Source organism: Gopherus evgoodei, chromosome 4 (assembly GCF_007399415.2).
Source record: "Gopherus evgoodei ecotype Sinaloan lineage chromosome 4, rGopEvg1_v1.p, whole genome shotgun sequence".
Classification (NCBI taxonomy): Eukaryota; Metazoa; Chordata; order Testudines; family Testudinidae; genus Gopherus; species Gopherus evgoodei.
This window is the reverse complement of record NC_044325.1, coordinates 86,053,843-87,079,844: the sequence shown is the minus strand read 5'-3', so window position 1 is coordinate 87,079,844 and position 1,026,002 is coordinate 86,053,843. Positions and strand designations below refer to the sequence as shown.

Here is a 1,026,002-nt window from a genome sequence, read left to right as displayed (position 1 = left end):
TTGTTACATGCACTACTCTTTACACCAATGGTAGGCAACCCGCGGGCTGCATGCGGGCCGTCAGGGTAATCTGCTGGCGGGTCGCAAGACAGTTTGTTTATATTGACCATCTGCAGGCACGGCCAACTGCAGCTCCGAGTGGCTGCGGTTCACTGTTCTCAACCAGTCGGAGCTGCGGGAAGTGGTGCGAGCCTCAGGGATGCACTGGCCACTGCTTCTCGCAGCTCCCATTGGCCGAGAAAGGCCACTCTGGGAGCTGTTTGCAGCCATGCTTGCAGATGGTCAATGTAAACAAACAGTCTTGCGGCCCGTCAGCGGCCTGACAAGCTGCCCACCACTGCTTTACACTGTGCTTCGTCGGTGTGGACATTAGTGACAAGAGCTGATAAATCGTTCTGCCATTATACATGAACCAATCTGTTTATAGATACTATTGTAAGCAGAGCTGATGCTTAGGGCCCTGAGCAGTTGTTGGGGGGGGAGGCTCTATTAATTATTAATGTGTTGAGGGAGCAAAATATTCCTGCTGAGGGCCCCCAATGGACTAGCACCAGCACTGATTGTAAGTCCCTTGTGTGAGATGCTGATTGCCCTTATCTCCCATTGACTTCAGTCAGAGCTGAGGCTGCTCAGCACCTAAGAGACTTCATTAGCATAATTTTAATTGGACTCCTGGCAATGATATGTGTTTGAATAGCAGGTAAAAATGTTATTGTTTCAAAGGGTAAAACTAAAGCAGTAACACTGGATCATTATCTCAAATCTCTTTGCTTAACCCATCTCAGATTGTGGAAGAGTGGAGACCTGTTCAACTAACATGGCTGGATTTAGCAATTTAATTTTCATGTTCTCCAGCCTTTGGATTAGAGTTTCCAGTAGAGCAAAAAAGAAAAAGTTCTTTAATACCAGTCTTCTCTTTCAGCCCCCAAAATCTGCAATTCAGCTAACTTTGATCAGTGCACTTAGAATTTAACTAGAAAGTAGCGGGTAATGTTCTGAGATATTGGATATTGAAAAGTATTTCTAGACTACACAGAGACACTTTAAATAGTTTATTTTTAGGAGTTTAGTATAGCATACAAGGCCCCAAATCAGAAAAGCATTAAAACACACACTGAACTTGAAACATTAATCAGGCTACTGAAACCAGTGTGCAGTGTTTTATATTATTCTGCTTGGGCTGGTGTGTTATCTGTACAAAGGTAAGGCCTTAGTTTTGTACTAAAGATGTCTTATCAAGTAGACTAAGAACCAACTTTAACAATAACCCACGTCAAACAGAGTCACAGTTCATGTTATTCAGGTAATAGATTTGGACCAGAGTGAGCAAATCTTGTAAAAAGATGATAAGGCATTGATTAACTGGCAGTTTGCTTGACTCTGTCACTTCTGAAAGGCTGATGACAAAGTAGGAGGTAGGTGTGCCATAGAGATGAGAATTCACTTAGTTATCTGATGCTAATGAAAGTTCTGTTTATATTCTTGTTGCAAGTGGAGGCAAGTTTGTTGTTTTACCTTTCAGATAACAATTTGAGGAATGATTATGTTCATAAAAGATTAAACAGAAACACCAGTGAGCATTAATTCACAACCAGAGTGCTGGGAGTGAGGAAGAAATAATAGTACTAGTTGCAAAGACTTGAATGTGATTCTCAGCTACAGTGTGGGCAAGAGTCCAGTGTGTGAAGATGGGTAGCACTTACATCTCCCTCAGCTGAGTACTGCATTAACAGGAAGGTGACTGCTCTCTGACATCCTATCAATTAGCACTCTAAGGTTGCTTCCTACAGAGAATGTCAAATGCTAGTAATCCCACAAATGCAAAACCAATTTTATCCAAGGGACAAAAAAATAATTTGAATGCAAAGATGTAACTACTGAATGTGTGAAATAGACTAGTCATTGTCCACTGTGCACTTAGCAAGTGGAGGCTGAAGGGCAGGAAAGATTAGAGTTGGAAGTGTTTAGCTAGAACATTTTTAAAATATTACTTATCTTTCACTAACAAAAGTAGGAAAGACAATTTCTGTTTGTATGTTTGAAGCTGAAATTACTCACACCCTATTCTGTTGACATTACAAGACGAAACGTTCTGGATTTCCTTGTCATTGTGTTTCTAAGATACTGCACTACAAATACTTTGCAGACTTAAATTGCTTGAGGGTAAATAAGACTCAAGTCAAGGCACAGATATGCTTTTATTTTTAACCCTTCAGTGATGTATGGTACTGTAGCTGCTAATGATCTTTCTGGTTGTTGCATGATATTTAATAATAATAATAATAATAATTATTAATAATAATAAAAATGGGCTTTTCATCTTCTTACTTGAGAGGTTGGGGCAGCTTTTAGATAATTTGAAAGTATTTTAATTTTCCAATGACATTTTCAGAAGTAAAGAACTATCCTTGTTTTTATCCTTATGTGTCTTAAAATTCACTATTATTCTACTTATCTTGTGCAATTATTTTCACATGTAAGCTGCTGTTTTTCATGATTTAAGCACGTCATTTTTAATATAGTAATAAATTAGAGTAGTATTTTTTTATTTTAGCCAAACAGACATGTACTTAGGGAAAGTAAGCAATTATTTAAAGGGGCATCATTTTTTAAAAAGACCTAAAGGACACCGTCAAAGTATCTCTTAAATTTTGACATCCTCTTTTAGGGCCTAATCCAAAGCCTACTGAAATCAAAGGAAGTCTTTCTTTGGCTCCCTTTGACTTCTATGTAAATCAAATTACTAAGAAAGGGAAAGTTGACAGTAATGAATACAAATCAGAAGCTAGGAATTACAGAAAATTGATAAGGGAAGCAAAAGGACACCAGGAGAAATCAATGGTCAGAGAAATTAAAGACTATAAATAGAGGTTTTTAAGTGTACTGGGAATAAAAAGAATCCTAATAATGTTTAGTAGATGGAAATTGTAGTCAATAATAATGCACAAAAGGAAAAGGTGTACAATAAATATTTCTGTTCTGTATTTGGGACACGGTTTCATGTAGTCATATCATATAATAGGGATGAAACAGTTTCCAATCGGAACACAGAATGTTTAACTGCTACAGTAACTCCTTCCTTAACATTGTAGTCATGTTCCTGAAAAATGGAACTTTAAGCAAAACGATGTTAAGCTAATCCAATTTCCCCATAAGAATTAAAGTAAATAGTGGGGGTTAGGTTCCCAAGAATTTTTTTTCACCAGATAAAAAACTATATATTATATAGATATACACACAATATATGTTTTAAACAACAATTTAATACTGTTCACAGCTATGATGATTGTGAAGCTTGGTTGAGGTGGTGAAGTTAGAGGGTGGAAGAGAGAGGGATATTTCCCAGGGAATTCCTTGCTGCTAAATGATGAAATAGCACTCAGCTGAGCCCTCAAGGGTTAACACACTGTTGTTAATGTAGCCTCTCACACAAGGCAGCACAAACACGGGGGAGGGGAGAGAGCATATCAGACAGAGACAGACACACACCTTGTGTGTGGGAGAGAGAGATGCACACTGCCCCTTTAAGTAAGCTGACCCACTCTTAAGTGCATTGTCTTTATAAATGGATCAGGAAGTTGAGACAGCAGCTGCTGCCCTAAGCTCTCTATGTCTCTCTCTGTCCGTGTCCCCTCCCTGCTCTATATGGAAAAGGGGTAAGTGGGGTGCAGGAGCTGGGGGGAGCCCTGACATTAGCCTCCTCTTCCTCCACTGCACAGCAAGCAGGAGTCACTGGGAGAAGCCCCAAGGCAGAGGGCAGGAGTAGCACATGGCAGCAGGGGGAGGAACAGCTGAACTGCCAGCAATTGATAGCCTGCAATTAATAGCCTGCTGGGCGGCTTCAGCACAGGGAATTTAGGGGAGCAGGGAGCTGATGGGGGAACTGATAGGGGGGCTGCCGGTCCACCCTAGTTACAAGGCCCCACCAGCTAGCTGCAATGGGCTGCTCTTCCTGCAAGCAATGTACAAAGCAGGCAGCTGCCAAACGACATTAGAAGGGAGCATTGCACAACTTAAATGAGTATGTTCCCTAACTGATCAGCAACATAACAACGAAACAACATTAACCAGGATGACTTTAAGTGAGGAGTTACTATACTAACATTAGACATTTTTAAATCAGCAAGTCCAGATAACTTGCCTCTGAGAGTTTTAAAAGAACTGGCCAGGGCACTCACTAGATCATTGATTTTCAATAACTCATGGAACACTGGTAAAGTTACAGTGAATTGGAAGAAAGCTAATGTGCCAATATTTTACAAGGGCAAACTGGACAACACAGTTAATTATGGGCCTATCAGCCTGATATTGATCCCAGGCGAAATAATAGAATCAGCTGATATGGAACTCAATAAAGAATTAAAGGAGGTAATAAAAGTAATGTCAATCAAGATAGGTTTATGGAACTAGATCCTTTCAAACTAAAAATATATTTTATTGATTAAATTAGAAATTTAAATAATGGTAATAGTTTTGATGTAATAGACTTCTGTAAGGCATTTGACTTGGTACTACACATTTTGATAAAAAACTTCAGCAACACAAAGTTAACATGGCACACATTATATGGCTTAAACACTGGCTAACTGATAGATCTCAAAATGTAATGGTAAATAGGGAATTATTTTTAAGCCATTCTTGGCTCTATGCTATTTTAAAATTTTTATCAATGACCTGGAAGAAAACATCTGACAAAGTTTGCAGATGATCCAAAGACTTGGGCAGTGGTAAGTAATGATAAGCTGGGCTCAAGCAAACAATGTGCATTATTAATATGGCACAAAGTTATACATCTACGAACAAAGCATTTAGGCAATACTTAAAGGATGGGGAACTCTAAACTGGAAAGCATGACTCTGAAAAGACGTGGGGATCATGGTGGATAATCAGCGGAACATGCGCTCCCAGTTCAATGCTATGGCCAAAAGAGACAATGTGATCCTGAGATGTTTAAACAGAACTATTGAGTAGAAGTAGGGAAGATATTTTACCTGCGTATTTGGCACTGGTGTGACCACTACTTAAATACTGTATTCATTGCTGGTATCCACAATTCAAAAAAGATGTTGGTAAATTGGAGAGATTTCAGAGAAGAGCTACAAGAACAATTAAAAGGTTAGAAAATGTGCCTTATAATGATGGACTCAAGAAGCTCTATCTATTTAGCTTAAAAAAAGAAGGTTAAGGGGTGATTTGATCAGGGCCGGCTCTAGGCACCAGCAAAACAAGCAGGTGCTTGGGGCGGCACATTTGCAGGGGGCAGCATTCAGGCTATCCTTTTTTTTTTCCCTACTCACTTCCTCCCCTCTCACAACCCTGCAGAAGCAGAGCCATGGAGCAGCTGGGGATCCAGCATGGGAGCTTAGAACTCATGGGACCCTGGGAGCTGTAGTTCCTTGCCTACCTCCCTGCCTATAGAGCAAGCCCTGGAGCAGAGAAAGAACTACATTTCCCAGCAATCCCTTGACAGCTATCAACAGGAAAGGGAGGAGTAGGGAGTGAGGAAGCTAAGCCAGGCTGCAGCTTGCTGTGAGTCAAAAAGGGTGGCACTGTGAATGGGGAACAAGCGTGCCCAAGGAATAGAAGGCTTTGCCCCAGACATCCCCTTCAGAAGACTTCCCCAGACTAGATTAGGGATACTGGAGTGACCTCACCTTGCAGCCCCCAAAGAAGGAATTGAGTGGACTAAATGGGCAGTGCCCCTCTCTATCTGAAGCCTAGCAAGGAAGGTACGTGGATCCCACTAAAATTTAAAATGAAAAGTAAGGGAGAGGAGGCTCTGGACCTAGGCAGCTTTAGATACAGTACCAGGCACTTAGAAGGATTTCCACTTCTGAGCCATGAAAGCAGAAATGGACTTTTCCTTTCCAGCTATAGCTAATATTCAGAAAGGGAATCTAGCACCTACCTTCCAGATTTGAACACCCTCAAAATTCAGGAGTGCCCAAGATCAATTCGGGCAACTGTTACTTCATTTCTCCCAAATCAAATATACTGATCCACTGTAACTTGCTGTAGAAAAAGTAGGATAAAATTGAGCAATAAATGCTTCCCAGTGGTTTAAGGACTGGAATTGCTATTTTCAACAGCCATGGTTTTTTTTAGTATTATTATTTGTTTAAAAGGAAGACAATGATATTGCATTGGCAAATTCCCCATAGAAATAAATTGTGGAACAAAAGAATAATAAAGGCACCTCAACTTTTCATCATTTATGTAGGACAGTCTCATAATATGCATCCAGATATCCTCCAGTCACACAGGCTGAAAATTGTTCCACTTTACTGCAGTTCTGTAACCATATGGGAACCAGTCCTGTCTGTGTTCTGTGCATATCCAAAATTCCTGCTGAATGACCCGCCCTGGGAGTGAGTTACCAGTGACCCAGGGCTGGGACAGCAGGAGGGTGCAGGTTGTGGGGAGAGCCCAGGGCTGGGGCGGCAAGGGAGGGGGATGGCACTGGTGGGGGCTGGAAGGGGGAAGCCCAGGGCTGGGGTGGCAGGAGGTGTGCGTGGAGGGGAGAACCCAGGGCTGGGGCAGCAGAGGAGTGGGAGGGGAGCCCAGGGCTGGGGTCGGGGGCAGCCAAAATTTTTTTTTTGCTTGGGGCAGGAAAAAACCTAGAGCCGGCCCTGGATTTGATCACAGCCTGTAAGTGCCTACATGGGGAACAAAAAGTCGATAAGTTCTTCAGTCTAGCACACAAAGGAGTAATATGACTCAATGGCTGGAAGTTGAAGTTAGACAAAATCAGATTGAAATGAGGGGCAAATTTTTAACAGTGAGGGTAATTAACCAAGTATCAGAGGGGTAGCCGTGTTAGTCTGGATCTGTAAAAGCAGCAAAGAGTCCTGTGGCACCTTATAGACTAACAGACATTTTGGAGCATTAGCTTTCGTGTGTGAATACCCACTTCATCGGATGCATGTAGTGGAAATTTCCAGGGGCAGGTATATATATGCAAGCAAGAAGCAGGCTAGAGATAACGAGGTTAGTTCAATCAGGGAGGATGAGGCCCTCTTCTAGCAGCTGAGGTGTAAAAACCAAGGGAGGAGAAACTGGTTTTGTAGTTGGCAAGCCATTCACAGTCTTTGTTTAATCCTGAGCTGATGGTGTCAAATTTGCAGATGAACTGAAGCTCAGCAGTTTCTTATTGAAGTCTGGTCCTGAAGTTTTTTTTGCTGCAGGATGGCCACCTTAAGATCTGCTATAGTGTGGCCAGGGAGGTTGAAGTGTTCTCCTACAGGTTTTTGTATATTGCCATTCCTAATATCTGATTTGTGTCCATTTATCCTTTTCCGTAGAGACTGTCCAGTTTGGCCGATGTACATAGCAGAGGCACATTGCTGGCATATGATGGTGTATATTACATTGGTGGACGTGCAGGTGAATGAACCGGTGATGGTGTGGCTGATCTGGTTAGGTCCTGTGATGGTGTCGCTGGTGTAGAAATGTGGGCAGAGTTAGCATTGAGGTTTGTTTCATAGATTGGTTCCTGAGTTAGAGTTGCTATGGTGCAGTGTGCAGTTACTGGTGAGAATATGCTTCAGGTTGGCAGATTGTCTGTAGGCAAGGACTGGCCTGCCACCCAAGGCCTGTGAAAGTGTGGGATCGTTGTCCAGGATGGGTTGTAGATCCCTGATGATGCATTGGAGGGGTTTTAGCTGGGGACTGTATGTGATGGTCTGTTGGTTTCTTTCTTGTGTTTGTCTTGCAGTAGGAGGCTTTTGGGTACACGTCTGGCTCTGTTGATCTGTTTCCTTATTTCCTCGTGCGGGTATTGTAGTTTTGAGAATGCTTGGTGGAGATTTTGTAGGTATTGGTCTCTGTCTGAGGGGTTAGAGCAGATGTGATTGTACCTCAGTGCTTGGCTGTAGACAATGGATCGTGTGGTGTGCTCGGGATGGAAGCTGGAGGCATGAAGGTAGGCATAGCGGTCAGTAGGTTTTCGGTATAGGGTGGTGTTAATGTAACCATCACTTATCTGCACCATGATGTCTAGTAAGTGGACCTTCCGTGTAGATTGGTCCAGGCTGAGGTTGATGGTGGTGTGGAAGCTGTTGAAATCGTGGTGGAATTTTTCCAGAGTCTCCTTTCCATGGGTCCAGATGATGAAGATGTCATCAATGCAGCGTAGGTAGAGAAGGGGCATCAGTGGACAAGAGGTGTGGAAGCGTTGTTCCAGGTCAGCCATAAAAATGTTGGCATATTGTGGGGCCATGTGGGTGCCCATAACGGTGCCACTGATCTGGAGATATATATTGTCATCAAATTTGAAATAGTTGTGTGTGAGGATAAAGGCACAGAGCTCAGCAACCAGTTGTGCTGTAGTATCATCAGGGATACTGTTCCTGACAGCTTGTATTCCATCCGTGTGTGGGATGTTTGTGTAGAGAGCCTCTACATCCATGGTGGCTAGGATGGTGTTTTCTGGAAGCTCACCAATGCATTGTAGTTTCCTCAGGAAATCAGTGGTGTCACAGAGATAGCTGGGAGAGCTGGTGGCATAGGGTCTGAGCAGAGAGTCCACATATCCAGACAGACATATCTACATGCATCCGACGAAGTGGGTATTCACCCATGAATGCTCATGCTCCAAAACGTCTGTTAGTCTATAAGGTGCCACAGGACTCTTTGCTGCTTTTACAGTAATTAACCAGAACAACATACCCAGGGTTGTGATGGTGGATTCTCCATCACTGGCAATTTTAAAATCAAGACAGGATGGTTTTCTAAAAGATATGCGCTAGTTCAAATGGCAATTAATTCAGGGAAGTTCTGTGTCCTCTTGTACAATAATATAAGAGGTCTGTCTAGATGATCACAGTGATCCCTTCAGACTTATTATCTATGAATTTAGATATCTTTGCATCAGGTCCTTAGTGCACTGTTTATTAACTGGCTGGTTCAGGTTGCAGCTAAAATCCATTTCCTCTATGTAATAATAATTCTCAAGATGTACTGCATGTTGCTTTTATGGCCTAGCAGTTGTTCTCAAACAGTGGGTCATGATCCTGGAGTGGGTAGTGAGTTCCTTTTAATGGGGACACCAGCATTAGTGTTAGATTTTTGGGACTCAGGGCAGAAAGCTGAGCCCTGCCACCCGGCTCTGAAGCCAAAGCCCAAGGGCTTCAGTCCTGGGTGGTGGGGCTCAGACTTTGGCTTTGGCCCCAGGTGGCAGGGTTGTAGAGTAACACAGGGCACTGCGGTCATGTATTAATTTTTGTTGTCAGAAGGGGATCGCAGTTGCAGTGCAATGGAATTGGAAACCCTCTAGCTGCTAGCATATCAGCTACAGCCAAAAGGGACTCATTGCAGCGGAGATGGGGAAGCAGTAAAGGAGGAGTTTTTGACAGTCTGATCCCAGAGCTCATTCTGTATTAGCTCAGTCCACAGCATCCGTTAGAAGTGCCTCAGGAAATCCTCAGCTAAGCTGTCTTTCTGCTGCTTTGCATGAAAAAAGCAGGGTCTGAGTATCTGGCCCTTCAGCTTCAAAGCACCATTCGAACAAATAAACTCCTATCTATCTCTGGTATTGTAGACCATATGAGTATCTGAACAGCTCATACTCTTTATTGTACCATATGAGGTAAAGTAGTAGTAGTAGTCCCCGTTTACAGATGAAAAACAGAAGTACAGAGAGAAGAGGTGATTTGCCCAAGGTTTCATAGGGAGTCTGTGTAGGAACAGAATAGAATCCGGGCTCATGCCCTATCCCCAGGCTCATACCATAATAAAAAAAGCAATTATTCCCATGAAAATATTACTATTCTCATTTTACAGGTAAGGAAACTGAGTCACTGAGACATGACTTATCCAAAGCCACAGAGGGGTTAGAACTCAGAACCTCCTGCAAGTCCAACAGGTCTCTAAACCACAAATGCTCATGTGATTTATTGTACAGTTGCATACGAGTCCTGAGATGGTGCCTCTAATGTGTCCAATTCAGAAAAATAATCACTGAAACTTCTCTTGTTGTTGCAGAGGAAAGAGAGGGTAGTAAATATAATGAATTCAAAGATTTTGCAGACATGAAGGGAGAAAAAGATAAGTGACATTTTGGATTAATCCCTCTAGAGTTGCCCTTTAAATAAAAAAAAAAAATTTAAGTGGGGAGGGCTAAAGTCTGGACAAGGAGCTAAAAATGGCATCTCTTTTTAATTGCTTGCACATAACATTTTAGTAGCTTTAAGGGAACTGCTCTGTGGTATTTCTCCCTTTGTGGATTCAGTGCTACAGAGTCAGTGTGAAACAATACTGAATTCAAAGACATTTCCTACCCACATATAGGACAGGATATAGTACTGATCATGCTTTCTGTATCCTCTTGTGAAAAGCTAAAAGTGGATATAGGAACTATAAGTAATACAAGTAGTTCAGGTAAAATATGTTGCCAGACAGCCTAGTTGTCCTGTATAAGTACTGAGTATGTTTGGCTCCAACATACCTGTATATATGTAAACACTAGTAAAGGTATTGACTGTAAAGCTCTGTGGAGCTTTCCAAACTGTTAAAATCTTGGATTATGAAAAGTGAAAGGCTGTATTTGCCATGATTTGTTGCTATGGCAAAATGTTGCATCTGCTGGCAAAACCGGCTCCTTTTTACCGTGAATCAACATTAAAGCAATGCAAAGCCTAAGCCCAAAGAAATCACCAGAGGAAAATAAATCCCAGGCAAGAGAGAGATCTCACTACCACTGTGAGATTCCTGCTTTGGCCAGTCAGTAAACTACTTCCCCATGCAGCCATAGCATTCAATAGGGATGCTATTAGCCTCAACTTTCAAACAAAGGCTAACGGCAATGCTAGTGGCTATTGCAAGATGTGGTTCAACCCTTTCTCACGCAGACTACTCGCTGAAAGGATGCTGTGGTACATGCCAGCTCACTAATAACTCATGATAAAGGTGGATTCCAAGAACCCATGCTGGGGCTCACTGGAGGGGAAGGACTCCAAAGAGCTCCCTGGAGAAGGTTTTTCTTTTTTTCAGGCTTGAAGAAGGGACAGAGCAATTCCTCTCAGCCTCAGGTATGCATTACCTCAATTACTGCATTCTCACTGGAAATTGTGCTCCTGCCAAAGATTCAGACTTCTATTTATAGTAAAATCAAAGCAAGGAACTACTCTACCATTTAAAAATACTATAGATGTCCAGTTGCAATCATCAAGCTGGCCTAAATGCCCAATGATGATATTGTTCCCAAAGGAAGTCTACAAATTTAAATGCATAAAATAGTAAGCTAGAAGAAAAAGTAGGAAATGGGAAGGAATCCAAAGTCCTTCTTTGCTACTGAGCACTTAGCAGCCAAGAGTGAATAAAAATTTAAAAGTGGGGGGGATATAAATTATAGGAAACTAGGTGCTTGAGCAGGACAAATTAGCATGCACTACCTTATACTGGTGATCAGGAAAGGAGAAATAGGAGTTCTAGCAGTGGATATGAAAGAAAAGTGAAGCAACTACATGTCAGTGATGGTACCCTGTCACCTCCATGAGATCAAAGAGGAGAAGTAAAGATAGTCCCAAACTGAACTTCTCCTAAGTCCCAGTATGATCAGATGGGATTTGCTTTGGACCCTTATAGGGAAGAGCCACAAGTTTCAGATCTGGAGTCAAATTTCTCCCAAGTCCATTGGTGTTTGGCTCTGAGCTTTTGGTTCAGGTGCAACTCTAAATAGAGGGATCTAGCTCTAAAGTCAACAAAAGGACCTCTCTGCCACTGTTTGGTTTATCCAGGAGTAAGAAATATTAATCATTCACTAGCAGATGACTGAGCAGAGATGGAAGGAAAGGTCCCTCTGCTCTAAAGGTCCTCCCTCAAAGTTATACAAAAATGGCAAAATAGAGTGAGAATGTGACTGGGTGGATGTAGGTGTGTACAAGTGCTCTCAGATTGCAAGACACATAGTTGTAAGTGTATGCACTTTGTATTTTAGAAAGATGCTGTATAATTATCACAAAAAAGTGTGAAGTGTTGAACTATGTTGAGGTGCAGTTAGGCATACTGAAGGTGTCTTTTAATTGTTATAATTTTAATAAACTAAAAAATATATATAGTGTTGTCATAAACAGATAGCTACGGGTTAATGTCTCTTTCACCTGGAGCACCTGACCAGAGGACCAATCAGGAAACCGGATTTTTTCAACTTTGGGTGGAGGGAATTGTGTGTCTGGGGTCTTTGTTTTCTGGCTGCCTGCTTTCTCTGAGCTTTGGAGAAGTAGTTCTGTTTTCTAATCTTCTGTTTCTAAGTGTAAGGACAAAGAGATCAGATAGTAAGTTATATGGTTTCTTTTCTTTGGTATTTGCATGAATATAAGTGCTGGAGTGCTTTGATTTGTATTCTTTTTGAATAAGGCTGTTTATTCAATATTCTTTTAAGCAATCGACCCTGTGTTGTGTCACCTTAATACAGAGAGAACATTTGTATGTATTTTTTCTTTCTTTTTATATAAAGCTTTCTTTTTAAGACCTGTTGGAGTTTTTCTTTACTTCAGGGAAATTGAGTCTGTACTCACCAGGGAATTGGTGGGAGGAAGAAATCAGGGGAAATCTGTGTGCGTTGGATTTGCTAGCCTGATTTTGCATTCCCTCTGGGGGAATAGGAAAGTTCTTTTTGTTTCCAGGATTGGGAACAGAGAGGGGGAGTCACTCTGTGTAGTTTCACAGAGCTTGTGTCTGTGTATCTCTCCAGGAGCACCTGGAGGGGGGAAGGGAAAAAGGATTATTTCCCTTTGTTGTGAGACTCAAGGGATTTGGGTCTTGGGGTCCCCAAGAAAGGTTTTTCAGGGGGACCAGAGTGCCCCAAAACACTCTAATTTTTTGGGTGGTGGCAGCAAGTACCAGGTCCAAGCTGGTAGCTAAGCTTGGAGGTTTTCATGCTAACCCCCATATTTTGGACGCTAAGGTCCAAATCTGGGACTAAGGTTATGATAAGTGTATATATAAAAATTGTACAGATTTGATTGGATCCAATTCCCACAGCTTCCATGTGTCACTTGTCTTCCTAGATTATAAGCTTTTGAGTGCAAGGAACTTATACTTAATTTGTGTTTGTATGTTGTGACAAAGCTCTGACCTTGTCTCAGTGGGTCCCACACTTCCAGGTGGGGTTTGCTAGCCTCAGAGGCTCACTGTGAGCCTCCACGTAGCCCTTCTCTCTCTAGAGGCAAGGGTCACAGTTTACTGAGACATTTTCATCATTAAGATGGTAAGGGAGGTGGGAAGAAGCAACCCTCCGTTGCACAGTCTCGGTTGTCTCACAGTCTCTGTGATTACTCAGGGAGAGGAGCCCAGGCCCACCCTCTATTCCAGGCACCAGTCCAGGAACCCTAATATTAGCAGCTATTGGTAGCTGACTTTTGAAACAGAATGAGTACAATTCCCTGGGCCACTTCCCCACAGCAGCCCCCACTTCCTCTATGTCTATTTCACCCTTACTTCAGGGCTTCCTGTTATGCTTATAAGAAGCACATAGGATCTTTGTCAGGGGAAAAGGCAATATGCCACATTTATTGAAGATACAACAATTAGCATGTGCATTCAATCACACCACACACACACCCACACACAGAGTCCCACCAGTCAATGTTATAGTTACCAGTCCAGAGTCCAGCTCAATCTAGTGGCCAACTAGATTGATCACGGGTAGGGAGGAGCCGGGTTCTGACACGATGCTCTGGGGAAGCCTTGGCAGGATGAACCAAAGTTTCATGGCAAGGCACCCTGTTTATATAGTGATTTTCATTCATTGGGACCAATGAGTTTTGCATCTTCATGCTGTAATCAATTGTTGTTTGATGAGTGCTTGTTTTCTTAAATTGTCCTTCTCATCCTTTATCTTGTTCTTTCATCAAGTTCCTCAGGGAGTTATCCCATGCTGGTTTTGTCACAGCTATCTTGATAGGTGCCTGTCTCATCTTTAGAGTTGTCAGTCTGCCTTCCTCTGATATTTCAATAGGGGTGTGTTGCAGCCTCCTGGCACCCTTGCATCTGTCTCCGGTTCCTCCCTAGACCACCTAGTTCAGCAATGGCCTTCACACTTATCTCTTAACACACACATTATTCATTCACACACAAAACAAAATTAATTTACACAGAACATTTTGAACAGGAGCATCAAATTGCAGTACAAAAGAAAAAACATCATTGCATTCTTTTATTTATTTTAAAATGCTAAACCTACAACAAATTGGTCTGTCACTGCCTTGAAATCAGCACAGAAGCAGATTCTGGCTGATGTATCTCTACTGATGGCCCATTAGGCCATTCTTTTGGGTGACTGGCAGGATATGATCATATCATACACCAATACATTTAATACGTTACATTATTATTCTTTATCCTTCATTCTAAATTATATAAAATACAAATATAAAATCCTACTACATGTCCCTCTTTTGACCCCTCAAGAACAATTCTTGAGTGAGTCATATTTTATACAACTATTTCATAGCAATATACTGAGAGACAATTTGAGCTTGTGGCTGTAATTTAACAAACATTCTTTTTGTCCAACAGCACATACAACATATTCCTAGCAAGCAAACAAACACAAGTAGTAATAGGTGAAACATAATAGACAATATGCCCTTAGAGGTCGGGGCCCAGCTTGTAAAAACATCGTACCAATGATAGGCGGTCAGTTCTTTTTTCAGACTTAGCAATTTTTAGCATGTCTCCATTTGCATGTAATATTTGAATGACACACTTCCCTATCTCCCTCTGTGTCAGTTGTAAAAACTGAGTCACCTTTTCTAATTCGTCCCATGCACATGATCCCAATGATGTGTACTTGCTGCACGGTTCTGTGGTGACAGGTAGGGACAAGCACACCCATTTCTGAGGGCTCCATTTCATATACTCTCTGGGTATCCAATAATTTCTCCTCTTTCCCAACTCCCTGACCCATAACTCGAGGTAGCCAAAAGGATCCCATGGTCAAGTTTGGGACCAGGCTCATCTTCCATATTTCTGTCTCCATAGATTGTTGGTGAGCAATTATAACCATAATTTCACCTAATAACAAATCAGGCTTAACCATGCTGGAAACATATTGCATCCATTCATATTGGTAGGTGTCAAACAAAGGCCTCTTCCATTGTTTTAAAAGATGCGTTAATACCTGAACATTTCCAGATATTACCCAAAACATTTCATGTTCCAGTGATGCTAAACTAAGAATTTGCATCTCATTATATCCTATGGGCAAGGCAATTTTATTACTTAATTTTATTTGTTGTGTATACAGCAGCCAAGAGGTGGTGTTTAGCCACCGCCACATATTCCATGTTGTTTTTAGGTTTCCCAGACCTATTTGTACCAAATCCACAGTATTATCTGCCTGCTTGTGAATGACACTATCTTATAGTTGTGAAAGAAACTTAACTTATTCTTAATTACCTCCAGGTCTACAGTATTCATAATTCCTGCTCCAAATCCAACTTCTCCTAATATAATGTCTACTACATCTGATTTTGCTCGGCCATTGGCCTGTTGATGTGTTTTTATCCAGGCCATTATAACAGGAAGGGAGCAGGGGTGAAAGTAACTTACAGGACTAACCGGTACTGCTGGAGTCCTGAGGGGGGTGTGGCCTCATCCAGAAGAGGCGTGGCTTCAACCAGAAGAGGTGGTGCCTCTCAAAATTTAAAGGCCCTGGGGCACCGACTGTGGCTGGGAGCCCCAGGGCCTTTAAATCAACCCAGGGCTTCCAGCTGAAGAGGTGGCTTGGAGCCCCCGGGGCTCAGGGGCAAATTAAAGGGCCTGGGGCTCGGGCCACCGCAGGAGCTCTGAGCCCTTTAAATCCTGGCCCCAGCCCGACCGCCAGAGCCACGGGCAGGATTTAAAGGACTCTGGGCTGCCGCAGCTGCGGGAAGCCGAGAGTCCTTTAAATCCCCGCCGCGGAAGCCGGTGCGGTCCGGCACAGTGTACTGGCTCTTGCCAGTACGCCGGACTGTACTGGCTTACTTTCACCTCTGGAAGCGAGTAGGGTGAATATTTGGATTTCAATTTAGACATGTTTTAACTTCAATCCATACCAATTTTTATTTTTACTAATAGTGGATTTATCAGGACTTTTACTGGCTCACTTTTAATCACAAACAATTTGGGGTACCTCTTTTGAATGCATATTCTCTGGTCCAGGTTCTGGTGCATGTGTCCGGGAACCATAGGTTCAATTCACTACAGGGTATTGGCTAGTATTTTACAATAACTGTTCGTATTGTTCCTGTCTTAACAGGCTCATCCCACTGATATGGTAATCGTGGATAGCTTGAACTCCAAGTGGTATCCCAATAGGGACCTTTTATTTTAATCCCTATTTTTCAGTGGTTTGGTATTCCTGTGGTGTTTATAAGTCCCACTTCCCCTTCCCAGGCATACATATCGGTTTTTCCTAAGGATTTTAAGAGTTGGATAGTATTTTTATCATACCATTCTATAACGATCACTGGATCACAGGTAAGAATTCAGTATTGGCTTATGAGGAGGGCTGCATCTTCTCCCATGATTGCTCTAATTATCTGGGCACTAAAAGTTCTCAGAAGCAAGTAAATCCAGACCTTACACTGGAGTCTCATTTTCTGTGGATTAAAATTGTGGAGCGCCTCGTGCTCAGGTTCCGGGATGTCCTTTTCTGCAAAGAATTCAAACATTCTTATTTATGTAAATAGTTTACTTTGTGAACCATGTACCCATTTTAGTTTTCCATATTTTTCAATGTGGTATGCCGCTATGGACTATTGGCTCCAGGTGTCTTAATTGACCTGGAGCAACTGCCATTTGGTTACCATGGGAACAGGATTTGTTTAGCCTGGGGCCAATATACCTGTTCCTCACTACTTTCCTATAGCCATCTGGCCTTTTCCCGTCTCAATGTGTATTTGAATTCAACACTGCACTATGAAACCATCATGTATTGAAGGGTTTGTTTAAATAATAAAAAAATATACTATATTTCAGAGGTAATCTTTACTTTGAATGCCAAGGGTGGGGTTCTGTGACAGTGGATTTGTTTTCTTACTCATTATTTCTGAATTCCTATGAGTAACTAGCCTAGTCATATCCTGTGTCACTTATTGGCAGCACTGAATTATCCGGCATGTAAAAGGAAATGACTACTTGAAGAACACTGTTTGAGCAGGCAGGGCACCTCCCTTTCTAATCAGAGTCCAAAAAGTGTGCACCTTCCAACTGACTCATACAGAAAGGGAAAGGACTGTTTTACTATGATCTTTAATGGGAAAAGTAAAATGTACTTAGTCGCACCTCTAATCAGTGATTATATTTAGACTAAACAATCCCAGGTGTCTGCATTGGCACTTGTTTAAAAAAATAAATGCACCTTAGTTTGGTATTAAATTATGAGTCATTGTCTGTGCTCAATACTGTGACCACAATAGGCCTGATTCTACTCTCAGGTACATCACTATCAATCAAGAGTAACTCTTCTGAAGTCAGGAGAGAAAACACCACTGATGTAAAACTAGTGTGAGGTCCCATTGAGAATTATTTCCCATTTTCTTAGTGTGAAGCCAGCTTCATTCATTCTCTTTGTTAAATGGAAGTTTTAGTAACTGATGGTGTGGAGGGGACCAGATTTTATTTTCTAGTCTACGAGTGTGTTGGGAAGCCAGTGCAGAAACAGAATATTTGAGTGCTGGCAGGAAAAAGCATATGTTACTCAACAGCACCCCCTTCAGCCAAATAAGGGATATAACACTGAAGACTCCAAAGAAACTACATTCAGTTGGAAGAGCTCACAGCTGCAATATTCAAACGGGAAAAATCTTGTCCTTACTTTTGCAGCCACAGAGGCTTCTTTAGCAGAAGATCTGCTGCTTTTCTGCTGAGTAAGGTTGGAGCAGGATTCCAGAGGCTGAAATCAATGGGACTAGTCACATGCTTGCATTTGCAAAATGTGTTCCCAAGAGAGGGGCCTGAGTTGGTATAAAAATTGACCCACTCTCTGTAAAATAATTCATGGCGATGCACTTTAAACCTCTTTTTTTATAACTGTCTAGACATTTGTATTTCCAACATAAGAAGAGAGAACATACACACACACACTCTCTCTCTCTCTCCTCTCTCTCTCTCTCTTTTTTCAGCTCTGTTAAGTATTTCCCTTCCCCTGTTTTTATTGGGTTGGGAACTATAAGGAAGATGGCAGGTAAGTAAGAGAATAAATGTATACAATATTTAGACACTAAGTGATAGCAAGTTAGCTTTGGGATTGGTAGTCACGACTCCTAGAGTATATTGCCAACTCTGCCACTAATTTACTATGTGATTCTAGACAAGTCATTTAGTGTTTCTGTTCCTCAGTTTCCCCATGTGTAAACATTTATATGTGGCATAATTAAAAAGTGTGGTTTTAGTGGGCTGCAATGTAATGTTAAGCTAACGTGTGGATGTATCATAATAGTTACATGTATAATGCTTGTATAATGTCTGTTAATTACATTGTATGATAAACATTGATATTAAATATTTAAGGAAAAATCAAAGATAAGAGGTTTTAAGCTAGGGAAAAATAAACAAAAGTTTAAAATTTACCTTTCCCCTAAAGGTAATTTAATTTAATTTAACTTATGCTAGCCAATAGCAACACAACATAAATGTATCAACAGTTGGTTGGATTAAGGCTCCCCCTGTTTCAATAGTAAATTCAGCCATTGGTAACAATTGATTTTTTTGTTGCTGTTGTTACTTGGCCAAATGTTTTAACTGTTTGCAAAATATTTATGCCAAAATTCAGTTCCTTGGCTGTACTTGTGTATTTTTCCCCACAAAGAGCTTTTTCAAAAATCCATCTCTAATTTTCTCTCTTTTGAACCATAATAATTTTACCTTTGCAATAGTCCCTTTCATCCTGGACAATTCCCTTTTAGGATTCTGAAACACTTACAAACAGTATAGAAACAGCTTCCTCATCAAAATGCAGCCACCTGTGCAGTAGAAGGCAGCCACAACACTGCACACAGCACACTTGTAAAGAAGGGTAAGTTTTGGCCAAAGATCCAAGGGCAAACCACTTCATTAATGAAAAGGACCAGGGGAACTTTAATATCCATGCAGAGCATTCATGATCTCACATACAAAAGACCCTCAAGATGGGAGTAGTGTAAGAGCCTGGATATATAACAAATTTCATGGAACTCAGCTTATCTATCTTAGAAGTACAAAGAAATGAGATATTATCCAGCTAAATTACTTTTCTTGTCCTTTACTTCCCTCTGGATTTTTACTTAGTTTCTCCTTAACTACAATATTCTTCAGTATTTCTGTCAGAGACGCCCATAAGTTCCTTAAAAGAGAATGATACTCGATACTTATTTAGTTGAAAGTCAGATAGGTAACTTATCTCCATCATTCAAATCTATTTAAGTCTATTTAAATTGAAGACATCACCTCTAAGTTCCACCTACCAATTGACTCCCATGTTCAGCCATTGACAATTGCCAGTTTCAATTATGTTTTCCTCTTTTTTTCTGGCCAGAAAAGTAAGACTACTTTCTTTCACAGCCCCATTCTGGCTGGGATGTGTTTTAGGAGATCCCTTCCATTTCAAAGGAAGAGGATGCCAGCAAAATGATTTATCACACCTAGCTGGAATGCAATGAATTTCAATATCACACCATTTTGGATGCCCCCCTTCTTCTTTCTAGTTGCCAAGATAATAACCACATGGCCCTTGCCAATTTTCCCACTCTTATGATAGTCAGCCCAGCCAATCTTACAAAACCACTTATCCACCTGTAAAGCAACAGCAGGAGGGAGGCAAGCTTTCTCAAGTCCCATCCGGTTTGAATCCAGCTTCTACCTCTGAAGCAACCTGTTGGCTTTCTCCTCACCCTGCAGCTGGGGCACCAATTTTGATCTGGATAGTCAGGTCATATATGTGGTAGCAGCTCTTTTAAATACATGTTCCTGAGCTCTCCTCTAATCTGTACAGTCAGTCATGAGCTACTACCGATCCAGTGAGCCCTCTTACCTCAGCTACTCTGGTATATGAAGGAGCAGGGCACCATGCTAAAGTATCAAATTGATTTAGACTTTCATCATATGAAAGGCAAGCAAAATAAATATGAACTGACAGATTTGTAGCTCAGAAACAAGGCAAGAGATGAAATATATAAAGTGATACTGCAATATATATTATATCCTTCATACCCAGGGTTCCCAGTCATGGGAAGGGAAAGTAATCTATTTTAAATGAGAGAGAGTGGTCTGATAAAGAAATCAGATCCCTTATTTTCCAAGCTTACCACAGGCATGTCATTGAGGAGAGGAGTGGAAGACATTGTTTATATGAGGCTATTTGGCAAGTTTGTATAGATGCACTGACCTCAGACCCAGAGGACACTGCTTGAGAGTAATAGAGAAAGCACAGTAAATGCAGCAGCTCCAATGTGATGGCAATCAGCACTAACACCTACATTAGAATAGAGTAGGTAAACCATTGGTCCCACAGGAATCATTGTGTGGTCCCAGCCATTAGAATACAGAAAGAAGTATGCAGGGGACCAGACTGTAGAATGAGGCAAACCCAGCCAGATGGGCTAAAGCTGGCCTACGCAAAGCACCTTCCAAAAGTGTAACACAAACCCACTTAGCAAAACCATTGCTATATATGATTCTTAAATATCGTTAATATACAATACACACAACTTGGTATGTTGTTTTAAAAGCAACAACAGGTTAACAAATGATGTGGGTCTCAATAGACATCTAAGCTGTACCATCTACACCACATTTACATGCAAAAAGTAACTGAAGCCAACTCATAGGGCAGAGAGCAAAATCTTTTACAGAATACATTTTGCACTCTTTAGTGGATGCCTAGATATCTTGGAGACTGGCACCTTATAGAAATCTAGAGAGTTGGAGTTCTTACTAATGATGTTCTCGGAACTCTGAAGCACAGATCTGTTGAATGTTCTATAAAGCTTTGAGCTCCCTCTGTCTGATTTTGTAAGATATTGCCCATGAAATCTAGCTATCATTTGATTATGTGACAGGATCACTCTGAGAGTGAAATATCTGGAAAACTGTCACTGAAATCTGAGCTGGTCAAATACCTATGGTAGTTTTTGTTAAACTTTATTCTGCACTTTGAAAAGATTACAATTTGTTGCCCACCGGCAGACATCTTCACTCAACCCTGTGAATTGGCTTTAGCGGCAATAGGCTAAAGGAAAGCAAGCTGCTTGGGTTTTTCAAGTGTGCATGTATCAGACTAGCCTTAACAGACCAAATTCAAGCTTGGTAAAAATGGGTGCAATTCCATTGTGCCAAATTTCAGAGGTGAGACTAAGGGAATTAAACAGAGTTGATTTATATCTTTAAGCCCCTCAGTGGGTCAATGATACCAATTTAGATTCCCCTACACTCATATTTACATACCAAACTGCAATTACATCACTTCACATATCAGCTCTGAATCTGGCCCTTATGGGTGTCTAAAATAATCTGAGTTTAAAATGGTTTCATCTACATGCTGAGGGAGCTACCAAAAGTGTAAATTATTGTAATTTAGAGTTCCTTTGCATAGACTCAGCCTGAACTGAGTTCCACGTATTTTCTTGTTTCACTGGTGCACTGTTTGATAGATTCATATTTTATTGCAGAATAAAAATGTACACTAGATTGACTCATTCTGTACAATCAGACTTCATATTGTTTGTTACTAGGCCTTATGCCCGATAACTCCTTACATTCTGAACCTGAGTATTTCAAATTGTCGTGATATGAATGGATCTTTCCTGCTTGACCTCATTACACCAGCCCACAGTAATTCTGGTGTCTCATGCCTTTGTTTAAAGGCGTCATCAGGACACAAGAAAGAAAATACCTAGCCCTACTCGAGGGAATGCAAGTACCTGTAGTGAGTTCTATCATGTCCCACATTATCAGTGTTAATAATTCTCTCCAGTATTATCATTTCCTCTCCATATGACACTGCTGCTGGTAATTCTCCCCTTCCTGCAGCATTTGGGGCTCCCACAGAACCAGCCCTTTAAGCAGATCTGATATTCCATCCAGTGGAGGGCAGTGGTCTTGCATATACATTAGCCAGCTAAAAACACCTGCCTGATAGGAAATCCACCCACTTCTCCTGGATCAAAGAAGAAGAGAGGAGGCTGGTAAAGACACCAGTATTAATCCTGATTTTTGTGATTAGTTGGAGGTAGGGTCAGAGAAGGTTTCACATGTACCATAGGGATGATAAAATTTAAAGGGAATATTTGTTTGGGGTGGTTGGTTCTTTTGGGATTTTTTACTATTTTTGCCAGAAATTTAAGTTGTAGAAAATGGCTTTTGGCTTCCTTAAAACTGGAGTGTGAGGATGGAGATGTGGGAAATGCAGACAATAACCTTTGAGTTTATGTAGGTGAGATTGAAAACTCTTTGGGGCAGGGACTGTACCTTCTGTGTATATACAGTGCCTAGTAAACTGAAGGCTGTGCTGGAAATAATTAATACTGTGTGTGGTCTGGGGAAGAGAGTGAGAGAGCTCCCCCTCCAACACACACACCAGAGTACAGGGGAGAAGTTCAGGTTGGGTTACAAAGTTATGAGAAAAGTCCAGGGGTTGGTCCCTGAAAAGCCCATAATTGCAAGTTCCCCAGAGCTTAACAATATCAGGGCTAAACTTATGCTGGGAGTTTTTCTTAACACTAAAAGCTTTCTCTGTATAAAAATAGGCTTGAAAATATTAATTGATTGCTGGGTTTGAAAATTGTCTGATTTTTCTTAATAATAATATGAGGTATTCATAATTCTAGGCTTTACCTTTGAGGTCAGTGAAATTCATTATAATAGGTCCCTCAGCTTTTAGAAGAACCTGATATCAATTTGTTGCTGTGGATGGCAGTATAACTCAGGCAGCTGCTGCTACTCCTGCAGCTGAGTTGACTCCTCCATTGAGCAGCCATTGACTTTTGGCCACTAGGGGAAGCATCTTAATAGCATAAGGACAAGGAATAAAGGACTCCTATGGTCTGACTCTGGCTGTGACACTGTGTCCCTTTGTGGCCTTTATTAACTCACTTTACCACTTAACTGCTGTGATTCATTCCCCTCTTGTAAAGAGAAAATAATGAGTAGGCATTTCAGATTTATGTGCTGATAGATTGTAAAGCACTATGTAAATGCTAAACTTGACCAGAAGCCATAAAATCCTTCAGCAAATGGGGGCTTAGAATCCCTGGCTTATTTAAACTCTTACCATTCGCAAATGTTTTCAAACTGCAGGAAACTATGCACAGATAACCAGTCAAGCAGTTAGACCTGCTTTTTCCTGCAGCAAGAGATGAACTGAATGTTTGCACTAAACACATACATTTTGTATAATAGAACATAAAATTACTCTGTTAACTTTATGCATTCCTCACTATGGAGATAGTTTTCAAATAAGGTTTAACCTGCCCTCATATCCTGAACTTGGTCACCTACTTTTCTGTGCTGTTAATATCCTAAACACTAATCTCTGCAGAAAACTATATGGAAGTATATGGAATAGGCACAATGTACTTAGCAGTAAGCACCCTGACTTACTCTATAATTGCCCCATCCTATTTTATCTACCTCTACACTGAAAAATCCAAGTACATTTCCAGAGGGCTGGTTTAAACATGATGTCATAGTTAAAGCTCAATTTAGGTACGGAGAACTGAGCAAGGTGTGAAAATAGGCTTGTGATTCTTTTATGATTAGGGCTTAGTATTGGATTAGTTAAAAAAAAATGCTAACAATTCTTAGTGTAAATCCACTGACTTAAAGAGAATTACACCAGGCATAAATTTGTCCCACTTTTTTAGTATGAAATAAACCTTTATGCAGCTACCATAATAATTCAGAGTAAAACTTCCAAATATTTTCACATTCTTTTCTATTTTTTGTATTTTTGAACATCAGTTTGTACTCTTGATGTTACAATTCTTAAGGGGAAGGATTTGATTTACATATATACACAATCCTTAACAGTGATGTTTTACTTAACATACAGTTGAATTGCTTTACTTTTTCATAATTTAGGACCATTTTGGACAGGTCTTCTGTTGATCTTTAGACTACAGATTTTAATGTATTTATTCAGTAGTATGTGTGACATGGTATGTGTGTGTATATGGTAGGATAGATAGTTGTATGGTATTGCCATCTACTGTTCACTGGAAAATAGAGCACTCCCTGAGGCTGAAGTGTTTGCATCACTCATTCATGTGATTTCCGGTGAGAGGCAGATCTCTGTGTAAAAGGAAAGCTGCCTTCAACACAGTGAAGTTTTTCTTCATCGGAGCTAGGCTTTCAGGACAACATAAATTAAACCAGGAAGTAAGTAGCAACTCCTCTGAAATGAAACATCTTTACATAATGTTCATAATAACAATTCGATTTCCAAGAGAAAGTATATTGAAGTTTGTTCCAAACTTTGAAAAGTGTTAGATTTTAGTTACTGATAACGACAGTGCATTGTGAAAGTGAAAGTAAGAAATGTTTGTAGAGAAATAGCTAATGTTAATTGCCTTCCAGAGAGGAATTCATGCCAAAGAGCTTTATTTTTATTTTTAAGAACGTGTCTATTTAATAAAAGAAAGTTTTATCTTCAAATGAAAGGTGTTTCCTAAGCATGTAGAAAGCAAACAACTTGTGAGACTTCCTGTATGTTTTCTTACACACAAAGCATTTTTCCCGTGATATTCTTTCACAGGTCTTACCAGAATGGACCCATTTTTGTCTCTCCTGCATTCACTTTCCGTGAGCTTATCTGACAACGAGCTCTCTGCCCTTAAATTTCTGTGCCTGAGCAAAATTGGCAAAAGGAAGCTTGAGTCTGTCAAAACTGGCAGTGATCTCTTCACCATCCTCCTTGAACAGCGGGAGATTGAAAGAGAGAAGGTAGATTTTCTCCAACTCATGATCAAAACCATTAAAAGAGAAGATCTGATAATGCAACTACAGGAGTTCATAGAAGGTGGACAAGGCGATGTTGTTAACCACCTAGATGAGAAAGAAAAACGTAAGTGGACTCATCTTATTTTTATTTTGCAAACTAAGACTGTAGCAAATACTGATAAATGTTTTTTTGTTTTTGTTTTTTTAGTAGGCTAGATGTGGAAATCTTTCAACCTAACCCTTAACACAATTGCACAGGAACACTTTGGAGCAGAGGTCTGCCTCACTCTTTTTTTTTAAAAAAAAAATTGTGAATGTTTCAAATAGTCAGAAATAGTTTGGTGGTGAAATTCACCCCTCTGCAAAAGACCAGTACATGGACTGGTCATTTTTTGAATCTCACTCACCCTTAACAAGGACTTCCAAACTAGCACTATTTCTGGTTCTAGACTGCCACATGGAATTCCACACACTAGCTTCTGCACTGGCCACATGCAGGAGAGTGAGGGAGTACATGCTGCAACCAGCTTTTTGGATAGGGGAGCTACGCTACCCTGGCACTCATGGAGAAGTTTTGTCATTGTGTGACACAAGGCCTCTGAAAACTCCATCAGGTCTGAGGTGTTTCTACACTGCCCTCAGCACATCCAGTGGCTTTACTGCGACAATGAGGTCCTTAATATATACATGGACAAACCTATACAGAAAGAATTAATAGAGAAATGCACATTGTAAATCACTCATTTGGCATAAACTGGATTTTGCCATTTTATTTTTCAGGTCAGCAGAATGTAGCTTTTGAAGTTATATGTGACAACGTTGGGAAGAACTGGAAAATGCTAGTTCGAAGATTAGGAATTTCTGATGCAAAAATTGACAGAATTCTAACAGCCAATCCTTATAACTTGCAAGAACAATTGATGCAGTCACTTCGAGAGTGGCAGAAATGGAAGGGAAAGGAAGCTAAGGCTGCTGACTTAATAAAAGCCCTTCGGGATTGCAAAATGAACTTGGTAGCAGACAAAGTCGAACATGAACTTTTACAACGGGAGGACTAAAACTAAATGAAATCAAAACAGTATATATAAAATACAACATTAAAACTGAGAGCTTAAATAATAAAGGAGGGAATGCTGTTTAATTGTTAGAACAAGAGTTAGGATACTCCATCATTGATTTAGGAGCTTAAATTCACATTTAGAGACATAGACCAAGACTTTCAGAAAACACTTATGATTTTGGGTCCTTAATTTTTGGATTCTCAGTCTGAGGCAATTTAAAGGTTTTGATATTTCAGAAAATGCTGATTACCTGCCCTTTGAGAATCCTTATCTTTTATCAAGTTAGGCACCCAAAATCATTAGTATCTTATGAAAATTCTGACCTTAGCCTCTGATTTGTAGATATTTAAATCACAGTCATATTTAATCACTCAAGTGTTAAATTCTTTTTGCCTCTCACATCTGCCAAATAGGAATATTACTATGGACTTGCGGTATCTACCTCGAAGGAGTGTTGTGAAGCTTATTCTTGTAATGCTTATAAGGAAGTTTGTGCTCCCTGAATGAAGTGCTTCTTCCAAAGTGCAAAACATTATTCTTAATTTCACAAAAATCAAGAAATTCAAAGTTGCAATTCCTTCAGAAGCCATAACTCAGCCCATTATCCATATATGGTATTTTGCATGACTGCAGATGCTTTTAAAAATTTACCTTGAAATATGTACTTGAGGTGATTGCTGTGGGAACCTGACTTCTATGCCTTTCCAAATTTTTAAGGTGGCTAAATAATTTTGTTTGTAATTAAAAAAAACCAAAGCAGATACTAGCAAAATGCTGCCCTTCCTGCCAGATCTTGAGAGGTAAGGAATATGTTCTGAATGGTGTTTCAAGTGCTCCTTTTCCATGCAAGGCTGTTAAGCACCATATAGAATTAGGCCTTAAGATTGCCGTGCAAGGGGCCCAGCAGTTCTCGTGGCCTTTCCTCAGCTCAGAAGTGCCTGTTTTCAGAATAAACTGCCTGAGACAAAGGGTTTATATTAAGTGCCTTCCTTGCCATAAAGAAGGGGATGCTATCCTGATACTATAAAATACATAGAAAGACCTTGCCCTGTAGTTGTGTAGGGGGCCTTCCTTGTTCCTCCTGCAAAAGATTTCCCTCGTTGTGACTATACATCTGAAGATGCTGCTCACAGCCACCACCACAGAGACTCTGACAGCCCACCCTGTTAGTAGAAGCCATTTGGATCATCCACCCAGTTTTCAATGGGAAAGTAGAATTCAGTTGTCTGTGCTATTGATAACATCGCATATTAAGACAAAGAGATACAGACTGAATAAACAGAAGTTTTTCTTATGGAGAAATGAAGTTACTGAAGAAAATATAATCCCATCACCTACAGTTTATCCACCCTGCTATGCAGGTGAGGATCAGTTCTCCTTCACCGCATGGTGCTCTAATTGAAGGTGGCTCCAGGTTCAATACTCCTTTCATCAGCTTTCTTCAGTTTTCCTTCACGTCAGCTCCCTAATACCACTCTCTTCAAGGAACCCATAAACAGCCCACAGTCAAAAAAGCATGAATGGGCAAGGCCAGTTTAAGGTTGTGGGGCCTCCTGCAAACTTCAAATTTGACCCTTACACTAACCCAAGATTGTGAAAACTGCACCTACTTTAAGACCTGCTTTCATGCCTTTTGTGTCACCTATGTCTAGGGTGACCAGACAGCAAGTGTGAAAAATCAAGACGGGTGGGGGGGAATAGGTGCTTATGTAAGAAAAAGCTCCAAAAATCGGCACTGTCCCTATAAAATTGGGACATCTGGTCACTGTACCTATGTCTAGTGCCAGCATCTTGCATGAGTTCCTCTGAAATCAAAATTGATGTGACTTTGACTAGGACAGCTGGTAGACTCCAAAACATCCTACCAAGAACATAATGTAAAATTCATACCTAAAGGGAGAGGCTTCACTTTGCTGTTGAACTTGTCTCGTTTTGTTTTGTGTGGCTGATAGCATACTGCTCCTTGTCAGTTTCTCATTGCATGGCAGCATCATTGTACTCTGCACCAGTATGAAATTAACAAGAAGCCTGAAATTCAACAGGAATGACAGCAGGCAGAAACAACACTATCATGAGTGTCTCCATATTTTCAGTTCAGCTGATGTCTGAGCTTCAGAAATTGACAAGTTAACACATGATTATAATTACTAGAAAGGTTGAAGTAATATGTACCCAGTACCTTCATACAACATTGTCATAAGGGCTTTTCTTTAGAAGCTGAACAATGAAAGATTGGCACACAGATATTTATGATCTTAATAAGCCAGAGACCAATGTTTGCAATTGTCTACACAGGAAGGAGTAAAGGGTGATGCTCTAGCTTTCACATCTGCCTTTGTGCATATACAATTTCAAGCAATTAAACTGTAATAGAACAATAGCTTGCTTTGCCTATATCTCATACAGACTTCAGAAGGAGTTTAGTTCTTAAAAACTAATGAATAAATAAATTCTGAATTCAGTGCTGAATAAAATTCTAATCTTGAGCTGAATGAATAATTCAAAAAATTTTATTTTGTTAAAATGTCTATGGATTTTTTTCATTATTCTTCCCACTCTAAAGATAACACTATCTGTTTCAAAATGTTCTGCCTATCATTCTCTATATTCAGGGCGGGGGAGGGGCGGATTGGTAATGTTGGCTGGATGAGCTGTTATGTTTACAGAAAACACAAATGTAATTGAGTAGTGAAATAGCAAGTGAAATAGCAAACCTCCTCTGCAACAACTCAAAGTTCAGTGTCCCAAGCATTTTGTCCTCATTACTTTTTCCTCTTAATTCCCAATATTTAACATAACATATGGTTTTTTGGATCACAGCAGATATACATATATATGATACAAAGATTACAAATATGGTACTTTTTGCATGTAATTAGAATATCTTCTTTTGAGAACTGGAATAGTTTTTTTATTTTTGAAGGGAGCAGCACACTATGGTTAAAATGAAATTTGCTCAGGAATTGGAACATAATATAAAATTTGTTGACCCTGTGAAATAAGGAAGTAATTGGTGGGGGAGGGGAGTGGTAGGATGCACTAAATAGATCATATTTGAATTTCTGCATGTAAGGTTGAAATTGTAATGTAAGATTTTATATGTGCATTTCACAAATGTTATTTCTTAAAACATCTTTCCTTTCATGAAAAAATGAATTTGGTATCTGTGTTGGTAGGGGAGAAAAAGGTAAAAATATGCAGTGGTCAATAATATATTTCCCTGTTTTGACATAACGGAAGAAAAGGAGAAATATGGGAGCCTTCATTCAAAGTTTAATTTTTTCTTGAGTTCCCAATATCAAAAAGTTGTGATTAAAAATCCAAAATTCAGCTTCTTATAGTCACATAAACTGTGTCTTGTGATTAGAACAGGGAACTAGAAGACCTCTGTTCTGTTCCTAATTCTGCCACTAGCCTCCTCTAAGCTTGGAGAGGAAAAAAAATCACTTGGCCTCTATATGCCTCAATTTCCCCAAATATAGAATGGGAGTAAAAGGCATTCACCATAATTATCCGGAGCTCTGAGAACAAAGTATTGTCATTAATGCTCCCTCACCCATTCACAAATTATGAACAGCAAAAGTTTAAATGAAACACATGCAAAGCTAATCTCTCATTTAAATTCTGTGAATCCCTACATTATGTGGCTTACACATGAAGTCATATTACAGCCTTGATAACCTTTAATATATAGTTTAAAGGGAGAGCACAAAGTCATATCCTTAAAATAATAAATAGCATTAAAACTCAAAAATGTTAGAAATATTTCCCCATTCTGTGTTTGCTTTTTGTATTTCACTTTTTTGTACAATAAAAATAAAACTAGATTTTTTTTTAATGTGCATTGCTAGTCAGTTTCGCTTCCTGGTTCTCATGCGCAATGATGCAATGCTTAGATTACAAAAAATGTAGGTGAATGCTTAAAGCCAAACAAAAATCTGTTTTCAATTATACTTGTTAAATGGAATTAAAACATTTCAATTGAATACTAAACCTTGTTTTTAAATAGTGGCAATACTAAAACTTACATTTTGGGCATTGGTTACTAGTGTTCATTTTAATAAAATCAAACACTATAACGTGTAAGATTTACTATCGTGTCTCTTGGAACTTCTTATAGTTACTACTAGGGCACAATTGTCACAGTATGGCGGTGTGAATGTACCACATCATTCTAAAGTTGGCCAGTGTAATCTCAGAAAGGTTCTGCCTCCTCTGGAGAGGCTGAAACCAAATCCCTGCACACAGTGTTGCATGGAGAAGAAATGTGATGTTAAAGAGTGCCCTAAATTTCTCTCTCTTTTTAAATCTGACCATGCAATGTTCAGCAAAGACTCAAGAGGCTTACTGGGCAGGAGAGAAGGCACAGCACTTTAAAAAAAAAACTCATAGAATATCAGGTTTGGAAGGGACCTCAGGAGGTCATCTAGTCCAACCCCCTGCTCAAAGCAGGACCAAGTCCCAACTAAATCATCCCAGCCAGGGCTTTATCAAGCCTGACCTTAAAAACCTCTAAGGAAGGAGATTCCACCACCTCCCTAGGTAACCCATTCCAGTACTTCACCACCCTCCGAGTAAAAAAGTTTTTCCTAATATCCAACCTAAACCTCCCCACTGCAACTTGAGACCATTACTCCTTGTTCTGTCTTCTGGTACCACTGAGAACAGTCTAGATCCATCCTCTTTGTAACCTCCTTTAATTGAAAGCAGCTATCAAATCCCCCCTCATTCTTCTCTTCTGCAGACTAAAAATCTCAGTTCCCTCAGCCTCTCTTCATAAGTCATGTGCTCTAGCCTTCTAATCAATGCATGAACACAGCTCAATCTGAGTCTGTTCAGGCTTCTGGAAACATCTGGGCATGCTCAGAGATTAAACAGACATTAGCATAGTCACTCCAGTACAAATGTTACACTGTACCATTTGAAAATATAGATATATTTATATAGTGCATGTATTACTGTAATGTGAATGCCTGTGATGCCCATTCTAGCAACTTTCATACCTTATCCTTCCACCACCTTGTGAGGGCCAAATACTTCATAAGAATTACTAAAGCCTTATCTACTCAGATCCATCGTCTGCTAATGAGTTGTTTAAAAATATATATCAAAATGAGCTTCCAGTGCTAAGAATGCTGGGCAACTCTCCCACCTCTGATCTCAGGCAGAGTACTTTTGGAGGGCTCTTTCATGAGGTCACTGGAGAGGGGAGATAGTGAGGCTGTCATCTTCCCTGACCCCCTCCCCCCAACTGGCCTTTGTGTTTTGGGATATGAATCATATATAATGTGTTTAAATTTAAAAAAAATGCATCTATAATTATTTTTTCAGAAATTAATTAAAGAACTTAAGTACTTATGCTGTAGGGTCATAATTAAAATTCCTTTTATGCAAAGGGTTTAAGTGCAATGTTTGTTTTGCTTCCACATTGTCTATCCCTGGAGCACATTTTATCACACATTTCACTGCCCTGAAATACCAGCATGCTAACTGCTTTATATAGTCCCCTCATTAACACAAGCTGCACTTTGTCTGTGTACATGCTGAATCTTTCTGAGCTGTACCTTTCACCTCTGTCTTCTTAACTTATACTTTTTGTGTCTTGAATATTTTTAACTTCCATTTTTAAGTCTGGTTCGTATTATTCTAGGTTCTTTACTTTTCCTTGCAGAGATCTTCTTTTACCCCCTGAAATATGTTGATAAATTTCCATCACTAGGAGAGAATTTCTGAACTGCTCTCTTTGGTTTATTACTTATTTCCTGTGCCAGTGTTTTTACTGCAGATTTTAAAAATTCGTTTCTGTGATTTCATCATTGTATTCACTGCCTCTTCTGTGTATCATAGGAAAGTTAGATTTTTTTTTTACTGGGGGTAAGGGACTGCCTCCTTCCATGATGTTGAACTACAACTAATAAAACTACAAGAGTTTTAAAAAGTGTTGCTACTTTCATAATCCCTTCCTTGTTGGAGCAATTACAGCTATATAAGGAGTCTGTATGTTGCAGTGGATGCTGGAAATAGTAGATTTAAGGGAAAGGAAATGCATTATATTCTGCCAAGGTTATAGCCAATGAAGCTCAGATTTCTTTAACTTAATAAAGAAACACAGACATGCATATGACATGAAGAAACCCATACCCACTTGTATATAGGAACCTATACAAACTTGCAGCCACCCTTTAGGCTATGAAGAGAGTATACTGAAGTAGGCATAAGTTTAATCAGCAGAATTATTTCTTTCATATTGATTTACTTTTTGGAGGATTTTACCCATTCATCACTAAAATAGCTACAGCTTTACAAAAAAAAAAATCACAATGCGGTTTCTTTTTGCAATATTCATTGTAATGCACTGTTTTCTTTTAATCTGTATGTCACATTTCCAGTGACATATGATGAATGACAGAGGCTGAAGTTGTTTAATTTTAGTGTATTTTCAAGCATACCACAGCTTTTTTTACTTTAACTACAGAAACTCAATTAGCATTAATATCATGTCTATTTCCCCCATCTTTCTAACATAAGAGCATAAGAACGGCGATACTGGGTCAGACTGAAGGTCTGTCTAGCCTGGTATCCTGTCTTCCAACAGTGACCAATGCCAGGTGCCCCAGAGGGAATTAACAGAAGAGGTAATCATCAAGTGATCCATCTCCTCTCACCCATTCCCAGCTTCTGGCAAACAGAGGCTAGGGACACCATCCCTGCCATCCTGGCTAATAGCCATTGATGGACCTGTCCTCCGTGAATTTATCTAGTTCTTTTTTGAACTCTGTTATAGTCTTGGCCTTCACAACATCCTTTGGCAAGGAGTTCCCAGGTTGACTGTGTATTGTGTGAAAAAATACTTTCTTTTGTTTGTTTTAAAGCTGCTGCCTATTAATTTCATTTGATGGCCCCTAGTTCTTGTGTTATGAGAAGGAGTAAATAACACGTCCTTAGTTACTTTCTCCACACCAGTCACGATTTTATAAACCTAAATCATATCCCCCCTTAAGTTGTCTCTCTTCCAAGCTAAAAAGTCCCAGTCTTATTAATCTCTCCTCATACAGCAGCCATTTCATACCCTTAATCATTTTTGTTGCCCTTTTCTGAACCTTTTCCAATTCCTATATATCTTTTCTGAGATGGGGCGACCAAATCTGCACACACTATTCAAGATGTGGATGTACCATGGATTTATATAGAGGCAATATGATATTTTATGTCTTATTATTTATCCCTTTCTTAATGATTCCCAATATTCTGTTCGCTTTTTTGACTGGTGCTGCACATTGAATGGATGTTTTCAGAGAACTATCCACAATGACTCCAAGATCTCTTTTTTGAGTGGTAACAACTAATTTAGACCTCATCATTTTATATGTATAGTTGAGATTATGTTTTCCAATGTGCATTACTCTGCATTTATCAACATTGAATTTCATCTGCCATTTTGTTACCCAGTCACCCAGTTTTAGGAGATCCTTTTGTAGCTCTTCGCAGTCCGACTGGGACTTAACTATCTTGAGTAGTTTTGTATCATCTGCAAATTTTGTCACTTCACTGTTTACCCCTTTTTCCAGATCATTTATGAATATGTTAAATAGGATTGGGCCCAGTACAGACTCTCTGGGGGACAGGGCCGGTGCAACCCATTAGTCAACCTAGGCCGTCGCCTAGGGCGCTACCATTTGGGGGGCAGCAACCGCGGCGGCTGGATCTTTGGTCAGTGGCAGTATTTCGGGGGCAGGACCTTCTGCCACCTCTGCCGGGGGCACCATTTTGGGGGCAGGACGTTCTGCCACCTAGGGCGCCAAAAAAGCTGGCAGCGTTCCTGCTGGAGGACACCACTATTTCTCTCTCCATTCTGAAAACTGACCATTTATTCCTACCCTTTGTTTCCTATCTTTTAATCTGTTACCAATCCATAAGAGAACCTTCCCTCTTATCCCATCGCTGCTTACTTTGCTTAAGAGCCTTTGGTGAGGGCACTTGTCAAAGGCTTTCTGAAAATCTAAATACACTATATCCACTGGATCCCCTTGGTCCACATGCTTGCTGACCCCCTCAAAGAATTCTAGTAGATTGATGAGGCATGATTTCCCTTTACAAAACCCATGTTTACTATTCCCCAACAAATTATGTTCATCTATGTGTTCATTAAAAATTTGCAAGCAGGCCTGTTTTCATATTACTTTTGTGCTAAGAAATAACCACTGTAAGTGAAAATTTGGTAAAATTGTTTTGCATGCTTTTGTTGGTTTTTTAAACCCCTTTACTACTACTGACGTCAATAGGACTAGTCATATGAGCAAAGTTTGCTGTCTTTGGACTCAGTGCAATAGGTACTTCATATGTTGAGCTAATTTTTCAAGAGCAGTGGATATAGCCCTTTAGAACTATGGGTGTAATTTTGCATGCACATATTTTGACATACAATTATATGCGAAAGTTTTGTCTGTGCAAAAAGTGACTTGTTGTGACAGGGTGCTATCAGCAGCACCCTGATCACTGACATTGCTGCAGCCTGGAGAAGGCTGCAGACCCAGCTGAAGGCTATTATACACTTTCTGGTGGGGGGTGGTGAGCACCTGAGTGACAATCATTGGGCTAACAAGGTAATTGGGAGGAGAATATAAGGGGAGGAAACAAGGGCAGCTCAAGAGGAGCTCAGAAGGTGAGTGTGGGTTGGGGAGGGCTTTAGAAAAACCTTATCTTTGTTGTAAGCCTGTATTGCACAGTATTACTATGTAAGAGGGAAATAAACAAACACTTTGGTATAAATAAATGGCCCAGTGTGTGTTTGTGACTGTGAAACCATCTGAACTGGCCAAGCAGTGAGGTTCATGAGGTAGCAATACAGGTGCCCTGTGACACTTGTGTACAAAAATGACATTTGTAGATACAAATTGGTAGCTGATTTTGTATACAGATCAAGCTGACTTATCTGCAGAAATTCAGTGTGAACATCTAAAGTTGGATCAAAAAAGAGTGCATGCAAGCCTTTGCTCAAAAAATAGTCTCTGTGTAGTTTCTTTAAGTGGCTTAGAAACTTCTCATTTTTTGTTGTATGTGGTTCCAAACCCATCATCATTTCTCTTGTAGAATAATCACTCTCTGCTATTATTCAGGACCGAATAAATTCTATTTGTTTAAGTAGGCCTGTGTCTCTACTCTTAAGAAATGTCTTCTCTTACCCCTTCCATCTATTAAACTAGACACAGAACTAACTATATCAAAACAATAAATTCAACACCCCATCACCCTTTCTATCTTCTTTTCTGAACAGTAGACTCATAGGCAAATGCTTTCTGTGGCATTACAGCATATATTGTTCAATTATAGCACTCTACAGAAACAATGGGAATTCAGAGTGCTCAGTACCTTGTAGGAGTGGATCATACAAACTGGAAGAGAGATACTGGTCCCTTTAACCCTGCTCCCATGGCACAAAGTGAGCAGAACCAGTATGAGGGAATTGCTAGCAGTCATACTTGGCTTAGCTGGCTCCTTAATTACCACCACATGGCAGCCTCCTATGAACGTATACCTTGGTGGGGAGAGGGGGCTGGAGCGTACTGCTTTCTGCCCTTTCCAACTAGCAGAGCATGCTGTGAGAGCTATTACACGTTGGCAGAGTTTATAGCTGCCTTCAGAGTACTCTACACTGGCAAAAAAACAAAAACAGTTCTAGGATCAGGTAACTACAACTGGGTCCTGACAGCCCTTCCTCATTGCTGTATCCAGTAGAGACTGGGCACAGCAGAGGGGTTGGGGCCTAGGAATTAAGAAACTTATTTTCAAGTTTTCTAAAAATATTCCTAAAATATTTGAGGGTGTATCACTTTTTGTGGTCACATTCACTCATGAAAACTGGGAATTGTGTAAAGCTGCATGTTTGTGCATGCAATTACTAATTATTGAAGGCTGGCAAAATAAAACAAATCATGCAACTGAAATGAACCACAGGAGCTGAAAAACCTTTCATTCGTGCTCTCTATAGAACTTTCTTCAAGTATTAACAAGTGGCCCTGGATACAGGCTTTTCTCTAGGATTCTGATCGTAAACTGATATAGGTAAGATATACAGTCTGTCTCCTGGCAGTTCAACTTCTGGGGTGAAGGACCTCTCTGCTATAAGTTGCCAGCAATAATGCTGTAATTATTACATATTCTTGTCTTTCTAGAATATGTGGTAAAGCATCCAAAATGTAATGTGGTGGTTTTATACAGCACAGAAATCTACTTCATTCCACTTGGCATGATAAAGGAAAGCAATTTCAAAGAATAGAGGACAATTATAGACCAATGCAGCAAAATGCCAAAAATTACTGTGAGGTGCTGAATGACCTAAATTCCTGCTGATTTCAGCAGGAAGAACTCTGCATATCTCAGACTCAGATCCACAGTTTCTAGATATTTAAAATAAAACAAAATTAGTGAAGGGCCTGAATCAAACCTCCCAGCCTCATCAACCTCTGACCACCAGAGTAGTGTGGAATCTGAACTTGGACTCAATGCAAATTTCACTGCTACCACCTCTTTATGTATTGGACTGAACCACCACTAGAACTAAGCACTTTATAATTTTGGGAAATCCAAATCCAGATTTGAATTTTGCAGTTCACACCTCCAGAACTTATTAAATTTGACACCTTAAATTCTGGTAGGCCTGAAAATTGACACTTTTGATAATCCAAAATTCCCTCTTATGTCCCACCACATCTATTAGTTACATTGAAAATTCTCTTGATTAGCCAAAAGATTAGCTAGCTGAACTTATTCAAGGTTCCCCTTGGCATATGGTTAGTCAAGCTCGTATCCAACAGCTGATTACTGCTGCAAAAAAGCAATGTTTGTACTTTGCTTGGAAGATGATGTATATTGGAATATCACTTACATTACTTATGCTAAAACAGCACAATTTACTATGAGATTACAATGAAGAGTTTGAGACTAAAATAAAATACCTCCTCCTGCCCAGATATAATCAAAGATTTCTAAATAAAATTATTGTAAAATGATCTGGAAAAGCAAAACTATCCTGTAAGGACTATAGTTTGCCAGTATCTCCATATGGGTCTATTTCCTTGTAGCAACCTCCAGGTGGATCCCTACCTTTTGTTAACACTCTGCACATAAGGTATAGCTCTTTGAAAGATTCTGTCAAGAGGCCCAGTAGAGAGTGTGCAGCCCAAGGAAAAGGGAGTAAAGATGGCTTTATAACTTCTTTACACTCTCCCAAATCTAGAGCATTATAGGGGCCAGCTGGTGTACCATGTATAAATTAGAGCAACCATAGGTTTCTCTGATTTACAGCAGCCCCACAAAAGCTTCCTGGAGCTGTTCCTTAATATGGAGCTGCAAAGAATTTATGAAGTACTGATATGACCTCTTCTGCCCCCTAGCCCCATGCCCCCTGCAGGATGGCAGCAAAGGATCATTTATGATTGCTGTACACACCTGAGAAATTTTCATCACTGACTGCAGGGCTTTTATGACCATTGGATGGCAATGCAGCAGCATGCATGGACCACAATGGAAGGGAGGTCATTCTATGTCCATTTTTAGCTCCTGTGAGTTCAGTGCTCATGAAACATGTTGGACTGAAACCTTTAGAGAATGAAGCCCTTTATTCATAAATAAGTCAGCTCTGACAGCAGCAGTACAAATTTCCCATGCTCTCCTGAATGGCTCTCTCTAGGTTGTAAAGGACAGGTCATTCTCTCTTTCCTTTTGGCCCTTGACTTCATTGAAGAAAGAGCCAACAAAAGTACTATTTGGTACCAATTTCAATGGTGACTTTTGTGAGGATGGCATCTAAGTGCTGGTAATTGGACTGAGACCATCAAATTAATCTCACAGCAGTTATATATTCCAAATCTAATATATACAAAATAGTGGGTTTTGTACATGAAGAAATATGAACCATTAAAATAAAGTGTTACTACTATACACATAATAGAACCTCTTTTTGTCCCTTGAATAATATGCATGTTGATTTGGGATGGGCTTTGAACTATACTTTGAATTAAAACAAACTATCTGCATTGCCTAAAGTAGGCAAAGGGCGAGCATATTGCATTTCTATGCACGAGAATTTAATGTTTTCCCCCCCTCTGTTTTAACTGCTTTACTTATGGCCCAACCTAGGAGTCTATTCATAAGAAAATATTTATGCTGGCTCTTTTATGAGAGAGTCATGATGTTAATAATATGGCACAAGTCAAAATGTCTCACATGAGCAAAGTTTAGAGGAACATGAATTTTAGCCTGGAAATAAACTGAGGGCAAGAAAATGTCTCCCTTGCTTATTACTGCATCAGTAACTATAGACTGATTCCCTTAATGATTCCTGACTGTTCCATCCTGGACTTCTATTCCCTTCATTACACACACGACTGTTACTGTGGATTTGCTAGGCCTTTACTGCCATCATCACATTATCGTCCAGTAAGATATTAGCTAATGATTAACTAGTTAATGTTTGGACAGTGCTAATTAAGTGTTAAGTATAATTATTATATAGCAACAAGCAGTGCTGAGCCAGGATCTTGTCCCACTCCCTCAAGACAATAGATGTTTTGTCAGAAGGTGGGACAGGGGACGTTTCCCATCTTTCTTGTCTCCAGAGAGAGCTTGTCTACTAATCTTACAGTCAGTAGATGGATTTTATGTGGCTTTTGCTACACCTCCACAAAAATTGTGTGATACCATCATAAAAAAGTGACACCTATTTAAAGAGAAAAAGACATGTCCAACAAGCATGAGCCATCCACAATAGCAAAACTTTTTTAACTCTTTCCAAATATGACATCCTACAGTCCTCAGATGGCAAATTTGTCAGTGATGTCAACAGGAGCCATGCCTGCTTAAGCATGGCAAAATTGGGTCCAGAGTCCAATATAACAAAGTATAAAAATGCAGTTTTATGACACCCTAGAGTACACACTTCTAATCTGCAAAGATGAACAAAATACAGACAAAACTATATGACAGTAGAAATGTAGGGTGCTAGTAGTCCAAAATGAGGATGTGCAGTTATTATCCACAAATGTTTTGTTTCATTCTGAATGCTAGCTGTTACTTCATAAGTGGATGTGTCCCTAGCAGGAGTGGGGAAGAAGCTATACTGAAACCAATGACTGAGAAAGGAATTGACTGGAGGCTTCAGTGAGCTTTTACCTTAGGGATTATTTTCTCAGATATATTACTGGCCTAAAATCAATTAAAAATAGAAATCTAATTACTTGACTATCTGCACTGAAATCCAATTGTGTAGTTGAAAGATTAGTGTCAAAAGGCAGGGAGACAAATACATTCTAAACAGTCAGATAATATGTCTGCACAGAAGGTGCATTTACAGAATGTACCCATAATGGCTGAAAGGATATATATTGGTATCTATCTTCTATGGCTTTGCATAGTGAATGAAATCCATTTTTGTGCCAATGGTCTGCACAAGGCTGTCCTCACCGTTTAAATCCTCCATATGCACTATGCTGGTGGAGGACACATCGTTGGGGGAGCCATACAGGAGGTTCCTTTATTCCCTGTGTGCTGGGAGGGTGGCTCTGGTCAGGCCAATACAGAGGACATCACTGTTGGCAGGCCACAGGAGGAGCTACTGGATCTACTATTTATTTTTCTTATTTATTTAGCTAAATAATAAAAAGATGCCCCTGGAAGGCTCTAGGTAGCATAATACATAAAAGGTAATACAGTAATAGTCCAGCAGCATTACAATAATAATTTCAAACAAGAACTCAGCCAGCCAGCCAGCCACCCGCATAAAAAAAAATGTGGATCCAGTGGCACTAACCATCCATGCAAGTAGCAAGGGGAAAGGGGCCAGCCAGTATTCCAGCTCCTAGGCAGCGGGAGGGGGTAACTGTTGTGGAGAGGGCTGTCCTGCAAGTCCTCTGGCTCTGGGTTGGGAAGTGATGGATTTTTACCTATTACAGCACTTGCAGACATCATCCACATTGTCTACTTATTCCGGTTTCATGAATGTGAAGTGAATTTCACTCAGTATGAATAGCCCATTTAAAAATTATAGTATCACAGCAGCAATGTTCAATCAATCATTGTAGTAAAAAAATACATATAAGAGCAAGTTACTGATCTGTAGTTGATATATCCCCCCCATTTATTAGAGAAGTATATTTAAAAATTTAATACAGAGAGCTTTGGGTCATGTTTAATTTGCTGATGGAGGGTTAGGGCAAGTCCATACAACAGCCAGCAGAAAAAGGAATTTTAAAGAAAAGCTATGATAATTGGAAAATAAATGGAAAGCATACAAGCAAACATTCAAAATCCCTTCAACTTTAACAAACAGTACAGGGTATTTACCATATTTCTGCAAAGGAGAGAAGATATGCTTGGTGTGTTTCCTTCACTTCCCCTCCCCCCAGATTTATTTTGCATTGACTAGAGAACCATCGCCAAAGATCTCATTTTGTTTCTCTGATCACAGTAGATCTGCCCTTTTTGAAATTTCACTTGTAAGTTCCTGAAGATTCTATTTTTGGTTCCAATTCTTTTAAACTTGTATGTTGCTGCTTGCAGCTAATATTAGATGTTATAACCTCAGTATTCACTGTTACATGGATGATTCTCAAACATACCTACCTTACCTGTCAGATCCTGGAATAGCAGCCTTCTTCATGTCCAAATGCCCAAGGAAAAATTCAGATTTAAATAGTTTGGCTCTATCTTAATATAGCCAAGATAGAATTACTATGGATTCTTACAAGACAATAGTGTTAGAGGTGAGCTTCCTTTGATAGCAGTTTAATAGCACATAGCTATTGGCAGATAATTTAATTAGGAAACTTGAGATCATCTTGAAGGTAAGCTCATTTTTGTCCAAGTATATCGCTGTCACCACAAGTTGAATTTTTTTCCATGCTTTTTAAAAATTTTATCTATTACAGTGCTTGTTATGATAAAACAGCTGGCATAGCTGTGTTCTCTTTGATGGCTTTGAACTATAGTAGACATTTAATTTAAACAAATCAGCAATGTCCAGCCAAAACGTCTAGGCAAAAATTAGAAATTATGAAAAAAATACATTTGTGTCCATTGCATATGTATATGAATTAATGGATTTTCTAGAAACAATTTTTGTAAAGCAGTATTTTCATGTGAACTGAAAACTTGCACCAAAAGGTTCTGTTGTCTGGGCTATATTATACTGGAATTAGTAAAAGATTCTACAGCTGGATGTTTCAATCCAATTCAGTTCTATAAGATTGATTTAGTAACTGCTGGATATAATTTCACACAAATGATGCTTCTATAATAAAGGGATATTATCAACTTGAAAGCTAGTCTCTTAAAAAAAAAAGTTAAAAGTAGTTTCAACTACAAAACCTGCCACTATAGCAATGCTGTCTGGCGTTTGGGGTTTTTTTTAGAAAAAAGTTTCTCTCTTCCCTGGTGTGGTGGGAAAATGCTATCCAATGCACTTAAATTGACTTTGGATCAGGCTCTAAGTCAATGGGGACCCTTCCGTTGTAAGCACACTGGGGGGAAATAGTGATTATTTCCCCTCATCCTCTTTAATTGATAGAAAACTTAGGTGTTACAACTGGTAAATAAATTTACAATCACAGAAAACATATTTTTAGGTTGCTGGTGTTCTTTGAGGCAAAACCAACATATGTAGCCTGTCTGAAAATTGTTTACCTACCATGGTTACAAGTAATGCCTAAATTCACTATAAAGGAGAATGATTAGAGAAAAGACAAGTTTGTGCATTGTTGCTTGGCACTGTTTAACAGTTACTGTACTGGATACATTTTGGTGGGGGTGTATAAAATTGTATGTCAATTTATGGACTTGATCCTGCAAAATACTCCAAAGGGATCCACATGGGTGGAACCTTATTGCCTCAGAATCCTGCTGAAGTCAACAGAACTCTGCACACAGGCATAACATTTCATCTATGCAGATCCTTTTCACTTCATCATGACTAACCCACATGAAGTTAGTTACATGTATAAGTATTAAAATAATAATAACTTAAATTTATTACTGCAAGGGCCTCATCCTACAGAACTGACATCAATACGAGTTTTGATTGACTTCAGTGCAGGCTGGATCAGGCTCTAAGAGAATATCATTGCATTTCTCTTCATTCTACTGTTTTGGACCCAAATCCTGCAAATACTTACATAGGTGATCAACTTCAGTCCAATTAAAATTAATAAATCAAAAACCAGCAATAATGACTGAATCCAAAGCAATTAGCAGTTGTAGCTTGATAACACAGCTGTTTATTTCTGTCTTCTTTCATACATGTTCATTTGGGTTTACTTCCTCTAACAACACACTTTGCAATGTCTCCCAAACATCTGAGCATTTTGTTAGTTATTCAAGAATCATGGCACATTGAAATTCTTTCTGAAATTCTACCTCTAGCCACTTCTTGCTTCATTATTATTCTCACTTATCAGAGCTGTCACATACTTGTGCACACATCTGGCCCTTCCAAAATGTAAATTTTAATTAAATTAAAACAATGCATGTGACAGAAAGTAAATAAGAAATGGATTCTTCTTGACATCTACTGTACAATCTTAAGTCCCTAATTTGTACTTGTTTGAATGTTTAAATTGGTTATTCAAACTTCATGTTATTTTCAAAAGCTATTTGATTAATATTTATTAAAATTAATTTCCTTGCTGATAGTCTAGTATATATTACTGAATTTTGATGGACGCTTACTTTGAGTTAAATCAAAATGTTGGTTGTTTTAAAAATCTTCCCAGTTTGGAATACTCCTCTCAATTATAAATCACAAAAGTAAGACAAGAGTAAGTACAGTACTAAGATCCCAGTCCTGAACTGAGACTCACATAAGCAAACTCCTAGGCAGAGGACCCTTTTGTGTTCAGTGGGGCTGCGCTTGGGACTGCCCATACAGTTCTCATTGTAGGAATGGGGACTAAATTCTGAAAATATCACAGGATTTTTAGCCATGCATGATTCCCCATAAAATAAAGGCTATAAGCTCATCCAATGCCTTTGAAACTTTAGCCACAAATTTCTTTGTTCAATTTTGGGGAAAAAATTGGAAAAGAACAACATTTTTCATGCATATTAAGAGATCACTATGAATCTGGGATTGATTTTTTTTTTACTCTTGCTAAATCAAATAAAATATATGATATTGATATGTCTTTTTTTGTTTTGTTTTGTTTTCCTTTGGCTTATATAACATGCATCCAGCTCAAAAATGCAATTATTCTTTAGTGGACCTGATTGTGACCTTATTTATACTAGTAGATATCAAGAGTAACTCCAGAAAAATCAGTAGAGTTACATCAGTGAAGAGCTGATGTAAATGAAAGGCGAATAAGACCCTAGTTTTTGGAAATCTTTAATTCTATAGCCAAAGGGCTGACATACATTTGAATGCACTTATCTTTATAAATGGACACTACCATTAATTATTTCTGTCTTCTTGTCTGTAGGTCACCCTCAGGCTTCTTCTCCTCTTATTCCTTCTCCCTAGAGTATGATCTCTTTCTTCTACCTACCTCTAGATACATCTTCTATAGCAAGGGCAGAGTCTAAGTCACATCTATCTATTAACAAAAGAATAATCAGTGCTGATGGCAAAAAACAACCAAACCTATTCTCTCTACCCATTCAATTCAGCATGCAATGACCTTGAAATGTGTACAAAACATATTTTCCTGATAAGTCAAAGTCATCTATACAAGACAAGGGGTAAATAGGGTACTTTAAGCTCACGCAATCTTTGATTTCCCAATGGAGGTTTTATGTAAGAGGGTGGCTTTGAGGAACAAAAAGAAAAATCTCAATACAAATGAACCACAGTGTACTATGGGGGCAGCATTTGAATTTAAGGCATAAATAGCATTATATGCTGCCATAAAAGAACAGCTTTGTCTGTTCAAATTCTGATTGCATGCTCTATATTACAGCTGACTGGTTGGGTTAAAAATCTTATCTATGGACTCATACTGAAACAGGTTTCTGTCCTCATTGTACAGCTGAACCCAATTACCTTATTGTGTAAAACTAGGTAGGACTATAAGAGGAAGAGGGTGGTAGGAGTTGCTCTTTTGCTGAGCTTGATAAACACTGAGATCTAATTTACCATGTGACCAAGAAAAGGTTTTTTTTTCCTCCTTCCATTTCCCAACTTCTTTTGTTTCAACTTGATTATATGATTGTCTTGTGGTGAAACAGCTGAACAAGATATTTAACATGTGGGATTCATTGTGCTGATTACCTTATTTCCACTGACATAGAGAATGGCTCTATGTGGACACAGCTAGAAGTATAACATCATCTTATTATTCATTGAGATACACCCAACTACCAAGACAGCTTGCTGATCTTGTACAAAGAGAGGTGTAAAACTCCTTTGATTATAGGGAAATAAGGTGCCAAGGCTTTCTTCTCCTCATGCAATGCCTATTCTATATGTTCTGGTAAAGTTTTTGGTAAGGAAAAAATATTTTTCTTGATGTAGAATATAGACCCTCAGGAGGTCATCTAGTTGAATCTCCTGCTCAAAGCAGGACCAATCCCCAGGCAGATTTTTGCCCCAGATCCCTAAATGGCCCCCTCCAGGATTGAATTTACAACTCTGAGTTTAGCAAACCCATGCTCAAACCACTGAGCTAAGAGTCAAGTATCAGAGGGGTAGCCCTGTTAGTCTGGATCTGTAAAAGCAGCAAAGAGTCCTGTGGCACCTTATAGACTAACAGACGTATTGGAAGTGGCTGGGTATTCGCCCACAAAAGCTCATGCTCCAATACGTCTGTTAGTCTATAAGGTGCCACAGGACTCTCTGCTGCTTGAGCTAAGAGTGACTATGAACACTAAATAATCTGTAAAATACACTCTATAAAAACATGAAAATAACTAAGACTTGCATTGTTTTTGAATCCAATATACATTATAGTATTGTGCACAGAGTATAATATTATTTGATACAATAAGTTTGCTCCTGATCCTGAAATCTGCTGCCCAGGAGCAGACACTTATGCCTATGTGAAGTCCAACTTAGCTCAATGTGATTCAACATGAGGGGCAGGGCTCCATGTGTATAGGTCTGAGTGGAGGATCAGGGCCTAGTGTATTTCTACAGTGCACCTCTAACTGTTGTATTTAAGAGCTGCTGATACAAAAATCATCATGGCATATATGCTTCCCTCTACTTAATCTGTGAAAGAGAAGCAAATGGAATACACAAGAGCAGATACAATTCAAAAAATATCAGAAGAGGAGAAGGAATGAGTCAATTCTAAATACTCTTCCTTTCCTAGAAGCCTCTGCACCCATACATATCTGTGTACCACTGTGCAGCCAGGGATCTGTGGGACAGGGAGGATGATGGAACTGAGGCTGTCTGGAATTGAGGGGAATCTGATGTAGACAAAATGCTCCCTTCCAACATCAATAGACTGCTAGAGAAAGTTAATGTTGCTAGAAGCAGAAATAATTCTTTTCTGCAGCTCTAGCCTTTTCCAACACGGAAGATAGTATGCAGTCACAGAGGAGGAATCAGAGCAGTGTGGTTTATGAGGTGGAGCGGGGAAATATTCTTGCAACATTTATTAATAAAATTAAAAAATTATATTGGAAATAGAAAAGGGAGGAAGTTAATAGTAATTAATATAAATCAGAAGCTATAAATTGATAAGGAAAGCAAAAGGACATAAGGAGAAATCAATGGCCTGCAGCATTAAGGACAATAAGAAGGAGTTTTTAAAGTATATTAGGAGCAAAAAGAATCCTCACAATCGTATTGGGACATTACTAGAAGGGAATGGTAGAATTAGTAATATTAATGCAGAAAAGGCAGAAGTGTTAAGTAAATAGTTCTATTCCATATCTGGGGAAAAAACAAATCATATAGTAATATCATATGATAATGCTCTTTCCATTCAACTAGCATTTCAATAGAATGTTAAACAGCAGCAACTAAAGATAGACATATTTAAATCAGAAGGTCTGGATAACTTGCACCCAAGAGTTTTAAAAAGCTGCTGAGCTCACTGGACCATTAATGCTGATGTTCAATAAGTCTTTGAACACCATGGAAGTTCCAGTAAACTGGAAGAAAGCCAATGTTGTGCCAATATTTAAAAGGTATGACCTGGATAATTATAGACCTGTCAGTCCGACTTTGATTCTGGGCAAGATAATGGAGTCGCTGATATAGGACTCAGTTAAAAAAGAATTAAAGGAGGGTAATACAACTAATGCCTATCAAGATGGGTTTATTGAAAATAGATCCTGTGAAACTAACTAGATATTTTTTGATGCAATTACAAAGTTGGTTGATAAAAGGGAATAGTGTTGATTATACTTGGATTTCTGTAAAATGCTGGAGTTGGTATTGCAAAACATTTTGATTAAAAAACTAGAATAATATAAAATTAAGATGCCACATATTAAAAGTTGGATAACTGATATGCCTCAAAGTGTAACCATTAATGGGAAATCATCATCAAGCAGGTGTCTCTCAGGGATCGTTTCTTGGCCGTATGGTGTTAAACATTTTTATCAATGATGCGGAATAAATCATCACTGATATTGTTTACAGATGAGACAAAAATTGAAGGAATGGTAAATAATGAAGAGGACATGTTACTGATACTGGATCACTTGGTAAACTGGGCGCAAGCAAACAATATGTTTTTTAATATGTCTAAATGTAAATGTATAGACCTAGGAACAAAGAATGTAGGCCAGACTTATATGATGTGGGACTCTATCCTGGGAAGCAGACACTCTGAAAAAGATTTTGGGGTTGTTGTGGTAGCTGATCAGCTGAACTTGAGCTCCCAGTGCAATGCTGTGGCATGGAGGCTAATGCAATCCTTAGATGTGTAGATAGGGGAATCTCGAGTAGGAATAGCAAGGGGTATTTTACCACTGTATCTCGCACTAGGGTGACCACTGATGGAATGCTGTGTCTGGTTCCAGTCTCCACATTTCAAGAATGATGTTGATAAATTGGAGAGGGTTCAGAGAACAGCCGTGAGAATGATTAAAGAATTAGTGAACATTCGTCATAGTGATAGACTCAAGAAGCAAGAGAAGGTTAAGGATTAAGAGGTGACTTGATGACAGTCTATGGGGAACAAATATTTAATATTGTGCTCTTCAGTTTAGCAGAGAAAGGTGTAACGGGATCAGATAGCTGGAACTCGAAGCTAGACAAATTTAGACAGGAAATAAGGTATACATTCTCTTTAAACAGTGAGGGTAATTAACCACTGAGACAAGGGTTTTGATAGATTCTCCATGACTAACAATTTTTAAATCAAGATTAGATGTTTTTCTAAAAGCTATGCTCTAGGAATTATTTGGGGGAAGTTCTATGGCCTGTGTTATACAGGAGGTCAGACTAGATGATCACATAGATCCCTACTGGCCTTGTAATCTATGGATCACTTCTTGTAGATGCTTGGACTCCAAGGAGGGTAGGAGCAATGAAATAGTTAACAAAATTGATATTTAAATCATCATCACTAAGTCAGAAACTTTGCGTTTGTCTACCCAGCAACTAGACACCTTTGGCTGGTCCTTGATGGGGCTCGGGCTGTGGGGCTGTTTCATTGTTGTGTAAACTTCCAGGCTCAGCCAGGAGCCTGAACTCTTGAGACCTTTCCATCTCACAAGGTCCTAGACTGATACTGAGCCAGGAAGTCTACACAGCAATGTAACAAGCTCACACCCTGAGGCCTGCGAGCCCAAGCCAGCTGGCCTGGTCCAGCCATGGCAGGTGTCTAGTTGCTGTGTAGACATACCCTTTGAACCTCAGTCATGTGAACTGGCCAGTTCATGCCCCTCAGAACTATTGTTCCAGGCAGTCTGCAGAGTCACCTAGAGAGCTCTGTTCATGTTTCTGAGATTTTCTTCACAACTGTAACAGCTAAAGCCTTAGGGGCTTGTCTACTCTAGAGAGTTATCCCACTTTAACTGTTTTGGTATAGACAAAGCAGCACCTCCCTCCCCCCGCCCCACTGTACATGCACTAATGCTGGTATAAAGGTGCTTTATACCAGTATAAAGCGACAAAGACTCCTGTGGCACCTTATAGACTAACAGATGTATTGGAGCATAACTTTCATGGGTGAATACCCACTTCGTCAGATGCATGTGGTAGAAATTTCCAGAGGCAGGTATAAATATGCAGGCAAGAATCAATCTAGAGATAACAAGGTTAGTTCAATCAGGGAGGATGAGGCCCTCTTCTAGCAGTTGAGGTGTGAACACCAAGGGAGGAGAAACTGCTTTTGTAATTGGATGGCCATTCACAGTCTTTGTTTAATCCTGAGCTGATGGTGTCAAATTTTCAAATGAACTGACATTCAGCAGTTTCTCTTTGGCTTCTGGTCCTGAAGTTTTTTTGCTGCAGGACAGCTACCTTTAAATCTGCTATTGTGTGTTCTCTACTCAGACCCTATGGCACCAGCAGTCCCAGCTATCTCCATGATACCACTTATTTCATGAGAAAACATGCATTGGTGATCTTCTAGAAAACACCATCCTAGCCACCATGGATGTGGAGGCTCTCTACATAAACATCCCACACACAGATGGAATACAAGCTGTCAGGAACAGTATCCCTGATGATGCCACAGCACAACTGGTTGCTGAGCTCTGCCTTTATCCTCATGCACAATTATTTTAAATTCTGGAGACAATATACACCTCCAGATCAGTGGCACCGCTATGGACACCCACATGGCCCCATAATATGCCAACATTTTTATGGCTGACCTGGAACAACGCTGCCTCAGCTCTCATCCACTCATGCCCCTTTTCTACCTATGCTACATTGATGACATCTTCATCATCTGGACCCATGGGAAGGAGACTCTGGAAGAATTCCACCACGATTTCAACAGCCTCCACGCCACCATCAACCTCAGCCTGGACCAATTTACACAGGCAGTCCACTTCCTTGGCACCATGGTACAAATAAGTGACAGTCACGTTAACACCACCCTACACTGAAAACCCGCTGACCACTATACCTACTTTCGTGCCTCCAGCTTCCATCCCAGACACATCAAACAATTCATTGTCTACAGCTAGAAGAGGCTCAGGGCAGTGCAAACACTGGCCCGCCACGCAGGGTGGCTGGCGGGAAGACATCAGCGTTTGCCACTGTACTGCAAGAACACGGGACATTTCCACACATCCGTGTTGTTCACCGTCACTGCCCAGTCCCGCCCGCAGTGACTATGCCCGGGCCCGTGAGGTGAGCGGGTGCGGACGAGGAGAGTCTCGAACCGGCCACCTCCCAGCGTGGCGGAGACCCGGAAAGTGGGCAGCGGCTCCGTGAGCCTCTGGCGCCGCGCGGTGCATTCTGGGACCCGCACTGATTTGGGCCCGAGCCGCGGAGGGCGCCGGGAAGAGCAGCGGCGGCGGCTGAGGGGACCGGAGGCAGCGGGAGCGGCGCGCCTAGAAGCAGCGGGTTCGGGGCACGGCCTGGCCCGTAGCGGAGCCGGTCGCTTCCAGGGCCACGGGGACATCGTTGGGCCTAAGCCGCTGCCGGGGCACGGGGCGGCACCTACCCGGCCTCGGCCAGTCCCGCACCGGCCACCGTGGAGGTGGCGGCGGACGGAGCCGGGCCGAGCGAGAAGAGATCTGAGCGCCGGGAACAACCTCTGCCCCGGGACCCAGGAGAGAGAGCAGCCCCCAGCGGCCAGGCCAGCCCCCCCCCTGCAATTCCGGCTCCCTTCTCCGGCACCCAGGAAGCCCCACCCGACTCCTCGCTAGGGCTCCCGGGAGCCGAGACTACTCCAGCCGCTCAGGGGAGCGAGGCCTCGGGAAAGGGGCCCTTCCCCAGGCCGGCGCTCCCCTGGGGCCTCCGCCAGGGGAAGAGCCTCCTACCTCCTAATCCACTCGGGTCTGTAGGGAGAGGAGAACAACCCCAACACTGCAGGGACCTCGGCTCCAAACCATCGATCTGTCCCCCAGTTAGTCAGTCTCTCGGTCCCGGGACTCACCTGCCCCCCGCCTCTAGGATAACCTCTTGTTTAGTTTTAGAAGGAGGGCTGGTTACTGGGCTGGATCAGGGCATCTCAGTGCCGGAGCCTCTTCTGAAGAGTCATTGATATGAGGGTGAGTGTAAGTGGATGGAACAATAACCCAAAGTACAAATACCCCAACAGCCCCTCCCGACTTTCAAAACAGCGTCCAACGGCACCCACCACTGGGATTATAAATGTGTGAGAGAAGACCCAGGAAACTGAGGGAAGGAAAGGATCCTACTGTTACTAACAAAGGGGAAAAAAGAGAGAGTTTTTCTAAATACCCCACAAGAAAAGCCATCCCCTCTTTTCTTTCAATTTTTACTCTCTTGAATAATGCGATTGTGACCTTAGAGGGATTTCTGGACCATGCATTGTTGAAGCTTGTTGCACCAGCAGGATAGAAGTGGTTTTGCCTTTGCACATGCTTCCCCCACTCGGGCTGTTGCAGGAACTGTGGGCTATCGGTAGAGAGAAGGGAAGCTGAGATTGGCTTCTTTGCACCCATTCTGTTTTGCCTTGGGGACTTCATTGGCCGACTGAAACCATTGTTGCTCAGACTGGACCTATTCTTTGCTCAGCAGTTTTATTTATCCATTTGTGTGTGGGATTGTTTAGTAAATGGACATTGTACCCAAGGTAGATGGCTACTCTACAGCCTGAAAGGTGTCTGGGGATCACACAAAGCTGCTAAAAGAACAGGAAAGATCTGGGGTTGCTGGAATTTCGGGGGCTGTTTTCAAGCCATTTTATTTCTTCGAACAAGGTAAATAAATTGGTGGTGTTTAAAATAAAGGACCTCTGAAGGTTTAAAATATTTTTTTTAATAGTGAGACAGTATCTCTGAAATGTGTTGTAAAATCTTTCTTCCCAAGAGTGAGATATCTTTGAAATTATTTCTGAAATGTAAAGTTTATTCAGCAGATTGGGAGAAGAATAAACTTTTACTAATGTAGATGTTCAGAGGAAATATGAAATCTGTTTTCATTATATAAGTAGTTGAAAGCATGGGGGGAGTGTGCGATATACTTTTTGAACCCCTATAAGAAAATTTATTGCTTTTCTGTATGTGTTTACAAGCTTACAAAAATAAAAATCCATTTGCAAAGAAGGTTAAGGCACACTCTGTCCCAAGAATTCCTTAAGGTCTTAGTGGCTTAGTGCTAATGCTGACTAACAATGCTTTCTGGTTTTCATTGCATTTAAATTTGAGGAACAGAAGTTTCTCCAAGTTCTGTTCAGAAATCATGATGGCTCAGCATTTAAAATGGGCTGTAGGGTTCTGCTTAAATTGATAATCTTCCACGTTTGAACTCCTCTTGTAAGGTTTTGTTACTTTTTACCATTTACACGATGGCACAAGAATACTCTCATATTTTTATTAAATTTTTGTGCCTCAGTCTGTTTTTCTTTACAGGCATCTTTTACTATTGATCTCTACAGTGACAGCCTATAATGTACTGCAGGCACTTGCTGAAGCATTGTTGGTTTTGTTTTAGTACTATTACCTGAGAGGTTTAATGTCCTTTCACATCCTTAACTTTAGTTTTAATTTCCCCTGGGCTGATCTATCTGTCTGACTTTCCAATTGCTGTATCCCAATACAGAAATGTGCTACTGCTAATTTTCCTGCAGCAAGCTGCTATAGTAGAGATTGTATGGCCAGTATAACGAGCTCAAGGGTGCTCTGTCATGAATTAAACCAGCTGTCCTGATGTCAGAATAGAGTTTCACAAGGTTGGGGGAATCATCTTTTGCTCTTTCCAAATAGCTTTGCAGTACAGTAGATGATTGATTGATTGTCATTTTTGTTGGCTGTGTGTGGTTTCAATACTTTCTGAAGGTACTAGCAACAATTTTAAAAAGGAAAGAACATAAATCTCTTAGAAAATGAGGTCACAAGTAGTACTGAAACAGGTTTGCAAGAAAATCACAACGTCTTTAATGAGCAGTGGCACCAATATTTGTAAAAACTGAGACTTCAATGAATTGGCTCATTGTACACGGCATCTCTGTAATAATACATGACATAGTGGTTAAAACCTAAGTTATGTCAGCCTCCAGTGTTGGTATCACTGCAGAAGCTAAATTGATGATTTACTGTGGATGCTAATTTTTCCTAGTATAGGCAGGGTCCTTTTACATATTAGTTTACAGACATTTTGTTTGGACTTGTACCCTGCACTTTTTAGTTACTATTTATAACTTTACATTGAATTTTTTATTTCAAGATGATGTGTGAGGTGATGCCAACCATCAGCGAGGCAGAGATTCCCTCAGGAGGAAATGGAGGCCATGGTTCAGGCTCTCCTTTACAGTCGGATGCTGATTCCCATTTTGAGCAGTTAATGGTATCCATGTTGGAGGAAAGGGATCGACTTCTGGACACACTAAGAGAGACTCAAGAAACGCTAGTATTGACCCAGGGCAAGCTACATGAAGTCAGTCATGAAAGAGATTCCTTGCAGAGACAGCTCAATACTGCACTTCCACAGGTATGGATGCTTTGAATGGCATACATCTTGTAATAATCTTAGTATTTGTTTTGTTTATACTTTACAATATGTCTGAATGAAATAAAATATTCCAGAGAGCGCACATAAATTGTTTGTTGTTCGATGGAAAGCAGACTTTTCTGGTGGCTTTTATTTAAGACCTAAGAAATACTGTACGTAGCACACAATCTTTTAAAATTATGTAACAAAAACTTTGAAAGGTTAGGTCTGATACTGTGTTAATGTGCACTGTGTTGCAGTGGCGAAGCAGAAGTCTAAGAACACTGCAGTATTGACTTAGGTCAATAATTGAGTTATGGGGTTGGGTTTGGTTTTTGCCTTCCACTGAAGTATTAGTTGCTGGCCTCTGTAGGAGGCAAAATACCAAAAAATATCATGTGTTGTGATGTATAGGCATTGTAGAGTGTGGTCAGGAATGATGAGCAATGTTTATGCACCTTACTGTTTTTTTTCCAGTTCGAGTTAAAGGGATACAGTCAAAGTTGGTTAGCTCACCCCCCCCCCCCCCCAAAAGAGACTTGCTGTCAGATAACAGTAGCTTGTACTTTGCAGCTTATAAAATCTAAAGAACTAAGACTCTATTTTTGAGGGGCGGGGGTGGCTGAGGGGGGAACACTGCTGCTCTACTTTAGCTGCAACCCTACAATAACCAGCGAATAGCTTTTCTCCATGACTTTGCACTTTTTCCAGCATGCCTGCTTGCTCATTACTTGTGAATATATTGATGATCTCACACTAGTATGTAGCACATTTATTCCAAATAAACTTACCTTCTTGAACAGATTCAATGACTATATAATAGTTTTACATCTTTCCAGTTAAGCTACCCTCCTATCACACATTTAATCACTATGATATGGCAAATTACACTGGAACTCATCCAATACCGTATAGATATATAGTCATATTATATATGCTAATGTAGTAATGTTACAGCAGTATAATGAAATAATAAACTGAGGCCAAAACTTTCTCAAATGACCATATGTTGCGTGTCCAACTTGAGACAATGCTTGAATTTCAGAAGAGCTTAGCATCCACCTTCAAGTCCTGTGTAATTCAGGAAGAACTGCATGGGCTTAGCACTTTTTGAAAATAATGCCCAAGGTGTCTTATCTGGGCACTCAACGTTAGTTGCCACTTTTTAATATGCTAGTCTTTTCCAGTTAAATGTGTGGTGTTTTCCACAGAATAGTGGCGTGAAGGGTGAGGGAGAGAATGAGAGGGAATAGGGAGAAATATTTTTAAAATGGGTAAATCCACACACATTGGTGGGGAAACTGTGGCAGGAATGGTATTTGAAACTGTTAACTCACTTTTATAAAGGGACACTGTTTCAGGTTGAACATTCCTTTAAACTTTCTTCTCTCAATAGGCCCATTGTTTGCCCATTGATTTCAGGTGCGGGTGGAAGCAGACCCATTGTAAACATGTCATTATCATTAAGGTGTTTTTGTGAAAAAAGATCTAAGTTAATACTTTCTTCTCCAAATGTATAAAAGGAATACAGCATTATTTTTTAATGAAGGAAGTATTTGATAAGAATTGACTTAGAAGTCAATTGTTTAGTCATCTGATTACCAAAGTGTTAACTAAACAGTAGGTCGTATCTTTCTCAGTGTTTTCTGAACTTGTCATAGCTTTATTTGTGTTTGTTACTTCGTGTATTTTGCCCTAGTGCAGTGGTTTTCAAACTGTGGGTTGCAACCCGGTACTGGGTTGCAGAATGTAAGGCACTGGGTCACGGTGGCGCTGGTCAGCACTGCCAGCTGGGCTGTTGAAAGTGCTATTGGCAGTGAAGGCAGGCTAGGCTGTAACCGTTCCGACACCACGCTTCGTCTTGGAAGCAGCCAGCAATAGGTCTGGCTCCTAGGCAGGGGGGGCCATGAGGCTCTGCGCCCATCCCAGGAACCTGCTGGCAAGAGCCATGTGAAGCTGCTTGCGCACCTCTGCCTGGGAGCTGGACCTGCTGCTGGCTGCTTCCAGGGCCCAGCGCGGTCTGCAGTGCCAGGACAGGCAGGGCAGATGCTGACTGAGAGTGGCCCTAGTAAGCCTGCACCAAGCCAAATCCTCTGCCCCAGCTCTGATTTTTTCCCCCCCACCCCTCCAAACCCAGAGCCCCTACCTGCACCCCAAACCCCTTATTCCCGGCCCATCCTTCAGCCCTCACACCTACACCCCAACCCTCTGCCCCAGCTCTAAGTCCCTCTCATGCCCCAAACCCCTCATCCCCATTTTCAACATCAACAATTTTCTTCAACTGGGTTGCCAGAAATTTTTTTTTTTTGTTTGAAAACCACTGCCCTAGTGAACCTTTTTTATTTTTTTTCAGTAGTCCATATGCATACTTCCTCTTTCTATATGTTCAGGTATTATTTAGATTTGTTATACAGTAGAATGAACTGGTATTTCAACTATTTATGAAGACTCCAGAGCTGTGTTTTGTGTGAAGGAAGAAATGCAGGATTGCTGGGGTAACTGTATTTGTAGCAGTAATGCATTTTGTTGTTCTCTGGTTTATTAATCAAGGCATTGAATCTGTGATTGGCTCTGCATAGGTTCAGGGAGTCCACTTGTGCAGGTTCAATTGTAGGATCACAGTTTAGTCACTATTTGTCTACTTATAAATGGTACAGTTTATTAAATTCATAAAATTGTCTTGTAGTTTGTGCTCTGAACACAGTATTGTGTTAAAAAAAACAAATAACCCTTCCCCCCTCACTTCTCAGACACATACCAGAGATAGCTAATATTCTTCTTGTACAGTAGTCCCATCAGTTATTGAAAGACCTGTGATAACTAATGGAATGCAGTGACAAATATGTAGGCTACTAAAATAAAGGAAGAAATATAAAAATGGTGGTTCAGTGCTTTTCTTTTTTTAACTAAATTTGGATGTTACCTATAGAACTCACTCTAACTGAAATAGATTGACTGTGTAGTCTTGGGGTACGTTCAGACTACCCGCCAGATCGGCGGGTAGCGATTGATCTACTGGGGATCGATATATCTCATCTCATCTAGACTCGATATATCGATTCCCAAACACGCTCCTGTCGACTCTGGAACTCCACCAGGGCGAGCGGCAGTAGCGGAGTCAACGGCAGAGCCACAGCCGTTGATCTCGTGCCGTGAGGACGGGAGGTAAGTCAAAATAAGATACGTTGACTTCAGCTATGCTATTCCCGTAGCTGAAGTTGCGTATCTTTTACTTACACACACATGTGCGCGCGCGCACACTGTAGACCAGGCCTTGGTCAACTTCACTCTCGGTTGCCCAGAGCAATGCTTCCTTCATAGGAGGCCTGAGCTGCCCTTTCTCTTCACTTGACTGTAGACTATAATCGTCAAATGTATTCTGAACTAGTAGGGTGCACTTAATGTATGAACGGTGTATGGAAGCTTTTATACCTTTGCCAACGCTACTGGAGGCTCAGGTTAGCTCTGTATTAGACTTTAATTTACGTGAACACAAATATCTGCCAAAAATAAAAGGGAAAAAATATAACTGGCATGCATAGCAACTTGTGCAGAGGTGACAATCACAGCATATGTGTTTTACACGTATTCTAGATGTTGTTAAAACAAACTATGCTAAACGATATAGAAACAGATATTTCTGGACATTCAGCTATATTATTAAAAGGCGTGCTAACACAACCTGTCTTTTTTGACTCACCATCTCGCATGGTATAAAAATAATAGTATTATGGCATGGAATCATTTATCTTCTGTATTAATGATAGTCTTGTTCAAAATTTCTTTATTTCAAAATATCAAGTTTATATATGTCAGGAATAAGAACTGCATTGTGTGTATGCGTCTTTGAGCTTCTAGTGGAATGCAGAGTCTGAATGAGGAGAGAAGCTGCTTATGGTTTTGGTTTGGTTTTATTATGGTAACAGTATGTAGTATTTTATTTTAATTAAGACCCTGATCCATTATCTTTGCTGTACCATTTTTGATTTCCACATTTTAGCACTTTTGGAGATATAAATATTGATTGTGAGTGGTTGCAGATGATATTCAAGTGAGAGTTCAGGTGCAATTGTGGTAGTAAAAAATATTCAGGTACCTATCTATATAAACATTTTTCTCAAAACATATAATGAACATAAATAATCCATTTTTGGTTTAATCACATTAATTGAGAGAACATGAACAGATATGTCAGATGAGATTCTTACAAAACCACATTGAACATTTAATCTTAAGACCTTTTTAAGACCTTAATTTACAGTGATTACTTATGTTGCAACTGCCAGGATTCTGTTGTCTCATCTTTATAATTATTGACATTTTCAGCAACAGTTGATTTTCTTTGTGTCGTCAAGGAGCATTCTGAATTTAAATAATAATCTAGAGTTTTATAGATTAAAAACAACATCTTTAATTGCACTCAGATATGATGAACACAAATGTAATGTACTCTCTGTGGAAAGTACTATTAGTTAAGTGACGTATTTTGCAGCAGCTGAAGTTTCCTTAGGATCTTTGGGTATAGTCCTATGTAGAGCTTGTTAAAACAATCCAGTCTTGAGGTGGCCCAGGCTGTACCTATTACTGCAGCTAGGTCTGCATTTGATAGCAGACCTTATGACCATCAAATTTAAAAACAAAAGCTTTTGGTCACAGCTGCGAGTTAGTTATCCAGAAGCAACAGGAATCTCATAAGACTTCCCGATTGTGCAAACGTGTGCCAAAACAGGCAAACTCCTAAATCAAGGTGGTAAAAATAAACTTCTCATTCTTCCAATTGCTTCCCTCCATCAGTTTAACCTCACTTGAAGCCCTAGTCTCTTAAGCACTGGATCTTCCAGATGTTGAGATTGGAGAGGAGAGAGGCCAAGTGATGTCACTGTCCCTATTTTATATTTTCTTCCAGCTGCTAGAAAGATCCTGGATTCCCCTTAATGGGCCCTGATTGGTCCTGATGTAAATCTGTCATAGTAGGTGCTACTTTGTTGCCACTGAAGGGCTAGCTGTGGGCATCTCCCAACCTCACAACATATATCAGTAACACAAAACAGAAAATGCTTTGAAGACTACAAAATTTTCATTTACACTCATTTTTTCTCTTGGTGTTGTGTGCAGCTATAAACATGTCAGACATCAGGCAGGCAAGTGTATCTAGAGATTTTTTTGTTCCCTTAGAGCAGTTTGTGCTATCCTTTAAATTGTATTTTATGGATGAGGTTCACCAATACCACCTGCTGAAACTTGAGCCTTTTTTGTTCTATACTCAATACAGTTAGTTTGTGTTTCCAAAGTAGGAAGTGAAAATTCTAAGACTCGAATCACCATTTAGATGTGCAATATCAATATGTCTCCATGTTCTAAGTAGGCTGTAGGAATTGGGAAAATACTTAGTACTGCTTAGTATAATTTGAGGTCAAATGATTAGACAACTGCACCCACTTTCTTGTCTCATAGTTTAAAAGCTCACAAGGTAGTAATTTGTAGTTAACAATTATAAAGAACATTGTAATTACTAATGGAATTTCTGATCATGGTGATAAAGGTGATTCATTTGCGGAAGAGTGACTGTCACACTTTCAGTATGAGTTCTTTGGAGGAGACTTCTAAACCCAAAGCCCTTATTGTCATTTACACTAATGCTTTGTATATAGAGCTTTTTATTCAGTATAATCCATGGGTTCTCAAACTGGGGATCGAGACTCCTTAAAGGGTTGTGAGATTTACATGGGGAGTTGTGAGCTGTCAGCCTCCACCCCAAATCCTGCTTTTCCTCTAGCATTTATAATTGTGTTAAATATATAAAAAAAGTGTTTTTAATTTGTAAGGGGGGGTTTGCACTCAAAGGCTTGCTATATGAAAAGGGTCACCAGTACAAGAGTTTGAGAACCACTGTTATAATCTAAGATGTGAATTTAAATCAATATAGTTATAACAGTTATAAATCCCAGTGTAGTCAATTGGAAAAGGCTACTTGTGAACAAAATTAGGTTTAGCTGGATGTTGCTTGGGAAGGTGTTTAACTACACAGAAAAAAAGCCACTCTTTGACTGGAATAAGAGTATCTGCACAAGGGAGTGAGGGTTATGCTGGTGAAACTATATTAATATAAATGGTAAAACTATCCTATGTAGACAAGACCTTGGGTCTCATTACATAGTTCTGGCAGTGTAAAAGGGCCTTAAAGTAGACATAAATTACCTTTTAAGGATCCCACTTTATAGCCCCTTTTTGCTGCCAGAACTAGTAAAGAGGCCTCAGCGTAAATAGCACTTTTTGGTAATTAAGCCACTTTTCAGCAAATCAGGCATGGAAGTGGTAACTGAAGTTACAAACATTTCAGCGAAAGTCATAACATAGGAATGACCATACTGTATCAGACTTGTTATCCATTTAGTCTAGTATCTTGTGCCGGATAATGGCCAACATCAGGTATTTTGTCGTATCTTATGCAGATATGGAACAATTCTGCCCTCTCTGAACATATCATCCTGACCCACTTAAATAGCTTATTAATAATGATAGTTGTTTGTTAAACTGAATGTTCTGGCTGCTGGACTGAAAAATTCAGGTGCTGTTTATCTAGTCTGTATCAAATGAGCATGTGAGAATTGACAAACAATTTTTTTGTGTAAAACTAGAGATAGCAGAATAACATTAACCTATGTAGCAGCTAATGGCGCCATGTAATTTTTCATGGAAGTTACATATCTTGTAACCAAGCGTGTGTGGTGTTTTGTAGAAAATGCTGATACCAGTCTTCAATAAAGTGCTACAGTATACTTCAGTAACAACAAAAATGAATGCGCAAAGTCTGAGAAATGTCTTTCCCACCAATTGTAGCAAGAATAAACATCCTGATTGAGAACGTAAATGCTACATTCAGGATATTCAGTAAACTCTTGACAAATCATCCAGTGGGTAACTAATTGGAATATTTTATTTTACTTGCCACTAATGTGTACAAATGTTAGTACAGTAATAGATATTGAGAGTAAAGAAGCAGAAAAAAAAATTGACTCCTTTCCTCCTGCACTGCACAAAAAGTCTATGTTCCCCATTGTGAATTTATCTTCAGGAGGGAAGTATGCACATTGAACTCTTGTACTACTGGCACTGCTTTGGCAGAGCACTCTCAATCCATGATTTTAACTTAAATGTGAGTAGACAAGTGAATTTGTTAAGGATAGCTTTTAGTTTTGAAGAGGAACCTTAACTCTGACCATCCTTTGGTGCCCTGAATCTATATACAGATATTCTGACTACTAGTTACATACAGGTCACATGACCTCTTACCTACCTTTCACACATCCATTGAAGACTCACTGTTGTTTTACAGGACAAGACAGTGATGCAGAGTCAAAATTCATGGTAGTTGGGGTAGAGGAGGGGCACAGTTGAAAATTCCTTTATTTAATCGCAGGAGTGGTAGTGACACTTATATTTAGGAGACCATTAGCCCCTCCACTCTCTTGTGATAATAGCCTTCTCTTCTAGCCACCTAATAGTTAGTCCTGTAGCCCAAGTGGTGGTGTTCTGTTGTGCAGTGCTGAAGGTACAGATTTCAAACCATGATGACATGATTGTGGGAGCTGATAATTATACATAATACAGTTTATTTTAGGCATTTTTTAAAAAAGGGAAACTGCAAACAAACATTAAAAAGTTATTTTGGTTGTGAAGTCAAACAGTTGAAAATTTAAATGTCAGACATATACAATTTTAATTCAGCCCCTTTGTACATATGCACTATGATATAGTCTTTAGTGACAAGATTACATACTACGTATTTTCCACAGGACCGTGCCTTGTGTATTGCACAAATTGTATGCACAAGGGATAGGGTGACCAAACAGCAAACATGAAAAATCGGGACAGGATGGGGAGTAATAGGAGCTTATGTAAGAAAAAGACCCAAAAATTGGGACTGTCCCTATAAAATCAGGACATCTGGTCACTCTAACAAGGGAACAGAATTAAAATTTCACAGGCAACTATAAATGCAGCATTTAACTTCACAATGGTTGACTTTGAAACTAAACATTTTTTTGCTTCTATAATAGAAATTAGCTTTTTTTTTTGGTTTGTATAATAGAAATTAAATTCTTAACTATGTTTTAAAGTAAGTAATAGTAATTTTGGGAGGAGAGCATGCACTGGGGAAATTCTTGACATCATTTTCTTGAATTACTTTATTGGATAACTACCAAAATTTCTTGTAAATATCTGTTGTGAAGATGTTTATCTTCGTGTTTAGAACTGTGGCATACAACAAATGAGAATTTAAAATTACAGGTTTAAGATTAATATAAAAGAATTTTAGCAACCAGGTTGGTTTAAAGCATATTTTTCAAAATTACTTCTAACAAATTCTTGAACTTCCCAGTGTTTGTTACAGTTCCCATAGCTATTAACCCTAAGGTACACCTACACTGTAGATCAATAAAATGAGATATTTTACTTTGCTCGGAGTGAATGCCAAGTTCTTAACTGGCAAATAATCTTGGATAACTAATATTACTCCTTGTATATAATATAGCATAAACATTAAATTAAAAATTTAAGCACCCATAACTTTAGTTCTCTCTCATATGCTGGTAGACTTGTTACAGGTATCTGTCCTTATTGAACACTACCTGCTTGAGCAAGTTTGGAATTATAAAACCACGTTGTTCATCACTTGGCAAAAAAAATTGAGAGCACTAATAGGCCGGGGGGGATCTTGTTGACACTTGTCTAACATGTGTGGCTTGGTTAACCTCCTACAGCTGTTCCCAAAACACTCCCCTTTAACACAGTTTGAAAAATTTAGTATACAACTGTTAACCATAGACAAGGAGTTCTCAAACTGGGGGTTGGGACCCCTCAAGGGGTCACAAGGCTATTACATGGGGGGTCATGAGCTGTCAGCCTCCATCCCAAACCCTGCTTTGCCTCTAGCATTTATAATGGTGTTAAATATATAAAAACGTTTTTTTCATTTATAAGGGGAGTCTTACTGAGAGTTTACTGTATGAAAGGGGTCACCAGTAAAAAAAGTTTGAGAACCACTACCATAGAGCTAAATCTGCCAACCAGAGGCAAAGATGAATGACTGTGTGGGTCAGGGCAGTGCCTCAGTGGCTTCTCACAGCTTTCACAAACAGGAACATCATTCCGTTGAAGCTATTATGCAGAATATGTTATGACCAGCATCTGTTCTTGCAAGAATATCCAGATTTGGTGTCGGTGAAAACTAGATATTAAATATCCATGTAGTGGCTAATTGTCTTATAAATGTTGAATTGCAGACAAATCTTAATGCTATAGAAAGTCTAAAAAGGTGTTTAATGCTAAAATGCCAGTTGATAAGAATTCTACCATTGTTTATTGATTTTTGAATACAAAGAATGCTTGGTACTTTACAAACAGAAAAATACTTGTAAGTTCCTTTGGGCAAACAGCAATTCAGTAATGTCTGATTTCAGAGTATTTGATCTTTCAGAACGCATTGCTTTTGGTCAGTCCTGTAATGTGAGGTCCCAGCAGAAATGCTGAATCCTCATTTAATTTTCACAAATGTAAATATACTGTACCCAGAGCCAGGCTTAGAATTCGCGGGACAGGAGCCATACGTACCACCTACCCTCACCCTTCCACACAGACAGCCTCTCTCTTTCTCTGTTATATCCCAGCATGTGTGGCATCCTAGAAGATCTCAGCCAGTTTTTGTGGAGAGAGGGAAGGAGTGAGGGAACGGTCTTAAGAAAACTTCTCAAAGATGTCATTGAAATTTAGATGGATTTGCCTCATACCTTGTCAAACTGGTGGCACAGGAATTTTCTTTTTTAATTAAACTAAAAGTGTATTCTTTGCCATAATGGTGGTGAGGGATGAGGGAAAAGTAGGTGTGGGAGTTTCTTCACTGACGTGAGCTCCATAGGTAGTTGTAGCTTTAGGCATCTCTGAGAAGTCGTGCAGTATCAGTTGCCAATCAAAACATGATTGAGAGATGGTGAAGAAGATTCTGGTTGGTCTTATTGTGAAATCCTGGAAAGATTCTTTAGTCCCGAACAGTGTTAGACTTCATTAATTTCAGGTGATAATAAGATGCATCTGTGTTCATGAGAAGTTTAGACCCAATGCCACTGAAGAGTCAAATGCAGAGCATTATAACACTCTATTCCTATATTAACTACAAATATATTTTGTTCGTACTTAATCGCCTATAGTTTTGAGGAAAATTCTGTATTGGCTAGGGCACCCACTAATGCTGTTTAACAGGTCACAATAGCTGTGTGTAATTCAATTAGAAATCATACACCGTAAAATTATGGTTTATACTTCTTTTAGCAATTAAATTTAGTATTTTGCTTTTAAAAACATTTTTTTTTTGTTCAGATTCAACAGGATATGTGGTTCATAATAAGTCTTTGTGTATACTGTAGGTATACTTTTAGTGGAAATATGCTGTCCAGCCAAGAGCAGCTAAAGTAAAATACATTGCATAATACAAGAAGTAACAATAGCCGCCGTATGATGGAGGGATGATCTCTACCACCCTGTTTATGAATAAATTTATTCAGGTTTCACTCCAAGTTGAGAAAAGTCCTTTCTTGTTCGAGCTATTCTTCTTGTTTGCTAGCTTTAGCCTATAAGTTGCTGCCAGCATTTGAAAGTATTACTTTAAGAAGGCTGTTCAATGAGGGAAAGCAATCTGAATAAGCCATTTTCAATCGAGCTTCAAATTTTCATTTGTTCACAAAGGATTATTACTGTTGAGAAATATTTGTTATACCCAAATATAGACATATTTTAATCTTTGATGTCTTTTTGCATAAGTGAAGCTTCTACAGTACAGTATTGTCCATTCAGATGAATATGAGGTCTTTGACCCTTGAATCTGTCATTCTAGAAGATTTGAATTTGATTTGTTTTATAGGTGTAAAATAATGTAAGTTGTAGTGACTTTAGTGTGTGTAGCATAGTAACTTAAAAATATTTATAATTTAGTCATGTTTGCTTAAAAACAGAGGTTTGGCTTCTAATAAAAGAGCAGGATGAAAATAAGCTTGTATCCATCATATGAATGGATGTACCAATAAAGAAATTTTAAGTATATTGGTGAGCCAGCATATTTTGTGGGCTTTCATAGTCGCAGGAGGAGGGGACTAATTCTTCTTCTCCATTGATTTTTACTGCGCATTAGAAGCAATAGAGTTGAGTAACGTCTCAAAATTACCCCCATCTCCCTCCTAATTCCACTTTTAAAGTGTGAGGAGGGAGGAGGATTGTAATGAAGTGATTGTATTTGTTCTATAATTTCTAAGACCTATACTCAAAATATTGTAGTTAAATTGTTGTTTTTCTAGACATTCAGGTTTTTCCTTCTTGTATATCTTCATGAAATGCTCAGACTGCATCTTGTGTCTTTATTAAATATCTAAAAATTTCATTAATGCAGAGTTAAGTTTGCCCAGTGATGCCTCTCATGTCTTTCTTGAATGTAGAGAGTGGCTAAACATAACCTCTGAAAACCAGAAAATGAAGCATTACAGTAATGTCAAAACTTAAATCTTTGAAAACCAGGAAATAAAAAGTTACAGAAAATCGTGCTCCCACAGTGCAACTGCAGCGCTGCCCCCCTTGAAACTGGCAATAGCTACTGTGAATTGTTTAGTAGGGCTAGAATGAAGCTAGCAAGGAAAGTGGTGGAGTCTCCATCTCTTCAAGTCATGACTGGATGCCTTTGCGAGACTTTACTAAAACACAAGGTATTAGGCTCAGTACAGTAGTAAATTCATCCATTTATCAGGCCTGTTATATAGGAGGTCAGATTAGATGATCTAATGGTCCCTTATAGTCTCTAAAATCTATGAATCTACAATAAGTAGACATGAGGAAGGACTAGGAGAGTATGCCATTGATTTTGCTGGGACCCACAGATTTGAATTCCAGCGGTTACCTGCATGGACACCAGCTGTCTTCACTTTGTTCGTTGTAGCTGAAAAGTGATGCAGGGATTAACTGGATCAGTTTGGGAAAGCTGTGAGTGATATGAAGAGAGGTGCATGTGTACCTTGAGATTAAGTATGCTTTATTTCAATGATAAATTTTGAAAGTTGTGTCAGCAGAGAAGCAGAAGGGTATCTTCTTGCCATAAAGAATGTCAGCAGCCTGGTGGCAAACATGGCAATGGTCTCCAGGGCTTTGTGAATGGTAAGTGAAGGCAGTATCTCAGAAGGAATGCTCAGGGCACAAGTGAAGGGGAGAAACATTTTGCAAGGCTCTAGATGGGGTTGTATGGTGTAGGCACAATATTTAAGTGTAGATGTGGTGTAAGTAGATCCTGTTTGCCATACCTGGCCTAAAGTTTTGCCTTAACAAAGAGAAGATGTTAAACTTCTTTCTATAGATCTCAAGTGCTCTTTTCCCAAAGTGTTCTGTAGCATCTTTAAGGATAAAGTGCTAAGGCTGTCTCTCCCCTAGAGAGCTTACAGTGGCGCAGCTGTACTGATGCAGCTGCGCTACTGTAAGATCTCTAGTGTAGCCGCTCTATGCCAGTGGGAGAGTGCTCTATATAATTAATCCATCCCCAACATGCAGCGGTAGCGATGTTGGTGGGAGAAGATCTCCTGCTGACATAGCACTGTCCACACCAGCACTTATGTCTGTGTAACTTATGTCGCTCTCGGGTTTCATTTCACACCCTTGAGTGACATAAGTTATACCCACATAAGTGGTAGAGTAGACATAGCCTAATATTCATAGCTCAAATAGAGAAGCATTAAAGATACATTGCGGGGGTGTCATGTACCTTTTTCTTCATATCTTGGTTTTCAGAGGTCTTCAGCCACACACTACATTCTCAAGGCAACACTGGGCAATCTTAACTTCGTGTTAAAGTTTTCGGTAATTGAATTTCCTTGTTTAAAATAAATAAATGAATAAAAATTGTTAGCACCCAATGTACCACAACTCAGCTCTCCCTCTCTTTTGCTTCTGGCTTCTTGGCGGTGATTACCCAGCCACAGACTGCACTGGCCACAATTTAGTCCATTTGCTGTGCCTGCATGATCTCCTTGTGTCCCATCTGTCTGCCTATCCAGCACAGTCTGGTTCTTGCTCTTGATTCAGCTTTCCCCACTTTGGAGAGGTAGGCACCGGCATAGGATCTGCAGGTTGAGAAGCTGGGGAGAGTGTGCAGGGACTAATATAGAGTCAGTGGAAATCTTCTGAAGTGGAGACAGACGTGAGGGGGACATGTATGTTGGGTGCTTGAGGAGACAGGTGAAACTATCCCAATATCCCCTGCTGCATAGCTCTAGTCTCTTTTCCATTCCACTCATTCCTGCACTTTACCGCACCCCACATTTCCCCTTACTGCTCTGACCGTGCTTCACTACTCCAATTCCTACAGCATAATCTCCATCATGTCCATTGCTCTTACCACTGCTACAGTGCTGAGCTTCCCCATTTTCTCACTGCCTCAAGCCCCTCACGTGCATACGTCAACTCCACCCTCCTCTTTGCCATTTTGTGCCCTGGTAAGTCTGGAAGGGCCATAGGGTGGTGAGGTTATGAGAAGTGCATGTACTAGGTGGAGACAGGTGAGTGGTAATGCAGGCCTGCTCTACACTTAAGGGTTAGTTCAAACATAGCTATGTCAGTCAGAAGTGTGAAAAATACACACGCTGTGTGTCCTAGCCAAGCCGACTTAACCCCCAGTGCCAGTGTAGCTATGTCAATGGAAGGCAGCTACTCCCTTCGATGTAGCTGTCATCGCTTGGGGTCAGGAAGGATTTTTCCTCTAGGGAAGATTGGCAGAGGCCCTGGAGGTTTTTCACCTTCCTCTGCAGCGAGGGGCATGGGTTACTTGTTGGAGGATTCTCTGCACGTTGAGGTCTTTAAACCACGATTTGAGGACTTCAGTAACTCAGACATAGGTTAGGGGTTTGTTACAGGAGTGGGTGGGTGAGATTCTATGGCCTGCATTGTGCAGGAGGTCAGACTAGATGACCATAATGGTCCCTTCTGACCTTAAGTCTGCGAGGCAGTGGTTGTACACTAATAGAATAATCCCTTTCATTGGTGTAGGCTGGGGTCTGCTCTACAGGATTATGCTGGCATAGCTATGGCCTCCCAGCCATGCTAATAGAGTGTCTGTAGTGTAGATGTATCTTCAGAATCCCTGTCCTGTATCTGGGCCCGGTGTATGTGTGGTGAAGATGAGTTATACATCCATCAGCCTGGGAGGCTGTGAAGAGAGGTGGATGAGAACATTTTATGTAGATGAACAGGGCTTGAAATAATAGCACCGAGAAGTGTGAACTGCTCCATTCATCTCCATGGATGTTGTCATTCCCTCTCATGTGAGGGTTAGAAAGAGTGGCTCAGATGCCACCAATGGGGCAGGACCTTCCAGATTTTGGCTTGTATGTGGCATGGTCCCCACCCTTCTCAAAGGCTGGAGTTCACAGTTGCCCCATTCCATGCTTGTGTGAGGTGCATTTGCTTCTGTATCCCAGCCATTTTGCTGAGAGATGGTGTGAAGGAGAGGCATGTCCTCTATCCCCCACAGCCCAGCCAGGGAGGGAACAGTGTGAGTCTGAAAGGTCTTCCACGTCTCCCTCTTCCTCACAAAAAACATTGGACTAGGATTCAGAGACTTGGGTTCTATTTCCAGTGTTGTTACTGGCTGGATAACCTCACTTCACAACATTGTACTTCAGTTTCACCATCTGTAAAATGGGGGTAAAGATACTGTTCTCCTTTGTAAAGTGCTTTGTGATCTACCGAAGAAAAGTGCTATATTGAAAACTAGGTAATTATCATTTCCACCCATCTCCACTTCTTCCCTCCCCCCACTGCATTCCCTAATTTCCCTGCCTTTATTCAGTACTGTAACTCTTTTTCTGTAAGTTATATTGAATGTGGAATATAAGTCAACAGAAAGTTAGTTACTGACTGTTACAACCAAATATTTTGTCATATGCCCTTTAATTAGAGGATGTCTATTAATGTCATTCATGTTTAGTAAGGCTAGAATTGTGTTTTAGAATCCATAGAAAACATAGCATGTCCCCTTCTGAGCTGTTGTCATAACTTTCCAAACATAAGGAAAATGACTGGAAATTGGAAAAATTAAGGGACTACAGATTAATTGCATTACAGGTTTTATTATACTAAATCTTTCCATTTGCACATTCTGTTCTTAAAAAACAAATACCTGCTCAAATATGTTTCATAGCATAAAAAACCTCACTAAAGTTAACGATTCAGAAGTAAGAGTTAATGCCACAACCATGGTTTATGTTAGCCTATTATAGTCCCCCTCCAAAAATTTAGGAGTCCTCTTGGAACAAAATATAAAAAGTAGCATTGGGTATCAGTGTGCTGAAGTACTAAGTCTTTGTGCTTTCAGGTAAGACTTGTGTACCTTCAAGATTTGTTTTTATTTCTTTCCCTGAGAATGAAACCTCCAGAATACTTCACTGGTGCTTACCCAAAGATTTTCTTTACTCTTAAGCTTGTTTTTTGCCCCCTCATGACCATTAGAGATGCCAAGGGTGTGGATAGGGCCAAATAGTCAATATTAAAACAAGTTAAATGGACAAAACCAGATTTTTCCCTATTCAACAGGTGTTTACAGTGTTTGTAAACTTTGAGGTTTGCTGATAGTGCTTTTGAATATGTGTGGGTCAGAATAATTAAAACTGCAATATATTAAAAGGCTTGCATTTTTAAAATGTTTGTAACTTTCTTCTCAGTATTTAGATCTGTCCTCCAGAAGATTAAATAAATAAATTTATTTTGAATGTCAGCTGAAAAATCAAAACTGGTTTGCTTTTTAAAAGGTTGACAGTTTTTTAAAAACAAGTAAACTGTTACCTTAATAGTTGCGTAAGCCAGCAGTTTGCTTGATTTTTATTCAAGTGTTCCAAGTTATATTCAACTTTGGGCTGAGAAGTAAAACTTCAAAAGTTTTTGTGAAAGTGATGAAGATAGGTATTGGAATGAAAAATAACTTTTGTAATTGTGTAATAATCCTGTTGGTCCCGAAAGTTAGACAATTTTTTTCAATATCTATTAAAATCCTTTTTGTTGTTAAGAATTCTATTTGAAGCGTTAAGTGGGCTGTGTCAACCTCTTGGCTCATGTTAGTGGGTTTGCCTAGTTTGTGACACGAGTAATTTACTACAACCTACTTGCTGCATTCCTATATGCTTAATTAATGACTAATTTATCTTCAGTATTGAGAGACCTCAAAACAGGCTTTTATTTTAAATGTTTAAGGGAAAAAAACTAGTTTGATATCCTCATTCCATTGTGAACTCTTCTATTCAGCTTTTTCAAAAAAAATTCCTTTTTTCTGTGCACATTTAAAAAAAAACCTTGAGATTAAGAAAAAAATGAATGCAAACATGTTTCACTGTTTTCCACTGTAGGTAGAACTGCTCACAATGTAAAATTTTAATTTCAAAAAGAACACCCAGCCTACTCAGCTAATGGTTGAAGTCATATGTTTCCTTCCTCAAAAATTATCTACTTTGAAATGTATTCTGCCCCTTAAGGTAACAATATGTAAGTTTCTGTAAGTTCTTTTCTGAGAAACACACTTTTTGTTCTAATCACAGTAGAAACTCACAAGATCAAATTGAAAAATAATGGCAAAATTAAGAGATTTTCTGAAGTTCTCCCATCAGCAATAGTGGAGATACTAATTTCTTCTCTCTCATAAAATGAGCAACAACATCATATGGAGGGGGTGTTGTTTTATACTGGCATTGGAAAATTCTGATGGATAATGCTATGTAGAGATGTGGCTGTTTACAGTAAAATGATAGCCTGAACAGCTATTTATGCAAATCTGGCATAAAGTACATTTTTTATTGTTTACCACTTTGTCATGTGTTTTAGAGTTTAGTAGTGGAAATAGGTATGTTTGTTGCATTACCCACGTTTATTCAGACCATAATCCTAGTATTTTCTTTAATGTGCAAGGTGCAAAAATCAGTAAACTAATATACTCAGTTTGCATGTAGCTATACAGGCAGAACCAGACTTGTCAGTCACTGATAACAGAGGGTGTGGCTAGCTACACTGAATAGCCTGCCAGTTTTTCATTCTGCCTCTGACTATAAGGAGGTTTGGCTAACTTGTGGCTACATAACAAAACAACCAACCAACTTTGGCCATACAAAACAAGCAAACAACTTTGGCCATACATTTGCCTTCTGTAGCTTAATTTCTAGTTCTTTCTCAACAACGGGATTTAATGGCCTGTCTGCTGCCGAGATGCTATCGGTACATCCCCTCCTCTCCCACCTTTGTCGAATACAGTATGGGGGGGGGGTTACAGTATGTTCTGTGATTGGGATACCTGCATTTCTCAGCAGTGCTAGACATGGCAGGGTGTGTCATAAACAGATAGCTAAGGGTTAATGTCTCTTTCACCTATAAAAGGGTTAACAAACAGTGACCTGAAATGCCTGACCAGAGGACCAATCAGGAGACAAAATACTTTCAAAACTGGGTGGAGGGAAGTTTGGGTGTGAGTTCTTTGTTCTTTGTCTTGGTTCGGTGACCCTCTCTGCCCTGAGAGTGATCTCTCTATCTCCAGGCTTTCTAATCTTCTGTTTCCAAGTTGTAAGTACAAGGATAGTAAGACAATAGGTTTATATTGTTTTTTTTGTATTTACATTTGTCTAGTTGCTGGAATGTTTTAAATTGTATTCTTTTTGGATAAGGCTGTTTATTCATTTTTTCTTTTAAGCAATTGACTCTGTATATTGTCACCTTGATATAGAGACCATTTTTATGTCTTTCTTTCTTTTTATATAAAGCTTTCTTTTTAAGACCTGTTTGAGTGTTTTTTTACTGATCAAGGCTAAGAAACGAAGGGAGAGGGAAAATCTCTTCGTGTTAGATTTACTAAGCCTGACTTTGCATACCCTCTGGGTGAGGGGAGAGAGAGAGAGAAATTTGAGCTCTCGGTACTTGTGTTTCAAGGACTTGAAGCAGGGAATATCCTAGAGTACCCAGGGCGGGGAAATCTGGGAGGAGGTAAAGAGGGGGAAGGGAAGTGGGTTATTTCCCTTGGTGGTGAGACTCAGGGCATCTGAGTCTTGGGGTCCCCCAGGGAAGGTTTTGGGGAGACCAGAGTGAGCCAGACACTGGAATTTTGTGGCTGGTGGCAGCGGTATCAGATCCAAGCTGGTAATTAAGTTTGGAGGTTTCATGCTAGCTTCTCATGTTCTGAACTCCAAGGTTCAGATCTGAGTAGGAAAGTTATGACAGGGTGTCTTAGTGGAGTCACTCCCCAAAGCTAGAGGCAGCAAATCTGGACTCTGAGCTGTAGGAACCTGGAGCAGCTTTCACACTGCTCTCCCTGTATGATAGAAGCAAAAAAAGATACAAAAGGACTCCTCTGTGGAACAGAACAAATCTTCCTAGATGGCAGTTTGCATTAGAGTTACCATCTTTCAGGTTCCCAAAAAGAGGACTGCTGGAGAGCATGGAGGGAGTTGAAAAAGGGGGTACAGTTTGGCGGAGTGCTGGAGGGGGTATACTTACCTCACTATTGAGGTGTGGTGTGGCTCCCTGTCACGGTTGCAGGGCAGCTGGCCTAGGATGCAACACCAGCTGTCTGTCAGCACCTCCTGTCTCTTCCCCTCCCCAGAAGTCCTGGTAGCCCAGGCTCCCCAAGCTTCCTGGCTCTGGGAAAGGTTGATAGAAAATGTGGTTGACTTTCTAAACAAAATTTTTGGAATTCCTGTTCTTCAGGAAACTTCAAAATTTCATTTATCATTCTGTTCCAGAATTTTTTTTTTTTTTTTTTTGGAAACTTAGAATTTCCTGTGGAATGAGAATTCCAGTTTCCAGCCAACTCTAATAGTTGTAATTTAGCTATTTGAGAGCTGCCCTTTTCTTCCCATGTTGTCATTTTAGTAATGGAATTAGGGAATGGTTTTGTGCTTTCTCTTTGACATTGGTGATGTTTTATTAATGAAGAACTTGTAAGGACACGTTTTGCTTTAGTAAGGTCTTCATATTGGCAGCATTAGAAGGTTTTAATTTATGTAGGCATTCATACTTAGAGTGAACAACACTTGAAGTACATCTTTGTGGTTTTGATTATGTGTATTCAGTATCAGGTTTTCATTAAATGTAAACTGACCTAATGAAGTTTTATCATCATCCTGCTTGAAAATGGCAAAAAGAATTTAATTGTCATGCAACAAGAGTAAAGATGTTTTGCTTTTCCTCTTTTGTTAAAGGAGGACTCCCTTTTTCCTCAATCTGAGCAACCTTTTATGATTGATTTAAAATCCATTTGAACTACACTCTCAGTAGTAATCTGAATTGTTCCAATGAATAGATGTTGTTTTTTTTTAAGAGGTAGGAGAGATGATAGTGTATTGTATGTCATTGATGGCAATGGTACCACTGTTTTTGTAGTGACTTTCGACAGGCTAATATGTCAGGAGTCTCAAGAGCATATGTCACAGAGTTAGGTTACAGAAGTTACTTTTTGTATTTTCTTTCCAATCCGATCTATCTTTTGGATACAGTTTACAGAATGAAGCTTTGTCTACACTGCCAACTGAACAACAACAACTTTTCGTCATTTACAGATGCTTCAAAAAGCCTCCTCTACGCCCCAAGACAAAAGTTTTGCTGCGGCAAGTGGCAGTGTATACGGCTCATTGATGACAGAAGCACTCTCCTGTCCACAACGTGAACACTGCTTGTAGGCGATGGAAGTATTTTGTCAGCAAAAGTACCGACAAACAGCGTTTACACTACCCGATGTGTCGCTAAATGCTGTGTTGTGTAGAGAAAGCCTTGGGCTCTGAAACTTTTGTACATCAGCTTTGAGTCTGTCTGTTTTAGTCGCACATGTTAACATTGCAGTAGTGATGCTTTAGGTACAGTTGAGACGTCCTTTCAAAGAAATTTGTTTTCAGACACGTCTAGCTTAACTCAAAACAGCTTTGTCTTAAAGCTTCAGACACAGGGCTTGGCTAAACTTGCAGATGTAGCGTGCTGGGAGTTAAGCCAGCCCTCAGAGACAGCAGCAAGGAAAGTGCTGATGTGTGTTCACACTGTCAGCCGCGAGCACAGTAGCATAGCCATATTTGCTGCACTTGCAGCAGCTTCAGAGGGGTTCATTATGGGCAGCTATCCCACAGAGTACCTCTTCCCATTCTGGACTGGTGTTGAGGCCTGTGGGAATGGGGAGGGGGGCCCGGGGCACCCTGGGTTCTGTCTCAATGCCCCGTGATGCATCGCTTCACATCCCGGCAATCCCTGTGCATCTATCCACATTTGGTGCTATCTTTCAATAGTTTTTGTACTGCGTGCTCTGTCTTCCCTTTCGGGCTGCGGGAATGGATCCTGAACTGCTGAGGAATATGCTGATGGGTCTTGCCAGCAGGTCACAAATTGCAGTCGAGTTACTCCTTAAGCCACAAAGTGACTATGAGGAGTCCAGCAATGATGTTGACACTCGTAAAACATACAACATGAGATTGTTTGTTGCATCGTGGAACGCCACTTTTGGGCTCGGGAAACAAGCACTGAGTGGTGGGATCACGTTGCCATGCAAGTCTGGGATGATGAGTAGTGGCTGCAGAACTTTCGGATGAGGAAATTCACTTTTATGGGACTCTGTGCTGAGCTTGCGCCAACCCTGCAGCGCAAGACCACAAGATTGAGAGCTGCCCTGCCAGTGGAGAAGTGCGTGGTGATTGCAATCTGGAAGCTGGCTACTCTAGACAGCTACTGATCGGTCGCTAACCAGTTCAGAGTGGGCTAGTCTACCGTTGGAATTGTGTTGATACAAGTGTGCAGGGCCATTAATTGCATCCTGCTCAGAAGAACCATGACTCTGGGGAACGTGCATGACATTATGGATGACTTTGCACAAATGGGTTTCCCTAACTGCGGAGGGGCGATAGATGGCACGTATAATCCAATTCTGACACCTAGCTTCTGAGTACATAAATTGGAAGGGGTATTTCTCTGTGGTTCTCCAGGCACTTGTGGATCATCATGGGCATTTCATGGACATTAACGCAGGCTGGGCTGGAAAGGTGCATGTCGCATGCATCTTTTAGGACACTGGCCTGTTCAGGAAGCTGGAAGCTGGGACTTTCTTCCCGGACCAGAAGATCACCGTCGGGTAAGTCGAAATGCCCATTGTGACCCTTTGAGACCTTTAATGGGATGGCTTATGAAACCGTACATGGGGAGCCTTGACAGCAGCAAGGAGCAGTTCAACAACAGGCAGAGTTGATGCAGAATGACTGTGGAGTGTGCTTTTGGCCATTTTTGGCCGCAGGGGACCCCGTATACTTAACACTCCCCCCACATTTTCCACAGGATGGGTTCGTTCTGGAAGATATCTTGCTGCTGAGGGTGACCTGGGAAGCAAGGGGAGGGTCTTATGCAACAATGTATCTTCCGCCTTGGCCCTTATGTGGCTTGCCTGTGTGCAGTAATGGTTCCCCCGCCCCTCACGGCACAGTGGCGCAGATATGTTAGCCTTACTGGGACAAGGAGCACAGTAGCTCTGCCAAGGAACCTGTGCAAGTGGATTGCCCAGCTTCTGCATGAGACCTTCGATAAGATCACTGAGACCGATTACCATGAAGTGAGAGAGTACATCAACGCCCTACTCCGCATCTATGCATGCACGCAGCCCTAACCTTTTTTTCTGCAACCCTTCTTGCCCCAACAGCCTGCACCCAACAACTCCCTTCTCAAAATAAATGCTGCTTACTGGGCACCTCATCTGCTGTTTGTTCTTCCCCAAGCACCGTTCACTGTGGCTGACTACCTTCCTCCTGGCTTGAAAACAGCTTCTGGCTGCATGCATCTAGGGATGCTGGGCCATCCTCTGGCTCTGGGCTGCCACAGCCTCTGAAGTGTCCGTGGTGCTCTTTGGATTGGAGGTGGGATCACCCCCAAGAATCTTGTCCAGTTCTTTGTAGAACTGGCAGGTCGAGGGGGTAGCACTGAAGTGGTGGTTTGCCTCCCACGCTCTGTGGTAGGCGTTCCACAGCTCCTTTGCTTTAACCTTGCACTGCACTGTGTCCTGGTCATGGCCACTTTCTACCATGGCCCTTGATATCTGCCCGTGGGTATCATAATTCCTACAGCTGGAGCGCAGCTGGGACTGGACAGCTTCCTCCCTACAAACACTGATGAGGTCCAGCACCTCGCCATGCTCCATACTGGAGAACGCCTGGCGCGTGGAGGCCTGGTCACCTGGAAAGATGCAGCGAGCACTCCACGCTTTGCTGAGCAAACAGGAAGGGGACTTTCAAAATTCCTAGAGAATTTAAAGAGTGGGTCTGACTGTTGGTCAGCTGAGGGCAGGCCAGTAGAGTTCAAAGTGATGACCAGAGTGACTAGAATAGGCATTGTGGGACACTTCCTGGAGGCCTATCAGAGCGCATTAATAGACCAGGGCTCTACAGCACTCCAGCCAGGGCGGAGCAAGCACTATGCTTCTCGTGGAGGTGGATTACCAGGGGCGCTCCAGCCACAGAATCCGGGCGCTCTAAGTGCCTTGCCAGTGTGAACACCTCAGGAGCTGGGGCACCCAGCGCTCATTTAATGCACTCCAGCTTATACTATGGCCTTGTCTACACTTGCATGTGTAGTCCTCAGTAAACAGTATATTTTGCTAGGCTTGAAAAGTTTTTAAGAAAAGAGGAGATAAAAACATAGGTAACACTGGTCTACAATTTTTGAGAAGTCGTCTGCTTCAGAGATAAAATGGTGATATTTATTATGTATTTTGATGTGCTGAATTCAAATATGACAATTAAAACAACTGGCTACTGTTTCTAAGATATTTAAGTTTTTACATTTTATGTCTACGTATATGGTGTAGATACTAGAGTTTTAATCATAAATTGTAAACCTAGGTCTTTTCATGTGTTTATGGTTGCTTTACATGATAATATTTCACCTGTCATGCTTATGTAACACTTTAAAAATCAGCAAAAGGGTTATATAAATAAAATTTATTATGAAACAAAAGGCAAAAAACTATTATGTACATAGTGTAGTCCTATTCAGTGTCTACTCGGCGCTTCTTGGCTTGTCTCTTGTATTCATTAAATGGAGCATCTCTTGTCACTTTTCAGCAATAGTCTGCAAGCATTGATGGGCTCCATTTGCCCTGATAGCCTGCCAGGAGATTCCACTGCTGTAGTCTGGAGCCCAACAGCTCTGCCTTACTCTTGGGTAGTTCCAAATCCCTGACAAGGTCATTCAGTTCACCTTGTGTTATGAGGTGTGGTTCAGAGGAGGAGGATGGGAGAAAATGTGGGTCCTGTGATATTGATGGTTCAGGACCAGAAGTTTCATCCTCTTCCTCGTCTGACTCAAGTGAGAATGATTCTGGTGCATCAGGAACCAGCAGTCCTTCTCCGTGGGGTACTGGGCGTATAGCTGGTGGAATGTTTGGATAATGCACAGTCCACTTTTTCTTCTTTGACACACCTTTCCCAACTGGAGGCACCATGCAGAAGTAACAATTGCTGGTATGATCTGTTGGCTCTTTCCAACTCATTGGCACTGCAAAAGGCAGAGACTTCCTTTTCCTGTTCAACCACTGGCGAAGATTTGTTGCACAAGTGTTGCAGCATATGTGTGGGGCCCACCTCTTGTCCTCATCTCCAATTTTGCAGCCAAAAGAAAGGTGATAGGCTTTCTTAACCATAGTGGTTATAAGTAGGGGGTAGCCGTGTTAGTCTGGATCTGTAAAAGCAGCAAAGAATGCATCTGAAGAAGTGGGTATTCACCCACGAAAGCTCATGCTCCAAAACGTCTGTTAGTCTATAAGGTGCCACAGGATTCTTTGCTGCTTTCATAGTGGTTATACTGCGCTTTTGTGATGCAAAAGTCATCAAACATAGCAGAAGTTATCTGCACTGTTCACACAAGTACGAGGCATCTCTGCTCACTTTGGCTAAACAGAAATGTGTCCCTTTGCAAAATCAAACACTGACAAATAAGAGAGCACGACACTGTAAGATTTCTAGAGCTGATATAGGGCAATTTGTTCAGCAGAGTGATGTAAGCTTCATTATGATTGCATCATCCGTGACTTCTAGGAATAACATAATGCAATTCATATCATGTATGACACAATACCAGCTTCAGATTGCATCATTCATTATTTTGCCTAAAAAGCAAGTTCTGTCCAAACCCAGTCATAGATTTATTCATAGATCCAGTCAAAGATGTATTTTAGTCATTTCTGGTTTAAATTGAGATCCCTTCCCTTTATAACTCACTCATCCTCCACCATTCCCAAGTCAAGGGTCGTATATACTGACCCAATAGCATATCTTGAAAACTAGAGCCAATCAACAATTTTAAGCATCGTTTTCATTCTCAGTGACCCAGAATTAGTAAAGTTGGACTACATTTATTTCAGAAGCATTTTGGCTGTAGAGCAGTGTAATTGAAGTGACTTGACTCAGACCACACAAGATTATTCGCATACTGAGGAGAATCCGTGTCTCCTGACTTAGTCATTGAGTCTCGTTTCCTGGAAAACATCACCCCTCTTCTAGCACCACCTCCTCTTCCTGGATAAACTTTTTGCTTAGATGAGTTGAATAAAAATAATTGATTACAACTTTACTGAACTACTTATTGTGGTAATAATTTATATAATTTGGTTGCACACTTTTTACGATACTGATGTATTGTTGTTTGCTTTATTCCAGGAGTTTGCAGCACTTACTAAAGAGCTTAATGTATGCAGGGAACAGCTCCTTGAAAGGGAAGAAGAAATTGCTGAACTGAAAGCAGAAAGAAATAACACAAGGGTTAGTTACTTGTCTGATCTCTATTGATTATTGCCGTCTGTGGTTAGCTTACCATCCAGAGCTGGTCTGTCCTTTTTTCTTGGCAGGCCCTTTAAATTTTTCTGTCTAGCTCCATTTGGAGTGGCTGCAGTATTCTTTGTTTTAAAATGAAATTACCTCAAATGCAAAACAGGTGTGTCTGCTGGGGTGCTGTCTTTTAGCCTTCTAGGTCTCACCTACTCAATACTTGCCCTCCTGGGTTGGGAGGAAAGATCAGCAAGCAAATAGTCCTTCCCGGATAATAACATCTCCTCTCACAGTGAGAACAGGGAGCGTTCTTTGTTGTCCCCTACCTACCTGGGTTTTGTCTTCTTTGGTTGGATGATTGGTTGAGTGATTAGGAGACAGGGAGCTACAAAAATCTACACTACAAAAGTCTTGGCTTCAGGCCTTTAAACAGTCTCTCTAAGACTGTCTTCCTCTGAGACCATTTCCTCTCTCCCCATACCTGCCCCACTTCTCCCCAGGATCTTTGTTCTGTTGAGACTCTTGGAATGGGGAGACACTTGAGTCCATCCCTCCAATTCCTCTTTTATTTAAAGGGCCCATAAACCTCATTAAACTATCATTAAGGAAAATATAATTAATTGGAGAATTGAACTTAATATTGAGATTCCCTTCAGACTGTGTATCATGTTCTTATACACCAAGTTGAAACTCAAAGATAAAAATTTGTAATTTCTTCTTTAAGTATTGTCCATATGGGTTTTTGCTGCTGGTACAATTGTGCCTTATATAAGGAAGTGTCAGTATAGCAGTATCTTTTAGGGCTGTGACTGCACCCTGTGTCTATTCCACCCAACAGCGGATAAAGGACTGTGGCTCTGACTGCCAGAGGGTTCCTTTATGATAAGAGATTCTTTATTAGCGTAAGACTCTTAAATAGTGGAGTAGAAATGCAGGTCATGGAGATCCATACAGACAGCTCACGCAACCATGTTTCAAGCAGTTGCTCCCCAACCACTTCTTCATACATTTCCTGTGTACAACCAGTCCTGGTGATTTAGAAAGCAGTCCCCAGACTTAAGACTTCTCAGATCCTTGTCCATTTCATCTAAGCAAAGATTAAAATGAAGCTCTCTCAAAGCTGGTATCTTACCTAGAGGCTAGGTCTGGGGAAGAATGCTGGGTAAAAGGGTGAACAGTGGTCCGTGTTGCACCTCTTCCATTTTATTAAATTTATACAAAGATATCAGTGAAATGTTACAGGCAAACAAATGAATATATTTAACATTGGGTTCAAAGTTCTAAACTCAAACCTAATAGTTTAGAAAGTAAAGTCATTCTAGTCTGATGTTCAAAACGTGTATAAACATCTAGTTCCTTATTTACTTTTTTGTTTCAGCTGCTATTAGAACATTTGGAATGTCTAGTCTCCAGACATGAGCGGTCCCTTAGAATGACTGTTGTTAAGAGACAGGCTCAGTCTCCAGCAGGAGTGTCTAGTGAAGTTGAAGTTCTCAAAGCACTAAAATCACTATTTGAACATCACAAAGCCCTTGATGAAAAGGTAATGAAATGTGCTCAATTAATGTCTCTTCCCCCCCGCCCCCCAGTGTGGAACTAATAACTATCTGAGCAAAAGTTTTCAGAAGTTAGGTTCTCTGACTCTGCCAAATCTGCTTTAAGAAAATGTACACTAGTGTAACTACACTGATGCAGTTACGTCAGTACAACCTCCTAATGTAGATGTGCTGTACTAAAGCAAAACCAGTGCAACTTAATATAGTAACATACCAATGTAAGCTGCATTAGTGTAAAAAGCCCTGCTTTGTGCTCATGCAACATATCTACATTAGGGGTTTTCACACTTATTTACTTGTATTACAGTAACACATAAAGGGCATCATTGCCTAGATACTGTACAGTAGAAGTAGAAGACAATGGACAACAGGTGGTTACAACAAATAGTGGGAGCGCAGGGTAAAAATGCTGACAGCTGTGGCTGGAGAAATAAGCAGCAGTCACAGCATACCAGCTGTCTAACCATTGTCAAGTGTTTTGTAGTTGTCATGGTATAGGTGAGTTTTAAGGAGAATAGTGTAGTGTGGCTATGTGTCATTTTGCAGGGTGCTGTTCCCATGGAAAAAAAATGGCATGGGAGAAAACAAACATGCATGCTGGAAAATTTGACACAGGCAATCAAGGCTGGCATCACTGATGAGGAGAAAATAGAGATCAGTCTGATCTCAGGCCACAATGAGCATTAAAAATGAAAATAAATAGTTTGTACTTGATGCTGTGGAAAAGGGAAGCCAGTGGAATGATACAAACAAATTGGTTATGTGGTTGAAGCAACAAACCAGGAAGACTTTTTTCAGCAAGAGTTTGAATGAATTTAAGGGGAGACAGGAGAAAGGGAGATCAGATGGTTGTGGATGGCAGTGACATTTTTTTTTAAAATGGGGTTTGGGTATTCCATTTGGACTGGAGAAAAAGATGGTGATGATAGGGAAGGTTGTGGAAGGAGTTAGAGTCAGATAGAGTTGTGGTACATGTTACCAGATGCAAACAGAAGAAGGCAAAAGAGGAAGCAGAGGTATGATTTGTGTGTGTAGGAGTGAGGAGATGGTGGAATGGGACAGGAAGAACAGAAAAGTGAAAAGATGATGGTAGTAACATAGGGAGAGGGTAGAATAGAAGAGGAGATGAAGTAGGGAAAAGGAGAGAAAAAAGGAGGTAAATACGATGCAGAAAATTGGTAAAGTTAGAGATGAGTGGAAAAAGTGTAGAGTGGTGCCAGTAGTCAACAGTGCAGTGTAATTATAAGGAATCTACTGATTCCTACTGTCTCTGTTCCTAATCACTAACACAAAATTATATAAATAATCAAATGCTCAAGAGACAGTTACTTGAGTATGTAAGTAGTGAAATGAGATAAATTAGCAGCAGTGTAGTGAATGGCTCCGTACTAAAGGTGAACAATTACACCAGCCCTAGACAGGTAGATCAAAGAAGCAGTTAAGTGAATTGGTGAGTGAGTCAGTGAGGAGGTGTTACCAGTTCAGTCAGTGCAGTCAACAGGGAAAGCAAAAGCGTGTTGTGACGTTGTTACGCCCGATCTGTTCACTCTACTTGGTTGGAGTTTGAGTGTGCTGCTGCCTCTTGCTTCAAGTGCAAGAGTAAGGAAGATAGGATGGTGACTGCTCTGGGGCTGGAGGAGTCATGCTGCATCTGGGGAAGATTTAAAGAAGAATAAAATCTTTTCGGGGTGCTTATTTGCACTGGTGTTACACTTGTGTAAATTTTCTTAATGTAGAAAATTCATTCATCCTACCCCTTCATCTGCACATACTCTTCATTCTTCATCACCTCCCTTTCATACTTTCACCCCACTCATCCTTTCCCTAGTCCACACATCCTTTCCCTTACACTGACAATATGTGTGTAATAGAAGAAAAGGAAAAAGAGGGGAAAATGGTGAAGTAGGGCTAGAAAGAGAGGGACAGGGGAAAAGATCCTCTCTGCTCCCACCCACCCTGGATTAGTTACACAGGAGGAAGCTGGTTAAAGGAGTCCTGGAGCCGCTCAGTTTACCTGTGCTTTGGCCTGCTACCATAGAGCTCAGCTGTGCAAATGGGTGTAGCGTAAGGTGAACCCCATTCCCAACTAGCAGTTTGATTCCTAAATTTTGTGTCTAATACAATGCTTATTTCTTATAACTTTGCAAATTCTTTAAATTGAAATCACTGACTTCTTAGAGAGTACAAACATTACAGGTGTTTGAATGTTCCTTACAAGGGAGAGGTATAATTTAAATAAACACAGAATTTAGTCTAGTTTTAAAAGTTGGCAGCAAATGGAGTTCACCTGCCCAATGGAGAAGTTCTGTCTCCTACTTAGGTAAAGTGTCAGTCAATGGTTAATCTTAAAACCTAAGTCATTTTTCCAGAAGATCCTTTCTGTGATGCATGTTAAAATTTCAGAATTTGATGGTGTAAGTCATTGACACTGATGGAGCAATTAAGCATACTGAAATCGGAAGCCATACCTCTAGGCACATACAAATTTAGTCTTGTGTTCACAGTTGCTCAGTGCTAAGATAGCTATAAAATTTTCATTGATGACTTTATTTTTCAGGTAAGGGAAAGATTACGAGTAGCACTTGAAAGGTGTAGTTTATTGGAAGAAGAACTAGGTACTACGCATAAAGAGGTAGGTCCCTGTAAAATAAAATTTGGGGGGATGTTTGGGTGGAAGAATTTATACCATAGTATCAAATCAATATTCTTCCAAATATTAGTATATGTAGTTGATTCTTAAAGTTATTTTCTTGACTTGCAGATTTTTGTTTTTAGTTAGATCCCAATTGGATGAGTTTGATTTCACCTTAGTTCTTGTTGATAGAAGTCTGTTTAGGAGCTGATTATTTTGCTGTCTCACCAATAGACTTTTTTCTGGTTTAAGACCAGTGGCAGTAGCATAGCAGGTATGGAATAGGTTTTTGGCTGCCTGTACTACATCTTACTAATGCATATATAATCAGTCTTCTCTTTAAAGCATTAATAATCTTCCAAATATTATATCAGTAAAATTCATTACTACAAGCATGCTCATTTGCTTCAAAGTGAGGTCATTGCATTATGTTAGCTATTGCTCATGTCAGTGGTTCCCAACCTTTTCCAGGTGGCGGGCACCGAACGACAAGCCACCGAGGACCATGGCCAGCAGACAAGCATCGGCCAAAATGCTGCCGAGAAGCAGCAATGTCAAGAGGCATTGCCACCGAAGTAGCATCATCAAGAGGCGTCACTGCCTAAACATCGCCGAAAATCAATGGCATTTCGACGGCGATGCCTCTTGGTGACGCTGCTTTTCGGTGGCATTTCAGCAGATGCTTGTGCACCTGCATACTGGCTGGCGGACATAGATCCCCTGGCGAGCGCCATGGTGCCTGTGGGCACCACACTGGGGACCACTGGCTTATGTGATAAGTGAAATGTGTTACAGTTTTTTGGTTTTTTTTACCTTTGGTTTTAGTTAATGATTCTGAAAGAGCAAAGCAATCAGAAAAGAACACTAACTGATGGGGTGCTGGATATAAATCATGATCAGGAGAATACACCAAGCACAAATGGGAAGGTAAGATTGTTTGTTGATACTGATGTTGTTGGTTTTTTTTTTTTTTTTTCATGTATGGGTTGCAATATTTGTCCAGTCTTAAGTGTATAATTAAAGCACAAAGTAATTATTGCAACTTTATTATTGGATAGACTGCACAAACTAACCTTAATTAGCTTTGTTATATTGAAGTAATATACTATATTTTAAAGCTCTGTATAGTGTGGAAACTTAAGGTGGTGTTTTGTTCTTTTTGGTTTTGTTTTTTAATGTAATAGAGATCTTCTGATGGTTCTTCAAGCCACGATGAAGACCTTGCTAAAGTTATAGAACTCCAAGAAATTATAGACAAGCAGACCAACGAGCAAGGCCAAATGAAAGAACGTCTCACTGCTCTTTCTAGCAGAGTAACAGAGCTGGAAGAAGATCTTGACACAGCTAGAAAAGATTTAATAAAATCAGAAGAAATGAATACAAAGTTGCAAAGAGATGTACGAGAGGTGAGGAATGAACTGTGAAAGTCTGAGCCAGTTGCTAAACTGGTGTACTAAGCCCTTTCCCTCTCATGGTGATAGATGCTTAAGTCTGAGGTTCATGGAGATGCCATCTCCGTTTAGCAATCCATGGAGGGAACCCACCACCTGGATTTAGGTGCCTAAATCTGGGTCTAACTGCTTAGCTCATTCCTGAGTGCTGATTTTCTTTGTTGTATTGCTCAATTGTGTATCCTCAAATTTATGTTTCTCTTAATTGTTTGCTAAAGTGATGGTTACTAATTAGTGATTAGTAGAAGCATTGACAATCTTATAGGTGTCCTACATTCTGCCCTCTGGGCTGGAAGAAATATATCCTGATAACTGTCAACTAGGGTCTAGACTTAGATCAAGGAAAATTTGGGGTTGCCTATATGTAGCTACCCCAGGGGAAAAAAAGATGTGGAATTTATCCATGCGTCTTTCAGAATAGATATGCTACCGAAAGTTCATGAATACACAAACATGATAAACGTTGCTTGATCTGTAATGCTCTAAGGGCAAGGCTACTCTAGGAATAAGAATAAAATTTGGATACCCTAACTTTTGTCAATTATTTTTTTCCTTAAGATAACTATAACAAATTGTTTTAAAAATGCCTAATATCTACAGTATAAAACACTTTGTATTTTCAAAGATTTCAAAGTACAGAACATAATCCTCACAGTTGCTTTGATATGTGGAACTTTATGTAATAAGACCCACTGTTCTGAAGGTGATTTAAAGTGTACTTAAAAGAAGCTGGGAGATAACATTCAACGATATTTTTAAAAGAAATTTTAGTTTGGAAATGTAAGCAGTGCTGCACACTATGCAAAAATGGACAATCTGGAAAAGATGTCAAAGCCTAACCCCAAATATTCAAACTTGAGTGCCTAAAGTTAGGCTCTTAAATCCATATCTAGGTACCTAAATAAAGATCCTGATTTTAAAGATTCTGAGCTTCTGCAGCACACCTGGACTTTAGTTGGATTTATGAGTACACACAACCTTTGAAAAAAGGACACTTTTATATTTAATGCTGAATATGAGTTTAAGAGCTGAACTTAAGGCTCCAGACTTGAAAAACTTAAGTACGTAAGTTCAGTCTAACACACTATAAGGAAAACTACTATTATATTGTAATAATTTTGAGGTAAATAATTAAGCATTCTGTAATTCACTACTTGACTCTGCTTATTCCTTTTTTTAATTTTAAAGTGAGTTTGTAATTTAATAGCACAATTCTTCTAAGTAAATATCTCAACACTTTATACTTACTGATTGTGCTGTAGGAATGAGAAAGTACTTTTGATACTATTTTAGCCTAGATTATTTAAAAAAAAATTCATAGCTTTTAGTGACTAAATGTAATTTCTTTTATTCCAACAAATGTTTCTCATAACATAGGCCATGGCCCAAAAGGAGGACATGGAAGAGAGAATTACAACTCTTGAAAAACGCTACCTCGCTGCACAGCGTGAAGCTACATCTGTGCATGACCTCAATGATAAACTTGAAAATGAAATTGCTAATAAAGACTCCATGCACCGACAGGTAGTAATTTTAATTTAAATAAAATATTAAGAAAATTCTGTTGAATATATTGCTGATGAAGATGGTAATATTAAAACTACAATAGTACCCAATGTGTGCTAAGGCACTTACTTTTTATCTGAAGAAGATTAATATATCTTACGAGCAGTCATACTTTAAAAATAAGTCTAATGTGCTATGGTTACTTATGAAAGTCTGAGGTCAAAGTTAAGGTTGTATTTTAGATTGTGCGTCTTTGAATTAGAATTCAAATTTTATGTTGGAAATGAAAATAATTTGTTGTGGAGGTGAGGAGTCTGTATATCTGGGTTTGATTGTTAGTGAAAAGTGTTAATTAATGTTCACTTGGACGATCTTGTAATTCTAATAGGGAACTTTCTCTAAATGGTTGTGTTGAAAAGAAATGTAGTTAAGAGTACTTAACTAATTTAGTATTTTGAGTGGAAATTGCATGATTTGTTCATTAGCAACAAATAATTAAGCATTTTGACATATAAAGCTTACCGCAGAGAAGGTTATGCTCTTGACAGAGCTTGGGGAGGCACACTGGTGCTGTCCTCCTGCATATCTTTGCATGTGTGTGAATTATAGCTGTGTTGGAATTAGTGGAGTATATTATGTTAAAACTTTGCCTATGATTTCCCCCATTTTGTCTCTCCCCCACCCCAAATGGCCTATAGTTGTTCACCTCCGTCTCTGCTTCTGCTGGTTCTCTGGACCACCCAAGGCTTGATCCGTTTCTATACCTCCTCTTCATGTACTGTGGCTTCCTTCGTGCCCCTGGACTCCATCGCTTTCTGGAATAACTTTGAACTCCATTTTTTATAAAACGTTTGACAGTTTAACAGGACAGGAGAGTGTGGGCTGGAGGTAGAAGGGAAGAGCCCCACTGCCCATCCCTTCTCAGCACCACTGATTTAATCCTAATGCTTGGCTGTTTCCTCCTTTACCTGTCTCCCCATAATGACTAGTCTGCATCCCTTATTTCTGGTGTAGAGCCTCTATGAACCTTTTATCCTTACTGCCTCTAGGCAAGCATGCCTCTAACCCAGTGGTCCCCAAACTTTTCACATCGTGCCCCCACTTAGCCCTGCCCATGCCCTCCTTTGGGCCCCACCCCCACCCCCCAGCTGAGGCGAGGCTGGGGCTGGAGTCACGGTCAGGGACCGATGCTGGGGCTGGGAGCAGAGCAGAGGCTGGGGCCCCAGTCTGGGAGCGGGACTGCGGCCAGGCCAGCAGCCAGAGGCCAAGGCCAGGGCCAGGGCCAGAGCTGGGGGCAGATCGGGGCTGGATGGTGCTCCCTTCCTGCCCCCCATTGGGGCTGGCCTGGGCCCTGTCATGCCCCCCCTGAATGTTTCTTCTTGTCCCCCTAGAGGGGGCTCGCCCCACAGTTTGGGGACCACTGCTCTAACCTGTCCATTGCCTCCCGCAGGTTTGCTCAGTCTATCATACCAGGACTTCCTCTGAACCTTAGCAAAGAGACAGCTCAATAGGATGAGCAGCTGGCTGATGGCTCTAGCTAGGGGTCTAGGAGGGGAAGCAGTTAGGTGAGTGGGGCTATCTGGAAGAGAGGATAGAATGAAGGAAAGCGGACAGCCTGGAGATTGAGAAAGTGGGTAGGGAGCAGGAACTTGAACACAGAACAAGCAGTGAAGTGCCTAAGCTTTGTAATTTTACTTGTCTTTGATAGGAACCATTTCTGGTTTTGAATAAATTTTATCTGTCTCTTTCCTTTGGCTTAGACAGAAACAGTTGCACCAAATAATGCTTATCACTTTCTTATTTCTTTATTTTATTGAAAAAAGAAAACTGGTTTATGCCTGAGATTTTTGTGTACAACTAAATTAATTTAAATTTTGAAGGGTTATATATCAGTCACTTGTTAGCTAGAGGGAACAGAAGGAAACATCGAGTCATTTTTAACCTTAACTTCTAAAATATTTAACACATTTACTTTTAACTTTGCTAGAAAACTAAGTGCTAAATTTAGTGCTCATATAATTTTACTTAAATAGCAAAGGAATTTGATCTCCACTATAACTGCAAACCTTCACTAAAATTGGAGCCATTAGCAATGCCTCCATGATAGTTCAATGCTGTGGCTGTGTTTATGAAGGAATTCAATTTTTAGTTCAGTGAAATAGCACTTCTTTGTGACAAACTTAATTTTAAAAGTTAGTTTGGAAAGCTGCTTTTCTCCTTTTTGTATTTGGAAAGTAAAATCAGTGTTGGAAAATTGTTTTCCATAATTATAAAGGAAGCTGTCTGTTTCTCTACTCCAATATTTGATAAAGAAACAAGTAGCTACCATTTTAGTTGTAAATGGTGACTGTTGCATTCTCAATCTAGAGTGAAGATAAGAACCGCCAGTTGCAAGAACGACTGGAACTGGCTGAGCAGAAGTTGCAGCAGACTTTGAGAAAAGCTGAGACTTTGCCTGAGGTGGAGGCTGAACTGGCACAGAGAGTTGCAGCACTTTCAAAGGTGGGGACAGTAGTTCACTGAATTGTGAGAGTCTTTTCTGTGGTTATTCCAACTATAGCTATTCTGTTCTGTCTTTTTTTTTTTTCCACTGATTTTTCCAAACAGAATCAGTAAAATGTTTTCTATATTCTGTGGTTCCATTTATTCATTCTGCTAATTGTCTAGCATATGTTCAAAATATTTAAATTCTAATGACCTTTTCTGTATTTCGATTATTGGGAGTTTGCTTTACCAGCCTTTGTATCAGCTTTGTGTGTTGCATTGTGAAAAGTGTTTCCTTTCCCTTTGCTGTTTTTGTTACTGTATAAATCTGCTTTAGTCCAGAAAGAATGTGCTGGGATTCATTTAATACAATCAGCAACTTTGTCTTGGCAGGGAAGAAGACAATTTCTTCCTTTTTTTTTTTTTTTAAACTAAGGCCGTGTCTACGCTACAACACTGCTGTATGCCACTGTAGCGCCATCGTGTAGACGCTTCCTACAGCAGCAGAAGGGTTTTTTTCCAATGCTGTAGGTAATCCACTTCTCTGACCAGAGATAGGCAGATTAACGGAAGAATTCTTCTGTTGACCTATATACATCGACACTGAAGGTTTGGTGGACATAGCAATGGTGCTCAAGGGTGCGAACTTGTCACACCCCAGAGTAATGTATCTGTTGACCTAATTTTTTGGTATAGGCCAGCCCTAAGAAGGATTGACCTGAAGCTTTTAAGTAATGTGCAGTCAAATTTCAGCTTACATTATATGTCCTTAAATGGCTGCAAGGAGAATAGCAGCTTATAGTGTGAAGTAATAGTGTGTCTAGTAGCTATAAATGGACTTCTTAAGTGTCTTTAAAGTCTTGTTTTCATTTTTTTTTTTTTTTTTTTTTTTTTTTTTTTTTTTAAATCTTTCCTATCCCTTTACTGGCTTTGTAGTCTGACCCTTTGTCTTCTGGGAACTCTGCTGCTAAAGATGCTAAACTATTGGAACTTGCATCCAAGTTTAGGAAGGTAGAATTTGCACATCGGTCCTTGTTTCTGCTTGCTGCTTTCTGCTTTTCATGATTACTAACATAGGCAAATGGGGATGAAGGTAGAGAGGAAATTCTGTGATGAGATTTATACATTTATTGTGGTGTGGAAGTATGAATGTAAATTTTCTTGGTGAGAAGTCAGTTGTCAGCAATGATTGAACCATGAAATTCTGATGTAGGAGGATTAATTGATCATCATTTAACATAATGAGGGTTCTTAGGTTCTGGTAGTAAGCTGTTTTTTGCACTGCATATGGACATAAATGGCAGTTTGCACACAAAAGCATGTTATGCTTCTTGCTAACACATCAGTTTTCAGTACATTCTTAAAGACTTAAATACTAGTTCTAGTTTGTTTTCAAATTGACAGGCTGAGGAGAGACATGGCAACATTGAAGAACGGTTACGACAGATGGAAGCACAATTGGAGGAAAAGAATCAGGAATTGCAAAGGGTATTACAAAAATATTTTTTGGTATAGAAATCAAACTGAAAACTAAAACTATGATCCTTGCATAGTAGCCGATGGTTGAGCTGGGCCTTCCCTTCTTCTATGTCCCACCTCTAATGCAGTGCTAGAAGTTGAGGCATGGTTTGGGGATTTATGATGTTTGCTAGTCATTGCTCTTAATTAATTGTGAGCTTTGAGTTTCCAGCTGAAATTTGAAATAAAATGTTTAAAAGTACCTGTCTACCATACTTTATTCTAATTAGATCTCCCTTCTCACAAAAAAAGAAATCTTCTGTAGACATACTGAGTCAGCTGGCCTTGGAGTTTGCTCTGCAGGCTTTGAAATCTACTCAGTCACTAGTCTGTAAACTCACACTTGGAAGCCTGCGATCGAAGGTTTTGGGTATCCCTGAGGGCTTTTGGATGATCAAGGTATCTGGATTAATTCTGAACCTTTTGAGGAAAGTGTCTTTCATTGGAGAAAATAAGGAGTTGGGGTGTGGTGAGCCTTACAGTTTTCACAACCTGGAGATCTTTCTAAATGGTACTTTTCAAATGTTTCGTAGGACAGATAATATCAACAGCTTTGAATTAATCATACTTTTAATGCTTCCTAATAACTTAGGCTAGACAAAGAGAGAAGATGAATGAAGAACATAACAAACGTTTATCAGATACTGTTGATAAACTTCTGTCTGAATCCAATGAAAGACTTCAGCTTCATCTCAAGGAAAGGATGGCTGCTCTGGAAGATAAGGTAGAATATAATTTAATATGATGAAAGTAGCATAAAAACTAATGAAATGTATAGCAACGTGCTTGTTACACATTTTACAATACATATATAATTTATTCTTGTAACTTTAGCAGTTAAATAATGTATAAATAATGTTACCATAAATAACTTCCATTTAGAGACACTATCAGCATGACTTTTTGAAAATAGCTGATTCTGAGAAAACTAAGCCAGTTTATCAAGAGAGTGCGTTCTATGTCCTAAACTCAATTCTTGGGGGGTGGGAGGAAATTCCTTTAATTTTTTTTAAAGGATTTTTATGCTTCCCTATTGATGTTTGGTGTTGACCATATAAACGTGTTTGCTTTGGGTCATACAAGAAGTCTGTTGCAGAGTCAGGAACAGAACCCAGATCTTGAGTCCCATTCTTCTTGTATATCTTTTGCCCCACTCCTCCTTTTCTATCTAGTCCAGTGTTTTCTGTATCACGGTGATAATCTTCTCAGCTAGAGAAATGAAATATCTTTTCCCTCACAGGAGAATGTCTACTTGACCATAAAAAAGGTCACTGGACCAAGGAGTTTTTCTGTGATCAATTATTGCACGCTTCAGACCTCAGTCCAAGGTTCTGTTCTTTGCCCTCTTGATTTAGTGCCTCTTCCAGCTTCTGACATCTTGCAGCCTGCATGGATTTTCACTTATTGGCTCACTTTCATCTGTAGTTCTTCAGAGATTCCTCTTTGAGGTGGCACTGCATTTCTTGAGTAGGATGAAAGAATCCTTAAAGGAAAACAAGGAAGTTCCTTCTGTGGTAGCATTTTCTCTTTTTGTTCAATGATCATTTCAGTTTGCATTCCCCCATATTGAAGATGTAGATTCGAGTCTTTTGGAATACAGTACTCACCTGGGAAAACTTTTCAGTAAAAGTTAAATGTCCCTCTTTTTAAAGACTTCAACATGCTGGCATATTTTATGATCCATCTGAATTTTCAGAGGCACTTGTTTTTGCTGTGATAAGCAAGTGGTCTGTCACCAGCACCCCAGCAGAGTTTCTGACAATACTGTTCCAGGGCTCTAGAGGCAGATGGCTTCTTTGCTACAACTCTAAGAGAACTGGGCTTTTGCTTTCTTCTCTGCTTTTGTTCTCAAAGGGAACTGAGGAAAATCAGGCATGACTGAATAAAACTCTGGTGTGGCCCTGTTGTCCCTAATGAATTAAGTGCTTAAAGTTAGGCTCCTTAAGTCTGAAATATTTGACCTCTGACTTTAACATAGTGGGGAAGCAAGATTCAAAGCACTGACCTACCCCCAGCACCAGTGAGTATGTTTTATGCACTCTGTCACAGTGGCAGTCTGTTTGGCCTAACCATGGTACAAAACCTCTTTCTGGAATAAGACTGACTGAATACTCTCTAAGTTTGAGATATTCGTGAAGTAAAAAGACAGTTTTAGATATACTTCACTGTTAGTATTGATGCTCAGAAAGGTACTGTTACTTTTCTGCATAAGTGTATGATTGATAGGAAACCAACAAAAATGAACAGTTGAATATAATCTCATTTGTCTCTATCCAAGTCATTAAGCCTTTCTCTCCAGAATGTCCTCTATTGTAGCTTCCAGTGTTTCAAAACTGAATTAAGATTCAAACAATTAAAAACAAGAACTTTCAAGATTAATGTGTAACAGGTTTGGGCAGGGGAGGAGAAAATGAGTCAAAAGGTTATAAACTTCCTAAAACAAGTTCCCTTTTGCAGTGACAATGCCATTTTCATTATTATTGTTTCCTGCAATCACATACGTTATTGGAAGGAAGCCAGATGCCTTGGTGATGGTGATCTTTGTAGCTGACAGACAACTTTCATAGCCTGAGTATGGGAGTCAGTTTGAGCATGATTGTAGTAACTAGTTATTGTATAAAATGTGTATATTTATAGTACAGATATTGATAAACTGCCATATGATGACTATGCAAATCCCTGCATTCTTGCTAATGAGAACTATGAGAGTACCGGAGTTTACAATACTGTATAGCTGACAATTACTGTATGATGCTTATGCAAATCAGACAAATAAAACGGGTATTAAGGGAATCTAATGACCAGGAAAGAGTATACATCAGTAACTGTACCACATCCTGCTTTGGCTATCTGAGACATCTTTTTAGTTAAAATTATATCTGTCTGCTATGTAGAATAACTTTGTCAAAAGGAAACTAGCAAATAGATAAAACCACTGTTTATTAGTAGAGCCCTGCACAGATACCAAATTTATATCTGTATCTAATCCACAAATGGTCTGTGGATTTGTAGGGCTCTAGTTATTAGTAGTAACTGTTTAATGATAAAAGTTACCAGAACACTAGTAATTTAATCGTATAGAGGATTTCAGACCAGAAGTCTGAATCTATTTTAATTATATTCAGAAAATAACAGTGGTAGGCACAATAATTTTCTTTAGTTGATAAATTTAAGTAGCTATGAGTTAAGAGGTACTGCAGTTACTCCTTATGTAATGGACCTTTTGTAATTAGCTTGTCTTACCTTAATCACTCTTCAAAAATTGAAGGATCTACAGTGATTTAACAGTAACATAACTGTGCAATTTTATTTTAGAACTCTCTTCTTCGAGAAGTTGAAAATGCAAAGAAGCAAGTAGAGGATCTTCAACATGAAAAGGTATTATACTGATAGTTTTTCAAATCAAAATGTAACTGTTCTGTTGGGACATAGCTGAAATATGATAAACTATACTAGATAACTTTCTAGTTATAGCAGGTTATGTAAAAATATTTAAACTTTCTTGATTTCTTGCCTTGGTCTTGATGATTTGTTGTGGCACAATTAATACTGTTACTGTTCATTGTAAAAGGTTGGTTGCCTCCTTTGGTTCAAAGAATTATTGTTGCGGTTTTTGCAGGTGACTTAAGTTTTTCAGCAGAATTACCTATTTAATTTAGTTCAGTTAAATACAAACTAGGTGAAAACAAGAGGGCTGTATTGATAATATACCAGGATTCTGAAGGCCGTGTCTAACTCATATTTTTTGCATAACTTACGCAGTGAGTAGTGAAAACACAAATAAAACGTTCCCGTTGCAAGTGCATCTTAATGTGTATTTTATAACAGAGGCATCCAGTGTACATTTTGAGAAGCTTGCTACTGAACAACAATGTAAAATTTGTACACTACTTTTTAAAAAACTACTTAAAAAATTGTGGAGTGGGACAGGAGAAGCACCTGTCATGCTTGGCTGCTGTGTTGAGCTCTTGTTGGTCGGGGGAGGATTAAGCAGCTCAGAATCATCAGGAACAGAGCTCTTGTCACTAAAAGTGTTGGAAATGTTTTGGAGGAGAGGAGTGTGTTATGCTTAAACCTTCTTTCATTTTCTCGTTATGGGGTCTCAGAATGCACAAAATTCCTTTAACTGTCTGGCTATCCCACTTCTTCTAAATAATGTTGGCACAACCTTTCATTCCCAGAGTTGTGGTGATTAACGTTGTGAGAAGCTATGGGAATGTCTGCTCTGACATCACAATAGTTGTATGGCTTATTCAGCAATAGTATGTACTATGTGTCCTAAAATACTTTGCTGGGAAGTGAGTTTCAAGGTTGGCCAAGTTGCACAGGCTTTACATCAGTTATGCAAATTTAAAGAAACTAAAAGCTACAGGTTGTATTAGAGTGTTCTGCAGGATGGGCTTTGAATATCTGGCATGGGACAGAAGTTCTCAACCTCAGAATTGCCCATTGCCTATCTAGGTCTTAATTTCACTCTTCTCAGTCTTCTGTTGAAGTGACTTATTCAATCATTCAGTTACTACTTACATATAAAATTCTGGGAGCATGAGGAGATCCTAGTTGCGAGTGGCTGGATTTAAGGTCCTGTTTCATATAGAGCTTCAGTCATCCTCAAGCTGTCCTTACTAATTCAGTTTTCTCATTTACTCTAATCAGTGTTAGCCAGTCATTCACATGTGGTTACATCTCTTATTAGTTGTTTCAATTTAAAAAAAAATAATTGGTATTTACTTAGCATAATTGACTGAGGCATCTCAATTACCACAGTACTTCCAGTACTGCTCTCTGGTGTTTAGTAGTGATTTAATGGTTACCACTGTTAATATGGCAGAAGTCTTTGAAGGCCTGCTTCACTGAGGAGTAGTTTTGAAGGCAATCTGTTGTATAGAACACATAATAGTGGAAATGAGTTCTGTGGGCCTGGAAGATATATACATTTTTTTTTAAATGAATGTAATGGCAGAGCTCTTGTACATTTTATTTCCTGATTTGTTTTTCTTGTTCTATTTTTTCCAGGATCAGTTGGTACTAAATATTGAAGCAATGAGGGCTGAAAATGACCAAATGAGGATCAGAGCCACATCTCTTCATCATAGGTACAAGCATTTAATGGGAATACTGTTTTGCTAGAGGTTACAATCAGCTTTGTTATATTTTATAGTTTTTTTTATTATTATAATTTTAAACATTTTTACTGAGCATAGTAATGAATAATATTTCTATGCCGAAGATGCAATACTACTTTCAGTCTAAAAATTAAAACTGGAGGAGCAATAATAGTCTTTTCCATACATCTAAAGATTTAATTGTGTTCATGTTTTAGTCGACCACATTTGGGTAGTGTACCAGATTTCAGGTATCCGATGACACCACTATCTGTGGCTGACAGTCATACAGATCCCTATAGCACCTCATCAGTGTTAAGACGGCCCCAGAAAGGGCGTTTGGCAGCGCTACGAGATGAACCTTCAAAGGTAATGGAACATTATTACTTTAATTTGGTAGCGAGCTATGCTTAGATTCTTTTGATCTAATAGGCAATTGCAAGTTAATAGGATAGAAGTACATAGTATGTGACCTGTTGCATATTGTAGCCTTATTAAATAATGACACTGAAATCTTTTGCACTTAGAATATTTCTTGTTTATCACAGTTTTTTCGAAAAGTGGGGTACTCAGAAGTTTAAAAACTCTTCTTTTTCTTTAAGGGATTGACATTTTTATTTTGTTTACTAAAGTGTAGGTTTTTGCTAGATTCTGCTTTTTTTGTATACACTAGATTTCCTGTTTCACCAAAATACATAATTACAAGTACTTTTAATGTATGTTTTAATTGTTATTTAGTAACTGAAAAAGTAGGGATTTTGATACCGTATTCATTGTTAGAAAGTGTGATAGAAAATATAACTTTGAAACTGAAATATCATCTGAAACAACCTAAATCTATATTTTAATTTGTGTGCACAAAGATGTTGCAATTTCAGTTTAATAATCTAGCATGCTATCCATCATTTGGCAAGCAATCCCTCTATCCCTATAAATACTTGTTTCAACAGGGCTCAGTTCCTAAATATACTGAGTTGTCCCTCAAACGTATGATGGAATTTGGATTAATATTGTTGGCAAACCTTTGCAATATTGCATTAGAGTTGGGTAGGATATGTGTAAGATTTCTGTGACATGAACCATTAGAAAACTGCAGAATTCTAGTAAAGAATTGGTTTTGTTTTTGTTTTCTAAATACTGCTTTCTCGATGGATATCTACAGCATGTGAGTGAGAACTTGTTAACTTTGTTTTTATATTTTTTTAGCTTCTTGAAAGTAATTACATAGTAGAGGGTTTATGTTGTTTTTTCAATTAGATTGGGATTTCTAATCTTTTTTTGTTTGTTTTTTTAATAAACAGGTTCAAACCCTTAATGAACAGGATTGGGAACGTGCACAACAAGCAAGTGTGTTGGCAAATGTAGCACAAGCATTTGAGAGTGATGTTGATGTCTCGGATGGTGATGATGATGGAGAGACTATTTTCAGTTCAGTTGATCTTTTGTCACCTAGTGGTCAAGCTGATGCTCAGACATTAGCCATGATGCTTCAAGAGCAATTGGATGCAATTAACAAAGAGATTAGGTATAGTTTATCGGTTAACTACAATTAAGATAAAATAAACTGCTTTCATAGCAGAAATTAAAGATCTCTCATTGATTTGTGTGTGGTTATGGGTAAGCCAGGCAACATCTGTGTTTTATTTGGAAAAAAATAATTTAAAAGTGGTTATGCTTGTCCAACTTTGTAAAATGCTTCTGACACTATATATATATATATATATATATATATATATATATATATATATATATAGATGGAAACGACTATATAAATGGTGGTGGCGGCAGTAGCTGTTGCTGCTAATAGCAATTGCGTGTAAGTTCTTAATCATCATTTAAACTGCCATGCGATAAGTGGCTGGCTATTCTCTCCTAAATTCATCTGTAGTAACTGCAACTATCGTAATACTCTACCAGCTGGTGTTATAGTGGATGATCTTTTGTACTGTGCAAGAGGTAAAATATCTAGGCACGATGGAGTAGTACTAGTAGAAAGGCTGTAACTTCTTTGGATTTCCTTGTTTCTGTTGCTTTTAAATAGTACCTTCGGTTTTCATTTTAATGGTAGTGTACTTACTGAATAATAGTTACCACATACTTTGGATATATAAAATTTTCATATGAGATTCCTGAAGCACTTTACCAATTAGCTTCACAAAATTCTTATGAAATAGGGAAGAGTTGACTTCTTTTTATAGGTGGGGAAACTGAGGTATAGAGGGCTTGATATCTTGCCCTTGGTCGCAGAGGAAGTCTGGTGCTTTCACCACAAGGCTAGCCTTCCTCTTATACTATCTTTCAGTTTCTAAGTCCAAATTATATTTTTACAATATTACAATATATTAAAACTCGTCCTCCTTCTGCATAACTTCCTGTGTTTGGATCCCTGTCCTTAATCTGTGCCTAAACATTCTTTTCAAGCTCTTACTTAAAATAAATTCTTCCGACAGGCCTCATATTATACTGTATTGTAAAGTGTTACTAATTTGACAGAACATAAAACAGATGAACTGCAATACTAACAAAACATCAATCACACTACCTTTAGTCCCATCCTATTTCCTATTTGTTTTGTATGTTATGTTGTCTGTCTGAATTGTAGCTATCTTGTCTTCCCTGTCTGTGGAGGTCTAGTTTTCTAGAGTCATACAAATAACCACACAACTTAAAACTATTATTCTGCCAGCCCCATCGCTTATCTTAATGTAATTGAGTCTTACAGTGCTTTTGCAAATGTATTTATTTTACAATGAACTGATCAACTTAAAAAAAAAAAAATCACCTAGTCTTTAAACTTTTTTTTAGATTGATACAAGAAGAAAAGGAAAATACAGAGCAGCGAGCAGAGGAAATTGAAAGTCGAGTTGGTAGCGGGAGTCTAGATAACAATGGACGATTTCGTTCAATGAACTCCATTCCCCTTCCTTTTATTGGTGGAACCCTCGCTGGTTCCTCTCCTCCTGGCAGTGGCCGTTCTACACCAAGGCGGATCCTACATAGTCCTGCTCGGGAAGTGGACAGACTAGGTATTATGACACTAGTAAGTATCAGATTTTTTTTCTCTACATTAGAATATATCTGCATCCTAAATAATAACCCTAGTAACCTTTGTCCTTTGTATCATTTTCCCTTATTGAACTTTTTTACTTGTTTCCTTTCACCTTCAACATCAAGTTCAAATTGCTGATCTTAACTTTCAAAAAGTCTCTAAAACTTTGGTCTCTGCTCTGCTCCGCTCACATCTCTTCCCTACATTCTGTCATCTCCTCCTAGTTTTACTCTTTGCTGCCGCCTGTGCCTGGGAGAACTTAGCCCTTTTCCTCCAAATCCTGGTACAACAACCATTTACTCTCTTCTTTCTTAAGTCTATTCAAATCATACATGTTTTGTTGCTGCCTGTTGGTCATAATCCATATGTCTACGGAATGCTCAACAAATAAATAAGTTCATACAAATATGTGAAATCCATAATCTTGCAAATTAATGATTAAGTGCTATTTACATTTTAAATGTACAGCTATGACGTGAACTGAAATGTGTCTGTTTGAACTAGCAATTTATAAAGGAAGTGTTTTAAGCAAGTTCTAATCTAAATATTTTCTTTGCAGAAATTGACTCAAAAATGAGTTTCACAGCGGTTTCTATGAAAAAATAGGTCAGAATGATATTTATTGCCAAGGCTTCCTCTCCCAATGCGGCGTGACTTTTTTTAAATCTAGTTTTAGTGAGTAAAAATAAGCTGCAAGTCCTGGAGCATCTAGAAATCTTCATGAATTTTATTGTTCAATAGTTAATGAAACTGTAATTGATTTCCATTAAAAGTCACAACTCCAAGATTTAAAGAAACTGACCAAATCAGATGTGGTAGTATTGAGTTGAGCTATTGGCTTATTCAATAACTACATTACCATACTTTAAAAAATTATTCAAAGATCCTAAGCTTCCACCAGAACTACAGTAGTGGAGATACTGGATTTTGTTTAATGTATATTATGAATAATGGATTATTTTTTACATTATTTTATAGTTTCCTAATAAAAATCCACTTGGTATTTATGAACATTAGCTAACATTAAGCCTGTTAGCTTGCAGGGGGAAGGGATAGCTCAGTGGTTTGAGCATTAGCCTGCTAAACCCAGGGTTGTGAGTTCAATCATTGAGGGGGCCATTTGGGGATTAGCTCTGCTTTGAGCAGGGGGTTGGACTAGATGATCTCTTGAGGTCCCTTCCAACCCTAATAATCTATGATTCTATGGATTAAGCTCATGTCATTGTATCAGATGCTATCATAGAGATAGTAGTTCTGTTTTGGGATTGGTTTTTTTCTTTCCAGATTTGTGGATACAAGCTAGTTTAACTCTTTTAAAAATTCAGTGCTGGTACTTTTTTTGTTTAACTAAAACTGGTGAATTAAAAGCTTGTAGCTTTCTTTAACAAGTGCTGGCTGACACTCTGTATTTTTTTTCGTTGGTGTTCATTTCTTATGGTGATGTCTTTTACTTTAGCCATCCCAAAATTAATTGGATGTTGAGGTCTGGATTAATTTACGATTTTATTCATTTTTCTCCTCTGTTGACCTGTTCCTATAATAATTGTTAATATTAAGATTTTCTTTACAAGGAATGGATGATGTCCTTGGGTGGTATTTAAATAGCACATATAGATCCTGAATCCATGTATATTTAATATTTGATGCACCTTTCAGGGTTATCTAATTTATTTTCTATTGATGGACATCTCAAGGGTAAACTGAGTCTATACTATGATTTAATTAACTTGTTCGGATATACAATATACAGTAAAAGCTTTATCATCTGGCATTTTGGGGTATGGGGTGTGCTGGTAAGTCAAAAATTCCAGTTATCTAAGAAGGGAATTTGGGTGCGGGAAGAGGTTCAGGGTTGGGGCACAGGAGGTGGTGCAGGGAGCAGGCTCTGGGAGAGAGTTTGGGTGTGGGAGGAGTTTTGGGGTGCTGGATCCAGGCAGCGCTCACCTTGGTCTGCTCCACAGCAGAAATGCGGCCAAACACCTCTGTGTCCTGCCTCTGCCCGCAGCTCCCACCCCCGCAACTCCCATTGGCCGCAGTCCCCGGTCAGTGGGAGCTGTGGAACGAGTGCTTGGGTGGGGCAGAGGCAACGCACGGAGCCCCCAAGGCCGTTCTTCCATCTAGGAGCAGCAGGGACATGTCACCGCTTGCGGGGGGCTGCCTGAGATGAGCACCAGCCAGATCCAGCACCCTGCAGACCCTTCCAGAGCCTGCGCCCCACAGCTCTTCCTGAAATGCCAGTGCCAGATAACACAGCTTTTACTGTAGTAACATTGATAATCAAAACAAATATTTTAATGTAAGATTGAACAAATGTTTACACATTTACCTTGCTTAGCTAACATGGAACCTTTTGCAAAAGGCATATTTTTAATCCAAGTAAACTTGGCAAGCCAGTCAAGTAATGTCAGTCAATGACCTTATAATTGACCACGGTCAGTATTCTCAAATATACCAATAAGAATACCTTGATGTATGTGGCAGCCTACCATTTTCGTTACATCATGGTGCCATTCTGCATTTTTAGTTTTTAATTTCATTGTGTCTTGCATTTTTCTGAATTAAAATAACGGAAGTAATTTTTTTTTTAATTAGGCTGAGGTATCTCCCTTATGCCTATTGGAGATGATAAAGTTGTACTTTTCTTTCTCTTCCTGTTACTATTCTAATATATTAGTATTCTAGAATATTTGACAGTTTTTGAATTACTTGTTAATATTTGACTGGTCAATTGACCAGTTATTTTTGGACCAAATGCCCAAACCTACCTAATCTTTCTAAACATTCTTTGTTTGTAATACGAAGTGCATTGAATTTTTGATACTCAATTTTTTTTTTGCCTACAAGTCTTTTTAAAATACTGAGCCAAGTACAGTGTAAATCTGTTTCCCAAACTATATGAATGTAATTTTTTACCAGTATCAATCTGATATGATTATGCTTTATGTACAACTTCAGTTAATGAACAATCGTTGATCTTTTGCTCTGCATACTGTTAAAGGGTGAGAATGTCTGAGATGAGATTCAACAGATTTTGGTGAGGGTGGGGAAGAACAGCTATTGGTGATAGACAGGACATATTCATTCCTACAACCTAAATGTAAGTTATCTCTCAATAGTGCTGCCAGAGTTCTGGACTTCAGGATTAATATTGTAATGTTTCTGATTATATAAAGTCTAGAAAAGGGAACAAGATTCCAAACTTGTTCAGAATCAAGAGTGTTTAAAATTCATAGGATCTAACTCAGACAACATAGAAACCTCGGTCCCTGCCTTGAGTATCTTTGGTTATGTGATCAAGGGATCTCCATGCATCTGAAGAAGTGGGTTTTTTACCTACGAAAGTTTATGTCCAAATAAATCTGTTAATCTTTAAGATACCACCGGACTCCTTGTTGTTTTTTGTGGATACAGACTAACACTGCTTCCTCTCCGATACTTGTGTTCAAGGGAGAGTCTTTGCCGCAGTATTCTCCTTATTTATATTTTTTTTAAAGCAAAACAAAACTTTAATTTACAGGGTTTCTTGCTGAGAATATTTTTTTCTGTTTTTCTTTTTTAATTTTGCCTTGTAGATATGAGTGAAATATTGTTATCCTCTAAAACTGCTATTTAAGTATCTATGGTATTTCCATTATAAACCTAGATTTTCAAGTATATTTTGTAGTTGGAGAGCATCTCAGCTTTCTTCCACATATATTCTGCTATACTATCTTCTCCCTAAAGTGTTTTTGTCTGTGCTAATACTTTGAGATTGTGCTACAGAGTTTGCAATAAATCTGGTTTCTCTTAATTTCTTTTCTTTGCATGCATCTGTCAGCCTAGTGATTTAAGGAAACACCGTAGAAAGGTAAACTCCTTAGCCACTTAGTTACGTTCTTTTGCTATGTCATTCACCATAAAGGATTAGTATAAATGAGATCCCTTGCAAGAGTTATGTATTTGTGAATAATTGCAAATTATTTCATGTTCAGATTTAATCTCTGCTATTAAAAATATTAAATTAATGCTTTTTTTAATGATGATGAGAATAAAGAAAAGAGGAGGAAGATGATCTGCTTTAGAGGAAGCAATAGTAATTTAGCTTGAGATGCTTTTACCCCAAGTACTATGTTATCCATTTGCAATAGCTATTCCTCTATCTCTGTAAAGGCATACTTGCATTGATTTTTGAAGATTACCAATACACAATTAAATTACTTAGTTTGAATTTCTGATCCTCATCACACTTGAAGGAACTCCATAAGTATTGACATATGGATTCCTGATTTTATAAAGTTGTAATTAAAACATCTAAGCCCATAACATCTAGAACACCTTGTTTAAAACTCTTCTAGTTCCTCATAATTGGAGTTTGAGCAATGCTTTACTTGGCCCTCTGTCTTGGTGGCTTTACTGAAAGAACTAATAAGTGTGTGTGTGTATGTATTGTAATATTAGCTTTCATAGTTTTAGGGAGTTGTTAAAGGCAATGTATACTAGCTCTGAGCCCTATTTGCTGGATAGAGAGGCAATGAATTCTACATAAAATTGCCACGGTCCGATTTCCAGCAGAAATATTAATTCAACAACACTGGTTGTCTACAAAAGTGAGAGGAAGTTCAGAGAGAATGAAAGAGTAGAAATGACGGTCCCAGAATAAAAAAGCTAGGAGAACCATATCACTACCAAGTGAAAAAATAATCAGATACATTGTCTTTTAATTATTTGTACAGTATTAATGTAGGATTCATGCTAGAAACTAAACTCAAGTTTTCATTCTTTTTTTCCCATTAGTCTCCAGTTTCTGGAGAAGAAGTACGAGATGACAAGACCACAATAAAATGTGAGACATCACCACCATCTTCGCCTCGATCTCTGTATTTGGATAGAGTCCATAAAGGAGCTTTGCATACATTGAGCCACGAAGACATCAGGGACATAAGAAAGTAAGTAAGCAAGATGGCAGAAAATATGAGGTTAATATTCTGATAACATAGCTAAGGTTCAGACTTTTAAAAAGCTGATTGACTACAAAGTTGTTGTTCAGATCATGCAAGTTTTAAGAAGTTGATTTTTAAAACTTCTGAAATGACAAAGTAAATGGAGAAGTCAAAATAATATGTCAGTTGATTTGCTAAAGTTAGTCTTTATAAGCAGTCCCTTTAGCACGTTCATTACTGGTTTTCTGTGGGAAAGTTTTCAAGTACCAGCCATTTGCCTTTCTTTTTATCACTGTAAGTAAAAAATGCATATTATAGAGGAGAAAGGTAGATGAAAGGAAGCTGAAATTTTAATTTATTATGCAGCTCATTTCCAGATCTGTGGCTTAAATTCAACCTATGATCATCTGACCTCGGTAGGGAATCTGACATCTAGTGGATTGTAGTATACATAACAACAAAAGATATACAAATAACCTGCAGTTGCTTGACATAGGTCAGTCACCCTAATAAGATATCTCAATAAGAAAAGGGGTAAAATGTTGAGACATTGGATGTTGTCCAGTGTGTTTTTGTTTTTTTAATGCTCCATTTAATCTTTTGCTACCTCTTCTGGTGATGCTTTTCACATCTTTTGTGATGAAAAATGTTTAAAAACTGGAAATTAATTTGCTGAGGTAGCTTGACAGTCTTCCTTAGCTTCCACCAAAACCTCAAATTGCCATAAAAAATGTAGCGTGCTGAAAGTGGGGATTATTTTTTGTGTTTTCTTTTACAGACTAAAAGAAGTTCTTTTTTTCTAAAGTTCTACAGGTTCTCAAGACGGGCAAGTAAGCAACCCTAGTAGCAGTAATAGTAGCCAGGATTCCCTTCACAAAGCCCCTAAAAAGAAGGGAATCAAATCCTCTATAGGTCGCTTATTTGGTAAGAAAGAAAAGGGTCGACCTGGACAAACCAGCAAAGAATCATTGGGACAAGGTTGGTTTGTTATCTTCTAACTAGTGTATTATCAATAGTATAAAAGGAAGGAAAGACTTAGGCCATGTCTACATTTACTGGGGATCGACGCTGCTGCGATCGATGCAACGGGGGTCGATTTAGTGGGTCTACTGAAAACCTGCTAAATTGACCACAGAGCGCTCTCCAGTCGACTCTGGTACTCCACTAGAACGAGAGGAGTAAGATGAAGACAACAGGAGAGCATCTCCCATTGATGCAGTACTGTGTTATTCACATAGGGTACGTCTGCACTACAGGATTATTCTAATTTTACATAAACCAGTTTTGTAAAACAGATTGTATAAAGTCGAGTGCACGCAGCCACACAAAGCACAATAATTCGGCGGTGTGCGTCCATGTACCGAGGCTAGCGTCGATTTCTGGAGCGTTGCACTGTGGGTAGCTATCCCGTAGCTATCCCATAGTTCCGCAGTCTCCCTCACCCATTGGAATTCTGGGTTGAGATCCCAATGCATGATGATGCAAAAACAGTGTCGTGGGTGATTCTGGGTAAATGTCCTCAGTCATTCCTTCCTCCGTGAAAGCAACGGCAGATAATCATTTCACGCCCTTTTTCCCTGGATTGCTCTGGCAGACGCCATAGCATGGCAACTATGGAGCCCGTTTTTTGCCTTTTGTCACTGTCACTGTGTGTGTACTGGAGGCAGCTGACAGAGGCGGTACTGCAGCTCTACACAGCAGCATTCATTTGCCTTTGCAAGGTAGTAGAGACAGGTTACCATCCCTGTTGTACCATCTGCCATGCCATTGTACCGTCTGCTGCTGTCATGGGTGCTCCTGGCTGTCCTTCGCTGAGGTTGGCCGGGGGCGCAAAGACAAAAATAGAAATGACTCCCCGAGTCATTCCCTCCTTTATGTTTTATCTAAAAATAGTCCTGCCTAGAATATGAGTCAAGTGTACTAGAGAACCAGTGTATCAGAGAACCAGAGAGCACAGCCGCTCCGTGTCAGATCCCGCAGAAATGATGAGCTGCATGCCATTCTAGGGGGTGCCCCTGCAACAACCCCACCCGTTGCTTCCCTCCTCTCCCAACCCTCCTGGGCTACTGTTGCAGTGTCCCCCCATTTGTGTGATGAAGTAATAAAGAATGCAGGAATAAGAAACACTGACTTGTTAATGAGATAAAATGAGCGGGAGGCAGCGTCCAGCTGCTATGATAGTCCAGGCAGTACAGAATCTTTTCTTTAGACGTGAAAGGGGGGGTCGATGGAGCTCAGCCCCCAGTTGCTATGATGAAGTCGGTTACCAGCCATTCTGTACCATCTGACGGGAATGACCGGAAATCATTCCTATTTTTACCCAGGCGCCCCTGGCCAACCTCATCTGAGGCCAGCCAGGAGCACTCGCGGGATGATGACGAGGCAGCTATCAGTCATTCTGCACTGTACCGTCTGCTACCAGGGAGGAGAGGGAAGGGGAGGGGAGAGGATGCTGCTGTTCAGTGCCGCAGCACCGTGTCTACCAGCAGCATGCAGTAGACATATGGTGACATTGAAAAAGGTCAAGAAACAATTTTTTTCCCTTTCCTTTCATGGGGGAGAGTGGGGTGTAAATTGACAACACATACCCTGACCCACTCTGGACAATGTGTTTTACCCTACAGGCTTTGGGAGCTCAGCCAAGAGTGCAAATAGTTTTCAGAAACTGCGGGGACTGTGGGATAGCTGGACTCCTCAGTACGCCCTCCCTCCCTCCATGAGCGTCTATTTGATTCTTTGGCTTTCCGTTACGCTTGTCACACAACACTGTGCTGTAGACTCTATCATAGCCTGGAAATTTTTTCAAATGCTTTTGTCATTTCGTCTTCTGTAATGGAGCTCTGATAGAATAAATTTGTCTCCTCATACAGTGATCAGATCCAGTATCTCCCATACAGTCCATGCTGGAGCTCTTTTTGGATTTGGGACTGCATTGCCACCCGTGCTAATCAGAGCTCCACGCTGGGCAAACAGGAAATGAAATTCAAAAGTTCACGGGGCTTTTCCTGTCTATGTGGCCAGTGCATCCGAGTTCAGACCGCTTTCCAGAGCGGCGACAATGGTGCACTGTGGGATACCGCCCGGAGGACAAAACCATCGATTTGCGTCCACACTAACCCTAATCTGACATGGCAATACCGATTTCAGCGCTACTCCTCTCGTCAGGGAGGAGTACAGAAACCAGTTTAAAGAGCCCTTTATATCGATATAAAGGGCCTCGTTGTGTGGACGGGTGCGGGATTAAATCAGTTTAATGCTGCTAAATTCAGTTTAAATGCATAGTGTAGACCAGGCCCCAGTTGGAGTAGCGTAACTTAGGTCGACTTACTGCGGTAGTGTAGACAAGGCCTTAATCTCATGTTTTACATTTTTAATGTATTTTTCTAAGTAATATTTATTTTAGATTCTAGGTGCATGACGTGGAGTGGGGAGAGAATAAAGATATTCTGAAACGCTCATATTCGAGTACAATATGCTTTAGTGTATCTGAAAAAAAGGGCTGTCTTTTTAATTTCTTCTTATCACATTTCATTAATAAAATGAGTTACCGATAGACACATAATTGGACAATTACTGCTGATTAGTAACATTACAGAGTACTAATTACTTTGTTCAAATATATGATAGTTATGCTGGTTTATACAAATACATTCAAGGTAAAAAACAAAAAAATGTCATTAAGTACCTTTTTTTATTCCTTGTAGTTGGCTTGGCAGAAACAGACAATTCATCTCAAGATGCCTTAGGACTCAGCAAACTTGGGGGACAGGCAGAAAAAAACAGAAAATTACAGAAAAAGTAAGTTATCAAATATGTAATTTAGGGGAAATTAATAATTTCTTTCTTTAAAAGAAAAATTCCAAACATTATGCCTGATGTAGTATCAAGCCTCATTAAGTTTTGCAGACTTATTTTTTACACACATCTCCAATATAGTGTGTTGAAAAATGAGTTGTGGTCTTGGCAAACCTGATGTGATAGCGTTCAGCACTAAAATCATTTCTGTAAAAAATGAGAAATGAATTTTGGAAAAGTAAAAATGGACTTAGTGAAAAATGTGTCTTGGAACAGAGATGATCATTTTAGATTTCTGCTCTTGAGGTTTGTTTCTTGTGTAAATTGCTGGCAAGAGTCCAACAAGTGGCTTTGCCAGCTGAAAGCCACATAGTGCAAGCCTCCCTTCTTGGAACATTAGGGTTCCCTAGTGTGTCCAGCAGCTAGTTCTTTTTAACAGTTGACTAAGAAGCAATTCCTTTCTGCATAACAGCTGCTACTCATTTTGTCTGTTCACTAAATTTATTACTTAAGATTTTTCTATTTTTTTCTCTTGTCTGCTCTCATGGCTTTTGACAGTTTAAAACAATTCATTTTTGCTACTGGTGGTGCACTTTGCCTCAGAATTTTTTTGGTGCATTAGTTTGCTGAATGCTTATCTTCCAGTCTTTGGATTTATCTACACTTTGAGCTGGGTGTGTAATTTCCAGGTTAAGGAGACACACTCATGCTAGCTCTGTTCAGGTAGCATGCTAAAAATAGAAATGGGAGGAGTGGCTGCCTTGAGTAGGATCCCATCTGAGATGCTAGGTATGTATTGTGGCAGCTAGCCCATCCCACTGCTCGCGCCTCCCTGGCTAAACTTCTGTTCTTCTTCGAGTGCTTGCTCATATCCAGATATAGCCGGATATATACCCCTGCCGACCCAACCACCCTTCAGTTCCTTCTTACCGCCCGTGTCAGTCATTGGAACAGTGGAGTGCGGTTTTACTGGCCTCTACCTCCCTAGCTACTCGTAGTTTTCTAGTTATTTTGTTGTGTATATAGTTAATTTTTATTGTTCATAGTTAGTGTATAGTAAAGAGGGGTTCGGGGATTAGACCCTTTCCGGCACCCAGTGCCGGGGCCCATACCCGGTTCACCGGGTGTCAAACCATGCTCGACCTGTCATAAGCCGATGCCGACAGGAGATCCACACGACTCCTGCCTTAAGTGCCTTGGGGAATCTCACCTGACAGATAAGTGTCGCGTCCGCAAGGCTTTTAAGCCAAGAACAAAAAAGGAGCGGGACTTTCAGCTAAAGCATCTCCTCATGGAGGCGGCTCTTACCCCACCGCCTTTGGCACTGAGCCCTGGTCAATCGGCGAGCAGAAGTACCTCCTCGGCACCAGACTGCTCCGATACTGCCAAGGCCTCTCAGCACTGGCCGTCGCCGGCACCGAAGTCGACTCGGCATCGCTCCCTCTCCCCGAGGTCGAGAGAGCCTAAGACTCCTGCTCCTTCCATGCCACTTGCACCGCAGCCAGAGAGCTTGTCTAAGTCGGCACCGTCGATTCCAGTCCCACAAGGGCCATCGAGTCCGGTGCCTGTCAGCTCCTGGGCACGAGCCGTGGTTGAGCTTCCTATTCCATCCACATCGGAGACATTCTCAACGGCGAGGGATCTGATTGCTATGACAGAGTCGACGCTGCCTCGACCTCTGGCACTGCCAGTGCGGGTAATACAGTCTATCAGCAAACCTGCCTTGATAAGACCATCCTCTGTTGGCACAGCAGAGTGGCACCGTTCACGATCACGGTCCCTCAGACTTTCCAGGTCCCGTCGGCGCTCCTTCTCCCGACGCTGCTCGCAGTCCCAGTACCATTCTCCTCCTCGGTACCGGTCGTACTTGCGGCGCTGGTCAGTATCCTGTTCGCCGGCCCGCTACTCTTGGCACCGTTCCAGCTCCTGGCACCACTCCAAGCAACATGACTCCCATAGCCGCTCGCGACGTTGAGCCTCGAGACCTCGGTTGACCTCCTGGCACCGCTCCGGTCGCAGATCCCGATCTCGTTCCTGGTACCGGTATGCCTCCCGGTACCAGTCCCTGGTGCCGAGTAGGGCAAGGTCTTCTAGAGCCAGAGACTCTGCCCAGGGCTTTTCAGCACCTCCATGGCCATCCAGATATGCATCAGTGTTGTCCCACGCGGACAGCTCTTATGCTCAGGACCACGATTCTGGTGTGCCCACCAGAGTCTTCCAAGAGGCCCAGGACCAAGGACCTCATCAGTGGTCTTTCTGGACACCTTGGGCGTACCACCAGGCCCAAAGTGTACCAGTAATTCCGTCCCGCTCTGTCTCATCAGAGCACCAAGTGCCAGAGGCGACGGTTAGCCGTCCCCCTCCGACTGCTGTGGAGGAAGCCCCAGTTCACCCACCGGTCTCCCAGGTTCCTCTGGAGCAGGAGCAGGAGATTGCCCAAGAGCAACGGGCCACCCAGGACCCACTCGTTGCTGGCATGTCTTCTTCCTCTTCTCAAGATGAGGCGGTGGCAGAGCCCTCCTCCAATCAACCTGAGAGCCCATCAAGACCTCCTAAGGTAGCACTCAATATGAATCTCTAGATGGAGGAGGTCCCGGAGGTAGAGGACCTGGTAGTGGACATTCTATCGGCGGATGCCCTCACTAGAGTGGCCCTACCATTTATTCGAACCATCCAGGTGAATGCCGATACTATATGGCAGTCCCCAGCCTCTATCCCTCCTGCGGCCAGGGGAGTCGAGCGTAAATATATGGTGCCCTCTAAAGGGTATGAGTACTTGTATGTCCACCCTCCTCCCTGGTCACTAGTCATCCAGTCCGTTAATGAGAGGGAATGCCACGGCGAGCAGGCGCCAGCCCCGAAATCAAAGGAGGCTAGGCAAATGGACCTACTCGGCCGCAAGGTGTACTAGGCAGGGGCCCTACAGCTCCGGGTGGCAAATCAACAAGCCTTGCTTAGCTGCTATAATTATAACACCTGGGTGGCGGTGGGTAAGTTTATGGAGCTTCTCCCTCAAGACTCTTGCCAAGAGTTCACTGCCCTCTTGGAGGAAGGGAAAAAGGTGGCCAGAACTTCCCTCCAGGCCTCGTTGGATGCAGCAGACTCAGCAGCCAGGACTCTGGACTCGGGTGTTGCCATGAGGTGCATCTCATGGCTTCAGGTTTCAAACCTCCCACCGGAGCTGCAGTATACCATTCAGGACTTACCATTTGATAGTAAAGGCCTATTCTCAGAAAAGACTGACCCCAGGCTGCAAAGCCTGAAGGACAACAGGGTCATAATGCGCTCTCTCGGCATGCATATTCTGGTGACCCAACACAGGCCTTTCTGTCCCCAGCATCACCGCCCATACTCTGTGCCTAGACAAAGACAGGACTTTGGCAGGTGGCGCGGCCGAGGTGGTCGCAGACGACCATCAGGACCCCAATGGGGTCAAAATGAAGGTCCCTTGAAACCACCACCAGGACCAAAGACGAACTTTTGAAGGTGCGCCCGAGGGTGGCGTACCAGTTACAGGCCAAGATCCCTCTCCTCCCTTCTCCAACCATCTGTCCTACTTCTTCCCAACATGGTCCCAGTTAACTACAGAACGCTGGGTCCTACGCACGGTGGAGTATGGGTACCACCTCCAATTTATTTCAGCACCGCCCTCCCTCCCTCCAACCCTGTCCCTCTTCAGGGACCTCTCTCACGAGCAATTCATCTTACAAGAAGTGCAGACGCTCCTCGCCATAGGAGCTATAGAGGAGGTACCGATGGATGAAAAGGGCAAGGGGTTTTACTCCCATTATTTCCTAATCCCCAAGTCGAAGGGAGGTCTCAGACCTATCCTAGACCTGCGAGGACTCAACCAGTTTATGATAAAGTTGAAGTTCCTCATGGTATCTCTGGGGACCATTATCCTGTCCTTGGATCCTGGAGACTGGTATGCCGCCCTCGATATGAAGGACGCATACTTTCACATCACTATCTTTCCTCTGCGCAGGAGATACCTCCACTTTGTAGCCAACCGTCAGCATTTCCAGTTTACAGTCCTGCCATTTGGCCTTTCTGCAGCCCCAAGGGCATTTACAAAGTGTAGCCACCTACCTCCGCCAACGTCGGATACACGTTTTTCTGTATCTGGACGATTGGCTTATCCAAGGGGCCTCTGAGACACAAGTCACTCAGCATATGAGCATCGTCAAGGACCTATTCACATCTAGGCCTGATGATCAATATAGAAAAATCCACTCTGGTTCCCACGCAGAGGTTAGACTTCATAGGAGCTATCCTGGACTCCAATCTAGCCAGAGCCTGCTTACCACAGCCGTGGTTTCAGGCGATGGCAACAATCATCCGAGGTCTACAGAATGTCCCGACAACCTCAGCTTGCACTTGTCTCGGTCTCCTGGGTCACATGGCTGCCTGCACGTTTGTAACCAAACATGCCAAGCTCCGCCTCCGTCCTCTCCAAGTTTGGCTCAACTCGGTATACCGCCCAGGCAGGGACCCAATAGACACAATAGTCACCATTCCCCAGAGCACCCTAGGCTCCCTAGAATGGTGGCTAACTCCCTCCCTGGTGTGTGCAGGGATGCCGTTCCATCCACCCCAACCCTCAATGTCCCTGACGACGGACGCATCATCTCTAAGCTGGGGTGCTCACCTCGGTCACCTTCGTACTCAAGGCCTTTGGTCTTCTCAGGAGCTGGCATTACACATAAATGTCCGAGAAGTGAAAGCTGTCCACCTGGCGTGCCAGGCATTCCAGCAACAGTTGCGAGGCCGTTGTGTCTGTGTTTACAGACAACACAACGGCCATGTACTACATAAATAAACAGGGAGGGACACGGTCCTCCCCCCTTTGTCAGGAGACCATCCAACTCTGGGTCTTTTGCATAGCCCACTCGATAGATTTGGTAGCGTCCTTTCTCCCAGGCGTTCGGAACACCCTGGCGGATCGACTCAGCAGGTCTTTCCTGTCTCACGAGTGGTCGATCTGCCCGGATGTTATGCATTCTGTTTTCCAGAAGTGGAGATTTCCCCACATAGACCTGTCCGCTTCCTGTGAGAACAGGAAATGCCAGATATTCTGCTCCTCCCAAGGTCTCTCCCCGGGATCGATCTCGGATGCTTTCCTGATGCCGTGGAAGAGCCAGCTCCATTTTGCCTTCCCACCGTTCCCGCTGGTTCACAAGGTCCTGCTGAAACTCCGCAGGGACAGAGCGTGCATCATCATGATCGCTCCAGCGTGGCCCAGGCAGCACTGGTACGCCACGTTGCTCTACCTGTCGATAGCCAACCCAATTACCCTGCCACTTCACCCAGACCTCATAACTCAGGACCACGGCAGGCTTCGCCACCGGACCTGCAGGCTCTTCACCTCACGGTGTGGCTACTGCATGGCTAAACCAGTCAGTTACGTTGCTTTGAATCAGTACAACAAGTTCTCCTGGGTAGCAGGAAGCCTTCCACCCGGTCAACGTACATGGCCAAGTGGAAGCATTTCTCCTGCTGGTGGGAAACGCTTAATCTTACTCCCACTGAGGTCTCGACCCCCTCTATTTTGGACTAACTCTGGTCTCTCAAACAGCAGGGTCTAGCAGTATCATCACTGAGGGTACACTTGGCAGCCATCTCTACCTTCCACCCAGGCGAAGGTGGTCGTTCCGTGTTCTCACACCCTATGGTTTCGAGGTTCCTCAAGGCTTGGAGTGCTTATACCTTCAAATACGCCACCCAGCTCCACCTGGAACCTCAACCTGGTTTTAACCAGACTTATGTCTCCCCCATTCGAGCCGTTAGCAACCTGCTCGCTACTATATATCTGTCTTGGAAGACAGCTTTCCTCGTAGCCATTACATCGGCCAGATGAGTCTCCAAGCTTACGGCTCTTACGGTGGATCCACCGTACACTGTGTTCCACAAGGACAAGGTGCAGTTGCGACCACACCCGGCTTTCCTCCTTAAAATGGTTTCGGCCTTTCATGTTAACCAGGACATCTTTCTCCCGGTCTTCTTCCTGAAGCCCCACACAACGCAACGGGAGCAACAATTGCACTCTCTGGACGTCCATAGAGCGCTCACATTTTATATTGAGCGGACAAAACCGTTTCGTAAAACGCCCCAACTCTTTGTCGCAGTAGCAGACCTAATGAAAGGCCTACCTGTTTCCTCTCAGAGGATCTCATCTTGGGTGATGGCGTGCATCCGCATTTATTATGATTTGGCTCATATTTCCCCAAGCCATGTCACCGTGCATTCTACCAGGGCTCAGGTTTCATCTGCCGCCTTCCTGGCTCGTGTACCTATCCAGGAGATATGTCGCGCATCTACCTGGTCCTCGGTCCACATCTTTGCTTCGCATTATGCACTGGTTCAATAGTCAAGAGATGATGCAGCCTTTGGCTCAGCAGTTTTGCATTCTGCCACATCTCACTCCGACCCCACCGCCTAGGTAAGGCTTGGGAATCACCTAACTGGAATGGATATGAGCAAGCACTCAAAGAAGAAAAGATGGTTACTCATCTTTGTAACTGTTGTTCTTCGAGATTTGTTGTTCATATCCATTCCAAACCTGCCCTCCTTCCGCACTGTCTTAGTAACTGGCAAGAAGGAACTGAGGGGCGGTTGGGTCGGGAGGGGTATATATATGGCGCCACTCCAGGGGGCGCCCAGCCGACCCACCTTGTGTTGCTAGAGTAAAAATCTTCCGACAAACGTGCACACGGCTTGCACACACCTAACTGGAATGGATATGAGCAACGCATCTCGAAGAACAGTTACAAAAGTGAGTAACCGTCTTTTTTTAGAGCATTGAGCTAACATGGTTATGTCTCCTTGAGCTGGAGATTACACCTCCAGTTCGAAGTGTAGATGTGCTCTTTTAAGTGACATATTTTAAACAGCAGTAATTTTTTTCCTAGTTTTGGAATCTTTCCAATAAGTATTAAAGCAGAAAAATTTGTGTACCTTGTTCTGCTTTTAAAGATGTACTATATCTTGTGGTGTTCCAAAATGAACCAGGCAGCAGAGAAGTAGCAAAGTCCATGAGTGCAGAAGGCAGACGAGATCTTTCATGGTAGTAATCTGTGGCTAGATATTTAACTCGCAGAATAACATACTATTGAAAACTTGAATAGGTTGGCAGAATTATGATTTGTTTGAGTCCTTCCCACTCACCCTCTTAATAAGATACTAGTTGGCTGTCGTCATATTGTTCATTGCAAAAACAAGAACATCTATTCTTTCCATATCAATAGTAGTATTATTTTTAATCCACCCAACTATCATTTTCCTCTGTGTCAGAAACTAAGCTAAATTGATTTGAGGTCAATTATGGATATCTTGCTTCAGCTTCAGGAAGATTAGGTAATGAATGTGCAAGAAGCAAGCACATTAGAGTTTCCTTTTTAAATGAAAATGACTCCTTTAGTGCTGAAAATATGCTCTTAAATCCAGTACCAAATAAAAGAAATGTATGGTTAATTGCCAAGAAAATTGGCAACATTTTTATTTTAAAACCTTGAATACTGGTAATATATTTTGACTGTAACGACACACAGAACTGTTGCTCCTGCAATTGCTGACACATGGAATCCCGCCTTGTGACTAAATTCTGTTCTAATGATTTCAATAGTTTATGGAGTTTTCAGATATTATCTCTACTTTCTTGAAAGGGAAATGTTAACCTAGCTCAGGGGTCAGCAACTGTCTTTCGAAATTTTGCTACCATTGCTGAAAACTATATTCAATTCAGATTATTGGGTGTTATCCACTTACTGATTTATTTTGAAAATATTCACCCACATTTGCAAGTATGTTACAAACATAATCTAACTAATCCTTCAAGCAATCCCATGATGTTTATCAGGTGTTACATATCCAGTTATAATTTACAAATGACAAATCTGAGTTGGAAATTGTGGCTTTCCCAAGATCAAAATGTAGGATTTCAAAATCTCTGATTCCTAGTCCCGTACACTCAGTGGACACATTGATGATATGTGCTTACTGATCAATGTGATGAGTTTTTCATAGTAAATTTCAAAATGTAAAGAGTATTACCAAAAAGGCATAGGCTGCCATAAAAGCCTTGTTATTCTGGTGTAAATATGTAGCAAAAATGTACATTTTCTTTACTTTTACTGCCCCATAGGGCAAAGTGTAGGACTCTTCAGTCTTGTCTGAGTAGGGATCTAACATATGGTTGCCAGTTGTTTGGTTTTGAACTGAAATGCCTGGTCGAAAAGTGATCCTGGTGGCTGCTGTTAAAAATCCGGTCAGCGGGGCTAAAGCAGATCCCTGTCTGCCCTGACTCCACGTGGCTCCTGGAAGTGGCCAGTATTTTCCTCTGACTCCTAGGCAAATGTGTGGCCACAGGGCCTCCGCATGCTGTCCCGGCCCCAAAGCTCCCATTGGCTGCAGTTCCCAGCCAATGGGAGCTGCGGAGCCAGCTCTCAGGGTGGGGGCAGAGTGCAGAGCTGCCCAGCCACACCACCTAGAAGCTGGAGCAGGGAAATGCCAGCCACTTCTGGGGGCCGCCTGAGGTAAGCGCCACTCAAAGCCCGTACCCCAGCCCTGAGCTCCTTCCTGCACCCAAATTCCCTCCCAGAACCTGCATCCCCTGCCGCACCCTCCCCCCCACTCCAGTCCTGACCCCTCCTTCACCCAAACTCCCTCACAGATCCTGCACCCCTGCTGCACTCTGAACCCTTGGCCCTAGCCCCCTCGTCCCTGCCCCGCACCAGAGGCTGCACTCTCAGTTGGAGCCCCCCGCCCTTTATCTCAAGCCTCAGCCTGGAGATTCCTCCCCCTACCCCCTCACCCTGAATCCCTCATTTCTGGACCCACCCTGGAGTGCACACACCCAGCCCAGAGCCCTTACATTCTCCTACAACCCTACCCCAGGCCAGAGCCCCCTCTTGCACACCATACCCCTCATTTCTGGTCCAAACCTGGAGCCCTCACCCATAGCCAGAGTCCTGACCTCCTCCCACACTCCAGCCCCCTGCTGATCCCAGTGAAAATGAACGAGTGAGGAAGGGAGGGGGGGATGGAGTGAGTGGGGGCGGGGCCTCAGGGAAGAAACAGCGGGTGGGGCAAGTGTGTTCAGTTTTCTGCAGTCAGAAAGTTGGTAACCCTAATCTAGCATTTTTCAGATCATAGTACTATACTTTTATCAATCCATTCCAAAAGCTTGCCAAAGTGCACTGAACATAGGAAGCAAAAATGTGTTAGAAATAACTAGAGAAAATCCATCGCCTCCTCAATGGGAATGATCATAAACGTGAAAAGGATCGTGTCAGAGCAAATTCTCAAGGGTAATTGCTCAATTTCAAAAACATGTACACAGTGAAGAGTATCTGAGTGACTCAGTAAGAGTCCATACGCTGTGTAGAAAATCAACAATATTTAGGTAGCTTTTATTAAAAAGATTAAGAATTTCATACTTTCTGAAACCTAATGTTACTGTAGCAGCAGTGACTAAAAAGGTTTCTTTGTGCTTACGTTGTGTATCACTTCATGTCTTTTTTTGTTTGTTTCTGTATACACAATCTCAAACATGTTTGCAACAGGCATTGTTGCCTTTTTATTTGAAGACTCTATTAACAATCCTATGTTTAAAGAACTGAATTACAGTATTACAGTATTTCATTCTGTTTGTTTCTATATTTGTGTTATGAGTTCAGTTTAATTGTAGTTTTACATTTTTCCTTCATTGTTTTATTTCCTTATTATTACCATTTGATGTGGTAGTGCAAAATCAGGGTAAGTTTATATTTAATTTATTAGGATTGTTGTGGATGTGTGAGAAATTTGTTTGGAAACTTGCTTTGATTTTAATGATGTATTAAAAACCTTAATTGTTCAGCAAATTAAATGTATGTTTTTACAAGAGGTGATGTTTCTATATTAGGCAGTGAAATGTTCTGCTGAAGCATTTATAGTGAAAACTTGTTAACAGTATTTAAGGCCAATGACAAAAACAAAGCCATTTATCTTACACTGCATGCTGTGAATGTTCATAATGTGAATTTCAGTACTTCATTTAAATTATAAAACTATACAACCTTACTTAATATGATCTAACAATTTTAACTCTGTTTTGGAAAGCTGTTTATTACTACTAAATTTTTCAGTGTTGCTGTGGTTGTCCATTTGCAAGGTTGACTATTGTGCTTTATCCCACTTCATGTTTTTTCTTGCTTAATGTGCATTATTTTTTATTGTGTTGCATATGTCACCTCTCCACTCTGTGAATGACACCAGTTTTGCTACCCATTTTTAGCATCTTTACCACTGCACTGTTAATGCTTTTTCATACTCTATAAGTAACAAAATAATACAAGAGTATTGGAAATTGATTCCTTGCATAGGCAATGGAATTTTGTAATTTCGTGGAAATTTATTTTGACCTCGCTCCTTAAAATTTGCAAACCCATATGCAAAATTGAGTGCAGACAGGTGATGGGTTGTGAGTTGTGGATTACGTGGCAGTAGGGAAAATAACTTGTCATCTTTAGGTGTTCATTTTCTGGATGAGTACTTGTTTTTTGCCGTCACGGTTATTCTCAACCTTATTACTATTGTTTAGTTGGGACTTCAGTTGAGCATTAAATCTTTCCTGGACCAGTACATTCACCTACAAAAAACTATAGGCGAAACAATAAAATCAATGATCTGTCTGTTGATCACCAACGACTGGCTAATTTCTTTATTTCTCAAAGTGTTGACACTTTGATATATATGAATAAAATATAAGGCTTTTCTGTACCCCGACCATAATTGTTACATTGCAGAGCCGTAGTTGTACTACAGTAATCTTGTGGCTGTTGCATTCTAAGACTTCCTAATTTTGACAATTCCTTAAGACTAGAATCATTCAGTATTATAGGTGTGGACGTTGTTCACTTTTGATGAACACCTATTAACTTAAATGGAAAGAGATCATGAGTATGTAGCCAAGGATTCAGTATCTTGTTGTGCATCTATATTTTTAATGGAATACTGTACCAGAGATGGAGCTGGATTAGTAAAGTAAGTTCTTGGTGACTGTAGTATTTAAAAAAATTGTGGAAATTCATTCGTGAGAATAACTGGTCCAGATATATAAGCTGGATGGAACAATGAGGAAGAAGAAAAAGCAAAACTGAAACACGTTACAAAATTCATCCAATTAGCTAGCTCTAACTTTGGCTGTTTAAAAGTATACTGCCAGTGCACAAAATCATGCTGTCAGTCTAAATTTATTTTTTGTTGAATTTTTCTCTTACCTTTAATTAACTATAACATACAAATACTGTTGCATGGTATAAATGCCACATAATGCAAGTTCTCATTTACCTGTGTACTTGGGTCTAATTGTGACACAAGCAGGTTTTGACCATCTTCTTTGGGACCTCTTCAACTGCTTTTATAATGTGTACAGTAACTACATGCATACTGTAATGCAAATAGTTGGGATTGTACTGCCCATACTTCAGCCTTAGTCTTTGTTCACTGCAAGCGGGCAAATCCTGGTAGCTTAATGGACAAAACTGAACTTCAAAAGGCCTTGTATAAATTCCATCTGGTGCAGAATGCAGTTGCTTAAGATGTCTGAAATGTATTTCTTTGTTGTAGGTTTCAACAATATTTATTATAATTTCTTTAATTTAGAAGCCATTAAAGAGTCCCTGTCCAATAATATTTTAATGCTGTGCATGTATATTAAAATCCAAAAAGCCAAACATGTTAGTCCAAGTTCTGTTTTCAGATATGAGTGAGATTGTATAAGCTTAATTTTCCCTGCGGAGGATGAGGGGGTATAAATAAGTGGGGAAGAGAGGGTTTGGAGAGTATGTCAGATATTCTATAGAAAGCCTAGTGGAACTTTTTTAATTAGTGTTTACAGAGGGTTCCTATGACAAAGCAATATGTTGTAATAGTTGTAAAGCATATTAATTCACTGAATAATAGCAAATTTGCTGCATAAGCAGTAAGTGGTGTCTGTTTTAATCAGCCTCTCACCAGCATAGATTGATGGTTCTCAACCTTTTCTACCAATCCCCCTCCAAATTACATGGGAGTCCCCTCTCATTTAACAACATGGTAAATGGGCAGGGTGAACACAACCATTTGGCGCTGTTTGCAAACCCCTGGCACAGAGCATTTTCTGGTTCCAAAAAAGAAAGACTTAGCATTTCTACCATACTGAAATTTTACACTGAATATGCCATGCCACATTTGCTATGGCCCTGTCCTCTTTTCAGGTATCTTACAGTGTCTGTAAGATTGTTAAAGGAGGAAAGCTGGATAAAGGAAATAAAATACAAGTGTTAAATAAATGAAACATAGAGTTAAATGATTATTTCAATATTACTGTCTCTTCATTTAATGACTGTTTTTATAATTTTAGACATGAGTTGCTTGAGGAAGCTAGAAGGCAAGGTCTGCCTTTTGCACAATGGGATGGACCTACTGTGGTGGTGTGGCTAGAGGTAAGTCATCCTATTTTAAAACACAAGGGTACCTATACACGGGAGACTTGTAGTGTTTTTAGTAACTTGAAGATTTGAAGAAACATATATTTACATATACTACTGACATATATTTTCTATTTGCCAGTTATGGGTAGGGATGCCAGCATGGTATGTGGCCGCTTGCCGAGCAAATGTGAAAAGTGGTGCCATCATGTCTGCCTTGTCTGATACGGAAATACAGCGTGAAATTGGAATCAGTAATCCTCTGCACAGGTTGAAACTGAGGCTTGCCATTCAAGAGATCATGTCACTAACAAGTCCATCTGCCCCTCCTACGTCAAGAACGGTAAGAAAAAAATTAGAAGTAACTTAACTAGTGGGAGGGAAATCACTACTGAAACAACATCAAACATTTTTTCTCTGCTCTGTTAAATACAGAAATTCAGCAGACTCCAGAATTCTAATTGAAGAATATTGTGGGTGGGAAATTTGAGTTTTAAGAGAAATTTTCAGAAATGTACATTAAATTGCAAAGGGCCACATAACAGTTTAAAAAGAGGAGACTTTGTTTCCAAAAAACTCGTGTGGAATAACATCATATTAGCTTATAATAGATCTTACTTCACTGCTAAAAACTTGAATATTGTAAAGCAGACACTATGTTACTGCAGAGTTAAGCGAAGATGTCAATTGATTTTTTGTTTAGGGAAGGATTAGCTATTATTCATTTCAACATGACAGTCTATTTTAAATGATGGAAATATTAAGAATAGGTATAATTTGCCAGGTGTATATTGTATAATTTTTTGATTAAAGACTATAACATACATATATACACCTCTTCCTCGATATAACACTATCCTTGAGAGCCAAAAAAGTCTTTCTGCGTTATAGGTGAAACTGTGTTATATTGAACTTGCTTTGATCCACTGGAGTGCGCTGTCCCCCCGGAGCACTGCTTTACAGCGTTGTATCCAATTTTATGTTATATCGTGTGGCATTATATCGAGATAGCGCTGTATAACTGTTGTAAATTAAAGACTTCATTTTAGAATTGGTAACAGATCGAGTAAGTTGCTGTCAGAGAGAAATTAAGTCAGCTGAATGGGTGATAGGAATTCTGAGCAATGGCAGCATCTTAGTATAATTGATCATTAAGGCTGCGAGTCTGTCATGGAAGTAATGGATTCCAAGACTTCTGCAGCAGCTGGTGCTGGCTTAAGGGCAGTTTGGGTGTGTGGGGGAGGCCTGGGGCAGGATGGGGGAGCACTTACCTCGTGTTCGAGGGGTCCTCGGCTCCCACTGGCATTGCCCTACTGCTCCTAGGCAGTGGAGGCCCTGGGCGCAGGGAGGAGCTCCATGCTGCCTGTGCCCACAGCTCCCATTAGCTGCAGTTCCCAGCCAATGGGAGTGCAGTAGCCGGCGCTTGTGGTGGGAGCAGCATGCAGAGCTGCAGGGACGCAGAGCTGTGTAGGGAGCCCCTGCCAACCTCCCTCCCCCCCCCAGCACCAGCAGGGGTCCCGCTCCCGGGCCGCATGCCGCACCCCAGAACCAGCAGGTGTCCCGGGCCACCTCTTCCAGCACCCACAGTGCCCCGGACCGCTCCCGCCCAAGTTTTAGTCACAGGTATTTTTAGCGAAAGTTATGAACAGTTATGAATGTTTGTTTACTGCCTGTGACCTGTCCATGACTTTTACTAAAAATACCCATGATTAAAAAGTAGCCTTATTGATCATGAATTGTGAGTATTGCCATGAGAAACTGTCTGTGATTTTATGGGTTCCATGTGGACATAGTAGTACACCTGCATTTAGCCAGTGGCAGTATTGGGGCTTGTAATTGGCATGTTGCATATTCGCTCTGAATTTTGCTGGAGAACTGCCATGGTTTAAAAACATTCGAGTTACTTTGCATAATTTAAAGTATTTCTATAGTTGCGTGAGACATTCCAGTAAAAGGAGAGGGTTTAATTGATATAATTGTATTCTGTCATGTACTGTTACTGAGAGGCAATGACTTCTCTTAGAGAATATTGGAAAAAAATCCTAGATAAAGGATAGTCTGATTTGTTCGCATTCCCCTTTTTATGTTGCTAGAGATATTGCGCAAAAACAAACCTTTTTTGTTGTTGTTGCTGATGCCTTGTTTGTTTAATCTCAAGTCAAAGAATTTTGACAGATCATTATGCCATAATGGGATGAGTTCATAAGCATGAGACAAAATATGTTAATGCAAATGTTAGTAACTTAGGAGAAAAATTCTCCAGAAAATAAATCAATATAGTTAGTTTTAAATATTATGGCTTTTAAAGTATTATGTTTTTTCATACCTTTTCCATAATGTAGCAATGTTTTGTAAAGTAGAATGTCTTTTCTATTAGGGAATGGGTTCTTTTGGTGGTACTTCCTTACTTAGTGGGCTTATGCAGATGTGGAAAAATTTCTTTCAATAATAATAAAAATTTGTCTTTGTTTATATAACCAAAATCAAATTCTCAAATTTATAATTATGCTAAAACTTATGTAGGTCTCATCCTATATTCATATCTCACCAAATGGTCTATTTACCCATATGGGAGTGTTATGGATCTTTGTCTGCATGATCATTCTGACTACTGTGTAGGGAAATATTTCTGGAAATATTTTGGGTTTGAACAGAGAGCAAGTGGCTATTGAAGAAACTGCTTTATAGGTATTGTTAATAATTTTAGCAAAATACATATGACATTTAGTAGATTAGTATCACTCCTCGCTGAAAATAGTGACTAAAAAAAAGTTCAAGAATACTTTTAAATGTGCAGAATTACAAAAATGTTTAATAAAATTAAAATTGCAGTTATGTTAGAATGTTGTCCAGAAGTACATCCAACACACCAAAGGATAATTTGTAGTTAAAAACAAATAACTTATAAAAGGGACATTGTTAAAATGAATATTTTAGAATGTTGTTCACCATTCCAGTTCTTGTCATAGTTGATTTGTTAATCACATCAATGTAAACTATTTAACACATGTTGTAATTATTTAATAATCTTTGAAGGGAAATGTCCCATGTCAGTGCACCTTTATTCTACATTATCATTTTAAGTAAATTTGTTCTTCAGACTTTAGAAACCATTGCTTTTGCCCATGCCTGCTCCTTATATTCACCTATTGCTTATATATTCTGCAACCTTTCCTCTTTGTTACTGCTTTCCTTTCATTGGATGTGATTGGTTCACTGTGGGGTCATATTAGACCACGGGAAATGTCTGGGTAACACATGAAGAAATGGAAAATCTTACAGCCACGCCACAAACGGTTAGTTACAGCACTGCCACTTCTGTTCCTTATAGTGCTTTTTCCACTTTTTGATTGCTTGAATCATGTGCCTTTTAGTCTTTCAAAATAATGAAAGTATTAAAAAAGCTCAAGTATTTGGATTATGGCTTCCTTTAGTTACTAACCCTATATGAAACTATAATTCACACTTTACTTTTTTTTTCCCCCCTTGGGGATAAAAAAAATCAACAAGGATTCTTACTGAAGGCAGACTTTGTTGTGTGTACAGTTTACTTGCACGTAAATTTCTTCTTTACAGAAAACCCAGTTGGTACAAACATTTTCCTACTTCTATTAAATTTTATATTGTTTTTAAATGCATGTTGCTAGCATTCTTTAGATTTTTAGCATGCCATAAAGATACTGCATCTGCTCTACATCTTTAACTTTGCTCTTAATACTAAACTTATAAATACTAACATTTGTGTGTTCTTTTGCTTTTCTAACCACATAACATCAGGAAGATGAGGAGGGAAGCTGGGCTCAGGTTGGAGATTTTGTGTAATCTATTATACAGTATATGTAAAGCAACACTGTGCAATTAAAGCATGAATTATAATCTTTGTTTTCCTCTGAGAATGTTTTGATGATCTAAATTTGTCGATATTATTACTAACCTTATAAACTGGCAGTGTGATTCTCTGACTGTATTTTTTAGTTCACTCATTTTAAAATTTTCTGATGCATCATGAACAAATTTTGAAAAAAAACCCAACCACATTTTGTTTAGAAGTTAAGACTGTCATAATACAGTGAGCACCGCACAAAGTCTATAAATAAAAATATATTGTTTTTCTTTCCTCTTAATTTCCAAGGCTATTTAACATAAGAGGAATATTCAAAAGTTCTGCTTATTGTTTGTTACTTAAACTATTTGTCTTCTGTGACGTTATAACAAACTAATGTGAAAACTGTTCTCTCTCAAACTGTGGTCTATGACTTTGTGGATTGAACAGCAGAACAGATCAAATGGTTAGAGGATTGATTTAATACAAAATAACTCCTTATTGCATCTAAAGCCTAGAATGCTATGGAAATGCTGGCTCTGTGTCAGGCCAATGGTTCAAGGAAAATATCTGCCTGTTATGGAAGACCCTAATACAGTCTCACCGTTACCATGATCACTGGCCAACTTCTATTATCATAGAGATGCTATGTCCAGGCACAGTGTGATTTTTGTGTCACCAGTATAGTCCTGCTTGCACAGTTGTTCTGTCTTAGATCTGTAGTAAATCCCATTTGTATCCTCAACTAATGAGAAGGAGTCTGTCCAGGGAGAGAGAGAGAGAGAGAGAGAGAGAGTGTGTGTGTGTGAGAGAGAGAGAGAGAATATAATATAGAAAAACGATAAAAAGTAAAATAACTGAGGAGGGCTTCTTTAACCCAATATCTTTGGGCTGTACAACTTCTTGTTTACTCCCTGGCCTCCAGCACAGTCCTGTTATGGAAAGTATAATTTCTTCTTCGTGTGCTTGCTCATGTCAATTCTATGCTAGGTGTGCACGTGCACCATGTGCATAGTTGCTGGAGATTTTTCCCGTAGTGGTATCCGTAGGGCTGGCCCTAGTGCCCTCTAGAGTCCTACCCACATACACTGGTATAAGGGGCATTGCCAGATCTGCACCCTCTCAGTTCCTTCTTCCTGCCAGTAACGGTTGCCTGGAACAATCTTCTTGCTCTCGCAGGGCTTCCCTAACAGAGATCAAACAGAACATTTTTCTGCCTGTCTTCTTTCTGAAGCCTCACAGCATTGCTCAGGAACAGAGACTACACACATTAGACGTTACGCCGGCCCTGGCCTATATTGAAAGGACTAAGCCCTTCCCCAAGTCTGCGCAGCTTTTTGTAGCTGTGACGGACAAGATGAAAAGACTGAGTGTCATCCCAAAGAATCTCATCCTGGCTAACCACCTGCATCCGGGCTTCCCAAGAGCAGGCGAAGATTCTGCCTCCAGCTGTCATGACAGTTCATTCCACAAGAGCCTAGGCTTCATCAGCAGAATTACTCATGCAGTTACCAGTCTAGGACATCTGCAAGGCTGTGACATGGTCATCGGTTCCTACCTTTTTGTCCGACTATGCCATCACCCAATAGGCCTGTCGCGATTCCAGTTTCAGGAGAGCAGTGTTGCAGTCGGCATGACTGTAAATTCCAAGCCCACCTCTGGGGATACTGTTTGTGAGTCACCTAGCATGGAATTGACATAAGCAAGCACTCAAAGAAGAAAAAAACTATTATTAATCTTCTGTACCTGTTTTTCTTCGAGATGTGGTGTTCATGTCCATTCCATGATCCGCCCTCCTTACCCCTCTATCAGAGTTACTGGTGAGAAGAAACTGAGAGAGTACGGAGCCAGTAGCACCCCTTATGCCGGTGTCTGTGCGCAGGGCTCCAAGAGATGCTAGGGCCGGCCTTATGGCTATCAGAAAGGGAAAAAACTCCAGCAACTGTGCACATGGTATGCGCACCGTTAGCATGGAATTGATATGAGCAACACATCTCGAAGAATGATAGTTAAGCAAAGTTAGTAGTCATTTTATTAAAACCTCTTTAAACTACTTTTCCAGCTAGTTCATTGGCAGAGTAACTGTCATTCAAGCTCAGAGTTTAATGGGAGTCAGAGACCTAACTGCGCTTTGAAAATCTCCCCAAGATCTTGTAATTCAAAGACAAGGAGTCTTCAAAATAGGGAAGAGCAGTTACAGCTATGAGCCCAGAAAAAGATGTTCAGTGTTTTGTTTTGTTTTTTTCACCAGTATCAGTTCCCCAAAACTCCTGTTAATATTCAGAAGTCTGCAGTGAATTTGGCTGTCTGAATAGGGGGAGTGCAGGAAAATAAAATACCCTATACCACTTGAGAAAAAAAAATCAGTTTTTTTTCATGAGACATGGTGGGTTCAATATCTCATCTCTTATGTTGTTATGGTGTCAAACTTGATGTTCTTGAATTTGAGGAACATGCAAAAAGTCATCAAAATTTGATCCAAAAATTAATGGAAATTTTACTTATTCTGAACGTTTTTATATTCCCTTTTTTTAATAAGCATCCTTTTCCAGTAAAAAGATTAAATGTAAAGTGGCAAACTTCAATAATGTATTTTTCCAAACTAAAAAGTACCAGTTAAAAAATGGCAGGCAAGGCAACTTTTAAAAATACTATATACTACTGTGAAGCTTAGGGAAAGACATTTAGTGTTTCTTTGCCTTTGATTTGAGTAAATCACACTTAATTCTTATTTTTTTTTTTAAAACAGACTCTAGCATACGGTGATATGAACCATGAGTGGATTGGCAATGAGTGGCTCCCCAGTTTGGGGCTCCCTCAATACCGCAGCTACTTTATGGAATGTCTTGTTGATGCTAGAATGCTAGATCACTTGACTAAGAAAGATCTCCGAGGACAACTTAAAATGGTTGACAGTTTTCACAGGTAAATAGACTTAAAGCAGTCTTCATTGTACTCTTAATTAAGTGTTCTAGCTTATCCCTAAATACAGTTTTCTTTTCCCAACAGAAACAGTTTCCAGTGTGGTATTATGTGTTTGCGAAAATTAAATTATGACCGAAAAGAACTTGAAAGAAGAAGAGAAGAAAGCCAGAATGAAATAAAAGGTTAACTATTACTGTCTTGGCTTCACTTTAGATTTTAAACTCTTCCCAGTAAGATGCCTCAATATTGCATTACTTTAAAATTAAGTCAGTTACTTTAAAATGGAAGGATTATTTCATGGTGTCATAGAAGTGCCATACGGAAGCAACGTATTAGTAGAGCCCTGTGTAGTCTACAATTCTGTAGCTACAGAATATTTCATAGAACCCACTGTAGAGCAATTGCGCAGTGAAATGAGCTTTCATTTAATTTTGTTTCTAACCCTTATTGTTCTGAAGAAAATTTTCCAAGTGTGAGCTAAAGAAACTGTTTTATTTAAGAAGACGTCTCTGAGTTGACAGTTGTCCCCATTTTTTCAGTAACTCTGAAGCCTACAGTTATCTGATCGTTTGCAAATATTAACCATTTTGTTAGTGTGGTGGTGGTGTTGGTGGTTTAATGAAAAACATCCAGTTAATTTGTGAAGACTGAAGAGGGGATGGAGGTAGTGGGGAAGCAGAAGTAGGAATTCAAGCCAGCACCTTACCTCCTGCAGTCCCAAGGAAGAAGAAGGATCAAATGCAGTAGTAAGCTGCAGGGAAAATCACTCTGTTTTTAAAGAACTGAAATAACTTATCAATATAGAATTGCTCCAGCTCTCCAAGGATAGGAATGTCTAACCATTAAAGGTGTTTGTGGGATGGAAAGAGCTTTTCCACCTACATAGTGCCAGGCTAAAGGTGCAGTCCATGCAGTCTGAGAAGCCCAAGGACTACTCCATCCATACTTCCTCACAGGCAGGGAGGAGGGTAGGCTATATCCCCCCACTTCTCCACACCCACCCATAAAGCAGGACAGCGTAAACGGCAGTAAACGAAGAGGTGTGGCAATGAGCACTGTCTCCCTTTGCACTCTGGAGCACAGGAAGGAATTCTCTGTCAATAAAAACATTTGCTGCATATTGAAGATTTAGAGACCACATAAAATGAATTGACTATCAAATTTAAATAACCCAAATATTTAATACTTATTTCAAGCAGATTTCTCCCTCTGAACTCTCCCGGAGATTGGTTGGCTCCATATCACTCCTTGCTGTGGCCTATGCCTAAATGACGCAACTGAACCCTATGCCAATGTAATATAGAGGAAACAAGTTATTTGTATAGACATTTTGTTATACAGTTTTATATAGCATATTTGTTTTTCTTCTTTAGATGTTCTTGTATGGAGCAATGACAGAATGATTCGCTGGGTACTGTCAATCGGTCTTAAAGAATATGCAAATAACCTTATAGAAAGTGGAGTTCATGGTGCACTTGTGGCCTTAGAGGAAACTTTTGATTTCAGTGCATTAGCTCTGTTATTACAAATACCTACTCAGAACACACAGGTAATAACTGTAATAACTTCAAGTCTGCTGATTTTTTTTTCCATAGCCATTTTAATCATATTGTCATACAATCTAATTTTATGTAAGCAAGTAATCATTTTAGTCAACTGTAGAAATTTTAAAAATTAAATGTTATCTATAGTGTGTCTTCTACCATAGACTTGGAAACATATTGCAATAAAACTTAGAAATTATGGAAAATTTTATCATGTGTTCTAATTAATTTTTGTGTTTAAACAGCTTTGTTTTCTCACAGCACATCTTCTCCTATAAATTGGCCTATCCTTTATTATCACTTATTTGTTTCTTGTAATACCCAGTATGCTAGGTGCTCTGTAAATATGAAGAAAAATGATTTTTTTCACTGTAAAGTCATTAATTTTGCATCTGATATCATGAATTTTCATGACACTGATATAAGATTATGACTGCACTGAAATCCCCGCTTAAATGTGTAATTGCAACTTAGCAAGTACTAAATTAACACTATATTACTGTGATAATAGTGTTACTATATATTCATTTTGTAATGTGTACATAGAAATAGTGTTTTAAATGTACTGTAGATGCTTGTGGTTTATTGGCCTTTCAAGACTCACTTTAATGCCTTTATTTTTAATTTAGGCTCGTGCTGTTTTGGAGAGAGAATTTAATAACCTTCTTGTTATGGGCACTGACAGGAGATTTGATGAAGTGAGTTTTGATTTATTGGTCTCTTTTAATTTGCATTAAGAAGAAGCCTGATCTCTGATCAACCTATTATTAAAATGAAGGCATTTGGATTGGATAGTCTCTTTAAACTATTACTATACAGAGAATGGTTTTTAAGAAGTGGAAGTCTTAACTTGAATTTTCTTTTCTTTTTGAGTTACTGTATGTATTTTGTGTATATTTGGCTCACATTTAGACAGAATTATTCAGAACTTCAAAGTGTGAGGTGCTCAGAAAATTTGTGCTGCCTGTAACTTTAACCATAGTTAGAGCTAGAGAATGCCCTTTTGCCTGAATCCATCTCTCTTCCTAAAATATTAAGTGAGTGGGGGACTACTGACACTCACTTAATAAGACCTAGTATGTATAGGTGTGTGTAAGCATGTAGCTCCGCCAATGTACCTTAATCTGCAGCACTCCTTCTGTTCTAATTCTGGGTCTCTCTTGAGCACACTACTAGTAGGCCGTTGGCTTTATAACTTTTAAAATGTAAAGATGTAAAGATAAAGATAAAATTACCAAAAGCTCATATACTTTGTATCCTTATCCAATTTCTGATCTGAATGCATTTTTAAAGCAAGAACATCTTAGTTCTTAAGCAATGTAGGTGAAAATAGTGTGTTTATCGTTGCTGCTCACTACTCAAATGGGTTAGTAAATCTTACTGTATCATGATGCTGTAGTTTTTTGTATTCACACGTGATGTTTAGTGCAGCACCAGTGTTTTCACGTGCTTATAAAACATGGACATGGAGTAGATGGTCACAGTTGTTAAATGAAAAGTTAGAAGTGATACTGTAATATTAAGGAAGCTGAAGAAAATAAAAACAGTAGTGATAAGATGAAGAATAAAACTTAAATTTGTCTTTCAAGTGGCACCAGTGGTGGATTAAATATTCAAGAGCATGTGTTCATTTGAACTTCTATGCTGCTGATGTAGCCAGATGTGCAGTGCAAAGTGCATCATAGACGTACTGCAGATTTGTTACCTGCTGAGGTGAAGAAAGAACAAACGTGCTTTAATGATGGAACTTACTGTCCCATGACAGAACTTATAAAGTGGTTTTATGAACATTTAAAACATCTCTGAGGAAGTGGATTTCCCCAGCCCATATGTAACAATGTTTATTTAGCACTCTTATCAAGAGAAATAGGATGTTGTTCTGATGACTTTCAATGCAGAGATGCATGATAATCATCAGAATGCCCTTCAGAGGCCATGCATAACCTCAGAGGTAGAAGGAAAAAGTTACTTGCTTCAATGAGAGAGCTAGTCCCAGGAAAGCTACATCTATTATTGCTCACTTTGGTTTTTAGTATTCTTTTCTAGTGCGTGGGACCCATTTGATTTTCATCTAAATAGTTCAGTATCAGTCTGTGTTACATGGGAGGAGGGATAACTCAGTGGTTTGAGCATTGGCCTACTAAACCCAAGGTTGCGAGTTCAGTCCTTGAGGGGGCCACTTAGGGATCTGGGGCAAAATCAATACTTAGTCCTGCTAGTGAAGGCAGGGGGCTGGACTCAATGACCTTTCAGTGTCCCTTCTAGTTCTATGAGATAGGTATATCTCCATATATTATGAGCTGCTTTTTTCCACAGCACAGCATTTTAGGTACCTTAATTGCCATTTTTTTTAACTGGAGTGGATAGTGGGAGTGGGTGAAGTTGGAACTATCTGCTTTTACAAAGAACAATTTAAAGCAGAACTTTCTTCTTCTGAAGGCTGCACCCCATTCCACTCCTTTTCACAAGTCCACCCAATCAGCTGTTGTTTGTTTTTCCCCTTCTTTTAGTGCCCAGTTATCAACATAGATTGGATCTTTTTTTCCCAAGAAATGTGTTTAAGCTGTTCCCTTTTCAGTTAGCAAGTGCATTTAAGCATGGCTTGCAGCCCATGCTATAAGGCAGTGTTTTTGTGAGATCTCTTATGTAGGATAGTATCTGTTCCATACGTTGGATATGAGACTAATGGAAAGCCTCCCAAGTGTTGCAGTAGTGGTAATGACAGTTCAATAAGTGGCACTTACTCTGTTTCAGTACTTAACTGATGCCTCCACATAGTGCTAGGAGGATTGGCGCTTGAAGTGCCCGTTTTCCAGAAGAGAGTTAAAACCTAGAATCTTTCCATTTGCAGTTATTAAAGATTATATGGTACTTTTTGAAAGCAGTGAGATTTAAACCCTAATTTCCCAGCCAAATTCAAACTTGCATAGTAATATATTGTATAGTATTTGTGCAGAATATACTACCAGAGACAGCTGTATGTCACTAATAGCCCAGTGATCTTTTTTTAATCTTTCAAGCAGGCTGGGATCATTCATGGTGAAATCTTCATGTAAATATTTATTTCTTAGAAGACAAATTTAAAGTAAATTCCAAATGACATATTAGGAAATTGAAGAATTCATTTTTTGAGATTTTTTGTGGTGCAACTTTAAAGCTTTGTACATGTAGCTGCATGGCACAGCCAAAACCAGGCTGCGTCCATGCTGTGATGTGTAGCTACATGTCTGTGAAAGGCTGTGGCAGAGGGCAGACAGAAGGGCTTTCCCCCTTGCCTCTCTGCTGCTAGAGCCTTTCCCTGTTGTGGGGAAAGGTTCCAGAAATGGGGAGCTTCTGGAGTCTCTTTTCTGTGGCAAAGAAAGACGGCCATGGGAGGCTGCAGGAAAAAGATAAGCCTTTCCCATCTGCCTCCTCCTGCCAGAGCTGTCTCCTGAATGAGGGAATCTCTTCCTGCAGAGGGCAAAGGCTCGCACAGCAGGACACTACAATATTAAAAATAGCAGTGTAGATGGGAAGGTTTGGCTTGGGTGAGTAGACAGCATGTAGGATATGAACACCCTTCAGGCACGTCTTTACTCTGGTTGCCTAAGCTATGCCACACCAATTACACTACTGTTTATACCTGTGCTGGGGGGGCTATGCAGATATGTACTGTACATACCATCGAAAGACATCTGTAATGTAGATATATTTAAGAAGTGGAAGAGGTATTTACGGTGGTTGTAAGACACCCTTGTGCTCTCTGGAGCAGCACTGGATGTGGGTCCCTACCATAATTTAGACAACACAAGGAGCGAGAGGGTGTCTGTCTCATTTTCCTCCCCAAGCTGCACTACAGGCTGCAGCACTGCCTAGTTGGAATCTCTGCCTTGCTTTGTGTTGCGGCCCCACCTGACATGCCTTCTACCTTCAGCTTACCCTCTAAACTACAGCTTGCAAGAAGGGTCATTGGAAAGCACCTTTACCGCTGTCTTCCATGGTGACTGCACCAGAAAATCTTCCCACAATATAAAAAGGAGCTTTTAGAGCACTTTTATGCCACTCCAGCCTTTTTATGCAGCCCAAGGGCCAGAGCAAATTATGGAGGTCTTGCTTTAGGAATTGATATTTGCATCCATTTAATTCTAAATCCAAAAGAAATTGAGATTTAAAAACTGACATTCAGAATGTTTAACCAGATCAGTTGTAGTGGGTTGTGATAATAAATATAAACAATCCATGGATATATATGCACATAAACTTACAAGATATTTTTTCTACTGGATATTGTATCTCACGGGCAGGGCACCAGCTGTCTTAGTTAGTAGGTCCAGTGTCATTCTTGTGAATTAAAAAACATAATTTTTTAAGCTGTACATGCACTACTAGGGAGTCGGGGGGAGGGGAAGAAATAGTTCAATTTGAGGGTGCGCTCCATTCCACATTGCTCTGTTAAAAGGTTTCAAATCACTTAAAAATGGAACGATGCATAAGTTAGGGAGGTACTGTAGTACTATTGTTGTTTTGTACTGTTTATCGTTCACTAATCAGTCCTTTCGTCAAATTTTTGTGCCCTACTGCTATATTTCAATATAGATATTCCAGCAAAAGTGGAATTTAAGAGGCCAAAGGGGTTATTTTAAAGTAATTTATACCTGGTGGTTAATGTTCCCGAATGTGTTCTCTTGTCTTGTCTTCTCTTATAACCTTTCTGTTTACTTCTCACTACTAGATTGTATGGCATTTGTAAATTATCGTAAATCCTAAATATACATTAATATACAGTTAAATTAAAGATAGGCAGCCAGATCTTTTTTTCCAAGAAATACTAAGCACCTTGACTCGTAGGTGCTTGGAGTTGTGAGGAAAGATATTCATTATGGTAAATAATCCTGTTTTTAGAATTACTAATAATGCTGATCAATCTGACAGGATGATGATAAAAGCTTTAGACGAGCACCTTCATGGAGAAAGAAGTTTAGACCAAAGGACATAAGAGGCTTAGCTGCTGGATCTGCAGAGACTCTTCCTGCAAACTTCAGAGTTACTTCCTCAATGTCTTCACCTTCTATGCAGCCAAAGAAGATGCAAATTGATGGTACAAAAACTACTTTGCTATTTTTAAGCATGAACATTTTTGCTTGAGGTTGTAAGTGAATTAAGTAGCCAGAATCTTTTAATCTGCATAAAAGCATCTGCCTTGTGCATGTTTATATGTGTAAAACTTTTTGTTTCAAATATAGATTTATTTTTGTAGTAGCTTGTGTGAGCTTTCTAGCAGATATATAGTTCCTTTTTTCTCTAGGAAAAACTAGAAGGTCTTTTTATCTAGGATATACTTTTTCCGTATCTCTGAATATGGAAATAAGATGACATTCCACTAACTATTTTACTGATATTTTCTTAACTTGTGAAAAGGGGGCAATAGCTGTACATTTCTAATTAGTATTGATAAGAGCACAAGTAAAGCCTAGATGTGAGGCAGTGCAGTAATGTCCATTGATAAGAATTACTGGAAAACAAAAATAAGAGTAGGAAATTTCATCTTAAAAAAAATAGCAGAAAATCTTTGAGCCTATTTTTATACAGAATAATGTAGTAGTAAAAGGCATCGTTTTCTTTTTGCTTCGTAAATCAGTTAACTATTGAATGTATTTGTAAGATAAATTAAGTTACAGTACAGTTTTCCCACCGGTGTGGACTTTATTAAGAGCCACGTGTATGTACTTGAGAGCAGAATTTGACGAGAGATAAAAAGGTAATCATGTCTACATTACAAATATAATTTTTGGTAGCAGATGAGTAAGCTTTCTCTTTAATTTTTGGTTTTACAAAGCACAGATAAAAATCAGTGCTTGCCAAATGGAAAATTTTTATTGGTGACGGAATGTACCAGGCAATTACAATTTGAGAACTTCTTTTGGTCAAATTTAGACCAAAGGTCCTTGATAGTGTGCCTGTTTTGTTTGAACACTTGAACTAAATACATGAAGTTTAAGAAGAACCCCTGTATATTACACACAAATATTAAGAATGTTAGTGGAATGCTTAACATTTTAAATATTATTCTCACTAGTGTAAAATATCCAGTCCAGAAGTTCTTTGCACCATATAATGTTTAACTTGATTTAAATATAAAATATTAAACATTCGCATTCTAAAAATTCAAGTTTTCTTCTGTGCAGTCAAAAACTGAGAGAAATCTTGTAAAGAAGAATATTAATAGTTGTACTTCTAGACATGATGATTCACTTCTGCCATTTTGCAGTGCCCTAGCTTGCATGGGTATTGTTTTATTAGGATTTTTTTGTCAAGCTAAGCATTGAAACTGAAACTAGTAAATAGACAAACTTAAGGTTATTTTAAATTCTGCTTTTCGAATTTATTGTAACCTTAGTTGAGCATATACAGTAGCTATAATCATATTGCTGTGTGATTTTTTTTTTTTTTTTTTTTTTTTTTGAAGACTAACTGCATGCTGTGTTCTGCATGTCTTCCTTCTATGATTGTTGAAACAGGCAATGTATCAGGAACACAAAGGCTGGATTCCACTACAGTAAGGACGTACTCCTGTTAAAGGCGTCTGTTGGTGAGTGAAAAGGATAGATATAGCAGTAAAATAGGCCCCTTTGTAGAATATAAATTTTAAAGTTTAAACCAGTTCCAAAAACTATTAATATCTAAATATGTGTGTAAAAAAAAAACAACAAAAAACCACCAGTCAGTTTAAAATATAAATACTGTATTGAGAATTTTAAGGTGGTTCCTTATAGCTAAGGCTGTCAATCTTTGCATAATATAATCCTAATTTTAAAGTTAATTTGAAACGGAAAATAATTGGTCTTTTTTCTTTTTTTTTCTTTAATGATATATTTTCAAAAAGGCATGAAAGGATTTTTCTGCAGAAAGTGTTGAATTTTTGGTCATCTTTAAGTTAGGAATTCAGGCCTTATCTACTTTGATTTTCCTCAAGGACTTCACAGAGTCAGCTGGTAGTCTTAGCTGGATTATGACATCGCAAACAACGAGAAAGTGAAATCTAATTTGAGAGGGGGAAGTAAATAGTTTTCATTCACAGTGGGCAGAGTACTGTTGCTCTAGTTTCAGGGAAAATAGAGGTAATGGGAAAATTTAAGTAAGAGTATGTCTACGCTACCCACTGGATCAGCGGGCAGCAATTGATCCAGTGGGGATCGATTTATTGCATCTAATCTAGATGCGATAAATTGACACCCACCCCCTGAGCCCTCTCCCGTCAACTCCTGTACCGTGAGAGGCGCAGGTAGAGTCAACAAGGGAGTGGCAGCAGTCTACTTCAGCTACATTATTCCCCCTCTCCCCCACTGTAGACCAGGGCTAAGTATGTTTGGGGATCCAAACTAGTGGGATGGGGATAATTGGAGGAGCAAGAGAGGGTGGAGAGGGAATAGCTTGGTCTCTCAGTGCACTCCCTCAGGTGTGAAGCCTGTTGCCTTCATCTGTTCTTGGGTGGAATCCCACAAATCTCCCACTCTTAGACCTGGCCCAGGGCTACAGCACTCTTGTACCACCCACAGTTGCTCAGCATGTCTAACTAGGTTTGGCAACCTGTGGTGGTTCTTCAAGGAGTATCCTTTTTGGAACTTTGCGTTAGGTGATTGTGAGCCCCTGTGCTTGTAATCTGAGATTTGTAGTAGCAGTGCCTGGTTGGGTCATACATGTCCTTTCCCTGTCTTGCGCCACCTCAGGCGGTTACCTAGAGCTGTGCAGCCAACCCCTCCTCAGATCCTCCTCTGCTGCTCTCAGCTTGAGATGGAGCACTTAGTAGTGCCTCTCTACTTAAGAATAGTTACTGTAGTTATTTAGTTAAATTTGTTGTTAGCTAGCTTTATAGTTACTTCTCCTTCTCTGTTTGTTTTCTTCTTTTCTAAAAACAAAAACAAAACTTTTTTCTCTTATATAGGAAATTAAGTTTCAGTTATTAGATATCCTTTGGGAATAGCTTAGTTACTCCATATTTTCATATTTTCCCATCCATTCAAAGCAGGGCCAGCTCCAGGCACCAGCTCAGCAAGCAGGTGCTTGGGGTAGCCAAGGGAAGGGGCGGCAAGTCGGGCTCTTCAGCAGCAATTCGGCGGCAGGTCCCTTGGTCCTTCTCAGGGAAAGGACCTGTCGCCGAATTGCCGCTGAAGAAGAAAGCGGCGCGGTGGAGCTGCCGCCAATTGTAGCTCCACCCCCGGCTTGGGGCGGCAAAAGCCCTGGAGTTGGCCCTAATTCAGAGACTGACCCCATTCCACCCAGCCTGGCAGATCATCACGTCAGACAAATGGGAGGGGATTCTACTCACATTATTTTCTAACCCCCAAAAAATCTGGAGGATGGAGGTCTATTCTAGATTTAAGAAGACTCAACAAATTCATGAAGACTCAACACTTCAGGACGCTCACATTAGCAACCATAATTCCAGCATTGGAAAGAGACGTCCAGAACACACATTTTCATATAACGATACATACACAGGAGGTTCCTCAGGTTTTTCTAGGAATAGACCATTTTCAGTAGAAAGTACTGCCCTTTGGACTGTCCACTTCTCCAAGTGTATTTTCAAAAGTTCTCACGGTGGTGGCGGCTCATCTCCACAGACAAGGTGTCATAATAGTCCCCTATTTGGACGATTGCTTACTCCAAAGCAGCGACTTAAGAAAGGGCAGTAGAAGCTATTCAAAACACCGTAGCTATTTTCACGTCTGGGCCAACAAATAAACACACACAAATCAATCTTCACACTTGTGCAGAGACTGGAGTTCATCAGGGCCTACCTCGACTATCCGGAGGCTACAGCTTTGCTGCCCTGACACCGATTTACAGCTTTACTTAGTCTAAGTTCCACAACACTAGACACTCGCCAGACATCCGCCAAGACCTGCCTCCAACTGTTGGGCCACATGCACAACAATGTTTGTGAAATATGCCATACTCCACATTCGAGGCCTGCAAGACTGACTCCAGACAGTGTATGCTACACACAGACACAGCATAAACAAACATCTCATGAGGCCAACCAAAGTTAAAAAACTTTCTACATTTGTGGACCCAACCAAACAACATCTGCGCAGAACCCTCCAACAATAATAATAATTTCAGATGCTTCCCTACTAGCTTGGGGAGCACACTTGCGCAATCATATGGTTCAAGGTTGCTGGTACCATCGGAATCCATTCTACATATAAACCTACTGTACCTGCGGGCAGTTCACAATGTATGTTCCCATTTCCTACTTGTGATCACAGACAGAACTATAAAGATCCTCACAGACAATGTTGCTTGTCTGACGGGTAGGGGGAGAGGCACGGTCACAATCCCTGTGCCCAGAAGCCATGCTGTTATGGAATTGGTGTATCAGTCACAACATCGACATCTCAGCTTCCTACGTCCCGGGATGCCAAAACACCACAGCAGATGAACTAAGCAGAAAATTTCCCCAGGACCATGGGTGGGAAAGGAACCAGGAGCACTATATTCAAATAGGGTGTTCCCAACTATAGACCTTATTGTGACAACCCAAAACGCCAAGTGCCTGCACTTCTGCTCCAGAGCAAGTTTGGGATCCCATTCCCTGAGCAATGCTTTTCTTATCAAATGGGATGCACCCTAATATATGCCTTTCCTCCAACCCCTCTTGTATCCCGGGTCATACACAAGATCAAGACACCAGAGTCCTCTTGAAAGCCCCCACGTGGCTGACAAATGTGGTTTCCTTACCTCCTAAAGATGGCTATGTGCCCACCACACACACTTCCTCATCTCCTCTCTCAGGATGCGGGCACTGCCAGCACCGGAACCCGCCTGTCACCATTCCCCTTCCCCAGTGCCCAAATCGTGGCTGAAGCTGAAGGCCCCTTTGGCACCGCAGGACAAGGGGGCTTCCAGGAAAGGACCTGTGTTAGGCCACATGCCTGCCCTGGAACTACACAGGGTACTGCTGTGGCCAGACCCCTTAGCCCAGCGAGAGATCCAACTCCAGGGAGCAGCAGGGGATCCTGGCCCCTCATAGGGCTACCTGTGCCCGAGGCAGCCCTGGTGGACAATAACCAACAGTAACTCCTCACTTAGTCATCCTGGTTAACATTGTTGTTTTGTTGCTGATCAATTAGAGAACATGATTGTTTAAAGTTGCACAATGCTCCCTTATAATGTTGTTTGGCAGCCTCCTAACTTGTTCACTGCTTGTAGAAAGAGCAGCCCATTGGAGCTAACTGGTGAGGCCTTGGAACCAGGATGAACTAACAGCTCCACACTCCCCTAAGTTCCCTATACAGCAGCTGCCTAGCAGGCTATCAATTGCCGGGCAGTTCAGCTGTCCCTCCCCGCACTGCTATGTGCTGCTCCTGCCCTCTGCCTTGGAGCTGCTCCCAGGAGCCTCCTGCTTGCTGTGCAGAGGTTAATGTCAGTGTCCCCTTTCCCCCGCTCCTGCCCCCCCCCCACTTTACTCATTTCCACAGAGTGGTTGGGTGAGGGGCAGGATAGACAGGGCTCAGAGAGGGAGCTTGCTGACAGCAGCTGCTGTCTCAACTTGCTAGTCTACTTAAAAAGGCAATGTACTTAGGGTGAGGTCAGTATACTTAAAGGGGCAATGCGTCTGTCTCACCGTGTGTCTCTCTGTCTATGTCTGGCATGCTGTCTCCTTCCTCCATTCCTGCTGTCTTGTAGATTGTGAGGCTACATTAAGTTAACCCTGGAGGGCTCAGCTGAGTTCTGGTTCATCATTTAGCAGTAAGGCATTCCCTGGGAAATATCCCACCCTCTGACTTCACCAACTCAACCAAGCTTCACAATCATTGCTGTGTACAGTATTACATTGTTTGTTCAAAACTTGTACTATGTGGGTGAGTGGGTGTGTGTGGGTGTGTATAGTCTTTTGTCTGGCGAAAAAACTTTCCCTGGAACCTAACCCCCTCCCCCATTTACATTTATATTTACATTAATTCTTAGGGAGAAATTGGATTAGTTTGACATCCTTTCGCTTAAAGTAGCATTTTTCAGGAACATAACTACAAATAGTTTTGTTCCAGTTTTCCCACGTTGGGGTTCCCCCCCCCCTTTATAAGTGTGAACATTCCCCACTCTGTGTCATGCCATACTGTTGAATTCATCATGGTCTTTAAAGTGAAAGATGCCTTTCATTGTCCTTAAGTTACAGTAAATGGGGCTGCCTGAAGCTATTGTCTCCTTTCCTGCATACATGCAGGTAACCCCATGTAATCCTATATCAAACACCATAAGAAATATATGGAACATATAATATTCATAAAGTATTACAGGTAGCTCTAAATACTTCACATGGTGTAGGGGAAGATTTAAAGGGGGCACATAGGGTACCAGAGGGATGGGGCTATGACATGGGGAACTTGAAAATGAGCCAAATCATGGTATGGGTGGGTGTAGATGGGGAAGCAGATGGGGAGAATCTATGTAATACACACTTATGTAAATACATTAGTACATATTCATATAATATGCAAAATAGAGTGCATCATTTTTCGTAGTCTCTAGTTTTCCATTCATAGCCTTAATAGATAGATGTGCGGAAGATGCCCTTTAACTGTACCCCAGAAGATCCTACAACGAGGTGGGAAGGAATCCCATATTAGGATACATCATATACATCTCAAATCAATCTTTCAGTTGCCTCTTAAAGAACAGACAGAAATTCAGAAGTTGTCTGATTTAAGTCTATCACTTGCAAGCAAAAATCATGTTTCTGTAGTGGTGCCTAAAATAATTTTATCATCTATATTTCTAGTGAAATTACTTTCAGCTGTCACTCCAGGGGACTTGGTCCTGATAAGCTTTCATAGCAATAGGTCAATTTCCTTGTATAGTTGGGGCTTCAAAGTCTGTAGCCTTTAGTATATAAAAGTACTTTAGTATATAAAAGTGGTATAAAATGCTGAGAAAGGAAGTTCCTGCAGGTGAAGGTCAATGTGAATGAGCTGGATCCATCCCTGTATAAATCAAGTAGATACTTTAAAAACATTTCTTTGTGAATGTTAAAGCTCTTAACTCAAATTGCCTTAACGTTGTTGTTGTTGGTGGTGGTGGTGGTTGTTTTAAATATATATTTTACACAGTAAGATATCAAAAAAAAAAAAAAGTTAATCTCTTATTGAGAATTGAAGGTGTTTGACCTCTGGCCTCAAGCCTCATATTGCAACTGAAACATATATAGGGACCAAGTAGAACTGTATACTTCATGATATGGTAGTAATCTGTTAAGTACATGCCACAACAATGAGCTGTTTAACTGAGAAACTTGGAATGTGATGCATGTTTGCTTTTTTTATCTTGAGACACTGTATAACGGATTTCTTTTTTATTTTGCAGTTTACCCACACTATTTCTACCGGTGATATGCAGCATTTTGAACTCAAAGACCGTATTTTAGAAATCAGTGGAATCTTTAATTTGTTAATACTTGTTAAATGGACACTTTGAGATATTTTATTACAGAGATTTTAATTAGCAAATAAATTCATGAGTACCATAGAGAAAATATTTTAGAATTAAATGTTTCTTATATTTAAGTAAACCTATGTGACTTTTCATTTATATAGTTACTTACCTTTTCCATCTGTATTTGATCTATAAATCAAATCCTTTTATCCTTAATTTGTTAGTCTTTCCAACTGAATGTACTGTAATGCTTGTAAGTATATGTCCCTATGAGCAATATAGGGCTTTTGTAAATTATGCAGTTATTGTAATTATCATTGGGTTTTTTAATAATGAAACTGAAGGTGAAAAGGATTTTACTGTCTTTGTAAAAGTATCATGACACCAAGCAGTATATATTTTGTCTTTTTTGGAAATATTAGCTAGTTCTAAAAATTAAATTAACCAGCCTTTTTCAGATAAGCATTGAGATAAACGTTTTAGTAAGCAGGTCTAAGATTATTTTTATTTCTGTTGATAATTGTACCTCTTTCGCAAAGAAAATTTGTCAGGTAGTGTGAATTTGTCTTCATTTAATGCTTTAGTACATTTTTAAAACGGGGGAACATTATAACACTATGGAACATGTTTTAGAATTGGTTAACTCCTTCATTACTTCCAGTCTGCTGTATTTGTATAGCATGTCTTTACAATGACTGAACATAAGCCATAAACTGAGAAATATTTTCTCTCAGCCAAGGAAGAAGGACCTGGTAGTAATCCACAGGCCACAAAAAGTGCTTTCCTCCCATATCCATTTGATTAAAAACATTTGTGAAAAGACACTGATGCAACTATTCTTAGTGGACCAATCATGAAGCACTGCAGTCTAATGTTTTAAAAAAAAAAAAAGTAAAAGATGAAGGCACAGTATGCTGAAGAATAAAGTAGTGCAACTTCTAATAAAGGCCTTATTTTTCCTATGTAAGTCATCTTTTTGCATTCGTTTGTAAACTTGTTCTAAAAAATTGTCCAGATTTTTTAAAATTTTGTATGGTTGTAGCCATTTCAGGCTTTATGTAGAAAATGTATCATTGAATGGCACGTTAAAAAGCCAGTAAGAAATTTGTTCAGATCATGGTGCATTATTTATTATGCAACAATATATATAGCATGTCTTTTTGTTTGGTTGGTTGGTTTCTTCTCTTTAGTTTACTTGTACAACTGAAATTCATTTTTATTGTTTCATGTTTTTTCTAACAATCTTTTTTGTGTACTTCTGATTATGTAACGAAGTATGTACAGCCTAAGTACTTTGAACTATTTTTACCACAGTATTATTTATTGCTTTCTTTCAATAAAGTTCTGAAGCATTTTTCCACTGCCAGTAAAACGCTATTGAAAAAACTAAGATGTAATCGTATGCAAAAATGAAGCTATTTTTGTGGTGAGTGCTGGAGAGTTGTCAATAAAGCATCTTAACAATTGATTGCTGCTATGTGGATCTCTCTTCAAATGAAGACATGACTGCTTCTTTCAGCAGATAACTGATGTTCAATATGACTTCAATTTAAATTTGTGGTGGAGGTCAAAGTTTGCATTTGTCACCAGCCTCCAAATGATCCATTATATTATTCAATTTGTTTAATGTTGATTTTATTTAGAGCTGTCGATTAATTGCTACTAAGTTACTTGATTAATTCAAATAATCGCAATCAATAGCAGTTTTAATTGCACTGTTAAACAATAGAATACCAATTGAAATTAATTTAAATATTTTTGGATGTTTTTCTATATTTTCAAATATATTGATTTCAGTTACAACACAATACAAGGTGTACAGTGCTCACTTTATATTTTTATTACAAATATTTCCACTGTAAAAAGATAAAATATTTTCCAGTTCACCTCATACGAGTACTGTAATGGAATCTCTTTATTGTGAAAGTGTAATTTAGCTATGTAGATTTTTTTTGTTACATAACTGCACTCAAAAACAAAACAATGTAAAACTTTAGAGCCTACAAATCCACTCAGTCCTACTTCTTATTCAGTCAATCACTAAGACAGGTTTGTTGACATTTATGGGAGATAATGCTGCCTGCTTCTTATTTTCAATGTTCCCTGACAGTGAGAACAGGTGTTCACATGGCACTTTTGTAGCTGGCATTGCAAGGTATTTACGTGTTAGATATGCTAAACATTCGTATACCCCTTCATGCTTTGGCCACTATTCCAGAGGACATGTTTGCATGCTGATGACACTTGTTAAAAAAAAAATGCATTAATTAAATTTGTGACTGAACTCTTTGGGGGCGAATAGTATGTCTCTTGCTCTGTTTTACCTGCATTCTGCCAGGTATTTCATATTATAGGAATCTCAGAGATGACCCAGCACATGTTGTTTATTTTAAGAACACTTTCACTGCAGATTTCACAAAACGCAAAGAAGGTACCAGTGTGAGGTTTCTAAAGATAGCTACAGCACTCGACCCAAGATTTAAGAATCTGAAGTGCCTTCCAAAATCTGAGAGGGGTGAGATGTGGCGCATGCTTTCAAAAGTCTTAAAAGAGCAGCAGTCCGATGCCAAAACTACAGAACCTGAACCACCAAAAAAGAAAGGCAACCTGCTGCTGCTAGCATCTGACTCATGATGATGAAAGTGAACATGTCAGTCTGCATTGGTTTGGATCATTATCGAGCAGAACCTGTCATCAACATGGATGAATGTCCTCTGGAATGGTGGTTGAAGATGAAGGGACATATATGAATCTTCAGCATATCTGGCACATAAATATCTTGTGAGGCCAGTTACAACAGTGCCATGCAAATGTCCGTTCTCACTTTCAATTGACATAAACAAGAAGCAGTCAGCATTATCTCCTGCAAATGTAAACAAACTTGTTTGTGTCAGTGACTGGCTCAAAAAGAAATAGGACTGAGTGGACTTGTAGGCTTTAAAGATGTACATTGTTTTATTTTTGAATGCAGTTTTTTTGTACATAATTCTACATTTGTAAATTCAACTTTCATGATAGAGACTGCACTACAGTACTTGTATGAGATGAAGTGAAAAATACTATTTATATTTTTATTACAAATTTGTTCTGTAAAAAACCGTACTGTACACTTTGATTTCAATTACACCACAGAATGAATGGTATTCTACTTTTAATCGTGTAATCACGATTATTTTTTTAGTCTCTTAACAGCCCTAATTTTATTGTTTCAACTGATGTCTGGAAAGTAATTCAGTAATGTTTACAGTGTATCCTTCCACTTTCCAGTCTGAGTAAATTAAACACTCAATGTCTTATTTTGCATAAAGGAAAATAGAAAAAGGCTAATGTTCTTTTCATTAGTTTGAGTAACTTCAAAGATTTCTGGCCATTAGAAAGCTATAACAACAAACTACTTATATTATTCTCATAGTCTGAATTTTGAATATCTGAATATTTAGAGGAAAATACATATTGCAGTGGTACAAGCATAAGCTAAGCCATTCTAAGAAAACCACACTGGGACTTGCACCCACTTAAAGTGGTTTTCAAATCAGTGCAGTTTGTGTGTAGACGAAGCTTGTGTCTGCCTTTATCTTTCTATAGTTCATTTTTCAGTGATGAGATGTTTCAACTTGTCCTCCAGGACAACAGCTGTACGTTCAGTGTGACATGAGAAATGGAGAAATTGTGTGAGTGATGTTTTAAAATACAATCACATAACACTTCAGTTTGCCTTTTCTTGCATAAATGAGCTTTCATCTTGTATGTCAGCCTGGATACATTTCTGATTGTAGAGAATAATTTTCTCACTAGCAAGAGATTAAACTTAAAAAAACAAACAAAAAAACCCACCCCTCTCCCTTTCTTTGCTTGGCCTCCAGTTGAAAAGTGTGCTGTCCTAAAGCTGTAAAGATTTTTACAGCACTGAAATGAGGGAAGCTGTTCATAGTTAATGTCTGTTAGAGCATCTTGAAAGTGAGGATATATTGGGGAATTAGTCTCCCATAGAATGTTGTGGGAACATTTTCACATGGGGTATTCATAATGACAAATGCTAGTTTATCTAAAATAGGGAATAGTTGTGAATTGGTAGGGAGATTGAGTAGAAGGACAAATAGAAAAGTGATAATGCTACTGATTTATTTTTATTGTATTAACAAATCTTTAATATAATTTTAATTTAAAGTTTGACCTCTCTTTATCACCAAAGAGAAACATAATAGCAACATGCTGTTCTTAACTTTATATAAGAACACTTCTTGGAGTGTCAGAGTAGATAAATCTGAGCCTGAATTTTTAAGTAAAGTAGATTATATATTTAAAAGTTTTGGGTATGTCATTATGCAACGTGCCAAATGTATTCCAGATGCTTGGGCCACAATAGCTGCGGTAAAAGTGAAAAGTTTGTGCATATGACCAAGAAACGAGCACTTCATTAGTTGATTTAAGAAAAACGATAGGCAACTGGGAAAACATTAAAGGAGTAATTTCTTGGAGATTTTAAGAGCAGGAACAATCTCTCATACAGAGAACACAGTTTACCCTGTTCAATCTCATCTCCCTTCTTACCTTCCACTATAGTTTATAAATAAAAGCCCTTTGAAAGAAGGGTAACAAGCATTTTCTGCCACTGCTGGGCCTGTAGTCTTAAAGTTGTATGATCAGAGCTCCCTGTTTAAAACACCTAATGAACAAAATAAACTTGGATTAATATAACAGCTGCTTCCCCTGGGGAAAGTGCAGCCTAGATTAACCTACTACCATGGCTGCTGGAGGCCTGGCAACTGTAGTTTAAAAGACTGCTTAGGGTGTACCTTTGTGGGAATTGAGAGACTGTTTTATAGTAATACAACTTAATTTTTTTTTTAAAGTCCATGGAAAGCACTTCAAGTAAACCCCCCCCTTTTTTTTTTACCATGCACGTAATTGAAATTAATTTTCAAATATTGTATTGTCAGATTCATGTGGCATCCAGATTTACAAGTCTAGTTCATTTGAAAATACTTTTCTCTTTCCTCTGTCTCCTGTTTTTTCTAAGACTGGACAACTAGAGAACTAGCATGACCACATAAACAGATCAAACAAGTAAAATCACCTTATTAATTGAGGCTGAGCAATTTGTACTCAAGACTTTAAACCAGTAACATTTGTTTAATTCAAACACATAATTCATCTGTGTGGAAGGGAGAGGGAAGAGGGGATTTTGATTGAAGTGCTTCCTGAATCTTTATTAAAGAGATGAAAAAACACACCATCTATATCAGGGCTTTCCAACAGCACAGTCCACAAAATCAGGAAGGACGTGACGTTTGAAAGTACTAAGGTACCGACCTTCCCTCCAGGGAAGAAGCAAAAAAAAAAAAAAAAAAAAAAATCCATTATTTTCCAGTCCGGGGCCTCTATAAAGCAAATTTTAAAACTGGAATAAAGTGTTTTTAATGAGACATTTAGATTATCCATATTTAATGTCCCTTATTCAAGTTATAACACTTCTGCCTCAAGGTAACATTTTTATTCCTTGTTGTTTGTACGGTTAAATTCACGCTACCCAGTATTGTTGCAATGAGGTGGGGGCGATACTCTGTACCGCTATTACGTTTTATCGTGTGGCAAGAAAGTCCCCACTTTATGCTTATTTTATAGCCGTTTAAAAGAAGTCTCGATATTAGTGTTTTCTGTGGTCCTGTTGCCACAGTATGTATCTAAGCGATCCCCCGGAATTTGCAATCCTTCGAGACTAGTACTTTCATGTGGCTCATTCAAGTTATCCCAGTTTGACAAGCCGGACTTGAAATAAACTCCGCGGAGCAGCAGAAGGAAGGCACGGCACTAGAGAACTTCTTAGGATGCATGAATAATAGGCTCTGGAAAGCTGCCGGAGGTGCAGAGAGGGAGACGTGAGAAGCGCAATGGTCGGTTTCCCGGAGTGTGGTCTAGGGAGCAGCTCCGATCCCAGAAGCAACGATTCTTGCGTAGACAAAGGGATCTGGGAGGCTGCCGGGGTAAGCAGACAGGGGGGTTCGGGTAGCGCTGCTCGGGTCCCAGCAGCACTGAAGCTTGTGCAGCCATATCCCACCTCCTGACGTGTGATGAAAGAACAGGAAATGGGAGCCTGGGAGAAGCGGAAATTGCAGCAGCAGCAGAGCTAGGAAGCACCAAGCAGCAGCTGCAGAAGCGGTGCAGTCAGGAAGTGAGCTGGGAACAAAGTAAGTGGCATGAGCGCAATTCCCTGGGCAGAAAGCTGGGGATGAGGATGAGACTGGCTCCACTTGCTTTCCCGTGTTCACCCCTTTCCCTCGGGGGACGCTGCGGTTGCCTTCATCTTTGTGCCAGTTGTTTTGCTCTTCAGAGCCGTGGGTGTCAGAAGAAAGTCAGGCCACCCCCATTGGCGCGGGGGGGACAGGACCCGGGATTGGTTCGCCGCATCTCTCCCTGTTAGCTCCAGTGAAACGAGCGGGAGCTGGGTTTGGGCTTGCCCTGGCTTTAACTGCGGCGGTGGGCGACTGTGGCTGCTGAAGGTGGTGGGGTGAGAGGAGACTGTGCCCGAGTTGTCTTTTCCCTTACGGGTTAATTCCTCCCGCCCCACGTTTTGATGACGGAGCTTCGGCTGCATGTTGGGATCGGAGCGGGGGATGGGGATGGGGGAGGCTGAGGGCGGGGGCAGGATACTAGCTGCCCCAGAGAGGTGTTCACAGCAGCTGCCCCTCCCACCTCCCCGTCACGCTCTGAGCAGCTACATGACTAACTTTCTTTGTTTTCTCTTTCCCCTTATCCCGTCCTCCTGAACGGTGGCTGCTTGTCCAGGGCCTTCAGCTATCCCCCCCCCCCCCCCCGAGACATCCGAGAACGAGAGAGAGAGAGAACTAGGCAGTTTGGGCTTTTCCCTGGGTCCCTCTTTTAGAGATGTGGACGTGGACTTCTCTGGGATACTGGGTGGGTGAAGCAGAGAGCTTCCTTCTTTCACTGGGTTTACCTGTTTGAAATTGGGGGCAAGGCTGTTGCTCGTTGTTTCCACTCAGCCTGGGAGGCTTGTGGTAGCCATGTCCATGTTACTGTCTAAAAGCCAGTCAACCCCTACTGAATCTGGGATTAAATGCGGATGGGTGTGACTGACTCCAGGGCGACAGCAGCTGTCTTTGTCCAAGACTACTGGAGGGAATGGGGTGTCTCTGTAATAAGACACATGAGGAACAAAGCATCATTAAGAGCAGCTGACTCCTAAATAGTTTTCCTTTGGAAGGAGTCACTGTCATCTGGGATTAATTTTAAGTCTGGTTTTTAACATGGCCTCTGGTAATGAAAGATTCTTCATGTGTCTGTCTCATGGGTTATTTTTGTGTGTGAAAATCTCATTCATCCAAACTGTCAGAGCTTGATAGTCCTGCAGGCCTGACAATCTTTCAGCATCTATCTGGGGTAGAAAACTGATTGTATCCTGAAGGAGACAATAAATAATTGGCTTTCTTAGTGCTTTCCAGTGGGACTTCCACAATTGGGTACTGTAATGGATTTGGAGCTACTCAGTAATATGCATAGATATTGCATGTTGACTTTGTTATTTGGATGCTTACTGTGTGACTATATTGAGTTACCTCAGTAAAGAGCTGTCTGAGGAAATAGGTAGGTAGAATACTGAATGAAGGTAAGCACTTCTCAGCAAACAGAAGTTGTTAAGGGACAGTGCCAGAATGGCTGGCTTTGATTATTTTTGTCTCCCCCAATCTACGAAACTGGTTTTGACCAGATGGGTTGGGAACACTGATTAGACGAGAGAAGCTCTAGCAGGATTGAAAAGGGATCTTCTCTCGAGAGAGCCAGTAGTTAAACTGTTCAGGGGAACCAGATCGAGACACACAACTGCCCCTGGTTGTGCCTGGAGACTTTATGCCTTTCTAGGATACCATCAGAGGGTGGTAAGCTGGATGTGCATAGCCTGACATTTTAAAATCCTGTTTTTCTTCTAATGCTTTGGTCTGTTTTGAAGAAAGCTGTGTGATCATTGGTCAGACTTCCAAAGGTGCTGCACTCAGTTGGGCCTGCAGGTTAATAATGGTGTATACGCACATGCCTCAGTTTCCCAGATTGGTGTGGAAGAATTGCAAAATTCCTCTTGAGACAGGCAAAGACAAGAGGCCTAACATCTGAATGAGTACACCCTGAAAGATTATAAAGGGAAAAGAGGTGCAGTTAGCCCTTTCATTGTGACAGGTACCCATACATTATTTTGACTTCAACAAGCATCTCTAGATATAGCATTGCTGACAGAGTTAATTGACTGGCACCTCCCTCTTGTTCAGGGAGCCTGTTCTTAGCCCCTTCTGGGAGAAGGGAGTTTGAATTCCTCTACCTCCAAATATGCTCTGTGGAAAACTCTGTGGCTGCTAATTCGTCAGTGTGATAAAGGACAGAAGTGGTCTGATAAATCAAAAGCATATATTTAGCTTCTGAGTGTTTTGAACTGCAGTTCCCTTTTTCCAGAAATTTGACCGTATGAGTCAGTGACTCCTGGATACAGTATGGATCATGTTTCTCTGTAGTCTAGTTTGAAAGAGTTCTGCCAGAGCAGCAACTACTGAGGAAACCTATTATGGTAGGAAATGAGAAAACATACTTGATTTTTTATTATTATTGCTATATCTTTGTGCCCTTTATAGTTACCCTAACAGAACTTTGGTTGGGGGAGAGAATGGACATTTTTTATAATATAGTCTCTGACCAGGATTTTTTTAAATACTGTTTATAAAAAGTCCTTCAGCTTCCAGTCTTTCTTGATTACCACTTCTAACAATGTTGAGGAGGAAACAAATATATTCAGAGTTAGGCTTGGATATTGCTAAACTCAGAATTGCTATTATCTTGTAACTTGTGGGCTGCAGTGCAAACACTGAACAGTCATGTGGAGGATCAGTGCTTCAGTGCAGTGTGTTTGGGTTAAGAGATCAAGAATTGGATTCTTGAAGGGACTTCAGCGTTGTAACAGTGAGCATCACAGCACTTAATGTTAGGTGCCTTGAAAATCCAGGAACAACACTGCGAGCCACAAAGCCAAGTTATGCATCTAAGCTCCCTACACAGTGAAGGGGGAGAAATAGGTGCCTAATAATGTAATTCACAAAAGCCAGTGTGTTTGGTGGGGAGCTGCCTAAGATAGCCAAAGGAAAATGCTGACCGGAGGAGTCAGTGCTAAGCCCCCACACTTCTCACAGAGCTAAGTACCTAAGTCCAGGCTGCTGGGAGGGGCCTGCCTGTGCTTGACAGTCCATGAATGGATACCCCCACCTGGAGTCAGATGGCTTAGGTGCCTAAGGTGTTTCTTGTGAATAATGAGTTAGGCACCTGCCTCGCGTCCAGCTAAATGGCTTGAGGAGGAAGTGGTGTGGTGCCCATCTTCTAATTTTTAGCCTAGTGATTAGACTACTCATCTTGGAGATCCAGGTTCACTCCCTGCCCTCCACCCCGCTTCCAGAGAGGGAGAAGGAGGGAGCCCCCTGTTCAAATTCTGTCTCTCCTGTTGAAGCAGTTCCACTGTGGATAGATAATGAAAAAGTGGTTGGAGCATGGGGATTGAACCGAGGGTCTCTCCTCTCCCAGATGAGCACCCTTACCACTGGACTACAAAGTTACTCATATTCTTTCTCTCTAGCTCAATGAGAACAATCATCATGAGAGACTGAGGGAGCCCTACAACAAAATATCTCATCGTTAGGCAGTAGCTAGCACATGTTCCTGAGAGGTAGGAGACCGCTGTTCAAATACTTTCTCCTGCTCTGATAGCAAAAGGAGAATTGAATCTGGGTCTCCCACATCCCAGCGGAGTGCTCTAACCACTGGACTAAAAGTTATAAGGTCCTACTCAATTTTGAATGGGACCCAAACTGGCAAGCTCCCTCTGGACACACCTGTTGTAGCTGGCCCTTTCACGCAACTTAGGTGGCCTGTCTTCCCTGGTTCATGAATTGGTATAAGGGTTAGGTGAAAGATAGGTGGCCGGATGCCTAGAGGTTGTGCGCTGTTGCCTGAAGCAGAAACATAGGGATCAAGTGAGTTTAGGTGCCTGTACCATTCGGTGGGAGTTTTGTGGATTGCATGGACATCGGTGCCTAAAACAGGTGCCTAAGTCTGGGGTTTAGGCACCAAACTACTTTTGTGGATCCCTCCCTAAGTGACTGACAGAAATGGAAGCATTGTGTAATCACATGTAAAAGCACATACTTGGAACATTTGTGTGTGTGTGTGTGTATAATATATAGCTGGCACTGTCTGCAGAAGCCCTCCTGTCATTATAGCACTGTTTATACTGAGGGTTAGGTCGATGTAACTATGTCGCTCAGGGGTGTGGAAAATCCAATGTAAGACCAACTGTCAGTCTTTCTAGCAGAATAGAAGCAATTATGTTTCCTGTCCTAAGAAGCTTACAATCAAACAACATCAGACAGTGCAGTCCAACACAAACACCCAAGTGGAGGTTCAGTGTTAAAATGGTTGAGACTCAAAAATATGTGTGGCTAAAAGAGTTGTTTTCAATGAAGACTGGCAGATTTTAGAGGGAAGGGAATTTCTGGTTTATGAGTGGCATGGAAGAAGGCACAAAGTTGAGTGGGAGAATATAGTAAAGATAAGAAAATATAAAACATAGTATTTTAATTAAAAAAACTTGAAAATATTGAATTTTAGAGAGTGAGTGGTTTAACTAATGTTTTCTCCTTAATTTTTATAGAAACTGGAAGTGGAGGTATGTTAGATTATCATGCCTTTGTCATCTTCATTCCTATTCTTTTTAAGGCCTCCCTATAGATTACTCCATAGTTTTCTACCTCAGGGCTGGTCTACATTTACAGTGCTGCTGTGCGGCAGCTGCACCACTGTAGTGATTAGTGAAGACACTACCTACACCTAGCCCTGGTCTACATTACAAGTTTAGGTCGAATTGAGCAGCGTTATATCAATTTAACCCTGCACCCGTCCACACGATGAAGCTCTTACTTTGGACTTAAAAGGCTGTTAAAATCGATTTCTGTACTCCTCCCCCGACAAGGGGATTAGCGCTGAAATCGACCTTGCCTGGTCGAATTTGGGGTAGTATGGCTGCAGTTTGACGGTACTGGCCTCCAGGAGCTATCTCAGAGTGCTCCATTGTGACCATTCTGGACAGCGCTCTCAGCTCAGATGCACTGGCCAGTTATACAGGAAAAGGTCCGCGAACTTTTGAATCTCATTTCCTGTTTGGCCAGCGTGGCGATCTGCAGGTGAGTGCAGATCTCATCAGCAGAGGTGACCATGATGGAGTCCCAGAATCTCAAAAGAGCCCTAGCATGGACCGAACGGGAGGTATGGGATCTGATCGCTGTATGGGGAGACGAATCCGTGCTATCAGAACTCCGTTCAAAAAGACGAAATGCCCAAACATTTGAAAAAAATCTCAAAGGGCATGAAGGACAGAGGCTATAACAAGGACCTGCAGCAGTGCCGCATGAAACTTGAGCTAAGGCAAGCCTACCAAAAAAACAGAGAGGCAAACAGCTGCTCTGGGTCAGAGCCCCAGACGTGCCGCTTCCATGATGAGCTGCATGCCATTCTAGGTGGTGCAGCCACCACTATCCCATCCCTGTGCTTTGACTCTGAGTGGAGTAGCATGCAATAGGGATATGGGTTTTGGGGACGAGGAAGATAGTTCACAGCAAGGAAGCGGAGAAACCGTTTTCCCTGACAGCCAGGAACTGTTTCTCACCCTGGACCTGGAGTCAGTACCCCATGAACCCACCCAAGGCTGCCTCCCGGGCCCGCCAGGTGGAGAAAGGACCTCTGGTGAGCGTACCTTTGTAAATATTATACATGGTTGAAAAGCAAGCATGTTTTAATGATTAATTTGCCCTGGAATTCGCGGCCAGTACAGCTACTGGAAAAGTCTCCTAATGTGTCTGGGGATGGAGCGGAAATCCTCCAGGGACATCTCCATAAAGCTGTCTTGCAAAGGCTTTGGGAGTACATCCAAAAGGTTTCTGGGAAGGGCAGCCTTATTCTGTCCTCCTTGATAGGACACTTTACCATGCCAGGCCAGTAGCACATAATCTGGAATCATTGCAAAACAAAGCATGGCAGCGTACGGTCCTGGTATTTGCTGGCTGTCATGGTACAATTCCCCACTCTGAACCTTAGCGTCCAAAAGATGGGGTACCAGCATGAATTCCTCTAAGCTCAATTACCAGCTTAGAACCTGTAGCGCTGCCGCCAACCAGGAATTCCAGTGCCTGGTACACTCTGGTCCCCCCAAAAACCTTGCCCGGGGACCCCCAAGACCCAGAACCTCTGGATCTTAACACAAGGAAAGTAAACCCTTTCCCCCCATTGCCTCTCCCAGGCTTCCCCTCCCTGGGTTACCCTGGAAGATCACTGTGATTCAAACTCCTTGAATCTTAAAACAGAGAGGAAAATGCACTTTCCCCGCTCCTTCTCTCTCCCCCTCCCAGATTCTCCCTGAGAGAGAAAGTGATCCTAACACAGAGAGAAATTAGCCTCTCTCTCCCCGCTCCCTCCTTTCTCCCCACCAATTCCCTGGTGAATCCAGACCCCATCCCCTGGGGTCTCTCACCAGAATAAAGAAACAATCACGTTTTTAAACAAGAAAAGATTTTAATTAAAGAAAGAACAAAGATAATTTTTATCTTTGTAAATTTAAGATGGAATATGTTACAGGGTCTTTCAGCTGTAGACACTGGGAATACCCTCCCAGCCTAAGTATACGAGTACAAATTAAAATCCTTTCAGCAAATACAAATTTGAACTCCTCCCAGCCAAATACACATTTGCAAATAAAGAAAACAACCATAAGCCTAACTCGCTTTATCTACCTAGTACTCGCTATTCTGAACTTATAAGAGCCTGTATCGGAGAGATTGGAGAGAAACCTGGTTCACATCTGGTCCCTCTGAGCCCCCAGATTGAACAACAACCAAAAACTAACAGCACACACACAGACTTCCCTCTCTCAAGATTTGAAAGTATCCTGTCCCCTGATTGGTCCTCTGGTCAGGTGACAGCCAGGCGCACTCTTCTTGTTAACCCTTTCCAGGCAAAAGAGATATGAAGCTCTTTTGTTCTATTAACTTTTACTTATTTGTTTATGATACGCCCCCCAAATCACTGACAGTATGGAGCCATACTTGCAGTGATTTTTCCCTAGAACTCTAGAATATACAGATTAATAAACACTTGCACCCTTACATATGCTACTAATTATGTACAGCTACAAGATTTTTCACATTGTTAGGATGATTTTTAACCAGTTGATTCTGGGAAACTGGCATAGGAGAGTGCATTAACTCCTTGATCTGTTGCCGCTGCAGACGTTGCAGGATGTGGAGAGGTTCACCTCTTCCACACCACCGTCACTTCTCCCTTTATTGTAGACACCGTCAGGCCACTCAGCATCATCTCCTCCCTGGACTGTAAACTGACAAACCTGTAAGTCTCTGGAATAAAAGAGCTTGAGAGAATTAGCGTGGTACGCTCTGGGCTTTAGGGAGGAATTGGGAAATGCTATGAGGTAGTTAACAGCTCCCAGGTGCTCTTGGACCATGAATGGCCCTTCTCATGATACTTCCATTTTATGGGCCTCTTGCGCCTTCAAGATCATAACCTGGTCTCCTACCTTGAAGGAATGTTGTCTGGTATGTTTGTCATACCAGGCCTTTTGCTCTTTTTGAGCATCCTTTAGGGTTTTTTTTAGCAAGGGCTAAAGAGTGTCGGAGGGTGTTTTGTAGGTTGCTTACAAAGTCCAGAATGTTAGTTCCTGGAGAAGGTGTAAACCCCTCCCATTGCTGCTTCACCAACTGTAATGGCCCTTTAACCTCCTGGCTATACACAAGCTCAAACGGTGAGAACCCTAAACTGGGATGTGGTACAGCCCTGTAAGCAAAGAGCAACTGCTGCAACGCTAGGTCCCAGTCATTGGAATGTTTATTCACAAATTTACGTATTATGGCCCCAAAGTTCCATTAAACCTTTCCACCAGGCCATTGGTTTGATGGTGGTAAGGGGTGGCAACCAAGTGATTCACTCCATGAGTTTTCCACAGTTCTTTCATGGTCCCTGCCAGCAGATTTGTCCCTGAATCCGTAAGGATATCGGAGGGCCAACCTACCCTGGCAAAAATGTCTGTTAGGGCCTGGCACACAGTTTTAGCCCTGGTGTTGCCTAGAGCTACTGCTTCCGGCCATCGGGTAGCAAAGTCCACGAAAGTCAGTATGTACTGCTTTCCTCGGGGGGTGTTTTTTGGGAAAGGACCCGGAATATCCGCAGCTTCTCGCTGAAATGGGACTTCTATTATGGGGAGTGGCTGGAGAGGGGCCTTGACCTAGTCTTGGGGCTTTCTTACTCTTTGGCACACCTCACAAGACTGGACATACTTGGCGACATCCTTGCCCATCCCCTCCCAGTGGAAGGACTTCCCCAACCGGTCTTTGGTTCTGTTCACCCCAGCATGGCCACTGGGATGATCATGGGCCAAGCTTAAGAGCTTACCCTGGTACTTAGTTGGAACCACCAACTGTTTTTGTGGATGCCAGTCTTCCCGGTGTCCACCAGAAAGAGTCTCCTTATATAAAAGCTCTTGTTTTATAACAAACCGGGATCAATTAGAAGAGCTGAGAGGCGGTGGGGCACTCCGTGCCGCCGCCCAAGCTTTCTGAAGGCTGTTATCTGCTTCCTGCTCAGTTTGGAACTGTTTCCTGGAGGCTGGAGACACCAGTTCTCCCTTAGACTGTGGACTTCGGCTTGGTCCTTCGGGAAGCGATGTAGGTGATGGGGTGGTTTTCGTGGCTGGTGAACCACTCTCCGCTTGTGCACCAGGTGGTATTTCAGGCTCTGGTTGAGCCTCTTGGGTATGGTTGTCTGCTGTTTCTGCCAGTTCAGGCTCGCTGGCGCCCTCTGGCGTTGGGGTTGAAGATGCGTTTGCAAGTGCTGGCATCAGTGCTGGCAATGGTTCTGGTGCTGGTTACGTTTCCAGGTCCGGGTCTGGGACTGGAGGTTCTGTGGCTGTTGCAGTCGTAGGCAGGGGATCCGGGTCCACTACCTCTGTCTGGGTCTCTGCTAACACAGACGGGGCCCCTGTGGATGGCTCAGGAGCAGGGATGGGTCTGGAAGCTTGGCTGCATGTAACCAGTCCCATCCTCTTGGCCCACTTTACCTGGTTGGCCAAGTCTTCCCCCCAGTAGCATGGGGATGTGATAATTGTCGTAGACTGCAAAAGTCCACATTCCTGACCAGCCTTTGTATTAGACAGGCAGTTTAGCTGTAGGCAAGTCTACAGTTTGTGACATGAAGGGATAAATTGTCACTTGGGCCTTTGGGTTGATGAATTTGAGGTCCACTAAGGATTGGTGGATAGCTGATACTTGTGCCCCCGTGTCTCTCCACGCGATAACCTTTCTGCCCACTCTCAAAATTTCCCTTCACTCCGAGGGTATTTGAGAGGCATCTGGGCCTGGGGATTTTTGGAGTGATGGAGATATAATGAACTGCACTCGGTTGGGGTTCTTGGGGCAGTTGGCCTTTATATGTCCCAGTTCATTACACTTGAAGCATCGCCCAGCTGACTGGTCACTGGGCCGAGTTGGGTTACTGGAGATTGGTGAGGTGAGAGAATAGGGCGTCGGCGGCTTTCCTTGGGTTATAAGTGGGGTCTTGGGTTGCCCTCGGGTATAGGATTTATTGTCTGTGTGACCCCTGTGATATTCGCTCACCTTGAGAGTAGCTTTTTTCTTTTCTGTTACTTCCACCCATCTGGCTCCAATCTCCTCCGCCTCAGTGACAGTTTTGGGCTTCCCATCCAGGATATACCTTTCTATTTCCTCCGGAACATCCTCTAAGAACTGCTCCAATTGTATTAGGAAGTGCATGTCATCCAGAGATTTAACATTGGCTCCTGATATCCAGACATTATAATTCTTCCCAATGTGGTAGGCGTGTCGGATGAATGACACATCTGGTTTCCACCTTACCGAGTGGCATGCTCAGGTGTTAGCCCCATTCTGATTCTGGCCTTGGTTTGAAAAAGTGTATAATTTTTCATGTTCTCCTTAGGCATTTCAGCCGCCACCTCTGCTAGGGGTCCACTGTGCAGTGGCCTCAGCTCTATCATGTATTGGTCTTCAGAGATGCTGTACCCATGGCAGGTCCTTTCAAAATTTTCTAGGAAGGCCTCAGTGTCATCACCTGCCTTGTAGGTGGGAAATTTCCTGGGATGTGGAACAACAACTGGCGAAGGGTTGTTAGGGTTGGCTGTGTTATTCTGCTTAGCCTGCGCTAATTCCAGTTCATGCTTTCCCTCTCTCTTTCCCTCATCTCCAGCTCTCTCTGGTGGCAGCCTCTTTTTCTCTTTCTCTCAGCTCCATCTCCTTTTCTCTCAGTTCTATCTCTTTTTGTTTTATTTCTAGTTCTTGTAGTTTCTTTTCCATGTCTCACTTGTGGTCTGCATCTTTGATTTGTTCCGCTGCATCCAGTTTTGCCTGTTCCTTGGAACTCATATTTCCGGCTTCCTTGTGCTGGGGCGCCCTCTGCTGTTTACTGCTTGAACTGCTGCTTTTCTGTTGCTATCTTCTGGTTGCTTAGCAACAGTCTTTTTTTTTTTAAACTCCTTCTACCTAGCTATTCCTGACAGAGTTAGAAAGAAAAAAAACCATTCATTTGCAAATGTGTTTTGCTGGCATATGGTGACTCACAGCTGGAGTCCCTTTGTTTAACAAAGATCCTTGTTAAACCCTAATGCCTTTGCCTTCACTGTACTCAGAAGGGAGAGACCAAAAAAAACTTGCAGACTTTTGCTTTTAAAAGCAAATCTCCTCTAGCCTGCTTTACACACAGCTAGCAGGGAAAGAGAGAGAAAAAATCCTACTGGCTTTTGCTCCTAAACCCAAACCTCTCAGTCTGCCAGCAGATAGCTAACAGGGAGAGAAATAAAAACCTCACTGGCTTTTTGAATTCTATCCATCTATCCATCCATCCATCCCACACGCTGCACACCACGTCATGGTACAATTCCCCACTCTGAACCTTAGCGTCCAAAAGATGGGGTACCAGAATGAATTCCTCTAAGCTCAATTAACAGCTTAGAACCTGTAGCGCTGCCACCAACCAGGAATTCCAGTGCCTGGTACACTCTGGTCCCCCAAAAACCTTGCCCGGGGACCCCCAAGACCCAGACCCTCTGAGTCTTAACACAAGGAAAGTAAACCCTTTCCCCCTGTTGCCTCTCCCAGGCTTCCCCTCCCTGGGTTACCCTGGAAGATCACTGTGATTCAAACTCCTTGAATCTTAAAACAGAGAGGAAAATGCACCTTCTCCGCTCCTTCTCTCTCCCCCTCCCAGATTCTCCCTGAGAGAGAAAGTGATCCTAACACAGAGAGAAATTAGCCTCTCTCTCCCTGCTCCCTCCTTTCTTCCCCACCAATTCCCTGGTGAATCCAGACCCCGTCCCCTGGGGTCTCTCACCAGAATAAAGAAACAATCCCGTTCTTAAACAAGAAAAGCTTTTAATTAAAGAAAGAACAAAGATAAAAATTATCTTTGTAAATTTAAGATGGAATATGTTACAGGGTCTTTCAGCTATAGACACTGGGAATACCCTCCCAGCCTAAGTATACGAGTACAAATTAAAATCCTTTCAGCAAATACAAATTTGAACTCCTCCCAGCCTAATACACATTTGCAAATAAAGAAAACAACCATAAGTCTAACTCACTTTATCTACCTAGTACTCACTATTCTGAACTTATAAGAGCCTGTATCGGAGAGACTGGAGAGAAACCTGGTTGCACATCTGGTCCCTCTGAGCCCCCAGAGTGAACAACAACCAAAAACTAACAGCACACACAAAGACTTCCATCCCTCAAGATTTGAAAGTATCCTGTCCCCTGATTGGTCCTCTGGTCAGGTGACAGCCAGACTCACTGTTCTTGTTAACCCTTTCCAGGCAAAAGAGATATGAAGCTCTTTTGTTCTATTAACTTTTACTTATTTGTTTATGACACTGGCATTCAAACAACATCTGTTCTGTATCTCTCTGTTATCCTCAGAATAATGATAGCGTTCCTGGTCACCTTGTTGAAATTGGGTGATTTTATTAAGGGGACATTCAGAGGTGCCCATTCCTGCTGGGCTGTTTGCCTGTGGCTGAACAGAAATGTTCCCCGCTGTTAGCCACGTAGTGGGGGGAAGGGTGAAGCAATCATCCCAGAGAATTGAGTAGGGGGGGAATAAAAGGGGGATTGGGGTTTGTGCTGCACGTTAACCCGAAAACCACAGCACCTCCTCCTTTAAAATGGCCATCCCATTTTAAATGGCCAACCCAATGGCTGCTTGATATTGGAAATGAGGGCGCTGCTGTTTGAAATCATTCACACATGTTATGAAGGTTAAAGAAGCCAAAAGACTGTCTTACCATGGCTGCCTGCATGCCAAATTCTGTTGCCCGGCCCTGCGTGAAAGATCTTTCACACCAAACTGGCATACCCTCAATAAGAGGCAAAGTGCGACGTTGTACCGAAAGCACACGTGCTATGTAATGTTAACAGCAGGGTTTACCGTGAAAGAGTCTACCCATTGTTCTCTAAAATGTCTTTTTAACTACCACGCTCCCTTTTTTCCCCTCCACCAGCTGAAAATGTTTCAATGCTCACACTATCTTCCCCTTCCCAGAGACTAGCAAAGATTAGAATAGGAAAAAAACGCACTCGCGATGAAATGTTATCTGAGCTCATGCAGTCTTCCCACACTGAAAGAGCCCAGCAGAATGCGTGGAGGCGGACAGTGTCGGAGTCCGGAAAAGTACAGTGTGAATGCAAGTACAGGTGGCCTGCTGAAGATAAGTGGCGGGCTGAAGATAAGTGGCATCAGCCTGATGACAGAAGGCAAGAGGCAATGCTGAGGCTACTGGAGGAACAAACTGATATGCTCTGGTATATGGTTGAGGTTCAGGAAAGGCAACTTGAGCACAGACCCTTGCTACAGCCCCTGTGTAACCAACTGCCCTCCTCTCCAAGTTCCATAGCCTCCTCACCCACCAAGAATGGGGGGGGGCCCTCCAGGCACCCAACAACTCCACCCCAGAGGACTACCCAAGCAACAGAAAGCTGGCATTCAGTAAGTTTTAAAGTGTAGTGTGGTCTTGTCCTTCCCTCTTCCCCACCCCTCCTGGGCTACCTTGGCAGTTATCCCCCTATTTGTGTGATAAATTAATAAAGAATGCATGAATGTGAAGCAACAATGACTTCACTGCCTCTGCAAGTGGTGATCAAAGGGGGGAGGGGAGAGTAGTTAGCTTACAGGGCAGTAGAGTGAACCGGGAGGGGGGTTCATCAAGGAGAAACAAACAGAACTTTCATACTGTAGCCTGGCCAGAGGAAACCAGTCACAAAACTGGTTTTCAAAGCTTCTCTGATGCGCACCGTGCCTTCTTGTACTCTGCTAACCACTCTGTGCGTAATCAGCAGCTAGGGGATTTGCCTCAACCTCTCATCCCACCATAAACGTCTCCCTCTTACTCTCTCAGATATTGTGGAGCGCACAGCAAGCGGTAATAACAGTGAATCAGTAAACTGTGCCAGTGTGCTTTTAAACATCCAGAAGGCACATTCTACGACCGTTCTGCACTTGTTCAGCCTACAGTTGAACAGCTCCTGACTACTGTCCAGGCTGCCTGTGTATGGCTTCATGAGCCATGGCATTAAGGGGTAGTCTGGGTCCCCAAGGTTAACTAAAGGTATTTCAACATCCCCAAGAGTTATTTTCTGGCCTGGGAAAAAAGTCTCTTGCTGCAGCTTTTGAAACAGACCAGATTTCCTGAAGATGCGAGTGTCATGTACCTTTCCTGGCCATCCCACGTTGATGTTGGTGAAACGTCCCTTGTGATCCACCAGTGCTTGCAGCACCATTAAAAAGTACCCCTTTTGGTTTATGTACTCACTGTTTTGGTGCTCCGGTGTCAAGATAGGGATATGGGTTCCGTTTGTCACCCCACCACAGTTAGGGAATCCCATTGCAGCAAAGCCATCCACTATGACCTGCACATTTGTCAGAGTCACTACCCTTGATATCAGCAGCTCTTTGATTGCCTTGGCTACTTGGATGACAGCAGCCCCCACAGTAGATTTGCCCACTCCAAATTGATGCCCGACTGACCGGTAGCTGTCTAGTATTGCAAGCTTCCACAGGGCTATCGCCACTTGCTTGTGAACTGTGAGAGCTGCTCTCATCTTGGTATTCTTGTGCTTTAGAGCAGGGGAAAGCAGGCCACAAAGTTCCATGAAAGTGCCTGTACATATGCGAAAGTTTTGCAGCCACTGGGAATTGTCCCAGACATGCAACACTATGTGGTCCCACCAGTCTGTGCTTGTTTCCCAGGCCCAGAATTGGCGTTCCATGGTGTGAACCTGCCCCATTAACACCATGATGTCCACATTGCCAGGGCCCATACTTCGAGAGAAGTCTGTGTCCATGTCCTCATCACTCTCGTCACCGCGCTGCTGTCGCCTCCTCGTCTGGTTTTGCTTTTACAGATTCTAGTTCTGCATATACTTCAGGATAATGTGTGTGGTGTTTACAGTGCTCATAATTGCGGCGGTGATCTGAGCGGGCTCCATGCTTGCCGTGCTGTGGCGTCTGCGCTGAAAAAAGGTGCGAAACAATTGTCTGCTGTTGAACTGACAGAAGGAAGGTTGACTGACGACATGGCTTACAGGGTTGGTTTACAGAATGGTCCCCTCAAGGACTGAACTGAAAACCCTGGGTTTAGCAGACTAATGCTCAAACCACTGACCTATTCCTCCCCCCCACTATTCACGGGGGGGGTAACAGGGGAGGGAGGAAGGAAATGAATACAAAACAAATCTGGTCTCTTTATTGTTTTGATCCACTCCATCTCTCTTATATATCTTAGGCTGGCAGCAGACGGTGCAGTACAACTGCTGGCCATCGTGTCTCCTGGCTGCTCGCCAGACGATGGTGCAGTATGACTGCTGGCCATCATCGTCTCCTGGCTGCTCGCCAGACGATGGTGCAGTATGACTGCTGGCCATCGTTGTCTCCCATTTATGTCCAGACACCCCGATCAACCTCACCGAGATCGTCTAAAAGAGCATCCAGGAGATGACGATGACAGTTACCAGTCGTAATGCACCATCTGCTGCCAAAAGGCAATGAGTTGCTGCTGTGTAGCAATGCACTACCACGTCTGCCAGCACCCAGGAGACGTATGGTGACGGTGAGCTGAGCGGGCTCCAAGAAACAATTTATTACCGTTGCTTTCACGGGGGTGTGGCTGACAACATTTACTCAGAACTACCCGCGACAATGTTTTTGCCCCATCAGGCATTGGGAGCTAAATCCAGAATTCCAATGAGCAGCAGAGACTGCGGGAACTATGGGATAGCTACCCACAGTGCAATGCTCTAAAAGTCGCCACTAGCCTCGGTACTGTGGACGCTCTCCACTAACTTAATGGTCTTAAGTAGGGACACACACAATCAACTTTATACAATGAATTTCTAAAAAATCGACTTCTATAAATTCAACCTAATTTCATAGTGTAGACAGACCCCTAGATACTGCACTTCCCCAAGAGGTGGTTGGTAGCTATGTCTTGAGCCCTCTGCGGATACACAAATGTGTATCCACATCCGATCTGCAGACAATTTTTGAGGGATATCTGCATCCATGGATGCAGAGGGCCACAGATATCCGTGGATTTGTAGGGCTCTACAGTGGGGGCTGTGTTGAGGCTCCGAGGCATCCCCCTGCTGAAGCCCAGTCAGGGAGAGTTGTGCTGGCAGCTGTGGGGAGCCTGTATGGAGTCGCAGACAATCCACTGCCCTTGGCTGGGGGGGAGCCGAGGTAGGATGGGGAGGAGGTGTGGACACGGCCGAGGCTGCTCTTGTCATGGGCAGGTGGAGGGTCCGCCACAGCTCCCTGGCTGGGCTCCACGCTGGCCTGGCTGGGGGGGAGGGGACAGACCTGTGGAGTTACCCAGAGCATGTGGAGGGTCCCCCACAGCTGCCTGCCTGGCTCTTACTGTGGCTGAGCTGTGGCCCTGAGCCGTCCCCCATCCCTGGCTGGAGCCGAGTTGGTGCGAGCTGCGCTGGCAGCTATGGGGAGCCGCAGCGCACTCGCCACCTGCTGTGGGTGGGGAGCCCAAGCCGCCTCCTGCCCAGTGTCTCAGGCCCTCCTGCCCCACCCCACCCAGGGCAGGTGGAGGGACCCAGGCTCTGCTGAGGGTGCAGCTCAGATCTGCAGCCTGGCCACAGTAAGTCGTGTGGGGAGCAGTGGTGGACCCTCCACCTGCCCTGGCAGGGGGTCCAAGCAACCCCCTGCACAGTGTCTCTGTCCCCTGACCTCACCATGCTGCTGTCCACAGAAATGGTCCACGAATATAAAGCAGAAACCCATGGATATGCAGGGTTCTAGCTTTGTCGACAGTAGAAGCCTTCCTATGCACATAGCACTGTCTACACCAGGAGTTAGGTCAGTATAACTACATCGCTTGAGTGTGGAAAATCGAATATAAGTTTATAGTGTAGACCAAGCCTTAGTTTTTCTAGCAACTCAAGTTCCATTACCCATTGCTCGGTGTTCTTACTGTTGCTGCTACTCCTGGAATCTCCAAAATATTTCCTCTCCCTCCTTGGACCTTGTACTATGCCGATACTTGCAGATGGTTATGTGTGTTAGTAGCTGTACAGGTAGGCTATAATTAACCTTTCCTATACATTTTCTTAGCTATGACTGATCACTTATTATTTATATGTACTGCAGTGTTGTCTAGAGACCTCATTCAACATTAGGACCCCATCATGCTATACATCATATATAAGGAATAGTCTGTGACCCAAAGAAACTACACTCTGTTCTCCTCCTCATCTGCCTTGTCTCTTTAAAGAAATATTAGTATAGTTAAAACTATGAAATAACGAAGACCTGCAATCAGTTGCATCCTATTATTTGGATCTGATCCTGATCACGTGTGGAACTCCCACTTGACTTCAATAGGAACTCTATATCCAGAGGGTTTACAGGTTCAGGACCTTACTAAAGTTCACATCATAACATATTTGTAATCTCCTAGAAACCCCAGCTCCATTATGGTAGGTACTGTACAAATGTGTAACAAACACAATCCCTGGCCTGAAGCACTACAACTTGATTATTTCTGGATTCGAATGGTCCGTTTTCCTCTGGATTGTACCTGAGGGGGAACTTACCTTTTCTTTTCCAGACTGTATTTGTATGTGAAATATTGCACCACGAGTGACAATCATTTATAAACAATTTCTTAATTAGAAAATAAAAGGTATGTATAGTAAGACAGAATGATAGAATATTAATGAACTTTACCCTTGTGCACTAGTGGAGGAAAAGCAACTTCCTCCAAATCATGTGAAATAAACCATTTCAGAGTTAAAATATATTTCCCAATCATATTTTTTTTGTAGAAATCCTAAAACATAACTCACTGTTAGTAGCAGCATCTACCAGATTTTCAAAAATGACTAATGATTTAGGTGTCCTAACTTCAGAGTTCCCAACTTGATACGCGGCAAAAGGATCTGATTTTTCAGAAAGTGCTGAGCACTTTCTCTCTGAAAATCAGGTTCCCTGACAGTGTCTCAAATTGGACACCCAAAATTAAATCTTCATAAAAAGACAAGAAAGCTTCCACTTCCTGATCCCAATACTTTCTTCCTTCTGCTTTATACTGAAACATTATGCAAACAGAGCATTAATCTATCTGTTTTTAATCAATGAATATCTTTAAAAATGTAGTCTGTGTACTATTATTGCATGCAAGTGGACAAATGCCTTCTAAATCAAAATGGTATTCAAACATTTTAAATTGTTCAGATTGTTTTCATAATACTTGATATATGAATCTCATTAATGTAAAACATGAAAGAAACCTACAGAATATGGCATTTAGCAATTTCTGTGCTCATTATTACTAAAGGCTAGAAAAAATGTTACTTTTAAGACTAAGGACACATTTAGTATCTGACTGTTAAATGTCTTTTTTTTGCGAAGCAAACTTTTAATTAGAAGACCTATTTGAACAGAGCTTATCAATGGTAGTGGTTTATCACATGTTACTAATAAAAGAAGCAAGCACACACATGTTGACTCTTACCAGAAGGAACTTCCTCATTCTCTTTGAAAGAATGCCAGTGATTATTTCTGGCCTTTTTATAATGCCAATAGAAAAAACACAGAGAATTTTCAGTCTGGTTTGCAAATGCAACTGGACAACTGATACTAGTAACCACATCTGCTGTAACTGCCAATATTACAAATGTTGTCTAGTTAAATAATTTACTTCTCTAATATATTCGGAATATTGGACTAGTCCTTAAGCAATCCATACATAATGTGAAATTAATTTAAATGCAACTCCAGCGTGACAGTACTTCATTTGATGGTGTTTCAGATGTGGAAGGCTACTGCAGGTCACGCCATTTCTGTCAACCAGAGTGATGGAGCTGATGACTGGGAGACAGATCCTGATTTTGAGGTATGGGTCCCAAACTTTATTATTTAAGTACTGATGATGCTATATAGGGAAGATAGTTTCTGCTCTGAAGAGCTACATCTAAGCAAAATATGCAGAGTAGATGGGAAATATTTGGCAGCCTGTACGAGAGAATAACTAGGATCCTTTTATGTGTGTGTGATTGATTAAATTGCTTTATTTAGCTGGGCACTGAAGGAAAAAGAACAGTTTAAGTGAAGACCTTGTAATGATTTTGAACTGGGAGTATGTTCTATGCATTGGTAATGACAGAAAAGACAGGGAGGTGATTGTAGTAGAAACAGGTGAATGGAGCAGTGAGGTTGTTAACTTATCTTTCTAGTTTTAGTGGCATGAGAGAACCTTAAGGCCTTCAAAGTGCTGAAACTCTGAAATCTTGGGTTAAAGTCTACTAATTTTTAACTTATTACATGTCTTTGACAGAATGATGTGAGTGAGAAAGAACAGCGCTGGGGTGCTAAAACTGTGCAAGGATCTGGACATCAAGAACACATCAAGTAAACTAGCTCTTCTTGATTCCTTTGTGACTGTTAATGTAGACAATTTTTGATAAGTTCAGATCCTTAGTAACTTACGTCCTGACGGAAAAAATATGAGACTCTCTATAGAGCATTGATTACATAAATCCTTTCTAAAGTAGCTAGTCCTTTATGGCTGCCAGCATCTCTAGTTGTAAAATAAAATAAGAATTGATGTTATAGTGTTTTCTTCATTGGAGACATGATTCTTCTTGCCTCCTTTGCATAAGCAGGCACCTACAAAGTTTTGCTCTCTGGCTACAGGTTTTACAACTGCTCTTTGTAATATTCACAATTATACACTGGTGCTCAGCTGTGTTCAGGTGAAAAGATGTATATCACCATATGATATACATTTTTGTGGCAGGTGGTACGCACAGCTCCATTTCCTTGGGATAAATTTAGGCCCTATATTCCTATAATTAGCTTTAAAAATGGTCAGCCTAATTTCTAAAAGTTCTGGCATGCCAGGATGTATTATAACAATATTTTAGCCTCTATTAGAAAGGAAAATGCATGTGTCACAATGGACTGTCAACTCGCGAGCTTGTTTAAATGGTAAGGTGCCTTTACAACCAAATTCTCAATCTCGTACTTCCTAACAAGGCATGCTTGAAATTTTAGTCTCAAAACTGACTTTTACATTTGAAAGCTAAAGAGTGTTCAAGTTCTTCCTTCTATCTTACTACAATGACTAGTGCCCTATGAATATGTATGTAGGTGCCCATTGTTTGCTGAAGGAATAGAAGGTCACAGATGCTGAAAATAGGGAACTACTGAAGTATATGACATTTTTAATAGTTAAATGGCCTACTTTGAGCAGAAAATATCTGCTCAATGTGCAGCAGTTGTGAAAAAAGCTAACAATGTTAGGAACCATTAGGAAAGGGATAGATAATTAAATAGAAAATATCATAATGTCCCTATCTAAATACATGCTATGCCCACATTTTGAATGCTCCATGCAGTTCTGGTCGCCTCACCTCAAAAAAAATTGGAATTGGAAAAGGTACAGAGAAAGACAACAAAAGTGGGGAACAGAACAGCTTCCCTGTGAGGAGAGAATAAAAAGATTGGGACCATTCGGCTTGGAAAAGAGATGACTAAGGAGGAGGCAGTATGATAGGGGTCTATACAATCATGACTGGTGTGGAGAAAGTAAATAAGGAAGTGTTGTTTACCCCTTCACATAACACAAGAACCAATGGTCACCCAATTAAATTAATAGGCAGCAGATTTAAAACAAACAAAAGGAAATACAACTTCATAAAATGCACAGTCAGCTTGTGGAACTTATTGCTGGGGATATTGTGAATGCCAGAACTATAACTATTAGCTAAGGTAAGGGATGCAACCTCATGGTCTGGGTGTCCTAAGCCTCTAACTGACAAGCTGGAAGTGGACAACAGGGGATGGATAACTTGATAATTGCCCTGTTCTGTTCATTCTCTTTGAAGCATCTGGCGTTGGCCACTGTCAGAATACAGGATACTGGGCTAGATGGACTGGTAGTCACACCCAATATAGCTGTTCTTGTGTACTTTAGGGATCGGTTTTACTCTCTGGAGTACATTGATGATATTTACAGGGTAAATATACAGCAATTATGCTTCAGGCAGCTTTAAACTCACGTGGAAATTATCTTCAAGCATAGATCACTGGTTTTCCCCCTACATCCAGCCTCTTTTCCTACTTCCAGAGACAGAGCTTGTCGGAGGGGAAAGGAAATCAACCTACTGTCAGTTCATCCTTGTTTTATATTAGAGTAATGTCCAAAAGCCCCAACTGGAATTAGGACCCCATTGTAGAAGGTACTGTACAAATGCACTGGAAGAGATGGTCCCTGCCATGAAAATTTTAGTCTGTTTTTCCCCTCTCTCCCACCACAAAAACCCCCCACACTAGGGGAGAACTAACAAAAGAGAAGTGAGTAGGGGGAAGAGAGAATGCTACAGTGATGAGGGGCATATAAATACCTATATAGGGTAAACAAAAAAAATCATATTTGGCAACTAGGTAATCAATTGTTCAGGATTAATATCAAATAGCAAACTACTCTTCCCTGTTATAGCCCAAATGCAGGATGGTAGATCTTAAAATGAAGGGTTTGTTCTGGATTTTTGGATTTTTTGAAAACAGATTTCACAATGAAATGAATGTCAAACTTCTTAAAACCAACTTGAAGTGCTTGGTGTACTGAAGGATTAAAAAAGAATGAAATGTGTATTGTACACTTACCAGGATTTATCTTTTAATTCTAAAGTTAAGATCAGGTTTTTGGGCGCAAAATTAGCACGTCAAGTAGAAAATCTTGTCTCTGAGGAAGTCTTAACGTTAACCATGCCTATAAAATTTATTATATAACTACTGGATTCTCTGTTTTAAAGCATTCATCAGCTGAGAGAGAATGTGTTCCACGAACACCAGATCCTCAAGGAGAAAGAGCTTGAAACAGGACCAAAAGCTTCCCGTGGCTATGGAGGGAAGTTTGGTGTGGAACAAGACCGTATGGATAAAGTAAGTGTAAAATGTATTGTGGATAGGTCTGACGCTGCGAGCCTCACTCACCTATGTAAGTTCCATTGTAGTTGGTGGGATGGGACTATTTTTGTGAATCAGGTGTGTCTAGATAAAAGTTTTGCTGTTTTAATTATATCGGTACAGCAAAAGTGGCAAACTCCCTAGTGTAGATGCAGTTATATCTGTATAAAAGTGTTCATACTGCTATAGATTATTTCGGTTTGGGAATCAAAATAACTTATGGCGGTATAAACCATCTTTATTCTGGTATAAATGTGTTCACTCTAGGGCTTTTGTTGATGTAACTGATGTAACTATCAGCAAAATATCACACCACTAATGCTCGTTATACTTGTAAAACCTTTCTGTAGATCTGGGCTCTGTGTGATCAGGTCCTGTGTCTCATTTTACATAAGGGAGTTAATGGGTCATCTTTGAGTGACAAAGGGAAGCCTTTTTGAGAACTGATGCATTGGTGCTCCACACCTCTTCCTGGTCTTGTGATTTTTAGACCTCGTCTCCTTGTGTCATGTGCTCATTAGTAAGGCTAAGATTTAGTCATGGGTAATTTTAGTAGAAGTCACGGACAGGTCATGGGCAATAAACAGAAATTCATGGCCCTGAGTTCTTTCTCCTGCTGTAAATGTGTAGGTTTCTACTAAAGATACTCTTCTAAATTAAGAAAGCACCTAGCTATGAATAAATCCATTTTCTATTTCATTTGCTGCATCAATTCTTTGTGCAATTGAGACTGCCTAAGAATGAATAAGTAAATAAATGTATTTATCTTTTCTTGAATTTGAAGCTAGCTGTCACTTCAAAAAAGCATAAAAAAATGATCAGCAAGAAATAACCCAGATATCCAGAAAATGGCTTTGTATTTTAGGCAGATAGTAGTTGCAATCTTTAAAATATAAACTATTGAGTCAATGTTTAAAACAGCTGTCAGCATCAATGCACAGTGTAAATACTAATGATCCTTAGGTTTTTAAAATAGCTGCATGCATAGTGATTGTATTAATATTGAAAGATACTGACCAGAAGTTGTTCTAGTTGCTCATCTTCCCCCATTAGTTATCCAACTTATAATATCATAGCAGCACAATACTGTACTATTAGAAAATTAGAGCTAAAATATTGAGGCCTAAATAAGATTACATTTTAGTTTCTTCCTTAACTAACTTCGTGGGTACCTAGGAAGATGGCTTCCAAGTTACTCCATTACCTGTTAAGCATATCCAACGGATTTTGGTTTGTTAATAAGCAGGGCCCCATTGTTTCACAGAAATTTGCTATGTAACCCTCATTGTACCTTTAAAACAAGCTAACAAATCGATGGAGAACTGGGGTAAGAGAATTATTGGATTAAGTTGTAAAGTCTACCTTGTGGGCTCCAAGCTCTCTAATGCTGGCTACTTAAGCCTCCCCTCATCCATTTAGGATCTAACTGAATGCATTAAATAAACAAATACTAAGACTGCCTCTAGGGGGATGTGGTAAACAATTTTTGGGGGGTGGAAGGAGATAATGACAAATATTGCAGATAGTGCTGTATTTTTAACACTTAACATTTTGTAAAAGAGCAAAATTTTAACTGTCTGGAAGTCTGCCCCATCAGTACTCGTGATGCTGCAAACAGATCTTCAGAATGAAACCACAATACCATATAACAGTGTTTCCCAAACTTGGGATGCCACTTGGGTAGGGAAAGCCCCTGGCATGCCAGGCCAGTTTGTTTACCTGCCGTGTCCGCAGGTCTGGGTGATCGCAGCTCCCTGGCCATGGTTCAGAAGTGGCGCGGGCCGAGGGACATACTGGCTGCTGCTTTCAGCAGCTCCCATTGGCCTGGAGCAACAAACTGCAGCCAATGGGAGCCACGATCGGCCGGACCTGCGGGCACGGCATGTAAACAAACCGGCCCGGCCTGCCAGGGACTTTCCCTACACAAGCGGCATCCTGAGTTTGAGAAACGCTGCCATACAATTGTTTATCCTTTAAAAGATCAGTCCTTTCCTTCTCAAGAGCATCTACCTAGTTCTTCGCTGCAGGCGAAATCCTGCTTCCTTTTAACTCAGTGGGAGTTTACCCATTGACTTCAGTGAGCCAGGATTTTGCCTGAAGTCCAAACTTATGACATTTAATGTGGACCTTACTGATCACTTCCATAACCCATGGGTCAGAGCTCCAGGATTAATTAAAATCTACCAGAGTACTGCTTCACCACAGGTTTCCAGTGGAGTGAGATTTTTTTTTAATCAATCTTTTTTAAATATTTAAATATACAGAGATACATCTTTGAGTACTTGACACTTGGTTTGGTTATGAAATAGGAAGAGAAGCTTTCCATTCTGATGTGGTGCCATGGAAGAAGATAAAACGGATAACGTACTAATTTAATTAGTTGAATTTGTTAAAGCAGGAAGAGAAACATCTAGCTAAACATATGGCTTAAGACTTTTAAAACAGTACAAGAGGATTTAGCCACAGATCTTCCACAAAGACGTGGGAATAAATTCTCTGCACTGCTTTGAAAATTTTTTCCCACCCCCTTAGAAAAAAAACATTGTCACTGAAAACTGGCCAGCATGCATTATCGACAAGCTACATGAAAGAGACATAGTTGGGTTGGTCAGAGTGTCTAACATATATATAAATTAGAGGTTACAAAGTGTCTAACCTACATATAAATTAGAGTTGGCATACAGAACTTGGCAACATCTTTATTATACTCGGATTAATAATTTCCACATTTTGTAAGTGGACAATTTCTTCAGCATATTATGTTCAGCAAAGCTTCACTTCACTTCACTTCTCTATGTGTTGAGAATTTAATTCTTTGCAGCTGGAGGTACTTTCAAAACTCACCTTTTGCTTAGCTAGCCAAGGCTTCTGGTGACCTCATGTTCATTTAAAGAGTCCAGTGTTATATTTTATGCCAGTACTGAACTGCTCATTTCACAAGGATTTCAGGTTGACACATGCCTATTAGTGGCTCTCTGAATCAGCGGCAAACTTCCCAAAGCAAGGCTGTCTGCAAAATGCAGTTTGCTGGATTCTGGTGTGGGCTGTGCGTGTCTCATTTTTGTATTGTATTCTCAGTCATCTTGACTCATGGAAGCAGCTTGGGTAAGTGTTAAGAAATGTATATGTGTGTTTCAGTGATAACATGTTCCCATACAGTTTTCAGGCCAGTTGCTTGAACGCCTTTCTGGACTGAGTAGATGGTAGAATTTTGAGCCCAGGTGACTCATTTAGTCAGATATTCAAGAATTTCAGTATGGAACTCTTCCTAACATCTTCCTGTTGAATGTCTTTTATCGGGGATGCTCAGCTGGGTTTAAAATTCAGTGTACTCCATATGTCTGTCAGAGATATTAAAGCAGGTACTGTATACTACAGAGAAAGATGCTGATTTGGGAATCAAGGTTTTTAGTATTTTTTGCATATCCCAGTAGGCTGAGAATGAAAAATAAGCATTCCTCAATGGCCAAATGTTCCGTGCAGATTGTTCTCAAAACCATCAAAAACTAAAGCACAAGTATTATATAGCTGCCAGGGTTCTGCTGATATAAGGATATGTTCACTTGGATCAAAACCAGTTCTCTACCTTCCCCACTCATCTACAGACCTTGGGTACAGGCGGGCCTGATGCAGGGAAACCATTGCCATTCCACTGCATTGGACAACATGCTGTGAGCCAGAGCTAGAGATCTATGCCACAGAACTTGGCTCCTCAATCTTTGGCAGAGCTACGTGCTGCAGACCTTTCATTCGTGGAGAGGAGTTGTGGAAGGTCTGTGGCAGCCGCTCCAGCCATTAGATTGGACTAGTAATCGCAGAGCCCTCTTGCTCAGCACAGGGACACTAGAAATCCTCTTCCTTGTCACATTTCCCAGTGGTTGACCAAATTATTCAGTTTGGGTTTGGGGGTTATACTAGTACTATATTAGTGCAAATTTTAAACTTTATGAGTAAATAGGGTAGGGTGCACTTTCTAGTGTGTAATTTCATACCATCTTGTCTTATTTGAAGATTGCTCCCGGCTCCTTTGTAATTCAGTGTGACATTATTGTACTTTAAGACGTTATGGCTGGCTCATGTTCCAGTGACTGATTGCAACAGAAGGGAGAGGGGAAAAAAAACACATTAAGCCGTGAAATGGTCGTGAAACCAGGCTTTGGAAAAGCTGTTGACTGATGAGAGATGAAATGTGCTTTGTACTGTCACTTGCCATTTTGTACTGTATAACAATGATAACTTGAAAAGCAAATGGGGGGGAAGTGGTAAGAGTCTTTATTCTGATATAGACTTTGGGAAGAAAGAATGTCTAGCAGCTTCCTGTAGCATACTTAACTAAAATATTAATGTAAATGATAGCCCTAGCCAGAAGTTGTTTATAGCTGTCACCATAGCTTTCTGTACCATAAAACAGAAATGTGCCAACAATCATGGGAACCAACTTCAGTTATTTTAGTCTTAATGTTTACTACAGTAATCAAATACCTTTCAACAATTAGCTGCAATGGAAATAATTTTGATTTTACTACCGTGATCACCATTAGTCTTTTAGCAGATATTTCTCTGTCTGAAATTGTATGCTTGCAAAGACAGGAATTTGTGATAACTGTTGTTTGTAAATAGAGTCAGATTACTTTCCTCTCTCCCTGGTTTAAAAAATTCTCTGCCAAAGTGTAACAAAGTGATTGGGCAATGAAGTGAAATAAGAATAGCATTCCTAGAAACATATTTTGTTGTTCAAGTTGCATGGGGCTCAAATAGTAAACTAGTGATCTGAGGCAGCTAATGACATTTGACTAGAATTAACATAATATATGAGGAAGTATATTTTCTATTTGCATAACTTTTGGATGGTGTTAACTTCCAGAACTGTCATTCCTGTTTTCCTAAATTAATGATTATTTCTTTTAGGCTATGAAAATTCGTGTTTTTTTTAATGTAATACCACATCATAACCTATGTTAGAAAAAATTTCTTGCTATCCAGTGTCTGGTGCATGTGAATGCTGCATTCAATCTAGGCAGCCTTTGATGTTAGCGTTTTGCTTTAGACTTGCAGAATTCTACAAAGTTTCTTTTGTCCAAGAAGTATCTTGTATTTAAGTTTGTAGTGATAATTTTTCTACTGTATATGGTCGATAGCTGCATACACAATTATCAGTCCTTGTATTTTATTGGATCATGGCAATAGAATTTGATTCAATATCTTTCCTTTTACCACCTCTGCAGTTTAATTTATAAATCCTGGGTGAAACACACACACACACACACGAAGTATACAGTCAATGCTTCCCGACTCTTTCCTGGGATTTTGATCACCTTCTTTCTTAGGACTATATTAACAACTTGGTGAAACAATCCTACAGATTCTTATTCCTATGAGAAATCTTTACATGGGTATTTTGCAGAATTGAACCCTTAACATGCATGGCTTTCATTATGCAACTGCTACTAATGCTGACAATTTGCATGTCTAAAGAGCTACATAAATTATAAACAGGCTTTTAGATGGTGCCTAATCTGAAACTATTTTGTTTTTAGACTTATTAAGTACACCTCTACCTCGATATAACGCTGTCCTTGGGAGCCAAAAAAAATCTTACCGCGTTACAGGTGAAACCGTGTTATATTGAACTTGCTTTGATCCACCGGAGTATGCAGCCCCACCTCCCTGGAGCACTGCTTTACTGCGTTATATCCAAATTTGTGTTATATCGGGTGGTATTCTATTGAGGTAGCAGTGTATAGTGTGTTATCATTTTTGTTAGATGCAGTAATCCATTTTTGGATTTCTAACTTCTTTCAGTCAGCTGTTGGCCATGAATATCAATCTAAGCTTTCTAAACACTGCTCCCAAGTGGACTCAGTAAGAGGTTTTGGAGGCAAGTTTGGAGTACAAATGGATAGAGTTGACCAGGTAAGTAATTTCCTACAGCACTGCAGTTACGTACAGCAGTTGTGTTCATCAGTTTACATAGGATATTGGTTTTATCATGCTAAAAACTGCTACTGCTAGGTGTAAACATCACTGTCATTCATTTTTAGCACTGCACTTTGTGCATATCAGTAAATTGGCTTTGGTTATGGATTAATACTTTCTTAAGAAACAAAAATCCTTCCCCCACAATTAAGTTGAAGGATGGCCCGATTTGAAAAAAAAAGATTTAAAACATGTCAGTTAGCCAAGCTACATATGTTTATGTGACCAGAAAGATGAACACCAGGTAGGGAGAGAATTTAGCATGGTTTGGGGTGCCTAGCAGACTGAACCACTTGGCTGACTATTGAGGTAGGGAAACTTTCCCAGACTGAACATAAGAACAGCCATGCTGGGTCAGACCAAAGGCCCATCCACCCCAGTATCCTGTCTACCGACAGTGGCCAATGCCAAGTGCTCCAGAAGAAGTGAACCTAATACTGATAAAATAACCTCCTGCTGGAAGTGGTGGAAGCTCCAGTGTACTGAGTCACTAAACCTGACAAGACCCTAATGTACTGCAGGAAACAATCTACTTCGGCAGTAGTTGAGAAAGATAGCTTAATGATCTATTCCTCTCTTAATGTTTTGAGGATATTGGCCCGGAAATCTAAACAGACACTTATGTTCCAGAACCAAGAGGCTTAGAGCATCACTAAGTTCTAATTTCTTTTATGCCACGTCTTTTTCTGCTGAAGTACACTATTTTGTGTTACTAATGTCTGACTTTTTTTTAGGAATGCTTATTACTGTATTATTTCTCCTACAGTCTGCTGTGGGTTTTGAATACCAGGGGAAAACAGAGAAACATGCCTCTCAAAAAGGTAAAGTGTTGAAGTGAATATGTGTATGTAAATAAATAACTGTTATCAATATTAGCTGCTTGTTGTAAGACTCTACTACAATAGCTGTATATAAAACTGTTGAGGAAACACTGTTTGTAAGGTGCCTAACACAATGGGGCCTCAACCTGCATTGTCAGCTATCCAATTATTCTGCATCCAAAATAATTTACTACTCTTTTGTAATAAGTAGACTCAAAAACTACTCACTTAGCCTTAATGAAATGAAATTTGTCTTTAAGGGTCTGACTTGTCCTTTGTTCCCCACCCACAAAATATTTTAGAATGGGCTCTCTAGAGAGTCTGGGGGATGAGTGGGGCTGTCTGGGAGAGGTCACTGCTCCCTAGATTTCAGCCACCTGGCCCTGGTGAAGATAACCCCCGGGGCAGCTCTAACTTATGCCAGTTCCCAGAAGGACTATATGGTAGTGGAGAATGGGCCATAGCAGAGCCTTTTTATTCTGTGCCCCTTTCCTCGCCTTGTAGTGATGATCTTCACCCCAAGCCCTCTCCTGCCTATATGACAGGAAGTGGAGGAGTAAGATCATACTAATGTTTAAAACTTGCTAGAAAGCAAAATAAGAGTATAGCTTTGCATTTAATCTCTTGGGGGGGGGCAGGGGGTGTTAATATGGTTAATATTAATGGTGTAAATGGTTCCTGTGTTTTGGCCAACTATAAATGAAAGGGCAGACTAAATTCAAAACACAAAATTACCTTAGGCAAAAGTTTTAACAGCATCCAGATTTACAAATAGGGAACATTGACACATACTTGTGACATCATGAGCCATAGTACTATGCTAAATTCTGCTTGCTGTGTTTGTAAGATTTATTTTGTGGGCTAGTTAGCTATTTTCAAACAGATATTATTCTGGATTTCTGCATTGCAACATTGACTATGACACATGGTGAGTTCATGTATTTGATTGTGTTTTGTTCTCTGGACTCAGATTACTCAAGTGGTTTTGGTGGTAAATATGGAGTGCAGGCCGACAGAGTAGACAAGAGTGCAGTGGGCTTCGATTACCAGGGTAAAACAGAGAAGCATGAATCTCAGAAAGGTTAGTCGACATGCATGTTTCTTGTTCTATTTCTGATGTGGTGCAGGTGCATTTATCAGGAACAGTCTTGTAAAATATTTCATTTTGGTAAATATTGATAGATATTTTGTATCATTATGTACACTAGATAAGCTGTAAAGGTTACTGAAAACTTTTTCTTCTTGAAGGAGAACTTTAAACCATACACTTTAATGAACCCAAGGATTCCAAGTGGAGGTCAAGTTTCAATTACATTGTAACCAGAGCTGGTCAACAAACTTTTCGCAAAGAAAAACTTCTAGCAACTTTTGAAATTTTTTGACCAATCTAATATTAAAACCTTAAATCCTCAAATACAGCAGTGAGGTATTTCTGACAAAATCACCTGATAGTTAAAATGTAAATTTTACTAATATGGCAGTAATTCTTAGGGATTTCCAGAGTTAATATAGTGTTGTTATAGCCGGTCAAAAAATTGTTTACAAAAAGAAAAAGTTTAAAAAATTTTCAGCAAGCAAAGGGACAATTTTTCTCAAAATCTTCCCATTTTCTGACCAGTGCTAAATAATATATTTGCATCACATTATTACTTGAAGTAACAAAGCTTTTTTTAAAAAAATGGTGACCATACTGCTCTTGATGTAGCCTTAGAATTCCATTGTAATTTCACCGTTTCAATGCCTAGTTATAACTGAACTCTTTGAAAGATTAAAATTGCTCACATCGTTCAGTGCTTTGGCTAGCTTTGACACTGCTGTTTTATTTTCTCCTGCTTAAGGGGAAAACGTTAGGTGATACGTTCTGAAGAATTTAAGACTTAATATCCTGGATTTAGATTAGCCAGGGATGTCAATATTCTTCTAATACATAATTTAAAACAAGTCGCTATGGTTGAAGCAGTCTTGTCTTAATAGTGTCTTATTACTGTACATTTGTAAATAAAACTCTGTTTACTCCTGACTCCAGATTATTCCAGAGGCTTTGGTGGTAAATATGGGGTGGACAAGGACAAAGTGGACAAAAGTGCAGTTGGCTTTGAATATCAAGGCAAAACAGAAAAGCACGAATCACAGAAAGGTTTTTATTAAACTTTATTAAATTAAAATATGCATGGGTTGAGTCTAAGTAAGGGTGAGAACCTCAAGCTGGGAAGTATACTGGTAAAATATCAGCATTCTTGCCAGTGAGACTTTTTTAAAACTAGAAAGTATGTAATTGCAAAATCCATCCCCAGTCTTGCAATCCGATCCATATGGGAGGACTTTGATACCCGTGTGGAGTTTCACAGAAGTCAGTAGGACATGATGGTCTTCAGATGCAGATCAGATTGCATGACTGTGGCCTTTATAACTATAATACAAATAATAAACAGGAATAATAATAATATCTGGATAAAGAACCATATCATAATATGGCTTTTTAGTAGCGTAGAGGAGGTGTGCTGCATGCATCAGAATTGTCCTTCTCTTACCTGCCATGTAGCTATTCTGTGAATGTTGAGACACTTACTACAGTGTAAATCAGAGTATTGTGGGGGTGAGCTGTTCTTCACTTTCTGACTTATATTAGTTTTTCGGATTGCTGTGCTTTCCCCTTCCCCACTGGGGAGGTGACTTGGCAGGGGGAAATGGACCATGAAAATAATTCAGTACCATTAATGAAATACTTGGGGATAAACGGTCCCATCTATAATATCATTATTTTGTTCAAATGTTATCTGTAACAATCGCACTCATGGCTTGTGGAATTTTATATACATAGATTATGTGAAAGGATTTGGAGGCAAGTTTGGTGTACAGACAGACAGACAGGACAAATGTGCACTTGGCTGGGATCATCAAGAGAAAGTGCAACTGCACGAATCCCAGAAAGGTATGTTTGAGTTCAGCTTCTTAACTACACTTTTAACATGCTTCTGGTTCATTTTATAGTTTATTTTCTCTGCAGCTCTGGTAAAACTATTTCATAGTAGCTAACGTTGTAGTTGCTTCTCCATGTTTGAAATGTTACTGTGTTGCAGTTGGTGGAATGTCTTTACAATCCGTTTAACAAATCATGACTGGTATTGAGAGCCACTGAAAATATTGGGCCAGGAGATATGTTGGAATAGCCTTATGAATCTGCACTTAGCTTGGATTCTTGGGTTTTTTTTTCTTTTTTCAGTAAAATTTTGGAAGCCAGCCTGTCAGAAATGACTCCTATCTTATGTAAACTGCCAGTTCATATACCAGGACAAATCCTGCTCACTGTACTCAAACTATTTTCCTCTTCTTTGCCCTGTCTCCCCTCCCCCAGTATACCCACAACTGCAGGAGGTAGAAACTCAGCATCAGCAATACTGACTTCTTCCTTCTCACCCAGATTTTCATGGCCTCCATGAAGATGGGGAGGTCTGCAGCCATAGTCTTTTCCACAGTGGACCAGTCTGTGCTGCCCCCATGCTGAAGGGGGATCTCAGACTTTTCCCTTTGCAGCTTCCTGTGGGAAGGGATGATCTGTGCCCTCCTCTTAGCATCTCATATCAAAATGGTTGTACCAGAACAGCTATCAATGAATGGAATATAGTTCTGAATACAGACTTTTTTTTTTTTCTTCAGAGCAGTAGCAAGAATATTCCTTATTTTTGACACTGCCAAATAGGAGTAACTTTAGGAATTTTTCTTCCTGATCTGTATTTCTTTCAAGGCAGGGCTATAAAGTACAAATGGTGATGGCATCCGTGAAATAAATTTAATTTGCTCCTAAATATTGTCCTACTCACATTATATGTATCTTTTGAGTACATATGAATACAGACATAATCTGATCATGAACATATTTTAATATCTGAGTGCATATATACAGTATAAACAGTTGTGCAGAGAAGAATTGTCTGCAGTATAGGAAGAGCTGCAAAATATAGCTATATATTCCTGTTAATATTAAGTGGAACTGGCCTCTTCCTAATCCCAAGTGAAATTGTTCACATTCTGAATATACATTTAAAAATGAGTGTTCAGATTCTTCTAAAAGTACTCCTGATTCATCAGAATTGTTGCTGACGGTTATGTCTTTTGAATGTTTCTAACTAAACTTATCTGTTCCTTTTCCCCTCCCTTATTACATGTGGCTTTTTCAGATTATAAGAGTGGTTTTGGAGGGAAATTCGGTGTTCAAACAGAGAGGCAGGACCCATCTGCTGTGGGATTTGAATACAAGGAGAAACTAGCCAAGCATGAGTCTCAACAAGGCACAGTCTCCAGTTGTAACTTTCTTAGTGCAGCCACTTCTAACACAGACTTAAATAGTCATGTAAAAAGACTGATGTGTGCCATAAGTAATCTAAAGAAGACATTCTCTTAAATTTCTATCCCATGTTATCTATCAACATCAGGCTATTTCCTTAAAATAAGCTGTTAAACGTGATCTCATAACAAGTCTATATTAAGGATATGGGTTCATAAAATTCCAAATGCTGCATCTAATAAAATAGAAACAGATTTTCAATATTTAGTTCATGGCCCTACACCAGCATTAAATCACACCAGCTTAACAGTCCAAGTGTAAATCTTTGCCTTAGTTGAAATAGTTGTAAATTATAGCATGTTATAAAGTTACCTTTATTCATTGTGAGATAATTCAGGTATGAACTACAAGTTCTAATTTTCGGCTGACATCGTAAAGTGAGGAGAAGTCTGATAGTGTAGAGTTTTTTTGGAAACCCTAAATCAGAATAGTATAATTGCAATGTATAAAGATGATTAATAAAGCCATGCATTTATTCTGATTGACAATACACACTAAAGACACTATTTCTAACAGCAGCCAATATTTTACATACTGTCGTGATCTAGTTCCAAACATTTGAAGTCTAGGATAGCTTTACTAGGAGTTTAAATACACACACAAAGTCCCTCATTAGTGGACTTTATGTTTTGGGAATGGGAGCAAAGGAAGAAGTTGTAAGTCAGTTTTCCAAAGCACAGACCTTCAAGCACTCTTCATTTACATGGTAATTGCTCATTATTAAAATAAGGCAATAAGATAACTATATTATATAGTCCCACTGCAGATACATGGAACGCCTGTCTTAATTTTGCATGAACCTGAGGTCAATGCCAAAATAGGAGAAAAAGTGAATTTGGCAGCTGTGTGTCTTTACTTGATCAATTCCATGAATGCCATGCAAATAAAGAGTATTTAAGTGACACTTGTGCCCTGACAAGCGTTACTGCAAACTTGACTGCACACTATTCTGAATAAAGGAAAATAGCTGGGATAATATGACCTATACTACAGGAAGTAACAATTAGTACTGTGAAAGGCTGTGCTCTAGAAGTGGTGCATTATGAGGGGCCCTCTCTTATTTTTTGCTTGGTATAGCAATCATTATCTTAACTTTCACTGAAAGAATGTCAAAAGCATGCACATCGCTCACGACATCTTTCTTGCCTGCTGGTATATGAAGAGGCTTCTGTAGATAGATATATTTATATATATCCTGATTTGCATAAAAAACAAGTTGCATTTTCTTTGGCTGCTGTCTTTGGAATTCTGCATGTAGCTGCTTTTTGAAATGGCCATTTGCATTTAACAGACCTTAAAGGGAAAAGATTAAACCTGCCTACTGCCTGTGACCTTTTTATCCTGTTTTTTAGATTATTCAAAAGGGTTTGGTGGAAAGTATGGGGTACAGAAGGATCGAATGGATAAAGTAAGTTGTTTTGAAATTATCATGAATTCAGTAGTCTGTCTATTGGTTTAAAATTCCACCATTATTAATGAGGCTGGAGCTGTAGTGCTCTGATCTCTATATTTGTATCCTGCTTAGGGAATTCTCCTCTCCAATTCTTTATAGTATATAGCGCCTTTCATCTGAGAATCTCAAAGCATTTTACTAAGCTGATTATTATCCCCGTTATACACAGGGGGGAAATTAAAACACAGACCTTAAATGATAGCAAAAGTCCCACACAGAGAGGAGCAGAATTAAGAAATATAACCCTGAAATCTAGCTGACCAGTCTTCTCTTCTAACCACCAGACCGTACCTCATCTTACACCTTGTGAATGTCCTCTCAACTAATTAAAAATAGTTGCCTCTGTGTTTGCCTCATTTGTCCATTTATAATTTAAGGGGATGTTGCTATGTTTCATCATCCTGCTGCAGTAAGTAGCACACTGAACTGTTTGAATAGTCACTTACCCACTCCACGAACTAAAAGTAGCTCTGTCTAATACACCCCTGCATGAGAATTTCATCAGAACCCACAATTCTAACTTTAATCTTTTATCAAAGACAAATTGTGATGTAAACTTCAAAAAATACTGCTTTATTTCACAAGTTTAAAGGATGATGGTCTGTATACAGACCCACTTACCACACTAAATAAACCTATCTGTTAACTTACAGAAGTATCAAAGCTTCAAACGCTTCTACTATATCCGTGTATTATTTTATCCATGATTCAAAATATCAGGAAATCTTTAACCGAGGAAACTCTTTCATTTATTTAGTTATTTTTATTGCTTGATTTAAACACCTATCTCAAAACTACCTCTCTGTTTAGGGTTTGCTATAGTTATTTTTTATGTTTTAGGCTGGATGTTTTTGTCTTGATGAAACCCTTCTGTTATACAGACTGAAAGGTTATTTTGTACTGAGAACAACAAGCATTCAGCCAATTTCCTTGTCTCCTACTTTTATGACTCATCAATATATAAATGAGATTAATCAGTAATAAAATTATTGTTAATAGGAATCTAGTGTGACATGTCTCTGAATGAAGGTTAACTCTAAATAGTCTGATGTATTGAAAGAATTCATTCCCTTTTTCATGTGTTAGGCCCAAAAATGTAGTGGGCTTTAAAAAAAACAAAACAAAAAACCCTGTGCCCTCGGAGTCCTGATTTAGAATGTTGCAGCAAAAGATCATGCAGGTGTGTGCTGCCTTATGTACTGAATGAGCATGTTATGAGAGAACTGGTGCTGCTTTGTGTAGTAGTTGATGATACTTTCTCATTACTGGTAGAATGCATCAACTTTTGAAGATATTGAGAAACTGTCATCAACTTATCAGAAGACCAAGCCAGTAGAAGCTGGTAAGATTACGTTCTTGATTACAGAATCTCTTTTTTATGTTTCTCTCATGGGCTGGAAGGTGGAACAGGGAATATTTCTTTTCCTTCACATGTTAGGAGAGGGAGAAGAAGGGGCAGAGGAGTGTGGTTAAGATGTATTTTGAGTATTGGCAATGTAGCTGCTGAGATACCATGTCTGGGCTGTGTCTTCCTCCCTCCCTGTCTGTCAAGACTTTGAAGTATGACAAAAAGCTAGGTGCTGCACCAAGTGTTGCAGAAGAAGGACTTGTAGTAACTGAGCTTAAAGAATCATAAGAAATGATACTTAGATGTAAACATATCTCTTAAAGCTGTAATACTGATGCTACTATACTTCTGTGTCAGATCTCTCTATTGAAATCTGCCCTTTTTTTTTTTTTTAAAGCATTGTCAGCATATGTTTGGGGTGCCCAGGAAATGAATTGCACTTCAGCTCTCAAAAACTCATTGAATTTATACCATGAGGATGTTGCTACAACAGTGAATGTGTATTAATTGGCCAAAAAATAGGAGGCTCTACACTCAACTCAGTGACATATGTCTGTTTGTCTGTAATGCAGTAATTTTTTGGAATGCCACATCCCAGGAATCTTTAGTGCCCCCTGCTACTACCTACATCAGGGGAGGGCAAACTACAGCCCGTGGGCTGGATCTGGCCCATCAGGGCTTTCAATCCGGCCTGCAGGATTGCCAGCCCCATGGCACAGCGTGGCTATGACAAGCTTTCTGCCTGCCCTGGCTCAGCGCCAGTCCTGGAAGTGGCTGGCACCACATCCCTGTGACTCCTGGGTGAGTCAGGGATCAGAGGTCTCCGTGCGCTGCCCTCGCCTGCAGGCACCACCCCCTGCAGCTCCCATTGGCAAGGAACAGGGAACCACGGCCAATGGGAGCTTCGGGGCACCCAGGAGTCACTGCCGGACATGCTAGCTACTTCCAGGAGCGGCATGGGGCCAGGGCAGGCAGGGAACTTGCCTTAGCCATGCTGCGCACCACTGCCACCCTGGAGCTGTTTGAGATAAGTGACCTGGCAGGACACTGAGCCACTGCCATTGTGGGGGAGAGAGGAATGGGATCCAATGGTATGAAGGAGTGAAACCTGGGGGACACAGAACCCCTGCCATGAGGTAAGGGTATGGGAACTTGCAGGGATTCCCATCAATAGGGGAGGATGGCACAAAGGGAGCTTGTGGGGGTGGGGAGCCCCCATGAAATGTGTTTCCCTCCACTATGAAATCTGGCTGTAAGCTGACTCCAGTATGGCACCTTGCAGAGATTCTGTGCAAGTAGAACACTTTTGTCTGGTTTTCATTTTGATCTTGAATTTTTTTTTTAAATATTTGTAATGTTACAGTGAATAGTAAAACAAGCAACATTCGAGCTAACTTTGAAAACCTAGCCAAGGAAAAGGAACAAGAAGACAGAAGGAAAGCAGAAGCTGAGAGAGCACAAAGAATGGCCCAGGAGAAACGAGAACAGGAGGAGGCGAGAAGGAAACTAGAAGTCAGTAAGATTCAGAGCCCTTCTGGGCAAACTCTAGTGTTTCTAAGTGTGGAGTAGGAGAGGAGAAGGGTATATGCTCTAGAAAACATGCTCCTTTCTTTCTCTTGCTAGACTTGGACATTTAAGTATCCTGGTGCTAGCACTTCACCTGGGGGCCAGGGCCCCTTTCTACCAAACTGCACCTCCAGACACTCAGCTGGACTCCCACAAGAGCTATAAAAGTAACCACTGAGTAGCTAATGGAATCCTAGAACTGGAAATGGAGAAAATGTTGCTTAACCTCAGCATGCTTCATAGAATACAGTGATGCTGGAAATGTGAATGGTTTTTAATTTTGAATAACGAAGTTCTACTGAGTAGTCATGACTCTCCCCTGTTAATGGGACTGGATGATTTGAGTGTTAGCAATAAGTGTTTTTTCACATCTAGGTCACTGTCTGAAATCCAGGCAAGGTTGGTAGTTGCCATTCCTGGGAAATAAGTTGGTGATCTCATTCTTCTGTCTTATAGGATAAGGCGCCATGTTACCCAAATAATCATCCTTGTTAGCTATTTCAACAGACATCAAGGATTGACTGGGTCTAGAAAATGAACTACTATCTCTTCTCTGTGGGTATTGTAAGTTAGGCTGAGGGAACCTTGCACGTTTCCCATGTACTGAGGTCATCTGCCTTCAAGGTGGTCAGTCCAGCACTGCATAGATTTAAAACATCTAAAAATTGGTGTGTTACGTTCTCTGTGTGGAAGAGAGATTTAAAAGACCACAAAATAAATTTACTGATTGTTACATAACCCAAGCTGTGTCTAAGCAAAGCAACATACAACTAGTGTACATATAGTCAAATCAGTAATAACAGATGGGCTTGTTAATTTACAACTGAACAACTGATTTTTGCAGTATAGGTTTTGTAGGACATGAATGCGAATTCTCCCACTCCTGTGTCTCCAGTCAGAGGGTGATCTCTCCTTCTAGACTGTTTCAGCTAATTACCTCACTGCTTTTGTTGGTCACATGCAATTTGTTTTGTTTTCCCTCTCATGCTCATTTTACTTCTAGTTAGGATGATTGATGTTCAGGGAGCTTTTCTTTAAATGATCTGTTGAATTAGCCAAAGTCTAACGATTGTTAGTCTCAAATGCTAGAAGTTGCTTTCTAATCCAAGCTTCATGTAGAGCAATTTATCATGGCAGAAACCCAGCTCTGGGCTGCTTGGAAAGACCATATTTTCAGCATCTTATATGTTATATGGAAAAGCAATTACACTGTTGGCATCTAAACTACAGTCTGAGAAGCATGTAGCCATTTTAAAGAACACATGACTCGGACTGTACTTAAACATTTGAGGCTGCTAACTTAGGTTGAAAGTATCTAATGTTATCTTTAAACATTAAATTGCTACAAGTGTAAAATAAGTGAAATTCTCTGTAGTATAATAGTTGGCACTTTTCCAGTGCTTTTCATCCAAAGAACATAAAGCCTTTTTCAAAGGTGGATCAATATCAATATCTCCACTTCATTTCTAGAGGTAAGGAAACTGAGGCACTCAGTTTAAATAGCTTACCCAAAATCACAGTCAATGGCAGATATAGGACTAGGAATCTGTGAAACCTCTCTTTTGGGCTACATTGGAGGAAGTCTATCTAAATCTACAAAATATTACATATAAAATAATAATTACAGAACTTAAAGGTGAATGATAAAACATTATTTTGCTTCTTAGTAATGCATAAAGAACATCTCTAACTTTTCTCAACTTTTTTTCTGCTTGCTTGTTCATCTATACATCATAAATTTCAGGTCTTGAATTCCCTATTGCTATAGAACTCCCTGAGAAAACTCTCCAAGATACGAAAACCTGAGCAATTGCAAAGAAAGAGGAGACTTGTTCACACTGGGGCAGATTTTTCGTAAGAGCGTAGCACAGTGTGTTGAGTTCTTCAAGCTGGGCCAGTGTTCAAGACTCTGGTCCTTGTGTGTTGTTTACACTTGTTTAACTCAGCCTCTTGACAAACAATGAGGAGCAAAGGTTTCTGTGTAAGCCGTACAGCTGTGGGCCGAGATTTCTACAGAAGGTCTTACAGGGAAGTCTGGGCTTGATATTCCTAATTTTTTCTAAAGAATTGAAAAACACAGTATCTCCCTATCCTTACCCTTCCTTTTTTTTATTGTGAAAAATGTCCTGTTTTTATCATAAGGGAGCCATAAAAAGAAAAGATATTGGCTGTGTCCCTGCAAAGAGCACATACTTCTATTCTCAAAGTACTGCATGCTCCTGCAAATGTCTGTTACATTAGTGAGAAGAATTAAATACAAGGCAGACGTGTTAATTTCTATTGCTAAATGGCACAAGCAGTTACTCCTGAATATTGCAGCTAAAGAGGCAAATACTAACTGGCAATGCTTAACTTTTATAACCTTTTAAAATCATGGTAATATTAATCTTCCTGTATTTTAATATCCTCCCTCGATCCAAAATTAACCCCAAAGATTCACGCGTCCTTTTGGCTGAAACATAGCCCCTGATTCAGGTGCAATCAGCATGCAGTGGACAGTGTGAAGCTCCAAATTGTTGCACACTGTATAGCAGAATGTGGTGGTAGTGTTGCTTTTATTTACACCTTGTGGAAGTTCAGGCCACAGCATTGTTGTGAATTTAATTCTGTCCTAGCTATTCAAAGCCTGTTGCCTTGTCAACTGTTTAACATGCCAGGAAAAGCTTAAAAATTTGTTTCTCATCAAAAATGACATTTCAGTTTTGTAACTAGAACATGTGGTATCAAGTTCCCTACGCTTGAATTAAAATACAATTTGAAGCCCGGTTCATGGATTTAAAATACTGAATACAGATAACCTACAGATGCTATGCAAATATTCCAAAGAGCGGAATCAGGTGCTTGCTTTACATTCTACACATAATGTACATAAATTACTCTCTCTTCTAATCCACCCTATTTATTCACACACCTTATGGCCAGTCTAAACAAAACATACAGGTTTAATTATGCAATTAGTTAGATGCTGTGTTTTCAAGTAAAAAAACCCAACCTTTGTCACCAGGCCTTCTAGAGTTAGTTTAAGAGAACGCTGGTCATTGCACCCACACTGCTTCTTGGTCACTATCCTAGAGTCAAACACTGTTCAAAATTATCCTGAATTTAATCACTTTTCTTTTTGATAAAGGAACAAGCTAAAGCCAAAAAACAAACTCCACCTCCATCTCCCACTCCACAGCCAGCTGATGAGAAGCTGCCCTCAAGCCCAGTTTATGAGGTTGGTTAAAATCACAATTAGTAGCTTGAATAGCTTGTCCCACACATTTCAGTAGTGAAGAGGCTTTATATTTGTGGGTAATTTTTTGTGGCTTTGCTGTGAAGTTATGATGTGCAGTTAAGTGGTAAGCTGCCGCCTTCTTGTAGGAAGTTCTATTTAATGGGTCATGGAATTTGGGTTTTATAGCTAGATGTGTAAATATAAGGGGAGGTACAGGTAGCCTTGTATCTGTAAGATTTTTCTCTCCTACTAAAATATTAATAAGGGGTTAATGTGGGAAATGGAGTTCTTGCAACAGTTAATGTTAGAGTTCAGCCTTAAAAGGTGAAATTGAATAAAGTGAAAGAGATTTATTCTTCCTAGTGTTAAAATGTGATTGTTTTCATTGTAAATAAGAAAAATATAAATGCAATAAGCAAAAAAGTGACTAAGTGTGAGCAATATACTTGTCTTATATCATAAACCACCATTTATTAGCAATATTACAATATTTACACAATGGACCTGTTGACATTAGACACATGTCTGTTTAGTTGTAATGCACTTGTTGTAGTGGTATCTAGAGATTTAAAGTTATCGTGTCAGTAGTTCCTGGAATCATAACAGTGATGGTAGACTAACTTGATATCTGTATAATAGCTGTTCTGTTCTGTTGGATTCTAATCCCACTAAGGGTGACCTCAAGACAATCCTTCACGTGTACATACTATTGTCTGATAGTATTGAATATTGCTGTTTTCAAAGGAAATGTTTTCGCTAGTTTGAGTTCTAGTACTGAATGCAGTACCTAGGAACTTCTCTTCTGTACTATTGATGTCATGCTTGAAGGGCTGCTTATGTGACCCTGACAAGTTTCACCTTTGTTTTTCTAGGATGCAGCTTCATATGAGTCAGATGCAACCTACAAGAATTCCAATACAATATATTCAGCTGTACATGAGCCAGAATCCAGCTACAAAGCTGAAGAGTCAGACTACCAAGAAGCAGTCAGTCAGCGGGAGCCAGAATATGACCCAGAGACAGTCTATGAAGTGGCAGGGGCAGGAGACCTTTATCAAGCAGGTAGAGTGCTCTTATTTCTGAGTTGGTACCTTCAAATAGTAGGTAGTGTTTCAGTGAATAATTGAACTGATATGTCGCTGTAATTGGTTTGGGCAGCAACATAAAATCTAAGTTGTTAACATTTTAATTTTTAATTTAAATGTGCTGATATCAAATTAAAGGGGCAATATGGCAAAGCAGAACACTGACCTGCCTTTATAATGACTGGGCCTTATTTCCAGTGCTGAAAATAAACAACATTCATGCTTTAATGTTGAACTAACTATAATGCAAACTAATGACTGCTTTTAGCTGAAGCTTAGAGAGAGCCATCATCTTGCTTCTACTTATGTCATGTAACACAAGTTGACTCTGAAAAAAATTACAAAGGTGAACTTCAGATAAAGGCTTATTTTAGCCAGTGCTGGCCAGCCATCTTGAAAATCCTATTAACAAATAATTGCCTTTTAAAATTAAGCAACAGATGCATCTTTTAACCTTTGCAGTCCGGGACATTCAGCCTAGAAAGCTAAATCTGCTGATGGGGGAGTAGAGATCGGAAGGATGTGTTCTTGTTTTTTCATGTCGTGTGTGTGTGAGAGAGAAAGAGAGAGAGAGAGAGATGGTACTTTTTTCATCTTGTAAAAGTATTTATTTGTTTTTCTCAAAATTTGTTCATAAACTAATTCAAAGCTGCCTGTCTCTTCCCCCACCCCAGCCTCCACGGCCATGCGAGAATGAAATTTCTCTTCAAAGTGTGTCCCTGGATCTATTGACATTTTATAGACTTTTTCCTGAACTAAAGCAATGGGTCTTCATTTCTACCCTCTCATGCTCCTTTCTATAACAACCTCCCCATCCATCTCAATTTCTAATTTGTTGTAAAAATATCTAAGAAACTAATCAAAACCAGTATTTCCAAAATTGTGCCTCTTCTGGGTGCACACTGACACAGTTGGCTAGTTTGTTTCCTTACCTCAATCTGTGTCCAAATTACAATGGAGATGTGAACGAAGAGTGCCAGATTACACTTTCATAAATGAGGGCTCTATCTATACATAGTGTGGTTTTAGTCCTCTAATGTGTCTGTCTTTTCTAACACTCTTTAGAAGAAAATACTTATGATGAATATGAAAATGAACTTGGAATTACAGCCATTGCCCTTTACGATTATCAGGCTGGTAAGCGCAGGTCTTGTTCTCTAATTTTGTAAGCTATGAATAACTTTGTCTAGTGTAACATTAGTGTAATACATATCCCCCACCCAGAATACATCAAGCCCAGCTGTAGCAGTTAGATATTAAGTGACCGCCAGGGCCGAAGAGTAACATTAATATTATGTATCAGAGGGGTAGCCATGTTAGTCTGGATCTGTAAAGTTTTCCTTGGTGTGATGGGTAGCAGTCACTATACAAGATTAATAGCATACCCAACGTGTAATGGATAAGAATTGAATGTTCTCCTTTTAGGGTGAAAGCTGCCACTGTAAAACAAGTAAGAGGAAGTCTGTTGCTCAGAGAAATCTTTTGATTATCACATTTTTCTATCCTGGTTTAAACATCTTTGTTTGGCGCATTGGAGAGAGGAAGGTAGCTAACATTACTAAGGTTCCTCTGTGAATAACTCCCTTTTTAATCACTTAATGCTACTAAAAATACCATTACCTAGGAAAAAGCTGACAACAGTAGAACTTCATGTGAGAGTACTAAACACATTGCCTCTTCCACTCTTTTCTCAGCGGGGGATGATGAGATTTCCTTCGATCCAGATGACATCATCACGAACATAGAAATGATTGATGACGGCTGGTGGAGGGGAGTGTGCAAAGGCAGATATGGGCTTTTCCCAGCCAATTATGTTGAGCTGAGGCAATAAAGAATATTGTCAACCGATTATGCCTTAATGCCATAGTCATTAAACCTGATTTAATACACTACAAATCATGATGCTTTTTTGAGGATGGAGGGATATATACATACTGCTTTTATATTTAATACTTTGCTGATGCTTTTTAAAATGTTTATGCCACAGAATTTGCTAATATATTGTAACTCTTATGTTCTCCACCAAGGCCCCTGGTAATGGTTTTTATGCATTTTGAAATGTTTTTCCTTTATTCTTTGCCAAATTAGTGATTGTCATTAAATACCATTTCAAGGACTATTAGCTGCCTGTCATAAGAATGCATGTTTCACTCATACCTGTAAGTGAACAGAATTACCTAGTGATTAAGTCTAGTTAGTCTTCCAGTAAATGTTGTCAGCTAAAGATCATGGCTATGTAGGTAATTTGCATTTCCACATGAGTAGGAGTACACTTGTATTTCTATATATAATGTATGGATAAGGGAAGAGAAGGACTTGAGAGTTACAGTTAATGACAACTACCTAACTTTGAATATTGGCCAATGGTTAGATATGTATTGATGCTATGAAGGAAAGATTCCAGTTATTCATTATTTCATTTTAAAGTGAGGTCTCTTGGCTCTTTTATGGACTTTCTGGTGCTACTGCTTTTGTCTTTTCCCCTATGGACATCTTAGCACTAGCTCTTGCTAATCGCTTTGTTCTCTCCCCTCTCCCAGAAAACCCTTTTAAAGTTGCTACAAAAGTGCTTGCAAAATTTCAGTGTTGACTCCCCCAAGGACATACATGGTCTGTTCAAGGAACCCCAAACTGGCATCCAAACCAGTACCCCACTACCTACAGTAACAGTCTCTCTGCCTTAAAGATTAAAAGGAAGTACAATGTTGCTATATTATATTGGTACACACGATGCATTTTTGTTCATACAATGAAACAGGTAGGCTTGCAGTTCAGTAAGACAGTTATAACCATATTTCAGTGAAGAAATGTTAATACAAATACCATAAAGCCATTTCAGATAGTCTCCACTTCTGATCCACATAAAGACAACTATCCTCTTTATATGTTCAGCTGAAACTGCCAGTAACATTTCTCCTTAACAAAGGGGTTAGTCCTGTTCTTTGCCAAAATAGAAATTAAAGTTCTTGTCACTTTTAAAAATTGGTTTACTTCACCACAAAAGTTAGTGCCCCTACCAAAGATAGTAAGTTCCAGCTAATAATGCATATGTTAAATGTGTATACTGTCTGTATCCACCTTCTGATCAAAATGAGAATGGCAGGGTACATTTGGTACATCTGGTACATTTGGAACAATGGAGTACAGAAAATCTTTGTATAAAATGGCACAGTGTATGTAGGAAGAAGGTATCATGTTGAAACCAAGTCTTGGATGGTTGGGACAATCTTTAATTAATGTCATGTATGTCATATGACCATATTTTTTTCCTCTTCCGTGGTTTCATTTTTGTTGTATTGCATTAATAGATTGGGTTGGGTTTTATATACAGTTTATTTTATCCAATTTTGCATACACCACATAGGAGATATGATTTTTTGTAAATTAAATATCCAAATAAACTTTTTGAACCATTTTCATGGGATACTTTTTTGTATTTTAAAGCTGATGTATCAAGAATGTTGAGGTTTCAGTTATGAGATTCTCATTGTTCACTCATCTGGTCACCTTCACCATATCTGCTTCCAGGTCAATCAGATTCTTAACACCATGAATAATGAGTACTTCCAGTGGACACTGCTATGTAGTGCCCAGTTATTGCAGTGATAGGTACCTGTCTGAATGAGTATTCCAGCAGCGCCCTGCTGAACTTTCTGAACACTCCCTAACACACACATCCACTGGCTAGCCTCCTGTTCCTGCCCCCATATGGAAACATTTAGATTTTAAATAAAGGGGTTATGGGCCGGTTTAAAAAAGAGCGTAGCTCTCATTTAGGCACCTCGGTGAAGTGAGCTGACTACCCCTGCCCAAAACAAACATATGCAGGATGCCACAGCTCCCACAGAGAATGAGAGGTGCAACTGGAGCTGCAGGATACTGAGGTCTTTGAAAATTTGACTCTTAGCTGTGGTTTTTGTGGGGAGAAAATAGCTGTACATAACTGACTCCTAAGAAAACCAGCTGCTGTGTGTCATAAAACGTTATCTTCATAGCCCTGCTATTCAGGGTCCCAAAGCATTAGCTTCTCCACTATATTTTGATACAAAGCTAAAGCAAGTTGCATATCTGTGTTGTAGAAACTACCTTGGAAGAAGCTGGATGGGAGTAGGTTGTAGCTGTCCAAGGACACAGCCAGGCCTTCTGGCATCTGGGTGGAAATGATGGGTGGCTTGGGAGCCTTCTGGTACTGGGGAAGAAGATACATGTTCTCTATTTTTTCCCCTTCCCTCATGTGGACAGGGTCATGGGTGACACAAAATTCTGGGGAGCAACTTGAATTCTAAGTTTCCCGCCTCACTAACCCTTCACTAGCTAGTAACTAGGTGCCCCACTGCTCTTCCCTTAACTCAGATCTGGATCACCTGAAAATGAAGCAGTATGCTAGGTGCATGTTATTGCAAAAATGATCATAACTGGAAAGATCCTTGTTAAGTGTTACTAGGATTTGGCACTAACATCCCCTTGAGATGAATGAGTCGGTACATATTTCAGAGCTTGTGGCTCTCTGCCGATGCAGGAAGGTAACACTGCGTTGCTTTACATTTAGTTCATATTTCAAATGGTTTTTTTTTTTGGTAACTCAAAGAAAAATTAAGTTCCTACCCCTTTATCTTAAATTCTATTGCACATTTAGGGAAAGGGGCAATGGGACTCTGCAGCTGGGAACTGGCCCAATATAGGGGCCTCTGCATATAGCAGATATATTAATTTAAGCACTCTTGCTTTTAAAATAATTTGGACAGACACATAAGCAGCATTTAAGAATAAATATACATGATAATTCAAACATTCAATAACAGCTGATTCATGGTTGGAAATCTAGGCTTGCAGTGTCAAGGGTTAATTTTTATATCAGTGAAAATATAATAATCACAGGATGACTGGCCCTTTAAGGGGGTTAGAGCTGAGTAACACCTGTGCCAGAGTAGCTTACCTCCAGGGGTGGAGGGAATGCAGTGGCTAAGAGCTGGCCTGCCTGGAAAAACGAGCAGTCTGTGGCTCTCAGAGAGCGAAGAATCAAACAGAGGGACTACAAACAAAGAAGCCCTGTGAGTCAGCATTCTATAACGTGTAGGAGCGGAGCTAGGAGTATAGGAAGAGGCCCTGGAAAGGCAACAGGGACAGAAAACCCAGTTGTGTAGGGTTTATAAGGCTGGGACGCCATAGAAGAGAATGGGTGTGGGTTTCCCTTATGGTGCCACCCTGTGAGGAGTCATTAAGGAGAGGAATGAGCAGTTGGTTGTTGCTACCTTTCCACTAAGCAAGATGAGACAATGACCCCTGCCAAGAAGAGGAGGATAAAGAGACTGAGCAGAGCTCAGGAGGGGCTAGAGCTGCACCCAGACTAAGGGCAGTGGTAGAAAAGGAGATAGACCCTCAGAAAACATGGCTGTGTCCAGCTTAAGGCTGACAGAAGACTGGTTTTGGGTTTGTTTGGACATTAGTACTCTGGAAGGGTCTGAATTGGCTAGGAAGCTAAATTACCTCAGCAACTGAACTGTGCTGAAGGTGAGAGAAGAGAAGAAACTGAGACAGCAGTTGGGTATGGAGCCAGACCAGGTAGGCTCCAGTTATGTATAGAACAGAAACAGTGTCTGCAGCCTTTAGTCTGTGTTAGTTCTAAAAGCTCCTTCACACATGATGGCAGTAATTGTGTGCTGCTGTGTGGGTAGGCACACCTCCAGCAGAGCACTTTCATGCTAAGTGATCAACACTCTCTCAACAGTGGTAGAATTGATAAAGTAGGAAGTAACAATACATAAAGAAGAAAGCCAAGTGTTTGGCTTATGATGTCTAAAAATGACAAATTGTTAGTCAAAAGGGAGGTAAAGAAGGAGCCATCTAGCAGGAAATTGGGGAGATTATGTTAAAGGGATGCTATCAGTTTAAATCATGCCTCAGCTTGATTTTGGGTTTTTTTCAATCTGAATAGTAAAAGACACCTAAGATCATTGTAACTGAAAAAATAGTGTCTAAATTTTCATTGTTTTGTTTCATGCATTTGACAGCATTTTGGATAGTTAGTGTTAGGGCGTTCCCTGTGCAGTCAGTTTTCCCTTTTGTGTAAGTTTTTCACAATCTACTCAGGAATTACCTTTTTAAAACTAAAAATATAAATTTCAAATGTAAAAACTGTCAGGGAGACTTGGGGACTGGCATAGCATCTAAAACTACCATACTTCTAACTTTGGTATGGAAACTTTGACTAGACTGCCATTTGGCTGGTATCCTCCAAGACTTCTAAAAAGGCTAGTAATTTGCATTAAGTAATTTTCCCCTTTAAATGGAAGTAAATAAGGGGCCAACTATGGAGGGAAAAGCCCTGAAGGCAAAGATTAAATTGTCCTTTGCAGAAACTTAGTTTTACATGTGATGTGTATATAACCTCAGTTTTAGGCATTTGACTATAAAAATAAGTACTGTGATGCTGCTATGTCTCCTGATCTAGAGAACAGAACTCACTCATGTAACTAACTCCCTCCATAGGGGAGCTGAGACTATACCTAATTTGTTAATTTAACAGCTTCCCACTGAGACTAGTATCTTAGAATAGGCAACACTTTTCATACATAAATATGAGAATTTCCTACAAGAAATCTGTGGTCTTGCTAACTAGCTCATATCTTAGGAGGATAAGCAGTGTCTTAGAAGAAATCTATATTTGTTATGCTTGTAATGGTGCAGCAAAGTTTTGCAGTACTATTTTTTTTTAATGTGTGCTTTTTTCCATTGAATATTTATATTCTGGTAGCACCCACAGATGCTGTGTGCCCATGTTATTGCTGCCTTCAAGGTATTTTCAGGCCTTAGGATAGCAAGATAGTTGATTCTTGTTCATGAGGAGTACTTGCACTCATAAGCAATCTGCAACAATACTCTTGTAAGAACTATCCAAGTGTAACAGTTACTCTAGCAGGTAACTTACAGGAGCAGGAAACAGGACAATTGGGTTCTTTCACTACCTGTCATTGATTCACTGTATGACTTTGGGTAAGTTCTTTAATTCCTCTTTGCTCGCAATTACTCACTCTGTAAAATAAATAGAATAATCCTTAATTCATAGACAAAGTATGAGGTTCAATTGATGTCTACCTCCAGCAGAAGGTGCTCTGGTAGCATTAAATAGCTGTATGCAGTAGCCAAACATTTGGTTATTAAATCTGTTAAATGTCAATATTTCTGTTTATTTACAGTATGATTAAATGTAAAATAAAAATGCTCCATAAAACATTTAGACTTTCCCCTTCCCTATGTCTTTAAAACACTTAGTAGCAGTGATGAGAAGAACATAATCTGAAGGGCAGTTATGTGGGAGGTGGAGAAATAGTCAAAGAATGTGAAACATCCCAGATAAATGCACTTGCATTTGTACAGCAGGAGCTGTGATCATCTGGTGCGCTGTGTATTTTCTTTCCCAGTCCTTTTTGAATATGATGAAGCAATGTGGTGGGTATCCCTGCATATTGCTGTGAAATAGTTAACCCAGTGCATACAAGATTTCATGTTACATGTTCTCAGCTGGCAGAAATAGTTATTTTGTGTACGGTAGATCTGAAGAGCTTGTCACAATTTGTGCCTGAGGATTCTCTCCTCTTAACTGCAGGCAATCTTGATGCCTTCAGGGAGCCCTCTGACGCTCTTATCCATCAGATAAAATGTTCTAAATAGGACTGAGTAACCCTGTACCTTCCTGCTAGTTTGATAGCAATTAAACTATCCAGATATTTCAGAGAGAGCTCTTGGCCAATGTGAAGACTCTAGCAAGGGTGTCTTTTTAATTTAAAAAGGTACTGTAGGTAATGCTTTAACCATATATACAAAGAGACTGATGAAGATGCAATCCACAATGCGTAGCTAGGAGGGTTAGTTAGTATATTAGAGTTGTTTTAAGAGTCTAGCAAATCTTTATCAATATATTTATAGACTGCATTTTCTAAAACCTCTCCTTAAGCTGCTGCTTTATTTTTAGTTTGCCCAGATGGCAGGCTTAAGAGGATAGTGAAGGATGCTCTTGCATTCAATTTGTTTTATATAAAGCCTTGAAGCTGTGGAATATTGTTCTAGATTTTTATGTGCAGTGGGTCTTTTCCTGCTGTTTTACATTGTGACCGGACTCCCCATAGTGGGGATAAATCCAACTACTCAGTTTGTGACTGCTAACTAGAAACAATGAGTGGAGGAAATTACAGTCTGTAGCATAGTGGTAGTTGCTCTGAATGTGAGATTTTTGCTTCAGCAGGGTGACCTGAATCATCCTTTTATGATATTGAGTAAAGGGCATAAAGAAAGTCTGCATATGGGTCTCAATAAAATCTCACATTACGTACAGTACCAGGACATACGGTGTCCATGGTCCATCGCTGACATTATCCAAAACTTGAAAGACTTGTAGCACTAGTCTCAAGATACTTTAGGTCTCCATCATGTCAAATGGAGCTGCTTTTAGATAACAAAGTGAGAGGTGCCTCAGATTAAATAGTTGTATTCGAAAAACACTTTTGCAAACACAGGATTTATGAACAAGCCCACATATTTCAAGGCACAAATATAAAATCTCCTGGGAAACTTTAAACTATCAAAATAACAGCAAGAAGGTGGGAGTGTGGAAAACATCAAACAGTATGACTGGCAGCAAAACCATGAAACAAAGGGCTAAAGACAAAGCTTTTTTCTTATAAAATGTACTAGGCATAAGTGTAAACCTGAGCACAGCAACTGTCATTTGCTGGATGATCCATGCAGAGCAAAGGAGAGGGTCATTAACGCATGATCATTAGTCATTTCACTATGGTAAGGGTACATTTCATTTCACATAGTTAGTATTTACCCTTTAACTTAGAGATTGCAAGTATTAATAAGCAGCATGCAAGTTTCAGACAAAAATATAAATAATTAGTGCATATTTTACTATACACAATGTAAAGGATATTTGAAGGATTATTCTTATCCTCAGTCTTATGTTATACTGAGAAGAAAAGTTTATTAAATTTAGGGAAGGATTGTGTGTGTATACATGTGTATAACCATGCATTATTAATGCCACTGTTGGCCTCTCACATTATGTCACATTGGGCAAAATGTTTGTAGGATGGTTTACAAACAGTCATAAAATGTTGTGTTGAGAGCACCTCCAATGAAAGAGTTGCAAACAAACAATAGAGCTTTCAGCAATGGCAGATTTTAATGACTAACTTTTAAAGGTCAGCTGAAATCAGGCAAAATTCATGAACAACTATTGTCACTTGTATGTAAACATCCAGTATACTTAATGGTCTGCCAGTTTATCATCCATGGTAGGTTGGGAAAATAAAAATAGGAGACTCAGTGCTACAGTCAGAAGAAACGGTGATCTCTCCTGTGCAAGCTAATTGTGTTTTCTCACAGACTCTGTCTAAACCCTTCCCTTTAGGTGAGGCTTTAAACAAACCATAGAAATTTAGGGCTGGAAGGGACCTCAAGAAGTCATCCAGTCCAGCCCCCTGTGCTGAGGCAGGACCAGTAAACCTAGACAGTCAAAAACTGTCAGGAGACAGTACTTGGTCCTGCTAGTGGAGGAAGGGGACTGGACTTGATGATCTTTCAAGGTCCCTTCCAGTTCTATGAGATAGGTATATCTCCATATATTATTTATATAGACCTAGAGTACTAAACCTTGATTAGAATGCTCCCATTAGTATAAGTTCATAGTCCAGAAGTTTGAGCAGGAAGGAGGCAAAATGGAGATGTTTCCATGGCCTTTTATAGGTTCTGCCAACTGAAGGGAAGCCCATTGTTCTAGTTTGTGGAAAATTACAGGTAACAAGATGGTGTTTGGAGTCACATGTCCATGCATGCTTTGCTTAGTCATAGTAGAACTCATACTCTAGTTAGAATGTTCACATGAAAGTCCATCAGCTGTGGATGGTCATCTTCCATGGTCCATTGTGAGTTAAGTGTTCCTTGATGGGCCATTTAACTTGAATAGTTCCTTCTCAATTTGCTGGCTAAATACCTTGTTGGTGTTGCCATAAGAGCAAATATTGAAATACAGGTATAGAGTTAATATTCATAACTTCACATACAAAAATTATACATACATTTAAATAGCATAATCATTTTCAGCAAATCATAACTTTTCCATAGAAGTCTTACATGACGTGCTTTGTACAAGATTTGTTGCAGTTATATAAACAACAGTGTTAGCAACAATGATCTACAGGGTCATATTTTAATCAGATAACATCACACTAGTACTAAAATGTAATTGATGCACTATGTCAATAGAAGTAGCACCATAATGTGGTAAAGGGAAGGTAAAAACAGAGAGTTGTCAGATGCAGATAATGGGTCTTTCGTCATGTACTAGTCTTTCTTTAAACAGTGGTTTCATGTGAGGGGAAGTGGAGAGGTTGTCTGTTTGATGTCTCAGATGTCCATACCCTTCTAGTATGGTTTCAGATAGAGGTGCCGGGGATTGTTTATGTGTTCTGCTGTATGAATTAAGACATTTTCCCTAAGAATTTGAATAGCTTTTTCCATACCATCCCCTGACTCAGACTATGCAATTGCTGCTCCGTTGTGGAATGGAAACACTATCTGGACACCACCATGCCCTCAGCTAGGAGGCTGCTACAAGATAGACTTCCCTCAATCCTTCTTCTCTAATGCTTCTCAACCACTGTAGGACTGGGAATTCCCAAGCCCATATTTAGTTCAGTACTGTACCAATTTATGCATGTGAGCAACTTCACATAGATACGTCGTCCCACTGGCATCAATGGGATTATTCACCCACACAAAATTATCCATGTGTAAGTGACTTCATTGCATTACTCTAGTCCCTGTTCCATGGGTAATGGTTCTTTACCGCTGAACTCAGTGGCAGGTTCAAACAACAGAACTCTTTAGGGCTCACTTGGGTTCAAAGTTCATTTATTTATTCCAAATGCAAAGTAACTTTCACTCTTTCCTCAGAACATCTACTGTATATTCTTAACAATGTACTCCTAGACCAACCTGACTTTCATGGGTGCTAGAATGTGCAATGTGAGCCAAATTCAGAGCACGTGGCTCGTGGTCATTAGTCTCCTGTAATTATGGTGTTCAGACCGAGGGCAGCAATATGGCTGTTTCTTGCATGTTATCACTTATTAAATAAGAAAAATTCTTAAATGGGTTGCAAGTTTTTGAGATTAATTAAAAATTAAGCTATTTGGGGATTTAATGTTAAAGCCTGAAGCTGACAGAATGATATTGTCCTGCAAGAGTCTATGGATAGAGACCTCTTTAATGTCTTTAATGAAGTAAACACAAAGGGGAAATGTGTGATTATGGGAGACTTCAACTTCCCAGATATAGACTGGAGGACGAGTGCTTGCAAGAATAATAGGGGTCAGATTTTTCTGGATGTGATAGCGGATGGATTTCTTCATCAAGTAGTTGAAGTACCTACGAGAGGGGATGCCATTTTAGATTTGGTTTTCGTGAGCACTGGGACCTCGTAGAAGAAATGGTGGTAGGGGATAACCTTGGTTCGAGTGATCATGAGCTGATCCAGTTCAAACTAGATGGAAGGATAAACAAATGTAGATCTCGGATTAGGGTTTTCGATTTCTTGAGGGCTAATTTTAAAGAGTTAAGGAAATTAGTTATGGAAGTGGATTGGACGGAGGAACTTGCGGATTTAAATGCGGAGGAGGCCTGGAATTACTTTAAGTCGCAGCTGCGGAAATTGTCGGAAGCCTGCATCCCAAGAAAGGGAAAAAAAACCATGGGCAGGAGTTGTAGACCAAGCTGGATGAGCAAGCAACTCAGAGAGGGGATTAGGAGAAAGCAGAAAGCTTACAGGGAGTGGAAGAAAGGCGAGATTAGCAAGGGAAGCTACCTTGGTGAGGTCGGAACATGTAGGGATAAAGTGAGGAAGGCTAAAAGCCGCATTGAACTGGACCTTGCAAAGGGAATCAAAACCAATAGTAAAAGGTTCTACAGCCACATAAACAAGAAGAAAACAAAGAAAGAAGAAGTGGGGCCGCTATACACTGAGGATGGAATGGAAGTAAAGGACAACCTAGGCATGGCCCAATATCTAAATAAGTACTTTGCCTCAGTTTTTAATAAGACTAGTGAGGAGTTTAGCGACGATGGAGGGATGATAAGTGGGAATGTGGATATGGAGGTGGATATTACCGCAACTGAGGTAGAGGCCAAACTTGAACAGCTTGATGGGACAAAATCGGAGGGCCCGGACAATCTCCATCCGAGGATATTAAAGGAACTGGCGCGTGAAATTGCGAACCCGTTAGTGATAATTTTTAAGCAGTCGATAAACTCGGAAGTTGTGCCGTACGACTGGAGGATTGCTAACGTAGTCCTTTTAAGAAAGGGAATAAAAGTGATCCGGGTAATTATAGGCCTGTTAGCTTGACGTCTGTAGTATGTAAGGTCTTGGAAAAAATTTTAAGGGAGAAATTAGTCAAGAACATAGAGGTCAATGGTAATTGGGATGAATTGCAACATGGATTTACTAAAGGTAGATCGTGCCAAACCAATCTGATCTTCTTCTTTGAGAAGGTGACGGATTACTTTGATAAAGGAAATGCGGTAGATCTAATTTACCTCGATTTCAGTAAGGCGTTTGACACGGTTCCGCATGGGGAACTGTTAGTTAAATTGGAAAAGATGGATATGAATATGAAAGTTGTAAGGTGGATAAGGAACTGGTTAAAGGGGAGACTCCAGCGGGTTGTATTGAAGGGTGAACTGTCAGGCTGGAAGGAGGTTACTAGTGGAGTCCCTCAAGGATCGGTTTTGGGACCGATCTTATTTAACCTTTTTATTACTGACCTTGGCACAAAGAGCGGGAATGTGCTAATAAAGTTTGCGGATGACACAAAGTTGGGGGGTATTGCTAACACAGAGAAGGACAGGGCTACTATTCAGGAAGATCTGGACCACCTTGTAAACTGGAGTAAGAGTAATAGGATGAAATACAATAGTGAAAAGTGCAAAGTCATGCACTTAGGGATTAATAATAAGAATTTTAGATATACATTGGGGACGCATCAGTTGGAAGCGACGGAGGAGGAGAAGGACCTTGGGGTATTGGTCGATAGCAGGATGACTATGAGCCACCAATGTGATACGGCTGTTAAAAAAGCAAATGCGATTTTAGGATGCATTAGGCGAGGTATTGCCAGCAGGGATAAGGAGGTGTTAGTACCGTTATATAAGGCGCTGGTGAGACCCCATCTGGAATATTGTGTGCAGTTCTGGTATCCCATGTTCAAGAAGGATGAATTCAAACTGGAACAGGTCCAGAGACGGGCTACTAGGATGATCCGAGGAATGGAAAACCTGCCTTATGAAAGGAGACTCAAAGAGCTTGGCTTGTTTAGCCTGGCCAAAAGAAGGCTGCGGGGGGATATGCTTGTTCTATATAAATATATCAGGGGCTTTAACGTTAGGGAGGGAGAGGAATTATTTAAGTTTAGTTCCAATGTAGGCACGAGGACGAATGGGTACAAACTGGATATTAGGAAGTTTAGACTTGAAATTAGACGAAGGTTTCTAACCATTAGGGGAGTGAAGTTTTGGAACAGCCTTCCGAGGGAAGTAGTGGGGGCAAAAGACTTATCTGGCTTCAAGACTAAGCTTGATAAATATATGGAGGGGATATTATGATAGGATAGTTTAATTTGGGCAATTGATCTTGGATTATCACCAGATAAGTCTGCTCAATTGTCTGCGGGGAGATGTTGGATGGGATGGGAACTGAGTTACTGCAGAGAATTCCTTCTTGGGTGCTGGCTGGTGAGTCTTGCCCACATGCTCAGGGTTTAGCTGATCGCCATATTTGGGGTCAGGAAGGAATTTTCCTCCAGGGCGGATTGTCAGGGGCCCTGGAGGTTTTTCGCCTTCCTCTGCAGCGTGGGGCATGGGTCGCTTGCTGGTGGATTCTCTGCAGTTTGAGGTCTTCAAACCAGTTTTGAGGATTTCAATAACTCAGTCCTGGATTAGGGGTTGTATAAAAGTGGATGGGTAGGGTTCTGTGGCCTGCCTTGTGCAGGAGGTCAGACTAGATGATCATATTGGTCCCTTCTGACCTATGAGTCTATGAGTCTATAATGCTGTAGATCTGTAAAGAGCCAACGAGTTTCCCAGGCTCAGCATAAATTAGTACATGAATAGTTTGTTAATGGAGTAAACATTGTAAATGACTGCTTAGTACTTAAGTGAGAATGGGGATACTGTGTTTATTAATGTGTGGGACTGTGCTGTCATCTGATTAGGTTCAAAACTGCATTACACAAATCGGTGGCTACATTCGTTTAACTTATTCATGATGATTATGGTTGGAGTGGCAGTGATTATTGATTGAAAAATAAATTCTATTACTAAAACCTTACTTTCAGATGGTGATAGCTTTGAGAAACATTCATCTTTTGGACTGAAATATTCCTGTAAGATTTATCCCAGGTGTAACATTGCAAGAAGCAGGGCCACAGAGGACATCTAAAATAACATTTTTCTTAGAGAAGCTAAGATGAAATGTAGTGAACTGTCACCTGGTTTCCCTCTTATTCATGTTTTAGTTCAGACATGGTCCCCACACTGTGGGGCGTGCTCCCCTAGCGGGGCTTGGAGAATGTCCAGGGAGGCACAACTAGGGTGACCAGATATCCCGATTATATAGGGACAGTCCTGATAGTTGGGGCTTTGTCTTCTATAGGTGCCAATTACCCCCCACTCTCTGTCCCGATTTTTCACCCTTGCTCTCTGGTCACCCTAGGCCCAGCAGGCCCCTTTCCAGCTCCCACAGAGTGTAGGAAGGGAGTGCCACCCAGCCTACTCCCCCCCCAGCAGCTTCACTCCTGGCCTCGGCCCTACGCCCAGCCCCATCCCAGGCTCCGCTCCTCACTCTGGCCCCAGACGTGCCTCCAGCTGTGGCCTCAGCCTTGGCCCTATTACCCTGTCCACATCCCCTCCACCTCCTGATTGTGGCCCCACTCCCAGTCCCGGCTTTGAGTGGGAGAGAGTGCAGGGACGGGTGGGGTGCAACCCTGAATAGGTTGGGGACCACTGTTTTAGTTTATGTAAACCTGCTAGATGAATGCCATTCTATCTAATATGGGAAAACTACTTGCTAATCATTCAGAGACATCCTCTTTTCCCACTCTGTGGTGAACTCCAGACTACCTGAAAAGAGGGAAGCAAAGAATAGTGAAAGGCACCAGTTATAAGGACAGACTCTTCCACCCTCTTCTCAGTAAATTTTAAAACCACCAACTCCAACAGGACACGTGAGGATATAGGATGGGAAAAGAGGAAGAAGAGCAAACCCAAATTGCTAGTGAGTCATTTCCATTATCATTTATATATCCCCTCTTGTCTCCCATCCTGTGGAAAAAATTCCAGACTACAGGCATATGTAACCAGTGCTTATTCCTAAGCAGCAGCTTGGAAAACTTAAGGAGTTAAGTTTCCCTCTGCCATCTATGTTCAGCTGGAAAACTGAGATGAAACATAGCTCACAAGTAAGCAATGTTACAAGCAGAATCTTGCACAGACAGAAAGCAGTTAGTATTACAGGGCGAGGGAGCATGCAACATTATGAGAAGGGGACAAAAAAGTTAGAAGGAAAAGTAGCACTGATTGAAGAGGGGAGACATGCAAAGTTTTTTTTATTGAGCTGCATAGGGTCCAGCACTCGTTATTTGGTGAGGGCAGTTGAAGTCCCAAGATCCAGCAATTTATTTTCTGGAGAGGCAGGAGAGATGCTGTCTGAGCCTATCACAGCAGTTTCCGGGAAGCTGAGTTCACGTAATATAGGCTGTCTTTCAAGGAGCTTGCTGGGCTAAACCGGAGGGTCCGAGGCTCATGTGAGAGTCACAAACCAGGGAGCTGTGTTGACAGTTGCTGGGACATGACAAAAAGCAAATAAAATAAGATCTAGCAGCAAGCGTGCCCTGTTAAAAGTTAGCAGCAGCAGCTTCTGCTAACCAGAGCCATTTGCAGTAGAACCTCCCAGCAGGGATCAAGATGAAGGAGCCTATAAGCCTGCACAGAGACTAGCAGTGCCAGTCAGCCAGCATGCTTTCTCCTGGATCTCCTTGTTGGGGAGGGAGACCCTTTCTTTGTTCAGCTTCTGCTAGGGAAAACCTGAGGATGGGATGGGGCAAAAGAAAGGGGGAAAGAGAAGCCCCAGCAAGGGTCTTTCTTATGTTTAGCTGAATGAAGAAGGATGAGGGAGGGAATGAGACAGCAGTAGAAACTGAAGGAGCAGCAAGAATAAGCACAGAGTAAGGCTGCAGAATCTGAGGGATAGCTGGTAGGGGGTGGTAGCAGTGACATTAGTCCCCAAAACATCAACACTACCACCAGAGGAGCCTGGTTGGCTGGAATCTATTTGGTGGGGTTGGAAGGGATTCATAGACTCTAGGACTGGCAGGTACCTTGAGAGGTCATCGAGTCCAGTCTCCTGCCCTCATGGCAGGACCAAATACTGTCTAGACCATCCCTGATAGACATTTATCTAACCTACTCTTAAATATCTCCAGGGATGGAGATTCTACAACCTCCCTAGGCAATTTATTCCATTGTTTAACTACCCTGATAGTTAGGAACTTTTTCCTAATGTCCAACCTAAATCTCCCTTGCTGCAGTGTAAGCCCATTGCTTCTTGTCCTATCCTTAGAGGCTAAGGTGAACACGTTTTCTCCCTCCTCCTGATGACACCCTTTTAGATACCTGAAAACTGCTATTACGTCCCCTCTCAGTCTTCTCTTTTCCAAACTAAACAAACCCAGTTCCTTCAGCCTTCCTTCATAGGTCATGTTCTCAAGACCTTTAATCATTCTTGTTGCTCTTCTCTGGACCCTCTCCAATTTCTCCACATCTTTCTTGAAATGTGCTGCCCAGAACTGGACACGATACTCCAGTTGAGGCCTAACCAGCGCAGAGTAAAGCGGAAGAATGACTTCTCATGTCTTGTTTACAACACACGTGTTAATGCATCCCAGACCCACGTTTGCTTTTTTTGCAACAGTATCACACTGTTGACTCATATTTAGCTTGTGGTCCACTATGACCCCTAGATCTCTTTCTGCCATACTCCTCCCTAGATAGTATCTTCCCATTCTGTATGTGTGAAACTGATTGTTCCTTCCTAAGTGGAGCACTTTGCATTTGTCTTTATTGAACTTCATCTGGTTTACCTCAGACCATTTGTCCAGACCATTTTGAATTTTGACCCTGTCCTCCAAAGCAGTTGCAATCCCTCCCAGTTTGGTATCATCTGCAAACTTAATAAGCGTACTTTCTATGCCAACATCTAAGTCTAAGAAGATATTGAACAGAGCCGGTCCCAAAACAGACCCCTGCGAAACCCCACTTGTTATACCTTTCCAGCAGGATTGGGAGCCATTAATAACTACTCTCTGAGTACGGTTATCCAGCCAGTTATGCACCCACCTTATAGTAGCCCCATCTAAATTGTATTTGCCTAGTTTATCAATAAGGATATCATGCGAGACGTATCAAATGCCTTAATAAAGTCTAGGTATACCACATCCACCGCTTCTCCCTTGTCCACAAGACTCATTATCCTATCAAAGAATGCTATCAGATTGGTTTGACATGATTTGTTCTTTACAAATCCATGCTGGCTATTCCCTATCACCTTACCACCTTCCAAGTGTTTGCAGATGATTTCTTTAATTTCTTGCTCCATTATCTTCCCTGGCACAGAAGTTAAACTAACTGGTTTGTAGTTTCCTGGGTTGTTTTTATTTCCCTTTTTATAGATGGGCACTATATTTGCCATTTTCCAGTCTTCTGGAATCTCTCCCATCTCCCATGACTTTCCAAAGATAATAGCTAGAGGCTCAGATACCTCCTCTATTAACTCCTTGAGTATCCTAGGATGCATTTCATCAGGCTCTGGTGACTTGCAGGCATCTAACTTTTCTAAGTGATTTTTAACTTGCTCTTTTTTTATTTTATCTTCTAAACCTACCCCCTTCCCATGAGCATTCACTTTGTTAGACATCCTGTCATAAACAGACAGCTAAGGGTTAATGTCTCTTTCACCTGGAAAGAAGTAACCTGAAACACCTGACCAGAGGACCAATCAGGAAACAAGACTTTTTCAAATCTGGGTGGAGGGAAGTTTTGGGTGTAAGTTCTTTGTTCTTGGTCTTGTGTCTGTCCCTCTCAGCTATGGGAAGGATTTTTTCTGTCTCCTGCTTTCTAATCTTCTGTTTCCAAGTTGTGAGTACAAAGATCATAAAACAATAGGGGTTATTGTTTTTTTCTTTTGTATTTACATGTGTGTAGTTGCTGGAGTGTTTTGAATTGTGTTCTTTTGAATAAGGCTGTTTATTCATATTTCTTTTAAGCAATTGACCCTGTAGTTGTCACCTTAATACAGAGAGACCATTTTAATGTATTTTTACATAAAGCTTTCTTTTTAAGACCTGTTGGAGTTTTTCTTTAGTGGGGAACTCCAGGGAATTGAGTCTGTAGCTCACCAGGGAATTGGTGGGAGGAAGAAGTCAGGGGGAAATCTGTGTGTGTTAGATTCACTAGCCTGACTTTGCATTCCCTCTGGGTGAAGGAGGCGGGTGGGGAGGGAGCTTGTCTCTCTCTCTCGGTACTTGTATTTCCAGGACTGGAAATAGGGAGGGTGGAATCCCTCTGTTTAGATTCACGGAGCTTGCTTCTGTGTATCTCTCCAGGAACCCAGGGAGGGAACACCTGGGAAGGAGGAGGGGTAAGAGAAATGGTTTATTCCCCTTTGTTGTGAGACTCAAGGAATTTGGGTCTTAGGGTCACCAGGGAAGGTTTTTGGGGGGACCAGAGTGCCCCAAAACACTCTAATTTTTTGGGTGGTGGCAGCTTTACCAGGTCCAAGCTGGTAACTAAGCTTGGAGGTTTTCATGCTAACACCCATATTTTGGATGCTAAGGTCCAAATCTGGGAATATGTTATGACACATCCCTTCAGACTTCTCAGTGAAGACCAAAACAAAGAAGTCATTAAGCATCTCTGCCATTTCCAAGTTTCCTGTTACTGTTTCTCCCTCCTCACTGAGCAGTGGGCCTACCCTGTCCTTGGTCTTCCTCTTACTTCTAATGTATTGATAAAAAGTCTCCTTGTTTCCCTTTATTCCCATATCTAGTTTGAGCTCATTTTGTGCCTTTGCCTTTCTAATCTTCCCCCGGCATTCCTGTGTTGTTTGCCTATATTCATCCTTTATAATCTGACCTAGTTTCCATTTTTTATAGACTCCTTTTTATTTTGTAGGTCATGCAAGATCTTGTGGTTAAGCCAAGGTGGTCTTTTGCCATATTTTCTCTCTTTCCTACCCATCGGAATAGCTTGCGTTTAGGCCCTTAATAGTGTCCCTTTGAAAAACTGCCAACTCTCCTCAGTAGTTTTTCCCCTCAGTCTTGATTCCCATGGGACCTTACCTATCAGCTCTCTGAGCTTACCAAAATCCGCCTTCCTGAAATCCATTGTCTCTATTTTGCTGTACTCCCTTCTACCCTTCCTTAGAATTGCAAACTGTATGATTTCATGATCACTTTCACCCAAGCTTTCTTCTACTTTCAAATTCTCAACAAGTTCCTCCCTATTTGTTAAAATCAAGTCTAGAACAGCTCCCCCCCAGTAGCTTTTTCAACCTTCTGAAATAAAAAGTTGTCTGCAATGCAGTCCAGGAACTTATAGTCTGTGCCCCACGGTGTTATTTTCCCAACATATATCTGGATAGTTAAGTCCCCCATCACCACCAAATCTTGGGCTTTGGATGATTTTGTTAGTTGTTTAAAAAAAGCCTCATCCACCTCTTCCACCTGGTTAGGTGGCCTGTAGTAGACTCCTAGCATGACATCACGCTTGTTTTTTACCCCTTTTATCCTAACCCAGAGACTCTCAACACTTCCATCTCCTATGTCCATCTCCACCTCAGTCCAAGTGTGTACATTTTTAATATAAAAGGCAACACCTCTGCCTTTGAGAAGGGCTTGAGAAGAAGAATCCTATGCCTCCAAAAGCAGGGAGGGAGGGATCCTGTACAACGTACATGCATCCTGTTAACATTTCTTTCTGAAAATGTTCCTGCTACAGCGCCTGCACAACTGCTATAGGAAGCCTTAAGATTCTTTACATACTGGGAATCTGTACTGTTTTCAGTTGGCATGCGGGTTCTCTCCATGTGCTGGGCTGGGTCTGTGCAGATAGCCAACTTAGCAGACCATGATCGTAGTACTCAGACCACAGTTTATTGCCCTCAAGACACAGTAATAATTTCCCAGATCAATGTCTACAGATACACTCACACGTGAATGCCCATTGGCAGGGACTCAAGTCAGACAGCAGCAGGACTTTCTGCTGCCCCTAGGCTAGACAAAGGTGCTCTTGTATACATTGATACAAACAAGTCATGATTACACTCCTGACGTTACCAACCCTACAACTTGTACCTACTGGTTCAAACAAAACATGCCCATTCATTATCCTGTGCTCATCTTACTCGATGTGTTCCTGTACCATCTCCCAGGAATGTGTTTACATGAATATTCAAAACCTAGTACTTAGGAGTACCTGTGTTTTAGCAAAGCTAGCCATGCTTTTGTCAAGTTCATGTACTGGCCAGTGAACTTGTAAGCAGGCATTTGCTTTATTACAGCGACTGACTTTTGCTCATAACGTGGCTTTTGCTGACTTTGGTTCAGACCTTGCTCCAGGCTCACACTCTCTACTACATGTACAACCAATTTAGGGTTACCGGAAAGTGCTTAGTCATGGCCTTTTCGGGCTGGGACACCCCCTGTTCTTGTTCCTCTTTTTGAATTTCTCTCTCAATCCTGTCAGAATTACTAAAAGGAGCTGAACTCCTTGCTTTCAGCTGAAGCAAAAAAAAAATTGAGGGATGCAGGGGGTGGAGTCTGTCCATTTAGAGCAGGGGTCAGCAACCTCTGGCACACGGCTCGCCACGGTAAGCACCCTGGCAGACCGGGCCAGTTTGTTTACCTGCCGCATTGGCAGGTTCAGCTGGTCGCAGCTCCCAATTCCCAGGTCAATGGGGGCTGCAGGAAGCCGAACCTGCCAACATGGCAGGTAAACAAACTGTCCTGGCCTGCCGGGGTGCTTACCCAAGCAAGCTGCCTGCCAGAAGTTGCCAACCCCTAGTTTAGAGTCTGGGCTGGTGCCTGGCACAAGTTAAATCAACCTGAAAGCTGCTCTAATTTGTGTTGACTGCCAATGGCCACTAGGAGCTATTCTGCCAGCTGTGGATTGTCATTATACAGGGTTTGATGTTCAAGCATAGAAAGAGAGAGAGAGAGAGAGAGACACACAAAAGAGAGTGCAAGATTCAAGCTTTATTCCTTCCTCCAGCTACACTGTTCTCGCTCATCTAGCACTTCCTAAGTGCTTATCCATAATTGCACTATCGCACCCTCTATTGTTGGGTTTGCACACAGCTGAGGGTATGTCTACACTGCAGTGTAAGCCCAGGGTTAGCAGAACTCAAGTTAGCAGACCCTGGGTTTGTTAACCTAGGGCTTGCACATCTACACTCATTTGTAACCCTGGGTTAGGAATTGTTTAACCCTGGGTCCCAATTTGGGTTCCAGCACTTACACTGCATTTCATGTCTGAGTCCAGCCCAGACTTCTTAGTGCCCTCCCAGATGTGGCCGCTTTAGCCCTTTGTTCATGGTGCAGTGTGGACTGTACAGAGGGAAAAGAAAACTGGGCCATCATGGGACTGTGGTATAATTTAGGCAGACTGCCAGAGCATGAGGCTATGTCTATGCTACTAAGCAATAAGGCAAGGGTCAGCAACCTTTCAGAAGTGGTGTGCCAAGTCTTCATTTATTCACTTTAATTAAAGGTTTCACATGCCAGAAATACATTTTAATGTTTTTTTAGAAGGTCTCTCTCTAAAGTTTATATATTATATAACTAAACTAGCAAAGAATCCTGTGGCACCTTATAGACTAACAGACATTTTGGAGCATGAGCTTTCGTGGGTGAATACCCACTTCCTCAGATGCATGTAGTGGAAATTTCCAGGGACAGGTATATATATGCTAGCAAGCAAGCTAGAGATAACCAAGTCAGTTCAATCAGGGAGGATGAGGCCCTGTTCTAGCAGTTGAGGTGTGAAAACCAAGAGAGGAGAAACTGGTTCTGTAGTTGGCAAGCCATTCACATAACTAAACTAGTGTTGTATTGTAAAATAAACAAGGTTTTCAAAATGTTTAAGAAACCTCATTTAAAATTAAATTAAAATGTTGATCTTACACCGCCGGCCCGATCAGGCAGCTTCTGGTCTGGAGTTCTGTTCACCTAGGCCAGCAGTGGGTTGAGTGAGGCCTGTGGCCGCAACCCCAGCTGGGAAGGGTCTGGCAGCCAGAACCCCAGACCAGCAGCGGGCTGCGTGGGGCCGGAGGCCAGAACCCCAGAATGGCAGCAGGCTGTGTGGGGCCGGTGGCCAGGACCCCAGACCCACTGTCGCTCAGGGGTTCTGTCCGCCAGCTCCTGGCAGCTGGGATCCTGGCTGCTGGACCCACTCAGCCTGCTGCGGGTCTGGGGTCCTGGCCCTGCTCACATAAAGTGGGCATCTACCTTCTCCCTGGTTCTGGCCCATTCTCTTCCTGTCTCTGCACTGAGCTGAGGGTGAGAGTACACTGAGCACAGGGTTGGGGGTGAAGGGTCTGGCCAGGAGCTAGAATGAGGGATGGGGCTCAGGGTTGAGGTTTGGGTGTGGGGCAGCTCCCATTTGATGCAGGTGGGAATGTGGGGTGTGTTGTGTGCAGGAGCTCCTGTTTGGTGCTCAGAGTGGGGGTGGGGATGTGGGGGTGCAAGAGTCAGGGCTGGGGGCATGTGAGGGGGTGTGCAGGGAGTAGGGGGAGCTGGGGATGTGTGGGGGTGCCAGAGTCAGGCCTGGGGTTGTGAAGGAGTCAAGTAGAGGGCTGGGTGTGTGGGGGGGAGGGGGGTCAAGGCTCAGGGCAGCAGGCTGGGTGTGTGTGAGGGGGGGGTCAGGGCCAGAGGCTGGAGGGGATAGGCCCCTATTCCACACACACCCTTTCCCAAGGCCCTGCCCCCACTTCTTCTCTGCCTCCATGAGGAGCAGCAAGCATGCTGACTCTGCTCTTTCCCAACCCCCTCCCTCCCTGAGTGGTCGGCAGGGAGAGAGGGAGAGGAGGGGCAGGAACCCAGCACACTACGGGAAGAGGCAGGGGAGCCAGCAGGACCAAGCTTCTGTCCCTTGCCCCCTGCCCCCTGCCCCACAGGGAAATGGTCAGCAGAGCATCTGCCATGGTGTCTGCTTCAATGGAAGACAAGGCCACTGCCTCGGGATAGCGAGTAGCGAAATCTACCACCACCAGAATATATTTCTTCCCCAACAGGGTCGTCTTGCTAAGCGGCCCCACTATGTCCACAGCCACCTTCTGGAAAGGCTCCTGTATAATGGGCAAAGGTCTCAAAGCCACTTTCCCTTGTGCCGGGCCTTTCCCACCCTCTGGCAGGGAGCACCTTCCTCCCCTCCACCTCTAGGGGAACAGGGCACTTACTCCACAGGAACAACCCTGCACCCACCTTGTAACCTGAGAACCTTGAGTCCGAAGCATCCAGCCCCTCCAGAGGAGCTGGTCTGGGAAACTCCTCCCTCCTGAGCAGTTGGTAAGCTTCTAGTCTCCTGTCCTGGGAAGCTTGCCCCTCCTCCAGCTGTATCTCTACCCAGTTAACCCTGTACAGGTTCAGTCTGTCCTTGAGCTTGGGGCACTGGGTCCATATGTGGCGCCTCTGATCCCCTCAAGCTGAGCAGAGTGGTTAGTCCTGATGCTGGTTGTTCCCCTTGGGAGGGTCCCAAGGTGACTCTCTCTGCATCGTGGTGGGCCTATTCTTTTGGGACTACTCCTGTCTACCCCCAGACTGGTGGTCCACAAACTCATCCGCCAGCTGCCCTGCGCACCGCAGGTCCTCTGGCTTCTTGTCCCCCAGCCACATCCTCAGGTCAGATGGGCAATGTTCACATAGTTGCTCCAGTACAATCAGGTTAACCATGTCCTCCTTAGTCTGGGCCTCAACTGCCCACTTGTAGACCTATCCCTGGATTTGGAGGATCAATTCTAGATGTGTCTCCGCCCCCTGAAACCGCTCATTCTGAGCCTTCAGCATGCCTGGTCCTCATCAATCTCTCTTGTTTTACTGCTCCCCAGTCACTTACTGCAGGAAACACCATCCATGGGGTGCAGCACATCCCATCTCTGCCATCAGTTGTCACGGAGGGTGGGGGAGTCAGGGCCCTGCACCTCCACTTCTTGCGATTCACCGTGACTCTCAGCTATCCAGTAAAACAGAAGGTTTATTTGATGACATGAACACAGTCCAAAACAGAGCTTGTAGGTACAGACAACAGGAATCCTTCAATCAGGTCCATCTTTGGGGGGAGGGAGCTTGGAGCCCGTCCCCAGATGTCCCTCCATTTCCCCAGACAGTTCCAAACTGAAACCCCCTCCAGCAGTCTCCAGCCATACCCCCAGCTCCTCCTCCAGCCTTTGTCCAGTTTCCTGATCAGAAGGTGTCATCTGGCCACAGCCCCCTCCTGGGCTCAGGTATCATCTCTCAAGTGAAGTCGCACTCTGATATCCCATCACCAATGCAGACAGTACCAGTAAAACTCCCCCGCAACATCTGCAGGTCAATCCTCCCCACTCCCTACTCCATCACAGCATGTGGCAGGCTTTGCTCAATATACCTAATAGTGGGCTGCCCTTGTAAAACAGAGGGACCTCAGTTGTCAGTGGCAGGATTAAACCTGGGACCTCTGGAGCTTAGGGCATGAGCCTGTACAATAAGAGCTAAAAGCCATGTGCTTCTTAGCTAAGGCTGTAGAGCAGACTCGTTAATCTCTCTCTCTGTGTGTGTCTCAGTGCCACTCGATGGGACAGAACACCACACCCAGAAGAGGTATGGGTTATACTCTTATTTTGTTTTACTTTTTATCCAGCCCCATTGCAAATTGTTTTTACTTTCCCCTTGTAAGAGTGTCCAAATGTGAAACACATCCCTTTCTTATCCGTCTCCTAGGAGACAGGAATCTGTTTGTGACATTCTCCTCTGGTGTTATGTGGACCGGTGAACTGCTAGGCCACTCCAATCCTTGACTCCAGGAACCAGCCTTACCCTGCTCTGCTCTGCTGTGAGAACCCCCACTCCTGGGCTGTTCACGCACAGGCTCTGACATGTAAACTGGTCCCAGCTACTTACAAGTGAATGACACTAGCCAATATCTCCGGTCCCAGAAACAACCCTAGGAACCTCCGTCTTGCAGCGTCCAGTTATGCCTGCAGAAAGCCTATATAAGTTTGTCAATTTAATAAAGAAAGTGATATGTATCAGGCTTGTTATCTCAAGGGGAGCCTCTGACACACTGCAAATCAAATGCACTGCTTCAGGTAGAACAAATAAACAGATTTACTAACTATAAAGATCAATTTTCAGTGATTATAAGTCAAAGCATAAATCAGATTTGGTCAAATTAAACTCATTCTAAGATGATCTTAACACTTTCAGTCTCCTTACAAACTTAGATGTTTCTCACCACCGGCTGGCTCTTCACTCAGGCTCTGCCCTTTGATCAGTGGTACAGTTGCTTGATGGTGGTAGTATCTGTAGATGGGAGAGAGAGAGCGCACACATGGCAAAAATGTCTCTCCCTTTTAGCATGTCCTCTCTTTCCTTCTCGCTTTGCTACCCTCCCGCTTCAGAGTCAGGTGAGCATTACCTCATCACAGTCCCAAAGGAAGGGAGTGACTTCCTCAAGGGTCTACTGATTCTTTTGTTGCTGCCTAAGCCAGTGTCAATTGTTCCTGTGAGGCTGGGCTGGGTTTGTCCCATCCATGCCCTATGAGGTGTGAACTGCCTCTCTGTTCTTGGGGAGTTTTTGTCTGGGCTTGCTTTAAGCCATGAGGATACATTTTCAGCTTCATAACTATATACATGAAATTATAACCTATAACCTTACTATAAAACATTACTGTAAGGTGCCACAAGTACTCCTTGTTTTTGCTGATACAGACCAACACGGCTACCACGCTGATTATGGTAACAATTACTATAACAACCATGCTTAGTGCATCATGAGCCTTCCACAGACACCCAACATGACAAACTTTGCATTGGATACCACACAAAGATGAACATGGGTGTGTAGGGTGTCCCCCCAAGGTACAGCGCATCACACCATTATGCCGCCATGAATCCCCAGACTCTTAGATTCTTTGTTTCAGAATTCCTATACCTGCAGGAGCTCTCTCACTTCTGACACTATGTTCAGCATTCAGTCACTGGGGGTATGGGAGGAGAGAACAGTGTAACATTCAGGCTTTATTCCTTCTTCCACATATGCTGTGCTCTCACACCAAGTATTTCCTGAAAGTAGAGTCCTCTAATGATATGTCTACACTAGAGCTGGAGACAAAATTTCCAGCTTGGGTAGATGATCAGAGCTAGCTCATGTACAAGCTAGCATGCAAAAAACAGAAGTCTAGCTAGAGTGGTGTGAACGGCTGGAATGGGCTAGGTGCCCCGAGTAGTGCCTCGGACCCTTGCAACGTGTGTGTGCTGCGAATCTGAGGGATCGGGCGATGCTACACATGGCTCATGCGGCACCTATGGTTTCATATACCATCTGATGGTGCAGGGACATCTACATCAAACACATCACCAGCCACCGACAATACCAGGAGGCATGAGCTGGAGCAACATCATGCATCGACTATGAGAAAGGGACCGAGAGACTTTTTCTGTTGGATCATATGAACTGGAACCATAAACTCACTGAAAGTTAAAGCTCACCAAATGAGGGTCAATCCATCCTCGTCGTCGTAGCCACTCATTATATGCCACACCTGAACATAGCCAGTATATGAACACCATACCTTCGTATTTCAATGTCTGTACTTTGACCAGTTCACCTTTTACCCCCAATTGGGGATATTGCAGATTATGTATTCCTTACAGCATCCGATCTTAAACCGAACTTCACACCCTTTGATAAGCTGTACATTATTCCTTGATAACCAGAAACTTCTACGCTTAAACTCTGTACTGTTCACTTTTTTTAAACATCCTAATAAAATTTGTATGTAGTTGGCTAGCCTGTCTCCCCACTCTCACTGCTGTGACTCAGAGCTAACATGGGTATATCTACCCAAGCTGGAACTTGGGCCTGCACCTCCAGGGTCAGCATACCCAAAGTTCATCAATATGCTACCGTAATCCCCCTATTGGGGAACTACTTAGAGGGATGCTCCATCCCTGTTCCCCTGTGCTAGCAGCTGGAGAGAACTGACATAGAAGCTGCTGTGGAAGTTCTGTGCCACTCAGGGAATCTTTCTGTGCCCAGATGGCTGATGTTAGGGCTGAGTTCTGCCAGCAGGCCATTGTAGGATAGCCAACGTACCAGAGAAAAAAAACTAGAAGTCTTTAGATGACAGAACAATTTCTGCTTTGTCTGTTTTGAATATGTTTTATTGGCTTAAGCACTCTAATTTTCCCTTTTCAGGCTCAGACCTCTAAGAACTAGCAGTGTTATTTTTATTGACTCTGCTCTTGGCTGATATCACACTAGATCAATATTTTTGGACCCTTCTAAGATCACTTTGTTCTACAGTGATCTGTAGCATTTTTATATACCAAGTATTTTATTTACAGTGCTAAAATTTCAAGTGCTGTCATCTTGTTACAACCTTCAATTCAATAGAAACTAAAGGGTTCTAAAGCCTGATGACTTGAATGTTTTGTTTAATAGGCTAATGACAAACTCCTGCTTAAGAGCTTACTTGACAAGATAGCACTTATTATACATGTCAACCTAAAGAATTCTTCCCTGGGTATGTGCTACTTTTTTCTATTGCAGTTCAGGGTGCCATGCAGACCAGAGAGAAGCCGTGTCATGTAAAAATTGTTTTTGGTGAGTCTGGCAAAATGAAACAGGAAAACTTGTCAGGTGTTTTCTGGGATCTTGGGCAGTAGTATGTGCCAACATAGTAAAACAAACCAAAACAGGAACATGAGAGTACCAATAGTTTAGAAATAAAAGCTTACTAATATTAAACTCAAAGACAAGCACATGGTACAGTATGTTTGGAGAGTGATACACATCACTAAACGTTAACAGACATTTCCATTGCAAATCCTGTTCTCCAGACTCCTGAGTCTAATATCACATCAGATCTAGCTTGGTATAATTCATTTGATTTAAATGGAATTACTCCTGCTTTACACTTGAGTAAATAAGAAGTAATTCAAGCCCCAGCTGTTTATATGTTTGCATTAAACAAACTAAAAAAGGCAGACACTAGACATGGATATGATCTAGAATGTTATTACAATGAAGCTGTTAGTATTAATAGTATAAATACAACTGTTCATTTTGAAAGGATTTTACAGCACATTAGAATTTGTCCTGCTGCCGCTGTGTTTAGTTACACCTATATAGAGGGCAAAAACATTAAAATATCAGTGTACAACTTTAATATGTATGCACAGAAGAGAGAGCATACCATGCAGCCCTACTGAAATGCAAAGACAACTCTGTGCTAGTATGAGTACTCAGCAATCTGCAAGGGTAAGTAAAAAAGGCAAACTTTCAGCTTGGAATTCAAGGGGGAGGACCAAGTTGGAATTTGGGTACAGCACCAGCAGTGATACTTGTATTTGCATGAAAAATGCCAGTTTAATCTAAATATGGGCCCCTCTAACAGCACAATGCCACCTAGACACATGCTGGGACATTGGTGTTAATACAGAGACAGCGAATAGGCTGACAACAACTGAACCACAGCCATTTATTGCAGAAACTAGGGTTTTCCTTGGAAATCTCCCCTTAAATACTCACTGGACCTGAGCTTTATAGTTGCAGATCAAAAAGTCATGCTCCCTCCAACTTGCTTGGCCACTTCACGGCTATGTGTATCAGTCTACCATGAGCACAGGATACATAGCCCTCTTCAGGATGCCTGAAGTTTGCCTTGTCCCATGCTTTGAACCAATTTTGTGGCTTTCCGCACATTGAGTCCATGAACATAGGGGATGATAGCATGACTGATTGATTGGCACCTAAAAATCTTTACTGTGGAATGATGTATGTGTCAGAGAGATTATGTTGTGGAGTCCTCCAAATATGGTGTGTGGGGCTGTTATAATGGAAGATAATAGCGAAACTACTAGGATAGTATGAAATTCATGGTTTCTGTGAGGCTTGGCTAATATTCACAACCCTCCACCCCACCCTCCTGCTTGCAGTGGGGTAGAGAGGTTTGGCTAGACTCACAAAATCTAGATTCCTTGTCAGCATTAGAATAGCGGTAATCCCTTCTTGGTAGCCTCATCCATGGGCAAGACTTGGGCAGAGCCCCTTAGTTCCCACTGTTCTCACCACCAAAGGTTGACTGGTCCACTCAGGGGCCACAAGGTACCTCACTAGCCCAGGAGCCAGACTGTTAGAAGAGCTGATGCAGCTTACATTGCTCCTGCAAGGCAGGGTCACCATTGTCACCCATTAGTCTCTGCCCGACAATATATTTCCTTGGTGGTTTTTTTGCCTCTCTCAGAGAAAATGGGAGATTAGGGGAAAGTACTGTAGTGTCCAGTTAAGGTTAATTTAGGTAGTGTGTGTGTGTGTGTGGGGAGGGGGGGGCAGTGCAGAGATTGTCACCGAAGTACCAGGCATTAGCAGTACTGTCAGGTTGGGTCTTTGCTACATATTGCAGGCATAGATATTTGGTACAGAAAGACATACCCTTTGTTCTGATCCCTGGGTTAATTTTACAGGACTCTTCTCTAGACAATTGGTGTTTGGAAACTATAGTGGACTCATCATTGGTAGTTTCTTTAGGAATCAGCTGCATAACTGTCCTCCATTAATTTGGTTAGATAAAAGTTGCAGCCTTAGCTTGATCCATGACTTCACATGGAGCACCTTATGCTGTAAAATATCTGGGTTAAATGCAACCAAACTTCATATCGCCAAAGGGTAGCCTTGCTATTGAAGAAAGCCTGTGGACTTTACAGAGTATTTTTGCCATTGGTAATAGTTCTTGAGTTGAATCAACCTATTCTTGCTGAATGTAGATAGACTGGATGACCACATTTTATATATAATAAACATTCAAAGCATTGATTACAAACTCTTGTTGGCTATAGAACATGCAAACCATGAAGTGTATGTGATTAAATACAGGTAACAACGCTTTGCATAACTGAAATAATATTTAATACTTCTTGCCTATGTATCTCTAGAATGGGGCTGCTCCAAGCCATCTGCATTCTCCTTTTTTCTTTTTTTTTTTTTTTTTACATTAGTGATAAGGTATAGACACTTCTTTGTTACAGCAGATAACTCTGCATGGAGTATATCCTCCCATATATAGTGGTTGTAATACCTGACACAGCAGTCAATGTTATGACTGTGATTTTTGTTAGACAGCACGTGTCATAACAGAGATGTGCCTGCTACTCTCAATGTAGATCAGGGCATAATTTGTTATTGACAGTTCCTAGGACCGCTATTTATTCCAGAGGTCTGTAAAGGTTTGGTAGAATACACTTTTATTCACAGCTGAATCACATTTTTGGTAGTTCCAAGTGTGCTGTCATTTATTAAACCCAGGCCACTCTGTATGCAAGAGCAGCTCTTGAAATACTAATTCAAAAGGGACACTTTGCATATTCAAGAATAAAAAGCACAGTTCACACGATGAATGCAAGTAACCCTTAAACAGTGCATTCTGTGTTATAAATGTCCAAGCTATTGGCATTTAGCTGAACACTGCATGCTCTTTAATACATCTCTCAAGCCTTGCTTCAAATACACATATTGATGTTTAGCCAGGGCCGGTGCAACCATTTAGGAAACTAGGTGGCTGCCTAGGGCGCCTAGTGGTTGGGGGCGCCTGAAAGTCCCCTCAGGCGAGGATGTGGAGTGGAGGTGAGCTGGGGAGGGTACGCGTGGAGGGCTGCCCGCAGTAACAGGGGAGGAGGCGCACAGGGGAACAGCTCCTCACCCCAGCTTACCTCCACTCTGCCTCCTCTTCTGAGCACATAGCCCCCGCTTTAAGTCTCCTCCAATCAGCGTCGCAAGCCTGGGCCGGGAGGAGAATTAGAGCAGCGCCAGTGTGCTCAGTGGAGGAGGCGGAGCTGAGGTGAGCTGGGGCAGGCTAGCCAGGCAGGGTTAGCTTCCGCAGGGGGAGGTCTCCCCAGGCAGGGTTGGCTGCCATGGTGGGGAGGGGGAGAGGGGGGGAAGTCTTCCCAGTAGAGTTAGCTGCTGTGGGGGGACAAGGGAAGTCTCCCTGGGTGGGGTTAGTTGCTGTGGGGGGGCGTGGGGGAGAGGGGTTTGCTCTTGCGGTGGGGGGCTTCCCCAGGTGGGGGGCTGAGGTTAGCTGGGTGGGGAGTGCAAGGTGGAAGTTTCGCGCCCTAGGCTAAACTTCCTTGCACCAGCCCTGTGTTTAGCTATTGTTAAAGTTACTTAAGTCAGAAAACATGCTGTATACACAATATATTGCACATTATGTAATGCCAGTACAATTCTTGAAAATCTGAGTACTTCAAGAGTATTTAACTCGAGTATTTAGCTTACAAAGGGATCTGAATTATAGACCTAGTCCTTAGGGCTAAAAAATAATTTGTTGTGATTGTCTTAGACCTCTAACCTTATGATTGCTATTTCTTGGTCTCAAGGGTGAAATCTGTTGCCTGTGGTAGACCTACTGTAATTAAGGCCCTGCATACTTTGAGGCATGAGGGCTGTACATTTTGTGGTAAAGTCCCTGGATTCTGTAGTATGCTGGAAATTGTCAATTTCATTTAAATGTTTAAAATGGAGGTATTAAGTATAAAAGCGAGTAAAATAAACAAATCAAGGCCATTTTGTTTTCCTATTACAGTCCATTAATTTTGTTAACTTCAGTTTTCAATATAGTTTTGGCAACCCATAACTTCAACAGAAGTTGTCAAAATAGAGTTGGACACTCTGGGAGATTGTCAAAAGACACACTGTCCTCTACTACTCATGAAAGCAAAGAAGCAGTTTTGGGTCCAGATGTTAAAATGAGCAGCAGTGCTATAGTTAACACTTGCTATTTACACTTTTTATGTTGAGTTAACACCCCAAGAAGATGAATGAGGCAGTCCAAACCCTTCATAGGTGTTTCAGGCACAATATCAGTGTATCGGTTTACCTTGATTTAAGGTTTTCAAGATTTTCTTCACAAGCAAGCAAAACCCTTTTGTTAAATGAAATCTTGGATGCTGAAGTATAGTTCTTCAGCCAAGAGTGGATTCTAGAGCAAACTACAGCTATGTGGGCTTTATAATGCTATTGACTCCTAACTGCTAGGGTCTTACCTCAAACTTGATGGCTTAGATCCAGGTAAAATTTCAAAATAGTAGGATTGCTGGAATAAGCCCTCACCACCATCCTAAGGTTCCTGTTCCACTGAGGTTTTGGCTTCATCAACTTGTGCATGAAAGTGTTCTTTGCTATGTTCTCTGGACTGTGCTATGGCCTCCGCACACAAGAGAGGAAATCACCGCTAGGGTTCTAAAGGGGTGCACTTGGGCAGTCCAAAGTGCATCTTCTGAATGCAACATTGACTTCACAGGCTAGAGAAGATGAAGCACTAACAAACTTGCTCTCCATCTAGATAAACTAGAGCTGCATCTGTTTCAGGCATTCAAAGCTATCTCCATAAAGGGCACATAGTGTTTTAACACCTAATCTTTAGGCAACCTCCTGCCTAATGGAATCCACAGACCTGAATTAGGAGCCAAGATCCCTGTACTACAGAGTAGGAGAGGATGAGATCTACAACAGCCAGAAAGCTGAGTGGGGAACCACCTAAGGTAGCCAGTAGGAAATGGTGAGGGGAGGGGCCCTAAATCCTACCCCTCAAAGCAGGGGTGGCTCTAGGGATTTTGCCACCCCAAGCACAGCAGGCAGGCTGCCGCCAGCAGCTTGCCTGCAGAGGGTCCCAGCAGACACTCCGCCTGCCTGTCGTCCTTGCTGCACCAGCAGAGCACCCCCAGTGGCTTGCTGCCCCAAGCACATACCTGGCATGCTGGTGCCTGGAGCCGCCTCTGCCTCAAAGGAGTTTGGTGCCTAACTCTGGGCTGGCTGGAGGCACCTCCCCCTCTTCAGGATTCACAGCCATGAACCCACTCACTGTCAGCCTTCCATATTTATTTTTTTTAAAAAGGTGGTAGGGCCCAGTTGGGGCTTTGAACCTGAATTTCCCACATCCTGGGTGAGTGCTCTAACCACCAGCTGAGCAGATAAGAAGGGCAGCAAAGGCCTCACCACCACCACCACCCTCCTCGGTTTTGCATGAGACCATTCTTATAGATGTGTTTAAGGCTGCCTCAAGGTGTGTTTATCAGAGCAGGTCCTGCAAGCAAGATAGGCAAGGAAAACCATCCTTTGAACAGCACCAGAGCTGAGGCATCAAGGAGGGTGCTGGGCTGTTCAGTGGTGCTTGTCCACAGCAGAAATTCAAGCACTTTACCTGTACAAATGTAGGCATCAACAATGTCAGAAGGCAGCAGCTGAGCAGAGGGGTTGTGATGAATGGTAGCTAAACATTGTAATGAGGTGCCTAATGGTTCAGTTAGGCACCTAAATTCCCCTAATGACTCCAGCCCTTACTTGCTAAAGAAATACTAGATATATTCTTCAGTAAACACAGAAGACAGAGAGAGAAAAAAAATCTGGATTTCGATTTTCCTCATCTAATTTAGTGACTAAGGGAACAAATAACACACTTGCTTTTTTGAAGTCATGGGTATACTTACGTAACTAGTTCATCAGGCTACCAGATAGCACATAAATTGTTCTGCTGTTTGTAATATTACAACTTACATAACATGTTATGTTAAAAGGTTCATGGCAAAAATATTTTTCTTCTAAATACTTTAACAATTGACTAGAGGTTTCCTAAGACCATCTGTAAAGTGTCATCAGTTCCTCTCCATAATAGTGTAGCAATGTAAGAAGCTATCAAAGTCCAGAGATGGTGGACTAGAAAGGTTATCATCCACATGTCTAGCTCTGAAAGTGCATCACTCATCATCATAAAATCATAGGACTGGAAGGGACCTTGAAAGGTCACCTAGTCCAGTCTCTGCACTCCTGGCAGGACTAAGTTTTATCTAGATCATCCCTGACCAGTGTTTGCTGAACCTGCTCTTAAAAATCTCCACTGATGGAGAGTCTACAACTACTCTAGGCAACTTATGCTAGTGAATCTCAGAACATCAGGGTTGGAAGGGACCTCAGGAGGTCATCTAGTCCAACCCCCTGCTCAAAGCAGGACCAAGTCCCAACTAAATCATCCCAGCCAGGGCTTTGTCAAGCCTGACCTTAAAAACCTCTAAGGAAGGAGATGCCACTACCTCCTTAGGTAACCCTTTCCAGTGCTTCATCACCCTCCTAGTGAAAAAGTTTTTCCTAATATCCAATCTAAACCTCCTCCACTGCAATTTGAGACCATTACTCCTTGTTTTGTCATCTCGTACCACTGAGAATAGTCTAGATCCATCCTCTTTGGAATCCCCTTTCAGGTAGTTGAAAGCAGCTATCAAATCCCCCCTCATTCTTCTCTTCTGCAGACTAAACAATCCCAGTTCCCTCAGCCTCTCCTCATCAGTCCTGTGCTCCAGCTCCCTAATCATTTTTGTTGCCCTCCGCTGGACTCTTTCCTTCTTGTAGTGTGGGGCCCAAAACTGGACACAGTACTCCAGATGAGGCGTCACCAATGTCAAATAAAGGGGAATGATCACGTTCCTCAATCTGCTGGCAATGCCCGTACTTATAAGGCCCAGAATGCCATTAGCCTTCTTGGCAACAAGGGCACACTGACTCATATCCAGCTTCTCGTCCACTGCAACCCCTAGGTCCTTTTCTGCAGAACTGTTGCCTAGCCATTCGGTCCCTAGCCTGTAGCAGTGCATGGGATTCTTCCATCTTAAGTGCAGGACTTATCCTTGCTTGAACCTCATCAGATTTCTTTTGGCCCAATCCTCTAATTTGTCTAGGTCCCTCTGCATGCTATCCCTACCCTCCAGTGTATCTACCACTCCTCCCAGTTTAGTGTCATCTGCAAACTTGTTGAGAGTGCAGTCCACGCCATCCTCCAGATCATTAAGGAAGATATTGAACAAAACCGGCCCCAGGACTGACCCTTGGGGCACTCCGCTTGATATCGCCTGCCAACTAAACATGGAGCCATTGATCAATACCTGTGCTTGCCATCCTAACAGGAAGTTTTTCCTAATGTCCAATATAAACTGCCATTGCTGTAACTTAAGCCCATTGCTTCTTATCCTAGCCGCAGAGGTTAACGAAAACAGTTTTTCACCCTCCTCCTTGAAACCACCTTTTTTTATGTACTTGAAAACTAGCGTGTCCTGTGACAGGATCCCTGGCAAGCAACCTGAGAGCAGGATACTGTTGTGCCCCATTAACTCTTCAGCCTGGGCTATTTCTTACAATGTTTTGCTAATGACAAGCAGCCAGGCCTGTGTAACCATTTAGGCAGACTAGGCAGTTGCCTAGGGCGCCGAGATTTGAGGGTGCCAAAAAGCGCCCTCATTTTTTTTTAAATGGTTGAGCAGCTGCTGCTGCTGGGACAGAGAGGGAGTCTGAGCTGCCACAGTCGTGCCTGCGGACGGTCAGCTGCTCGCGCGGCTCCAGTGGACCACAGGCACCACTTATCACTGTTTGGAATGTTCAGTGTCCCCCTTAGAAATGCTAACAAGCTTACTCAGCGAAGTTTTGATGTACTTGATGCATGCTATTAGATAGTCAATTAGGCATCAACGAGATAATTTAAGAGTAAATGTCTTTTTGTTTGAAGTACCACTGAACACTAATCTCTCCATTGCCCTCTCCCTCGTGTTACTGCTTGAAGCAGAATCCTGGGTAACAGTAATGGGGATGCTGGTAAAACCTTTTAAAATATTTCCCCTTTATAATGCCACATTTTTAATACAATTTTAAAATTAGATCCCATAATTTCAAGGCATCGATTTCCCCGTTTGGACAATTAAATTGCAATTGTCGGCATGAACATCATTTTAAAGCTGGGTTTTGAAAATCTAATTTAACTTCAAAAATTAAATGACCAAAAGATGGGCACGTGAAGTAAGGTAAAAGTAATTAACCGAGGGTCTAGCATTCACTCCCAACATCGCAAAAGAGCTGAGGGATTTCCAAAGAACTCTGACACCACTACAGTGTATCATTCACACGTGAGAACATAGTTACTACAGATAATAAATAATAAGTTACATGGGTTGGAAATAGATCTTTGTGGAAGGGAAAGCAGGAAACTTGTCTTTTTGATTACAGAATTATTTTGCTTCTGGATCCATTAAAATCATAACTGATTTTTGGGGGGTGGAGGGGATGTGGGGAAGAAACTCTTTCCTCTACTAGGTTTGTTTATAGGCAGCTGAAAAGAAAAACGTTAACTGGCTTTGCACAGAACTGAAACATAAAAGGTCTCTCCTCCCTCCTTCTCTACTCTGACCCCTCTGGGCTATTCCAAGTTAATTGTCATCTAATTGCCCAGTAAAGAAAGAGATAGTGGCAGCAGTTAGGCATAGCCCCCACCAGTTCAGGAGTCATTAACACAGTACAAAGATATGCTGCATGCTTTACAGGAACCCAGGCCTAATGAGGGACTGGGGGCAAGAGGAGCAGGGCTGAGCCCCTAGGGAGTGAGCCGCAGAGAGCCAGTGCCCAGGAGGCTGAGAGGGCAAGGGGCTGCAGGGGTGTCCCCACTGCTATTTAAAATGCAGATCCCGCAGTGGTACCTCTCCATGGGACAGAGCCGGTTCCTCACAGAAGCTTCTGTCCAACAGCTCTTCCTTCTGCAGCTGCTCTTTGTGCTCCAGCTCCATCCATGGCAGCTGAACCCCCTGCCCTGCCCGCAGCCACCCCTGCTGCACCCCCTGCCCTGCCCGCAGCCAGCCCCACACCCCCTGCCCTGCCCGCAGCCAGCCCCACACCTCCTGTCTCCAGCCACCCCACACCCCCTGCCCTGCCCACAGCCAGCCCCACACCTCCTGTCTCCAGCCACCCCACACCCCCTGCCCTGCCTGCAGCCAGCCCCACACCCCCGGCCCTATCCACAGCCAGCCCTTCACTCCCTGCCCTGCATGCAGCCAGCCCCTGCTGCACTCCTTGCCCTGTCCATAGCCAACCCCACAATCTATCTTTCTGTAGTTAATAAATCTGTTTTAAAGTGATTATAAATGGTAGGCATAAAAAGTCAGAGCTTGTTACTAAAGAAAATAAAAGGTAAGCATACATCTAAATCTTAAACCTTATTACACTAGGCAGTATTGGAATCAAGCAGTTTTCTCACCTCACTGAATGTTACAGTTCTTAATACACAGGCTTCCCCTTTTAAGCCTGGGATCAGTCTCCTCAGTTGAAGTTTTTATCTTCCAAGTGTTCATGTTGCTTCCAGCATAGATGGAAGAGGAGAAAGGCAAAGGCATGATGCCACTATCTATTTTATATTCTGTGTCCATGTGCCTGGAAAACATTAGCCCAGACATGTTCTGGTGAGCTTTGCTGAGTCAGGGTTGAGCAATCCCCCATTATGTGGTGCTTCTCTTACAGAATTGTAAATCCCTTGCTTACAACACCTTAGCTGAATAATGGCTGTGGAGCACCACCCTTGTTGGCAATGGGGAACTAGCAGTGGAGCCTCTCATAAACTTACAACATATTTCAGGAACAGCCATGCAGCAAAATCTCATCTTCATGCATACTAACGGACAGAACAATGGGTTTCAGCAGATCATGCCTTTTTATATAGCAACGTACATGGCATGCTTTGTATGAAATGTAATTATACAACAGGGATGAATATGGGTTTCCAGGCTGTTGCTTTGAGGTACAGAGTGCCACATGTCCCCTCTGTCTTCTCTTCTCCAGACTAAACAAACCCAGTTTTTTTTCCATGTCATGTTTTCTAGACCTTTAATCATTTTTGTTGCTCTTCTCTGAACTCTCTCTAGCTTGTCCACATCTTTCCTGAAATGTGACACCCAGAACTGGACAACACTCCAGTTAAGGCCTAATCAGGAAGGAATATAGTGGAAGAATTCCTTCTCATGTCTTGCTTATAACACTCTTGGTAATACAGCCCAGGATGAGGTTTGTTTTTTTTGCAACAGTGTTGACTCATATTTAGCTTGTGATCCACTTTGACCCTCCCCCCGATCTTCCTAGACCATCATTTCCCATTTGGTATGACTGTTTCTTCGCAAGTGGAGTACTTTGCATTTGTCCCTATAGAATTTCATCCTATTTAACTTTAGACCATTTGTCCAGCTCATTTTGAATTTTAACCCTAACCTCTAAAGCATTTTCACCCCCCTCTCATTTTGGTATTGTCCGCAAATCTTATAAGTGTATTCTCTATGCTATTATCTAAATCACTGATGAAGATATTAAACAGAACCAAACCCAGAATAATGGCACCTGAGACATCATTCCCCACAATGAAACCTCTGTGCTCATTGCAAAGTACTGTGCAAAACACTTCACCTTTCTGTGCTTCAATCTCTGCACCTGCAGAGAACACTTACCAACATTTCTAGAGTGGTCAGAGCTTCTCAGAGGAAAGGTGCAAAGTATTATTGTGTTAGTAAAGTATTACATCTGAATGAAAGAGAACAGGCAATATTTTTGGAATGTTGCTCATACACAGTAATTCCACCCCTCCCTGCATAGAGGAAAGGTAGTTGATTACATTGTAAGAAGTCTGCTGTAACAGAATGGATAGTTGATAGGAGATGTGGCCTTACCAGAGTAATGGTAAAGTATTCTTCTTGCAAGATGGATATTTTTCTATCTAGTTTGTCTATTTAGAAATCTGAGTAAAATTATTTTGGAGGTGTTCTGATAGTGCTTATTTGCTGTTGTGAGTTTATTTCTAATTCTATACTAGTCTCCTTTGCATCAGGAAGTCAACTCCCCTCACCCAGCTCATGTGAGAGAAGTTCATCAGTTCTCTAAGCTTCAGGCGATGAATCCGAGACTGCTACCTTAACTTGAATCTATTTACAGTATCAATATTGATTTAGAAATAGCTGTGATGCACTCACATCAAGCCTATAATTTTCTTCAGGCTCATGCTTGAGAGAGAACATATACCTCCTGAAATTTTTTTTTTCAGAAGTTTGTTCAAGGGGAAGAGAATATTAACTGAAGCCTGAGATCTGGAAGGTATCTAACATCTCATCTCAGTTCTTATGTAAGGAAGTTTAAAATGGACACCATTTAAGGTTATGGAAAGGCATGAATGAAAAAAACTAGTTCTTTAAAACATTAATGTTATTGAGTCCAGCTTGAGATTTCTCTACAGTGGCGGTTGTAGAATCTATGAGGGGAAAAGGAGTATAGTATGCTGCAGCATTTATGCCAGTACATTTTAATACATATAGTGCTTTTCTCCCACTCCCACTAACTTCTAACAGGGCCGCCCGGGGTGGCAGGGGCAAGTGAGGCAATTTGGCCCAGGCCCCTGGCCCCGCAGGGGCCCCCTCAAGAGTTTTTTTGGCCCCTGGAGCAGGGTCCTTCACTCGCTCCGAGGGCCCTGGGCCCCTGGAGCTTCTTCAGCGACAACTCGATGGCGGGGGGTCCTTCTGCCCTGGGACCCACAGCTGAAGTGCTGGGTCTTCAGCAGCAATTCGGCGGTGGGGGAGCCCCCTGCGGGTCTTCAGGGCAGTTTGGAGGCGGGTCCCAGAGCAGAACGCCTCCCCACTGCCAGATTGCCACCGAAGCGGGGCCCCCCACCACCTAAGACCCCAGGCCCCCTGAATCTTCTGGGCAGCCCTGACTTCTAAACCAGGAAACTTCAAGTTAGAAATCCACACACATGCTTTTTAGATTTAGGCCTGCATACACTGTGGGTTAAAAAAAACTCAAGCACAGTTCTGCATCCACATTTTGGGAAATGACCACCAGCCTTTATGATCTACTGAACTAGCTCCCTGTCATAAACAGATAGCTAAGGGTTAATGTCTCTTTCACCTGAAGCACCTGACCAGAGGACCAATCAGGAAACCGAAATTTTTTCAGCTCTGGGTGGAGGGAAGTTTGTGTCTGAGTCTTTGTTTTTCTGTCTGCCTGCTTTCTCTGAGCTTTGGAGAAGTAGTTTCTGCTTCTAGTCTTCTGTTTCTAAGTGTAAGAACAAAGAGATCAGATAGTAAGTTATATGGTTTCTTTTCTTTGGTATTTGCATGAATATAAGTGCTGGAGTGCTTTGATTTGTATTCTTTTTGAATAAGGCTGTTTATTCAATATTCTTTTAAGCAATTGACCCTGTATTTTGTCACCTTAATACAGAGAGACCATTTGTATGTATTTTTCTTTCTTTTTTATATAAAGCTTTCTTTTTGAGACCTGTTGGAGTTTTCTTTTCTGGGAAATTTCAGGGAGATTGAGTCTGTACTCACCAGGGAATTGGTGGGAGGAAGAAATCAGGGAGAGATCTGTGTGTGTTGGATTTGCTAGCCTGATTTTGCATTCCCTCTGGGTGAAGAGGAAAGTGCTTTTGTTTCCAGGACTGGAAACGGAGAGGGGGAGTCACTCTGTTTGGATTCACAGAGCTTGTGTCTATGTATCTCTCCAGGAGCACCTGGAGGGGGGAAGGGAAAAAGGATTATTTCCCTTTGTTGTGAGACTCAAGGGATTTGGGTCTTGGGGTCCCCAGGGAAGGTTTTTCAGGGGGACCAGAGTGCCCCAAAACACTCTAATTTTTTGGGTGGTGGCAGCAAGTACCAGGTCCAAGCTGGTAACTAAGCTTGGAGGTTTTCATGCTAACCCCCATATTTTGGACACTAAGGTCCAAATCTGGGACTAAAGTTATGATACTCCGCCACTCAAAACACCATGAACTTTAGGGTATTTGCAATCTCGATTTTGAAAATTCTGGCTTATCTTTAACATTTTAATGAAACTTTTTTAGTGGTCCAAGATTTTCAGTGCTGCAGGCAAAATCTATTTGTCACCCTAACAAAAACATGCCTACTGCAGTTGAAGGGGCAGTATAGAGATGCAGTCTGAAAAACACGTTGCAATTCCTTAAACACTGCTTATTTACTGAAAAAATGTGTCAATAATTCAGCCTTATTCTATGACTTATATAGTTGGCCCAACATGCAGTTGTCAAATTCATTTTGATGAATTTCTGTTGAAAGAATGCATATATTAATTATATTTTAAATCAAAAGAAATAAAGGTTTCAAAACATTCTGTGCCTATATAAAAATATAGCTCCGAGACCATGGCCCTCAAAGACCACTAGATGTCAGCATAAAACATTAACATAATTAAAAGCAAACACTTATTTGTTCTAGTTATTGTATTCGTTACCTTTCAATCAAAATACAGTACACTTAACTAAATAATTATATTCTAAGTGTATGTTATAGAAATAAATTTGTTAATGGAAATTAACAAACACAATCTTATTTCAATTTTCTTTATTTTATTTAGTTTAACTTAAAATGACTGTGATTAAGTCAGTCTCATGATCAAGAGAGGGCCCCAGAATAATATCTAGATCTTAACATTTCAGTTTTTTTAACTCGTTAGTTGTGCATTGATAGGGACTTCTCAGTTCAGAAAACAAGGCACTCTAACTATTTTATCAGCTACGACAATACATTGATGATAAAATGTTCCTTTCATCTAAGTACATCATTTGAATACAACATGGTTTTATGCAGATCAGATTAAAAACATCCAAGGCACACACTTTCCCCCTTTTTGTGTGTTTTGAAGCAGCATTGAGTTATGATTTACTATAACCATACTGTTCCAGATTAGTAGCACTGGACAGTGTTTTGGTGTGGTCTTGGACATAAAACTGTGAAATGCAGAAACATATTACAGGAACAAGATTAAAAAACACCAATATAATTTGGATAATAGAAATTATTAAATAATCTGCTCTCAGAAAACTGGTTGTGTAACCATCTTGAGTCCCACATAGAATTAGCAGTTCCACAGCATGCTATAGTTGTGCATATTACACAACTATTTTTTATTATTAAATTTTATCATGTACTGACATGTATACCTACAGATACAAAGATATTCTGTATAACTGAATTATTGTAATACCTGAAATAAATGAAAGCTGTTGATATTAGAATAATATGTAGGAAAAACAGAAAATAAATCCAAAAAAAAGAAGAAGAAATTGATCATCCCAGGAGAAAAAAAGTAAACATTAGATATGAAACAGAATGACTGCAGTTAAAATATTTATTTCAATATCTAAAAAAAATTCTTCAGGTTAACAGTTAAAGATAGAAGAAGAATGTGGAGCCCAACTTATCCAAAGTACTAATGAAGTCTGGTGGTAGTGTCTTTATCACAAGAGGCCTGAACTCTGGATAAGGACTGCTGCTGCTTTTTCTTTGCTCTTTGTAATGCGGCTCTCTCCTACAAAAACCTGTTAGAATTTCATCAGATTGCTGAACAGGCCAACAATTCAAATGCCTTGCATGATCAGTAACACCAAAATAAAGATCGACCTCAAATCCAGAAAAATGATCAGCTGAAATTACTTCCAAGCCAAAAAAATTTTTTTCCATCACTTAACAAAATTCTTTACTTTCAAAATCTTATATGTGAATCTGAAATTCAAAACCTATTTGGTTTCAGCAGTAAAAAGCTTTAACTAAGAAAGATAAACCAAAGCAAACTTTTTTTCCTAACATTTGATAAACCTATTTTCTCTTTAGCTATATGCAGATAAAGCATTTTATGCTGTTTCAATAACTTTACATTAAATTGTAAATTTGGCAACTTTTTAACAAAAGTTCAGACAGCTTTCACTGTTTGCAATCAGAACCACAACCTTAGTGCAATATTATATTTATTTCTTACAGGAATTTTGGTTGCCATACAAGAATATTAAGGATCAGGGAAAGTGCAAGTTACAGGAGCTTGATTTTTAATCAATTCGAAATAAGAGGAATTAAAGCACAAAAATTACAGCAACATAGATAACGTGAACACAAATTGTTACACAAACTATATTGAGAAACATTAATATCTAGAAAAGAAAAGAAAAAATGTAATGGAAAAATTATCAATATTTGTGGCTTACACACAATCATTGCCAGATCAACTGGGTAATGCTTGTTTAAGAACTCAGAAAATCACCATTTTTATTAACTTAAGTACCACAAGTAATTAGCTTTTGTGATATGTAAATTCTGTAAATCAACAGTCACATCTAGTCATTTTATAATATATGAATTAAACTTAAAATGTTCCCAGACACTCAGGGAAAGGAGTCTGCAGTTATACACAATTTACATCTTGTGTGATTTTGGTATTGTATACACAAATATTACAGAAATTAGGCATGTAAATGCAATTTATTTAAATTACAGTATATAAACAAAAGTTGATCCTAAAACCTGGAATATCATAACATGTTTCATAGAGTTCTAACATTTTCTTCTCCACTATCACAGTAGCGTGAAATAATAGGGCCATTCCCCCACCCCAACATTTCCAAAACTGATGAAAATACTAGGAGTTTTATCTGTTACTATTGCTTTCTGTAGCAAAGTCATCAAACAGAGCTAGAGACCAATTCATCTTGGCAGAGGTGTATTTTATTGGTAAAAGTAGGTCCTGTTACCCTTTAGTTCATAAGACACAATGCAAAAATAAACTATTTCATTAGCTCTTTAGTGTTTTTAATCTCTGTTCTACTAATTATACTGTACCTATTCTTTAAGTGCCCGAAAAGATACACAAGCAAGAAACAACACTTGTTTAAGAAAGGGATACCATCAGCTGTAATTTACTTGTGTATGTCAGCACTCATTAAACCTAAATTCAACAATAAGGTTGTGATTAAAAAGCATCTTGAAAGTCATCATCTACATTTTCTTTTACTACCGTATTATCTATTGTATTTTCTGGCACATATTATAGAGGTAATACCAACTGTAGTCAAAGAAACAAAAAGGAGCATGGCATTAGTGGTTTATTTACTGAATTCTGTAATATCACCAAATGGAAGACAATGATGGCTGAATTACCATTTTTACACTTTTTAAAGTATTTGATGACCCTAAGGTGCCATTATTGAATATCTGAATGAAAATGTCATTCTCTACAACAATTGCCATGTAAATATGGAAAAACTCAGTACTCTTGAAAGTAAAACGCCTCAATACTGATTTTTATTACAAGGTTACTTGAAACTTTCAAATACAAATATAGACCTGCAAAGGGTGTAGTAACAGATGTTAAGTCAAGATTTGTTCCATAAACGGGGCAGGAGGTTGAATAGTTGCTTTGCTAATGCATTGTTAATTGTGTAATCACTTTTGAAGAAGTATTCATCCTCCTTTGAAGAAGTTCTAGGAAAAATAGAAAATATAACACAGCTCTGCTGGTTCAGATGCATCCAAATGAGGTTGATTTAAAAAGGTCAAGACTTATTATTCCACAGAAATAGTATTAAACCACAAAAGTGTTTTTTTATTTTTTTTTAAATTTTTTATTTTTTTAATTTTTTTAACATTCTAGCACTGAAGTGGCACAAAGGCTGCCCAGTAGACCAGCCACTTATTTTCTTAAAATATTGTGCTTATAAACTATCTGTACAACTATTTAAACTTGCAGTAAAGAAAGGTATTTAAATTGCTAAATTTTATGTACTTGTTCTAGGGCTGTTGCAGACCTAATTAGACACTTGACTGTGAGCAGAAAAAAAATTATAATTAGAGAGAGGCTGGACCATAACAAGGAACAAAAAAAATCAGGAACCTTCCAAAAGGTGGGAGAACCTGATAGTATGGTAGGTTGAGAGTCTGGCTGTCCATACATGATGTGCCTGCCTTGAACAGGTTGAATGTTCAGAGATTAAGACCCACAAAACTCCTACAGAAATTAAGAGGTGTTAATTATAAAAGGAGTCAGACACAGAGAGAAAATTGTTAACTTTAAAGAAAAAAAAAAGTCAAATCTGCCAAAACTCTGTATGCTGAGAGTGCAGAAGCAGTCAACAATCAACCCCAAAGTGGGCCAATCGTCTGTAATGCTGATCAGGGCTTGATGGATCGCTCTGTGGACCCCGCTACTAATAATTTTGGAACACAGTAAAGAAGTCACTTGAGCATGATGGGAAGCTTTCTGCTCCTGCTTAGGCATTGACTATGCTTCCTCCACCAACAGCCCAACCCAGGCTAGTCAGGAAATGATGAACCAAGCCCATAAATCCGGACCTCTGTTTTCCTGGCCCTTTGGAACACTTGCATTCTAGGACACCACATGTCCCCTCCTTTGTTAACATTTACCCTTTAAATATTTTTTAAACTGTAGGTGATCACGTGCTCAAACATTTTTATTTCTACTAACAGGCCCCAATCCTTCTCCCAGTTATCAGTGGCAACATTCCCACTAACTTCCATGGAAGCAATATCCTGTCTTATATCCCAGTTTTTCAGTTGTTGAGTACTTGCAACTCAATGAATTAAGCAGAATCTGTGGGGGCTCAGCATGTCTGAAAAATCTGACTATAAAGTCTAAAAGATGCACATGGACACAGTATAGCCAACACTCTTCACAACCACATTTTAATTTGCTCATATAGTATATGCTGGGCCTCATTAGCAGTTTATCTGGTTGGAAAATTGGGGTGTCTGGTTTAAACTAGCCTCATTTCATGGGATCTCAGAGAATTCTCTTCCAATCTATACATAGTTTCCACATTCTACTTATCAGGTCAGTACAGCATGTTTAAAACCTGTTCTGCTACCTTGGAATTGTGCTAAATATAAACGCAGAAATAAAGAAATACCTAAGTAAAGCAGAACAGTTACCTTTGAACAAGAGTCTCCAACAGCACTATCAGCTTCACGGCCAACAAACCAAAGATCTACACTGGATCAAACTGACATTGTGAAAGAGGGGGTGAAGTAGTGCATCTGCTATTTATTAATTAAAAACTGGTTAAAAAGGTAAAGCCCGTGAGGATCTATCCAAAAAAGCCCAAAAGGGAAAAAAATGTTTAGATTCCATGACAAGAGAGTGTCAAGAACGGACTACCCTGGATGGCAGGGGAGAGGTGTATATAAAATAAGGTTATTTTTTCCTCCAAAATAAAATGCTTGTGGTTTTAAACCAAAAGAAAAAACTTACACATTCTGGGTCCAGAAGGTCATCATAAATGGAGAGGTAATATTTCACAGTTAACAATTATCTTTCTTTTCTATCTCCACCCCACACCTCCCCACCCCTACCTTGGAAATAAAATAGCCCCATTAATTTCATTTACTTGGGTTTAAGCTTGGGCACTAAACATACAGTCTGCATTACTGAGTACCAGCAGCTAAATTAAACCTTTTCTTCTTTTGCTGGCACTCACAGACAGCCAAGACATTTTGCGTATTTCAGTACCAGCCCATCTCTATTTATAACAGAAGTTTGAGAGGCAAGAGTAGCCATTTTTATCTGTCCAGTAGTTGTTTCAAAGCTCTTTCTATATTCATTCTGTGCCCAACTCTAGTCACTCCAAGGTCTATCAAGTCTTCCTTCTGAAGGTTTGGTAAATGGGTGCCATCTATTTCATTGTCCATGAAGGTCTCTTTATGTTCACCTAAGTTTAGACTTTCCAACCAATCTGCCACATCTGGTTTAGTCCACAGGTGGACAGGCTTAGTTGTAAAAGGCTTATTTGAGATTGGCTGTTGCAATATTGAGGGGGAAGGAGACCTGCTGCGTCCTGTGTTCAAGCCAAATAAGTCCCCAGAAGGAGGCTGGCTGGGTAGGCTAAATACATCAGACAGAGTTGGAGAAGGAGATGAAGCTGAAGCAGCAGCAGTCAGAGGAGCAAGCATGATGTCTTTGTTAATCTCTGTTGGTGAAACCACAGGGCTTGGAGCGTGTCTCACTCCTGATGTCCTACTGTCATAGTCTGGTGACCTGCTCTGCAATGTGATGGGCTGGCTGGTTCCAGGCCGGACTGTAAAAGTGATAGTTGTACTTCGTGTACCTGAGACAGTACTCATGACTTCTGTGCTCCTAAAATTACAAACAGAAAATATCCAGAAACATCAGCAACTGAATGAAGGATTTTCCTTACCAACAAGAGAAAAAAGTGGTTTTGAAATAACAAAAATGAAGTTTTTTTGGGGGTGGGGGGTGGGATAGATCTCACACATGAATGTACATTTTGTAACATGGCCAGGTTAAGGCACAGGCACTGAGACGTTATCACAGTTCTTTCCCACAAAACAAACCTAACTCTCTATGATCAATGGTAAGCCATAATGTCATTATAAATGAAAATCTTGCCTATGAGAAGTTTTAGAAAAGCCAGAGAACATGATATATTTACGTTTTCTTCCCTTTACATGGACTCTATAAATTAATTCAAAATTAAATGGGAAAATGTTACCAACGCAAGGACTCTTTGGGTACGAGTTCTAGATATGTAACTAGGCCATGAAGTTCAGATCGGAATATGAATACACCTCAAATACTGGGAGTGGCTGGTTTTGGTTTGGTCTCGTCTCTGACTAAGTCAGGATTTAAATCTCACACAGTGAAATAGTGTAACTAAAAAATGCAGAGTTTAAACATGAATTTGAAACTTACTTGAAGCATGTTATTTACTTTGACTTTGAACTTAAAAATATCAAATGATGAGTTAATTTTACTGCCTATTTTGATTCCTATTCATCTATATAAAAAGTTTACTGAATCTCTTCAAATGATCCCTGCAGAGACCACCTCTTGGAAAGAAAGTTTAGTTTAGTCTTTTAAGTTCCCACTAAAGCCTTTGCTGACATTGCCTAGTGAAGGTGTCAATAGTTTATATGGATATGGGTACATTATGAAGGGGATTGGCATCACCAGTCTTTTTGTAGAGATTATGACTTTTGTTTATTTTTATGAAAACTACTGTCCTGGGCAGGATTTGAACTAGCTAGCTACCGGTAAAAAGCTCCATATACCTTTACAAAACCCTTGAGCCATCCAGTCACTGTTTTTTGGAAAATTCGCTTCCAATATTTTTTATCAACAAACAGGCAACCCAAAAGTGTGATGAGAGTACCAACCAACCAACCGCAAACCACATTTATGTTTTAACAGTCAGTTCTTTCCTCCCGTGATGTTGCCACTTTTGGTTTCCCTAATCAGATTTTTTCCCCCGTGGCAAATGACTACCTGTTCCCTCATAATGAAAAAAACTTTCCAGTTACAATTAGATAATCAGGGTGGACATCTCAGGCCACAAAACCTATTAATCTATTTTTCTTTTTGTTAAAATGGCAAATTAAAACTGAAAACCTATTTTATTTATTTGGCACAGCTCCAGTACCTGGGTCAAATTTTGTAAGATGCTGGGTGCCTTCAACTCCCTTTGACTATAAGGAGAATTGAGGGTGCTCAGAGTTTTGACAGATCAGTCACTTGAACAGGAAGTGTCTAATAAAAATATAGTCTGCCTATTTTTTGGTGAACCATGCGGAGGTGTCTATTTGTGCCCTGGAAAATGGTTTAAATGACTTGTTAAGTGATGCAGTTCCAAATTTATACAATCTGGCTACCATGAAAATGGTTAAATTTAATCTGACTTTGTTTCATCAACGGGTATTCTACAGGCATATTAGTTTTGAGCCAACAGTTCACATAGATGTTCATATACAGAACACCAATACTAGCAGTATACACTATTTCAATTATATTCACTGTGATGAGAGCTAAAAGGTCAGATAAATCAGATTTATCTGAAAAGCTCAGAGTAACACAACATATCAATTCTTCGCAGGATTTACATTCTGATTATTCAGAATGTACTTTGAGTAATTTGGATGCACACAAGCAGTATTACTGATTTCACCCAAACCATTCCACAGGTTCAAAGGGAACAGGCAAAATCTTAAGGTCTGCAGGGTCAGTCCTTTAGTTACTCCAAAAGTATAGTAGGGGCAATAGTTTCAGAATTTAGCTATTATTGCACAGTATTGTAATTTGACCAAGAAAGGTAAAAATCTGCAAGGTTTTCAGTACCTCCTTGTGAGCTGCTTGGAGCCTAATGGCTCTCAGCATCTTGCAGGATTGGGCCCAAAGCAACAGCACTAGCATATTGTAAGCCGTATATAGTAAGAAAAATCAACGAACCAAGAGAAGTAAATAACTTTACTCATTTTAACTTAGAACTAAGTGGCCACTCCCAAATTCCTCAATAAGGCTAGACACCATTTGAAGACAATGGCAGTTTTGCTTTGAAAAAGAATGATTGCACTCTATGGCCATGATTTATATAAATGGCCTAATCCACTAGCATGTGAAAATTTCTCCTTACACCTCCACCTACTGTGCGTCTTTGATTTAACTTTCCTATACTATATAAAAAATTAAGTTTTGATTATTAATCCATGTTCATCACAGTAGTGCCAAGGGACCAACTAAGAATGGGTCCCCATTCTGCTAGGCACTGATATTTTCCTGTTGCTTAGCAGCGATATAACTGACAACACTGGGTTCCATCTTCATCTTCCACTTTAAAACGTACTGTCACTGCTCATAAATTACTGCTGTAATGGACTCCAAGTATATATTTGTTCAGAAAAACCATTATTACTGTACCTTTTACATGGAAACTGCATTATGCCTTTAACAAAAAGTTAATATGCTCTTATCATAAATATTTACATTATTTCTATGCCACTTTCTGATAGATGGGACAAATCTATTTTAGTTATTTAACGAAAAACATTAGCAGCTCTATCTCAAACATACTGTAATTATAACATTTACATTTTATAGCACCTTCATTCCAAGAAACCCAGAATACTGCACTAACATTAATGAATTTAACTTTACAATCACAAACCTCCTCTGTGGTAGCTGTTAACATCACTGTACAGATAGGACAATAGCCACAGAAGTTCTGTGACTCAACCACATAACAGGTCTGTGGCACAGCCAGAAATAGACCTCTCCTCCTTTCCTAGTCCTGTGCCTTAAATCACACGACCCTCCTTTGACTGTCCTTACATGCCATGCCAATCCTTGCATTACAACATGTGCTATACAGAAGTCTATATAGCTTTTTCAGCATACTCAGTGTCATAAGAAAAAAAATTTGTGAGTAACTGCCATTCTCCCTATATTTTGTTATTCCTTTTCTATGGCAACTATTTTAATTCTAGACTCACTGAATTCATTTTTCTTTCCTTTCATTTCTGTGTTTTAAGAAGTTATATATGAAAGACTACATATCAGTTCTCTACTGTTGTGTGGCTCATTGTTAAGACAGGAAGGTCGGCAAAATGGTAGCCAATGGATTCACGTACATTCTAGTTGGTCAATATAAAGGTGTGTGTTTGATCATATTATAGTAGTGATATTAATGTTCTCCTGCCTAAAACTAAATTTCTTTATAAAATTACAGACTGAACTCTCTCCCTCCCTTACTTGCACACTTGAAAAGGTGAAGAACGAGGATTATTTTAAATAAATCTGTCCCTATTAAGAATCAGCAAATGATAATATTTTGGTGTAGACATTCACTTGTGTGTGATTGCACTGGCTGCAATGCATATTACACTGGCTCATATTACATCATAATATATAAGTAATGTGTCACAATGGTGTATTTCTCAAGTGCAAAAGCAGTCCATGTGGGTTGCAAACAAGAAATTTTACTAGCTAATTCTGAATCATATTTGCATGATTTAAATACACTGTTATATTTTTAATTTTAACAGAGATTCAGTGGCAGACAGCATGCTGCAATATATTCTAGATGGCTCCCTTGCGGGAAGTAGGGGGCAGGGAACACAACAAAACCATGCATTATGCTCTCATCAGAGCTATTTTTATACTGTGACTTGCCTAAAGGCCTGATGTCTATGACAAAGCTCTTCCACCTTCTTTTAGAAAAACAAGTCTTAGTGAAAGAAAGCCAATAATATATAAATAGCAATACAGTACAAAATAAGGTTATTCAAACCCTAACTTGTGGAAACAAAATTTTTCTTTAATCACAAATGTTTGTATTTTACTTCAGTTCAGTCCAATAAAGAAACTGAAAAGCTAGTTGCCAGAATCTGTTAGCTAGAGAGATCAGAAGAGACCCTTGAGTCGTCACATTGTGGGGTGGTTTATGGGAGGAAGGAAGTGAGGCAGGATCAGGAATCCTGGCGGGGGCTGGTGAAGATAAGGGACAGCATGCGGGTTGGTAGGGCACAGAGCATTTTGCTGAGTAGTAAGTTCAGTGCTAGCTGGGAAGGATTGGGAAATGGTCTGTGAAGGGACGTCTCTGTTCCGGGGATATGGTTTCAGTGGGAGCAAGCAGCGATCATTAGAGGTTTGTGGGTTTCTTGGAGTAAAAGTTTCAGTGGTAATTTAGAAAGCTCAGGAAGTCTCTGCAGTGGAGGAATGCTCTCCGTGGTGAGGGAAAGGGATTCAGATAGAGGGAAGAGGGGCTGCTTCAGCAGGAGCGGACAGTATTCACATGACTAACAGAAGATGGAAAAGTGGGAGCAGACTAGAAGTATGAAGGGGAAGGAATCACAGCTACAAGTGCAGAGGATGTAGTGGACTTTGGGGAGCCTGGTTGTACCTCAAGAATAACTTATAAAATAGAAATTGATAATCTTGTGTGTGGTTGTGATTTGTCTTTGCATTAAACAAAATCAGATGCAACTTCATTTTGTCAACGTATGAACAAAACTGATCTGTGACCAAATAACTCATTTATCACTGGGTTTTAATCAGTTGGTCCAATAACGAAGTGGACTAATGTGAAAATGGTAAAGCAGAGCAAGAGGATACTATAAGGCTATGTGCCTGTGTGGGAAAAAGCTTTTTGAATCATTACCTGGGATCAATGTAGTGAGTGAGTTTTGCTGTTGGACTGTCCTGTGCTCTCCCCAGAGGTGAATTACTACTTTTGGAGAAACTGTGTATGATCTGACAAATTTTGTGAATTAAAATGTTGCAGCAACATTGGTGGTTAACTCATTTTGCAAACAAAGTCATCCACTAGTGAAGGGGGGAAGAGAGCTTTATCTAATAGAATAATAGTACGTAAATAACATAAAAATCCCACAAACACCTGCAAAGCTCTGAGCACGCCACATATTTGAAAATCAGGCCACTTATTTAGGCACCTAAATATGGATTTAGGAACCCATTTAAGAATCATTGCTGAAATCTTTCTCCATGCAAAAGGTGGCTTTAATCTCAGTTTGAAATCAGATCTAGTTCTGTAAATCGGTGATTGTAGAGTGGCTACCATTTCTGGATTAGGATAAACCAATCCCAACTGCAGTTAGAAACAAAGTTAACACTAAAATGTTATACCAATGAGTGAAAATTAGAGAAAAGAGAAGGGACAACATAGAATACTCTATGCTTTTTGTTGTCACTTACTTCATGGCACTTCAGCATGACCCTCTTCTGTTAACAGCAGTCATGGGAGCAAATAAAAATGACAAAATGGAATGACTAAAACATTGCAAAATAACGTACAAAGCAAGAGATCTTGTGAAACTGGCTGAGAAACAATTCATGAGATGAATTGAAACTAATGGACACAACAGTAACTGAAAAAATTCACTGGTAGGTTGATTTTTTAGAATAGTCACAAAAAGATGATGGTGTTGAGTTAAAGTTGCAGTCACCCTATAACCAAATGCACTGTTATTTACTATTTACTATGCATAACTCGCTACTGAATTTAACTCTGCCTTACCTGATTGCGATAAAATTATGTCACTTCTCCAGATAAATATTATAAAAAATGGAGACAGGTAAGAAAACATTTATAATATCAAGTTCATTAAAAAAATCATACCAACACACTATTGTTTTTTTCTCCCTTCAGGGCTTAATCCTGCAAGCTGCCTAACCATGTTCGACTCCCATTGTTTTCAATGCGAGTTGAAGGTACTTAGCATCACCACACAGAATCAGGTCCACTGCTAACATCAGAAACATCAAAACATTTCACAAAACAGAACCATATAAGAATTACATCCTGAATAAATGATAACCATTTCTGTCTAAATCAGTGTGATTTGTTAACAGTGGTGATAGTAAACTACAATAACTGTCATTACTATTTATTCCCTATTAGCATGTTGAATCTGACTGGCGCAATTAAGGAAACTCATGGTGAATGATGCCATTTTCACCTTGGGCTGTTCTGCTGCTTTTTTCTTCCCCTTCAGAGCCACTTGGTTTATTTGGTGTTAATCACACTGACATTATTCACTGGATCCTCTGGGTTGCACTGATCACTAAGTTGCTAAGCAACTACTTGGTTCACAGAGTACACAGTAATCTGTTAAAAGTGGTTAAAAAACCCTGATTTATTCTCCTATTTTGCTTTATCAGATCCATATAGAAGCTTGTAGGTTTTAAAATGAATTTATAAAACAGCTAATATTAGCTCTTAACATTATGGGAAAAATGTAACTCCTTCAGTGCTACAATGAAGATTTATTTTCCAAATAACAGCTAAGTATTTTTTTGTTTTTAATAGATGAACCTAAATCAAAATTCCTGGGACTGAATATACCCAGCTACTATTAAAAACTCTTTTTTTAAATTGGGCTCAAATAGAACCTGCAGGAATGATCAAGCCTAACCTTTTTTGGGGGAGGGGAAAGGATGAAAAGGGAGGCAGTGAAAATCAGATATCCAAACTTGGGGTGTAAGAACTTACGTAATGAAGGAAGATGTGTTAGACATACTATATAACATTTTGCAATTAGGACTGGTCTCCACAATTGCCTGAACTAGATGGCTGCAGGCCAGATTCAAACGCAGATCAAATCCCTCTCTAGCTAGTTATCGTTTCTTCTTTTAGCAGTATAATTTAAGTAAGTGCATCCTTTGGATTTCTCCTCATCTCTTTCCTCCTGCCCTGCCCACAAATTAGGTAATTCAGTAGAGACATAAGTAGACTTTCCAGCCAAATGATTCTAAATATTAACATACGTTCAGTATCCCAAGGCCATCACAACTACACACAAGAATTATTACTATAGCAAGGTATAAAGAAAGAAATGTCTTGGCTCCTTCTACTTGCTTAATCACTGAGTGTGAAATTCTGCACATTACTGTACAAAAACATTTCTGTTGTCCTCATTTACCAGAAAACAGAGGTCATATTTCATTATTCTCTTTGATTAATGCTCACAAATTATCTATAATTTAATGCATCTATGATCCTTAAAATTTTAATCAGCACCATGAAATGATACAATCACCATGACTGAGTTACAGTTCTGACAGCTACAAAGCATCATATAATTGGAAGTAAGCCTTACCATTAAAGCATCTTGCTAGCTGTGCAGAGATCATTTTTAGTAATGTTTAGGAATGCCACATATGCTGTAAATTTGTACATTTCACATGAACAATGCGTGTTTTAATTTCATCAGGCATCTGGTGCTGAGTGTTGTGAAGATAACCCAAGCTAACCTGTGAACAATGCTTGTATGTGTACCACTGCTCTCTTTGGACAGGGTGTCTACCAGGCCTACTAAAATGTTTATCAGTTTCCCTTTGGCAGAGCTAATTGAGCTATTCCTTTAATTCAATACGATTTCTGCATTTCTGAGGTAAGTTTCTTAGTTCTCTAAATACTACTTTGCAGAGCGAAAGGCAGCAACCCTTATATTTAGCTTGCCCAATGCTTTTGTATATTAAAAAGAATTCTAATGCCTTGAGGGCTTGAAAATTTGGCAGGAGGATAGTCCAAAGTATGTTGGAACTTAGCAAATAATTCTGTTTATCATGCACAAATGGAATATACAGTCTTGAACTTATTCAGTCATAGGTGGGAGAGGACTAAAAGCAGTGAAAAAATTTATTTCTGTCACTGAAGTCAGCATGTTTGACTAATACACACAAGGTGCAACAGATCTGCTGAGTAAGGCAGTGATACTTTTACACAGGCAGTTTCTGGAGAAGAACTACAAATTTAAAGTGGGCAGTTCTAGACATTAACACACATACTAGGGCCAATTTCAAGTTAATGCCAGGAAGGAGAACTAGGCACTCTGTCCGCTCCCATGAGTTTGCCATTAGCATCTCATGCCCTCTCCTCCTCCTCCCCATCTAGGAATTTGTCATCCATTCTTGCCACTAGGCAGAGCACAGAGGAGGGTAAGCAGAAAAAAAGACCTAAAAGGGTCCAATCCCACTGCAGTCATTGGCAAGGCGCTCAGACTTCATTGGGAGCAGATCAGGCCTGAAATGCAGAGTCCTATGCATATTAAGCAGCAGAAATCTTTCTGATAGACTCAATTTCATCCTATTACTTCAGTTACTCTCCTACTTCCCCCTTGTAACACACTAAAAAATTCATTTCACCATTGGTTTTTACATCTTTTAAATAGTTGTAGACCATTTCTCTCCCCCATTTCCTCAATCTTTGCTTAGCCAAGAAATAATTATTTAGCTCTTTTAAGTCTTTTCTCATACATCAATCATCCAGCTCCTCAGCTCCCTTTTTCTGCTCATCTTTAAATACCTCATATGCATCTACACCAGAGGTGGAAGCAGCGGTATGACCCCATTCTGGCTCCTACATGTAGGGGCAACCAGGGGACTCGCATGCTGCACCCACCCCAAGCATAGCCCCTGCAGCTCCCATTTGTTGGGAACTGCGGCCAATGGGAGCTGCAGGGGTGGCAGATGGGGCAGCGTGCAGAGCTGCCCGGCCGTGCCGCTGCAGGGGAGCTGGAAGCAGGATATGCCGCTGCTTCTGGGAGCTGCCTGAGGCAAGCGCTGCCCGGAGCCTGCACCCCTAACCCCCTCCCACGCCCCAACCCCCTGCCCCAGCCTTGATCCCCCTCACACCCTCCAAACCCCTCAGTCCTAGCCCGGAGTCCCCTCCCACACCCTGAACTCCTCATTTCTGCCCACAACCCAGACGGAGCCTTCACCCTCTCCCTTACCCCAGCCCCCAATTTCATGAGCATTCATGGCCCACCATACAATTTCCATACCCGGATATGGCCCTCGGGCCAAAAAGTTTGCCTACCCCAGTCTATACCTTTCTGATACTGAATTAAACAAACAAAACCTTTCCTCTCCCCCAATATTCAAGAGGCATTCTACTAGAATTATAGAAAGAGTAAAATCCCTGTTAGTGAGGTGATGCATCTTTATATGCAGACCAACACTTTATAGGCCTTTTTTTTTTATTGTCATATCACATTGTAAACACATGTGATTTTGCTGTCTGCTGTACCTCCTAGGTCTTCCAGCATTACTCCTTCCCTGCATTCTCTGTCCTGAAAGTGTGTTTGGGATTATTTTTCCACAGAAGAATTAGCTTGCAGTCAATTTGAATTTAATTTTGCCTTCATTTCTGATTTTTACACAGACTCAAGTCTTTTGAGCCTTAACTAGGAGAAAACTCAAACAGGTCTTAAAAAGCAAAACTTTTAATAAAAAAAGAAAGAAAAAGTAAAAGGTTTATCTCTGCACTTTAGATGGTAAAAAGTTACAGGGTCTTTCAACTTATAAACAATAGAAAGAAACTTTCTCCAGCAGAAACACAATTTAAGCTACTTCCAGCAAGTACACACATGTAAATGAAGAAAAAACAACTTAAAAGACTATGACCGCCTTTTCTTACTCATAATTCTGAATAGATAAGAGACTGTAGCAGGGAGATTGGCAGAAACCTGGCTGCACCTCTAGTCCCGTCCAGGACCCAGAGAGAACAAAGCCAAACCCAAAACCCACAAACAAAAGCTTCCCTCCCATGAGATTCGAAAGTATCTTGTCTTCTGATTGGTCCTCTGGTCAGGTGTTTGCAGGTCACTGTTTGTTAACCCTTTATAAGTGAAAGAGACATTAACCCTTAGCTATCTGTTTATGACAATGTGTGGTAAGAATTCATGTAGGAGAGGAAAAGACCAAAACTATGAGGGAATAATATAATGTAACTGCTTCCCTCAGGGTTCCCAGTAGGCAATTTATTTCTAGAGATCTACCATCTATGAATACCCCTTTTTCTGCATGACTAATTTTTTTTTTTAAAATATAATACTTTAGCGGCTCTTCAAAAACTGTTTGAAAGTGTCCCTGTCAACCTAATTTTGTCTTTCCCCAGAAAGAAATCTCCATTTATTTCTACATTTCATTTCCCCCCTAGTAAATGCAGCGCTTTCATTTTGACTCATTAAAAAGTTGCAGTGAAATTAAGAGTTCTGATTATTTTAGAATAGGAAGGAATGGCAAAGCATGTGCTAATTATTTGCTACTCAATATTTTGGAATAAACAGAAATGTTCAGTTCCACTGTAACCTGGAAAAGAACTCCTAAATATGAAAGAATTAAATAAGATTAGGCATATAAAGCCAGGTACACTAGCTATTTAATGTGACTTTAGACAAAGAAAAGTAAGTACTGCACACATTTAAAAAAAACAAACAAACAAAAAAAACCCCTGAAGTCATGAAGGCAACAGAAAGACTACACAGTCTGACCTTGTCATCTCTGATTAGGCAACTTCCTGTTTTACAGGATTACCGAAGGCATCCTCAATTATACTAAGTTCAGTTTCTGCTCCACCTTTGGTAAAAGACCATCTACCTTAAGCAACCAAGATATGTTGGTCAATTTGTACAAATTTCACTGGATTTGTCTTTTTTGTATTAAGGCCTCTCAAGTGCACCAGACAACTCAATTTATATTCTCTGTTTGCATCAAGCACAATTGAAAGGAATTCCATGCTCCTGGAATTTTTTACCCATATCTTCATTCTAGGAACGCTGTATGATCCTTCATACCTTCCTTTATGGCCACCAGTTCAACAGCTTATATCCAGTGGGAAAGAACAAACTTTAACTACCATCCTCTGAGGCTTGAGATAATACTGCTTCCTAAATGAGAGATCATTTGGTATTAAAATAGCCACCCTTTCTATAATGCCAAACATCTCCCTGATGTATCCAAAGAGTGGGAGCCATACTGTGTTTCTTCTTTGGGGCTACTGCCTGCCCAGCACAGTAATTCTTGGGGGGAATAATTTGGATAGTAACTTTAATATATAGTAGCATTACATTTTTGCACAGAAGCTCCAAACAAAAATGGATTTCCACATCGCGGGTCACACGGGCTTGCAGGTCAGCAACCACTCCTAAACTCTGTATGATGCCAAAGCTCTCCATACCACAAAGAGGATACCATATTTTCTTATAATGTACAGGTCAAGCCCAATTATTCAAATCTCTTGTAGGACAGTGGTAACATTCAGAAAACTGGAGTTAAAGAAACAATTTTTAATCCAAATCTAGGATTAAGAGGAACATATCCACTTTTCAGATGTGTGGCTTACCTATACTTACTTTAGCAAAATATAAACACTTTTCCATTTACCTGCAGGCCTCTGCACATGCCTGTGATCAAGAGTTATTGTACCCTTTTTCTTCCAGCTCATTTTTAATGACAATTTTTGTGTTCAGTGTAATACAATATACATTTGAATGTGCAAGGATACAAGATATCCTGTGGGATCTCCTTATAGGACTTGTGTGGGTATTTGGAAACCAATTCCATAAAAAAAAATATGGCCAATTGTAAACAGAGCAAGGCTGCAAAAGGAGTGCTGATCTAGAAACTTTTCTAGCTCCCTGAAATTTTCTTTCACAGATTGTTCAGTAAACAAATATGTGCAACTGAAATATAAATAAAAATTGAAAACTGTAAATATATGTGAATTACAAAGATATTGCATACAGATGTTATTTAAATCAACAGCTTAGTGGTAACAATGTGATTTCAATAAAAAGCTTCATGAAATATCTTTGTGGTTCATGTCTTGTCATACTATAAGGATTACATTTAATATTACTGATTAAATGAGTTTAACTAAATCAAATAATGCTATGCTGAGAGTGTGCAGTAAGACTTAAGTGAAAAGTGATGTTTTATCAGTTATGGAACTGAATACAATTATAATTGTTGAGTAAAACTGCAAGAACTCTGTTGTATAAATAGCATTGTAAAAGAAAACACACACCAGTTCTTAAACATAAACCTAAACAATTCACATCAAAATAATGGATACTCTGTGTCTCAAAGTGATAGCAACTGAGAGAACTCTTGTCTAGTTGTAGGCTACCATACTCACTTCAGATCAGCTTCTCCCATGAATTTTAGGTTTGCTCTGTTTACAATTGGCCAGATATTTTATGAGAAGTTTTCTTTTAACAAGTAAACAATACAATATATCCAATATTTTGACGACAGTCTCCATATAGTAGGCATCATACATGACTTCACTATTCATTATGGGCATTTTCCTGCTCTCTCCTCTCAGGCAAAACTCAGTTTCAAGTCAATATGAATTCTGCCTCAGCTAGGAATGCAGATAGAGTGGTCTTGGTGCTTGTTTACACATTGGGGTAATGCGAGCACTACTGGGTGTGATTTCTAAACAGCATTAATGCGTTGCACATTAATTCAAGTACGTAGACCGTGCTGGTTCACACTAAAAATTCCCAACTTCACTTTAACATAGTACTGTTTTGAGCAGCACTACATTAAAGGGGATTAGGGAACTTTTAATGTGCATCTGCAGAATCTATGAACCAATTAATGTGCATGAACCAATTGCTGCTCCACGTACACAAGCCCTTCAATCTAGTGTCCACAACAACAGAACTTAAAATGGAAACAAATAATTATAAACGTCCTGCTGGTTTCTGCTTCTTGCTTTTGCGGTTTACTGAACCGTCCTTGAAAGGAACTTCCACAGAGACCTAAAATGTGTGTGTTAAAGGGGTGGCATTCTAGCAAAGGGAATTACAGTGGAGCTAACTGTAGCTGATAGCTAGGGGTAGACTTATTGGCCAATGTGGTGGTTATTATAGGAAACCTCAGAAAATGGGCTCATTTTTCCCCAATGAAAATGTACATTATTTTATACTGGAAACTAGCAGAATAAGCAGGGGGAAAACTGTCAATTATATAGTGTGTTTATACCCTAGGCTGATCTTTAACGTTATCAAAATTCTTATTGTGGAGCCTGCTAATGTAAATTCTCAAAAGCATGCTCTTGTTTAAGAAACAGAGTAATTACATCTTGAAAGAAGTACAGATCTTGTTTTAATTCTTTTAGTTTCATTTACCTTGTACTGAGACTTGCAGTTTTTGTTCCAGCAGGGGACTCCAACCCTTCCCCTGGCTTTGAGGATTTCTCTCTGTTCATTTGTTGTAGTATTGAGTTCAATTCACTAATAACGTTAGCCTTTGGGCCCGAGAGAATTGGGCTTTTTACTTCAGTTACATCACCCCATAGCTTAGAGGTCCTTTGCTGTAAAACTTTAGCCGTACTGGGCTGTGCAATGATAGGAGGTGGAGGTGGAGCAGGTGGAGGGATAACAAAGCTATCTACAGTTTCTTCAATTAGAGCATCTTTGTAAAGTGCATTGCTTTTGTTGATTATGGGCTTCATTTTTGGCTTAGGAGGTACTGGGGGTTTGTCCACCAGAAATGTTTGCCCATCTGCATAGACTGTACAAGTATCCAAGTTCTCACCACCTTCAGAGGATAAGGTAGAGATGCTGGACACTGTTGAGATAGTGCTGGTTGTCTCCAAGTGATGGTCACTACTAGATCGACTGTCTACCTCCTCAATCCCAGAGTCGGTGACATGATCGAAACTTTCAGGGGGTGGCAGAAATGAGGCAGGCAAACAGTTTGAAAGACCCACTTGTTTTTTACTGTCTAAAGAATTCATTGATTGGTTGGGGTTAAATGAAACAGATGTAGGTGTTTCATTTTTTCTTTGCTTAAGTAAGTCCGTTACAGCAGAACCTGGAGCTGAACGGTCATCGGGGATATCAAAACTGTTAGCAAATTCTAAGGGAGGAGGTAATGGCTCAGTAAAAATAAATTCTTCATCAATATCAATGGATGCTAAAGGAGGTGGAGGGATGCGAAATGGCAAAATGACAGGGTCATCAACAGAGCTAGCTGCTACAATTGTTTTGCAGGGAGATGCAGGTGGCTCAGGTGTAGCAGATACATTTAACCCACTTTCTGCTTCTTCACTATCTTCTGGGATCTCCGATGGAGAATTGTCTGGGTTCATTTCCATTTCAACTCTCTTATCATCTTCAAGGGTCTCATCAGACTTTGCTGCATCCACAGTATGAACCATTAGTAAACCAGCTGATTTCTGCTGTGAAGTATCCACAATATTTATCAGCATGTTCTTCTTTTCTTCAGGCTTCTTCTCTTTCCCCATATCTGTTTCATATTTGTTTTCAGTCTCCTGCCTTCTCAGTGGGCCACATGTATTTTGCCTGGTAACAGCAGAAGTCACAGAAAATGTTGTTTCAATATTAGATCTCAGCTTTGTATCAATATAAAGTGGTTTATTAAGGTCTGCTTTACCAGTTTCTCCTTTGCTTGGAGTTTGTTGCGTTTGTTCTTTCATGGCTCTATCTCTTGCAGAGAGCGCAAGTGCTAAAGGTGAGTTTGGATCTAATAGCTTTCCTGTGAGTGGGTGAACATAATTATCTGAACTGGACACATTAACGGTCTGAGTTGCAACCATATTGTTTTCAGTAACTTTTTTTATGGATGAAGAGTTTAATGTCCTTGCATCACTTTCATCGCTAGGTTCACTGCTATTAAAAAGATTTTCAGATTCTCTAGGTGCAGGAATTGGTGATGGTGACATAAGTTGCCTAAAACTATCTTCATTACTAAATACGTCCTCATTGGTAAATTTGGATTGCCTCACACATGGTGTTGGGGGCAACAGGCCAACATCCTCATCTCCCAAGTCTGTCGAAAGGAAAGCTGGAGAATTACGCCTAGCTTCTAATCTCTTTTCCCTGTCCCTCACTGCTCCAGCAATGGCTGCTGCAAATGGACTACTGACATTCAAATTATCATCGGGCCTGAGCTGTCCAGGCTGCTCTGAAGACTGAGGGTCAATCTCCATACTGCTTCCTTGGCTGCTTTTCCCGCTACTGCTGGTAGATGGTTCTTTCACAATAATTGTTGGAATTGGAATAGAACAGGTCTTTTCTGGACTATCCTCAACATTAGACTGTTTCACTAGCATCCCCTTCCGCCTTGCTGGTTTGGCTGGCACGTAAACGGCTTTGCTTGCTATCTTCCCAACTTCAGAATATGGGTTTTCCGGCATCTGACCCCTCTTGTTTCTGAAGTTTGCCTGCAATGCGACATTCCTACTATACAAGTCCTCAGAATCTAGAGAATAACGGTCCAATTCTCTTCTGTAATACATCCCTTTGTCCCTCATTATTGTTCCCATATGTTCAGATCTACCTGAAGAAACCTTTGAACCTGAATTCTGATTAAATGCAGGTTTAATTGTTCCATAGCTTCTTGATGTTGGAGATTTGGGAGAGTTATAAAGGGAGGGAGAAGGTGGTGGTGGTGAAGGGGGTAGAGACTGTGGTGGAGGGGGGATATCTTCAGAAGTGTCTGGCATGGATAGACTTCTGGTAAATTTCAACATAGGAGGAGCCAAAAATTGACGTTCTTCCTCTGTTATTCCTAAAAAAAGAAAATGAATAAAGGGAAAACTTTAAAAATTTGCAATGTACTTAAATCCAATGGTATATTATTTCCACTAAAGATATGACCCTAAGGGAATGTCTACACATCCTGCAGGAGCTAGCCTCCCAGACCCAGGTCAACAGATCTGGGCTAGCGGGGCTCATGCTACTGCACTAAAAATAGCTGTGTAGACAGAATTTTGAAATTGGGGCTTGGGCTGGAGCTCAGGCTCTGAAGCCCACCCTTCCCCCTCCCTAAGCTTCTGACTCTGAAGCAACAACTTCAAAGCACTGTTTACACAGCTATTTTCAGAGTACTAGGGTGAGCCCTGCTAGCCCAAGTTTGTTGACCTGAGTAGGGAGGCTTGCTCCTGTGGGCTGTGTAGACATACCCTAAGACAGGGGTTGGCAACCTATGGCACGTGCGCCAAAGATAGCATGCGGGCCAATTTTTAATGGCACACTACGGCCACCGCTGGCCCTGCTCAACCTGCTGCTGAACACCAGCAGCAGGCTGAACAGGGCCGATGGCCGAGATCCCAGCAGGAAGCAGCGTTCCATTAAAAATCCTGCCCGGCCCAGCCCACTCTTCTCTGCCCATCACATAGTGCTCTCTCTGGCAGGGGCTGGGGGCAGAAGCAAGTTTGGTCCTGCCAGCTGCTGCTGTAGGGCAGGCTCTGCCAGCAGCCAAGCTTCCCCCTCCCCTGCCTCTTCCCCCAGCGTGCTGCGTCATGCCCTGCCTCCTCTCCCTCCCTGCCGCCAATGGCCCTTGCGAAGGAGGGGAGAAGAGGAGCCCAAGTGCCCTTGCTGCGCAGACTGAGGAGGCGGAGAAGAGGCAGGAGTGGGGCCTTGGGGAAGGGGGGTAGAATCAGGGCATATCCCTCCAGCTCCCTGCCATGAGCCGCTCAGGGCAGGGGGCTGGGAGCACCCTCCTGATCCCAGCCCACCCCCCAGCCCTCTGCCCTGACACCTACACTCCCCTCATACCCCAGCCCCCTGCACCCCCCCAACCACAGCCCTGATTCTGGCACCCCCCCCCACATATGCAGCCCCCCCACACCCTCTGCCCTGATTCCTGCACCCTCCTCACACACACCCTGCCCTGACTCCTGCCCTCCCCATACATACTCACCTCCTGACACCCCATGGCCTGACTCTTGCACCCCCCACATCCCCACCTCCCACCCTGAGCACCAAATGAGAGCTCCTGCACCCCCCGCCAACATTCCCACCTGCACCCCTCACACCAAATGGGAGCTACCCAGGTAAGCGCTCCACACCCAAACCTCCTGCCCCAACCCTGGGCCCTCCTCCCTCATTCTAGCTCCTGGCCAGACCCTGCACCCCAGCCTGCTCCTTCACCTCCAGCCTTGTGCTCAGTGCCCCCTCACCCTCAGCTCAGTGCAGAGAGAGAGGAAGAGAATGGGCTAGAACCAGGAAGAAGGTAGGTACCCACTCTACGTGTACTGGGCTGGGACCCCAGACCAGCAGTGGGCTGAGCAGGGCCGGCAGCTGGGATCTTGACTGGCAGGAGCCAGCGGAGGGAACCCCAGACCGGCAGTGGGCTGAGCCGCTCAGCCCGCCACCTGTCTGGGGTCCTGGCCACGCTCAGCCCACTGCCGGTCTGGGGTTCTGGCTGCTGACCCCTTGCCAGCTAGGGTTCCGGCCACCAGCCCCGCTCAGCTCGCTGCCGGCTTAGGTGAACAGGTCGGCACCAGGCTGAGCAGGCCGGTGACATAAGATCAACATTTTAATTTAATTATAAATGAAGCTTCTTAAACATTTTGAAAACCTTGTTTACTTTACATACAACAGTAGTTTAGTTATATAATATATAGACATAGAGAGAGACCTTCTAAGAACATTAAAATGTATTACCGGCACTTGAAACCTTAAATTAAAGTGAATAAATGAAGACTCGACACACCACTTCTGAAAGGTTGCCGACCCCTGCCCTAAGATGTTACAGCAGTTTTGCATGACATGAAGCATATCTGAAATAATAAAACATGGCTGGCTTGTTGATTCCTGCTCATTAAAAAGTTCTCTAATGTTGATTTTCCATAAAGCCACATGCTAATATTAAAGAGGAGTGAAACAGTAACAAAACTGAACTGATTACTGATTGTAGGCAAATGCTTTTGTTTTATGTACCTTCAGGGCCAATGTATTTCTCTTCAAAAGAAAGTGAAGGTATGAAAAAGAGACAAAAACTACTCAGAGCAACATTAAAGATTCTGTATGAGTGTGAGGTAATTGCATAGAAGGGAATTTTCTCTGAAATATATCAAGAAGGGAAGGAATTCTTATACAGAGAAACTGTGTGTCTGGCTATAGCAATCCAGAAACACACACAATAATGCTATGCTTACACAGCAGGTACAATACTAAAGCATTTCTATGAATTTTGCCTGTATTTGTTTTAGTAAAAGGAATATATAGAACCATCAATATTACATAAAAAGTGACATTTTAATTTTAATTTTGGATAACACTTTTCAAATACAATTAAGTGATTTAGGAGTCTTAGTCCCCTTTTCAAAAATGTTTTAGGCTCCTTGGAACCTCCTAAGTCTCTTAGAGGGTAACATTCTCTAAAACATCTATCAGTAGTTCTCAACCTATTTACTATTGTGGGCCACATATGCAGCTCTCTGTTATATGGGCCACATCCACACAGTATATACACTACCTGAATGGCCCTGGGGGTGTCATATGGGCCACAACTATGTGCTGATTGGGCTGCAGGCAGCCCACAGGTTCAAAACCACTGCTCTATGTAATAGAAGTAATTTTTGATTTTGCTCAAAGAGGATGACATTTTGTATAAAAGGTGGCTATGCCATAAGGCATTTGAAATTATTGTGTGTATTTTGCTGAACAGCTTTACAAAAGCACAATGCTTATAATTAGCTCAGAAATACCTTGAGTAAAGTAGATCAATTTAAACAGAAAATGCACCAAAAACTAAGTGAAGAAAAACGATCACTTTGAATTTAAAAAGTGAGCTTATTTTATACATTTATGACCAGTAGGGTGCATATCACACCTTGCATAGCAGATGATGGTATTTTCATGCCAATAAACATGTCTGAATGACTCTTAGCTATAGCTGATTTATCACAATAGATCTTCCTCAATTCTTTTTCTTTGCACTTCCAAAACTCTGGCTTTCCTTGTTAAAGGTAACCTTCTAAAGCCATTACAATCCCACAACTCTTGCCTAAAGTGATCAAAGCAAAAAACATGGAAGTTGTACTAGTTTTCATGCAAACTGATTTGGTTCTTGAGCTTTGGATCAGAACTAACTAATGACTGAATTAAGTTGAGGAAAAATGAAGTGAAAATGTTTTACGCAAGAACAGACGTTAATAAAAAGGTGCCAAATGAATGTGTAGAATTTATAGAAGAAAAATTTTACCTATAGATTTTTGTCTTCTCATTGTACCCCGAGGTATACCTAGAAAAAGACCTTGAGGTGTCCCAGGTACAGTAGGTGGCATCACAGCAATACCCTGTCTATCGTACATGGACTACAAAACAAAACAAAAATATTATGTACAAAAGGGCCATTTTAGAGACACACACCATGAGGAAAATAATTCATCTCCTGTTCCACATACTACTTTGTTATTCATCTTAAATAGTCAGTGGAAAAATAAAATTATCTATTCTTCTAGCACACTTTAAGGGTAAATTTGAAAGAGTACATTTCTGTTTATTTCTCTCCCAAAGACATTGCCACAAACTACACTGCTATGCAAGTCACCCTGCACATAGATCTGGGTTCCAATATTTTGACATAGAAGAGAGACCTTATATTTTCTGGGTTTAGTGTGTTAATACTCCTAAATCTGCTTATACTACAGAGACGAGTAGCCCCACTGATTTCAAACGGAATTATTTGTGAGAGTCAGAATTTGGCCCTAAACTTATATTTTGATTTTATGAAGGTTAAGTGTTTTGACTATGAAATTATGGTTGAATACCATCGTTTAGCACGATCATCAGGAACAACAGAATAGGATCTCGGCACTTCAGAAATATTTTGTTTTTCTGGAAAGAGCTAGGTGGTCTTCAAATGGCCTCACCATTGAATCAGAAATATTCAAGATCAAATAGAATTAGCGACTGCAGTTTCCTATCTAGGCTTATTTTGAGCCTAGATGCCTGTAGGGTATTCATTATAGGCAGAGCTGGGAGTGCTGCCAATAGTTAAGGCTACCTGTGTATAACCGCCAACTTTAACCATCTGGGATGAACTTTCCTGTGCCAGCTGTCTGGCTCGTTCTAAAATTTTATTTTATTTTTTTAAAGGAAGTTTCAGCTACTATGGTTCACGTATTTTCAAGAACAAGGATAGGGGAAAATGCATTGTTTTGCCCACGTTAAAAAAAAAAGTTCAACTATACAGTTAGGAAGCTCCAGGGCCCACATGCTTTGCAGAAGGGACTTGAAGTTTGGCAGGGGGACATCCTGGTGTCAGCGATGCACCTTTTGCTGTCTCTCTGAAAATCCACACAAATGTGGCCAAGTTCTCCAAAAACTGTAGTTTGCAGCTGCTCAGAAGAGACTTGTTAGAGCTTGGCAGTTGCAGTCTCCCATATTTTGTGTGCACTGCCATGCTCCAATCCAGGGGCTGAGCAGGAATTTCCCTATAATTACGCCAATTGTGGTGTCAGATATGGAAAGTGGGAGCAGGAAAACTGTCCTGCAGTCTTAATGCTCCCCATGCTGGCACACAGGCAGTGATGAGAAAGAGGAAGCCGCCTGACTGGAATGCAGATGGGGAGAAACAGGGGAAGTGGTGTTGCAGGAGCAAGAAAGAGGGGAGGAGCCAAGGGACTCTGGTGGGAGGAGGCAGAAGCAGGGTGAGTAAGACAGAGCAGGTCAAGAAAGAGAGGTTAGGATTTTTTAAACATAATTATGCAATAAATTGACAAATTAAAATGGGGAGGGAGGTGGGAAAATTAAAAATACAAAGATGCCTCAGGTGGCTGTTATCAAACAGATGAAGGTGAGACAGAAAGCCAGCTTATTTTCCACTCAGTGTGGAATACATGCAGATCAACAGAAAAATTACCCCTTATACAACAGATTATGGGCACATCTCAGAACATGGAATAATCAGTAGTCTTCCTCTTTCTCATTAGTGTTTAGCCCGCTCCTAGGGTGCCCCTGGTCCTCAAGGGGTAAAGCCCCTTAATTCTTCCCTCCTCTCTCAATAGGCCTGGGTTCTTTGCACTTGGTGCCTTCGCCTGGCCTCCAGTCCAGTGCAAAACTAATACAAATTTGGCATTACAATTTATAGTTACAGGGAATCTAGGACCAAACAGACTATGGGATATACAACATGTTATTCCTGGAAAGGAGAGGGGTAAATTGAGGATAGCCTCAAGTCCCAGCTGACTCCTGTTTCCAAGTGCAGGGAAGGCCTACTGGGCTCAGCTGGCAGCCAGCCCTCTCAGGCTCAGTAGCGCCTTAGGGCTCGGTCTCTTCTTTGTGGAGCTGGGTTCTCCAGACCAACCCCCTAGTTAAGAGACACAACATGCCATCTCCCTCTCTGCTGCAGAGAACAACTCTAGGACTGCTTCCCCTTTGGCTACTGTAACTTGACTCCTTTAAGCGGGATCAAGCAACTTTGGGGACCATTTGTGGGTTACCAAGCCTTGAAGAGGAAGGATAAGGGGCTCTATTATTTCTGGGATCAGGACGGGGGCTATGTTAGCAGGCAGCTGAATGCCTTCACAAAAAGAGATTGTCCGCAACTCACTAAAAGACACTGCTGCTTATCCTCAATCTGTAGCCCCCAATCTGTCTAACAATGTACAGGTTGTCCTCCAAGTGCCTCATAATGATTTGTGATTTTATACTCACAACACTCTTTTGAGGTAGGGAAGTACTATTTCGATTTTACAGATAGGAAACTTAAGTAGAGAGATTCTAGGGCTCAGATATGCAAAGATATTTCAGCACGTAACTCTCCCTGAGAATCTCGGCATAAGTGACTTGCCGAAGGTCACATAAGAAGTCATTGGCTGAGTCAGGAACTGAACCATGGTCTCTCAAGTCCCAGTCCAGTGCCCCATCCTTCCTACTTGTAGATGTCAGTAACCTATTTATTTTCTACAATACTGCTGATATAATTCAGAACATTCTGGGATTCCTTCCTCTGCAGCTGACAAGAGCGAAGCGTATGAATAAGGATTGGTGCTACTTCAGTGGAAAATAAATGCAGCTAGACAGAAGGGAAAACATTTATTTTTTCCTCATAAGACTTTACCACCAGTGGAAGCAAACTCAAATCTGAGGCTGTCTACATTTGGAACTGGGAGTGTAATTCCTAGATAAAGGAGAAACACCCATGCTACCTCTGATCAAGTTAGTGTGCTAAAAATTGAGTGTAGCCACAGCAGCACAAGCACACAGAAGCACTAGCTGCCCCAAGTGGGTGCCTACTCCCTCCAATGGATATGTAGTCAGGGCAGCTAGCTCTTCCTGCCTGCACTTTATTTTTAGGGCATTAACTCAATCAGAGCTAGTGTGGTTGTGCTTTCTTGAGCTAGGAATTACACACCCGATCTGTAGTTTTCCAGGATATAGAATTTCAGTCGTTAGTACTTTTTATAGCATTACTGCTGTCTCCTCCCCCTATCAATTACTCAACTTTATCTAGTCAAAACTAAAACAATCAATGTTGTTGGGAGTAAACACACCCAGTAATGAGACAAGGGTTCATGTTAGGTTTATTGTCAATGACGAAGCTTAGAACGGTGATAAAGAATAATCATTATGATTAACTACATTTATAACCCCCCTCATTGCTGGTGTATATATAACAGCTTGGCAACTAGTGTATATAGAAAGACCGGACTTACTAAAGCAGTACTATAGGGTGACCAGACAGCAAGTATGAAAAATCAGGACCAGGGGTTGGGGGGGAGGTAATAAGAGCCTATATAAGAAAAAGACCCAAAAATCAGGTCTGTCCCTATAAAATCAGGACATCTGGTCACCCGTATCGGCAGGTAGCGATCGATTTATCGCATCTCATCTAGACGCGATATATCGATCCCCGAACACGCTTCCATCAACTCCGGAACTCCACCAGCGCGAACGGCGTTAGCGGAGTTGACAAGGGAAGCCGTAGACGTCGATCCCGCGCTGTGAGGACGAGAGGTAAATTGATCTAAGATACTTCGACTTCAGCTCGTAGCTGAACTTGCGTATCTTAGATCGATACCCGCCCAAGTGTAGACCAGCCCTAACTAACTAGAACCACAGCTTCATAAGTGAAAGCAAGATTTTAGTAGTCACCACTCACATTCATATCTGTAGCTGAAGGAAAGCATCTACTGGAAGGCCGCGGTTTAATCGTTGCCACTCTTGAGTCCACAGTCACATTGTCTGTAATTCTTGATGGCTTGGAAACTGGTACAATTTCATCCACTTTATCTGTAACATAAAAGTATTCACTAAAATAAATATAATTTGTTCAAAGACTGAAAATCTAATCTATTGCAAGGTCAAAGGAAGAGTTTTACTTTTCAAAAAATGCAAAGAAAAAGGGTGGCTTTTTTGTTGTTGGCATTTTAACAAGGCAATGCTTGAGCATCAAAAGTCGTGCAAGCCGAGCACTTATTTATTGCTGCTGCGTAACATGCATGCTTTAGTTTTAAGCCTGCATGCATTTAATGTTTACTTAGTGTGACTCGAAAAACAATCCTCTTCTTCAAACCTTCAAAATGTGAAGGGAGAATATCTATATAGAAACGGAAAGAAGACCTTTAGAGATAATGAACCCACAGAGCACTGTTTCACATAGTGATAAGCAGACAGTTCTTAGTCACCAGAATTTCAGTGATATTTTGGACAACAACAAGTACTTCAAAAGTGCTCTTTATGTCTATTCTTCTTCGCCAGTAATTACTTTCTAATCTATTCATCATGTCAGTCTATTAGACAATATAATTTAGCATTATTGGAAACTGCTCCATGTCTCTCTGTTTAATTAAACTTTAAATGTGCATTAGTTTTGGTTAAAACAATCATATATTTGTGGTCAGAAATGGGCCAAATAGGCAAAATTCCAATCTGGATCAGAACTTTCCCAATTCTGGGGAAGAGTGGTTCAGAACTGGGATTTTGATTCAGCATGCTATATAGTGATAGGAATCATCTGTGAACATGTGAGATCCCTCGAAGTTCAGGAGTGTTTGGACTCAGGTCCATCTCCAGTTGTGACTATAAACCAAATGCAGGAGTAATACTATTTAATATTTTTAGCACCAATATAATGCCTTAAGTCCAAGGATCTCAAATCACTATGCAATCAACCATAGTTTTACAACAACTCCCTTATTACAGGTTGGGAAATTGAGGCACAGAGTAATTACGTTATTTGCCTAAGGCCACTGAGTGATTCAGTCTCTGAACTTGGACTAGAATCCAAAACTTATGCTCTAACCAATAGCCTTCCGCAATGCCCCTTTCACCCTATTTTTTGTTCCTGTGAACTCAGACTGCAAACTGGCACCATATGTACTACCCCAAGTCATGCTAAGCTAGGATGGCATTTTTCTTTTTAATTTCTCTAAAGCAATAGGGCACCAGTCACACAACCTATGTGTATTCATAGAAGTAATGTACTAGAACCAACTAGCAGTGATTGCTTAGCCTGGTAGCTTCTCTGGTCTTAGGCTTCCACAACTTAAAAATTTTACAAGCATAAGTCAAGCCACACCTTACTTTTCAGGAGTTAAGTATGGTATGTCTGCATCTCACAGGTTTGATAATTTAGTTTAGGAGAAAATAAGAACTAGTGCATTAGATTATTACCGACTTAAAAACAGCTGTCCAGTGGTCTAGAAGTGGCACCACCATGCAAAGTATCAGATTTGAGCTTGATCCCTCACTGGAAAAGCAGCCACGCTCAGACTCTAGGAGTATGGTAAGGGACAGGAAGTAGGCAAGAGGAAGAGAGATTTGTCTCTCCCTAGACAGCAGCTCTGGCTGGTGCAGAAATGGAGGAACTACTTTCAGCCTTCTGTGCTTGGGAAGACTGTTGCTCTGGGAGAGGAGACTTTTGGAGCACTGGGTGAGAGGGAGAGAGCAGGAGAGGACCAGCTGCTAGAATTATTAAGTTGAATGTTGTAGGTGGTTGGCTTACTCAGAAGTATTACTGTCTGCTTTCCACTGGAGTTAGTATTACATTTTTTGTTTGCTTTATTTCTTGTCATATAATAGACCATCCAAGGGGAGGAGAGAAAAAAAAAACACACTTAAAACCTTCACAAGCAAATAAAATAAACATTTTTTTTAAAAAATCACATTCCATATGGTTTTAACAGTAATTCAAACTGTGCACTTTCCAGAAGAAAATACCTGTAACTTTTTCTGATGGGCAAAAGGTATCAGAAAGCCAGGGATTTAGCCTTAAGCATTTGAGCTACACAGAAAAAAAATATGGCTAGGTTGCAAAATCAAGTTTAGGGGTATCTACCATTGATCGCAACAAGGGCATGGGAATTTCATGTTACATCTCTCCAGCCCTTTATATGATCCCCGAAGACCAAATACTTGTTCTTGGGATCCAGACAGAGTGGTGTTTTGGGGACTGAAGCCCTAGACACCCAAAATCTGTAAACAACAAATATACCATATAAAAATGTATTCCCTTTATTCTGAACAGACACATAACCATACACCTATTCAGACAACAAAAAAACTACAGGGAAACAATGATGAGGCTATGACAGACACTTGAAAAGCATGGAAATATTCATTTAGGGGATGAAACATACATAATCTCCAACTGTACTGATTTTGCAAGACAATACTGGAAGTCAGATCTTAGTATTTGACCTGACCACAATATCAGTTTGTGCAGATTTCCTAACAAAATCTGATATTGCTACCACATCAGCTTGTGGGGAACTTTATTCTTTGTGATTTTACAGCTTTAATGTTGTCAGCTCCTCAGTCCTTCTCACCCTATAGCTGCTCCCATTCAAATTGTATTTGGTTCCTTTCCAGTCGTAGCTGAGAACAGCGGAAGCAAGTTGGAGTGGAGAGGGAAAAGTTGATATGATTAAGTTGTTCTGCAAAAAAGTCTTTTTAGGGGCATCTTGCACCTAGCAGTGGTTCAAACTGCAGTACAGGCAGTGTTGCAAATGATACCCAACTTGTCCTTTGGCACTGCTGTCTTTGATCAGAGCACAAATGTAGACCAGTAAGATGGCATTTTAAAACTAGAACAAAAAATTTGAAGCTTCCAAAGCAGCTAGGGTGTATATAAGGTGGAGTAAAAGTAATCCAAAATGGCAGCAGCTACATGGCGGGTCCTGCAGAATACACCAGAATCTTAATATATGGCCCCCACATTCCACCACACTTTTAAAGTGACAGCACTATGTAAATAAATACATTTTCATTATATGATTAGATATGCGCTACCTATGTCAAGAGAATCAACTGGCCTTTTCTTGACTTCTATGTAATTCCACTATAAACTCATCCAAAAGAAATAAAAAGTAGATATTGAGGGCAAATTTTTCAAAGGGCTCTACCCTTAAAATAGATTGTTCACATCCGCAGTAGTAGTGCGCAAACCATGTTTGTGCCAGTAATGCATTTTCAAAAGGCAGCACACGAACACTTTTTGTCAACATTGCTAGTGGACTGCTCCTCCCCCCTCTCCTTTTTTGTGTTTTGACATATTTTTGTAATATGTATTCTTGCACCACCAAGAGGGGCTCTCACGTGATATTGGAAATGTATTTATTTATGAGGCTACCTATATAAACAATTTTAACAAAACAAAATTTAGAAGAGGCACAGATGGGGTGCAAATGAAAAGCAGGTGCAAGAATTTACACCTGGCATGAGTGGTGTGTTGGTGGCACACAAGAAAGTGGACCCAAATGGAATTCTTAAAGGGTGAGCGCCTGCATGCAGTTGGTCATAGGAGAAATATTTTTAACTAGAAAAAGTATCTGCAACATGCCTACACCAGAGATCAGCCCAAACCAGTGGCATTTCATCATTAACTCAGTCATTTAGAAAAATGCAGCCACAAGCAAAACAAACTGTTACGAGGAGCAGTTTGTGGCTAATTTATACAGTAGTAAAATGTTTCCTGCTCACATTTTGACCAACTTCAGTCTCAGAGAAGGGGAAAGGGAAGAGGAGTGTCCACTGGCTCAGCAGCCAGAGCACAGCCCGAATGCATCCATAGGACATGATTTTTAGGCCAAAGATTAATGTCCAACATTCGTCAGAGGAGAAATTCAGTATGTTTGACCATCAAACTCTCCTAAATTTTAATGAAAACTTACATGGGGATCTGGAGAGTCAAACACAGGTGCCATGCTACACCTGAGATAGTTACAGACGCAACTGCTCAATGGGCTCTTTATAACTGGAACCTTTCAGAGGACCACAGAGATATCACAAGTATAAGCCAGTCTGATGCCTCTGCATGCATGCAGCAATTTCTGAGTGCCACTGTATTAAATTTCCCCGAGAGAGACAGCACCAACAGTCATAAAATAATTATATTCCGAAGTGCACTTTCCATATGTCCTGCATGCTACTGATCGCACCTATATTTTGCTCAGGGCACTCTCCCCTCAGGAAATTAGATGGCCTAAGGGGACGGGGAGAAGTTCCATTCTATCAGTGTGCAGGTCATTTGTGATGCAAAAGTTTTAATTACAGACGTAGTAGCACAGTGCCCAACAGCATGTCATGACTCTTACATTCTCAGGAGGTCTGGCTGCTAGGTATTACTAGGGTTGGTCTCCCCGCAATAATATATTTATATATATTTATTTGTTGAAGAAAATGTACTTATCCCATAAAGACATGGCTAATGACTCTGTTCCATATCCCCTGACTCTCTCAGAGGAAAATTATAATGCTGACCACCCATCAAGCCACCAGATGCATCGAAGAAGGAACTCTAAAAATGAGAGTCAGGTGCCTAGAGGCATATTACTGTACAAGCCCCACAATACACCATATAATCCTGGCAAGACTGCATATTACACAACATAGCCAAGAGATGTGGATTAGCTCCACCTGAAGGGCTAGAGATTGACCTTGTCAGACCCACAGAGGATAAGAATGATCATGATCCAAAAAGGCACTTACAGACTAACCCCAACACCTCAGGCCAGCATGCCAGAAACACCAGGCAAAGACTGATTGAACACAGTTTCTGAGGCTAGTATTGCCAAGACCTGTATACTTACCACCAAGTCCATAATGCTTGCTCAGAGGGGATAGGGGTAATGAAGGAAAAAAAAACTCAAAAAACAGCTGCCTCAAGAAATGACTTGTATTTGTAAGAAAAGCAATGAATGCCTGGCACAGTGTAAAAAAATGCTCTCATGAGGCTAAAGTGAAAGAACAGAGGCAAATGTTCTTCAAATACAGCACACATTGTTAACAATGCAAATATAAACTACAAAATGTTAGACTAATCTAGTCAGCCAGAATACTATGTTAGCCAAAATGTAGAAATGGTTGAGTTCTGCCACTCATGGTCTTATGGCTAAGAATTAAAAGGACAGGCACATAAAAAAAACAACCTAAAAATCCTATAGATATTGTGATTATTTTTTCTTCCCTCCCCCTTTTGCCTGGCGTGTAGGCATGGGCAACGAGGCCCTCTCAATTATGGCTCTCTGCAGCCGGCCACTGCAACGAGGCACAGTGGCCTGTGGTGGTTCTCGAGAGACACTTGTTCCTTGATCCCCTGGTAAGTATACAGTGGAGGCTGCCACTGCATCCTCACCAGTCCATGTCGAGGCACTGGTTAACTCAACATGGGGGGTGGCTCTTTGGGAGATACGTGTTTCAAGGACTTGTGTCCTTGGCTGTTTGAGGAAAGCTAAAATCTCAGACAGGTAGTTATGGATGGCTCTTGTGGATGTAGCCACAATGCCGAGCTGCAGCTCCATGCGGCCCATAGACTGTGACATGAGACCCATGGACTGTGCATGCTCCCTCTTGATATTTTCCAGCAGCTGCACAATCCTACTGTTGGTTTCCATCAACAGCCTTTCTCCCTCTGTTAGGTGGGGCTGCCCTCTCCAACCCTGATCCCTAGGGACAGGCTGAACACCATGGTGCTCTTCATTCATTTCATCATTCCCCTCCTCCTCAGGAGAGTCACTTTCAAACTGAGGAGTCCTACTGAGTGACTGATCCCCAGGAGACTGTATGTCCATTGTACACTCTGGAGTCCGCTCCTCCGGTGTTTGAAATCCCTCAAAATCTTCCCCAACGTTGCTGTGTGTTTCTGATGACGACAATGGCCACTGCCAACTCTCTGTAGTTCTGGCTGGTGAATCTTCATCGGAAGCAGGCTCTGAAGATTCCTGTTCTTGTTCAGGCGTGGAGGGTGAGCTCGCTCTCTGACGTCTGGGTTGCCCCGAGCATCCAGGAACCTCCCCATCTTGTTCCCCAGTGACATCTGGCAATCAAATAGAGGAGCAACAACCACTGTATCTGAGGCCAGGAAGATGGAGGAATCTACATGCATTGGACAACACATAGAAAGAAGCCAATTGGGAAAACCACAGTGTTTGTGTTTGGGCAAACAGAAGGGCAGACTAAAGTTTAGTGGCTGAACTGGGTATGTGGCAGTTGAAGTTACTAACCACTTTATATAAGTGCACATTGTCCTGTACCCATAACACACACAGCTGTGCTGGATCCCATGGCATAACTACCAAAACACCTCACTGTGATTGTGACAGAAAGTGTCAGTGAACCTCTCAAAAAGCTCACCTATGAATTGCAGTGGTGTCACAGTCAGAAATCCCTGTGATGAGCTCAGGGTCAATTGTCCAATTGAGTCTCCTGTGGTGTCAGATGTGCTCCACCACTGGCCTGTGTGGTAGCCCTTTGCTGTTCTGAAGCACTGCTGGCTATCTTCTCTTTTGTCCGACGTTTCACATCACCCTTCCACCCCCCATGTTTTGGGTTCCCCCCCTCAATCATAGCTGTAGAGCAACTGTGGTTGCCAACAGCATTTATCCTGTGAGCAATGGCCTTCCAAGCCTTATCTGTTATGTATGCATTATTTTTTCACTGCTTTCTCCAAACAGTATGTGATCCTATTTGAGGACATTGCTCACCAGGATTTTTTTTTTTCCCCCATGTAAGATAAACTTCATTTTGCTCTCTCCTGGCTGTGTCTTCCCTTGACTGAGGACGTTTCGTGGAAATGTGGGTGCAAGTGCTTCCCTGTGCACAATTTAATATGGAAGGAGGAGTGGTTAATTATGCTATTGAAGAGGACATTGCAAGTGTGCTTAATCTAAATCCACCCATATATAAAAATATACTCCCACCAGCTGAAAATGACTAGACTTTTTGCACTCACATCAATCATCAGCTCTCATTACAGTATGATCTACTCAGCACCATTTCTGATTTGTTCACGTTTGTGGCTGGAACCCCTCACCCTTTTCATGCTTGAAACAAATAAGTAATGAGTCTATCACATGTTTTGGGAAGACAATTTGATAAGAAATTTATCTGGGGCTGTTTGGCTAAATAATACAATAATTTAGCCCAAAGAGCCTGCATTTTTCACTCTCAGGCAAGGGATATGTGGAAGCACCACTGTAAGACTATCACATCTAAAAAACAACAGCTGCTGATCAGCACTAACTGGTTGTTCTGTAGTGTTGGTGCTAGGATGTCATATCTATGCCCTGGCACCACGTTGCTCTTTAAGGAATACATTCTGCTCTTTGATACACATCATGTGCTGCTCCTAAGAACTTCAGCTGGAGTTGTGCATTTCTCTCTGATGGATGCTTTTGAAATCAGATAAATCATTTTTGTTAATGGGCTTAGTGTTTGTTCAGGAGTTCCTGGAGTGATTTTTATATACATTTTTGTTCTTGATTTTTAGGACCCCTTCTCAGAGACCCAAGGATCCCTATATTAGCACATTTATACACTGATCTCTGTCTGTCTAGATCATCATTAGGGTCCTCATCACTCACTATCTGAATGCCTTGAGTATTATATTTATCTAAAGGGCTACTTACAGTTAATAATTTAATATAATTATTTAATTTGATTAATTTTTATGCTGGATATTATTTGTGCATTTAATATATTCACTATTTTAAAGTATTCACATTCAAAGTATTCACATTCGGTCTGTGTCTGATTGGACTGTCCAGTTGCATGTTTTATGGAAAGTGAGGATGACATCGTATTTGTAAAAAGGTATGAGCTCCTTATGGAAATGAATATTAGGGACAAGTTTTCATGCAATCATTGGCTCTTCCACTGCATGAAAATTTTGAAAGGGACTTGGACATTATCCCTCTGTAATACCTGCTGCCTTTGCAATTCTATTTCCCCTCAGACAGCCACAGCTTTTATCTTTTAGCAGCTACAGTATAGGACCATGAAAATTAGTTCTCAACACTTCTCTATTAGAGTAGACATGCAAAATAACCAGGGGCCTTCTTTTTACCACACAAAGCAAACACACATTCCAGTTAATTTGTATGGAATCAGAGAGATAAAGGGAATATACATACTAATTGTGCCACTGGTCATACAAAATGTGTCATTCTTTTGATACATCAGAAATTTCCCCATATTTGAATACTCCATTCTCTTGCCAAGCACTTTGAACAGAGCCCTCCTAACAATGGTAAATAATAGAACAAGTGACAGAATTTTTTTTAAAAAGAGCAAAAACGGAAAAAGCCCACTAATTTGTGAATTAGTGGGGGGGCATTATTTTTGTTTTTTGCACGTATTTGGGCAATATTTATGAAAGTGTCTGTGACCCTGGAAAGTTTCACAAATATTAGCACACATGGTTATTTCTCTAAAAATGGAATTATGAAAGTTTATAATTTGTCATTCTCCTACTTAAATATTTTCTGTCTCCAAGTCAGGGAGCTGAAACGGTATCATCCGGCATAGCATCATCATCACACAAATGACAAATATTCTAAGCAAACAGTTTGTGAATAACTAATGGACTGATAGATAGTTATTAAAACTATTGGCGAATACTTATGAATAATGAATACATTCACAGATACTGGGATAGGTTTACTAACTAGCCACTAAGGAAAAAGGGACTAAATTCATAACTTATATTATTTTTAACAAAGCACTCAACCAACCCAAGTAACTATCTTTTTGTAAGGTTTATTAAATATGGGCATGGGGGTATCACAGGTATAGCCTTACACACGCTTTCATTCATTGCAGGGCAATTATGGAAACTTTAGCTCAGGGTCAAGAGCTCAGGCCACAGTGTCAAAGGTATCAGTTTCTGCCCAAGAAATCCTTTCCTTGATGACTGAAGGTTGCCCTGATAAATTCAGACTGGAACTCATTAATATAATGGCACCAGCTGCTATGTTGGAACAGTGAAAGTCGTGTGTCAGTTACATGGTGGAAATGGAAAATTTGGTTTGCCTAGAAACTGTACTGCTCAGCTGGAGGAATAGATGGCCAAGTGGCTCACTGCCCTGACAACTGGTGACAGGAGAATTAAAACCAAAGTTCAACTGTTACCTGAACCAGCTGCCTCAACCCTACCACCTGGCAATGGGCTGACTCCCACAAGCAACAGTAAATATACCAGGTCATTGGTGCAACAGAAACCATAAATATCTAACAAAATGTGAATCAACAAACCAATTTTGTTCTTAATTGGCTTAAACAACATTTCTCTCTTTTTAGAAGACGTTTTAAACATAGTGGGCACAAGCACCACGATGTGGCTGCCCATGATGCGATGCCAATGGCAAAGGGAAATGTGAGGAACTGTCCAGACTCCCTCTGACCTCAATGATAATTTGCATCCAATCAAATAATGCCTGTACCCACATAAGGCAGCTTGTTGACAGTGGTACATAAAACTGCACAGCTGAACACCTGGCTTACACGTCTCACAAAGTCATTTTATTTCCGGGCAGCATACAAATACCTTAAGGGGTGAAGCGACAAGCTTTGATGATCTCATGAATTTTGGACTCATTCCATGTCACTGATCCCACCTTGCCCTGACACAATGAGACTTTAGCCACAGCCCAATTTGTCCAGTAGGGAAGTCAGAAAGGAGTGCGCACATGGTGAGCGGGGAAGATACCAAAGATCTGGGAGTTTAGGGCCTGTTGCCTTTTTAAGTTTAAGGTCTGGTCACACAGCATGCACTTGTTTTCCAAAATCAAAATCAGATTTCTGCTTCAGCCTACTGATTCTATTGCATTTATCGACAGACCTGACTATTTCTTTAAGCTGGCCTGTGCATAGTGACTAATGAGCCAGTATTATAGGCTTCCCTTCTCCTCTGTGTTGTCAAATGAGTCCTCTGTTTCGCTGGCAAAAGACAGGACTGGCTGATTATGTGCACACTGTACTGATACTGAGTGCAACAAGCACACGAAAGTCTTTTCTGACGTGGTAGCTTATGCAATGCTGTAACTTCTTCTGATGGCCAGAGTGACACATTTGTCATGTCTCTGTGTTCATTATTTTGTGTTTTCCCATTCCCTGCTCTGTATATAGCAAACTACATATTCTGGATGCTGCAGGCAGGACGTCTGCTAAATAGTGCCAGGAGACAGGATTACGCTATGTCTCTGGAGGCATGGATAAGGTCATGGTGTTGGAGTACTGCCATGTAGTGCTGGCTCCTTGCACCATGAAAGGCGTTGTCACACTTGCATGGTATCGGTCCTTCAAGTTTGCCAGTAAACTTTAGAATGCTGGAGATTGTTTATATTGCATTTTCTGGTTTGTAATCCAAAGAGAACTGTAAGGCCTACCCAGCTGTAGGGATATCAGGCCAAGAACAGAGCACAGGCTACACTGGGCACTGGATAGCAGACAGACTCTAGGGACAGAAGTATTTAATTACTTTTTGTTCATATGAGAGACTTAAGCCTGTGTTGTGCCTTACCTGCCACTTGGACTGGCAGTGGATCCCTCCCCTGAAGTGTGCTGCTCTTTAAGAATCCCTCCTTTTCAAATCCCACAATTTCTTTTTCACCTCTGCTACTGGATCGTTGCCATTTCCATTATCTTTAGTTTTCCCCACAAATGGAGTTGTTGGACTTGAGTTGTGGGGCAGCGTCTTCCTGCTGACAGGTAGGTGGAGATGTTCCTTGGGCACAACAAGTGTAGCCAGGAGCTCAACAACAGCTGTAATGCAGTTGAGGAGCTTCCTGGGACCTGCCACTGCTGCTCTGGACCTGGGCCTCTGCCTGTATCTGCATCATGCCTCCTGTTGCAGGTGCATTTTTCAAACTGCTTAGGTACCAAGGTGATAGGTGCCTTGTAAATACCTAAGATAGATACAGACAGAAACTGTGCCAGGTACAATCAATTATACAAAACTCAATGCAATGCCAATTGCATCTTCATGCTGTGATTTCACCCACCTTTTCTAGCATCTGCAATCAACCACATTCAAAGATTCTGCATGTACATTTTCCTTTTGAAAACTGATGGCCATCCAGTACACCCATCCCTCCCGCACTCTCACTTTTGAAACTGTAGCCCTTTATGTATTTAAAGCACACAAATTCTTGATGCAGTGCCTTATCTAAATGTAAGATTGCGAAGTTCATCTCAGTTTCACTGCTTTCACTAGCATGTATGGTTCCTTTTTTCTTGTCATGAATCTTCAAAAAGCACTTATTTGTCTTTGTCAGATGACAATGGGACAAATATACCTTATTATCTACTCCCTCCCTTGGAATAACTAGATGCATCTAGATCAGGGGTATGCAACCTATGGCGTGGGTGCCAAAGGTGGCACGTGAGCTGATTTTCAGTGGCACTCACACTGCCCGGGTCCTGGCCACTAGTCCGGGGAGCTCTGCATTTCAATTTAGTTTTAAATGAAGCTTCTTAAACATTTTAAAAACCTTATTTACTTTACATACAACAATAGTTTAGTTATATATTATAGACTTATAGAAAGAGACCTTCTAAAAACGTTAAAATGTATGACTGGCATGCAAAACCTTAAATTAGAGTGAATAAATGAAGACTCGGCACACCACTTCCAAAAGGTTGCTGACCCCTGCTCTAGATAGTACTGGAATTAAAGATATACTCAGTTATGCACAGGTATTGGAATGCATGTGTATTTTTAAAATCTGTTTGTCAACTATGTTCATTTATTTTTGTCAAAAATTTAACCTCTTGTGCAGTTATTTTTGGTTTATGGAGAATTTTCATTGTTTTTAGCATAGAGATCAGAATCAGAAGAGAGTGCAAATTAGGTAAGTGAAGTACAGTGGGTCTAGGCCAATGTATACAAGCTTGCATGCTTAAAGTTAGGCATCTAATTAAGTAGATGGCCGGACTGTGATGGGTTGAACACCTGCAATTGTGTGCTCACTAGATGTTCATCATCTCTGAAAAATCAGGCCACTCATTTATGCAGATGTCTAAAGATAGAATTACATGACTAACTTTAGGCAGTCATGCTGGAAACTGTTAGCCTGAGTTACCTGTACAAGTATGATTGCGTGGACCAAAATTAGCTCAAAAGAAAATTTAGCAATGAAGACTGAAGTATAGCCAACTCTTTAGTGCACGGGGTGATAACATAGAGATGGCCTCAGACAAAACCCTGGTTCTGAAGCACCACCCTGAAGGGTAAAATCCAGATCCAAATCTGCACTTTGGGATTCTCACTTGTGATAAGAAAATATAAACAATCAAAATCTGCCGAACAAATTATTTTAAAATAGAATACAGTAATGCTAAGGTTTTAACACACTGAATAGGTTATTCCAGATTCAAATGGCCTTTACAGTTTCTTTTTTAAAAAGATACCTGTGCTAAAAAAATTATACATAATAAAATATTTGCAGTTTTCTATTCAAAGTTAGGCCAATGTTCATAGATAACAATTTTAAATTGCTCCATGATGGAGAATTTGCCACAGTGGACATATATATTAATCAGGAACAAATGTGGACCACCCACTTGCAAGATGCTTGACGTGGCCACAGGGCTCCACTCAAACAGTAGTTTGCAGGATCACACCTAGTTATAACACCAGATTCAAACATTTACCATGGTGCAAATACTATGCAGAAAATTTAACTTCAGTGGGTAGTAAAAGGAGAAAGTAATGCCAGCTTTTGCAACATAGTTCTAAATAAGCTACAGTTTCTGAACAGCATGAAAGTAAAGATAAACCATCTAAAAAAAGTTTCCCTTTAAGAAAATTGGATAGAAATACAACGTTTGTTTTGAAATACCTCCCATTATACTGAAAGACCAAGAAAAAGATAAAATATCTAAAAATAAATATTAAAACAAAACTGTTTGCTGGTAACAACAGATTGACTAAACATATAAATCAATCACTTATAAACAGCAACACATGACAAGAGTATTTGGTATGTATCTATTCACAATTAAGAGGAATCTAGGCTATTTTTCCAAGCAGGCTTTATATGTACTTTTATGACTCAGTATATTTCACCCCAGCACATATAGATCATGTTTGCATATTATGAACATATCATACCCTTAAAAGATAATTCTAAGAGAGGCAGACATGGACAAGTGCTATCTTTGGTATGTTAAAATTCTTATTATAGGCCCAATTTTCAAGCACCATCTCTTTAACAGTATATCCAATATCCAAGAAGCACAAAGGCTTTTAAAATGTGCCTAAAGCCTTAAAATTCAACCTACCTTACAAGGAGTTTCCTACCTTGCAAGAGGAATGGTCATTGTGTATCACTGGGTCCCTGTATACAAAATAAAAACAAGAACAGAAAATAAAAACAAAAAACCCTTCCCCATCCTGCAAGCGAGGTGGGATTTTAAGGACTGAGAACAGAGAATGGCATTTGAATGTCCTGTTTAAGAGACAGCATTTGAAAACAGGGCTCAGTCGCAGAAAAAGAAAAAGAACAAGAAAAAATGAGACAGACAGAAAGAAAGAAAAGAAATTAAGTCATTTCTGCAATCTTATATCCCAGGAGACATGTAGTTTTCACACCAAGGAAAGCAAATCAGACCACCACAAGTTATCCAAAACATTTATTTTAAGCTTTATAAGAAGTTAATGAACATGGAATAATGAACAATTGAAGAAAAAAGGGAAATGGCAAGAAAAAAAAATTTTTTCGGTGAGATGCGGGAGATTGTCGTGCATCCCCCTGGTTCCTGAAAGAGAGAGAGAACATATTAAAAAATGAAAACTTTTCTATTTATGCAATTGTATCACACTGGAAACATCTGCCTTTTTCTACTGCTCAAAGAGCCCGTTGCTCTGAACACACTACTACATATTTAACTGATGGTAACTCATAAGAATACTCTTCTCACAAATGCCAGAGCATCCCCACTCACATGGCCCCAAATGCCACAAAAACTGTTTCCTTTGAACACTTACGATTTCTTTTCCAGCTTTTCCCACACTGTTGTCTTATTTGGCTGGTGAGGAAACCTTCTTCAATTGCTGTTCTGTGGCAAAGAAAAACAACTAAGTACCTGTCATGAAAGGGCTTCATGTTTAGGAATAATCAGATTAATGTGGTTTAAAGTAATAAAAATTCATAATAATAATAATACTGATTGCAACTGACAGCTGTATGTTGATGTTGAGACCTAAAAAAACCTCATTTCTGTTCGTGACATCCAGCATTTTCAAGAGTGACAATTTTATGTGCCCAACTTGAGACACAGACCCTGACTTTCAGAAGTATTCAGCACCCACTGTTTACCTACTGACTTAAGATGAAATTGCCAGATTTTGTTTCTGAAAAGTCAGACTCAAAGCATTTACAGTTGGGCACCCAAAATTATGGATACTTGAAAATGTAAGCAAAGTCTTTTCTTCCCCCAATACTCTAAGTCCAAATACTTCAATATTTTTAAAAACCACAGCTATGGCAAATATATGGGCCAGATTCTATTCTCTGCTACTCTGGTGTGAATCCACAGTAAATTCTCTAAAGTCTAATCACTCTTAGCTACATCAGTATAAATGAGGGCAGAATATCTATAATCACAAAAATAACAGAGGCATACAAGTTCTAAATTCTGTCCTCAAAACCCATTACTGCATGTCCTAATTAATGGTAACAATTCCAAGATTCATTATCATTACTTGTGACTACAATATCAACTAACACTTCCAATAAGTAACAAAAATATATTACTTACAAGAACATTCTACAGGTACTCTTCATTAAACCTGGAGCTGCAGTGCCATTTTTCTTCTTATCTTTCAATGTAGTATCTGGTGAAGGTCTAGAAAACCTTTTTCCTATTTACAACCAATGTTGGTAGTGGAAGTTTTCAAGGAAGTTGCACAAGGGGTGTTATTTCCATTTTATTTCTGCAGACAAATCTCGATCATATATTCCACCATGTTGAAATTAAAAATGGTTTCTGAATCCAGGGCCTTCTGTTCATGATTTCTTCAAACAAGTTAACTTTTTTGTTTCAACCTTTATATAGCATTCACATATTTATTTGCTCTGTGATTTCATTGTTTCAGATGCCATTAAGGTGTGCCACCTTTGAAACAATGGACACCAGTAATGGAATGGAGTATGAATGTTTGTTGGAGGACAGAGCCAATAATATTCATTTTGAATGCTATTAACTGGTATTTTTCTCGTAAATAAATACTACTACTTGATGCCAGATACCTGTCAGACTTCTGTGCTGATGATTATTATATTCCTGCAAGATTGTACTAGCAGGTAATCTGGCCAAAAGTAGGGAGAGTCCTACATCTACATTTATACCTTAAGACCAATAAACAAAAATAGATGTTTTCTTTTTGAATTGGATACTAAAAGGACACCATCTAAAACTTTCCAGCCACCACTAACCCAGTATTTTGCAATCCTTATTTATTTTCCTCTCATCTAATCCATACTTTATTGTATCACAGTCTTTGGTAGGCTCAGCAAAAATGGAATTATATCTGTTATCTCCAGTTCTTAGTTTCTCTCTTGACCGTTTAAAGTTCTCTACTCCAGCTAAAACAGCTAATCCTTGCTGTTCTCTGCAGAGGCCCTAAAAATATGAAGTTGCTTGATAAATCCATTCCTTGCTAGCAAAATCATGAGATCTTTGGACCTTTTTGGATGTAGAGCATGTATCAATCAAAAACTTAACTAAAATTAAATAGTCAAAATACTAATTGAAGATAAAAAATTAAAAGCAGCTTTTCACAAGCCACATGAGTTCCACCCATTTATTTTTTTAATGAATAGAGTTCAAGATTCTCTTAATTCCACTAAATATAAATTTCAAATTTCCAACGTTATTTGTATGACTACTGAAATAAAATGACAAATTATGGTGGGAAAAAACATATCACTCAGAGTTCAATGTAATTTGATTAGTGACTTTGAAAGATGACTTTTTAGCTAATATTTTATTAATTTTTGTCATGAGGGTAATAAATGAAGTGCAATATTATGAAGATTTTCTTCCCCAAATAGCCAATTAAGCAATTTTGTTTACAAATATACTATAAGTTAAATAAATTCATTTTTACTTTTTAAATTTGTTTCTCCTCTTTACTTATTTTAATTTAATGCATGAAATTATTTGATCTTCCCCAAGACTGATGGGGGCACCTACACACACACCGTAACTGTGGCTTTACAACATGATACTGCAACATAAAGAGGTGTTAGGTTACAGACTGCTATGTCTCACACATTCACTAATTCTTTATCTACAAGCAACAAAAGAAAAAACAGTAAGGATTCATACTTTAAAAAAGTGTTTTGTGAAATCTGATGCTATCCATCTGTAGTGGGCAATTATGGTGAGCAGAAAAATGTCAATGCAGCAGACAGTATTGCTGGGGTTTCAGTGGTCTGTGATATGATAACTTGAGTAGAAGCTAGAATAATGCCTAGGTAATTTTTTTCTTTGAGGTTATATGATAAAGTTTTTATTACCTAACTGGAATTCTATGTAAGGATGTTAAATATTATCCCTATCTGAAGAGAAATACCAACAGCCTATACCCTCTTCCCTTCAACTAAACAGAAAACAAGCGCACACACAAAAAAGTCCCCTCCCCTATAACTAGGGAACATTAATTTTATAGAGTTATCCTACAAAAATGAATGTAAAAATTCTTGATAGTCATATAATGAAAATATATTTGTTGCGATAAAAATTTTAGTCAGAAAATCAATAACTGTTTATTCCTTCATATTCTGAAGAGACAGTTTCTAAGCAATCTTGTCCTGAGCAAAAAAAATGTACCAGCAGTTGATCTTGCTAGCAGCAGAAAACAGTTTCAACATGAGGGGAGGTCAGGAAAGATTTAAAAAAAATAAAAAAATAAAAAATGAAGAAAAAAGAAAACGAATTTACTCTATTATCCTAACACAATACAGAAGAAATAGTTCACTACTGAAGAGGCATGCTACCTACAAATAAATAATCTTCTCTATCAGCAATCATAACTTTCTTCCACTAATTATAACTATACTGAAGTATCACACAGAGGCTCAGTCAGGATTGAGGCTCTCCCTTGGGTAAGGTGCTGTGCAGACACAAAGACACAGTCCCTGCCCAAGAGAGCTTACAGTCTAAGAAAGTAAGTGATATACAAAGGGTGAGGAAAGGAGGATACAGCTAAACACAAACAAACTTGTATATACATATATTTATTTACATTTTGGTAAAATATTAAAGGTCAATCTATCTGCCCCTCCACCTAGCCATCATTAAGTGGATGACTGCTGTCTAGAAATCCCAGCAAATGCGGGTCTCAAGGAGAGATTTAAATGAGAAGAGGGTAGTGGCCTTATGGATCAGTTCATGCATACGGGACAGTGTGGAAGAGGTTATATTAAAAACTGAAATTGTGCAGAGCAGCATTTCTCCAGGTCAGAATTTAAGCTGTGTGAAGTCCCTATTTCCTGAGACAGAAAGTGTGGTTATGTGAGTAACATTTGACCATTTAAGAGGGCAAGTGAAATCACTGATGTAGGACTACACTGATATCATGTTACTTGCCACTGTTTCTCAGTGATTGCCAGTTAGCACAGTAACTCTGAGGAGCTGATATGCAAGGGTTTGAGAAAAAACCTGGGACAGAAGAAAAATGGAGGTGGATGGAGGAGAGAAGACAAAGGAAGAAATGAGGGAAATATTTTCAAATGTGTTTTTTAATTGAAAGTTAGTTCTTTATGTGTTTGCAAGTTATCAGCTAAATAACTAAAAACATATACAATATTTAATGTACGTTTGACACCATAAAATAAACTGGACCATATGCCAACATTTATAGTTATGCTATTATCTTTCACTATGGAAAGGTGAGAAACAGATTAAACAAGAGACAAAATGCTTCCCCTTACCCTTCTTCTTCCGTACTGAAGCTTGGAAACAGAAAGGGAATGAATTGTAAATCAATTCTGAAGGTAAGCCCATTTTAAATGCTAAATCCTTGACTGATTTTTGAACACAAACATTTTTCTTCTATTCTTAAGGGGTCAATCTATGCTAACTGTGGATTGTGCATGTATTTTTCAAACCAGTTTAAACAAATATCTTGGCATAGCCCAGTTTATCAGGGTTTATACTTTGACTATATAGAAAATTATTGAATTATAAAACTTAGATACCTTGGCTATGAAGTGTGAGATTTATTTTTTAAAATTAAAAATCATCAATTTAGGCACTTTTACGATATATAAATGGGCTATGAAAATAGGGCATTTAACATCCTTGCAGTTTGGAAGTGGAATGAATTGTAGACAAATTTTATATGCCATTAGTTAATACTTTGGATTAAATTTCTTTGTAGGATAAAAGCAACTGCCACTGGTTAGCAGTTGATGGGACACCCATGCACTATTATGGAGAACAGAGTAAAAATGTGTCAATAAAAGCAGAAATAGAAGGGGTTCGGAGACAGGCAACAAAAGTGATGGGAGAGACTTCCATATGGAGAGGTTGAAAAGATTAGGACTGTCTAGTTTAGAGAGGAGACTAGAGAAAGGACAGGATAGAGCTATAAAATATAATGAATGATATAAAAGGAAGGGAATTCCTTTTTACCCTTTCTTGCTATACAATAACAAGGAAACATTCAATGAAATTAAAAGGCACCACATTTAAAAGTGATAAAAGAAAATACATTTGTACATAGCACATAAGTAGTGAGAACTCTTTGCTACAGGACATCATTGAGACTGAGTTTACTAGATTTAGATGAACTATTGTCAACTGTTGATGTTGTCATTATTCACATATATAAATCTAGTATAAATACACACACACACACCCTCTCGTACTTCAGGACATAAACCAACCTCTGTCCAATGGGAATTAATAAGAACATTTCTGTATGAAAGAATTTATGCAGTACTATGCAGCCTTTTAGGGGATAATGTACCTCCGGATTGAGTTTAAACAGTATTCTTTGGGCCAAGGAAACCTTGAAAATGGAGGGTTTGTTTAGCCCCATCTGGATGGAAGTGTAGGGGAAGACATGCTTTAAAAAAAATGCAGGTACCTTACTGATTCTCAAAATTGTTTCTGATTAGGATGCCAATAGCCATAAAGCCTCCACTGTGTGGAGCTAATTAATATCCCCTGGGATAAGTAGGGCTGGGACTCAAGAATGGTCCATCTTTGGGTAGAGAACAGCTCCAGCTACACAACAACAATTTTTTGAGCCAATTACAGCATTGTTCTTTCTTGAAGGAGTTCCTTCCAGTCCTCCTTTGCTAGAAGGATGGTATGATTCCTCTGCTCACATATACATACAGTAACTCCTCACTTAACGTTGTAGTTATGTTCCTGAAAAATGCGACTAAGTGAAACGATGTTAAGTGAATCCAATTTCCCCATACAAATTAATGTAAATTTTTTTCACCGGAAAAAAAAACACCCTATATATTATATATACACACAGTATGTGTTTTAAACAATTTAATACTGTTCACAGCTATGAGGATTGTGAAGTGTGGTTATCGTCCCAAGCAGCGAAGAGAGGGGAAAAAAAAAAAGCCACGATCAGCAGCACTTCAGCAGCTGCTCTACCACCCTGCTTCATTCTTCGGCAGCCAGTCCTTCCCTCCGAGAGGGACTGAAGGACCCGCCACCGAATTGCTGCCGCAGACCCAGGCGTGCCGCCACTTTGCATTGGTTGTCCCAAGCACCTGCTTCCTGCATTGGTGCCTGGAGCCGGCCCTGGCTGCAATGGGCTGCTCTTCCTACAAGCAGTAGACAAAGCAGGCAGCTGCCAAATGACATTAGAAGGGAGCACTGCACAACTTTAAACGAGCATGTTCTCTAATTGATCAGCAATGTAACAATGAAACAATGTTAACCGGGACGACTTTAAGTGTGGAGTTACTGTACTTGGGCTCTCTGTTTCTGAGAAAGTGCAAGTATAAACAGCAGTGTACCATAGTGGCAGTGGAGACACCGCTTAGTCATACTGAGTATGTACCTATGGGGTTCAGGAGGGTTTGTACGTTGCACAGCTAAGCCGTGGCTCCACTGTGGCTACCTGTGCTTCTGCAGCAATATTGCTATTTATACTTGTGCTAGCTTGATAAGAGCTAGCAGAAGCATGTGTATGAGAGCAGGGGAATCACACCCCTATCTCATAGTGTAGACATAGGCTACAGTATGACAGTAGAATTGTAAAGAGAGAGATTCCTAAAATTGTCCTCAGGCTCCACAGTGACATGGAAGACTTTGGCAGTGGGTGGGTAGGAGGGCTGCCTAAATAATATTTTGCTTATGGCAGATTTGCATGATAAACCAGAATGGTTTCAAATTAAACAATTTTAATTCTCTATGAAGGAAAAAAGTCTCACATTTTAAACCCTGGAGGAAAAACAATGGTAGTTAACAGACAATAAAAACTTAGATTCAAATAACTAAGGTTATGACAAAAAATAATCAGAGCTATGAAAATCTGAGATTTGTACAATCACCACACTAGCCTAAACATATAGAGTATAATCCTTGGTTGTAATGTTACCTAGAATAGTTAGAGCCCATTTCAGTATCCCTTTCTTGGTCAGAACTCCCACTTAAGGACAGTGAGAGTTTTCATCCCTTAAGGAATGGGTAGTGTCCTTCCTTCCACGTAATGTTAGTGGTTTCAAACGTATCACCTTTATTTTTTAATGTGGTTAATTATCCACAAGATTTGACTCTTTTCATTTGAATGATTATGAAACCTATATTGTTAAATTCATGCAGGATCATAGTAAGGAAAGAAGAGACCTAAGAGATGATCAAGTCTATTACTCAGTAAGTGAGTGATATAGTTCCTTTATATAAGACACATCAGATATTTATCCTAGCCAGATAGCTGTATCTAAACATACATTTATTTTTGTCTTTTGCAAATACTGTCAGATCATAACATATTTGATAGTCTAGGCTGATGAAGTACCACTTTTCTCCTGACCCAACAGGAAAAAAAAATTCTTTTCTTCCTGTCATGTAGACTTAATCAGAAATCCCAAGCAGTTATACAAATTTACAATATACACCCTACTGCTCGGACACCTACATTTACATCACTTAGAATTAGTGAGCCAAAGACTAAAATGCTCATCACTTTGCATTGCTAAAAGTTAATGGAATATTCTATTAAGTTTGTGTTCAAACAGAAGAGGAGTCAAAGTGATATTAATATATATACATTTTCAGATTAGAGAGTCTAACGAGAACTAGTTGAAGGTGTACTGTTTTAACAACAGTCAACTTTTCAACAATGGCTTCTGGCAACTTACCTTTATCCACTAATGAGAGGCCACAGAAATTTAAAACAAAACAATATTAGATGAACTGAAAGATTAAAAAGCAAGCTAATAAAATATGATACAGCATTATTATGCCAAACTTTGATGATGCATAAAAAAATGTATCAACATTCTCTTGCAGAGCAGTAAACGCACACATTTAAAAAAAAAATCACTCATGCACATCATGCATATTTTGAACTCTCCAGAGATGCAGCATTCCTGAAACTTTTCTATATCATGTATTGTACAGGGTGCAGTTCATTTAAAATAATTTAAAGTTTTCTTTACATCTCCATTATCTCAGCATGCTTGTTAAAAACACTTTCTTACCAAGCTCTTCAAGCTCTGAGGTCATTGACTTAGACCGCAAGGTCAATGCAGTTGTTGGAGCTCGCTTTGGAGGTGGTGGGGCTTTGCATTAAATAGAAGGATATACAGTATAAGTAAATATACATCTCTGAAGCATTGTATATTCACATATACACTTTTTAGATTCAGCCAAATATCACATGGAATATACACTTCGATTAGATTTTAAAAAATTATTTCCAATATATTCTTTATAGCAATATCAAATAAATGTACACAGTAATTTCTTTGGAGGCAGGAAACAAAACATTCAGTATGCTTTCTGATGGGCCTAAGAGCTTCTCATGGATTGCATTTCTAACCATTTCTGGCCTTCCTACCAGCTAGTCAAAAAAATCAGCAGGCTTATAATGATATACAGTAGAAATCTTTAAGCTAAGTATTTATACACCTCTATTTTGTAGATGTACCTATCACATTGTGTACAGACACATGTACAAAAAATAACTTTAAAAAGAGTCTGCCTCACAATAATTTATGTCATCCTTTCAGGCAGTAGCTTAGGGACACAGATATACTTTACACTGTGCCCTTAAGGTCAGCTTTCAGATAGATACATAAATCAGAGTGCACAAGCTAACCTGAGTGGTCATGATAGGAAAAGAGATGGATCCTCAGGTAGCTAGGAGCCAAATCATGTAGGTCTTTAAAGATTAATGCAAACATTTGGTTTGTACCTAAAGACCAGTGCACAGTCTTTGGAACAGTGATGTAAAGTTAACACTGCTAGAGAAGTAGAGCATTAGAGTTTTTGCACCACGCGTAGCTTCCAAGTGCTTTTCAAGGAGTGCTACACTGTAGAGCAAATTAAAATAACCCTATCTGGAGGTCATAAAAGAGAGTCATATATTATAGAGAAACGTTCTTCCATTATGACAAATGTAAATAGGAAAACTGAGGACTTCTGGGGACACCAGGAGCAATCAAGGATCCTGAAGTATATCAAACTATGAAGCACCTTGACAAAGAGTAGCAAACCAAATCAGGGAGACAGACAAAATTCATGCCATACTCTCTAGTTAAACTAGCATCCCATACATCCTATCTGAATTAAGGCTCATTCACTTTACTGTTATCCAAGCTCCTGTCAGACAGACACTGGGAAAGTAAAGACATAGCATTATCCAGACACTGTGATTAATATATAGCTGTGTCGTGAATATACTAATTGCACAACAGGCCAAACTGCCTCACTGTCTCCCCTAGTGGCCTTGCAACCAATCTGTTGAGAAGTCTGCACAAGAAAGATGTTTAATGGTCACCTGACCCTTTGTCCATCATCGGGAAGAGATCTTCAGCCACAGAGACCTGGATAGTCTCTGTACAATTATCAAACCAAGACCATGGTTGACAAGGATCAAAGAAATCTGTGACCGCCAGGTGATTCAATTGTTGCCTTTTCATTATATTCTGAATAATCTTGCCCCCCCAAAAGGGGGATGATAAAGATGTTAATTTGCTAAAAGTCAACATCATTGAGTAGAGGACTACTGACTGCTTGGCTTGAGAAAATCTAGCAACCTCTCCTTCTGCAGCGAAGTGTCAACATTCACAAATTCACATGTTCGCCTTATTTATGGGCAGAAAACATAACCTATGTCAGTATAAAGAAATGCTAGGTGTGTCTAGAATTGCTTTATCTTACTGCTAACATGTTCCATCAATACCATTGTTAAAAATAATGGAACAAAGAGTAGCTGGGTAAGCTTTATTTGGGCTCAGTATATATAATATATATTAAATCTAAATTCCCAGTGGATTATTAAAAAGCAAAGTAAACAGAGTGCAGTGCTTCAAAAGGCATGTCTTTGAACAGAAATGCATTTAGTAGGACTGGTATTCATTTGTTTGATCCTTTCCATTCAAAGACTAGTGCAGGCATGACTAAAAAGTCTGGCCCACAGAATTCAGTGTTGATGCGGCTTAGGGGGGAAAGCTGATCTTTAATACATAGGATTACCTCAGGTAGACCTCAGCTGTCAGATCACACTGATCAATATGGAACATCCATGGTAGGAGCAAAGAAGTTAGTGTGTGTCTCACTGTTGTACTGAAGCGGTCAGCAACAATATTCTCTGATTAATACAAATCAGGTGCTTCCAGTGGCTCCTAACAAGTTGCTACTGCAGTTCCTGCTTAAGCAAACTTTGGGCACCCTTGATCAAGTGCAATTACAAAGTAATTTGGAAGATTAAATACCAAAAAAAGAAAGAATACAAATAATTGTCACAATTCTTATGGGTATAGTCTAATTTCAGTACATGGGATGCTGCATATCAATCCCCATTAAAACTGAAGGAGTAATATAAACATAAGATTTGTGTTAACTCTGTAGTTTTAATATGTGGGGTGCTTTTAAATGAAAAAGCTCCTATTTGGTACGAAGATACTACATGATGAAAGTAATTTTGCTATGTTTGAAGTTACATCAAGTCATCCTAAAATATCTGCTCTCTTACTGAAGCAGAAGCTTCTCCCTTCTCCAGAGGTGGTAAGGCGGGTGAGCACAACACCCTTTCCTCTGCTAAAAGCTGAGGGAGAGATCCCCTTCTTCCTTGGCTAGAGTGGTGGTAGCTACCCATCCAGTTTCAATCTATTTTAACCAGTGGGCATCTCGAAATGTATTGCTTTTTTATTAACATGTCAAGCTAAATATTTTAGTGCTTCATTTTCTTATTTTCACAGATGCAGTATTTTCAAATGAACTCAAAATTAAAATTCTCATAGGACTTTAATAGGAGCAGCATTGGGCTCAGGCCCAAGCCCAAGTGTGTTTTAAAATCCCAGCCTTTTTGCCTATGGCTTTGAGTAAGGGAGAGATTTTTTTGTTCATCTCTCAAATACTCTAACATGTTAAAAAGTCTGAATATAAAATCTTAAAAGCACATTGCAGAATGATCTAGGAAGATGGACTTCAGCAATGAACATGACAAGAATAAACTATATATTTTTCTGCACAGATATACCTATAAATGAAGTATGGCTCTTTCTTCAACAAATGTAAATAGCTTGTAGATTACATAGCAAAATACTGTTGCATATTTAAGATGAGAAATATATTATATAGCAGTCACTAAAATAATGTAAATAGTCTCCAGCCTACATCTTGTTGTCCTTAGAGCAGTACTACAAAAAATTTAGACAGCAAAGAGAAAAATGTACCTTTCTTTCTAGCTGTATCATCTGGATCAAGATTCCTGGTTACTGTTACAACCTTAAGAACTAGGTGATTACCCCCTTGTCGAATCATGTTCACCACCTGCCTGTGGCCAACTTTCACTACATTTTCACTGTTAACCTACAAGAAAAAAAAAAGACCGTATTTTAGATCAGAATTAGAAAAAAATATTTCAACTCTAAAAATGGGGGGAGCAGCACAGGAAATTACAGAATTTCTATATTTTAAAATAAGGAAAATCCATTACAAAAATGGAAGTCAACTGACATGGCAACAGGAAAAATATAAACTAGATCTTAAAATATATGCACGATTTCTTTATTTCCACTGTTATCCATGAAATCAAAAGGAAGAGATTTGGGTTAGTTCAGAGTTAAATGTCACGTCACTGCTCCCCCTCCCCCACAGAGTACAACAGGCAAAAGGACTGATTTTCTTAAGTTGACTATTTACTTCTACATTACCCACAAATATTATATCTACTGTTTTTTCCTTTATACGCCCAACAGGATATTTCAAGGGTTTTCATTTCTGTTCAGATCCAGTAAATAATTCAATTTCACCCCTTTGAAGAATTCTGACACTTAACAGGCTCTTTTATTTTATGCTCTTCTCTATTTGCTTTTCAGTGCTCGCCCCTTTCCCAGCTCTGCATGAGCCCAAAATAACAGAAGCACTGAAAGCAGGGCTAGCACAATCCAAAAGCATTTTCACAGAAAAGGAGAGAACAGTAAGTTGCTATTGTGTAACCCTAACCCGTTACAACTACACATAGTCTGTGGACATGAACTACAGTTTAGGCTCTGCTGCTGACTGTGTATGTGACCTTGGACAAGTCATTTTGCCTACTCTGTGCCTCAGTTTCTGTATTTATAACATCGAGGATATAGAATACTTATCTTTGGAAAGAACTTTGAGATCTTTGGATGAGAAGTGCAATATTAGTGTAAAATATTATATTGTAAAACTATCGGATCTGTGCTTTTGGAATAAACCTTTAAGATTTATATTTAAGTCACTGTGTTCTATGGCTAGCTGACCATACTGAGCGCCATTGATTTAACCTGGAATTGTCATTAATGAAACTGTACGAAAATTATTCAGCATGTCAAATGACACAATAAATATTGTTCACCGAGCTTAATAATTAATGAAGCAAAACATTTCACTTAACATCTTTTACAAAATAACCACCACAAAAAACAACGTACTACTGAACTACCCCTTGTGTGGCATCCAAGATGTGTTACACATGGAGTCATGAATCCACATTGTAAATATATTAACTGAAGGAAGGTGCTCTCCATCGAATATCCTCTAGCTACTTTGACCACTGTGACAGAACATCTCAAACAATGGCACAGCTTCAGTTCATTTCTACATACGGCCAAATAGTAACATGCTCGAGACACTATTTTCTTTTACTGTTGTCCGTATCTGCTGATTTTCCCCCACCCCTTACACTTGCCTAATATCAAATAGCAATTTTTATACACCAAGAAAAGATGCAATTGGAGTACTATTAAGTCCTAGACTATTTAAGTTAGTTCAGCTTACTCATTATTAACTGACGACAAGCAGCTGAACTCGTATTATTATTACTTACGTCAGAGCAGGATAGGAAGAAACTACATGTCACGTTGGTCTTTGAAAGTATGTGCACAGACAGCCCTTTCTGCCTCCTCTACCCTGCTGTTTGAGCAGTATTTAGGTGATTAACTGAGTATGAACCTACAAATCATTCAGGACACCACAAACACAGGAACTGCCTGACTGGATCAGAGCTGAAGTCCTTCTAGTCCACAATCATCTTGCCAATAATGGCAAGCACCAGATACTGGGGTGGGGGGAGGGGAGTGCAAGAACCCCACAGGTGGTAGCTGTGGGACAACCTGCCTCCACCACTAGATCTCTTATTTAGAGACCAGTTTAAGCTATGCATACACCCTCCAAAATGTTATCATTAACTATTTTATCTATCTAGTTATCCACTTGAATTTTGCCAAGTTCTTGGCCTCAGAGACTTCTTGTGGCAATATGTTCACAGGTTAATTATGAATGTATCACCTTTTAACATAACTGAATATCCTGTTCTTGTGTTGTGAGACTGGAAGAATAGAAGTTTTTGATCTACCTCCTCTATACCATGTATCATTTTATGTACTTTTAACATGTCCTCTCTTACTTGTCTCCTTTAAATCCCAATCTCTTCAATGTCTTTTCTTAAGAGAATGTTTTCATGCCCCTAAACTCTTACATTTTTCTGAATCTTCTCTAATTCTGCAATATCCTTTTGGAGATGAGGTAACCAGTACTGCACACAGTATTCCAGGTGAGGCTGCACCCCTAATTTATTTAGCCAAACAAGAACACCATTTTGATTTATTTTTGTAGTACATAGTCCTGGAGCCTCGATATTGTCATTCTGTGTGGCTTTCTGCAACATCAAACAGTCTATCCTGACTCATTTTAAAAATGAATGGCACCATCTTTAGTTTACATTAGCATTAGAAAAATGATGATGTTGACTTGACTCGTGATCTTTTAATTGTTTCTAAGTTATAATGTTGACATCAAGCACTGTCATAAACAGATAGCTAAGGGTTAACACAGGGAACCAAACACCTGACCAGAGGACCAATCAGGAAACAAGACTTTTTCAAATCTGGGTGGAGGGAAGTTTTGGGTGTGAGTTCTTTGTTCTTTGTCTTGGGTCTGACTCTCTCGGCTCTGAGAGTGATTTTTCTATCTCCTGGCTTTCTAATCTTCTGTTTCCAAGTTGTAAGTACAAGGATAGTAAGACAATTGGTTTATATTGTTTTCTTTTGTATTTACATGTGTGTAGTTGCTGGAGTGTTTTGAATTGTATTCTTTTTGGATAAGGCTGTTTATTCATTTTTTCCCTTTAAGCAACTGACCCTATATATTGTCACCTTGATACAGAGACTATATATTATGTCCTTTTTCACTCTTTTTATATAAAGCTTTCTTTTTAAGACCTTTTGGAGTTTTTTTTTAGTGGGGACTCCAGGGAATTGAGTCTGCAGCTCACCAGGGAATTGGTGGGAGGAAGAAGTCAGGGGGAAAATCTCTTTGTGTTAGATTTACTAAGCCTGACTTTGCATACCCTCTGGGTGAGGGGGGAAGAGAGATTAGCTCTCTTGGTACTTGTGTTTCCAGGACTGGAAACAGGGAGGGTAGAATCCCTTTGTTTAGATTCACGGAGCTTGCTTCTGTATATCTCACCAGGAACCCAGGGAGAGAACACCTGGAGGGGAGGAGGGGGAAGGGAAATGGTTTATTCCCCTTTGTTGTGAGACTCAAGGAATCTGAGTCTTGGGGTCCCCCAGGGAAGGGTTTGGGGAGACCACAGTGAGCTAGGCACTGTATAATTCTTAGCTGGTGGCAGCGATACCAGGTCCAAGCTGGTAACTAAGCTTGGAGGTTTTCATGCTAACACCCATATTTTGGACGCTAAGGTCCAGATCTGGGAAAAAATGTTATGACAAGCACCAAGACTGTTTTGCCTGCTAACGGCAATTTCAGGCTGAGAAGATAGCCAATAAGAGATCCTTAAAATGGAAACCGTTTACAGTATTCATCAGCAAATGGAGACAGGCAAATGTGGTAAAAGAGACAAAATTGCAGACTCCTCTATGCACATACATTTTGTAATTATCATTAACAGATCAACATTCAAGGCCTAATAGAATTTATACAGAAACAAATGCCAATTCTTAAAAATACAAATCAGGATGGATGAAAATCGATAGTTAAAAAAATCAGATGTTTTAATTTAAGTTAAATGTAGGTTTATTAAAGCCATTTAAAATTATATTTGAAATTGACATTCTATTAAGATTTAAGCTTGTTATAAAATATTAAAATAATTTAAACTGAATACAAAAATATTAAGCAGTACATGTTTGCTGCCAAGTCCACAGGTCTACGTTAATGCGAACTAGGCACTTTTCAGTTCATGCTAGCAGGGTGTACACAGGGCAGTTATAACCCAACACTTAAGTGTGCACTGCAGCTCAGACTCCTGTAATCTGCACTGCAGAGCTTTGCAGACAAGCCCAAAACCCACCACAAGGGAACCACATAATACAGAGTTGAAATCCCTTGAGGGATGCCAAAATTTAGTCTTGTAGCATTAAACTTTAGGAAGGATGATTTTAACAACGGCAATTAAGAACTCAGAACAACATACTTTTCAGAATTTGACAATAAACTAGACATTCAGGACTGACCACGTATTTACTAAGCCCATCCTCTCACTAGTCATCTCTGTATAAAACCTTTATATGGTTTCATTACTATATGTTTAAAACTCATCTTCCATATATTAAATCATTGGAAATAACCAAAACTTATGGTATTAAGTGGGAAATCATGAATTTTGGAAAGCTTGAAATTGTATTGATGCGGGTAGCAATAACTTCATTACACTCCGAATAACTATTTTAAATGTCCATACGTGCAGAATTTCAACTCCACATAAAAATGAAAATTACATTAAACAATGCATTTAAATAGAGAGGAGTTGGGAGAAGCCTGCACATCAGTTGGGAATTAGGTTCTCACTTTTTATTCAGAATATAGAGAGAGTCACAGAGTTTGAGGCCAGAAGGAATCATCAGATCATCTAATCTGACCTCCTCTATAACACAGGCTATTAAATTTCATCCAGTTACCCTTGTATTGAGCAGGAGGCTCCAGGCACCAGCATCGCAAGCAGGTGCTTGGGGCGGCAATCTACAAGGGGCGGCAGTCCCTGTGTTTTTGCCCCCAAGCAGCGTGCCGAATTGCTGCCGCGGACGGCGGGGGCAGTCCGTGTGCTGTTAGGGTGGCACGTGCGTTTCTGCGGCGGTGGCAATTCAGCGGCAGCTTCTATGTTCAGCAGACCGCGGCGGCGCAGCTTATGTCTTCCGGATGAAGACAGAAGCCACTGCTGAACTGCCACCGAAACGCATGTGCCGCCCTAACGGAACACAGACTGCTCCCACCGTCTGCGGCGGCAATTCGGCACGCTGCTTGGGGCGGCAAAAACAGTGGACTGGCCCTGGTATTGAGCCTAGGTTTTTGTATGTGACAAAAGCATAAGCCTTTAATGCCCCAGAGGGACTTGCCTTGCCCTCCCTGATCAGTTTTTGATATCACCAGTGTCAAGATACCCGATTGCTCACCCTGTTTTAGTTCTCTAAGATCCAAGGACCTATCTGAAGTATCAGTTTCTAATCCAGGCACCAGTTCACATGCTGGCTGCAGTATTTTTTTTTATTTTTATTTTTTAAAAAGAGATGACTGAAGGAACATGACAAAAGCTGCTATAAAATTCCTTACACCTTCCAAGCATCTGGTATTGGCTGATGTATCTGAGACAGGGTATTAATTTAGCTACACCACTGGCATCTGGTAGGGTAACTCTTAAATTCCTAAATATATTTTATGAAACAGAACGAATCTTTTACTGCCTAAGAAACTCCCATTATTAAACAATTCAACAAGCAAATTACTCCATTACAGAACACAAGTATTTCTAATTAGAATCTATATGTTGCATTTACTATTTTTAAAATTTGGAGTTATTTCTTTTAAAAGAGTCAAAGTCAGTACTGATTAGAAGACACCCCCTAATGTTTTCAGAAAAAAGTTTGAGTTACAGTAAATCAACAGAATATTAATGAAATATATGCACACTTTACTATAAAAAGTGATAAATGGCACCATCTGTTGGCATATCATTATGGGCAATGATGTTATTTAACATTTGGAGCAGGAACAAATTTATACAAGGAATATTTTTCAAAAACTGTCTCAGACTCAATGTATTATTGAATGTGTACAATGGGTTTGTTAAAGAGGCACAGATACATGACATTAAAAAGATGTTGAAACAAAGAATTTTTATTACAAGAACAGATGTTGAAAGGAGGCATGAGGGTACTTTGCTTCTAGAAAGCAGTGGAAGCATATGGTGTGGTTAAACCAGAGCAGAACCAACCAACTGGTGTCTCACATCCATTATCACCACCACCACCCTACTGGGGAGACTTTGTAGACTCTAGATTATAAATAAAAGGTACCAAATGACAAAACTCCATTGACTTCAATGGGACCAAGATTTCATGCCTGATTTTCTGTTGTACTGCAGCTTCTGCAGCCATTTATGCCTGTGCAGTGAATGCAAAGTGAATGTAAAACAGGATCAAATCAGAATGGTGGTGTTTTACACCCACTTTCCTCTGGTGTACACAACAGAAAATCGGTGTAAAACATTGTTATTCATGGATGAAAATGGACTACTTTCCAACTATCACACAATGATACTACTATTTAATTGTATAGGCTTTAATACAACAAATATGCAGTGCTATTATCTGAATAGTACTTCTGCCAAAAATATCTGCATCAACTCTGCCCAATAGTTTTAATTTGATATTATTCCTGTAGGACTTCTGCAGGTATAAGTAATTTGGCAACAGTGCTTCTTTGCTTCTCTATGAAAGCCTTTGCAATGAATAATCCAAGACGACTACTGCATTTCTCCAACTTGTTCTTTAAAATCTGACTGAAGAAGGTAATTGTTATAATCAATGAAGTACTTAAATGTATATTTCACCTGTGCCAATTCCTTTAATGGCATAGAAACTCTAACAGAGTGGATTAAAAGATGGATCTTGGTATTAAATATAATTATGTTATCTGAAATATAACAAACATGGTTTTCATCTTGAAGTTTCACTTGTTTAAAAAAATCCTGTATAAAATGATTATGTTGTTTTCAAATTCAGTGTATTTGCTGGCTGTGCATTTTGTACAAAAGAATTAAGCAACAGTCATGAGGCAAACGCACACTTTTGGGTTTATTAAAGACAAACATATTATTTTGAATTTGTATATATCAATACTGATTTCAAATGTGCACAATAAACATGTGGGTTCTCCAGAGGAGAAGACTACTATTGGATATGAAAGCTTTGGCTTTTAACAATGACTGAAGACAGTAATTGAAGATGCAGATGATAGTTTGATGGAGTGCTATAAGACACTGTTCAACAACAGTAGACACATATTACAACAAATTAGCTTCACTAATAGAAAAGTAGAACCATGTATTTCCACAGGAATATAATATGTATATGGCCATGTATCACCTACCATTAAGGCATCCATCCTACTGTATCATTTTGGGCATACTTTTGCTTTCAAGTACACAGTGAAAACTCAGACTAAACTTAAATTTAGGAAAGAAAGGAATACATACAGTGCTGCCCCTTACATTTGTCATTTGCTTTAGATAATTAAAGTACTGGAGGGGAGTGGCTGATCAAAACACAAGATGGTGCTATGGACTAGCCACGCTATGATGGGTATGTACCTTAGCCATTAGGCTATTGGATGTTCCCAGGTGGGTCTCTCTCAATCTCTCCTGTTGAAGCTGGTCCACTTTCTATAACATTCCTGCATAGTCATCAGGCCAGAGAAAGAGAGGGAGAGAGAAAATGACTCGAGCCTGGTGGTTCAGGCACTCACCTGGGAGGTGGGATAACCCATGCAATATCCCCCAGCTCCATGAATAATTCCTTTTATAAAATGGAACACTTCAACGGGAAAGACAGAGTTGCAACCCATTGCCTGGTGGTAAGTGCACTCACTTGGGGGTGGGGAGATGTAGATTCAAATCCCTCCTCCAGAGTGAGGATTCAAACATGCGTCTCCCACATCCCAGCTGAATGCCTTAACTACTGGGTATAAGTGGGCAACACCACCACCACCATTTTGTGACTACAGCCCTTTTCTTCTCTCTCTCTCTCTTTTTTTTTTTAAAATACCCAAGATGAAGTGTTCCATTCAACAGAAATACATTTTTGCAGTTTGCCAAATTTTTTTTTATTTTGATTCAACTCAAACCAATTAAAAAAATCAGACCTGCCAGCTAACTGAAAAAATCAGTTGTTTGCACAGTTATTTGCATAAGGACAACATTATGTAGGGCCTCCTAAGGGACAGCAGCCTGAATATGCATCAATAAAAGAGGGGGCCAATGGTCAGATTTTAGCCATGGCAGTGAGGCAGACTAACGACAACCATAAAAAGAACAAGCCAGTTATTTAATTTATAACCATCAGATGCAACAACTGCTCACAACACTGAAAATTACCGCAATGCCTAAAAGCTGAATCTACTTCAAAAATGAAGTAAAATATGGAATTGACCCAGAGAATGCTGCAAAGCCAGTTTTTGTGGATTTAATATTAAACACAAACACACACACACAGACAGTTGTTTTGGTTGCCCCAAATGTGGCTTTTTCATGCGATGTACTCTTCATGCTAGATGGGGAGATTTGATTATCGTTAAACATACATCATCCCACACAAAGTAGCTCTATTAGAGCACCATTATTTTCCCCTTTCCAACAAGATTAGGCTATAAACAGACTTGCCAAGATCTGAATAGCGCTACTGGATTTACATGCGGATTTTGGTACATCGTACTGTGCGAGCCAAGCCACTGAAATTAATCAATGATTTCCTGTGTGGTAGTCCAAACATTAAAACATGGTAACAGTGGCACATAAAATATGTAACCACTTCAGCATGTCTGACAAGTTTACACAAATACTGACTGAGCTGCAGCAGAAGCATAAGAAACATCATCTGAAGTAGATGGTTCCTCATTGGAACTCAACTTCTAATATGCTCGAGCAACTCTTGAAGTAAGAGACCATTTATGCCTGGGCAGGCAAGCAGGAAAAAACCTTTGGTAAGGCAGCTGATATCCTGATCTCCAAAATGTCTCTCTTAAATTACACACACACACACACACACACACACACACACACACACACACACACACACACACACACACACACACAGTGTCACGATTACCAGTTCCATACATGCTGTTTACTTGAAATGACAGTTTCAAGTATTTTTCGATTTAGAAACAAACACTGGTGAGACACAGAACTTGACATTTGGAAACTCAAATCTGAAATTTGTTTTCTCAATGATTTTTATACCAGCACACTTGTTCACTGCTTTGTTATTGGATAGCTCGTAAATGCTATGCTTCTGGATTGAATTTATGGAGGTTTCTTCAAAGAAAAAAAGTAATGAAATGTTTACAACATTTGGGAAAATAATACATTCAGAAATTACAGGGAACCCTATGAAGTCCATCAAGTATTACACTATACTTCTAACTTTTTTGAGGAGGAGCTAAGATACAATGGTGGCAGGATACAGTACAAATCCCTAATATATAGGAAAATATATCTTATTTAGATCAAAAGATTTTAAATAATGAATTTTTAAGACCCTTTTGGACACCAGTTTATCTGTTTAAATGCTGTGAACTTTCCACTGAAACTAAGCGACAAAGATTTGTCTTGAGCCTTAAACTATTACAATACGATTATGTTCTAGAAAGTAAAGTTAGAGGCAATTCCTCCCCCTCTCTTCTCTCCATTACACTATCCCCCCAAACCCTTCCCCAATGACCATTATACCTATTTTTTCAAACAGATGGGAAGATACAAGCAGTGTTCTTTGCTTAGTAATGTGATTTATGTATTGAAGAACAAGACTAGCAGCTGAAGTTTTCTGGGGAGGATCACATGCAGCCTATAAGATGCTTAAGTATGCTTTACTTATCTCTCTTTGAAGCTGTCTTGAGGTCACTGGTATTAAATTAATTGCTGTCTCTCAAGTGAGAGATGTTAGGACAGTGTAAATGTTATTCAGAGGCTTGCATGTTAGAAGTTTAACCCCTAGTTTTACTGACACAAAGACTCTTGAGTTGTATGAGACAATACCATTACACAGATATCCATCATGTTTATAAATAGAAATGTGCAGTAACATCACACGTGTCTCAAACTGCAGAAATAATTCTGCATTCTGTGTACAATTTCTATTCCATTAATGGCCTATGAGAAATGTGCTCTAGTCTGTTAAAATCTACAACAGCCTGATAAAAAATAAAATAAAATAAAAAAATCAATTGGCTCATTATGTATACCATACAATGACAAATGAGGAAAATCCTAGAAGGCCAAATATATCACATTATGCAATGTGACATGCTCAGGGATAAGTGTGTCTAGCAGTAACGTAACAAATAAGGTTTTGCAGAACATTACGTACAGCCAGTTAGTAATTAACTTACTGGATTTCTAAAAGTTTTGAATCATTCTTTGGCATGGTCTACGCTACAAGGTTAGCTTGACATAAGCCACCTTGTGTTGATTTAGTTCTGCATGTAGCGACACTTAAATTTATCTCCCATCGATGCAAGTGCCCCATTATGCCAACACAGTAACACCAGCTCCCTGAGTGGCACTGAGCCACGGTTGACATACACAGGTCGATGCAGCATGAGTGTGGACACTGCGTTACCTATGATGACCCTAAAAGGCCTCCAGCAGCTGTCCCATAATGCCTGACACAAATTGCTCTGGTCACAACAGTGCACTCTACTGCCCAAGGGTCATGTAGACACCAAGCCCTCCCTTGCCCTTTAAAACCCTGTGAATTTTTGAAATGCCTTTTCCTGGTCATCCAGCTTGGTGAGCACATCTCTATTTGCTCTCCATTGTTGTGTGCAAATGCCCAGCTGACCATGCTGGCTACACACTCCAGACTCACTCTGGCTTGGTATAGAGAGAAGATATTGGATCTCCTGCACCCATGGGGAGAAGAGGCTATGCGGGCACAACTCTGAGCCAGTGTTCCTGTGGCATCTACAAGCAGATTGATCGGGACATGCAGGAGGAATAGGACAGGGACCAGCAGCAGTGCCACGGGAAAGCCAAGGGACTGCAGCAGGCATACCAGAAGGCCAGGGAGGCCAACAATCGTTCCAGTTCTGAGCCACAGACCTGCTGCTTTCATAAAGACTTACATGCCACACTTGGCCGAGACCCCACCTCCACCCCGCACATCACTGTCAATACCTTTCAGAGGAGCCAGAGTCACAAGCCTTTGCCGTGAACAGCATAAAGGAGGTGGTGTATGAGGAAGAGTATGGGGGATAGGTGACTGGGAGTTCACCTGTGCTGTGAGCCAGGACCTATTTTTGAGTCCAACCAGTGCCTGCAGTCGAGCACCAGTGAGCCTGAAGCTGGGGAAGTAACCTTGGGAAATTTATTTACACACTTTTAACCATTACAGTGATGGTGACCCCCAACTTATCAGGACAAAGCTTTCAAATTTTCATTAATTTACTTATATCAGAAGAGGTCGCAGTACAACAAAGAAAGGTAGCATTGCTATCTGCTTTCCATTACCCCTTTAGAGTTAGGCAGGGGGGCCACGTGGAGCAGTTTCTTTATGTGCAGGGATATCCCTTGAATCCTGAGACATCTTAATGCAACTTCCATTGAGGTAAACTGCAATCCTCTGCGAAAGGTTTCTAAGGATGCCTGCCTTATTTCTTCCTCCACAGAAGAACACTTTCCCACCCCAATCACCAATAACTTTGACAGCTTGTATACTGCAATGGTGCCTATCAGCCTACAGGCATAGGCGACTTTGGGATGCCAGCAGTAGCTGTGCTCTCTCTGCCTGTTATCCTCAGGAGTGTGATACCAGCTAAAACCACCATCACCTGTCAAAATGGAGCCAGTATTCAGCCAGTGTCCTATACTCAGTTTAATGCAACTGAGCAATTCCTTTCTCATGTTCCTCTCTCCTGGTGGGTCATACTCATCATGGCTTGAGCTGAGATTGGCACTGGGTATCAGGAACTCCAAAGCTGAAGTGCCAATAAGTGTCTTGTTTAACATTTTAGGGGAACAAGGGAAGGGGGGAGGAAGTTCTGAATCTTAAGATTCACTTTCCATTCCTTTTATATGACAATACCGCTTCTCTGTGTTATTTGTACCTGCGGCAGTTGCGGCCTTGAGTTTCACACCCTCAACCCCAACGGAACAGCTAAGCCAAATAAGGAGGGGGGGAAAGAAAAAAAAAAAAAAGAGGACACAGGAAGTCAATGCTGCAGCAGACCTTGAACAGAGTGCCTGGAGAATGAATATTGCAGACTTCTGGAGAAGGATAGGGCAAGTTTCTACAATGTGATCGCCACTTGTTTCTCCACTATCAGTGCAGCTCTCAGTTTGGGATTCCTGTGTTGGATGGTTGGGGCAAGCTCAGATAGATAGATCCAGGAATGTGCCCTTTCACATCCGAGAGTTCAGCAGCCACTGCTCATCATCCCAAACCTGCATTATGATGCAATTGCACCAGTCAGTGCTTGTTTCTCAGGTCCTCCACCACCTTCAGCTGCTCAATGAATGTCACCAAAAACTTTGAATTGGTCCTCAGTATGTCCCACTGCAAACTGACCACCAGGAAATCATCATGTTCCCCAGGGTTTTTCTTGCAGCTCTGCAAATACCAGAGAATCAGGTGTCCTGTGTTTGCAACACTCACAACAATAGCGCAGAGCCTCCATGCCTCTGTCAGAGATGGCAGACAACAAGTAGTCTCACAAGTGGGTTTGTGGGAAATTGAAATAGGTGAAAAAATTATGGGATGAAGAATGTTGCACTATGGGAAGTTGACTTTTTGCTCCCAGTCACCCCTGAAAGATTTGTTTTAGCTCCACCATGCATTGCCAAAACTTTCAAACGATAGTATGCTTAACAGTGCCAGGCTGCACACTGGGATGCTTACTGATGGCATACTGTACATCGACAGAAGCACTCCTGGTGATTACGCACAACACTGATGCATGGAGCTACGTATACATGTGCATAAGTGCTATGCTAACTGTGGTGCCTGAATGCTGACGCAACTTGTTTCAGCAAAATTTTTAGTGTAGACATGACCTTATTTTGTTAGTGTCATTTTCATGCAGCCCTCAGAAAAGATTGATAAAGTGAATAAACTGGTGAATAAGTTAGATATTTTCCACTTGGTGGAACAGTTTATTCAAACATGTATTTATAATTGTATGGACACATGCATATACTTGTACATTCGTGGGTGTTGGAAAGAGATATATAATGGCCAAAAAAGAGAGTCTTGTTCTTTGCAGTATGGATATTAGAATTTGTTCAGATTCACTTTGTGGTCTTTCATTCAGATTATTCCTGAGATCACTACCCACCCCCCCTTTGGCATATGTAAATTTGCAACAGCAGCACCAGATCCTGTTGAAATACTGGAAAAGGTTTAAGACACAAATATGTTTGAGGACAGCTGAGGTGGATAAAGGGAGTTAGTTTCTATGTGTAACAGGGAAGTTTTTACAGGAGGGTAGACATCTTTTGAAATTTCCTGGCTGGATTGCATAATTTTCAAAGATCTCAGGATACATACTGAAAAGTGTATCAACCTTAATGGAAGAGTCCTATAGAATGTAATAGAAAATGATAGCTTTTCTATAATCTTCTTTTCACTATTCTTTAGAATTATGCATCAAGAAAAATCTCTACTGCATTCTGTGGGACAGTTGTACAAAACTACAGAAAAAACCGTAAGGTCTCCATGTTCTTAGAGAAATTTCATCCCTATTAAATTCTCAATCCTAACTGCCATAAGGAAACCAACAAAAACAGATAAATCACTGACTTAAGAATTACACTTCTATGTGAACACTTGGAGATAAAATAATTTAGAAAATCCTGTATTGGACCTAGGTTTTTCTGAGAACAATCAAGCTCCTAATTATCAGCACAAATCAGTAAGAAGAGAGGAAACATATACAGACCAATACTTCTTAAAAATCTCATCTTCTCATTCAATGGTTGCTCCTAACCCTAACGTTAAAAGCTGCTTCTTCTTGTGATCAGTTTAGGAGAAAATGAGATCATTATTTTAGGACACATGGGCAATCGGAATAACAACGTACCTCCTTTTCCAACATTTTCTTTAGGACTAAAGTTCTAAAAACTTTTTTCTCTAAAGAATTTATATTTTCTGTATATTCAAATGAAAAAAGGGTCTTCTTTAGACTCAGACTCTAGGGTCAGAAGGGACCAATGTGATCATCTAGTCCGACCCCCTGCACAAAGCAGGCCACAAAACCCTACCCATCCACTTCTATAACAAACCCCTAACCTATGTCTGAGTTATTGAAGTCTTCAAATTGTGGTTTGAAGACCTCAAGCTGCAGAGAATCCACCAGCAAGTGACCCATGCCCCATGCTGCAGAGGAAGGCGAAAAACCTCCAGGGCCTCTGCCAATCTGCCCCGGAGGAAAATTCCCTCCCAACCCCAAATATGGCGATCAGCTAAACCCTGAGCATGTGGGCAAGACTCACTAGCCAGCTCTCAGAAAAGAATTCTCTACAGTAACTCAGATCCCATTGTGATGAACTGGGAAAGTTCTTAATGTTTTCTCTGAGTACTATGTTGGTGCCTCAGTGTCCCCATGGCAGTTTTTAAGTATCTGGCAGAGCCAAGGGCCAGTGCACCTAAATGCCTGACACTCTGTTTCCTAGCAACTGATGGCCTGGGCCCCTCCTCTGCAAAGGTGCCAGCTGAAGGTGTTGGAGACAAAGAGATCAGGTGACCTCCTGGCCTGGGAAAGGAGCTGAGCAGAGAGGAGGGGCTGGGAGGGGTTGTTAGTCTGGAGCTGGCTGGGGTCAAGGGTGGAGGGCAGACCTGGGGGTCTGGCTCACTGCCCCCCAGAATGGACCCAGCCGAGGGGTCCGGTTCGCTGTATCTACAAGCTCTGTTTTAGACCCTGTTCCTGTCATCGAATAAACCTCTGTTTTACTGGCTGGCTGAGAGTCACGTCTGACTGCAAAGTGGGGGGTGCAGAACACGATGGCTTCCCCAGGACCCCGCTGGGGTGGACTCGCTGTGGGAAGCGCACGGAGGGGCAGAGGATGCTGAATGCTCCAAGGAGAGACCCAGGAGGTGAAGCTGTGTGAGCTTCTTGCCCTGAACAAGTCTGCTCCAAGGGAAAGGAGGCTCCCCAAAGTCCTAACTGGCTTGGTGGGGAGCAGTTCCAGAGCATCGCCCGGTGACTCCGTGACAACTGGTGGCAGCGGCGGGACGTACTGCACCCCGTGAATGGCGCTGCTTGCAGTAAGTGACTGGGGAGCAGTAAAACAAAGGAGGGATAATGAGGACCAGGCGTGCTAAAGGCTCAGAGTGGGACAGTTTCAGGGGGCGGTTAACCTCTGGGAGTGTGTGACCAGCGAGAAGGACTGTTGGAGTAACGGGGTCCCCCTGAGGACTGCAGCGAGCAGTCTCAGGCGCGGAGGAGTCTGCAGCTCGACCCTGGCAAAGAGGTGGTGATCACGAGAAGGGCTGGCACACCAGGGGTTCTTCCTGGAAACCATGGGGGAGCCAAGAGCACACAGGCCTGTGAGTCCAAAGCTACTTGGGAACGGCGAAGTGATGGCCTATCACCATCTCCTTGAGAAGGACATTGTGATCCTGTGCACAGAGAGAGGGTTACGCATGGGGAAATTCACCAAGGCACAGTTAATCGTGCAGTTGAAGGAGAAGCACCGCTCTGAGGAGCAGATTCCTGGCCCAGATGGGGCTACAAGAGGATCTGAGAGCAGCTGGAGCATCAGCCAGGCATCCCCGGGAGTCTGGTCCCCAATCAGACGAGGGTCTTCACGATTGGGTTCCCCATCAGGAGATTGGAGACGGATGGGATGGGAGCAGAGCCCCAGAGAGTGAGAGAACCGTGAGAGAAAGCAAGAGCCGAGGAAAAGCTGCAGGAGAAGCAGCAGCAGCGTGGACTGGTGATGGTGGAGCAGAGAGACATAGGGGGCTGCCCAGGGGTCAGTGGGTAAACACGCCTGCGAGGGTGAGACCCTGGGACAGAGAAAACTGTGGTGGTTCAGCCCCAGATGCTGAGGGACTGTGGGACCTGGGTGAAGTTCCCTGGGGTGAGGCCCCTCGCCCTGCCTATGGCCCAGATCCCTGTGCAGACCCAGGAGGGGTCGGGCTGGCTGGTGGTTGGGGTTCTCCAGGATATCGGCCCGGAGGCCCTGTTGGGAGGTGACTGTCTCCCCATGGGACAGGATCCAGGCCCCGCTCCTGTAACGGCCGAGGGTTTGAATTCAAATCCAGGGAACCAATTGGCTAGGATGAAAATGGTCAGTGAAAATGCAAATGACCTGGCTGGCAGGGTGGAGGGGCTGCTGGGCTCAGGATATCTGCCTACCTGTAACCAGCCCCCTGGGGCTGAGTGGGAGAGAGAGATGCTCCCCGCGCCCCTGCACACCGGAGAGGGGGCTCACACTGGCTCTGATGCTGTGACCAGAACAGAGAGCTCGCTGCCTGTCCCCACTGGGACAGCAAGGGCAGCGCTGAGCACGCGGGGAGCTGAGATCCCAGCTGAGTGGGGGAACACCCAGGCAGGGCAGGTCAGCTGCCAAACAGGTTTGCCTGGTCCAGACGTGCTGCTGCGAAGTAATTACACAGCAGGGAGGGAGCTACCAGGGACAGGGCTCAGGGGGGCTGTGACCCCAGGCCCAGCCAGCGAGAGGGAGCAGGTCCCACTCCCTGCCCCAGCAGCTGGATCCCAGACCAAGCTGCAGAAGGATCCCTCCTTGGAGAAGCTGAGAGAACTTGCTGGCCACAGCGCTGCAAACCCCCTTGGGGAAGGCTGCAGGGACAGAGTCCTGCAGGAGAAGGGATTCCTGTACCGGAAATGGGCTCCCCAAGGGGAAATAGAACTGGGGGGAATCGGGAGGCAGCTGGTGGTACCCCAGGAATCCACAGGGTTCTTCCCGTTCGAGCTGCTGGATGGAAGGAAAGTGAGGGGACCCCTGGACCTGAAGAGGGAGGATTGGATGGAGAAGGGGGAAGACCCCCAGGGGGATCTCTTCCCTGAGGTGGGAGCCAATCTCCCCATCAGGTGTTCCCCATTCAGAGTCACTGGGAAAGCAGCCCAGAACCTGGAGAGAGAGGTCAGGGACATGCTGGCTTTAGATGGGATCCAGCCATTTTACAGCCCATGGGCCTCACCCGTGGGGCTGATCCCCAAGCGAGACAGAATGATCTGGTTTTATGGGGGCTATCAGAAGCTTAAAGCCATCACAGTGTCCGATGCCGACCCCATGCCTAGGCCTGGGAAGATTCTAGACAAGCTGAGAGGGATGGAAAACTTGGCCCTGGCAGACACTGATAACATGTGCATCTTTAGCCAGACCTGGGAGGAACAGGTGTCCCAGATAGAGGGGGCTGGGCTGCCTCAAGGAGGTGGGACTGACGGTAAAAGCTGGAAAGTGCAAGGGGGGACGGCAGAGGTGTTGTGTCTGGGCCACAAAGTGGAAAGCGGCTGCCCATGCCCAGAGCTGGCAAAGGCCAAGATGGGGGCTCTTAACCAAGGGAGCCCGAATCACAGACCAGAGTGCTGGGAAAAGACCCAATCCCAGCTTGAAGCCCAGGGGTACTGGGGTGGCAAAGGGTGTGGGCTGCATAAACCTTCCCACATTCGGCCTGCAAGTGCCATCAAGCACACCCGACCTAAGGGAGGGCGTAAGACTGGACTGTCCTGGTGTAACTCACACCAAGGGATGGGAGAGATGCTGGGGCATCCATGGGAACCTTGGTGGGTTCGAACTTCCCCAGGTCACTGGCTGAAGTGACCTCGCTCAGTTCGGTCTCGAAGGGGGGAGAGATGTGACGAACTGGGAAAGTTCTTAATGTTTTCTCTGAGTACTATGTTGGTGCCTCAGTGTCCCCATGGCAGTTCTTAAGTATCTGGCAGAGCCAAGGGCCAGTGCACCTAAATGCCTGACACTCTGTCTCCTAGCAACTGATGGCCTGGGCCCCTCCTCTGCAAAGGTGCCAGCTGAAGGTGTTGGAGACAAAGAGATCAGGTGACCTCCTGGCCTGGGAAAGGAGCTGAGCAGAGAGGAGGGGCTGGGAGGGGTTGTTAGTCTGGAGCTGGCTGGGGTCAAGGGTGGAGGGCAGACCTGGGGGTCTGGCTCACTGCCCCCCAGAATGGACCCAGCCGAGGGGTCCGGTTCGCTGTATCTACAAGCTCTGTTTTAGACCCTGTTCCTGTCATCGAATAAACCTCTGTTTTACTGGCTGGCTGAGAGTCACGTCTGACTGCAAAGTGGGGGGTGCAGAACACGATGGCTTCCCCAGGACCCCGCTGGGGTGGACTCGCTGTGGGAAGCGCACGGAGGGGCAGAGGATGCTGAATGCTCCAAGGAGAGATCCAGGAGGTGAAGCTGTGTGAGCTTCTTGCCCTGAACAAGTCTGCTCCAAGGGAAAGGAGGCTCCCCAAAGTCCTAACTGGCTTGGTGGGGAGCAGTTCCAGAGCATCGCCCGGTGACTCCGTGACACCCATCCCATCCAACAGCCCATCACCGACCACTGGGCATATTTATCTGCTGATAATCAAAGATCAGTTGCCAAAATTAGGCTCTCCCATCATACCATCCCTTCCATAAACTTATCAAGCTTAGTCTTAAAGCCAGATATGTCTTTTGCCCCCACTATTCCCCTTGGAAGGCTGTTCCAGAACTTCACTCCTCTAATGGTTAGAAACCTTCGTCTAATTTCAAGTCTAAACTTCCTAGTGTTCAGTTTATACCCATTTGTTCTTGTATCTACATTGGTACTAAACTTAAATAATTCCTCTCCCTCCCTAATATTAATCCCTCTGATATATTTATAAAGAGCAAGCATATCCCCCCTCAGCCTTCTTTTGGCTAGATTAAACAAGCCAAGCTCTTTGAGTCTCCTTTCATATGACAGGTTTTCCATTCCTCAGATCATCCTAGTAGCCCGTCTCTGAACCTGTTCCAGTTTGAATTCATCCTTCTTAAACATGGGAGACCAGAACTGCACACAGTATTCCAGGTGGGGTCTCACCAGTGCTTTATATAACGGTACTAACACCTCCTTATCTTTGCTGGAAATACCTCTCCTGATGCATCCTAAAACCGCATTAGCTTTTTTAACGGCCATATCACATTGGCGGCTCACAGTCATCTTGTGATCAACCAATACCCCAAGGTTCTTCTCCTCCTCTGTTGCTTCCAACTGATGTGTCCCCAATGTATATCTAAAATTCTTATTATTCATCCCTAAGTGCATGACCTTGCACTTTTCACTATTAAATTTCATCCTATTATTATTAGTCCAGTTTACAAGGTCATCCAGATCTTCCTGTATGATATCCCGGTCCTTCTCCGTGTTAGCAATACCCCCCCAGCTTTGTGTCATCTGCAAACTTTATTAGCACATTCCCGCTTTTTGTGCCAAGGTCAGTAATAAAAAGGTTAAAAAATATTGGTACCAAAACCGATCCTTGAGGAACTCCACTAGTAACCTCCTTCCAGCCTGACAGTTCACCCTTCAGTACGACCCATTGTAGTCTCCCCTTTAACCAGTTCCTTATCCACCTTTCAATTTTCATATTGATCCCCATCTTTTCCAATTTGACTAATAATTCCGCATGTGGAACCGTGTCAAATGCCTTACTGAAATAGAGGTAAATTAGGTCTACCGCATTTCCTTTGTCTAAATAATCTGTCACCTTCTCAAAGAAGGAGATCAGGTTGGTTTGGCATGATCTACCTTTAGTAAAACCATGTTGTAATTTGTCCCAATTACCATTGACCTCAATGTCCTTAACTATTTTCTCCTTCAAAATTTTTTCCAAGACCTTACATACTACAGATGTCAAACTAACAGGCCTATAGTTACTTGGATCACTCTTTCTCCCTTTCTTAAAGATAGGAGAATTCTTAAATGGGAGTATTCTGTAAAAATCCATCTTTAGAGAACATGTAATGGAAATACACCCAAGTCAACAGACTCCTCTGTTTCCTGATTCCTCAGTGGGTTATTATTTGTCTCATAAAATAGAATTCCCATGTAACACAAACACCATTTCAATAGTATTGCTGCTGTGCAGCCAGGTGCAGAACCTGTTGTGTTACATTACAGGCCTGCCAAGTTGGAAGAAGGTACTTATATGAACTATGACAGAGATTGCTGCTTGTTTATTGCCCATGCCAGGGGCAGCTTCAAGACTCTTGGCATTTATTTTAGCCTGAGCCCCAGGCCCTTTAAATCACGGCTGGAGTCCCAGGCAATTGGAAGCTGTGGTAAGTAAAGAAAACCATCCTGAGACAGACACACAGAAGACCTAAGCACCACTCAGTAACCTGGAGATGCCCCCATTAAACAGAATTACTGTCTCCATTAAGTAGTACTCATTGCTATTATGAATCACTGGATTTAAGTCATGTTTCCTAGGATATGTCACAATTAAGCACATCTCAGTGGAATATACTGTTATCAATGGAATTATACCTTGGATGAATACGGCCAATCATTTTCACATGGTAACTTGAGAGAAAGATTCCATATTTTTTAAGATGGGGGAAAAAAATTCTATTGCTGTATAATCCATTACAGTATTTCACAGAAAACCACCACCTCCCAAAAAACAAAAACCTCCAAAAACACAACAGAACGAAATCCACCACCACACACATTGAACAGCTTTTTATTCCTGTGAACACTTCAAAATGGTACAGTGATTGATTGCTACAGCAAAAGCTGTGTTATCTGGCACTTTACAAACTGGAAAGCTCTAGAAACCAGCATTTTTGTTAGGGTTGCCAGGTATCCAGATCGGGCAGCACTCACGTTGGCCGTAAGCGGTGATATGACCCTGCTGCTCTTAGGCAGAGGTGCAGCCAGTTGGCTCTGCGTGCTGTCGTGCCCCACCCACAGCACTGGCTCAGCAGCTCCCATCGGCCAGGAACCGCAGCCAATAGGAGCTAAGGGGGCAGCATCTGTGGGCAGAGGCAGCGCACAGAGCTCCACCTTGGACAGCAGGGACATGTTCCCACTTGCAGAGAGCTGCCTAAGGTGAGCGCTGCCCAGATCTGGCACCACAAAACCCCTCCCTCACCCCAATCCCCCACCCCCTCCCATACTCAAACTCTCTCCCTTCACTGGCAAGTATAACTCTTAGTTAACCGGAATATTTGAGTAGCCAGAACCTCCTATTCCCCCAACATGCTGGATAACAAAGCTCGGTATACGCCTGAACAAATCTGGATCAGAGTTGTGACTTTTACTTGATATTGTAACAGGGGTGAAAGTACGGCAGTACGAGCCGGTATGGTGCACCAGTAAAAAGTGGCCGCCTGTACTGCTGACTCTGAAGCCTGCCATGGCAGCACTTTAATATCCCTTCCCCTTTTGCTAAACACAAGTTATCGATATCTCAATACAGGGGTAACTAGTTGAAATGTAAGGGCCTGTGATACAGGTAGCCAGACAGTAGATGATCTTATGGTTCTTTCTGACATTAAAATCTATGGGGTAAAGAAGGATATTGTAAGGGTTCTCACCTGGCTACTATTGTCAATCTTGGCCAACGGGGGTGGGGTGGGAAAAAGGAGCAGCTGCCCTGGGGCCGGTGATCTAAAAGGGCCTGGGGGCTACGGCCGCTGCCCTTTAAATTGCTGCTGGAGTCCTGGGCAGCATAGCTTGCCCCTCCACCTGAGGTCCCTCCCCTTCCGGGGGGCAAAGCTGTCTCTCCCCTATACCGGTAAGAGAGAAATTTTACTTTCACCCCTGTATTGTAACCACTATGTTGAAGTAGGTGGCTTACATTCTGAGCATGTAATGGACTGCAGAGAGCTGTCAAGAAGAGACCAAGGCAGTTTATTGTGTACTTCCTCAAACGGACAAACAAAAGACTCATCAAATGGCCAGTCGAAGGGAACTCCACTATCACAATGGTCTTGCTACAAAAAGAGTGGCCAGGCTGAAAGAAACTGGTTTTCCCTGTTTGGAGTCCAGGAGGGCAGCAATTTCCCAGCTAAATACCTGACTGGGCCTCTAAAGCTGGCCAATCACATGACAGTGTGGGCAGAAACCTAAAGGCCCAATGCTATTCAACATTTTCAGCAATGATCTGGAACGACATATAAAATTACTGCCGGTCAACTTCGCAGATGACAACAGTTTGATAGAATGGTAAATACTGATGAGGACCACGCAGTCATACGCAGTGATCTGTCTTGTTTGGTAAGATGGAGCTATTCAAACATCTAGGAATGAGGAATGCAAGCCATACCTACAGAATGGAGGACTGCATTCTGGAAAGAATCTAAAGGTCATAGTGGACAAGTACTGAGAATGAATTCCCAGTGTGATGTGAGTGGCAAAATGGGCTAATATGATCCTTGAATGTGTAAACAGAGGACTGGTGAGTACAAGTAGGGATGGGATATTCCATCCACAGCATTGATGAAACAGATACTGGATACTGTGTCCAGTTCTGGTATCCACATTTTGAAACAAATTGAAGAGGATGCAAGAAAGAACCACAAAAATGATTCAAGGACTGGAGAAAATGGCTTACAGTGGGAGCTTAAAGAGCTCAGTCTGTTCAGTTTATCAAAAAGAAGACAGAGGTGACTTGATTGCAATGTACAAGTATCTTCAGGAAGAAAACATACTGGGTATTAAAGAGAAAGGCATAACAAGAATCCATGGCTGGAAACTGAAGCCAGACAAATTCAAATTGTAAATAAGGCACAATTTTTTTTTAAAAACAGCAGTTGACCGCGATTAACAAAGTCCTAAGGCAAGGGGTGGATTTTTCAGCATTCCAATCCAGAAAGATATATCCTTTTGCTAAACACAACTTATCGATATCTCAATACAGGGGTAACTAGTTGAAATGTAAGGGCCTGTGATACAGGTGGCCAGACAGTAGATGATCTTATGGTTCTTTCTGACATTAAAATCTATGGGGTAAAGAAGGATATTGTAAGGGTTCTCACTTGGCTACTATTGTCAAGAAACCCATTTTGTTGGTATGCTCACTATAACACCATGTTTGCAGATTTATAAATTCTGTTGCTATTTTCAATTGTATCTAGCGACAAATGGCTTAAATCAGGTTAGCCCTTGAGTGGCTGAACAATATATTTTAGTTTATTTTGTTGCAGTACTTGCTTGCATTACTTGATATGTGCTTGTCTGATGTATTTGAGCTGGGTTTTCACCTAAGGGCAGATCAGCCTTCTGTTAAGTTTGCTTTTGTTTTATGCAAAAATAATTATACAAACACAGGAAAAATAATAAAATATTTTGGTATATTCAGATACTCTTTTTTGGCAAATGCTCCAAATGTTTATTAAAATTTGAAGGTGAGCACAGCAGAAAATCTGTATCTTAATGTTTACATTATGAGCACAAAGCCTACAATTAATCTATGCCTAGATTCTATGATGAAACACTATAAATACCTACGTTATACAGAAATATAAATTGCTATTCAGAGCTCACCTGTCTATGACAGCTAGAAGAGTGCATGTGAATTTGTAACTGCTTAATCACTGCCCTGATCTTTTTAGGGCCACTGCATAGTCTAAGATATGTAGAAGAGTTGCTGATGTTGAGGAGACTTGTTGGGAAGTACACCAAAATCTGGGCCATTTTTGTAGGTAAGTACGTAGTGTCGAAGACTTTCTGCTGTGTAATAATACCTCTTGCTCCTCTATAAAATAGGAGCTTTCTAGGTGTTCTAGTGACTGGAAGAGAGATTGGCAGGCACATCATGAACTGCAGCAGGTAAGAGTACTGTGTCTGACTGGACCAAGTAGGAGTGATCTGAATGACACATGCTCCATCTCTTTTTATTTTCAGCAAGACTTTCAATAGTAGGGGAAAAGGAGGAAAGGCATAAAGAAGATCCCTGTTCCAGGGGAGGAGAAAAGCATTGCTTAGGGAGTGTTGTTTTATCCCTGTTCTGGAGCAGTAGTGTGGACATTTCTTATTCATGTAAGTGGCAAACAAGTCTGCAGTCAGCATTCCCCACTGCCTGAATAGACCGTGAAGTACTACTGGGTCTAGTTCCCACTCCTGGACATTGGGAATTTGTGACAGACTGTTCACCATTGAATTTTTCTTTTTAGTTGTTTTTGTTTGTTCTATTGTTAAGTTACAAAATCTAATAATTCACAACGGATCTTCCAGTCATTATTTCAAACAAAGTTCTGTTGTACTTAATATTCATGCAGAATGGTCCTTTATCATCTCAAGTAACAGTACAGATGCTAGAGAATGATTTATTTTGGGTTACTAAACAGTATAAGACATATGAAGGAGACAATCACCCAAAACATGTGTGTCATAATGGGTAATGTTCACACTAAACCTTCCATTAGGTTGGATTTTATTTGTAAACAATTAAACATGGAATTTTAGTCTTATATGATCTGATGACTCACAGAACATGAGTGAGCAGCAAAGAGTCCTGTGGCACCTTATAGGCTAATAGACATATAGGAGCATGAGCTTTCGTGGGTGAATACTCACTTTGTCAGATGCTGTGCTGGCCTTTAAAGTGGCCCCAGCTACCCTATGACAGAATGGTTGTCCTGGGGCAATATCCTTGCAAGCAAAAATAAAAAACACACAGTCAAGCAACGTGTTTGCTTTGTGCATTGCTCCATATCTGTGCGCTTGCAACACCTCACTTTCAAAAATGGGACTTAAGAGCTTTGGTCTCCGACCAAAAAAATATGGAGACTATCCGAGGCATTTTTATTTGAAAAAAAGCCAAAGCTCTGCGTTCTGCCATACACACATCACACACCCACAGATGGTCCTACTTTACTAGTCCCCTTACACTTATGAATGCACCAAAACAAATAGACTGACAGCAGTTTTTTTTGTTTTGTGTGTGTACACAGCCTAGCACAATGAGGTCCTGGTCTCTGACTGGGATCCCTAGGAACTACTTCAATATAAATACAATCATAATTTGGGATTTTCCAAATATACAGTCCCATTCCTGACTGCAAATAAATCAAGTCATCAATTAGTATTTGTAGATATCATTCTTTCTAATACAACTCTACCAATAAGAATGCATTCTTTATAAAAGAGATACAATTTTGGCCAGAGAAATAGAGGCAAATGCAGGCAAAAGGTTCAACTGAAACTAGGTGACCTACCCACTGGGCATGGGAATTTTCAAAACTGTAGATATCCAGGGACAAAAATTTTTGAACAATAGGCATACAAAGAAAAACCTCAATCAGGTCATAGATACCATCCCACATTCTGTCCATGAGGCCAGATTTAAATATCTCCAAAACTTAGAAGAATTTCTAATCTCTACTAGAAAAACAAACACTTTTTCTAAATCTATAAAGAGATAATCTAGAGGGAAAAAAACACCACATACAGGCTCAACCTAACCTATTAGGTTCCAAGGCAGGAAAAGCTGTTGTCCACCAAATCAAGCATTTTAGTACAATCAGAGACCAAATGAGGTGGAAAAGGTTCAGGAGCAGTCTTGGCTTCATCAGAGCCTAAGTCATTTGAAAAAAGCTCATCGTTAAAGAGCAAGGATCCCTAAAAGATATTACAAAAAGAATGAAAAATGAGATGTCCTGCTTGGGTTAAATGGATGGGCTGGGGGAGGGGAAGGAATAGGGGTTTGAAGAGATGGTCTTTCAATTAAAGGGTGACTTCTGCTTCCCAGAGGAAGGCAGCTATATCACCATGATGTCCAGAGAAGGGGAAAAGGAGTGGTTCCAGAATTCATGGAAATGCGATGAGCGAGTATCTTGAGTTCACATTAAAGCAGAAACTTGCAATTAAAGGGAGTGCCAGAGAGAGAGAGAAAACACGGTGAGCAGTCCATCAAATCTTCTACTCTCTGCATTAAATGACAGCCATAGCATTTGAATTAAGGAGCACTATGTAAGAGCTTTTGTCCTAACTCCATTCTCACAGCTGTCAGCTGCAGCGATGACAAAGCTGGGCCATATCCTGAGTTTTTCTCCAGATATGAGCACTGCTTCCACAGCTGTGTGCACCAGAAGGTGCTTTGACCTCACAATCCATGAGTACTTCACCAAAACAAGTAATTGGCTCCTATCATTCTTTTTACGCAAATTAACAATACTTCAACACATCCGTGGGACATTATAAAGCTATTCTTCCCATACAGAGAGAATAAATGACTAGATGTTCTGAGACAACTAGTCTGCTGATTTCAATTCCCTCCCTCCCCTTACACTAACCACTAAGTTAGCTACTAACCGTGTTCTTACTTAGCCCTGGTCTACACTATGGGATTAGGTCGAATTTTGCTGCATTAGGTCGATTTTATAATGAATGCGTCTACACAACCCACCCAGTTCCGTCGACCTAAAGGGCTCTTAAAATTGACTTCTCTACTCCTCCCCTGAGAGGAGAGTAGTGCTAAAATTGACCTTGCTGGGTCAAATTTGGGGTAGTGCAGATGCAATTTGATGGTATTGGTCTCCAGGAGCTATCTCAGAGTGCTCCAATGTGACTGCCCTGGACAGCACTTTCAACTGTGATGCACTAGCCAGGTACACATGAAAAGCCCCGGGAAATTTTGAATTTAATTTCCTATTTGGTCATTGTGGCAAGCTCTGCAGCACAGGTGACCATGCAGTCCCCCCAGAATCATAAATGAGCTCCAGCATGGACTGAACGAGAGACATTGGATCTGATTGCTGTATGGGGAGAAGAATCTGTACAGGCAGAACTCCAATCAAAAAGAAGAAATACTAATATATATGCCAAAATCGCACAGGGCATGATGGACAGAGGCTACAACAGAGACACACAGCAGTGCTGCATGAAAGTTAAGGAGCTCAGGCAAAGCTACCTGACAAAGACAAAGGAGGCAAATGGTCGTTCTGGGTCAGAGCCCCATACATGCCAATTTGAAGCAGCAAAGAGGGATTAATCTTTCTCTAAACTGGGCCTCCTGTCAAAAATCCTCATATGTAAAGAATAAAGAGACAGAGCTCTCCTCCCTTTGCAAAAAAATAAATGAACACAAGAAATCTGCAGTTCACATGGAGGCTGAAAAAATTCAAGCCACGGCTAAAAAAGAAACTCTTAATCTGAATGCTAAAAGTGAAGAAACAGCATTTGAAAATATTGCTTATGTATTCCAAACAGCCTACTACATTGCCAAAACAAACCAGTCACTCAGTGACCACGAGAGCCTCATTGACCTATAGCAAAATCAATGGAATTGAAATGGGGCATTTGTTGCATAGTAGAACAGTTTGTGTAGACAATCATATACATACTGAAATGAAAAAGAAAAAATAGTCAAAATCATCAAGAAGTCAAAAATTACAAGTACTTGTTGATGAATCGACTACTCTCGCTGGAAACTTGACATTTTTTTGAAAGCCAGTATAGATGGAAATATGAGACCACTTATGTTTCCTCTGGACTTGATTGAGCTGCAAAGCGCAATAGCAGCAGCCATTAGAGGAGAAATTTTAAAATGCTTGCTGCATTGTGGGTTCACTAAAGAACTATTATTCTAAGTGTTAATCTGCTTTCGTAGTGACGGCGCAAATGTGATGTTATGAGTCAAATCTGGTGTTGAAAACCTACTACAAATGGATTCTCCTAACGTGATATTATGGCATTGCCTCAACCATAAACTGGAACTTGCTGTTGAAGCTTTAGAAGTCACCGGAGGTACAAATAACCTTAAGGCTTTTTTGGATGCATTATATTAGTTGTACAGTCAATCACCAAAAAACTTGTGTGAACTGAGTGCTCATGCCAATGAATTACACATTGTACTTGAAAGCAGTCAATTCAGTCTGGCAGACATACTTTGCTTTGGCAAAACACTTCAAGGAGGCCTCACAAGACCGGTCGAGAGTCGGAAGTGAATGCCTTAAATTTCAAGGACTACACTCAAAGCTGTGTTCTGTAAATTTTCTCAGAAACCTTTCTTAAATGCTGGACATGCTGACAGAACTGAAGAACTTGTCTGAGATGTTACAAGAACGAGAAATGACCATTCCAAAAGCAGACGACTTAATGAAAATATATATCAAGAGAAACGGAAGTCTAAAAACAGACCCAGGAGTTCACTCTGAAGAAGCCCAGAAGGCTGAACAATTCATGATGTTCAAAAACAGCAAACTAAACAGCGCTGGAAAAAGCCCCAGAATCAACTCGTCTCAATTCATTCAAGCAGTTGTTGACAACACAAGGACAAAATCATTCACAACTGCCTCAAACAAAGCTGATTAAAGCACATGCGAAGAAAGGGCTTCTGATTATGAGAACATAATTAACAATTTGTCAGTTTTTAATCCTGAAAAATGGCAAGAGGATCCAGAGAATCCTCACTTTGGAGAAAAGGAAATAAGAGCATTGGCTGATCAACTGAAAATCAAACAGGAAACACACTTGGGATTTGTCGAATTCAAGGCTTCCGGAGGAAAACATATTCCTGGAAAACTTAAACTTGCCCTTGCAGTGGACATCCTTGCTGCAAGCAACACTGACAGTGAAAGGGGATTCAGTGTGATGAACAATATCATTACAGTGAAACAGACCGCACTTACCACTTATGTAGCAGACTTGCTATTCATTTCAAGTATGGGACCTCCTTATACTCAGAGGAATCTGATGTCATATGTGAAATTGTGGCTTGGAAAGGGCTGATATGCAGCACATTCATCTCAAGGTATGGCACGACGAGAAGAGGGAAAGCAGCAAGATCAGCTGTATGGGCCAATGTGGGAGTTTCTATAAGGTTAGTTCAGGCTTTTATTCCAATATTAAAGTTTTATTCTAGGGTATTGGTAGTAGCTTTAAGTGTATGTCTACATAGCCGACATTAAAGCGCTGCAGCTGTGTACTTGTGGCTCCAGTGCTGGGAGAGAGCTCTCCCAGTGCTGTGATAAAACCACTTCCGCGAAGGGTATAGCTCCCAATGCTGTAGCACTAGCTACACTGCCACTTTACAGCACTGAAACTTGCATCACTCAGGGGGTGTGTGTTTCTTCAGACCCCTGAGCGAGGAAAGTTTCAGCACTGTTAAGTGGTACTGTAGACAGTGCTGATAGCTAGTCTCCTCATGGAAGCCGTGCTCCCAGTGCTAGTAGCTATTCCCCTCAAGAAGGTGGTTTTATTACAGCACTGGGAACACACTCTCCCAGTGCTGCAGTCATGACTACACAGCCACGTTAAAGCACTGCCAGTACTCTAGAATAAAACTAGTAGACAGCTACTGTATCAAAGTCATGCAAAGGGATCCATTAAATTAAGTGTGAAGGTGGGAAGAGGGGGTTGTGATATGACCATACTAGTAAGAAATTTAAGTTACTTTCACTCCTGCATTTCTTACAAACAACACTCCTGTTAATACACCTCAGAATGATATTAGCCTTTCTAGCAACTGCTTCACTTTGTTGACTCATTCGCTTTGTGATCCACTCTAACCCCCAGCTCTTTTTTAGCAGTATTACAACTTAGGCAGTCACCGCTCCCCATTGTGTAGCTGTACATTTGATTTATTCCTTCCTAAGTGAAATACTTAGCACGTATCTTTATTGAATTTCACCCTGTTGATTTCAGACTAATTCTACAATTTGTCAAGACCATTCTGAATTCTAATCCTCTCCTTCAAAGTGCTTGCAACCTTTCCCAGCTTGGTACCATAGGCAAATTTTATAAGCAAAGATTCCACTCCTTTATCTAAGTCACTGATGAAAACATTGAATAGCACTGGACCCAAGACAGACCCTCTCAGTGATCCCCACTATATTCCCCTTCCACATCCTGTTTAACAACAAATCACTGATACCTACTCTGAGTATGGTCTTTCGTGGTTGTCCAGCCACCTTAGAGTAAGTTTATCTAGAAAATGTTCTTCTAGTTTGCTTATGAGAATGTCATTTGGGACTCTGTGAAAAGCCTTACTAAAATCCAGATATATCACTTCTAAAGCTTTCCCCTCATCCAGTAGGTCAGCAACCCTGTCAAAGAAGGAAATTAGGTTGGTTTGACATGATTTGGTATTGACAAATCCATGTTGGCTATTACTTATAACCCTATTATACTCAAGGTGCTTACATACTGATTGTTTAATAATATGTTCCAGATATGGAAGTTAAGCCGACTGGTCTATAATTCCCTATTTCCTCTTTGCTCCTCTTTTTAAAGATAGGTACTATGTTCTTCTCCAGCTGTCTGGGACCTCACTCATCCTCTAGGAGTTCTCAAAGATAATTGCTAATGGCTCTAGGATTATTTTAGTTAGTTCCTTAAGCATCCTAGGGTGAATTTCATCAGGCTCTGCTATCTTGAAGTAATCTAACTGATATAAATATTCTTTAATCTGTTCTATGCCTGTTTTGGCTTGTGTTCCTTTTTCTTGTTAATATTAATTGTTTTAAGTATCTGCTCACAATTAACCTTTTTAGTGAAGTCTGAAGCAAAATAGGCATTAAACACCTCAGCCTTCTTGACTCCATTGGTTATTAGCTCTTTCTCCACTAAGTAGTGGACCTACACTTCTCTTAGTTTTTATGTTCTTCAGAGTCTTAATTTAAATATTACCATGTTTGATTCATGCTGATGATCAAGAGATCACAAACCCTAGTATGAATGGGTTACCTATTAAGCCTTCCGACTTGAACAGTGTTCCTCAATGTGGGCTGCGGAAAACACGCCAACTATTTTGTACTTTTGCTCTTCATACTACTATTTTTTTAAAACAAGCATCACTTCTTTAAAAAGGCATATTAGTTTACTCTCCTTTATAAATGTTAGGCAGCCTGCCACTGAAGAAGCTTTGAGCTACCTCACTGTCTAGCATTCATATTGCTGGTCCCTAGGTTAGCACAGAGCACCTAACCCAGAGCACACAAAATCGGATTTATTTTATTTTTGTCTCACCCCAGGGTTATCATTTAATTTAACAAGAAAAGAAGATGAATTTTGTTTGACACAACTGCAGCCCATCTGGAGGCTTGCAGGAGATCTAACCCGGCCCAGGGCTAGGATTTAAAACTATATGACGACAGCTACTAAAAAAAATCCTCACTGAGCCCTACATAGTTTTAGAACTATTTCTATTGTAGATGCCATTTCCTGGCTAAACCATTTCCTGATAGTATAATCCCCTCATTTGTAAACTATAGTTACCCATTTTTATCTTTCCACTGTCATATAACAAGAAATATGTTTGAAAGAGCCAATAAAGAATAATCTAACTGAGACAGGCATTTTGAGGAATTGCACTTATTTTTATTAGTGGCCAAAGCGACTAAAACTGCTCTGCCTCTGTGTGGTCTTTTGTATGAGAATAAGGATGACTAATGCAAGTCTAAAATAAACAAACCATATTGAAATGTGCCTTGACAATGGTAATTGTGTTATATCTTTATAGTCCTATCACATTTGAAATTACTCTATTTCTAACAGTCATATGCACCTATACTACATTCATAGTTGACAAACTGTTTTCTTTAGAGTCTACCTTTAATGGCTCATTTCTAATTTAACATTTACAATTTGATTTTGATTTTTTTAAATGAAGATAATCCATAATCGTCATAAGGGGTCAGCAATTTTTAAGATGCTGAATGGGTCAGATCATGCACCCATTCAGTACGACACCTGTAGGTAATGAAAAAACTGGAAGGTACCTGGGTTTTCTAATGTGCCACTAACTGTGGAAAAAATTGGTTGAGTGTTCACAAACAGAATGAAATGCAATTGAATGAAGCTGAACCAAATAACCTCTCATTGTTATTCAGAAGAACCATTGCTATGGGATGAAGGAAGATAACAGTCTGAAGTAAATGAAAAGAAAATTAGTATGTGCTGTACACTAATAGATCCAGCATTTCATATTGAGCTAAATAAGGTTCCTGGCCTGTAAATATACACAACAAAATTCTATATCAAATTCCTACCATCCCACACTGGACTAGTGCATAACCTGATCACAATTTCTGGACTGGTCCCTAACTTCAAATGTACTGAACCAACCATAGGGAAAGATGATGTTTTAAAAAGTGATATGATCTTGGTATATATGAAACACGTTACTTGTGTGTGGATTGTTTCCATATAAAAACACGACATTTCCATATTCTTATCAAAATATATGATTATGTAAGTTAAAACACAATATATTTATACACACACACTTTACACGAATTCTCTATGGTTTTACTACACTGGGAAAATCATGGATACAATACCCGTCCTTGCTCTCTCTCATAAAATGGAGAAGTTCATAACCAGATCTAAACATTTTAGTTTGGGCTCCATCTGTGGTTTTCAGATTTTGGGCCCAAAATACACATTTTGGGCCCAAAATACACATTTTAAATACAGCTAAGTTAAGGCATCAAATATGAAGTTATCAGAGGGTAAAATGTGTCTCAGCTTGGTAGAATGTGACAAAGTAAAAGTAAAAAATCTGGGAGTTAATGGGCCATGAATGGTGGCTCGCATATTGTTAATTTCTTCTCCAGGAAGGTATACTTGTCTTCTCAATCTGCAAATGTACACTTGAAAAGAAAGCTACAATTGAGAAGATGACTAGTCAGTCTGAGAATTCATTTTAGTTACTCAGTATCTGTTCTTTGGCTTCTACCTGCCTTCTGGAGGTTCTTCCAAAGTCCTCTGTACGGGAAGTTTGTTCACTGATATCATCAATCCGGCCAAAGGCTGCCTAAAAGTGAGTTAACTAAAAAAAACTGGATGTCCCTGATGTTACTGTCAGCCAAAATAAGTTTTAAAAGTTTCAGCTTAAATTTAAAAGGTTTCTACTAATAAAACCCCTTCTAGTGGCTGGGAATGGAAAATTATTAGACAGTCATTTAGAAGTAAAAAATAGCCACTTGAAAAGGAAGCATGGCCACAAATCAAAGTTCTGGAGGAAAAAATGAAAAAAAAAGTAGGGGTCAGGAGCATGAAGCCCCACTATCCCTTAAGGCATTTTGAAGGTTACGATGGACCTCTGAATACAAGGTAAGCTAGCTGGCTGGGGCAAACTAAATGTCCTCAAACTTAAAAAAAAAAAAAAAAAAAAAAAAAGTATTTAAACCACAGAAAAGTTCAGGCAGGAGTTTTCAGACAATGCCAGCAAGTCCCAGACTTCAAATTTTCTGTATGGCCAAAAAAGAAGGTTTTTTAGAGCTAAATAAGACTTCAGTTTTTGCATGTGACTTCGATTCAAATTTAATTAGTATGTTGAACTAAATATTAAATAAGTATGATAGTAAGGGCTTTACTTATTTAGACCTCAATACACTGCCACACAGCTGTTTGGCTTTAAAACTGCTACACAGCCCACATCAGCATCCAGATTTTAACTTTTTTTTTTTTTAAACACATTTTATTTATTTATTTTTAATAGTGGTAGTGATGGTGGGGAAGAGTTAGTGGAAGAGAAGGAAAATTGTCTACATGCTCAGCACTTGTATGACATTTGGTATAAACTTCCTACAGGACAGTTACCATGCCACTTCTTCCCCCTGACACTGATTCACTGTTACTTCCCCCACAGGTGGTTGAGATTAGATAGAGCGCCCCACACTAGCTGTGTCTAACACTTCCTTTAACACCTGCATGCCTCTTGGTTCTTGTTTCACTCTACAAAACTATTACTTTTTCCTGTTTGATTCCATGAGAGAAAGTAAGAACACATTCTTCTGGAGAGTCCCAATAGTATGTGCCAAATACCAAGTCATCTCGCCTTTCTGGATGAGACAGTGCTTTACTCATTACTAAGGTGATGCTAGTCACAGCAGCAGCAATAGTTTATTATCGTGCCTCTTTAACTCAGTCTTGGTTCATGGAAGTGGAGAAATTAAACAGGGCCATTAACTCCCTCTTCTGTGCCTTTATCTAGTCATCCATACCAAGGAGACTAAGAAGGTAAGAAAGAATATGCACTATGGTACAAGAATGTATTAGCAGGATGCGATATGATTAAAAGAAGAAATTCTTTACTAAATAAATGGGCTATGAGTAGTGGCTAGTATAATCTTACACCAATCTCCTCTATCAGCACATATACATTTATATCAGCACATACAGACACCCCTACACGCTGAGGGTTCATTTTAGACATAGTTAAAATGTTTTTTAGGGCTTCAAATTAGTATTATCAAATTTAGAAACTGGTTTACAGTCTTTCAATTAGCATTTCAAATCCCGTCTGTGTTACAAATGTCAATTTTTTCAACAAGATGCCAGTGTATGAAGCAGGCTCAGAAATGCCCATAGATTAAAAATTAATTTTAAAATGAAATTTACAATTTTAAAATATCCAAATGATTTATAAAGGCCTGTTTCATGGCGCCCTGAAAACCTAGGTAAGGCATGTTATGGCAGGAAATGCTAATTCATTATGCTGCCCTCAGAATATAGGCCAGGTATAAATATCATGTACATTTCCCTTTAATTAGTGAAATGCTATATTTACAGTGGAATAAAAATTTAGTTTTACTTTGTAAAAAAAGAAAACAAAAATCTTATTTTAATTTTATTAAGGATAAAATGTAAGATGACCATACAGCCTATTTTGTCTGGGATAGTCCCTTTTTTAAGCCCTGTCCCAGCCATCCTGGTTTTTCTGGCAAAAGCAGGCATTTGTCCTGTTTGCTCTTGCCGAGTTAATCAGTTGGGAAGAGCAAATGGGAGAAATTCCCAGTTTTGACAAAAAAGTGGGGTGCAAAAGAATGTGCAGCGGGGGCAAGTGATGATGCCAGTCCCGCTTGGATAGAGACAGACAGGATTTGGGTGAGCAGTGATGCCAGCCCCAGCCTTGAGCAGGGTGCAGGCGGGGCTTGAGCAACTCAGAGACGCCAGCCCTAGTCCCATGCTGGGGGGCAGGTCTCGGGTAAGCAACCTGGGCCAGTACCATGCAGTGTGCCATTTTTCTTTTGGGAAATATGGTCACCCTACCTTTCTACTCCCTCAAGTCCCCATATGAACAGGGCCCTGGTATACTCCCCTATACCTCAGCCAACAGACCTGGCAAGCTATCTAGGTAGCCAACTACATCACACAAAGAAAGAAGGAGGCAGAACTTCCTCACAACTACTTTAATACTGACAAACACTTCCCAATGTCTTGTCTCAGAGTCCTAGAGATATGCTTAAAGGGCTGATTAATTCAGTTTTCCCCTGCTCCAGAAAATGGAGGGCAATGATTTTTTGAGTCTCATATAACTAATTAACACAAGTACCCCTAAGAGTGTGTGCATGTGTGCACGCGGTGGGGGGAGAGAAGGAAATAAAGAGCAATTTAATTTAGAAGATGTGGGGGGAAAGGTGGTAATTTACTTGTGTGAGCAGGATATTATGGTACAGCATGAATCAGCAAAAGCTGCTATACTGGTTTTACTTTCGAACAAAATCTTTTTGACAGAGGCTGCATAGCATATTTATGCACAACAGAAATGCTATCTGGAGGCATCAGTTTAGTGGAAAAAATATAAAGGCAGGTGGTAAGAAAAAGGTCCAGGCAAAATAAGTATCTAGAGAAATACATATGCATTTTTGCTCAGAGTCAATGTGCTGAACTCTGTTTAAAACCCCTCCTTCCAATCAATAGTTTTATTAAGAGATGCAGATGAAACAGGGTGCACAGTACTTGACCTCCACAGAACAGCTAACGAGGTTCTCAGTACATAAGAGATGTTTAACTGGCTGTATACGCTACTGTCAGGAGGACCCCAGTATTGAATCTTGGTCCACAGATCCCTAGACGGCATCTCTAGCCTCCACACAATAATGGTACACTGAGCCATTACTCCTGACTGCTAGTCTTAAGGCTTAAGGTCAGTACCCCCTCAGCAGCAGGTCCCTGATTAGCTGGACAGACTGCAATCTCATTAGTTACCTGGACAATATAAAGATCCTCAACAGGAGGAGGAAGCTGTCTGAAAGAACAACAGATCATTGCCTGCTGGTAGTCTTTCCTTGTTACCTTCGCATAATCTTACCTTACTACCTACTGTCTTGTCTGACCCTGACCTGCTGCCTTGCCTGACCCTGCTTCACTGGGCCCTGCCTTACCACCCTGCTGCCTCACCCAGCCCTTATCCCCCTAACCCACTGACCTCATCCCTTGGATTTTATCTCCCAGCTACTGACCCCTGCAACTAGCTCAACCATTGCTCTGGATTGCTTCTGATACCGTTTGACCTCCTGACTGCCAAGTGTACTTGGCCACTGCTTTGGACTGCCGCTAGCCTGCTTCAGCCATCAGAAGTTACAGTTACATATAAAATATCAGCTTTTTATTTCAGCTGAATTAAACATTTTTACACAATTGATAGTTTAGGTAGAATGGCTTCTCTTTAGTGACCACATGCATCTTAGGATACCCTATCAACTCAACAGAATACGTACATAGGAAACAGTTATTAAGAATTATAAACAATATGATTGTTTCCGTTAGAATGATTTGGATCACCCCAGCTACTAGAGTAGATACCAACCCATAAACATTTAGGGAAGAAAAACCAAGATTTACTCACCCCAATTGGCCACAGTTATTTTCATAAAAATGTTCATGATGTTAGTGACCAACTTAATATATCAATGACTCTTGTCTCTAGCTTTCTGCTTTATTCTTCTGTCATTTTGCTTTGAGTCTCCTTTCCATTGCTCCAAGGAAGACGAGGTGTCAGACAGCATTGTGCACTTTAAACATGCCCATTAATACAGTAGTCTGATGCCTATTATCACAGGTATCGTGATAATGGGTGTTGTGTGGCTGTTTAAAGCTACTCTCTCCAGCTTCATTATTTCATAAATCCTATGCAATGGATTACTCCGAGGTCACAAGTATACCTGTGGTAACGCTGCCACTGCCCACCGTACTGAAGTGCTAGGTTTTCCATTTCCAAGTGCAAACAGTTCTCAACTCAAATGATTTATTTTAGATAAAAGAAAACAGTGAACCAAAAAAAAAAAATTTGGAACTCCTCGAGAAAAGATATTCTCATACCTACTGTGCTTGCAGGCTGCTGCAATGCTGATAAAATGGCTGACAGTGGCAGAGTTCTTAGGAATTTCGAAGTATAATACACAGAAAAGGGCAATACGTTTCACTACTACAAATGGGCTACAATGCAATCAACGCTCAGTGCAAGCATAGTGGGTCACAAAGTAATTCCTTATTGTTTCAAGGCCTCTTGCACTGGGAAGTGTTTGAAAAGATGCAACATGTAACTCCTCAATTTTTGAGCCAAACTGTAGTTTATTCTATCTACAAGTTACACATACACAGTTTTGCCTAGTGCAGTGCCGAGAAACCAACCAGAACCAGTTACAGCCTGAGCTGCACCCTTCTATCTTTGCCTGGGAACTCATATTAAAGGAAAAACAATCCTGTACTTAAAACTTCCTATTTTGATACAGTTATGGACTCTGTGTGTGGTACAGTAACACACCCAAGATCTAAGTTACTAATAGGGTACAGAAGTTATTTTCATTCAAATCATTTGTCAAGTGGATGTTGCCTGCTGTGACCAAGGAATAGCTAAACCTTTTCACAGTTTGCCATCATTTATTGGGGCTGAACAGCAACAATATCATTAAATGTCTTATTCAATTTTTTTTTAATATCAGATTTTGATAGCACCACCTTCTTTTTTCCTTGTTCAAAAAAAATACAATTTGCCACTGAATAGTTTATAGTAATTGAATTTTTCATTCAGCCAAGGAAGTGAACTTACATTTTGATTTTGTGACAGCTGAATCACATCATTAACAAAATCAAATCCTAAGATTTTTCTTCCAAACAGAATAATAGAATATCAGCATTGGAAGAGACTTTAGGAGATCTTCTAGTCCAACCCCCTGCTCAAAGTAGGACCAATCCCCAGACAGATTTTTGCCCCAGATCTTTAAATGGCCCCCCTCAAGGATTGAACTCACAGTCCTGGTTTAGCAGGCCAATGCTCAAACCACTGAGCTATCCCTCCCCCACACCTCACACCTACTGGAAATAATTCATATTTCTTAGAATATGGGGTCTTTGCTAGAGTACTTTAATACCAAAAGGGTTCTGACTTACACAACCCTAGAATCTGCAAATGTAAGCTCAGTTTAAACGGTTCAATTGGCACAGTCTACTCACGGGGATGTGTTCAGTTGGGAAGCAGGTTGACATGTAAAAGCTCTGCCGTTCCAATTGCTATTCCAGCTATGATACTAAATAAAAGCGATGACTCTTCAGGGGCAGTAAAAGCAATATTTAGCCTTTACTCAAATCTACATTATTCAGGATAATACATTGACAAAACACACACCAAATTTCATCCTCAAGTATTCTAAGCTTTAAATGTCTATAGTGAGCGAGGAGATTTGGGCAAGGTTCCAAGCAAATTCTTTCCTACCCAAATTGCAAGCCCTAGAAACAACTCTGCCCAGCTGTTTTAACCAAGGAAACGGCTAGTTGCCAATGGCGGGACTCTTTAAAAGGGATTCTGTAAATAAAAAGAGACTCATTTAAACATGCAAGACAGACATGATCTGTACTCCTGATAGCGTAAGCACAAGAACAAAAATTATGGCTCTGGCCTGGGAAGCACAGCACGGGCATTGGGCTTATTTATGAGTCCCACACTAAATTATATTGCCATGGTGTCAAGGTGGATAGAAAATATTTGAAATTGAGGGAGAGAGAGAAACAAGTGGACATAATGCACAAGATATTCATCTCGAGTCTGTTTCTCTACAATGGATACAATTCACCCCAGCACAGGTTCCTATACCCCACATAAGCCCTGAAGGCAAAGTTTAGGTGGTACATATAGCCTCATGAAGTCCCTCTGCGCTGGAATAGATTCACTCAAGGTGCACATACAGTTCCCATTACCACTTTCAGCATGGCTGGATACTGAAACAGGAAAAGGAGCAGCAAAGTTTGGATTTCACAGAACTCCAGAAAATAGATGGGTTCAACCCTTCAGCCAGCCACCAATTTCTCACACAAAAACCATCCCAACTGCTGTTGTCTCTATGTGTCTTAATGCTTGCCCAAATACATGAAGAATCTCTGGTCAAGAGCCTATGCTTGGGCTGTGACTCAAGTGACCAATACATGTCCTTGGTTGTTTGGCAAAACAAAAGACTGCCTGAATTCAGGCATCCACCACTCTCCCTAAAAAATGATTCTAAATTGTCAATTGTATTCCTCAAGTTTCATGCCATATGTGAGCAATGACATTTAGGGTGAGGTGGATTTTGTATATGTGTGGGGGAAGGAGAATGACACTGACTTTCACACCCTTAAATTTTAGTCTTGTACTGGGGGAAAAGGACAAGACAAGTGGCCCAGTGCTATGTCTTGAAGCGCTCTCTCTGCTCCCTCCCTCTTTACCTCTTAGAGCTGCTCAACTGCTGAGCTGCAAAGCAGAGAGTCAGTTCAAGCAGACTGCTGGCCAGGAAGGGAGATGCAAAGAAAAGGCTACTTCCTTCCAGCATGTCAAGTAGGCAGTCTCCAGCACACTGGGAAGAGAAATGAGAGGACCCTTAAGCCCCTCTCAAATCTCAAAGGAGAAGAGAAAGACATGGTGGGATGGAGGGTTGTGTGCAAACAGGGAAATGTTCTCCATTCTCTGTCCTCCCCCTCCTTGTTTCAGGATCAGAATTTCTCCACTGAACACAGGTATTGTCCTCACCAATTAAACCCTTTTTGGAATGGAGCAGTGGCTGTTTCCTGCTGCAGGGAGTCTTTTCTCCTTCTTAAATATAACTTTATACATCAAAAATAAATGTATGTTTCTTACCTTTACATTTTCCCCATAAAATAATTTAACGTTTTAAGAAGTTGCCTGGAAAGAGGCCGAGAGTGGCAGTGAGCTGCCCTGGTGAGGGAGTTCAAGCTCTCTCTCTCCATTTTCCCATATGCTGTAATTATATACAATAGATCACTAACACTGGAGAAGGCATTTATTCTATGATGTAGAGAAAGGGTTCTCGTGAATATTTCTTTTGAGATAAAAATATTGGCTATAAAGTACCATATAAACTTATATGACTTCCACACATGAATTCCAGGGTGCTGTGTCACATACACTAAAGCCACATCATTACACACACACACACACACACACGTTCTTCTGAACATATACAAAATCTGGCAAAAAAGACAGAAAAACCCAGAGGAAGTTGAAGTATAGAAAGACTTCTGCCTTTATATTCAAGTGTCCTCTCAGACTATGAGTTTATACCATTCTGTCCTCTTTCCAGCTGCTCCGCTGCTCCTCTGAGATCAGATGCATGAGAAGCAAAGTGAATTAGATACTGTCATAAATGGATAGTTAAGAGTTAATGGAACAGAAGTACTTCATACCTCTTTTGCCTGGAAAGGGTTAACAAGATCAGTGAGCCAGGCTGTCACCTGACCAGAGGACCAATCAGGGGACAGGATACTTTCAAATCTTGAAGGAGGGAAGTTTTTGTGTGCGCTGTTAGTTTTTGGTTGTTGTTCACTCTGGGGGCTCCGAGGGATCAGACGTGCAACCAGGTTTCTCTCCAATCTCTCCGATACAGGCTCTTATAAATTCAGAATAGCGAGTACTAGGTAGATAAAGCGAGTTAGGCTTATGGCTGTTTTCTTTATTTGCAAATGTGTATTTGGTTTGAAGGAGTTCAAATGTGTAGTTGGCTGAAAGGAGTTCAAATTGGTATTTTGCTGAAAAGATTTTAATTTGTACTTGTATACTTAGGCTGGGAGGGAAGACCCTGTACCTATTCCATTTTTTAAATTTACAAAGATAAAGAGAGAAAAACAGTAAAAATTAATTAAAAGTTTCTTGTTTAAGAACCTGATTGTTTTTTTATTCTGGTGTGAGACCCCAGGGGACGGGGTCTGGATTCACCAGGGAATTGGTGGGGAGAAAGGAGGGAAGGGGGAGAGAGAGGCTAGTTTCTCTCTGTGTTAAGATTACTGTCTCTCTCAGGGAGAGTCTGGGAGGGGGAGAGAGAAGGAGGGAGGGGAAGGTGCATTTTCTTCTCTGTTTAAGATTCAAGGAGTTTGAATCACAGTGATCTTCCAGGGTAACCCAGGGAGGGGAAGCCTAGGAGAGGCAACGGTGGGGGAAAGGGTTTACTCTCCTTGTGTTAAGATCCAGAGGGTCTGGGTCTTGGGGTTCCCCAGGCAAGGTCTTGGGGGGGGGGGACAAGAGTGTACCAGGCACTGGAATTCCTGGTTGGTGGCAGCGCTACAGGTTCTAAGCTGGTAATTAAGCTTAGAAGAATTCATGCTGGTACCCCATCTTTTGGACGCTAAGGTTCAGAGTGGGGAATTATACCATGACATGGTGTGCAGCGTGTGGGATAGATAAGATAGAATCCAAAAGCCAGTGAGGTTTTTATTTCTCTCCCTGCTAGCTATCTGCAGGCAGACTGAGAGGTTTGGGTTTAGGAGCAAAAGCCAGTAGGATTTTCTCTCTCTCTTTTCCTGCTAGCTGTGTGTAAAGCAGGCTAGAGGAGATTGTTTTAAAAGTAAAGGGTCTGCTAAAAGTAAAGGTCTGCAAGTTTTTTTTGGTCTCTCCCTTCCGAGTATTCTGAAGGCAAAGGCATTAGGGTTTAACAAGGATCTTTGTTAAACAACGGGACTCCAGTTGTGAGTCATCATACACCAGCAAAACACATTTGCAAATTAATGGGTTTTTTTTTCTAACTCTGTCAGGAATAGCTAGGAAGAAGGAGTTAAAAAAGACTCTGTTGCTAAGCAACCCGAAGAAGGCAACAGAGAAGCAGCATTTCAGGCAGTAAACACCAGAGGGCGCCCCAACACAAGAAAGCAGAAACCATGACTACCAAGGACACCCTGAAACAGGAACGGGCAAAACTGGTGGCAGAGGAACAAATCAAAGACGCAGACCACAAGCGAGACATGGAAAAGAAACTACAAGAACTAGAAATAAAACAAAAAAAAGAGATGGAGCTGAGAGAAAGAGAGGCGGCCCACAAAAGAGAACAAGACGACAAAGAGGCTGCCCACAGGAGAGAGCTGGAGATAAAAGGGGAAGAGAGGGAGAGAGAGAGAGAGAAAGCATGAACTGGAATTAGCGCAGGCTAGGCAGCATGCTCCAGCCAACCCTAACAACCTTTCTCCAGTTATTGTTCCACATACCAAGAAATTTCCCACCTACAAGGCAGGTGATGACACTGAGGCCTTCCTAGAAAGTTTTGAAAGGACCTGCCATGGGTACAGCATCTCTGAAGACCAGTACATGATAGAGCTGAGGCCACTGCTCAGTGGACCCTTAGCAGAGGTGGCGGCTGAAATGCCTAAGGAGAACATGAATGATTATAAACTTTTTCAAACCAAGGCCAGAATCAGAATGGGGATAACACCTGAGCATGCCCGGAGGTTCAGAGCCCTAAGGTAGAAACCCAATGTGTCATTCACGCCTACCACATTGGAAAGAATTATAATGCCTGGATATCAGGAGCCAATGTTAAATCTCTGGATGACATGCACCTCCTAATACAATTGGAGCAGTTCTTAGAGGGTGTTCCTGAAGAAATAGAAAGGTACATCTTAGATGGGAAGCCCAAAACTGTAACTGAGGCGGGGGAGAATGGAGCCAGATGGGTGGAAGTGGCAGAGAAGAAAAACACTACTATCAAGGGGAGCGAATATCACAGGGGTCACACTGACAAACCCTATACCCGAGGGCAACCCAAGACCTCACCTACAACCCAAGGAAAGCCGCCGATGCCCTATTCTCTCACCTCACCAATCTCCAGTAACCTACCTCGGCCCAGTGACCAGTCAGCTGGGCGATGCTTCAAGTGTAATGAACTGGGACATATAAAGGCCAACTGCCCCAAGAACCCCAACCGAGTGCAGTTCATTACACCACCATCACACCAAAGATCCCCAGGCCCAGATGCCTCTCAAATACCCTCGGAGCGAAGGGAAATTTTGAGAGTGGGCAGAAAGAAGGTTGTCGCGTGGAGAGACACGGGGGCACAAGTGTCAGCTATCCACTAATCCTTAGTGGACCCCAAATTCATCAACCCAAAGGCCCAAGTGACAATTTACCCCTTCATGTCACAAGCGGTAAACTTGCCTACAGCTAAACTGCCTGTCCAGTACAAAGGCTGGTCAGGAATGTGGACATTTGCAGTCTACGACAATTATCACATCCCCATGCTACTGGGGGAAGACTTGGCCAACCAGGTCAAGTGGGCCAAGAGGGTGGGAATGGTTACACGCAAGCTTCCAGACCCATCCCTGTTCCTGAGCCATCCACAAGGGCCCCGTCTGTGTTAGAGACCCAGACAGAGGTAGTGGACCCGGATCCCCTGCCTATGACTGCAACAGCCACGGTACCTTCCCGGACCTGGAAACGCAACCAGCACCAGAACCATTGCCAGCACTAACGCCAGTGCTTGCAAATGCATCTTCAACCCGAACGCCAGAGAGTGCCAGTGAGCCTGAACTGGCAGAAGCAGCAGACAACCATACCCAAGAGGCTCAGCCAGTGCCTGAAATACCACCTGGTGCACCAGCGGAGAGCGGTTCACCAGCCACGAAAACAACCCCAGCACCTACATCGCTTCCCAAGGGACCAAGCCCAAGTCCACAGTCTAAGGGAGAACTGGTGTCTCCAGCCTCCAGGAAACAGTTCCAGACTCAGCAGGAAGCAGATGACAGCCTTCAGAAAGCTTGGCCGGCAGCACGGAGCGCCCCACCGCCTCTCAGTTCTTCTAACCGATCCCGGTTTGTTATAGAACAAGGGCTTTTATATAAGGAGACTCTTTCTGGTGGACACCAGGAAGACTGGCATCCACAAAAACAGTTGGTGGTTCCAACTAAGTCCCGGGGTAAGCTCTTAAGCTTGGCCCATGATCATCCCAGTGGCCATGCTGGGGTGAACAGAACCAAAGACAGGTTGGGGAAGTCCTTCCACCGGGAGGGGATGGGCAAGAATGTTGCCAAGTATATCCGATCTTGTGAGGTGTGCCAAAGAGTGGGAAAGCCCCAAGACCAGGTCAAGGCCCCTCTCCAGCCACTCCCCATAATAAAGGTCCCATTTCAGCGAGTAGCTGTGGATATTCTGGGTCCTTTCGCAAAAAAGACCCCCAGAGGAAAGCAGTACATACTGACTTTTGTGGACTTTGCTACCTGATGGCCAGAAGCAGTAGCTCTAGGCAACACTAGGGCTAAAACTGTGTGCCAGGCCCTAACAGACATTTTTGCCAGGGTAGGCTGGCCCTCCGATATCCTTACAGATTCAGGGACAAATTTACTGGTAGGGATCATGAAAGAACTGTTGGAGACTCATGGAGTGAATCACTTGGTTGCCACCCCCTACCACCATCAAACCAATGGCCTGGTGGAAAGGTTTAATGGAACTTTGGGGGCCATGATATGTAAATTCGTGAATGAACACTCCAATGACTGGGACCTAGCATTGCTGCAGTTGCTCTTTGCCTAGAGGGCTGTACCACATCCCAGTTTAGGGTTTTCACCGTTTGAGCTTCTGTATGGCCATAAGGTTAAAGGGCCATTATAGTTGGTAAAGCAGCAATGGGAGGGGTTTACACCTTCTCCAGGAACTAACATTCTGGATTTTGTAAGCAACCTACAAAACACTCTCCGACACTCTTTAGCCCTTGCTAAAGAAAACCTAAAGGATGCTCAAAAAGAGCAAAAGGCCTGGTATAATAGACATACCAGAGCGCGTTCCTTCAAGGTAGGAGACCAGGTTATGGTCTTGAAGGTGCAACAGGCCCATAAAATGGAAGCATCATGGGAAGGGCCATTCACGGTCCAAGAGCGCTTGGGAGCTGTTAACTACCTCATAGCATTTCCCAATTCCTCCTTAAAGCCCAGAGTGTACCATGTTAATTCTCTCAAGCCCTTTTATTCCAGAGACTTACAGGTTTGTCAGTTTACAGCCCAGGAAGGAGATGATGCTGAGTGGCCTGACGGTGTCTACAATGAAGGGAAAAGTGACGGTGGCGTGAAAGAGGTGAACCTCTCCACAACCCTGGAATGTCTGCAGCGGCAACAGATCAAGAAGTTGATGCACTCTCCCGTAAAAGTTTCCCGGAATCAACTGGTTAAAAATTGTCCTTATAATGTGAAGAATTTTGTAGTTGTACATAATTAGTAGCATATGTAAGGGTGCATGTGTTTATTGATCTGTTTATTCTAGAGTTCTAGGGAGAAATCACTGCCAGTGTGGTTCCACACTGTCAGCGATCTGGTGAGCGTGTCATTAACGGATAGTTAAGAGTTAATGGAACAGAAGTACTTCATACCTCTTTTGCCTGTAAAGGATTAACAAGATCAGTGAGCCAGGCTGTCACCTGACCAGAGGACCAATCAGGGGACAGGATACTTTCAAATCTTGAGGGAGGGAAGTTTTTGTGTGTGCTATTAGTTTTTGGTTGTTGTTCACTCTAGGGGCTCCGAGGGATCAGACGTGCAACCAGGTTTTTCTCCAATCTCTCCGATACAGGCTCTTATAAATTCAGAATAGCGAGTACTAGGTAGATAAAGCGAGTTAGGCTTATGGCTGTTTTCTTTATTTGCAAATGCGTATTTGGTTTGAAGGAGTTCAAATGTGTAGTTGGCTGAAAGGAGTTCAAATTGGTATTTTGCTGAAAAGTTTTTAATTTGTACTTGTATACTTAGCCTGAGAGGGTATTCCCAGTGTCTATAGCTGAAAGACCCTGTACCTATTCCATTTTTTAAATTTACAAAGATAATTTTTACTGTTTTTCTCTCTTTAATTAAAAGTTTCTTGTTAAGAACCTGATTGTTTTTTTATTCTGGTGTGAGACCCCAGGGGACGGGGTCTGGATTCACCAGGGAATTGGTGGGGAGAAAGGAGGGAAGGGGGAGAGAGAGACTAGTTTCTCTCTGTGTTAGGATTACTGTCTCTCTCAGGGAGAGTCTGGGAGGGGGAGAGAGAAGGAGGGAGGAGAAGGTGCATTTTCCTCTCTGTTTAAGATTCAAGGAATTTGAATCACAGTGATCTTCCAGGGTAACCCAGGGAGGGGAAGCCTAGGAGAGGCAATGGTGGGGGAAAGGGTTTACTTTCCTTGTGTTAAGATCCGGAGGGTCTGGGTCTCAGGGTTCCCCAGGCAAGGTCTTGCGGGGGACAAGAGTGTACCAGGCACTGGAATTCCTGGTTGGTGGCAGCGCTACAGGTTTTAAGCTGATAATTAAGCTTAGGAGAATTCATGCTGGTACCCCATCTTTTGGACGCTAAGGTTCAGGGTGGGGAATTATACCATGACAGATACAATGGAGCAATAAAATCCCATGGACCTCAAAAAAGGTTATAGTTTCTCCCAGCAGCAGGATTTTTTCACAGAAAGTTCTCCCCTCTTCCCCCCCCCCCTCCCGACTTGTTAAATTGTGGAAAGAGGCCACCACCAGCTTTCATACTTCTCCTACTTGGCTAATTGGTAGGGTAACCATATTTCCCAAAAAGGGAAAATGGGACATCGCATAGGGCTGGCCTGAGCCCTCCCTACCTCCTGCAGGGCTGGCCCAAGCCACTCACCCAAGCCCCCCTTCCCATGAGGCGAGCAGTGACACATACTAGATAGGGTGACCATATTTCCCAAACGCTGGTGCTGGTGTTGCTGCTCACCTGAGCCTTGCCTCCCACCCTGCACGGGGCTGGGACTGGCTGTCACTGCTCGCCCAAGCCCTGCCTCCCATCCCTGTGTAGGGCTGGCATCACCACTTGCTCCCCCTACATGTTTCTCCACACCTCACTTTGACAAAAGTGGGCATTTGTCCTGTTTGCTCTTGCTAACTGATAAAGCAAAAAAGTCAGGACAGCCAGGACAGGTCTTAAAAAAGAGAGGACTGTCCTGGCCAATAACCTGTCCCCCACATTCCGACTCCAAGCTCCTTTTCAAAATGTTTTCTGTAACTTTACCTCCCTCTATGCCCAGATGGGTAAAATGTATTTGAAACTCTGTTTGGAGTTGAATGAATATTAGTTGATGAGCATTCCAATAAGTGCTCATCTAGACCTAAAAGGAAGGGAAGAGGCTGGAGTGAAAAGCTCTGACTGTTTTAAAGCAGCTTTTGGGAAACAACGTGCTCTTTATTGATTGATTGTCTATTGCTGTAGCATCTAGGCACTTAGTTACAAGATAAAAAGGCTCACTGAAAACTATCCACAATGGGCAACACTAAGGAAAACGTTTGTGGCTACAGAAATCTTAGCAGGAATATAATTTATGATGAATAAAAATAAGTTTGTTAAACTCTGGCTCAGAAGGTTTCAGAAGCTGTTTCTCTCTTTACCTTTAACAATCTGGCCCTTAACACACACAACTTGTCATGGCATAGAAAACCCAACTGTCAGTCCTGGAGAACTCAGCCAGGGAGCTGTCAGCTAGAGCCTCCCAACTGACATTTAATAATGTGACAGGATACAGGATGACTGGTGGTCTCTCAGATACAAGGACAAAAGATATTTGGAAGATCCCACACACTTTGAATACCACCAGAAATGAAGAGGAAACCAGTGCAGAGACTGGTGCACTTGTTTTGCCTGAAAGTGGCTTGTTTCGTTGGGAAATGGAACAGTCCTGTTATGTGTAATGGCTGGATAGACTTCATAAAACAGTTACATTAGTCTACTCTGGAGGTGCCAAAAGACTGGAAGACTGCTGTGAGGTCCAAATTGAAGAGGAGTAGTTGCAATTTCCTGGGTAAGCACAGATGATGAAAGGCCCAACAGGCTACTGCCGCCCTCTGAGACTGCAGAATAGGATAGGATCCAATGGCATGCACTAGCTCTTGCATCTGAAGACCTGGATTGAAATCCTAGGTGAAACAGTATGCTCTCACTATAGCCTTCTCTGTCTATATCTGATCCAATTTCTTTGCGTGTTCCCCACCACACCAGTAATCCAAGTTCTGATACTCCCTTCAAGCTACACATACGTCTTATTGAGTAATCATGTGATATTATTGTCACTTGTGTTTCCTCCCTCTCTCTCTCTCCCCCCCTTACTCCCTCCTGTCTGTTTTTAACCTTTGCAGTGTTCAGTCAAATCAAGACTGACCTTTCCTCTGGACATGGTCCATGTTCTTTGGGAAAAGCCTAACACATATTTGGGAGGTGGGTAGAAAGAGTCCCTTAGTACCAGTTAGGTGTCTACAAAGTTTTGAAAATCCCAGTAGGCATCTATCTGCATCTGCCTTTAAAAATCTGCCCCTGAACACACACAACCTGTCATGACTTGTGACCTAGTGAGCTGTGCTCGATGGGAAGGGGACTGGAACAGCAAAGGTGTAGCAAGCTGCAGATAAAAGGGATATGGCCGAGCAGTCTAGAGGAAGCATGCAGAGCATGTCTGCATCTTCATGCCTTCCTCAAAACCCGCAGCGGTTAGTCAAATTCAATTAGAAATTAAAATAATAATGAAATGAAGTATAGCAATTTCTGTGCTCAGCAAAAGCAATTCTGCAGAGAAACAGTTTATCAAATAGTTTTCAAGAGACAAAATATCTGTGCTTGGCTCCTATGGTGCCAAGAAGGGATGTGAAGAAGAAAAATATGGGGTTTTTTTTGTTTTGTTTATGTAAAAGTCTCAGAGAGCAAATGATGTTGCAAAGGATGCATGTGGGAGTTGCTGCCAGGGTCTCTTTGTTTGGGATCAATTGGGTGCTTGCTGCTCTATAATATGCAGAACTGGAACACTGCAGAAGCAAGCAAGCAAATTGTACCCAAAATATGGTAAATTTATTTATATTCCTATTTATTAACTAATGTTACAGTTGGGTATTTCCCACTATATAGAAGAACATGCAGGAGGGAGAAAAGGATTTAAATGTTTTTTAAAAAAGCTGTTCTCAACTCATGATAGCTTTGGGGGTGGGGGAAGCTTCAAATAATACATTGTGATGCAGTTCAGGGCCATGAATACATATTTTTTTCCTACTAAACACTCTTTGCAGGCAATGGAGTAACAATGGATACTTTATCTAAAGGAACCTCATCGATTTTGTATGGTCATTGTAGCTGTCACACGGGGTGCTGGTTTTAACAGGTGTATTATTTTCAGTCTCTTGAAGTCTTCTTGGGATTAATGATGACGTAATTTTTATGCTAACAATTACAACACCCAGACTTTTGTTTCCTCCTCTTTCATATTATAACTTAATCTGCTACATAGGGAATTCTCCATTTAACAAGTACAGGAGCTTCAAAGTCAGCGCTTAAGACCAACATTTTAAATCCTCGGTGCCTACATGCAAGGAGCCTGATTTTCAAAGGCACGGAACAACCAGGGTCCCACTAAAGTCCAAGTACTTTGAAAAATCAGGACACTTCTAATTTTACTAATTTGACTAATTTTAGGCATTTAAGTTCGCAAATGTTGGCCCCAGCCATCATCATTTTTGATTTAGTTTAGTGACAACAGGTTTGAGATCAAAGTAAATTAGTAATAACCTGTTTACCATGTTTATTATTTTAAGAAAGGAAGCACCTAGTCTAAAGAGAAACATAGGACAGATGTTGATATTGCAAATAGCTACTGGAAACTTCCACAGTATTGAATATTTACTTTTTTATAGTGGTGTTATAGCCATGTTGGTGTCACGATGTGGAGACGCACAAGGTGAGTGAGGTAATATCTTTTATTGAACCAACTTCTGTTGGTGAAAGAGACAAGCTTTTGAGCTCCACAGACTTGTGCCTGTGATGGTTGGTGTTTGATGGAAGCGTTGCTTAGTGCTTAGAGAGTCAGTTCCTCCTCAGTGCAGAAGAGAGTTGGTAGGGGAGCCCAGGTTGTCCCATTCCACTAGCCCGTGGCCCAAGGCCCAGTGACGGTTAACCAAAGGGCCAAGCACTCAAGAGTACCTTACAGCTGCCCTCTCTGGGCCACTTCCCAAATCCCATTCTATAGTCTAAGCTTTGCAGTCTGTAGTAAAAGGCACTGAAGAAAAGTATTAACTGAACCTTTAGTCAAGGCCTAGCAGGTAGACTCCTCTTTCCCTAGCACAGTATCCCTTCTAAGGAGCGTCCAAGGCCTGTCCTTCTCCCTGGCTTGTTGGCCCTTTTCTGAGCTGTCTAGCTTCCTTTTAAGTTCCACTTCCATCCAGTGGCAAGCTCTGGGCCCAGAGTTGCTCTGTAATCCCTCAGTCCTAGTGCAGAGTTTATAAAACCCCATCACAGTGCCCCTCAACAGGTATTGTGCTCACCTTCTTGTTTGACATGCTATCCACCGCTCCTTTTTCAGCATGGTCTGACATTCCAGCTGGAATATTTTGAAACTGTATTCCACTCTACCCCCTAGACTTCTGTCAGGAACAATGGCACTTCCTTACATAAACACTTGCGTGACCTCACTGATGAGAAAGTTCATTCACTCAGTGAGGTCTACTCTACTTCTGGTCAGCTAATCAATACAGAAGAATACATGGCATACTGAAATGAAAAATACACCCTGCTGCTAAATGTACCCCCAATTTCTTTTGGCCTTGACATTAACGCTGCTGCCAAGTTGGCCCACTCTGCATCAAATGATCCTGGTGAATTCACTATGGATGAAATCCACTGAGCAGTAAAGCAGTTTAAGGAAAACGAGGCATCAGGAATCTGTGGCATTCCTGTGCAGTTGCTAAAAAGCACTGGATCACCTATTCTTTTGTGGCTGCAGATGCTGTTCAATATCATCTGGAGAACAGTGCTGGTCCCATCTGATTAGCAAAAAGGCATTATTTTGTGGCTTTGAAAATGTAAAGACAGCAGGTGAGACTGTTGTAACTATTGTTGTAACTACTCATATTCATTCTGGGGAAAGTTTTTGCTTTTGTCTTGCTTGCCTGAGCCACAGATATCTTAAGGATCACGAGAAGACTGCAACAAGCTGTCTTCAGTTCTGGAGCAAATCTTTACTGTGCTCCCTTGTCAAGAAAATTTCAAGCACCCCATTCATATTGCATTTGTGGATATCAAAGTTGCATTTGACTATATTGATGGGGGGAATTGCTTTGGCTGATCTTGAAACTGACAAGCTCTGTCTCTTATATGATGACTTCTCAAGTTGCATTCTTGTAAATGGGAAAAGAACCACCTTCTTCTGAAGTAGGCTGGGTGTTCAATGAGGATATTTGCTACTTGAAAAATTTTCAATGCTATCAGAGATGATGTGCTTGATCAGACACAATGTAAATGCATTTTAGGCATATGCACTGATAAGAACCTTACCGATACAGATTTTGCTGATGACAGAGCTAATGGTTGAATCAATGGACAAGCTGGTTGTGGCACTTAAAGCCCTAGAAAGCTTAGTGGCAAGAGTTGGTCTGAAAATTATTTGAGGTAAAATCAAAATTCTTCCGGTTAGTGATTTTGAACATGTTACAAGCTCTAGCATCTTAGTGGACGACTGTCAAGACAGTGAGTGATTTCACTGACCTAGGCTCTGTTAACAACATGGGTAGCATGAAGAACTTCAAGCCTGCACAGCAAAAAAGTGTTGTCAGAAATGAGGTTTCTCCCCAATGTCTTTTGCAAACTGAACACCTTGATAAGTAGAAAGATGGAGATGAGACTAATAGTTTGGTGGTCAGTATTTTGACCTATGGGACTGAAACATGGCTCCTTTCTGTCAGACTGAAATGTTTTTGTACCAGTCAGTTGAAGCATCTTTGAAGGTTCGAAAAAATCTCACGATACAAATTCAAACTGAATGAAGAATTCTGCTTCCTAACTAAACAGGTCCCACTCACTCAAATGGTCACTCAATGCTCTTTAAGTTGGTATGGTCATCTGCTCCAAATGCCTACCAACTTCCCTGCAAGAATAATCTCTAACTTTGACCCAATGAAAGCAGGATTGAAGAGACCTTCCAGAAGACCTAAAACATGATAGCTGGATGGTGTCAACAGATGCCTGTACCTCACAGGCATCATACTCCAAAATGCATCATATTTGGCTCAGGGCAGAACAACATGGAAGGGCATAACATGTACAGATTCCTGTACCTCATCCAAGTGACAGCATGAGAACTAATGCCCACGTCCCGTTCTCCTGTTATCTTTTTATTTTGCTTTGCTCATTTACCACTTCTTTGTGTCTGCTTTTGGTTTTGTAAATCTTTACATATTATAATTTTTATATAGTAATATATATGGGCATCAATACTTATTAATTGTCCTTCTGTTACTCTTGTTCAAAACTTCAATTAAAACAACAACAACAAATTGTGCTATTGAAAACATTACACAGCACTAATGAGAACTGGATCACAACAGTAGCCACCAAAATAATCCTCTAAAAATCAAAATTTTCCATTTAGCTTTCTATTTGAAGTTAAAGCAAATGTAGCCATTTTGCTTTATTTTAACTTCAACCTGAAATTACCTACTGGCCTTAGTTTGCATGATAGCCAAGAAAAGATTAAGCAGAATATAGTATCTGATTTGATTTAGTGGGTTTCTGAGAGTTATGCCAATTTTAGATAATCCGTAACCCATCCAATTAGAAACACGGATTCCCACTATATTCTCTCTCTTTTGATTCAAATGGAACCATGTTGGTAGTAGTAAGTTTTCCAAAAACTATGTATGACATGGGGGAAAAAGGGTATGTCCCAGTATAGAAGTGTATTCTCAAGGAGGGGTGCTGCCTTTTGACAACATATTTAATGAATTATTTTACCACTGACCCAGAGCTAACGGTTACAAGTTCTAGTTAAATACTGTACAATTTGTAAAAACGGCACAAACCAGTTTCTGAAAGACCCATTGAATGGATGGAATGATATTACAATCATTCAATTATTTAATGAATGAAAGCAGATTGTGTGGTGTTCCAGGGATATCGGGACCAAACATTTAGGGACTGATTCTGTACCTCTGAAGTCAACTGGATTATGCCACTGTCTTCAACAGGAGCTATAACTCTTTAAAATTACTCTTTGCATAATTTAGAGAGAGAGAGTGTGTCTGTGTCGGAGGGATAGCTCAGTGGTTTGAGCACTGGCCTGCTAAACCCAGGGTTGTGAATTCAGTCCTTAAGGGGGGCCACTTAGGGATCTGAGGCAAAATCAGTACTTGGTCCTGCTAGTGAAGGCAGGGGACTGGACTCCATGACATTTCAGGGTCCCTTCCAGTTCCATGAGATAGGTATAACTCCATATATTAAAATATATTTTAAAAAAATAGTACCTGTGCCCCAAGCAGCATACAATCTAGTACAGACAGAACTATTTAGACATACAGTACAATGGGATATGAGCGTGGTGAATCTTAGGTGGTAGCAAAATCATACAGAATGCATTTTTAAACATTTTTGTGGAAGAAATGGATTTGAAAAAGCAATGGAAGGTCATCTGGAGCATGAGACTAGGTCAGCATGGATGATGAAACAGATGATAGTTGGAAGACAATATGAGAGAGAGTAGCAGAAGGAAAAACTTGGGGAAAGAATGAAGCGAGAGCCTTCAGGTATAGAACCTCGAAGGTATGCCAAGACACCTGAACTCTACAGGGAAGGCAAGGAGAAGTCAGTGAATGTTCTGAATAGTAGAGTAATATAGTATGAATTGCAGAAGAAAAGTGTGATTTTGACACTGCATTTTCATAGAAAGTTATTGGTGGGAAGAGTATAAAGGAAAAGAGGTTTTAGAGATGTAAAGCAAGAACCAACAAGAGTAGGAGACAGGACTGCAAAAGAAAGAGCAGCTGAATAAGCTATGGAGGTTGCAAATGAATGTAATGGGAAGGACACCAAAATTTTCAAAGGTGACAAAGAAAGGAGGATATGGAAAGATATGGAGTTCACCTAGGCGTGAGAGAGGACAGAAAGATTATAGCAGGTAAAAAAAAAACTTGATCAGAGGAATAGAGTTGCTTAGAGGAAAAGAACCTAGGCATACCATCAAGATTCTGCAACTCAAAGCAATCTCTCTATCTCTATCTCGCAGCAGATGTAGCACATTGCAAAAGAAAATTTGTTTTCAAAGGATGTGACCCATAAGACACAGGCTAAACTAAATGCTTCTTTGTAATTGCACCATACATATTTTAGATATAATCATTTAGAAAAATACAAAACCTAGCTGAATCACAACACTGTCATAATAAAAAGTATATTTAACTGGAAGGTGATTCAACCACTAAAAAACTCACTCTCTCTCGAAAATGACTCTTCAGCAAATGTTAAACTAATTCTGACTGCCACCAGGAATATTGATCTCTCTTTATACTCTAAACAAAGAAGCCAAAAAAGAACTGTGAAATGAGGCATAGCTGGATTGACAGTTCCCTAAAGTTCACTACTGTGCATGAAAGACATTACAAACTGCACTAGTTTGTCAAATTGATTAAACAATGTTCTTGACCTGATATATTTAAGTTAAAATTCCTCCTGAATAGCTGGTTACCTTTTTTTTTAAATTAATTTTAAAACTGGAACTCAATATTCCTCAAAATAATTCACTATGCAGAGCAATAAAACTCTTGCAGGACTACTGGAATTTTCAATGTCATAACTGTATGCTCAGTTAATTTATTAATGTATGAACATTTTTGTTTTAATATACTACACAGGATGCAATATATTGTAATGTCTAAAATGTTATCTATCAAGTTATAATATACAAAGCACAAGCATTAACAGCAAGTTAATCCATATATTGAAACACACAGAGATTTCCTAATCATGAGAGATGAAAAGGACTAGTTTATAACTAGACTCTGAGACTATATCTTTTTCCCTGATGTCTGAATACCTTCCAAACTTAAAAATAAATATGACTAACTTTGGCTAGCAATTCTTTTCTTCTTCCTCAGCCAAGTTATAGGTGTTCTTTATTTTATTAGCATTAATAAAACTAACCTGTTATGGTGTTGCCATGTGGGATAGCACGGCCTAAATAGTAATTCTGCAAGTAGAAAGTAGTCTCTCTTTTGCAAGCACAGAACTTTAAAACAGTCTGCAACTTACAACACATGGTGCTGTCACTTCATCAGAGTGGTAGATGCACATGCTCTGGTGCCACTTGCTCCATTAGAGCTGCCTAGTCACTCCACACAATTTGTCATCATTTAGGATTCTTTTAGTCCTTAAGAGCAAATCATATGTGGGGTTTTTTGGTTTGTTTTTAGTTAAAAGATAGCAATGAAATTTGCATGGGCTGTATGTCAATGTCAGCAAATATTTTAAATCTCCTTCAGTCGCAGAACACAATCTCAAAGTAGCTTATAAATCTTCATTTTCACGTGAAAGAGTATTTCAGCATCACTTCGAGTGTACCTCTTAGAAGTACCTGTAGGTGCTGGCTGAAAATAGCATCTGCAAGCAACTGTCTAAGACCATTTTTCAAATTTTAAAAGCATTTTTTCATCTGAAAAAGAAAACACCACTTTTGAACATAGGGAACATTTTAAGATATTTAAAATTTAATTTTATCAGGAAGGGGGAAAAAAAAAAAGGCTTCCAAGCTTCAAAGGCAGTCAGCCATAGAGACTCCAGTCAGAGAAGATATTCCAAAATAAAAAGATGTAAATTTTCAGCTTCTGTAGAAATCTGCAAAACCCTGCAGTTTGTCCCATATTGAGGAGTTATTTTCTAGCAATAGAGAACAAGCAGTGGTCTTCACTGCCACCAAAATAAGAGTTCCTGCAGTTTGATAAAAACTCCTCTCTCCAAAAATTCATGCTATGTTCTTAGGGTTGCCAACTTTCTACTCACACAAAACCGAACACCCTTGCCCTGCCATGCCTCGCCCCTTTTCCGAGGCGCCTCCCCCCCATTCCATCCCTCCTCCCTCTGTTGCCTGCTCTCCCCACCCTCACTCGGTCATTTTCACCTGGCTGGCTCAAGAGGTTGGGGTGCGGAAGGGGGTGACGCCACCAGCTGGGTGTGCAGGCTCTGAGGTGGGACCAGAAATAAGAAGTTCAGAATGTGGGAGGGGGCTCTGGGCTGAAGCAGTGAGTAGAAATGCGACAGGGGGTGAGGGCGCCAGCAGGAGATGTGGGCTTTGGGGAAAGATAAGGGGTTTAGGGTGCAGGAGGGGGCTCCAGCATGGGGGGTGAAGCAGAGGAGTTTGCAGTATGGGAGGGGGATCAGGGCTAGGACAAGGGGTTGGGGTGCAGGAGGGGGTGAGAGGTGCAGGCTCCAGGCGGCACTTACCTCAAGCAGCTCCCGGAAGCAGCGGCATGTCCTCCCTTCTGGCTCCTATGCGGAGGCATGTCCAGGTGGCTCTGTGCACTTCCTCATCCACAGGTGCCATCCCCACAGCTCCCATTGGCCGTGGTTCCTGGCCAATGGGAGCTGTGGAACCAGTGCTTAGGGGCAGGGGCAGAGTGCAGAGCCCCCTGGCTGCCCCTATGCACAGGAGCCAGAAGGGGGACATGCTGCTTCCAGGAGCTCCGTGGAGTCACAGCAGGCAGGGAACCTGCCCGCTGTGCTGCAAACTGGACTTTTAATGGCCCAGTTCCAGTCGAAAACCGGACACCTGGCAACTCTATATGTGCTGTTTACTATATATAGACTGCTGAAAAGTCTCAGAAGAGCTTACATTTCCCTCCCAAAAATCCATAAATTTCCACACAATGGCTCATAACAAGCTGAGTGACTTTTCTCAGAAACTATACATTAGGATGACCACTAGCAAGAGGTGCAAGCCAGATTATAGATATTCTGTGGCTAGTAGCTGTCTCTTCTCAGCTCCTTTCTGTCTGAAGGTAGGCTTTGGAGTTCTTCACAGCACTAACTTCCCATGTACCTTCTGTAAGAGTATAACATAATATCCTTTTATTATAGTCTCCTCATTCAAGCTCCTGACATTTCACTGGGGTCACTTAAAATACTTCTCCCAATTTCAAAGTTTGAGATGTTTCCTATACATATAATATGGGATACAGGTAGAACTAATAAAAATGTTCAAGTAGTTAGAAATTCAGGGCATGACAGCTTTATTGCTAACATTTCTAAATCTTGATATGAAATATGCATTAGTGTGTCATACTGTGAGGTCCAGAGGAACGATGAGTGCTTCACTATCTTAGCTTGCCCTGCTGGAAGTTTTCAACAAGTCCGCTTCAGTTCAGCACATAAGAATTTGAAGGAAAAACCTTTGAGAAGAGCAGTCATTCATCTACCCACTGCTATTTTGTGTCAAAGTCTAGTGCTTTGGCAGAATATCAGACAGGCCTAAGAATTAGTAGAATTAGGGGAACCTGCTGAATATTTTGTGCCATCAATGCATCAATCAGAAGGATTTTTGGAGAAGCAGTTACTGGCTATAGGTAATTTGCACAGGCTGGATTGTACCTCTTGAGCTAACATAACATCTGCAAGCAAAAATATATTTAAGGTACATTACATATTATTTGTTAAGTACTTGCAATCCACCTAATGCTATTATTATACAAAGAACAAGTGTATTTTTATCGAGCTGCCAGTAATGATGTAATGACCTAGAGAAATCATCCAAATAATATCTAGTTTTAGCCACCATTTAAAGAGATTTGATTTAAAAAAAAATGTATATAAAAATATAAATGGACATTCTCATCTTCCTTTTCCTTCCTACCCCACAAAGGGGAAGCCTTCTTTGAGGGATAGCTCTGAGTCACAGACTGTCTCTCTATTTGTATACCAATTAGCACATAGCACCCAGATTCTGATTGGGATTAGTAGGATCCTTCAATCTTGAAAGCAGCAATTTGGGAGAAAAATTCTCTGGATGACAGACTTTGTTGTTGGACTAGGCATCCTGCTCCATCAATTTACATGCCCCAAAATAATCTTGTGACTTCACACCTTCAAAAACCCTACACCTGACGAAAGTTGCAAAACACAAAAACAAACAATAATAGTTCTGTTACTTTACAAATATGGCAAAAAGAGAAATTGTTGTATACTAACTAAGATTAATGGATGGGATTCTGAAAGTTACATAAAGAATAATTTTCTCTGTCAAGTCCCTTCTTCCCAGTTTGGTATCTTTATTTGGTATCTTGGTATCTTTATCTGCAAACTTCATAAGTGTACTCTCTATGCTATTATCAATTCACTGTATGTTGGGTTTATTTTTTAAATGGAAGTAAAAGCCCTAATCCCTTTTGGGATCCAAATTCCCATCAGTTGTAAAACATTTTGCACAATTTTTGCATTGTCAGTAGGATTTCTCTCAGACTTAGGGCCCTATGCTGTGGTCAAATGGCTCAGCCACTCACTTTTGTAGAAAAAATGAACATTTTGGCACTTCGCTTACTCAGGTGTCTAAGCCACACCACCACCCTAGAAGATGAGAAAACAGCTTATGTCTCACTATTGTCCATTTAAGAAATAAAAAGGTATCGTGCCTTGGAATAGGAAGCTTCAGAATGGATTTCCAACCAGGGCCGGCACTACTATTTTTGCCACCAGAAGGTTTAAAAAAAAAAAAAAAAAAAAGCAAGCTGCCCAGACTAGGCCACCCCAAGAATGGACAGAATGGTGCCTCTTTGCATGTGCCGCCCCAGGCACGTGCTTCCTCCGCTGGTGCCTGGAGCCAGTCCTGTTTCCAACACAAAACAAGCAACTTGTTTGAATTTCTGATAATCTGAATCCTTTTCAGAATCAGCCTAAGTGAAAATTTCATGTCTTACAAATAACACAACTTGTCCATTGACTTCAAGCTTGTGTTGGAAAAAAGTAATATTTAAACTGAAAATTCAGTTTTGAAGCAACTTTGGAAACAGAAGCTTTTAATCTTAAAAAGAAAGGATCAATAAACATTGCCTTGAGTACCCTCCTCTGCCCCCAGTCCCCATAAAATAAAGTTATGACTAAAACTGACACAACTGACATGAGTAGCTATGAAAAATCATTAAGATCATAAGATGATCCTAAATAGGAGAGAAACTTTGAATTCTTTAATTCCTTTGTTGAGTGCCACAACATAAGTCTCCTTCTTGAGTGAGCTAATACACTCCAGGCATGTGCAAAATAGCAGATATGATGTTACCTATATTGCCCTCAGTTAAATGCATGCATCTCTCCCTGAAGTCGGTGGATGAATTTCCCTAAAAATGGGACCTAAGTCTGCATTGAATAGAAAACTACAGTGTTGCCTATTTCTTTGAATAAACTAGATTGTTTCACTGAAGGTTATTTACTTTTTAATTTTTAGCGGTGAATAATTGCCAACAACTTAGCACTGCGAATGAATGACACAGATTTGCTATGCTATCTCTCAGCTAATTAAATAGACAGTTTATTTTGTTGCTCCCCACAGCTATGAGGTTCACACAAACATATCTGGGCTCAGGTCCCAGAGAGAATCTTGTAACTTAATACAGGAAGGATGGTTTTGTGGTTAGGGTAGAGGAGAAATACTCAACAGACATGGGTTCTATTACCAGCACCTCTTGGGAGATTTTGACTAGCTCACTAAATGTTAGATTCTGTCACCATTACTCACACTGAGTAGTACCATACACCTCAAATAATCTCATTAGGCTCAGTATGACTACTTGAAAAATAAAACTACGCAACATGAGTAAGAATGGTAGAATTTGGCCCTTAATCTTTGTGTACCTCAGTTCCTCCACTGGTGACAGTACTTCCCTTCCTCGCAACAGTGTTTTTTGAAACTAAATCAATTTAAACTCGTAAGGTACTCAGATACTACTTGATGAGTGCAGTAGGAAAGCCTATATTTAAGTGAACTTATAGAATTCATATTTTATATTTATAATTTATAATTACATTTAAATAAAATGATTTAGAGGCTGGAAAAATGGAAGCGCTATTAAAAAAAGAACCATTTATTTTCCGACAGCTGTTGCACCACCAGTCTGCCACCAAATCTGCTCTGAAGGCCATTCACCATACTAAGTCTTATAAAAATTAATGATGATACTGAATAACTCCCAGAATGCTGCATTCTTATAGATGATTCTGCAGATAATCTACTATAAGAAAAGGAGAGCCAACTAGTCATAAGGGACATAGACATCAACTTACCATTTATCCATATTTAAACAAATATTTGTGGATCTGTCAACCATCAGAGAGAAAAGAGACAATAGCTGAGATAAACACTTTTCAGTGCTCCCTTGATTTCAGTTATCATAGCTTATTAAGGTGAGAGAACATCGATTTATTTGCTTTTTATTTTAAAGAACTAGCGCATATACTACACTTTCCATATCAAGTTCACAAAAATATTTTCCACTGTGTATTCTAGTCAGAGAGAGCTAAAAGAAAATAATAATTTCTTAACATTTTAATTAAAATGCTACTTTAGGAAAGTAGATCAGTACAGATCTTGATTACATAAGAAATAAAGAGAGCTAGTGATGCCCAATGACCAGAAATTCTAAGGATGAAATTGCTTCTATAAAAAGCTATTTGAAAGCCTGATAAAGTGTGATCATGGGACAAAAAAATTACCAGTAACCAATTCTTGTCATGCATGCAACCAATTCGGTTCCTTTACTGTGATGTAGTATTAGTGAATTTCCAATAATAGAGTGGGTCAAATGCCTAAAGATAGGTAAAAAAAAGCAATGTTTTATAGTGAATATGTTAAAGAACTGTACTTGATTTTCTAAATCAGGAGGAAAAAAAAGACAGTATGAAAAAAACAGGTAAAGAATCAAGTCTCATGCAATATAGAGGTAACTAAACATGAGAATTCACTCATACTATGGTAATATGTACAAAACAGAGTTAGGGTGAAATCCTGGCTCCGCTGAAGTCAGCAGGAGTTTTGATATTAACTTCAATGGGGGCAGGATTCCAATCTCAGCATTTTCAAAGGCTGAAAACAAATACTTTCATAAGCTCAGTAGGGCACAAATGTTATTTGAGTATAGCAGTATTAAAAATGAGAGGAACTAGGATAATTTGGCCAAGGAAAGCTGCTTTGTTTCATCACGAAAAGTGTGTTCAGTGGTGGGTTAACAATACTTTTAACACAGTACTCCCACAAAAGTTTCCCTCTCAACCTGTGATAAATCCCATGCCACAGCGATGTATTCAGACAGAAGGGAGTGAAGAAGGAACTGGAAAATAATTTGTCTGAAGATTTAACTAAGGACTTCTGTCCTTCTGAGCTCCCTTAAGCACATCATTGGACACGTTACACTTTTTCATGGGTACTAGATCTATGGTTTATGTAGAAAAGGCTAATATAAGAAAAGGGAGGGATACAGCTGCAGGCATGAATGCAAAATATGTCTGAGGAAGTGGGAACGGGTTCACGTTCTCATTAACTGTAATGCAACAACCAAAGGAAGTAAAATGGAAATGATAATTTTGATGAAAAGCAGCAGCATTCAGCAAACAGGCTAAGCTTCAATTAATTGGGAGCATTTATGAAAATTACTAGGACATTTTGCAGACAAGGATAAAGCAGAATATGCACCAGTGGGATTTACTACGTGCTTTTTAAGATGCCTTTAGAGGCCTGCAAATAGTTATTTTTTCAGCAATCTGAAATCTGTTCAAGGAGATGCCAGGAATCATGGCAGAAAATATTTCAAAAGGAGGCTAAGTAGGATATTCTGAGAGAGGGTTAGTTGTATATCTTCATTCAGGAATTTGCTGGGCACAGTATCTGAAAAACCCCAACTGTTAATAGCTATTAGTAAACCCTTATTCGTCAGGATAATGCTACATTAAATTATTTAATAGAGTCATCACTATTTACCATGGATTACTTGTACATACAATATTCAAGTGCAAGAATAACCTGACATGCAATTACTACTGCTTAAGTGCCTGATACAAAGCCCAATGATGTCAGGGGGAATGCTGAAAGCTAACTTCTGGAGGACAGTGACAAAGATAGTGTCTCTACAAGAAAAATGATAAGACTTAATGTGATGAACACCCTTGTGACATTGAGGGCTGAAGGAAAACTAAGAACTTTCTACCATTGTTGTCTCCTTCAGCTTGGCCAAGGTGTTGTTTTAGTACGGAAATGGTTAGCAAAAAGGGTAAGTTAAGGATCTTTCCCTAAAGTACCTAAATATGAACTCCTCCTGATTATTGCTGTAGAAGTCACAGGATTGTGCTGTGATATTCAGTACAAAGTATGTGCCCAAGGGAAGGTTTCAAAACGTCTAGACGTTCTTGAATAAAAGGTTCTTAAAAAGATATCCTGCAAAACATTGGGGTAAAATCTTGGCACTACTGAAGTCAGTGGCAAAACTCCCATCGACTTTAAGGAGGCCAGGATTTCACTTCAGGAGTATCTTCTGTGCCAGATGCATCTCATTACAGAGAGGAAAACAAGTAGCTAAGGTCACGAATTACTACATACTTAAAGGGAAGAGGAAACAGGCTACATTTTAAAGCACAACTACTACACAAGTCACCTGATCCATTGAGGATTGCTAAAAGATCTATATCATTAATAGAAGCACCATTAAGGCATTTTAACCTTATTCTATATTCATTCAGGATCTTGTAGAATACTACTCCCAGTAACACCATTCTTAAAATAGTAACCACATGTCGTTTACATGGAGAGGAGAAAGAAACAGAAGGCCACAAATCCTACCCCTGACTCACTTTCCTAGCTCTCTACTCATTGTGGATGAACACAAGTTTCAGGATCTTTGGATACCTCACTCACAGCAGAGACCAAAGGGTGGTTAAAGAATAGCGAACACTCTTGTTTTGGGGCTGGATTTAGGAATCCTTGGGTATTAAGACTTGGTTAGATCATTAATTCCTCAGTTAGTGTAAGTATCCCTCAGTATTAAAGAAGGGCTACTTTCTCTTTAACCCTGGGAGGCAGAACAAAGAGTTAGACTTCTCTTGAATATCCAGTTCTGCAGCTACAGGGTGATTTAACTCCTGAAAAGCAGACAGACCATCTGAGGGAGAAGGAACACTGGTAGATATAACATACCGCAGGCAGTGGCTGGACACACTGGAGCAGAATATTTTTTCAACTCTGAGTCTGTTAGGAAATGCTGTAAGAGAAAAGGAGAATACTCAGTTGAATCCTTGGGGAGTGTCATTAAATACCCCCCTAGCAGGCTCAAACTGAAGTGGGAAGAAAGGGGATCTTCCTTTCACATGTATGTGTCTGAGAAACAGCTGCTGTAGAGAATATAACTATCAGAGAGAGACAAGCTCACAGGCCAAGACCAAGCCTGGTTGGGATTTGTGCGTGGCCAAGACAGACAAAACCCCTGGGGATAGATGTTACACAGATGATGCTGAATGAGCAGAGGGATCAGGTACCAAATGATTTTATAGATATAACTCTTAAGATGATGAATTGTCACTGGAGCTGGTTGAAACAGTTATTGCAAAACAATTCATTACTTGGATATTGCCCTTTTCCCTGTTCATCACTTGTCAGTGATGTGAACAAGTTCTTGAATAAATTCTTCCCTATTGCTTGCCCAGCTTTAATTCTTATCCTTTTTGGTGGCTCAGAGCAGAAGGAAGCCATGATTTAGGACTGCATTCTTTGCGTAAGAAAGGGGAACCATATCTCATCCTAATTACCAAGTTCACCAGTGGAGCAGAGTATCATTTCAGTGAAGATGAAGAAAATCCTTATGGCACAAGAAGAAAATTTGATAGGGGACAGGGTCACGACCTGGTCTTTAATAAATCAATGGGTTAATCTGAGCTCCAGTTTCCCTCTCCTTGCATTAGTGCTCAGGGAAATGGCTATTTGTTAGCTGCTAAAGAGTGAGTGGGGGAGAATGCTATTCAGAAGGTTTGAGTTTTCCATTTCCTTTTCTGTTAATATTAACTTATTTTCCTTTCTTGTCATATCATTGTCCCTTGATGAATAAGTCTTGCTGATCCCTCTATATCATCATCTGCTTGATCATTCTACAATCTTATTGGAATGAAGGAGAATGTATTTAGTAGGCACAACAGCATGACTGGAAGGATTTAATGAAGGAAGATTTGTCTGTACAAAACAAGAGATGGGGCTGAAAACTTGAGTTTTCATTGTCTGGTAAAAGGAAGAGAAGTATCCTGGAATTCCCATTTGGAAAGGATTGATTCAAGGGAAGTCCCAGTCTGCAAATCTTTCTCACAAAAATACAGAGGACAATGGTGCTGAAAACAGCCTGCGCCAATCAAGTTTCAGAGTTGACATAACAAGGTAGTATCTTGAGGCAATTAGAAATGAGAAGGCAACGAGAGCCACAAGCCATGGAAAAATGCCTTGAAATCAGACTACAAAACATTCCTCACACAACACAACTAAGGGAAGGTTTTAAAAGATGCTTGACATTTTGAATTTTTCCTCTTTTGCCACATGGTTTTCACAGTACAAACATATCACAGAATTCATGAACACCGTATAAGCCTAATACTAGGAGTATAACCCTGATTAAAACTTTTTGGTTAAATGGGTTTCTGTTATTTTGTGCCCCAGGGTTGTACTGAGCTTTCCTGCCAAGCCCTACTTGACAGCTTCATTGTGCTCAGGCCATCCAGCAAATCTTTAATGCTCTCCAGGCCAACCAAACCTGGAACATTCACCTACCCAGAAAGCCAACTAGCATTACAAAAGTTTGCCAACAGCAAACTATCTGTGAGCACCAAGCTCGGAGGACCCAGGCTGTACTAGAGCCAGCTGTGTAGGGGTAAACCAGCTGGCATGATCTAAAATCAGAGGCACGAGCCTCAGGCTTAAAGTCTATGCTCCAGAGTTAACAAACAGCTTCAGTTTCCAATGGCATAGCTTTTCTGATTTTTCTGAGCCCTCAGTTATCTGAAAATTTTGGTTACCCCAAAACCTTTGATAATTGAGCTACCTAGCTCTGAAAGGGTACCAGCCTAGTAAGAAAACAGTTGTTCCAAAGAGCTGACCCCTTCCTCCACTACCTAACCAACAAACAAGAACTGAGGGAATTGGCCCATTGTGCCCCATATTCACAAAGCTTCATTCTCTCACTTACACCACACACAGTCCCCTGCACTTCTCAGGTCTGGGATCAGTAGCCCAGCATGGATTGACAAAAAAAAAGGGGAAGCAATTCTTAATACTTCCATATAATGCCGGAGATGAATCTTTACACATATATAAAGACTGGTTCCTGCCCCAAGAGCCTACTATCTAAGTTAAATACTATGTGACAAGATGCAGGGAAGATGGAAGACAAAAGGCAGGGCAATAGGGAATTATATTCCCGGCAAGATGAAAACGCCTGTTGTTACAAGGGCAGTATCTTGTTAGTTCATTAGGTTGGTTGACAGAGTAGATTTCTGAGTGTACAGAATTAGACAAGACATGACAGGGCTAAGGGAAATAATAGGAAAAATGCACAAATGTGTTTGCAGAAGAAGAATTCTAACAGGATGACAAGACGTGGAATTAGAGCACATGACCCAAACGGGAGCAGAGATGTGTAGAACTTTGAAGGTGAAGTCAAGGAGACTGAACATGATGGCTAGGAGTGTAATATGCTTAGGAGAGGATGAGGCATAAGTATTGGAATTTGGATAGGTTTATTGAAGTGTTTGGATCACATCTCTCAAATGTCCCTCGTCCCAAGAGATGTCACTCATTTTTGTTCTGAAGTTATTCAAGTCCCGCAACATATTTGGCGTCTCCTGTTTTTTTGTTGATAGTTATTTACATCAGAAATAAAGAATCATGAAAATATGGTGCCATTTATAAGTGGTTTATAACTTGTTAATAAGATTATAGGCTTGATAAAGACATCACTAGCATGAGTCAGAGAGGGTTATAAGACTAGCAAAAGATGTTATACATGGTTATAAGCTACCTGTTGGACTAACAATTGAACAAACCACTTACTAAAACCTCTATTAACCATTTATTAACACTTTATAAATGGATGCTTTCTTCTTCCACTCATTTGGGTTTTTGGCATATTTTGTGTACTACATTTGGATTTTTGCAGGTTGAAAGGTTGGATAACAGCCAGAGTTGAATGTCCAGAGAAAAAATGGATTATTTGTTTAGCACGGACAAATGTGCTTAGCAATGTACACTACAAAAATCTCTACCCCAAAGAGCTTACAAGGGGTTTCTATTTCATGAAGGAGAAATCTTGGCTGCAAAGAAGCCAGCCTCTTTCTGAAAAACCTTGCTATAAAAATGCTTTATTACAAATAAAGTTTTGAAAGCATTTTTACTTTAAAAAAAATATATTTATTTTGGTTGCAATAAGCCATGTAGAAGTAACCCACATACACAGACTTGTTGCACTTTTAAGAATTTTGTCATTGTAGTCCTGCTAGGAGAAATAACTATGAAACATTAAAGATAACTTTAAAAAAGGATGATTTGGAGCAGATGTTCCTTCTAATAGAAAGGAAAATAAGAGCCTGATATAATATTTGCCTTTCAAGGGACAGGGAAAGAAATGGGATCTTATTGTCCAACATTTAAAAAAAAAAGCAAAATATATAAAAACAGCTGATCTGATGGACACAGTGCAATGTGCTCTACAACCAAGTTGATTAAGAAGAGGTACACAGATTATTTTAATTTATTCTAGTCATCTCAAACAAAACACTGTTTTTAGGTGGCGTATAACAACCAAGTCCTCCACCACAAAACTGTAGTAGCTTACCTAAAGAGAGAGATTAAATAAGGTACAAAATTTTTTCAATACTATATGTCATATCGTTATTGTGCTCTGAACAGATGCAGTTTTGATACATCCCCTGGTAAGGTCTTTAGGATACACAAAATACTGTGATAAACTACTGTAAGGTCATTATTAATACTTAGCATTTTGATTTATTTAGACTTAAAATAAAAAACATGTCTATCCAAGGCATTAAGAATCCTAAGTCGTCAACAATTCAATACAATAAAATCCCAGCAGCATTAATTATTTCAGCAGCAACTTAGCCAGACACGTACAAAAATTTCTTTCCAACCTTTCATTGTTAGAGGAAACACACTCAGTCCTCTTCAAAAGCCCTGTCAAACAGCTTTAAATCTTCAAAGTGCTGAGCAAACCACACATTCATGTGAAGTAGTGATATAGATGGATAAAAACAGATATTCCATGTTTTGTCCAAGCTATCACTACAGTGAATCAGTGGCAGGGCCAATATTACAACTCAGGAGCTCCTGACATCTCTGCTCTTGCTTATTCCACTACAGCAGCCTGCAAGTGGGGCTGACAAGAGACAACCAATCTAAAATTCATCCTAGTATATCTGGTTTTAGATTTAGCAAGTAAGAGAATTTGGCAGCAAGAAGGCAGTTAAGAAGTAAAATCAAGAGAAGCAATGCAACTAGTCAGGTCACTTGAATGTCTAGAACAGATATAACTTTGGAGACACACCTGATTTCTATTAAGAATATTCAGCAAATGAAATTTCTGAATTTACAACGCAGTAGCAAGGCCATGAAAGGATACCATTGACTTAAGAATCTTATTTTAAGAGAACAGATTTTCTTCCCATTTACTAATTAAGACTTTGGGTATTAAAACAAGAAGAATTTTTAAAATCCAATTTAAATTTAAACTCTTTATGCTGTCTCCTTACTCTTTTGATTTCCCTCAGCTTTTTGCAATGCAACCCCTCCCCCCCCCACAAGATTCTGGTCCTCCTTTTCTTGTAGTCAATTCCACTTTCAGGTGCTGATGAAAGAAACCCACAGCTACAGCTGAATGTGTGTGTTTATTGTTTTAAAACAAAAGTCCACCATGTGCAATGTGTTTGCGTTTTTTTTTAAAAAAAAAAAGAGAAAAATGTCCTAGTTTCACACACCAAAAAAGCAGTGGGGGAGGAGGGGAGGTGGCAACAGCACTATGGCAGCTGAGATCCATGCCTGGATCTAGACAAGTGGTGCTGGCACTATCATCAGTGAAGGGACCTTCAGAATCCAGGATCTGTGCTAAATGTTTTTGCTTGGCATCTACAAGCACCTTATATATTTACTACATACACATATATAGACAGAGCACTCCTGTAATAATGGGATTGAATGGATTTAATAGGAGTAGGAAATTAAACCTGAAAAGTTGATGGATAGAAGTCTACTGTTATTGTCTAGTCTGTAATTTTAAGTATCTTCTTTTTATAATACATTGTTTTGTATGTACGTCTGGAGAGCGTAGTGTTGAACCACTAAAAAAAGTGCTTTTATTGAATTGTTAGCTCTCTGGGGCATGTGAAGATAATTGGAAGAACAAGGTGACCAAGGGCTGTAAAACTAATGGGGGGAGCACACTAGAGAAAAAGCAACAGGAGAGAAGAGTCTTATCTGGGGGTTCACATCAAAAGGGGCATTTCAAAGGTTTACTGGACTATAAAAGGAAGGACAATGCACCCCTTTTTTATTCTTCACTGAGGAAGCAAAAAGGACGGTGCTTTTTTGTATTCATGAAAGCTGTAATCTGGCCCTATGGGCTAGTGATACTGGGAGGTTGCATTAGCGAAGAACTCACTTTAGACAAAGATTTTAGCTTATCAGAGTTAAATTTAGACCCTAAGAAGTATTTACAACTTCTGTTATACATGTAACTTCTTGTTCTTATTACCTTTGTTCGTGATTTCTTAAATCTTTGCCTTCGTTAATAAACTTAGATTTGTTTTCACTATAACTCAGTTAAACTGCTGTGGTGTTACACTGGAGATACTTAATTGAATGAAACAAGCTGGTGTGTATATTCTACTCCATCAGAAGTAGTGAACCTGATAATTACCGTGTCTAGTGACAGGGGCTGGACACTACAAGGGGATGCTTCAGAGGAGTTTGGAGACTGAGGTAGGTACACCAAATGTTTACCTGCAAGGCAAGTAGGGGATGGCAGAGCTCAGAGGAGAGTGCTTAAGTGGCTGACGGGCTGGCAGTGTAAGGTGCTGACACCGAGGTACCACAAGAAAGTGTGTGTGTGGGGGGGGGTATCACTGAGAGGGGTGTGTGTGTGCGTGTGTAACACAGTAACCTGGAGAGCCTGAGAAAGTGTCATAATTGTCTTTAACTGGCACCTTTACTTTCCAAAATATTGCATGCGTGACTTTTATAGAAAGTATCACTTCTTGGGCCCATTACCTTGCTGAGTTCAACTCAGAATTTGTTTTTCATTTAGAAACTATAAACAATGAACCTAAAGGGGAAGCAATTAGATGAGATTTTGGCACCTGCCTTCTGAACACTACACTCTGTATTTTCATGTGCAAGTGAGTTAGGGTTAAGGTGACCAGATAGCAAGTGTAAAAAATCAGGATGGGGGTAGGGGATAATAGGTGCCTATATAAGAAAAAGCCCCCAAAATCAGGACCATCCCTATAAAATCAGGACATCTGGTCATCCTAGTTAGGGTAAAAGGCTTAGGTATGGACAATGTCATACAAATATATTAAGTAACCAAAATTTCTGCATGAGATACAATTATACTGAGGCCAAATTACGTTCTATGAATTTTCTAAACTGCCCTTGCTTCAATTTAAACCCACTGCTTCTTGTCCTATCCTCAGAAGTTAACTAGAACAATTATTTCTCCCTCCTCCTTGTAATAACCTTTTATGTACTTGAAAACTGTTATGGACCCTTTAAGTCATCTCTTCTCCAGACTAAACAAACCCATTTTTTTAACAATCTTCCCTTATAGGTCATATTTTCTATACCTTTAATCACTGATTTTCATCTTATTTACTTCAGATCATGCAGCCAAATTGTCCAGATTATTTTGAATTTTAATCTTATCCAGCAAAGCACTTACCAACCTGGGAGGGGTTGCATCATCCACAAACTTTATGTAAGTATACTCTTTACGCTGTTATCTAAATTACTGATGACACTGAACAGAACCAGATGCAGAACTGATCCCTGCAGGACCCCACTTGATATACCCTTCCAGCTTGACTGTGAGCCACTGATGACTACCCTCTGGGAACAGTTTTCCAACCAGTTATGCACCCTCCCTGGAGTAGCTCCATCTAAGTTATATTTTCCTAGTTTCTGAGAAGATCATGCGAGACAGTATGAAAAGCCTTACTAAAGTCAAGATATACCACATATACCACTTCCCCCCACATCCACAAGGCTTGTTACCCAGTCAAAGAAAGCTATAAGTAAGGCTAAGATTATGTCATCGAGGTCACGGGAAGTTATGGATTCTGTGACTTCCAGAGACCTCTGTTTCAGAGTGGTAGCCATGTTAGTCTGTATCAGCAAAAAGAACGAGGAGTATTTGTTACATCTTAGAGTAACAAATTTATTTGGGCATAAGCTTTCATGGGCTAAAACCCACTTCATCACATGCATGCAGTAGGAAGATGTGTGTGTGTATATACACACACACACACACACACACACACACACACACACACAGAGAACATGAAAAAATGGGTGTTGCCATACCAACTCTAATGAAACTAATCAATTAAGGTGGGCTATTATCAGGAGAAGAAAATGTTTGTAGTGATAATCAGGATGGCCCATTTCAAACAGTTGACAAGAAGTGAGAGAGTAGGGGGAAAATTAGCATGGGGAAATAATTTTTACTTTGTGCAATGACCCATCCACTCCCAGTCTTTATTCAAGCCTAAAGATTTTCTGCTTCAGCCCCGGTTCGATGGGGCTGGAGCTATCATCTGGCCGGGGGCCCCCATAACTCCATGCTTCTGCAAGCATGGGGAGACCCTGGAGCTGTCAGCTGCCGCAGGTGCTGAAGCCCCTTCTCCCCTCCTGCCTCAGGGCTTGGGCTCTCATCCCCACCGTCAGTCCCATTTTGTCAGTTATTTTTAGTAAAAGTCAGGGACAGGTCATGGGCTTCCATGAATTTTTGTTTATTGCTCGTGACCTGTCCATGAAAAAATAACCATGACAAAATCTTAACCTTAGCTAGTAGGTTAGTTTGACATGAATTGTTCTTGACAAAGCCATTCTGTTATTTATCACCTTATTATAAGAACCATAATATGTACATTTTAGTTTACAAAGATAACTCAAGTTGCAATTTTCTGTATGATTTGATTTCCAGATTCCTGCACCACATTGCTAATGTTATATATTCATAACATGCTGTGCATTATTATTATAAGATGGTAAATCCCTCACCTTGACAAACTTGCACTGAAAGTACTGTTTTATAGTCTGAAAAATGGCTCTGTACAAACTTGTCACTTTCCATGATCTCCACATCATGTTCACTCAGTGCACAATTAATAGGGTTCACCCTCAACAGCTAGTCCCCCCCAAACACCCTGCTGGCAGTCTTCTTTTTTAATGATGGGGATCCAGCTCAAGAATCTTTTGTTGACTACAGCTGTGGCAATATGTTAGAGAGAAGTAGGCAGGTCTAGGTCATTTGGGATAATGGATTTGTTTCATCTTTGCTATTTCTAATGCAAATAGGGATATGCCTAACACTGATGAATTTTAAGAGCAACTTTTCAGTAATCACAAAATCTTTTAAGAGTGAAAATTAGCTTCATGGTAACCATAGTTTGTTTTATGTTAAAAATTTGATGCTGGATGTCAAGGTCATGTCTTTTACAAATGAAATACATTTTCACTTATTATACAATGTACATGCATTCCTATATGTTCAGAGGGGCATTTTTTGCAATACATCAATTTTTTCAATAAAATACTCATGAAACACAAATTCAATTAGATTAGGTCTGGTTTAACAGCATGCAATAAATAGTACACTTGCCAATCCCCTCACTATATCCCATCCCACCATAAATGGTGTTTACCAAATCAGCTAAAATTTTTGGAAGGGGTTTCCATGCACATTTGGGAACCTAACTAATTAAATATGTTTCTATTTAGGACCTGGTCTTCCAATACTTAGACAATCAGAACTCTCACTGAATTTAGTGGGCCTTTTGCCTGAGAGGATGTAAGATTCCCTTCCACACCAAGATCTTGGCTACACTTGTGAGTTACAGGACAATAAAGCAGCCCTGGGCGTACTCCCCGTCCACGCTGGCAAGGCACGTAGAGTGCTCTGACTCCGCAGCTACAGAGCTGCTGGTACTCCACCTTGGTGAGTGGAATAACGTTTCCTGCGCCCCTGCTGGTGCGCTGTGGCGCCAGTGTGAACGAGGTGGTGTGTTACTGCACTGTGATCAGCCTCCGGAAACGTGCCATAATCCCCTTAAGTCAAGTGGCCACTCTTGTCATTGTTGTGAAATTGGCTGCAGGAATGCGGAAATACCCTTTCAAAGCTCCCTTTTTGGAGAAGTTGGCTGCTTAACAGCTCAGAGAAAAAGCAAACATTTACTGTTTGCTTTGAGTGAGAGGCTGGGGAGAGGGGGGTCTGAACTTACAAGAAAGCATGCTGACACACTCAGCACCCCAAAAACCTAATCTCTCCCCTCACATACACACATCACACTCCCTGTCACACTCCACCCTACCCCCCATTTGAAAAGCATGTTCCAGTCACTTGCATGTTGGGATAGCTGCCCATAATGCACCGTTCCCAATGCTGCTGCAAGTGCCGCAAATGTGGCCATGCCAGTGAGCTTGAAGCTGTCAGTGTGGACAGACTGTGGCACTTTCCCTACTGCGCTCTATGAAGGCGAGTTTAACTCGCAGCGCTCTACATCAGCAAGTGCAGCCATGCCCTAAGGTTTGTCAGCAGGGTTAGAACCTGGCTCCTTGGAACGAAGAGCACAGGCCCCACCAATGAACTAAAGTACCTCATTATTGGGGAGCTGTAGTAGGGTCTTATACTCTTTGGACTAGCCACAAAAGGGACACATAGCACACCTCGCTAGCATGTCACATAAAGACTGTAGCATTGTGCCCCTAAGGCAAGTTCTTGCATTTATGAGGTAGCCTTAATAAGTACTGCCAATTCTTTCCTGTGATGACTAGAAACTCAAAATACAACTAAAAACCCAAAAACAAAAAACCATTGTCAAGAGTTGCCCATAATGACTTATTTAAAACAATTAAGATTTTAACCCAGTCTAGTGATTATCTAAGAAATGGGTAAAACAGATAAGTGTTAATGAACTGCATTTTTATATATTCAGCATCTTATATACTTAAGAAGGAAAACAGCGTGAATGTAGTATGCAATTTAAAATAATTCCAGCTCCTGCCATCTTTTTTATATTTTGTGTTCAGGCTATCTGAATACTCGGCTGTTTGATATTACAGCAAGTCACAAATTAGAATGAACCTGCATGATTTTGTAATCCTTTTACATGTAATGCACTTTGTTGCATGTATGAACTAGTCACATTGAAGTTTGTTGTAACTTAAACTTCATTGTACAGCGTAGAACATGACTGTTTCCACCCCCTCCACAAGAGGCAATAATTAATATTTTGTTTCTTTAAACGGTACATTTTAATTTGCATCAATGAAAATACATTTCTGATTTTTTTTTTTTTTAAAAACCAACATGTTAGTATTTATTTAGCATCAAGACCAAATCAGGCATATCAGGACCCTAGCAGACTCTCCTGATAGAAGCTACCCTACATAATAACTACTTCTCCTATGAGCTGCTTATTATTCAAACTGTAGGGACAGAGTGAGGTAATTAGCAGTTACTTGGGAGAAATTGGAAGTTCCTGATTTGGAGAGTGGCGGTTGGACCTTAAAGAAGCAAATGAGTACATATTGCCTTTCCTTTCATGCAAATATCTCCTTCTCGTCATGTCTCACTGTATGTCCTTCATGACACTGAAGTTCTGCACACACTTTATCAGACCTAGAGGATTTCACTCAGTTCTACAAGACTCAGAAGAACAGTCTAAACCAGGTAGCGAGGAGCTGAGTGGGCACAGAACAGTGTCTCATATCCAGGTACCTCTATAACCTGTTATAACTAGCCCTCAAGCATATCAGAAAAAACAACAATTTGATTAAGTTACATGCTTAAAATAAAAGCAAATTGTTGTCAATAGATTCCTCTTTAGTCAGAACACACACATTCCTCTATCGGCTTCATCCTTTGATTAATGCTGATCTGTTCTGTCAGGGAAATTGATGTATGATGACTCTCCTCTTACAGACTATCCTTAAAATATAGTTTTCTCTCCACAAACCCCCCTCACAGTTCATTATGAAGTAGGAGAAGAGAAACATTCAAAACTCATTGCAAAAAATGAAACTTCTATGGTGGAAAAATAATCACGCTTTGGCTGCCAACCGAGAGTCCCCCAAGCCCTTCACGCAGACTTACACAGATGATCAGAGGAGAGTAGTAGTTTAAAAGCTGTTCTCCCTCCCAGCACTGCTGCTGCTGACACTTCCCAACCTTCCTATGGCTGACCAGAGGAGAGAGGAAGGAAAGAGAACTTCAAGTATTTACATTTATTTACTTAGAATGACTTCACTGATCCTTGGTTTGTTTTTTTTGTTTGTTTTTCTGAAAAATTTGACTTGGCCCATCAGATGCTATCTGTAAGGTTGCTGAAAATCCTCCCTCAAATGCCATGATGATGGACACAGTATAAACAACGGGACAGTTTATTGTTTAGTGGGATGAGTAACTATTTTTTCTGCCCCAAGGAGAACATTGTTAACATAGGATAAGAAGATTTTCTTCTGTGAATGCGATTGTTGTTCCTTCTCCTCCTGCAGGAACAGCCTCTTGGAGCAACTGAATGTTCCAAACTATACCAACTGCCTCTAGACTTTTCTAATTTGAATGAGGAGACTGGACCAGCATTGAATTGGCTAGGGATCAGGAAATGAGCAAAAGTGGTATAAGACCCAGGCTAGGTCTTATACCAAGCACATCTCAGCCAGAAAAGAAAATCTAGACCCACGTGTTTTCGATTGTGTACAATAAATTAGTTCCTGTACCTGTGTTACTAACCTTACATTAAAAAGAGAGAGTTAAAAAAAATCCAATGATGCTTCACAGTAGCTTTGCTCTGTGGTTAATTTGCGCATTTCTTTCAGCTTGGACAATTAAATCAAAAGAATATTTCACCTCTGTGTCTAATTCATTTCACCTACAATGCCTTGGTTTTGCAATGTCTGGATTTCAAATGCTGCACGGGGAAGGTTTACTTAAAATCTAGCTTTTTTGGAAAAGATTTGCATTTTTTTTAATAAATCATAGGCAGTTGATTTTTACTAAGTTAATTTTTAGCCCAAATTTACATAGTAAATTTAATTTATTTTATTTCATGAAAACCAGAAATATAAAAAAAAGAATTGGATATTTCTCCTTTGGGGCCTATTCCATCTCATTGGTTGATACAAAGAGCAGTTTGAAGTTTTAAGATCCTAAAATTGTTTATATGTTTATTCCTGCACATTAGTGCATTAGCTGGCACCAACTACTGTTCAGATATTCTAGCCGCTAGCCACAAAATTTGATTTATTCTAGCTTTACATATACACACACATCCTGGAATTTAATTACTTACTGCTTTCTTTTAAATCTCTTTTGCCTTGTAAAATGCTTTACATTTGCATTTTCTAACATTACGATGTCATGTGCTCAAGTTATTTTACTCATTATGTACTTGTTACAGTGTTTAAAAGACTAATTGAAATTCTAAAGCCTAGGCCTAATGATGGACTTCCAAGATTGGTTTAAAAGAAAAACACAAACAGGTGTCATCTAGAGACAAGAATGTCTGGACAAGATATTTGTGATAGATAGAATTCTTATCAAGAACACAAATAACTATGACCATTATAACAAATGTATTGCTTAAAAGAGAACTGATCCTGCTCAGCATAACTTCTATCTGCTACTTCAGTTGGGTATCATGAGTGACTGTGTCATGAAGTTAGGCAACGGGCCACAAATTGAATACTTCCTCTCCTTCCCTTCTCCAGATGCAAACAAGCTTTTGAAAAGAGATACTACAATCAGTATCTTACTTCAATACAAGACTATAAATTGATCTTAAACAAGTCCTTTTACAAAGAGCTTATAAATTAAACAAGAAATCTTCTTAGACTGAGTATATTTAAATTTAAATTAAGAAAATGTGGAAAGACTTCAGTGTGAGTATTTTTCCCCACGGTCCTTCCTAAATAAAATGAAAAGGGATTTTTAGATTAAGAAGTTTGACTGATTTAAACTGCTGCAGAGAGGAGAAAGGCAGTCTCTCTGAGGTAACCAGGATTCAACACGTTTATGTTGAATTACACCTGGAAATGAACTAGTGCCAGACAGAAACATCTGAGAAACCATAGAACAACCCAAAATTATTATACCAACAGTGATACTCTGGTGTAGTAACTGCTTGTGCATGCTGACTTTCACATGATACACTGCATATTGCTATATAAAGGAATCAGTTTATTGATAACAGCACTGGGGGCCTTCATTAAGTATGAATAGAGGATATCTAACATCCCTTGTGAGTGAGTGTGATAGACAATGAAGGTGGATTGTTTCTTTGTGATCATGCCCAAAACAACTGAAAATAGCTGTACCCTAAAATTTAAAGACAAACACTACAACAAAACCCAAATCAACCATATAGCATTCCAACCAATAAAATTTCAGGGTTAAGTAGAATTACATTCAAGATACCTAGTATCTTGGGTTTTTACAGACCTATATCTTCTTTTTGTGAAAAGTTCTTTAAAATTATACTTAGTGAGCTGAGTATTTAACATACTGTAACTGAAAAAAGTTTTAAGTATACTGTTGTTGATTTAACAGTGTAATGGACTGTTGCCAAGAATGGAAGCTGCTTTCAATTAGCTTACAAACATATGTCTCAATGTGTTTAGAAGTGTGGGGGTGCCATTAAATCTGCTAAAATTGTTTTGCAGATGGAATCTGATTAGCGTGCATCTCTGTCACATAATTACGTCCAGCAGTATTTTTGCTCATGAGAAAAATAAAAAAAAGCTAAGACGACAGGACCTGAAAACTATGTACTTCGCACTGTTGGGATGTGTTGTATTAATTTAGAGGGAATATCTGGATCCAAAGATATTAATATAACCCAGTCACTGTCCAACATATAATAATGTTAAACAAGGTATGCAAAGACTTCAACTATCTTAGTACTATGACAAACATGTTATTAAAATCTTTTAATAACAGAGCAGAGAAGAAGGAAAAAAACAGTTAAAGCATTTAAATGTAGAGTATTACGTAAGGGTTGCACTTTAACAACACTTCTTGCTCCCTTTCCATTTAGCTGGAGAGAGCTTTAAAGAAGGAAAATACCCGTTTGACAGTCTCTTATCAAAGATGGTAATAACTATCCTTTTGGGTAAAAGAGAAGTTAGCTGAGATGCGCTGGAGTGGTTGCTGCTGCTGCTGCTAAAGTCCAATCCCATTTCAGCTCAGGTGTGTTTGGGATTCAGCTGGAGTAGGTAGGGGTGGGGATGTCACTTGAATCTCTCTCTCTAGCCTTATCTGGTACAGACATCCCACAAAAGCTTGGATGGCAGCCATAATGGTGAAGCTTCCTTCATTAATCTCCATCTATTCTTACTATTTCCCCCCAAAGGCTCTTTCTTTAAGGACAAAAAATAAAGGGAGTAGTAGATGGAATGGCCAATGCCTACATTGTTTGTTTCACCAATTAGGCCTAGTTTTCAACATATCAATTTTGGTTCCTTAATTTCCAGACCCACATTTTCTTGTTTACTAGGCATGATCTTTACATAGTCCTTGAGTTATATCCACAGGTTCTTTTGTTTAAACTAATTCAGTCTATCTCCTTTTCCCCATCAACATTTGTTATTATTGGTTATTGTGACCTCTTATGAACTTTTACATACTCAAGATAGTTAAGTACAAAGCAGACTGCTCAGAGCTACAAAGGGATCTCACAAAATTGTGTGACTTGGCAACAAAATGGCAGATGAAATTCAATGTTGATAAATGCAAAATAATGCACATTGGAAAATAAATCTCAACTATACATATGAAGTGATGATCTAAATTAGCTGTTAGCACTCAAGAAAGATCTTGGAGTCATTGTGGATAGTTCTCTGAAAACATTCACTCAATGTGCAGCAGCAGTCAAAAAAGCTAATGTCGGGAATCATTAGGAAAATAATAAATATATTACTTCTGTATAAATCCATGGTATGCCCAAATCTTGAACACTGCATGTATATCTGGTCACCCCATCTCAGAAGAGATATACTGGAATTGGAAAAGGCACAGAAAAGGGCAAGAAAAATAATTAGGGTAACGGAACAAGTTCCATATGAGGAGAGATTAAGATGACTGGGACTTTTCAGCTTGGAAAAGAGACAACTAAGGTGGGGGATATGATAAAGGGCTATAAAATCATGACTGGTGTGGAGAAAGTAAATAAAGAAGTGTTATTTACTCCTCATAACACAAGAATTAGGGGGTCAAACAAAATTAACAGGCAGCAGTTTTAAAACAAACAAAAGGAAATATTTTTTCACACAAAACACACAATTTGTGGAACTCCTTGGAAGAGGATGTTGTGAAGGCCAGGACACTAACAGTTAAAAAGGAACTAAATAAGTTCATGGAGGATAGGTCCATGAATGGCTATTAGCCAGGATGAGCAAGGATGGTGTCCCTAGTCTCTGTTTGCAGACGCTAGGAATGGGTGACGGAGGTGGATCACATGATGATTACCTGTTCTGTTCATTCCCTCTGGGGCACATGCCATTGGCCACTGTTGGAAGACAGGATACTGGGCTAGATGGACCATTGGTCTGACCCAGTATGGCCATTCTTATGTTCATACATACTTTTTACAGTTCAATTCACAATTTAGTGTAAATTTGTAGGTTCAAGAATAATAGATACAAAGTTGATAATAAAAAGTTAACTTGAACGCATGGTATAAATTTATATAAAAACTTTGCTTCTCAACTGTAATGTACAGTGGACCACACAAACAGTAATATAGCAACAAGTCATCAGTTCCCTGATGGTATTGATCTAAGAGTTTTATAAAACTTAAGAATAGAATGACTAAATTGCCAAAAAATATGCACATGTTAAAATTTGGTAGTATTTCAGAGCACTAGAGGATAGCAGATGTGGTACTTAGCTTTAAAAGGTCAAGAGGTGACCCTAGGCATTACAATACAGTATAACTTCAGTAGCAGGAAAACTAGTTAGTATAATTAAAAATAGGATTTGTAAAAGACATCATAAATATATCTATGCTATGATTAAGTAAACCAGCATGACTGTAAAGGAAAATAATGAAACAAATAATTGGAGATAATTGTATTAAATGAGAACCACTTGACATAACTTATTTGGACTCCCAAAAGCCTTATGATAAATCCCTCATGAGGGGCTATTAAGGAAATTAAGTTACAGGGAAGAGGTAAAGTACTGATATGGATTAGATACTATCTAAGAGAAAAAATAAAGAGAAGTCATCCATTTTCAATATAGTAAAAAGTTTAACATTGTTGTACTCCAAGGTTCCATAATGGGACTGGTGATGTTTAATATATTTATAGTGACCTGGAAAAGAGGATGAATAGCAAAGAAACAAAATCCACAGATGACAAAGATTTTTAGTTAGTCGAGTAGTGAAGGCTGTAGAATTTCAAATGGGTCCTAAGCAAGGAAAGTGAATGGGTAGTCCTATAGTAGATTAAATTTATTATGGATAATGGGTGAAATTTTCAGAAGTGCATAAGTGAGTGAGGAAACAAATTCCATTGAAAGTCAACTGATTTGTGCTCCAAAATCAAGAAGGTATTTTTTTAAAATCCCTGCAGGTCTTGCCTTGTATTTGTAAGTTACAGCATGAACTATTTATACATATTACTGAATTCAAAATTCTAAATTCATTGGGAGCCACTCTGGGAAAGAGACCTGCTTATCATAATGCTCAACACAAGCTTTCCTTAAAGTTCAGCAATAGTCAAAAAGCCAAAAAAATGCTGGAATTAGAGTAGGTTTAATAAAAAGGCAAAACAACGTTATGCTTAATATAATATGTAAAGGTAGTACATTTATATGGCTGTCCAGAAGATCTAGATTAGGGGTGGGCAAACTTTTTGTCCTGAGGACCACATCTGGGACTAGAAATTGTATGGCAGGCCATGGATGCTCACAAAATTGGGGTTGGAATGCAGAAGAGGATGAGGGCTCTGGTTGGGGGGTGGGGTCAGGGGCAGCTCTAGACATTTCATCACTTCAAGCACAATGTCATGCTGAGGGGGGCTCTGCTGCTTGCCGGTCCGCAGCTCTGGTGGACCTCCCGCAGGTGTGGCTGCGGAGGGTCCACTGGTCCCGCGGCTTTGGTGGAGCTGCGGGACCAGCAGACCCTCCGTAGGTGCCCTGCGGGAGGTCCATCAGAGCCGCAGACCAGCGGACCCTCCACAGGCATGCCACTGAAGGCACCCTGCCTGCCGCCCTCCCAGCAACCAGCAGAGCGCCCCCTGCTTGGTGTGCTGGGGCCTGGATCTGCCCCTGGGTGGAGTGCTTTAGGGTGAGGCCAGAAATTAGGAGTTATGGGTGTGGGAGGAGGCTCTGGGCTGGTGTGGGAGAGTAGGGGGTGAGGTGGTGTGAAGGCTCCATCTGGGGTGGGGCCCCATCTAGAGTGGGGCCAAGGATGAGGAGTTTGGTGTACAGGAGAGTTCTCCAGGCTGAGACTGGGTATTTGTCTACCCTGCTTTTAAAAACCTCCAATGACGGAGATTCCACAATCTCCCTAGGCAATTTATTCCAAGGCTTAACCACCCTGACAGTTAGGAAGTTTTTCCTAATATCCAACCTAAACCTCCCTTGCTGCAATTTAAGTCCATTGCTTCTTGTCCTATCCTCAGAAGTTAAGAACAACAATTCTTCTCCCTCCTCCTTGTAACAACCTTTGAGGCATGGGACTGCAGGAAGAGAAAAGACAAACAGTTAAGGCAGTTGAATGCTGTCCCACAGAATTGGAATTCTGTTCCTGCCGCTGCCACAGAGTTCCTGTGTGATCCTGGTGTCATAAACAGATAGCTAAGGGTTAATGTCTCTTTCACCTGGAAAAAAAAAAAAGTAACCTGAAGCACCTGACCAGAGGACCAATCAGGAAACAGGATTTTTCTTCAACTCTGGGTGGAGGAAAGTTTGTGTGAGTTCTTTGTCTTCTGCCTGAATCTCTCTCAGCTAGAGAAGGATTTTTCTATTTCCTGCTTTTCTAATCTTCTGTTTCCCAGTTGTAAGTACCAAAGATCAGATAGGGGATTTTTATGTTCTTTGGTATTTACATGTCTATAGTTGCTGGAGTGCTTTGAATTGTATTCTTTTTGAATAAGGCTGTTTATTCAATATTCTTTTAAGCAAATGACCCTGTATTTGTCACCTTAATACAGAGACCATTTTTATGTATTTTTCTTTCTTTTTATATAGACCTTTCTTTTTAAGACCTGTTGGAGTTTTTCTTTAGTGGGGAACTTCAGGGAAATTGAGTCTGTACTCACCAGGGAATTGGTGGGAGGAAGAAGTCAGGGGGGAAATCTGGGTGTGTTAGATTTACTAGCCTGACTTTGCATTCCCTCTGGGTGAAGAGGGAAGTGCTTTTTGTTCCAGGACTGGAATTAGAGAGGGTGGACTCCCTCTGCTTAGATTCACGGAGGTTGCTTCTGTGTATCTCTCCAGGAGCACCTGGAGCAGGGGGAAGGGAAAAGGTTTATTTCCCTTTGTTGTGAGACTCAAGGGATTTGGGTCTTGGGGTCCCCAGGGACAGTTTTTGGGGGGACCAGAGTGCCCCAAAACACTCTAATTTTTTGGGTGGTGGCAGCAGTACCAGGTCCAAGCTGGTAACTAAGCTTGGAGGTTTTCATGCTAACCCCCATATTTTGGATGCTAAGGTCCAAATCTGGGATTAGGTTATTGACACCTGGGCAAACCAATTAAACCAGACTTATTAGTGTCACTTACTGTGTATTCCTCATTTTCTGGATGCCTGACTTGCGACCCTGGGGTCTGATTTGTAGAACAGCTGAGCACTCACAGCTGCAACCGAAGTCAATAGGAGTTGTGAACGTATAGAGTACTATATAATGCTAGGTACTCTGAAAAATCAGCTCTTACACACCTCAAACAGGGCATCCAAAATCAGTGTTAATCAGTGTTAATCTCTGCTTCCTTAGTTCCCCTTCTGTGAAATGGGTATAATACCCCATCACCACCATGTCACAGAGGTCTTGAAGGTATATTAATGTCAGTGAAGCATTCAAATGCTATAGTAATGAGTGCCATGAAGAGCCCATGAGGAATTTAGTAATTTTGTCTTTACAGCAGGGTTTGAGAAGTGTGCAGTAAATAAAGTATGGAGCTGCACATTTCATGATCAGGTAAAAACAAAATATTGAATAGCTGCACATTAAGTGAGTACTGTCCTTCCTGTGCACTGAATGAGACACTTCCTGTGGAAAAAATAGTATGTGTTCATGTAATTAAAGACAATTATAATTAAGACTACGATTTTGCCATGGATATTTTTAGTAAAAAGTTATGGACAGGTCATGGCAAGAAACAAACAAAAACAAAAAAAACAAAAACAAAATCACTGAAGCCATGACCTACCCCTGACTTTTACTAAAAACATTCCTGACAAAGCAGGAAGTGAGGAGGGTCCAGCACTCTGCCCCTCCTGCGCCTGCAGCAGCTGGGAGTCACAGGGTCCCCATTACCCTGTGGAGCTGGAGGGGGGAAGTGTCTCCTGCCACCGCTGGTTGGGGAGCTATGAGGGGCCCCTTCCAGCAACCGCTGAGCTGCTGTGGGGTCCCTCTACCATAGCAAGAAGGCATCTGGGAGCTGCGTGGAGGAGGGGACAGGGTGGCTGCTCATGGTGGCTGAGCAGCTGCAGAGAGGGTGGGAGGCTGTTAGCAGCATTGGTTGAGGAGCTGTGGGGACCCCCTGTGGCCGCTGAGCAGCTCCAGGGTCACTCTGCCACTGGCAGCTGGGGAGCTCAGGTGCTGGCAGCCAGTCAGTTGCGGGGGTCCCCCACAGCCCGAGGAGGTTAGACTGCTGTGGAGGTCCCCCACTTCTGGCTTCAGCAGATGTTATTGAGCATGGTCAGTTCATGTGAGCATGGTCAGTACACCCTAGGTAGGCATATTCAGTCAGATGGTTTTTCACACTACAGGGTGGCTGGTCAACTGTGGGGGTCCCCAATGTGTCAGAAGTTGCTGGAAGTCATGGATTCCATGACATAATCGTAAGCTTAATCATAATGTACAGATGCCCCCCCAACTTACACAATCGTTCTGGAAAGCCTTGCGTAACTCAAATTTTGTGTAAGTCAGAAACATATACCCATACGTTACGCAAAAATTTCCGCAACTCGAAAATCCTATTTTGGGCTTATGGAACTTTTTCCATAAATGCGAATTTGTGTAAGTGGGGACTTGCATAACCCAGGCAGCATCTGTATTCACTCAAGGGGGCTGCATTAAGGTTACAAATGCAAGCATAATTCTGGCATTTTTCAAACTTTTGAGTGCTTGACGTTGCAAGCTTAACAATGGTCTTGGTGAGTCGCTATCTACAGGGGGATGGTACCTGCACAGTCCAGTCACAAACAGGAGCAGTCAAAATAGTAAACAAAAGTGTGTTTTTAGTGCCAAAGGTAAACAAAATCTCTTTTAGGAACAAATGTAACTTGACTGTGATTTTAAGATCTCTCCTCCAACCACATACAAAGTAATAAACAGCACAACACCTTTTCTGAGTATACGTAGCATCTTGATTGGACACAACTTTACATTTGGTGTTTTCATTTTACCCCCATTTATGTAGCACTTATTACTCTATCATGGTTTAATTTGAAAAGATAACCGCACGGCCGCTCAAGCAGTAAATTTAAGAGTAAATGGATTCTTGGCTGCCGATGGCCCAGTTTCTGCTTGTTTCCATAGAAACCAACGTACGAATGGCAAAAATAAGAAAACTTCTGAAATGCTACTTTAAAAAATAAAGGAACCTTTTCCCTTAACTTCTTTACATTTGCTGAACCTCTGTTTTCATGCAAACGAGATCTGAGCGGCCCCCAGTTTAAAGTTTTTTCTTCCCTTTCTGATTCTGTTTCAATAAAAATTCTGAACAGAGAATTCCCACTTAAAGATGGTAGTTGCTGCCTAAAAGCTACAAATGCTGGGTTGCAAAGAGTTTGGAAACCATAGCATCCACAATACTTTAAATTGGGGAAAAAGGAAGTGGAAAAATGCCATATGGATTTTTTTTTAAACCTCTCCACACCCCCAAAAAATCACCCCGTGATGGACATAATGGTCTCAAGAGGGCAAGCCAGCTAATGAATTTGGACATGTGCAGGTACACTAGATGCCCACACAGAGTTTTCTCTATTGAGATTCTTCAGTTAATAAATGCCTGTCATGAGACTTATGCATAGTAAGGAATGCATGCTCTCACTATAGAAGAGATTCTTCATGGACAAAGGGACGCAGCGAGCTTGGTCGTCAAAAACCAAACATTTTAGCCTTCCAAACAGAAGCAATTTTTCAAACACTGTGACTTGGCAGGTGGGGACTCACTAAGATTTTGTAGTACATAATTGACATAAGGACTGTAAAGTCTGAGACATGAACCATCTCTCATTCTTATCATTGTAAAGCACTAGGAGTAACTACACTAGAATAGAAGTGTCACTTAGAAGCACCTAAGCTGACAGGCCAGGGGGTCTCATGTTCACCACTGATTTTCTCTGGCCCAACCCCCACAGCTGAATAAACCAAACACATGACCCAATTTGTGGCTTAGATAGAAATGTAGGAGGCACAGAAACTATTCCCAGGCTTTAACTTACCATCCTAAAGACCCCTAGGTCTGGTGAGTCTCCAAAACATCTTAATCATGAAGTTCTGCTAATTCATCTTAAAGACCGGTGGAGGTTGATTGGAGCATATGAAGTTGCTTTCATTCATTCCTCCTCAGCAGCTCCCCTTTCATGGTAGTTCCCATAGATGGAGTCCAAAATGTCTCATTCCTGTCCTTTGCTATTTAATGCATGTCTGAGGACACTAGAGAAGTTGGGCTTCTGATACCAGAAAAAGTCGATGACACCCAACTCCTCCGTTCTTTCACATTCAATATGGACAGTCATTCAGCTGTTTGAGCGTCAGGTAGATATAACCACCTGGGAGAAGAGCATACAGCTCAAGGTCAACATGGGTAAGAGTGGTAACTGAAAGGGAGAAATACTTAGAAGAATAGGTTGAAGCAGTAACTTCAACATCTTGAGTGTAATGGCCCTCTGATGATCAGCTTCCTACTGACTAGTAAAGATTTCTGTGAGGAAAGGAACACAGAACTAACTCTCAAGGGGAAGAAAGAGGCTGGGAAAACCAGAGAAGAGATCAGGTGAGAGTAATGACAACTAAACTTGGTTTTAAAAAGTTTGCTCCCTTTCTGAGATTAGCAGTTTTTAAGAGACCCCAAAACATAAGCCATGCAATTTTAAGCTATATAAGGCTGAAACTGACAGATTTAAAAATACTCTCTCCACTGTTTGACTAGTCTAGCTTTTGTGTTAAAAACAAACAAAAAACTAAAAAAAAAACCTCCCTGAAAATGAAGGCTGCCTACTCTGGCCTGAATAGAAGCATCTGGGTTGAAGGCTTACAGCTGGAGGTAGCATCAGATCATTAACTTACACCTGCTAAAAGAAAGTGACAATACTTTGACTGCTCCTAAAGAATCTGAATGGCGAGCATATCCTTCCTCCTTTCTGTCTGAGAAGGCCTGGAGGAAAAAGTATGACCGACAAGGAGAGCAACAAGTATGCATTACTCCACAACAAATCCATGAGAACTGAATAAAAAAAAACACCCTGAAGAGGCAGTTTAGGAAAAAAATTGCCTTTGTGAATTGAATATCTAGTAAATGCTGATTGTTTGCAATCACTGGGGAACCACAAGATGAAGCTTCTTTCAGGAAGATACATGCCTCTGACTTTTCTGCCTCTATAAACAAATCAGATTTAGAAACACATTTTCCACAGTAATTAAATTTATAAAGTGGCTTGCATGAAAGATATGATCAAATTGGCTGAAGGAGAATCCTGAGCCCATGAAATTACTTCCCAATGAAGGCTACCTTTGTGCCTCTGAGACCAGATTACAAGACTAATACGCAGAATATATATATTTTTTAAAAAAGTCACTTCGACAGAATTTACCTAAAACAGAATGGATAAAAGCTTGAAAATTGCAACTAAAAATATTTAAAAGGTTGGTTCTGCAATTTTTCTCATGTTTAATATTAAAGTTAATATGAGCAGATTGGAAAAAAAAATCAAAATTACTCTCTGAAGAGTATTTTAGCCAATATGCTACATGCATCTCTTTGGTCTGTTGAGAGACACTATAATTTGCAACAACTTGTGTTTCAACATACCAAGGCATGTACAAATTGAGAAGTACATGCACACCTCACATCTTAATTAAGGGAGAAAGAATTTGTAGAGAGCTGCTTTTGGGTATTTATTTTGATTTAAAGTATCAGAGGGTAGCCGTGTTAGTCTGGATCTGTAAAAGTAGCAAAGAATCCTGTGGCACCTTATAGACTAACAGACGTTTTGGAGCATGAGCTTTCGTGGGTGAATACCCACTTCCTCAGATGCATCTGAGGAAGTGCGTATTCACCCACGAAAGCTCATGCTCCAAAACGTCCGTTAGTCTATAAGGTGCCACAGGATTCTTTGCTATTTTGATTTAGGTACCTTGCATTTAAAATGTATAAAGACAAGGAATGGAGACATCAAAGGCTAAGGGGTGAGTTATAGGGAAAGAGAATAGTTAAGTGACAAAACATAAAGAAGTGAAAGCAGGAGGCATCTTACAAATGAATTAATATGCTTCCATATAACCAAACGTGTACAATATTTTGTACTAAACAAAAACAGAAGTGTATATACATATGAAAAATACTCCCTGAGAAAGGTCGTTAGAGAGATACAGGGAATACAGGGAAGGAAGAATCAAATAGATCTGGGGAATAGCACAAGCGCACTTACAAGGGAGAATACATTTTTCATAATCTAAAAATATCTGGCTGCTGGTTATTTACTTCGCCCATTTGGTGGTTAGTGGAGAGAAGCTTCCCAACTTGGTGCTTATTTCTTGGGCTCCAGAAGGGAAGAGAAATGAAAATCTCCTATTTCCTCTCCTCAGGGTGTGCAATTCCCAGTGTTAGCCTCCTCGAGATCATGAGGAGAGCGGGAGAACAACAATTATTTTGATTGCTTCCTCTTAAGAGGCTGGGAACAAAAAGGCAGACAATTGGCCTGGGTAGCAAAAGGAGAGGAGATTTTCTTCTGTTCTGGGGTGTGGGTGCATATGTATGGAAAGATGATGTCTGGCTATTTCCTCCAAATATGATTCTCTCTCAATCTGAGAGACCTGGGATATCTTCTGCCAGTAACTCATTCAATCAACAATCCTACAAGAATCCAGAGAACCATGGAATAAATAGATTAATATTAATTTTAAGGATCTAATAAGATCAGTAAACCTGATGCACAAATTTATCAAAAGGTTGCTGCCTCTGGGCTGAAATGCAAATTTAAACAAATGAAAATCTGCCTGTTCCATGTAACTACCTACATTTAATATATAAAACTGAAAAAACAGTTAGGAGACAGATAAAAATACCTAATTAAGAAGTAAATACATAAAGCTGTATAGTAATCTCCAGATTATATGAAGGAATGGATGGGTAGCACTAAATTACAGATTGAACAGCAATTCTGCTTTCCAAGAACTTAAAGTATTCTTATTACATTGTTTATAAAATGTACAAATAGCTAATTTATTCTGAATTCAGCATTTGGTACAAAAAAAATCAAAGACTATAAACTAGATGACAATTGCTCAGAAATCCATATCGTGTTTTTCTTCAATGCTACTATGGAAAGGTTCTAATTCATTAAAATATTAAATTAACAAGCAGAGTGGTAGCTAAAATGGAAGATGCCTAGATTAATATAGCAAGTCAAAGGACATAAAAGCTAGTATTATATGTATTACTAAACAGGTCTTTGTGTAAACACATTTAGAAACACATTTTCCACAGTAAGTAAGCTTATGAAGTGTCTTGCATGAAAGATGTGATCAAATTGGCTGAAGGAGAATCCTGAACCCAGGAAATTACCTCCCAATGAATGCAGGTCACTGAAAAGTAATCCTAATGGTGAAAATTAGTGTGAACTGAAATGGCCTTTAACAAAACTTAAATCACTTTAGACATATATTCATAATGCTCCTCAAATATGCAGGGTAAGAGGGGGAAAAATATCAATGTACACATTACCCAGGCAAAGAAGGGTATTCATTTCACACCGAACCAGTTATTTCAGCGCATCATTGGCAGAGATTGGTTTAGCTAAAAGTTTCAGACCTGAATCTAGACTTTGCCATCTATTGACGTTGGGAGGCTCGGATCCAGAGTTTTGATTCAGGTCCTTCTCTGGTTTGAAGCACATCTTGGTGTTTTCATTTTATTTTAAATCTTGCAACATCTAGCTCAGGGTTCTCAAACTGGGGGTCGGGACCCCTCAGGGGGTCGTGAGGTTATTACATGTGAGGGTCACAAGCTCTCAACCTCCACCCCCAACCCCACTTTGCCTCCAGCATTTAAAATGTTAAATATATCAAAAAGTGTTTTTAATTTATGGGGGGGTCGCACTCAGAGGCTTGCTATGTGAAAGGGGTCACCAGTAAAAGCATTTGAGAGCCACTGATCTAGCTTCTCTATGAATTGTCACCTCCTACTATAAGGAAAGCCCAACATGCACCGGATTAGTGATGTATATCAACAACAGAACTTGACTGGATCATGGAACTGGCCTGTTAGAGTTCAGATACAGGCCACTTTTTATTGGACTGTATAATCGGCATTGCCCACCTAATGAGATGAGCAAAGACAGCTGTATAGAAATGACTTGGCAGGTTCAGAAAGGCACACTACAAAAGGAGCAAAAGCGGGGAGAGGGAGGGGAGGGTGAGGCTGAGAGAAAACTCTGCCTCTGGAAACAGGCAAAAGAAATCCAATTGGCAGGAGAAGGCTCCAAGTCAAGAGAGTCTGGCAGAAGCCTATTTAGCATGAAATGCTCTCTCTCTCACAGGAAGTGCTGCTTTCCGCTCCTTCAAGATGTAGCGGGAACCCAACAACAATAAAAATCAATCATTCTGTAACAACTATTTTAAAAGCACTATTATAAACATTAATATCTTCTTCTAAGTCTCAATTTTACAAGTGAGGGCAGTAATAGTAGTGAGGCCCCACTAAACAATGTTTGTGTATTGCTATTGTGGAAAACTGGAACACCATCTGTCCCAGAACCATATTTTAGGTAACTTTGAAATATTGATAAATTGCAAATATGGACAAAGTATTGTCAGCACATCTTTTTCAATGGAGTGAAAACAGCAGAGTGTTTTAGTTCTTCGAAAGAAAGAGATAACCATCCTCAGGAGGAGAGGTTTAACTAACAAGCTAATAATCCATTCATCTTAATGCTTTAGTTTAATACAAGCATGGACAAGATCAAAGAAACATTATTCTAATCAATGCATAAGCAACGATAGATTAGGTACAGTCAATGTGTGAAGATTGAAAAGTGCCTGGGTGGAGTTTGAAGATCTGATCTCTATTAAATTTACCTTTTTAGAATCTTGACAATAGCTGCAATAAATTTTTATCTAGATTTTCTGCATGCTTGTTCACCTGTGTGATAATTAGAGGACAAATGGACACTCCCATCACAACCAGGGGGAATCCCAGTTGCTCTACTTCATGATGTGGAACCTCCTCTGAGGAGGAAATGGCAGGTTGTGGAGAATCCCTTTTAATGTGATTGCATAGCTGCCTCTCTGCTAGGGAGTGAAAAGACAGAAAGGGGCCCTGGAGCTGAGCAAGAGGCACAGGACCCCATCCATGTATGCAGATCTACAGCCTACAAAGTCCACAGCCACCTGATTTCCCCTTCTATTTGACAAAGGAGAGAGTCCCCACCCCACACAGACCCAGGATACACGATCAAGATCAAATCTTGGGAAGATGTCAAAAAGTTAAATTCTATTTGAACCAAGAACATGCATGTGAAATTTCAGAGTTCTATGTCTAAACTAAACTTCTCTCATTCAATAAATTTGAGCTTTATAATAGAAGATTAACTTCCACCTTGATTATGAAAAATCTAGTCTCTGTAGTTGATAAGCACCCTCTTTAAGAAGAAAATGAAAACTTGAAAAAACATATAGCTGTTCCAAACAAAACACCATCGTCCAAAATGCTGGTCATAGACTATACCTATATTTTCTCTTCTGCTCTTGCATGACAAGGAGTAAGGGAACTGAAGATTGCAAATGCCATTCTCCCACTCATTACATCATTCCTGGGCAATACAAGATTACATGTGTGTCAATACGCCATAACCTAAACCATCTGAGAATATTTTTGCAGCCTTTCCTAATCAACCACGCTCTTTGGTTATATTAACAATTTCTTTAAACAGAAAGGCTTTTTAAAAAAAAAAGCGCAACCTTGAGCAGCTATTTAAAAAGGCTGCTGCAGACATCAGCTCCAAACCAAGAGAAAATGTCAGCTTTTATTGTAGTTTGAGTCTGCACAAAATACATTACAAGGCTGTACAGTACTTCACGAGAAATGCAAAGCTGAATGTTCCATAAAAGGTACACTACCAAAAAGTAAAAAACAACAAATGACCAACAATATTTGGCAATTAGGCAAAGAGGATGTTACCCATTTTTTTCCACCTCATTTACAAACAGGCTGTTGAAGCCTTTTGCATTTACTAGATTACATTATGGAATTATTCTAAAATTATTTTGAAAAAACAGGCCAGAACTTGCAAGGAATGACAGCTTACCATTCTTAGTACATCCCCATACCCAAACGCACAATCCTTGAGGGGGCCAACTAGGGATCTGGGGCAAAATCAGTACTTTTTCTGGTCCTGCTGGGGCAAAATCACTGGTCCTGCTAGTGAAGGCAGGGGACTGGACTTGATGACCTTTCAGGGTCCGCTCCTAGAGGGAGGGATAGCTCAGTGGTTTGAGCATTGGCCTGCTAAACCCAGGGTTGTGAGTTCAATTCTTGAGGGGGCCATTTAGGGATTTGGGGATTGGTCCTGCTTTGAGCAGGGGGTTGGATTAGATGATATCCTGAGGCCCCTTCCAACCCTAATAAACTATGATAAGTTCTTTAAAGATGCTAGGTCACAAATGAATGAAAGGTCTACTCTAGCATTGGAGCATTGCCAATATTTCCCCCTTCTAAGTTATATTTTTTAAAATATGAAAAAAAAGCTGTTTCAAAAATGCTTTTCATTCCAATGACTTTCAGCCAGGCATATAATATTTATAAAATATGTATTTGTTATCAAATTGAAACAGGGTATACCAGCCTTTATGTTTAGAAGGGAAAACCTTCTGGGCCAGTGCTAACCCATTCTCGGTTTTCCTGGAACAATAGCTATAGCAAGTTCACTGAGGATGAGGAATTCTTTTGGAGAAGCAGTCTGACGTTTGTCAACAACTGAAGCTGCTGACTGGTTTTAGGGCACCAACCTGGAGTTCTCTACATGGAGCAGGCTAGAGTATCCCCTCTCCACCAGCAGTGAATATCAAGACTGGCTCTGCGTAGTTCTCAACTAGCTTCTCTGTCTGAGGACTTGTCTACATGGGAAAATTTATTGGTATAACTATACTATTGTAGTATCAGAGGGGTAGCTGTGTTAGTCTGGATCTGTAAAAGCAGCAAAGAATCCTGTGGCACCTTATAGATTAACAGATGTTTTGGAGCATGAGCTTTCGTGAGTGAATACCCACTTCGTCTGATGCATGTAGTGGAAATTTCCAGGGGCAGGTATATGTATGCAAGCAAGCTACAGATAACGAGGTAGTTCACTCAGGGAGAATGAGGCCCTGTTCTAGCAGTTGAAGTGTGAAAACCAAGGGAGGAGAAACTGGTTTTGTAGTTGGTAAGCCTTTCACAGTCTTTGTTTAATCCTGAGTTGATGGTGTCAAATTTGCAGATGAACTGAAGCTCAGCAGTTTCTCTTTGAAGTCTGGTCCTGAAATTTTTTTGCTGCAGGATGGCCACCTTAAGGTCTGCTATAGTGTGGCCAGGGAGGCTGAAGTGTTCTCCTACAGGTTTTTGTATATTGCCATTCCTAATGTCTGATTTGTGTCCATTTATCCTTTTCCGTAGAGACTGTCCAGTTTGGCCGATGTACATAGCAGAGGGGCATTGCTGGCATATGATGGCGTATATTACATTGGTGGACGTGCAGGTGAATGAACCGGTGATGGTGTGGCTGATCTGGTTAGGTCCTGTGATGGTGTCGCTGGTGTAGATATGTGGGCAGAGTTGGCATCGAGGTTTGTTGCATGGATTGGTTCCTGAGCTAGAGTTACTATGGTGTGGTGTGCAGTTACTGGTGAGAATATGTTTCAGGTTGGCAGGTTGTCTGTGGGTGAGGACTGGCCTGCCACCCAAGGCCTGTGAAAGTGTGGGATAGTTATCCAGGATGGGTTGTAGATCCCTGATGATGCATTGGAGGGGTTTTAGCTGGGGACTGTATGTGATGGCCAGTGGAGTCCTGTTGGTTTCTTTCTTGGGTTTGTCTTGCAGTAGGAGGCTTCTGGGTACACGTCTGGCTCTGTTGATCTGTTTCCTTATTTCCTCGTGCGGGTATTGTAGTTTTGAGAATGCTTGGTGGAGATTTTGTAGGTGTTGGTCTCTGTCTGAGGGGTTAGAGCAGATGTGGTTGTACCTCAGTGCTTGGTTGTAGACAATGGATCGTGTGATGTGCCCGGGATGGAAGCTGGAGGCATGAAGGTAGGCATATCGGTCGGTAGGTTTTCGGTATAGGGTGGTGTTAACGTGACCATCACTTATTTGCACCGTGGTGTCTAGGAAGTGGACGTCCCATGTAGATTGGTCCAGGCTGAGGCTGATGGTGGGGTGGAAACTGTTGAAATCATGGTGGAATTTTTCCAGAGTCTCCTTTCCATGGGTCCAGATGATGAAGATGTCATCAATGTAGCATAGGTAGAGAAGGGGAGTGAGTGGACAAGAGCTGAGGAAGTGTGGTTCCAGGTCGGCCATAAAAATATTGGCATATTGTAGGGCCATGCGGGTGCCCATAGCGGTGCCACTGATCTGGAGACATATATTGTCATCAAATTTGAAATAGTTGTGCATGGAGGATAAGGCAGAGAGCTCAGCAGCCAGTTGTGCTGTGGCATCATCAGGGATACTGTTCCTGACAGCTTGTATTCCATCGGTGTGTGGGATGTGTGTGTAGAGAGCCTCTACATCCATGGTGGCTAGGATGGTGTTTTCTGGAAGGTCACCAACGCATTGTAGTTTCCTCAGGAAATCAGTGGTGTCACAGAGATAGCTGGGAGTGCTGGTGGCATAGGGTCTGAGTAGAGAGTCCACACATCCAGACAGTCCTTCAGTGAGAGTGCCAATGCCTGAGATGATGGGGCATCCAGGATTTCCAGGTTTGTGGATCTTAGGTAGTAGATAGAATAACCCTGGTCGGGGCTCTAAGGATATGTTGATTTGTTCCGGTGTTAGTGTAAGGAGTGTCCTGAGTAGATGGTGCAGTTGCTTAGTGTATTCCTCAGTGGGATCTGAGGGAAGTGGCCTATAGAATTTGGTATTGGAGAGTTGTCTGGCAGCCTCCTTTTGGTAATCAGACCTGTTCATGACGACAACAGCACCTCCTTTATCAGCCTCTTTGATGATAATGTCAGGGTGGTTTCTGAGGCTGTGGATGGCATTGCGTTCTGCATGACTTAGGTTATGAGACAAGCGATGTATTTTTCCACAATTTCTGCCTGTGCACGTCGGCGGAAGCATTCAATGTATAGGTCCAGACTGTCATTTCGACCCTCAGGAGGAGTCCATGTGGAGTTGTTGTTCTTGTGCTGCTGGTGGGAGGATACTTGTGTATCAGTGCGCTGTTCAGTGTTGTCCTGAAAGTATTCTTTAAGTCGGAGACGGCGAAAGTAGGCTTCCAGATTGCCACAGAACTGTATCATGTTGGTGGGGGTATCAGGGCAGAAAAAGTTCCCGAGATAGCCCAGAAGAAAAGTCTGTCCCGAGTGTGTAGCTGGATAGATTGACGATATTGCTGGGTGGGTTAGGGGTACCATGGTTGTGGCCTCATGTGGCAGGTAGGAGTTTAGACAGCTTACAGTCCTTTTTCCTTTGTAGAGAGGTGAAGTGAGTCATGTAGATCTCCTGTCTTATTTTAGTTATGTCCGTTTTTATGGAAGTTTGGTTATTAATGAGAGTCTCCAGGTTGGAGAGCTCTTTTTTGATGTTTTCCTGTTTGCTGTATAGGATACTGATAAGGTGGTTCCTCAGTTTCTTTGATAGAGTATGGCATAATCTCTCACTGTGGTCTGTGTAGTATGTAGATAGCAGAGGATTTTTTACCTTTAGTCCATTTGGTATGATGTCCATCCATTTGCATTTGGAAAAGAAGAAGATCTGTCTGTATTTGTGCAAGTTTCTTCTTCGTTATCTCTAGCTTGCTTGCATATATATATCTGCCCCTGGGAATTTCCACTATATCCATCTGACGAAGTGGGTATTCACCCACGAAAGCTCATGCTCCAAAACATCTGTTATACTATTATACTTTTAGTGCTGTAATTATACTGGTATAACTCCCCATGTTATAAGGGACCCATTTCCAGAATAAAAGTGTGTCCACACAGAGACCATATGCTGATATATTTCCTCATGAAGACAAGCCTTGAGTCCCAAGAGAGCAGAGCTGCTAAGAAATATAGTCTTTCTTGTTGGCATGTTATAAATCAAATCTAACCTAAGGCAAAACATGCATCCAAATAAGAAAAGCCATATGCTTAGATTTGCTCTTAAGCGTATGTAGGAAACTGGATTTTTATTTTTCACATGTACACATTCATAAGCATTACTGCATGACACTTTGGAAGAAAACATATGGTCAGATTTCATACTTTTATTTTCCACATGTGGAACTCAGATTTATTCTTTCTGAATACACTCAATTCACTGTACATATTTTACATAGTAGATGATTCTGTATGTAGGTATAGTAACTGATGTATGATTTAAGAGTTCTGTGGAAGAGTTAAGGTTGTTTTAGGAATATATAAAACAATTTTACATGTCATCATTGTTATTAACTGATCATATGAATGGTGTGGGTAATTGCCTAGTTGAATTACTGTAACTCAAAATTTTCATACTTTAAAAACTAGAGAGTTTTAAATTGTAACATTTTATGTTCTTTACAAGTGTTTACTGTAGTAACCTTAATTGTAAATTAGGTACTGATAAGGGGATTTAATATTCATTTCTCATTTATGTTAAACCACTTAATAAGGGTCCCCAGTATTTCATTTGGTACAGTAACACAGCATTTTTCCAGGACAGAGTATATTTAAAAAAAAAAAGTATTAAAAAGTAGAAGAAACACTGTTGCCATAGCTATAATTTCTGTAGTCTGCAACCACCTCCACTCCCCATCCTCCTACTCCTTCAAACTGCTAGTATTCCCAACCTCCTGCTCTTTAGAAAGCCATATATTCAAATCCACCTGCACAACTGATTATGCATGTTCATAAGAGTTGAGCTGAAAGGGACTAATTCTAAATACTTAGTATAAAAAGACATGGCATACGTTTGTATCTCAAAACATTAGGAAGTCCAAAAAATTGAACTCCACTATTTATTTTGACTAAGCATTCCTTCAAAACCACCGGAGCCTATTTGTTTTGTTAAATATACAGTGCCATCTGCAAAGAATAATTAATGTATTTAAAATACAACTGAAGGGGTGTGTGTGTGGGGGGTGTTTGTTTTACAAGACCTATACGTAAAACCCAAGAATAAAGTCATCTGGTGATCTTTGTACATGGAATGTTACAAACTATTGCTAATGTTAGAAACAGAAACCATGGACACTTTTTTCTACTGTTAAAAAGAACACACAAGAGCATGTATTTCATAGAATGCTTCTTCAAAACCAATTATGGTTATCTATAGATGGTAGATGTTCAATAAGGTTAAATTAATATTATTCAGAAGTTTATCTTTTTCATTCAGCTATCTCAATAGTGGATTTGTATTTAATCCCCCTTGATAACTGGAGCTCCAAACTGATTACAGTAAGAAGGGTGTGTAGTCTACAAACTATTAATCAAAAAAGACAACACCCTGAAGTGGAACATTCTCAACCTCTTATGCTAAAGGGACTGATGCTGCCACTTCCAGCGTCTGTAAAGCTGCTACCTTCCTGTCTGCTGTTCATGTCACTACAGATGACTGAGCAACAGGGTAAGGGGGAGCACATACTCTAGGGTTTCATATGCCACATTGAGAAAAAAACAAACATTGATTCAGAAAAGGAGAAAATTTTGATAAAGGTGATAAGTAAATGCTACAGCTTAGTTTATAGTAGCATAGTCCTAAAAAGGAAATCCTACCCAACTCCTCTTTTCCCCTTCCAAAAAAACCCAGTAAGGCATACAAGATTTTGTGCTGCCTAAATGCTATTTTACTCTGAAGAAAAAAAACCAAGGCAATGAAACAGATCCAAAGATCAATTTTTCTGGAAATAGTACTTTTGTATTTGATTAAAAAAGAAAAATATGAATAAGAAGACATGCAAACACATTTTAATGTCTCATACTTTGAAGAATTTCTATATCTATATATCTTATCCCAACATTGTCAAGGCAGGGTCTACCAGTAAAATGAAAGATACCAGTTACAGCTGGGGGGGGGAGAAGGGTGCCTGTGTGTACGTGCATGCGTGTGTGTGAGAGAGATTTTCTACAAGAGGCTCTTTTGTGCCAGATCTTTATTTTTATCCAGTGGCAGATTAACAAATTTGGCACCCCTAGGCCCTCAAAAAATTGCCACCCTCCCCGCCCACTCTCCCGCAGTAACCCTGGGAAGGAGGGGGCAGAAGGGGAGTTGTGGCGCGCTCGGGGAATGGCAGCTGTGGAGTGGAGGCGAGCTGGGGTGGGGGAGCGCCCCCCCCCGGTTACTCCCCACACCCACGGGTCCCAGCTCATCTCTGCTCTGCCTCCTCCAAGTGCACCACTACTCACTTCTCCCTCCCTCCTAGTGCTTTTGCGTGGCAAGCCTGGGAGGGAGGTGGAAGGAGGGAAGCACGGCACACCTGGAGGAGGAAGCAGGCCGGGGATTTGGGGAAGGGGAGGAGTTGGGGAGGGGGTCGCGAGCAAATTTGCCGGTCTAGGCCTTGTTGGCCTACGTGATAATACGCCTCTGCTTCTACCAGTTAGTGACTGAAATTTATACAATAGGTATGGCGAGTAATCCATTTTGCTGCATACTAATTTGGGTACTATGTGGGAGAGTCAAACTGCATGTGTAAATTACGTTAAACAAATCTTCATGTCAGAACAAGTCACCTGAAAGAGCAAGATCCTTAAAGATATACTTCTCCTTTTGGCATAGACATGCAGCTCACAATAATATGAATGCAAGTTACTTACATGTAATATAAGGAGAACTCCCTTAAATACCTACTTAACTATGCATGTGAGTATTCCCATTCAAGTCAAGGGAACTATTGATGTGCATAAAATTAAGCAGGTACCCAAGTGTTTTCAGGACTGGGACCTTACCATGTTTTAGCTGTATCTTTTTCTATGCAGTAATATGGAGTCTGTAACCTTTTTCTTTGTGGTATAATAGTTTTATTTTAAAATAATTAGAAGTTACAGATTCAATTACTGGAATTTATACCAGAGACCATGTGTCCCTTGGAAAGGAAATATTGAAAATAATATATCTGCACATTTTTGTAGTGAATGGCAATAACACCATACAAAGTACTGAAATTCTCTTGGATGTGCTCTTTTTAGACATTAATACTTTACAGTACCAGAGCTAACTCACTACAAAACTCACCAAAAGGCCTAATTTCAACAACAGAAGATATATCCAGTTTCCTGTCTACATATGTTAATAGAATAAATAAATAAAAACTCTTCTCAAAACCATTTACAAAAGAAAGGAAATATCCCCATTTTGTAGATGGGGAAACTAAGGCACAGTAAGATTAAGTGACTTGCCTGAGGACACACAGCAGGTCAGTACCAGAGACAGGGAAAACGAGCCAAGGTCTCTTGGCTCACAATCCTTTGCTTTAATGATGAAGTCAATTGTATATGAAATAATTTGAGGATTGAGGTTTGACATAAAAAACTAGAAAGATATTTTGCACAAGCCCAAGTTTGTAACTCAAATTGAACTGATACTCTTTCTTAACCAATAGCAGCAAAATGAATGTAGCAAGACACACATACTTCCATGTCTTAAGTGCAGCAGTGAACAGCAGTATGATTTATTTAAGATAAACCTACTTTCCATCTGCAACATCTCAAACCATATACCATTAAAATAACTAAAAGGTGTTCTGTTAAGTGAGAAGAATAAAATAGCTGCAATGTGAATCCATAATTCTTCCTTCTTTTCCTTCCTATTTTGGAGGAATTGTGTAATTCGAATGGCTTGCCAAACTTATCAATGATTTAAGGAGATGTTACAACCTATGTTAGTTCTGTTGCATGGTGCTACATGGACATGAAAATCAGTGAGGGATATTTGCTTGTTCTTTTGTAAACATTTCTTTATGGGGGGGGGTGGGAAGCAACTAAAAATGTTGTTCTTCCTTTGATTTTAAGCTTTGCAAAAACAAATACATACCAAGTATTACAGTTTGCAGACTATAATGTAGTAACAGAACATTGACATTTTATTTGAAATGATTTTAAAAAATTTTCTGTAAAACAAAAAGTGAGTTGGAAAATGCTCACTTTCAATCTATTGGCAGTGCTTTTTATCATTTGTGTCATTTAAAATTAATGTGACTTTCTCAAGGATGTTCACCCTGGAATTCCCATTAGTACTGTCCAGAGGAGGTGGTCAGTCCCTAAATTAGTCACAGATCATGTGGAAGAATGCCTGCTCCATAGTGTTGCATGGAGAAAGCATTTGCCTCCTAGTGGCCATACTAACAAAAATCTGACATCCAAAGAGACTGCCATAGTGATATAGCAAATAATGTCTGGTGTTGCTCCTTTGGTCTGAGTGATTACCCAATATTCAGGGCCTTTCAGGGTTGCTTGCACTACGATGAAATCAAGGACACTAATCAGGGATATATTCTTTGGTATAATCTTGTTTATTTACAAAAGTGTACTAAAGTCCCGTTTCCCTGAACACAGGAGAAAAACAGCAGCCAGCTTCCTTGTTCAGAAATCCCCAACTCTGCCATTCATGCAAGTATTGTGCCTAAAATGCTCCCACTCTCTGCTTCCTCCCAGGTTCTGCTTCAAATTCCTCCTCCTGCTCTAAGTTTCACAGCCTGCAGACCAATAACTTAGCACCCGAATTTGTAAGGACGGAAAAACCTCTCTCCATAGTTCTGACCAGCCATGCAACCTATTGAAATCTTGACTGCATTAGTAAAATGGGTTAAAGGACATTCAAAAGCAAAGTCATTCCATAAAAGATTTGTGGAGGTGGTTATAAATTAAATAATTGTGCAGTTCAGTTGTACTAAAAAGCACACTTTTTTAAAAAGCAAGAAAGGCCAAAGGGAGACTGGCAGGAGTATTTTTTTCTTAAACAGAGGAACATACCCCGACATAGTTAATAAGGATATTTCCATAGGTAGAAAAACAAACATTTGGGCTGTGCTTAGCAAATCAAATATTTGGGAAAAACTAAGCTTTCAGAACCTGAACTTCAATCCTATGTCAAGAGCTAGGACACAGGACCTTCAAGCAATCATGGAATAAAAAGGTATATCTACCTTAATGCCCAACTCAGCAATTTTTTCTTCTTAAACCAGGAGGCAAAAGTCCATTGCCTGATACCAAAACACTTTTTCTGTTTTGGGCAAAAACAATGGCACAAGGAACCCCCGCACTTTTTGGGGGTGGTGGTGCGGGGGGGAAGTGTTTAAAATTTTTATGCATATTTTCAAACCTAAAAAATCTCATTTAGATTCATATTTAGAGGGTAAGTTCAGTCTTTTTATTCATTAATCAGAGTTAATTTTTCTTAAATCTTAGGCATTTTTAAAATCCTATCCATAAATTACATGTAAAGTCATAAGCACATAGAATCTTGTCTATAAAACACAGGGATTAATAGAGATACAACTGTGAAGATAACGTATTCTCATCCCATTTAGGGCAGCAAAGTGGAATTAAACCTTCAGACATGGTTTTCAGCACCAAAACAACAGTGGTCCACAAAAGTCAATAGTGGCCCATATGATATATAGCTGGGTTTATACAGAATTAAAAGGTAATGGCATAGGAAAGAAAATTATGGGCTGGTCTCAGATGACATCTTTACATCAGGACCTATAGTACTCCGCAGGGGTCTGTCCTGAGTCCTGTACTATTGTTATTTTCATTGACAACTTGGGTGATGAAGTGGATAGCATATTTATAAAATGTGCAGATGACACCAAGCGAGAAGGAACTGCAAGCACTTAGGAGGCCAGGATTAGAATTCAAAATGATCTTAAATAATTGGGGAATTGGTCTAAACATCGATAAGATGAACAGAGACAATTCAACAGAGACAAGCACAAAGTTCTACACTTAGGCTTTGTCTACACTAGCACTTTTAATCGGTCAGTGGTATGAAACCCCCCCACCCGACCGATACAAGTTTCGCTAACAGAAACATTGGTATGGATAGTGCTATGTTGGTGGGAGACACTCTCCCGCTGACATAGCTACCGCCACTTGCTGGAGCGATTTAATTATGCCAGTGGGAGAGCTCTCTCCCATTGTCATAGAGCAGCTACATGGGAGACCTTAGAGTGGCTCAGTTGCAATGGTACAGGTCTGTGGGGTAGACATTGCCTTAGAAAAGAAAAATCAAGCGCACAAATACAAAATTGGGAATACCTGGCTAGGCAGCAGCACTACAGAAAAAAGTTCTGGGGATTACAGTGGATCACAGATTGAATATGAATCAACAATATGATACTGCTGCAAAAGCGCAAATATTCTGGGATGTATTAATAGCAGTGTCATATATAAGACATAGGAGGTAATTGTTCTGCTCTCCTTAGTACCGGCCAGGTGTCAGCTTGAGTGGTTTGTCTGGTTTTGGGCACCGCACTGTAAGAAGGATATGAACAAATTGGGAAGCATCCAGAGGACAGCAACAAAAATGAAAAAGGTTTAGAAAACATAACATGTGAGTAAAGGCTGAAAGAACTAGACATGTTTAATCTAGAGGAGAGAAGGCTGAGGAATAAGAGTCTTCAAATATGTAATCTTCAGTAAGAATCTTCAAATATGTAAAAGGTGGTTATAAAGAAGATGTGATCAATTCTTCTCCATGTCCACAGAGGGTAAGACAAGTAGTAATATGTTTAGATTGCAGCAAGGGAGATTTAGGTTGCATACGAGGAAAAAGGTTATAACTATAAGGATAGTAACATACTGGAATAGGTTTCTTAGGGAGGCAGTGGAATCTCAAATCACTGGAGGTTCTTAAGAACAGATTAGACAAACACCTTTTGGGAATAGACTAGGACGGTATACTTAATTCTGCCTTAGTGCAAGGGGATGGACTAGATCAGTGTTTCTCACATGCGGCCACAAGAGACTTTTCTTGCAGACACAGCCTCCTGGGCTTGGGGGGTGGGGAAGAGGGGAGGAAGACAAAATAGCTGCCCCTCCTGTTGTGACTAGCGGGGGTTGGGCCCTGCCCCTCTCCAGAGACACCTGGGGCAAAATGCTGGATGAGCAGGGACCCAGTGAGTTCTCCACCTTCCCAGGGGCCGCGGGGCTCAGGCTTTGAGGTTCAGCCCTGGGGTGGCAATCTCTGACTGTGGGACTTTGGGCTCCAGTCCTGGACTCCAGCTGTGCAGGAGCAGTTCCCAGACTCCGATGGCAGGGCTTCAAGCTCTAGCTCCCTGCTGCCTCCACTGGCCCCTCATCCAGGGCTTAATTTGTCCCCAGGCTTGTCATGGCTGAGTAAACTTGTGAAAAGTGATATTAACAAACATACAAGCACTACTTTTCAGAGCAGACTTACTAGCTAGCAATAAATAAACTACAATGATTTGGACATGTATATGTGCATATTTACTTGTTTTTCCTAGAGCTAATTAAATATTTTAGGAACAAGTGTGTGAGCGGCCACCAGCAAGAGTTGGTGGTCACATTCTGAGGCCACTAAGAATTTTGTCCTGAGAATCCCTAAATTAGATGTCCTCTTCAGGTTCCTTCCACCACTTCATATGATGCTATGATTCCAAGAATGAAACGATTATAATAGACTAATAGTACAGTAAAATACCATTGTACCACTATCTGGGCAGGTTTGGGATTTATTCCTAACTTAGATATATGGTTATTATGAAATATAAACTTTTTTCCAGCTGTTGTCAGGCTATCATCATTTTTAGTTGTCTTAAAAAGTAGCTTGTCATTCACCTCCAGGATATTGCTACATTCAAATTGAAATACTGTGCTCAATATGGTATAAGCGTCTTGCAAATTCTTTGATGGCTAAGGGCCTTCAGTGACCTTATTTTTAGCAATTTCCACTCCAACTGGTGTTCACTGGATGATTTAAAATATTTTAGTTGAAATCAACTTTTCTAAATGCATTTACATAAAGAAAAGCTTTCAAAATATACAAACAAAATCAGAGTTTTGTATCAACAGATGGTCAAATATAAAAAGCAGCTTCTTTCAAGTAACTTATCTCTTTTGCCCTTTAAGGATAAAGAAAGCTGTTCAAAGGATAAAATACAAAAATACTGATTTTTTTAAAATCAATGAGATTAAGAATTTAACTGTTTTACTTAATGTAACGAAATTGTATTCATAAGGCAATTATAAGATCACATTTGTGTGTTAACCTTTAACATCTGCTCTCTCTCTGTTGGGCATAAAAGGGCAAAAGAAATACAAAGAAAGAAAAAAGTTTAATTTCAAGTTTATTTTTCTGTTCACTACTCTTGGACAGCAGAATGAAAGGCCATCATATAAAATGTTTTTCCTCTACATACAGACCCTGATTCAACAACGTGGATATTAAGCACCTCTTTCTCCTCTTAAAGATCAAGGTTTCCTCCACTTTACACCTCCATACTTTGTGTCAAGGAAAGGGCCTGAATTTGCAAACCATTACTACCAAGCTTATCTTTACTGCCAAATATATGGATGGGGGTAGGGCTGATTTTGCAAGTACTTACTCAGCTGAATAGTCCCACTGAATTCAGGAAGTAAGGACTGCTTATAGGTAAGGATATGTGCGGATGTGCTCTTCTGTCAAAACGTAAAATACTCATTTCAAAAAAGAGTATTCCAATAGCTTCATTATTCCAGCGCACTTTTATTTTCCAGGTCAATTACCACCAATGAAAATAAAGGTTGCTTTAGAAATAAATCACTAATTTTTTTTAAACTTGTGCTTTGTTGGAAAACATTTAAATATTCTGAGAAATAATCTTTATATTTCTTGCTTGAAAAGTTCCAACAGTGAGTATCAGTCGCGGACTCACAAATATCCTACAAGATAACATCATGATGTGGGTATCAAACCTCTGACTGCTAAACGCTGGGTCAGGAAGACAGGGGATAGATCATTAGATAAATTGCCCTGTTTTATTCATTCCCTCTGAAGCATCTGGCACCAATCGAAAGACAGAATACTGGGACAGATGGACAGTTGGTTTGACCCAGTATGGTCATTCTTATGACAGAATATCGTGATCTTTGATTCAAGTACATATAAAAAAATTTGCAGCGTTTTTTAGAGTCCTACTGAAGTTAATGGGAATAGTTGTATAGAGTTTAAAGTCAAGATCAAAACCCAAGGCCTAGGAGCCTAATTCTGGAACCCTTAGATCTTTAAGTAAATTGCATGACCACTCTTAGACTTACACATGCGCTTATATTTTTTGCACAGTGAGCAGATCTAACTGCAGTAGGCTCAACTGAAATAATAGGACTCGTGCTTCAAGTTAAGCACCTGCTTAAGTGGTTTGCAAAATCAGGAACTCAGACTTAAATTTTGGGTACATAATGAAATGAAAGAAATCAGACTTATTTGAAACAATCACCATAATATGAAGCATTGCCACATTATATCTGGTTACTAACCATTACTCTCATGAACTGACAAATACATTCACTGATGGTAACACATCCTGCTGAACTGAGAAGACTCAAATACACTTTTTGATTAGCATCACTCCGTAATTTTACTGTTACCTTTTTACTTAGGCACAACGGGTAAAAAAAGTGATGCATGTTTTCAGAGCTTGGAAAAATTTGTAAGACTTCATGTGCTGCGACTAGAGGTACAGGCAGCAAGTATTCTGATCTAGTGATGCAAGTATCAAAAACAAAATAAAACCAGCTATTTTTATTTCAATGTAATTGTGTTTTCCATATTGATTATAAAGTCACTTTGCACTTGTATAATCTACGTCTCTTGCAATTGATGCTTTTAACCACTTGATGTGGCTTTCAAATTAGGAAAATGAGCTTTGTATAAAGCAGTGTAAACATTTTAAATTTTATTTAGAAAAGGAAGTAGTTTGAAAAAAGCTGAAATAAGTGAATTTTGTTCTTACTTTCAAAGGAGTGCGCAGAAGAAAAAGTTATACATCTTTATGCACAAAGGGAGTGGTTAATAGATAATAAAAAATTAATTTCAATTATTTTAAATAGGGATACAGTTTGGGCTTCTCCAACGAACACTATTTTAATAAAAAATTTGTACTGACAAATGTTAGAGTCAGAAATCTGTTCTGTTTTAATTCAGACTGATGATCTTCATCTATATTTGAAAACAAAATGAATGGAACCAATGGTCAGTCTTGTCCTCATTTCATTTCTAAAAAGCTACCGCTACTGAATTTCTTATTTAGTGGGCCAAGTTCAGTTCCCACTTGCACCTTGTGGATACCCATTCACTTTATGCCCCATGTAAATGCATTAAGCCAGCAGAGAATTTGGCTTAGAAAGTTTTTTTTCCTCCAAAACACTCTAGAATTCTCTTTTTCTACTTTAGGTCATGGGTCAGTCAATAGTGGACTAGTTAGTTGTTCGTAGTCAAAATTTATTGAAGAGGTAAGACAGGGACAGTGCAAAATTATTGTCAGTCACATGAGCCAGAAGGAGAATATTACACAAGATCTGTGAAGACTGCATTTGCTCTCACTTGATACCTGTAACTTTCCATGATGCAGACTGACATGAATTTCTACCTCGTTTGGATTCTTGCTACCTTCACTCTCCTAGTGTACCATCAGGGAAGAAACAGATCAGCTGTGGCATGATCAAGCTTAAATTGAAATATCAAGAGGCTGATGGCACATTCAGTGGAGGGCCCTCAGGTCTAGAACTCACTTCCCTCACTAGTCTGCCAGAGCCCAGCCAGCTGGTTATTCAGATACAGAATAAGGCTTCTCTCTTTCACGCAGGCTTTTGCCGAACAGATTGTCTCCAGTGGGTGGCAATATGTAAGAGTAGAACACTAGGCCGGATTCTGAGTCCAGTTGTTGAGTACTTTTATAAATTACTCACATAAATAAAACAAAGATACCCTTGACTCAGCTAAGTCATGCAACTCAGTTCAAGCAGGTAATAGAATACACGTGGACATAAGTTTTGACTCACAAAGCAAAAATTATCTTGAATGTTTATGATATTAATGGCTGGACAATACTATTTCTCTCAGTATTTGTTTCTGTTTTACAGGTTTTTCTCTTTTTCTAAAGTAAAGCAGAGTCCAATCAGTAAATTCATTTGAAACAGACAATTGGGTGCTTCCATTATTAACTCAGTAGTGAAAGTTTCAAATTAATCAGTTTGACCTTTATGCAATAGCAACTTTGTAATAGTTTGACTACCTGGATATAATTGAAACTGTTAACACAGTAATACATGATGCATAAAATCCAAGACAGTTTTTCTGAACTTCTGCAGTTTCTTTCACCTGGTTTTAGTTCGTATGATGTACACAACATATTAAGACAGTAGGCAACATGCTAGGATAGGATCAGAAGAGTGACATTAAAAAAAAAGCCTAAAAAACACAGCATGCCACACAGTTAAAGACCTCAGGTATTACAATTATGTTTAAACCTTTGAAGTCTAAAGCCCTAGTCCTACACCATTAAAGCCAACTAGAGTTTTTCCACTGAATTTAGTGGTGTAGGATAGTGCCCCATGATGTATTTATATTAATTTCTATTTTTTAAAAGAGCAATGTAACTTTTTTAAAGCATCTTATCAGCACAAAGCAATATTCTCCTAAAAAGTTTTATTTGAAATTACTCTATGACCTAGAACATATTAAGTCCTGAAATAACCAAATAGGCTTTGTGATGTTGCACTTTAGCATATTTTCATAAAATCATAGAATGTAACTGGAATATGCTTCATGCAAAAGGTCTTTTGTAAGGTATCATTACAAAACTTAAAATCTACTGAGTGTGGTCATCCTATTTATATAAATGTACCACTCTTGTATCTGAAACTAGAAGTATGAAATATAACTTTGAGGGCCTATTGTAATTATGCAAAGGATGGGCCATTAATGTTGGTTTGGAATCTTGATGACTCCCATCAACCAGGACAATTGACTGCAGATGGCTCTGTTTTAGAGTACTTGCAAGTCTTCCTGTATGTGTGTGTGTTGGCAAATGGGTAATGAAGTCTTACAGTGACCTGTGATCATGTCACCTGAACTGGAATCCATCTTCAACCTGGTGCCCTTCCCACCTTATGCAAAATATATATAAAGAGGTAGAACAGAACAAAGAGGAGGAGCCATCATGAGGAATCCCCTAGCTACCACCTGAGCTGGAACAAGGGCTGTACCAGTGGAAAGGTTTGTGCCCAGACTAGGAAGGCATCCAGTTTGTGAAAAAAAACATATTGAAACATCTCTGAGGGTGAGATCTTATCTGTATTCAGTTTCTTACTATATTAGATATAGACGCGTGTTTTATTTTATTTTGCTTGGTAATTCACTTTGTTCTGTCTGTTACTACTTGGAACCACTTAAATCCTACTTTCTGTATTTAATAAAATCACTTTTTACTTATTAATTAACCCAGAGTATATATTAATACCGGGCAGGGGACACAAACAGCTGTGCATCTCTATCAGTGTTATAAAGGGGAAACAATGTATGCGTTTACACTGTATAAGCTTTATACAGGGTAAAATGGATTTATTTGGGTTTAGACCCCATTGGGAGTTGGGCATCTGAGTGTTAAAGACAAGAACACTTCTGTAAGCTGCTTTCAGTAAAGTCTGCAGCTTTGGAGCAAGTAATTCAGACCCTGGCTCTGTGTTGGAGCAGATTGGTGTGTCTGGCTCAGCAAGACAGGGTGCTGGGGTCTTGGCACATCACTTGGCACTACCCAAGGGGGTTTCTGTGATCCAACCCATCACAGGCTTTATAAAGATTATCTATGCAGTTCACATTTTAACTGACTTATTGCATATCGCAAAAATTGTGCCCTTTCAGAATTATATGCTCTTCAGTTTCCTGTGTCTTAATTTAATGCAACACCAAATTAACAATTTAAGTGAAAGCTGAACTTGGCAATAACCGCTAACACTGTAATTAAAGCCATGGCAGCAACCAGTAAAGGATTTTTTTTTTTTTAATAAAGAGAGGGAAGGGTAATTTTAAATAAAAAAATTCTAGTGATAAAATTTCTAGTATATGCCTCTAGAGCTCACAGATAAACCAGCTGCCTTAGAAATTATTTTAGACACTACTGTACTGTCTTTAAACTTTGTTAAAAATGAAAGCTAGCTGCATAAGAGATAGAAAGAACTTTCAGGTACACTGCAGGGGAAAGGGAGAGAGAATTCAATATAAAAGGAAAAACCTTAATATACTGCTCAGAGTAGCTCTCTTTGCTTAAGACTAATTAGTAATGTGTTTGTGTAATAAAACAAGGTAATCTAGATTTAACTACATTATATACGGCTTCAATAAATAAAATGGACCTATGAGACAATGCTTATGTAATGGTGAATTTTTCATTCAAGTGTTTTCTCCATTAAATCATGAGTAGATATTGTGAATGTTGGTATCTTACAATTATGCCTTATGTAGACACAGGGCTTGTCTACACAAGGACATCCAGGAAAAGTAATCTGAATTAACTAAAAGTGTGAATTTAAAGTGATTAATAAAACCACATTAAATCCCTGTGTGGATCCACTTATTCAGAATGAAAGTGGGCTTAATTCGCTTTAGATTAATTCACTTGGGAAGTAAATTAAACTAAACTGAATTAATGCCATTCCAAATGAGGGTATTCTGACATATGGTATCTAGTTAATTTGGATGAATTTTCCAGGATGTCCCCATGTAGCCAAACACATAAAATATATTTAATATTATTCATAGGAAAATTATATGAAGCTGCAGTGAGAGATAATTAAACCTGTGTGAAATATTTTTAGGAAAAAATCAGCTTTGGATTGCCACAAAGGTTTTAGAATCTAGGCTATACTTCAGGGATTTGCACAACAGCAAGCTCTCTCTGCCATTGTCCTCACAGCAGCCTTCCTCTTCTCATCTCCATCCTGTTCAGGTCCTCCCACAGGAATGCAAGAATGTGCAACCTCCTCCGCTTGTCTTCAGTCAGTCTTCTGTCCTCTTTACAGGATCTTCAGGTCGCACACAGTGACTTTAATGGAGGGTCTGGAGGAGGCATAGGCTCCCTGCAACTTTTACACCCATTTCACTAGGGACCAGCAAGACAAGAAAACTAAACTATATACAGTACCTCAAAATGTAGTGGTACTAACTGCACCATAAGATTGGCAACTAAGATGCCCCATAAATAATTCAGTTATACCCCCATGTTTCCCAAGCAACCTTGGGGCATCTCGGGCCTCAAATTTCCTCTGCTCTTAGCAACAGGTTGTAGGCTCCAGTTCACCCAGACAGTTTTCTAGGATTTTAGGGAAAAGCGGGTGCAGATGGCAACTAAATTAGATAATCCTCCATCTCTCTTGATGGAAACAGAAAGCTATTGGTGGTCACTTCCTCTCACCTCTACTGATCCTGGGAAAGATCTGTCACCTCTTCCATGAAGCAAAAAATGGTGTATGCACTACAATCTACCAAACAATCCTCCGAAAAGACTTGAATATATGGTGAAGGAGTCCCTGGGACCTACTGGGAAAACTGTCTCACTTGTATTCTCAAGTCTGTGGGAAGCCAAAACCCCACGCAAACCTTGAAACATTTTCAAAGGCTGTGAACTATCCCTCCTTTTTGGGTTTCCAAAGCCCATACGAATTGCAATTGGCATATTTTGCGAATCTCATGGCAACTGTTCAGCCTCCTTTCTGCTGAACTTGGTACTGTCCCAAGAACAGGGTTAGTTGTAATGGGCTGATAGCTCAGCAAGCGATGCTTAGGTCCTAGCTATTAATACAGGTAAAGGGCTGGTGTGCTTAGAGCTGCAACTCTTTGAATCAGCAAAGGAGAACAAGTTAGGGAGAAGTTCAGTCCCAAGCAGATTCAACAGATCCTTCCCAAACCACCTCTCCCCTCAATTTTTTGTTCCTGCTTTATCCCCATGTGGTAGCTTTTACTCCAGATATAAGAAAGTGGGGCAAGCAGGTGTGTAGTTACAGTTCACTCAGCTTGCCAGCCAGCTCACCACATGGCTCCCAAACTTCTCCTCCTACCTGATCGCTCCTCTGGGGAGCAGAGCAAGATTTTCTTAAATCCACCCCTGCTAAAAACTTTAGACAACTGATTTAGATATTGTATTTAAATCTCAAATTCAGAAACTGTTGAGTTCATTTATTTATTTATTGTGGCAAAGTACCTTCTCCTCCTCAGCAGGCTCAGTTCTTTTTAGCCTTGGAGAGAGAGGCTTGGGCAAAGCAAATCCTTGTAGGTAGCACAGTGTCTGGCTCTTCCTTCCCTCAGTCAATCCCTTGTTCTTGTTTTCTTCCCTTCTGGGAAGAGTGTGCAGCCTTCCTTGCTGGAAGGGTTCAGAGCCTTGCTGCACCTTACTGGCAGCTTCCCTACTACTCTCACTCCCCCCCACTTCCATACCAGGAAGGGTTTAAAAAGGTCTCACAGTTGGAGCCAGCTGAACCTAATTAGTTCCTTGGTAACCCCCTTTCCAGCTAAACCTTATTTCCCAATGGTTCTCTCTCCTCAGTGGATTGGGAGAGGCCTTTTAACCCCCTGGGACTATATTACTACCCCCTCCTTTGTAGGGGTTTGTCCTGGGTTTGCCACATTATTTTTAAACATGCCACATTATGTCACCTGGAAGTAGGAACATACAGCTTTTACTTTCTCCTTTATAATTGCAGTTAGAGAAAAGTCATTTAATTTATGACACAAATGTTTCAGCAGGTTACTTAGATTGAGCTATTAAGATCAGTAAAATGGTACTGTTGAAATAAGTAACTAAGCCTCCATAAAATGAACCATTCAGGTATTGGTTAATGGTGTAACTCAAACGGTCTTTTACTGTGGATTCTATATTTTAGCTTGGAACGTTGTTAGCACAAGAGGAAATAGGGTGCATCTTGGCTAGTGGGGCTGGGAACATCAGAAACAAGAAAGGAAAATCTGATCCTTTCAGCACCCTTATTGTCATCACCCAAAGAGCGCCCACCTAACCAAGGTGAAAGAAGGAGGTAAGCAATTTAATGCAAAAGAAAGCAAATCTGTCCTGATTTCTCTCCCTCACCATACAACCCCAAGGCCTTGCCTACACACACAGTTTAGCACCAGTGGAACTGTTTTGACATCACTGGTTCAGAAGTACCAGCAATAAAACCAGTCAAGGCCACAGTGTAGACAAGGCTCCGGTGCTTTGCCCATACTAAGCTTCCTCTGATGCAACAGTATAACAATGTGATAAAATGCATAGTGTAGGCATGGCCCAAGAGGAAACAGTACTACAGCTCTACCTCGATATAACACTGTCCTTGGGAGCCAAAAAAATCTTACCACATTATAGGTATCAAACTTGATTTGATCCACCAGAGTGCGCAGCCCCGACCCCCCGGAGCACTGCTTTACCACGTTCTCGCCGAATTAGTGTTATACCGGGTGGTGTTATAACGGGGTAGAGGTGCAGTAAAAGAACAGTGCTCTCTCACCTGGGAAAAGTCCCTTTATTTTCCCCCTCTCTTCACATCACCTCACCTAGCCCCTGATTACTTGGTGCCTTAGCCTGCTAAGGCTTTGCATATCTTGAGCTGCTTCCAATGCTCCTGCTACAAAACAGGATTTGATTCCCTCAAATTTTAACTGTCAATTTTTGCTCAGTGCAAAGCTCATTATAAGATCATGCGTGAAACAAATACAGGTCTGCCATCTACTTATAAAATTCCACAAACTGAGAATCTTAACATATGGTTTAAATCAGGGGTTCTCAAAATGGGGGTCGTGACCCTTCAGAGGCTCTCAAGGTTATTACGGGGGGGGGGTCACAAGCCATCAGCCTCCACCCCCAACCCTGCTTCTCCCCCACATTTATAATAGTGTTTAATATAAAAAATGTGATTTTAATTTATAAGGGGGGGTCACGCATGGAGGCTTGCTTTGCGAAAAGGATCACCAATGCAAAAGTTTGAGAACCACTGGTTTAAATGAAAGTGTTAGATAATTTATTTTACAAAAGGGAAATTTGGCTAAGTTGTTAGCTTTTATACTTACTTTTATTTCCATAACGTAATGTGTTTAGCAGTTTACAGTTCCCTGCCCAAAGGAATTTACAGTCTAATGTCACAGTCGAACTCCCATTAATGTCAACTGAAAGATTCCTTTGCCTTCAGTAAGAGTTGGACTGGGTTCTAAAAGAAGCATAACACACTGAGCTAAAGCAAAGCACTAGGTCAGGTGTATAGGAGGGATGAGGGCTACACCACAGATATGAGAGATACTTTTTTCATACATATTTTGTTAGTTTTTTTGTTTAGACTTCAAGGACTGCTTCTGTCTCCTCCACCTGCGCCTGTAGCCAGACAGAGCACCAAAGCATGGATGCTTTTACCCAGATTCTGGTGTGGGCTTGCAAAGACTGTAATTTGCAATTTCCACTTACTGATATCCAGGCTGGGGGTGGCATCCAATGTGAAAGGTGCCTACTGGTGGAATCTCTCAGGCAGCAGGTGGGAGAGCTACAGGAGGAGGTGGCCAGGCTGAGGAACATCCATGTCCATGAGCAATTCCTGGACAGTATCCATGTGGAGACAGCTGATGGTGCTGTCCCAGTTGACAGGACTACTGACACTCCAGTGGAGGAGGAGATGCCTCAGGGTGTATCTGACACACCAGTGGAGGAGGCGGTTCAGGGTGGACACAGCCAGCTGGTTACTTCTAGCAGCAGGCAGTGCTCCACCGCTGCTGCGAACCCTCCTGTTGTGGTAAAAGATAACCATTATGCTCTTCTTGATACAGGAGAGAAGAAATCACCCCCAACAGTTAAGGGGGTGAAGCCTCATACCCCTAAGGCTGGGAGGTCTGCTGCCACCACTGATAAGAAACGTAGGGTAGTGGTGGTTGGAGACTCTCTGCTGAGGGGGACGGAGACACCCATCTGTCGCCCTGACCGTTCATCCTGGGAGGTATGCTGCCTGCCAGGGGCCCGTATCCGAGATGTTACAGAGGCTTTGTCGAGGATTATCCGGCCTTCTGAATACTATCCCATGCTACTCATCCATGTGGGCACAAATGATACTGCGAGGTGTGACGCTGAGCAGATCAAGAGTGACTAAGGGCTCTGGGAGTACAGGTTAAGGAGTTTGGAGCGCAGGTGGTATTCTCTTAGATTCTTCCTGTTGAAGGTAGGGGTCCGGGCAGAAACAGATGCATCATGGAGGTGAATGCCTGGCTGCGGAGATGGTGTCGCCAGGAGGGCTTTGGCTTCCTCGACCACGGGATGTTATTTGAGGAAGGACTGCTAGGAACAGATGGCGTTCACCTTTCGAAGCGGGGAAAGGCCTTATTTGCGCACAGACTGGCTAACCTAGTAAGGAGGGCTTTAAACTAGGTTCGACGGGGGCAGGTGAGCAAAGCCCACAGGTAAGTGGGGAACAAGACCTGGGAGATGGGTTGGAAATAGGAGGGAGCACGGGCTATAATGGCAGAGAGGAAGGAGGGTCAGGGCAAAGCTGGGAGGCAAGATCAAACCAGTATCTTAGATGCCTTTATACAAATGCAAGAAGTATGGGTAATAAGCAGGAAGAACTGGAAGTGCTAATAAATAAATACAGCTATGACATTGTTGGCATTACTGAAACTTGGTGGGATAATACACACGACTGGAATGTTGGTGTGGATGGGTATAGTTTGCTCAGGAAGGATAGACAGGGGAAAAAGGGAGGAGGTGTTGCCTTATATATTAAAAATGTGCACACTTGGACTGAGGTGGAGATGGACATAGGAAACGGAAGGGTGGAGAGTCTCTGGGTTAGGCTAAAAGGGGTAAAAAACACAGGTGATGTCGTGCTGGGAGTCTACTACAGGCCACCTAATCAGGCGGAAGAGGTGGATGAAGCTTTTTTTAAACAACTAACAAAATCATCCAAAGCCCAAGATTTGGTGGTGATGGGGGACTTCAACTATCCAGATATATGTTGGGAAAATAACACCGCGGGGCACAGACTATCCAATAAGTTCCTGGACTGCATTGCAGACAACTTTTTATTTCAGAAAGTTGAAAAAGCTACTAGGGGGGAAGCTGTTCTAGACTTGATTTTAACCAGTAGGGAGGAACTTGTTGAGAATTTGAAAGTAGAAGGAAGCTTGGGTGAAAGTGATCATGAAATAATAGAATTTGCAATTCTAAGGAAAGGTAGAAGGGAGTACAGCAGAATAGAGACAATGGATTTCAGGAAGGCGGATTTTGGTAAGCTCAGAGAGCTGATAGGCAAGGTCCCATGGGAATTAAGACTGAGGGGAAAAACAACTGAGGAAAGTTGGCAGTTTTTCAAAGGGACGCTACTAAGGGCCCAAAAGCAAGTTATTCCGATGGTTAGGAAAGATAGAAAATGTGGCAAAAGACCACCTTGGCTTACCCTTGAGATCTTGCGTGACCTACAAAATAAAAAGGCGTCATATAAAAAATGGAAACTAGGTCAGATCACGAAGGATGAATATAGGCAAATAACACAGGAATGCAGAGGCAAGATTAGAAAAGCAAAGGCACAAAATGAACTCAAACTAGCTATGGGAATAAAGGGAAACAAGAAGACTTTTTATCAATACATTAGAAGCAAGAGGAAGACTAAGGACAGGGTAGGCCCACTGCTCAATGAGGAGGGGGTAACAGTAACGGGAGACTTGGAAATGGCAGAGATGCTTAATGACTTCTTTGTTTCGGTCTTCACTGAGAAGTCTGAAGGAATGTCTAGTAGTGAATGCTTACGGGAAGAGGGTAGGTTTAGAAGAGAAAATAAGGAAAGAGCAAGTAAAAAATCACTTAGAAAAGTTAGATGCCTGCAAGTCACCAGGGCCTGATGAAATGCATCCTAGAATACTCAAGGAGTTAATAGAAGAGGTATCTGAGCCTCTAGCTATTATCTTTGGGAAATCATGGGAGACGGGGGAGATTCCAGAAGACTGGAAGGGGGCAAATATAGTGCCCATCTATAAAAAGGGAAATAAAAACAACCCAGGAAACTACAGACCAGTTAGTTTAACTTCTGTGCCAGGGAAGATAATGGAGCAGGTAATCAAAGAAATCATCTGCAAACACTTGGAAGGTGGTAAGGTGATAGGGAATAGCCAGCATGGATTTGTAAAGAACAAATCGTGTCAAACTAATCTGATAGCATTCTTTGATAGGATAACGAGCCTTGTGGATAAGGGAGAAGCGGTGGATGTGATATACCTAGACTTTAGTAAGGCATTTGATACAGTCTCGCATGATATTCTTATAGATAAGCTAGGAAAGTACAATTTAGATGGGGCTACTATAAGGTGGGTGCATAACTGGCTGGATAACCGTACTCAGAGAGTAGTAGTTAATGGCTCCCAATCCTGCTGGAAAGGTATAACAAGTGGGGTTCCGCAGGGTTCTGTTTTGGGACCGGTTCTGTTCAATATCTTCATCAACGATTTAGATGTTGGCATAGAAAGTACGCTTATTAAGTTTGTGGACGATACCAAACTGGAAGGGATTGCAACTGCTTTGGAGGACAGGGTCAAAATTCAAAATGATCTGGACAAGTTGGAGAAATGGTCTGAGGTAAACAGGATGAAGTTCAATAAAGATAAATGCAAAGTGCTCCACTTAGGAAGGAACAATCAGTTTCACACATACAGAATGGGAAGAGACTGTCAAGGAAGGAGTATGGCAGAAAGAGATCTAGGGGTCATAGTGGACCACAAGCTTAATATGAGTCAACAGTGTGATACTGTTGCAAAAAAAGCAAACATGATTCTGGGATGCATTAACAGGTGTGTTGTAAACAAGACACGAGAAGTCATTCTTCCGCTCTACTCTGCGCTGGTTAGGCCTCAACTGGAGTATTGTGTCCAGTTCTGGGCACCGCATTTCAAGAAAGATGTGGAGAAATTGGAGAGGGTCCAGAGAAGAGCAACAAGAACGATTAAAGGTCTTGAGAACATGACCTATGAAGGAAGGCTGAAGGAATTGGGTTTGTTTAGTTTGGAAAAGAGAAGATTGAGAGGGGACATGATAGCAGTTTTCAGGTATCTAAAAGGGTGTCATCAGGAGGAGGGAGAAAACTTGTTCACCTTAGCCTCCAATGATAGAACAAGAAGCAATGGGCTTAAACTGCAGCAAGGGAGATTTAGGTTGGACATTAGGAAAAAGTTCCTAACTATCAGGGTAGTTAAACAATGAAATAAATTGCCTAGGGAATTTGTGGAATCTCCATCGCTGGAGATATTTAAGAGTAGGTTAGATAAATGTCTATTAGGGATGGTCTAGGCAGTATTTGGTCCTGCCATGAGGGCAGGGGACTGGACTCAATGACCTCTCGAGGTCCCTTCCAGTCCTAGAGTCTATGAGTCTATGAGACTGCCTCTCCCTATACAGTTGGAGAGTGCCTACCACCTACTGGGTGCTACTGGTATACAGAAAATAAAATTTATGAATATAGTTTATATTTACTTTTGTATTTTTAAACAATAAATTTAATGCTATGTGACAGAGAAGAGATCAGCTAGGGCCAAGTCAGCACTGGAAGACTGATATTGTTTTAAAGAAAAAAGACACAAGAAGGGGAGTGAAGCTCCTTAACAGGAAGGATGTAAGGGGATATTCCAAGCACAAGAGTGGAATGAAAAAAGGCATGGCATTGTTTGTAAGAGGAGACAAGGGTAACGATGAGGCATGCTGACTGACATATTTCAGTCACATGCAGTATCTTTGGTGACCATATTGTATTATGTATTGCTGTGGGCCAGAGATGGTACACAATACCAGGAGGGAGGGTTATTTCAGCTCCTCCAAAAAATCAAGAACTGTGGGTGGTGGTTATGGTGAATCATTTAGGTTGTAAAACACTCTCCAGAGAAGTACCATCCCCTGCATACACTGGTTCAAACTGGATTTTCCAGAGACCGACGGACAAAGAAAGGACTTTTGGCACAAAAAGGTTGCGTTTAAACTGACTTGGGGCCTTCTTTCTGATCCAGTACATGGACAGGATCCTCTGTTCAAGGGCCCCAACCCTTGCAGAAAGGTTGGAAAGGCTTTAAAATATTAGGGCTCCAAAAAACAGATAGTGACCTCTAGTAAGCTTTTAGCAGGTGTAAAGGAAGTTTTATTGTTTTTATACGTTTTATCTGCAACATTTTTACCTTAAAAATAAATGTGCTTGCTTAGAAGGCTGTGTGGGGTAACTTGTAACTGCTGGCAATACACTGTTCCTAGACCTCAGGGAGAAAGCAAAGCACAGGTGCTGGCAGGGCCATCCTTAGGCAGACGCAGCATATGCAGATGTGTAGGTCACCATGAAATTTGGGGCACCAAATTGCCCCAAATTTCATGGTGCCCTAGGCAACTGCATGCAGCATATGCAGCAGCACGAGCCCTAGCAACCAGCCCTATCCCTCGGCCAGCCCCTCCGTCAGGGGCAGGACCGTCCCTAGTGGGGAATGGGGACCTGGACAATTCCCTCCACCTTCCCTCTTTCCCTTCCCCCTTGCTCCTCCCCCATTCCACCTCTCCCCCCAGCAACCCCAAAGTCATTGGCAGTGGCAGGAAGCGGAACAACCCAACCCCAGCCCACTTTACTCCACCAACTCCCAGCCATGGTGCTCAGTGTCCTGCCGCTGGCGAGTGTGGGAAAAGAATTGCCACCCGCACTCGCTGGCGGTGGGAAGCAGAGACACGCATCTCTAGCCCGCTCCTGCTTCCCTTGCTCCGGCCTCAGCCATGTCGCTTGGGTTGGGGAAAGGACTGCCCCCAGCTCTCAGTGGCAGTGGGAAGCGGAGTGCTGCGGCTGTTAGCTGGTGGAGTACAGTGGGCTGGGGCCAGCTATGTGTGTGTGGGGTTGCGTAGGGCACCCAAATGGCTAGGGACAGCCCTGGGTGTTGGCCTTTAGGCAGAGTAGGCATACATCAGTGAGTATGACATGGGCCCATGCATTTTTAAAAACACCAGTCAGGAGGAAGAGAGGTGTGTTGGTGCCCCAGAGAGGTGACGCCTGTAGACAGAAACCTGAAGTGGGTGCCCTCAAAGGACCATAGAGGGGGAACAAAGGTGCAGTTACCTTTAAACTGTGACACTTCATTTGCAGTGCAAGTAAGTAGAAGAGACTGGTGTCTGCAGGTCTCTTCTATACAGTGAATGAATATTTATTTTCATGAATTACAGTAACTCCTCACTTAACATTGAAGTTGTGTTCCTGAAAAATGCGACTTTAAGTGAAACGATGCTAAGTGGATCCAATTTCCCCATAAGATTTAATGTAAATGAGGGGGTTAGGTTCCAGGGAAATTTTTTCACCAGACAAAAGATAGGTGGGATATTTCCCAGGGAATGCCTTACTGCTAAACGATGAATTAGCATTTGCCTGAGCCCTCAAGGGTTACCTTGTTAATGTAGCCTCACTCTATAAGGCAGCAGGCATGGAGGGAGGGGAGAGAGCATAGCAGACAGAGACATACACACTGTGTGTGTGAGAGAGAGAGATGCACATTTCCCCTTTAAGTAGCTGACCTCAGTCTTAAGTACACTGCCTTGTTAATCAGATCAGCTTGTTGGAGACGACTGCTGCTGCCTGGAAGCTCCCTCCGTCCTGAACCCTATAGTGTGTAGCCCCTGCTCTAGGGAAATGGGGTAAGCGGGGTGTAGAAGCAGGCAGGAGGGAGACAGCCTGACATTAGCCCCCCCACTTTTCCCCTTCCCCCCATACAGCACACAGGAGTCTCTGGGAGCAGCTCCAAGACAGAGGGCAGGAGCAGCACATGACAGTGGGAGGAGGGACAGTTGAATGCTGGCAATTGCTAGCCTGCTGGGCAAATGCAGCACAGGGAACTTAGGGGAGCAGGGAGCTGATGAGGGGCTGCCAGTCCACCCTGATTCCAAGCCCCCACAAGCTAGCTTCAACAGGCTGCTCTTCCTGCAAGCAGTGAACAAAGCAGCCAGCTGCCAAACTACATTAGAAGGGAGCATTGCACAACTTTAAACAAGCATGTTCCCTAACTGATCAGCAAAGTAACAATGTTAACAGGGATGACTTTAAGCGAGGAGTTACTGTACATTAAATTCTCACCAGTGAGACCTGTAGCTGGGTTTCCAAGCACCGCAGTTTATTTGGAAATCTCAGCTAGATCTTGCTTGCACTTAAGAATTTTCTAAACAGTAATTTTTCTACAAATGAGGGATCTGTGTGGATGCTCATGTAATGGGATATGTACGTTATTTGAGCAATATTTTGCTCATCTACCAATTGTCCTAATGAATCAATTTGTAACTTTTTCACTTGCAGAAGTTAGTCAGAATGGAGTTTGTTGTAATAAACTGTTTTGAATTCTGTGGGGACCTTGGTCTCTCTGTTTTCAGCATACACAGATATAATCTGAAAACTCAGTGGCTAGCATTAAAAGCTGTAACAGCTGTCTCATTCTTTTTTCCTCTGAAAGGCTTACATCTTTGCTAGTGACAGTGCAATGATTGTTGCTAGGAAGCTGTTGCTCTGAGTTACAACTCAACTAGCAATGTAATGTAAAGCACAGAATGTTTGTTATACCTCTATTAAGGTGACATTTTTACTTGTTGACCAATCAGTATATTATTTCCCCACACTTGCAGTTTAAATGATTTATTTATTTAGTGACCTATTTTACACAGTATATTATTCTTGCTGATATATTTTCATGAATCATATTTAGTATGAAAGTTAGATTTAGAGACACATTGTGATACTACACTGATAATTATCTGCACTGAATTTTGCTTAGAATATGTTTTCCTATTATTTTTAAAGCACTTTATATTTTATGTACCAGATTGTCAGAAAGGAAAATATTCAATTTCCTCTTGCTTAAATAATATCAAAATGATTTATAAGTAAATAGCTATATCTTGTCCATAACAATACTGCAACAAAAATAGTTTTGTTTCTTTCATATACTCTGCATGTCCTTGACCCAGGTAAAACATTTAAAAGGTTTAAATTCATGGCATCCATACCCTACTTCAAAAAACTAAACATTTCCAGATGTCTCTCCTTGACATTTTTGCAGATTTCACACCCACACACAGATTATTTCAAAGGCAGGCCTTGCAGTACAGCCATGGGAACATAAGAATGGTCATACTAGGCCAGACCAATAGTCCATCTAGCTAAGTATCCTGTCTTCCAACAGTGGCCAAAATGCCAGGTGCTTTGGACGGAACGAACAGAGCAGGCAATCATCTAGACATCCACCTCATCATCCACTCCCAGCTTCTGGTAATCAGAAGCTGGGGACCAGAGGCGGCTCTAGACATTTTGCCATCCGAAGCACAGAGGGTCCGCTGGTCCAGTGAACCCTCCGGAGGCAAGCCACCAAAGCCGTGGAACCAGTGGACCCCCTGCGGCTTGCCGCTCAGGCACGCACTTGGAGCGCTGGTGCCTGGAGCCGCCCCTGCTGGGGACACCTACAGCATGGGGTTGCATCCTGAACATCTTGGCTAAAAGCCACTGATGGACCTGTCCTCGATGAATGTATCTAATTATTTGAACCTCACTATAGTTTTAGCCTTCACAACATTCCCTGACAACAAGTTTTACAAGTTGACTGTGTGTTGTGTTGTCATAAACAGATGGTTACGGGTTAATGTCTCTTTTACCTGTAAAGGATTAAAAAGCTCAGTGAACCTGGCTGACACCTGACCAGAGGACCAAGGGGGGGACAAGATACTTTCAAATCTTGGTGGAGGGAAGTCTTTGTTTGTGCTGTTTGTTTTGTTCGTTGTTCGCTCTTGGGGCTAAGAGGGACCAGACGTACACCCAGGTTTTCTCCAATCTTTCTGAATCAGTCTCTCATGTTTCAAAATAGTAAGTACTAGCCAGGAAAGGCAGATTAGTCTTATGTTTGTTTTCTTAACTTGTAAATGTGTGTTTTGCTGGAAGGATTTTTACCTCTGTTTGCTGTAACTTTGAATCTCAGGCTGAGTGTGTGTGTGTGTGGGGGGGGAGAGTCCCTCTAGTCTATATGAACCTGAATACCCTGTAAGCATTTACCATCCTGATTTTACAGAGATAATGTTTACTTTTTCTTTCTTTAATTAAAAGCTTTCTTTTTAAGAACCTGACTGATTTTTCCTTGTTTTGGAATCCAAGGGATTGAGTCTAAACTCACCAGGGATTGATGGGGGGAAAAGGAGGGGAAGGGTAATAATTCTTTATTTTAAGATCCAAGGAGTTTGGATCAGTGTAGCCTCTCAGCTTAACCCAGGGAGGAGAAAGTCGGGGGGGAGGGGGAGAAGAGGGAAAAATTTCTCCTGGTGTTCAGATCCAAGGGGTTTGGGCCTTGGGTTCCCCAGGGAAGGTTTCGGGGGAACAGGAAGTGTGCCAAACACTATTTTGGCTGGTGGCAGCATTATCAGATCTAAGCTAGGAATTAAGCTTAGAAGGATCCATGCAGCTCCCCACTTTTTGGACGCTAAAGTTCAAAGTGGGGGAAAAACCTTGACGTGTGAAGAAGTACTTCTTTTTGTTTTAAATCTGTTGCTTATTAGTTTCATTAGGTGACCCCTGGTTCTTGTGTTATGTGAAGGAGTAAGTAATACTTCCTTATTTACTTTCTCCACACCATTCACAATTTTATAGATCTCTATCATATCCGCTCCCAGTCGTCTCTTCTCCAGGCTGAGAAGTCCCAGTCTTTTTAATATCTCCTCATATAGAAGCTGCTGCATATCGCTAATGATTTTTCTTGCCCTTCTCTGTAGCTTTTCCAATTCTAATATATTTTTTTGAGAGGGGGGTGACTAGAAACTGCACACAGTATTCAAGGTGTGGGCATACCATAGATTTATATGGTGTCATTATGATATTTTCTGTCTTATTATCTGTCCCTTTCCTAATGGTTCTGTAGCAGGATGGTTACCCACTCCTGCCCTTTGTAGCTTAAAACAGCACAGGAGGGGGCTGTAGCTGGAGCCAGAAGCCTGGGCTGATGGTGGGAGTGGCTGCAGCTGGGGGCCACGCCCCAAACTGAGCAATAAAGCTGTATAAGGCGGCCAGGGGAGCCAGAACCAAAGAGAGTCTTCCTCTGGCTGTAGAGGGAGAAGGGCCTGGCTGTTGGGAACTAGACAAGGTACCTAGCGTGGAGCAGGGCTGGGGAAAGGCAGCGGAGCTGGGGAGCTCCTGCCTGGAAAGCCCCAGGCTGTGGCCTAGGATTAGGCCAAGAGATACTGGGGTTGCAGGGTGCAACCCAGGGGTAGGCCAAGGCAGCAGGTCCAAACCCCTTTGCTGATGATCAGTGGCTGATACTGCAGTTTGCCCCAGGGCATGGGGCTAGACAATGACTGGCAGTAGCCAATACTGAAGCAAAGTGGGGATAGAGGGTGGGGGGTTCCCAGGGAGGGGAAACCCTAAGGAAAAGGGGTTGCAGAACCCCATGTAAAAGGGCACCGGGTCCAGGGAGTGACACAGGGGCCAGCCGGATTACTGGCCTGCAGAGGGCACTTCGAGCTGGAATACTGAGCTAATTCCCGAACTGACCAGCAGGGGGTGCTGTGGGGGAGAGGCCGCCCGGTTACAGGTTCCTAACATTGTTTGCTTTTTTCACTGCTGCTGCACGCTGAGCAGATGTTTTCAGAGACCTATAGACGACTCTAAGATCTCCTTCTTGAGTGGTAAAAGCAAATTTAGACCCCATAATTTCATATTGTGGCAAGGAACCTTCTCGGTCTCACCAGACTCAGTTGTTTTAAGCCTTGGTGAGTCGGCCTTGGGGTAAAATAGTCCCTCTTAGCTGAACAGGAACAGCCAGTCTTTTGGACTTGTTTCCTCCCTTATGGGAGGGAATGCAGCCTCCCCTCCTGGTGAGTCTTGCTGTCTTGCTGCTCCTTGCCTATTGGCAGCTTGACTCCTTCTCTCTGCCCCCCCAAAAGGGAAGGGTTTAAAAAGGTCTCAGGCAGCCCTTAGTTAGAATCAGCTGATCCTAATTGATCTCTGGTAACCTTCTTCTCAGGTGAACCTGATTGACCTGCAGTCACCCCTCCTCAGTTGAGAGGGAGGAGGGCCTTTTAACCTTCTGGGACTGTTTTGTGCCCTCCCCCCCCCCTTGCAGCCATCTGTCTGGAGTTCATCACAATAGATATAGTTTGGATTATGTTTTCCAATGTGCATTACTATGGATTTACCAACACTGAATTTCATCTGCCATTTTGTAGCCCAGTTTTGTGAGATCCCTCTGTTAATCTTCCCAGTCTGCTTTAGACTTAACTACGTTGAGTAATTTTGTATCATCTGGAAATTATGCCACATCACTGTTTACCCCCTTTTTCAGATCATTATGAATACGTTGAACAGCACTGGTTCCAGCAACAGATTCCTTGGGGAACACCGCTATTTACCTTTCTCCATGCTAAGAAGTGACCATTTATTCCTACCTTTTGTTTCCTGTCTTTTAGCCAGCTACTGATCCATGAGAGGAATTTCCCCTCTTATCCCATCGCTGCTTACTTTGCTTATGGAGTCTTTGGTCAGGGACCTAGTCAAAGGCTTTCTGAAAATCCGAGTACACTATATGCACGGGATCACCCTTGTCCATATTTGCTGATACCGTCAAAGAATTCTAATAGATTGGTGAAGCATGTTTTCCCTTTGAGCCATGCTGACTTTTCCAGAACAAAATCATGTTCATTTGTCTCTGACAATTCTGTTCTTTACTACAGTTTCAACCAATCTACCTGGTATTGAAGTTAGGCTTACCAGCCTGTAATTGCCAGGATCACCTTTTTTATAACTTGGTGTCATATCAGTTATCCTCCAGTCATCTGGCCCAGAGGCAGATTTAAATGATACATTAAATACCACAGTTGTTAGTTCTGCAATTTCATAAATGAGTCCTTCCGAACTTTTAGGTGGCAAGAAGGAATCGAGTGGCAGTTGCAGTATTAAATCTTAAGTGTTAAAAACCTGATGATGCATGATGAAGTGGCATTGCTAGGGTTGCCAACTTTCTAGTCGCACAAAACTGAACACCCTTGCCCGCCTCCTGCTCCATCCCTCTTCCGAGGCCCCACCCCTCACTCACTCCATTTGCCCCTCCTTCTGTTGCTTACTCTCCCCACCCTCACTCGCTCGCTCATTTTCACAGGGCTGGCTCAGGGGTTGGGGTGTGGGAGGGAATGAGGGCTTTGGCTGGGGGTGTGGGCTCCAGGATGGGGCTAGAAATGAGCAGTTCAAGGTGTAGGAGAAGGCTCCAGTAGAGGCAGTAGACTCTGGGGATGGGCTGGGGATGAGGCTTCTGCAGTGTAGGAGGATGCTTGGGGGGGGATGGACCAAGGGGTTTGGAGGGGGCTCTGGGCTGGGGTGCAGGGAGTGTCAGGGATCCACCTAGGGGTGCAGACTCTGGAGTGGGGCTGGGGATGAGGAGTTTAGGGTGCAGGAGGGTGATCTGGGATTGAGGGGTGTCAGGGGTGCAAGCTCTGGATGGCGCTTACCTCAAGCAGCTCCCAGCAGCAGCAGCATGTCCCCACTCTGGATCCTATGCAGAGGTGCAGCCAGACGGCTCCGTGCCCTGCCCCATCCGCAGGCATCACCCCGACAGCTCCCATTGGCCATGGTTCCCAGACAATATGAGCTGTGAAGCTGGTACTTGGGTCAGGGTCAGCGAGCAGAGCCCCCTGATGCCCTTACATGTTGAAACCAGAGGGGGAACATGCCACTGCTTCCAGGAGCCATGCAGAGCCTCAGCAGGCAGAGAGCCTGCCTTAGCCCAGCTGTGCCACTGATTGGACTTTTAATGGCTCAGTCAATGGTGCTGACTGAAGCCCCCATGGTCCCTTTTTGACTGGACATTCTAGTCGAAAACTGGACACCTGGCAATCCTAGGCATTGCTACAGTTATACATAAACAGAATTTGGTTTTACTTTCTTAATTTAATAAATAAACCTAGAAGACTACTTACAAAAATGTTAGTTATTTAGGTACCAAAGTCAAGCACTTCAGAGAAAATTGCTAGAGTTATGACTGCCTTAATAAATAAAGCAGTTTAGAAACTTCATTTTCATAATTATGGTTTAAATAGACCATATATATTCTTCCATTTCAGATTCTAAATATCCAACTTACAAAAACATTTGTTCAGTATGATTTTTTAGAATTATCAATGCTCTCGTGGAGAATAAAGTGTTTAGACTACTGTGATTATCGTAATTTTTTTTTTTAAATTGGGCACCTGAATACTAAATTTTTCATTAAGCATCAGGAACCATTCTGAAAAGCTGCACAAATATGCTACATACTCAGTAGCTGAATCAGAAGATCTTAAGATACAGATAAGTAAGGGAAAAAAAGCATCCATCAGCCCTAATGTAAGTTCTTTTGCAGGATCTGCTCTCTTTCAATTTTTTAAAATATTTTGGAGCATAACCTAGGGTTTTAACTTTGTGGACAGAGCAAAAATGATCTGTGACTCTAGTATAGTTCTTTTTTTATTTTTTTTATAGGTCATGCCTCAAACCTGTTTTAATTCTGGTAGTAATAACCAATGTTCTTTGTAGTTGTCACTACTTTGAAGCAGTTAAGCTCCTCTTTGATTCACTGCTCAAATGGATATTTCTCAAGAAATGAACAAATTACTATTAACATTTTTGCTTTAATAATAAAGCATTACGTGGACATTACTTCAGCCACCCTATTGATATTACAGTAGCATCTAGAAGCCCCAATTGAGACTGAGCCCCCTATACTAATGTCATCTAGTTGACCTAACCTTGACTCTTCTCACCTAGAGAAATTCATGAGAGAGACCACTCCCAGCCTGGAAAAACTTAAAGTCTAAATAGATGAGATATGCAAAGGGTGGGAGAAAGGAAGTGTCATTATCCTCATGTTACAGATGGGGAACATAAACACAGACAGATTAATGACTTGCTCAAGGTCACACAAGAAGTCTATGATAGAATTGGGAGTTGAACCCAAATCTTCCAAGTGCCAGTCCACAGCCTTAACAATATTCTTCCTCTCTCTCAAATTAGTCCCAGCCAGAGTATAACCATGAGAATGGGAGAATTGTAACAGAAGTACTCAGATTGAACTTTTCTTTTTCCACTCATTCAATTTGCACATAACAGCCTCTGCAGTACCCAATCTGTATCTTCAGTGTATATATTTAAAATAGCAATCATGCCATTTTAAAAGCAAACTCCTTCATTACAAGACAGTTTCTAGCTAACACAGGAAAAGCAACAACAAAACCAAAACTAAACTTAATTAAAATTATAACTCAAAAAAGCTATTGCATTCAAAGATACCATTACAGAACAATAACTGTAGGTACTGGTGTAATCAAATTTCACTGAACACCAGTTGCTGTACTTCATTAATAGCCTATATGTATTGGAGGTAAAAACCAAAAAAAGCATTCTTGATCTACATTAAAAGAAGAAACTTGCATATTAGGAGAAAAAATACACCACAGGGTGGCCGACTATCAGGTCTTATGAGGATAGATACTTCAAACAATTGTCAAACCTTTTAAAATCAAACACTCTCCAACCATGGAGCCAGCTAGTAAGAGAAACAGACTGACAGAATCAGGGACAGTGAATAAAAAGAACAGGGTACCTAAGGAGCTACTTCCCAGTGCTAACTCAATTTACAGTAGAGTACAGTGCTGGACTAAGTTCTAAGTACTATTTGTAGAAACAGTATTTCCAGTCCAAGTGTTCAAAAATCACAAGTCAAGAAAATATAAAAAACCAGGAGATTTTTAAAATAATAAGTTTTGAGTTCATTTATTTGCCTCCTGGCTTTTGGAGCTTTAGAGTTAACATTTTTCAAACTTCTTTCTGCAACCCCAAAGGCTAGGGAAAAAAAACCCTGTAAAAATAAAAGCCAAGGTTCTTATATGGTAAGAATTGCAGGATTTAGGGCAACAAATATTATGAGACTTGTGATAAACAGCAAGAGCTACGTGTGTCGCTGGCAGACCAGGTCATGCTAGAGTGTATTCATGTCAACTCACTTGTGTATTAGTATAGATCACAGTAATGGTTAGACGTACAAGTGTGTATTGGGTGTTTAAACTTAATGAAAACTAACCGGATGTTAATTGCGTTGTTTTCACTTATTTGTTCCTGTTATAATGTAATAGCAAGCAACATTGTGTATACCCCTGTAACTAAATAATCCATCCAAGAAATCTTGTGAAATGCTAATGAAGGACTTTAACAGAAAATGCTGATTTCTAAGCAAGCGGTCATTATGTAGGATGGCTGGAAGTCAAAAAATGAAGTGCATTCCTCACTTACCATCAAAGGAAAATCCCACGTGGGTAGAGACATTGTCAGCTGGCTTTCTGTGTTAAGAAACTATAAATATGGATTCAAAGAAACACCTGTTATCTCTGGACTGAAAGCAGAGATCCTCAGAGAGTCTGGGTACCTTGAAAGACTTTTGGGAAACTGGCAATTTATGACATGACTGCTACCATTCGGAATTACAAACTGTGACTCACCTGTTAATATATTTTATCTGCTTTAACTTCTCAGTAGCGCTCATTTCCTTTTTTTAAGCTAATAAACCAGTAGTTATCTTACTATAGAATTAGCTGCCTGTGTTGTCTTTGGTGTAAGACCTGGAGTACCAATTGATCAGGATAAGTAACCAGTCTCTTACCAGGGAACAACCTGATGTGGTGTGATTTTTGGTTTAAGTCACCACCATTATTAAATTCAGTTTGTCTAGGTGGTAAGATAGGCTAGAGAGTCTAAGGGGACTGTCTGTGACTCCATGGTAAGACTGGTATAGTGATCCAGGAGTTAACATTTGTTACAGGCTTGGCAAAATCTAAATTATAGAACACACCACCAGCTTGGAATCTGCCCTGTTTTCTGACAGTCTGCACTGAGGTGTGCACTCACAGCAGTGAACCACTCCAGACAGTTGGACAATTGGCATAGTCATGACAGGATTCATATGCCATAGGGCTTAAAGATCATAACCTGATTCTATTAAAACTTTAAATTTGTTACTGAAAGTGTTAAGGGTTAAAGATGAGTTACAGTGAGTCAGTCAGTCATATGAGGGTCTTGACACAAATGACCTTGAAAAATTATATAAAGAAAGGGGGTTATCCTTTAAGAAGAAAGCCTCAGATCAGGAACTGAGAACTTTGCTCAAACTTTGACTAAAGAGTGGGGCCTGAGCATTGTGATGTCCGAGATACTGCTGCAGCAGAACTGGTTCAACCAAGGCTCCTGGAAGCCAAGAAAGAACAACATGAGCGTGAAGTAAGTTGGGGGGACTCCGGATCAAGGAGAAGAAAAACTGAGAAGGAGAGCCACTTGAGACAGCGTGACACTGGGAACACTAGGAGTGATCAGCAGAAGATGCATGGCAGCGCACTGTGCTAATTATTTTAAATCAAGCATTTATCAAAGGTTTGAAAATGTCACAATGTTAGAGAGAGTGAGTGTGTGTATGAGTGTAAAGAAATTAAATTGTGTTTGGTCCTTTTGAAGAAAATCAGAGTAGTTATTCTGGCTGTTTTCCTTCCCTTCACAACACACTATACTCTAATCAAAGAAGCCCCCCCTCACCCACAACACAAACTTTTTTTTTTGGTAAAGTAATAAAAGCAATGATACAAGAGGTGTGATGGCAAAACAAACTTTACATGCAATATCTAATTATTTTTAAAAGAAATTGTTTAAACATTTGCCATTACCAAGTCTCAGACTGTTTGAGACAACAACTAAAAACACCCCCAGATTAGATATTCATCTGAGCTGGCATTATTCTAAGCATACCTGTTTTATGCATGATGTGTTTTTTGGATATCAAACCCATCTTTCTGCCATTATGTGAAAGAATACACCCCTTTGCCCTATGTTTATAAATTGTATACTATTCTGCTGGACAGTATGTAATTAAAATCATCCAACATCTTAGGAAGTTTGAATATAGAAAGTAAAAGTATGGTTTTCTGACCTATTCTATGGTTATAGATATTCACAAGACCAAAAAACCCACTGAAGTCACTATATACAGGAGCAACAGCTGTAAACAATCACTGCCCTCACGTTAGCAGGGATGTAAGACTGCAACTGATAGCCCAAGCCAGGAATTCTTCCCCTTGCTTCCCCTCAAACCCTACATGGAATGATGAAATATAATCCCACACCATCCCTGTGTCACCTTATTTTGTGCATTCGTATATGTACAGGGAACAGCACAGATTTGTTTTCTTTGCCTACCTCTCCTGTTCTCTTTTCACCTCAAGGCATCTAATTCAGGGAGTTCCTGGTTGGAGGCTCATGAGTTTTTTTCTGCTGGTGGTTTTGGACTCTTACACCCATGTACTCTTCAACAAAAAAATGTGCTTCTACATGCGTAAAAGCAGCAGCAGCGGAAGAGAAGTCAGGACTAGGTGAAATAAAGCCCTCCATGAACAACTTTCATGTGGTTGATAGGCCATACTGGGCCCTGCAAAAGCTGTTCTCCTCTTACCTACCTTGCTGAACCCCTCTGGTAAGCCTCCAAGCCTCTCATACTCCAAGGGGCACATATGACTACAATGGAATTTTGCCTGTTGCATTAAAAGGTTAGAGCATGCACAACTGAACATCAGATTTGTGTCTCCTGAAGTGATACAGTTTCCTTCCAAGGTTGGAAACGACTGTGTGCTTTTAACTAATGCCACAGATGTACTTCTCAGATGAATATTAGAAAGAACTTAATAATAAACAAGGCACTTGTGATATTACAACCATATTTCTATGAAGAATATGGGGTATGATATGAATATGGTATAACCGATATACTTTATGCAAGATGGGTCTTGTAAGATATCATTGGAAAGGTTATAATTTACTGAATATTTTTATCCAATTTGTATGCATGAATCATTTTTGTATTTGAATCTGGGAATATTGACCATGTCTCTGTATTTCAAATATGCTATGTTGGATGAGGCTAAACAATGTTAGTGACAAATTGAAGGAAGGCACACAAGCTTAAGGATCATCTCAGGGTCTGTGTGCAATAGAAACCTCTCAGAGATAGCTCTACACACTGGGAACTGTGACTCAGATCACAGCAAAAAAGCTTTCCAGCAAGTGTGGGGGGGGGGGGGAGGAGAGATATAAAAGAGGGACAGTGACAACATGGGGAGTTCTCACTCTCCCACCACCACCACCTGAAAACAACTGAGGAACAAAGAATGATCTGTGGGAAGTGATGGTCCCAGGCTGGAAGGATATTTAGCCTGTGTAAGAAAACCTGGGAAAGCCAAGGCAACTTGTATCTTAAGAACCTGCCAGCCTGTTTATCACTCAGGGTGAGAATTTGCTAATTTGTATCCTACCTATCTTGAGTGTCAAGCTCAGTTTGCAGCTTTTGTTTATTTATTAAGGTAATCTGCTTTCTTCTGTTTGCTATCCCTTTAACCACTTAATCTACCTTTTGTAGTTAATAAACTTATTTTGGTTATTATTAAACCCAGTTTATGTAATTTGTAACTGGAGGGGGCAAGAAGTCTGCACATCTCTTCACATTGAGGAAGAGGGCAGATTTTTATCAGCTTGCACTATGTAGATTTGTCTATACAGTGCAAGACAGAATGATTTTGGGTTTATCTCCCAAAAGGGGAGTGCTTGGGAAGTCCTCTCACACAAAGCTGACTTCAGTTTGTTGTTGCAGCTGGGTATGGTCCTACCTCTGTGTGTGTGCGGGCGCGCGCTGCAAGAGGCCAGAGAGCCTAATTCAGCAAAACAGGAAGTGGAAACCCAGGCCAGTGGAGCAGGAGAGACTCAGTGAAATCCCAGTATATCAGGTGGCACCCGAAAGGGGGATCCAACCCATTACAGCATTATTCCAGTATTTTTGGATCTAAGTTTGAATTAAACATAAGCATATTAAAATACAGCAGAGTAATTAGGTGAGAGTCAAATCTGCAGTCAGACTAGAGCTGCTCACTCAGCTGCACTGACTCATCCCCTAAGCAGAGCCTGCAGTGACTCATCCCACAAGCATGCTGCAGCAGCCTATCCCAGGGTAGGCCCCGGTCACAAGACCCCAAGGCACAGGTATTGCACCCTCACTGCCAGAGCTGCAAGTTAGTCTGTGCAACAGCACCACTCAGCTAGGAACCTTCTTCTGCCTTGCGGCATTACAGACTTCCTCAATCCTTCCCCAGCCCTCTTTCTGACCTACCCCATCATTGCACTCACTTCTTGACCCCCAGATCCTTGGACTAATTCCAGCCCAGCTCTGCCCCTCAGCCTGCATCCAGACTCGAACTATGATTCTGATTTGGCTTGTCGATGGACTAACCTCGGTTTTGACCTGTCCCTGGAATCCAGTTTCAGTGCTGCTCTCAGCCCAGTCTTGACTATGTCCAGTTTCAACTCTAGGTACCTGTTTCCCAACCACTAAGCCTGACCACTTAGAGCCCAGACCCTGACAGTTTGCATGCACATACATACACACGCAGCCCAGAACCTCAGGGCCCAGATAGAGCACTGGGATCCTGTGCCACCAGAGACAGCATCCCTACTCCAGAACCAGGTTGCCCAGATATAGTTAGAGAACGCCTCTCGCCAGACCCCGAGCCCTCCCATAGCAGCAGCCCTGGTGTGTGGTGTGAAAATCTACCTGCCAGAGGTTTAATGGCAGGGGGATTTTCCACCACAAGTTTCAAGGGATTTATTAGCTTGCTGTTCTATTGTCTGGAGAAGCTCTAGAAGACTGTTTCGCACCCCTGTTGGAAGGGCCCCACCCTTTGCCCAGTTCTGCACCAGAGTCCAGGCAGGTCATCACTTCCAGGAGACAACTCACAGACCACAGAGTAGCGGTGTAAAAGATGGCCAAAACCCAGCCCCACTGTGGTGCCAGGAAACCATCCTATCCAGCCCTAGTAGAGGGATAACAGCTCGACATAACCCGGAGAGCAAGTTTCCCAAACAGATTCCCTCTAAAGTCCATATGTGCAGAGCCCTGCTAACCATATATGCAGATTCAACTCCACCTTCAGGCCCCAGCAACACCTAAAATAAGCTGAATCTCACTAGTACTGATCAACTCCGGGGTGTCCAGCACCTTTATAGATTTGGCCTTTGCTCATGCCAGCCATTTGCCCATCTGGAGAAAGCTTGTCCCAGAGCAGGTAGAAACTACTGACACAGTATACTGTCCTCCGAGCCTGTTTCCTACACAACAGCCCCTCTCCATCTCAAGATCTGGGACAACCAGCAAATTATGCAGTTCAACTTGCCCACTATGATCCAAAAATGTAGCAAAAGGATCATTTCCTGGTGGCGTGGGAGGTATGGTTAAATTTGTGGTTCTGCCAGGTGTGGTTTTAGTAAGGTACAGTGTGGGGGAAGACTAAACTGGCCCCTGGGAAAGCATCCTCCCTGCTTTGTACTATATCAGCATTGGGAGAAATGGGTTTCTTGTTTCTGACCGAGTAGAGTGACCTCGAGGACATGTTTGATAAAAAGAATGCAAGTTATTCTACTCCCACATTGACCCTACATCTTCCCTATTGGCCTCCAGCCAGAGGCAAAGATCCCTGTTGTGCCTATTTATCCTTTATCAGAACCCAAATTCAAGGTCCTAAAATTATTTGAATGAAAATCTGGCTAAGAACTTCCTCTAGCCCTCCAAGTCCCTCATTGGAGCCCCCATCCTGTTAGTTAAAAAGGACAGAACGCTATACCTCTGTGTTGATCAACAGGCCTTCAGCAGTAGTACTGTCAAGAACAAATACCCTCTCCTGCTGGTTAATGGGCTTCTAGAATGGGTTGGCATAGCAAAGTTCTTTATCTAGCTCAACTTGCGCAGCACATACAATTTGGTCTGCATCCGGGAGGGCAATAAGTGCAAGACAGCCTTTCCACACCAGGTTTGGCCACCATGAGTACCTGGTTATGCCATCGGGCCACTCCAACGCCCTGGGTACATTCCAACATTTTATGAACGACATCTTCAAAAATGTCCTAGACCAGTTCATTGTGAAATACTTAAAGAACATCCTCGTCTTTTCAGAGCACCAGAATCTGCATGACCAGCACATCCAAAAACTGCTGGAACACCTCTGGAAAAAATGGCCTGTATGCCAAACTGGAAAAACATGGATTTCAATTGCACCACTGTCAATTCCTGGATTGTATCATCTCGCCTAATTGGATCAGTATGGATCCACAGAAAGTTTCCACCATTGTGAACTATGCCTTACCAAAGATCACCCATGATATTCTGTGCATCTAGGGATTTGTAAATTTTTATTGGCGGTTCATCATGGTATTCTCCTGAGTAGTTGCCCCAATTATCCAACTCCTCCATAAGAATTCCACGTAATGGGCTTTTGAGCAGCTAAACCGCTGCACCTATATTGAGGTACCTAGACCTGTCCAAGGCTTTAGTTGTTAAGGCAGATGCTTCCAATTATGCTATTGGAGACTTACTGTCAAAACCACAGGTTTCACCAGGCATTCTCCATCCACATGCATTCTGCTCCAGAAAGCTAACTCTCATGGTATGCAACTATGAAATCTATGACAAAGAGCAGCTAGTCATCAAGGCTGCCTTTGAGGAGTGGCATCACTACTTGGAAGGCACATTTTCTCCCATCCAGGTATAAAAAAACTGAGAACACCTGCAATCCGTGAAGGCCCACAACCACTCCCAGATCCAATGATCCCTGCTCTTCTCTCATTTTGAGATCTCACTACATTATTGGCCCAGAGGCTGCAATGGGAAGCCTGATGCGCTTTCCCAGAGTACTTTAATGGCAAGGAAGGACGATCAGAACCCATCACCTTTCTGAAGCCCCGCCATTTTACCCATGTGCAAGAGAACACAGACCTGTTATCCCTCGTGAAATACTCTCCACCAAGTTACCAATTTGTGACTAAACAGTGTAAGTCCGACCCAGGCATGTCTGTTAGAAATGGGGTACTTCTGTTCAAAGACCACATATTTGCACCCGAAGGCCGAACCTGCCTGACAAATCTTTGACTGTTGCCATGACTCACGTGAGAGCAACCATTTTGGATGATATTTCTGGTTGCTCAGATTAAACACCTCCATGGAGATCTTACATCAACTGATGTGGGGAACCTTGGTATGGCAACATACCGCACCCTAAGTCCCCTACCTACTCCTTCCCGACCCTCGGAACCCATATCAATGGATTTTATTGTGGAGCTCCCTAACTTCCAGACCACCACCACCACCATATTCACAGTCAATGACCTCCTATCCAAGATGTTCCACTTTGTGCCCTGCCACAAGATCCCAAGGGCAGAAGTGACAGTTCTTTTCTTTGCACATATTTTGAAGCTTTGTGGGTTACCCTCCAACATCATGTCAAAATCACAGACCAAGTTTGACTCCCACTTTTAAGAGGAGCAATTTCACCCCTTAGACATTGAACTACATCTCTCCACAGCCTTTCATCCCCAAAAAGATGGACAGTCAAAACAGGTGAATCAAATTTTAGGACAGTACCTGCAATGTTTTATTAATTTCCACCAGGACAAATGAGTTTAACTGCTACCTTTCCCAGAGTTTACCTATAACAATTCCAAGCGTAAGTCCACCCATTAGAGCCCCCTTTTCTCTAACTCAGGTTTCCACCCATCCCTACCCTCAACTTCTCACATCCCTGCTATCTCTGACTTGGTCAAACATCCCCATCATATCCAGAAGGAACTAAGATCTCAGCTGAACACTGCCAAGGCAGACGATAAGCTGTTTGCTAACTTCTGCCTCCAAGCTAACCCTTTGGTCACCATCTGAGACAAAGATATGGTTCATCACATAACACTTGGATACCTCCTGCCCCTCCCACAAACTAGACTACCTGGTCATTTTCTGCTCCCCACAATGCAAGTACACCTGGGTATTCCATGTGTCTGTACTGAAGCAGCACATCCCCAACTCCCTTCCAGACAGAATGCAGACTCTTCCTCCTCCTCCAGTCATAGTACAAGGTTAGGAAGAATATCTTGAGAGAGTCATATCCTAGATTCCAAGCTCCTCCTAGGGTAGCTCCTATATTCATGAATTGGAAAGATTAGAGCCCAGAGAAGTTCATGGGAGCTAGTGAACAACATCATCCACATCCCCGACCTGCTCCATGAATTCAACCAGTCCCATCCCAACACACCTGGCCCAGAAACACCTTTAAAGGTGTCCCTAGCGGAGGGAGGGGGCTAACATGAGGCAAACCCACAGCTGGACCAGAGCTGCTCGCTCAGCTATAATGACTTGTCCCTCTATCTGAGAGGTCTTCTGGGACACCTCTCCAAGCTGCTGGTCTTCTACCAGGAGGAGGATGTTGGACAGGGAGGTGCTCTGCGACTGTGGGCCCTGTTTTCACTCCTCCCTTAGGTCATGCAGCCAGGCAGATTTCCTCTGTGCCTTAGGCTGAAGAAGGGGTCTTTACATGTAAGCAGGAGAGCTTGTGCTTGTCCACCCTCTGGGAGCTCAACAGGTACAATGATTCATCCCTCCAGCAGAGTCTGCAGTGACTCATCCTTCAGGCATGCTGCAGCGGCCTATGCCTCCAAAGGGCCTGGACCAGATGACCTCAAGGCACAGGTATTGCATCCTCACTGGCAGAGCTGCAAGTCAGTTTGGGCAACAGCACCCTTGCTTAGGAATCCTCCTGCTCCCTCACAGTGTTACAGACTCCCTAGGCTTCCAACCTGCTCTCGATCCTGTCCCAGCCTTATTCCAGTCTTCAGCCGTGTCTGCACCCTATTCCAACCTCACTCCAGTCCTGTTCCTGCCTTCTCCACCCAGACTCTTGGATTCTAACCCAGCTTCAACCTTCAGCCTGCATTCATACGCCACCTATAATTCTGCTTTAGCTTGTCTATGGATTCAGATCCCAGCTGTGATCCATGGCCTGTCCCCCTGGTTTCAGTGCTGCCCTGAGTCCAGCCCCGACTCTACATCCAGCTTGACCCTTGGTACTCATTCTCAAAGGCCATTCCTACCACTAGGCCTGACTGCCTAGAGCCTGACACTATACTCCTACCCCCTACAACCAGACTCAGTGCTGTGCAATCACTACGTACTTTTACAAAGGGATCTCTTCCTAGTCTTCTCTGAAGCAGTCTCACTAATTAATTCAGCCAGTATATCCACCTTGCTTGTGTGTTCTCTATAGAAATTACCACCAGATCACTTAACAGTTTCTTGCTCCTTGGACATTGTTAGATAACATCATTTATTTTAGCTTGCTGATGCTCCTTTTATTAGCAATCATGGTTACAGGAAGACAGAAAAAATAGGTAGTACTGTTTTGGTTTTGGGAACACACACATCTAAAGATGTGTTGTGAATGTAGGTAAGGAGATCAATGGGTTCCTTTGTTTCCAAGTCATCCTTAAAGATTTGCTTGCAAAAACCAGCAAAGAGCTCATCTTGCTCTCAAAACTCTCAGTTTAAATCCTCATGGTAGCTACCTGCTAAGTTTTGAGTGTCTTTTTATGTCTTCACTAATGAGACTTCAATTTCTCACCAATTTTTCTCTGACTCGATCATACTTATCATCCAATTGTGTTAATATGGTGTCTAAGACAGGGTGGAAAACCTCACATTCAAGAACTTTTTTGGGATCTGAGGAGCTTTATCCTTTTGCAAGTTTGTCTGGCATTACTTTCCTCCTTCGAGATAGCTTCTCTTTGAACTGTGTGGATATTCTGAACTTCTCAGCCCATGAAACAGCATCTTCCTTACATGCAACAAAAATGGAAGACTGTAGCTCTGATAAAGCATCATCTCAAAGGCCATCAAGTAAACCACAAGCTGTTTAAATGTCAAGATCTTTTTTTTGTGTGCTTGGAATGTTAATTTTTGGTAAGATGGTATCTTGGCCAAAACAAGAAATAAAAAACTAAAATGTTTCTTTGCAAGCTATCAGCTTCTGACTTAAGTTCTGTCATAAGATTATGTGAAGCCTTGCTCTCATCTAAAGTATTAAAAACCTCAACCTGACTTCAGTGGACGGATTGCTTGTACCCTGGCTGATCATCTTGTTGTGTCCTACTTAGTAGCATTACATTAAAATGCCAAAGCTTTTTCCAACACATCTTAATGACTAGTAGAAACAGAAAATGGTATACAATCTTTGAACAATTCAAAAATAGAACTGGGAGTACAATCATTGCAGCAGCTTTGCCAACAAGTTTCAGTAAGTGCGCGGTACACTGGACAAAAGATGCATACTAATTTACCTACTGAATTTGATTTTGAACACCTTTATATGCTGCAACTATGCTAGCTTGTCGTTACAGCTTTGCCCCCTGTGATTAGCCATATTTAAAACAAACAGCTTCTCTAAAATAATCTCCATAACACATCCCACCTATTTTGGTACGCTTATCAATGAAATCTACAAAACATAACAACCCCCCAGTCTGTATTTCAAAACATCAGCATACCTTTTCTCCTGAACAGAAAAAAATGTCTCAGATGATGTATGGAGTGCAAACAAACATAAGAAATGTATTTAGCTTTTCTAACCTTGGCAAAAATAGCCTGGCATTCTTTTTTTGTAATCCTATTGATAAATTTATTTTGAATTTGATTTCATAAAAGTTTAACACCTTCATGGTACTAGCTGTAATAGCTTCCCACATGATCTCACAACACATTAACATACCATGCAAGCAATTCAAGTAAATCCATTACCATTATGAGGACTGCCTAGTTTCTCATCTGAACCTCTCAAAGCTAAATAACTTTGACCTAAGTACAGCAAAATATCCAAGAGATAACACGAAATATTGTGCTCTATGTCCTGCATCTTATAGCCAGTTTGAAAACCTTTGTTAGTTGTGCAAACCGTTTCCAACTATTGTGTAAGTTCCATCAAATAAATGATTGCCTCCACGTGTTCCTTCGAATGTTCATGTTAACTACTCACTCACTAAAGTGGAAAAAGTTTGTGAACCCGGTTTTACAAAGGAAGATGAGGAATTTTGAAAAAAATAAACAAGAGAAACAGAACAAGGAGGCAAGAGTTGAACTGAACATCAGTCAAGATTTCTGGCATAATGCCCCATTAAGAATTTTGACAAAAAGCTGCAGTTTTAATACTTGCTTCCCTTTGCATTTGTGAGTAGAAGAACCATCCATAGATTGTTCACCAGGAAGATGGTTGAATGTTGCACGTTTCAAGAAACTCTGTAAACCACTCACATGTTTCTTCTTTTCCACAGGCCTGCTGCAGCTTGTGGTTTTGAGCACTATTCTTGTGCTTGTTGGTATTCACGGTGAAAATCACAGTTGACTACAAATTCACCCACCAAGCTCTTCACGAATGAACTGCTAGGTTTGGAACGACTACAGTAGCAGGTGAAAGATCTAACTAATGTCGCCATGAAACTCAGAGAAATCAAGTGAAAGGTCATATCATCGCTGAAAATCAGAGTTATATTAGGTGAAACTAAAGCCAGGGCTCAGGAATGTGGATGAGGTCCATCAAGGTCAAGTGAATGCAGCAATTACAGAAAAGGCTAGGATCACATGGTGGGAGAAAGGAGCGAGAAGTAAACAGGGCCATTTATGGGCTTCTGACAGGACTGAGCCTGGTTCCACTGGAACCATTTGAACCCTCCTTTGCATAGCCTTGACCAGGCTGCAAAGCGCTGATTCAGATAAAAAGTATTTATTAGTTTAAGATAAATAATATTAAGCATTTAAAATAAAGGTATTGTCAAAACAACATATGATGAAAATAGAAGTTTCCTGAATGCCAATTTAAGAGTAGTTTTTAAGCAGGATTTCAGGAAAGCCTATCTCTGCACAAAAATGAAAATGATAAATTCTGAGGATCGGTGGGGAGAGAATGGGATGCTATTAATGTAAGCTAATATTGTGCAAACGGAAAACTAATCTGCAGAACTATTTTCCATCAGTTTCTTCTGGTAATTTTCTCCACCCTTTTGATATCTGAGGCACTTTTTATAGCAGTGTGATAATTGGTTTCATCTGATTTATGATTAGATGGTCACTTTAATTTTGGTATCATCTTGTATATGGCTATTGCCCCTATTTTTAGGCATTTAATTTGTCGTATATTAATTGAGCTCTCCACATTGATGGATTTGCACTGTTCTGGCAATTGAAGGTCAGCTAATGTTTAAGAGGGGACAACAAATAAATCTGCCATTTACAGCCATCCAAACATTGACCTCAAGCTATTCTGAACAACCAGCAATTGTGCTGAACTGTACTAAATTCTCTTTACTGAAAATTGCCCACAGAGCATTGTGACCATTTTGTTTATACCTGATTTAAATTCAAATCAATTACTGCAGAATTTAAGAGACTTTCATCCTCCACTGAATAGCTTGCCTAATAATAAACCATTAAGGAATATTTTAAATAGGATTAGTAAAGTCTGCTGACAGTAATTAAAGTTAGAAACTGAAGCTGGACTAAACACAGCTAATATATATATTTACCACCTAGAAGGCAAGTTAAGTTATAAATAGTGATTTATTTAGCAGTTAAATTATAAACAGGATTACCATACAAATTAATGTGCAACTGTAATCATTAATTATTGACTGCAGAGAGAAGAGCAATTTAAAAAGTATTAGTCCTGATTACAAAAATTATTTTTATATTTATATAATGTGTGTGTGTGTGTGTGTGTGTGTGTGTGTGTGTGTGTGTGTGTGTGTGTGTGTGTGTGTGTGCGCGCCCCAGTTGTCATATATAATCTAAAATTTCATACCTTTCATATTCCCAATTAAACACACAAAATTCATAAGTCCCGGAAGACTTAGGAGAATTATTTATGAGACATGAAAACTTACAGATAAGTTATTGGTTCAAATCTAGCCAAGATCAGTAGTGACCAGTACCATACAGTAGACTATATGAAACACATTGGTAACCTCAATCTAGTTCCTAATGAATGAATGTCTGCCTCTTTAAAAAAAAACAAAAAAACCTAGCACAATTGGCATTCTTAGAACAAAAAAAACCTGAAGGCAGTGTGACATAGTGGACAGAGCAGTGGACTGGGATACAGATCCAGGTTCCAGCTCTGCCACTACTGTGCAGGTGACCTTGGGCAAGTAACTTCAGCTCTGTGCCTCAGCTCCCCCATCTGTAAAATGTACCTCCTTTGTAAAGCACTATGAGATCTACTGATAAAAAGTGCTATTAGGTATTATTATTAATGCACATAGACACTGAACAGCTTTTTGCCCAGAGGTGGTCCTTTTCAAACATAGTTTAGAAAAATTGACCTTGCCAATGTGTGGGATGTTTACATCATTGTGGCTTGTGTTACAACACTTCTGTGAATAGGTAAAGTGCTTTAAGGTGGGATTTTCAGTGCTGTTGAAGTGAGTTTAGACATCTTTCATTAATTATAAGGAAAAACTAAAATGAACAGAAAATGCATCTGACCCCCCTAGACAAGTTTGAAAGTTCTAACCAGTGTCTCCAGACCTAACATTTGAGGCAAACAAGAAAAGAATATTACATAAATGAAAATAACTTCTGGAGACAAGCTAAAAATGACCATGTCATAGAAAAAGAGGGTTTAAGGGGACAATTCATGCATAAACCCATTTGTGCCTATATTAAAGACGACACCATGTGTATCTACGAACGTGCTAGTTTATGGACTGTGTTTCAGCTGTATTTGAATTTTCTAGTATTTGCCAGTTTATAGAAGATTTTAGTTTTAGATGTTGACATTTTTGCAGGGTAAAGGCACATAAGTGATTGCCTGACTCATATTAAAAGGTGTTGACTTTAATTGATGTGGACATGGAAACAAGACGACATGCACACCACATTATACTAAAGTATGAAGGCTGCAGGTCTATTTGACAAATATCTAACTGGGGCACATTACCCCGAATTACTCAGCAGGGCTATTTCAGTGCAGATCTCTAATGGGCACCAGTGACCCCTGAGGGTGAAGACAGTTGCCCTAAGTCCTGCCAAAGAAGCCTGTCAAAATGCCATAGTCCTGACCTCTCCTCACCAGCTGTGCCAAACATCGAGGTATGTCCCCTCACCATGCCATGCGAGTGCCCAGGACAAATGCAAAAACCACCCACTGGGATTTAGAACTCCCAAATGAACCTTACTAAATTGGCAAATAACGGAACATAAAGTTGCGATAAGCGTAATTTAACCAACAATGTCTCTCCCTCCCCACAGCTAGACTACTTGGATGCAGTGGTCCCACACAACAGCTCACTAATTTCATCATTGAGAAAAAGCCTTTTCAGATCTATAACTGATGATCAGCCATTCCTGTCATCCCAGGATACCTAATATAAGGATGCAAAGAGTGGGGCTGAATCAGGGAGTCTGCAATGGATCACCATGCTCTGGAAAATTTCCCATACTTTCCTTTCACCTTCCCAAAGACAGCGGTTTATAACAGACCTGCATCACCTCCATTGCCTACTGGCAGTAGTGGTGGGTAGGAGAAGCCCAAATACCCAGACATACCATGAGTTATCCCCTCCGCACACCATGAGGAAGGAGCAGGAAAAAGGGGGAAAACCAGCAACTCAATAGGGGAAGACGAGGAAGGTGGAAAAAATAATAATGCTTCCAGGCTTCTATTGCCCACCCCTGAAAAAGAGGTCTACATGACTTCCAGTCTCACCAAAGCCAAAACTCAGCTAGCAGAGTGAGCATTTCTTAACATATTAAGCTATTTGAGGGATAGTTCTCAATTAATAGTGGGTTATAGGACTAAAGAGCCACTCAGACAGAGTTTAACTTTGGATTTAAGGACACATTTCTATCTCCAACTGATATTTCTAGGGCATTGCTCATAACCATAACTCAGATGCTTTTCATGACTGATTATATAGAGAGAAAATCCAGAAATATTTAGAACTCTCATAATGAACTTTCAGAAATACTTGCAACAAATATTTTGTACTCATTTAAAGAGATGTTCTTGCATCTAGTAATCGAAATAAAATCACAATGATCCATCTTTTAGTTAAAAACTAAATAATCTGTTAAACTAACAGTTTTAAAGTTGTCATTTTGTCCTGGCACAACCATTACAGACGAAAAGTAAGATGAGTGTAAGTTTAAGCCCCAGGACTGAATAACTTACTTTGTTAGAGGAACAGAACATATTATAGAATAAGTTAACTGAAGAAAAAGATGAGTAAGGCTTCACTTTTGTCAACAGTATAGACTGTAAGACTGTAAATTCTGGAGAAATTAGGTATTACATTCCTATTTATTCATTAACAAACTTCCTATGATCTTATAGAATTTTGCGCTACAGAGCTGCTTTAAAAGAACCTTATAACATGGGGATATAATAAGAATAGGTAATTAATCTCTAGGATGCTATTCCAGAACTTCAGATGTTATGCCTTTTATGAATTTATGCTTCTGGGGACAAAACAGAGCTTGAACTTCATCTATGTCTTTACACATATTCAAGATGTTAACTGAAATCAATAATACATGAAGATTAGCTATGTGGACTCTGATATGAATCAGTACTAGTCTCACTACTTGCAGCTCTAGGAGGAAAAAAATATATTTCTGAGCACTCTGATATCAGTTACTTTCCATGAGCCAAATGATCTCGGAAATGCATGCTCCATCTTAAGTTTTCTTCCACAATGAGTTATTCTATCTATAATTGTCATACTACTTTGACTGAGAGTTCCTTGTTTCAGCAACCAGCTGTGATACTGGATTAAAAGTGATACTGTGCGTGTAGACGCACATCCACCTTTCATGGCTCCAACCCCAGGTGCCTGTGGGCTACCATATTTGAGTCTACAGATCTAGCCACAAAAGTCCAGCAAAGAAAGATGCATTTAGCTACCTGATCTTTTCCTGTCAAGCTTTTGTTTGATGGAATTTTTCAAGAACAAACTTTAGACCTACGATTGCAATTACTTGCCAGAAAGATTCCATTGCACAGGCCAGTCAGCCCTTACATACCTTGGATTCCAAATCACCTCCAGCACTAAGAGAAAAGGGAACCTGCTACTTGTCATAAAGGCTGTCTAGGAGTTCCAATTATCTCAAGGACACAAGGAGAAAGAAACAGCTGTGATACTGGATTGAAAACATTAACAGGCAAAAAACAGAAACTGACTATATAAGGGAAACATGGCAGCTGACATGAATTTGCTGTCAAAAACAAAAAACTGAAAAATGAGAGAAACTTTGTTTCTTCTGTAATCTTTTTCATTTACAATAATCTTTGTTATTACTTTAATATTTGTAGGTAAAAACTTTTCAGATAGTGGGGTGGGATCTACGCTCATGACCTATAGTTTATTTTGCAGAATTTTCCTTATACATCGGTGGTTCTGAGAAGTAAAAGGGGCAGAATCTCACATTCAAAGGAAAAGAATTTTGGGACATTTTCAGAAAAAAAGTGCACAGGTTATTCATTGACGAAGATGAATAGCATTTGTAATCCATGTGAAAACAGTTTCTTCTCACCACATTCACCTCATAAACCTTGTCCTCCCAACAGTTATAACTCTGTCTCAACACCAGGCAAGAATAGTAAGTCATCAAGACTGGTAAGCCAGATATTTTCTTTAAAACAATCAGGCCATCTAGTACTGGAATTAGGTCTTTAAAAGCTAAGAGCAGAAGAAGCTTCTCACGTATGATTTGAAAAAAAACAACAATTAGGTTCTACAGTGCAGTGGCAGTGTTAAAGCACTTTCATGGTCTAGGGTGGAAGCTAGATTCTTCTGTTAATATGCAACTGCTGCATAAGTGCCCTTATTCATATTGAAATGATGAAGGTAGGAGAGAAGAAAGACTGCAACACAAGCTTGCTGTTGGTTCTGAATCTCATATCTACAACAGCATGGGAAGGAGTGGACAGTAGATCTTTTCCTGCCAAATTTATTTATTTATTGTGAACACACTAGAAATTAAATGCAAAAGAATCAGTAATGAAATTAAAGCAGTATTGTGTCTGCAATATTGAACTTAAAAGAAAAAAAAGACTCCAAAAAATATGGTTGCTCCTACATGCCCTCCTGCAATCCTGCCTGAGTCTCTTGCCTTTTCTGCCTGTATCTGTTGCATTTTCTATCCCTCTCTCTCAAGAAATAGTAATATTAATTAACGTTTATCAGCACACAGAAAAGATTATATTGACTGCACAATGTGCATAGCAGGAAAAGCTCAATGGTGCAAATTTCCTGACCCGACTGACTGCAGTCCTTAACGTTACATTAATACTAAGATTTTTATTCATTGAACATACTAGCATATTAAGAAGCACTTTTCAGTAACAGGGAACTTACTAACCAAACTAGAAAAGGATAACTTATTAAAAATGGCTAGACATTTTTAATATATGTGAGTTAACTGCAAAGGTGCTTCAATATTTGGATGTTGATTTCACAGATATTTGGAAAGTGATAATATTCCTTGCAAAATAACTTTATTTTTGGATCAAGACTCCTGTAGTGCATGTTTTTCAGATGCCAAAGAACTTAATTTCCAAACTCTTGACAGTCTTTAAGCTTGTAAAAGGAGATAACTAGGCATTTAGTGCTTCACTATTGGAAAGTGTACAATCCTTACATAAACACAAAATCAATTGCCATTTTCAGAATAAGCAACATCACTGAGAAGACAGCTTTCTAAACATAAAACATACTGCAAGCTGTATCATTCCCCAAGGATGGCGACAGACAGTCTTAACATAAAATGATACCACCACTTGGGAGAAGGAGAAACAACAGCCCCCAAACCACATTTTACAGTTGTGCTTCATCAGTGATAGAATGTTGGCCAATATAAGTTTTGTTCATTTACTACACCTTTGATTGATATGGCTTCACCAGCTTCCTTCCCCTACAATTCTGCAACTTTGCGGCATCACCTCCTGTCACGGAGCCCTGGGCAATGCTTTGGAACTGCTCCCCACAAAGCCAGTCAGGACTTTGAGGAGCCTCTTCTCCCTTGGAGCAGGCTGTCTTCAGGGCAAGAAGCTCATACAGCTTCACCTTCCAAGGTCTGACCTTGGAGCATTCAGCACATGCCCCTCTGTGCACTTCCCACAGCAAGTCTGCCCAGGGTGAGTCCTGGGGAAGCCAGAGGGTCCTGCATGCACCCCCACTTTGCAGTCAGACATGACTCTTAGCCAGCTAGTAAAACAGGGATTTGTTCAATGACAGGAACACTGTCTACAACAGAGCCTGTAGGTACAGAGAACGGGACCCCCTCAGCTGGGTCCATTCTGGGGCCCGGCGAGCCAGACAACCCCGTCTGCACTCACTTCCCGTCCCCAGCCAGCTCCAAACTGAAACCCCCTCCTTTCTGGCCTTTGTCTCTTTCCTGGGCAAGGAGGTCACCTGATCTTTGTTCTCCCACACCTTTATCATCCCCTTGTAGGAGGGAAAGGGCCGGAGCCCATTAGTTGCCAGGAGACAGAGTGTCGGCCAGAAACTGAGGCACCCACACGTTTTCAGAGGAAACATTAAGAACAGTCCCACTTTGTCACACATTTATAGCATTTGTATGTACCTCATATTTTAGAAAAAAATATAAATGAGTGCTATTTTTCATATTTCTTAACCCATAAAGCCAGGCTTCCATAGTACCATGAGACCAAAGGTACAGGCCTCAAGGAAATTTTATAAAGTATATTCTATAAACTTCTGAAGTTCACTTAAAATAGCTTTCCTTATATAGTAAGGTCACTATTTAAGGTCTAGTCTCAGAACTTAACTTAAACATTAAGTCATTTAAAAGGAGGGGATTCACAGATTTCTGAAGTAACAAAGACTATTCATAGCTGTGATTTACAATAATATATCCACATTTAAACTTGTAAATGCTCAAAGATTGACTATCCATCCTACAATTTGATTTCTGAAAGGGAAATGTGACTGAAGGGCAAGAGAAATTGTTACTTATACAAATAGAAATCTACAGTATAAGATAAAGATCTCAAAACATACAAAAAACAATACCTTAAATTGGTCAATGGATTTTGAAATTCTTGTCAAATAAACTTATGTAATTATACTTTTGTTCATGTATGTATGTAACTACACAGGTTGGTTCTCCTAGGGCAAGACCACTAGTACTACTTACTCTAGAGGCTGATCAAAATGTGGCTTGGGCCTGGTTGTACTTCCTGCATATCCTTGGGAGACTAAAGCAACTGTAGTAACATAGTGCATAGTGATTCTGTATTGGTAACTTTGATAGTGCTTGTGACTATTCTTCTGGCACTGGTGGCACTGTTTATAGGAGGAATAGATTGTAGTACTCTTATTCATAAAGAGTAACTCCTAGTGGTTTCAACTACTCAGAGTAAGGCAGTATTCAACTTGCATAATGATATCACAAACTGCCCTTAAATTGCAAACACTCCAGGAGAGGGTTCATCTCTTAAACTGTGTTAGCACCAGGGCTGGCTCCAGGCACCAGCTCAGTAAGTAGGTGCTTAGGGCGGCCAATGGGAAGGGGTGGCAAATCAGGCTCTTCAGCGGCAATTCAGCGGTGGGTCCTCGGTCCCTCTCGGAGGGAAGGACCTGCCGCCAAATTGCCACCGAAGAAGAAAGAAGCACGGTGGAGCTGCCGTCAATCGTGGCTCCCCTCCCCCCAACCCCATTTTCACTGCTTGGGGTGGCAAAAACCTTGGAGCCAGCCCTGGTTAGCACAGTGTCCAACAGAACCAAGTGCCAATCTTGATTGGAGCCTTTGGATGTTATAATTACTGACATTCTTTCAATCCCTTCTCTTCCCCAAGGAAGTACGTTTCCATATTTTACTTTGTCATCAGCAATATCTCAGGGATTTCAAGTAAATACTAGTAATGTCTGAGGTACTTTGGAACTATCCAACTCCACAATACAGCAGAGTCATAGCCAGATAAAGACATTTGCCATCGGTGACATATATAGAATTTCCTGCATATCCTTGGGGGACTTTATTTAACTAAGTTTAAGTATCTCTAGGGGTCTATTGTAGTAAATGCAAAATGTATGCATTTTTGTGAGCTGGAATTGCATGTAGCCTCTTAGGGGGAGATGTGATGTGAGGCCTCGGTGTTCACAAGACTATATTGAAAATGTGTCAGCCAAGAACATGCTTTTGGGAATAGGGAAAAGTGGATTTTCTGGGGAATACACAGGGAGAGGTGAATGCATACTCCCCCCCCCCACTCCTCCCACCAAGCCTTTTGAAGCTATGCTTTGAAAAGTGCATCCCTATCTGCTGATTACCTGTTCTCAGAGACCAGATCAAAGGCCCCAGCTGTACAAACAGATGAACTGTCCAGCCTGCACTCTAGTTCAGAATCGGAGACAATTATGAACTTGTAACTATGATGAAAAGCCAGTTGTGGGTTTTGAAGGACTGACACCTACCATAGCTTGAGGTGAGGTTGGGGTGATATCTGGTAAGTTTTTTAGCATGCATGTAGGTTCTTTTGTTATTTTTAAATTTTTTCTCTGTAATGCTTTCGCCTTGAGAATAAACGTGCTTGCTTAACTAAAGTTGTGTGGTAACTTGCGTCTGTGGGCAACTACACTGTTCATAGCCTCTAGAAGGAAAGCAAAGCACAGATACTGGCCCGTTTAGGCAATCTGGCTTTCTAAGAATATCAGAGTCACCACAGACTTTTCAGCCTGGAAAAACCCTGGTCCCAAGGGAATGAGATGTGGATCTTCGCCCAAGAGAGGTGATGGCTGCGAGCCAGAAGCTTAAACTGGGTGCCCTGGTTGGACCATGGAGGAGGCATACTTACCCTGAACCTGTGACACCAGCTTCTACCTATCATCTGTTCTGAAGCATACTGGTTACTTGGATGTCATTCTGGGCAATGGTTTTGTATGCCGGACACCAACCAAAAGATTTTTTCTGCCTTTCAGTTGTATTTTTAAGCAAATTATTTGCTTAAGTTTGAATAATTGAGGTCTTGTGGGAATTCAAGTCCTTGTTCGTCTACCCATTTGCCTCTGTGGTGAGGAAGCTAGTTCTTTTATTAATGTATTTTTAGGATCCAACCAAACTAGTTATTGATCTTTAGGGTCACAGTCAGTGAGCCTGAGTAGCACTCTCATCTATCATGTCTCTGGGGGTATTCTGCTGAGAACGTGAGACATTCATACTAGTAAATCTGGACATGCAATGTGGAGTAGTGTCATTGCCTGCAGATAAAGTGCTTTGTTTGCAGTACTCTTAGAGAAGGGTTTTAATCAGGTGCCACTTTGCTGCAAGGTTTCCTTGCAAATCCAGTGGACTCTGATGAACAATAGTTTCAACGTTGGATTTCATGCAACTTCTAACACCATATAATGTTTAATAAGCACTGAGATGTCAGGTTTGTCAGTGAAGGTGGCAAAAGACTTCTCATTAACTGCAAAAATGCTCAGCATGGTCCGAGTCTGTTCAGATTTGTAGAAGCAGGGTTTGCCTTTGGGAAGACACACTGTTTAACACCAACATAAGCACAATCACTTCTATTTATTCCCACAGACACACCAATAGCTGCTTGATATCTACATGGATTTAAAAGCAAGAAAGGTGTAAATCCAAAATTTTCACTGAAAGTTTCTTATGGACGGTGACTGGTGGGGGGAAAGGCGTGTAGAAATTTTTATTCCATCAAGTATCAAGAGTGCTGTACTCACAAAGTGTGTTATTGAGGCACCAGAATCAGAGAGAACTGTGTGACTAATTGGTAAGGAGGTTTTAGGAAATCCCTCCAACTGCTGGTCAAACCAGAACCTATTTCAGTTTTCTTTGAACACAGACCTACAAGATATTAGTGTCTGATTTAGATGTTTGGGAAATTAAATTATTGCTGTGAGATACTGCATACACAGAGGTTCTTGCTAGCCTTTCAGTATCAGATTACTTTTTCAGTGCAATGTACTATGCATCCAGATAAGTCTCAAGACCATAATAGGACATCCCCTTTTAGAAAATTTTCTAAGGGTTATCCTTAAAAATAAAGTTATTCTTCTAATTTACAATTTAAGGTAAGAATTACAGTACCATAGATTAGTCTGTCTTGGTGAGCTACATACAACAACTACACTGTCCAGGAATAGAACCCAGAATGCTCTACAATATGCACTGCCATTCTCTCTTATTATAATAATGAAGATCACTTCATAAAAAAGAAAAGGCAGCCAAGTGGCAATGACAGAACTTACTGTAAAGTATTGTTTTAGGGTGGACATTAGCCAATCAGCTTTGAGTCTTTTAGCGGAACAAAAGACAGACAATTACAACGCAGAACTTAACACAAGCCAATATTAATCTTTTGCTTTACAATTTTTGCATTTAAAAACTTATTTCCTGGCTTACACACTTCCTATTTTCCTGTGTTAAGCAGAGCACAAGTCAAGAAAATACTAAAGAAGATTCTATAGGAATGCATTAAACATCCTATAAAATAGCCCACAATAATTCCACAGAATTCTCTTATTTTCTCCATTGCTTATCCAGCCATTTGAAATTTGGATATGTAATCATCTGTGCAAATAGAGATTAACTTTACAAGAATAAAGGACAATGGATGTCTTGATAGAGGAGGGAAAAAGACTAAACACCACAAATTTCAGACACATCAAAACTGTAGGCCTCAGTAAACTCTAGGGGTTAGAATTCTGAATGCAGGAATTCATGATGTTTAGTAGAAAAGGAAAAAGAATCAGCAGAATCTCTGATGCAAGGTTTATTTTAAAGATAGCCTTGAGCTATATCCCACAGACCTCCTCTTTGTCTAAATCAAAATCTCACACAGGGCATTGTAACTTGTCTTACTTGTACAGGAGCTCATTAATTAAGGATGCTTCCATACATGCTACCCTGCGTACTCTATTGTGGCTACCACTAAATGCTTTGACACGGCTGTTCAATGAAACTCTGCTGTTTCTTTGGGGCCTCTCATGAAGTGTAATCGTTGCAGACAGAGCTAAAGAGAAGCTGCCCCACATGCACCGTTCGTGTGAAAAAAGAGCTATGCTGTAAATATCACAGCTGTGAATAGTGCATAGAATTGGGGTGAATGCACCTTTATTGACTATAACTTCATTTTCTCATTTTTCTAAACAAAGCAGACAAATACACAAATGATATAATTGCTACTGAGAGCAACCCCATTTTTAGAGACTAAAAGCTGATGCAATGGAGAAAGTCAACGAAAAAGGAAGGATAAACAGACTGAGGCCTGTAATGAGCCATTTTATGTAAATCCTTCAGCATTTCTGAAGTTACACATTTCTTTTGGCTTTTGTATGTCACGGGATAAAAAGTCACCTCCAATCACATACAGGGCTGAGATTATATACACTAAATTTGGGGTAATTCTATATTAGACCTCAATCTGACAGTTAAAGGATCAATTGACCATTGATCTAAAAAAACAACAACAGTGGTTTCCTAGGTTATGATCACTTGTACATAATTACATTTATTACACGTAAGTAATCTATAATCCTAGCCAGTAATATGTACACAAACACACACACAGTGCTTTAAAAAGAGCACATTTCCCAAAGTTGAAAATGATGAACAAAATTGACAAGAATAAAACATAAAACAGCATGAATGATTATTGGGAGCTTTTAAAAAAATGTTCTACTAGATACTCAAACCATTTCCACAATCAAAAAGAAGGCTTCTTCTATTAATAAAGTATCCTGATTAACATTTTTAAAAATAATATACATCTCAAATGAAAAAAGGGGAAGTTGACAGCAATGACTATAAATTAACCGTAATAAATACAGACAATTGATAAGAAAAATGCAAGTAACTCTATGGCCAGCATGATTAAGGGCAAAAAGAAGGGATTTATTTAAAAAAAAATCTAATAGAAACAATTCTAGAAATAGAATAGGTCCGTTACTAGGTATTGATGAACTAAATGTCAATAATAATGCAGAAACGGCAGTAGTGCTATATAGTATAAAAATTTCTGTTCTGTATTTTGGAAAGAAGCTGGATGACAAGTCACTACTCAAGGTCTCACTACTCAATACTTGCTCTTCCAACAATAACTAGGCAGGGTGTTAAACAGCAACAGCTAAGTTAAACATTTAGGTCTGAAGTAACAAAACATGCCCCCCAATTTTATTTTATTTTATTTTTTTTAAAAGTTGACCAAGATGGTCTGTGAGCCACTGAGGTTGATTATTTAAGTAATCTTAGAATACTGGGGAAGTTCTGGAGGAATGGAAAGAAGCTAATATTGTGCCAATTTTTAAACTATGTAAATGGAATGACCCAGGTAGTTATCAATTAGTTTGATGCGACGCCAGGCAAAATTGACGGAAGGGCCGATTCAGGATGCAATCAAAGTATGGAAGGCCACAGCATAATTAATGCCAGTCAACAAAGTTTTATGGAAAATAGGTCTTGTTTTTGGACATTGTTTTTTTATGATAGTTTAGTTGATAAATGCAACTGCGTTAATGTAGTTAGACTTCTCTAAGCCATTTTTCTTAGTGCCATGTGATGTGAGTTTCTGAACATAAAATAAGCACTATTAAAAAATCTAAACCATGTAGCACATATTAAATGGACTAAAAACTGGCTGATAAGATTTAAAAAAAACATGGAATGATCACCTATGGAGTATTTTTAGTGGTCCCTCACAGCAGTCTGCTCCTCACCCAGTCCTAAGCAATATCTTTATCAATGATGTGCAAGTAAAGCTAGCAGATGACACAGAAGTTGTTGGAGAGATAAATTATAAGGATAGGTTCATTCCATATAATGATCTGGACCACCTAAACAACCTATGGTTTAATACAGCAAAATGCAATGCACTTTCACAGAATGGTGGACTGTATTTTGGAGAGGAATGTTTCTGAAAGGAACTTAAGGAGTCATGGTGGACAGCCAGCTGAACATGATCTTCCAATGCAGCATGATGGCTAAGAAAGCCAGCATGATCCTTGGATGTATATGCAGGGGAAGACTGAATAAAGGGAGTAGGGAGAAATTATTACTACAGAATACAATATTAGAGAGACTGTTACTGGAATACTATGTCCAGTTCTCTTGTCCACCCCTAAGAGGATATTGGCAAATTGAAAAGGGTACAAAAAATATCTAAGAATGATTTAAGGTCTAATCTGCCTTACAGATTCTATTTATCCTAGAGAAGGCGATGAAGTGATTTGGTCATGATCTGTAAGTACCTACATGGGCAAAGATCTCTGATAGTAGAAGGATCTTTAATTTAGCAAATGAAGTCATAACAAGATCCAATGGCTGGAAGCAGATGTTAGACAAAATTTTAACAAGGAAGGTAATTAACCATTGGCACAACCTACCTAGGGATGTGAAGGATTCTCTGTCACTTAGCTGCCTGACTGATTTTCATGGACACTTGGGACTTAACTCCCTTTGAGGATCTGGGCTCTAGTTTTTAAATTAAGACTGGATATTTTAAGTTATGTCATAGGTCAGCCAGAAGTTATGAGGGCTTGAAATAGGTGAAATGCTATGGCCAAATGTTATATTGCATGTCAAGGTAGATTATTGCAATGGTCCCTGCATCTAAAACTAAATGTTATACAGTTTTTTGGATGTGAACATAGGGCCTGAACCTACAAATCGTCGCTCCTTCAAGTATACTTCCTCCCACACATGAATGAAATCCCCTTCAGTGAAGAGGGATGGCATAAGGCTTTCCCACCACTTACATTCTCAAAATAAGGATTAAGTGGGATTTAAGACATTGTGTGGGCCCCCTGCACAAGAGTGAATTTCAGCCATATCTGTGGAAGAAATCTAGTCATACTAGTACCTTTGCAGGATTAGTCTGTAAACAGATCTATTTAAAAATAAACTATTCCTAAAGTAAAGTACTACCTGCATGCACACAAAATATTTAATTACTATTTTTCATAATTTACACAAATCTGATATTCCAATAAAGATACTAAAAATGAAGCTTCACTATACTTTTCAGAAAATGAAGATATGAATTACACTCTCTAGGTTTCAACAGTAAAAGCTTGCCAGTTGAATCAGTTTAATATGGCATTATTCTCATATGCAGCTCTTACCCACCAAAGCTTAAATGTACCATAAAAGAAACAAAAGAACTTTTATTGCAAAAACCTGTGAATATGAAATCAGCTCTTTGATTACACAGCTTTTAAAATTTGACGAAAATGATTTTTTTGCATCTACACTCAAAAAACAGATATTCTGATCTAATGTAAATATTAAATAAAACCATATACAATAAAAATAAAATTATTTCCTTCTGTTTCATCCATACTTAAATTACAAATTTATACCAAATAAATCTTCAATTAACTGAAGAAAAAAAATCAAGAATGTGCAACAGACTGCTCTTCATGTGTCACTCTTAAGTACTAACTAAATTATTAAAAGGAGAAAGGATTCCTATTAAGATCTCTCAGTCTAGAAACGACTGTTCCATAAATCTAATATAGATTCCTTTCTGATGTAGCAATTCAGAGTTGGTTCCCCTCCCCCCTCCATAGTATACCACTGAAATATTTACTTAAATTTTAAATCTTTCAATCAAACCTTGAATTTTGCTTTTTTAATAATAAAATATTAGATTGTCAGTCACCAAGTAAGAATTCCAGTTAGATTATACACAATCAGAACTCCGATAATAAAATTTTAATCTGCCTGCAAATATGAGATTTAACACATCACTTAGAGGAATTAATAACATTGTGTTAGTAAAACATTCCAGACAGTTTCATTTTTATAGTAGGTATAGTATAATACAATTATAGTATACAATGACAACATTGCCACTACAATTATGATGCACTAGCAGATTATTTCATACACGTGTACACAAGTTCAAATATGAATTGTTTTTGGCGAAGTTTAATGGCCTGCACTAAGCAGGAAGTCAGACTAGAGGACGACAGTGGTTCATACTGACATTAAAAATCGATAATTCTATGCTAAACCTTTGCAAAGCTGGCAATGTAATTACGCATTGTTAAACTAGTTCTTAATTATACCCTAATTAAGAGTTCAGAGGTTACTTAAAATTATATATTATATATGAGAGTATACTCTAGATGTATTTATAAAGAATTATATCTTATACAAGTGAAAAAATCTATTTGTTTGAAAATGAAGATACTAAAAGAGCAATGGTCACATTTTCCCCAAAAGTTTCCAATAGCAAAAATAAGCCTATAAATAGGGTATCTAAGAATCTTTGGATCAAGTATCCATCAATAAAATAGGTAATTTTTAGTCACTCTACAATATTTGTGTACAACCATACAGCTGTTTCAGATGCAAGGGAAAATTCCTATTTTAGCAAAATTAACATCGAGAGACTAACAGCCATAGAAGCAAGAGAACTATTTCACAAGCCAGACATGAGAACAAGGAAATATCTAGTGTAATTACACTCATGCTGATGCCGTTAGAAAGCTATTCTATTATGTGTTTCTTTATATTCCATCTAAGGATCTCAGAGCACTAAACATTAAGAAAATTAAACTTTGAAACCCTCCTATGAAGCAGATGTGGTGTGACCCATATTTTACACAGGGGAAACAAAGGCAGAGAGGTTAGGGTTAGGGTCTGGGTCACCCAGAAAGTCAGTGAGAGGTTGAACAGAGAAGTACCTTGTTCTGACTCTTTCTTGCGAACATATTGATTCACAATCCTCCAACATATATTATACATAAAAGCAATTTTTTCCATGTCTATACATATTTACACAATTTAATCAATGTATAAGTGCTGTAAAAATCCAATTGCTCAATATGATCACACTCATCAAGTCAGCTTGATCACTGAGGTTGTTTACTTGTGGAACTATGACTTCACTGTAAGTGTCATGGAAAACTATTCAGACACCATTTGGTGCCCTCTTGCATTAGTAATTTACTCTATTCTTATTCATTTTTTCCACCTGGGCAGGTACTACAGTGTAATAATGCATACAGATATCAAAAACAAAAGAATAATTGAAAGGACAAGTTGCACAGTATTCCTCTAATTATAGAAGTCAAATGGGAAAAAAATTCCCTACATGATGGATTATCAATGCTAACAAGAGTTATGTGAAATCTAGAATACCCAAGTGCTTATTAACGTACACATTATAATCTCCAGCTCTTGCCCATTCTAAATCTGAAAAGTCATTCTTGCATTTTCCATCAATTTGATTTGTGCTGCATCAGAAGAGGATGTATATATTCTTTTCAGATCACTACATCTGTCAGAACAGGCTACAAACCAACTTCACTGCACTGGATTAAGGCCCTGATTCATTAAGGCACCCTCCCTCTTCAACGCAATATTTAAATGCGTATTTTACTGAACTGGGGACTAGACATTGCTTTAACTCATTATAAAGCTTGTTAAGAAACCAAATTATAGTTTTGTACTGTATTAATTATCCTACAGTTGTTACACCTCCTCAGAATCTCCTAAGCAATTCTTTTAAGTCATTTTGTCAACCTGTTATCTCCCTTTTAGGAAGTTAGCCATTGTTCATCATCAATCAAAGCTGCCTGTGAATAGCCCCTGTGAAAATTGACCACTTAAAGGCAGAAAATTTAGTGCAGACACTTCTACAGATCTTAAAAAAAATAAAAAATAAAAATCTCTAAATAGCAGGTTATCCTCCAAATGCCTAGCACTACCAGAACAAAATCTTAAACAAACTAGGTGAAGATTACACCAGTAATTCCCATTTTTAAAAATATTTTTGCATGTTTAAGCACATAAATTGATATGTACTTAATACTGTAAATTAGAAGTCAATGATCTACTAGGTATCATAGTAGTTACATACATATTGTATATATTTACTTGAGGTAATGTACTCAAAGCTCAGAGGGGCATGTACATTTGTTGTGTAGCCTGAAAAATCTATTCAGTCTATTCTTTCACAGATACATAGGGAGTTTTTTGCATATACTTTAATTCCATGACTATGGGAGTTACAACTTAAATTGTCTTTATATTCAAGACAGAAAAAACCCTATATCTTTCATTTCATCTCTGCAGACTGTGTTTTGTATTCCAACTCAAAAGTCTGAAAATACAGATACACCTTCGAGGGGGGAAAAAGATAAGTCAGCACAGAAACACGAAACATCAGAAGAAAAATCTGAACACTAACACATATGCATATACTGTGTGAACAGTATTGTTTTTAGTTTGTAGATTCATGTTGCAAAACATATCTGGAAACAAAGCATCAACTATGCTGACAATATAACAAGTGATGTTCTATTTGAAACAAAAGTTGTTATGGAAGCATCCTCCAAACTATCATGGCCTGTGTCACAGCAATAAATCGGTTAAAAAGCCCAACCTACCAACCACTCAGTACTTCTTCCTGCTGGTCTTTAACAATCCTCTGCTATATGGCCATATCTACCAAATATAAAATCTGGCACAAAAGGGTTTTTTTGTGGATGCAATCAAAGGACATAATGTAGTTTACCTTTTGTATAAAATTAATTCAAACATCAATAAAATCTCTATTGTCTAGAAATTAATTTTCATTTAGAATATTTTGTCACTCATAATTTATACTGTGCTATTGAATTTTAGTGACCCTTCAAAATATATTTTTTAAAGTTATAGAATTAGTAATCTATGCAGCTACCCCAAATCAGAAGAGAAATCAACCACCAAGAATTTCTCGCATAGTATATTTTCAAACTAAAACCAAAAGCTGCACCCAAAACATTTGAATACCTGTGTTATTACTTTCCTAAAATGTTGCAGGAAACCAAAAAACAGCATCCTTTGCCCTACTGGTCATAAGCATATTTTACAGTATTTCAAGATAAGTTTTTCAAAATAAAACACTGTATTTTCCCCACCAGATCACACAATCAAATTCCATGTTTTCCTACCTCAATCAGGAAGTCTCCAGTTCTCAAGCCAGCTTGCCATGCTACTCCCCCTTCATCCACAGATTCCAGGTACTGCAAAGCAGGAAAGGCTGGAGTTGGGGTGAATTCTTCAATAGGTGTATCAGCTTTGAAAATAAATGTCATATTATAAATAACACAATATTTGCAACTATAATTTTATTGAAAAAAAGACTATCATGATTTATGTAAGGCCAAAAACAAGTGCTAAAAGTAAACTAGGCCTCTGCCTCAGATAATCTAGATACAGGCAATCCCTTGGCCTTGGTACTCTACAATTCTCTATTTTTGAGAAGTATATTCTCTTTTATTGCCACATAAAGCAATCAAAATGTGTAACAGTAGTTCAGTTTTGATAGTGAATGTCAAGGCTTTTTGGAAATGTACTATATGTTAAGATGCCATTCTTTGAAATAACTGACTAACATGGTTTAGGATCTATAGCTGTAAGGAAAAGTCTTGCCAACATTAAATGAAAATGTAAAAATCAAAACTAAGTTATTCTTTATATTTATTTGCATCTCAAAACATGAGCAGAAGACATATCAGCTTCTACAGTAAGAAGAGGCACAGTAGCTGGTAGCAGCCCTGTATCAGAAAAGATTTAGGATTAGTAAGGGCATTGGATCTTTCACCTGAGGAACTCAGACTTGTGTGTGAGAGAGCATGAGAGTGACTGAGAAATACTTGGGCTTACACAGAAGGTGTAACCTCTGTTTGCTGCAGACAACTCATGCCAGTTAATCAACAAACTGGTAAAGACATTATCTTTCCTGGGGGTCCCCACACACATGCATTTAACCCGGAGGACAGAATAAATGCTTTTACTGCCATTAAAAAAAGAAAGATCATATCAATAATTTTAGTGAGGAAAGATAAAAATGGTGTCCCCAGAAGGAGGGTGTGAAATATACTTCATGACCACATGTGGGCAAGCCTTGGAGCCAGGCAGGGCAAGGGAGAACCCACAGAAAAACTGAGGGGGAGCAAGAGATGGGACATACCATCAATATATTTTTTAAACATAAAAGGAGTAAAATTTACTGTCACTGAAGCTTAATTTAAAAAGCAGAGCACTAAATGTAAGGCTTTACTCTTAAGAACCCTCTAAAACTAGATTTTAGTCTAAGAAAAAGGTTAACATTTTAAACATATGAAGAAAGCAGTTTTTAGAACACACTACAGGCCATGCAACATATGTGCAGCTTCTGAAGAAATAAAAAAGGATCATATTTTCATACTAAAATTGTGCCAATGTCACCCTGCACAAGGTCCACACCTATTTTAAGCAAAACCCCAACCAGCATTTTCCATTTGCTATTCATAGACATAATTTTAATAAAACTGACATTTGAAATACACAAAGAAAATTTTTTTTTCATCTGAAGCAAGACACCTGTAGTTTGGCTTAGATAGATAACAGAACAGGTAATGGCAAAATGTTGCCATTGCCCTGGAAATAAAAATCAAACCAAAACTTTCTTCCCCAAGGAAGATTATAAATGAGACAGCTCTGTACAAAATCCAAACTGCTCAAACAGAAACCACTAAAATCCATCTGAGTAGCATAGCATACAGCAAACACAGTTGTCTAGCAACCAAGTGCACAAAGAATAATTCATTTATTTAGAGATGTGTGTATATATATATAAAATATATTTTTACACATGCACACAGAGACACTGAAAAATACATACCTTTTGCCCCTCTGAGCACAAATCCAAATCCTTCATTGTCTTTTTTCTGCAGAACCACTGCCTTTTCTTCTATAATGCAGTCACTGTAGAGAGAATTCCGAGGATAGCGACCATTATTACATCCCTTCATCACCACTGTAGTAGCTGCTCCTCCAGTGTGCAGGTTCATCATCATCACAGCCAGTTAATCAAATAATATAGCAGTAACCAAGCATGGAAAAAAAACAACAGCAAACAATGTGGGGAAAGACAAAAGAAAGCTTAATGGTAAAAGAGAACATGACAATGCAACTTAAAGGGTATGAAAAGGCAGAGAGAGGAGAGAAATAGGAAGAAATCATGCATGGTGGTTTGTGTTCTATATGAATGACTGAACGAATGTGTGATCATGTCATCTGTGGGTTAGCTAGGATTCTAAAAGAAAAGAAAGTGAGCTGAATGACAATATCATTAATAAACTCCTCAATCATGGATGTACCAGATGCATCTTCTAGTGAAGCCAAAATGAAACCAACCAGAAGAAAAATGAGGCAGCATTTTAAAAAATTTAAATTAGATCTGTTTTCTGTATTAGCTAGCTAAAAAGGCACAAATATAGTCAGAAAGGTATGCCTTGCATCAAAAGCCCTTTTCCAATCCTATTGAATGTTGCATGCTGCAAGAATCCCACATGATCATCTGACAACCTACAATGCTAACAACGTGCAGCTGCCTTGGCGTCATCAAGCACAAATCTCCACAGCATCAAGAATCTGCATAACTGAAATAGTAACAAGGCAAGTGCAATCATGAAAACAAATTTAAAAAAAAATTTCATATTCCTTGCAAAACAGAGAAATGCTATAAAACAGAGATAGTAAAAAGAACTCCATGCAGACAGTATTTACTTAAAGAAAATGTAGCTTTAAGATTCTTGCTCATGTTATCAAAGAAAAAAAGTAGACACTGTATGAAGAAAATCAGTTTTGCAAAATAAGCAAATAAAAACAGGCTTCGCTTGGATATTTTTTAAAATATGCAAGCCTAGCTACAAAGATTTAAGGGGCCTGAACTTCCCCCCCCCCTCACCTCTTTCATCAGTACAAGGTAATTAGAATTAGGTTAATAAGAAGTGAATACAAGGTGAGATTTAAACAATTTTAAGCACAGCTATTAAAGAGAGAGATACTACTGCCCATTGAAACCTGCATGGCATTTTCTAAATAAGGACAAGGTTACAGGTTAAATAACTAAACCACAAACAAAATGTACTACAAAACAGTGCTGTGGGGCTTAAAACTACACTACTAGTAAAGATGGAAGTAAATACAAGCTAGGAGTGAATTTTATTTCTCACTGTTCCATACAAGCAGATCAACTTCAAAAAGGAGATGCTTGAGGGAGCCTTGAAACAGCACATTTGGCTGTTACGGCTCACCTATAGAATCCAGTCACTAAGGCTTCTTTTGCAGAGGGGAGGGAAGCATACACTATTGCAAGAGATTCAAACTGTTTTGATACTATTTTAAAAAGAACCAAGAGAGGGATGAACTCTGATTAAAAAAAATAGTGGGAACTGCACATTTAAAGCTCTGAATAGAGATGTACGATTACATCATCATGACACAGAACACCCAGAACTAACCCCAATGGACACCTTCCAAAAACTCTAGCGCATTCATATATTAAAAACAGTTTCTTATAGCTCAGCTTCACTTTACAGAAGTCCATTTTACAGGCAGTTCAGGTAGAAAAGTGATGAAGGTAAGTATCAGACGTGACATGCAAGATTTAGCACCCACCCTCTCTCCATTTTGGATCCCACCATCAATGTTCCAGTGCCAAAGCAACCAGCTGAATTTCCCTAGCAATAAATGTTCTTTGCACTGTTGGTGTTGCTCCCAGGATATTAGAGACACAAGGTGGATGAAGTTAATATCTTCTATGACCAACTTCTATTGGTGAAAGAGACACTTCTGAGATACTCTGAGTACCTTTCCCAGAGCCGAAGCCTGTCATAGCTAAATACAAGGTGGAACAGGTTGTTTAGAATATATGTAAACTACTTATGCTAAAGAGACCATTCAAGACTAAGCAGCCTGTTAATACTTCTGCAGCCAGAGAGCAAAAAAAGAGGGGTTAATAGGTTACAGATTGTTGTAATAATACATATTTAAAGACATTGGATTATGGCTATTTACAATAATGTAAATCATGCCGTTATACTTTAAGAATAACCAAATAACAGAAAAGCAACAAATAAATATTTGAGAAAATGAATGTATGGCCATTCTCTCCTCTCCCCTGCAGGAAGGACGGACTTGCCTTGACCTTATGGATGTCAACTAGTGTCTCAGAACAGAAGTTAAAAGTGGGACAGAGTAGGCATAAATTGATGTTTTCACTGCTGCAGAGCCAGGAATCCAATAGCAGTAGAAGAATGAGCAAGGGAAGCTATCAATAGGCAACAAGCTCATTTTTTCTGTCCCATAAGACAACAAAATGTCTACACATAAATTGTTTCCAATATAGCACGTTTATTTTGTCCTGATTAGATAAAAGAATCCCATATGCAGTGTGTATTCAATATATGCAGATCAAGATATGCTCGAAGCCTGTTTGCAGTCTACATGGGTCTAGCAGACTAAATGGTGCCCATCCCATAACTAGGTCACATTATCATGGATCAAGCCACCTTGGTAGCACTCCCTCAATCCTGAAGGTTGTGTGAACACTTAGCTACAGAGTATTCATATAAAGCAGTGGGTCTCAAACTTTTACTGGTGATTCCTTTCACACAGCAAACCATTGAGTGCGACCCCACCCCCCAATAAATTAAAACACACTTTTTAACATATTTAACACCATTATCAATGCTGGAGGCAAAGCAGGGTTTGGGGTGGAGGCTGACAGCTCACAACCCCCTATGTAATAACCTCATGATCCCCTAAGGGGTCCTGACCCCTAGTTTGAGAACCCCTGGTATAAAGCCTTAACTACCAATGATGAGTAAGACACATACATGGTGTTGTAGGCCCATTCAGAGGGCTCGTCCCCAACAGATAAAAGGAACATTTTCCACAGGCTATTTGAGTAGACCATATGGCTCCACATGAGACTGAGTGGTCCCTGCTATGATGATGACTATACGCCAAACTCCAGAAGGTTAAAAAAAAACCCATGTAAATTTAGGTTTGTCCTGTTTTGAACCAAAATTAAGGAACAGACATTTAACAGAGGAGTTCATAGGGTAATGTTAGTTTTTCCACTATTAGATTATGGCTGTCAGGTTAGGAGTAAAAATCAATAGGTTATTAGTTGTACAGGGCATTAGTTACCTTACCACTGGACTGGTTAAACCTGACATATGTCATATACAAGATGAAATGTAATTAGACCACCTGCTATAGTGTGCTGGCCATTTCCTCCTCCCCCACAAATGGGCCGTTTATCAGATAGGTTTAACCTAGGCCTCTTTACTCCCCCACAACAGTTTGTCAGCTCTTAATTTTGAACTATTATTCTCTGGCAGAAAAAAAAAAGTTCCTAATTCTAAATCTGTTGGTGTTTGTTGGATTTAACAAAACAGACTACCACACCACTGAAGGAAAAGTTATTATATAAAGCATACTCCTTTACATGTATGTAACTCCTTTTAAACCTGAACCATTTTGTGAGGTACTCAAAAATTAGGGATTCTTATAGACTGGGACACTGAGGAAAGGTGGTTAGGTGTCTTGCCCATAGCAACAGAGAGAAATGCAAGTGGCCGTTTTGTACACACCTAATCTCTCCCAAGGTAGAGAAAAGCTAGCTTTTATCCATTCTAGAGTAACTCTCCGTGTAGGTTCCCAGTTTCCATTCTATTTAACAGTCCATGTAGGCAGCTACATTTGAATTCTAATACTGCTTGAGTAATGCAAGGAATCCCAAATTGCAGCTCACTGATATGCCTGAGATTTGAGGCAATTTCTACAGTATATTTTATTGCAAGATACAATGAAATTCCAGTGAAGTACATGTTCTGCCACTGCTGGGATGGGTCAATCTGACTTACTATTTATAGGTATCTCCCTTACTGAAATGAGCTCAGGAATGAGAGGCCGATTCTAGTAATTAAGAACGTCAAGATTAATGAAGAGAACATTTGATTGCTTGAATTTCCCTGGCCATTGATCATCCAGCTGTGCAATTCACTGTAACAAAATGTAGAGATAGAATAATTCATTGAGCAGCTATTAATTATTTTCAAGTGGAAAGAGTGCATTTGGCACTATACAGAATAAGTGGGAAGATACATAAATGGTCCCTGTCCCAAAATGCTTACAATCCAAATAGAACCAGCGTCATATTGTGTTAGACTTATCTTCGAACTTTTAGTAGTCTCTCTGCAGTACCTCCCATGCAAGGATCTCTGATTGTGCTGATGCTTTTTTAAATGTACATGCGGATACTAAATTCTGGATTTTTATTTTGTAAAATAATTTTATGATAGCCATGAGAACTACAGAAGCTTGGGCTATAGCATCTCTGGTTGCAATTTACTCTTTAATCTCTCTACCATGTAGTCTTTATACGTATACTCCCCTCATGACCTTAACTACTGGATACATTTTAGCATTATTTTTGTTTCTATGAAGTATGTTTTTTCCTTTTTGCAGAATATATATAGCTGTTATGTATTTTTATTTCTTCTAGTACTATTTGCTTTTGCAAGGCAATTGCCATAAACAGAATAAAATCTAGCAGAAGCAAATTTTATTAAAATATAAAGCATGACTAAGGTTTGTCTCTCCCCATGTATCAAACACTTCACACATGATTTCAACAGAATAAAAATCTACTCTTGCTAAAACCACTTCAGTTTGTCATTTTTGCAAGGAAGAAAGGGAGAGACAAATTCTAATTTTTATTGAACTCTTCCTTTCATATAGGACAGCAGAAATCCTTTTGGTTGTTAAGAGCAAGATTTTTTAGGTGGCACTAAGAAAATCTAACTTATGGATCTTTAACAGTGAATAGTTTTCTGTATGCACAGTAGCAAATATTACTTTTCAAGATATGATTCCACTGAAGGAAAATGTAACTTTATCAGGATAAAAATATTGGGATACGTTCAGGAAACTGGACTGAAAACCCTCCTCAGATACCAGAATAAACATCCCTACCACCATTTACAGGAGTACTAGCCAATAAAAAAAACAGGAGTACTTGTGGCACCTTAGAGACTAAAATTTATTTGAGCATAAGCTTTTGTGCTCAAATAAATTTGTTAGTCTCTAAGGTGCCACAAGTACTCCTGTTCTTTTTGCTGATATAGACTAACATGGCTACTACTCTGTAGCCAGTAAAAGAAGTTGATGGTACACTAGTTGGACTGTAGGAGAAGAATGAGATGAAGTCATTGCTTTATTAATTTTTTTTTAAAAAGCTGACCTTTGGTCAGGTGTGAAAATCACGGATTTGCAAAAAGGAAACTGTCCGCTTTCATCTAAAAAAGTTTCTCTCTTTTTCCTTGCACAGATTAGTGATACTCTTGAAAAAAACAAAACCAATGGTCTACGTTTAGATTCTGAAATAGGTGGTTGGGTGACGATCTAAACATCCCTCCATATACATGCAGTTTTTATGTAAAATGAGTCAATTAAGTTCGGGGTGTCTCAAAGAATCCTCTTGTGAACCCTCTCCAAAAAGTCTCAGGGCTTGCTTTATGTTTACTGTGGAATCTTGACAGCGAAGAATCGGTTTTATTTGAGGATGGCAAAAATTAGTTTGAAGACCTGCTCCCATTAGAGCTAAGGGAGGCTTCATAAACTCATTTTCCAATATCAGCTATTTTCACTGGGTTATGAGTAAAAGTATCAAGAATGTAGGCGATAACCTGGCCTTGGAATTCTCAAGCTATCCCAACAAAACCAACTGTAATAACATAATAAATATGGAAATCATTGACAGCCATCTAGACTTAAGAGTGATAAATAAAGCTAGAAAGAGACAGAGATATGTCTACAGCCAGCCATTGGGTTTGATCCTGCCAGGTGCTTGCAGAGAACCTGCAACTTCCAGTGACCTTGTAAATGGGAATAATAGAAATGGGATGAAATTTAGTAGTGCAAGTCATTCATTTAGGGACTAAAATTTTTTTGCTATCAGGTGGGGACTTACCAGTTGGAAATGACAGAGGAGGAGAAAGACCTGGGTATATTGCATGATTACAGGATGACTATGAGCCATCAATGTGATGTGACTGTGAAAGAAGCTAATGCAGTCCTAGGTCAGGTGAGGTATTTCCAGTAGAGACAGAGAAGTGTTCGTACAAATATACGAGGCACTGGTGAGACCTTATCTGGAATATCGTGTGCAGTTCTGGTCTTCCATGTTTAAAAAAGATAAATTCAAACTAGAACAGGTGCAAAGAAGGGCTACTTGGATGATTTGAGGAATGGAAAAAACTTACCTTATGAGAGGAGACTCAAAGAGCTTGGCTCGTTTAGCCCAACCAAAAGAGGGCTGAGAGGAGATATGATTGCTCTCTATAAATAGATCAGAAGGATAAAGACTAGGGAGGGAAAGGAGTTAGTTATTTAAGTTAAACACCAATGTGAACACAAAAACAAATGACTATGAATTGGCCCTCAACAAGTTGAGTCTCAAAATTACATTAAGGTTTCTAACTATCAGAAGAGTAAAGTTCTGGAACTGCCTTCCAAGGGGAGCAGCAGGGGGCAAAAAACCTAACTGGCTTCCTGACCTAACTGAGGTCAAGAAGGAATCTTCCCCTGGATCAGATTGGCAGAGACCTTGGGGATGGGGGGCTCACCTTCCTCTACAGCATGAGGCACAGGTCATTTCCAGGTTTAAACTAGTGTAAATGGTGAATTCTCTAACTTGAAACCTTTAAGCCACGATTGAGGACTTTGGTAACTCAGCCAGGGATTTGGGGTCTAGCCAGAGTAATCAGAGGTGGATGAGGTTCTGTGGCCTGCAATGTGCAGGAGGTCAGATCAGATCACCACAATGGTCTCTTCTGACCTTAAAGTCTATGCCCTCGTCCAGACTAACCCGCGGCATCGGCGGGTTAAAATCGATAGCTCGGGGATCGATATATCGCCTCTAGTCTGGACACGATGTATCGATCCCCGAGCGCGCTTACATCGATTCCGGAACTCCATCAATCCGAACGGAGTTCCGGAATCGACACGGAGAGCCGCGGACATCGATGCAGCGCAGTCCAGACTGGTGAGTACCTCGATTTTAGAAATTCGACTTCAGCTACGTTATTCTCGTAGCTGAAGTTGCATATCTAAAATAGATTTTAATACCTAGTCTGGACGTGGCCTATGAGTGATTCACCCCCATACCAGTGCCCCTGGTGTGATGGCCTGGCTAGCACTCTTTCAATAGAATTTCTCATTTTATTAAAACAAAAAAAACCAAAACAAAAAACAACAACTATTTCCCCCTTTCTGACCTCTTGGTTTACTGCCACTTCCCCAGCGCTTTTTTTTTAAATTGCACCTTCCCTGATGATTTCTTTTCCCATGCCCCAAAAAACTCACCAAAAAGCTTCCTGTTGATTGGAATAGAAAGGGTGTGCACCGGTATTCTCTCTGAGAGAAAACACTTGTGCTTCTGAAGCTGAGCTGTTTCCTGAACATACATGCAACTTCTGCAGCTGACTATGTTAGGGACAGGTAAGGCAGTAGTGAGAAAGAGCAGAATGCTTTCAGATTGCTTCTTCCTGCCTTACCTATAGCAACATGCCCGTCTTCCAGCCCTCTTGCCCCAAAAGCATTTAATATTGCCACTACCCTGTTAGTATATATCACTGCTAGTCACCACAGCTTCTAAACACTGTACAAAGATTAAGTACTACAATAAGATGTCCAAGGAATGTCTCCTCTTCTTCCATACAGGAATATACATCAAACTTTTGGACTAGTAGAGGAACCAAGAGAGGTTAGCTGAAGATTTTGGATATTTGTCACACTCTGGAAAAAATAAGGACTTGCATATTACTATAAATTACTATATAGAACAAAGAAACATTAACAGCTTTTAAAAAAACATTTGATGAACGTTGGTGAACAGGGGAGGTTGCACTATTGTTTCCAGCCTTATAATTAGTAAATTTGCAAGGAAAATAAGATTAAAGACCGGATCAGTTCTCACCATCATGGTTAAAGACTACATATTTTCACTAATTAATCTTTTAAAATACTGCAGGACAGCTCTCTCACTATAAAGTTTTCTAAAGAGAAACTTGGACTCACTCATTCATCTTTATGTCACTCAAAGTCTAACATATAAATTACACTGCTTTCCATAGAGACAAAGTACAAATTTACTTTATTTACATCTCTTTCATTCTTGTAGTCATCCATGCTATAAACTAAGATGTATGTAATCCAGTTTGGGAGGGATGACAGAGGAAGAGTCAATAAAATCTATATCACAAGAATAAATTACCAGAATTGTAATACCTTAAAAATAACTTAAAAATAACACCCTGGAGTTGGTACATTCACATCTATTGAAGCCAGCCACCTGCAACAATTTGGTCAACAATTTGAAGCCAAAATGGTTAAGAGTTTGTGCAGGCCACTGAGGTAAAAAATGATCAGTGAAACTTTGTGACAAGGCCACTCTGGTATCCTACATGTTGTGGCAAATGTAAATTTGGTGCCTGGAACATTCAAACATTGCCTGAAATGGCTAAAGTTGTCCTTGTTAAACAGCTGAAGAGCCTGAGCTTCAATAGCTGCACCTTATCTGAAGCATGCTGGCAAAGAACCAATGCAAACAAAAAGTTGAGGGCTCTCTATTCTTTCCCCCCTTATATTGCCACAATGGGTTGCTCCAGTAAAAGCTGGCATTGTACTCTCTCTTATTGTCCCGTAGGCACAGGAGAGTTGACAGGTGAGTAATGAGCAACTCAGCAATGTCTGATTCTGCACTGGATGTGGACATCTTACCACCATCACTGTGTATGGTCCCACCAATACCACAGCTAACAATGAAGCTGAAGGTGGTTTAACCAGCAACTGCAGGTCTTTAATGAAAGCCCAAGAAGATAAGACATCATGACCCTGGGCAACTTTAATGTACAGGTAGGAAAGGATTCCCAGAGTGGTTAAGTACAGTGGGAAACTTTGGTGCTGAGCAAAAGAACAAGAAGTAGTGATTGCTGGAATTTGCAGCTATCAGTGACATGGTGATCATGGGCTCACTTTTCCTTTACCTGAAAATTCACAAGCAGACTTGGTATAGTCAAGTTGGTTTCACTAGGCCTGTGATCATGCTGTCGTCAAGGCCAGTTGGCAGACACCAGTCACTGATGTATGAGTTTGTAGATTTGCAGAACCTGACACTGACTTGTGGCTCCTGCTGACAAAAAGTGCACCTTTGACTTCAATGACAGCCAGCTAATGGGCTGAAACTCTTATTAGAAATGAATTATCAAATGGCTTTCCAATCTAAACTTCTCAAAGCCACTGAAGAAAGATTGCAGCTTCACTTCCTGTGTCATCTGATGAGGAGTGGCATTATTTCAAGACCTCAGTGCTGATCACTGCCAGCTTGGTACTGAATCCTCAGCCCTTCTAATATCAACCATTGATCACACCAGTTTGAGCACATTTGTCAAGTGCAAAAGGAACAGCTGAATGAGTTCAACATTGGAATGTTGTCTAGTCACTAAGCAAGAAAGAGAAAGAATTCTGGGTAGACAATATAAATATAAAAGTTTTAATTTAATACTGTGTACAGCAATGACGATTGTGAAGCTTGGTTGAGTGGGATATTTCCCAGGGAATGCCTTACTGCTAAATGATGAATTAGCATTTGGCTGAGCCGTCAAGGGTTAACAGGTTGTTAATGTAGCCTCATACTCTACAAGGCAGCACAAATGGAGGGAGGGGAGACAGCATGGCAGACAGAGACACACCCTGTGTGGTAGAGAGCAAGAGAGAGATGTGCATTGCCTCTAAGTATGCTGACCCCACTCTTAAATACATTGCCTTTAAAAAAAAATCAGGATGTTGAGTCAGCAGCTGCGACCAGCAAGCTCTCTCTGTCCTGAACTCTGCCCTGTCCCCACCCTGCTCTATATGGAGAAGAGGTAAGCAGGGGGGACACCCTGACATTACCCCCCGTTCCCGACACAGCAAGCAGGAGGCTCCGGGAGCAGCTCCAAGGCACAGGCCAGGAGCAGCACATGACAGCATTGGGGAGGGATAGCTGAACTGCTGGCAAATGGTAGCCTGCTGGGCAGCTGCTGCACAAGGAACTTAGGGGAGCAGGAAGCTGATAGAGGGGCTGCCGGTCCACCCTGGTTCCAAGTCCCCACCAGCTAGCTGCAACAAGCTGCTCTTCCTGCAAGCAGTGGACAAAGCAGGTGGCTGCCAAACAACGTTATAAGGGAGTATTGCATAACTTTAAACGAGCATGTTCCCTAATTGATCAGCAACATAACAACGTTAACCAGGATGACTAAGTGCAGAGTTACTGTACTTGGTGCTGTCATATTAGAATGGAAGACCAATGAATTACAAAATGCATTTATAAGAGGCAGTGCTTAAGTGTGTTCAAAAGATATAGACCCTTCCACAGCAGCTGCCATCTGGGCCGTTAAGTGGTATCTCAGGAGAAGTCATTACATCAAGCTTCCTATGAAGCTGTGAATCTACAGAACCACAGTTATATCAATGTTATTGTATCACAGTGAAATGTGGGCACTGCGGAACACTAAAGAACAGATGATTGACATTTTTGATTCTTATAGTCTGTGCCAATTGTTCTTGTCCTGCCACTTCATATAGATCAGAAATGAGGATATTCTTAGGCAACCCCAGCAACTGCCTACATCAGCTCTGGTCCAGCTTCAGCAGTTTTTCTGATACGGGGAAATACAAAGTCCATATACAAAAGACTGCTGCTACACAGCTGACAATCAGATGGTCGTCAAAAGCTTTTGTGGCATGATAACACCAATGACAGATAGAAACTGAACATCCAGCCAGACCATCCTAAGGATTAAGCTAGAGTTTATACTGGTGGTGCTCAATATGAAATAGGCTATATCCCTTTTTGATTTGCCTTGCTGATGATGACGGAAGAATGTCAGTTGAATTGGACATTACTAATTTTGGTCCCCCACCCCACCCTGCCCAATTACCATTGTTTATAAACCTCACTGACCTGTGGTGAAGCAATGCAATGCTTTGTCCACCAAAACAGAGGGGAAAGAAAAGATCAAAATACTTCATCATACTATCAACTTCCACAAGATTTACTGGACATTAAAATTCTGATTTTATTTTTGTGACAACTATTCACTACAGGGTAAACTGAAGAAAATGATGTTGAAATTGTAATTGTATTCCTGATGTGAAAAGTTATGCATATACTTAGAAACAATAATAAAAGTATGGAAAAGGAGAAACCAGGACACAAAGTTCCCTCTTCTATGATTCTATGTAGTGAAACAACTGTTCAGTGGAGAGAAGATGAGGTCTATTCTAACCCTAAGGAGGTCATCTAGTCCAACTCCATGTTCAAGGCAGGACCAACTAAATCATCCCAGCCAGGGCTTTATCAAGCTGGGCCTTAAAAACCTCTAAGAATGGAGATTCCACCACCTCCCTAGGTAACCCATTCCATTGCTTCACCACCCTCCTAGTGAAACAGTGTTTCCTAATATCCAACTTAAACCTCCCCCAGTGCAACTTGAGACCATTGCTCCTAGTTCTGTCACCTGCCACCACTGAGAACAGCTGAGCTCCATCCTCTTTAGAACCCAATTTAGGTAGATGCAGGCTGCTGTCAAATCCCCTCCTCACTTCTCTCTTCTGCAGACTAAACAAGCCTAGTTCCCTCAGCCTCTCCTCATAAGTCACGTGCCCCAGACCCCTAATCATTTTTTTGTTTGCTCTCTCTTGTGGAGTTTCTCATTTTTTTGGTCCACGTCTAACCCATATTCCATACTTTATTTATAATTCCTTAAATGCTATCAACATCAGCTCTAGTGCCATACATGAAGCACAGCTCCGAACTAAGGATGCCTAGTAGTACCTAATGTGTTGGTTTTATTATGCAGATCCCAATCCAGTGATGACTAGACAGAACCCATCAATTCATTTCATTTCATACAAACCACGCAAACAGACAGTTGCAACTTTTAGCTACTACTCTGTCTTCATTTGAGCAGGCAGCCTACTGCTAGAGAACTAATTATCGATTGTCTGAGCCATCCACTCCTGCACTGTTTTCACTTCAATCTTTGAGCAAAGATCATGACTCCAAGAGCATACAATACAGGGGCTAGTCAGTTTAAACAGACAAGGGAACTTACCTCATCTACCTTTTGATGTTGGTATTTCTACCTACCTAGAAACAGCTGCCTTCATAGCCCTTACTGTTCTTGCCATTAAGGCATGAGGAAAGGGGAATTTCTACTGAATCATCTTAACACACTAAAATAAGGATTATTATTATTATTATCATCATCATCTATATCTAGCTCTCATAGACTCAGTAGATCTCAAAGCACTTTTATAAAGGAGGAGAACATAATTATTGCCATTTTATAGATAGTGTAAGTGAGGCCCAGGGAAAGAACTGACTTCCTTCAAGTCACACAGCAGAGCCAGGAATTGAACACAGATCTCCCGAGTCCCAGTCCAGTGTCCTATTCACTAGGTTACACTGGCATCCAAATTTTATTTTATTTTATTTTTTTACAAAAGATCACATTTTTATGTTTTATGTATACACACACACACACACACACACACACACACACAGAGTACAAAGAGGTTACTCCATTACACTTGAGCAGCCCTAAAGAAAAACTAACTAATCAAGAGGATTGTAACAGAGATAACTAAAGAATACCACATTAGGGTTTGGTTTGGATTCTTATTGAACCTTTGTATCTGGACACTTGGGGTGGAAAACTTCTAGGAACACATTCACACAGAGTACAGATTGTATCTCTGTACTTCTGGTCCAATTCTGGTTGAAACTCAAGGCATGGAGGGGAGCCACAAATACAATTGGGTGAGGTTCTTCCCAAACATAAGCAAAGTGTTGTGCTGAGCAGAGGGTAAGGTGGGTTTCCCCACCAAAGAAACCCCCAAAACTATTTTGATCATCTGTGTTTGGCACAAGCTCTTGTGTGATTGCATCGCTACAAAAGGCTACAAAAGGAATAGGGCAGAACAGCAAGAAAACAATAAAATGCTTGTGAATTGGCAATTATAAGTGTGATTTACAATACAAAGAAAAATAGGGGAAAATTCTGGTCTGGCATTAATGGAAAGCATGTGGATCTAATACATAGAAGAAATTATTCAAGCACTATTATGAAAATATTCCTCCTGTAAGAATGACAAATGACAAAATGAGTGTCAGCTTGGGTTGTCTGTTGAGCCTGCTGTATTAAGTTAGATATGCCTGGCATGTAGTCTAATTTGCACACACCAGCCATTAGACATTTAGACAAAGTTTTCACATTTTTGTTTCCTACATCATTAATTTTGCTTTGCTTTCCTTATGGAGGTTCCCACTTTTCTGTCCTTGCCTAACGCATACTCCATCCTTTATTTATAATTTAAATCTCCTCCAAACACAGTGGGTGCATTTACCCATGGTGATCACTTACCATGTGTGTCCCCTACAGCTTTCCTGAGTAAGTTACAGCGTTATAGCTTGCATTGGGGTTTATTACAGATAGACCCCTGGAAGCTGTTTACATGACCAGTTTACCCCCAGAAACTTGTTAATGCCACACATAGCTGAACTGTAAGAACTTAAATTTAGTTGCTGTTTCTTATTCCCAGTGAAAGAGATGCCAGTTCAGCAAAACAAAGAGTTAAGATTGTCACTTTATTTAGACTAGAACATACATGCTTTATATAATTTTTGCTGTTGAAAAGTGTTGGGTGCCACATTAAGAAAGATACACATAGGAAACTGATGCATGGAGACCAACACCAAAAATGTCACCTAATTGTGGGTGCTTGGATTCAGTGTATAGCCTCAAGTCTGATTGTAAGTTCATTCTTTAATTGCCTCCAGTATGTACCTCTGTACATTCATATTACAGATGTATGTAGAAAAAAAGATGCTGCATACAAATCACAGACTTGCCTTTTTATTTCCTATTTCTGCTGTTTCTCTGGATGCTATCTACAATCATAAATGTAAAAAGCTCAGCCATAGTAGCATGTATGACAGTGTAAGAGGTAAAGTACTTTAGCAGCTGCAGAAGTTGTTTATTAGAAAGCAAAACCATTTTCATTATAAACCCAAAAGTTTTAATTTTCAAAGTATTATACATACTGCATCTAGGGTGACCACCTTTTCAAAATGCAAGAACAGGACACATACAGAAGCCCCATTCCCCTCTGTGGCCCTGCCTCCTGCTCCTCCTCTTCCCCCAAGGCCTGCCCCTTGGCCAGGCCAGAAGCCAGAGCCAGGCAGTGGTAAGAGCTGACCTGGGAGCAGGGGCGGCTCCAGGCCCCAGCATGCCAAGCATGTGCTTGGGGCGGCATGCCGCAGGGGGCACTCTGCCGGTTGCGTGGCAGGCGGCTCCGGTGGACCTCCCTCAGGTGTGCCTGAGGAGGGTCCGCTGGTCCCATGGTTCTGGTGGACCTACCGCAGGTGTGCCTGCAGGAGGTCCACCACAGCCACAGGACCTGCGGACCACAGGACCAGTGGACCCTCCACAGGCACGCCTACAGAAGGTCCACTGGAGCCACCTGCCACCCTCCTGGCGACTGGCAGAGCGCCCCCTGCGGCATGCCACCGTGCTTGGGACGATGAAATGTCTAGAGCCACCCCTGCCTGGGAGCCCAGGCCATTGTGGGGATCTCTGGCACTCCATCTACACTGTGTGGGGTGCTGGGGTACCCAAAAACAGCCTCCTACCCATGTCCCTGCCCCCTGGGGCATGCTGCCCACCAGGACACACCGCCCACAGTAGATAGAGGGTCCACAGCTCCCCATAGTGGCTCAGGCTATCTGGGTGGCTCTTACTACAGTACTACTCTGGCTTCTAGCATGGTTGTGGCAGGGCATTGGTGGGAAGAGGAGAACAGGAGGCAGGGCCGTATTGCAGGAGTGGGGGAGGGCTAAGGCCCATCTCAGCCCCTGCCCCCGCACCAGGAAGAGGTTGGTGTTGCCCCAAGCCTCAGGCAGGCACAGAGTGGCGCCTCAGGGAATCCGGGACAAATGCTGCCCCAGAGCCATTCACCATCTTTTCTCTGTCAGCCAACCATGGCTGGCATCTGCAGAGTCAATGTGGCACCATGCTCTAAACTGATGCACTTTGCTCATGGCATGTCCTTAGAGTGAAATTGATTAAGGTCATACCAAGGGCACATAGTCCCATAAGAACCAAGTTGGGTCGCTGGGCTCAGTGGTCTTTGCTCTCTGCTACATATCAAAAAGAAGAAGCTGGGAGGAACATTCACAGCCTCTGACATTTATTCAGTTCTGAAACTTTGCCTCTATATTTCCCCATTTACAGTGTTGCTATCATTTGTTCATCCAACATTGTCTCACCTCCCCACAGCCCATAAAAGTGCTACCTTTGAGTTGCCCACCTTCACTCTCGCTGTTCATTGTAATTCTCACCCATCTGTCACTCTCCCACATTTACCAACTCTTCTTACAGACAGAATCCTTTCAACTTCCTAAACTTAACTCTGGGTGCCTTCCCACCAAAATAACCCAGAGCTTTGATAATAAAGAATTAATAATAAAACAATTAAGGACAAGGAGCTAACAGAATATTGTCTTACAGCATCCTCTTCACTATGTTTGTATGCTTTGCCCCACCCTTACACTGATTTGTCACTTTTTTACATTGTAAGCTTTTCCAAGTAGGGACTGTGTCTTTATAAGCATTGTACTAGGCCCTGCACAAACGGTGCTCCAATCCCAAAAGAGGCCTTTGAGTACTGTTTAAGTTATATTACAACAGTAGAAGCAAGGGAGTAAAGCACTTCAGTTCAGAGATTTATCATCTGGAGTAGCAGAGCAGAGATAAAAAGAAAAGCCTGAAAAAGGAAAGACCTGGAAAGGGAAGCATGTATGGGAGTGTCAGGTGATGTCTGGGATGAGTTGGCTCTGTTTCCCAACAAATAGCTGGACACGAGGCAACTGGAAAAGCTTAAGGCGGTGCTTTCTATTTTAACTGCTTAGCCATCTGGAAAAGGTTCTTAGTTTAAAAAAAGATCTGGAATGATTTTATTTTCTTATTTATCTAGGAATGTGTCATCTCTTGCTGAGAAAGAGATTGAGAAACCAATTTGGCTATTAAAGCACTTGATCTTTTTCAAAGGCAATTATATTAAAACCTCCATGATACATTATTCATATCACCAGAGTGCTGCCTCTCCTACTACTGTACTAGACTCTCCTTGTTCAGCTAGAGGGGCAGATATAGCAAATGACTGGAGCTCAACAAGCTTTCATGTCCTGCTCCCCCAGTGTTACACAAAGCCTGCTGCAAGCAGGTCAGGTACCTTCTTAACACAAGAAGAATGCCAAAAATAAAGTTGTGAAGGACTACATAAAGTTACCTGTATAAAACAAGTTGATAGTTATAAAACTACCTTTCCTGTGGTTATCATTATTGCTACAGAATAGAGAAAAACTTCACAAGTAGTGATCACAGATCTTAAACCTAGGCTACAATGGATAGCATGAGAAAAAAATGGCAAATTATCTTCTTATGCTAAGCTAGTTAGCGAATAGAACTGAATACTGCAAGCTGGGGTTGAGGCCCGTTAGCAAAGTTGTAACTTACACAGACTACCTACACTAAATCCAATTTTATCAGTGGTAGAAGTCAGTTCTAGGAACTCAATTTTACCTCAAAACATTTAAAATAACCAAGTAATGGAAAGTAATACGACTATATCAAGCTTCCACAGAATCACTAAATCAAAATATTAATTAGCCCATCATAAGTTAGAGGGAGAATTTTGTCTAGAACTTCTAAATCTTTCAAGGCCTTTTTAAAAATTCAAGCTGCCTGAAGAGTTCTGGTTCTTTTAAATAATTTTACTACAGAACTGTGTAAAAGCTACTTTAAGTAGCACTGAATGAAGACACTACACATACATAGATAAACACTTCAAGACATGGATGCAGCTCATGCTGAGGTCCTCAAAAGTGTGCTTCTACTCGCATGGAAGGGAATGGCAAAACTCCATTGGGAACAGCAATAATCCTGAAAAATGTTTAGACTGAATCACCCAAGTCTGCGAGATTTAGATGGAAAGACCTTCCATAGGATTTCAGAGATACCAAATAAGTGTTACCTTCATAGCATAGGGACTCTGAAGCTCAAAGACCCATGGGTTGGTATAAACAATTTTTGGATATTTATCTATCCAAACCCAAATGCCAAACATTTCAATGTACACCCTTCTAACTAAGACAGTTTTCAGACAGCTTTAGCATATGCTGTGAGCCCTCGACCAAATCATAATTTACTCCTAGCCTCAGAATCACTATATGAGAATAAAAATGTACACAATATATGAAACAGCATATTTTTAGAACTAAATTTTACATCTTTGAATTGATGAAATATGAAATCTTCATATTATAATTTAAATTAGGGCATCTAATACTCCAAGAAATCACATTATGTGACACAGTTCCAAATAAAAATCACTAATTGTAGCCCACAAAATGCAGACCAAGGCATAATTCACTTTACTTCCACAGAAGCAAGAGAGAATCACTCAAGCAAAGTTTTGATACCATCTCCCACAGTATTCTTGACACCAAGTTAAAAAAGTATGGATTGTATGAATGGACTATAAGGTGGATAGAAAGCTGGGTAGATTATTGGGCTCAACAGGTAGTGATCAATGGCTCAATGTCTTGTTGGCAGCCGGTATCAAGCAGAGTGTCCCAGGGGTCAGTTTTGTTCAACATCTTTATTAATGATCTGGATGATGGGATTAATTGTACCCTCAGCAAATTCACAGATAACACCAAACTGGGGGGAGAGGTAGATACACCGGACTGTAGGGATAGGGTCCAGAGTGACATAGACAAATTAGAGGATTGGGCCAAAAGAAATCTGATGAGGTTCAACAAAGACAAGTGCAGAGTCCTGGCTAGGATGATTTAGTGGGTGTTGGTCCTTTTTTGAGCAGGGGATTGGACTAGATGACCTCCTGAGGTCTCTTCCAACCCTAATATTCTAAGAAGAGAATCATCTCAAAGAGTTAATTCAGTAACATTACTGAAATGCTATCATGCTCTTACACTTAATGAAGGATGAGGGACAAATCACGTGACACGTCTACCAACTTTTCAACCATCTGTGGAGTGTATCAGTAATAGTCAGATGAGAGTACTCTACAATGCGAAAGCATCCAAGGCTGCATTATTTGTAATCTAAATGTAAAGATTTTTTTTTTTTTGGAGGAAAATGTACTATAAAATGAGTGAAAATTCAGAACAAGCAGCCATGCCTAACTATTTAAACACTGAAGAATTGTCCCCCACCCCAAGGCATTTTACATGCTATAACATTTTTTCCTCATTATAATTACTGCTAACTACTACTTGTCCAGGCTTTAGATGTATGCGCATGCATAATAACTAAGTCTACCTTAATCATTAAATTTCAACACTAGCACACCAAGGGAAATTTTCTTCCATATGAATATATGCACATACACAAACTACAGTCACAAGCAGCCTTGGTGACAAAAGTGACTAACATCTGCCAAAACAAATTCAATTGAATGAATGTGGAAGGAATCCCCAACTATATCATGATAGTGAGATAACCCATCTCTCCACACCAAGGAGACAACAGAATGTCTAAAATCCAATGCCTGCAGCCAAGAACAATTTTAAAATACTTTCCAAAATATGCAACAAAAATATAAAATTGTCCCAGAAACAGAGTAACAGATACACCCCAACTCAAATGTACTGCTTTCTAAACACGTGTTATATGTGTTCACCTTAATATGAAAAATTCATAAAGAGGAATAGACATCTGACTGACAGATTTGACTAAAGGTATTCCCAGGAAAGCCTACTGCTGGCTAATTACACTACCAGCCTCTGCTTCACCATGCTCCAGACCTGGGGAACCCAGATGAGAGTGCAGAGTGCAAAACCTTTAAGATACTGACAGTGTCAATGCAATCCTGCAAATCTTAATAATAATTATTGACTATATTACCAGTGATAGGTGTACATACTAAGTGAAAAGATGGTTCTCACCTTTGTAACTGTTGTTCTTCGAGATGTGTTGCTCATATCCATTCCAATTAGGTGTGCATGCGCCGCGTGCACGTCCATCGGAAGATTTTTACCCTAGCAACACTTGGTGGGTCAGCTGGGCGCCCCCTGGCATGGCACCACTATGGCACCGAATATACACCCCTGCCGACCCGTCCGCTCCTCAGTTCCTTCTTGCCGGCTACTCCGACAGTGGGGAAGGAGGGCAGGTTTTGGAATGGATATGAGCAACACATCTCGAAGAACAACAGTTACAAAGATGAGTAACCGTCTTTTCTTCGAGTGCTTGCTCATATCCATTCCAATTAGGTGAATCCCAAGCCTTACCTAGGCGATGGGGTTGGAGTGAGATACTGCAGTGTGTAGAACCGCAGAGCCGAAGGCTGCGTCCTCTCTGGATTGTTGCACCAGGGCATAATGAGAAGTGAAGGTATGTACTGAAGACCACGTAGCTGCTTGACATATCTCCTGGATGGGTATTCGAGCTAGGAAGGCGGCTGATGAGGCCTGAGCCCTGGTAGAATGAGCGGTAATATGTCCCAGAGAGACATGAGCTAGATCATAGCAAGTACGGATGCACGTCCTTACCCATGACGAAATTCTCTGGGAAGAGATGGATAGGCCTTTCATCCGATCTGCCACTGCCACAAAAAGTTGGGGCGTTTTGCGGAAGGGTCTTGTTCAGTCAATGTAGAAGGCGAGCGCCCTATGGACGTCAAGGGAATGCAACTGCTGTTCTCTTCGAGATGTATGCGGTTTGGGAAAGAAGACCGGGAGAAATATGTCCTGGATGAGATGGAAGGCCAAGACTACTTTAGGGAGGAACGCCGGATATGGACGTAACTGCACCTTGTCTTTGTGAACCACCGTGTATGGTGGGTCCACCATCAGAGCCCAAAGCTCAGAGACTCTCCTAGCCGATGTGATGGCCACAAGGCAGGCTGTTTTCCATGACAAATACAGGAGCAAGCAGGTCACCAATGGCTCGAATGGAGGAGTCGTAAGTCTCGTCAGGACCAAGTTGAGGTCCCAGGAAGGGGCGGGGTGTCGTACTAGGGGGTATAGATGCTCCAAACCTTTGAGGAACCTCGAGACCATAAGGTGGGAGAAGACGGAGTAAGTACCTTCTCTGGGGTGGAAAGCAGAAATAGCCGCCAAGTGCACTCGCAATGATGAGATAGTGAGGCCATCCTGTTTAAGATACCAGAGGTAGTCCAATATAGTGGGAATGGGAACCTCTGAGGGTGTTACTTTTAGTGTTTGACACCAGCAAGAAAATTGTTTCCACTTGGCCAAGTACGTAGACCGGGTGGAAGGTTTCCTGCTACCCAGGAGTACTTCTTGCACTGGGGCAGAGCAACGTAACTCCAGTTGGGTTAACCATGCAGGAGCCACGCTGTGAGTGGAGGGATTGCAGGTCTGGGTGGTGAAGCCTGCCGTGGTCCTGCGTTATAAGATCCTGATGCGGGGGCAGAGGGATCAGGTTGGCTATCGAGTGGTCCAGCACCGTAGTGTACCAGTGCTGTCTGGGCCACGCAGGGGCGATCAGGATCAGGCGAGCCCTGTCCCTGCAGAGCTTTAAGAGAACGCTGTGCACCAGTGGGAAGGGTGGAAAGGCATACAGCAGCTGGTTCTTCCATGAGATTAGAAAGGCGTCCGATATCGAGCCGGGGCGAGACCCTGGAAGGAGAAGAACTTCTGGCACTTCCTGCTGTCGTGGGAAGCGAAGAGGGCTATGTGGGGAAAGCCCCACTTCTGGAAGATGGAATGCAGAACGTCCGAGCGAAGCGACCACTCGCGAGATCGAAAAGATCTGCTGAGATGGTCTGCCAGGGTGTTCCGGACTCCCGGGAGGAACAATGCTACAAGGTCTATCGAGTGGGCTATGCAAAAATTCCCATAATTGGATCACCTCCTGACAAAGGGGGGAGGATCGAGTCCCTCCTTGCTTGTTTATGTAGTGCATGGCCATTGTGTTGTCAGTAAGCACTGAAACACCATGACCTTGCAGATGTTGTAGGAACGTCTGGCATGCCAGGTGGACTGCTCTCAGCTCCCGGACGTTTATGTGCAACACTAGCTCTTGAGATGACCAGAGGCCTTGCGTGCGACGATGGTCTAGATGAGCCCCCCAGCCGAGAGACAATGTGTCTGTCGTTAGGGACACCGTTTGGCCTCTCTACGGAAGGACCGAAAGTTGGAAATGTTGGTGGTGCACCGTAAACTGTAGGTACCCTCTCTGCGGGGGGTAAATAGCGATATGGAAATATGCGTCCTTCATGTCGAGAGCAGCATACCAGTCTCCGGGATCCTAGGAAGGGATAATGGTCCCCAGGGATACCATGCGGAACTTCAACTTCTTTAAAAAGACGTTGAGCCCTCGCAGGTCCAGGATGGGTCGAAGATCTCCTTTTGCTTTGGGGATTAGGAAATATCGGGAGTAAAATCCCCTGCCCCTTAATTCCTCCAGTACCTCCTCTATAGCTCCGATCGAGAGGAGCGTGCGAACCTCTTGCCAGAGGAATTGCTCGTGAGAGGGGTCCCTGAAGAGGGATGGGGAGGGGGTGAAATAAATTGGAGGTGGTATCCAAATTCCACCGTGCGTAGGACCCAATGATCCGAGGTTAATTGGGACCACGCAGGGAGGAAGGAGGAAAGGCAGCTGGAAAACTGAAGGGGATCCTGGGGAATGACTGGTGCTCTGCTCTCAGGCGCACATTCAAAAGTTTGCTTTTGGGCCCGTTGCTGGTTTGGCGGGACCGGTATTGTGTCTGCCTTGGGATCCAGATTGTCGTCTGTGGTTCCCACGACTGCGCCTTCTGTCAAAGTCTTGTCGCAGTCTGGGCGGGGGGTAAGGGTGCTGAGGTTGGCTACTGAAGGACCTCCGTTGGGTTTGTGGGGTGTGCATCCCAAGAGAACGCATGATCACCCGATTGTCCTTAAGACTCTGTAGCTTAGGGTCCGTTTTCTGGGAGAAAAGGCCCTGGCCTTCAAAATGGCAGGTCCTGGATGGTGTGTTGCAGTTCAGGAGGTAGACCTGACACTTGCAGCCATGAGATCCTCCTCATCGTAATTCCCGAGGCTACGATTCTGGCCGCCGAAGCTGCAGCATCAAGGGAGGTCTGCAGGAACGTCCGCACCACTTTCTTTCCTTCCTCGAGAAGGGCTTGAAATTCCTGGCGGGAGTCTGGTGGGACCAGCTCAGTCAACTTACCCACTGACTGCCAGGTGTTATAATTATATCTACTGAGCAGGGCCTGTTGGTTCACCACCCTGAGTTGGAGGCCCCCTGCAGAGTAGACTATGTCCCAAAAGGTCCATCTGTCTAGCTTCCTGCGATTTTGGGGCGGGGGCTTGCCGGCCATGGCGCTCTTGCTCATTGATGGATTGAACCACCAGGGAGCATGGAGGAGGGTGGGTATATAGGTATTAGTACCCTTTGGAGGGTACCATATACTTTCTTTCCACCCCTCTGGCCATAGGAGGGATAGGCGCCGGGGATTGCCAGATTGTGTCCGCTTTAGCTGGGATGGAGCATATAAATGGCTAAGTTACGCGGGTTTGGGCATCCGCCGACAGTATGTCTACCACCAGGTCTTCAACCTCCGGGACCTCCTCCACCTGGAGATGGATATTTAAGGCGACTCGCCTCAAAAGGTCCTGGTGATCTCGGAGGTTAATAGGGGGTGGGCCCGAGGAGGATGTACCGGCCACTGGCTCATCGGGTGAAGAGGAGGACGACAGACCCAGTACCAGTGGTTCCTGTATGGACTCTTGGTCTGGAAGGATCTGAGGGCCCGGTGCCTGAGGAGAGTGATCTGTACCCGCTGGAGGGTGGCTAACAGTGGCCTCCGGTGCGCGATGTTCTGACAGGGCAGAACGTGATGGTACCATGGGTTCGCCTTGGGCCTGGTGATATACCCAAGGCGTCCAAAAGGACCACTGATGAGGATCTTGGTCTCGACCTTGAGCCTCTTGGAGAACCTGGCTGTGTGGCTCTGAAATCGGGATAGGCAGCACTATCAGCGTACGATGATTCAGACGCATGCTGGGATGGCCACGGCGAAGCGGAGGCTGTTTGAGGATAAGCCCTGTCTCTAGGGTACCGTATGTTGTGCCGCACCGGAGAGTGGTACCGGGATCCGTACCTGTATCAGGAGCGTGATCGGGACCTGTGACCGGCTATGAGAGCGGCTGCAGTGCGAGCGGTGCCAGGAGCTGGACCAGTGTCTGGAGTATCGGTCCGGTGAGCGGGACCTCGAGTGGTGCTGCGAGTGCGACCGGTACCGAGGACGAGATCAGTACCGGGACTGCGAGCGGTGCCTGGATCTGGAGCGATGACGAGATCGAGAACATTGGCAGGACCTCCATCTTGAGTGCTGTCTGCCTGAGGTGCCGATGGAAGGTGGTCTTACCATGGCAGGCTTGCCTGTCGATTGAATAAGCAGCAGCAGCAGCATCGGAGGATGGAGAGAGGACTCAATTCGCTTACAATAATCAGGAGATCTCCAGGCACAAATTCGTTGTTCGTGGGAGGGGAGTTAAAAACGGGGGTATGCTCAAAAACAAATGAGAGTGGGGAGAGGGCCCCCCAAAGACCCCTAGCTGATCAGACCAGGTGGCAAAGCAAGGATCTTCTCCGAGGTCTGATCAGAAAAAGTCTGGCTTTAAACGCAAACTCAGGCAGTTTCCCACCAGTACTTTTGATTGGCTCCTCTTGATACAGGGGAGGAGAGAAGGCAGGGAAAGGCTGCAGGTAAGCATAGGCATGCCTGGGCATGTTCTGAGCCACAGGTATGACTCATATGCTTAATTAGTTGGCCACTTCAGGTCTTGCATTTCTGGGCAGCGCCCCCCACACCGAGCCTGGGTCTGAACAAAGGAGCCAAACAAAGAAGCAAGAAGCCCCCTCCCTAGGCAGAGCAATGGCTCCAGTTAGTCTGTACAAGCCATTCCTATGAATAGGGCTGTGACTTTAGTTAGCGCAATGGCCGGGAGGGGCGGCCACACAGGACAAACAGAAAGGAGAGGGGAAAAAGGAATGCAGCAGGAGGACAGCTGTAACAGACACCACCGAGTGTTGCTAGGGTAAAAATCTTCCGACGGACGTGCACGCAGCGCGCACACACCTAATTGGAATGGATATGAGCAAGCACTCGAAGAAGAACGTCTGACACAAATTCCTCCCTTTAGGGCTATGCATGGAGGGATGCTGGATTCACCACATAAATGAAATTATGCCACACTGCAATCAAGGAGAACGCCCTGACTCCCTGTCCAGCCTCAGTTATGGCCAGATCTCCCCCAAAGGCATCCATCCAGTTTAAGTACAATACAGATGGACAAGGACATGATAGAGTTGTGAAGCACCTGAGACAATTGCCAATTCTAGGAGCAAGAGAACTCTTACATACAAAATTTCCAGGAGAAGCCAGGTATAAAATTGGATCCAAATGTATATCCACAGAGTTAAAAACTATTACTAAAATCTTATTGCTCCTTATTAGAGCTATGTATTTTTACAGTTGCATATCTGACTTCACACTGAACACTCCTCAAACTATTGATACAAAATGGGTGCAACAAGCAGGAAATATGATCAAACATGAGCAAGCCTGGTTTTCTTCCTCTGCCCAATTTCCAAGGTGAGACAAACTTATTAGCCAGCCATAGCTCCAACTACTATAGTCGTCAGCAAACTATTTCACAAACTTTTCCTGTGCCCGCTGTACTGACATCTGGACTTTTTCCAATGAACACGCAGCATCTTTATTCCCAGCATCACAAAGAACTAAGTAGTAAAGGCAATGTCCAACTACTTGGACATGCCTACATAAATGTTCTAAAAAGTTTAATGGACCCTGAATCTTTTTTCAAGTATAAATCCTGAAATCTGTAATAGGCCCTTCCAGCTGCCATTAACACTACCTTACATGCCAAACTGTGTGGCCAGTAGTCTGTGTGGTTCTTATTACAGTACTACTCTGGCTTCTGGCCTGGCCGTGGCAGGGCACTGGAGGGAAGAGGAGAACAGGAGGCAGGGCCTCATGGCAGGGGTGGTAGTAGTTTCTAGGCAGTAGTCTCAGCTGCCTCAAAGAAAATTTCTTTGCAATGAGGAAATACTCCTGTGATAAATGAAGGGGCGGGGTGGCTCTCTTTTATGGACACCTCGCCAGCCAGCTAGCTATAAAATCCCTCTTAGTGGCTGTTCTCTACTTGTTTTACCTGTAAAGGGTTAAAAGCCTCACTGCTGTGCATAGGTACAAGGAATTGAGGGGGCACCTGACTAAGAGAGCCAATGAGAAGGCTAGAACTTTTTAAAATTGAGGAAAAAAACTTCCTGTCTCTGTCTTTCTCCCAGGGAGAAGGGCACAGGGCAGCAGTTATGTTGTAAGAAGCCTGAGACAGGTATGAAAACCCATCAGTATATCTAGAAACTACTCATTTGAAACCCTAGATATGTAACTAGATCAAAAAATGTCTAGGAAGATGTGACTAGGTTTCTCTCTTATTTCTTTATGGCTTATGGATTCCTCTGTGCTAACCCCAGGTGCTTTTTGTTTTGCTTGTAACCTTTAGGCTGGACCTCAAGAAAGCTATTTTTCATGCTTAATCCTTGTAGGTTTTTTGTTTTTTTTTTAAATCTAGCAAATGCCTAAGTTCCCAGGTGTATTTTCTATTAAGAAAGTTTACTTTTTTTAAGAACAGAATTGGATGTGTGTGTCTTAAGAGGTTTGTGCACATGTTGTTTAATTGGCAACAGTTGATTTCTTTTCCCGCCCCCTCCTTTCTCAGCTCTTTCCTGGAGCGGGGGTGAAAGAGCTTGAGGGTATCCCACAGAAAGGAATTCCCAAGTGCACCTTCCTGGGTTCTCAAAGGGGTTCTGCACTTGAGTGCGTGGTCAGAGAGAAGCTGTAACCTTGGAAGTTTAATACAAGCCTAGAGTGGCCAGTATTAATTTTTTGAATCCTTGCAGGCCCCCACCTTCTGCACATGAAGTGCCAGAGTTGAGAATCAGCCTTGACAACTCCACTATGACACTCAGCTGTTAGCTTATAGGGCTTGACTAGGCTGTGTAGTAGAACTATACAAAATTTTCATAAGGAAATCAGGGAAGAAGCTAAGCATCAGATGTTTGAGAGCCTTGAAGAGTCACTGGTACAGGGACTGGAGCCCCGCAATAGAGTCAGTCATTCTCACTCTTTCTCCGACCCAATGACTATTTCATACAAGGCCTAACTGCTTCAGCAGGAGAGGCTGAACCCCACATCAGAACACCTTCTAGTCCAGTGGTTAGGGCCCTGGGAGATGGGGACACCCTGTGTCCAAGTCCTTGATCCAGCATGGGGATTTGATCCTAGGTATCCCCATTCCCAGGTGAGTCTCATAGGGGTTGAACGGTCACAAGGAAGACACCACCACTTCTTCCTCCATTTGTGAGTCTCGTCATTCACTTCCTTTGATTTCATTAAAAATAAACATTTTATTTGACTTAAACCAAGATTTTCCAGCTTTTTTGATTTACTGAAAATTTTCAGTTTCTGTTTGGGTTGAACCACATCTTTGGATTTTTTTGATCTGTCAGAGAACCAAAAAATTCAGTTATTTGCACAGTCCTAGTTTTAAGGCCTATAGACAGTTTTCTTGACTTGTGGGATGACCTGAGTTTTGACCAGAGTCATTTGCAGAAGGCCCAATATACCTAAAGGCCTTGCTTTAAGAATTAGGACTATAGATAGGTGCACAGATTTTTTTTTTAATAGATACTGTGCACGTGGACTATACAAAAACAAACAAACATTCTACTGATAAGTCATAGCCTGATGTTTTTGTGGCCTGGGAATGGGAAAGGACTCCTGAAATCTTCCACTAATTAAGAGAAAATATAAGCCCTCTGAGGATTCTATAGGGCAGAGGATAGGGGCTTTTATCAACTTGTATGTTGGGGGTCTGTCCCTTTTCATTTTCTTTTCCTACTTTCAGCTTTAAGTTGCAGGTGTAATGGGCATCAAATAAATATAGAGCCTGAGACAATGATGTTTCTTTGGTTTTGACAATGCACCTTAGCTAATTTGTCCTATGCTGCCTTTGCCAATCCCGCTGTTGGGAGATAGGGGTAAATTTTGCTTCTCAAAACACCTTGCTGAAACCTAGGGAGATGGAGGCAAGACCTTAACATCTGGGGACATGGCTGTTTATTCCTGCTTGTCCAGTGCCAGCTTCCACTGGATGAACCAATCACCACTCACTCACCTCTGGTTGCAACAAAGCCTCCTCCCACCCCTCATCTTTTTCCTTCCATCTCCACCCTTTATTTGTTTGTGTTAAATTGAAGGAAATGGATTAAAACTAAATCACAACTTTGTGAGCTAACTGAAAATATTTGACTGCAGCCTATTTAAATGGCTTATGATAGCCATACTAACATTACTATTGTAATTTCTGAAGGCTATAGGGCTACATCTACTCTATAATTAAACAACTGCAGCTGGCACATGTCAGCTGACTGACTCATGGGACTCGGGCTAAGGGATTGTTTAATTGCAGAGTAGATGCTTTGGGTCCCTGTGAGGGGGAAGGATCCCAGAGCTTGGGCTCCAGCCTGAGCCCAAGTGTCTACACAGCAATTAAACAGTGCCTTTGCCCGAGCCAGCTGACAGGGGCCAGCCGTGGGTGTTTAATTGCAGCACAGACATACAAAATCAGCTTTGTCTCTTAGGGTAAGTTGTTTTTCTTGTAGCACACACTTAATACAAGTAAAAAGGGTTACTCCAGGTGTAATCACTGAAAAGTTAGACCTCAAGATCCTTGAAAGAGATCCCTCAGTCACTGTGGGGTGTAATGTAACATTAAAATAATCCCATAACCATGGTAATCCAAGTTTCTGCATCACTTAAACCTAAAATGCCAAGTACTATGTATCACAGTTACAGATAAGGCACAAACGGTAGCATAACACTTCTGTTAGCCATCACTACAGCAGAGTGAGTGGGATGCACCTGCTTAAAACTCACATGAAAAATCACTTGTCACATTTTGAAAATCATAATTTAGATAGATTTGGATTGGTAAACATGGTGACATTACTCAGCACATATCCCCCTCCTCTTATAAACTATGAATCTGTTATGGCATAATGGATACCTGACCTCCTCTTCACAGTTGAAAAGAGATTTAATGAATCACAGAAATGTGTGCTTTGCTAAACTTCACCTTCACCTGTCTAAAATGAAAAATGGCACATACAGGATGTTTGGTTCACATACATCAGCCTGTTAATATGAAAGTTTAAATCATGTACTAACTAATTCTTTTGCTCAGTGTTTTTTTTGCTCTAGTTAAAAAAAAATAAAAAAAGAGGGGGGACTTTCAGTAGAGTATTCAAGAAACTAAAAGGGACACACGTGAGAACCAAGTCACCTTTGAAAAAGAACTGAATTAGGAGTTAAATTAAAGTGCTTAGGATTCAATCCTGTCTTCCACAACAACTTTAGTAAAGCAGCAATTACTTTGAAAATAACTAGTCATTACACTATAGTCTTCCCTTACAGTGCCAGGATTCATGACAGAGAAAGTGATCAAATCAAGGTGAACATCTGGAAATAGCTCATTGGAAACAAGACAGCTGTCAACAGTACATTACCCCAGAACTGTATTAATTCGACATCTCTCTTCCTTTCAGTTATTCTTTTCCCTGGGGTCTCTCCTAACTTGGGGACTAAATCTATTGGGCCTAGGCAGAAAATGTCTACTGTATGGGCCAGTTTTTAAATATGGGCTCCTTTTCTGCACCCACAGATTGCAGATGACATTGATGTCATTGTTTAGATCAGAGATGGACAAACTATGGCCTGCAGGCCAGATCCAGCCCGCAAGCCGTTTTAAGCCAGCCCACGAGCTCCTGCTGAGGAGTGGGGTCTGGGCCTTGCCCCGTTCCAGTGCTCCAGCCAGGACACTAGGTCAAGGCCCGCATCACGCAGCTCCCAGAAGCCATGGCACGGCCCTGCTCTGGAACTCCAACTGGGGCACAAGGTCGGGGGCCATACCATATGGCCCCTGGAAGCAGCCACAGGAGCCAGAGTGGGGCCATATGCGCTCCAATGGGAGCTGCAGGGGTGGTGCCTGCAGATGAGTCAGCGTGCAGAGCCACATGGTCATGCCTCCACATAGGAGCCAGAGAAGGGACATGCCACTGCTTTCAGGAGCTGCTTGAGTTAAGCTCTACTTGGAGCCTGCACCCCTGAGCCTCTCCCCACACCCAGAGCCACTGCCCCAGCCCTGATCCCCCTCTCCAAACCCCTCAATCCCAGCCCGGAGCACCCTCCTGCACTCCGAACCTCTTATCCCTAGCCCCACCCCAGAGTCCATACCCCCAGCCGGAACCTGCACCCCTCTCCTGCACTAGCCCTGATCCTCCTCTCACTCTCCAAAACCCTCAGTCTCAGCCTGGAGGAGCACACTCCTACACCCCAAACTCATCCCCAACCCTACCCCAGAGCCCTCACCCTAACCCCAATTTTGTGAGCATTCATGGCCCTCCATACAATTTCTATTCCCAGATGTGGCCCTCATGCCAAAAAGTTTGCCTACCCATGTTTAGATGTACAGCTACCTGAATCTGCAACCACAGTCAGCTGCTTAAGCATCTAGTTGTGCTTAGTGTTGCAAGTTCAAGGAAATGAGGTCTATTGAGGACCTATTTAAATTAGACCCTATATCTACTCCATTTTGCAGAACAGAGTAAGTAATTGAGGCACTGCTCTGCTAGCTGTATGAGTTTAAAAAAAAACAACAAAAAACAAAAACAGTTTTGCCTTTCTTGATGGAATTGTTCCATACAATATGCAAAAACTAGTTTCTTGCATACAGGTAAAATTAACACACATTATTCTTCAAACTGATCACTTCTTTTAAAAGTTAGTTCATTTTAAATAAATTAATGGCACAGTATTTCTACATAATACATTTTTAGTTTAATATAAAGTGTGTTTATATCATATGTTAAGTGGATTCTTCAGTGTTGGTTGATAAGGCTTAGTATAGTTCCCCCTACTTTTTTCTTATTAGCTCAGGCTCCATTTTTACAGCCTGGTAGTCATTACTCCTCCTAGTGGGTCCAGTCTGATAACCTAGTAACTGGAGGAGAAAAAAACCTAAATCATTTTTTCTTCCATACTTTAGCTAGCCTGGAAGAGCCCAGGAAAAAACTTTGCTGTCTCCCTTCTCCTCCTAACATACTGCATTGTTGCCAGTGAAGTGATCTACATGAGAAATGCTCTAGTATTTAATTCCTAATCAAGAGTAACATGACCCTTTCCTTCAATTCTCTCGCCATGTTTATTAAACCAATCGAGCAAGGGAAATTTTTCCTCCACTTCTTCCTCGAATTAAGCTCTGCTTACCCACAGAAGTGTTATACTAATAGTTATTTTTAATATATAGGACCAAATTTTCTGTTGGCATAACTCCACTGAAACCAGTGCAGTTATGCCAACAAAGAATGTGGCTCATTATTTAATCACCAACTTGGTTTGTCAAGAACTTAGTTCTAAAGACTCTTTCCTTTGACAAAACAAGCATTCAGGAACTCTGAGAAAACATGCTTGAGAAAACTATAGCTCTTAGTTTTACCAGAACAGCTCCATCCGTGATAGATGAAATAGCCTCATCACTAGAGATTTACAGAGTAAAAAAGAACCACTGAATCTTTAAAGAAATTGTTATTAGAGGGTACTTAACTAAATCTTTAAAGATTTAGCATCTTATACTGCATCAAGGCAGTTGTAGTTTTATGTAGTCCACAGTGTACAGACTATGGAAGTCTACCTAGTGTACTTTATCCTGTGCATTTTTACAGCCATGAAGGTGCAATCCTGGTTCCTGTAAAAAGCCTCAGTAATGGGCCTGATCACAAAAAAGCTATGTGAAGGCCCAAAATATGTTCCTCTCCAGCTAAGGCAGAGTATCAAGTGTGCTGCTCTGTGACCTGCCACATACTGGCTATAGTAGACTGCGGCAGCAACATGCAGGGAGAGGTAAAAGTGGTCAATCCACATAGTTGCATGTCCACCAGTGAAGTCACCAAAGCATTATTCTGTATTCTGCACGATAAAGCCCTTCCTAAGTAGAACTTAATACTCAGGGTCTGCAGATGCTTATATTCATGTGCAGTGGAGTACTACTAGTCCCACTGCCTTTTCAGCAGCACATGCCTTTGAGGGAGAACAGGATATGATCATAACGAATGGAAGTCTTAAAATAAAACAAACAAAACCACCTCACCACCAGTCACTTAACTAGCTTCCATCAGGAATTGCAAAATTATCCACCAACCTTCAGGACAAGGATGCTAAGAAAGTTGGGTATCATCTTATGTTACTAGAAAATTTTTTTTTAAAATACTTGCTGCATGAAGTTGTGTCTTCATCACAGCATTTCAAAACTTATGAATACACTGGTTTAGGCAGTGCATAATTTTTTAAAAAATAACCCTAATCAGATAGTCAGGACAGGAGAACGGAGAGCCATAATACCAGGAAAAAATTAAACATTTTCAATATGCCACCATTATTTTCCCAACACTATGGTAAAAGAGAAGACTGAGTTTCTGTGCTGCCAGAAGATGGTCATGCTCATGGTGTGTGTGGGAGGGGAAACCCTGTTTAAACAAACAGATACTCAGAAACAGCAAGTAAAAAAATCCCACAATTTACATTTAAACGGATTGTTACTCAAATGTTGCTTCAGATGTAGGAATACCCCATAAAACAGCTAAATATGAGAACTGATTTCATGGCCCTCTTGCCAGGGTTTGTGATCCTGTAACCAGATACTGTTCCATTTACACTGCAAAGATCATCAATGGCTCAATTCTGCAAAGCACAGAGTATCTTAAACTCCTACTGATTTCAGTAGCAGTTGGGAACAATTGGCATCTAATAGAATAGGGCCTTAATTACCTTTCTCTTTAGAGAGACTGCAGCACTAAAGTAGATTGAGTTGCTCTGGCTGAGTTTTGAAGACCCAGTTCCTACCTGAATTACATGCTGATATAATCCCACATTTACAAAAGGTGTAAAGAGATCAGTTTTTTTAAGCATAAAACAAACTTCTGTAATCCAAATATTATTAGCTAAAAGGAAGACATCTTACCTTAAAGCATCAAAGCTGTCATATGATCCAACTGTGTAGTGTCTAAACAATTTCTTTGTTCTATCTGTTCGAGTTTCTGCATAAAAAGATGGGAGATAAACTTTTAATAATACTTCTATACTTACAGAATGAATAATCAAGTGCTCTTTTTATTTGTAATTTGAAAACAGATATTTTCTCAGTTTTATACTAATACAAACCACTGGCAGTACCTCAAAGTATGGTCTCAAGTGCTTCAGGTGAGAAAAATGTTAATTTTCAATTGATAAAATATATAGATATTCCACATCACACACTCACTCTCTCTCTCTCTCTCTCTCTCTCTCTCTCACACACACACGGAGTACAAGATTAGCAGTAATTTTCTTCAAGTGCATCACTTACAAGAAATTCTCTTTACTCAGAAAGATCAGATGCTGCAAGTTATTTGACAAAAGCTGTCCACAGCTTCATCATCTGTAAACTCCTGGCAGCCAATCTTAATCTGATTTCCCCCCTAGATTGGACAAAAAATATCAACCCCCTTTTAAGTGATAATGAAAATGCAAAATAGTAATTTTAGACTTTGGGACCACAATCAAAGCCATTTAAATAATTCATAACCAGCAGTAAGAAAATGGGGGCAGAGGAAGAGATGGGTGCTCTCATCCATCATTGCCAAGCAAATCACACAAGAAAACAACATCAGTGTGGAATGTGTACCCCCTTTACATCTATAAAAGGGATAGCACTGTTGGAATATAAAAAGATTTAAAAGGGATGAAGCATAGCAACATAACTGCCAAATAGCCATTTGAAAAGTCAGTCATGTTACAGCTTGGGAGACACTTTTGTAAAAAAAAATATATATAAAGCCTATGGACAGGGGTGGCAGCATCAAACTCATCTTCAGGACCACAAACTTCTTATCAAATAAATCCCCCTTCCACTTTTCCAAACCCTATCACATTAACATTGGTTCAATATTGATAAAAGTTTAAGTATAGATTTAAATTTAGCATCACATACAAAATAATCTGTAGTTTCTCTCTCAAGAGGTACAGCAAAACCTATCAATAAAAAGGAGGTTTTTTAAGTATATCAGGAACATCCTACCAATGGTATTGATCCATTACTAGATGGAAATAGAAGAAATCATCAATAACAATGCAGAAAAGATAAATGTTCAATAAATATTTGTTCTGTATTTGGGAAAAAGTCAAAAAAGTCATATCATATGATACTACTTTCTCCATTCCACTAGTATCTCAGGGGGATACTATACAACAACAGCTCCTAAGGTCAGACATTTAAAAAAAATCAGCACGTCTGAATATCTTGCACACCAGGTTCTTAAACGGCTGGCTTAGAAACTTGCTGGACCATTAATGCTGATGTTCAAAAAGTCTCAGAGCGCTGCAGAAGTTCCAAAAGCCTGGGGAAAAAAAAAAGCTAACGGTGTGTCAATATTTAAAAAGAGTAAATGGGATGACCAGGGTAATTATAGGCCTGTCATTGATCCTGGGCAAGATAATAGAGTGTCTCATAAAAGACTCAATTCATAAAGAATGAAAAGAGGGTAATAATTAATGCCAGTCAACATGAGTTTATGGAAAATAGATCCTGTCAACCTAATTTGATATCTTTTATGAGATTGCACATTTGATAAAAGTATTGATGTTGATGTAATATAATTAAACTTCTGTAAGGCATTTGACTTGGTACCACACAACATTTTGATTAAAAAAACTTGAATATAAAATTAACATGGCACACATTAAATGGATTAAAAACTGGCTAAATTATAGCTCTTCAAAAATATTTGTAAATGGAGAATCGAGTGGGTGTGTTTCTAGTTGGGTCTGGAGGGATCGATTCTTGGCTATTTAACATTTTTATCTATGACCTGGAAGAAAACATAAAATCATCACTAATAAAGTATGCAGATGACACAAAAATTGAGGGAGTGGCACAAATAAAGAGGATGGGTTACCGATATAGAGGGATCTGGATCACTTGGTAAGCTAGGTTCAAGCAAATTTGAATTTTCAGATGGCTAATCATAAATGTATACACCTAGGAACAAAGAACATAGGACATACTTACAGGATGGGGGACTCCATCCTGGGAAGCAGTGACTCTGAAAAAAGGTTTGGGGACTGTGGTGGATGATTAGCTGAACACAAACTCCTAGCATGACACTGTGGCCAAAAGTGCTAATGCCATCCTTGGATGCGTAAACAGGGGAATATTGAGTAGAAGTAGAGAGATCATTTTACCTCAGTGTTTGAGACTGTTGTGACTACTGTTTGAATACTGTGCCCAAAAGAGCCACGAGAATGATTAAGGGATTAAAAAAAACATGCCTTACAGTGATAAGTCAGGTAGATTGAGCTCTGAGTTTATCAAAGGAGATAGTCAAGGGATGATTTAATTACAGTCTGAGTACCTACCAGGGGAACAAATATTTAGTAATAAGTTCTTCAATATACCACAATCCAATGGCTAGAAGTTGGAGACAAATTTGGACTGGAAATAAGGCACATTTTTTTTTAAACAGAGAGGTTAATTAACCATTGGAATAATTTACTGATTCTACATCACTGACAATTTCTAAAATCAAGATAAGATGTTTTTTCCTAAAAAGATATGATATAGCAATTATTTTGTGCAAGTTCTCTGGCCTGTGTTATACAGGAGATCAGACTAGATAATCAAAATGATCCCTTCTGACCTTGGAATCTATGAATCTACCACCATTTTGGGGTCTGAAATCACATGTGATCAAAAGGAAATCTCATAGCTTAAAGTTCTAAACCAGGGATCCTATAAAAAAGTATCAACAAGCCACACTTGCCAAAGAGCTGCAGCAATTCCTAGTGCCTCCACTGGTTAGTTTCTTTCTAACTGAATGCAAGTCAAAAATTTTCAAAAACTACCAAAATATGTAATTAAGAGGTTAGGAAACTCATCTTTGTGGAGAAGATATTGGGTGAATGTTAATCTGTTACAGATAGTTTTGTTACTTCTTTTCAGAAAGATGGCATGTAGTTAATTTTTTTCTCCAAAATGTTCACAACTCTTGGAGACTACATAACTTCCAAGTAAATCTCTAAATTAAAACAATTTTAAATGATCTAGAGAATGGGACAGCCTATTCTCCAGCCTTGTGCAGAACAATGGTAGCTGTTTTCTAGCAATGAGTTTTTTGGTTTTTTTTTTAAATGAGATCAAGAGGGCTGGGTCATTTATCCCTGCATACAAGGACCACTGTGATAGTCCACAGACAATGAGCATAACCTACCAAAAAAAAAATCACATCAGGATGACATTGAGATATCAGGTTACAGAGCAACTTTAGAGTATTCAGCATGGTTATTATCCCCACAATAGTTAGTTGCCAATTTCAAATTTGGTTAGTTGCTAATTCCAAATAAGCCAAATATCTTGGACATGAAACACTTTTGGATGATTTCCAGTCACTATAGTTTGGTTTGGGAAAAACCCTCAGGTTTCCCTAATGTTGTCCCTAAAACTACCACCACATTACAGAGACTTGATAATCTGTCACCCAAATTCAAAACAAGAGTTTCCGTATAACTTGAGACCAGCAAGTCCTCAGTGCTCACTAAGGTTGCTTCATACAGCCCACAGTCCTGCAAATTAACCACTAGATATTTCCTTTTCAGGAAAGCTTGTCCTTGATATTTGTGATCATTTATTGTACTTAGACTTGAGAAGACACTTTAGTCAGGTTTTATTTCTGTATCATATTAAAAGTAGTCAAGGGCTAAACTTTGACCAAGGAATGTCTGCACTAATGCAGAAACTCCAGTTCCTAAGAGCACTTACTAGGTGGATTAAGCTTTGATTTAAAAAATGCTTTTCAAATTTAAACTCTTAAAAGTTAAACAATTAAACTGCTACACAGCTCCCTCTGCATTTTGAAATGTAGCACACTTTTAAAAACAGAAAAAGGAGTGAAATAGATTATGTACACAAGTGGACCAGTTCACAAGATATGTATGAAAAGTATGCCATAAAGAGATAAGAAAAAAAGTTTCATATAAACAGTTGGCCAGATTGTCCCCTTCCTGTGGAATGGTGACAGAGGAGAAAAATCTCCATGGCTCTACAGCTCCCAACAAATTGTTTTGTTGGGGCCTAGTGTTTGTCTCTTCCCATGTCAACATGAGTTGGTGTGTCACCAGACAACTCATAGATCTTACCAAAGCTATACGTATCACCCTCATCCCAATGGTCCTTCTACCTGCCTCTAAAATTAGAAACCAGAGTGTAAAGAAGGCCTCACTGAAGAGTGAGAGCAAGCTACTATATTCACTTTTCAGTGGGATTCACCACTGGTTCCTGTGTGAGAGGAGCACTTCAGGCTCAACCATGGCCAAAAAAGTTAGCTAAATGGTCTGGGGATGGAGGTAGGGAGGAGAATCCTTGAAGATACAGCTTTTCCTCTGTGAAAGGGGAGTGAGTGTAGCCTGCCAAATAAACTGCCCAAAGCTATAAGGCTGGATTTGAAGTAGCTGCATAAAATATTCAGGTGTATTAGTAATAAGCTATAGATGTGTACCATCTGAACAAGAGAAGACACTACTGTAAGGGATGTGATGTATATGTATTATTCATTTTCCCCCAGGTGTACTTGTTGGCTTATGTAGTTGATGACCTGCAGTAACCTTGAAGGCTTCCCCAAAGAACAACTTTGGGGTGACCCATATATATTATGGCCTAGATAACAATGAACAGATTTCTTTTGGAAATTGTTCTGAACAGCACAGAAAATCCGAATTATATTAAAAAGGTAGGTGAGACTCCATGTGAAATCTATCCTTAGATCCCATTTACAATGTATCACGGGCTGTTTCAGAGGCCAATTTGAGAGAGAATGAAAATCAGAAAACAGGACAAAAAACAGAAAAATCTCAGCGCTCTCAATACTGTTAGTTGAGTCTATTAAGGAGCCAGATGCTGCTGCAGGAAGCTATTTTCTACAGCAGGATATAACTGTTCTATCAACATATTCAAAGCAGATGGGAGGACAGGCAAAATGCAGTAAGACAAATGACATTGTTCAACTACTCCAGTATGTGCAAACCAGCAGTCTTTTGTTTTCACTTTTGTGCTTTCCAACAGTGTATTCACAAGGAACACTGGATTCCTAAAGGGAAATACTTAGACTTACTGGTCTCCCATCCCAGAGTCCAGGCACATGTTATGGACAAGGTGAACTGAATTTCCTGGGTGGATATGTCAGCCCTGAAGTTCTGTGGCATACCCCTCTTACAGATATCTGTGTTCACAACCCTGTCGACCCTATTAGTCAGTATCAATAAAATAACAATCCACAAAGAGAAGGGTCAGGAAGCAGTCACCACAATAAATTGGAGGCCACAAAAACCGGCTTCCTCTCTCTTCCCTACATCAATCAAAGGGAGCCAAAAAATGTATAAGTAGTCGCACAACAAACAATTGTTCTGGATTCAGGCCAGAATTTGGGGCAGAAATGGATTTAGTGGCACTGATAGATTACCCCCAGCTGTCAATGGATGGAAGGCAGACATCCATTCTCATCCTCATGTACCTCTCGGAAGCATTAAATGCCACCAATCATGAGATACTGCTGTCCACCTGAGAGGTGTTGCACAAGTCCAGTGAACATGATTCAAATCCCTCCTGGAGGGATGAGTCAAAGGAAAGGAAAGAGATGGAATAGGAAACTAGAACCTTCAGTTGTAGAATCCCACAAGGATCAGTTCTCACCAATCCTACTTAACAACTACATGCAGGTGTAACCCACACACCTTCTGGGTGTGATATTCTGCCCATCTAGTGGCACCGAGACCACCTTAGAGATTAATGAATCTGCTCTACAGCCTTAGCTAACGGCCAGTTGGCTTTTAGCTCATGTGGTAGAGGCTCATGCACTGAGCTCCAGAGACCCCAGGTTCAGTTGTGTCCACTGACAACCAGGGTCTGTTGACATTACAAGTAGGGGCTCGGCTGAGATTTCAACTGGGAAGTCTCTGAAGGTCAGGATGTGCTTCCTCAACTAGGGAAAGTGTGTAACCCACACACCTTCTGGGTGTGGTCTTCTGTCCCATCTAGTGGCACCAAGACCTCTTGGAGAGAGGGAGATTAATGAGTCTGCTCTACAGCCGTAGCTAACGGGCATGTGGCTCTTAGCTCATGCAGTAGAGGCTCATGCAGTAGAGGCTCATGCACCAGGCTCCAGAAATCCCAGGTTCAATCCCACCTGCCGACAACCGGGGTCCATCAGTGTTACACGGGCACTAGGAGAACCACTAAGATAAGGAGTCAAGAGTGAGCAATATCCAGATGACACACAGTTCCACTTATTCTTCACCACATAAGACTATACTACCATAACCAAGATAGCCCTATGCTCAGATGAGATCAGCTCATGGATGAACAGCAGCTGGTTCAAGTGGAATCTCAGTGCCACAGAAATGATGTTGGGAAACAGAGGAAAGTAAGAAGGTTGTCTAAAGACCACTGTCCTTATCCTGGAGCGACAACTCCATTTTTCAGTCCAAAAGCTCATCTGTACAGGACGCAGAGCTTTCTTGGGGGCTGGTCCCAGTCTGTGGAGCAAATCTCCACAAGAACAAAGAACCGTCTAAAGCCTCCTCACCTTCCAATGCAAGACGCACTTCATTGATTGTTCTCTCTCTAATCAAGTACTCAACAGTATTTACATATAAACAATAGAAACCTACCAAATCACAACACTGCATACATTCTTCACCTTGGGAAGGACATGAGAGAAAGAAAAAACAAACACACACAATGTTATTTATGTCTTTTAATGCCATTCCGGAAGGCTCTCAGATAATATGAAGATAAGGGCAGTATAATATTCTGTATAGAATAAAATAATGTGACAAATTTATCCCTTAGTCTATTGTCCATTGAAGCCTATATAGAGTTGCACCTAGAATGAGATACTCATAATATGGGATAGATGTGGTGCAAACTTAGTTTAGCCCATATTTAGTAAAGGGGAGATTTTACTGCTGAAGACAGATACCCATGGTACGCTGCAGTATAAAGTCAAATGACAGTGTGATGTCACTATCGTACTGGTTCAAAAGAAATGAAGGTAGTCATTGTGAATGTGTGGACTGCGAATTTTGGCCCACTTCCCACCCAGTGAGAGGCAGCTGGGAATACATGGATGTGGCTTCCACATGGATCTCCCACTATGCTAGCCTGATCATTGGGCCAGAAGATTTCCTCCATAGCTGCCTCCCTACCCACCTTCATATTAAGAAGATGCAGTCCTATTATTCACAGCAATGTTTGCCTAGGGAGCAAAGAATGATCTTATCCCTTAACTGGGATGTCCCTGTGACACAGAGCAGCCAATGCCAGCCATACTGGTTCTACTAGAGTATTTTTAATTGAATTCTATATTTTAAATGGTTTTGGAGTATAAATAAAAAACAGCGAAGAAAACATGCAGCAATTTCCTCTCTTTTCTTCCCCTTTCTCCTGTTAGCAGTGCATTTCAACAGCTGTGTGTTGGTTACCTAGGAAACTGCTGTGGGTTGATCTTTGATTGGATATGTTGTCAGACTGCTTGCCAGAGTTGTGGGCAGAGTTTAGAGTGACAGCCATGTGCATGTGATGCATAAAGAAGTAAATACTAGGCAACTTCATTTCTTTCTTGTGATAGCATACAACCAAAGTCCTAAAAACTCTCTAACAAGCTAATTTATAGTAGGAGGAAATGGCTTGTTGGGTACAGGATTTGGGAAAAACTTCCCTACAGCATGCAGAGCAAACATAGCCATTCCAAATCACCACTCATGAGTTCTAATCCTTTGTTGCTTAGCTGGCCACAATAAATTCAATGGTTTTGTGCCACTCCATTATGCACATTTTCTCTCCTCATATTGGTATCTGGGATATTTTGTAGGTGTGATACGTAATCACAGACATTCCATACTGTGGGCCAGGTTCGGGACAGGTGCTATGCATAGGTCTATCAGAAAGTAAGTAACTAGCAGAGATAGGCTTTATTCTGGCTGTCTGCCTCTTTGTGGAAAAGCCATTTACTATCTCAAAAGGAAGGACAGCAGAGGGTGGTTCTTCAAAGTCAGAGGATGTGAACTGCATTGTTGTTCCTAGTCCAACAACTGATCCCGAACTACATATAGGGGGAAGGAACAATCTATGCAGGGAGCACAGGATCTGTTCAGCTACCAGGCATAATTTGGATACTGATTTTGCAGCATGTACACATGTTTATTTTGGATACCTTGCCTACTTAAACCAGAATTTACCCTACAGGCATATCATGCTTCATGGCACAACAGTATTTTTTCAGTTTCCCACAAAATACGTATGCATGCCTATCATTTTCCCCCCCTGCAGTAAGCATAAGAAACTGTTTTATACTGAAAGGAAAAATGTTACCAAAATAGGTATAATTTTGACTGAAGCAGTGTTACTCCTGCTAGAGTGAGCCTGGGGAGTAAAGATAGCTAGCAGATTTGATAAGGGCCAAAAGTCATGCCTCAGTTCTTTACCCAGTTATAGCTTTTAAAGCTTTCAGTCAGGCCTACAGTGGAAACTTTTGCCAATGCAGTAATGTTGGTTAGGGGGGTGATTTCTGCAACATTTCTAAACTGACAAAAAATCCTACTGTAGACACAAAGTGCTTTTGTCTGTATAGTTTATTTTGCTTGGGGAACCAATATAAGCTATACAGACAAATGCATTTTTATGTCAGTATAAGGTGTGGTTACACTAAGAGGGTTATGCCAGTAGAGCTATACCAGCAAAACTTTTAAAGTGTAGGTTAAACCTCAGAGGTTCAAACCCAAGGCTTGAATTTGGTCCTAAATGCCCAATGGTCTGATCATACATCTCTTCCAAAATAATATCTTCAAAGCAACTAATTATGTAAGCACTGCAGGATGATGCCCTTCCAATATGTGATCTTCAGATGCAGGTCCAGAACTTCCCTTTGTCCTACACAGTAGTCAATGCAGTTTTGAAGCTAAAATAAATGAATCAGTTCTATAGGCAGCTTTCATATCAAGCAGAACCCATCTAACTTCCAGAGACTAAAATGTACCCCCAAGTTTTGCTATTTAGGAACTAAAACCTGCAGTTAGGTATAATGCAAGGTGATGGCTAATATCAGAGGAAACAGGGATTATCTTGAGTACTACTTTGTGCAAATTTGAAGAAATAGCATTGTGATCTCTTTTGGGGGGTAAGATTCACTATGATTACTAATAGAGATAGTAAGAGCTCAGGAAGAAGTAATTTCTTTTAAAACAAAATCAAAGGTTGTCTTTTTTGAACACTGCAAAATCCTTTTAAGAAAAAAAAGACTACTGCTTAATTCTAAAACAGATTATTTTAATTTTATTGAAATCTTAGTGTTCATCTCTCTTGGGCTCTCACAGTTTAAGACCAGTTCTTTAGACAGAAAATGACAATTTTTAAAGATATCTGAAGTTATTTCATTTGAAATAGACACAAAATGCTTGAAGCAAAACTACTTTCCTGCAGATTCTCTGTTTCTTCCAGAATTATGGATTTAAAAAAAAAAGACCATTGATAGTACAATTTTGCATCCTAGATGGTGATTATTAAGACAAAGATTACTAGGATTATGGTGAATTGGCTTAATCACAGAAGATACTGACAGAGCTGATCAAATTTAGTGAATCATGGAGTGTGTTTGCAAAGGAAATCTTACACGTACCATCATCTTATTACAAGGTAACAAATTAGACTTATGAAAAGGACAGCATCAGCCTGGAAAGATGATAGAGAACAGTGGTTCAAAATCTCTAGTCCATGGACCACCAGTGGTCTGCTGATCCCACAGTGTTAACTGAAAACTACCAGTGCACTTAGCTCTCCTGCAAGTAGAGCTGGACAGGAACAAATTTTCCCATCACATGAAGATTTAAGATTTCAAAAATTCCTTGTTATGACAAAACAGAGACCTTTCAAACTTTAGGCACGAAACCAGAGACCACTCTCCCTCACATCCTCCCCAGAATAATCTGGAGGTTAAGAGATTCACCTCATTTCTGGAGAGAGAGAGAGAGCCAAGATTGAGACTGACACATGGAATAGCCTGGTGGTTCAGGCACTCACCTGGGATGTAGGAGACTCAGATTCAAGTCCCTGCTCTGAATTAGTGAGGACCTAAACCACTAGGCTATTCTGTGGCTTAGTCTTGGTCTTTCTGCAAAAATTCCCTCCTGGACCTAAGAAACCTTCCCAATGAAAGCATTGTGAAAACAGATAAGTTTGCATGAAAAGTTTTGGTTTTGACTAACTGATATTATCGGGGGGAAGGGAGAGTTTCAAAAATTTGCTCTAAAGAAGAAACCAAAAGTAAATACTACTTGCCTAATATTTTTTCACACAAGCAATTGTTATAGCATTAGCTTCTCTTCTTCCAATAATGTTCTGTTTTAAAAGAAAGATTACACAGCTAAGACCATCAAATGGATGCTGTATGTAACAAGATTGACACCATTTTACTATTATGTTAACTCACACTGTTTCCATAGGTTTTGTTTTTTTCTGTGTTTTATTGTTTTTTGGTTTTTTTATTTAACTTCACTTGCATGCATTTATTTATGAAGAAATAAATGCAAATATGCAAACATCAAAGATCGAACAAGTCTCTGGGATGGCTGGTGTTTCCTCACAAGGCCTTTCCTGTCTTAGGCAAACTAGCATTGACTCATTTGCAAACCACAAAGGGAACAGAAGGGTTTGCTTTTGAGTGGTTCTGAACCAGCTTACTTTGCTGAGTATTCACAGAAGGTGGCATTTGGCAGTTGCTCCTCTTTCCTGAGGGCTCCCTCCTGTGGGTTTCTGTATTCTGTCATTTTAACAAAAGGGGTGATACATGCATGGAGCTCATTGGTTAGAGAGGAAGCATAGGCTGTAGTATCCCCAGCAGACTGGAGTCTCCACTGAGTCAGCTGGAAGAATCAATTATATTATCCATGTAAGGAGAGATTCAGGCATGAATGAACACTAACTGGCTTAAATTCAGCCTAGATAAGACTGAAGTGACGTTGGTTGAAGGAAGAAGCTAGAGACATGGCAAAAGGTTATTTCGTTTCCTTTGACTGAAGATGTAATATAATCTTTTCGCCTTCCGAGTATGCTGTAGGCTCTCTTGCCCATGAATAAATGAATTTTGGGTAGTGGTTTATCTGGGATTCTAGGGATTATGCGGGGAATGGATTAATTAGTATAATATCTATGTCATTTCTGAGTAATATAACTTGATCTGGGGGAGTTATCAAGTCTGATTACTAATTTAGTATATTTTTAAAATGATGCTTGAAGATGCCAAGAGCATTGGATGGGTGCTTTTATTATAGTTTGTAAAAATCAAAAGTGAAATATCTCCCCGTTGAGTTCAAATCCTAAAGAAAGAGCCTTGAATCTCAACCTTATCCATAATCATGAGTTATTGTAATTTGATCAGACTCTTCATTATATTAACTAGTTCCAAAGGGAAAAAACCCAACACAAAAAAAAAAAAGTCAAGTAGAAACAAAATTATTCTCACGAAAACATATCAAGAGCCTAATTCTGTGAGATGATCAGCACTCAACTCCTATTCCTATTTACATGATCAGGCCCAAAATTAAAACTTAATCCCAAATACATTTTGCCAGAGCTTTTTATAAAGTTATGACATCTGGATGCGCAATTTGTAACAAACACATTATTTCAATTAGTTTTCACTCTTGGTTCTGAGCTGTCTCAACATATTGCAACATCCTCAAATGCATTCATTTTTTTAAGTTATGCAGTCAAGATACATCTTGAATCTGGTGCTTGCTCATGCATCAACTGTTGGCAATATTAGCTATCTGATGCTAAAATTGGTTTGACCAGATACAAAGGCCACACATTATGTTGTTTCAGTTCTTTGGAAGGGGATTCTGGTACAAGGTGTTCATAATTACAAATTTGTGGTTCACTTTCTGAAGCTATTCCAGAACTTTGTTAGGCCTAGTCTACAGTGCAAATTACTGCACAACAAGACATTATACATATCTGAAGTGCACCAGCTTGCCATGCAGTAATCTGATGTGGACACTGCTAGAGCGTAGTGAAAGTCCCAAAGTAGGCTGCACTCCAGTACTTTCACTGTACTCTAGCAATTTCCACATGGGAACCTGGTGTAATACAGATTTGCAGTATAGTTTGCTATGCAGTAACTTGCTGTGTAGACATGGAGTTAGAATATGCTGCTGTTAGTGTAATCACTGGTATGATGATTTGCTAGAATATCTGTAGACCACAAGAAGTGCAGACACAGTCAAGCAAAATTGATTTAAGAATAAATCAAAATAGTCACAAGATTTGCCATTATGTATAATTTGGGCTTTATTCCCTACAGTGAAATGCTGACTAAGGTTCTGAGCTTGCCAATGCTTACATACATGCCTAACTTCATCCATAAGTAGTCTTAGGACTTCCATGGGGTTTGCATAGTTAAATTAAGCACATGAATGTTTGCACAAGTGAGCCCTTTAAGCCCCATTCCAGAATGTGAACAACTCGAGTAAAATGGAACTACTGATGAGAATCAAGTTACTCACTTGGTCAAGTCTTTGCAGGATTCAAACAAGAACAACTTCCAGCATGTATTTATATTCTTATTCATTCCATTAAGTTGTTAATATATTTTTAAGAAACCAGAAAATATCTTAAAAACACTCAACATCAGTCTCATTCAGTTAATTGAATGCTGTTTTTCTAATTGTTTCTTCCAGTCTTAAAACTGGCTGCAGCTGTTTCCCCCCACTCCCTTCTTTCTCCAAGAGACCAAAGCACAGCAGTGGGATTTCAGGCACCATGCCAGTTTAGGTCCACATGAAATGGAGTTAATATATTCCATCTCTAGAAAAGAGGAAGATACCAGCTGCATCACTGTAAAAAACATTCCTGGCAAGTATGTTCAGGGAATCACAAAGATGAGTGCCACTTGCCCTATTCCAGCTAAAGATGGTGTGAGGAGGAGGAGGAGACGACAAGACAATACTAGCAACAAAAACAAAAATCCTTCAAAGTCTGACTAGATATAAACATTCTAGCATCTGCTTACACATTTGCTCCCTCATGACAACCAACACTTTAGTGGTACCATTTTTATAAAGCCTGTTTACCAGAGGATATAATTCAGCCACAAAAACCTGGCATGGAGTCTCACTATAGGATTTTTTAAAAATATCATGACTATTGTACTTACAGTACCAGATACCAATTTCAGTTACACTGTTAATTCAGAGTAACTCCATTTGAAATTAGTAGAGGAACTCGGCATTTACCCAGGTGCAATGGAGATAAAAGTCTAGCCCACAGAACATGGAACAATCCTACTCTACATGGTTTTATGTGCACAACAGCAATGAAGTTTCCTCTTGAGTAAGTCTTTCTAAGCTCCAATTTTTTTTCAAATTGTTTTGATTTTAAAACGAAACTGTGTACACAGTTAGTTCTCAGCATGTATTATGGTCTTGAGATTTATTTCCTTAGGCTGGGTGAGAATGAGGGGACATGAAAATCCATCTTTTTATTTGCTTTAGAGAACTGCCTGCTTTGTATGCACAACAGCTTCTACCAAAAGAAATTCTTAAGAATTTTTATCATTGCTGACACTAGAAATATTCTCCCCCTCACTAAGTGCACTCTCCTGGTAGCCTCATCACAAATCCTTGCTACTTATTTTAGGGATCAATAACATATGCTGAATTCTCACACATCTATAACAGTAGTTTTATATTAAAAATATTTAAAAAAAACCCTTTAAATAAAAAGGATGACGCCACCTATCGGGTATGAAAGAGCATGGGATGTGGGATGATTCAAGGTTCCTCCCAGTCCTTTTTCACCTCACCCATCTTGAACAACAATCCTTAGCAGAAAAATGGAACCTTAGCAGAAAAATGGAACCTTACAAAAGCTTGGCAGCTGTGTCCACAGCAACTGATCAGTTCCAACTTTGAATTGCCCTGCTATTCCCCCACCAGATATGCCCTGGAATACACTGCGCATCAGATTGGGAAACCTTGAGAATATTTTAAATATTTTATGCTGGGAGTCAGCTGAGCAGAGAACTCATAGGTCAAGGGCTGAAGTGTACTGAAAAAGGAAGACAAGCCAGAGGTATGGAAAGTCTGCGTGGTACGAGAAGGAAGGAGAATAAAGGAGATTAAGGTCACTTTAGAACCTAAAGCTAAATCCTCTCAAGAGCAAGAATGTTTCTAAATTTGGATCATAAGTATCCTTTTTATAGCCAGTACATCAAAATGCATTTTAGGACACTCTTAAAAAAACATGAAAAATGTCCATTTGAAAATGCTTATCAATACATTTTAAAATGGGAAGTTTAAAAACAGGATCTATATTTAAACAACGAAATTCAGTTAAACAACAACTCAAACTTGAATCTTAACTCAGTCTTGTGTCCCCCTACATGTACTTTAAAGTCCAAATTTCACTTTTGATGATACTGTATTTATCCATGCACAGCAATATTATAGGGAGATGAGTTCGGAGAGATTACAGACAGCATCAGAAGGCTGTGCAACATTTTCTTGCCATTGCCCCAAGGCAATTTGTAAATTACATGGGGATTTTAATTTCAAGGTAATTAATCAATCTGAGCTGCTATTTCATTTTAACAGAATATCATTGTGCAAACTTGTATGAAATGCAAGACGTCTTATGGAAGAAATTCTGTTCCTTAAAGCAATCTGTTCACTAATACAGTACAAAACCTACTGTCTACTGCACCTGCGATACTCTGCAAGCTATATAAGGTACTGAGATGACCTACTTTATTTTGATGGGGGCAATTTATCCTAAAACAACATATACAAATGTATTACATGCTAATGTACAGAAAAATGAAACACAAAGCCTGACTAAAACTGAAACTTAAACTGGTTTAGGAGACTGTAGTGATCAGTTTAGAAAACTGGACTGGTATCCAGTCCAACGGAGAGACTGAATGGAGTTTGAAAGAAGTGACTAATTGAATATATATATCTAAATTAACGAAGATATATAATTGCCTTCACATCCCTAAATTAGATCAACATTCATTATAAGGACAAAGTTCCTTTTAAAATTCTGTGACCTGCTATTATTCCAAATATTAAAAAAAATCAAAAATTGAAATTACGCTTTCCATATATTTCCGAATCCTAGAGTAAAACATCCGGAATTGTACCTTTTCTTCTCACTTCATTTTCTAATTTCTCAATTATTCTTTACATATGCTGTAAATTGCAATATATATTTTAGGTTTAAGAAGAAGAATATAAGTTAGGCACTAATAAGAATGTATGAAATTATGAGCACAAACGCAATACACCACATTATAGTTTAAAATTTTAAACTAGAACCCATATTTTCCAAGCACTACTCCATATTGTATTCTCATCTTTACATTTAAAAGCCGTACAGAGTTATTCATTAAAGTTACACAATACCTCCAAAATGAACTTTCTTCTTGAATCTTGAGTTCTCAGTCATAGTTTCTAACCTAGGTGTAACCATCTCACTTGAATGTATTGATCTTTTGCATCTCCATGATGAAACAAACACAATCCAGATAGTTACATTATTTCAAAATTTACTATTTCAGCTGTACACAAAGTTGCTCCAAAGTGCAGGATTAAAAAAAAAAGAAGGAAAGAAAAAAAGGAAGCGTCTAAATTTTTAATCCATGATGACGTCAACAGGAATTCTTAATCTTGTAAACAAAAATAATAAAAAAAATCCAGCATCAACCAAGAAATCTGTTATTTTACACAAGTTGTAGGCTCAGAATCACAGCCCATATTCTTCTAATTCCGAACTGTACCAACAGATTTTTTCTTCCTGGTGCAGGTTTCCATGGAAATGCATCAGTCACTAATCTAAATAAGTGCGGGTGAAGGACGCCTGAAAACCTAGAGCAATTACGCATGCTATTAGAGAGGAAAAGTATATGATTCAACCCAGCTATTAGTAACATGGTACAGCTATCACATCTATATTTTTGTTGTACTGCTCCAAACAAAACTGCTTTACTGTTTTTGAAAACCCACTCTTTTCTACTGCCTCTTCAAAAATCCATATTAAAAATCTCTCTCAGGTAGTGTGCGCTGGATTCAGACCATTTCCGATGCAAAAACACAACACTAATACAGTTAATTAGCATGAATTTGGTTTACTATGGTTATTTTTTTATTTATTTAAACATAAATCCTTCCCTCCATAACTAAAGCAAAGTATCTTAGACCAGCTTTCCCATAAGAAATGAGAAGGCTGATGCTTTGATCTGCATTAAAGGGGTCTTAGTTCCTGAGGAATCCATTTAAATATAAAAATCTGGGTTGTATAATGTGTTTCTACCAGATAGTTAACTATTACAACCAACAATGGGGGAGGGTTTGTATCCTTGTACATAAAATCCATGCAATTCAGTACCCAGCATATTTATGTTTGGTACAATGCACAGCAGCATGGGGTTCACAGTCTCCCATATCTGTGTATAGATGCAGAGAACTCTTAGTCACTACAATCATTTCCTTAAAGTTCACTTCTGCTGTTATGCAGAAACCAAATGACAATGCACGGACAGTTGGCATGCTGAGACTGCTACATAGTACACTGAACCATAATTTCTGTGTTGTCTTGTTCTCTTCCTTCCATCTCCATTTGTTTCTCTTCCAGCTATTGCTTCCTGTCATATCCTAAGGAAGCTAGCAATTTGGGGCGTGGGCTGCATTTTTATTACAGCACAATGTAGCCCTGGATAACAATGAGGATCACCAGATGCTACTGCAAGACAAGTAGAGTCAATTGCTTTGTCGGGAGGATGAAACTATTAAAAAAATATAGAGGTAGCAACCCCTGTTAAGATGGTCTGACCCTTTCCATTATAAGATCCAGTCTTCAGTTGCAAATAACTGTCAAAAACATTAAACCATTTGGGCTTAAGTTTTCCAAGCTAGATATCTGCCTCGGGCTGAACATTTTTTGAAAGTTTCAGCCCCAGCTGTTCAGTCATTTCTGAGACTCAAAAAATAATGTATTTTTCCCATGTTACCAAATTCTGGTGACCTTTTCTTTCAACAACTCTAGCACCCTATGATCTGCATCAGGGACTTGAAATCAAATAAGGGTATGGCCTTTGCATCATGAATGTGCTTTTTGCCATCACTGTGAAAGTCTGCCCAACTCTGGTGAAGTCATAGCTGTTGAAAAGTTGCTGTTCAACACACCCAGTAGAAATTTCTTAGGATTTTAGCAGCTAAAACCTCTGAAGATTCCATCCTCATTGAACATGTACCTCTCTCCCCAGCTCATAGCTCCCAGTGCTGACCCGACTACACATGCTCCATCTCTAAAAAACAACTGAGTATGCTTCTCTCTAGCCCACCGCTACAGTTGCAAACCTGACTTTCCTCGTAATTGATCAATCCTTATGGAAGGCAACTAGTTTTTGTCAATTGTGTTAAATTATTTTGCCTCTATTCCCTAGTTTTCCTAAGTTTTAAAGTATGTGTCCTCATTAGAAGCCTCTTCCCACTCTCCCCACCAATAAACTGTGTCTAGTCACTCAAACTATGAGATAGTCTGATTGAATAAACTAAGTAGCATCAGGCCAGGTCAGTACTTGGACTGGAGATTGCCATGGAAAAACCTAGTGGTACAGTAGGTTCACTAAGAAACATTATTAAATCTTAAGGATGGTGCAGTTTATCGTTACCAGTACACCTGGATTAAATGCAACACAAAAAAGGACCCAGCTGCTTTTGATCAATAAAGATACCACTGAACTTTCTGGAAGATTAGAGATGTATTTGTATCAGTTTCGTATCCTGGCCAGATTACTAAAATTTAGTCCATATTTCAAGAAAATAATTTGCTTTTTCTTGAACCCTTGAAAAATTTCTCTTATAAAAGTTGATTTTTTCCCAAGCTTGTTACCTTACACTACCTTTTCCAAAGCAACATCAATTCTGGACATTGCCAGAGAACTCCACACACTGTTTCAGAGTCCAATGCTACAAAAGAGATTTTCATGGGACGATGCTTATGCCTCCTCAGAGCTCTAGCTCTCACAGAATCACTATTTTGTACAGTTACAGTAAAATCTGCTTGATGGTCTCTCTCAGCAACCTGATCTAATTCATTGTTTCCTCTTCTCATTACCATTCTTCACTGGGTTGGATGGTTAAAATACTATTTTCCCCACAACCACCAAATCCTTTTCGTAATCAACATACTTGATCCCAGAATAAAGTTGCTCTTAAAATAGAAATTTTCCATTTGCTGGCTCAGTCACCTAACAATCCAATATTTTTACATCTGCTAATTAAATGCTAATTATGCAAGAATATTTCATTTAACTCATTAGTAATAAGCTAAGAATAAGTGCTTATTGCAATAACAATTACAAGATCTGAGATTATAAAGCAAATTGAATCAAAAGATAAGAGAATGTAATATTTTCCACATCCACAGAGAACCACCATTTTAATCCAGTCAGAACAATGTTTATTTTAGATTAAACAAAAACCAAAGAAGTACAAAAGTAAAGCCTCTAGGAGAAAGCATAGGCTATCTGTATGTGTGCATATACCTTCCCTCTAGTCTGCATTTAAAATGAACACAAAATAGTTTTCTGCAGACTTTTTAGAGATGAACATCATAGGACACACAATCACAACAATTTCATATATCACAGAGAACACACCAGAATGCTGGAAAACCCAAAATTATATTTGTTATGCCTCTTAATTAACTATCACAAATTAATCTTACAGCATTTAGGATGAACAATTAAGAGGCACAAACCATAGGCTTCCTCCTATTCTCCAGAGGCATTTTTGCGCCAAAGATTCCTGCCTCACCTCCCTGGCAGAACATGGCATCGCCACCTCATTTAAATCTTCAACTAAACATAGATCTTCTAGCCTTCATTCATTTTCCCCTACCCCCATATTCTATCCTATTCCACCCACTCTTCCCAGTCCATTTCTCTTTCCCCCTCATTTTAACACCTCCCTATGCTACCCTATTGTCTGTCCACTATGCCTGTACCCCTTTACCTGTTGGCCATTCCTTCTATCCTCAGGCAAGTGCTAAATTTCTCTATACTTGGGAACTGGAAGAAAAAAGTGTCAAGAATCGATACTAGAGTACAAGTTATTCTTCCTGCCAGATCACATCTGCTGCCTGAACCAGGGTCAGGGTGCTGAGGGAAGAGAAGAATGAAGACCCCCCCACAAAACACATAAGGCAGATCCGTGGGTGGGGTAAATTGTGATAGCACCTTACGCTGACTATTCACGGCTGCTCTGGGACTACCCTTGCTTTTCTACTAGGTTGTGTTAGGATGACAGTAGGGATTGTTTCAATGAAGTTACAGCAAGGCACAGTGTCATTTTGGGTTGGACTGTCACTCTTATATAGCACTTTGTTTTGTATTGACATAGATGTCTGTTCTTAGAGCTGTATAAGTCAGTCACACTGATATAACTAATGTAAGTTAGATGCATAAAAAAAGACGGGCTGTACCTGTCATTGTGAACACGTTACAGTATGAGTGTTTTGTTTGGCATGCAGGAGTGTCATTCAGATTGCGAGCTCCACCAGTGAAGGTTTGGTTAGGGCCCTCATTTAGAGAATATTGACCAAAGCTAAGACTAAAGAACTCTTATAGCTAAATAGTTGGCCATGTATTATTTACAAATAGGAAAATTTTACAGAAAGCTTAGCGAGTTTAAGTTGTCTAATCAAACACTCAGGTGAAGAAAGCTGACCTTGTTTACTTCCTTTGTGGTAAATTAAAAAGTAAGGTCTCCAAGCATCCCAAAGTCCTCAGAGCAATCAAGTTACCATTGTTTCATAGCTTTGCATATTTTATAAGATTCTTTTGTTTGTTATTGCCAGAGAAATCTTGCTAAAAATCATGAAAAATGTTGAAAGTCTTGTTCATTACGTCCACATTATGCCCAACTGACTGCTGGGTTGTGAAATACTGAACTAATAGACAATCTTAGATATCTATTTCCTACAACATCTAATCCTCGCTTGTGAGAAATTATGGCAATTAATTTTCAGTTCATTAAATTAAGCTAAGAGCTTTTTTGCACTCTTTTAGTAAGGGCATGTTTTCTTATAATATTCTAAGTAGCCCTAACACCAACAAAATTCCACACACTATTAGATATCGCACCATGTGTTTCAATGTGATCTTGAGTTAGAGCCCGAGCATCCTGGCTCAACCTGACAGTATCCTTGCCGGTCTGATAAATGGCTTCTGATGCTCTGTACTTGGACCTGATCTGAGCTACCAGTAGCCATTTCATTGTCTCATTAACCTCCAAAAGCTAATGTAACATTATTTGGAAGCTAGGCATTTCATCCATTTATGGTGTATTGCACATTTTTCTAACTGTAGCAATGTAGGAGGTATCAAACCTCACAGTCACATTACGTGGATTATACTTTTGACTATCCTCTGCTTGTGTAATAGCACTGGACCTGTGACTTAGTTTTACCATGCTGATAATATTAACTTTACAACACACTGCAATTCACAAAACTTACTGTGATAGGAGTTAGTACTTGAACAGACCAGGATATTATAGGTCTACAGGACAGTAATGTTAGTGCTACAGCTTACTTGGAAGCTTTCATTACCTTCTTAAACATATTGCATCAAGCCTCAGTGCCACTCCTCTGTCTTCTTGGCCACTGAGGGATACTCACTGCTAGCACATTAGATGACAACCTCTCCCATTTAATTTCTATAATTTAGAATGGGTATTTTGGCTGAGTGGCAAAAGAGGCAAGCAAGCACTCAGACTGAACTTTGAATGTGCGCGCTTTGGGTCCCATCCAAATATTGTCCTGCCTCCACCATTCAAAAAGCCAGGCTGTGCTAATTTCCAGTGTTTCAAGGATCACATCCCCTGAAACCTCAGTAGCCAAATGCGAGACTTTGGAGGGAATGCATTTTTGTTGAGATGTTGTTACTGATATATCAGAAAATGGTTCATTCAATGAACAATATACCACTGGGCATTCTCTCCTACACACCCAAAATGTTTCAACTACAGTGGGAGTAGTAGGTGCATAAATGAGAGACCAGGACCAGAACAGCAAAACCAAACATACAAACAACTTGTATAAACTAACTTGTGCCAAGATGAATAGGTGAAGAAAAAGGAAGCCAGACCAGTGTCTGCAATTAAATCCTGAAACATACCTTGCCTACAGTGGTCCTTAGTCCCATGCTCCATTTATCTCATTTGGTTAGAGTTTAACTTGACTGTATTGTACATTGAATAAGTCCATTAGTTTATACATTTAGTTTGTTCAATTATAGCTAGTTTTTAAGCTCCAGGACCTACCTATCACATGGAGTGGAGGGAACCATATCATTGGTGAATGTGACTAAAATGTGCATATGAAGTAGAATTTTGGGGCACATATTTCTGTCTAACAGGCTGCATATGATCTCCCCATTTACAGTGTCATTTCACAACATATTGTTATCAAGAGGTGCTCATAGCAGTTTGGTTTTTGAAAGAAAGTCATGACACGATTTTCCAGCAAGCTCTAATATTTCCAAAAAAAATGAGCTCAGTTGTGCTAGATATGGGAAAACGCATATGTCTTGGGTTTAAAAAATAAATCCGAATTAAGGTTTCTATTTTTCAGAGTGACTAGCTATAAAGGTGAAGCGACCACTTCAATACATCAGTGAAATGCAGTGCAACAATTTTCCATGACATGTCAAAATTCGATAGTGTAAAAAAGTATTTCATGGTGATTAATTGGTTGACTTCTAGTTATAGCTTCTGACTGATGCTCTTCCATAAATGCAGCAGGATTATGCACTTAAATACATTTGAACTCTGCAGTAGCAATAAATGAATATTGTTAAGGCCCTCGCATCAAACACTTAAGGAAAACAGATCTAAATTTTTAAAAGATAAACTGGAATATTCATTGGGTTTTGCTATCTGAAATAATCTTAAAAAGGTGTATTCAGTTTTTAATAGCACCAGGAAGAGCAAAAAAATGACTAAAGATGTCTACTAAAAAGCAGTCTGCAGAACCAATGTTATTCTATAATGCAGTTTAAAAATACATCACTGGTAGTTAACGTTAAATCCAAATGGAAGATCAACTAGAAGCAGGACTAAGCCAAGAAGTTCAGACCCAAAGTTTGAGAGAATGTCTCCATCAGGGTCAAGAAACATCTGGAGAGCACAAAAAATGACTTGCCCAATGCCAGAGTGTGAGCGCAGGTGTTAGAATTCCTGTTCGAAACACTATCTCAAAAAAGCATATTCCACTGTGGCTCCCCAAAATTAAAGCAGATTTTTTTTGAGGTATTGAATGTTTTTCCATTAAGTGCTTAGGAAAATTCTAATCATAACAAGGACATCCAGAAATCTCAGCACGATGATGAATTCAGGACAGATATTCAGACCGCTTGAAATTCATCGGAAACAAAAACACGTAGCATGACCAGTATCCAATTGCTGAATTTGGCAATTTTGCCATGGTACTAGATTTTTAATCTAATCCTATATACAGATGAAAATTATATTCTGACACAAGAGATAAAGGTTTCCTTTTCATATTCTTTAGTGGAAGGACACTTTTACATATTTGATTTTGTCCTGTAGTATCTGTTTTTGTTTTGTATGTTGGAGCTGTAACATACATTTTCAACACCCTCCATATATCACTGTTGTATACATGCATTATGTTTTACTTTAAAAAAATAAAAAAAGGGGAACACACACACACTCCAACAAACCTTGAAGCCAAATAGAAAAAATTCAGGATCATATTTAAGAGTTCTTTTCTGAATGTATAACCTTGTGCATAGGTTTAATATTAGTAAACCTACTGAAAAGCGCTTTATAAAAGGAGAAATTCAAGGATGGAACTGTATTCTCAGGTCATTGGTCAGTGAACAGCTAGAGCAATGATTACAGCGGACTCAAGTTACATTTTTGAAGTGTAAAACCTATATCAGATTGAAGGAGAATTACTAATATTACATACAGCGATGGATTGTTGCCTATCCTATGAAACAAGGAGGAACCCAGGAGATGAGATGACTGTGGATAGCACTTATCTGACGGAAAAGTCACTGCAAAATAGGTTAAGGAGAACCACAAGACCCACTCAAACAACTTGTTTATCTCTTACACGAAGATGACCAAACACCACGAACAAGCATTACTGTAATTCTGCTAAGGTATTTTTATAAGCTGTCAAAAAGAAATGACGTAATTTGCAATAAAAATACAGTAAGGACATAAACTAGATTTCCATAACAAAAACTATGTCAAGATAATTTCTGCTCAAAATACTCCAAGCCAAACATACTGCCTGATTCTTACACAGTATCTACATCTAGAGGAAAAAACAAAAAGCACAAGACACTGAAAAACACAGAAGTATTTTTGTAAGACAGGACACAAATGGCAACTTCAGTCTGAAAAGCAACTTTGTAGGAGTGGCCTCGTAGGATTCCATAGGTGTTTAATGAATCTAAATGAAATGCGTTCTGTTTATGAGCAAGGAGACTATTTTTCTAACTGAAAACTCAGCCTGGGTTTTTCTAGGCAAGTCATAGGGCTTGTGTTACATTTGTATGAAAACCCATTTTAGGTAAAAACAGTTTGTAACTTGCATACCAGTCTGTTCACCATGCCCAGGGAAAACAGAAAACGACTTCCTCTGCCATAAGTCTGTAGAGCCAACATATTATCAGACATTGAGAAATAAAAGCTTACATCATTAAAGTGAGTGATTTTAATTTTGAGCAAACATAGGAAGTGTATCACTGGGGTAAAGAAGGTCACAGAGTAGAATGGCACTAAATCACCTTCAATATCATTTATCTGTCACAGCCACCACTAATTTGTTAGTTATGTCACCCAAAAACATTAAATGACTTCTCTTTAGCTAATGAAGCCTTCAAAAGCCAGAACCACCAGCATCAAAAACAAAATACATCACAAATGCTGGAGGGAAATTATCTATAGCGTTAGGCCATCTCTAGCTAGTACCAGACTGTCTATAAATTTAAAAAGTTTCTAATGCTTTGTCAAATATAGTTTTAAAATTTCTAAAAATAGGAAGAGGTCTTCACAAGTAAAGAGTTTTTCTCTAAGAAGACAGAAGGAAGTAATTCTAGCAGATATTGTTAGAAGGACTTTGACATCTTTATATGCCCCTGGGTGCATCACTGGCAGATTGTATAGCTATACCATTCACTTGTACTAACGTCAATATGGGTCTTCAAATTTAATGTTTTATGGTACAAAAAGGTCCTTTGTCATATCTGAAGGTGCAACTATAAGAATGCATGTAATAGATACTATTTAAATAGTACTGATGGTATCATCTGTACCATTCTATTTGTGACATTCCCTATATGTAGGATGAAGAATTACCTGAAGTTGCAAAGGTCAAGGTTTTACACATTCATCATCATACATGAAGTCCTTACTCCCACTAGGAGGAATAAGTGGCAATTCATATTAAACAATAAAAAATCATCTACCTTAGTGTGACCCAGGAACCTCTTAGCACCAACTGGCAAAGGGCACAGAGTGGGTGCACAGGGGCTACAGGGATCTCCTGGGTCCTACATGTACATTCTAATTCATCAAAAGAATGTCATGTGAGGTCTCAAATAAGAGACCGTGTCACAAAGGTCATCAACACTGCAAAGTGCATGTATGGATGTTGTGTAAGCAGTTTGGTTTTAAAAAATATTTTATATGCATACACACAGAGAAAATTATGTTCTTAAATCTGTCTAGGAACTGATCACTACCAAAGCTGCAAAACATGTTTTCTGTCAGACAAAATGTTTATCTGGCTGTTTACATTTAAATTAAGTACTCTGTTTCACAACAGGTCTCCGCTCATTGGTCTGAATTGAATGCTAATAAAGGATTCTGAGAACTTAATAGAGAAAAGTAACAGGAAAAAGCAAACAGCAGGGCAGGGGGTGGAGTGAGGGTGCGGGGGAGAGAAGAACCCTATGCATCAAAAGATTTGCTGTAAAATATTTGGGAGACAAAAGAAGACACTTCCTTCACTAAGGAAGTAAATGGACAGTGAGTGTACTTCATGAAAAAAGGGTCTGGAGCAGGCTTGGTTGAAAATGCTAGACTTTGGATGAGATCTTTAGGCAGAAGGTTAACCTAGATAGTTAAGACCAAAGCAGACTGTGACGAACTTCAAAAAGATCTCACAAAACTAAATGATTGGACAACAAAATGGCAAATGAAATTTAATGTGGATAAATGTAAAGTAATGAAAAAATAACCAACTAGACATACAATATGATGGGGGCTAATTTAGCTACAAGAAGTCAGGAAAAAGATCTTGGAATCATCATGGACGGTTCTCTGAAAATGTCCACACTGTGCAGGGCTGGTCAAAAAAGCAAACAGGATGTTAGGAATAATTAAAAAGGGGATAGAGAAGAAGACTGAGAATATATTATTGCCCTTATATAAATCAATGGTACACCCACATCTCGAATACTGTGTACAGATGCGGTCTCATCTCAAAAAAGATATACTGGCACTAGAACAGGTTCAGAAAAGGGCAACTAAAATGATTAGGAGTTTGGAAGGGTCCCGTATGAGGAGAGATTAAAGAGGTTAGGACTCTTCAGCTTGGAAAAGAGGCACTAAGGAGGGATAGGATAGAGGTATATAAAATCATGAGTGATGCGGAGAAAGTAGATAAGGAAAAGTTATTTACTTGTTCCCATAATACAAGAACTAGGGGTCACCAAATGAAATTTATAGGCTGCAGGTTTAAAACAAATAAAAGGAAGTTCTTCTTCACGCAGCGCACAGTCAACTTGTGGAACTCCTTACCCAAGGAGGTTGTGAAGGCTAGGACTATAACAGTGTTTAAAAGAGAACTGGATAAATTCATGGTGGTGAAGTCCATAAATGGCTATTAGCAAGGATGGGTAAGGAATGGTGTCCCTAGCCTCTGTTTGTCAGAGGATGGAGATGGATGGCAGGAGATCACTTGATCATTGCCTGTTAGGTCCACTCCCTCTGGGACACCTGGCATTGGCCACTGTTGGTAGACAGGATACTGGGCTAGATGGGCTTTTGGTCTGACCCGGTATGGCCGTTCTTATGTTCTAACGTGTTAAGTTTAGTCTCTAGAAAGCGTGTTACGATTTTGTTTTGTATGTGACCATTTGTTTCCAATATTTTTACTCATTATCACTTGAACCTGTTCTTTGATAAACTTATTCTTGTTTTCACTATAGATACATCTCAGTACTGTGGTGTTAAGCAAAGTGGTGATCCTGAACTGAGTCTTACAAGCTGTTGTCCATTGTTCCTTTGAGAACAGCATCCCTGATCATTCTGAGGGTATTCAGTGGGTAAATGGCTGGGCACTAAAAGTAACACTCTGAGGACTCGGGAGTTGGTATGTGCCTTTCACCAACCTGCATAGACAGAGTAAGGCCTGGAAGGCAGTGCTTGTGCTGCCAGAGGCTGGTGATTTTAATGACCTGATCCACAGCAGGTACAAATAAGACTTGATCACACTAAGGGCAGGTGGTGGGTACTCCTGGGAGCATCACACTTAACCCCTATTTTTGCAGTATCCAAGTGGCTCAATCTTTACTTTATTTATCCTCAGAATACACCGTGAAGTAAGGAAGTGCTATTATCACAATTTTATAGGTGGGGAACTGAGTGAAGTACAGAGGAACTAAGTAACTTGCCCGTGGTCACATGGAAAAGGCAGTAGCAGAGCATGGAACTGAACCTGATCTCTCAAGCCTGAGGCTAACATCGTAATTAGTGGGCTCTCCTTCTTCAGAAAGACAGACTCTCATTAAAATCAAGTTTTAAATTTAAGAATTTCCAAACTAAGTAAAATTTTTCATTGGAATGAAATTGTGTCTCAGGATATTTTAAGGCAGTTTTAGAAAAAAAAAGTGTGACTGACGATAAGGGGAAATTGCTTACGGCATCCACATGCTTTCCCCCCCAATGCAAACAAAACAAAAACAAAAACACAGTCTTGCTTAGAATTAGTTTTGCAAACAAGTATTTTCCACTTGGCAAGAGTAGAACAACCACCTTCACGGTATGAGAACAGATGAAATAATACAGTTTAAGAATGACTGCAGGTTTATAAATATTATAAACCAGCATAAATTTCAGGATACCTGAAGTTGAACCTGTTTTGGTAAGGAATTGTACTAAGCATTTGGTATTATACAGCTAAGTCATCCACAATATTTTCAGAGTGCTTTTAGTACACAGCTACAATATACAGTGTGTGATAGAGATGTTGAAGTCAACAGTTTACAAGGGGGAAAACATTAACAGTTGAGTAAGTCTCCTAACTGGTTTTCAATAAAGTAATAAAATCACCATATTCCTCATCAGGATAGTCCTATACCAGAAAGGCATTAATTGGAGATGGGTGGGGGGAGAAGAGCTGCAGATGAGGACAGACCTCACCCACATGTGAGTACACTCAGAGATACTGACTGTAGGAGCAGGGAAAGGAAGGGATAACTATTTTAGATCACCTCTACCGAAAAGGTACTTCAAGGCTGATAGTACCTAGGCACAAGGGAATGGTTTACTCAAAAATTTTACCACTGTCTCAAAATTGCCTTGATTGTAGAAAGTGGTATTGTATCCCACAAGGTTGGAGAATATTGCCAAGTTTATATTGGGGATTTTGGACATCCTAAATCTTTATGGTGGAAAAACGAAGGGTTCAGAAAGTTTAGCACAATGAGATACCACTTAATGCTGATCATGAACAGAGACTATGGCTTCAATTAATGATTGTAAGATTTGATTTTTAAAAATTGATTTATATTTCATTTGGAATGGAATATGATGTACTACTGACTTGGATTAGTCATTAAAATCTACACACAAACTATGCTACTAATAAGTATATAGTGCATCTTCAGGAAGAGAACGTTACTTATCTGTAACTGGTGATTACAGATGTTTGGACTGCATCTGCATTTCACTGAGGGTTGCATGCATACACCATGCATCTGGGGTCGGAAAATTTGAAAGGAGTAATGCCCGTTGGTCCATGCATGTGCCCTTTATTGCCTCAGATGAAATCATGAGGCAGAGCAAGTGTGGGGTGGACTGACTATGCCCTCAGTTCCTTCTCCACCATAAATCAAAACAGGTCTGCAACAGAGAGGCAGGAGGTTAGGATTGGAATACAGATAGGGACCACACATCTCAAAGAACCTTCAGTTACAGGTTAACCAACCTCCTCCTCCTCCTCCTCGAGTGATGGCCCCCATTCAGGGTGATTAACAAGCAGTACCTACGTAGATGGAGCATGCGAGGAAAAGAGGAGAGAATGGTTGAATGGAGGACAGCTGTGCCAAACGAGGCATCCATCACAGTCTCTCACACCAAGGTATAATGTGTAGCAAAGATATGTACTCAACTCCCCATGGCTACCCTACATATGTCTGGAAAGCAGTACATTGGACAGGGTGACTGTATTTGATATGTGTGCATGCTCTTGTGGAATGAGCTTACATCCTAAGGAGTGGAGATAGTCCCAATAACCAACAGTTGATCATAATGCACCCGACACCCACTTGGAAATCCTCTGTGTGGATATTATTGCTATAGTTGAAAGGATCAAGGGGCAGACAAACAAGCCAGGTGACTTCCTAAATGGTCTAGTCCTTTGCAGGTAGAAGGCCCTGCAGGGCCAGTCCTCCACTGATGAGCGAGACTTCAGAAAGAAAGGTGTATAGGATGGTTGAGATGAATGCGGAATACAACCTTTGGCAGAAACTTGGGGTGCAGACACAGAGAAACATTGTTGTTATGGAATGTGGTACAAGGGGATCCACCATCATGGCCCCCAGTTTACCCATCCTTCTTGCAGAAGAAACTACCAGGAAGGCAACCTTTATGGAAAGGAGAAATACAGAACACGAAGCCAGAGGTTCAAAGGATGATTTCATTAGTGTCGTGAGGACAAGGTTAAGGTCACATTGGGGAGTGATATGTTGAATGGGGAGATAGGGTTGGAGGAACCTGGTGGTCAATGGATACGTAAATACAGAGTGCCCTTCTATGGTGTGTGCTTCTGTGTGTAAAGCACTAACAGTTGCTATGTGTACTTTGACGGATCTGAAAGCGAGTCCTGACATCTTCAGAGATGGAAGGTAACCCAAAAGAAAGGGGAAAAGGGGAATGTTCACATTCTCAGGGGCAAGACCCCTCTACTGGGCCCAGGAGGTGAAAAGCTCTCTCTTGGCCTGATAGGAATGCCTTGTGGACTCTTCCCTGCTGCTCGAGAGGATGTTTCATACTGCCAATGAACATTCCCATTTTAGCAAAGAGACACATCCAAATACCAAGCTCTGAGGTGAAGCAGCCGCACATTGGGATGCCTGATCATGCAACTCTGTTGCATGAGCAGTTCTGGAAAAGCTGGCAGGGTACCAGTGGCTCCTTTGCTCAGGAAAAGGAGGGTATTGCTATTGAGTTGACAGAGCCTTAGGATAGACATATTGGCTGTGGGGAGGGGCAGCCCCTGTGCTCCCATCTTTGTCCTCCAAATACAATCAGAGCCTAGTTCCAGTGGAACTGTATGAGCTGTAGAGGAGTGCGCTGAAGCACGACTAGAGTGAGGCAAGCCTAGGGTAGGAGAACATATTTCCCTAAGTGCCAACTGTAGAAGAAGGTGTGGAGACCTTGCTTCCCCAAGAGCAAAAAGTTCATGGGGCCTGGGCAACCTCCAACTTCCTCAGCATTAGTGGCACATATGCCATAGACAGAAGGGGGCTGGAACAGAGGACTGCTTCAGAACTGACAGTTCCTTTGGACTTAGGGGATACCAATGCAGAAGGTATATGCGGCTCAATGGACTGAACCGGCAGATCCAGTAGCCTGTACTACTTCACATCATGCTTGTGAGCCTTGGAACGTGCTGTGTCTCTGTGGCTGGATCTCATGGAAGTCACATCATCCTTCTTGGGCCTGGAGGAAGACTAACTGTCATGCTCATGCACGTGCTTCCTTGCCTCATGACTAGACCCTGGTACAGGATCTGTAGCAATGTTACCAGTGGAACCAGACTTGCTCCTCACAGTCAGAGGCACACTCCTGTGTTTCTCAGGCTGATGTATACGGAAGGTTCCTTGGCCTGGATCTGACTGGGGCCTCATGGCAACCTCCATGAGGTGATTCTTGAGGCAGAGTGTTCAGCCTTCCAGGTATGGCTTGGGAGGAGAGGAAGATATTGCACCGGGATTAAATACTGCTTGGGAGAAGCCCACAAAAGGCAGAACTGGGGCTTGTCACTGACCGAGAATGAATACAGGCAGGGGGCACAGATCTTGGACCCCAGCATCTTCAGCATAATCCAATACCCAGGCATGGGTGCTGGGGTGGAGAACCAGTGAAAACGGAATCCCCAGAGCTTCTTAATTCCTAAAACTACTACTAACACTAAACTACAACAAAAAAAGACTATGTACAATTCTAAAAAGTGTCCTCTTGTTTCTCACTGAGGCAAATGGCTCCGACTCTGATCATGTGGCAGTAAGGAGGAACTGAGGGTGTGAATGGGGCAGACCAACCGTTATCACTTCAGATGAAACCATGAGGCAGAACAAGGGCACACATGCAGACCAACAGACACTACTCCTTTCAAAATTCTCTGGTACTGAATTCATGGCTTATGCATACTACCCAAGGTGGAATACTATAGGGACCATCACTCAAAGAAGAATCCAGAATTAACCTTCAGAAATCTGATCCTCTAAAAATAACAAAGTATAATATTTTAGCCTGCATGAAAGCAATTTCATTCTATTAATCTTATTCCAATGCATAGAGAGCAAAAGAGAATGAACCATGTAACAATTCTTAAAAAAATTCTTCTTTTGACCTTCAGAAGTGATCTAACTGGATGAACAATTATGTTTAGATAAGCATTGTAGAACCTGCAATGTAATGGATTAATTATCACTCAAAATACCTTTTACAGGAATGTAATACACAAACTTTTGACCTAGATCTACGATATGAGAGAGAAAATGCATGTAACTACTTGTAAGTGTGCTTTTCTGATATATCTTGAAGTTAACTACTTGTCACTTATAAAACTAACACAACAGAGTAAAACAAGACTTTAAAGATTGCCTTACAGTATGTGTGTCATATCTGGAGATAGATGGCAGGGATGAGAGGAGTAGAGCTGGACTGACTATTCATATTGAATAGTTTATAAACAAATTCAACCTTATATGTAGAGCTGGGAGAAAAACTGATTTTGTGGTTCGCTAGCAGTTCTGGAAAAAAAATGGTGTCCATCTCCAACTGAATCCAAAAATTGTGAAATAGAGCTTGGTGAATTTAAGAAATGTGGGTCAAACAAAACATCATTCAACCCAAAATATTCTGTTTTGGGTATGTTTAAAAGGCTACCTTCACAAAACAGCTGGGGGAAGTGATGGTGGTCGTCTCTTTATAACTTTTAGCCCAGCTCTTAGGGCACTCACCTGGAATGCAGGTTATTCATAGTGCCAATCTATTTGTCATTATGAATGACTATGAAGAGAGTCATTGGGCCAGGAAGAGACACTGAGGAAAAGAGTGAAAGTGACTATGGCTAGTGATTAGGAGACTTACTCAGGACAAGACTCCCATTTTATATAAAATAGTCATTGGACTTGAACTTGGAACAGCTTCGAAACAAGAGAAAGTTTGAGACCAGAATATCCAATAGCTCAGTGTTCTGGGCACCTTCCTGCAGTGTGCAAGGCTTTAGTTCAAATCTTTTCTCCACATCAGGCAAACAGGGGCTAGGAATTAAAACTGGGCCTCTCATATGCCAAGTGAATGACTCAACTGCTTGAACAGAGGCTCTAACGAGGACACCCCAGCTTCTCCCATTATGAGCAGGGCATCTAACTCTTCTCCCCGCACCTCTCTCAAAAAAATTGGCCAAAACTATTTGATGTGTCAAAATTGTAAACAGTTTCAAGTCAACCCAAAGTGCGCTATTCAATCAGCTATTCAACTGAAACATTTTCCCCAGCTCTACTTATGTTCAGGAGTTGCTATCTGTAATTGCTCTAAAACTTTGTGACATTTACTGCAGGTTACAGTTCTGTGTACTCCACAGAGAGCTGGACCCAAGTTTCATGGCAAGGTCCCTTGTATTCTGTGGAGCACTGTTGAAAATTCTGCAGCAGATTCAAATCAGTTAATGCTCCCTCCCCCCAAAAAAACCCGCAAAACCAATGAAGTTTATATTGAATTTAAAGATGAAAATATAATCACACAGAGCAGCCCCACAGTTATTTATATTGATATTAAACAATATTGTTGCTAGTGCTACAATTTCAGTTTTAATATGCTGCATTTTTCTTTTTTGACAATGCCTAAAAAGTCACATTGGCAGTTAAATCTGAAACTATTGGATATGAAGAGAATTCAAACCATTCAAGAGCTACAGTTTCAGTCTGTATGCTCACTCAGGAAGATAGCATCACATTTACACTCTTATGTTTTTAAGGTTCTGTCTGCAACCATGAAAGATAAAAATGTAGTTTTTGTTTATTTGTTTTACTATACAATTGTGCTTCAGGATCAAATTCCACCACTCTGAAATGCATAGGGATCTGTCTACATGTTGTAGTTAGAACTATTCCCTGCCCATGTGCACAGTTAACTCATGTCAGATTCACAGATTGTAAGGCCAGGAGGGACCACTATGATCATCTAGTTTGACATCCTGTACAACACATGCCACAGAGCTTCTCCAAAATGATTCCTCGAGTATATTGGTTAGAAAAACATCCAATCCTGATTTTTAAATTGCCAGTAGAGACTGCACTACAACCCTTGGTAAAGTGTTCCAATGGTTAATTACCCTAAAAAGTAACACCCTATTTCCAATTTTAATTTCTCTAACTTCAACTTCCAGCCATTAGATCATGTCATATCTTTCTCTGGTAGACTGAAGAGCCCATTATTAAATGTGTGTTTCCCATATACATACTTCTAGACTGTAATCAAGTCACCCCTTAACTTCCTTTGTCAAACTAAAATAGATTGACTTCTGGGGGTCTACCACCAATTTATCAACATGACTGTTTTTGCTTCCTGTTTGGAGAACAATTAAAAAAAAAAGTAGGTGAGGAGAAAGAAAATATTAATGGCTGCCACCTTAACACTTGACATAGAATCATAAGGTTAGAAGGGAGCATAAAGGTAATCAACTCTAACCCCCTGCCAAGATGCAGGATTTATTGGGTCAAACATCCAAGACTATCCAGCCTCCTTTTGAAAACTGCCCAAGAAGGGGTGTCCATGACCTCCCTAGGCAGTCTGTTCCATTGTCCTACTGTTCTTACATTTCAGAAGTTTTATGAACCTTTATATGGGTATGCATAAAGTTCACACTTTCTGCAACTATTCTTGTACCAACCCCCCCCCCCGCAATCACCAATAAGTATTTTCAGGAAAAAAAAAGTAATACAAATAGAATGAAAGTCATTCTAATGCATGTTGGCAAATACTTTGACAGTATTAGCCAAGCTCTGATGAGGATGTTTGGGACTGATCAAAAAGATAAACAAACAATCGTCTTCATGTTCATTAGCTTTCTCCTATACTTAAAAAGTGAAATCATTTATATAGTTTATGGCTTTTTAAAAGAGACAAAGGTTATACCTTCATTGCAGGGCTAACTGGCATCATCTACATTCAAGTTTATTCCTCTCAGCTTAGTCTAGCTCAGGTGAGAGTTGCCACACTACAAAATGGATACTTGAAGTCCACAGATTGATTGGGTTAGCTGTTAACGATCACCCTGTGCTGCTAACTCAAATTTAAGCTTATACCCCCAACAGGCCAGCAAACTTGAGTTAACTGCAGTGTGGTGGTGCTTTTAAGTGTTTCTGTGCACAGAATTCAGGGCAACATTCAAATCAACAGCACAGTGAATTCAAGCCTAAAATGAGATTTAAAAAATTATGTCTGATGAAACGTAACTAATATTTCCTTAAGGTTGCTGGTCTAATCAATCTTAGATCACTATTCACATTCACTTTGAACACGTCATTTGGCAGGAAAGTCTGGCCCAAAGATTTCCTCAAGGAACATGCAAAATATGCAACTGCCTAACATCAGCTGGACCTTGTACCACATTTATGATGTAATATAGATTATGCTGATTACTGATAGGATTCCACCGTTTTAGTCGTACCTTGCAAGAATGCTGGTAGTCAAAATATGCCACAGTATTCTACCACATCAACACAGCTTTCATCAGTGGGTGGTGTTGGAGAACTGTTTAAATTAATGAGGAATGAGTAATAGCGTCAGACACTCACCCATGCTAAAAAAAAAAAAGTGACCTGTATAAAATGCTATTAAATGCTCGAGAGAGAAACATTACATTGCTATCATCTTGACATATGAAAGTTCACTCACTATCCTACTAGCAGTCTTGTTCTCTTTATGGCAGTGAAACATTGATGGGAACTTTGTTAAACATAAAAATGGCATAAAATTCTATTTGGTGTTATGTGTAAGAATATTTTAAGACATTTAACTTTTATAGAGATTGTATTTACAAAGTATGGTTTTCATCCTGGACACCATGTGTTGAAAAATATCACAATAATTTGAGTGGAAGAGCATCTCTAACACTCTCTTTCATTGTGGAGCTGTGTATGTAGTTACTGCACTTCCACTTGTGCAATAGGAGAGATCTGAATTCATAATCCCAAAACTGCACTGACAAATGATGGAACAGTTCAATCTTCTTAACAGAGCTCCCCCATAATGACCTTTTGTCTTTTTAATAGGAATTCTTGATTAAGGAGCATCATTTTAATAGTAATGCTGCTCTTGGAGAACTCATTAAGCTTCTAGACATTCCCATGAATCCATAGACACTATCTGCTCTGGGATTCAGATATAGTCTTCTGCCTGCCCAACTATGACAGGCCAATTGCCGTTTTATTCAAGTACATCAGAAGCAGAAAGCCTGCTAAACAACAAGTGGGGCCCCTCGATGATAGAGACAGAAAAGTAGCGCTTAAAGACAATAAAGTCATTGCAGAGAAACTAAACGAATTCTTTGCTTCAGTCTTCATGGCTGACAATGTTAGGGAGATTCTCAAACCTGCACTGGTTTTTGGAGGTGACAAATCTGAGGAACTGTCACAGATTGAAGTGTCACTAGAGGAAGTTTTAGAATTAATTGATAAACTTGACAGTAACAAGTCACTGGGACAAGAGTTCTGAAGAAACTCAAAATGTGAAATTGTGGAACTATTAACTAGGGTTTGTAACCTGTCCTTGTCATAAACAGATAGTTAAGGGTTAATGTCTCTTTTACCTGTAAAGGGTTAACAAACAGGGAACCAAACATCTGACCAGGGGACCAATCAGGAGACAAGATACTTTCAAATCTCAGTGGCAGGAAGCCTTTGTTTGTGTTTTTGGGTTTGGCTTTGTTCTTTCTGGGTCCTGGAAGGGACTAGACGTGCATCCAGGTTTCTTGCCACAGTCTCTTATATATTCAGAATAGTGAGTATTTTAGTAAGAAAGGTGGTCATAGTCTTTTGATTGTTTTTCTGTATTTGCAAATGTGTATTTGGCTGGAAGTATTTTAAATTATATTTCTGCTGGAGGAGGCTTTTTCTCCAGTTTCTATAAGCTGACAGACCCTGTAACTTTTACCATCTAAATTGCAGAGATAAAAAGAAAGAAAAAAGGTAAAAGTTTTTATTAAAAGTTTTGCTTTTAAGACCTGTCTGATTTTTTCCCCTTGTTGAGGCTCCAGGGAATTGAGTCTGTACTTAACAGGGAAGGGAGGGGAGAAGGGTGGAATCCCTTTATTTTAGATTCACGGAGCTTGAATCTGTATTGCCTCTGGGTGAGGGAGAAAGGGGAGAGGGAAGGGACATTCCTCCCTGTTTTAAGATTCAAGGAGTTTGAATCACAGTAATCTTCCAGGGTAACCCAGGGAGAGAAATCCTAGGAGAGGCATGGATGAGGGAAAGAGTTTACTTTCCTTGTGTTAAAATCCAGGGGGTCTGGGTCTTGGGGGACCAGAGTGTATCAGGCACTGGAATTCCTGATTGGTGGCAGCTTATCAGATCTAAGCAGGTAATTAAGCTTAGAGGAATTCATGCTGGTACCCCAACTTTTGGACTCTAAGGTTCAGATTGGGGAAAGATACTATGACAGTCCTTTACATCGGCTTCTGTATCCAATGACTAGAAGATAGCTAATGTAACACCAATATTTAAAGAGGACTCTAGAGGTGATCCCGGCAATTACAGACTGGTAAGTGTAATGTCGGTACCGGGCAAATTAGTCAAAACAAGAATAAAATTGTCAGACAGATAGAAGAACATCAATTGTTGGGCAAATTCAATATGGTTTCTCTGAAGGAAAATTGTGTCTTACTGGAGTTCTTTGAAGGGGTCAACACACATGTGGACAAGGGGGGATCCAGTGGACATAGTGTACTTAGATTTCCAGAAAGCCTTTGACAAGGGCCCTCACCAAAGGCTCTTACGTAAATTAAGTTGTCATGGGATTAAAGGGAAGGTCTTTTCATGGATTGAGAACTGGTTAAAAGACAGAAAAGGGTAGGAATTAATGGTAAATTTTCAGAATGGAGAGGGGTAACTAGTGGTGGTCCCCAAGAGTCAGTCTGAGGACCAATCCCATTCAATTTATTCATAAATGATCTGGAGAAAGGGGGTGGAAAAATGAGGCAGCAAAGTTTGCAGATAATACTAAACTGCTCAAGATAGTTAAGACCAAAGCAGATTGTGAAGAACTTCAAAAAGATCTCACAAAACTAAGTGATTGGGCAACAAAATGGCAAATGAAATTTAATGTGGATCAATGTAAAGTAATGCACATTGGAAAAAATAACCCCAACTAGACATACAATATGATGGGGGCTAATTTAGCTACAACAAATCAGGAAAAAGATCTTGAAGTCATCTTGGATAGTTCTCTGAAGATGTCCACACAGTGTGCAGAGGAGGTCTAAAAAGCAAACAGGATGTTAGGAATCATTAAAAAGACAGAATATATTATTATGGGATTAGCAAGGAAAGCTCTCTTAGTGAGGTCAGAACATGTAGGGATAAAGTGAGAAAGGCTAAAAGCCAAGTAGAGTTGAACCTTGCAAAGGGAATTAAAACCAGTAGTAAAGGTTCTATAGCCATATAAAGAAGAAGAAAACAAAGAAAGAAGAAGTGGGCCCGCTACACACTGAGGATGGAAAGGAGGTTAAGGATAAGCTAGGCATGGCCCAATATCTAAATAAGTACTTTGCCTCAGTCTTTAATAAGGCTAATGGGGAGCTTAGGGGTAATGGAAGGATGACAAACAGGAATGAGGATATGGAGGTGGATATTACCACATCTGAGGTAGAAGCCATACTTGAACAGCTTAATGGGACAAAATCGGAGGGCCCAGACAATCTTCATCCAAGAATATTAAAGGAACTAGTGCATGAAATTGCAAGCCCGTTAGTGAGAATTTTTAATGAATCAGTAAACTCAGGGGTTGTACCGTACGACTGGAGAATTGCTAACGTAGTTCCTATCTTTAAGAAAGGGAGAAAGAGTGATCCAAGTAACTATAGGCCTGTTAGTTTGACATCTGTAGTATGTAAGGTCTTGGAAAAAAATTTGAAGGAGAAAGTAGTTAAGGACATGAGGTCAATGGTAATTGGGACAAAGTACAACATGGTTTTACTAAAGGTAGATTGTGCCAAACCAACCTGATCTCCTTCTTTGAGAAGGTGACAGACTATTTAGACAAAGGAAATGCGGTAAACCTAATTTACCTCGATTTCAGTAAGGCATTTGACACGGTTCCACATGCAGAATTATTAGTCAAATTGGAAAAGATGGGGATCAATATGAGAATTGAAAGGTGGATAAGGAACTGGTTAAAGGGGAGACTCCAACGGGTCGTAGTGAAGGGTGAACTGTCAGGCTGGAAGGAGGTTACTAGTGGAGTTCCTCAAGGATCGGTTCTGGGACCAATCTTATTTAACCTTTTTATTACCGACCCTGGCACAAAAAACAGGAAAGTGCTAATAAAGTTTGCGGATGACACAAAGCTGGGGGGTATTGCTAACACAGAGAAGGACCGGGATATCATACAGGAAGATGTGGATGACCTTGTAAACTGGAGTAATAGTAATACGATGAAATTTAATAGTGCAAAGTGCAAGGTCATGCACTTAGGGATTAATAATAAGAACTTTAGTTATAGATTGGGGATGCATCAGTTGGAAGTAACAGAGGAGGAGAAGGACCTTGGGGTATTGATAGATCACAGGATGACTATGAGCCGCCAATGTGATATGGCCGTTAAAAAAGCTAATGCGGTTTTAGGGTGCATCAGGCGAGGTATTTCCAGCAAAGATAAAGAGGTGTTAGTACCGTTATATAAGATGCTGGTGAGACCCCACCTGGAATACTGTGTGCAGTTCTGGTCTCCTATGTTTAAGGAGGATGAATTCAAACTGGAACAGGTTCAGAGACGGGCTACTAGGATGATCCGAGGAATGGAAAACCTATCATATGAAAGGAGACTCAAAGAGCTTGGCTTGTTTAGTCTAACCAAAAGAAGGCTGAGGGGGGATATGCTTGCTCTTTATAAATATATCAGATGGATTAATATTAGGGAGGGAGAGGAATTATTTAAGCTTAGTACCAATGTAGATACAAGAACAAATGGGTATAAACTGGACACTAGGAAGTTTAGACTTGAAATTAGACGAAGGTTTCTAACCATTAGAGGAGTGAAGTTCTGGAACAGCCTTCCAAGGGGAATAGTGGGGGCAAAAGACATATCTGGCTTTAAGATTAAGCTTGATAAGTTTATGGAAGGGATAGTATGATGGGAGAGCCTAATTTTGGCAATTGATCTTTGATTATCGCCAGATAAGTATGCCCAGTGGTTGGTGATGGGATGGGATCTGAGTTACTGCAGAGAATTCTTTTCTGAGTGCTGGCTGGTGAGTCTTGCCCACATGCTCAGGGTTTAGCTGATCACCACATTTGGGGTCGGGAGGGAATTTTCCTCCAGAGCAGATTGGCAGAGGCCCTGAAGGTTTCTCGCCTTCCCCTGCAGCGTGGAGCATGGGTCACTTGCTGGTGGATTCTCTGCAGCTTGAGGTCTTCAAACCACAATTTGAAGACTTCAATAACTCAGGCATAGGTTAGGGGTTTTTTATAGAAGTGGATGGGTAGGGTTCTGTGGCCTGCTTTGTGAAGGGGGTTGGACTAGATGATAACATTGGTCCCTTCTGACCCTAGAATCTATGAATCTATGTCATTGCCCTTATATAAATCAATGGTACATTTACATCTTGAATACTGCATACAGATGTGGTCACCTCATCTCAAAAAAAAAAAATACTGGCATTAGAAAAGGTTCAGAGAAGGGCAACTAAAATGATTAGGGGTTTGGAGAGGGTCCCATATGAGGAGAGATTAAAGAGGCTAGGACTTTTCAGCTTAGAAAAGAGGAGACTAAAGGGGGATATGATAGAGATATATAAAATTACGAGTGATGTGGAAAAAATAGATAACTTTTCCTTATTTATTCCCATAATACAAGAACTACGGGTCACAAAATTAAATTAATGGGCAGCAGGTTTAACACAAATAAAAGGAAGTTGTTCTTCACAAAGCTCACAGTCAACCTGTGAAACTCCTTGCCTGGGGAGGTTGTGAAGGCTAGGACTATAACAGGGTTTAAAAGAGAACTAGATAAATTCATGGAGGTTAAGTCCATTAATGTCTATTAGCCACGATGGGTAAGTAACGGTGTCCCTTGACTCTGTTTGTCAAAGGGTGGAGATGGATGGCAGGAGAGAGATCACTTGATCATTACCTGTTAGGTTCACTTCTTCTGAGACACCTGAAATTGGCCACTGTTGGCCAACAGGCTACTGGGCTAGGTGGACCTTTGGTCTGACCCATACGTTCTTATTGCCAAGGTCCAGCATAAACAAAGTATGAGAAAACATTCAGTCCCTCTGTAGCTGCAATATGCAGAAAGTGTATCAACGACATTATCCCTCAAAATCACATTAAGCAGGATTCTTATTACTTTCATTCTTTTCTTAAGATAGTATGTTGTGTTTAATTAGCATTTTAGGATTTCCCAGTTTATTGTAGTAGATTTTAGTATTTCAAAGTGTGCTTTCCTGAAATCTAATACCCTCAATACTGCTACATTCCACAAACTCATTCTTTGTTACTGTGCACTGAATTCAGTCAATTCATAGTCACTGGTTCTAAGGTTCCTTATTATCCTTAGTCAATTCCTCCCTAAATAGAGGATCAAGACACAGGAGCACACACATTGCATTTTGTGCAGCTCATTACTCTGAATAGCCATAAAGGCCCCTTTTGGACTAAGAGCACCTGACAAATCCAAAAGAAAGGGCAGTCTGTATTTTGCTAGGATAAGAAAGAAATGGAGGTAGTTCAGAACTCCATGGAGAAAGCAAATTTACCGATTAGAGAAACAGCTATTCAGCAACATGAATTAGCATATATTGTAAGGGTTTCAGAAGATGTGCACACAGTATGTAAACTGCTTTGTTTTCCCTAATTTTGTTGTGCTATCCCTTTTTAAGTGGATTGGGGGAGTCTACGTGCTTCAACTGAAGGGAGTGAGATGCCAAGACAGCATCTTTGTTGCTGGCTGGCATCTTGAAAATGCTGATTAAGAAGGAGTCCATCAGTAACAAATTTACATAATCTGTACTATGAGAATTTCTTACATCTTCTCAATCCAATTGCCTAAAACTAAGCGGAGGGGGTGGCAGTAACAGGGCAAATATAGAATCAGAACTAAGTTCTTCTATTGTCCTTCAGTACAGCAAAGAGAATATTTAGAAGACAATGATGAGAATACTGGAGATGGTGATAAACTGGAAGCTTGTGGATTTATGGATCTGAAGTTTCAAGAGTTGCAGCTGAAATGTCAGTAGTAAACAGGCAAATCAAATGGGTAAGGTGAGAAACATCAAATTTCAATCTAATAGCTTACAGCAGATCTGTATTTAACCCCATCCTGGTTTAGCAAAATGTATGTAATGAGCAATGAAAAATAATTTACTTTACTATTACTTACACAGCCTGATAAATTCGAAACCACTATCCAGTTATTGAACCAAGACTGGCAATGAGAAGATTCTTGCAATGAGAACTGAAGCATTAATCCCTGCTAACCAGCAAGCAATCGATTACTTACAAGCACCGTTCATTAATGCCTATTTTATCCTCAGACTCTTGGCTCAGTAAGTACTTGCCTAGTTACCAAAGCTGCTTTTTCCAGCTAGTTGCAGAGAGCAGCTTTGCATAAGTCATATTTCATTTAGTTCATCATAATGATGAAGGTTGTTTTTTGTGGGTAGAAATAGAAGGGAAATTCCATGTTGCCATTTTGGGTAGCCACCAACTGAAGATATACAATTTTCCTTTGAATCCTTTCACACATTAAGGAAAGAAGTGACAAAAGCTTATGAGAATGAGTGATTGAGGGGAGATGCCATTTTTTATAATGTGATTTGAAGACTAATCTTGTAGATAGAGCTATTAAGACAAAACAACAGAAGACATACATGCTAATACAGAGAATGATGAATGAGTATAAAGGCATATCTGAACACAAGAGAAACCAAGAAAAATGTAAGGACTGAGCTCTTCAAAAGAAAAACAATTAAACCACTTAATTCTTTTAAAATGCCATGTTATCTGTCAAACACGCTAGTCAATGTAATGCTATCAAACATAACACTGCACACAAATTGTAAGAGGAGAAAAGGAAGGGAAAAGCAAAAACAAAGTTTGATGGCATAGAGGAAGACCCGGTAAAGGGACAAAAGAAAGGGAGGCAAGTAGAAAAGATTTAAACTCGAAAAGCCTCCATAGATTAAAATATTGCTTAACACACTCTAAAGAAGCATTCATGTTGTAAGAATGTTTTCCTCCCTACATGGTCACACAATATTTTACATAAAAATCAGGAAAACTCCAATTCTGTAATGGCTTTAATGTTTATCCTTCCTCCCCTCATTCTCCTCCCCACACCCAGTTTTTTGGTTAAGTCAGTGTTAAGGTAATTGCTTTATTACCATTTCCTTTTCATGTCACTAGTGTTAGCTTAGCATTCAATGAAATCATACATCTGTAACTTATTTTGTAATTTCAAAAGACATCTGCTTTATTCTGTAGGAGAGAGAAAAAGCCACACAGTTTGCTCTGAGAAAGAAAAGCTGTAATGAGTATTCCTTAGCCAAAAAAGAAACTAGTAGTTTCATGAATGCATAATTAGAGAGCTCATGAAGTGGACTTCCCTACCCAGAAAGGCAGAGGAGTTAAATTAGTGGGAGGAGAGAAAAGGGCTCTTCAGCTTAGTGGAAAGTACAAATTACTGAAAAGAAGAAAAAGAAAAACCACCACCCTTCTTGGAGATTTTATAAATAAAGTCCATTTTTAAATTTGTGCTTGCTTTGGATATCAGGAATGTCTGGATACTTGCGAGTGATTCATGAAGACAGCCATCTTTCTCCCCCAATTCTGCTTATAGGAGTACCTCAAGAAATTTGACCCATCCACTATTACTGCAATCAAAGGAAATTCTAAAACAGAAAATTATCAAATTTCTGTACTCACTTGCTTTGTGGAAGTGTGTGTTACCATGTCTGGTTTGGAGAGGAACAGAGGTTAACAAAGCCTTCTTCCACCTCCATGTCAAAATTCTACATGGAAAATTCTACAGTATGAGAGAACAATGCACTTACATTAGCTGCAATTTGAGTGGTAATCTCTCTCCTATTCAAAAGAGGCTAGGTGCTTGTGGAAGTGAAAAAGAGCAGCTATTACACCAAAAAGATTTTTCTGCAAGGCTAGCATTACTTTGGTCATTGCTGACACCCAGAAGTTGGAAGAGCTCATTTGAAAGAAATAAAGAAAGCAAACTAGCATTTATATTATATCAATAAACTATGAAATGCTATTAATCACTATATGCGTCATTAAAGACTCCCTGATTTTGCTGTCCAGACTGCAAAAGAGAATAATGTATCTTTACAGATACAATGTCCAATCTCTTGAAAGATGGTGCAAGTTTAAGCCATTCATTTTTTGTATTTAATATCAGTTTTCAGGGAACACGGATGACTGAGGAAAATAATCAGAATGGCCATGTCTGCATTCATACTATGGAGACATCTCCTTACAGTTGCAGAGGACTGCAACATGGCCACTCCTGATAAGTAATCAGACAGACATTCATTAAATAGAATTTGTACATTATACATTTTCACCTAGGTGCTGCAATGGCTAGGCAAGCAACCAGCCAGCTAGCTAGGCATAACATTCTAGTTTTGTTTATATTGTAAATATTAAAAATTGCTTATAGGAATAATTGGCTATATATAAGCAAACAGTGTTACCTACATCCTCTCCTCTGCCTCAGTGTGCGTGTTTATTTTTTTACACCTCCTTTGTTTGCATCTTTTCTTAATTCAGATTGTAAGATCATTGAGGCAGGGACTGACTCTTATTGCCCCGCTGATCCTGGAATCTGATCCATGCTGTAGACCTAAATGCCTGTGCAATATCTCAATAAAGTCAGTGGGACTCTGCATGAAATCAGGGCCCCACACATGAATCAGATGCAGGTGGGGCCCTTGGGTGATGCAGAATTCCACTGACTTTATTAGGATACTACACAGGCATTAACGTTCTACCTATCAGCATGGATCAGCTTGCGGGACTAGGGCCCATGTGTGAACAGCACTCAGCCCAATGGGTGACTCAATCTGACTGGCAACCCAAGACAGATACTGTAATAATATTATTGTTGGTTACTAATAAATGCAATTGAAATTCTAGATTTTGTTCTTGTGAAGAAAAAAAGTGTTTCTAATCTAGCTGTTCCCTTGATGCTTAAGTACTGTGCAAGCAGAATGTGTCATAAAATTATAATTCATGTGAAGTGTCTGAAGCAGTCTTCAGTGACAAGTCTCCATAGGAACAAAGCAGTAAGTGACATTGATACTGTTTAGGACATTTAAGCTGTTAGGATAAAAATGTTAATCCTGTCTTCCACTGAATAAACAAATAGAAAAACAGAAGAGGTTTCATTTTAAAACAACTTAAAATTCAATACAGCAGTCAGGTAAAAACTGTACATTTCCCATTACAAATACAATAATAAGAACAATGTTAACACCACTTTTGGCATTTTTTTTTTAAATGCCAAAAGCATTATGCCTAATGCCACACAACAGACAAGAGTAAATACAAAAAGGAGTTCAACTAGTCTGTAGGGGGAAAAAAGGAAGCGATTGTGGTACTTTGAATGGACAAAACCTGTTGAGTTAAAAATTTCAAAATGAGTAGTGCCACTGTGAAATCTAGAAAGTTTTATACTTTATTTTAAAAGCCTGCTTTTCCCTCAAAGTTGAATGAATTTTAGAAGTTAAACACCTTTTAAAAGGAGGATTCTCCTAAAGTCAGTTGGCAAATGAGTATTTTATATATAAAGATCCTGATTCTGAGCTAGATTCTTCACAACACTTCAGTTAGTCCTAAACCTGACAGATGGAATCTCTGGAAAAATCTCCCTTGAACAAGAAAATCCTTAGGTGGTGTAGTGCCACAACAGGGGCTCCCTTTTTCACTTTCTTCACAGCTGCCAGCTTAGGTGGCAAAGAAAAGGGGCCAGGGCTCCCCCCTGCCCCAAGTCTCTGGTAGCCTTAATGACTCCTTGGGGATCTTGCAACCTATGACAGGTTAGTGCACTCCCCTAGTGATCATACCAGTGCAGAGCAGCTCCAGCCTCTTGTGAGCGTGGAGAGCAGGGGTGGCTCCAGGCCCCAGCACGCCAAGCGCGTGCTTGGGGCGGCATGCCGCGGGGGGGGGCGTGGGGGTGGCGCTCTGCCAGTCGCCGGGAGGGCTGCAGACAGGCTGCCTTCAGTAGCATGCCTGCGGAGGATCCGCTGGTTTGCCTGTAGGAGGTCCACCGGAGCCGCAGGACCGGCGACCGGCAGAGTGCCCCCCGCGGTATGCCGCCGTGCTTGGGGCGACGAAATGTCTAGAGCCGCCCCGATTGCCAGGTGTCCTGTATTACTTATAATAGTAAGTTGACCATAAAGTAGCATTTCATTGATTTAAAAAAAAAAAATCTTGTAATGTGTTCAGGGATAAAGCACTTTACAGTGCTTGTAAAGATTGTATCACAGACTTCAGAATAACCATTAAACTCCTTTATTTTTTCTAGAGCACAGAGTTTGGATTAATGTTAATGCTTTTAAGTGTGCAGGGTCATAGGCAGCACTGATGTAACTGCAATGACTTCCATGTTTAGTTTAACTTAGCATATTGAACGATAACATATGTGCCAAAACCCTAACTAAATTTTAGGCACTCGAGTTGAAAAGTCTGGATGTCTGTTTTAATTAACCCATCAGTTTAAAAAAAAAAAAAGGGGGGGGGAGAATACATTCTGAGAGTCATAATTAATGTTTCCAAAGTTCTGCGAGATCCATAAATGAAAGACCTAAGGGACAGAGTTTTAAAGGTATTTGGGCAACTAAAGATGAAGCTAGGTACAAAATGGGATTTTCAGAAGTACATTGATTTTAATGGGAGTAATATGCCAATGAGAGTTAGGCACCTGGGTGCTTCTGAAAATTTCACTAGATGCAACTGCAGCTACATTTTTAGGCATCTTTAAACATTTAGCCTTAAGCGTAAAGTATTATTAATTACTAAGAGCCTATTCCACTATCCTGCCTCACTAGTACCTATGGGCACCCAAGCCTGAAAATTGTGGACCTATGTGATTTTTCTCAAGTTTGCATTAGTTAGCGGCGGCCCACCGGAGTCATGCCTCCCATTCCTCTGCTTTAATCACTAGACCATGCACCCTCTCACACTTGAAGTGTTTCATGAATATGGCCAGATAGCATCTTTCAGGAACAACAATGCATTTTATAATAAAAATAAATACAGGAAAGCTAAGGAGGTTTCCTCAGAGGCTCAGGCATTTTCTTGTCCCTTCCTCTCATTAAAGGTTGAGTTTTGTAATAGATGAGAGGGATTTCTAGTTATCCCGATGGCAGAGAAGAAAGAGCAGCCTGCATTTGAAGATGTGCTCTTTGCAGGATCAGGCCTTAAAATCCTTGTCTTTAAAGCCTGTCATATCAGCAGACCTAAATATCACAGTGGTTGGGAACAAGTGTGCTCCTCAATTGGATGTAATTCGTATAAAACAAAGGAATAAATTGTTGTCTGGCTTGTGCCATCTGCCCACATCATGGCTAGCAGTATGAGAAGGGAAGCAGACTCCACAGAGCCCACTCCTAACACACACACAGATGATGAGGGGCCCGGGAGGGGATGTATATATCACCTTGGCTCTGCCACTCAGTCCAATCCATGGCATAGCTGTGCTAGCATATTGGACAGTGTATGCTGTTTATAGCTCGCAGGGGTGGCTCCAGGCCCCAGCACGCCAAGCGCATGCTTGGAGCGGCATGCCGCGGGGGGTGCTCTGCCAGTCACTAGGAGGGTGGCAGGCCTGCAGAGAGTCCACTAGACCTCCGGCAGGCATGCCTGTGGAGGGTCCGCTGGTCCCACGGCTTCGGTGGAGGCGCGGGACCAGTGGACCCTCCACAGGCATGCCTGCAGGAGGTCCACTGGCACTGCGGGACTGGCGAACAGCAGAGTGCCCCCCGTGGCATGCCACCATGCTTGGGACGGTGAAATGTCTAGAGCCACCCCTGGTGGAGAGAAACTTTTACAAGTGCTTCTAGGCCACAGCTAAAGATTCTGGACCACTGTTTTATTCTGAATTACAATTTCCCCACATGTAACGTGTCATCCAGTAACATTATCATTTTGGGTTTAAATGATCTAAATGTTTAAAGTACGTTTAAAATTATGCAGAATGAGTTCTTCCATCCTTACTTGTCCCGACCATATACCTGTGCTCCACTAATTTCAGGTGTATTAACATGAAGATGTCTCTAATATTTAGAAACTTACACTTTGTATACAGTTTGACCAAGGTTGTATACAGGGCCGCCTAGGGGGCCTGGGGTCTTCCCCTGCCACCGAATTGCCACTGAAGACCTGGCACTTCGGCAGCAGGTCTTCGGGGCGCTTCTGTGGTGGGTCCCGGAGTGGAAGGGCCCCCTGCCGCCAAAGACCTGTAGCAGAAGCTTCAAGGGCCTGGGCCCCAACCCCATAAGAGTTATCCAGGGCCCCTGGAGCAAGTGAAGGACTCCACTCCAGAGGCCCTGAAAAACTCTTGTGGGGGCCCCTGCGGAGCCTGGGGCAAATTGCCCCACTTCCCCCCCACCCCGCGTGGTCCTGGCTGTATAAAGTGGAGTCAGTATTTTTTCTATTGTATGCAGCATTGATTGCTGTTTTCTGAGATATTTTCATAACCAGAATACGTAAAATCTCATGAATGAAAGCATATCTAATGATTTCTCCTGGTCTTGAAACTGAAGGCATAGTAGAGATTATATGCGTCCATCCTTACTTTATTGGCAGTACCTTAGATGAATAGTTGGTACAAACCAAATTCTGTTATTTTCCTAGGAGGATCCATCATGTTCTTTTGTATAAGAAGCGTAGGCATGGATTCAGGGGTGCTCCTAGACTCAGGCACCCACAGGAAAAGAAACAGGGAGTGTTTGGCACCCACAAACCATAGTTTGGTACCCAAGGTCTACTCCCAGGGCACTCCCTAGCCCCAGACAAAGCTTGATAAGTTCTGTGCTGCTAACAGCTTCTGCCCTTGGGGCAGGGAGTTTGTTTATAAACAGAGGCAGGATGATTAAGATAACAAAAGGCTTGTCATTAAAGCACTTGCAATGCCTCCCAGCTTGGTATTATCTGCCAACTTTATAAGTGTACTCTAGAATATCATGATTGGAAGAGACCTCAGGAGGTCATCTAGTCCAACCTCCTGCTCAAAGCAGGACTAGTCCCCAGACAGATTTTTGCCCCAGATCCCTATGCCATTACCTAAATAATTGATGAAAATATTGAATATTGCATTTTCCTAGTTTGTTTATGAGTAGGTCATGTAAGACAGTAGTTAAGCTTTTGATAAAAATCAAGATATACCACATCTGCCGCTTCCCTCCTATCCACAAGGGTTGTTATCCTGTCAAAGAAAGCTGTCAGGTTAGTTTGACAAGATTTGTTCTTGACAAATCCTTGTTGACTGTTACTTATCACCTTCTAGATGTTTACAAATTGATTGATTAATTATTTGTACAAAAGTTAAGCTGACAGGTTTGTAATCCCCCAAATTGTTCTTATTTCTCTTTTTATAGATGGGCACTATATTTGCCCTTTTCCATTCTTCTGGAACCTCTCCTGTCTCTGTGACTTTTCAAAGATAAATCGCTAATGGTTCAGATATCTCCTCAGTCAGCTCCTTGAAACACATCCTAGAATACTCATCAGGCTCTAGTGACCTGAAGACATCTAACTCGTCTAAGTAATTTTTAACTTTCTTTCCCTCTCTTAGCCTCTGATCCGACCTCATTTTTCACTGACATTCACTATGTTATATGTCTAGTTGCTAATAATCTTTTTGGTGAAAACTGAAACAAACAAAGAAGTCATTAAGCACCTCTGCCATTTCTTCATTTCCTGTTATTATTCACCCCCACCTCCATTGAGAAGACTTTAAAATATCAATAGGATAGCCTCAACTGAATAATGTAAATGTCCTTAACATGCATCAAGACCATATCAGGGAACTAGATGTAAATAAGATTGCTGACAGTTATTCAGAAAGCTACAGTGAGACATTATGTCTTTAAACTGGGACATTAGTGAAGACAGCTTGTATCATGAATTACAATTATTGTAATATACTGTAATTCATGATAATGTAATTATTTAGTTCATAACAATTTAATCATTACTAAGTATAGTAAAGATACCAATGACAGACACTATCAATAACTAGAATAGGAAAGAAGTGTACAAAATATGCTAAAAATAACCCCCCACCCCCAAAACATACACCTCTTCAAAAGCACCCACCGGCAAAACCAAAAGTCAGCACCTATGATAAGATGCGAACAGAAAATATTTATTCATCTTTTTTTTTTACATGACTGAGGGGAGAAGATTACTCAGGGCTTGGCTACACTGGAGAGTTGCAGCGCTGTAAACCCACCACCAGCGCTGCAACTTAGTAACTGTCCACACCTGCAAGGCACATCTAGCACTGCAACTCCCTGGCTGCAGTGCTGGCTGTACACCTGGTCTGCTTGGGGTGTAACGATTGCAGCGCTGGTGATGCAGCGCTGCTCAAGTGTGGCCACCAAAAGCGCTGTTATTGGCCTCCAGGGTATTAGGAGGTATCCCAGAATGCCTGCTCACAACAAACCCGAAGAATGGCTGAACTCTGAGCTCCCCCGAGCTGCTTATCTAAAAAAAACAAACAGCTCCTGTTTGCTCGATCAAGCAGAGGTAGGCAGGGGAATTGCTTTGGAAGGTTCACAGCTGTTTGCTTGAAGAGAGAAGTCACACAGCAGAAGGGGAGGGGGCAGAGGGGGAGTCCGTGTTGAGCAGCTGCTCATGTGGTCTGAAAGCTATTTAGGAGTGCATAATTTGCATTTAGTGAATAAGAGGGGTGGGGGGGAAGGGCTCGAAACTTTTAAATTGATTGCAGGTTGGTGCTGTGTATCTTTCAGTCCTTAGAACTTGAAAGGCAGGGAGCTGACAGTGTCACCTCCAAAAATCCACTCTGTCTCCCCCACACTCCCTGTGACACTCCACCCCACCCCACTCTTTTGAAAAGCACATTGCAGCCACTTGAACACTGGGATAGCTGCCCATAATGCACCACTCCCAACAGCGCTGCAAATGCTGCAAATGTGGCCACACTGCAGCGCTGGTAGCTGTCAGTGTGGCCACACTGCAGCGCTTTCCCTACACAGCTGTACGAAGACAGCTGTAACTCCCAGTGCTGTAAACTGTAAGTGTAGCCATACCCTCAATTGAGGGCCAAAGCTCTCCTTGCAGATACTGTACAAGTGCTCAGATCTCCTGATCATTAATTTTCATGTGACTATTTGAAAGGAGAATTTGGCCCAAAGACTTAAATCAGCCATCTCATAGAACACCAGGACAACTGAAGAAAAGAGATACCGGGAAAATAACTACAGTAGAATCTCAGAGTTATGAACCGACCAGTCAACCACACACTTCATTTGGAACCGGAAGCATATAATCAGGCAGCAGAAGAAGGGAGAAAAAGCAAATGCAGTACAATACTGTGTTAAAATATAAACCACTAAAAAAAGGGGAAAGTTTAAAAAAAAAGATTTGATAAGGTAAGGAAACTGTGCTTATTTCATTTAAATTAAGATGGTTAAAAGCACCATTTTTCTTCTGCATAATACAGCTTTGAAACTTTACTAAGTCAACGTTCTAGTGCAAACTTTTTAATGAACAACCATAACGTTTTGTTCAGAGTTATGAACAACCTCCATTCCTGAAGTGTTCATAACTCTAAGGTTCTATTATATAAAGGGAGACCTTGAAGAAGACTAGGCTGTTGATTACTGGGAATTTTAATTACTTAAGCTACTGATCAGGATAATAGCCGAGGGTAACATGTATCTAGTAGGAATACAAAATTGCACTCTTAAATAGTTTAGCAGCCTAGACGAGCACAGGTTATGGATTGAAAGCTAGAAAATGAGTCAAGAATGAAACTGGACACGAGAATACATTTTTTAAAATGTTGGCCCAAACTGTCCCTACCTGTGGTAAATCCCTGAAAAACTGTGTTGCTAACGGCCAATCATGCTATAAATTTGGGGGTAGGCAAACTTTTTGGCCCAAGGGCAACACATGGGTGGGGAAATTGCATGCAAGGTCATGAATGTAGGACTGGGGCAGGGGGTTGGGGTGCAGGAAGGAGTGCGATGTGCAGAAAGGGGCTCAGGGCAAGGGATTGGGGCGCAGGAGGGGTGTGGGCTGTATGAGAGAGCTCAAGGCAGGGGGTGGAGGGTACGGCAGGGGGCTGGGGTGTGGGCTTTGGCCCGGCGCCACTTACCTTGAGTGGCTCTGGGCTGGCAGTGGTGCGCAGCAGGACTAAGGCAGATTCCCTGCCTGCTCTGGCCTCGCGCCACTTCTGGAAGCATCCGGCACCATGTGCCTGTGGCCCCTGGGGGAGGGAGGGGCAGAGGGCTCCGTGCACTGCCCTCATCCATGGGTACCTTCCCCGTAGCTCCCATTGGCCGCAGTTGCCCTGTAGGCGAGGGCAGTGCACAGAGTCCTCTGCCAACCACTCCTCTAGAGGCTACTGGGACGTGGTGCCTGCCACTTCCGGGAGTGGCATGGGGCCAGGGCAGGCAGGGAGCCTGCCTTAGCCCCACAGCACCATAGTGGTGGCAATCCTGTGGGCCAGATCCAAAGCCCTGACAGGCCAGATCCAGCCTGAGGGCTGTAGTTTGCCCATCCCCGATATAGATGCATTGTAATCCCCTTCTTCAGGAATGGGGACAATATGAAGTGGGGATTCATGGATGTGTCTAGAGATCTATTTCCCCATGGAAATCTCTTGGTCCCAAGAGAACAGACCATATGGAAAAGCTGCTCCACTTACATGCTCCAGATCTCACGGCCACAGAGGGGCTTCCACAAGCACCTGAGGTGGTTGGAAATAGGTCACTTGCTTCAGCTACGCTACACATTTCCTGTTCCCAGTTGGCTTCTCTCCACCCACAGAAGGGAAGGAGAGTAAGTGGCTTTCAGTAACCTATCCCTCAATTTAAACTGTTTATGAGAAAAGGTAGAAGTTACTATAGTATTTTTACTACTAGGTTTTTAATTAAGACAAGAATGTGTATTTAGCATCTGTAAGGTCAACATACCATACTTAAGAGTCCTAAGTAACCCAGTCATTATCTTTAATCTAGTTAAAGCATACAGCTACTTTATTTTCCCATTAATTTGTTTCTCTCGAATGAAGCTTTATATTATTGAAATGTATATAGTTTATCTAAATATTTATAATGCTTCCAATATGTTGCATTATAGTCTTTGCTGCTAAATCATAGCCGTCAGTCATTGAACTTCCAGGTCTCAAAACTAGAAGACTATTTTATTAGTTGTGACTGACAGAGAAAGAGGACTAACAGAGCAATCTTACATGAACCATTTAAGCTTTCTTGGATGAATAGTAAATCCTGTCACTCAGACTCTTACAGAGAGACTCAAACAATTTCTTACTTTACCACTACAGTGTTTTGAGTATGATAAAGAAAACTAACCCCAGGCCCAAAAGCCGGGTCTTGATCGAGCTAATAATTACATCAAGGCCATAGGCCTCAATCATACTAACATATAGAAGAGTAAGGAAAATAATCAATCACTAACTCGCCTGAGGCTCACTCTCTGATTTAATACACTATCATAACACAACACTACAATAACCACCAAATGCTGCTAAACAATAAAAATGCTGCTAAAAAGGGGTTAAAACTGACATAAAATCCCTTAAATAACCCATCCATCACTGCCGGAATAGACTAACAGCTACTAGGTTGCTATAGTTCATTAAAATTGCTTATGCATAAATTGTATCTCTTGGCAACTTGACCAAAACCTACAAACAACATGTATTTTTAAATACAAGTTCCTCAAAAAGCTTGGACAACAGGCAACAGCTTAACCACAAGTAACCCGCAAGTAGGTGGAAACCAGGTGTCAAAGTCCTGACAAATACAAAAACCCGTAAAAAGGGGAAGTTACAAAAAGCAAGCTTGCAAATTAGCTCATAACCGGTATATTAATAGTAGTTGTTTTTAGCAAATGGTTAGAAGATGTCATTGTATTAACCAAATATGGTATCCTCGGATGTATAAGTTCATATGGTAATTTGCGGTTTTTGGCTATATAAACCCAGGTATCACTGCTGTAGGGCAGAGCGACTTACCTCTTGCTAGAGGACTAGTCGTCTCTCCGTGCATATGCATGTATTCTCTGATTACAGAATAAAGGAGCCTCAGGCTGTCTGATCAACTCAACTCGGTGGTGGTCATTTTCCACGACAAGTATGAAGTAGCACAGGTAAATACTAGAGCTGGCTGGTGGACAAAAATTCTGTTTCACAGCAGCTTTTGAGATTGACATTTGTTTTTAGTTTCAATGTGGAACAAACAAAGATACCCTGTATACATCCAGACTCACCCCTGCGGTGCCTCCTGCTGGTGTCTTCCAGGGAATTAGCTCAATCCAGCCTGGAGCGCCCTCTGCAGGCTGATGATCCACCTTCTAGCAACTGGCCCCATGTCCCTCCCAGGACCCCGGTGCCTCTTAACTGGGTCTCCCCTCCCTGGGGAACCCCCAACCCACTATCCCTACTTTGCCTCAGTATTGGCTACTGGCCAGTCTCCATCTAACCCCTGTTCACTGGGGCAGACTGCAGTATCAGCCACTCACAGGCAAAGGGGTTTGGACTTGCTGCCTTTTCCTACCCCTGGACTGCCCCTGCAACCCCCAGTACCTCTTGGCCGAATGCTAGGCCACAGCCTAGGGCTTTCCAGGCAGGAGCTCCCCAGCTCTTCTGCCTTTCCCCAGCCCTGCTTCACCCAGCTACCCTGTCTAGCTCCCTGCAGCCAGGCTCTTCTCCCTCTACAGGCAGAGGAAGACTGTCTTGGATCCTGGCTCATAGCCTTTTATAGAGGCCAGCTGTGGCCTGATGGAATATGGTCCAGCTGCGGCCACTTCCCCAATCAGCCCAGTTTTTAGAGCAGCAGCTCTCAAGCCCTGCCAGGCCACTTTTTAAACTCCTCAGGGCAGGAGCAGATAACCAACCTGCTACATACCCCCTCCTCCCCAAAGAAAAATTTTGAACATTTTAATGCAAATGGAATTGTGTCAGGTATAGTTGTGCCTGACAGTAGCCCAGGATGTGGAAGACCCAGTTCAGTCTCTGATCTGCCTAATTTTGAGTAATCCAGAATGAAAAACTCTACTAGGAATCAGGCAGAGCAGGGACTTGCATCTGGGTCTCACAGACACACTGGATGATTATGATGCTGGCCTGGGATGTCAGGGCATGCACATGTGTCTCTCCCCTTCCGGAGAAAAGTTTTGTGGAAAAATATATAATCTGAGAAATGCTTCAATGAAACACCATATAGTTATATATAATGAATCAAATAAAGTGTAATAGAATACTTGTATGAAGAAGACCTGCAGTAGGGGTAGTCAAAAAGTCCTTTCCTGACCATAGCTTCAGAGAAATATACAGCAATATCCAATACTGTTATAAGCAATAATGTTCTATTGATAAAATTTTAATGATCAAATGCTCACGTAAGAACTAATTGTTCAAGTGACAAACTTTCATCTGAGAGTTTAACTACATAAAAGAAAAGAATTCTAAAGTTTCAAAATAGAAGGAAATGCCTGTTCCCTTTTCACTTCTTTCTCCACTTGGGGAGCAAAGTAACAAAGCAAAATTGGCCACATTCTATTATAGCGTCACCTAGCAGAAAGTTTCCAATTTAAGTAATTCCTGGAAGCTACCAGCTTCAATCTGGTCACTCACTGACTAACGTTCACACAGCACTGAAATTTCTTACATGGTATTTAAACAACTGCCTGTTAATATTGAACATTTTCTTTTGGTTTATTATTATTATCCGTCCCTGGTGGCAAAGATTCCTCAACTGTTTTCCTTCAGTTGAATTATTTCCCTTATAGTGCATAATGAATAATGTGTTGCAAAACATGTTTATAACCATTAAGTATGCAAATTTAGGGTACTATATAATTTGAATTGTTTGCAATTATTACAATGGATAAAAGACTTAACACCTTTTTAAAGAGAAACAGTATTTTGAGGTAAATTGCCCATTATTTTTAAAGCCCAGGCAACTATCCTAGATGTAGTATAGGATGAACAGAAAAGCATGATTCCTTCTATAGACTACATTTAATTAGTACCAATCTAAGCTTTGATTTTGCAGTAAGAAACGTGCAGGGGGTCAGCTTGTATAGTGCTCTTTAAAGGATTGGGGCTTATATTTCCTAAAGTACAAAGGAACACTGCAGATATTAGATATCTATCTTATTTATCAGAAGTAAAAATAGGAAGTTTAAGGACCATCTCTATAGATTCCCCTAATATATGTGCATTTCCTTCCTTGCCTTTTTAACTATAACTTAATTACTTTTGCAACTTACTACTACAACATTAGTCATTTTCAAATGGCAAATGTCAACATTTTAATGGTATCTAACACCCACTTTCCTCTTGATGCTTTGGGTAGTGTAGCAGGATAGCACCTCCCTGCTGAATGAAGCCATAGAAGCTATATAAATTCCACTTGAGTGTGAGAGAGAGAAAAATCAAATTTCTTTCCCCTTCTCTTTCTGTGCTTTAATGGAATATAATTTATTTGCAGAAATGCAATAGGAGATTTAAATTTCAAAGTTAATTTAAAAATAATTTATTCTGAGTTACGAAAGTTTCATAAGCATGTGAATTTAGGTCTCATTGAAGTATAGGACTGATAACACCAAACAGCCAAACATAATGCAGCAGCCTAAAAAATGTACCTCAATCCTGACCTGTAATCATTTTTGCTTTTTAGTCCTGTCCCTCTTCCAAGCAAAAAGGTTGACAGTTATGCAAAGTTGTGTGGTGGTTTTAGAATGTGGATCAATACCAATACATGATCTAGAATGAAGCCAAATTGTCACTTGTGACTTAAGCAAGGATGCTCTTGTAGGTATTAATAGCAGAGAGACAGCTTGCTATCAATAAGTCACTTTACCTTTCTTCATCTCAGTATCCCCTTCTTTGAAAATGGGGATAAAACCCCATGTGCTTACCCCCTTCTCAGAAGTACTGAGAGAATTGGTATTCGCACAATGCAATGAAAATATAAATCCTTAAGAATGTGTCATTAGTGTGCTCTGGTACACCTTAAGAGAGCAGAAAACAATGCTAAGGGAGTGAGGGTGAGAGGGATGTTTGTTCCTTAGGACACCACTTGCATTCTTGAGGATCCATGGGTATGGGACATTCTCACTTGTTATTTATGTCTTGTCTTTAAGATTAGTTGCTGGACAAATGCATAATAAATGACCAAACACAAACAGGGCCCCACCTGGTTGTGGGCTTTCAGTGCTACTGCAATATAAATGTTAAATAATGATTTTAAAAAAAAGTATATAAACTGAGATGGAATAGAGACAAGATGTCAGACAAGCATTTTCTAGAAGAAAAAAAGAAGCAAATTAAAGGAAATAGAGTGCGCAGGCAAAGGTACACTCAGTTACCCAAGTGTTTAGGCTTTACACCTCTACCCCAATATAACACGGTCCTCAGGAGCCAAAAATCCCTACTGCATTGTAGGTGAAACCTTGTTATATCGAGGTAGCAGCGGCAAGGCTCCAGCTGTGATTTAAAGAGACCGGGGCTCCCTACAGCGGCCAGAGCTCCGAGCCCTTTAAAGGGCCACCGGAGCCCCAGGGTAGCAGCAGCAGGACTCCAGTGGTGATTTAAAGAGCCCCAGGCTCCAGCCACTGTGGGGAGCCAGGGCCCTTTACAGGGCCACCTGAGCCCCACTGCCGGAGGTTAGCGGAGGTTGCCAGGAGCCATATTCATAATTTTTGCCTCACTAGATACTTATGGATTTCCCTTTAAGATGCATACTTTGCCATAGTCACCATGAGATTGAATGACTGCAAAGCAGTCAATATTTGGCATGATCTTAAGGACATGTAGAATTTCATCTAATGCTTTATCTTCAGCACCATTATGGCAAATTCTAGAGAGATGTAGCCTCCTTGCAGATTGAGTGCCACCTGGATCAATCTCTAGTTAGGTCCTTATGACCACCTGGCTGTGCGTTCAGTCTCTGTCAATCATCAGTTACCTTAGTCACTAAAAGCCTCGGTGGTACAATGTGTGATCCCAGACCATTATGGGGCACTCTTTAATGAGCATCTTTCAAAATTCAACATGTTCCATCCACGGCTGCCAACTTTCATGTGGTAAATAAGCACCCTGACTTTCACAATAAGCAAAAAAATCAAACTAATCCCATTTCAAAACAAGGCTGAAACAAGCCAATCCCTAAGAATCCCAACATTCTATGTGATTAGATTCCCCCGGCATGCAGTCTGGATTTAGGATAGGAAGATAGATAACTTGGTAAACTGAGTCTGTATGAATGTACAGAACAAGTGATAAAAGATAGGTGATTGAAAACAAGTGAGTGGAGAAGGTACAAGGGAAGAATACGCAAATGTAGCAGAAACCAGAGATTTGAAGAGTCACCCTGTCTCAGGAGAAGTAATTTGATCAATTTTCTTTCTTGCCTGATCTGTTTTTGCATGTATATGTAATTCATTGGTGATAACAGCATAGTCTTACATCATACCAAAATAAGGGCTAAGAAAAACGGTTACTCACCCTGTGCTGTAACTGGGGTCCTTTGAGATGCATCCCCCATTTGATATTGGTCCATCCCTGTGCTTTCGATGAGAAAATTTCAGTTGCAGTGTCTCTCCAGGTTGTGCATGCACGGTCCCCATCTCACAGTGCCATTGGCACCTCATCTAGCGCATGCATGACTCAATGCCCTAAATTCCTTCTCTACTGTAGCAGTCCACATTTGAACTCTGAAGTAGAAGGGAGGAACGAGGGTACTGGGACACATATTTTGAAGAACCTGAGTTACTGCACAGGGTGAGTAACCTTCTCTTCAAGTGATGTCCCTGTGGATGTTCCATTTTTGGTGACTGAAGAGCAGTACCCCAAATTGGATGGAAGGGGCTTCGGAGTCGCATAAATGAGTGAAGATAACACTTAATCCTAGCAGTGCATCGGAGCCTGAGTTCTGGAAAAACCGCATAGTGTTTTATGAATGTGTGTTTAGATGCCTAGGTGGCAGCTCTACATACATCTATGATTGGAACATTGATAGCAACTTCAGTAGCCTTCCTAAACAATCTGATAGACCAAGTTTTGATCCCAGATGGGGGTTGCAGATTTTTTGTTGATCTCAGGGTGCATTGATCTCTGCAGACCACAGAGCCTTTAGAACAGTGGCTCTCAAACTTTTTTTCTTAAAATTTTAAATTTATTTATTTATTTTTTACACACTAGTGACCCCTTTCATATAGCAAGCCTCTGAGTGCGACCCCAGCCCCTAATATATAAAAAAGGCCCTTTTTTATATATTTAACACCTTCATCAATGCTGGAGGCAAAGCGAAGTTTGGGGTGGAGGTTGACATCTCGCAACTCCCATGTAATAACCTCATGACCCCCTGAGGGGTCCCAACCCTCAGTTTGAGAACCCCTGCTTTAGAACATTCCATGGTGGAAATGAAAAGCCTTGATGATTTTCTAAAGAGTTAGTTCTGTCAAGGTAAAATGCTAATACCCTGAACGTCAGACATGTATGTAGTCCTCTGCATTGCCATGAGGTTTAAAAAAGAATGATGGCAGATGATTAGCTGATTTAGGTGGGAGGATGAAGATATTTTAGATATAAAATTTTGGATGTGATCTTAGAGTAACCTTGTCCTTGAAGAAAATGGCATAAGGTGGGTGGGCCATGAGAGCTCCTAGCTCACAAGTTTACCTATTACATCGGCCCATGTGATGGGCCGATGTAATATATACTAAGAACGTCACCTTCATTGACAGTGACATGCTCTGACACATCTAAGGGTTTAAATGGGGGCCTGGAAAGGCACCATAATACTAGATTCAGGTCCCATGGTGGCATGCATCCACATACTTCGGGGTAAATGTTCTGAACGCCCACAAGGAAATGTTTGGGAATTGGGTATGCAAACAGTGATGTCCCGTTCATCTTGTCTTGGAGGATGGTAGTAGCCACAAGATGTACTTTTATCGAACTAATGGATAGTCCAGACTGTTTTAGTTCCAAGATGTGGTCCATTATCAAGGGCAGAAGTGCAGAAACTGTGGGAATTCGTTTGCCTTGGCATCATATGGAGAATCTCTTCCATTTCTGAGGATAAGTATCATGTGTGATTGTTCTTCTATTGTTTGGTAACATGCGTTTCAACTGTTCTGAATGGTTCATCATGATGGAACCACATAGGAGACACCTTCAGGTGAAGTCTCCTCAGGTTCAGATGGTAAACTTGTGTGGTGTCCCATGAGAGAAGGTCCAGCTAGAGTGGGAGAGTATGTGGATTACGTACCAAGTCTGTCTTCATAGGTGCTGGATCTAGGGGTGCTGCAACATTCCTTGACTTGACTGTCAATTTATGTAGAACATGCAAGCAATATTGTCGGTCATTACTCTAATGTTCTTGTTCAAATAGCAGGAAGTGGAGGCATGCATTGCGAACTGCATGGAGTTTTAATAGGTTTGTGTAATTATGTCTGAAGGAGACCACCTGCCTTGAATTGTATAATGTTGGAGATGATGCAACAGGAAGTCCCTAAACAGATCAACTTGGGGAAACTCCCACTTTTTGAAGTTTGAATACATGACATCCATATGGATGATCCACTCATGATTGTGAAATGATCTGCTGAGGTGGTCCACTACACCACAGCTGAGGTGGTCCACCACACCTGGGAGACAGAAGAGCAGGCTCCACCTCATCTGTTGATGTAAGACATGGCCGTGGTGTTCTCAGTTATTACCCGCACACACTGGCCTTGGGGCTAGGATAGGAAGGTTTGGCATGCTAGCTGTACTGCTCTGAGCTCTGATATTGACGTGCAGGAAGAGCTTGTCCTGTGACCATAATCCTTGTGTCTGGAGCTCTCCCAGATGCACCTCCCAACCCAGATCTGATGTGTCCATTACTAGGGACAAGGAGGGCTGGGGGCTCCCTTGAAGACTGTGTGAGCATTAAGCCACTATTGGAGGGACTCAAGTACCTGATCTGGCACCGTGACCATAGATTCCAGGCTGTCACGCCCCAGGCAGTATACAGACATGAGCCATGCTTGAAGTGATCTGAGCTTCAGTCTGGCATGCCGAGCCATGTAAGTGCAGGCTGCCATGTGGCTGAGGAGACTTGGGTATCCCCTCACAGTAGTGGTCAGGTACCACCTGATGCTTTGGATAATGTTTGTCAGGGTCTGAAATTGGGTCTTTAGCAGGAGCTCCCTTGCCTGCGCCAAATCCAGCACTGCACCGATGAATTTTATTCTTTGAGTTGGTGACAAGTTGACTTGTTCACATTGAACAGGAGACCCAACCTCTTGAAAGTCGCTCAGAGTAGTCGGACTTGAGACTCCACTTGCTCCCTGGTGTGCCCTGAGTAGCCAGTTGTCAAGGTAGGGATACCTCTGCACCTGCCGCCTGTGGAGGAAGGCTGCTACGATCAACATATACTTGGTGAACACTCAGGAGGCTGTCGATAGACCATACTGTTTGTGGCTGGCTACAAACTGCAGAAATAGTCTGTGTGCAGGCCGAATAGCTATGTGAAAGGATGTGTCTCATGTCGAGGGCAGCGTACTATTCTTCCAGATCCAGGGAAGGAATAGCAGTGCTCAGAGACCAAGTGGAACTTTAGCTTCATCATGAAGCTGTTGAGCCCGTGCAGATCTAGAATGGCTCTGAGCGCAGTGCTAGGATTCAGAGTGGTGCCCAGGGAACGGTGACCTGGCAATGCAGGTGGGTGTATCATTGTTGGCTTGTTGTGGGACGCTAGCATCCTCAGTGGTGCCAGGAGCTTGTTGCAGAGAGTTGGAGACCATGGGTCCATTATGGTAATGAGGTCCCGCATGGCCTCAAAAGGTGTATAGAGTGGACAGCAGCCTCATCTCCTCCACCATGTGGACTGGGGAGTGCAGTGGTCCCAGACTTAATAATACTCATTTATCTGAAGTTCCAGGAGCTGACTCCAAGGGTCTCAGGGCTGAGTGTTCCTTTCTGGGATGCGCCTCATTTGCTGAGACCACAGGAAAGGATCTCACAGGAGATCTAACTCTATGCTGCTTGGCATGCTTCTTCTGTGGTGTCACAGAGTGGGACCGGTGCCAGGCAGTTGGGGTGGGGGGAAAATCAGTGGTGCCAAGAGTCTCTGTGCTTGGAGATCTTCCACCATGCCGATCCTGTCACCAATGCCAGCATGCTCTGAGGTGGGCTGTGGTTTAAGAGACGCCTCCATGAGGAGGAGTTTCAACCTGAAATCCCGCTCTTTTGTGGTCCTTGGTTGAAAACCTTGGCAAATCCTGCACCTATCGGCTTGGCAAGCCTCCCCCAGACACTTATTGCAGGACTTGAACCCCAAGGACCAAGGCATGCCCTTAGGTCCCCAAGGGAAAAGGTCGAGGGGAAACCCCCCCACTCCTAACAGAACTACTAGTAACTACTAAGGTAAACTACAATAGAAAGCTAGGGGAAGCAAGAAGAACTTGTAAGCAAGCCACAAGCAGTTCTGACAACCACCACAGGCAGTAAGAAGGAACTCAGGAGAGGTAGGCAGAGTCACATATTGAGCGCCATGAAGGCGCACACCTGATTAGAACTGACATGAACAACTCGAAGAATTGTTGCTTCCTGGAGGAGATGCTGATGATTGTGGCTCAGGAGGTCAGTTTCTCTGGAGGTCTGTGCCTTTGTCTCATACTGGCACTGATGTTGGGCATATAGGGCATATCAGCCTCACCAGTGCAACAGATATCTGGTTTGCTTTCTCCTGTTTGCAGGTGTGTAAATACCCAGTAAATGAAGGGCTGCTTGGGAGTCTTTCATGGTATGGAGGACAGAGTCAGCCTTTACGGTGAATGTTTTCTGCCTGTTGAATGGAAGGTCCTCCACAGTAGACTCATTCTCCCTGAGGAAGCCTAAAAAGAGAGCCATGATGCCTAGCGCATGACCACCACAGTGGCCGTAGAGCTTGCTGCTATGTCAGCCACATCTAAGGATATGAGGAATTTTAAACAGCCTCTTTTGTCCTCTGGGATACCATAAATGAAGTCCATACATTGAGTAATTGCTGAGGTCATATTTTGCTACGAGAGCCATGTAACTGGCAACTCAGAACTGCCGGGCTGCTGAGGAATAGACTTGGTAGCCTAAAAGGTCTAACTGTTTGCAGTCTTTGTCATTAGGTGTAGACCTATATTGTTGCTGTCTGCCAAGCTGTTTGACAGCATCAACTACAAGATAATTTGGAGCCTGGTGGGAAAATAGGAAATCTACAGTTTTTGAGGATACATAATATTTGTCAGCCCTCTTACAGGTAGTTAGCATGGTGGTCAGGGTCTGCCAAAACTGTTTTGGCTGCTCCATTAGCGCGTCATAGATTGGGGCCAGTGTGTTGGGAATAGCATAGGTGGGTCCATCCATTGGTGGCCTTTCCCATAATAATGCCTCAGTCATAGGGGTTCAGGAGTTGGCATTATTTGGGTAGGAGAAGAATGTTTTCTCCAAGACACTCTTCCTCATCATTGTCCTCCTTAGTGGACAGAGGAGGGGCTGGTGGTAAATCAGACAGTTCTGGTACCACATGCACCAGAGAGCCCTCGGTGCTGAAGAGTGGTGATTCCAGCATAAAAAAAAATTGATAAGTCCTTATGATGAAAAAAGTGTTGCGGTGCCAGTGGTATTGGTACCAAGCTCATTGGTGCCGATATGTTCAGCTCCAATGATAACATTGTCAGTGCCGATATTATCATTGTGACTGTGGCCATCTGTGCCACTGTGAGTGATGGGGCAGGCAGTGGTGGTATAGACTGTGGTCAATGTCTGGGCACCACTTCTTTAAGTGGAGGCCTGCTCTTGCTTCAACTCTAAACCAGCATGCCTGTGGCCAGCAGAGGCAGCAGTGTGGTTGATATAGAGGAAAGAGACCGAGCCAGAGCTATTTCTTTTTGGTAGGCTCTGTTTGAGGCAAAGTCACTGCTCTTTTCCCCATTGACTTGTCTGAAGAATAAGCCTTCCTCTGTGACAAGGGTGAGATCTTTGGGAACCCTTGTCTAGAAGGAATCTACTGGCTGGGGTCTGAAGTTAAATGCAGGGACTTCTCCATGAGAATGAGCTTGAGATATAAAAGTTTGTCACTTCTAGTGCAAGCCTCTAGGTTGCTGCAGTGGGCACATTTCTGAGGGACGTGTGACTCACCCAGACAGTGGATGCAGTGAGAGCAGCCATCTGACACGAAAGACTATGCCTGGCTTGCCCGGATTCAGGCACAACAGGGATAATTATGGTTCACCATAAGGTTAAGCCCTAACTAATAAGGGATAGAATAATGGGGAAGAGAGAGTAAGTACCTACTAAGGAACTAAACTACTCAAACTATTTCAACACTAAACGACGTAACTATGACATTGCAGAGAACTCCGTCTCAGGCCAAAGACGGTTGAGAAGGAATTGGGGAGGTTGGGTTGTGCACACACTAAATGACACGCCAATGGCACCACAAGATGAGGACTGTGCATGCACGATCTGGATGAACACTGCTGCTGAAATTCTCTGATCAAAGGTGCAAGGATGCACCAACACCAGAAGTGGAGCACCCACCGGGACATCACTCGAAGAACTGTTTAATCCTAAATGGACTGAAATGAAACCAGGTCCACATACTCAAATGACAGCATCCTAATCTACATTCTTCTGCAAAAAAAAAAAATAAAATAAAATAAAGCAGGACTAAATCAAAGCAGATCTAAATTATGATGTCAATGACAGAGACAGGCCTTCGGAAAGCAACTTGTCAAAAAACAAACTACAGAATAAACCACATCATGAACTCTCAGACAACCACAAATATTCCAACTTCTCATTTTAAAAATTTCCTTCAATTTTATTTTAAAAATTAAATGTTAAAACCCACTTCAAAATCAAAATGAAACATTTTATGACCAACAAAATGTTTTGCTTCATCAAAAACTTTAAAAAAATATTTCAGAATTGCCAGAAAACTTGGGGGGGGGGGGAGAGGAGGGAGAAGAGACAAACAAAAACAAAAAAACCACAGTTAATTGCACATTCTCCCTTAAAACAGTGGCAGTACCATCTTTCTTTGGATTTTATAAAGTGCCACAAAGACACATGCAAGGCTACATTAAAAAAAAATACTAAGAACATACTACAGAAGTTTAGAAGAATACAAGACCTGCACCCTTAAATACACTATTTAGGATGGCAGATGTAGTAAACAAGTGCAGCTAAGCAGCTACTTCCATTGACTTACAATACCACCCTAACACCAAATGCACTGTGTAGTTTTTACAACTGGCAAAGCTACTATATTTTCTGCCTTGGGGTAAAAACACAAACAAATCTTTAAATCCCCAAGAGAATTCACAGTGCATCCCAGAAAAGAAAAACCCATCACAATTTAGATCTAATTTAGAACCATCATAGACCTGATATTTGTGCACTGCAAAGTGATAGTTCTGTAATGATATTCCTAAAAGTTTATTTCATGCTGTTTTTCAAAGTGGCAGAACTCTAAAACTAACCTCAAGTTTTTAAGCTGCCCCAAATATTGTCATTGAGAAAGCTTTCAGTTGGTCAGCTCTGCACTGGCTCACAGGGAAAAAAAGTGCAGTGATTGGAATTAAATGTCCCTTGTCTTATCAGAGCAGAAAAGAAAACAGGGTTGGTTTGTTTTTTTAAAACAGTAATTATGCACAAGTTGCTCTTCTCACAGCTGGAAACTTGAGCCCTTGCCTACAAAGCATAGCTGTGTGTGTCATGTCAGAGAGAAATTGCATGCTCAGGATGATGAAGCAATTTGTTTCCAGCTTAGCTTGGCCACATTTACTCTTCTTTGGGATACCTTTCAATTAGGGCCTATTACCCTAATTAACCCCAGCCATACTTCTACACAGTAGGGTTTCTCTACATCTAGGAAGTTAGGGCAACAATATATTGTAGCTCTCCTGCCTGGAGAAACTTTTTATGGTGTCTACACTTGGCCACATTAGTCTTTCATCTGGGGGAAAAAAAGTGAATGGCTACCTGAACCAATCTATGAAATTATATGTGGGGCTACCACATAATATATTTGTATTATATATGTATGTATTAAGGTGGCCCAATACTTCCCATTATAAGACCCTGTTTTAAGTTGATTTGACAAAACTATAACTGTCTGGGCTGAAATTTTCCATGTTCAGTGTCCATCTCAGGCTGAATTATTTTGGAAGTTCAGCCAAAATGGTTCAGTCATTTCAAGGAATGAGGCGCGGGGGGGGGGGGGAGGAGAAGATAGAATGCAGTTTTTCCCCCACATTAAACTCTTTTGGTGATCTTTCCTTCGAAGTGTTCTAATGCCCCTACACCTTGAAGCAGGAATTGAGATTTCATATGGGGTGATCTGTATCTTACTGGTCCCTGTGAAAATACACACAAAAAAATTGGTCATTTTACAAGACTATGTAAAGCCACAGTTCATACATGCTCAGTAGAGACTTGCAGATATTCCCTGAAGATTATATCCATACTGGGCAACTCTAGCCAAGAGCAGAACAGGACTTTTCCCGCAATTGAAATCTGTCTGCCTTGTGCTCTCAGTGACACCCTACTTGGCCCAGGCAGCATGGAGGAGGAAGGAGAGGGGGACAAGAGTTGAACCAGATGGGATGGGACTAATAGATTGGGACTGGCAGAAATTTGGGGGTGGAACAAAAAGAAACTGGGACCGGGAACCAGTGGAGGTGTGAGGTAGAGATTACTGTGACTGACTAAGCAGACACACCAGGATAAGGAAACCTGAGGCTGAATTACAGGTGAGGACAACCTTCCTATCACATTTAATTGAAGCTGCCAAATCCTCCCTAAGAAGCTGACTATCCAGAGTGATGCAGACTGTAGGCACTTGGGATTGATGAAGTTGTTTACCACTCCACTTCATCAATCCCAAGTGCCTACAGTCTGCATCAGTATCAAGCACCAACAGTGACAATGAATGATCAGCCTACTTCAGTGAGATCACCACTCTCTTTTGGGAAGCTCTCTCAAAAATGGCACAGATCTGCTCTGCCTATACTCACCAACCAACCAACCGCTTACCTGTATTCCCAGAATTCAATGCATTCACTTATCAAGAAGTTCTAAGGGAGTCTTAATCCAAAATATGTGTATTTGTCTCATGTCCATCTAGGCTTGTGAAAGTGTTTGACCAACTTGCATCATCCAATGCTTCATTCAGTGACAGAAGAAAGGACAATTCCATCTAGCATGCAATATTTCAACCAACCCTGAAGACACCTACCGGGGATACAAGAAGCCTAACCCAACTACCATGCAGTGTTAAACCTCTCATTTCTGAGCAAGCTCAGAGGAACTAACCAAAGGCAACCTACAAGCTCACTTAATAGAAGCTAATATTTGGACCCTAACTAAACACAATCTGCATTCAGGCCAGGGCATGGAACTGCAACTACTTTAGTGAGGAATGAGCACCTCTTATCCATGGATAGAGGACAGACCTCCATTCTGACCCTCTTGCAACTGTGCAGCATTCAAGACAGCCAGCCTTAAGATACTGCTGTCTCACCTGAGAGAGGTGGCAGGTGTCCAGGGTAATGCCCTAAAATAGTGATTGTCCCTCCAGCAGAGCTGCACCCAATGAGTAGTGACGGGATACTGCAGCTACCCCTCGCTACAATAAGAATAAAGCTTGTCTGTGTGACAGACAACTACTTTTTTTTTTTTTTTTTGAGCACCAATCCAAGACAGTGACAACTCCCACAGGAACTAAGTCCTAGTTTACCCTATGAGTTTAGGTCAAATTTAGCAGCATTAAGTCGATTTAACCCTGCATCCGTTCACACAACAAAGCCATTTTTGTTGGCTTAAAGGGCTCTTAAAATCAATGTCTGTACTCCTCCACGATGAGGGGATTAGCACTGAACTCGACCTGGCTGGGTCAAATTTGAGGTAGCATGGATGCAATTTGACAGTATTGGCCTCCGGGAGCTATCCCAGAGTGCTTCATTGTGACTGCTCTGGACAGCACTCAACTCAGATGCACTGGCCAGGTAGACAGGAAAAGCCCCGCAAACTTTTGAATTTCATTTCCTGTTTGGCCAGAGTGGTAAGCTGATCAGCACAGGTGACCACACAGAGATCAGCAGCACAGGTGGACATGCAGTCCCAGAATCACAAAAGAGCTCCAGCATGGACCGAACGGGAGGTACTGAATCTGATTGCTGTATAGGAAGAGGAATCTCTGCTATCAAAACTCTATTCCAAAATACAAAATGCCCAAATATTTGGGAAAAAAAAAATCTCCAAGGGCATGAAACAGAGGCTATAACAGGGACCCTCAGCAGTGCCACGTGAAACTTAAGGAGCTGAGGCAAGCCTACCAGAGAGGCAAATGGCTGCTCCAGATCAGAGCCCCAGACATGCCGCTTCTATGAGCGGCTGCATGCCATTCTAGGGGTGCAGCCACCACTACCCCACAACTGTGCGTGGACTCTGTCAATGGATTCTCATGCAACAGGGATGCAGATTTTGGGCATGAGGAAGATGATGACAAGGAGTTTGAAGATCGCTTGCTTGCTGTGCGCTGAGAAACCATTTTCCCCAACAGCCAGGAACTATTTTATCACCCTGGAGCCAGTACCCTCCAAACCCACCCAAGGCAGGCTCCCGGACCTTCAGTGTGGAGGAGGGACCTCTGATGAGTGTACCTTTGTAAATATAATACATGGTTTAAAAGCAAGCATGTTTAATTTGCCCTGAAGACTTGGGATGCATTCGCTTCCAGTACAGCTACTGGAAAAGTCTGTTAACGTGTATGGGGATGGAGCAGAAATCCTCTCTCTGTGTGTTATCCTCAGGAGAAGGATGTTCACGGTCACCTGGTTGAAACAGGAGAATTTTATTAAGGGGACATTCAGAGGTGGCTGTTCCTGCTGGGCTGTTTACCTGTGGCTGAACAGAGATCATCCCCTCTGTTAGCCACACGGTGGGGGGTGGGGGGGAAGGGGTAAAGTGGTCATCCCAGAGAATTGGGTGTGTGTGTAGGGGGAAGGCGGTGTTAGCTGGGTCTGTGCTGCATATTAACCCAAAAACTGCAGCCCTTCCTTTTAAATGGCCAACCCAATGGGTGCTTGGTATGGGACATAAGGGCACTGCTGTTTGAAACCATTCCCATATGTTATCAAGGTTAAAGAAGCAAAGAGACTGTGGCTTACCATGGCTGTCTGCAAGCTGAATTCTGTTGCCCACCAGCCCTGCGTGTGTGATCTCTCACACCAAACTGGCAGGCCCTCAATACAAGAGGCAAAAATGGGACCTTGTAAAGAAAGCACACATGCTATATAATGTTAACAGCTTGGTTCACCGTGAAACAGTCTACCCATTGTTCTCTAAAATATGCCTACTCTCCCTTTTTTCCCCTTCCTGCAGCTGCAAATGTTTCAGTGTTTCCCGTATCACCTCCATCCTAGACAGTGGTGAGCTCCAGCCGGTTCACACCACTTCGCAGGAACCGGTTGTTAAATTTAGAAGCCTTTTTAGAACTGGTTCTAAAAAAAAATTTTAAATGTAACAAAAGGCTCGGGCAGCTGTCCGCCTGGCCCCAGCTCACCTCCCCCTCTCCCCTGAATGCTCCACCCTCCTCCTCCTCCCCCACCCCTGCTTCCTGCAAATCAAATGTTTGCAGGAAGCCTGAAAACAAGGAGCAGGCAGGTAAGCCGGGTGGGGGAGTGGACACGTGGAGGGCTCCAGGGAGGCATGGTGCATGCAGCCCAGTCTGGCTCCCTCTAGCCCCACGGCGTAGGCCCGGCAAGAGTCAGGCCCCATGGTGCCAGTCCCAGTGCCAGCCGTGCAGCTCCGGTCTGGCCTGGGGAGTCCGGCCCCGCGGTGCCGGTTGCAGTCCGGGCCCGGGCCCCAGGCAGTGTGGTAAGGGGGCAGGGAGGGACTGTTCGAGGGTTGTGGGGGAGTGGATAGGGGTCAGGGCGGTCAGAGGGCAGGGAACAGGGGGACTGAATGGGGGCAAGGGTCCCAGGAGGCAGTCAGGAGGGAGCAGGGGTTGGATGAGGTGGGGGGGCAGTCATGGACAGAGAGAGAGGAGGTGGTTGGATGGGGCAGGAGTCCCAGGGAGCCATCAGGAATAAGAGGAGGAGTTGGATGGGGCAGCAGTTAGGGAACAGGGAAGGGGAGTGGGGTGTCAAGAAACATGGGGGGTTGGATGGGACAAGAGTCCTGGGGACAGGGGCATGACCCCCTCATGAGGCGAGGAGGGGGGGAACTGGTTGTTAATATTTTGGCAGCTCATCACTGGTCCCAGAGGTTAGCAAAGATTAGAAAACAAAAACAAAAAAACGCACTCACGATGAAATGTTCTCTGAGCTCATGCAGTCCTCCCACAGTGAAAGAGCCCAGCAGAATGCATGGAGGCAGACAGTATCAGAGTGCAGGAAAGCACAAAATAAATGTGAGGACAAGTGGTGGGAACAAGAGGAGGGGTGGCGGGATCAAGATGATAGGTAGCATCAGCATGATGAGAGGAGGCAGGAAGCAATGCTGAGGCTACTGGATAATCAAACTGATATTCACTAGCATACTGTTGAGGTGCAGGAAAGGCAGCAGGAGCACAGACCACTGCTGCAGCCCCTGTGTAGCCACTCTCCTCTCCAAGCTCCATAGCCTCCTCACTCAGACACCCAAGAACATGGTGAGGGGGCCTCCGGGCATCCAACCACTCCACTCCAGAGGACTGCCCAAACAGAAAGCTGGCATTCAATAAGTTTTGAAGTGCAGTGTGGCCCTGTCCTTCTCTCCTCCCCAACCCCACCCAGTGCTTCCCTCCTCACCCATCCAGCCCAGGCTACCTTGGCAGTTATCCCCTCATTTTTGTGATGAATTAATTAAGAATGCATGAATTTGAAAGAATGACTTTATTGCCTCTGCAAGCAGTGATCAAAGAGGGGGGAGGGGAGGACAGTTGGCTTACAGGGAAGTAGAGTGAATCAAAGGGGCAGGTTTTCAGCAAGGAGAAAAACAGAACTTTCATACCATAGCCCGGGCAGTCATGAAACTGGTTTTCAAAGCTTCTCTGATGCGCAGCATGCCCTGCTGTGCTCTTCTAACCATCCTGGTGTCTGGCTGTGCATAATCAGCAGCCAGGCAATTTGCCTCAACCTCCCATCCTGCCAAAAGCGTCTCCACCTTACTCTCTCACATATCGTGGAGCACACAGCAAGCAGTAATAACAATGGGAATATTGGTTTCGCTGAGGTCTAACCGAGTCAGTAAACTGCACCAGTGCACTTTTAAATGTCCAAATGCACAGTCTACCACCATTCTACACTTGCTCAGCCTACAGTTGAACTACTGTCCAGGCTTCATGAGCCATGGGAGCAAGGGGTAGGTGCAACCACATGGTGCTGCTGGCTGGGAGAACAGCCTGAGGCAGAAGCCTCCAGCTCACATGATATTCCAGGCAGGACTGAATCTCCATGAGACAAAACTTAAAGAAGAGAATGACCTGGAGTCACTTCCCTTTATGTCCAGGATCTCCTGACCAACCTCACAGAGGTTGGCCAGGAGCACCCAGGAGGCGACGGCTAGCACTCATATTGCACTGTCTGCTGACACGAACGCAAGGAGCTGCTGCTGTGTAGCAATGCAGCACCGCGTCTGCCAGCAGCACCCAGGAGGTGTACAATGACGGTGAGCTGTGCGGTCTCCACGCTTGCTGTGGTATGTCATCTGCATGGGTAACCCAGGAAAAGAGGTGAGAAATGATTGTTTGCCATTGCTTTCACGGAGAGAGCCTGACAACATGTACCCAAAACCACCCGTGACAATGTTTTTGCCCCATCAGGCACTGGGATCTCAACCCAGAATTCCAGTGGGCAGCAGAGACTACGGGATCCGTGGGATAGCTAACCACAGTGCAACGTTCCGAAAGTTGACACTAGCCTTGGTACTGTGGAGACACTAACTTCGTGGGGACACACAATCGACTGTATAAAAATCGATTTCTAACAAAAATCAACTTCTATAGAAATCGACCTAATTTCATGCTGTAGACAAACCCTAAGGCTATAACAAACTTTCATCACCTTCTGCTCTAAGCAAAAGGCATGTTTCTTTGCCCTTCCCTTCTCCAACATAAATACAGTAGAACCTCAGAGTTACAAACACCTCAGGAACAGAGTGTTTGTAACTCTGAAATGTTTGTCACTGTGAACATAGAGTTATGGTTGTTCTTTCAGAAGTTTACAAGTGAACATTGACTTATTACAACTCTGAAACTTTACTATGCAGAAGAAAAATGCTATTTTCCCAGTTTTTTTTTTTTTTTTTTTGTATTTTACATTTGCTTTTTTGTGCGCATCTGCTGCTGCCTGATTGGGAACTTCCGATTCCAAATGAGGTGTGTGGTTGACTCGTCAGTTCTTAATTCTGGTGTTCATAACTCTGAGATTCTATTGTACACAGCAACAGGCATATTTGGGGGAAAGAAGTCACCCTACCAAAACAAGACACTCCATTGCACTCAATTCTGTCACTGGGGAGAGATGAGAGAAGACACAATGAAAGATGTTAGTCACATTCAAGGCTGGATTTCCAATTAGACACAGTAGGCACATACCTAGAGGTGCTGGCATTCTAGGGGCACCTAAAAGTGAGTTAAAAGTTTGTAATTTTTAATGGAATAAACTCGAAAGGTCAGCTATGGGGGCGGGGGGGGAAGAGGGAGAGACTTAAGATGCTGTGCCTTGGGACACGCAAGGTGCAATTCTGGCCCTGGTCACATTGCTTAGTTCAGTACTAGAAGGCTCACGGAATCTAGGGTGATGAGTGCAGTATGAACCTATACAGAATAGAATCAGTGGAGAGGGGACATTGAAATAGGAGAAGGGCAAGAAAAGTGGGATTGGGAGCCAGTGGAGATGGGAAACAGGGGCAGACAGCTGGAGGGAGACAAATTAAAATGGAGCCAGAAGGGAGGGGAAGGAAACAGACTAGCTGGGCAAGCAGACAGGGATGTGACACCTGAAGAATGGTGACAGGCTAGAGAGCAGAATGGTACCAGGACAAGAAGCCCAGAGGGTGGGGAAAGTTAGGACTGGGAAACAGATAGGCTAGAAGGGATGGGCAAGAGCATCTGGGCTCACCCGAGCACTCCTCAGCAGAGCCTGGTACAGAACCTAAGATTCCAGCATCTCACTATTCCTCTGCTGTCAACAAACGTCTGTAAAATCCATGGGCAAAGCATCCATCCCCTCTCTAGTACCGATCCACATACTGGATGACAGTCTATTATTTTCCTATGTGATCACACAGGTAAAGACTATCATAATGCAAAGCTCACTAGGGGGCCAAATTAAGGTTTCCTGTGCAACCTTAAATCTCAAACTTTTGAATGCTTGACTTTGCAAACACAAAAAAGTGTTCTTTTAACATGGCAGGGTAAGGAGAGGGGAGAAGAGGAGGCACACAGGAATGTAAAATGTAATATAGAGAACTTCTAGCTTCAGGACTGGCAAGTTAGAATGCACTGTAGCATACGGAAACAGACTGGTCCAGCTGAAACAGACTTGTAACTTTCTCTGTAAGTTACACACACACACCCACCCACCCACACTTTATTCTGCAGAATCTCAAAGTTCTTTAAGCAAACAATTGATAGAATAAGCTTCATGAAGTATTTTACCTATCCCTGAAGCCCAGCAACATTTGGTGTAAACATAACAATTATTTAGGTCTGCATGACAATGCTACGCAACAATGTAATATAGAAAGTATGAAATACTATGTAGAACTGAAATTGCAAAGGGGTGGAGTGGAATGAATTTAAGTTTCCCTGAATATTGTTTCCCTGATTATTAAATATCCCATGGCATCAGGGCCAGCTCCAGGGTTATTGCCACCCCAAGCAGTCGAGGGGGATGGGGGGAGCCATGATCGGCAGCAGCTCCACTGTGCTGCTTTCTTCTTTGGTGGCAATTCGGCGATAGGTCCTTCCCTCCAAGAGGGACCTGACACTGAATTGCCGCCCCTTCCCCTTGGATACCCCAAGCACCTGCTTGCTCAGTTGGTGCCTGGAGCTGGCCCTGCATGGCAATTCCAAAAAGACAGCCAATTAGGACTCCAACTTTACATCTAATCTGAATAATAAGTCCTTCAGTACCACCACCTCTCCTAGATTGAGAGGGAAACAGTGCCACCTGCTGAATCACAAAACCATCTGGAAAGAGTCATCAGGAAAAGATGAAGGTTACTTACAAACAGGCGTTTCTTGGTAATAGCCTGTGCTTATTCTATTTGTGGGAATACACAGAGGTCCCTTGAAAAAGAGCTGGACCCTGCATGGTCAGATCTCCCTTTAAGAGGGCAAGAGTGTCATGTATCTTTTTAGGAAGCATTTATGAGACCCTGGCTGAAGAAGGTGTCTTTTGACAAACTTATTGTTAACTGGCAAGACTGTTAAAAACTATCAAATTAGAAGGTTGCAATGAAGTAATTATGGAGGTATCTAAAGTCCCCAGTTTTTCTCCAAGTCAAGCTGGATTCATGTGTGTGGACATTACAGAAAATGCACAAGCTACACCTCCTCTCTGTACCAAATAGAGATCAAGTATGCATACTGCTTCATTTAGATCTGTCAGCTGTCTCCTGATGTCACTAGTCATGAGGTTTAGATAGGTCTGGAATTACTAGCAAGGATTTTATGGAGATATTCAGGATAAAGTGGAGTCACTTGAAAGTCCCATAAGTTAGAGTTGGGCAATTGCTCATCCCCCTCTACAAGTCTATCTTGCCACTTGCCCTATGTGGAAGTAAGCCACACTCCTGAGGAAGAAAGTACCTTCAATAGGCTGACATCACCTAGCCATGAGTGCAAATGAGTAACGGCATCAATCTGAAGTAAGAGCTTTGATAAAGGCTATTTAGACAAATCAGGTAACTGTGGCAGGCTAGAGAAAAGCAACTGTAATATGCAGCAGAGATTACATTAGTCACCAACTGAAAAAATTGGTGTGTGTTACTCAAGTTGCCAGTATAAGGGTGTGGCAGGGGTTTCATTAGATTATTGCCTGCACTTCAGCTTCAACTATATTTCCACATTATGAAGTCTTGCAACCTGACTTCATTAAAGCACACTGTCTGAACTCTTGCATGTATTCTATTATACAGAACTGTGGGTAACACCAGGATCATTCAAAAAATTAAGTTAAGCATTGATATGCTGCACTGGCCACTGAGTGGGACTTCATACAGAGCACAAATTATGCCAGTATTATCTACCCTGAAATAAACCAGCTTAGGGTACATCTTAAGTTCTTGGTTTTGACCTAACAAGCACTATGGTATAGTTTGGAACCTAGCTACTTCAGCAACTGCCTCTCCCAATTTGATACTGCCACAGCTGTGATCATTTGAGGAGCTTGAGATAACACCAGCTTGATTAACAAAATAGGGACTAGTGGCAAAGCATTTCAAAGGAGGTGTGAAAAAAAAAATCCCCCCCCTTCCCTGAACACAAAGAGGGTCAAGTGGGCATATTTATTGACCTCCTGAGCACAGCTTTCTTGAAACTTCCTTCAACCCACCCTCTTGGCAAAGTTCCATGTTGGTTGGTTTCAGTTTTATTGCCTGGAAGGCCTAGTCATTTTATCTGAAATGTTTATCATTATGCTTTTATATTTGTGCAGATACCTAGAGCTATGGAGTCAACACTTGTAAAGAAGCATGAAAATAAAGCATTTCTACAGGCACATCTACATTAACCTATAAACCAAAAGAATCAGGACCTACACAGAAAAGAGTATTAATGAACTTTAAAATACAGCTGATTATGTCCAAGTCAGACTGCAAGAACGCAAATGGGAAATACTTCCAAGTCTTTACTCCCCATATGTACAATCAAGATAAGTAATTAAAACATTGCCTCCCCTACCCCAGAAGGGCAATCTGATAGAGGATAAGTGAATCAGTCATGTTGTAATTCTTTGCCAGCCAATAATTTTAGAAATACAATTACTGATTTTATTAAAAATGCAACATGTAGAATTTTATTTTGAAATTTTTTTAAATTTAATTCTTTTATGTACACGAGGACAGTGAACTGAAATGCTGTGGAATTGGTAGACTCCTTTTTAGACATTCCTGATTTAACTTAAAATTCTGCACCCAAACAGTGCCATCTAGTGACCATCTACTGAACAGAACTGCATCACTGATTTTAACTGTTATGAAAAATGTTTAATATACAATACTTACTAGATTTTCCAAAGATAGGATACAGGTCTTTTGATTAACCCCCTAGACTGGGACTAAGACCAGATAGTCTCAGTATTGGGAGCTCTGCCACAGACTTCCTATGTGAACTTGTGCTAATTCCTTTGTCTCTCAGATCCCCTATCCACAATAAGGAGGTAATACTTCCCTATCTCACAGGATATTCTGAGGACAAGTATCTAGAGATGGAAATTATTTCTGCACTCCCAGTGTTGTGGGTATGGACCATATCCCAAACTGTTCAAACAGAGAATTTTGGATACTGACAACTAGAAGGCATTATTTTAATAGTATAAAAAGCTATATGTATGACACATCTAGGTATACACACAGTATTTCAAGTAAAAGAGTAGGAACTTGAAGATTCAAAACCAGAAGATTTTTCACACAGACCCAAAGTAAGTTCACCTTCTTTGACACAGGCAAAAAAGCAGCAAGCACAGCCTTGTCCTAACAAAGTTTAGTTCTGTTAGTACAGTAGGTTGGCTTAATTAATAATTTAAGTGAATATATTAGCATCTCAACAGCTGATCTTTTAACAAGGCACTCAAACCAAATTCCATAAAGGACTTGGGCACTTAAATTTTCATCATGCAAAGGTGGCAACTAAACTGGAGTCTCCCACATCCAAGGTGAATATTCTAATCATTAAAGACTATACAACAGCCCTTCCCCCACAGGTCTTTTGTGCAAAGTTAAGCAGGTGCTCAACTTTTTCTCCCCCAAAAGTGGCTTAGGCACTTAAGCCACTTGACTTCACAAAAGGGGTTTCTATTCATTGATCACTACACAGAAATAGGTGCCTCTCTGCAGCCCAGATTTAGGTAACTAACTCTGTGAGTGGGGCAGAGTTTAGGACACATCCCTCCATCAGCATCTTCCATTGGCTAGTTTAGGCAGCTCCTCACCTAGTGTGCTGGCTTTTGTAGATCCCATCCTCAGGCACCTAGGCTCCCTAATATAACACATGGGAGAGATAGGTGCCTAACTGAAGCTTTGGGGAGTCCAGTGATATTGTAGGCACCTAAAAGTTAGGCATTGAAATGCATAGCACCCATGTACCTGTAGGGCCTGCACCTACAAAGAGACAAGTATAAGAATTTCCTTTTGCCCCTATAAACAGCATAAGCATATTCAGCCATAAAAAGAGGAAATGACTAGATCAAGGGAATATGTTTATGGTGCACTAGCATCTGTCCACGGAACTTGGAATTCCAGGCCACGTGCAGTTTGCTTTGTCATTTAAAAATACACAGAAGTGCTTTTTTCAAAAGAGAGAAAGGAAAAAACAAAACCTTACTTTCAGGTACACACAACTGGCTTTTCTGGTCTGCATTCAGCCAATGTTGTGCCATTATACTACCCTTCCAAATACACTATATATATAAAAAAAATCCACTGGAAAAATACTTCCCTTCCCTGCACTCTAAAGCCTTTTTAGAACAAAGCTTCTCTAGTAGGCTGCTTTTAAGTTTAAAGTCTTCACTATTTTTTCCAGATACTTACAGCAATATTTTTACTTTAAAAATGCTCCCAATGGCTGGTGTCAATCATGGTGTGCTGTTCTAAGAAAACAGCACATTTGACTACCATCTTTAAAAATCAGTCTTTTTTAAGTGTGTAAATAGCTTTAATTCACATGTACACACGTGTGAATTAGTTGCTAAGTCCTCATATTTAAGTAAACAAATTAATGTTTTCCCATCATAGCTCCATTAATAGGATACCTTACACTGTTCTCTTAGTGTGATAATTTGTGCATTTAGGTCAAATTTGACCCAAAGTACAACCCTGACCAGGTAATCCTTAAGATGCTGATAATACTGCTGGCACATGAAAACACTGGATTTCTGGAGTTTAAGGAAGACTGATTATTCTTTAAACAGGGTTTAATTCACAACTCCTTAAGGTTAGTTACCTACATTTAAAAAAGAGTAATTAGCTTTTTAATAGATCTGTTTAGCATGCTATTTTGTGCACTTTAAAATGCAGTTATTTACAAATCAAAGCAATAAACCTGCAAATTTACTGCAATTCATTAAAAAATGAAACTCAATTTTGCACTGTACTGCATCCAATTCCAAGAAGGATCAATCTGGGACAGGGACTGTGATATATCAGCTGCAAAGGAAGAAATAATGGGCTTGTCACTAATGCCTCCTACTAGGAAACCAGAATCTTTTTCCCCAAATCTGTCACAAAAAACTCTTGCCTGATGTCACATGTCTTTTCACCTCTCCATGCTGTACTCTCTCTTGCTATAAAATGGGGACCATATTTGCCTAATACACAAGGGGGCAGGACATGTTAAATTCCTTAATGAACTTCAAGAGTGTCAAATTAAAGACTTTTGTTATAGCAGTTTGCAAAGGCACGTTTATTATACTCTGCTATCAAAGAGTATATAGCAGTGTAAGAAATTGGGCCAAAGCAAAACTGGCCAGGCAAGATTCCAGCACAAGAGAGGATATTTTTCTTTATTAAAAAGAAAACCTAATGAATTGGTTGACTATGTCAACAGTAAGTATAGGGTGAGCATGGAGTTTCAGAAAGATATTTACTATTCTGAGGTACTTTGAACAGGTCCTTAGATACTATGGTGACAAGGGCCACAACACACTTAGATGGAAGTTGTCTTGCAGATGAGAAAAGAAAAAACCCATCTATGCAACCATTCATACACTGCAGATATGTTCTAGATGACTGGTAGCTCCTTAAATAAAAGCATTAATTTTCTAAAGTGTGATAGATCATAACTAAATATCCGCTCTCCTTTATGCTTCACAATTGACAGGAGAGCTTTTAGGTTTCTGGATTTCTTCTAAAACTAACTAAAGCAGGACATCAGATGAGATGAAATAGAAGTCCAACTCCAGTCCAAGGTATTTCAGTTCTAAGAGTTTAAAGGGTCACCTATTTCCTCTCAAGCAGAATTTAATTTTCTTAGACTAAATGACAAGAGCCCCCATGTTGACATGTTACAGAATGATTCTATGGTCTTACTAATGGCCAAGCAATCATTCATTCCATATATAATCAACCATCAACTTTCATATTTTTTTTTTTGGTGAAGAAAAGGAAAGGAATTTGTGGAGCTTGATGGACTCAATATCCATTTCAAGCCAGAGTACTTGTGAATTAAAATATATTTCTAATTAATATGCTCTCAACTTTGTAGCAGTGATTCATATTCTTACCAAAAACTTTGCCATAAAAATAATAGAACTGAGTCTCATTCTGGAATAATTAGCATTCTGGGTTGTCTTTTAAAAAAAAAAAAAAAAAAAAAAAAGCAAGTTTTGCAAATAAGTTAGGATTTTGCTTCCCTATCTATGAATTAAAAAAAACTTGCTAGAAACAACAACCTGCACATGCAGCTTCCAATAATACAAGAGTAAAACAACTTATTTTGTCCTCAACTAAAAGCAACTCAGAGTTATTTGTATTTGATGATTACCCCATTACATTTCCAAAACCACTAGAAAGTGGATCTTGTTTGTTAACTTGAGCATATATTCAGACTTGAAAATCTGAAGATCCATGACCTTGGTGGGGCTGTACGCTGCACCTCAGTCTCATTCCGAGTTGCATACTGCAGTTACATATTGTACTTAGATATGATTGTTCTAGTCTTGTTTCTGAGAATTTTAAATTCTCATGTCTCAGTGAAGACAGGAACACAGATAGGCTGTATTTGTAGAACAGGTCCACTCCTCCTGCATTTGAAGACAACTGAAGTTTTCCTGTAGGGAGCAGGATCAGACCCTGATTTATTCAATTTAAATACAAAAGGAACATGCATCATCTCCACAACATACTATAAGAAAGAGGCTTAAATACTGCATTTTAATGAATTTATCATCTTGTTCCCTCTTCCCATCCCAGAGACATCTATCAGGAACATAAAATTTTACTTGCAAGAAGCCTACATCTCTCAACTATATATCTGGTAGTGTTGAATGGCCTTCAGTAAAAAGCCATGTCTGATAGATAAAAGCCTTAATACAAGAATACTTATGCCTGATATCATTCATCCCCTCTACTCAAAATGAATATCCTTTCCAAAATCACTTCCACCCACACTGACATCTGAAATAGAGAAAGCTATACTGTTACATGTCAGAGCTAAAAAAATGTAAAAAGCATGTTTGAAGTTCATACTATACAAAAGTGCAGAGCAATGAAAGGTATCTAGCTAAACTAATTTCAGTGTTCAAGCACACAATAAGTTGATTCTCCTTTTCTTAAAGGCAGGACTGGTCGCACCACCCATTATGATGGATGCTCAGCTCATCCTATTGTAATGCCCTGTTTTAAATTGCTTATAGAAAAAACTGTTAGTTGTTTGGGCTTCAATTTTCCACACTAGATGCATCTGCCTCAGGCTGAATTATTCTGGAAAATTTCAACCAAAGTTGATCAGCCATTTCTGAGAATGAGGCTAGGGAAAAACAAAACAAAAAAAAAACCCAAACATCTCCCCTCCCCATGTTAAGTTCTTGCTAAAGCTTTCCCAGGAAAAAGTTTTGACTCCTAAGGTTGGGTGCAGGGATTTGAAATTTGGCAGGGGTGGGATCTTTTGCCATTCCCATGAAAATCCACCCACATTTGGCCAAGTTATAAGCCTTTGAAAATAGTCACAGTTCGTACTTGCTCAGTACAGACTTTAGCAGATAAAATCTCCAAAGTTCCCATCCTAACTGAGCATGCTCCAGCCCCTTACTGTTCCTGCAAGTAACAGGACAGCGCATGACAACAACTGAGCATGCTCTGTTACAAAGGCAAAGCCAAAGTTTTCCTGTAATGGCTAATCCAACAGGGTAGAACCCAACTCCTGAAATGAGAGCACAGAGTTGTCTTCTGTATGCTGAATGACATGGTGTAGATGAGGAAATAGTCTGATTCAAATTCAGAGGGGACAAAAAGGTAAACCAGAGGCGGTTAGGGAAAGAGGGCCTAGTGACAATGAAACTGTGAGGGCTGGGGGGAGGGTGGGAACTGGACTTTAATTCCTGCAGGACCCCCACCTTAAAGTAGTATGTGATTAAAAACTATCATAATGCATACCATACTGGGGCTGAATTAAGGTTGCATAGGCTGCCTTGATTAAGTTTGAGGTGCTTGACTTTGCCACATAACTGCATTAAAAGAACACAGTTTATGTGTAATTTTATTTGTATTACAGTAACACATGGATGTCCCAACAGAGGTTAAGACCTGGAAGCTCTTCAGCATTAAATTGGCAAAACAGACAAAGGAAAAAACCATCATTCATTTAATAAACTTTGAAGTCCATTCTCAAATCAACTATTTAAATCAATAGGTATTACAGAAGATCACCTTTGGAGAAAAAACTGAACACCTTACTTAAAAGTAAGGAAGCTAAATGATTTCCATTTTTATAAAACTAAAACCTGTAAACAGAAGGGCCTACATTTTTCAAGTGTGATTTGTGATTGAGTGCCTCACATTTTTGAGTAACCAAGCTGAGACACTTTAAAGGGATCCAATTTTGAGAGGGCAGATATCATTAACTTCTTGTAAAACACAATCTTCCAGCAGCCTCAAACAGTTTGAATATTGCAATGTAAATAATATAAAAAAGCAAGGTCTCTCTAATGCACTGGTCTCCAAAGTGGTGTGCACAGCCAGAGGAGTGGGTGCATGCTCAAAATTTTTTTTTTTTACCGATAGGGGTGCACAATCAAAAAAGTTTGGAGACCACTGCTCTAATGAACTAACTCCAAGTAGTATCAATAGAACTCAAGAGGGGAATTCACTACATAGCTTTGATAAATGAATGAGTTAAAAATGCAAAGAAACATACAGACAAGTCTCCCTGAACGTACATCTATCCTTATAGAGTAGAAATCAAGATAGCCAACAGACACTTTTGTATTCAGCAGGATGCTGATTTGTATCTCATAAATAAGCAGCAGGGTAACTTGATGACAATTCACATTTTATAACGTACTTAACCAGCAGGATCATTCGGGAGATATTTATGCTTAATGATTCACCTTAAAGGCTTCTATAGTATTTGAATGTTACAAAAAAAAAAAAAAAAGTAAGATGACACACTAAGCAACCAGAAACAAATTTAAAGATATAGAAGATCTTACATACTACCGACCAATATATTTTAACTCTCAGTTTGGAACTAAAGGGTAGTTGGTTTTGCCTTATGTTTCAATCACTCCAGACTGGTCTGTATGATTGACTGATAGTTAGCTCTTTACTTGGTCTTTTTGTTGAAGTAATTCAAAATTTAACAGATTACAGCAAAACACAACCAAACCACCAAACTAACTCTCCCCCACCCCCACTATCAAAAAAGAGGCTGAACAAATTGAAGTCAGTCACTGGTAAGTGATATAATGTTCCTGTGTTTGTTTGTAGTTCCATTTGCAAATGCATTCTTTTGCAGTTTGTGTTTTAATTGTATCCCTTTAAGGCACTATATTTCAGGAAAATTAATGGTATAAGAACAACCTACTCTTTCCAAATCACATGTGGTTCTGTTAAGAATATACCTATAACAGTTGTACAACTAAATGGCAGCATCTATTGAGATCGATTCAATCTGAAAAATTGTTACAGTTTTTATGCACAATCCCAAAGTTTTTTTTTAGAAGAAAATACACTTAAACCAAATACCATATAGTCTAATAACACAACAATGCAGCTCATCTACTAGTTTAAAATTTCTCTTTTAATTCACTTTTGTTCAACCTTTAAAGTCCATAAAGGTAAGCCCTGCACCCCCAATTTCACAAGTGTGTCTGCAGGGACAGACACCTTCACAGAGCTCTAATGATCTATGCAGATCATGATTCACATCTAACATTCATTAATTCTCCAAACCAAGATGGGGCAGAGGGAGGGGGAAAGAGGAGATAGTGTAGGATGTATCTAAAGTTACTATTTTTCCACTTCAGTATGACAAGAGCTGTATGTTTAGACAATGGTGATTATATACCACAGATTATATAGACCAAATGTATTTAACTACTAGCCTCTAAAACCTGTTCTAGGTTCTGTGTTACAGAAAAGCTAAGTAACTTTAAGCACAATTATATTGTCACTATAAATTAGCATTTGCACTTAGTCATATTTCTCTCTAAGAATGATTTAGAGATAAACTTGCTATTTTAAAAGAATCAGTGCAGTGTTTTGCAGACAGTTCTATACAGATTTTTAGTAGGATATATTCTATTTTTTTAAGTTAACTCCAATTACAAAACCTAAAATTTAAACACACACATATAGAACAAGGGAGTCACAAATAGTCCTATGCCTTTATATACAAACTAAGAACACAGGCAACCACCCAGGTTACTCTGTTTCTAAGGTGTATCCCTTTTATCACAATCACTGGTTGATTGTTTTTATATTTTTTTAAAGTTATTAGCTTCTTGGGACAGGGACTGTGTCTGGCTATGCTGATCTGTACAGCACCTAGCACTACTGAAATATAAATGAAAACAGCAAAAAGGTCTAAATAAGAACTTTCTGAAGTTTCAGTCTTCTTTCAGGTGAGCATATGTGCACCAGTAACCTCCACCCCCCAGACAGTCTTCTGGGAACTAGCATCCACACAAGGAGATGTTACATACTGGACTGATCTGCATTAGGAACCCCAACAGTACCGCTCCCCTCCTTTAAAAGAGACTTTCACAGGTTACTTGGAAAAATAAATACATCCTGGGGTGAACCTGTATTCCAGGGTTTGTGAAGAGGTATAGAGCCTCTGCTGAAATATCTCCATACTCCAACAGAACCTCTTGGTTTAAGAGTGGGCTAGATAGCTCAATCTGCAAGGTTCAAACCCCCCACCCCCAAAAAAAAAAAAAAACAACAATCAGAGAGAAAACACAGAAAAGGAGATTTAGGTTTTATTCCATCAGCTGGATGGAAAAAGGTGACCCAGCTCCAGGTTTGTAACACATTCCTTAAGCCCCAGTCATTCACTTCCAGAAAAAAAAAATCATTCTTTTCATCATAAGGAAAAAATGAATAATTAAACAAACCATCAAAAGAACAGTTCCCCCATTGTTGTTTAAAATACAAGCTAAACTCATTAACTTCCTCTTTATAAATGAAGCAAAAATGAGATAAACAAAAAAAACAGTTTACCCATTTGGTCCATCTTTCTTACTAGCAGAAAGCAGTTCTTCTCTTTCTCTCTTACTCAAATCTTCTTTCAGACACCATACCCTATGCAAAGGCTCCTAGCTACTTACTCTCAGGCATGACTAATTTTCTAAATTGATATAACTGCTTAACCTTTAAAGTGGTGGGTCAGGAATGAGAGTAATATATCTCTTCAGCATCCCTGTTTCACATTTTGTGGAAAACAGGCATTCAAAATAAGGAAACAGAGACAAGGATGTTCCTTTGCATACTGGCTTATCTACTAATAATGGTAAGCTGTTTCATGGCTAATTGAAAACAGGTGAATAATTTAAAGCTTAGGTCTTATTAAGCACTAGATGCCATTTTAAAACTGAGAAGACAGTTCTCAATCAATTTAGCTTTAGTATTGACCACAGAAGAGTGAGGTTCAGTGGAAGGGCTTGGAAAAAGCTGAAAAACATTAGAATAGATTAATCAATGGCAACAGAGTGATTAATGACTAGAACTGGCCCATAGTTACTTGACATTAGTTCATTTTGCTTTTTATAGTTGATTTTTATTTCATGGCTATGGATCAGATCCATAAAGGTATTTAGGCTACTAACTTTCATTATGGGCTTATATGCCATTAAACTATGTTGCTGGGAAATCATGACATTAAATTGATAAACCCCAAGAACTCCAATAGCCAGCTAAATCCCTCTCCTATCTACCATAAGTTCCTTGCCTTAACAGGCTTTCTTTCTACACATTGCATTCTCCTGCTAGCTTTTCTCCCAACTGTGGAATATCCTGGCCCCAATCCACAAAGGAACCTACTTGCCTAAACTCTAGATTTAGACATCTATGTCCCAGTTTTAGGCACCACTGAGACCCACAAAACCCCCACTCAGCTGCTGCATTCTAGCCTTGTAGATGGTTAAATTCTGAAGGTGTCTAAATTTTTGCTGTAAAAGTTCCCTAGGCACTTGAATATCTGCGTCTGGGCATATGTAGAAACACTTCACTCTAGGCCTAAAGCATCAGCATGACCTGAAAACCAGGTGGTGGTACTGTCACCTCACTCATAACTTTTAGCCAAGTAGTTAGAGAATTGAGCCTGTATGTGGGTGAGCACCCTAACCACTGGGGTTAAATTTATAAGGTAGGCACTGTCACTTCCTCTGGCATTTCTTGCAATGGCTTAGGCACCTAGGCCATCTGACTCCAGGAAAGGGATTCCAACCTGTGGGTCACAAGCCGAGATGGGGGAGGGGAGTTAGGACATACTTCTCTCATTGGCAACTCCCATTGGTTAGTTTAAGCAACTCCTCCAATAGCATACTGGCTTTTGTAGATCCCACTCTTAGGCACCCATCTGTCCCCATTCATTTTACAGGGAGCCTAGAACCTAACTCAGCATTTTTGGATCCTATTGTTGTGCCAGTGATTTTCTAGGCACCTAAAAGTTGGGTGCTTAAATGACCAAGTCTCTTTGTGGATTTGAGCCTCTATCACATCAGCAATTAACTAGAGCTGACCTCCTGCATCTGAGAACACATTGTTTACATGCTTCAATCAGTAGGAAATTTTCAGATGCTGCCATCTCTATTCTTATTTTCTCTATCCAAACTTCTCTCCTTACAGCTTCTGTCTTTATGTTTATTCACAATCTGCACCTTCTTTTTGGAGAAGCCGCTTCACAGCAAGCCCTGTCTTCACAATCACATATAATATCATTCCCTAAATCTACCTTGTTCTTATGAAAAATAAACCCTAGCAACACTGTATCTCATGGCCATTTTATTCACTAGAAAGAGTCATTCATGCCTTAGGCTACAAACTCTTCAGAGTATGGATTGTGGTTTTCATTTAATCTTCTCTGTTGTAAAGTGCCTTGTGTAGGTGATACATATATAGCAATGAAAAGTATTGTTTCTTCTGTACAAAGGTCTCCAAGAGTGTCATCCCTGTGCAGAGGGCCAGCACAATCCCTTACCTTATTTAGAGGGCTTAAATGGGATTTACGTATAGGTTTTGTGCTGGCCATCTGAACAAGCATGCATTTCATGTATAGGGTTTTACACCTAAGAGTAAGAATGTATGTATAGGGTTAATACATGATTATCAAGTGCTAGATGTCCTGATGGCATTGACATGCCAGGTGGGGAAAAGTTCTTGGCTGGGCTCTAACTGATTAGCCAAGGAGGGAAATCTTTTCAGATTGAAAACAGAAGCTGATGTTTCATGTACCTTTCCTTTTCTTGTTTTGTTTTTGTTTTAATACATAAATACCAGATCATATACAAAGTTATATCACAACAGGAGTATTTAACAGTGAAGCCAAACCAAGTCACAACAGAGAAAGGAGGAAAGCATTGTAAGGGTTGGCAAGACCTTTACCATGATATAGTTAAGATTCCAAGCCTTATGTCTGCTTTATGATTTTTTCATTAACAATTAAGTAGCTGAGGACTTGGCCCTGATCTGGCAAATACTCATGCCCATAAGTTTATGACCATGAGTTGAATGTTTGAAGCACTGGAATCTTACAATCTAATAAATAAAATAAAATATTTTAAACAAGTTATGCCGTTGCCAATAGCTGACTGAGATTTAAGCTCTCATAAGGAGGATATAGCAATTGGCATCTACACATTTTGTGCCAGCTGCTCACCAGGTTGCAATATTCTTATGTTTCCTGTCTTTGTGGGATGAGTTTTATATTTTATAGCAACAGGTGGTGTTTTTTTTTTTAATTATGAACTGTTAATTTAGATTTTCTTCTTGTATCTTTTCCTCTTCAGGCCCCAGTTCGGAACAACACTTAAGCATGTGCTAAGTCCCATTGACTTGACATCATTAGGATTTAGATGTGTTTCAGTGCTTTGCTGAATTAGGGCTTCAGAGAGGACGCATATTAATAAAGCATAGTGAGTTTGAAAATCTGAGTGTTATTTTTGCCTCTACTACTTCATCAGTGTGTGACTTTGAGCCCGGCTGCTACATACTCAGCACCATGCCTCATTTTCTCCAGTTGTAACAATACCTTTTGCAACGCCCCCTGACAAAATTGAGATGGAAGTTAAATACAAGATAAAAATACAAAATATTATCATTACTGAAGAGCAGGCCTAGCAGACATACATCATATCACAAACATACATGTTTGATATCTATTTTCTGTCAAACTTAGACAACGACTTGGAAGCTGAGCTAGGAATCTCCTTAAACAAATATATGCAGATAGAAATATCAGCTGCAACATGGTTCAGGGACTTGCCTCGCTGAAGGCCCAGTTACTCTTTAGGGGGAAAGAGATATATAGGTACTAACTGAAGTACTTCTGTAAAAATAGTTCAGGAGTCCAGCAGTGATTTGGGACCCTGCTAAATCAGAATATGGATATATGGGGGCCCACCAAGGGCTTAAAAAAGACAGTCATCCTATTCATGTATCTGTTAAATGTGTAATGCTCATATAGGTTGCAGCCCCTTACCCCCTTCGTTAAATATCTAGCATGATTTCTCTATAACTTCATTCCCATCATTCACAGTGGCATGTGAGTAATTGGTATTCATTATGATGACACATTACAGTCAGTCAACTCAAACAGCAAGACCAGAAATTGAAAAATATATTTTCATGCTCAGTAAGATTAAATTCTAAATCAGCTTCTGAATGTGTCTATCCACCGCCCAAACCCCTTCTTCAGTTCATTGCTATTTCATAGTAGTGCTGTGTTTGAACTCAGGGAACAAGTTTGCTATGCAAATAGTCTGCAGATTATGTAATTATTCTATCTAGTGTGTAACATTTGCAATATATATTAAAACATCTATTCTTCCTCTTAAATGAATCCTTGGTAATGGGGGGAACGAATGTCAAAACCAAGGCTACAAAGTACCATGTTCAAGTTCTCTGTACTACATTATCAGACACACAAATGTGTCCAATAGCATAACAGTACATTTAAACACTACGTTACATAACATCATAAAAATGAGCAGTTATATGACTGTATAATGCAACATTCAACTAGCTGGCACTCAAAAGATAATAAAGTTCTACCTTTGGGGATTTTCTGTTAATCTTTACTTCACAAACTGTAGAGCTGTTTGTTTTTTAAATGACTACTTCGCTCATTTTTACAAGAAATAATGTAAATAAAATACAGAGGGAAGAATACACTATATTATGTTTGATAAACTGTTGCTGTGTTGTATAGGGAATTACCACAACTCCTTTTAATATTGCCAGGAGTTACATCAATAATTTCTAACTTAAAACACTGAAAATCTCTTAAATCTCCTCCTCTCTTTGGATTAGGTATGGTTCCCTTGTTCTGCATAACATTTGATTAACAGCAGCTACAAGCATGAGCTGAGGTTGAATGGATTCAGTTATCTTTCCTGTAACTGATCAAATTATTTGTTGCAACTAAATGACCAGACAACTTTAACTCTGTTTTCTGTTGGTAAATTGTTCACAAAATCAGAGTTATTTCTACAACCATATTTGGTAACTCCTGCATAGTTTATATGTTGGCAAATTATGCCCTTTGCATATTTGCCGTAATTATTCCATTCTCTGACAGGATTATGCTTCTGGATTATTGAAACTTTCGAAATAGGAGAAAAATGAATGGCAAATAGTCATGTTCATGTACAAATTGCCTTGTTCACATATACCAATAAAGCTAATCCTATAGTTCCTGATTCAAAGCCCAGGAAAGTCAATGGGAGTTGTTCAAATGTGTAATATGGATCAAACCCATAAACACAGACAATTCCCCAAACTTCTGTGCAAACAAAATTCTGTTTATGTGAATGGTTATGAATAACATGATCTAACTCAACAGCTAATTGAAATTCAAACAAATGTTCATGAATACTGTTTTGGAAATATTCATTAAGCTCTAGCTTTTACTGAAAAACAAATAAGAACTTGTCCATGGCTTAAGACTACCAATTTTGATTTGATATTCTTTTTGACTATTTAAGAATATACTCAAGAATACCATTTTAATAATTCTTCTAGAAAACTAAACTTCAGAGGTAAATTTAGGCTTCGATCCTATAATGAAGTCAATGGAGCTCAGAGGGCAGAGATCTACCTATATGATTTTCAGTTCAGAATGAGAGCCTTAATTGGTGTGTAAACAAATACAAAACATAATCTAAGTTTTTTTTATGACCCAACATAAATTTGCTCATTTTCATGATATTGTTATTGTAACACAGACAGACCCTGGTTGTCAGCAGGCAGGATCAATCCGGGGACCTCTGGAGCTCAGTGCAGGAGCCTCTAACGCATGAGCTAAAAGCCAACTGGCCGTTAGCGAAGGCTGTGGAGCAGACTCATTTTATTTCTCTCTTTAAGTGGTCTCGGTGCCATTAGATGAGACATAACACCACACCCAGGAGATATGTGGGATACGCTATGATCAGTAGTTGGCAACTAAAATATTCTGAACTAATTCTCCTGCCATTGATAGATCACTTACCCAGAAGGAAAAGCAAATGTATTTTCTACTGCCTTTGGTTATAGGCAAAGGCCAAGGACAGATTCTCAAATCATTTTAAGATCTGAGATTGTAGTCAAAAAAACAGCAGAGTGGGAATGTCCAGTCACTGCTATCCAGGCCCATTTTCTTATATAAGTCTTATAACTCTGCTCCTTCTGTGAGCAGATGCCCTATCACCTTTAAATTCATAAAGATTATGTCTCACAGAATGAGTCAGTATTTTGAAAGTGTTTTCTTTTAAATGCAGCCTCCACTGTTATCAAGCCTTTTATTTTGGATGACTCAGATGGCTGAAAGAAGATAAAGAAACAAATGTTTTGCCTAGAATTAGAAAAACTCAAGAGAAAGAGGCATGGAATTATGAACATGTCAAATAATCATCACTGTGGGATTTGTCCTGCTGTACTCTAATAATGTATTCTACTGACATTGTCCACTGAAGTAACTAATTGCCTAAGAAGTTTTAGGCTACATAGTTTCAAGACACAAGACACCCAGTACTTATAATCTAGTCAACACTGGTTTATAAATAGAATAGTTTAAATAGAAGTTCTATTCTCATTATAAATACTATTTGAATAGGGATGTATATGAAAGTTAAATATGGTTAAGCAAATCATAAAAGGACAAATTCTGGGGCTTTTTCAGGATAAAAGCAGCTAAAGCCAAATACTACTATAATTTTAAATAAAGGGTTCATGTAAAGACCAGTTAAGACCCAATTATAATGTCTTGTGTGAGATCTATATTCGTGAAAAAAGGAATTATTAGACTACACAGATTTGAGACACTGATATCAAAATAAATGTTCATCATCCTTTCTAAAATACTCTGAAATCCGAGAAGAGCAGAATCCTCAGATTTGGCTATCATAGATGATGGAGTATGTCAAATAATTAAAACCAAATACAGGCTAAAAATAGCATTTTTAAGTACTGAAGTGATATGTAGTAATATCTTTGAGTAACAAGGTTTGAATACAATAAACCTTCCTAATATGCACATAAAAACCTGCTTCTCTACCCCCAATCTCTGAGCAAAGATTTAATGACTTCATTATCTTTATATAATATGGTACATTTGCTTACTAGTTCAGTATGAAATTTTATACACAATGAAACTGAACTGAAATATAATGTTAAAAATAAATATGCAAAGTAAATTTAATGATATATTATCCTTGCTACGTTATGCTCTGATCCTGCAAAGACATTTGTACTTGATTAACGTTATGCACATTGACTTTAATGACTTTACTCACAGGGGCTAATCCTCAGCTGGTCTAAATTGTCATGGCTCCATTACATACCCCAGAGAGTGTAAAGTTACATCTGTACACATGATTTTGCAGGTTCAGGGCCTTATTCTGTTGGAATCACTCATTTCCTAATGTAAAAATTCACAATAGAGTATTACCATCATGAATGAGAAATTAACAAGCTTCTCCTTGCTGATAGCTTACGATGTAACTTGTTACAGAAAAGATAGGAAGTATGTATCAGAGGGATAAATATTAGGGAGGGAGAGGAATTATTTAAGCTTAGTGCCAATGTGGACACAAGAACAAATGGATATAAACTGGATACTAGGAAGTTAAGACTTGAAATTAGATGAAGGTTTCTAACCTTAGAGGAGTGAAGTTCTGGAACAGCTTTTCAAGGGGAATAGTGGGGGCAAAGGACATATCTGGCTTCAAGACTAAGCTTGATAAGTTTATGGAGGGGATGGTATGGTAGGATAGTCTAATTTTGGCAATTAATTTGGCAATTGATTTTTGCTAATCAGCAGGTAAGTATGCCCATTGGTCTGTGATGGGATGTTAGATGGGGTGGGATCTGAGTTACTACAGAGAATTCTTTCCTGGGTGCTGGCTGGTGAGTCTTGCCCACATGCTCAGGGCTTAACTGATCGCCATATTTGGGGTCGGGAAGGAATTTTCCTCCAGGGCAGATTGGCAGAGGCCCTGGAGGTTTTTCACCTTCCTCTGCAGCATGGGGCACGGGTCACTTGCTGGAGGATTCTCTGCAGCTTGAGGTCTTCAAACCACAATCTGAGAACTTCAATAACTCAGACATAGGTTAGGGATGTGTTACAGGAGTGGATGGGTGAGATTCTGTGGCCTGCATGGTGCAGGCGGTCACACTAGATGATCATAATGGTCCCTTCTGACCTTAAAGTCTATGAGTCTATAAGACACCACATGGCTTAACCTGGAGATCTACAAAGACGTGAAACTCAAAAAGGAGTCATACAAAAAGTGCAAACTAGGTTAAGTTACAAAGGATGAGTATTAAAAAAAACAAGAATTTGTAACTGTGTTGGGCCCAGGGTATTAGACAGACAAGGTGGATCAGGTAAAAATGTTTCTCAGATCAACTTCTGTTGGTGAGAGAGAAAAGATTTTGAGCTTATAACATGCTCTTCTTCAGGTCTGGGAAATGTACTCAGAATGTCACAGATAACTACAAATCGGTACAGATTATTCAGCATAAGTAGTTAATACATATTTTAAGTGAGCATTGGAGGTGTAGTGGCTAGTTAACACGCCTCCAGTTACAGGATGAAAAAGAAAGGTTGGGGACAGGTTTAGTGGGTTACAGATTGTTGTAATAAGCCATAAATCCAGTGTCTCTATTCAGCCCATGGTTTTTAGAGTCTAGCAAAGTAAGACATGCCTATCACAACATGTGGCATACCTCATCCAGTACACTAAATGTCCCAGTAACAACTACGTGCGTATGCTCTTAAATAACCTCGCATGGAACTCACATGAACTCGCATGGAAAAATTATAAAAGACAAAAACACCCTATCACATGTGGGTGAAGGCTTTTTGCAAAGCAATTACTCTATATCTAACATCTTAGTCCTCATCCTCAATGGAAACTTGAGCCACTCCTTCAATCAGTGAGCCTGGGAGCTTAGACACATAACTTTGCTAGACACTAAAAATCATGGACTGAGTAGAGACACTGGATTTATAGCTTATTACAACAATCTATAACCCACAAAACATCCACCCAACCTTACCGTCAACCCCCATGAGTAAAGAGATGTTAATTGCCACTTCACCTTGAATGGTTCCTTGGAATTTGTTTTATCTATTTATGCTAAATAATCTGTTCCATCTTGTATTTAGCTGTGGCATTCTGAGCACATTCCCCAGACTTGAAGAAGAGATCTGTATAAGCTCAAAAGCTTGTCTCTCTCACCAACAGAAGTTGGTCCAATAAAAGATATCTCACCCATCCTCTTGCTATCAAAAAACACGAACACACAAACAAAAGCAAACCCAAACACAAGCATGTAGGGACAAAATTAGAAAACCAATGTACAAATGAGATTAAACTTGCTGGGGACATAGAAAACATTTTACAAATACACTAGAAGCAAGAAGACAACCAAGGAAAGAGTATGCCCATTATTCAATGAAGAGGGAAAGACAATAGCAGAAAATACAGCAATGGCTGAAATGTAAAATGCTTTTTTTGTTTCAGTTTTCACCAAGAAAGGTTAGCAGTGATTGGATGAGTAACATAGTGCACACATCAGTGTAAATGTGATAGAATCTGAGGGCAAAATAGGGAAAGAAAAAGTTCAGAATTAGGGCTTGTCTACACTTACTGGGGGACCAACGAGTGGTGATCAATGCATCGACAGGGGATTTAGCGGATCTAATCAAGACCCGCTAAATTGACCACAGATCGCTCTCCCGTCAACTCCAGTATTCCACCAGATTGAGAAGAGTACAGGGAGTCGATGGGAGAGCATATTCTGGGCCCCACAGGAAGTGGATCTAAGTTACACTATTCACGTCGGCCAGATATATATCGGTATAACTATGTTGCTCAGGGGTGTGAAAAATCCATACCCCTGCGTGATGTAGTTATAACAACCCAACCCCCCACATAGAAAGTGCTATGTTGATGGGAGAGCTTCTCCTGCCAACATAGCTTCTGCCTCTCAGGGAGGTGGTTTGACTACCACCCGACAGGATTGGTGACAGGAGAAGCTCTCTCATTGGCAAAGTAGTGTCTTCACTATAGCTTTAGTAAGACTTTTGATACGGTCTCATGTGACCTTGTCATTCGTAAACTAGGGAAATATAGCCTAGCTGAACCCACTATCAGGTTGGTGCACAACTGGTTGGACAACCATACTCAGTAATTATCAATAGTTCACAGTCAGGGTGGAAGGGCATATCAAGTGGGTCCTTTCCGGGGTCTGTTCTGGGTCCATTTCTATTCAATATCTTCATAAATGATTTGGATAATGGGATAGAGAATACACTTTAAAGTTTGCAGATGATACCAAGATGGGAGGGATTGAAAGCACTTTGCAGGACAGTATTAGAATTCAAAATGTCTTCACAAACTGGAGAAATGGTAGGGAATAAATAGGATAAAATTCACTAAGGACAAATGCAAAGTACTTCACTTAGGAAGGAATAAGCAATTGCACAAATACAAAATGGGGAATGACCACCTAGGTAGGAGTACTACGGAAAAGGATCCCATTCAATCCTACAGTTCTATGATTCTACAATTAGAACATATTCTTCTCTAATTTATTTGTTTTACAAATTAGCACAAGTTAGACCAATGGAGACATTAGCAACACAAATTATTATATGGAAAATCTATTTGAGAGTGGGATAATTGCTTTAATGATTTAGTTAAATAAATATTTATATAGTGCTTTGAAGATATAATGGTAAAATATTATTCCTAGAGCATTCACGCAATGCATAACAGTGATGGTGCTCTTAAACTCTGATTTAGCCTGAAGCATACTGTAACAGGCCAGAAATTGAAGCCTTAACTCCTCACAGGCCTACCTCACTCTGTGATCACCCTCTCTGCCTCATATCTTCTTGGTTGTTCTAAGCAGCAGTTCAGAAGGCAGTTCTATACACACACACACACACACACACACACACACACACACACACACACACACACACACACACACACTTGTGTGATGTTGTATGATTAAAATATGACCATATCTATCATTGTTGCTACCGCTGTTACATAATTGCCACAAATTTTATATGAAATATGTCATGTAAGGTAGCAATGGAAAAGTTACAATCAAATATGATTATCCTGTTTGTACACCTGTATCATCTTTGTATCTAAAGTTATGAATATTGACTGTGTACCAGTATTTCAAATATGTTTGCTCCTGAGGTAACACACACAAGGTAATTTTCATCCAGTCTGGCCAGCACATTGTGAATGGACTATTCAAGTTGATGGTCCACTAAAGAACACACAGCTTTCAAAATGGACCATAGAAGAAGCCTGTGTCATAACTGTCCTACTCAGATCTGAACCTTAGAGTTCAGAACATGAGAAGCTAGCATGAAACCTCCAAACTTAATTACCAGCTTGGATCTGATATCGCTGCCACCAGCCACAAAATTCCAGTGTCTGGCTCACTCTGGTCTCCCCAAAACCTTCCCTGGGGGACCCCAAGACTCAGATGCCCTGAGTCTCACCACAAAGGGAAATAACCCACTTCCCTTCCCCCTCTTTACCTCCTCTCAGATTTCCCCGCCCTGGGTACTCTAGGATATTCCCTGCTTCAAGTCCTTGAAACACAAGTACCGACAGATCAAATCTCTCTCTCCCCTCACCCAGAGAGTATGCAAAGTCAGGCTTAGAAAATCTAACACAAAGAGAATTTCCCCCTCCCTTCGTTCCTTAGCCTTAACCAGTGAAAAAACTCAAACAGGTCTTAAAAAGAAAGCTTTATATAAAAAGAAAGAAAAAGACATAAAAATGGTCTCTGTATCAAGGTGACAATATACAGGGTCAATTGCTTAAAAGAAAAAATGAATAAACAGCCTTATCCAAAAAGAATACAATTTAAAACATTCCAGCAACTACACACATGTAAATACAAAAAAACAATATAAACCTATTGTCTTAGTATCCTTGTACTTACAACTTGGAAACAGAAGATTAGAAAGCCTGGACATAGAGAGATCACTCTCAGAGCCGAGAGGGTCACCGAACCAAGACAAAGAACACACACCCAAAAACTTCCCTCCCTTGACATTTGAAAAATCTTGTTTTCTGATTGGTCCTCTGGTCAGGTGTTTGGTTCCCTTTGTTAACTCTTTACAGGTAAAAGAACATTAACCCTTAGCTATCTGTTTATGACAGCCTGTCCTTGCCCAGTGGGCCTTCCTGTGGATGTTTTAGCCAGAATATGAGTAATGGATGCGCCTATGACTCAAACATGCAAGGGCATGTGACCTGATCTGGACTCCATCTTCTTTCTGTAAATTTCCACAAACTAAGACTGAGAGCATCCCTCCACATGGGAGAAGGTATAAAAAGCCCAGGAAGTATCTCCATTTTGCCTCTTTCCTTCTCTGATCTCTGGACAATGCACATCCACTAAAAGGAGCATTTCAACCAGTGGGCGGAGGCAGGGGTGAAAGTAACTCTGGACACTTAACGGAAGGGGCGGGGCCTCAGACAGAAGGGATGGGGCTGGGGCTCAGCATCCCCCTGCCAGCACTTCCAGGCCACCTGGCCTGTGCCGCCCGGGGCTCCAGTAGTGATTTAAAGGGCCCGGGGCTCTGGATGCCATTGCTGCGGCAGCAGCATCTGGAGCTCTGGGCCCTTTTAAATTGCCAGCTCCGGTGCAGCTGCTCCCTTTGCACTCCGCCCCCCGCCCTCAGCAGCTGAGGAGGGGCAAAAGGAGCAGGGATGTTAAAGCGCTGCAGAGTCCTTTGCCGTGGCAGCGCTTTAACATTGCTGCTGTCTCCCCGACCCCGTCGATGGCCCTGCTGGTAGGGCCACCGATGCGGGGGGAGGCACAGAAACGTTAAAGCACTGCTGCAGCAAAGGACTGTCCTGAAAGCACTGCCATGGCAGTGCTTTAACTTCCCTGCTCCCTTTGCTTCCCCTGTTGGCAGCCCTGCCCGTACGGACCCTACCAGCAGGGCTGCTGACGGAGGAGGCAAAAGGGGCAGGGACATTAAAATGCTGCCATGGCGTGGGTATGGGCCAGTGCAGGTTCTTAACGGTATGCTGTACCGGCCCATACTGGCTCACTTTCACTCCTGGGCTGAGGACATTCTAATCTTTTGGAAGTTACCAAAGACTTTATAAGCCAGCAGTTTATGCTATCACTACTTCAAACCTGATACAAGAACTCTGCAGTGGTTTTATGTACTTGGTTCCTTTAATCATTTTAATTTTCTCCTCTTTCTTTTCTCTTATAAATAAACCTTTAGATATGAAGGATTGGCAACAGTGTGATTATTGAGTAAGATCTGAGCTATATCTTGACCTGACTATGTGGTTGGTCTTTTAGGATTAGAAGAACCTTTTGTTTGATGAAATTGGTTTTAAATAACTACTCATCATTAAGTCTAGTGTTTGGGTGGTGAAACAAGGGCTGGGATACCTAGGGAGACTGCATTTCTAACTTCTTGTTAACCAGCGTAGTGAGACAGAAGTTTACTTTTGTTACAGGATTGCTTTATCACATGGAAGAATAACCAGGAGTTTGGGGTTGGTCTGGCCCATTTGTCCTGAATCTGGTATTCTCAGCTATGACCCACTGAGACATGATGACATGTCATCACCCTGTTTGCCTCATACTTTCTTGGTTGTTCTAAGCAGCAGCAGCAGCTCAGAAAGCAATTTTACATATTTTATATTTATGTTTGCTACCTGCATTTTTGCTGCCATGACCAAATGATCCCACACATTAAAGATTACTTTTGAAAGTTGGATAAAATGGGAAGGTTAATGGAAATTGTCAAAGCCCAGCCTTATTAGGAGCATGAAAATAGCACACCTGCACTTGGATTTTCTGAGACACTGAAGAATTTGTACTCTTCTATACAGAAGCTAGGTGGACATTGAGTTAAGGGGCAGAAAGAATCATGGAAGGGAAGACACACGCTTACGTGACTGACTCACCACTGCAACAATCCCAGCTCTATTTGAAAAGAATAATGTCCAAAGAGTAGCCTATTGTTTTATCTTATTTTTATATTTCTCCTTAGTTCATATTTATTTTTAGTTTATTTCAGTTCTTTAGGGAATTGTACTGCCCTTTTCCAGCTGATTAGAGACATTCATAAGTGGCTCTTAGCAACCATGAAAATCATAGTGAAAAGATTGAGGTGCATATCAGCTGAGAAGTAGGGATAGCCCAACAATTATAAGAATAAAAATGTACATCTTCCGAGTTAAAAGATGTAATTGACATTAAATTCAGATGTATGCTTAAAAACAAAATTATTGGGCCTACATTTTGCTTCTCAGAAGCCACAGACTTAGATTAGTTTGGATTATTTTTCATGTTTCCGTCTAAATAAGACTTAATCCTCATATAGTTCCATGATGTTCAGGGGAATTAGATGGATTAGGAGATTATTCAGGGAAAAAAAGAATTTTCATACTTCTAGGTTACACCTATGAACTTAACTCAGGTCGTCATTAGTGAAAGAAAACCACTATACTTTGAGGCATGTTAAGTGAACTGTGGAAAACAGGTTGGTAGTCTCAGTTCCAGGGCCACCTGGGGGGAGGAGGGGGGCAAGTGGGGCAATTTTCCCCAGGCCCCAAGCCCCACAGGAGCCCCCACAAGAGTTTTTCGGGGCCCCTGGAGCAGGGTCCTTCACTCGCTCCACGGGCCCCAGAAAACTCTTTTGGGGCCCAGGCCCCCGGAGCTTCTTCCGCTCTGGGTCTTTGGCGGCAATTCAGCGGCGGGGGGGGGGGGGGCCTTCTGCTCAGGACCCGTCACCGAAATGCCCTGAAGACCCGTGGTGGGGGGTCCTTCCACCCCTGGACCCGCCATCGAAGACCCCAGGCCCCCTGAATCCTCTGGGTGGCCCTGCTCAGTTCATCTTGCAGTGGACAGGTTTTCACCTCACAAATATTACCATCATAACAGACACTTTTGTTAAGTCTCGCTAGAAAGACCAGTGACTGAATAAGTGCGGATACGTCTCTCACCTGTACAGACTCACTCGATCAGGGATGATTACACTGGCAGGGTTGAGTGGGAAGCATACACTGTTCAATGTTTTATCTGGTGGGTAAGTAAACTGAGGCTTTGCATTACCTATACTGTCAAACCAGTTCATGAGCCATGAATTCACTAGAAGCCCTTTCCCAAACTGCTGTTTGTTATCATAGAGAAAACAACTGCTTTGTCGAGCTAGGCTAAGAAGCAAAAACTTACTGTTGTAGGTTCATTCATTAAACTCTCATTACTTAAGGCAAAGCTGGAGTTGATACTGCAGTCTCAGCTACAGAAGCTTGTCAGAACTCCTTGAACATTAGTGCATTGAGCTGCTAAATCAGCTGCTTTTTTGTTGACTGGCTTGCCAACGCACCTCCAGTCTAGTCCCCTTACCCACATCATTGCTCCCAGTCTACCCAGATATGAAAGAATGAAAGATTTTTTTCCATGTTCTAATGCAGGACAGCTCTAAGTTAACACCAATAGCTTATGTAAATATGGTTTAAATCATATTCCTAAGCTTTTTTTTTCAAGTTGCAAGACTGGTGTACAGTATCCTTGCATGAGATTACTGTGTATAGTGCTTTGACATCCACAAATAATATTGCAAGTGCACATTTTGCTTCTGGTACTATTTAATATTCTTTTGTAGAACAGATCTTTATATACAGATAAAATTGTTTTCAGGACTTTCATAGAAAAAACCCACCACTATTTAATAAACTACCAAGGGTCATATAATAAGGAGTAATTTATATACTAAAGGGTCATATATTTTATTGCTTCTGTTGGCCAGGTTCATTGCTCCACCTGTTCTACCCTCCCATCCCCCTCTATTTCAGTGATTCCCTTCAAACCTCACCCCCTTCCCTCATGACAGGGGCTCTTGGTGCCCCCTATCTCCTCCTATCCCCATACCAGGACTCCCATTCGACCTCCATGCCATGCGAGGAGCTCAGTGTGCTCCGTTCTTCCCATGCCAGGGGCTCTGATTCCCCCCCGGGTGCTTTCCCAATTCCTCCTTCTCCTCCCTCCCCCCGCCCAAGGTTGTGTGCCGCCCTTCATTCCAGAAGGACTGTGTGCCCCCAGTATCCCCTTTCCCCCTCATTCTTATTTCTTTTCTTTCCATCTAAGCCTATTTGGTCCTCATGTACATGATGGATGCACAAAGGGTATCTATCTAGCTAAAAGGACCTCTCCTGCCCCACCATTCAGAGGGGAAGGACCAGAAAAAAAGAAAGAAAAAAGAAAAAAACCCAGGGATCAGCTGATTCCAGGGACAACAAATGAATAATAGGGATGGGAGTGAAAGTCATAGATTTACACTCAGGGTACCAGAGGGGGACACCAAACAGACCCACTGGGGACAGCACCCACTCCTAGAAAGAGCCCAGAGAGCTAGTGGATGGCACCCAGAGGAACTCTGCCTGGACATGTGAATGGACAAGTGCACAAAACTGAGCCCCACAGTGCAAGCTGCATGACACCTCTACCCCCCACTCCCCACATCTAACCCCTTCCTCCTTGATTGATACATGGCCAATACCAGGAGAAGGTTGATGAGGAGGTCCCGTGACTTCATGTGGCCATAGATATGGAGTATACGAGACAAATCTTTAGCGTGTCAACATTTTATATCATATTGAGATTAAGGGCAGAGCTGAGCTGTGGAGTGTTTTTATGATTATCATAACCTAGTCCCAGATTTGGACCTTAGCGTCCAAAATATGGGGGTTAGCATGAAAACCTCCAAGCTTAGTTACCAGCTTGGACCTGGTAAAGCTGCCACCACCAAAAAAATTAGAGTGTTTTGGGGCACTCTGGTCCCCCCAAACCTTCCCTGGGGACCCCAAGACCCAAATCCCTTGAGTCTCACAACAAAGGGAAATAAACCTTTTCCCTTCCCCCCTCCAGGTGTTCCTGGAGAGATACACAGAAACAAGCTCCGTGAGTCTAAACAGAGGGATTCCACCCTCCCCGTTCCCAGCCTTGGAAAACAGAAGTACCGAGAGCTAATCTCTCTTCCCCCCTCACCCAGAGGGAATGTAAAGTCAGGCTAGTAAATTTAACACACACAGATTTCCCCCTGACTTCTTCCTCCCACCAATTTCCTGGTGAGCACAGACTTAATACCCTGGAGTTCCCCACTAAAGAAAAAACTTCAACAGGTCTTAAAAGAAAGCTTTATGTAAAAAGAAAGAAAAATACATAAAAATGGTCTTTGTATTAAGGTGACAAATACAGGGTCAATTGCTTAAAAGAAATATGAATAAACAGCCTTATTCAAAAAGAATACAATTTAAAACATTTCAGCAACTATACCCCTGTAAATACAAAAGAAAAACAATAGAAACCTTACTGCCTTACTATATTTGTACTTACAACTTGGAAACAGAAGATTAGAAAGCAGGAAACAGAAATCCTCCCATAGCCAAGAGAGAGACAGGCAGAAGACCAAAGAACAAAGGACTCACACACAAACTTCCCTCCACCCAGTTCTGAAAAAGTCTGGTTTTCTGATTGGTCCTCTGGTCAGGTGTTTCAGGTACTTCTTTCCAGGTGCAAGAGACATTAACCCTTAGCTATCTGTTTATGACAATGATGAAAGATGTTAAGGGCTCACATCAATCATTCGTTTGATCTTTAGACAATTACAGAGATGGTTGAAGCTCCTGCTGTGTCTGCTAACCAGAGACAAGGGGCTCTGTCTCTCCCCATTTCCAGTTTATAACAGAATTAATTGGGTTCAGCCCATTGACGCCTAGAACATTCTCTGAATGTCTGGAATTGATCAAATGTGCCATCACTAGTTTTGCAACCAGAGAAATGCAATCAAGCTGAGCGTTTGCTTGGTCAACAGTTGCTACAGGAATAGAAGGATCCTACTTTTATTGTACCAGTGTTCAAGTTTCCTTCATTGAGAAATGAACTTTCAACTGACCTTATTTAAAAAAGTGGTTCTAGGCACAAGACTGCTTGCCAGAAACTCCTCATTTCTAATCCTAGATGCAATATTGCCTCTCCTACATCCTTCGGCAAGTCACTTAAGCCAAATTTTAAAAAGCATCCACTATTTTGGGTGCCAAACATGACACACCCACAGTGAAATCTGATTCTTCAGAGGTGCTCAACAATTGCAGCTTCAACTGAAGTCCCTACAAGGCCATTATAGCCTGTATATAATGCTTAGGTCCAGGAGTCATGAGATGAAGGACAAATCTGAATTTTCATTTTAAAAACATTTTCCAGGTCCCATGATAGCAAAGAAACGTTTAAAAACATGACTCAAGTGTAACCAATGCAGTGACATCTGCCTAAGTGTGCAGATAGTCTTAACCAATAGCTCTATGAGAGGTGAACTGCCTCATGCATCTCACTGGGGCATAAATTTCAAAACCCACTGTTCTGGGGACCCTCGCCAAAACCATAGCGCAGGGAGGAAGCAACTGGGTAGAGCCATGTCATGGTGTGCATAGAGCCTCAGACTGTGTTAATCTGGGCTAGAGTCATTGAGGACAGTGCTTGCATTGGGGCAGACCTCCAGCTGTGGCACATGAGAGGAAGAAAAAAAAAACAGTCACAGGCAGCACTGGTGGTTTCACAATGTCTAGTCCACTCCTATGGAAGGGTCTCAATAGTGATATGGCTGCCCAAGGTGTGAAAATGTTGTCTGTAGGAGGGAGATTTTATATCAGCATGGCAAGGACGGTCTGCCCATACCATTTTATTGAGAATGTAATGTTTAATTGCAGTTTGTTTTTCCACAAATAAGCTCTCTTTCGCTCATCTGTGGCATGCCAGTGACAAGTTATTATTAAACATTATTATCTAAACTTAATGGAGAAGGCAGGTTACTTGAAGAAATGTTCTGAGATCCCATTTATAGAAAATGCTATGAACAAAATCCATTACTGTGCTGTTGGATGAAAAAAAGAGTGCTGAATTCTGCAGTGCAATTTGGGACACTGTTAGAATTCTTTTTTCTGTCTAAAGACCTGGCGTGAAATCTCTGCTACTTTGCACAGTCTATGGTGTGAGTTCTCACAACATGTGCAAGTTTGTGACACTTCTTAGCTAATGTCCTTTAAACAGCCAGGGCAGAGTGGAGCCCAGTTGTTTGAACAGCTTCCTGTTCCTGCTGCTGGCATAAGTAAGGCCAAGTGGGCTAATCACCCACTCTGTAACTCCACCAATTGGACCTCAGGGATGGACTTTCCTAGGTCAGCAGTTGCCAGCTGGCTGACAGATGGAGGATTAGAATGTGGCCTCTCACATAAATCCTGTGGGATTGGGTTTGAGACCTGTGGATCATTACAAGGGGTTGTCTCTCAAAGGGAGTTAGGCACACTAAATCTGAGCTGGAGAGAGGCAGCTATCTTTGCTTGGGATTCACAGCTATGAATCCTCTCTTGGAGTTAGGTGCCTAAATCAGGTCAATCCTTTCTCCAGAGAAGTGATGGTGATGGTACTACCACTGCCCTTATGCCCTATAGCTAAGGATAAGATTTTGTCATGGAAGTCACAAATTCTGTGACTTTCAGAGACCTCTGTGGCAGCTTCAGCCCTGGGGTGGCAAGACCAGAGATATCAGCTAGCAGGGGCCCCGAGCCACCGGACGCCACTGGCCCTGGGGTTCCAGGTTATGGCAGCCGCGGGTGCTGGAGACCTCCCAGCCTCCACAGTGGGGCCTGGGCTCTCATTCTCCCACCCCCCAACCCTTCCCATGGGTCTTGGGCTTCAGTTCTCTCTCCCCATACCCATTTATTTTTAGTAAATGTCACAGACAGGTTGTGGTCTTCTGTGAATTTTTGTTTATTGCCCACAACCTGTCGGTTATTTTTACTAAAAAATAACCAATACAAAATCTTAACCTTACCTATAGCTCAATGGCTAGAGTAGTCCCAGATGTGAGAGATCCAGGTTCAAATCCCAACTTTGCCTGATTTGGAGCAAGTATCAGAACCCAGATGACTCATCTCCCCAGTGACGGCAATAGAGTATTCTGTTCCTGTTCAATCTTAAATACTAATTGGAGCAGGAACTATAACCTGTAAGCCACTGTGCTTTGAGGTCATTCCCACTCACACTCACTCTCCGTCGGAATGAATATTTAAGTATTCACACTGAAGCCATCGGAGGAGGGTGGGCTTCAGAGCCCATTTCAAAGTGCTGTCTAAACCAGTGGTTCCCAAACTTGTTCTACCACTTGTGCAGGGAAAGCCCCTGGCGGGCCAGGCCGGTTTGTGTACCTGCCGCGTCCAGTATGTCCCTCATCCCGTGTCACTTCCAGCAGCTCCCATTGGCCTGGAGCAGCGAACCGCTGCCACTGGGAGCTGCCATCAGTTCAACCTGCAGATCGTGGCAGGTACACAAACCAGCCCGGCCCACCAGGGGCTTTTCCTGCACAAGTGGCAGAACAAGTTTGGGAACCACTGGTCTACACAGCTATTTTTAGAGTGCAAGTGCAAGCCTGCTTGCCCAACTCTATCGCCCCAGATTGGGAGCTTCACTGTTTCCGGCTCTGTAGATGTACCCTAACTCCTATTCCTGAATCCTGATCCCACCACTTCCTTTACATAGTAAAATAATCAAATCTACAAGACTCTCAGTTTTCAAAAGCTTTCATTAATTCTTCAGCAGTCTGGATCAGTGTTTCCTTCTCAAGCCTATCCTGTCTACACAAAGGTGATACTTGAACACAAATTATGCATGGGCAGACTATAATCATCTGTGAAATACTGATACTTTTTGTATGAATGCCAGTACAAAAATTATATTGTAATGTCTTTACATCCTCAAGAAGTTCTTAATTCACAGGTCAATGATCTAATACACCTTAATAGCTCATTTAGACCTTTCCATTGTATTCAGTCCATACATATTAGATCACTAATATATGCTGGAAGTTGTTATAGTTCACAGTGAGCTTTCAATCTAAATATATGAGCATGTCTATATTCCCTTAAAAATAGGGAAAGTAGCTATGATGCATTAGGTGCATTATTCTTTAAATAAACATTGTAGCCAATTTATTTTTGATTCATGAATGCTGTAATACCTGGAACCATAAACTGTGGTTAAATAAAATTGTCTCTGCTTTATTTATGGCACAACCACATAGTAATAGAGAACCCAGTTCTCTGTACAACGGTTAATAGCAGTACAGCAACACGTTTAAGTGGCCTTTGTGCTACGTATCCCTTAGAAGCCACAAAAGCTGCAGCTGAACACAGTAACAGAAGGATTAAGGTTCTGATCCTGCACTGAGATTACCATGGGCACAGGTCTGCCCAGGCAAAGCTCATTGCAGAATCTGCACCTAAATTTGTTCATTGTTTCTTGCCAAACATCATTGCATAGAATAATTCCAGTTTTAATTTTCAAAAACATTAACCAGCATTTGAAACTTGCAAACTACTAATTTTTTTTGAGATTACTGTATTATTTAAAAAAATACAGCACTCACTCCCCACTTTCTAATTTTTTTTTAAAGTGGTTCCAGTCAAATCTTAAACTTATCCCTAGAATTTTTTAGTTCTATCACTAACTCTGCAAATTAGGGTTTATGAAGAAGATCTTTATAACCTTAATTATAGCTACATCCTCAAAAAGTTATTAAAGGCTCAAAGTAGTGAAAAGATTTACTATTATAATAAATGGCAATTTAACCCATATTTTGTCACTATCCCAATTAGGGACGCCAATAGTTAAATTTTCTTCAAGTGCTTAATCAACCAGCGATATACTTTTCATACACTATTAGAATATAAAACTACAACACAGTGTCCCCTCAAAAATGTCTATAATCATTTCCAACTGGACAGTTATACCTGTACTTTACAGGAGAGTGTTTTCTGAAAAAGATTGTTTGGCTTGGACAAAGACCAGGAAAGTTTGATCAATAAACTCATCTTCACTGATCTATTCTTTTTTTCAATCCAGTGCTCAGCCTTATTTAATTCTTCAATTTCCAGTGTTGCACAATAAGGCCATGTAATATATTCTAATTTAAGCCACCTCAGTGCTCAACTAGACATGTTTCATTTGTTACTGTGCAAATTATTGCTGAATTGTATTCGCTTACCTGGTTTGCTTTCATTTGGTTTACACTGCACTTCTTCAACACAGTCTGCAGGAAACCATCCAACAAGTCCTCGGGTGCTGCCTTCCCAGAATCCACCTTCACCAATGCTTAAAACTAAATACAAAAGAGAAAGACAAATGGAACATTAGATTTTCATCGCTTTTCCTCTGGAATAAACTTAAATTCTAAGATTATTTAGACAATGGCACACTAATGAAAATGAACACAACACAGTAAGCCAAATTCTGCTTCCCAAAACACCTGCACAGAATCCCCTGCATAGGTGATTCTCAGGTATTACTACTGGGGATGGGAGTAGGGAGCCACTGCTGAGACAGAGCTCAAGGTGCACACATATGACTCCCAAGGCCACACAATAATCCTTTAAATATACTACTGTATTTCTGCAATACTGATGTTATAAAATCAGAAATCTCAGCAACTGGAAAGAATGAGAAGTGAAGATGCTGAACTAATAACAGGCTCAGATTCTTGGTAAACTGAGTCTCAAAATTTATTTTTTTTAATTACTCATAAATGTTATACTTCCTAAAGAAAAAGGAGAGAGTATTTATATTATACAGTAATGAGTTCTTTAAGATGTATAGTCCCTATGGATGCACCACATCAGGATGGTCTCTTGATTGGAGATTTTTGTCAGCATGTCCACAGGACCACACCTGTGCCCTACACACCCTTGTTCTCCAGTACGAGGGTATATAGGGAAGGGCAAACTTGCTGCTACTTCAGTTCCTTCTGAACCTTAAAGTCCAGAGTCAAAGATCCCAAAGCAAAGGGGAAGGAGAGTGGGCAGTGGAGCACCCTTAGGGATAACACCCCTCAAAGAATGCTAGTTACTATACAAGCATGTGTCTGACGAAGTGGGTATTCACCCATGAAAGCTCATACTCCAATACATCTGTTAGTCTATAAGGTGCCACAGGACTCTTTTTTGCTTTTTACAGATCCAGATTAACACAGCTACCCCTCTGATACTGTGCAAGGAAAGTAAACTCTCCTTTGAGTTACTGGTGCTCCACGTTAGGCAATTTCCAAGCAGTACCTCAAATACAGACGAGGGTATTGAGGAGATTAATTCAGTACAGCCTTGCCAATGTTCAAGATAGGTACATTCTTGGATAAAACTATGGAGTTAGATTGAGCCCTGGGTGAAGTGGCCATTTGTACTAAATGGATGACACCCCACCAGAGGTCTCACAACATGCCAGGATGCATCCTGACACCCATTTTGGTACACTTTTGGAGGACACTGGATGCCTTTTCATTCTTTCCATAAAAGAATTTAAGTCTGGGAGAAGCCTTAAAGGGCTTAGTCCTATCAATGTAGAAGAGACTGGCTTCCCCTCTGAGATGTTTGGGGTAAAAAATTGGCAGTTGAATGTCCTGACTGATTTGGAAATCTGAGAAGTCCTTAGGTAGGAAGCGAGAATGGGGATGTAAAGTAACCTTATCACAATAGAACACCATGTATGGAGGACCAGCCATTAGCACTGCTAGTTCTCCCCATCTGGCTGAAGTGATGGTTATGAGGAATGAGGTCTTGAAGCACAAATGAAGAAATTAACAGTTCCCCAAAAGGTTCCTCAAGGCACTGAGGCCCAAGCTGAGGCCCTCAAGAGGAGTAGGTTCTTTGACATGTGGAAACAGGTTGAACAGAATGAATCTTGCAGCAGCAGGGTGAGCGACAACTCACCCTCAGTCAGACAGTGGAACACTGTAATGGCAGCTAAGTGAACCTCAACCGAGATCAGTGATAGAGCCATGATTTTTAAATTTAGCATGTAATTGAAAATGAGCATGAGGAGAGACCCAAGAGGAGATTATGGATCATTGGACAAATCAGCCTCAGAAACTATTCCACTTCTCTAGGTGAGTTTTTCTTGTGGCAGGTTTTCAGCTTTCCATTAGCATTGTTTGGACCTCTAGACACCAATCTCCTTCTATGTCAGAGTGTCATCAAGGAGCCAGCCCTTTAGGTGGAGAGACAAGATGTTGGGGTGAGTCTTGGTGCCGGATTCCTGGGTCAGGAGGTCTGCTGTCAGAGGAAGGCAAAGAGCCCATCGCAGGAACTGTGTTGGCCAGACCTAGGCGGCCATGATAGTGTTCTAAGGAAGGACACCTATCTCTCATTTCAGCTTGTTCAGGAACTTAAGGAGCAATGGCATTAGGGAGTAAGCATACAGCCAGACACAAGGCCAAGAGGAGCATCTCCCAGTGACTTGGAAGCATGCCCTCCCCTCAAGCAGAAGTGCCGGCACTTCCTGTTGAACAGTATCACAAAAAGATCTATCTTTGAGGAGCCCCTGGTGAGACAAATTTCCTGAAATACTGTGTTGTTCTGTGGTCTTCACGGAAAACCCTGCTCAGAGAGTCAGCTGCAGTATTCCATAACCACAGCAGGTGAACCTTTGAGATTTCTATGACGTGAGATATGCACCAATTCCATAGTTTTATGGACTCTGTGCATAAGGACTGAGATCTTGCTCCCCTTGGTGTTTTATATAATGTACTACAGCCCTGTTGTCCAACATTACTTTGACCAGGTGACCTCTGATGCTGGGTAGGAAATGACAGCATGCATACCCAAGTACTCTGAGATCCAGAATGCTGATACAGAGGAATAACTGTGCTTAAGGTCCATTTGTCTTTACCTGAAAATTCTTGGAAATGGGTGCCCCAACCTAGCAGAGAGGGGTTTGTGCTGATATTTGTGGGGCAGGGGGGAAGAGAGGCAAACACAGAACTTTCACACAGGCCTTTTGAAGATCCTTCCTCCAGTCAAGGGACTCAAGAACTCTCCAAGTTATTGCCACTGGTTTGAACAGCTTGTGCTTTGTCGGGATGTAGATATGTCTGCGTCATGCTTGGAGACACCAAGGGCATAGCCCTGCAAGGGATGTTATGAATGTACAGGCTGCCATGTGGCCCAGGAGTTGAAGTCATATCCTTGCTGTGGTTTGAAGGCTCTGCTGTAGTTTGCAAATGAAGATGGACATCATAGAAAACCAGTCCATAGGCGAATACTCTCTGCCAAGTGTAGTGTCCAGGGTGGCTCCAACAGATTCTATTCATTGTATAGGTGTGAAAGCAGATTGCTCCATGCTGAGTTGGAGGCCCAGAGTGTGGAACAGGGATAGAGCCTTGCTGGTTGTGAGCTATACCTTGAGAAAGGAGCAAGATCCAGTTGCTGAGACAGGGGAAGACAATTATTCCCATCTGATGAAGATGGACTGCAATGGCCGATAGAACTTTTGTCAAGATCCTCAGGACAGTTGAAAGGGCAAAGGTCAGGACATGGCACTGATAGGGGTCTTTCTAATGATGAATCATGGGAGTTATCTGTGGAAAGGCTGCATAGATATATGAAAGTATGCATCCTGGAGGTCAAGGGCAACGAACCAGTCCCCTAGATCCCAAAATGAAATTATCACTGCCAAGGTTATCTTCCTGAACCACTGACTGAGGACAAAGATTTTTAAAATCCTGAGATCCAGAGTCAGTCTCCATCCTCCTTTTCTCTTGGGAATCATAAAGTAGAACTCTTTTCCAATGAAGTACAGGACAGAATACAACTCCTGCTGTAAGAGAGAATTGTGAAAAGGGTCCAAGAAGAGGAGTGTGGAAGGGGAGTAAGAGGGATGGATGGAGCTGAACTGGATGGAATTGAAACTACATCTAGGTTTCATTTGTCAGAGGTGATGAACTCCCAGGAAGGAGAAAATGGGAGAGGCACTGCATAACGTTGATGAAGAATGGGTTGGTGCAACAAAAGATCCAGGTTGGTGAGTCCCTCAACCAATGCATCAAAAATGGTCACTTAGAAGAACTCATTGACTGATGTCACTGTGGAAGATGACCCCTTCTTAGGGAATATGATCTGTTTCTGGGTGGTTCAGTCTGTCTCATGGAGGTTTGGTCATGGACAGAGGGAGACTGTTGAGCGGTTTGTGACTATTTTCTCTTTGTTGCAGATATATAGATGCCAAGAGATTGCTAAATTGTCCTGTCTTTGAGAGAGTGGAGGGATCACTCCATGACAACACGGAAGAGCTTAACTTTTCAAATAGAAAATCCTCCATGGTATTCTGTACTTCCCTAGGCAGGCCAGAGGATTGCAGCCATGACACAACACAGCACATGACTACAGCAATTGCCACAGAACTCAAAGCTGTGTCCTCTGCTTCAAGTGAAGCCTGAAAGAAAATCTAAGTGACCATCTGGCCTTCTGTGATGAGAGCTTGAAATGTCTCCCTCTAGTCTTGAGACAAATAATCAATAAAATGAGAGAATTTCAAGTAATTTGAGAAGTCATATTTTACCATCAAAGCCTGATAGTTAATAACTGGGAATTGTAGAGCGGCTGAAGAATAACTTACAACTGAGAAGGTCCAGGCACCTAAGCTCCTTGTTGGAGAAGCTTGATCTAGACCAATACTGTCCATTTCTTTTGTTGACAGAATTAATGACCAAAGAGTTAAGGTTAGCCCATTTGGAAGTGGGTGTGATGGTCACTGGTGTTTGCCACACCGTGTCGGCTAGTGACAATAAGGCGTCACTGACAGATAACGCAATCGTGACTTGAGAAGTGATCTGGAGGATGTCCAGCAAGGAGTGTTGAGGTTCTTGCATTTCCTCCAATGGAATCTGCAAGGCCTCTGCCATTCTGAATGGCCTTGAAGTCATCTGTGCAGGATGGCAAGAGGCACATACGTGCCTCATCTAGTGAGAAGGAGGATTTATTGGATGATAGTGACTCCTCTACACCTAGCTCTTGCTCTTCTGGAGGTTCTTCCTGAGGAAAAGGGTCATGACCCATCAGTGGCTATTGGTCTTGAAGGGTCCTCTTACACAGCAATACCATGTAGAACTGTTTTCCATAGGGGACCCAAGGATTCCAGAAAGCCCACTGTGATGGGGCATAACCAAAAGGGGTCAGACCCCAGGGTGCTCCTGCCAGGGCTGATGAATCAGGTGTCTACTGCAGGTGGTCTCATTCTCAAGATGTACCTCAAGGGAGGGAGGCTGGAATGGGAAGGTGATGGAATCCTGGATGGATGCAGAAGAAACATCCTTTCCCATGTCAAGTGAAGGAGCTACAGATGTTAGTACCAGAGGCCAAGGAGAGAGTGGTAACCACTTTGGTATTGGAGTTTGCGTCTTCATGAGATGGTGTGGTAGCACCAGAAGTTAGGCTGGCTCCAGAGCAAATGTTGGTAGCTATAGGAAAACTCAGCAGAGGGAATTCATATTTTTCCAGGATATGAAGATCTGCATGAGAGAGGAACCTGAATGATGCTGGTGACTTTGGGTATTGTTCCTTGGGAGTAAACATGTTGAACAATACTGGGGGTGGTAGTGATGAGCAATCTGTGCATTCCTTGCTGTGACTCTGTGTGGTCAGTAGAAAGGATGATTCAAGTCCTTGTTTTTCAATGAGTCAATGCATTTTGAAGAATCCAATTCCAGTACCAACACTGGTGCCACCCAGAGTTGCTTGCTGGCAGACTTCTTTGAACTGGAAGCCTTTTTGGATGGTACCAAAGTATCAGTACCACAGGAGGTAGGACTCTCAGCAGTACCCACTCTGAGATATGCATCCTCTTTGTTCCCTGGCTTTAAGGGTGACCGTTCCCCTGTTCTGGGTTCCCTCTCTAGGAAATAGGGCCTCTTCGTACCAGAGGATTTCAAAAACTCCAAAGGCTCTCCATATGTTCCTTGCTTACCAGAGCCAAGGCTGGCACAGTCACCAGAGCATTCTGAGCTGTTGATGCCAATGTTTGGTGGGGATCTCAGACCCTGCCAGTCTCAGTGAACACTCCATAAGTAGCAGTTTCAATTTGTTCTCCCTCAGGTCTCTGGATCTGCTTTGGAAGCAAATCAGACCTTGTACTTAGAGGGGATGTGAGACTCTCCAAAGCAGAGAAGACAGGTGAATGCCTGTCACTGAAGGGGAAGGACATGTGGCAAGTCTGGCTGGGTGCGAAACCCAGGATCTTTGGCATAACCCAGGAAAGTCCACAGACAGAAACCAAAGTAGGCCAGGACTGAAAATAAGGTGGGGGACACCCCCAAAAGGACAAACTATATGCTAAAACTAAACAAAGCATGCTACAATAACAAAGAAATACGAACGAGATAAGGTAAGAGATGAATGAGCTATGTCGTGGACACTGACACTCCAGCTCAAGCTGTAGGCAGCTGAAAAGGAACTGGAGTGACTGTAAGCCTGCTTTTCCCTATATACCCTTGTCAATAACCTAGTCCCAGATTTGGACCTTAGCGTCCAAAATATGGGGGTTAGCATGAAAACCTCCAAGCTTAGTTACCAGCATGGACCTGGTACTGCTGCCACCACCCAAAAAATTAGAGTGTTTTGGGGCACTCTGGTCCCCCCAAAAACCTTCCCTGGGGACCCCAAGACCCAAATCCCTTGAGTCTCACAACAAAGGGAAATAATCCTTTTTCCCTTCCCCCCTCCAGGTGCTCCTGGAGAGCTACACAGAAGCAACCTCCGTGAATCTAAGCAGAGGGACTCCACCCTCCCCGTTCCCAGTCCTGGAAAACAGAATTACTTCCCTCTTCACCCAGAGGGAATGCAAAGTCAAGCTAGTAAATCTAACACACACAGATCTCCCTCTGACTTCTTCCTCCCACCAATTCCCTGGTGAGCTGCAGACCCAATTCCCTGGAGTTCCTCACTAAAGAAAAACTCCAACAGGTCTTAAAAGAAAGCTTTATATAAAAAAGAAAGAAAAATACATACAAATGGTCTCTCTGTATTAAGGTGACAAATACAGGGTCAATTGCTTAAAAGAAATATGAATAAACAGCCTTATTCAAAAAGAATACAATTTAAAGCACTCCAGCCACTACAGACATGTAAATACAAAAGAAAAAACCCACTTTGTACTCACAACTTGGAAACAGAAGATTAGAAAGCAGGAAATAGAAAAATCCTTCTCTAGCTGAGAGAGATTCAGGCAGAAGACCCAAGAACAAAAGACACACACACAACAAACCCTCCACCCAGATTTGAAAAAGTCTTGTTTCCTGATTGGTCCTCTGGTCAGGTGGTTCAGATTACTTCTTTCCAGGTGGAAGAGACGTTAACCCTTAGCTATCTGTTTATGACAACCCTGGTATTGAAGCACGAAGTGTAGGGCACAAGTGCAGACCACAGACACTAATGACAAAAATCTCCAGTTGAAAGTGCATTGGTATATGCACATACCTTATACAGCGCACCTGTGGGGACAATAATTTGAAGAGCACAGTATTTTATTTAACAGTCAACTCCAGAGACTTGGACTCTGGGTCAAGTAATATGAATTTCATGGTGTGAGCATATAATGAATACTCGCATATGCCAAAGCTAATATACACAATGGGGGTACCTTTTGAAACACTCTGCCAATTTTCACACTGGAAAAAAATGACAATGGGGAATGAATGACCTTCTAACAGGAGGAAAAGATTTACTTTGCATAGGTGATCATCTTGAAATTGCTCTTATCTCTTAGCAAGGATTGTGACAGACGACTGCAGAACAACAGTGTAAATACAGTACTATTATCAAACATTTAGAGTAAATGAATTACCTCTCTATAATAATAAGTCTCAGATATTCCAAAGAAAAAATTAATACAAGGTTGTGTAGACATTTTAAACCAAAATAGCAAAACTAATGCCAAATTCTTAGAACAGACAATTAATTTGCTCTCTCTCTCTCTCACACACACACACACACACACACACACACACACACACACACACACACACAACTCCTTGTGAGAAACAATGAAGCTTTAAAACTACAGAACCTGATTCTGATTGCAACTGCATTTTGCACAAGTGCAGCTCTACTGAGTTCAAAGGACTTGAATTTTAACTTGATTTACACTGATGTAAATGACATAAATAATCAAGCCCATGCATGGCAGGAAACGTAGTACTTTCTTTAATAACAACAGGAAATCTAGTTGTCACACCTGAGGCGGCCTGCATAAAATTATATACAGTATTAATGTTTACCTAGATTTAAGGCAGTAATGCAATAGTAGCTATTTCTTATACTACTTATTAATGTCTATTAAAATAAAAATACTTGACAGGAAAATGTTCCTCATCTGACAATTCTATTTCTTTTAAAGTTTAGATGTATAGACCTTACAGAATGCACATTTAAAATGTTCCACAATCCAGCAACTGGACTCCCAAGCACAGACCCCCTGAATCTATATATAGCCCTAAAGCAAATATTTAAGCATCTGTATGACTTTATATACGTGAGTAATCCTACATGTACTTAAGGGCTTGGCTACACTGGAGAGTTGCAGAGCTGGTAATAGCTTTACAGCGCTGCAACTCACTCACCGTCCACACTTGCAGGGCACATTCAGAGCTATATCTCCCTGGTTACAGCGCTGATTGTACTCCACCTTGGCCTGGGGGATAATGACTATAGCGCTGCTCATGCAGCGCTGCTCCACCAGTGTGGCCACCAAAAGCGCTGTTATTGGCCTACAGAGGTATTTGGAGGTATCCCAGAATGCCTGTTCAGCTACTCTGCTCATCAGTTCGAACTCTTACTGCCCTGGCCTCAGGTGACCCACCCTTTAAATGCCCTGGAAATTTTAAAAATCCCCTTCCTGTTTGCTCAGCCAGGTGTGGAGTGCAATCAGTGAATCTTTCCAGGTGACCATGGCTCCACATGGCAAACGAGCCCCAGCATGGAGCAATGGTGAGTTGCTGGACCTCATCAGTGTTTGGGAGGAGGAAGCTGTGCAGTCCCAGCTGCACTCCAGACATAGGAATTATGATACCTATGGGCAGATATCAAGGGCTATGCTGGAAAGGGGCCATGACCAGGATGCGCTGCAGTGCAGGGGTAAAGTGAAGGAGCTGCGGAGTGCCTATTGCAAAGCCCACGAGGGAAACCGCCACTGTCCCCACAACCTGCCGTTTTTACAAAGAGCTGGACGCAATACTTGGGGGCAACACCATCACCACTCCAAGGACCACGATGGACATTTCAGAGCGGGGGAAGGAGGAAGAGGAGGAAAGCGAGAGTGAGGGTACTGGTGTGGGGGGAGACACCCCAGAGTCCCTGGAGGCATGCAGCCAGGAGCTCTTCTCAAGCCAGGAGGAAGGTAGCCAGTCGCAGCAGCCGGTACTTGGTAGAGGACAAACAGAGGAGCAGGTTCCCGGTAAGTGGCTTTTATTTTCAGGATGGAAATGTTTCGGAAGAGGAGGGAGGGTTAGGGCTGCATGCATGCATGCCTAGATGCGGAATAGCGCATTGATGTGGTCTATCACGTCGCGGTAATCGGCCTCAGTAATCTCTTCAAAAATTTCAGCCAGAGTGTGGGTAATGCGCTTGTGCAAGTTTATTGGGAGAGCCACTGTGGTCCTTGTCCCAGTCAGGCTAACGCGTCCGCGCCACTGTGCCGCGAGGGGTGGGGGGACCATTGCTGCACACAGGAAAGCTGCATATGGGCCAAGGTGGAATCCACATTGCTGTAGAAGACCCTCGCGCGCTTCTCAGGTGACCCACAGCAGCGAGATATCTTCCAGGATCAGCTCCTGTGGAAAATGTTGGGATACAGTTCAGTGTATGTGCCCCCTGAAGCTGTTTGCTTTCCCCAACGCACAGAAACCCCGAGGACAGTAGACCCCTGAAGCAATCAGTCCCCCTTACTCATCATTTCGGGGCTCCCGTGGGTTATGTGCACTCTTTGGGATGGGAAAATTATGCTATTGTGAAGACTGTTACACTCCTTAACTGTGTGGGAATAACTGTCTGGTATAAACAATGATGCCTCTGTTAAGTGTTGCATTTTTTGCCTTTACAGAAGCAAGCTCGAGATCTCGGCTACCCGTGTTATCAACGTCTCAAAGACTACAAAACCTCCGGAAGAAGCTGCGAAAAAAAGCAAAGAAGACATGCTGCAAGCAGTCATGCAGCACTCTGTCACAGAGAATCAAAAAGTGCAGGACTGGAGGGAAAGGGAAAGCAGGATCCGCCAGAAAAACGCAGCGGACAGGAAGAAAAGCACAAAGCAGCTGATAAGCATCCTGGCACGCCAAGCAGACTCTATCCAGGAGCTCGTAGCCATGCAGGCAGAGCACTACTGCGCCCGCCCAAAAGCTGTTTCCCTTGTGCCCCAATGTCAGCTCAAAACCCCCTTCCCCAGCATCAAGGTTCTTACCACCACCAGCTGCCTGCAACACCTGTATGTTCACCAACCAGCCCTGAAAACTACGAACTTTATCCTCTGCACTCAACCCCTATCACCATGCAGTATAGCCATTCTGAAGTGCAGCAGTCATTGCACAGCACTCCAGACAGGATATATTCAAATCCGTGACTGTACAGTTGCCCCCTCCCCCTGCCCTTTTAGGTTCCCAAAAAGTTGTGTGTCTGTCAATAAAGTAATTTTTTTTTCAATAAATGAATTCTTGGCTTTGAAAACAGTCTTTATTATTGCAGAAAGTCAAAGATACCTTAGCCCAGGAAAGAAACAGGCACTGCAACTCAGCTTAGGAAACACAGATTCCTACTAACATTGGAACCACTGCACTTCAATCCCGTGCAAGGCACCAAACATTACTGTTGGTTTTCGCCTCAAATTCCTCCCTCAAGGCATCCCTAATCCTTGCAGCCCTGTGCTCGGCCTCTCTAGTAGCCCAGCTCTCTGGCTGTGCAAAGTCAGCCTCCAGGCTGAACCTCGGAGGTTTTTGCCTGACTGAATCTTTCACCCTTCCCTTCATAAATATTATGGAGGGTACAGCACGCGGATATAACCATGGGGATGCTGCTTTCCCCCAAGTCTAGCTTCCCACACAGAAATCGCCAGTGCCCCTTTAAATGGCCAAAAGCACACTCCACAGTCATTCGGCACTGGCTCAGCCTGTAGTTGAACCGGTCCTTGCTCCTGTCAAGGTTCCCTGTATATGGTTTCATGAGCCACAGCATTAACGGGTCTCCAAGCGGGGGGTAAGCGGGGTCTCCAAGGATCACAATGGGCATTTCGATGTCCCCTACTGTGATCTTCCGGTCTGGGAAAAAAGTCCCGGCCTGCAGCTTCCTGAGCAGGCCACTGTTCCGAAAGATGCGTGCATCATGCACCTTTCCAGGCCAGCCTGTTTTAATGTCAATGAAACGCCCACAGTGATCCACAAGTGCCTGGAGGACCATGGAGAAATACCTCTTCCAATTAAGGTACTCGGATGGGGTGGTGCCAGAACAGGAATATGCGTCCCATCTATCGCCCCTCCACAGTTAGGGAAACCCATTTGTGCAAAGCCATCCACAATGTCCTGCACGTTCCCCACAGTCACGGTTCTTCTTAGCAGGATGCGAATTAATGGCCCTGCAAACTTGCATCAACATGATTCCAAAGGTCAACTTTCCCACTCCAAACTAATTCCCGACCGATCGGTAGCTGTCTGGAGTTGCCAGCTTCCAGATTGCAATAGCCGCTTCTCCACGGGCAGGGCAGGCAGCTCTCAATCTCATGTCCTTGCACCGCAGGGTGGGGGCGAGCTCCTCACACAGTCCCATGAAAGTGGCTTTTCACATCTGAAAGTTCTGCAGCCGCTGCTCATCATTCCAGACTTCCATGACGATGTGATCCCACCACTCAGTGCTTGTTTCCCGAGCCCAAAAGCGGCGTTCCATGGTGCTGAGCATTTCCATGAATGCCACAAGCAATTACGTGTCGTACGCGTCATGCGACTCGCTATCATCGTCGGACTCCTCATCATTTTGGATCTTGAGGAATAGCTCAACTGCCAAACGTGATGTGCTGGCGAGACTCGTCAGCATATTCCACAGCAGTTTAGGCCCCATTTCCTACAGAAATCGCGCTGCACAGAAACCACTGAGAGAGTCAAGATGGTGCCAAATGTGAATGGAAAAACAGGGATTGCTGGGATGTGAAGCGATGCATCACGGGGCGTTGAGATAGGAAGCAGAATGACCTGCACCCTCCGCCCCCAACCCACGTTGCCAGAATGGGAAGAGGTGCTCTGTGGGATAGCTGCCCATAATGCACCACTCCCAACACCGCTGCAAATGTGGCCACACTGGTAGCTGTCAGTGTGGCCACACTGCAGCGCTTTCCCTACACAGCTGTACAAAGACAGCTTTAACTCCTAGCGCTGCACACCTGCAAGTGTAGCCAAACTCTGAGTTATGGCTGCAGTCACATGTGACCAAGTCACCTGGTACTGGACTCCATGATGATATGAGTGTTTTTCCACTGACCGGGGGTGGGAGGCAAAGGATTTGCGCCATATGCAAAAACTATTTAACGCAGGGGAGTGACATCATGGCTCATTCATCATTGGCTCCCCACCCAAGAAAGAAGACTGCTGGAAACACCTGAAAACAAAAAGACTGGACTAGGGGAGAAGGGCTGAGCCCAGGTGAGAGAGTTGTCTGACCTGTGAAAGAAATATATGGAGTTCTAAGTTGCAAGCAAATGCAGAGTGCCTTCAAGAATCTCTGCAATCTGCCTAAAACAACATTTAGGTGAAGAATTTGCTACTTATAACCAGTTTCTTTACTATATTAAGCTTAGATTGCATGTTTGTTTTATTTGCTGGGTAATCTCCTTTGATATATTTGCTAGCCCTTATAATCACTTAAAATCTATTGTTTGTAGTTAATAAACTTGTTTTGTTTGGTTTAAAACCAGTGTGTGTGGAAATCATAACTTGGAACAGAAAGAGTGTATATCCCTCCCCACATTGAGGGAGGGGGCAAATTTCATGAGTTTCCACTGTACAGTTCTCTGGGCAGCGCAAGATGGTACAATTTTGGGTTTACCTTTAGAGGGGAGGGATGTACTTGAGTAGTGGGCAATTCCTTAGCTGAGCCTTGCCATGCAGAGTTGATCTCAGCATCTGTATGTATAGCTGCACCTGTGTGTGTCCCTACCTGTATGTGTGCTGGTAAAGTGCAGTCTGAAGCCTGAAGGAGGCTTGGCTGGCTTGCCTCAATAACAGAGTGCAAAGGGAACCCCAGGCTGGTGGATCAGGTGGGCTCAGTGGTACACTAGTCCCAGGTGGCACCCTGAAAAGCAGGGGAACCCATCACAAGGAGTATTACTTTGCTGCTTCTGCTTCTACATAGAATTTATATTTTGGTTTGTTATAAGGCAGCTGAGCATTTCACACCCAGAGAGAAAGTTTGACATGTTCATGCTAGTAGCAGCTGAAAATGGCTAGTCCATCTTCATCAAGGTGGTATTCTCTTCGATTCTTCCTGTTGAAGGTAGGGGTCCGGGCAGAGACAGATGCATCGTGGAGGTGAATGCCTGGCTGCGAAGATGGTGTCGCCAGGAGGGCTTTGGCTTCCTCGACCACGGGATGCTATTCGAGGAAGGACTGCTAGGAACAGATGGCGTTCACCTTTCGAAGAGAGGAAAGGCCTTATTTGCGCACAGACTGGCTAACCTAGTAAGGAGGGCTTTAAACTAGGTTCGACGGGGACAGGTGAGCAAAGCCCACAGGTAAGTGGGGAACAAGACCTGGGAGATGGGTTGGAAACAGGAGGGAGCACGGGCTATAATGGCAGAGAGGAAGGAGGGTCAGGGCGAAGCTGGGAGGCAAGATCAAACCAGTATCTTAGATGCCTATATACAAATGCAAGAAGTATGGGTAATAAGCAGGAAGAACTGGAAGTGCTAATAAATAAATACAAATATGACATTATTGGCATTACTGAAACTTGGTGGGATAATACACACGACTGGAATGTTGCTGTGGATGGGTATAGTTTGCTCAGGAAGGATAGACAGGGAAAAAGGGCGGAGGTGTTGCCTTATATATTAAAAATGTACACACTTGGACTGAGGTGGAGATGGACATAGGAGGAAGTGTTGAGAGTCTCTGGGTTAGGCTAAAAGGGGTAAAAAACACAGGTGATGTCGTGCTGGGAATCTACTACAGGCCACCTAATCAGGCGGAAGAGGTGGATGAGGCTTTTTTCAAACAACTAACAAAATCATCCAAAGCCCAAGATTTGGTGGTGATGGGGGACTTCAACTATCCAGATATATGTTGGGAAAATAACACCGTGGGGCACAGACTATCCAATAAGTTCCTGGACTGCATTGCAGACAACTTTTTGTTTCAGAAAGTTGAAAAAGCTACTAGGGGGGAAGCTGTTCTAGACTTGATTTTAACAAATAGGGAGGAACTTGTTGAGAATTTGAAAGTAGAAGGAAGCTTGGGTGAAAGTGATCATGAAATCATAGAATTTGCAATTCTAAGGAAGGGTAGAAGGGAGTACAGCAAAATAGAGACAATGGATTTCAGGAAGGCGGATTTTGGTAAGCTCAGAGAGCTGATAGGTAAAGTCCCATGGGAATTAAGACTGAGGGGAAAAACAACTGAGGAAAGTTGGCAGTTTTTCAAAGGGACGCTATTAAGGGCCCAAAAGCAAGTTATTCCAATGGTTAGGAAAGATAGAAAATGTGGCAAAAGACCACCTTGGCTTACCCTTGAGATCTTGCGTGACCTACAAAATAAAAAGGCGTCATAAAAAATGGAAACTAGGTCAGATCACGAAGGATGAATATAGGCAAATAACACAGGAATGCAGAGGCAAGATTAGAAAGGCAAAGGCACAAAATGAGCTCAAACTAGCTATGGGAATAAAGGGAAACAAGAAGACTTTTTATCAATACATTAGAAGCAAGAGGAAGACTAAGGACAGGGTAGGCCCACTGCTCAATGAGGAGGGGGAAACAGTAACAGGAGACTTGGAAATGGCAGAGATGCTTAATGACTTCTTTGTTTCAGTCTTCACTGAGAAGTCTGAAGGAATGTCTAGTATAGTGAATGCTTACGGGAAGAGGGTAGGTTTAGAAGAGAAAATAAAAAAAGAACAAGTAAAAAATCACTTAGAAAAGTTAGATGCCTGCAAGTCACCAGGGCCTGATGAAATGCATCCTAGAATACTCAAGGAGTTAATAGAAGAGGTATCTGAGCCTCTAGCTATTATCTTTGGGAAATCATGGGAGATGGGGGAGATTCCAGAAGACTGGAAGGGGGCAAATATAGTGCCCATCTATAATAAGGGAAATAAAAACAACCCAGGAAACTACCAGTTAGTTTAACTTCTGTGCCAGGGAAGATAATGGAGCAGGTAATCAAAGAAATCATCTGCAAACACTTGGAAGGTGGTAAGGTGATAGGGAATAGCCAGCATGGATTAGTAAAGAACAAATCGTGTCAAACTAATCTGATAGCGTTCTTTGATAGGATAATGAGCCTTGTGGATAAGGGAGAAGCGGTGGATGTGATATACCTAGACTTTAGTAAGGCATTTGATACAGTCTCGCATGATATTCTTATAGATAAACTAGGAAAGTACAATTTAGATGGGGCTACTATAAGGTGGGTGCATAACTGGCTGGATAACCGTACTCAGAGAGTAGCTGTTAATGGCTCTCAATCCTGCTGGAAAGGTATAACAAGTGGGGTTCCGCAGGGGTCTGTTTTGGGACCGGTTCTGTTCAATGTTTTCATCAACGATTTAGATGTTGGCATAGAAAGTACGCTTATTAAGTTTGCGGACGATACCAAACTGGGAGGGATTGCAACTGTTTTGGAGGACAGGGTCAAAATTCAGAATGATCTGGACAAATTGGAGAAATGGTCTGAGGTAAACAGGATGAAGTTCAATAAAGATAAATGCAAAGTGCCGCCTAGGAAGGAACAATCAGTTTCACACATACAGAATGGGAAGAGATTGTCTAGGAAGGAGTATGGCAGAAAGAGATCTAGGGGTCATAGTAGACCACAAACTTAATATGAGTCAACAGTGTGATACTGTTGCAAAAAAAGCAAACATGATTCTGGGATACATTAACAGGTGTGTTGTAAACAAGACACGAGAAGTCATTCTTCCGCTTTACTCTGCGCTGGTTAGGCCTCAACTGGAGTATTGTGTCCAGTTCTGGGCACCGCATTTCAAGAAAGATGTGGAGAAATTGGAGAGGGTCCAGAGAAGAGCAACAAGAATGATTAAAGGTCTTGAGAACATGACCTATAAAGGAAGGCTGAAGGAATTGGGTTTGTTTAGTTTGGAAAAGAGAAGACAGAGGGGACCTGATAGCAGTTTTCAGGTATCTAAAAGGGTGTCATCAGGAGGAGGGAGAAAACTTGTTCACCTTAGCCTCCAATGATAGAACAAGAAGCAATGGGCTTAAACTGCAGCAAGGGATATTTAGGTTGGACATTAGGAAAAAGTTCCTAACTGTCAGGATAGTTAAACACTGGAATAAATTGCCTAGGGAGGTTGTGGAATCTCCATCTCTGGAGATATTTAAGAGTAGGTTAGATAAATGTCTGTTAGGGATGGTCTAGACAGTATTTGCCATGAGGGCAGGGGACTGGACTCGATGACCTCTCGAGGTCCCTTCCAGTCCTAGAGTCTATGAGTCTATAAGGTGGAAAAAGGCATGTTTCTTTGAGTCCACAGGAGAATTCAAGGTAAAGAGTGATTATTAAATGTCACAAATAGATTTCTAAGAATCCCTAATCAGGAGATAACTGAGGATTGAATAGTTGGGGGTGGTGGGAAAGCAAACCCAAGAGTGATTTTCATTAAACTAGAAAAAGATTAAGTCTTCATTCTTCACTGTGTTGAACCTTTCCAGACTAGGCAGAAAACCATATAAGGCCTTATAGACCTAGTCTCCCCAAAAGTACAAAACTCAAACTCTGCTCATCCAGTGAACTTTGGACTAAAACTTTATCTTGGATAATCTGCCTTCCTGATTTATTACTTTTAATGGGTAATAATAAACACAGGAGTTAATTGGTTACATGGATGGAGTCCTGGTTTTTCTGTCTTGGAGCTAGAAGGAATTCTAATTCATTAGGGGATGTGTGTGTGTGTGTAGAAATACACTCTTTTGCCAGAACTTTTCAGAGTTAAGTTTTCATTTAACTTGAGTTCCAGGTGACTAATAAGTCCTACAAGAATATTCACCTGGACATAGGCATTAGGTATAATAGGCCATGGCAGGCTTAGTCTGCCCTGGCAGAGCTGCAGCCACCAGATGCCAGTTGCAGGGTTTGCATGGGAAGTTTTCTGCTTATTATTATGCTCCATGCAGGTTCTGGGGCAGCTGAGGAGGCAGTATGTGCTACTCAGCTTCCTGGCTTCATCAGTAATCTCCCTCCAGGGAGAACCCAGGAAGCTGAGTAGCACATACTGCCTCCTCAGCCGCCTTGGAATCGGCTTCGAGCATATAAAAAGCTCAGTTTCTTCCTAAAGAGATGAGCTTTTACCTCACAGTGCGCCTTGAGGTTTCAGGAAGGAAAGTTCAGCTGGCCTGTGGCTCCTCCAGCTGTGGTTGTGGGATGTGGTGAGGGGTGGGAGAGTGGTCTTGGAGCTCCTGCTGTGGGGGGCTTGGGAAGAAGAGATGGGGGGATTAGCCTCCCCAAAGGGGGGCTCCACCTGCCACCCATGCACCTGGATGAGGAAATAGCCTTGCCATCTAAGTCCCCAGGGCAGGACAAACTCCTTTCTGCCAGTCTCTAACTCACACAACCAACTCCTTAAGTTATAATGGCAACTTCCTACTCTCCTAAGCAGACCCAAAATTCAAAGCTTGAAGGAACAATGAGAATGTTCAATCTATTTTTGAATACAACTAAGTAAATACAATGAGGCTATTAACAAGTGTTTTGGAGCATAACATTTGTCTTCATTTGAAGTTGATCTTGAGTCATAGATCTTACCTAGTACATAATTAAGGTCAGCACAAGTTAGTTTGACTTTGTTCTAGTTTTTCAAGTACCTTTTTCTAATTTTAGATTGTATTTTGCTCCTGTCCAATCCTCTCTCTTTCCTTCTTGTTACTATCAGAAATCCTCCTTCCCTGCTACTGATGTTGAAGAGGATATGCCATGTAAGCAATCCTTTTGACTGTATGAAGCAACATCAAAAAGATGTTATGGTGTCATTAGAGAGCAGTGGGACAAGACTAAAGTGCCAGCCAGCAGGCAGGCAGGGAACAAGTAACTTCAGCTCTGCAGACATTCAGGGGAGTTGGGAAGATGTGAACCCAGTCTCCTCAAAGATTGCTAGGTCCCGGAGTAAGAATTCTCCTGGGTGGAGGTGAGTGAATAATTGATCATTCAGTGGCCAAATGTGGGGTGGGGGTTTCAATTAGAACATAAACTGATTCTTTTCTGGTTCGCACAGAAAAAACAAGGTTTTTTTCCCACTGAAAATTTTTTGCCCAGCTCTAATCCTGAGGAAGTCTGCAAGTAGTTTCACTGTTAAATCACCCTGCCTGAGTTCTCCTGAGCTTTTATTACTGAATAGTAGTTTCCCCTTATCTGCCATCAGGAGGAGACCACTCTTAATGGCCCCACTTTATACTAGAGACTGGGGAGGGAGATCCACTTTCATGAATTACAGAAGAGTTGCATGGTGCCTGGCACGACAGATTCTAACAACAGAACCAAGGGCCTGTGTAGAAAAGATAAGGCAGTTCAATGGAATTGGGGAGCTCAGGAATTCTAATTGACCAGCTTTTTGTAATCTCTCCCCAGGATCACTCTCATGGTGCTACTGTTTGCTTTGAGCCTCCTTGAGAAAGTTACAGTTGCCTATGACTGTGTCTAGAATATACCTACAATATATGTAGCACAGTGATTTACATCTTGTAACCAAGTAGTGGTAACTCATAATCATTCATAAGTGTCAAATTCACAAATAGTTTGGATCAACCAAAACTACATTTTTCCTATGAATTAATTATTCCTCCAAAAATTTCTCCCAGCTCTAGTTTCAATATTCTGAGATATTAGTTAGCAAGGGTACAATTTCTCTGCCATTTTCTAGTATAGATGACTTTTGAATGAATAAGTTAGCTTGTAACAAGTCACAATTATTCTTATCAGGGATTTCAGGAATAGAGGTTGTTCGTAACTCTGAAATGTTAGTAACTCTGAACAAAACATTATTGTTGTTCTTTCAAAAGTTTACAACGGAACATTGAGTTAATGCAGCTTTGAAACTTTACTGTTACTACGTAGAAGAAATATGTTGCTTTCCTTTTAGTTTTTTAGTAGTTTACATTTAACACAGTACTGTACAGTATTTGCTTTTGGGGGGGGATGTCTCTGCTGCTGCCTGATTGCATACTTCTGGTTCCAGATGAGGTGTGTGGTTGACTGGTCAGTTCATAACTTTGGCATTTGTAACTCTGAGGTTCTACTGTATTCTACTCTTAAGGTTTGCTTATCCAATAGTTTAACACTCTGATTACTGAATTTACTCAAGCAGAGTAGGAAAATTACTGCTGAAAAACAACACAGCTTTTCTGTAGTTCTTCTTGTTAGTATTTTATTTACTATTCTAACTTGTGCAAAAGCCCAGGACCCCAACTTTCTTTTTGTCTAGAGGTATTGTCTGTCAGTAATTTCTTTAAACCCAGTAGGAGTTTAATAATCTTTTCCTTCTCAAGCTGAGTTATAAGATGGATTTCACTATAGATGAATATGTTTCTTACATGCTTGAGTTGCCCAGTCAGCTGAGGTCACACTGAACCAGAAGTAGTTAAGCACTGATCAGAATTTCTAGTTCTAAAAACTACTGATATTCTAGTTATCATATGGACCTGGATCATCACTACCACAGTACCCAAAGACTCCAAGTGAGATCAAAGCCCTATTATACCAGGTGCTGTACAAACACACCTGGAGACAGTCCCTGTCCAGAAGAACTTGTGATCTATATCAGAAGAGACAAACAAAAAAACAAAAGTGCTGGTGCATATTTGAGCTATTTAAGGGCATTCCATGCCTGGGGCCTGACTGCAAGGGGCTGGACACTGTTAACCTCAACTGAAGCCAATGGGAGCTCAGAGTGCTCAACACCTTGCAGGATTAGAAAAGTATGTATGGCCCCTACACTTCTGCTGATTTTTTTAATGTGTAGCTGCATAATAGCTCTTCAATTTTGGTTAGTAGGGAAGGGCAGGTGAAATATTCTTTTCTTTTAAAATGACTGAAAAAGAAACCCCCACTGTTCATAATTTATAAACTTCCTCTTTTTTTTTTAATCTAGTCCTGACTGCTTGTAAAGAAGTCATGGAGGGATCCTGCTGCAGCAGCAAAATAGGAAATGGCAACATTTTGCCTACTATAGCTGCTGCTGCTTCCCTCTCCAAAGAGGTCTAAGATGATCCATCACCACCAATTTCAACAGCTGAGATGGAGCATGCCAGGACTCGGTCCAATCAGGGAGCCTCTGAAATGCTTACTGTAAAAATAATTTACATGGCTGCTCCCATTACTGATCTTCAGTGAGCCACCAGAGACTTTTTCCTCCAGGTGAAAAGGAAGAGATGCTACTGCCTGAATTGCCACTGGAATTAAGAAAGGGAGGCTAAAATATATAACTGGGCCAGGGGCCATGCATCAGGCCAAAGTGGAACTGGCCTGGGAGCTGAGAATGGAAACAATGTGGCAGGTGGAGAAAGGAAAGAATCATAATAGCAGAAGTAATGACTGGGAACATGTGAGAATACAAAGGCGTCCAGACTCTTGTAACAGGCATTTGAGAGACGGAGTGGTTAGATAAACCCTATGTGAAACAGATCCATAAGTGAGCTACACAAGGTCACTGGCAAAGGACAAAACACACTCCGAACAGTTTCATAGTCTATTTAAGATCATGTGCTTTCATAAAGAACTTTTGTTTACTGTATTTTTCAGTCACCAGAAATGGTCTGTCTCTCCATCATGCTGAGTGCTACCCCTACCCGCCACTAGTATCTGTCACAATTTAAAAACAAAACATAACAGAATAGACTTGAGTCACTGGTAGACCTGTGCAGAATATCCAGAAGTTATTGCATTGCCTTATTTTCATGATACAGAAAACTACAAGTTCTTCACCAACAAAAGACAAGGAGTTTGGGAGACCTCGATCTCTCGCCGAGATTCATGGTACTGTAAATAGGTGCTGCTGAAATTTGAAGTATTTTTAAAACAATAGTGGTAATAATAATTAATGTATTTTGCATCCACTATTTTATCTAGGTTAGAAATAAACATATGAATGATTTAAAAATACACCATGATGGATTTTTAAACAAACTGAAGGAAACAATAGAAAATACTGAAGGAAATAATTCTCCATTGCAGAAGGCAATAGATATTTTCAGTATCAAATCTCTGTGAAATTACCTGGCCGAATAGAAATATCAGGTTTATTTTTATAAGTTAGACATAGCTCTTTTTGTATCATGAGTGGCAGACACACAAATGATGTCAGTGTGTATGACTAATGGGTAAAAAATAAAGCGGATATTTTTATCTAGGCTCTGCAACATCCTATTAATACACCACACAGTATTTCGTTTAAGTTTTTACTTGAACCTGGCCCACACACAGCTTTCTCTGAACACTTCCAGTCCCAGATACTTTGATCTATTGTCATTCATGCATTTCTTAGCAAATGCTTACAATGACACACATTCATCTTCTAAAAGAAAATGATACCTCACTGCTAGATGCTTTATACTAAAGTAACTGGATGTATAATAAACAGACTTTGCACTTACATAGGATTCACAATCTGAAGATCAGAAAGTGCTTTGAAAGGTCAGTAAATAAGCAGTATAGTGCCATTTTATAGAAGAAGAAACTGAGGTACAGAGTGGTAGAGAATTCCTCAAGGCCACAAAGTGGCAAGGTCAGGAATAGAATCCAGGTCTTCTATTTTCCAGTCACATTCTCCAATAAAAATCCATGCTGCCACCCTATCAAATTATTCAGAAAGGACAAACCAACTTTGGGGGAAATGTATCCCCCTCCAGCTTTCCCAACTGTTCTCATCTTATTCCTTTAATTTAATCTATATGAGTCACTCCCAGCCAATCTCACTCCTCAGCATGGTCCTCAGCCAATCTCACTCCTCTCTGTCCCTGAGTTAATTATCCTTACTCCCAACTTTCATTGTAGTTCTTATCATGGGATGCTAGGGTTTCAGGCAGAACTGAAAAATGTATCTTGCAGCACAGGTCCGAGGCACACAGTACATTCTGAAGACACTTTGATTATTGGAAGACCCAAGGAATCCTAAAGTAAATACTCTAATTTCAATATTTTACATAGAACACACCATAAAATCATGAAGTTACAGATTATGTTTGTTTCTCTCTATGTTTATATTTTCTTATTTATCTTGATTTCAGATATATAAAAAGCATATACACTAAGTTTTATTTACCTCTTGCAAAAATAAAAAGTCACACAAACAGATAAATTTAGGATGTATTATTTGCAAAAAAGTGTGAATGAACTGTTTGTGTGTTGAGTGACAGCTTTGTACAGCAGAAACTGCATTTAATTTTAGGTTTTTTTTAATTTTAATTAAGTTTTATGGGTAAACTGTTATGCCATTGGCGGAAAATATGGCCTAATATTTTGTACACTGTCTGAAGCAGCTGGTCACTTTTTCAACTCAACAACAACAGTGTGGGGCGCATTCAGGTACAGAGAAAAACTATGTATTTTCTTTTGTTGGCTAAGCTTGTGAAGGTCTTACAGCCAGCTTGATATTTGTTTTTATGTATGCATGCATGCAGGTCACATGATAACTTCTGAACACCACATTGGATCAATTCCAAAATGTCAGGGAATGTTCTAGGCATCAAAGGACAGAATCATTTTGATTTTGCGGGAATTTGGAAAACTGAGAAGGGAAAAACGGGACAAATGGAGACCCTTCTGACTGGCACACAGCTACAGCTTCAAGTAATTCCTCCAAGCACCTCTGCAATGGTCTATAGATCAAACAACTGGTTGATGGCACCCATTAACATCTTCCAGCAGAGGAGCACCCCTCAGCTCATCTCTGCTCATCCTCCACTTCACCTTGAATGGTCTCTTAGAAAAGGCATTAACTACGTATGCTAAACCATCTGTTCCACCTTGTGGCTTGTAGCTGTGACACTGAGTACCTTTCCCAGACTCTGAAGAAGAGCTCTGTGTAGCTTAAAAGCTTGTCTCTTTCACCAACGGAAGTTGGTCCAGTAAAAGATATTACAGAGACAAGGTGGTTGAGGTAATCAATTTCCCAATAGTTTATCAGGCATAGGCCTGGCTGGATAGGAGTAATTAAACATGATGGACGCATCATTTCTTCAAAACAGAATTAGGGAGGTAATTAGGCTGAAAATGAAATGTTGGTGCTAAGATAAATAAATGGTTCAGTAAGCCAAAAGAAGATATCTGAGCTAAGTAAGGTAAGAGGAGAATTATCCAGGGAACCATTTACTTAAGAACAAGAGAAGGTAAGTTGGGAATGTAAAAATGAGGTAAAGAGCAAATCGTACATGGTCAGAGCATGCTGTATAGGGACTGGTTCCTATACAATAACCAAGCCAATAAAAAAAAACCACATGATGCAGTGTATAGTAAAGGCAATGTAATGTGTAAATCTGTATATGGAAAAAGATTTTCTGAGTAACTTTGTACGTGTAGCATACCCTACAGCTACCTCCTATGCTTGAATATGATCAACTCAGCACAGCTTTCTGTATGCCAGATAAGGGAACCTGAGTGATGAGACTGGAATCTGAGTTCTTGGGGAGCCAAGTGGAAGAGGTTTCAGGGGAACCCGAACAACATGATGACACCCTGAATGACTTATTATCCAGACAGAAAGAATTATAATAGGGGAGACTGAGAAGTAGTAATGGGAGGCATGAGCGGAGTCCATGCCACGGGGGTGGGAGAATGGAGGACCCTTAATGGGTGAGGGGAATATGGAGACACACAGAACCCCTAGTTGGAGGGAACGTTGCGGAAAAATCTGGTATGGGGGCATACTGAGCCCCTATCACAAAAGGGAATGGAGGGAAGCGGGAATGCGAGTGCACACAGAGCTACTGGAATGGGGGACACACAGAACCTCTAATAGGGTAGAGGTTGTAGGGAGCCTCTGAAAAAAGAGGAGGTGGGATGGGAGAGTAGTACACAGGTGGCTTGTGAGGGGGAGGAAATGGAGGGCTGCAAGGAGCTGCTGGTGTGTGAAATAATCTTGGCCTACGCAAGTGTGCAAACTCCTAATGTTGTTCTGTCATTTTTCTTGCAACTTCATCATCTTGCAGTGAGAGGCTGAGAGAGAGTGTCTGGAGTCTGTCGATGTACATTTCATAGCAAGGGAAAATAGATAACAATAATTTATATTGAGGAAAATCCATTACACCTGAAAGGCAGAGGCCCTGATACAAACTGTATACAGGTATCCTGAAAGCAGAATCTAACATCCATTGCCAAAACAATGGACATGCTATTCAAAGTTCACTCACCTTGGCTGGTCAGTATGGTTAATGCATATTGCAAACTGATCTTTTAAATGCTCAACTTAGAGTCATAAGCATGTGGCGAGAAACGGGTATTATTAGACTGAGTGGGAAAAAAATCACTTCATGATGATCCAAGTCTTTCATTTTCTCCAGACAATACAGCTGATCAATCACTTAACACTGTAGAGAGGAACACTAACACCTCAGAGCTGCCCTGGATCATGGGACTTGATAAGCACATGCAGATGAGACAGGAGGATTTCAGGTGAACAGCACATATCCAGAGAGAGAAAAAATACCTAATGCTTTGTCTACACTGGCAAGTGAAAGACAAAAGTTTTGTCATTCAGAGGTGTTAAAAAAAATCCCCCGGAAAGACAAAAGTTTTCTCAATGACAAGTGAGGTTTGAACAGCGTTTCAACAATGCTAACGCTGCTCTTTTGGGTTAGAAATTTTTTGTCTGCAGGAGAGCTCTCTCCTGCTGACAAACAGTGGCTACACTGTGCACCTTTTAGTGGCACAGCTGTAGCAGCACAGCCCTGTTGCTAAAAGCTGCGTAGTGTAGCCATAGCCTAAGAGATGTAAGATTTCCTCTATTTTACTGTAACTAAAAAAAGCCTGATCCAGTACACTTCTTACAAGCTAAACAGCTAGATAGTCAGTCAAATTGTTTGTGCTCCACATTCATTTTATCTCAGTTTTTAACAAGGTCTTGCTTTGACATGATTATTTGGATTGGCAGAATATAAATTGAGTAATTTTATGCAGACAGCCCTGAGGAGACAAGAACCCCTTGACCTTTAAGCAGAGACAGTGATGTTAAAGAGTTTCTGGAGCCCAAATCAAAGAGACAAAAAGGCGCATACAGAAGGCATATCATTTAGAGCTGTGGTCAGGCTCACATAAGGGAAGAAGGCTAAAGATTAACGAGAAAATCCAAGTTGTCAGGCCACAGGTAGCAGAAAGGTCTGTCTAAACTCACAGTGTCATGTGTCCCTTAGCCAATAGGAAAGCTCCAACAGTATTACTGACAGCCACCTTGATGAAAATTTTCTAAAATGTTAAGTTCTAACCACTTCCACTTCAAATTTTTGCTTCTGTTGAAAGCATTTAAACTTTTCATTGTGCTATTTCCCATGTATTTATGCTAAATAAAACGGTTATTCACTTCTCGTAGTTGTTTGTGTCCATTCCAATCAGGTGTGTGTGCATGTAGGTGCACATTGGCTGGAAGATTATTTCCCTAGCAGCATCTGTCGGGTCAACCTCGGCGCCCCCTGAAGTCGCACCCTCATGGCGCCTAACATATAGCCCTGCCAATCTGCCACCCCTTCAGTTCCTTCTTGCCAGCTACTCTGACAGAGGGGTAGGATGGTGGGTATTGGAATGAACATGGACAACACATCTCAAAGAACAACAGTTACGAGAAGTAAGTAACCGTTTTTTCTTCTTCAACTGCTTGTTCATGTCTATTCCAATCAGGTCACTCTCAAGCCAAATTCAGGAGATGAGGTCGGAGCTCTCCACTGATTGGATTACTCCTCTTCTGAAGGCTGCATCGTCTCTGGCCTGTCGGGTGATTGCATAGTGCGTGGCGAAGGTGTGCATGGACGACCACGTCGCTGCTCTGCAGATTTCCTGGGTGGGAACTTGAGCCAGGAACGCTGTCGAAGCCTGTGCCCTCATAGAGTGCGCTGTGATTGGAGGTGCAGGAACCCCTGCCAGGCTGTAGCACTCACTGATACAGGCAACGATACATGATGAAATGCGCTGGGCCGAAACTGGTTGACCTTTCATACTGTCCGCCACTGCCACAAAGAGCTGGACTGACTTCCTGAATGGTTTTGTTCTCTCAATGTAGAAAGTCAGTGCTCTGCGGACATCCAGAATGTGGAGTCTCTGCTCCCTGTTGTTAGAATGAGGTTTAGAGTAGAAAACTATGAGGAAAATGTCCTGGCTGATGTGGAACTGTGACACAACCTTCAGGAGGAAAAGAGGGTGGGGCCTGAGCTGACCCCTGTCCTTAAAGAACACAGTGTAGGGTGGCTCTAAAGTCAGATACTCTCCTGGCTGAGGTTATCATCACCAGGAATGTGACCATGTAAAAGAGTTAAAGCAGGGAGCATGTTGCTAAAACTTCAGAGGAGTGTCCCATGAGTCTAGAGAGGACCAAGTTGAGGTCCCAGCAGGAACCAGTTGGTGAACATGCGAACATGCAGGTACAACCTGGATGGAATACCAAGATGGCAGCCAAGTGCACTCTTATAGAAGGCAATGAGAGATCCTCCAGTTTCAGATGTAGAAGGTAGTCCAGAATGTGAAGCACTAAAGCTAGCGTCGGGAGTGAGTCACACTGCACCAACCAGATTGAAAATCTCTTCCATTTAGCATTTGTGGCCCTTGTCAAGGGTTTTCTACTGTCAAGAGGACCTGTCTAACCTGATCTGAACAGGAACGCTCCGATGGATTCAACCATAGAACTTCCATGCTGTGAGATGGAGCAACTGCAGGTCTGAGTGTTGGAGATGTCTGTGATCCTGTGTGAGAAGACCAGGAAGAGCGGCAAGGTAATCTGCGCTCCCACAGACATGTCTAGGAGGGAAGTGTACCAGTGCTGACGGAACCAAGACAGTGCTGTCAGTATGACCTGAGCTCGATCTCTGCGGATCTTGAGCAGCATCTTGTGAACGAGTGGTATCAGCGGAAGGACATATAGGAGAGCCCCTCCCCAATGGAGGAGGAACGCATCTGCTGTGCAGCCCGGGCTGTGATTCTGGAAGAAGCAGAACTGCTGGCACTTCCTGTTGCATTGCGTGGCAAAGAGGTCGATCAGGGGAAATCCCCACCTCTGGAAGATTGAACATGCGATGTCCGGGCAAAGGGACCACTCATGGCTGTGGAACGACCTGCTGAGGTGGTCTGCCAGCTCTTTCTGAATTCCAGGGACGTATGACGCTTCCAGGTCGACTGAATGTTCTACACAGAAGTCTCATAGCATGAGGGCTTCCTGGCACAGGGATGAGGAGCATGCACTCCCGTTTCCTGATATAGAACATTGCAGCCATATTGTCCATCATGACTGATACACACTGTCTGGTTAGGTAAGGGCGGAATGTCTGACATGCTAGGCACACCGCTCTGAGCTCTCTGACATTGATGTGGAGGCATAGATCTGCTTGCGACCAGAGGCCTTGAGTTCTGTGGTGTCCCAGATGAGCTTCCCAGCCCAAATCTGACATGTCCATCACCAACAACAGGGATGGCTGTGGGGCAGAGAAGGGGACCCCTGAGCACACCTGCTGGGCATCGGTCCACCACCAGAGCAAATAGAGGATAGCGCAAGGCTGGGTCACGATCCTGTCCAGTTGTCCTAGGTTGGTCAATAGACTGACGCTAGCCATGACTGTAGCGGCCAAAGCCTGAGTCTGGTGTGTCGTACTATGTACATACAGGCTGCCATGTGCCCTAGAAGTTTCAGGCAGTTTCTCATGGTCATGGTGGCAAACTGCGCGACTCCCTGGATCATGTCATTGAGGGTTTGAAACCTCATCTGTGGGAGGAATGCCCTGGCTTGGGTCGAGTCCAGTACTGCCCCTATGAACTCTATCCTCTGGACGGGGGACAGAGTCAATTTTGCTTCATTTAGGAGAAGACCCAAGTTCTCAAAGGTGGCTCTGATAAATGCGACCTGAATTTCACTTGTGTCCTGGAGCAGCCTTTGATCAACCAGTCGTCAAGGTACGGAAACACCTGTACATGGTATCGCCGCAGAAAGGCGGCGACAACTGCCATGCACTTGGTGAATACTCAAGGTGCTGCTGACAGGCCGAATGGGAGGACAGTAAATTGGTAGTGGGAACCATTGACCACAAACATGAGGAACTTCCTGTAGTTTTGAGCGATTGCGATGTGAAAATACATGTCCTTCAAGTTGAGGGCGGCATACCAGTCTGCTGAATCTAGTGAAGGGATGAGGGAGGCCAGGGAGACAATGCTCATGCAGGTCCAGGATAGGCTTAAGGCCGCCTTTGGCTTTCAGTAGTAGGAAATACCAGGAATAGAAGCCCTCGCCCCTGTGCTCCGGAGGCACCTCTTCCACCACCCCTAGTGATAGGAGTGACTGCACCTCCTGAATGAGCAGTTGCTCGTGAGAAGGGTCCCTGAAGAGGGACAGGAAAGGAGGGTGGAAGGATGGGAGGGCATAGAATTGGATGGAGTATCCCCTCTCTACCGTGTGAAGCACCCAATGGTTTGAGGTGACATGGGACCATGCATGGTAAAAAGGGGATAGTCAGGAGGAAAAGGTAAGGTGTGTTAGATCTAGTCCAAGATCTGGTGCACCATCCTCAACCACACCTTCAAAAGGCTTGTTTAGGACCAGAGGGCGATTTGGGCTTGCCAGAGTCCTGACTTGAGGAAGGGTGTAAACTCTTCCTGCCACTCCCTGTTCCTCCTCCGAGAACAGTCCTGGTGGTTCTGCTGCTGGAACCTTTGAGGAGGTTGTGGGTGGAAGTTTCTCCGCTGCGTGGCAGGGGCGTACAGGCCCAAGGATTTGAGGGTGGCTCAGGAGTCTAAGGCTGTGCAGCTGCTAGTCTCTCTTTTCAGAAAACAGAGTCTTACCCTCAAACAGGAGGTCCTGAATGGTTTGCTGGACCTCGTAGGGTAACCCTGAGACTTGGAGACAAGCACTGTGCCTCATAGCTACCCCTGTTGCCATCACTCTAGTGGCAGCATCTGCAGTGTCTAATGCAGCCTGCAGGGAAGCCCAGGAGACTAGCTTCCCTTCCTCCACCAAGGCAGTAAACTCCGACTAGGAATCTGAAGGGACAAGCTCCAAAAACTTTGCCATTGCTGCACAGGTGTTATACGAGTACCTGCTCACAACGGCCTGTTGGTTAGCGATACGGAGCTGCAAACCGCCTGTCGAGTAGACCTTTCTCCGCACAAGGTGAAGGCATTTAGCATACTTGTTCTTTGGGGAGGATCCTTGGAAGCCCTGTCTCCCATGCTGGTTAGCTACAAGGACCACCATCGAGTCAAGTGCTCGAAACCGCTGGAGGGGACTCATACCGCCACTCATTGAGCTTAGCAGTAGGTGGCAAGGATGCCAGCGTCTGCCACAGGTTCTTAGGTTGCGCTGGCAGGTGGCAATGTCCACAGTCTTTATAAGTGGCAAGGCTATACATGAAGGTCTCGAGGGTGCTAGGATGTGCACCATGCAATCTGCCTCCTCTACCATCTCCTCGGCCTTGATGCCCAGACCCTTCCAGCCCTGCACAGCAATTGCTGTAGCACTTTATTGTCCTCTAACACAGGGGCTATGGCTGCCCCACCAATGCTTCATCCAGTGACAAAGAGGAAGAAGTGTGTGCCAGTAGTGGAAGCTCCTTACCATCTTCCCCAGAGAGGTCATGTGACTCCCAGGGCAATGTTGGAGGTAGTGGTGCTGTCAATGGTGCTGGGGCTGCGGATGTCGAAGCATGCATTGGTGCCACCATCAGCCCTATGGCAGGGAGATACATCTGCATGCTCATAAGAGCCACCAGAAGCATAGGGCCTGGCACCTGCAGTGAGAGCAACATCGACAAAGGTGTAGGCGTGGGAGAAGGGTGCGTCAATGCCATGAAGGGCAGCGCCAAGGTCGGGTCTGAGCACAATACTGGAGTCGATAATGGAGCCAGAGGCAGAAGCATTGGGACCGTAAGCATCAAGGGCAGATGCACAGCAGAAGGTGGCACGAAGGCGGCAGAGGCTATGGAAGATGTCGTAGAGCATGGACGCCGGATTCCTCCACAGCCCTAGTGAAAAGCTCAGGAGGTCCAGAAGGGCCACTGAGCCAGGTTCTGCCACTACGGAGGCCATGTCTGGGGCTCTCTTCTTTCTTTACTGAACTTCGACCTGTGACTTCTGCTCCAACACTGAAGATCACAGAGGAGCTGATCCTCTGTGTCTTGAACGTCAAGAGCTCAGGAAGCAGGTAGACCCTCTGTCCGAGCGGGTTGGCACTGAAGGACATGGCGAGGGGGAGCGTCTCGACATCATAGCCAGCTTCTCCTTCCAATGCACCGGAGGACGCAGATCTGCTAGTGCTAAGAGTGACTCCCTGGCAGGCGAGAACGGTGCCATAAGATGGAGGAGGTCCCGAGCAGCTTGGTACACTTCCGGCGTCAACAGGACTTGCAGCTGCTGTGTAGGCACCGGTGATCAAGGCAGGGCCAGACTCAACTGCTCCACTTGGGCAGGAATCGACATGGCGCCAGCAGGGGATCCCGAGGAGAGGCTCGCCTGGGATCGCACATCCCGGGGCTTGGCCAGAGGAGAATGATCGTCTGGCTTCTTTTTCTTTTGAGGCACCAGTGAGTAGGAATGGTGCCTATTATCAGATAGGCCACGTGAGGAGCCATGTCGGTGCCAAGCATCTCGGGAAGAGTCCTTTCTCGATGCTAAGCTCACCAGCGGTGCCAGGACACTCCGCGTTGAGGACTACACAGTAGGAGTTGGGTCTCCCAAGCCCAGGTCAGAATGGAGGCATAGAGCTGCCTCCATGAGGATCATCTTGAACCACTGTTTTCTTTCCTTAAGAGTTCTTGGACGGAACTCCCATCTTACAACGATCTTTCTGATCGGTCTCCCCCAGGCACTGTAGACACGATGAGTGCGGGTCACTCTTCAGCATGTGCTTGGCGCAGGCCACACAGTTTTTGAAACCCAGGGACGGCAGCATACCACAGCTCCGGGAACCGGGGGGAGGGTCAACAAACTCTAAATTAAGACTCTAATAACACTAATGACTAACTATATACAACCATATAAAGAATTAACTTGCTGAGCAAGAGCTAAGGGAAGCTCCAGCCACCGTTACTGGCGGTGAGGAGGAACTGAAGGGGCTGCGGGTCGGCAGTGCTATATATTAGGTGCCATGAGGGTGTGACTCCAGGAGGCGCCCATGCCAGCCCAACAGATGCTGCTAGGGGAAAAATCTTCCAGTCAACTTGCATGTGCACACACTTGATTTGAATGGACATGAACAAGCACTCGAAGAAAAACCTGATTTATGCTCCCCAGTATTTCCATCATGTTTAATAATCAGAAGAAAGAAAGAAATGCTACACTAATTACTTTATTAAGATCAAATATTCATAATCATTTTATGGGGAGAGGGTTGGGGTGCACTCTAAATGTCCTGAGGTTTCTCTGTTTTAAGCCACAAAGGATCAGGAGCCCATGGCCCAAAAGGCTGTTTGGCAGGTGGGGATAGCGGGAGTGCATTGTCCTCAGGTACTCCTCACACCCGACACAGACACCTTAAAATGTCCTTTCCTAATATGCCCCTTGTGCTGTTGGCCATTGGGAATGCCCCCATGCCAGAGTATCTCTAGTAGGAGATTTGGAGGCTGTATCCACTCCCTTTGCCCTAAAACTAAAGGGATTACGGTAGAACCTCAGAGTTACAGATACCTTGGGAATGGAGGATGTCTGTAACTCTGAAATGTTCCATCACACTAAAGAGAAGGTTACTGACTTCAGCTATGGGGGGCAAAGCAGGAGATTGGGGCTGAAGCCACAGGGCAGGGGGAGGCTGAAGCACTCACAGGGAAAAAATAGTGGGTGCTCAGCATCCACTGGCAACCCCATGCGTCAGCTCCTCCCTCTGCCCCCAGCGCCTCCTGCCCGCCAGCGGGCCTCGCGGATCAGCTCCTCCCCCACCCTCCCAGTGCCTGCGGCGATCAGCTGTTCAGCGGCATACAGGAGGTGCTGAGGGGGAGGGAAAGGATCAGGGACATGAAGAGATGGGGGTGGGTGGAATGTGGGCGGGAAGGGGGATTAGGGAAAAAAGGGGTCTAGCACCCCCGGGAAAATCCCAAATTAGGCCCCTCCATCCATAGCTCTGATGTTCTTATCTTTGAGGTTCTACTGTAGAATGATACAGAGAATCTGCCCCTAAGTCTCAATGATTAATGGTTAATAATCTTAGAGGTGGGGGAATCAAACATTATAGATCAGCTAAAATGATCATGTAGACAGAGGCGTAGCGAGTGCCCTCCGTACCCTCTGACCGGAGGGGGCCCCGCAAGGAAGGGGGCCCCTAAAAGTGGCAAAAAAAAATGTAAGGTATAACTAGGTAAGTGACATTTATTGACGCTATTGCACAATCCATGTCGGTTTTACTGACAAAACCATGAAGTCATTATGATACATCATAATGCTATTGGTTACATCAGTTGTCTGTCGGTCAGTTTTGAATTTTAGTTGGACCCATTCAAAGAATGTGTATTTGTGTTCATAATGGCGGTCGGTGGATAAATGTTATTAATTTAGTTGTTTAGTTTATCGTTTCTGCATTGTAAGGGGCCCCGGACATATGTTCGGAGGGGGCCACGTTCTTTGTTGCTACGGCCCTGCATGTAGATAAGTACTACTGACAACCTACACTGTGATGCAAGTTTTTATCTGTGAGCCAGATGGGAAAGGTGTGTGTGTTTCCTGCCCTTCTACCCACATTTTAACCTCTACCAACTTCACCAATCTGGCACTATACTACTGTCCAGGAGGGAAAGAACAATGGCGTCAATGCAGCCCTTCATCTCCACCAACTGGGCATGTAACATCTGGGATGCATCTGCTGTTTTGAAAAGTAACACTAAGACTATGTCTACACTGCCCTGCAGTTCAGACTACGGGGCTGCAAACAACAGTGCACACCAAAGTGCTGTTCTGTAGCTTCCCTGTGGACACTGCAGATGTGAACTGAAGGGTTACTAGTCTCATTAACATTCTCCTCTTCTAGGAACCTTTTAGTTTGCGCCCGCAGTGTCCACACAGGGTAACTTACAGCAAATCACTTTGGTGCGCACGGCTGTTCACAGCCCTGCAGTCTGAACTGCAGGGCAGTGTAGACATAACTTAAGTTAGATCCTGACTTGCAACATGTTCTTTGCTTTCAAGCAAACTAGTAGCCATTAATTTCCCTTTTACCTTAGAAGGTATTTCCCTCCCCTACCCCAGCACAATTTAAAGTGCCCCTCCTCCCTCATGTCATGTAGAACAGCCAGAAAAAAATGTGTCACATGACTCAGTATATCCTCCTTCCAGAGACTCAGAGAGAGAGACAAAGGAAAAAGCCTCTGGGAACTGCAGCCCATGCTGGGCAAGGGAATTGCTTTGTTTTTGTGTTACACATTTTTTGTTTAAACCAATAAATTGTGCCCTGATGTAAGGTGTGAATCAGACTCAGGCACAGCATTCATTCCTTCCTGGGTTGATGAGATAGCCCACCATCTTACAACATCCTTAAAGCTCAATATTTGCCCCTCTACAATAACTGCAGTTCTGTGCCTCTTACTCTAAGTACAGGAAGATACCATTGTTACTGCAGGTACTTTTAAGTTTCAATGGCACCCACTGCATAAATTGTTTATAACAAAAATGGTAGTTGAATACATTTTGGTTACAAAATATAACGAAGTCCACGAATTATTAGCAAAATCTGGTGTAAAGAAATACTGGAGTGAAAATAATAGATCTATTAACATATGAACTAAAAATAAATTATTCTATTATAGATGAGATAATGTAGGGCTTTAAAAACAGGATCTGTGAATAGGCAGAAAAAATGCTATGGTTACTCAGGAACTAATGGAGAAAAGACTAACCTTTCACCCTGTCCCCTTTGTGCAGATGAATCTCTCCTTCTCCTTGAGGTTGATATGGCTTGACGACAATAAAAAGTCTTCCAGGTACAGCACTGTAAAGTTTGCGTTTTGGACCCTGATAATCCAAAGCAGCGATAACATCCTTGTTGGCACTGGGATTATAACCGGCACTGGGGATTGCAATGAAATGGCATTAGTTTATCATTTAAAATTGACATTTATATTGTTCTGTTCTCATGACACAACAGAACATATTTAGTGGTGAGAATATGCAAAAAATATGCAGTTTGCAAAAAGGCAGTATTACTGGAAAAACAAAACTAGTTTGTTAGTCTAGACACCCTATTTTTTAGATAATATTTGAAGTGGAAAAGGTCAACTAATGACCGTTTTGTTAAAACAAAATGTGAAAAGACAATAACTGAGACAACCAGGCAGTTTTCTAGCCCTTCAGCTAATTTACTTTACACACTTTATATGCACATCATAATGAGGCAAAATAAATAAGTAGAACACTTTAGACCACTAAAATCTACAATTATTGCTGTGAATGGGTGTGTTCGCAATAGTTCTATAGTAACATTCATGGGCCTGAACCAAAACCATAACTCTGAACATACCCAAAGATGCATCATGTCTTTTGTGTTTGATACAGTAGAACTTCAGGGGAAGTTTCCTATCAGTGATCAAAATATGAACACTTACTACTTGTTTTGAATAAGGAAGAATTCATTGATAAAGGGTGAAAAATAGAGAAGCTTGGGGCTAGACCACATCACCACAAAGGCATTTCCTTTCAGGAAACTAAATATTACAATAGTTAAGAAACGATGTCTGGTGCCAGGGAGGAAATGGTAAAATTCAAGTGTGGGTAGAAGAATCTTAAAAGGCATCATAAAAAAAGTGCAACATGCTACAGTTCCACTGCTAAGGATGAATGCAAGGAACAAGAAGCCTTACATGGAAATGCTGAAAATAGAATATATGCAAAGGAAACAAGAATACATAGAAATAATCAGTGTTTTCAGGGGAAAGATAAGGGCAGGGAAAAAAACAAGAATGAGTTAATACTTGCGTAATTGCTTGGGATGAGAAGGATGGGTGGTTTTTTTTGGCTTAGTGAGTAAGATATCCTTTTAAACAAAAAACACCATTAGGGCAAGAGAGAGCAAGCAGGATTTTTGCCTGAGCTAACATATATAGATAATTCAGAAAACTTCACTGGCTAGCTCAGCCTAAGGGGAACAAGGTGAGCTTTCACAAATACATTTTTGGTGTAAAGAAGACAAAGTGAAAGTAGGCATTCTAACGTATGAGGGAAACAAATATTGATTATTTACAGTCTAACAAAACGGGGGGAGGGAGGAGAAATATGAAAGAATGAAGACTGGGTCAAAGCTGTTGATAAAAAGTAAACAAGGAAAGCTTGGAAAAAGTTTAACATAGTGGAACATCTGAAGGAAGGCTTTGCCCCATCCACTCAAGTCAATTTCACTGCAGTAACCCAAACATTATCAGGAGCCTTTGATCTCAGACTTGATCATTTTCTAGTTTTATTTTTCTCTCTTTTCTTTTAGAGCCAAAGACTGGTGCCAATAACGACAGACTCCACTTAGTGTTTCAAGTGGCTATGCAGGCTGGAGGCATAGAGGATATCTAATCTGGTAGAGTGTAAATCCTCCAAACTTTATGAGTTAGGATATGAACCATCACCACTTCTTTGATTTAAGAATCCCCTTTCCTTCTGAGGGAGTGGTTCTCCTTTAACTCTGTTGCTAGGACCAAGTACTACAGATGCTGCTTCCTTTAATCTTAGTTGGCATCTTCCATTCCAATAAATCCCAGTTTAATCGTTAAGACTGGTTAGTATTTCAAAAAGAAAAATACTAGATGGATGAAATAGGTCAGGACAATTGTACATATGGTCACATCCTAGCCTCTTATGTCATACCTATCAAAAGATTCAACCTCCCTTCTTTTGGGATGAGGGAGTAAGGCCTCCCCCCACCTTCATTTTAATAGACTGATTTTCTTGTGAATACTTCCCATTCCAAACATGATCACAGGCATCCTCCCCTCATTGATGGGATGTACAAACCCCTTGCATCCAGAGGGAGAGGAAGGTGTTAATGTAGATCCAAGAAGAGGAAGAAAGTGGAGCAGCTGGGTTTAATCACAACTGTAAGCAGGCGTGGCTTTAAGAGAATGGGGAGATGAAAGCTGTTCCTGAGAAATGGAAGAACTCTTCAAAAAGCTCACTCACAAGCAGGAGGTGCTCACCATGAATCAACAGAAAGATTGTTTTATGGAAAATGTATGTTTATTGGGGACTGGCTGGAGCAAGCTATTCACTTTCATTCCTTTTTACTTTCTTTGGTTTAGGTTGCAGAAAGCCACAAAAAACTTTTTTGAATTGACTGAGGCTTTTTGGACTGAAGTGAGGGACAGTTTTATGTGAACCACTAGCAAATAGCAAGGGGAGAGAACAAAGATTACCCTTCAAGCTCAAAGTAAAGGCTTGGTGAAACTTCAAGGAAGAGAATTGGTGGAAGGAGTCCTATGCATGCCCCCATTCACGACTGCACAACATCTTTGTGGTAACTACAGCACTAGTTGTATAACCCCCACACTTTCTAGGTATGGTGTTCTGTCCCATCTAGTGGCACTGAGACCACTTAGCGAGAGAGAGAAAGCAATTAATGTATCTGCTCTACAGCATTAGCTAAGCCCCAGTTAGCTTTTAGCTCATGCGGTAGAGCTTCATACACTAAGCTCCAGAGGTCCCCGGTTCACTCCCACCCACCGACGACCAGGGTCTGTTGGCATTACGGTTGCACAGAATATTAGGAAAAAGTGTTTCAGTGGTCTTCAACAAATTTAGAAGCTGGAAATAAGAGCTAACACCATGTGACCAGCCAGCTTTCTGTGGACCACCAGCAGATGTACTGGAGGTGCCTGGGATGTATATTCATAGGTTATACCACATGGCACTGTTTCTACTCCATGTTTGGATAAGTGTGCAAGTAGTTTCAGTACAAATACTTGCACATGGAGGACTTAACATTTGGCTTCCACAAATTTTCCAGCATGAAATTGGCTTCCGTTAACAGTTATGCCGGTGAAATTCACTCAAGCATTCAGAGACAGTGAGCACAGAAGAGGGATGAGAGCAGCCAAGCAAATTCATTTAAAAAAATGAATTAATATTCACAGAAAGTTTTTGCATTATTTGCCCAGCTCCATAAATCAACAAATTATGTTCCAGGAACCTAGAGATATTATTCTAGTAACACTGGATATTCTAATTAGAAGCCAAGTTTTTAAATAGCTTTTAGCTAGATTGTCCTTTGGAGAAAGCAAAACACGTTCCCTCTAACTGGAAGGAACAAATAGGAGGGTCCGTGGCCTGCAAAGACAATTTAACAGGTGGACCCCTGCATCTATGCAGAATCCTACTGCAGTGTCCAGATAGATACAAGGATCTGCCCACGAGTTTCTCTATGCAGGAGTGAGGCCAAAGGTAATAATTGAATGACTTTGCACAGTTATTGCAATATACAACATTGGAACACTTTGCTATATTGGATCAGACCACTGGCCTATGAAGTTCAGAATCCTATCTCATACAGTGGTCAATGCCATATGTGATTTAAACCAAAAAGTGTTGTGAATTTTGTAGACTGCAACATTAGACAACTCTGGTGGTATTGCTGATGCCACTATCAGAAAACATGTGTTAGCTGAGTGCCCATAACTGAAGAGGGGGAGGAGAAGGAAAAAAAGGAGCAAAGTAAAGGAAGAAACTAATAGGAAAATGATAACTTCAGCCAAATTCTCTTTTGCTTTAATGACTACAAATGTAGATATAAATCTATTATATACAATATCAAAGTGATACCCAACAGTAGCCAACGCTGCTACTTGACAATATTCGTTTTCTTTTTTCATATTGAGTTCAGGAAATATGACAGAGAAAGCCCATTATTTTGAATGACATTAAAATTAAGTTTATTGGATCAATATATTTAAATTCTATTTGAGTCTCTGACTCTCCCCCTAACATAAACTGCAATTATCCCTTTATAGGGCTGCATTCTGGAGTGTACTGACATTCTTTAAAGATAAAGCATTCACACCTAATCTGTCAATTTTGTTCTATTAAAATGTATGCCAGCATCCACCTTTCTCCAATGAAGCAAGACTTCTCATCCAGTGGGCACAGCCCATAAGTAGGTTGATGGGGGCACCCACTGGGTCACACTCATTAGTCAAGGGGGAAAAAATAAAGCAGCAAAATCCTCAAGTGTTAGGGCCCTGCAGAAAGTGGGAACAGAAGAAGATGTTTGTTCCCTACCACCACAGCCTCCAGCCGCTTCCCCTCCTCAGCTCCGCCCCCACCAACCCCCCTAACTCAGTCCTCCACTTTTTCTTCCTTCTTGCATACTGCTCAGCTCCAGCTCAGGGGAAGTGGGACTTCAAGAGGCTGTGGAGTTGGGTATGTTGCCTCTAACTGGCCTTGAATGCTGTCTGGGAAGGGGGAAGGAAGAAAGCAATTGACTCAGGTGCCATCAACAACCTGATGGACAACAGCACCCCTCACCCAACTGTAGAGTATGCAGACTACAACCATAAGAGATAGTTTGGTCCCTACTACCTCAGAGTCTCTCTCTTTCCCCATGATTTATTAGAGCTGTTACAACCATACAAGACTCTCAAGCTACTTGCCTCTAGAGTTGTGTGAATAACTGATTTTTCAATTCTTTGGCTGAACCAAAACATAGAAAACAAAAAATTGTTTTGGGTCATCTGGAAACAAATTTCAAATTTCAAACGTTTTGGTAAACCGAAAAAAGTAATACAACGTTTGTTTTGGATGAAACGTTTCATTTTGTTTTTGAATTTAACCTTCTAAAAATAAAATCAAATTTCAAAACAAAAGGTCATTTGGAATTGAAAAAAATTAGAATGTTACATTTTGAAAGTAAAAAATTATCTCCAGCTCTACTAACATCCTGCTTGAAACAGGAGGGGAGTGGTAGAGGATTTCAAAGCATGATTTGGTAAGCTTCAGATCATACTGCTAGGTTTACCTATTTACGCAGATTTTGCGAGGAAAGGGATGGAGCGGATAAGAGTATCTGAAAGCAATGGTTAGAGGTGTTGACAAGTTTAGCTTTTGGATATTGCTTCAATGCATATGATTTTCTTCAAATGTTCACTTCTACCCTGGGCCCAAGATGGACATTTATAATAAATCTGTACTAATGAATATTGTGGTCAGTGTGTCAATAAAACGGTATATTTCATGCTGTAGGAATATTGAAAAAGATCACCTGATGTGCCTATGTTGCTGTCTTTTTGCATCCTCTCCTACCCTGTTTAATGAGGGCGACCGACTCCGAGATGAGGGGGTATAACTCCCAACAGTTTTTACAGTTCCATTAGGATTATTCTGCATCTGTTGAAATAGGTGAGGTGAAAGGCTGCGGTGTGAAGAAGCAGAAGATGAAGCTGACCAGTCAGGAATGTTGTTGATGTTCAGATTGTTATCGCTGTTGGAACGAAGTAAGACACGAGGTGCTGCCAATGTGCTTTGGGGCCTTCGCCTCCTGTTTGAATAGGTAGGGGCCTCTCTAAATGGCACTGTATTAAGAGGGGGAGGGGAAAAACAATTATGGTAATCACATCTGATTTTATCATTTATGCATATTTATCACTCCTTAAAAAGATTCAACAACATATGGCACGTTTTTCGGGTGCGCAGAGTAAGAGAGAAAAACTATCTTTGCTGATTATCTAATCAAGCTAAATAACAGAATTATATTTAAAATGTAATTAAAACTGAAAACTACTTTCATATGCAACATACTTTGACTTGCTGGTTGTAATACGTACTTAAGCCCCACAATACTGGAAACATCAATGATAAATAAATAGTAATGTCAGACATCTGGTTTTTGCCAAGCTTTCGTCAACACTATTTGCTCTCTCTATCTCTCAAGTTTTCTTTGAAGCCTAACACAAGTTCATGGACTTGAACAGATCCACAGAAACTTCTTCCTTTATGCTGTTTCTGTTGAGTTCCTTTTTCCTATAGAGACCTAAACTGAGAGAGAATTTGGTTCCGTTGTCAGTTCAGGAGTAGCCTGGAAATCTTTAATGTTAGCGGTCACCTTATCTCCATCTGCTAGGTTAAAAATTCAGGACAGATTCTTCTTCTGTTAGAACTCTTACACTGACATAATCCCTAGGCGTCTGTTTTTCTAATCTAGGCATTTCTATTGCACCTATTATTGTATATAGAGCAGAGAGTGCAGTATCCTGAGGTAATATGCTGACTTCAGCTCCCACAAGCATCCACGGGAGAATATACCGACATATCTAAACATAGAAATAAATCATTTAACTAATTATTTTTAGCAGAAAAAAATACAAATCAGTGACCTGATCCTTCAAATGCTACTAGCAGAGCACTGCAATTATGGGACAATTTATATTAGTAAACACTATGCCCCAAGACTCTCTATTTCTCAAAGTAATGGGTTCTTTAGCCTCAAGTAAAAGTTTAAAGAGATTTTTCTAATAAAAGGTTTCTTATATACACCCTAGATTTGATGGTTTTTCCTACTAATTTCATAAACTAATAGAGGTCCAATCCTGAAAATGCTTACTTATTTTAGTCTTTATTTATGCAAAATAATCCTTCAAAATAATAACTTCAGTGGGACTCAGAGGGTTTCTAGGATTGAATCCAGAGTTCACAAATCTAAATCTGCAAAGTAATAATAATGATATCACTAACAAAAGGCAGCCTGTAATAATTCAGAAGACTACGCAGATTGTAATTTTAAAAATATATAATATTTCAGTTAGGAAAGAAACCCCAGATAATATTTTGCATTTATACAATGTCATTCATCTTAAAAGATAACTATGTATCAACCAAAACTTTAAAAGCATAAGCTTATATAAAATAGAACAAATATGTCACATTATAAAAAACAAACACATCTTAATATAGATATTAGTATACACAGAAATCACTTCATCCTCCCCTAATATGCAGCCATCTCTGGGGTGAAACACAAGAAATGAGTAAGATCACAGAGAAATGCTTCACACAATTTTAGGACAGGAAAAGAAGAATATTTTAACCAATTGTAACTGTAGCTGAAAGAATGAAGTTCCTCAAATAATTTTCAGTAGAATTCTTGACTGACAAGTGATTCTGAGGAAGATCATAAAATGCATAGCAAACAGTCAAAATTCCAGGTAGCTGAAACTCTCATTTAGGTTAAACTTTCTCTTACAAATATTAAAAAAGATACATACAGAGAACAGGATTTAAAATTGATATTAAATTCTACTGTATTTTATTTGAAGCAAAAATTAAATAGTTATCTTTACCAACAAGGTTGTTAAGAAGGATGAGACTTAAGAGAGTGCTAAGTTTATAAGGGAAATAGCAAAAATCTACAGAACATCTGAGAAAGGAGGATTTTTCAAGTATATCATAACGCCCATTTAGGAAAAAAAATTGCAATTAGAAGATAGTCAATGGAACTTGTGTTGCTAACTGCACTTAGGTGCTTTTGAATGTATGACACAATGCTTCTAAAAGACTCAGCTCAAGGCCAACCCAAACTTCTTAAAGAAAATTCACAACACAATCTTCCATATTGAGCGTGTCTGAATCTTCTGCAAAAAAGGTACATTTTTTTTCAATTTTTATTCATTGCCACTTTAGAATACTTTCTGGGACTGTTGTCTTGCCATGCTACATGTAATGTGTGATATGGATGTACAGTCTGTATACAGTTATGCTTGGGACATTTAGCATACTTCTTACTAACAATGTCACTGAAGAGAAGCAGATAGTGTGTAAGATCTTATGGGATAAAATAAGGTAAAATATTTTCTTTTAATAAAGATTACACAAAATAATGTGGATACAATAGGTACAGGCTTGCCTATTTATAGCATTTATATATACATATCTCTCCAATTGAAGTTAATGGGAGTTTTGCATTTGGCTCAAAGAGGACCCAGATGTGGCCCTTAGAATTATGTGTTAGTTCACAAAATGGACAGGATGGAGACTCCACACTATGAGCATTCAAAATCTAAGCTCCTGAAAAATTAGAAACTGTCTACTGAAGATTTATTGTAAAAAGTTGAAAGGGTTTTTTTTGGGGGGGCAATTAATAGTTCTGCATATTGCATAGATATCACAGGCCTAATTGACAGAATGAGATGAGTATTTCTGAGCACATTTACATTGACAAGTTTGAGAAGAATGAAAACTGTGCATACTACTCCAAATAAAAAACATTTATATGTTTCCCAGGTTTCATGAAAATTTTATCTTTGCCCACTGAATACTTCAAATGCAGAGGATTTTAATAATCATTTTGGAATTAACATTTGGTTCAATACCAATTTTATATTTTTAAAGAGATAGCTGCAAGTAAAATTAGTCTTTACTTTTTGAATTAAAGACTAACATTTTCTTTGTGAATGTAATAAAGAGAAAATTATCAAAACCATAATTAGGATTTTTTTAGGCACATATCTATGCAGAAAGAGTTAAAAATAACCTCTTTCATGCCCAAAATGATTAATATTCCAACCAACTGTTTTTTCCCTGGCAATCTGCACACTGTAAGTGGGTGGATATTTTCTTAGCTGCCTCTTACATGGCAATATTTATATTATTTTCACAATAAAAAATAACTACACCACAAAATAATGAAACAAATGTGCATGCTTTAAACTCTGTTGGACTAATTTTTATTGTTAGTTAATTTTACAGATCTTATAAATTCTTATTGCAAAGGTTGTTTGGAGAAACAATTATTATAAAATGACATGAAAACATCTCAATGAATTCCATGCTTTTAAGTTTCAAATCAAGTAATTATTGTACTCTTATATCAAACCTAAGAATTAAATAATACTTTCCTTCCAGCTCTCAGAATTTTATACCTAACAATCCATACTTATGAGAGGGCAGTTAAGGAGCTTACAGTGATAATATTCACCTAGGAAATCGCTTATACATCTTCAGATGGATTTCCTAGAAAACAGAACATTTTGTATATTTACCTAAGTTTAAAACTAAAATGAATAAGTCAGGTATCAACTAGATCTAATAATTAGTTGCCTAAATGGATGCTCTGACAGACAAGAATTTTGAAAAAAGAAATGGCAAGAACTGATTAATTATACAATAAGTAAGCAGATCACATTAAAGGTACACAAGAAAATATCAGCTCTCAAACATCAAATTTTCAGAGTTCATTGCTTACCTTCTTTCTTTGTTAAGGCATTTAACAAAGACTTCATTTTCTCTTACTTTAGCAGCAATCCCCTCATTACATAACCTTTTCTAGGAAGAAAGAGGGAAAAAACTACCCAGTTTCTATGTGTTTAAATTGCCTGCACCCTGACATAAGCAGCAGGTTTCTGGGCACTGTGTAATTGCAAGCATCGCTGGGCATGCAGTACCCAGCGTTCTGGTGACAAAGCCCACCCCACATTCTGTCTGTCAGCTGGGAACCAACTGTGCGTAGACTGGAGCTGCTCAAAAAAAAATCTTGCTATCTTTCACAGTATTAGTCATGTGAATACCACCACCACAGTCTTTCAGACGTTACTGTGCTTTTGTAATCATTGCATTTATGAACAAGCAAACACAGGGCTGAAGGAAGGAGAAGCGTTGCAGGCTAAGGGGATAAAATTTATATTTGGAAGGAGAGGAAGGGAATCATTCATGGAAAGATACTTCATATCAGCATTTCAACAGCTAGAACTTGTGAAGGGAAAATCCTGAAAGAAATGGGAACTATTGAATAAGTGTGCTTAGCTTTTAAACTTTTATAGCCAGAATCTCAATGTTTAGATAAATATCAAAAAGCATAGAATGTGTTTGCTTGTCTTTTACAATGCTGTCCAGAGTCAGAGTCAATTTGAGTGTGTGTGTGCATCTAACAATAAGCAAGCTTCACACCATGCCTACATTAAAAATTTAGACAAACTGCCACTAAACAGCATTTCTGAACGTGACCCACATTCCAGTTTGAAAAGGATGAGATGCAAGCATCAATTATTTTCCACTCCCCCTCCATTATTGATAATTACACTGAAATAAAATAGTTTTTTTTTGTACAAGGGGAAAAAACATTAACATGCAACCCAGCTACTTAATCGAATTCTATGCAGATGACAAATACATTTTTTAACCATTGCAGCTTTTCAAAGGTTTTATTCATGGAAAATTTCTATGGATATCACTGAAAGTCAGTGTAAACATCCTTACAGAGGAAGAACAAACAACCAGAAAGTTGAAGATTACCTTTCTGAAAACACTACAAATAGGAAATGGGACTTAGGCATTCACAACAAAATTAATACTTAGCTGTTGCATAATTCCATTTTGGAAATATATATATAAATATTTTAGCAATGCAACATACAGTTTCTAAGGAGTAAGATTTACAAAGACTAACCTAAATTTAAACAGCATAAACCCAATACTAATAATTACTCCATTGCAGTAGTCTCCGCTGATTGTTAGGATAAGATCCGCAGTTAAACGCTAGATCTTTGTGTTTTTAAGAACACTACTCCATCAACTAAAAAAAAAGGGAGAGAGATCACATGGATTACTTAGTTGGATTTTACTTCCATATGCCTGTTATACCATCTATAAAATAACTCACAACGTAAAGAAAAGTAGTTATTTATTCTTGATAATTAACGGTTCACAATTCATTTAAAATTTCAGTGTTTACGTAGCTATTATTGTTAATGAAAAAATATTCTTGCAAAGTGATATAATTACAGATTTTAAAAAAATCTGTGAGGATAAAAATTCAGCCCACTAATTTAAAACAAAATACTCAATAGGTGAAAAATATACAAAGGAAATGGGGGCAAGAGTATATATCAAGTTAAATGAATGGTTTGACACTGGTTCACAGATTTGCATAGAAAACCTGTGGGCACAGGAATGGTCTTTTTGACTATCTAAACTATGTATAGCCTTCTGTAGAATAAGTTTGGACTCTTATTCATAAACTTATAAATATATGCATTTTATTAGGCCCTCACGGTGAGAATCAAAACAGCTTACAGAATAAGAACCGCCACATCAGAACTTGACATTGTCACTGATACGAATGTATCAGCTTCTGCGCACTAGAAAGTTATTCCTGCTGTTTCAACTTAATCTCACTGATTACCTTTTAGAGTTGGGATCTGGAAAGAGACTACAATTATCAATGCTACTTTGAATTTCTATAATGCCTTCCAACCAAGCCAATAGCTTCCCAAGCATTAATAAATTTAGCAACAATAACTCTGTGTATTATCCCCATTTTGCAGATGAGCAAAAGGAGATAGAAGCAGATTCTGTGCTGCATTTGCTGAGATGCACAGCAAAGAAGGTGTAGTCAAGGGAAGACATTTGTGACATGTGGATCCTGGGCTACTGTAGGGGCCAAGATGGCCCCTAGCATAAATTAGATCAGCTCCAAGAGCATCTCTAACCTGAAGATCAACTCCATCAACTCCATTAATTGAAGCAGCTTCCTCAGAGCTTCTTAATTGGTTGTCCCACAGGGGCTATGAGAGAGGGTAGACAGTCAATCCTACATTGCTCCTGGGCTAGGGAAAATGCTTCCCAGGCTTGTTGTGGCTATTTTATGCAGCATATAAAGCCTAGGCCCAGAATGAGCTTCAGATAGCTTAAGAGAACTGCCCAAAGTCACACAGGAAATGAATGGAACCAAGGTCTCCTGTTGTCCAGTTCTGTGCCTTAATCACAACACCAGCTAAAGAAAAAAAAATGTAAAGGCTAAACAGCCTTTACCAATATCATGGATTCTCAGACTTGCTCATCTGTCTCTAGGAAGGGAAAGGTAATAGACTAAAAAAAACAAAACAAAACAAACACACAGAAATAGGACCCTTCAGAAACTCTGAATTCCAAATTCCTATTTCTGATATGGGAGTCAGCTACAAAACTTGGGGACCCATTTGCAGCATGAGGACCTTAACTGTCCTTTGTTCAATCCAGCCTTAGTCCATCACTAGGCTCAAGAGATCCTATAAAAAACTGGCTCTAAATCTGATATTTTAAACTGAACTACCAATGCACTTTCGGCTTGAGATCATCCTTTTCCCCACTAAGTGATTACTGTAACTAGCTATCATAACATTTCTTCCCAGATCTGGACCTTAGCGTCCAAAATATGGGCATTAGCATGAAAACCTCCAAGCTTAGTTACCAGCTTGGACCTGGTATCGCTGCCACCAGCTAGGAATTATACAGTGCTTAGCTCACTGTGGTCTCCCCAAAACCTTCCCTGGGGGACCCCCAGACTCAGATGCCTTGAGTCTTACAACAAAGAGAAATAACCCCCTCCCCTTGTTTCCTTGTTACTTCCTCCCAGGTTCCCCTCCCCGGACGACCCTAGGAGATTCCCTGCTTCCAGTCCTGAAAACACAAGTACCGAGAGATCTAATCTCTCCCCCTCACCCAGAGGGTATGCAAAGTCAGGCTTAGTAAATCTAACACAAAGAGATTTTCCCCCTCACTTCTTCCTCCCACCAATTCCCTGGTGAGCTGCAGACTCAATTCCCTGGAGTCCCCACTAAAGAAAAACTCCAACAGGTCTTAAAAAGAAAGCTTTACATAAAAAGAGTGAAAAAGGACATAATATATAGTCTCTGTATCAAGGTGACAATATACAGGGTCAATTGCTTAAAGGGAAAAAATGAATAAACAGCCTTATCCAAAAAGAACACAATTCAAAACACACCAGTAACTACACACATGCAAATACAAAAGAAAACAATATAAACCTATTGTCTTACTATCCTTGTACTTACAACTTGGAAACAGAAGATTAGAAAGCCAGGAGATAGAAAAATCACTCTCAGAGCTGAGAGGGTCAGACCCAAGACAAAGAACAAAGAACTCACACCCACAACTTCCCTCCACCCAGATTTGAAAAGTCTTGTTTCCTGATTGGTCCTCTGGTCAGGTGATTGGTTCTCTGTGTTAACCCTTTACAGGTAAAAGAACATTAACCCTTAGCTATCTGTTTATGACACTAGCACAATGGGGTCTACATCGCTGACTGGGCCTCTAGTTACTACCACAAAACACATACAAATAAATAATGTGTGTTACCAAGAATGCAATGCACGGCATAATTATGTAACTAAGAGTAGTTGATAGAGTGAAATGCTACAGGTGTAAACCACATAAAAATTTAAGATATATTCTCCTGGTTCTCAGATACAAAAATTAACTAGTTAAAAAAAAAACACTCCAATTCAAATAAAAGTCATTGGTCTCTGCCACACAGGGGTGCCAGGCATCCGGTTTTCGACCAGAACACTGGGTCAAAAAGGGATTCTGGTGGCTCTAGTCAGCACTGCTGAGGGGGCCACTAAAAGTCCGGTCAGCAGCGCAGTGGGACTAAGGCAGGCTCCCTGCCTCCACGTGGATCCCAGAACTGGCGGCATGTCCCCCCTTCCGATTCCCAGGCTCAGGGGCAGCCAGGGACCTCCGTGCGCTGCCCCTGCCCTGAGCTCCGGATCCTCAGCTCCTATTGGCTGGGAACTGCAGCCAATGGGAGCTGCAGTGATGGCACCTGCAGATGGGACAGCGCACAGAGCCGCCTGTCCATGCCTCCACCTGGGAGCCAGAGGGAAATGATGGCCACTTCCAGGAGCCACCTGAGGTAAGCGCCACCCGGAACCTGCACCCTGCACCCCCTCCCAAGCCCCAACCCTCTGCCCCAGCCCTGAGCCCCCTCCAACACTCAAACTCCCTCCCAGAGCCCACGCTCTGCACCCCAAAACCCTACCCCAGCCCTGAGCCCCCCTCACACCCAAACTCCCTCCCAGAGCCTGCACTCCACATCCCTTGCTGAAACCCAACCCCCTGCCCCAGCCCTGAGCCCCTCCTATACTCCAAACCCCTCGGATCCGGCCCAGAGCCCCCTCTGCATCCCAAACCCATGCCCCAGCCCAGAGCTCCCTCCCACACTCTGAACTCCTAATTTATGGCCCCACCCCAGAGCCCACATGCCCAGCCAGAGCCCTCACCCCCTCCTACACTGAAACCTCCTGCCCCAGCCCTGTGTGAAAATGAGTGAGTGAGCGAGGGTGGGGGAGAGCAAGCAACGGAGTAAAATAGGATGAAGTGAGGGGGTAGGGCCTGGCCCTTACAGAAGGGGTGGCGCAAAGGGCTGTTCAGTTTTCTGCAATCAAAAAGTTGGCCACACTACTACCACACTAAGAAGATAGCAAAAGTTACAGAATATCCTGCACTTCATCTGGATAATATATCTAACATAGCCACAATAGTGAAGAAGTTACTAACCTTATGCAGTAACAATGGTTCTTCAAGATGCGTGTCCCTATGGGTGCTCCACTGTAGCTGCGCTTGCATCCTGTCACTGCTGATCAGAGAACTTTGGTAGTACTGTCCATTAGGCCCACACATGTGCTGTCTGTCCTCCTGCCTTGCCACAAGGAGAACCAGTGGACATGGGATATCTCCCTCAGTCCCTTCTCTACTGCAGAGCCATAAACAAAAACTCCATAGGGGGAGGGTGGATAGTGGAGCATTCATTGGGACACACATCTCAAACCATCACTACTGCACAACATGAGTAACTTCCTTGTGTAATGTCCCTATGGGCACTCCACTGTAGTGACTCCCAAGCAGTAACCCCACAGGAGGGCTGAGGCTTCAAAGTCGAGTCAGTTACAGATGACAGTACTGTGGAGCTATATGGCGTCAGAGGTGGAGTCTCCAGTAATCGCATAATGTTCTGCGAAGGCGTGGACTGATACTCAAGTTGATGCTCTACAGAGTTCTGAAATGGGGACAGTCTTGATGAAGGTGACAGATGAGATTGACCTAGTGGAGTGCATGCAAATACCATCTGGAGGTGTCATGTTGTGAACCTGAAAACATTATTTAATGCAGTCTGAGACCCATCTGGACTGTCTCTGGGCTGATATTGCTGAGCCCTTAGATCTCTCCATAGTAGATGGGAAAACTCCAAAAGCCTTTGTTCTATCCAGGTAAAAGGCCAGGATTTTCCTAAAGTCTAGTGCAGGGGTAGGCAAACTATGGCACAGGTGCCAAAGGCGGCATGCAAGCTGATTTTCAGTGGCACTCACACTGCCAGGGTCCTGGCCACTGGTTCCGGGAGCTCCGCTGCTGGCCTGGGGTATCGGCGGTGGGCTCCCTGCCAGCTGGGGTTCCGTCCACCAGCCCCGCTCAGCCCGCTGCCAGCCCTGGGTCCCAGCCACCCGTCCAGGAGGCTCTGATGCTGGCCCGAGGTCCCGGCCACCAGCCCGGGGCTCTGCAACCACCCCCGGCTGTAGTCCACTGGCCCCAGCTTGGGGCAGTGAGGGGTGCAGACAGGGACAAGAGAGGGCAGAGCTCAGCACCCCCACTTTAAAAATTGTTCCAGAGCCACTGTACTGGGATATTTTTAAGTTCTGATTTGCTGCTTACATCACTATTACGCCATATGGAACAGCACATTGCAGTTGACATTGAGATTAGAATGTACATGCAAGAACTGGAATCAGATTTTTCTGACAGATTTCCAGTGATTTGGCCCAATGCTTTCTTTTCTAATTAAACCTGAAAAGTTCAGTGAAAGTGACTTGGATTTGTCTGTATTTCAGTGGATGGGTGTTGAAGATTTCGAAATGCAGCTCATTCAGTTCAAAAGCTCAGAATTGTGGGCATCAACGTTTGGAGATCTGCGGAGCACACTTGAAACTATCGAGAGAGATCATAGATCATGGGGCCTCTATTCTGACCTGTTGGACATCCCTGACAGTGAAATTTAACTGTTTGAAGAAAATTGCCTTTGCAATACTTTCAGCATTTGGATCCACATACCTGTGTGAACAGGTATTTTCACACATGAAATCTGTCCTCTGTCCCTCTTAGAGCCGGTTAACAACTGATCACTCAGAAGCCTGTGTGCAGCTTAAACTATCCAAATATGTGCCAGACATTGGAAAACTCAGCAAGGAAAAGCAAGGGCAAGGATCACACTAAACTGATAAGATCTGCATTTTAAAAACCTTAATTTACTTTACATACAATAGTTTAGTTATAGATTATAGACTTATAGAAAGAGACCTTCTAAAAATGTTAAAATGTATTACTGGCATGCGAAACCTTAAATTAGAGTGAATAAATGAAGACTCACACACCACTTCTGAAAAGTTGCCAACCCCTGGTCTCGTGTGTGTAGTGTAGCCTCCCTATTGTCATGGTAAGGCTTGGGGTAAAAAGTCAGAAGTTGGATCAGTTGGGTCATGTGAAAGGGAGAGGTCATCTTGGGGGTGAACTATGGGTGTGGTCTCAGTGTGGCCTGGTCCCGAAAGAAAAATATGTAGGGGGAATGTGCCATCAGGGTCACTATTTCCCCTGTTCTCCTAGGAGAGGTGATTGCCACCAGGAAGGCCATTTTCACAGGGGGGTACGTAAGTGAGCAGGTAGCCCTGGGTTTGAAGGAGAGTCTAGTCAGGCCTTTCAGCACTAGGCTTAGGTCTCATGTAGGGGTGGGATATCAGGGTTGGGGGAAAAGGTTAATTATAATCCTAAGGAATCTTTTTGTGGTTGGGTGTCATAATACTGAGTATCCCTCCACTTGTTGATGGAAGGCTGCTATAGTCACTAGGTGAACCCTGAGTGAACTTAGAGATAGTCCTGATATTTTTTTTAAGAGTCAACACATAGTCTATGAATTTTGGGAGAGTAGCGGATGTCAGGGAAATCTGTTGGGAATTACACAACCTGGACCACTTTTGCAGGTAAGTACACCGTGTTGGGGATTTTCATTATACCTCTTCTGAGCAGGAGATTTCTATGTGTTGGAACCAAGAAGGAGCCAAGCGTTGAGGCAGAGAATCCCCAGGTTAGGATGTAGAGTGCATCCTTCATTCTTTGATAGGAGGTATGGAGTAGACTGGAATGAGATCCATCCAGTGGTGAGCTGGAGCCGGTTCCCACCACTTCGCGGGAACTACTTGTTAAATTTAGAAGCCCGTTTAGAACCAGTTGTCCCATCAGGACAACTGGTTTGAAAATAACTTTTAAATTTAACAAAAGCTCTAGCAGCTCCCTGCCCTTCCCCCAGCCCCAGCTCATCTCACTCTGCCTCTGCCTCCTCTTCTGAATGCTCCTCCAGCTTCTCCTCCCCCTCCCCAGCTTCACGTGAATCAGCTGTTCGCGCGGGAAGCCTGGGAGGGCTGAGAAGGAAGCAGCGGCTTCCCCCAGGTGAGCTGGGGCGGGGGCGCAAGCTGGAGGATGGGGCAGGGGTCCAGGGGTGGGGGGCTGTTAAGAAACGTGGGGGGTTGGATGGGGCAGGAGTCCTGGGGGGGCATGACCCCCTCGTGGGGTGAGGAGGAGGGAACCGGTTGTTAATATTTTGGCAGCTCATCACTGGATCCATTGGTGGTACTCTTACCGTCACAATTCGTGACATGCCCAAGTCTGTCTCAGTCAAATGGGACTAACTGGTATGACGTGTGCGCCCTCTCTTTTTAATATGACTTTTGACAGTAGAGGAAATGCAGAAAAGGCACAGAGAAGGTCCTTGTCCCACAGAAGAAGGAGCACATCACCCAGGGAATGTTGCGCCATCCCTGCTCTGTCAGGGTTAAAATGCACATTTCTGTTCAGGTAAGTGGCAAACAGGTCCGTGGTCAATGTACCCCACAACCTAAATAGGTCATGAAGTACTGCTGGGTTTATCTCCCATTCCAGGTCATGTGGGAACTTGCAACTGAAACGATCCACTATCAAGTTGTGTGTGCCTGGAAGGTAGGCCGCTGATAGTGTAATGTGGCAGATGCACCAGTTCTGTAATTTTAGTGCTTCTGCACAGAGGGAGGGCAGCCTGGCTCCTCCCATCAATTTATGTGTCTTCAAAGGGAAGGTCTTCAACAGCTGTTTGCACCTTTTTAGGGAAGCCTGAAAGGTGTAATCATAACACACGTCGCATAACCACTGTCATGGAGATGGACCAAGCCTCTGTATCAGCTGTGTTGAGGGCTCACTGGAGCATAGGTCTGACTACTAGCAGCCCTTCCTGGACAGTAGCTCAGAACTGGTTGCACTGTGACTCTGGGACCCAATCAATAAAGCTGTTGAATTTTGAATAGTTAACAGTCATACTTGGCTGTAAAGGCTTGATAATTTGCTATTCGAAACTGAAGTGGCGGAGGAAGAGGCCTTCCTCACAAAGAGGTCCAAGCATTTCCAATCCCTATTGTAGAAGGTGGATCACACATGGTGCTAGCATCCATGATGATGGAGCTGGGGGGGAAGCGTGGCAAAAAACAAATTGTGTCTCCCTAGGCAGGATGTAATATTTGTATTGGCAGGTTTACAAAGTAGGTGTCACTGACCCTGGGGTTTGTCCTATAGTTTTTGTGGGATCCAGGAGAACCTCATTGATGGGGATTGCTATTTTGGAGGACAAGAAAGAGTATAAGATGTCAAGGAGTTTGAAGTGAGTGTCCTTGACTTCTTCCAGGGTTATCTGCAGTGTGTCTGCAACCCTTTTTGTTGGTTCTCACAAAAGTAACCTCTTCCTCCAATCCGCCCTCCTGTTCCTCCATAATCTCCTCCAGAGGTTCCAATGTTCTGGATACTCCATTCAAGGGAGAACGTCTCAGAGGTTCATGGGTGAGGCTGGAAGCCTGAGAAGTATGGGGCAATATGGCACCCAGGGGTCCCAGTTTGGCCACTGGGGCAGTGGGATAGAGCCCAGTTATGGCATCCATGGCTGGCTGTACCATGGTGGTGGATGGGCAGGCTGAAGGTATACCTGAGGAGCCTCTTGATAGAAGGCAACATAAAAAATGTAAAGTTTTTTTTGTTTTTATTTTTGAGAGAAAATAAAGAAAGAAAACGACAACTAAGACTAACTACTAGAAATGCTAAAGAAGCTAACAATTGCAGCTGGACTGCTAGTAGCTCTGTCTCTAGCCAGGGATGATGAAGAAGGAACTGAGGGAGATTAGCCCTCATGTGCCGGTTAGTCTTGTGATGGGGCACGAGGGGCGACAGCACACGTGCAAGTTTAATGGGCACTGTTACCAAAGTTCTCCAATCAGCAGTGCAGGGATGCAGGCACACCTAGAGTGGAGCACCTCTACTCAGAGAAGAACTGGCAATATAATTTAAGATTCCTAGTCACGAAGAAAAGATCTCTCCCAGAGACTCCATCCCAGGCTGAGTCCCATGGACATTGGCATAGGACTTTGAGGGTCTAGTCCATGCAAGATGCAGTGCCAAGATGATAAATAAACCACACACAAAACCATCTCACTATATGTGTCTCAGAGCTTTGATTGGCATCTAAGACAGTTACATACTATACAATACAGATATGCTAGGAAAGTATTAATTTAATAAGAGTCAGTCATTGCATTTGACATATAGTAAAAGAAAAAACTTGCAGGCTACTTTAGCCAATTAGAAGGCATTTTGTGTTAGATTCTTGCAGAAGCAGTCACATTTCATGATGCAGAGGTTTCTAATCAGCGTCAGATTTTAGTTCTCTTCATTTTACATTAAGGAATTCTTTTATAACTTGTATTCTAGTGTGTGAATCTACATCTTGGGATATAAAATTCAATTATTTGGCTACACTAACCCACAGCCGTAAAAATACTTTGCAACTCTGTAGAATCTTTAATCTGGATATTTCAAAGGACTTCAAAACAAATTAATAAAGCCCTAAAAAGTTAACTTTTCCCTGCTCTTGCACAGGTGGTATGGGCAAGGTCTAAAATACCTCTGCTCAGGGATGTCTCTGTAAAGGTTAGGTTACATACACAGGTCAATGGATTAAGTTTCAGCCACAAGATGGAGAGTTCACTCTTTACTTCCTGATCATATTAACTAACATATAGAACTGAACTGTATGTTAATTTTAAGTTCTTGTTACACTAAGGCCTGGGCTATACTACGTGTTTAAACCGATTTTAGCAGCATTAAACAAATTTAATGCTGCACCCGTCCACACAACGAGGCCCTTTATATTGATATAAAGGGCTTCTTAAACTGGTTTCTGTACTCCTCCCCGATGAGAGGAGTAGCGCTGAAATCAGTATTACCATACTGGATTAGGTTAGTGTGGCCGCAAATCGACAGTATTGGCCTCTGGGCAGTATCCCACAGCGCACCATTGTGACTGCTCTGGACAGCAATCCTAACTTGGATGCACTGGCCAGGTAGACAGAAAAAGCCCTGCGAACTTTTGAATTTCATTTCCTGTTTGCTCAGCATGGAGTTCTGATCAGCACGGGTGTTGATGCAGTCCCAAATCCAAAAGGAGCTCCAGCATGGACCGTACAGGAGATACTGGATCTGATCGCTGTATGGGGAGAAAAATCTGTTCTATCAGAGCTCCATTACAGAAGACGAAATGACAAAGCATTTGAAAAAATCTCCAGGCTATGATACAGAGTCCACAGCACAGTGCTGTGTGACAAGCATAACGAAAAGCCAAAGAATCAAATGGACGCTCATGGAGGGAAGGAGGGAGTGGGTACTGAGGACTCCAGCTATCCCACAGTCCCTGCAGTCTCCGAAAAGCATTTGCATTCTTGGCTGAGCTCCCAATGCCTGTGGGGTCAAACACATTGTCCGGGTTGTTTCAAGGTATATGTCGTCAATTTACCACCCCTCCCCACCGTGAAAGAAATGGGAAAAAAATCGTTTCTTGACTTTTTTATATGTGACCCTATGTCTACTGCATGCTGCTGGTAGATGCGGTGCTGTGGCACTAATACCAGCATCCTCTCCTGTCAAGGTTTTTTCCCCACTTTGAACTTTAGAGTTCAAGAAGTAGGGACCGGCATGATCCCTTTTAAGCTTAATTACTAGCTTAAATTTGGTACGCTGCCACCAGCCAGAAGTCTGTCTGACACACTTCTGTTCCCCCAAAACTTTCCCTGGGGAACCCAAGACCCAAACCCCTTGAGTCTTAAAACAAGGAGAATTTAACCATCCCCCTCCTTTTCCCCCCACCAATCCCTGGTGAGTTTAGACTCAATCCCTTGGATTCTAAAACAAGGAAAAAATCAATCAGGTTCTTAAAAAGAAAGCTTTTAATTAAAGAAAGAAAAGGTAAAAATTATCTCTGTAAAATCAGGATGGAAAATGCTTTACAGGGTACTCAGATTCATGTAGACTAGAGGGACTCCCTCCACCCCCAGCCTGAGATTCAAAGTTACAGCAAACAGAGATAAAAATCCTTCCAGCAAAAAGACACATTTACCAGTTGAGAAAACAAACATAAGACTAATCCGCCTTGCCTGCTATTACTTATTATTTGGAAACATGAAGGACTGATTCAGAAGGATTGGAGAACCTGGAATGATGTCCCGTTCCTCTCAGTCCCGAGAGCGAACAACGAACCAAACAAAAAGCACAAACAAAGACTTCCCTCCACCAAGATTTGAAAGTATCTTGTCCCCCTATTGGTCCTCTGGTCAGGTGTCAGCCAGGTTCACTGAGCTTCCTAACCCTTTACAGGTAAAAGAGATATTAACCATTAACCATCTGTTTATGACACGCCCCCCAAATCTCAGACAGTGTGGAACCACACTGGTGGTGATTTCTTCCTAGAACTTTAGAATAAACAGATTAATAAAACACATGCACCTTTACATATACTACTAATCATGTAAAACTACAAGATTTTTCACATTTCAAGGACAATTTTTAACCAGTTGATTCTGGGAAACTTTCACGGGAGAGTGCATTAGCTACTTTGTTAGAAGCTCCTGAAATGTGTTGAATTTCAAAATCAAAATCTTGGAGAGCTAAACTCCATCGAAGCAGTTTTTGTTGTTTCCCTTGGCAGTATGAAGCCACTTAAGCGCAGCATGGTCGGTTTGTAGCTGGAAACGCCATCCCCAAATGTATGGGCGTAGCTTTTCCAGGGCATACACAATGGTGTAGCATTCCTTTTCACTGATTGACCAGTGGCTTTCCCTCTCAGACAGTTTCTTGCTAAGAAACACGACAGGATGGAAGTTTTGATCCGGTCCTTCCTGCATTAAAACTGCTCCCACACCACGCTCAGATGCATCTCTGGTTACTAGGAATGGTTTGTCAAAGTCTGGGGCCCGTAGCACAGGGTCAGACATGAGTGTTGCCTTAAGCCGGGTAAAGGCCTTCTGGCACTCATTAGTCCACTTAACTGCATTCGGCTGGGTCTTTTTGGTCAGGTCTGTCAGTGGGGCAGCGATTTGGCTGTAGTGTGGTACAAATCGCCTGTAATACCCGGCCAAGCCTAAGAAGGATTGGACCTGTTTTTTTTTACTTTGGGACAGGCCACTTTTGGATAGCATCCACCTTGGCCTGTAGGGGGTTTATGGTTCCTTGACCCACCTGGTGTCCAAGGTAAGTCACTCTGTTTTGGCCTGTTTGACACTTCTTAGCCTTAACAGTTAGTCCTGCCTGCCTGATGTGCTCAAAGACTTTTTCCAGGTGTTCTGCCCATGAATCAGAAAAAATGAACACATTATCAAGGTAGGCAACTGCAGATTCTCCCAATCCTGCTAGGAGACCATCTACAAGTCTTTGGAAGGTGGCGGGTGCATTTCACAGCCCGAAAGGAAGCACATTAAATTTATACACCCTTGCATGGGTGATGAAGGCACACCTTTTTTTGGCAGGTTCATCTAGTGGTACTTGCCAGTATCCCTTGGTTAGGTCTATTGTAGAGATGAACTGGGCACGTCCCAATTTCTCCAATAGCTCATCCGTGCGTGGCACTGGATAGTTGTTGGGATGAGTTACAGCATTTAGCTTACGGTAGTCCACGCAAAAGCGTATTTCCCCATCTGGTTTGGGTACCAGAACCACTGGAGATGCCCATGCACTGGTAGAGAGGCGGATTATACCCCTCTGTAGCATGTTTTGGATCTCCCGTTCTATAGCACCTTGGCATGAGGAGATACCCGGAAGGGTGGGGTTCTAATGGGGTGAGCATTACCTGTGTCAATGGAGTGGTATGCCCGTTCAGTCTGTCCTGGGGTGGCTGAGAACAATGGGGCGAAGCTAGTGCACAGCTTCTTGATCTGTTGCCGCTGCAGACATTTTAAGGTTGTGGAGAGGGTCACCTCTTTCATGCCACCGTTACTTTTTGCTTTGTAGCAGACACCTTCAGGCCACTCAGCGTCATCTTCTCCCTGGGCTGTTGTCATAACATTTCTTCCCAGATCTGGACCTTAGTGTCCAAAATATGGGTGTTAGCATGAAAACCTCCAAGCTTAGTTACCAGCTTGGACTTGGTAATTGCTGCCACCAGCCAGGAATTATACAGTGCCTAGCTCACTGTGGTCTCCCCAGATTCCTTGAGTCTCACAACAAAGGGGAATAAACCATTTTCCTTCCCCCTCCTCCCCTCCAGGTGTTCCCTCCCTGGGTTCCTGGAGAGATATACAGAAGCAAGCTCCGTGAATCTAAACAGAGGGATTCCACCCTCCCTGTTTCAAGTCCTTGAAACACAAGCACCGAGAGAGCTAACCTCTCTCCCACCTCACCCAGAGGGTACGCAAAGTCAGGCTTAGTAAATCTAACACAAAGAGATTTTCCCCCTCACTTCTTCCTCCCACCAATTCCCTGGTGAGCTGCAGACTCAATTCCCTGGAGTCCCCACTAAAGAAAAACTCCAATAGGTCTTAAAAAGAAAGCTTTATATAAAAAGAATGAAAAAAGGACATAAAAGGATCTCTGTATTAAGGTGACAATATACAGGGTCAATTGCTTAAAAGAAAAATGAATAAACAGCCTTATCCAGAAAGAATACAATTTAACACATTCCAGCAACTACACACATGTAAATACAAAAGAAAACAATATAAACCTATTGTCTTACTATCCTTGTACTTACAACTTGGAAACAGAAGATTAGAAAGCCAGGAGATAGAAAAATCACTCTCAGAGCCGAGAGGGTCAGACCCAAGACAAAGAACAACGAACTCACACCCAAAACTTCCCTCCACCCAGATTTGAAAAAGTCTTGTTTCCTGATTGGTCCTCTGGTCAGGTGTTTGGGTCCCTGTGTTAACCCTTTACAGGTAAAAGAACATTAACCCTTAGCTATCTGTTTATGACAGCTGTAAACTGATAAACCTTTAAGTCTCTGGAATAAAGGGCTTGAGAGAATTAACATGGTACACTTTAGGCTTTAGGGTGGAGTTGGGAAACGCTATGAAATAGTTAACAGCTCCCAAGCGCTCTTGGACCGTGAATGGCCCTTCCCATGACGCTTCCATCTTATGGGCCTGTTGCGCCTTCAAGACCATAACCGGGTCTCCTACTTTGAAGGAACACTCTCTGGTATGTTTATCATACCAGGCCTTTTGCTCTTCCTGAGCATTCTTTAGGTTTTCTTTAGCAAGGGCTAAAGAGTGTCGGAAGGTGCTTTGTAGGTTGCTTACAAAGTCTAGAACGTTAGTTCCTGGAGAAGGCGTAAACCCCTCCCATAGCTGCTTCACCAACTGTAATGGCCCCTTAACCTCATAGCCATATACAAGTTCAAATGGTGAAAACCCTAAACTGCGATGTGGTACAGCCCTGTAGGCAAAAATCAACTGCTGCAACACTAGGTCCCAATCAGTGGAGTCTTCATTTACCAATTTACATATTATGGCCCCCAAAGTTCCATTAAACCTCTCCACCAGGCTATTGGTTTGATGGTGGTACGGGGTGGCAACCAAGTGATTCACCCCATGAGCTTCCCACAGATTTTTCATGGTCCCTGCCAGGAAATTAGTTCCCGAATCTGTAAGGATGTCGGAGGGCCAACCTACCCTGGCAAAAATGTCTGTTAGGGCCTGGCACACAGTTTTAGCCCTGGTGTTGCTTAGAGCTACTGCTTCCGGCCATCGGGTAGCAAAGTCCACGAAAGTCTGTATATACTGCTTTCCTCTGGGGGTCTTTTTTGGGAAAGGACCCAGAATATCCACAGCTACTTGCTGAAATGGGACCTCAATTATGGGGAGTGGCTGGAGAGGGGCTTTGACCTGGTCTTGGGGCTTTCCCACTCTTTGGCACACCTCATAAGACCGGACATAATTAGTAATATCCTTGCCCATCCCCTCGCAGTGGAAGGACTTCCCCAACCTGTCTTTGGTTCTGTTCACCCCAGAATGGCCACTGGGATGATCATGGGCTAAACTTAAGAGCTTTCCTCGGTACTTAGTTGGAACTACCAACTGTTTTTGAGGATGCCAGTGTTCACCAGAAAGAGTTTCCTTATATAAAAGTCCTTGTTCTACAACAAACCGGAATCAGTTAGAAGAGCTGAAAGGAGGTCGGGTGCTCTGTGCTGCCGCCCAAGCTTTCTGAAGGCTGTCATCTGCTTCCTGCTCAGTCTGAAACTGTTCCCTTGAGGCTGGAGACACTAGTTCCTCCTTAGACTGTGGACTTGGGTTTGGTCCCTCTGGAAGCGATGTAGGTGATGGGGTTGTTTTCATTGATGGTGAACCACTTTCCGCTGGTGTACTATGCGATATTTCAGGCTCTGGCTGAGCCTCTTGGGTACGGTTGTCTGCTGCGTCTGCCAGTTCAGGCCCGCTGGTGCCCTCTGGTGTTGGAGTAGTAGATGGGTTTGCAAGCGCTGGCATCAGTGCTGACAACGGTTCTGGTGCTGTTTGCTTTTCCAGTTCTGGTTCTGGGACTGTATGCACTATGGCTGTTGCCGTCGTTGGCAGGGGATCCGGATCCACCACCTCTGTCTGGGTCTCTGGTAACACAAAAGGGGCCCTTGTGGATGGCTCAGGAACAGGGATGGGTCTGGAAGCTTGGCTGTGTGTAACCATTCCCACCCTCTTGGCCCGCTTCACCTGGTTGGCCAAGTCCTCCCCCAGTAGCATGGGGATAGGATAATTGTCATAGACTGCAAAAGTCCACATTCCTGACCAGCCCTTGTACTGGACAGGAAGTTCAGCTGTAGGCAAGTTTACAGATTTTGACATGAATGGGTAAATTGTCACTTGGGCCTCTCGGTTGATGAATTTGGAGTCCACTAAGGATTGGTGGATAGCTGACACTTGTGCCCCCGTGTCTCTCCAGGCGATAACATTCTTTCCGCCCACTCTCAAGGTTCCCTTCGCTTCAAGAGTATTTGAGAGGCATCTGGGTCTGGGGATCTTTGGTGTGATGGTAGTGTAATGAACTGTGCTCGGTTAGGGTTCTTGGGGCAGTTGGTCTTTATATGTCCCAGTTCATTACATTTAAAGCATTGCCCAGCTGACTGGTCACTGGGCCGAGGTGGGTTGCTGGAGACTGGTGAGGTGGGACAATAGGGTGTCTGGGGCTTTCCTTGGGTTGTAGGTGGGGTCTTGGGTTGCCCTCGGTGATAGGGTTTATTTTCGGTTTGCCCCCTGTGATATTCGCTCCCCTTGCTAGTAGCTTTCTTCTTTTCTGCCACTTCCACCCATTTGGCTTCAATCTCCCCCGCCTCGGTTACAGTCTTGGGCTTCCCATCTAGGATGTACCTTTCTGTTTCCTCAGGAACACCCTCTAAGAACTGCTTCATTTGCATTAGGAAGGACATCTCTGCCAAAGAGTTAGCATTTGCTCCTGATATCCAGGCATCCCAATTCTTTCCAATGTGGAAGGAGTGTCGGGTAAATGACACATCTGGTTTCCACCTTAGGGCTCTGAACCGATGGGCATGCTCAGGTGTTAGCCCCATTCTGATTCTGGCCTTGATTTAAAAAAGTTTATAATCATTCATGTTTTCCCTAGGCATTTCAGCCATCACCTCTGCTAAGGGTCCACTGAGCTGTGGCCTCAGCTCTATCATGTACTGGTCTGTAGCGATGTTGTACCCAAGGCAGGCCCTTTCAAAATTTTCTAAGAAGGCCTCAGTATCATCACCTGCCTTGTAGGTGGTGAATTTCTGGGGATGGGGAACAGTACCTGGAGAAGGGTTGTTAGGGTTGGCTGTTCCATCCTGCTTAGCCTTTTCTAATTCCATGGCCTCCCTCTGGAACTCCAAAGCCCTCCGGTGGTCAGCCTCTTTGGCTTTCTCTTTTTCCTCTCATCTCTAACTCTTTTTCTTTCATCTCTAGCTCTTTTTCTTTCATCTCCATAGTTCTTCTTTGGTCAGCCTCTTTGGCTTTCTCTTCTGCATCCAGTCTAGTTAGTTCCTATTTAGTTGCTTCTTTGGTGCTCGTTTTTCTGCTTTCTTGTGCTGGCCACGCTACCTCTGCAGCTTACTGACTGGAATGCTTTAGCTCAGGCTGATTGGTTAACAAAGATTTTCTAACTAGCTATACCCAAAAGGTAGAAAAAAAAACAATTCAACCTGTAAATGCCTTTTGCTATCTGTCTGCTGGCTCACAGCTTGAAGCCTCCTCTTAACAAAGACCCTTGTTAAAAAATCTTAACACCTCTGCCCTCAGGCTGCTTTCCAAGCAGCTAGAAAGGAGAGAAAAAAAATCCTACTGGCTTTTGGTTCCTAGAAATACCAATGATGCTCACCATGTCAAGGGTTTTTTCCCTCTTTGAAGTTTAGGGTTCAAGAAGTGGGGACCGGCATGATCCCTTTTAAGCTTAATTACTAGCTTAAATTCGGTATGCTGCCACCAGCCAGAAGTCTGTGTCTGGCACACTTCTGTTCCCCCAAAACTTTCCCTGGGGAACCCAAGACCCAAACCCCTTGGGTCTTAAAACAAGGAGAATTTAACCATCCCCCTCCTTTTCCCCCCACCAATCCCTGGTGAGTTTAGACTCAATCCCTTGGATTCTAAAACAAGGAAAAAATCAATCAGGTTCTTAAAAAGCTTTTAATTAATGAAAGAAAAGGTAAAAATTATCTCTGTAAAATCAGGATGGAAAATGCTTTACAGGGTACTCAGATTTATATAGACTAGAGGGACTCCCCCCACCCCCAGCCTGAGATTCAAAGTTACAGCAAACAGAGGTAAAAATCCTTCCAGCAAAAAGACACATTTACCAGTTGAGAAAACAAACATAAGACTAATCCGCCTTGCCTGCTATTACTTACTATTTGGAAACATGAAAGACTGATTCAGAAGGATTGGAGAACCTGGAATGATGTCCCATTCCTCTCAGTCCCGAGAGCGAACAATGAACCAAACAAAGAGCACAAAACAAAGACTTCCCTCCACCAAGATTTGAAAGTATCTTGTCCCCCTATTGGTCCTCTGGTCAGGTGTCAGCCAGGTTCACTGAGCTTCTTAACCCTTTACAGGTAAAAGAGACATTAACCCTTAACCACCTGTTTATGACCTCTCCCCTCCCCTCCCCGGTGGCAGACGGTACCGTACAAAAGGACTGATAGCTGTCCTCATCATCCTGTGAGTGCTCCTGGCTGGCCTCAGGTGAGGTCGGCCGGGGGGCCTGGGTAAAAATAGGAATGACTCCTGGTCATTCCTGGTAGATGGTACAGAACGGCTGGTAACCGTCCTCATCATAGCAACTGGGGGCTGAGTTCCATCAGCCCCCCCTTTTCATGTGTAAAGAAAAGATTCTGTACTGCCTGAACTATCATAGCAGTGGGATGCTGGGCTCCTCTCCCCCACCCCCTTTAATGTCCTGCCTGGACTATCATAGCAGCTGGAGGCTGCCTCCCCCTCATTTTATCTCACTAAAAACCTCAGTGTTTCTTATTCCTGCATTCTTTATTACTTCATCACACGAATGGGAGGACACTGCCACGGTAGCCCAGGAAGGTTGGGGGAGGAGGGAAGCAACGGGTGGGATTGTTGCAGGGGCACCCCCTAGAATTGCATGCAGCTAATAATTTCTGCGGGATCTGACACAGAGCGGCTGTGCTCTCTGGTTCTCTGATACACTGGTTCTCTAGTACACTTTCCCTATATTCTAGGCAGGACTGACTATTTCTAGATAAACCATAAAGGAGGTATTGACTCGGGGAGTCACTCCCATTTTTGTCTTTGCGCTCCCGGCCAACCTCAGCGAAGACCGGCCAGAAGCACTCATGACAGCAGCAGACGGTACAGAATGACTGATAACCATCATCTCATCGCCAACTGACAATGGATGGTACAGAACGACTGGTAACTGTCTCTGCTACCTTGCAATGGCAAATGAATGCTGCTGTGTAGCACTGCAGTACCGCCTCTGTCAGCGGCATTCAGTACACATATGGTGACAGTGACAAAAGGCAAAATGGGCTCCATGGTTGCCATGCTATGGCATCTGCCAGGGCAATCCAGGGAAAAAGGGTGTGAAATGATTGTCTGCCGTTGCTTTCACGAAGGAAGGAATGAGTGACGACATTTACTCAGAATCAGCTGCGACACTGTTTTTGCACCATCATGCATTGGGATTTCAACCCAGAATTCCAATGGGCGGGGGAGACTGCGGGAACTATGGGATAGCTATGGGATAGCTACCCACAGTGCTACGCTCCAGAAATCGACGTTAGCCTCGGTACATGGACGCATACTGCCGAATTATTGTGCTTTGTGTGGCCGCGTGCACTTGACATTATACAACCTGTTTTACAAAACCAGTTTATGTAAAATCGGAATAATCCTGTAGTGTAGACATACCCTAAGTCACAGACCATAGAGATCCTGCTGACAGATACAAAGGGAAGCCCTCAACTAAGGGGAGCAAAATCAACCTATTAAAAATGGTACTACTCATTCCCGCAAATTCTAATGAGAGGAAGTGTTTGCATGATGCAGATTTTCTCCCCCAAAAAATCTAGCATCAGAAAGATTTTTTAATGATGCATTAAGATAAAGCTGTCAATAGCCTCAATACTTCAGCATCTAGATTAGGGATGAGCGTGAGGACCATGCCCACAACTCCAATAGCCAGAGGGCAACTCAGTGCTGCAAATAAAGCAGATGGACACACTCAGCAACTCTAAAAATGAGGCAATAAAGCCTCGACCCCAAAAAACCTCATGCTGATATACTTAGACACTTGGAACTATCTATAATAGCATCTTCTTATTGGCTAGCTGCTATTTGTTTCAATCACCTCATGTTGTGCTATGCTTCAAAACAAATACCTTTGAGGCGTTTGAAGAAACTGGACTTCAGAATAATGACATATAAAAGCTTGAAATCATGGACAGGGTAGGATTTTCTAATACATTTTTAGCAAATATTTGGCAAAGTATTGAGCTCCAGACTTGTGAATAGCTGCAACTCTGCCTACTGCAGTAAAATCAGATAATATTAATGTAAAGCTGGAGATATACAGTGGTTACAATATGCAACAGAAGAAAAACACCGTCCCTGCTCCAATGAGTAGCAGAGTGGCGTATGGAGCTGGAAATGTAGGAAGAAACTAGGTCAGAGGTGCACACAGCAGCAAAATTGTGGGAAGTTAAGATATGAAGAAGAAACTTGCTCTAAATGTGAAGAAAGAGTAAAAGCCAAGAAGGAGGAAATCTAGCTAGTAAAGAGAGAGGAAAGTTATCTTGGAAGCAGTAATTTGCAAAGAGAGAAATGACATAGGAGAAGGCTATAACAGTCAATAAAAACTAAGAGCATGAATGAGATCTAGCAGTGATGTCAGTAAGAAGAAAAAAGTATATTTGGATGCTGTTATACAGGATACGCTTTTATTTTACCATGTATCCATAACGTAAATAATAGAAGCAGTATAGGAGGTGTATTAAATGGACAAACTTCCCAATTTTACTTACAAACTACTACTATTTGCTACTTCTCTCCCTTCAAACAAAGCGTGTAACAGAGATGGGAGAACCTCTGGAAGCCAGCTGCGTTGGTTTTCCAGCAGCTTCGCAGCACTGAACCATCGTGACAAGCAGTCACATTTGTGATCAGAATCTAGGCCCTAATTTCTTTTACCTACTTCTTGGTTACAAGTAACATCAAAGTTTATCCTAACCGAACAAATTTAGAAGAAATAAATGTTTCTCTATTTGGCAGTGCTTTGTATACAGTCAGTTTCCGTGTCTCCCCTGCACAGTCAGTTTGTGTTGGGCTTTCACACAGCAAGAGCAAGATTATGTTGCTCAGAGTTTATTCTGCTATTTGATTTCACAACATACTGCTTTCATCTAACTGTGAACCCGAATAGCAAACAGTAGGACAAAGCATCTGCACTTCCAAAATGTTGGCTGATAATATTGACTTTATTTAGAAAAACAACACCATTCTACAGATGCAAACTGTATGCGGCACTCAATGGGAGAATCATTAGTTTCCAGTATGAAGTAGAACCTATGTAACTTGTTAATTTGGCCAACTGGCTCACCATGGTCATGCATATACATTATACCAGAATCGTTTACTATACAAATGTAATTATGTTTTAGATCCTTTAAAAAAGGAATACTTGTTTACACTATTTTAGGTGCAGTTCTATTTCCACCATGTCATCATTCACACCTGTGCAAAGTGGGTGTCAAATGCTACCACTCTGATTTGGTAACATTGTAACTCCAACTTTGCACAAGTGCAAATGACAACATAGGCTGCAAGGAAAAGAAGAATCTGACCTATTATGTATGCAGCTTTAACACACTTTGCATCTCATTTTCTTCACACAAACATGGTCCTACTCCTAATCTATAGCAGGACAAAAGAGAAGAATCAGAGTCATTACCATACAGGCCATGTAGGACCATGAGTTGGTATAAGGCAACAAGTCAAATGGGGCAGAACAAAAATAAATACTTGTCTGAAAGAAAGAAAGAAACCCCTCTTTCAGGAACAGTTCCCTCCCTTTCATCTCTCTGGTCTTAGTGTTCTCCACTGCCATTCTCCAGTCCCACTCGCTTTTCCTTCCTGACTGCAGCACAGTCTCTCTGGTGTCACCTCCAGCAGATTTCGTCTTGAATAGCTATTTAAAATTTAGCTCCCTCTGAGCAGACTAGCTACTAACTCAAGTCAGTACATTCAGTTGCTCAGCCTGGAGATCTAGTATCTCAATTTTGTTTTCCAGTGAATGAGATGGTTACCCCACCACCTTCTCACTGACTTATGTGGACTGAGGAGAAAAGCAAGGGTCTTAAAAAAAACACCCTACCTCTTTCTTCAAATTGTCTTTGGTTGAGACCAGGAACAGTGAAGGAAAAACAAGAGAGAAAACACAACAACCCATGAGTGGATGGCTCATGAATGGAGGATTAATGAGTGGCTCTGGGTACCTGCAGTAAACTGACCATGAGTGAATGGAAGGGGAAATATGAGAACAACTAATATAGTCTCTGCGGGGAAAGAAAACTAGGGTCAAAATAACGGGGGAAAATATATTGGTAGCATGAAGCATGAATGAGAAAAGACAGAAGGGAGAAATTGATGGGGGATTGTGGAAAAGGGAAGAAGAGATCGAGGAGAACTCAAACACAGAAAAATGAATAAAAGAAGGGAGAAAAATCAGCCATCTCCTGAGCCCCTCTTATGGCATGAGGTCATTTTGTAGGGCCCCTGGCTCAGTCTCCCTACTTTTCAGGAACCTTTGATTACACTGCTCTACAGCCAAAATGCGTCTGAAATAAATGTAGTCCAACTTTACTAATTCTGGGTCACTGAGAATGAAAATGATGCTTAAAATTGTTGATTGGCTCTAGTTTTCAAGATATGCTATTGGGTCAGTATATACGACCCTTGACTTGGGAATGGCGGAGGATAAGTGAGTTATAAAGGGAAGGGATCTCAATTTAAACCAGAAATGAATAAAATACATCTTTGACTGGATCTATGAATAAATCTATGACTGGGTTTGGACAGTACTTGCTTTTGAGGCAAAACAATGAATGACGCAATCTGAAGCTGGTATTGTGTCATATATAATATGAATTGCATCAGGTTATTCCTAGAAGTCATGGATGATGCAATCATAACGAAGCTTACATCACTCTGCTGAACAAATTGCCCTATATCAGCTCTAGAAATCATACAGTGTCGTGTTCTCTTATTTGTCAGTGTTTGATTTTGCAAAGGGACACATTTCCGTTTAGCCAAAGTGAGCAGAGATGCCTCGTACTTGTGTGAACAGTGCAGGTAACTTCCGCTATGTTTGTGGTGAAGTGACTTTTGCATCACAAAAGCGCAGTATAACCATTATGGTTAAGAAAGCCTATCACCTTTATTTTGGCTGCAAAACTGAAGATCAGAACAAGAGGTGGGCCCCACACATATGCTGCAACACTTGTGCAACAAATCTTTGCCAGTGGTTGAACAGGAAAAGGAAATCTATGCCTTTTGCAGTGCCAATGATTTGGAGAGAGCCAACAGATCATACCAGCAATTGTTACTTCTGCATGGTGCCTCCAGTTGGGAAAGGTGTGTCAAAGAAGAAAAAGTGGACTGTGGATTATCCAAACATTCCATCAGCTATATGCCCAGTACCCCATGGAGAAGGACTGCCAGTTCCTGATGCACCAGAATCATTCTCACTTGAGTCAGACGAGGAAGAGGAAGAGGATGAAACTTCTGGTCCTGAACCATCAATGTCACAGGACTTACATTTTCTCCCATTCTCCTCCTCTGAACCACACCTCATAACACAAGGTGAACTGAACGACCTCGTCAGGGATTTGGAACGACCCAAGAGTAAGGCAGAGCTGTTGGCTCCAGACTACAGCAGTGGAATCTCCTGGCAGGCTATCAGGGCAAATGGAGCCCATCAATGCTTGCAGACTATTGCTGGACAGTGACAAGAGATGCTCCATTTAATGAATACAAGAGACAAGCCAAGAAGCGCCAAGTAGACACTGAATAGGACTAAACTATGTACATAATAGTTTTTTGCCTTTTGTTTCATAATACATTTTATTTATATAACCCTTTTGCTGATTTTTAAAGTGTTACATAAACAGGACAGGTGAAAAGTTATCATGTAAAGCAACCTAGGTTTACAATTTATGACTAAAATGCTACTATCTACACAATATACATAGACATAAAATGTAAAAAACTTAAATATCTTAGAAACAGTAGCCAATCAGTTGTTTTAATTGTCATATTTGAATTCAGCACATCAAAATACATAATAAATATCATATTTTATCTCTGAAGCAGATGACTTCTCAAAAATTGTAGGCTAGTTGTCATGGTATAATTCCCCACTCTGAACCTTAGCGTCCAAGAGATGGGGTACCAGCATGAATTCCTCTAAGCTTGATTACCAGCTTAGGACCTGTAGCGCTGCCACCAACCAGGAATTCCAGTGCCTGGTACACTCTGGTCCCCCCAAAACCTTGCCCGGGGAACCCCAAGACCCAGACCTTCTGGATCTTAACACAAGGAAAGAAAATCCTTTCCCCCACTATTGCCTCTCCCAGGCTTCCCCTCCCTGGGTTACCCTGGAAGATCACTGATTTTCAAACTCCTTGAATCTTAAAACAGAGAGGAAAATCTACCTTTCCCTCTCCTTCTCTCTCCCCCTCCCAGACTCTCCCTGAGAGAGAAAGTAATCCTAACACAGAGATAAATTAACCTCTCTCTCCCCCTTCCCGCCTTTCTCCCCACCAGTTCCCTGGTGGATCCAGACCCCGTCCCCTGGAGTCTCACACCAGAATAAAAAAAACAATCAGGTTCTTAAACAAACTTTTAATTAAAGAAAGAAAAAACAGCAAAAATTATCTTTGTAAATTTAAAAAATGGAATAGGTACAGGGGTCTTTCAGCTATAGATACTGGGAATACCCTCCCAGCCTAAGTCTACAAGTACAAATTAAAATCCTTTCAGCAAAATATAAATTTGAATTCCTTCCAACCAAATACACATTTGCAAACAAAGAAAACAACCATAAGCCTAACTCGCTTTATCTACCTAGTACTCACAATTCTGAACTTATAAGAGCCTGTATCGGAGAGATTGGAGAGAAACCTGGTTGCACGTCTGATCCCTCTGAGCCCCCAGAGTGAACAACCACCAAAAACTAACAGCACACACAAAAACTTCCCTCCCTCAAGATTAGAAAGTATCCTGTCCTCTGATTGGTCCTCTGGTCAGGTGACAGCCAGGCTCACTGGACTTGTTAACCCTTTCCAGGCAAAAGAGATATGAAGTACTTCTGTTCTATTAACTCTTACTTATCTATTTATGACACCAGTGTTATCAAAACAAACTCTTCTCAAATTCAGCAACCCCCCACCTTGAGGATGGATTTGTTTACATAACAAAATATACAGAACAAAAAGTTCTCAAATTTATGCTGTTCCTGCTGCCTTTCCCCTGAAAACTCAGGATTCCCTGCTATAGCTACTCACCTCAGCAGACTCCATAAACAAGTAGTGTTTATCTCTCCCTTCTCATCCCTGCTGCTCTTTACAGGAGGACAAGCTCCTCCTTATCCAGCTGGTTCTACTAATTAAACCTCATACCTCATCCCAGCTGAGGCAGCCAGGGCTAATTGTACAAAGCTGGCTAGCTCCAGGCCTCCAGCCTTTAAAGGGGCAAGTCACCCTGTTATAAAACCCTTCAGGAGAAAAGTTTGAACAGAAAAAGGAAAAAACCTAAACCGACAGATATAGTCAAAAAAGAAAAATAAGAGGAATGAAAAGAAATTAAAAGTGTATTAGGGAGAGTTCTTAAAAGTTATCACAATGGAAATTTTAAAAACAAAGTGTTACATTAAATCAGTAATGAAAGTAAATGGGATAGACTGGACAAGGGAGAGGAAGGGAGCACATGCTGCAGATCACCTAAGGCCTTTCACACCCCCCCCCCCCAACAATGGTCATACAAGCCAACTGACTTCCATCAAGAGAAGTTTCACTGTGAAATGTCGGAGGAAACAAAACAAGTGTGTTATATATATTCTGTATTAATTACTTCATGTTGCACAATGGTATCTACTTCAAAAATAATATTAATGGCTGGGGAAGAACAAATCCCATAACTGACATTTCTCCATGCTCATATCTAAGCCCAAAAGGTATTTTTGGACAGAAAAGTGACCCTAGTACAATGACCCCATCTCACTCAACCTCTGCTTCCCATGCTTTCTGCTTTCTAATGACTCGTGACCATAGCTCTACAAAGTCACAGTGATGGAAAAGGGAGGGAGGGTAGACTCTATTCTGGCTCATGTATCAACACAATTGTGAATAAAATTTAAAGAGAGGATTAAATTCTCAGTTACACCTCTGCAGTCTATCTGAAGACAATGAGTGTAACTACTGGAGACAGAATTTAAAGAAAGTAGAGTTATAGAGGTGTAACAGGGAATATCCTTGGCTCACAGAGTCCCTTACTGGTAAGGCTGCATCAGGAAGAAAGACCCCAACAGGACTCTCTGGCCCCAGCCCTTGTTAGCAGGGCTGGTAGACAAAAAAAAAATATTTCAATTGCAGACTAAACATCTTTGATATGGAGTCACTGACAAGCAAAGGCATGTAATCCCACAATGTTATTTTTTCATTTCAGTACACGTGCTCCTTAAGAATGATTACGTAAATTAATCATTCGTATCCCTTCCTTACCAAAGTAACCAGTAAAGGGCCTCATTTTCAAACCCTACATAAGTGTACATTTTGCATGTGCAATCATATGGACCCACTTTCTAATGTACTAACATATCTAAATTCCTGATAGAGAGAAAAAGCTTCTATCCCTTTCAAATCTCTTATGGATGTCTATCTGCCTAGCAGTATATGCAAATAAGCTGTTTGCATGGGAACTTCCAGTGGTGAGTGTGCAGAGTAGGCACAAATCAATGTCTACCTAGAGCTGAAAATCAAGCCCTATAATTAAAGCTGATAAAAAATTGTTGGTGCCATCAGTACTAGGACACTCCTGCCAGATGGTTGGAAGTGAGACAACTCCTGGGACAGTGCTGTAGACTGCTCCTTCAGAGTAAGGACATCCCTCAGGAGGGCCGGGCCAGAAAGAAGCAGTGACTGTGGCTAAGGAAGCAATGTATCCTCACATGTTATATAAGACTTGGTACACCCCACGGTCCGAGGGGTTCCCAGAGTTAAGTTCTGACAGATCCTGTACTTGTGCAGTGACCAGATGGTCTTCAGATAGACAAGGCAGTACTGATAATGGGTCCAGATCAGCACTCATAGACGGAACCAGTGAATCTCTCTCCTTACACTTCAATAAGAGGTGACTGATGGAACCAGCCACTCATCCTTTTTACTCATCTTGCCCTCCATTCTGGGGGTCTTTATCAAAGCTGGTTCCTTGGGTTCCATACACGATATCTCACCTGACCTGGACTGGTTTGAGGAGGAAGTGCATTTCTTATGGATAGTCCTCAATGGGGATCTGTTCTTGCACCCATGAAAGCACCCTCCACTCTCATGGGGAGCCCTGGAAGCACAGCCCTTGGGCTTAGATATTGAGGGCTCCACTCCAAGGCACATACTTGGAGGGGCACCGCTGGTCAGTTGAGGCTGATGTACAGGGTGGTTTTCCTGGACCAGACTGTGTTTCCATAGGCAAAGCTCCTGGGCTTCTTGAGTCATAAATGGAAAGGAGCGACACTTCAGAGATATGTGCCTCACCCAGGTAGTACAGGCAGTGTTGATGTTCGTTACTGATGAAGAAGGATCAAGGGCAGGAGATACAATTCTTGAATCCGGGAATCTGGGCATAGTCCCAGAGCTGGGGAGGGGTTCCCCAAATGGGGAGAAAGAAACACTGTATACTATACTAAAAACGTTAACTACTAAATAAAAATTTACTAATATAGCTACTTACAAATGTTTTCTTCATACATTATAGAACCATGGTGGGTAGAGGTCTCCCCTCCCCATGACCAGAGCCCTGAGCCCCCTTGCCCAGAGGAGCCCCAAGCCCCTCCTGCACCCCCTGTGGGCTGGAGCCCTGCGCCCCCCCCCCCCAGATGAGCCCCTCCCTGCCCCCAATTCCTGAAAGAGTCCCCTGCCACAAAGGAGCCCAGAGATGGCCAGAGCTGCCCCAACCGCACTGTGCCTCCCTCCTGAGACCCTAAGCCACCCTGAGCTTTTGAGATGTACCATGTAGGTTTCAGGGCAGCTGAGGAGATGGCATGTGCTGGAGTTCAGAGGGATTACTAATGAACCCAGGAAGCTGAGTAGCACATACCACCTCCTCAGCCACCCCGGAGCCTGCATGGTGTATAATAATAAGCAAAAACTTCCCCATGGAAACCACAAAACCCCACAATTAGGCATCTGGTGGCAGCAGCTTAGCCTCCCCATGCCTATTATACCTGCCCCCTATGTATGGAACAAAAAAGTGAAGGAGAACACAAATCTGACTCAGGCCATGTGGCAGTAAGAAGGAACTGGAGAGGCATCAACTGGCACTGCCTCATATACTCTTGGTTGGGAGTACAAGGAGAGCCACTGTGAATGTTCGGGCCAGTGGACACTGCTTTGAAGAATTTCTGGACTTGGGTACATGGTGCGCATGTGTACCAGTATGTGGACTACACAAAGGGACCATCACTTGAAGAATCTGCTGTTCCCTCCTAGTTTTCAGCCAAGAGAAAGGAAACTCAAAGGGCACATCAGCAAGCAGGATTTTTTTTTTTAAAGCAAAAGGTTAGGCTCCTTAGTACCTCACCATTCTTCCTGCTACTAAGACATCTGGTATTAAAAAAGAATCTAAGACTTTGCTGCCTTTGTTGTTGCTTAAAATAACATATTTTAAATTATATTAGTAGGTTACATTTCTCCATCTCAAAAATAACTCTTAATGAGTCATACTTTTATAAATAACAGGGGATTAAAAAAGGAATCTTGCAGCATTAACATGGGGTTATCTTTGTACAAATATGTAGGTGTTTGTAGTATTTGTAATGTTCTCAACAGTCAATTCCATTGAGAGAGGAAGGCTTGCTCACTAAGATTTGTATGGTAGATTAATAATTGAAGCAATATTAGCAACACTATGCCTAGCTCTAGTATAAGGCATTGTAATTTGCATTTCATAATGTTCCAGAATGTTCCCCTTGCTATCAGACAGAGTGCTGAGTAGATACAAGAAAGGATTTTTTTTTAAAGTTAGCCTGCCTTTCAATTTGACCTGCCAAGCCTCTGGTTGGAGATGTCACATTTACAACAGCAGCTGGAAGATTATTTTATGAATAAGAGCATGAAAAAAGATTCTGCTGTTTACATTATTTTAGTAAGTAAGAGTAGGTAAAAGATCAATTAGCAACTAGTAGAATAAAGTAGACCCATGCATAAAACCCATTATCAATAACTGATTTTGTATACACATCATTTTGAAAGTATTACCACTTACTTTACTCTTACATTTTCCTAGCAGTGATGGAGACATTTAGCCACATGATTTCCATTAATTCAATGGAAAATGTATGGCTAAAATACAATGCACTACTGTGAAAATGGAAGTGTTAGAAATCTTATTTGCCAGTCACACCCCAAAACATCATGGGTTCTGGAATAAAAAAACTGAACTTCCATTTTCTAATTGCACAAAATCTGTTCACCAGACTTAGTCTTGTGCATACAGGACTACACTGAAGCTTAGAGACTGGGAAATGCATGCCCAAGCAAAAGAAGCAGAGATCACATAGGAGAGAAATTGCATTAATAAGTAAGTTACACATTCTTCCCTATTAAATCATCTCATTTCTTTTCTTCCATGAAAAATCTAGATGTACATGTTCTAGATGTTTTGGGATAGTATTATATCGTGCAGTTGGATTGGTAATTACATCCTAATGCTAATAGCCTTTATTCACACAATCTCATTGCAGTAAGCACGATTTACATGACTTGTGATTTGGCACTATACATCTAGGACCCATTTACAGGCACAACTCCAAGTGAAGTCAGTGAGTTGAGCCTGTCTATTGAAGGGCAGAACTGGGATCCCCAGAGGTAACAGAGCTATAAGCAATAAACAGCACAGCTATATAAACACCACAGTTTGTTAGACAAATTATTGCTTTTTTAATGAAGTTACAAAATGAGTCAATATAGATAAGGCAGATGAGGTATCATGAAATCTGCATTTCAGATTATGTATTGCATTTGAAAATCTCAATTGAAAACTGAATTCCAACTGGTTTTTCTATTCATTTAGATGTGTATAGAAAAGTAAAGCAAAAGGGAGGACTCTGTCCTCGGCTGTACCCAGTAGCCACTGAGGGCAGTTTAGTGGGAAAATCACAAGATCCATTTGTCGGTCCCCAATCCTGAGCTGGCAGTGGCTGGTTTAGCCTTCAGCACACTTTAGAATAGCTAGCAAGCTGCTCTAAATGCAACTGTCCACAGCCCCCAAGGCACTTTCTACCTACCAGGGACTGCTGGAGCTCAGTGGTGTATTGGCCACATGTACTCTCCTCAAAACACCTGTGGCATGTCTCCAGGAAGGGGATTGCATAAGGGTTAGTTATGCATGTGTGGGGCCAAGGGGTGGAACATAGTTTAGAATTTATCCCCCAGTGGACCAAAAACTGGCTGCAAGGTTGTAAACCAGAGAATGTTTACACAGCAATGCATTGAGTTGTGGAAGTCTTGTTTAATGAAGTATTAGAGAGATTGGTCTTCTGTCATGACTGATTTAACATCCTCATTCTCATCTGAAAGAGGGAGCAAACAGCACAGTAATGAAATTTACAGATGCTCCTAAATCACACAAACGCCTGCAGCAGGGACCATGCAAGCACCTAGCATATCATGGGAGCTACCCAAAGCACATAATAAAATACAGAGGATATACAAACACCAGTGAGAACTGGGAAATAATACAAAGGGCAATAGAGGGATTAGAGGTATGGGCATAAAATACAGAGAAATTAAGGGTGAACATATGCAAGTTAATAAATCTGGAAACTATCTGAAACACTGATATGCTAAGGAGACCCTTGCTGTGGAATATTGCTAAAATATATTCAGGCGTTTAAGTGGCCAGCATATTGGAGATACAAGTTTGCAGTGTAACATGCAGCCAAGAAAGCAATGTAACTTTCATACACATCATATTAAGAAATAAAGTGGTAACAGGCAACTTGATTCTAGGCATTTAATTACCAGGAAGATATTGTCAAATCAGAGTGTTCAAAAACAAAAGATAAATAATTAAGGGGAGGAAGGTCTAAATTTAAGATACTAGGAAAGTTTTAAGAGTAAACACTGTGGGCACTATCCCAATGTCATTGAAGTTCACAGAATTTTGCCAGTGACTTAATTGGCTCTTATTGTAGTTTTCCTAAGTGATGGTTAAGGAGGGAAAGAAACATGGGTGAAATCCTGGCCTTGTTGAAATCACTGAGAGTTCTGTCATTGAGTTCAGTGGAACCAGAATTTCACCCAGTAAATCTGGAAATATGTGAAGAACACAAAAACCAAGGGAAAAAATAATTATTTAAAGTGATAACAAAGAGGCATGACTACAAATAACTGGATGAATTGCAAGCACAGACTGTGCACAAAAAGGGAAGGCAGAACTAGCTTCAGCTCCTCCTCCTGCACCCCCAAAACCTCTCACACAGTTATAGTACTCATGTTCTCCTGAGTGCATGAACCACTCTCTGACCCTGGCACGCAAGCTACTTCTAAAGTGTCATGAAGGGGAAAGGGCTGCTCCACACCAGTTACCACAGCATAAAGGTAGCTATCTAAAGATAGTATCACCAGTGGAGTCTCTCTGCAACCCCATTAAGTTCAGAAGGCACTGTGTCACCTAAAAGCAGCAAAGAATCCTGTGGCACCTTATAGACTAACAGACGTTTTGGAGCATGAGCTTTCGTGGGTGAATACCCACTTCCTCAGATGCATGTAGTGGAAATATCCAGGGGCAGGTATATATATGCTAGCAAGCAAGTTAGAGATAACGAAGTCAGTTCAATCAGGGAGGATGAGGCCCTGTTCTAGCAGTTGAGGTGTGAAAACCAAGAGAGGAGAAACTGGTTCTGTAGTTGGCAAGCCATTCACAGTCTTTGTTCAATCCTGAGCTGATGGTGTCAAATTTGCAGATGAACTGAAGCTCAGCAGTTTCTCTTTGAAGTCTGGTCCTCAAGTTTTTTTGCTGCAGGATGGCCACCGTAAGGTCTGCTATAGTGTGGCCAGGGAGGTTGAAGTGCTGTCCTACAGGTTTTTGTATATTGCCATTCCTAATGTCTGATTTGTGTCCATTTATCCTTTTCCGTAGAGACTGTCCAGTTTGGCCGATGTACATAGCAGAGGGGCATTGCTGGCATATGATCCAGACTAACACGGCTACCCCTCTGATATGTGTCACCTAGAACTCTGTCGAGGGTGGTGCACTTTCTCATTAACACCAATGCTGGATTGTGCCTTAACAGTATTACCTAATCTTATGAAATAATACTCAGGAAAATTGCTTTGATAGTGAGATCTATTAAAAATGTGGAATAATCTCTCAGTGGAAAGTGGTGGAAGGCTCTGTGCTTGGGACATTTAAATCAAGAACAGACAAAACTCTAAAACATGCTGTATGGAATAATTCTGCACTAGCAGGGGCAAGGACAGGGTGTCACGACCATTGGTGTCAAACCCTGGTCCCTAGGGCTCTTAGGTGCCAGTAAGTTCTGAACTGTCACCCACTAACGATCACCAGAACTAGAAGCTGAACTCTGACAGAGGAGTCCAGTCTTGGGATCTGATTGCCCTGACTGGCTTCCTGCTTGTCTTTAAACTGAGCACAAGAATAGGAAGTTGTCCCTGCAACTCGGTTTCCTGTGCTTAGGACTGCTTCCCTTGCACTACCTGCTGCTACTGCCTGACTCTGACTTCCAGGTAACCTGCCCCTGCCTGCCTCCTGACACGTATTTGTCATATCTCAGATGCCGATCTCCTAGTATCTGACCTGGTCTGACTCCCAACTCCCCCTCTGACCACTAGGTCAGACCACTTGCATCCCAGTCATGACACAGGGGGACCTAATTGTCTTTCCATCTAATTCTACAAATATTGCATTATGAATATTTTAAATCCACCCTGTGTGGGGGCTCAGAATTTTAGTTAAGTGCTGGTACTTCTTGACCAGTGTTCCACTTGCTCATTGTTTAAAGTGCCTGGGCAGGATACTCACTTGGACAAAATATGGTAAACTGAAGGCTGAAGAGTTCAGAAGAACAGGACCTTTAGTATTTAAAGTTTATCAAAGATACTTGTATGAGATTGTGATCATTAATGGTATAGAAATACATAACAATATATAGGACACTCCGGGGAAAGGTTAATGGTAAATAACATCAAAGACTAAGCACTGATGATCTCTGCATCATCTTGTTATGCGGTTTCAATGCAGAATTTATTTTAGGAACTGATTAATTAAACCCTAGCATCTGATTTTCTTATAGGGCTGAGCTGGCAGTACCATTATTGTTATGCATTTTTCTGGCATCAGTAAAAGAGGTAACAAATGCAAGGCCTGAAATTTGAACTGAAGTCAAACCACAAATATTACTACCCTCACTGACCTGTTTCCACCCCTCTTGAAGCACTCATTTCCTCTTGTTTCCTAGACATATTATAGATTTTAGGAGACTTGAGGTGACATTATTGCCTCTTACAACATGATTACTTTTCATTTATTGATATATTTGATTTTCTATAACTACTTACTTGTGTGAGCCCACCAGTGACACACATAGGGTAGGTCTACACAACACACAACAGCAAGTCTCGGAGCCCAGGTCAACCCACTTGGGCTCATGCTATGGGGCTAAAAATAGCAGTGTAGATGGGCTCCAGCCCGAGTGGGAACATCTATAGTGCTATTTTTAGCTCAGCAGCATGACCTCTGTGAGCCGCAGTCAGTTGACCTGGACTCAGACTTATTGCTTTAGGGCAGCAGTTCTCAAACTTTAGCAACCCAAGGACTCCCATTTTGATTTAAAATTTTTTGGGGACCACTCCATTCAGCCCTTGCCCCACACCCTTCCACAGGTGGGGGTGTAGGGTGCAGGCTCTGGGAGGGAGAAGAAGTGTGGGCTCTGGGCAGCAGTTGGGCGCAGGAGGAGGTCTGGGGTGCAGGCTCTGGGCTAGGGCAGTGGGTTGGGGTGCGATCGGCACATCCTTCTGGCAGTGCCTTCTAGGCAAGGGACCAGGGGGTCTTCATGTGCTGCCCCTGCCCACAGGCACCATCTCCACAGCTTCTAACCAATGGGAACTGCGGAGTCGGCATTTGGGCCGAGGGCAGCGTGCAGAGACTCTCTGCCCCCGACAGGGGCCGCAGGGATGCACTTCCAGGAGTGGTGTGGAGTCAGGGCAGGTAGGAAGCCTGTCTTAGCCCCACTGAGCCCCTGGACTTTTAGCATGCAGGAGGTGCTGGGAAGGAGGGGGAGATATAGATCAGCGGGGCCCACGGGGCCCCTGGGGTAACCTCAGAGACCCCCCCCAGGGATCCGTGGACCCCAGTTTGAGAAACATTGCTTTAGGGGGCACTGTTTGTTTTTGCAATGCAGATGTACCCTTAGAACCCTGTTGTTTGTTTTTGTCTGTTTTTATTACAGCAGGAAAGGTCATTTCTCTAGCAGTGATGTAATCCAGTATGGAGGCAGTATGTATTGTCCTGATTCCATTCCAAGAACTACTTTTTGTTTCAGAAAGTGGAGGAAGTAACCCGGGGAACAGCCGTTTTAGACTTTGTTCTGACCAATAGGAAGGAGTTGGTTGTGAATCTGAAGGCGGAAGGCAATTTGGGTGAAAGTGATCATGAAATGATAAATTTCATTATTCCAAGGAAGGGATCAAGTGAGAGCAGCAGAGTAAGGACAATGGACTTCAAAAAAGCAGACTCTAGAAATTGGAACCGCTAGGTAAGGTCCCATGAGAAAAAAATCTAACTGATAAAGGACTTCAAGAGAGATGCCAGTTTCTCAATGGGCCAATATTAAAGGCACAAACTATCCCAGTGCCAAAGAAACATAAGAAAAAAAGAGGAAGAAGAAAAATATAGAAAGAAGATACCAAAATAACTCCATCCGTTCTTTAATGACCTGAAAATTTAAAAGGAATTCTACAAAAAATGATAACATGGAAAAACTGATTAAGAGAAGTACAAAGGCAAAGGCACAAAATGAGTTACACCTAGCAAGAGACATAAAAGGCAATAAGAAGAGGTTCTTGAAATATTCCAGGAGCAAGATAAAGATGAAGAAAAGTTTAGGTCCTCTCCTTAGTGGGGCAGGAGAACTAACAACATCAAAAATGCTGACAAGTTTTGTGCCTATTTTGTTCCAGTCTTCACAGAAAAGACTAATGTCTTTTCAGCACAATTAATATTACCAGCAAGGGGGAAGGAATGCAAGCCAAAATGAAGGGGTGGAGGAGAAACAGGTTAAAGAATATTTAGATACCGTAGATGTATTCAAGTCAGCAGGGCTTGAGGGAATCCATCCTAGGGTTCTTACATAATTAACTGAAGCAATCGCAGAACCATTAGCAATTACCTTCAAAAACTCACGGAGGATGGGTGAGGTCCATGAGGACTGGAGAATGGCAAACATACCTATCTTTCAAAAGGAAAACAAAGAGGACCCAGGAAATTAGACACCAGTCAGACTAACTTCACTGGAAAGAAACTGGAACAAATTATTAAACAATCAATTTGTAAGCACCCAGAGCAGTGGTTCTCAACCAGGGGTACATGTACCCCTGGGGGTACTTAGAAGTCTTCCAGGGGCTACATCAACATAAAAAGCACTAGCAAAGTCATTACAAACTAAAATTTCATACAGAAAATGACTTGTTTATACTGTTCTATATACTATACACTGAAGTTGAGGCATGAGCATGCAGTCTGGGTTGTGTCATTGAGCCACTTGGCGTGGCATGATCTACTGACCTAGAGAGCCTACTCTCCAGACTAGTGTATTCAAAAAGGTTTTTAAATAGTACAGTCAGGGCTTTACCCAGCATGGTTTTGAGTATTCTCAACTCTCTAATCATTTGGTCAGCACGTTGAAGGACCAGGTCCGTAGAAAGATAACCTTAACAAGAGGAGGATGACCCAGAGTGCATAAAATAAAATATGCAGAGGCAGATGGGAGCGTGGTTACAGAAGTGGTTAGAAAAGAAAGAAAATAACTCAAAGGATAACAAAACATGCAATGAAGTTATCAATCTAGCCCTCAGTTTTTTGAGAGACTGAAGATGACAAGATAATGGGCAACAATATTAGAATGAAATGGATGGACTGAGAGAGTGTACAAAGAAGGGTTTCATACCACTAAGAAAGACAAATGGAATATAAAGGATATTGAAACCAATGAAGAAAATGGCATATATCCTCAACAGCAATATGGTCTGAACACTGAAAATACACAGAATCTGCAATAATGTTGGATACCCTTCTAAACATCCTCTGTCTTTAACAGCAGTATAAAAAAGTGAAAAATGCAGCGATGCATACAACAGATGCTGCACTAAGAATATTGAATACATTTCTAGACACCCTTATAAACAGAACTGTAGAAATAAGGAACCGATGGATTTTAATTGTTCAAGATTGAGAAATATATGTTTTACAAAAATAAATTAAGACTGGACCTACTTTTTGTAGAAAAAAGCTCTTAAGGGAACAGAACAGACATTACAAACCTATCTGATCTTGTGTCTTATTCAAGAACAAGCAATTTTTTCCTAATTCAAAGAATGATTAAGTGTTAGTCAAGGGTTTATGCATAATTTTATTCACATTGAAATAAGAATTAGTCGATGTTCACAGTGAATACTAAGGCCATTACTTAGTTTAAAACAAAAACCAAAACAAAAAAAAAACCAGAGGAGAAATCCACACAAAATATTGTGGTGGGCCACTGCTAACTAAGGGATGATAAATTTACAGTTATAGCATATTTTCTAGTTTCATCCTGTATGGTACCTAAAAGGCTTTGAGCCACATTTATATCAATGAGAGTTAGGTGCCTTCCTGTTTTGAAAATCCTACTATCCGCATCTTTAGGCACCCAAAATGCCTTTTAAAATCTGTCCCAGATTTTAAAATCTGTTACAGATTTACTCACATGGCCTTGCAGCGGTGGGGATAAGGCCAGTAAGTAGTCTCACTTACCCTGGTGTAGGCTACATTTTGAGTGGTCAGAATTGCAGCCACTGTGCTCAAAGGAATGGCAACAGCAGCTACCAAGTTGCTGCCCCCAGGAGCAACTCACTGGAAAGGGAGTAAGCAAAGCCATGACTCTGACCCATAGTTGACTTTCCACTCCATACAACCAAGGAGCTCCCAGAGGCCACAACTCAAAGTTACATTCAAATCACCAACTCTGAATAGTTAATGGCAGTAGTGTTAAAATAAGTTACTATACACAGTTCTAAAAATTGGCACAATAGTTTTCAAATTCAAATATTTTCCTTGGTTTTAAAAGATCATTTAACTGAATTATTCTGAAATCCCTGGAACAAACTGGATGTATCCCTTTAGCATTTTTTAAATCAATGCTAACAATCGACAACATTTCATCATACTATGTGCTTCCTTAGAAATTACCAGCCTTCAGTTTATTTCAAAAGGATTGCACTTTTTCTTTATCTGTATTTAAAAGCAGATGCACATAAGCTTGCCTGGCTAAACAAATATATCTAATCTGTGTAGTGTTCTAGGACAGTTGGAAAGAAAAGCACAATTAAATTGCAGTAGTGGAAAATATCCATGTTGTCATATACTTGTTTTTATTTTTCAAAAAATAACTTATGAATAAAAATGTATCAACACTTATCCTGCAAATTAACATTTTCTGCCCCAAAGATGCTGCTCTATCCTTGGTTTGAAAATCTTAAATTAATCTATCATGAAGTCAATTCTGAAAAGTCATCATCATATAATTGTGTGAACCATAGCATCCACTTGGTTTTCCCAAGGAATTACAATACTTTGATATTGCTAGACAACACCTTTCTCTGTCTCGCTTCTTAATGCATTAAATGAAACCATTTGAAAACCAAAGCTAATATCAAAGTTTAAACTGCATTCCACTGAGGTTTATAGCTACATCTGAGGCAAACAAAGTGCCAGCCTTAGGATTTTCTAAAAAATAGATTTTCCTTCATGACAAAGCCTTGATCTGCTAACAAAATAACATTTAAAAGGTTAACTTTAAAATGACAGATTCAAGTTATTATAGATAAATTTATATAGTTATATTTATACATCTGGTGTTAAATCCAGGACACTTGCATGCTTTACGAGGGAAAAAGTTGGAAAGCTGTAATGCTCAAAGAGACTTAATGGAGAAATTAGATATGAATTTACAATGCATTAAGACAAAAAAAAATCACGACTGAGCATGGAAGTTATGTTATTCTATTATACAGTTCCAGAAAGACAATAACTGGAATACTTCACTCATTTCTCGACATCTCACTACCAGCATGATGTTGATAAATTGGTTATGTTTCAAGAAAAGTTATAAGTCCTTTCATTCCTCTAATTATTTTTATATGAAGTTTGTCTAAACCACTGGTTGTCAAACCGTGGTCCTCAGTGCAGTTGGTGATGGTTTCTGTTCAAAGGGTACGTTTTTTTCTACTGATTTCCAGCTCCTAAATCACCTTTAAGAAACTAGAACTACATTAAACAATTTACTAATGTTATTTTTCCACACAAGCGATTTCTGTAGATTCCACAGGAATGTTATGTGACTGTAAATGGGAGGAAAGAGCAGAGAGAGACTCAAACTAAGCAGTAAACTGCCACCCACTAAAAAGAAAAGGGACCATGACAAATGGTCACAGGATAAACCAAGGATAAAATCCTGGATCCACTGAACTCAATAAAAGTTTTGCCATTGGTATCAGTGGGACCAAGATTTCGCCCCAAGTATATTGTAAAGACCTAACATGCAGACGGTTGGCATGGCAAGATATATGTGTTGCCAACAGAATATTACTGAATTGAACCATGACAGTGAGAGACATTATAATGTGGAATAATCTCCCAAGGCAATTGGTGGAACCCCAACTGCCTGAAATATTGAAAAGTAAACTGGACAAATCAAAGAAATATACTGTAGGGAACAGTGCTAGGCTGACAAAAGGTGATCATACAAACTATTGTACTACCTCAGCTCATTTGCCAACTCTAATTTCTAAGACTATTTTTGTTTAGCAAAAGATGGAGGAAATTACACAAAGGCAAAGCCTTGCGTCTTTATGAATGATTAAGAAAACTGATAGCAAGTAAATTTCAGCTACTATAATTTAACTTCCTCTCTCAAGTTACACTCTTTTTGAGACAAAATATAGGAAAAGTAGTAGGAATCCACTTGTTCTCATGTGCAATTACAATAAATCTGTTGGTTCGCTTTTACAGAAGGAAAAAGCCCACAATTGGAAGAGTGTTTATTTCAATGATGATGCAAGGTGATGGGTGCATTGTGTAATGTCAGATAATATCACATGATGTGTCCTGATCTAACCCTTCTATACAAAATGAGAGGCCCCTGCAAATACAGATTTCTGTTTCAAAGCTCTTGGATGGGTTACTTAAAAATTGTCATTTGCCTTCAATAACTAAGATTTGCAGTTAGCTTACCTTAACATGGACAGCTGTTCAGATCATGTGCAATAAAACTGTATCCTACAAAAAAAAAAGTCACCTTCCCTTAGTTCCTGAGAGGATCATCATTTCTTATTTAATTTAAGTACATCTATCCACCTACTGAGCTGTATTCTGGAGGGGTGCGTGCAAAGGTGACTAAGCCATGTTTGTGCAAATCAGTCCTGTGATTGCCCTAAAGCTATTCTAATTTGTGCAGATTTCTCCAAGGGGCTGTTTCAGTAGCCAGGGATCACCACGGTGTGGGGATACTGGCCCGTAGCCAGGCCTCCTGTAGTTAGAAGCATTGACGTAGGAGCCACTACAGGGAGAGCTCCCTAGGCCAGTAAAGCACTTTTTGAATAGCATAAAGCAATTAGAGATGAGAAGCCTGAATTACCAGAAGCGGGACCAAGGATCTGGCTCATCATATTTTGCATCACTCTCTGTTTTCACTATTCAAAAGCTTACCCCCAAAAGTGCATTGTGTAATTTTCTCTTTTGTTGAAGTCAGGTTTATAAGAATGAACTCAGTTCTCCGCACCACTTTTACAGAATGGAGTGTGATATTCTCTACTCTGTGTTTATGAACACTTTATCAGACAAAGATACAATAGGATTAGGGGCCCAAGGGGTTTTTAAATTTCTCATTAAGCAATTGTCATGACAGATTCTGACAAGAGCAGAAAATGTCACAAAACTAATCAGTTCTCAAGACAATCCCCAGATTCTAATAAAAACAGAACATGGTACATCTATACATTTTCATAACAAAGACTGTAATAAGGATAGAAAACGCTGCACAACTGAAATCCTGACAACCTATAATCCCAGCTACTCCACAGTTTGACAAAAACAGCCTCTATGAAGCACTACAGCATAACTTTTAAATTGAGACTAATAAAACACCAAAAACGTGTGGGAAAAGTTCTTATGTTTTAGCTAAAACCAGCAAAAGCCATGGCGACATTTAAATTTAAAAACAATAATTTAATGGGGGAGGGAAGACACAAACTGTGGGTATGAATTAAGATAGAAAGACTGGCCCAGATCCTTGGCCTCAGTCAATAAGTGCAAAGTGCAGCCAGGAGAAAGGGATACAAAGGTGGCTTAAAGTCACTTTGGTGCTCCCCTGATCCTGGGCCAGCTGTTTGCCTGTCAAATCTCTAGGCATCAATCGAGGGGTTGTCTGCACGGAGAAGTTGACTAGAATAGCTATTAATGAATAAAATACTCAGCAATAGCTATTTCAGAATAGCTCGCTATAGTGGGGTGGTTACCCACTCCAGCCCTGACAAGATTAAAACCAGCCCTGGGAAAGGACTGGGAGAACAGCCCTTGGAGAGGGCTGGGAAGCAGGCTCAGCTGGGGCCACACCCCAGTTAGGGCCCAGCTTGCCCTATAAAGGCTTGAGCCAGGCTCTCAAGCAAACGGTCTCTTTCTGGCTGTAGAGAGAGAAGGGCCTGGCTGCAAGGAGCTAGAGACAGGGTACCTGAGTGGAGCAGGGCTGGGGAAAGGCAGAGGAGATGGGAAGCTCAAGCCTGGAAAGCCCCAGGCTGTAGCCTAGCATTGGGCTAATAGGTACTGGGGGTTGCAGAGGGCAGCCCAGGGGTAGACAAAGGCAGCAGGTCCAAACCCAACCCTTGCCAGGGATGAGTAGGCTGATACCACAGTCTGCCCGAGGGTGCGGCGGCTAGACAATGACTGGCAGTAGCCATACACTGAGATGAGGTGGGGATAGTGGGTGGGGGTTCCCCAGGGAGGGGAGACCCTAAGACTGAGGGTTTACCATCAGGGGGCAGCGCCCCAGATAACAAGGCACTGGGTCTGGGAGGGACACAGGGGGGCCAAGTGGTAGTGGGACACCAGCCTGCAGAGGGCATGCCAATGGCTGGAGAGCTAATTCCCTGAGACCACCAACAGGAGGCGCCACAGGGGTGAGCCCACATGCTTACACTCCCTATGTGGACACTTTTTCTACTCTGGAATAAAAATAACATTATTATGGAATAAACTAGCACACTTCCAAAGAGGAGTAGTTATTCTGGAATAAGATCATTTTTACTTTTATTCCAGACTAGAGTGTTCACCCAGGGATAGCTATTCCAGTCAATTTCTCCATGTAGACAAGCCTTAAAACAGCTTAAAGGATGCTTTCAATTATGCCATCTGGTGTATATCTAGGCTTAAGTAGAAACCACAGCTACTTTCGCACAGGCCATACATGTTCTTCACTGGCAGGAGTGCTAGAGAGGTTGCATATTAACTGTCATCCCACTGGGGTGTCTCCTTAAACTGCAGTGATCCTTCTAGAGCTGGATATGCTGCCTAAAATACTCTTTGCAATGCCTATATGGTGCAAGGGGGTCCTAGTGAAGGGAAGAATGTGGGGCAACATATATAGTTTTACTGCTTCTGATTTTGGTTGATTTAAACCACATTTTATCTCATTCAATGCAAAAAAAAAACTTAATGAGACATTATGGCTGCACAGTTAAGCACTGAATCATTACATGCCAAATTTAAGGATGAATGCACAACTTCCACTCTACCTGCTTGTGAATACCCATTGCGACATAGGGCCTGATTTTGATCTCACTTACGCTCAGTGTGAATCAGGATTAATTTCATTGTGGTCATCTCCCCAACCTCTATTATCACAACTTGAGCGTAGCAAACTGTAAGTTTAAAGCCAGAAACCAAAAAGGATACTCCTATGGTTATGAAAGAACTCCTGAGTGAAATCTAATAGGTCGTCAACTGTGTGCACATTGAAGTCACCAAGTCAACTGGTTAACAAATCTACAGTCATAGGACAAAAAGTGGGGGTTAGTGGGTTACAGATTGTTAAATTAGTGTTTCTGTTCAGCATATGATTTTTAGTGTCTACCAGAGTTATGGATTTAAGCTCTCAGGCTCAACTTTTGAACGTTTTGTGCATGTTTCCTTTGAGGATGAGGACTGATAGATCAGACACTAAGTGATCGCTTTGTGAAGTGTTCATCCACAGGTGATAGGGCTTTTTCTTTGGGACTTCAACAGTTTAGGTAGCCAAATATTCCTTCCAATATTCATCATAGATGCTAAAACAAAGTGATCTTAAATTAATGTCAAACAGAATAACGGTTGCACTTTAATTTTCTAGCATAGTGGTCTGTGCAACTCCATTAAATTGTTGAACACTATCCAATTTATAATGTTTTCTACATGCACTACAGACTGACACAAGAGCACAATACAAAAGTCATACATGCCATGGTAAATGTATAAAGAGAGAAATCCTTTGTAGTTTCCCTGTCAAGTGAACCAAAGCAGCAGCTAACGAGCCAGTTTCAAGTGTAGCTTCAATTGTTACAGCATTCATGACATGTCAAGCCCAGCCATGACCACCCAAGAGATGTGTCTTGCATCTGGATAGATTTGGTGATGATTCTGGCAGCAAGAAACCTTTACCAAATACTTATCCTATTGGCCATTCGCTGTACTTTACATGTCAGGCATAACCATACATTTTACCAAACTCAAGACTCTCATTAGACTTAAGTACATCAGCATGCCTGACTTCATTCAATGAGAACTGTTGGTTTAAATTCATATCTCTGCCACTGACTTCTGCGTACCTTCAGAAAATGACTTAATCTCTCTCATTTAACCAACTGCTAAATGGGTATGACAACATGCATCCATATCAAAGTGTGTTGTGAGGCTGTAGTGGGGCAGACTGCCCCACTCCCTGGGAGGATGGGCTGTGGCAGGCCAGGGAGCCTGCGCAGCCCAGGAGCCAATCAGGAAAGGGCTCATGGGGAGCCAATCAGGGCCCAGATTGGAGGGAACCAATCAGGGCCAGGCTCACCCATATATAAAGGCTGCCCAGAGCAGGAGTGATCAATCTGTCCCAGGCCTTTGACAGGGGAAGGTCAGTCTCGAAGGGGGAGACTAGCACTGTGGACAGTGCAGTGCTGGGCAGGCTCAGAGAGGCTAGAAGGCTCTAGCCCATAGCCGCCAGGCTGCAGGCCCTGAAGGGAAGGGCCTAGCGGGTGCAAGGGGCCATAGGGGAAGCGGCCCAGGGAAACAGACAGAGGAGGGGAAAGAAAGGACAGCGAGGCTGACGCCAGAAGGTCCCTGGGCCGGGACCTAGAGTAGAGGGTGGGTCTGGGTCCCCCCTCTTCCTCCTTGCAGTACACCCAGCCATTGGCCGTAGGGAGCAGCCATTATAGAATATGCCTGATCCCTGACAAGAGGGATTAGACTTTGGGGTGTGTGGTTGCATATGGTGGCTGGAATTTCAGACTGCTGATCATCAGTCCCTGGAAGGAGGTCCAGATGGACTAAGGGGGCACTGCCAGAGGGTAGTGGCCTGAAAGAGGATGCTGCCGAGCAGGGAGCAACGCTGATCCAGCGACAGCAGAGAAGAGCAGAGGGCAGAACAATGGATGAGACACCACCAGGAGGGGGCGCTCCACTGGAGTCAAGCTAATTCCCAGAGTCACCAGCAGGAGGCGCCACGGGTGGTGAGTCCCAACCTGTTTACAGAGGCTCTATTGGTTAATTTGTGTAAAGAGCTGAGAGATCTTCAGATAAGGACAGGTATTCTGGATTGGATTGATATAAGCTCAATCATTGAATTGATTCATTAAGTTACAGAGGACTAGTTTCTGTCCAATTATACTTTAGAGACTTTTGTGATATTGGTAAATTGGTGTGGTTAGATGACTTGATATTCAATTCATTTCCTTTCCATTTGCAATAAAAGTAACTATGGTACATAAAAAAATAGTACATCCAAAAGATGCTTTCCTTTTAGCATTCAGCACTATCAAATCACCTATATATTGTTATTAATAGTGCTTTGCATTTTTATGGGGGAAAACTGCCCTATAGGATAAGAGCTAAATTACCACTTGCTGAGGGGGTGAAGGAGCCCTCTAGCTTTGCAAGTCCTTGGAGAGCCCCAGAGGCTCCATGTTTCTGCACTGCCTTCTATGCCTCCATGCAGCACACATGTCAGAGGCTACTCCCTTCGTTCTCCATAGTAAGAAGGGAAGGCCCCGGAATTATGATTGAGTAAAAACTGCAGGACTGGGCCTGGAGTTTTGTATTTTCAAATAGTGGATTCAGTGAATGCATTTTTCCAGTCTTCTTAATCACTTATGAGATGACAATTATGGATTACATAGAATTCAACCAAAACCACTGAAGCACATTTTACAATACAATGGTTTGTGTGGGTAAAGTTTGGCCAGGCACAGATGGTAAATAAAGACTGAAAAATTCTACATTTTTTTTGTATAAAAAAAACTGAGCAATATTAACGGATTGTGCTTTAGATGTCATTCAGTAGTAAATTAGCAGCTTCTAATACTGAATAATGCATAGGAAGTGGTTGGTCTCATAACACATGAAAAATCCCTCAACAAAATCTTCTTGTCTTGCCTCATCTGGCAAATGTGTACACTGTTGGACACTAAGATTGATAAATGATATTTGAGTGTTAGAAATATTGAGCATAAAATAAATAGTTCACAAGGAAAGACTTCAGGAATGAAACACATGATTCTGAATAAACTTGATCTTGATGGGGGTCCTGCAAGACCACAGAAATTAGAAATGGAAATTGCTAGAGAAATTAAAGAGGGGAAAAGACCTGTTAGGTCATTGAATTCATCTCTCAGGCCAGAAGATTGTTCCCTACACCATATTTTCTAGTGTTTTGTGCCGTCTAGTTTTAAATGACTCTGAAGTTTGGGCTGCCACCTGATTAAATGACAAACTATCCAAATTACTGAAGACTCAAGAATCACCTGTGAGTGTATAGCTACTTAGTTAACTTACTAAACCCAGCTAGCTACTACCACCTAAAATTAGTGTTAGGTTTGAGTTTGCATTCAGTGGTTCTGATATTTCTCTTCCCCCTATGTCTTCTTGCATATGTGATCCTACCTTAAATATTGTAAATATTATAAATAAAAATTGCTCCTGAGACAGGATGTTTATGAAAAAGAGATACACCATTATCCTTTTGGGACATCTTAAATTATAAGAAAGAGGTAAGGGAGGAAATCAGGGTAAAGTACGTTGCATGGCTAGGTAAAACAAGTGAGCACCAGTTCAATGTAACAAAGAAATCCTCATTATTGCCAATTTGCAGAAAAACTATATCCGCAGTTACAACAATATGATACTGGAATCATGAAGCGGTCCTAAGAGAAACAGACTATAAATGAGAAACAAGTATCAGACTCTGATTTTCCAAATGTTTTTCACTGTAATTACATGTATTCAAGAAAAAAGGAGGAAAGAAGCTAGGCATTGCCTAGGTGTTTGCATTTGCAGAAATTATCCAAGAGCAGTTCATCCCCAAGCCAAATCCTGGCTCTCTTCAGATTTAAGCTGAGAGCAGATGCACATTCATGCTGCAAAACCAGTGATACTTTATAAATGTATTCTAGTCAGCCCAGGAGTGTCCACATAACTTCCCTCCCAATGTCCATAAAGACAAGTGCTAATTATTATACTTAAGAAAGAAAAGTAAAATGCTCAACTACAAAATGGGGAATAATTGGCTAGGTGATATAACTGCTAAAAAGGATCTGGGGGTTCTGGTAGGTCGCAAATTGAATGAGTCAGCAATGTGATGCAGTTGCAAAAAAAGCTAATATTTTGGGATGTATTAACAGGAGAGTTGTATGTAAAACACAGAAGGTAATTGTTTCTACACTCAGCGCTGGTGAGATCCCAGCTGGAGTACTGTCTAGTTCTGAGTGCCTCACTTTAGATGTAGTCCACATCTTTCCTATACTACAGCACTACATCGATACAACTGTGCCACTCAAGCCCTTATGCTGGAAATGCTCTAAGACAATGGGAGAGAGTGCTCCCATGAGGTTAATTAATACCTCCTGCCTTGATGAGAGGTGGTAGCTATGTCAGCAGGAGAGCATCTTCCAAATTTTTCTGTCTACACCAGCGCTTAGATCAGTGTAACTTATCTCAGTCGGGGTGGGGATTATTCATACACCTGAGCAACGTAAATTGCATTGAAGTAACACAGAATATAGACAAGGCTGTGGATTAGCTGGAAAATGCCCAGAAGACAGCAGCAAAAATAATAAAGTTCAGAAAACCTGACCTCTGAGAAAAGGTTAAAAAATCTTAGCATGTTTAATCTTGAGAAAAGATGACTGAGGTGAGACCTCATAATACATTTGAAGACTGTTAACTGTTATAAAGAGGATAGTCATCAATTGTCCTCCATGTACACTGAAGGTAGGAATAGCAATGAGCTTAATCTGCAGCAAAGAAGATTTAGGTTTATATATTAGGAAAAACTTTGTAATTAAATTATGTTCTGGAATAGGCTTCCAAGAGAGGTTGTGGAATACCTGTCACTGGATGATATTAAGAACAGGTTGGATAAAAACCTGTCAAAGATGGTCCAGGTTTATTTGGTCCTGCCTCAGCCCAGGAGGAGGACTTTATGAACCCTTGAGATCCTTTCCAGCCCTACATTTCTAGGATTATTCATACCAACACCACAAATAATCCAACAAGGGTGGCTATATAAGGGCTATGCTCAAATTGAGTATACGTTCCAAAATTGAAATCATTCACTGAACTTTCTAAGCACCTGTCATCCCTCCACATCTCAGTCCAGAAGATCTAAGGAGATTAATGGAAGTAAGGACTAGGACAAGTAAGTTGTACTTCATAGGTCAGGGGTGGGCAAACTCTTGCCCAGGGGCCATATTCAGCCCACGTGGCTCCCAGAAGCAGTGGCACGTCCCCCCTCCGGCTCCTACACGTCAGGGCAGCTAAGGGGCTCCAGACACTACCCCTACAGCTTCCATTGGCCGGGAACCACAGCCAATGGTAACTACAGGGGTGGCACCTGCAGACAGGGCAGCACACAGCCTCCTGGGCACGCCTTCACATAGGAGCCGGAGGCAGGTCATGCCACTGCTTCTCAGAGCTGCTTGAGGTAAGCCCAGAGCCTGCATCCCTAACCCCCTCCTGCACCCAACCCCCTGACCAGCCATGATCTCAGTTCCGGGCCGGAGCACCCTCCTGCACCCCCAACCCCTCGTCCCCACCCCAGAGCCCTCACCCCCAGCTGGAGCCCTTACCCCTGGCCCACACCTCAACCCCCAATTTTGTGAGTATTCATGGCCTGCTATACAATTTCCATACCCAGATGTAGCCCTCGGGCCCAAAAGTTTGTCCATTCCTTCATATATCCATTCCTGGCTGCATACTTTTTGACGTACACCAGGATTTGGCCTTTCCTTTGTAATATTGACAATGTCATTGAGAACTTGGGCCCTGATCCTGCAAAGAGATCTGCATGCCTGGATCCTTACATTCATTTGGACACCCACTGACATCACAAATGGATCCCTTTTGTAGGAGTGGAGCCTTGGGAAAACTTGGCTTTGTTTTGCTTTATTTTAAACCTTGATTTAGCTGCCTTGTTAGCTTGCCTCATTTAAATTTTGGAGTACATTTTTCATTGGGATGATTCTCTCTCTCTCTTTCTTCCGCTAACTATGGAACCATGTACAAGAAATAACGATAAAAATTGTGTTTTTAAATTACATATAAACACATTTCAACTAAGGAGGTAAAAGTTCTTTACAAAAGGAAGATTTTATTGCCTCTACCTTCATTATCAACCGCAGTGGTGGATATTATTATCCCCAAATCATGACTCAACACGATCATCTAGTTTTGTCTCATTTGGAATATTATGTACAATGCTGACCACCAGGATCTGAGTTTTAAAGTGTCTTAAGGACACAGAGGGGTTAAGCAACTTGCCAATGGAACAAAACTCAAGTGTTTCACTCACAGTCTAGTGATATGAACAGACCACACTGACTTCCCATATACATATTCTAGCATGTACTGAAGAACCTTCTATATTCCAAGAAATTCAGGATGATGATTACTGATTTGTGGAAGTTACTTTGTACAAATTTTCCATAAAAACTGAATGAACTGTGCATTAAGTAATATCTCCAGAATAATCTAGCCCATGATTTTGGATTTGTCATTTACTATGGATCCTCAGTAGGCTGACAAAAACCATGCATTTTACGGTTTACATAGCTCAACTGTTTTACCTGTGTAATTTAAGTGCACTAGTTCTGCTTTTTTTTTATTTTATATTTTATTTATTTTATATTTTTTCCCCGTAGGTGATTCAAAGTAAGTGAAAACATCTGAATAAAATATTACTGGATTATTCAATGGCATGGAAACTAGTGTTTTAATTTGCAGACAAGAAGCAGTAGCGTTTAGGAGAAGGTTACTTTTCATTTTTAAAATACCTCAAATTTCATGCCAGCATTTTATTGATAACTGGTTGAAACCAAAAATCCTATTTACTTCCCTGGTACTATGAGATTATAAAATGCCAAATTAGTGGAAACATTCCTGCCACATTTGTGAAGTGAAGAAATGCAAAATCATGGTATGTGGCAATCAATCTGATATGTAAGATACCCCTTGCCACCCTCCAAGATAAGTTTTCTGACAAATAAAAAGGAATTTTAGAACAAAAATCTAAACAGCATTCACAATATATCAGTTACAGTGAGAAAAATAGGACGGTGACAAATAATGAAAAGAGTCTGGCATCAACAACGCACAATTAGAGTTAAAGATGGAATAGTAGTTCAGAAAAAAAATGATATGGCTCATATTGCTGGCCAAACATGAGCTCTTTTGAATAGCTGAAACCACCTCCGCCTCACAATTATCACCACTCCAACCGCTCATTTTCTCCCAACACACCACATCCCCCTTCACTGATCTCCTGTCACTCACTTCAGAATCTTTGCAGGAGTGGAGTGTCTACTGAACTCTCCAAATGCTGAACTATAGTAGATAATAGAGCACCACTGAAATACAGCCATTTCAAGACAGACAGTAGCAGCCAGCTGGCATAGAGCATTCCAATGAGAAAAATGGGAACTTGTAGCAAAATCAATTAGGGCTAAATCTTTATTATATGCAAAGCATGGGGGGGGGGCGGGTTTTAATGGCCACACAATCTAGATTGTAGTTCTGCTTTTAAGATCTCTTCTGGAAGGAAACCGTTATTTACCCAACAAGGACCACACGGTTGACTTGACCCTATAAGGATTTGAACCTTTGATTTCCTGAGGGTCTATGTATTTCAAATATGTTTTCACCACTACGCTAATTTGCCTTGTACCTGCTTTATTTGTATGCATCTCTTGGTATTAGTATGCACCAGAAAAATAACTGACTTGGTAAGGTTTTAACACCACAAACAGACATGTTGGATCCACAACGGATTTCAAATGTTACTTTCACATAGGGCTGTCAATTAATCACAGTTAACTCACATGATTAACTCAAATTAATCACAATAAAAAAAATCACAATTAATCGCAGTTTTAATCGCACTCTTAAACCATACCAATTGAAATTTATTAAATTTTTAAATGTTTTTCTATATTTTCAAATATATTGATTTCAATTACAACATTGAATATGAAGTGTACAGTTCTCACTTTTTATTTTCTATTACAAATTTGCTCTGTAAAACAAACAAAAGAAATAGTATTTTTCAATTCACCTCATACAAGTACTGTCGTGCAATCTCAACCATGAAAGTGCAACTTACAAATGTAGATTTTTTTTTGTTACATAACTGCAGTTAAAAACAAAACAATGTAAAACTTGAGAGCCTACTATCCACTAGAGAATAGAGTGAATAGCTCCTCAAGTGCCTATTTATAGAGCCCTGTAAATCTGCGGATATCTGCTTTATATCCGCAGACCATATTTGTGGATCGCAAATTTTGTATCTGCGCAGGGCTCTATCTCTAATGTATAGGGGGGAAAGGCTATGTGACCATGGGGGACTTCAGTCTGAGTGACACATGCTGGAGGTCTCAAGCTGCTAGTCCTAAAACTTCCTCGGAATTTCTTAATATTAAAGATGACCATTTCCTAACTCAGAAAACATTACATCCAACATGGGGGAATTCTATATTAGACTTCTATATTAGACCCTAGTTGCTCACTCTACTCACCTTAACAAGAAGGCAGCTCAGGGGAGACTTGATCATAGTTTATAAGTAACTACATGAGGAAGAAAAATTTGATCATTGGTTCTTCACTCTAGAACAGACAAAGGTATATAGCAAGATCCAAAGGCTGGAAGTTCAGGCTAGAACAAATTCAGACTGGAAATGAGGCACAATTTTTAAAAACAGTGAGAGTAATTAACTGCTGGAACAACTTACCAAGAATTGTGATGGATTTTCCATCACTGGCAAATTTTAAATCAAGATTTGATGTTTTTCTAAAAGGTATGCTCTAGTTCAAAGAGGAATTAATTCAGGGAAGTCCTATGGCCTGTGTTATACAGGAGGTCAGACTACATGATCCAGTAGCCCCTTCTGGCTTTATAATCTATGATTTTATAGTTTTTGCAGCTAATTCCAAGATATCTGGTAGTCATGTTTCAGAAAAAGCATTATTAAATAAATTTTTATACATTTCCTCAAATTCAGAATTTGCTATGTCTCAATGTATATTCTCAATAAAACTACAATGATCTTAAACCAAACCAACATAATATGTTCAAAAAGAAAATCTTCAATACTATTAAACAGAGGTTCTCATTCTGATCTTACTTAAGCTCATTTCGGAGCAGTGTAACTCCACTGAATTCAGTGAAGTTACTTGTGATTTACATTGCAGATAGAACAGAATGAGATATGTAGTCTCAATCAGAATTTGACTCACCCATTCATGTATTCAGCTGTGTAAAAGCAAGGCATCCCCTGCTTTGGGACTGGTCTGGTTTTTCCAATATCTATTCACCTTCAGCCACATGATATAGGCAAGCAACCTATGGAGTGCTCTTTAATGTTTTTGTGTATCTTGTTTGAACAGGACATTGCTCATAAGCTATAGCCAAATTACATGAATGCAGCACCTATGTTATTAGTTGAGGCTGATGTGTTTGTATATTCTTTTGAGTTGCCTCTTATTAAACTTATTATTAAAGTTTACTTTATTAACAAATTAAAACATTATTAAACAACTTATTAAAACATTGATTTTTTGATGGGACTACTCAGGTGAGTAAGAAGTATAAATGTGATTGACTGTTTGCAGGAGTGGGCCTTATGTCTGCACTGATATTTAAGGGCCAGATCTTTGGCACTGCTCCAGCAGCCCTATAGCCTGCTCAGCCATCCATTAGAGGACTCTCCCTGCCTAGCAAAATCCTCAAGGACAAGAGTCACCTTGGTGGTTCCTACATCATTTCCCCTTCTCAGTTGTCAGCGTACGAGGTGCGTATCTGGGGAAAAGAGAGTGTGGCCAAGGCAACCTACACAATTTGGGGCTCTGAGTATTCTCTATCTTGTGAGCGGAACCTAGGCCACCTTTCCCAAGCCTTTTGTCTTGTGCCAAGGACAGTTCAACTAGAATAGGAACTTTGGCCCTCTGTGGTTTACATGTGTGTTTTGATGGCTCTTACTGTTTTCATCTCTCTCTCTCTCTCTAAGTTTCCCCCGCAGTAAAATATGAAGCTTAATGAATCTAAAGACTATTTTAAAGAATATTTAAAAAAAAAGAAAAAGAAAAAACTTACTCATCTAACAAAAGAATAGCACTGAACTATATTCTTAAATTTAGCTGAAAATGTAGCCATATTCATTAACAGTCATTATAAAGCAAGAGTCAATATTTGTAACGTGTCTGTTGTACTGGAGGTGTTTATAAAGTTCCCTGCTGTAATCTATTAGAACAGGGGTAGGCAACCTATGGCACGCGTGCCAAACACGGCACATGAGCTGATTTTCAGTGGCACTCACACTGCCACTGGTCCAGAGGGCTTTGCATTTTAATTTAATTTTAAATGAAGCTTCTTAAACATTTTAAAAACCTTTATTTATTTTACATACAACAATAGTTTAGTTATATATTATAGACTTATAGAAAGAGCCCTTCTAAAACATTAAAATGTATTAGCAGCACGCGAAACTTTAAATTACAGTGAATAAATGAAGACTCGGCACACCACTTCTGAAAGGCTGCCGACCCCTATATTAGAACTAGACTCAAGGCTAATGTCACTGTGACTTATTGTTTCAACAGAGCTGGCAGCAGAACTACCTTGGCATCCAAAAACTAGTGCCAACTATAAGAAGAGATTTTCTTTAAATAATTTTAAATTTCAGATGTACCTTTTGGGAGATATTTGTGTTTTAAGTGCATATTACAGATACAGCTGGTTACTTTAAAACAAAACCCTCATGCAAATAACAAATGTAATAAATGCAGAATCTGAGGGGCTTGACCAATTTTTTACCCTCAACTTATTCCAATTCATTTTCACGATCTTAATGGGAAGATTTAATTCATAAAAGAACTTCTGATATTGATTGTCTGAAAACAACGATTTAATTTTTGCTTGGTATACCCATGCTTTGAATATAAGAAGTATTTCTTAGTCAGATTACATAAAGTAAGCCCATCAGTTGGTAGGAATAAATTAACTGGATTTTGTTTTTTTTTTCTTTTGCTCAAATGGAAAAACATCCTCTGTGGGTTTCAGTTATATCAACATGATCCCCATTAATTTCATGGAATTCAATGGGTTTAGCACAGGTTTACACTAGCGAAACTGAACTCAGTTTGGCCCTGTGTTACTAAGTTTAGAAGCCAAAAAAGGTGTTTAACCAACTGAAAAAGGATGAGCCTTGTCTCACAGGTGCAATGAATTGCCCCCTCTTGACCACTAACCAGACTACAGTGATGAAATGCAGCTACTGAATCCCCAGGTATTTTAAGCCCTCAGAGTCTGAACAGAGTCCAGGCATTGCTGCTGTTTTAGGGCCTCAGGGAACGCTCTTGGGGAGCAGATCTTGCACCCCATCCTCAGAGTTGCAACCAAATGGCCTCATGCCCAGCCCCTAAAACTCCTCAATCTCACCCTATATCAAACACTCCCTCTTCCAGAACTCCAGTGTTGGGGTGTTCTGGGTCCACAGTTTACCTCTTCAGGATGCAGGTGGTAGGTGTAGGTTATAAAACATACAGACACTTTGCGGAGGATTCTAAGACAATTGCTGTTCTTTCTTTAATCACATGAGATATACACAGATCTATATAAAAAAATATACCCTACACACATCTTTCTGCCTCAGTTTCTTCACCACTCCAGAGTACTCTTGGGCTGGCGCAGAGTCATCTGGAGCACCCAGTGACCTTCCACTACAGTGCATGGCTTGTGTTTCATAACATGGAGCTTTCTCTAGCCCAGTTAACCTTGGCCATGTATCCGGACACAGCCCCCACGCGCCCTGCTGCACACGCCCCCACTTCTTGCCCCCACTTGCTCTTTCACGTATAGTCTGTACGGTTTCCTGTTGTGCTGCTACAAAACCACGAGTAACAACGGAAGGTCCTTAAAGCTGAAATGCTCTATATCACCAATTGTATTCCTGCTTATGAACATGTAATCAATCAATATAAGGAATGAGTGAGACAGTGTGAGTGACAGCCAATGGCAAAGTAAAGCAGCAAATATCACCTTTTATGGAACCAAGGCGTATATAAACCTACAGCAGTAGCAGCCAGGGAGAGATGTAAGCCACAACAGCAAAAACTCAGGACCGGATTGGAAGCAGTAGAGTCCTCCCATAGATCTGAAGGGACATGGGGACCTAGCAGTTCGATTTCTGGGAAGCTGGAACCTGGCCAATCTCAGTCACCTAGGATCAAAAGCAAACCCACGTCTACAGCCTGCCAGTATGCCTGGGATGTGTGTGAGAGTATAATTGCACAAATAAGGGAAGCAAGAAATAAATCAATCAGTACTGCTTTGCTTGTGGTTATTTCTTGGCTTGTTCCAAGAAAGGGTAACAGGCCAGTCCATCTCCCCTGATCCTTTCTCCTTCCCTTACACTTCCTCTGTGTCTCTACTTAATATGTCCCACCAACACCTCTGTCTCTTAGTCCTGGTAACTTTCCACTCTTACCACTTTCCTTCTTTTTCAGACATATAGGAGAAAGTATCTTCTCCCAGGTTACAACGGAAACCATTGTCATTCAGGTGCTACCACCTGAAAAGGCTGCCCTTGAATTCTAACAACCTGCCATTGTACCTGTTGTGGCAGGGATATTGAACAGCCCTGCCAACAATGGCAGAATCCACACAGAGGCATTCATAATACAACAATTTCATAATAACAGCTTCACAATATGAACCAGATTTCATAAATTATATAGACAGATTTCCAAAAATCATCACACTGTGGTTGAAAGATTAAATTACACTTAGTTAAGGGTGAGGGAGGGAAACATTAACCATTTTGAAAAAGGGAAAGCATGCAAGGTACATCAATCCCTTGGTACCTATAAAACAGAGACTGGTCATTTGCAGCATACAGGATATTATTCTACAGTGTTCAAAACAAAGAGCTATCACCATAGCAACCACTGCATCATATAACACAGATACTGTTCTTAGAAACATCACTCAACACTGTAGATTTTAAAATAAAATTTGTATCATTCTTTTTACTTTTGTTTTAATAATTATTTCGGCCAAGGAAGAGATGTAAACTTCAAAAAGCAATATTCAGTGATACTCTTCTAGGTGATGATTCCATGATACTTTCATGAAGAAAAATATGAAAATGAAAACATCATAAGGAAAAACAATCCTGTTATGCTTTTGTATGGTCAAAAAGCTGTCATGATGTATCCTTCCATCAGATATAAATACCTGGATATTAACATTACCAGCTCTTCTGATGGCACTTCTACAGCATGCACATTCTCCAGTGAAACACACCTGCTAAGATCATACAGAAACTATGAGACGTATATAGTTAAGACTCTGCCCTACCCCTGTGCTCTGAAGGAGGGCAAGTGTTGCTACTCTGCAGCTGCAACTGACAATAGGAATTCTGATGCAACCATTAGGAGTGCATTAGGGAAACACTGCCACCTGTGGAGATGGAGCTGTTTGCTTTCCACTTTGCATCTAGCTATATCTACTGGTACAGAAGATGATGGGCAAGCCGTGGCTTTGCCCTTCCCTCCCCTTCCCTCCTTTCCAGTGTAACTGCACTCACCCACCTTGTACATCTGTGGCCTGATCCATTAAAGCTAATAAAAAGACTCATTTGATTACAGTGGGCTTTGGATTAAGACCATGCACATAAGCCAGCCAGAATCTGATGCCATTTTATTAAACACAGCCCCAGTGAAGTCAATGGAGCTGATTTCAATAGTGAGCTAACTCCATGTCTTTTGTCAAGGAAGAGATTCCTCTTCCTCAAATATTTTTCTTGCTCTTCTGAGGTTCTCATTCTCAGGTTAAAAAAAATTATAGTTTTCCTAACTGCTGAATATCATGTCTACAGCCTTTTTGTTGCTATTAATAACTAATGGATACTATTAGAGTAATATTGCTATCACTGTATACATTTCATACAGGCTACACTGCACACCACTTTCAGTGGCATGTGTAGCTACATGCTGCAGCGAAAAGCAAGCTGCATCTACATTGCAGTGTGTAGCTTCATGGGTCAGTGAAAAGCTCTGGCAGTGGGGAGGCAGTGGGGAAAGGCTTCTGCAGCTCCCTACTGCCAGAGCCTTTCCCCACTGCTGGAATCTTTCCCTGAGGCAGGGAAGGTCTCTAGAAGAAGGGAACTCACAGACCCTTTCCCTGCTGCCAGAGTCTTTCCCTCCAGTGAGAAAAAACTCTAGCAGCAGGGAACTGGCAGAGCCTTTCCCCACTGCCTCCAACACCGCCACTTCGTCACTGCTGGAGTCTTTTCCTGAGGCAGGGGAAGGCTCCAGGAGCTGGGAGGGAGCAGGACACTACCCAGCAGTGTACATGAGGAGGCAGGACTTGGGCAAGCTGAGAGCCATGAAGGGCTACTCAAGTACATAACCACATCCTTCAGTCATGTCTGTATTCTCCTCGTCTAGGACATGCCTCACAATCTACGCTGCTAAGGGGCTACCTGAGTACATACTCTACACGCTGCAGAAAGCAGCATGCAGTGTAGATGTAGCCAGAGGGGCCCATAATTTAAACCCACGCCATGCCTTTTTTTGTTCAAACATCAATTACATTATATCACGACATACATCAGGGGACTTACAGAGAAAAGTTAATGTTACTGAATATTATGTGCCATCATGGAGGAGGGTAAAATGCTGTTTATAGAGTTCAGAGCCCTTGTCTAGTCTCCTTACATAACGAAGCTGTATAAGAAACCAGCTAATACCAATTCACTTTCATGTAATCAGAATAAAAAAGTTAGCTTTATTTCTTAGATTTCTTCCCATCTTTTCTGATTAACATCACTATAATGATATTGCAGAACCATCGCCTCACTATGATTTTTTTAATAAACTTGGTGAACAGAACTGTGGGGAAAAAACAAACGATTTTATCTTAAATGTGTACAAAAGAACATGACTAGTACTGCCATAAACCATCGGGGTTTGACTGAATTCTTGGACCTTATGAACAATGATCTCTTTTAGCTATTTTTAATTCATGAGCCCTAAAAGAATAGTCTGAGAATGCTTGAAATTCAGCATCAGTGGCTCCAACATAAAACCAATAGCACTCACTGGAATTGCTGGTAATTCATTACTTCTCCTAATGCAACCTTGTTTTGGACTCAGGTGAAACTGTTAACTCATTGTTTCATCCCACTACCATTATTTTTTATAAAACAGTGGGCACATCTGCTAATAGTTACAACAAAATTGTACGTTATACCATAAATCAGTATTTCCTTATATTAAAATAATGCCAATGGATCTCAGATACTGACGTATGATAACCATTTGCAAATTATGACATTTTAAAGCTACAATTGTATATGTTGTACACTACAAACTGTGGTGTATTGAGAGCTGCATTAGAATTGCAAACTGTTTCTTTAAGATGAAAAAAAAGGATAGCTCTAGAAGAGGAGTAAAGGTAGCTTTGAACTAATGCAGTCTGGGAAAGATCCTGCACTCTAAGGGTCAGATCCTCAGCTGGTATAAAATGTCATAATGTCAAATGTCAGCTGAGCTGTGATTGATTTATGCAAGTTGAGGATCTGGGCCCAGAAGGCTGGGACAAATCAGAATGCTATCCAGGTAAGAAAAAGGGTCAAGTTTCCTGCCTAAAATGCAAAGATAAGTTGAGAGGCCTGAATGGCACCTGACACAACAACATTGAGCTGATAGTTGAAGGACAAGGTGACTGAACAAGCTAGCTGAAAGGTAGGAGAGAAGGAGATGAGTAGAGACTCCGCTGTAGAGTCTTCGGATAAATGGTGGGGGAACAGTGCTCTGAGAATGCCTGAGGGGTTTTCCATTGGTGGTCTGATCAGAGGTTCGGGATGACTGGGGAGAGAACAGATTGGGCCTGGGTTTTTCAGATATAGTCAGTTAACTCAAAGGCAATTCTTGTTGTTACAAAGGCAAGCAACTGTTTAATTTTGCCGCCAAGCCAGAATAGACTATAAACCAGGAGTTCTCAAACCGGTGGTAGTGACCACTCAGGGGGTAGCAAGGTGGTCACATGGGCGTCATGAACTGTCAGCTCTATGGGGCTGACAGTCCCCGAGCCCCCATTTAATTAAATTAGCCCCCCCCTTTTTAATTTATAAAGGGGAGGTGTCACTCTTAAAGGCTTGCTGTGTGAAAGAGGTCACTAATACAAAAAGTTTGAAAAGCACTGCTGTAAATTGACTTTCAGAGCCTTGTACACTTAGCAGCAGTAAGCAGAGGATGAAGATGCAGGACCTAGTTTGGCTTGATCTGAAGAGGGAGAATACACAAGGCAAGGAAATAGAAAGGAGAGTTCTGTGGAAAATTTTGATTATTTGTTGCTGGTGCAAAGCACAGTTTGATTTGATTTTAGGAAGACCATCTCTCTCCGATATTTTGCTACAGAATTTAATGGCTACAGCCAGTAACAAGCAGTTTAATTTGCAAAACAATCCTTGATTTACAACACAAGTTAACTATTTTAACATGTTTTATAGAAACTATATACATACACACATACTGGGTTGATTTTTTTAAAAAATGAAGAATTTCTGCAATACATCAGGCCATCTTCTTTGGATTTTTGGCTACAAAAATGCAGCCAGGATAAGCAGAGAATAATACTGCCTACCCTGGACCAAAGAAGTGTAAAACGCATAGCACTGAAGAGAATGCTAAAAAATACGAGAAATGTATCACAATTTTCAGCCTTAATGGAAACCGAAATATCCCCATGTTTCAGTTCACAAAGAACTGGTTTGTGTAATTAATTGACAGAAAACCTGGGAAACTTTCTGATGAGGACAGTCCTTTCGTTAGATAATTTCTAAAGGCCATTCATTCACTAAATTTAAAAGCAAATGGACATTATCCATAATATTATTTAAGTATTACGGGTCAGTCCATAGCTAGTGCAAGCTGGTATAGTGCTACTGAAGTCAATGGAGGGACACCAATTTATACCAACCAAGGAGTTGTCTCTAGAATTTTTACTTGATTTTTCAATTAATTATTACATAGCCTCAGTGCAGATTCATTGTCAGTCCTGTGGTTGCAAAGAGATTTTAGGTTGGGTTTTCAATAGTGCTCAGTATTGCCCTGTCTGTTATTGTATCTGAAAGGACTTTCATCATTGACTTCAAATGGGAGCAGACCAGCACACTGTTTTTAAAAAATCCCAACCTTAATTTTATAGCAAAGTGAGGACACAACTAAACCTAGGAGACCAAATGAGAGACAAACACAATAAAAACACAAGAACAAAAAGTGAGAAACCCCAGCAAAATAATTGAAAACAGAACAAGCCAAAGCCATAAGAATGACTTTAGACAATCACAGTAGTAACTGGGTTTCATTTTAATTTACTTGAGAGATTGAGTCCACAAACAAAGTATCAGAACCACAATATTTTCTTATTGACTACAAAATTTGAAGTCTTAGCTGTCTGTGGACAAATTATCCAAATTTATTTTCCCTTGTTTGACTAATGAAGGTCTTCAGATTGCCTGTTTTTTTACTTATAAGTGTCAAGTAATACTGAAGGACTAATAATTTTCCTGAAAATTATGCAATTTTTTCAAAGAGGAAAATATTTGCATGAGACCCAGGAAACAACAGATTGGAATGAAGCATGGGGTAAGGGCTAAGGGAGTCTATTTGCTGCCAAGAATACCAGGGAGAAAATCCCTCTGTCAAGAGACTGATCTATCTGTTTTGCACTATTCAGAGTCATATGGGGAGACTGATGACACTGTATGCCTGCCAAGTCAGTCTCTTCTGAAGAACCCAAACACACCCCTTTTCAGGCAGTAGAAACAAAAGGAAGTTAGTTCCCCACTTTTCATGCTTTTCTTATTTGGCTTGTCAAACAGTCTAGCTACCTTTATACTGCTGGGACCAAGGGAGCAAATATATTTTATCTAAAAGCTGGGGTTCTTTGTCTTCATTCCTGTCAATGAAGAGGCAGAGCAGGGCTCTCTTATTTTCTTAGCTGCTTTTTTATTTTTTAGGCTAAATAAGTCTTTGGCCCAATGGGCTTATTACCTTCCTCTCACTGTCTGACTGAATTAAAACAACCACTAAGCACAATAAATTTGAGGTCTCAACACCTTTACAAATCTTTTCAAATCAGTCAGGGTGAGAGTTGGGGATGATTCCATCCCTGCAGTTGGAAATCAAACTTCTTGAGCCTATAAGATGCTCCACCTCAGCATGCCCAAAGACTGGCTAATATGTAATGTACAGTGGTCATGCTAGACAAGGCTAAAGGCCCTATTCATGACAGATGCCCTGCATATGGAGCCATATGTAGGGTGACCAGATGTCCCGATTCTATAGGGACAGTCTCGATTTTTGGGTCTTTTTCTTATATAAGCTCCTATTACCCCACACCCCCTGTCTCAATTTTTCACATTTGCTGTCTGGTCACCCTAGTCATATGTAATAACTGTGGCAAGAGAATTCATTATGCTAAATATTTGCAGACAATAAAAACAAACAACCGAACAAAAATGAACCATACTGAAGAAGTAAGTAGTGATTCAGGATGAAATTTTGCACATACTGTATGAGACATTAATGCAGTGTACAACTATAAAAAATAAATGGTTTGTAAAGCTCAGACTCTTACCATATCCAAAGACAAGGCAGAAGCACACAAACAAAAAAGAAACTGAATGCCAAATTGAAGGTGGGGCATCAGTGAATGTTCTAGGCTACAAAGACTTCCTCAGCATTATACAAGAGAAGAATGTGCAATTGCAACCAAGCAAAGCTAAGTTAATATTATATGATGATGGCAAAAATCACAATACTACTAGGACAATTTAAATGAAAAAGAAAATACAAAATAAAAGGATAGAGGCTGAAATTTCAGGTAAAACAGAAGCCACTGCTATCAGTAACAAAGTGAATGCACGACTCTAGTGACACCAAACTTAGGACAAATGATTCATACAACCTACCTTCCCAAGCTCAATATCAGAAGCAAACTCTCCACAGACTGGGACACACCAACTCAAAGCAGCACTGGATTTTGCCATACGAGATGTGGACATATCTCCACTGTTATATGATCTACAACCCTCAAAACACACCTTTCAAAATCCATTGGTCCTACACATACGTATCACAACATGTGGTGTACCTAATCTAGTGCATCATATGCCCCCAACAACACCTATGTGAGTGAAACGAGAATCACTATGCTCTTGAATGAACTCACCCCACAGCACAATGACAAAAAACAAAAAACCCTTTTCACAAAGCTAAGGTGACCATATTTCCATATGCTGAAAATGGACACCTAGTAAAATTACTCGTATTCAAGTGAGTTCAGTGGTAATCAATGAGAACTATGCAGTACAAACATTCAAATTAACATCAAATTGACTGAGCCTCTGTTAAAAAGAAACATTGACTAGCTGGATTATTTTTTTCTACCTTCTTATCTTTCAGGCTTTAGGGTTGACATGGGAAGAGGTGATACACACACTCCCTTACACCTCTCTCACAAGTGGGGAGGGGCATGAACAACCAACCAACCCAACCCTCCCTGCCCAGTGGTCTCCACCCTCCATGCCTGGCTGGGCTCGGGATGGACTCGCCTCTCCTGATACCTGGCACCACATCTTCCCAAGGTGACATGTGGGGAGGAGAGCAGGGTCACATGCCCCACTCCCCAGATTGCTGCCAGGGTTCACATCAGAATGTAGCCAGCAGCAGCCTTTCAGCGCTGTGCAGGAGGGGCGGGGAGAAGAGGGAAGAGGTGGGTGCTGCTTCTAGCCGAGGGATCGGAAGGAAGGCATGACCTGGCCCGTGTCTTTGAAGAGCTCACCTCTTCTTTCCCCGCCCTCCCCACCATGTAACTGGAAGCAGCTTGTCCCTTCCAGCCTGCAAAGGGTCGAGATTCTGTGGCCTGCATTGTGCAGGAGGTCAGACTAGATGATCATAATGGTCCCTTCTGACCTTAAAGTCTATGAGTCTATGAAAAGCAGCTAACACCTCCACGCTACTGCTGGCAACTGACATAACCCAGCCACCTCTGGCTGCAGCACGGGCAGGAATGGGTTACAAGGGTGCACCAGGGCCCAGAGAAGAGGATGCTAAACTCCTGCCTTGGGGCTGCTGTGGAGCCTGCATGGTCAGGGTGGGAACAGGCTGGAAATCACTTCCTCCCTACCAGAACTTAGCTTCCCCATGCCAGCTCTTGTGGGGCTTTAGCACATACATGGCTTGGCTCCTCCTGGCCAGCACCCCGGGCTAGAGGGTCTTGGGCTTTCCCGGGGTGTCAGCCCAGCCAGAGGCAGTGGAGAAAGGAAAGCACCAGCCAGCCAGGCTGTTGGTGAGCTCAGCGCTCCGATCAGGGGCTGGTTCTCCACAAGGCACTGGGAGTGGGACATGCCCTGCTGGGGGAGATATGGAGGAGCAGTGGGACTAGGGGAGGGGCAAAGGAGCAAAGCAGGGAGAGGACAGCGAGACGGGGAGCACAGAAAGGGCCGATGAGTAGGCAGCAGAGGTGACATGTAACTGGCCGCTGTCTGGTGCCTGTCTGCACTCACTAGCCACCGCAGCTCACAGCACACAGCCTGTGCCGGTCAGAAATGGGACCCCCCCATTGTTGGCCACTTGACCTCCCCCACTCACTGCTGGTGGGTGGGCGGCTGGCAAGCAGGGATCTGGCCAGCAGCAGGACCCACCAGTACTGATGGGGGGGAAAAACAGAAAATACAGGACAATTTGCCCTTTTTAAAGAAAAAGTCAGGACACCTGCAGGAGGGCTTATATACAGGACTGTCCCTTTAAAATGATATGTCTGGTCACCCTACAGAAAGCAATCACTCCATATCTGATCTCTCAGTCCTCATTCGTAAAGGAAATCTGCACAGCACATTCAGAAGACAAGTCTGCTGGACTTACATAACTCTGCTGGACACTAAAAACCATGGACTTCACAAACACACTTGTTTTATGGCTCATTACAACAATTTGTAACACACCCTACTGTCTGCTAATCCTTAACTGCCCACTTCATTTTATGTGGTGTGACAAAATTCCTCCTCTACCTTGGTGGGTCCTGCGCTTATTGGCAGATTTGCTCACCTCACAGATTCACCCTGTGGGTTGGGAAACAGCCCAACACTTTCTCTGTCCTCACCACTAGACTTTCCTTCTGATATCTGATAAAGCTTGTACTTCTCAGTCCTCCAGTAATACTCACTCTCAGCTTCTTGCACATCTCTTGCTCCCAGTTCCTCACACACACTTCCTCTCCTCTGGCTCTCCAGCCTAACTGTAGAGATCCCTTTTATAGCATCAGAGGAACCTTAATTAGTCAGGTGCTTAACAGCCTCACCTGACTCTTAGCAGGTTAATTGGAGTCAGGTGTTCTCATTAGCCTGGAGCAGCCCCTGCTCTGGTCACTCAGGGAACAGAAAACTGCTTATCCAGTGGTCAGTAAATCTCTCTTTTACTACTCTGCTGTTCCCAACTAGCCTGGGTCTATCACAGTGGTCTTCTACCCCAAGTGAACCCCTTATGCTTAATCTGTTCCACCTTGTATTTATCTTGGACACATTGATTACCTTTTCCAGACCGGAGGAAGAGTTCTATGAAGTTCGAAAGCTTGTTCCTTCCACCAACAGAAGTTGGTCCAATGAAAGATAATACCTCACCTATCTTGTGTCTCTGATTCAAACAATAGGCAGACAAAAAGCATAAGAGCAGACAACTCATTGTGGCATCTGCTAAAAGATTTCTATGATGTTTTTGAAGGAAAGGGCTGTCTTCAAGGCATATTATACCTGGAAATCGATAAAATGATTCAGTTAGTACAACACCTTGCTTGCAGACTATCCATTGTATTAAGAAAAAACAATGGAGGCAATAAAGCAAATGAAAAAAAGAAGTAATCATTGAGCTCACAAGCTGGATAAGCAGAATAGTAACCTCTGAGAAGCCTGATAAGCTGTGCATTTTCATAGACCTAAGCAATTTAAACCAATCATTAAAAAGAGTTAATTACCAAATTACTAGAACTGAATATTTTTATCTGACTTGAGAATATTACCTGACTTGCCAAAAGCAAAAATATTCTCAGTATTTGATATTGTGAAGGATAAGGTATTAATTTAAGGCCAGAGTCAAAGGGCTCTGAAACTTTAACAAATGACCTTTAGTCCCAGATGAGGGTACTTTACCCTTGTTGCTATTTTTGACAGAAAAAACACCTTTATAATTTTATGGGCTTTATTACAAATTAATAAAAGTAAACTTAAAAGTAAGTAAGTAAACTGCAGACCAAAACTACTTATTACAACTCTTAATACCTGGACTAAGAATTAAGCAGCACAATTACCTAATCAAATTTATAATTAGAATTGAATTAAGAAATCAACAATTTGACAATGACATGGAATGAATGGAATCAACACCAAATTATTAGATGAGTACAACCAAGACTTAAATGATGAAGTTAAAGTAACATATGAATAATTCTTATCTAACCCTGGGAACTTCAGAAAAAAAAGTCTGCTTCTCAGCCCTATGAAGCAATAACCAGACTCCATCAAAATTGCCTCTTACAGAATGACTTCTACAGTGAACTCTTTTCCCACCTAATCTATATTTCTATAAATCAAACCATAATTTCCCTTTTGAGGATGAAGTAGTGTTATGCAGACACTCTTCTACAACCCAGGGTGACATGAAGCAATTAAGGTAGGATTTACTTTAAATTAGGATAAGTGCATGCTGTTTGAAATGCACACACATATGCATTCTCCCTCATTTACATGTTTAAAAGTGTTAAAGAAAATTCAATAATACAGATGGCAAGCATCCATGCCAGGTATACTATAAAAAGATAAACAAAAATGAAAAAGGTGACTTGGAGCAGAGGTTTCCAAACTTTTTTTGCTGGAATCGCTTTCACAATTGGAGTCGCATTACAAGCCCCACCCTCACCCCCAACTCCTGTCCATCTGGGGCAGAAAGTGACTCCCCAACGGGAATGGGCAGCTCATACCCAGGGCACCAGTAGGAGCCAGCAGGCTCTGTCCCTGGAGGAATACGTGGCAGCATGATGCAAAGTAGAACCAAACTCCCCATCCTCCATCCCCCCATTTGCTCAGGGCCCCAGAGGATTTAAAATACGTGGGGCTCCAGCTTGCCAGGTGTGTGGGCCAAGGCTGGGCATTTGTGGTGAGAGTGCACAGGGAGTCTCCCAGCAGTCAGGAAGGAGAAGAGAGGGAGAGCAGCAGGCTGCTACCAGGGTGAGGCTGAGCTACATGGGACAGGGCTGTGTTCCTCACTTCCCTCCAACCACTCCCTGCACATGCTCTCCACTGTCTCACTGCCCTGGCCCAGACACCATCTGGCCACAGTCCTACAACCTATCTTGCACCCCCCAATAACCTTGTCACACTCCCTACAATTTGAAAACCAGTGACTTAGAGAAAAAGGTTCGCTCTTTAGCTTCCTGATCTTTGGAGAATCAGAGTCAACTCTGCATTTCATTAGACAGGTTATCTGTTATCTCTGGTCTTGGTACTTGCGGTGGGGTATAGAAACTTCACTCTGGGCAACAAGGGGTTAAGCAGTCCTCCTTGGTGGTGGTGTGGCCTAGGAGGAGGGTTTTTAAACCTTTAAGGCTGTGACTCCAGTTTGCTACACCCAAGATCCCGGGAGATTATCTGAGCAAATTAGGGGATCACAAGTCTTGTATCAAATAACATGGTCTAATCAGGTTAGGGTGGGATAACTTGTTCTCTGGCCTCTCTGGAAAGCCCCATCCCCTACTGGCAATCTATATCACCAAGCTAAAAGAACAGATGACCTTCTGAAAATATGAAAAACATGGATCAGGAGATGACTTTGTGGATGTGGATTTAGACCCTTCCTCAGTGATGGTGTAGTTGATGAAGTTCCTCTCATCTTCTATACATTCCAAACATATTCAATAACCTAATGATCTATTATGGTTCCTTACATCACTCAATTTCCTTACATCACTCATAATTTCTGTCATATTTCATTCTCCCAACACTTTTAAACATATAAGGGTCTTTTTATTAGTAAAGAATTGGGGAACTAGCAACAGTTTCACTTACTCTGATGGACTGAAAGACTATCTCAAAGCCAAATGGTCTGTCTTAGGTTTTATTAAATATAAACCTTACCCAAGCTAAGAGCAAATTGAAGTTGGTACATTTGGCCCATATCAGGGCCATTTACCTAACAGTGCAAAAGACAAATATTGGCAAGTGTTACTGGATAAGGAAAGCAGCTACTTCATCACATGCTGGATGCCAGTAAGCTGATACAGATTACTGATAATGCCATTTGGGATCATACCTGCAGTGGAACAACATCAACACTGTCAATAAGACATACTAAGAAAACTCTCAAGGATCAGCATAGCTGATGACATTCAGGTATCTGGACATGAGACAATATGGCAGAAGCTATGGCAAATCATGATCACAAACCCAGCTAGTTGCTAGAAGACTTAGGTAAGTAAATCTAAAATTGAGTAAAAACAATATGAAATTGCAATTGACTGTAGTACTATACATGAGAGACTTGTACTCCGAGGGCTAGGACCTGATTCCCAAAATATAAAAGCATTATAGCAGATGCCCATACCTAAAGACATTAAATTAGTTTAGAGACTGTCTGGATTTGTATCATACACAATTTCTTCCAAGGCTCTCAGATGTGTGGAAATTCCTGAGGTGACTACCAGACAAAGATACAGTATGGACAATATGATGCAGCCATCACACATATCAAGGAGGTGGTGACCAACTATCCCATCCTGAAATACCATCGTGTGAACAAAGAGGCAACTATATAATGTGATGCCTGTGAGACAGGGCTTGGGGCATCACTCCTATAATAAAAGGGACTGCCAGTAGTTAGTCAAGATCACTAACTCTTTTTGTTCACACAGTGATATTTTAGGATGGGATAGTTTGCCTTCGCTTGACGTATCACATCTAAAATTTAGTCTATATACTCTTCAGGGCCAAGACTTTATCTTACTTTGTATTTTAGGCACTATAAATAATGTTACTTATATGGCATATTTATTTGACAGCTGTTCATTTAAAAAGCTCCTATTTCATGGTGTTTCATATATAGCGTGACAATAAATGGTATGCACCAAAAATTATATTCTTTTAATAGATATTCATTTGCAAGCCAATTTTCAATAGGATTGTAATATTTGGTGTACTATTGGAAGTTCATTCTATATAGGAGATTATTCATTAAATATTATTTTTGAGAGGACTCCTCCATAACAAATATTCTTTTATATGAACTAAAATTTGGATCTGTAAGTAGCTGGCCCAAATAAAGAAGAAAAAAAGGGTTTCTTTGTATAGTTAACGTTAAGCATTTCACCTACTTAACAGCAAAAAATAACCAGGTAGAACAGCAAAATTAGTATGTGTGGGTGTTAAAAATGAAGGTACAAGCTTCTGATCTAAGGTAAACATAGTGGAGCAAGGGAGATGGGCAGAGTAGTGGAGTCACTGACTGACTGAGGGCAAGGAGGAAATATATTGGTATGCAAAGAGATAATAATAGCAACCCGGGTACTAAAGTGACTGCTTTAGATGCCATTTGAATCTAATTTATTTAGAAGAAAAATATTAGTTTTTCTGCATGACAAAAAAGACATTATTTTATGTGGTAGGGCAGCCATATCATGAAATGGTATCAATTTTTAAAACCACATCCATCTAAGGGCCTGATCTAAATTCCATTAGACAACAAGCAACTCTCCATTGGCCTGAATGGGAGTTGGATTGGACACTAAGTAATTCCAGTAACACGAATATTAAAGGCCAAAGAGTCGTGGTATATCAAACCCTGTCCTTGATAAATTCATGGATTAAAAGCCTAGATCCTGTACCTTACACCCTATAAATAGTTCAGTGAGATTACTCAGAGTGCATAAATTTAAGCATGTGAACAAGTCTTTGCAGTCTTAATATTCTTCACCCCACTAAAATTGAATTAATATATTTTTCCTTTTGTCTTACTCTATGTTTACTTCTCTTACTGACTTGGTAATTTCTTTTATTTTCCTTCCAAATTCTTTATCAAGAAATTTATCCTGGTTGTCTTTTATTCCAGTGTCCTTATTCAACTTCTCTCACCTTTTGCTCCCATTGTAAATGGGAGGTTAAAGCCCTGGAACCTACAAACAACCTTCAATCGCTGGAAATTTTTAAATCAAGATTGGATGTTTTTCTAAAATATACACTTTAGTTCAGGGGTGGGCAAACTACGGCCCATGGGCCAGATTCAGCCTGCCAGCCATTTTAAGCCTGCCCTCAAGCTCCTGCTGGGGAGGGGGGTCTAGGGCTTGCGCCGCTCCAGCACTGCAGCTGGGAGCAGGATCGGGGTCCACTCCACATGGCTCCTAGAAGCTGTGGCATGGCCCCCCTCCGGCACACCAGACAGGGAGCAGGGTCAGGGTCCACTCACATGGCTCCTAGAAGGAGCAGCATGGCCCCCTTCCGGCTCCTACGTGCTCCAATGGCCTCCTCCAGCACTCCAATGGGAGCTGCAGAGGCTGTGCCTGTGGACGGGACAGTGTGCAGAGCCACCTGGCTGCACAGAGCCACCTGGCCGCACCTCTGAATAGAAGCTGGAGAAGGGACATGCTGCTGCTTCCAGGAGCTGCTTGAGGTAAGTGCCGCCTGGAGCCTGCATCCCTGAGCCTTTCCCCACACCCCAACCCCCTGCCCCAGCCCTGATCCCCCTCCCACCCTCTGAACCCCTCGATCCAAGCCTAGAGCACCCTTCTGCACCCTAAATCTCTCATCCTCAGCCCCACCCCCGAGCCCTCACCCCCCAGCCGGAACCTGTACACCTTCCTGCACCCCACCCTCCCTGCCCCAGCCCTGATCCCCCTCCTGCCCTCCAAACCCCTCGGTCCCAGCCCAGAGCATCATCCTGCACCCCAAACTCTTCATCCGCAGCCCCACCCCAGAGCCTACACCCACCAGCCAGATTCCTAGCCCCTCCCGCACCTCACTTCCGCAACCCAGTCCGGAGCCCCCTCCCGCACCCTGAACTCTTCATTCCTGGTCCCACTCCAGAGCTGGCATCCCCAATCAGAGCCTGCACCCCACACACACCCCAACCTCAACTTTATGAGCATTCATGGCCCATCATACAATTTCTTTTCCCAGATGCGGACCTCAGGCCAAAACGTTTGCCCACTCCTGCTTTAGTTCAAACAGAAATTAATTTAAGAAACTCCGAAGTCCTGTGTTATGCAGAAGATCGGATTAAATGATCACGCTGGTCCTTCCTGGATTTATAATCTATGAAGATGCATTAAAGGCCATTGCATTCCTACTAGTAGTTAGTGAAACCTCCCTCCATCCACTAACTTTCCTCCACTGCATCCCCCACACACTTTTCTTTGTTTTGTTGTAGGAAACTTCAAGTTTAAATAATCTTGAACAGATTTCAGGTCCTAAATTAATGTAAAACAAACACAAACCCACCTTCTTTTACACCACCTCAATTTAAGCTACTCAGCCCAATTCAAATTTTCGCTATGAAAATAACTGGGTATACACTTGTTTCTCCATTTCATGTGAGCTTTTCAACCTCACAGGAAATCATTACACAGTATGTAACAGTACAAAACAATCCACATTTAGAAAAGTCATATCCTGCCATACGTCTATTATAGTCCTGAATTTCCCTGCTACTAACCTTGGTTTTTCTCTTGTACACAATGAAGTCAATGTAGCTTCAATGAAGAAGGATCAGGCACATTATTCTGAGGGCCTGAGTCAGCAAGGTACTGAACTCCTCTAGAGATGTGCTAACTGCCTTCAACTCCCATTGATTTAAATGGGAGTTTAGGGTCCTCAGCGCCTCACAGGATTAGGCATTAAGCTGAAATTCACTCAAGTACTTCTTCAGCTGTAAAAATAGAAGTTTACTAATACAGAGCCCTTGTGATGATCCTTTGAACAAGGGGGAATTTCACCCCTTACTGAGCAGCCTAAAATCTTCACCAAAAGTTTTTCAACTTGGCTTAATACTACTTTCAAAATTCTGGGCCTGGCCAACTTCTAATAGTTTAACTCTAATTATCTGTTTAGTTGCAATGGCAGAGTCATTTTAAGGATTTAATTCCCACCTTTATAGGATAATGTAACCCACCTACCTTCTTTTTTTGTGAAACAAGAACTTAATCTCTCTCTTTAATAATAACAGTTTCCCATACGACTTACTATGCTTTCCATTTTTGTCTTTCAGTGGTTATTACCAATTTCTTCTCATATGTTGCCTTGATATATACTTAAATCATATTTTTTCCTTTATTATACTTAAGCTTAATTTTTTTATTCATACGTCATGTGTTACTAATTTGCAACACAGATCTTTATATATTCAATAACTTTTTATTTAGTAGCTTATATTTGTTGTACAGGCAAGTCTTATATTACGCGGGGGTTCCATTCTGGGGTTAGTGCGTAAAGCGAAAACTGCGTATTCTCAAAATTATATCCCTGCGGCGGGGAGCCTGGAAGAGCCCTTTAAATGCTGCCACGGCCCGGCCATCGGAGCTGCAGACGGGATTTAAAGGGCTCCACTGGGCTTCCCGCCACGGTGGGGAGCCAGGAGGAGCCCTTTAGATCCCACCCGCAGCTTTGGCAGCCAGGCTGGGGCTGGCATTTAAAGGGCCCGGAGCTCCACAGTGGCTGGAGGCTCGGGCCCTTTGGTTTGCTCCAAGGGCTACCAGCCACTTCTGCAGCTGGGAGCCCCCTGGGTGATTTAAAGGCCCTGGGACTCCCAGCCACGGCTGGTGCCCTAGGACCTTTAAATCTTGAGACCACACCTCTTCCGCTTGAGGCCACGCCCCCCCGGACTCCGGCTGTAAAGCTAAAACTGTGCATGTTAAATGCATGTAAGTTGCGACAGACCTGTATGTATTGACCCCAGAATGTCAGCCCACTGTACCTTACTCTGTTGGTCCTGATTCTGTAATCAGGTCTGTAAAGGAGAACCATTGCACCAGTTGAAGTCAATGGGAATAAGAGTCTGGCCAAAAAGATTAGATTGCAAGACCAGACCATAATGTTCTGAATTCTATTGCATTTATTCAGAGCTCAATATTTTCTCATTTCCTTTCTTACTTTCATTTTAGATTTGAGAATAAGCCTAACAAATCATTAGCAATAATTATGTACTATGTAATTTGGGACACACTGTACTCCAATTTCACATTAGATCAGTTCGAAGGATAAAAAAGTCTAAACTATAATTAATCTAATATCAATATCAGGGCCGGCTCTACTGTTTTTGCCAGCCCAAGCAACGCGCCGAATTGCCACTGCGATGGCGGGGACAGTCTGTGTGCCGTTAGGGCGGCATGCACCTTTCTGCGGCAGCGGCAATTCAACGGCAGCTTCTGACTTCAGCCAGAAGACAGAAGCTGCGCTGCCGCGGACAGCTGAACATAGAAGCTGCCGCCGAACTGCCACCGCTGCGGAAACACGCGTGTCGCCCTAACAGTACACGGACTGCCCCCGCCGCCCGCGGCGGCAATTCGGTGCTCTGCTTAGGGGCAAAAACACATGGACTGCTGCCCCAAGCACCTGCTTGGAATGCTGGTGCCCGGAGCAGGCCCTGATCAATATACAACTTTATATATTTTAATATGCACAAAAACTAAACTAAATTTAAAACAAACATCAGCCAGAAATATACAGTTTCTGAAAATAATGTTTATGTTTCAAAATTGATGTAAATTGTGTATCCAGTGCATGTCTACGTGCTAGCATACATAGAGAAAAACCTTACTTATCATCAAAGGGACAAGGAAACTACTGTATCTTATTCAAAGTCTGATCCTAGTAGGTAAGACAGGTACACTAACTGATAAACAACCAATTTTTCAATTTGCTCATTTATATACAGTCTGACAAAATGTGTCAAATGAATTGCTCTATTTCTTGGTATCATTTGATAATAACTGATAAGTGATGGCAACAATCAATTTATTTCCTATTTTAATCAATAGCTTATTTTGATGAAAACCAAATTTAGAAGATATTAATGTGAAGTTTTCCTATGGATATTAGCAATGAATATTCATGTATGGTAGGGGCTAACAGACTACAACTAGAAGAGGTTACAAAAGATGAAGAGTATCTATAGTACAATATGTAGCATATATTTAAAATGGTGAATGATAAAGATCTCAATGTCGCTGCCTTTATATTTATTTTAATAACATTGTGCTTTTCCATGAGAAAATACCATATAGCGTATGAAACAGGTTAAGATTAATCTGATAGCGATGTTCATTTGATATTTATTACACACTTGCATCCCTTCTTGTTCTATTAAACAACATGATTTTTATGTCTTTTGATACACTATACCTTTTGTTTTTAAGCTTTTATTGGTTTAAATGTGTTTTTTTATAACTGGCTTAGACAATATGCTGCAGGAGTCTGATCTGTAAAAATTAAACTGCTAAATGTCTGTTAAAAATAAACAAACAGAATATGTATTGGACCTGATAGTATTTAATTTAAATATTTGCAACTGAAGAGCCAACAATATTGACTTCAATTAGTCTCATCTAATTAAAGAAAATAGGTTAGAAAAGCAAGTTTATCATGAAAAAACAAAGTATCATTGCTAATTAAAAGCAGTTATTCTGTTTATTTAACAATAAAATGCATGTTTCATCTTAAACAGTGCCACAATGCTAATAAAAACAAATTATTTTTCTTAGGGATGATAAGTGATGTTTTTTTTTAATTCTAAAGCAATTGTCCTATACTAAATATGTATATTTTAAAGAATAAGCTTAATATATTAGCAGACTTTTGGCATTCACAAAAATTATTAAATTACAAAAAAAATCTGCTTGAAAAACCCACAAACCATCACACATTCACATCTCTGCATAATTATAGAGGAATACAGGAACTCAGACCTGAAGCCTAGCAACAGTATCCAAGTATTAGTTAGTCTGCTAATCAACTACCAAAAACTCACACACCAGCTCAATGTGTTTCATATTTAAAAAAAAACCACACACACACACACACACACACAAAAAAACCCCTCTTGCTTCTATCATCAGACCTGCTGGAGGACAAGATGTATGGTATAAACAAACCTTGTTCACTTGAAGAAGAACAACCCATGTCATTTAATCCATATGATAATTCATCTCATCACAAAGAGCCAAGGCAAAAAGAGAGAGAGATTTAAAAATAGGTTATCCGAGTCAAAGGATTATCAGCTTGCAACACATTTAATATCTGCATAACTGTATCTAATGAGAGCTTCAGGACTTCTATATATATTATTGTTGTTTTTTTGTATCTCCATCCTATAGAAGCCATGGTAAATGCTGTATAGCAAATGCTTTCTAAACCTCCTGTGCTTATTTACTTGCAGACAGCTGTAGGCTGGATGAAAACAATCAGGGATTAACTTTTCTATTCATCACATCTTTTAATCCATTACTTTCCTTTAGCTTGGAAAATAAATAAATAAATAAATAAATAACAAAAATAAGACAATACAACTAATTAAAGGGTGCAAATCTGTAACATGTAACTGCTGTGCAGTTCATGAAGACAGTATTGTACAACAGATGTGATGTCTCTTTCAAAACAGAGAAATTAATGGAACTGTATAAGCACAGAGCTGCAAGATATTTCTGGATTCCAAGGAGTTTCAAATTATGTAATCATTCAAATAAGGTATTTTAATATGTTTATCATCCCTGGAAAATCTCATTAGGGAGCATCTTGGATTAAAGTAAATTGAGTGACGTACTGAGTGTTATGAGGCTTTTGCCTCATAGTAACAACTTTTCTTGCCTTACAAAAATACTTTCAACTTGTTTCAAACACAGTTACTTCAGAAGAATAATTGACATGAGAATTTTTAATTTACCTTCTGGATATCTGAAAAAAAAAGATTTTCTACTGTTTAGAACCTTGTTTAACAACAAATACAATGATATGACAATTTACTTTTAATCCCTCAGTGTTAACCTTTTCTCCCTCCCCTCTGAGTACTTTATCTCTTACACGGATTAGGTTTTCCAAAATGGCACCCACTCTTGTTAGAAGCAAGACTGCTCTGAACATCCCCTTTTAATACCAGTGTGTTTCTTATGGTACATGAGTTATTTTCAAGAGTCTTTTTTTGTGTTTGATAACTGGTAGTGTCCAACCTAAGAAATATATAGCAGTTTGTGATCTAGTAGATAATTGTTCTCCTGTTGGTGACTACCACAGAAAAGTCATCAAGTTACAGAATGTACTAAAGGGAATGTAGAGTTACTTAAGCTTAATTGACAATAGGTGGAAGGAAAAGCAGCAAGGTATCTCCATTAAGCAAAAGAAAAATCTAATAATCTGAGCAGCAAAGGCATGGGTGAATGAGTCCACACAACTGTTCAGATGTTTTAATGGGAATCTTAGCTAAGGGGTTGTATATGGGAAGCTCTAGGGGCTCTGCAAAAGGGCTCTGTCAGGATTCCCTTCCCATTCTGAACTCTGGGGAACAAATGTGAGGACCCACATGAAAGACCCCTCTAAGCCTATTTCTACCATCTTAGGTTAAAAACTTCCCCAAGGCACAAACCCTTTCCTTGTTCTTGGACGGTATTGTTGCCACCACCAAGTGGTTTAGACAAAGATTCAGGAAAAGAACCATTTGGAGTTCCTATTTCCCCAAAACATGTCCCCCAGCCCCTTCACCCCCTTTGCTGGGAGGCTTGAGAATAATATACTAACCGATAGGTTAACAAAGTGAGCACAGATCAAACCCTTGAGGTTTTAGAACATTAAAAATCAATCCAGTTCTTAAAAGAAGAACTTTATTATAAAGAAAACAGTAAAAGAATCACACCTGCAAAATCAGAATGGAAGATAACTTTACAGGGTATTAAAAAGATTTAAAACATAGAGGATTTCCCTCTAGGCTCAACTTCAAAATTACAAAAACAAGAACAAACCTCCCTCTTAGTATAGGGAAAATTCACAAGCTAAAACAAAAGATACTCTAACGTATTTCCTCGCTATTACTTACAATTTCTGTAATCTTAGATGTATCATTTAGGAGCTGGTTTACCTGCTTGGTCTCTCTCTTTGTCCCGAGAGGGAACCAACAAAAAGAGCACAAACAAAACACCCCCCCACCCAATTTGAAAGTATCTTCTTTCTCCATGGTTCTTCTGATCAGGTGTCAACTAGGTTAATTGAACTGATTAACCACCTTACAGGTAAGTGATTCTGTACCTCTGGCCAGGAGAGATTTTATGTTACTTGCATACATAAAGGTTGTTACCCTTCCCTTTATATTTATGACAGGCTCCATGGAACTCAAACTTGTCACATGTAGGGACATCATTGTTTTCACACAACATATACACACAACATGGAAATTGAGACAGAATTTGGCCGTCTGACTCCTTCTCATCCCTGTATTACCAATAATAGCTGTAAGTAGAGGATCTGATATTGCAACCTTCACTTCAGCCAAACTGCCCTGGAAATGAAGTGGAATTTTGCTTGAGTAAGGGTTATAGTGCTGGACCCACAGAATGAAAGCTGATGCCATCTTTGCAGGAAAAGAGAAAACACAATCCAGCTTCATATTAGTCATTTTCTCTTGGATTGGAAAATGCCTATAAACTCCATCAGTAACAAGAGGGCATCTTCTTAGCATTGCTCGTCGGGGCTGGTCCAGACCCATGAAAAGCCCTTTGCAAAGCCATTAATTGGGTTATCCCTCTTGATTGAAAGGTCCAAGGTTTGGTGTCTGACTTCCTACCCTACCCCACTCTAAGAGTCTATGAAATGTTAGGTGGTGGGAAGGGAATAGGATACAGGAACAGATGACGTACCCAGAAGTAAGGTGTTTGTGTTTGCTTATGTAGGACATTAGGAGAACAGTGGACTGAGATTTCCTTTTTCACAGGAGGAGAGATCTGCAATGTGTGCCAACTCATACTACTATAAAAGCAGCATTATCCTGACTTCCTAGTGGACTCATATTATAATCACTGCTACTGAACAAAGCAACTCATTCTTTACAACATGTTGTACAGGACCATGAATGGTAAACATCACACTACGGGTGCTAGGTCTCCATGACTGCAGGTTTGGCAGCATTACCTGACACAGCCCTGTAGCTATTACTGATATAGTACAAGACTACCACCTAATGACTTCTGTGTGGAATGTGCATGTGTTTTTCAATTCCTGTTGCAATAGTCTGGGGCAGGAAAATGGTCTAAGAGGAACATTCACTAGTAAATGTAAAAACATCCTTGACTGGGTCCTTCTCCAAAGACTACAGATCACAAGCAATTAATAATTATGCACATTTGAAATGCCTCAGTTGTAGAAATCCAAAAACTTGTTTCTGTCAGGATAAAAGAAAACTTGCTCATGGACCTAATTTCAATAAGTTCAATCTGCCATTTCCTGTCATGAGTAAATAATTAAAATAGAGCATCCCTAAGATGGCACACCTGCGAAAGAGAAGGGTGGACTTTTTTAGACAAATCTTGATTGCCATTTGTATTAGCTAGATGGTTATTATGTTTTGATTTAAGGAAGTATCAATAGCCACACAGAGTCTACCAAGACTACCAAGAGTTAGAAGATTGCTGGCTTTACTCTTCAAAAAAATAAAGGCTGGGATTTGTTTCAGTGCCTGTTTTGTAGTTGGAGAATCCTATCACATATTCTAAGCAGCCAGTGTTCAATTTCCATTTCTCACTTGCCACCTGCAGAGAAAAGTTCTGAAATACATGAAGTTTAAATGCTGTATCCATAAATACTGAAGTCCCTTTCTTCCTATAAGCAGACATGATTTGTTGTTTCTCTGTTTTGTTTTGTCATCTTAAGATAATGCAAATACATTTCCCACAGGCTTTAAAACTAAAGGCTCATTCCACATTAATGGCTCCTTTCCATTTTTTTTTAAACAGCAAAACAAAAATGCATGAGATTGATAATAATTGGGTTGTGTTAGTAGGTTTACTACTTTTGTCTGCTTCCTATAACCACTGAACTCCATATCCTCCAACCATTCAAAAATCTTCCACTAGACAAGAACATAACTTAAGAACGGCCACACTGGATCAGACCAATAGTCCATCAAGCCCAGTGTCCTGTCTTCCGACAGTAGGCAATGCCAGGTGCTTCAGAAAGAATGAACAGAACAGGTAATCATCAAATGATCCACTCCATTGCCCATTCCCAGCTTCTGGCAAACAGAGGCTAGGGACACCATCCCTGCCTATCCTGGCTAGTAGCCATTGATGGACCTATCCTCCATGTACAAGGGACACACATGGCAAGGTTGCTTAGATTCCTGAATGTTTCCCAAGTTTGGAGGATGGACATCCACCTTAATGAAGAGTTATTGATAAATAGGTATAAAATGTGTTTTAATAACCTTGCTCAATTTCAGGAACTTTTCTAAAACAGAGGACATTTTTCTAGAGATGTCAGATAATAAACTTCCTTAAAAGACCTCCTAATCTGAATCATCCCTCTTATCTTCATCAGGACGTTGAATTGAAACTTATTCTTTCAACCACTCCTCAGCTGTCTGATGGTCATTTTTTCCATCATGAAGCCTCCTGACTTTAAAAAGGAGAAATACTCATATGGAAATATGTCTGACCTCAGCCAAAAGAGAGATGAAGATAATGGGTAATAATACACCCAGTATAAACAAAGGCCAAGTCGGTGAAATTTAAACACCAGCATTGTTCTAAATGTTCAGCATCACAGAAGCTCCATTCTCATTCTTTATTTCAGTTTTTTTCACTCAGTATCCTGCTTTGTCCACACTGTGGAACTATTCCAGAAATATATATTTTTGTGACTTCACTATTAAAAAGTCATGTTAAAAATGTTAAAGGAAAAGTACCTCTGTTAAATCAAAGTTAATGTGAAGAAATTCAAACAAGTAATGCTTACTCTTTATCAAAGCCACTACCATCATACCTATCCATCTACTTAGTACCAGCACTTAGTACCAAGATGTCTCGCAAGCATTGATGAATTTATCTTCACAACACCCATGTGAGGAAATGAAGCATCACTATCTCCATTTTACAGAAGAGGAACAAAGGCATCAAGGGAGGTTAAGAATGATTTTCCCAGTGTCACAAAGAAAGTCTGTGTGACAGCCAGAAATTAAACTCAGATCTCCTGAATCCCGCTCAAGTGCCTAAGCCACAAGGCGATCCTTCCTTCCCTGGATTGAGTCTCAACCAGCTACTTCTCAGCTACATTCCATTTTCTGTCATATGCTGAGACAACTGGGAAACAACACTGTCCACGCTTGATGAGAAAATAATGTGGAGCTGAGCATTAGTCATGTATTGAGGACATTGCAGCAGTGGAGTCATGGGTTGCATGTAGGTGGATCCCTTTTCAATAATGGGGCCTTTGCCCTGTAATTAATAATTTATACTCTGCTTTTTCTTGATTTCTTTCTTGTACTATGTACAATTTTTTAAAAAAGAGAATAAACTATGTGCAGAAAAATGTAATACTTCTTTGTGTACAGAAGAATTGGACAAAATCACAATATTAAAAAGCAACACTACAGGAATAAATTGGAACATTTGAATTAGCCCTATTGACTCTTTCATTTTAACATCTTTACAAAGATGTAGAACCATCAAAAATCATTTGTAAGCACAGGGTAATAAGATAACATGCTCATTAGGGATAGGTGATTGGTTCATTTTCAGCAACTGCTTGACCTCATCAGCTTGACTTTTTCAAACCAGCACTGGTTGTAAATGCAGAAAGAAGAAAAAGAAACTAAGTGAAGGAAGCTGTTTTCAGTGCACCACCATGTTAAGTATAGGGCTACCTAGAAGGCTTAAGTTTTATGCAAGTCTCTTCAGTTTTGTCCAATAACCACATATCTTGGAAAAAATAAACAAAGAATATCACATGAGATTAAAACTCATGATATCCAATCTAGTTTTCAACTGCAAGCAATGAGCACAGAAGAGCCAATCAGAAAGGGGGTTGTAAAGATGGCTTTAATCCACATTTGTATTCCTGCAATCCTGGACAAGATATGAGCTGTGCCAGTGCCCCAGCATAACTGAGGCTTTGTCAACACACAGTCTTGCACTAGTTAGTTAAACCAGTGCAAATGATTGTGTGGACACACTTATTTCAGTATGTATAGCTTTTTTGGTTTAGCTTGAACCTGTTTCTAACTAATGAACTAAACTGAAATAAACCTGGTGTAAACCGAAATAAGAGTCTCCAAACAGTCCTTTGAATCAGTTAATCTAAGTAATCTTAAAATCCCATATTAAATTAAACCCATGCTATTTTATATGTAGTCAATCTCTTCAAGCAGCTTCAAGGCTGTGCTAAAGCAGCATTTTTCAAAGTTCGGGTTGCGACCCACTATTGAGTCGCGACACATAAGGCACTAGGTCGCTCTGGTAAGCACCGCCGACCAGGATGTTAAAAGTCCCATTGGCAGTGCTGCCCAGCTAAGCTAACGCCTACCTGTTCCGACACCATGCGGCACCCCAGAAGTGGCCAGCAGTGGGTCTGGATTCTAGGCAGGGGGCTCTGCGCACTGCTCCCACCCCGAGCATCAGCTCCGCACGCTCATTGGCTGGTTCCTGGTCAATGGAAGCTGGGAGGAGGGGCAGTGACTGCGGGCGAGAGCAATGCAGAGCCACTTACGCGCCTCTACCTAGGAGCTGGACCTGCTGCTGGCCACGTCAGGTGTACCGCAGTCCACAGTGCCAGGACAGGTGGGAAATCTGTCTCTGCACCCCAGCTGTGCCACTGAGCAGGAGCTGCCGGTGGTAAATCCATGCCTCAATCCCGCACCCCAATCCTCTGCCCCAGCTATGAGTCTCCCCCAAACCCTTCATGCCCAGCCCCACCCCAGAGCCTGCACCCCTAGCCCAGACGGGGGAGGGCGGTGCCTGTGGGCGAGAGCCGCGTTGAGCCGCTTGCGCACCTCTGCATAGAAGCCAGACCCGCTGCTGGCTGCTTCAAGAGCAGCGTGGTCCGCAGCGCCACGACAGGCAGGAAGCCTACCTCTGGCACCTCAGCTAGGCCACTGACCGGGAGCCACCAGAGGTAAGTCTGCGCCCAACTACACGCCCCAATCCCCCACCCCAGCCCTGAGTCCCCCAACCCGAAATCCCTTCCTGCACCTCAAGCCTCTCATCTCTGGCCCCACCCCAGAGCATGCACCCCATAGCCCAGAGACCTGACCCCCTCCCACACCCCAACCCCTGCCCCAGCCCCCCCAAAAACCTGGAGCCTCTCCTACACTCCAAACCCCTCATCCCCAGCCACACTCCAGAGCCTGCACCTCCAGCCCACAGCCCTGACCCGCTCCTGCACCCCAACCCCTTGACTCATCCCACAGTCCCCTCCCACACCCTGAACCCCTCATTCCCAGCCCCGTCCTGCAGCCCTCACCTCAACCCTCTGCCCTAGCCTTGAGCCCCTCCCACACCCAAAATCCCTCATCCCCAGCTCCGTTGAATCACAGGCATCAACAATTTTCTTCAACTGGGTCCCCAGAAAAAAAGTTTGAAAACCACTGTTGTAAAGTACGTGTACCCCGAGGGGCTGTCACAGGGGATTACCTCAGACATCTTCCTTTCCTCTCAGCCACTCTCTATTTGCTGCAATTAGGGGGCATGGCATATGGCAGGAAGTGCCATGCAGGTCCTAACCAGTGGAGGATCTCTGTGTTGAGGTGATCCTCCTGTGATCAGCTACACTAGCTTTAGCACTGCTTGCACTCGTGACACAGTGCACAGCAGCCTTGCTGAAGGGGAGAATCTGGCCCTCTCTGGCTTGTGTGTGTGTGTATATATATTTGTCCAAAACTGATCACACCTACTCAGAACACATCTATCATCCAGTAGTGGTACTTATATTCAATTTTCTAAAACAAAGACTCTCTGAAAAACAATTTGGCCTTTTTTCGTATTTCTTCACATTTTAGAAAATGGAAGATAAACTTAGAATATTTCTCTGTATTGACTGCACATTCAGCCTTCTGATTATATTTCACATAAAACCAGATTTAACTGTTCTTCATAGGATTTTAATCTGGATTTAAAAATTCCAATCAACATTTCATAAAGCTTTTCATTGTCACTAGTTTGTAAATATTTTACTTACCAATATCTGTTTCCTTGTGATTTTTGATATATTCAGCCAGCTCAAAATTTCCTGCTATTATGGCCACCTAAAAGATTGTAAAATAGCTCAAATTGATATGTGCTCAGAGTCATACACTGACAAATATACATGTTACATTGTACAGAGACAGATATTGGTACACACAACATAAATTTATTGTTCCACGTAACAAAATGGGATAAAGTGCATTTACTTTGCATCTTTGACCCTCTCTCCTCCATGCACATATTACTATATTCATGTTAATTTGCTGAAACATAATACAAAGAAACAGGAATCTCGTATCGTAGACACATACGAAGCAGGGTCTTCTGCAATGGGAGCAGAGATAAAAATGGAGCCCAGAAAGGGCCACCCCTTTCAACCCAGAACTGTGAAGGGGAGACCCATCACTATAGGGGTACTAGGACCCAGGTGATGCCTCACCTCCCCTTGCCTTCTACTTGGGCTTGGGAGAAAGCTGCAAAGAGGAGCCAAACAGTCACTGCAGCCAATAGGAGCAGAAGCAGCCAAAGCAAGGACCTTTCGTCCTTTGAAGAACTTTCTCCAGTTTTGACTGGACTTTCTCTGCCCTGTGCTGATTGGCTGTTTGCTCCACCATCTCCATCTCCCTCTGCCTCACAGTCTCTTCATCTCAGCATCATTCCTCTTCCCCACTTCCCTGTCCCACACACCACCTTCCCTTCAGTGTCCTCTTCTCCCTTCCCTTTAGCTGATCCCTTTTATTAAACACACCCAAAAAACAAAAATAAATAAAATATCATGGAATTAACATGACATTTTCCATCATCACATTCATGTCTCTGCTTGCGTGTTATAATCCTTTCCCCCACCATGTATCTGTCTTCTCTATTTAGATTGTAATCTCTTCAGGGCAAGGACGTATTTTTCATTTTCTCTCTGTACAGTGCCTAGCATAATGTGGTGATGGACCACGACTAGCACCCCTAGGCTCTATTGTACTACAAATAATAAATAATCTTAATAACAACAACAATAAACCATCTCATTGAACCATATTCACTTTACATATTAAAAAAAACCTTCCGAGAGGGCTTACGAGGATGGTAAATGGATAGGGACCCTTTTGTGTCTACTGCCAGTTCCAGTTATTCCAGATGAGTATCACATGCAGCACCCCTGCTTTTTTCTGTGGAGACTCTGAACTCAGAAATTTAAGACACTGTTTTCCCCTGATTGTTCCTATCTCCCTTCCCTGAGAAGAGAAGCAGGGATTGCAATGGGGAAATGAGAGAGGGCCATAGAAGCAGTTTTACCAGCCACAAACAATCAAATATCATGAATCAGATACCAAAAAAACCATTAGATTGCCTTAAAATCATATTTTAAATATATAAATAAATATATTAAAATAATACATACTTTTGTTTTTTACCTGCCTTCCAACTGTTAAGCCTTTGGGGGAAGCTACACACTCTAAATTCGACCTTAAGGGTATTTCTACGCTGCAATTAAAAACCCATGGCTGGCCTGTGCCAGCTGACTCAGGCTCGAGGGGTTTGGGCTAAGGGTCTGTTTAACTGTGTTGCAAAAGTTCTGGGGCTCTACCACTTCACAGAGCCCTAGAGCCGGGGCTCCAACCCAAGCCCAAATTAAAACAGACCCTTAACCTGAGTCCCCTGACTAAATAATGAGAGTATCTCTATTGTCTATGTGCAGGGGTACTCACTCACACTCTTGTAACTCTTTTCCTTTTTCCCACGCTTGCCCCCAATATTTTGTCACCTTTCAGGGATCTCATTGCCTCTTTATGTCAGTGAGAACCACCCTTTTTCCAGACAGCTGCCTGGCTTCTCTCCTATTGGGAACAATGGGAAGTAGTGGACATCTTTCTTCCGAGTAGTAAAAATTGCCACATGTATTGGTTGTAGAGAAAAGATGGTCATCTTAGCTGAGGAAAACCTGTGGTCTCAGGGCTATTACAACAATGAGAACAAGTGGCCATTTTGAAACAGGAGAGAACTTTGGAAATTTACTGCTAAGGGAGAAGAGTTTATTCACTAGCTCTGCTAGCTCATTAAATGTCAGGTGATGAAGTAAATATATATTTTTTAAAAAGTATCTGAGATGTTCTCAAGAGTGTGAGATATATAAAGTTTGGAGTTTGTGTAGGCAGTGATTGTTTTAGGTATTGTACCAAAAAAAGGTGAGACTCAGCAGAACAAATTTTGTAAAGTGCCCACTTTTAAAAATTACACTCAAACTAATAAATAATTTATTTAAAATTCCCCCCAGGAAAAGTTACTCACAGATTATGTCTATAAATTTGAAGAAGATCTGCTGTATTGTGTATAGAAAACAGAGTTTGAATTTCTACTGTAAATTAAAAACTCAATGTAACCAACACCTCCATATATATAAATATTAAAAAAATGCATTTATTTTCTACAATTTTAGATAAGCCCAAATTATGTGTACAGTATTCATCATTCTGCTATTAGTGCAGTCTCAAACCTCTGCACCATATGTTTGGGCCTCAGGGTGAACGTGCAACCATGTATTCCTACTTTAACTTTGGAAAAAGTCTCATTAATACTTATGAATATAGTTGTTTGCAGCAAGGATGGGGGAACTGGTTCAGAAAAAATAAAAAGTGGTTGCTTCCTTTTCCCCTCTCCTCAACTCCCAACATATATAGCCATGGCTACTTTGCTGAGACATTCCTGAAGGCCTGAAACTGTCTCTCCATTACTCTCCTCCCTCCCAACCTGAAACACATAAATATCTTTGAAGATTCAGTTATGAGACCAGAAGTTCTGATTATCCCCCTCCCCTAAGGCCCTCCCTCACCCATTTGCTCCTCTCCGCCTCAACCCCCGAGGAAACCCCCTGCCCACTGCTATCCTCTGCTTTTCCCCCGAGGGCCCCAACACGCTCACCTGCTGCTCACTCCTCTCTCCCCCCTCCTCCAAGTACTTCCCTCCCAATGCTCACTCCTTTCTGCTCCCCCTGCCTTAAGGGCGAGCAGCAGGTGCCTCAGGGGGAGAGAACTAGTGGGGATGAGACCTCAGGGTGGAGTGCAGGTGGGGCCAGAGTCCGTGTATGCTGAGCACCTCCTACTTTTTTTCTGGGGTGCATGAGCCCCGGAGCACTCACAGAGTCGGCACCAATGCTTTTTATCATTTATCATGGTTTAAGAGTTAAGTGTATGCAGTTTGGGGTCTAACCTCCAATTGTCAATTAATGACCAGCTAGTGAAGTCCTCCACACAAGCCACTATTGCCTAAATATCTCACAATAACAAATACATTTCCAATATACCTCTTTTCGTTAGAGCACCAAATGAAGCCCAAAAGGTAAAAGTTGTACATGCTGCCTGCCATGTTCACATCATAAACATTTCAAATGTTTTCAACTATTTAGTCTCCACTTTTCTCTGTAAATTATTTCATAGTCACTTAAATTATATGGTCCACTGTAAAAGCTTGATGTAATAATTATGATTTCTTACAGGAAACAAATTTCTTACTTAGATTTTAAATGCTTTGGGGCAGATGTCATTTTTTTGTTCTGTATTTGTACTGTGCCTAGCACAATTGAGTTCTGGTCCATGACTAGGGCTCCTAGGCACTATGGTAATACAAATAACTTTTCAGAATATTATTAAACCAGAAGATATTGAGGATGTTTGAATAAGTGAACAGCAGCCAAGCATAAATGAAAGCTTAAATGCAAACCACAAATGCTCTAAGTGAAATTAGACAAAAATATGTATGTTAATTATATATACATATATTTACAAACACACAACAGCTATACAGATATTTTAAAATTATCAGCAAACAGTTCTGGGTATATGCAACATATACATTTTTCCCATTAAAATAACTCTGCCCACAATGTAAAATAGTACAATGCAAAATGTTTACTGGGGATAAATGTGTAATTATTTTTCTTTTCACAATTTCAATAGTAGGGAAACTCTGTGCCTTGATATTTTCAGGTTGTGATACTTCAAAATTGATGTATTACTAAGTGTAGAATTTATTGCTATGAGTCATTAACAATGGGTCAAATCAGTTCCCATTACTACCCGACTGCAATCCGAGGAGTACAGAAGGATGGATTATTTTCTCAGCTGCATCATAAACTTCCTGGACCCCTATCGATTCCTGTGAAGAATCTGTTCTGGGAGAAGGGGTTAGGGGTTGGGAGTGGTATGTGTGCCGTGTATTGTCATCCAGAAACCAGCAGGGAATCTGCTGAAAACTTAATACTCTCTAAAGCTGAATCAATTTTTTTTGCACCCCTTTCTGGGGTTTTAGGAAAGTTTTCAGGAGAGGACATCCTGTCAGGAGAGGGAAGCCCTGTCAACACAGCAAGTGGTGGCATGGAAGAAAGCTATAGTCAGAGAGGAGACAGTGCAGAGACACAGGGCCTCCATGCAGACAGTGCTGGCCTCCAGTATATCTCCCAAGATTCACATTGCTCTTGTGAGCTCTCCATGTTTTTGAGATACACACCCGCTATTCAGTCCATGGGATTAGGGGCTGAGGTGGCCACCGCAAATCCCATCCCCCTTTTCTCAACAGAACAGTTCAGGGGTCAGGTTTTCCTCCCCATGTGCATATTTCCCTCTAAAGGAACAATGTGGACCAAAAGCAACACTTCAGAAAAGATTAATGGCCCTTTCTGATAGTCTCGAAAGGATTTAACTCTTCCATCAAGGTAGGAAGCATTTATATGCTTTATTTCCTCTGGATAAAACTCACTATTGGTGAAGGGCCTGAATCAGACCCTCTATTCTGCAGAACCCAATGATCACTTTGCACAAGGAGGCCTCAGTTCTCCCTGCAAGCTGAGGAAAGTAGGTGTCTCCTTTGCAGGAGAAGGTTTTTTTAATCTAATCACCCAACATAAAAGACAGGAGTACCTGATTTTCCAGTGTTCTGCCCCATGTGTCGTCATTTACACCAATGCCCAAGTGGGTACCCAGTGCTACCAAACAGGTGCATAGCAACAGAGAGTCAGGTCCACTATGTCTTCATCACCATTTCTAATGAGGGCAATTAGCCATTATATCTAGCTTTAAAAAAAATCCCATTTTCCTACGTCATTTGATTGAACTGCATATGGACTGAAAATCTGAACTTTACAAATGCCTAGAAGAATGCTGTGCAATTACCTCTGGAACTGCATTTATGATTGGCACTGGTTGGAGAGCACAAGTATGTCTGTATTTTGTACTAAAAGAAACTAAATTGATCTTTTGCATAAAAAAGGAAGCTTAAATCAACTGGAGCAACAGCATTCTTTATAACCTTCCATGTGTCCAAGGTGTTTCTAAGACACTTATCACTTTGCTATATAAAATAACTTAGTCATGCTGCAGGACATTAATGGAGATTCATTATTATTTTTCATTTTTACTGTCAGTGCATTGTCCCCTATTGGCTTATTCTTACAATACCCTAAATAAACAAATCACATTAGTTCCTTAGTATCAGCAGCCAGGTTTCCTGCCAAGTTATGTGCTCGAATAGAAGCATTGGACATGGCAACAGGCTGAGATGACTCAAGCTAGTTAACTCCCAGACAAGAAGTTTAGCTGCATTACATACTGCTCCCATCTATGAAACTACCCTCAGCAATTATCCTCTTACTGGGTATTCTGGGATGGAGCAGCTTTGACTACAGTGAGCAATAATTATTATGGAGAAGAGCTGGCTGGAGAATTTCATAAAATTCAAAATGTATATGAAAAACAGAAAAAAAAATCCACAGACTTTTTTCATTATTTTTCAACCAGTTCTATTATGCAGTATTATAAAATCATACCCATTGTCATTGCCAGAGCAAGACTGTTTCATATAGTATGGTATATGGACTGTTCTCTATAGTAGTGCTTAGACAAAAATCTGATGGGCACTATAGAAACCTTAACATGCTAAATAGAGAGATGGTAAACCATACACCAATCACTGTTACAATGTAAACTGTGCTTGTTTTCTTGCTGTAATAATTTAGGACAAGATTTTGGATACCCGTACTCAGCGGGCGGTGGTGCAAGCTGCTGCTCAAGATGAGTAAGGGTATCAGAATCTGGCCCTTATCAATGAATGTCCCGTTATTTTAAAGTGTAACCTATAAGTATTACAGCGCTGTAGGATCTATGAGCCTATCAGTAAAGCTGTTCAGCTATAGCAGAACCTCAAAGTTATGAATACCAGAGTTCAAACTGACCGGTAAACCATACACCTCATTTTTGAACCAGAAGTACGCAATCAGGCAGCACCACAGACCCCCCCAAAAAGGCAAATATAGTACCAAACTGCGATAAATATAAACTACTAAAAAAATAAAGGGAAAGTTTATACAGTCAAGTCTTTTTTTTAAAGAAACTGTTTCTGTGCTTGTTTCATTTAAATTAAGATGGTTAAAAGCAGCATTTTATTTCTGCATAGTAAAGTTTCAAAGCTGTATTAAGTCAATGTTCAGTGGTAAACTTTTGGAAGAACAACCATAATGTTTTGTTCAGAGTTATAAACCTTTTAGAGTTACAAACAACCTCCATTTCCGAGGTATTTGTAACTATGAGGCTCTACTGTACCATATATTTCCTACACTGGCAGGATTGATTCACATGGGTTCATGCCTTATGACATGCTTAGAGTTTGGGGAGTTTCTTTACATTATAAGCCAGTGACAAGATTTTTATTCAGCACCACCTCTTATTTACATGCTCAATTCAAATGGGAAATTCAGAAGAGAAATACACCTGTATTAATGAGCAGACATGTTACTGAAATGACAGAATCTTTGATAGATAGCAGTAAATCTCCAAGTGTACATGCAAATATGCTGTTTGACTGGTAAACATGTTTTATTACTAAAAAGAGAGATATTTATATTAAATAGCTAAAAGACAAAGAATAGTTGAGGGAATTATTTCTGTATTTGCTATTGAATCCATCATTCATCCTGCTTTAATATACTTCAGTGTGGCTACAACACTATATCAAATATTAACAGTAAAAAATTAAGAAAAATGTATCAATTTGTAAAGAGAGCATGAAAAAGTAAATAAAGTACAAGATATTGAATAGCATAACATCATTGTACTTTACTGCATTGAACTTGGTGGGTGAGGTGGAGCGGACAGGAGGAAGGAAAGGCAAATTTGAAAAATCCAGTGGGGCAAAATTATGTTGGTTAATTTTTTTAAATTCTAAGCCAGCTAAGGAGAATAACACAGAGTGCTTTCTCCACCAACCTTTTTCTTGAACCAAGAATAGTATGTTTCTGAGCAGAGTTCATGTAATGAACAAAGAGGTTGTAATGGACTACAGCAAAGTACATTATTAAGCTTTTATGAAGAATCAATGTATTGCAAGCTATCAAAGGAAGAAGGCAATATATGGTCAATTTTAAAACTAAGCTCCTATTTAAAACAGATTAATGTTGATGGAAAGACTCAAGTTGATTTAAATAGGAGCTGCACCAGCCTCTAATATTTATATAATTACATTTAATTTTATTTCTTTACATTTTAGGAAAACTCATGGATTAGGATTTTCCTGGAAAGTCATGGAGGTTGATTAATATACATTTTAAACAGATTGATAACTGAGTTCCCGTGGGATGGAATTTCTAAGAATACTGCTACTTGAGAGCGAGGCAGAGTGTAAGATTTTTAATTCAGAGTTGTTTTTTTTAAAACATACCAAAGAAGAGCATTTGTCCACAATGAAAAAATGTTGCATTTCTAACATAAAACTGAAAGGAGACTAATTTGAAGAGGTGCTGTTACTTGACCAAAAGTGGAAATTTCTTCTTAATCTTGGGAAATTAGCGTATGTCCTAATGCATATGAACACCAAAAGTATTACATGAACGTTCCTTGATGTAAGACGTTGCTGTGAGCTTAGTGGCACTTCCATGATGAGATTTCCTGCTCCAGGTGCTGTCATGCTGAGTCATGTACGGTAGCTGTTTTGTACTGCAAATACAGTGATCCCATTAAAATTCAGGTTCTTTTTCATTCTGAGAGTGAATATCTTTTTGTTTAGTACTTTGTCCACAAGTAAGGTGTCTCAAGTCACACCCTTAAAGTCCTCACATTAATTTATTCTATTAAGCTTGCATCACTTCATTTATAATTGCTCGTTCATTAAAAAAAATTAGTTCTCGTCATTTCAACTAAAAGCTCTGTTTCTTTGTCAACATACTATCCCTTCCTTAAGGAAGGGTCAAGTAACTCTTAGAGTTTGTCTACATTTGAGGTAGGTGGTGTGATTTCCAGGTCTCCTGGACATACTCGTGTTAGCTCTACTTGAGTTAGTGCGCTAAAAAGAGCAGTGTAGCGGGGGTAGCACAAGTGCTGGCTCAGTTTAGCCACCCAAGTATGCACCCAGAGGGTCCAGGTCAGTTTGTACTCTAAGCTGCTGCCTGTGATACTCTGGTCACACTGCTATTTTTAGGTGCTCACTCGAGCAGAGCTACACAGGGTATGTCTGCGTGGACAGGAAATCACACCTTCCAGGTCAAATGTAGGTGTAGCCTTCGTTTCTATGGATTCTTTCCATTGGAGGTCTAGCTGATACAGTAGATCTCTAGGTTTATATAATGGCACCAGTCAGTGTAATACTTGAGTAGCATAGTATCCAAAGTGAATTATTTTTCCTCCACTCCACTAGAGTGTGCTGTACATTCACACCCTGGCTTGCCTTGCACAGAGTCCCCATGCAGGCAAGCCCTCACTTTTTAAAAAAATCCAGCAATAAACATAATAAAAATATAGGCCACAATCTATGTGTGTGCTTAATTTTGCATTCTAATTTCAGTGGGATTACTCACAGTGGGACTACCAACAGTGAAAGAGGAGGGGGTCTTAAACAGTCAAAAGAATGAGGGGTTTGTGATGTTGCACTGTATATGATTTCATGAAAATATGCTAATGTGACTGGAATATGCTTCATGCAAAAGGTCTCTTGTTAGGTATCATTACAAAGATCATAATCTACTAAGTGTGGTCATCCTATTTGTATAAATATATCACTCTTGTATCTGAAACTAGAAATATGAAATATAACTCTTTGTAATTATGCAAAGTGCGGGCCATTAATGGTGGTTTGGAATCTTGATGGCTCTCATCAACCAGGACAATTGACTGTGGATAGCTCTTTTTGCAGGTAGACCTTCCTGTGAGTGAGACTGGGAGGAATGAAGCTTGGAGTCTTACAGTGACATGTGATCATGTCATCTGAACTGGAATCCATCTTTAACCAGGTGCTTTTACATTAAGAAGGAGGGGTGGGAACCCAGAGAAACAAAGGATTCCCGCCTTATGCAAAAGATATATAAGTGGGTGGCACAGAACAAAGGTGGCTGCAATCATGAGGAATCCCCTAGCTACCACCTGAGCTGGAACAAGGGCTGTACCAGGGAAAAGGATTGTGCCCAGACTGGGAAGGCATTTAGTCTGTGAAAGAAACTTATTGAAACATCTGAGGGTGAGATTGTATTTGTATTCAGTTTTATTACTGTATTAGGCTTAGACTTGCATGTTTTATTTTATTTTACTTGGTAATTCACTTTGTCCTGTCTGTTACTACTTGGAACCACTTAAATCCTACTTTTGGTATTTAATAAAATCATGTTTTACTTATTCATTAACCCAGAGTATGTATTAACAAGGAGTGGGGGACACAAACAGCTGTGCATCTCTCTCTATCAGTATTATAGAGGCCGAAAAAATAAGCTTTATACAGGGTAAAATGGATTATTTGGGGTTTGGACTCCATTGGGAGTTCGGCATCTAAGTGTCAAAGACAGGAACACTTCTTAAGCTGCTTTCAGTTAAGTCTGCAGCTTTGGGGCACATGGTTCAGACCCTGGGCCTGTGTTGGAGCAGACTGGCGTGTCTGGCTGAACAAGACAGAGTGCTGGAGTCCCAAGCTGACAGGGAAAGCAGGGGCAGAAGTAGTCTTGGCACATCAGTTGGCAGCCTCCAGGGGGTTTCTCTGATCCAACCCATCACAGGGTTAATCCACACAGATGGAGGCTTCTATTTCTGTGATGCTCTGTCCATACAATTTTTCCCTAAAAAGAGTATTAGAAGTATGGAATTGTTGAAATAGATCATATTTGAGATACATGCTGTAAGCCACTTGTACGGCATCCTGATGCACCAAGCCTTTGGGTTAATGATTCTTTGCTTAAGGCACGTGAGGGGAGGATTTAGCTGATTGTAACTGTCAAAGTGTATAAAGCAAGAGTGTGATCAGAATTGATTCTTGATGTGCTTTGTTAGAAAAGAGCTTGTTACGGTGACCCTATTGTCTCACTTATTGTCTCAGCGGCAGGTCCCTTTCAAACATGACTGGTTAAAGTGTCTTACTATTTCTAATGCCAAGCAATCCCAGCTGGATTCTCACCAGTTTTGGGAGGAAGGGAATGATTTTAACTGACACTTGGCTAGTTGATGTGGATGATAATGAAGTGATAACTCAGCATGTGACTTTACAGGGTTTTGATTAGTCTGAGAAGGGTTAAGACACAGAGAGTCTTAGAAATTGAAAGGAGAGTCCAGAAGCAAGAAATTAAAAAATGTTGCTCCTGGGTCTGAACACAGAGATATTTTGCTGGTGCTGCTGCTTCTACTGTTTGTAACCACCCTCACTCAGTGCAATAGCCCAGGGGTGGCCAAACTGTTGCTCGTGAGCCACATTTGCTCTTTTACCATTAAAATACGGTTCACCTATCCTTCCCATTCTCCGCCTACTAGACTTTAGAGGGAGCTTGGAACCTCTGCCCTGCAGCGGGTGGTGGGTAGGGGCTTCTGCCAATCCGGGGGGGGGGTGTCCTCGGGGCTTCTGTCCAGTGTGTGTGGGGGTCTCAGGGCTTCTGTCCTGCAGGGCACACCTGCCAAGGCTTGGGGTTTCAGCAGGAGCAGGGCTGAAGCCCCAAGCCCAGTCAGGGACCTCCCACAAGGCTGAAGCCCTGAACCCTGCCAGATGCCTCCCGCAGGGCTGAAGCCCCCAGCAGGTATGCCCCGGCTCTTGAACTTCTAAAGATCATCATATGCAGCTCAGAGTGTCAATAAGTTTGGCCATCCCTACAGTAGCCTTATTGTGTCCTTGAGATCCATGCACAGAGGGACTCTCTGCACACTGAGATTTTTCCTACCGCAAGGAGCTGCTTCCATAGTACCATTTCCCTCTCTGAATCCCACACAGGCTTCTTTGTAAGTTAGAGCTCATACTGATAAAAGTTGGTGGAGACTGGACAGGAAGAGGAAGAAGCAGGTAGAATCTATTTGGATGCACATCATCCTCCTTTCCAAGCCCCATGGAGAAACCCTGGAGAAGATAATAATACAACTGAAATATGTTATCTTTTCTAAGAAGCTTTTTGCTAGGAGTCCCATGGGCTATCATGGAGTGGGAAGGGCCAGAGTATTAGCACAGCTCCAATGAAACCACACTGCCAGGGATTTGGGGAGCTGAGGCGGGGGGGGGGGAGGAGAAGGGTGGCTGCACCAAGGGGCCAGAGCCAGTAAAGAGGCACAAAGGCACTCATGTAGAAGAGACTTGGCCTCCTGGGAACCACATCCGCCCCTGAGGATCCACCACATTACAACCCACAGAAGACTAGACTATTATGTGCCAAGGATGAGAAGTGAGTGAGACACTGTTGCCAGAAATAATTTCTGAAACAGTGGAACAGCTGCTAAAGGTGTTTAATGAGTTCTGTGACTCCAGACAGAACGAGACTGTAAAAAGAGTCTGCTTTTTGACCTGAAACCAAGAAGCAGAAGAGGGAAAGGAAAGTCACTTATTGTGTATAATAACAGGACTTTGAAATGTGTTGTCCATATGCACATTCCACTGATGGTACGTATGCATCTCAAGTGACAGAGATCAAAGTCTTTTTGCCCAGAAATACCAATAGGGCGCACATACACTCTTCAGTCCTCATACTCTGCTGCGAGGATATAAAAGAGCAAGCGATGCCTGCCACCATTCAGTTCCTTCTCACTACAGAACCATTTAGAGAAGAACTCTGAGGCAAGGGGGATGGAAGGGCAAGTTGGTGGAATATGCATATGGACAATACATCTTGAAGAATTCCAGTTACTGTGGATGATAAGTAACTTTCCTTTCTCCTTCAAGAGTGTTCGTATGCTCATTCCACTGAAAATGACTCACAAGCGTTTATTATATTAAGGAGAGGGGAGCTAAGAGTAATTAATGAAATAATGATTGAAGGGCAGCTTTGCTGAATGCAACATCAGATCCACAGGCTTCGGGCATAATGCCAAGCAAAATATGTGGATCAAAGCCTTACGAATGTCTGATACTGTTACGTTTGAGCGTTTCTCTAGACTGAAAAGTTATGACGGCATAGCATATGAAAAATCCACACCCCTGTAGTTAAGACAACCTAACCCTCTGTGTAGACAGCATTAAGTTGATGGAAGAATTCTACTACCTCTCAGGGAGGAAAAATATCTGCAGCAATGAGAACCCCTTCTGTCACTGTAGTAACTGTCTATACTGAAGCACCACAGTGGCACAGCTGCAGTAATGCCACTGCAGCATTCTAAATGTAGACATAGCCTGAGTGTTGCTGCTGATGTCGCTTGTACTCTGGTATAGTGTATCCTAATTGTGGCTTGTGGGTCACCTTTGCCACCTCATAACATGTTTTAATGCAGTCAGAAATCTAGTTGGATAATCTTTGTACTGAAACAGCAGAGCATTTCATTCTTTCTGCACTAAAGGCAAAACAATCTCAGTAATTTTCTGAAAGGTTTTTCGCTGGTAGGTCAAGGCTCTCTTTACATCCAAAGTATGTAACGTTGCCTCAGATTTGGATGTATGATGTTTTGGAAAAAATATTGGTAGATGTATTGGTTGATTAAGGTGGAATTCTATGACTGCCTTTGGAAGGAACTTAAGATGTGTTCTCACTGATACCTTATATATGGTTGTTCAGCCATTATTAGTGATTGAATCTCTCATGTTCTTCTGGCCAAAGACATAGCTACCAAAACCACCAGTTTCATTGGCAGGTGCAGTGTGGAAGAGGAGGCCATGGGCTCAAAGGATGACCCGATGAGGGTTGTGAGCACTAGGTCCTGTGGGGGACTCTGTTCTTTGATGGGGGGATATATTCAAAAATCTATTGATCATGAGATAAGTAAAGACCTTCTGATCCTCCACTGGCAAGTCCTGAGCTGAGTTTACTGCCCGATGCACTTTGACCTGACAAGCTGACAGACGGATTCTGAGTTCTAGTGAGTTGCCAAGAATCTGTGAGATTTAAGAGAAAAGAGGGATCAATGACTTCCATTTCCAACAATAAGAGAATCTCATCCATTTTGACAGGTAAGTTTGTCTTGCTGAGTCTTTCCCACTGTTTGTCATATCCTCCGTGTGATGGGGTATACAAAAGCTCACATGGGAAAAGGGGTTAAGGAACTGCTTTGGGTTCAACCAGACCCACCCTACCACACATACAAGAGATGCACAGACTGGAGGAAGAGTTAAAAGGGAGGAGAACAGTGAAGGGAAAGGACCTCTACCATACAGGTACGGAGAAAAAGGCTGGGGGGAGGCATGATATCTCCCTCAACAGCTGCATAAGGTCCCTCCCTAAAGGAAGGGAGCATGTGCTTCTGTTATACCCAGAGTAGGTGGTATTTCCCCTTCTCACGTACAAACAGTTTATTTCTGCTGATTCCCTGGGTAATGGACTACTTTTGAAGGGGAGAGATTTGGAACTGACCTGGCCAGAGGACCAAGGAATGATAGGAGGCAGATGCTGCCCCACGGTGGAGAGCACTTCCACGCCATCCCCGGCTGTGAAGAAGTTCCAGATGGTGAGCTGACCTCCTTCACAGCCTCCTGTGGTATACCTATAAGCTAGGTATATTTGACACTTTAGACAAACAGTAGGGTGGTAGAATGTAGCCCAGGGAGGGCAGCCTTAAGGTGCTCCTGGATGACAGACCTTTGTGTAACCCTTACAGAGCTCTGGGCCTGAGTCTAGTGGAGTGGGAGGGCCTAGGCTCTCCTATCAGCCCCTCCCCCCTGCCCTGCATATCGAAGGGCCTAAGCCCTGACCACCAAGCAACACTCCCCATGAGCAAAGATCATCACACTCCCTAACTGGGAGAAAGCAGAGCTGCTCTACTGATGACATCCATTCAGCCTCCATGCCGTGAAGTTCAGGAATGCCAGATTTGGGCATAGGATCAGTCCTTGGTTCTGCGTCAGGAGCTCTGGAATCAGAGGTAGTGTCCTGGGCTGGGATACTGACAGATTCAACAGATCTGGGAATCAGAACTGTCTGGTCCATGCTGCAGCTATAATGATTAGTTTGGCTGAGTTTTGTTTAAGTTTGTGGAACACTCTGGAAATTAATGGGGCTGTAAGCTAAATTTACATCAGACTTCCTGACCACAGAGCCAAAAATGCATCCACTATGGACGGCAGACTCATCCTTCCTCTTGAGTAGAATCTCTGACATTTGCAGTTGATACTCCACTCATGGTTTGGGAGAAAGTGCCTGCCGAGATTGTCTGCTAGTCCAGTCCAGTCCAGTCCATAAGTGTATTGGCACTAGGTATATTTGATGGTTGACATACTAATTCCAGAGTCTGACAGTCTCCTGGAAGAAAGGAGAGGAATTGGTCCTACCCTGCTTGTTGATGTAAAATATCTAGTTGTGTTGCCAATCATGATCTGGATGGACTGTCCCGATATTAAATAAAAGGACTTGTAGAATTGTGGAATATTTTCCCACTGTAAGATGCAGGAACTTCCTCTATTACTTTGAGAGAAGCATGAGGACTTCTTGACATTATAGATCCTCATAAAAAGGGACAGGGAAGAGGAGTCTGGAATAAGCATTGCAGAAAATTGGATGGAATCATATCCATGGTCCATTGGTTGATGATGATAAGGGACCATGCATGCCTGAAATGAGCTAAGCAATTCCAAAATTGGAGGTTGTTGATTTCCAGAGTCACTGGATATAGGACATATATTCCAGCTGTCCCATCAAAATTAAATGTTTCTGGGACAGTGAAGACTTGGAGGTTTGATGTGTAATGGTAGGCTCTTTCCTGTTATGGAAGTGCTGTAATTTTCTGGGTCATTCTGAAAACTTCTGGTATGACTGAATACGTATTGCTGTTTCATTTGCGTCCTCTTAGGAGCGGCTGTGTAGAGTATGAGAGAACGCAAGGTGGCTCGTGAGTCCTTCAGCTTGTGGAGGTCCTTGTCAGTTTTAGAGCTGAATAATTCAACTCCTTCAAAGGGCATATCTTCTGCCGTGGTTTATATTTCTCTGGGGAAGCCCAATCTCTGAAGCCATGAGGCCCAGCACATAACATTAGCCATTGCTATTGATCTGGCAGCAATATCCGGCACATCCAAAGCCACTTAGAGACTTGTCTGGCTACAAGCTGATCCTCAGTAACCAGTGGTGTGAAGTCCTTCCAAGTGTCATTGAAAAACTGCTGGCCTTTGCTGACAGTCTTCCCATGTATGCAAAAGTCATATCTGGTCAGTATGGCCTGATAATAGGCTACATGGAACTGTAGGCTTGCAGAGGAACAGGTTTTTCAGCCAAATAAATATAGTCTCTTTGACTCATTGTCTGTCAGTGTGGACCTATACTGTCTTTTCTGTGATTCACCATGACTATAAGGGATGATGGGGCTATGGTGCATATAGAAGAATTTTGCTTCCTTAGAAGGCACTCACTCTCTTATCTGTCCTGAGAGATGTAGGCAGTGTGAAGGCAGGTGTCTGCCATGTGGTTATGGTCTGATTCCATGAGGTCCTTGTTAAACAGGAGGATACATAAGCACGCAGCACAGACACAGGAAAATGTTATGAACTGCTGAGTGATATCCATTACCTGATCTCTTATGTGAAAAAGCAGACCTTAAACTGATTTCAGTGGTACAGATGGGAAGCAGTTTTCCTTCCTAATTTCTCTGCAGCTGATGCAAGAAAAAAAAAAGTATTTACTAGGTACTACAGGACTCTCATGCAACTTCAGACACCTTTTATGTTAATATACTTTATTTATTAAATAAAAATAGATCTGGGGCTCAATTCCTTTAGGAAATATATTCTTTTGTAACATCTTAGTGAAATATGACAATTTGACAGCTACTATACCAGACACAAAAGCACAAATTAGACTTAGGATTTTTCAATTAAGCTTAAGGACATAGAAATAAAAGGAAAGCTTAAATCTCTTTCTAAATCAGTTTGTAAGCTCAATGCAAATATTATAGCTATGTAGCTTTAAAATATATACCAGGGAATGTCTAGATTTGGTATTTTACTATTAACTTTCAGAAATCAAAGGGTGTAATCAAAAGGTATAGCATTTTGTAAATGTACTTACTGCACTTGTGACTTGGCTTTTAGCTTGCAACATTGTAAAATACAGATTTAGGATGTAACTTGCTAAAGTAAAGTGGTGTAGAATACAATGAAAATGTTTAGTTTTCTAGTGCCTCTGTTAGATATTCTCATTGCATCGTTCATTGTCATTGTTATAAGATACATATGATTCAAATAGATTGACATATGTTTCCTTTGAAAATGTATGCACGGAAAGCAACTCCAAGGCTTTCTATACAAAGTAATCAAATGTTAAGTCAAGGTCTAACATATCTAACTAGAAAAATAAGGGCAAACCTGTAGCTTTATAATATTTTGTATACATCATTTATCCATTACCATTTTGTAGTTCATGTTGAAAACCTATGTTTCCTGGTCCAGGATGTCAGAATCCCAATGAGGTTTATGTTTTTTTTTCCCTAAAATATATTATTGATTTAAAAGAAATTGAAGTTTTTGCATATTATTTCAGGTATGCCACCATTTGTAAGTTTTAACAAAACTCATCAGAACAAGTAGTATCTAGAGTTTCACTACTTTGCCATTCCATTTTTCTCTTCTATACAGCAGTTGATAGATATTTACACTAAATACAGCAATAACCCTAAAGTATGTTTAATTTCTGTACCAGGGCATTAAAGAGCTAGCAGTTTTTGCAGAACCACTTTAACAGTAATGTTACTAAAGAGCATAACTAGAAAATTCTACTTAGCATTTTCAGTATCAAACAGCTTGTATTATCAGGAAAAAAATCTAATTACATAAAGTCATACAAATAAAACATATCTGAAAGGCATTTAACTTTATACTAATATTCCTATCATCCAGCAGATGGCAAATTATGAATGACCACTGTCCCTTTTGATCTCTTCTAGAAGCATACTTAAAAAAAAAAGAAAAAAAAAAGCTCTATATATTTTTTTTTACTTTTCTATCTCTGTTCTCTGCTGTGCCTTGCTCCATTGGATTGTGGGGTTACATTTACCTTTTTGGATGCTATCTGCTTAGATCAAAATTTCATCTTGGTTTCTTGGTAATAGAGGGCATAATAATGATATCTTCCTTTAAATAGTCCTTTGAAGATAATTTCTTCACCACTGAAATTTTCTTCTCAAAAAGCATACTGCTGCTGTTCCCAAATTTGCCAGCACATGTTAGCATACTGTGTACAAAAATCTCTTAGCAACCATACCTTAGTGTCTAACATTTTCCTTCTTCCAGCTATGATTCATGGTGCTATCTGTAGCCAGATATTGACAGGCAGTAATTCTAAAATAGCCATTATACATGTGTTCAACAATTAGTTTTAGCATCTGCAAGTATAAATTATGAGAATGGCCAATATTTCTTTGAGGCTCTTCACCATTCTCTTGATTATTATAATATTGTTTTCATAAAGGTCTGCCTTGCTCACTTTGCATTTCAATGAAGATCAGTGTACTTTTATTTGTTTATATTGCAGTAGCACCCAAAAGCCCATTATGCTACATGCTATCCAAACACATTATGTTTAATGTATAAGAACCAAATTCTGGCTCCTTTACCCATGCTCAGCAGCGATTTGCTCTATAAGCTGTCTCAGAAACCAATTTTTAAAAAGTGCAACACATTTGAAATAATAAAAACATAGGACCAAGCCCTACTGAAGTCCCCTACAGGGCACTATTTGCATGAGTAAGAAAAAGAGAATTTAGTCCTAAAGCGGAATTATGTACACAATACTGACACACATCATTATGTTTGGAGGGAGTATCTCAGTTTGCTCTGCTCTAGGTGGGGTAAGCAGGGTTCAGTCCTTAGTAGTATGTAACTTTAGCACCATCATGGCCAAGATGGAGTTTCCAAAAAATGTGCGAAAAATTCTTTATGAACCTGCAGTAACAGCCACAGAATCCCAGAAATAACTAATTCCTTGAGAGTTGTAGCCTCGGCAAGGTGATTACCGCCTTCACTTTCTCTGGGTCTGTAGCTATACCATATGCAGGCACAATGTTTCCCACATACTGCACAGATGTCTGGAAGAAGATGCACTTGTCTAAGAATAACTTGAGGCCAGCATCTTCCGAATGATCCAGGACTTTGCACAGCCAAGTCTTATTTTCTTCTAAAGTGTGCCTGAACACCACTATGTCACCCAGATACACAAGACTCTAATAGGTACATATCCCCTACCACCCACTCCATGAGTTGCTGAAACATGGCCGGAGCCCCAGACACTCCCTGGGGCATGTGATTAAGTTGGTAAAACCCCAAGGGGCAGATGAACACTGTCTTCTTCCATTCCTCTGGGACTTCATAGTATCCACTGCGGAGATCAAGGACAGAGCTGAAGTTCACGCTATCCATGGCATCATCCACCCAGGGCATTGGGTATTGGTTGGGGAACATCTGGAGGTTCAGGGTGCGATAGTTTTTCCACATGTGCACCCTGCCACTTTTTCGTACTACAACGATCGGTGATGCGTCAGGGCTCCTGGATTCCCCAATGACACCTGCTTGAGCCAGTTCCTGTAGGTGCTGTCTCACATCTTCGATATCAGCGCAAGTTACTTGTCTTGACCTCTCTTGAAAAGGCTGACCATCTTGCATTCAGATATGGTGCTGCACATCATGAGCACACCCAACATCCCACTTGTGCATAGAAAAAAGAGCCTTCTTTTTCACTAACTTCTCAAACAGGAAGTCCTTCCACTCAGCAGGAATGGGGGAATCCCCAAACTGCAAACCATCCCTCCTAAAAGGTCTAGCCTTGATCTCTTGAGATGGAGGCCCCTTACTTGCTGGTATGCAGCTTTACATAAAGAATGCATTGGCAGCTCCTGCAGATAGTTGTTCCCAACCATCTCACGGCACTTCCGCACCAATCTCTGGAACAGGTTTGCATTTGTCCCTATGATTAAAGGTGAATACCCTCTTCTCTCTGGATCTGGGAAAACCAGTGCCACTGTTTCTATTTCCTCAGTTACCCCTGCAATGTCCTTTAAAACTGGACATTCAAAAAGATATATCTGTGATAAGGGCAGGAGTCACATATGGGTGGCAGGTAGAGCCCCTCTTTGGGGAGGCTACTTCCCGGCTCTACCCCCCACATCCACCCTACAGCTGGAGCCCTGACACCACCTGCCCCCGCCCTAACTGGAGAGGCCCTGGGCTGGCCAAAGCCCCGAGTGTCATCCCCCATGCCCAGAGGATCCCCGGGCCAGCTGCCTCCCCTCCCTGGACCCAATCCGCTCAGGGGAAAATGTGTGTTAGAAGATGCTTTTGATATGCCCCATGCAGGAAAATGTGTGTTAGAAGATGCTTTTGATATGCCCCATGTGGCTGAGGAGGCAGTATGTGCATGGGGCATAATAAAGCAAAAACTTCACCACCAAACCCTGAACTGGGAGTCCAGCGGCTGTAGCAGCATCAAGGGAGGGAGCGCCTCCCCTGGCCTATTATACCGCCGCCCAGAGTCACAGCCAATTCCCCAGACTGTCAGGCCGGACAGGGGATGCAACAGTAAATGCTGCAGGTGTTCTCCGTAGTAAGATACATAAAGTATGATGACTTGTGAGCCGCCATCCAGCAATGCCTCACACAATTGTCCTTCTATACAAACAGATACTACAGCCTGGGATCCCACCAGCCCATCTGGGTAACCTTTGCTTGTGGTTCTTGCTGGGGAGAATTCAAATTTCAGGGTCTTGGGTTGCTCCTTCCCCGAGTCCCCCTTAGCATTCCCCTGAAGCTCCCTAATGGTTTGCTGCAATCTCCGAGACACCCTTGCATGATCTGTTTTATTTTGGCAGTCAACGGCATAGTGCCCATCTCTCTCACAGTTGTAAAAGAAACCTCGTAGGCTATCACCCCTCCTGCTACTTTCCCCTCTTGTGGAGGGCACGGTATGTCCCTGAGCCTTTAACATGGCTACTTCTCAGGTCAAATCTCTCAGCACCACTGCCACTGATGGGACCTCTTCTGTCTCTCCAAGCACTGTGGTAGCGTAACTCCCCGTCTTCTTTAGCTGCACCGCTGTGTCCACTTGAAACAATTGCTTCTCCTCTTCCTGTATCTCTTGAATGAGATTGTGGAATGGGGGTGGGGTTTGGGCTCGCGCTCTCAGCTGCAGTTTCCACAACATCAACCCGTCTTGTTGAGTGCTCCCAAGGATCTGGTCCAACCTAGCAGAATCAATGCGCTTGGTGGCAATTCCTTCCTTCTGCACTACCTGCTATAACAAATTCTCTAGCCTTCTGATGAAATCTGACAATCATTTGTGCAGCTCCTAATAGATATGGCAGAAATGATAATACAGGTCTTCACGGCTATCAGTAGCGCTGTAGACACTCTCAGGAGTGGTTAAATAGTCTTGCACCATTGCAGCTGGTTGGGAGTCTTTCAGGGCTCGGACAATCCGCATGGCAGCTCCCCTCAGACTCTCAAGCACACATTTCCACTTCTCAGCATCAGAGCATTCCCACTCTTAGACAAGGGGCATCGCAAAATTCATCCAGTTCTCAAAATCATCCTCCTGAGAGGGTCTGGGTGACACTCCCGGAAAAGAATGTAACCGCTTGTATGGTGCACTTTCATGTGCCGGCTTCAATGCATCTTTGAGGGTGTTCCCAGCTCTTTGGCCCACTCCACCAGGCTGGGTGCTGCAGGTATTGAAGCCCCTCCTAATGCCAAAATTAATTCCTCTTATGTCCGCTTCTCATCCACCATCAGAGCTTGTAGTTTCTGTGCTAATGAATCCACTTCAAGCAACACAGGTACACTAGCAGCGGACCACTCTCGCCCCAGAACTGTCTACTTGCACCTCTTTGGGCACCCTATCAAGATTTGCTTTCTTGGAATGAGTACATAGTGACACCATGCCCTTCACTTTGTGGCTGTAAATACAGGTATGGACCTTCACTCTCCCCAGGCTCTCCTCAATTTCATTTGTTTCCATTGCTTCCAGGAACCCTGCCACCTGCACAGCCTTGATTACTGGGATTCATGCCACTTGAACAGGGCTTCTAGTAATCCCCTCTTTTTTTTTTTGCTGTGAAGAAAGTCACTTGGGTGTTTCTTTGCTCTGTGAAAGAGCACCCAGGGTGTGCAACGTAGTTGTGCATGCATGTACTGCTACTGCAAGTCTCCATACAAGTCACCAAGTGTAACTTTAGCACCATCATGGCCAAAATTGAGTCTGCTCTGCAGGCCACTCCAGCCAAGAGAAGGCGCACGCAGGAATGCAGTAGCGAAAGTCTCTTCCACCCCAGTGGCACAAGTTCCAAAGTGAACACACACACCAGAGGATTTATTTATTTAAATATTTATTTATAGAGAGATGAGTGGAGAAAAACAACAGGAGAAATATAAAGGGAGCAGTAAAACAGGGTTGCATTCAACACAAGACACAAAAAACCAAGTGGTTCGGCAGACACAGAGTAATGTGTCAGCACACAGAGTTCAGGAGTCCTGGGCAAAGATCCAGTCCAGTGGTGAGGCTTGGGTGCTCCTGGTCATCTTTGGTGACAGTAAACTTTCCCCAACAAACCCCTCCAGTGCCCTCTTCTGCTGCTCTCGGCAAAGCCACACAGAGCGACAACCTTCCCACTTAACTAGCTAACAGCCTCGCTCCTTATTCCCAGTGCAAAGTCACAAGCCACAGTACTCACAGCCCCATACAGCTCCAGGAAGAAGTGATACTGGGTCCAGCTCTGGTTTTTCCTTCTTGGGTGATTCCTCCCTGGCACAGTGCTCCTCCTGCCTCCTGTCCTGGGGAGTCCCCGATCAGCTGCTCTGTCCCTCCTAGGCTTCAGGCAGGTTCTTGAATGCTTCATGCTGTGAGGGCCTGCTTGCTGCAGCCCTTAGGTCTGCAGCTCCAGACACACATACCCTGTTGTTTTCCCTCTCTCTCCTTCCCCCTCATCCCAAGAGCACTTCCTCCTTCTGGAACAATCAGCACCTGCCCCATCACAAAAAGATTTAGGGGGGCCAAGCTCTCTGAACCCCAACGGTGTTATAAGTACACAATATGACTAACTAGTAACTGCATCTCTAAAATTTACCTTACAGAGTTAAATAATAAAAAGCAGCAGTATATGGCATGAATTACATACTCAAAGCAGCAAATCAACATTGTGGGCCTGATCCAAAGCTCACTGATGTCAATGAGAATCGTTCATTGCCTACAATGGACTTTGAATCAGACATTGTGTGGTGAATTCATTACAGCATTCTAAGATAGATAATAAATGGAGAAGTTAAAAGGCATAGTCAAGGGGAGAAATTGGGTAAGTCATTGGGTGAAAAGTGCAGGAGTCAGAGGTCATAAAATGCACAAAGTGTGTTTTATTTTCATCAGTAAAATAACTTGTGGAAAATAGGATGTTAGTAAGTCACAGGTATGAGAGTGCATGGAACACAGGGGCAAAATAATGTCAGTAAGAGGGCAAGCATGTTGGCCTACCCAGCTTGCAGAGGTCGGAAAGCAGTTCCCACATACAGCATGATCACAGGGAGCCTAACCCAGCAGACAGCAGAAAGAGAACACAAAATTCATAGTTGAAATAATGGTCTTGGAGGGGCTGCAGAGACATCCTGCATTCTACCCATGAACTGGGGGATAAATTATATCCATCCCATCCCCAGTGGGATCTCTGCACAAAACCCATTTACTGAGTTTTAGGGCAGAAGAAAAGGGGATCTCTTCTACAGTGAAAATATATCATATCTATAGCAAAAACATTATTAAACATATCAATTACATGTCACATAGAGAATCTGCTTCCTGACAGTGCTATAGTGTCAAAATAGATTAATATTAATTAGAGCTGTCATGCAATTAAAAAAATTAACTGCAATTAATCATGCTACTAAAAAAATTAATCATGCTGTTAAACAATAATAGAATACCATTTATTTAAATATTTTGGGATATTTTCTACATTTTCAAATATATTGATTTCAATTACAACACAATACAAAGAGTACAGTGCTCACTTTATATTTATTTTTATTACAAATCTTTGCTCTGTAAAAAAAAACAAACTATTTTTCAATTCACCTAATACAAGTAGTGCAGTGCAATCACTTTATTATGAAAGTTGATGTAGAGTTATATACAAAAATAACTGCATTCAAAAATAAAACAATGTAAAACTAGAGCCTACAAGTCCACTCAGTCCTACTTTAGCCAATCGCTCAGGCAAACAAGTTTGTTAACAATTTGCAAAAGATAATGCTGCCTGCTTCTTGTTTACAATGTCACCTGAAAGAGAGACTAGTTCGCATGGCACTGTTGTAACCGGCGTTGCAAGATATTTATGTGCTAGATGCACTAAAGATTCATATGACCCTTCATGCTTCAACCACCATTCCAGAGGACATGAGTCCATGCTGATGACAGGTGCTGCTTGATAACAATCCAAAGCAATGTGGACCGATGCATGTTCATTTTCATCATTTGAGTCAGATGCCACCTGATGTCTGATTTTCTTTTTTGGTAGTTTGGGTACTAGTTTCTGCATCAGAGTGTTGCTCTTTTATGACTTCTGAAAGCATGCTCCACACCTTGTCTCTCTCAGATTTTGGACAGCACTTCAGATTCTTAAACCAAATTCTTAAACCTGGATCGAGTGCTGTAGCTCTTTAGAAATCTCACATTGGTACCTTCTTAGTATTTTTTTTAATCTGTTGTGTGCATTCTTAAAACGAACATAGAATCATAGAAGTGCAGGACAGGAAGGGACCTCAGTAGGTCATCTAATCCAGTCCCCTGCACTCAGGGAAGAGCTAACTAATAACTAGACCATCCCTGACAGGTGTTTGTCTAATCTGTTCTTAAAAACCTCCAATGACACAGATTCTACAACCTCCCTAGGCATTTTTTCCAGTGCTTCACCACCCTGACAGGTAGAAAGCTTTTCCTAATGTCCAACCTAAACTGCCTTTGCTGTAATTAGAGCCCATTGCTTCATGTCCTATCATCAGATGTTAACAATACAATATTTTCACCCTCCTCCTTGTAACAACTCTTTATGTACTTGAAAACTGTTATGTCCCCCCTGCCCCCTTCTCTTCTCCAAACTAAACAAACCCATTTTTTAAATCTTTCCTGATGTGTCATGTTTTCTAAACCTTTAATCATTTTTGTTGAGCTTCTCTGGACTTTCTCCAATTTGCTTACAACACTCCTGCTGATATATCCCAGAATGATATTTGCTTTTTTTGCAACAGTGTTACACTGTTGACTCATACTTAGTTTGTAACAAACTATAACCCCCACATTCTTTTCTGCAGTACTCTCTCTTAGGCAGTCGTATCCTATTTTGTATATGTGCAATTGATTGTTCCTTCCTAAGTGGAGTACTTTGCATTTGCCCTTACTGAATTTCATCCTATTTAATTCAAACCATTTCTCCAGTATGTTCAAATCATTTTGAATTTTATCTTATTCTCAAAAGCACTTGCAACCCCTCCCAGCTTGGTCACATGCTGGGTCATCATCCAAGAAATATATGGCAGAGTGCGGGTAAAACAGAATAGGAGACATACAGTTCTCCCCTAAGGAGTTCAGTCACAAATTAAATTAACACATTATTTTTTTAACAAGCATCATCAGCATGCAAGCATATCCTCTGGAATGGTGGCTGAAGCACAAAGGGACATATGAATGTTTAGCATATCTGGCACTTAAATACCTTGCAACGCTGGTTACAAAAGTGCCAGCTGTATGCCTGTTCTCACTTTCAGGTGACATTGTAAATAAGAAGCAGGCATCAGTATCTCCTGTAAATGTAAACAAACTTGTTTGTCTTGCAATTGGCTGAACAAGAAGTAGGACTGAGTGGACTTGTAGGCTCTAAAGTTTTAAATTGTTTTGCTTTTGAGTGTACTTACAAATGTAGATTTTTTTTTGTTACGTAAGTTGCACTTTCACAATAAAGAGATTGCACTTGTTTGAGTACTTGTATGAGGTGAATTGAAAAATACTATTTCTTTTGTTTATCATTTTTACAGTGCAAATATTTGAAACAAAAAATATAAAGTAAGCACTGTACACTTTGTATTTTGTGTTGCAATAGAAATAAATATATTTGAAAATGTAGAAAAAATCCAAAAATATTTAGTAAATTTCAATTGGTATTCTATTGTTTAACAGTGCACTTAATAGTGATTAATTTTTTTAATCAGGATTAATTTTTTTGGTTAATTGTGTGAGTTAACTGAGATTAATCGACAGCCCTAATATTAATAAATATATTTAAATGAAATAAATCAGAATATATAAAGAGCTAGAAGGTAATGGGAGTATTATAGCTCAAAACACACAGTAACATAAGGTATGACGGAGCAATTCTGGCCCCAGTGAAGTCAATGAGAATCTTACCATTGATTTCACTGGAACTAGAACTTTACCCTGAATAAGTATTTTTTCAACATATTTTTACAGAATATGCTGCTATTAAAGTTTGATTCCTGTATATTCAGTATGCCACACATTTAAGATATATTAACAAATGGTGCAGGCCAAGCATAATACACCATTTTATATATTTTCATTGCTAAAATGTTGTTTGTATTGATAAAACAGATTTTCCTGCAACCCTGTAAATCTGTGAAGGGCTCTTGGTATCCAAGCAGCAGTAGTGGGATTGACTGCATAGTGGGTGTAAGTGAAAGTTAGGAGAAGGCTACTATATTATATGACCACATTTTATTTGTTTGTTAGCTGTTCGCACACTGCAGTGTTTTCTTAGTTTGCTCTGATGGGATTGCCTTTCTGGGCAGCCACATCCATTTTCCAGAGGCTTAACGTTGTTTAAAAAATAAGAATTTGTTGTATTTTACACTGTTCCTTTATGAAAACCCACAACTTATGTTCTGAAAACATGTTTAGCATTTCTATTAAAGCTAATGTTAAAAAATTATATAATACATTGGTTGAGAAAAGAGTGTCTGTACATCTCGCTATAGTGCTCAGTTTATCCATAAATACAACATTTGTTTTTAAAGTAATAAGATACATATAGTGCATAATCAACAGTAACCCAAATTTAGGTGAGTACATTTAAGGATACAGATTTAGATATTGTAGAAAGCAAATATGGGAATGAGTATAGATTGTCCCTCAGTAATTGAGCATTTAGGGCAGATTTCCAAATGGACAAATACAATCCACGAGGAAAGTATTTCAGTTACTTTCCTCACTGCGCTTCTACTACTCTCATAAATAAATCATGACTGAATACTGTCTCAAGATTAAACTAAGCCTGCATGGAAGAATATAAAAAATGTAAGCCTTTTTCTCACAACATGCAAATAAATCATTTCTAAATCATCTCACTCACTGAGCTCTAAAATACAAACTTCCCTCAGTTGACAAGAGGAACTTCTGTGATGTAAAAAGCATCTTGTCAGCAATTATTAAACTAAAACCATGGACAAATAGATTAAAGTCATCATGAAACAAGAAAGGAGGCCAAAAAAAAAAAAAGGGGGTGGGGGTGGGGGTGTCATTAGGGACAACAAGCCAAATTCATCTCTGGCAGGACTCCACTGATTTATATAGAGTAATTTTTAGTTGAGAATCAGATTTCTTGTTAGGCTTACCTACTTTATATCAAATTGTACTTAAAGCCTCTTCCCTCCCTCACTCCAAGCATGTAAAAACCTAACGCCTTTCACTCGTTAAAGACAAAAACTTGCACTTCTGTGTTTTTTTGCTAGCTTACAAATGCCACCAACCAAAAAATTCACAAGCCAGATGCATTTTTGAAATCCCTTCATTTTGTTTTAATAATTAATATGAGAAAGGAAGAGCAAATTCTGTAATATGTACATTTAGAATTACAGTCTCATTTCACGACAACATCCAGTACAAACTGGAAAGATCTATCTATAGCTAGTTATTACATAATCCTTATTACTGCTAGATGGTTGAGCAGTAATTTTAAGGGAGGATTAATTGAAACTTGATAATGCCTGGTTGCAACATCAGATGAAACACATAAGAGACAGAGCCAATAATAAAATAAATTTGACTTAATTTTCCTATTTTTCCCTTCCTGTGAATGCTGCGCTAAATCAGAACACCATGAAATGCAATTTGATTCAGCAGAACTGTTGTAGAAAAACCTAAGAATGATACAGAGTTTCTGCTACATTATACTTACTCTGAAATTATTCTAGGCATTTAACTGTGGAGCAATCACAGCCAAGCAAACCTGGGAGTTGCAGTGGGGTTAATGCACAAGACTTTTGCCCCTAATCCCTAGTTTAAACCCCAGAAAGGTCAGAAGTGGTTATATTTTCACAAATAGGCCCTTTTGCCAATTTTTTTGGACCAAATGCTTACAGTTGCTATTAACTGCTGTCCTCTATCTCAGCAGTTTTCAACCAGGGATCCATGGGCCCCTGGGGATCCATGAGCAGATTTCAGGGGCCCTGCCAAGCAGGGCTGCTGTTAGACTTTGTGGGCCAGAGGACAGAAAACCCAAGCCTGAGCCCAAGCCCTGCCATGCTAGGATGAAGCAAAAGCCTGGGCAACTTGGCTTTACAGGGCATCCTGGGGCGTAAGGCTCCGGGGAATTGCCCCGCTTGCTACCCCTTAAATAGTGGCCCAAACTTTATATGCCAAAAAACAGTCGTTGTAGCACAGGTGGGCCATGAAGTTTTTATAGCATATTTGGGGGGGGGGCTCAGAAAGAAGAAGGTTGAGGATCTCTGCTCTATCTCAGAAGTACTGTGTGTCAAGGGATCCTGATTCTGCAAACAAAACACTTACTGCAGAATATAGTGTTTAGTACACTGTGTAGCCACATAGTTTGAAAAGTTCCTTGAGATACCTTAGAATTAAATGCACCATACTAACAATATACTTATTATTATTATTATTATTATTATTATTATATACACTTAGTGGATTCATCCCAATCTACATTAGTTACTTTGCCAAAGTTTAATAATATAGTGGAGAAAATTGTATATGATCATGTAATTAAAGATTGTATCGTAATAGATACGCACAAGGGAATCAAATTAAAACTGTACAGGCACACAATGTGTGTCCCTCTGGGTGCTCCACTTCAGGTGAATGTGAAGCAGTACCCACTATGGCTGGTGGAACTTTGGAGTTGCGGCAGTAAGTACTATAGACAGTACTGCATGGCCTACTATGGTATCCTGTGCAATAGCATAGTGTTTGGTAAATGTGTGTTCAGATGACCACATGGCCACCTTACAGATATCAGGAATGGGTACGTTATGGAGGAAGGCAACGGATGTTGACATAGCTCGAGTAGAATGAGTTCTGATGCCTTCAGGCGGCTGATCATTCTGAATACGGTTAACAGGATCTGATGCAGTTAGTGATCCACTTGGAAAGGCGTTGCTTAGAGATGGCCGCACCCTTCGATCTCTTGGTAGTGGAAACAAGTAGTCACGAGGACTCACAAAATGGTTTAGTCCTGTCTAATAGAAGGCAATTGCTTGTCTGACGTTGAGGGTATGCAAAATCACCTCGTGCAGAGTCTCATGAGGTTTGGAATAGAATGTAGGCAAGTATATTGGTTGGTTAAGGTGGAAGGTGGACACCACCTTAGGGAGAAATTTAGGGTGTGGTTACAGGTAACTGTCTTTAGAAAAGGTTGTGTAGGGAGGGTAGGCCATCAGGGCACTTATTTCCCCTACTCTCTTTGCTGATGTCATAGCAACCAAGAAATCTACCTTCATGGACATGTGAAGAAGAGATGATGTAGCTAAGGGCTCGAATGGAGGTTTCATAAGACCGTGAAGAATGAGATTGAGATTCCATGCAGCTGCCGATGGATAAATCTCAGGGTAGAGATTTTGTAAGCCTGTGAGAAAGTGTTTTATGGTGGTGCGGCCCTAACAAATCACGGAAGATGCTGAGGGCCGCAAGGTGTACTCTGATGGAGCTGAGCAAGAGTCCGTCCTGTTCTAGTTTCAAAAGATAGTCTAAGATGTTAGGAAGGGTCACTGGATGGAGTGTTAAGTGTTTATATGAGCACCACAGGGAGTAACACTTCCACTTCTGCAGGTAAGTTTTATGAGTGGAGTCTTTTCTATTATGCAGGAGGACATATCGGACTTGCTCAGAACAGGCTAGTTCATGGGTCTGGAACCATGAAGGAACCACATTGTGAGGTTGAGTTTCTGGAGCTGAGGGTGAAGAATCCATGTCTGTCTCGGCCAAGCCAGGGCAATAAGTATGATCCAGGCCTTGTCTCTGATCTTGTGCAGAACGCTGTGTATCAGAAGGATAGGTGGAAAGGCATACATGAGAGAGTTGTTTCATAGGATGAGGAACACATCTCCTAGGGATGCAGTCCCGAATCCCACTCTGGAGCAAAACAGGTGGCATTTGCGATACTGGGTTGTGACAAAGAGGTCTATTGATGGAGTGCCCCATTGTGAGAAGAGCTGTTGCAGTATCGTGGGGTGCAATTTCCATTCGTGTTCTGTAGAGAAATGTCTGCTGAGTGTGTTGGCGGTAGTGTTGTGACGGCCGGGGAGATACGAAGCAATAATTTGTATGTGGTGTTGTATGCCCCAATTCCACAACCAGATGGCCTCCATACATAGGGAGTGTGATTGTGCTCCCTCCCGTCTGTTGATGTAAAACATACATGCTATATTGTCTGTTAGGACCTGGATAGATTTGTTCTTTATGAGGGGAAGAAAGTGAAGGCAGGCTTGTCTCACTGCTCTGAGCTCTAGGAGATTTATGTGTAGACATGTCTCTGGATCTGACCAGTGGCCTTGTGCCGTGTGTCCCCCCAGAGGCGCTACCCAACCGATCAGGGAAGCGTCATGGTAAGCATGAGCATTGGGGATCGTTGATGGAAGGGAACGCCCATGCAGAGGTTCTCTGGTCTTGTCCACCATTGTAGAGAAGCTAGTACATTCACTGGAGGAGTTAGCAGCATGCAGAAGCTGTGCCTGCTGGGTTTGTAGTTGGAGTTGAGCCAACCCTGAAGACACCTCATGTGCAGCCTGGTGTACTTGACCATAAAGGTGGTGGCTGCCAGGTGGCCAAGGAGTTGTAGACAAATTCTTGCCCGTACTCTGGGACAAACAGAGAGTGTGTGTATGAGATGTGTGACAGTGAGGAATCTGTTGTGTGGGAGTGAGGCTCTGGTTCGAATTGAGTCCAGGTGAGCTCCAATAAATTCCATTTGCTGTGTAGGTATCAGGGTGGAATTTTGGACATTTTTTTGCAGGCTTAAGCTGTGGAAGAGGGAGATGGCAAAATGAGTGGCTTGTAGTGTCCAGTCGTATGAGTTGCCTTTGATGGGGCAATCATCTAGGTAGGGGAAAAGTATGATCCCATGTCTGCAGAGGTGGGCCACGACTACGGCTAGGGTCTTGGAGAATACTCTCGGTGCTGTGGAGACTCCAAAAGGGAGTACTCTGTATTGAAAATGGTCGTGTTCGACTGTGAATCATAGGAAGCGTCTGTGGGCTGGATGAATGGATATGTGAAAATAGGCATCCCGTAGTTCGAGGGCTGTGAACCAGTCCCCTTGTTCCAGCACAGGTATTATTGTGCCCAGTGTGACCATCTTGAATTTCAGTACCCTTATAAATTTGTTCAGTTGGAGTAGGTCTAGTATAGGCCTCCATCCCCTGGTTTTTTTCTGGGTCAGAAAGTAGTGGGAGTAGAACCCTTTTCCTCGATGTTTTGTGAGCACAGGTTCCACTGCATCTAGTTGTAGAAGATGAGTCACTTCTAGGCAAAGTAGGTGCTTGTGATAGGGGTCCCTGAAGAGGCATGGGGAAGGGAGAAGGGAGAAGGGTAGGAAGGTAGGATATAAAAGGGATGGAGTAATTGGACTGAACTATTACACAGGACCATTGGGTCCTGGAAATCTGCTGCCAGGCATGGTGGAAAACCTGGAGGCGGTGGCCAAACAGGCAGTGGAGCAAAGGGGTGGTCATGCAGACCCTCAACCAATGCTTCAAAATTGTTGTTTATTTCCTGATGTGTGGGAAGTATCTGTTTGCGTGTTTTTGTCTGCGCTTAGGAGGTCTAGCATGATTCCTGGGTATATCGTATGGTCTGGGCTGAGGCCGGTGATACCGTTGTGTGTGTGGCCTCTGATAAGGTTGATATCGTTGTCTCCTGGGAAGGGATGGGTAAATGTCCAGGGAGCGCAGGGTCGCTCTAGAGACTTTCATTGTGTGAAGGACCTCATCGGTTTTCTTGGAAAAGAGTTTATCTTTATCAATGGGGAGGTCCTCCAATTTGGTCTGCAGGTGGTTGGGAATACCAGATGCAGAGAGCCAGAAAGATCTGCACATAACCACTGCAGTTGCGGTAGTGCGGGTTGCTGCATCTGCCATGTCTAGAGATGCTTTTGGGGCTGTTCTGGATACCAATTGGCCCTCGATGAGGACTGACTTAAAGTCTGCTCTCCTGTCCTCTGGGATATGGGAGGTAAAATCAAAGAGTTTATTGTAGTTATCGAAGTTGTAGCTTGCAAGTAGGGCAAAATAGTTTGCAATTCTGAATTGCAAAGTGGAGGAGGTATAAAACTTGTGGCCCAAGAAGTCAAGGCATTTGAGGTCCTTGTCTTGCGGGGGGGGCGGTAGTGTGGCTGTCTCGTCCTGTGTGTCACTGCATCCATTACAAGAGAAATCGGTTGTGGATGAGTGAATAAGAAGTCTACGTCCTTAGCAGGAACATAATATTTATATTCAGCCTTTTTGCAAGTTGGTAAGATAGAGGTGGGGGTCTGCCAGAGAGTGTCAGCTGGTTCTAGGAGTGCTTCATTTATGGGAAGCATGATCTTTGCGGGGGCAGAGGGTTGAAGGATTTTGAGGAGTCTGTATTGTGTCTCCTGGACCTCCTCTAAAGGGATGTCTTGGCTGAGTGCCACTCTCTTGAAAAGTTCTTGGAGTTGTTTAAAATCATCCACATTCTGTGGAGGCAGAGACATGAGGGCTCCATCTGGAGCTGATGGAGAGTTAGGTGTCAGTGAATCAGGGTATGGTCCAGAGCCCACCTCTGGGGGGGTTCAGGTGCTCTAGAAGTAGACGGAGCTGGAGATAGATATGCAGAAGAAGCTTGTGGTCTGGTGGAAGAAGCATGAGGGTGGGTGGCAGTAGGAACTGGAAAAGAGAGCTGGACCACTGAGGCCAATGCATAGGATAAGAAAAGTTAGGTGCCACCCATGGTGGGATGCAAAGTAGGGAAACTGAGGATGGGGGTTGTGAGCTATGGCAAAAGGCACAAAAGGTTCTGGTGGAGGAAGAGAGGTAGATGGGGAGAACTCCACCTGCAGCTGCATATCAAGCTCGCTGTCAGTAAAGGCAGTCAGGTCAGGTGGGGAGAGCGGCTGGTCAAAGAGTGAGCACTGTGTGTCCAGAGCAGAGAGTTAGACTCAGGCGCCACTGAGAGGTCGTCCTGACTTAGGAACTGTTGTTGCTGCTCCCTGGGCTGTGATTCAGCTGAGTGCGATCTGTGCTCAGAAGCGTGCCCAGATTTCTGTCTGACTTTTCCCAGTGCCAGAGGTCACCTGTAGGTGCCCTGCAGGAAGTCCGCTGCTGCTGTCGGAGCAGCAGGCAGGTTTGGAGTTGGCGTTCTCGTTGGCACCGAGGCAGAGCGCACTGTCAGCACCAAGTCTATTTTTGGTGCCGAGGAGACCTTCCCGTCACAGGAAGTCGTGTCCCTGCCTCTGCACTCTGAGGGAGCCACGGCTGAGGTGCTGGAATAGTCGGAGGCGCCTGCCTTCGGCGCTGTCAGCACCGAGGGTAAGGATCTCGCAGAAGACCTTTTGCCCTTGTGAAAGTCTCTGCACGGAGACAGTTGGGCTTCTTGCCTCTTCGCCTGAGAGCGTGAAGCCGTGCTCCCAATTGGTTCCGACCTGGCTGGAGAGCATGAGGGAGAGGGGTTGCCATTGCTCATCTTCAGAGGTGGCTATAGGGATTTCTGCATCAGAAGCATTTTCAGGCGCAGGTCCCTGTCACGAAAAGCCCTGGTTTTGAGGCTCATACAATGGACACACTTGGCTGGGATGTGTGTCTCGCCAAGGCACTTCACACAATGTGGGTGTCCATCGGACGTTGGCATAGACTGAGTCTTAACAGGAATCACATTTCTTGATTCCTGAAAGCCCCAGCATTATTGCACTAGGAATGCCAGAGGCAAGTGTCTCAGCGGGAGACAAACTTGAGGAAAAAAGGGTTTTTGTTTGTTTAACAACTATTCTAAAGGAAGGAAAACAACTGGGATGTTACTATTTCTATGTTCTTTGTAATTGTTTCCTTCAGAGACCAGGAAAGAGGATCAGCACTGCCCCAAGTCCCGTCTTCAGCAGAGGACGGTTGAGAAGGAACTGAGGGAGGCACAGGATGCGCACTCAGACAGATTGTAACGAGACCGTGAGGCAGCAGCTGAGCACATGTCCCAACCAGGCACTGCTACCGAAGATCTCCAATCAAAGGCACCAGGATGCACTGTCACCTGGAGTGCAGCACCCACAGGGACATCACTTGAAGAAGAACCCCGGATCTGAAACCATCCCCCTGGCCTCTGGGGCTGTTCAAAACCCAACAATCACAAACGGCTCTGTAGATGAGCAGACTCACCCCTGCGACGCCTCCTGCTTGTGACTTCTGGGAATTAGCTCGATTCAGTTCTGGCGCATCCTCTGCAGGCTGGTGATCCACCTGTCCTCTGGCCCCCGTGTCCCTCCCTGGACCCCGTGCCCTTTTATGTGGGGCGCTACCCCCTGGCAGTAACCCCTTTCTCTCAAGGTCTCCCCTCCCCAGGGAACCCCCACCCTCTATCCCCATCTCGCCTCAGTGTATGGCTACTGCCAGTCATTGTCTAGCCCCATGCCCGGGGGCAGACTGCAGTATCAGCCTACTCATCACAGGCAAGGTTGGGTTTGGACCTGCTGCCTTGGCCTACCCCTGGGCTGTCCTCTGAAACCCCAGTACCTGTTGGCCCAGAGCTAAGCCACAGCCTGAGGCTTTCTAGGCTAGAGCTCCCCAGCTCCTCTGCCTTTCCCCAGCCCTGCTTCACTCAGGTACCCCTGTATCCAGCTCCCTGCAGCCAGGTCCATCTCACTCTATAGCTAGAGAGAGACTGCCTTGGCTGCCTTATAGGGGCCAGCTGGACCTGATTGGAGCATGGCTACAGCTGAGCCTACTTTCCCCAATCAGCCCAGGCTTAGTAGCTCCCAGCCACAATCTTCCCCCAGCACTGTTTTAAGCCCTTCAGGGCAGGAGCAGGGTAAGCACTCTGCTACAGGCTCCTTTACTTTCTACAGTCAAGCCACTATCCTGGATCTGCACACCTCCAAACTCTGAGGTGTTGTAATTCTGATCCACATTTGGCGGCTTGAGCCCACCCTCTGGTGAAATATTTGGTAAGATATTATGGAATTAGACTGTCGGTTGGCATGCTCGTGAACTGAGCTCTATGCCACTCACAGGCCATCCTCTACACCTATTTTTAAATCTTTTACTGACACAGCACATACTTCACTATGCTATAGCCATACATTCTCTGTCATCAATTTCTGCCCTTCTTCCCCCCACCCCCATTAAAAAAAAGTTGTACTTCCTGACTTACTGGCTTTGCTTCCTTATGATCTTTAGGGGTCAATATTTTTAAGTTAAAATATCCAAATCTCTCTCTTGTCTAGGTGTTACTTCCTAATTCCATTCCTTCTTAATCCAAGTGTAACTAATAGTAACAAATTCTGCACATACACATCAATTCTGTTGTATAGGTATGTGGTTGCAGTGGAGAGGGAGAGAAAGATCAGATTCCATTAGAAAGGTCTGCACCCACTGTGCACCAGGAAGCTGTACTATACTGGGATTCTCTGCACCTTTACACACTGTGGAGTGTTTTGAGGTATTTTGGAAGGGGGTGAGGATAAGGGAGCGAAGTGGCATGGCTAGTGAATCAAAAAGCTATGCAAACCCCAAAGAGGAGGAATGAGAACCATTGGGGCTACAACCCCTGAATGTGTAGAAGTAGCTGCACACTATCAATGCTGCTGCTCCATGACCTCAGCAGGAAAGGTTACTTCCTGTATTCTCCCCAGTACATCCAGCTATATATTACACTAAGATTTGATCCTCTATGATGAAACTTTATGCTTATGTAATGAGAAACATTTAACTATTGTCCTGTCAACACCGTACATTCAAGCATGGCAGGAAACCTGCTTACAACACAGTTGTCCCCTAACTCAGTCACCAACATTGTTCCAGTTTCTAGTGTCAAATGGACCTCGGTGTTTCATGAGCTTTTTTTGTGTGGCTCTTCTATATTCTGAGGTATAATTTCAATTGTCAGATATTTTCCCCACTATAATAGACTCCACTTGGGCTCTTCAAAGGTAGGGGTGTGTGTGTGTGTGTGTGTGTGTGTGTGTGTGTGTGTGTGTGTGTGTGTGTGTTTAAGATAAATCAATATTCTGATCTGGTTTCACTTGTATATAGTTGCAAAAGGGACAGAAAATTCTTTTTGATGCCTCCCTGTTAGGGTTTTAATAGGATTATCTCTAGAAATTCTTATTACCATCTCCATTGCTATTTTTCTTTCTACTTAATTGCATCTTCTGATGGAACAATCTCACCAACTCTGCATTTGAGTTTCATGTATTCCTTCCTCCATCTCTATCTGTTCAGACTCTTTGAAAATGATTTACGGGAATCTGCCCTCCATTTTGGCACAGCCGGCTGAAAGGTTGAAAATAATGTTATTCTAGTCTGTGGATTTTCTGCATAGCTGGGTAATAAGTGGAGACCCTTTGTCAAGTAATTAACATACACAAGAAACAATGTTATGTTTTAATGTGACATGCCAAATTTCAAATATTAGTGGGCTACTTTGTATTAAAATAAGTCTGTCATAAGTTCAGGACCTGATCCAAAGCCCATTCAAATCTTTCCTTTAACTCCAATGAGCTTTGGATCAGGTTTCCCCAGGCTATGTCCTGTGCCATGTTATTTGGCTGGGTGAAGAGGAAGAGGTGTGGAAGGCAAATCCTTTCAGCAATTATCTACTCTCAAAGCTATAAAAGCACACACACAAAATCTGATGGTAAGAAGGTATAATGTATAGCCATAGAAACTGCAAAGCAAGCAAAATTAATTCTGTTCTTCCATCTTTAACGCTCCTATAATTGTACCTAGTTCTTTGAAATATCTGAATAGGTCTGTGATGTTACATACACATACACTAGAGAGTCAATTCCTAAGGGCAATATTCTTCCTAACAGTGGACTTTCTTGAATCTGTAACTATTTTAAAATCAGATTATTAGTATTACTTCATCAGTGTCAATCTTATTTTCTCAATACAAAAACCCAGTCAAACATTCCAGTACAAATGCATGACAGTCACAGTCTGCCCTATGTTTACAAAGTAGACTGCTGAACTGCTAAAATTTATTTTCTCAATCACAAATTGTGTGTTTAAACTAATACAAGATACAATTCTTACACCTTTATTCTCATGTAAATGCGTAATACAAATTCTCCATATCTCATGTAACTTTTTTAAGCCTCAATACTTTGACTACTTGGCTTGTCTGTGGGCATAAAATGTCAGAATCAGATTTCAAATATAGAACAGAGGTACATTGGATTGTAAACTCTTCTGGTCAGGAACTGTATCCTATCCTCCATTTCAACAATGAAAAATCACAATGAGGCTCTTATCCTCATTGGAACATATTAGCATTAAGATAGTACTAACATTAAAAAAATGAATCAAAAACTTATAGAACAAATTGTATAGTTTTACTCAAACCGGGGCAAAAGCAGGATCTTTTTGACAGGTTAACTAAGGACAGCATGCATCATGGCAAGACATCTGTAAATATTGTCATGGATACGCTGGAAAGTTTGGGGACAAATTTTCCACACAGGTGCTTTAGGAAAAAGAGTTACAGCTCAGGGATGGGAATGACAAAAATTTGGCTAGATCACGCTCCCTTGTCAAGTTAATTAACATGCTCCATTAGTATTCCAATTACATAATCTATAAAGAGAGAAAGCACCTCTATTTTACATGTGTAAAGAGATATATTAAGGGAATGGACAGATGTTCATAATTTAAAATTGGCCTTATCACATTTTCATGCTTTAAAAAATAAATCAGAGAAAGAAGACTTTGTTGGTAAGAATCACTATCCCATTTAAAAAAAAAACAAACCCCTACTATCACTCAACGAGACAATTTACAGAATTCAAAATTTCCAAAAAAAGCTTAGCAAAATAAAGGTTAGGCTTAGGGAAGCCTTTAAAGCAAACTGTCCATGTTAGATAATTAGAGAGGATATACATCAGGTTAAAGTTATATCCTCACTTTAATGCAGTTTCAAATTCCCATTCATGCTAATGGGGGTTAGGCATGTCCAGTCCAAATCAGAGGGGTGTTGTATAGATAATTCATTTATTTTTGTGATGCACTTGGATACTATAATGATAAGCACCATAGAAAAGCCCATTTGGACATTAATAACTGTGTATTCATATCAGTATTTGAATGAGGGGGGAAGTAAATAAGGCCTGGGGCCACACATTGAGCCACATGGAGAAAACAAAATATTGAATATGTGCACACAATGGGAGTAATGTCCATCCTGCCTTCTGAATTCCTGCCTCCATGATATCTGGGCTCTAGCACGGCAGTTGAAAGCACAGGAGAGAGAGCCTCCCTGCTCTTAGTTCTGGCACCTGAACCCTTCTGAGCAAGAGAAGCTAGGAGCAGAAATTGCAGAAAGTCCAACTTTGCCCCTGTAGTCTTCGACTGTGGCATGTACCGTTACTGTGTGGGGATGGTGCATGTACAGTCTGGTCAGCACTAGGAGCTGTGAGAGGCTTAAGCATGCTCAGTGATGATAGAATTTTCTGAGATTTTAGAAGCTAAAATCAAAAATGTCTCTAACTGAATATGTGCAAACTGCCCCCCCCCAAAGGCCTATACAACTTCCTCAAATTAGGAAAAATTTCACAATGATGGGAAAAGGCACATACCTGCCACAAAGGTCACCCCTCTGCCAAACTTCAAGCCCCTGCTCCAGGGCATGGGGGCACTAGAGCTTTTTTAACATGGGCAAAACATATTTTTTCCTAGCTCCACGTTCTGAAATGACTATCATTTTGGCTGAAGGTTTCCAAAAAATTAATCATGAGGCAAAAATCTGGCATGGAAAAAAATTCAGTACAAACTGTTGAATTTTGGCAAAGTTATAAGTAATTAAAAATAGGGTAGTATAATGAGAAGTATCAGGCAACCTTAATAATAGGCAGTGTTACCAGCCACTGCTGACACTACTATTTCTGCTGAAGTTTGTACAGTGCAAGCAAATGAAGTACTCATGTTGACCCATGTTGCACCCTCAAAGACAGCTCTGCCCTTTGTCTTGGACCTACAATGCTTCCCCAAGATAGTTCTTACGTATATTTAAATAGTGGGATTTGATACATACTGGCAAATTATAAAGTTCTACATGTTCTTACCCTTATGGGTGTTTTTCCACTTAATACTGTATTGGATTTGCTTATGTAATACAAGCCAGGGGAAAACATATGCAATATTTATATAGGGTTATTACCCCTCTTTAAAAATTTAGATTGTTGTCTGACAAGATGCACATCTGCCAACTTCAAACTGCACCACAGAACTTTAGTAGCTCACATATACTACAAAACATTGATGCTCCTGAACTACTAGATTAATATTATAATATGTGGAAATAAATCTAACAACATAAAATGGGCGGGGGGGGAAATCAGGTGTGTGGTGGATGATTGATTATGGTAGGATACCGTAGATTCTCTCAAAGAACTTGCATAAAAATGGTAGAAATAACATTAATCTCATAACACAGAAAGAAGGATGCTGCAATATTCAAAGATTCACTCTAAGAGTTCTCGCTCATGCTCATATGGGAGCAGCACTGCAGCTGCTTATCAGGCCTTTCTACAGTCCCATGATCTCCATCGTCCCTACTGATTCTAGCCACAGTTGAAGACACCACCACTTATCCCCTCTTCCATTCAGCCACTGGAGCAGGAAGACCACTCCAACCACCTCTTTTCTCCAAAAATCAGGCAGAAGAGAGACGATTCTACTTCTTTTTATCTACAACAAACAAGAGAGAATGTAACCCTAAAACAGCAATTATGTTAGATAACAGAAAGGCAACGAAGGATCTAGTCCTGCAAATTCTTACTCAGATTAACGAGGCAGCTTCCATGAGTAAAGTTTACTTCCAGGAGTAAAGGTTTGCAGGCTCTAGTCCCCAAAAACTGAGGAATGTTTCTTTTGTTTTCTGTTTTTGATTTTAATGTAAAGCTAAAGTCGTAGCCCAGATAGGAATGAAATCACAACACTCTTATAGGCAGCACACAAGTTGGCACCCAAAATACAACTTTGTTTCTCAATTTTTATTAAAAAAATAAATAAATGACGTTTAGACAGACTTTTAAAACCACCCACAAAATTCAGGAAGAGTTTAGATACTTTAAGGAAAAGGTCATGTCATATTGGACATTTTGAAGACAGTTATTCCTCGAGAAAGACTAATTCCTTTTGACTTTACGAAAATATAAATAAGCTATAACAAAGATATGTTTGAAAATAGCTAACGAGCATGTACAGTAGCTATAGTGCACATTATTATGGACATACAAGAGGCTTCAGTGTTCAGTTCTGCTGATTACATGAATAAACATTGTTAGTATGCAAAATCCTATTAACTCAAGGGGATTCAGCATAATTTTGTAACAGTTCCATTTGTGTTGTCTGATCGACTGGGTCAACAAAATAGAGACAGATGGCACTGAATTAATTCTAATGCTTCTTTATTGCAATGCTGACATTACAGTTTCCTCTGCTGCATTCACAGCAACTAGAGCTTCCCCAGTTTAACATTCTCCACAACTAAAAACAATACACCACCTAGTGAAATACATGAATATCTACACTGGACATAGTACCATGACACTGTATTCATTTAGGGTATGTCTATACTCCAATTAAACACCCGTGGCTGCCCCATGTCAGCTGACTCAGACTCAGGCTAGGTGGCTGTTTAATTATGGTGTAAGAGTTTGGGCTCAGGCTGGACCCGAACTCTGGGACCTTCCCCCCTTGCAGGGGAGAGTGATGAGCCTGAACACCTACACCACAATTAAACAGCCCCTTAGCCTGAGCCCTGAGAGCCCAAATCAGCTGACATGGGCCAGCTGCATGTTTTTAATTGCAATGCAGACTTACCCATACAGAACAAGAAGCTTTATAAAGGATAAGGTGCTCCAGTCCAGGTACAGTAAAATGAATTGAATGCATTAGTCCTCACAGCCTTAGGAAAATGGACCCCGCAAAATATAAAACCCCCAATCCATGCAAATAATATAAATGACCGTATAACATACATAGGGATTGTTGTCCCACAATAATGGGGTATTGGTCACTAGCCAGCTATGCAGCAGCACTTCTGAGGTTTCCAGCTCCCACTTGCTAACCTGCTGTGCCTGTGCTTCCAGCATGGTTTGGCTCATCTGACCATTCCAATCATTAGGAGCCTGACATCCACCAATAGTAGATTTTACACAGATGTATGCATTTGCCTATTTGTCCTTTTCCTAGTTTTCTGATAAGGACACAAAGAGACAGACTACTGCTGCCATTAAAAGGAGAAAAAAACAAACAAAGGATTTCCAACCTTTCACGCCTCATTTATATCATGTTTACTCACACCACAAGAAATTTCAGAACAAGAAAGAAAACTGATTCTCAAAGGAAATAAAATAATCAAAAAATCGAACATCTCTTACAGAGACAGACCACACTGGCCCATACCCTGTCTCTTAAGAGAGAATTTATGTTTCCAATTTTGTTACTTAGATCCATTTTTTTAATTCATCTCTGGATAGGTAGTCGGTATCGTTATGTTGGCCTCCCACGCTGTCTTACTTGAAACCATTACGTAGTAGTGCTCAACAGCACCTAGTAACTTGTGCATTTGTCTCACATTGCATTATGCCATATCATACTGGGTGGTGTTCTATTACAAATGTGAACCTGATATCTAAGAGATAATACCTTAATGCACTATTTCCCCAAGCAGGGGACATGTTTCCAAGTCTGAGCAATGCACTGCCCGGAGTTGCATACAGAGTTCTTAGCTGTTCTCCAGAGTTTTAGCTTTCATGTTAAAAAAAAAAAAAAAGTTAGTCTCAAGCTATTATGGTGGTTTGGAAAACCTTCAATGTGAAGCAAATATAACCAATGCAGCAGGCATCTGCCTGAGTTTTCAGAGAACCTTTAATGTTAGCTTAGAGGTATGATTGGCTCCATTCATGTTCATTGGAGCTAACTCAGATGCCAATTATGATACATTTAAACATCAACATGACTTAACTACTCCACTATTCAAAGCATGTCAGAAAGGACTGGAAGTATTATATTATGAGCTCTGTTCCAGTGTTGTCTGAAGTGGCTTGAGGGCATGGTATAAAAGAGATATGAATTAAAATAAGGAACCCTTTAATACCACATTGCAGAGTTGAAAAGGGGTGCAATTGCTTTCATTTTCCTGAAAGGGGGCTCACTTTGGGAAATACTACCTTAATGCTTCCAGCTCCTACTTCACAATAAGACATTTTTCAATCATACTGTACCATTGCTTTTGATATAACTTTCTACTTATAGAATTGAATGTTCTTCTCTTTCCCTCTCTTGGTACAGGACAGCTCTCAATCCTATCTCTGACACATTAGTTTGCATTATGAATGGTTTATTAAAGTCCAGACTAATTAATACAGGTTCTGAAAAAGGATCTTCTTCGGGGTATCTAAAACTCCCTGACATTCCCTTGGCCAGATTACTTTTTTTCTTTTGGGTTTCTTCATTAAGCCTGTCAAAGGTGCTGTAATATGAGAAAACTGTGGAATGAATTTCCGGGAAATCTTGGCTAATCCCATGAAAGATTTCACTTTCTCTTTGGTGGCAGCCTATGCTTTTACCATTGATACTTCAACTTTTACTTCCTCTTTCCTAGTATCCCTGATTTCTGGCTTCAGAGCTGTCTAGTAGATGTTGCTGGGGATTAATAAACAGCCCCTGTTAGATATGCCACACACTGACCTGACTCTCCAAAGGGAAAATAAAAGCAAAAAATCCAAACAATCTCTTAAAGAGACACATGACACTGTCACATGTCAATAGCTTGTGGACCCAACACATTGTTAATGGAAATTCTTTAAACTGTGTCTGCCACTTGGCACTAGCATACCAGATACTATAGTCATGGGGGACCAGATGGATAGAGGAGATTTAGCAAATTAGCAGCATCCCCTCCAGACACAGTGACTGGACTTGCTGTTTGTGCACATCCATCATAGTACAGCATCCAAGACCCAAACCTAGATCCCTGTGGTTTACAGGCAGAACTCCATCAGACCGCAAAAAAAGGTTGTCTCTGGCTATGTCAGTAGAAACCCAGCACACCTTGTCTCAGCGGGGCATCACTCGTTGTATGTCTTACACACCATACCTGAGATAATCACTAAACAAGGCATTAACAACACTAGTACATCAACTGTTTTGAGTTCTGTATTCAATAGCTTATACAACTGCTGCCCTTATTGGCAGTCTCACTGGAGGAGCCATTCTGATATTTGGAATACAAATTGACCCTAATTGTGATATCAACTGCAAGAGGTGAGTGAAAGTTCATAAAATGTCACAATAACCTATAACAATAAATCTTGTAGGGAAAAGGTGCAGAAAGGAGACAAACTGAATTAGTCCAAACAAAAAAGGCCTACTGATATAATTCACGGACTCTGTTAAGATTATGCCTGGTAAACAATAACAGTGTGAGACCAGAAATCAATGAACCAAAATTGGTGTGTCAGAAATTAGGCTTAACTGGTAAACAAAAAAATGAAGAGACAGACTATTCCACCCATCGCTCCCTTTGGGGGTTCTCATTACCATCACTTCCGTGGGGGGAAAAGCTGGCTACCACGATGCTGACTAACTGAAAGACAAGAGAAGGGGAAGGAGACAGCTTCACTCACATGGATGCCACTCCCAAGTCTGTTAGGACTTCAGACCTTTCTATCCTTAAGTCCTGACAAGGCCAGGCCAAAGAGAGGGAGTTAGATGACATCACCAGAGGCTCCGGCTAAATCCCAAATAACATCTGGGATGTGAAACTGTCATCCCCCCTCATACACTCATACACTTTCTGTGTTCTTTTTCTTCCCCACTTTATTTCTTTCTCTTTTCTATCCATCCCCTTTTACCATCTGTCCATAAGACTATTTTGCAACACTGCTGTAAGCCTGTGACCAGAAAGAGGCAGCTAAATTCAATGCCCCAAACAGCCCAATGCTTGTACAATTTTGCTTAATCTCAGAGTGGCTGATAAGACCACGTATAATGCCTATGTTTCTCCAGCAGTGAGGCTGCAAATGAGAATCAACATCAGAGACAGGAGCTGGATTTTTTCTCTCTTTGCTATTTTTTTTCTCTTCCTTTTGTGTATGTTTGTCTTGTTTTCTTCTAGGAAACAAGATAGGACTTTAATAGCAACAACAAGAGCTCCAGCCCATCTTAACTAATTTATTCTCCTTTCCACAAAAAGTACAAGTTATTACCATCTAAGACACTGTCAAACATGGAGGTTTTCCTTCTAAAAACTCTCTCCAGCTAAAGAGAAAGAGACCAAGGGATGTTGTTAAAATGAAAGCCTTGCTTAATAATTTACATTTCAAACTCTTTAGCTGCCCCCAATCCCCCATTTCTTTAATAAAGGGTTAAAAGGATTTTTAATAATGTGTTTGGCATGGTACTAAGCAGGCTGATGCCTCTGTATACCAAACCCTGAGCCTTGTTTAAAGCTGTCTGATGTTGGACCATGACTGGATTATGTTAACACCTTTAACTCATTGGGCACATATATTCCATCTGAATTAATACAACAGGACTAAGGAAGACTAAATTTCTCTGCCCCTCTTCAAATGATTCATTCCTGAACTGGGACGAAGCTCCTTGGTATGGTGGTGCACGGAAGATTTAATCACCTGCACTGTATATGTTCCATTATGAAAATAGTGACTGATATGTTTTAAAAGTACTGGGTACTGTGACAGGGTCAGGCCAGATGGCTACAAGAGAGTGGTCAAAGGTAGATACATTAGCTCCAGATTAAGCAAGTCCCTTTTCCCTGGGTAAGATAACAGGGACTATTCCAGAACACTCAGGAACTTTCTAAAACTAATTAAGGCAGGCAGGCTAATTAGGACACCTGTAGCCAATTGGGAAGCTGCTAGAATTAATTAAGGCTAATCAGGACACCCGGTCTAAAACTGCTCTCACTCCAGTTAGTGAGGTGTGTGCAAGGACCTGGGAGTGAGGGGATGTGTTGCTGGAGGACTAAGGAGTACAAGCATTAACAGACATCAGGAGGAAGGTCCTGCGGTGAGGACAAAGAAAGTGTTGGGAGGAGGCCATACGGAAGTAGTCCATGGAATTGTAGCTGTTGCGCAGCTGTTCCAGAAGGCACTCTAGACAACTGCAGTCCACAGGGCTCTGGGCTGGAACCCGGGGTAGAGGGCGGGCCTAGGTTCCCCCCAAACCTCCCAATTCCTGATCCAACACAGGAGATTCCACCAGAGGGGAAGGTCTCTGGGCTGTTCCCTGACCCACATGGTGGATCAGCAGAAAGTGCAGGGATTGTTCTTACTCTTTTTTCCCCATACTGGCCAGTGACAAGATTATCTGAGTGAACAGCAGATTTGAGCCACGAAAGTGGCCAAACTGAGGACTACTGTGAATCTTTGAGGCGAGCAAAATCCGCCAATAAGTGCAGGACCCACCAAGGTACAGGAGGAACTTTATCACAGTACATATTAAAACTATGGTCCAAAGCCACAAAGTTTGCATCTGAATCTGAATGTCCTGAAGCTTGAAAGTGTTTGAATCAGATTATTTTTCCAAGCCCACTTAAAATGTCATGGTCTCAAACTTTACTGCAACAATAACTGGGTTACTCGTCTGTTTCCATCTTAGAATGAAATCCCCACTGGCACCCCATGCCGAAGGCCAGCACAAGTCCAATATGTCATATAAGTCAAAACAGAGTTGAAGAATGCATAGGCCTTTTGCAGATTCTCTGCACAGGGGCAAATTTCATCCTTAAGGATAGCCCTTTTTTTTTTTTTTTTTTACCTGAAATGAAGATTGGCTGTTATAATTCTTTAACTCCTTGTTGGCTCCTCGGAACAACAGAACTCTTGCACAGCTGTCCTGCACATTGGAGAAGGAGGAACTTGTTAATTATAATCTTTAATCACTAAAAACAGGCTTTAAATTATAAGATTGGTGGTGATTTGGCATATGTTTTTTAACATAAAACAATAAGTCAACAGTCCAAGAAAGATGAAACTCTGTTCCAATCAGAGGATTTAATTGATTAAAATAATTTTAATTTTCAATACAGTTGGAAAATTCTTGAATACTGTAGTTATGGGCACAGTTCAATTTTCCAATGTACTGGAAACAGCCTAAGAATGGCCATACTGGGTCAGACCAAAGGTCCATCTAGCCCAGTATCCTGTCTTCTGACAGTGGCTAATGCCAGGTGCTTCAGAGTGAATGAACAGAACAGGTAATCACCAAGTTATCCATTCTTGACACACATTCACAGCTTCTGGGAAAGAGAGGTTAGAGACACCATCTCAGCCCTGCATGCAAGTGTAAGTAACAATTAAGGTGACTGCAGTACTTATTGAGATTTAAATACCTTGTTAACAATTCAGAAAAACATATTACAAAAATTCTATCAAGTTATTAAACAAACCAGATTTTACAGCAAAATTAGTATTTTCAAATTAAACTTTGTACATTAAAGCTCTTTGGTCATGTTGATACCTTCCAGCCAATGGGAACTGTTCAAGGAATAAATTATTGTTTTATATGATCAAGGGTACCACAACCTGGCCCTAAATAATTAATATAGACATCCACTAAACAGAAAGGACAGATTATTACCTCAATTTTACTTTGATTTATCAGCATTTCTCTCAAACTAAGCAGTTAGCAGTTTTTAAAGCAACAGCATATTTAATACAAGTTTTTTGAAATAAACTTTTTTTGAGCTGCTCATAATATAACAAAGCCAGTTCTCCATACACAAACAACAATACCACAACACAAAACTAATATACCCCAACCTCCTCTCCAAATGATGAGAGACCAGTTTACATGAGATCAGGTTCTGCTACAGAACATGTAGTTGAAATCCTATCAGTATAATTTTTTAGTTGAATACATTGTATTGCAGTAAGACACTAGTCTGTACTGTTGTAAAATATTACTGATGATAATCTCTCAGAAATTTTCCTATAGATCTGACATTTTTCAGTGCACTTAACTTTTTCTTGATCCATATATAGTATTTTATTTCTACATGTCATCTTTAATGTTCATCTCAGGACCTCTACTAAACCAGTCCACAATTCAGAATGTTTTTGTGTGTCTTGTCTATTAGCTTGGCTGTGCGTTTTGGATTTGTTGTCATGTTACATTAGAAAGTTCCAGTCAACGAGATAGTTCAATGTGCTATCTTCTGCTTATAAATATAATAAGTGTGCAGCTACAGATAACAGAGCACATAATTTACTGTTTTTGTGACAAGCTTATAAATCAAATCCTGATTCACAGACAGGTGTATATATGGAGATTGCCCCTAAAAGTAATTTTCCTCATTCTGCTTTCCAATATACTGAGCCAGATCCTTGGCCTGATAAATCCCTTCTACTGCCCCCTTCAGCACAAAGAGGACTCATAGTTGACCTAACTGGCCCTCGGCCCAGGATCAGGGTTCCATAAAGACAGATAACATGAAGCTCTTTTTGCCACCTACTCCCTGTGCTGCTTGACAGGGTAAATCAAGCAGGTTGGCTCTGCATTTCTAGTCAGGATTCTAGCACCTGTCACAGAGAGGTAATTTAATATTTTTAAATAGATAGGATGCTAGACAATATAGTTATATATAGGGCCCTACCAAATTCATGGTCCATTTTGGTCAATTTCATGGTCATAGGATTTAAAAAATCATAAATTTAATGATTTCAGCTATTTAAATCTGAAATTTCACAGTGTTGTAATTGTAGGGGTCCTGACCCAAAAGGAAGTTGTGGGGTGGTCACAAGGTTACTATACTGGGGGTTGTGATACTGCTACTGTTACATCTGTGCTGCTGCTGCTGGTGGCGCTGCCTTCAAAGCTGGGCAGCTGGAGAGTGGCGGCTGCTGGCCAGGACCCCAGCTCTGAAGGCAGAGCCACTGCTAGCACCGGTGCAGAAGTAAAGATGGCATGGTATGGTATTGTCACCCTTACTATTGTGCTGCTGCTGGCAGGGTGCTGCCTTCAGACCTGGGCACCTCGCCAACAGCCACCCCTCTCTGGCTGCCCAGCTCTGAATGCAGTGCAGAAGTAAGGGTGGCAATACCGTGACCCCCTAAAATAATCTTCTGACTCCCTTGCAACCTCCTTTTGGGTTAGGACTCTCAATTTGAGAAATGCTGGTCTCCTCCATTAAATCTGTATAGTATAGAGTAAAAGCACACAAAAGACCAGATTTCACAGTCTGTGGTGTGTTTTTCATGGTTGAGAATTTCGGTAGGACCCTAGTTATATAGTATTTCCGACCTGTACTAAGAACTGCATCAAACCAATAGCTCAGGAGAGCACTTTACAGTGCAAAACAGGGACAGGCAAGGAAGTGTCTCTCTTTTTATATATCTCTACATATATATTTAATTCATGGGACCATGCTGTTTTTCCAAAGATTTTTACATATTAATAATCAGCCAAGAGAAAATTCAAGAGCTATAGCCTAAAGAAAGATCTAAAGATTTAAAAAATGTTGATAGGACTTTTGTCCTAGCATGCCAACAAGTGACCCCCATTTCAAATGCATACCAGATGATCCTAGGCTGGTGGACTGCATGTATCTTTCATGTAATATTCACTATTACAATATGTTCTACTAGAAAATATGGGAAGTGTGGATTACAAGCTTGCATATTAAAGTTCCAAATTTCCTGACTTGGTCCACAATTTGATCATTAAGGTATTGTGTGTCCTGAAACTTACAGTATTTATAAACTGATTATTTAATTTTCAGATTCACATTTTATAATTTGTCTTTCATAAAACACAAAATAGTTCTGAAAACACATTTCCCCTTCCCTCACCCCTCTCTTTTTGCAGTTCCTATCCAACAGTTCCACTGTTCTGGTTTGTTTCAGGGTTTTACAAATTTTAGTACATTTGTATTGTTTGGGCAATTAATACGTATACTAAGCTTCAGCTCACAGGGAGTTTTATAACCACAAAATATTGGGATTTAGTGTGTTTTATAAAACGTGAGAAACTCTGCCCATGGTACAATGTGCAGAACAGAATTGCAACACTTAACAGGCTTTTTTTGCTTAAATTTCAGTTAGTATATTGGCCATGCTTTCAAATTAAATACATTGGGATTCTACAATAGTTATTTCATGCCTTTTAAAATTTTGGACGTGATTTACAAATGTAAATACAACTGTTGTGTCTTCTGCAGCACCACAATATAATTGTATTCTTAATGCCTTATCAATAGAGTTAATCAAAAATTTTCCATCAAAGATGTACCATGAAAATGGTATTTTTCACTAAAATGAACGTTTTCACAGTGTATGTTTGTTATGGTTGCATTTTTTTATAAATAGATTTTCCAGTTGCCCCCTTTCTCTCCCCTTCCCCACTCTTCTTATTTTTTCTCTTTCAATGAAAAGAGAGATAAAAAGGAACGGGGTGGGGAAGGATTAGAAAACATTTTTTATAGCAAAGAGCTAGATCTATTTAGCTAATAAAGAGAAGGTTAAAAGGTGATTTGGTTAGCCTATAAGTATCTACAAAGGGAACAAATATTTAATGATGAGTTCTTCAATCTAGCAGAGAAAGGTATAACAAATCCAACTGCTGGAAGTTGAAGGTAGGTAAATTCACACTGGATATAGGGTGCAAAATTTAATGTTGAGGTTAATTAACAACTGGAACAATTTACCAAGAGTCATGGTAGATTCTCTATCACTAGCAATTTATGAATCAGGATTGGATGTTTTTCTAAAAGATATTTTCTAAGAATTATTTTGGAAAAGTTCTATGGCCAGTATTATAGAGGAGGTCACCGAAGATGATCTCAGTGGTCCCTTATCAGAAGGGTAGCCATGTTAGTCTGGATCTGTAAAAGCAGCAAAGAATCCTGTGGCACCTTATAGACTAACAGACGTTTTGGAGCATGAGCTTTCGTGGGTCCCTTGTGGCCTTGGAAATCTATGAAGAATTGAAAACCCAAAACATTTTCAGATTTTAGGGTTTTTTTAAATATTCATGGGACAGTTCCCATTAAAAGCTATTTTCATTTTTCCACCAGCTCAGTTTATCAGTTCAAAAAAAGTCTACATCACATATTTTGGAACTCTAAAATATTAAGATTCTTCCTATCAATGCTACAATTCTTGTTTTTGACAAAGTACAGTATTGACAGTTTAATAACCTTTAATATTTACCTTTAATATTTACCATTTAATGCAGTTTACTTATGGTATATAAAATGAACATGAAGCAGCTTTTTAGCCATCGCAGTTTAAGTGAATTTTATAAAGATGTGTGGGCTGTCAGCAGATTCAATTTAATTTGTTGCCTAAAATCAAATATCTATTAGTTGATTTCATAGTAGCACAGAAGTAAAAAAAAATCAATAGGTTGTATTTTAAAGGAATGTACATGTTATATTTGCATAATTTATAAAAATATAGACTAATAATTTCTAATTTTTTTCTCTTCTTAGAATTTTATTGAGAGACCAGGGGCTGTGACCTTAAAACAAAGGTCCTCATTTAATTGGCATCCAGGAAGGGGCAATTACTGACAGAGTATTTCCCAGCAACTCAGGTTGGGTTTAAAACAAAATCAAATGGGTAGTGACTCCACCTTTAGGAATTACAGGGTAAAAAGGGCACTGTCATTCATCCTGTCCTCCCCATCCACCTCCTTCCCCTTTGCCATAAAATAACACATTATTTAACAGAAGGAACAAAGGAATGGATTAGTAGAGATCTATAACAATTACCTACTGGTTATAACAACACTGCCAGTAAATAATTATTAATTTTCACAAATCCCGGATCAGCCAGCCCTGAAAACAGGGAACATGTAGGATATAACAGTGAAATTACAGGATGCAAAGGCTCCAGTAAAAGATCCAGAAGGAGAACTCCTTGGCTCAGAAAAGTCCACTAAAGCTACTATATGCAAGGATTGCAACGTGTGGTAAAGGTTTGTGAACTACAGTATGTGAAGTTTCACTAAAAGCTTTTTGTCCTCTTTAATATTCCACAAAAGTCCACCTGGTGTCAATAGGCCTTCCTTGTTAGCCAAGACATAACATCTTTTGTTGGAGAGCAGCACTTTACACTAGCTAATGTCTCTCTCCTCTCTGGTGATTTACAGAGGCTTACAATACAAATGCTTAAATATTACCTTGCAGTATGGGACACAGATGCTACAAGTGAGATTAACGTATGCAGCAGCCCACAAGCATTCAAAGTCTAAACACTCATTCTTATAATACTAATAGCATTCTTATCATACTAATACCTATTTTAACTTTACTAACACACAGGCGAGCCAGACTAATTCCAGATATGTATTTGTTAGTGTTCAGTTGAGACGTGGGGGCCTTGGCATGAGCTGGCACCTGGTCTGCCAGCAGCACAACCCTCCAACGTTTTTGCATCAGTTAAGTCTCATTTCAGACTACATGGAATTTAACTAAAACTTAAATTGTTCATAGGCTGTAACAGAGTCCTTGGTGGGTTAGGTGGCCAAGTGGTTAGCACATCTAATAATCCCTCCAGGTGGGTGGATCTTACAGTTCTGGTCTTCCTTTAATCAGAGGTGCAGTGAGGTCAACAGGTGGTTTGAGTTCTTCCTATTGTGGGGCAGTGGTAGGGAAGCCCAGCCACGTGCTCGATCAGCATAAGCATTAAAAAAGCTAATGAGGTCTTGGGATGCATCAGGCGAGGTATTTCCAGTAAAGATAAGGAGGTGTTAGTACTGTTATACAAGGCACTGGTGAGACCTCATCTGGAATACTGTGTGCAGTTCTCGTCTCCCATGTTTAAGAACGATGAATTCAAACTGGAACAGGTATAGAGAAGGGCTACTAGAATGCTCCAAGGAATGGAAAACCTGTCTTACGAAAGGAGACTCAAAGAGCTTGGCTTGTTTAGCCTAACCAAAAGAAGGCTAAGGGGAGATATGATTGCTCTTTATAAATATAACAGAGGGATAAATATCAGGGAGGGAGAGGAATTATTTAAGCTTAGTACCAATGTGGACACAAGAACAAATGGATATAAACTGGACACTAGGAAGTTTAGACTTGAAATTAGACGAAGGTTTCTAACCATTAGAGGAGTGAAGTTCTGGAACAGCCTTCCAAGGGGAGTAGTGGGAGTAAAAGACATATCTGGCTTCGAGACTAAGCTTGATAAGTTTATGGAGAGGATGGTATGATGGGATAGCCTAATTCTGGCAATTAATTCGTCTTTGATTATTAGCAGGTAAATATGCCCAATGGCTTGTGATGGGATGTTCGATGGGGTGGGATCTGAGATACTACAGAGAATTCTTTCCTGGGTGCTGGCTGGTGAGTCTTTCCCACATGCTCAGGGTTTAACTGACTGCCATATTTGGGGTCGGGAAGGGATTTTCCTCCAGGGCAGATTGGCAGAGGCCTTTGGGGTTTTTCGTCTTCCTTTGCAGCATGGGGCATGGGTCCCTTGCTGGAGGATTTTCTTCACCTTGAGGTCTTTAAACCACGATTTGAGGACTTCAATAGCTCAGACATAGGTATGGGGTTTATTACAGGAGTGGGTAGGTGAGATTCTGTGGCCTGCGTTGTGCAGGAGGTCAGACTAAATGATCATAATGGTCCCTTCTGACCCCTTAAAGTCTATGAGCAACCAACCGAGTGTCCTAGTGTCTGGCCTCCGACGTGCCCTCTGAGTTACCCTCCTTGGGTCACTTCCCACCACTGCCTCTCTTTCCCTGCTTTCAGTCCCAGATAAGTGAGAAGAAAAAGAAAAAGGTAACCAAACTGTCAGCCCCAGCTGGGCTCAGAATATAGACATACTCCCTCAGGGAGGCTTCTCCAGCACCCTTGACAGCAGCCTTTAAGGTAAATTTGTCCTCCTCCCCCTTCTGAGCTGAGTTGCTCCCTTTTCAACCCCTTCTCCAGTTACAGCATGCTCTGCAGGGCTGGAGGGAGGGAGCTACCTGGGCCCAGTACTGTCCTTTAACCCCTTCCAGCCCAGTGTGGAGTTTGTATACCCTACCACACAGGCTTTGTGCTGGCCCTTATGCCCTTTTAGGCCATGGCCCTACTGACAACAGCAGGTCCAGACAAAGTCATGAGCACTCTATCTAGTACAGCTCCCATTGCCATGTTATCTGCATACTGCAACCAACAATAAGCACTGCAGGTAGCAGGAATGATTTGCAGAACTGGATTCTAATAACTAATATCAACTGACACATATACTGATGTTTGAAAATGTTAAATTATTCCAAAAATCATCTTTTGAAAAAGTCAAGATATTTTAGACATCCTAAAGGAAGAGAAGAAATCTGCTTTGACAAGGCTTTTTCAATCAAGATGGTAATTAATTAAGAAACAGATGCTTTAACAGATGTTTTACTAGTTATAATCATGTCATTACTTGTGTTTTTCTAATGCAATGTAGTGTATAGTGCTCTAACATGGTTTTAATACATACAGTGCTGGAATGTTATAAAATGACCCAATGTGAAAATAAAAGGACAAAGCCCTGTTTGCCTTATACTTAGGAGTAGTCCCATTGACCTCTCAAAGTTACTTACTTAAATAAAGCAAGAAGGTTTTGCCTTTGAATTTGCATATCCAAATATGCAAAACAATAGGCTGTAAGGAGGGAAGCATATCTACAAGTAGCAGCTCATTGCTATGACTACAACTCAAACATAATGCAGCCAAGCTTCACTCCCAGTAGAGGATTAGATTGAGAGTTCCTGAGAAAGTGTGATGCTGCAGTGTGATGCAGCTCTGGAAAGAATCATAGAATCATAGAAAATTGGGCTTGGAAGAGACCTCAGGAAGTCTCTTCCAAGAACTTCAGCTTGGACATCCTTCTGACTTCCAGTCCCTCTTGAGATCTTGGCAAAATAGGCTACATCATTACCAAAAGCACCAAACTTGTCCCCACGTCCAGATAGCTCTGCTTGTTGGTGCATGGAGGGCTCTGCCAACTCCCCACTTCTCCCTATGCACTTCCATGCAAGGCAAGAGAATCAGACACTCATCCTCTGCTCTCTGCCTAATGTCTGGATTTAAGACCAGAGTAGGCCCTGCACAGCCAACTCAGAGTGATGGATGGCATCTTAAACCTCTTTACTTCCATACTTCCATAGTCACTCACTGCAGTCTGCCCCATAGTTATTAAAAGATTTGTTCAAAACAACTGCCGATACAGAGAGCTATATTTTAAGAACTTCAGCTCTGTGTTCCTTACAGCTTCTACCATCTACAACTCATGCAATCCTTTTGCCAGATGTAAGTGAGGGCAAAGCTGGCCCCAGGGTAGATAAAAATCAATTTTTTTAAATTAAAAAAAATCAGATTTTATTTAAATTGGATGTTTTTGATAAAAACAATTTTGAGGAAAAAACCTATCTAAAGCTAGTTTTAATTAAGATACATTATAGCTCAAAGATCTCTCATCATGGAATAGTGATTATAAATTCTAATTGTATAGTATGAGACAATATATTCATGTAATGTTTAAGAAAAGTTTTGTAAATGAGCTTCAGTAGTTCAAGGATTAGAGACCCAATCTTATGCGGCTCCAGGGGCTTCTGTATAGATAATTTAAATTAATCTTTCTATCTACCCTATGGGACTCAGTGCTCAGTCTAGAAGATACTATCAAACATGCTTATTTTTGCAGTTCTCAAACTGTGGATGTGCATCTCCGGAGATAACATGCTTGTTAACAGCAAAAACATTTTTAAATAAATAATATATAGAGGTGAGAAATAACAGACTTTAACTCTACTGTCCCTCTGCAAATTTGCGTTCAGAGTCAATCCCTTACCTCTCTCTAAAAGTGCAAAGTTTCAAAAAATTCATTGAATAGAAGATTGTTGGGGGCAGAATAGATCTGGACAAGGAGAAGAAGTCTGGAGATAAATGTGAGAAGGGAGGGACAGGCAGTAGAAACAAAAGTGAAACTGTTTGAGCAACATATTCCAGAAGTCTTGAGGTCTTTCTGAGTGTAGCCTTCATTGATTTGAGATCTACCATACCATTCGCTCACTAGAAGGAAAAACCTCTAATGGCAGCGGGCCATAAAAGAGACCTAGTTTGAGAATATTTTAATGAAGTTCCTCTACCTGTGGGTAAGACAGGCATGTGTGCAAAATGCAAGCAGTGCAACGAAGAACTGCAAGGCCTGGTTGCCCGAATGAAACAACATCATGAGAAGTGTTCCTTCTCAGGAAGAAGCTGCGTTGAAGATGATGAAAGGAACATGTCTGAACATGCAGGATCTTCAGGATGGTAAACTTTTTTATTTCATACTTCTTTCTTAAGCACTGCCTGTCTTCCTTCTGTAGTATTCTTGAATTCTCATGTTTGAGCAAAAAATATAGTTGTTACTCTATGGTACTATCATTTTAGATGCAGTTATGATAAAAAATAAATAGCTGAAATAAGCAGATCTTCTTTTTATACTTTCACCTTTAAAGTAGTACTGAGTGTCAGTGAATGCAATGAGTAATACTAAATGAGCGGTATAATAATAATAATAAAGTAACTGCATTGACTTATTTTGCTTAGGAGAATCCATTCCCAACATACAGAATTCTGAAGACTATTCACCTTCAAGATCACCATCATTTTCTATAGCTTCAGAGTTATCTGCCAAAGACAGAGTTTCAGTCACATATGTATGTCACATAGCTACAGTATATCACCTATAGCAAAAAGGAAAAAAAAAATCTCCATCATTCAGAAACAACCATAGATAAATTTGTGATAAGAACCAGCAGATTACAAAAACAGGTAATTGATGGAAAAGTTGACCCGTTTGTTTATGCAACAAAATCTCCTTTCCATATGATTGAGAACCCACACTCCATTAACATAGTTCACTCATTATGACCAGGATACAGTCCACTCAACAGAGCAGATGTTGCAGGCAAATTGCTGGACAAAGCATAAGAAAGAGAAATTGAGCGGTGTGCAAAAGGTCTAGAGGATAAAATTGTTAACCTGAGTCTTGAGGGGTGGAGCAATGTCCACAATGATCTTGTTGTATGTGCCTGTGTGACAACAGAAGAAGGGAATGTCTTCCTTACAGAAACAATTGATACATTAGGAAATGCACACACAGCAGAATACTTGCAAGAAGTAGCAATAAAAGCTATAACAAACCGTGGAAAAAAAATTGAAATGTCTAGTATGCAGCTTGGTCACAGAAAATGCTGCAAATGTATCCAAGATGAGAAGAAATTTAGAAGAGTCCCAAGCTAATAATATATGGTTGCAGTGCTCATTTCATGCACCTCCTAGCCAAAGACTTCAGTGTTCCATAAATAAAGGCTAATGTTGTTGAAATTCCAAAATACTTCTGTAACAACCATTTTACAGCAGCTGCTCTGAAAAAAGTGGGAGGAACCAAGCGAACTCTCCCACAAGACATACAATGGCTATATCAAGAACTGGCCTAATCTAAAGACAGTTTATGAACAAAATCGTGAAAAAACAGATGGCACTATCACAGCCAAAGTTCTCAACATTGGGTTTAAGAGAAATGTTGAACACAGGCTAAGTACCCTGAAGCCTATTTTTGCAGCCTTGAACAAAATGCAGGGAAATAGCTGTTTTATTGTTGATGCTGTTGAAATTTGGAAAGAACTGAGTGAGATCTTAAAAAGAGAAATATGCAAGGACAGAGTTAAATTACAAGCATTAAAAAAACAAATGGGGCAAGCACTATCTCCAGATCATTTTCTTGCAAATATTCTCAGTACTTGGTACCAGGGTCAAACCTTAACTGCTGAAGAAGAGGAATTGGCTATGACATGGACATCCAGCAATCATCCCTCCATAATGCCAACTATAATAAACTTCATAGCTAAGGGTGAACCATTCAAGAAATATGTTTGCTGACGAAGTTTTAAAGAAAGTCACACCAGTGAACTGGTAGAAGTCACCTAAACACTTGGATTCAGAGACTGTTGAAGTGATAATCTCACTTTTAATAGCAGTAGCTTCTTCTGCTGGTGTAGAAATAATATTTTCTTCCTTTGAACTAATTCATTCCAAATTGAGAAATCGTTTGGGACCTGAAAAAGCAGGAAAGCTTATTTTTCTTTTCCAGATTATGAATAAACAGGAAAATGAAGGTGAAGATGACTGAGTTAACTGCAGTAGCCTCTATTTTAAGTTTCCCATGTTGACCTGACTGACATAGTCAATCTAATTTTTGTTTTTTTTAAAAAAATATATTTCATTTAAATGCTTAAATTCACACATCTGAATAGTCTTCTTATGGTCAGTGGGTGCAGCGCCATGGAAGTCAGTGACACTACTCAGATGCTTACATTTAGGCACTTGTGCGAATGCCTTGCGGAACCGGGCCTTATTACTGGAGAAAAGTAACCTATCCAGTAATAGTTAAACCCACCCAGAAAAACAGCCAATATTCCAGATATATCCCCAGGACATATTCTGATCCGACTTACTTCAGCATAGATTAGAGTAATTTCATTGACTTTGATGGGTTTACTCTGGATTTAGGGATAGATCCTACAAGACCTTATGCTAGTATGTTTGCAGAATCTGGCCCTTACACAAGTACTGGAAAAGTCAGAATATAGCTCAGTAGGTCAAAATCCATTCTCAAAGAGGAATTCAAATTTTTTGTAATAGTTTTTGATAGTTAATGATGATCTCCAACTTGGGTGTATGCATTTCCCATCAAGTACTAGCAAATAAAGATCCAGGCTTGGATCTTACCTATATGAGTTGATTCACACACATGCAAAGTTAATGCAAAATGCTATCAAATCAGAATGTTTATATTTTTTATTCATTTTGCACAGTTATAAATGACTACATAAGATACAAGGCAGTGGAGAATTAGGCCCACTTTGCATAGTCAATGGAGACAATTTTTCTTCAATATTTCTGTAAGTGTTTCTTTAATTCTAAATTAAGTTTCTGATAAATAGTCAGACTCTCTGTAGCTCCCTGGCTGCCCTGTTAGTCTCAATTTTTTCTAAAATTTATTTCCCATGGAAAACTTCACATTTCTGAATTTTCATTCATTCCAAATTGGAATGAAAAATTTTTCATAAATGCAAAGTTTTCCACAGGAAGAAGATTTCAGTTCCAGTTCTATGCTACTTCATACATTTCATGAAAGATTATTTTTTAAAAACTCCCAAAAAAGACACAGAAATACAAAGCTATAGAAGAATAACAACTAACCTGGTTATAAAGGGCACAAATATGCAATGCTGTATTTCCTGAGGCATTCTGTGCTCCCATATCTGCTCCATAAAAAAGTAAGTGTTCTAAATGCTGGACATGTCCATATCGGCAAGCCTATAAAGACATAAATTTAACATTTTGATTCCTATACAGTCTTACTGTATCAGGAAAATATCTCAATTACACATTTCTTCATACAAGAATATGCTACATCCTTATGGCCTAATTCTCAGTTATTCCGCATGATTCTAGAGTCCCAGTAGGAACACTGAGAGACACCACCTCCATCATTCCCCTCCTTTATTTCTCCCTCCTAAGGTCCACCTAGTAACAATCCTCCTTTCAGTACAGCAGCATTTGGGACAGTTATGGCCCTCCCAAGAGAGTGCTTCTATATCTGATGAAGCCAGTCATTACCAAGTGACATATTTCCTTCTCCGGGAGCTGAGAGTGCTGTCTCTGCAGTGTTCCTATGTTTACCACAGGAAGGGTTCAGGACCCAGACTTGGATGCTGTGCTCAACAGCTGACACTAGGTGCCTGGGTTGGCTCCAGAAAAAAACACTTTAAAATGGAAGTAAGGTTTGAAATGAAAATAATATTTGATATAGTAAATATGAAACTGAACAAGTTAAGGGTCTGATCCACCTCCTATTGAAGTCAAGGGAAAAAACTCCCACTAGCTTCAATAGAGGTCCAATTGGGGCATTAGGCCCAGATGTTGTAAAAAATGTATACATGTGCTCAAGTTTGCACATTAAAGTGGAAATCAATGGGAGTCCTTGTGTGCATAAAGTTAAATGTGTGCTTAAGAATTTGGAGGATAACAGGCTAAAGTACAATAAGATACATAATTTGGAACTATTTACCTACCAACATGGGCTTGTTACTCCTATTAATGCAGTGGGAACTGTATAAAACAGAACCAAGACAAAACATTCATTCACCTGCAAAACTATGATTAAAAACCTTGAGACTGTAAATTAATATGCTGCATATTTGGCTGAAAAGCATTTATTTTCTGTTTATGAGCATTAGAGTAGAAAATCAAGCTTTTTAGGAAAGGTGACACTAGATGGCACTGAAGATGATCTGATTTCTGAACACTGCTTTTAAAGAGTGAAGATATGTTGGAGAATTAGATCAGCCAAAGTATTTTAAGTCAATGATTTTTCACAACATTGTTTCCTTCTGAATATCTTCCTCCGATCTTAGAGCACAAGAGCTACAAGAGTGTACTTCAGATATATGTATTATATACAGAAGAGTCAAAATCATTGCAAAACATAGCTCATAAAAAGATGATTGAGATTCAACAATAAATGCAGAGGTGCTACATACAGAGGGTCTGATTTTGATCCAAAGAGAGAAAACCTGTGAATTATTTGGCCAGATGCACTGCTCAAATTTCAAATACCAATTGGTGGAATTAGTTGTTCATTGAATGAGACCATAAATTATTCACAGAAGTTATCCGGTGAACAATTTTCATTAATGAATAAATCTGAGGGGGAAAAAATCACAGTATTTTTGTCTATCAATCTTAGTGATATATCTGGCTCCCATTACCATAGTACATGAATGTCTCAGAATCTTTAATGTATTGATCCTAACAACACCCCTGCAAGTCAGGGAAGTGCTATTATCCCCATTTTACAGATGGGGAACTGAGGCTAATTAACCTGTCCCACATCAATCAGTTATCCTATGGCACAGCAGGGAGTGAAGCCAGGTTTTCCAAGTCCCAGGCTAGTGCCCTAACTAGTGGACCATTATTCTTGTCTCTGGTCACAGACCATTCACAAGCAGAAAGGGGAGGAAAAAAACAATATTTGTTAAATAGTTTACTCATTATGAATTATTTGCCCAAGTAGAGGGAAAAAAAAACAGATGAAATGAAAATAGAAAGATTTATTCTAAAAGATATTATTCACCAAGGAGCAAATGGAACAGCCATATAGGATGCCCAAATCTATCACTGCAAAATAATAATGTATATTTGTGTTCACAAGTACAGTCTAGATTAGGATAGACAAATACTGAGTTCCAGAATTCAGATGCCTGCCTCTCCAATAATCAACCAGCTAGTGAGTGGAGGCATGCAAAGGACTAAAATGTTAGAATCTCAGGTTTCTAATCCCAATTTTTCTACTGACTCACTACATGACCTTGGGCAAATCTCTCCATCTCTGGGCTAAAATCAGCCCTGAAATAAGGGGACAGCTCCCATTTAAGCAAACAGGAAATATGACTGTTCATGCTAGAGCTGATTTTAGCCCTCTGTGTCTGTCTGCTAATCAGTAAAATGTGGCTAATAATGCTTCCCTACCTTTAAGTGTTTCCACGGACTGCTGTGGCTCCCCCTGATATCACGTAATGGTGTGCAGGAGTCTGCCTCTAGCACCCCCTGTTGATCTGCTGTTTGGTGCTGCAATTTGCCTATTCTGTCCATAATTTATCCTTCCAGCTAAATCGTGTCTAATCCAGACCTCTTCAGAGGTAATAGAAGTCCAACTAAAAGTCTAAATGAAGAGATCGTTTCACCCCTCTAAGGCTACTCCTCAGCCCATCCTCTGGTGTCAGTCCTCAGCCTCTCCTCACCTCAGCTCAACAGTCTTTGTGTTGGGAAGAGGGTTATGCCCTTCCTTAGGGCTGGCAGGGGAAACCCAGCCTCACTCTCTGGTCTGGTTGCTGGTCCAGAGACCCAATGTTAAGCAGCCAGGTCTCTTCTTTTAGATGTGCTACTGTTTTCCTGGGCTACTTGCTACCTCCAAACCCCTTGTGCTGTTTCCCAGGGTATGTCTGCACTACGGGATTATTCTGATTTTACATAAACCAGTTTTGTAAAACAGATTGTATAAAGTCGAGTGCAAGTGACCACACTAAGCACATTAATTCAGCAGTGTGCGTCCATGTACTGAGGCTAGCGTCGATTTCTGGAGCTATCCCGTAGCTATCCCATAGTTCCCGCAGTCTCCCCCGCCCATTGGAATTCTGGGTTGAGATCCCAATGCATGATGGTGCAAAAACAGTGTCATGGGTGATTCTGGGTAAATGTCGCCACTCAATCCTTCCTCCATGAAAGCAACGGCAGAAAATCATTTTGCGCCCTTTTTCCCTGGATTGCCCTGGCAGACGCCATAGCATGGCAACCATGGAGCCTGTTTTGCCTTTTGTCACTGTCACCGTATGTGTACTGGATGCTGCTGACAGAGGCGGTACTGCAGTGCAACACAGCAGCATTCATTTGCCTTTGCAAGGTAGCAGAGACGGTTACCATCCCTATTGAGCCTTCTGCCATTGTAAATTGGTGATGAGATGATGGTTATCAATCATTTTGTACTGTTTGCAATTGGAAATTGGCGATGACAGTTATCAATCATTTTGTACTGTCTGCCGCTGTCATGGGTGCTCCTGGCTGGCCTCGCTGAGGTCGGCCAGGGGCACATGGACAAAAATGGGAATGACTCCCCGGCTCATTCCCTTCTTTATGTTTTGTCTAAATATAGAGTCAGTCCTGCCTAGAATATGGGGCAAGTCTACTAGAGAGCCAGAGAGCACAGCCGCTCTGGGTCAGAGCTCCAGAGATCCCCCAGAAATGAGCTCCATGCCATTCTCGGGGGTGCCCCTGCAACAACCCCACCTGCTGCTTCCCTCCTCCCACACTCCTCCTGGGCTACCGTGGCAGTGTCCCCTCATTTGTGTGATGAAGTAATAAAGAATGCAGGAATAAGAAACACTGACTTTTTAGCGAGATAAAATGAGGGGGAGGCAGCCTCCAGCTGCTGTGATAGTCCAGGCAGGACATTAAAGGGTGGGGGGGAGAGGATCGCAGCCTCCCGCTGTTATAATGGTACAGGGAGTACAGAATCTTTTCTTTAGACACGAAAGTGTGGGTGGGGGCTGATGAAGCTCAGGCTCCACCTGCTATGAGGAGGACGGTTACCCAGCATTTTGTACCGTCTGCCAGGAATGACAGGGAGTCATTCCCATTTTTACCCAGGCGCCCCCGGCCAACCTCACCGGAGCACTCACAGGCTGATGATGGTTTTCCACCATTTTGTCTGCCATCACGAAAGGAAGGGGAGGGAATCCTGCTGTTCAGCGCCGCAGCACCACGTCTACCAGCAGCATGCAGTAGACATATGGTGACATTGAAAAAATGGCAAGAAACAATTTTTTTCCCTTTTCTTTCACGGGGGGGAGGGGGGGTAAATTGATGAGATATACCCTGAACCACCCCGGACAATGTTTTTGACCCTTCAGGCACTGGGAGCTCAGCCAAGAATGCAAATGCTTTTCGGAGACTGCAGGGACTGTGGGATAGCTGGAGTCCTCAGTACTCCATCCCTCCCTCCATGAGTGTCCATTTGATTCTTTGGCTTTCCGTTACGCTTGTCATACAGCACTGTGCTGAGTCCCTGCCGTGGCCTCTGTCTATCATAGCCTGGAGATTTTTTCAAATGCTTTGTCATTTCGTCTTCTGTAATGGAGCTCTGAAAGAACAGATTTGTCTCCCCATACAGCGATCAGATCCAGTATCTCCTGTATGGTCCATGCTGGAGCTCTTTGGATTTGGGACTGCATCGCCACCAGTGCTGATCAGAGCTCCATGCTGGGGCAAACAGGAAATGAAATTCAAAAGTTCGCGGGGCTTTTCCTGTCTACCTGGCCAGTGCATCCGAGTTCAGATTGCTTTCCAGAGCGGTCACAATGGTGCACTGTGGGATACTGCCCAGAGGCCAATACTGTTGATTTGCGGCCACACTAACCCTAATCTGACATGGCAATACTGATTTCAGCACTACTCCTCTCGTCGGGGAGGAGTACAGAAAGCAGTTTAAAGAGCCCTTTATATCAATATAAAGGGCATCGTTGTGTGGACGGGCGCAGGGTTAAATCGGTTTAACGATGCTAAATTCAGTTTAAACGCGTAGTGTAGACCAGGCCCCAGTAGCCTGTGGTTAATACAGCCTCTCCTCTGGTTCCCAGACCTCTCAGGCTTCTCCTTAGGTTCTCCCAGCTCCTTTTTCCTCCCTTGGAACACCGACCCACAGTGCTGCCTCCCTGGGCCTTTCCCCCTTTCCAAGAGCCAAAACAGAGATGAGCTCCATCCCTAGGGTCCTCTTCAATTTGCCTTCTGCAGGCGCTTCCCAGAGAGAGAGAGAACTCTACCTCCTATCTCATGGATTTCCTTTCTGCTGAGTTCTATCCTCTCTCTGTAGTCTTCCCTGACCCTTTTATAGCTGAGGTTTCTAAGGATAATTAAGCCTCCAGATCAGGATCAAATGATGGATAGTTGCTATATCACAAGCAGAGCTTAGCCTGTTTCCCCTTAAAAGGCCACCCAGCCTGTGACACTACCTCAAAGGGGTTCTGTGAAAATTAATCACTAGGGCCCAGATCCACAAAAGTATCGGGGGTTACAATGTTCAGCATTGTGATGCCTATCTTTTAGGCACCTAAGAAATCACTGGAACTAAAACGGGAGCCACAAAGCCTGAACTAGGTGCCTAGGTTCCCTATACAATATATGGGGAGTGATAGGCACCTAAGAATGTGATCCACAAAAGCCAGCATGCTAAGCAGGGAGCAGCCTTAACTAGCCAATGGAAGATGCTGATGTGAGAAATATGCTAAACCCCACCCTAAGCACCTAAGTCTGGGCTTCGGGGGACACCTATCTCTGCTTGTGATCCATAGCTGGAAACCCCTCTCCTGGAGGTGTCTATGCTATTTCTTGCAAGATGAGTTAGGAACCTTCTTAACTCCACATGAAAGAGAAGGAGGAAATACCACCTCTCTTATAACTTTGAGACCAGTAGTTAGAACACTCAGCCAGGATGTGGGAGACCCAGGTTCAGTTCCCCACCCCGCACCTGATGGGGAGAAAATATTTGAACAGGGGTCTCCCACCCCGAATAGAATGATCTAACCACTGGGCTGCCAGATATTCTGATGGACATCTGCCTCAAGTTATCCTGTTGAAGCTGTTCCACTTTCCATAAATAGTCAGTCATTGGAGCAAGAGGACTGGACCTCTCTCCCTCTGGATAAATACTAAAACAGTCATTGTGAGCCAAAGTGGAACAGCTTCAACAGGAGAGATTATGACAGCCACATCAGAATATCCCATAGTCCAGTTGTTCAGGTGAGTGCCCTAGAGGTACGAGACCCCAGTGCAAATCCTTTCTCCCCACCAGGCAGAGAGGGGAATTGAACCTAGGTTTCCCACATTACAGATGAGTGCTCTAACCACTTAAAGATATAAGGGAGGCAACACCAACTCAGTTTTTGATGGGGTCTAATCCAGTGGGTGCACTCAGTGCATGCCTACTGGATCAGGCTCTGCAGCTGGGACACACATTCCCCCCGCCCCCATTTTCCCAGGATTGTGGATCCTCCTGGTATCTCAATGACTAGGGAGAAGCAGTAGTGCCCATGCAAAGAGGCAGAAACATAGGTGCCTAGGGAACTGTTACAGCGAACATTTATGCACCAAGTCAATTTAGAATTAGATGGCAGCTGAGCAGGAGTTTTATGGATTGCAGTGTCTGCTGGAACTTGGATTTAGGTGCCTAAATTAGGTACTTAATACCTAGTGTGAATCTGGGCCTAAATGACTGTTCTAGTAAATGTGTAGAAACCAAGCTGTGATTAATTACTTCTTTACTATCCTAAGTCACTTCACATCTCTCAAAAATGGTAATAGATGGGATAGCTTTATATTACCATCTTTCACATGTCAGAGAGGGGTACTGACATTGTTGCTTAGGGAGGATGGATTGCTCAATTGACTCATAATCCAGACGTAAATTTCCATGATTTATCTAGGATTAAAACCAAGAAGGTGATTTTGGAAAACACAGCTCCCTTCCAGTGAGAGAAATAATTACTATACATCTATTAAGTTTGGTTTTCACATAGAAAGAATTCTTCTTTGTACTTCCAGAGACTGCAGGTGAGATCATTCCTTGAAAGAAAAGCTCCTCCCCATCACTGTCACCTAGACTTCTGAGGGAATCAAAAGAAATGCTTACCTACCTCCAATCCACCCTCCAATCCACCAAACCAATTATAATGGTGGATAAACCCCTTTTACTTACTTACTAATAGAGATGCACCCAAACAAATAAACCAAGATCTGAACACCCTGGAACACTGAAAGAGCTTGAATACAAGTCCAAACTTTGCAACTCATACCCACCACATACTAGGAAAAGAATTGTGTACTAAGAAAACAACGATGAAGGAAAAGTAAATGCCCTTCTTAAGTCAAAAAACCCCATTTGACATCCTAGTACATTTCCCCATGAACACACATAGGTAGATATACCTATGGGTTAGGCTAAAAGGAGTAAAAACAAGGGTGATGTCATGCTAGGAGTCTACTACAGGCCACTTAACCAGGTGGAAGAGGTGGATGAGGCATTTTTTTTTTAAAACTAACAAAATCATCCAAAGCCCAAGATTTGGGGGTGATGGGGGACTTCAACTATCCAGATATATGTTGGAAAAATAACACAGTGGGGCACAGACTATCCAATACGTTCTTGGACTGCATTGCAGACAACTTTTTATTTCAAAAGGTAGAAAAAGCTACTGGGGGGGAAGCTGTTATAGATTTGATTTTAACAAATAGGGAGGAATCCGTTGAGAATTTGAAAGTGGAAGGCAGCTTGGGTGAAAGTGATCACGAAATCACAGAGTTTGCAATTCTAAGGAAGGGTAGAAGGGAGTACAGCAAAACAGAGACAATGGATTTCAGGAAGGCGGATTTTGGTAAGCTCAGTGATCTGATAGGTAAGCTCCCATAGGAATCAAGACTGAGGGGAAAAACAACTGAGGAGAGTTGGCAGTATTTCAAAAGGACACTATTAAGGGCCCAAAAGCAAGCTATTCCACTGAATAGGAAAGATAGAAAATGTGACAAAAGACCAGCTTGGCTTAACTTCGAAATCTTCCATGATCTAAAAAATAAAAAGAAGTCATATAAAAAATGGAAACTAGGACAAATTACACAGGATGAATATAGGCAAACAACACAGGAATGCAGGGGCAAGATTAGAAAGGCAAAGGCATAAAATGAGCTCAAACTAGCTACAGGAATAAAGGGAAACGATGACTTTTTATGAATATATTAGACACAAGAGGAAGAACAAGGACAGGCTAGGCCCACTGCTCAGTGAGGAGTAAGAAACAGTAACAGAAAACTTGGAAATGGCAGAGATGCTCAATGACTTCTTTGGGCTTGACTACACTGGAGAGTTGCAGCACTGGTGGTGGGTTTACAGCACTGCAACTTACTCATCGTCCACACTTGCAAGGCACATATGGCGCTGCATCTCTCTGGCTGCAGCGCTGGCTGTACTCCTGCTCTGCCTGGGGTATAAGGATTGCAGCACTGGTGATGCAGGGCTGCTCCGCAAGTGTGGCCATCAAAAGCGCTGTAATTGGCCTCCGAGGTATTCAGAGGTATCCCAGAATGCCTGTTCAGCAACTCTGCTGTTTTGTTGTGAACTCCGGGCTCCCGGAGCTGCTTATCTAAACAACAAACACAACTCATTTCCTCGAGCAGAGGCAGGCAGGGGGATTCCTTTGGAATGTTTGCTTGAGGAGAGAAGCAACATGCCGGGGGGGGCAGGGGGGAGTCCGTTTTGGAGCAGCTGCTTATCCGGTCTGAAGGCTATTTGTATTTAGTAAATAAAAGAGGGGTGGGGGAAGGGGTCGAAACTTTTAAAATGATTGAAGGTTGGTGCTGTGTATCTTCCAGTCCTTAGAACTTGCAAGGCAGGGAGCTGACACAGGGTCAAGTCCAAAAATCCACTGTCTTCCCCACGCTCCCTGTCACACTCCACCCCACCCCCCTCTTTTGAAAAGCACGTTGTAGCCACTTGAACTCTGGGATAGCTGCCCATAATGCACCACTCCCAACAGCACTGCAAATGCTGCAAATGTGGCCACACTGCAGTGCTGGTAGCTGTCAGTGTGGCCACACTGCAGCACTTTCCCTACACAGCTGTATGAAGACAGCTGTAACTCCCAGCGCTGTACAGCTGCAAGTGTAGCCATACCCTTTGTTTCAGTCTTCACTGAGCAGTCTGAAGGAATGCCTAACATAGTGAATGCTAATGGGATGGGGGAAGGTTTGGAAGATAAAATTAAAAAAGAACAAGTTAAAAATCACTTAGAAAAGTCAGATTCCAACAATTCACCAGGGCCTGATGAAATGCATCCTAGAATACTCAAGGAGCTAATAGAGGAGGTATCTGAGCCTCTAGCTATTATCTTTGGAAAATCATGGGAGATGAGAGATTCCAGAAGATTAGAAAAGGGAAAATATAGTGCCCATCTATAAAAAAGGAAATAAAAACAACCCAGGAAACTACAGACCAGTTAGTTTAACTTCTATGCCAGGGAAGATAATGGAGCAAGTAATTAAAAAAATCATCTGCAAACACTTGGAAGGAGGTAAGGGGATAGGGAATAGCCATCATGGATTTATAAAGAACAAATCATGTCAGACCAATCTGATAGCTTTCTCTGGTAGGATAACGAGTCTTGTGGATAAGGGAGAAGTGATGGATATGGTATATCTAGACTATAGTAAAGCATTTGATACGATCTCGCATGATATTCTTATCAATAAACTAGGCAAATACAATTTAGATGGGGCTACTATAAGGTGGGTGCATAACTGGCTGGATAACCGTATTCAGACAGTAGTTATTAATGGCTCCCAATCCCGCTGGAAATGTATAACAAGTGGGGTTCCGCAGGGGTCTGTTTTGGGACCGGCTCTGTTCAGTATCTTCATCAATGACTTAGATATTGGCATAGAAAGTACGCTTATTAAGTTTGCAAATGATACCAAACTGGAAGGGATTGCAACTGCTTTGGAGGATAGAGTCATAATTCAAAATGATCTGGACAAATTGGAGAAATGGTCTGAAGTAAAGAGGATGAAGTTTAATAAAAACAAATGCAAAGAGCATCACTTAAGAAGGAACAATCAGTTTCACGCATACAGAATGGGAAGAGACTGTCTAGGAAGGAGTATGGCAGAAACGGACCTAGCAATTATAGTGGACCACAAGCTAAATATGAGTCAACAGTGTTATGCTGTTGCAAAAAAAGCAAACATGATTCTGGGATGCATTAACAGGTGTGTTGTAAACAAGACACAAGATGTCATTCTTCCTCTCTACTCTGCGCTGGTTAGGCCTCAACTGGAATATTGTGTCCAGTTCTGGGCATCTCATTTCAAGAAAGATGTGGAGAAATTGGAGAGGGTCCAGAGAAGAGCAACAAGAATGATTAAAGGTCTAGAGAACATGACCTATGAAGGAAGGCTAAAAGAATTTGGTTTGTTTAGTTTGGAAAAAAAGAAGACTGAGAGGGGACATGATAGCAGTTTTCAGGTATGTAAAAGGGTGTCATCAGGAGGAGGGAGAAAACTTGTTCATCTTAGCCTCTAAGGATAGAACAAGCAGCAATGGGCTTAAACTGCAGCAAGGGAGGTTTAGGTTGGACATTAGGAAAAAGTTCCTAACTGTCAGAGTGGTTAAACACTGGAATAAACTGCCTAGGGAGCTTGTGGAATCTTCATCTCTGGAGATATTTAAGAGTAGGTTAGATAAATGTCTATCAGGGATGGTCTAGACCGTATTTGGTCCTGCCATGAAGGCAGGGGACTAGACTCAATGACCTCTCGAGGTCCTTTCCAGCTCTAGAATCTATGAATAGCAGACCAATTCATTTTAGCAGTAACCAAGAAACTAATCCATACAGAAGACAGACTGAGAAAATAATTACACTGAACATGGGAAACTGCTGAAATTTTCAAATATACTAGGGTACTGAGCTGCTTCTGGTGCATATCCGAAGACGCTTCTACAGTATCTCGGATACATTTCCGTAGGAATCTTACTGCCCTTTTTCTTTTTTTTTTTAAACTTTAATTCTCCCCAAAACATTATCCCCAGGCCACTGGTAATTCTGCAGCTAAACCTTCCAAGGGTCCAAACTGACAAGGTGATGAGCACCTGTCATAAACAGATAGCTAAGGGTTAATGTCTCTTTCACCTGAAGCACCTGACCAGAGGACCAATCAGGAAACCAGATTTTTTCAACTCTGGGTGGAGGGAAGTTTGTGTCTGAGTCTTTGTTTTCTGTCTGCCTGCTTTCTCTGAGCTTTGGAGAAGTAGTTTCTACTTTCTAGTTATGGTCTTGAAGGCGCAACAGGCCCATAAGATGGAAGCATCATGGGAAGGGCCATTCACGGTCCAAGAGCGCCTGGGAACTGTAAACTACCTCATAGCATTTCCCAATTCCTCACTAAAGCCTAAAGTGTACCATGTTAATTCTCTCAAGCCTTTTTATTCCAGAGACTTACAGGTTTGTCAGTTTACAGTCCAGGGAGATGATGCTGAGTGGCCTGACGGTGTCTACTACGACGGGAAAAAAGACAGTGGCGTGGAAGAGGTGAACCTCTGCAGCAACAACAAATCAAGGAGCTGTGCACTAGCTTCGCCCCATTGTTCTCAGCCACCCCAGGACGGACTGAACGGGCATACCACTCCATTGATACAGGTAATGCTCACCCAATCAGAACCCCACCCTACTGGGTGTCTCCTCATGCCCAAGCTGCTATAGAACGGGAGATCCAGAACATGCCACAGATGGGTATAATCCACTCATCTACCAGTGCATGGGCATCTCCAGTGGTTCTGGTACCCAAACCAGATGGGGAAATACGCTTTTGCGTCGACTACCGTAAGCTAAATGCGGTAACTCGTCCGGACAACTATCCAATGCCACGCACCGATGAGCTATTGGAGAAGTTGGGATGTGCCCAGTTCATCTCTACAATAGACTTAACCAAGTGGTACTGGCAAGTACCGCTAGATGAACCTGCCAAGGAGAGGTCAGCATTCGTCACCCATGCGGGGGTGTATGAATTCAATGTCCTTCCTTTCGGCCTTCGAAATGCACCCGCCACCTTCCAGAGGCTGGTAGATGGTCTACTAGCTGGACTGGGAGAATTTGCAGTTGCCTACCTCGATGATGTGGCCATTTTCTCAGACTCCTGGCCCGAACACCTACTACACCTGGAAAAGGTCTTTGAGCGCATCAGGCAGGCCGGACTAACTCTTAAGGCCAAAAAGTGTCAAATAGGCCAAAACAGAGTGACTTACCTGGGGCAGCAGGTGGGTCGAGGAACCATAAACCCCCTACAGGCCAAGGTGGATGCTATCCAAAAGTGGCCTGTCCCACGGTCCAAGAAGCAGGTCCAATGCTTCTTAGGCTTGGCCGGATACTACAGGCGATTTGTACCACACTACAGCCAAATCGCTGCCCCATTGACCGACCTGACCAAAAAGACCCAGTCAAATGCAGTTAAGTGGACTGATGAGTGTCAAAAAGCCTTTACCCAACTTAAGGCAACGCTCATGTCTGACCCTGTACTCAGGGCCCCGGACTTTGACAAGCCATTCCTAGTAACCACGGATGCATCTGAGCGTGGTATAGGAGCAGTGCTCATGCAGGAAGCAACAGATCACAACTTCCATCCTGTCGTGTTTCTCAGCAAGAAACTGTCTGAGAGGGAAAGTCACTGTCAGTCAGTGAAAAGGAATGCTAAGCCATTGTGTACGCCCTGGAAAAGCTACGCCCTTATGTTTGGGGACGGCGGTTCCAACTACAAACTGACCATGCTGCACTAAAATGGCTTCATACTGCCAAGGGGAACAACAAGAAACTTCTTCGTTGGAGTTTAGCTCTCCAAGATTTTGATTTTGAAATTCAGCACATAACAGGAGCTTCTAACAAAGTAGCTGATGCACTCTCCCATGAGAGTTTCCCAGAATTCAGTAGTTAAAAAGTGTTCTTAAAATGTAGAAGTCTGTTAGTTATATACTTAGGGGTATATGTAAAGGTGCATGTGTTGTATTAATCTGTTTATTTTCAAGTTCTAGAAGGAAATCGCCGCCAGTGAGCTTCCCCACTGTCTGCAATTTGGGGGGCGTGTCATAAACAGATAGCTAAGGGTTAATGTCTCTTTCACCTGAAGCACCTGACCAGAGGACCAATCAGGAAACCGGATTTTTTCAACTCTGGGTGGAGGGAAGTTTGTGTCTGAGTCTTTGTTTTCTGGCTGCCTGCTTTCTCTGAGCTTTGGAGAAGTAGTTTCTACTTTCTAGTCTTCTGTTTCTAAGTGTAAGGACAAAGAGATCAGATAGTAAGTTATATGGTTTCTTTTCTTTGGTATTTGCATGAATATAAGTGCTGGAGTGCTTTGATTTGTATTCTTTTTGAATAAGGCTGTTTATTCAATATTCTTTTAAGCAATCGACCCTGTATTTTGTCACCTTAATACAGAGAGACCATTTGTATGTATTTTTCTTTCTTTTTATATAAAGCTTTCTTTTAAGACCTGTTGGAGTTTTTCTTTACTTCAGGGAAATTGAGTCTGTACTCACCAGGGAATTGGTGGGAGGAAGAAATCAGGGGAGATCTGTGTGTGTTGAATTTGCTAGCCTGATTTTGCATTTCCTCTGGGTGAAGAGGAAAGTGCTTTTTGTTTCCAGGACTGGGAACGGAGAGGGGGAGTCACTCTGTTTGGATTCACAGAGCTTGTGTCTGTGTATCTCTCCAGGAGCACCTGGAGGGGGGAAGGGAAAAGGATTATTTCCCTTTGTTGTGAGACTCAAGGGATTTGGGTCTTGGGGTCCCCAGGGAAGGTTTTTCAGGGGGACCAGAGTGCCCCAAAACACTCTAATTTTTTGGGTGGTGGCAGCAAGTACCAGATCCAAGCTGGTAACTAAGCTTGGAGGTTTTCATGCTAGCCCCCATATTTTGGACGCTAAGGTCCAAATCTGGGACTAAGGTTATGATAGCACCATCAGATCCAATTAATGTCAGTGAGAGGTAAATATGCCTAAGAACTCAGAGAATCAGATACCAAGTGTGAAATTCAGCCCTGTGTAGAGGTTCATCAAAAGGCCTATGCACCATTTACAGCACTGCATCCAAGTTCCAGAGCATATCAAGGAAAGAAATTTTTTCTATAGTGTTTGCATGTGCACACACACATGCACCCACACACACAGAGCTTCCTTCACTTCTTGTCTCACAACTTTAGTGCTACAAAATGACCCAATATCTGATGCCATACCACAATCTGTGTGCAGCAACCCTTGCAATCCTTTTGCCTAGAGCAGTGGTTCTCAAACTGTGGGTCAGGACCCCAAAGTGGATCATGACCCCATCTTAATGGGGTCATCGGAGCTGATGTTAGACTTCCTGGGGCCCAGGGCCAGGACTCAAGACTGAGGGCTTCAGCCCTGGGTGGCAGGGCTCAGGTTACAGGCCCCCCAACCCAGGGTGAAGAGGGGGTTGGGAAGGCTCAGTCTTCAGTCCCCACTCCTAGGGTCGTGTAGTAATTCTTGTTGTCAGAAGAGGGCGATGGTGCAATGAAGTTTGAGAGCCCCTAGCCTAGAGAAATATTAGCAATGCTGGATGTTATCGGTTTTATGCTGATTTCCTGTAAGCTACATACCTCCTTCCCTTAATACAGTGACTGCACCTAGAATGCCACAACCCACCGCTTTACTTCATGTACATTAAGCACACTGCTGCTAAATCCCTTATTTGAAGGTCTTAGAGAAAATTCAGGCTTATTAGGAGAACACATAGGAGAAGAGGCCTAAGAAAAAACAAGTCTCAACCAAAAAGCACCTTACCAAATTATATGGATTTCTTGAAGAAAGAGATACATAGGCTTCTGGAATACAGACACAGGATGCCTATCATTTCCCAAAGAAAGACTCCTGGTTGTTGTTGCAAAGCTGAACAAGCTATACCTGAAAAATAATCATGGTACACTCTTGTCTAGCTCAAGAGATCACCAGAACCCTAGGGCATACTGAGACTAAACAAGGCCCTAAATCACTTTCTTATGCGGACCAGGTGACAGCAAATGTATTTGCCTACCAAATTGAACACTACTTGAACAGAACAGTCAGGGAGACCCAGTTATGGAGAAAGGGGAAATGTCACTTGAAATTTTTTATCTAGAAGAGAGGAAGCAAACCTCATATTCTGAACTGGTTAGGGCAAACCAGTGAGAAACATACTTCTTTACAGCACACTAAAGGATTCCAGAGTCAGGTAGGACCTGAGTCCACATATTTGTTATATTACCACCAATGACTAAGGTCAAGATATTTCTGGTATAAAGGAACAAGCAGCATTACCAAGAAAATGGAAAGTGGCATCTTAAAAAGAAAGATCCAGCAATATTTTTGCAGTGGGGCATTTGTAACAGAATGCTACAATGCAGACTTCCAAGAGTCCGCTAGAGGAATGTGCAATACCAGCCAGCTGGAGCAGTAATTTGTGCAACTATGTCCATAGAAACTGTGAGGCTTGTCTGCTGCAAAACTCTAACAGACTGGATATTCACTTCATTAACAGCAAATTCCATGGTACTAAACAAAACAAAAGAAAAAGAAATCCCTGCATATATAAATTAAATATCTTCCAATAAAAGATTTTACAGAGTCTCACATAATACGCAAAATCCTGGGAAAGCAATCTGTGGAGCAGGCATATTTCCTGACCTCACAGTAAACATAAAATCTAATGAAGAGTAATCGTTCATACCTGATGAATCTCTTGCCATCCATTTTCATCTTTGCAGCTGACTGTAGCATGTTCATGAAGTAAAAGTTCACAACAATAAGGGTCTCCTCCTACTACAGCGGTGTGGTATAGTGGTGTCAATCCACAGCTGTCCTTGTAGTTAGGAGATGCTCCAAGCTCTAAAAGGGTCTACAAGTAATTATAAATGGTGAACATGTCTGAGCAAATAACTGAAGGACTCGGTGTATATTTAAAGTCCTTTCCAAAATATTGTTTAATAGGAGGCATTTTTTGTTACTGTTTATACAGGCTGGCTGAAAGGGCTGCAGTACAGACAGCCTCAGAAGAGCTATAGTACAGTGCCAAAGGCCCATGGTAATTCAGGCAGTTGGTGCACTATGTGAAGTCCTAGCTTTGGTAGTCAGGGAATCTGCAGGCGCTCCAGCAACAGAATGAGTAGCAAAGACTGCCCACTATCCATCCTGTTATTAAGTTGAAAAATTGGGTGTTTTAATAAAGTTGTGGCTTTTGGCCACTCTTCAGTTGCAGTGCGCCTTACCAAAAATGTTGTGTAATCTGAAATCCTGTCCAGAAGGAAGTAATGGAATTTCATAAACATAAGATTTAATCTAGAATGTCAAAATAATCAACAATACCAGTTAAAGCAGGAAGAAAAAACAAAGGGGCCAGTATTAAAAAGATAAAATGTATAATCCATGCAATTGGCATTCACTTTCAAAGACAGATAAACAGCAATAACGTTACTCCCACTTCCTGCAGACAGATCTTACACCACTTATCAGTGCACAAGGTTGAGGCCACATCTAAACTACCACTTGGTCAGCAAAACGTATATCACTCGGGGTGAAAAAATTACACCCTTGAGCAACAGAAGTTTCACCAGCATAAGTGGTAGTGTGCACATAGCAATGTCAGCAGGAGAGCTTCTCCTGCCAACAAAGCTACCACCACTCATTGAAGGTGGTTAAATTATATTGATCGGAGAGCTCTCTCCCATCGGCATAGAACAGTTACACGAGAGATCTTACAGCGGCCCAACTGCATTGGTACAGCTGTGCCACTGTAAGGTCTCTAGTGTAAACATAAAGTCTGTTTCACTATCACTTCTGAAACATAAGCTTCTGAAAATGAAAGGGCCCTTTGTTGAATGCAAATCCTGAAAGTGAACAGCCTAGGGATAAATACTTAAGCAAGCACAAATTAAAAGATCCATTAAGGACAATATGATAATTAACTCCAAAACATTTTCTTTTATATATTGTTCTGTATAAAATAATGTATAATTTGGCTCTGAAAGAATTTACCTTGAGAGTTATTTTGTTCTTGGCTCTAGCTGCTTTGTGCAGAGCTGTCATTCCATCTTTGGCTCTGAAATCTAAATGTGCTCCTCCATTTTTCAGAGCTTTGATTACTTCTATGGTATTATCATGCTGAGCTGCCAAAGTTAGAGGAGTTTCTAAAGACAAAAAGAATATAATGTGTGGGAAAAAGACATGCAACTTTAACCAAAAAAAGTATTCACTAATATTTAAAAAATTTTGTTAGCTTTTAAGTATAAAACATATAAACACTGTGTTATATCCTTGGGGGCAGCCAGTTTAGGAAGAAATCACTTGAGGCCAGACAGCAGACAGCTAACAAAACTACCATTTATTTACACACACACAGCTCACCTAACCGGCCAAAGCAGGCTAGGCTATCCCCTAATAATCTAACTCAGCTGCCATGGGAACAAAAACCATGACAACCAAATACACAACATATTCCTCCCCCCCGAATAAGAACATCCCCTAAATAAAACACACACTAGACTAGAGAAGGAGGGTAAACTGCCTCCATTCTCGGCTAAACCCTGGGGATTATTTTGCCCCATAACCGTGGGTTCGCCCTAGCTAAAGATCCAGCCGATGAGGAGGCCTTCTGTCTCTAGGTGGATTACGGCGAACTCCTGGTGTTGTTGCACCCGACAGTACCATGGGCTCAGGGTCTGCAGCACAAACAGGTGAGGAGGTGGTATCAGCTCGTGCTGGGCAAAGGGGTATCTCAGCCGCCGGCAGTAATGGAGGAGAACAGTCAGGAACAGGTGATTCGTGATTCAGTGTCTCACCAGAAGAGGTGAAGTCAGACCACTCAAATGCAGATGTGTCCTGAGGACTGGCATGACCTGGCAACAGCTGATCTACATGTCACCGCCAGGTAAGATTCTCTGCAGTCCGGACTGTGTAGGAAACAGGTCCTGTTTGTTTGAGTGATGATCGTGGCAGGGACCCATTTAGCTCTGGAAGTATAATTCCGAGCCAAAACTGGCTGTCCCAGGCTAAAGGTTCGGTCTTTTGCTCTGGGTGCCCGTCTGATGACTTGATATTGCTGATGTTGCACATTTTGTCGGGGTTCAGAAGGTTTCAGCAGATCAAAGCAAGTGCGCAGCTGTCGTCCCATCATTAGAAAGGCCGGGGATGCCTGGGTCGTAGCATGAGGTGTGTTTCTGTAGGAAAGTAAGAAGGTATCCAGACGCTTTTGAATGGAGTGTTCTCCCCTTGCTGATTTCAAAGCGTGTTTCATTGTCTGCACAAATCTTTCAGCTAATCCATTGGTGGATGGATGATATGGTGCAGACGTGATGTGGTGTATCCCATTTGCCTTCACAAAATTTTGAAACTCCTGAGAGACGAACTGCGGTTCGTTGTCGCTCACAAGTTGTTCTGGCAGACCAAAATGACTAAAGAGTCCCCATAGTTTTTGGATAGTACTCTCTGCAGTAGTGGACTGCATTATAGAGACTTCTGGCCATTTAGAATGGGCATCTACTGCCACCAAGAACATGCTTCCTTCAAGGGGGCCAGCGAAGTCAATGTGAATACGTTGCACGGGTTTTCAGGCCAGTCCCATGGGTGTAGGGGCACCCACTGGGGTGCATTCCTCACATCCTGACATGACATACAAGCTTTTGCCTTCTCTTCAATAACACTGTCCAATCCAGGCCACCAAAAATCACTCTCTCACTCATGCCCGTCACCCCAATCGGGGTATGGGCCGCCAACAACAGATCTCCAGAGTCCTCTATCCTGGGCCATTCGTTCTAACTGGTTCCAGATATAGCCCATTTTTTTGCTATCAGCCTGAAGGTCACATCGCCAGGTGTTTCTAGGATGGCCTCTTTTCCGCTTGCCTTGAGGGTTCCACCGCAGTGCCTGTCTGGTGATGTTAGTTGGCTGCTTGCATAGTGTATGTCCTATCCAACCCCACCTTCTCCTTCTGATTTCTTCCTCTGCTGGGAGTTGACAGGTCCTGTCCAAGAGGTGGATGTTACTGATGGTGTCTGGCCAGCGGATCTGGAGAATCCTTCTGAGGCAGCTATTTATGAAGGTCTGCATCTTCCTGATGGTTGTTTTGGTTGTCCTCCAGGTTTCAGCTCCATACAGTAGGACTGATTTCACATTGGAGTTGAACAGTCGAATTTTTATTGCCAAAGACAGCTCTCTGGAGCTCCAGATGTTCTTGAGCTGTAAGAAGGCTGCTCTTGCCTTACCAATCCTTACTTTGATGTCTGCGTCTGTGCCACCCTGCTGGTCGATGATGCTACCTAGGTAGGTGAAGGACTGCACTTCTTCCAGGGGGCTACCATTCAGTGTGACTGGGTCATTGCTAGTGGAGTTAATCCTAAGGATCTTGGTCTTGTCCTTGTGAATGCGGAGGCCAACCTGTGATGATGTGGCTGCCACTACGTTGATCTTCTCTTGCATCTGCTGTTTACTGTGTGAAAGGAGTGCAAGGTCGTCAGCAAAGTCCAGGTCATCAAGCTGGGTCCACAACGTCCATTGGATTCCGTTCCTATGCTCGTAGGTGGATGTCTTCATAATCCAATTGATGACGAGGAGAAAGAGAAGTGGTGACAACAAGCATCCTTGCCTGACTCCAGTTTGCACCTGGAAGCTGTTAGTAAGCTGCCCTCCATGGATCACTCTACAGTGTATACCATCATATGAGTTCTTGATCAGGTTGACCACCTTTGCTGGGATGCCGTAGTACCGAAGGAGCTTCCAAAGGGTCTCTCGATTCATGCTATCGAACACTTTCTCATAGTCAACAAAATTGATGTACAACGAGGAGTTCCACTTCATAGACTGCTCGACTATGATGTGAAGCATTGCTATCTGGTCCGTGCATGATCTGTTCTGCCGGAAACCTGCCTGTTCATCTCGTAGCTGCGGATCGACGGCATCCTTCATTCTCTCTAAGAGGACTCGGTTGAAGACCTTCTCTGGCACCGACAGGCGTGTGATTCCTCTATAATTGGCACAGTTGCTAAGGTCTCCTTTCTTGGGGATTTTGATGAGATATCCCTCTTTCCAGTCTTCCAGAATCACTTCTTCCTCCCATATCTTCTCAAAGAGGGGGTACAGCATTTCCACTGAAGCATACAGGTCTGCTTTCAGGGCCTCTGCTGGGATGTCATCAGGTCCAGCCGCCTTCCTATTCTTCATCATGGTGATGGCTTTTCTGATCTCGTCTCTGGTTGGTTTATCGCAATTAATTGGGAGGTCCTCATTAGCTGAGTTGATATCTGGTGGATTTGGTGGTGCTGGTCTGTTCAGGAGTTCCTCAAAGTGCTCTGCCCATCTGTTCATATGTTGTTCTATTCCTGTTATAGACTTTCCCTGCTTGTCTTTAACGGGACATTTTGGCTTGCTAAACTTTCCAGACAGTCGCTTAGTAGTATCAAACAGCTGTTTCATATTACCGCTGTATGCTGCCTGCTCCACTTCTGATGCCAGTTCATCCACATACTCTCTCTTGTCCTTCCTGATATTCCTCTTCACTGCTCTGTGGGCTTCAGCATACTCTTTTTGAGCTTTGGCCTTTGCTGCTCTAGTCCTGCTGTTGTTGACTGCTGCCTTCTTCTTTCTGTCTTCTATCTTGATCAAGGTCTCTGCTGTGATCCATTCTTTCTGCTGGTGTTTCTTAATTCCAAGCACTTCCTGGCATACTGACCTACGTGTGTCTCTCACTTTCTGCCATCTGTTTACTACACTGTCTTCCTCTTCCTCAGGTACACTGTCTTCCTCTTCCTCAGACCGATCCTGTAATACTGAAAACTTATTCTTCAGCCTCAGTCCAAAATCTTCCTTTGTCTTATGGTCCTTCAGAAGGCTGACGTTGTACTTCACTCTTCTGTCTGACGTGTCTATCCAGTTCTTTTTCAGCTTCAACTTCAATCTGGCCACCACTAAATGATGGTCGGACGCCGCGTCTGCTCCTCTTCTAACTCTAACGTCCTGCAAGGATCTTCTAAACTTCTTGCTAATGCAGACATGATTGATCTGATTTTCTGTCGTGCCTACTGGTGATACCCAGGTATCTTGAGGATCCGCTTATGAGGAAAGATGCTACCTCTTATGCCCAGGTTGTTAAGTGCACACAAATCCACAAATCTCTCTCCATTCTCACTCATCCCTCCCAGAGCGTGGATCCCCATGACTTGTTCGTATCCTGTGTCGTCAGGTCCAATTTTGGCATTAAAGTCTCCCATAAGGATGATGATGTCTTTGTCTGGGAGAATCTCTAATATTTTCTGGAGTCTGTTGTAAAAATAATCTTTGTCCTCCTCTTCGCTGTCATTAATTGGAGCACAGCACTGAACAACATTCATCTTAATCCTCTTCATTTTAGTTCTGAAGGATGCTGTGATGATCCTGGGACCACGTGCCTCCCAACCAATCAGTGCTCTCTGTGCCTGCTTGGACAACATGAAGCCTACTCCCTGTGTGTGGGGTGCATAGCTCTCTTCATGTCCTGAATACAGCAACAACTCTCCTGTCAACAGTCGTCTCTGCCTCGCTTGCGTCCATCTTGTCTCGCTAATGCCTAATAGGGTCAGGTTGTTGCTCCTCATCTCTGCTGCAACCTGCGCCATCTTTCCTGACTCGTACATGGTCCTCACGTTCCATGTGCCTATGGTAATCCTCCTGGTTGCAAGAAGGGTAATCGGCTTAGTGGCTTCCTCACTGCTTTTACCACCCAGCATCATGCATCTTCGAATTGAAGACCCTTCTTTTTCCAGGGTAAAAATTTCTGTTGTCTCTATTGTTGGCATTTCTGTAGCAAGTTGATTTTTTACGGGGTGGAGTTGCTAGCCCCACACCCAACCCTCCTCCTTTATCCTGACTTGGGACAGGCAGATGGCCCCAAAGGACCTCTCTGGTGGAGTTCCACCAAAAATAGCTTCATGTGATTTCCTTCATGCGCACTATTCCACAGTGACTGGAATGTAGCTGTTCTAATATCTGTGATCTCAGTGGTGGTGGAATAATGACACGTCTCCCCCACAACAAACAACCAGATTGGACCGATAACTCTGTCCTCCTGGACATGCAGGTAACAAGGTCAGGTGAGACTGGAGAGGTTTGTAGAGATTTTCTATGCATCACCAGGTCCATAACTTGGGACAATACTGGGTCAACGCGAGTTGCCTTCTTTATCTGATTAGCAGTGATGGGTGTATTCTCTACCTGTTCAAAGTAGAAGATTTCCTTTTGGGCACTATCTTGATGTTTGACCGGCAAAGGCAAGCTTGAGAGGCCATCTGCATTGCCGAACAGAGTGGATTTCCGATATTTGATTTCATGTGTGTATGCTGAAAGTAACAACGCCCAACGTTGCGTACGACTAGCAGCTAATTGGGGAATGCCTGTGTAGGGTCCAAAAATTGACGTCAGAGGTCGATGGTCTGTGAGAAGAGTAAACTTTCGCTCAAATAGGTACTGATGAAACTTCCGAATTCCAAAAACAATTCCTAATGCCTCACGTTCGATTTGGGCGTAGTTAGTTTCTGCTTTGCTTAGAGTGCGTGAAGCAAAAGCAATAGGTCTCTCTTCTCCCGAAGGCATAATGTGTAACACGACTGCTCCCACTCCATAAGGGGAGGCATCGCAGGCCAATTGTAGGGGTAAGGATGGATCAAAGTGCGTTAGAACTTCAGAATTTAGCAATGCATCCTTAGCTTTGTTAAATGCAACATCACAGGCTTCAGTCCACTTCCAGGCCTTGTTCTGCCCCAGGAGCTCATGAAGTGATTTTAGCAGTGTGGCTAACTCTGAGATGAACTTTCCATAATAGTTCAGTAGTCCTAGAAACGAGCACAGCTGGCTTACATTTCGAGGTGGGGGAGCCTCCACAATAGCTTTAAGTTTTGCAGGGGCCTTATGAAGACCTGCAGAATCAATGATGTGTCCCAAATATTCAACAGAGGGCTTGAAGAATTCACACTTGTCTTTGTGAACTCGTAGGCCATACTCTTCCAGTCTTTGCAGGGTAGCCTCTAAATTCTTTAAGTGATCCTCTTCATTCCTTCCAGTGACCAGGATATCATCCAGATAGTACTGAACTCCTGATAAGCCACATAAGATCTGGTCCATAGCCCTCTGGAACAGGGTGGGAGCAGACATTATTCCGAAGGGTAGGAGACAGTATTGATAAAGCCCCTTATGAGTCACAATAGTCAACAGCTCTTGGGACTTTTCACCGACGTGCATCTGTAAATATGCTTGACTCAGATCAATCTTACTGAACTTTTGTCCTCCAGCCAGGCCTGCGAAGAGGTCATTGATGCGGGGAAGCAGGTATTGCTCTGCACACAACACTGGGTTGACAGTACTTTAAAATCACTGCAAATCCGGAGACAGCCATCTTTCTTCACTATTGGGATGATAGGAGTGGCCCATGAGCTATGGGTAACTGGTATTAGGACTCCATTGGTGACCAGGCGCTCCCGGTCTGCTTCAACTTTTGGCCTGATGGCATATGGCACAGTTCGGGCTTTCAGATATTTTGGTGGACTGTCAGGTTTAATGTTCAATGTCACAGTGATTCCCTTCATACTTCCCAAATCATCTCCAAAAACAGCAGCATGTTTCCTTAGTATAGGGATTAGACTGGTTTCTTCTTTAGTCAGCCGGTGCACTTCTAACCAGTTCAGCTGAATCTTCCCAAGCCAAGACCTACCCATTAAGGCTGGGTAGTTACCTCTCACCACAAACAGTGGCAATTTAGCAGCCTGTCCATTGAGCTCCACCTTAACATCAATAGTGCCCAACATGGGCACAGCTTCTCCCGTATACGTCTTCAGAACAGTTTTTGTTGCCTGAAGCGGAAGATGCTGTAGCTTTTCTTTATACACAGTCTCAGAGACCAGCGAGACGGCTGCACCGGTGTCCAGTTCCATGCGTATAGGTTTGCCATCCAACAACGGGGTTACCCAGTATTCATGTGAGCCCACTGCCAAAGACAAAACATGCAGTGGCACTTCCGCTTGAGATGAGGTGTCACCTTGATCATCCTGGGTCTGCTCTAGGGTATGCAGGGTTCCTCTTTTTGTCAGACACACCACAGGCCTCTTTTTCTTTTGTTTACAGGCACACTCAATGTGTCCCTTTTTGCCACAGTGTCGACACACAAGGTCCTTACACCAGCATTCTGGTGCCTGGTGACCCGGCTTACCACAGCGGTAACATTCTTGACTCTGCATAGTTTTGTGGGTAGGTTCTTGTGACACTTTTTGCTCCCTAGGGGATGCACCGTTGTATTGTGCCTCCCTTGTAGCCAGTTCCATGGAGATAGCAATATCAACAACCTTCTGTAATGTAAGCTGAGCCTCTGTCAGTAGAGGCTTCCATATAGCTTCACTGTACAGGCCACACACTAACCTGTCATGCAGGGCATCATTTAACATCTCTTTAAATTCACAGTGTTCTGCTAGCTTTTTTAAAATTGCTACAAATTGTACAACTGTTTCATCTTCTTTTTGGTCTCTTTTGTGGAACCTATATCTTTCAGCAATTGCCAGTGGTTTTGGGGGAAAATGGGATCCCAGGATTTCCACAATGTCACTGTAAGATTTAGTCTTAGGCTTAACAGGGTGTAGTAAGCTGTGCAGCAGGGAGTAGGTTTTAGCCCCTACAACACTTAAGAATATTGGCACCTTCTTCGCTTCTGTAATGTCATTTGCAATAACAAAGCTCAAAACGCTCAGTATACACATGCCACTGCTCTATATTCTCATCAAAAGTTTCCAGTAGCCTGGTCAGAGTAGCCATGATTTTTAGTTTCACTTTCACAGTCAGTGCAAACAAGCAGTTTTTTTTTTGTTTGTTTGTTTGTTTTTACCTTGACTTCTACTTCCTTCTGTTACTGGAGCAGCACCGGAATCCCATCCATCGTCGCCACTTTCCTTGGGGGCAGCCGGTTTAGGAAGAAATCACTTGAGGCCAGACAGCAGACAGCTAACAAAACTACCATTTATTTACACACACAGAGCTCACCTAACCGGCCAAAGCAGGCTAGGCTATCCCCTAATAATCTAACTCAGTTGCCATGGGAACAAAAACCATGACAACCAAATACACAACACACTGCCCTAAGAAAATCATCAACTATTAACTTACCCCCTTCACATTTTGGAACTATGTGTTTTGCTAAGACCAGGACTTTAAAGGGCAATAGATTCAGTGGGTAGAATTTGGCTGTTTATACAGTAAAACCAGGATGTGTACCACTTTATGCTGTTGATTTCATTAACCTCTTACCTCCACTCTCTAGGTCATGGTAGTTAGGGTCCAGTCCCCGATCCAACATCTTTGTGATTTTTTCCACTGAGAGATGGTGAACATGATCCATAAATTTTCTCAAATTAGCCTGAAACAAAAAGTGACAACTGAAAAGTCCACAGATCGTATGAAGAATATTCGAGTTACAACTGAGATCTTCAGCTGGTATAATCATCATAGCTCCACTGACCTTAATAGAACAGTGCCAATTTACACTAGCTGAGGATCTGGCCCTAAAATTGTACTCAATCAGAGCATAGATGCTATGGAATGCAATGGTCACAATTAAAAACAAGAATATGCTGCTTACAACATTCAGGAAAAAAATTACTAGAAGTCCTATTCATAAAGAAATCAGACTGATAAGATGGATATCATAATTAATCCAACCTGTAAGGGCCTCTAAAGATACGTATGTCAGTATTTATAAAACTGGTGATATACTGAAAACTTGCTGGATTATATAAAGTTCATATAAAATTACTTATAATTTTATGGCAAAGTCAAACATATGAAATATACTGTAAGAAAAATTCTCAAATTGTCGTCACTAGACCACTCACTGTCCATAGACACTTACTAGTGGTCTGCAGACTGCTTAGCTGGTCACCTGAAGCAGATCTCCACCTAATTTTCCAGGTGCTAAAATACATACTTTTCTAAATATTACTTTTCCACTTAAGCAATTGCCTTAGTTGTCGCAAGGATGCTTCACATTGTCCAGTCAGTTGTGGGAGGGGAAACATTCACGAGACAACTTCTGTTTACATGTGGTCTACACGCAGAAGTCTGAGAAGCCCTGGTGTATTGTATATAAAATCCAAGTCCAGCAGGCTTTACTCATATAAGCAGTTTCTTGACTTCACTCGGACTATTCACATGAACAGAGATCTGCAAGATCAATGCTAGAACTATCCAGGCTGCACTCTGTATGTATTTTTTAGACTGTCATTAGAATCAAAGGATTCTAATCAGAGGGTCATTGTGCATCTGACGTTAGTACTTTCAGAAAATGGATCCTCTCCCTTATCACCAGCAAATTGGACATACCTTCATATGAAGCTTGGTCAGCTGTTTTTCATCAAGATTTAATTGCTTATACACTCTCTTCTTGTACCGAAACTGATAGGGAAACAAATAGATTAAATCAAAATTTCATATTTTATTTAATAGTGAAAAAGATCCGAAATTATCAGAATGTGATATCTGTTAACAGTAATGTAGATTTGGGCAAACTTTAAAAAAAAGGGCTTGGGACGACAGTTTAAATAAACAAATAAATAAATAAACCCCAAGATGTTAGAATGCTTGGAAGAGTACTATTGAAATTCTACAATCCTTATAAGCCAAATTCGTATCTGGTATAAGCATAGAGAAGTCAATGAACTTACATGAGGAATGAGTTTGGCCCCTTGAATCTACACTAATGAACTGAAAATACCATGTGAAGAGCTTTCCCTAAAGACATCTCAGCACTTTCACTTCCGGAACAGACAGAAAAATGAATTGCAGAGGCATGTGAAAATTTAAAACATGCGTTTTAAAAAACAAAACAAAACAGCAGAATGTTTCTGAATCTCAGAAATAGGACCCATTCCTGAAAATCCTTACTCATGGGAGTAGTTCTGTGGACATTAATGGCACATCTGCTGTGAATAAGGATTACTCATATGCATAAAGGTTACAGGACTGGCTTTGGTTCAGCTGAGGCCAGTTATTATTTTATTCTGACTAGTTAGCCTATTGCTAGAGCAGACAGAGAAGCTGAAAATTCATGGGGTCAACATTACACTAGGATATATATTTACCACTCATCTAGCAAACCACAATTTACAGTTCATTAGAAAGCTAAATGGCTCTTCTGTGATTAACTGGCTTTCATGTAAAAATGTATTTTTAAACACTGATTTCATCCCCACTTCTCTTCTCACAAGGTTAGATAGTGGAATTTATGACACCTCCCTGTAAAGGGGCAGTGTGAAACTGCAGTGGCCCAGGAAGGAGTGCTGGGAACATTGTGCTCCTTGCTCATTGTGATGCATAATCTACTCCATCCTAATGAATGAAGTAGACTGTTTGCACTGGTCTACTAGCCTCACCCTGTATACCAGTGCAGGAGGGTTGAGCCATGACCCAGGCAGGGTGTGCCCTAGAACAATAAGCTTTTGTATCACTGTGCAATGTTGGGGAAGCTTCTTGTGTGTCACTACACAAGGTTCCTTCACTATCTGGCCCATAATCTTTCTTGATTATATCTGAAGTTCAAAGCCCCCTCTCCCCTTTTTTAAATATTAGCTTTTTGTGGTATTTCTGTCTCTGTGTTCATTAAGATTCTACTGTAACTACTGTTCATGCTCTCAACATGCTACAATTTTCTCTGAACTGGTAATTACATGTTGTGAACAGAGACAAAAATACATCTTTGTTTACTAGGTAGAATTCAAAGAGTGCTATGTATTTTCTGAATAGGGCCCGAATATCAGCTTTTCAGGCAGAACACTTTTATCCTTTACATGCCATGTACTTGAATTCTGCAGAGAAAAAGGACCCTTTCCCCATTTATTGCACATAGAGGAATTCTGCTGACAAGTCCTGTACAGTTAAAATAGTACTGTAACAAGTGCACTGGGGAAAACAGTAGACTGAAATATAGTGATTATTCCTTTGTTCAGGGTTATAGCAGAAACATCAGTGACTGACCCTCAGAATTCAGCTGGGAGAGTAAGTAGGGCTCTCACTTCCACTAGTTTTACACCAATAAGAATATAAGAACAGCCGTACTGGGTCAGACCCAAGGTCCATCTAGCCCAGTATCTGTCTACCGACAGTGGACAATGCCAGGTGCCCCAGAGGGAATGAACGTAACAGGCAATGATCAAGTGATCTCTCTCCTGCCATCCACCTCCATCCTCCGACAAACAGAGGCTAGGGACATCATTCCTTACCCATCCTGGCTAATAGCCATTTATGGACTTAACCACCAAGAATTTATCCCGTTCTCTTTTAAACGCTGTTATAGTCCTAGCCTTCACAACCTCCTCAGGTAAGTAGTTCCACAAGTTGACTGCGCACTGCGTGAAGAACTTCTTTTTATTTGGAATGTAAATCTACTGATATCAGACCTGCAAATTCCACTCATTTTTCCTGTCTACTATAGCTTTTTGGCCTTTCCTCCAGAGAAAATTGAGCAATTACTGATTCAATACAGGAAGCATTACATATAAAATCAGAAAGTAATTTATGTGAGTTAGGGAATAGCCTTAATACAAAAACATTTCAAGACACAGTAATCTCCTGTTTCCCTAATTTTACTCAAAATTTAGATTACTCATACTAAGGGCTTGTCTGAGCAGTGGGGTAATGCACACTACTTGTGAGAATGATTCCTAAAACACACTGATATGTAGTGCCATAATTGGTCCATGCAGAGCCTGCTAGTGTCCACTACAGATTTCCTAGGGCAGTGTTTTCCAAATGGTGGGTTCCACTCTGGGAGTAGTGACCTGGTGCTCTCAGGTTTGTCCCATATGCCAGGTTGCAATACCACACCTGGAAGCCAAGCCAGCACCACAGGAAGGAGCTGGGTACGTTCAGCTGGGTAAGTGCAGTCACTTCAGGTGTAGGGCACCTTCCCTCTCCAATCCCACTCCAAGCCCCCATCCCCAGGTTCTCCCTTCCACATTAGGCCCATGATTCTCTAGAACCTTCCAGTAACTCTCTGGTGGATCAGGACCCACCATATAGGAAACATTGCACTAGGGAACTTTTAATGTGAACCAGCAGGGTCTACGCGGACCATTTAATGTGGATTCTGGATTTCACATGGCCCTTGCTATATGGTGTGCTACACGGTCATTTTTTCAACTAAAAATCCCAGTGTATCAATAATGAGTAAAATAGGTCAGGCAATGGATTACTTGTTCTTTCATCTGGGAGAAACCATCAGCCCTTCCAGTTCTCTCACTTGACAGAGGGTGACAGGATTTATACAGTCTCTTTTCCCAATATATCTTGCTTTAGCTCAATACTACACCTGGCTGTCCAGGAATGATATTTCCCAGCAGCCCATCATTGCTAAGGGGAAGGAAGTGCTCCACCATGCCCTACAACTGGAACTGCAGTTTGGTCCTTAAAGCATAGTTTAGCACCTTAGATTTCTCCACCAAATCATAAAGTGTTACCCTGAAATGTCTTTCTGTCCATCCGTGATCATGACTTCTGTTCTACTGGTATGTCTCCTGAGGAAAATCCTGGAACAGAGTAGTGCTGGCCCTACAAGTTTCTAGCATTAAAAGGCTGGTACATCCCACCACAGAAAGTCATTGAGCCTGATCCGGTAACCTTTAAGTGAATAATGCATAAAATACCCCAACTGAAACAAACAGCATTACTTGTGTGAGCAAGGCTTCAAGATCAGCCCTTTGATCACTACTTCCTAATGCAATTCACATCCATTTATAAACCTCAAATAGGACTTACTATATATACATATCATACCATAAATAAAAATGTTTCAGACAGTAAAGCTTTAAAATTATTACAGTTGTATTAAAATACCTCTAAGGAGGGAACACCTTGATTCACTGGTTGTGGATATTCCCTAAGGAGTCGTTCCTCATCCAAAAATTTCCCATCTCTCCCATTGCTGGCAGGCTGAAACAGCCCATAATTCAGGACATCTTTCAAACTCTGATTCAAAGTGCATAAAATTCGTTGTTTTGCTACCCAGACTGAAGCTTCAGGATTAAATCTAATGCATTTCTGTAAAGCCAAACAAAATAACATGTTACAAAACTTATGAGAGATTTAAAAAGATCCATCTAAAGTAACAAAAAGCCATATAAGTAATATTGCGAGAGCCTGCAAAGAGTGCACAAAAATTAAAGACAAACGCAAAATAATATACACTTGCATATAAAGCAGAAAATTTTGCTCAGCCACAAGGCAAAATATTCCACAATACTTGATATCTTTCATTTTCATGTTCACAATACCTTACCCAACTTTTTCTAAACAAAGAGGAAGAGAAGAAAGCATATAACTTGAGCTCAAAATGAATGAGATCGGCTATAACAAAATAAACAAATAATCTGGTACTTGTCTGCATTTCCCTGCACAAGAAGCTGAAAATCTACATTTAATTAAATTCTAAGACAAGGAGATTAGATTTCCGACATCTGTTCCTTAACAACATCAAACGCAGAGGTGCTATAAAAACACAGGGCATCCTGAGTTCTCTCTCAGACTTTAGAAATCATATCTTCCTTCGTAGATCATGTGTGAGTACGCTGAATCTCTTGGTACAACCCAGGGGGAAGGCAGGCTAATAAGACTTCAAGCACCCTTTTTTTAATTTTGATTTGGTTTGGTGACCCGTGTAGCCTTCAGCATAATTTAGGTTTAAATTACAGCAGCTTGTCCTCAGCTGCCTTTATGTGGCAGCAGTGATATGTACAGTGGGCCCATCCTCTTGCCTTGATATGCCCCTCCCTCCTCCTACACTGGGACTTGCAAAGAGCATGGCATAGGGCTGCTGTCAGTCTCTCTCCTGGTCAGTTAAAGACTGTTCTGGTCTCCTTATGTTTCCCCAGCAGCATACAGGGGCTGTTCTGGAGGCCCAGGGAAGTACCTCCACCCTCAATAATATTTCAAATACAAGAAAAAAATCAAAATGCACATAGCAGCCTTAACCGTGACCACAACAATATGAACTCAGCTTTTCACTACATGTCATTAAATTTCTCTTTAGGTCATTTCTGAAGATCTCTATGTTCTTAACAATTATATTCTTCAACGTACATTTCTATATGTAGATAACAAGAATGGAACAGTACAGAAAAATACAAATTGACACCTTACAGAAAAGGGAAATTACATTTTTTAATCTGATGTATCAACTTAATTTACAGCTTTCTATAGTTCTCATCTTTGCAGCATCTGTAGGTTACGTATTTTGTAAATTCTCTGGATATAAATCATTCATGTAAAAAACTGATCACTGTGGATTTATTAATGATAAACATGTCAATACTTGACAAAACACTATGCAGTTCTGAAAGTGTGCACCTCTGATTTCATATATTTAACCAAATCATTCAAATGGCTAAATCAAGTGCAAAATTTACCGGTTTATGTGGCAATGCTTTTTTTTTCTAAATCAGTTTCTCCATTTGGGGGAAATATTCCTATCAGTGAAAAACATTCTTGGATCCTCAGCGGCATGAAGGACTTTCAATTCTCCATTAATTTCACTGGGCATTGCAGGTGCTCAGCTGGTCATCAGCATATCTCAAGATTTTGCCCTATAGAAATAGGAGTTACTAGCAGTGTCTGACCCTGTATATTATTTGTGTGACAAGCTGACCAGCTCACAAACTGCAATTTAGGGGACTGCAATCAATGTTTGGCTCTGATTCTACCAATTATTCCTCAAATTAAAAGATCAGTTGACACTGATAATTAGGTATCCTCTATTCACCCTTGTTGCCTGGCAAGAAACGTTATAGCTAAGCTACCATGACAGCATCACACAATCACCCATTTGCTGAAAGAATATGGTAGGCTTATGAATACTAACTTAAATCCAACTCTACTATGCTTTTTTTTTTTCCACACATGGATCATTGGGAATCACATCTCAGTTTGTTTCTCTTTGCAACTGGTACAAACTGCAGTTTTTTGAGACGTGCTTCAAATACTTTCCTGGGCTATTGTTAGGATACATAAGGAAATTATAGGGGTCAGGGAATGTGGGGGGGCAAGGAGAAAGAATGTTCTGCTCAGAATAGTGGGAAGGGAGAAGGAGAAGAAGGGACATGGTTACTGGGCTAACTATACTGTTGTCCCTTTCTGGGGTCTCTCTGAGTGCATCCACCACAGGTGTCAGGCCTCAGGCCTTTACCTCTAGTAGAGTGGAATTCCACATTTTGCTCATTCTCAGCTCAGGACCTAGGTTACAGCCCCCTGGTACCAGCCACGACTAATTCAGCAGATCCATCTGGAACTGAACCCTGCAAGGATTTCTCCTTTGCAGTCTGTGACAGCATACATTTACAGTGATACAGTAACAGCCTCTTCAAAACAAAGCATGATTTATTTTGACTAGTGGTATACAGTGCTTAGAGAAGTAGATTTAAAACAGAAGCCTGCATTCATATTCCCTTACCTAAATGCTTATTCCCCATTTCTGAGTTGGGAGCAACATCCCACACTGTTTACAGCCTTCTCCCTCTGTCTCTGAGTGTCAGTCAGACTGACACATTCTGATCTGCCTTTCTCAGCTCATCTGCAAAAAAACACCCTTTTCTAGGGTCTTTTAGGGTTTACATCCTCTTTTGATCTCAGGCTTATCCTAGATGGAGCTAGCTAGCTGAATTCTCCCACCAACTGATAGCCCAGTCACTGTTATCTTAACTCCTTTGAAGCTACTTATGTGAGGGTGAGTCCCCTCTGTCATCGTGCCACCCTTCTTGCTAGGTTCTGTAACAACCTCCTTATAGGCTCCTTTGATTTAGCTCTATACATTCAGTCAGGCAGCATACAAAATTCAACAGGGAAACTGCGTCACACATAATATTCATAAAAGATATTACAGACATTTTCCTAGATTGTCACAGGGGTCCTGGAAGGCAGACTCTAGGAGACAGGCTTGCTCTCTCTCTAATCTTTCTGTTGGTGACTTCCTCCTCTCCGACCATCAACTTATTTCTTTCAGCATCATTCGTCAGCCTCCCCGCACTCCAACCCTGTCACTCAGCTCCAGTCCATCAGCTCTGATGGCTTCTCCCTGCTCTCAGCCCTCTTCTCTCTGCCCCCTCTTCCTGTTCTTTCATCAATATGATTGTTGATTCTCTCCATGCTTGACTCTTTTGTCCCTCTGTCCCATTTCAAGGTCTCCGCTATTATCCCCTAGACCTGGCTCCTCCTCCAATATCCATTTCCTCAGCTCCTGCTCTCACACGGCAGAGCATCTCTGGAAGAAATTTTGTGACCAGTCCAACTTCCTCCACTACAAATTCACTCTTTACACGTTCTGTTCTACCATTTTCTTTGCTGAACAACTCTTACTTCTCCTACTTCTCCCACAGAAACCCATATCTGCAATCCCAGTCACCTATATGCCATTTCTGACTCTCACTTCTCAACCCTTCTCCCCTCCTGACTCCACTGCTCTCTCTGCACAGGATCTCACAGATTTCTTCCAAGAGAAAATTGACAAAATGCATCTCTCTTCCTTCTTGGCTTGCCTTCTCTTCCTCCTCTCCTCCCCACCCCCTTTCATATTACTCTCTCCTCCTTCTTCCCTGGTCACAAACACAGAAATTTATCAGCTTCTCTCTTTGTCTAACCCCTTCACTTGCCCTGGTAACCCCATCCCATTCCTTGCACCTGGCCACATCTGCACAGTTATTCCTCTCCTTAACCTCTCACTCTTCTCTGACTTTTCTCCCTCACAATACAAGCATGCTTTTGTCTCTTCCTTCTTAAAAAAAAACCCTACACCATTATTTACCCTACTTGCCTCTCCAGCTACTGCCCTCATCTCTCTTCTCCCTCTTATCTCTCAAATCATTGAACATTTTATTTCTAATTGGTGTCTGGAGTTCTTTTCCGCCCATTCCATCCCAGACCCTCTCCAATCAAGCTTCTGTCCCTTGGTCCCCACTGAATCCACTCTTGCCAAAGTCTCTAATGACACCTTCCTAGCCAGAGCTCAGAACCACTACTCCATCGTCACCCTCTTTGACCTGTCAACCACCTTCATTGCCACTGACCATGCTCTTCTTCATGAAATCTTCGTCCTCCCTTGACTTCTGTAACTCCGTCCTCTCCTGGTTCTCATCTGATCTCTCTAATCACTCCTTCAGCATGTCCTTTGGAAAATCTTCCTTATCCCCTCTCCAGCCTTCTGTGGGGGTTCCACAGGACTCTGTACTTGGTTCCTTTCTCTTTTCCCTCTACACTTTATCTCTGCATAATCTCATCTGTAAACACATATTCAACTACCATCTCTATGCTGCTGACTCACCAGCCTGCCTAGTCCACTAGCTCCTTCTTCTCTAATCCTATCAAACTTAAGCTTCTTGTCTTCACTTTCAAGGTACTTCATGGCCTATCCTCTATAATTTCTCAGTCAGTATCAAAATATCAACTCTGGCCACCAATCAGCCTCTGCTGCCAGCCTCTGTTGGCCACTTGTTAAATTTTCAAATGAATACGTCTTTGCTTTCTCCAATGCTACCCTTCATGCTTGGGAACATCTGCAAAACTATCTTATTATCCTCCTTCAAACTTTCCTCTGCTACGATGCCTACAAAAAACTTGACAATGGTCAAACCACTGGTGTGCTGAGACCACTGCCTATCATCCTGACCAATATTGTCTCCTTGCTTCCTTGTACTCCCTTATCTGTCTGTATTCATTGTTGTTTCATCTTATACTTAGGATTGTAAGCTCTTTGGGGACAGGTTCATCTTTCTGTCCTCTGTTTGTACAGCACTGACACAGTGGGGTCCCGGTCTGTGACTGGGTGTCCTATGCACTATGGTAAATACAAATAATAAATAATACCAAGATGATGACTAAGACAAAGTGAAGGAAGAAAATGGAGACAGGTGGGTGGCGGGTGAGATGATAAAAGGCAAGGAGGGGAAAGTGGGGTAAGTTGAAGGCGAAGGAGGCAGGACTGATGGAAAGGAAGATGGGGAAGGCAGAAAATATCATCTCCCACAATATACAGATTGGGCAAGGGTAAGTGGATCCCCCATCTGAGCAGCCAGTGGGGAGACACATTTATCCATGTCCATTTAAGGTTGAATTTTCAACCCTAAATGATCACATATAATTGGAGAGAAGTTGAATTTCCCTCAAACACAGACTGTGACATTGGTAGACCTGCCTGCTCTTGCCACGACTGTAGACATTAGCTGAGCATTCATTTTTGGAAACCAGTACAGCTCACCTACGTTAGTATTGTTCAAGATAGATGTTAGACTTGTAAAGATGTATTTAGTCTCTATGAAGTGACTGCAAGTTGCTCTATGTATTAATCTTACATGTAATGTCTGTATCCCATGCTATAAGGTAACATGTAAGCTTTGCTTTATAACTATACAAATGCCTGCTCTGAATTTGTAACCCAGGCAGGAAGAATGGTTCTCATGCTCATCAGGAAAGACTATCAAAAGTAAGCGGGCCATTGTGAAACATCACAATATGAAGACTAAGGGTATGTCTACACTGTCAAGTTTCTGTGCCACAAATTATACCATTTTTATTAAAATGCTGGAATTAAACTGTGCTCCTTGTGAAACTGGAGCTCACCCACATTAGCAGCTCTTGCAACGGCTAAGACAGCAGTGCATTGTGGTAGCTATCCCACTGTGCAACTGGCCACAGGGTGCTTTGGGAAAGGTTTGCAATGCCTCATGGGGCAGGCACAGCATCACGTGATGCAGGTTTCCCAATCCGTTGTTCAGTGGGCATCCTACTACATTGCCAGCTGCTTTTCAACTGAAGTGCGGGGGAGAAGGGGAGGACAAAAGAGTATGTGACAGGGAGTGTGTAGGGTGAGAGAGACAGTGTGTTTTGGAGGACAGAGAGTGTGTCAGCAGGCTGTCTTGTTAGTTCAGACAGCGGCAGGAAGCAACTAGTCCTGAAGCAGGGGGAAGAGGAAACCCTGACATAAGCCCCTGCCTCCTCCCTGGGCGCTCTCTCTCTCACACACACGCTCCCCTACCTGCCTCTATGTTCAACAATATGAGCATTCCACATTAATGGTTTGCTCTGTGTCCCAGAGCAGATCAGCACAGCACCCAAAGGCTGTCAGAAACAGTGCTTTGAAAGGGGAGGGGTGCAAGTCTCCAGGGCAGCTGAGTTCAAAACAATGAGCAGAGTAGTCACTTGAGGCATTATGGAACAGCTTCGGAGACCAATTACAGCACAGAAAGCAATCAAGTGTCTACGCTGGCAACAGAGCACTGGAGCCTCTGTGCAAATAGCCCTATGACTCTCGTCAAGGTAGGGTTTTTTTGCAGCGCTGCAACTGAGCTGTTTCTGTGCAGAAAGTGGCTTGGCAGTGTGTACACATCTGCACCTTAAGCACAAAAAGCTGCTTTACTGTGCAGAAACTTGCCATTGTAGACAAGCCCTGGGTTAACGGCTCTCTCACACCATAAAGGTGCTACATACAAGGAAGATCATCCCATGAGCCTGAATTCTGGAAGAAGGAAATAAAGATAGCTGACATGAAAATTCTTTATCTCTGCTGTATGGTCTCTCACAGGACTGGAGCTAGGAAACAAAAGTACATATCTCCAGGGCATTCAGTGCTGACAGATTGCTACAACTCTGTCACCCTTTGGAGCAATATACTGTAACTTATTTGTGTATATATGTTGCCCGTTTTAACCTGTAAATAACTCTTTTGTTTCTTTTTCCTAGTTAATAAATCCTTAGTTAATAATCCTTAGCTGATGGCTATAAACATGGTCTTCATTGTGAGATTTGAGGTACAAATTGAACTGGGGTAAATGACTGGTCTCTTGGGACTAGAAAGAACCTGAATCTTTTTTGATCATTTGTGTATGTCAACCACTATCACTAAGTCCAGCTGGGTGGCAAGGTAGACTGGAGCGCTCAAGAGGACAGTCTGTGACTCCATGGTAAGACAGTTATAGTGCTTCAGGAGTTCACATTTGTATACTGGGTTGGTGAAATCTAATTATAGAATGTAGAACCAGTTTGGGGAGTCTGCCCTGATTTTTGATAGTTTCCTCTGAGGTTGGCACTCACGGTCACAAGCCACTGCAGACAATATGACATGGACCAAGAAAAGAGTGATATATTCATCATAATTTTTAAGTCAATATCAAGATTATAGTTTTTGGAGGGGAGTGTCTCATCATTTTGAATGATTGGGACTTGTAATACTGAGACTGAACAATGCCAACTTTGAATCTACAAAGCAGATCCACATGTAACACTTATTCTATGAACATAGCTAGTTCATGTCTATGAAGGGCTTTGGTGGCATTGATCTGGTTTTTAGTATCACCTACTTACTAGCAACTGGATCTGATACAAGCAACTAGTGCTTCCAGTTCTCAATGAGGTTGTGAATACAACCAGCACCACTCTGAATCTAAGAACAATTCCAGGGTGGCATATAGCTCACACCAAAAAAAAAAAAAGTGTGTCATTACTCAACACTTCAAATGTCCTACAATGCTCATTCCCTAAGGTCCCTGAGGCCTTAGAATGTGCCCATGGCATTCCTGCTAGAACATGCATGCTTCAACTAAGATTTTTGACAGTTCTACATTCAAATGGATCCATGTTGGCAGACAGGTGCACCTAGAAGGTAGAGTAAAACAGTAAACAATTTTAAATAGAAGCAGCGGTTAAAATTTTCTGAGGACAGCAAACTGAGTGCGTCTTATAAAATAAAGTTTAACACAGAGATCCTAAGCTGAAGTTTCGGGTGATAAGAGATCTGCATAAAGCAATTGCGGACCAAAGTTTCTCTAAACCTAAACAGAGGGATGTCTCAGGAGCAGGAACACTCTCATTCCACCAAAGGCAACTCACTTCAACTCCTCGCAGGTGTTAACGGAATTCACTGTTCGAGTTGAACCTTTCTCCTCAACAAGCCAGGCAAAGTTTCTTGGATTCAGGGCCGCCCAGAGGATTCAGGGGTCTGGGGTATTCGGTGGCGGAGGGGCCCCACCGCCAAATTGCCACAGAAGAGTTTTCCGGGGCCCCCAGAGCGAGTGAAGGACCCCACTCCAGGGGTCCCAAAAAACTCTCATGGGGGCCCCTGTGGGGCCCAGGGCCTGGGGCAAATTGCCCCACTTCCCCCCGTCTGGGCGGCCCTGCATAGATTGGATGAGAACAAGGAATACCAGATACTTTATGCTATGGAATCTTTCACCTTTTCTTTCACTTCACTTCCAGGGGAGTGTGTGTTGGCAGAAGGGCCAGCAGGATGAATGCAAAAGACTGCAAACAGCTCTTTGAGCACTGCCAGTCTCTGTTCTCTTACCTTCCACAAAATTGTTCTGCTACCTCACTCAGCTCCCATCCCACTTCCCACTCAATATTGCTTTGCTTCAGGAAATGGCAGGGACAATAGGTTGTGAGAGCAGATTTCCATTTTCAGTGAATACTTTGTACTGGAGCAGAGAACGTTGTGCTTTAGGTAAGAACTTCACAGTGTTTTTCACACTTCAGTGCAGGGCACACATGAAAGGCAAAGAGTGGATTTATTCTTTAAAATATAACACATTACAGGATATATCATTATTCACATAGAAATCTGTACCCATCTGTGACAAAGTTCCTCCTCTACCTTGGTGGGTCCTGCACTTATTGGCAGATTTGCTCACCTCCGTGATCTCCCCCACAGTCTGGATCAACTCCTCCTGTGTCTGATCAGGAGTTGAGAGGTTTGGGGGGAACCCGGGCCCACCCTCTACTCCAGGTTCCAGCCCAGGGTCCTATGGATTTGCAGCTATCTATAGTGCCTCCTGTAACAGCTGTGTGACAGCTACACCTCCCTGGGCTACTTCTCCAAGGCCTCCTCCAAACATCTTCTTTATCCTCACCACAGGACCTTCCTCCTGGTGTCTGATAACGCTTGTACTCCTTAGTCCTCCAGCAGCACAGCCTCTCAGTCTCAGCTCCTTGTGTCTCTTGCTCCCAGCTCCTCACACACACTTCCTCTCCTCTAGCTCCTTCCCCTCTGACTGGAGAGAGCTCCTTTTAAAACCCAGGTGCCCTGATTAGCCAGCCTTGATTGGCTGCAGGTGTTCTAATCAGCCTGTCTGCCTTAATTGGTTCTAGCAAGTTCCTGACTATTCTAGTGCAGACCCTGCTCTGGTCACTCAGGGAACAGAAAACTACTCACCCAGTGACCAATATATTTGCCCTCTACCAGACTCCTGCACCCCACTGGCCTGGGTCTGTCACATCATCCCATGGGAAACTGGTGTTATTTCACTGCTTGAACACTGGCACCCTAAATTATAAAATGATTAAACTAAAAACATAAGAACATATGAACAATCATATTGGGTCAGACCATTTCCATCTAGCTCAGTATTCTGTCTTCCAAAAGTGGCCAATGCCAGGTGCTTCAGAGGGAATGAACAGAACAGGCGATCGAGTGATCCTTCCCCTGTCATCCATTCCCAGCTTCTGGTAAACAGAAGCTAGGGACAATCAGAGCATGGTGTTGCATCCCTGACCATCCTGGCTAATAGCCATTGATGGACCTATCTTCCATGAACTAATCAATGCTATGAAAAACTCAAGCTGCGTGGAAAAAATTGACTATACACCAGTTCAAGCTTCCTGCTTTTATTTATTGTTGTCTCTCTCATCTGGGGTCTTGATCTGACATCTTAAGAGGGTGTTTCATACATCTGGGTTTTGAAAGTGTAACAATTGTTTGTACAGAGGGTTTTTATTCATGGCATTATTATAGAACAAAACGCATTTGATTTTATATACTCAATCACTTGTTTAGTGGTAGTATCTTCTAGTAAGCCTATCTCAGGGAAGTGAGAATAATATAGTCTAGGACAAGTGCATATTTATTTTCCCAGACAACAAAAAGAAATTTTTCTTGAGCCACCAACATGCGCTCTTTCACTTGACTTGGCCTGTATTATTGCCATATATGAAAAGCCTTAACAACTTCTTCAATGCCTGTTCATTTGGTCGATGGAGGTGGATTACCTATGCTAATGGTAGAATCCCTCTTGTCAGTGTAGGTAGCATCTACACTGTAGCATTTTAAGTGTAGACGTTCCATTAGGTCGCATCTAAACTATAGTACTGTATTGGTATAACGATGTCACACGGGGATGTGAAAAATCCACGTCTCCAAATGATGTAGTTATACTGACTTAACCCCCCAGGTAGACAGTGCTATGTCGATGGGAGAGCTTCTCCACCTCTTGGGAAGGAGGATTAAATACACCGAAGCTCTCCTCTCTGCATAGGAGCATCTTCACTTATGCGCTTCAGCAGTACAGCTGTGCCAATGCAGTGTTTTAAGTGTAGACCTACCCTTAGTCCAGCTCTACTTGCTAATATAAAAACATTTGATTTAATAGAAAGAATGGCATTTCAGAAGTAATATCCACATTCTCAACAATGACTCATACAGTAAATTATGTGGAAATCATGGCTGGAAGAGAGTGGGGGAGACTACACTGGGAGTATTATTTTAATTCATGTTCCAGCTATACATAATTAAACTAATATCTAAAAGAGGACTCCACATGATTTTTGTGAATGACAAACATCTCCTGTTGAAAGGAAGAGAGAGTACTACAATCCTCATGCCACTTCTACGTGCGACTGCAATACAAATAATAAATAACGATAACCATGCAAATATAAACCTCCGCCACACTGCACAACTCTCAGGTCACATTGGCAAAAGGTTTTAGCCTGATTAGGGGAAGCTGTACATTAAAAAAAGAGATACAGGAAAAGCTTCAGGGAACATGATGTTTTACAAAGAGGAATGGCAGGGTTGGTCCTGGAGCTGGTTTTGTTCAATATCTTCATTAATGATCTAGAGGATGGTGTGAATTGCACCCTTGGAAAGTCTGGAGATGACACTAAACTGGGAGGAGTGGTAGATACGCTGGAGGGTAGGGATAGCACACAGAGGTACCTAGACAAATTAGAGGATTAGGCCAAAAGAAATTTGATGAGGTTCAACAAGTCCTGCACTTCAACAAGTTCAACAAGTCTTGCACTTAGCATGGAAGAATCCCATGCACTGCTACAGACTAGGGACTGAATGGCTAGGCAGCAGTTCTGCAGAAAAGGACCTAGTGGTTACAGTGGACAAGAAGCTGGATATGAGTCAACAGTGTGCCCTTGTTGCCAAGAAAGCTAATGGCATTTTGGGCTGTATAAGTAGGGGCATGTTCATTCCCCTCTCTTTGACATTGGTGAGGCCTCATCTGGAGCACTGTGTCCAGTTTTGGGCCCCACACTACAAGAAGGATGTGGAAAAATTGGAGAGAGTCCAGCGGAGGGCAACAAAAGTGATTAGGGGGATGGAGCACGACTTATGAGGAGAGGCTGAAGGAACTGGGATTGTTTAGTCTGCAGAAGAGAAGAATGAGGGGGCATTTGATAGCTGCTTTCAACTACCTGAAAGGGGGTTACAAAGAGGATAGATCTAGACTGTTCTCAGTGGTACCAGATGACAGAACAAGGAGTAATGGTCTCAAGTTGCAGTAGGGGAGGTTTAGGTTGGATATTAGGAAAAACTTTGTCACTAGAAGGGTGATGAAGCACTGGAATGAGTTACCTAGGGAGGTGGTGGAATCTCCTTCCTTAGAGGTTTTTAAGGTCCGGCTTGATGAAATCTGGCTGAGATGACTGAGTTGGGGATTGATCCTGCTTTGAGCAGGGGGGTTGGATTAGATGACCTCCTGAGGTCTCTTCCCACCCTGATATTCTATGATTCTATGATCAGATGTTGAGTAAAACAAGATACTTTACTATTCCAGAACCTTGGCTCCAGGATTGCCACCTTTCTAATTGTTCATAATTGGACCGTGAGGCCCCTCCCCTTCTCTGCCTCTTCCCCCAGTGCCCCATCCCTGCTCTGCCTCTTTCCTCGAGGCCCCACCTCCTTCCCCACCTCCAAGTCTCTGCCCCTGCTCCCCTTTTCCCACCCAAGATCCCTTCTCTTCCGTCCTCCTATGTCACTCACTGGATCGTTTATACATCCCTCCCTACCCTACCTAGGCTCCCTCTGCTCTGGGAGCATGGGAGATGCTGCAGCCTGACAAAGAGCCTGGCTGACGGTTAGAGACAGCACTGGCTAAGCAGGGGCTGGCACAGGTTAAAGATCTAAAATCTCCCCTTGCCCTGCAATATCTAGATTTTTGTATGGTCAATACATCTGACTGGACACTGCTAGGTCTTCTTTTCGACCAGATTTTTGCTCGAAAATCGGGCACCACGTCCTCTCTATAAAAGCTCTGGAGAGTATTACTAACCGCCTCTCACATAAGACACTTTGTATTCAGACTGCTCTTAACTTATGGCTCAAATAAGTAAGACTTAATATTGCTTTAAAGTTCTTTTACATCACAGATTTTCAAACCCTATTTTCTATAAAATAAAGTCAGTTTTCCATGTAAGGAATTTCCTAGGTTCCACTGTGATTGTGTTTAACAGTGTGGAGCTGCTTCCTATTTAAAATAGTTTCCAATTAACTTTTCCCTTTTCTAAAATGGTTTTCATGATTCTGTCCATTAAGAAGCCTCTTTCTAATCTGCAATAACCACTTCCTTCCACAACAGCTCACCCTAGAACAAATCCTGCTTGTTTTTTTTTTTTGTTTTTTTTGTTTTTTTTTTTGGTAAAGCCATGGCTACTGAAATTTGAAACCTGACATCCTCACAAAAATCAGACACAGTCCTCAATAGAGATGAATCTTTGCATGTTTTGAACTCTATTTATCCATCCATTATTTAACCAAAACATATATCTTTGAAAACTATATAGTGAGAATGCACAGTAGAAAAAAGACCTTAAGACCAAGCTTTTTTTACAAAAGTGGGGGGACCTAAAGTTAGGTTCCTAAGTACATAGTTAGGCACCTAAATACATGGGCTGATTTTTCAAAAGCACAACACGCATAGTGAAATTAGTGCTCAACATTTCTGAAAACTAGATCACTCATTTAGATGCCTTAATATGGATTTACGAGCCCAACTTTAGGCAGATTTAGGCCTACATCTACTCATGTTTACTTAAACAAGAATGTACTGTGCATGCAAACACAGCTAGTTAAGTGCCACTTGTGGATTCAACGAACTTGTGACTTTTGTAAGTACTGCAGTTTGAGTAATTTGGATTTTTTTAATTATTCACTGTTCTCCTAAAATACAAAGGAAATTAAATGTAAAAATGGGTATGAGAGCAACTTTAAAGGCACACTGTTAAAATCACAAATTGTCAGGAAACACAAAAGAAAAGGCTCTCATAAAATATTAATTTGACCACACTGTATATGTATATTATTGTTTAATCACCACTCTATGGTGGCATTCTCAGAAATGCTCCAGTTCCAAGCGCAGGGTCAGGTAGGCAGGCAGAGCTTCAGAGGCCTGGTCTACACTATGCATTTAAACTGATTTTAACAGCGTTAAACTGATTTAACACTGTACCCGTCCACACTACGAGGCCCTTTATATCGATATAAAGGGCTCTTTAAATCAGTTTCTGTACTCCTCCCCAACAAGAGGAGTAGCACTAAAATCGGTATTACCATATCGGATTACGGTTAGTGTGGCCACAAATCGACGGTATTGGCCTCCGGGCGGTATCCCACAGTGCACCACTGTGACCGCTCTGGACAGCAATCTGAACTCGGATGCAGTGGCCAGGTAAACAGGAAAAGCCCCGTGAACTTTTGAATTTCATTTCCTGTTTGCCCAGAGTGGAGCTCTGATCAGCACGGGTGGCGATGCAGTCCCAAATCCAAAAAGAGCTCCAGCATGGACCGTACGGGAGATACTTGATCTGATCGCTGTATGGGGAAACAAATCTGTTCTATCAAAGCTCCGTTACAGAAGACGAAATGCCAAAGCGTTTGAAAAAAAAATCTACAGGCTTCACAGTGTTGCGTGACAAGCGTAACGGGAAGCCAGAGACTCAAATGGACACTCATGGAGGGAGGGAGGGGGAACTGTGGACTCCAGCTATCTCACAGTCCCCAGCAGTCTCCGAAAAGTATTTGCATTCTTGGCTGAGCTCCCAATGCCTGTAGGTTCAAACACATTGTCTGGTGTGGTTCAGGGAATAGATGGTCAATTTACTCCCCCCCCCCCCCGACGTGAAAGAAAAGGGAAATAAAGCGTTTCTTGACTTCTTTCAATGTCACTTTATGTCTACTGAATGCTGCTGGTAGACGCGATGCTGCAGCAGTGAAGAGCAGTATCCACTCCTCTTCCCTGCCCGGTGGAAGACGGTGCAGTAGGACTGGTAACCGTCCTTGTTATCAACCCGTGAGTGCTCCTGGCTGGCTTCAGGTGAGGCTGGCCGGGGGCGCCTGGGTGAAAATAGGAATGATTCTCGGTCATTCCCAGTAGATGGTACAGAACGGCTGGTAACCATCCTCATCATAGCAACTGGGGGCTGAGCCCCCTCCCTTTCCTGCGTAAAGAAAAGATTCTGTACTGCCTGGACTATCATAGCAGCGGCATGCTGGGCTCCTCTCCCCCGCACTGCTTAATGTCCTGCCTGAACTGTCATAGCACCGGGAGGCTGCCTCCCCCTCATTTTATCTCACTAACAAGTCACTGTTTCTTATTCCTGCATTCTTTATAACTTCATGACACAAATGGGGGGGACACTGCCACGGTAGCCCAGGAAGTTTGGGGGAGGAGGGAAGCAACGGGTGGGGTTGTTCCAGGGGCACTCCCCGTGAATGGCATGTAGCTCATCATTTTTGCGGGATCTGACATGGAGCAGCTGTGCTCTCTGATACACTGGTTATCTAGTACACTTGCCCCATATTCTAGACAGGACTGACTCTATTTTTAGAAACCATAAAGGAGGGATTGACTCAGGGAGTCATTCTCAGTTTTGCCTTTGCGCCCCTGGCCGATCTCAGCAAGGGGCACCCAGGATAGCAGCAGACAGTACAGAACGACAGATAACCGTCATCTCATTGCCAATTTACACCGGCAGCAGACGGTACAGAAAGACTGATAACAGTCTCTGCTATCATGCAAAAGCAAATGAATGCTGCTGTGTAGCGCTGGAGCATCGCCTCTGCCCGCGGCATCCAGTACACATACGGTGACAGTAAAAAAAAAAGCTGAACAGGCTCCATGGTTGCCGTGCTATGGCGTCTGCCAGGGCAATCCAGGGGAAAAGAGTGAGAAATGATTGTCTTCCATTGCTTTCCTGGAGGAAGGAATGAGTGATGACATTTACCCAGAACCACCCGCGACAATGATTTTTGCCCCATCAGCCACTGGGCTCTCAACCCAGAATTCTAAGGGGCGGGGGAGACTGCGGGAACTATGGAATAGCTACGGAATAGCTACCCACAGTGCAATGCTCTGGAAATCGACGCTAGCCTCGGACCATGGACGCATACCGCCAAATTAATGTGCTTAGTGTGGCTGCGTGCACTCGACTTTATACAATCTGTTTTATAAAACCAGTTTATGTAAAATCGGAATAATCCCTTAGTGTAGACGTACCCAGAGTCTCAATGCTTGGATGAGACGATGGTGTAGAGAGGAGGGGTTTACGTTCATTAGGAACTGGGGAAACTTTTGGGATGGGGGGAGCCTATACAGGAGAGATGGGCTCCACCTAAACCAAAGTGGAACCAGACTGCTGGCACTAAACATTAAAAAGGTTGTAGAGCAGTTTTTAACCTAGGAGATGGGGGAAAGCCGACTGCTGCAGAGGAGCATGTGGATCGGACACAGACTTCTCTTAGGGGAGAGTCTGATGATAGGGAATCTCCAGGTTACAGTCAGGAACAGAGGATGGAAGAGGATAATGTAAGGGCCGGATCAGATGATAAACAGTCAAATAAAAAAGAATCTGGCACATCAGATAAGGGCAGACAAATAAATAGAGACAAGTTTGGTTTTTTTTTAAAGTGCTTGTACACAAATGCTAGAAGTCTAAATAATAAGATGGGTGAACTAGAGTGCCTTGTGATAAAGGAGGATATAGATATAACAGGCATCACAGAAACCTGGCGGACTGAGGACAATCAATGGGAAACAACCATTCCGGGGTACAAAATATATCGGAAGGACAGAACCGGTCATGCAGGGGGAGGAGTGGCACTATATGTGAAAGAAAATGTAGATTCAAATGAAGTTAAAATCTTATGCGAATCCACATGTTCCATAGAATCTCTATGGATAGAAATGTCATGCTCTAAAAAAAATATAACATTAGGGATCTATTATCGACCACCTGACCAGCATAGTGATAGTGATGATGAAATGCCAAGGGAAATTAGAGAGACTATCAAAATTAAGAACCCAATAATAGTGGGGGATTTCAATTATCCCCATATTGACTGGGAACATTTCACTTCAGGACAAAATGCAGAGATAAAATTTCTCAATACTTTAAATGACTGCTTCATGGAGCAGCTGGTATGGGAACCCACAAGGGGAAAGGCAACTCTAGATTTAATCCTGAGTGGAGCGCAGGAGCTGGTCCAAGAGGTAACTATAGCAGGACCGCTTGCAAATAGTGACCATAATAGAATAACATTGAACATCTCTGTGGTGGGAAGAACATCTCAACAGCCCAACACTGTGGCATTTAATTTCAAAAGGGGGAACTATACAAAAATGAGGGGGTTAGTTAAACAAAAGTTAAAAGGTACAGTGACTAAAGTGAAATCCCTGCAAGCTGCATGGACGCTTTTTAAAGACACCAAAATAGAGGCCCAACTTCAATGTATACCCCAAATTAAGAAACACAGCTAAAGAACTAAAAAAAAGCGACTGTGGCTTAACAACCATGTGAGAGAAGCAGTGAGAGATAAAAAGACTTCCTTTAAAAAATGGAGGTCAAATCCTAGTGAGGCAAATAGAAAGGAGCATAAACACTGCCAAATTAAGTGCAAGAGTTAATAAGAAATGCTAAAGAAGAGTTTGAAGAAAGGCTAGCCAAAAACTCCATAGATAATAACAAAATGTTTTTTTAAGTACATCAGAAGTAGGAAGCCTGCTAAACAATCAGTGGGGCCCCTTGATGATCGAAATACAAAAGGAGCGCTTAAAGACGATAAAGTCATTGCGGAGAAACTAAATGGATTCTTTGCTTCAGTCTTCACGGCTGAGGATGTTAGGGAGATTCCCAAACCTGAGCTGGCTTTTGTAGGTGACAAATCTGAGGAACTGTCACAGATTGAAGTGTCACTAGAGGAGGTTTTGGAATAAATTGATAAACTCAACATTAACAAGTCACCGGGACCAGATGGCATTCACCCAAGAGTTCTGAAAGAACTCAAATGTGAAGTTGCAGAACTATTAACTAAGGTTTGTAACCTGTCCTTTAAATCGGCTTCGGTACCCAATGACTGGAAGTTAACTAATGTAACGCCAATATTTAAAAAGGGCTCTAGAGGTGATTCCGGCAATTACAGACCGGTAAGTCTAACGTCGGTACTGCGCAAATTAGTCGAAAAAATAGTTAAGAATAAAATTGTCAGACACATAGAAAAAGAAACGAGCAATAGTCAACATGGTTTCTGTAAAGGGAAATCGTGTCTTACTAATCTATTAGAGTTCTTTGAAGGGGTCAACAAACATGTGGACAAGGGGGATCCAGTGGACATAGTGTACTTAGATTTCCAGAAAGCCTTTGACAAGGTCCCTCACCAAAGGCTCTTACGTAAATTAAGCTGTCATAGGATAAAAGCGAAGGTCCTTTCATAGTTTTAGAACTGGTTAAAAGACAGGGAACAAAAGGTAGGAATTAATGGTAAATTCTCAGAATGGAGAGGGGTAACTAGTTCCCCAAGGGTCAGTCCTAGGACCAATCCTATTAAATTTATTCATAAATGATCTGGAGAAAGGAGCAAACAGTGAGGTGGCAAAGTTTGCAGATGATATTAAACTACTCAAGATAGTTAAGACCAAAGCAGATTGTGAAGAACTTCAAAGAGATCTCACAAAACTAAGTGATTGGGCAACAAAATGGCAAATGAAATTTAATGTGGATAAATGTAAAGTAATGCACATTGGAAAAAATAACCCCAAATAGACATACAATATGATGGGGGCTAATTTAGCTACGAGTCAGGAAAAAGATCTTGGAGTCATCGTGGATAGTTCTCTGAAGATGTCCACGCAGCGTGCAGAGGCGGTCAAAAAAGCAAACAGGATGTTAGGAATCATTAAAAAGGGGATAGAGAATAAGACTGAGAATATAGTATTGCCCTTATATAAATCCATGGTACACCCACATCTCAAATACTGTGTACAGATGTGGTCTCTTCATCTCAAAAGAGATATTATAGCACTAGAAAAGGTTCAGAAAAGGGCAACTAAAATGTTTAGGGGTTTGGAGAGGGTCCCATATGAGGAAAGATTAGAGACGCTAGGTCTCTTCAGCTTGGAAAAGAAGAGACTAAAGGGGGATATGATAGAGGTATATAAAATCATGAGTGATGTTGAGAAAGTGGATAAGGAAAAGTTATTTACTTGTTCTCATAATACAAGAACTAGGGGTCACCAAATGAAATTAATAGGCAGCAGGTTTATGCAGCGCACAGTCAACTTGTGGAACTCCTTACCTGAGGAGGTTGTGAAGGCTAGGACTATAACAGTGTTTAAAAGATAACTGGATAAATTCATGGTGGTGAAGTCCATAAATGGCTATTAGCCAGGATGGGTAAAGAATGGTGTCCCTAGCCTCTGTTCGTCAGAGGATGGAGATGGATGGCAGGAGAGAGATCACTTGATCATTGCCTGTTAGGTTCACTCCCTCTGGGGGGCTATCTGTCGGTAGACAGATACTGGACTAGATGGACCTTTGGTCTGACCCGGTATGGCTGTTCTTATGTTCCATGTTAAATAGGTCTCTTATGGCCATTTTAAACAGAGCTCTAAGTAAAGTCACATGGCTGCACCATGAGACATGGTGGACAGTGCTAATCAGGACTTCCAAACAGGCAGGGACACAATGTCTGCTGCTGCCCCTTCACTTAAGAGGGTGCAAACTCTCTCCAACACCACTGGGAAGAGATGCTAGACCCTACTTTCTTCCCATTCTTTAAAGGTGACCCGCACTCAGGGCTGGCCTTACCATGAGGTGAACTGAGGTGGCCACCTCAGGTGCCAAACTGTGGCAGGGCACCACTAGGACCCGGAGTGTAGAAAAATTGTATCTGCTGCTCATGCATATGTATTCTCTCTGCTCTAGATGCACAGAGATGGTGGAGTGCTGCGCTGCAAGAAGGAGCACACAAGAGACATAACAAGCAGGCGAGAGAATAACAGAAAGCAGCAGGAGCTGCAGGGAGAAAAAGGAGGAGGAGCCTGTCAATAACCTTGTCCCAGGTTTGGACCTTAGCCACTTTAGCTCAGCATGGTCAGTTTGTAGTTGGAACCGCCGTCCCCAAACATATGGGCGTAGCTTTTCCAGGGCGTACACAATGGCGTAGCATTCCTTTTCACTGACTGACCAGTGACTTTGCCTCTCAGACAGTTTCTTGCTGAGAAACACGACAGGATGGAAGTTGTGAGCCATTGCTTCCTGCATGAGAACTGCTCCTATACCACGCTCAGATGCATCCGTGGTTACTAGGAATGGCTTGGCAAAGTCCGGGGCCCTGAGCACAGGGTTAGACATGAGCATCGCCTTAAGTTGGGTAAAGGCCTTTTGACACTTATCAGTCCACATAACTGCATTTGGCTGGGTCTTTTTGGTCAGGTCGGTCAGTGGGGCAGCGATTTGGCTGGAGTGTGGTACAAATCGCCTGTAGTACCTGGCCAAGCCTAAGAAGGATTGGACCTGTTTCTTTGACCTTGGGACAGGCCACTTTTGGATAGCATCCACCTTGGCCTGTAGGGGGTTTATGGTTCCTCGACCCACCTGGTGCCCCAGGTAAGTCACTCTGTTTTGGCCTGTTTGACACTTTTTGGCCTTAACAGTTAGTCCAGCCTGCCTGATGCGCTCAAAGACTTTTTCCAGGTGTAATAGGTGTTTGGGCCAGGAGTCTGAAAAAATGGCCACATCATCGAGGTAGGCAACTGCATATTCTCCCAGTTCTGCTAGTGGACCATCTACCAGCCTCTGGAAGGTGGCGGGTGCATTTCGAAGGCCGAAAGGAAGGACATTAAATTCATACACCCCCGCATGGGTGACAAATGCTGACCTCTCCTTGGCAGGTTCATCTAGCAGTACTTGCCAGTACCCCTTGGTTAAGTCTATTGTAGAGATGAACTGGGCACGTCCCAACTTCTCCAATAACTCATCGGTGCGTGGCATTGGATAGTTGTCCGGACGAGTTACAGCATTTAGCTTACGGTAGTCCACACAAAAGCGTATTTCCCCATCTGGTTTGGGTACCAGAACCGCTGGAGATGCCCATGCACTGGTAGATGAGCGGATTATACACATCTGTAGCATGTTGTGGATCTCCCGTTCTATAGCAGCTTGGGTATGAGGAGACACCCGGTAGGGTGGGGTTCTAATTGGGTGAGCATTACCTGTGTCAATGGAGTGGTATGCCCGTTCAGTCCATCCTGGGGTGGCTGAGAACAATGGGGCGAAGCTAGTGCACAGCTCCTTGATTTGTAGCCGCTGCAGACGTTCCAGGGTGGTTGAGAGGTTCACCTCTTCCACGCCACTGTCTTTTTTCCCTTCATAGTAGACACCGTCAGGCCACTTAGCATCATCTCCCTGGACTGTAAACTGACAAATCTATAAGTCTCTGGAATAGAAAGGCTTGAGAAAATTAACATGGTACACTCTGGGCTTTAGTGAGGAATTGGGAAATGCTATGAGGTAGTTCACAGTTCCCAGGCGCTCTTGGACCGTGAATGGCCCTTCCCATGATGCTTCCATTTTATGGGCCTGTTGCGCCTTCAAGACCATAACCTGGTCTCCTACTTTGAAGGAACGTTCTCTGGTATGTTTGTCATACCAGGCCTTTTGCTCTTCCTGAGCATCCTTTAGGTTTTCTTTAGCAAGGGCTAAAGAGTGTCGGAGGATGCTTTGTAGGTTGCTTACAAAGTCCAGAACGTTAGTTCCTGGAGAAGGCGTAAACCCTTCCCATTGCTGCTTCACCAACTGTAATGGCCCCTTAACCTCGTGACCATACACAAGTTCAAACAGTGAAAACCCTAAACTGGGATGTGATACAGCCCTGTAGGCAAACAGCAACTGCTGCAACACTAGGTCCCAATTATTGGAGTATTCGTTGACGAATTTACGTATCATGGCCCCCAAAGTTCCATTAAACCTTTCCACCAGGCCATTGGTTTGATGGTGGTACGGGGTGGCAACCAAGTGTTTCACCCCATGCGTTTCCCACAGTTTTTGCATGGTCCCTGCCAGGAAATTAGATCCTGAATCAGTAAGGATGTCGGAGGGCCAACCTACCCTGGCAAAAATGTCTGTTAGGGCCAGGCACACAGTGTTAGCCCTGGTGTTGCCTAGAGCTACTGCTTCCGGCCATCGGGTAGCAAAGTCCACGAAAGTCAGTACTTACTGCTTTCCTCTGGGCGTCTTTTTTGGGAAAGGACCCAGAATATCCACAGCTACTTGGTGAAATGGGACCTCAATTATGGGGAGTGGCTGGAGAGGGGCCTTGACCTGGTCTTGAGGCTTTCCCACTCTTTGGCATACCTCACAAGACCGGACATACTTGGCAACATCCTTGCCCATCCCCTCCCAGTGGAAAGACTTCCCTAACCGGTCCTTGGTTCTGTTCACCCCAGCATGGCCACTGGGATGATCATGGGCTAAGCTTAGGGGCTTCCCCCGGTACTTAGTTGGAACCACCAACTGTTTTTGCGGCTGCCATTCTTCCTGGTATCCACCAGAAAGAATCTCCTTGTATAAAAGTCCTTGGTCTATAACAAACCGGGATCGATTAGAAGAGCTGAGAGGCAGTGGGTGCTCCGTGCCGCCGCCCAAGCTTTCTGAAGGCTGTCATCTGCTTCCTGCTCAGTCTGGAACTGTTCCCTTGAGGCTGGAGTCACCAGTTCTTCCTCAGACTGTGGACTTGGGCTTGGTCCTTCTGGAAGCGATGTAGGTGATGGGGTTGTTTCCGTTGCTGGTGAACCACTCTCCGCTGGTGCACCTGAGGGTATTTCAGGCTCTGGCTGAGCCTTTTGGGTATGGCTGTCTGTTGCTTCTGCCAGTTCTGGCTCGCTGGTGCCCTTTGGCGTTGAGTTTGAAGATGTGGTTGCAATTGCTGGTGCTCGTTGCTGTTCCAGTTCCGGGCCTGGGACTGGAGGTGCTGTGGCTGTTTCAGTGGTTGGCATGGAATCCGGGTGCACTACCTCTGTCTGGGTCTCTGCTAACACAGACGGGGCCCCTGTGGACGGCTCAGGAACAGGAATGGGTCTGGAAGCTTGCCTGGTTTGGCTACGTGTAACCATTCCCACTCGCTTGGCCTGCTTCACCTGGTTGGCCAAGTCTTCCCCCAGTAGCATGGGGATAGGATAATTGTCATAGACTGCAAAAGTCCACATTCCTGACCAGCCTTTGTACTGGACAGGCAGTTCAGCTGTAGGCAAGTCTACAGCTTGTGACATGAAGGGGTAAATTGTCACTTGGGCCTTTGGGTTGATGAATTTGGGGTCTACGAAGGATTGGTGGATAGCTGACACTTGTGCCCCCGTGTCTCTCCATGCAGTAACCTTCTTTCCGCCCACTCTCAAATTTTCCCTTCACTCCAAGGGTATTTGAGAGGCATCTGGGCCTGGGGATCTTTTGGGTGATGGTGGTGTAATGAATTGCACTCGGATGGCATTCTTTGGACAGTTGGCCTTGATATGTCCCAGTTCATTACACTTAAAGCATCTTCCATCTGATGGGTCACTGGGCCGAGGTGAGTTACTGGAGACTGGTGAGGTGGAAGAATAGGGTGTCTGTGGCGTTACTTGGGTTGTATGTGGGGTCTTTGGCTGTCCTCGATTGTAGGGTTTATGGTCGGTGTGCCCCCTGGGGTATTCGTTCCCCTTGACAGTAGCTTTCTTGCTTTCTGCCACTTCCATCCATCTGGCTCCAATCTCCCCCACCTCGGTGAGATTTTTGGGTTTTCCATCTTGTATGTACCATGTTATGTCCTCAGGAACACCATCCAAGAACTGCTCCATTTGTATGAGGAGGTGCAGTTCTTCCAAGGATTTAACATTGTATCCTGATATCCAGGCCTCATAATTTTTCCCAACGTAGTAGGCGTGTTTGGGAAATGACACATCTGGTTTCCACTTTTGGATTCTGAAACGCCGACGAGCATGATCCGGCATTATCCCCATTCTGTATCTGGCCTTGGTTTGAAAAAGTTTATAGTCGTTCATGTTCTCCTTAGGCATTTCAGCTGCCACCTCTGCTAAAGGTCCACTGAGTTGTGGCCTCAATTCTACCATGTACTGGTCTTCAGAGATGCGGTACCCAAGACAGACTCTTTCAAAATTTTCCAAGAAGGCCTCGGTGTCATCACCTGCCTTGTAGGTGGGAAATTTCCTGTGCTGTGGAACCATCATTGGCGCAGGGTTGTTATGGTTGGCTGTGTTTTGCTTAGCCTTTTCTAATTCCATGGCCTGTCGGTGGGCTTCCCTCTGGAGTTCCAGCTGTTTTTGGTGGTCTGCATCTTTGGCTGCTTGCTCTCTTTTGTAGGCTGCCTCTCTTTCTCTTTCTCTCAGCTCCACCTCTTTTTGTCTTTTTTCCAGTTCTCGCCTGTGTTCAGCTTCTTTGATTTGTTCTTGGGCCCATTTTTGTTTTGGTAGGCATGGTTCCTGTTTTTTTGTGTTGGGGTGCCCTCCCGTGTTTATTGTATGAACTGCAGGCTCTGTTGCCTCCTGGGGTCTGCCTAGCAACAGTGCCTTTTTCCCCTTCTTCCTCTAGCTAATCTTTTCAATATAAAGTAAACCAGAAAAACCACTTTATTTGCATGTGTATAGTGCTGGTATTTGACTCCTAATGGGAGTGCTATTGTGTCACAAAAGACCCTTTTGTCACAGCTTAATGGTTCCTTGCTTAATATGCAAGCTAGAAACTGCAAGAGAGAGCAGAGAAAAAAAAATTCTCTCTGGTTCCCTTTAAAACCAAACTGTTTCTCTCTGCTTAAAAGCCCCTAGCAGAGCAAAGAAAAATATAATATTCCTACTGGCTTCTGGATTCTATCTATCCCACAAATGCTGCCACCATGTCAATACCTTAGTCCCAGATTTGGACATTAGCGTCCAAAATATGGGGGTTAGCATGAAAACTTCCAAGCTTAGTTACCAGCTTGGACCTGGTAAATCTGCCACCATCCAAAAAATTAGAGTGTTTTGGGGCACTCTGGTCCCCCCAAAAACCTTCCCTGGGGACTCCAAGACCCAAATTCCTTGAGTCTCACAACAAAGGGGAATAAACCATTTCCCTTCCCTTCTCCCCTCCAGGTATTCCCTCCCTGGGTTCCTGGAGAGATAAACAGAAGCAAACTCCGTGAATTTAAACAGAGGGATTCCACCCTCCCCGTTTCCAGCCTTGGAAAACAGAAGTACCGAGAGCTAATCTCTCTTCCCTCCTCACCCAGAGGGAATGCAAAGTCAGGCTAGTATATCTAACACACACAGATTTCCCCCTGATTTCTTCCTCCCACCAATTCCCTGGTGAGCACAGACTCAATTCCCTGGAGTTCCCCACTAAAGAAAAACTCCAACAGGTCTTAAAAAGAAAGCTTTATGTAAAAAGAAAGAAGAATACATAAAAATCGTCTCTCTGTATTAAGGTGACAAATACAGGGTCAATTGCTTAAAAGAAATATGAATAAACAGTCTTATTCAAAAAGAATACAATTCAAAGCACTCCAGCAACTACACACATGTAACTACAAAAAAACAAACCTATCTTTTTGTACTTACGACTGGGAAACAGAAGATTAGAAAGCAGGAAATAGAGAAATCCTTCCCATAGCCGAGAGGGACAGATACAAGACCAAGAACAAAGGACTCACACACAAACTTCCCTCCACCCAGATTTGAAAAAGTCTTGTTTCCTGATTGGTCCTCTGGTCAGGTGTTTCAGATTACTTCTTTCCAGGTGAAAGAGACGTTAACCGTTAGCTATCTGTTTATGAGAGAGCCTCTTAAGTACCTCTCTAGCACCCCCAAGAGCCTCGACTGATGAACACCAGCTTCTCAGGGAGCTTCTTGTTTCCTGCTGCTTTCCTGACTCACTTGAGGAAAACAGGCAGTCAGCTGAAGTAGTAGGAGCCAGTTAGGCCCTTAAGAAGCTGATATCTTCCCTCGCTCAGGCCCTGCTTATTTGTTTCCTTCAATTGAGTGTTGAGAGCCACTATAGCTGGCAGAGAACAGCAGTCATGAGTGAAAGAAGAAAACATCCCTCTGGGGCAGCATTCAGAAAAAGAAAGAAAGCAAAGGAAGCTTTTCTATCTAAGCAGGAAGGAGCTCGCCTGAGATACATAGACACAAATGTTCACGGTGAGCCTTCTGGCCACAGTGAGGATGTGAGTGGTGAGGAGATGCCTGATCTTCCAGTTAGTCAGAGTGCAGGTGACCTGGCAGCTACTGCAGCATCCATATCTCCATCTCAAATGGATGTAACCGTGCACATTCTTGAAGAAAAGTGTAGATCAGAGAAGAGTGCGGTGGAAGTGCAAGAAACAGCTGCTGCTAAGTTTAGTTCCTTAAGTCTAGATGATCCAGGAGTGTGGACCCACTTGAGCAGTAGCCTGAGGGACTTCCTTGTACTGCATAGGCCATAGCAAATAAAAAACTTCATGAAAATAGATGTTTCAATCCAACACATTACTGGTGTGAAATCCCCAATGGTGACAAAGTGGATAGGCCAGGGCTAATACACTCAAATACCGAGAATGCTGCATACTGTTTTTGTTGCAAACTCTTCCAATCTAATGTTCCAGCCACAATGGGTTTGTACTGGGGTGGATACTCACTCCAGCCCTGAGGGGCTTAAAACAGCCCGAGGAAAGAACTGTGGCAGCAGAAAAAAAGCCACTGGGTTGATTAGGGGAAGCAGGCAGAGTGGCAGGCGGTGGCCATACCTCAAACAGAGCCCAGCTGGCCCCTATATAAGAGACTGGGAGCTAGGAGCTCAGCAGTCTCTCTCTAGCTGTAGATGGAGATGGGCCGGGCTGCAGGGAGCTAGAGACAGGGTACCTGAGTGGAGCAGGGCTGGGGAAAGGCAGGGGAGCTGGGGAGCTCCAGCCTGGAAAGCCTCAGGCTGTGGCCTAGCATCATGCTAATAGGTACTGGGGGTTGCATAGGGCAGCCCAGAGGTAGGCAAAGGCAGCAGGTCCAAACCCCCCTTGCCAGTGATAAGTGGCATACACTTCAATCTGCCCCAGGGAATGGGGGCTAGTTGCTGACTGGCAGTAGCCTTACACTGAGGCAAAGTGGGGATGGGGGTGAGGGTTCCCCTAGGCGGGGAGTCTCCGAGACCAAGGGGTTACTTCCAGAGAGGCAGCACCCCAGAGATAGGGGCATGGGGGAGAGACATGGGGGCCAGCGGTAAGGTGGATCACCGGCCTGCAGAAGGCGCTTTGGAAGTTGGAGGAGCTAATTCCCAACAGAGGCCAGCAGGAGGCGCCACAGGGTGAATCCACATGCTTACAGGGTTCCACAGAAACAAAGGACTGGAAATATCTGGCTAGAAATCTGGCATGCCATGAGAAGACAGCAAATCACCAGAGAGCATTCCATAGGTGGAAAAAGCTTGAGATGAGATTAAGGTTAAAGGCCACCATAGATGATCAGCATCAAGAGAAGACTGCATCAGAGTCTCTCTACTGGCAAAATATTCTGAAAAGGCTCATTGCCATTGTGAAAATGCTTGCTACCCAAAACCTAGCATTGCGTGGCACATCAGATCAGCTGTATGTGCCAAACAATGGAAACTTCCCGAAAACTGTGGAGCTGATGGCTGAGTTTGAGGCAGTATTCCAGGAGCATCTAAGAAGAGTCACCACTCAAGAAAAATACACACACCACTATCTTGGAAAAATAATTCAAAATGAGATCATAGTTACTGGCAACAAAAGCGCCGTGGGGGGCGCTGTGCAGCTCGCTGGTCCCATGGCTCCGGTGGATCTCCCACAGACGTGGCTGCGGAGGGTCTGCTGGTCCCCTGGCTCCAGTGGACCTCCCACAGGCATGCCTGCGGATGCTCCACCGGAGCCGCGGGACCAGCAGACCCTCCACTGGCATGCCTGCAGGAGGTCCACCGGAGCCGCCTGCTGCCCTCCCAGCAACAGGCAGAGCGCCCCCCGCGGCATGCCACCCCAAGCACGCACTTGGCATGCTGGGGCCTGGAGCCGGCCCTGAGGGCAGTCAGGGGACAGGGAAGGGGGGGGGGGGTGGTGTGGGGGTTGGTCCTGGGGTGGGGGTTGGGGAGGGGGAGTCTCGGGGGGGCAGTGAGGGGACAAGGAGTAGGATGAGTCGGGAATGCTGAGAGGGGCAGTCGGGGGCAGGAAGTGGATAGGGGTCAGATAGGGGGCAAGGCCAGGCTGTTTGAGGAGGCACAGCCTTCCCTACCCTAAAGCTCATTCAGCAGTTTGAGGCTTGCAGACAGCTATTTAACAAAAAGAGCCAAACTGTTATCTTTTCCGTGGGGGAGGGATCACATGAAAAGAGCAATATCCTATACCACCTACCTCCTTCCCAGCCCTACCAAGGGAGACCCCCCCTCCCTTGCATTCCCCGAGGCTCCGGAGGGTTTAATTCAGTGGTTCTCAAACTTTTGTACTGGTGACTCCTTTCACATAGCAAACCTCTGAGTGTGACCCCCGCTTATAAATTAAAAACACTTTTTTATATATTTAACATTTATAAATGCTGAAGGCAAAGCGGGGTTTGAGGCAGAGGCTGACAGCTTGTGACCCCCAGTAATAACCTCATAACCCCCTGAGGGGTCTCGACCCCCCAGTTTGAGAACCCCTGGGTTAATTTAATGTTAGCACCCTATGTCCATTTACATGCATGTGCTATTTTGAGCATTTCAGTTTTCACCCCATAGGCTCATCTCAGATTCTGGAACAAGCTCAAATGCTCAGTTCATGGAGTATGTACATAAGCTATACGAAAGACAAACCCACAGTAACCGTCTCCAGTTTGTGAGGGACCCCGTGGAGCCAGTCTTTAGGAAACAGATACATTCACGGAGGTTAAGTCCTTTAATGGCTATTAGCCAGGATGGGTAAGGAATGGTGTCCCTAGCCTCTGTTTGTCAGAAGGTGGAGATGGATGGCAGGAGAGAGATCACTTGATCATTACCTCTTATGGGGCACTTGGCACTAGCCACTGTTGGCAGACAGGATACTGGGCTGAATGGACCTTTGGTCTGACCCAATATGGCCATTCTTAGTTTCTAAGCTAAATGAACCCAAAGTTATGGAGACAGATATGAGTCAAGGAAGCCAGAAAAGTATCAGAAACCTGGAAAAATCTCTGACTGGATGGGCTCAAGCATTTGGTCACCAGCTGAGGTGGTTCAAAAGTTTTGGATTTTTTTAAGCAGAATTTTTTTTTATTGTTTCTGCAAGCAGAGTCAGGATGAGCTCTACCCTAACATCTGGTGGTGAATTATGGGGAGTGTGGAAAGAATTTCAGGTATTTGCATTGGCACACCCACCCCACCTAGGATAGCCCACGGCAGCCTGGGATAGTTATTTTGACAGCTCTGGGATCTCCAATTTCTTTGTTATTGGGGCAGGAGGAAAAAAAAGTGTCGTCACCCTGATCATGTGAATGAGGAACCATGAGAGTGCTTTATGACAGAAATGACTCAACCTCAAATAAGTAGTATTTGCTAGACAAGGGACATGGGTTCCAAAACCCAGTGAATTGAGAGAAGTTGGGGACTGGTGTGTGTACCTGATGGTATGGGCCCCTTTTGAGGGCCTGGAACATCAATTGCACATTCTCCTCTCTCCACTGTTAAAGAGTAGAGCTAATTTTGATTCCATTAGGAGTCCTCCTAGAGGCTACCGAGCTGAATTCACGTTGGGCCAATGGTGCACCAGCACCAGGGCTCCCCTACTACAAGCTGAAATCACTAAAAGAGCTGAGCTGAGATCTCTGAGTGCTGTGTTAGCTAGTGGGAGAGCCTGAAGATCTATCACTAAGAGGCTGGCAGAGCGGAGCAGTTTGCAGCATGTTGGAGCAGCCCATGGAACAGTGAGCGGAGTGGAGCGGTTTGCAGGGACGGCTGGAGTGGCTCACGGGGCGGCTGGAGGAGCGGCACAGCTGGTGTAGTGGAGCTGGTTGTGGTGAAGGCTGCAGCAGAACTCCACGGAGAGGCGAAGCAGTTGGCCCTGGCCCAAGTAAGGTGCCCCTTAACACCCTGTGGGGGCTCCTTCCCCCATTTCCTCCCAGGCTGGGGGGTTAAAACTCTGCAGATAAACTTTTGAACTCTGGGGTGGCACTGATCAGAGACTTTCGGGTTGTTGGACTTTGGGGTGATTGGACTTAAGACCCTAAGGGGGAAAGGACATTGCCAAACATACTTGGAGGTGGGTTTTTTTGCTTATGGTTTGTGTTATAATCCTGTTTGTGGTGTTCCTCCAATGTGATGCCGCATTGTTTCTCTCTTTTATTAAAAGGATTTTGCTACACTCAGACTCCGTGCTTGCGAGAGGGGAAGTATTGCCTCCTAGGGGCGCCCGGGGGGGGTGGTGGTATGTAAGTGTCCCAGGTCACTGGGTAGGGGCTTGAGCCGGTTATGCATTGTGTTATTGAACCAGAACCCCTGGATACTGAACCCAGCCCTTGTTGCTGCCAACTCAGAGGGGCAGAAGGGTTACATTTTGGGGGGCTCGTCCGGGATCCCTGGGTCGGTACCCCTCGCAAGCACCAGTTGAGTGTTCCACTGTATTGGGAAATAATTGTGTTTATATTTTGAGGAAATTACTGTTTGTATAATGGCTAATATGTCAGGTTTGTTGGGCCCCAGTCCTGCAGCCTCTAGCTCAGGGGCGGCAGCCGCAGCCTATGATTAGGCATATATTGGAAGAGATTGTGTTGGCCTATGCTACGTCAAACTCTTGTTGTAAGTTAACGTTATTTGCTGGGGAAGAGGAGTTTGAACCCTGGTTGGAGCATACCACTGAAATGCTGCAGGAGTGGCTGTACCCAAGGTAGAAAAGCAAAGATGTCTAATAGAGAGCCTCAGTGGCCCAGCATTAGATGTAATTCGCACCCTGAAGCTCATTGACCCTGGGATCAGTGTGAAGGACTGCCTAGAGGCCCCTGATAATACCTTTGGGAGTGTAGAGGGCCCTGAAGACAGTTACTGTAAATTCCTTAATTCTCGACAGAAAAGGAGTGAGAAAATATCAGCCTATACACAGATGCTGGAGAGACTGCTTCAGAGAGCTGTTATGAGGGGAGCAGTGACTGCTGAGCAGATGGATCAGACCAGACTGGCTCAAGTTGTAAGAGGGACTCAGTATCAGAACCCGATCCTACTTCATCTCCGACTAAGAGAATGGCAGGAACATCCCCCAAGTTACTCCCAGCTGATAAAGAAGGTCAGGGAAGAAGAAGAAAGGCAGGCTGCCAGCGAGTGTTAGGAAGCCCAAACATTGGAACCAGCCAGCACAACACCACTGCAAATGGCCAGTGTACTGATGGTGAGCACCACAGAGGAACTTGCCCAACAAATGCAGGTCCTGATGGAACGGATAGCTGAGCTGCAAAGCATCATTGACCGAGCTAAGATTTCCAGGAATAAGGAGCCTCAGACTGTGTTGATAAAGAAGTCAGTATCTTGAGTCACCGTCACACCTCACCGAATGAGGAAAGGACACTTCTTTTGCTACCGGTGTGGTCAGGATGGGCACAGTGCTGCTAACTGCCATAAGGAAGAGAACCCCCCCTTAGTGTATGAAAAGCTGAGGATCAGTTGGGAGAGATCCATTAGCTGCCAGAAGGTCTGGGGACGGAGACCACCTAGGCCTACAGGATTTGAAGATTCCCCTAGAAGAGACCATCCACCTGGGATCCCTGCAGGACTGATAGGGCCTCGAGCAGAGGTCATGGTGAGGATTGAAGGGGCGGAGTATAAAGCCATGCTTGACACTGGATCTCAAGTGACCATTATATTTCAGTCATTTTACCAACAGATGCTTAGGCACCTGCCTATACAGGCACTGACTGGCATTGGTCTGTGTGGCCTCATCGTGGATGAATACCCCTATCAAGGGTATGTCACAGTGCACCTGGAATTCCCAGAGGAGGTTGCTGGGGTAAGGGAAGAAGTAGACACAGCTGCCTTAATATGCCCTGACCCAAAAGGGACCTCTGATGTGTCTGTGCTGATAGGGACCAGCTCCAGTCTCTTCCAGGTGCTCGTGGATTACTGCAGACAACGGGCTGGGGACCAGTACCCGAGTAACCTGATGATCCATATGCTTTGTGCTGAAGCCTATAGGAAGATTGAGAGCGCTAAAAAGGAGACATCTGAGCTACCGATTGGGGCACTGAAGTACATAGTGCCTGCAAGGACGGAGCAAGAAGTGCTTGTCATGAGTACCAGGCTGAAAGGCAATAAAGGGACATTAGCAGTGATAGAGCAGCTGGTTGAAGGAGAGCTCCCTGAAGGAGTGCTGGTCCCCAGTGGAGTCATAACCCTACCTGCTGAAGTCCAGGAAAAGGTGACTATACGGATTGCTAATGAAACAAGTAGAGATGTTGTGAAGCAAGGACAAAAGATGGCAGACCTCTTCGAGCCTGAATCAATTGTAAAACCCCAGTGTGAGACTCGAGTTCCAACACTAGACCCAGCAAAGTTTGACTTTGGAGATTCACCATTGTCCGAGGAGTGGAAAGATTGCCTGAGGAGGAAACTTTGTGAAAGATCCAAGGTGTTCTCATTGCATGAGTGGGATGTGCAAAAGGAGTAGAGCACAACATCAGACTACATGACTCTCGACCTTTCAGAGAGAGATGTAGGAGGCTTGCTCTCTCCAAGATGGAAGATGTGCGACAACAGCTTCAAGAGCTGGCTGCAAATGGCATCATTACAGAGTCCCGCAGCTCATACGCCTCACCCATTGTGGTGGTCCGTAAAAAGAATGGGAAAATCTGGATGTGTATTGACTACCGCACCCTAAACCGCCGTACTGTGGTTGACAAGTACACAATGCCTCGAGTCCAAGATGCCTTAGACTGTTTGCTGGGAAGCCAGTGGTTCTCTGTGTTGGATCTTCGGAGTGGATACTACCAGATCCCTCTGGGTGAAGAAGATAAGGAGAAGAAAGCCTTCACCTGCCTATTAGGGTTTTATCAGTTCAAACGCATGCCCCAAGGGATTTCTGGAGTAGCTGCCACATTTCAACGTCTTGTGGAGAAAGTTGTGGGAGACATGAATTTACTGCAAGTGTTAGTTTATCTGGATGACCTGATTGTGTTTGGAAGAACTTTGGAGGAGCATGAAGAAAAAGACTTCTTAAAGTGCTTGATAGGTTGGAGGATTATGGTTTGAAGCTTTCAACTGACAAATGCCAGTTCTGCAGGACCTCGGTGAAGTATGTGGGTCACATCGTGTCCCAAGAGGGTGTGAGTACTGATCCTGATAAAACAGAAGCACTCACTACATGGCCACGTCCAAGCAACTACAGAGAACTCAAGACCTTCCTTGGGTTTAGTGGCTACTACCGCAGATTTGTGAAAAACTATACTACAATTGTAAAACCCCTCAATGATTTACCAGGGGATATCAGTCCAGCAAGAACAAATCTCAGACCAAGAATAAAGGGCCTTCCATGCAGAGACACTATGGCCCCTTCGAACCCTTTGGGCCACGGTGGGATGAGAGATGTGAAAGGGCTTTTTGAGACATCATTACTTGCCTAACTCATGCCCCATCCTAGTATTTGCTGACCCAAGCAAGCCATTTATCCTGCATACTGATGCCAGTTTGGAGGGTCTGGGAGCAGTACTGTACCAGGAGGTGGAAGGCAAGTGTAAACCTGTAGCCTTTGCCAGCCGAGGACTGTCTGATAGTGAAACCCGCTATCCTACCCACAAGCTGGAGTTCTTGGCCTTGAAATGGGCCATCACTGAGAAATATCGAGACTACTTGTATGGTGCCCAGTTCCAGCTGTGGACAAACGACAACCCACTGACTTTTGTGTTAACAAGTGCTAAACTGGATGCTACAAGGCAAAGATGGGTGGCAGCTTTGGCTAGCTATGACTTCAGCATTCAATACCGATCAGGGAGAAGCAATGTAGATGCAGATGCATTGTCCAGGCGTCCACTGGCACCAGGAGTTGTTGTGATACCCACAGATGGAGTGAGAGCTATTTGTAGTGTGAGTCTCCGAGAGCTGGAGGCCCATGAGAGTCTTCATGGATGTGTTGCTGAAACTTTGGGCCTACCCCCTGAATGTGTGCCTTCTGCTTCAGTGAACTATATTGCTTTGGACCAATCTCCCTTGCCCATGCTCAATGCGGCTGACTGGCAGGAAGCCCAGCTGCAAGATATTGACATTCGTGATACACTACTTGCCAAAAGGGAGGGGTGAGGCCCAGCTGCGGTTGTCCCACCTACCCCAGAGGGCAAACTACTATTGAGAGAATGGACCAAACTAAAACTGATTCAGGGAGTGCTACACCGCATGACCACAGATCCTCTACAAAAGCAACGGAACCAACTAGTGCTGCCAAAAGAGTACAGAGCCCTGGCCATGAGGGCCCTGCATGATGACTGGACATTTAGGGATGGAGAGGACCCTGGAACTTATCCACAGTAGGTTCTATGGGCCCCGGATGGCTGAAGATGTTTGCATGAAATGTGAGACCTGCGCTTGATGTGTTCAAAGGAAAATTCTGCCCATGAGGGCTGCATATCTGAAGAACATCACCAGCAACAAACCTCTGGAGCTGGTTTGCATTGATTTCTTGTCTTTAGAAGTAGACAAGAGGAATATTGGAAACATTCTAGTAGTGATCGACCATTATACGTGATATGCGCAGGCATATCCCACACGTGATCAGAGGGCCACCACTGTTGCTCGAGTACTGTGGGAAAACTATTTCTCAGTTTATGGATTCCCAGCCCGGATACACTCGGATCAGGGACGAGACATTTATTTATACACACACAGTAAGCGGCAAATATTTGGCCACACATTTCTGAAACCCCAAACCATGTCCAGGGTTGGGCAGACTAATTTCAGCTTTTCCAGTAAAAAAAAACAAAGAATTTTAAAGGAAAGCAGACATTGTCCGTGATTTTTGTCTGCATTTTAAAAACCCCTAGTTTTTGATCTAAAAAGAGTTTCGACGCAAAATATTTGTCCAACCCTTTTAATGAGCTTTAGTGCCTTTTAGCACTAGCTGATGCTGAGAACCAGTGATACCTTGTAGAGGTTACTTGAAAAGAAGTTCTCAGAACTGGGTTTTTAAATCTTTATTTTTCCCAGGGCTGCCGGGGGGAGGCAGGGAGTGGGGCGGGGAAAGTGGGGAAATTTGCCTCGGGCCCCCCCATAAGAATATAGTATTCTATAGTATTGCAACTTTTTTATGGAAGGGGCCCCTGAAATTGCTTTGCCCCAGGCCCCCTGAATACTTTGGGCAGCCCTGGAAGTCAGTAAGATATTACTCTGTTATTCTGGACTGCACACCTGGCATACGGAACCAATGACTTTAATGGTGCGTTTTGTAACAACAACAGAACCTAGTGAAAACGTCCTTGCAATGATGACTGTCAGTGAGCATTTTCTAGAATTCACTGACATTGATACTACAGGAGCTGGTATGACCAATGTGCTTCTTAAGCTGGAAGATAGGGGAATTGTGATAACTGACATGAAAGGTCAGGGCTACGATAATGCTGCCAACGTGAGAGGAAAGAACAGAGGAGTGCAGACACTGATCCAAGAGTTAAACCCTCGAGCTTTTTTTGTCCCATGAACTTCTCATTCATTGAACTTGGTGGTCAGTGATGCAGCATCAGCTTCTAGTGAGGCTGCTGAATTTTTTAATACAATTCAAAGCATCTATGTATTTCTCTGCATTAACCCATCAATGGCAAATTTTGAAGCAACATCTGGGAACTTCCTCTCTGATACTGAAATCACTGAGTGACACACGATAGGAAAGTCGAGTGGAGGCAATAAAGCCCATCAAACAGCAAATTGGGAAGATAGCTAATGCCATAGTTGCCATTATGGAGGATAATGCTATGACAGGAACTGTTCTTGGGAGAACAGTGGCAGAGGGAAATGGAATCACCAGAAACATACATAATTTCAAATTTCTGTGTGGCTTGGTGTTGTAGCATGACATACTGTTTGAAATAAATGTTGTAAGCAAGAGACTCCAAGGTGTTGACCTTGATATATCTGGAGCAATGAAACAACTGGACAAAGCAAAGTCATACCTACAGTCTTACTGGTCAGATGAGGGATTTCAAAACGTTCTGAAGAATGCACAGAAGTTTGCAGAGGAACTTCACACTGAAGTTCTTTTCCCACCCATTCAAGAATACAAGAGTCACCGAAGATGACATTTTGATTACGAGGCACAGGATAATCCCATAAGAGACCCCAAACCATTCAAAGTTGAATTCTTTAACCAGGTGCTAGATTGTGCAATACAATCAGTTGAAGAACCTTTCATGCAGCTCAAGGAACACAGCAGTATATTTGGGATGTTGTATGATATTCCAAAACTCCTCACTATAACTGAAGACCTACACCAGCAATTCAGGGCACAGCAAGTGACACATGATGACATGCGCAATATTGATGCGAGTGATTTAGGTGATGAACTGAAAGCCCTTTCAAGATAACATTTCAGCAGGATCAACTCCAAAGGCTGTTCTAGAATATATGTGCACAAATAAGATGACCACCCTCTTTCCAAATGCTTGTATTGCTCTGCGCCTACTTAACACTTCCTATAACAGTTGTTGGTGGAGAACACAGCTTCTCCAACCTGAAATTAATAACACTTCTACACTCCACAATGACACAGGAGAGGCTGGTTGGCCTTGCAACCATCTCAACAACACGTGAGCTGGCCCAGACTGTTGACCTTCAAGAAGCAGTTCAAATCTTTGCAACCAAGAAGGCACAGAAAGCACCATTTTGATTATTCAAACAGATAAAAATGCCAGTGTTTACTATGCAGACAAGAAAAGTTACATTTTCTGTTCAGGCATTTGAAAGTTAAGTGTTACTTAACATTTTTGAACAAGGCATTTTAAGTTGTTAGTTCTCTTTATTGGGATAGGTAGCAGAGCAGTACCATGAGAGGAGAATAGGAAGAAAGCAAAATGAGACCTTTCAAAGTTTTGGCCCAAGTGAGGGGGAATGGGGGCATCATTTGAGCTCCCTGCCTCAGATGCCAAAATGTTGTGGGCCGGCCCTGCTTGCACTCCAGGACACTAGCAGGGAATACTCCCCATAATCAAGAAAATGTAAAGATTGCAATTATTATTATTTATTTTTATTGCAATAGTATCTAGAGAGGTCTTGAGCAGGTTGGCGACCTTATTGTACTAAACACTGCACAGACATAGGGTATGTCTATGGATCAGTGGGCAGCGATGGATCCAGAGAGTGTCGAATGATCACATCTAGTCTAGATGTGATCAATCAACCCCCGAGCGCTCTACCGTCGACTCCTGTAGTCCACCAGGTCAAGAGGAACAGGCGGAGTCGCTGGGGGAGCGTCAGCAATCGACTCACCGCAGTGAAGACACCGCAGTGAGTAGATCTAAGTACATTGAATTCAGCTACGCTATTCACGTAGCTGAATTTGCATAACTTAGATCAATTTCCCCCTAAACCCATGTAGACCAGGACATAGTCAATGACAGTCCCTTCCCCAAAGAGATTACAACTGTGCCCTGCTTCAACACAAAGGACTTAAGGGCAGCAGGGGAGATTCTTCACAACTTTCCCTCCACTATATACTTACTCAAAGGCCAAATACAGTGTGGCCCATTGCATTATACTATTTTTGTCATAAAATATCTACCATAAAATATACAAAAAGTACAACATGGCTGAGATAATGTGGCTCTTGAACCCATACATTTTGCATTCCTGGCTGCTTTTTCTGTCTGTGCAACCAGAATAAAATAGAATCCTGTGGCACCTTATAGACTAACAAATGTATTGGAGCATGAGCTTTCGTGGGTGAAAATAAAACAGTTATTTTGTAATCACTGTGCTGCGTATGTGTAAATTGTGTTTAAGCAGTCTATGCCCTCCATTTCCTTGATACTAGAAATGATTTCAGAAATTATTTTATATACTGAGTTTAATGCCTTTTCTTAGTGTGAACACAATCTCCACTTGCTGTATATGCTACACACATGCAGTAAGGATAACATATTCCTCAAATAAGAGAGAAAACAAGATAAATAGTGATTTCATCTAGACAAAGAGAACTAATGTAGCAGTTGAGAAACAGAACTACTTATAAGCTTCAGTGAATTTGCTGAAGCCTTTTCAAGGCTTACAATATTTATGCCACTGCAACTGACAAAGCATGTTAGAGTTCCAGGTCAGAATAAAAGCATAGGAAGGTAAATTTCACAGAGCTGGTGAAAATTTACAAGTTTTTCTACAATAACACATCTTTCCCTATGATGTTCAATGTTTGATCTAACATGCACAATGAAATAAAAGTGGTGAACACACATTCAATGTAGAAGAAGGATAAGCCTTTGTTAAAAATAGAAAACCAGCCATTTACTCAGTCCTGAAATTAGCTTTTTTTAAAAAAACTGATTTAGTCTGAACCTTGATTCTGAAATGATAGTCAAGAACAAAAACACAGAAGTAATTTGATGCAATTTTGTTCTCCTTTGATTAAGCAGTATAATTTTAAAACATCTTTTCTGCTAAAGTAATTGTAATTATATAGGGAGTGGGGAAGAAGACTGTGTTTGGCTTGTAGCTAAAATACAGAACTGGAGATTTGAAATCTATTCCTGGCTCTGCCACAGCCTTTAAATGTAACCTAAGGCACTTCACTTAATCTTTCTAAGTCTCAGTTTCCTGGCCTGTAAAATGGAAACAATGCAGTCCTACCCTCAAAGGAGTATTTAATATATTGGGCTTACTTTTGATCTCACTGCCAGTGTACATCTGGAGTTACAGTTGTTTGGAAAATTGGGTTTGTTTTTATGTATATTTTTGATGAAAATGAGAAAAAAATTCTTTTGTTGGAAGAACAAAAACCCAAACCTGGAACATTTTGGAGCTTTTCCCATACAAAAACCATGAACATTTTGAGGAAAGCAGATACTTTCTGATGAAATTATTGTTTAATCGAAAACCCAATGTTCTGTTGAAAAAAAGTTTTGATGGAAATTTTTCAACCAGCCCTAATCTGAAGTGATTGAAAGCTGCATCTGGTCCATTAATGTTTGTAAAGTGTTTTGAGATTGGTAGGACTAGAAGTAGAAAGTGTATATCAAATAATTTTTATTATTGTTACATATCAGAAATAGTTCATAAACTGAGAGCTCTTCAACACAGCTAGTATCTTTCTAGCTCTCTTTAACAGAAAAGGAGCACTGTTCAATGGAATTCAAATCCTTCAGTAATACTACACTTGTCTATTGAAAACTGAAAAAGTCTCCTGCTGACATAGCGACTGCCGCTCACAGAGGCTGGAGTAATTAAGTCGCCAAGAGAGCTCTCTCCCATCGGTTTAGAGCATCTACACTAGCAGCACTACAGCAGCGCAGCTGCATCAGTGCAGCTGTGCCAGTGTAAGCTCTCTAGTGTAGTCATAGCCTAAGAGCCTTCCTCTGTCAAGAAGAGAGAATTAACCTCTCTCTGTCAGCTTCCAGACTAGGATGGCCAGATGCTCAGTTTTCAACCAGAAAGTCCAGTCGAAAAGGGGACCTCACAGCGCCCGATCAGATCTACTGACTGGACACCAAAAATATGGTTACCGCAGGTAGGGAAGATGCCAGGTCACCACTCGCACCAACCCCATTTCAGTCAGGACTATCTCCTAGCTGTGTCGGCCAGCTGCAGCTCCCAGTCCCAGCTCCACAGGTGAGTCCCTTCTGAGCTGGACAGGAGGTGGGGGGAGGAAAGAGGAGAAGAGCAGCAAGTGATGGGGTGGGGAGGAAGAGAAGCAAACGGGGGGCAGGGCCTCAGGGGGAAGAGGCCCGGCCTGTGGGGCGGGGGGCTCGGAGCAGGGGCAGAGCCTCAGAGGAAGAGGCAGGCAAGGGAGGTTCTGGCACTTCTGCTGGAATGTCCAGCTGTTAAAAATTAAACCAAGTTGGCAACCCTAGTCCAGACAGGATTTCTATATTCTACTACTTCATTTTTGAAAAAAAGGAAGAAATAATTTCAGCTTTTAACAAGCATATACCTAAATGGCAGCATGAAATGACATAGCACATGTCTGCAGAACAGAATTTATTTATAAAATCATCATTGAAAATAAAAATAAATTTTAAAAAGTGTGATGCCTACTGTCAACTATCAAAAAGCTAATTTAGGAAACAGTGCTCAAGAAGGCCCAAGTTTATCCAAGGAATTAGTCATAAGCTAGGACAGCTCACAGTCCTAGGTAACGTCAATCATTAATTCCCAGGAAATCCTCCAAGATGAGATCATTATAGCTAATGTAACAGCTGGGGAGCAGGAAAGGGTAGGTAGTTTGTGTTTGTGAAACCACAGTGATCCCAACCCCCCTAGGGGGCAATGTTTTATGCTTCCCCTGCAGGTCACCTTTACATAGCATGTGTACCCAGGTGGGCAGCAGGAATGTGGGGTCCAGGCAGCCATCCCCAACATCATTTTTATGCAGCTTCCCCAAGATGAATGTGCTGAGGATGGTGCAGGCCTGATGGGATGGATGGCAACAGCAGGAGGGATCTATCCCTACCTGTCTCCTTCTCTTTTTTTTTTTTGGTAAGGTGGGGGCTGGGGTGGGGGAGAGATTTTGGTGAGTGTCTCACCATCACCTCAAGGTCACATCCACAAGCTAACAAATCGTTCTCTACAGTGTCATGGGAAGAGAAAATGTAAAAGATGGTGAGGTGCCAGGCAGTTTTAGAGATGACATCTGAATTCTGTTTTCAATCTCTGTGTTCCACTGTGGTTATAGTTCTCTAGCTCTTCTCGTTCTCAGCCATTCACAAACCTTCTGAAACTTCCCTGGTCTGACCCTTCTCAAAAATACTGTAGACATAAGGTCACAGTTTTCATCAAGTACATATGTGAGAATGACTATATTGGTTAGGCTGTCTGTCAGTATAATCTCTTTAGGACAAACACTCATTCTGGTGTCTCATGTGGGTCATAACTGCGGAGGTCGAAACAAAACAGGACATCAGTCTTAGCCACTCTGAAATTTTTAGCATAATAAGCCAGATCTTCAGGTGATTGAAATTGAAATACTCTATTGACTTCAATTTACCCCCAGCTGAGGATCTGGCCAAACATTTAAAAACCTTATAATGCAATTCCCCTTACCGTTTGCTGTAGGTCAGGTATTATAATTTGTATCACTAATGTGTTGCTCCTATTGTCTTCCATTCTGCTGCTTGGTTTCTCTGATGTAGCCCTGATAGTATCATAAATAGTTTCTTCTTTGGAGCTATCTGATTCAGATTCGACAGAATAATCTGAAAAGCTTTGTGCCATCTCATCTTCACTTGATGTTGGACTGCGAGGCATGTTCAATTTCTCTTACCTCATATGGCTATCAACACAAAACAGAAGACAAAGGCAAATTATAGGTAAAGTTTAAAACATGGTTCAGATTGAGGTTTTAGTGTATTTTTTAAGCTAATGTACACTTAACAATGAAGTTATCTGTTTTCTCCTACCTCTTTTTCCTCCCCCCATTTGTATGAGTTGGCAGAGTGCAATGGAAATAATGTGGTTAGCAGTTCACTAAAGAAAGAAGGGCAGGGGGGAAAGAGAGATGACTTTTCTTCCCCATCACACCCAATCTTCAAAAGGATCCAGAACAGATGACAAAAGTACCAGGCTTGATCCTAAATGGTAATGTTGTAAACCACATTTGGATTGAGCCTAAATGGTAATGTTGTAAACCACATTTGGATTGAGTTTGATTCGAGGGAGTACTTTTCCCAGTACAAACATTACTTTCAATAGAATAATGTAGATATAAAAAGAGCTTCCAAATTAAATGTAATGCTAACAGAATGGTTGGTGTATTATGAGTCTTATTTGTACAAAATGTATGGATATGACTTCAAAAAAAGCTACCTTATTAAAAGAACAGAATGGTCTGACAGGCACAAACTATTTGAAATACAGCTAGTCCTTGACTTTACAACGTTCTACTTACAATGAACGGCACTTACATTTCTGAACTGACGCCCTGATTTGACTTATGACAATTGGTTTAAACTTTACAACACTTAGTCCCGCAATGGAGTATATTGCGGTTCTAAGTTACAACATTCCGACTTATGATGCAGTTTTCAGGAACCAATTGTGTCATAAGTCCGAGGACTGCCTGTACAGTTCACTGATGAATGATGGGGAAGTAGGAGGAAAATTGTCCAAAGAAAGGCTTTTTGGGTGAGACTGTGCGCTTGGATACTGTACAAATATGCAGACTATTTCATGGAAGTGAAGGACTGATAATACTGCATGGAGGCAGACTTAGTGCATGCAGATACAGTGGATGCCTTGCCCCAGGCCTGTCGGTATCCATTGACAACAACACTATTGCAATCCTGGCTACAGTAAACCTTCAGTCACGCTAAACTGAATACAGATATTTGTGATGTTGGCAAACATCTAATATGGAGTAGGCTAAAACCAAACACATTTTCACTTGTAAACTAAGTAGCTTTGAACCAAGGTGTTTAGCTTTATATTTCTACAACATCTTCATCAAAGGGTCTCATATGCAGAACTGTTAGAAAAATTTCTTTCAATCTTTTTTCAGCATACATCACCTTTTTTCCAAAACGGAAATGTCCATTTTCAGTTAAAGTCTTCAGATTTTCATTTTAAAAATTGCTTTGTATTTTTTGCCAACCAACACACAAAAATTTTTCAATTTTCATTTGCCAAAAACCAAATATTTTTCTCTGTTTTTCAATTAAACCCCCAAAACAAATCTAAGAAAACGTTCAACAAAAAATATTTTTCACGGGGGAAAAAATCATTTCCCAACCAGCTTTACTCACATTACCTTGTGAGGCAGGTACTATAGGTATTTTACAAAAGAGGCAAGCTAAGCACAGAAGGTTGATCAATTTGGTTAAAGTCATTCACAAAACAATTCAGTGGGAGAGTTTAGAACAGTCACGATACCCCAACCTGTAGACAACATGGTCTCCCTACCGCAAATTGCTATTGCGTTAACTTCACTATGCCATGAAGCTCTCATGGAGTAGATTTTGTCAACTAAGACATCCTGGGAAAATCTTAAAGTCCATATTTAAGTTTGGCTCAATTTACTCAGACAAACTCCCACTCACTTCAGTGGCAGTTTGCCTAAGCGAGGACTGAGTAAAAATTAAGATCCACCTTTGACCTGTGGACTTCAAAGGATGGCCTGACAGTGTAAGGACCTCACTACTGGGCTCCAGGAAAATAGTGTATTTGGTAAATGGGTAGAGAAATACTAGAGAACATTTTACTGTGGTGTTTCAGGATCCAGTCTGAGCCAAATACATTCAGCAGTGCTGATTCTTCATTGCCCAGCACCTTGTGCAATCAATTACACCAGTGCAATTCGAATGCAAGGTGGGTGTAAAAGGCTACCATTCTGATTTAACATTTTATGCTCACTTTGCAGCGGAGCAAATGACTACACAAGGGACAGGGCAATGGAAAGTCAGGCCCAATGCTTCCAATTTCATGGGAGTTTAATGGCAAACATTGCAAAAGCACACCAAATAGTCTAAAGTCATGTCATCCTGTTATTGCTGGTCAAGGACAACTCCATTTGGTATCTAACTGTGGGCACCAGTGTTACTATTCTCAGCTATAAACCTATAATTAATAATGAAGACTAAAATAGTAAATTCAAATATTTGAAAGCAAGCCAGTTTACAACAGTTTAATGCAAGACTATTTACAAAAGAAAATTCTTGGGGGAGTATTTTATTGCTTCAGTGAGCTGTAGATTAATGCAGCTTTCCAAAGTACTTTTCCAAAGTCAATAGAAAGAATAGACATTTCAATCGATTTCTTTTTCATCCACTGATACTAAATCATACGAAGCTAAAATATACTAGGTCAATACAAAGCAGAGCAAAACAGATTAGCTGGTGACAGCTAGGAAAACACATTTAAAAAAATAAATAAATTTTAAAAAATCACGTTTTGTCTCTCCCTAAAAACATTTCAACAGACAATATATGGAGAATATTATTTGCCTTGTGCAGTAACTAGAGCTCTTTGAGATGTGTCCCCCTTTGGGTATTCCATTTTAGGTATGCATATGCCCTCATGCCTTTGATCAGAGATTTTTGGTGGCTGTGCTCATTCAGCCTGCACCCCATACATTCTCGTGCCAAGGCTATATGGGGCCACGTGAGTGAACCGCCCTCAGTTCCTTCTCCACTGCAAAGTCCCCCAAGGGAGATTCCGAAGCATAGGGGATGAAAGGCAGGTAGGACGCACCCTAGAAGAACTCCAGTCACTGCACAAAGTAAGTAACTTCGTCTTCAAGTAGTGCTCCTGTGGGTGCTCTACTTCAGGTGACTCCTAAGCAGTACTTCCCTAAGGAGGCAGGAGGTTCATTGCAGAGTCCAATACAGAAGAGAGAACTGCACTGCCTACAGCAGCATCTGATCTTACCGGAGGCACCAAGGCATAGTGATTAGGGAAAGTATGAACAGAGGACCAAGTGGCTGCTCTACAGCTGTCTGAAAATAGTACATCCTTAAGTAACGCTATAGATGTAGATAGTGATCTTGTGGAATGTGCTTTCATTCTCAAAAGGGGTTGAACATGTGTTCTGTTGTAACAGAAGTTAGGGCATCTGGAGATCCACTTTGATAACCTGTTTCAAAATTACCAAACTCTTGTTTCTGTCCACAATGGATACAAGTAAGGAGATCTTCTAAAGGATTTGGTTCTATCTAGGTAAAAGGCTAATGATCTCCTGACATTTAGGGTATGGAATATGGCTTCTTGATACTCTGATGTGTGGTGGGTTTTTTTTGGTTTGGTTTGGTTTTTGGTTTTTTTGGGGGGAGGAGGGGGGTGAATGGGAGATGAATGGCTTGATTAATATGAAATTCTGAGGATACCTTAGGTAAAAGTCTTGTAACGACCAATAATGACATTTTCTCTCTGGTGAGTACCATAAATGGGTGATCTGGGTAGAAGTGATTGGTACTAGGAAGGCTGTCTTCTTTGAGAAATCTAATAGAGAAAATGCAGTTCTGATCCTGTATTCACACCCTACACGCTATTGTAATAATTTCATATAAAATATGCCTTGTGCGGTATCATTTGAAAACTAATATCTCACAGATCATTAATAGTCTGTGTGATGCATGTATGCAGTGTGTATTAAAAATGATGTCTATATGCTGAAATTATGATTTGAAGCATGTTTAAACCAGGCAGCCAGGGAAACTGGTAAACAGGTCTGCCCTATACTTGCTTCTCTGACCACCCCAGTCATCAGGCAGAGACAATGAAGGTATATCTACATATCAGGTAAAGCTATCAAGCCAAGAGCATGGCATCTATGCTCCAGCAGGGAGAAAAGATTGGCCTGGGTTTCACTTTTCAGAGAATACATTGCAAAGGTTTACTGATCTATAAAGACAAGGGGGTTTGGTGTGGGCCACGAGGATGTGTGGGGCACATGAGCAGGCCAAATGAGCACCTCTCCCAAAAAATCTCCAAATCAAAGGCACAGGACACAGGCACACCTGAAGTGGAGCACCCACAGGGACACTACTCAAAGAAGAATGCAGGGTGGTGGATTTAAGCTACCTTGTACAGGGTTGATAAATTAAATCTAAACCAGCACGCAAAGGAAGAGCTGATCTGTTCAAACTTCCCAAGTTTTGCTGCATGATTATCTTCAAGTAAAACTACCTGCTAAAGAGCCATTGCTGGAACTGTAGAGGAGAATAACCACTTGAATCTCTGGATCCCACGAAACAAGCAATGACGTTTAATAAAGAGTGAAGCCATAGCAAGAGTTCCTTGGACTGTCAACAAGGCAAATGGACAGGAAGCACCTGACTGTTTGGGTTCTGGGTGTAGAGAAATGAACCACGAGTAGGAAAGGAGAGAGTGAAAATCAGTATCTACACTGGCAAAAAAATGAGAACTATAATTCCTCATTACTGAAACTCCTGTAGTGGTAGCAAACGGGAAAACAATAGTTTAGGCAAGGTTCAGGCACAGTACTGACCTAACCAACAGAAGAGTTGTAATGATGAAGAATTACGGTTCCTAGAGTATGGTAGACCCAGCCAGAGTGTAAGACGACCAAATACATTCGAGTCCAAACTTGTGTCCATTTGTGAAGTGAAATTCACAGACAATTCTGTTCAGCTTTGCTGTTTCGGCTGTGAGAAGCATGAAACTAATTTGGTGCAGTTTTTAAACAAGTTAGAAGAGTTTTGATTTGGTTGCTGTGGCTGAGATAAGGTTGGTAATTTAGCTGACAGAGTCCTGTTACATTTCTACAACTGTCTTGGTTTTGTCCCCATTACATTCCAAAGGCTTTTCCATAAAGCATCATCATTATTATTTTGTATTACAGCAGAACCCCAACGGAGACCAGGACCCTGTTGTGCTAAGTGCTGTATACGTACATTGTAAGGGACAGTCTCGGCCCTGAAAAATCTTAAAATGTAAATACACAAGAAAAAACAAAGGGTGAGAAGAAAAGCAGAGTGGTGTGACTCGCCTTAGGTCAGTGACAGAGAAGGGAACAGAATCCATCTCTCCTTAATGCCTAGTCCAATGCCTTATTCACTGGATCACACTTCTTAATTGGTCTTGCTTGCTGAAGGCTATTACATGGCCAAAATATGAATTATCTTAGCTAATGTGGCTGCCTGGAATTCATTTTTTTTCCTTTACTGGAAAAAATATCTTTGCTATCTAGAATTAAGAACAGTACAATATGACTGCATTTTGTGGTAATTTAATAATAATACTTATCTCTTAGTGATTTTCATAAGTAGATATCAAAGCACTTTAGACTTTAAAGTATTTATCCTCAAAACACCTCTGGAGGCAGTGAAGTATTATTAACCCACTTTACGGATGGAGAACAGAGGCACAGACTTGTCCAAAGTCACACAAGAAGTCTGTGGTACAGCAGGGAATTGAAGCCAGGTTTCCCAAATTGCAGTCATATTCCCAAATACTAAACAAGTCTCCTAGCCACTGGACAATACTTCCTCTTAATAGCACATCAGTGGTTGTTTTTAATATAAAAAGGATTACATCAGAAAAAATATATTTAACAACATTAGGACTGTGGCACAAAGCAATGAAAGTCAGGAAATTCAGTTTCATATATGATTGATGTGCTTCATTGAACAAAATGAAGAGTGGTGAGAGATGAGAGAAAAGCATCAACCATAATTTGGAATCTCCCAGACTGTTTGGTTAGTGTTAAACCTTTTGTGTTTATTACTTTTGGTTTTTTTAAATGTCTCTTGATTATCTTTTTTTTAAATCTTTATGGAAGATTATGTATGTTATGATATTTCAGTATCAGAGGGGTAGCCATGTTATCTGTAGCCACAAAAAAAAGAGGAGTCCGATGGCACCTTAAAGACAAACAGATTTATTTGGGCATAAGCTTTCGGGGGGAAGAAGTTTTTTTAACCCACGAAAGCTTATGCCCAAATAAATCTGTTTGTCGTGAAGGTGCCATCGGACGCCTCATTTTTTTTTATATATTTAATGAGATCAGAACAGCTCTGATATAACCATCTTGGGGTATGTGTCATACTCATGTAATCAGGTATAGACATATAATATAAACAGAATAAAATACACACAAACATACCAAAGATACATCATACAAAAGGAAATTCAAATAACTTCAACTATGGCAATATTAACAGTTGTTATAATTTTTGTTTGTCCTGAGAAAAGTTGAGCCTTTCCAACTCAACTCAATTCCTTCCTGTATCAGTCCTTAAGTGCTTTATTTATGAACATTGGCCAAAAAACACACACAGACACACACCGGGGGCTCTGGAACAATTTTTATAGTGGAGGTGCTGAAAGCCATCAAACCAAACTGTAAAGCCTGTATATAATGGAAACCACTTCAAGCCAGCGGGTGCTGCAGCACCCCTAGTTCGAGCACCTATGTCACATACAGTAGAAGGAAAGCTCTGTGAGGATTGCCTTACAGAAATTTCCTGATAGCATACCAAGCTGAGAAGGAGAGGGATGAGTGAATAGTGCTGTGGGGTAGATACTAGGGTCTGCCCCACAGCCACAAGTTTTGGCAGTCAGTAGGCGGCAAACAGTACGGAGATCCTTCACCTTTGAAGCAGTTGTGGCATCCAGTTCCATGACCTCTCATGCTACATGAATTCCCCATTAAAGGGGAAGGAAGGAACAAAGACTATAGTGAAAAGTTATATTCTCTTTTCTTACTAAGCTCTAAGGGTCAGTGAAGGAACGGCATGCATCCCTCTAGCTCAAACCAGACCCAGCTTGAGGCCACCCACTCCCTGCAACAGTCTATTGAGTCCCTGCAAATCCTGGCTTCAAGAGGCACCATCCACAGGGGCCAGGGAAAGAACAACAGTGCTGTAGAAGTAGCTGAGCCTCTCTCCTGCCCTTCCCCTTTCTGTGTGGGAAGAGTCACACACACACAGAGGGTCCCTGCAGGTGTTGCAAGAACCCATTAAATTAATTCCAAGTTTCCAGCATTCCAGTAATAAAAATGCACATTAAAGTCCTGATTCTGCATTACTTGACTTGAGTGAGGGTTGTGGTATTTCAAGGAATGCAGCCTAGGGCTCCATGTGAACGTCCATTTCAAAGCACTTTATGATTATTGATGAATTAATCCTATACTGTTAGTCTGGTAAATAAATAAATGTTAGACTCACTTTACAGATAGAGAGCTGAGGCTCAAGAAGGGGAAGTGATTTACCCAAAGCTAGAGAAGTTAGTGTCAGAGCTGGGATTCAAACTCAGGAATTACAACCTCCCAGTCCTGACAAGAGCAGTGTGATTTTGATGCAAACATTCACTTTTGCAATAATATTTTTGTTGCTGGAAGGGGACAATCTATCCAAACTATTATTTTCCAAACAGTTAAAAATGTACCTGTGGGAACTTTTCAGTTACAGAATCACAGGGGACAAACTAGACTGTGGGAAAAGTTTGCCATTTGAACCATAGCAACTGGTGGAAAAAGGTATTTTAATTATTAACTTTGGAGAAAGACAAACAGTTTTCTTCCTGAATAGTCTCAGTCCTGAGAGAAAAGTAATAAGCAGCCTTTCTGCCAGTATTCTGAGGAACGTACTTAGGCTCTGCAGATTTGTCACACACACTCCATGTTACCACGCCAACATCTTAGAGAAGATCAGTTGGGACTTCGCCAGTGACTACTGATGCATTTAAAAAAAGAAAATAATTCAGATGGATTTTAGGAGAGAGACTGTGGTGAATGGTCACAGTGTATTCACACCTCTGCACACTATGCAGAAGAAAGGCCAGTTAGAAGGAGATTACAATATGAGATCACTTTGCAGAAGTATCAGAGAGGTAGCCATGTTAGTCTGGATCTGTAAAAGCAGCAAAGAGTCCTGTGGCACCTTATAGACGAAGTGGGACCATGCATCTGACGAAGTGGGTATTCACCCATGAAAGCTCATGCTCCAATATGTCTGTTAGTCTAGAAAGTGCCACAGGACTCTTTGCTGCTTTTGCAGAAGTAGTTTCAAATTTCCATCTTGGTAAATTAACTGACAGATGAGAAAAATCTCTACTTTAAAAGTTCAGACAGCCTGCTGAATGCAGATATTAAAGTTTGTTGATTATCAGAACAGAGATGTCATGATCAGAACAGTACCATATGATGCAACCCATATGTTGTGAATTTATGTAGAAATACTCAGTTTATACTTAAATCTCAATATGCTGCAATGTGCAAACTGAAATTATGATCACAGAGAAGTTCAGATAAAAAAGAAACTGATATATATGAGTGGTAGGGTACAGTCTTGCTCCAATAGTAGGATTGTGCCAATAACCATATGCAGGTTATTATTAACAAAGTCTGATGGTGACTAAGGGCCTTATACAAAGCTCACTAAAGTCAATGGAAATAATCCCAGTACAGCAGTTTTATGCCGGTATAACTTCATTGAAGTTACACTGACATAAAATTGGTACGACAAAGTGGAGAAGAATCAGGTTCCAAATGTTCAACAAACAGCACCTGAACAGCGAGAAGAGAAGAGAAATTTTAAAGTCAAAACTGTACACAGATGTACACTAAAGTATATTATTGCTGGTAAAACAGAGAGATGAAAGGAGAGCACGTACAATCTGGTATTTGCAATCAAGTCGATGGGAAATAAATCAATTTACATATCATAATTTTGTAACTTACCAACTGGTAAGAAGGCTACAGAAACTGCAAAGAATGAGAGCATATAACAAGATAATTCTAGATCCTAAAGCAAATTTTGGAAGGTTCTTAATACTATTAATTCAGAAGCCAACTCCTCTAGTAGTCTTCCCTCTTCGGCGGAATCTGATTGGTATAGTCTCAAAACCACAATCCACTCGAGTGCATTCTTGAAGATAAAAATATCTGAGGCAGCAAAAGTCTTTCTACTTTGATGAATAAAGGCAAGATGGATACCCACTGATGATTTTTTTCAGATTTTTTTTAATTTAAATTGGATTTTTTTGATTTTGCTGTTTAAATTACAAATTTTTTTTTAAATAAACCTGTTTAAGATTAAATCTGAATTTAATATAAAATATGTTAAGGCTTAAACTTCTTATAATCTCTTAAAACAGCTAAGTAAAATATAAATATGCTGACTCCATAAGACTATCAAAAAATTTAGTTAAAAGCTGTTTTTCTCAGAGAAATAAATTAGAATCAGGGAAAAAATGTTTCAGGTCAAGCTTTAAAAATAGGACACAATAGATCATGTACTGTATTAAGGGCTCATTTTGTTTAATAAAAAAATTGTATGCTGTTATCTGTGTTTAATTAAATTCCAGTTACTATCCTAATGCAGCTTGACATAAAACATGAACAAAAAGTTAATTATATAGTAAATATTCAGTATATACATCACCATTTTCTACATACTAAAAATATATAGTTAATAAGAATCTGAAAATACTGAGCTTGCATACATGTATATAGTTACACTGTACCTTATAAGTAGCAAAAAGATGCACCAAAGCTAGTGATGTTTTAATGATTATATCAGCCAATGCGAATGCACCTTTCTTTAGAAAATACAGGAAGTACAAACAGAAAAGTTGATTAAAATTGATTTAAATCAAGGCTTTCCACTTGGTGATTTGAATCATGATTTAAATACCTGGTTTAAATCAATCCACCCTGAATAAAGGCTTAGAAGACTGCAGCAAAACCAAGAAAAAAAGGTGTGTTCTTGTGTTAGATAACACATGGTAACTGGCATATGTAAAATGCTAGTGAAAACAAGGCAGTTTGTAGCTTTCATGAGTGATAGCAGGTCAAGTTAAAAGACACGAGGCAAGTCTAAATTTTACCTTGACCTGCTAAAAGGTTAATAGTACAACTACCTTGTAACTCAAAATAAGAACATACCTTTTTTCCTATGAAGATAAGGCTGAAGAAGGTTAGAGTGGACCTCCACTTAGAAGCAGAAAATATTTTTGTAAGGCAGCTCTTAACATAAACTAGTTCCCAAACCTAAGTATGGGAAAGGAGCGAAATTTCAATATAACAGTGGCCAAGTCCAAGATCTGAGTTATATTTTAAAAAAAACTTCAAAGGTTATTATTTGGAACCTACAAATATATCTCACTTCAAACTTAAAACATTGTTAACTCACCTGATAACATTTTGCTTACAACCAGCTAGCAAGTAGCAGAATATTACCTCAATTGTCTTTGGAAAAGTCCTCTTAATCATTCTTTGCACACACACAAAAGTTTACTTTACGTCAATCTCCCATAGAAAGTCTACTGTTAGCAAAGATTTAAAATGTTAGTAGGTTGCTGCGGGTGCGGCAACATTCCCTGGCTTGAAGTGGTTTACAGTTTTGTTCGATGGCTTTCAGCACCCCTACTATATAAATTGTTTCAATGACACTGAATGTTCCAACATTTCATTCATTTGCAGCTTTCTTCTCTTTTTTTCACCTCTGAATTATTTTTCTGTAGCTACAGTTTAAATTATCTGTGCTTTTCAATTTATATTATGAGTTTGTATTTACATAGAAACAGTGTGAAACTAAGTGTGCAACCAAGTTTAGAAGTGGTTTTAGGAATATGGCAGTTTTTCCAGGAAGCATTTTGCCTTTGAGGCTAGGGAAACTCTACTCTGATAAACAGCACATCTTCTTGTATTTCTTGCTTAGAAACACAGGGTACACTACTTTTAACATTTCACTCAATGAAACTCACTGTACCCCGTCATTTCACAAGGAATTGAAATAATAAAAAAAGCTTCAGATAACGATAACACCAAATAAAACTGATGACCATAAAACAACTTGTGAATGCTGTGTGCTCGCATGCAGTCTCAACATAAAAATTATCTGTTTATTTATCTTGTGATTTTTTTTCATATCATCTAGGATACACGTCAGCCAGGAATATTTGAAGTCCTTCAGTTTTGGCCTTCCTACCTTAAACATTATTGATGACTCGCAATAATCATTTCAAGATTCTTTAAGACACTCAAAAATTTGCCAGATTATTTTAGAAGGTTTTACTTAAATATTTTGTTGACACACTGTGGTTTGTATAAGACATTACACTTTGTCATATTAAAGACCTTATCCTGCAAGCATTTTGCACAGGGAATTTCCACTGAAGTCAATATTGGGCTTTGAGATACTGAAAAAAAGAACAAAATATTTTATGCATCAAGGCTGTGAGAAGGCTGATACACTTTTTCACAAGACTGCTTCTTGGGATAGCCAGTTTTGCAATTGATCTGGTGCATGATCTTGGGAGGTCATATCACCAACCTGTAAAACGGGAATAATATTTGCTTGATGAATGAAAAGTAATACAAATGCTAGGCATTATTATTAATTTATTACAAAACTGTGCTTTCTGTGCTCACCCAGAACTACTTGTATTTATGTACTTAACCACTAGTATTGTCATAGTTTGCTATTCGAACTCCCACAAATCTGCATTTATTGCTCCGGTGTCCATTCCGTTCTTTGCTTCTAACTTGCTGACTGTTCTCATTGGCTATTAATGCTTTTTTTAGCTCTGTGTTATATAACTAAACAATCTAAATAAATATTTTAAAAGGAGAGATATGTGCTGAGGCACAGAGAATAACATCCTTCCACACCAAGTAGAATTCTTTACCTTCTCCTTTGAGAGGACATAACCTAGTATCTTCCATTATAATAATATTTCTTGGTATTTTTACAGTGTTTCTCATCCATAGATCTTGCACTTTACAAACATCTAATTAACCTTCAAAACATAGGCTATATATATTTGCCCAGCTCCTCACTATAAGCTCCAAGAAATGTTTTACAGACAAAATACAACACAGGCAAGAGCAACACAATGCTCTTTCTACCGCCCCATCAATAGGCCCCAACTAACTAAAGCATAGCTCCTGACTCATTCAGTCCTTAGCTTTTCTGCTGTGATGACCAACACAGGTGACAACAATAATAAGGATAACTTGTCCACTAGAAACTGTATTGGGGCAACCAACTTATTTTATCTACGCCACAAAACCACCATTCGTTTTTGTTTTGTTTTTTAAATATAAAACAAACAGTAAGAAGGGAATTTTGAATCTCCATTTATTCACAAGCTACTGTTATGCCTTTGGCTGGTTACTTTATGATTCTCACCCACTAGGTAACAAAAATTATGACCTGATCCAGCAAGGTGCTGCATGTCCTCTGTTCCATTTGTCTTCAGTGGGAGCTGAGGAGCTTCATACCTTGCAGTGTTGGGTTCTGAAACATTCACTTATAGAGCTTTTAAAGTTAACTTACAGTAACAATGAATGTGATAGAGAGGAATCGTGATTTTTTATGCTTGAAAAGCAATGAGTTCACTGTCAGCAATCAATAAATAATTACAATAGTAATATCCCTAGTCCCTCCCTTAGCTATACTCACAATTACCATATGTAGCACATGGAAGATTATTAATAGATATATTTTAATGGAAAACATGACCATTGATTCAGCAAAGTGGCCATATACCCAACTCATTGTTTTAAAGCTTTGAAAAAATGTATAGTTTATTTATCAAAAGTAAATAATGCAAGTTAGGGCTTACTCATTAATAGTTCCCTCAAACAAATAGCCCACTGAAGCCAAAGGGATTACTTATCAGGTGCGGCGCCAGGGTTTTTGGCGTGCTAGGCGGGGTGTCCTTCCGCGCTCCCAGTCATTGGTGGCAATTCTGCAGCGGGGGGGTCCTTCCGTACTCCCAGACTTTGGGGCATTTCGGCAGCGAGTCCCGGAGCGACTGAAGAACCCACAGCAGAATTGCCGCCGAAGACCCGGAGCGCGGAAGGACCCCTGCTGCCGAATTGCCGCCAAGGGCAGCAAAATGCTGCCCCCCCAAATCCTGGTGCCAGAGGCGACCGCCTAGGTCGCCTAAATGGAAGTGCCAGCCCTGCTACTTCTATCAGTCAGGCTTACAGAAATGGGCCCATAATAAGCAACAGTTAAATGCATGGTACCACATATGGACTGTTATACTGTGTTTAAACAATAAAGGTCATCTCAGATGAGTCTACAGAAAGACAATGAATTTACTATTCTAAACTTTAACTTATGAAAACAGCTCAAAGCTTTATTCTAAAGCTCAAGTAAATTTTCAAAGAATGCCTGTGACTTAGAAGCCTAAGACCTATTTTCAAAAGTGCCTGAAGCCTTAGGCTCCTACATCTCATTAATTTTCCATGGTATTTAGACTTTTAAGTACCTAAATTGCTTTATTAAAATGGAACCTGGGCTCCTAAGTTTCTTAGAATATGTCTACACTGCAGCTGGAAGATGTGGTTCCCATCACAGAGAGAGACAGACTCACACTAGCTCAGCTCAAGAAAGTACTCAAAAAATAGATGTTGCCGCACTATTAGTGGCTACAGCTAGCTTCCCAAGTCCAACCAATCTCCTTGATTGGAGCACAGGTGGCAAACTTAAGATGCTGCCCATGCTGCAATGTCCACACTGCCATGCTATCTTGAGTTGTGCAAACAGGAGTCCATCTACCTGCAATGGAAATCACACCTCCCAGCCGTAGTGTAGACATGCCTTTTAGTGCTTTTGAAAATGTTACAGTGAATCTTTATAGTTACTAAATAATAGGTAATGGATCCATTTAGACTTTCTATTTTTTATTTTATAAACATCTAAAATACTAATGGTGACTAATCACATCTAATAACCAACAACATCCTTACAGTATAGCTATAGAACCTATATAAATCAATAGGCCAGACAGAGAGCTAGAAAAAAATTACTGTAGACTGGTTCCTATCAAGTTTATTTCAGTATCTTATCCCTTTATTCTGGCTGGAGATATGTACAAACTAATGGCCCAATCCTGAAATCCTAGTATATTCAAAATTCCCCAGTGATTTCAGTGAAAGTTTTGTGCGCATAAGGATCAGGTACTAGCTTCCCATTCCCATTCTGTATTTGGAGTCTCTAGACAGGAGATATAGATTTGCTTTAATAATTTTTAATGTACTTTGATTTCTAGGCAAGTTAATTTGTTAACTGATTTGTTATTCTTTCTGGCTCCATAAACCTAGGGCCTTCAAGTTATAGTACTTCTTACAGATATTATTTATGGCACTGTAAAGAACAGAGGAAAGTCAAGGTGATCACAGTCACAAGGAACTTACAGTCTAAGGCTACGTCTACACTACAGCTTATGTCAGCAGAACTTATGTCGTTCAGAGATGCGAATAAACCACCCGAAATTACACCGACATAAGCGCTCGTGTGCACAGTACTATGTTGGTGAGAGAGATTCTCCCATCAACATATCTTCTGCTGCTTGCGGAAGTGGTTTTTTTATGCCAACAGGAGAGCTCTCTCCCATATTAGCATTGAGCATCTTCCCCAGACGTGCTGCAGTGGCACAGCTGCGCTGTACAGGTAGACATGCCCTAAGATGACCAGAAATTCAAATAAAAAAATCCATTTGGTGACTAGAAGACAGATTTCTGCTCAGTGCAGAGTTTGGTTTGATTTTGTTTCAAAATTCAGGGGAGCATTTTAGCACGTGCTTAACTTTAAGCATGTGCACACTGTTAAGCACATGCTTAACTGTTCTTCTGAACAGTGAACTTAAGTGTGTAATTTTGTGTTTTCATGCATCAGAATCCAGGGGAGAGAGACTACTCAATGTACAAAGGTATAAAGACAAGTCTGGGAGAAGGATACAGAGGCAGGTGGCTTGTTCCATACAAAAGAAGCAAAGAGGGTGGAGGAGGAGACGAAAGCAAATATGTAGGTGGCAGCAGAGTTGTCCAAGGCCTTAAAGATAAGGTTGAGACAGTGGACCTTGAAGCTGAAGGCAGGATGGAGCCAGTGTAAAGATACACCATAGAGAGTGATATAATCAAGGTAGTGAAAAAATAACATTTTGCTCCTTTTGGCTTATACTATTTCTCTCTTTAAATCAAACTTCCTCTTTAGATAAACTATTCTAAGTATTTATAAACAGTAATTATAGTGAAGCTTGTACTAAAGGCCACCTCCCTCTGGAAACCCAATATCTTAAGTGCCTTCTTTTAAGTAACCATGTTTTCCAGCACATTTTGTTTGACCTTTAGTTAAAGGCCACCTGTTCTACACAATCAACTTTGAATGGTCCCTTGGGTGGTCCCATGGTAGTTCGGGGTCTGTGTTCATTTCCATGGCAGTTTAGTTAGGGTCTCTGGTTTTCAGCTTCCATTTGCCAACAAACAAACAAACCAAACAAACAGATATTCATAAGTAAATTCCTTTGAACGAGTCCAGCTCATATCTTCCAGAGATCTTAAGCATGTTTCTGTGCAATGCTCTAGAAATGCAACAATGTTAACAAATTAGATGACATATGAAAAGTATTGCATTTTGATTGGCTGCATGAATTCCAATAAAGCTATTATTCAAAAGTGTAATAGTTTTTTTTTCTTCCTGGACCTCCTAATGTATCTACCTTCTATAATGTTAGCTTCAGAAGAAAATTGCACTTCTGAAATAAATGTACATAACGCAAAACTATTCATATGTTTCTGGATTGAATGATATATAGTGACTTCAGTACATTTGCAAATGCATTAACCTTCAACTCAGACAATATACACCTATCTATTCAATACATTTTGATGTTTTCATCAACCTCCTTAACAGAAAATTCTTCAAAAGTTTAAAAAGACAAATATACACACTTCTCAATTTATATACAGCCACCAATGTTTTATTTTGTTTACGAAAAGATCCCTAAAACAATGGATGCTATAGTTTATCTACAAAACCCTGGACAGAAGATCTGAAAAGGTGCATAGCTATCAACATACAAAAGAGTTTGTGTTTTATTATCTCAAGGAGAATCTTACTGTATGAATAGTTAGCTATTCACAGTTCTCTGTAAGTGACATTGACATAAAACACTTCTATGATTTTAAAAGTGCATTTTCCCTTCTTACTTATACAGTAATAGATAAAGTATAATTCTCTCTCTGGAAAAAGTTCATTTTCCCCTGATATTTTCCCTTCATTACCTAAATAATGTAAGCATTTTGGAAAAGCAATATTATCTTCCAGCCTTTCTGCTTCCAGCCTCTGTCTGCACTTGGCTACGTAAATATCAAAAAGACTTTAATATGTGGAAGGCAAAGGACACAAGGGAATTAAAAAAGATTTACAACGGGAGGGGGAAAAAAACCCAGAGCTTATTGAAGATATTCACCTCAAGTCCAGCTCCCTGGACTGCAGAATAGATCAGCTGCTTACTAATTTGCTGTTTGTGCTTATCTGGTCCCCTCTCCCCCCTCTCAACCCCCCATCATTGTCCAGGAGGAAAACATTTTTGTGATACTTCAGATACAAAGGTAATTAAATTTTATTACAGAAATGCCATCTCTGCCTTGTTACATAGATTAGATCAAGGCACTTAACACAAGAAGATTCTCTTTTTCCCCCGAGCATATGGGTATGCAGATTTCATCATTTATGGCTTGCTATATATTAAAGTTTTACCTGAACTGACTTCTGTTTTTGATTAGGTTCTTCTTTTATTTATTTGCTGCTTAGCCAAAAACATTGTTATTTCTTATCATTTACAACGTTTTGGTCCGAGCACGACTTTCCCAATTAGGGCAAAGGAAACTTCAAAATGATGCTCTATTTTTGCTTAGTACAATTACAGATATTTTATGTATTAACTGGAACTGGCCAGTAAAATTCAGATGAAAGATTTTTTTGTTGAAATTTGCTGATTCATTGAAATCTAACTTTTTTTTTGGAGACCGATCAATTTTAATTAACCTGCCTGGTTTCTTGCCAGCTTTGCTTCTTGGTACCCAGCCAGGAGGTTTGCCTCATGACCAGGAACCCCACGGCTTCCAAGATCTGCAGCAACCTGCATGTAGACTGCTCCAGAGCCAGGGCTCTATTTCCTTTTGTGGATCATTTTGAATGTTTTTGTTTTCTTTCTTAGTGGCAACAGATCCAAATTTTGAAATATAGAAATCCTCCACTTGGACCCATCAATATTAGTTAATAATAGAGATGTGTGGAGAAAGTTAGTTCTGATGCCAATTTCAAACCTAACCATGGCACCGCTCAAAATATGGGTTAATTTGGACCACTATTATTAGGTGTAGCATGGTAATGCTTTAGATGCCTCTACTGAGATCAAGATTATTGTGTTACACACTGTACAAGACTAGGGCTAGAACAGGGGTCGGCAACCTTTCAGAAGTGATGTGCTGAGTCTTCATTTATTCACTCTAATTTAAGGTTTCGCGTGCCAGTAATACATTTTAATATTTTTAGAAGGTCTCTTTCTATAAGTCTATAATATATAACTAAACTATTGTTATATGTAAAGTAAATAAGGTTTTTAATATGTTTAAGAAGCTTCATTTAAAATTAAATTAAAATGCAGAGCCCCCCGGACTGGAGGCCAGGACTCGGGCACTGTGAGTGTCACTGAAAATCAGCTCGCATGCTGCCTTTGACACGTGTGCCATAGGTTGTCTACCCCTGGGCTAGAATATGACCCTTCCAGATTGCTCATGTGGGGGAGTAAGTTGACATCATGGGTGGCAGTGCATAAACTGCTAAGTCACTAATCCCCTTTCTACACAGTAAGGTGGACAAGAGTGAGGTGCCAGCCCTGTTCCCCCAACAAACTGGTGAGCACTCCTGAGCCAGCATAGAGGGGAAAATAGCTGTGCTATGAAAAAAGGCTGGCAGAGCTTACTTCCCTCATGAAGCAAGGGAAAAGCCTCAACTAAATTGCAGCTCAGGGTACGTCTACACTGCAAAAATACCACAAAAGCAAGTCTCAAAGCCCAGGTCAACTGACTCGGGCTCATGCTCTGAGGCCAAAAATAGCAGCATAGTCATTTGGAATCGGACTGGAGCTTTGAGACCCTTCTCCCTCATTGGGTTTCAGAGCTCAGCTCTAGCCCAAGCCTGAAATGTCTACACTGTTATTGTTAGCCCCATAACACGAGTCCTAGTCAGACGACCCAGGCTCTGAGACTCACTGCTGTGGGCTTTATTTATTTTTTGTAGTGTAGACATGCCATTCGAGCATTGTTTCCCAAACTTAGGACGCGGCTTGTGTAGGGAAAGCCCCTGGCGGGCCAGGCCGGTTTGTTTACCTGCCCTGTCCACAGGTCTGCCAATCGCCGCTCCCAATGGCTGCACTTCACCGCTCCAGGCCACCGGGAGCTGCTGGAAGCAACGGCCAGTACATCCCTCGGTGCATGCTGCTTCCAGCAACTCCCATTGGCCTGCAGCAGCGAATCATGGCCAGCAGGAGCTGCGATTGGCCGAACCTGCAGACAGGGCAGGTAAACAAACCATCCCATCCCATCAGGGGCTTTCATTACACAAGCGGCGTCCCAAGTTTGGGAAACACTGCATTAGAGCCATAATTCAGTATTTGCTCTGCCCCTTACTTAAAGCAGATTGTGAGATTACAATCTAGCTCATAGTAAGGGACAGCCCCCATCCCTAAGAGTTTACACTCTAAATATACAAGACAGACAAAGGTGGGAAAGAGGCAGAATTACTAATCCCATTTCACAGACGGCAACTAAGGCACAAGATTAAATGAGTTGCCCAAGGTCACCAAGTCAGTCAGTGGCAGCGCTGGCCATTGAAACCCGATCTCCAGGATTTTGATTCAGAGGATAGAAAGATAACACTCCCACCTTTAAATTCTACCCAGACAAAATTTAGGCAAGTTCCAACGTAGGTCCGAAAACGTTAATTTCACTAATAGAGTATACTCTTAGCTACCTAGATTTGCTTACTATCTTCAATAACGAGACTAAGTAATGTTCACTTGTTAGTAGAGAGAAGTAATGAATGAGATTTATGTATATATCTGGTATGCAGACAAAATAGAGATCTAGAAAATAAAATAAAAAGGATACAAGTATTTACAAACACAGGATTTGCAACAAACTCTAAGCCTTGACTGGCTTAACTGCCAGATGTAATTATGCATTTAACATTAAAAATAAATAATAGGCCAGCTTGCACAATGATATTTCCTTAGCGTGCCTAGAAGGATAATTCTCTCCTCTGCATTAGACAGAAACCACACGAATGTGCCCAACCCAAGAACTGCAGAACTATCAGATCAGAGCACCAGACCTTTTCAGTGAGTTACAATAGCTTTGGCTCAGGGATTTAGATTATTCTGAACCATTCCTCTTCCATTGTAGCACATGGCAACAAAAGGTAAATCTATCCAATACTGCTGTCAGCCTACCATAAGGCTTCCACGGTTTTGTCAACATGGTCAAGGTTTAGGTGACCGAACAGAAAATAAAAGGTGAAATTCTGCATATGACAAAAGGTTTCAATGCAATTAAACAAACCACATACCTTCTTTCATAGTTAAAAGAGTCATTTTTCTTCCCTGCCCTTCACATAATATGAGAGTTAAACAACCACTCCACCCCTCCCCCACCACCACCACCACCACCACTTGGCTCTTTATTTAGTACTTTACATCTGGAGATCCCAGTGCTTTTCAGAGGAAAAGAAATATCATCATCATCTTACGCATGGGGAAACTGACAAACAGAGAGGTGAAGTAATTCACCTGAAGTCACACAACAGGGTGTTGGCACAATCAGGAATAAATATCAGCTTCCCTTGAACATAGTGGGCCTGCTTCATAGCTGTGCCTCCAGGAGGTGTAGCACATAAGACATAGCCCCGTGGAGTGGCAGGGACAAGAGTAGCTTATGCGCCTTCCTAACTTTGGGCTGCTCCAGGGGCCAAAAAATCTTTAAGTTACAACAGATCCAGGAAGGCCATCTCGAGTTTTACTGCAGCCCAGAATCCCTATAGCACTAGGGTTGCCAACTTTCTAATCCCACAAAACCGAACACCCTAGCTCCACCACTTCCCCAAGGCAACGCGCCCTGCTCCAACCCTTCCGAGACCCTGCCCCCCACTCACTACATTCTCCCTCCCTTGGTGGCTCACTCTCCCCCACCCTCACCACTTTCACTAGGCTGGAGCAGTGGGCTGGAGTGCAGGAGGGGTTGAGGGCTCTAACTGGGGGCGCAGGCTCTGAGGTGGGGCCAGAAATAAGAGGTTATGGGTGCCGCAGGGGGCTCTGGGCAGGGGCAAGGGGTTGGGCTGTGGGAGGGGATAAGGACTCTGGCTGGTGGTGCGGACTCTGGGCTGGGGATAAGGGGTTTGGGATGCAAGAGGGGGCCCAGGCTGGGGGGTGGGGCCAAGGGGTTCAGGGTGTGGGAGGGGGCTCTGGACTGGGGTAGAGGATTAGGGTTCAAGGGATGAGGGCTCCATCTGGTGATGCAGGCTCTGGGGTTGGGCCAGGGTTGAGGGGTTTGGGGTGCAGGAGAGGGCTACAGGTTTGGGGAGTTGGGGTGCAGGCTTACCTCCAGCGGCTTCTGGTCAGTGGTGCAGCAGGGGTACTAAGGCAGGCTTCCTGTTTGTCTTGGCATCACGGACCGCGCTGCGCCCCGGAAGCAGCCAGCAGGTCTGACTCCTAGGCAGAGGTGTGGCAGGCTGCTCTGCAAGCTTGTCTTGCCCACAGGCACCACTCCCACAGCTCCCATTGGCTGCAGATCTCAGCCAATAGGTGTGCGAGGCCAGTGCTCTGGGGCTGCGGAGGTAGGGCATGGAGCCCCGTGGCCCCTCAGCCTAGGAGCCGGACCTACTGGTCACTTCCAGGGCGGAGCGTGGTGCCAGGACAGGTAGGGACTAGCCTGCCTTAGACCTGCAACACTGCCGACCACACTTTTAATGACCTGGTCGGTGGTGCTAACCGGAGCTACCAGAGTCCCTCTTCTACTGGGCATTCCAGTCAAAAAACGTACACCTGGTCACTCTACATGGCACACCCCAACACTTTCTGACACCTCCCCTAGCAGTCACCAAGGCCAGGCTTTGCAAGGGGGCAGCAGTTCCACTGTGCCTTCATTAACAGCAGTCTCTGGAAGTGTGATGATGGCCTCTATATACCACCAAAGTCGTGTATAGGGCCAGACTAGAAGACAATCTCTCCCAAGAATAAGAAATGAAGTAATAGTTTATTACACTGAGATCCTTCACATGCTTTCTTCAGAACTACCCATTGTGCCCGAAAAAGGTAGGGGTGGAGGGGTAGTGTTCTGGTGCTTCCTGTCACAGTTCAGGGCAACGGAACCTGTATTTCCCCCTTGTCGCCCAACAAGGGCACCCACTCTGAGGCTTCCAGCTCCCCAACTGTTTCCTCTCTTGGGTGGAGACCTGAATCTCTCTCCCTTCTGTCCAGGGTATTTCCAGGCTGTGCAATTCCCTGCCTACTCTGTGTTATTCCCACTACAGACAGGTAGCCCAAGGACACATGCCTGCCTTATATTCAGAGACAGTTAACTGGTGTAATTGCTACATATACAAGGTACTGCACAGAACTTCCCAAGCAAGCCTACTTCATTCTTAAGACAAAATGCATTTCAGATAAATCATATTAAAAGACAATAAAGAACTTACATGCATGCTAATAAGCTTCCCAGAGTTCACTCTAACATGGATTCTGGCAGGAGCAGTCCTTCAACATCCCACCCAAGGGGACTCCTTATGGTTACAAGTTCATCATGGCTTCAGCTCAGAACAGTCTTATGAGGCCTTAGTAGGCACAGTTTTTCCAACCCTACCCTAAGGACTGAGGCCCTCCATGGACCAGAGGTCCGGTCCATTTGCTGGATCAGGAAGAAGGTCCTGAGTCAGTTTAACAACACTTTGTTGGTCTCTGGAGAATCCAGTTTGTACCAGTATAGGTGCACCTTTCCACAAGGGTGGCTTCTCTGGAGATGTCACAACCTGCATGAATTTGCCTAATCACCCCTGGTATTATTCTATTTATTTCCAATGAACATACATACAATTACACAATAACACCTACATGATTGCATTTTAATACAATGAATCCCAAAGATATTAACCTTGATTCAGAAATGTTTAACTTAATTCAATACAATTTATCTTAATTCCATAAGGTTTGTTTAAGCTATTACAGGAAATTGTTAGTCTGTCACACTTTCTTCTCAAGAAAGAAAAGACTGCAATAAAATTATCAGGCTAATTTGTTTGTCCTGGATTTCATATACACCATTCCCACTAGGAGTAGTGTTCATTTCTTAGAGAATTAATGTCTGCCCTCAAAATATATACACATATTATACATATGTTTACACATTAAACAGAGACCAGATTCTGCAGTCCTGACTCATGCAAAACATTACTTGAGGTTTGCTCAAGTAAGGACTACAGAGTTTGGCTGTTCTATATCTAGAGTGACCAGATGTCCCGATTTTATATGGACAGTCCTGATTTTTGGGTCTTTTTTTTTATATGGGCTCCTATTAACCCTCACCCTCTGTCCCGATTTTTCACACTTGCCGTCTGGTCACCCAATCTATATAAGGCTGTAAGGGAGTGGACTCACCCCTGCAGTACCTCCTGCTGGTCGTCAGAGGGAATTAGCTCATCACAGCTCCAGAGCGCCCTCTGCAGGCCAGTGATCCCCTTACCTCACTCTGGCCCCCATGTCCTCTCAGGACGCAGTGCCTCGTTATCTGGGGTGCTGCCCCCTGGCAGTAACCCCACAGTTTGGGTCTCCCCCTTCCAGGGGAACCCCCACCCCCATCCCCACTTCACCTCAATCTTGGCTACTGCCAATCATCACTTAGCCCACATTCACTGGGGCAGACTGCAGCCACTCATCACAGGCAAAGGGGTTTGGACCTGCTGCCTCTACTTACCCATGGGCTGCCCCTTTGCAACCCCAGTACCCAGTTGGCCTTACCCTAGGCCTGCAGCCTGAGGGGCTTCCAGGCCAGAGCTCCCCAGCTCCTCTTGCCTTTCCCAAGCCCTGCTCCACCTTAGGTACACTCCCTAGCATCCAGGCCCTTCTCCCTCTAAAGGCAGAGAGTGTATCCTGGCTGCCCTGGCCTTCTTATAAGGCCCGGTTGCTCTGTTTGGGGGGTGGCTCCAGCTGCAGCCACTTCCCCCAGTCAGCTGGGGTTTTGCTCCCTTCCCCAGCCCTAGCCCTCTGCAGGGCTTTTCCAACCCCTTCAGGGCTGGAGCGGGTGATCACCCCGCTAAACAGGCGTTCCCCAATTTTTTTGTAGCATGGACCACATCTTAAGGGAGAGATTGTTTTTTGACCACCTTCCCACCCCTTCACAATCACACAGACCACTGTCTTCCCATTTGCAATCCCATAACTTTCCTGTAGCAACTACAGCAATTGCTTAGATGTGAAAATTAATATTAGGAAAGTAATATAGCACCGTGCGTGAGTTTTAGCTGTAGTATGACAATAGGAAGATGGCCACTGACAGCATTGGCAACAACATTATAGTGCCCCTGTCTGGGAATTTGTGGCCTGATCCTACCACTCTTGCAACTACTTGCAAAAGGCGGGCAGAATCAGGAGTGACATTTTAAAAATGCTTTGGAAATAGTTCTGAATATAAGTGCAGTTTAGAGGTCTTGTTCCCATTTAAATCAATGGCAAATTGCCATGCAACACTTGCATTTTTGTATTGTGTATTTAAAATGTGCTAAAAGGGTTAGCCTACAAAATCAAAGATTAACCTACCACTAAGGCTTAGTCCAATGACTCATGAAAAGTAAGCTTTCCTGGAAATGTCTAACCAACAGTAGATTTTGCAATTTGTGGAATCCTAGATATCTATATGCCTCAAAACAAATTCTCACTTACAAAGTTCTCTCACCTTTGCTGCAGAATGTTGGCTATAAATTGCAGTGATCCACAGCACATTCCTTTCTTGATCTTGTTAAAGGGATACCGTCAAATTTAAATATACATTTGTCTGAGTATTTTTACCTATTATTGTTACAACATCTCCCTGCATATATAATTAGTATAACCGAAAGAGACTATGGAAAAAATGTTTCCTAGTTTATTCACTTAGTCAGTGTCAATGTTTCTCTTGTATCATCACTTTCCCCTGTTGCTTGTGTGGACCTTTAACTCAGCAACAGGGGAGAAAGACAGAAGAACTGGAGAGACAGGTGTAGGGCAAGAAATATTTTTTACTCATGTATTTATTTGTAATTGACTAGATTTCATGTTGATGGTACCCCTTTAAAGCCTGATTAGGTGAATTCATTAACATTTGTGATTTCGTGAAAGAACACTTAGGAAATTCAAACAAGTGAAATTATAACAGCCTAATCAAGGAATGCAAAGAGAATATAAATGCGCTTGAAAAACTTTGATTGAATCATTATCTAAAATATTCCTAACAACAGGTCATACAGATTAAGCAAATGTAAGCCCTTACCAGCACAAATCTAATAACAGTTACAGAGATCTTTCTAAATCATATGTAGGTGATGAATGTAGCCGAACATACAGGACCTTATATCCAGAAGCCTCTGTTATAACAGCTGTCATAAGAGTAAGCTGCATTAAGAGGAGATGCACTGACCAAGCAGTGATGCCTTCGGGTAATGTGCTTTTGAAGGGCATGCTTCCCTTAAGGGGCTCAGGAAGCACAGAGATGGGCACAACACAACAAACAATCAGGAGGAAATTCAGTGCACTGAAATACATGGCATTTCCCTTCCTCTAGATAGATTTCTTTCATGAAGGTGCAAATCCAGCCTATGATTTTTAACCTGATTCTGTCCCTTTTGTAGTGTTTCTTGCAGCAGAGAATAAACCTGGTTCAAATGATGATTCTGGTTACAGATAGGCCCAGTAGTTCTTCTCCCTGGGCTCTCTAAACTTCCAGATTGACCAACACAAGCCTGAGCTATCTAGTGGCTCTGCACTCTGGATGAAATCCTGAACCATTGAAGGCAAAGAGGTTTGCCATCAGGAAAAGCAAGCCATCAGGGTTAGAATATCTGGATGCATATTTATTTTAATATATAAGAAAGAAAGAAAGAAAGAAAGAAAGAAAGAAAGAAAGAAAGAAAGAAAGAAAGAAAGAAAGAAAGAAAACTGAAGTTTTGAGGATTAACCCAGACCAGTGCAGAAATGTGTGAGCACCTACTCTGTAACTCTGCTTGCCTTAAATGCTATGCTGTTGTGGTTCATAGCCCAGACACCAACAGCCACCATGCAGGTCACATCCTGGCTTCTACCACCCAGTTACTATTTGCAGAGTGACACTAACAACGCTGCCTCAGCCCTGATTTTCCCCAACACCATCTCCCTGCAGTCTCCAGCCCTCTCCTAGAACACTCATACAAGTTCTTTGCTCCTTTAAAGAATCAATACAATACTGCTCATTAATTGATAAATATTCTTAGTTTAATCACAGCACTGAATTGATTTATACTAAAAGTAAAACAAGTTTATTAAACAAAAATTTATAGATTTAAGTGAGTTCAGGTTCAAGGGATAAAGGCTTGGTCTACACTACCAACTTACGTTGGTATAATTGTTGGTGCAGATATCGCTATGTCAATTAGAGAACTTCTCCTGTTGATATAGCTAGCGCCTCTTAGGGAGGTGGAGTACCTACGTCAATGGGAGAAGCTCTCCTATTGGCGAAGGTAGTATCTTCACTAAATGCTATCGCGGCATAGCTCCACCAGTGCAGATGTGCCACAACAGCACTGTAAGTGTAGACAAGCCCAAAGACAGAAAGGGTTACAAACAAAAAGAAATAAAAATACACTTTCAAACAGATAAGATCTAACAAACTACTGTCTTTCTTCCAAGTAGTTTCCTCCCCCATTTTCCTTTTCCAGCAAAGACTGCCTGGCTCTTAGCCAGGTTCCCCACAGAGTCAAAAGCACTGGCTTTCCTTGTCTCCTGAGGTGTAAAATAACTTAGGAGTTCACTCCCTTTCGCTATATAGACCAGTAAACCTTTGAAATTTATTCTTCTTAAATGTATTTCCAGATAGAGTTCCTTTCCTTCTGGGTGTGGAAGCCATGATGTCTGGTGTAGACTCCATGTGGTCTTCTCCCCGGGGGTGATTTTTACGCTGCAAATGACCAATTTCTGCAACCTCCAATACAAATGAATAGCCCATTGAATTTGGCCACTTCTGGTTTGAGGTGCTGGCCTCTTTCCTTTTTATTTTTTTTTTTAAAGAGAAAACCTGTTTATCAACTCCCCCTGACATGCCTGCTTTAAACACATTATAAATATAATTCCATCACCTCTATATAATTCTTTGAGGGTTCACTGTACATACATCACACCAGAATATTAATGATCAGTGAGTTATTAGTTTTTTAATGACATATTATATGACACCTATTACACACATATTATAACAACAGTAACTTGGGGTACACTGACCTGGTCAGACCAACTGAAACTCACTGCTAGATACCAGGGACCTCTTGCCTTCTAGCATAGGGATGCTCTTTAGGGTCACAATGACACAATGCAAATACAGTCTTTATTATGTGCGGTTGGTATGGTACTTCATCTTAATGACATAATAAAGCCCTCATGCACTCCCACAAAGTTTAAATTTTTAGATGAACAGAAAAATCTCTGTACATGGGCACAGGAGGAACGGAGGGTGTGACATTTGTATAATTTAGCCTAAGAAACTGGAATACACAGGAGTAAAATATATATTATATATATATTTTCTAATATAATCTATGAACCAGTTCCACTAATGGAAAGTAAAAAAGAAGTGCAATATGACTATGTAAAGGAATATTTGTGGTATTAAGAATTATTTTTATTATCTAAAAATGTATTTTGTGCACTGGTAGAAGTTTTACACATATCTATGATTCATTATAGATCAAATATCCTTATTTTACACTGAGTATATTTTTTCCACAGTAAGAGCTGTGGGGAAATAAATACAGAATCTATGTCAGAGCCAGAGGCTGTAAAATAACACATGAAGCCATAACCTCAAGATGCCTTAACTAAAAGTGATCTGAAAGTAATATTTCACTTTGTCTGTAATATTCAATAAAAGGAGTATACAGTTCAGTTCTCCCTCTTCAACTAAAAAAAAAAAAAGAGAGAGAGAGAAAAACAACCTAATCTGGAAACACTACCTCAAAAGGATAACTCAGTGGTTTGAGCATCGGTCTGCGAAACCCAGGGTTGTAAATTCAATCCCTGAGTGGGCCATTTGGGGATTTAGTTGGGGATTGGTCCTGCTTTGAGCAGGGGGTTGGACTAGATGATGCCCTGAGGTCCCTTCTAACCCTGATATTCTATGAAAAGCTCAAATATTCACCCTCACTACAGCATTTGAAGTCTCTATGCTTCCCTCACACTCAGGTCCCACCACTCCAACCCACACAGAATCCTGTAGCCTGTCTTCACACAAAGAGCAACTTCATCACTCTCATCCTGAAACAAATCCACTGCCTCCAGGACAGAAGACAGTTTTGGTGTAACTCCAATGGAGTCTGTGGAGTTTCCCTGACAAAGAATTTTTGGTTTTTAAAACCTTAGGTGGACTCGCTCCAGCCTACCTTAAAGACCAGAGGCCCAGTCTGGCACTGCCACCGCCCCGGTTTTAAGCCGTGTTTTCTACTTCCTTTCTTGCCTCCTCTGCTTCTTTAGTGACATCCTCTTACCTGCCCCTTCCCACGTATGGACCAATGTCAGTGTGCAAACCTTTGTCCTCTGCAGCCCCCAACATCTGCAATAGACTCCTTCTAACTCCTCATTGACTTGCCATCAATTTTTAAAACTAAAGTGAAAAACATAGCTTTCCTCCCTTACCTGTGCCTCCTTATACAACTGATTTTTCATTTTATCATTGTCTTTGTATTATTTGACTCCATAAATAATATTGATATATAAAGCCTGATCCTGCACCTATTGTAGTCAAAAGGAAACTTATCACAATGGTTCCATAACTCATGTGAAATCCCCTGTACAAAATAAAGTTATACTGTATTAAATAAACCCAACTATGTTTAAACAAAGTAAATTATGACTACCCCGATGATCCAGAAGACAATACCATGTAAAAGATGCAAAGAATCAGATCTTGGACTCTAATTCTTCTAGCTATTCAAAGCTTAGAGCAACACAGCACTTAAGAAGAAGAAGATTTATAGCCCTTACCACACATACCTGTACCTCTCCATTGCCTCTCATTATAAAGCAGCACAACATGCTCATTTGTGACTGTCTGCTTTTCCCATTTGCAGTGATCATGAATGCTATGAATGTGAATTGAGAGGAATGAGAAAAGGCACCCCAGAATTAGAAAGTAAGCAAAAGCCTTACACCATTACATCCAGTAAACTTCAAACTGTGCTCCTATTTTTGGTGCTTATATACCATCCAAATTACCTTCAGAGCAACCCTTTTTCTTTGTGTCTCAGGCTTGATGGCTCAGACATACACCACTGAAGTCTTTCCATTCCCCACAGACTATGTAGCACAGCTGAACAAATAATTAATAATGAATTTGAATTCATAATGAAATATTGCTTTTTTTTTTTCCTTACGTTTGGAATTAGGCTGATTATTTTTGCTCACTCCTCATGATGTTCTCAAATCCATTGCATATTTGAAGATATATATACACCACATAGGTGGAGGTAGTATCCATGTGATACAGTAAATTATTTTACTCTTGTGATAAATTGTGCACGTAAAACATATCACCATACTAGTGGCAACATCACCATCACATTAAGACATCTTTCCTAGGGCCTGTATTCACAACTTAGAAATTAACTTTCCATGAACATTTTTGCCAGCCGAAATAAATGATTCATATATTCACAGAAATAAATATGAGAAAGGCACGAAATTTGTGAAAGAGAATTAATTTTAAAATGTAAACAAATTTGCAAAAATGTTTTTGCATTATTACCACCTCTACTAATTTGCAGTGATATTGTGTATTTATACGCACCAAAACTGCAGTGTGTAGGTACCAATGCAATCAGCCAACACACCTATAAATGAGTAATGAGTACTACAAGAAAAATTTTCAAAGAATAATTCTAAATTCTACCAGTTGTCAGCCTACAGTGGAACATTGCAGAAACAGGGCTATAGCAATATATCCGCTCTTTCAAATGATCCTCTAGGAAGAGCTGTGAGTAGCACAATGCAAACAAGAAATATATTACATCCACCTTCAAGAAAATAAGACAGGAGAGAGCTAGAACAAAGAATATTGAAAGAGGGATCTGTTGTGGTAGATAGCACCTCATAGATACTGTACAGAAAAAGCTGATTTAGAAACACAGAGAAATTAGCATTAGAGTTCAGCAGACCAAATTCTGCTCTCAAATATATCACAAAATGAAGTTGCATACTTTAACTTGTCTGTCAGCTTTTCTGAAGTACTCATCACCATCATATTTGGGGCCCGGATTGTCAAAGTGCACAATTTTATCATTGTTTACAACAGGAGCAGAAGCAGAGCCTGTATGCTGTGAAATTAAGGCAGAATTTGTCCTAATGTGAGTAGTCCACACAATTAAAAATTTCAAGAGTTAAATGTTGACGTAATTATCTAAGCCCTGGTCTACACTAAGAGTTTAGGTTGAATTTAGCAGCATTAGATAGATTTAACCTTGCACCCATCCACACAACGAAGATGTTATTTTTGACTTAAAGGGCTGTTAAAATCAATTTCAGTACAAGTCCCCTGACGAGGGGATTAGCACTGAAATTGACGTTGCCAGGTCGAATTTGGGGTAGTGTGGTCGCAATTCAACGGTATTGGCCTCCGGGAGCTATCCCAGAGTGCTCCATTGTGACCACTCTGGACAGCACTCTCAACTCAGATGCACTGGCCAGGTAGACAGGAAAAGGCCCATGAACTTTTGAATCTCATTTTCTGTTTGACCAGTGTGGCAATCTGCAGGTGAGTGCAGATCTCATCAGCAGAGGTGACCATGGTGGAGTCCCAGAATCTCAAAAGAGATCCAGCATGGACCGAACGGGAGGTACGGGATCTGATCGCTGTATGGGGAGATGAATCCGTGCTATCAGAACTCTGTTCCAAAAGACAAAATGCCCAAACCTTTGAAAAAAATCTCAAAGGGCATGAAGGGGCTATAACAGGGACCTGCAGCAGTGCCGTGTGAAATGTAAGGAGCTGAGGCAAGCCTACCAAAGAAACAGAGAGGCAAACAGCCGCTCCAAGTCTGAGCCCCAGACATGCCACTTCTATGATGAGCTGCATGCTATGCTAGGTAGTGCAGCCACCACTACCCCACTTCTGTGCTTTGACTCCATCAATGGAGTAGCACAAAATGGGGATGCAGGTTTTGGGGATGAGGAAGGTGAGGAGGAGGAGGTTGAAGATAGCTCACAGCAAAGAAGTGGAGAAACCGTTTTCCCCAACAGCCAGGAACTGTTTCTCACCCTGGACCTGGAGTCAGTACTCCCCGAACCCACCCAAGGCTGCCTCCCAGGTGAGTGTACCTTTGTAAATATTATGTATGGTTTAAAAGCAAGCGTGTTTAATGATTAGTTTGCCCTGGCATTCGCGGCCAGTACAGCTAATGGAAAAGTCTGTTAACGTGTCTGGGGACGAAGCAGAAATCCTCCAGGGACATCTCCATGAAGCTTTCCTGGATGTACTCCCAAAGCCTTTGCAAAAGGTTCCTGGGGAGGGCAGCCTTATTCCGTCCTCCATGGTAGGACACTTTACCATGTCAGGCCAGTAGCACGTAGTCTGGAATCATTGCATAACAAAGCATGGCAGCGTACGGTCCTGGTGTTTGCTGGCATTCAAACAGCATCCGTTCTTTATCTCTCTGTGTTATCCTCAGGAGAATGATATCATTCTTGGACACCTGATTGAAATAGGGTGATTTTATTAAGGGGACATTCAGAGGTGCCCATTCCTGCTAGGCTGTTTGCTTGTGGCTGAACAGAAATGTTCCCTGCTGTTAGCCACACGGTGGGGGAGGGGTGAAGCGATCATCCCAGAGAATCAAGTGGGGGGGGTAAGTTGGGATGGTGCTCCACGTTAACCCGAAAACTGCAGCCCCTCCCCCTTTTAAATGGCCAACCCAACGGCCGCTTGGTATGGGAAATGAGGGCACTGCTGTTTGAAACCATTCCCATATGTTAAGAAGGTTAAAGAAGCCAAATGACTGTCTTAACATGGCTGCCTGCATGCCAAATTCTGTTGCCCAGCCCTGCGGGAAAGATCTCTCACACCAAACCGGTACACCTTCAATAAGAGGCAAAATGCGACCTTGTACCGAAAGCAAATGTGCTATGTAATGTTAACAGCAAGGTTTACCATGATAGAGTCTACCCATTGTTCTCTAAAATGTGTCTTTTTAACTACCATTCTCCCCATTTTTTCCTCCACCAGCTGCAGATATTTCAACGCTCACACTATCTTCTCTTTCCCAGAGGCTAGTGAAAATTAGAAGGTGAAAAAAATACACTCACGATGAAATGTTCTCTGAGCTAGAGCAGTCCTCCCACACTGAAAGAGCCCAGCAGAATGTGTGGAGCCAGACAATGTCAGAGTCCAGGAAAGCACAATATGAACGCAAGGACAGGTAGTGGGCTGAAGATGATAGGTGGCATCAGCTTGGTGACAGAAGGCAAGAGGCAATACTAAGGCTACTGGAGGAACAAACCGATATGCTCTGGCGTATGGTTGAGGTTCAGGAAAAGCAGCTTGAGCATAGACCACCGCTACAGCCCCTGTGTAACCAAATTGCTCTCCTCCCCAAGGTCCACAGCCTCCTCGCCCAAGAATGCGGTGGGGTGCCTCCGGGCACCCAACCACTCCACCGCAGAGGACTGCCCAAGCAACAGAAAGCTGGCATTCAGTAAGTTTTAAAGTGCAGTGTGGCCTTGTCCTTCCCTCACCTCCCGCACCACCCAGTGCTTCCCTCCTTCCCCAACCCTTCCCGGGCTACCTTGGCAGTTATCCCTCTATTTGTGTAATGAATTAATAAAGAATGCATGAATGTGAAGCAACAATGACTTTATTGTCTCTGCAAGTGGTGATTGAAGGGGGGACGGGAGGGTGGTTAGCTTACAGGGAAATAGAGTAAACCAAGTGGGGGTGGTTCATCAAGGAGAAACAAACAGAACTTTCACACTGTAGCCTGGCCAGTCATGAAACTGGTTTTCAAAACTTCTCTGATGTGCACCATGCTCTCCTGTACTCTGCTAACCACCCTGGTGTCTGGCTGCACGTAATCAGCAGCCAGGCGATTTGCCTCAACCTCCCACCCCACCATAAATGTCTCCCCCTTACTCTCACAAATATTGTTGAGCGCACAGCAAGCAGTAATAACCATGGGAATATTGGTTTCACTGAGGTCTATCCAAGTCTGTAAACTGCACCAGCACGCTTTTAAATGTCCAAATGCATATTCTACCAACATTCTGCACTTGCTCAGCCTACAGTTGAACAGCTCCTGACTACTGTCCAGGCTGCCTGTGTACAGCTTCATGAGCCATGGCATTAAGGGGTAGGCTGGATCCGCTAGGATAACTACAGGCATTTCAACATCCCCAAGAGTTATTTTCTAGTCTGGGAAGAAAGTCCCTTGCTGCAGCGTTTGAAACAGACCAGAGTCCCTGAAGATGCGAGCGTCATGTACCTTTCCCGGTCATCCCACATTGATATTGGTGAAATGTCCCTTGTGATCCACCAGTGCTTGCAGCACCATTGAAAAGTACCTCTTTCGGTTTATGTATTCGCTGGCTTAGTGCTCTGATGCCAAGATAGGGATATGGGTTCTATCGCCCCACCACAGTTAGGGAATCCCATTGCTGCAAAGCCATCCACTACAGTCTGCACATTTCCCAGAGTCATTACCCTTGATATCAGCAGCTCTTTGATTGCCGTGGCTACTTGGATCACAGCAGCCCCCACAGTAGTTTTGCCCACTCCAAATTGATGCTTGACTGACCAGTAGCTGTCTGGCATTGCAAGCTTCCACAGGGCTATTGCCACTCGCTTGTGAATTGTGAGGGCTGCTCTCATCTTGGTATTCTGGTGCTTCAGGGCAGGGGACAGCAAGTCACAATGTTCCATGAAAGTGCCCTTATGCATATGAAAATTTCGAAGCCAGTGGGAATATCCCAGACCTGCAACAGTATGTGGTCCCATCAGTCTGTGCTTGTTTCCCGAGCCCAGAATCGGCATTCCACGGCATGAACCTGCCCATTAACACCATGATATCCACATTGCTGGGGACTGCACTTTGAGAAAAGTCTGTGTTCATGTCCTCATCACTCTCATCACTGCGCTGCCTTAGCCTCATCGCCTGGTTTTCAGCTTCTGGTTCTGCATAAACTGCATGATAATGTACGAGGTGTTTACAATGCTCATAACTGCTGGAGTGAGCTGAACAGGCTCCATGCTTGCCATGCTATGGCATCTTCACGGGTAACCCAGGAAAAAAGGCGAGAAACTATTTATTGCCATTGCTTTCACTAGGCAGGGGGGCGCTGACGATATTTACCCAGAACCACCCGCGACAATGTGTTTGCCCCATCAGGCATTGGGAGATCAACACAGAATTCCAATGGGCAGCGGAGACCGCGGGAACTGTGGGATAGCTACCCACAGTGCAATGCTCTGGAAGTCGATGCTAACCTCGGTACTGTGGAGGCACTCCACCAAGTTAATAGTCTTAATGGTCTTAAGTGGGGACACACACAATCAATTGTATAAAATCAATTTCTAAAAAAATCGACTTCTATAAATTAAACCTAATTTTGTAGTGTAGACATACCATAAGAATTATAAAAATCCTTAACACTGCAGTTTAAAACTAAGAAAAGAAAAGAAAAGAAAAGAAAAGAAAAGAAAAGAAAAGAAAAGAAAAGAAAAGAAAAGAAAAGAACGTCATCTTATAGTAGGGTTTATTTTAAAGATTTTTAATTATTGTCAGTACCATATTTTAGAAACTGCATTTTGAAAAATTTACCTGTACCCATTAGTTCTTACTAATTAAAAGACTAGCTAATCAGAATTTCCCACTTAGCAGGCTTTTGAGGTACTCTGTGCTCTGTTTCTCCTCTTTCTGTGTGTCTCCAACCTTTTCCTCCAAATTTTAAATCATTTAGTGTCTCATTACACCTCATACAATGCCCTTCTCCAGCATCTGTCTAATGCTAAACTGTGTTTGAGAACATAGCATATGTTCCTCCAGTGCTGTGAGGCCTTTATCACAACCCTGTGTTCCCAATTGTCATTAACTGGCACAGGCTCCAGCAACACGAAAGCAGCACTATCAGGGCATTCTCTGTAAAAGTCCCATCCTATAGGACTCGGTTCTTCTAACTGTCAAAATTAAATCTAATCTAAGAACAAAAAAAGACAATGATTTAGATTAGGTTTAATTTTGACAGTCAGAGGAACCGAGTCCTATAGGATGGGACTTTTACAGAGAATGCCCTGATAATGCTGTTCTGCTGTAGGACCAGTTTTGTTATCCACACAAAATTTAAGCAGGTGGAAACAAAGAGTACATTTCCACTAGCGTTTTATTTTTGTCAAAGGGATACTTCCAAGCCAGTTTTATTAACTCTGCTGCTGCTGCATGCCTTGAAATCTATGCTGAGAAACTTAGTGTATAATAGAGGAAAGAAAACCACAGACATGAATAAACACCAATGATTTATCTGAAATAGCAGCTGATTGACAAACTTACCAGTTAGTGCAGACATGGAGAGCAGTTACATCGAGTTCATCAGAATCTAAATCTCCTTCATTTCAGCTTTCTGTAAAAGGTACAGAGAGGCACAAAGAATGACACAAGAGAAAAAAAAAGTCAGTAGTCAAAAGGCCACTCCTACTTTCTAAAATCTGTTTATAAAACAGGATGATTCACAGCACAAGAGAGCTAATGGCATGTTATACTGTAAAGCACTTAGATAACTATATATCACACCACTCATCTCAAAAATCACACCAAGTCCTAACATTTAAATATTACACACAAACTCTTAAGGGCAGGCCCTATCTTCATTTTGTGTCTGGTACAGCATGGAGTACATTCTTGCATGTATTACAAAGTAACAACAGGTGGGCCGAGGAATTTGTATTCAGAAATGGATTGAGATTAGATTGAGGTTTTGGTTCTAGGCTGAATTAGAGCTAGCAAACTCAGAACTGAACATGCTAAATTCTTGTGAGCTGTACTTGTGATACATAAAACAAGATTTCAGCTTATTTGCATAGGTGTTGGAACTAGAGGTGCTGCCACACACCCTCTCGCTTGAAGTGGTTTCCATCATATATAGGATTTACAGTTTGGTTCAATGGCTCTCAGCATCCCCACCATAAAAATTGTTCCAGCATTCCTGCCCACTGGAACCAGGGCTGCTTCTGATTTTGAACCTGGCCCTGCTCTCAGTTGCACCGATGTGAATCCAAAATAACTACACTGACCTCAGAGGGGTTTTGATACTGTAAAATCAGCGTGAAAACAGAAACAGGCTATATATCTTTACACTGAGAAGAGATTTTCTGCCTTAGTGACAAATTATTTCTTTAAAGTATCAGAGGGGTAGCTGTGTTAGTCTGGATCTGTAAAAGCGGCAAAGACTAACAAACATATTGGAGCATGAGCTTTTGTGGGTGAATACCCACTTCGTCGGATGCATGTCAATATGTTTGTTAGTCTATAAGATGCCACAGAACTCTTTGTCATTTCTTTAAAGCAACTTTTCTTCTACTGTAAATTGATCAATCCTTTCAGTGAATTCAATAAATCACATTTTTTTAGACGCAGAAAGCGTGAAGCAGCCTTTTACTTTTTCAGAAGATTTACAATTAAAAAAAAAAAACCAAATAGTAAACAGTTAATTGCTACTAGTGCAATTGATTCAGTGGGACTACCTGCAAAATAAGGTGTGACTCAACATGAATAAGGGTGGTAGAATCTGGCACTTAACAACTCCCCACTCAAGTGGACAATTGCCTTCGGTAACTACATAAGAAAGTTAATTTAGATAACCTCAGTTTTTGCAGTATTTTAAGGCATTTCCTATGGTAGGTATAGTTAATACTACAGATAATGAGGCTACTTTCTCTGATTACTGCAGATAAAACTAGATAGCTTTTTAGGAACAACACTGTTATATATGAGATTCTGGTTTTATTCTCTTGCTTTGCCCTAATGTAGTACTAGTGGGTTATAATCCCACAGATATGGGATCTGTTATGCCTTCATGAAAAAAAAAATCTTAACTCAGTGTGATGGTAATTTAGGGTGCAATACAGACCAGTGTAGGATTATGTTGCCGCCTACTTTGTAATCCTGAGTGTCTCACAATGCCTGACTGCTATAGCTCCCAACCTGGACCACTCACAACCAGCCTACCAGCATGCAGGTCACACCCGGAGTGTCTGTGTGCTAGGTAGCCTGGTTCAGCAACTTCGACTGCAGCAGCCTGTCTACAGCCCTATTCTGCGCTTCCAACAGCCTTGGTTACTACTTACAGGGTGAGCCTAACACACTTCTGGTCCTGAATATTCCCGATATTGTGCACTCTGCAGTGCTCAGCCCTCTCCTGGACAGTTCAGAGAAATAATATAGTTTATTTGTTCCTCTAAAGACCAAAAACAAATCACAGTTTATTAACTTAACTAGGGTAAATACACCCTTTCTTTTAAACACAGCACTGAGTTGTTTTATAGTAAAAATAAAACAAATTTATTAACAATAGGCCATAGATTAAGTGACATCTAATTAAAGGAATAAAAATAGAAAGGGTTACAAGCAAATAAAAGTGAAAACATACATCTAAAGGTCTAAAACTTAATCTAGCAATATACAGGCTTTGTTCACGATGGTTTCTCACTTATATTCAGTTCCCAATCCCCCCTTAGCTAAAGGACATCTTTCACAGCTTGCAGGGGGCTCTGTGGGTTTCCCACCCCCCTATATGATTTCTATGTAAATAGAGCTTCCATTGTTTCTGATTTCATCATGCTTAATTTACATAGGAATCAGGTAAATAGCTGTTCTGATATTCCCTCTTGTCTGGGCTGACTGTACAGCCTACTATCAATGAGTATCCATAAGACCCTATATAGTATTAATACCTAAAATTCACAATGCTATTAATCATCAGCATGTCACAGGCTTCCAGAAAATACCTCATTCTACGTACTTTATAATTCAGTAGTATTGTATACAATCAGTTGATTCAACTGATTATTTCTTGAGGTTCAGCCCCCAGTCTTTATAGACCAGTTAACCTTTACAATGTAAAAGTAAAACCCAGACTAAGCTTCCCTCTCTTACTCGGTATAGACCAGGGGTCTCAAACTCAAATGATCACAAGGGCCACATGCGGATTAGTACATTGGCCCGAGGGCCGCATTACTGACACCTCCGCCCCCTACCAACCTCAGCCCTGCCCCCACTCCACCCCTTCCATGAGGCCCCGTCCCTGCCCCACCTCTTCCCACCCCTTCTCTGCCCCCATTCCAACCCCTTCCCCAAAATCCCCACCCCAACTCCGCCCCCTCCCTGCCCCCAGGGAGTGCAGGAGCGGTGTGGGGTGTGGCAGGGGCTCAGGGCAGGGAGTTGGGGTGTGGGGTACAGGAGGGATGAGGGATGTGGCAGGGGGTCAGGGCAGGGGGTCGAGGTGCAGGAGGGGTGCAGCAGGAGGCTCAGGGCAGTGTGCTGCTCTGGGAAGCAGCTGAAACGTGAGGGAGCAAAGACAAAGGGGCGTGTGTTGCTGTTGCTTCAGGCACCGCCTTCAGCATCTCCCATTGGCTGGGAACAGACAACGGCGGCCAATGGGAGCTGCTGGGGGCAGTGCCTGAAGCCAGCCCTGCCCCCGGTGCATGCTGGACCAGAGTCACTCTAGGTAAACGCTGGCGGATGGCGGGGGGGCTGTGAGGAGCTTGCGGGCCGCAGAAAATAACTTCATGGGCCGCGTGTTTGAGACCCCTGGTGTAGACCATATGCAGTCTCCTTCCCCGCCTGCTCCCACTTGTCAGTCTGATTGGTCTGTTTACGCAATATGTAAATACATTATTTGTCTTATAACATACTTTAGAAGTAACTCCCAGGTTGGGAAAACACATTCCTTTGTCTAGTGCAGACGTGTTTACCAACTCTCCCTAGCACGCCTGATTTACACACCCTTTAGTCATAATTCAGGCATATATCCATAAGTCTTAATATCCATTGAGTATATACATCATGCAAGAATATTAATGATCAGTGAGTTTAATTTTCAAATGATACATTGCAAGGTATATTTTTTCAGAGATTATTACAATAGTGCATAGGGTGTGAATATAGGGGTGCTTAGGATCACACTAAGATCTTCCCCTTCTGCAGGAGCAACCATGGAAGGGGAACACTTACTACAATAATATCACAAGGTTTCAGTAGTAGTGTCCCTGTCTCATGGTCTGTTTTTTGCGGTAGTGTTTGTGACCTAGGAGAAGAAACTGGGGATCCATGGAAACAGTCCCCAACTCTGATGCGTTTTTTATAGACATTCAGAGCAGAAGTATCACTAGGTGTACTGCAAGATTATCCATGCCCCTGAAAGCACTCTGGCTTCTGATCCATCCTGCCATTGGTTCCCCAGACATAACTGCACAGACCTGTAGGAGATTAATGATTGTGGTGATGACAGTAATGCTTATATGAAAAGCATTCATAAATATGGCAGTTTGCCAAGGATTTTCATTCCCCTCTATGCTGAGCAGAGTAACTGTTACTCAGCTATTTTAGTTCCTCCCTACATAACGCACCCCCTAACCATAAAGCTCTACTGCACTCAGGGGACAGAGGACCATGCTACAGAGATATTGTCTTCCTCCTTTTGTACTCTCTGCTCCATTGCCATACAATTTTGTTGCTTTCCATGATTTTAAGTAGAGGGAAAATCCAGCCAATTGTGCTGGACAAATATATCTTGCTTTTGGGTACGTATATGCTATGGAGTGAGGCACTCTATCCAGGAATTGGCATACTAAGAGGTCAGAAATGACACACATCAGAGACTCGTTTCAGATGCAATGTACTCAAGTTCCTGTCATTTGCTAGAGGAAGTAGCACTGAGCCCCGTCTTCTTCCCAAGACAATCAATGGTTTAGTCCTCTGTAATGTAATCTGATGCAGCTGAAATTGTGTATTTCATGAACCTCCAGAATGCAGATGGATCTAGCAGTCTTGATTCCAATTTTACTTACACTAGTTCTACACCAGTGCAACTACCTGGACTTCATTTGAGTTGCATCTGATTTACACACACATAAATGAAATCAAAATTAGGCCTATAGTCACGTTGCGCTTCTTATAGGTCCACTTTGTTGTGTGCATGTTGGCAAATATATTTAAATAATTAACTACAAAAACAAATGTCATTACTTTTTAATTAAAATGCATCAAACTAACCTAAAATGTTTCAATCAAAAAATACTTACACATTCATTTAGAGCAACATTTCCTGCACAGCTTTTACACATAAATATATTTGATTTGAATACTGTTACACAACATCAGCATGAAAACAAATTAAGTAATGAACATATTTGCCACACTAGGCTAACATATTTTATACCATATAACAGTCAGCTGCAGTTCAGATGAAACCTAACAGATATTAAAATAGATGTTTAGACCAAGAGGAATTGTGAGCTGCCATCATTTCAGGCAACAGAGTTGACTGTTCTAGGCAGAATTAGAACCCTCCATGTCGAACAGTTTTCACAATGGGATGTAGAAAGCAGTAAATCATCTAGGGAGGGCGGGAGGATTCAATTGACATATGCAGAATTGAAAAGAAACTTACCGGTTACTGGGGCATTGTTCCATAACACGGTTTGGATGGTTCAGCTATGCAACTATGGTACACATGCACAATTAGATATACACTATCTTTGTAGTGTATGTCTTGTTAGGAAATTCCCACTCCACCTTAATCATATTGTCATAAACTAGGTGAGGAAGAATACACAGCTCCTCTTCAAATTCGCAAGGGTTTTTGTTTCCCAGCTTTCAGTTACTGTGCCAGGCCCTGGCTGCCAGGAGGAGCAACTGCAGGGAAAGTGCAGTTGAAATCTTTAGAGAATTTAGATGCCAAATTCTAATTAGTCTGAGCATGTGCAAACTGAGATTTTTCAAAGGTTTATAACTTGGCCAAATTTGGGTAGATTTCCAAGAGAACTGGAAACAACACATCCCTGATACCAGGGCAACACCCCTCCCTGCCCTTCTCCCAAATTATAAGTCCCTTCTCCAAAGCATGGAGGTGCTAGAGCTTCTCAATGAAATGGCTGTAAGGTTTTTTTAAAAAAGAAAAAACATTGGCAAGACAATGCATTTTTCCCTAACCTTGTTCTGAGAAAAGGCTAAAGCATTTTAGCTGGAAATTAAAAAAAAAAAAAAAGATCAGCCTGAGACAGACACGTAGCATGGAAAATTTCAGCCTGAATAGTTGTCTGGCACCATAATAAGTAAACAGGGTCTTGTAATGAAAAGTGTTAATCAACCTTAATTATAGGTGCATCTAACAGTTCTGCCTATAATAAGTGCTAGTACATGGTTAACTTAGATTTCTAGGCACTACTATGCCACAAATAATACATAAGGCTACCACTGGTTTTGTATCATATTTGGCAAGTTTTTTAATCACTCTGCTTCATTTTCACCTACAGTATAATAGGGATACTATTATTTAACCACCTCATGCAGACATTTTGAGGATTATTGGTACACACTTTAAATATAAGAAGAGCTGTATAAATACAAAGTCTTGCTACTTTTTCATGTTCAGCGGCTATTGTACTTACACAAATAAAAGATGAAGGCAACTTTCAGCTTTTGTCCATGTGCAGGAAACTCCTTCACTTCACACTGAGGAGGCAAGAATGCAGGAATTTCATTATCTTACAAAGTTCAAACTCTTATTTACAAATTCACAGTGAGTCAACAGCAGGATTCTACAACATTTATTTTGGCTGTAAAGTTGCTTGCACAGTTGAACTTCACATCAGCCCTATGCTGGCATTCAGAATGCCAGAAGATAATGGAATCCTTTGTACTCTGTAGAAAAAGATCCAGGGTGAAATACACCTCTCTGCTGCAGGTCAGTACAAGCTCTACACACAGCTTCGCACTTCAAAACAGAGATTAAGTAGGACCCACCAAAGAGAATCATCCAGAACTCCTCAGTAATTCAGAACCATTTGTATATCTGTTATATATACACCCACATATTGGTAAACTACAGGAGTTACAGTTGAAATTTCTCAAATTGGGCAAGTTTTTAAAGTTAGGTTCATGCAAATATTTGCACAATCCTAACTAGTGTGTGCAAATCCTAAATCCTTACATGCAAAGTGGTGTATTTTCAAGTGCACATGACTAGTCAATCATTCCATTGGCCACATGAATATGCAAATCTCTCTTTTGTGGGCACACATGAGAAGTAAAGTAGCCTCAGTTTGCTTTAGCTTAAGTAAGGCCACTTTACTTCTGAATGAGAGTGTTCACACAAGGGTTTAATGCACTTTAGCTAATAATAATACCAGCTAATACTTGGTACCTTTGATTAACACACATTAACTTTCCTGAGTGTCCCCAAGTAGACAAACACTTAGGGTTCTCTACAGTACCCTTCACCATAGTATCTAATGTCTCGTCTACACTACAAAGATAGTTCAATTTAAGTCACTTTGTATTGACCTAATTGTGCATGTGTCTACACTCAAATACATATCTGGGCAATATAAGCACTCTGTTACAGCAACACAATAATACCACTTCCCCAAACAACACTGAACCATAGTTAACCTATGGAGGTCAATGCTGTAATGGATCGGTGCATAAGCAGTCTGGCCTACTGGTCAGAGCTGGGCTGAGGTCTGCCTACCGGGGATAGTAGTCACTGGGCAGGAGCTGGATCAATCGCAAGTGCCAGATTCCATAAGCAAGAGTTAGGATCAGAGTCTGGCCAGGTCAGAGACCTAAGACCAAAAATAGTGCCAGGTTGGAATCAGAAGGCAAGAGTCAGGGCCAGAGTCAGGCTGGGTTCCCAGACTGGAAATCACATGCAGTACCAGGTTAGAATCAAGAAGCAGGAAACAGGATTGGAGATCAAGCAAGGTCTGGCGCTGCAGCAGGATGAAGTCTGTGAGGTTGCTCAGTCAACTTTCTGGGGAAACCCCTGCTATTAAAGAGGCCAGAGGTTACCATCACTCTGGATCTCTTGGGCGGCACTTCCTGCAAGCACCTACTCTCTATAGTGCTCCCTGGCTGTGCCTGTGTGTGGTTTCACCCTTTAAAACCTCTGCATAATTTTGAAATGTCTTTTCCTGGTTGCCCAGCGTGGCCAGCACACCTAGCAGTTCTCCATTAGTGTGTGCAACTGCCCAACCAGCCAGCTCCACACACTAGAAGCACTCCTCCCTGGAATAGATGGGAAGCATTGGCTCTTTTGGGCCTGTAGGGAGAAGATGTGCAGGCATAGCTAGAGTGTAGTCACAGAAAAATAGACATCTACGAAGACATTGCGCAGGCAATACAGGAGAAGAGGTATGACAGGGACCAGCAGCAGTGCTATACGAAAGCAAAGGACCTGTGGCAGGCGTATCACAAGACCAGAGAGGCCAACAGTTGATCCAGTGCAGAGCTGCAGACCTGCCGCTTGCACAAAGATCTGTATGCCATACTTGGCAGAGACACCACCAGCACCCTACAGAGCACCATGGATACATCCAAGAAACCCAAGACACAGATCCCTGCCATGAACAGCGAGGAGGAAGGGGGACATTTGATGGGCAGGGGGTCCAGTTATGGTGCAAGCCAGGACCTGTTTGAGACTCCACCGCAGTCTAGCCAGTTCCATCAGCTTAGCCCAATGCAGGGGAAGGCACCTCCGCTCCTGATGAGCCATACTCACCTAGAGGAGATAGTGTGTAGAGATACTCCAAAGCTGAAGTGTCAATAGGCATGTCTTGTTTAAAACGTTATTGGGCAATCATTTTGGAGCTGGAAAATCCATGGGGCAGGAGGCACTGTCATGCAGATCAGACTTGATGGATTTACAGCAATGAAGTTTCCAAACTGCAGGAGGATTTTAGATGGTAAGCATATCCCTATTTTGGCACTAGCCAATCTTGCCACAGAATACATCAACAGAAAGGGCTACTTTTCTATGATTATGCAAGTGTTGGTGGATTACCAAGTATACTTCAGTGACATCAATGTTGGTCAGGGAAGATAGCAATCCAGTGTTGCAAGCTTCCACAGTGAGATTGCCATTCGCTTCTCAATTGCCAGAGAAATTCTCACTCTAGTTTGCTCACATTGGGAGGGCTAGGGCAAGTTTGGCACCCAGATCCAGGAATGCGGCCTTTCACATAACCTGAATTACAATGCAATCCCACCAGTCAGTGCTGGTTTCTCAAGCCCAGAAGTGGCATTCCACCATTTGGAGTTGCACCACGAATGCCACCAACAATCTTGAACTGGTTTTCAAAATGTCCCACAGCAAACTGTCCTCCAACAAATCAACACTGTGACATCGTGCAGGGTGCAAGCTGACTGAACTGCTGAGCCACCTTAATTCTCCAACTCAGAATATCTCTTACTCTGTTCTGCTACTGAAAAGCATCCTCTCCAAGCACTGTTCACATGACTATTAGCATGTAAAGGCAACACCTGCAAATGCCTTAGTCCCAGCCTTGCACTCCAGAAACATGCATCTTAAACAGTTCAAGGCCCACTTTGGACAGTGTAAGCTCATTATAAGTTCTTCATTCCATCAAAGGGTAATGAACGTGCAACAGCCTTTTTTAACCTGAGTAGAGATTCTCAAGATACTTCACCCAAAAGCACATTAATTTGGAAAAAACAATGAAACAAGTTTATTAACTAAAGAAAAATAGATTTTAAGTGATTATAAATGATAAAAGCATACAAGTCAGATATGGTTATGAAAGAAATAAAAAAAAACACGCAAGCTATTTCCTAAACTTTACCAAGACTAGTACTTCTAAAAGCAAAAAAGGTTGTCTCACCATAAGCTGCAATACATTTCACAGACTGTCTCCTCCCAGTGTCCCGGGACACCCCTCCCACTGTTCAATGATGCTTCTCCTTGTCTTCCAGACCATCTTGCTTCCATGTGTATTGAGATAGCAGTGGAGAAGTGACTGGAGGCCTTTTTTTCCTCTTTCTTATACCCCAACCCCTTGTGCTGGAAAAATCCTTGCTGGGTCATGGGGTTAGGGAGTCCCGTTGCCTATGCGCTCTACAAACTATCCTTCAGGTGAACTGTAAATCCTTGTTTCTACTTTCTGTGTACATGCCATTAGCTCTGAGGCAACAGGTAAATCCTTTGTTTAGAGTTAGCAGTTAATAGTTTTCTGACGCCTGTGGGCAGTCCTTTGTGTCTCTGAAGGGCTAGTTGGTGGGTGTTTCCCAGACTTACAAATATGTTTCAGTAACAAACATATAGCAAAATCTCATAACTCCGTGCACAATGTTAATACACACATTTTAACAGGACAATCATGTCCAGCAGAACATGAGTTTTCAAATTATACCTCTCAAGGCATGCTTTGTACAAAATATACCATAACCAAAAGTGGCAAGCATGGGGTACAGCTGAGGAACAGTGTGTCACAGTCACATCCCCCATTTCTGCGGTTTTTCCTGTAGCTCTGCAAATACTGCAGTATTGTTCGTCCTGTGTTTTCAGTACTCATGAGGAGTGGTAGATACACTGGAGAGTAGGGATATGATACAGACGGACCTAGATAAATTAGAGGACTGGACCAAAAGAAACCTGATGAGGTTCAACAAGGACAAGTGCAGAGTCCTGCACTTAGGACGGAAGAATCCCATTCACTGTTACAGACTAGGGACTGAATGGCTAGGAAGCAGTTCTGCAGAAAAGGACCTAGGGGTTACAGTGGACGAGAAGCTGGATATGAGTCAACAGTGTGCCCTTGTTGCCAAGAAGGCTAATGGCATTTTGGGCTGTATAAGTAGGGGCATTGCCAGCAGATCGAGGGATGTGATCATTCCCTTCTATTCCACATTGGTGAGGCCTCATCTGGAGTACTGTGTCCAGTTTTGGGCCCCACACTACAAGAAGGATGTGGAAAAATTGGAAAGAGTCCAGTGGAGGGCAACAAAAATGATTAGGGGGCTGGAGCACATGCCTTATGAGGAAAGGCTGAGGGAACTGGGATTGTTTAGTCTGCAAAACAGAAGAATGAGGGGGTATTTGATAGCTGCTTTCAACTACCTGAAAGGGGGTTCCAAAGAGGATGGATCTAGACTGTTCTCAGTGGTATCTGATGATAGAACAAGGAGTAATGGTCTCAAGTTGCAGTAGGGGGGGTTTAGGTTGGATATTAGGAAAAACTTTTTCACTCAGAGAATGGTGAAGCACTGGAATGGGTTGCCTAGGGAGGTGGTGGAATCTCCTTCCTTGGAGGTTTTTAAGGTCAGGCTTGACAAAGCCCTGGCTGGGATGATTTAGTTGGGAATTGGTCCTGCTTTGAGCAGGGGGTTGGACTAGATGACCTCCTGAGGTTCCTTCCAACACTGATATTCTATGATTCTATGAGAATAGTGTGGCTTCTGTGCTTCTGTCAGAGATGGCTGACAGCAAAAAGTGCTACATAGGTTTGTGGGATTTTTTTAAATGGTGCAAAAATTATGGGATATAGATGGCATTATGGGATGGAGAAAGTTGCAGGATGGGAACTTGACCACTGGCTCCCAGTATTCCCTCCGTGACTTTTTCTGCCCCACCATGCATTGCCAAAATTTCCCCAAAAATAGTGTGCCACATGATGGCAAGTTGCACACTGGGATAACTATTCATGGTGCACCACATAAGTGCATTGACACAAGCATTCCTGGTGGGTACACATAGTGCTGACGCAAGGAGACAAGCATGCACATGAGCAATATACTAACTGCAGCAGCTTTATACTGACATAACTTGCGTTGACCAAAGTTGGTAATGTAGACATGACCTAACTGTTTCTCCTCTCATATTTTCATTCACCAGTTATGTGCACAAAGAGAGCTTCCCTTTCCTAAATTTGAAGTCTGTGCATTATTTCCATATAAAATAGATGTTCAACTCACCTGGCTCTAAAAGGAAATTGTTACAGAATTATTCCACCAAATCTTAATGCATATCTGTATAATACTGGGTGCCAGAGATCAACTGGACTAAAGTAATTCACACTTTTGGTTTCACAGAAGTGGCTAAAATATCCATGTATTAGAGTAGCAGCAATGACTGCTAATATAACAGCATGCCTATGTATGCTTGCTAGGGGCTTAAGGCACTCTCCATCTTTCAGGATTAGGCTGTAAGACACCCATTATATTAGCCCAATTGCCAGGATCACAGGTGTTCCTTGCACAGCCAGCTCCCACTCATGTACATGTTTGTGTTCCACAAGTTCCTGACCCTCAATGTAAGATTTTGAGTAACATGACAGGAAGATGGTACCAAGGTTTAGAGTGTTACTAGTGTGATTGTACATATTGTGGGTTCAAGTACTACTTGGAAGAGATTTTTTTTAAATGGTTTATTTTAGTTTGTTTGGTTTTAGAGCAACAGTATCAAGAGAATGATGATCTTGAGATTTAATAAGGAAGAAGATGCTTGAGATTTCAGTGAGAAATGTCTGTAGAGCAGAGAGGGAGGAGTCAGACTGGAGAAGATCCAGGAGCGCATTTGAGGTGAGGAAGTTAATACAGCAATTGCAGACAGTTCACTTACTGAGCTTAGAAGTGAAGGGAAGGAGGGAAATGGAGACAAGTAGAGACAAGGGTAGGTATTTACTTAGGAAAGGGGAAACTTGGGTACATTTGTACCCAGAGGGGATAGAACTTCAGGTAGAGCTTTGTCAGTGTTAAATGTTAAAGCCATGGCTGCAGTGAAGTCACATATTAAAAGGAATCCTTTGGTTTTTGCCATGCTCTGGAATATTTGAGTCTATTCTCTCGGCAATCGTAAAAATCATAGAAAATACAATAGAGAGATCCTTCATAAAGTGGCTAAAAATGTGGAACGTATGCTCACAGAGAATGGTCTTCAAAAATGTCTGATGCTTTGCTTCTGCAACCTACTCATTTTCAGCATGAGGGACAAGGCTTTAATTCAGCCCAAACACAGGCAGTACAAATACTTGCAGTTATTTCTTTTACAGTTAAGACATGTGGGAAAAGTGCACACTTTCATGTATCTAATCTAACGGATCTCACTGAAGACACTTAACAGGTACAGGAAAAGATCAACTCCAAAAATATAGCAGAAAGAGTCAAGTTACAGTAAGGTAAACCATTTACATGGCAAATTTGGAGTCAGACTATGAAGGTCCCTCATATAGGCAAGGAAAGGTAGGAGAGCACAAAGGGACTCACCCACACCATGCTCATCCCCTTCTTCATTCACCCCAAAGGCACACATCAGCCCCAAAATGAGAGAAGAGGTAGTGCCAAGGCTGCACCAGGAAACTTTGAGTGGGACATGACCTCTTCTCTGAGCTTCCCATGCAGCAGGGTAGTTCCTTGTCACTTGCAAAGCAGGCAGTGCCTACATTGCACAATCTAGACTGTAGAGAGGACACAACAAGGACTTACTCTCCTCTTGTAGAATTTGTGTGTGAGAGTTTCAGGCCATCAGTTGTCACTATGTGGAGGTTCTTTAAACTTGATCCTTGATTTTAATGGCCTTTTCTGAACCTGCTTTTTTTGCTCCAAAATACTTTCATGTTGTCAAGTATGAGAGGGGTAGTCATGTTAGTCTGGATCTGTAAAAAGCAACTAAGAGTCTTGTGGCACCTGTGGCAAGGCACCTCCTCAGTCTCCCCAGTCTCTGCTGCTTTCAGCCCTGGTGAGACAGGCTCAGGTAATGCGGTCCCCCTTGGGACACAAGGGAAATTTGCTCCCTGTATCTCCACTAGTCCTGGTTAGCGAATTCTTAACCCCCCTTGTGGGAGAAAGTACGGCCTCTCCTCCTGGAGGGCCTCACTGTTTTTCTGCTCCTGCACTCCTGGCAGTAGGGCTTCTTCTCTCGCTACCCTCCTCCCCTTCCTTCCACAGGGAAGGGTTTAAAAAGGTCTCAGGCAGCCCCAAGTTGGAATCAGCTGGTCCCAATTAACCTCTGGTAGCTCCCCCCTCAGCTGATTCTAATTTACTACCTTGGTAACCTTTCCCAGCTGAACCTGATTGACCTGTGGTTGCCTCTCAGTTGATAAGGAGGAGGGCCTTTTAACCTTCTTTTACTGATTCCTATCCCTCCCTTGCAGCTATCTGTCCTGAGTTTATCACATATCCGCCCCCCCTGCTCAACACTACAGGGTTGGGCTACTTGGGTCGGCAAACAATGCACCCTTGAAAGGCCGTCCGCATTGCCATGCTTTATTCCGGATCTATGTTGTACTCTGAAGTGGAAGGGCTGTAGCGACAGGAACCACCTTGTCACTCTCGCATTTTTCTCTTTGCTTTGGTGCATCCACTTCAGAGGGGCATGGTCCGTGACAAGGGTAAACCTCCGTCCGAGTATGTAGTAGCGAAGGCTTTCTACGGCCCACTTCATGGCCAGGCATTCCTTCTCTACTATGGCATATTTACGTTCCCTGGGTAGGAGTTTCTACTGAGGAACAGGACTGGGTGTTCTTCTGCTCCAACCATTTGGGAAAGAACTGCTCCCAATCCAACCTCAGAGGCATCCGTTTGCAGGATAAACTCTTTCTCCCAGTCTGGAGTTACCAGCACTGGGTTGGTCCAGAGGGCGGTCCGCAGATCTGCAAAAGCCTCCTCAGTCGCGCTAGACTATCTTACTATGTCCAGACTTTCGTTAGGTCTGTTAGCGGGCATGCCCTGGTGGCAAAGTGGGGGATGAACCGCCTGTAGTACCCAACCAGCCCCAGGAATGCTCTGACTTGTTTCTTCCGGACTGGTCAGGGCCAATTCTGAATTGCCTCTAACTTGTTGAGTTGGGGCTTCACCACGCCTCTCCCCACTATATACCCCAGGTACTTGGCTTCTGCTAGCCCAATTGCACATTTGGAGGGATTTGCAGTCAGCTCCGCCTTCCTCAAAGTGTCGAGGACTGCTTCCACCTTTCCCAAGTGTGTCTCCCAATCTGGACTATGTATGATGACATCATCAAGATAGGCGGCTGCATACTTGCCATGTGAACGCAACAGTTTGTCCATGAGCCGTTGGAAGGCTGCAGGAGCCCCATGTAAACCAAAAGGGAGGACTGTGTATTGATACAGTCCCTCTGATGTTGCGAAGGCTGTCTTCTCTTTGTCGGCCTTGGCCAAGGGAATTTGCCAATAACCCTTAGTCAGGTCAAGGGTGGACAAAAATCATGCTTTCCCCAGTCAGTCAATTAACTCATCTACCCGGGGTATAGGGTACGCATCAAATTGGGACACCTCATTCAGTTTCCGGAAGTCATTGCAAAATCTCGTACTGCCATCCGGTTTAGGTACAAGGACCACTGGGCTTGACCATTGGCTATATGACTCTTCAATAACTCCTAACTTCAACATTTTCCTGACTTCTGTTTTGATCTCTTCTCTTTTCGCCTCCGGGACCCGGTATGGCTTGACATTCACCTTCACTCCCGGCTCTGTGAGGATGTGATGGTGAACCTCCGTAGTCCTGCCTGGCTTTTCCGAGAATACGTCCTGGTTGCGCTTGATCATGGTGATCACCTTAGATCGTTGGTCAGGGGTCAATTCTGGGGATATTCTCACTTGGCCAGGTGGGTTGCTCTCGGGAGGAGGTGACCCTAGAGTGACCACATGAGCTTCTCTGTCTTGCCAAAGTTTCAACAGGTTTACATGATAGATTTGCTCCAGCTTTCGGCGTCCAGGCTGTCAGACCTTGTAATCGACTTCTCCAATGGCTTCTATTATCTCATATGGCCCCTGCCATCTGGCCAGGAGCTTGCTCTCCACTGTGGGTACAAGCACCATTACCCAATCTCCCACCTGGAATTTTTGGATCGTCGCTTGGCAGTTGTAGTATGTTTGTTGGGCCCCTTGTGCCCTTTCCATGTGTTCCCGCACTATGGGGGTGACTTGGGCTATCCTGTCTTTCACCTGCAACACATGCTCGATGAGGTTTTTCCCTGGGTTCGGCTGTTCTTCCCAACTTTCCTTGGCAATGTCCAGTATGCCACGGGGGTGGTGACCATAAACAGTTCAAATGGGGAGAACCCAGTTGAAGTTCGTGGTACCTCCCTTATCGCAAACATTAGGTACGGTAACAGGGTGTCCCAGTTTTTCCCATCCCGGCTCACCACCTTTCGTATCATGTTCTTCAATGTTCTATTAAAACGTTCGACGAGGCCATCTGTCTGCGGATGATAGACTGATGTCCTTAGGGTCTGTATGTGGAGCATGACACATAGGTCCTTCATTAATTTAGACATAAAGGGAGTCCCTTGGTCCGTCAGAATCTCTTTAGGTATTCCCACTCTAGCAAAAATCCGGATTAATTCTTTAGCTATGATCTTGGACGTAGTGTTCCGTAGGGGAACGGCCTCGGGGTACCGGGTGGCATAGTCTATCACCACCAGTATGTGCTGATGGTCTCGGGCCGATTTTTCTAGCGGCCCTACTAGGTCCATAGCTATTCGCTCAAAGGGGACGTCAATAATCGGCAGAGGTACCAAAGGTGCCCTTAGGCGTGGTCGGGGCCCATGTAATTGGCATTCCGGACAGGAGGCACAATATCTTCAGACCGCCGCATATATTCCAGGCCAAAAAAACCTCTGCAGAATTCGATCCAGGGTTTTATCTATTCCCAGATGGCCCCCGAACAAATGGCTGTGGGCTAGCTCCATCACTCCCCTCTGATATTTCTGTGGTACTAGGAGTTGTTCCACGACCTGCTCTTGGATACGGACTACCCTGTATAGCAGATCCTTCCTGATCACATAATATGGCCCTGGGCCCTTGGCTCTTCCCTCCACAGGGACCCCATTCACCTCAACTACTTCTTTGCGAATATTATTATATACTGGATCATTGGCCTGATCCAACCCAAAATTCTCTAGTGAAGGCCCAATTTGCCCAAACTCAGGGGGTTCTACTTCCCCTTTCCCCTCGAGGGAGGTCCCTGGGGAACTGGGCCCAGCTGCTGGCCTCCCAGCCTCCTGCCTAGTTTCCTTGTCAGTCCGACCAACTTTTTCCCCTACGAGTATAGGCTTCTGGTTCTGGGTCAGGATTCTTGTTCCTCTCCTTTTATCTGCCCTCCTTTCTCGCTGAGTCTTCCTGGGTTTCCCAGGGGGCGAGAATAAATCCTGGGCAAACTCATGGAAGGCTGGGGCATCACTAACTATCGAGGCCATCCCATTGCTCTCTGGGTCGTTACCACCTTCTGACTCCCCTCCAGGAAGTAGACTGCAAAACCCTGGGAAGTCTCGTCCTATGAGGACTGGATAGGGGAGTTTTGGGACCACCCCCACCATCACCTTAGTGGGGTTCCCCAGGACCTCCATTTTTACTGGGATGGTCGGGTAGTAATTGACATCCCCATGGACACAGGATATCCCTGTGCGCTTGGCCCGGGATAGTTGATCATACCCAACCAGCTTCCCCGAGACCAGCGTGACTGCGCTTCTTGAGTCTACTAATGCGGTGGTCTTTATGCCATTCATTTTAACTGACCTAGTATATCTATGAGGGACCATCACTACCCCTACTAGATTTATCAGGTCACATGGCTCTTCCAGATTTCCCAGGTCGCATTGCATGGGCTCCTCTAGGTTTGGGCATTGGGCAGCTATATGCCCTATCTCTCCACATGCATAACATCGGTATCCTGCTCGGGGCAGTCCCCTAATTTTCGGGCTGTGAGGCCTTACCCCCCGAGTCTTTCTCTCCCAGTCCCCAAGTCCCTCCGAGTACTTTCGCTGCTCTTTGGCCTCCTTCCTCCCCTCCAGAGTTCGGCCCGGAGCTACAGCAACTCGAGCCCTTGGTACATAGACTTGCCACCTATTCTGGGGCCTCCCTTCCCCGCTGGTCCGAGAAAGTTCCTGCGCTGCTAGATGTCTCTCTACGAGGGCAACTAGTTCATCATAGGAGGAGGGATCATTTTGACTGACCCATCCTCGTATGTCCGGCGGTAGCCCTCTCATGTACCTGTCCAGCACCATGGTTTCCACGATTTCCTCCAGCCCGTAGGTCTCGGGGCGCAGCCACTTCCTGGCTAGATGGATCAGGTCAAAGAGCTGAGACCTCGGGGCTTTGTTGACCCGGTATTTCCACTCATGGAACCGTTGTGCCCTTACAGCTGTCGTCACGCCAGACCTCGCTAGGACCTCTGCCTTTAACTGGGAGTAATCTGAAGCTGCTTCTGTTGTCATGTCAAAATATGCTTTCTGTGCCTCCCCACACAGAAAAGGAGCCAGAATACTGGCCCACTGGTCTTGGGGCCAGGCCTCCAGCCGGGCTGTTCTCTCAAACGCAAGGAGGTATGCCTCCACGTCATCATCCATCGTCATCTTCTGTAAGTAGTGACTTGCCCGCAGGGGCCGAGTCCCAGGGGGGCCGTGCACTAGGGTGGTCAGGGCTTTTAACTGGTTCACAACCTCATGCAGGGTGGCTCGATCCTGAGCCGCCTGGCTCATCAGTAGTTGATTTGTCTCCTGCTGTACTTGCACTGCCTCCTGCTGGGCAGCTATCTGCACCCTGGTAGCTTCTTGTTGGGCCGCAGTGGCCTGCAACAATGCCTTTACTTCATCCTCCATTTTGGGTTTGTTTGTGTTTTTTTTTCTCTGGGTTGGGGGGTGCTTTACCCTGCCCCGAGATGACGTGCCACGAAGTCTCACTCTTATCCCACTCCTGACACCACGTGTGGCAAGGCACCTCCTCAGTCTCCCCAGTCTCTGCTGCTTTCAGCCCTGGTGAGACAGGCTCAAGTAATGCGGTCCCCCTTGGGACACAAGGGAAGTTTGCTCCCTGTATCTCCACTAGTCCTGGTTAGTGAATTCTTACCCCCCCTTGTGGGAGAAAGTACAGCCCCTCCTCCTGGAGGGTCTCGCTGTTTTTCTGCTCCTGCACTCCTGGCAGCAGGGCTTCTTCTCTCGCTACTCTCCTCCCCTTCCTTCCACAGGGAAGGATTTAAAAAGGTCTCAGGCAGCCCCAAGTTGGAATCAGCTGGTCCCAATTAACCTCTGGTAGCTCCCCCCTCAGCTGATTCTAATTTACTATCTTGGTAACCTTTCCCCGCTGAACCTGATTGACCTGTGGTTGCCTCTCAGTTGATAAGGAGGAGGGCCTTTTAACCTTCTGTTACTGATTCCTACCCCTCCCTTGCAGCTATTTGTCCTGAGTTTATCACATACCTTATAGACTAACAGACGTATTGGAGCATTAGCTTTCGTGGGTGAATACCCACTTTGTCAGACACACGCATTAACCCACAAAAGCTTATGCTCCAATACATCTGTTAGTCTATAAGGTGCGACAGCATTCTTTGTCACTTTTTGCATGTTGTGTTTTTGATAGATCTCACTGTACAGTTGATCAGTTTACAATCAAATGAATATTCAGAATGTATTCATTCCATATTATGCAGAGTGCAAAAATTTCTGAAGGTGGTGTTTATAACAAATTAACTACCTTACTTGAAATAATCTGAGTTTTTAAGACTACCAGCCCAGCTCGATTTAACTGGCTATCCAAATCTCTCTCACATACTCTCTGAGCCTAAGTAGGACATAGCAAGCTTTGTCTATTAGGTTGCTGGGGGCCTTGAGAAATCAAGAGGTACCGTACTGGAGATATGCCATCAGCCATTATATGTTAAACTGCCATTGCGCAGTAATCTTGTTCAAGTAGCCCTGTGTAACTCCTAATACAAAGTGTCATTGCACTGCTTGACACCAGAGAGTTCCCAATTGTGGGAACTGCAATGGGACCCTTCAGGGCAATAGCTTTCTACATTTTTACTTTATAAATTAGGACATGAATTCACAGCAGCTCACTCATCACTGTACTGTAAAGGACTATGTGTTTTGTACCATAACCTTCATTAAAAAAGGTCCCTTTAGGGAAATGTTGAGAGAATTGGGATCAGGGGACCTGTAAGATATTTAAGTCACTAAGCAGAAGTCATGAGAGATGTGAACAATTGAATTGACAAATGACTGCATGAAGCAGAACATTATATGACCCACATATTAGGGATTCCTGAAAACTCTGAATTTTCTTTCTTGATATGATCAAAATAAAAAGAGACTGCATGAAGCTTTATAATCTATAAATGAAAACCAGAAAACAATCTGTATCCATAAACTGCAATAAACCAAGCTGCAGAAAAAAATATGAAGATATTTCACCTGAGACCTTTATAATTTAAATCACAAATCCATTTTAAGTGGGCTAAAACTCTTCCTAGATTCCAAGGCCAGAAAAGACCATCATGATTATTTGCACTAACCATCCAGCCATTGGATCATGTTACAATTTTCCAGGTCTGCCCGGGGGGTGCGGGGGGGCAAGTGGGGCAATTTGCAAGCCCTGGCCAAGAATCCCTTCTCTGGCTACTCACCCGGTGGCGGTCCAGATCTTCGGCAGCACTTTGGCGGCGGGTCTTTCCCTCGCTCTGGGTCTTCAGCGGCACTTCGGCAGCAGGTCCTTCAGTGCTGTCGAAGACACAGAGCAAGTGAAGGACCTGCCACTGCCACCACTGAAAACTCGGAGCAAGTGAAGGACCAGCCGCTGCCGACACAGATTCGGAGCGCTGCCTGGTGAGTACAAGCACCACAGCAGGTGGTGCCTTTTTATGTCCACTTCCCTCGCTTTGCCCCCAGTCCCCTGAATCCTGTGGGCGGCCCTGCAACTTTCTCTGCTAGTTTGAAGAGACCATTATTAAATATTTGTTCCCCATGTAGATATTTATAGAATGGAATCAACTAACCCCTTACGTGATAGTTTGGGATTCACCCAGGCCAGTAACAGGTTCAGTCAACACCTCATTGGAACTCGAGGTGCCTTAAATGCTATGGTGCTGTGGCTCAGAGCCTTGGCACCAGCAGCTAACTTACTCTTGGCAGGGGGACTTCAGCAACCCATCCAGCCCTGAGTTCTCCCCAAAAGTGTTCCTCTGCAGTTCTCAGCCCCCCTTGCTGTAGCACTCACGCAACCTCAAATTTGCTCCTCCTTTTTAAAGAAACTGTACGGAGCAGCCTGACAGCTTAACTGGGGTTAATACATCCTCTTCTTCAAATGCATAGCACTGAATGGGTTTATAGCAAGTCTAGGAAACAACATGCCTTTGCCTAAGACTGCCTGGGCTTTGGCACTGTCTGCCAAACACATTTGAGGAACATATTTACAGCATATCTGTACAGTTTTTTGCACGTTGACCATACATACATCACACAAGAATATTAATGATTAGTGAGTTAATACTTTTCCAGTGATATATTACAAGACACCTTTTAAATCAATATCAGGACAACAGCACATGGGGTTCAGAGAGTCAGGCCACCATGGGCTATTATAGCAGGGATAAGGAGGAGAAGAGAGAACAAAGAGGGGGAATCAAATCAGTTCACTAATGCAAGAAGTATGAGGAATAACCAGGAAGAACTTGAAATGCTAATTAATAAACACAAATTATGACATAGTTGTTATCACAGAGAGTTGGTGGGATAATACACATGACTGGATTATTGGTATAGAAGGGTACAGACATCAAGTGATCCATTGCCTGTCATCCAGTCCCAATACATGGCAGCCAAAGGCTTAGGGACACCCAGAGCATGTGGTTGCATCCATGAACATCTTAGCTAATAACTATTGACGGACCTATCCTCCATGAACTTATCTAATTCTTTTTTTAATCCAGCTATAGTTTTGGCCTTCGATACATCCCTGACAATAAGTTCCACAGGTTGACTGTGTGTTGTGTGAAGAAGTACTTCCTTGTGTTTGTTTTAAACGTGCTGCCTATTAATTTCACAGGGTTACCCCTTGTTCTTGTGTTATATGAAGTGGCAAATAACACTTCCTCCACACCATTCAGGATTTTATAGACCTCTATCATATCCCCCCTTAGTCATCATTTTCTAAACTGAACAGTCCCAGTCTTTTTAATCTCTCCTCATATGGAAGCTGTTCCATACCCCCAATCATTTTTATGTCCCTTCTCTGTATCTTTTTGCATTTCTAATACATTGCTTTTAAGAGCGGGCAACCAGAACTGCAAGCAGTATTTAAGATGTAGGTATACCATAAATGTATATAGTGGCACTATGATAGATAATAACAAAGTTACTGTCCCTTTCCTAATGGTTCCTAACATTGTGTTCGCTTTTTTGACTGCTGCTGCACATTGAGCAGATGTTTTCAGAGAACTATCCACGACTCCAAGTTCTCTTTCTTGAGTGCTAACAGCTAATTTAGACCATCATTTTATATGTATAGCTGGGATTATGTTTTCCAATATGCATTACTTTGCATTTATCAGCATTGAATTTCATCTGCTATTTTGTTTTCCAGTTTTGTGAGATCCCTTTGTCAATCTTCCTAGTCTGTTTTGGACTCAGCTATGTTAAATAATTTTGTATCAGTTGCAAACTTTGCCACCTCACTGTTCACCCCTTTTTCCAGATCATTTATTAATATGTCAAACAGCACTGGTTCCAGTACAGAGTCCTGGTGGACCCCACTATTTACCTCTCTCCATTCTGAAAACTGACCAATTATTCCTATCCTTTGTTTCCTGTCTTTTAACTACTAACTGATCCATGAGAGGACCTTCCCTCTTAAGCAAGCTATTTTTTTGAAAAAATAGGCGTCACATTAGCTATCCTCCAGTCATCTGGTACAGATGCTGAATTAAGTGATAGGTTATATAGACCTCCGCAAATCCTTTTCAGAGTCATCGCTTCCCAGGATAGAGTCCCCCATCCTGTAAGTACTGCTGCATTTTTTTTCTTTTTTTCTTAATGACTGATAAGCTTTTCTTCTTTTTATATGCATTTTCTATTCTGATTTTCAGAGGGCTGAACACCTGCAACTCCTGTTAAAATCAATGGCATGATCACCTATTTTTTTAAAGGAACAGGTAAAAAACACAATACACTTATAAACATAATATCTTTCTACAGAAAAAGTAATGATTAGGCCAGATTGTTTTCTGCATTACAGAAAATGGAGAACAAAAAAGTCTATCCAAAACTGACAAAAGAAAAAGAGGGGGAAGGTTAAAATCCTTGATTATTTTTGTGAATTTTCTCCCTCGTTTTTCAAAGTTTTTCCTTCCCTCTATTCTCTTTACCCCATCTTTTTCTTCTCTTTCCCCCATTTTGACAATGGAAAGGTAACAAAAAGGAAAAAGGGGGAGAGATGAAGAGAAGCAATGTGAGAATAACAAAAAGAATGAAAACCAATAGTTAGTTTGGAAATTTTTGTAAACACAAAACAAAACTGGAATGCTTCCAGAAAATTTACATAATTTTCCTTTTCAAAACAAGACTATTTTTCAACAATAAAATTTTTTTAAAACCAACTCTGCCAACTGGTTAACTATTGTACAGTTTTTATTTCTCCTATGTTAGTGCCTAAGAATTCCTGTCAGGAATCAGGGTCTCATTGTCATAGGCACAGTCCAAACAAGCAACAAAGACGACCCTGTGCCAGAGAATTTACAAACCAAGACCCCTATCCAGCATGTATTTAACTTTTGTCACCGTGGGTAGACCCTTGAAGTCAAAGGGGAGTACTCGGTGTACACAAAATAGTTTTTGAAAGATCAGAGCCCAGTGGGTTTGATCTATTTCTTTAAGTCAATATGAACAATAAAATAAAATAAAATAATATAAAATAAGAGTTTTCCCTCCAATACACATGTCCAGATCCCCTGCTTTTCTATAAATTTTATATTTGGCACTTAGAGTAGCATTGGTGGAATCCATAGATTAAATACAGTTCCATGTTTCTAAAAGTAGTCACTCTTACTCCCCAAAATGTAGTTTTCTGGGTTTCAATGCTGAGTATTCTGAGCTCAGATACATCACTATATATGAGGAATAATTCCATTCAATCCAGCTGCAGTACTCTTAGGCTGTGTCTTCACTAGTGAGTTTACAATGGCACAGCTGTACTGATGCAGCTGCACTGCTGTAAGATCATTCATGTAGCCGCTCTGTGTTGGCACGAGAGCTCTCCCATAGACATAATAAAACCACCTCCCCGAGTTATGTCAGTGGGAGAAGCTCTCCCACCAACACAGTGCTGTCTACACAGGCATTTGTGTCAGAGTAACTTACGTTACTCGGGGGGATTTTTTTTCACACACCTGAACGACAAAAGTTATACCAACAAAAGTGGTAGCGTAGATATGGCCCTAATTTACACCAGTGACACTCAGATCAGAATTTGACCCTGTTTTTTCTTCTTTTTGATCCAAATAGGTTAAAAACTGGCTCAGTGATGGAAAGTAAAATTCCTCATTCCTGGCTTTACCCAAACATAAAATGGCAACATAATCACAGTAATAAGTATTAGTACAAATTATGAGTAATCAGTGAGGAAAGAAAAATCTGTCATCCTCAGTTCATGGCTTATGATTATTTCATTCACTGCATAATGAAAAAATCATGTTAACTAATAAATATTAGATTATTTTAAAAAGGGAGCCCACCTTAGACGCTTGTGTTCACAGAGACATACACAGACCAATTCATCAAAATTATTTTTCTAGGATGAAGTAAATGCTAAATTTTCTATTGCAAAATCTCCACTCCTTTGTTTTACCAGAAATATTTTATTTACTATATGAAGGGCCCAATCTTGCTTCCATTGAGTTTTGTCATTGACTTCAAGGAACTTCCACCAATTTAAATGGGGACTATGGCCTAGATTCACAATAGGACATTATGCAATGCTCAGCATTACAATATCCATCTCCTATTTGCTCTGCCACTCAGTGGAATTCACAGCCCCAGGTTTAACACCCAGGCTCCCCAAGCATTGTATGGGGAGAGTTAGGTGCCTAAGAAAGGGAATCACGGAAGCCAGCAAGCTGAGCAGGGAGCTGCCAAAACTAGCCAGAAGTGAAATGCAGAGGAAAGTGGAGAGGCTTAGGGCCCAGATCCTAAAAGGTACTTAGATGCCTAATTCCCACTGATATGGGGCCTTAGGCACCTGACTTAGGCACATAGAATAAATAATTAAATATTCACTGTGCAAGAGAATAAGTGAGAAAATGACTCTATAGCCCAGTGGTTGGGCACTCACCTGGTACACAGAAGACCTGAGTTCAAGTCTTTGTTCCACATCAGGCAAAGCAGATATCTGAAAACAGGTCTCCCAAGTGAGTACTATTCTGGGGATACAGGCACACTCACCTGCCAAATTCCCATCTGCCTTTTGTGTAGAGATGGCATGCCTACCAAATTGGGCCCCACAGGTGAGATATGCAAGTGACTTGTTTGAGAATCCCACCAAGCTAAGGCAAGAGTGAGGGCTCTGAGCAGTTTGTGAGCTATGGGGCAGCATCATGACTTTGGTGGCTTTGCACATGCCTACTGATGGAAACTTAAGCACCTGGTGAATTGTAGGTGCCTATAGAATTAGGCAGAAGCTGAGCAGTGGTTTTGTGCCTAAATGTTGAATTTAAACACCTTACTGCCTCTCTAGGTGTCTAACTGCCTTTGTGAGTCTGTCTGTATATCTGAAGCTATATTGGACTCCATGCTTCCAGGAAAATTCACCATGTAAATCCAAAATAAATGCTCAATGGCCAGGTATAAACTGGATTTTTTGTATTCTGACAAGAAATTGACCTAATTTTTAACTATCTGCAGATTTTTTTTTAAAATGTCAGTTGTATTAGTAATTAACTCCACAAAAAGAGTGCCTGTACATCATGAAATTAAGCAGGCCTGATTACTTTCTGGAGATCATGCAGCATTCCTTAGCCTTTGTAGCCTGAAGTACTCAGGATAATTTACTTGATAAATTTCAAGAACAAAATATTACATTTTTTCTTTGTAATATGCATTAGTAAATTCATGTTACTATAATAATTCAAATCAGCAACAGTTATAGCCCTCAGTACACCCTGAGGTTGATTAAATTACTTGAAATATACGATTTTATTTTATCTTGTGTTTCATTAAAAGATTATGTTAACAGGATAAAAATTAGTTATCTTTGGCTAAATCTAAAATATCAAGAAATCATTGTAAAAATGTACTACAGTATCGAGAGCCTTTGGTCTCTGCTACATTGGCCTAAATCTGGAGTTACTCAATGGAAATGCAACAGATTGTGCATTTACACTAGTATAATTTAGAACAGAATCTGACAGCTGGGTACTTTTAGTGCCAAACACTCCAGCACCACTTGTACTGTGGTAAGTTGCAGTTTCTGTACAGTTCCCCACCATATACACGCAGGCTAGCCAGTAATGGTGGCCCAGGACTGGAGGTGAGCAGAGTGCACACTTTATTCTCCTGTTATTCACAGTACCCCAGTGCCTCCTGAAACTTCAGAAGGAGCATGCCTGTTGCATGAACACTTAGGAAAACATATTTTCCTCTCTGCTAGCTGGTGTGCATTTGAGTTAAAGTATATTCCAACTGTGGCTGGCCTCTCCACACTGTGTGTAAGGGAGAAGTAAATAAAGTGCCAGATTTTGTAGTACGGTACAATGGTTATGCCTCTTGTGGCCATAATTAGTTTGGTGTAAATTAGAACAGCCCTGAGTATGCTGTAACTTATACCAGAGGCTGGCCTAAGAATAGAAGAGGGCCTTTAGGCATTAAGCCACTGTTTCCGCACTGAGTATAACTCAACCATAACAGTGAATCGAGTCCAATTAGAACATAATTTGAACCTTCTTTGTCAGGTAGGAAATGTCATCTATCCCTAATGTAGTATACTACATCCTTAAGTTAAGCACTAATTGACATAGTATGATAAAAACTCCACAAAACCCAAAGGGTGGAAGAACAGGCCTCCCATAAAAGAGCCAGATTGAGGGAGTTTGAGCTGAGGGACTGGGTCTTGGTTCTACTGCTTAGCTCTGAGTCCAGATTATTAGCAAAGTGCCATGGGTACGTGGCAAGATTGGGCCCATTGTTATTGAAACACAGATCTAATGCAGCTGTGTCATGAATATAAAGGGAAGGGTGACCACCTTTCTGTATACAGTGCTATGGGGTCCCTCCTGGCCAGAGGCTCAAAATCCTCTTACCTGTTAAGGGTTAAGAAGCTCAAGTAACCTGGCTGCACCTGACCAAAAGGACCAATAAGGGGACAAGATACTTTCAAATCTGGGGTAGGGGGAGGCTTTGTCTGTCTGTTCTGTGTGCTTGCCACAGACAGATCAAGGAAGCAAACAATCCAACTCCTATAGAGTTAGTAAGTATTTAGCAAGGAAATGCGGTAGTTCACTTTTATTTTGGCTTGTGTTTTCCTTTGTGTAAGAGGGAGGTTTATGCCTGGTTTTGTAACTTTAAGGTTTTGCTAGACGGGAGATCCTCTGTGTTCTTGAGTCTTTTGTTATTCTGTAGAGTACTTACCATCCTGATTTTACAGAGGTAATTCTTTTACCTTTCATTTAATTAAAATTATTCTTTTAAGAACCTGATTGATTTTTCATTGTTTTAAGATCCAAGGGTTTGGGTCTGTGTTCACCTGTACCAATTGGTGAGGATATTATTCTCAAGCTTCCCCAGGAAAGGGGGTTTGGGAGTTTGGGGGGATTATTCTCAAGCCTTCCCAGAAAAGGGGGTGTAAGGGTTTGGGGGGATATTTGGGGAAGATAGGGCTCCAAATGGCCCTCTCTAAATGTTCGTTTAAATCACTTGGTGTTGGCGGCATTACTTAATCCAAGGTATAAGAGAAATTGTCCCTTGGGGAGTTTTTAACCTAAACTGCTAGTAATAAGATTAGGGGAGTCTTTCATGCGGGTCCCCACATCTGTACCCTAGAGTTCACAGTTGAGAGGGAACCCTGACAAGCTGTAACATAGCACAGCTGTGTACAATGAGCAAAGATAGTGGGAATTTGTACCAATAACAGATAGCCTTTTAAATTACTCTACAATAAAACTAAAAAAGTAAGATGGCTTCCGTTCTCTCTCTAATGGACATTAGCACTTCATGAGCATTTGATAAAATTCAGATTGTTACATTTTAAGATATGTATCAGAAATGTTATGGTGCTGAAAAAGTACGATAAATTTCCATGTTTCCTTGAAGTTCTAAAATGCAGCACGGTTTTTTCATAACTACATGCAGATATGGTCTTTCATATGTTGCTTTGTTTCCAAAATTTATATTCACTACAAGCAACTGTGCACTTCAGGCCTCATTTACATCCACACATCCTCCCTGAAGTCACTGGTTTCAGAGTGGTGGCCGTATTAGTCTGTATCAGCGAAAGCAACGAGGAGTCCTTGTGACACCTTAGAGACTAACAAATGATGAAGTGGGTTCTAGCCCACAAAAGCTTATGCCCAAATAAATGCGTTAGTCTCTAAGGTGTCACAAGGACTCCTCATTGTTTTTACTAAAGTCACTGTGTCCCAATGAGGGCATTTCAGCCACTATGCCTTAAAAGTGAAACTAAAAGTCAATTGAGCTACATAGATGCAGTGGAGAACAAAGCTCAGCCCTCTAGATAACAGTAGGCAACAAACTGTAACAAATCTATGGCCATCTACTGCTAATCATTTTAATTTGCTGCATGCACACTCAGAAATTCATAGCAGGAGCAGGATTAGATTTTATCTTTTCCTTTTCCAAAAACTCCAGCCTCTTATACTTGTACTAAAGGATAATCTCTTGCAGCAGTTACCAGTATAGGGTGTGTTATATACAGTTGAGCAATTCTAATTCTATCCCATAGAAAGCAGTACTGAAACACACACACTAACCAGATTATTACAGCGCTAATGGAACAGTATTTAAACTCCATTGCCAATTCCTATATTTCTCAACCTGGTGTTTTCCCAAATCTAGGAAGAAAACCAGAAGTGAGGGATACAAGCCAATTACTATATTTGCATGTGGAAATATGTGCGTACAATACTAACCAATTTGCTTATGCCTTTAGTTACCCAAATGCTAAGCTTGATGGGCACAAGAGGGGCATGTGGTGGCTGAAAATTGATCCTAATGTTTTTATTCTGAGGACTCAAAATACACGAAAGCCTGATCCCATCAACTAGTTAATGTGTGAACAGCACTTTGAAACTATAAATTCAGGTATTTCTAGAGTGCCAGTCACAATAGTATCTAAAGTCCTAATTCATCAGCGTAGTTAAGCATACGCATAAATTTAGGTACGTTAACTTCAATGGGAGTATTCACATGCTTACAGTTAAGCAAGTGCTAAAGTGCTTTTCTGGATCAGAGACTAACTGCAACAGTTAAGATTTCCAAATCATTGTCCACAGGGTATCTGAGAGGATTCTGTTCCTCAGCCAGTTTCTAGAAAGTTTTGCTTGCTTTAATTTGTGGGATGTGCAGGTGTTAGTTGCATGTGCCCAGAAATACACAATCAGGATATTATCATTATCATGTAATCACTCTGCCTATATTACTATCACCAAAGTTTTGCCCATTAAGACCATGTCTACACTATACAGTTCTGTTGACAAAAGTCAGCTTTTGTTGACAAAGCAGTAGAGGTATACAGCAGTGGTGGGCAACCTGCAGCCCATCAGGGTAAGCCGCTGATGGGCCGCGAGACAGTGTTTAAACTGACCGTCTGCAGGCACGGCTGCCCACAGCTCCCAGTGGCTGCAGTTCATTGTTCATGGGCAATGGGAGCTGCGGGAAGCTGCAGCCAGCAGATCCCTGTGGCCCACACCACTTCCCGCAGCTCTCATTGGCCGGGAACGGCAAACCGCAGCCACTGGGAACTGTGGGCAGCCATACCTGCAGACTGTCAATGTAAACACTGTCTCACGGCCCATCAGCAGCTTACCCTGATGGGCCGCAGGTTGCCCACCACTGGTGTACATACTGCAATGCTCCTCCCACCGATTTAACTCTCCTGCTATGCCAACACAATAAAACCACCTGGATGAGAAGCAGAGAGCTTTTTGCAATGAAGGTAGAGTGACGCAGTATCAGTGTATACATTGCATTGCTTATGTTGCCCTAAGTAGCCTTCAGGAGGTGTCCAACAATGCCCATCATGACCGCTCTGGTCACTAGTTTAAACTCCGCCAGACAAACAGGCATGCGCTCCTCCCCCTTTAAAGCCCTGGGAATTTTTGAAATTCCTATTCCTGTTTGCTTGGCATGGATAGCTCACATAGCATCTTCCCAGTTGACCATGCCAGTTTCCCACAGCAAATGCATTCCTGCCTGGAGTACAACGGAACTGCTGGATCTGCTAGGTCTGTGGGGAGAGGAGGCTGTGCAGTCACAGCTCTGCTCCAGCCATAGGAACTTTGATATCTATAGGCAGATTGCTCATGGCATGGAAGGAACATGCAGCAGTGCTGTACTAAGATCAAGGAGCTGAGGCAGGTATACCAGAAGGCAAGGGAGACCAACTGTTGCTCTGGTGCGGTGCTGAAGACATGCCACTTCAACAAGGAGCTGAACGCCATCCTTGGCGGTGACCTCTTCTCCCCCACCAAAAGCCCTGTGGATATTATGCGGGGGCTGGAGGCAGGGACCAGCAGGGTGAACCCTATCCCATCATTCTATGGCTTCCGCCTATGTTTCGTGTCACTTTTCATGCCCCTGTAAACTGTCTGCCTGCCATCTCTGTCTGAAAGCATGGATCCTTCGCTATTCTCCAGTCTTGTGATGAGCATTACGAACAAAACGTAGCTGATCCTGCAGTCTTTCATGACCTGCAAATCTGATGATACTGTGGTGTTTTCTCTGCTGTATGCCATGGAAAGAAACACTTCAGGATTCCTGTTGGCATTCATGGAGTAGCTGCACTCAGTAGACTGCTACTACTGGACTCAGGAAACAAGCACAGAGTGATGGGGTCACATCGTGATGCAGGTATGGATGATGACCAGTAGCTGCAGAACTTTCGGATGCTCACAGCCACCTTCCTAGAACTGTGTGCGGAGTTTGCCCATGCCCTCTGGCACAAGGACATCAAAAAGAGAGCTGCCTTCATGGTGGAGAAACGAGTGAGGGTCACTGTGTGGAAGCTTGCAACTCTAGATTGCTACCGATCAGTCGTGAATCAGTTTGGATTGGGAAGTCAACCATGGAGGTTGCAGTGATGCAAGTGTGCAGGGCCATTAATCTCTGCCTGCTACAAAAGACTGTGACTCTTGGCAGTGTATGAAAAAGAGGGCAGACTGTATGGGAAAGACTGTGGCAGGGCAGTGTAATTGACAGCATACATATCCCCATTTTGGGCCTAGACTACCTTGAGACAGTGTACATCAACAGAAAGGGCTACTTTTCTATAGTATTGAAAGCGCTGTGGATCATTGGGGTCATTTCTCTGACATTAACACACATCTTCAGGCCTAAATAGAAAGTTGCAAGAAGAGACTTTCTTTCTAGACCAGAAGATTCCAACTAAGGATGTGGAAATGCTAATTGTGATTCTGGGAGACCCAGCCTACTCCTTGCTTCCATGGCTCATGAAGCCTTACACCAAAAACCTTGATTGTAACAAGGACCACTTTAACAATAAGCTCAGCAGGTGCAGAATGACCATTGAATGTGCCTTTGGCAGATTAAAGTGTTGCTGGTGCTGCCTTTTTGGCAGGATATACATCAACGAAGAAAATAGTCCCGTAGTCATAGCAGCCTGCTGTGCTCTGCATAACATTTGTGAAGTTAAGGTGGAAAAGCTCCCACAGAAGTGGAGTGTTGAGGTGGATCCGCTGGCAGCTGCTTTTGAGCAGCCAGATACCAGGGCTGTTAGAGGGGCTCAACAGAGGGCTATTCGAATCAGGGAGGTTTTGAAGGAGCATTTTTTGACAATGAGCCCCAGTAATGTGTCTTTCTGTAATGCACTGAGCCAGGCATTGCTTTCTTGCACCATAGGATAACCCTTGCAGAGCACTTTTTGAAATGAGACTCTCACAGCTTGGTGTATGTCCAGCTGTCATTGTGAAACATGTACGTAGGTCATTGTGAAAGATATATCTAGGGTGGGGTTCATGGGGTACTTTGACAGCCTGGGAATATGTGAGGAATGTGTGGCGGGAGTTTGAGGATAACATGGAAGGCAGTTCTGTATGGGTTGCAAGGGTAGGCAAGCAAGGATGTGTTCTGCCTACAGCACAATCAGGGATCTTATATTGTCCATCTGAGGATCCAGTCCATTGGGGTCAAATTTATTCCTAGTTTAACCCAATTGAGTCAATGGCATCACACCAGGGATGAATTTAGCTCTTGATTTATTTGGCTTTCCCAGAAAGGATAGCTGACCTTCTGATGTGTAGTATTTCCTTAGCAGAGACATGCTACCAGAGAATTCTCTCATGGAATAGGTTGGCTATGAATTAGAAGATTTACATTTCATGTTATAAAATTCAGATTATTTAATAAAGTTTGATTATTAGATAAAATTGCTGGGAAAACCACGTGCACTGTTGTCCTAACTTTCAAATATGGGTCACACTGTCTTCTGTCATCTGTTTATTCCATTTACAATCTCAGTTTGTTCTCTTGCCCTCTGGCTACATCTTTGAAATGAGAGAGAAAGAGAGAGAGAGAGAGAGAATGCACCTAATCTTTCAAAAACATATTAAATTCTGTCAAATGTGTAAAAATTAGGTACCTATCCACATTATAAAACACACAAGCCTATTAAATTTAGACAAAATCCAAGTGCTATTTTAAAATAATTAGGTACCTATTTTATATCCTTACAGAAGAAATCCAACTACTGTAGATCACTGAACTGGCAGGACAGGGGCTTACACTGCTGTACGAAAAAGCACTCTTCCATGCAGAAACAACATATTTTAATGTGCCCTGAAGCAATATGTAAGCATGCAGCCTCAGTTAAGTGAATATCCATCTGCACAAAAAAATTTATGCTCTATTTATGAGACCTTTATTCAGAGAAGTAGGATGTTTGGATACAAAATGTGACTTCATGACAAAATTCACTGGGCTCTTATGTTTTTTTTTTAATTTTAAACAAAACTAACACACTGCACACAGTAATCCCAGCCTAGCATAAACTATTCAGGGGTGCACCAATTAAAAAAAAAAAAAAAGTTACTGTCAACAAAAAACTGACTTGAAAAAGATCTCTGTGTAGCTCAAAAGCTTGTCTCTCACCACCAGAAGTTGATCCAATAAAAGATATTACCTCACCCACCTTGTCCCACACAAAAATGAGGCATTTATGACTTCAGAGGGCAAGTTATACTTCTACACTAATGGAAACATATTGTTATGTTGGAAGGTGTTAGTTACTGCCATGGAAGGGGTCTTTGCTCTACAGACAATTACCAACCTGGCTAATGCTCTTGGGGGTGCTAGGCACTTGTCGTTCATGCAAAATGGAAGGGGCAATTAACTGCCCTTTCCATAAGGGATCATTACAAACAATGGAAGCTAGTGCATAAGGCAGTGGGAGAGTGAGAGGTTTCCCTGGGTCTGGTTCCTAAGGCAGAGTTTAGGACAGAGATCCCCAAAATGTGTGGCACCCTCCCCTAGGGGGGCATGGAGGAACGTTCGGGAAGGCACAGCTGGAGCTCAGGCCAGCACCCATGGGGGACAGGGAGGGAGCACCATCCAGCCTGGGTCCCCGGCTGCGAGCCTCATCCTCGCCTCCAGCTGTTGCCCCAGCCTCATCCCTGCCCCCAGCTGTTGCCCCAGCCTCATCTCCCTTACCCCCCACCCCACTCCCAGAGCTGCAACCCACTCCCAGCCCTCACTCCGGTGGGGGGCATGAAGTAAAACATTTGGGGACCAGTGGTCTCAGAGATTGTTTGGCAATCTGTGTGCATTTGTGTGGCAGAAAACCAGCACACAGGAAGAGAAGCAGTTATGAGTATGGCGCCGAGGGAGAGCAGAGACAAAATTATTTGGGCACAGACCTGACTGGAGGGACAGGCTTGGAAATGATAAGGAAGGAAACTGCTTGCTTTTCTTTGTTCCTACTGTGTTCAGGGAAGCTGTACTTGTGTACATTTTCTGTAAGTACACAGGATTGCACCAAAGAACACCTGACTCAAATAATCAATTCCTCCTAAGGGAAACAACTCTGCAAAGCCCTGAATTTAGACTAACCGTTTAGATGAAAAGAGGCAAGAATACAATGGTGTTTTGCTTTTCATACTATCTAATCTCTTTAATACTGGTGGTATTTTTGAAAAGATCTAAAACATAAAGCACTGGAAGCATATAGCAGGAGGACTTTATTTCATCCTAGATTTCACTATCTTCACTAGCTGAGTACTTCACAGACATCAGTTCCCTGTTCCATTGTTTGTATCACTTCATAACTCACCTTTCTTTCAGTGGTTTACAATTTGGCTGATAATCTTTATTTTTGGCTGAAACATACCAAGATCTCAGCTGAGAGGCAAATTATTTTGCAAAGCTCCCAATGAGAGGGAGGAATGTGAGGAAGAAGAAAAAGAAGAGAAGTAGTTTTTAGAGGGATTAGGGGAAAGGACAACATGGTCATCAATGGCAGCAGAGACAGGTCAGGTTAGCTGCAAGGTTTCTGATAGACTGGAAGGGGTGCAGACAACTTAGAGAGGGGGAATGCAGAAATCAAGGCAAGAGATCACCAAGGTGTGAGACGAAAGATGTGGGGAGAGGAAAGAATGGATTTAGAGTTTTTATGGAGAAAGAGATAATACAGACTGGAAAAAGCCTGGAAGTAATGAGGAGAAGAAGAAAAGGTAGAAGAGACAAAGAGAACACACAGAGTGCAAGACTAGTCACAGGGGAAAGGATTTTGGGGAAAGACAATAAGCTCCATGTTTGCATTCATAATATACCAAGTAAGTCAGTGGTTCTCAACGCGTGGCCCAATTAGCACACAGCTCTGTACTCTGGTCTGGCAGGGGGCGGGGCTGGCTGAGGAGGAGACAGTGTCTTGCAACCTGCACCAGTGCTCCTCCCAGCAGGGGGCTGGTGAGTGCCACAATGAGGGAGTGGGAAAGTAGGTCTGTGGGTGGCGTGGGGGGCTCTGGGAACTAGGGATTTGCCCCAGGTTTTAGGTTGGGCTCCGCTCCTGGCCCCTCTTCTCAGGTGCTGGCTGCTGGCCTACTGGACGCTCCACTCCTGGCCGGTGCTCGGGGTTAGACTCATAGACTTTAAGGTCAGAAGGGACCATTATGATCATCTAGTCTGACCTCCTGCACAATGCAGGCCACATAATCTCACCCATCCACTTCTATAACAAACCCCTAACCTATGTCTGAGTTATTGAAGTCCTCAAATTGTGATTTGAAGACCTCAAATTGCAGAGAATCCACCAGCAAGTGACCCATGCCCCACACTGCAGAAGAAGGCAAAAAACCTCCAGGGCCTCTGCCAATCTGCCCTGGAGGAAAATTCCTTCCTGATATATATATATATTCCTTCCCAAATATGGCGATCAGTTAAACTCTGAGCATGTGGGCAAGATTCACCAGCCAGACACCCAGGAAAGAATTCTTTATAGTAACTCAGATCCCAACCCATCTAACATCCCATCACAGACCACTGGGCATACTTACCTGCTGATAATCAAAGATTAAGGTTCCAGCCGCTGCCTGGCCCCACATGGCAGCAAGGTCCAGATCCAGGTCCCTGTGTCTGGGTCCCCGATGCACTTCACTGCCTGGCCCTGCATAGCAGCGGCCAGGTCCACGAACAGCCAGGTCCAGGTCCCCACTGCGCTGCCCGGCCCCGTGTGGCAGGATTTGGGGTCCATCTGCCCAGCCAACGCCCAGGCTTCCACTCCTGGCTCTGCTTTGGTGGGGTTGCTAGGCATATGGGACTGTGGGTGGTTTTAGGGTGGGGGGGTTCTGTGGCTCTCAACCTGCAAGTCCACATAACACATTGTGGGCTGCATATGGTTGACAACCACTGCTCTAAGCACTTATAGCAGGGGTCAGCAACCTATGGCACGCAGCTCGCCAGGGTAAGCACCCTGGCAGGGCGGGCTGGTTTGTTTACCTGCCAAGTCCACAGGTTCGGCCGATCATGGGTCCCACAGGCCACAGTTCGCCGTCCCAGGCCAATGGAGGTGGCGGGAAGCAGTTGCCAGCACATCCCTCAGCCCACGCCACTTCCCACCACCCCCATTGGCCTGGAGAGGAGAACCACGGCCAGTGGGAGCCACGATCGGCCGAATCTGTGGACACGGCGAATAAATAAACTGGCCCGGCCTGCCAAGGTGCTTACCCTGGCAAACCACATGCCACAGGTTGCCGATCCCTGACTTACAGCATATATATCACATGAAACTCTCTTATGGCATATTAGTACCAGTAAATGCAAACAATAATATGAAACCCCAATTGTATTAGCACATTGTGATGATGCTCAGATGTTAATATTATGTAAGAACGAAATAATTGTTTATTTGTGCTCATTTTCTATTGAATGGAAACATGATTTTGTATTGCTTTTAGCTATTCTCCTGTGATTTAAGTCCTGTCTGAAATGCAAATGTTTCTGAGTGACAGAGTCTTAAGTCAGTATGATACCCATAATGCACTGAGATTTTGAAAGGAGTATTTAAGCAGAGAATGAAGTACCTATTCTGACATTTGAAAACACACAGCTATCGATATTTTGTAGATCCTGCCAGCACGTTCTTCAATAGAATGCCTTTGATTCAGCTTCCACTGAAGTCAATGGAAAGACTTCCAATTATTCCAGTGGAGGCTGAATTGCACACCGTAAGCAGATCAGATGGGGACATTTTCTGACCAATATTTGCCTGTCTTCTTTTCTGGAAAGAACATACAAAGTTCACATCTGGACCCAAACATTCCCAAAATTCAAGTATGTTAAGATTTGAGGTTTTGATTTGGAAACAATTCCAGTAAATAGACTTAGAAGAAGATACAGAAAATTACAGAAAGTGCACTTTTAAGTAGTCATATTTTTGTTGTAATTATAGAAACCTTCTACCAAAATAAAATATTTGACAAACTAAAAATAATTAACATTTCAGCTAAATCACAAGTGGGTAATTGCAGAGACCATAACAGATCCAAAAAAATTTTTAACTCTAATGCTATATAACATTTCAGTTATTTTTATCAGCCAATGTCATATAGAGTCGGAGTTTAACACCAGAAGGGACCACCAGAAAATCTAGTCTGACCTCCTGCACATTGCAGGCCGCTAAATACAACCCAATTAACCCTGCATCAAGACCAAGAACCTGGATTAGACTAAAGTATTACAGATCTCTGGAGATTAAACTAGTGTGTGACACAGAGAATAGAAGTGATGGAAGTGCACCAATGCCTGAGGCCCCAGCAATAGCAGGGAATTGATTTGGCGAAATATGCCCTGATCATCCTGGCAAGTAACTCAGGCCCCCATGCTGCAAGGTCCCTATCAATCTGAGCTGTGGGAAAATTCCTCCCCAGCCTCAGAAATTATAATCAGCTAAACCAGTGGTGAGCAACCTGCGGCCTGCCAGCAGATTACCACGATGGGACACAGGTTGCCCACCACTGAGCTAGACTCTGAGCATGCGAGCAAGACCCACCAGGAAGTATCTGAGAAAAAGAATACTCTGTACCCTCTCACATCACCAACCACCATACCCAGTGTCTCAGCTCATGCCAGGGCCAACTCTAATGCTTCAGAGGAAGGTGCTAAACAAAAATTAAGGGGAAAAAATTTTCTTCCAGAGAACCATCTGAAGCCCCAAAGCATGAGAGTTAGGATATAGGTCAGGAAGGGACCCGTTGGGCCACTGAGTCCAGCCCCTCACCATTGCAGGCAATCATGTCATAAAATTCCACTGAGAACTTGCTACACTATGTCTTAAAACTAATTAGGTTATTTACCTCCCACAACTACTAGAGACTATTCCAAATGAAGTATTAGAAAAAAACAACGTGTCACACTACACCAAACTGACCCCAACAAAAGAACTCCTAGTAGATAAATGCCACTATTACGTGCTGCTAACTCAGTGGATCTGCCATTCCTTGAATAAGTTACCTCTTCTAATGAACCTTAACAGAAGATGAATATGTATTTATGATGATTATTTAATTGGTGTTTTGCAAGTGACTATTTAATAGGCACATAAGTATTAAAAATACTTTAAAATATATAGTTTTAATATCCTGTACATCCACTGTCATTTGCGGGTTACATTATTAGTTGTTCATAACTGTTCAGACTATCATCATTCTATTAGTGAAAACATTTATGAATGCTGAACCTTTCAAGAATTTAAGCCTGAATGACTATTCAAGTGAAAATTCAAACCAGTGGTTTATTAGTCAGTTGTTTTCTCCTTTTCCAGCCGTTTAAATAAGCCAGTGTATCACGTGCCTTAGGAACCAATCCCATACGCCAACTAGCATGGAGACGAAGTAAGCAGTTCACGAAAAATCCATAGGAAGATATTAGTTCACAAACTACCAGGTGTATAATTAAGAATAATACATATTTATGTAGAAGTCAGGAGAGGTTCAGAACCAGGAAAACAAATAAAATACCTGGGGTAAATTCAGCTAGCTCAGTATGCTACTTTGATATATACAAATCTGAATGCAGAACTGGCAAAGGAGCCGGATTGACAGTGAAGACCTCTTTCTTCAATATACAACTATAGCGTGGGCAGAGCACTACACCCTCCCACACACACAACCATGTGTCTGGTATATATCTCAAACCTGACCTGGCATGACCTCAAAACTGGGCAAGAGCATAGTTCAGTCTTCATTCATTCTTTTTCCTCTCTACTGAGACCAATTGGGATGATAGCATTTGTGGTGTGGACATATGTTCCCCTACAAACCAGATAATCAGCGCAGTCCAGACTGAAAAAGTGTTCTTTCAACATATCCTCTCTCTACAAGCTGGTATTTAGAGAGGCAATGCAATGATGGTGTTTATACAGAAAAAATAGTCTGTTCTTTAAATCTCTGTGTATCATATTGCAGTAAGTGATGATATGCAATCACATACCCCATGACACAGCAAAATGCACACACTTGGGAATGAAATAAATACCCCTTTCATCCACATTTCCCCAGACAAGAAACTTTGACAGACAGTGTGAGGAAAAAAGTGTCTTGAATATTACCAGAGGGGAATTTCAGATAGTAAGGGGATAACAGTGAATCTGACCGTGCACAAAATGATGTCAAAAGTACAACGTTTCAAAAATAGAGAAACATACATATTTTCTCTCATCTCTTTTACTTTGGTATCTTAGTTGTCATTTGCTATACAGCAGGGATATTTTCAAACAGGAATCCTAAGTTGTCCATCTCCACTGAGTGAACAATTAAGTGAACCAAAGAAAAACTGAAATGAACAATAAACTAAAAGTTATCCATGGCAATTAGTGGTTCGGCAGATTTGGGTTTGTGTTTTTACTTTAATTTCTCTAGTATTTCTCAATATTGATCAAAAGCATCCTCAAATTCTAATCACAAAGGCTTCAATTCAACAAACACTTGAGCATGGGCTTAACTTTAAAAACGAGTAGCCCCACTGAAATCAGTGAGGCCACCCGTGCTTAATAAAGCTTATGTGATCAAGAGTTTTGTTGAGTTAAGTCCTAAATGTCCAGTCCTAAAGTCCCTATGCAGACTAAAACTCTGATCAACTGCAAAGGGAAAGTGAAGGGAGTTTAACAGATGACTGGTCTTTATGTCATCTCAAGGATCAGGCCTTAAATAAGGGGGCTGGGGGGAGCCCACAACTCTTACTCACATTGACTGAACCATTTGGTGTAAGAAGTACTTCCATGGTACCCTTGCTAATACCTATGCAGTTCCATTGCTATGTTAGTAAGGTTGCACAGGTGTAACTGATTGAAATGTAGTTATCTTTCTGGTGATGGTGCTCACCAGGCACAGAATCTTTCCGTCAGTTGTGTTAGCTCTGCAGAGCTATGAGGAGTAAAATATTGTTGTCACTTAACTAACTTGATACACATAGAGGAGATCTGTTGATTAAAGGTGCTATTTTTACATAGGCATTTTCAGCAAGATACTTAAGTACACGCTTATCTTTTAGCATGCAAATAATACCACTGATGCCAATGGGGCTACTCCCATGCTTAAAGTTAAGCACATGCTTAAGTACCTTTCTAAATCAGAGCCTTTAGGTTCATCCTTCCTCTCTTTTTATCGTTTGCCACTTTTTATATTCTGGGATACAATTTTCTTTCTTTGGACACTACCCATCTTTGATCCTCCATAGCTCAAAGTCTCCCTCTTTTTTCTTTAAAGGAGAATTAATTCAGATCAATGTTTCTCAAAACAAAACTAAAGAAAAGAGGAGATTCTGGATTTTGCCTATACTTTTGGTGAACTTGAATTGTTTTCTTTTGACCTATTTTCTGAAACTTAGCGTTGGTCTACTCTACAAACGTATGTTGGTTGTGACAAAGTTCCTCCTCTACATTGGTGGGTCCTGCGCTTATTGGTGGATTTGCTCGCCTCACAGATTCACCCTGTGAGTCGGGAAACAGCCCAGAGACTTTTCCCTCTGGTAGAAGCCACAGTCCAGGTCAATTCCTCCTGTGTTTGATCAGGAGTTGGGAGGTTTGGGGGGAACCTGAGCCCGCCCTCTACTCCAGGTTCCAGCCCACGGCCCTGTGGACTACAGCTCACTAGAGTGCCTCCTAGTACAGCTGCGCAACAGCTATAACTCCCTGGGCTACTTCTCCAAGGCCTCCTCCCAACACCTTCTGTATCCTCACCACAGGACCTTTCTCCTGGTGCCTGATAATGCTTGTACTCCTCAGTCTTCCAGCAATATGTCTTCTCACTCTCAGCTCCTCGCATGCACGCCACAAACTGAAGTGAGGTCCTTTTTAAACTCAGGTGCCCTGATTAGCTAGACTGTCCTAATTGATTCTAGCAGTTTCCTGATTACTCTAGTGCAGCCCCTGCTCTGGTCACTCAGGGAACAGAAAACTACTCATCCAGTGACAAGTATATTTTCCCTCTACCAGACTCCTGCACCCCACTGGTCTGGGTCTGTCACATGGTATAACTCCGTTGCTCAGGGGTGTGAAAATCCTAGAGTTATACCAACCTAACCCCCAGTGTAGACAGCACTATGTCAATGGGAGGGTTTCTTCCGTCAACAAAGCTAATGCCTCTTGGGGAGCTGGAGTACCTATGCCGACAGGAGAGCCCCTCTGTTGGCATAGGTAGCGTCCTCACTAAGCACTGTAGCAGCACAGCCCTTACTTAGCCTCACTTCCCTCATCAAGATCTCTTCACTGTGACAGTGAGTGCCTCTGCTTAACAGTAGATAAGGATATAATTTACAATGGGACACTGTAATTTTAATCATTGCTACCACTGACATTTAAAATACTATTCATCTGTGGAATGCAGTTCAGCAAATGAGATCTGGGAAACTGCAGAAGGGTTAAAAAGTTTCTTCTGATAAAAGAGAAAGTGGATGTGTATGCTCTGGATAAGACTACAGCTAAGAGCCAGGTTTATTTTTCAGTTGCTATAACAAATTCCATGAAATCTTATCTGTCAAATGAAATTTTGGTTGTAGTATCTTTTTGGGAGCAGCCTCAATAAAACCACAGTATCATTTGATTTGGTAAAATTAAAGGTCACCAGAATTTCTCTTTTCCATGCTTCCTTGAGCCGCAGCTTTGCTACATAAGCTCAACTGTATTATGTAATAATGATCTACATTAATAATGACTGGTTTGGGGACGGCTGCTATAACTAGTTGTCAGAGATGGTGGATCCATTTCTAATCTTTAAAAGATTGCCACTGTTGCACTGAGAGAAAAGAGACTCTTCTTATTTCAGATAATTGAATCAGTTTTTATCACATTGCTTTATTTTCACTGTTTCTGTCTGCCATTTATCAAAAGATTGAAAGTACTGTCTTTTGAACTGCTATATTCTATTCTCATGATAGTAACTGTAGACTTCAGCAACTGGTGTTGCAAAGAACTGAGATCAAATTAAAGAAGTCATCTGGAATCCTGAAGAATATGATCAATGGTTGAGAACACCCAATTCTGATACAAGATTAGAAGTGATTATGCATATTTAAATAACATTTCAGGTGGAAGATAAATATTTGGAAAAAATAATCTTAAACAGACGTGTGTGCTTTTCAGAATGGGCCCAGGAACTGACAATACCTGCAACCTTTCCATTCTTTCCTAAAATTAAACAGCTCTACCCAACAAATAAAGACAAGCTATTATGCATTCAGAACATTAATTGACCCAGTCCACCTAAAAATATTTATACAATGAATATAATGAAGCTATATATAGTTTGATGATTCAATATAGCTGCTGGGCATTTGCCATACGCTGGGCTTTCTGAGAGGCTAAACCAAAGGATTATACCCATAATCATTCAGTCTATTAAACCAAGCAATCCATATTCAGAAATTAAGAGTGGGAAATCACATTCTAATGCTCCAAACTACCAGTTCTCTGATGCTGTGTATCTTGGCAACAGTAAGAAATGTCAGATGTCACATGTTATCTTAGCAAAGTATTTCAGTATAAAAATCAAACAAATCTGGTTCCCCTGTTATATGTATATGGGTAGAGTAAGGGAGAAACTCAAAGTTAACAAGATTAGTTCAGCATCCATTATCAGTATGAAAATTAATGGAAAACATTATTGCTCTACGATATAGGAAAAAACGATACCCTTTAGACATTCTCAGCATTGTAAACTATTTCCTGGCAAGGTTCTAGGATCCCTTTTCAGTCAGAAGTGCAAATAAAAAGACATTTTGGTCAAATTCACTCTTATGTAAGCAGGTGTAACTGCCAGTTGCAAGGGTGTTGAACCCACTTATGACCTTTTGGTCCCATTCATACTATTTTGGAAATGACAGATGGAAATACCCAGTACACAGGAAATCCATGGAGTGGGGATATATAAAATAGGTAGCGACTTACTACAGCTAACTATTTATTTTAATAGTTACATCAGCTACCTAAATATAATTTGCTTCTACAGTGATGTGGCTGTTTCTCTATACTCATGGCAACATTCAACTGTGCCATATTTATGTATTCATTTATTTAAAACAAAATTTACAAATCATTTGGAATTATCAAGGTATGCACACAGTTTATGTAATCAAGTTACCAAATTACTGTCCCAGTCCCCAATTCCCTCAATAGCTTGTTACATTAACTTGTTACACCATGTTTCAAATTTGGAGGTCAGCTCTTCAGGACAGGAACAGTGTTTTCCTGTGGGCTTGTACAATACCCAGCACAATGGGGGACACCATCCTGTTTGGGGGCTCCAAATGCTATTGCAGTTCTAATATGCTTATAAAGTTCAGGGAAATGCATTAAAGATGAATGATCTGGAAGATCTCTGCCTATTACTGGCTCAACCCTGCAAGATTCTGAGTGCCTGCTGCATGACACGTGCACCCTGAACTCCCACTGAAGATACTGGAATATGAGGGGACTCAGTGCCTTGCAGGATTGCTACAAGAACAAGAGACTTCTTTTTAAGAAATCAGTGGTTTTACATATCCTAGGTATGGCTATGGACAGGGTTTCTGCAACCTCATCCCAGCCAAATAAGTGGCCTGATTCCAAGAGATGATGACCATCCAAAATTCCCACTAGTGTCAGCAGATGTTGTGGAGCTCAGCATTTCTCAGGGGCAGGCTCACAGTGAGCCTTTTACCCATGCAAGGTTCCCTGCTTCAGCACTTTCAGTACCATGTACCTTATCTGGCTGTCAAAATCAGAACAGGTGCCTAATCTGTTCTCCACAGAAGACTGACTTCCTTAGCATCATAAGTGTGATGTCTCTTAATTTTTCTTAGCTCTGCCAAACAATTTTGATGGCCCTTTTTGTCTTTCTGAAATATCCATTAGTAGATCACAGTTTCCTTGAACAACTTCTTCATAGTGGATGAATATTATTTCAATATTTTTATTTTTCTTTGGATTGATTTTGAATGTTCTGAATTTGAGGCTAGTTTTACTAATTGTGGTAAGTCATAAGACACAGGTAATTGTTTTTGTTCTCCAAGTGGGTAAGTGCACAAGCCCTTCTGAAACGGGCTTCAAATTCACTTTCTACAGACATGAGTTCTTTGACACTGAATCACTCAAATGTTTGCGGAAAATTAACACAATGGGTGTGAAAATGACAAACATATTCACTTAAATTCTGAATGGATATTCACAGAATTTTATGCATTATTCACCAAGCTCCAGCAACTGGTATTAAGGAAAAAGTATTTGGGTGGAACTGCAGTACCAGTGGCTTAGAATTATTCATGCCAAATTACGTATCTAAATTCTATTCATCACTATTACAGTCACCAGATTTATACTGCTCAGCAATATGATACATTTGACAGGTAAATATTGCCACACTTTGATGCAGTAGCTGAAACATTCCATGTTTAGTTTCTTACGGAAGCAAAAGGCCTTTATTATGTTGCCTTTTGAAGTGACATGTCACAACCAAGAAGCATGCCTATGACATGCCTTTCACTTCACTGAAATGCCTGCCACATGCCATTAAAGGCATTCTTACATTCTGTATAATTAATTTCCATTCTGTTGTATTAGTTTGCACATGGTGTTCTGAAAAAGTTACTCAGAATGAGAATCAGCATCAATTTTACATGTCTCCAATGTTTTTTAACCCAAGTTGTCGTTATTTATTTATTATTTGGTACTTAACAAAAAATGAGAAGAGAATGTTCCTGAACCAACTAGCTCAGTTTACAGTCTAGTTCAGACAAAACACATAATACAAGTTGTTTGCTAATTTTTCTTAATACATTTAAAGCTTTAAAAAAAACTCAGTGTGTGAGAGGAGATATAACTGCACTGAGGCTTATGTGCTGGATAATAATTTCATGGATGGATTAATTCAACTTAAAACTCAGTGGAAATACTCTGATGCACAGTGAACCAGATCAAGTGGGATTGAAAAAATGTTAAAAGAAGGAAATATTCCTAACTGGTAATGCTAGATGTAGTATGCTTAGATACTACATTGGCAGGCACCAGTTTTCTATCACGTGCAATATTATGCTTGTCTGCATAAAAATATAAAGTATAAATAGTCCATAGAGAGCAATCACTAACTTTTCTACAGACAATTAGGAGAGGAGGGTTATATATACTGTAACTAGCTGACAAGATTCTCCTGTAGCCACCCACTGGTGGCAAGTGTTGAAACCCTGCAACAGAAAACCAAAGACAAACTGCAAGAATTTGAACTCATGGAGTTTTGCCCTCCTGGGAGAATGTCTGGCCCTGTATCTGAAAATAAACAAGTTTCATTATAATCCTTTAAACCTTAGTCCATTACAGTGGACAGGAGAGGAAGTATTTCAAAACAAACAAATTATTGTGACAATAAATAGACTATACCAGGTAACTTACTGTGTTTGTTTTTTTAAAGGTTAAACTAAAACTTTTTTCCCCTCCCAAATCCCACCTCAAACCAAAATATACAAAAAGTTTTACTTCAGGAATTTATTTTTAAAAAGGTTTATGCATGATAAAAGAAAAAATAGCCACCTGACATAAGATTAGTAATGTATTTTGTTATTTGGATTCAAGAATACAATCACAATGCCTTGATCTAGCAGAAACCAAAGACATACCCTGAAAAGTAAAAAAAAATTTCTGCAGGGTGTAGGCCACCACATTCTCATGACAAAGTCATGTGGAAGTTAAAGCCAACACAGTCTCATTTGAATGTATCTGAAGAACAAGGTATTACCAGGAAAACATGAGAATGGAGAAAAGGATAGAGAAGAAAATAAGTAACTGTAAAAGCTGTATGGTTTTTATCTGACTTAATCTGTAGAGCTATAAAACAGCTCAAAGACAGCCATATCTTATAACCATATATACCAAACTGGAAGGAGAGAGAAATCTGCCACCTCGGGTATTTGAGATAGTCGATTCCAAATAGCATTTTAAAAACATTTCAGAATGCCTCCCCTTGGCATAAATTAGTATGATTCTGAGAGCCAAATCCAGAGCTGGTGTAAATCAGTGACATCAGTGGAGCTGCACCAGCTTACATCAGCTGAGAATCTGGCTCTCATAGTCTAAAAAACTACTTTCCTATCTTAGCAAATCCTTTTCACTGGTTCTGAAGTCTAAAATTTTTTATTGCTTTATTCTGGGGATTCATTTTACAGATGACTGACAAGTTGAATGGCATTCATGCTGATACCAAGAATTATGCCATTTTCAAAACCTGAAAACATGATTGTAAAAGAGCAAAGGCCAGAATAGACAGCAGAATTTATCAAAAGCTAAATCCTTCTGTGATAACATTTTTAAATATTTGTTTGGTGACAATCTTTACTATCAGCATAAACATTTAGTGATGGCAACATGCTTGCTGATTCACTCACTAAGCATATTTTTCTACTGAAATGTTTTTCCACTGGAAGGAGAAATGTTTCATTCAGACTTGTTTTGCAGATGGTATTCCCAGCACTTTTAGAGATGTGGACTGGATAACAACTTCCCCACTGGTTGGGAAGTTGGCAGATACCACAAGATATCCAGATAAGATTCTAATGGGCATTGGAAAAAAGCCTGTGACCATGGTACATGCTGGTTGCCAATAAAATGGGAAGGATTAGAAGTAGTTCTGGAAATTAAATTTAGATTATATGGGGAAAGGGTCATCTCTAGCACCTCTGTAGCAACTTCCTCTGAAAAGTTTCTGGTTCCATAAATAGGTCCAGCTATATGGATGAAAGCAGTGGGAGAGAGAAATTTCAGTTACAACGCATGGAAAAGAAAATGGTGTAAAAATAAGGGGCTTAAGTTCATTTAGTGTTAGGGAATTTTGGGAGGAAGGAATAGTTTATGCAGAAGGGATAGGCTCAACCTCACCCAAAATGAAAATGCTGGCATCAGAAATTAACAACATATGGCAGGATTATTTAAAATAGCAGCTAGGGGAGACCCAACAAGAGCTGTTACTCTTTTCAGGTAATACAGATAAGTTGTGTCAGAGATAGGTATCAAAACACTTGGTGCTGAAACCAACCAATAAGTTAGTCAGCAAATAGTCACCAGGACAGGATGTCATATAAACCAAGGATTCTGAAACAATTTTAGAATGCAGTGGCTGAGTTAACGAATATATGCAGTCTCTCACTAAAATCAGCTAATCAGAATACTGAACAGCGACCATTTTTGTATCATATATTTTAAAAAGGCATTAGAAGTTGTCTAGAAAGTACAGATCAGTAAGCCTTATTCAAAAAAGTTATTAAGGAAATAGTCATAGGGTGAGAGGCAAAGTACTGCCATGGATCAGAAATTGGCTGAGATTGAAAACAATAATAAATGTTTAATTTTTAACATGGCAAAAGGTTGGCAGTGGCCTCCACCCATGGTTCTGTACTAGGACCAATGTTGCTTAACAGATTTACTGGTGATCTGAAATAGGGAAAGAAAAAAGATGTAGCAGAATCTGCTGGTGACACAAAATTATTTAAGTTATTCAAGACTAGAAAAGACTGAGGGACTTCAGAAAGACCCATGCTGCTTCCTGCAGCTCCCATTGGCCAGGAACAGCGAACCACGGCCACTGGGAACTGTGAATGGCCGTGCAAATGTAAACAAACTGTCTGGTGGCCCGCCAGCGGATAACTCTGATGGACTGTGTGCAGCCCACAGGCTGCTGACCATGTATTAGAACCATTGTAGGTAAATGGGCAGCATAGTGGTACATGAAATTCAGAGTTGCAAGGTAATGCACCTTCCAATTGCAAGGTAATGCACCTTGGAAGGAATAATTTGAACATATTCCCAAATTCTAAATTAGGTAATTACTCAAGAGGTGAAAAAATCTGGGCATCACTGTGGACACCTCAATCAAAACCTCAGCTCAATGCTCAACAGTGGTCAAAACAGTGAACAAAATGTTAGTATATATAAAGAATAAGATAGAAAATAATGTTACAATATACAGCTTACAATTCAAAGTGTTACACTGTAATGCAATGCAATCTGGCAATTTTTTTTAAATTCAGTGGTCATGGAAGATGGGAGAGATTCCTGTGGTCTGGAAGAGGGCAAATACAGTGCCAAGCTATAAAAAGGGGAATAAGGACAACACAGACCAGTCAGCTTAACTTGAGTATCCAGAAAAATAACAGAGCAAATAATCAAGCAATCCATTTGCAAACACCTAGAAGATGATAAACAACAGTCAACATGGATTTGTCAAAAAACAAATCATGGTAAACCATTATTAAATTTAAATGACAACTAAGCTAGTGCATTTGTAAATAATAGCTGATACCATGTCAAATAGTTTAGTTTTAGCCACATTCACCTCAGTGAAAGAGACATGTAAATTTCTACTTGGTGGTTAAAGATGAACATGTTCTGTTATATTGATCATATACTGTTAAATATTTTAGCTGACTCATCATAATAGAATACTAATTAAACCTTTAAAATACACAATATGGGCTCCTCTCGGAAGACCTGATAACCTCGAGTAAACTGAAACCAACATGTAGGTCAATATTTATGGATTTTTATTAAATCATAATTCATCTTGAAAAGTAATTAAGGCCAATACCCTACATGCAACAACTCATCGCTTTTAAAAATTAAAAGAACATATTGTACTGTGAGCTGTAATGGGTGCCCAAGTTGTTTTCAGATGAATTAATTCTAGCATTCCACATTAGATTTCCCCAGAGACAGTTTTGGGAAATTGTGACATAAAAACAATCAAATTTAAAACCTTGCTCTATTTCTTCTAATCAACATCTTACACAAATAATAATGTTTTCCTGCCCAGAGTATAATGTATATATAACTTCCTCTGTTAAGATTTAAAACATGAGCTATCCAGCTCAGAATACTGAATACCTTCAGGAAACTGATTCACACTTCATTAAAGTGTGTTAACGTAACAAAGTATATACATAACCTATAGTTATAGTTAGAGCATTAACCAATTTTTTCATTAAATGAATGCAGTTTTAAAGCACTCATCAAAAAGCCAAGAGCATAAATATTCTTACTTTAATTGGCTGCAAATGTGTCATGTAACTTTTGAGAACTAGAAAGCAGGATTGTTGTGTAGTATCCTAAGAGTGCCAGAACACTGATCCACTTCAGGTCCTCGAGTAATTTTCCCCAGGTAAACTTAATTCTTTAAAATATACAGCCGAAGTGGCTGTAATCTGAGGTGTCCTCATAATTTCCAATGTGAATAAAATTCTCCTTCCATATTCCCACATGTGCAAGTCCCACTCCCTCAAACACTGCCGCCCCCGCCACACACACACAGAGACCAAATCCAAGATAAGAGAGCTGCCATTCCTCCTTGAGCTCTTCAGTTCATTTCCCTCATGCTCCTCCTGACCCCATCCACAGACCCCATACAACCCGCCTAAACTCCCAATCCCATATTTCCCCCAGTCTCTTCTCCCCAACCCCATCCATGCCCAAGTCAGAGACTGAAGCAGTATAGCTGAGAGTCAGTAATGGAACATTTTATAAAGGTTTAATAATTTTAAGTCTTGTTCTGCATACATGTAAAAGCCACTCTGGTATAGCACAACTACAGGTAACAGGAAATGGGGGAAAACAAGGGTGGGGTTGAGAAACAGCAGCAAAGGGACAGAATATGCATCTTATCATTTTAAAGGTATTTCTGCAGAGTTGATTCTCTGAGCAAGTGTGTGGGAAGTCAGAAGTGTCTGGGAGGAGTTGTGGAGAGGAGTTAAGCTTGAAGGAAAACGAGCAAAATTTCAAACCATAAATAGTTTACTTCAGCTGGGTGGAAAAAAAACCAAAAACAGTCTTTAATTTAAAGTCTCCTTAAAGTAGTATGTACCTGATTTGTATAAAGCAGGTAGCCAGATCTGCAGCTCCTTCTTACTCTCCGCCTTGCCTCTTTGCTGGACTGGGCAGAATAGGAACACAGAGAGCAGCCTATTCCTATCAAGGGTCATTTCTAGCCTTCCACTTCCTTCTCTTTATAACCCTGTTCTAATTAGCCCCTAGTTAATCACTTCCTTGCATATCTTGGGGTGAAGTATATACAAATAGGTATAAGCTCCTTATATTATATATAGTCCTTGTAATTCCTCTCTAAGCACCTCCCCACCAAAACTAAAAAGCAAATAAAACAAAAACTACCACACTGAAAATTAGCCTCTCCTCAGCAAGGCCAAACTGCAAAAAAAGTGGAAATTCTTGATCAAGCCATTTTGGAGATACAGTGGATCAAAGAATGTGAGTAAATGCTTCAAAAAATCAATAATGGTAATTTTTAAACACTGTAGGAAGATCATCAAGTATCAGAGGGGTAGCCGTGTTAGTTTGGATCTGTAAAAGCAGCAAAGAATCCTGTGGCACCTTATAGACTAACAGACGTTTTGGAGCATGAGCTTTCGTGGGTGAATACCCACTTCGTCAGATGCATGTAGTGGAAATTTCCAGGGGCAGGTATATATATATGCAGGCAAGCTAGAGATAATGAGGTAGTTCAATCAGGGAGGATGAGGCCCTGTTCTAGCAGCTGAGGTGTGAAAACCAAGGGAGGAGAAACTGGTTTTGTAACTGGCAAGCCATTCACAGTCTTTGTTTAATCCTGAGCTGATGGTGTCAAATTTGCAGATGAACTGAAGCTCAGCAGTTTCTCTTTGAAGTCTGGTCCTGAAGTTTTTTTGCTGCAGGATGGCCACCTTAAGGTCTGCTATAGTGTGGCCAGGGAGGTTGAAGAGTTCTCCTACAGGTTTTTGTATATTGCCATTCCTAATATCTGATTTGTGTCCGTTTATTCTTTTCCGTAGCGACTGTCCAGTTTGGCCGATGTACATAGCAGGGATCTACAACCCATCCGGGACAATGATCCCACACTTTCACAGGCCTCAGCCAGATCTTCTGGCATTAAACTATAAATGTCCACTTAGAATCATAGAATATCAGAGTTGGAAGGGACCTCAGGAGGTCATCTAATCCAACCCCCCTGCTCAAAGCAGGACCAATTCCCAACTAAATCAGGACCAATATCCAACTAAATCACTTGATTTTTTCCCCCTAGACTTCACAGAATTCTACCCTGTGATGACATATGACAAGCAAAATTTCAGGAGATTGGATTCTTTTTCATGAGAAAGTCTGGATAATAGGAAACCAGCTTCAATTATAATTATTGTTGTTCCATAATAAAGATTAGAACTTCTCCTGTTCTAATAGCTTCCCACTAAAGCATTCATTCAAGAATCAAAGTCAATCCATCAAACAACAAAAAGAAAAATGAATCTAAACAGAGTAACTGTATATAGTGAGAGATGCAGAACTGTTGAGCTGAATTAAAATATCTGTATTAACATCCTTTGATGTTCCATAACCAGTATTAATGTGCTGCTATAGGACACTGTCACAATTCTGAATCCTTGGAAGTATCTTAGGATGTAGAGCTTCTTAGTAACAGTTGCTATATAAAATATCAAAAGATAAAATTAAAATATTAATTATGACCATTAGCCACACCTCCTAAGAGCTTATATAATAATGATCAACAAAAATATTTATATATCTTCCTTAAAGACCTAGAAACACATTCCCAGTTTTTGCAGAATTCATGCAGGATACAAATAGCCAGAACATTGTCTGCTATCTAGATGTTTTTCATTCAATACCATCTGGGTAAAATTTAGAATTATCATCAATAATCCTATTGTGCAAAGAGTTGGATATTCTCAGTAACAAAACAAGCCATCAACAAGATAACAATATACAGACAACTACACTATATAGGTATGTTGTTAATGGTAGTGGAGTGAGAACCTTTGCCTATGTTTTGCAGGTTAACATTAAACTACATTTCACAATATACCTGTCAATCTTGGTGTTTCTGATAGGTACTGGAGAAGGCAGAAATTATTCAGGCTACTACAGGAATGCTAGTATTGTTGCATGTTCAGAAGTACCCCACCTTGTTAAGCATACTGACGGAATGACTAATAATCTGTTAAATTTTCTCTGCACTACAACCATGCTCTTGTTGTAACAAAACCTTGCAGATGTTTTAGCAGGATATTATGGTTTGTGTATTATGTGTTTACTATACATATATGACTAGTCACAAACCACAGAGACAGTTATTTATTATCAGAAGTCTACACATGACGGTATAGGTTACAGATATTTATACACACTAAGTTAAATTCATTGGGTCAAATTCTTCAGTCTGACACATCAACTTCATGCTGGAAATTAACTGGACAGAAGTGGCTAGCAGAGAATTCCCCCTGCACAAGGGAGCTATCACTAGCATAAAGGGTCAGGGGGGGTTAGGGAAATCCCTGGATTTCCCCAGTCCCGCGCCCCTCCCCCCCAGTTTCATGCAGTGTTGCCAATTTAGTTGTTGGTTGGAAATCTGAATTGAAATTCAAACATTAATACACACTTTAAAAGCATACACAAAGAGAAAATACTTGTACCTGAGAAAGCATAATGGGTTTGAAAAGTATGAACAAAGACTAGCTTCCTCATACAGCTGTTATTTATGACAATGTCGGCACATTCGTTTTGGCAATGTTGGCCTACCTCAGGGCCGGCTCCAGGCACCAGCTCAGCAAGCAGGTGCTTGGGGCGGCCAAGGGGAAGGGGCGGCACGTTGGGCTCTTTGGCAGCAATTCGGCAATGGGTCCCTCGGTCCCTCTCGGAGAGAAGGACCTGCCACCAAATTGCCACTGAAGAAGAAAGGGGCACGGTGGATCAGGCACCGATCACGGCTTTTTTTTTCCCCCCGCCGCTTGAGGCGGCAAAAACCCTGGAGCCAGCCGTGGCCTACCTTATAATTTAAAATTATGATTTGTAAGCAAGGTCTGAATGAGCTCTCCCCTGACAGCTACCGATGAGCCAGGGGAGGGGGAGAAAGGCTCCAGGACCAGACTGTATTTACATGAACACGCTTACTCTGCCTAGGTGTCCAGCAGACAGAGCTGTGCTGCCCAAATGACCAATTTTTGCTGGTTTTGGCTTACAAATCATTGAAGTATTAAATGTGGGGGTTATGAAATGTTGTTTTCCTTATTGTATGAGTAAAGGACAGCAGAACGGTACTTAGCCTGACTGAATGAGGGGGTCTCCCTCAGTGCTTAATTTGTGCTAGGGCTTGCCAGGGCTGAACCCCGCCCCCCTCTAGGCTTGGCAGTTCATAGCCCTGGGACCTCTAGGCTTACCACATCAGTTATGAAAGTAACAAACTTGCTTGAGCCCCAACGCCTCTTTCATTACAAATTAAGCACTGGTCACCCTCAACTAAACTGCACTCCCTAAGCAGGAGATTTGGATGCCACATCCTAGTGAAGAGAGAGAGGGTGGAGCACAGATGTTTTGCTTGGTGGTGTGGGCTCTGCCTAAGAGTCACAGGCACTATTTGACCTGTCCCCCTCTCCTGTTTAGAGAGAGAGCTGATTAGGCTCCACAGAGTCTTTTGGTTTGTTAAGTGACTGCTAGAGCTGAAATCAGTGATAATCAGATCTAAGTGCTTAGACCTGCTGCAGCACAGCATTTCTGTGGAAGAGACAGCCTAGCCTGCACTAGTGGCGATGTTCCCCCACAGAGAGTTGAAATCACTGAGAGCTGGGTGGAACCTCGAGAGACCGACTCGCAGAGGTCGCAGGGGCAGGTGGCAGCAGAATGTGACAGTGCAGGGCTATTGGGGCAGAGCAATAGAGTGAATGATGGCACAACAAACAACAGCAGCCAGAGCACTGGACTATGTTTGAGTGACTTCACTCCAGAATGGTAGATTTGTGGGAAACTATATAAATATACATTTGCTAGTAGGTCAAGATTTTTAAAATGCATTATTTGCCAAGGTCATTATCTCACACAGTCGCTATCTCAAGAAGTCATTATCTTGGGGATTTATGTACTAAACTTTTTGATTAGTATAATTATTTTTTATGTAAGAATGGCAAATTGAGTCAGACCAATGGTCCATCTATCCCAGTATCCTGTCTTCCGACAGTGACTATTCCAGGTGCTTCAGACGTAATGAACAGAACAGGGAATCATCGAGTGATGCATCCCCTGTCATCCACTCTCAGCTTCTGGTGAACAGAGGCTAGGGACACTCAACACATGGGGTTGAATCCCTGCCCATTCTGGCTAATAGCCATTGATGGACTTAACCTCTAGGAACGTATCTAGTTCTTTTTTTAACACTGTTATAATTTTGGCTTTCATAACATCCCTGGCAAAAAGTTCCATGGGTGACTGCATTGTGTGAAGAAATACTTCCTTTTGTTTGTTTTAAACTTGCTGCCTATTAATTTCATTGGGTGACCCCTGGTTCTTGTGTTAAGTGAAGGGGTAAATAACACTTCCTTATTCATTTTCTCCACACCAGTCAAGATTTTATAAGCCTCTATCATATCCCTTCTTAGTCGTCTCTTTTCAAAGCTGAAAAGTCCCCGTCTTTTTAATTTCTCCTCATATGGAATCTGTTCCGTACCCCTAATCATTTTTGTTGCCTTTCTCTGAACCTTTTCCAGTTCCAATATATCTTTTTTGAGATGGGGTGACCAGAATAGGATGCAGTGTTCAAGCTGTGGGCATATCATGGATTTATATAGCAAAAGTGGAGCAGCTTGGTTTGTCAGACTGATCAGCTAAGCCAATAGTGACAACCTAAATGAAAAGGCTGCAAAACACCATGCATCTGGATTGCATCAACATGCAGAAAGCCTTATAAGCCAGTCACTGTCAAAGCCAATTTTAGAAGAACTTAATGAGTCTGTTAAGAATGCTGGAGACACAACTCAATTTATATGAACCATCATGGCTGTTGCATTATGCTTAAATAGAAAGTAAGAGATACCACACACTGCAAACTGAAGTTCAGTGTTAAGTGCATTGTCGCTTATTAATCCTGAAGTTGGACACTGGTTTTGAACAAGACTGGCAAGTACTCTCTATCTTTCTGAAAACACTCAGCTGACTCTCCAGAAGCATGCAGTGCAACAGTGAAAGACTCAGCAGCTGAAAAAGTGAAGAACTCTCTTATCATATTCAAAATATGTGCATACATGGTTGATGAATGCACCAGTGCAAATAGACATCAAGTATTACATCATTGTGTATGTTATCATGATGTCCGTGGTAGGCCAGTAGATGCATTCTAGATGAACAGGTTATAGAAGATACATCAGCTGCATCTGTGACATGTAAGAAGAGTTAAATGCTTGTAAATTGAACCCCAAACAGATGGCTGCTTGTGCATTTGATGGAGCTACAAATTTCTCTGGAAGACCTAGTGAGGTACAAGCTTTGCTAGAGAAAAGCGTAACCCTAATCTCTCCTATACACACTACAGAGGCCATCTACTCCAGCCAGCGCTAGTACAAGCTGCAGAATCTTCAATAGACATTAAAAAGCCATACATTTAATGGCTTTTTATACTCTTTTTCAGCAAGAGTCCAAAAGGACTGAATGTCTTGGAAACAAACAGGAGATACACTGGGACTGAAGTTGAAATTAGTCCAACCTGGGAGAACCTGCTGGCTTTCTCATGAGCGATTCTTGGTGGTTGTCTTAAAATTTCTGCAGCTTTTATTACTGGCTTTGGAAAATATCCACCAAGATAGGACAGATCTAAGTAGTGAGGCTGGTGGATTACTTTTGTTGCTAAGTTCAGAGAAGACTATCGCCATTCTCTCTCTTGTAAGTCTACTGTTGAAACCACTTGGGTCATTAAACAATGTCATCCAGGCATTTGCTCCAACAGTAGTAGATCTTTGTCCAGCAATAGAAGCTATCCTTGGATCTATCAGAGATATCCCTTGAAAATGTACTGGAAGAAGCAAAGACTTCAGTCCAGAAGTTGACTAATGAAGGTACTTATATTGACTCCTTAAGTTAAGAGGACGAGAAGTGTTTGTTAAGCCAGATGAAAAAGTACCCAGACTTGATTCTTACAAATCTACAATAGCGTTTTCTGGATTCTACTCAACCTCCACATAGGTATTACAGATGCCTGTCTTATAAAACACATATAGTTGAGTGGAATGAGGCACTACTAGCAACAGGGCTGCTATGTGATCAGGACAGAATAGAGAATTTTGAACACAGAGTGGAATAGCATATAATGAATGAATGAAAATTTAACTTCAACCTCTTTATCATCACTAGTGGTTCGACCAAATCTTTGTACTTTGTTTCCTGGGATGAAAGAAGTAGGAATGCATCTCTTGTGGTTACAGCAGCTACAGTTGAGCGTTCCTTTTCCTCATTGAATAGAATTTTGTGTTCTGAAAGATGTCGCCTTCTGCCTGATCATGAGCATATCATGAAGGACTGGAAGTACCGGACACACAAGGAGACAATTAAGTGTAAAATCAGCCTTTCTGGCTACTCTATCTTAGTACAGAGTCCTGTCATAAACAGAGAGCTAAGGGTTAATGTTCTTTTACCTGTAAAGGGTTAACACAGGGACCCAAACACCTGACCAGAGGACCAATCAGGAAACAAGACTTTTTCAAATCTGGGTGGAGGGAAGTTTGGGTGTGAGTTCTTTGTTCTTTGTCTTGTGTCTGTGCCCTCTCGGCTCTGAGAGTGATTTTTCTACCTCCTGCCTTTCTAATCTTCTGTTTCCAAGTTGTAAGTACAAAGATAGTAAGACAATAGGTTTATATTGTTTTCTTTTGTATTTACATGTGTGTAGTTGCTGGAGTGTTTTGAATTGTATTCTTTTTGGATAAGGCTGTTTATTCACTTTTTTTTTCTTAAGCAATTAACCCTGTATATTTTCACCTTATACAGAGACTATTTTTAATGTATTTTTCTTTCTTTTTATAAAGCTTTCTTTTTAAGACCTGTTGGAATTTTTCTTTAAAGTGGGGACTCCAGGGAATTGAGTCTGCAGCTCACCAGGGAATTGGTGGGAGGAAGAAGTCAGGGAGAAAATCTCTTTATGTTAGATTTACTAAGCCTGACTTTGCATACCCTCTGGGTAAGGGGGAAGAGAGATTAGCTCTCTCGGTATTTGTGTTTCCAGGACTGGAAGCAGGGAATCTCCTAGGGTCATCCAGGGAGGGGAGCCTGGGAGGAAGTAACCAGGAAACAAGGGAAGGGGGTTATTTCCCTTTGCTGTAGGACTCAAGGCATCTGAATCTAGGGGTCCCCCAGGGAAGGTTTTGGGGAGACCACAGTGAGCTAGGCACTGTATAAATCCCTGGCTGGTGGCAGCTTTACCAGGTCCAAGCTGGTAACTAAGCTTGGAGGTTTTCATGCTAACACCCATATTTTGGACACTAAGGTCCAAATCTGGGAAAAAATGTTATGACAGGTCCAAACTAGCCTCTGTCAACCCTAGAATTGCAGAGGGGTTGTAAAGGTAAAATATCATTTAGCAGTCCCTTTAATTAAATAGGTTGGCTAATATCACACAAAGAATGAATTTGACAATAATTGCCAAGTAAATTTCATTTCAACCCTAATTTCAGATTGTGTACATTTTCACAGCTCCATTGAGCTCAAGCTGAAGATTTGCATCCCAGTATCAGAAAGGTGAAAACAAAAGGAGGGAGACACAATATTTATTGCCAGCCCTTAATAAATAAAATTATAATAAGGATGAAATTAATTTAAGGACATATGCTTAAGAGCGAGTTCTATTAATTACATGGAATAGTGTCCCAATGGAAGTGTCATTGCTTAAGTCTATTTTTGTTATTTTATTTGAAATTATAATTTTTTTTCATTCTCTGAACATTCAATAAAGATTTAGTTTACTGTATAACATAGATAAATAGTAAAAAGCAACAAAGAGTCCTGTGGCACCTTATAGACTAACAGATGTATTGGAGCATAAGCTTTCGTGGGTGAATACCAACTTCGTCAGAAGCATCATGAATAGGGGTTCTTTTTATAATTAGGATAATGACAATGAAGTTTATTCTCCATTGTACTCTGGTCTGTCCAGCTCTCTGTGTTATTTTTAATCGTTTTCATTTTTTTTTAAATAGTTTGATATGGCCTAAGTATTGAACATTAAAAAAAAAATCACCATTTAACTACAGTGTTTCCGTGGGTTCTCTTTCAAAATTAAACCAGTTAGAGTAAATATCCCTTGTGTGTAATCAGAAGGACTTTATTCCCAAAAATATATTGTTGCAATGCCTTGCCATGCTGGTATACAAAAAGAGTCTTCCAGTATTTCCATTTCAAATCTGAAATTGTGGGAAGTACTACCTAAGCCATGAAACTTATGCACGCAAGGACTAATCAAAAGAGTACACACTCTTAGCCCAAAATGTTGACCACTGATGTAAAAGTATCTGAAGTGACTAAATACAGTCATTTAACATGTGGATCAAGTAGCAACTTAAAAAAATCAGTTCCACATTTTTAGATTTCAATTTTTGTGCTTAAGTATTAGAAATCACATTGATATGACAGTCATTCTGAGATAAGTTCTGAATATTATTGTGTGTCCAAGTGCCTCTGGCACTATACCTGTTGTGGGTCCAAGGAAACCATCAGTCCATTTTGTCAATAATCTGAATACTAGCAAGTCAAGAATCTTAGACCTTCACAGGATGGATGTGTTAGATCCTAACATGGCAAGTGCCTAAATGATATTATAAGTGTTATAGGTAGATGGATTACATAGAATATGAGTTATGTAAAAGTCCTGAACTATGTTCATAGACTTATTGATGTCCAAAGAAAATTAGACAAAATAAAGTGATTATACTTATTTCTCTATCCAGCAAGGTGTGTTATATAGCTTCTATAAGTACTTTACAACCCATAATCTTGTATATCAAATTGTATATGCTGGTCTAACAAATAACAGGTCACTGTTGCCTTAAGTTTTTAAATACACATGCATTTGATCATGCAGGTGTGAAAAGGAAGGCTGTGAGAGAACAACAATGCATTTTTATTCAGAATCCACTAAGGTGAAAAAAAAAGCTGAGGGGAAACAGGTACTTTAGCCTGGTGTGCAGGTGTAACACTGTGCCCAATATACAACATAAGACAGTGGATAACTGGCCCTGATCTTAGTCTCTACCTCATGCAGTTCTGAGGCTTGCTTGTGTACTTGAAGTAACTGAAAACCCTACACACAGTAGCTACATATATCATTTGTACATACTGGACTGCATTTATGCCCTATACACATCTTCATGCTTGACCATGCACATCTCATTATAGGCACAGAGGTGTGCTCACACTGCTAAGCATAATGCACATCTCCATACTCTGTGAAAGCCTCTCTGCACAGGAGCTGAGCAAATGCTGAAGTGTGACCATTAACATATGGGCTCTCTGCACTTCTTTCAACAGCAACACTTTTTATTTAATGTAGAAAAATAGAAGGTAACAAGTGTTGGATATTTTTGGCACATTAATTTTAAAAAGCTTTTATTTTTAAATGAAATGTTACAGACTATTCATTCATAATTTGGATGTGACACTCAGAATGGAATACACTTGCCATATCTCAGATACCACTATATGGCCACCTTTTATTCAGTTAGATTTTAATGTCAACCTGTGTAGCCCTTTTGGTACTTTTAAAATTGAAAAGGTAAAAAATGTACAAATATCTTTAATTTTTTAAATAGTTACACATCAATATCAATATATTCATATTATAATAATACTGTCATAGTCTTGCATCAAGAGGCTTCTTAAAGGTTCTGTTAGAGTGACTATGTCTTCCATGGTTAAAAATCTATTTCTGCATTCTATTGGGCAAATAGGTATTATTTTTTAAATGACATCATAATGATTTTTCTTGTTACCTTAAAACACGCATATGCACACACCAAACTAATCAGCCACCATTATCGCCGTGATTAACATAAGCAAACAAACCCTAGGAAATTTACAGCCAATGCTGAGACTTTGTTCTAAACTTGTTCAGCCTAGACCCTACAAAGCTATTCAAATAATGGGGAAACAACACACACTCCAAATGCTGCATAGCAGCAAAAGTTCAAATGGCATTTCAAACTTAACTTTGATCTTAAATCTGACCCATAAGATCACTAGTGTTTTATCTCTGTGTTTGAATTGACTTCATATTCATATTAAAACAGTTCTTTTATCCTCCCTTCCTCCCCCCAAGGAAGATATATTTAAAATCTACTATATCAAATGTCTACCTAAGAAATGACATTTTCATTGCTACTCAGAAACACACAGCACTAATTATTAATCACTAGTGCTCCAAGCTCAACGATGCATAAGATTTTTTTTTATTTACAGTACTATTCACATCTTGTTTTCAAAGACTGTGAGTACTTCAGTCCTTCTACTTCATGTCCCTAATCCTATAATTGATTCTGCATAGGTAGATCCCTGAGACTGCACAGAGACCCATTAACTTGATATGTACACAATCTAGTATAATGGAGCCATAATCCTATTTGTGCCTTGATGTAATTATATGTGATTCTGGTAAACAGCAAGGGCTAGAATGTAGCCCCAGGTCTCTAATATATGTAAGCAGAGTCCCAAGGAGCTCTACCCTGACATCTGGTGGTGAATTGTGGTGAGTTGTGGAAAAGAACTTCAGGGGCTGGTCTTGTTTGCATAGGCACACCCACCCCACCTAGCATGAACTGTAGGATCCCCAAGTTTCTCTGTTATTGGGGCAGGAAGAATAAAGTGTTGTTACCCTGATTATGTGAATCAAGGCCAGTGGAACTGTTTCATGGCAGAGGGACTCACCATCAACTAAGTAGCACTCGTTAGACAAGGGACATGGGTTCCAAAACCCAGTGAATTGAGAGAGGCTGGGGACAGAGATTTATACCTGATAGTATGGGCCCCCTTTAGAGGGCCTAAAATACCAATTGTACCTTCTCTTCTCTCTACTGTTGGATAGCAGAGCTAATTTTGATTTCATTAAGAGTCTAGTTATAGACTGCTGTGCTGAATTCACTTTGGGCCAATGGTGCACCAGCACTTGGGCTTCCCTACTATGAGCTGAAATCACTAAAAAGCTGAAATTACTAAGAGCTGAGATCACTGAGTGCTGTGTTAAGTAGCAGAGGAGCCTGAAGATATATTGCTAAGCGGCTGGCAAAGAGAAGCAGTTTGTGGGATGGTTGGAGTGACCCACAGGACTGCGAGTGGAGTGAAAGTGGGGCAGAGCAGAGCAGTTCATGGGACGGCTGGGATTGCTCACAGGAGGGCTGGTGGAGTAGAGTGGCTCATAGTGAAGGCTGCAGCACAACTCCACGGAGAGGCGAGGCAGTGGGCCTCAGACTATACAACACCCTTAACATCCTGTGTCCCTTTCTTTCCCCCCCACCATTTCCACCCAGGCTGTGGGGGGAGTAAAACTCTGCAGATAAACTTTTGAACTCTGAGGCTGCACTGACCAGGGACAGAGACTTCTGGGTTGTTGAACTTACGGGTGATTTTGGGGTTGCTGGACTTAAGACCCTGAGGGGAAAGGATCCTGCCAAATTTACTTGGGGATGGGTCTTTTGGTCATGGTCTGTGTTTTGAATCCTGGTTGTGGTGTTTCCCCAACATAATGCCGCATTGTTTCCCTCCTTTATTAAAAGAATTTTGCTACACTCAGACTCCATGCTTGCAAGAGGGTAAGTATTGCCTCTTAGAGGCGCTCGGGAGGTGGTATGTAATTGTCCCAGGTCACTGGGTGGGAACTCAAGCCGGTTTTGCATTGCATTATTGAAACGGAACCCCTAGATACTGAACCCGGCCCTTGTTGCTGCCAACTCAGATGGGCAGAAGGGTTACATATGATTGACATCTCCTCCAGTAGTGATGCTACTGTTTAGAATGGGTAGGCCAAACATAGGTACTTAGATATGTTGCCGCTAATCAACAGATCACACTCCCCTCCAGGGCTACGACTAGAACTCAAGATTCTTGATTCCTAATATTTCTTTGCCATCTGGCAAATAATTGTGTAACCCAGTGGTTCTCAACCAGGGGCCTGGGGCCCCCAGGGGAGCCGCGAGCAGGTTTCAGGGGGTCCACCAAGCATGGCCAGCATTAGACTCACTAGGGCCCAGGGCAGAAAGCCAAAGTGCTGCCAAATGGGACTGCAGCCTGGGGCATTAAGTCCCACTACCTAGGGCTGAAACCAAAGTCTGAGCAACTTAGCTTCATGGTGCCCCCTGTGGTATAGGACCCCAGGCAATTGTCCTGCTTGCTCTCCCCTAACGCTGGTCCTGGCTTTTATATTCAGAAAAACAATTGTTTTGCCACAGCTGGGCCATGGAGTTTTTATAACATGGTGATGGGGCCTCAGAAAGAAAAAGAACCCTGGTGTAACCCACTAGCAAAGTATGAGTCACATCCCCATCCCATGGCTGGTCCATATCGAGTATAACAGCTTACTTCTGCGACAGTTACTCTTTGAGCTCAAGTAATAAAGTTCTGTGCTGTGGCTCCAAACGCCTTGGGTTCCAACTCTGCTGCTAACCAGCTGCCAGAGGCTCCAAGTGCCCCCTACTTCTCCCTTCCAATTTTTGCAAAAATCAATAGGGCTATGCCCACTGATGACCAATACTTAACCTGAAATTTTGGAATTGATCAAATCTGGCATTCAAAAGTTATCTCATTACATCAAGATGTTGAAATACCATCAAGTTGAACATAAGGTCTTGCAAGCTCAGGCAATAATCTGTATGCACAAAGGAGATGAATTAACGGTTACACAGGCAATATTAACTCTGACATTTCCTGATTTTTGAGGGTTTGATTTTGCAACCTTAATGTTCTTTTAATATAGCTCTTTGTATGAAATACATATACTACTACTAAGTAAATAATAATAGCTATTAAAAACAACATTTGAAAGTGTTATAGTAAAGAAAATCAGACTGGCAGATACCCTATTTGAAAGAGGTCAGATTTGTTTTGTTTATTTGTAAAAACAAAGACCACTGGTATTGTTTTCATGCACTATTTATAAATCCAATGGAAACCATTTATTTAAAAACAAACAAACCAGTTCTCTGCTGTATTTGCAATATAAGCAATACAGCATTATGCTGAAATATAAGAACCTGGAAGAGACATTGATTCAAAAATGACCATAAACACATTTGAAACTGACTGTTTCCATTGTCCAAACTGAAAAATACACAAAGTAAACAGCATAGAGTGTAGAAAGTAAATTAGATTTTTAAAAATATTTTCGCTTTAATGTATCTCAGGTGCTCTTAGTAAGACAGGCAGGGAAATTAGTTTCTTTAAAAAAAGATTTTTAATATGACAGTGTTCTTCCTAAAGTTAATGACATGCAAATTACTATGCATATATTTACATTTTTATTAGGACAAGATTGATAAGCTAGAGAAAAGAGCAACAATCACAGTAGCACTGAAGTTTCAGGTCTGATAGAGATTTGAACAACCTAATGTGGGAAACCTGCAAAAGTCAGAAATAAATACTAAAGGCCACTCACCACTCCTATCCTTGTCAAAGATTCAACACTAGCTAGGTTGCAAATGTTATTAGTTTTTGTAAAAACTTTAGTTTGATAGGAAATGCACATAATTACACTGTATCTCTGACTAAGGAGTTACATTTACAGGAGGAGGAGACTTGTGAAACACTCATCATCACACACTCCAGTGTCATTCTGCCCCATCCACAAAAGCAATGAAAAGCAAAATCTGCCATTGAAACTGAAGCAGGAAACTTGATATGGCACGATCACATTGCAACATCTTATATAATTCACTTGCCCCTCTTCGGAATGCTCTTCACCTGTCTGCAAAGGTGACATAACTTCCTCCTCCCACCTCTACCCCTTGCAACTCCTTTGTACAGAGAAACAACTGCCATGGACACATCTTACCTGGGATACATCTTAAATCCTCAGGGTAGTAGTTCAGGCGAGTCAGTGCAAGGAGGCAAAAAGGTATTTATGAAAAGCAAACAGCTCAGGGAGTACACTGTGACCTCCAGCTGCACAGCAAGAGAGAGCAATGAGCCTGAGCCAGGATCTCAGCCAGCAAGCCCAGACTCCGCCCCCGACTAAGCTCACACAGCACAGCCAAGTAAAAGATAGGAGGGAGATGGAGGGATGAAGCCAAGAGAGGAGTGGAACTATTTCTGAAGTAGGAGCAGGAAGGATGCCGCCTATGGGGGAGAGAGAGGTGGATAATGCCTCTGGGGAGAAGGAGACAAGGGGAAGAAACAGAAGGTTTTAGGGGCATAAGATGGAGAGAGAGAGAAAAAGGAAGGATAATGCTGGAGGAACAAAGACAGAAGTTGGGACTGAGGGAGAAAAGGTGGGAAAATCTCTACCTAGAGCAGGGGTGGGCAAACTACAGACCACGGGCCAAATCCAGCCTGTGAGCCATTTTAAGATGGCCTGTGAGCTCCCGCTGGGAAGCAGAGTCTAGGGCTTGCCCCATTCTGGCTCTCCAGCTGGGGTGCAGGGTTGGAGGCCGCTCCATGCGGCTCCCGGAAACCATGGCATGGCCGAGCTCAGACTCCTACATTCTCCAATGGCCCCACTCAAATGGCCTCCTCCAGCGCTCCAATGGGAGCTGCAGGGGTGGTGCCTGCAGACAAGACAACGTGCAGAGCCGCCTGGCTGCACATCTGTGTAGGAGCCAGAGAAGGGACATGCTGCTGCTTCCGGGAGCTGCTTGAGGTAAGTGCTGCTGGGAGCTTGCACCCCTGAGCCTCTCCCCATGCCCCAACCCTCTGCCCCAGCCCTAATCCCCCTCCTGCCCTCCAAACCCCTCAATCCTAGCCCAAAGCATCCTCCTGCACCCCAAACCTCTCATCCCCAACCCCACCTCCAGAACCCACACCCCAGCCGGAATCTGCAACCCTTGCCCTAGCCCAGAGTCCCTTCCCACATCCTGAACTCCTTATTTATGGGCCCCACCTCCAACCAGAGACCTAACCGCTCCCGAACCCCACTCCCAATTTTGTGAGCATTCATGGCTTGCCATACAATTCCTATTCCCAGATGTGGCCCACGGGCCAAAATGTTTGCCCACCTCTCACCTAGAGGAAAGGAAGAAGAGAAGACAGGACTGCAATTAGCCTTTTCTGGGCGTTAGGGAAGCAGGATTGTTATGCTATAGACAAAGGGGCCTGAACTGAGCAGCTGTCCCAGCATTAGAAAGAATAGTGCAAATAGTTTGTCAGATGCTTCTGATACAGGGGCGGGCAAACTTTTTGGCCTGAGGGCCACATTGGGTTTCCAAAATTGTATGGAGGGACAGTTAGGGGAGATTGTGCCTCCACAAACAGCCAGGTATGGCCTGGCCCCTGACCCTCATCCGACCCCCCGGCTTCTCACCCCCTGATGGCTCCCCCCGGGATTCCTGCCCCATCCAAACCTCCCCCTGTTCTCTGTCCCTTGATGGCCCCCCCAGGACCCCTGCCCCATCCACCCCTCCCTGTCCCTTGACCGCCCCCTGAGCCCCCCGTTCCCTGCCCTCTGATTGCCCCACCCCTATCAACACCCCCACCCCCTGACCACCACCCCGAACTCCTCGTCCTCTATCAAACCCTCCTGCCCCCTTACCGCGCTGCCCAGAGCACTGGTGGCTGGCTGCGCTACAACCACGCTGCCCAGACCACCAGGTCAGACAGCCATGCTGCCCAGCAGGAGCCAGTCATGCCACCGTGCAGCACAAAGCACTGGGTCAGGCGGCGGCTCTGCAGGTGCACCGCCTGGCAAGAGCTCGCCGCCCCGATGCCCAAAGCATTGCACCAGTGGCACAGTGAGCTGAGGCTGTGAGGGAGGGGAGACAGCAGAGGAGGGGCCAAGGGCTAGCCTCCTGGGCCAGAAGCTCAGGGGCCAGGCAGGAGGGTCCCACAGGCCATAGTTTGCTCACCTCTGTTCTGATACCTCCCCATTTGCTTTTAGCTCTAGCACATGGGGAAAGTGCACAGGATGAGCCTATATGCCTACCCACAGTTTTCAAACATGAGTACCTAAATTTAGCCTCTGAAATGCATATTTAGGTGCCTAATTAAAATGGGCCTGATTTTCAAAGGTGCTGTGCACATACAGTTTCCATTAGGTTCTGTCCTCAGCAGCACCTATGAAAATCAGGCGAATTTTATATAGGTGTCTAAATATGGATCTAGATGGCTAATTTTAGGCACTCAGGTTTGAAAATTGCGGCCACCATAATTTAAACAGAGCTGTGGTCCAAGCATATTATAAACCAGTTTTGCATTGCCTCTATGGGTAGAAAAAGTTATTATTTATATTACAATGTTGCTTAAATGTCTCAATAAATATGAGGGCCCCATTGTGCATTGGCCATACAAACACACCACACTGTAAGAGATCGTTTCTGCCCTTAAGTATTTTGAATCTAAATAGACAAAACAGATAAAGGGTGGAGGAAACATATTATACCCGTTTGATAGATAGGGGAACTGAGCTACAAAAAAGTATTGAAAAACCAAATTAAGGAGTCCAGATACTTCACGGCTTAATAGAAGTCAAGAGGAGCCATACTATTACACAGCTAGAGCACAATCATGACCCACAACCGTATTTAAATACAGCAGGTTTGTTTTAAGCACTGACAGGGCTATTTGACTATGGGAGGAGAACTAAACAGATACAAGAAACATAGACAAAAGAGAAGGACTGAAAAACCCAAGAAATAATGGAAGCAAGAACTCTTACAGGAAAAGTTATCTGAGATATGGTTCATGTCTGTTTATTTATTTACTGTTAGAGATATTGCTGTTGCTGCTTTTTTACAGAGTAAGGCCCTGAGCCTGCAAACACTTATTAATTTGTTTAATCTTATGCATGTGTGTAGCCCAGTTGAAGTCAATGGGACTGCTTGTGTTCTTCAAGTCAAAGGAATGCCTAAGAGCCTTAGGGAATAAATATTTTTTTGGACAATCCATGTTGCAATTCCTCCTTTCCTCTCATTCTCTATATATTTTTCTCCCATTCATTTCACTTCTGTCTTCTTACCTCCTTTTTTACAAGTGACTGAGATGTGGTTCATTAATATTTTCCACTCCATCTTGCACACACTCCTGTCCCCAAAACTCTACCAGACTCACCTGACACAAATTCCCACACAGCTCTTGAACCCAGATCTCTACCAGACTCTGACTTCACCTACCCCTGCACTGTTCAGTCCATAAATTTTCCCAGCCTACACTCTTCACTGTTCCTGAACTTCACAAGCCCTCAAAATGTGTCTTCCACCATCCCCTTCAGCTCATAATCCCTAAGTTTTACCTAATACTGTCCATGTCTCTCTTATTTGCCACAGAGGATAGGAATGTGTTTCCAAGGCAAATTCCAGCATCTTCCCCTGCTAGCCAAATTCCTGATCTCATTCTGGATCCCTAGACTGTTGCGCCAATTCTCCTCTCACTTACTACCCATCTAGGTATTTTAACTAAGTAACTCCATTAAATTTAAGTTACTCAGGACTGACAACTGTGTAACAAAGAGTGGAATTTGGCCCTGCTTCCAATTTTTTTTCTCAAGAACAAAAACCCAGCTGCCAGCTTATTTTTCTAATGCTACTGCCCACTGAATGACTGACTTTGAAGATCCCAGGACCTAGCCTTAGTTTGTCACAATAGTTGCGTAATACTTTCTCGGTGCAAAGGCCATTTTCACTCTCCACTTAAGCCGGCGCCATCTGGCGTTGCACTGTCCCAGCGCAAAAACTGCACATTTTGCGCTGCTCCTCTCCGCAGGCAGGGCAGTTCAATAGTCCCTCTCTCGGACTCATTCCGGTTTATAATTCTACTTTTAGTCTTCAGAGGATGGGGCGGGTTAGTAATCATCAAATACAAACACTGATACAGAACTAGGAGAGTTGGTTAGATCTCTGACAAATCAGATCAGTGTCTTAGTCTTCAGCCCCGCATAGCATGGCTAGGCAGGAGTTCCGGGTGCTGCTTATATTGAAGGGGTTCCAGATTATGTTTATATAGGGCTGTATAGTTATGCTGGTAAAACAGAAAAGTGCTGTGGCACATGATACCCACTCCCCGTTTGTGCAATCATCCTGCTTCAATGGACCTTACAAAGCGGATGCTTTTCAGCAAGCGGCGAAAGAGGGGTGTGACAGCTTTGCCCCCTTTACCTGCAGGCTGTAGCAATGACTAGTAGAGCTTCTGCACACCAGGCAGGTGGAACGGATTTAGAGCGAGAATTAATACCCGCTATAACGAATTAATTCATTCATACATTTTACAAAGGCAAGAGTCACACCCATTTCTTACTTGTATCAGTTCCAAGGTCACTAGCTGCCGCCCATCCCACCCCACGGAAACAGATCAATGATTGACCCAAACTGTGTGAAGCTGCAATTCCTCGCACAGACGCTTATAGTAAAGAAAGAGACGAGCCGCTCGAAGTTGCAAGCGGCTGCGAGATACAAGGCACAGGAGCTAGGGGGCTTTGATTTCCCTGCCAGCCCCCAGCAGTGTTTGCTCAGCCCTGGGGAAAGAGACCGCGGCCCGCCTTTATCTACTGCCCGGGGGTAGTTAGCACGCGTTTACCTGCTGTCTGCACAGCCCGGCGCCGCTCACCAGCCCCGCGGCGTTTGTAATCCGGCATGTTGGTAACTGAGGAGACGCTAAAGTTGTGGGGGGAAAGGAAGGCGCGTCTCCGGCTGGCGAAGGGAGCATCTGGCGGCGGGGCTGGACGCTACACACACACACACACACACACACACACACCCTGCAAATGGATGTAATGTGACAAGCGAGGAGCGGCTTCCGTCTCCGTGCCCCCTGGAGGGCAGAGAGTTCCTCTCCCGCCTCACTTCCCGCAGCTAACCCCAGCACAGGCAGAGCTTGTTAACAGCCTCCCTTTCCCCTCGGGCCCCCGGCACAGAGCTGCTCACTTCACCCAACCCCCCGGCAACAGCCCCCCGCGCCACTGAAAGGACTTTGGAGGCGGAGGCAGCGCCTGGCTGAGAGTCTTCTTCTCTCAGCCGGGGGGCGGCTCACTGCCTGACACCGGACAGGTGGGCAAGCCCCTGCCACCGCCCCCAGGCCGAGCTTCCCAGAGCCTGCAACTCGGCAGGCACAAGTTGGGGGTGGGAGAAAGCCTCCCTCCCTCCCTAGGAGGTGGGGTCTGTCAGCATGTACAGTGCCCCCTCTCTTGCCTGCCACTTCCAGCAGGTTTTGTGGCAGAGCAAGAATTTTAAGTCACTAGATTAAAAACACGAACTACACCGACATCTGCAGAAACACAGCCCTAGAGAGCAACCCGGCCCTTAATTAGGGGGGAATTGACTTAGGGGGCAATTCCTATGCCTTTTGACCCATCTAGGGATGGGGCAGGGGTTGTGGTTACACCAGGACCATCTTCTCAGCCTAACTCTCTATCAGGGGTCTCCTGAGATACCAGGAGGCATGCAGGGGAGAAGAGTGTTCGCTGTCCTGTACCTTCCCAGGAGGGCAACCAACCCAGGGCCCTTGTGTTTGTGCTCTCAGGAGCCAGCGGCGTCACTATAGACACCCCCTAAGCAGCACCGAGCTCCTGGTCACACCAAGCAGAGTACCAAGAGTCTGGACCTCCTAGCCTGCCAAGTGCCCTATTGGAAGCCCTGCATTTGGTGGGCAGAGACAGTGCACTGTGCCACAACAAAAGGGTAGAGTTAAGATCACAGGGGTGGCATCTGAGGTATCTTATTCTTAACTCTTCCTTTCCTGGGTTTCAGAGGTTAACGTTTAACCACTCTCCGGAAGGGCAGGAGGTGCCACTGGGAAATTTCTCACTGTGTTATCAAAGTTTGGGGGCATTTAATTTCCTTGTTATGTTTTCTATAAACAATTTCTTAGCATCTCTATGCAGCTCTCCACCTGCACTGACTCTGGTTTCTTGGCAGCAATTACCCAGCCACAGAATGCACTGGCCACATGTTAGTCCCTTCACTGCCTCTGCATGATTTCCTTGTATCCCATCTCTGCCTGTCCAACACAACCTGGTTTTTCCTCTTCAGCTCTCCCTGCCATGGAGAGGCAAGTACTGGTACAGGCCCCACAGGTTGAGGAGCTAGGTAGAGAATGCAGGGGCTGGCATGGACACAGAGGGCACATGTTTGAAGGAGGACATAATGGGGGGGGCACAGAGATAAAGCAACCCCCAAACCCCTCACTGCACGGTTCTGACCACCTCCTTTTCATTACACTCTTCAGTGCACTGTTCCAACACTGCCATCTCCCTCATCATTGCTTTGACCCAAGTATTCCTTCTATCTGCTCAGAGACTCTAACACTGCTCCAGCTCCTCTATCATTCCTGCCGTCATGTCCCCTGTCCTGACCTCCGTGTTGCTCCAAGCCCCCTGCCTCCTCCGCGCGCGCACACACACCCTACCTCCACCCTCCCACTTACTACTCTATGCCCCTTTTAAAGTTGGATGCTCTATGGGGACAGGGGAAGGTAGTGGGATTGTGAAGAGTCTATGCACCAGCTGGAGGGAAAAAGGGGCAAGGCAGTAGAGATGCAGAGTTCCTGCTCTAAATCTAGGCCTAGTTTGTGGCTCTACACACCCATTTGTGATGTAGGAAGTTTCAAGAGATGTTGTGACAATCTGTACCTCTATGTTCCACGCTTTTTATAGGATTATGATAAATCTTGTACAAAGTATACCTTGTGAAAAACTCATAATTTGTTGATCATTATTGTCCTGGTAAAATATGTGTGGCAATATTGTATATAAAGTTATAAGATTCTACTGTATGATATTATTAAAAGCAGCCACAAACCAGTTCCTCAGAGAAAAGGCTAGTCAACACCTCAACCAGGGTCAACGAAATCAAATGGAACGTCACTTGATTAAGTGACCATTCTTTGGTAGAAGAAAGGGTGTGAGAAAGATATTTACATCTTGGCAAAGAAACAGCTGGAGGTTCCCATCCCCACAGATTTTCTGTCTCCTGAAGCCCAGTTGAAGAGGATTCTCAAAGAAAAGGAAAAGTATAAGAATGGGAAACATGCCCCTCTGGCCCACAGCTCCCATTGGCCAGAATGGTGAACCGCGGTCACTGGAAGACTGGGCAGCTGGGCCTGCGGACAATCAATGTAAACACTGTCTCGCGGCCCACCAGCAGATTACCCTGATGGGTCGCGTGCAGCCGCAAGCAACAGGTTGCCCACCACTGGTCCAGAGTATACTCTGGGTAATGTCACAGGTGTGCAGTACCGGGTTTACCATGGCACCGGGCCCTGCCTCCAAAGGGTCCCCGGCCCAGCCCACTCTGCTTGGGCTCCAGTAAGCTCTTCTCCGCCCTCCACCCTCTGCTTTCTCTTGTGGGGGCAGAAGCTTGGTCCTGCTGGCTCCTGGGGCTCCTGCTGCAGGGCAGGCTCTGCTCGCACTCACCAGCAGCCAAGCTTCCCCATCCCCCGCCTCTTCCCCCAAGCACGCCACGTTCCCGCCCCTCCCCTTCCCAGCACTTCCCCTGCCGCCGAACAGCTGTTGGCTGGCATGAGGGTGGGGAAGGAGTGGGGCCGCAATGCACTCGAGGGAGAAGGCGGAGAAGAGGTGGGGGTAGGGCCTTGGGGAAGGGGGTGGAATTGGGGCAGGGTGGAGCAAAGGTGGGGCCCCCGCACTCCTTTACACATACCCCCTCCAGCCCCCTGCTGTGAGCCGCTCAGGGCAGGGGGCTGGGAGCATCCCAATGACCCCAGCACACACCTCCAGCCCCATGCTCTGACTCCTGCACCACCCTCACACATCCCCATGACCCCAGCCCTGACTCCTGCAACCCCACACATCCCCAGCCCCCCCCACCCAGTGCCCTGACTCCTGCACACACACCTCACATCCCCACCCCAATCCTGAGCACCAAATGGGAGCTCCTACACACACGCACACACATATTCCCACCTGCACCCCTTGCACCAAATGGGAGCTGCCCCAGGTAAGCGCGCTCCACATCCCAACCTACTGCCCCAACCCTGAGCCCCCTCCTGCACCCCAAGTCCTGGCCGGACCCCACACCCCAATGTTTTTTTACATTTTTTACTAAAGCGCTCTTATCCAAAGCACTTTACAATAGTTAGCTAATAGTACAAACAATATTTGGAAAGATCATTAAGTGGTCCACCGAGGCCCCCAGTGATTTTCAAGTAGTCTGTGGAAAAATAAATTAGACTACAGGAACAATCGAGGTACCTCACTTTATTTTCATTTATTTGCTATTACTTACAGGAGAAGGATGAAGAAAAAGAGTGAAAAACGGGTGGTAGAGAGATAAGAGAGAATGTTCTTTTTCTTGGCTGGGTCTCAAGGAGGTGCGCACTAACTCTAAATACATCACTGGGGCTGACACCTCCCCTCTAGCTCCCCACGCCACAGCCAGAGGCTGATCCCCACTCCCTGAGCTCCGCATGCCGCTGCCAGGACAGGGTTTGACCCCTCCCTCGTCCCAGCTCCCCATACCACTGCCAGGAGCTGGAGCTGACACCCTCACCACACTGCTGCCAGGGACTGGGGCTGGCCCCTAATCGCCCCAAGCTCCATTCTGGCTGGGGATGACCCCCCAAGTCCTGATGCCTGACACCTCGTGTCTCCACCCCACACACACATGTTCCTCCACTCCCTGCTAGGGGAGTGCACCGGACTTTTTTTGTAAACTTGGCATTTGTTCATTTGCTCTTGCCAACTAATCAGTTGGCAAGAACAAATGGGATATAAATGCCTGTTTTTGTCAAAAAAAGTCAGGATGGCTGGGACAGAGCTTAAAAAGGGAACTATCCTGGCCCATCAGGGACGTATGCTCACCCTATCTCCAGGCAAGTGGGTCCTGAGGGAGTCCAGCCAGGATGGGGGCAGACCCTGGCCTGGCTAATCGCACCACTCCCAAGAAGACAGAGTGATTCCCTGCCCTGGCATTGGATCAGCCCCGGCCGCACTGCCAGCTCAGCCAGGCAGATGCTGTCACTGTCCAGCAGGGCCGGTGAGTGTGTCTCTGGAAGTGTATGGGGCTGCTGGCCAGTGGGGAGTCTCTTGTGGGGCAGTGAGGAAGATCTGTGTTTTGAGATGCTGAGTGGAGTGCTGTGTAGTTTTGGTGGTGGGCTGTGGGGAAGTGCATTGGGCAGTAGTGGTGCAGCTGTGTAGGGGGGTGCTGGGCAGGGGTGGTGGTGTGCAGGTTGCTGTGCATTTGTGGTGGAGGGTTTATGTGGGGGGCTGCTGGACATAGCATAGGGAGTCAGGGACTGTGTGGCACGGCATGGGCCCACTCCCGAGGGGAAGGGGCACGCTGGCAGCACAGGGCTGGGCAGACCTGTGTGTGTCTGGCAACTGCCGGTTTGTATACAGTGCCCTGGCACTGGGCTGGGTGGACCAGGGCCGGTTCCACCATGCTATTCCCCACTGCCCCTGGCTGGCCCCTTGCTCTGGGGACAGACTTCCTCATGCCATGCTCCTTTGCCCCCATGGGGGCTCACAAATATGTTTTGGTGCCAGGCCCACAAAAAATTAATCTGGCCGTGCAGGTGTGAAGTAGCCCATTCATCTCAATGAAATCTATTTAACTGATGAAAACACTTCAATGATCATATGCAGTGTTGGCATAGCCATGCCGGTCATAGGATGTCAGAGAGACAAAGTGGGTGAGGTAATATCTTTTATTGAACCAACTTCTGGTGGTGAGGGAGACAAGCTTCTGAGCTTACACAGAGCTGAAGAAGAACTCTGTGTAGCTTGAAAGCTTGCCTCTATTACCTCATCCACCTTGTCTCTCTGATATCCTGGGACTAACTCAGCTACAACAACGCTACAAAAACCCTAAATGAGATACATAGCATAAAACAATAGTTCTGAGATGTGTGAACTGCTCCATTCATAGTAGTGGGTGCTTTGATTCCTCACTTCCTCAGACATTTAGTATCACCAGCTCACACATGAAAGGCAGAGAAAGGAGCTCAAACCCCTCCCTATGGAACAACACCCCCACCGCCCAATCCGAACACACATGCAAGGGCACAGACCCCCTCAGAGGAGCAGATCCCCCAGATCCAGGCCTACACACTGGGAGCAAGGAGAGGGGCTTAGAGTACCCCGAAACTCCTCCTCTCTCTCTGCCACTTACCTCCATGCCCCCCTCTCAACCTCCCACCTACCATTGCCCCTCCCTCCAATCCCCTAGCTCAACCCCCTCCAATCCCTCATCCTCAAATCTCCTGGCCCAAGCCACCACAATCAGGGCTGGCTTTAGGACATGCAGGGCCTGATATGAAAGAGCCACCGCCAGAATGTCACCAAAGACAGCAGCAGCAATTGAGCTGCTGCCGAAGATAGTGGTGGCAATTTGACAGCAGTGCAATCGGTTGCAGCTGTTTCCGGCGGCACTTCGGCGAAGGGCGCAGGGCCCCCTTCTGGACCCCTTCTGGACACTGAGGGGCCCTCCTAGGTGCAGGGACCAATTCCTGGATATTGGTGGAATTGCCCTAAAGCTGGTCCTGACCACAATCCCTCACCCTCTTCTTATTTCTCTCTCTTACCACTATGACAATCAGGGTCCAGACATCCCAAGAAGAGAACTGGGGTGTGATCCCCTCAAAATAAGTAATTGAATCAACTGGTTGTGTACAATGTTATTGTGCATAAAATATGTCAAGGCCTTTTTATGAAAGCTTGTAATTTTCTCTATTTGGTGATCTTTATGGGATATGTATACAGATTGTGATTATGAAATTATGTATTTATGTAGATACAAAAATGTGCTCATAAATTTGTGCTGTAACATTTAGTTTACTACCTCACAACAAGAAGGTAGTCAGCTAGGGAGGGTAAGCAGGGCTGCCTTCCCACCCAGATGAGACTAGCTTCAAGCATTTATGTCATAAACAGATAGTTAAGGGTTAATGTCTCTTTTACCTGTAAAGGGTTAACAAATAGGGAACCAAAAACACCTGACCAGAGGACCAATCAAGAAACAAGATACTTTCAAATCTCGGTGGAGGGAAGCCTTTGTTTGTGGTTTTTGGGTTTTGCTTTGTTCTCTCTGAGTCCTGAAAGGGACTAGACGTGCAACCAGGTTTCTTGCCAATCTCCCTGCTACAGTCTCTTATATATTCAGAATAGTGAGTATTAAGTAGAAAGGCGGTTACAGTCTCTTGATTGTTTTCTGTATTTGCAAATGTGTAGTTTGCTGGAAGTATTTTAAATTGTATTTTGCTGGCGGGGGGCGGGGAGCTTCTCTGTAGTGTCTATAAGCTGAAAGACCCTGTAACTTTTACCATCTAAATTACAGAGACAACTTTTACTTTTTTTTCTTTTTTTTTATTAAAATTTTTGCTTTTTAAGACCTGTTTGATTTTTTTCCCCTTGCTGAGTCTCAAGGGAATTGAGTCTGTACTTAACAGGGAAGGAAAAGGGAGGGGAGAAGGGTGGAATCCCTTTGTTTTAGATTCACGGAGCTTGAAACTGACTATCTCTCCAGGATAGCCCAGGGAGGGAAAGCTTGAGAAGGAGAGAGAAGGGGTTTGAATCACAGTGATCTTCCAGGGTAACCCAGGGAGGGAAAGCCTAGGAGAGGCACTGGTGAGGGAAAGAGTTTACTTTCCTTGTTTTAAGGTCCAGGGGGTCTGGGTCTTGGGGGTCCCCAGGGAAGGTTTTGAGGGGCCCAGAGTGTATCAGGCACTCCAAGTCCTGATTGGTGGCAGCTATCAGATCTAAGCTGGTAATTAAGCTTAGGGAAATTCATGCTGGTATCCCATCTTTGGGACTCTAAGGTTCAGATTGCGGAAATATACCATGACATGTTGGCAGCGGTGTGGATAAAGTAGGACCCAAAAAGCCAGTAAGAGTATTATTTTTCTTTTTTCTCTGCTAGCTGCTTATAAGCAGAGAGAAGGGGTTTTTTAAAACTACAGCCAGAACATTTTTTTTTCCTTTTCTCCTTTCTGGTTGTGCAGAGAGACTGCCTGAGGGCACACACATTAAGGTTTAACAAGGATCTTTTGTTAAACAAAGCAGGCTTAAATGGTCAGCAACAGACTCCAGCAAAGCACATCTGCAAATGAAAGGGTTTTTTCTTTCTTTTTTACTTTACCGAGAAAGGCACTGTTGCTAAGCAACCCTCAGAAGGCAACAAATAAGCAGCAGTTCAGGCAGTAAACACCAGAGGGCACCCCAACACAAGAAAGCAGGAAATATTACTACCAAGGACCTGAAACAGGAACTGGCAAGACTGGATGCACAGGAACACCTCAGAGATGCTGACCACAAGCGAGACATGGAAAGAAAACAAAAAGAAATAAAAATAAGAGAAAAAGAGGTGGAGCTGAGAGAAAGAGAAGAAAAAATCAAAAAGGAAGCCTACAAAAGAGAACAAGCAGCCAAAGACGCGGACCACAAAAGAAAAATAGAGCTCCAAAGGGAGGCACACCAGCAGGCCATGGAATTAGAACAGGCTAAGCAACAGAACACAGCCAATCCTAACAACACTTCGCCAGTTGTTGTTCCACATCCCAAAAAATTTCCCACCTACAAGGCAGGTGATGACGCTGAAGCCTTCTTAGAAAATTTTGAAAGGACCTGCCATGGATACAGCATCTCTGAAAACCAGTACATGATAAAGCTGAGGCCACTGCTCAATGGACCCTTAGTGGAGGTGGCAGCTGAAATGCCTAAGGAGAACATGAACGATTATAAACTTTTTCAAACCAAGGCCAGATACAGAATGGGGATAACACCTGAGCATGCCCGTCGGCAGTTCAGAGCCCTAAAATGGAAACCAGATGTGTCATTCCCCCGACACGCCTACCACATTGCAAAGAATTACGAGGCCTGGATATCAGGAACAAAGGTTAACAATATGGACGAGCTGCACCTCCTGATACAAATGGAGCAGTTCTTAGATGGTGTTCCTGAGGAAATAGAGAGGTACATCCTAGATGGGAAACCCAAAACGGTAACCAAGGCGGGGGAGTGGAGCCAAATGGATGGAAGTGACAGAAAAGAAAAAAGCTACTGTCAAGGGAAACCAGTACCCCAGGGGGCACACCGACAATAAACCCTACAACTGAGGGCAGCCCAAGACCTCACCTACAACCCAAGGAAAGCCACAGACTACCTATTATCCCACCTCACCAGTCTCCAGTAACCCACCTCGACCCAGTGACCAGTCAGCTGGAAGATGCTTTAAGTGTAATGAACTGGGACATATAAAGGCCAACTTCCCCAAGAACCCCAATCGAGTGCAGTTCATTACACTACCATCACACCAAAGATCCCCAGGCCCAGATGCCTCTCAAATACTCTTGGAGCGAAGGGAAATTTTGAGAGTGGGCGGAAAGAAGGTTATCGCATGGAGAGACACGGAGGCACAAGTGTCAGCTATCCACCAATCCTTCGTCGACCCCAAATTCATCAACCCAAAGGCTCAAGTGACAATTTAGCCCTTCATGTCACAAGCTGTAGACTTACCTACAGCTAAACTACCTGTCCAGTACAAAGGCTGGTCAGGAATGTGGACTTTTGCAGTCTATGACAATTATCCCATCCCCATGCTGCTGGGGGAAGACTTGGCCAACCAGGTGAAGCGGGCCAAGAGAGTGGGAATGGTTACATGTAGCCAAATCAGGCAAGCTTCCAGACCCATCCCTGTTCCTGAGCTGTCCACAGGGGCCCCGTCTGTGTTACCAGAGACCCAGACAGAGGTAGTGGACCTGAATCCCCTACCAACGACTGAAACAGCCACAGTGCCTCCAGTCCCAGACCAGGAACTGGAACAGCAACCAGCACCAGACCCGTTGCCAGCACTGACACCAGCGCTTGCAAACCCATCTTCAACCCCGACGCCAAAGGGCACCAGCGAGCCTGAACTGGCAGAAGCAGTGGACAACCATACCCAAGAGGCTCAGCCAGAGCCTGAAATACCACCTGGTGCACCAGCGGAGATTGGTTCACCAGGAACGAAAACAACCCCATCACCTACATCGCTTCCAGAGGGACCAAGCCCAAGTCCACAGTCTAAGGAAGAACTGGTGTCTCCAGCTTCAAGGGAACAGTTCCAGACTGAGCAGGAAGCAGATAACAACCTTCAGAAAGCTTGGGCGGTGGCACAGAGCACCCCATCGCCTCTCAGCTCTTCTAATCGATCCCGGTTTGTTGTAGAACAAGGACTTTTATACAAGGAGACTCTTTCTGGTGGACACCAGGAAGACTGGCATCCACAAAAATAGTTGGTGGTTCCAACTAAGTACCGGGAAAAGCTCTTAAGCTTGCCCATGATCATCCCAGTGGCCATGCTGGGGTGAACAGAACCAAAGATGGTTGGGGAAGTCCTTCCACTGGGAGGGGATGGGCAAGGACGTTGCCAAGTATGTCCGGTCTTGTGAGGTGTGCCAAAGAGTGGGGAAGCCCCAAGACCAGGTCAAGGCCCCTCTCCAGCCACCCCGCATAATTGAGGTCCCATTTCAGCGAGTAGCTGTGGATATTCTGGGTCCTTTCCCAAAAAAGACACCCAGAGGAAAGCAGTACATACTGACTTTCATGGACTTTGCTACCCGATGGCCGGAAGCAGTGGCTCTAGGCAACACCAGGGCTAAAGCTGTGTGCCAGGCCCTAACAGACATTTTTGCCAGGGTAGGTTGGCCCTCCGACATCCTTACAGATTCAGGATCTAATTTCCTGGCAGGAACCATGAAAGAACTGTGGGAAACTCATGGGGTGAATCACTTGGTTGCCACCCCTTTCCACCATCAAACCAATAGCCTGGTGGAAAGGTTTAATGGAACTTTGGGGGCCATGATACGTAAATTCGTCAATGAACACTCCAATGACTGGGACCTAGTGTTGCAGCAGTTGCTTTTTGCCTACAGGGCTGTACCACATCTCAGTTTAGGCTTTTCACCGTTTGAACTTGTGTATGGCCACGAGGTTAAGGGGCCATTACAGCTGGTGAAGCAGCAATGGGAGGGGTTTACGCCTTCTCCAGGAACTAACATTCTAGACTTTGTAAGCAACCTATAAAACACCCTCCGACACTCTTTAGCCCTTACTAAAGAAAACCTAAAGGATGCTCAAAAAGAACAAAAGGCCTGGTATGATAGACATACCAGAGAGCGTTCCTTCAAGGTAGGAGACCAGGTTATGGTCTTGAAGACACAACAGGCCCATAAGATGGAAGCATCATGGGAAGGGCCATTCACAGTCCAAGAGCGCCTGGGAGCTGTTAACTACCTCATAGCATTTCCCAATTCCTCCCTAAAGCCCAGAGTTTACCATGTTAATTTTCTCAAGCCCTTTTCTTTCAGAGACTTACAGGTTTGCCAGTTTACAGCCCAGGGAGGAGATGATGCTGAGTGGCCTAAAGGTGTATACTACAAAGGAAAAAGTGACGGTGGCGTGGAAGAGGTGAACCTCTCCACAACCCTGGAACGTCTGCAGTGGCAACAGATCAGGGATCTGTGCACTAGCTTCGCCCCATTGTTCTCAGCCATCCCAGGACGGACTGAATGGGCATACCGCTCCATTAACACAGGTAATGCTCACCCAGTTAGAACCCTACCCTACCGAGTGTCTCCTCATGCCCAAGCTACTATAGAACGGGAGATCCAAAACATGCTACAGATGGGTATAATCCGCTCATCTACCAGTGCATGGGCATCTCCAGTGGTTCTGGTACCCAAATCAGATGGGGAAATACGCTTTTGTGTGGACTACCGTAAGCTAAATGCGGTAACTCGTCCAGACAACTATCCAATGCCACACACCGATGAGCTATTGGAGAAGTTGGGACGTGCCCAGTTCATATCTACAATAGACTTAACCAAGGGGTACTGGCAAGTACCGCTAGATGAACCTGCCAAGGAAAGGTCAGCATTCATCACCCAAGCAGGGGTGTATGAATTTAATGTGCTTCCTTTTGGGCTGCGAAATGCACTCACCACCTTCCAGAGGCTGGTAGATGGTCTACTAGCAGGATTGGGAGAATATGCAGTTGCCTACCTCGATGATGTAGCCATTTTTTCTGACTCCTGGGCCGAACACCTAGAACACCTGGAAAAGGTCTTTGAGCGCATCAGGCAGGCAGGACTAACTGTTAAGGCCAAAAAGTGTCAAATAGGCCAAAACAGAGTGACTTACCTGGGACACCAGGTGGGTCGAGGAACCATAAACCCCCTACAGGCCAAGGTGGATGCTATCCAAAAGTGGCCTCTCCCAAAGTCCAAGAAACAGGTCCAATTCTTCTTAGGCTTGGCCGGGTATTACAGGCGATTTGTATCACACTACAGCCAAATTGCTGCCCCACTGACCGACCTGACCAAAAAGACCCAGCCAAATGCAGTTAAGTGGACTAATGAGTGTCAGAAGGCCTTTACCCAGCTTAAGGTGGCGCTCATGTCTGACCCTGTGCTAAGGGCCCCGGACTTTGACAAACCCTTCCTAGTAACCACAGATGCATCTGAGCGTGGTATAGAAGCAGTTCTCACGCAGCAAGAACTGGATCACAACTTCCATCCTGTTGTGTTTCTCAGCAAGAAACTGTCTGAAAGGGAAAGTCACTGGTCAGTCAGTGAAAAGGAATGCTATGCCATTGTGTATGCCCTGGAAAAGCTACGCCCATACGTTTGGGGACCGCGGTTCCAGCTACAAACCGACCATGCTGCGCTAAAGTGGCTTCACACTGCCAAGGGGAACAACAAAAAACTGCTTCGATGGAGTTTAGCTCTCCAAGATTTTGATTTTGGAATTCAACATATTTCAGGAGCTTCTAACAAAGTAGCTGATGCACTCTCTCATGAAAGTTTCCCAGAATCCACTGGTTAAAATTGGTCCTTCAAATGTAGAAAGTCTTGTAGTTTACATACATAGTAGTATATGTAAAGGTGCATGTGTTGTATTAATCTGTTTATTCTAAAGTTCTAGGAAGAAATCACCGCCAGTGACGTTTCCCACTGTCTGTGATTTGGGGGGCGTGTCATAAACAGATAGTTAAGGGTTAATGTCTCTCTTACCTGTAAAGGGTTAACAAACAGAGAACCAAAAACACCTGACCAGAGGACCAATCAGGAAACAAGATACTTTCAAATCTCGGTGGAGGGAAGCCTTTGTTTGTGGTTTTTGGGTTTTGCTTTGTTCTCTCTGAGTCCTGAAAGGGACTAGACGTGCAACGAGGTTTCTTGCCAATCTACAGTCTCTTATATATTCAGAATAGTGAGTATTAAGTAGAAAGGCGGTTATAGTCTCTTGATTGTTTTCTGTATTTGCAAATGTGTAGTTTGCTGGAAGTATTTTAAATTGTATTTTGCTGGCGGGGTGGGGGAGCTTCTCTGTAGTGTCTATAAGCTGAAAGACCCTGTAACTTTTACCATCTAAATTACAGAGACAACTTTTACTTTTTTTTCTTTTTTTTTATTAAAATTTTTGCTTTTTAAGACCTGTTTGATTTTTTCCCCTTGTTGAGTCTCAAGGGAATTGAGTCTGTACTTAACAGGGAAGGAGAAGGGAGGGGAGAAGGGTGGAATCCCTTTGTTTTAGATTCATGGAGCTTGAATCTGACTATCTCTCCAGGATAGCCCAGGGAGGGAAAGCCTGAGAAGGAGAGAGAAGGGGTTTGAATCACAGTGATCTTCCAGGGTAACCCAGGGAGGGAAAGCGTAGGAGAGGCACTGGTGAGGGAAAGAGTTTACTTTCCTTGTGTTAAGATCCGGGGGGTCTGGGTCTTGGGGGTCCCCAGGGAAGGTTTTGAGGGGCCCAGAGTGTATCAGGCACTCCAAGTCCTGATTGGTGGCAGCTATCAGATCTAAGCTGGTAATTAAGCTTAGGGAAATTCATGCTGGTATCCCATCTTTGGGACTCTAAGGTTCAGATTGGGGAAATATACCATGACAACTTAGTATTGTATAACCAGGAAAAGACAAATGATGGATCATTAAAGTTAATGGAAAGACATTGAAACTAAAAAAACCCAACCAGTTTTAGGAAGGAGTTTTCCCCACTCTGAAAACCCATGAGTCATCATACCAGGAGAAAGGTTAGAGAGAAAGAAGGGCATGGAGGAAGCTTGTAAAAGCAGGTATGTGGCTGAGGTTTTTTATTCACAAACTGAGGGCCATCGTTGAGGCAGGGTGCTGTCCATGAAAGGCTGGGTCCCGCTATGACAGGGAGCACGCTGGGAAACTGTTCAAAGAAAATAGGTAACTTGTACTAGAAAAGGAAATTTAGCCAATATAGAAGTACGAAGCATCTATACGTTTATTTTCTGTGTAACTTGCATGTGTTTGCTTCCCTTGCTAGTTCATCTCTGATGAATCACCTGTGATTTTTCTATTATATACACTTTTTGTTTATTTTTATGCCCACCAGGTCTCTATCATGCAAACTGTGCGGAGTGTATGTGCCAAAATGAACTGACAACTGGGGACAGGTTTCACTCCTTCTGAAAGTGATGAACCACAGGGGAAAAGTAAGTGTCTGGAAGTTAAGAATTCAGTAGATGGATTTGGGGAGACTTGGGACTGGAAAGGCTACTAGAGTTACCCTGCAAGGAATAACTAGGGTCAGATTTTTATGCTGGTAAGTTGGCTAGTGGTGTCAGGATCCTCAGCTATAGCGGCTTAGCATTAAGGCACCCTAAGGTTACAAAGCAGGCAGTGACAGAACCCCTTACTGGTCTGGGTGACCCCAAAACCACCCATCCCCATTTATCCCCCTTTGCTCCCTACACCATTCCAACGCATTCTCCCTCACTACTCTAATTCCCCATATTCCCTCACTCTGAATCAAAAAAAGTTATAAAAATCTGAACATGAACAGCTCTTGTTAGAGGGGCTGTGTATCAGGAACTCCTGGACCAAATGACCTAACAACTTGATTTCCTTTGATCCCACTCAGTTCCATTCTTCAGAAAACATGATTACATTAGCCTTTCATTTTCCCTCTATTTAATCAATGCTAATTACCTTGACAATTCTTCTACAGTAAAATCAGAGTCAGTACGTGAATTTTAGAGCACTTTAAAATATCACTCAAACCAGAAATGTTGGTCTCAGGGCAAAACTCACAGCATGCAGATAGAGAGAAAGGAATAGCCACATGACAAATTCTCTACAAACTGCTGAGAAGAACTTAAACTTATAGTACCTTGGTTCAACTCAAGTTTGAGGACCACTGCATGTCACCTTGAGCCACTCAAGTAGGGTGACACTAGCCTGCCTGGAAACCCTCTTGTTTCAATCAAACCCTAGTCTTGACTTCAATCTGTTTGGCTCAGCAATTTGCACAAGCCAATTTCTAGATACAAACTCTAAAGTCAGTAACTTTTTCAGCAGTGCTTCCCCAAAGGGGCAGTGGGTGCCTTACACTAGCTGAAATGCCAAACTACTGCAGTCTATTGGGAAATGATTAGAGCTATAGTTTAAGCCTCAGGTGTATGTAAAAAGAAGTTAGAGGAATGAACATTTTGTAATATGCTGTTTTAGGGGGGCTGTATATCTCAGGAACCACTTGCTGAGATCACTCCATGTGTGGAACTGTAACACTGCCCAGCATTCCAATAAAGCACATCAAATTTCAAGATGATTTGAGTAAGCATGCATGTTTTAGAATAGTCCATCTTTAAATAAAAAACTATGCTCAACAAAAACGATAGCACAGCTGGTGCTCTGGCATACTATGCCTCCATTAAGCCATTGTATGAAATGTAAGTGGAATAAACGACATGTAAATTGCCTTAGATATTCATTTCTATAATATTTTAGACATTTACAAAACAGCTTTGTACAATTTTAAAAGTATTTACTGTTGCAGCATACAAATATTATTTTTTAAACAAGGAATTTCATTTTTTTTAAATAAGGAATATTCTGTACCACACAAAGAGTGAAGATACATTGAATCCATTAATATTTATGAATATGGGGCTGTATGCACTGAAAACGGATTTCAGTGCACAAAGTGTTATGTGCATAGATACTTATTAACTGACAAACTTTTACAAAGAAATTTCTATTCACTGGTCACGTTCCTTAGAGTTGTGCAGAGGAGTCTTCCTTCTGCATGCATCCTAAGGGGTTGGGGGTTATGCTAGACCCTCTCAATCACCTTCTGGAAATGAGCTGGCGCTTGAAAGGTTATCAGGACATTCCTAAATAAGCAAACAGAAAAAGGTGAATCTAGTTTGGATGGGAAGTCCTTACTTAATCCTAACTAGTCCCTAGTTTGTGCTCTTCAAATTTTAAAGCATCTGAACATTTGTTCTTCCAGTTGATAAGAAACTGACTTGCTGATTTGCCCATTTCATAACCCCTACGGATAGTACTGAAAATAGGGCAGTCATGTTCATGGAGTAAAATATCATGAATCCCATCTTTTGAAAAAAAAAAACCCTGCAAACTATGAGTTTAAAAAAAAAGGCAATTGAAGAGTATTTCAGTTCTTTTTATGGTGAAAAATTTGAATTTACTGTTGTTCACTGTTGTCAGGAGCAATACAGCAGCAGGGTGTGTGTGCCATCATTCCACCAGCAGATCTGCCTGTTGCATCCCCCTATCCCTGCCAATAGGAAGAATACCACTCACTCTGCAAATAGACAATGTGGGGCACGGGCAAGAATTATGGTCCTCATCTTGGCCTACAACAGGGACTGAACTGATGACCTCCGCAGCTAAAAATTTATGCATCTTTTGACCTGGTGCTAAAGAGCCAGGCTTAAAGGCTCACATCTGTCACAGACTCACATCCTCTGTGGATTGGGCACAGCAGGGGACACAACACAGACAAAGGTTATATCAAACAAAATGGGTGACAAATGACTGAAATATGAATGTGAATTTTTGGGGATTCACATCATAATTTACAGATTATCATAGTGTAAGAACAAACACTGTTTTAAAGAGGTCATCTCACTGTTCCAGTCCCATGCAATCACATTATCCCACCCCATAGGTTACCCACAGGGGTTTGAATGCCTTGACCTTCAGATCCAGAGGCCCTTACTATCTGAGCTCCAAGAGTAACTGCAAATAGCTTTCTAGACCAGCTGTTGGAGAATAACTTGTGTAACCCACTAAAAAAAATGTGTCAACTGTTTACTAATCAAGCATAGAATATGGGTGAGCAGGACATTTGAAGAAAGAGTAAAGGTTTCAGGCTCAGGACCCAGGAGACCACGTGTTCCAGTGGAAACAGCACAAGAGTGGGAGTCAGCCAACCTGGGTTCCATTCCTGATTCTGTTATGGTTCTAGTGGGTGAACTTGAGCAAACCACTTAATCTATTTGTGACAGAGAGTTTCCTCATCTGTAAAATAGAGATAATACTTACCTTCTTTTAGTAAGTAACTTTGGGATTTATGGATAATGGCTGGGATTTATAAAGGTGTTTATAGGAGCTAAGCGCTGCAATCCTAACTCCCAGATCCTTATGCTCCTTTGAAAATCCCTGCTAAAAAGAATTATAACCAAGAGTTACTACTATCATAAGGTATTTTCCTGCTTCCATCTCTTGTGATTCTCCAAAATTTTCCAAGTCAAAGTTTCTTGATTGGCTGGATGTTTGGAACCTTTGGGTATGTCTACACAGGGATGAAAAACCCACAGCTGGCCTGGGTCAGCTAACTCAGGCTTGTGGGGTGTGGGGGCTGAAAAATCACTGTGTAGACATTTGGGCTCAAGCTGGACCCTGAGTTCTGGGACCTATGAGACCAGAGTGTTCCAACCCTATCCCAAACGTCTACACAGCGATTTTTAGCCCCGCAGCCTGAGCCAGCTGACCCAGGCCAGTCACAGTTGTGCTGTGGGTCTTGTATCCCTATGTAGATGTATTCCTTTTGATCCCATCTTTCCAGGGCTCTATGTACATCTTTCCAGGGCTGCATCTTGTTTCCTCTATTCACAGCAGCGTCCTATTGGCTGGCTTTCAGGTAAACCTGTAAAGTGGAACAAATGCTGGAATATTTGCTGTGATTGTGAAAGACCTTCTCCGGCAGGCAGTACAGTAAAACCTTGAAAGCTAACGAAAGCCATTAAAAGCATCAGTTAAACAAAGATCTGGAAGTGCTGTAAAATGTTTCAGTACTTCCTGATAAAATATAGTAAGATTATTGTGCCCTTTGAAAGAATAAGACATTTAAAACTACTCTGCAACAATGTTTATTAAGGATCTATAGAGTCTATGATAAAAAAAAACTTCCTAAATTAACAGCTGACAAGGAAATAAACCTGTTGAATTATTATGGAGCCAATCAGTATAACAAAAACAAACCCCCTCTTCTCTTACCCTTCCCCAGTCATGTTTAAGGAAATTAATTCTACATAGAAAAGGTAATACAAAAGTCAAAAGAAAACATCAAATAGTAAATTATCTGACTTTCCTCACCCTGGAGCTTGAAGTGTCTTTTCCCCTTTCCCCTAAAAATCTCTGTAATATATAATTTGTCTGTTCTGGTTTAATGGTTAACCCATCCTATCCTCAAGCTACATGCATAAAAATACAATTATACAATGTTTTTATTTAAATAGGTTTGCTGTAGTTAGCCCCTCATAGGCACTCTACTTAATTTCTGAGCTTTCAGATCAGCTTACATTACTACATTTACAATTATAACTATAACTGTTCTAGTTTACCACAGATAAACAAAAACTAAAGTAGAATCATCTTAGCAATGTATAAACTGGCCCAAGGACATCTGAAGATCAAAGATGACTGGGTTAGAAAGTAGCTCCCACATTATTTAATCCGTCCCACACCAGTGGGATAGGACCATACTTCAGATTATATTAAATACACGCATGTTAAAACAAAGTGATATACACTAGGTATGCTGCATGATTGCATCAGAAATAGTTAAGTTGATTTACAGCTACCGCTGGTTAAATCTAACCTTTCAGAAACAATCTAATTTAGATTCTAGAGCCAGTTAACTATTTAATCTTACTACTATTTAGAAAAATGAGTGAGCTTAAGCACCCAAAATATCAATTGAAATCAGTAACAGTAAACTGAACATATTTTCCATTTAACTCAGTGGGAATCTGGGGTGTGTAAGGAGTAGTTTTGGACACAGTGTATGTAAATTTAGTAATGACAAACATTCCAGTTTTAGAAATACAATTTGAAAAAGAAATGTAGACATTTAAAATGTCTGAGAAAGATTGCTGGTACCATGTTTATTGTCTCAATGCTAAATGAGTTTGTGGAGCTGCCTGCCCTGCAAATTCAAAAGCCAGCCTGGTTTCTTTCCATCTGTTACTTCATTGCCAGAAATAAAGATTCCACAGGCCAAATTAGTCCCACATTACACCTGTGCAGCTCAACTTTCTTCAAATTAGGCCCTCAGTACCAACCCATTGTAACTGATTATAGTTAGTGCTCAGTCCACTAAATGGGAGTATTTCTATTGACTTCAGTTTGTACCAAATTGTACTCTTGCCATTGAAGTACAAGAAGCAGCAGCTTTCAGTTCATACTTTGTTAGCTATGCTGTCTCTACATGGTTAGTAGAAGTAAAAAGCAATACAAAAAAAAACATTTTTGTCACCTAAATCAGAGATATTTGATTCTGAAAATACAAAAGGATATATTGAAAAGAAGGAATTACTAAGTCCAGTCTGCAAATAGCCTGCATCTGAAAGTGGCTAGAAACAGATGCTTCAAAAGTGTAAGAGGGTAGGCAACTCTGAATATCGTGCCCATGGGAAAGTTTCTTCATAGTTCAATTAATGGTTGATTTATTTCCCTATAGTGGGTGGTTTGGTCAATCAGCGGGCCTTCTGGTTTGGGCCTTTGACCTCAGTCTTTATTTCAGTTCAATAAGTCTTTTGCTTTCTGGATGAGGTCCTTACTGGACTGGCCTCAATGGTAACCGCTTTTCCTGTCCTTCTTGGAGCCAGCAGTTGCAACTCTGAGGTGCGCAAGGAGACCCAGACCCTCCCAGTCCATATAGAAGCATGCAATAGCCTGGGTTTGGCCCACTCTTGCTCACATTCCCCTGAGCAACTTTCTATCATCCCTGTGTCTCAGTTTGGGGAATGGCCACAACTGAGTTACAGTCCTTGCCTCGAACCCCCCATGGGCTAGGGCCAAGGCCTGTGACACTCGGTGCCCTAGCCCTTAGTTCAACTCATAATTAAGTTTGAAATTTATTGCGATTCAACTTCATTGAATGTTCTTTTGGTTCCTGTATTACAAAAAAGGGTAAACAGGAATGTCCAGCTTATTTTATACCATTCATTCTTTTGTCTATATATCTCCTTTCTAAAGCAAACAGACCTTCTCTTTTCATCCTCTCCTCATACAAAGTCTCCCCCCATGCATTTAGTTATTATTGTCACCTATCTCTGGATCGCTTCTATTTCTATGTTATTAATAGATGGGGATGATCTGATCCGAATGTAGAATTAAAAGGGAGGGCGTATTATTACAACTAAATATTAAAATGTAATCTGTACACTTTTAGAAAGAACAAAGCAGCATACGTTATCTTTATTATTTACCAAAGAATGGATCATACTTAATTGTTGACCACAAAACCATAGTTAAATGTGAAAACTTCTCTTTTAGAGGACAAATTGCCAATTGAACAAATTTCTTGCATATTTCTTTTTAAAGTTAGTAAATAATTAATAAGGGAGGTATCCTTTATTCAAAGCTTCATAGAGTTACTGTTTACCGTACACATTTCTATGTAAAAATTATGAAAACACCAATTATAGATGTCTTCAGAATATCAAATCTACACTATAACCCTATTAATAATAAATATGAAATTTCCAAGGACAAAGCAAAATGTTTTGTTCCTCTGAACAACAAAACATACATTTCATATTTCACAAGCACGGTAAAAGCAATTTTCTTAAAGTCGAGGTGACTTACAAAAATAAGAGCTATAGGCATTATTCAGTAGCAAATATTTTCAGTCACGTAAGCTATAGAAACTGCAGTGAATAATCATCTAATCATCTCCCCACAAAAGCCTATACCAGCCTTTACAGTCAGACATATTTTTATTAAATATAGTCCTATCACAGCATCTTAGTCTAACATTACATTGAGACTATGCTAAACATTAAAAAGTTTAAATAAATAAAAAAATAAAAATAAAATAGCAGAGAACAAGTAGAAAGTGGGCAATCATAACACACGCTTTTTTCAAACTGCCTAGCCAGGACGACTTACCCTGACTTAGGAAGGACCGCCTCTAGGAATAAAAGGTCAGTTCAGTCTCCATGGCTTACTCCAAGTTTGGTCTCTGATGAATCTTTCAAACAGCGTGACAAAGACATCTGTGATAGTATTTTTGGGCTAAATCCACAAACGGATGTAGGTGTGCTGCCAGTCAGTGGGATTCATAGCCCTGAGTTAGGTGCCCAGATTCCATATACGATCTACAGGGTTAGACACCTGAGAATGGGATTCTCAGGAGTCAGCAAACTGAGCAGAGAGCCAGTGGGAAATGCTGAGGAGAGCAGAGGCAGTAATGTAGGTCAAGACCTTTCCCTTCAAGGGAGTTAGGGACCTAAATCTGGGCCGACAGGAGAGGCCTATCTCTCTTTGAATTCAGTAGAGCAGCTGATATGGGTTGCAATGAATAAAGAATGATAGGAGGGTAATATGATTAATGCTAAAGAGACAGGCTCCTAAATCCCTTTGTGGATTAAGCTTTTTGTTATTTAGACTATTCACGAGTTAAGCATGTGATTGATTTTAAACATGTTTTTTCACCCTTATCCAACAAAGCATTTAAGAATATGTAGATCCCATTGACTTCAAAAGCTCCAAAATGTGTTTCGTGTTAAGTAAATGCTTAAATATTTTGCTGAACCTATAAGATCTGGACTAAGATCACCAAACTCATTACACGCTGACCATTAAATAATTGTCTGTGGAAAAAATGGCTCACATACAAATACACAGCTTGGTCCTGCTCCCATTGGAAAAACAATGGCAAAACTCCCAGTGCAAGATCTCATCTTTCCCCCCATGCCCCTGATCTGTCTCCTTTACACCTAATAAAAATGGCTGGAGTGGAATAAAGGGGCTTAAAAGCCCTAGATCCAGCCAGTGGAGAATTCCCCTGGTTTAGGAAACAAGGGAGAGAATGATTAGGTTGTCTTTTGAGGACACTCCCACCACCCGTTGCACAGAGTGCATGCTGTGCAGATCTCAGGGTGGACAGAGCATATGGGGGTAGGGCTGCAGCACAAAGTGCTGGGGAGACTCCAGGCAGTGCTGCACCCCATACACAGCCAGGAACAGGCAGTCATACCTTAAGTCAGTGGTTTTCAAACTGGAGGTTGTGACCCAGTATTGGGTCACGGACTGTAAGGCACTGGGTCAAAGCGGCTTTGGTCAGCACCGCTGACTGAGCCATTAAAAGTCCCATCGGTGGTGCTGCCCATCTAAGACAGGCTAGTGCCTACCTATTTTGACAACACGCTGTGCCCCAGAAGCAGCCATCAGCAGGTCTGTGGCTCCTCAGCAGCTGGGCCATGGGGCTCCATGCACTGCCTCTGCCCTGAGCACCGGCTCCGCAATCCCATTGGCTGGTTCCTGGCCAATGGGAGCTGGGGGGATGGTGCCTGTGGGCGAGAGCCATGCAGAGCTGCTTACATGCCTTCACCTAGGAGCTGGACCTGCTGCTGGCCACTTCTGGGACACAGCTACGTAAAATAAGCTCACACCCCAACCCAGCGCCCAAATCCCCTGCCCCAGCCCTGAGCCACCCTAAACCCCTCATCCGCAGCCCCACCCCAGAGCCTGCAATCCCAGCCCAGAGCCCTGACCCCCTCCTGCACCCCAACCCCCTGCCCAGAGCCCCCTCCCATACCCTGAACCCCTCATTCCCAGTCCCACCCTGCAGCCCTCACCCCTGCACCCCAACCCTCTGCCCCAGCCCGAGCCCCTAACACATCATTCCCAGCTCCATTGGGTCGCAGGCATCAACAATTTTCTTCAACTGAGTCGCCAGAAAAAAGTTTGAAAACCAGTGCCTTAGGTTCTGTAACTTAGGGTCTGTCAGTGTTACACCAGGAGCTGTGGAGAAGTCCAGGATCAGGAGAGTGAAAAGGTGGTTTGAACTATGATAGTCCTGTGCCCTGGGCTGTGAGTTCTGTGATATCTCTCTAAGGGTACGTCTACACTACGGGATTATTCCGATTTTACATAAACCGGTTTTATAAAACAGATTTTATAAAGTCAAGTGCATGCGGCCACACTAAGCACATTAATTCGATGGTGTGCGTCCATGGTCTGAGGCTAGCGTCAATTTCCAGAGTGTTGCACTGTGGGTAGCTATTCTGTAGCTATCCCATAGTTCCCGCAGTCTCCCCCGCCCCTTGGAATTCTGGATTGAGATCCTAGTGCCTGATGGGGCAAAAATCATTGTCGAGGGTGGTTCTGGGTAAATGTTGTCACTCATTCCTTCCTCTGGGAAAACAACGGCAGACAATCATTTCGCGCCCTTTTCCCCTGGATTGCCCTGGCAGATGCCATAGCACGGCAACCATGGAGCCTGTTCAGCTTTTTTTTTACTGTCACCGTATGTGTACTGGATGCCGCGGGCAGAGGCATTACTGCAGCGCTACGCAGCAGCATTCGTTTGCTTTTGCATGATAGCAGAGACGGTTATCAGTCGTTCTGTACCGTCTGCTACCATTGCAAATTGGCAATAAGATGACAGTTATCTGTCGTTCTGTACTGTCTGCTGCTATCATGGGTGCCCCTGGCTGAGGTCGGCCGGGGGCGCAAAGGCAAAACTGGGAATGACTCCCCAAATCAATCTCTCCTTTATGGTTTCTAAAAATAGAGTCAGTCCTGCCTAGAATATGGGGCAAGTGTACTAGAGAACCAGTGTATCAGAGATCACAGCTGCTCCATGTCAGATCCCACAGAAATGATGAGCTACATGCCATTCACGGGGGGGTGCCCCTGCAACAACCCCACCCGTTGCTTCCCTCCTCCCCCAACCTTCCTGGGCTACCGTGGCAGTGTCCCCCCCATTTGTGTCATGAAGTTATAAAGAATGCAGGAATAAGAAACAATGACTTGTTAGTGAGATAAAATGAGGGGGAGGCAGCCTCCTGGTGCTATGACAGTCCAGGCAGAACATTAAGCGGTGCGTGGGAGAGGAGCCCAGCATCCCGCTGCTGTGATAGTCCAGGCAGTACAGAATCTTTTCTTTACACAGGAAAGGGAGGGGGCTGATGGAGCTCAGCCCCCAGTTGCTATGATGAGGACGGTTACCAGCCGTTCAGTACCATCTACTGGGAATGACCGGGAATCATTCCTATTTTTACCCAGGTGCCCCCGGCCAGCCTCACCTGAGGCCAGCCAGGAGCACTCACGGGCTCATGACAAGGACAGCTAGCAGTCCTACTGCACCATCTGCCACCGGGGAGACGAGAGGAGCGGATACTGCTCTTCACTGCCGCAGCATCGTGTCTACCGGCAGCATTCAGTAGACATGGGGTGACATTCGAAGAAGTCAAGAAATGATTTCTTTCCCTTTTCTTTCACGTGGGGGCGGAGGGAGTAAATTGTCAAGCTATACCCTGAACCACGCCAGACAATGTGTTTGAACCTACAGGCATTGGGAGCTCAGCCAAGAATGTAAATATTTTTCAGAGACTGCTGTGGACTGTGGGATAGCTGGAGTCCTCAGTACCCCCTCCCTCTCTCCATGAGCATCCATTTGATTCTTTGGCTTTCCGTTACACTTGTCACGCAGCACTGTGTAGCCTGGAGATTTTTTTCAAACGCTTTGGCATTTCCTCTTCGGTAACGGAGCTCTGATAGAACAGATTGGTCTCCCCATACAGCGATCAGATCCAGTATCTCCCGTACGGTCCATGCTGGAGCTCTTTTTGGATTTGGGATTGCATCGCCACCCGTGCTGATCAGAGCTCCACGCTGGGCAAACAGGAAATGAAATTCAAAAGTTCGCGGGGCTTTTCCTGTTTACCTGGCCCCTGCATCCGAGTTCAGATTGCTGTCCAGAGCGGTCACAGTGGTGCACTGTGGGATACCGCCCGGAGGCCAATACCGTCGATTTGCGGCCACACTAACCCTAATCCAATATGGTAATACCGATTTTAGCACTACTCCTCTCGTTGGGGAGGAGTACAGAAACCGATTTAAAGAGCCCTTTATATCGATATAAAGGGCCTCGTAGTGTGGACGGGTACATAGTTAAATCGGTTTAACGCTGCTAAAATCAGTTTAAACGCGTAGTGTAGACCAGGCCTAAGGAGCACAGCAAAGCCTCTCACTCTTTAGGTATGTCTGCATTACAATTAAACACCCACTGCTGGCCTTTGTCAGCTGACATAGGCTCATGGGTTTTGGGTTATGGGGCTGTAAAATTGCAGTGTAGACATTGGTGCTTGGATTGGCGCCTGACTCTGGGACCATCCCTCAGGAAGTCCGAGAGCTCAGGCTCCAGCCCAAACCCAAATGCCTACACCACAGTTTTACATCCCCATAGTTCAAGACCCATGACCTTAAATCAGCAGACATGGGCCAGCCACGCGTGTTTAGTTGCAGTATAGACATAACCCTTTCTGATTTCAACAGAAGCAGGATGGGCACTTTAGTAGTGACTCGTTATCTTCCCTGCCAGTACAGGGTGAAGTTTGTCATGTTAACAATGTCATTTTTTTCCTCAGGAGAAAAATGCTAATCCTGGCAATGCCATGAGAATACACTTGTGTAATTCATGTTATATCCCTGCCATCTGGGAAGACAACATATGTCAGCACAAAACATCCTACACCGTGAGCCAAAATGTTTAAATGGTTATAGGTAAATATACTGCACACCTATATAATTATGTTGTATTCACTGCCAGGCTGCAAAGTGGGGATCTCTACCTGGATTGAGGTGAGGAGAAACTTTTCACCAAGGCTTCATAGCAACATCAGAACTACTCAGTCGGTATCATTATAGTCTCCTCCTTCTCCTGGAGGAGGCGGATTGGTCAGTCTATTCAAATGGCCTCCACTCTTCCTGTGACCTCGCTCATTCCCACACCCTCACAACTCCTCCTGCATCCTGGGGCATAGGGAGTCCCCCTAGTATGCACAGAGGCCCCGATCCAGCAAAACAGTTAATCTTGTGCTTAAGGCCATTCCTAACCAGAAAAGCATTTAAGCATGTCCCTAACTTTAAGAACATGCTTAATTGGACCAGGGTGCAGAACTGCATGTGTTCCCCACATTCTGTCCCCTTGTTTTTTCAGTAATCTGCTAGATCATGGTCTTGCGTGGCCACAGAAGATGTGGCTGGATTTGGTCCTTTATGCATACAATATATACAATGTAATGAAAGTAGTTTATATTTAACTGTTTTGAAAGTTAATTTCTCTCTGCAGACAATACCCTCATGGAGAACTGAGTGTGATGACAGATATCATTTCCAGTTCAGCTCATTGATGCTCTAAAAATAAAACTTCACTTTTCATTTTTTTAAAAAGCAAATTGTAAATCAGAGGTTTGCAGCCAACTGTAGGGGACTAATACGTATATAAAGGGAGGAAAAGCAACAATCCACATCTAGTATTTTAACTAGAATTGTCATTATTGAAATGATTAGTAATTGGTAAATCTAGGTGAAAGTTCCCCCCAAAATTAAACATCAAATATATTTATCTTTAAAAATCCTTCATTTCTGGCCAATCTGCAGTGAAAAAGACTATCATGACATGCATGCTGATGAAAACCACTTTCTGAGTTATTAAAAGCACTGACTTTTCCCTGGGACTCAGGTATCTTTACTACTTAGTTTGACTGTATTGCACTGGGCTTGTAGAAACAGTAGCAATGCCTAAAAAGCATAATCTGTGCTAATTTTGACATCTGATCCTAAATGAGTTTTTAATTTATTTTTAAGTATGGAATGGGTAAAGGCTAATTATGTTGGCATCAAGGATTATCCCACCTTTATTCCAAACTTAATTGTAGGATTTTTTAGATTCAAAGACATTTGAAGGTCCAACTCTCTCCTAAACCAGAGATGTTGCAACATATGTGATCTGGGCAAGCTATAAATACTCTTAAGATATGATCCTACAACTTATGTTAACTTAGCAACTGTCAGGATCAGGCCCATAGCATGGAAAAGAAAGAACATTAATGCCATATTCTGGGTAAGATAAGAGTGCCTGTAAAACCTCTGAACTATCCATGGAGAATAATTAATCCCAATAGGGGTGCCTGGGGTAATCATATTAAAAGGCATGAATCATAGAATATTAGGGTTGGAAGGGACCTCAGGAGGTCATCTAGTCTAACCCCCTGCTCAAAGCAGGACTAATCCCCAGACAGAGGGCTGGTCTATACTAGGGGGGGAAATAGATCTAAAATACGCAACTTCAGCTACGTGAATAGCGTAGCTGAAGTTGAAGTATCTTAGATGGAGTTACCTACCGTCCTCACGGCGCGGGATAGATGTCCGAGGCGCCCCCTGTTGACTCTGCTACCGCCATTCGCGTTGGTGGAGTTCCGGAGTCGACAGGAGCTCGTTCGGGGATCGATTGCTACCCACCGATACTGCGGGTAGTGAAGACATAGCCAGAAACAAGTCCCTGACCCCCAGATCCTACCTTGGGATTCTATCTCTAAAGGATATGATTGTAGAACACCTGAAAAGGGTGAACTTTACAGGTTTTAGGGGATGGCAAGAATGCTGATTCCCTTCTTAGCAGCAAAGAATCCTGTGGCACCTTATAGACTAACAGACGTTTTGGAGCATGAGCTTTCGTGGGTGAATACCCACTTCCTCAGATGCATGTAGTGGAAATTTCCAGGGGCAGGTACATATATGCTAGCAAGCAAGCTAGAGATAACGAGGTCAGTTCAATCAGGTAGGATGAGGCCCCTCCTTCTTAGCAGCAATTTTTGGACATTTGTCTATGTGTAGCTGAAGGCCTGAATATCCCTCTGTGTCATAAAGTAAAATATGGTCAGATAAATTATGCACATAAAAACAAAGACTACATATGGCCAGCAGCTAGACCCTATCAAATTGTAGTCTTTTTAATTCTCACAAGTGAAGCAGGACTGGATCAGATAACTACTGGAATAGGAGATCTCTAGGAAAAATGTCAATGGTGCAGGAAATTGTGTTAGTAAGTCAGCAGACAGGACTCCTCTCCTCAACTCAGTATGCAATGAGGGTCACAACACTGTGTTATAGGTATCTTGCTGTAGAAGGTGCCATCTTTTAAGATGGGTCATAAACTAAGAATCGGATTGTTTTTATCATCAAAGTTTCCATTGCACCTCTTGTAAGAGTAGTTATAAAATAAGCAAACAATTCATAACATTCATATCACATCTTTCTGTTCATGATCAAATTGCAAAATCCTCAAATTATGTTTCAAAATTATTCACAAATTCTTTTCTAATTTTTGAATGTGAAACATTCTGTTTGAAAAAAAGTATGTTGCCATCATGGTGTATGTAATCAAATGTTAGGGAATGATTTGGTTAGTATACTCAACCACATCTAGTGTATTTGGAATTTCTAACTCTCAGATAACTACTTATCCCTGTTTTATTGGGTTTGGTTCTTTTTTTAAAAATCTTTCCTTTTTGAAATGTCACAGACTATTTACTCATTCTGTTTGTGCATTTATCTAGTGCATAAAAACGACACTACAAGGGATAAAACTAGAGCTATTACCTTTATATAGTCAAAATATAAACTTGAAAGTATGGAATTAAATGGGCAAATGTGGCACAGTTCCCTCACTGCTCATGGCATCTCCTTCTGGCCTTCCTAGGGATTAGCTCTGTCAGGTGCTGTGCCGTCCTCAACAGTCCCTCTATCCATCGTCTTCTCATAATTTGCAGCCTCTCTTGCTGTCGAAGATGCAGCTTCTGGTCCATGCCTTGGCCCTGTGACTAGATCACTAGTTCCTCTCTTTCCGACATCTCCAATGCCCTGTGCCACTACCCAGTGGCTGGTAGGGGAATCAAGGCCTGCCCTCTACACTGGGTTCTAGCCCAGAGACCCTGTAACATGCAGCTAAGGCCTGTACCATCTTAGCCCTTGCTGCTGTTTCCCTGGTCGTCTTCCTACACACCTAGCTCCCACTCTTTCTGGGTTCACCTGGCTCCTCATTCCCTGCTCTCAGAGAGTAACTGCAACCTCCCTGCTATACTCAGCACCTGGGCTTTATACAGGCCCCTCCTGGTCCTTCCTGGCAGAGCTTGCTTCTAATATGTGGCCACCTTGTAGCCTACATCTCTCCCCTACTTGCTGCTTAATTGGGTAATTAGGTCTGCCTGGCCTAATTTACCCACTCATGGGACAGTGTGAGGAATACATCTCATCACAGCAAGTCTATGTAAAAGAAGCCTTTGGGTAAACCCTGATTCATCTGTCTACTTCTATTCTTAAAAACAAGAACAAAAAAAAACCACATAAGCATGTGCTTAAATCTGTTGACTTTAAATGTACTTAAGCACATGCTTCAAATCAAGCACTTGCTTAAACACCTTGCTAAACAGGGATGGGCTTCAGCATGTGCTTAAATGCTTTGCTGAATTCAGGCCATACTATGATCATGAGACTAAGCATAGTGTACTTCTGGATGTGTTCTGATCAAATAGGTAAACAGCCGTTATGATAATTTCCCAAGATACCCAGGAAAGGAATTTTTTAATATTAAAACTGTTTTGTTATATTTTCACAATTATACCCTTGAAACTATAGAGATACTTCTATTGAATGCAGTCTTATTTTCTTATGAGGACACAGCTAATCAGCTGTAGGCTGTCCTGCTGCTAACTCAGGCAACAAGCCACTTGTGACTTTAGCAGATGTTCTCCTTTTAATGCCAATGGGAACCTTTGCTGACTATTTTTGCTGTTATTATTTTACATACAAAAACACATTGCTCGAGATCAGGAATAAAATGTTTTTAACCATTTAATAGTGCTGGAAATGTCCTTATGAACAAAAATATTAATGTACCCTGTTAAACAATGACATCATTGTAAGGCAAATTAATCCCCAATTTAATTAGTTAAACTGGGGATGAGTCTGAACTCATGCCTTCATAGAAAATAAGACCTTCAGTGGCATTTGTTGCTAAAGATAGAGTTAATGGAAACAGTGAAAACAATGGGTGGTTCATGATGGATGGAGGCTTTTTATCCTTGTCACTATCTGGTTCTGCCATCATCACAGATTATGTTACTCCATCAAAGGAAGGTGAGCTTACGGATAAAATAGCTTCCTACTATGCAAGAATCTAAATGTTCATTAGTGGTCAAGCAAGGCACCTCATTAACTAAGCTTCATGATACTTGTCAAGTAGGTTCATCTTCCATATGGATCTATTAGGGTACATTCCCCTGTACAGCCCCTAGACTATGCTCCCTACTTAACCTAGTCTTACATTTATGAAATTGGGTAAAAAACACCATATATTAGGAAACGCTCTAGTTTATTCCTGTTCTGCATTTTGTAAAATGTACACTATGTTTAAAAATTTGTCAAAAACCTGTGAATGCTATTTTACTCATTTTACTGGGGAAAACAAACATTCAAAACTCTCTGCTGTGTTGCATAATTGGCTAGGTGTGTTATGGGTTGTTGTCTTCCTCTGAAGTATCTGTATAGACCATTGCAGGAGGTTACAAGTTATTGGAATAAGTGCACCTTGATCTATCTAAGGTGTTCATATGAATCAATTACCACACTATCTGAGCACCTCACAATCTTTAATGTGTTTATCTTCCTCAACTTGTTGGTGAGGTACATAAGAACTATTATCTCTGTTTTACAGAAGGAGAACTGATGTATAGAGAGACTAAGTGGCTTGCCCAAAGTCTCACAGAAAATCTGTTGTTGAGCAGGGACTTGACCCATAGGCGCTGACTCCATGGGTGCTCCGGGGTTGGAGCACCCACAGGGAAAAATTGGTAGCTCTGCGTGCCCCCCCCAGCCTACTTCCACCTCTGCCTCCTCCCCTGAGCATGACACAGCCGCATTTCCCCCCCGGTTCCCTGCATTTGCCACTGCGAAATAGCTGTTTCGCGTGGCAAGCCCGGGAGGGAGGGGGGAAAAAGGGGAGCATGGCCCACTCAGGGGAGGAGGCAGCGAAGAGGTGGGGATTTGGGGAGGAGTCCAATGGGGCAGGGAGGGGGTGGAATTGGGGCAGAGACTTTGGAGAAGGGGTTGGAATGGGGGCGGGAAAGGGGTGGAGTCGGGGTAGGGAGCATGAGAACTCACCGGCGCCATGAGAAGTTGGCGCCCGTGACTTGAACCCCTGTCTTCTCAAGTTCTAGACTATTATCTAACTGCTGGATTTTCCTTTCTCTCCTAATTGGTTCTAGTCTGTTAGTTCATAGTTTTCAGAATTTCAGGTGTGGAATTTATTTTATAAAAACTTTATTAAAACCTTAAAAATCTTCTCCCCCCACTCCCAACATGCAAATGTCTTTTTTGGGGGGAGAGAGGGGGAAAAAACACTCATCTATGTGACTGAATTTTAAAATGTAGCTACTACTGCAATATAAAGCATACAACAACCCTTATCTATGTTGTTTACTCTTTAAAAAACAGCACCAGTTCTGATAGCTGGCCCTAAATCTAATGCATGCTCCATATGTGTAATGCAATATGTATGATACAGTTTTGAACCTATTTAGTGTTAATTATCTCACTTCCAAATCTAGATGATAAAATAATTTCCCCAAAAGTGTATATTTCAGCAAGATTGTTTCATAATAAGGTGATATTGAAAAGAAATCATCTTTCCTCACAGTCTGAAATACAATGCAAATAAAAAGAGAGACATCTTGTGAACAGGTTTGCAAACAGCTTGTCATACTGAAAAATTATAATCACTTTGACATGTACATTCTAGTTTGGTTTATTATTGAACCATAATTCTACCAAAGGGAGTTCACTCGTGTGAATTATAAAACTCAAATCAGCTGTTCTCTTATAATTTACCCTTGGGGTTTGCATACAGTTTTATTTTTAAGAAAAAATGCAAAACATATCTGCATCTAAACAGTTTGGGATAAAAACATTCCACCTTAGTTTTAACAGCATTTTAAAGAGGTAAATGTTGTTACAGCAGAAATATTATATGCAAATAATATTACGGGCTATTATTCAGCTGTCACCGGTGTGTATGTGTGTGTGTATATATAAATCTTACTGAAGTCAATGGGAGTTTTAATTAAACTTTTCAGAGCTGGTGAACACCCAAAATTCACTTTGGCTTCAGTAACAGTTACAGCTGTTCACCATCTCTGATAATCAAGCTAATAGCTTTTAAACATTCCAGTATTCAAGAGTATTTTTATAGACCCATGAGAGCAAGTTACTGTAACTATTAATTCACAGCCATTTCTTTACATGTAGGGGGAACATGTTAAAGTCAGGTCCCTTTTGCTGCTGAAAATGAAAATCATACCTTGAAAAATCAAATGAACTGCAGAATTGCTTGCCCAAGCCCTTCACACCTTGTTGGTTCTCTCTCCTCATTCAGAAAGACCATCAGGTAATGGATTTAACCTTTATGTCAATGAAAAATAACAGATCAGCTTGTCAAAGATAAGTTACAATAAAGTCATGTGTGTTCTCTTTCTCCTCCACTTATTTTCATAAGCTTTAATTTTAATTTCCTTGACCACAGCCTCACTTTGCAACATGGGAAATAGAGTTATTCAGCCAAGTAAAAGGCATTTAAAGGGAGTGAAGTTATGAGTGTTCACAGAGCAAAGTAGTCTTTCTGAAATTCAGGTCCTGCTCCCATGGCAAAATGCCCATTGACTTCTATTACTTGAGATATTGTTCTATCTCCAACCCCTTCTGCTTCTTGCTATTAACAACAGTTTGAGACAGCTGAACCAGTGAAAAATTCTTCACCTTGCAATCAGTATATTTCAAAGTGCTGACTAATCAGAGAAAAAGTCAAGTCGCTCAGGTTATGTTTACACTGAAGCTAGGAGGTGTGATTTCGGGTGCAGGTAGACAGACCCACACTAGCAGTGCTGGAGTTAGCATGCTAAAAATAGCAGTGTGGATGTTGCACTGCAGCATGGATAGCAGCTCAAGTTAGCCACCTAAACTTGGACCCAGGGGGTCAGGTGCACTTGGACTCTGGCAGCTGGCTTGGGCTGCTGAAACATCTACATGGTTATTTTTATCTTGCTAACTCCAGCATAGCTAGCACAAGTCTGTCTAGCTGTGCTGGGAATCAAGCTGGGATCCAGCTGAAGTGTAGACATACCTCCCATTTATTTGTAGACTTGTTTCATGCAGCTATGACACAATGTTTCATAGGCAATTCAAACATCTCCTGAAATATAAATATGTGTAGCTCTCATTACCAGATCCTACAGAAATGCTTTGTAGACCTGACTGGATTGAAATTGAACTCTGGATTTGGATTCACAAACTTTGGGAACACGTGGACTGAAATCCAAAGTTTGCAGCTTGGGCCTAATCTCCAGATGTAGGGCTGGAAGGACTGAATTCTGGGTAGAAAGTAAAGCAGTGGGAATTTGAACATGTCAGGAATTCCACGGCTCAAAATAAGAAGCCACTATGGACTTACCCCACCCCCATGCTCATAAAGGCCTCTATATTGATCAAGGATTTTTTTTAAAGGAAATTCTTAAATTAAACCCAAGGCTATCATCTCAGTTCTATTTATCAATTATTTCTACAGATTGAGTAGCAGACTTGTATATTCAGAAAAAGAATTTCTGCAGTTACCATAATGTGGTTTTATCTGTCACATATGGGGAAAGTTAGTTTGTTTCAAATAGTAACAAACTGAGTTCAAACAGTAATTTTCAGACCCAAAGAAAGTGTGCATTTCCCTGCTGATTCTGAAAAATGTCACCTGTGTTTCAGAACTATTAAATTATAAAATCAGATATCACCAGCTCCAGCCTCTATGTGAATGTGCTAACCTAACCTCTCTCTTAGTTTAATAGTTGAAAGCAATTATTCAGAGTGGTTAAAGATGTGATACAATGCCCTACTGCAGAATGCAAGACTACTGTAAGGTTCAACAACTTCTCTACAGATTCAGATTAGTTTTACATTAATACTCTCATTATTTTTCTTTATCTTACAGTTTTTTACTAGAGGACAATCTCTCATATATCAGACATTAAATCTGACCCCTTTTACACCCTTCCCTTGTGTGTTTTTGTATGTGTGCGCACACACTAAGTATTGAAAATATTTGCTTTAAACCAGTATCCCTGTTTGAGCCCACAGCAATAGTAAGCCTATCAGGATGTTGCAGAAGAGGTGTTAGCAACACAGTAGGTGGTACTCTTCCAGGCAAGTGTGCTAAGAAGAATATATGAAATGAAAAGTAAAACTCTTGGACTCATAGACTTTAGGGTCAGAAGGGACCAATATGATCATCTTGTCTGACCCCCTGCACAAAGCAGGCCACAGAACCCTACCCATCCACTTCTATAACAAACCCCTAACCTATGTCTGAGTTATTGAAGTCCTCAAATTGTGGTTTGAAGACCTCAAGCTGCAGAGAATCCACCAGCAAGTGACCCATGCCCCACTCTGCAGAGGAAGGCGAAAAACCTCCAGGGCCTCTGCCAATCTGCCCCAGAGGAAAATTCCTTCCCGACCCCAAATATGGCAATCAGCTAAACCCTGAGCATGTGGGCAAGACTCACTAGCCAGCACTCAGGAAAGAATTCACTGCAGTAACTCAGATCCCATACCATCTAACATCCCATCACAGACCACTGGGCATACTTACCTGCTGATAATTGGAGATCAATTGCCAAAATTAAGCTATCCCATCATACCATCCCTTCCATAAACTTATCAAGTTAGTCTTAAAGCCAGATACATCTTTTGCCTCCACTACTCCCCTTGGAAGGCTGTTCCAGAACTTCACTCTAATGGTTAGAAACCTTCGTCTAATTTCAAGTCTAAACTTCCTAGTGTCCAGTTTATACCCACTTGTTCTTGTGTCTACATTGGTACTAAGCTTAAATAATTCCTCTCCCTCCCTAATATTAATCCCTCTGATATATTTATAAAGAGCAAGCATATCCCCCCTCAGCCTTCTTTTGGTTAGGCTAAACAAGCAAAGCTCTTTGAGTCTCCTTTCATAAGGCAGGTTTTCCATTCCTCGGATCATCCTAGTAGCCCTTCTCTGTACTTGTTCCAGTTTGAATTCATCCTTCTTAAACATGGGAGACCAGAACTGCACACAGTATTCCAGATGAGGTCTCACCAGTGCCTTACATAATGGTACTAATACCTCCAACTGATGTATCCCCAATTTATTATTAATCCCTAAATGCATGACCTTGCACTTTTCACTATTAAATTTCATCCTATTACTATTACTCCAGTTTGCAAGGTCATCCAGATCTTCCTGTATGATATCCCAGTCCTTCTCTGTGTCAGCAATAACTCCCAGCTTTGTGTCATCCACAAACTTTATTAGCACATTCCCGCTTTTTGTGCCAAGGTCAGTAATAAAAAGGTTAAATAAGATTGGTCCCAAAACCGATCCTTGAGGAACTCCACTAGTAACCTCCTTCCAGCCTGACAGTTCACCCTTCAGTACGACCCGTTGGAGTCTCCCTTTTAACCAGTTCCTTATCCACCTTTCAATTTTCATATTGATCCCCATCGTTTCCAATTTAACTAATAATCCCCCACGTGGAACCGTGTCAAATGCCTTACTGAAATCGAGGTAAATTAGATCTACTGCATTTCCTTTGTCTAAATAATCTGTCACCTTCTCAAAGAAGGAGATCAGGTTGGTTTGGCACGATCTACCTTTTGTAAAACCATGTTGTAATTTGTCCCAATTACCATTGATCTCAATGTCCTTAACTACTTTCGCCTTCAAAATTTTTTCCAAGACCTTACATACTACAGATGTCAAACTAACAGGCCTATAGTTACTCGGATCACTTTTTTTCGCTTTCTTAAAGATAGGAACTATGTTAGCAATTCTCCAGTCGTATGGTACAACCCCTGAGTTTACCGATTCATTAAAAATTCTTGCTAACGGGCTTGCAATTTCATGCGCCAGTTCCTTTAATATTCTTGGATGAAGATTATCTGAGCCCTCCGATTTTGTCCCATTAAGCTGTTCAAGTTTGGCTTCTACCTCAGATGTGGTAATATCTACCTCCATATCCTCATTCCCATTTGTCATCCTTCCATTATCCCTAAGCTCCTCATTAGCCTTATTAAAGACTGAGGCAAAGTATTTATTTAGATATTGGGCCATGCCTAGGTTATCCTTAATCTCCATTCCATCCTCAGTGTTTAGCGGTCCCACTTCTTCTTTCTTTGTTTTCTTCTTATTTATATGGCTATAAAACCTTTTACTATTGGTTTTAATTCCCTTTGCAAAGTCCAACTCTACATAGCTTTTAGCCTTTCTCACTTTATCCCTACATGTTCTGACCTCACGAAGGTAGCTTTCCTTGCTAATCCCACCCTTCTTCCACTCCTTGTAGGCGTTCTGCTTTTTCTTAATCACCTCTCTGAGATGCTTGCTCATCCAGCTTGGTCTACAACTACTGCCTATGGTTTTTTTCCCCTTTCTTGGGATGCAGGCTTCTGATAGTTTCTGCAGCTTCGACTTAAAGTAATTCCAGGCCTCCTCCGCGTTTAGATCCACAAGTTCTTCAGTCCAATCCACTTCCCTAATTTCCTTAATTCTTTAAAGTTAGCCCTTGAGAAGTCAAAAACCCTAGTCCCAGATCTATTTTTGTTTATCCGTCCATCTAGTTTGAGCTGAATTAGCTCATGATCACTCGAACCAAGGTTGTCCCCTACAACCATTTCTTCTATGAGGTCCTCACTACTCACCAAAACCAAATCTAAAATGGCATCCCCTCTTGTTGGTTCTTCAACTAGTTGGTGAAGAAATCCATCAGCTATCACATCCAGAAAAATCTGAGCCCTATTATTCTTACTAGCACTTGTCCTCCAGTCTATATCTGGGAAGTTAAAGTCTCCCATGATCACACAATTCCGATTAGTGTTTACTTCATTAAAAACATTAAAGAGGTCTTTATCCATATCCAAATCAGATCCTGGCAGTCTGTAGCACACCCCAAGAACTATCTCAGGGGAGGCTCTAGTAGCTTTCTTTCCCAGTGTGATTTTTGCCCAGACAGACTCTGTCTTATCCATTGCATCACTTCTTATTTCTTTACAGTTAACCTCATCATTGATATACAAAGCCTTTATATGGCTATAAAACCTTTTACTATTGGTTTTAATTCCCTTTGCAAGATCCAACTCTACATAGCTTTTAGCCTTTCTCACTTTATCCCTACATGTTCTGACCTCACGAAGGTAGCTTTCCTTTCCACCACCTTTGCCTTTATTTCTGTCTTTCCTAAACAGCACATAGCCTTCAATACCTGTACTCCAGTCATGACTACTATTCCACCATGTTTCTGTTATCCCTATAATATCCGGTTTCACTTCCTGCACCAGTAGCTCTAGTTCGTTCATTTTGTTACCTAGGCTCCTCGCATTAGTGTACAGACATCTTAATTTTTGCTGTTTGGCTTCTCTGACATTCTTTACCCTGTTAGGCACAGACATTCTACCACCAGCATCACCTGTTAGACTGGTATCTACACTACCCTTCCTCCTTATGTCAATTCTTCTGTCCATGGCTGTATCCCTCTTACTTTGTTTTCTTCCCTCTCAAGGTTAAATTCCAGCGTGGAGACCACCTGGACATCTCCCAACCATCTCCCCCAAATTCCTAGTTTAATGCTCTCTTAATCAGTTGGGCGAGCCTCCATCCTAGAAGTCTATTTCCCTCCTTACTCAGGTGAAGTCCATCCCGAGAGAATAGTCTTTTGTCCATAAATGCTTCCGAGTGGCTGTACATCCCAAAGCCCTCCTTATAGCACCACTGCCTAAGCCATCTGTTGATCGCCATAATCTTGTTATACCTTTGTTGCCCTTCTCTGGGAACCAGCAGAATCCCACTAAAGATCACCTGAGCCTCGATTTCCTTAAGCATCTTCCCCAGTCTGGCATAGTCTCCCTTGATACGTTCCAGCGAGAATCTAGCCGTATCATTCATTCCCACAGGAAGGACAATCAACGGATTCTTTCCCGCTCCCGTTAGGATCCTTTTCAGCCTCAGGTCCACATCCCGTATCTTAGCACCCAGCAGACAGCACACCCTTCTGTTCTCTGGATCAGCTCTAGTTACAGGCCTGTCTATTCTTCTCAGTAAGGAGTCTCCAATCACGTAGACCTGCCTTTTCCTGGTGACAGTGTGATTCTCCGGTCTATCCCCTGCACCCACTGTCTGCAAGTCCTCTCGATTCCTATTCACCCTTGCAATCCTCCTGGGGCTCATATTTGGTGTTGCCTCCATTGACTCCTCCCCTCTTCCTGTAGGACTAACAGCTCTTCTCTTTTTCCTTGCCCTCTCTCCTTCAGCGACCACCTGCTGTGCCCCTTCTTCATTTTCCAACTCTGCAAACCTGTTCCTGAGTTCTAGTCCTCCTTCACTGGCCCGTCTTTTCCTTTGCCTGGTTCTCTTAGTCACATGCTTCCACTGTCCACTTTCCTCACCCAGCAATCTCTCCTCAGAATTCTTTGGTCCTGCTTCCATCTGCAAGTCTGAGCTTATCCCTTCAGCCTCCTCATCTCTTTGCTCCATCATCTGCTCGAACCCCCTTCTAAACTCGACCAGAGTTTCCACCTGCATCTCCAGTCCTCGGATCTTTTCTTCCATCAGCTCTATTAGGCGGCACTTCATGCAGACAAAACTCTTTTCAGGTACCCCCTCCAGGATCATGTACATGCCGCAGCTTCCACATCCAGTCATCCTCATTGTGTCTTTCACTGCTGCCTCTGTATCAGTCATAGCCTTCCCACCTAAAACCTGGTAGTCCAAGAAACGCAACACAACACAAACCCCCAACAGGCACCAGAACACTGGCAGACCACCACCCACTCCCTTAACTAGCCTGTCGGTTCCTCTGCCTAGGTCTCTTAGTCTCCCCCACAACCTCCCCCTGGAAACTCCCTCTGAAACTCCCCTGTTTACAGCTCTGTTTGCTGGATGCTGTGCTGCTGCAGCTGTCTATGCCGCTGCCTGACTGGTTGGCTACTTTTATAGGACTCCTAAGCAGATAAGTCCCGCCCCCTAAACAGGGCTCAGCTTCTCTCAAAATACCATGAAGAATCCCATAGCGCTTTTTCAAGCATAGGAGTATTTTGGCCAGTCTCCAACTTTAGTCTCCAACTTTAGTAATTACATTTTGACTCCTAAAATTCCCACTAGGTTCAGTCGGATACAATTATCTTCATGTCCTACATGGGCTACAGACAAAAGTTGCTTAACTGATACATATGTACACAAACTATAGGAAAGATGGCATTGTTTATATATTTAAAAAAACCTAAGATGATTATTAAAGATGGCCCCAATACACAAGCTAGATCTGGCTCTGAACTTTTCCAAAGTCTGGGTTGCACAGATCTATGGTTTGTGGCCATGTAAACAGGGCCAGGTTTGAAGTTTGGATCCAGAGTTTTTATTCAAACCTACCCGCAATTATTATTGTAACAATGTAGAACTGGACAATCCCTTCATTTATATGATGCCAGTTTGCAAAGTGACCAGCACAGAATTCTGACTTCATACTTCAGCAGGAGAAGATGGGCTGACAAAATATAAATGAATATCTGAAATAACAGTAAATAGAATTGCTTTTTTTTCTTAGTTGTTTATCAAATTCCATTTTAAAACTCTTTTATCCAGGATATTTTCCTACGCAATAAAAAATAATGTAGTAAGATGATGAGGTTAAATAGCAAATAAAGTTTAAGATTATGGCAAGTTTGCCTTTAGAAAAATATGTTTACACTTACGTATCATTTGCATCTATTACAAGGGAACTTTAGCTGCATATTCAGCTCATATTTTGTTAGCCTCTGAAAGACAGGATATGTCTATATGGTAATCGTGAGGTATGACTGCAGCTCATGTAGCCATACCTGAGCTAGCTTTAATCTAGCTATCTTGGGTAGTGAAACATACACTTCAGCATGGGTCCAAATAACTAGCCACGATCCCTGGGTGGGTGTCTACAGTCTACACTGAATTGCATGCTGCCACAGCTTCATTAGTCTAGTACCCCAAGCTAGCTTGATTAGAGTTAGCTCAGGTTTGTGTACATAAACTGCAGTCACACCCTCTGTCTGTAGTACAGGATACCTATAGAAGACAGGGCTGGCCCCTCCCGAACTATTTAAAGGAATTCTTAATTCTTTTAAATAGTTTGGGGGGAGTTGTAACAAGTGCCTGAAGTTCAAATTGGTTGGTGTGTGAGGTTTGGAGGAGGAACAGCTTTATTTTAAAAGATTTTATAAGCAGAGAGTTATACTTGGAAGGAAAGAGAAGACAGTGGCTGCTGAAAAGGAATGAAGCAGATGGGGAGACTTTTGTCCACAAGGAAAACTTTAAATATGTCTCACTAGGATACAGCCTATATCCTCATGGTTTGCTGTACCTCTCCATTCCTTCTCTCCTGCCCCCTTACCATGCTTCCTTTATGTTCCCGGGACTCCACTGTCCTAACCCTCCCCCCAAATTCTGAGGCCAGGGAACAGATCATCTTCCACATGCTCTCAAGCCTCCTGGCACCCACGTTTCTCCCAGTCATTTGTTCCCTCTCTATTCCTCTTCCCAGATTTCTGTCCTGCCAGACTTCCATGCTCTCCCCATTCCTCCCAGAACCTATACCACTCACCTCAGACTCAGCCCAGCAGCTGGAATCAGGCAATCATTCATACATACTGTATTAAATTTTATAACATAAACAGAGATATCTATACACAAGCTCACTGGATGAAATTCTAGGTCCCTTGATGTCAATGGGAGTTTTGCCATTCATTTCACTGGGGCCAGGATTTCACGCTTTACATCTTTTAAAATTCCCACCGCTACAGTTAAAAAAAACACTGAAAGTTACTTCTCAGTAAAGCTAATAAAAATCAAACAAAATTTGCAGTTTCTAGAATTTAGAGATACCATGAGACAAACAAGCATTACTCTTTTTTCAAACAGTAAATTGCAGCTACATTTTCAAAATAGCGTAACTTTAGAATTCCGATTTTTACTATGCTTCCCAGAAAAACTTTAACCTGGGCTGAAATGTGGCATGCAAAATATCAGAAAGATTGTTTTCTTTTCAGAAATATTGAGGGCAGCTTGAAAATTGAGCCTATGATGGGGAGCTAGCTTCAGCTTTAACTATGGAGTCCTTGTTGTTTCTTCATAATACAGTAAACTAAAAGAGCTGTATCAGAATATGGATAGCAGGGCAAAATATAAATGCAATGGGCTCTTAATCTTAATTTTAATATCATGCACTTTGATTTACCATTATAGTTAAATCACTTTATAAAAATACAATGCCTTTTCTTAACCTTTTCAGAGATGCCTGATATATCAATTACTTTGGGCATATACTCTTCCAGGGTAATTTCAATAATCTCCTTAAACAAGAGACTGATAAAGGCATCATACAAGCACAGAACTGAACAATGAGAATGAATGGAAAGAGAAAGAAACAAAATACTAAATTCTATTTATGGGCTAATTTAAAGAAATAAACTGTCTCTCTAGAAAGTTAGCTACAGGGAAGCATTTGTCTTTTTTTGTGATACATTTAAAACAAGATCCCAGTTAAACCAACTTGTTACATAGCAAGACTTTTTCATTTTCACCCTGTCAGTCAGTCATAATGAACCACAGTCTGGGCTCCATCATGGTCTTCTAAGTACACACTCCATATAATCATGCTCACCAACTTACTTCAGGCATATAATAGTTACATAAGTACATGCACAGTCACTAACACTTTGAAATAATGGACCATATTCGTCAATGAAACCAATGAAGTTACACCAGAACAGCATTTGGGTCATTAACTCAAAGACATAGGAAGCTTCTTTACTAAGTAAACACTTCAAACCCAGAATATTTTGATTCACATACTCCTCCCAGCACACTTATATAGCTCTCATTAACCTTAAGTTGACTTGCATTGTTGTAAAAAATTTACATCAGATAGAGAATATTCCCCTTAATATTTAATGTAGTGCGTGCTAGCTTCAAAAAGGCCAGTTTATCTGTAGATTAGATCGTGAGAGTGGAAGTCACATGCCACTAACTCTGCATGTCCCAGGCAAGTCACTGCTTCTCTCTGTACCAGTTTCACTATCTGTAAAATTGAGATAATAATGCTTCCACCTATCTCCCCAAACTGTTCTGAATAAAGGTCCTCCCAACTCGCAAACTGTAGCTCCAGATCCGAACTTCCCCAAAGTTTGGAGTATGTTAGCCCTGGAGTTTGAACACCTCTCTTGATTTGATGCTTAATTCATTTGGACCCCAATTCAGCAGTCTATAAAGCCTTTAAGCATGTGTCATAAACAGATAAGTAAGAGTTAATAGAACAGAAGTACTTCATACCTCTTTTGCCTGGAAAGGGTTAACAAGATCAGTGAGCCTGGCTTTCACCTGACCAGAGGACCAATCAGGGGACAGGATACTTTCAAATCTTGAGGGAGGGAAGTTTTTGTATGTGCTGTTAGTTTTTGGTTGTTGTTCTCTTTGGGTTCTGAGAGTGACCAGACGTGCAACCAGGTTTCTCTCTAATCTCTCTGATACAGGCTCTTATATGTCCAGAATAGTAAGTACTAGTTAGATAAAGTGAGTTAGGCTTATGTTTGTTTTCTTTATTTGCAAATGTGTATTTGACTGGAAGGAGTTCAAATTTGTATTTTGCTGAAAGGATTTCAATTTGTACTTGTATACTTAGGCTGGGAGGGTATTCCCAGTGTCTATAGCTGAAAGACACTGTAACATATTCCATCTTAAATTTACAAAGATAATTTTACTGTTTTTTTCTCTCTTTAATTAAAAGCTTTTCTTGTTTAAGAACCTGATTGTTTTTTTATTCTGGTGAGATCCCAGGGGACTGGGTTTGGATCCACCAGGGAATTGGTGGGGAGAAAGGAGGGAACGGGGAGACAGAGGTTATTTTCTCTCTATGTTAGGATTACTTTCTTCTCAGGGAGAGTCTGGGAGGGGGAGAGAGAAGGAGTGGGGAAGGTGGATTTTCCTCTCTGTTTCAAGATTCAAGGAGTTTGAATCACAGTGATCTTCCAGGGTAACCCAGGGAAGGGAAGCCTGGGAGAGGCAACGGTGAGGGAAAGGGTTTACTTTCCTTGTGTTAAGATCCAGAGGGTCTGGGTCTTGGGGGTCCCCGGGCAAGGTTTTGGGAGGACCAGAGTGTACCAGGCACTGGAATTCCTGGTTGGTGGCAGCGCTACAAGTACTAAGCTGGTAATTGAGCTTAGAGGAATTCATGCTGGTACCCCATCTTTTGGACATTAAGGTTCAGAGTGGGGAATTATACCATGACAGCATGTAATTAGATTCTTTGCTGAATAGGGATGGGGATTTCAGGATGTTTTTAAATAAGTTGCTGAATCAGGGCCTTGTGCTTATAGTTTGAAATCCTGAAATGAAACAGACACTAGAAGTGTTAAGTATTATTTTTATAATACGCACATCCAATCTTGTAATTAGAGCTAGTCAAAAATTTTACTTCAAAACTTTTTTTCTGACAGAAAATTGCCTTCTTTTTCATAAATAAAAATGTTTGTGGGAAATTTTCATTTCATTCAAAATGTTCTTGTTGATTAATGCAAAAACCAAAACCTTAAATTTGTATTTCAAAATTGAATATTTTTAAACCAAAAGCTGAATTTCTTTTGTTTCCAGGCATTTTTTTTTAATTTTAGTTTTTAAAAAAATCACAGAAAATGTTTAAAAAATTGCATTAAAAAAATCCTGCAAAAGTCAAGTTGCATTTTTCAACCAGTTCCAATTCTAGCTTTTGGCAAGCATTTCCAGCTATCATGGAAGGGCATTCAGGATGCAGAGGGAATAAGAGAGTCTATTGATGCTACAGAAGATAGTCAAAAATCCTGTCTACCCAAGTTGCTGCTTCTCTTGATTCACAGTGAGCAGGGCTGGCCTTACCATGAGGTGAACTGAGGTGGCAGCCTCAGGTGCCAAACTGTTGGGGGGCGCCACTAGGACCCAGAGTGTAGAAAATTGTGTCTGCTGCTCGTGCATATGTCTTCTCTCTGCTCTAGATGCACAGAGAGGTGGAGTGCTGTGCTGGAGAAAGGAGGGCACAAGAAACGTAACAGGCAGGCAGGAGAAAAGGTGAGAGGGAATAACAGAAAGCAGCAGGAGCTGCAGGGAGAGAGAGGAGGAGCAGCCTCTTATGTACCTCTCTAGCACCCCCGGGAGCCTCGACTGATTAACACCAGTTTCTCAGGAAGCTTCCTCTTTTCTGCTGCTTCCCTGAACCCACTTGAGGAGAACAGGCAGTCAACTGAATAAGTAGGAGCCAGTTAGGCCCTTAAGACGCTGATATCTTCCCTCACTCAGGCCCTGCCAGCAGCCTGCTTATTTGTCCCCTTCAGTTGAGTGTTGAGAGCCACTATAGTTGGCACAGAACAACATTCATGAATGAGAGAAGAAAATGCCCCTCTAGGGCACAGGGCTGGCTCTAGGCACAATTTCAGAGGTGGCATTCCAGCCTTTTTTTTTTTGTTGCTTGGGGTGGCAAAAAACCTAGAGCCAGCCCTGCTGGGGCAGCATTCAGAAAAAGAAAGCAAGCAAAGGAAGCTTTTCTATCTAAGCAGGAAGGAGCTCGCCTGAGATACATCAACACAAATGTTCACGGTGAGCCTTCCAGCCCCAATGAGGATGCGAGTGGTGAAGAAAAGCCTGATCTTCCAGTTAGTCAGAGTGAAGGTGACTGGGCAGCTACTGCAGCATCCATATCTCCATCTCAAATGGATGTAACCATGCACATTCCTGAAGAAAAGGGTAGATCAGAGAAGAGTGTGGTGGAGGTGCAAGAAACAGCTGCTGTTGAGTTTAGTTCCTTAAGTCTAGATGATCCAGGACTGTGGAACCACTTGAGCAGTAGCCTGAGGGACTTCCTTGTACTGCCTGGGCCACAGCAAGTGAAAAACTTCATGCCCCATGAGGGCAGGAGACTGGACTCGATGACCTCTTGAGGTCCCTTCCAGCCCTACAATCTATGAATCTATGTTCCCCAAAGACAATGAAAATAGTAGTTTCCATCCAACAGATGACTGGCGTGAAATCCCCAGTGGTGACAAAGTGAAGAAGCCATGGTTTTTGTACTCAGAAACCCAGAATGATGCATACTGTTTTTGTTGCAAACTCTTCCAGTCTAATGTTCCAGCCATATTGGGTTCTACAGGAACAAAGAACCAGAAAAATCTGGCTAGAAATCTGGCATGCTATGAGAAGGCAGCAAATCACCAGAGAGCATTCCATAGGTGGAAAGAGCTTGAGATGACAGTAAGGTTAAAGGCCACCATAGATGATCAGCTTCAAGAGAAGATTGCATCAGAGTCTCACTACTGGCAAAATGTTGTGAAAAGGCTCATTGCCATTGTGAGAATGCTTGCTACCCAAAACCTAGCACTGCATGGCACTTCAGATCAGCTGTATGTGCCAAACAATGGAAACTTCCTTAAAATTGTGGAGCTGATGGTTGAGTTTCATGCTGTACTCCAGGCGCATCTAAGAAGAGTCACCACCCAAGAAATGTACACACACCACTACCTTGGAAAAACAAGTCATACAGTTACTGGTAACAAAAGTCAAACAGAAGATTGTGGCAGATCTGAAGTCAGCAAGATATTACTCTGTTATTCTGGACTGCGCACCTGACATCAGCCGTATGGAACAACAACAGAATCTAGTGAAAATGTACCTGCAATGGTGACTGTCAGAGAGCATTTTCTAGAATTTATTGACATTGATGATACTACAGGAGCTGGTATGACAAATGTGCTTCTTAAAGCTGGAAGATACGGGAATTGCGATAGCTGATATGAGAGGTCAGGGCTATGATAATGGTGCCAACATGAGAGGAAAGAACAGAGGAGTGCAGACACGGATCCGAGAGTTAAACCCTTGAGCTTTTTTTGTCCTGTGCAGTTCTCATTCATTGAACTTGGTGGTCAATGATGCAGCATCAGCTTCTAGTGAGGCTCCTGAATTTTTTAATGTAATTCAAAGCATCTATGTATTTTTCTCTGCATCAACCCATCAATGGCAAATTTTGAAGCAACATCTGGGAACATCCTCTCTGATACTGAAACCACTGAGTGCCACATAATGGGAAAGTCGAGTGGAGGCGATAAAGCCTATCAAACAGCAAATTGGGAAGATAGCTAATGCCATAGTTGCCATTATGAAGGATAATGCTATGACAGGAATTGTTCATGGGAGAACAGTGGCAGAGGGAAATGGAATGACCAGAAACATACATAACTTTAAATTTCTGTGTGGCTTGGTGTTGTAGCATGACATACTGTTTGAAATAAATGTTGTAAGCAAGAGATTCCAAGGTGTTGACCTTGATATATCTGGAGCAATGGAACAACTGGACAAAGCAAAGTCATACCTACAGTCTTACCGGTCAGATGAGGGATTTCAAAATGTTCTGAAGCATGCACAGAAGTTTGCAGAGGAACTTCACAGTGATGCTATTTTCCCATCCATTCAAAAATACAAGAGTCACCGGAGAAGATGACATTTTGATTACGAGGCATGGGATAATCCCATAAGAGAACCCAAACAACAATTAAAAGTTGAATTCTTTAACCTAGGTTGTGCAATACAGTCAGTTGAAGAACGTTTCACGCAGGTCAAGGAACACAGCAGTATATTTGGGATGTTTATGATATTCCAATACTCCTCACTATACCTGAAGAAGACCTACACCAGCAATGCAGGGCACTAGAGACAGTGTTGACACATGATGACATGCGCGATATTGATGCGAATGATTTAGGTGATGAACTGAAAGCTCTTTCAAGATACATTTCAGCAGGATCAACTCCAAAGGTTGTTCTGGAATATATGTGCACAAATAAGATGACCATCCTCTTTTCAAATGCTTTTGTTGCTCTGTGCATACTTCTAATACTTTCTGTTACAGTTGCCAGTGGAGAACGCAGCTTCTCCAAGCTGAAGTTAATAAAAACACTTCTACGCTCCACAATGACACAGGAGAGGCTGGTCGGCCTGGCAACCATCTCAATAGGAGGGTGAGCTGACCCAGACTGTGGACCTTCAGGAAGCAGTTCAAATCTTTGCAACCAAGAAGGCGCAGAAAGCACCACTTTGATTATTCAAACATAAAAATACCAGTGTTTACTATGCAGACAAGAAAAGTTACATTTGCTGTTCAGGCATTTGAAAGTTAAGTGTTACTTAAAAATTTTGAAAAAGGCATTTTTAGTTGGGGTAGGTAGCAGAGCAGTGCCATGAGCAGAGTAGAACAGGAAGAAGGCAGAATTGAAACCTTTCAAAGTTTTGGCCCAAGTGAGGGAGCGTGGAGTGTGATTTGAGCTCCCCACCTCAGGTGCCAAAATGTTGTGGGTCAGCTCTGACAGTGAGAGCATTCTACATTAATATATTTTAATCTACTCATGTTTAGTTTACTTTTAACAGCCTAGGAACAAAATAGTTGATACTGCATCAGAAAATTATGTTAACATTATTTGGATCCCAAGCATTCTTTGGGAATGACAAATAAAGGAAAATTGTTTGACTAGGTTGATTATAAATTGAGTCCCTAAACAGAGTCTAATAAAAGTATTGAGGAATAATGAGACTATAAACTGTGTTGCAACTACTGGAATGTAAGGGAAGAGGCAATGATTGTGTTGGTTTCAATGAAAAGGTAGAATTCTTGGATTCAACACTCAGCTGTACCACAGCAGAACTAAGTGCAGCTTGGGAAGAGGCATTACTTAAATTCTGGCTGTGGCCAAAGTGACTTTCAGTTCAAGTCAGAGCAGCCTAAAGTTTACAACCTAATTCCAATCTGATTTACACCATTGTAAATCAGGAGTTCCCACCCATACAATGTTGCCAGCTCTCACAATTTTATCACAAGCCTTGTGATATTTTGTGGGAACATAGTTTGTCTTTAAATTTCACATCATCTTGTGAGTCCTGGCTTCCAACTTGTGAATTTGCCATTATTCAAATGAATTATCCCCTCTCATTACTTTAAAAGGGGCTAAAAAGTCAAGCTGATTTCAGTGAAGATGGCTGCCATTCCTTACAGCCTTTGTGTGTAGAAGTGAGACTGTCCTAATAAAGATAGCACACCCCCATTGTTTTCCATAGTACTGAAGCCAGGTTGCCCTCTGGGATGATAGCTTCTGTCATAACTGTCCTACTCAGATCTGAACCTTAGAGTTCAGAACATGAGAAGCTAGCATGAAACCTCCAAACTTAATTTCCAGCTTGGATCTGATATCGCTGCCACCAGCCAGAATTCCAGTGTCTGCCTCACTCTGGTCTCCCCAAAACCTTCCCTGGGGGACCCCAAAACTCAGATTCCTTGAGTCTTACAACAAAGGGGAATAAACCATTTCCCTTCCCCCTCCTCCCCTCCAGGTGTTCCATCCCTGGATTCCTGGAGAGATATACAGATTCAAGCTCCGTGAATCTAAACAAAGAGATTCCACCCTCTTTACCTCCTCCCAGATTTCCCCGCCCTGGGTACTTTAGGAGATTCCCTGCTTCAAGTCCTTGAAACACCACACCGAGAAATCAAATATTTCTCTCCCCTTGCCCAGAGGTTATGCAAATTCAGGCTTAGTAAATCTAACAGAAAGAGATTCTCTCTTCCCCCCTGTCTTCTTCCTCCCACCAATTCCCTGGTGAGTTGCAGACTCAATGCCCTTGAGCCCCCACTAAAAAAAAAATCCAACAGGTCTTAAAAGGAAAGCTTTATATAAAAAGAAAGAAAAAGACATAAAATGGTCTCTGTATCAAGGTGACAATATACAGGGTCAATTGCTTAAAAGAAAAAATGAATAAACAGCCTTATCCAAAAAGAATACAATTTAACACATTCCAGCAACTACACATATGTAAATACAAAAAAACAATATAAACCTATTGTCTTACTATCCTTGTACTTACAACTTGGAAACAGAAGATTAGAAAGCCTGGAGATTCCTGTGATCACTCTCAGAGCCCAGAAAGAGAACAGACCAAGAACAAAGGACTCACACCCAAAACTTCCCTCCACCCAGATTTGAAAAAGTTTTGTTTCCTGATTGGTCCTCTGGTCAGGTGTTGTTTGTTACCCCTTTCCAGGTGAAAGAGACATTAACCCTTAGCTATCTGTTTATGAGAGCTTCCAAGGGACTGAGGAGAGTACAAGGGAATGTGGGATGGCAGGAGGAAATGTAAAGGTGTGTAGGGGGATGGTGGGGAGTAGAAGATGACTGAGGAAAGATAGGAATGAGGAGAGCAGAAAAATGTGCATTGCAGAGAGGGACTGTAAGGGAGTTGCAGGAATATGTTGGGCGGCAAAGGAAAAATGTGAACTGTACAGTTCTGTAAAAGGGAAAATGAGGTGAAGCATGAAGTGAGAATGGGATTGTGTAATGAGACATGATGGGCTATAGAGGGAAACAGGGAAAGGAGAGAGCCAGGTTAGTGCTAGGGGAAAGGGATAGAGTAGTGGAAAATGGCAACTCTCCCATCCTAGGGAATAGGAGAGGGAAAGTAGAGTTGCTTCTCTGAGCAGCCAGTAGGAAGGTTAGCATTTTTGCATGTACAGTCCAGATTGAATTTTGAATCACAAAAACACTTTAGTGGTGGGTGGCTACTTCTAAAATTTTCCAGAAGGCAAATAAAAACATTTAAAAAAAAATGTCCATCTCATTTATTGGACTCTGACGGTTAGATTTAGAGCCAGACCCTCAGCTGATGAAAACAGGCATAGCTCCATTAAAGTTGTCATCTGAGGATATGGCACATAGTATTTTAAGAGCACAATGATCCTGATTCACCATTGTTACTTTAATTTTATAATGGTGGAACTCCATTGCACTATTACGGAACTGGAGTAATGCAGTGGTGAAAGAGGCCCAGTGAATTTAAATCTATGAAACCCCACTCTTTCAGTAGGGTTACACAGAAAATCAGTCTGGCCTTTTGACTTGTTTTGGGGATGAGAATGTGAAATGTATTGCTCTAGTGCACACAATCTCACATTTGGAAATGTACAGTTTGATTTATAACATTTAAAGCCATTTTCATAAATATATAATCTTAAAGCTAATTTATTTCACTGTGACATTGGCTTTAAAGTACAATGCCACTGTTTGACCCCATATACACAGTGCACTTAGGCAGGAAAGTAAGCATGTAAGAGTAAAAGTGCAATTCTACTTTAATGTTCCTTTTATAAAATATGCATAAGCACTTCCTAACTCATTCAGTTTTTATTAGCTTCAGAACACTTATACAATTAAACATAGGAATCTATGATTTACCATACCAGATCAGGCCAATGGACCATGTAATCTGATTTTCTTATCTCCAGTTGTGGCTAGTATCTTGATGAATAATCCCTATATATCACTTGGCCAACTAAATAACAGCGAGAGTCTCTCCAGACTCATGCATCTCATCATTGTATACCTTGATCCATGAGACTTAGTACTCTGATTATCTTCGACAGAACATGGTAGCTGTGTTAGTGGACCTGAAGTTATAAAGTCCTTTTAAGAATCCAGTTCCTGTATTTGACTCTATGGTCTGCTGTGAAATTTCACAGATTGATTACGTATTATGTGGTCAGTGCAGGATCTGAGGGAAAGGACAAAAATGGTTTTATGCCACCTTTACTTCTCTTCTACTCTACCCAATCCTTGGGACAATTCATCCCTGCAATTTAGAGTGATCTCTACTTCCTATAAGCAACTGAATGCAATTTCCAAATTGTGCCCAGCTACAAAGGCCCCTACTGGGCTGTTTCTGGCAGCTGGGTTTTGTCATAATGCAGCAGTGCTGTGACCATCTCCCCTGTCCCACCAAACTCCCTATGCTGGGGGCTGCATCGAGCTGGCTGCACAAGCCCTAGGCATGCTAGAAATGGGAGAAACTTGCTCAGGATGGGTCCAAGGCACCAGTGCTGTGGAGGATCAGGTCAGCACTGCAGCCATAGATCAGGCTGGAGTGGCTGCTATAACTTGCCCTTCCCACACCCCAGAGGTGTCTCAGTTATGCCTCTCCAGGTCCTAGAACAACCTTGGAGTGGAGGGAAGAGAGTTTGTTTAAAGCCATGATAGCCCCTCTCCTCCTAGCCTACCAGTCCTGTGCTGCACCTCTTACAGTCTCAGCACATAATCTCACCTTAAAGCTTTACAATGCACCATTGTTCCCTGCAAGGGGGTCTGTGAGCCAGTTAAATATTAAACTTTTTTATGGCACAATGAGTATTACTTCTCTGAGCATGATAGAAAGTTGTCAGGTCTTTACTATACGAATGTAGTATCACTGTTCTAGGAGGAATAGTCCACCTCTGTCAAGAATTTGAGTTCATTATAGACACATTGGGCCTGATTATTAGTTAAGCTAAGGCTCCTTTTATGCTGTTCTGGCTGCTTAAGCAGGCATTAAAGTGGCCAGAAATGGGTCTGAGGTGGCAAAGACTTTGCATAATAGTTCTTTTCAAGCTTCTTTTCCATCCCACTCACTCATGTAAATCTATCCTTTTAAAGTTCATCACTGTGTTATCCCTTATCAAACTGTACCATGATCACTATTTCTGCTGTTGCTTCCTATATATTTAATAATACAGTCATGTCCTCCCTTGTAAGTGTCACCAAAAGGCGCTCTGTAAAGCAGTGGGGTTAAGGTACTGGTACAATCACTTTGCAAAGCAGCTTTCCAGCCAAGTGGTTCATAGTGGCATATCTCTATATCTATTTTAAAACACCACATTTTTATTATTAGAACTGGGTGTATAATGCAAAGGTCTTCCATGAATATTCATTCCTATTTTCAAATTAATGCATGCTCATGCCTCTGGCATGTTTGTTTTGTGCAAAGATCTGGGCAATCAAATTTTCATGGCAAAAAATTCATGGAAGAAGAGTTTTGAAGTCACATGCATGAATATTTATGAAAACCAAACTGAAAAATTTGTACAGGCAAATATTTGCATCACGAGTGTGTGCCTTCAGCCAAGAAGTAGAAATTTCACGTGATTTAGCTGGCCAATGACATCTAAAATGCACATTTTGAATATTCATAGAGTTTTAAAAGCATGCGAAGAAAGGATCTGGGAAACCTACAATGGACATTTCACAGGCTTTTCAGGGAATACATCGGTCTGTGTGTAGCAAGCAGGTTGCAAGGGACAGAACAAAAGTAGCCTGGAAAACTTTAATTGAGAGATCCCGGGGAGACCAGAGGAGATAACAGCTACCTGGAAACTAGAGATTATATCTCTGACAGATAGTCCAGCCAAAGGGTCAGAGGAGAGAAAGGGAAAAGTTGGAACTGAGAAGATAATTTTCTAGAAATAGAAGATTTTGCTTGATCATTTAACCTAAAGGGTCCTTACCTATCTAAATGAGCTTTTGCAGAGTTTCAGACTAGATAGATTAAAACAAAAGAAATAGGATGTTGAACTGATTCTCTCTGTTCATAATTACTCTTGTTTTACTATCATTCTTTCAGGTGGTTTTTAGACTGCTTGAGAATTTGATGCCTTCTCCATAACCATGGTGTGGTCCAAGGCTGACTTTTCAAAATGTGTAGCGACTTCAGGCATGATAGTTTTCATTTTATTCCAAATTTCATTCAGGTTGTTCTCCTCTGTCACCTTAGGCAATGCCTCAAACCCATTCTGAATAGAAGTCAAGTCATTTTTTTTAATTCTGGACAAGTCTAGACATGTTGGATCTCCCTAACATCTTATCTTTTTAAGTTTTAAGTTTATATTTGAGGCTAACAGTTGATGGTCTGACCCACAGTTTGCACTTGGAAAAGTCTTTTGTCTATTGAACACTCAATCTTCTGTGTCCCTGTATCATTACTTAGGAATGTGGTTCTTTGTTACACTGTCAGGCATCCACGTATATAAATATCTAGGTATTGGGTGAAGATGGTGTTTGTAGTGACCAGATGATTAAAGCAGCAGAATTTAACTAAACGCTCTGCTCTCTCATTTTGTAAACCAAGACCATTGTTTCCCATTACTTCTTTATGATAGCTTTGGGTCCAACATTTCCGTACAGTTCTCCAATTACAAGGGTAATGTCTTTGCTTGTGTTTAATAAGTGTCTCTTCAAACTGGTCATAGAACTCAGTCATGATGGCATCAGCTGCTGTTGGTAAGGGCATAAACCTGCATGATTAACATATTAATTGTTTTCATGCAAAAGCAAATATGAATGATTCTATCATTAATTGGATTGCATCCAAGCACACTCGTTGATGTCACCTTAAATAAGAAAAATGCAACCCTGTTTTCTCCCATTTTGTTGGATTCTGAGTAGTACACAACCTACCCATCCACCATCATGAAAGGACCTACCATTCTATTGAAGCTCTGAGATTCCACAGCTTCCCTTCATAGCTACTCCTCACTGTCCATGTTCCTACTTTGATGATTCATGTATAAAGGTTCAGGGCATCCTTTTCCTCGGTGTAAACATCAAGCACTGTACTTCCTGAAGGATTTTGTACAGCACTTTCATAATAGCTACTGGTACTCTTAAGGGCCAGAACCTGCTCCCCATTATAATTTTGTTGCACCTTCTGGCCTGGGAAGGGAAGGAGGGGTGGAATATGAACTTTGTTCTGAGAAGGTGTTTAAGCTGATGCAGAGTGAAAGTGGTGTGGAGACAAGGAATTGAGCAGATAGAGTCAAACACATCAGGGCAAATTGCGAGGAACTTGAGGATTATAAAAGGAGTAATAATACAAAAGATAAGTTCACAGTCGTCAGACTTCTTACTAAAAATGTTTACCCAAGACCAAGCATAATAAAAAATCATGATGGCAGAGTTCTTACGGCAGTCAATAATATCAAGTGCAGACTCTGTATGCCTCATCAGAGCCACTTCATAGATTATTAGGGTTGGAAGGGACCTCAGGAGGTCATCTAGTCCAATCCCCTGCTCATGGCAGGACCAAACCCCAACTAAATCCCCAAATAGCCCCCCTCAAGGATTGAATTTACAACCCTGGGTTTAGCAGGCCAACGCTCAAATCACTGAGCTATCCTACAATACAGAACAACAGAAAAGAGCGTGGAACTGGAGCCATCAATCCTGTGAGCTGAAGTGGTGTATGCTATTATGAAAATGAAGCCTGGGAAAGAGTTGAGGTTGATAAAGTACCAGCGGAATTGCTAGAAGTGATTGGTGATGGTGGTATTGATCTCATGTGGAAAATGTGCAGTGATGCATGGATGACTAGAAATTGGCTAGATGATTGGACAAAGGGAATCTTGCTGCCCTTACCAAGGAAAGGGGATGTAACTGAATGCAGTAACTTTCTTACCATCACCCTGATATTGCACACCTATAAAGTGCTGCTCAGGATCGCCTGAAGTGAATGATAGAGGCAGAAGTAGTGCCATAACAAGTTTGTTTGAGAGAGAGACAAGGCACATGTAAGCATATCACCAATCACAAAAAATGTAGGGAGTATAATCACCCATTGATTATGTGTTTCATTGACTGCTTCAGACTTAGATGCAAATACCAGTGGTCACAGCACATGGTTTTCCGTTTGGATGGATGTGAGATAAGGGTGCATTCTGTCCCCAAGTCTTTTCAGCAGGTATGCAAAATTTATTATGACACAAGCCCTGGAAGTGACAAAGTAGAAGCAGCTAGGGTTTCCATTGATGGACACCTCTTAACCTCAGGGACAACACTCTTTCCTACAACCGTTGATGCATGCAATCAATGAATGTTGGAGTCTGTAAAAGCAGTTAGTGAGGAATATAGACTATCCCAGAATATGGTGAAAATGAAATTCCCGTATCTTGACACGCCCAATAAGAAGATGCAAATGGACATCACAATTATTGGTCAAGCTGTAGAGGCAGTAGAGGAATTTAATTATGTGGAATTGTACATAGCCAACCAAGGAGACTGCACCAAAGAAATCAGAAGAAGATTAGGGTTGCTCATTCAGCGATGGCCTTCCTTACGAAAGCATGGAAAAACAAGGCATCTCAAAATGTATGTAAGTTAGAGTGGTGAAAAGCTTAATTTTTTCCATAGCACCTTATGACTGTGACTCCTGGGAAACTAATGCTGCTGGCAAGAACAAGACTGAAACCTTTGATATGCGCTGATGGGAAAGACTGCTGTGTATCACTATGATGCAATACACCCCTGTATTCACACACTACCCCCTGCTGTAATCTTTGAACTAGGTATGCCTTGAAAACTCAAAATTTGCTCATCAGTATTGTCTTGATCAAATATGTGTGGTGTTAGGATATAGATATTCAGGCCTGTCTGCAAAGGCCTAGACTTTAAGAATTTAGGTGTATTCTTATCACTTAGCTAGTTACAGAGCTATAAAAGAAAGAATCAAAATCACTGTCTGTCTCTGTAATGGCCTTCTCTTACTGTGACAGGCTAAGGCCTTCAGCTAAGATGTAGTTAGGCAGCCATACGCTCGGAAGTGTATGGTCACATCCTCACATTCCAAACTAGCCACATTGAAATAAGGTACTATTGGGCTATTAGGAATACAATGCTGTTCTGATATTTCTATCACTTCCAGAGGAAGGGTAGAGCCTAGAAGATGGAAAAGGAAACTTAGTTTAATAGCATCCTGTCTGGCAAGAACTCACTTATCAATAGACACAGCTGGAAAACCCTTATGTCTGTATAGATGTAGTTGTGAAATCCTCACTTCTGTATTGTTTTGTATGTTTATTTGCATGGTCTCTGTCTGGTTCTGTAATTGTTTCTGTCTACTGTATAATTAATTTTGTTGGGTGTAAACTGATTAAGATGGTGGGGTATAATTGGTTAAATAACCATGTTACAATATGTTAGGATTGGTTAGTTAAATTTCAGTAAAATGATTGGTTAAGGAATAGCTAAGCAAAATGCAGGTTTTACTATATAGTCTGCAGTCAATCAGGAAGCGGGGGGAAATGGGAACAGGGACTGGGGATGGGGGAATTAAAATCATGTCTTGCTAAAGGGGAAAATGGGAACAGGGGATGGGAACAGGAACAGGGACACAGGCAAGGCTCTGTGATGTCAGAGCTGGGAAGGAGGACACTGAGGAAGGAAACTGGAATCATGCTTGCTGGAAGTTCACCCCAATAAACATGGAATTGTTTGCATCTTTGGACTTTGGGTATTGTTGCTCTCTGTTCATGCGAGAAGGACCAGGGAAGTGAGAGGGTAAAGGAATAAGCCCCCTAACATCTGACAACATTGTGACATTATAAGATTTCCCTGTATGGTGTTACTAAGACATGGTCCAAACCCCAAAGCTCTTTTCTTTCTCAATACTTGCCTCTCTTGTTCTTTATTTGTGATACTTTAAGACCTCATCTTCTTGCATTTGTCTATTAAAGCACGACGCACACCCATAGCGTTATAGAATCAGATAATAATACACTTACTGTTAAAGAATCTGCCTCAAACCTGCAAAACCCAAGAAATTCAAATAGTAAGTTGGAACTACATTGAGCCTCTCTCATACTGTACAGCTCTGAAGCTATTTAATAGCAAACCCTGCATTCATTTTCTTCTAAGTATTCAACTTGCTTTGCTTTTAGATTGCTTTTCATTATAAGATCACTGAAATAATCCCTTCACCATCATTTTGCTCCCTTGAAATTATGTCCAGACAAATATTTCTGTATAGCAAGGCGTCTAAATTCAGTAGACATAATTCCATTGTAGCCCAGGGCTGCCCAGAGGATTCAGAGGGCCTGGGGCAAAGCAGAGGTGCTGCAGCACTTGTACTCACCCGGCAGCAATCTGGGTCTTCAGCAGCAGGGGGCCCTTCAGTCTCTCTGCGTCTTGAGGAGCACTGAAGGGCCCACCACTGTCGAAATGCTGCCAAAGACCCGGAGTGACTGAAGGGCCCCCCGCCACCAAAATGCTGCTGAAGACTCTGACTGCCTCTGGGCCAGGGCTCGCAGGGACCCTGCGGGGCCTGGGGCAACTTGCTTCCCCCTCTGGGTGGCCCTGTTGTAGCCAGTGAAGTTGCTTATAGACAGAGCTCTTTAAAATGTTTATTTTTTATCTGCATTAGCCTGTCAATGGTAACACACAGCACAGCAGTTGAGTATCTTTCATCCCTGGCTAATTCTAGCCTATTTAATTGAGCATGTCTGAATGTTTTCCCAGTCTTTCTATGTCTTGTTATGAATTATGTTGGTCACCTATTTTGTCCAAAGGTGGCAGATATAGATGTAGAAACAAAACAATAAAGTAACAGCATTTATGTGGCTGGAAGTACTGAAATGTTAAAGGCACAGTACAATATGTCATTATTATCTCAGCCCTGTATTGAAAGGTAGATAAATTAAGTGTCTCTGTGGAAGTCTTTCCACAAAATCCTGGCTTAAAAAGGCATAATAGCTTCATGTCAAGAAAAATAAATGCAATTGAACTGAGTTATTTGCAGTGTAGTGCATTATATACTGGACAATGTGCATGTCATTCATTTACTGAATGTTTATAAAACTAATGAGTTGAACAGAAGAACTGAATTTGAATAGCAAATGAAAGGGGATTTTTATTTGACAGCCACAAAATGAAAGAGAAAACAAGGATTGACATTAAAATTCACAGGGTTTTACTGGGATTAACCCAAACTTGGTTGTGCAGGGCTTCGTCCTACCTTGAACTTCCTGTGCCAGCCATATTAGTGCTACCTGGATCTGCACCCAGGTGCTTTGCAGAGCTTAGGGGTTATGCTCCACCAGGGAGCAAGTGGGTGGGAAGTGGATGAAGAGAATAATGGCTCCACTCCATATATGCTGATGAGCTGGACAAATGGGGGAAGTAATCTGCAGTCTTAAAGGAGGAGAGAAATAACAATGTAGTGATGCATTTTATGCACTATCGCTCACACAGGGCTGAGCCTAAGGACTCAAACTAACCCATGAACTTTCTTCGGTGTTCAGTGTTACAGAATCTTCATATTTCTTGCCCTAAACCACTCAAAGGGATTGACATGCCCATGACCTTATCATCTAGCTCAGAATCTACCAAAAAAAAAAAAGCCTTATTTGTCTGGGGTAGATATCTGAAAATTTGTTTTATTTACTGTTTTTTGGTAACCATTCTTCACTTATGGGTATTGTAACAGGAGCAAAGATACTGTGGCCTAGTGGTTAGGCCACTGGACTGAGACTCAGGAGATATGGCTTCATTCTGCAGCTCTACCACTAGTTTGCTACGTGACCTGGGCATGTCACTTCCCCACTCTGTCCCTTCATTTCCCCATCTATAAATGATAGTTGGTCTCCTTTGTAAAGTGCTAGAAATAACAATAATACCCAGCTCTTATATAAGTAGTAGATTTTTAAACAGCCATTTAAAGTAGATTTAATTCAATATGGTACACTGTTGTCTGCATACCATCACAGGATTTACCATAGGTTAAATTTAATATCAGGAAATTAACAGAGTAGTAGAAAGATGCAAAATCAAATATTTCACACAGACTATTGCTCGTGCTTTCATAATTTAATACTTGTTTCACGATTACTCATTTCTACATGGAGCATCCCATGTCATTAAATAATTAGGTTAAATTACTTTTTGTTTGTTTTTAAAATCAGCTAAGAGTAAAATCTAACAGTATTTGTTTCAAATCTTACAGCTATGTTTGTGAGTGTTGGAATGCCTGTAGATAATAGATAATGAAATCCTATTTACCCTTGGGCACAGTTGAAGACCTTAAGTAGCTGCTACTCCCAAATCTACTATAAATTGCAAATAATATCTATTGTGCAGTAATTTATACTGATAGAGAAAATGCTACTGAATATATGGGTTCACCTCTGTGAGACTAGAAACACACCTTTCTTAAGTCTGCTTTGCTCTTTCTTTAATCATTACACTTACTGTTATATACTCCAATAAATGACATATTATCTTTTTTCAAAAGCACAACTAAAGGTTTACATTATTTTCAGTTTGCAACCAACTCTTTACTAGACTGTTTTGTTGAAAATGTTAAGGCATTCACCCTGGCTGCTCTAATTCTTATGTTATATTCTTTAAAATATCAAAACGATGTGATGTGCCTTGTTGTCCCTGATTGTCAGTAGACAAGGGGACATTATGTATCATTTTAAAGTAGTCTTGAAATATAGGCCTATATTCTGCCCTCATTTATACCCATGCAAACTTTCTGATGTCATTTGGGTCACATGGGTGTAACTCAGGGTAGAATATGACTCCTGTCAGCTATGCAAAGGCTACATCTACACAACGAGCTAGAGGTGTGATTTCCCCAGCTCATGTACACATACATACTCACAGTAGCTCGATGAGAGCTAGTGTGAGTATAAATAGTAGCATAGCTGTGATAACATGATGGCCAGGCTTGCATTTGGCATGGCTAAACACTCCTGAAAATGGTGACTACATACTTGGGACAGCTAAGCAGTGCCACCGCTGCCCGTGCTACTGCAGTAACACTGCTATTTATACTCACTCTAGCTCCATGACTATGTGTACTGGAGCAGGGGACTCACATCTCTAGTTCTTAGCATAAATAGAGCCAGAGAGACATGTCTGATACCAGCTACAGCTTCTGAAATTAGTAAAGCCTTTAACAGTGCTAAAAATGAACAATCAGCCATGAGGCTAGAGTGAATTTATGTGAACTGGCATTGATGACCCCAGAATGGCTGTAACATATTGGATTACCTCAAGCTCTGACAACAGATAAACCGCATTGTACAGTACATCATAACATTACTTGTATTTGAGCATTCACTGTACTTAGCAATCCTGTTCATTCTTCATTACAATCTTAAAACAGAATGTGGACATTTCCATATTTAATATGTCTGTTTGCTGTGTACTGGAACACATAGTTTCCAGTAGTTCTTAATTATTTAAATGTTTTATAAGTCTCTCTTGCAAGAGGTCCTCCTCCTTCATGCCTAAAGAACACTTCCACAGGCTCAATTATACATCTTTCATAAGCCCTTTGGAAGAATCTTTTACACATTAATATGAAATCAAAGAGTCCTGGGTTTTATGTTCATAATGATTAAGATGTCTCATGTTATTTAAATTAATAAGAAACTCCTTTGTTGCTTGGAAAACAAAAGAAATCCTCCATCCACCCCACAGCTGACAGTTGATGCAGACAGTCAAGTGTAGCTGTGGCAGCTGGTAAATGAAAATAAGCATGTGCTTGCGTGTTCTTTGTCTCTGCTTCTTGGCTCAGGGAGAACTACTGGAAGGCAACGTCCAACTTTTAAAACAATTAACATGAAGATCATTAAGAAATTCTCTTTGCAGTGCAGGGAGACAAGATGTATGACCATGATTCAGATTATGCAGATGTGCACCAGCTGAGTCATGATTAAGAACTCCACCATGATCTTCCCTATAATCTTTTTCACAACAAACAGCGAAGCCTTTGTGCTTTTCTAGCTTCTTACAACATTAAATAAGTAAGGCGCTCAACTTCCCCATAAAATAGATTATGTATAGCTATCACTTCATGCATACCACTTCTCTGGTGTGATGCACAGTAGCTATTCAGCAGGCCAAAACAGTGTTCCCCAACAGCATTGGACAAGTGAAGAAGAATATGGAAACTAATTGAAAATGCAGGCAAACCTGGATAGATAGAATGCAGTTACACCAATTATGATTTAGGAAGAACATTAAGGCTGACACCCCTGTTGTTACAAAAGGTGTCATGAGATTTTTAATGACCACAAGTGATCAAAACTTCAGTATGAGGTCTTGTCCAAAAGATAATGGCATTAGCAGCAGCACAATGCACCAGGCTTGATTTAAAGAAAGCATGCCACCATCATTTCCTACAGCACCTTGGATAAGTCTTCTATCCAGATGCTGACCTTGCTCTACAGTGATACATTTGTGTGACCTAAACCTAAAGCATCACAACATAGGGTTGTGTTCCTCCTATTTACTTAAAGTCAGTTTGAATATTAAACTAAAAAATGGTGTGTCTAAAATATCTTTCTTCTTTTAAGGGATGACTCAGTGCTTATTGACGTCAGTGGGCATTTCATCAGGCACTCTCTCTCCCTCTTATAAGCTTGCAAACTCTCCAAATAAAAGTCAATTATATTGAAAATCTGTACATGATTCTCTCTTAACCCCAAAGAGATTTGTAACCAGGGTTATTTTCAGGAGTTTATAAAGTTGTCCTAAGGTAAAAGCTAACAAATCCGTAATTATGGCTGTACCACCTAACACAACTATGTTAAGTAGATGTCTCATATGGACAGATGGTCTTGTAATTAAGGCACTGGAATGGGAATCTGGAGACCAATTCCCAACTTTTTACAGAATTTCTGTGTCACCTTGGGTGAATTACTTAGTCACTCTGATCTGACTCTGCAAATACACACACACAGAACTTTACTACTGTAAGTAGCCCTGTTGATTTCAATGGAAGCAATCATGATAGTAAAGTTAAGCATGAACTAACTGTTTGTAGGCTCAGAGCCCCTGTGCTTTAGTTCCCCATCAATAAAATGGGAATAACACTTTCCCATTTCAAGGGGTGTTTTGAGGATAAATTCATTAATAATTGTGAGATGCTCTGATACCCTGGTGAAGGAGACCATCTAGGTACCACAGATTAATTCTCTATCACAATTAACAGGCCAGGTAAATAGTTCATTCATCAGAGCTGTTCTCACATACAAGGGGAAATGGAAATTATTTACTATTGGTGGCTCCAGACCAAAAATGGAACTGAACATCTTAATGGGAAACATATCATTTCAGAAAGATCACCAGAGGGAGCAGGGGAAGAAAACAAGAAAGTGATGAAATAATTATAATATACAAGTGCATTATTGCTTTGATCTGGCTGATACAACTCAGCATTTCTAAATCATGTAGATGTTAAGTGGCAGATGTGCATGCCTGTTGCTTACTAGAGAAAGCCCAACTGTTTTTTGTGAATTTAGCTTTGGGAGGAAAAGTGTCCCAATTTCATTCTGCATTCAGGGACAGGTAGCGCAGACCAATTAATCACAATAGCTCTCTTGAACAGTCTCACCTTCTTTTGTCTTTGAAGAATGACACAAAATAAAAATGGGTCATCACTGCACTGGCAGAAAACTATGTTTGGTATCATGTCCTTGAAAAGCTGTTATACTTACAAAGCAGACATGAGGGGAGACACAAAGAAAAGGGGATGGGGGTCTTGGAAGGATCATTGCAATAATGACAATGGATTTGGTTTTTTGTAAGCAACATTAAAAATGCTTCAGTGACAAGGGCACTGACACATTTCAACTATGCAGATTTTGGAAGCATGATGGAATATCTGGGTAAAATGAAAGAGAAAAAATGGAGAAGCGCTCTGAGATAGATTAACACACTGTGTACCCAAGATATGTAATTATCATCAGCAGTACAAATGAGGAATAAAAGGAGGATGGTACTGATGAAGAGTAGGTCAAAATTATGAGAATTCAGAGGTATACACAAGGCAGGAGCAACTAGGTAAAGAGGAGAAAATATTTACAGAAAAATATGAAGTGTAAAATAATTGGTATGAAAAGCAAAGGTGGAGAACGGAAGAAAGACTTTATAAGAGGTTCAAGTTTTACTTTAAATGAATCCTTTATCTGATTGCTCAGCATAGAGGATGTGAGGGTAGATGCCATACAAACACATACTTCTTTAGGGGGTAAAAGGCAAATACTGAAAGAAGGAATAATAAAGCAGATGGGCAAGTAATGACAACGCTGACAATTAGAAACTCCAGAGGTGTATGGAAGCCATAAGCAAAGTGCTTCAGGGTACAGGCGGGTGAAATTCTTCAGATGAATAGTTTATTCACCAAGAAATGCAGTTTCTATTGACCCCAGTGGTTAGGGCACTCACTTGAGACGTGAGAGAATCAGGAACAAATCCCTGCTCTGCAGCAGACCCAAAATGGACATTTTTGAGTCACCAAAAATTCTGAAAAATTTCTAATTTAGCACAGGCCAAACAAAATTTTCTTTTCTGTTTTTTGCAAGTGTCACCATCACCAAACAAAAAAATCCAGCCATTCCCCCAGCTGTACTTCGGGGAAATTTAAACAATGAACAACAAAATCCTTCTTAGAAATAGGAGATAGCCAGGCACTGGGAAGGAGCTTATGTTATATTTCCAAAGTAGGGTTGTGATGGAGTGTTCACCCCACACCAGCTCCTGACGGGGTTCAGGTGGCTAGGGCTAATTAACTACCTAGGCTTCACCTGGAGGAGGAACCAGGTAGTAAGAAGGACTAATTAAAGAATGATGTTCACTTTGACAGGTGAGGACTCATATAAAGCCAGGTAGCTGAGGGCCAAAAGGGGCTGCAGGAAGGAGGTCTGCAGTCACTCTCTCTGAGGCTAGGGAGAGATGGGAACTTGGCCCTGAGGGAATGGCATACTTGGAAGAGGGTGGAGAAGGAATCCAATAGAGGCAATGTAGGAACCAGTGAAGGGAAACAGTGACAAGAAGTGGGACAGTGCAGACTTTTGCTGCTGGTTGTAGGATCTCTGGGCTAGAACCTGGGAAAGAGGGTGAGCCTGGGTTTCCCCACCAGACTCTGGGAAGTGGCGTCATTGAGAGGCAGCAAATCAGAAGACTGCTTGGGATGGTTGGTAAACAAAACCCCCAGAAGGGGAAAACTACAATGACCTGGCCAGAGGGACAAAGCCATGAAGATAGAGCAGTAAGTCCTGACAGACCCAGAGAGAGACATGGAGAGAGAACTTGCAGAAACAGTATCAGAGGGGTAGCCATGTTAGTCTGGATCTGTAAAAGCAGCAAATAATCCTGTGGCACCTTATAGACTAACAGACGTTTTGGAGCATGAGCTTTCGTGGGTGAATACCCACTTCTTCAGATGCATGTGGTGGAAATTTCCAGGGGCAGGTATATATATGCTAGCAAGCAAGCTAGAGATAACGAGGTCAGTTCAGTCAGGGAGGATGAGGCCCTGTTCTAGTAGTTGAGGTGTGAAAACCAAGAGAGGAGAAACTGGTTCTGTAGTTGGCAAGCCATTCACAGTCTTTGTTCAATCCTGAGCTGATGGTGTCAAATTTGCAGATGAACTGAAGCTCAGCAGTTTCTCTTTGAAGTCTGGTCCTGAAGTTTTTTTGCTGCAGGATGGCCACCTTAAGGTCTGCAATAGTGTGGCCAGGGAGGTTGAAGTGCTCTCCTACAGGTTTTTGTATATTGCCATTCCTAATGTCTGATTTGTGTCCATTTATCCTTTTCCGTAGAGATTGTCCAGTTTGGCCGATGTACATAGCAGAGGGGCATTGCTGGCATATGATGGCGTATATTACATTGGTGGATGTGCAGGTGAATGAACCAGTGATGGTGTGGCTGATCTGGTTAGGTCCTGTGATGGTGTCGCTGGTGTAGATATGTGGGCAGAGTTGGCATCGAGGTTTGTTGCATGGATTGGTTCCTGAGCTAGAGTTATTATGGTGCGGTGTGCAGTTACTGGTGAGAATATGTTTCAGGTTGGCAGGTTGTCTGTGGGCAAGGACTGGCCTGCTACCCAAGGCCTGTGAAAGTGTGGGATCATTGTCCAGGATGGGTTGTAGATCCTTGATGATGCGTTGGAGGGGTTTTAGCTGGGGGCTGTATGTGATGGCCAGTGGAGTCCTGTTGGTTTCTTTCTTGGGTTTGTCTTGCAGTAGGAGGCTTCTGGGTACACGTCTGGCTCTGTTGATCTGTTTCCTTATTTCCTCGTGCGGGTATTGTAGTTCTGAGAATGCTTGGTGGAGATTTTGTAGGTGTTGGTCTCTGTCTGAGGGGTTAGAGCAGATGCGGTTGTACCTCAGTGCTTGGCTGTAGACAATGGATAGTGTGATGTGTCCGGGATGGAAGCTGGAGGCATGAAGGTAGGCATAGCGGTTGGTAGGTTTTCGATATAGGGTGGTGTTAATGTGACCATCACTTATTTGTACCGTGGTGTCAAGAAAGTGGACCTCCCGTGTAGATTGGTCCAGGCAGAGGTTGATGGTGGGGTGGAAGCTGTTGAAATCGTGGTGGAATTTTTCCAGTGTCTCCTTCCCATGGGTCCAGATGATGATGTCATCAATGTAGCATAGGTAGAGAAGGGGCGTGAGTGGACGAGAGCTGAGGAAGCATTGTTCCAGGTCGGCCATAAAGATATTGGCATATTGTGGGGCCATGCAGGTGCCCATAGCAGTGCCACTGATCTGGAGATATATATTATCATCAAATTTGAAATAGTTGTGTGTAAGTATAAAGGCACAGAGCTCAGCAGCCAGTTGTGCTGTGGCATCGTCAGGGATAGTGTTCCTGACAGCTTGTATTCCATCTGTGTGTGGGATGTTTGTGTAGAGAGCCTCTACATCCATGGTGGCTAGGATGGTGTTTTCTGGGAGGTGACCAATGCATTGTAGTTTCCTCAGGAAATCAGTGGTGTCACGGAGATATCTAGGAGTGCTGGTGGCATAGGGTCTGAGTAGAAAGTCCATATATCCAGACAGTCCTTCAGTGAGAGTGCCAATGTCCGAGATGATGGGGCGTCCAGGATTTCCGGGTTTGTGGATCTTGGGTAGTAGATAGAATAACCCTGGTCGGGGCTCTAGGGGTATGCTGATTTCTTCTGGTGTTAGACAAAATTTATATGCTATTGAGAGCAGACTAATATTTGGAGGAGAAAATTAATTTGGGGCACAACATCTGGCTAGGGGATAAGACAAGCCCAGGTCCAACACAAGCCTGTTACTGATTTCAGACCAAATGGAGGCTTGTCAGCAATGTGGTCTGGGAAAGGAGGGGAGTGAAATAAAAAGCTCAGAACAGGATGTGTTGTTGGATTTCTTCAGGCAAAGGGCCAGCAAGGAGCTTTGGAATAGACTGCAGTAGGTATCTCTCAACCAACTGACAGACCCCAAACAGAGGAAGCAAGAGTAACTTGTGGGTCTTTCTGCACCTACCAAGCCCTAGAAACCTGCTCAGCCTCTCCAAGGAAAGTTGGAGAAAGGGGCAAGAGGGGAAGGTTTACACAAGCCTCCAGTAGAAAGCTGGTGACCCCAGGGGACAGTGGGAAAACTAGCTGTTTTTATGTCGGGTTTTTTCTGAAGTTGCTACAGGACCAGGGACACAGAGTCAGGACTGAGCAGACCAGTCCTCTTGAAGGCAGAGCAGGGATGAACTGCCCAGCCCAGTCTTGTGGGCTGAGCTTTCATTTACTTTAGAAGGGAGGGAGTTATTTAGTATGAGAAATGTATTCATTTATTATTGGGGTTACATGAGGAAATCAAACTCAGCCTTATAATGGGACTGACTGGGACTGTCAAAGGACCCAGGCACCCAAGCCTCGCTGAAATACACTGAGACCTAATTCCTGTACGATCCTTTAAAAATTCCAGCCATTGCACCTATCAAGACACTATCATCTCTCTATCATAAATCACCTATGCAGCCTTGAACCTTATCTCCAGAAACACAGGCCACTGCCCCTGGAGTGAAAGAAAGATCTTTGTTTTCAGCTATAGAAATATCCTTCACCATTCTTAAGAACAGTCAGCCAAATCAAAAGCATTACAAACAGATATTAGACACTTTTACTGTCACTAAAGTCAATGGCAAACTCCCATTGACATCCATGTATGCAGGATTGGGCCCCCAAGCTATCCGACACAGCAACTGTTGTTAATTTTGCTTAATTATAACCTATTTTCTTCAAATGAACCAGTGCACTATTCTTGGAAACTCTGGAAGATTTGAAGTTGGAGTAACAAGCTGCTTTGGAGGTAGAGAGGGACAAAGAAATGCTAGAAAAAAGTCAGCATCTCAAACTGAGGTAATTTTAAAATCATTTGTAACTCAAGAGCGGTTTAATTTTACCAAACTTTGCAGAAATATTTTACTTTGCCTTCAAAATAAATGTGCCTATTTTCAGGCCAAATCACCTTTCCTGACTCACAGTGACAGGGATTCTGCTTTGTTTTTTAAATAATGGAATTTATTTGTAATGGTGGAGAAACTATTGCCCTCACTGTAGTTAATACTAATGAGAGCACTGGCATCTTTCAGCAAAAAGACCTCTCAAATGTGAAACAGTTAAAGACCAAATCCCTAAAACAAGGAAGGTAGAGAAAAGCAATTTTTATATTTTCCTAGTGAGATTCACACATTTGAGTTCATGGGGAGTTTTAATGGATCAGGACAATTGTCACAAATTACTGAAGTGGATGCACTTTAAAAGCCTTAGGGCTGAAATATATTATATAATTACAAGCAATAGCACTCTTTAAAGAGACCACTAGCTTAATCTGGAAAAATGAAGAAAAAATATGTTTTCATGAATCTCAGTTTTAAAAGTTGTCTGGAGCTTACTTTTCTCTCTCCAAGAGAAATTCTGATTGCAAAAAGAACAATTCTGAAGAGTAATTTTTCCTCCCTGGTCACTGAAATTCAGAATATTACTTATAACAAAGTCATTTTTGCTAACAACTTTGCTCAGCAAGACTAGAATAATTTTCTCCACCTAATAATAATTGTACTTAAGTCTGCTGTGATATTTGTCTCTTTGGTATAAATACACTGGTAAAAGATTTTAGACAATTTTATTTTGTGGAGTTTATTTTGATGAGGTTTTTTTAAGTGCTCACAACAATTAAGCTTGACAAATTAAAGCAATTCTTTAAATGTGTACATCTGCATGCAAGGAACACATGTGCAGGCATTCAAAGCAAACAATCTGGGATTTAAAGGTAAATGGCAATGCAAAGAAAATGAAGTGCTGTTTTATTCTTTTGTGCTCTTTACAGAGATATGAAGGTGGCTTCAAACATTCCCATTCCCCCAAAATAAAAGCTGTTTCTTGGAAGATTAGCAGCTAAAATTTCAGCTGTGCTATCAGACACCTGGTTCTCCAAAATTGTTAGAATTCTCCAGGAGGAAGAGGTAAATCATGACCTTCGATTTCTATTGTACAACTAGATAAAAATTATTTGGGGGGCACAGAGAAGTGGGAATGAAAGTTTGAGGCCTTCTTTATAAGACAAAGGAATAGTGAAAGAAAAAAAATCATCCCCTTTGCAATTCTCCTTTTACTGTCAAATTCCCTGGATTGCTGAAGTGTGAACCTTCATGATTGACAGTCCAGATTGACAGTACAGAGAAAAATCTTTTCTAATACACAGAGCAATAGCATTGAGTGACATCTTTCACCAGGGTGCTAAAAGGCTGCATCTAGAGCTAAAGTGAGCTGGGTTCCGATTGCAGGGCTCCATTCATCATTTTGAAGAGTGCACATTATGGGCATTCCAGGCAAATTGGCACAGGTTTTGATGTCGTTAGGGAAAAGAACATAGGAATAGGAGGGACCTCTTGAGTCATCAAGTCCAGTCCCCTGCAATTGCAGGCAATCCCATCATATAATCTAATTAATAAATTTAACAAGCTCTATCTTAAAGCTAGTTAGGTTGTTTGACCCCATTACTCCTAGTGGAAGGCTGTTCTGGTACTGCATTCTGCTGATGGTTAGAAACCATCTTCAAATTTGCAGCCTAAATTTATTCATGGCCAATTTATATCCATCTGTTTTTATGCTCACATTCTCCTTTATTTTAAATAGCTTGTTTCCCTCCCTGATGTATTTATTGAAAGCAACCATATTCCTTCTCAGACTTCATTTTGATAGATTAAACAAGCCAAACTCTTTTAGTCTTCTCTCATAAAATAGGCTCTCCCTTCCCTGATCATCCTAGCAGTTCTTCTGTGCATCTGTTCCAGTTTGAATTCATCTTCGTCGAATGAGTGACCAGAATTGTACACAGTACTCCAGATGAAACCTTGTACCGTGGCATTAACACTTGTCTTTCTCTACTCACTGGAAAGCTACCATGATACACCCCTGGATTATATTTACCTCTCTCCCCGCACCATATTACATTAGTGGCTCATAGTCATCTTATGATTGACTAACATACTCAAGACTTTCTCCTACTGCCATTTTTAACTGAAGACACCCCCCCACCAGTTTATAGCAGAAATTCTTGTTATTAGTCTAAGAGTATGACCTGACCCTTCATAGTATTACATTTCATCCTATTTCTATTACTCCCCTCCTGAAGGTCATCTTATTCTTCTTGAATAATCATCCCAGCCTCCTCAATTTTTTATCAGCAAATTTCAATTAATACACTCCCTCATTTTGTGCCAAGGTCATTAGTTAAAGTATTAAATAAGATCAAACCCAAGCCTGATCCTTGAGGAACTCTCCTAGTAACCAACCTATAGCTGGATAGGGTTCCTTTCAATTCGTCATCTCCCCGTTAGCCAGTTCTTTACCTAACTTACAATTTTTGTACTAATGCCCACTTTCTCCAGTTTGACATGGTACTATATAGGAAATTGTTAAATGCTTTACTGAAGTCCAGATAAATTAGCTCTGTTTCATGTCTACGAACAAAGAAATCAGTTATATTATGAAAGACAGATACTAGGTTATTCCGGCACAATGTATCTTTGTTGGTAAACCCATGTTGTTTTTAATTTTATTTTCCATTTACCTCCATGTCTTTAATTATTGTTTCTTTCAAAATCTGTTCTAAAGCTTCACATACTACAGAGCTCGGGCTAACAGGGCTATAGTTTCCCAGACCATTTGCCCCTTCTCCTTAGCTGTAGGTACTATATTTTCTATTCTCCAACCATATGGTATCACTCTGATTTATTAAAAACCCTTGCTACTGCACTTGCAGTATCAAGTGCCAGTTCTTTTACCATTCTGGGATGGAGATTATGCAGCGCCCCCCCCCCAACCTCAGCGCTTCAGCCATCCTGCCTTTGTCCCCAGATTCTAAATTATCATCCTAACTGACTGAGGCATATTATTCATTTAATGTTGGGCCATACCCAGATTATTCTTAATCTCTAACCCATCCTTGCTGCATAGTGGCCTTACTACGTGTTTCTGTTATTTAAGGGTTGCTCCTGAGAGATGCTGAGCACGCTCTACTCCCACTGAAGTCAGCTCTCTGGATCGGGTCATCAGTGAACAGAAACTGTCAGATCAAAAAGAAACCCCCAGAAACAAAATGTGATAATGTCAAGGAATGATGTGATAAGGGATGAAAGATCTGAACTATGGTGGGTCAGAGGAAGGTGTCTCTCATTGTTCACAGAAAGACTACTGTAAGCCAGGATGTTCATGTGCCAATGTCTGTGAAAACATAGGAAACCTAGAGGAACAAGGGAATTCTTATATTACTTAACTGAATCTTGTAGTTTTGCCATTAGCCAGGAAAAAAACAACTATTCAACTAAATCCAATAAAGAGTTATCAGGAACATTTTTAAGTGACACATCCTGAATGAGCAATGAATGAGCATTTGTTATTTATTTGCATTATTTGAGAAATGTTTAACCACAATAACAGGTGTAAAATAAAGTGTATTATATACCAGCATGAGGTGATCTCTGTCCCCCTCACTCACCTAGGGCATCATCCAAAGACCATTGACTTTAACAGACTTTGGAATAAGCCCAGAGTGCAATAAAATAAGTGGATTGGGACGGACCATAAGCAGTTTCTTATCTCACCCAAACTGACAATGTAAACATGCTCTAATAATAGCCTACATTTTTGTAGCACTGTTCATTGCAAAGTGACCTACAAACAATTCTTTCTTTCTTTCTTTCTTTCTTTCTTTCTTTCTTTCTTTCTTTCTTTCTTTCGTTCTTTCGTTCTTTCTCAGTTTATCTAATACCCAACCTTCTCTCTCTCCAATCACACAGTCTCACTACTGTGGGTGCAAGAGCCTTCTTCTCTCAGCTTCTGCTACCTGGAATGGTCTATATAACATTTATTGGCATAGCATTTGTACTACACATGAGGATTACTCCTCCAGTCACTGAAATCTCTCAATATCTTTCGTGGTGACACTGAAGACATGCATTTCTTCAAAATCACTTAGTAATGACAAGTATCACAGGGGTAGCCGTGTTAGTCTGGCTCTGCAGTGGCCACGACATTCATCTGACGAAGTGGGTATTCACCCAGGAAAGCTTATGCTCCAATACATCTGTTAGTCTATAAGGTGCAACAAGACTCTTTGTCGCTTTTTAGTAATGACAGAATGTTCAAGTGATTTCCTATGGAAAGTCACCGAGATTCCTCAGAGGAGGCAAGGTAATAGACACCTATATCATACATGAAACAGACTTAGACAATGTAATAGTAAAGACCCCATTAGGGATCCCATCATTGCTACTACTGGTGTAACTGTACCAGTAGTTGTTTAATAATGGGAAATTTTAGAAAGTTAGTTTGGTCGAGTCTTTGGGGGATGTTTCTACTGAGAAAGTGTATAAACATTTTTCTGTACCAATGCAGCTCTAATGATGCTACCAGGAGTGGAAGTTGTAGTGTAGACAGGCTGGGTGTTTTTACTGCTTGTGCTGACCAACTCTGCAGTTTCATATAGGCTTGTCTGCATGAGGACAGAGATTCGTCTCCTAACTGGGCCAGTAAATGCTAAGATCTCCGTGCAGGGACTCTGTTCCACTGTTACTAATCATATTTCTGCTACTGTAAAATGTTATTTCTTCTATGGCCTTACAAAATAAGCCTGTTTTAATGTTTACTAGGAATTTGAGCCTATATCTGGAACATTACAAGGTACAAAGTTATAGCCACCAACTGGAGTTCCATGCCTGGTTCTTGCAGGGGGCATGCTTTCACATAGACTTATATTACCAGGGGTCCAAAGCCTTCACTGAGTTAACACTGGGGCTGTAAGTCAGCCCAGAGTATTCAGTAATAAATAGCCCTAAAACAGAGGTCTACTCAGTCCAAGAAAAATCACGCTCACCAATTTGTTTTCAAAACTTTATCTTCTCTTACACTGTTCATGCCTAGTAGCTCCTAACTGAGGTGCTCTCTCATTAATCCATTTCTTTCAGTCAAGTGTCTTAACTAGAGACATTACTGTCCACTCAGGTATAAGAAAGAGTATCGATTAGCATAGCAGGGAATTAAGTACTTGCATGCTGGCTTTGGTGCAAGTCTGCTGCCCCCTGGGAAGTAATGAAGAACATAGGTTTTGTTTGATTATTGTTTTTATCTTCTTTGTCTGCCTGCCATGCTACATGAGGCTCAAACCCAGTGTCAGCTTGTCATCCAAATGCAAACGAACCGTGACTATGGGGGGTGGAGGTTGGGAGTTGGGTGAGAAGAGAAGCTGCCATGAAGTAACATAGGAAGAGGGATGTTTTCTGTAGAAGTCAAACTTCACAAAACTAGGGATCCTTTCATTCTGCTGCCAGATGTCACTTCCATCAGAGGCAAGAGACCTCCAGGCTTCAAAGTTACTGCTTGGAAAAAGCTTGTATATGTAACCACTTTATCTTCCTCTGGCACATGTAACATAGCCCACTCCCGTCTCCACATTAGCAGTCATGTAAGAGATAGTGTTAGCTGCCCATGCCTGTAGAGAGCAAAGCAGCAGTTTTGTGGGTGTTGCAGGAAATACAATGTTGCAAGCAGACACTCGAAGGTAACTTGGAAAGGATTTTTGAAAAATTGAGCTTGTGACTTTTTTTTGTTCTTTATGACCTATAAGGAGAGCCTGAGAGGAGTGTTGTCCGAAATCCCTTTCTCCTTCCCCTCCCTGATTTTCTTGCAAACATCAGGAATGGCAAATCTGCTTTTCCCTGGCTTTGCTGGAGGCACTGTGATCTCTCATACCTTAATTGAAGGGTGAAAGGTGGCTGAATCATTGTCGGTTACATGCTTTGTTCAGAACACTCAATAGTGTTAAATAGCTGAGGATGAAAATCAACTAAAAGCAAAGCTTTAAAGTCAGTCTCAAACTCTCGCCTCCCCCGCCCTTGTGAGTCCAGTATTCACTAGTTTTCTGGTTGCCATAGGCCTTTCCTATACTAGTTATTTGGGGGATATTTCCCACTGGTGCATTACAATTGGTGCTTCTCCACCTGTGCTAGCAAATGTGGGAACACGAGTATAGACAGGACACCGCTGTGTTTACCACTGTGTCAGTCATTTTACTGCAAGTTTGTAAAACCTGCTGTGGTGAAGAGAGACTTCACACATCTTTCCAAATCATAATAATTAATAATACTGTATTCATTTAGTGCACAGCTGAGTATATTGTGCAACAGAATAAAATAAATTAATAGAATAAAAACACCCAGTAGAATGCCATCCACATAAACCCCAATGAAAAACAACAAACACAAAGGAGAAGGCCCAAACAAGCAAAAGGGAATGAGTAAGAATATGATTTAGTCATTGATTCTGTGACTTTACTGGACCTCCATGACTTCAGCTTCAGCTGTCAATGGTGGGGGCAGAGCTGGGGCTGTGCGCTCCCAACCCAGAGCTTCAGCCAGAACTGGGGCTGTGTGCCCCTTTCTCCCCCCCGCCCCCCTATTCTCTGTGGCTTCAGACCGAACCGGGGCTATATGCCTCACACCCTGTTCCCTGTGGCTTAAGTCAGGGCCATGGTTGTGCACTCCTCTTGCAGCTGCAGCTGGAGCAGGGGCTGTGCACCTCACAACTGCAGCTGGAGTGGGGGCTGTGTGCCCCCGACCCACAGCTTCAGCCAGCACTGGAGCCAGAACTCTGTATCCCTGATCCAAGGCTTTGGCCAGGGCCAGGGCTGTGCACCCCTGACCTGCGGCTTCATCCAGGGCTAGAGCCTGGGCTGTGCACCCCACCAAGTGGCGATGGGGCTAGGGCTGTCATTCCCCCTTAGGGGCTCCAGTGGTCATTCTCCTTCCCGCCTCCATTACTGTTAATAAAAGTCAGGACAGGTCACAGCTCCCGTGAATTTTTGTTTATTGCATGCAACCTGTCCGTGACTTTTACTAAAAATAACTGTGACAAAATCTTAACCTTAGGAATGAGTGATTGAAAGGTTATAAGTGTAAAGCCGCTATAAAACACCATTAGGGTGCACATGAATTGATTTCAAAGGTGAGTGAGTTTTCTGTCATGACCACTTAACTAATTGAAAGCACCCATAGAAACAGTAGCCTTAGCCATGAGACATGAAAACTATGTGTGTTACTGCAGAGCTTCAACTTTTGTTAGTCATTGATTGCTCTGCGTTGGTGTAACTATGTGATATTACATAAATATAGATCCTCAGTCTTCTGAGAAGGAAAATCTGTCAATGGGTGAGTCATCTCATTTATTGTAACTCATCTTAACTATTTTAACTGTTGTATTTTTAGAACCTATTGAAGCTCCTGATGTCCTATATGGCTTCCCCTTGAATAATCTTCATAGAATAGAATCATAGAATATCAGGGTTGAAAGGGACCTCAGGAGGTCATCTAGTCATGTTTCCTTTCCCCTTGTACAGGTCGGTGTTACTAACACAAAGATGACAGTAACATCATCTTTTGTACACCTAGTACTGGGAATAAAAGTCTCACGCCTCTATGTCACCTGTATGAATCCATTCCAGGATGACAGGATATGAAAGCTTTTCACCATCTGACAACCAGTTGTTGGACAAATTGAAATGCTACTTTTCTGTTTTGTAGCACCTTCCATCCAGTGTTCAGTGCTTTACAATCCCTAATTTTAGTCTTAGATACCCCTATGAGATAGATATTATCACCACTTTACAGAGTAGGAAACTGAGAGAGTAGGTAATTTGAGCAAGGTCATATTGCCAGTCAATGGCAGTGCAAATAATAGAATATAGGCCCCCTGACTCCTAGTCTTGTGCTTTAAGAGCAATGATATGCTTCTTGAGTTGGTGAATCAATGCCACAGATCTCCACCTTACAAATACCACCATCAGCATGTGCACCAAAGTTAAGGAAGTCTGTTGACAGAATGAACTCTAGAGGTGATCCTTCCAAGTAGGCAGGGAGGCACATTGGTGAGGCAATGTGAGCGCCTATTCCTCCTATTTAAACAGAAGCCTTCTGCTTCCAAGATCTTCAATCTGGCATCTTTCACCAACACAACATTCACTTTTGAAATCTTGCTAAGGAAATGAGTAGAAGGAAGGAGAATATTACCATGGAATAAGTGTGATCATTCATTTCCTTAGCAGTTAGAGCTACTATGAAGATTTCCACACAGGGATAAATTGAACTCCAATTGCTGCAGAACCCCAGCTTCCATGCATTCCTTCCTTCCAAGGTTTATACCTACAGACAATTCCCCACTTGATTAGCAGGATGGAGAAGATTTTTGCACTTCAGCCACCAGAGTTGTAACAGCTGATAAAACAGCTTGCCTAACATCTCATTGTGAGTGATCATGTAATCAGGACAGCAAATGCCTGCCCCTCAAGAAGGAGGACAGCTCAGCTGTGCAGTCCTATATAAACAATCCTCTTTCTTCATGCCAAACTCTCAGAGGTCTTAAAAAAATTAAAGAACTGTTCCCAGTTTATATCTGTCCTATTGCCAAATCAAGAAGCTCCAAGGCAGCAATCCACACTCCATTGCACTTTTCCTGTTGTGTGCACCGTAGTTTCTTCTATGACTGTGTTATCCACAACAGGCTATGGAATAGACACCCTGTATGATGGCACCAGGCAGCACAGGATGTGTTATTCATTCTGGATCTACCTGCATCCAGTGGCCTGAATAAACAATCCCTGTTATATTAATCACACCAAATCTGACTCTTCTCTACCATGGGGTACATTATATTTATACATCCAGGTGGACAGTGAGTGTTGAGGCATGGTACCACATGTTAGAGTGGAGGCATAGTCCCCTGTAGTTCAGTGCTCCTCTCTGTCATGTAGGAACCCTGCAAACCCTGGTTTGCAAATGTCACCAGGGGAGAGCTATAGCCAAAATACATTAATAGGGCCTCAATAAAAGTTTGTCTTGTAAATCTTGAGCAACCAGGTTTGTGACAACACACTTCACAGTATTTGCTTTTTAAATTTCAAGTCCTTTTATTTTCCACCAGGGATGGAAAATAAATGTGCCGGGGCCACACTGAGATCCCAGAGAAGAGATCCTTATACTATAAAGACTGTTGCTGATTTAGGTAAATATATTTGGCTAAGTTCAATAACAGATTTCACTCTGTAGAAACAAATTTACTGAGAAGGTTGGAAAGAAACTTCTACGAACGGGTTATTCCATAACTGTCCACTGTGGGATTTCTCACACCTTTCCCTGAAGCATCTGATACTAGCCACTGTCAGAGACAAGATGCTAGACTAGATAGCCCATTAATCTGATCTACAGTTATGTTCCTATGCTATGAAATCTTAAACTGTAATTCTACTCTGAAAAATGACAGTACAGTCTGAGGGCTGAATCCTGCTGTCCTTACCAAACTAAAGTCTCACTGAAGTCACTGGGCATTTTTCCTCAAGTAAGAAATAAGAAAGATTTTGGCCTTGGAGCATTTATAATGGGAGATATAGAAAGTTGGTTTGTTTGTTATGCCAATATTGTGTAAGTGTGACACCTACTGGTAGGCAGTGAAGATTAAAACGTATCAAACAATTCAGTGCATTGCTATCACTGCAATGTTCTAGGACTGTACATTTACATAACTGCTTGCTCGTATGTTCAACAATTACTACACTTTACAAAAGCCTCAGAAGATATTGCAACAAACTTTAGCCAAAGAACTTTGCTCCGTGCTAACCTTATAGAGTCAAAAAGCTGATATACCAAATTCACGACAGATTCTTTCATCAGAGACAAAACTATTCATTTAAAAATAAAATTTAAAATAATAATGATGCCCTGTCTCTTTAAGTGTTAAGGTGGCTCTGTACTTCTTCCCTGCCTAGTGCAAAGCCTCACTTTCATGTTAGTTGCAATTTTGCAGACAGAACAATAAAGCCACCCTCTGCATCTATCTATTGCCTCTTCTGCTGGCTCCAGAAATATAACAAATAGATGCCTCAGAAATATTTCCATTTCTATTTCTTTCACAATTTCCTGAAGCCACTAAATTATTTAAATTTCATATTAGCAATTTCCTCTATAGATAAGGTAGTTAGGATAATTTACTTATATCCTTTAACAGAGTAGAAGTGGCATGATGACTTGTTATATACATTCTGCATGTGGTGTAATGGTGTAACTATAGGATCTGATCCTGAAAGAATCTATGCACTAGTTCAAACAGGAATTATTTTGGGGAAATATTATGGCCTGAGTTATGCAGGTAAGACTAGATGATCACAGTGGTCTCTTCCAGCCTTAGAATCTATGAAAGATTCTGGTGAGGAAATGAGGCAAAGCAAAAGGAAAGAATGGTCTTGTGGTTAGTGAATAGGGCTAGTCACATAATGATGTAGGGTTCTGGTCCCAGCTTTGCCACAGATTTCCTGTCTGACCTTAGACAAATAACAGAACCTTTCCGTCTCTCAATTATAAAATAGGGATAATAATACTACACTGAAAGGGGGTTATGAGGATTAATTTATTAATATTTTGAAAAGGGCTATGAGATCTCACATGAAAGATATTGAAATGCAAAGTACTTGCCTAAGGTCACAGAGAGAGATAGTACTGGATTGGAGAGTATAACCAAAGAGGTCCTAGCTCCCAGTGCAGTACTCAGTCCACATCTGTCTGAACAGTACACACCTGGAATTTTAAAAGGTAATCCTCTGGCACTGGGGGAGGCCAAGCCAAGCCAATTTTTTGAAACCTAGCATGACTATTTTTCTATTATTCCTTTCAAAGAGCCATAATTGAAAAACTTTAAGTCTTTCACACTTTTACCAATGCATAAAAACTGGTATCCTATTCCTAATACATAGCATAGTTGTCAACAATAAACTGCTTGCCTAGACACAAACCAGCTTCAGGAGTTGATGCATAGTACTGTTCTGCTATCTGTCATGAATGACCTTTAGCTATTAACTGAAGGCCTGCATCATTCTTCATGTTGTTAGTGCCCTTTTTGACACTATTTCAGATGACATTAACTTATTCTGTGCATTCACGTATGCCAAACTCTGAGGTAAAATTTTAATTGGATGTGATCAAATGTAAGCTGTCATTCATGTTGGTCTCGTGAGGACAATTATTCTTGCTTGTTTTATTTGAAAATAATTTATGCAAGGACAATCTTTTAAAGTAGTATTTTCTAGGTTCAGTTTTCAACATTTCTGTGTTCATTACCTCCCTACGTTGTCTGCTTTCCCAGAAACAGTCGCATAGACATTCATGAAGGCAAATCCTTTCACAAGCTGGTTTCATTCCTTTTTCATACTAATACAGCAACCATAATGACCTTTATTTTAGAATAAGAAAGAACCAGTGGAAAAATTCCATAGGAAAGCAAAGTGTGTGCATCTCCTTTTTAACACGCTGTGTCAGCTCTGCCTTAAAAACAATGGCCATTGCCCCTGAAGACAGGCAGATTCCTTAAAAATGTAAAGACATTAGACACAGAAAACAAAAATCACAGGCTAGTGAACAGAAGCAGCAAACGGGAGGTTTGTGAGGGAGTTCTCCTGGTGAAGAAAGAGCAACTGTGTGACCCTTGAGGTGAATTTGTCATCAGTTAGTTAGTTTGTTGACGTGTGCCTGCTTGATTTAAGTTTATAGTGTGATTTGTATGGGGGTGTCATAAACAGATAGTTAAGGGTTAATGTCTCTTTTACCTGTAAAGGGTTACAAGCAGTGAACCTGGACCACCTGACCAGAGGACCAATCAGAAAACAAGATACTTTCAAATCTCGGTGGAGGGAAGTCTTTGTTTGTGTGTTTTCTTTGTCTGTTGTTCTCTCTGGGTTCTGAGAGTAACCAGGCGTACCTACAGGCTCTCTAATTTTCTGTTCAAATAGTGAGTACAAGTACAACGGCGGTTTAGTCTTTTTGATTGCTTTCTTTATTTGCAAATGTGTATTTTGCTGGAATGATTTTAATGTGTATTTGTGCTGGGGGAAAGGCTCCTCTCTAGTGTCTATAAGCTGAAAGACCCTGTAATATTTACCATCTAAATTACAGAGACAACTTTTACTTTTTTTTTCTTTTATTAAAAGTTTTTCTTTTTAAGACCTGATTGATTTTTTCCCCTTGTTGAGGCTCAAGGGAATTGAGTCTGTACTCACCAGGGAATTGGTGGGAGACAGGGAGAGAGAAAGGAAGGTGGAATCCCTTTGTTTTAGATTCACAGAGCTTGAATCTGTATTACCTCTTGGGGAGGGGGAAAGAGGAGAGGGCAAGGTGCACTCCTCTCTGTTTTTAGACTCAAGGAGTTTGAATCACAGTGATCTTCCAGGGTAACCCAGGGAGGGAGAGCTTGGGAGAGGCAACAGTGGGGGAAAGGTTTTACTTTCCTTGTGTAAGATCCAGGGGGTCTGAGTCTTGGGGTCCTCTGAGAAGGTTTTGGGAGATCAGAGTGCACTAGGCACTGCAAGTCCTGGTTGGTGGCAGCACTACAAGATCTAAGCTGGTAATTAAGCTTAGGGGGATTCATGCTGGTACCCCATCTTTTGGACGCTAAAGTTCAGAGTGGAGATTTATACCATGACAGGGGGTCTGCATGCTGAACCTAGCAACCTGGTAGGCAAGAGTTGGAGCTTCCTAGTCTGCCATCCTTTGGTCCCTAATGCCTTTAGAATCACTTTGCAGTGGGGTGGAGCTAGCTTGGGGAGAAAAATCAGAGGATCTAGTGAACAGGGGAGTTTTGTGGGGGAGTTTAGAGAGGAGGCATGAGAGCCAGATACATCTAACAAACATTCTCTAAACTTAGACCAATAACTCACCTCTCTCTCCACGAAAAACACAAATGCAAAGAACAAACAAAAAAACCCTGCAAGAGTACAAATAATGAAGGCAGAAGTCCAGCAGCAGGGTGGGGGCTATCCAGTTTATTGCACTGAATGCAGCATGTATGATTACCTGCCTTGTGGGCTGGTGGCATGTGTGTGCATTCAGTACAAGCAACGCATGGCCCTCAGAGACTAAGGATGGTTCTTGAGACAAGAGTGGCTGAACTGGAGGAGCTAAGAGAGACAATGAGGTACACTGAGGAGACTTTCAAGGACATAATACAGTGGATCCATTCCCAAATCTGACAGCTTCAGTGGTGCTGAAGAAGATGTAAGCCTTGGGAAGGAAAGCATCAAGCTGGAGGTGGAGAGAAATGACCCCACAGTTGGGACCATCCTTCCAGATGTCATGGTACCATTTTGCACTGAGTATACTTTTCTGGGGGAGGGGACCCCTGTTATTTGAAAGAAACAGGTAATAGTAATATAGACAGATAGTTGGATTTGTCATGACTGGGAGAGTCACATGGTAAATTGCCTGCTGAGTGCAAAGGTTACAGACCAGCTGAAACATCTAGGCTTATGTGCAGTGCAGTGCTGGAGAGGAGTCTGTTACTGTGGTACATGTATGTACCAATGACACAGGAAAAGATAGGAGAGAGGTCCTAGAGACCAAATTTAGGCTTCTAGATAAGAGATAAGAAATAAAAAACCAGAACCTCCATGGAAGCATTCTTTGAAATGCTTCCTCTTCCAGTTAGACAGGCAGAACTTCAGGGTGTCAATGCATGGACAAGACAATGGTGTTGGGAGGAAGGATTTAGGTTTATTAGGAACGGGGAACTTTTTGGGAAAGGAGGAGCCTAGACAGGAAGGATGGGTTCCACCTTAACTAAAATGGAACCAGATTGCTGGCATGTAAAATTAAAAAGGTCATACATGAGTTTTTAAGCTAAGGGCTGGGAGAAACCTTACAGGTTTGGAGAGCATATGGTTTGGCAGATATATCCCTTAGGGAAGGATTTATTAAAGGGGATACTCTATATCCTTGTAAAGAGGAGAGGATAGAAGTTGATAAAGTACAGATTGGAACTGAAGAGAAACAGTCAAATGAAAAAAAGACTTCCAATTACATTACATAAAGGCAGACAACTAAACATTGGTAAATTGTATACAAACGCAAAGTCTAAATATGAAGATGGATGAACTTGAGTGCCTGGTATTAAATGAAGATATTGATAGGCATCACAGAAACTTGCCAGAATGAAGATAATCAATGGACATGGTAATACCAGGGTACAAAATACACAGGAATGATAGAGTAGCTTGCGCTGGTAGGGGAGTGGCACTGTATGTGAAAGACAGCATAGAGTCAAATATAGTACAAATCTTAAATGAATCAAACAGTACCATAGAATCTCTATGGATAGAAATTCCATGCTTGTATAATAAGAGTAGAGCAGTAGGAATATACTACCAACAACCTGTCCACACTTTGAAAACTGTATGCGGATCTGGTCACTCCAGCTCAAAAAAGATATATTAGAATTGGAAAAAGTACAGAGAAGGGCAACAAAAATGATTAAGAGTATAGAACAGCTTCCACATGAGGAGAGATTAAAAAGACTGGGAACGTTCAGCTTGGAAAAGAGATGACTAAAGGCGACATGATAGAAGTCTATAATATCAAGAATGGTATGCATAAAGTGAAGAAGGAAGTGTTATTTACCGCATCACATAACACATGGACAAGGGGTCATTCAATGAAATGAATAGCCAGCAGGTTTAAAACAAACATAAGGAAATACTTCTTCACACAATGCACAGTTGCTGGAACTCATTGCCAGGGGATGTTGTGAAGGCCAAAAGTATAACTGGGTTTAAAAAAAGAACTAGGCAAGTTCGTGGAGGATGGCTCCATCAATGGCTATTAGCCAGGTTGGCCAGGGATGCAAACCCATGCTCCTGGTGTCCCTAAACCTCTGACTGGGATTAGATGACGGGATGGATCACTTGATAATTTGTCCTGTTCTGTTCATTCTTTCTGAAGCACCTGGCACTGGCCACAGTCAGAAGACAGGCTACTGGGCTAGGTAGTTCATTGATGTGACCCAGTATGACCATTCTTATGTTCTCATATACTTGCATACATTGAGCTTGCTAGGAACTGTGCTGTATGCCCATCAAAGCAAACCATTTTACCAACTCTTTTAAAATGAAGGAAACATATATCTCATGAGAGAAGGGCAAAATGTCATGAGACAAAATACGTTTAGAGAAAGATAAGACAAAACTTTGAAATTACATCTTAAATCAACACAACAATTTACCTGATTTAATAAATGAATGCATTTCAGGCCTAGACTGAAGTGCCTCTCTAGGATTGGTTGGGCTGCCTAAACCAACACAACACTAAAACAATGCATTAGCAAACATAAGAGCCCTATTAGGAGAGATTCAGATTATCCTCTAGCAATACATTTTCCTTCCAACATGAAGCATCTGGCTGAGTATTTATTAATACTAAATGGAATGAGATTTGACTTCATGACAAAGAATAATTGGCAAGGATCTACCTGAAGCCCTTTCAGTCATCACTGTAAGATATTCTGGGCAGAAATTGAAAGCATTAAACTGGAGATGTGTTCAGAGAACCCATTATTTGTTTAATAGGCTTGGGCACAAATCTATAACACAAATCTGCAAAATGCAGTTCCTGAAACAGATCAGACAGAGAGCATTTAAACTCATTTAAGCAGATACTATCGAGACTTGCCTTCTCATAGGCCAAATCCTCTTCCTATGGAAGTCAAAGAGACATTGATTTTAATAGCAGCAGTATCTGACCCAATGTGTAAATCCATAATATCATAATTAAGAGGGGGGCCCAAGCCACAAAAACCAATTCCAAGCTCCAATTCAGATCCATGGTTTTGGTCTGACCAGTTGGAGGGCTGTCCGTGCAGTTTTGATCCAGACATGGCTCTGAATTTCCCCAGAGCATCCTCACCTGTCTGACCATGGTTCTGTTTTATATACACACCCCGAGGAACATTCAGATGTTATTCATTTTTCTGACAAAATTGGATACACTTTGTGCCTGGATTTTATGGCCAGGGCCCCTGTTCAGTGCCACCTGCACAGACTCCTGTCGCTGGTAGGTATGATAAGCTACACAAGAGGTGCAGCTTGATAACTCTGACCCAGAAGGAATTCTGTAGGCTTACAAAAGGAAATTCAGAGCAGGGTATAACAGTTGTGCCTCATTTATCCACTTCTTTTCCTGTGCACACAGAAAGATGATCTGTATTTTGTCTGTATTTACACTAATACCTTCAGATAACTGGCCTTGTACATTATATTTACATTAGTTCCATCATAAAATTTTAAGCTTTTTGAGGAAGAGACTGGTTGTTCCGTTTTGGTACAGCACCTAACACCATGAAGTCCTAGTCCATGACTAGGGTTCCTAGAACATAAGAACGACCATACTGGGTCAGACCAAAGGTCCATCTAGCCTAGTATCCTGTGTACCGACAGTGGCCAATGCCAGGTGCCCCAGAGGGAGTGAACCTAACAAGTAATGATCAAGTGATCTCTCTCCTGCCATCCATCTCTACCCTCTGACAGACAGAGGCTAGGGACACCATTCCTTACCCATCCTAGCTAATAGACATTAATGGACTTAACCTCCATGAATGTATCCAGTTCTCTTTTAAATGCTGTTATAGTCCTAGCCTTCACAACCTCCTCAGGCAAGGAGTTCCACAGGTTGACTGTGCGCTGTGTGAAGAAGAACTTCCTTTTATTTGTTTTAAACCTGCTGCCCATTAATTTCATTTGGTGAATCCTAGTTCTTGTATTATAAGAAGAAGTAAATAACTTTTCCTTCTCCACATCACTCATGATTTTATATACCTCTATCATATCCCCCTTTAGTCTCCTCTTTTCCAAGCTGAAAAGTCCTAGCCTCTTTAATCTCTCCTCATATGGGACCTGTTCCAACCCCCTAATCCTTTTAGTTGCCCTTCTCTGAACCTTTTCTAGTGCCAGTATATCTTTTTTGAGGTGAGGAGACCACATCTGTAAACAGTATTCAAAATATGGGTGTACCATTGAATTATATAAAAGCAATAATATATTCTCCTTCTTATTCTCTATCCCCTTTTTAATGATTCCTAACATCCTGTTTGCTTTTCTGACTGCCTCTGCACACTACATGGACCTCTTCAGAGAACTATGCACGATGGTTCCAAGATCTTTTTCCTGATTCGTTGTAGCTAAATTAGCCCCCATCATATGGCCCTAGGTGCTTTAGTAATAACCATAACTAATAATAAAAAAATAACAACAACTGGCTCAGGATGTACAATATTGGTCTGAGTTTGTTCCCATTGAAATCAATGGCAAAACTAAATCAGGTCCTATAAATTTTAGAAAATCATATCTGTGAATAGAAAGATTAACCATGTGTCACATGCTCAGAATTTCCTCTCTTTTTAAAAACAGGATATATATTATGGTGCACTAGTGGCACTAAAACCATGGGTGGTGTGTATCATAGGACAGGGAAGGTTATGCCGCCCCAAACAGCCCAGCGTGACCTCACCCACACTCTGCCTGTAAGGCCCCTTCCTGCAGGCTCTTCCCCCTTGGCCCCAGCCCAGGTAGGATGGTTGCTCCTCTTCAGAGAAGTTTGCTGGGCCTGGGGCTAGGGTGGCCATGGCCAGCCTGCGGCCAGGACTTTGGCTGCCTGGGGCTGCCCAGCGCTGGGGGGGTCCCAGGTGCTGAGGTTGTGCCACCTGGCATGCAGGGAGACTGAGGGCGCTGGGGATGCGGCACCAGCCTCCCAAGCCGGTGGTTCATTCAAATCCTCAAAACCAGGAAATACAGACTAAAACCACATATCTACATATATCACTTTCCCTCAACTATATGCTTCTCAAAATATATCAACCAATCAATCCTACTGAATCATAATCACCAAAAGCATCCCAAACAACCTTAACTCTGCCCAGTACAGAATAGCATTTACAAATACATTAATGCAAATATCTGGAACAAGAAACAATACAAAATAACACATAAGAGATCAGCCCACCCACACTGCTAAAACACATCACTGATCTCTGTCTCAAAACAATGCACCAAAAATATGCTACATTACAAATGTGGGATCACAATGCATGGCATAAACTATCTGGTCCCAGTACATCACTGAATGCAAATATGACCATTTCTGCAATTATCACTTACAAAAAGTGCAGAGCTCATCAAAATGCCAACATATAAAATCTTCACCATAAATAATATACTGCACTGCAAAATCAAAACAACAGGCAGCTCACATTCATGAGCTGAAAATCTAGAGTGCTAACAATGACGTTTCCAAATGGTATAACATTCACAGTTAACCTATTTCCACATACATTATACACAGATATTTCATTTGACGCACATGCAAATTAAATGCATCTTTAAAAACTAAGGGGTATGCAGTATATCCATCAGAAAATAATTACTAATGACAATGTATTCCAGTTCACAATTCTAACATTTCAAATACATACATTTGTAATGACTAGTTAAGGTTACTAAGGGACATAATGCTAGACCCTAAATCACAAACAGAAGGAAATAAACATTGCCACAGGAACATTGGCATCGGACGGATGAATTAAGGCTATCTGGGTGTGATCTTGATAACAAAGCTGAGGTGGATGGGGAAAGGATGTTGTATATGTGAGCATTTATGAGTGCATACATATGGGGAGGTGACATATGTAGGCATATGCTTTACACTGTATTTCCTGTACTTGCAGTTCTGAAATTGTCATTATTGCTTCCTAGCACCCTTAACTGGTGTCCATGAAGAGTTAAAGTTTGATATATTTTACATTTTAAAACAAAATTCAATGTTTCTATTCAGACCTCCTTCCAAACTGATTCCTGCACTTGATAAACTCTCTTTTCAGTCTCTATGCCTTGCTTCAGTTACACAGCAGCACCAGTGGTTGTCTAGGAAACCCATCTTCTCTTCTTCCCTGCATTAGGCCTCTGGTAATGAAAGAAATCCCTTTGCATTCTTGGGTCATTTCATGCTAATTCAGCACTCTCTTTATGTGTGAGCCAGGCAGCTGATTTAGTGTGTGATTTGCAATGGAAAATGCTCTTTATGAGACTACCAGGATGAAAAAACTGCCATAAGTGGAACATTCCTCGCAGACTGTTACAGTGGCTAGCTACAGGGGAATGTGTGCGATCTGTATTCAGAGAGTACTGCACCTTCCTACTTCCACTGAAGTCAATGTCAAAACAGCCATTTATGTTAATGGAAGCTGGAGCTGGCCCAGGTAGTACTAGTCTCTGTGAGGTAAGATGAAATCTGCAGAACCTTCTCCCACTAACTTCAACAGGCTTAGCTAGGATAAAGATTGCAAGAGAGGCCCCCTGGTTTCATTTACTACGCAAGAAAAATGTAATCCCCACTGAAGATAATTACCTCGCATTTACAAAGGGCTTTTCATCCTGAAAGTCCTCTAAAAACATTAACCAATTAATCCTCCCACTCCCCTTGTGAGCTAGGTGAGTATTATCCCCATTGTGCAGATGGCAGAAAGATTAAGTAACTCACCCAAGGCAACAGAGGGAGCACAGCGTAAGAGTCGGGATTAGAAATTGTTAACTTGATGTAGCCTGGCAAAACTGCGTATCATCAGTTATTCATTATTCTAGATACAAAAAAGAAATGGCAATTCAATACTTCCCCTCAACGCTAATCCACAGACAAGTCGCCTTTTCTGGGAAAGTTTCGCTCATGAGTCTTGCAAGTCAAAATCTAAATCAAATCTAGCCAATTAGTGACCTTTGTTTCAAAACCCAGCACCAATGTTCCATTTATTTAAGGAATATTCTCTATTGTTTTGTAGCAGTATCTGAATACACCATTGCTGAAATGAATTAATATCCAAAGTGATGCACTTAATTACGTGCATACCCTTTATTCTTGCATGTCCACTACCAAACATTAGCGTAGTGACTCTCAACCAGTGTTCTCTCTAATTTTTTCCCACACATACGCAGATTGAATTTTGTTATGTGCACCAATATGGAGGTGATGTGTCAGAAATTCATAATAAAATTCATGTGGTGGGGGTGGGGCCGGGGCCGGGGCCAAGGTGTCTGGAGTGTGGGACGGAGCTCAGGGCTGGCACAGAGGGTTGGAGTGCAGAGGTGTGAGGGCTCCAGCTGGGGGTGCAAGCTCTGGGGTGGGGCCGGAGATGAGGGGCTCAGGGCTGGGGCAGAGGGTTGAGGTGCAGGCTTTGTGGTGGGCTGAGGATGAGGGGCTCAGTGTTGGGGTGGGCAGATGAGGGCTCTGGCTGGGGGTACAGGCTCTGGGGTGGGTCCGGAGATGAGGGGTTTGGAGTGCAGGCTACCCCAAGGCTATGGCAAGGAGAGAGGACTTCCTCCAGATCTCTCTCCCCACAGCAGTAACAGGGCTCAGATGGGAAAGGCACTTCTTCCCACCATGGCAGCTCCAGGGTTGGAGACACAGGATAGGTGCCTCTGCCCCAGCCACAGCAGGTTGGGGACAGGGCTGGGTTGGGGCTGGGAAGCCTGTCCCCCGGCTGCAGCAGGTCTGGGGGACAGGCACTTCTCCCCCAGCCATGGCAGGTCCAGGCTGGGTGAAGGGTTAAAATCCATGTGCATTTTATATAACAATCAGGTATATGGATTGTGCCAGCTCTGTTTCAGACCCAAAGTCCAGAGTTTGGTCAAGAGACCAGAGACCTAGCAAATAGTGATCAGCTAAGAGAAAGCTGGAGTAAACAGATAATCTTGTTTTGCTAAAATAAGACTAGTCAGCAAATTGCCAGGTGCTGGAGCTAAGAACTAAATAATTGTGTCTTATTCAGAGTTGCAGATTGAACAAAGGATCCCTGTTCCTATTGCATTAGTTTCTTCTGTAGGGAGACATTCTTCCCACAGATCCAACCTTGAGTTAATGAAAAGTTGGCACGTCAGTATAAGATATGGCATCCTCCCACCTCCCCTTCCAAGGGACCAATGCCTGCCTTAGAACACAAAGGAAACAATCTTTATTGCTATATACTTTCACTGTTTCTTTGTTTTAACCCCTAGGAATGTATCTGCTGGACAATCAGAAGAGCTACCCATTCCTATGGACCCCATATCAGAATTCAATATGTATATTTTATACTAATAACATTTTATCAAAGTATTAATTAAATATTAACTTGCTAACTTGAGACCTTGGGCGGAGACATTATGTAACCTGTTAACCATTGGCTAATGTGCTATCTTGTCTTTCTGCAAAACCTATCCTAGAGTGTGGAACTGCCTACTCTGTCACTTTCCCCGCCCATGGAAAATCCATATATTCCATTGTAATCAATTGATTGATAGTGTTCCTGAGCCTAATAAGCAAGGTGACACTCTGCCAGTGCTGTGTGTAATAAATTCTATGCTTGATCTCTACACGGTGTGAATTTGTGTCCTTCACCGGGCCTGGTTCAGGGCACCTGTCCCCTGGCTGTGACAGTTTGGGAGCTGGGGTAGGTTCAGGCCGGGGAAGGGGCGCCTCTCCTCTGGCACAGCAGGTCCAGGCCAGGGCTGGGTTTGGGTCTGCAGCGGAGTGCCACTCCCATGGTTGAAGCTGGTCTGCCAGCGCTGGGTTCCCTGAGTGCCTGCGTAATAGGCTGCTGTGCTGCCACACGGCTGTTTAGCTTACAGGGAACTTAGCTCTCAACCTTTCCAGACTATTGTAGTCCTTTCAGGAGTCTGATTTGTCTTGCATAATCCCAAGTTTCACCTCCCGTTAAAATTACTTGTTTATAAAATCAGATGTAAAAACACAAAATTGCTTACATTCTCATTTTTACCATATGCAGGTAATCCTCGACTTTATGATGTTCGACTTATGATAAATGGCACTTATGACGCTTCTGAATTGACACCTTGATTTGACTCATGACAACTGGTTTTGACTTTACAACACTCAGTCCCGCCGAGGAGTTGATTGCAGTTCCAAGTTACTACATTTTGAATTACGACGCAATTTTCAGGAAAAAATTGTGTGGTAAGTTCGAGGACTGCCTATAATTATAAAATAAATCAACTGGAAGATAAATATTGTACTGACAGCTTGCCATACAAACAACTCCTTTGTCTGTATGAAATTTTAGTTTGTACTGACTTTGCTAGTGCATTTTATGTAGCCCATTGTAAAATGAAGCAAATGACCAGGTGAGTTAATGGAAAACCTGTGTATACTCCCAGAGGTACACATACCCCTGGTTGAGAACCACTACATTAGAGCACTGATATTTACATTAAGTCACTGTAACAACTTCATCCTTTCCCCCTTCGGGATGGTTCAGAAGTGCTGGTTTTCTTCTTTTATAAACTTCACACTATCATACTGGCAGTAAATGTTGCCAGCTCCAAGCCTTCAAAAGTTTGGGCCAAAAAAGCATGAGAGTGGTTTAAAATACTAAATTTTGGGCTTCTGTGTTCTGAGCCTTGAAACGGCACTCAGGTCACCTTTTCAAATTTCCCCCCATAACTACGAGGGGCAAAAATATACTTTTTTTAGAAAAAAGCTGAGATTCTCACAAAATCACTTGACTCCAGGGGCTTGATGAAAACCACCAAATATCATGAAAGAGTTGGTAATACTGCACAAGGGACATGGCCAGGAAGAACATGAGGGCAAAGGCTGGGCTTAAGTAGCCTGTGTGGCAAAGAAATTAAATGACTGGGCACTTAGGGTACGAGTACGCAGCCCACAGCACAAATCTCCCAACCTGGATGGTCAAACTCAGGCTACTGCATTAAAAATAGCTGTGCAGACAGAGCTTGGAAGTTGTGGCTCAGGCTAGCGATCAGGCTCTAAAGCCCACCCTCTCCCTCAACTTCAGAGCTCAAGCTCCAGCCTGAGACACAATGTATACACAGCTATTTTTGATGTATTATCATGAGCCCTGCAAGCCCATCTGTTTACCCAAGCTGGGAGGCTTGCTGCCATGAGCTGTGTACACATACACATGGAGCACTTTAGTGATCAGGCTGCAGTGTACTGCTGGCCTCCACACAGAGTCAGAACTTTTCAGCTGAGTGCCATACCTACGGATAGCTAATGCTGCAAGTCTGTCATGGAGGTAGTGGATTCCATGACTTTCTGCGACCTCTGTGATGTCTGCAGCGGCTGATGTGACTGACCCTGGGCCACCCAAGCTGCTCAGGAGGCCCCTGGGCCAATTGCTCCAGCTACAGCTGGGGCAATCTTGGGCCACTGCACCCACTCCTGAGCCATGTGCCCCTCACTTAAGCACCAGCGGCAGTCCTGGGCCACACGGTCCGTCCGTCCCCACCAAGCACCAGCGGCAGTCCTGGGCCATGTGCCACTGTCCCCTCCCCAGCACCTGTGGCACCCCTGGGCTGTCCCTTCCCCCAGAGCACCCATGGCACCTCTGGGTCACCCCCCTGCCTCAGAGCACCTGTGGCACCCCTGAAGCTCCCTTCCTCCACCCCCGAGCACCCAAGATTTAGTCAGGGGTATGTAGCACAAGTCATAGACAGGTCATGGGCCGTGAATTTTTGTTTACTGCCTGTGACCTGTCCACAACTTTAACTAAAAATACCCATGAATAAATCTTGGCCTTACTGATAGCTAAAGGAAACTTTCAAGTGACTTTGGGGCAGGAGTATGCCTAGGTTTTATCCCCATTGTTACCACATGTCAAGTTTCTGTGATGTGCGACATAATGTCAATAATTATACAGCAGTTGATAATGGATTTGTTTGTTGTGGAGTATAGCAAAACTCACTGTCCTGGAGCGCTCCCTCATATCACAGTGGGGTGTTGACACAGATCTGTCTTAGGTTCCCTGCCATCTTCCACGACTGCCCAGCCACCAATGCCTTCCAGGTGGCTTCAGTGACTTTGCCCTCTAGTTAAACCACAGTTAGTCTCACTTCCTTCTGGAATATCCAAGTTCATAGCAAACAAAGTCTTTGCCCCAATTTCAACCTGGGCCCAACTCCTTTCCAAGGGATCTGCCTTCTCTTCTCTAATTGAAACACTCTTCTGCCCACCTTCTAGACTCAACTTTCATCCATCCTGGACTTCTTTTTGTCTCTCTCTTCGTCCTCTCCTGAGCTCTTTTGGGATGGTTCTTACTCCTTGCATAGCACCCACTCCCAGGCCTTCCTAGCTGTAGTCTTCACGTAGGCCTGTGCCTGCCTTAGTGCTCTCCTCTGGCTCCTTGTAGCCTTCTGCTCTGCTCTCCAACCAGCCTCCACTTCTGGGCTTCTTTCCTCTGACATCTAGCACCCAGTACTGGGTCTAATTGAATAGGGCTGACTGGACCAAGGTCTCTGGCCCTTAAAGGAGCAAGCCAACCTGTTACAGAGGGTTTCCCTCCCTAGACCAGTGAAGGTTCCCGTGTTTGATTTGTCTGAATTAGGACTGGCTGAAATTCTTTTCCTGTGCAACTGATAGGTTAAGCCCTATCACAAGCTGTATGACACGTCAGGGACCCTCCCCCAGAGTCAAACAACTACTTCCTTTGTCTCTTCAGGTGCAGTGAATGCAATAGGCAGGGAGAGGGATTAGGGTGTTTGTCCCTTCTTTTTATAGTTACAGTCCCCCTCTTGAAAAACATTTCCAACTGAGACCCAGGAGACAAAGACTCTTTATGAAAGGATATTTCCTGCTGGCTTTTTCACCTGTTTTAACTTCCTTTGTCTTCCCTTCCTGCTTGATGACTCTGTTACTGCTTAAATGTAAATTAAACAGAGCACACGATCCTTTGTTTAGGACAGACCTGTCCGCCAACTTCTAATTAGGCAGAACTGTGGGGTTTGGAACATGTGTTAATAACACCATACAGGGGAATCCTATAACTTTACATTTTTACAGTGTTGCTACACACATTTTACCAGGACAATACTGACCAGCAAATTAGGAGTTTTAAATAACACCTCACAAGGCATACTTTGTAGAAACATTATTACAATGGTAGGGTGTGAACACTGGGGTATGTTCTGTCACAATATGAATGAGCAATTACAGCCCCAGGTAATGTGTCTTTGCCAGCAGAACGCACAGCCTCACTCCTCACGTAAAGTGCTTATCATTGCCTCACACTTTCTACCTTTGAAGGAAAGGATCACCAAATCGCTTCCACGAAAAATCATAAAAACTTAAAGAACCAATTCATCCCCAATGTGATGCCATTGATTTCAAGGACTTCCTCCAGGGATGATTTGGTTCCATAATCTTTACACATTTCTGTCTCTTCCCTCTTATTTCTGTGTACACAGTGTACTGCAAATGCAAATGCAGTTTTCTTTTTGACTGACACATCTGTAATCTATTGTTGTACCATCCACTAAGGTGATCAATAATCATTTAGATCTAAAGGTGGTTATTGGCTTCAATATTTTCTATTTCTCCTTTATCTATTTTGCCATGTAATTTGCCGTGGTGCTCATGTTTTTATTTTTATAATATGATGGAGTCTAAGTTAGCTTTTACCACTTAAGACAGATCTTGGAATCATAGTGGAGATGACTGTTCAGTGTGCAGTGGCAGTCAAAAAAAGCAAACAGAATGTTAGAACCATTAGGAAAGGGATATATAACAAGACAGAAAAACATCATGTCAGTATATAAATCCATGTTACACCCACACCTTTAATATTGTGTGCAGTTCTGGTCACTCCAGCTTAAAAAAAAATCGCATTCAAATAAGAGCAACAAAAATTATTAGGGGTATGGAACTGCTTCCATATGAGGAGAGATTAAAAAGCCAGGGACCGTTCAGTCTGGAAAAGAGATGACTATTGAGGGCACATGATAGAGGTCTATCAAATCATAAATGGTTTGGCAAATGTGAATAAGAAAATGTTATTTACCTCTTCACATAACACACGAACCATGGGTCACTCAATGAAATTAATAGTCAGGATGTTTAAAACAAACATAGGGAAGTACTTCTTCATATGATGTACAGTCAACCTGTGGAACTCATTGCCAGGGGATGTTGTGAAGATCAAAACTAGAAACTGGGTTCAAAAAATAATTAGATAAGTTAATGGAGGATAGGTCAATCAATGGCTACTAGCCAAAGATGGTCAGGGATGCAACCTCATGCTCTGGATGTCCATAAACCTCCAACTGCCAGAAGCTGGGACTAGATAACATGGGATGGATCACTAGATAGTTGCCCTGAGCTGTTAATTCCCTCTGAAGCCTCTGGTACTGGCCACTGTCAGAAGACAGTATTCTGGGGCTAGATCTACCATTAGTCTGACCCAGTGAGGTCATCCTTATGTTATTATTTCCATTACTTAAAAAAAATTTTTTTTGTCTTTTCTTCTCTTTGTCTCTCTGGTTCCTTGAATTCTCTAACTTCACTGCCTTTACAATTTGAAGGGGCCTAGGTATCAGCAAAGTCCTAGTGCTGGTTTCACCAGTTTCTTAGCTTATGGTTCCAAAAAGATGATACTTTGCCAGAAGTACAGCCCAATTAACTTGGGAATGGCGTCAGGGAAAGCCCAG

General features: G+C 41.6%; 4 protein-coding genes across 14 annotated transcripts; 3 read left to right on the top strand and 1 right to left on the bottom strand.

The window, feature by feature from the left end:
- Positions 1–24,244: 24,244 nt before the first annotated feature.
- On the top strand, positions 24,245–29,944 carry FADD (Fas associated via death domain). The gene is made up of 3 exons (XM_030560114.1): positions 24,245–24,336; positions 24,713–25,021; positions 25,678–29,944. Exons 2-3 carry the CDS (start codon positions 24,724–24,726, stop codon positions 25,953–25,955), a joined length of 576 nt encoding a protein of 191 aa, XP_030415974.1. The 5' UTR covers positions 24,245–24,336; positions 24,713–24,723; the 3' UTR covers positions 25,956–29,944.
- Positions 29,945–49,319: 19,375 nt separating this feature from the next.
- On the top strand, positions 49,320–139,951 carry PPFIA1 (PTPRF interacting protein alpha 1). 4 transcript variants are annotated; one of them, XM_030560109.1, is made up of 32 exons: positions 49,322–50,750; positions 52,216–52,479; positions 77,211–77,312; positions 78,697–78,861; positions 81,432–81,506; positions 82,332–82,433; positions 82,691–82,912; positions 84,335–84,481; positions 86,831–86,965; positions 88,352–88,435; positions 89,058–89,189; positions 91,781–91,843; positions 93,482–93,561; positions 93,789–93,939; positions 94,733–94,735; positions 94,872–95,095; positions 96,376–96,610; positions 100,437–100,466; positions 101,393–101,544; positions 102,344–102,516; positions 105,243–105,336; positions 117,716–117,797; positions 117,925–118,125; positions 121,016–121,078; positions 121,560–121,586; positions 124,355–124,530; positions 124,615–124,712; positions 125,904–126,079; positions 126,704–126,772; positions 130,986–131,151; positions 132,572–132,642; positions 138,417–139,951. In XM_030560109.1, the coding sequence occupies exons 2-31, from the start codon at positions 52,216–52,218 to the stop codon at positions 132,628–132,630; spliced, it is 3,750 nt and encodes a 1,249-aa protein (XP_030415969.1). In that variant the 5' UTR covers positions 49,322–50,750; the 3' UTR covers positions 132,631–132,642; positions 138,417–139,951. The 4 variants fall into 4 exon arrangements, with proteins under 4 accessions (XP_030415970.1, XP_030415969.1, XP_030415971.1 ...); XM_030560110.1 differs by lacking the exon at positions 138,417–139,951 and having other exon boundaries at positions 49,320–50,075; positions 132,520–132,601; XM_030560111.1 differs by lacking the exons at positions 94,733–94,735; positions 121,016–121,078; positions 121,560–121,586 and having other exon boundaries at positions 49,325–50,075.
- Positions 139,952–143,925: 3,974 nt separating this feature from the next.
- CTTN (cortactin) lies at positions 143,926–189,320 on the top strand. 4 transcript variants are annotated; one of them, XM_030560105.1, is made up of 17 exons: positions 143,926–144,673; positions 162,934–163,017; positions 163,459–163,532; positions 165,941–166,070; positions 171,897–172,007; positions 172,837–172,891; positions 173,862–173,972; positions 174,918–175,028; positions 175,713–175,823; positions 177,070–177,180; positions 178,589–178,644; positions 179,962–180,031; positions 181,401–181,549; positions 184,731–184,820; positions 185,693–185,882; positions 186,971–187,042; positions 187,600–189,320. In XM_030560105.1, exons 2-17 carry the CDS (start codon positions 162,934–162,936, stop codon positions 187,734–187,736), a joined length of 1,662 nt encoding a protein of 553 aa, XP_030415965.1. In that variant the 5' UTR covers positions 143,926–144,673; the 3' UTR covers positions 187,737–189,320. The 4 variants fall into 4 exon arrangements, with proteins under 4 accessions (XP_030415965.1, XP_030415967.1, XP_030415964.1 ...); XM_030560104.1 differs by lacking the exon at positions 143,926–144,673 and adding an exon at positions 145,302–145,400; XM_030560107.1 differs by lacking the exons at positions 143,926–144,673; positions 174,918–175,028 and adding an exon at positions 145,301–145,400.
- A 39,532-nt stretch (positions 189,321–228,852) lies between these two features.
- On the bottom strand, positions 228,853–928,560 carry SHANK2 (SH3 and multiple ankyrin repeat domains 2). 5 transcript variants are annotated; one of them, XM_030560099.1, is made up of 27 exons: positions 928,457–928,560; positions 871,294–871,357; positions 865,178–865,247; positions 830,172–830,400; positions 789,531–789,734; positions 786,024–786,095; positions 784,953–785,061; positions 776,676–776,827; positions 775,372–775,539; positions 759,704–759,820; positions 747,286–747,363; positions 701,657–701,723; positions 615,692–616,001; positions 610,359–610,528; positions 576,331–576,444; positions 471,211–471,286; positions 438,793–438,875; positions 437,078–437,202; positions 280,875–281,010; positions 277,674–277,754; positions 277,332–277,340; positions 273,927–273,947; positions 256,247–256,306; positions 255,869–255,999; positions 251,966–252,077; positions 246,136–248,542; positions 228,853–233,041 (listed from the first exon to the last, which is right to left on the bottom strand). In XM_030560099.1, exons 4-27 carry the CDS (start codon positions 830,373–830,375, stop codon positions 232,468–232,470), a joined length of 5,580 nt encoding a protein of 1,859 aa, XP_030415959.1. In that variant the 5' UTR covers positions 830,376–830,400; positions 865,178–865,247; positions 871,294–871,357; positions 928,457–928,560; the 3' UTR covers positions 228,853–232,467. The 5 variants fall into 5 exon arrangements, with proteins under 5 accessions (XP_030415959.1, XP_030415960.1, XP_030415961.1 ...); XM_030560100.1 differs by lacking the exon at positions 256,247–256,306; XM_030560101.1 differs by lacking the exons at positions 256,247–256,306; positions 273,927–273,947; positions 277,332–277,340.
- Between the last annotated feature and the right edge of the window lie 97,442 nt (positions 928,561–1,026,002).

What these genes read in the sequence shown, in the direction of transcription:
- FADD (XM_030560114.1), top strand. Translation starts at nt 24,724, where the DNA reads ATGGACCCATTTTTGTCTCTCCTGCATTCACTTTCCGTGAGCTTATCT. An exon ending in CCTAGATGAGAAAGAAAAAC is followed by an intron (nt 25,022 to 25,677) that starts GTAAGTGGACTC and finishes TTTATTTTTCAG; the next exon opens with GTCAGCAGAATGTAGCTTTT.
- PPFIA1 (XM_030560109.1), top strand. Translation starts at nt 52,216, where the DNA reads ATGATGTGTGAGGTGATGCCAACCATCAGCGAGGCAGAGATTCCCTCA. An exon ending in TCAATACTGCACTTCCACAG is followed by an intron (nt 52,480 to 77,210) that starts GTATGGATGCTT and finishes GCTTTATTCCAG; the next exon opens with GAGTTTGCAGCACTTACTAA. An exon ending in CCCCTCCTACGTCAAGAACG is followed by an intron (nt 118,126 to 121,015) that starts GTAAGAAAAAAA and finishes GGGTCATATTAG; the next exon opens with ACCACGGGAAATGTCTGGGT.
- CTTN (XM_030560104.1), top strand. Translation starts at nt 145,371, where the DNA reads ATGTGGACGTGGACTTCTCTGGGATACTGG. An exon ending in AGACAGATCCTGATTTTGAG is followed by an intron (nt 163,018 to 163,458) that starts GTATGGGTCCCA and finishes TGTCTTTGACAG; the next exon opens with AATGATGTGAGTGAGAAAGA. An exon ending in GACCAAGCCAGTAGAAGCTG is followed by an intron (nt 180,032 to 181,400) that starts GTAAGATTACGT and finishes GTAATGTTACAG; the next exon opens with TGAATAGTAAAACAAGCAAC.
- SHANK2 (XM_030560099.1), bottom strand. Translation starts at nt 830,375, where the DNA reads ATGCCTCGCAGTCCAACATCAAGTGAAGATGAGATGGCACAAAGCTTT. An exon ending in TGACCAAGCTTCATATGAAG is followed by an intron (nt 785,062 to 786,023) that starts GTATGTCCAATT and finishes TTTTTGTTTCAG; the next exon opens with GCTAATTTGAGAAAATTTAT. An exon ending in GACAGCTTTGATGCTTTAAG is followed by an intron (nt 438,876 to 471,210) that starts GTAAGATGTCTT and finishes TTCTCTCTACAG; the next exon opens with TGACTGCATTATAGAAGAAA.